The 1,060,021-nt window shown below is 40.3% G+C and overlaps 6 protein-coding genes, 5 long non-coding RNA genes, 2 other non-coding genes and 8 pseudogenes across 18 annotated transcripts; 11 read left to right on the top strand and 10 right to left on the bottom strand.

Moving 5' to 3' along the window:
• The first annotated feature begins 16,044 nt into the window (after positions 1–16,044).
• Positions 16,045–16,862, top strand: LOC109029462 (uncharacterized). The gene is made up of 3 exons (XR_002008553.2): positions 16,045–16,116; positions 16,645–16,690; positions 16,823–16,862. It is a non-coding gene; the product is annotated as an uncharacterized lncRNA (long non-coding RNA).
• Positions 16,863–60,411: 43,549 nt separating this feature from the next.
• On the bottom strand, positions 60,412–129,969 carry LOC134757290 (uncharacterized). The gene is made up of 4 exons (XR_010131091.1): positions 129,866–129,969; positions 122,040–122,148; positions 74,144–74,293; positions 60,412–60,687 (listed from the first exon to the last, which is right to left on the bottom strand). It is a non-coding gene; the product is annotated as an uncharacterized lncRNA (long non-coding RNA).
• LOC129524061 (uncharacterized) lies at positions 86,043–86,856 on the bottom strand. The gene is made up of 2 exons (XR_008667719.2): positions 86,524–86,856; positions 86,043–86,425 (listed from the first exon to the last, which is right to left on the bottom strand). It is a non-coding gene; the product is annotated as an uncharacterized lncRNA (long non-coding RNA).
• On the bottom strand, positions 111,243–120,084 carry LOC101152076 (uncharacterized). Its single transcript, XR_010131090.1, has 4 exons — positions 119,959–120,084; positions 119,232–119,389; positions 112,313–112,441; positions 111,243–111,687 (listed from the first exon to the last, which is right to left on the bottom strand). It is a non-coding gene; the product is annotated as an uncharacterized lncRNA (long non-coding RNA).
• On the top strand, positions 122,260–123,316 carry LOC101153405 (small ribosomal subunit protein uS5-like). Its single transcript, XM_063706746.1, has 2 exons — positions 122,260–122,379; positions 122,849–123,316. The coding sequence occupies exons 1-2, from the start codon at positions 122,260–122,262 to the stop codon at positions 123,281–123,283; spliced, it is 555 nt and encodes a 184-aa protein (XP_063562816.1). The 3' UTR covers positions 123,284–123,316.
• A 58,678-nt stretch (positions 129,970–188,647) lies between the features above and the next one.
• Positions 188,648–189,564, bottom strand: LOC101154117 (high mobility group protein B1-like; annotated as a pseudogene).
• Positions 189,565–195,229: 5,665 nt separating this feature from the next.
• Positions 195,230–195,848, bottom strand: LOC101154490 (rRNA-processing protein FCF1 homolog; annotated as a pseudogene).
• An 11,542-nt stretch (positions 195,849–207,390) lies between these two features.
• DMRTA2 (DMRT like family A2) lies at positions 207,391–211,602 on the bottom strand. The gene is made up of 2 exons (XM_031002449.3): positions 210,806–211,602; positions 207,391–209,563 (listed from the first exon to the last, which is right to left on the bottom strand). Exons 1-2 carry the CDS (start codon positions 211,362–211,364, stop codon positions 208,503–208,505), a joined length of 1,620 nt encoding a protein of 539 aa, XP_030858309.1. The 5' UTR covers positions 211,365–211,602; the 3' UTR covers positions 207,391–208,502.
• Positions 211,603–231,068: 19,466 nt separating this feature from the next.
• FAF1 (Fas associated factor 1) lies at positions 231,069–742,799 on the bottom strand. Of its 2 annotated transcripts, none has more exons than XM_019018242.3 (19): positions 742,283–742,799; positions 641,264–641,332; positions 585,106–585,152; positions 575,907–576,112; positions 532,694–532,785; positions 526,810–526,901; positions 503,984–504,089; positions 453,793–453,879; positions 394,645–394,740; positions 383,288–383,414; positions 382,249–382,312; positions 381,215–381,296; positions 357,157–357,311; positions 329,665–329,801; positions 325,444–325,532; positions 281,781–281,861; positions 280,643–280,720; positions 265,211–265,426; positions 231,069–231,318 (listed from the first exon to the last, which is right to left on the bottom strand). In XM_019018242.3, the coding sequence occupies exons 1-19, from the start codon at positions 742,325–742,327 to the stop codon at positions 231,235–231,237; spliced, it is 1,953 nt and encodes a 650-aa protein (XP_018873787.1). In that variant the 5' UTR covers positions 742,328–742,799; the 3' UTR covers positions 231,069–231,234. The 2 variants fall into 2 exon arrangements, with proteins under 2 accessions (XP_018873787.1, XP_055204385.1); XM_055348410.2 differs by having other exon boundaries at positions 382,249–382,387; positions 742,283–742,789.
• LOC115932149 (U6 spliceosomal RNA) lies at positions 381,002–381,108 on the top strand. The gene has a single exon (XR_004068472.1). It is a non-coding gene; the product is annotated as a U6 spliceosomal RNA (small nuclear RNA).
• LOC115932264 (uncharacterized) lies at positions 538,268–538,367 on the top strand (annotated as a pseudogene).
• LOC109028184 (prohibitin 1-like) lies at positions 565,878–569,098 on the top strand (annotated as a pseudogene).
• Positions 629,657–632,096, top strand: LOC129524083 (small ribosomal subunit protein bS6m-like; annotated as a pseudogene).
• An 8,385-nt stretch (positions 742,800–751,184) lies between the features above and the next one.
• Positions 751,185–757,178, top strand: CDKN2C (cyclin dependent kinase inhibitor 2C). Of its 2 annotated transcripts, XM_019018249.4 has the most exons (3): positions 751,185–752,435; positions 752,894–753,033; positions 756,431–757,178. In XM_019018249.4, the coding sequence occupies exons 2-3, from the start codon at positions 752,905–752,907 to the stop codon at positions 756,806–756,808; spliced, it is 507 nt and encodes a 168-aa protein (XP_018873794.1). In that variant the 5' UTR covers positions 751,185–752,435; positions 752,894–752,904; the 3' UTR covers positions 756,809–757,178. The 2 variants fall into 2 exon arrangements, with proteins under 2 accessions (XP_018873794.1, XP_055204419.1); XM_055348444.2 differs by lacking the exon at positions 751,185–752,435 and having other exon boundaries at positions 752,606–753,033.
• A 30,458-nt stretch (positions 757,179–787,636) lies between these two features.
• Positions 787,637–796,049, top strand: LOC134757287 (uncharacterized). The gene is made up of 2 exons (XR_010131082.1): positions 787,637–787,674; positions 792,096–796,049. It is a non-coding gene; the product is annotated as an uncharacterized lncRNA (long non-coding RNA).
• Positions 796,050–884,894: 88,845 nt separating this feature from the next.
• Positions 884,895–930,571, top strand: C1H1orf185 (chromosome 1 C1orf185 homolog). Of its 3 annotated transcripts, none has more exons than XM_004025777.4 (5): positions 884,895–884,924; positions 895,149–895,254; positions 901,362–901,497; positions 928,453–928,489; positions 930,189–930,571. In XM_004025777.4, the coding sequence occupies exons 1-5, from the start codon at positions 884,909–884,911 to the stop codon at positions 930,491–930,493; spliced, it is 600 nt and encodes a 199-aa protein (XP_004025826.1). In that variant the 5' UTR covers positions 884,895–884,908; the 3' UTR covers positions 930,494–930,571. The 3 variants fall into 3 exon arrangements, with proteins under 3 accessions (XP_004025826.1, XP_055204449.1, XP_018893798.1); XM_019038253.2 differs by lacking the exon at positions 884,895–884,924 and adding an exon at positions 884,934–885,057; XM_055348474.1 differs by lacking the exon at positions 928,453–928,489.
• A 9,963-nt stretch (positions 930,572–940,534) lies between these two features.
• Positions 940,535–941,197, bottom strand: LOC101126452 (cofilin-1-like; annotated as a pseudogene).
• A 39,162-nt stretch (positions 941,198–980,359) lies between these two features.
• On the top strand, positions 980,360–980,520 carry LOC109029459 (mitochondrial import receptor subunit TOM5 homolog; annotated as a pseudogene).
• A 30,171-nt stretch (positions 980,521–1,010,691) lies between these two features.
• On the bottom strand, positions 1,010,692–1,010,795 carry LOC115932411 (small nucleolar RNA U13). Its single transcript, XR_004068695.1, has one exon. It is a non-coding gene; the product is annotated as a small nucleolar RNA U13 (small nucleolar RNA).
• A 4,696-nt stretch (positions 1,010,796–1,015,491) lies between these two features.
• RNF11 (ring finger protein 11) lies at positions 1,015,492–1,052,316 on the top strand. 2 transcript variants are annotated; one of them, XM_055348719.2, is made up of 4 exons: positions 1,015,656–1,016,257; positions 1,045,093–1,045,212; positions 1,049,165–1,049,334; positions 1,050,360–1,052,316. In XM_055348719.2, exons 1-4 carry the CDS (start codon positions 1,016,135–1,016,137, stop codon positions 1,050,529–1,050,531), a joined length of 585 nt encoding a protein of 194 aa, XP_055204694.1. In that variant the 5' UTR covers positions 1,015,656–1,016,134; the 3' UTR covers positions 1,050,532–1,052,316. The 2 variants fall into 2 exon arrangements, with proteins under 2 accessions (XP_004025828.1, XP_055204694.1); XM_004025779.5 differs by lacking the exon at positions 1,045,093–1,045,212 and having other exon boundaries at positions 1,015,492–1,016,257.
• LOC101127544 (small ribosomal subunit protein uS5-like) lies at positions 1,029,999–1,030,854 on the bottom strand (annotated as a pseudogene).
• Positions 1,052,317–1,060,021: the final 7,705 nt, after the last annotated feature.

Here is a 1,060,021-nt window from a genome sequence, read left to right as displayed (position 1 = left end):
TAACCAGATCCCCAGGTGAATGAATCACTGGTACTTTCAAGTTTAAGGAGCACTGCCCTGGTTCATAAGCCAGAACACTTGGCCTTACCTTTGGTGTTATGATACATTAGCACCTGTTATTCATTTATAAGAAGGCTTGTGACTTGTTCAGAGGACAGGGAGCCACCATTTGCAGAGCACCTATTATGTAACGGGCAGGCTGTATGGTATCCTCTACATTCTCTCACTTTATCCTCAGCAACCCGAGGAGTGTAGACAACCTTATCCTCATTTCACAGATGACAAGACTGAGACTCAATAAGAATAGTAACTTGACACCACGAGCAAGTTTCCAGCTGGGATTTGAATCCAAGTCTGATTCCACTGCACAGCACCTCAGCATTAAGGTTGCAGAACTTGAGCATTAAGAAATATTAAGAAAGCAGACCATTTGTATTGAAAGTGACAGCTAAGCAAGAAAGGTCACCTTTTTATTTTAGCACTCATTTCTGTTTAAAAGTAGGAAATATTTGGCTTTCTTACCTTTGAATAGAAACTCAAAACAAGGAATTACTCATAATATGTCTAAAGAACATGATTTAAGCTCAACCTAGGGAGAAAAATACTGCCTACATTATCATGAAGTCACATTAAAATATGCCCTGAACTTTACAGATTAGCTTTTTAGTGATTTCCTGATACAATCACTCACTGATGATCTACTGTCTTTCATTTTCATTTCCTCACTAACTGAAAATTTATACTCTATAAAACATTGCCATCCATAAACTGACACTTCATGAAATGCCCCCACTGAGCCAGATGAACAAATAGTCAGATTCTCTTCTATTTCTAATTAACCTCTTTTTTATTATTATATTAAGTTACCACATTGGTTGGAATAATTAAATTCAGGGCAAAGAATGAGATTTAATTAACCAAGCTAAATATTAAACTTCTAAGTCAGGCTAAACCTCATATAGTTGAACTTAAAGGTTCTTATTATAGTTTTATCTTAAAGACAAGTCCCTACGTTTCTTTTCTGGAGAAAAAAAAAATGGACATTCAAAAGAACAGTTTCCCACAGGGATAACACCGCTTTACAATCGTGTTTGTAGGTCTAAAAATGTTGCTGCCAAACCTATGATAGTTGCCAATCATCACCACCCCTGCTCCTTAAAGGTGTCATTTTAGTGTACTTTAAATGGATGGCTGCATTATTTTGGAATATCCAAAGTTAGTAGAATCTTCCCAGTTCATATAGTTCATTCACTAGCCTCCTCCTACAGATCTATGCAGAAAGTTTTACAAATAGACGTAGGTATTTAAATAGGTCTTGACAATGTCCATAGAAGACATTCTGCATATACTCTCTCAGAAACACTTTCTAGCATCAGCACAATGTGTCTGCCTAACCTCTAATAAAAAATTCATCTTGTTGCAAATATAAGCCTGTTACCTTAAATCTCCAGGCAAACATATATAGTTTCTGTAGGTGTTTGTAGAAAACATCTAACAAATCACAAGAATACTGAGATTATTACATTTCTCTGAGGTCCTAGGTACATTGTATTTTGCTTGGTTGAAAAATTGCATGTCATAGAAAGCTGACGGCATTTACTTAGTGTTATTTTTGTCAACGTGATAGGAGGAGTGAAAAAAATGTGTTTGTGTCTAAAACCACCCCACATCATCACCATCATCATCAAAACTTTACTTACTTCTATTACCGAAGATCAAACACTGACCAAATGATGGTTACTGCCAGAAATTTTTATCAGCTGGGGTCCTGTTTATCAAGATCAATCAACCTTTGTTCATTTGTAAATAAAATATTTTAACCCCCAAAGAATAACATTTAAATGTACGTTTGAAACTCACAAGGTCTTGTGGCGCCCATACTCTCCTTGAGTCAGTATTTGGGTGTAGATGCTTTTAACCTTGTCAAAATGCAGCACACAATTGCCTTTGCCATAGGTAATTCCGGAAACTCCCAGTCCTTGAAATTATTTTGCCCTTACTTCCTGTAGGCACTATGCATTTGTTCCTTAACAGACACACACAGGCAAACACACAAGGCAAGTATTTGTATAATTATGAATTTTTTAACTTTCATCTGTGAATTCAAAAATGATACCTGATAAGATAGCGTTAACAGCAAGAGTGTGTTTTCTAAACCAAAGAGTCATTAAAATCTTAATTTGAGGCCATCCTGCCTGGATCCTTCCACAGCCTTCATGAAAGCTCACAGAACATAGCTTCTAATATCCTTGCACCCTTGACTGCCTTTGTTCTACCTGAAGAAGAGAATAATAAAAGGAAATTACATTTTATTTCCATGAGCTGAAATCAAGTTTTAATATTGTCCAAAAATGACTCGTACCATTCCCTTATCTTATTAGCTTTTTGGCATATTAGGTAATAAGATAATTTCTCATGGTACAGTATTTATGTGAGAATCATATTTCTCTCTGTGCAGATCACTTACAGAAGTGTCTGTTAACAGGAGAGAATGATACATAATAAGCACTTAAGATTAAAATAGACCTGAGAACATAAAAGTGTTCCTTCAATTAAAGGAATAGTGTTTCTCCCGTCTCATCCTTTTTGTTTCTGCAGCAGAATGAAAACTGGTTTAAAATCACCCAACCCCAGGTTAATTCCCAGAAGGCTTTTCTATGCGAGTTCAGCTTAATCTACTAGTGGTTCAAATGCAAAGTGGACTCACATGACATTCCAGTATGCCATGTAATTATTTCAAACAATTTTCAGCGAAGTCCCTAAGGTTTAAGAAATTGTTTCTAGAAAGACCACTGGCATTTATTAAGTTTTTCCTATGGCAGGCACTCTATATGTATATAGTGTTAGTGAGGGATATCATCCCCCTTTTACATTGAACAGAAAGAAACTCAGAGAGATTAGGTATTTTGTGAAGGTGTGTAAGTAGGTGGCAAAGCCAGAATTCAAACCCAGGTCTGTCTGATCCCCAAGATCCCCAGTTACACACCGTGGCTCCAAGTCCATTATGCTAGAATTAGAGCCAAAATAATTACCAAGTGGTCCGCACTTCAACTAAAGGTGAGATGAGTCCTATTATTTAGGAAATAAAGGAAATTACATTCATGTACTGTGCCTGAGTCTAACCCTCTCCCCAAATCTTTAATGGAAAAACAGATCAAATAACAATGGTTTACAAGCAAATTAACAAAGAATAACTAAAAGTGATAGTTTTTAAGCACTGTTGCTCAGCAGTATTTAAAAATGAAATTAGTTTGTTAATAGGTCTATTTTAACCACCACAAATCATTGAGGTAGAAAGGAGTTGAGGATAGGACAGACAGGTAAGAATGTTAACAAGCCAACTTGAGGACCATCAGAGCTGGCCCCATGGGTCTCCCCAAGTGATAGTTCCCACTATGATACACAGATGGGTCCATTGTGTGGACCAAGAGCACCATAGTGGCCACTCCTTTCACTATCTGTATTGCCTCTGAATCCTCAGAACAATCCTGGGAAGCACATAAAGTAATCCTCATTTTATATCTAACAAAAACAGAGAAGTTAAATACCTTGCCTAAGGTTACACAGCATGTTGCAGAGTGGGAATTTGCACAAAAGTCATCCGGTTCCAATCCAATGTCTTTCTACTAAACCATATTGCTGGCTTTCAATGTGACACCGTTTGTTGATCATCTGCCTAGGTGTGAGGTATGGCAGGGTAGGGGTTGAGGGGAATCAGCCTAAGCCTTGTCTACACTAGAATCCTTACTCTGAACACCTGCCATATGCCAGATACTGAGCTAGGGGCACGGCAACAAATAAACATGGCTAGTTTCTTTTTTTTTTTTTTTTTTTTTTTTTTTTTTGGTATACCTGTTTTGTGCATGAAATTGTGCAGTGGGTTATGACAGAAAACCAAAAAAGCAGGAAAGGAAATTTAGAGTTCTATTACAAAGACAAGACCTGTGGAGCAATGATCTGGCCACAGAGATGTAGCACAGGTAACTTTTGTGTTGGAGGGAGAATTTCAGATTGTGAAAATCTGTGGGGAATGCAAGGAGTATTCTGGGATCCAGGAAGGAAGGAGAGTTTGCCCTGATGGAAAGAGGACTAGCTTTAGTGAAAAAGTTCTGGGTTTGGGTCCCTGGGACAAAAATTTAATGTCTCTGAAATTCCTGATCAGAGAAGGGAGGATTAGAAGTAAAATATGCCAAGTTCCTGGCACTGAATGAAGAGTAGCAGGAATTAAACAATAGCCAGAAAGAGTTCCCAGAAGAAGAAAACTTGGGCCAGGCCCTTTGGCAGGGAGAGGTGGGTTTAGTGGATGCCCCTGAATGTAAAGAACCAAGAAATCCTGTTTGGTCACTTCAAGTGAGGGAGGGAAGAAATAGTAGGAATACACGTGGGAATAAGTTGCTGGGAATCTCACTTGGCCTCATGGAACTTAAGCTGCTTTTGAAATACAGTAACTCCAGCCACTTGGCAGCAAAAGCTCTGATTGCCCTCAGCAACTAGAGGCCCTATTGGTCCCTCCTCTGGTGTCTGGCCATTACAGTGACTCAGCCACTCCATCTCATTCACCCCTGAGAATTAGACCGCTGGGAGCATCATGGAAGAGTCACAGAGACTTCCCCTCAGGGTAAAGGAGTGGAGGCAACACTAAGGAGCTTAGGTGGGCAGCAGTGGAAAGGGAGAGCACAGGAATAAGAGGAAAAGGGTTGGTCATGCAGGCTGAGGCAGGAAACATCTTTAGGAAAGCAGAGTACCAGAAGGCTTTTGAGCAAGGAAGTGAGGGCCCTTCGTTCATAAATATCTGGTAAAGGGCAAATATCTCCAAGCCCTACTCCTCTTGGCTGTAGGAATAAGAAAGAGTCAAAAGTTCAGTCTCAGCCAAGATGGGAAATGAATCCAATTAAACCATTTGTAAAGGGTAGTCCTCCCCTGCTTGTCACACAATCAGCCTTGTCATTGCCTGGTTACTTAGCTCTGGAAAGCCCTTGAAAGTCAGTTCAACTTCCTCATTTGAATCCTTGGGAGAAAAAGGGTTTTGAGTTGTCCAGCCTCCACTTCACCCTATGTAACTAGTTTTCATCTTATTCCACAAATATTAGGGTTCTTCTCCTTAAAATGCCCTTTCCTCCACCCCAAACCCACATTTTTCTCAAAGCATGCATGCACCACCCACCTGGCTAATCCTGCTTGTTCAGCTCAGGATTCACTGCCTCCTGGAAACCTTTCTTGACCCTGGCTGGGTTAAGGATTCCTTGATAATCCCACATCCCTCTGCTTTCCTGTATCACAGCATACTCACATACCATATTTGTACTGCTGCATGCAGCCTCCATGGGGACAGAGGAATCAGGCATGGTGCCTGCGCTGGAAAAGCTCAGGTGTAAGCAGAGTATAGAAGGGCAAGAGCAAAGCTGCAGGGTATTTGGGGAGCATAGAGAAAAGAGCAGTCAATTCTAACTTTGTGGGGTGAGGTAAGGTTGAACTGTAACATGAAAGGAATCCTAGACATGTTTAGGAATCAGCTGTCTCATGAAAGATAGAACATACTTGGACAGGTAGGCACTGGAGTGAGGCAAGGAGCATCCCACTGGGAACAATGGAAGTGATCCAGGACCAGGAGTCAGAATCCTCAGCTCTGCCCCTGACTTGCTGTGTAGTGTTGGGCAAGTCACTGCCCCTCTCAATTTCCCAGAAGTTAAAGGAAGGTGTGGGATGAGATGATCTCTGATGGTCTTCCTCCTGCTGACTCCTAGACATTCATCTGCCCCTACATTTTTCATAGGGTCAGCAAATATTTATTGGCCACCTATTATGTGTTACTGAGGAAACAATGAGAGAACGAAAAGACAGCTATATACAGCTGAGGTGAGTGCTGTCAAGGTCAAGTACAGGCTGTTCTGACAGTGAGCAACAACACCTGCCTGGCTGAGGAGGAGGAACACCCTTTCTCAGACAGTGGCATTTGAGCCAAGATCTGAAGGATGAGGACAGTGTGTCCCATCCCAGGCCAGGGGAACAGCATGGGCAAAGGGCCAGAGTAGAGGGCAGCAATGTTCAGCTGAGGGACTGAGAGGAACCCAGTGACTCAGCAGTGGAGAGGGGAATGGGGCTGGTGGTAGCAGGGACCAGATTATCAAGGGTCTTGCAAGCCACAGAAAGGACTTTGATCCTTAAGAGTAATGGGGAGTGCCTACATTTCAGCCAATGGATTCTCTTCTCTCAACCTCAGTTTACTCATAGTGATGAGTAATAATAAATAATAAACCCCCTCTCATATATCTATATCTAACCTATATATTTATATCTTTCAATCTATCATCTCCTGTCGGTTCTTTTTCTCTGGAGAACCTTGACTATTACACTTATCTGTAAAATAGAGATGACTGATAACAGTACTTATAAGGCCTCTTATAAGGGCCTTATTCAGTGTTGAGAGGGTCAAATGCATTAATATGTGTTAAGTGCTTAAAACACTACCTGGCAGATAGTAATAACTATATAAATGTTTGCTATTACTATAGCTATCATTCTTAATATTAATCTGGCTAATTCTTACACATGCCTCAAAATTCAACATGAATATCCTCTCCCCTGGAGCTCATTCCTCAACCTCTCAGACCAAGTTATGAACCATTTCTCTGTGTGTTCCCAAAGTCCTCTCTTACCCTGTAGAATAGTTTATTGTCTACCTCTATGCCTTCTCCCCTAAACCATAAGCTCATCAATGGCAAGAACTGTGCCCTATTCATCAGTACAAGATTGTCCACAAAAAGAATGCCAGTGAAGGTGTGCAGCTGTGGTAGGCTGAATAATGGCCCCCTAAAAATGTCCACATTCTAATCCCAGGGCATGTGAATATGTTATCTGTCTTAATCTATTTGTGTTGCAGGACTTTTCCTTAGTTCAGCTAAAGACAGGGTTCTTTGTCCCACAGCCATGAAAATTCAGGTTTGCAGACAATTTCCATGGTGAGTAAGACAGGGTTTTATTGGGTGAAGTGGAAGTAAAGGGGGCACAGGGACTCTCACAAGGCCAGAGTCCCTGCTAGAGCACTTCCCACCTGGCCATTCGAATCCCAGGTCCCACACAGGAAGAGGAGGGGCCAGGCTCCTCCCCACTGCAAATGTCGGGAACTTCCCCAGGCTCCTCCTCAAATGGGCAGGCTGGATAGAGTTTCTCCACGGACCTCCTCTCACCTGGCTGTCTCATTTGGGCTGCTATAACAAAACATCCTACAATGGATAATTTACAAACAACAGAAATGTAGGGCTCACATTTCTGGAGGCTGGAAAGCCCAAGGTCAAAGCACTAGTAGATTTGATGTTTGGTGAGGATTTGCTGTCTGTCTCATAGTTGTCACCTTCTTACTGTGTCCTCACATGGTAGAAGGGGTGACCAAGCTCCCTCAGGCCTCTCTTATAAAGGCACTAATACCAGTCAGAAGGGTGGACCCCTCATGATCTACTCACCTCCCAAAGTTCCCACCTCTTAATAATACAACATTAGGGATCAGGTTTAAATTTACTAATTTTGAAGGAACATACACATTCAGACCATTGCTTTACCTTAAATGGTTAAAGGGACTTTACAAATGTAATTCAGTTAAGGATCTTAAGGGGAGATTATCGTGGATTATCCAGGTGGATATATATATAAATGTTTGCTATTACTATTGCTATCATTCTTATTATTCATCTGTCTAATTCTTACACATACCTCAAAATTCAACATGAATATCCTCCCCCCTGGAGCTCCTTCCTCTACCTCTCAGACCAGGTTAGGTACCATTTCCAGGATTCCCCAGTGTAATCACAAGAATCCTTTTAAAAGGGAGGTGGGAAGATTCAGAGTCCGTAGTAGGAGAAGCAACAATGGAACCAGAAGATTGTAGTAATGCGAAGAAGGACCCATAAGCAAAGGAATGCATTCGGCCTCTAGAAGCTGAAAAAGGTAAGAAAATTGACTTTTTTTCCTGAAACCTCCAGAAGGAACACAGCCCATCTAAGACCTTGACTTTAAACCTCTGACCTTCAGAACTATAAGAAAATAAGTTTACATTGTTTAAGCCACTACATTTGTGGTAAGTTTTTGTAGGAGTAATAGAAAACTAATACATCAGCCAAGCATAAAACAGGAGTTAGAAAAAGGATAGTTGTGTGGAGAAGCCAATGTTCAGTCCAGACCCTCCCTGGCTCCTGGCATCGGTGAGAATAGGAACAGAGTTAATGGTGGCCACTGTATCTACCCTCTTAGCACACGCTGACCACTCTGGGCCCTCAGGAAGCAAGCTACCACCACCATATTAACATCATCATTCCTGGATCTCATGGACTTGGTGGATGGTGGAGGGGGAGAAAAATCAGTGGGTCCAAAGATATCAGTGAACTGTCATGCTGGGCTCCAGAAGAGACAATTTGGAATGTAAATTAGGTTAATAGAACAGTGGCCTGGGAGATCTAGGTTCCTGACCCAGTTCCTGGGTTCAGTTTTGCATATGATTCTGAACAAATTATATACTCCATACTTGCTCCTTCTCTTATGTTCCACATCTCAATTAATTTTGGGAAACCCAGGAGTATTCCTAAACTCCCTCCCCTCCCCTCAACCATCTAATCAATTACCAAACCCTAACAATTTTATTCTCCTGAAAATTCCTCAAATTCATCCCCTCCTCCCCACTTTATTGCCACTATCCTGATTTAAGTCTTATCACCTCATTCACAGGCTATTAACTGAATCCCTTCTATGTACAAGGATTCAGACACTATCCTTATACGAGACCTTTCCTCCTCACCTTCTGCAACTCCACCCACCCCCCTCCGTCAGGACAATCTATCTAAAACACTCATCTGGCCAAATCATTGCCCCACCTAAATCCCATCAGTGAATTCCCATTACCCAGGTGATACAGTCCAGACTCCTGAGCATGTCTTACAAGACCCTGAATCATCTAGGCTCTGGCGGCTTAACCAGCCTCATCCCTTTCCTCTTCCTGCCTCACAGTTTGTGGTCCAGCTCTGCAAAATTACTACCTGTTCCCCGAATACAACACAGTGCTTGTCACAGGCCTACTCCTATTAACTCTCTTCTTCCTTACTAACAGAATCCTGATTTTTTTAGGGCAACAAAATGTCTAGCTACAAAACATCTTTCACATCACACAGCTCTGGCCAATGAGAAGTAAGAAGTCCCTTGTGAGTCTTCTAGGAAAGCTCCTTAAATGGGAGCAAACTCAACTGGCACACTGTTTTCCCTTTGCCATTGCCCTCTTTTCCCTCTCCCTTCTTCCCATTTGGAATGCTGGTGTGATATATAAAGCTGCATGTGCCACATTGCAACTATGAAGGAACAGACAAAAACCATGAATGGCAGACTAGAAACACCTGGAAAGCCTATGCCCTCAATGGTATCCCTAGGCTGCAATAGCCCCTGGATTATCTCCTCTGAACATCTTATTATTTGAGAAAAATACAGTCCTTACTGAAGAGCTTCCCAACAAATGAACACATTCTTTATTAATGTGCTTAATTTATTTCTTCAACCCTCTGATCAGACAGGTGGGGCCCTGTGCTGTTAGAGTCCCCAAGCCATTCGTCTCTGGCCCCAAACAGCCCATCCCTCTACCCTGCTGGGCCATACAAACATTTTCGTGTGTGTACTGCTGTGTAACAAAATGTTACACAACTCTCTCTCTCTCTGGTTTAAGTCTGATTATTGCTCTGTCCCACTTGACCATTGCCTATGCACTGAGATTTCCAACGTTCCTCCACGTGTCTCCACTGCCAGAAGCTCCATCACCACCTGCCTCCAGATTTTCATCAACTTATTGCTGCCTGCATTAGTCTGCCATGCATCTAAGACTCCTCTTGGGCCACCCGTTCAGTAGCACTGATCTATCTTTGACCCCCAGTGCTCCTTGGGGCCTCAGTTCCTGCCATCATACTGACTACAATATCTCAACATCTTTGCCCACCTCCACATCTCTAGAGCTCCTGTCTCTCTCCCCAACTCTCCAACCCGCCCTCTTGCTCTCTCTCTCTTGCTTGTCATCAAAGATCCACCTTTCCTTTCTTTTATCCCACTTTGATAAGGAAGGAACAGTTCTACCACAGAGTTGCTTGGATCCCTAATGACTCAGTAAAATATATATTTGCTGGCAGGGCCCAGTCAGAGAAGGCTAAAAAGAGCTTTACACTATGCCTACAAATAGTGCTCTTTAGCCCTGAACCCATTTGCTACTGTGGTCCTCAGTGCTAGACTTTCTCCTCACCCAATTTTTTTTTCCCAGGAGTCCCCATTATTCTTATTATAATCTGGATTCCCATGCAATGCCCCTGTCCCCATGACCTCAATGCCCATCAAATAGGCTTATATATGCCTCATCCTCCAATATGAACCATTCACATTCTTACTCATGGGGTCTATGCCAACCCAGGGATGTAGCTAGACACGAGAGGGCATGAAATGTACATAGAGTCCTGAGCTTCCTGCTACTGAATGAATAATTAAATTCTCCAAGTCTCAGTTTCCCCAACAGTAAATGTAATAGCAGGACTACCTGGTCTCAGTTTCATCAGCCTGACACCAGGAGGAACCCCAGGGACAAGCTTGAGGCCCCAGAGTACTTTAGAACCAGTATAGAAGCCAGGAGAGAAGGAGAAATGAGGGGGAGAGGAAGTTTTCAATCAGGTGCTGGGCTTTCACTGCCAAAAAATTTCCCACAAACAAACCCACCCCAGCAAAGGAAGCTACTGTTGGCTGGCATGCTGCAGAAAAGAAGGCGGGCATGAGGCCTCATTAATCCGGCGGCTGTGGGATCGGTTGCAGATACCCCCCAGCCCACCCACTTTTTGCCATCTGCTGCTGCTGCCGCTGAGCCAAACATATGCAGCTCTGGTGGGAGCCCAGCCGGAAGCCAGAAGAGGGGCCCAGACCCTTGTGTATGGGGCAACCCCAGCAGCAGGGACCTTTGAGCCCAGGCTCCTGCCACAGCTGTGTCTCCCAACCCCACCCCCATCCCCCATGCAATGCTGCAACACTCCACAAGTTGGAAGCCGCTGAGGGAGAAGTCCCAGGGCCCTGAACAAATATTAGACAAATAACTGACTAAACTGCATTGATTGAGAATTCACTGTGTGCCAGACACATACCCTATATCCCATAAATACTATCCCAAACCACACAAAGATTTCAAAACTACATCTGTCATAATTCTTGATGATTTCAATATGCACAAAGACAATCTTTCCAACACCTCGGCTCCTCAACCTACACTCCTCCTTCCACCTCAGTTACTCCCTCCCTGCTCCTCCCGTAGGGCTTAATAGCTTAATTTCAATGGCAAGCATCCTCTTGTCAATACCTACTTCCTATCTCACTCCCTTTACTATCCTGACTCAAAATAACCCTTCAACCCTCCTGGGACCTTCAACTCACTTTTACTGTCCCTCACCACCACCATGTCCTCACTTCCCTTTCTACCCAGTTTAAATTCCATATAAAACATATCATCCTTCCCTTGTGTACACTTTCATTTTCCTCACCCCTCCCTCAGTTCATTGTATTCTTTTGTTTCAACCAAAGCTCTCCATCTACTGTGTACCTGCACCCTCAAGGCTGAACATGCACTGCAAGAGAAAAACACATATTCATGCTGACCAGACTCCCTTTACATTAGTGACCAGCAGCCTTGTGTGGGCCCTAAAACTGCCTGAAGCTCACACTGTATTTCTCTAGTTCAATCACTCTCCCTCTCTCCTAGATGGTATTTTCCTACTTTCTCCTCTTTCTTCAAACCTCTAACACCTCCCTCATCTCCCTCATCTTCATTCTCAACTGAAGACCCAGCTTCCTATTTCACTGGAAATTGAAGTAATGAGAAGAGAACTCCCACCAGCCCCCTGCTCCCCCTTCTCTCCTGTTACCATGGATGAGCTGTCCATTGCTCTTCTACCTGTGTGTTAAATCCCACCCCTCACCAACTCAAGAACATAGATCTAGCAGTTCTCCTCTCTTATCCTGCATCATTAGATTATTCCCTCTCTACTGAGTCATTCCCATAAGCATACAAACATACTTTTACTTCTCCCATCTTAAAAAAAAAAACAAAACTCGCTCTTTACCGTAACTCCTATTCTTACCCCATTTCTCATTTTCCCTCAGCAAGAAAACTTCTTAAAGTATAGTGATATTCACTGTCCAATTTCTCTTTTCCCATTCTCCCTTGAACTTTAGTAAGATCTGCTTCCCCACTACTCTTCCCAAACTGCTCTTGTCAAAGTCACCAGTGATCTCCCCATTGCCAAATCCAAATGGCGAGTCTCAGTCCTCATGGTACTCAGTCTTGCAACAGTATTTGTCTCAGCCAATCACCTTCTCCTCCCTGAAATGTCTTCTTTACTTGCCTTCGGGGACTCCCCATTTGGCATATTTTCTTCCTACCTTTCTGGCCATCCCACAGTCACCTCCTCTGTTTGACCTCTAACTGTTGGTGACTGCGTTCTAGGAATTCTTCTCTGACTACAGTCACTCCCCATGGTCACTCATCTAATGTCGTGGCTTTCAATATAATTAATGTTGTAATGACTTCTAAATATATTTCTAGCACAGACCTCTCTCCTGAACTCTGGAGACATATGTTCTACTATCTAGTATACATTTCCACCTGGCTACCTAAAGGACATTTCAAACTTGCCCCCCACCCCCACAAAAAAAAAACTCACCCAATTTCTTTTTGCCCTTTCCACCCAACCTGCTCTCTCCATCTCAACAAATGGAAGCACTATCTTCTCAGTCACTCAGGCCAAATCTCTTAGAGTTACACTTACGTCCATTTTTTCCTACCATTCTCTGAAAAGTCTCCCCATTGTGTACAGATTTGTATCTATTTTGCTAACTATTATAACTTCAGCTCCTAAAATAGTGCCTAGCCCTTAGTAGGTACTCAATAAATATTTGCCAAATAAAGGTATAACTAAATTAATCAGCTGTTCATTGAATAAATAAAATAATTATTACAGATTGTGATAAGGGATAGGAAAAATGTGCTATGGAATAAGATAACTGAGAGGTTCTACTTAGAAAACAACAGAGGGGTTCTCTTTTCCCTGAGGAAATGACTTTGAAATGAGACGGAATAAGACATTGTGGAAAGAGCCAGGAAAAGAACATTGATGTAAAGGCCCAGAGGTAGGTATGAGCTTAATGGGTTCTAGGAAACAACAGATGGCCAGCGTGGCAAAAGAACCGAGAGAGAAGGGAGAAAGGTACTGGGAGACATCGGGGAGCTGGAGAAGTAAGCAGGAGCGAAGTCATGAAGAGCCTTGAATGCCAAGTGTGGTCATTTTTGCATTCAGCACAGAGATGAGGCCCAGAAAGCCTCAGGAGAGGGAGAGGGTGGGGTAAAAGTTAAAGGCCAAGGGAGGGACACCAGAGACTCCTCCAGATTCCAAGGTCTGCACCTCCTGCTATATAGAAAGCCAAGGACTAGAGTGGCTCACTCTCTTGGTCCAACCCAGGGTTTTATTGTGGGTTTGACAAAACTAACCAACTAAAACTCCAACTAAAAGCAGGAGTGGATTGGTTATTCAAACTTAGCTATAAATCTAGTAACTGCTTGTATTTACCTCATGTCACATAGTTTAACTGTCTCTATGGGTGCCCCAGAGGACAGACACTATCTGAGGTTGAAATATGTCTCTCTCTGCAAAGCGTAATTCTAGGCCCTCCTAAGCTCAGGCCTTGCAAGAATCTCTACTGCCAAACAAGTCCCTATAAGATGGCATTTAAAAGCAGTCCCTCACGCACTGCAAACCTTGAGTGATAATATGGAACTTATAGCAATGGGCACTCTATCCCCACCCTCTGACTTTAGGACAGGGACTAGAATCTAGCACAGAGCACTCAGTGGCTACTTAAAAATGTCTGTTCAATTGAATAATAGGAAGGAATAAATTCAACATCAGTGAGAGCTGCATGGGTAACAATGAGTGAATGAATGAAACCCTTTAGCCTCTCTCACTTGCCTGTCTTCTTATAGAAGGTTCAAATCTCTTCCATCTTAAAAACAAACAAAAGACCATCTTGCTGGATCTCTAGCTCTTCCTTCTAGACTTCTCCTGGAAAACTTCTCTCTCAAATTCCTTTATAGACAGTTTCTTGGGTGTCTATACTTACCTTTTGTGGGAAATTTTACCCAATCCCATGACTATAAGTACAGTTTGTATTCTGATGCACAAATCTGTATCTTCAGCCTCAACCTTTGAACCTATGTTTCTGGTATCCATTAGACCTCTTCAACTGGATGTCAACAGGTACTTTTGGACATGTCAACTCGACATGTCCAAAACAGAACTTAGTATCTTCCCCCTGAAATCTGACTGAGTGTATATCAGTCAGAATTAGCTAGGTCATGCTACAATAACAAATAACTCCAGAGTCTTGATGACTTAAAACAACAAAGGTGCATTTCTCATGAGATATCCATTGTGGATCACCAGGGAGGCCTTGATCATTGCAGTCACTCAGGCACCCAGGATTATGGAGGCTTTATCTTGACTGACAGTGGCTTTCACCACAGCAGGGGAAAGAGAACAATCTTGCACTGGTTCTTAAAGCTACCTTCTGCAGGTATTACTTCCAGTCATGTAACTAGCTAAAGTAAGTCATATGGGCATGCCTAAATACAAGGGAGCAGAAACGTGGCTGAAAGGGGAAGATAAGTGAGATCTCTGTGCACAACCTTATGATTACCACAGAGTGAGTGGGTCATATCCATGGAGAGGCATGTGTGCGATATGCAACTAGGGTCAATGATAGTGGAATGAATCTGCATGCAACTCCAGGGGAAATCAGTAAATGCTTACAAGAGTATGTTAGTCAGTTGTTCATATTCTCTCCCCCTCTTGCCTAACCCTTGCGTGGAATCTGTTCTCATTACCCAAGGCCTTTCCTTGCTCTTGCCATTTTCGGAGTACTCTCTTTACTGAGGATAGACAGTCTGGAGCTCCACTGCACCTCAACACCACTGTCTTTTGACAGAAACCCTAAAACATTGGGCCTTGCTTTCATTAAAATAAAGCCCCTAGACTCCTGGAACTTTGTGATTTGACCACCTGCAAAGCAGACCAACAATTCTATTTCTTTCAATTTCCCCATTCCTTATGTTAGCCAGCTTCCACTTTCCATTTGCTCTTTCTTTTCTAAGGACTCCTGATATACTGTATTCCTGGCCTTCTCCTATCCCCATCCCACATACGTACTCTAGCTCTGCTCTAAAAAAAGACACATGCATTATGGAAAGAACATGGGGTTGGGGTCAGACCTAAGCTCAAATCCTGACTGTACCACTTACTGACCATAGGACAGTTGGTTTTCTTGTCTTGTAAAATAGGGGCAAAAATGACAACCCACATGGATTACTGTGAGAGTTAAATGAGAAAATATATGTAAATCACACATAGTAAATTAAGACAGCTGTTTTTGCTATGGTGATCTTATGGCCATGTGTCAAATCTTCCCTACTAGACTAAAAAGTCCATGATGGCAAAGACCTAGATTCTTGCCAACACTGACTCCCCGGCCTCAGCAACTAGCACAGTGTCTGAAACCTGATAGGTGCTTAATAAATATTTGTCAATGAATATAAAGAGTTTTGTTAATATCAACTAAAGAAGATCCTGAGACAAGGCAGATAGCACAGACACACCAAACCAAAGCTGGATCTATCCTCTCTGAAACTGGCATCCAGTTGTCATCATTTTTATATATATCAAGAATTGCACATGTTATTAAAATCTCAAAAAGTGACTTCCCTCCCAACTGGCCTTCTGCTGCAATGAAATGACAAAGATCTGACATCTTTATCACACAATTACTAAAACATCCTTTTGAGTTGTCATTTTAAAATATTTGCCCAATTTAGCTGGAGTTTGAGTTTAATTATAGGAAGAAATGTGGGCTTGAGTTAGGTTACACTGGATTCGGGGAAGGGAAGAGCAGATAACTGGATCCCTCCCACTCACCGAAAGACTTCAGCTGGCCAAGACAACTTCCAAATAGGACTAGACATGTCAAATCAAGCAAGAAACACAAAAGAAACTTGGAAACCTTGAAAAGAAAGACAAGGTCATGGAATAGGAGTTTAAGCAGGCCTCGCTGAAGCTTAAAATCCTTCACTAAAAAAAAAAAAAAAAAAAAAATCCTTCACTGTCCCTCCAGGGCCTCAGAACATAGGGCAAGATGCCTAGCCTGGTGTTCAAGCTTCCTGGGATCTTGCCACCCCTCCAATCTCTGCAACCCTTTCTCCTCCCTCTCCCAACTTCCCCCCATCACTATGAATCCCACTGGCCTATGGGCCTTGGGGTCTCTTCCAGCTTCTTTCTTGACAGGGCCCACTTTTATTTCTTCTTCACAGTGGCCTAGACTGGGCAGGTCTAGTCCATCTGCCAACAAATACTTATTTGGGACTTCTTATGCACCCAGCATGGTTCTAGATGCTGGGGACAAAGCAGTTAACACAATAAAATAAAATTCCCTGGCCTTAAAAAGGAAACAGACAATAAGAATAACCACATTAAAAAAAAAAAAAGAACTATAGCCTTTTAGATGTTGACAATTTCTTACTAACTTAGATATTTTTTCTTTTTCCTTTAGGACTGGTAAGTGAAGGTAACAAAACAAAATTCGTGCTTGATTCAAGGTATAGTTTTTGAAACATCTTTCTTTGATCTTCTAAAAACTCAGGGCAACACCCAGAACCTTCCCTTACTATTGTATTGACACCCATTAACTGATATTTCTTGGACATTATATTGTCCTTCTGACTTGATAGGGAGCTACTTGGAGGCAGGGATGGAGTTTGATTCTCATGAAGCCACTGGAGACTATCTGCTGAAAGAATGAGGGGGAGATTGTGCCAACTCTGAGCTGTCTGTCTAAAAAGGTATTCTAGGGATAAAATCCCTAAGAGCTGAGATGCCTGATGACTTTATAGCATCTTGGAGAGAAGCATGGCTATTTCTCAACCCAACTCCATGGAAATAATTATTGCAAAACTCACCGTCTAGTGAGAATCTTCTATTGCCAGGCACCATGCTGGGCCCTCAACATAGAATGTCTTTTTAGTAAGTAAAAAGTTCTCCTTGGTAATCCTCACAGTGCCAATAACTGTGAGAAGTACATGGAAATTACTAGCTGCTATCAATATTACTGTGTCTAAAACTACCGTTTTCCCCTGCATTAGAACAATCTGAACATTGTTAGGCAAAGACATCTAAGCAATTTTAAAATTATTTGAGTCATGACAGAGAGACTCACAACTGAAATATTTACCTTTCAATTTCAGGTGAGGACGTTCCCGGAGATTGAAGATGTGACAAGTTCCCGCATCGTGTGAGCATCAGAGAAAAGTTCCCCTGACAAGTCACGTGCAGAGATAGGAACCGTTGATTAAGGAGAGGATTAATTTTATCTTCCAAGTATTTCTACCGCGAAATACTCTTAAATTCATAGAATAGTGGGGCTGAAAGAGTCCTTCGAGGTCTCCTCCTTAGCTTCTTTGTCTTATGGATGGGGAAACAGAGGCCCAGAGATCAGAATTGCATTCTAATTATTCAGCCCTCCTTCCACTCCCCCCTCCAATCCATCCTCCAACTAGAATTTATTGAATGATTAAAGGAATAAAAATGAAGGAGGCATTTGGTCTTGATTTGCCCATTCGTTTATTCAGAAAGTATTTATTGAATATCCACTATTTGCCAGGCACTGTTCTAGGCACAGGGAACAAAGCAGTAAACAAACCAGACAAAAATCCCTGCCTTCATGGAGCTCACATTCTAGAGAGAGGCAGTAGACTGCATAGATTGATGAATGGTTATAAATGCTAGAAAGAAGAATAAAGCAAAAAGGAGGGCAAGATACATGGTTTAGCTCTGTGTCCCACCCAAATCTCATGCTGAATTGTAATTCCCAATGTTGGAAGAGAGACCTGGTGGGGGATGATTGAATCATGAGGGCATAGTTCCTCCTTGCTGTTCTCATGATAGTGAGTGAGTTATCATGAGATCTGGTTGTTTGAAAGTACATAGCACTTCCACCTTCACTCTCTCCTCCTCCTGCTCCAACATGTGAAAATGCCCTCACTTCCCCCTTACCTTGAATCATTATTGTAAATTTCCTGAGGCCTCTCAGCCATGTTTCCTGTACATCCTGCCAAACTGTGAGTCCATTAAACCTCTTTTCTTCAAAAATTACCCAGTTTTGGTTGGGTGTGGTGGCTCACACCTGTAATCCCAGCACTTTGGGAGGCTGAGGCAGGCAGATCACTTGAGGTCAGGAGTTTGAGACCAGCCTGGACAACATGGTGAAATCCTGTCTCTACCAAAAATACAAAAATTAGCCGGATATGGTGGTAGGTGCCAGTAATCCCAGCTACTTGGATGGCTGAGGCAGGAGAATCGCTTGAACCCAGGAGGCAGAGGTTGCCGTGAGCCAAGATCACACCACTGCACTCCAGCCTGGATGACAGAGCGAGATACCATCTCAAAAATAAAAATAAAAATAAATTACCCAGTCTCAGGTAGTTTTTTTTGTTTTTTGAGGGTTTTTGTTGTTGTTTGTTTGTTTGTTTGTTTGTTTTTTTAGACACAGTCTCGCTGTGTCACCCAGGCTGGAGTGCAGTGGCATGATCTTGGCTCACTGCAACATCCGCCTCCTGGGTTCAAGCAATTCTCCTGCCTCAGCCTCCCCAGTAGCTGGGATTACAAGCACATGCCACCATGCCTGGTTAATTTTTGTATTTTTAGTAGAGATGGGGTTTCACCATGTTGGTCAGGCTGGTCTGGAACTCCTGACCTCGTGATCTGCCTGCCTTGGCCTCCCAAAGTGCTGGGATTACAGGCGTGAGCCACTGCGCCTGGCGTCAGGTAGTTCTTTATAGCAGTATGAGAATGGACTAATACAGAAAATTGGTACCAGGAGTGGGATATTGCTATAAAGATACCTGAAAATGTGGAAGCAGCTTTGGTACTGGGTAATGGGCAGAGATTGGAACAGTCTGGAGGGCTCAGAAAAAGATAAGAACATGTGGAAAAGTTTGGAACTTCCTAGAGACTCATTGAATGGTTGTGACCAAAATGCTGATGATGACACGAACAATGAAGTTCAGGCTGAGGTGGTTTCAGGTGGAGATGAGGAACTTACTGAGAACTGGGAACTTACTGGGAACTTACTGGGAAGTAAAGTTCACTTTTGCTATGCTTTAGCAAAGAGACTGGTGGCACTGTGCCCCTGCTCTAGACATCTGTGGAGCTTTGAACTTGAGAGAGATGATTTAGGGTAGCTGGGGGAAGAAATTTCTAAGCAGCAAAGCATTCAAGATGTGACCTGGCTGCTTCTAAAAGCATATGGTCATTTACATAAACAAAAAAATAAACTGAAACTAGAACTTATATTTAAAAGGGAAGCAGATCATAAAAGTTTAGAAATTTGGCAGCTCAACCATGTGGTAGAAAAGAAAAACTCATTTTCTGGGGAGGAATTCAAGGCTGCAGAAATTTGCATAAGTGAAGAAGAGCTGAATGTTAATAGCCAAAACAATGGGGAAAATGCCTCCAGAGCATTTTACAGACCTTCACAGCAGCTCCTCCCATCACAGGCCAGGAGGCCTAGAAGGGAAAAACGGTTCTGTGGGCCAGGCCCAGGGCCCTGCTGCTCTGTGTAGCCTCAGGACATGCATGGCACCCTGCATCCCAAATGCTCCAGCTCAGCCATGGCTAAAAGGGGCCAAGATAAAGCTCAGGCCATTGCTTCAGAGGGTGCAAGCCTCAAGCCTTGGTGGCTTCCACATGGTGTTAGGCCTGTGGGTGTGCAAAAGGCAAGAGTTGAGGTTTGGAGTCCTCTGCCTAGATTTCAGAGGATGTATGGAAACGTCTGGATATCCAGGCAGAAGTCTGCTACAGGGTCAGAGCCCTCATGGAGAGAACTCTACTAGGGCAGTGCAGAGGGGAAATATGGGGTTGGATCCCCCACACAGAGTCCCCACTGGAACACTGCCTAGAGGAGCTGTGAGAAGAGGGCCACCATTCTCCAGACCCCCAAATGGTAGATCCACTGACAGCTTGCACCATACGTCTAGAAAAGCCACAGGCACTCAATGCCAGGCCCTGAAAGCAGACACAGGGGATGTACCCTGCAGAGCCACAGAAGTGGAGCTGCCCAAGGCCTTGGGAGCCCACCCCTTGCATCTGCATGCCCTGGATGTGAGACATGGAGTCAAAGGAGATTATTTCAGAACTTTAAGATTTAATGACTACCCTGCTGGGTTTTGGACTTGCATGGGGCCTATAGCCCCTTTGTTTTGGCCAATTTCTTCCTTTTGGAATGGAAGAATTTACCCAATGCCTGCACCCCCCTTGTATCTTGTAAGTAACTGACTTGTTTTTGATTTTACAGGCTCATAGGTGGAAGGGAGTTGCCTTGTCTCAGATGAAACTTCCAAAGTCTCTTGGACTTTTGAGTTAACACTGGAATGAGTTAAGACTTTGGGGAACTGTTGGGAAGTCATGATTGTATTTTGAAATGTAAGAAGGACATGAGATTTAGAAGGGCAGAAAGATATGGTTTGGCTCTCTGTCCCCACCCAAATATCATGTTGAATTGTAATCCCCAATGTTGGGGGAGGGACCTGGTGGGAGGTGATTGGATCATGGGGTTGGATTTCCCCCTTGCTGTCCTCATGATAGTAAGTTCTCATGAGATCTGGTTGTTTTAAAACACATAGCACTTTCCCCTGTTTGCTCCTTCTCTCTCCTGTCACCATGTGAAGATGTACTTGCTTCCCCTTTGCCCTTCCATCATGATTTTAAGTTTCCTGAGGCCTCCCAGCCATGCTTCCTGTACAGCATGCAGAACTGTGAGTACATTAACCCTCTCTTCTTCATAAATTACCCAGTCCCAGATAGTTCTTTATAGCCGTGTGAGAATTGACTCATACAACCAGTGAAGGGGAAGTAGTTACAATTTTAATACGATGGTCGTAGAAGGCCTCTCACTTAGAAAGTGATGGAAGCAGGGAATGGAGCCATGTGGCTATCTAGTGAATAAAATCCAGACAGAGGGAATAGAAAATGTAAAGGCCTTGTGGGTCCAAAGAGCAGTGAGGAGGCCAATGTGGCTGGAGTGAGCAAGACGCGAGATGTTTGTTGGACATCATCCCAGAGAAATAATAGGGGCTGGGGAGGGGGGCACCATATCCTGAAAGTCCCTGTAGCATCAGTGGTTAGTTTCCTCTCATACTCCTCCTCCCCTTCTCTGTACTGCTTCCTTGCCCTCAGGCTTCTGGCTAGATTTGGCCAATGGGATGCACTGTCAGCAGATTAGAGAGTGGGAAGGAAGAAAAACCAGGTCTCTCTTTTTCAAATGGTGTCTCTAGCAGGGGCCACATCTCTGGCTCTAGCTCCCAACAGACAGACCTGCCATGTTTCCAGCTCCAGTGGGGCAGCTCCAGCTCTCAGACTCCAGTAACATGGACTCCTCTCTTTATTCCCACATGTCTTGGGAGAATTGGTGGGCCCTGCATTTGTTAAATTTGTGGTTACCCCACTTTCTCTTGGTTACTCTTTCAGCTCTTCTAGCATGTTTATAACTAATTCCCTACATTAAATAATCTCTACTAAATTACCTGGTATGGATTGCGTTTCCCAGTTGGACTCTGACAGATAAAGACTTCATAGGCCCCTGTAAGACTTGGGCTTTTACTCTAAGTAAAATAGGCAGCCACTGGAGGGTTTGAGTAGAGATTCATGAGTTGCCTTGAAGCCTGAATGAATAGAAAAACAGTTGTGTCTCCAAAAATGTTTCTTTAATTGAAGACACCTGCCCAACATCACACAGAATTTGTGATGGGACAGACTCATGGTGCCTGCTCCTGTGCTCTCCGCTCCATTTTAAATAAATGGCATTGAGAACCTCAGAAACTTCAAAAACACAGAGAGCTGTTTGCATATTCTCTAACAGTTTTGTACAAGACTCCAACTCTTTGAAGGCCTTTGGAGGTCAGAGATGACACTGAGAAGGGCCAGTCATCATTGACAGGACCTCACCAATAATGCAGAGGAAGGTTTTTGTCTGTTTGATTTCCTGGGAGAGTGCCAGTTTTAGCAGAAAAGGGAAGAAAATCCAGCCCATGAGGAGTCCTTGCAATATCCTAGGCACCCTGCCAAGCAATTTTACATCCAATGGCTCATTTAATCCTACAAGGACACTGCTCAGTGGATATTAATATCTTTATTTTGAAAAAAAGTGCTTTCAGAGAAGTTAGGTAACTAGTCTAAGGTCACACATCCTCTTATTCCATCAACAAGTGGATCAAGGACCAGTCTAACCCCTCAAGGTGGCCATGAAGGCAGTAGAGTGTGGGAGTCTTTGAGCAAAGTCATTGAATGAGAAAGCCAGGTCTTTGGACTAAAAGTCGTTTTGCCTCTCTGAGTCTCAATTTCCTCATCTGTAAAGTAGGAATAACATCAGTGCTATCCATTTCAAAGAATGTTTCTGAGCATTTAAATGAACTAATGTGTGAGAAGCACCTGGCAAATTTTAAAGCTCTGTACTAAAGACCCTTAACCCAAGGTCCATGTCTGAGCTTTGAGGTCTGTGAACCTCTTGAAGATGATGCTAAATTTTATATATATAAGCAGAGACCTGCTGGTCCATCACAATCTGAATTCCCCTGTGCCTCTTATATGTGAGCTTCTTGCTGTGCTGGAAGTGATTCTATTATTTAAAGAAAGACTTTTTCATACAACACGGCTCCCAAATGTAAACCAACTAACTTCTATATAGATACTACACTATATACTCTGAACTTTTGAGGGCATTCACAGGATTTGCAAGGGTAATTTCAACTACATGTGATTTCTGTCTCACAGACTATCTTTAGAGCTGAACACCTGAACATGATGTGACTCCTCTGTGCATTTGTGACTGGAGAGTCCATGGCTTCCAGCAGCAGATTTTTAAAGAAGGTGATTTAAAGTTTATTGGGAAGTACCAGTTTAGACAAATACTGGAAGTATTAAGATGTTAAAAATGATGAATATTATATGATAATTATAATAACATATACATTAACAGAGCATCTACTATGTGTAGGGCACAATTCAAGAGTGAATTAGAGAATACACTAGCTGCATTCTATAACCATATCCCCTGAGGGCTCATAATGCCATGGGGACAACAAACCACATGTTGCTGGCAGATTTCTTGGAGGAGGTGGGATATGAGCTAGATCCTAAATGATGCTTGGAATTTTAACAGGTGAAGTTAAGATAAGAGCCTGCCAGACAGGAAGACTGTATTGACAAAAGGCATGGTGTAAAGAATGTAGCAGGGCCTGCACAGGGAAAGGTATGAGCCTAGTATAGGCTGAGATGTGGAATGAGCAGGGAGGAGGCTGAAGTCAGAAGAAGGCCTGGGGTTCAACGTCAGCCAGGATGCAGACTCTATTCTCCATCTCAATTTCCACAACTCATTCAGCCCTTTCTCTTCCCCACCACCTATTCCAGAGCTAAGCACCCTATGGATGCTCAACGATATCTTGCTCTGGGGGAGGGAGACCCTTAACCTGACAAACTTGGATGCTGGTCCTGCTTCACCTACTAGCCAGCTAGTGTGACCTTGAGCAAGACCCTTTCCCTCTCTGAATCTCAGTCTCTTAATTTGTAAAATGGGAATTGTCATACTTCTCCTGCCAATCATGCAAAACAGGGTGTTTGCCTCTTAGTGGAAGCTCATCTCATGTTAGTTAAACCGCCATCTTATGGGGTTCTTGGGGGACATCAAAGAGGCAGTAGATGGTCTAATGCTTAGGAACAAAGACCAAGGACAGCCTCAAAGTCTGCATTATTACCATGGTCACCACCTTTGAGCAGCTCTCACTTCCTCCAGAGGCAGCAAACATTCAGCCTTCTCTCGTCATGGCACGTTCCTCCTTCTGCAGCAAAGGAGACAGAAAGGAGATTCACCAATTGCCTGGGCTGAGGCCAGACAATGAAAGTCTCCCAATGCATGCTAATGCCATCGACCCTTGCTGAGATGTGCTGGGCTATCAAACAAACTTATTTGACTCTGATTCACCTCTGGATAAGGTAAAGGTTATGCTATTGATATGAAGAAATACTAGGGGAAAAGTTGTCCAAACAACTCTTCCCAGACCTCAATTTCATAACTTCTGATTGAGTTAAGATGATACAACCCTTCTTAGAGATGCCATCATACTATCATTCACTCACTTGATTATCTAACGAGTGCTCACTTTAAGTAGACCCTGTGCTGGGTCCTGGGAACACTGAGGGAACATAGAGCAGACTCTGTGCTAAAGAAGCTCACAGTCTATGGGCAGAAAAGGGGAAAAACCCTGAACCCCAATAATTGTGGACATTGAAGTATGATGGGTCATTGGACCGGGATAGCCCAGGGTGCTATGGGAGCCAAAGAAGAAAGCACTCACTAGCCTGAGGTGGGGTTTTAAAGACACCAGGCCTACTACAGACTAGGCCCAGTTCCAGCTCAGCACTCCCTGTTGCAGCACCTGCTCACACCATTTGCACCAGCCATGCCAATGACTTGCAGCCTTTCATTTGCACCAGGCTATTTTATGCATTCATGCCCATGGTGGATGGAGTATGTAAAAACAAGGCTTGGGAACCAATAAATGAATGCCCTTCCAGGAGAGGGTTCAAACAAGGTATCATAGGGAGGTGCTTGATCTGGATCTTGGAATCAGTAGAAGTTCACCCAAGGAGTGGTCAAGGGGAGCTGCATGGCATTTGGGTAAAAGAGAAAGCATACACAGGGAATAGTAAGAAGTTCAATGTAATTAGAGCACTAGATAAGTGTAGGGGAATTTGTGAGAGTTGAGGCTGGAGGCAGGAGCAAGGTCACCAATGGCATTGGATGCCAGGCTAAGGAGTTAGGACTTTATCCCGTACATAATGAAGAGGACTTCAATGAGTTTTAAGCAAGGTAGTGACTTGCTCAACCAGAATAATGACCCCTGGAGCCCTTAAAGTAAGCTCATAAGAGCCCAGACTTCCATAAACTAGTAGAAAAAAAGCCTCTGAAATTTGACCCAAAGGCAAGAAAGTGCATTCCAGGCCCCTACAGAGATTAGACCAGCGAGAAATCCCTCCTCCTGCTAGATTCCAAGGGGACCAAGACTTCCCAAGGTCACCTTCTCCTGATAGCCTTTGATGTCTCCACAATTTCTTCACCCTCCAAGACCATTGCCTTTCGGCAGTCTCTGTGCCAAGGACAGATTTGATAGCAAGAAAATGGCCCACTGGAGAAATAAAATGCCTGTGTTTCTTCAGCAGTGAAAGCTGTTGGGGTTTTTTATTATCATTATTATTATTTTTCTCTGAGCTGAACAAGTGACAGGACATAATAATATCGTTTATTCCAACTTGCTCTTGCAAATCAGAACTTTTTAATATTTTCCTTTCAAATGAAAATGCCATTTATCATTATCAAATGAAGTGCTAATGAAAACAACATGTAGAAAAAACACATTCACACAGCAGAGCATGATGGAGCACCTTGTCAGCAGTCCATAGTCTCGCCGTTAATTTGATTTCTGCCAAAAATCACTTAAGTGAGGCTTGGGGATTTTTTTTTTTCTCAGTGCTCCAGGCCTTTCTGCTGAGGCCTGTTTATTCCTCTCTCCTGAGAAGGCACTGAAATCCCGAGTTCATTTTAATCTGACTTTTAATGGAACTCCCATTGATTGCATGAGGGAAGTGTGCATATCAGGGAGCATAAGGGACTATTCTTGCCTGTCTGTGTGTCATTGCCCATTTCTTTCACCCAACACATATTTGGCTGGTGGGCTTTGGCTGTGTCCTTGCTTAGGTAGTGTGTGTTTGTGTACTTCAATCTGGTGTGCCGCTATGGGTGATTATATGTTTGTGTCCACGAGCCAGGAGGACAGTAATTATGTCTATTTGTTAACCACTGTAGGCCCAGCACCTGGCCTATTGCCTGACACATAGTAGGCCCTCAATAAGTATTTGTTAAATGAATAAGTGAATGTTTCTGTATGTTTTCATGAAGCATGTGTTTTAGTCTGTATGGGTTCAGATACATGTGCTTCTAATCCCAGGAGTGGAACTTTCAGGGACAGGAACTCTGAATCTCTAGTATTTACTTAGTACTTCACACATGTCAGGCACTTAGCGAATATTTTTTGAGTATATATATATGTTTCCATATTTTTTAAATTAGGTAGTTTACATAACATAAAATCAACTGATTTTAAGAGTACAGTTCAGTGGCACTTTGTACTTTCATAATGTTGTGCAACCATCACCTCCATCTAGTTCCAAAACATTTTCATCTTCCCCCAAAGAAACTCTGTACCTATTAAGCAGTGACTCCATATTCCTCCCTCCCCCAGCCCCTGGCAACCTGTTTTCTGCCTCTGTGGATTTACCTATTCTGGATACTTTATGTAAATGGAATAATACTATATGTGACTTTTTGTGTCTAGATTGTTTTGCCTACCATAATGTTTTTAAAGTTCTCCATATATGTTTTTACATCTGTGTGTATTTAAGTCTGTAAGTGTGTGTTCATGCGTGGAATACTTGGCACCACAGCCACATCCCTAGAGCACAGGGCCTGACAAAGAACAGCTGGGCAATGAGGAGAACTCTTGCCATTCCTTTCCCTACTTTCCTGCCAGGTGCTCCTTGGCCCAGATCATCTTTCCTTCCTTACCCCGACCTCTGCTGTTTCCTGGCAAGCTCTGAATGATTACTTGGTGATCTGTCCAAGTGTCGTCTATTCCAGGAAGACTTTCCTGACCCCAGGCTAGGTTATAAGACTCTCCTCTGGACTCCCACTGCCCTTGCACTTTCTTTTGTCATCACCTTGCTCCCTTGTGTGATCATTGTCAATTTACTTGTCTCTCTCTGTTAGATCATGAGTTCCTGAAGGAAATGGACTGCGTCTTCTTCATCTATGCAGTCCCAGTACTTAACATGATATTTAGCTTATATTGGGTGTCCCACCGGTGTTGGTTGAATGAATAAATGAATGAATTTTGGGGGAAAAGTCATTCCACATAGAGAGAACAGCCTGTGCAAAAGCCCTAAGGCATGAGACAGCACATTCGTTATTAAAAAAATTATAACAGTTTGATATGACTTGAAGCCTGGCATATGTGAATGAGGAGGAAAGTGAGAGTTAAGATAGGAAATAAGAAGTAGGAATTGGCCTATCATAAACCTTCCTGATGGCAAAGGGAAATGCGTCAACGGTTTAAGCAAGGACATGACATAGTCAGATTTGTGGGTTAGAGGATTCCTTAGCTACCAAGTGAAGAATGGATTAGAGAGGACCAGAGTGGATGAGGATGGACCATTTAGGAGACTACTGCAGAGTACAGGCAAGTGATGATGGCTTAGTTCAGGGTGGTGGCATAGAATTAGAGAGAGAAAACTTGAGCAGTGCTCAACAAAGTGGTCTGTGAACTGGGGCTGATCTGTGAACTACAGTCCACAGCAAGACAAGTACAAAAAGCAAGAGAACAAGGACTTTATAGTAATTTGACATTTCTGAGATATTTTTATTGTATTTTACAAAAGTATCAGTCTACAGCATATTGAAAATGGAAAAATAAAAGGTACTTCACCACATATAGTTTAGGGAACATGCTAATAAATGGAGTACATTAGCAGGTGGGAGAGAGAGGAAGCAGGAATGACCCTGGCAAGACTGTCAATGACAGAAGCATGTCAGAAGCATTTCCATTTCTTTCCTTGGGGAGGAAATGGTTGCTAAATAAACTTCCAGGGTTCATCAAAAGCTGATGGTTTTGAACAATGTCAGGGATTTCACAAGATGCCAGAAAGGAGGAGGACAAAAAGCTGGGTTCAGAGAGAAAATTGTATCTGGGCCTAGGTGGTCATCAGCCACCGAGAAGTACAGCTATGCTTCCTTCTTCATCTTCCTTCAACTTTTCCCTTCCCCTGCTAAAAGGCATAGGATAGTATGAGCTTCTGTGGAAACTGGGAGTCATGCTGAACTCCTCCCTGACTAATATGGTTTGGCTGTGTCCCCACCCAAATCTCACCTTGAATTTTAGCTCCCATAATCCCCACATGTTGTGGGAGGGACCCAGTGGGAGGTCATTGAATCATGTGGGCAGGTTTTCCCGTGATGTTCTCCTGATATTGAATAAGTCTCACAAGATCTGATGGTTTTATAAAGCACAGTTCCCCTGCACACGCCCTCTTGCCTGCTGCCATGCAAGATGTGACTTTGCTCCTCCTTTGCCTTCCACCATGATTGTGAGGCCTCCCCAGCCATGTGGAACTGTGAGTCCATTAAAACTCTGTTTCTTTATAAATTGCCCAGTCTTGGGTATGTCTTTATTAGCAATGTAAGGACAGACTAATACATTAAATTGGTACCATGAGTAGGGTGTTGCTGTAAAGACACCCCGAAATGTGGAAGCAACTTTGGAACTGGGTAACAGGCAAAGGTTGAAACAGTTTGGAGAGCTCAGAAGAAGACAGGAAAATGTGGGAAAGTTTGGAACTTCCTGAAGACTTGGAAAGCTCAGAAGACAGGAAGATGCAGGAAAGTTCGGAACTTCCTAGAGACTTGTTGAATGGCTTTGATCAAAATGCTGTTAGTGATATGGACAATAAAGTCCAGGCTGAGGTGGTCCCAGATAGAGATGAGGAACTTGTTGGGAACTGGAGTAAAGGTAGCTCTTGCTATGCAAAGATACTGGCAGCAATTTGCCCCTGCCCTAGAGATCTGTGGAACTTTGAACTTGAGAGAGCTGATTTAGGGTATCTGGTGGAAGAAATTTCTAAGTGGCAAAGTGTTTAAGAGGAAGCAGAGCATAAAAGTTTTGAAAATTCACAGCCTGATGATGCAGAAGAAAAGGAAACCCCATTTTCTGGGGAAAAATTCAAGCCGGGCAGCAGAAATTTGCATAAGTAACAAGGAACCAAATGCTAATCACCAAGACAAAGGGGAAAATGTCTCCAGTGTATGTCAGAGACCTTTCTGGCAGCCCCTCCCATCACAGGCCCAGAGGCCTAGGAGGGAAAAATGGTTTCCTGGGGTGGGTCCAGGACCTCCCTGCTTTGTGCAGCCTCAGGACTTGCTGCCTTGCATCCTAGCCACTCCAGCCATGGCTAAAAGGAACCAACGTACAGCTCAGACCAGGGCTTCAGAAGATGCAAGCCCTAAGACTTGGCAGCTTACATGTGGTGTTCAGCCTGTAGGTACACAGAAGTCAAGAATTGAGGTTTGGGAACCTCCACCTAGATTTCAGAGGATGTATGGAAATACCTGGATATCCAGGCAGAGGTGTGCTGCAGGGCCGGAACCCTTATGGAGAACCTCTGCTAGGGTAATGTGGAAGGGAAATATGGGGTCAGAGCCCCCACACAGTCTCCACTGGGACACTACCTACTGGAGCTGTGAGAAGAGGGCCACCGTCTGCCAGACCCCAGAAAGACCCATCGACAGCTTGCACCATGCACCTGGGAAAGCTACAGGCACTCATCACCAGCCTATGAAAGCAGCCAGGAAGGGGGCTGTACCCTGAAAAGCCACAGGGGTGGAGCTGCCCAAGGCCATGGGAGCCCACCTTGTACATCAGCATGACCTGGATGTGAGACATGGATTTAAAGGAGATCATTTTTGAGCTTTAAAATTTGACTGCCCTGCTGGATTTCAGACTTGAATGAAGCCTGTACCCCCTTTGTTTTGGCCAATTTCTCCCTTTTGGAACATGTGTATTTACCTAATTCCTGTGTCCCCGTTATATCTCGGAAGTTACCAACTATCTTTTGATTTTACATGTTCACAGGCTGAAGGGACTTGCCTTGTCTCAGATGAGACTTTGGACTATGGACTTTTGAGTTAATGCTAAAATGAGTTAAGACTTTTGAGGACTGTTGGGAAGGCATGATTGGTTTTGAAATGTGAGGACATGAGACTTAGGAGGCCCAGGGGTAGAATGATATGGTTTGGCTGTATCCCCACCCAAATCTCATCTTGAATTGTAGCTCCCATAATCCCCACGCATTGTGGGAGGGAGCCAGTGGGAGGTAACTGAATCATGGAGGTGAGTTTTTCCAGTGCTGTTCTCATGATAGTGACTAAGTCTCCCATGATCTGATCGTTTTATAAAGGGCAGTCCTTCTACACATGCTCTCTTGCTTGCTACCATGTAAGACATGCCTGTGCTCCTCTTTTGCCTTCTGCCATGATTGTGAGACCTCCCCAGCCATGTGGAACTGTGAGTCCATTAAACCTCTTTTTCTTTCTAAATTAGCCAGTCTCAGGTACGTCTTTATTAGCAGCATGAGAACAGACTAATACACTGACCCTCATCCCTCACACTTAAGCAGCTACCAAGCACTGTGACCTCAAGAAGCAGTATAATGTGGGGTTGAGGACATGGACTCTGGAGATAGTCTTCCTGAGTTCAAATCCTGACTGACTCCAACACTTACAAGGTATATAACCTTGATTATGTTTCTACAGCCCTCTGGGCATGTGTCTTTGGGTTATTGTGAGAACTAATTTAGTTATATACCAAGCACTTAGAACAATGCTTGGTATATAGCAAGAATTCTATGTGTTATGCATTGATTACTATCATTTTAGTGGTTGCTTCTACTTCTAAGTATCTCATGAATGAACTCCATTCCTTGTACTGCTGCCCCAGTCCAGGCAACCACCATTCCTCCCCATATACAGCAACAGCCTTCACCTCAGTGGCCTCCCTGTCTTCTGTTGGGTCTTCTCCTATTCCACTCTGGCCCCAACATTTTGAATCATAAATCTAGCATGTCACTTTCCTACTTAAAACCTCTCTGTGGCTGGTTATCCATGGTACCCAGGCCCGGCATGATTCAGCCCTTTTCTTCCCCTCACGGCCTCAGCATTTGCCACAAATTTTTTTGCCCTCCATGTGTCAGTGGCATGAGCCTTTCTTAGTTTCCCCCAATGGCTTTTGCATATTCTGCTCCCTCTGCCTGGGCCAGCATCCCCATCATCAAACCAGTTCTACTGCTTCCTTCAAGTCTTAGCTGGGTAGTTATATCTTCTAAGGTGTCTTGCTTGACTCTCCAGGCAGAATTAGAAGCCCCAAATTTCTGTTCTCATAGCTCTTGTGCCTCCTTGAAATAGCACTGACACAAGAATTCCATCTTTGCTGACACATATCTGCCTCCCGAGACTGTGAGTCCCTCCAGGGCAGACCCTGGGCCTGATCCATCTGTGTAGATACTCAATAAACTCATGTGAAATGGGATTGAATTGGAACCAGCCCAATATTGCACTTTAAGAGCCAGAAAGCAGAATAAAGTGGCTGAATCCAGCTACTCCAGGAGCGGTTCATGCGTGGGCAAGGGGAGCATGAGATGTTCTTTTCTCACACCATCCTCTTCCTGCTGCCAACCCCCTCCTAGCTGCGTGAGTCTCGTGAGCTGAATACAGAACGGATGGGCTTGGCAGCGACTGCCTGGCTGTGTGCCCACCACCCATGGGCACCCAGGAAACATGCTGAAAGGAGCTGAGCACCACCCAAGCAGTCCTGCCCTCTGACTCCTACCATAGGACATTGGAGACAGGAGTAGGTGGAGCACAGAAGGGGAGTCACCTGAACCTACAATATTTCTAGGCCTCAGTCTTCTCCTCTACTAGATGGATTCAATAATCCTGCCTTAATGGTTGCAATGGGGAGTTAAAGAGATCACAGATGTGAGCACATAGTGGTCCCAGACTTGCATGGGGCCTATACCCCCTTTGTTTTAGCCAATTTCTCCCATTTTGAAGATATGTATTTACCCAATACCTGTACCCCCATCATATCTATGAAGTAACTAACTTGCTTTTGATTTTACAGGCTCATAGGCAGAAGGGACTTGCCTTGTCTCAGATGAGACTTTGGACTGTGGACTTTTGAGTTAATGCTGAGATGAGTTAAGACTTGGGGGGACTGTTGAGAAGGCATGATTGGTTGAACCTTGTTAACCCTTCTGCTTGAACCCTGTTAACTTTCTCATAATCACCAGGGAAACTGAGGTGAAGAGAGTGAGGAAAAGTACAATTTTGGGTAGGATCCCACTTTGATGCAGCATAGGTGAAAGGTGCTCTGCAAATGTACAATATCTTCTGAGAATCTGATTCATTTTTAAAAGCCTTCACAGGTGGGGAACCTGGGCACAGATTTGTAGTGGTAAGGAGTCAGAGATGAGCAGTTCAGGAAACAAAAGATTACATATGGAAAAAAAGTGAACTGAAATACACCACTGCCAATGGTATCTAATATTTATAGAGTACTTATTATGGACAGGGACTGTGTTAAGTGCTTTATACGTATAATCTCAATTAAGCCTCACAATAGCCCTATGAGTAAAGTATTATTATTATTTCCACTTTACAGATGAGAAAACTAAGTCAGAGGGAGTTAAGCAATTTCCACAAGGACCCATTAAAGCAGAGGCAGAATTTGAACCCAGTGGCACCCGATTCTCAAGCCCCTGCTCTTTCCATCCTGTGCTAGATATGGTCAATTGGTCTTTCATGTACCATCATGGCTGGAGACCCGAGAACTACATTTTTCAGACTCCCATTCCAGCTGGGTTCCAGTCTGCTCTGCAGCTGAGGGAAACACATGGGCCATCAGAAGGCAGGAAGAAAATTGAAGCCATTGTTGGCTTCTGTCATCTGTGGGAGTGTGGGCTCTTGTATTCCAGGAGCTACACTGACATTGGCTCTAGGAATGTCTCTTCAGGAGTGCAGCCTCCACTGTCTCACTTTTACTTCTTCAGACCTGGGATCAGTAATCACTTCCCTATAATAACTAATCTCTGAGGAGCTCCCCCTTTCCCCTTTTGCTCTCCAGTCCATCAATATCTTTGTAACCAAGTCTTCTGCTTGAAATGCCCAGAGGGATTTGCTTCACTGCAAAGTGGACACTGGTTGACATGATGTTACTCTTTCTGCTCCTTCAGCTAGAAGGAATACCCAGTTATAGGATCAAGGTGTCAGCCAAGTAGGCTGAGGGCAAGGCTGAGGCCTCTGTAGGACACTGGAGATCTATCACGGAAACTGCAGCAAGCATCTACCGGGCCACCACCAAGAAAGGAGGATATGGATCACAGAGCTCCCAGCAGGCATCCAACATGCCAGGCTCAGGCTGTGAGCCTAATTCCAGAACCCACCCACTATTGAGGCTAAGCCCAAAGCCATCCTGCCAGCTTCAGGATGGCTCAGGGCCTGAGCAATGCAAGAGAGCCTTGGGGCTGGCAACTGAGCAGGCTAGCAGTTGAGGACCAGCAGAGTATCTTCTCCCCGCCACTACTGCCTGTGGGAAACCATATATGTGTTGACTGGTCTCTTCATTTGGGAACTTGACTGAGAATAAGCTTTGGGAAATTGACAAATCTGGGAGCCCTCTGACCCATATTCCTTACCAGCTAGTTCTGTGAGTCATTTGGCTCCCCAAACCTGAGCCTCAGTCTCCTTATTTATAAAATGGGGGCTGTCATGCCCATTGCACAAGTCTGAGGATTGAATGAGATAATGTATGCAAAGTACTTAATTCAGCTCCTGGCTGGTTGCAGATGCTTAAAAAATAAGTCTCCCATTCCCCTCCCTTCTTAAAAATAAGCTCCCTTATTTAGTTATTTACAATATCCTATATACGTGTCTCTCACACTCCATGATAAGGTCTGAGAAAATGAAGACATGTCTTAGCTTTCTTTGTCTTGCTTAGAGCATCTAGTTCTTTAAAAAATAATAATATGCCTTTAATAATAAATTAAAACCTTCACACTCATAAAAACTAAAAAGAGGGAGATGGAGAAAGAGAAATGAAGCTTCTCTATTCATCCTTAATATTTTGCATCAAGAAAGTCTAAAACTCTACAATCTGCTCAATTTATTTTAGTATAAATTCATTCTTCTTTCCTTATCGGTCTCTTTTCTTCCCTCCCTTTCTTTCTACCACAGATATTTATTTTCAAGGCCCAAAAATGCAAAGATAAACAAGTAGAGTCCTCACCCCGAGGAGCTCAGATTCTAATGGGAGAGACATCATGTCAACAGAGGATGACAACCCACTGGTACAGACACAGAGCACTGATCTACACTCCCGTAGTACAGATCAGTGCCATGACAGAGGGAAGCACAGTGGTGTGGAGGCCACAGAGGAAACCTGAGGAGCCGGGGAGGCTTCCCGGGAGAAATTACTCATGTGCTGCGTCATAATAGAAGAGTGGAAAGAAGCGGCGTGAAGCAAGGGGAGTGGGATGCAGTAAAGGAGCACAGACACAGAATCAGGAGAGCCAAGTTCAGAGACCTCCCAGCTGTGTGACCCGATGTGACTCATGTCCCCCCTTCTGTAAGGCAGAATAATAATACCTGCTGAACAAGGTGGTCACAGGTTCAATGGCAATACAGAAAGTACCTGGTGTAAACTAGGTGTCAAGGAAATGAGGTGCCTCCCACCACCACTGTGACAATGGCCTTTCCTGAAGTACAAAGGAACTCAATGTTAGAAGTGTGGGGGACTAAAATGTCTCTCTCTTCTTTTTCAGAAGAGTTTACTTAGGTTTATAGAAAAAAATGAGCAGAAAGCACATATTTTGCATATATCCTTACCCCATCTCCACACGATTTCCCCTATTAATTTTTTTTATACTTTAAGTTCTAGCATACATGTGCACAACATGCAGGTTTGTTACTTATGTATACATGTGCCATGTTGGTGTGCTGCACCCATTAACTCGTCATTTACATTAGATATATCTCCTAATGCTAACCCTCCCCCCTCCCCCCACCCCACGCCAGGCCCCAGTGTTTGATGTTCCCCGCCCTATATCCAAGTGTTCTCATTGTTCAATTCCCACCTATGAGTGAGGACACGCAGTGTTTGGTTTTCTGTCCTTGCGATAGTTTGCTCAGAATGATGGTTTCCAGCTTCATCCATGTCCCTACAAAGGACATGAACTCATACTTTTTTATGGCTGCATAGTATTCCATGGTGTATATGTGCCACATTTTCTTAATCCAGTCTATCATTGATGGACATTTGGGTTGGTTCCAAGTCTTTGCTATTGTGAATAGTGTCGTAATAAACATATGTGTGCATGTGTCTTTATAGCAGCATGATTTATAAACCTTTGGGTATATACCCAGTAATGGGATGGCTGGGTCAAATGGTATTTCTAGTTCTAGATCCTTGAGGAATCACCACACTGTCTTCCACAATGGTTGAACTAGTTTACAGTCCCACCAACAGTGTAAAAGTGTTCTATTTCTCCACATACTCTCCAGTACCTCTTGTTTCCTGACTATTTAATGATCGCCATTCTAACTGGTGTGAGATGGTATCTCATTGTGGTTTTGATTTGCATTTCTCTGATGGCCAGTGATGATGAGCATTTTTCATGTGTCTGTTGGCTGCATAAATGTCTTTTTTTGAGAAGTGTCTGTTCATATCCTTTGCCCACTTTTTGAAGGGGTTGTTTGATTTTTTCTTGTAAATTTATTTAAGTTCTTTGTACATTCTGGATGTTAGCTTTTTGTCAGATGGGTAGATTGTAAAAATTTCCTCCCATTCTGTAGGTTGCCTGTTCACTCTGATGGTAGTTTCTTTTGTTGTGCAGAAACTCTTTAGTTATTAGATTCCATTTGTGAATTTTGGCTTTTGTTGCCATTGCTTTTGGTGTTTTAGTCATGAAGTCCTTGCCCATGCCTATGTCCTGAATGGTATTGCCTAGGTTTTCTTCTAGGGTTTTTATGGTTTTAGGTCTAACATTTAAGTCTTTAATCTATCTTGAATTAATTTTTGTATAAGGTGTAAGGAAGGGATCCAGTTTCAGCTTTCTACATATGGCTAGCCAGTTTTCCCAGCACCATTTATTAAATAGGGAATCCTTTCCCCATTTCTTGTTTTTGTCAGGTTTGTCAAAGATGGTTTGTAGATGTGTGGTATTATTTCTGAGGGCTCTGTTCTGTTCCATTGGCCTATATCTCTGTTTTGGTACCAGTACCATGCTGTTTTGGTTACTGTAGCATTGCAGTATAGTTTGAAGTCAGGTAGTGCGATGCCTCCAGCTTTGTTCTTTGGGTTTAGGATTGTCTTGGCAATGTGGGCTCTTTTTTCGTTCCATATGAACTTTAAAGTAGTTTTTACCAATTCTGTGAGGAAAGTCATTGGTGGCTTGATGGAGATGGCATTGAATCTACAAATTACCTTGGGCAGTATGGCCATTTTCATGATATTGATTCTTCCTATCCATGAGCATGGAATGTTCTTCCATTTGTTTGTGTCCTCTTTTATTTTGTTGAGCAGTGGTTTGTAGTTCTCCTTGAAGATGTCCTTCACATCCCTTGTAAGTTGGATTTCTAGGTATTTTATTCTCTTTGAAGCAATTGTGAATGGGAGTTCACTCATGATTTGGCTCTCTGTTTGTCTGTTATTGGTGTATAGGAATGCTTGTGATTTTTGCACATTGATTTTGTAGGCTGAGACTTTGCTGAAGTTGCTTATTAGCTTGAGGAGATTTGGGGCTGAGACGATGGGATTTTCTAAATATACAATCATGTCATCTGCAAACAGGGACAATTTGACTTCCTCTTTTCCTAATTGAATCCCCTTTATTTCTTTATCCTGCCTGATTGCCCTGGCCAGAACTTCCAACACTATGTTGAATAGGAGTGGTGAGAGAGGACATCCCTCTCTTGTGCCAGTTTTTAAAGGGGATGCTTCCAGTTTTTGCCCATTCAGTATGATATTGACTGTGGGTTTGTCATAAATAGCTCTTATTATTTTGAGACACGCCCATCAATACCCAGTTTATTGAGAGTTTTTAGCATGAAGGGCTGTTGAATTTTGTCAAAGGCCTTTTCTGCATCTAATGAGATAATCATGTGGTTTTTGTCTTTGGTTCTGTTTATATGCTGGATTATGTTTATTGATTTGCGTATGTTGAACCAGCCTTGCATCCCAGGGATGAAGCCCACTTGATCATGGTGGATAAGCTTTTTGATGTGCTGCTGAATTCAGTTTGCCAGTATTTTATTGAGGATTTTTGCATTGATGTTCATCAGGGATATTGGTCTAAAATTCTCTTTTTTGGTTGTGTCTCTGCCAGGCTTTGGTATCAGGATGATGCTGGCCTCACAAAATGAGTTAGGGAGGATTCCTTCTTTTTCTATTGATTGGAATCATTTCAGAAGGAATGGTATCAGCTCCTCTTTGTACCTCTGGTAGAATTTGGCTGTGAATCCATCCGGTCCTGGATTTTTTTGGTTGGTAGGCTATTAATTATTGCCTCAATTTCAGAGCCTGTTATTGGTCTATTCAGGGATTCAACTTCTTCCTGGTTTAGTCTTGGGAGGATATTTGTGTACAGCAATTTATCCATTTCTTCTAGATTTTCTAGTTTATTTGCTTAAAGGTGTTTATAGTATTCTCTGATGGTAGTTTGTATTTCTGTGAGATCGGTGGTGTTATCCCCTCTATCATTTTTTATTGCATCTAATTGTTTTTTCTCTCTTCCCCTATTATTAACCTCATGTATGAGTGTGGTACACTTGTTGTAATTGGTAAAATGCCTGTTGAAGATGCTTAGCTGGCTGCAGCATGTGAAACAGCTCCCACCTTCCCCCACTAGACCTCCTTTCTGAGCAGGGCTTATTGCTAATTACAACATTTTAAAAACAGCGAATAATGGAGAATCCAATCCCCTGTTCCCACCCCAACACACACATCCCTGAGGTTAGGACCACCCAGAACACAAGCAGTCCAGGAGACTCACCAGATTTCGGTGAGCCCCTCTCAGTTCACATCTTCTCTGCCCTTTTAGATTTGAGACACCACAACACAAGAAGAAACCATCCCTGACTTTCTTCTTCCCTTTTCAAACTGAACAAGTTCCTGAACTTGTCAAACATAAATGCAAAATTATGAAAAACAATTGTAAGTGAAAACTCTAGTTATTAAAATGTATGGGGACTAATTATTGATCTGATGATATGCTGAATAAAAAAGAAAGAGACACGCTTGGATAAACAGAAATCTTTTAAAGTCATTAATATACATGTGTTTATTTTTCCTCATCTACACTGGAAGCTGCAGCAGGGCTGTATTGTCTAACAAATTAGAAGGGGTGACAATGCCATGTTCAGCCCTATGAGTGATGTCTCTCCACTCAGACTTATTAATTTCTGCCAAATTAAAACAAGCCTTCCCCACCCCTGCCTGACAGGCTGCAGGAATGTGTAGCGCAAATACAAATGCCATTAGGAAGACCTCGCCTTTGGGCAGCTGCCGGGAGAGCCTGCACACTGGCTCGAAGCTGTTTCAGCACAGACAGGAAACTGCTAGGAAATTGCTGTCCCCAAACTAGGCGCTATCAAAAGGGGAGCTCTTCCAGGCATGGCTGCACCTTGGTTCTCTTCCTGGTAGGGTGATCCTTCCCACTTGTCTCTGCCTCAGTTTTCCCCAGGGGCAATCCTGAGTCCTGCGCCACTGACCCACAACCCCATTTCAAAATGATCACCTTGGTCCTGAGCCTTGGTTTTTACAGGCATATTGGCCTGGCCAGCTGATCTCTGACTACTACACACTCTTCAGATTTCTGCAGGAAACTTGGGCCCAGGGCCTTGGCCTCAGAGTGTGTTTGGAACAAGTTTGAGTATCTCTGCTCATGTGCAATTCCTATCCTGCTATGCCACATGGCCAATCCTTCCAGTCTGTGTGGCCTCCTTTAGGAAATCTTCCTGGAGAGCCCCCTACCACCTCTGGTGCCTCAAGTTATGATTACGCCTTCAGATGTCCATCTCTCCCATCTGCAAGTGAGCACCTGGAAGGCAGGGTGTAAGTTGCACCCAGCTCTGAGCCCCAGGGCTCAACACAAGGCCTGGCCCCTGAAAATGGACACAGTAGCTAACATTTATTCTGAACCAGGCCCTGGGCTAACCAATTCACAAACACAATCTCATTTAACCTCACAGTATTTCATAAGGTGAGAAGAAACCTCATACAGTTTTACAGATGAGAAAATGTAGGCTCAGGGAAGTCAAGTCCCCTACTCAGTGAGTGATTGGTGAATCCTGATGAGACTCCATGTCTGTCTTCCTTAGAGCTTTAGCCACTCCAGAGCCTCAACCTTAACCACTGCTCCTTAGGGGAAAGAAAGGAGGGGGAAAGGAGGAGAAACTGCCTCACTTGTCCCTCTCAGCTCTGACTGGGGCAGGGACATCAGTTAGCATCCAAATGGGTGAAATCCCGTCTCTTAAAAATACAAAAAAAAAAAAAATTAGCCAGTCGTGGTGGTGGGAGCCTGTAGTCCCAGCTACTTGGGAGGCTAAGGCAGGGGCGCGTGAACCCAGGAGGTGGAGCTTGCAGTGAGCTGAGATCACGCCACTGCACTCCAGCCTGGGCGACAGAGTGAGACTCCGTCTCAGAAACAAACAAACAAACAAACAAAAACTGACAACAGCCTCACTAGGGCAGGGGGAAGACGAGCTGGTGGTAGAACAGAGAGATGCTTAGGAAGAGGCACCTTCAGGATCTGTCCACTTGCTGAATGAGGGAATGCCAAGGGAGACAGATGGATCAATAGGTAGATAGTGTTGTTGTTGACAGAAATGTGAACTTTGAATCATCACTCTATCATCAGCATCACAGATAAAGAGAGCTAACTTCATGCCAGGCACTGTAGTAAGTACTCTTCATACATTGTCCCATTCAGACCTCATGGCAACCCTGTGAGAAAGTATTATTGTCCCCATTTTATATATGAGAAGATGGAAGTTTCCAAAGAATACCCTGTTGGGGACAGTTTACATAGAAAATTACCTGAACCTTGTAGAGAAATATTTTTACTGAACCCTTTTAACCATGAAATATGTTCCCTGGCTTCTCAGTCCTTCCCCTTAGCATAAAGAGATTGGGGTGGCCTGCAACCCCTACTTATTGCCCCATAGCCACAGTTCCAACATGGGCTGGGCCCATGTGGGACCAAGGGATTGAGGCAAGGAGAGACACTCCACAAAGTTCCAGTATCCCAGGGCCTGCCAGTCCCTGAGACATTCCCCAGCTACCTCTCCAGCAGGTTTAACAAGTCTGCCCACAAATAGAACAAATGGAATAGGCATCCAGGAGTTCTCCAGGGGGGCAGGCAGATCAGCATCCCCCTCACTGAAGTACTCAGATTTCTGATGGCCACCTGGGGCCTATATTCCACTACTCCTGAAATCCCCCAACTTTCCCACCCTTCCTGCTCAAGGACTCACTCCGTGTCAGGATCACAGCCACTTGGAGCCCCCACCCCTGTAGAGCTGTCAGAATTGGGTAAATGCAGCTGTTGTTTTGAAGGAGTAAGTTGAGGGCACTTAGCAAATCAACTTCCTAATGAATCTTTTCAGGTCTGGATGGGAGCTGGTCCGTTACTATGGAACTTGGCTTGATTTGGAAATTAATGTGGTAATTTACAGCCACTCTGCCAGGCAGGAAGATTAAAAGAGAGAGAGAGAGAGTGAGGGGAGACAGAATGAGGGGAGAGAGGCCTCTGCAGTGGCAGAACCTTAAGAGGCACCAGCTTAGTGCATGTCTGGAGGGCTAGACCACATGCACTGGGCACCATGAAGGTGGTGTCAGCTAGGCTGGGCCCATGTGGGACAGAGGGATGGAAGCAAGGAGAGACACTCCACAAAGTAGATCAAAAATCAGTATCTCAGGCCCATTTGGGACTGTACCAGTGCAGGGAGTCCTCGCTTTAGAGATTGTGTGTGTGTGTGTGTGTGTGTGTGTGTGTGTCCCTAACTTCTGGGATTCATTTCCGAAAGTCAGCTTTTGCCATGACCATAAGTCACCGATATCATTATTTACTTTATGTTTTTCTTTAAATTTACTCAATTTGTATCTTAAACGAGTTTTATATCACTTCTATCATAAATGGAAAGCCAATATTACATACTAAGAAGAAAAAGTAAATGTAAAATTAATTGCACTGAAAATAAAACAAAATTACTAAATTCTAGAGCAGCCCTTGCCTGCCAAATGCTCTGAGTCTGAAACCTGCCCCTATTTTGGGAAAAGCATGTTAGAGAGGTGCTCAAGACATATTAGTGCAAAACTGAGGTGTGAGCACCTCTTGATGTAATCAGACAGATTGAAAGAAGAGTTAAATGGAAACTACTTTTGCACTTGTGAGTCAGTGCTGTGTAATGCTATGATCTTCGCATTTATTTATTTAGCAAACATTTACATAGCACATACTATGTGTCAGAGGCTGTTCTAAAAACTTTTTAAAAATCAACTCATTTAATTCTTATACTAACCCTAGATAGTATAGCATTATTTCCATTTTAGGGAGAGGAGACTGAAGTATGGAGAGATTTGGTAGCTTGCTAGAAGTCACCTGAAACCATCTAAAATCCTGTATTGGTCATTCTACACTTCAGTGGGCCAGAGTGGCCCAGAGCCCCTCCAGCCACTCTCTGGACCAGAGCTACAGACATATGGGAAGGAGCAGTATGCAGACAGGGAGTTCTAGATAGCTGCAGACTGATTCCTCAGGGCCAAGGCCAGGCCAGACCAGTGGTGGCATCACTGGGTGGACCCTGGTGGTCACTCCTCTTAAGCCCTCTGAGGCTCTCCATCTGACTGTAAGTCTGGGTTCTATGGGTGGTGGGCAAGAGACAGTTGGATGCTGATCCAAACAATAGTCTCCAGGAGAGAAGAGAGTGATTTTCTCGCTTTTTGTTTTGTGAAATTTTTTAAATATATAAAGAGATATAACACAAGCCCCTAGAGATGCTGCTTTTCTCTTCTAACTGTTCTTGGCAGAAGTCTCTGAACAGTGCTCTAAGGATCAGACAGGGGCTGCCACTGGTAGTCAGGTGGCTGGGATCTGAGGAGACAGCAGGTTCCCTTGGCACAATGGCAGTAGTGGGTGCAGATGGAACAGTGTAGAGATGAGGGGCCCTCTTTGGAGGGAGGGCTTCTGTGACTAGCTGCCTCTGGAAGTGCAGGGAGGTGCCCTTGAGGGGCCTACTGTGGCAGTCCCTCCCTGGACAGCCCATGCCTTGTTCTGGTCTTGGGATGTAAGACATACTGCAATCCGAACTACAATCTGAATTGGGTGACAGGGGCCCTGTATCATTATTAGGATAATAAAAAAGTAGCAGAGGGAATATTTTGGAAATTAATAAAGCATTATTCTCTTTTGCATCCCCAAGTACATGAGTCTTGCCCCATCTAACTAGCATGAAGTTGAGAATCTTTCAAAAGGGATTCCAAGAGAAAGATAAAGTAATATTCAGCCTCTGACATTTAAAAAAAGGCCAGAATTTTATCCTGACCAGAACTAAAAGCAAGAGAGGAGGCTCAGAAGGAAGGCCAGATCATCAACAGAAAAAAAAATACATTCTTTCTGCAGATTTGAGTTGGAATGTGAGTTAAATTTGAAACCCTACTAAATAGTTCACATTGGGCATTTCCTTTGTGCCAGTTCATTTATTTGCCAAATGTTTTATATGTACAGCCTCTTTTAATCTTCTGAATAATCCTGAGGTTAGTGCTGTTACTATCCCCATTGTATGACCGAGGAAAGGGAGGAGATTAAGTAACTTGGCCAAGGTCAGACACCCAAGAGGCAGTAGATCAGGGATTTGAATCTTCGGGCATTTCTCTAGACTGTAGCAATTGTCCCCAAGAAGCTACTAGGCCCCATGGCCACCATGATTCATACCTCCCAAGAGCAACCAGAGCACATCTTAAGAGAGAATCTGTCTTGTCTTCAGATGTCAGAACCAAAATTCTTGGGCTCATGTCACTCAAGGCCTCACCCAGGGACCCTCCATGGGGGTTCTCAGGAAAGGAGTAATGATTCTCAGCCAGCCCCTCACAGATGCCACAGCACATAAAGGTTGGAAAGGCCATTGGAAATGCACAGGCCCTGCACTAGAGGATGTGAACTGTGGAGGCATTTGCCTCTTCTGGGCTCCTTACACAGGCTAGGCATGTGCTACCACACAGATTCCAGATCTATCAATAATGCAGATCACATGTCCTCACCAGGATCTGGGGCTTTACTAGTTTTCTCAGCAGCCCAGTGAGCCCCTCAGCTTCCAGAGGCTCAAGGCACCAGCCCACCAGCCCACCTGAGGGTCCCTGGTCCTCTTTCTCCAGTTGGAAGCTCAAAAGTCAGGCAGGATCTGGCTTCCCCACTGGTCCCCTGGACATTGGAGAAGGTCTGCCTCACCTGTCTACCTTCCCAGCCTTGTACCCTTTAGACATAAGCCCAGCAGAGAGGGCATGAGGCCATGTTCATCCGCAGACCTCACTCCCCTGGGGTATCCAGATCTCTCCCCTTAAGCCTGAGGCCTGGAGGCCAGCCTGGCTCTGCTAATGCTTGCCGCATGATCTTCAACAGGTGAGTTACCCTCTCTGCATCTCAGTTTCCAAACAAAGGTTTGGAGCCTCTGAGGTTTAGCAACCACTGTTCCCCCAGTCTGGAACACCCTTCCTCTTTACTTCTTAGACTGGCTAACTTCTAGGTCGTTCTAGATTCAACTCATCTTATCAGATCATTTAGGAGGCCTTTTTCCATCCTCCATCTTCCAACTCCTATCCTAAGCTGAATTGTGTTTCTCCTCTCTGCTCCAATAATTATTATTATGTTTTCGGTATAATGTCAAACTTTTATTAAGCACTTACTGTATGTCAGGCAGTGTTCGAAGACTTCACATACATGAATTTATTTACTTTTCACAACAAGTCCATAAGGTGGATGCTAGTAGTGTCCTTATTTTACTAAAAAGGAAACTAAGAAATAGAGGCAAAATGAATTACCTGAGGTCATCTAGCAAGTAGTGCCTGAGCTGGTATTTGAACTCCCCCATGGTTCTAAAGAATGATGAAAAAGTACGATGGGGCATGAGGCAAGCCACCTTTCCTGTCAGAGGTTCCATTGTGGTATGTGATCCCGTTCAGGGAGGCCCAGCCAAAGTTTATAGTCAAATCACTTCTTTTACAGCTTAGCAATGACCTCCAAACCCAACTTGCTGCTCCCAGCATCAGTAATTTTGTCTGTTGTCATTGTCACGATTACCCCAAATTCACCCCAGAATAGAAGTCCGAGCTGTGGAAGGATAAGGACATGGCATCATGAATCAGAAAATGGGGTAAGATCTGAGGCTGTGTGATTTGGGCAAGTTCCAGCTCCTCTCTGAGCTGTTCTCTCATCTGAAAAAAATGGAGATACAATACCTACCTCAGAGATTTGGGGAGGATGAAATAAAAGAACTGGTGTCTTGGGAAGCCAAGGTGGGAGGATCGCTTGAGACCAGGAGTTTGAGACCAGCCTTGACAACAGTGAGGCTCCATCTCTACAAAAAGTTTAAAATTAGCTAGGTGTAGTGGTGTGCATCTGCAGTCCTATCTACTCAGGAAGCTGAGACAGGAAGATTGCTTGAGCCCAGGAGTTTGGGTCTGCAGTGAGCCATGACCACACCTCTTAACTCCAGCCAGTGACAAAGTGAGATCCTGTCTCAAATATGTATGTGTGTGTGTATATATATGTATGTGTGTGTGTATATATATATATGTGTGTGTGTGCATATATATATATTATAGTCATACATATATATATATATATATATATGCATATGGTGTCAAGGCCCTGAGCAATTAATTCAGCAAGGACCTGAATAGCAAGGACCTATTCAGCAAGGACCTACAGCTGTTGCTGTCAAAGAGGGAAAAATGTCCCTGCCCTCAGAGAGTTTACATTTGAAGATGGTATTTGCACTAGAGTTGTTCCCCAGATCAACTCTTCCTGAAGGAAACTGTCTCTATTCATGAAATCACTGTGTTCCCATCATATGAGAATCTCAGAATCCATATTGACAGGTACCCTACTGCCCTACTCACTGCTATCTCCTCTTCTCCTTCCTCTGTCCCCACCTAGGTAAATGAGAGGCCTCTGACAGCTCACCCTCTTCTCTGGGTATTCTTCCTCCTCTCTAAAATAAGGAGTTTGGGTTGGACAGATTTCCAAATCCTTCAAGGTGGCCATTGATTACTGAATGGTTTACTACTTCTTTAGATGGTGAGGGTGGCAGGTGGGCAGAAGGATAAACCAAGCATCTATGAGGACCTTAGGAGATTCCCAGGCATGTCCTCATTGAGCCTGAGGCACTAAATTTTACTCTCTGGCCACATCAACACCTTTAAATTCCCTTCACCTCCTACTGAGAATACATTCTGGTTCTCACCCATGTGCCTTTGTCTATGTTGTTTCCTTTGCCTGGGACACTTCCCTCCATTCCTTGCCTTCCCAGCCAGTCCCTATATTACCTTTAAAACTCAGAGCAGAAGTTGCCCCCTCCCTAGTCTGCTATTTTTGCATTCAGTGCATTAAAGTATAATCTCATCATTTGAATATCTGTTTTTCCCGCAACACTGAGGGCTCCTCAAGGACAGGTACTGTATTTTATAAGGTCGTGTCCCCAGCCCCTAGGTCAGCGCCTGGCTCATAGTAGGTGCTTAATTGGTATCAGTTAGATTGAATTGAATGTGATTTAAAGTCACCTGCTGCAGTACCCAATATCAGGAAATGGCAGAACTAGGACTTGAACCCAGGCCTGAAGACTCCAAGTCCAGCACGTATCTTCTCCCTGCAGCTGTCAGGAGAGGCAAAGAGAAGATCCACTGGCAGAGGAGGGGTGTTCAGACCAGTTGCTTTCATTGGCCTTCCACAAGATTGGAGGAATCTGTGGGAGGGGTCCTCAGGGCACCCTGAGGCCTCTGTTTGTCCATGCTGCCCATATTGTTTACTTCCCCTTTTCCCCTTCAGCCCAGCCCCTGGCTTTCTGGGGATTGAAGTCAAGCCGTACTTCCCCACTTCTGCTCCCTTTCCCCAGACCCCTGTAAATACAGTGGGAACCTGGCTTTCTGAATGAGATGGGAGGAGACAAAGAGAGCCACCCACCCCCATGCCTGTCGAGTGCCCAGTTCATATTCCTGCTGCGACTGTATCTAAATTTGCAAATCGTCACCCCGTGCCCCACCATCATGTGTCATCTTTTATGCATGGCCACCTCTGCGGCGCTGCTCGGCCGGTTGCTATGCAACCAACGACAGCGCCGCGGGGGCCTGACATTAGTGAAAGCAAATTGACCAGAGGAGCCTTCATCCTGCATGCAAAGCAGCCAGGGCCTCACTCTTTGGAGAGGCTGCTGGAGCTGAGGCTGGACCACCTCTTTCTATGGGGGCCAGACCCTTTGGCCGCAGCCTTCCCAGCCTAAGCTGCAGACACTGGGAAGCCTTAGTCCTCCTACTTCTGGAAAAGGCTGAAATCTGACCAGTGACAAGAGCTGCTTCCAAAGGGAAGTGTGGGCAAATGCATCTTCAGGCTCTAAAAATCTAAACCTCCAGTATGATGGACATTAGCTCCTGCAGTAAAAGAGTTACTATTCATTGAGCACTTACTATGTGCTGGGCACAATGTTTGGCACAAGAACAGTACGATGCAAAAAGCTCTAACTTCCTGGATCCCAGCCCAGCTCCACCATTACTCAGCTGTGTGTTGTGCATGCAAATTATTTATCAGGACAGAGCCAGCCACTGAAGGCTGTCCCTAGACATCTTGGAAAGCGATAAAAGGCTGGATAATGGGGAGGGGGAAGGAAGCCAGTACAGCAGCAGGAGTGAGAAGATGAGAGAAAAGAAGGAAGGGAGGATACTGCCTTGCACTCCTAGTATTGGAGGCCTCTGAGCCTCCTGTTGGGAAGAACAGAGGAAATTAGAAGCTGGTAGTTCTGGTCTCCCCTTCTGCACAACCCACCATGGCCCCCACTCCCAGGTATGTGACCTACAATTTCCCACTTGAGCATGCATACACTATTTTGCACTGGGAGGTAGTAAGTTGTGCTGGAAAGAACAAAGCTTTGGAATTCATTAGAACTGACCTCAAATCCTGGTGCTCACCCTTCCTAGCTGTGTGACTATAGCCATTTACTTCTTTTTTTAAATTTCAGCTTCTCAGTCTGTACAATGGGCATGATGATACCTACCTTCACAGGGTTAAATGGCTGCCATATGTAAAGCACCTAACAGAAAATCAGTAAATGCTACTTCCCTCCCCCAAACTTCAATGGCTCCCAATTGTCAGAAGAACAAATCCGCTTCCTTAGACTCACATTGTTCCCACCCACCTCCCCAGCCTTGCCTTCCCAACTCCCTGCACCTCTGCATCTTTCCTCTGGTGCAGCTTCTCCCTAGAAGCCCTTCCTCTTGCTCTTCATTTTCTAAAATCTAGTCCACCTCTAAGGACTATAAAACAAATTAAAATTAACTTCAGCAAGGAACCCTGCCCACCAGGCCATTCCCCAATCCACTTTCCAGTGGGAAAATTCTTGGAGCGGGGGATCAAGAAAAGACTCTCTTTTCTTGGGTGGTGAGTTTGAGAAGCTATCTCTCAAAGCTCAGTCACCCATTGAGGAATGTCATTCTGTGGCTCCTATATCCTGAGGGCTACGTCTCACCCTGAGGATGGGCATGGAGCAAGCTCACAAAACACAGCTCAGGGACTTACCAGACACCCAGCATTGTTCTAGGTGCCATAATACCACTGTGGTTTTGTCCAGGGTTTAACACTCACAACCACTAACTAATTCACAATTACTCATTAACATACCAACATAATCTTTACTTTTCATACAAATCAGTGAGGTAGACATTACCCCCACTTACTGAGGAAGAATGGAGGCTCAGAGAGGAAAGGCAACATGTACAAGATCACACAGTGGGTGGGTGCTGGTCAAACTGGGGCAGGTGTGCAGTTCTATGTGAAAATGGGCTACATGGCTGTAATGTGTGGACTTTGTCTACATCATCAGTCATCATTAACACTTCAAACTAGTTTACCCATTTAAAAAAACTCACAAGTTGAAACAAAAAACCACTTACCTGTTTCTTGTAAAGACAAAAAACCTTTACCAAACCCAGAGAGAAGCAGCTTGGGGAGTGCAAAGGGCACCAGCTCAGTTGGATGACCCTGGGCAAGTGACTCCATTCTCTTGAGCCAGGGATTCCTCTCTCTGAAATGGAAGACAAGGTTACCTACCACATTCTCAGGTCTATTTTGAAGGGCAAAAATGATACAGACAAAGAAAGTGCTCAAGTATGGAGTTTTGATAGGTATTAACATACCCTTAGAAGTAGCATTCCTCCAAACCAGAGGTTGACAACCTGTTTCTGACGGATGCTTTTCTTTAATTATCCAGTGTTGAGAACTGTGTTGTTGTTGTTTAAAACGAGATGTGCCAATTGTATTGCCTTCATGTTGTATTGAAACACATTTCTTCATTATTTGGACTAATTTCCAAACAAATTAAAAACTGTTGTAGCAGTCAAGCTCTGACTGCTCCATCCATTAGATTCAGAAGATGGCAAATTCCTTAAAACACAGATATAAACAATTCTGGTAACACAATCTGATTTTATAATTAATTTTCTGCCTTGGAAGGCAAAAGTTCTCCTTCTCATGTTCTTTGTCCTCAAGTTCCCGACTGTTCTCCCACTTCTGGCAGACTCTTAATTAAGGAAAAGCAGATTCTGTTACCTGGAATTCTGTTGTGTTGCAGGGAAAAAGGCAAATTTTTTCTCAAATGTGTTTTGATCACAGAGATGGTCAGGGTAGAGGCAGTCAAGAAGATCTTCTGTGATTGGACCTTAGTGGTTCCTGTTTCTACCTTACTGCAGCCACTGTGAACACATCCTCATCAGAGTATGGTCACTCAGCAAGCCAGCCCTTGTCAGCAGCCTGTAGAGGCCCCACAGTATGCCAGCCTGTGGAGGAAGATGTGTCCTGGGAGTGCTTAAGGTCTAATACGTGTGAGACTGAGACAAGAAACATGTGAGCAACAGGTTGTTTAAATATCAAGAGAGTGGCGCACTGGGCCCCTTGTGAGATGATGAGCTTATTAGATGGGTCCAGATTTAGTCTATGACTAGGTCAGGGCCAGGTTTATGACTCAATCTATAGCCAGGATCAGTCCTCAGCATGGACCAAGATCAGGGCTCAGGCTGTGACCAAGATTGAGGTTCAGAGAATGATCAGGTTTAGGGTTCAGTCTGTGGCCAGAATCAGAGCTCAGGCTGAGGCCAGGATCACTCAGTCTGTGGCCAAGATCAGGGCACTTAAGACCTGAGGTCCAGGACCAGTCTTTGGCCAAGACCAGGCTAAACTGTAGTCAGGATCATGGCTCAGTTTGTGATCATGGCAGTGGGATTCATGAACGACTTAGATCTAGTCTCTGCTCAAGTATTCCATAGTCTTCTCTGGGAAACATTAAATTGAAATTATTCTATCAACTATTAAGAGTTATGACAGAGGGAAACAGGAAAGAAGAACACAGGACAGTGCCTCCTTTGCAGTCTGGGGCTGGGGGTGGTGGATGTGCCAGGGAACACCTTCCAGAGAAGGTGATGCCAAAACTGTCCAGAAGGGCATGAGTAGCTTCATTTCAATGTCCTTTTTTTGTATCATCACCTTGAGCACGTGGCTTCATTCCCTTTGCAATTTTCCAATTTTCCCCAGCACTCTGCACTGGATGCAATGTGTGCTTTGAGGGACACTCTTGTACTTCCTCTGGACAAGATCCTGGGGAACACATCATTTTCTTCAACCTCAGTACCTCCTATTATTTTCTGTCTACCATATAGGCACTCTGTGTAGCCCTGACACTAACTCCCAGCCGCCTTTGTCTCTTGTTGGTTGCACTGAATTTCTATACAGGGATCCATTTACTCACTTGTACTACTCATCTTCATCTTGTAGTACAAAGCTATGAACATTTTCCCCATGTTTATTTATAGATCCAGTAGCTCACAGAGGAGCAGCATGGTAGAGAAAATCAGACGATGACATCAAGAAACCAGGGTAGGTATGTGGCCTCAGGTAAGTCACACAGCCATTCAGAGCTTCAGTTTCTTCATCTAGTAAATGAAGCTGATAGCTTCCCTGCCTTTATTGTAGGATGTTTTGGAGGCCCACTGAGAGAACTGATGTAAAATGCTCTAAAGATGAAGAGAATTACAACAAATCACTCATGGATGGAGGCAGAACAAGTTCAGCTCAGCTTCATGGGACTGGCCAGTTCTTACTGTGGTCCTAGGAGGTAGGATTCATGGTCTTCTGTGTCTGTTCACAGACCAAGAACAGGAAGAAGGGACAGAACATGTTTCTGAGCTCCTGCACTGGGGCATGAACACAGTTTGCATTCCCACTTATATGTCAATGTCTGTACCCACATATACAGTTTGTATTCACATTTATATGTCAATGTCTATACCCACATGTGGGTCATAGGTTGGCTTCTTCAGAGCAGACCTTGACATGGAGATTCATATGCAAGTGATTTATTTAAGGAAATGTTTCTAGGAGAAACCAGTGAGGGAGTAAAGAAAGCAGGACAGGAAGAAGGAGCCAAATAGGCTGTGTTCTCAGGCAAAAGTCCTGCAGAGGGTAGATTTGAGCCTGATCCTGAAGGGGAAGTCTGAAGTATACATCATCCCAACTCAAGGCAAGGGAGCTGGGCTTTCACTCTCCCCCTTCCAACATCCGACAATCATTGTAAACTCCCAGACACCTCTAGCTGTCTGTACTAATGGGCTAGTGCTAATTCCCAGTAGCCTAAGAGCCATTCACCAAAGAAGAGCCAGGAGTGCTTTTGAAAGCATATTAAGTGAGGTGTGGGGACTTCTGTGGAGCACCAACATTTTCTGCTAGAATGTTCCTAGGTGTGCTGGTCTCCCCAGCCTCACTGGCTATCTCTTCTCAGTTTTCTTTAAGAGTTCCACTTCCTCTATGCCTTAAATGATGGCATTTCACCTGCTTAAAACTCTTCCCTGGTTCCTGACTGCCTTGAGGATAAAGTACAAGTCCCTTCACATGATTAAGAAGTCCCTTCATCCTCTGCCCTCTGCTGACTACCCCCAAGCCTCATCTTTCACATGGCCCCTCACTCTACTGCAACCAGACAAGACCTTGCTGCTGTACAGGAATTGTAGAGGGGTCCCACAAAGCCTTAAAACTGCTCATAGACCACTGGAGAAGACAGAAATGTGACAGGCAAATCTAGAAGTTTATGGGAATAGAGATAAGGTACCTAACTTAGCCTGGGTTCAATGAAGACTTCCCATGGGGAACAAATGTGAAGGCAAAGCAGGAAGATAAGTGTAGAAAGCGTGATCCTGGCAGGATTTGCAGCACTGGGGAGAGGTGGGGAATTGTGAGCAGGCATGGAACAGAGTGGTCACAAAATAAGTATTTGTGCAATGAATACATGAGTGAATAGCCACACAAGTTTTACACATTATGGGCTTTGGAATTTAAAAGCCTTGATTCTTGTCTCCTCCTAATTACTCACTGAGAAACCTCAAACAACTTATTTAACCACTCTGAACCTCAGTTTTCTCATTTGGAAAATGGGGCTAATGAAAATATCTGATATGAAACAATGGATGCAAAAATATTCTGTAAGCTGCAAAACCCTGTTCAAATATTGGCTTTCATTCATTTATTTACTCAAAGAATAGTTTTGAGTTCCTACTGTATTCCAGGTCATGCGCTGGGAATTTGTCCCGGAAATAGGAACTAGATGGAGACTCTGTTTCCAAGTAGAGAGGAGAAAAGTTTAGGAGAGGAGGCAAGGAGACAAGGAGAGGAGAGAAATTTAGCTCATAATGAGACATGTTGCCATAGTTACAATCTGGGAGCTGAGAGAGCTCAGTGAAGGTTTCACAAAGAAGGTAAAATTTGTATAAGTGTGCCCTGATGGCTAAGGGTGGGTGTGTCAAGTGAAGGAGGGGTCCAAGTAGAGAGAAAATATATGAAGACACAGGGGGTAAAAAAACGGTGTGTTTAGACCAGGGGGATTGTTCTGGATGGCATAGTGTATGTGGGATGGTGGTAGGATGTGAAAAGGAATGAGAAAGTCTTTTGAGGTCAAATCATAGAGAGGAAATTTGAATATTTTTCTATAGGTATTGGGGACCCTTTTCGGCATGAGAGTGGCAGTGGCACTGAGATGACAGGAATAAGTGAGCAAAGCCTGTTTGAGGTCTAGGAAGAAGAGGTGTGGTAACGGTACCTTAAGAACTGGAGAAACTTCTGGACCTTCACTGCCAATGCACAACCATCACCGCCACCAAGCTTCAGCAATCTCTCCCTTGGACAGCTACCTGCTGTGAAAATACTTGCTCAATGTGGTTCCTCTTGAAAATGTTGTTCCTGCATTATGACTTTCATTACACATTTCCCAATGAGCTTTGTTTGGTTATTTTACTTGTGTTTCTATTGACAGGGCATAGGATGAAACACCTTCTAATTACCTCTGAATATCTTTACTGGTTATCTATGGCTGTGTACAAACCATCCAAAACTCAGTGGCTTAACACACCCATTTACAGAGGTCATGATTCTGTAGGTTTGTATTTGGGCTATCCTCAGGCAGGCAGTTCCACTGCTGATCTTGGCTGGGCTCATTCACTTTGTGTATAGTTTTGGGTCGGTTGGGAAGCTCTGCTTTGGAGATAGGCTGGCTATCAACTCTGTGGTTATGGGTATCAACTGAGCCATGTGTTTTTTATCATCTAGGAGGGTAGTCTGGGCTTGAGCACATGACGGTAGTCTCAGTATTCCAAGAAGAGCAAGAGATGTAGCTGCAATGCCTCTTGAACTAGGCTTATAACTCACCCAGTGTCATTTATATTATTGGCCAAAGCAAGTCACAAAGCCAGCCTGAAATGCACTCCACCTCATGATGGGAGAATTTGCAAAGTGCTGTGGCAATTTTCCCAATATGCTTCAAGGTGTATAAACTTTCTTCCATTAATCCTGGCATACGCAAGGAGGAAAGAATGGAAAACATTCCAAAGAAAGTTTTTGTTATTGTTGTTATTTTCTATAACCATAACAAATACTGGAAGCATGATGATTCCCTATTGTTTACACATTATCATTATTATTTATTGAGCACCTCATATGTGCCAGAGACCAGTCAAATAACAATGAAAAAGATATACACAGTACTTGTTCCCATGGGGCTTACAGTCTGATGGAGAAAATATATTAAACAAGTAATTCCAATAACTTGATAAGTATTATGTCTAAAAATTTTATAGCTTTATTAATTTTTCCTTTATGTTTTTGTCTTTGGAGTCCTGAGTTTTAAAGGCTTCTCTGGATTAAATAAATATTAATTTCTATAAAAGGGCTTTTGAAAGTTGCACCCCTAGCAGGAAGCTCTTTTACCTTGGGATGCCCAGTGAGCAAACCTGGGCCCAGCCAGAAATTTAAGACCAAAGGAGAGAAACCCCAGTTCATCTCCAGACCTAGGCTTTCACCCTTTCTGGAAAAAACCAATACTGTGCTCTTTTCACATTGTGTCCTCACCCCAGATGATCACCCTTCTACAGAGGTTAAATGCCGTACTCCATCAGCTTAGGCCTGATATTGACACCCCAATTCCAGGCTGTTTTCTGTTGCCCAAGCTCCTGTTGGGCCCCTACCACAGGTGCTTTAATGTACAACCTGATGGATATTTAGAGCTCTCAGAAGCATTTGACTGGGCTTCATTCCAGTATATACATACATACATACATACATACATAGTGATAGATAGATATAGATAGATAGATAGATAGATAGATAGATAGATAGATAGATGATAATAGTTTTCTTCTTTCTTTTTTCCATTTAACATTGTATTCGGAATCTTGCCCTATGATGTTAAACAAACCCACCCTGGGGGATATATCATGGATAAATGTATATTAAAATATCCTAAAAGAGAAGCTGTTTGTCCAGGCATCTCTCCTTGGAGGGCCTCTCTACCCCATCCACCCACTGCAACTGGGTCAGCTCGGCACTGGGCATAGGGGTAAGCCCCACTCTCTCTTACTCACTCCCTCCACTTTTCTGGGCATTGGGTTAATATTTCCTTGAATCACAGTGGTAAGATATGAGACATACATTTGGGCATTGGTGGCCTGCTGTGGTGTGGGGAAGGGAAATCCTAATGAGCTAGGGGAAAGGCGCATGCCCAGCAGCCCAGCTCAGCTCCCTGGGGTTCTTGGTGCTAGGCATTGGAATGAAAACCTCAGTTTAGAGTAAAGCGTGTCTGGGCGCTCCAGTTGATTTGCTAGTCCCCACCCTGTGCAGTAATATCCTTAGAAACATTGACAGGAGAAAGGGAAGAAAAGGAGGCTTCACCATAATGGGATTCAGCTGGTCTTGGGTCCCTCAATCATAGCACCATCTAGTAGCAAACTGGTCTTACAAATATTTCCAACATTCAGCATGGAATGCTGTAAGAGGGAAGCCCACCTCATTCATTTATTTGTTCAATAAATATTGTCTCTTATGTGTGGCGCTCTTCTAGATTCTGGGGTTGCAACAGCAACTAAAACAGACCTAAATCTATGCCCTCCGAGAGTTTGCATTCTGGTGAGGGGCTGAACATAAAATGTGTAAGAAGAAAAACAAGGGAAGCAATAAGCAATGTCTTGGGTGGTAGCTTTAGATTGGGTGGTCAAAGAAGGCCTCATGGAGAGAGTGACATCTGAGCAAAAACTTGGGGGAGGTGAAGGAGGGAAGGGTGCAGGAAAGCAACACAAAAATAAACAGCAGAAATGAAGAAGGGGGCAGAGGTATATCACATGTGAGCCCAGAGAAGAACACCTAAGCCTATTTAAGGAATCTTCCCAGGGAGATGATTGCTGAGAGGGGACTTCAGGGATGAGTGGAAATTGGGCCAGCAGACACAGGCACAAGGGCATTCTAGCAGAGAAAAAAAGTGTGCGCAAAAATACAATGAAGCCATGAAACATGTCTCAGCTGTGAACCATGAAACCCAGACCCAGAGGGCCTCAGCAACTCAGTCAAGGCCACTCAGTAATAACAATAAAACAAACTAATATTAACAATGATGTGTATAATCAACACTTGGTGAGCCCTTACTGTATGTCAGACCCCATGAAATTCTTTCTTTATGTTGACTGCCTTAATCGTCACAACAACCCCATGAAGTACTGTGCACAATCCCATTTTGCTAAAGGAGTTGAGAACTCACCCAAGTTTACACAGCTCTTAAGTGCTAGAGCCAAGCTTTGGTGCCAGCAGGCTGGTTTCAAAAGCCACACACTGGGACCCAGGACTGCATCCTTCTCCACCAGGCTGCTTCACTGACTTCTAAAGTTCCTTTAGTCCAGCCCCGCACCTTTGGACTGGTAAGAGATGAATGGCCTCATTTGACACACTAGGCCCCTGAGGCCCAGGAGATAAGAGCCCAGTCAAGTTCACACAGGTAACAATAAAGACCATTTCCATATTCCAGGGAATGTGACCATCTGGGGATCCACCTCACAGGAGACTTTCTTTTCTTTAAAGATGAAGCTCCTAGAGTTCATCCAGTCCAGTATTTCTCAGTCTTTTCTTAACACCACAAATATACTATGTACCTGTTTATGTAATACACATTTATTGTTTTACACATTAAAATAAGAGTACACTCTTTCCACCCTCCCAAGAACCACTTTTTACCCTCTTGAGGGCAACATCACCTGCTTTGAGAATGCATGATCTAATCTAGCCCTGTCATTTTATAGTTGAAGAGACTGATGCCAGAGAGGTGGAGGGAATGCCTCAAGGTCACTTAACTCAGACCAAATAGAATCAAGAGCAGATCCCAGGGCTCCTGGCTCCTCCATCCCACACTGCCTCAAGCATAATCATGGAAGCCTTTGCTACCCCTTCCCCTAATCTGACACTCTCTGCCTTTCCTTCTGCATCTAAGGGCTCCATCCAAATTCAGACCCCCAACTTTCTAAGAGTAAGATGGTCAGCAACTAAGGAGCCAGGTACCTCCTAGACACCCCGGGTTAATAGTCAGGGACCAGCCCATCAGGAGATCCAAAGGGGCACCTGGGCTTCCTTCACAGAAGGCTGGCATGAAGGGACAAGCATTGCTCAGCTCAGGTCTTCACCATAGGGCCAACAGAGATCACACTGACAGCTTCCTTAGAGGTTCAGCTCCATCACCTTTTCCAAATGCAAGACAAGCATAAAACTACTTCAGCAACGGAAAAAAAATCAACTTGGAAATAATTAAACAGCAAGGCAGCCACCCATAATGATATTCTGCAGCACACTTTGGGGACAGTTTGCTGCAAAAGCGCCCGAGCACTCCGGTTGTTTAATTAACATTGAAACGGCAGTTCCACAAGAACTAAAATCCCTGTTAATTTATGTGTCTCTTAATGATGCTCATTTAAATACTGTCAACTTTCCGTTGGTTTAATATTCATGATTTTGCGTCATTAAAACACAGTGATCAGCTTGGGGTGCGGGGGGAGACTTTCTTAAACACCCAGAAACACAAACTGTCTGAAGACAACAATTTCTAAATCCATACCTTTCCAACCCTCCCCGCAAAAGTTCAGCCCCTTAGAGAAGTTGTAAACCTGCTGGAGTGCTTTCAGAGCTGCAGACTGTGCAAGAGGTTGAGTGTAGTTTTATCATTTACTGCCCACTCACCTTTAAAACCAAGCTGGGCCTGATCTCATTGTCAGCAGATACAGAGCTGGGGAGCTCAGCTGGCAAATGCAGGCACTTGATATGCACCAAGAGACCAGGCTCCACACCCAAGGGTGTTCAGAAGTATTTTAATCATGGCTAGGAGACACGAGTTACCCTGAAATATATTTCTGACAGAGAGGGACATTTAGGGCTGGTCAGAGTAAGATACTAATGAGGGGAGGAGGCATAGGGCTCAGAAGGGGGTGGGAATACCCTTATAGGGAACACGCAGGAAGTCAATGCAAGGCCCAAACAGGAGCTACACACACCATGCAAACTGTGGTGAGCCCACACAGATAACCCACAGACTCAACACCCACAGATACTGGCAGAGACACAAGCCGACTCTCTGTCAGAGCATGGCCAGTAAGAATTCTGTTAATCCAATTCAGGATTACTGAACTCTGACTACAGTCCACACACTATGATGGGCTCTGAAGATTCCAACCTGATCAAGTGGGGAAGACAAACAAGTGAACAGGCAATGACCAAGAGAAGAGAAAAGAGCCAGGGCAGATGATAGTAGGAGGATGTGGGAAGCTCTTTAGAGGAAGGGGCACAAAGGTGGGAAGTGGGACTGGCAACAGAACAACAGGCGGACATGTGGTAGACACTTTCCAAATGTTAGTCCCACCCTCTTCTCAAGCTCTCTCTCTCTCTGCAGAACCACTTCACAATACTGGATCCTGCTTTCACTGAGCTCAGAACCAAGTCTCAGGGTAAGTCAAATATCAGCATCTCATTTATACATCCTTCCCAGACAGACCATGATAAGTGCCATGGGAGTTGACTGGAGCAGAGGTCAGAGCACTGACCTCAACTCTACCTAGAGCAGGGTTCCACTTACTACTCATATGACCCTGGGCAAAATCAGTTAACCAGTAAATGTCCGAGTTTCTCCTTTGCAAAATTGAGATAATAGCACCCAATATTATTTGTATTAAAAATATCTGTTAATAGGTATGTCTTCTCCACTAGAATGTGAGCTACCAGAGGTATGCTGAGCTGAACTGAACGGCTGACCTCACAGGGATGCCTTAATGAATTAACAAAATGAAAGATATAAAGAGCACTTAGTAGGTCCTCAACAAATTACTTTTGGCAAGGGAGAGGATTAAGGAAGGCTTCGAGAAGTTTGAATTTAAAGTAGACCTTAAAGGGTAGTGTAATGTGAGCCAAAGAGAAAAACATCTTAAGTTGAAAGAACAGAGTACACAAAGAACCAGGCCAGGAAAGCCCAGCCCCACTTGTCTCCCTCTCCCCACACCTGGCTCCACCTATATACCTCCTGCTGATCATACCATTCTCTTTCACAACTTCTTTTCTGTCCTCAGAATATTATATTCTCCCTCAATCACCCAGCTAACTCCTATTGGGCTTCAAGAACTGGTTCAGGAGTCACCTGTTCCAGGAAGCCTCCCTGCCCTCCTTTAGGTTCCCTTTCTGGGATCCTGAAACTTCTCTGTCTCAGCCGCAGCACACCACGTTGTCATCACTGCTATGTGCCTGTCTCCCAACTTGGAAGACAAAGTCTGGTTCTGAATCATCACTGCATGCCCAACACCCAGCACAGAGCCTGGCACAGAAAAGTTTTTGCCTTATAGATGGTATGATGGTTAATTTTATATATCAGCTTGACTGGGCCAAAGGTGCCCAGATTAAATATTATTTCTAGGCATTTCTGTGAGAATGTTTTTGGATGAGATTAGCATTTGAATCATTAGACTCAGCGAAGTAGACTGCTCTCATCAATGTGGGTGGGCCTCATCCAATCCACTGAGAGCCTAAATAGAATGAAAAGCAGAAAAAGGGAAGATTCATCCCCTTCCTGCCTGCATGTCTGCGCTAGGACATCAGTCATCTCCTGCCTTTGGACTGAGATATACATAATGGCTCCCCTCATTCTCAGGCCTTTGGGCTTGGACCAGAATCACACCACTGGCATTCTTGAGTCTTCAGTTTGCAGAGACAGATCATGGGACTTCTCAGTTTCCATAACTGCATGATGACTCCTTATTTTGTGTGTGTATATGTGTGCACGTGTATTTCACTGGTTCTGGATTCACTGGAGAACCTGACTAGTAGAGATGACAAGCAAACAGTCTGGGTTTGAACAGCAATTCAAGAACATTGCCCTCTGTACACTGTACACAGACAGCTGTCTGTAGTGGCCACCTGGGCCAAGTCACAAAGGCCTGGGCCAAGCCAGCTTCTTCCTCTTCCTTCCTCCACCCACCATCCAGTCATCATGCACCAGAAGGTCCATTAGTCTAATAAGATTCTATTCCAGTCTGGATGTGGTGGCTCACGCCTGTAATCCCAACACTTTGGGAGGCTGAGGTAGGAGGATTGCTTGAGCTCAGGAGTTTGAAACCAGCCAGGGCAACATAGCAAGACTCCATCTCTAATGAAAAAAAATAAAATAAAATTATCATATGGGCATGGTGGCACGTGCCTGAAGTCCCAGCTGTTCAGGAGGCTGAAGTGGGAGGATTGCTTTAGCCCAGCAGATCAAGGCTGCAGTGCTGTGATGCAATCATGGCACTCCAGCCTGGGTGACAGAGTGAGACATTGTCTCAAAAAAAAAAAAAAAAAGATTCCATTCCATCCGTCCCTCCATCTCTCTGTCTCTTGATCCCTATTCCCACTGCCCCCTACTCAGGCCCCACCAACTCTCTAGCCTTTTTATTACTTGCCTTGGGTTGCCACTGTCTCCTGCAATCCATTCTCTATGCCTAACCAAAGAAATTGAGCTAACAATCAGGACTCTTCCTCAGAGGAGATATAACAACCTGACCTGGAAGGCCCTCTGGATACCAGCACTGCCAACCCCTCTGCTGGTCCAGCCTCATCTCTCCACCCTGATGGCTCCAGCCATTCCCTCTCTTATCTCCAAACCTCCCACCTGCTATTTCCTCCACCTGGAAAACACTTTCTCCTCCTCATCCCCCTTTCCCAGATCACTTCTTTTCAGCTTTCAAGTCTCAGGTGCCAGTGTCACCTTCTCTAGAAAGCCTTTCCTGACCCTCCTCAGGCTGAGTTAGGCCTCCTCCTGCCTTCACTTGGTCTCTCCCTTAGACAATGGGCATTTGTCAGATAAGAGGGAAGGTGCTCGGGTAGTCAGAGATAACATTGTGGGGAGGGAGAGAGTCTCCAGTAGGGCTTGCTCTTTTCTGGTTTATTTTACTCTTGGGGCAGCTCTAAGAAGGTCTCCCCCACCGGCACATCTGTGGGGACTTGGCCAGAGTGGGTGAAGCTGCTGGAGCAACAGCAGCTTCCTCCTGACCTTCTGCCTCTGCATGTTCCCCTGACTCACTGATGGAAAACATCCACCCTTCTGGGCCTCTTCCTTATTTCATCACTTTAATAAATTAAGAACAGATTGAAAAGCAGAAAACATTGTCTCCCGGGCCCCAGCACCCACATTCCAACTCAATTACAGGATTTGTTTTTGGGTCTGGCCAGACACAGAAGCAACTGAGATGCAGCAGAAAGAGTGAGACAAAGAGGTGAGATCAAGAGACCAGAGAAAGTAATTCCTATCCCAGCTCAGTCACTGACCAGTGGCCTCAGGCAAATCCATTCATCTCCCTGAGCCTCCCCATCTCTCCTTATCTGGAAAGTGGGTGGTAACAGTGACACATGCTTCACAGGGTGATGGGAGCATGTCAAATGAAGTAGAGGATATAAAACTGCTATGTAAATTGTCAAGTCCTAGACCACGTGAGAAATAAGATTTTTTCTATTCTACCAATTCTCTTGGTCAGAGATGACATGGCATCAGGCCCTCCCTCCCTTCTAATAGCTTAGTCTTGGAACTTTGAACAAAAACTCCTGTATTCCTTGAGGTCAGATCTTCATTCTCTCACTCCTTGTAGCAACTAACACTGGAAAGAGGGACTCTGTGGATCTTCAGTTATATATGCAACAGTTGTCGTTGTTGGTGGTGGTGGTGTTGCTGCTGCTGCTGCTGCTGTTTTCAGTTGACAGCCAGAGTGCTCTATTGGAAAACAAAAAAAAGAGTATAGGTCTGGGTGCGAGCTGTGAGACATAGTTTTGTTCCTGGCTGCACCACTTGATTTCTTGCCAATTGCATCATTTCTGTGACTTGCAGTTTCAGTTTCTCCATGTATAAAATGAGGGCAGAGGGGCAATGAGTTAATCATCCTTATCTTGATAACCTCATAGGGTGGCAATTAAGATCGAATTAGACCTTTTATAAGCTGTAAAGTTCTATACAAATACAAACTGTTGTTAAAAGAATATTAATAATTCAATTATTGTAATAGTTACTAAATAGTGATGGTGAGGAAAAATATCTTAGCTAGATGATAATGTCCCCTCTTCTTCAGGGAGGAGAATTGCACAACCTCTTTTGGTCAGCCCTTCTGAGTTCCCTATAATTTGCAACATTGGAAGTCCTTCCTTTCTCTAACCCAATTATCTCATGCTTTAGGTTAAGCCAGTCTCATTTTCTGCTCTTAGTTGGAAAGGAGAATAAGGTCACCATATTCTTTAAGACAACTTTCACCCAATTTAAGGCCTTTCATAAGTCACACTTCTTCCTTCTGACATGCTATCTGAAGACAGCATGTTGGAGGAAAGAGATGAATTCTGTTTTGGAAAGGTGAGTTAGAGGTGCATGTAGAACTTTCAACAGGGATACACAATAGACTAGCTGGAAATAAAGTCAGGAGTTCAAGGGAGTGCTCTGTGCTGAAAATAGTGGTTCAGGCGGCCTCAGAATAAAAGTGGCAGCCGAATAGCTTCAGTCTCATTAAACTACTCTCTATTTCCTGGCCAAGTCATTCACTTTCATGCCTTCCTGCCTTTGGTCCTGCTGCTTTTTCTGCCTAGAATGTCCTTTCTCCCTTATCAACTCTGAAATCCTATGCATCACCTCCAGAGAGGGTCTAACATTGCTAAAGCTTTCACTCACCCCATAGCAAAGTATTTCAAGGTATCTTCTACGTTTCTATGTTTGCTTTACTAGCTCTTTCCTACTTAGTCCTCTCAACACCACTATCAGATAAGTATCATTTTTCTCACTTTACAGATGAGAAAATAACTCATCCATCTAAAGCTACACAGCTAGTTAGAGGTAGAATTAGGATTCAAACCCAGATCTTCAGATAACAGTTAGTCCAAAGATTTCAGTGCAACAAGATTCTGCCAACTACTCCAACAGCAAGAGATGTACGATGGGAAAGGACTAGCTTCCAATTCTGAAGTCAAATTCAGATATCAGCCTTACCTGGGCTGGGTGCAGTGGCTCATGCCTTTAATTCCAGCACTTTGGGAGGCTGAGGCAGGTGGATCACTTGAGGTCAGGAGTTCAAGATCAGCCTGGCCAACGTGGTGAAACCTCTCTCTACTAAAAACACAAAAATTAGCCAGGCATGGCAGCGCATGCCTGTAATCCCAGTTCCTCAGAAGGCTGAGGCAGGAGAATCGTTGAACCCGGGAGGCGGAAGTTGCAGTGAGCTGAGATTGTGCCACAGCACTCCAGCCTGGGCGACAGAGCGAGACTCCATTTCAAAAAAAAAAAAAAAAAAGTAGATATCAGCCTTGTCTGAATTTTGGACAGAGTCACTCTGGTTTGGGATTGAGTTGACCAGGTAAATCAGCTGGTGAGCAGCCAGGCTCTCCTTTGAGGTTGGCCTCCCTTGGAGCTCTCCGTGGTACTGACACAACTTCCATCTGCCAGCCCTGAAAGCTTGATGCATTCGCTCCATAGCAACTGTGTGGGTTTGTCAGGGACAGGACTGTGGCCATTTCCCAAACATATCCCCCATCTCCAAACTTTAATCTTGTTTACTCCTATGCCAGATACTGCTCCTTGTTGTACCTGCTGAATTTCTCATCATACTTCAAGACTTGTCTCCCATTGGCTTCCCAATATGAAGAAATCTTCTTTGGCTTTCTTAGAAAGAATTCTTAGCTACCTACCATGTGTCAGGCACAGTAGTGATGACTTTCATAGGCAATACCACTTATTACATGCCAACATACTATATAATTTATTATTTATGATATTCATTATTTATTGTCTCTGGGGAGCCCTTCTGGAAGTGCCTTCATTAGGAAGAATCCTGAACAATATGATAGAAATTTTGGACTCTGTTCTAAAAATTATAAGTAGCAGGATAATCAGGGACAAATTCCAGGACTTAGGACCTTGGCCTCTTTATTGCTGTCCTCCACTCTATCAAACCTTACTGTAACCAGCCCTGGGAATCCCACACCATCAAGACTTAGGTATAGGAGCATACTTTATTTAAAAGATCCTCATTTCCTGCCTCTTTGTGAAATTCTGCTTGTAGGCAAGGTGGTAACAAGAGTAGGGTTCGCCTTCTCATGTAAAACAACCCCACTCCCCCCAAAAAAACAGACAAAATATATAAAACAATGGTTTTTAAAACAGTGGATATGAAGCAACAATGGTTTGTATTGTTTCTCAAAGAACAATAGTCATCTTTGAGAAACAAGCAAGGTGGGCCCTACCATTGACCCCAACTTACTGCTTGAGAATTTCCATGCCTCAGCACAGGGAGGGAGGATCTGGTGGACTCCCTGAATAGTAGAGTCAGAGCTGAGAGTCCCAGGAGAGCAAAACTACTAGAGTTCACAGGAAAGGGTACTGGAGAGAAAGACAGCACTGCACAAAGAGAGAATTCTAGAAATCTGTGACAGTTTCCCAGTGAACAATGAGTGCATATGTGTGAAGAAATTACACGAGGCCAGGGAAAGACCCGTCAGAGTCCAGTACTCACACAGGATCAGAAACAGTATCTGTTCCTACCAGCCAACTTGAAAAAAAAAATCATAATTCACAGGGCATTGGGTAGAGCACTCAGAAGAGTCTTCTCTTAGTTATGGGGAATAATTTGCTCTAGACCACAAGCTGCTCTGATCCTGCCTAACAAATCTTAAAATAAAGACCCAAAAGGATCAAAATGTTTCCAAGTAACTTAACTGCATCCCAGAACAAATCTCAAGAATACTTAAAGAAATATAAAAATATCCAGCTCCAAACAAGGTAAAATTCACAATGTCTGGAATTCAGTCAAAAACTACAAAGCATGTAAAAATGCAGAAAAATAGGACCCACATTGAGAAGATGCATATTCATTTGGAACTGACACAGATATTAGAATTAGGAAATATAGACAATAAATAGTTATTATGACTGTATTCTCTCTGTTGAAAAAATTAAGTAGAGTCACGGAAGACATAAAAAAGGATTGAAATTAAACTTCCAGAAGTGAAAACTGCAATGTCTTAGAGAAAAATTCAATGGAGTAAATTAAAGACAGACTAGACCTTGCAAAAAAATAGTAAAGTTGAAAAAAATCGAAACTATTCAAAATGAGACACAGGAAAAAAAGAAGAAATTTTAAAATGAAAAGAACATCAGTGATCTACAGGACAACCTCAAGAAACCTAATATATGTATAATGGCAGTCCCTGAAGGAGTAGGGATGCAGAAAAATTATTTGAAGAAATAATGGCCGCAAATTTTTCCAACTTTGATGAGAATTATAAACTCATAGATCCAAGAAGCTCAATGAACCCCAAATACAAGAAAAATTAAGAAAATTACCCCAAGGCACATCATAATCCAATTTCTCAAAATCTGTAATAAAAGAAAAATCTTAAAAGCAGTCATAGAGAAAAGAAATGTTATAAAAAGAGAAACAAAGATAAGGTGAAAAAGGAGTTCTAAAGAGAAATAATGAAGCCAGGAGACAATGGAGCAGCATCTTTAAAGTATAAAAAGAAATCTGCTCAACCTAGAATCTTATACCCAGTGAAAATACCTTTCAAAGGTGAAGACAAAATAACTCTTTTTCTGACATATAAAAGCCAAAATAATTCACCACCAGCAGAATAGCACTATAAAAAAAATTGAAGGAAGTCCTTCAGTCAGAAGGAAAATGAAGCCAAATGGAAATATAAATCCTCACAATGGAATGAAGAATACCAGATTTATAAGATTTTAAAAATATGATTTAAATCTCTTTAAAGGATAGTTGATTGTTTAAATGAAAATAATAACAATGTATTATGAAGTTTACAAGTAAAATGTATGACTAAATTAGCATAAAGGCAAGGAGGAAAAAAGGGAGGTACACTATTTTAAGGTTTTATACTACATGTGAAGTGCTGCAACAACGCTTGAAAGCAGACTGCAATGTTAAAGATGTATACTATAAACCCTAAGGTAACCATTAAAATTACACACCAAGGAGCCGATAAGACAACAAAAGAAATAAAATAGAGTCACTTAAAAAACTATCCAAAAGCTACTGCCCAAAAAATGATAGACTGAAACCTAACCACATCAATAATTACATTAAATGTAAATGGCTTCCGTCTCCCTTAGCCTGTTGAAACGAACTTCTGAAAAGTACTCATCCCTCATTATCTGGATTCAGCCCTCAAAGCCATCCTCTGAGATAGATAGATCACAGGTTATTGTCTCCTACCACAGATTAGGAAACTAAGACCACCTGAGGAAAAGTGACTTGCTCAGGTCAACAGTAAATTAGCAAATGAATCCTCAGTCTTCCCAATCCTAAGAAGAAGCTGCTTCAACCAAGCCCTGAAATAGACTCTTCACTTCAGAAACTCATTTATTCCCACCTACTTCTACTCTTCCTCTCTCTCTCTCTCTCTCTCTCTCTATCTCCCACCACCCCCTACCCCCCTGCACCACCACCCCGCCCCCCGCCCCCCACCCCCTGCCCTTCTCAAAAGAAGAAATACAATTTGGCATGAATTAATGATAAGCCTGCTTGGCCAATTACCAGAGCTAAGTGCTGTCCTGCTGGGAGTGGCTCCCACAAAGCACTAAGTGATGTTGGACTAGCCAAGGGGCCCCGCCCAGCCAGGCCTAAGGCCCTCCTGGGTCCAGGCTTAGAGGAAGCAGCTTTCCAATTAGCTCTTGCCAGACAGACTGGCTTCTCTGCACAGCAAATTGGGTTACAGAGCTCTCCTCCAGCTGTTCTCCTTGTCTGGTCCCCTCCGCCCCAGCAAAGAGGATGCTAATCAACTGTAGGCCAAGCCTGCAGATTTCAAGCACCCATGGAGAAAGGTATGTGCAAACCCAGACCCTGTCCCAATAAGGTGGCATTCCATAAGCCAGTAGATATGCCCTATACCAGTCAGACAATGGCCTCAGAGCCCTGAAATCCAGGCTCTTGAGCTAGTCACAGAAAGCAGTGCCTAAAGGAAAGAAGCTGAAGTCCTACACTTTCTGCCTGCCCATAGCTATCTCCCGCTCCCACCTCCCACCCCCACAATAAGGCAGTGTTAGGGCTGCCCCCTTGCCATCAGGCTGGGTTTTCTTTTTCTAATTTCCTTCTCCTCTAGCAATTAAAAGATAGCCCAGCTTGCTCTTTAAACCTGGAGAGAAGTGCTGAGGAGAGGGGAGCCAGGGACCTCAACATGAAGCGTCCTGGACCCTGCATCCCCTCTTTCTGGGCCAGCTTGAGTTCTAGCCCAGAGCTGGCATCCACTGTCCCCATGTCTCCAATATAAGGGCCTGGCCTGCTCTGCCACTCCCCCTAGTGGGCATTGCCACCTGACAGCACTGAACTTTCCCCCACAGAGAGTAAAAACACAGCACTTCACAGTTTACAAAATAATTTCAGAGACATTGTTTCACTTGATCCTCACAACTACTCTACTAGGTATGATGAGCAAGGGTTGTAATTCCCATTTAAGAGGTCAGGAAACAAATTTAGACAGGTGAAGAGAGAACTCAGAACCAGTTTGAAGCAGAGCTGGTCCTGAAGCTCAGGCTTCTCTCCAACCCACTGCTGCACTGGGGAGCGTTCTCAGGTCCCCTTCATGGACAGTGTACCACTATTTGACTCAGAGCAATAGGGAAGGGTCTTAGCACAATTTACCCACATATCCTTCCAACCATTCACCCATGCAGCACATACTTGTCAGCAGCTACTGTGATCAAGGTACTAGGGACACCAAAGTGAATTAAACCAAGTGTCTGCCTTCAGGGAGCCCACAGACTTGTTGGGAAAATAAACAGATAATGACAACACAGTGTGAACAGTATAATGATGGAGGTGCCCCCAGAGACTGGGAGGTGCTCAGGGCAGGCTCCTTGCCCAGAGGAGAGGTGACACCTGAACCAAGAAGAAGAACAAGTAGGAATTCACTAAGCAAAGATGGAAGGGTGGGCAGATGGAGAACATCCCAGGCAGAAGGAACTATAAAGAAAAGTGAAATCACAAGATGCCTTCAGGAAACTTTTCAGTAGTGCTGTAGCCTGGAGCATGAGGGGGCACAGAGGCATGGCATGGGGCTGAGATGTGGCAGGGCCAGACCATAAGCATTCATGCATGCCCAGCTGTTCAGGTCAAGGCTTTGCCAGGATGCAGGCTCTGCAAGGTGCTGGCTGCAATCCCACAGCTAGCCAGGTTTATGGCCAAATGTTCTCATATCAGCCAGGGGGCTGAGCAGAGACAGGGCCTTTGGGGAGTGAGCAGCTGGTGATGCTGGAAAGTGTCTGCCAAGAGAATTCAGCTGAGAACACTTCCCATTCCCAAGAGGTCAAAGAGCCCTGTTGCTCCTCCCTAGTGGAGGCCCTGAGATCACACTGTCATTCATAATTCACTCAACAAACACTCACTGGGCCCCTGCTTGTGCCAGGCTCTGAGCTAAGCTCTGGGGACACAAAAATAAAAAGGCATGGTCTCTGCCCTTGAGGAATGCACGGTCCTGGAGTGGAAGAAGAACAGACTTGGAAGTTATTGCAGTACAGTGAGAGATGGGCAAAGAAGGGGAGCAGAAAATCCTTTATGGGAGCCAAAAAGGAGGGGGTGTTGAGCTAGGTTTTAGAGGATGGGTTAGAGTCTGTCATGTAGGAAAGGGCAGTCTAGAAAGTAGGAAGAGTGTATGAAGCATAAGCCATAAAGGGGCATTGAGGCGCAGGAGAAGTGGCTGTGTGTTGGGGTAGATTGTGGGAGATCAGACCAAAAGAAACTGGTTTTTACAGGCTGAGCAGGGATGTTCTCCTAAGGTCAGGTTTGGGTTTTATAAAGATGACTCTGGCAAAAAGAGTGACAAGCTGGGGGCTGAAGCAGAAGGATTAGGTCTGAGAAGCACTAAGACAGAGTTGACAGGGCCAGGGAACTAACTGACTGACTATGTGAGGAGAGACATTCATTTGTATCTTGCTTTTTAAAATTGCCATGCTTAGCTAAGTGAACCTCTTCTGCAATGCAAATGTGAGGATTCAATAAGCTAAGGTAAGTGAAAGCCCACTGTACAAACCCCCACCCCTACACCCAGTAGGTATGGAGTCAACATTCAATAAGGCTCTGCTATAGCTGACTCTCTACATGATGCAGTGAATGAGTAATGAATGAACAAATGAATGAGAAAATTGATGGCCTATGGGTCCCCCAGCATGCAGCATTAGAACCACACAAGTCTCTATGCCCCACCAGAAGTTCTCAGAAAAGAAGGCCGGTTTAGTGGTGTGTGTTTCTCAGAGACACCCTCGGGGAAAGTCAATCTCAGCAGCTGCCTAGGGGTTTGAGGTCCAGCTGACTCTCCTTGGAGGATCTGGCCTTCATTCTTTTGGCAGATGTAAGGCAGTGGAGGAGTGATATGTCTGTGCCTGACTCTGGGAAGCCCTCATATCTGGGATACAGGTTTGGGCCTGGCTATACCAGCCTCACTGTGCAAATATCAATAAGACAGAAGACAACATGTGAGAAACAGAATAAAGCTCAGGGTAGTAATTGACATCATCTAGTCACCTACTATGCAGAGGCCTCCTGCTAGGTACATTATGTCTATTATCTCATTAAATATAGCAATCCTGGAAAAAGGAGGATTTATCCATATTTACTGATTAGGAAACTGAAGCATAGAGAGATGTAGCTTTTCCTAGATCATACAACAATATTCTGGACCAAGTCCATCAATTTGTCTATTCTTGAAGCAACACATTACAGAAAGTTGGAAACAAAGTAAAAGAACTTACAATTTCATCATCCCAACACAGCAACTATTATTTTGCTTATCTCCTGCATGTTTGGTACATACCTGAGATTTTATTATTCATACAATTTGGTTTTTACTTTTCTCCTTATTTAACATTATATCATAAGCATTCTTTCAGATTACTATGTTGCCTTCAGAACCATTATTTTTCATGGCTACAGACTGTCAAATTGAGTGTAAACACCGGATTTTATTCAACCATTTCCAATGGTTAGGTACTTAAATTGCTTCCAATCATTTGATATCATAAATAATCAATCTTTTCTTTTATTTAGAATTGTCTTATTTTGGAAAGATTATTTCCTTAGAGCAGACACCCAGAAACAGAAATACTAACACAAAAGGTATGAACATTTGTAAGTCTTTTGATACTTGCTACCAAATACCTTTCTTGTGGGGCCTTTCTCCTTCTCCCCCATGTCTGGGTGCCTGATTTACCTCTCCCTCTTTCTGGTCCCCCTGGCAGAGGCACAACACCCCTCAGACCCTGTCTCCTCATCTATGAGATGGAGTGAATGACCCTCCTCTGCCAACCTCGTAGGCTGGAGAAAAAGTGATTCAAGACCCTATGACAGGCAATACCACAGAGTGGCTAAACAGCATAATGTTGGTGCCAGACTACCTAGGTTTGAAGCCCTGATCTCCTACTCCAGAAGCTGTGTAACCTTGGGCAGATTATTTAACTTCTCTGTACCTCAATGTCCTTATCTGAAAAACAAGAGTGATGAAAGTAATAGCAACTTTTTAGGGCTGTGGATGAGGCTTTAAAGAACTATTTTATGCAGAAATCATGTAAGGAGAGCTGTGGTTATTATAAAGGTGATGTCTGATGTGGAAGGCAGCACTAGCAGAAAAAGCTTCAGCATTCCTTCCCACAGGGGCTGCCCCGAGAGAAGGGGGCAAGAGCCAGGTGCCTAACAGGCTTTTTGTAGAAACAGCTGATCAGCTCTAATGGCAATGACCACTACTCCCTCCCTGCAGCCTCCCCAGTGCGGGGTCTCAGTCTCTCTTGCCCGCCCCACCCACCACCACCACCTCCGCCCTCTGGCTGCTGTGGCCAGATCTTATCCCTTTTTCATCAGGCTGCCTAACTGACCGGAAAATGTAAACGCATCTCTAAACGCATGCAACTGCTCCCCACCCCCCAGCACTCTCCCCCTTTCCGGGAAGCCAGGCCCCAGCGCCAGCCTGACAAGCAGCACTTAATTCTTTATTGAAAACCATTAACTGGAGTTCAGTTCCCTGAGCCCCAGTTTCAAATTACTCACAGGAAACGCCAGACCGGGAGAGTGGCTTTCAAGGGCAGAGCCATCTCCTCTAACAGACTGGCTCCAGGACCCTGGCTATGAGGACTTTTTTTATTTTGAGAAGCAATAACAACAACAAGGACACAGAAACAGCAGCAATAGCTTCAACCCCTACCACGCATGACAGCTGACAAAGCACCCTCCTCTTCCTCTCTTATTAACAATAGCCCAGTGCAGCAGGTCTGGCAGGAAGTAGTGCCACTCCCTGATAGATGAGAAAACTGATGGCCTCGGGGTCACACAGGCAGGCAGAAATTGAACTGGGCTCCAGATCCCCCTGCCAGTGAGCCCACAACCCCGGCCCTTCACAGACTTCACAGACCACCTACAGTGGGGCCTAACCTGTGGGAGGCACAGCAGGGGAGAGAGGTGAAAAAGATGCGACACCTGCCTTGAGAAGCTACCTGATTGGGAGAGGGACGATGAAAAAGAGTCCTAGACTAGAGCCTCAGAAACCCTAGTTCTATCCTGGGTCTGCCACTAACTGCCTGGCACACTGTGGGTGTTAATTATCATTAATGGCACAGGCAGGAAGGAATAAGGCCAGGGGAAAATGGACAAGAGGAGTGAGGGAACGGAAAAACAAATGTGTCCTTGGTCACCTCTATCAATATTTCTAGCCAACCTAAAAGAAACTTTATTCAGTCATTCATTTTGAATTGCCTGAGGTCTTGTATGTGCCAAGCACTGAGAAAGTACTTTACAAATATTTCTTATTGAATTCTCCAAATAGCCTTTTGGAATAGGTACCATTACTATAACTATCACCATTGACCAATAAGGAAAGGGAGGCTCAGAGAGTTTAGGTAACTCATTCATGATTACACAGCAGTGTCAAGATTTGAACTCAGGTCAGCCTGACACCAAGATTCCCACTGCTCATTGTATTACTATTAATAGTATCATTATGGTTCTATAAACAACTACACGGTGACCCAACAAGAGCAGAGAGAATAACAGGCCTGTGTGGGATGTCAAGGAAGTTTTCTCAGAAGCTGTAGAATCTGAGTTGAAGGATGGGTGAGACTCAGCCAAATGAAAAAGGCAGGGGAGAATGTTCCACGCAGGGACAGTAGCATAGGCCAGGGCCAGGAAGTATCAAAAGACACAGCATGTTAAGGCAAGTCAGGAATTGCTGAAACATCTGAATTAAGCACAGAGAGTACAAAGGGACACTGGCCTCCAGGAGTGTACAGCCCCAGAGAGATGGAAATATGTCAGATGACTTGATTTTTGAGGTGAACTGGGTAAGAATTTTTATCCAAGAACAAACAGTGTTCTGCTTGTGTATCTCACTCACCTCTTCCATACAGCAGCCCTGAGAAGCAGCTGAACAAGGATGCCCTTGGCTGGGGCAGGCAAAGGGCTCTGGCCTCGGAGTCTAGGGGCCTGTTTCCCAGAGGTTGTGCTACTTACCCCCTCTGAATCTGGGTTTCCCTTCTCTACAAAGGGGTCACTGAGAGCCACTTCCTAGCACAGTAACTTCCAAGTTACTGTACTTTCCAGTAGCCTGGAAAGAATACATTGGGGTTTATTTTCATTTACTTCCTTTTAAAAATGTGGTCACTGAGGCTCAGAGACTTGCCTGCGGACACTTTCAGAAAATGCTTGATCTGAAATTTGATCTCAAATCTGATGGATTTCTCTGCCATGCTGTCACTTCCACCTACTGAGGCTAGTTTAGCCCTCTGAAGTCCAATACAATAAGCCTGCTTCTCCATCCACAATACTCCCTTGGATGGATGAAGACAACAGCTGTGTCCCCAAATCTCCTCTTTCCAGACAAACACTCCCAGATTTTCACCTAGTAGGATTTCCCAACCCTCAACAGGGCTTAGTTGCCCTTGAGGAAGAGACAGGAAAGAAGAACAATAGGAGTTGCCTAGTGCCCTGGCCAGGACTGAAGCATCCCCATCCTCAGAACCAGCAGCCAGGCACAGAGAGTATCAGCTGCAGCTAACTCCCCATGGAAAACAGCAGTCACAGCCTGTTTGCCTTCTCCAGTCCACAAACTGCCATGGCCAAGCTGGACACCAGCTTGGAAACCCAAGAGACCTGTCTCCATCCCAAACCTTGTCTCATCCCTGCCCCAGATGGCCCTTATTTGAGCTGGATCCATTTTGTTGGCCACCTTACTGAATGCGGTGCACACTCATTCAAGAAAATGCTGACCTCTGCTCCAAGCCGCCTTGTCGGCAGTTTCCCAGACATAGCTCGACTGTTTATTTATTTATTTTTGTGTTAGCAAAGAGGAGAAAATCACATTGGCCTAAAATGAATACTAATGAAATGCCTTCGTTAGCATCGTTTGTGATAAGAATGAAAAATCGGATTTCCGCAGAATCACAAGCTATACATTTCTTTTCCCCAACCTTTTTTTTTTTTTTTTTTTTGCCCTTTCCTCTAACAGAAAGATTAGGGACAGCCTGGAAGGAGAGTAAAGTCATTTCATTAAAAATATCTGCATTTTTAAGGGCGCCTTTGTTGCAGAGGGACGTGGCTGTGCAATTTCTCCAAACCCACTTTTCTCAGCCTGTAAAGCAAATGTACCTATTTGTCCTCTGCTGCAACAATGCCAGCTGCATTCAATCAACTGAGAAGCTGCAAGCCATAAACCTTCTTCCCCAGCTAAGGGGGGATGGGGGTGGGGAGAGGGAGCAAGCAAGAAAGGAGGCATGCCATAAAAATTCATCAGAATAATGTAGGGATGAGACGAGCTCCGATCGCGGGCAAGCAATCAACCAATCACTCATCCCGTGGCATTTACAGCACGTCTCATTCCCCTCTTCCTTAAGGACAATTGATTTTTCTTGATTCCATTAGCATAACAGCGTGGAAAATGTCTGCAGTGCAATATTTCTGGAAAGTTCCAACAAGTAGGCTGGGCACTGGAGTGTGACCATCTCCCTAAAGCTTCCTTAGGCTCTGCGGCAGACGCTGCCATAGCCGCCACAAAAGGCCCAGAGAGAATGACGCAGTCTCCAAAATTTGGGGGCCAAGGGCACCTCGGGGGTGTCAAAGAAGGTAATTGGCACCGATATGAAACCTCTTATCTTCTTGTCCCTGAACACAGAAGCACTGTCTTCTGCAAGATGTGATATCATGGGGTGGTAAGAAGCAAGTAAAACCCACCTCGCCTAGGAGTGACTATGTCCCACATACTGAGTCCATTTGTAACCTTCTAAAGCTCCTGCACTTAGAAGCTGAGGAAAGAATGCTTATTGTGATTATTCCTTTGTGTGTGACCAAGAAGGCTGCAGGGGTAGGTGCCCAGGGGCTTTACTCTGCTTTTCTGTCAGCTAGGTCTCCACCACATTCTCCACTGAGACCACATATGCATGAGAAGCGAATGTGAGGCATTTGGAACCATGCAGACCCGGGTTCAAATCCTGCCTCTTCCTTTTATTTGTGTGTTTGGCCATGGGCCACAGGTAATTAACCTCTCTAATCCTCAGTTTCTTGTTATAAAATATGAAGACCTCATTACTTCACAGGTTGTTGGGAGAATTAAATGAGACTATGTAAAAAGCACTTAGCATAGTGCTGATGCGTAACAACAGCTCAACAAATCAGATTCTCCTCCTTCCCTGTTTCTCTGCATTTCATTTTCCTCCTGCCCACCAGCAATATAATTCCCTCAGTATCAGCTTCTGCTGGTCAGGAAAGTGAAACTTTCCAATGCCAAAAGAAAACATATAAAACACAGAATATTTCCATCTGCTTTTGCAAGCAAGATTAAAACCTGGCTATGCCTTTTTAAATGTGCTTTGGGAGACTTCTTCTTATTCAGTCTCCTGAGTCATTCCCTATCTCTTCTCTCACCCCTCCTCTATTCTCACATTACACCAGAAATCTCTCTAAAACACACGTGACCTTGTCACACCCCCGCTTAAAACCCCTCAGTAGCTCCTCACTGCCATCTTCTGTCTTCAAGATTCACCTCAGGCTGTGTCTCCTCCAGGAAGCCTTCTTTGACCCTCACTCTCCTTTAGGATCCCACAACCCCTGTGCACATTCTCACACTCTTGTGTCCATGCTTTGTCCATCCTAGACTGTGGGCTCCTTATGGGCAGTTTTCTAGTTCCATGTCCCCAGAACCTGTCATCTCACCTTACGTTTAGTAGATGTTCAGTTGATGTTTGTTGAGAAAACCAACTTACAAAGGCAGTGCTGATCTCATCACCAAGGCTCTAGGTTTATTTAGCTCAGTGTTTACTGAAGGCAGTGTGGGTGCTGGCCGTGGTCCTGAATCTGTAGGGCCTGAGGAGAGAAAATGTAATCAAGAAAACTTGGGTGTGGTGAATACAGTCCTCATTCATTCAAATAACCTCCAGACAGATGGCATTTTGTTTGGAAAGTGGAAGGAGGGCAGGGATTCTGGAAACTTCAGTTCCAGTCCTGGCTCTGCTGTGAACTCTCTACTCAAGACAAAAATCTTTCTGGATTTCCGTTTTTTCATACGTCAAGTGGAAATAAAACCTGACCCTCCCATGTCACAATATTGTTCTAAAGAATACAAAAGATGATGTCTGTGAATCTCTTTGTAATCTTTTTCAAAGTGCTTGCCATGGAAGACCTCAAAGATTCCTCCCAGCCCTTTCAGTGCTCACTGGTTGAGAGTTATCTACACTGACCACCTCCAATTCTTCACCTCCAGCTTGCTCCTTGGTTCACTCCCATGTGGCTTCTGGACTCATCATCCTGACAAAACAACTCTCAGTAATGACCTCATGCTGCTAAACCTATTCTTCAATCCTCATTATACTTGCTCTCCTAGGACTATGTTTTTAGCACTCCAGCACTTATCCCAGGATATAATTATACATTCATTTATGTGCCTGTTTTATTAATACTTTCTCTTTAACTAGACTCCATGAGGACCCAGAGTTCCATGAGTGAACTCCATGAGGCTACAAATTGTGTCTGGTTTTGCTTGTCATTGCACTCCCAGGTCCTGGTAAAATGATCACAAGAAGCAGCCTCCCCCATGACTTGGAAGGTGGGCAATGTGCCCAGAGCAGACCTGGTCATGTCCAACACTGGCAGATACCAAAAGAAATCCTGGAACCTCTATGGAAGTCCCAGATTCAACCTTCCTGTGCTCCACTGCCAAGGCTTCTGCCTGATGTGACTTGGAGCTCTGATGAGGCCTCTGCCTCTTGAGAAATACAGAGAGTACAAGGAGGACTGCATGGTGCCCAGCAGCATAAGCACAAGAGGTGAGTATGTGGGGTAAGATCTGGAACACCACTAAGTCCAGCTGCCCTGCTGTGTAGAGAAAGAAAACTAAGGCCAGAGAAGAAATGTAATCTAAGATCTTACAATGAGTTAATGTCATTCACAGCCCAGAAAGAGCTAGAGGCAGGAAATGTGATCTCTCAGATCTCCTATGATCCCTGCTCTGGGACACTATGAGCCCTGGGCTGCCCTCTACTATAACACATGTCTGCCTGGGTTGCCATTGTCTGTTCACATGTTTACCTTCTCCTGGAGGACAAGGAGAGTGTCTGCTGAATCTTTGTATTCCCAGGGATAGCCCAATGCATGACACATAGTAGGACTAAACCAATGTTTCTTGACTAGACACTGGATAGCAAAGAGATTAGGAGAGTGGATGCCAAATGTTAAGAAGGCTGACTGGGAGCCAGCTCAGAATCCCTCTTAGCCTAAGACCCACCCACCCCCAAAGCCCAGAAATAGAAAATAGTCAGTCTCAAGCCTGAACATCCCCAAGATCCAGTAGTGGGCTCCACGGTGAAGTCCCTAAAATAGATCTGCTACTGAATTCCTGCTGAATTTCCAGGCTGTTCGTCCAAGAAAGCCAGTGCCATCCTGCAACCCCCTGGGAAGAAGAGAGCTTTGGAGTTTATGATTTGCCCTTACAGGTAACACAAAGCACAGAACATTATTTGCATTTGGAAGCCAGGGAAACTGAGGTTCTTTCATCCATTCCATAAGGATATAGAAGCAAGGTATATTATTCAGGATTTTCCAGAGAAATAGAACCAATTAGATAGATAGATAGATAGATAGATAGATAGATAGATAGATAGATAGATAATAGATAGATAGACAGATAGATGATAGATGATAGATAGATAGATAGATAGATAGATAGATAGATAGATAGATAGATAGATAGAGATAATAGATAGATAACAGAGGATTTATTATGAGAATTAACTCATATGATTATAGAGGCCAGGAAGCCCCACAATATGCTGTCTGCAAGGTAGAGAACCAGGAATGCCAGTGGTATGATTCAGTCAGAGTCTGAAGGTCTCAGAACCAGGAGCTCTGAAGTCCAAATGCAGAAAAAAAAAGGATGTCCCAGTTCAAGTAGAGAGCGTGAATTTGCCCTTCCTCCACCTTTTTTTTTTTCCATCCAGGCCCTCAGCGGATTGGACGATGCCTGCCCACACTGATAAGGGAGATATTCTTTACTCGTCTACTGATTCAAATGTTTACGTCTTCCGGAAACACCCTCACAAACACAACAAGAAGTAATGTGTTACCAGTCATCTGGGTATCCCTCAGCCAGCCAAACTGACACATAAAATGAACCATCACATAGGGGTTTTGCAGTCAAACCCACAACTGTGAATTCCAGCTCCTCCACTTACAGCCATACATTCTGAGTCTACGATGTGGATTTGAGTGGTTATAGAAGATATTGACTCTACCTTCAAGGAGCTTACAATCTAGCGATGGAAAAAATATGTTTACAAGAATTCTAGTGCCAGGCAGAATGTGATTCTAGCGGGAGGCTCACAGCCTACTGGGAGAAAAACTTAATGGAAAAGTTTCTCTTTTGAGTCTTTAAAAATGCATGGGATTTTAATGGCAAAGAAAGGAAAACATTCCTGGTGAAGACAGAAGAGAGCATGGGGCATGTTCCTGGAATGGGAAGTAAGTCTGTTTGGCTGGAAGGCTTAGGGATGTGTGGAATATAAATGAGATCTGAGGCCATGACAAAGGAGTTGGGAGAAAGAGAGATTTGAATGCCACTCAAGTGCTCAGAAAGGTTAAATAACTTGTCCAAGGACACAAAGAATCAGTGGAGGATCTAGGACTGGGCTTCAGGACTCTTTCCTTTCACCCCTCTGCCCTCATTTTCAACATTAGTAAAGCATAGTGGCTGGCAGGGGCCGGGGGCTCTCCCATTATAAAAGCACGTGAAAAAGAAACAGTCAGAATTAGTGTGGCTGTAGGGGAGGAGCTCAGAGCCGTTTGACAAATTAAAAAGGGAATTTCAGGATGAAAGTAAGTAAGTATGTTCTGTCCCACATCTCTACAAGTGGCATATTCTATTGCCCATCAAAGCCATGCTTAGAATGAGTATTAATCTTTGCTATGGGTACATCATGTTAATATAGTTAACATAAATTAAACATCCCCACACACATTTTTTCTTCAGAAATAATAACCTTTGCTAAGACTTTTCATGGAAAATGCAAAGGTAAATTTCAGGCCCACTCACAAATTCTGAATTTTTGCAAATTTTGAATGTTAGTAGAGAAACTGAGATTGGAACCATGTTGATTGACTGAAATATTCAGCATCTTTAGAATAGTCTATCAGAATGTTTCAGAATCTCCCAGGCTCTAACATATTTGAGCAGGGACTCAGCCAGACCCAGGTCCAAGGACCCACTCAGACTCTACCTGTCTGTATGACCCTGAGACCCTCACACCACCTCTCTGGACCCACCTCATATCCTAAATATAAAATAAATCAGATAATGGATTTGGAGTCCATCAGGGATCTCATAATCTAGAGGGGGAGACAGCAAAGGAATAAAGCAGGTGAAATAGGATGCCCCAGCTCTGCAGGGAGGATTCCAGGCCAGAGGTAGATAGCTATTTGGGTGTTGATGGGAGGCATGAGGACATCTTTTCCTCCTGACACCCTGAGAGGTACTAAACTTAGACTTTTATGTAAGTTATGTCTTACTATTGTAAGGCAGGTTATTATGTCCCCATTTTACACAAGAGGTGAATGATGCTCAGAGAGGTTAGTTACTCACCAAACGCAAAAGAAGGGGCAGATGCAGATTCAAAGCAACACCTCTCTAAGGGTAAAGCCTGAATGCCCCATCTCTACACTATGCCACCTTCTGCGTGAAGTCTGCTGGGTGTCACTGGAAATCTCATCTGCACATCCACCTTGGAATTCTGGGATATCAGCAGTCTTTCTACAGTGGGGCTCCAAGAACCTTGGGAGTAATGGCAAAGGGAACTTTATGACTGAGGCTCATGTAAGAGTCACAAATTAGAAGGGGAAATTCAGACTGTATCCACCCAGGATGGAGGACTAAGGCAAAGGCGCCATATGAGGTAAAAGAGCATGAAATGAAAGGGTCTCCCTAGGGAAACTAAAGAAGCCCCGAGGTTGGGAGGGGAGCTCCAGCTCAGGAGTTCAAAAGCAAAGTGGTGAGGAGGGGTTGTGCTGGTCCCAGGCCAAGGCTCTCAGGCACTTCCTGCTTCCCACCAGGATGGGAGAGACTCAAGGTGTGGCTGAGGACAGGGAGGGCCTAAATGTACCTGGCTGTGGAGGGGTCTGAGATAGAGGAAGAAGCTGAAAGTTGGGCAGAGTCTGATGCTCATCCTCTTAGGAAGGCACACGCCTGATCAAGGAAGAGCAGTACCCAACACTTCTGCATCCTTCAAAACCCTACTTTGACTTCACTGGTGTTAAAATAATTTCCATGAGTTCTTCCCTAGGTTTAATTCATCCCTCCCTCTGAATTTCTGTTGAAACATCTTCTTGACCACATTGCCCTTCTCAATGTACATATCTATCTCCTTGTCCAGAGTGGGAGATTCTCTGGGGCACAGACCTACATCTGAGGCATCTGTGGGTCTCTGGGGCCTCGCATAGAATCCTGCATGAGTACAAGCTCAGGGACTTTTTTGCTGAAGTGGATGACAAAGAGAGCAAGCATCCAAAAACGACTGCAGAGGCATGAGAAGAACAGGTGTGTGTGTGTGTGTGTGTGTGTGTGTGTGTGTGTGTGTGTGTGTGTGTGTGTGTGTGTGTGTGTGTAGAAGGGATGCTTTGGGAGGAGGGACATGAGAAAAGGAAAGCTTTGTCTAGGGAGAGGAAGAGGCCAGGCTCTGCCCCTGACCCCTGTGGGGAGCAGAGCTCATTTCTGAGCTCCCTAGGACTGAGCTGAGCCTCTTGTCTGTACCAATTCCAGAAGTTGTTCAGCTGCTTTTACAGCTTTTAGGTGCTGTAATGGGGTTCGTCAACAATTACTGGTGTTTTCTAATGAAGTTCAACTAGTTAAAACCATCCTCAAGCTAATGAACATTGTTGGGGACTTCCAGGAAAAAAATGCAGATGGACACCCCATCCTTTGCCAAACAAGTCCTCGAATATTTAAATTGGGGTGATTGAGCAGACTCTTCTTCACAGCCATCAGAGGGATCTTCCCTAAGCCTGTCCACATCATGGCCAAACTTAAATTTGAATTTTAAGGCAGTTAGCCCTCTGCCTCTGCCATATTGCTCTCCTCACCCTTTGCCAAGCATAGTTTGCTCACTTCTGTGTCTTTGCAGATGCTGTTCCCTCTGCTAGAAATTCCCTCCCCATCTCCCCATCCCCACTTCATCTGGCTCAGCTGTCCCAAACGTAGGGTCTGATGCATTTTAGGAATTGCCTTACTTTGGGTTTCCCCAGAAGCAGATTCTAAAGCAAGGACTCAAGTGCAGGTAGTGAATTTGGGAAATGACCCCAACTGACACTGAAGGGACATTGAGAGGTGAGATAGAGTAGGGAAAGCACCAACAAAGATGCATTTTTCAAGCAAGTTACCTCCATGAGTAACTAGAACCTAACTCTGGGAGCCAGTGTAGGACTCCTGTCTCAGAGTTATCCCACCCAAAGGAAGAAGTGGGGTTTCTATCCACCAGCTCCTATACACATTGGCTGAGAGCTGCTCTGGGCAGTGGGGGCCAGAGGGAGGTGTGGTGTTAACGCCCCAGTACTTCTAGCCTGCCCCTTGTGCTCAGAATTGGTCAATGCCAGGTGCATGTGAATGGGCACTGATGGCATCTGCTTCAGGCACATAAATTTTGCTGAATGAATGACTGACACACAAACAACTCAATAGTGATAATAATCATAACTAATATTTATTGTTTGGTATGTGTCAGGCACAGTTTAAGTACTTTGTACCTACCCACTTTCTGCATCCTTTTAATAACCCTTCAAGGTAAGCTATTATTATGTTCCTTTTACAGAGAAACAAACAGAAACACAGAAAGCTGAGTAACTTGCCCAAGGTCATGCAGCTAATGATTGACAGAGCTAGGATCAAACCTTGGCAATCTGGCATGGAGGTGCTGCAATCACTCTACCTGCACACTCAGGAGATGCTCCACCTCAAAGGCCTCTGCCATCTCTGACACTCCCAGTCTTATAATTCAAACAACTTCCTCCAACCTCCCAGGACCACCTCACTCTGGTGCACAGACCCTCATGGGCTCCATTTGTCTATTCCATGAAGCAAAAGCAGCCCCAGCATCCTGAGGGGAGCTTGTCTTCCTACCTTCCACTCTACCCACTGAGCTAAGGATCTCAACACATTGGCTACAGGAAGCTCCAACCCAGAGCCGGGGCTGGGAGTCAGATTCATCCTAGCTCTACCATCTCCAGCAGTGTGGCCTTTAGCAAGTCACTTAACTCATTCAAGTCTCAGTCTCCTCATCTGTAAAATGATGATCACAATCCCTGCCCTAAAGGGTTGTGGTGAGCTTGTGGGAAGGCCCAGGCATATAGTGAGTGCTCAAGGACAGGCAATTTCACATTCTTTGCTCTGAAGAAGTACACAAATATATTTCCATTAGGGTAAAATAAAAATATCTTAATGTTCACTTTATTCTAAGCCCTGGAGGCCTTTAGCAGGGCTGACAACTTTGTCTGGAGGATGGTAAATATTTGTCTATTTCAGAGGCAGTATTTATCTTCTAAGGCATTTGTGCCAGTCCCCGTGCTGACAAGCAACTTGTTTATTTATTACCTTAATAACAAATATATTGTCAGGCCTGGAGGCTTTGCACACACTGACTTAAGGATGGGCCGCTTTGAGCCCCAGCCAGCCCAGGCTCTGTCCCGCTCTGGGGGGTCTTGGGAGCTGCGGGAGTAGGGCAAGAAGGGACCTGGCTGCCTTCCATGTCCTGCCATTTATTCTTTCATTTGTTCTACCCAAACCCCTCCCCTTATCGAGCCCATACTGTGAGACTTGCCATGGGCTGGCCCTGCGCTGCAAGGAAGAACCACACACAGCCACTGTCCTTAAAGGGTTCAAAGTCTAGAAAGAGGGAGATGATGGTGATAAAAATAATAAGGATAATAATAATAACAATTAATAACGGCTGGGTGCGGTGGCTCACGCCTGTAATCCCAGCACTTTGGGAGGCCAAGGCGGGCGGATCACGAGGTCAGGAGATCGAGACCATCCTGGCTAACAGGGTGAAACCCCATCTCTACTAAAAATACAAAAAATTAGCCAGGCGTGGTGGCAGACACCTGTAGTCCCAGCTACTAGGGAGGCTGAGGCAGGAGAATGGCGTGAACCTGGGAGGTGGAGCTTGCAGTGAGCCGAGATCACACCACTGCACTCCAGCCTAGGCGACAGAGTGAGACTCTGTCTCAAAAAATAATAATAATAATAATCAGTAATAATAATAGCAATAAACACTCTGTGCCAGGCACTGTGCTAGGTACTTTACACACATTGACTCATTTAATTCTACTTATAAGTAGATACTATTATCCCCATTGTATTGATGAGGTAACTAAGGCATAGAGGGTCAAGGGGCTTACTCAAGCTTACCCCTACAAAACTCATTACAGTACACAGCAGGGGTAGATACCAAAACTACATAATAATTATGCAATAATAATACTTACATTTTTTTATGATAGCCGCAAGGCTTCCTGGCTATTTTTCCCACATACCAGACACACTTCTGCCTCAGAGTCTTTGTGTTTGCTGTTTCCTCTTTCTAGAAGTCTTCCCCCAAAATCCACCTTGCTCACCTCCTTCAAATCTTTATTCCAAGACACCTTTCAGTGGCACCTCCTCCATTTATCATTGCTGCCCCATCTGACCCTCCAACCTCCTTTGCTTAATCAGCTTCCATAGCACTTATCACTGTAGTATGTCCTACTTTTGTTTGCCTCTTCCCACTCAAGTGTACTGCCATGGGGCAGGGTTTTTTCTGCCTTGTTCTCTGCTGCATTCACAGTATTCACAGACAAGAGCCTGGCACATAGGAGGCATTCAGTTTGTTGAGTGAATGAATTATTCCTTACGGTTTAATCTCTGCAGGCCTCCCCTGAACTGCTGGCATTTCTCAGGATCCAGACACTGCTTCTCCTTTCTGGTGTCACCAACACACTCTCCTTGGAGGATTTCACACCTTCCAGGGATTCAGGTTCCAGCCTCCTCTGAGGACTCTCAGATCTTTGTCTCTAGACCAGATCTTGCTCTTCTGTTGACCTCTTTAGGTAAGCATCCAGGAGACTTCTCCACTAGGGCTCCACCTAAGTCAGAGTCCAAAGCCTTTTCACTACCTTCTACCCACATGCAACCCTCCTCCTGGGGAACAAAGTCCCAGTCACCCAAGCCAGGAGCCTGGGGGTCAAGCTTCAACTCCTGCCGTCCTTCATCTCACTATCAACAGTCCCAGGTTCTAAAAAGCATCTCTGGTCTTCCCCTTCTCTGTCACCACCTCAATTCAGGCCATTATCAAAAGGGGACTATAGCTCCAGCCTCCCTCCGGGACTGCCACCAGTCCCTCCCTGTGAAACCATCCCCTATGGTGTTTCTAAAACACCAGCATGCCCATTTAACTTCCCTGCTCCAGGCTCTTTAGTGGCTACCCATTGCCTACTGACTAAAGGCCAAGGCCATAGCCCCAACCTGCCTTCCCAACCTCATTATCCCAGCCTTGGCATTCCCCCTTCCCCAAACACATCGCGCACCCACACCTGTGCTTGGCTCACTCTTTCCACCTGAAATGTCTGTGCCCCTCTCCTCTGTGTGTAACACGCCTCCTCACCTTTCATGATCCAACTTAAATGTCACCTCCTGCATGCATCCTTCTCTGAGAGGAGAGGAGGGGCATTGTGAGGACATGGACACAGGAAAGAATGAGACAGGTTTAGGCAATGGACCTTGCAGCTTCAGGGACCCTCCATCGAGCTGGGCTCCTGGAATCTCCCGTGGGTGGTGAACTTACCACTGGCTTCAAGGTGGGGGTTGTAATTGGTCAGTGTGGGTCACAGACCTGACAGTGGGTCACAGACCTGACAGACACACAAAGCACCTGGACCCTCAAGAGCTCATGTCAGAGGTGTCTGGTGCCTGAGACTATGGGGACTACCAACCACATGATACGCTCTGGGGAAAAGACCTTCCAGATATCTGAGGTATCCTCTCCTGCTGCTGATCACGGGAGGCCAGGGCCCCAACAGTGATCCTGGGAGCTAGTGTGAGGCAGTATGGTGTGGTGGTTATGCCCATAGAGATCCTAGAGCTAGGCTGTCTGGGTTTGAATCCTGGCTCTACCACATTCTACTGCTGAGGCCTTGGATAAATTACAAAAATATTCTGTGCCTCAGTTTCCCTATCTAAAAAAGAAGAGTATTCATTGCACCTACCTTATACGGTCATCATGAAAACTAAATGACTTACCACAAATCAAACATGTAAAATATAGTAAGCATTATTTAGGTATGGTTATTATTGATGTGATTATTCACACTGTGGTTTGTGGTTTGGCAGGTGAAGCCCAGAAATGAGACAGAGCAATGACTGGGCATTGCCTTCCAGGAGGGGAGTGGCTTGAAGGGAGTGACCTTGGGGCCAGGTGGGTCTCCTCTGTGTCATTCTTCAGGACTCAGCTCCAGCCCACGCTCTCCATTATTCAAGTAGCCCTCCCTGATCCTGGCCCTCCTGAGGTCCCCTGCAGCCCCCCACCTCTGTATCACCCTGTGTTGTCATTATCTGCTTATGTGTCTGTCCCCACACGCAGGCTGTGAGCTCCAAACTGGCATGGTCCACCCCAGTGCAGCTCTTGGAGCCCCAGTGCCTTTCTTGGTGCCAGGCCCACAACATATGCTCCACAACTGAGCTGAGCTGCCAAGTCCTCCCCAGCCCAGAGCCTGTGGCCTGAAATCTAAAGCCTTTAATGCCTGCCTCAGAGCTGGGTGCCACAGGAGGGATCACGCCCTCAGACCTGGACATCTTGGGGGAAGGTTTGTTCCTTTCCAGAGAGGAATGCCTCCAAAGCCACTGAGACTGCTCACGAGCTGGAATTCAAGACCTGGGAAAAACCTAGGGTGTGTGTCTGGTAGAGAAGGATGGGGGCAGGGCCCACTCCCTGTGAGAATCTTCCCTGGTTAAAACTGGAAATTTAACAACAGGCTCAACCCAAGGCACTGACCAATCTGGAGACCCCTGCTATGCTCACCATTAACCCTGCACTTGCTTGACCATGGGAGGGCTGAGGATCCTAGAGGAGATGACAAGACAGCTATTTGCCAGCCAACATAAAAATATTTCAGTATTTTGACAACCAGCAGGGCTCTATTTGTACAGCCAAGCTATTAGACCTGAATACAGCAACGAAGGAGACTCAAGCTCTTGTCCTCCAGGAATTTACTGCCCAGTGGGTTGCTGGGGAGCCAAGGCTGAGAGACAAGCAAGCAGTCATCCCACAATGAGACAAATGCTATAAAAGAACTGCATGCAAAATGCTATGAGAGTCCAGTGAAGGAGGAGTGCCCAGGCTTGGATGAATCTGGGGCTGTTGAAGATGGAGGAGGTATTTTGGAGGCCTTGGAGTTCTAGCCAGCTAGATTAAGAGGAACAGTCACTGCAGGCAGTGAGAACAGCAAGGACAAAGGCCTGGAACTGGGTAGGTATGGGGCATGTTGAGGGAACAAGGCCGGTAAGGAATGTAGGAGACAATGGAGGAGGAGCAGGCAGGGGTCAGACTGTGAAGAGTGAGACTCATATGCCCTGTCAAGAAGTTTGGAGTTTTCCACAAGTGCCACAATAAACATACATGTGCATGTGTCTTTATAGCAGCATGATTTATAATCCTTTGGGAACATGCCCAGTAATGGGAGGACTGGGTCAAATGGTATTTCTAGTTCTAGATCCTTGAGGAATCGCCACACTGTCTTCAACCATTGTGTCTTCAACCATCATCCATCTGTTGTTAAATTTCCAATTTTATCCAAGGAAGACTCTCACAGGGAATGGGCCCTGCCCCCATCTTTCTCTACCACACACACACCGTAGGTTTTTCCCAGGTCTTGAATTCCAGCTCGTGAGCAGTCTCAGTGGCTTTGGAGGCATTGCTCTCTGGAAAGAAAGAGAAACCTTCCCCCAAGATGTCCAACCATTGCGGAAGACAGTGTGGTGATTCCTCAAGGATCTAGAACTAGAAATACATTTGACACAGTCATCCCATTACTGGGCATATACCCAAAGGATTATAAATCATGCTGCTATAAAGACACATGCACACATATGTTTATTGAGGCACTATTCACAATAGCAGACTTGGAACCAACCCAAATGTCCATCAATGATAGACTGGATTAAGAAAATGTGGCACATATACACCATGGAAGGCTATGCAGCCATAAAAAAGGATGAGTTCATGTCCTTTGTAGGGACATGGATGAAGCTGGAAACCACCATTCTGAGCAAACTATCTTAAGGACAGAAAAACAAACACCGCATGTTCTCACTCATAGGTGGGAATTAAACAATGAGAACACTTGGACACAGGGTGGGGAACCTCACACACCAGGGCCTGTCGTGGGGTGGGGGGATGGAGGAGGGATAGCATTGGGAGATATACCTAATGTAAATGACGAGTTGGCGGGTGCAGTACACCAACATGGCACATGTATACATATGTAACAGACCTGCATGTTGTGCACATGTACCCTAGAACTTAAAGTATAATAAAAAAAAAAAAAAGAAATTTGGAGTTTTATTCAATTGGCAGAGAAAAGCCAAAAGTGTATTTTAGATAGGCGAGTGACATGGCTGGATTTGGCAAAAAAACTAAATCTGGCTTCAATGTGGAGAGTGGGTTGGAGGGGGCCAGATGGGAGGCAGGGGGGCCAAGCAGAGGCTGCTGCAGGGCCCCCATTAGGGAGAATGTGGAGTGGCCAGTGAGACAGTTGAAAGATGGGGGGCATAAGTGAGCAGCATCTTCTCAGAAAAAAAAATCAGCCACATTAGGCCAGTCTCGGTCAAAAGGAGTAGTTCATCTTCTGGATGGAGGGAACCACAAAGCATCTGAGAGCCAATGGGATCCTGATAGATAAGGAATTTAATCCTCATGCATTTAGCCAGACCTGGGAACAACAAACAGGGGCAGGTTATTGGCTGGGTCCCCGTAGTATGCTCCCACGCCATGACTATCTGTCTGACTCACCCATTATAACCCCCAGACCTTGAAAAAGACAGGAAGAAGTAGCTCCAACTCAGTGCACAAGGCTCAGTCGCCATTTATCTTTCAACAAGTGGCTCTGTGGGTCAGCATTTGTCATTCGACCCATCAGAGAACAGCTGCAAAGCATGGACTCAGAAGGCCATGGTTTGAGGCTGAGCCACGGAATAAGTTCTGGGCCAGGGGTCCTGCTGCTGCCACTCACTGGCTGTGTCAAAGGGGACAAAGTCAATCCCCTGCATCTCAGACTCAGTTTCCTCATCTTGAGAGGAGGACTGTTGTGCACGTCACCTGAGGATGGCACCTCTGCTTGCTGTCCATCTTCTGCTTTGAGGTAATGGGCCAGCTACCCAGCTTCTCAGCTGGCACAATGACAAAAGCAACTATTCATTAAGCACCTAGTGTGTGCCAGACTCTGCGCAGGACACTATAAACACATACATGCACACACACACACACACACACACACACACACACAGACACACACACACCCCAAACCCCTCCAATGCAGACAGACACTATTATTACCATTTTAGAAATATGAAAATAAGGCCGGGCCCAGTGGCTCACACCTGTAATCCCAGCACTTTGGGAGGCTGAGGTGGGTGGATCACTTGAGGCCAGGAGTTCCAGACCAGCCTGTTCAACATGGTAAGACCCCATCTCTACTAAAAATATGAAAAAAAAAATTAGGTGGACAAGGTGGCACATGCTTGTAATCCCAGCTACTCGGGGGGTGGGGCTGATGACCAAAATGAATCCGGGAGGCGGAGGTTGCAGTGAGCTGAGATTGTGCCACTGCCCTCCAGCCTGGGCAACAAAGCAAGACTATATCAGAAAACAAAAGAAAAGAAAAGAAAAGAAAAGAAGGCAGAGGAAGGAAGGAAGAAAGGAAGGAAGGAAGGAAGGAAGGAAGGAAGGAAGGAAGGAAGGAAGGAAGGAAGGAAATGAGACTCAGAGAAGTTCAGTCTTGTTAAAGACCACACAGGGAATAAAGGGCAAACCTGGGATTTAAACATAGATTTGTTGGATGCTAATATGTACAAGTTTCTGCAAGACTAGGCAGACTAGGCAGGTATGAGAATGTGAATGGGACTCAGACGGACTCAGGGCTCCTTGTCACATTCAGCAAACTGGAGGGCCCTTCCACTCCCTCAGGGCTTGCCCTTCTCTCTGAAATATACACAAACCACCTGAAATGGCACACTAACCATCTGCCCTTTCATCCTTTAAAAAAAGTCTTTCTACTTCCCAGTGGAAAATGAAAATATGATTATGGCTCCACCTCCTTATTGTTCTTATAGTTCAGTGATGAAGAGTTTTGACTTTGTTATCATTCAAACCTGTTACTTTCTAGTTGTGTGACCTTGGACAAGTTGATTAACTCCTCTGAGCTTTGATCCCATCATACATAAAGTAAGGACAATGACAACAATAATCTCCTCCTCATGGATTTGTAGTTAATTCATAGGGATCATTTTGCTCCAAGCCTGGCCCACAGTAACAACAGTATCCACAGCACAGATTCTAGACTTAGACTGGCTGGATTCCAATTCTGGCTCCACCATTGGGTAACCTTGGGGAAGTTATGTAACCTCTCTTTGTCTCAGTTTTCTCATCTGTAAAATGGGATCTTATAGAACCTATCTCATAAATGGTTGTGAAGATTAAACAAGTCAATACATGTAAAATGCTTGGGAATTTTGGGGCATCTCATCAGCACTCAATAAGTGTTGCCTATTTCAGATCATCTTCACCATCTACTATGATATACTATAGAAAACCATTTATAGACACTTTGACTCTTATACAAATATCTGGCAACCTACAGAGAATAATTAGAACAAGAGAACTTAAATTGGGGAAAGAGGGGATAAAAGGGGTATCAACTGGGATCAGCAGGGTTAAAGAACCAGGTATATATTGGAATGTTGAAACGGAACTCAGGGCAAAGTGCTGGCTAAGACAGAAGGAGTTGCCTCTCCCTCTTTCTCTTCCTCTCCCCACCTCCCTCCCACACTCCCTCCCACCTTTCTTTCAATTGTTGTAAAAATGAAATGGGATGATAATGCATGACAGAAACTGGCTAGCTCTTTACCAAACCCATGTCCTCTTCTCCTGGGCACATGGCTAGACTACACTTTCCAGTCTTCCTGTCATTAGAATTAGCCATACATCTGCATTCTGAACAATGGAATCTGAGCGTAAGTGATGTATGCTACTTCCTGACCTGGCACATAAAAAAAAACTTCCATGCTCTTTCCCCTTCTGCCACTGGGTGTAGATTTAGAGCATGCCTCTAGAGCCACATGTTGAACTTGAAGAGCCACAGTATATAAAGAGCCTGGTCTGACTCACCTCTTGAAGGAGAGCTTCCCATCAGTCAAAACACCCATTCTGGGCTTTATCAGAGAAAGAAATAAACTTCTATAGTGGTTGAAACATATGCTTTCATAGACTTATTTGTTATAGCAGCTAATGACAACCTAACTAATGCTACTGCTTGCAAAAAGTTTAATGCTGTGCCTGGAACATAGTGAGCACTTAGTTTATAGTAGCCAAGAATTCAGGAGATCAGAAACCCCAACAATGCTGCAGATTATAAGATATCAAAACTTGCATTGGTTTCAGAAAACAAGCCTTTTGCATCCTCTCTTCTAAACTCACAAAAGCATAGAGGAGCCTCTTTGGGTCTCTGTGAAACAGACTTAATGAATCCATCCAAAAGAGTGACCCCAAGGCATAAAGAAAATAATTATAATAACTATCATTTAAGCAAAATATGGATGTGCATTAGGCATTTAACTATTGACTTTATCTGTATTACCTTACTTATTCCTCCTAAGTACACTAATAATTCCCATTTTACAGGTAATGAAACTGAGGGTCAGAGGTTAATGCCCAAGTCACATAAATAGTAAGTAGGCAGCCAAGCGAGGACTTGAACTCAGGTCTGATTGATTATACAGCCAAACTCCTTAAACCACTCCCCTTCCTTGGGTGAGGAGAGGCCCTCCAGGGCCCATCTTGGCTGACTGGCTCCACACCTGGATCCTCAGCCAACAGGGAAGGGAAGTTGACCTTGGAGTCACAAGGGACAATAAGTTGAGACTCAGTGTAAGAGATTTTGGGTCTGTCTGACTTAACCCAGCTCTCCAGGCTTAGCTCCCTCTTCAGCCTCTGCGACCCAGCAAAGCTGCAGCTAGACCCAGTATTGGTGCAGCATGTAAAAAGCTGGAAAAAAAAATGGGGGAAAATAGGTTACCAGTAGGGAAGAGGAAACTTGTCATCCCACTCCCTTTCACCCCACACTGACTACCAGGAAGCAGTTAGACATTGGTCCCTGGCTTTCCCTGCCAAGGTCACCTTCATGACAGTTCCACCAGGGCTTCAGCTGGCAGCACCCGCCAACGCCAGGCCATGATGGATTACTGCTCGCTCTGGCTACTGTTCACTGCACAATCCAATCTAGGAGACACACATATTTCTCAATTCAGGGACTTCTTTTATTTTATGAAAAAATCAGCCAGCTGCTCAGGCACGAGTAGCTGGGCTCGGCGAGTGCTGTGGATTTTGTGAGTCTCCTCCAGCCCTGTTGCCTTCCTGAACTGCTCTTCCTTCTGTCCTATCCATTACCCACTCTCAGCCCCATAGAGTGTGGAAAAAAGAGCCCAGGCTTTGGAGCCAATTAGTCCTGGGTTCCAGCCCCACGTCTACCACTTACTCTCTGGGGGATTTTGCACAAGTTGCTCTCTGTGCAACTTTCCCCGAGCCTCAGTTTCCTCGTGCGTACTGTGATGGTGATGCTACCCACACTCCAGAATTATTAAAAGGCATAAATGAGTCATGAGTGTGGTGTTCCTGGCACAGCAAAGAGCACACCTGCAACTACTACACATAGGAACCTATTCAGTTTCCTCTTCTCCATCTCTATTCTTAATCAATTTCTCATTTTCTCTGTCCTCTGCTCTTCCTCCCTCTTCCTCTTCTCTCATCTCTGCTCCTCTGTAGGTCATATCAACTTTAAAACTTCCAGAGAATGTCCCAGACTGCTCTGTCCTAAAAATCAGAGCAATTACTACCACAAGCCCCTTGAACTAAGCTTCTTCTTCATGCTCTGGATTTGTACGAACAACTACGGTCTATCTTGTGTTATCATTAGAATATAATCCTTATGACTTGGAGAGTGGTTCTGAAACTGTGTTACTGACTTCTGGAAAGGCTGATTCCAACCCTTAAATCTCTTGTCACCACCCTTCCAAATTCTAGTAAACCATTGTTCTCAGTTCTTCACCTGCTTTCTATATTTCTGATTTTATTGAGGTACCCCTACCAGCTCAAAGACAGAGGAAAGCATTCTCTGTGGGAAGTGATCAGGGGATTATCTTTATGAAACTGAGCAAAAGAAAAAAAATAGGCTGGGAGTGGTGGCTCACGCCTGTAATCCCAGCACTTTGGGAGGCCGAGGCGGGCAGATCACGAGGTCAGGAGATCAAGACCATCCTGGATAACACAGTGAAACTCCATCTCTACTAAAAATACAAAAAATTTAGCCGGGCATGGTGGCAGGTGCCTGTAGTTCCAGCTACTCAGGAGGCTGAGGCAGGAGAATGGTGTCAACCCGGGAGGCGGAGCTTGCAGTGAGCCGAGATCACACCACTGCACTCCAGCCTGGGTGACAGGGCGAGACTCCATCTCAAAAAAAAAAAAAAAATAGTAGCCTGATCTGGCCCAGGAGTCTAAGCTCCCCACCACTTCATGAATCATTTGAGTCATCTTGTTAATAAACGTTTAAATGGAAAGAAAAGCAAGGAGATGAGTTAGACTGAAAAATCAAAGCTGGCCAGGTGCAGTGGCTCGTGCCTATAATCCCAACACTTTGGGAGGTCGAAGCAGGCGGATCACTTGAGGTCAGGGGTTCAATATCAGCCTGGCTAAAACTGGCAAAACACCATCTCTACTAAAAATACAAAAATTAGCCGGGCACAGTGGCTCATGCCTGTAATCCCAGCTACTCGGGAGGCTGAGGCAGGAGAATCATTTGAACCCAGGAGGCAGAGATTGCAGTGAGCTATGATCACAACATTGCCCTCCAGCCAGGACAATAGAGCTAGACTCTGTCTCAAAAACACACACACACACACACACACACACACAAAATAAAATAGTAAAATAAAATAAAAATAAAAGCCAAATTAGTGCTTTAAATGAAGATGAAAATTGAGCACAATCTTAGAAGACATCTCTATGTCTCCTTTTGCTAGTGCCAGCTTGAGGGTTAGACGAGGTTGTTCCTTCAAGTCAAAGGAGACCAGAGACCCTGGATCAGAGACAGCCCCACTCTGAGTACTGGCACCAACAGCCAGAATAGAGCTGGAGGCCTTGGGGTGCCTGAATTGCCTGCCGCCATGTCAACATCAGAACACAACATCAGAACATCTTCCCAAACATCCTTCACTTCCCCGCCTTCCCCACTCAGACACTCAACCATTCTCCAAGCCCTCTCAAATACCTAGCAAGTCCATCCTCTTCTCTCCATCCCATTTCCTCTGTCTTATTCCAGGCCCCATGACCTCTCACCTGAGTCACTGCACTAGCCTCCTCCCTGATCTTTCAGCCCTTGCCCCATCCCAATCCTCTCTCTGCACAGCAACAAAGTGATCTTTCAAAAATACCAAACTGACTATGTCTCTCTTCTCTGTGGAACCGTCAAAGGCCTGCCACTGTTCTCAGGCTAATCTAACTTCTTAGGCCAGAAAACTTCTGTGAAGGGCCACAAAGTAATTATTTTAGGCTTTGCAGGCAAATGGACTCTGTTGTAACTACTCAAGTGTGCCATTGTAGCAAAAGTGGCTATAAACAGTAAATAAATACATGGACATAGCTGTGTTTCAATAAAATTCAACTTACAAAAACATGCAGTGAGCCAGATTCAGCCAGCAAGCCATCATTTGCCAATCTCTGTGACTTAAGCCAACCCATGATGCCCTGGGTGACTTAGCCACTGCCTCACAGAGGCTATCCTCACCAATCACCATGCTTAATTTTTTCTTTACAATCACAAAGTATGACTCAGTTCCTCCAAACAGGCTGTGTTTTGTCAAACCCCCATCAAAACTCTTTCTTTTCCCTCTCTCTCTCTCTCTCTCTTTTTTCTTTTCTTTTTTTTTAGAGACGGTGTCTTGCTCTGCCACCTAGGCTGGAGTGCAGTGGTGCAAATGTGACTCACTGCAGCCTCAACCTCCTGGGCTCAAGCGATCCTCCTGCCTCAGCCCCGCAAGTAGCTGGGACTGCAGGTGTGCACCACCACGCCCGGCTAATTTTTGTAGAGATGGGGTTTCGCCATGTTGCCCAGGCTGATCTCCAACTCCTGAGCTCAGGCAATCCACCAGCCTAGGGCTCCCAAAGTGCTAGGATTACAGGTGTGAGCCACTGCACCCAACCCAAACCTCTTTCCATGCTGTTCCTTTTGCCTATGGCTTTGTCTCAGTAGTTCTTACTCATCTTAGATGACTCAGCTCAGTCTTTGAAGGGAAATTTGGTAATGTCCATCAAAATTTGGAACACATATGCCCTCTGTTTCCTCAGCAATTCAACTTCTAGGAATTTGTCCCACAGACAAATTCAAACAAGTGCTTAAAATTGTACCTGTGAGAATGTTTGTTGCAGTACTGTTTGGAGTGCTAAAGAAAATTGAAACAACTTAAACGTTGATCAGTTGGGGAGTGATTACATTGTGGCACACACATGTCATGAATATTATACTGCTATTTAAAATAATGTAGTAAAAAATAGAGTAGATCCAGATGTTCTGATCAGAAATGATTTCCAAGATTATTAAGAAAGCAGGATGCAAAAGATTGTATGTGACATTCCATTTGTGTAAAAAAAAAGGATACACACATACACATAAATGTTTGATATGTATAGGACATCTGAAATGATACACAAGAAATGTGACAGTGGTCTTACTCCTGAGGAATGGAACTGCAATTGAATGGTTGAGTCAGGGCTGCCAGTTATTGTGGTAAAGCTTGTGCACTGTGCAAGCCCACTTGGAGCCACATATCTAGACCATAATGGCAACAGTGTCCCCTGGAACTGTGCAACATAGCAGAAGCTCTGATTTTAGAGAAGGGAAACTTTTCATTACCTGCTTTGATAATACTATTTGAATTTTTACCACACCGAAGTGTGGAGCCTAAGAGTGAGCCCTAGATTTGAAGACTGCAACATAGCTATTTGTCAGCCTGCCAGACTGTGAATCCTTTGAAGGCGAAAAGCCTATCTTATTCACAGCACAGTGTAAGTCATGCCATCAAAGAAAGGTGTAAAAGATACAAAGAGAGCACAGGTTAGCCTGATTTGGAACTGGATCTTGCCAGATAGAAAAGCAGGGAAGGGCACTTAAGCCAAAGGGAAGAGCAAATGCAAAGGCATAGATAGATGAAAGAAGCTGCACAGTCAGGAGATGTTCGGAGTGATACAGAGAAATAGCTTTTGCATATGTGCAAGTGGGTATTTGATTTAATAAACAGTCACCAGAACCTACCATGTGCCAGAAAGCACATTAGACAAGTCATGACAGTCTGTGATTCCAAGGTCCCTAGGAAGGGAAAGAAGATGAGAATAAGCTCAGATTCCCTTAGGATAAGACAAACTTTACTGGCATGCTGGAGGTCAGAGGCAAGAGACAACTTCTAACAGGGGCTGTAACAGAAAGCTTCTTGGGGAAGCTGGCATATGACATGGTGCACGAAGGATGAGGAAGATTTCACCAGGCAGAGATGGAACAGGGTAATACAGGGGTGGGCAACACCTTAAGCAAAGGAAGGGAAATAAGAGAGCCCAGGACATGTTCAGAGAGCTGAAGGACAGAGCCACATGAGAGGAAGGCTGTAGAGAAAATAGGCGAGGTTGGTTTGTAGATGGAAAGAGCTTTGAACATGAGGCCAAGGATACTGGCCGGTTTCCATGCCTCTGGTAGAGTCTGGGTTTCCAGCTGACATTCTCGGAAGCTAAGGGTCATTATCCAGGACATTAAGTGGCTAATGGGCCCACCCCAGTACCCTGTGCAGCCTGGAGCACAAATGTTTTCCAAATGCCATTTTTATCTCCTGGCAACAGTGAGGCCAAGCCTTCTGAGCTACAAGCCTGGTACTTGTTGTGGTTCACTCTCCTCTCTACTGCTCATGGCCTAAAGCCCTAAGAACTGTCTCCTCCCCATCACCCCAGCCCAGCCCCAACCCAGCTCAGCCCTTCTCCAGAAACAAAGCCAAGCCCACACCTGCTATCTCTGACCTCATTTCCTCCCCACTAATTGATCAGAATACAATAATAGCAGGCATCAGGAGGACTAGTCCCTGATGGACCCAGGGCTCAGGAGAGAGCCTCAATTACTAATCCTGCACCAGCTGCTGGAGCCAACAGGTCTCCTGGGTGCCCAGAAGGGTTGCCTGGTACTGGATGGGGGTGATGTCAGAGTGGAGATGGTGGCTGAATAAGATGCAGCAGCTCATCTGGAGCCATGGGACAACAGGATCTGGTGCCCTGCCCTGAGTAGAGAGACCTGCTGGCCATCCTTGGTGATGCTGAGGGACAAGGCCATTTGGAAGGCCCTGAGGACACTCTTCCCTGGCCTTTCTGCCATAGGTGACTGAGGCCTCCCCTTCTCAAACAGGCCCCCTGCATGGAACCAGAGGGAGAAGAATAACAGAGGCCTTTTCCAGCTATCTCAACTAGGTCCAAGCCTAGCACCATGCAAGTTTTCTCTCCATGACTCTAAGGGACCTACACCTGGGCGTACAAATACAATTCTCCCACCTCTGCTTGCCCTAGCTGTACCTAACCTCCATGGCTAACCTAACACAAGACTCGCCTCCTCCAAGAAGTCCTTGACTGATTCTACCCTCCCTGGCTCATATCTTTCTAAATTGTTTTTATGCTGAGCCACTCCACGGAGTCCACAGAATTATTGCCTGTTTTTCAGGGTTCTTTTATGGCTGTGAGCAGCTGCTGTATTCTTATAAACTTTTTAAGGACAGGGCTCTTCTCCTTGCTTGTGGGAAAAGAGAAAAGGCACAGAACTGGGAGTATACAGGAATAGGTTTCAACCCTGATCTCTGCCACTAACAAGGTGTGTGACCTCAGAGAAGTCACCCAACCCCTATGAGCCTCAGATTCTTAATCTGCAAAATGGAGAACATAATAATTCCAGCCTCCCCAGACACGTTGAGAAGGGCCAGTGGGGCTGTGCTGCCCCCACCTCCTTACCAGGAAGCTCCACCTCTCACTAGGCCTGTTATCCCCACTCCCCACAAACACTCTGTGCTCTCCATAAGACTTTTACTTGTTTAATTAAAAATGATATAAAACAATGTATGTATTGATGATTTATTGCACTCACCAGGCTGCTGATATCACTTAAGGGGCATGTCCTAAACAGAACAGGTTCCATGCTCAACAAAGAAATACATAATAACAATACCTCTTAAAGTGAAATTCCCTGGCAGATAGGCCAGGAGCCAGGCATGACCCCGGGATACTTTTAGAACTTACTGCTCTTGCAAGAAGGGACTGAGAATTCTGGGAGCCAAGACAGCCATGTAGAAGTAGACCAGGTCTTGGAATCATCAAATATTAGCTGGTTCAAATCCTACCTCTTCTTTGAAAGTGGTCAGTTTTCCTCTGAGCTTGGGTTTCATAATCTGGGGATAATCCTACCTCAAAGCATTGTTGCAACAATCTCTGTAAAATGCCTGGCATATAGTGGGTACTCAATAAACAGTAGCTATTTTTTTGCTGTTTGGGGGGGTGTTGATCAGCTTTCTTGAGGATAATCCATATACCATAAAATTCACCAATTTTAAGCGTATAATTTGATGACTTTTAACAAATGTATATAGTCATGTAGTCACCATCAAAATCATGATATTAACAATTCCATCATCCTAAAAGCTTTCCTTGTGCCCCTTCTCAAGCAATACCCACCCCCTGACTCATGGCCCCTAGCAGCCACCAATCTGATTTCTGTCCTTACAGTTTTCCTCTTCTAGAATTTCATATAAATGGAATAACGCATTCTGGAGTCTTTTTTATCTTTCTTCTTTCACTTAGCATAATACACCTGAGATTCATCCATGTGGTTAAATGTATCAGTAATTCATTCCTTTTTATTGATGAGTAGTTTTTCACTGTATGGGTATACCATAATTTGTTTATCCTTTTGACAGTTTGATGGACATTTGGGTTGTTTCTATATTTGGCCTATTACGAATATCACTGCTATAAATATTGAGTATAAAGCTGTGATTATTAGTTATTTGGAATCACAGAAAATCAGAGCTGGACTGTTCCTCAGAGATCACCAAGTCTAGCACCTTCATATTGAAGATAAAGAAAATGAGCTCACAGGGGAAAGCTCATGGTTTAACCCCTTGCCACTGAAAGTGTAGCCCATGAATCAGCAGCATCAGCATCACCTGGGAGCTCATTAGAAATGCAAAATTCAAGACCCCACCCTGGACTTAGTGAATCAGAATCTGCATTTTAGCAAGATCCCCAGGTGTTGAATAGGCACATTCGAGTTTGAGAATCACTAGTCTAGCAGACAATAAATGAATTTGGGATTAAATAATAAGTCACCTGACTCCTGGCCCAGAGCTGCTGTCTTTGAATCACAATGATTGACAGTGAGTAGTGGGCAATTAGGGCCAACAGCCTCAGGTCCCAAAGAGCTCCTCTAATTTGAGAGGGTCTGCTGGTTTAGTGAAGGGCAGAGCTGCTGCTGCCTCTATGGCCTCTTGGGGACATAGGGCCTCACAATGTCTGGGTCAGCTTAGGTCCCAGAGGTCCTAGGATCCTTAATTGAAAAATCATAATTATTTATTTAGATGACACTGCTGTTAGCATGCAGAATTAATGACAGCCATGTGGTCTAGGTTGAGGGAGGCAGAAATGGAGGGCAAAATACTTCTGGGTGGGGATTTCAGAGCCCAGAAGTGCTCCATAAACTCACCTTCGTGGACACCCCTTAACCACGTTATGTTTATTAAACAGATACACAAAAGCATAAGCACACTTTCCCTTAAAGCTTAAATAATAGCTATGAATTGTTTCCAGTTTTAACAAATTATAAAATAGTTTGTTGTTCTTATTACAGGTTAAGCATCCAAATCCAAAAATACAAAATACAAAGTCCTCCAAAATCCGAAACTTTTTGAGTGCTAATATGATGGACACTCATAGGAAATGCTCATTGGAGCTTTCTGGATTTGGGATGCTCAATTATAACTGCTAATATTCCAAAACCTGAAAAAATTTGAAATCCAAAACACTTCTGGTCCCAAGCATTTCAGATAAAGGATACTCAACATGTAATTGGTGATAATTTCAGGATGATGGGTTTATAAGTGAAAATAATATTGCTGTCATGAAATTTTCTTTTATTCTGTAATTGGCTGTTACAGTGTGTTTCTTAGCTAGGAAACAAATGTGATTCACCCCAAGATGGGCCAACCAGCCAACTCGTCACCTAAGAGAGAGGGTATCTCTTTAAGGTGTCACTGATCTTTAGACATTTACTGGATGTCTATGATGTTCTGCCAATTGAAAGCAGGGGATAGCAAGACATGGATGAGTACCTGCTCTCTGAGAGTTTATAGGCTAATGAAGGAGGGAACAAGATAAAGCTGAGACAAGATAAATAACCATACACAGCAGCCAATCCATGACCAGAGAGTGGTACCAAGTGTCAGTACTTCTGTAGCTCAGAGAGCAGAACACATGTGACTAGACTGAGCAAGGCCTTTAAAAAAAAAAGAAAAAGAAAATGAGAGAATGCACCATAAAGGAAGAACAGCTTGAGCGGAGGTGTGGAGGTGGGAAATCTACATGCTGCAAACAGTCCTTGTATGGCTAGAGTGAGAAGTGGAAGATGACAATGGTGTGAGAGAGATCAATCTAGAGATGGAATTAGGAACATAATTATTTACTTATGTAAATAAATAATTATATGTTTATATAAATACAAAATCAGCAGTCAAATAATAACATGTAGCCCCTATATAGCCCACACCAGGCTAAGAAGGCAGGACTTTATCTTAAAAACAACAGGGGTAATTGAAGAGTTTATACAGGGGCTTGATGTGGTCAGATTTATAACTTTCTCTTGAGGAAATTATAGGCCCATAATGTATTAGATACAGGGAGAAGCAATTTGTGCACATGGAGTGTAGTCCACGGACACAATCACCTTATTGCTTGTTAGAAGCATAGATTCCTAGGGCCAACTTTGGGCTAAATTAATGAAAGTTTGGGAATATGCCTTAGTTTAATAACACTGATTTTAAGGCCCTTGTTTTTTACAAGGGGAAACTGAGGTTTAAAATGACAAATGAATTTCCCAAAGGCCATACAGCTGGTAAGTGGCAGAGCCAAAACTGCCTGATTCTAGATACCATCCCAGAGCTCTTCCTTCACCAGACTGATTGAAAGTGTGTTGTGTTTTGTTTTATTTTAAAAAAAAAAAAATACTTACATTATCCAGACGTTGTGCCCCTTAGACATATCCAATAGGACTATCCTACTCATAGCTTTTCCAGCAGGAAACATTCTAGTACTTTCTGCACACCCATCTCCACTAGCTGCCTTCCAACCTTAACTCCCACCCATGCCACTCAATACAGACCAGACAAGGCCGGTCCACGTCAGTCTTCTGAAGATCTTCCTATTACTGTATATAGAACACTAATGCCTCTCAGCATCTGCTGGACCCAGGTGATGGGTGTCACATGAGCAGATTAGGAGTAGAGAAGGGAGAAGTCAGTCTAATTGCATTTCATGTCACAGAACACCGAGATTTCATCGAGGGTCAAATTATGCAAAACAATTATGCCTTATCCCATGCAATCTTCCTTGATGTGTCCTGCCCTTCAGACTGAGACCCTTGGAACTCATTCTCACAGCTGGGCTAGGAGGAAAGGAGGCATGGAATCATACCTCCTGGTACAGGTGCCCCTGCTTTAAGTGAAGATCCAAAATACAAAATCAGGAGTCAAATAATAACATGCAGCCCCTATGTAGCACTCTGTGCTAGATGCTGTTCTAAGTGCTTTACATTTTTAGCCCTTGTAACAAACCCATGAGGTAATTACTATTATTACTCTCAGTTTACAAATGAGGAAATTAAGACCCAGAGAAGTTAAGTGACTGGCCTTGGGTCTTCAGGCTAGTGAGTAGTAGAGTTGACATTCAAACACAGGCAGTCTGGGTCCAGAGCCCATGCTCCTAACCACAATGCAAAACCTACTGTTTGCCAACCCCTGTGATGGAAGCTGAGTAAAAACCTGAACCAGACCCAGCATTGAGGGAGCTCACAGTCTAAAGGAAGGACATAGTAGTCACCAACACAGACAATAACAACAGTGTAATCAGTGCTGGACAGAGAGAAGCCTAGGGCTCTCAAAGCCCAGAAAAGATTTTCCCAAACCCAACCCAGGGATCAGGAAGGCATCCTGAAAGGGGAGGTACCTGGGTTGCCCTTGAAGGATAATCAGCTGCCAATAATTGCTCCTTAGGAGGCAGGCATTAGTGTTTCCTGTGCCTGGGCCAGCTCTGGTCCTGATAATCCCTTCCCTTCCTAATTAGATCTGTTATTCACAACCAGATCCTGCTCCTAGTGAGAGAAAACTCAGCAAAGCCCTACTTCCTGGATTCTGAATATTCAGGTCCCATTGGAGGCTCCAGCTTAACAGTCTCCCAAATATCCATGACTACACTGTGGAAGAGTACTGCAGTAAACCTTCCAACTAAACACAATTCAATTATGTCCCCAGATCCCAAAATAGAATGATTCTCTTCCCCTCTCTTTTTTAGAATCTTTATGGAGAAAGGAGCACACACGGGACACTGGCTTAATCCAGCTACTGGAAGGTTTCAGCAAAGGAGAGACATAACAGGGAAGTGGACAATAGCCCCCTAGGTTCCTGCCTGAATTATGGGGAGGACAGCCCTTAACTGAGATTATGAACAAAGGATAGCCTGTCTTGGCTAAGGCAGCCTGAGCAGCTGAAAACATGCCTAGGGAGTATGCCAGCTGTATTAGTCTTCCATCTGGAGTCCTTTGAACACATAACAAAGTACCTGTGGCTTGGTGTTTGTTTGCAGGGGCACCCCATGCAGAGATGGGCATCCTAACCCATCTCTGGGATTTTATCAAGCACTTCCAAGGCTAAGTACTGAATGGAGGAGAAGACCAGAACTGCCCCCATAGCAAGGGGGAAGTCCAAGAGAACATGAGTTTGGCCTGTCTTCCAAACAGACTTGCATGAAGACAGAGTTCTGGGCACTAAGAAACTGAGGCTTGGCTGGAAAGAAATGGGGTAAAGTGACCAAGATTCAGCTTCTGGGCTTATCACTTTCTCAGAGTCTCAGTTTTCTCATCTGTGAGTTGAGGCTAATCATCTGTGATAAACTCATCCCTAGCTCACAGAACTGTTGAGGGAATTGGATAGGATAATGGCTGTGAATTCTCTTTGTAAATGGATTCAGGGTACAAATGTGGGTTTACAATAATAAAGTCCAGTTTCCTTTATGCTCAATCACTTATCCTCATTCAGGAATACAACTACACTTTTGTTTGTTTACACCTATCATTTTATCATCATGGGTATTTTTTTAATTCTATACAATTTCTGTAAGGTAGATAGGACAGGTATCTCCCATCCCATAGAAAAGAAATCAGGAGCCCAGAGACGTGACTCAAATATAACCCAGGACATTTTCTTCTGTATCAAGCTCTATATATAGGAGGAATAAAAACAATTAACATATATATTGCTTTATTAGTTTATAATAGACAAAACACTTTTCCTCAGATATTTCTTGATTATCCCTGCAACCCTGGAAAAAGGAAAAGTAATCCTTCATCTTATGGGACAACTGATAGTCCTAGAAGCAGGAGCAGCAAGTGCAACGCTACACAACCAGAAAGAGACGAAGCCAGAACTGAAACTCAGCCCTTCTAATTGCTTCTCTCCAGTGTTCCAGCTCAAGCCACTCCTAGGCAGAAATTCCTTCTGGTCAGTGGTTTCAGAAGTTGGGAAATGGATTTTAGCTTTTGGTTCCTGACCTGGACTGACTTTGATTAGTTGAAATGAAGTCTTTTGAACTTCAAATGCGCTACTCTATAAATGGGTGCCCCTCCTTTGCAACTACTCTGAGTCCCACATAGACTCCATCATTGCCTGTGACACTTGAATGTACCTGCTTATTTCCATGTCCCACCTTCTACTAGCCTGAGAACCCTCTGGGAGCAGAGACTCTATCTTACCTGTCCTGTGGCCCCAGTGTCTACACACAAACGCCTGCCATAAATGACTTCATAGTATTATACAAGTCACTCATTTATTTAGATTTCTGTTTTCCTGTCTATAAAATGAAGGAGTAGTAGGAAGAGCAATCACTCTCTAAGGTTCTTCCAGCATTAAAGTTGTTGGATTTCTTGAGAATTATGTTTCCTCTACCTATCAAAATCTCACTCACCTTCCAGTGACAGGTCAGCTCCTACCTGCTCTCAGAGAACTTCTCTAAACCCCAACAGGTCTTTGGAGTGAAAGCAGTGACTATCTGAGCCATTCAACAGACTTTAACTCATACCACCTCATTCTATTACCTTTTTCCTGAGTACTTGTACCTTGTTTCCACACATTGGATTGCGTCGCTTATTGCCGCAACTCTATTGTAGCTTCAGAGCAGAAGCCATGTATTACCCTTCTATTTTACCTCCCTATGTGCTAATTTCAGCCTTGGGTTCATGAATGGGAATCAAGAGAGTTGGGTCCTACCCCTAGCTTCTTCATTGACTCTCGATGTGACCTTGGACAAGCCACTAGACCCCTGACCCTCAGTTTCCTTTAGTGTAAAATGGGACTAACACAACCTGTTTCTAAGATTATTGTGAGAATCAATTTAAATAACAAGCAAAAGCACTTTGTTAATTATAATAATCTTACAAAGGATTGTGCAGTGTAATTGGTACTCTGGCATGGCTGTTATTGAGTACCAATTGCACTATGGTACTAAGGACTATGGAAGAATAAAAACAGCATGCATGTATTCATTTGTTCAAAAAAGCATTCCAAGCACTAAAATAGATTCCAGATGAAAATACAGGTGAACAAGACATGGCCCCTACCCTGAAAGGCTTCACTGACTACAGGAACCTCCTAGTGAAAACAGATCTGAATTTAGTCAGAGACTTGGGCTTGAATCTCAGTTCTGTCACTTACAAGTTGTTTGACCTTGGGTCAAGTCATTTTTACCTCTCTGAAACCCAGGTTCCTTACATTTATGAGACGGGTGAACCAGGCCATCCCTTCTAGCTCTAAGAGTCTAGGATTTTAGAAGCATAAGAAAATTCATGTCATCTTTTCAAACTCTAGTAGATCTGGGGTAGTGGAGAAGGATACATGATTAACTTCTGAGTGGCGGCTGTCACGCATAGGAAACAGAAAAGTGCACCATGCCTTAAGTGGAAGGCACTGTCCTCAAATAACACATCTCATAAGCACCACCGGGCCCTGGCCTGCCTGTGTCCTTTATCGAGGCCGTGAGGCAGAGGCTGTTTCAGAACCATGGATAGCTCCATGGTGCTGCCCCCATGGCCTGGAGCCTAAACAGGCCTTTCCACCACCAACCAGATGTTCCTGTTTCCTCAGCCAGCTTAAGGCTAAAACAAACCTTTTCAACCAGGGTTTATCAGAGTTTCTAAATTACATACTGGGAAGAAATTTAATTGGTTTAATTAAGAAAGTTTATTTCATGGTAATTCAGTTTTGTTATGCTGCAAGACTTAATGTGTCCTCTGGTAGGAGCGTCTGTTATAAATATTCATTGCCTCACTCAAATACCCTCTCCTGACCCTAATCTCCCTCCCTTACCCCATAGTGTTTGAAAATGTGTCTGAAGAATATTGAGGAAAGTGAGGCCTTCCTGAGCAAGGACACCAGTCCTGGACAAGGTCAACTGAATTCAGTGTGGAAGGCATAGAAGGTTGGAGTTAAAGGGACTTTACAGCTATAGTGTGCTGCTCCTGCATCTTATAGATAGGGAACTTGGGCTTAGAAGGGAAAGGAGAAAGGGTAGGTAACACACGTAGTCAACAGCAGAGCTGGACATAGGGACCAAATCTCCTGATTTCCAATCCACTGCTTTTGTCTCACAAATTCTAAAGTTAAACTATTTTAAAACTAACTCTAGAAATCATCTGGTCAACTTTCTTATACACAGAAGAAAAAACTAAGGCCTAAACGGAAGCTAACTTGTCCTAAGCCACATACAAACCCATCTACCTCCCTTCTTCTGCAGGATTCCCAAGCCCTGAGAATCATGCAACCTCTGCTGGATTACCCTCAGTGAAAAACATTTCAGTATTACATTTGCGCACCTAATGCTGGTCAATAGGGGATGAAATTGAGATTTGACATTACTTTTCCCTGAAGGAGTTTATGGTCTAGTTGGGGAAAGGAGATAATATGAAAATAAGAGACATAAATGATAATAATGGGCTGAGCTCCGTGGCTCACGTCTGTAATCCCAACACTTTGGGAGGCCATTGTGGGTGGATCACTTGAGGCCAGGAATTCGAGACCAGCCTGGCAAACATGGTAAAACCCCATCTCTACTAAAAATACTAAAATTAGCTGGGTGTGCTAGTGCACACCTGTAATCCCAGCTATTCAGGAGGCTGAAACATGAGAATCACTTGAACCTAGTAGACAGAGATTGCAGTGAGCCGAGATCACACCACTGCACTCCAGCCTGGGCAACAGAGTGAGACCCTGTCTCAAAAAATAAAATAAAAATAAATTATAACAATGAACACCCCTTATGCATTGCTCAAACTACTCACAGTTTCTCTAGTGTGCCCTGATCTCTCCTGCATCTGTGCATTTGCACATGGACACCATTCCCCAATGCAGCTGCTTTGTCAACCCCAACTCATGCTTCAAGACCCTGGAAAACCTTTCCAACCTCTCCCCTGACACACACAACCATGACTAAGTCTTTCTCTCCTGCGTGCCCCACTCTCCTCTACCATCCTTTCTCATAGGATTTATCACGCTGAACAGTTACTTTTTTCACTTGTCTGTCTCCCCACGAGGGTAAGCTCCTTGGAATCACCAGTGCCAAGAGCACTGTCTGGCAAAGACTAGAAGTTCAGCAAATAGTAGCTAAATGGATGAGTATGAAACTGATTTAATGTGGAGTTTCAGCTCACTGGGTTATAAACCCAGAATAGTTTTATTTTTCCAATAATTGCTACCAACTGTGCTCTGTTGAACCCTCCCTTTTCCTGCTGGGTAGCAGACTGCCTTAACAAACTCAATCTGAGGCCATAACTTTTCAGTCACTTCCACTTACTAGAACAGTTTCACTGGGTTCTGTAGGATTCAATCCTATTTAGTTATATTTTGTATTCTTACGTTTGATTCAAAGCTCTTCCTACCCAGCCCCTCTTATTCCCTGCCTCCTCCCCTCACCATCCCTAATCCAGTTCCAGCATCTGCTCCCACTCACCTCCTCCCTCTTCCACTGCTCTGGCATTGGGGTGTGAGGAGAGAGACAGGAGGTAGCAGACTTCTGGTGTAACAGCTCACAGTGAGACAGTCCTCTCCTAATTGTACCCTAGCTGCTGACCTGATTTTTTGTCTGTGGGCTCCTTACAGGTGCAGGGGAGACCCCCATAAACTCTACTGATGGGGGCCCTCCCTGACCAGCTTACTATGCAGTGCTAATCCCAACTGAGATTTGCCTTATCATTGACTGACACTCACTGTCATAGTCTCACAAACCCAGTGTCCTGATGCCCCTCACTGTATGAGGTCTCTAATCTCATCCAATCTCTGTGAGGAAGAAAGTCTTTGCCCCTTTTGTCTGGCTAAACCACCACCCTTTTCTCTCTATGCTCTTCATTTGCTATGGCATAACAAGGCCAGGTAGTTAAATGAAGAAACACAATGTCAGTCTACTTTTCCTCGGGAAAAAGTTCAATCCTTTGTTTCTCCCAGGGAAATGGGAGAGGAGGTAACAGCTTTTTCTCCTCTTCTAGGGAGAAGAGGTCAGAGTAGGGCTGGTTTTTTTTTTCAAGCAGTAAACTTTAGGTGTCAATTCCTAGCTGGGGGCAGGGGGAATGATCTACTCTGCACTTCACTCTGTCCTTCACACTATTTCCTGGAATTGAGGCTAGCACAAGAGAGGTTTTAAAAAGAGTGCTTCTTTGTGGGTAAACAGGGGAAACTTCCTTAAAGCAACAGTCTGAAGTTGAACCTTAAAGATTAGAAAGAATAAAATTGCTGAAGAAAAAAATGTGATCTCAGCATGGGGAAGAGGAAAAGGAATCATCATGACATTGTTCAGGAGATAGCACAGTGTTCAGTGTATAGTAGGCATTCAACAAATAAAATGAATTAAACTGTTCCACCTACAACTAGAAGTTCTTTCTTAAACAAACAAACAAAAAAAGCAGGGACTGTGTAGCTGGACAGACTGAATTCAGACCACCACCCTTCCATTAATTTGGCATCTTCTCTAAGTCTTTTGATCTCTCTGAGCCTTTCTTTCCCCAGATTTTTAAAAAAGGATAATAAAATCATTTAGAGAATTGTTATGAGCACTAACAAGTTGCATAGCACATTGTAGCTGATAAAATGCCATGTGTCCATCAAATAGGTTTATTTTCCTCCTAGGCACACAGTTGCCTTAAGGAACCAAGAGTCTGAATTCTGGTCAGCAGAATGTGGGCAGAAGTGAGGCATGCCACTTCCAGCCTTGGCCCCTAAACCTCCCATACAATCTTCTATACTTTTCTCTTGCCCTTATCAATGAGGGTGAAAGTGAAAGAATCCAGGAAGGTAAAGTTAGAAAAGATCTGTTCCCAAGAGTCACTTGGTCTACCACTGACTATGGTGGTTAAGACATAAACTTTTGTTGTTTAATCCACTGGGGTTTGAAGGTTGTGTGCTCCAGCAGCAAGCACTTTACTTCAACTAATACACACATATAAAGTACTTGGTAAATATTGGCCATTATTGTTAATCATATTTTTATATCACTCTTTAGTTCACAAGTACTTTTTATTTCTTCACATAATTGATTCTCACAGTGCCCTTGTAAATGAATATGGAGAACAGAGAATACTGCCCCATTTTATAAATGAGGAATCTGAGATCAAAACGCACAAGTGAATGGAGATGCCCACTAATTACACACAAGAAAGGAAGTCACATGACCAAGACAAAAACCATTATACTTGACTGAAGGCCCCTCTTATTCTGCCTGAATCTGAACAGTTGTTTGCTGGGTCACATTACCAGCTCTAGCCCCACTGGGATCTTTCCAGTCCACAGAGCAACAGTGCCAGGGAGAAACCCAAATTTCTTAGGGTCAGTGGCAAGACACAAGAAGTTAGTAATTCCCAACAAGCCTCAAGTATGAGCAGATAGGCTGGATATCAGATACGAAAGTCAGGTGAGGTAACATCACCAATTCAGAAGACCACATGCCACCATGGAAAGAATGAAGGGATGTGGATTCTAGTTGTAGTTCTGCCACCATCTTGCTAAGCAGCCTTGGGCAAGTCACTGTGCCTCTCTGGACTTCAGTTCTGAATCAAAGTCTATAGTGCAACATCAGGACTGACGGGTCAGACTTTCCCGGGAGGCCTGGGGCCCTCTTGGTTGCAGAGTGATTAGAGTATCCCACCTCCAGGGGACCTCAGGTTTTCCCCTCAGAGGCCAACTGAGAGTGGGCCAGCTCCAGTCCCCACCCTCACCCCACTCAGCTCCTCATGCTCCAAAATCCCAGGCAAAAGGCATCTGTCACCAAAACAAGTGGCCCGCCATTTCAGCAGGGAGCAAAAGCTGGGAACAAATGGTGTTTTGTCTAAACAATTGTTTCGAAAAGCAATTCATTTTCCAGGATGGCTTCTTTTTTTAATTATGTTGGTTCCCTAATTAGGTTGGGACACAAAAATAATTTCCAATGTACAGATAACAAATGCCTCCATCTGAGGGAATCAGCTGTCCTCAAACTGCCAACCCTGGTGAATCACCACCTGCCAGGGATGGAGGAGCCTCAGAACCAGAGGCCACAATGTGAGATCCTAAGAGGAGAGGGTAAGCCGGGCGCAGTGGCTCATGCCTGTAATCCCAGCACTTTGGGAGGCTGAGGCAGGCAGATCATGAGGTCAGGAAATCGAGACCATCCTGGCTAACATGGTGAAACCCCACCTCTATTAAAAAAAAAAAAAATACAAAAAGTTAGTCGGGCATGGTGGCGGGTGCCTGTAGTCCCAGCTACTCGGGAGGGTGAGGCAGGAGAATGGCGTGAACCCAGGAGGCGGAGCTTGCAGTGAGCGAGATCGTGCCACTGCACTCCAGCCTGGGCGACAGAGAGAGACTCCATCTCAAAAAAAAAAAAAAAAGGAGCGGGTAAAAGGTCACACACAAATTAGAGACCAGAGACAATGCACTCTTGACTCTGAGTGTAATGTCTGGCCAGTAACTGTTACTAATATAAATATTATCATTATTGTCATTACTATTGTTATTATTTTAGAACCAGACAGAGCTAGGCTTGAGTCCTGAGCCTCCACTTACTAGTTATAAGCCCCTTTTTAAGTGTCAACTTTTTCATCTGCAAAATGGGTGAATAATTTCCATCATCTCAGGATGATCAAATAAAAAAATATGTAAATTGTCGGGCCCTTAGTAAGCAACTTATCATTCTTAATTAACATTTAAAAATAGGTAGAAAAAGACCCAGAGGAAAAAAATAGCACTGTGGTTAAGGGCACAGATCTAGAGCTGGATTGTAGGGGTTTGAACTCAGTTTACCATTTATTAGCTATGTGGCCTTAGGCAAGCTACTTACCCTCTAGCGCCTCAGTTTCTTCATCTTCCAAATGTGGATAACAACAATGATTATGATAGTGATGATGGTGGTGATAATTCATATGTCATAGGGTTTTATGAGAACAGATGCATACAGTAAGTATTATAAAAGTGCTAGCAGTTATTAATTCCAATTTTGCCTCACTCCCGCTAGGTCTTGAACTCAAGTTTCCAGCTATGAGTCCTGAGTTCCTCCTGGCCTCTGACAACAGCTGCCTAGGCCACGGGGCAGAGTGAGGAGAGAGGGGTCCCCCACCCACTTTCCACCAACACTGCCTCAGTTCTGTGCCAGACCTAGCTCTGCCATCTCTTGATTGTGTGACTTGAGCAAGTCCCAAGGCCTCTCTGAGTCTCCTTGCCTCCTCTTTAAAGGGGGTATACTAATTTTTGTCCTCCCACCTTCTGGGCCACAGTGAGAACTTGGTGTGAAAATTCTTTGAACGCTGAGCAGGAGTGAGGCAAAATTGGAATTAATAACTGCTAACACTTTTATAATACTCACTGTATACACCTATTCTCATACAACCCTATGACATATGAATTATCACCACCACCATCCCTAGCATAATCATCATTATCATCCACATTTGGAAGATGGAGAAACCGAGGTGCTAGAGGGTAAAAAGTGCTAGTGGCTGAAAGTGGACCTAGGAGCCACATGAACCAAGAAGATGAGTGAGAACAGATAACACTGCATGGCTAGCTACGAAGGTGGGCAGGAAAAACTAAGGGTGATAACTTTACCTGAATTGATTTGACCTGTAGGGCCATTAACTTAATGCCTCCCACTTGGTTAGGAGCAAAGCCAAGCCTGACTGCAGCTACTTGCAGCCTATTGCCTCTGCTGCACAGATTAGAGAGAAGAGAGCAGTCGCCACAGAGGAGGAGGCCAGTCAGGGTCGGGACTAGGGTGAGATGAGCAAGGTGCCTAGGGCACAAAATTTAAGGAAGCCCCCACCCTCCAGATTGTGCAAGTGCCTCCTTGGTGCTTCACTTGCCTTACCCTAGCCCTGACCCTGAGATGAAAATAGGCCCCAGCCTGGGGATCAGGACCCCTGTATTGAGGTCCTGGTTCTGCTACTTGCCAGGCAATTAGGGAACTGGATTTACCTCTTCCCAAAAATAGAGGTGTGCATCCCTACATTCAAGAGTGATGTGAGGACCAGGTGAGAGGTGCTGAGCTCATACAGTAAAGGCAGCCTTTAGTGACCACCTGCTCTGCAGACAAGGAGACATGCTCCCCACCTGCACTCACCAGCCTCTCCTTTACCCCCACTCCATAGCCCAACCTGTGTGTTCACTCCTAGTCTAGGCCCCACATCCCTGCACAGGCTGCTCTTACCTTCTCTCCAGGCCACAGGACCCTCCCCTTCTCGTCTCTGGCTGTCTCAATCTTCTACCTTTCCTTCTCTAACTGCCAAGCTCCTCCTCGCACCCCTGCCCCATTAGCTCCACAGGACACACATGAGCTGCTCTCGCCCCTGAACCATTTTCTGTGTGCTGGCCTCAGATCTCCAGCAAGAAGGGTATTATGGACTTAATTTTGTCCCCCTAGAATTCATATGTTGAAGCTCTAATCCCCAGTGTGACTTTCTTTACTTGGAAATAGGACCTTTAAGGGGCTAATTAAGGTTAAATGAGGTCATAAGTATAGGGCCCTAATCCAATAAGACTAGTATCCTTCTAAGAAGAGGTAGAGATGCCAGGAGTGTGCACCCACAGAGAAAAATGCCCTGTGGGGACACAACCAGAAGGTGCCATCTACAAACCAGAAAGAGAGGCCCTACCAGAAACCAACCCTGATGGCATCTCCATTTTGGACTTGCAGCCTCCTGAACTGTGAGAAAATTAAGTTCTGTGGTTTAATCCTGTAGTACTCTGTTATAGCAGCCTGAGCAGACTGATAAAAAAGGGCCTGTATCACATTTCACATGTGATCTTGGATGGTCACTTCCTTCCTCCAAGACTCTTTCTGCAGCTGAGAAAAGGAGTTAGCATGGCTAGGTGGTTTTCCACCAGCAAAGTCACAGAAGCTTGAAACAGATGAACTGCACTGCCAGGGAAGGTGTGCTCTGAAGACGCTATGTGTGATGAGGCTAAGGGGCAGGGCCAGGTTGTGAGGGTCCTGCTAAGCCACGCAAAGGGCTGTCTCCTTTCTGAGGAGGGGCAGAAAGGAGCCATTGGAGAGTTTTGAAGAAGGGAGTGATATGGTTTGTGCTTTAGAAGGGCCACTCTGGCTGCTATGTGGGACCTGGATTGGAAAGGCAGTGAGGAAGGTGACATGGAAAGCCAAACATGGGGTGCTGCAGGAGGAGGGACAGTGTGAATGACATCAGGAGACAGAATAGATAGGATGTGCTTGTCTGGATGGGGAACAGGGAGGTTAGGGATGCTGTGCCCCATTCTCTACTCAGGAAGTGGCTGGGTGGGCTGGACCAGGGTAGAGAGGGGCCTATGGATGCGGAGGTACTTTCTACATTGTGGTGGCAGGGGCCGGCGGGGGGGCTGTTGTCTACCCTAGCAGCAACAAAATACTAGGTACATGACAAATGCTTGAAAAATATTGGCTCAATAAATAAATATGAAGAAATGAAATGTTAAGGTTACCACCTTGGTCACACTCTTGGTCTAAAATGGAATCTCAGCTCCCAATAATGAAGCTGGCAATCCCTTTAATTACCTCTTTGACCTCTCAACCAGCCATACCCCAGCAGGACCAGAACCAGAACTCAGATCCTACTACTCAGGGGCCATTTGCTATGGGACTGATGCTTTCCCACTCAACACCTGTTTTAATTCCTGCAACAACAGTCTGAGGGAGAGGAGATCAGCCCCATTTTAGAGATGAGGAAACTGGGGCTCAGAGAGGCTCAGCAGCTGGTTCCAGGCCACCTTCCTTCACTCCATCCCATGGTTTCTTGTTTCCTTGAAGGCTACGAACTCTTCACCTTTGATACAGAACAAGAACAAATTCCTGGAAGTCCTCTGCTGCACCACTTGGCTGGAAAATATTTCTTTAAAAAGATATGCTGTCATCTTCTCCTTTTTTCTTCATATTTCAGAGTCTTGGGCTGCAGCTCTTAATCTGCTGGAAAATATAGCCTAGCCATGTATCCTGTCACTCTGATCTGAGGCACAGCTCTCAACCACAAATTATTTCCACTTCTCATTAAGAATATTCATTCATCACATTCTATCCAGGGCCCAGTTATTCCTCCCTGAAACATATAATTAGAATAAAATTAAAAATTCAGAGTGTCAGAATATTCCCTGGCCTGACCCCTTATTGTCACATGGGGAAACTGAGGCCCAGAGAGGAAAAGGGGCCAGCCCAGCATCACATAGCCACTCCATGGACTTGAACCCCCATTTCCTGACTCCCCCTCCAACTGTCCTCCCACAGTCCTTGCATACTGTAAATGAAATCAAAAACTACATGCAGGTCACTCTTGCCAATCTGCCGTTTTGTTTGAGATGGATTCTGTGTGGTTTTATTACTGAGTTCTGAGCTGCCCACTGGGCCCTCCCTTCACTCACTTGCTTCTAAAAGAGAAATAACCATGTAGCAGAAACACATGCTAACGTGGTGGTGTAAAGACCCCATGGAACAAGAAAAGGTGAGCAGAAAGAGATTTGGGGCAGTTGAAAAAAAGGTGGGAGCCAAAGATCAAAGAAGCAAATGAACCCCTATTTTGAACATCTACTCATCTCAGACACTGTGTTAGAAAAGGTGCGTTCATGTTCTTGTTTAATCCCCTATGAGGAGATTATTAAGACTTCCATCTTAAAGATGAGCAGATTGAGGCTCAGGGAGATTAAAGTAACTTGTCCAAGGTAACTTGCCAATGGGGTGGAAGGATTCACAGTCTGTTTAACCCCAAGTCCAGTACTCAGTCTGTTACATCTGGCTCTCTCTCATGTACAGATTATGTGCCCTTGGGTAGGTCTTTTCCCTCAAGCGGCCCCATCTGGAAAATGAAACAAGTATAGCTTCATCACTGGAGAAAACCAAGAAAAAATAGAACAGTAAGAGACACAATTAGAAAGAGACAAAGGGAGAACCAAGCCTCTCTGCCAACCAAAGCCATTAACAGCAAACTCTGCTGATCAGAGCAGAGGTGGGTTTGTGTGCATATCCACTGCCATCCCCACCCTACCCCCCAGGTGTCCACTTTAATATGACTCAACCTCTCCCAGGTTGCTCCTTAGCTCTTTGGAATGTCCCCCCACCAAGGGTAGGGCCTCTGATGGGTTTCCTCTTCCCTGCACTTGGCTCCCAGACTTTTGAGGCCCTCCCTCAGTGCCAGCCCAGCAACAAGCTCACAACCTCCCTTCCTGCCAGGGAGGCCAGAATAGGGAAAGGAAAGGGGCAGGGAAGCCTGGGTCCCTTCCAAAATGCCCATCATGTCCATACTAGGTACTACAATCTCAGAGTCATTCAAGTATGTGTGAGGCCCTATGCAGGGACACAGAAAGACAAAACTGCAAACAAAGAGCATTAACCTGGTTGAGCCTCAGTTGCCTTATCTGTAAAATGGGCACAGTCTTCTTCATTTAATCCACACACAACCTATGAGGTAAGTGTAATCGTTAACCCCATAAAAGTTCAGCCCAATTCACAGAAAGTGCTCAGTAAACTAGAACTATTATATTACACAAAAGCACAGTCCCTGCCCTCAAAGAGCTCCCATCTTAGTGAGGAGGGTGTGTACCCAAGTAACAAGGTTTGCTACCATTAGGTGAACAACTCCTCTTTTCAAGCACTGAATCTGTGGTATTTCTAACCTTCACAGAATCCTACAAGTCCTAGCATCTTCCATTTGGCACTGAGGAATCTCAGGCCCCTAAAAACTTGCTTCAGGTCACTCAACTAGGATTCCAAATATTAATACCTCCTCTCAGCCCACTCTGTTACAAAGTAGAGATCAAGAATCTCTGGAGTTGACATCCAGGCCAAAGTCTGTATTATTCCTCATTAGCTCTTTTGGAGGCCTCGATTGGGACATTAGAAGAAATCAAGCCAGGAGGAAGTCCCAGCCAGCCAGCTGGGGGCTGGCCTGGAACTGTAGAGGCCTCCGAGGCAAGTGGGTAGCCAAGCCAGAGAGTGCCCACTTCATGGAGTTTTTAGAAGGAGCCACTGGGAAGGGCCAAGCTTCCCCGCTACAGAGCCTCTGGGAGGGTCCGGCAAGACCGACAAAGAGGCTGGGGCCATACCCAGGTGGCAGAGAATTAGGCCTCACCGTGACTATGAAGATGGAGAGGAAGGGATGCCCTGTCAACAAGCATCCACAGGACTATCCACTTCAACCCTTTGGGGGATACAAGGAAAATGCCTGAACCCCCACCCTCCTGAAGCCTTCACTTCCCTCTGTGGGAGGGGCCCTAAACATAGGAGAAGGGAATAAATTATTCTTCATAACAACCCCATGCTGCAAAAGTTATCATAAATCCCAATTTTCAGATGAGGAAACAAGGCTCTGAGAGGGGAAGCAATTTGCTCCAAATCACACAGATAATGAAGCTAAGCCCCTCTAGTTTTTGCTCCTCTGAGCCACATCACTCATCCCCTCCTTGTCCAGTTTCTCTTGTTCTTATAAGAGGAGAGGAAGGAACATATGGACCTTCACCATGGTGTTCCTATGGGCTGGCTGCATGAGATGCACTTCTAAAGATTTTTAAACATACTGATCCCCAGATCCTGCCCATGCAGATTCTGATTCAGATGGTTTGGACAGATTCTACAAATCTGTACTTTTAAATAAGTGCTGAAATTAATTCCAACTTTCAGTGGTGGCTAAAAGCAAGAGGACTCCCTTGAAATATTCCTCATTTCCTACCTCTAGCCCGAGGCCCAGTGAGTAGCGTGAAAAGCAGCTTCTGCACAGCAAAAGAAACTACCATCAGAGTGAACAGGCAACCTACAGAATGGGAGAAAATTTTTGCAATCTACTCATCTGACAAATATCCAGAATCTACAAAAAAACTCAAACAAATTTACAAGAAAAAATCAAACAACCCCATCAAAAAGTGGACAAACGATATGAACAGACACTTCTCAAAAGAAGACATTTATGCAGCCAACAGACACAAGAAAAAACGCTCATCATCACTGGCCATCAGAGAAATGAAAAGCAAAACCACAATGAGATACCATCTCATACCAGTTAGAATGGCAATCATTAAAAAGTCAGGAAACAACAGGTGCTAGAGAGGATGTGGAGAAATAGGAACACTTTTACACTGTTGGTGGGACTGTAAACAGTTCAACCATTGTGGAAGACAGTGTGGCAATTCCCCAAGGATCTAGAACTAAAAATACCATTTGACCCAGCCATCCCATTACTGGGTATATACCCAAAGGATTATAAATCATGCTACAGTAAAGACACACGCACACGTATGAGTATTGCGGCACTATTCACAATAGCAAAGACTTGGAACCAACCCAAATGTCCATCAATGATAGACTGGATTAAGAAAATGTGGCACATATACACCATGGAATACTATGCAGCCATAAAAAAGTATGAGTTCACGTCCTTTTTAAAGACATGGATGAAGCTGGAAACCATCATTCTCAGCAAACTATTGCAAGGACAAAAAACCAAACACCGCATGTTCTCACTCATAGGTGGGAATTGAGCAATGAGAACATATGGACATAGGAAGGGGAACATCACACCCCGGGGCCTGTCATGGGGTGGGGGGAGGGGGGAGGGATAGCATTAGGAGATATACCTAATGTAAATGACGAGTTAATGGGTGCAGCACACCAGCATGGCACATGTATACATATGTAACAAACCTGCACGTTGTGCACATGTACCCTAGAACTTAAAGTATAATAATAAAAAAAAAAGGTCATTTTGCATACTGTGAGTTGAGAGTGACACTTCATGTCTTCCATGCACGGATTTTCTCTACAGTCTATAAGAATTAAGATTTATTTATTCTCTGGCTTACTAATTCTAGGAGACTAAGTTCTATGATTCTGCAATTTTGTTTATTGGTCTGGCTAAGCAGGGGATGGTGTAGACTCTGCAGGTTCCTGCTAAAGAATAAAGAGGAGACAGGCAGAACAGGCCTGGGGGCATTGAAAAAAGGCTTTGCCCACTATGTATCATTTTGCCAGCCTATAGCACAGAGGCTAGCAGAGTGTAAGTGGTCAATGAATACTTCTTAAGTGAATAATGTATTTATCAGAGTTACGAGTTTTGGAAAACCAGCTGAAACTTGGCTAGATTTCAAGAGGAAGGAGGCCAGGCACAGCGGCTCACACCTGTAATCCCAGCACTTTGGGAGGCTGAGGCAGGAGGATCACTTGAGCCCAGGAGTTCAAGACCAGCCTGGGCAACACAGTGAGACCCTATCTCTACCAAAAAAAAAAAAGTAAATTTAAAATAAATTCAAAAGGAGAATACTGAAGTATCTCCTATGACTGAGGTGCAGCTGGGCCTCAGAAATGTCAGAAACCAGGGACTCAAATGCCCCAGGCCTCTCTTCACTCATCTTGACCTCTTTCTGCATATCAGAATTATTTCATCCATGGCAGAAGTGACATTCCCCCATATGGCACAAAATGAAACCACCTATACCTCCCATGCCTCATATCCAACAACCCCCACCATCAGAAAGACCTAGGACTTTCTTCCCTTCATTCCAGTTTTTAAAATCCCAAGAAAGCCCCTTAATCAACCCAACTAAGTTAGGGGTGCACCTCTAGCCAAGTGGATGGGATTAGTTAGTGCAGACACTGTTCCTAAAGAAGAAGGAATTGTTATGAGTCAGGCAGTTACTCCTATTGGTGACTATTACCAAAAAAAAAAAAAAAAAAATTAGTATTTCTATTGTATAGCATGGCACAGTCAATCTTGCATTTTCATATTCTTATTTTTGGTCCTCAAAACAACCATGATTGGGGCAGTAGGAAAGAGATAGTCTTCCTTGTTTGACAGGTGAAAACACTGAGGCTCAAGAAGGTTACATGGGACATAAGGGCACACAGCTAAGTTCCAGAGCTGGGACTAGACCCCAGGTCTTCTGACTTCTACTCATGTATTTGATGAGCAAACGAATAAATGAATAACAATGGTAACAGTTACCATTCAGTGCCAGGCCCTTTACATAAATTATTACACTTAACTCCTACAACTACCCTATAGGTATAGTTTATGGGTGAGGAATTTGAAACTCAGAGTTGTTATGTGGCTTATTCACATTTAACTCAGAAGGGGCAAAGCTAGGATTGGATGTACAATGTCTCTCATGTGAAAATCTGAGCCCTTTCTTTTGCTACATTCTGCTGAAAGGCCGTAATACCAGCGTCATGTGGTTTGGGAAATGCCAGAAGTCTCTCAGCTCAAAATCTTCTCTCCCATTGGCCAGCTAAAAATGTATGGCATTCCTAATTTCCTGAGCCCAAATCTGCTCTTATTCAAATGCATATGTATACCAGGGCAAGGGCTAACCACTCTAAGTCAGTGGTTCTCCAGGTGTGGTCCCTGGACCAACAGCAGCAGCAACAGCAGCTGGGAACTTGTTAGAAATGCACACTCTGGCCGGGCGCGGTGGCTCACACCTGTAATCCTGGCACTTGGGGAGGCTGAGGTGGGCAGATCACTTGAGGTCAGAAGTTCGAGACCAGCCTGGTCAACATGATGAAACCCCATTGCTACTAAAAATACAAAAATTAGCCAGGCACGATGGCACGCACCTATAATCCCAGCTACTTGGGAGGCTGAGGCACAAGAATCACTTGAACTTGGAGGCGGAGGTTGCAGTGAGCCAAGATTTCACCACTGCACTCTAGCCTGGGTGACAGAGTAAGACTCTGTCTCAAAAGAAAGGAAAAAAAAAAAAATGCACATTCTATCACATTCTGTGGCTGTGATGCAAAAGTCAGAAAATAACTGATGCTGGCGAGGTTGCAGAGTAAAGAAACACTTATACACTGCTGGTGGGAATGTAAATTAGTTCAGCCATTGTGGAAAATAGTCTAGAGACTTCTCAAAGAACTTAAAATAGAACTACCCTTCAACCCAGCAATTTCATTATTGGGTATATACCCAAAGGAATAGAATCATTCTACCATAAAGACACATGCATGCATATGTTCATTGCACCACTATTCACAATAGCAAAGACTTGGAATCAACCTAGATGCCCATCAACAGGATAAAGAAAATGTGGTACATATATATCATGGAATACTATGCAGCTATTTTTTTAAAAATGAGATCATGGCCTTTGCAGCAACATGGATGGAGCTGGAGGCCATTATCCTAAGTGAATCAATGCAAGAACAGAAAGCCAAGTACCTCATGTTCTCACTTATAAGTGGGAGATAAACACTGAGTACACATGGACACAAAGAAGGGAACAATAGGCACTGGGACCTACTTGAGAGTGAAGGGTAGGAGGAAGGTAAGGATTGAAAAATTATCTATTGGCTATTATGCTGATTACCTGGGTGACAAAATTATCTGTACACCAAACCCCAGCAACATGCAATTTACCCATGTAACAAATCTGTACATGTACATCTTGAAATTAAAATAAAAGGGAAAGAGAAAAAAACAAATGCACATTCTAGGGCTCCACCCAAGGCCTACTGTTATAAGCTGAATTATGTCCTCCCCACCAAATTCACATGTTCAAGTTCTAACCCCAAGTACCTCAGAATGTAACTGTATTTAGAGATAGCGTCTTTAAAAAAATTAAGTAAAATGAGGTCGTTGAGGTGGGCCCTAATCCAATATGACTGGTGTCCCTATGAGAAGAGGAGATTGGGACATAGACACACACAGAGGGAAGACCATGTGAAGACACAAGGAGAAGATAGCCATCTACAAGCCAAGGAGAGAGGCCTCAGGAGAAATCAACCTTTTTGAAAGCTCAATCTCAGACTTCTAGTCTCCAGAAATGTAAGGAAATACATTTCTGTGGTTTAAGCCACCCAGTCTGTGGCACTTTGTTATGGAAGCTCTAGGGAACTAACACACTTAACTAAATTAGAAATTCTGGGGCCTAGCGGTTTGTGTTGAAACAAACCCTCTGGGTCATTCTGATGCACACTAGAGAGAACCACCACTCTAACCCATTATCAGACATTTCTACCTCTTTGTTGCTGGGATGTGTAAATGTAAGCCTGGGCTTAGCTTTGGCTATTGTTCTAGCTTGGTGGGGACAGTCCACCTAGGACAATGAAGTCATATGTAAAGAGAAGCAAAGATTAAATATATATACAGAGAGAGAGAAGGAGTGAGATGAGAGTGTTCGAGGCCATCGAAAGCCACTCTAGGATGACCCTGGCCAGCTTACTCCAAAGTTTTGATACAAAGTCATCTTTCTCAGTTTTATGTCCACAAATAGAGTAAAAGCTCTCAATAGATAGGGCTGGGATTTTTTTCCTTTTATATGCTCCACAGCCCTGAGCACTAGATTCATGGAATAACAGTTGTCTTCTAAGTAATTTGCCCAGTGAACTCTCTGAGAGCCACCCTCCTTTCCATTCCTATGGCCACGGCTGAGTGCTGGCCTCATCAACTCTTACCTAAATCCTTGTAACAGCCCTTAACTGGTTATCCAACCTCTCTTCCTCACCCTCCCATATCTACCTTGCAGCTGGAATAAGCCAGTTAGTCCTCTGGCACTTCCTGATCACATCACTTTCCTGATGAACACCTTTCAGTGCCCCCGGCTTCCCCCCACTGCCTTAGAGTCAAGGTCAAGCTCATTGCTCAGAATCAGAGTCCTCACCTTTGGACTGCTGCTTCTCTGGGCTGGTGCATCTTTTAGTCCCAGAACCTGGGGCAGGAGACTGGTTAGCTAGTCACCAAATCCATTTCACTTTCCTTCTGGGAACACATCTAAACTATAGTCTGCAGACTGCCTTGCAGATGTCCATGTGTTAAGTTCTAGCCAGTGAAATGTAAGAGGAAGTGATGAGTGCCACTTCTAAGCTTGGCCCATAAAAACTTCTTGCATCATCCTGTATGCTCTCTTTCCCCATTTGCGGGCTGGATGTCAGTGCCCAGTGTGACCTTGGAAGCCACATGGACAATGGCAGAGCCTCCGTTAGCCCGTGTTACTGAATAATGGTAAGGTGCAGAGTACCCTTCCTCCTCCATTGCCACAGATTGAACTTTATGTGAGCGAGAAATTAACATCTATTACACTAAGCTATTGACCTTTTAGAGTTTTAGCTGTTACAGCAGCTGGTGTTCAGTAGAAACCAAGGTCTTGGTTATTCCCGACTCCTTCGGGGACTTCAAAAGAGCTTTGCTATGTCTCTCTGTTCCCTCTGCTTCATCCTCCTGTCCAATGTCAACCACCCTTTAAGTCCAGCTCCAATCTCTCCTCCTTCACAGACACCCCACACTACAGGCTAAAATAGACCCCTCCTCTCTCTGCCCTGTGATACTGTTGGCATTTACTGAGTGCTAATCATGTGCTAGGCTCTGTAGTGAGCCACCACAATCATTACCTCTTCTAATCTTGGCTACTACATGAAATAGATGCTTCTATTCTCCCCAATTTAGAGATGAAATGCAGAGGATTAGGTCACTTGCCCAAGTTCACATGGCTAGTAAGTGGCAAAGTTAGGATTTCACCTCGGGAAGACTGGCTCCAGAGGCCCCACCCTTAATTGTGACATGACACTGCCTCTACATACCACCATTAATGTTCTCATAACCTCCAAGAATTTCTCCTATGGTGGGATTTTTCAGTGCAAATTAAATACAATATGATCCTTTAATTAAAGAGCGCAATTTATACTGAGCAGATCACAGTTAGTTATAACACAGTGGAGGGGAGGAATCTGCTACAGGTGAACTAGAGAAGGAGATGGTAGGCGCTGAAGAAGGTGTGTCCTGATGTCTTTAGGATGCCTCCTTAGAGGGACTCGATGCTTTGTTACTCCAGCAGAGGATTGTCAAGGTGACTGGAGGTCTGAGCTAGTGATAGTGCTGGGTGACAGGGGAAAAAAGGCTGTTCCTCTTGAACAAAATCATGAGGAAGTCTAAAACTGGATTTGCTCTGTGATGTTCATCTTTTACAGCCATACACTTATAGCTGTAAAAGCACCTTTATTATTGACATTCCTGAAGGAAAAATAACATTTTTATGGCATCTGACACTCTCAAACCCCTAACCTCATTTTCCCCATTGAAGCAATTGTCTCTATAATTCAATTTTTTATAATACAAGATTTCTTAAGAATGCAAACTCCACATCCTAAGAGAGCATAGCACACAACTGGTATCCTTCAGGATGTCTGTCTTTCCCTGATTGAGCTCCCCAAGGGTGAACATAGGTCAGCTCCATAGCTGGGGCCTTGGAAACCAGCACAGAGACCAGTCCAGAGCCTGGCATGGAGCAGGTGCCCAAGAGCTGTTTGCTAGGTGCTGCCTCTGCCACCACCTGCCATCCCTCCTGAGAACCCACCCTTTATTTCTCTTCTCTGTCATGTCCTTTGGTAAATGTAACATCTCCAGCTGGTTTAACCTCCCCTGATCTGTCTCCTGCAAACAGCCTGAATCATTGCATGCCAGAATTGCCCAGAGCCCTTATTCATGTGAAATCAACACACACCATCTTATGCTGCCACCACTACCATTACAAAACTCTTAGCAGCCAATAGAGAACTGAGTTCAAATCCCACCTCTCCTTGCCACCAAGGAGGCCAGGTGGCAAGCCCTGGATTACACAGGTCCCACAGACCCTATCAGCTCCTTCTGCTTTCATACACAATTAATTTAGCAGACCCCAGAAGCTCCCTCAAGGCAGGAAACAGTACCCTGAGAGGAGGGCAGGTGGCTCTGATGGTGGCCAAGGGTTTGAATAGGCCAGCCAAGTCTACAAACTTACACACTGAACTAGACCTGCTGTTTGCCTCAATTTCTCTCTAAAAGCCCAAGACCACATTAGCCATGGGATGGTGACACTTCTGCTCTGGTGACACCACTGACAGTCCTGCACCAAGAGCTGGAAGCACTGGGCATTACCTTCTATTCACACAGTCGGCAGCTGTGTGACTTTGACTTCCCCTCTCTGAGCCTCCATTTCCTCACCTGTCCTTCTCCAGGGATGCTAACACCTGCCTTGCACAGTTATTCAAGGATCCCATGACCTATTGGGCATAAAGTACCTAACACAAGACCTGGTCCACACAGGTGTGCTCAGTAAATGGAAACTATTTGAAGGTTATGATGATGGTGGTGATGATGATGATAATGATGATGATGATGATGATGATGAAAATCTCTTCTCAGCAAAGTGAGACCAAGGCCTCAGTGAGATTTGGAGCCCACCTGAATAAGCACTGAGCATGTTTATCCTGATGGGTCAGGGGACACTATTAGAAACCAGGGTGAACCCAAGTGCTACTGAAGGTTATTATGCCCAAACCTGCCCTGCCTTCACCTTCTTCAAGTCCTTGAGTAAAGAAAGTAACCAGGACAATAATTAGAAAATAGAAAGTTAAGTGACACTGATTTTTAACAGAAGCTTTGGCCCCAAACTCAGTGCTGAAAATTGAGCAGGCCTATGGTGAAGTCTCCTTACCTGGATGAGGTGAACCCCTCTGGTCAGAAACTAAGCAGGCCCCCAACTTATTAGTTCAGCCCATGACCAAATGGAAGTCCCAAACATTGGCAACACAGCCCCTCTGCACCTGGATAAACAGAGAAGGAGACCAAGGATGAAGGAGAGAGGCTGACCAGTGTCTTAAGAAGAGCAGGAATGGAGCCCAGACGGCAGTGGGGGAGAAAGAAAGGCCACAGCCATGGGCAGACCTTGGTCACCTCTGAAGTCTCTAGAAGCCCCTGGCCCAGAAAAGATCCCTCAGAACACCTCTCCTCTGAAAGAAAATAGAGGGGCCCCCAGATTCCCCCAGGGCCTCTGGGTGGGCCCAGTCCTCTGCGGCTGGCATGGGAGCTGCAGTACATGCTGCAGGCCCCGAGCCCTCCCACTTCATTTCTTGCTGTCCCTGTGTCTCTGCTCCAGCCAGGCCAGCCCCTTGCTGGCTACAGCAGGCAGCAAGACCTGGCTCTAAGGATTCACACAGACACTGTGCCTTGGGATTCAACCCAAATCCTTTAATCTGGTGTTTCAGGCCCAGGTCTCTCCTCCCTACAGCACCAGACACAGTGCACCTCCATTACATTCATCCACATCCCCATCTTCCCATGCTCATTCCAATCTCTGTTGCCTCCAAGGAGCCCGCCCTGCCTGCCCCAGTCCCCTCCCTCTTCTGAGCCCTCACCATTCTTCCTCTCTGGTCCCTCATTTGATAAATCAGCTGTAAAATCTTTCATCAGAGAACACCTTGTATTGCTCTATCTTTACTTAGGATCCTGATTCCCCAGCTCTAGAGAAAGCCCCTTGAGCTCTTAATCTGGCCAAGCTTCAGTGGAGCCATCATCCTGACCAAGCTCTCCATTGTCCTCGTGCGCAGAGGCTACTGGGGGAACAAGATCGGCAAGCCCCACACCGTCCCTTGCAAGGTGACAGGCTGTTGCAGCTCTGTGCTGGTGCGCCTCATCCCTCCACCCAGGGGCACTGGCATCGTCTCGGTGTCTGTGCCCAAGAAGTTGCTCATGATGGCTGGTATCAATGACTGCTACACCTCAGCCCAGGGCTGCACTGCCACCCTGGGCAACTTCACCAAGGCCACCTTTGACGCCATCCCTAAGACCTACAGCTACCTGACCCCCAACCTCTGGAAGAAGACTGTATTCACCAAGTCTCCCGATCAGGAATTCACTGACCACCTCGTCAAGACCCACACCAGAGTCTCTGTGCAGTAGACCCAGGCTCCAGCTGTGGCTACAACATAGGGTTTTTATATAAGAAAAATAAAGTGAATTAAGCCTGAAAAAAAAGGATAAAAACTGAAATGGATTGAAACACATCTTATGTATTTAAACCCATATGAACTCATTATGAGTTCATAATGATACAAAGTAATCTCATTGATTACCTTTGGATAATGCTAGAGAACAAATTCATTATTTTTAAAACTGAAAACAAATAGGGAGAATCAAGCATTTACCCTGCCTTCCCTGAATGAACAGTACCTCAGGCTAACCAAGTAGTTTATGAAAGGATGTTACCCTTTATAAAAGTCCAGCTAACAAACAAAAAAACGATAAATGATTACAGCTAAGTGCAGGGGCTCACACCTGTAATCCCAGCACTTCGGGAGGCCAAGGTGGCAGATCACTTGAGCCCAGGAGTTCGAGACCAGCCTGGGCAACATGGGGAAACCTCATCTCTACAAAAAATACAAAAAATTAGCTTGCCTTGGTGGTGCATGCCTGTAGTCTCAGCTACTCGGGAGATCGAGGTAGGAGGATCACGTGAGCTGGGAAGTCGAGGCTGCAGTGAGCCGTGATCATGCCACTGCATTGGCGCAAGACTGTCTCAAAATAAATAAATAAAAAATATTACTAATATGCAAATTCTGAAGAAATAATGGATCTAGTCAGTAATCATCAACGGCTGCTAATAACAAAAAGAGAGATGACAATTAGGCAGTTTGTGCTCCTTGGTAAAAGTTTGCAGCACCACCTCCAAGGCGTTCTTGCCAAAAATCAAATCTGAATCTGATGAGACCTCTAGATGCAGCTAGTGATATACAGGAAACTCAGGGAACAGATGAACACATTAAACACCACCATGGGATTCATTCAGCAAAATCCAAATGTGGAAAATGGATAAACAACCCAGTTTCTTCAACAAATACACAGCTGAGGAAAAATAAGAAGAGGGATGAGCATATACATTAAAAACAAATAAAGACACTATGAGCCAATTGCAACATATAAAATTATTGGGATCCTGAATCAAACAAATTGTAAAACAATAAAATAAAATTATAAGTTAACCTAGGAAGTTTAAACACTATATATTTTATAATATTAGGAAATTTTTTATTATTTTTAGGTATGGTAATGATATTATAATTATATATTTTAATGCATCATTATATTGATAGATGTGATGATATGCTGTTTGGGTTTTGTTTCAAAACAACCTGGAGGCAGGTTAGGATGAGAATAGTGAGCAGCAGCAGGTGAAACAAGATTGGCCACGGGCTGATAACTGTTGAAACTCGCTGACAGGTACATTGGGTTCACCATGTTATTCTCTCTATTGTTGTATAAGTTTGAATTTTCAATAATAAAACATTTTTTAGAGAGCAGAGACAAAATAAAAATATTTCCAAACAACAACAAAAGAGAGATAATGAAGAAGTCGCAATTGTTCAGATGGAGGCCAGTGATGCCATGAAGACAGAGCAGAAGCAGCCTGGAAATGCTGACTCTGAAATGCCACACACCGTTGTTTAAATATCCAACCAGAAATCAGTGTGTCTTGGAAAGATCATCTCTGGGTCAGTAAAGAAAAACATCAAAACTAAACAAAAAAACAAGTTCCAACACTGCCATGGAGATCCCTTCCTTATGCTTTTTATCCTGGAGAGTGGTTGCTTATCTCTCCCTTGTGTTTCCTGTCCATAAGCCAGATCTGCTTCTGTGACAGTTTCCTCAGTCCCATGGTGATTCAACTGTGATGCAGCAGTCGATACCTTGGAAACCACTGGAAAAGGGAGGAGACCCTGATGTGGGTCCCAGAATGCTTCTCAGATTAAACGACTTCACTTCTCCTGCCAGAGAGTAACTGAAGCCTACAGAGCTGAGGTCACTCACTAGTGCCCAGTAGAGCCACCTGAGAAAGCAGGGAATGGAGAGTCAGTCAGAGGACCCTGGAGCTGAGCCCAGCCCTGCACTCCCTGGGCAAGTGACCCTAGAAAGCCTTTGATTCCCTATTTGTAAGGTGGGGCCTGCAGTCACACATGCATCACACAGCAACATGCAAGCACACATGGCATGCAAACTCCTGAGTACGTTACAATTCCTGGATGGTGGTTATTTATTATTTAGACAATTCAAGCCTGGTGCCTCCTACCCAGGGCCATTCTACGGTGCCATCACCAACAACAGACATGACCTGAGCATCTACTCAATACCAAACATGAGTCTTCTCTCCTTTCTTTCCTGGTCTTGTGTGAGACACTATCATAGTCTTCTCCTTGCTAATGAATCCTGCCCCAAAATAGCCTGGGAACTGAGTCTCCACTACCTGAAGAGGTGCCAGGATGAGCACAGACTATGGCCTCTGCCTTATATTGGGCTTCCTAGAGATAGATTCTGGAACTAAGAGTTGTGTGCAGAAGGCTCACTGGAGAGTGCTCTTTGGAGTTGCACCTGCAGCTGGGCATGGGGCCAAGCTGACCCATAATGAATTACAACATCTCAGTCTATCCTCTATGGAACTTTGGAGCTAGGGTGGCCCCTCAGAATTGTCTCAAGTTGGGGAAAGAGGGTTGGGCTTTTATATCCCTGCCTCAGCCAATCATGGTCACAGCCACCCCTGAAGGGAAGAGTATGCTAGAGTGAGGCAGTTCCCATAGCCAATGGCAATTTCCAGTGAGCTGACACAGGACTAGCCAGCAACCAAAATCCCCAGCAGGTGGCGGGTGCTGTGTCGACCCTGGAGAGGGGATCTAGACAGAAACACCACAGTATCCACTACAACTTCAGAGAGACCTGAGTTTCAAACTTGCTTCTGTCAGTTACAGCTTTGTCACCTTTGTGGAGATCTGCTGCTTACTGGATATTGGGAGTCTTAAATAAAAAAGACTGGATAAAATTGTCTGGATAAAAACGAATTGGATAAAAACTGAACTTTAAGGCTTATCTTCTTGCCTTCTCTATACTCTCTCCCCTTAAAATGACAGGAAAAGAGAAGATATAAACCCATAAGGACAGGAAGAAAGGAAGAGGAGTCATTTACGGATGACAGAGTTCAACAAATTTCTATAAGATTAAAGGGAGATGGAGGTGTGAGTGGTAGAAGCCACAACACAACCTAAGCTTTCATGATCCACCAACACTGGGTGAGCATTCTCAGGGGAGCCACACTCGCCAGTCTCTCTACAAACATTATGGGCTGAAAACCTCGTCAGGTAGGCTGTTCCTTCCAATGCCCAAATACATCTCTTCCAGTTAATCTGTCTGCTTTCCCAGAAACAATTGCTTATTCCCAAACTTGTTTATGCCAGTGGCACTTGCTTTTGTAATTATGTGATTCCATTTAATATTAATAAGCCAATAAAATATGGTTGTAAAAAGGGAGTTGTTTTATGAAAAACTATGTTGGACACTTTGAAAGACTCAATGAAAGCAGACTGCCATTTAAGAAAAAATGTTTATCAGAGTTACAGACAAGCAGTTGTAATAGACTTGGAGGAAATCACATAAATCTAGAAGGAATCCGTACTCAGATTGTTCCATAAGCGCCTTTTAAGTTTTAGTTGCACAATAAAGGTGAACCTGGAAACGGTAGACAATGTTTTATGCATTGGGATTTGTGCAAGAAAGACCTTATAGAATTCCAACTAACAGGTCCATACTCAAAGAAAATGGAATAGGCATCAGTATGTTTTCAGTCAAAATAAAATAAAATCATTTTTAATGATTTATTGCTTGAAACAATTTTTTTTGATTAGTCAACTGGTTTCTACTGAGTTAGATAAGACCTGCAGAAGATGTACCAATGAGAAGAAAGGCAACTGCCTGTAGAGGGGGAAAAGGGCATGAGATTTGAAGGCCAGAAAGGGCTGAAAACAGCAGGATTAACTGAGAATCTGCTTAGGGAACAGCCAGATCCCCCTGCCCCAGCCATCTTCCCACTCTATAAAAAACATGGCAGTGACTCCAGACCTATCACTATATGCCAGGTTAAAAACTTTACATAAATAAACTCAACAACCCATGCAGTACTATTCTTATTAGGCCTAATTTACAGATAGGAAACAGGCAGAGAAAGATTAAGTGACTTGTCCATGGTCATATAGCTAGAAAGTGGCAGAGTTGAGATTCAAACCCAAGTGATCTGACTCCAGAATCCATCCTCTTCACCATATCCATCCTACCTTACTGAAGAAACAGGGCAGTCCCAAAGAAAAGAACTCCCCTTTTTTGATATTTATGTGTCCCCCCCCCCACCCCCCACCACAAAACAAAAGGCCAAGTCCTGTCTGGTCCACCCAGAGGGAAATCAGCCCCATCTGCCTTCACAGACATCCAATGCCAGTCAACTTCTTGGACACTTATCCTTAACTATGGACAAAAGCCAAGGACCAGTAAAGATTAAAGAAGCCTCCATCCAACAGGAGGAGAGATGCAGAACCACATAGAGACCACAATAAAGCAACCAAACAAAAGAGGGAAGCTGGAGGAGACAGAGATAAGTCAGCAAACAGGAGGGGAAAAAATCACTATTGATATCCTCAGAGAGATAAATACAGAGGCTGTATCTATGTTGTGGGGTGGGGGGAAGGAAGAACAGAGAATGAACAAGTATGATAGCTGAAATTAAAAATTCAGTAGAATGGTTGGGACATATATATAACGAAATAGCCTAGAGAGTAGAAGAGAAAGACAAGCAGAAGGGAAATACAGAAAAGTGAAAAGACACAGGAAAAGCAGTGCTGGAGGCCCAAGCTCCAACTCGCAGGAGTTGTGGAGAGCAAGCAGACAGAAGACTACTAAGGAAAAATAAAGTTTCACAGGACTGAAAGACAAGTTTCCACATTGAAAAGGGCCACCCAGAGCCTAGCACAATGAATGATAAAAGCCACCACGTGACATGTTTTGTGAAATTCCAGAATTCCAAAGATTAAAAAAAAATCCTCAAAAACAGCCAGAGAGAAAGAAAAGCTGCACATAAGGAACATCAATCAGAAGGCATGAAGCTTCTCAAGGGTCACTCTAGGTGTTCGAGACAGTGCAAGGCACCCATGTATAAAGGAGAATGATTTCCAACCCAGAATTCTATGCTTAGCTGAATTATTGATCAAGTGCAAGGGCAGAATACGGAAAAGTCCACATGGATGAAAATTCCCCCACCCCTGCCCAATTTCTTAGGAAGCAATTAAAGTTTTCAAAAGAAGGGAGCAAACCAATAGAGACAGAGGACCATGAAATGATCCTGGAGAGACACCCTTGGACCAGAGGGTTCCTGCAGACAGCTGGGTAGTGCAGTTTGGGAGGGAGCATTCCTCAAGGCAGAATACCGAACATGACAGAGGAGGTTTTGTCGGGAAGCTATAGGATGAGAAGCCGCGGCAGTTCTGATACAGGTTTTGGGAAAACTAACAGCTACATTTTCTTAAAAGGAATGCTGATCACTGAATTACCTAAAAATAGTGCTTCAGATATACCGGGCATGCGCATGGAGCTGGAAGACAGCTAATTCCTTATTTATTCTAACAGGGAGACAACAGATAAAGTCTAGCGTTGGTAAATTAAGAAATCGCAGCATGAGCATATTATTTTGAAGTATGAGGGTAAATGCCAGAAAATACAGGTAAAAGTGGCTAAAGTGGTTGCCATCAGAGTGCAGAACTGGGAGGATGGATTGGGTGAGGCAGGAGATGGCTGTTTTTCGATAAAGAAAAAGCCTTTCCATTTGCATCCAGCCCGGGCCTCAGATTTCCTGAAGCACTTTCACATACAATATGAATTGGTTTCCTCAAGAACCCCGCATTACAGAGACAGGAAACAGAGGCCCGGACAGAACAGTGACCGCTCAAGGTCACGCAGCAAAGCCTGGGCCCCCAGCGCTGGTTTGGTAGACCCCATCCCCACCCCGCCACCCCGTCACCCCACACCCAGAACCACACCCAGAACCAGAAACCAGCTAAAGGCCAGCTGGGGCGCCAGACGACTCGCCCTGCCCCGTCGACGCCCCAGACGGTGTTGCCGACCTCCGCCCCGCAGCGCTGGTGTGGGCGCGGCCGGACCTCACTCAGCCTGCACTGCCCCGCGCCGCCCGCCGCGTCCACACTGTCCTTGGGAGGACGCGCGGGGAAGCCGCGCACGATGCGGCAGCACCCCCTGCCGGGCTCCGGACGCTCCGCTCCCAGCCGGCTCGGCGAGTGCTCCGGGAAAGGGGTCCGGACCCCACACGCACTGGGGTCCAGGACAGGCTCTCGCTCGGGCTGGGCTGACTCTGGCCCGCCTAGGCCCCGGGCACGCTGCAATGAAGGTGGTACCCTCACCACAGTCACAGAACGTGTCGGCTGCCCGCGCGTTCTCCCAAGGACAGTGGACGGGAGCTGGGGCTGGAAAGGGTAACGACCTGCCCAAGGTCACACAGCACCGCAGTGGCACAGCCAGGACTGGCACCCACACCTCCCGCGGAACCTTGCAGGGGCCCAAACCACCTGGGTTCTAGAGCTCCTTGAACTGGCCTCTTGGGCTTTAGGGAAGAGCTGGGGACGAGGGAATGGGGTGGGGCCACACCACATTAGCACGGACCCTTGGGTGACTTGGGCGGGAAGTGCCCCGTCTCGGGGCGTCGCGGCCGCCTGCGCGCGCGTGACCTCCAGGGGTCCTTCTGGCGCTCCTCCAGCGCTGCGTGCGGCGCTGGGCTGCGGCTCACCCGACACACCGGCGGCAGCCGCGGCTGCCCCCTACTGGCGGAAGGAAGAGTCGCCGCTCCGGGGCCCTTGGCGGCCGCCGCTCTTCGCGCCTCCTTGGCCTGGCTGACACCCTCCCACCCTCGGGGGAGACCCCGCGCTCTATGCTCACTCGGGGAAGAGAGGCTCAATCACGGCCCGGACCAGCACTAGGGACCTAAACGCTCTTCTCAGTGTGCGTGAAGCCAGGTCCTCAAATCCGCCTTCAGTAAGAGCAGCACAGGGTCGTGGGTAAGAGCATGGACTGCAGAGCCAGACTGAATGAGTCCTGGCTCTGCCTCTCCTCAGCTGTGTTACCTTAGGCAAGTTACCAAAACTCTGTGTGTCTCAATTTTTGCTACCACAAAATGAAAGTAGTACCTAATACATAGACATTGTATGTATGTGAACGCTTAATTTAACTGCATAGCAACCCTATGACGTTGATACAGTTATTCCCATTGAATGATGAGCCACAGACAGGTCAAGTAACAACCAAGTTTACGCAGGAAATAAGTGGTGGAGTTAGAATAAAAATCCAAGTAATCTGGCTCCAGGATCCCTGCTTTTATACACCATGCTAGACCCGGATGGTAATAGAACCCACATTTTAGGGTTGTCCTGAGGGTTCTATGAACTGACGGATGTAAAGTGTTTAGAATGGTGACTGGCACACAGTAAGCAGGAGGTAAGTGTTCACTGAGCACCTACTGTGTGGCAGCACTGTACTAGGCACCTGGGATACAGCAGCGAGCAGGCTGATCTAGCCACACCCTAGTGAAGCTGCCAGCCTAGAGAGGCAGACATTGAACAAGCCTGACAAACATTTAGGGTGCCCTGAGATTGAGGATCCCAGGTCAGAGGGCGGCCCAGACCCATACCCAGCCACTGACAGAGGGCCAACCTCAGGGAAGAATCCAGTACAGAAATCTCAGAGTAGGAGACAAATACCCCAAGCTGAGAAAGGCACTCAGAGGAGGTGCCTTCTGACTTGAGCCTTGAGAGCTAAGGTCTTTGCCAGGCAGAGGTGAGATGGGATAAGGCCCCTCCTCTTGCAGCCATTCACTCCGCCCCCACCTGGAAGTCCTCAAGTCCCCCCTTCTAAGGCAGGAATCACTGGCGAGCTGGTTTGGATCCACAAGACAAATTATCTTGGTTTAAAGAACCACTCCCAAAGCCCACAGAGAATATTTTTCCAGGTGGGGGAGAGGTGTGATGAGGGGAGCATGAGGCCCCAGAGAGATTAACTCTAAATGGGCCACCTCAGGAGGCAGAGAACTCATCCCCATCAAGGTGGACAAGAGGCTGGAAAGCCACCTGCAGGTGTCTTGTGGGGGCCTCCCTGGGCAGCCAGAGCAGTGGAACAAGCTAACTTCACTGGTTTCTCTCTGTGACAAATCAGATTGCCCTTTCAAAATGTCCTTGTTGATGCCCCTCGGAGGGCTGCGTGGATCTCAGCCGCTCTTCCCCCGTGCCAGCCAGTTTAATCAGATGGCTTTCCTCCGGACTCCTGACTGCAGCCTGAGCTTGCCAGAGAAGGGAGATGTTAATCAGGTAAGGATGGATTCTAGGAAAACAAACAGGAGAACTTTGGTGGGCTGGACAAGCAGCAGACATTTGTTGAGCCCTTCTTTTGTGGCAGATCCCTTACTAAATGCTTTACATTTACGATTTTATTCTTAATCCCCAGAGCAGCTGTGTGAGGCAGAAGTAGTATTTATTATTCCCCATTGTCTATGTGATTGAACCAAGACTCCGGAAGCGGCAGAACTTACCCAAGGTCACAGGGCTGGCGAGCAGCAGAGGCAAGATTTGAAACCAAGTCTGGGTGACATTAGAATGGGAATCTTTTCCACCACATTCCAGTGTTTCCTTAGAGGAGCCTGATGCAGGGTAGAAGCGATAGGGGAGCAGAGGGTTGGGGAGAAAAAGATGGAGGAGGGGTTTTTGCCAGGCAGGCAAAGACAAAGAAATGCAGGTTGGAAGGAGACAATGTCTCAGCCAAGGTCTTCATTTTCTCCTAGGCCACATAAAATCAGCTGGGCCGAGGCCTCCTCCCTCTGCAGGGTATTTTTAAAACCACCCACCTCTAAATTTCTTCTGTTCCTGTGCTTTAAAGTTCCTCTAAAAAGTTGGAATAAATTTGCCTGTCTTTTCTCCCAGACAAATGCAGAGGAGGAAAACAAAAAGAACACGTATTTTATGAGCGCAAATTTGGGACAGTGACACCTCCAATCATTATTTTATGGCATGATGATATACAGTAATTAGGTGTCAAGAGTAATCTATGGCCACAAGAACAGAGTCATCTCTGGGGAAAAAAATGCTCTTTCCTCCCAGAAGGAAATCTGAGTGTGGAGAGGGAGGGAGCAGGAACTGAAGCCTGCAGAAGGCAACGCACAGCTGCCTACTGGGCATGAGGCGAGGAGGCCCAGCAGCTGGGATGGTGCTCCTGGGGGGCGGGAGGAAGGGCCCTTTCCTGGGGGTCAGGAGGAGGCCTAGATATGAGTCTCACCTCCTGGCTCTGACACCCCTTTCCTGTAACCTTGGACAGAACTCATTCCCTCTCTGGAAGACATTTCCTTTAATTGCCAGGACCTGGAGCCCTCCTGGAAGGTTTCCTGAGAAGTGGAGCTGGAGTTGGGCCCCAAGACATGGGAGGATGTGGATGGGCATGCAGAAGCAAGAAAGGCCTTCTGGGCTAAGAAGCTGGCCCAGGAAAAGGTATGGAAGAGGGAAATCTGCCTTGAGGACCCACTTATGGGGAGAATTGTTTTTAAGACAGCATCATTCACAACAGCTGCCAATTTATTCTTTTATTTCTCTGAGATAAAATGCTGAGTTTTTACCTTTGTTTTCTTTCAAAAACACTACCTGAAAGGGCACTTTGTATCTGATGACCTGGGCTCAATTTATCTCTACCACTTCCTCAAGCAAGTAACTTAGCCTTTCAGCCTCCGAAAGAGGTATAATTTTATCTGAGGCTATTGTGAGAATTACATGAAATAATATAACCAATTCCTAGGCCAGGGCCTGGAATGATCCTCTCCCAGACCTTCACATGGCTGGCTTCTCCGTGTCACCCTTCAAACCTTAGATGAGTCAAAGGTTTCTCAGGGAAGGCTTCTCTGACCACCCAGCCTGGAGGAGGCGTTCCAGTTCCTTCCATCTCAGCATCCCCTTCACCTCCAGGGTAATATTACAAATGAAAGTCAACCTGTTCATCCATTCAGCTGCCTGCTGTCTGTCTGCCCCACAAGAATATAAGCTCCATGAGGGCCCTCTGTCTTGTTTGCAACTAGAGTGCCCCCTAGCACATGATAGGTGTTCAGTTAAATTCTTATGAAGTAAATGAATAAATATGGAACACAGTAGGTTTCAATAAATGTTAGCTTTGTTCCTTACCCTGCCTCACCCTGTCATTTTTACCTTTCTCCTTTAGCCAGGATTCCACTGGAGTGAAGCAGAGAAGCCCAGACCGTATGGCCTGTCTTACAGTTCTCTAAGACTTGACATCTTCAGCCTGTACTGTCTCAGGTTAAACTGAGGCATCTAGAGAGGGTCAGTATCTTGCCCAAGGTTACACAGCTCATAAGTGACAAAGCTGGAACTGACACTGTAGCAGCAAGTCCAGCTACAGAGTTTATGCTTTCAAGCACTATACCATATGCCTCTCCTAACTAACACTATTAGGAGTCCAAACAGCTCTAACTACTTCACATATTTTTAATTTAATTTTATTTTATTTTATTTTATTTTTGAGATGGAGTCTCGCTCTCATCCAGGCTGGAGTGCAGTGGCGTGATCTCAGCTCACTGAAAGCTCCGCCTCCTGGGTTCACGCCATTCTCCTGCCTCAACCTCCCCAGTAGCTGGGACTACAGGCGCCCGCCACCACGCCTGGCTAATTTTTTTTGTATTTTTAGTAGAGATGGGGTTTCATCGTGTCAGCCAAGATGGTCTCGATCTGACCTCGTGATCTGCCCCCCTCGGCCTCCCAAAGTTCTGGGATTACAGGCATGAACCACCGCGCCCGGCCATATTTTTTATTTTTAAGTGATCACTATTCTCCATTATCTTTTCTTTTATGGTTGGGAGAAACTGAGGCTCAGAAAGTTTATGAATCTTGCTCAAAGTCACCAACAAGTCAGTGGCAAACCTAGCCTCGAACGAAGGTGGACTTGACTCCAAACTTATCAGTATATTTTTAACAAACTTTATTTTTTAAGAAGTTTTCGTTCACAGCAAAATTGAGCAGAAGGTACAGAGAGTTCCTGTATACCCCCTGCCCCCACACACAGCCTGTTCCACTATCAACATCCTGCATTAGAGGGCTACATTTTTTACCATCAGTGAACCTACAATGACATGTCATTATCACCCAAAGTCCATAATTCACATTAGGGTTCACTCTTGGTGTTGTCTCTGGGTTTGGACAAATTTATAACACATATCCACCATTACAGTATCATACAGAATATTTCCACTGCTCTAGAAATCCTTTGTGCTCCACCTATTCATCCTTCATTCCCCACTTGGCATCTTTTTTAGTGAAGTGTGTGTTCAGGTCTTTTGCCCATTTTTAAAATAGGGTTGTTCATTTTCTTACTGTTGAGTTTTAAGAGTTCTTTGTGTATTTTGGATAACAGTCCTTTATTTAATGTATCTTTTGCAAATATTTTCTCTCAGTTTGTGGTTTGTCTTATTCTCTTGAAGGTGTCTTTCACAGAGCAGAAGTTTTAAATTTTGATGAAGTCCAGCCTGTCAATTATTTCTTTCATGGATCTTGTCTTTGGTGTTTTATCTAAAACATCATTGCCATACCCAAGAGCATCTAGATTTTCTCCTATGCTATCTTCTAGGAGTTTTGCTATTTTTATTTTACATTTAAATTTATGATCCTTTCACAAAATTAACAAAAATGAGCTAATTTTTGAAAGGTTTAAGGTCTATATCTAGATCAGTTTTTTGCCAGGTGAAGCTTCAGTTGTTCTAGCACCTTTTGTTGAAAAGACTGTCTTTTCTCCATCGTATTGCCTTTGCTCCTTTGTCAAAGTTCAGTTGACCATATTTATGTGATTCTATTTTGGGGCTCTCTGTTCTGTTCCAATGATCTATTTGTCTATTTTGCCAATACCACACCATCTTGATTACTGTGGCTTTGTAGTAAGTTTCGAAGCCACGTAATGCCAATCCTTTAAATTTGTTCATCTCCTTCAATGTTGTGTTGGCTATCCTAGGTGATCTGCCTCTCCATATAAACTTTGGAATCAGTTTGTCGATATCTACAAAATAACTTGCTGGGATTTTCACTGGGATTGTATTGAATCTATAGATCAAGTTAGGAAGAATTGTCAAATAGATAATATTGAGTCTGTCTATCCATGAACATGGAATATATCTCCATTTATTTAGTTCTTCTTTGAGTTATTTCATCAGAGCTTTATAGTTTTTCTCACACAGATGTTTTACATATTTTGTTAGATTTATACCTCAGTATATAATTTTTCACAGTGTTAATGTAAATGGTAATGTGCTTTTCATTTCAAATTCCATGTGTTAGTTGCTGGCATATGGAAAAATCATTAACTTTTATATATTAACCATGTATCCTGCAACCTTGCTAAAATTGCTTATTAGTTCCAGAAGTTTGCTTTGTTTTGGTTTTTTTGTCGATTCTTTCAGATTTACTACACAGATGATCATGTCATCTGTGAACAAAGATAGTTTTATTTCTTCCTTCCCAATCTTAAATTTGTTATTCTCTTTTTTTTATTATTATACTTTAAGTTCTAGGGTACATGTGCACAGTGTGCAGGTTTGTTACATATGTATACATGTGCCATTTCTTGTCTTATCAGATCGACTAGAAATTCTAATGCAATGTTGAAAAGAAGTGAAGAGATGAGACATGCTTGCTTTATTCCTACCTTAGTAGGAAAGCTTCTAGTTTCTCATCAAGTATAATGTTAGCAGTAGTTTTTTGTTTGTTTGTTTGTTTGTAGGTTTTCTTTATCAAGTTGAGTAGAGTCCCCTCTATTCCTAGCTTGCCAAGAATTTTTTTTATCATTAGTGAATATTGGAGTATGTCAAATGCCTTTCGGCATCTCTTGATACAATTGTGTGATTTTTCTTCTTTAGCCTGTTAATATGAATCACAATAATTGATTTTCAAGTGTTGAACCAGCCTTTCATACCTGCCATAAATTCCACTTGGTCATGGTGTAAACAAGCGTCTCAATACTTTTTTAAAGTTTTCGTTATGGACATTTTGAAAAATATACAAAAGTAGGGAGAATGGTGAACCTGCATGTACCCATCTCCCAACTTCATCAGGTACCAATCCCTGGCCAGTCTTGATTCCTCTACATTTCTACTCAGTCACCCCTTCCAAACACTTGGGTTGTTGGGTTTTTTAAGAATCAAATTCCAGCCGGGTGTGGTGGCTCGTGCCTATAATCTCAGCACTTTGGGAGGCCAAGGTGGGTGGATCACCCGAGGTCAGGAGTTCGAGACCAGCCTGGCCAACATGGTGAAACCTTGTCTCTATTAAAATTATAAAAATTAGCCAGGCGTGGTGGCAGGCACCTGTAATCCCAGCTACTCGGGAGGCTGAGGCAGGAGAATCACTTGAACCCAGGAAGCGGAGGTTGTAGTGAGCCAACATTACGCCATTGTACTCCAGCCTAGGTGACAAGAGCAAAACTCCATTTCAAAAAAAAAAAAAAATCAAATACCATTCATTTTATTCCTAAATATTTCAACATGTATCTCTAAAAAGCAAGGATTTTTTTCTCTGTTTCAAACAAATACCCTAACCTACCTTAAAATTTTAACAATTTATTAATATCATTGAAAATTAAGTCAGCCAGGTGTGGTGGCACATGTCTGTAGTCCCAGCTACTTGGCAGAAGCTGGGATCCGAATAAAGGTCTACTTGGAGTCTAAAGCTCAGCACCACCCACCCTATCCCAGGCCATCCCTCTTCTAGAATCACAGACTGAGCCTCTCTCACACTTGTTGATGGCCACCCAGCCCCTTCCAGTGAGCATGTCCATTCAGTTTACTTCCACAGTCACTGAGCCAACAGTGCTGCTCCGAACTACCTAGGTGGATACCCAGGGTCCAGTACCAGGCCTTTCCCAGGTACTGAGGTTTGTGGACCAGAAGGAAAACCTCCACCTTCTGAACCTCAGAGGTAGACAGAGAGGCAGGGAGAAGAGGGTCTCCAGAGCACTAAGAGGAAATCAGCTATCTATCCGACACCTTCCCCTTCTCTCTCATTTCCCCCATTCTCCTCCCCTCCTCTTGGCCTCCCCTTCCCATTCTCTCCAGTTTCATCCCACTCACCTCCTTCACCCCCATCTCCTCCTCCCTCCTCCTCCCACTCTCCTCCTTCTCTCTGCCTCTGTCCCACAGCCACCTGCACCCACCATCCCTACTGACAAACCCCCTGATCCCCTTCACCAAGTGTCTTCAACAAGTGAGGGGAGAAAACATAATTTAAACTTGAGCCTCAGGAGAAAAAGACAAAGGAGGAAAGCAGAAATGAGAGTGGCTCCTGCAACAAGGAGTTGTCACTGCCTTTTAGGTCAGTGCCAGCAGGGAGACCACCCTGGATCCTGTCATTCTCTGGGCTTCTTATCACCAGCAACCTGTGCCCAGCCCTACTAAAAACCAGGAGGGAGAACAAAGGAAGAAAACAGGAAGAAAAACAGGTGTGCGGGGGAGGGCTGAGATGTGTGAGTAATATCACTTAGTTTTAGCCACCTCTAATTTTCCATCTTGTCATCACATACAATTTCTTCTTCCCTCTCCTCCCCATTCCCAGCTGAACAATGATTTCCAAATTAGTGGCTCATTCTGGCTTTATCATACAATAAATCTGTGGGCAGCGCACTTCTCTCACGGAAGACATCGAGTAAGTGAGTGCACTAAAATGGGCCCCCATCTTCTGAAAGAAAGGGAGATTAGGGGTGCTTGTCATCTTTAGCTTCATGACCTTAAGCAAGTTATTTGGCCTCTGGGCATCAGTTTTCTCATCTCTAAAGTGGGGATATATATAGTGGCTCTCTCATAAATTGATGGAGATTGAAGGAGTTACTATGTGTAAAGCACCTACAGTGCCAAGTACATAGGATTAAGTGCTCCATAAATGCTACCTAAGTTATTACCATGATGGACAGCATCCTCAGCTGCAGCTCTGTGGCTGAACTCTGCCTGTCTGAAGCACGGGCTGCTCCTGGGGGCACAGAAATGCTGTCTGAATACTCTTAGATTTCACTCAGGATACAGACTAAAGCTCAACTCTCATGCCTCTGGGGTTTGCATGTGCTTTTGACCCAGGGCACTCTTTTCCTCCTTCTCCTTCTTCCTCTTTGAAGAGCTGTGCATCTTCAAGACCTAGCTCAAATGTCACCTGTTCTAGGAAGCCTTCCTGACTTCCCAGACCATTAGTCCCTCTTTGCTCAGTGTACCTGTGTCACGTTGTGCAGAACCTTTACCTAAGGAAGCAGAAGGGCTCTCTGTGTCCAAGTTGTGGTTAGTATCTGTTCAGCCACTTCTGCGCAGCAGGTGGTGAATACATGTTCCCTGTGTGGAGCTCAAATATGGATCCCCTGGATGATGGAGATTCGTTGTTAATTCATTAGCCAGCATTCCACCACAAAGAGTTAGTGAGGACCTGCTGTGAACCAAGGACTAGGTCCTTGAAGTTTTAATCTATAGCTGAAGAATTACCTATGTCAAGAAACAGTCTGTACCACAACATGCTAAACCTCAACCATGTCAGATGTTTGGTAGAAAACAGGACACACAATATCCTCACACTCAGAGTCTTTGTTCTATTCAGGCCAGCTTGTAAGTCAGTAGACATACACAGAGAGAAAGAAAATACAGAAATACAGCAAACCTAAGATAGATTAAAACCAGCTGTCCCCAAAGGGGATAAAAACCAGCATTATGGATCAACCATTTGTTGCTGGAACTTTACATTCCCTGTGTCATCTCATCCCCGTGAGGCAGGGACTATTATCATTCCCTAGATAAGAGAGCTGAAGCTCAGAGAGGTAAAGTGACTTCCCTAGGCTCACAGTCAAATGTGGCAGATCTGAGACTGCAGCCCAGTTCTGTCTCACTGGGAAATGTGTGCCTTTTCTGCTTTATGAGGCTGCCCCAAACACGTGCCAGACGCCATCAAATAATCTCCCTTCCCTCCGTTTGACTCGGCTGCCTCCTGAGCTTCGTTCACATCCTGAGGTTATTTATGAGTTCACCATTAATCAGAGATCAGTTGTCCACATATATTCTGACTTTGCAGCATCCATGAGGGAAAAAAAAGACCTCCAATCTATTCAAAGCTCTGTGTCAGCAAGGCCACCTCTAATATACAGGTGTTCGAGCGAATTACCATAGACAGGTGTGTCAGGGACTCCGTCAGATGGCAGACAGGACTCATGTAAACAAGAGAAATAAAACTGTCTGCTGCACATTATAACAGCTCATAACTGGGTGCAGCCATAAGGTTGACAACACATAATGGAAGATAGATGCTAAATTTCATCCTTATAAAACTCAGGTTAAAAAGGTGACATAAATATTTTAGCCCTTTATCTCAGGCTCTGCCATTAAAGAATCATTATGTTTTTTTGGCCTCTTTCCATTTTTAGAGAGCATGTCCAACCTGAAAGACCTCCCTCTGTAACACCCACACCAGCTCAAATCTCTAAGGCCCTCCCTCATGTCCTAAAAATAACAGCATGTAAAGCCCACTCCACCCGGCTCGCCTTTTCTTTCTCCCCTGCCACCCACCTGAATTGGGAAAGATTTTATGCAGCTGCAAAGGTGTTTGCTGTTTAGGTGGCAACTCAGGTAGAATCCATTAGTAGCTAAACATCTTTCTGTTGGAAGCCTCCTGCTCCAAAGGACAGCAGAATTACACAGGGACTGCGGAACTGCACGGTGCCAGTGCCTGCCTTTTATTTTGTTATTTACATAGAGCAAATGCGTAGTGTACATGGCCCTTGCAAACAAGCACCAATCTGCAGGGAGCAACCATCCTGTGCAATATTGCTGGCTTCCCTGCCATGCCAGCTGGAGGGGAAGGCCATCCCTGGGACAGGGAATAATGAGTCCATGAGACTCCAACCTCCTTCTCCTGGTCCCTGGGCAGGCTCATGATTTCTGTTTGGTGACATTCAGAGCTTTCCAGCTGCCCTCGCAGCACTGCCTGCCTAGAGGCCTCTCTTGAGTTCTCCACCTCTGCAGCTGTTGCCCTCTCTCATGTGGCCCTGGCCAAGACTAAGGAAAAGATCTGGAACAATTGAGTCTCTCACACTCCAGTGCTAATTCTAGCTCTGCCAGTTAATGGCTGTGTGACCTTGGGGAGGTGACTTAACCCCTCTGAACTTCAGCTTCTTAAGGTGTAAAGTGTCTGACCTCCAGATTGTTCCAGTTCTCATTAATGGGCTTCCACAGAACATGTGTCCCATTCTCTTCAAGAACCTGGGACAAGTATTTGCTGGAAGTCTGGCCTGAAATACATGTCAGAGTCCCTGCTCAGAAGTTCTCCTCTGAAGACAGATCACTGAGTTCAGTTCCTGCCTGGACTCCTTTCCCAGATTCCAGGGACAGGTTTTGTTCCCTTTTCTTCAATTCAAGGCTTAATATTGGTGTCCTTAGGTCAGAGTTTTCTTTATGCATCTTTCTCCCAGAAAACCAGTGCATATCCTTGCAAACTAGAGTCCCAGTGAGCCATCCTAACACCAACACTAGCAACGACCTCAGCTAACAGAACTGGGTACTTACTAGGGCTAGGCCCTGTTCTGAGCCATGTGAACTCTATTATCTCATTTAATCCCTAGCATATCCCTGTGAATAAGCATCTGCCTTTTACAGATGAGGAAGCTGAGGCACAGAGAAAGAAGCAGCTAACTCTGAGAGAATCATGGAAGACACCCTGGAGGAGGTGACTTAGGAGCTCACTTGCTGGATGGAGAAGGGGGAGGGTCTTCCACATGCCCCTCTTCCCCACTGCATTTGTAGCCTAGTGACTGAAATTCTTTAAAGTTCAGATCCCAAGTTGTTCAGATCCCAGCCAGGCTCTGGCAGAAGCAAAGTTCTTAATTTTTGTGCCCATTTACTTATCAAACTAATGCAAGCTGAAAACACAATCTTTCCCAGTGCGGTTTAAGCACAAATTACAAAAGTTTCCTTTGACAAGGAACAGACTCTATTCTGGCAAGCATACTCAAGGAGGAGGGACCTGGGGAGTAGGAGTTGTGCAGGTGCCCAGCGACAAGAGAGAGAAGGTGAGAGAGGGACAGGGTGAGCTGGGCCCAGCTCACTCCAAAAGAGCAAGGGAAAGTGGAGGTGGGCATGACCTGGACCTGCCCACAGGGTGGGGTCCCTGGCCCCATGGTCAGAGTAACGACAACCTCAACTCTAGTCAGGGTTTCTGTATTTGTTGCAGGGTGAGGAGAGACAGAGACCTTGGCCACATGGTATGATCATATCAGACAGCCTTATGCCCCACCTGCTGAGAGCTGAGGGGGCTCTGAATGGGGCAGGCCTGGACCTGGGCATTTGGGATGTCATGCACCAACTGCACAGAGAGCTGGTGCAGATAATGGGGAAAGGATGTGAAAGAGGTTCTATCAGGAAAAGTTCGGACCTGACTTCTCACCTGTCCCAAACTTCTGTGACCTCTGACTCATTGTAACTTCTAAAGAGTGCCTGAAGGTATTAACATTTCTCCAGTTGCCAAGTTAGATAAATTCTGAAATCTCAATGGCTTAACACAATGAAAATGTATTTTGTGCTCACATTCCTGGCTGGACAACCTTTCAAGTGCTCCTTCAGGAACCCAGGCTCCTTCTATATTGTGGCTCTGCCCCCAGTAGGTCTTTGGTGTGCCCTCCATCCAGCCAGGAAAGGGAGAAAGAGAAAGAGAGGGCATGGAACCTCTGATTCCATCGGAAGTTTCAGGGGCCAGGCCTGGCAGTGGCTAATGTCACATCTGCCCACCTTCCTTTGCCAGAACTCAGCCACACAAACACATCTAACTGTAAGGGAGGCTGCAGAAACAGTCTGTGTGCCCAGGAAGAAAGGGAAATGGGTTTGACAAACATCAAGCCAGCGTTTGTCACTTCAGATCACTTCTTGGCATTTTGAATCACAGAACCCTAGAATCATAGACCCAGAGAATATAAGGACTATGAGAGAATCTTAAAAATAGGGAATTGTTGAACTTTCATGTCTCATAATCATAGAATCCCAAAATAATACAATCCTAGACTTCAAAGAGTTGGTTGTGGATGTGTCCATCTCCTCCATCAGATTGTAAGTTACTTGAGGGAAGGGAGGGTATGTTCTGAAACTTCTCAGTACCCACCACACTAATTATCATAATAATAGTGGCAGTCATGGTTGTAGAAACTACATGGTGTCTACTATGTATCAGGCTCTCTTCCAAGCCCTTTGAATATTTTAATTCATTTAATCCTCACAACAACCCTATGAGGTAGGACTATGATTATCCCTATTAACAAATAAGAAAACTGAGGCAGAGAGGTTAAGGGATGAACCAGGGTTCAGGCAGCTAGTAAGCATTCAATAAATTATCTGTTGAATGTGTAACTGTTGAACTAATGTGAATTGCTGTCCAAATCTAGCTGTTTTCTCTTCACTTTATCTCTCCAGTTGCAAAAGACGAGGACAGTAAGTCGTCAGGGCATAAGTGAAATATAAAAGAAATCCACAGATGGAGAACAATTCACTTTGTCATTTGCTCCCCAAACTTCTGAAATGAATTCCCTATCACAAGGGGAAAGCTGTCAGAGCCTTATTAATTTCTGGGAGGGGGTCCGAAGTCGGTTGGAAGCAGAGCTATGGTGGGGCTTATCCAGCCACTCGTGGAGGAGGCCTCGCTGTCTCTATCTAATTAACAATAAGCCAGATGCCCCTACACAATCCACTTCTACATCTGTAACACGCTGACAGTCTAAAAATGCCAGCCTCCTCCTTGTGTGTCAGCTAAATGTCACTGGCGACATTTGATGCAATTCAGAGATGAAAGTAAATCCAATATTATCACTGACTAAATAACCACAGGCCCAATCAAGGGCCCCCAGGCCCCAGAGCAGGATAGGGAGAGGAGGCAGCACAGCCGGAAGGCGGGGGAGCCAGCTCCTTCCCCAATGCGCCCAACCCCCAGATGCCCACAAACAGGAAACCAACTTGCTGGCCCAGTTCTGCCTGGGAAGATCAGGGCTTGCAACCCCCAAAGCCACCTGGTTAGGGACAGAGGGCTATTTCTCCTCTCTGAGCCTCAGTTTCTTCACCTGTGAAAGGAACAGAGGCAAAACATGACTTCTAGGGAAGAACTGCTGCTGCTGTGATGTGCAGTAATTTATTCATTCAGTCAACCCCTATTTACTGAGCAGCTATTATGTGGCAGGTACAGTTCTAGGTGCTGGGGATATATCACTCCTTTAATCATCTTCTCCACTAGACTGGAGGCATCATGAAGGTAAGTACCAGCTGTTCTCTCATGTTTACCTCTGTATCCTAGCTTGGCCCACATAGGTGCTCAGTATATATCTGTGGATCTGCGGAATGAATGCATGGATAATTGAATGAGTCTACTTGCCCACTAGCCAGGGAGCTTCTTGGGAGGCTGTGTAATCCTCAAGGGCAAGGATTAGGTGCTTCTTATCTCCTGGTGCCCAGTTCCCAGGAGAGCAATGGCAATCATGATGCAAATCGTACCAATTCCCACCATGTGGGACACAGGTGAGGGGAGCAGGTGAGATACTTCCCTGTGTTCCCAGCATTTTAAAAAATTTAAAACACAGCCGGGCGCGGTGGCTTATGCCTGTAATCCCAGCACTTTTGGAGGCCGAGGCTGGTGGATCATGAGGTCAGGAGATCGAGACCATCCTGGCTAACACGGTGAAACCCCGTCTCTACTAAAAATACAAAAAAAATTAGCCAGGCGTGGGGGCAGGCACCTGTAGTCCCAGCTACTCGGGAGGCTGAGGCAGGAGAATCGTGTGAACCCGGGAGGCGGAGCTTGCAGTGAGCCGAGATAGCACCACTGCACTCCAGCCTGGGTGACAGAGCAGGACTCCGTCTCAAAAAAAAAAAAAAAAAAAAATTGTTAACACATAGACCAGGGGATGAAAATAACATCATCAACGAGAGGCACATGGACATTGCTTGCCTCTAGATGTTACCCGGAGAAGGACACCTTAATATCACTGTTATTCAGTGCTCCAGCCAGCAATGCATCACCTGAATCTAATCACAGGGAAACATCAGACAAACCCAAAACAGTCCATTGAAAAAGGAGCTGGGGGTACAGGAGGCGAGGAGGAGGGTGGACGGACTGTATCTTCAAAAATGTCATTGTCAAAAAATGAAGAAATGCTGAGGAACTGTTCTAAGTTGTAGGAGAGTAAAGAAATGTGACAACTAAGTAAGATACATGATTGCAGACTGAATCGTGCACTGGAGAGAGAAAATGCTATAAAGAACATTACTGGGCCAATCGACAAAATCAGAATTGATGCAAGTATTCGTGTTAGTTCTCCATTGTTGCTATAACAAATTATGACAAATTTAGTGCCTTAAAACAACACAAATTTATTTAGGATGTGAACATCTTTGGGGGGGCCAATATTCTGCATACAACAGTCATTGACAAAAGTATTGTATCAATTAAATTTACTGAAGTTGGTAAGTGTCCTGTGCCTACATAAGAGAATATTCTTATTCTTTAAAAATCTACACTGATGTATTTAGAGGTGAAAGGTCAACTTACTCTCGAGCAGTTCAGGAATAATAAATAAGAGAGAGAGAAGTGATACAGCAAATGTGACCATTTGCAATAGGTGATTCTGGGTAAAAAGGATGTGGCTATTCTTTCTATTATACTTCCAACTCTTGCAAATTTGAAATAATTTCTTAGTTGCATGTGTGTGCTGAATTCTCAATAAGTGAGGCTGACAAAGAGCTGAAAGAAAAGTTTTCCCACGTCTTGTATCATAGTTCCATCTCACCAAGTAGATCAAGAGTTCCTTGGGGGCTCTCCGTTGCAGACAGAAGAAAACCCCATGTCCTTAATGTGGCATTCAGGCTCCTTTGTAACCTCCAGCCTCCTCTGACAATCACATCTTTCATCTCCCACCTATTCCTCTACCACACCCGGCTACTCACCATCCCTCAAAACTGCATCATAATAATTGCTGCCTTCATTAAGCAACTGGTCTCTGGTACTCGGTACATCCCTGGGTCATTTCATTTAATCCTCACAACGGCCCTTCAACTTAGGTGCCAGTATTTCCTCTAACAGATGGCAAATTAGAGGCTCAGAGAGGCTGAGTGACTTGCTTAAGATCACACAGCTAGACCCAGACTTTAAATCAGATCTCTTTGATCCCAAAGCCAGGCACTTTCCAACATATTGCACTGTTCCACCCTCCAAGTGCTGCTTGGATAAACATTTCCTAAGCACCCACTCGGTGCTGGGCTCTGTGTTAGGCACTGGGGGTACAGATGCGATCAAACCCCACTCCCAGTCTCCAGGACTGATGATCTGGCCAGAGAGAGAGGGTCAGGGCTGAGGCACGGTAAGGGTCCCTTGTCAGGGGTTAATGTCAGTGTCAGGGTTCCAGAGTCTGGACCTCTGACCCTCGGAGCTGATCTCAGCAAGAAGGTTGGGCCTGGACCAAGTGGTGATGCAGGTGGAGTTGAGAAATCCTTCCCCAGCCCCCTGATCCTGTGAGTCAAGCTTGGCACGGGTTTCAGGCTGCTGCTGGCCTTTTCCATTAGTCAAGTCTCTGCTGCCCTCTAGTGGTACACACAGAGATGACAGGGAAGAGGCTTCCCCAAGAAAGAAAGAAATCTCTGATAACTCCACTCTGCTCAGCCTAGGGTCTGCGAACTGGTTCCCAAGTTTGTGAATAGACAGACCTGGGTTTGAGCTTGCAGTTGTGCAGGGGTCAGTCTGCTTCACCGGAGAGATGCTCAACTTCTCCCAGATCATACAGTGAGCACAAAAATAACCCCAGACAGAGCCCAGCTAAGACTGAGCCATGACTGTGGTCATAGCCTGAGCCTGACCTTGGCCATAGACTGAGTTATAACTTTGTCTAGAGACTAACCCCACCTTCAGAATCCACCAAACGTATGCTGTTCCCCTCGCCTGCCTCCCGGGAGCCCTTTGGCAGCATTCTGCAGCCCTGGACCTCCTGAGAGCCTCTGGGCCTCTCCCCTGCTCTTTTCTCTCAGCTGACCCCACTGCTCCTTCCCCTGTTGCCTGGGTGACCCCAGGTGGATCATCTGAACCAGCACTTACAACACCCTGCACCCATGCCCTCTTAGTCCGCGGCCCAGTGACCCACACCCCCACTCCACCATCTATCTGCTCAGCTCCTGTGCTGGCTGAAGTAGGCTTCCCTGCTATGTAGAAGGCTCCACCACACCTGGTCCACCACAGCAGGGCCCCCACACTGCCCCACTCTTGGCTCACTCTCTAGAAGCACTTCCTCCCATTCCCCTTTCAAGATGCCTGCACCACTCTCCTCCAGCTCATTCAGCCCCACCTGCTATGCTCACCTCTCACTACAATGGGAAGATTGAGGCATCAGGCTGGAAGCACCCCACACTCCCCTCACACACTATAAACCACTCCTGCCGCCTCCCCTTCCATCTTAGAAGATAAGCATCCCTCCTCTGTCCAAGTCCAGCCTGTCCCCAGTGCCTGGACCCTCAGGGAGCACACATCAGCCCTTCTCAACTGGGCATCATTAACATCTCCCCTCAATCTATAAACACCCTCAAGTCTCTTCTGCCCTAAAGAGAAAGAGAGAGCGAGAGTGAGTGAGCAAGCGAGAGAGAGAGAGCCTCCCTCAACCCTTTTCCCTTGAGCTTTACCAGTGTCCTCCTTATCCCATTTCACAGTCAAGCTTCCTCCAGAAGTATCTACCCTCATAGATGAACTTCCTCATTTGCGCACTTTCTCTGCATCACCTGCAGCCTGACTTCCTCTGCATTCACCCAGCACTGTTCTCAAGGTCCCCATGCATCCTCATGTTGCAGTGGACTCTTTTCCATCATTCCTTATCCTGGTTGCATTTGCAACCACCTTTCCTGATTTTCCTCCTGCTCCTCAGTCTTTTTTGCAGGGCCCTCTTCCCCTCCCCACGTGAGAGTAACATGCCAGTGGTCCCCAGGCTTCCATCCTAGGCCATTCTCCCTCCACCTAATTTCCTTGGGAGATCTTGATTATTTGCATATTAGTTGGGACTCTTGCTGGTAGGAACAGAAGCCCCCTGAAGTCAGCTGAAACCAAAAGGGATTATAAGACTATAGGAAATCTCAAAATCCCAAGGACAGATGGTCTGTGATATGGAAAGGAGGCAGGGAAGTGCTGGGTAGAGAGGGGCAGGGTCCCTGGTGAGGGCTCCACCCTCAGGCCTGTGCCCACAGACCTAAGTGAGGACAAGCACTCCTGTTTTTGCGCCCAAATGTTGCGTTTTCCAAGACCAGTCTGGCCCATCACACCCCCCATCCTGTGCCCATTAAAAACCTGGGACCACAGCAGGCACACCCACAAGCAGCTGGACATCAAGAGGAGCAGAAGAGCACACCAACAGACACCAGCAGACACTACAGGCCATTGAGGCAGGATGATGCAGAATTCGGTCGGGAGCCCAACTCCACCGGAAGACCACCTTCCCACTCCATCCCCCTTCTGACTCCCCATCCACCTCGCTGAGAGCTACCTCCACCACACAATAAAACCTTGTGCTCATCTTCCAAGGCCACGTGTAATCTGATTTCTCCAGTACACTAGGGCAAGATGCCGGGACACAGAAAGCCCTCTGTCCTTGCGATAAGGCTAACTGAGGGTCTAACTGAGCTGATTAACACAAGCCACCTGCAGACGGCAAAACCGAAAGAGTGCACTGTAACACACACCCACTGGGGCTTCGGGAGCTGTAAACACTCAACGCTAGACACTGCTATGGAGTCGGAGCCCCATGACCTGCCCTCTGCATGCTCCCTAGAGGGGTTTGAGCAGCGGTGCACCAAAGAAGCAAGCCACACCCCTGCTTCACACCCTGTGAGGGGGTAAGAGAACTCCTCCCGTTTCATCACGATCAGACCAGACCAGGGCCTGGAGCACTGTAGGGAGCCCAGTTTTTTTTTTCTTTTTTGAGATGGAGTCTCACTCTGTTGCCCAGGCTGGAGTGCAGTGGCGCGCTCTCGGCTCACTGCAAGCTCCGCCTCCTGAGTTCACGCCATTCTCCTGCCTCAGCCACCCAAGTAGCTAGGACTACAGGCGCCTGCCACCATGCCTGGCTAATTTTTTGTATTTTTAGTAGAGATGGGGTTTCACTGTGTTAGCCAGGATGGTCTCGATCTCCTGACCTCGTGATCCACCCGCTTCGGCCTCCCAAAGTGCTGGGATTACAGGAGTGAGCCACCGCGCCCAGCCAAGCATTTCTTTCTCTTGGTGTCTCTCCTTTTCTCTTAACGTCTGCCTCATTTTTCTCTATTTCCAAAACCACTGGACAAAATATTCCTGAAACAAATAGCTCCCAAATTTACATCTCATAAGAATCTCTGAGTCCCAATTTCAAATTTCCAGGAAAGGATGCTGATCAACCCAGTGTCAAGCACCCCCGCCAATCCCTAGCAAACAACTGGCCAGAGCTGAGGTTTCTGAAGAATATGACATTTCTACAGCAACCATGAGAACAGGTCAGAGTGAGTCCCAATTCCAAAAAAGCAGAGGGGCTGGGCAGAGAGAGCACTGGTATCACAGGTAGTGAGCCATAAAGCTGGGATAAAAAACAGATCTGTGCTGGGCGCAGTGGCTCAAGCCTATAATTCCAGCAATTTGTGAGGCCAAAGTGGGAGGATCACTTGAGCCTAGGGATTCAAGACCTACCTGGACGATGTGGCGAAAGCCCACTTCTACAAAAAATACAAAAATCAGCTGGGTGTGGTGGCAAGCACCTGCAGTCCCAGCTACTTGGGAGGCTGAGGTAGGAGAATCGCTTGAGTCTGGAAGGTCGAGGCTGCAGTGAGCCAAGATCATGCTATTGCACTCCAGCCTGGGCACCAGAGTAACATCTAGTCAAAAAAAGGTTGGGGGGAATCTATCTAAATTTGATGCCAGTGCTCTTTTCACCATGATATTTCTCAGAGATTATATCTGTTTATTTGTTAATTTATTCATTCATCAATTATGTATTGGGCATCAACTGAGAACAAGGTTCTGAAGTTTCAGCTGTAAACAATACAAACAAGGCCTCTTTCCTCACAAACATCAGAGACTATTAGGAGCAGATATTGATAGATCATTATAACATCACATCTAGTTTCTGCATGAACACTTCCAGTAATGGGGAACTTATTACTGCATGCAGAGGTCAAATCCATTATTAGTCATCTCCAGTTAGGACAATAGATGTCCACAGTTTGGAGAAGAGCTTCGAGATAAGCAGATCCAGCCCCCTACATTCTTCAGGCCAATAAATGAATCAGTCTTCCAGGATGTGAACTGCTACACATGGCCTTAAAAACTTGGCAGGAAGGTGCATCTGTTATCAATGGCTTAAATGCAAGAAGAGTTTTGTTCTCTCTTTATCTCCAAGAAGTCCAGAAGTAGTCAGTGAATGATTAGTAAAACCCTCCACATGAGGGGGACCCAGGCTTCTGTCCCATTTCTCGGCTATGCTTAGTCTCCATTTCCAAGGATACCTCAGGATTTAAGGCAGCTACTGGTAGAAACATCTATACCCACATTCCATCTAAAAGGGAAAAGAATAAAGAGAAGAAGGGCGCATCCAATCTGTTAAGGACATCTCACATAAGTTTTGAGCATCACTTCCACTTACATCTCATTGACCAGAATATAGTAACCTGGCTGCATCTAGCTGCAAGGAAGACTGGAGAGTGCAGTCTGTATTCTAGTCAACCATATGTTCAACAATAAATTGAGAGTGTTATGGGTATTGGGAACCAGTAGTCTTTACCATAGAAGTCTTTCCTTTTAGCTCCCTCTCAGTCATCTCCACTATTGGTATAGATTCTGTTAGGAGCTACTTAGAGCAAAGTTGTGCCCTTTTTCACCCAACAGCAGTGCTGTGCCGGAGCTGACTCATACCAGATTACAAGAGCCAATCATTAAATTGGAAGTATCTTGCAAACCAGTTGGTAAACATCACTATTATTAAAAATTAAATTATATAGCCTGTAATCCCAGCACTTTGGGAGGCCGAGGCGGGTGGGTCATGAGGTCAGGAGATCAAGACCATCCTGGCTAACACGGTGAAACCCCGTCTCTACTAAAAATATAAAAAATTAGCCTGGCATGGTAGCGGACGCCTGTAGTCCCAGCTACTCGGGAGGCTGAGGCAGCAGAATGGCGTGAACCCTGGAGGCAGAGCTTGCAGTGAGCCGAGATCGCGCCACTGCAATCCAGCCTGGACAACAGAGCGAGACTCTGTCTCAAAAAAAAAAAAAAAGTAATGACAATAATTTTTTTGAAAAACAGCAGATTGAGATGCAATTCCATCTGTGAAGTTATGGTTGAATCACAACCATCAGTTAGCCACAGATATGAGTTTGGCAAAAAACAGTGAAAGAATCCTGAGAAAATCAACTCGCTATTTAGAATTTACATTAAAGAATATTGTATATTTTATTATTATAAATTTTGTGTTACTCATATGGATAAAATTTATAATGAAGTTATGTATGTATAAATATACATACATTTTTGGAGAGTTGGTTACTAAAATTTTGCTAGCACACTACTGGCCAGCAACCCTTTCAACACCCTGAAGCAGGAAGCTCTATCCCTCCTTCTATAAAAGGCCTGATTTATTCATGTCTGCCTACACCCAGCCCCCTGGTACCAGGGACCTCGCCTCCGTTTTCCCTGCTCCCTTTCCTTTCAGAATTTGGATCTCTGATTTGTTGTATTTTTGCTTATACATTTTCCATCTGTATCTTCTTGCTTTACCTTTCTAGATACTCCCTCAGCTTTATCTCATAACCCCTCGTAATTGAGCTTTTTATTTATGCTGTCAAACGTTTAACATCCAAGAGTTTTTTTCTTCCCTGATCATTCCTTGTCGTGGCATCTTGTTCTTCTTTAATGGATGCAATAGCTTCTCTTGGATCTGAAAATATTAATGATAGCACGTTGATTGTTTTTTAAGTTCTTATCTCCCTGGTTAGTCTCTGCTTCTGCCAAGTAACTTGTATCTGTTTCTTCTGTTTTGTCTCTATCTTTCCTCCTGGAAGCTCTCCTTGGCTCTCTCATTATCTTTGGCTGTCTATATGAGGCATTATTTAAAAAAACAAACAACAACAACAAAAAGTTTCGTTGAAAAACTGGCTAATTCCTGGCCTGGGGTGGGAAAAGTAGTAGATGAGCCCAGAACATCTCTCTGTGACAGAAAGTACTCAAAGAATTCGGGACATATACCAAAATGACATAAGAGCCAGCTTGAAGGGGCCTCCAATGGGGAAACATAGAGCAAATTGAGCACACACACACGAGCAAATTGAGCACACACACACACACACACACACACACACACACATACATAGTAACAGACTATGGCTTTGGTTGAAATACAATCCAACAGTCTGCATTGATATAACTTAATAAATAAATATATGGGACAAGGATGTTTTGAGAGCCCCCAGCTAAATTGAGGTCCAGTGCCAGAGCAGCTAGCCACCCAGCCTTAATGGGAGACAAAGGGGGCCTGGATGTGGGTGTTTACAGTATGTCTTTCACAGGATGCTTCTTTTAGCTGGCAGATGGCCTAATGCCTACTTGCCTAAATTGTGACCGAGAGTCCCTCACACAGGAAACTTGTTTAGATTGCCAGATGTATAGACCGCTGTGACTCCTGTCTGACCCATGTCTGTTTGTGCCTGCCTGACCATCACTCTGGCTCTGGGAACCTGACCTTCTGTTCTCCCTGGTAAGCTGGGGAAAACCCAGCCTGAGGTAGTCCCTGGTTCTTTGGATGCAAGGCGCAAATTCAATGCACCACCATAAAAGGAAACAAGTTCAAAGATTCTTTACTTGCAGATCCTGGGCAGGGAGGGAGCCATGAGTTGGGAGAGTTGTCCTCCATCCCCAGATCATGTGAGGCAGGAAGGAAGAGTCTCTCCTTACGGGCTAATGCAGATGGTGACTGTCAGTTGAAGCCAATGCTCATTTACTATTCTAAAAATCCTAGGGCCCCTAAGCACTATGCTAAATCTACTCTGCCCGTGCTCTAGAAATGGAACAACAAAGCCAGGATGACAGCATATCTGTTTACAGCATGGTTTACTGAATATTTTAACCCCACTGTTGAGACTTACTGCTCAGAAGAAAAGATTCATTTCAAAATGTTACTGCCCAGTGACAATGCACCTGTTCCCCCAAGATCTCTGATGGAAATGTACAAGGAGATGAATGCTGTGTTCATGCCTGCTAACACCAAGTCCATTCTGCAGCCCATGGAGCAAGGAGTAATTTTGACTTTCAAGTCTTATTATCTAAGAAATACCTTTTGTAAGGCTATAGCTGCTATAGACAGTGATTCCTATGACGGATTTCAGCAAAGTAAATAGAAAACCTTCTGGAAAGGATTCACCATTCTGGATGCCATTAAGAACATTCATAATTCATGGGAGGAGGTCAAAATATCAACATTAACAGGAGTTTGGAAGAAGTTGATTCCAACCCTCATGGATGACTTTTAGTGGCTCAAGACTTCAGTGGAGGAAGTAACTACAGATGTGGTAGAAACAGCAAGAGAACTAGAAGTAGAAGTGGAGCCTGAAGATGTGACTGAATTGCTGTAGTCTCATGATCAGGTTTGAACAAATGAAAAGTTGCTTCTTACAGATAAGCAAAGAAAGTGGTTTATTGAGATGAGTCTACTCTGGTGAAGATGCTGTAAACATTGTTGAAATGACAAGAAAGAATTTATTATTTTACTTAAACTTAGTTTATAAAGCAGTGGCAGAGTTTGAGAGGACTGATTCCAATTTTGAAAAAAGTTTAACTGTGGTTAAAATGCCATGAAACAGCATCACACACTACAGAAAAATATTTTGTGAAAGGAAGAGTCAATTGATGTGGCAAACTTAATTTTCATCTTATTTTAAGAAATGGCCACAACCACCCCAATCTTCAGCAACCACCACCCTGATCAGTCAGCAGCCATCAACACTGAGGCAAGATCCTCCACCAGCAAAAAGATTACCACTCACTGAAGGCGCTGATGATTATTAGTGTTTTTTAGCAATAAAGTATTTTTTATTTGAGGTATGTACATTGTTTTTTAGACATGGTGCTATTGCACACTTAGTAGGCTGCAGTATCATGTAACCATAACTTTATGTGTACTAGGAAACCAAAAAATTTGTGTGACTTTCTTTGTTAAGATATTCACTTTATTGTTGTGGTCTGGAACTAAATATGCACTGTTTCCCAGGTATGTCTATATATATTTTTTTTCTTTTCTCACTCTTTCTGAATTTTTTCCTGATAAGTTCCTAGTGGCATCAAGTAACCTCTGTGGTGAGTGGCAGTCTCCATTTGTGCTTCCCGCTTCTTGGTCCGGCTGATTATCTTGGGTCGTTTTGGTTCAGTGAATAATGACGAGGAACACCTGGGGAAGAGGTACCTTATTGTAGACTCATATGCCGCTGTCTCCTGTTGCAGGGTGTGCCCATCACTCCTCTGAAGGATCAGGGTCCGTATCTACCAGTACAATCATTTTTTAAATTACTGCTAGGGTTGGCTCCCAAACCCCAGGAGTGCGGCACTAGAGCTTTGCATGTTTACAGGCAGCAGCACTGAGCAAAACTCACACAGCTTCCGTGGGAGATTTGCATTTATCTAAGAGCTTCTTTACATCCACTGGTGTCTTTAGTGGGGCAGGGATCAGGTGTTCATGGCATTTGTATTTGCCCACTACAGTGCCAGTGATTAGACCCATGATACTCCCTGGAGTTGGGGACAAAAGGAGACAGCAGCAAGGAATGCGGCAACAGAAGAGGCACATGCCCCCGTGGCACCTACTCTTGCAAGGCTTCATGAGGACTCAGGTGAAGTCACCCCCCTCTGAGGTTAGGTTTAGGCAATTTGATCCTTTCACCCCAGCTACACGTCACCAACACAGAAAGCCCAGCATTGTATCACCCTCTCTGACTTTCCTACGGGGGAGTCCTTGCTCTGCAGGAGCCTGGGAGCCTGTATCTCTATCACCAGCGAGATGGAGGTAGAGCTCCACCATCTTGACCAGCTCGCTCTGGCTCAACACCAGGATTTCACAACCTATAGCCAGCACAGTCCTGATCACTAACAAGATCCTAGGTCATTGGAACTGTGCACCTGGCACAAAGGGCTACATAACCTAAAGTAGTAGCCCATTATCTAAGGACCCAATCCTAGGAAGGACAGCTGACGCCATGCAGGAAAACACATCCTTCTTATACTGGGACCTGCCTGCAGAGAGCTGCAGGGGAGTCCTATGGCTTCAAGTGCTATCCACAGCCACCACAATTTCGAGAGAATCCCCAAGGCAATACCTGACAACAGCACGACACAGCAGTGCAAAGCAGCTATAGTTACTAGCAAGCAGTGGTTCCTTCCCAAAGGGACTGGGCCATCTGGAAGAGGCCGTTAGTACGCCATTCACAGCTAATAGACATTGTGAGGTGTATACCCTGCACTAACACATCCCATCCTTCACGGCCAGTTGATTTGAGAGCCCCCAGCTAAATTGGGATTCCAGTGCCAGAGCGGCTAGCAATGCTGTTCTAACAGGAAATGAATGGAACTGGATTAGGGCGTTTATAGTGTGCCTTTCACAGAATAATCGTTTTACCTGTAGGATGGCCTAATGCCCATCACCAGGGGTGCCTCACATGGGAAACTTGTTTATGCTGGCAGATGTCCTGGCAGCTCTTGCCTGACCTGTCTAGTTTATATCTGCCTGACTGTCGCTCTGGCACCAGGAATTCAACCTTGTGTTCTCCCTGGCATACTGGGGAAAACCCAGCCTAGGACAGCCCCTGGTTCTTCAGATACAATGCACAAATTCAATACACCACCACAATAGGAAACAAGTTCAAAGCATCTTTACTTGCAGATCCTAGACAAGGAGGGAACCATGAGTTGGGAGGGCAGCAGCTCTTCAGCCCCAAATCATAGGAGGCAGGAAGGAAAAGTCAAGCGGAAACAGAAAAGCGTGAGGCAATTGAGAGGAAAGCGTGGGGCAATTAGTGGCATATATTAGGGAACAGGGTGAGTCACTAAGTTTACAAGCAAATGTCTGAACGTCCATTTAAAGGAAGTGGCAGGAAAGTAAGGACCCCACTCTGCTGGGAGGGAGAAATGTCTCAAAGAACTTCTCTCTGAACACTGGCTTGGGCCATTTGGGTGTGGTGTAGACCTGGAAACTGTGTCAAGGGTGACTGAGCCCTACTCCTATTATGGGAAATTTAAACTTATATTCAAAATGAATGCAGAGGGCCGGGCACAGTGGCTCACACCTGTAATCCCAGCACTTTGGGAGGCCGAGGCAGGCAGATCACTTGAGGTCAGGAATTCAAGACCAGCCTGGCCAACATGGTGAAACCCTGACTCTACTAAAATACAAAAAGTGGGGTGGGGCCAAGATGGTCGACTACAAGAGCCAAAACAGCATGCAAATCCTGCACCAGCAACTGAAGTGTCCAGGTTCTGTCATCAGGTCTGACTAGGCGATTGGCATGACCCATGGAGAGGAGGGAAGAGCAGGGTGGTGCGTCGGCCCACCCGAGAGCCACACGGGGCAGGGGAGCCCCTACCAGCAGCCAAGGGAGGCAGTGAGTGAGCATGGTACCCAGCCAGGGAAACAATGCTTTTTACTTGGAATTGTGAGGCCACACCACCGGGCCTTGGGTCCCAACCACGGAGCCACGCAGATTGTCAACAGCCACTTGGCTGGAATCTGTCTAAGACCACCCAGTTCCCAGTGGGAGAGGCGGCCATTAACAGTGCTGCTGCCTGCTGCCGAAGCCATCTGAGCTCCTTGGGGGAGGGGCGGCAGCCATCACTGCGGCTGTCTGAGACAACGGAGCTCCCTGACGGAGAGGCGGCCGTCACCACTGCTACTGCCTGCTGTCTAAGCCGTCTGAGCTCCCTGAGGGAGGGGCAGCAGCCATCACTGCTGCTGGCTGCTGCTAGCTACCTAAGACACTAAGCTACCAGGGGGAAGAGCGGCAGCCATCACTATAGTTCCAGGCCGCGCTTTTCCCCTTCTGGAGCTGGGGAGACTGGACAGCTTGGTCCAAGAGGTATTCCCCACAGCACAGCACACTGGCTGTGGCAGGCCATGACCACATTGCCTCTTTAGGCCAGACCCTGTCTCATCCCTCCTCACTGGGCAGGGCCTCCTGGCAGGAACTCCAACAACTCCAGCCAAGGGCTCAGGGACAGAACTCTGATCTCTCTGGGCCTGAGCCCCTAGTGGGAGGGTTGGCCATGGTCTCCAAGGACCAGCAGTCTTAGTCTTTCCTCCTGCAAGCTCTGAGGAATCCAGACAACTTAGACAAGTGCGTTTCCCCCTAGCACAGCACATCCCCTCCACCAAGGGACAGCCAAAGTGCTTTGTTAAATGGGTCCTGGTTCTTGTACCCTGCAACTGAGTGAGACTCCCCAACAGGGATCACCAGACACCCTATACAGGAATGTTCCTACTGGCATCACGTTGGTGCCCCTTAAGGTCAGAGATCCCAGAGGAAGGAGCAGGCACCCATTGTTGCTGTTCTCCATCCTCCTTGGGTGACACCTCCAGGTGCAGAAGTGACCCAGATGAATACAGCCTGAAATGAACCCCCAGCAAATTGCAGCAGCCCTACAGTAGAGACAGTAGAAGGACTTGATTATTGAAAGAAAAACAAACAGAAAGCAACAACAACAGCATCAACAAAAAAAAGTCCCCATGAAAACCTCATCCAAGCGTCAGCAGCCTCAAAGATCGAAATCAGGCAAACTCATAAAGATGAGAAAGAATCAGTGAAAAAATGCTGAAAACCCAAAAGGTCAGAGTGCCTCTTCTCCTCCAACTGATTGCAACACCTCTCTCAAGTAAGGGCACAGAACTGAATGGAGGGTGAAATGGATGAATTGACAGAAGTAGGCTTCCAAAGGTGCTGAATAACAATTTAACTGAAGTAAAGGAGCATGTTCTAACCCAATGCAAAGAAGCTAAGAACCACGATAAAAGGTTACAGGAGGCTGGGCATGGTGGCTCACGCCTGTAATCCCAGCACTTTGGGAGGCTGAGGTAGGCATATCACGAGGTCAGGAGATCAACACCATCCTGGCTAACATGGTGAAACCCCGTCTCTACTAGAAAAAATACAAAATACTAGCCAGACGTGGTGGTGGGCACCTGTAGTCCCAGCTACTCAGGAGGCTGAGGCAGGAGAATGGTGTGAACCCAGAAGGCGAAGCTTGCAGTGAGCTGAGATGGTGCCACTGCACTCCAGCATGGGCAGAGTGAGATTCCATCTCAAAAAAAAAAAAAAAGGTTACAGGAGCTGCTAACTAGAATAACCAGTTTAAAGAGGACAATAAATGACCTGATGGAGCTGAAAAACACAGCATGAGAACTTCATGAAGCATACACAAGTATCAATAGCCAAATCAATCAAGCAGAAGAAAGATAATCAGAGCTTGAAGACCAGCTTGCTGAAATAAGGCAGGCAGACAAGGTTAGAGAAAAAAGAATGAAAAACAAACAAACAAAAAAAAACGAACAAAACCTCGAAGAACTATGGGACTGTGTAAAAAGACTGAACCTACGACTGATTGAAGTACCTAAAAGAGACGGGGACAATGGAACCAAGTTGGAAAATACACTTCAGAATATCATCCAGGAGAACTTCCCCAACCTAGCAAGACAGGCCAACATTCAAATTCAGGAAAAACAGAGAACCCCATTAAGATACTCCATGAGAAGATCAACCCTAAGACACATAATCATCAGATTCTCCAAGGTCAAAATGAAGGGAAAAATGTTAAGGGCAGCCAGAGAGAAAAGCCAGCTCACCTACAAAGGGAAGCCCATTAGACTACCAGTGAATCTCTCAGCAGAAACCCTACAAGCCAGAAAAGAGTGGCGGGGGAGGGGGGCAATATACAACATTCTTAAAAGAATTTTCAACCCAGAATTTCATATCTGACCAAATTAAGCTTCATAAGTGAAGGAGAAATAAAATCCTTTTCAGACAAGCAAATACTGAGGGAATTCATCACCACCATGCCTGCCTTGCAAGAGATCCTGAAGGAAGTACTAAACATGGAAAGGAAAAACCGATACTAGCCACTGCAAAACACACTGAAATACAAAGACCAATGACACTCTGAAGAATCTTCATCAACTAGTGTGCAAAGTCACCAGCTAGCATCATGATGACAGGATCAAATTCACACATAACAATATTAACCTTAAAGGTAAATAGGCTAAATGCCCCAATTAAAAGACACAGACTGGCAAATTAGATAAAGAGTCAAAACCCATCAGTGTGCTGTATTCAAGAGACTCATCTCACATGCAAAGACACACAGAGGCTCAAAATAAAAGGATGGAGGCAAATTTACCAAGAAAATGGAAAGCAGAAAAAAGCAGGTGTTGCAATCCTAGTTTCTAACAAAACAGACTTTAAACCAACAAAAATCAAAAAAGACAAAGTCATTACATAATGGTAAAGGGATCAATTCAACAAGAAGAGCTAACTATCCTAAATACATATGTACCCAATATAGGAGCACCTAGATTCATAAAACAAGTCATTAGAGACCTACAAAGAGACTTAGACTCCCATACAATAATAGTGGGAGACTTTAACACCCCACTGTCGATATTAAACAGATCAATGAGATAGAAAACTAACAAAGATATTTGGAACTTGAACTCAGCTCTGGATCAAGTGGACCTGATAGATATCTACAGAACTCTCCACTCCAAAACAACAGAATATACATTCTTCTCAGTGCCACATGACACTTATTCTAAAATCGATCACAGAATTGGAAGTAAAACACTCCTCAGCAAATGCAAAAGCATTGAAATCATAACAAACAATCTCTCAGACCACAGTGCAATCAAAGTAGAACTCAAGATTAAGAAACTCACTCGAAACCTCACAACTACATGGAAACTGAACAACCTGCTCCTGAGTGACTCCTGGAGAAATAATGAAATTAAGGCAGACATCAAGAAGTTCTTTGAAACCAATGAGAACAAAGAGACAATGTACCAGAATCTCTGGGACGCAGCTAAAGCGGTGTTAAGAGGGAAATTTATAGCACTAAATAACCACATCAGAAAGCTAGAAAGATCTCAAATCGACACCGTAACATCACAACTGAAAGAACAAGAGAAGCAAGAGCAAACAAATCCAAAACCTAGCAGAAGACAAGAAATAACTAAGATCAGACTGGAGCTGAAGGAGACAGAGACATGAAAAATCCTCAAAAAAATCAATGAATCCAGGAGTTGGTTTTTTGAAAAAAAAAATAGTAAAATAGGTAGACTAATAAAGAAGAAAAGAGAGAGGAATCAAATAGACACAATAAAAAATGATAAAGGGGATATCACCACTGACCCCACAGAAATATAAACTACCATCAGAGAATACTATAAACACCTCTATGCAAATAAACTAGAAAATCTAGAAGAAATTGATAAATTCCTGGACACATACACCCTCCCAAGACTAAACCAGGAAGAAGTCAAATCCTTGAATAGACCAATAACAGGTTCTGAAGTTGAGGCAGTAACAAATGGCTTACCAGCCAAAAAAAGCCCAGGACCAGATGGTTTCACAGCCAAATTCTATCAGAGGTACAAAGAGGAGTTCATACCATTTCTTCTGAAACTATTCCAAACAATTGAAAAGGAGGGACTCCTCCCTAACTCATTTGATGAAGCCAGCATCATCCTGATACCAAAACCTGGTAGAGACACAACAAAAAAAGAAGACTTCAGGCCAATGTCCCTGATGAACATTGATAAGAAAATCCTCAATAAAAACTGGAAAACTGAATCCAGCAGCACATCAAAAAGCTTATCCACAATGATCAAGTCAGCTTCATCCCTGGGATGCAAGTCTGGTTCAACATATGCAAATCAATAAATGCAATCCATTATATAAACAGAACCAATGACAAAAACTACATGATTATCTCAATAGATGCAGAAAAGGCCTTTGATAAAATTCAACGTCCCTTCATGTTAAAAACTCTCAATAAACTAGGTATTGATGGAACATGTCTCAAAGTAATAAGAGCTATTTTTGACAAACCCACAACAAATATCATACTGAATGGGCAAAAGCTGGAAGCATTCCCTTTGAAAATCAGCACAAGATAAGGATGCTGTCTCTCACAAGTCCTATTCAACATAGTATTGCAAGTTCTGTCCAGGGCAATCAGGCAAGAGAAAGAAATAAAGGGTATTCAAATAGGAAGAGAGGAAGCCAAATTGTCCCTGTTTGCAGATGACATGATTCTATATCTAGAAAACCCCATAGTCTCAGCTCAAAAGCTCCTTAAGCTGATAAGCGACTTCAGCAAAGTCTCAGGATATGAAATCAAGGTGCAAAAATCACAAGCATTCCTATACACCAACAATAGACAAGCAGAGAGCCAAATCATGAATGAACTCCCATTCACAATTGCTACAAAGAGAATAAAATGCCACCTAGGAATATAGCTAACAAGGGATGTGAAGGACCTCTTCAAGGAGAACTACAAACCACTACTCAAGGAAATAATAGAGGACACAAACAAATGAAAAAACATTTCATCCTCATGGGTAGGAAGAATCAATGTCATGGAAATGAACATACTGCCCAAAGTAATTTACAGATTCAATGCTATTCCCATCAAACTACCACTGACACTCTTCACAGAATTAGAAAAAACTACTTTAAAATTCATATGGAACCAAAAAAGGGCCCATATAGCCAAGACAATCCTAAGCAAAAAGAACAAAACTGGAGGCATCACACTACCTGACTTCAAACTATACTATAAGGCTACAGTAACCAAAACAACGTGGTACTGGTACCAAAACAGACACATAGACCAATGAAACAGAATAGAGACCTCAGAAATAAGACCACACATCTACAACTACCTGATCTTTGACAAACCTGACAAAAATAAGCAACGGAAAAGGATTCCCTATTTAATAAATGGTGCTGGGAAAACTGGCTAGCCATATGCAGAAAACAAATTGGATCCCTTCCTTACACCTTATACAAAAATTAACTCAAGATGGATTAAAGACTTAAATGTAAAACCCAAAACCGTAAAAACCCTAGATGAAAATCTAGATAATACTATTCAGTACATAGGCATGGGCAAAGACTTTATGATGAAATCACCAAAAGCAATTGCAACAAAAGCTAAAATTAACAAATGGGATCTAATTAAACTAAACAGCTTCTGCACAGCAAAAGAAACTATCATCAGAGCGAACAGGCAACCTACAAAATGGGAGAAAATTTTTGCAATCTACCCACCTGACAAAGGTCTAATATCCAGAATTTACAATGAACTTAAACAAATTTAGAAGAAAAAAGAAAAACAATCCCTTCAAAAAGTGGGCAAAGGACATGAAAAGACACTTCTCAAAAGAAGACAGTTATGCAGCCAACAAACTTATTTTAAAAAGCTCAACATCACTGATCATTAGAGAAATTCAAATCAAAACCACAATGAAATATCATCTCCTGCTAGTCAGAATGGTAATTATTAAAAAGTCAAGAAACAACATATGCTGGCAAGTCTGTGGAGAAATAGGAACACTTTTACACTGTTGGTGGGAATGTAAATTAGTTCAACCATTGTGGAAGACAGTGTGGTGATTCCTCAAGGATCTAGAACCAGAAATACCATTTGACCCAGCAACCCCATTACTGGACATATACCCAAAGGAATATAAATCATTCTGTTATAAAGATACATGCACACGTATGTTTATTGCAGCACTATTCACAATAGCAAAGACATGGAACCAAATGCCCATCAGTGATAGACTGGATAAGGCACATATACACCATGGAATACTATGCAGCCAAAAAGGGATGAGATCATGTCCTTTGCAGGGACATGGATGAAGCTAGACGCCATCATCCTCAGCAAACTAATACAGGAGCAGAAAACCAAACACCACGTGTTCTCACTCGTGAGTGAGAGTTGAACAACGAGAACACAGAGACACAGGGAAGGACACAACACACACTGGGGCCTCTCCGCGAGGTGAGGGGAGGGAGAGCATCAGGACAAATAGCTAATGCATGTGGGGCTTAATACCTAGGTGATGGGTTGGTAGGTGCAGCAAATCACCATGTCACACGTTTACCTATGTAACAAACCTGCACGTTCTGCACGTGTATTCTGGAACTTAAAATAAAATTTTAAAAAGTAAATAAATAAGTGAATAAATGAAAACCTCACATTCTAAAAAGCAAATAAACCAACAAAAATTACAGGCATAATTCCAGCTACTTGGGAGGCTGAGGCAGGAGAATTGCTTGAACCCAGCAGGTGGAGGTTGCAGTGAGCCAAGATCACATCACTGCACTCCAGCCTGGGTGAGAGAGACTCCGTCTCAAAAAAAAAAAAAAATGCAGGGCAACATAATTTCTAAGAATTCACTACACAAGGGAAAGCTCTTCCTGATAGTTGAAAACAAACTGATAAATATAGAAAAAATAGTGGAATTAGAAAATTACCACCAGATAGCATCATTATAACAATTGATTCAAGCAAGAATCATCAGTGATGCTAAAACTAGTAAGAGATAGGTGCTTATTAATTACAAAATGAAAAACAATAACTACACTGGAGAAACCTGGCAGGCACCTCCTTAAACATGTGATTAAAGTTAACATCACCAGCAACAGTAATAGATACCGTGTGCCTCCTGATATGATGCACCTAGAAAAACACAGCATCACTTCTGTGATGTTCCTGCCAACAGTGCACAACCTAAATGTAGCTTGTAGGAAACATTAAACAAACTCAAACTGAGGGACATCCTGCAAAATGCGTGTCCCATACTCTTGAAAAAAATGTTAATGTCATGAAGGCAAAGAAAAACTAAGGAACTGCTACAGATTAAAAGAGGCTAAAGAGACATGACAACTAAATGCACTACAAAATCTGGAATTTTTCTGCTCTAAAGGACATTATAGGCACAGTTGGCAAAACCTAAACAAGTTCGGTAGATAAAATAATAGCCCTGAATCAAAGTCCCTTCCTTCCTTCCTTCCTTCCTTCTTTCCCTTCCCTTCCCTTCCCTTCTCCTTCCTTCCTTCCTCCCTCCCTCCCTCCCTCCTTCCCTTCCCTTCGCTCCCCTTCCCTTCCCTCCATCTTTCTTTCCCTCTTTCTCTTTCTTTCTTTCTTTCTTTCTTTCTTTCTTTCTTTCTTCTCTTTCTTTAACAGAGTCTGACTCTGTCATCCAGGCTGAAGTGCAAGTAGCATGATCTTGCCTCACAGCAACCTCTGCCTCCTGGAATCAAGCAATCCTCCCACCTCAGCCTCCCAAGTAGCTGGGACTCCAGGTGCCCATCTCCACACCTGGCTAATTTTTTTTTTTTTTTTTTTTTTTTTTGTAGGGATGGGGTTTCACCATGTTGCCCAGGCTGGTCTTGAACTCTCAGCTCAAACCATCCTCCTATCTTGACCTCCCAAAGTACTGGGATTACAGGCATAAGCCACAGCGCCCAGCCTAAAACCCATTTCAAAGTTTAAAAGCATGTAAAGGGATAAAGGGGCATCCTTATATTTTTTAAAATGCACATATTAGGGGAATCTGGTGTGAAAAGTAGATAGGAATTCTTATAATTTTTTCCCTGTCTGAAATTTAGGGAGAAAAGTTTTTTAAAAGAGAAAATTTAAAAGCTGGTCAGGTACTGTGTGCACATGGGTCTGGTTTGTTGACAGTAGGCATCCCTGGAGTGGGGGTGTTCTGACTGGGCCATTTCATTGGGTGTCTCCCCACACCAACTCAGTACCATCTTCCAGTCTTCTGCCTGGAAGGAGGTGCTAGGAGCCCAGTGAGGCAGCAAAAGGGTGCTGTGCTGAACATGTAGGACATAAACATTCACCTAATCTGTGTTCAGTACAGGGTTCCCACCCCCAAGCACCTCCCCTCCCAGGCCACAGACCCTGTTTTATCCTCTCTAAATAAACCTCTAGTCTTCCGGACTAGAGGGGGAGAGTGTCATCTGACTGCAGGAAGAAGAATCAAGGGCTCTAACTACTTTCTGTTTTTAGCCTAACCTACTTCTAGAAGTGCCTGAGTATTCTGGGGGTTCCCAGTGTAAACCCAGTTGCTCATGTAGACCTGTTAGGGTGTAAGATGCAGCTTTCTGAGGTCTGTTGCGTCAAATGTTGCTCTCTGCTCCAGCTTCCAAAATGCTGCTTGAAATTTGCTAGGAGGGTAAGACTTAAGTATTCTCACTACACCAAAAAAGAAAAAAAAAAAGGTAACTGTATGAGGTGACAGATACGTTAATTAGCTTGGTTGTGGAATCATTTCACAATGTATGCCTATATCAAAACATCATGTTGCACACCTTAAATATATACAATTTTTGTCAATTATACCTTAACACAGCTAGAAGAAGATTTTAATGCTACTGTCTTCGCTGTTGTTCTCTTTGTCCTTGTGGGTTTGAATATTTTAATAAAATCTCTTTGCTGTCATCTTAGTGGAGTTTCAGGAAAAACCACATGTCCAACCTGTCATCATCAACTGGAAGTCCTTTGCTATGTTTTCTAATCTTCTACAATGACATGCATTGCTTGTGCAATTTTAAAATATATTTAAGCACATAAAAGAACTAAATGTTGTGAAATCATATAAAACAGTTTAGAAATAGGATGTTCATCAGGCTTCTGACGGGAGGATAATTAAGCTCTGAAAAGCGGCTGGGTGATGTGAAAGAACTTGAAGATGCCTTGGGCTCACATCCCAATGCTGTCTTTCATTGGCATTGTGACATGAAGGTGAATACAATCCTCTGTGAACGCATTTTAACCCTCGGTTACCATATGAGGGGAGGCGTCTGTAGGGTGAACTGCACAAGGCTTGAGAGTTCAAATCTCGCTGAATTCTAGAGGCAAAAAAGGAGGTCCTGCACCCAGGCCAAAGCCCTCCTTTGGCGCTGAGGCTCAGGAAAGAGTACGTCAGTACCCGCTGTTAACTCGGAACAGAGGCTGCAGCCAGGCCTTTGTCCCCCGCACCAAGAACAAGGTAAAAATAAATCCAGAGAGTGAGTCAAGTCAGGGGCTCGGCGCCAAACCCACAGCCCCGGCCCGATGGATGCATAGGGCGGTCCACACCTGTATCTACCATCGCTCACCTCCAGCGTTAAACCCAGGTGCGCGGCGGCCGGGATAAAGTGGGGCACGCGAGGAACTGACTTTCCATATTATACCACACGGGGGCAGCAGAGGACAGGCAGAGAAAACCGAGAGGGTCTTGGGAATGGGGTGGGAGAAGGTTGGAGACTGGGAGAGACTATAAAGGGACAGAAAATACACTAAAAAGAGATGGCAGAAAAAAGAAGGGCGCGGGAGACAGACTCGGGGCGATAAAGGGAGGAAACACTACTAATGTAGTGATCCCGCACATATGGACAGTTACCATGTGCAAGGTGCTGGGCACTCACTGTGTCATGGAGTACAGGAGCTCGTTTCATAGTTGAAGAAACAGGATGGGAGGTGGCGTGGCCAGCCTTCAGTCACAGCATGGGCACCAGCACCTACTGGCAGGGTTATTTAACTTCTCTGTGCCTTGCTTTTCTTATCTACCTCACAAGGTTGTGAGGATGAAATGAGATAACGCGTGTAAAGCTCCAGAACAGCACCTGGCACATGGTTAACATTCAACAAACGCCAACGATGATGATGACATTGGTGGTGGTGGTGATGATGATGATGATGGTGGTATAATGATGATAGTGATGATGGTGATGGTGATGATGGTGATGATGATGATGATGGTAATGGTGGGGGTGATGGTGGTGGTGGTGATGGTGGTGATGATGATGATGGTGGTAATAATGATGATGGTAGTGATGATGATGATGGCGATGATGGTGATGGTATAATGATGTTGGTGATGATGGTGATGATGATGATGGTAGTAATGATGACGGTGATGATGATGGTGGTGATGATGATGATGGTGGTGATGATGGTAATGGTGATCATGATGATAATGGTGATGGTGGTGGTGGTGATGATGGTGATGGTGGTGATCATGATGGTAGTGATAATGATGATGGCGATGATGGTGGTGGTATAATGATAATGGTGATGATGATGGTGCTGATGATGGTGATGGTGATGATGATAGTGGTGATGGTGGAGGTGGTGATGATGGTGATGGTGGTGGTGATCATGATGGTAGTGATAATGACGATGATGGTGATGATGGTGGTGGTATAATGATAATGGTGGTGATGATGGTGATGGTGGTGGTGATCATGATGGTAGTGATAATGACGATGATGGCGATGATGGTGGTGGTATAATGATAATGGTGATGATGATGGTGCTGATGATGGTGATGGTGATGATGATAATGGTGATGTGGTGGTGATGATGATGGTGGTGATGATGAAGATGGTGGTGCCGATGATGATGATGGTGATGAAGATGGTGGTGGTGATGATGATGATGGTGATAATGGTGATGGTGACGATAGTGGTGATAATGGTGGTGGTAATGATCATGATGGTAGTGATAATGATGGTGGTGATAATGATGATAGTGATGATGGTGGTGATGATGACGGTGATGGTGGTGATGATGATGGTGGTGATGATGAAGATGGTGGTGATGATGATGATGATGGTGGTGATGATGAAGATGGTGGTGATGATGATGATGATGGTGATAATGATGACAGTTATGATGGTGATGGTGATGGTGATAATGGTGGTGGCAATGATGATGGTGATTATGATGATGATGGTGATGATGATGATGATGATGATGGTGATAATGATATTGTTGAATCCCTACATGGAGGAGGACCCTTGGTTTCCAGGTTTGTGGAGTGCTGTTGAAAAAAATCTTCCCCCATATTTCAGATGGGGAACTGAAGCCCAGTAAGATTGCATGACAGCACAGGGACCTACAGCCATGCAATACGAGGGCCAGGATTCAAAATCAGGTCATTTGACCCTTTCCACCTCACCCTCTACCTCAGCACGGGACAGAAAGTGCCTGTTCATCCCAATTGCTAAAATATGTGCCGCATTTACCTGCTGAGTGCAGCCTGATGCCAGGCCCGGGGCTGACACCATGTTTTGCTCTCAAGCAGCTTACTCTTGGGAATGAAAGGTCAGAGCTGAAGAGCAGGTGGGAGGTCTGTTGGACGTGCTCACCATCCCTGTTGTGGACAAAGAGAAGAGGATCCGGTCCTGCTCATGTCCCACACGCCCAATTTCTGGCCTGTCAGGGACAAATATCTGGATAGTGAGCATGCCAAACAGATGGCACCAGGAGAGGGAGCATGTTGCTATGGGAGGAAGGCTGCACCTGGTCTCCAAAGCCTGACCTCCAATTGCAGCTGGGTGCCCCTAGGTCAAGTACTTAAACATCCTCCTCTGCCGCAACCTCTTCATCTGCAAAACGAGAATAATAGTGATCCTTTCTTCCTCAACAAGGCAGGGTGAGAAGATGAAATGATGTGATTAATGCAAAGGGTCAGCCTGGCACACAGGATTCTCCAAGCAGGGAGTTCTGTTATCTGGAAAAGGAGAAGGATAATATTCTCACTGGGTTATTTCATAGAGTGACAGAAATTATTGGTGTTCCAGTGCCTGAGACACAGCAGATATTCAATCAGCTCTGCTGCGTTAAATCAGATCTGCTGCCATGCTTCGTAGCATTGGAGTCCCTCACAGGGATGCAACGTCCCAATACAGGTTGGCCTTTTCAGCTAACTACAATAACTTGGGAACAATGCCTTTGCACCTCTCAACCATGTACCTCAAGAAGAATGTGTGCACGGGACGGTGAACACTTCAAAGGAGAGTGAGCTTCGGGATCTCCTTCAAGGAGCCCTGGGTCAGCCCCTGCTGTGTCCACTGGTGACCATATGGTCCTCTCTCCTGATGCATCCCCTCCTTCCTTGGCCCTCACTCACTCTTAGCGGGTGACTCCAGACTGATTCACAGAGCCAACTGTGGCCCCCAAACAACCCCTAGCAGCTTTCTCTTCAACAGTGGCCAGCAACCTCCACAATCCTTGCCCCTGTCCTTCTGCCCCTCTGAAAAGCAGAGTCCTTTCTCTGGCCCAAAGCTACCCTCTGCCCATGCTCCTCTTCATCCACCAGTTCCTCTCTCCTGGCAACTTCCCACCAGAAGTGAAGCTGGCTCCACATGCCAGCAGATCGCCGCCACAGTCTTCGCTTTCTCCCCTCCTGCCCAAATGCTCCTCTCCTCTCCCCTGGCTTCCACCTCCACCCTACTCCTCTGAAACAAAGGCCCCTTGTCGCCTCTTGAAAGTTTCTCACCCTCTCTGAAGAGGCTTAGTGAATTTTCCAAACAAGCAATGAAAGGAAACCTCTCTATTTACCAAAGCAGCCCTTTAGCAGCCTGAAGCAGTGTCAACCCTCCCTCCTTAAAAACTTCCCATGCTCCTTTGATGCCAGCGCTCCAGGTTTTCCTCCTACCTCTCTGCCCACATCTCCTTTGACTCCTCAGTAGACTCCTCTTTTTCCCTGCTGACAATTCCTGAAATCTCTGTCTTCAGCCCAAATCTTTCACCTGAGCACAGACTCACATGCCCAGCTGCCTCCTCTCCATCTCCACTTGCATGTCCCACAGAAACCTTTGACCCAAAGTGTCAACAAATGAGCTGACTTCCTTCTCCCCTCCTCAGACTTTGCCATCTCCACGCCCTCAGCCAACCAAGCCCAAAAACTCTGCCAGACCCAGTGCTTCTCTTGTTCTCATCCCCGTGGCCAATCAACCTTCATGTCCTGTCAACTCTGCTCTCCAAAACTCCCTTGGGTCCACCTTCCTCCAGTCAGCCCAGGGAACACTCAAGACTACATTCCTCTAGTCCACCTGCTCTGGGAAGTCTTCCATGCTTGCCCCAGGCACCATTAGGGGCTCCCTCCTTGGAGCCCCCTGCCCTCTGTACACCACAGGTTGTGCACTGGCCACTCAAGGACCACAGCCAGCCTTCAGATGTGTAGTGTTTTCCTTCACTATGAAGGCCATCACACAGCTTTTAAAAACAAGTCACTACCAACTGTTGCCTAGAGCTGCCTAACATAACTGGCTGACTTAAAGCAACAGAAATTTATCCTCTCACAGTTCTAGAGACTAGGAGCCTGAAATCAAGGTGTCGGTTAGGTATGCTCCCGCCAACGGCTCTAGGGGAAAATGCTTTCTTGCTTCTTCTAGCTTCTGGTAGATGCCAGCAATACTTGGCATTCCTCAGCGGTGGCAGCATCACTCCAATCTCTGTCTCTGTCTTCACATGGTCATCTTCCCTCTGTGTCTCTGTTCTTGCTTTCTCTTCTTAGATAAAGACACATTGGATTAAGACCCACCCTAATCCCTATGACTCCATCTCACATCTGCAAAAAAACTTTTTTCAAATAAAGTTATATTCTGAGGTTCCAGGGAGACAAAAATTTTGGAGGGAAAGTATTCAACTCAATACTTTTTTTCTTTAAGTGATGATGTGTCTCCCTATGTTGCCCAGGCTGGTCTCAAACTCTTGGCCTCAAGACATCCTCCCATTTCAGCTTTCCAAAGTGCTGGGATTACAGGCACGATCCGTGACACCCACCCTCAACTCAATACATTTAAAATAAGGAAATTTCAAATAAATATCCAGATTACCACTTCTCTTTTAAAAAATCGGATTTGGCCCCATATCCTGCATCTCAGATTCTTGCATAGCTGCTAGAGCTGAGAAGCAGCCTCCTCAGTCACATTTCCACCGGGCATATATTCTCTACTTATCACAGTCCCTTCCACAAGGGGTCCAACAACTGCAACGGCAGGAAAGTGTTAAAGAAATACTCCAAACTTATCCCCCTGGAAACTAGTAGTAACTTTCTGTCAGAGTAAGAAAAAGTGGCAAAGGGGAGAGTTGTGTGCAACTTTTCAAGAGGAACCCGCTGTCACCCCAAGCACTTCTCTCATTTACATTATCTGCCTTGCCCCTGTAGGAATTTTCATCTAGAGCATGGCTGTACAACAATGGCATGTTCATGAGACTCTCACTCACTGGATGACCCTGTCCATACCCCACCCATATCCCCTTGTCCTTATTTACCATTCCTCAGCCTGTCTACTCACCTTCCAACTTCGATCATCTATGTTACTTTACCTAAGGGCTTCCTCTGGCTACCAGAGCCCCTTCTTCCTACCCATGGGCCATCCCTTAACCACGGATTGACAAAAGTTGGTGTATCAATACGCCAGCTCCCTCACCCCTCTGGTGGAATCATTCTAAGGCATGAGTTCTACACTGGAGTGCTCACAGTCCCCCCACAGGGTGAAGCTCCAGCTACTCACAGTGGCAACTTGTTTCTGTACCATACCCTCTGTTGGCTCATTACCTGCCCTCTCTCATTTCCCTCTCTTCTGGAGAAGTGCTTCCTGGGATCCCCTCTCGAATAAGCTATTTGCACATGAGCCCTTCTCTCAAGGTAGGCTTCTGGAGAAAACCAAATTGGAGGACAGAAACATGGCCTGTTTGCCATATTCATTTCCCCATCCACAGAACACAGCACAATTAATAAGCACATCATAAAGAGTACTCATTATTCATCCATTTATTCAGCTATATGTGTCCAGCTCCACTTCATGCCAGGCCTGGGCTAGAAGCTGGGATATATTGATGAGAGGGTACACTAATTTTCCTGCCCTCCTGAAGCTTCTAATCCAGGAAAAACCAACTTTCAAGAAAACAGAGACTGCTTTCCCCTAGAAGCCAACAACATGGTCCTGAATAAACTTAGAAATGTTAAAAAAAAATGTGGAGAAATAGCACAAGCTAGCAATGAGTAGGAACTGAAATGAGTGAGCTGATTCTTCATTCACCTGGCGAATATCCACTGAGTACCTATTCAAGCATTCCTGGCACATGCATGAATACTTAAACAGTCAAACAGAATACCAGAAAGTCAAAGTCAGTGTTCCCAGAGAGAACACAGAGAATGTGGCAGCACCAAAGAGGAACTAACTCAGCCTGGCAGGCCAAGAGGACTCCCTGGAGGAGGCGTCACCTGAGCTGGGTCTTGAAAGACAAAAAGGTATTTGCAAGACATAGAAAGGAAAAAGCATTCTAGGTAAAGGAAAGTGCAATAGAAAGATAGAAAGGTGTGACAAATAGATAATCTAAGATCACATCTCAAGGAGCTAGAGAAGCAAGAACAAACCCAAACCCAGCAGAAAAAAGGAAATAACCAAGATCAGAGCAGAACTAAATAAAATTGAAACAAACCAAATACAAAGATAAATGAAACAAAAAGCTGGTTCTTTGAAAAGATAAATAAAATGTGTAGGCTATTAGCGAGATTAACCAAGAAAAGAAGAAGATCCAAATAAGCACAATTAGAAATGAAATGGGAAATATTTACAACCGATACCACAGAAATACAAAAGATCATTCAAGGCTACTATGAACACCTTTAGAAAACCTAGAGGAGATGGATGAATTCCTAGAAATATACAACCCTCCTAGATTAAACTAAGAAGAAATTGAAACTCTGAACAGATTAATAACAAGCAGTGAGATTGAAATGGCAATTTAAAAGCTGCCAAAAATAAAGTCCAGAAACAGATGGATTCACAGCTGAATTCTATCAGACATTCAAAGAAGAATTGGTACTAAACCCATTGACACTATTTCAAAAGATAGAGAGGGAATCCTCCATAAATCATTCTATGAAGCCAGTATCACTCTAATACCAAAACCAGGAAAGGACATAATGAAAACTACAGACCAATATCCCCAATGAATATAGGTGCAAAACTCCTCAACAAAATACTAAATAACTGAATCCAACAGCATATCAAAAAGATAATCCACCATGATCAAATGGGTTTTATACCAGGGATGCAGGGATGGTTTAACATAAATGAGTCAATAAATGTGATACACCACATAAGCAGAATTTAAAACAAAAATCACGTGATCATCTCAATAGATGCAGAAAAACCAGTTGACAAATTCCAGCATTGCTCTATGATTAAAACCCTCAGCAAAATCAGCATAGAAGAGATATAACTTAAGGCAATAAAAGCCATCTATGACAAACTTAACAGCCAACATTATACTGAATGGGGAAAAGTTGAAAGCATTCCCCTTGAGAACTGGAACAAGACAAGGACTCCCACTTTCACCACTTCTATTCAGCATAGTACTGGAAGTCCTAGCCACAGCAATCAGACAAGAAAAAGAAATAAAGGGTATCCAAATTGGTAAAGAGGAAGTCAAACTGTCACCGTTTGCTGATGACATGATCATATACCTAGAAACCCCTAAAGACTCATCCAAAAAGCTCCTAGAACTGGTGAATGAATTCAGCAAAGTTGCAGGATAAAAAATTAATATACACAAATCAGTAGCCCTGCTATACACCAACAGTGAGCAAGCTGAGAATCAAATCAAGAACTCAACCCCTTTTACAATAGCTGCAAAAATAAAAATAAAATACTTAGGAATATACTTAACCAAGGAGGTGAAAGACCTCTACAAGGAAAACTACAAAACACTGCTGAAAGAAATCATAGATGACACAAACAATTGGAAACACATCCCATGCTCATGTGAAATTGTGAAAATCACCACACTGCCAAAAGCAATCTGTAAATTCTTTGCAATTCCCATCAAAATACCACCATTATTCTTCACAGAACTAGAAAAAAATCCTAAAATTCAAATGGAACCAAAAAAAGAACCTGCACAGCCAAAGCAAGACTAAACAAAAAGAACTAATCTGGAGGCACCACATTACCCAACTTCAAACTAGAGTATAAGGCCATAGTCACCAAAACAGCATGGTACTGGTATAAAAATAGGCACATAGACCAATGGAACAGAATAGAGAACCTAGAAATAAAGCCAAATACTTAGAATCAACTGATCTTCAACAAAGCAAACAAAAACATAAAATAGGGAAAGGACACCCTATTCAACAAAATGATGCTGGGATAAGTGGCAAGCCATATGTAGAAGAATGAAACCAGATCCTCATCTCTCACCCTATAAAAAATCAACTCAAGATGGATCAAAGACTTAAATCTAAGACCTGAAATCATAAAAATTCTAGAAGACAGCTTTGAAAACCCCTTCTAGACATTGGCTTGGGCAAGGACTTCATGACCAAGAACCCAAAAGCAAACACAACAAAAACAAAGATAAATAGAAGGAACTTAATTAAACTAAAAAGGTTCTGCACAGAAAAAGAAATGATCAGCAGAGTAGACAGACAACCCGCAGAGTAGACAAACAACCCACAGAGTGGGAGAAAATCTTCACAATCTATACATCTGACAAAGGACTAATATCCAGGGTCTACAAGGAACTCAAACAAATGAGCAAGAGAAAAACAAACAATCCCATCAAAAAGTGGGCTAAGGACATGGATAGACAATTCTCAAAAGAAGATATACAAATGGTCAACAAACATATGAAAACATGCTCAACATCACTAATGATCAGGGAAATGCAAATCAAAACCACAATATGATACCACCTTACTCCTGCAAGAATGGCCATAATCAAAAAAATAAAAAACTAATAGATGTTGATGTGGATGTGGCAAAAAGGGAACATTTTTACTCTGTTGGTGGGAATGCAAACTAGTAAAAGCACTATGGAAAACTGTATGGAGACTCCTTAAAGAACTAAAAGTGATCCACCATTTGATCCAGCAATCCCACTCCTGGTGGGTATCTACCCAGAGGAAAAGAAGTCATTTTAAGAAAAAGATATTTGCACATGTATGTTTATAGCAGCACAGTTTGCAATTGCAAAAACGTGGAACCGGTCCAAATGCCTATCAATCAATGAGTGGATAAAGAAAATGTGAGATATACATGTGTGTATACATATATATGCCCATATATATGTATACATATATATGCCCATATATACATGTGTATATATAAATGTGTGTGTATGTATATATATTTTATATATATATATATATATAATGGAATACTACTCAGCCATAAAAAGGAATGAAATAATGGCATTCCCAGCAACCTGGATGGAATTGGAACCATTATACTAAGTGGAGTAACTCAGGAATGGAAAACCAAACATCGTATGTTCTCACTCATAAGTGGGAGCTAAGCTATGAGGACACAAAGGCATAAGAATAATACAATGGACTTTGGGAACTTGGGGGAAAGGGTAGGAGGGGGTAAGAGATAAAATACTATACATTGTGTATAGTGTACACTGCTTGGGTGATGGGTGCACCAAAATCTCAGAAATCACCACTAAAGAAGTTATTCATGTAACCAAACACCAACTGTTTCCCCAAAACCTAATGAAATAAAGGGAAAAAAAAGAAAGGTAGAAAGGAGTGAAGATGGGTCTATTTGGGTAAGTACAACTGGCTCAGTGTGGCTGGGACAAAGAAGAGGGCTCTCAAGGGAGGAGAAACAGGCAGAGGCAGAATTATGAAGGAGTTCCTGCACCAATCAGAGGCATTCAAACCTCCTTAAGCCTCAGTTTTCTCCTCAGTGGATGAACATCATGAGGCTCTTGTAAAGAGAAAATGCACTATTGCAAGGGAAGATGTTTATATGACATCTGGCATTTCACTGGCCCTCAGGGAGCAGTAGTCACTTTATGCTAAGAATTGCAGGATTTTAAACAGCACAACAGCACAGTCAGCTTGGAGCCTTGCAAGATGCCAGTGAGGAGGCTGCTGTGATCTAAAGGGAGACATTGGCTGCCTGGAGTCCACATGCCCTTGGCCTACTCCAGAGGTCACCTGCATAAGTTCCAAACATGCAAACAGATTCTTAGGTCTTGCTGCCTGAGAACTTGGCCTAGTATTGGATTCTACTTAGCTACATGCAGGGCAGGCCAGAGTGCTGATGAATTAATGCCCCAGGAGCAACTCTCAACCCATAAGGGATGGGCATTGGTGGATACATGGCCCTCAGTGGGACAATTCTGAGGAGCATTCCACACAGCCTCTCAGAGGACCCCTAGTTGGACTGAGCTCCAAGGACCCCTCCACAGGTAGCGCACTCATTAACCTAACCTTTCTTAGCTTTTCTCCCTTTCCTGTCTCACTTCTCCACTCCCTCACAGTGCTTCCTAGAATCACCTCGCAAATAAACTTCTCACACCCAAATTCTCAGGATCTACTTTTGGAGAAATGCAAACTGAACAGTTGGTACCAGATGATCCTGGAAAGTAGAACTCAGGAGAGGATTCTGGAATTAAATCACTAACCAACCAGACAGGAAAAAATATATATATAAATTCTGGTAGTAAGTGGCATGCTTTTTGCAACATCACAATTCATAAGACTCCCCTGTGATGGACTGGGCACATATACAAGTAGAAGGAGAATCAAAGGGTATGTCATAGCTCCAGCACTTGAAAGACATGGCAATGGCAGCTATAGGGGCTGTGGAGTTGATGAGTTTTTGTTGTCTGCCACTGAAGCCTTAAAGAAAGAGAATCTGTTGAGCTCAGATAAGTACATCACCAGCTCAGGGCACTTTATGAAACCTGGAAAGTCTCAGAGGCACCATTTAAAGAGACATTCATCTCCTGCAACTATAGGGTGGACTGTGCCAAGAATCAGAGCTCAAAATTTTACTGTAAGCATGCTTGAATCAAAAAAGAGACTGAATTCACAGCCCCAGTCAGTCAGGCCCCCAGTACAGCAGAAGTAGGACCATGAGACTTGGGATTCAGACTTAAGAACTTTTGACCCCAACATTCTCCTAAGTCTTGTAGGTTGGCATAAGTGTCTTCCTTCCCCTTACAAAGAACAGCCTCCCATTGCCAGGAGCCCATGCGATAGTCCTCACCTAAAACATATGTCTTCCAAGATAATGGTTGTCCTCCTGCCTCTCCCTCATCATATCCCGCCCTTAGACAAAAACTATGTGTGCTCTTATCTCAGCATGGCTTAAGGGAAGCGGTGTTTCTTACGTGGGAGCTTACACATTATTCACCATCAGAGCTGCAGAAATTAACTAAAATATACAGAGAGGAACTGAAAGAATATGTGTGAGAGTGTGTCTTGAGGATATTGCATCATGGTGGAGGGAGACTATAAAGGCTAGGTAGGAGATAGTTTATTGAAGTGGGTGCTCCTGTAAGTTGCTGTTGTAACTCAGGATTTCACATCCTAACAAGAATGCGCAAAGCCAGTCTTAACACATAGCTAGAATAGTTCCTTAAAGCTTGAAGTACTTTAAAGCTTGGAGTACTGTACAGGCCTACAGTAAATTGGGTAGAAATGCCATAACTATGTTGGCAGAGTATTACGGAAGAGATCAGAAGGCTCAGAGAAGTGGGCATGCTAGAATGGATTTATGGCATAAGACCAAACAGCCACTAAGTTGTGTAAGAGGGCTAGAGAACACTCAGCTTGCTAAATGAGTGTGCACTATGGAATAAAGAATGCACTATGAGAAACTCAGTGGTGGCTTTCCTCTGTAAGCCAAGTTGATGGTAAAGATGTAACTGTGGAATTGAACTATCTAGTGTAAATAGGAAGATAGATTCTGAACTGTCAGGGTCCAGGAAGTGACACTTAAACATCAGAGGCAAGGTGTGTGTTATTGGCAGCAAAACTGGAATGGGAAGCAGAGACTCTGACCTTCAGAGATCTGTGATGATGGCTAATAGAACATGGTGTCTCTAGAGATGAGACGGATGGGCAGCCAACTAGTGTTGACTTATAAACCAAAAAATATCGAAAGCATGGAAGCTGAAGACTGACAACCAGTTGCCACAGTGGAAAATCATAATTCATGGCAATTTGAAGATTTGAGCCTGTTCTCAGCCAGAGCCCATTGATTGGAGAGGTGCCCAAATCCTCTTGAGGAAGGACACCACAATGACTTAGCATGCATGTGTAATACATAATTAAGCCCTTTCTCAAAAAGCCCTATAATCAGTTACCAGACTAATTGTCTACTGGAGAAAGGAGAATACCCAAGTCTTTTTTTCAGCTTTATTGAGGTGTACTTGACCTCCTGGGCTCAAGTGATCCTCCTGCCTCAGCCTCCCAATTAGCTGGGACCACAGGTGTGCACCACCATGCCCAGCGTTTTTGTTTTTATTTTTTGAGACAAGGTCTCACCATGTTGCCAGAGCTGGTCTCAAACTCCTGGGTTCAAGTGATCCTCCAGCTCCCAAAGTGCTGGGATTACAGATATGAGCCACCACACCTGGCCTGTATATATTTAAAGGATACAATGTGATGGTTTTGTATATGTATATATTGTGAAACAATTACCACATTCAAGCTAATTAACATATCCATTACCTTACATAGTTATGATTTGTGTGTATATGTATTTGGTGAAACACTTAAGATCAACTCTCTTAGTAAACTTCAAGTATACAAAACAGTATTATTAACTATAGTCTCCATGTTGTACATTAGAGCTCCAGAGCTTGTGTGTCCCGAATAACTGAACCTTAGTACCCTTTGACCAATACCTCCTCATTTCCCCCATTCCTCAGCCCCTGGCAACCACCATTCTACTCTGCTTTTATGATTTCAACGTTTTTTAGATTCCTCATATGAGTGAGATCATGCTGTGAATCTGTTTCTGGCTGATTTCACTTAGGAGGATGTCCTCCAAGCTCATCCATGCTGTCCCAAAGGGCAAGATCTCCTTTTTAAAGGCTGAATAATATTCCATTGTATATATCTCTCACATTTTCTTTATCCATTCATTCATCAACTTAGATTTTTTTCATATCCTGGCTATTGTAAATAATGCTGCAATGAACATAGGGGTGCCGATATATCTTCAAGATACTACTTTCATTTCTTTTGAGCATATATGTGCCCAGAAGTGGGATTGCTGGAACATATGCTAGCTCTATTTTAATGTTTTGAGGAACCTCCATACTATTTTCCATAATGACTATACCAATTTACAATCCCTTCAACTGTGTATATGGGTTTCTGTTTCTCCACAGCCTCACCAACACTTGTTTTCTTTTGACAATGCCATTTTAACAAGTGTGAGGTTATCTCTTGTGCTTTTGATTTGCACTTCCATGATGATTAGTGATGTTGCACACCTTTTCATGTATCTTTTGGCCATTTGTATGTCTTTTAAGAAATGTCTATTCAATTCCTTAACCCATTTTGAGAGGGGGTCTTTTTTTTTTTTTTTTTGCTATTGAGTTATTTGGATTTCTTACATATTTTGGATATTAACTCCTTATCAGATGTATAGCTTGCAAATATATTTTCCCCATTCTGTAGGTTGCCTTTTGCCTCTGTTGATTATTTCCTTTGCTGTGCAGAGCTTTTTAGTTTGATACAATCCTATGCAAATCCTTTTGCATTTGTTACCTGTGCTTTTGGTGTCATAGCCAAGAAAACATTGCCCAGACAAATGTAAAGATGCTTTCTTTCTATGTTTTCTTCTAGTATTTTATGATTTCAGGCTTACATTTAAATATTTAATCCATCTGAACTGATTTTTCTGTGAGGTGTGAGATAAGGGTCCAGTTTCATTCTTCTGCATGTGGATACCCCATTTCCCCAAAATCATGTATTGAAGAGACTATCTTTCTATTGCTGCTGATGTGAGTAGGCAAATAATAAAATAAAACCAAATTTAAAAGTATAAAGAGACCATTCTTGACCCATTATGTGTTCTTGACACCTTTATCGAAGATCAGTTGACTATAGATACATGGGTTTATTTCTGGACTCTCCATTTTATTCCATTGGTTATATGTCTGTTTTTATGCCAGTACCATACTATTGTGATTACTGTAGCTTTGTAATATATTTTGAAATCAGAAGTGTAATGCCCTCCAGCTTTGTTCTTTAGGCTCAAGATTGCTTTGGCTATTTGGGGTTTTATAAGAATTTTAAGACATTGTTTTTGTATTTCTGTAAAGAATGCCATTGGGATTTTGGTAGGAATTGAACTGAATCTGTAGATCACTTTGGGTAGTATGGACATTTTACCAATATTAATTCTTCCAATTCATGGACATGAGATGTCTTTTCATCTTTATCTTCTTTAATTTCCTTCATCAATGTTTTATAATTCTTAGTGTACAAGTCTTTCACCTCTTTGGTTAAGCCTATTCCAAAGTATTTTATTCCTTTTGTTGTTATTGAGTATGGGATTACTATTTTTTTTTTTTTTGAGACAGCATCTCACTCTGTCACCCAGGCTGGAGTGCAGTGGTGCCATCTCAGCTCACTGCAACCTCCACCTCCTGGGTTCAGGCGATTCTCCTCCCTCAGCCTCCCAAGTAGCTGGGATTACATTACACCTGGCTAATTTTTTTGTATTTTTAGTGGAGACAGGGTTTCACCATGTTGGCCAGGCTGGTCTTGAACTCTTGACCTCAGGTGATCCACCTGCCTCAGCCTCCCAAAGTGCTGGGATTACAGGCGTGAGCCACTGTGCCCAGCCTGGGATTACTTTCTTAATTTTGAATAGTTCATTGTGTATAGAAACACAACAGGTTTTTTTTTTTTTTCTTTTCTCAACTTCTATTTTAGGTTCAGGGGTTACATGTACAGGTTTGCTACATGGGTAAATTGTGTGTTGCTGGGTTGGGTATCCAAATGATTTCATCACCCAGGAAGCAAGCATAGTACCCAATAGGTAGTTTTTTAACCCTTACCTCCTCTCATCCTCCCCACTGAAGTAGGTCCCTATTGTTCCCATCTATGTGTCCATGTGTACTCAATCACAACAGATTTTTGTATGTTGATTTTTTTATCCTACCATTTTGCTAAATTCATTTAAGTCTAACAGTTTTTTGTTAAGTCTTTAGGGTTTTCTACATATATGATCATGTCATCTGCAAACAGATAATTGTGCTTCTTTTCTGATTTGAAGGCGTATTTCTTTTTTTAATCACTAACCTCTTTTTATTGATTGATTGATTGATTGATTGACTTTTTACAGATGGGTTCTCACTATGTTGCCTGTGCTGAACTTGAACTCCTGGGCTCAAGTGATCCTCCTGTCTCAGCTTCCCAAGTAGCTGGGACTACAGGTATAAGTGCCACCCACCTGGCTTATTTTTTATTTTTTAATTGACACATGTAATTGTGCATATTTATGGGATACAATTTGATATTCCGATACATATATACATTATATAATGATCAAATCAGGGTAGTTAGCATATCCATCACCCATGTATTTATCATTTCTTTGAGGTGAGAACATTCAAAAGACTGGCCTTCTGGCTATTTTGTAATATACAATACCTTACTATTAACCATTGTAACCCTACTGCGCAGTAGAACACTCCTATCTTACTGTAACTTTGTGCGTGTCTCCCAACCTCTCCCCCTTTCCCTCCTCCCCAGTCTCTGGCAACAACTGTTCTACTCTCTACTTCCATGATTTATTTTTAAGATTCTACATATGAGTGAGATTAAGCACTATTTGTCTTTCTGTGCCTGGCTTATTTACCTTAACATGATGTCCTTCAGGGTCTTCCATGTTCTCACAATTGACAGTGTTTCATTCTTTTTATGGCTGAATAATATTCCATTGTGTATATATAACATATTTTCTTTATTCATTCATCCATTGTTGGACACTTAGGTTGATTCCATATCTTGGCTATTGTAAATAGTGCTGCAACAAATACGGGAGTGCAAATATCTCTTCGATGTGCTGATTTCATTTCCTTTGGATATATGCCCAATAATGGGGTTGCTGGATCATAGAGTAGTTCTAGTTTTAATTTTTTGAGGGACCTCCACACTGTGTTCCATAATGGCTATACTAATTTACAATCCCACCAACTGTGTGTAAGTGTTCTGTTTTACCCACATTGTCACCGAAACTTTTTTTTTTTTTTGAGACAGGCTTTTGCTCTGTCCCGCAGGCTGGAGTGCAGTGGCACAATTATGGCTCACCGCAACCTTGACTCTCGGGCTCAAGTGATCCTCTTGCCTCAGCCACCTGAGTAGCTGGGACTACAAGCATGAGACACTACACCTGGCCTATGTGTGTCCTTAAAACTAAAGTGGGTCTCTTGTAGACAGCATATTACTGGATTTTTAAAATGCTCCAGCCATCTATATCTTTTGATTGGAGAATTCAATCCATTCACATCTAAAGTAATTCTTGATAGATGAGGGCTTACTCTTGTCATTTTGCTCATTGTATTCTGTTTTGTAGTTTCTGTCTCTCTTTCTTCCACTCTTGCTATCTTTGTGATTTGATGTGGATTCTTTTTTTGATAGTGGTATGCTTTAATTCCTTTTTCTTTATCTTTTGTATATCTACTGGAGGTTTTTTCCCTTGTGCTTACCATGAGGCTTACATAAAGCATCTTGTAGTTATAACTGTCTATTTTGAGCAGATAACTTAACCACAGTCACATATAAAAATATACCCACGTCTTTTGAGAGCTGTTGGATAACAGGCCTGCACTGGCATTTTTACCAGGAAACCTGTTTTGCCATCATTTCTCCCTTGTTATAGTAAGGTCATATGAAAGATGATACATGGAGTCCTGGCCCAAGTCCATCTTCCACTAGGGTCCATACTGTGATCATTTCTCTAGTCCTTGGGTACATACTCAAGATAGATATACTTAGTATTGGTTCTCTGAGAAGTAAAAGACCTTATGGGAGAAAAGGTCAAGTGAGAGCCCCTGAAACTTTTCCCCACCCTGGCCAAGACAGGGAATCAGAAGCAATACTACATGATGGGTGGAAGTTAATGGGCAAAAATTAATGCCACCCTTAATGATTTAAAGGATGCAAGGGTGGCGATTTTTACTATATTTCTCTTTAACTTACTATTACATCCCCTGCAAAAGAAATATAAATCAGAGTGAACAATGGTGTACTTCCATAAACTTAACCAACTGTTAGATCTGACTACAACCACTGTACCAGATATGGTGTCTCTACTACAGCCAATCAACACTTGGTTGTTGCTATTGATAAGGCAAATGTATTCTTTTTATCCCCATCAAAAAGGAAGATCAAAAGCAGAGTACAGTTATCATTTCACATTCACCTAGTGTCAACAGCAGTACACATTGCTGGAGCTCTGGTAATTCTCTTTTCTGTCACAATATAAGCCAAAGGAATTTTGATCATTTTGACATTTCTACAAAACATCATTATGATGGTCTACTATACTGATGACATCATATTCATTAGACCCAGTGAACAGAAGGAGTATTTTGGATGCCTTGTATCTTAGTCAGCTTGGGCTGCCATAACAAAATACGATACACTGGGGGCTTCAACAAAAGGAATGTCTTTCTCACAGTTCTGGGGGCTGGGAAGTTGAAGATCAAGATGCTGGCCAATCTGGTTCCCTGGTGAGGGCTCTCTTCCTGACTTACAGATGGCAAACCTCACTGTGTCCTCACATGGCAGGGAGAGGGAGGAAGAGAAAGAGGAAGTAAGCCCTCTGTGTCTCTTTTTATAAGGGCACCAGTTCCACCATGAGAACCCTACCCTCATGAACTCAGCTAAAAGGTCATTACAACGAGAACTACAAAACACTGCTCAAAAAAATCAGAGATGACACAAACGAATGGAAAAACTAATGTTTCCATTAGTAGAGATGGGGTTTCACCATGTTGGCCAGGATGGTCTTGATCTCCTAACCTCGTGATTCGCCTGCCTCAGCCTCCGAAAGTGCTGGGATTACAGGCGTGAGCCACTGCGCCCAGCCGAAATTCACTCATTTTTAGGTATACAATTGTGTAACATCAAAACCCTAAAATATTTTCTCATGCCCCTTTGCAGTTGATTCCCTCTCCTGACCCTCAATCCCTGGCAACTACTGATCTACCTCTGTCACTTTAGTTTACCTTTACTAGAATTTTACATAAATGGTATCATATTGTTAAGCAAAAATTATAGGGGGCCTTTTTTGGGGGGGGAAAAGGGGTCTCACTCTGTCACTCAGGCTGGAGTGCAATGGCATGTCACAGGTCACTATAGCATTGACCTCCCGGACACAAGTGATCCATCTGCTTCAACCTCCCCAGTAGCTAGGACTACAGGTGTGCACCACCACATTGGGCTAATTTTCTTATTTTTATTTTTTGTAGAGATGTGGTCTTGCTGTGTTGCCCAGGCTGGTCTTGAATTCCTGGGCTCAAGCAATCTTCCCACCTTGACCTCCTAAAGTGCTGGAATTACAGGTGTGAGCCCATGCCCTGCCAGGATGCCATTGTTTTGGACTAAACTCCTATACTGGGCCCCAATGGACGAGACTAAAACTCAAAATGGAGTTACCCCGGCTCACCAAACCAAAACTGAGCTGTTATCTGGCCTTTTGAGAAAACAGGAGTGAGAAAGAGCCTAATTTCCCAAACAGGCCAATTTCAACCTTCTATCAGCATGAGAATGAAGTTTCCTCTGTTTTAATCCTTACAACAAAGAGTAACCTGGAGTAACCTGTTGTTAACCCATCAGTTATCTTCCCATTGTTCTGTCTTCTTGTCCCTGACTTACAAAGAAAGTAACTTTGAAATGACCAATCCACTTTTAGTTATTTGTTTTGCTTTCTTCAGCCCTTTTACTGTCTATAAAACCAACATCCTCTGCTTGAGCCATGGGAACAATTATTCTAGCTTATGGAATAAATGTTACCCAATTCTAGAATCTTGATAAAGCCAACTGAGACCTTTAAACTAAATTTGTTGCAACATTTTTTTGATAATATGATATGTAGTTTTTTGTGTCTGACCTCTTAATGCTTTTGAGATTCACACATTTCTGTATATATTAATATTATGTCAGTTTTTATTGCTGAAAATATAATTCCATTGTATGAGTATACAACAGTTTCTTTATCCATGATGGACATTTGTGTTGTCCCCAGCTTTTGACTATTATTAATAAAGCTGCTGTAAACATTCCAGTACAAGTCTTTGTGTGGACATGTGTTTTCTTTTTCTCTTGAAAACAACACCTAAGAATAGAATTGTTGGAAAATATCAGTGCATGTTTAATTTTATTAGATATGCCAAGCTGCTTTTCAAAGAAGTCGAACAATTTTGCATTCCCATCAGCATGTATGAAAGTTCTAATTATGCCACAAGCTTGTCATCACTTGTATTATCAGACTTTTTCACTTTAATGATTCTAGTGATTGGGTAATGGTATCCCATTATAGTTTTCATTTGCATTTCCCTGCTGATCGGTGATATTGAACATCTTTTCTTACGCAACTCAATTTTATAATTTTCTTTTGCACTAAAATTATAATTTTATAATTTTCTTTTGCACTGAAAATTATGGTTGCTAACAGCTGTTTGTTTGCATTAATGGATTTATTTCCCTATATCTTTTCCACTGCTATTAGTTGCTGGCTGTAAGATTCAATAATTCATGGGAAGCAGCAAAGTGAGACAGTGAGGCTTTTGGAGTCTGTATTGACCCTGTACCAACACCTTCAGGCTGAGTGATCTTGGACAAGTCCCTTAAGATCTCCAAGCCTCTGTCTCTTATTTTTTAAATGGAGATTGTTATCATCAATAATAATTGTTATTATTAACTACTGTTCATTAAACACCTTCTAAATTCTAGGCTTTATGCTAAGTGCATTACTTTCATACTAAGTATGGTTATGTTATGTAAAGTACTTAGAACAGTGCATAGAACAGAGTGAGCACTCTATTTGTATTATATTTTTAAAAATTTTTTTTGTGGTAAAATAGTCACAACATAAAATCTACCATTTTGACCATTTTTAAGTGTACAGTTCAGTAGCATTAATTACCCTCACCTTGTTGTGCAACCATCACCACCATTCATCTCCTGAACTTTAATCATCCATACTAAAACCCTGTACCCATGAAACACTAATTCCTCTTTTCCCCTCCCTTCAGCTCCTGACAGCCACTGTTCTACTTTATTTATCTATAAATTTGACTATTCTTAATACCTCATGTAAGTGTAATAGTACATTATTTGTCCTTTCTGTCTGACTTATTTCACTTAGCATAGTATCTTCAAGGTTCATCTATGTTGTAGTATGTATCAGAACCTCCCTTTTTAAGGCTGCCTTACTTATTTTCTGCCTGGTTGTTTTATCCATTATCAAAAGTGGGTTACTAAATACTATGACTATTATTGTAGAACATTCTACTAGCTTCAATTTTGTCAACTTTTCCTTCATATATTTTGAGGGTCTGTTATTAGGTGTATAAATGTAGTAATCATTATCATCATTGTTATTAATCTTGATGATTAATAATTTTTTTTGAGATGGAGTCTCGCTCTGCACCCAGGCTGGAGTACAGTGGCAGGATCTCAGCTCACTGCAAACTCCGCTTCCCGGGTTCAAGTGATTCTTCTGCCTCAGCCTCCCGAGTAGCTGGGACTACAGGCGCGTGCCACAATACCCAGCTAATTTTTGTATTTTTAGTAGAGACATGGTGTCACCGTATTGGCCAGGATGGCCTCAAACTCCTGACCTTGTGATCTGCCCGCCTTGACCTCCCAAAGTGCTGGGATTATAGGCATGAGCCACCGTGCCCGGCCAAAGTAAGACCATTTTTATCCCCATTTTGAATATGAGGAAAATAATATACAGAGAAAAGAGGTATCTTACCTGAGGTCAACACTTATGATAACAATTTTTTTTAAGAGATTAGGTCTTGCTATGCTGCCCAGGTTGGTTTCAAACTTCTGGCCTCCAGTGATCCTCTCACCTCACCTTCCCAATGTGCTGGGATTACAGGCATGAGCCACTATGCCTGGCTCATAATGATAATTTTTAAAAATGCATTTGTCACTATTGGAGATAGCTATTGTGTCCATTCTTAACTCTGAATTTGGCAATTAATGGAAATTATTAAGCATTGATCCTGACTTTCCTATTCAAACTGCATGTCAAATTATATATAACCATAAAGCCTTGGCTGATGAGGAAATATTTATTTCTTACAAAAGAATTCCAGCTAGAAAGTGTTGATGAAATTAGAAAAACACTTTTTTGTAACCCCTCACGGAATAATATTCTAGGTAATAATGAATGGATACAAAATACATTTGATGAAAGTTCAGTGGATATGTTTCCTATTGCTATTGCAACAAATTACCAGAAAGTAAGTGGCTTAAAACAATAACAAAGTAAGTGTATTATCTTATAGTTCTGAAGGTTAGAAGTCTAAAATGCATTTCAATGAGCTGAAATCAAGGTTCACACAGGCTGTGTTCCTAATGCAGGCCTGTCCTAGTCTGTTTTATGCTGTTATAACAGAATACCACAGATTGGCTAATTTATAATGAATAAAAATTTATTGACTCACAGTTCTGGAGGCTGGGAAGTCCAATATCAAGGTGCCAGTACCTGGTAAGGGCCTTCTTGCTGCATCATGGCATGGCAGAAGGCATCACATGGTGGAAGGGCAAAGAGAGGCAGAAGAGAGCCAAACTTGCCCTTTTATAATGGCATTAATCTCACCCATTAGGGCAGAGTCCTCATGGTCTAATCACCCCTTAAAGGTGATTTAATTACGATGGCAATTAAATTTCAACATGAGTCTAGGGGAAGATAAAGATTCAAACCATAGCCAGGCCCTAGGAAAGAATCAAATTATTTGCCTTTTCCAGGTTCTAGAAGCTGCCTGCATTCCTTGGCTAGTTGCCCCTTCCTCTTTCTTCAACGCCAGCAGTGGAACAGCTTCAAACCTCTCTCTGACTCTGACCCCCTCTAAGCCTCCCTTTTCCACTTTAAAGGACCTTGTGATTAATTGGGTTCACCTGCGTTATCCATGATATGCCCATGATAATCCTTTTAAGGTCAGCTGATTAGGAACTTTAATTCCAGCTGCAACCTTTATTTTCTCTTGCCATGTAACAACATATTCACAGGTTCTGGAGATTAGGGCATAGCCATATCTAGGAGAGGGCATTATTTTGTCTGCCACAATGGGGAACTGGAGACTTATGAGGTGTCAAGTTACCAACTCACAGATTAGAGGTTGGTTATAAGGTGGAAAACACACTTTAACAATGAAGGAGTCAGACTATCCCCACCTGAACCCACTGGTAGATCTTAACATCTCTAGAGGTGGAACCATCAAACATGGCATGCATTCTAATGTTACGTAATATAAATAACATTGCCCATGAAATAGTCTTACCAAGAAAGCTCTATTTTACTTTAAGCAACCTTTTGGGTCTTTCAGTTTACCAGAAATACAGGGAAGAGTAGAAAAAGTTAAATGATACCATGAAGAAACAATCAGACAAATCCTGAAGATGGGTCATTCTAGTGGAAAGCTGCCTCTATGTCCTTAGTAAATCACTGGCATTAAAAAAAAAAAAAACAGTTGAGGGTCTGGCACGGTGGCTCACGCCTGTAATCCCAGCACTTTGGGAGGCCGAGGCGGGCGAATCACGAGGACTGGAGATCGAGACCATCCTGGCTAACACGGTGAAACCCCGTCTCTGTTAAAAATACAAAAAATTAGCCAGACATGGTGGCGGGCGCCTTAGTCCCAGTTACTCGGGAGGCTGAGGCAGGAGAATGGCGTGAACCCAGGAGGCGGAGCTTGCAGTGAGCCGAGATCGCGCCACTGCACTCCAGCCTGGGTGACAGAGCAAGACTCCATCTCAAAAACAAAACAAAACAAAAAAAAGTTGGGGACTGTTCTGGGTTAAATGATACTGGTTCCTCCAGGAGCAGACCCTGACACATGGATCCGAGTTTATTTGGAGGTACTAGAGATACTAGTAGAGAAGTGAGGCAGTGAAACAGAAAAAGAAGAGAGTCCATGATGGGTTTGTTGTTGAGCTGGCCACCACAGTGAGCAGCCGGACCTCAATCCCAGGAGAAACTCACAGTGACACAAAACACCAGATTCACAAAGGGCAAGGCAGCTGAAATATTTATACACTGACTCACAAAAGTAATTTGTAGAGAACTGGTCCTTGGGTGTGTTGATTTGGCACTTTGGGCCTGTGGTAAACAGGGAAAGCTGTCTTTTACCAGTGGTGTGCCTCAAATATTTCACACCTGTGGGGCATTGCAATTTAAGTCCCTTTCTCTATATGAAAAATTAGGTTCATAAATTATTATGAAATGAAAGTAGTGGGAAAAATTACATAGAAAAGAAATGCAGACAGTGACAGTTCTTTTGTTGAAATCTGTATGTATAAGTATGACATAAAATAATATTAAATAAAAATTACAGAATCAAAAAGGAAAACATAAACACTTTAAAGATAATTAAAACCTTACATTACATTAAAGTCATATATTTCAATTTTTTTCTTTAAAATGAGTGAGTTGTGTACAGGGGGGTTAAATGCTTTTTAGACAAGAAAAAAAACTGCACTAGAATCAACTTATTCATCATCATTTTCTTCACCTTCATCTTCCTCCTCCTCCTGATCCTCTTCATCTTCCTCCCCTTCCTTCTTCTTCTTGCTTTTTTCAGCCTTGATGACTCCCTTTTTTGCTGCATCAGGCTTTCCTTTAGTTCAATATGCAGCAAGATCCTTTTTGTATTTTTCCTTCAGCTTCACAGCTGTCTTTTCATAAGGCTGCTTGTCATCTGCAGCAGTGCTATTCCACATGTCTCCCAGTTTCTTTGCAACATCACCAATGGACAGGCCAAGATGTTATTTGATTTGGGGCAACACTCAGAACAGAACACAAAACAGGCTGCAGGAGGCCACTTGGGTGCATTGGACTTGAACTTCTTTTTTGTCTCCCCTTCAGGGGGGATATAGATTTTCATTTCTCTTTCATAACGGGCCTTGTTTGCCTTTGCCATATCTTCAAATTTTCCTTTCTGTTTAGCAGATATGGTCTTCCACCTCGCTGAGCACTTTTTTTTTCTTCTTTTTCTGAAACAGAGTCTCTCTGTCGCCCAGGGTGGAGTCCAGTGGTGAGGTCTTGGCTCACTGCAGCCTCCGCCTCCTGGGTTCAAGCGATTCTCTTGCCTCAGCCTCCCGAGGAGCTGGGATTACAGGCACCCGCCACCACATCTGGCTAATATTTGGATTTTTAGAAGAGACAGGGTTTCACTATGTTGACCATGCTAGTCTTGAACTCCTGACATCAAGTGATCTGCCTGCCTCGGCCTCCCAAAGTGCTGGGATTACAGGCATGAGCCACCGCACCTGGCCTCTCTCTGAGCACTTCTTAGAAAACTCTGAGAAGTTGACTGAAGCTTCTTATGCTCCTTCTGACAAGTTTTCACAAGAAATGCAAATGATAACATTTTGCCTCTCGGCTTCTTAGGATCTCCTTTGCCCATGTTTAGTTATTTTTTTCCTCAGTGAGGCACAGAGCCACCCAGTGCTCATCTGGCTCCCACTTGCCCTGGCGCTGTCTCTGTGGAGCTCAATGTGCTGTAACAGCTGTCAGAGCAGGCCTCCTCACTGTCTCCACTCTGTGAAAAGTTTCTTTTACATGAAGCAACCCATATATAAATGGTTTGTCAAAAATTCCTAAAAACCAATTTCACAAGTTCCAAAAATGATAATACTGTACACTAGTTTGTTTTAGAGGGATGAATTCTAGTGGATTTCAATGGTGTCCAGAATTGAAAATTTCTACTAGAGAACGTTCACAATTCAACACAAAAACAAAAAAACAAACTCCCCCATTTTATTTTGAAAATCCGATAATATTGCTGAGTGATAGCAAATATTGGCATTATTTGAGTCATTGCTTTAAAATGAGTATATAGCTCTTGGTAGAAATGATCAAGTCATTCAAGCATAGTCTTTTTATTTATTCTGGCATCTTTTGTCATTTCTCCTGGGATTCTTCTTCAAAGTTTGATTCTTTTTTTCCTTGTAAATATCCATTCTTTTTGTGTGGCATAGCCAAAAGTCTTCTCCACATTTTTTATGTGCCAGTGTTCAAGACTGAGATTTACTATACATTACTCAAGGCTGATTCTGGCTCTTCACAAAAATTTTTGTCTTATTTTAATAAATGGCCACAACCACCTCAACTTTCAGCAATCACCAACCTGATAAGTCAGCAGCCATCAACACTGAAGCAAGACTCTCCACTAGCAAAAAAATTGTGACTTGCTGAAGCCTTAGCTGATCACCTGCATTTTTTAGCAATAAAGTATTTTCAATTAAGGTATGTACATTGTTTCTTTAGATATAATGCTAGTGCACATTTAATAGACTATGGTATAGTATAAACATAACTTTTATACACACCGAGAAACCAAAATTTGTGTGACTTGCTTTATTATGATATTCACTTTATTGCAGTCATCTGAAACTGGATCCATAATATCTTGAAGGTATGACTGTATCTCGAAAGTCAACATTAACCTAACATCACAACTAAAAGAACTAGACAGACAAGAGCAAACAAATCCCAAAGCTGGCAGAAGACAGGAAATAACCAAAATCAGGGCTGAAATGAAAGAAATTGAGACACAAGAAATCATTCAAAAGATCAACAAACCCTGGAGCCGGTCTTTCGAAAAAAATTAATAAAATAGACCACTAGCTAGACTAATAAAGAAGAAAGAGAGAAGATTCAAATAAACACAATCAGAAACAACAAAGGGGATTAACACTGACCCCATAGAAATACAAACAACTGTCAGGATAGTACAAATATCTCTATGCACATAACCTAGAAAATCTAGAAGAAATTGATAAATTCCTGGACACATATACTCTCCCAAGACTGAAGCAGGAAGAAAATGAATCCCTGCACAGGCCAATTAACAGGCTCTGAAATTGTCAGTAATAGCTTACCAACCAAAAAAAGCCCAAGACCAGATGGATTCACAGCCGAATGCTATCTCATGTACAAAGAAGAGCTGGTACCATTCCTGCTAAAACTATCACAAAAAATTGAGGAGAAGAGGATCCTCCCTAACTCATGCTATGAGCTCAGCATCATCCTGATACTAAAATCTGGTAGAGACATAAAAACAAAAAACAAAACAAAACAAAACAAAACAAAAAACCCACTTTAGGCCAATAATATCCTTGGTGAACATTGATGCAAAAATCCTCAACAAAATACTGGCAAACTGAATCCAACAGCACATCAAAAAGCTTATCTGCCACAATCAAGTAGGCTTCATCTCTGGGATGCAAGTTTGGTTCAACATATGCAAATCAATAAATGTGATTTATCACATAAATACAACTAAAGACAAAAACCACATGATTATCTCAATAGATGCAAAAAATGCTTTCAATAAAATTCAACACTCCTTCATGTTAAAAACTCTCAATAAACTAGATATTGAAGGAATATATCTCAAAATAATGAGAGCCATCTATCACAAACCCACAGCCAACATCACACTGAATGGGCAAAAGCTGGAAGCATTCCCCTTGAAAATCAGCACAAGACAAGGATGCCCTCTCTCACCACTCCTATTCAACATAGTATTGGAAGTCCTGGGCAGGGCAATTAGACAAGAGAAAGAAATAAAGGGCATCCAAATAAGAAGAGAAGAAGTCAAACTATCCCTGTTTGCAGATGACATAATCCTATATCTAGAAAACCCCACAGTCTCAGTCCAAAAGCTCCTTAAGCTGATAAACGACTTCAGCAAAGTCTCACAATACAAAATCAATGTGCAAAAATCACTAACATTCCTGTACACCAACAACAGCCAAACCGAGAGCCAAATCAGGAACACAATCCCATTCACAATTGCCACAAAAAATTATAAAATACCTAGGAATACAGCTAACCAGGGAGGTGAACAATCTTTACAATGAGAACTATAAAACACTGCTCAAAAAAATTAGAGATGACAAAAACAAATGGAAAAACATTCCATGCTCACAAATAGAAAGAACAAATATCATTAAAATGGCCATACTGCTCAAAGCAACTCATAAATTCAATGCTATTCTTATTAAACTATCATTGATATTTTTTGCAGAACTAGAAAAAAACTATTTTAAAATTCATATGGAACCAAAAAAAAAAAAAAGCCTGAAGAGCTAAGGCAATCCAACTCCACTCAAAGTATACTACAGGGCTACAGTAATCAAAACAGCACAGCACTGGTACAAAAACAGACACATAAAGTGATGGAACAGAACAGAAAGCCCAGAAATAAGGCCACACAGCTACAAGTATCTGATCTTCAACAAAGCTGACAAAAATATGCAATGGGGAAAGGATTCCCTGTTCAATGAATGGTGCTGGGATAACTGTCTGCCCATATGCAGAAGATTGAGATTGGACCCCTTCCTTATACCATATGCAAAAATTAACTCAAGATGAATTAAAGACTTAAATCAAAAACCTAAAACTACAAAATCCCTGGAAGAAAACCTAGGTAATATCATTCTGGACTTAGATTTCATGATGAAGACACCAAAAGCAATGGCAACAAAAGCAAAAATTGGCAAATGGGATCTGTTTATACTAACAAGCTTCTGGACAGCAAAGGAAACTATCAACAGAGTGAACAGACAACCTATAAAATGGGAGAAAATTTTTGCAAGCTATGCATCTGACAAAGGTCTAATATCCACAATAATGCAATCCACAATAATGCTATCCACAATAGCATCTGTCAGGAACTTAAACAAATTTACAAATAACAACAAACAACCCCATTAAAGTGGGCAAATGACATGAACACTTTTCAAAAGAAGACATACATGTGGCCAACAATCATATGAAAAAAAGCTCAACATCACTGATCATTAGAGAAATGCAAATCAAAACTACAGTGAGATACCATCTCACACCAGTCAGAATAGCTAGTATTAAAAAGTCAAAAAACAACAGATGCTGGCATGGTTGTGGAGAAAAGGGAACAAATTTACATATTGGTGGGAGTGTAAATTAGTTCATTGTGGAAGACAGTGTAGAAATTTCTCAAAGACCTAAAGACAGAAATACCATTTGACCCAGCAATCCCATTACTGGGTATATACCCAAAAGAATATAAGTCATTCTATCATAAAGACATGCATGCATGCATAGGTTCATTGCAACACTATTCACAATAGCAAATACATGGAATCAACCTAAATGCCCATCAACAGAAGACTGGGCAAAGAAAATGTGGTACATATATGCCATGGAATACTATGCAGTCATAAAAAGAGTGAAATCATGTCCTTTGCAGGAACATAGATGGAGCTGGAGGCCATTATCCTTAGCAAACTAACTCAGAAACAGAAAACCAAATACCGCATGTTCTCACTTGTAAGTAGGAGCTAAATGATGAGACCACATGGACACAAAGAGGGAAACAACAGACACTGGGGCTTACCAGAGGGTGGAGGTTGGGAGGAGGGAGAGGAGCAGAAAAAATAACTATTGGGTAGTAGTCTGAGTACCTGGGTGATGAAATAATCTGTACATCAAACCCCTGTGCCGTGAGTTTACCTATATAAAAACCTGCACACCTGTATCCCTGAACTTAAAAGTTAAATAAAAAAATAAAAATAAATTGTCCTTACTGTGCACTCAGCTTAATTTGCCTGGTATAATCTGTTTCAGTGTTATAACTACATTTGGCAGCATTTTTTATAGATGAGGAGAGATCAAAAAGAATGGATAATGTTTTTTCTAAAAAGATGCAACAAAAATTTTTTATTGTAAATTGACAATTTATAATTGTATAAATTTATGGGTTACAAAGTGATGTCATAAATTGTGGATACAAGGTATAATAATTAAATCAAGCTAGTTAACATACCCAATACTTCAAATACATTTCCTTTTTTTTTTTTTTTTTTTTTTGAGATGGAGTTTTGCTCTTGTTGCCCAGGCTGGAGTGTAATGGTAAGATCTCAGCTCACCACAACCTCTGCCTCCCGGGTTCAAGTGATTTTCCCGCTTCAGCCTCCCAAGTAGCTGGGATTACAGGCATGCGCCATCACGTCCAGCTAATTTTGTGTTTTTAGTAGAGACACGGTTCCTCCATGTTGGTCGGGCTGGTCTCGAACTCCTGACCTCTGGTGATCTCCTGCCTCGGCCTCCCAAAGTGCTGGGATTACAGGCATGAGCCACCACAGTTCAAATACATTTCTGTGATAAGAACATTAATTTTGAAATGTATAATACTCCACTATTAAGTATATGCACCACTCAAAAAAAGTATAACAGAAGTGTCCAATAGAACTCAAAAAGAGTATAAAACATATTTTTCCTGTCTGAGATTTTGCACCCTTTGACCATCATTAAATTTTTTTTTTTTTTTTTGGAGATATTCTCACTCTTTCACCCAGGCTGGAATGCAATGGCACAATCCCGGCCCACCACAACCTCTACTTCCTGGGTTCAAGTGACTCTTCTGCCTCAGCCTCCCCAGCAGCCGGGACCACAGGCACGCGAAACCACACCCGGCCAACTTTTTCTGTATTTTTAGTAGAGATGGGGTTTCACCACGTTGTCTAGGCTGGTCTCGAACTCCTGACCTCAGGTGGTCCACCCACCTCGGCCTCCCAAAGTGCTGGTACCACAGGTACAAGCCACTGTGCCTGGCCTAAATTTTTATGAGGCAAAATATCAATTTCAAAACAGCATCAAAAAGTGAGCAGGCCAGGCATGGTGGCCACGCCTGCAATCCCAGCACCCTAGGAGGCCAAGGCATATTTTTCTGTACTAAAAATACAAAAATATTTGTCTCTACTAAAAAATGCCAAAAAAAGAAAAAAAAAAGCCCACTGGGCATGGTGGTGCATGCCTGCAATCCCAGCCACTTCGGAGGCTGAGGCAGGAGAACCGCCCGCACCTGGGAGGCAGAGGCTACAGTGAGCCAAGATCACGCCACTGCACCCCAGCCTGGGCAACAAGAGCGAAACTTCATCTCAAAAAAAAAAAAAAAAAAAAAAAGAGTCAGCGTATTTAACCATCCTCATCTGATAATAGAGCAAATAGGTCAACAGAATAATAATTCATGCTATTGCATGAGTAATGAACTGGCAACAAGAGAAAGTTGGTGGAAGGAAAGGCAGAGGAAACGTGTCTTGTAAGAATTAGAATCAAGGGGCTCCATAATCATCGGACATCCATTCAATGTTGTATCTATGGTTAGAAATGTACATGATAGGAACTCCAGGAATCTTACAGATTCTTCTTTTAAGGTCCCAGTCAACTGTGGCCATAATGTAACACTTATGCTGAGTTATTTCTGTACTAAGCAGTCATCTGCATAGGTTCCTTGGTGTGCACATGGTAATAGTTCAAATCTTGGACCCTTGGTGATCCTTAGAGCCACTCTATACTTCTGCCCCAATTTCTCAATTTCAGCCATTACACAATCAGTTATACAAGGGATAAACTTGGCATACGGACAGTCCATCATTGACTGCATTAAGTCCAGTTTGGCTTTTATGGAAAAGTTGATAAAGTTGGTATCAATGAGGATGTGGTAAGGTGGGCCGAGCTGTATATTATATTGGAAAAATAAGCGGGAAGGGTGTTGCGGAACTTCCCTTTCCTTTAATGTGCTGGGATCCTTCTTTTCTTTCTTTTAGGTTTTAATCTATCCTTTTCTTTAAGCCTCTGATCTCTGAGACTAAGCATTTGCTTCATGGTTGCGTACTTCCTTGTTTTATTTTGCTTCCCCATGGTCACATCACACTTCTGTTTCTTCTGTAATCACCAACCGAATGGATAATTTTTTTAACAAAGTTTGAACAAATGTCACACGTTAAAAACACTTCTGAAAGTGTGAATACCATAAAGATTCAGAGAATGGTTATAAAAGAGACAAGTAACGATTTGGGATTAATATCTCCCATTTTTACATGTACTGCACCATGCATACCAAACAAAAATATTGTGCCTCAGAATTCACACTTTGTTTTACTGTTTTAAATTTTTAACACAAATAAAATCTCTAAGAGGGTACATAAAGTAACAGATTTAAATAACTCAGGTTCTGATTCTTCACCTTCAACTCACTAAACTATCATTTATTTCATATCTACCATTTAAATAGGAATATGTAGTACAACAGAGGTTGGAGAAACAAACTGCACACTAAGCAAGCGCCCACAGTTCCAAACCTTTACAAACTTACTCTCGAAATAAATGTGGCTTATATGCTGAGTCTACATATGTTGGGACTGACTGTTTAACTGGGATTCCTCTGAAAGAACTTCCATGTAGAATACAGTGCATAGTGAAGAATATGTAATTTAAAAGTGATCATTTGGTTCTGGTTCCAGTTAAGATGAAGTAAGCACATTTTGCCCTGTCTCTCACATTGAATGCAACAAAAAATCCTGGAAAGAGTGCATGAAGCAGCGATCTGAGGACTCTGAAAAGTAAATAGTAACAAGAGGATTGGGAAAGGAAACCAAAACTTGAAGAATCATTGCTATAGTGGTGAGTTTTCTTGGTTTTTATTCCTCCAATATCTCCCAGCCTGGACTGAGAGGCAGCCTGAATCCCAGAACACCACACCCAGTACTAACACCATATTTAATGGGGAAAGACTGAATGTTTGCACTCCAAAATGGGACAAAGCAAGAATCTCTATTCTCATCACTCCTATTCAATATTGTAGTAAAACTATCCTTACTTACAGATGACATGATTATCCATGTAGGAAATTCCAAGGAATATACAAGCAAAGCTCCTATAAATAATAAGTGAATGCAGCAAAGTTGCTTGATACAATGTCAGCATTCAAATATGAAATGTTCATCTATATAATAGTAATGAACAATTGGAGACCAAATAGGTATAAATCTTTAAAAAAAAAAAAAGAAAAGAAAAGAAAGAAATAGGGGGGCCAGCCATGGTGGCTCATGCCTGTAATCCCAGCACTTTGGGAGGGAGGCCGAGGCAGGCAGATCAAATTGAGGTCAGTAGTTCAAGACCAGCCTGGCCAATATGGTGAAAACTCATCTCTACTAAAAATACAAAAATTAGCCAGGCGTGGTGGCACATGTCTCTAATCCCAGCTTCTTGGGAGGCTGAGGCAGGAGAATCACTTGAACCTAGGAGGTGGAGGTTGCAGTGAGCCGAGATTGTGCTACTGCACTCCAGCCTGGGTGACAGGGCAAGACTCTGTCTCAAAAAATAAAAATAAAAATAAAAATAAAAAAGCTAAAAGCAGGAGTGAAAGAAGGGACATTACTACTGACCTTACAGAAATAATAAGGAACAAATTCCTTATTATAGATATATGTTATAGATCTGAACAGGTCTATAACAAGAGATTGAATTAGTAATCAAAACCTACCCATAAAGAAAACCCCAGACCTAGATGGTTTTATTGGCAAATTCTGCCAAACACTTAAAGAATTAATACTAATTCTTCACAAACTTTTCCAAAAAATCAAAGAGGAGGGACCACTTCCCAACTCATTCTATGAGACCAGATTATTTTGGTACTAAAACCAGACAAAGACATCACAAGAAAAGAAAACTATAGACCAGTATCTTTTATGAATATAGATTTAAAAATTCTCAGCAAAATACTAACAGACTAAATTCAGCAACATACAAAAAGTATTATACACCATGAGCAAGTGGGATTTAACCCAAGATTATGAAGTTGCTTTAAAATTTGAAAACCAATTAATAGAATATACCATATCATGGCAGGGTGCAGTGGCTCATGCCCGTAATCCCAGTACTTTGGGAGGCTGAGGCAGGCAGATCACCTGAGGTCGGCAGTTTCAGATCACCTGGCCAACATGGTGAAACCCCATCTCTATTAAAAGTACAAAAATTAGGCAGGCATGCTGGCATGTGCCTGTAGTCCCAACTACTTGGGAGGCTGAGGCAGAATCATCACTGGAACCCAGGAGGTGGAGGTTGCAGTGAGCCAAGATCACATCACTTCACTCCAGCCTGGACAACAGAGCAAGACTCCATCTCAAAAAAAAAATATATATATATATATATACACCATATCAATAGAGTAAATGATAAAAACCATATGATTTTCTCAACTGATGCAGGAAAAAAACATTTTATAAAATATATAAAATTTAACACCTCATTATAATAAAAACATTCAGTAAACTAGAATAGAAGGAAACTTCTTCAACCTGATAAAGGACATCTACAAAAAATAGCAACTAACACGATATTTAATGGGGAAAGATTAAATGATTTCACCTGAAGAACAGGAACAAAACAAGGATATCCAGTCTTGCTGCTTATATTCAACATTTTACTGAAGGTTCTAGCCAGGAAAATTAGGCAAGAAAATGAAATAAAAGGCATCCAGATTTTAAATGAATAAGTGAAACTACCTGTTTTCAAAAGACATAATCTTGTAAAAGGAATATCCTAAGGAACCCACTTAAAACAATTAGAACTAACAAATTAGTTTGGTAAGGTTGCAGGATACTAGGTCAATATTCATAAATCAATCATATTTCTATACATTTGTAAAGAACAATCCAAATATGAAATTAAGGAAACAATTCAATTTACAGCAATATCAAAAACAGTAAAATACTTAGGAATATATTTAGCAAAAGAAATGCAAAACTTATACTCTGAAAACTACAAAGTATTGTTGAAAGAATTAAAGAAGACCCTAATAAATAGAAAGACATCTCATGTTCATGGATGAAAGACTTAATATTGTTAAGATGGTAATACTTCTCAAGTTGATCTACAAATTTAATGTTATTCACATCAGTTTCCAGCTAACTACTTTGTAGAAATTGACAGGCTGATTCTAAAATTTATATGGAAATTCAAGGGACACCGTGTAGTCAAAACAATCTTGGAAAAGAAGTTGGAAAACTCATACTTCCCAATTTCAAACTTACTACAAAGATACAGTAATTGATACAGTGTGGTACTGGTATAAAGATAGGTATATAAATCAATAGAATAAACTGAGAGTTCAGAAATAAGCCCTCACATTTATGGTTAATTGAGGGATTCTTTTCATTTAGGTTTTTTGTTTTCTTTCATTGTCAAAGCTCTTCTCAGGGTTAACTGAGTTTTGACAAGGGTCCCAAGACAATTCAATGGGGAAAGAATAATCTTTCTTTTTAAAATCTTTGTACTTTTAATTTTTGTGGGTACATATCAGGTATATATTTATTTGGTATGTGAGATATTTTGATACAGACATGCAATGTGTAATAATCACATCATGGGAAGTGGAGTACCTATCCCTTCAAGCATTTATCCTTTGAGGTATAGTCTTTTCAACAAATAATGCTGGGACTGTTGGATATTCACATGTAAAAGAATGAATTAAGATAATATCTCATACAAATGCAAAAATTAACTAAAATGAATTAAAAACTTAAATATAAGAGCTAAAACTATAAAACTCTTTGAAGAAGAAAATCTAGATGTAAATCTTCATGACCTTGGTCTAGGTAGTGGCTTCTTAGATACAAAAAATACAAAAAATACAAACTACAAAAGAAAAAAAAAACAGATGAACTGGACTTCATCAAAACTCAAAACTTTTGTGTTACAAAAGACACCACCAAGAAAGTGAAAAGACAAACCACAGAATGGAAGAAAATACTTGTAAGTCATCTAACTGATAAGGGGCTTGTATCTAGAAGATATAAATAAATTTTAAAATTCAGTAGTAAAAAAAATACAATTTCAAAGTAGTCAAATGACTTGAATAGACATTTTTCCAAAGAAGATACACAAGTGGCCAGAAAACACATGAAAAGATGTTCAACATTATTAATTGTCAGGGAAATACAAATCAGAACCACAACGAGATGCCACTTCACACCCACTAGGATGGCTAGAATTAAAAAGATAGATAAAAATGTCCAGGCAAAGTAGCTCACACTTGTAAGGCCATCACTTTGGGAGGCTGAGGCAGGAGGATTTCTTGAGTCCAGCAGTTCAACATGAGCTTGGGCAAATAAACATAAGGAGACCCCATGTCTACAAAAAATTTAAAAATTAGCTGGGCATGGTGGCATGCATTTGCAGTCCCAGCTACTCAGGAGGCTGATGTGAGAGGATCACTTGAGCCCAGAGGTCGAGGCTGCAGTGAGCTGTGATTGCACCACTGCACTCCAGCCTGGGCGACAGAGTGAGATCCTGTCTCGAAAAAAAAAAAAAACAGATAAAAGCAGGTGTTGGTGAGGATGTGAAGAAACTGATACCCTATTGCACTGCTTGTGGGAATGTAAAATGATGCAGCTGCTGTGTAAAAAAAAAATTTGGTAGTTCCTCCAAAGATTAACATAGAGAAAAATGACCCAGCAATTCCACTCCTAAGTATATACCAAGAGAATGAACACATATAGCAGAAGTATTCATAATAGCCAAAAAGTGGAAACAACCCAAATGCCCATCAACTGATGAATGGATAAATTATATATATATATATATATGAATATATATATGAATATTATTTGGCTATGAAAAGGAATGATGAACTGATGCATGATACAACAGGGATGAACCTTGAAAACATTTATGCTAAGTGAAAGAAGCCAGTCACAAAAGGCCATATATTGTATAATTCTATTTATATGAATTGTCCAGACTAAACAAATGTATAGAGACAGAAAGTAGATTAGATGCAGAAACTCCTCTAGGATTGAGGAGGTATTTACCTGGAGAAGTGAAAACTTGTGATCACACAAAAGCCTGTTTGTGAACGTTTATAGCAACCTCATTTGTAATTACCAAAAACTGAAACAACCCAAATGTCCTGTAATTGTGAATGAATAAACAAATAGTGATAGATCAATACAACTGAATATTATTCAGCAATAAAAAGGAATGGACTATTGACACGTGCAATAATTTGGATGGATCACAAAGGGATTATGCTAAGTGAAAGAAGCCAGTCTCAAAAGGCTGCATACTGTCTGGTTTCATTTGTATAACATTCTGGAAAAGAAGAAACTGTAAAGACAGAGAAACAGAGAACAGATCAGTGGTTTCCAGAGATTAGGGGTGGGGGGGAGGATTTGATTATAAAGGGGCAGCACAGGGAAGCTTTCTGGGGTGACAGAGCTGTTCTGAATCCTGATTGTGATGGTGGTTAGACAAATATATACATACGGTCAACCTTTTAGAAATGTACTATGAAAAAGTCAATTTTACTGTATGTAAACAAAAAATAATAGTTGTGACAATTTGTGATATATATAAATAAAGAAATACGTATAGTGTGTGTGTTTGTGTGTATACACACACACATAATTTAAACTCAACAATCACTGCAGGGCCTGTTTAGAATTTAGCAACAAAAGTTCTTTGAGGTGAGAAATATTTTATCTCTGACATTGTTCAGAATTGCTGGGAAATGGTAATAACTTAAAAAGCAGACCAACTTTTAGTATTATTATTGTTTTAAATATTCTACAAACAACGAGCCTTCTTATTGCCTTCTCTAGGAAGGATGGGTCCCATCATTACAACCCTGGTATGTCTCCCTTTTGTGGTTCTAGAATAGAAGCCCTTAGGCACAGAGAAACTGATCTTGGAAGTTGGAAATCAGTAGACTGTAAGGTCAAGGGCTATGGGTGGGGCTCTGACAGTGTCTGCTATAGGCAACCAAATCCTGGTTTGAACAAATCAATTGTTAAATTTAAAAAATATTTCCAACTGGGGCAATTAGATTAATGTTAATATATATTGAGTATTAGGTTATATAAAGGGATTATTTTTAATATTGATAGTATACTAATGTACTGTGGCTTTGTAAGAAAATATCCTCATGTTTTAGTGATGAGGTATTCACATTGAGGTATTTCAGAGTGACATTTCACAATGTCTGCAATTTGCTTTTAAATACATCAAAGGAAAACTAAGGTGAAATAAATATGACAAAATGTTAAATAGTTATTAAAGTTATGAGATTAGTATACAAATATTCAGATTTATTATACTATTCTCTACTTTCTTATACTCTTGAAATTTTTCATAGTAAAAAGTTTTTAAAATAAAAAACACATTGGAAAAGCATTTCTTAGTGCCAAAGCCAGTGAACCCTCACTCTAATAAGATCCCACGACTCTGTTATGGCACATCACAAGACGCTGAATCAAAGAACACCTGGAGCATCTCAGTAGCCTTCGGAAAAGAAAATGGAAAAGCAAGTAACATCCTTCCAAAGCTCCTACCCTAAAATGCTAAGACAAAGACAATTTAGGGCTGAAATGGGCAAACATTCAGCTATCCTGAAAGCTTGATTTTCCAGTAGGTCCCTTTCCCTATTGGTTCTGGGATGGAAAGATGACAAAAGTCTAGTCAATGAGTCATTTCCAAGATGTTTTGTTTAACTACAAAAGAGAAAGTAGAATGCAAGCCTGAGGTCACCAATGGCCATTTGCACTTCATTTGGAGAAAGTCTGCCTGATATGAAGACAACTTAGAGTACAGCTGATCTAAGAGATGGAGAAAAACAGCTCAGCTGATGGTGTTTGAGCACCTGGTTCCGACTTTTCCTGAGATAAATTCTGGAAATTTTAGTTGTAAATGTCTATAATTATTATTGTCATTACTATGAAGAAGAAAAAAAGGAGAAAATTCCTTCTTTTTAAGTCAGTGTGACTTGAGAGTCAATAACTTACAAATAATACACTCTTGTCACATTCTCTGACCTATGAGGTTAGGTCATAAAAGGCCCTGTAGCTTCCACTTTGCTCTCTGGAACATCTGCCTTGGAACCCTGAGTCAACATGTAAAAAGTCTGATATCTTGAGGATACCATGATGGAAGTGCTCCAATCAACTGTCCAGCTGAGCCCAGCCTTCCAGCCATCCATACCAAGGAATCACAGATGTGACTGAACCTGTCTTGGGGTCTGCAGGCCAACACATCTACCAGCTGAATACCACCAAGAGATCTTGGTCAACAATAAAAAAAGCTCTGCCCAAATTTCTGACCCATAAATGATACAATAAAATGGTTATTGTTTAAACCACTACATTTCAGGGTCATTTGTTATGCAACAATAGTTAACAGGAACAGGCAGCCATGAGGGTGCAGCTAAACTGGGCAGTGGCAGATACAGTTTTTTTGTTTTTTGTTTGTTTGTTTGTTTTTTGTTTTTGAGACAGAGTCTCGCTCTGTTGTCCAGGCTGGAGTACAGTGATCTCTGCTCACTGCAAGCCCTGCCTCCTGGATTCAAGCCATTCTTCTGCCTCAGCCTCCCAAGTAGCTTGGACTACAGGTGCCTGCCACCATGCCCGGCTAATTTTTTGTATTTTTAGTAGAGATGAGGTTTCACCGTGTTAGCCAGGATGGTCTTGATCTCCTGACCTCGTGATCCGCCTGCCTCAGCCTCCCAAAGTGTTGGGATTACAGGCGTGAGCCACCATGCCCAGCGGGCAGTTGCAGTTTTTAATGGGGCCCGAAGTTTTAAGATAGAAGTCGCTTGACTGTATGCACAAAGTGCAAGACCTTGAGAGGAACATGCCAGGTGTGGAGCCCTGAAGTTTAAGCTTCATTGGTTCACAGTGAGTCTACCTGTGAAACTGGACCCTAGGGAAGGTGAGGAGAATCCTTAAAGAAGAGAAAAACGAGAAGAGCTTTCCAGGCAGAGGTGACCTTCATGGACGAGGCATGGTCTGTTATGTTAAGAGGCCAGTCCTCTTGGCACCAGGAGACATGGTGAGAGGGTCTCAACACCTCTCCCAGGCCCATGGCCTCCTCTAAGGGAGTCCTGTGTCCTCAGGGGACAGGGAGCTGGGCCACTTCATTCCTCCAAGATAATAGCTGACTCTTTCTACCATTTGGTATCCATGCTGAGAAGACCTACATGTCCCTCAAACTCTGAAGTTGAACACGAAGCTTCTTCTCCCCGCCATCAAATCTTGTCTCTGCTCCAGGTGGGAATCAGCCCTCTTCCTTACTTACTCCCAACACTGGATCAACAGTGGGTAGTTTGGCTCCTAGCAGTTCTTGAAGGGGCCCTCTTCTCTCCCTCTCCCTACTTCCACTGATCCCTTTTTGGCATAACCATTTGTCACAGCTCCTGAGGGAGAGGTTGGGCCTGTCTCCAAATAATCTACCAAATCCAGATGCAAATCTTACCAGGTGCTGTTGTCAACAGCTCTCAGTACTGAAGTCCAGGCCCAGTTTCTGGCACTGAAGTTTCTCCATGATCTAAAGTCTGACTCTGTGCAACCTCAACAGCCTGTCTCCACCTCCTCCCTTTCCATCTGCTAGTCCAGCGGGACCCCTGACTGCCTCCCCAGTGTCCTACAACAGATCACAATGCTGCCCCTCACCAACCTCCTCAGGACTCAGCTCACTTCCTCTGAGGCATTTACAGAACCACACTCTCCCATCTGTCTGTGTGGCCCCTTGCCCTAGGCAGGGTGTCTCCCATAATCTGTGACACTTTAGAGGGCTCAGAAGCCCCATTTGCTCCAGTCACTGGATCCCTCTGAGCTGTTGACTCCTTTGTTAAATGGGGCCACACCATCCACACCAAAAGATATGAGAATTGTAATAGTGAACACCTAGTGAGCAAGCACTGAGCTGAGAGCTTTTGGATATTATTTCATTTACTCCTCACAGCATCCAGAGAGACAGACCCCACTATTCCACCATTTAATTGAGGCAGAGTGCCTTGCGGAAGTGGCCTTCCCTGGCCAGATCTCCCTTGTGTGCACTTGTGTATCCCAGGGTCCTAGAACTGGGCCTGACATACATTAAGTACTTAGCAAATATTTGCTGACTGAAGTAATTCAAGAAAGAATAACCCCAGCCAGCGATTGAGCCTGGACCCCGGCTCTAGGCTCTTCCTGGCCCACTGAGCAGGATTCTGCTGGGGAACATGGTTGGTACAGGACTTGGCATACAGTAGGTGCTAGTGTGTCGCTGCTGCTGCTGTTGTGCAGGAGGGGCGGGGCAGGGAAGCTCCCCACCAGTCGGAGCTACCCGCGGCGGCCCGGGTTCGCATCCTCCCACTGCCCAGACCGAGTGGGCTCCAGCTTGCTTTGGGAAGCATTCAGGAATAAACGTGGACAGTAGCGGTCAGGAAGCGGATTCCCGTTTCCCCTTCTCCCAGGAGGAAAAGAGGTAACGCTGCGCCACTGCCCTCTCTTTCCAGGGTGGGAACGCCGCCTGAGACCGGGGTACCCCACACTCCTCCCTAGCGCTGATCCCAGCGGAGCTTAGGCCGCAGTCCCCTCCTGCCGGCTGCGGAAGCTCCCAGAAGCGGAGACTCAATCGCCCCCCTGCCCCTGCCACCAGGCCAGAGAGTCTGGAGTTCAGATACTGGCTCCCTGGGGCCTGGGTGTGCGACCCCACGCCGGTCATTGCAGGTCTCTGCGCCTCCCTGTTCCTGACTGTGCAATGGGCAGCGGGTCAGGGGCGCACCGTGGGCGCAGTACGTTCCCAGGCGCCAAGGGCTGTGACTGACCGACCTGGGCTTCCACCGCGGGGCCTGGGCCATGGAGACGCTCCGGACCCAGGAACGGGGGACCTCGGGTGCCCCACTACCTCACTCCTAGAACGCCCACCGCTCACGAAGCCTTCCTGAGCTCTACCCGAAGGTGCTGACAGCCTGGAGCTGAGGCCCGGGCGCTTGGGGGCACGCTGCTTCTCCCTGGGCCTCCTATGTTCACGGGAGAGTTTCCGCAAACCTCTCACTCTCGGCCAGCAGACCCCGCTTCATGAGAGGAGAAGGAGACCCACTAGGGGCGGTGGAGAGGCGAAGTGATCCAGGGTCCCGGAAAGTTGGACAATTCCCTGGACCAGATGGCTCTCAGTTTCCTCCTCTGTAAAATGGGGCCGGTAATAAGCAACTCTCTGGATTCACCCTGGTTTGCTGCGAGGATGAACTAATATAATAGTCTTTAAGTCTGTGACGCTCCAGATGTTCTTGGGAATGAGTAACGCGAGTCCACAGGCCGCCCCCTCGGGTCCGGCCAGAGCACCGGCAGGAACCGAGGAGCCTCGGGGGACCCAGCGTAGGTCCTTCCCGAAACCAACACCTTGGGTGCGGTGGGGCAGAGGACGGGGATGAGGCGGCCGGAACCGCCCTGCGGGAGAGGCTGGGAGGCTCCGAAAACCTGGGGTAGGGGGAGCGCACCGGGGCTTTAGAGGGCGCAGTGGCCAAGGGCAAGAAAGTTTACACTCCCAGAAGCTTCCGCACGCTTTCTCCCGCCTTCCTCTTTTCTTTCTAACTCTTCTCTCTCCTGTCTCCTCTCGCCCTCTTTTTTCTCCTTTTTTATCCCCTTTTCGTCCATCGCTCTTGCCGGCATCTTTCTTCTCTGGGTCCTTCTCCCCCACTTTCATCTCATCGCGCTCGCACTTCATCACCAGACAGCCAAACCCCCTTTCCAATTAAAGTGGAATTAGGCAACTCAATCAAATTAGTTCCCCATTAAAGCCCTTCTTTATTAAACCGTTTTCTTGTCCTGCTATTAAGTTTCACTGCCTGGCGGAACTCGAGCCGACCCCAGAAGTTTACCTTGGGATGTCGCCGGACCCAGCCGAGGGGAGGAGTCACTCTTTTCCTGGAGCGGGGGAGTCACCCTGCGGGGAGCGGGAGGGACTGGAGGTTGAAGGAGAGGGTCGGCCCAGGAGCGGCTAATTTGCTCAGCTCGGCGTGAGGAGGGAAGGTGAAAAGAGTGAGAGACGAGGTCTGGTTCGAAGTCGCGTGCTCACGGCCCCTCTCCCAAATTACACTTTTTCAAGGAAGGCAGCATGCCACCCCCAACTCCCCAGAACCCCATAACTCCAAGGCTGTAGCCCTTGTCAGGAGAATGGTAGCAGCCACCCTGCCCAGCCGTCGCCTTCGCTGCCTGTGGTTCCAAATCTGAGATGGGGAGCGCGCAGTGTGCGGCCCGAGCTACATCCAAATCTACACCTCGGAAAGAGCAGGGACTGGGCCCCCAGCCTTGCAAGATCCCTGTGAAGACTGGGGCCGGCGATCCAAAAACTAAGAGCCGGGGCAAGGTGACCCCTCCGCAAGGTTGCCCAAGCTGGGGTACACACTGTGTTCCCTCTGCTCAGCGGTCGCGGGTCCTTCCGGAGTTGTGAGCCCCGCGCCACTCTGGTGGGATAGGTCCTCCGAGTACCACAGGAAGTCTCGTCTCCCAGTAGCCCGAGGGTCGGAGACCCCACGGGACCTCGGACAAGCGTCTCCTTAGCGCCGCGGCCTGAGTGGGAAATCACGACCTTCCCCAGCGCCCCACCCCCACCCCCTATTTCTCGAGGAGCGGGACGGGGTTCGGCATTGTTTTCTTAGAAAATAACATTTATTTCTAGCTCATATCTATGCAAAGGAAAGCACAAAGTGCTGCTCTGCAGCAGCGTTTTCCGCTGCGGGACCTTCAGTCAGGGCGTTTGGCGAGTCCCGGGAGGCGAGGATGGGCCCGCGAGCGGGCGGTTCTGGCTCAGTCACACGTCGCTCTGTTCCTGCTTCAGTGCGCACCTTGACGGCTCCTTAGGGACAGACCAGCCGCAGGCAAGAGGGGCAGGTGGGCAGGATTCATCCCGAGTTTCCAATATATTTAATCTATAAACCTGATAAGTACAATGCGCGCATAGTCTAATTTTTTTCCATTTTGTCCCTTTTTTTGCTTGTTTTGAATGTTTTTCACGTTAATACCGAGGTCACCTACAGATTACAATTAATAACTTAGAATTCCATTTTATAACATTATACACTGGCTTGTATATATATATGTATAGATTATATATAGATTTATACATATATAAAAACACACTGCACCAAGGAAACCCATGCTTATCGGCATAAGCAACAAAGAGAGCGACAAATACCGCAACGAGGAAAGTGCACCTTAAAACTTGTTTCCTTTTTTTTTTTACAATTGTATCGATATATATGTGTGTCCCAAAGACTCAGTGCCAAGAGATTTATACATCCTAAATTTATATTTGTTAGAACGAATATTTAAATTTTTTTAAAGTGAGGGCTGGGGAGACACAGAAAAGACTCTCGGATTATCCTGCCATCCACTGAGAGCCGGATGAGCACAGCTAAGGAGCCGCAGGAGCCTGCGCTGCTGTCGCAGCCTCTGAATTCTCATGAATTCCCAGCCTTTTGGAAAGGGCGCCGGGTGAGGCTAGAAGAGGGATCCGGAGGTAGGAGATGAGGACCCAGGCCGCGCACCCCCTCCGAGAACACCTGCACCTGTCTGTAGCTGCTCCCCCTTTGCTCAGCCTTCCCCACCCACCCTCCTAAACAAAACCCAAAAACCACCTTAGAGTGAGAAGACCCCAGCCAGGGCGCAGAGAGAGCGCTGGGCGAAGAGGGGTCGATGGCCCGCGGGAACAGGGCTGGGGTTCCTGTTTGGGGACGGGCCGGCTGCCAGGCCCCTCGCCCTACTGCTTCTCCGGAGCGCCGTTGACCATAGGCCCGTACAGGCCGCCGCCGTAGGTCGGCTCCTTGTGCACCGCCGCAGCAGCGGCGGCCGAGCGGTCACGCATGAGATCGCTAAAGGCGTAGTCCATGGGTGGGCGGAAGCCGAGCGTGGGCACCAAGCCGGCAGTGGAGTAGGGCGCCATGAAGGCCAGACCGCGGCTATGCGCCGCCGCCGCGGAGTAGGCCAGGCGCAGGGGGCTGAGGCCGAGCGGCGCGCCCAGCGGGTAGGCGCCCGCGTCGGCACCGAAGTGACTGGCGTTGGGCTGCAGCGGCGAGAAGGCCGAGCGGCTGCTCAGCGAGCCCAGCGCCCCAGGCGCCATGGCGCCGGCCAGCAAGGGTCTGTGGTGCGGAGGTGCGGCGGGCCCCGCCTGCAGCGGCGCAGGCAGCCCAGGCCCCCCGGCACCGGCGGCTGCGGCGTCGACGCGGCTGGGCCACGCGTCGTCTGCAGCCGCTGCAGCACCCACGGCGGCCTTATCCGGGGGCGCCGCAGGGCCCAGGCCGGCCGCCAGGCCCCCACGGTGGTGGTTCAGCACCTGCTCGATGGCCTGCACCACGTCGCCGCCGCAGCCCTGCAACACCAGCTCCAGGACGCCTCGCCGGTGGCCTGGGAACACGCGTGTCAAGATGTCCAGCGGCGTCCGCTGCCGTGGACCCGAGCCTCCGCCCAGCCCTGGCGCCGGCGCGGCCTCACCCTCTTCTTTGTCAGCCTCTGAACCGGATTCAGAGCCCAGAGGGCTAGCGGAGCCCGGGCTGTCCTCCTCGCCGCCGCCGCCAGGGCCAGCGCTGCCTGGGCAGCTGCCACCTGCCTCTTTGGAGGCCCGAGCTAGGGGCGAACCAGAAAAGGACTCGCCATCGCCGTTCTCCGAGCCTGAGCCGGGCCGCACCTCTGGGGACGACGTCCCGGGCCCCGAGTCTGCGCCGTCGGGTGATAAGGGCTTCACCGGCGGCGGCGGCGGGCTGCCCGGGCGGCCTGCCTGCAGCAGCGTCTTAGGAAACAGGTCAAACTTCTGCAACTTGGCCTCTGGGAGGGGAGAAAACGTGTCGTGAGGAGCGGTTAGCTAGAAGACAGCAGTCACAGCACCTCGGCCCTTTGGATCTCAGTTTCCTCTCCCTCAGCCCCACAGCCCTTATTCACTAGGCTCCAGTGCCCCTCTTTCTTTTTGCTCTAGCATTCCTTCCGCTCTGAGCCCCTACAGCCCTGACCCCAGGGCTCCCTCTCTTTCTGTACTGCTCAGAACCCCAACTACCTGTGCCCTGTAAACTCGATGTTCAGTGCTGCTTTCCCCACATCTGTGCCCCAACACCTCCACCCTTAACTTCCCTTCCAGTCCTGCCCTGCCGTGGAGAAGTGGCCAGGTCCAGGGTTCAAACAAGAGACAACATAACTTCTGCCTAACCACGCTGTACAGAAGAGCCCACTGTATAGAAAATGCCTGCCCTGGCAGTGCAGCCTGTAAGGAAAGGCGCGTTGGTTATCTAGGAGGTCCCAAGCTTCTCTACAGGCAGAAGTACAGCCCCTATTTCTAATCCACCCGTTCCAAAATTGAGACCTGAGAAGTTCTTCCCTCCCAAGTTTAGAACGGATCCCTCCTTTCCCTCAACGGCTCTGGCCTAATTTCTTCCCTCCCCACAAAAAGCCACGGGGGTCCAGAAAAAGAGGGTGGTGCTAGGCAGGCAGTAGGAAGCGAAGAGGAAAAGACAGAGGAAAGCAGACCTGAGAAACCAGGGAGGGTGCGGAAGAAACTAGAAGGAGGGAGGGCGCAGCAAGCGGTTGTCCAGAGGGCGTTAGGAACGCGAGAAGGGGAAAAGAAACTAGGGCGTCTCAGAACCTAGGGCGTCTCAAAACCTAGGGTGTCAGTTAAAGGGGGGGAATTCCTTAAAAGAGTTGGGAAGGAGCAGAGGGAAAGGGCCTGTGGAGAAGCGCAGAGCGAAGGAAGATGTGCAGGTTTCCACCTGGGGAGAAGACGAAGCAAAGAAGCAGGGACCTGCCTGCGTTTGGGTAGAGGCGAGTAAAAAAATTAAAGCGTGTACATTTCGGCCCGATGCAGGAGAAAGGGGTAAAGTGCAAACGCTCCAGAAGCGGGAGAAAGGAGAGTTTCTGTACCCACGCTCCATACCCGAGGCTGGGCGAGCGGTGAACCCTAGCAGTCGCGGCGACTGGACACGGGGGTTCTACTCTTTCTGAACCGAGACAAGCCCCTGGGCCCCGCGCCCCAGAGCTACGATCCTGCTGCCCCTACCTGCGGCCTGGCCGCGCTCTCACCTGAGCCCCCTGCGCCAGCTGCTCCGCCTCCGGTCCCCGCGGGCGCTCCCGCTCCAGGTCCCCCGCCGTCGGCGGCGCACACTGAACCGAAGACCTCGTAGGCGGGCCTCGGGGGGATGATGCCGTTGGCGGCGGCGAGCGCCAGCCCCTCGGCAGTGCCGTAGAGCAGCTGCAGCTCGCGCGCCTCGTTCTCCTCCTGCGCCTGCTGCCTGCGCAGCGCCACCTGCGCCGCCATGACACGCTGGCGCTCCGCGATGAGCGTGCACTTGGCGCACAGGCAGTCCTTCCAGCGACAGTAGCGTTTGTGGCCCTTGAGGGCCGACACCACGCCATGGTTGCGACAGCGCGCGCACTTGGGGGTCCGCGGGTACTTCTCGGCTGCCCGCAGCAACAGTGGCGGCCCCCGCAGCAAGCCGCCTGCCACGCTCACCGGCAGCGATGCGGCGGCCGCCGCGGCTGCCGCCACCGACGCCACCGACGCCACAGGCGGCCCCGTCGCTGTTGCCGCCGCCGCCGTCGCCGCGCCGGGCACGCTGGGCAGCTCCGAGCGCAGCTCCATGACAGGACCTGACGGGAAAGAAGGTGGGAGAGGGGAGAGACCTGGTGAGGAGCACACCGCGCGCTAGGCCAAAGCGCCGCCTTGAGGAACCCAAGCTGGAGAGGGAAATTTGGGCCGCGGAGGCTGGGCTAGAGGGGCCAGAATTGCTGGGAGGAGGTGCAGTCGGAACCTCCTTGTGAGCCCTAGCGCCTTCACCCCAGTCTGGCCACGGCTGCTCTTAGACCTGATTTACACGCTAGGGGTAAGATTTTGTCTGAATTAGTGATTCCGCTGGAAAAAATAAAGATACATGTAAAGTGTGAAAGTCACTGATTCAGATGGCTGTAATGAGGATTTGGAAAAGTTAAGATGATACCCCAAAGCTTAGCCTAATTGGGGTGAGACGGGTGAGAGAAATGTTCGTTTGACGGGACTGGGATTAGAGCGACAGTTTTGGCCCAGAAGTTAGGCTGATGCCAAGGGCAAAACAGGAAAACCCGGAGCAAAACGGTCAGTTTGGTGGAAGGGTGAAGAGGAGAGAGATGTGAAGGCGCAGATGTGAAGGCCGGTTGGGCCGGAGTTTTGTTTCTTTTTGTTTGTTTATTTTTAATGCAGTTTGGGGCAGAAGCTTTGGAGAGAAAAATCAGCAACAGAAAGAATAGCTTTAGGAAGCAGAGTGAGGACGAGGAAACAACTTGGGCAAAGTTAGATCCAGTGGCTCTGGGACCCGTAAAAATGTGAGCGCCAAAAGTTCCACGGTGCGGGCCTCCAGAGAGTGAGAGAGAAAATGTATGTGGAATTTAGCTTAGGACTGAGAAGTATTAAAGAGAAAAATTCGGCCAAAGAAACTTTCTGTACAGGCAAACCCAGCCCAAAGATGAGCTTCATGGGCAAGGAAAACAGTGAAAAGCAGCTGATCTGGGTGTCCGGGATCCAGGGGCCGCGCCTGGGAGAGGGGAATGTGTAAGAAAAAACCCCACAGGCAAATGCTGGGAGAGGGGATTGGGTAAAACCTGTGGTGCAGTGTTTTAGCTTCGCAGTCTGGAGTAGTAGTCGGGGCGGAAGACGTATCCTGCGAAAAGTTAGGCATTTCGGGAGGGGGATCTTTCTCGAAGACCACCTCACACTGCCCTCCCCTCCCCTCCGGGTTTAGGGACAGAGTCGTCAGACACGCCCTCCCCGTCTTGGGGTCCCAGGGGACCCCGCCCGAGCGCAGGCTCCCGCGTTCTGATCTCAGAGTTGGGGTCCTAGGACACGGATGGCCCAGCAGGCCGCACCAAGCCAGGGGAGTCGCCTTCGCAACTGGCCATAAACGGACACCAGAGTCCCTCCCACGCCGCAGCCCCACAAGGCCCAAGCAGGCCCAGCTCCCCGCTTCTGCCGCGGTCTCCTCTGCTTCCCGCGTTCCCCGTCCCTGCCAGAGCCCGCGACAGAGTCCTTGTGTCTCCGTCCGAGAGTCCCAGACCTCCTCTCTATGAGCGTTGCCTCCTCTCCCAGACCCTTCGGGCGTCCCTAAGGCCCACGGGGCCCAGGCCTCCTCAACAGGGGCCGCAGACCAGGTCGCCACCCACTGCTCTCCCTGCGGCCCTCAACTACCTGCCTTGGGCTCCGGGATCCTCCTCCTCCGCTGGCGCTGCACGCGCCTCCCGGCTCCACTGGCGACGCTGGAGCTCTTGGGCGCTTCCCTTTGCCCCCGGCCCCTTATCTGACCACGTCACCCTCCTTCAGTCACCATGTCCGAACTTCCGGACCCCTCAGAACGCAGCGCAGTCCAACCCTCCCTTCAGAAATCCGGGTCGGAGGCTCGTCTGCGGGCCGCGTGGTTGGAACCCGCGACCTGACTCTCGCCGTGCCGGGTCCCCTCGCGGTGCGCGCCGGACGCTGCGCGCAGCCGGGGCCCAGTTGCCCGGCGCTGCCAGACTCTCAATGAGCCGCTCGCCCGCTCTATTGTTGCTCCTTAGGGCTCCATTAGACAGAATTGGACAACAATGTGGCGCCTGCCATTGGCCAGGGGAGGCAGACGGCGCTCTGATTGGCCGGGCCCGCGCCCGGGGAGCCCCGCATTCTACAGTGTCCGAAAGATTCGAAACTCCAAAAGCTCCACTGCGTGCCTCCGGGAGGGGAGGGGGCGCGCCAGGAAAGGAGTGGAAAAAAGTGGGCGAGGAGGAGCGCTGAAAATTTCGTGACAAGTAGTTTCCGTGCGCCCGAGAGCGTGTGAATTGCTCCTAATTACCGTGTCCGGTGCGCCTCTCTGCGTAGACTTGTGTAACCTCTCGGCTTCTGGGGCGCCGGCTCGGCTGCACCGCTCTTACTGGCCTGGGGCGCTTGGCAAAGCCGAGCTTCCCAAGTGGCTCTGGAGCCCTGGGGCGGGATGGGGGGCAGGTGACAATTCAATTACTGCGGTCGGGGTGGGGGGCGGGACAAGGGTGCGGGGGTGGGGAAGGGAGGGTGTTCAAGGCATAAATGCCAGGACGATTTTTCCTGCCTTCTTCCTGCTATGTTTCGGCGCGCTCCCAAATCCGACGAGTTTGGGGTAGTCGGGGGCTGCTTTGGTTTTTTCCTCCTGTCTCCTTTAAAGCTCAGTTACTTTATTTTAAAAGTCCTGATACGATAGTCATCCTGGAGGGTAAGTGTGGTTTATGAAGATTTTCGTGTTTAAAGAGAAGCTCAGCAAAGAGAAATGAGATTGCACTTCCTGTCGGTGCCCGCCACGTCCCTCGAGCCCTGAGCCTTTCCTCTCCCCGCCCCTCTTTTGGCGTCCCTCAGCCCCTTTTGCTCTCTTTTCCTCATTTTTCAGCATCTCGATTTCTTTTCCGTGGTGGTGGGATTCTTTTTGTCGTTATTGCAAATGAACAAATAGCCCCCCCCCCTTTTTTTTTTTCTAAACGAAAGTAAAAAGTGGCCTCTGTGTCTCCGCAGATTCTCTTAAACTCAGGACGCGCATCGGTCTGTCCGACCTTCCCGGCAAGAGACAAAGTCACTGCTGGGAGGCCCCCTCGGACAGTTTTCAGTTTTAACTTTCGCCTTATTCTCGTCTTGTCTTGATGTCACGGCCCTGAGGAACAGCTCGTTCTGCAGAAGAGGTAACAGGTTTCAGATTTTGTTTCCTTTTTGAAAGGCAACATCTGGAATTAATGCCGCGGCCCTCGGGCGAGTCGCCCTCGGTTTCTGTAGCTCTGATTTTATCTCTGTGTCTTTTCCCCTCTAATTTCTAAAGTTCTGTTTTTCCCTCTAATTCTGTTTTTCCGTCTAATTTCTAATGTTCTGTCACTCTCGTTTTTGTTCTCTACTTTTCTCTCTCTCCTTCAGAATAAAGAAAATTCGTTTAAATAATGAGGAAAATGAGCGTTCCTGTCGTTCTCCCTCCACTCTTGACCGTGCGTCTCTGCGTTGCTCTTTCGAACCTCCAGGCCGGCGGGAATCTGGGCGCGTAGACTCGGCCCGGGGCGTCGCGGCCTCAGGACGCAGCCCCTTCCGCCTGGCACGACTACTGGGCCGCGCCTTGTCAGTCTATCCGCTTCTGAGCCCAAGAGTGGGGGTGGGGGAAGGACGGTGCGACTAACGGGCCCCCACCCGAAGACCGCAGAACCTGGCGCCCCGGAAGAGCCCTGGAAGATGCCCACCGGGAGGCTGAGGCTGGAGGGAGGAGTGGGTGGGGGTGATTCGCTGGAGGACCGGGCGGAGAACTTCCAGAAAGTTCACCAGGCCCCGGCGCGAGGGCGCTCCGACACGGACAAGGTCTATGATAGCGATAAAAATCTGGTCACTCACTCCCAGAAAATGCCACTTGCTGGAGTCTGTGAATGGGTTTAGGAGAGAGAAGGGTGTCAGCCCCCGCGAGGGTCTCCCGCGTGAAGTGAGGATAAGGGAGTGCTTCAGGGATAATATGTCCTCTAGGAGCGCAGGACCCAGACCCCACCTTCCAACACCTGGAGGTTCCGAGGCCAAGTATGTCTAGCCCCGGCTGCACCTGGGGAGGTGAGCCATGGGGTGGGGGGAAGAGCGCCGACCACCGCCGGATTCCGCGCAGGGGCCGCCAGGCGCCTGCTCCCGGAGCTCCTTTGGACAAAGTTTTCCGGAAATTATATTAAACCGAAAACGAAATAAACTATACAAATCTGCCTAGCTTTTGAGGGGGCGGTGGCCCAGGTATCCTTCTCGCTTGAGGCCAGGTCACCGTGAGATTTCCCCACTCCGGACCGGGGATCCCGCAGAAGCCAAGGGTGTAGCCACGAGGACTCGGGAACCCGAGGCGGCCCAGCAGATGCGTGAGGAACTTCATTTTCTCAGGAGTGGGAGGAGGAGCATCCTGGCATCTAACACAGCCCAACCAGAGGGAATCCGCCCAACCCCTAGTGGAGGCATCTCACTCTTCTCTCGCTCCTCTTTTCTGGCATTCACATCCCCACAGGTTTGGGACCCACAGCCTTTTCTCCCACTCCCCGGAGGTTAGGGTGTTCATGTGAGTGAATGTGTTATGGAGGGAGGCAAAATAAACCCGTTATGGAGGGAGGGCAAATAAACCCAAGGTCATCTCACCCACACTTCGACCGGGCAGGATATCCTCTGCCCAGCTTCCCAGGCCGCTCCAGGGCCAGTTCCTCCTGATTTGGATTGGGTTGGTCGGAGGGGAAAGCAAGGGCATGGCCCAACTGAGCCACCAGCACTAGTAGAGCATGCCCAGGTTGAGGCAGCAGGGTCTACCCCCTTCCCAACCTGAGTGTAGCTTCACACTTGGACACACCGCCTTCCACGTGCGTGTGACCACTCTCTGCAAAGTTTGGGACACACTCTCACGCCAGCATTCAGAGAGCACCACCGGGCCCAGGCTCAAGTCTGATGCTACCCTCCGGCTCAAGGGGACCCCTTCAGTGAGTTTGACCTCACAGTGTTCTTATAAGCATGTCCCCATCCTGGGCCATCCACTTGGTGTGTGACATTCCCAGACTCCCACAGATTTCCCCCTCGGTGATAGCACACGCCGACAGGAGCACATCCTCACGCAGGTATGCCTTGGTTTATGCGCGGAGCTCCAGTCTTACTTCTACAGTTGGGCCCCGGGCAGAAAAAGCCAAAACCCTCCGGGACAAATGAGGCGGCTGAGAGCAGAGGGTCTTCCTCACACATCCACACGCGTACTCTTAGCTCAGAATCATTTGCTGACGCCTCTGCTGTGCCAGGGGCTGGGGGCCCGGGTGAGAGGGCCCAGCCAAGAAAATCCACCCCATCCGTATTCGCCCCCGGCCCCATCCCCCACGCCCACGCCCAGGAACTGGAGGCGTCCAAAGGGACTGCGTTGGGGTGAGGCCGGGGTTGAGGGCCTAGGGCGCAGAACCGGCTGGAGGCGCGGCGTGGGGAAGGGGGCCGAGGGTGAGTAGTGTAGCTCTGAGTAAAAGAGCCAGGGGTGCCGATGGGGGACCCGGGAGGCATTGACTTTTGCGCTGTTTGCCCGCGGCCTCGGAGCAAGCAGACGCCATCTGTTTGCCGGCTGCGACTCGTCCCGTTTAATTACCCTCCCGGCAGCCTAATAGAGATGATATTAAACTAAATCTTTCTGACATTAAAAGTAATTATCCCCAAACCGGTGGCTCCGGGACGGAATGGCCCCTCCCGCACCCACCCCTTCCCTGGCCGCGCCGGATTCCGTTAGTTTGGCTGATACTCTCCGCCCAGGAATGGGGCACAGAGGAAAGGGGGAAAGTGCTTTTGGGAGAAGGAGTCTCCACTGGTTGCCCTACACGCGTTTTCCCGCACAACCACAGACTCTCCTGTTCCTATGTGGACACACACACGTGTACACACAGACACGTAGCGACATTTTCCTCCAGATCAACTCATGAGTCATGCTGATTAAGACCCTCAGCCGCGCACACCCTCTGTGGACAGGGAGACGCGCAGCTTGGTTTCCTGTCCCCGTCCTCTGACACCGCTAAAATGGTCATTTTCTGTGGTCATAGCCACGGATCTATGCCAGGACCTGGGACCGGGCATAATTTCGGAGCCAGAAAGTACTCCTGTGGTGGTGCCGGGTTTCTCGGGCGCTCTTCCAGCTAAGGGCCAGGAGCCCAGCGATTTCCCTACAGTTGCTTACTGAAGTCGCACCGTTCTCTGCGAGGCAGGTCCGATTATTCCACTTGTCAGGTGAGAAAACAGACTTGGAGAGGTGAGATGACTTGTTCCACATTATCACAATTAGTGCGTAACAGTGCAAAAATCAAACCCGGGAGTACCCTCATCCAAAGCCAGGTCTGTCTGCACAGTGCAGGGGCAGCGGGCGCTGCGAACCGGCTCCTGGCCCAATGCACCACTCCACACCCGTTGGCCGGGAACCCTCTGGTGCTCAGCTTCTATCCGGGCCCCGGACCTAAAGGCCGGGCCGAACAACCAACTGAAGGTGGAGGAGCGAGGGCACTGGTGCTGAGTGAGCGGCAGGAGCCCCCGAGGCGGAGTCCCAGCGGCTGCAGCCCTCCTTTGGATCAAGCCCTCGCGTCTGCGGGGCAGGCGGAAGGGAGGCGTCTGCCCAGTGTCGCCAGGCTTCTCACGATTTTCTGGTTGGGAGCATCTAAGCCTGAGACAAACGCATGGAGAGCGGTGTTCACCGCCCCACTATTTGTTTTATTTGTGAGCGTCTACTGAGTACAGCCACTCTGCTAAACACTCGGTGTGTGCTGTCTTGCTTGGCACGCAGTCCTTGGGGGAAGATGCGATGTTCCACGTTTCAGACACGAGGTAGCCAAAGTTCAGCAAGGCGACATAACTTGCCTGGGGCCAGAGTGCTGCCGAACTTCGAAAAAGACAAATCCAGATCCAACTCCCACTCTCAGGTTTTTTTCTCCTCACCTTCCGTTCCGAGTGGGTAGGATCAGACCTAGGGGCTTCCATTTGGTTCGATTCCATTCAGTTCACTGATCATTCACAGAAACATGAAAGTAGGAGTCATTCATTCATTCACTTATTAATTCGTTTATGTAACAGCATTTGTTGAGCATCTAGTATGTGCCAAGCTCTACGGATCCGAGACAAATCAACCATAATGGGCCCTTACAGAACTTGTTAGCCAACTGGGGACACAGTCACCTATCAATGACCTCACAGTGAGAAGTCTAATCTTGGGAATGGGGGAAGGAGGATGAGGGGAAACTTCCCCAAGAAAGGGACCTCTGATGTGAGAGGTTAGGTTTCCCAAAAGGAAACACTGTTATTGCTTGTTCTGATAGAATAAAAGTCTTATAAAACATTTTAGAAAATTCAGCAAAATATATTTGGTGAATTTTGCTAATTTTTTTCCTGTGTACCCACACTGACAAAAATATACTTTACAGTACTTGGTTTTTTGTTTACAAATATAAGGATTTTAATATTAATCTATCTACATAACCTTTTAAATGATTGTTTAATGTTCCATTGCATGGATCCCTCTTTCTTTAGCCATTTCCCTGTTAATAGGTATTTTGTTTGTTTCCAGTTTTTGCTCTAATAAATATTGCTACCACAAACATCCTTTGTGAATTTGCCTAATTATTTACCTAGGATAAATTCCTAAAAATAAGATTGATTGGCCAGAGGCTTTTTACATTTTTTTAAGGCTTTTGATAGCTATCAAATAGCCCACAGGAAAGGTATCAATGAACACACTCATTACAAGCACATCTTGCTGATCTTTTAAATCTTTGCCAATTCAAACAAGAAAAATAGTATATCATTGTTATAATTTGCATTTCCTTAGTTATTCCTTACTTTTTCCTACATGGATCGGTCAGTTGTTTTAAAAATTATTTATATACATCATTTGCTTATTTTTCAATCATAGAGCTTCTACTTTCCTTAATTTGTAATAGTAATTTATATATCAAGGACAATAGTATCTTCTGTCTGTAACATGTGCTGCATTTCCTCACTTTTTTGTGGCTGTCTTGCTATTGTAATGCTGGAGTTTTAAAACGTTTATGTAGACCAAAGTTTATATATTTTTTGTAGAATCTATTTACAGTTGTATATGTAAGGATTTCTCAAATCCAACCGACTACAAGCATTGGCCTATATTTGTATTAGCTCTTTTTTCAGTATTTACATTTATATCTTTAGTTTACTGGAAATTAATTTTGATGGAAGGTGTGGTTTGTAGCTTCATTTTCCTCAATAATTAGCCATTTATCACAGCACTCTTCAATGAACCCTTTCCCCTACTGACCATATACTATATACCAAATTCTCAGATGGCTGTAGGTTGATCTCAGCATATTCTCTTCAAGGGAGCTGTTTACTCTTCTTGCACCAGCCTCACCATTTTAATTATTGTAGTTCTGTAGTATTTGGGAGGGCAAGTCATCCTTCTGATTTTTCTTTTTTCCACATTCTCATGGCTATTTTCAAAATACAGGCTTCTGAATAAATATTTTAGGAATTTTAAAGCTACTTCCAAAAAAGTAAAAAATATTGGGGGGGAAATTTAAGTACCTTTAGAAATTAATTTGAGGGATATTATGCATCTTCACAATGTGAGACATTTCCATCTAGGACTTGGTGTGACGTTATCATGACTTTTATGTATCTTGGTAACTGCTGTCATTTTTTCTCAACAATTCTGTTTCTTAAACATATATTCTCCCTTCCGTATTTTATGTAGCTATTGTGAATGGAATCTTTTCACCCACTACAGCGTCTAACAGGTTATGACAGGATCATAAGAAAGTTACTCATAATAGTATATTTATCTTGGAACCCGCCTCCTTTGTGACCTCTCTCCCATTAACAATTTTTAAGTTAGTTTTTACAGTTTTCCCACCCAGCTGAGTTTGGAAGGACCCGGAAATGACCAGGAGGAGGGAGGGATGAGGATGTAGAGTGTGATTTGCAGGTCTTCCTGGGGCATTGCGGATGGTGTGCACCGGCTACGTGGTCTTCTTTGGGCCATCCTTCTCCTGGTTTCCATCTCCCAAGAGGACCCCTTGAAATAGCGATTCCGAGAATCGGCTCCGGGGCTGATGAGCCATCCAGATACGGAGCTTCCGCTGCGCTGTGTGACCGTGAGCGAGTCGCCAGCCCTCTCTGGGCTCGCCTCCCGGCTACCCCGGAGTCAGACTGTCTGCAGGACAGGCAGCCAGGCCACTACTTGTGGAGAAAGGAGACTGTAGAGAGGAGGGGCATTCGGGCTGGTTCCTGGGCCGGGTCAGCCTGGGGTTGAGTCCAGACTCCCTCCCTTCGTAGTGCGGCGAGTGACCTTCGGCAGCCAAGTAGTCCCAGCCTATTCCCAGCCTGTAACCTTCGGGTTGTCCAACAAACTGGAGATAAGGGGAACAGGTCTGGGAGGGGGAAGCCTAATACACACACACACACACACACACACACACACACACACACACACACACACACAGCCCTGTTGGCGGCTTTCCCTCAAATAAAGAGTTCTACTCGGACTTCTTCCCCCACCCCTCACATTTCCTGCTGAGATGCGCAGTCTCCTAGGCTGTGTGTGGACCAGGGAGTTTCTAGCTACCTGACTGGCTCAGGGCCTGCCTGGCCCATCCTTCTTCAACTTGAAGCTCGATACTAGTTGGTGCACAGCCCAACATAACTCTTTCCTGGCAGGGTCGGGGTGGAGGAGCTGGCGCACAAGTAGACAGCCTGCTGCGATGGGAGGTAGGGACTCCAGGCTTGCTGCGGCACTGTCGCACATATGTCTGCCTCCTACAGATTCCCAGTCCCAAGACATCAGTTACCTGGAGAACTTCTACTCACCCTTTACGACCCAGCCTCAGAGATCTTGTCAGAGGCACAATAGGCACACACTGACTCCGCAAACTCTCCAAGTACCTCTGCATTCTACCCTCTCCGAAGCCACATAGTTACCCATCTTTACCTCGGATTTATACCAGAGGAAACTGAGGTATAGAGAGCAGGTGACTTTCCCACGGGCATACAGCCAGTGGGGGGAGGGGTGAGAACTGTTCTTTGGGTCTTCAGGAGAGAGCTGGTTGGAGACTTGGAAGTGGGATTGAGGCCACTTTCCCTCCCCAGTTCCCTGAACTGGCCCCGGGGGTTGGGGCACAAGGGAGGGAGCACTTCCTTCGCTGTTTGAAAGAAGGCTCTTTCTTTAGGGGCTTCTTCACTCCCTTCTGTGCACCTACAGCCTCCTTTACCCCCCAGGATGGACTACCCTATGTTCTCACTGCCAGTCAAATGTTTGACAGCCCCTTCAAGTGTCCTCAGCACCTCTGGTCGCAGGGCCTGGGCTAAGCAGGGCTACTAGTGTGGAAGCTGAGCTGGGCTGGAGTCCTGCATTTAATACATGTAACATGGGGGTAGAAGCAAAACTTTCATTGGGTCATTGTGAGGATTCAATAATGCAATTCATGTAAAGTCCTTCTCAGTGCCTGACATATAGTAAACACTCAAGAAGTGCTGGGTATTATTATTTATTAGGCAGTTACTGAATGAGTGAATCCCTCTCTGCCTTCAGTCCAGAGAGGAACAGTTCCCTTCTCAGCACCCTTCTGCCTTCATGAGAAGGAAGACTGGCGAGCTGGGAGCTGGCAATAGGAGGTGCCTTCTCAGGTGCCTCTGATTTTGAACCATAATCTTAAAACTCCCTTCAGAACCAGAATTCTGGCAGATTTGCATGGCCCAGACCCTTCGCTGGCCTGGGATGCTCAAGATCCCAGAGAGATTCTGGGCCATCTCCTTCCCTAGGTCACTTCATCCACTCCACCTACCACCCTCTCCAGAAGTTCCATTAACCAGAACCTGTTTGTCTCAAGGCACAAAGTGGTACTGCCCCAGTAAATAGGGAGAAGCACAGCCCGGGGCCTGCCCCAAGCCTCTATGGGAAGTGCACCTGCCCCCCTTCACCCCATCTCTTCTCAGGGCCTCCACTCTTTGGGGCACACCCTAGCACTGCTGGCTTCTAGTGGGGCTCCCCAAAGGCAGGGGCTGGGCTCCATGCCCCCATGACACAGTGCCACTTTTATTGCAGAGAATGTGTTCTTCTCTCTGAGCCCCTGACCTCCTGCAACATGTAAAAGATGCATAAAATGCACAGCTGGAAGAAACCAAGGCATGCAAGTGATAGTTGCACAAACTAGTTCCTCACTGATGCTTGCCATGGTTAAAGGCATGCCAGAATGGAGGCTGTGGCAAGTCACTTCACTGCTCTGAGCCTGTTTCTCCATCTATAGAATGAGGAAAGGTAGACCTACTGCATTTGGAAATGATCTGAAATGAGACAAGGACTATGCAAACACAGTTAGGAAGATTATGATTCTCGTGTGAGATGCTCAGCTGAGCCCTTGGTGCCCATCTCTGGGAATATACCAAAGTTCCTGACTGCCCACCTGGTTCCCCTTACCTGTGCTTCCACCTGACCCCCAAATCAGAGAAAAGTTTCAGTAAGACTCTCTTCATTGTCTCCTCAGAAGTCCTATACAAATGCTACCAGTGTGTAAGGCAGGTAACATTTTCAGGAGCCTGGAGATCTGATCCCAGAAGGGCAAGCTCCATTCTGATCCTGTAGGATGCCTCCTTTTTCTAATTCCGGGATCTCAGATTACCAGGCTCCCAGATGGGGTTTACCTATTCCCAGAAGCCTTTCTGACAGCCCAGACTGGGGGCCTCCTCTGGGTTCCCACAGCTCCTGGAACTCTTCTAGCACCGCCCTGAAATTGGTGGCCCCAACCCACTCCAGCTTGGAAGTTCTGGGTCAGAGGTAGAGGCTAAGGATCTGGTGTTTAAAGACAACAATGAATGGATGAGTCAAATCTAACCTGCTCTCCATAAGGCAAAGGTACTTAAGTAGTACTTAAATTAAATGCTGGTCTGCCAGAAATGCATGGTGGGAAAAATATTTGCTTTGGAGATAGACAGGCTCAATCATGGGTCATGGATATGTCATATAGTAGTTATGAGACTTTGGGCAAATGACTTAACTACTCTAAGCCTCAGTTTATCAATGTATGAAACAGCTATGGTATGATCCACCTCATAGGGTAGTGTTGGAGTTCATTCACTCATGTAACACTTACTGTCTGTGCCCTGTGTCGGGTCACGTGAAGATGGACCTGTCAGGGTCCAGAGAGGGAGACCTCTGTACAAATAATCACAATAATGTGATAACTGCTCTGCTAGGGGCAAAGAAAGGGACTAGAAGATGACTCTGACTTGTCCTGGGGGTTGGGGAGCCTTCCTGGAGAAATAGTGAAGTATAGTACTAGCCTGAACTCTGGAGCCAAATTGCCTGTGTTTGAATCCTGGATCCTTGGTTTACTAGCTTTGTGAATGTAGGCAAATTACCTCTTGTGCCTCAGCTTGCTCACAAATAAGGTGAGGATAATAGCTCCTACTTTATACGGTTGTTGTGAGGAGTAAATGAGTTAAAACAAATAAATCTCATAGTGACCGGCATACAATAAACATGATATAAGTGTTCACTGTATTATCAATAGGTACTTATCAAGCACCTATGCAGAGTCACACCTGTGATGAGGATAAGACAAGTCAGATTGACCCTACTCTCACAGAGTTTAGACCTTACACAAAATTGGAGCTGAGTCTCAAAGTACAGATTGCCTCTTATCTAAGGAGAGTTTGAGAGAAGAGCAGCGAACTGAGGAAGGAACTCAAGGGCTGCTGACGTTTAACACGCAGGCAGAAAACCCTACATAAGAGACAGAGAAGGACCTTTCAGAGAGGTGAGAAGAAAATGAGGGCAGTACAGTATCCTAGAAAGCAAGGGGGATGGGAGTGTGTGAGGATTTTTATTATACTCTACTCTCTGTGGGTTAGAAGTTCCACCACTGAAGTATCTCAGGAACGGGGACCTCATCAATGAGGGAAAACAGCAAGCATGAGCTTTGGGCACAGATCCAGAGTAGAAGCCCAGCTCCTCTCCCTACTACCTGTGTCTCTGAGACAAGTGACACAATCTCTCTGAATGTTTTCTTAGCTGTAAAATAAGGATAATAATAGTACCAACCTCACAGAGTAATTCTGAGGATGGCATGGGAGGACAGAGTCTATTAAGGCCCTAGCATTGTGCTGGGCTTACCTAGGTACTCAAAACCAATTCCTTTAGTCTTTTTCTTTCCTCAGCAGCTCCAATTGGTTTTGCTTCAGCTCCAATTAATTAATAGTTCAGTAACCATTGGGTGTGTGACTGTTATGTGCCAGACCCTGGGCTGACTCTAGAAATAAACGGATGATTAAGATCTGGTCTCTGCCCTCTCAATGTTCCCACGAGTTGGATGCTAGAGATGGAAGTGGACATCTAATTAGTACATGGATGCCATTATTTATTTTTATAAATTCAGTTAATAAATCCAAACTTACTGTGTGCTTATTATGTACTAGCCATTTTATTAGGCTTCAAGAATATGAAGTAACTCAGGCCCTTTGCAGGGGTCCCAGTCTGGGGGTTAGGGGAGAAAGAGTATGCAAGCTGAGAGTTACAGCTCAGAGTGATCCAGTGCTATGAAAAGGGCAGCAACAAGTCTGAAGACTCACAGCACTCCTGTGTCTAACCCTAGGAGTGTGAGGAGGGTGTGGCAATGCTCAAGAAACCATCTTGAAGGAAGTGAAGTATAAACTGAAAGTGAAGGATGGATGGATGGTAGGAATCTATTAGGGCAGAGGGCACAGTGTGCAAGGCCAGAGATGACAGAGAACTGGCACTTTCAGGAAACTGCAGGTAGCTCAGGATGTGTGTTGAGGGCATGGCTGGAGATACAGATGGGGAGGGAGGTAGCGGCCAGATGACAGAGTTTTAAATCCAAGCCAAGAGTTTGGATTTTATTTGGAGGGCAACAGCAAGCCTTTGAGAGGATCAAAGCAGGGTGTGACACAGTGAAGCAGGTGTTTTAGAAAGCTCTTTTTGGCAGTTGTGTGGTGACCGGTCTATAATAGAAGGGACTGGAGAAAGGGAGATCAGTTAGGATGCAGATTTTTTTTTTTTTTTTTTGAGATGGAGTTTCACTTTTGTGAAAAGGCTGGAGTGCAATGGCATGATCTCAGCTCACCCGCAACCTCCGTCTCCCGGGTTCAAGCGACTCTTCTGCTTCAGCCTCCTGAGTAGCTGGGATTTCAGGCATGCGCCATCATGCCCAGCTAATTTTGTATTTTTAGTAGAGACGGGGTTTCTCCATGTTGGTCAGGCTGGTCTTGAACTCCTGACCTCAGACGATCCGCCTGCCTTGGCCTCCCAAAGTGCTGGGATTACAGGAATGAGCCACTGCGCCCGGCCTAGGGTGTAGTTTTATAACTCAAGTGACAGACAGTAAAGGTCTGAAGGGAAGAAAAGGTAGTGGGATGAAGGATGAAGGAGCAGAGAATGGATTTTGAAGATGTCAAATAAGTAGAATATATAAGATCCTTCTTAAATCACTGCATGCACTTATAAGGTGTTACTTAAATTCTAGCTCCTGACACATTTCTGTATAACATTAGCACTAAGAACCGTTTGAAGAATGAGTATTTTGGAGAGCTGAGTTTACTATAAAAATATGACTTTACCCCTCTTAGCATCCACCAATACTTTAAAAATGTTATTATTATTGCCATTATTAATTGCAACGCCTTAGGCTGGGTATGGTGGCTCACTCCTGTAATCCCAACACTGGTAGGCTGAGGCGGGAGGACTGCTTGAGCCTAGAAGTTCAAGACCAGCCTGAGCAACAGAGCAAGACCTTGTCTCTACAGAAAAAAAAAAAAAAGAAAAGAAAAAAAGAAATGCCTTGGTCATACATGACACTTTCCTTGAAGATACCGTATTGTCATAAACACAGCAGGGGTTTTTGAGTCAAAGGTCTTGGTCCAAAACTCTGCTCTGTTCTTTACAAGCTGTTGAACTCAGGCAAATCATTTCACCTTTTGAGCCTGTTCCCTCTTCAAAATAGGGCCAAGACCACCATCTCATAGAGTTGTTGTGAGGTTACATGATGAAAGAGGTCTGTAATGCTCCGAGCACAGTACTGGGCACATTGTAAGTGCTCAGCAAGTTTAGTTCTCCGCCTCCTCTCTCCACATCATGTTCTCGGCTTTTCTGTAGACACCCGTAACACAGTGACATTGTGCAGGGCTCTCTGACCCTTCTCTGATGGGTCCTAGAGCAGTGCTCCTGGACTTCCTGTTTCTACTTTTCACATTTTCTGTGTCCTCGCCCATGAACAGACACTTCTCACTGGTGCCATCACCCACTCTCCTGTGATAATCCCATGAGTTTACAGAACAGATAACAGCTTCCTAATTGCTCCACATTAATTCACTTAATCTTCATAAAACCTTATCATCCAGGTACTGTTATTTTCATTTTATAGTTAAAAAGCTGAGGCACAGGAATGTGAATGCGAAATGACTTCTTAAGGACACGTTGCTAGTAAGTGGAGGAATGGCTAAGACTCAGGCAACATGGTTCCAGAGGCTGTGTTCTTAACCACACATCATACCACCTCTGAGAGCCAAGAACCCCAATAGACAGTGTACAAAGAGTTTATAGACTGAAGACTGGAGATCATGTCTCTTTTATTAATATTTTCTTTCAGACCAAACTTTCAAAATGCAACAGTGAGGAGCTGTATGGCCAGTTGGGGTTAAGTGTCACCTTCCAAAGCAGATTATTTGAGACAATGACAAAATACTAAATGCAGAGATATTCAAGGCAAGAAAGTCTAGTGATTGTATTTCATCCTCTGGAGGTTTCTTTTAGATAAAAATACGGATTGATAAAAAGAATGGACAGATTCTTCTCCCCAAATAGGATGATGTAAATGGTGATTCTTAAAATTTTTTGATCAATAGGTCCCACTGAGAATCTGATGAATACAGATTCCCTTTCCAGGAAAATACATGTTTAACCTTTTTTTTTTTTTTTTTTTTTTTTAAGAGATGAGGTCTTACTCTGATGCCTAGGCCAGAGTAGCAGTCGCACTATCACGGCTCACTGTAGCCTTGAACTCCTGGGCTCAAGTGATCACTTTGCCTCAGCCTCAACAGTAGCTGGGACTACAGGCAAGTATCAGCATGCCTGGCTAATTAAAAAGTTTTATTATTTATTTTTTTAGAGACAGGGTCTTGGTATGTGGTCAGGGCTGGTCTTGAACTTCTGGCCTCAAGCAATCCTCCTGCCTTTGCCTCCCAAAGTGATGTTTAACTTTTTATGTACAACTGTAGAGGATTCCAAGATCCGTTCTTGAATATAAAATTTAGAGATTCTTGGCCAGGCGCGGTGGCTCACGCCTGTAATCCTGGCACTTTGGGAGGCTGAGGTGGGCGGATTACCTGAGGTCTGGAGTTCTAGACCAGCCTGGCCAACATGGTGAAACCCTGTCTCTACTAAAAATACAAAAATTAGCTGGGCATGGTGGCACATGCCTGTAATCCCAGCTACTCGAGAGGCTGAGGCAGGAGAATTGCTTGAGCCCAGGAGATGGAGGTTGCAGTGAGCCGAGATCGTGCCACTGCACTCTAGCCTGAGCGACAGAGCGAGACTCTGTCTCAAAAAAAAAAAAAAAAAATCAGAGATTCTTTGTAGACAAGCAGTGGAAAATCAGAGTTAGCACTTTAAGTCCTGACCCTTCTACTGACATGCTGTGTGATTTTAGGCAAGCCACTATCCTCTAAGCCCCTTGTGCAAAAATGGAATCATCATCTCTGCCCTGCTTTCCTCATAGCGGGAGACTATTACGATGTGTGAAAGGTGTGTCCAATTGCAAAGTGCTATAAGAATGTTGTAAGGACACTGAGGTTCAGAGAGGTTACTTACCTTAAGGTCACACAGCTACTTAGTGGCAGAAGAGAGGTTCAACTTGGAAGACACTGAAGTCTCTGGAATGTGTGTGTATGTGGCTGTGGTTATATGTATGTGAAGATCTCTCTTCCTCTAAGAATTTTAAAAAGGATCAAAAGAGAAAATACAGGTGAAAGGGTTACACAGACTATAATGTGCAATGCCTATATGAGTTACTCCTGGACTGAACTAAAGACTCCAAGTCCCATCCACTTGTGGGGACCCAGGACTGGATGGCTAAGGGACAGAAAAGGATGGGTAGAAATGTGTCAATCAGTGATGCTGTTGTGGAGAGAATTAAGACCCTCTCCCACATCCAAATGAAAAAGTCTATACTTTGGGGGAAATTTGCCGGAGCTCTCCACCTCTTAAAAACCTATTCTACTGACCAGCACACTTAGATGTTATTATGTGACTAATACGTTTCTAATGTCAGCAGCAAGTAAAATCTATAAAAGCATAAATCTTACTCTCTTATGTTAAAAAGATAGATTCCATAAAAGATGCTCTCATTCAACTTTGATTCTGGATGCTTACAATCCAGAGATGAACATCTGTGTGTGCTATAAAACTAGTAGTGCCAGAGAATGGCAACATCCGAGATCAGAAACCTCCAAAAAAAATCCCTGCACCTTCTTAAAGGCAATGGGAAATTGGCAACACTTCCCTTAACTTTCAAACTAATGCTGCAACTGCACATCCAGCAGTCCAAGAACACAAGGGAGTAAACTGGAATGGGGGATGACAAAGAGTCCTGGAGCTTCACTGTCAACAGTTGGGCATAAGAATGCCAAGCAAATATTCAGACTGACTCACTTACTGGGCCTGGAGGCTGGGATGTAAAGCCCAAGGAAGCCTAATGGTAGGAGGAAGAACTGCAGAGGACACTGTTATTTCTGTGGTGATAGGAAGTCATTTTAATGCTCTGCTTGTATGAAAAGGTATAAAATTGCTTTGGCCTTTTGTCTGAAGCTTAGTAGACCATCATGTCCTGAGTGAACAGTGGCAATTAGCTGAGGCCTTTCCCAGTTATGAGGCCTAGAGCATAGGAAATCATGGGGCTGAGTAGGCCAGAAGAACTTTCTAAGGCAGGTTGAAAAAGGTTGTGTCAACTTCACACACATTCAAGTAGCATTTAATAACTTCCATGAAATTGGCTTTAGAGTAAAGTCTATATTGTTGTAATACAGAAGTGAAGGTGAGTGGGAGGGAACAATATAATGAAGAAACCCAAGTCAGATGGAACAGGTTAAACATGAAGGTGAATTCAGAGTACCTTCCCTCAAACCCCACCCACACCCCTGCTGCTGTTCCTGAGTATGACCTGAGTTCAGGGCTGCAGCTTCTTCACAGCAGCTACAGAACAAGGTCTACCTAGAAAAAAAAAGAGGTGGTGCCCTGGTGCATCTGTAGCACTGGAAATGACTATCTTGTAGAGCCATTAGATTAGGAAGATAGGAATAGAGCTGGAGAGAAGTGTTCAGTTTGAACTCCCCTGAACACTCCCCCTGAAGGGAGACCCATGGGTCTCTCAGCCTCCCTAGAGAGACCCCTGGTGCCAGAGAAAGCCCATACCTAGGCAGATGTAGCACTAGTCTGTGCTAGATAGTAATCTGGAGAGGTCCCTGGTTGGAGCATCAGAGAAGACACAAGGTGTAATTTTCCTGGTCAACATCCACTTCTGGGCAGAAGGAAAATGAGCAGGCCTATCTCCAGCTTTGGTTAGAATCTTCTGAGAACCCCTTGGCCGAGGCTGGGGGAACAAACCCAGCACTTGAACTCTTTTTTGGACAAGTACAAAATGTTAAAATCAGGATCCCAACCCCTAGGATAAAACCCACAGGTGACACAAAAACAGATATGGAGAAATATTTCAAGACTAAAAATAAATCATTGGCTGTGAAGGTATAAACGGTGTTCTCATGATCTAAACCCTAAACCCCAAATCTGTAGATTAAGAAAAATCCACACTTACTAAATCAAATAAAAAATTATTATATGCAGCTTTCAGGCAATACATGTCTTCTGAGTTGAGTCCCCAAGTTTGCTCTCTTCAACATATGAAGTCTGATTTTTCAGCCATAGAATGAGATCCTTTTCATTTGAGTCCAATATCAAATACTAAAACATTAAAAGAATAAAATAGTAGAGCAAGTTCCTTATTACAGGAGAGTCCATGGGGCTGCTGATCAGATTTTGTTGATAGACAAGGTGCTTAAACACCAAGTGACAAGGTCCGAATGTGTGAGGGAGTAGAGAGAGAGAAAGCAAGAGAGGATTGTGTTCAGTTTACACTGATGGACTAGCAGCTTGGGAGCTGGTATCTGTGAGGTTCTAACTGCCCAAATGCAAACCTAACAGTAGCCTCTTGCCACTGGGCCAGATACTGAAGTTTTGGTACTGGCCTCTCTGCACATGATCTCAACACTCACACTGTGTGCTTGAACAGTTTCCCTATGCTGCAATGGAACAGCAAATACCTCCTAGGTAGAACCTGGAGACCCAAGGCAGCAGCAGTAAATAAATATCTTGCATATATGTCAAATTCAGTCCTCAAACAAAACCTTACATCTTAGTAAAGCTGTCAGAAAGTACTAACAAAAATGGTATACTTTTTTCCTACAATGTTTAATCTCCATGCCGACAATGTCTCATTTGACTTTTTTTCCCTCTGCCCCTTAAAATTAGGTGATGAAGTAGAAATTCAGTCATGAAAATAAAAAGACATATATCAAATATACAGCATCCTGGTGTCACAGAACAGACAGAACTGTCCTAGACACTGTGGGGAAAAGATGGGCACTGGAGAGGTAAAAATTCTATTTAGTGATCACTCACACTTGAACAATGCATTCGTCATTGAAGGAGGGTGAAGTGCAGGGGGTAGGGGAGGGTGGCAGAGTTGTAATTCTCTGTAATAAGGGTTGGGAATATATACTCATGGATGGGAAATCTTAAGTAGCTATATTTATTATTACTTTTTCCAGCAATTTTGCAAGAGGCAGAAGTGTGACATTGAATTGAGTGAGACGAGCGTGTGGGTGGGTTGGCGAGGAGCCCTTCTCCTGATGCAGGCTGCTGGCTTGTCAAGGAATGGCTGGTTCCACCGCTGGGCCGTGTTTACTCTTTTGCTTCAAGGAAAAGGGTTTCTTGAGGGAACAACTTTACCTCCAATAATGATTTATTTGGGTCCAGTTGAGTTACCTAAAAAGATGAAGAACACATATTCAAAAGACTGAAACAAGCACTATATTCTCTACATGGCCTTCATTTTATCTATGTACACTGATTCTGAAACTATGCACTGGCATGAAGAGTCTCACAGTATCTTAGTTGATCTTCAAAATAACCTGCAAGGCAGGTGTTGTTATTCTCATTTTATAAATGAGGAAACCAGGGCTCAGGAAAATCAAATCTCATAGTCAAGTTTGGTGGAGGTACCTTTCCTGCACAGCTCAGCCTGGCTGGCAGAACAGGGGGCCCTTGGGAAAGGTGCTGGTTAACAACTGACTGGCATTCCTAGGGACCTCTGCTTGGTTAGCCCCTAATAGAGGGGAGGGACTCTTCTGCTTGGTGGGACTACAGCTAAGCCTTTGGGGCTGATCTTCCTCTTAGAACTACATTATAAACTGTAGAATGGCCATTCCACCATGCCCAACGATGAAGATCTCCCCTGGTGAGGGGAGGCATATCATACCCTTGTTGATGGTATATTTAGTTTGGAAAAAAAAAACAGTCAATGTCATAATACAACTTTATATTTTAAAAATTAAAAAAAATCATAATTTTGTAATAGGAACTATTGAAAGTCAAGCTAGACAAAATCTTGGCTCAGTGGGATACGTTAATCATACAGGGATCCTAAATTAGGTTTATGCCCTCCTAGGCAATGGGCAGGGATGGGACATGAAGGTCTTCTGAATCTGCGAGTGAGAGAAGAAACAAAACTTTCCTGTTTATCAAAAGAGGTCATAATGTTTAAAAGTTGAGTAATACTGGTTTAGTGGAAAGGACACAGGCTTTGGAATTAGAAAGACTCTAGTTTAAATTACAGCTGTGTTGGCTATCAGCTTTGTGGCTTTGGAGTTAGTATCAATCTTGCAGGACTGATTGTGAGAATTAAATGAGAAAAAATAATATAATTAGCAAAGTGTCTTGCCCAGAACAGGTGTTCCATAATGACTGCTGTGTGTGAGAGCAACTGTAAAGATGGTGGACACACAGATAAATGGGCAACTCCAAGTGTGTGATGGGAGGGCAAGCAATCTCTAGTCAGGCCTGAGGCTGCTGCTCTGCTGCTCTGGGCCTGACTGCAGCACCTGAGGCAGGCAATCTTATCTTCCGCTTAACTCAAGCTGCTCCTAATAAGATGGTTCTGGTGTCTTCTTCCATGGAGGGGTGGGGGATATGGGGAAGTGGAGACCCTGGGGGCCAAGGCCAAGTATCAAAGGCATGCTGGCAAGGGGAAGGGGAAACTATCTTCAGCTGTATCTAGATGGAAACCTGGTATGCTCAGGAGGGTCATTAAAAAGACACATCCGCCCCTGGAATCCTCTCCGCTTATAAGGAACTCAGAGCAAAGCACACTGTATTTGTATCTCTTGGGTTGTGGGCAGATGGACAGGCAAGGAGTGGGAAGGGCCTAGCCTGCTGTCTATCTTCCAATGCACTGAGGGGCAAGCTGCTGGCAAATGTTTACCCACTTCTCCAATTAACGTACAATACTCATTGGCTTCTGTCAACAAACAGAGCTACACTGCCTCTGCTTCTCATTCGTTGGCATTTTCTGCCCAGCTGCTTCTGATATTGTTCTTAATTAACATGCCAGAGCTCTTCCAGCATCTTCTACTTTGTTATTTGTGGCTTGTAAATATGATGTTTGTTGGGAGAAACGATCATTGTAATCGTGTGCTAGAAAGCAAAAGAGGATGGGAGGCTGAAGTATCAGGCCTGAGTTGCACCATGCTGGGGTTGTCATACGCAAGATTAGAGGTTCATAAACCACACCCAGTTTTCATATGAGAAAGTTGCATCCAAGAAAAGTGGCTTTCTTCGGTCACTTTGAGTGGGAGAGCTGGAATTTGAGAAGGAGGAAACTAAAATTTCTTGAACGCCTACTATATGCCAGACAACATATCCATACAACAACCATGCAAGACAGTGGAGATGATTAAATTGAAGCTCAAAGTGGTTACCACTTGTTTACAGCCATATGGTTAAAAGTGTCTATAAAGCACAGTGGTTAAAAAGAGTGAAGCAAACCTAGAGTCAAATCCTAGGTCTGTCACTTCCTACCAGTATGACTTTGAAGAAATTATATAACCTGAGAGCCAGTTTTCTCACCTGTAAAATGGGAATCATAGTTTCTCCTTCATAGGTTGTTGTGATTATAGTTAAATGGAATAATGTTGGTGCAGCCTCTGGTACAGTGTCTGAGCCAATGAGTACTCAGTAGGTTGTAGCCATTACTGACTGGGTAGGGGCCCTGATCTTTCTAACTTCAAAGCTGCAGCTCTTTCACCAAAACCTCCTGGAACCCTGATCTATACCAGGCTATCTTTCTTGTTTCTTCCCCACGGCCCAGCAAGAGTGCCCCCCCTTTCCTGATCAGGTAATGCCTCCATCTCTGGAGACCCCCGTCTACAGCCTCAGTGAGGCTGTGTCACCATTGGATTGCTTCGAAGCAAACACGGCTGTGCTGGCTGCTCCCTCTGGTGCCCTAAAAATAAAATCAAGCAATTTTTTTTCTTTGAAGGTCATTTTAGGTAAGAATTTCAAAGTGAGCAAGGACAATCTCTATTTCCATTCTCATTTGCCTGGCTTGGACAAACCAATTGAGAGAAACCTAGGGGGATGTAGGACATCATGTTTCTCCCCAGCAAGATGGTGGCCATGCTGTGAAACTGTCCTGCAGTGCTCTGGGCCCCATTCAAGAAGGACATGGAGCATGCCAGGAGGGACCTCCTGCTTAGGGAAGAGCCTAAAAGCTATGTTCTCCGAGAGACAGCTAAAGAATGGGAGGTATCTCCCTGGAGAGGGGGCACTGAGAAGTGGTGGTGTTGATGTTGCTATATGGGTAGGGAGGGGGCTGCGTCGGCCCTCTTTGAATATCTGAAGGGCTGATAAGTAGAAGACAGAGCAGATGTGTTCTGTGTAGCTCTGGGGGATACAGCTAGGGCTGGTGAAATAAAATCACAGGGAAGCAGAACCCAGCTAGTCAGAAACAACTTTTTACAGACAGACAGCAGCTGCCGACGTGGCTACTACTGCTTCTCTTATCTTTCTCCCTCCTCTCTCTGTTCTTTATTTTCTTGTTCTTCAGTCATCATCATAGCAGCAACTATCACTTATCGAGTGCCTACTATGTAGCTGGGAACCATGCTAAGTACTTTATATACTTTTTATATAGTACCTTAACTAGACCTCACAACAGCTCAGTGAAATAGATACGATTCTTTCCATTTTATGGATGAAGATACCACAGGTTATCTTGCCCAAGGCTGCAGACAGAATAAGGTTTCATACTCAGGTCTGACTCTAAAGCTGATGATATGAATGATTCTGACTAACATGTCAACAGGCTGCCTTGGGGAAATGGAGGTAGGGAGGGTGGGATGGGTGAACTCTCTGCTGTTCCCAGAAGCACTCAAATAGGGGCTTACTTGCAGATGATGACTATAAAAGCTAATGTTTATTGAGCATTTACTTTGTGCCAGGTATATTCCAAGCACTTTAATATAAAAGGTAGGTTATCTGAGGTAGGGATAATTATTTTAATTTTATTTCAATAGTTTTTGGGGAACAGGTGATTTTTGTTACATGGGTACGTTCTTTAATGGTAATTTCTAAGACTTTGGTGCACCCATCACCCAGGCACTGTATATTGTACCCAATGTATAGTGTTTTATCCCTCATCCCCTGCAACCTTCCCACTGAGTCCCCAAAGTCCATTATATCATTTTTATGCCTTTGCATTGAGGTAAGGACAATTATTATCCCCATTAAGCCAAAAAGCCAATGGAGAAATTGAGCCCTGGAGCAGATTAAGTAACTTGCCCAAGGTCTCAGAGCTATTAAGGGCAGAGCCAGGCTGTGAATCAAGGCAGTCTAGATTTGGAACCCGCTACATTATATTGTCAGAGGTATTGCTGAGAGTAGTTTCCATATAGAGAAAGAAGTTGGATGAGATGATCCTGAAGTTGTTTCTAAACAAGCTTCCGGGATATAAGATCTTCACTTTAAGAATGGCAATAGGTCAAGGGTCAGGAAAAAAGTCCTGAAATGTTTATAAAATATGAATACAAAAACCCAATCTGAGCTTGTGTTGTGCCATTTACTTGGGACTTTACTGAATTATTGACTCTCTAAATCAACAAAGAAGCCCACCTTTTGGGACTCCTTGGGGGAGAAGGGTCATTCTCAGATAAGAGGTATGGCTTGACTTTGTCTATAGTTAGAAAAGGAAAGTCAACCATCTTGACATTTTCTTCACTATACTTAGAAAACCTGAACGGATATATTTTCTCATTAGCTTAATAATTTAGCAAATTGGCTTTGTGAAACATGTTTATGTAACAAAAATGGGACAGGTATTCTTTGCCAAACAGAGCTATTCCTTTCTAGATCAATTTTCTTAGCAGACTGAAATTTCATATACTGTTTCTATTACTTCCCTGGGCTTCAGTTCCTTTTCTAAAAAGCCTAACACTGCTGTTGAGAAAAATGTGAATCCATGTGACAGATTCTCATCCTAGGCCACACTGCGAATCCTGGAATGTTTGGGGTTGTTGGGGGGGAAGCTCCTTAAATGCCAAATTATCTAACCCCTTCATTTCATAGAAGGGTGATCTAAAGCTTAGAGAGGTCAAGTGACTTAGCTGAGGTCACATGGTTGAATAGGAGCAGATGCAGCACTGCATGTGCAATACCCACAGAGTTTCTGACTTCTGTTTTGGGGCTCTTTCTAGTCACATCCTTCTGCCTCTCACTTTTTAGTACCTGAGCATAAACTACAGGATGAGTATCACTAATGTAAAAATCCAAAATATTTCAAAATCCAAAACTTTTTGAGTGCTGACATGATGCTCAAAACAAATGCTCTTTGGAGCATTTCAGATTTTGGATGTTCTGATTTGGGATGCTCAACCAGTAGGTAAATGTTCCAAACTCTTAAAAAATCCAAAATCCAAAACATTTCTGGTCCCATGCACTTCAGATAAGGGATACTCCACCTGTACTATTAGGTTGGGAGCGACCTGAGGGCAGGAGCTGAGTAATACTAAAAAGAATAGCAGCAGCAATACTTGCATAGCCCTTCATAGTTTGTAACATATTTACACAAACATTAACTCACAATCATGTGAGGAAGTTAGATCTTTTACATTTAATATTTCTGAGGTAATGCTTTTATTTGAAATTGAATAAAAGAAAGTCTGGATCTAATATTTTACTTTTAGAAAAAATGCTAGGTTGGATTTTTTTCTTCTTTTTCTTTTTAATGTTCCTAATGCATTTAACAGTTTATGGGGGAAATGCATTGCAGTAGTACTTGGAAATCAGCCCCACTCTGTAGGTTAGGAAACAAGACCCAGAGACTGGATTTGTCTATGATCACATAGGTAAGTGGTAGAGGCAGAACCAGAACCCAGGCCTTCTGCTGGTTCCCTAATAATTTTCATAGTAACTCCCCACCTCTTACAAGTAGCCTAAAAGGGTTCTCTCTCATTCCATGAGTTACAGGCTTTAGGTTCAATATGTGGAACTGGAAAACAATAAACCAACAGAGGCTTCTCAAAACATATTCCTGCTTTTTTTTTTTTTTTTGAGATGGAGTCTCGCTCTGTTGTCCAGGCTGGAGTGCAGGGGCACGATCTCGGCTCACTGCAAGCTCCGCCTCCCGGGTTCATGCCATTCTCCTGTCTCAGCCTCCCAAGTAGCTAGGACTACAGGTGCCCGCCACCACGCCGGGTGATTTTTTGTATTTTTAGTAGAGATGGGGTTTCACCGTGTTAGCCAGGATGGTCTCGATCTCCTGACCTAGTGATCTGCCCGCCTCGGCCTTACAAAGTGCTGGGATTACAGGCGTGAGCCACCGCGCCCGGCCTATTCCTGCTTTTAAAGTAAAATTTGCATTTGAGAAAGTTCCAGCATCTTAAAGGCAGAAAAGCTCTTGTTACCAAATTTTGTCTAGTATTTGTTTGCTTGCCTTGCCTCTGGTGACCAATAACCTTCATTCTCTAGACTGTGTGCTGATAGCACTGTGAGTTGAGGGGACCCTGAATAGCCTGACTCTCAGCAGCAACCCTTTGCCACGCTGGCAGAAAATCTGTAAGTCTCTTTGAGTCCACACAGAGATCAAACTCCAAAACCTCATCCATCTCATCTTACCTCTTACGCCAATGTCAAGGACAAGCAGGTCTCATCCTCTACATTAGACACAGACAGAGCAAAATAAGTTTCTCCAAGCTTTAGGAAATCCATCCCTTCAGTTATAGACTATGTACTTCAGAAAACCCTCTCCTCTCTGAATTCCTCTGTGCTGACTGCCAAGGCTGTACATTATCTAATGTTATCAGGATATAAAGGACCAGACTATATGGGTTCCAGTCCTGACTCTAGCAGTATGACTTTGGACGAGTCACTTTTCTTGTCTAGGCTTTAATTTTTGCATTGTTAGAAGTGTGAGGGCGAGTCAGTGGAGTAAACTGGATTGCAGTTAAGCTTTGGAAATATAATACAAACACTTAAATTCAAATCTCTTAGCCAAGTCAGTAAGATGCTTACTTGTGCTCTAGTTCCCTTCTCCACTGGGTGAAAGGTTATTATAGGGATTGAAATAGCCACCAAGGGCCTGACACACGGAAGCTATTATGATTCAGTGCCTCCTTTATGTGTAAGTAGATGGTGTCTGTGTGGTTTGAGTTCCCCAGTGGCTGGAACTGTTGAAGTGTGATCCCAGGGAGGGATACCTGGGTTGGATTCCCACTGCTATAACCTCCTAGCTGTCTGATGACCCTGGGCAAATTCAATGTTTATTTATAAAATTGAGACCTTTTTTTTTGCCTCCCAGAGTTGTTGTGAGGGTCAATAATATAAAACTTATAACTCTTGCTGGGGGAAGTATTTATTTCACATTTATGTATCCACATGGAGTGACTTCTGGATGTGTTCCCTATTTCCCACACAGGGGTGAGAAAAAACTTATTTGCCTGGTGAATTTGGGAGAAAGATCTGAGATCAGCCCCTTCCTTTTCCTTTTCTGGAACCAACCTGCTCTCATGTTACAAGGTACGAGGGCCTGCAGTGTCCAGCTATACCATGGACTGAATGGATAAGTCTGTTTAATTTACAGGCAAAGAATACATCAGCAAGCCCCTTGGCTGCTTAATCTCAAATCACAATCTCTGATCAACTTTTTTGGTAACAAAGGAGGTGATATTTTTATCCCCACCTGAGTGCTATGTCTATCTTTCAGTTGGTCTTATGTCTTTCATTAGTCTTGAACTAGTTAAGTGAAAGGGTATTATTTAATGGCTCCTAAAATCCCAAAAACCTCAGAGCACTAAGCAAGTACTTAACAATTAGGTTTTGATGTAACATGATACAAGAGTCACAGCTTTTTTTTTTTTTTTTTTCCAAAGTCTGTTTGGTCTTGATTAAAAGATGGGAAAATCAACTAGTCAGGGCATAAATAAATTTTAAAATACATTTCCCATCTGTAACATAAAGCCACAACAAAGATTATTCTTAAAGAGATGCTTCTTTAAAGCCAAGCTATTTGAACACAAAATGAATGTGCTACTAAACTTCGTTCTGAAGAATGCATACATAATACTATTATTTTACAGTTCTCAAAACACTTTCACATATATTATCTAAACCTTAAAGCTATCCTAAGATTGGATTCATTTATCCTCATTTTTACAGATGAGAACACTAAAGCTCAAATAGGGGGACATTTCTTATGCACAGTCGTACAACCAGAAATTGTCGGGGCTCAAACTTGAACGCAGGTCCTCTCCTTTCAAATACTAAGCTCTTTGTACTCTGAGGCATATTTATGGGCTGCATATGTAAGTTCCCAGATTATAGTGAAGCTGACTATATTTGCTTTTGATTTTGTTCAAAATTAGCATTTACTTTGAACTTGGGGGAACAACTTTTTCTCTTTTTTTTTTTTTTTTTGAGACAGAGTCTCGCTCTGTTGCCAGGCTGGAGAGCAGTAGCACGATCTCGGCTCACTGCTACCTCTGCCTCCAGGGTTCAAGTGATTCTCCTACCTCAGCCTCCCAAATAGTTGGGACTACAGGCATGCACCACCATGCCCAATTAATTTTTGTATTTTTAGTAGAGACAAGTTTTCGCCATGTTGGCCAGGATGGTCTCGATCTCTTGACCTCCTGATCTGCCCGCCTCGGCCTCCCAAAGTGCTGGAATTACAGGCATGAGCCACCGTGCCTGGCCTAACTAATCTTTTTGGTATGCTATGAGTAATCTATTCTATTAGTTACTCTATTAGGAAAACATGCTATTAAATATCAGAAGCTTAATAAGTAATTATTAACATCATCCCTATAAAAAGTTACCATGGCTGGGTGTGGTGGCTCATGCCTGTAATCCCAGCACTTTGGGAGGCTGAGGCAGGCAGATCACTTGAGGTCAGGAGTTTGAGACCAGCCTGGCCACCATGGTCAAATACTGTCTTTACTAAAAATACAAAAATTAGCTGGGCGTGGTGGTGCACACTGTAATCCCAGCTACTTAGGAGGCTGAGACAAGAGAACTGCTTGAACCTGGGAGGCAGAGATTGCAGTGAACCACAATCATGCCACTGTACTCCAGCCTGGGTGACAGAGCAAGACTCCATCTCAAAAAAAAAGCTACCATTCATTTGGTGTTAGGTGCTAGGCACTAGGCTAGTTGTTCTATATATTATCTAATTAAATGGTCCCAACAATTCTATGAGATAAGTACTCCTATTATTTCAATTTTTCAGATGAATTCTCCGAGGTCAAAAATGGTTCCGAGACTTGCTCAAGATTACATAGCTAGGAAAGAGAAGGCCAGAATTGTACCCTGGTTTGTGAGCTTCCAGCCTATATCCAATCATTACCCTTCACTGCCTCTCAACTTCTGACCTACTTCTAAACGGAGGACAGTTAACATGACTAACTGGCTTTCTGTTGGGCATAAAAAATGCTGCACTCTGCTGCTATGTCATGGCTTATGTCCCTAATGGGCTTTGTTGTTCCACACAGGAACTCAAGCTGTCTTTTGTTACTGTCAACTTAGTCCTAACAACTAATCGTCTATTTTCTTTAAACACCTTTTGATGAGCTAGGAATCCCTAAAGAAAGCAGTTATACCCACAAAGTATCAGAGGGGGAACTTAGGGGAATTGCTGGGCTTATGCTGAGTCAGGGTATAAAAAAATCTTTGGTAATAATAAAGTCCTTTGCAACATAAGGGATTACAATTATTAATAATAATTATTATAAACAACTATGACAACAATGCCAGTTGTAGCTCTTAGCAATTTCTTCTTTAACTTTGCTGCAGGTGGTAACACACCCCAAAATGAAACTTCCAATCTGGAAGGGTCCCACTATGAGACTACTCTATGGTTTATCTCAGCTTCCTATGCAATTGCTAGGCCAGTCTGTCTCACTGGACCACAAGAAAGAAGTGGCACTGGGGTGAGGGCTTCCAGGAAACAGTGACAGATGCTCTCTTTTCATTACTGAACTGTGACAGATCAACTGGGGTGCTAGAGAGTGAGGCTGGGTGGGCGTCTGTGGCTGCAAAGCATAGGTGTCGAGGACATTTTCTTCCTTTGATGACTTTTTTAAGGTGGGAAAGAGAGAATGAAAGAAAAATTAAAGGAAGAACAAAGGGAGAAAAGATTAAAGTAAGAGAGGAATAGAAATTGTGCCTTGTAGGCTGCCCTGTTTGTTCTTTGTTTTATTAAATTATAATAATGGTAACAAGAGCTAACATTTATTGGGAGCTTACTAGGTGCTAACTGTGCTAAGTGCTGTATAAGCACTCATGCAACTCTATGAGGGAGGTATATTACCTCCACTTTAAAAATGAGGACAAGAGGCTCAGCGAGATTATATAATCTGCCTAAGAATGCACAGGCAGGAAGTGGCAGAGCAAGGATTTAAAACTAGGTCTGACTTCAAATCTGTGTTCTTAACCACCACAGTAGATTATTTTAGTATTGTAGTCATGTACTAGACTATTTATTCTAAGTCCCTTGCTTGGGAGGACTGTACCCTTCGTGTAACTGAAATGCATATTTCCCCCATAACAGACTGTATTATTACCTTAGGCATTTGGGTGAAATTTAGTCATTCAATTATGACAGAGCTAGTAATTGTTAGAGCTGGATGGGTCTTTAGAGGTCATCTCTGTAGCATATGGGGACAGAAAAGCCCAGTGAGTGGAAAGAACTTACCCAAGTTTATTCAGCATTCATGGCAAATCTGGATTCTTCATTCCTAGCCTATGCCTTTAGATGGACTGTTTAGTGAAGACACCAGCTCTAAGGTATTATAATGTTAAAATGGTCTCAAACTTGGCACACTGTCGGGGACACCCTGGGCACCAAACAAAAGCTGTAACCTTCTCCTTGCAGTGGTATCCTTGATGGTGGCTTTGGTCACTATACTATTAAATGACAATATAAGTGGGGAAGGCCCAGAGGGGATTCTATTAAGAATGGAATGGGGAGGAAAAAACCATCTTAGTCTAAAAACAGGAGATGATCCAAGTCTTCAGAATGAGAATAAAGAACATAAAATGAATATAAAAAGAACGAGAACAGGCATGTTTCCCCATCCTGGAAAGTCCTGGAATCTGGAAGACATAATTTCAAGCAAATAAAAGAAAGTCCCGCTTTACAGAACAGTTTGCAAGCTCATTGCCCCTGAAAGCATAAACTGGACACAGGCAAATTCATGAGTGAAGATTCTGTAGTGTGGCAAGATAAACCTAATGCAGATGAGCCCCAGCAGTGTGCCCAGCTTACAGGTATGCTAAGATACTGATTCTTCTCAACTCTTGGGGCAGCCAGGAACCTCAGAGCTGGGTTGCTTCTGACTCTGAGCAGCCTAGTATGGTTCTCCAGTAAGACACACAAACACCATTTTCAATGTGTGTGGTGAACTTGAAAAAGGCTGGGAATCACTGAGTTAGGGGACATGCCTCACTTTCCAAGGCCAATACCACGGAAGCAGCCAGGACCTTGTATAAAAGGTTGGTCCATAATGCTAACCACTGTGTTTGGAACAAGACATTAAGAGACAAATGAAAGGGGAGACACCTGTTTTTTGGTTAGGTTTAGAACTGTTAAGTCAGCTTAAAAGCCTTCTGAGAGATCCTGATTATTGTTAGCCTCAGAGTTTCACTAGTAGGCATGGATTAAGTGCTAATTAGGGAGGCAGTAAAAGAAAGCACTGGTGGATTTAAATCTTAGCACTGCATGTGTGCTCTTGAGTAAGTCATTTAACCTCTTACCATGAGATAAGATCCAAATTTCTCATCTGTAAGTTGGTGACAGCATCACCCAACACCACATGGTCTCTTAATAGACCACGTCCCTCTGGGTCTATCTCCTTCACACTTCCACTAGTGAGAGTTGAACAAAATGTCTGATCCTGTCCTGCTCCTTCTCAAAGTTCTTAAATGACTCCTTGCCAAAACAGGATAGTTCCCTTTTGCTTTGGCCTCACTTTCCCAGTTTGTACACGGTAGTGTTTCTGAGAAGGCTCCTAGCAGGCCTTCAATGAAAGACGTGGCTGGAAAGACAGTTTGGACATAGATCATTAAGAGGTCAAATACCTTATTAGGTTATCATTTAAACTTCTGAAAAAATCTTTTCTCCTTGGCTTCAGAGAGATCTGGAGTGGTGGGCTACATGTGCTCCTCAGGCCCAGTGGGCTAGGGAGAAAGCGAGCATTTTGAATGAATTTTAATATCCAAGCAGGGCCATGCGAGCTGGTGTGTGCATTGCTCTGCACGCAAACACCACTCAAGAGCTGGGGCTTTGAACAGGAGTTAAAAGAGTTTAGTCCCTAACGACATACAAAAGACTTGCCGGTGTGATTTATTCTGATGTATTTACTTATCCAATTACCAAAACAGCAGGAGATCATTAAATTTTCTAGTTACCAGATGCAGCATGTTCAATATCTTAAATGTTACCAAGGCTCTCTCTGAGCTATTTTGATAGTACATTTCATCTACCCAAAAGCTTATAAAACTGGAAGGCAAGAATCATGAACAGAGCACGTGTTTTCTTTGAAGGCTGGTCCAGCAGCGGCCTGTACAATACCAAACCTATACCCAAAATTCCCAAACTCCTGGGCTTAAGCAAAAGCACCATGATGAGAAAGAAAAGTATTTAGGAAGAGAGGATGCTAGGAAAGTGGTACTTGAAGGTGGCTGGAGATATGCATTTTACCTGGCCAGCTTTTTCTTCATGCGTATTCCCTATCAGTTTAGTTGCCATATCCACAAAGGGTCAGGGCTCAGAGCTGGGGAGGGGAGTCAGAGAACAAGCATCATTTGGGGAACTGCAAACCTGCCTCCTGACCCTAGCATACTGCTCTGATTACCTGTGTGCTCTAGGACAAGTCACTTTTTGTCCTCTGAGATTCCTTGTCTGTTAAACAAGGATGTTGATATCTGTCTGGTGTACCACCTTATGGACCTGCTATGAGCATCATCACAGCTTATCACAGTAACAACATTTTAGAAGTGGCAAAATATTTTCTCTCAAAAAATACATCAAATAAGTGAAATCTGGGTCTAAATTTTCGAACAGGTGGTAGGGGCTTGGCCCCAACATTGCTTACTATGCTGTTCTCTAAATATTATCCTCTCATAGACCCTATGTGCCAGACAATTAGAGCAGTTTGCTATTCCTCAAATATGTCTTGTGCTTTTCCTCCCTGAACCTTTGCTATGTTGTTTCCTCCACCTAGACTGTCCTCCCTCTCCAGTTCTACCTGTCCCAACCTATATGTCCTTCAAGGCTCAGCTCAGATGCTACTTTCTCCATAAAATCAGGCCTGAGTGACAGAGCCTAAATTAATCTTTCTCCTATTCCTGTAACAGAGTTAATCATAGCTGGAATCATTCACTAGGCCATAGGCTCATGGAACACAGTGACCATATATGTTCATTGTGGTCTCTCCCTCATATGCCTATCCCATTATCCTGCATGTGGTCAATCCATGTTTACTGGACTAATACCTTTATTTCACCTTAGGATCCTCAGACAAGGCAGTTGCCAAGGTCTGCTGGCTGACACAAGGTCAGCGTTTAAAGTGGAATGCAGGTACTGGCAATGCCAACCCTGTCTTTTGCTAAAACAGCATTCTTATACTTTGACCAGGCAAGAGATCCTAGAGGATCTAGCTCAAGGGATCAGCCACAGTTTCACACTGAGTTATCTGTTGTGCCTTTTGATTATTTGTTTATGAGTCTGTCTCTCCAGCCAGGTTGAATTCTGAGGGCACATAAGAGATTTTACTGGCTACCTATCCCCAGGTCCTAGCATACTGCTGGAAACAGTGTAAGTTCACTACATGTTTGCTGAAAGACTGATCTACTGAATGACTAAATGGAAACTCCCCACTCCTCCCTAGAGCCTCCATGAATCCAAAGAAATGGAGTCTAGAGGAGCTGCATCCTCAGACCTCTTCCTCCAGCCTCATTCCTACAGCAGGCAGACTCTGTTGGTGATACCATCAGCAGGTCATTCCAGCAGCTCCCTTGGCTCTGGAAGCTCTCTGGCTCTAGCTTCTGTCAGTTCTGCTACACAGATACAGGGGCTGACAGTAAGTCTGCATCAGTTGCCCTTTCAGAGGGGACAGAATTTTCCCTAAACTGCTGTTGGAATGGGCTAATTAGAAGGATTTAAAAAATCTTAATACTCTAAACAGAGAAAACTTGTTCTGAATTATTAAGCAACATTTTCAATGCATTTGAATAACCTTAAGTGACTTAGCTGCCACCTGATCCTAAGCTCTAGCTCAGATAAATAAATGTGAAATATTGTCAAAGCTTTGGCTTATAGAAGTCTCCAGCTACAGTAAATAAAAGCTTAAGTCCTCACAAACTGCCTGGGACAGAGACACTGTCATATAAAAGGAAAGAAGATGATCTTAAATAAAGCCAGTAGGACCAGGAAGCCAATGGTTTTGTCCTAGTTTTCAGAAGAGAGTTGTCAATGGGGCATGTATTATCAACATCCAGGTCATTTAATCACAGAATCACATAATACCAGAGCTGAAAGAAAATTAAGAAAACACTTAATCTCTTCATATTTTAGATAAAGAAAAAAAGACCCAGAGACGTATGTACCTTGCTTGAGATCACATAACAAGTGGCTAGAAGAATTAAAATTTTGCCCCAGGAGACATGGTTCCCAGCTTAACCCCCTTCCTACTGCACTACATTCTTCTCACTTTTGTTTTTTTGATTAAAAAAATTTTGGGGGCCAGGTGCATCACTTGAGGTCAGGAGTTTGAGACCAGCCAGGCCAACATGGTGAAACCCCGTCTCTACTAAAAATACATAAATTAGCTGGGCAGTAGATGGCATGCACCTGTAATCCCAGCTACTCAGGAGGCTGAGGCAGGAGAATCGCTTGAGCCTGGGAGGTGGACGTGGCAGTGAGCTGAGATGGCTCCACTGCATTCCAGTTTGGGCGACAGAGTGAGACCCTGTTTTAAACAAAAAAAAATTTTTTTTTTTTAGAGATGAGATTTCACTATGTTGCCTAGGCTAGAGTGCAGTGGCCTATTCAGGCTCAATTATAGTGCACTACAGCTTGGAACTCCTGGGCTCAAGTTATCCTCCTGCCTCAGCCTCCTGAGTAGCAGGGACTACACTGCAGGCTTGTGCCACCCACAATCTTCTAAGAATGTCTTGCTGGAGATGTCAAAATGAGAGGCTGACAACTGGCTATAAAAACACATCTGAAAATTTTAATCAGATGGGTCACTTCTGGTGCTTGAGTTCTAGAAACTCCATGCTCCTGCCATGCCTCCTCCCCCAAACTTGGAAGTGTTACTTCCAAGACCACCATAAGGAGGAGGTAAGGGGAGGGTGAGAGAGAAAGAAACCAGGAATGTCACTATAATGTGGCCTCTCACTTGCCTGTCCTCAAGCTATGAAGATACCATGAGTTTCTGACTGGTAAGATGGAAAATATAAAACCAACCAACCAAACAAACAAAAATAGTGGATGAATAGCTGGGAACATTTTATTTCTTCTAATTTATTTACTACACAAGTATTTTCGGAGTGTTTACTACAGGTAAGAAACCATGCTAGGTCCTGGATTATAACAGTAAACAAGACACTATTTCTGCTCTCAGGAGTATACAGTCTAGGGCAGAATGCTGATAAGAAAAGAATTTAGAACACTGAAATTCAGAACAGTAAAGGGCCACAAGAGGGAAAAGGGTACCAGGAAACTACAAGGAAGGCAAATGCCTGGCTTAGCCCTAGGGTGTCAATTAGTTCCACATTTTTCTTTCCTCCTTGTCTCAAACTTCGTGTGTACAATTTTTTGTTTAAAAAATGTATATCTTACCTTCACTTTGTGACTATGTAAACTTGAACCAGCCATTTCTGCTTTTGGTTTTCCTAAGCCTTGGGCAAGTTACTTCCCATCTCTGCATCTCAGTTTTTTCATCTAGAAAATAGGTTTTTTCCCCTAGTTTTCACAGTAAAGAATGCATGCATGAGGAAGGCTTGTTCACACAAGGTCTCACATAAGCCAATTAGAGGAGGGAAAGTGGAAAAAAAAAAATGGAAATAGCAAAAGAATCTTCAGGTTTGGGATTCAGCCAAACCTGAAGATTCAGATTTAGACATTAAACCTGAAGGCTTGAGGTCCTGGTTCTGGACGAAGAACAGGGTGTGGTTTTGGTGAAGTAGGCTGGGGCTGCAGTTGGCACTGCGGTGAGGTCCTGGGGAATCTGCCATTTGATGCATGTGCTAATGCACTCTAGAACTCCAGTACTGGCTTTGAAAATTACAAGGAGTGTCTAGAAAAGGTTAATCTGTGCACATACACATTTGCAGTTGTTTGTGTTTACAATGGGGTTATTATACAGACTTTAAGTGAGCAAAGCGTGTCTGCGAAAGCAACTAGAATACGGAGCACAGAACTAACAATTTTTAATTTATGGCTGGATAGAATCAGATTAGATTGTATGTACAGCCTTCAAAAGCTTATTTGATTTCTTGATCAGGTGTGGTGGCTCATGCCTGTAATCCCAGCACTTTGGGAGTCTGAGGCAGGCAGACTGCTTGAGGTCAGGAGTTTGAGACCAGCCTGGGCAATTCGGTGAAACCGCATCTCTGCAAAAAAAAAAAAAAAAAAAAAAAAATACAAAAATTATCCAGGCATGGTGGTGTGCATTTATAGTCCCAGCTACTGGGGAGGTTGAGGCTGCTGTGATCACACCACTGTACTCCAGCCTGGGTGACAGAGTAAGACCCTGTCTCCAAAAAAAAAAAAAAAAAAAAAGTAAAAGTTTATTTGGGGAAGGGTAAATAATTTTGAACAAGTTATCGACTGGGCGCAGTGGCTCACACCTTTAATCCCAGCACTTTGGGAGGCTGAGGTGGGTGGATCACCTGAGGTCGGGAGTTCAAGACCAGCTTGACCAACATGGAGAAACCCCATCTCTACTAAAAATTCAAAATTAGCCAGGCATAGTGGTGCATGCCTGTAATCCCAGCTACTTGGGAGACTGAGCCATTGCACTCCAGCCTGGGCAACAAGGGTGAAACTCTGTCTCAAAATAGTAATAATAATTTTGAAAAGGTTTAAGTATATCAATATACATAAACAGTAATAGTCACTCCATTTTATGTTCAGCATAGTATGGGGAAAGGACCTGGGTTTTGAGAATCAAATATTGATATTGACACTTACTGGACAATATTGAGAAATTTAAACTCTTTGAGCTTCAGTGTTCTTATTTGTAAAATGGAGACAATATCTATCTTTCAGGGAACTAATACCTGGCATACAATAGGCACAAAAAGAAATAGCTATATTCATTGTCATCGCTCCCCACCATTCCAAGTCCTCTGTAAATAAGTTAGAAAGCGGTAAGGGCAAAATTTTTAAGGCTCTGAATTCTACTCAGCTCATCTGAAATGGCTGTAATAACCTCAAACACATTTAAAAAATTCCTTTGTGCACTTCTTTCATCTGGTCAGAAGCATACAATGATGGGTTTTTCTCATAAAATGCCACTGGTTCCCTCAATATGTCTGTGGTTTAGCAACTCTTTCCTCTTTTTGCCATCAATTTCATCATAATAGCTTAGAAATGCTGAGCATTTACTATGCTAGTGCTTTATGCGTATCACTTCATTTCATTTTTACAACAGCTCTATGAATTTCATACTATCATTATCCTTATCCTACAGCGAGGAAACTGAGCTACCTAGAGGCTAAGTAATTTGCACAAGATCAAACACCTAGGAAATGGTAAAGATGAGATTTAGTTTGGGACTCCAGAACTCAGTCTCCCCTGCCCCGCCATTTTTTTTTTTTTTTTTTTTTTTGAGACAGAGTCTTGTTCTGTCACCCAGGCTGGAGTGCAATGGCACTATCATGGCTGACTACAGCCTCAACCTTCCAGGCTCAAGTGTTCCTCCTGTTTCGGCCTCCTGAGTAGGTGGGACTACAGGCATGTGCCACCACACCTGGCTAATTTTTTTTTATTTTTAGTAGAGACGACGTATTGCTACATTGCTCAGGCTGATCTCAAACTCTTGAGCTCAAGTAATCCTCCCACCTTGGCCTTCAAAAGTGCTGGGATTACAGGTATGAGCCACCATGCCCGGCCCAGAACTCAGTCTTTTAACTACTACCCAATAAAGTCTCTCTATGGCTTATCTTCAAATCTGCTCCAGTCACTGCCAGGGGCATTTTCTGGTGTTGAGCCATCCTCACAGTTTAAATCTCTATTCTCTGCTAGAAAGTACCACCTAGACTTTCTCCTGGTCCCTCAGACTCAACAAATCCCAAAGTGAACCTGCCTCTCCATTTATCTTCCTTGATTTTTGCCTATGGTACTATACCATCTTTTTAGTTGTTCAGGCTGGAGACCTCTAAGTCACCTCTGAAAACTTCCTATCCTCCTGCAACCTTGACACAGCCAATTATTAAATCCCACTGATCCTTCCTTCTTCCTGATTCTGTTGCCTTCTCTTCATCCCAAATTGTTGCCATCTTAGTACTGTCTCCCACAGCCTGTTTAATTTTCTAGTGCAATAGTCATATCTGGTCTCCCTTTTCCAGGCTTTCACTACTTTAATCCTTCCTAATCAGAATAATCAACAGTGTTGAGAAGTGGGGAAAAGGCAGAAATGTAGAATCAAAAGACCTAGGTGAAGCCACTGCTCTGCAACTTAGCTAGGTCAATTTGTATAAGCCGCTTGGCAGCTCTAAGTTCAATCTTTCATTTTTAACATAGGGCCTAATACCTACCAACAAACTAGCATTATAAATGGTTTTATGAGGGCAAGAATTCTGTCCTCAATTAGTGGACGTATAGTAGTAAAGAATTCTGTGGAGCACTATGCATAGAATATACTCATTTTGCCATGTATAGTTCTTCACAGAAGTATTCACTACCATGTCCCAAATGTATTGTGCATAACAGGTGCTCAAAAATATCTGTTGGATTAATGCGTAGAAAACTCTTCCATAATTTTTCATCTTTTATTTCCCTTTATACCTGACTTCATAGCCTAAATTCCAATCACAGAAAACTGTATGCAGTTCCCCAAACATATCACACTGATTTATATTTCTATGATTTTGTTCACATTTCTGCTGCTTGGCAAATGCCCATTCCTTTCTTTCTGTTTTCAAAATGTCTTTTTTGCAGTATATTTAGTGTCATGTTTTTCACATTTGTGTGCTTTTTGTTAGTGATTTTCCTGTTTAAAATGGTTCCCAATCATAGTGCTGAAGTGCTGTCTAGTGTTCCTAAGTGAAGGAGGGCTGTGATGTGCCTTGTGGAGAAAATATGTGTGTTAGATAAGCTTCATTCAGGCACAAGTTTTAGGACTATTAGCTATGAATTCAATGTTAATGAACCAACAGTATATATTAATGTGTCTTTACATATATGCGTGTATGTGTGTGTGTATGTGTATATATATGTGTGTGTGTGTGTGTATGTGTTTGTGTATATATACACACTTTTTTTTTTGAGGCAGGGCCTGGCTCTCTAGCCCAGGCTGGAGTGTAGTAGTGCGATCACAGCTTAACGTAGCCTCAACCTCCCAGACTGAAGTGATCCTCCCACCTCACTCTCAAGTATCTGGAACTACAGGATGCACCACCATGCCCAGCTAAGTATTTGTATGTATGTGTGTGTGTGTGTGTGTGTGTGTGTGTGTGTAGAGAAAGGGTCTCACTATGTTGCTCAGGCAGGTCTCAAATTCCTGGGCTCAAGCCTTCCTTCTGTCTTGGCCTCCCAAAGTGCTAGGATTACTGGCGTGAGCCACAGCACCTGGCCTAAGTCAAGTGCCTCTAAACAGAAACACACATAACATATATAACAAAGTTATGCACTGAGTGGTTGATGAAAATGTGACGAGAGGCTCATAAGAACTTAACCCTGTATTTCCCCTAGGAACAGTGGTTGAGTATCCACTAATTCAGTGTTTGTGGCAACATTATACAATTATAACTACTGTGAATAATGGGAATCAACTGTATTTCCCAGTTCTAAAACCAATAGCTCCCCACAGCCTATAGAATAATATTCTAATTTCTTAACCTCAGGTGTATTATTACAGTCTGCACCACTGATAGAGGACTTTTTATTCAGCCAAATCTGTGTATTTTTCATGTTGTATCTAGCTTGGCAGTATGTGCCACAAGTCTGCCAGGATGATCTTCTCCTGTCGTATCTGCCCTGCCACACTTGGTTGGCCCTTATAGAAAAGACTGTGTTGTAATTATCATCACACCCTTCAAAGTGTATACCTGTCATTCTTCATCTATCTATCCATCTACCTACCCACAACTCAGCGAGCCTCTACTTTGTGCTAGACCTGTGTAAGTACTGTGCCAGAAACTGAGGGTACAAAGGCAAATAAGACAGTATAGCTGCTGCCCTAAATGAACTTATACAGAGCAATTCCCAGAGGGCCCTGACATAAATGAGGTAAACAATCTCTATGAGGAAATACGCCTGTCTCTCACACTGGGAAAAACCCCATAAAGTAACTCACGAATATTTCCAATTATGAAAGAAATCTGCTAGTTTGGTAAAACAGAAGACAAATGTTAAACTCTAGATATTTCTAATTGAACACCACTCTCAATCTTTTGTTATTAGGCATGTAAGGCACATTGTTTGATATCTTTACTTGAAAACTGGTAGTTTCCAAACAGTTGATATTGGACAAAGATTCTTTGTCTTCTTGAAACCAAAACACTGAAAAAAAAAAAAGAAAAAAAAAAAGAGGAAGGAGGGAATGGGGTTGGGGAGAAAAATAATCACCATTACCATCACACCAGCTATACTATTAGATTCTTACCCTGTGTTAATTTTATATATATTATATATTATATACATTATATATATTTTATATATTATATATTAATACCAATATATAACATATCAATATTTTATATATATATATACACACACACACATATATATATATAAAAACTTGGGAGGTTGTGCCTGGTTTCTCCTGGACTTTGCCCATGTACCTTTTCTCCTTGCTGATTCTGCTTTGTATCCTTTTGCTCTAGGAACTCATAGCCCTGAGCATAATTATATGCTGAGTCCTATGAATCTTCCTAGGAAATCACATATATATGAATGAAACATTTTATATCGATTTTTAAATGCTCACTACATGCCTTTGAAGCAGGTATTGCTACTTCCATTTTACCAAGAAATAAAGTAACCTAAGATCACTCAGTGAAGAGTTGATTCATTTGACTCCACAACCTGTGTGTTTTCTTGATTCAGTCTACAATGCCTATGAAATGTGACTGAGGAGAGGTAGTATTAAATAAATCAACCTTACAGTGTTGATCTGTATTTGTTTATAGTAACAAGCAAGAAAAATAAATATCAACAACTCCTCCCCTTTTTAAAGTAGCCAATTTGAAGAAAGTATTCTCCCTAGGCAGTGTGGGAAAGTGGCTGCAGGCTCAAGGACAACCGTAGGGGTTCGGAGCAGACCATTATAGAATCTGGGGCAAATTTGCATTGAACACGCTGATACTCTACAAACTAGGTGATGGCTATCTCTAGGGATTGTGCTTCCCTCATGATGTCTTGAAAATCTCCTTTGAAAATACAGGTTGATTGGTGCTTGTTAGGATTCTTCTGAGACTACTTTTATACCCTTTGCTACAGGACTAAGTTATGTTCGAAGGTGGGAAGTTTCCCTGTTTACAGAGGTCCCCTTACATATCTAGCAGTAAACTCCAGAAGTGAATTTGAGACAAGAATATCTTAAAAAACAAAGTTATATGTTCAGAGAAAGGTTAACACAGCAGGACTGCTAGTGTTTGAGAGGCCTGCTTACAAGGTTGGCAACTAGAAACTTGGGTTTGAGAAGGGTTACCATTATTCCCAGAACTGATAAGAGTAGCTCATTATGCCTAAACTGTTTGTGCAAACAATATAGTTTATGATGAATGCTTGCTTTCCTTCTGGGAGTCTGGCATTTTGGTATATGTCTGGCAGAGTATACCTATGTGTTCAGCACCCAATAAAAGCCCTGGGCAGAGTCCCTATAAGCTTCCTTGGTTGGCAACATTTCACATGTGTTGTCTCAAATCACTGCTGGAGGTAATTAAGCACGTCCTGTATGATTCCATCGAGAGAGGACCCTTGGAAGGTTGTGCCTGGTTTCCCCTGGACTTTGCCCATGTACCTTTTTTCTTCAATAATTTTGCTTTGTATCCTTTTGCTGTAACAACTCATAACCACAAGTGTGATTATACGCTGAGTCCTGTGAGTCTTCCCAGGAAATCACTGAACTTAGAGATAGTCTTGGGGACCCCCAACACATTATACGAAAATGTTTTCTGTTTAGGGTAAAGAGCATAGACTTTGGAGGTTGGAATCCCAATTATCTCAGTTACTATGTGTGTGGTGCTGGAAATAGCACTTAACATCTCTTAGCCCCAGTTGTCTAACCTGTAAAATAGGACTACTATCTATGCTTTAGGGTTGAATGAAAATTAAATGACAGAATACTTTCTGAAATGTCTGCACAAGGTCTGGCATGGAACAGAACATTAGTAATTGTTAATTCCTCTGTCTGACTGAAAGCTGGAAAAGGCTGTAAAAACTGAAGAGGTCCTGAAATCAGCCATAAAAATTTCAAAGAAAACTTTCACATCGGAGATCCACCACCTCTTGGAAGGCTCAGGCCCAACTGTTCTTAAAACTAGGCAGAAAATTCTACCAACAAAAGTCACTCAAAACTTCTTGGATGTTTGGTCACATTTCCACGTAACCCTAGCTGAGAGGATTTTGCTTTGTGGATAAAAGTAATGTGGAGAGAAGACAGAATATGCTTCCTTAGAGGAAAGTAGGAGTGAAAGTGAGATGGTGTGATGTCATCCTATACACCCAGAGGTAGGTCTAGTTGGTGAGCTGTGCTATTCTTTCCCAGCACAAGGTCTACACATCTTAAAGCCTCACGTCTTGAATGTACCATGTGCCATGTCTGTGTCCTCACATTACCTCACTTAATTCTTTGTTTTTAAATTTTTATTTTTTATAGAGATGGGGGTGTCTCTCTATGTTGCCCAGGCTGGTCTTAAACTCCTGGGCCCAAGCGATCCTCCTGCCCTGGCCTCTCAAAGAGTTGAGATTATAGGTGTGAGCCACTGCACCTGGCCTTCACTTAATTCTTATATCCAGCGCAAAGGTGGTTATTATTATCTGCCTTTTACAGGCGAAAGAACCAGTTTAGTGTGGTTATGTGACTTGCCCAAGGCCCCCCTAATAGTTGGTTCTTTGTGTTATATCATCATGCTGTCTCCCTGTCATTGCCAAGACTCAGAACACATTTTTACTGCATTTTACTAAGGGGAATGCAAGAAACAGTGGACTTTCTTCCAAGGAAGAGTCTGTTATAATGCAACTGGCAAAGTGCAAGTCACTGTCATATTAAGAATGAAGAATGTGTCTAAAAACTTATTTTTTAAAAGGCCAGAGACAGGTCAAAAGTAGTGAATTTTGGGACATGGATTAAAGAAGTTTAGCCATTACCAACTCAAATGGCATGGCCCTCTGCCAGTTACCAAGTATTTTCATTATCACTTTTGATCTTATCATCACAATTTATCTGTGAGGACACATGACATTATCCTCACTTGAAAGATGAAGTAGCTGAAATACAGAAAAGAGAAATGATGTACTCAGAGTACCTCAGCTAACAGGTGGAAGTGCCAGCATTAGAACAAAGATCTGTCTGACTCCAAGTATACAGAGGACAGGAGAATCTATGGGCCATTTACCAAATACTTAGTCTAGGCATTGGTAACCTTTACATCCAACCATCTCTCCAATCTTCCCCTGCCTGGTGGTATTTCTATCATATCATTTTAAAGACTACAACACCCTTAATTATTCTTCTGGCTTCGGTCTTCATTCCATGTTAATTCATCTTTCCAGGTTAACAGTGAGATATAACAGAAAGAATCACTACCGTCACATTTAAGTGCCAGCTCTGCCACTGCTTGGCTACGTGATCTTGGTTAAAACACTTAATTTGCAGTTTCAGTTTTGAAGCTATAAAATGGAGATAATATCTGCCTGGTATAAAAGGTTTTGGACATGAGTTTGAAATCTGCTTCTTTGAGCTTTTGATTTCTTAACTGTAAAGTAAGGATACTACAATCTCATAGGGTTGTTGTAAGAATTCAATTACATGATACCTGTAAAGTTCCTAGCACTTTAACATATAATGGGAACATACAAGGGGAACTCAATAAGTAGAAGACAGCATTATTATTATTTCACAGGCTGTTTGTTAATTTGCATCATTCATTCATTCATTCAACAGGTATTTACTGAGCATCAGTTAGGTTTCAGGTACTGTCCTAGGTGCCAGGAATGTATTAGTTAACAAATAAAGTTCTTGCCCTCTAAGAACTTTTATTCTAGTAGCAGGGAGACAGTAAACAACTATATACCTATTACGTCAGATAGTGAACAGTTCAGTGGAGAAAAAGAGAGCAGGATAAGAGGAATAGGGGTTGTCAGTCTGGCAGGGTGGGGAAGGTAGAGCAGAGAGGGCAGGGAAGGAAGACTATTATTTTATATGGGTTGGTCAGCAAAGGCCTCAATAAAAAGGCAGTATTTGAGCAGCTACCTGAAGGAAGTGAGAGCATGAGCACTATCTAGAGGAAGACTATTTCGGTAGAAGAAAGTGCAAATGCAAGGCCCTGAAGTAGGAACATGTTTCATGGTGTTGTACAAATAGCAAAGATGCCAAGGTAAATGGAAATGACTGAGTGGGAGAGGGGTAACAGAAATGCCAGGAAGTTAGATCGAGAAAGGCCTTTCACTCTAAACTGATGGGGAGCTATTACAGGGTTCGAAAAGAGAAGTGACGTGATTTGCCTTATTAAAAAAAAATCACTGTCTTTTTTGAAAACAAGATTGAAGGGGATCACAGATGGAGGCAGAGGCCAGTAGGATATCATTATAATAATTTGAATAAGAGATTATAGTGGCTTCGGCTAGGGTTCAGTTGTAGAGGTAGTGAGAAGTAGATTCTGGGTATACTTTGAAAGTAAAACCAACAGATTTTGCTTATGAGTTGGAGAAAGGAGAGAAAGAGTAGTTAAGGATAACTCTAAGGTTTCTTGCCTGAACAAAAAGAATGAAGCTGCCATTTAATCAGATAAGGAAGACTATGGGAGGAGCAGGTTTTTGGGGGACAGTAGGAATCAGGAATTCAGTTTTGACTGTTTCATTTGAGACGCCTACTGGATGCAAACTGGAGATACTGAGTTGATCGTTGTATGTAGAAATGTTTGGAGTTGAGGAGAGAATTTAGACTGGATATATATATTTGTGAGTTGTAACTGTGTATATCACATTTATTGCCACAAGACTGGATGAGAGCGCTTAGATAATGCCAGTAGAAAGAGATCAAACGACTGACATTTACTGAGCACCTGCTATGTGCCAGCTAATGTAAATCTGTAAATTATGGAATAATGTATGGGTAGTTATTCTTATTGTGATGATAATAACGGATGACTACATCATTCTGTAACTCAACAAATTTTATGTGGAATAAAGCCAAGCTCCTTCGCCTGGTATTCCAGTTTTATATATCCTGTCCCCAAACCCCCTTCAGCCTTTTCTCAGGACTTTATTAGACAAAGCCCCCTCGTTTCAGCCAGTCTGGTCTACACTCTACCATATAGACATGGCTTTGTGCTTTTCAACATTAGACCTTTTTCCTCAAGCTGTCCTAGCTGGTGGAGAATGTTCTCCTGATAACAACCTACCAAAAAATCCTATCTATCTCAGTTTTGTTCAACTGCTATCTCTTTTACACAATCTCTTTTGGCTACCCACGCCAGCAGGGATCTACTGCCCCTTTTGCTTGACTATTCTTTGGACCCACTGCATGAACTGCAGTATGAGGACTGTTTGTATGAGAGGCTGAAATATTCTTAAATGTGGGACCATGACTTATTCCTTGGCACTAAGCAGAGTGGCTGGCAAAATAAAACTGTATTGGATAAACAGGGTGTGAAATACAACTAAGTGCATATTTTACCAGCATCTGGCAGTGACCCAGAAATAGGAATTATAAGGTGAGATGAATAAATCAGAGATGATGAAATCTTTCCAAATATGTAACACTGAGCTTCATTTACACATTGAAAGCATTTTTCTTTTTGGGACGGGGTCTCACTCTGTCGCCAGGCTGGAGTGCAGTGGCGCAATCTCGGCTCACTGCAACCTTTGTCTCCTGGGTTCAAGTGATTCTCCTGCCTCAGCCTCCCGAGTAGCTGGGACCACAGGCACGTGCCACCATGTCTGGCTAATTTTTTGTATTTTTAGTAGAGACGGGGTTTCACCATGTTAGCCAGGATGGTCTCGATCTCCTGACCTCGTGATCTGCCCTCCTCGGCATCCCAAAGTGCTGGAATTACAGACATAAGCCACCATGCTCAGCCTTGAAAGTATTTTTCTAGATGATAATCCACCTGACTGATTTATTTCTTATTTGGCTCAGGAAGCATGATGGCATAAGGATTAAGAACACAGGCTCTGCAGTCATATACCTAAGGTTTATATCTAGTTTTGATATTTACTATGACACTGGGCAAGTTACCTAACCTCTTTTGTGCCTCAGTTTCCCTATTCCAAAGCAGGGATTGAGTATTTTAAACGTTCTCACCTTTTAAAAAAAGCAGGTGAGGTGACAGATGTGCTAATTAGCTTGATTTACTCTTTCTACAATGAATACATATATCAAAATATCACATTGCACCAGGCACAGTGGCTCATGCCTGTAATCCTAGCACTTTGGATAGCCAAAGTAGGCAGATCATCTGAGCCCAGGACTTCGAGACTAGTCTGGGCAACATGGCAAAATCCCATTTCTATAAAAAATACAAAAATTAGTTGGGTGTGGTGTCATGCACCTGTGGTCCCAGCTACTCAGGAGGGTGAGGTGGGAGGATCACTTGAGCACAGGAGGCTGGGGCTGCAGTGAGCTGTAATTGCGTCACTGCACTCCAGCCTGTATGACAGAGTGAGACTCTGTCTCAAACAACAACAACAACAACAACAACAACAAAACTGCATCACATTGTACCCCATAACAATATAAAATTATTATATGACAATTAAAATTTTATTTGTATGTATTTATTGTTTTGAGACAGAGTCTTGCTCTGTCTCCCAGGCTAGAGTCCAGTGGTAGGATCTTGGCTCACTGCAACCTCCACCTCCCAGGTTCAAGCAATTCTCGTGCCTCAGCCTCCCAAGTAGATGGGATTACAGGTGCACACCACTACACCTGGCTATTTTTTTTTTTGAGATGGAGTCTCACTCTGTCACCTAGGCTGGAGTACAGTGGTGCGATCTCAGCTCACTGCAACCTCCGCCCTCCGAGTTCAAGTGATTCTCCTGCCTCAGCCTCCCAAGTAGCTGGGATTGCAGGCACCTGCCACCGCGCCTGGCTAATTTTTTGTATTTTTAGTAGAGATGGGATTTCACCATCTTGGCCAGGCTGGTGTTGAACTCCTGACCTCGTGATCCACCCACCTTGGCCTCCCAAAGTGCTGGGATTACAGGTGTGAGCCACTGCGCCAGGCCTAATTTTTGTATTTTTTAGTAGAGGCAGGGTTTCATCATGTAGGCCAGGCTGGTCTTGAACTCCTGACCTCAAGTGATCTGCCTGCCTCAGAATTCCAAAGTGTTGGGATTACAGGCATGAGCCACTGTGCCTGGCCAACAATTAAAATTTAAAAAATTTAAAACTTACAATTTAGAAAATAAATTTCTTAAACAAAATGAATAACCTAAAGAAATATAAACTGCCCTTGCTAGTATTTTTCCCTTTAATTAGGTTGCTGTTGTGTCAGATTAGAGTTTCATATATAGACCTATTTAAGCAGCAGCTATATTATTCTTTTAAACCTTTTGCTATTTACTTTTTTTTGAATGCTGTAAATATTATGTAAACAGTTTTTATCAAATGACTTCTACCTAAAAAATTCAGGTGTCCTGTCAAATAATCCAGGACCAGTTTTCTTTACAACAAAACTTTTGAAAATAAGCCAATCAAGAGGCCTGGGCTGCAGTCCTCAGTGGTCATTAATTAATTGAATGTACACTCTCAAGCAAGTAATTTCATGTCAAGACCTCATGTTCCCCATCTGCTGAATGATATTAACACCATACCTGTCTTGGTATCTCCCAAAGCTGACAGAAGAGGAGTGGGATAATTCTGTGAATGTATTTTGTACCTTAGTGAGGTCTCTTGTTTCTTTCAGTCAAGCAGTTTATTGTGGTTTAATGATGAGATGCATGTGCTGAGGAGGTAATCTGAAGAAGTGAGAAAAGGAGACGGTGTGAAATTTTGAAGATTTTGTATGCCATGGTAAGGAGTTTGGACTTTTTCTGCAGGCCATTAGAACCCACTGGAGGCTTTTAAGCAGGAGAGAGACAGAGATCATCAAAGCCGTTTAAAAAAATCACTCAAGAGACAGTGAGGAGCATAGATGTGGGGAGGCAAAACTGGAGGCAGGGAGATGAATTAGGAAGCCATAGGTTTAATTTGGGCTATGATGACCTGGGCAGTGGTATAGAGGGAAAGAGAAGAAAAGAACAGATTTGAGAGAAGTTTAGAGGCAAAATTAATGTTGCGACCATCTAGATACTAGTTGTGTTCCATTACACAATCATAGTTCTTTTTATCTGAATCTTGATTATTTAGGGATACTGAAAAATTTCAAATAACCAGATACAGTGATACAAAATAACTGAGGGGAATGGAACAAGCTCAGCAGTAGTACCTTTAACATGTATTTCACCAATTAGATGCTTCATCTTGGTTTATTTTGAGAACAAAGCTTTTAAGATACAGTCATTCAATGGCATTAAAGTTTTTCCTTCTGGCTCTTGTTTTTTAAAAAAATAAAACTTAGTCTAATATAAATTGAAAATCAATCCCACTACAATATTAGAGGTATTACCATAGGAAGGTTTTTGTAGTACAAAATATTTTAAAATACTGATGCTTGCAGCTGCAATTTATTGCATTTACTAGGTGGTCTCTAATGTTGATTTTTCTAGTTCTATGACTCTAATTTTAAAATGGAACTCTATAATTTATTAACAGTTTTTAAAAGGACTCAATAATCTCAAAAAGCAATGGTCATAAGAAAACTTGGATGTCAGTATCAACTCTGCTTTTATAATTGTTCAAGTGACTTAAGTGCTTAATTTTACCTCCCTTGATTCTCCCACCAGTAAAGTGGCAGCATTGGCCTTCATATCTCTGAGATCCTTTGCAAATATCAGATATTAAGATTTCAATGATATATTCTTAAGCCTGGGTTACAGCTAGATATTTGTAACTCAAATTTGATATCCATCACTGTTCTAGAGAAAGAATTCACTGCTGCCACATTTTCTTTAACTGTAAGCCCTTCCTACCTCTTCTGCCTCTCTCTATTTAGGATTATTACAGCAAATACTGTTTTATGTGCTATGAATATAGTAATTTATATTCACTTAATATAACGCTTACCACAACCCTGTCAGATATTATCATTTCTCTTTCAAAGATGCAGAAATAAAAGTTCAGCAGGGTCAAGTAAGTTGTCCAATGTTCAGTATGATGGAGTGGGATTCATATGCAAGACTAACTACCACTGAACCATTTACTTCTGACTTTGCTATTCTGCTTCCACTCACTGAACATCCCTCTGTGCAAGGCTCAGGTAAAATTAACTTCCTTTATAATACTTTCCGTTATCACAGCCTGCTGAAATTACTTATCCTTCTAACTGTGGGTATAATTTGCAATGCAATTTGTTTTGGATGTGTGTTTTTACTATAATGTGAACTCTTCAAGGTCAGTAACAATTTTTTTAAAATTTCTGTATCACCAGCACCTGGTATGAAGGCTGAAACAAGAGCGGTTGCACAGCAAATGTTTTGCTATAATGAGAGAACATATGAATTAAATGCAAATTAAACTGCTTCTATCTCCTTATGGTGGCAAATAGTATCCATGTGTTATCGATGAAGTCAAGTCAAATTTCATCTAGCTGTAGCTTCTGGATTCAGACTGTAAATTCTACAAGGGTGACATCTATGCCATTGTTTTTCTTCACTGTGTTTGCAGTGTTTAGCTTGGTGCTTAGCATAATAAAAGTGGATGGGTGACAGAGGAAGGAATTTGTATACCCCAAATTTGAAAGGCTTTTCCCCCAGTACATTTAAACAAACCTTTACTGAAGGTCTACTCTAGGAAAACCATGCTGGAGCTTGATTATACTCATTCTCCTGTTCCTTTAAGTCTTAGAGGGAGAAACAAAAATTATGAGTTATAGTTACAGAGAAAAAAACCTAGAAAGCTGGGGCAAAATATAAATTCCCTCATTACTTTGTTTTAGATATAAAATATAAGCAAACAGTTTATTCCTGAATGCATGTCTGTCTGTTTGATTCATATCTATAGATCTAGAAAAAGGCATGTTCCCTAGGCTAGAACAGAGGCTGTGTCATTATATCAGTGGCAATACATATGGGCTATCAGTGGACTCTTAGAGTTCATCTGCCATTCCTCATCCTCCTTTCCTAGTGCTTTCCAGTCATTTTATAAATTGAAAGATCTCACTTTCCAATTGTAGACAGAGCTCCTCTGAGGGATGTGGATATGGGTAGGCAAAAAATGGAAAAAGAGTAGGCAGAAAGAAGAGTTGTGGGATAAAGAAATAAGGAGAAAGGAAGAATGGAAAGATGGAGGAGAAGATAAAACAGGTAAAATAGGATTGAAAAAAAGGGAAGGGGTAGAAAAGGAAAGAGGAGAGAAAACAGAAGATAAGGAAGTGGCACAGAGGGGGAAGGCTGGGGGATACTGACAACCTCTTACCAAGTGGCATGAGTGATAATCAGCTTTTCTGGGAAGGGCCTATGTTTGGGCTACCGTAGGTCTGGAGGGGAGCTGGGGGAGCTGGCAGCAATCCCTTACTCTAACTCAGAGACAGGAGTTGGCCTATAGGAGGAGTAGTGGGGTGAGTGTCATTACTCAGCTTTTAGGACTCAACTACCTCATTTCCAAGGCAATGCCCAAGTAAGGCAAATGGGCCACTGATGTTCATACGGCTCTAACATGTCCAGGAGGTAGAGCTCTGGAAATAAATACTATTCCTTCTCTTAGTAACTGTTATTAGCAAAATTGGGGAAAACATACACACACACACACACACACACACACACACACACACACACACACACACACACACACACAAACCCCAAAACCAAGTAACTCAATGCTTCCACAACTTGAATCAGTTTTCTGGGGAAGGCCTATGTCTGCGGCTATTTTGGTTGTCCTACAGTGCTCAGTTCAGGGAAGTATGCTCAGCAGACATTTAGTAAATGGTTAGACAGCTGGGAAATCTTAACATGAAGTATTGTTTTGGTTAGGGGCGGGTGGCAGGCATGGGAGGTACAGAAGAACACTTATCAGGTCCTCTGCTGAGAAACCAGTCTCTGCTTTGTGGAGAAAAGGCTGAAGACACAATTAAGACTCCTAGAGTTAAGGCTTATATTATTTGTTATTAAAGAGGCAAGGCCTTAAGATGTGCTTTTTAACAGTCTTTAGTTTGGCTGTAATTTAAGATGACTTTTACAAATTAGATCCTAATCCTTGCAGACACAGATGGCTGTTACAGAATAGCCTTGCAAAAACACTAGTCATTTGACTTGAAAGAGAATTCAGAGAAGAATGAAGGGCCTTTAACTCTCACCCCACCCCTGGCTCTAGGAGGCCTAAAGAGTCCTGGGTGGGCTTTCTTAGTTTAGGTCTGGAATCTGGGTGGGCCTAGAGCATCTGTTCTCATTTGGACCAGCCTCTCTGTTCATTCTGGAACCAGAGATTAGGGGAGCCTGAGGTTATTAACATTCAACAACAGTTACTGATGCTTATATATGAAGCACTATGCTGGCAACCACAGGGAGATAGTAGCAGGCCCAAGAACACTCTACATTTCACATCACATTTCCCCAGTTTCCTTTCAACAGCAACTTTCCACAGTCCAGAGTTTTACCCTGTGGAAAGAGGTTCTTAATAATGATCAAAAAGCCTAGCTCCTTTTAAGATATTTTCACCCCATCTCTGTCAGTAATAAGCTTTAAAAATTAATTTGAAAGAAAATAAAGTTTAATTTTAAAATGCAAAGTCCTTAAACTCTATTTCTTTCAGTACTTCCATTTTTAAAGATGAGACCCGTTCAGAAAGGGAGTGACTTAAAACTAAGGGTTGGGAAGGGCAAACTTAGCTCCTAAGTTTTTTAAGTTCTCTGAGGTGAGATTTTCATCACAGAACATAAAGTATGAGAACAAGGCTGATCTTGAACCCTTTGATAATGGTTCTTTGTTAAATGTTCACACACTGAGAGTTCAACTTCAGTGACAGAAGTTAAGGTAGTTTTCATACTTGGCTGTGTGGTAAGAACATATGCAGGCATGTGTTCCCTTGTGCATGTTTGTGTGCCTTATATACAAATAAAGGGGATGACCTTGGAGCAGTAGGCAGGGCCAGTGAGAAAAGGAACAATAGTCAGCACCTGGGATCCACTACAGTCTCCTGGGCTTAGAAATAAGTGGCAAGATCCTTATTCCACCCAGAGGGGATATCACTAGTTTCTGTCTCTATCCTGCAAACCTGACAGCCAATGTGAGGGACTTAGATGTACCTTAATGAAACTCTTGGTTTTGGTATGCTAGGTTACTATACCTAGATCACAATGGAATCACAGAAGATTTATTGTATATTTCAGAGCTAAGCAAGTCCAAGTCCCATTCCATATAAAGCAGGAATACCAGGGATGAATCCCTCTCCATATATATATCTGTTATTGCTGAAAAGAGTAGTATTTGGTAATCTCCAATGATAGGAAAATTAACACTTCACGACACAAGATATTCCTTTCTTAGAAAATGCTTTGTTACACTATGCCAAATTTGTCTCGTGTAACTTTCAACTCATTGGTCCCAGTTCTGCCCCTGCAGCCTCAAAAAATCAGATCCCTCTTTTACAAGGCACGCCTTCAAGTAGCTGAAGACAACAATCACATCTCTCATGGTCCTTCCTTCTTTAGAGGTAATGTTCCTTAAATGACATGATTTCCAGCTCCCTCACCTTCCTACCAGCCCTGCTCCAGACATGCTCCTATTTCTTCAGGCTTCGTTTTTCAGCATGAAGCCTAAAGACTATTTCAGGGGTAGTTTGTTTTTTTTTTCAATTTTTTATTTCCATGGGTTTTTGGGGAACAGGTATTTGGTTACATGAGTAAGTTCTTTAGTGGTGATTTGTGAGATTTTGGTGTACCCATCACCCAGTGGGTAGTTTATCTTAGTGCAGAGTTAAACAGGACCATTAAGTTAATCTCTGGTTGGGATTACACCTCTAAAACAGGAGCTAGCTTTTTTGTTGGCAGCCACAACGCGTTATTAACGTGTATTCAGCTTAATTCGACCATAACCTCTACTAAAGGAATCTATTTCTACACATTTCTGTGAAATTTCTGCAGCTTCATTTTGTGTAAGTTTCAGTATTTTAAGATTTTCTTGAATCTTATTTTTCATAATCTATAAATCTGATAAAGTCTTCATTTAGGTTGCCAATAAATATGGTAAGTAATAAAAGATTAAATACAGAGCCTCTTGGTTCCCTACAAGGAAATGGTGGTTAACATTTTTTGGACACAACCATTTAATCAGCAATGAATCTAACACATCTGTATCTCTCTACTTTGCCCCAGAATACTATGAGAGACTATCAAATATTGTGCTGTAATGCAAGCACACAGTGAATACAGGTCACCTTCTGTAACTTCCCAGGGTAGTAAGACTATCAAATCACAAAACACTGTTTGTTTTGCATGACTCATTCTTAGGGAACCTACATTCATTGACCTGGTATCTAACTGTTAAGCTGTTAAACATACAATTCTCAGGTATATTCTGAGGGCTACAGATATATCTCATTTGAGGAATACAGATGAGACATCAGCAAAGACTGGAATGCTGGAATAGGGAAAACAGCTAGGAAGGAAGATCTAGTACCTAATTTCTTACATAGGCTACTGGGTACATATCTGCTGGCCTGGGAAGCCATACTTTCTCCAAAAGCTAAGGAGAGAATGGTGTGCAGAACAAAGAAGGACTCCTGTTTGTCTTGTAGTTGCCTGCACCATGGGACTTTTCTTGAACTACTTTGTTCAGCTTTAATGACGGCACATCTCCCACCTGGATATACTTCCGGAGATAGGTATGGGAACTTACGTCTCTCCTAGGAAAGGTGCTCAGTAACTTGTACTCATCCCATGGAAATCCTTTGGAAGCTACAAAATCAAAGACAATCTGGAGCTTGTTGCTGGCCAGGAAACGCCGCTCCAAGAACTCGCCACTGGGGGTCCGGATCCGCAGTTTGCTCACAGGCTCAGCATTTTCTTCCTTTGGCTCAGGAGGCAGGGCTTGCTCTAAGGACAGCCGGATGGCCTAGGGAGAGCAAAAACCAGGTGTTAAAATGTGAGAAGGACTGGACTACGGAGAGTGGGGAGGAAAAGACCAGAAAAAAAGCTGCTGTTTTCTAGAAATTCATTGAAAAGTCACTGCCCCATTTATTAGCCAAGCCAAATGCTTGAACAATAGAATAATGTATTTTTCATTTTCTTAATATTAGTCCAATAGGCAAGTAATTAAAATAAATTCCACCTTGATGACACATATTATTAAATATATAGGAAACTACACAGAAAAGGCATTTTTTTAACTGAAGGGCTCAGATATTTGTGATCAAAGACATTCATATCAAATACCCAACTGATACCTTTCTAGGGTATGAATTAAAGCTATTAGATGCATTCAGAAAAGACACACACAAACAGAGATATATTTATATTTGAGAAATACAAGTAGAAGTAACTGCAGAGTTTGTAGAATACTGGATTATTATGTTTATGTCAAAATGGAATGAGGAAATTCTGTTTAGGGTGATGAAACATTTTGGAAATAGTGGTGGTGGTTGGACAATACTGTGAATACAACCAATGCCACTGAATTGTATACTTAAGAATGGCAAGTTACTGTATATATATTTTGCCACAATAAGAGAAAAGTTTTAAAAAATGGAAAGAACTTCAAATATCAGGTTTATTGGCAGAAGGAGACCACAGTCCTAGTTCTGGCTTTGCCACTAACTCGCTATGGGATTTGGCCAAATCTTAGTGGTTGATTTCTGGACCTACAGATGGACCAAACCCTTCATTTGACTTAAGCAGGTGAAGCAAACTGTTGGAAGGTCTCATGGCTAGCGTGGGCTTGAATCCAGGTTTTAGTATTACATTGTTTCACATTTGTGACATTCCATTAGAAGGAGATTGTCTCTGAGGTCCCTAACAACATTGGAATCTATAAAAATCACTAAAACCTTTTTTGTCTAGAACCCTGAGAAAGACTTCATGTTAGAATCCATGAAATTCATCTAAAGCAGTGCTCTGATGAAATTCAGCCTTAACATTCGTATGCCATTATAAATTAAAGAATAAAAATAAGTGAATTAAGAATTAGATTTTAAAAGCTAAATTATCAGTGTCTGGTAATAAAAAAATTTAAAAGCTAGTGAAAAAAACAATAAAATAAGTGGAAGGAAAGCTGAGAATAACAGTATAAAGAAATAATTTAGAAAAAAAAGAAATATATAACTAGTCAGCTTATAAGCTGGTTCTTTGGAGGTAATAAATTTACACAAATAAAAAGAAACAAAAATGGTAACCTACAGAGGGTAGGGGAAACAAGGTGGAAGAGGTGACATCTGGTGTTTTCTGCATATGCCTTTGTATTTTGACCTATGCAAATTATCTGTTAAAAAATGTTTAAAATAACCAACAGAAAAAGTTTGCTCAGACACAAGTATGGATAAGAAATTAGGTAATGTGTGTCATGCAGGTGAATTTGGTTGGTTCTAATACTGAACTATTTTTTTTAAATCATTCAAAATTTCTGCAATGTATAGACAAAGCTAGTCTAGCCTATGACTGAGGTTACTTTCCTTCTGGAGGCACTGAATAACCACCTACCTTATAGGGGATTACAGAGATGGGAATTATATAGACCATATATATATAAAATTTTCAGTATGGCATCTGACACATAATAGGCTTCAGTGATAGCTGCTTTTCTTATAATGAAGAGATCTACACAGAATATCAGATCTGGAAGCGGCTGCATTTGTCAAACAGCCCAATACTCTCATTTTTTATATGGGGAAATTGATGCCCAGAAATGGAGACATAAGAAATACAGTTAAAAATATATTTTTGCTTTTTTTTCAGTCACTTTTGCCCTTTTTTCTGATAGCATGAGTAGCAGTTTACCTGATATTGGTGTTCTGCGACAGCAATGAGTTTCAGCTGAGTATTTCCAAATATTAAACTATTTTAGTAACATTATCTTATATTAGTAACCCAGTGAATGGATTAACATCTGTGTATATCAAAATTAAATGCTAGTTGATATGTCAATTACAGCATTCACTATTTAGTACCATAGTTATTTATTTAATGCCTGGCCTTCTTACTAGCCTGCAAGCTCCATAATGGCATGGGAGCATGTATTACTTCTTATTCCAAACACAGTGCATAGCACAAAGTAGATGCTCAATATGCACTTGGAAGAGAAGGAATAAACTAACATGCTAACTGAAATAATATCTGTAAAAGTGCTTAGTATGATTGTAGGCTCATACCATGTGTTCAATAAATGCTAGAAGAATATGAATCTCATAGCCTCTACTTCTAGTAACTAAGAATTAAACATCTTCTCCTTTCTCTGAGGTATGACTCCTCCTTGCATTAACTGTTCAGATTAATTTTCCACATGTGTCCCTTAAAGGGAAACCATGAGTTGCTTGTAAGTATAAACCTCTGTGGATTAGAGTTATATACATTTTCTTTTTTTTTTTTTTTTCTTTTTTTTTTTTTTTGAGACGGAGTCTCGCTCTGTCGCCCAGGCTGGAGTGCAGTGGCGCGATCTCGGCTCACTGCAAGCTCCGCCTCCTGGGTTCACGCCATTCTCCTGCCTCAGCCTCCCGAGTAGCTGGGACTACAGGCGCCCGCCACCACGCCCGGCTAATTTTTAGTATTTTTAGTAGAGACAGGGTTTCACTGTGTTAGCCAGGATGGTCTCGATCTCCTGACCTCGTGATCCACCTGCCTCGGCCTCCCAAAGTGCTGGGATTACAGGCGTGAGCCACCGCGCCCGGCCGAGTTATATACATTTTCTAAACTGTTAATGGGATCATCTATTTCTCAGTTACAGTGGTGGTTCTTTTTTTTTTTTTTTTTTTGAGATGGAGTCTCACTCTGTCGCCCGGGCTGGAGTGTGATGGCGCAATCTCGGCTCTCTGCAACCTCCGTCTCCCAGGTTCAAGCGATTCTCCCACCTCAGCCTCCCGAGTAGCTGGGATTACAGGTGCGTGCCAGCACACCTGGCTAATTTTTGTATTTTAGTAGAGATGGGGCTTCGCCATGTTGGCCAGGATGGTCTCAAACTCCTGACCTCAAGTGATCCATCCACCTAGGTCTCCCAAAGTGCTGGGATTACAGGTGTGAACCACTGCGCCTGGCCACAATGGTGGTTCTTTACAACCATATCTTTGAGATTATAAAACATTTTTCCCAATTACAAAAGTAATATAAATTCATTGAAAAAATAGATTAAAAGTAAAACATTAAAACTAATCTGTAGATTCACCATCAAGATAGCCATCACCATCATTGTTTATATCCACTAATTTTTAAAATATTTTAACCATTGTTAAGTGTACAATTCAGTGGCATTAAGTAAATTCACAATGTTGTACAACCATCACTACTATTTATTTCCAAAACTTTTTCATCACCCAGATACTCTTCCTTAATTTTTCAGGCATATTTTATATATTTGAAACTTTTTTCAAAATTTGAGTCAGTGTTGTATTGTATAAAGCTTTATCCTTTCTGTTCAAAATCATGTATTTTGTAATTGTTTTAAAGTTTTTATTAAAGTATAACATACATATGAAAAAGTGCACAAATCTTAAGTGTACAACTTGATAAAGTTTCAAAGTCAACATATCTGTAAAACTAGAACCCTGATCAAGTATCTCAGAAGCATACCCTTTCCTGGGAACTACCTCCCCTTAAAGTCAGTATTCTGACTTCTGACAGTGCAGTTTAAAAAATTTTAATTAAATGCAATGTTAACATAGGAAATGTTAACATTAGAAACATAGGTTTTGGGGTATGACAGACATGCATTCAAATCCTGGGAATTAGGCAAATGACAGTCTTTATGAATTTCAGTTTCCTCATAGGAATAGAGCCGATAACATCTTCCTCACAGCATCCTTCTATAAGATGCAGCATGTTTTTAGGTGGGCCGCCACACCACACTGCTCTACCTTCCTCTCTGGATCACGCCAGCTGCCTAGTCAGTTCTGATGAGAGAACCTGAATACTTGGTTGCTGGTGCAGGATTCACATGCTAATTATGGTTCTTTTTGATGGGAGACTCTGCTTCTAATCAGCCATCTTGGTGCTGCCCCTGACGCCACTTAGCAAATGCTGACACTTGGTCAGCACTCAGTGACAAGTGCTGAGCATTGATCCTCATGCTATATGTAATACTGTGATCAACATATGACAGCTGTTGGTGTTATCATTTTTGTTATGATTATTCCTTTTCACCTACTTTAAATCAGAACTTAATGTGATATTTCTTGGTTTTCCCTCCTTTTCTCCCTTTAATCCACCTGTCTGCTTGCTTTCTGTTTTGACATTTCCCTGCATAGTATAACAGATGCTACATTATTGTCTGAATTCAACCAATTATATTACAGAAGAATAAACAACAGTAGCTCATTACTTCATTCATTATACAGACAATGTCTGCTCCTCAATGTATACAGTCTCCAGAGCTTTTCCCCAGAAAGAAAACAGACCTCATACATCCCACACCAATGGACCAACGTGGAAAACAATGAAGAGATACGATGTAAATCAGCAACCTTGAGATTTGAATACCCAACAGTTCTACTGCCAAAAAAATAACAAAAATACATCAGTAGTTCAGTTTCAAACATACTGGCTAAGAGCAAGGGCCTCCTGTAAGCAAACACTGTTGTAAAACAACAACATAAAGGACACCTACACTCAAACGAGTCATGGTTAACACCAGTGTTAAACTTCAGTTTGATTTGCTCAACAAATATAGTTTATTTGCATTATTTTTGGTTTGTAATAAAACAAGGAAACCTGGTATAAGTTAGAAATATGAACTGATCTGGTACTTTTTTTTTCTACTAAAAATATGTGAGTATTTAAAGCATATCTGAGGGATGAGAAATGGGGCTATTTTTTGAAGTGAAATTAGGCAGTGAAAATAGATACCCACAAAAGACTGTCACTACACGGTTACATTTTTTAAACAGAAAGAATAATACACACTTACAACAGTCTCTTACAATAAGAATCAAAGACTGCCTTAATTTACTTATACACACAGATGTATACATAAATATATACACACAAAAAAACCTCTAGGTTTCTATGAGTATGTACAAATAACGGTTTATAGCTGGCTGAGGCACAGTGTTAAATAGGCTAAAGCTAACATTCATTAATTCCATGAATTCTTACTGAGCATCTTCTATAAGTCAGGCATTGTTCTAAATGATGGCAAAATAGCAGTGAACAAAATAGATAAAAAATTCTGCCTAAATGGAGCCTACATTCTAGTAGGGTAGGGATAAAGACAACAAAGACACACATAAGAAAAGATAGTATGTGCCACATAGGGACTTTTCAGTCAACGATGGACTGTATAAACCATGGAGGTCTCGTAAGATTATAACGGAGCTGAAAAATTCCTATTGCCTAGTATTTAGTGCACTATACTTTTATTTGTTATTTTAAGGTATACTCCTTCTACGTATTTTTTAGAAAAGTTAACCATAAAAGAGCCCCAGGCAGGTCCTTCAGAAGGTATTCCAGAAGAAAGCATTGTTATAATAAGAGATGACCGCTCCGTGTGTGTTACTGCCCCAAAGACTTTCCAGTGGACAAGATGTGAATATGGAAGACAATGATATTGATGATCTAGACCTTGTGCAGGCCTAGCCCAATGTGCATGTATCTTAGTTTTTAATAAAAAGTTTAAAAAGAAGGAAAAATTTTTAATAGATAAAAACTTATAGAATAAGGATATAAAGAAAGAAAAATTTTGGACAGCTGTACAATGTGTGTTTTAAGCTATTACAAAATAATCAGAAAGTTAAAAAAATTAAGTTTACATAAAGTAAAAAAGTTATAGTAAGCTAAAGTTTATTCATTGCTGAAAAAAGAAAAAAAGTAAACCTAGCGTGGCCTAAGTGTACAGTGATTATAAAGTCCGCTGTAGTGTAATGTCCTAGGCCTTCATATTCACTCACCACTTGCTCACTGAGTCACCCAAAGCAACTTCAGTCTTGCAAGCTTCATTCATGGTAAGTACCCTACACAGGTGCAACATTTTTTATCCTTTGTACTGTACCTTTTTATCATTTTTATTGTACCTTTTCTACATTTAGATATACAAACACTTACCATTGTATTACAGTTGCCTGCAGTATTCAATACAGTAACATGCTGTACAGCTTTGCAGCCTAGGAGCAACAGGTTATACCATATAATAGCCTAGGTGTGTAGCAGGCTATACTATCTATGTTTGTGTAAGTAAAGTCTAGGATGTTTGCACATCAACGGAATTGCCAATGACACATTTTCCCATCCTTAGGTGATACAAGACTATATCATTTTTCACAAAGTGCTGAGTGCTATGGAGGGAGTGCAGGGAATGCTGGTAGAAGGTGGGGGGAGGGGTAAAATTTTAAATACTGTAAACCTCAGTAAGCAAAGGTCTAAAGGAAAGAGGGTTCCACATGGATATTTAGATCTAAAAGAAGTATATTATAGGCAGGAGTCACAGTAAGTAGCAAGGCCCGGGTGCCTGGCTTGATTGAAGAATAGCAAGGCAGCCAATGTGGCGGGAACGGAATGAGCAAGGGGAGAGGGGTAGGAGTTAAAGTTACAGTGGAAACAAAGGAGAGGGGTGATTAGATCATATATGGCTTTGGGAAGGACAATTAATAATTATTTTCCTATTTTAAAATTAAGGTATAATTTATATACAGCAAACTCTATCCTTTTAAATGTACAGTTCTGTAAGTTTTGACAAATGCATATATTTGCATAAGTACCATCATCAACAAAGAAGAGTTCTATTACCTCTCTCCCCGTTCAAATTTCTTCATCCCTAGCTCCTAACCTCTAATCTTTATTCTGATCCTAGTTTTGTGTTTTCCAGAACGTTATATAAATGTAGCCATAAATGTTACATAAATGACTTCCTTCACTTAGCATAATATATTTGAGATTCATCCATGTTGTTGAATATATCAGTAGTTTATTCCTATTTATTGCTGAGTAGTATTCCATTGTATAGATACACATACAGTTTGATGACCCCTTCTCCAGTTGAGGGACACCTGAGCTGTTTCCAGGTTTAGATGACTACAAATAAAGCTGCCAAAAACATTTTCATACATATTTTTGTATGAATGTGAACTGCTTTATGTGAAGCAGTTTACTGTTACTTTCATTTCACTTGTGTAAATACATACCTAGGAGTGTGACTGCCAGGTCATATGGTATATGCATGTTTAACTTTAGAAGAAAGTTTCAAGCTAATTTCCAAAGTTGGATGTACTATTTAGCATTCCCGTCATTAATGTGTAAGAGTTCAGTTGCTCCTCATCTTTGCCAGTACTTGGTATTGTCCCTTTTTCTTTTAAAAAGTCTTCTAAAAGGTGTACATATATTGTGGTTTTAATTTGTATCTCCCTAATGGCTAAAAATGTTGAGCATATTTTGATGCACTTATTTGACTTCTGTATATTTTCTTTGATGAAGTGTCTTTCAAATATTTTGCTCATTTTAATACTTGGGTTGCTTTCTTATTATTGAGTTTTGAGAGTTCTTTTTGTATTCTGGACATCAGATATATGATTTTCCCCTTGTCTGTGGCTTGTTTTTTCAATTTCCTGGCAGTATTTTACAAATAGTAGAAGTTTCTAATTTTGATAAAGTCTAATTTACATATTTGTTATTTTATAGGTTGTGTCTTTGATGTCAGATCTAAGAAATCTTTGCCTGACCCAAGGTCATGAAGATTTTCTCCTATGTTTTCTTCTGGGACTTGAATAGTTTTAGATTTTACATTTAGGTCTATTACCCATTTTGAGTTAATTTTTGCTTGTGATGCAATATATGAATTGAAGCGTTTTAAAACTGGTTTTCTATGGGATTTTTTTTGGATATAAATATTCAATTGTTGCAGCATCATGTGTTGAAAAGACTATCCTTTCCCCATTGAATTGCCTTTGTATCTCTGTTGAAAATCAGTTGACCATATATGTGTGGGTCTATTTCTGGACTCCACTGATTCATGGGTCCATTTTTTTTGTAAATACCACTATGTCTTGATTATAGTAAGTCCTGCACTCTAGTAACATCCAACTTTGTTTTCTTTTTCAAAATTGTTTAGACTATTCCAGTTCTATTGCTTTTTCATATAAATTTAAGAATCAGTTTATCAATCTCTATAGAAAATCTTGTAGATATTTGATTAGAATTACTGTAAGAATTCAGGTTTTATTTTGAGATGTAAGCCACTGTAAGTTTTTGAAGTGACATGATGTGACAAATGATTTTTAAAGGATTTATTAAGACTATAGGAAAGGCAAAAATGGAGATGTGGAATCAAGTTGGGAGGCTACTAAAGTAATCCAGATAACAGACAATGGTGGCTTAGATGAGGGTGATACTGGTGGAGTTAAACATTTAAGTTCTGCGTATATTTGCAGAGCCCACAGGATTTACTCATTAAATATGGATGTAAACGAGAGAAGTCAAGGATAATTCCAAGGTTTCTGGCTCTAACAACTGGAAAGATTTTCCGTTTACTGAGATAGGGAAGACTGCAGAAAGAGCAGGTTTGGGTGGGGAGGGTAGGATCAGTTGTGCAATTTAAAACATATTAAGTTTCTGATGTATATGAGACATCTAAGTAGACATGATGGGCCAGCAGTTAGATATTCAAGTCTGGAGTTCAGGGAAAGGGAGGAGCCGGAAATATAAATCTGGGAGTCAAACATATAGACAATATAATATAGTCATATAATATAGTCAATATAATAGTCATAATACTGGATGAGATCACCAAAGGAGTAGAATGGATCCCATATAGAGACAGTTGATTTGACCCGATTCTGCAGTCAATCTCTGCTCCTGGCAACCTGGAGAGTATGGATAGCTTACTACTCTACTACTATGACCTCATTTCTGGATAAAGTAAGTAAGGCAAATGATCATATTTCCTAAATCAAAATTCAAACAGATGATTTTTGCTTGCTTCTGGATATAAAGAACAGTCTGTAGGCTGTGATTTGGACACCACGAAGCTAGAATTTCTGGACTATTTTAATGGTTCATGAGAACAACGGAACACTTCAAACTGAAAGTACTGAAGAAATAGTGGATATACATATATATATAGTCTCCATAATTATAATAAGGTATATTTATGTATTGGCACCTACCTTATTGAATTGTAAAAATTCAATAAATAATTAATGCCTATAAAGTGATCACCACTGAGTTTAGCACATATTAATTGTGCAATAGTGGTGATAATGCCAATGATGATGATGACAGAGATGATTATTATTATGGCCCAGTGTGGACAAAAGCAACTTACATAAGATAAAAATACAAATTATAAAGAGCAGTTTTACCTTAATAACCAATTTATGGTCCCACCTTCATTCTTTGAATTTGGATTAATAAGTAGAATGAATACTGGATAGAAGCTCTGGTTCTGCTTTTATCAGGCTTATACGTTAGGTAAAAATTTAAAAGTAGGCTTAAAAATATCTTTTTAAAACTATTGTTTTTTTTAACCAAACACCACATGTTCTCACTGATAGGTGGGAATTGAACAATGAGAACACTTGGACACAGGAAGGGGAACATCACACACCGGGGCCTGTCGTGGGGTGGGGGGAGGGAGGAGGGATAGCATTAGGAGATATACCTAATGTAAATGACGAGTTAATGGGTGCAGCACACCAACATGGCACATGTATACATGTGTAACAAACCTGCATGTTGTGCACATGTACCCTAGAACTTAAAGTATAATAAAAAAAAGAAATTATTATTATTATTATTATTTTAAATAGAGATAGGGTCTTGCCATGTTGCTCTGGCTGGCCTTGAACTCCTAGGCTCAACTGATCCTCCCACCTCGGCCTCCCAAGTAGCTGGGATTACAGGTATGTGCCACTGTGTTTGGCCAAAAATAGGTTTTTAAATCCTGCTATGATCTTACTTTCATCCTCTGTAAAACAGTAATAATAATATCATCCTTACCAATTATATTAGTCTGTTTGCACACTGCTATAAAGAACTACCTGAGGCTGGGTGCGGTGGCTCACGCCTGTAATCCCAGCACTGTGGGAGGCCAAGGCAGGCAGATCAGGAGGTCAGGAGATCAAGACCATCCTGGCTAACACGGTGAAACCCCATCTCTACCAAAAATATAAAAAATTAGCCGGGCGTGGTGGCAGGTGCCTGTAAGTCCCAGCTACTCAGGAGGCTGGGGCAGGGGAATCACTTGAACCCAGGAGGCAGAGATTGCAGTGAGCCGAGATTGTGCTACTGCACCACTGCACCCCAGCCTGGACAACAGAGCGAGACTGTCTCAAAAAAAAAAAAAAAAAAAAAAAAACCAAAAAACCAAAAAAACGACCTGAGACTGGGTAATTTATTAAGAAAAGAGGTTTAATTGACTCACAGGCTTAACAGGAAGGATGACTGAGAGGCCTCAAGAAACTTACAATCGTGGTGGAAGGCGAAGGGGAAGCAAAGCCCTTCTTCACATGGTGGCAGGGGAGAGAGAGAGAGAACAACGGAGGAAGTGCCACATTTTTAATCCATCAGATCTTGTGAGAACTCCATCATGAGAACAGCAAGGGGAAACGGCGCTCCCATGATCCAATCACTTTCCAGCAGGCCCTTCCTTCAACATGTGGGGATTACAATTTGATATTAGATTTGAGTAGGGACACAGAGTCAAACCATATTGCCAATTTTGTAGAGTGGTTGTGAGGTGAAACAGAAAACTGAAGAGGAAGTGCCAAGGTTTCTAATTCCATGTTCTTCTGTTTTCCCACTTAGTAGTCATTAATATTACTTAATATTTTCTACTTAAGGTGGCACGAAGGCATAAAAGGAAACAGTTTGGGTAGACAGGCAAAAATTAACTTTTCTTTCTAGAGAACCATCAGCAAAAGGGAATAGCTTAGTATCTATTCTACTTCACCCATGATTCGCCAAAATTCAGGCCTTTTAGCCATAGTTCTAATAATTCGACTGTGTTCTAAGTTTGTTCATTTACTGTTCCCTGAGCAAGCCCTGTGCCGTTCCCCTTTTGTTCATGACTACTCAACTCTTGCACTTCCCTTTGGTGTCCATCCAACCATCCATTCATCTATTCATTAGTCCAGACAAAATGCTCTTCTACTTCATCTTTAACCATCAAAGTCTGTGAAGTCTTTTTTTTTTTTAAATTCACATCTCTACAGGCGTACCGTGAAGTCTTTCTTGTTGCCTTCCTAGTTAGATATCAGCTTCCTCCAAATAAACATCCTGTGCTATTTTAGTGGTTTTTATAATGTATGGTACCTTTTCCTGTAGTGATTTTGCATTTGTGTACCCTCTTGCATTAGACAGTAAGCTCCTTGAGGGCTGGACTATGCCTCGCACCTACAGCATAATGTCCACAGCACCTGATTTAATAATTTGCACACAGAAGGAGATTAACTAAATATTTGCTAAATATTGAGTGAATAAAAGATCTGAGACTCAAAAACCTTAGCTGAAAATTTCTCTGCTTACCAAAAACTCAGTAGAAAAAGGCAGTACTCAGGAAGGCTTTCTTGGAGTATATATATTTCACGCATTTCTCTAGTTACTATAAAGTCCATCCCTTAATCAGAAAAAATGTAGTATTTGGGCCTTTGCAGGGATGATTTTACTATATTGTACTTTAGCCTTATGATTTAGAATTACATTTAAAAAGTTTTAAGGAGCTGTCATACATAACTTGCCATTGTCACAGTAGCTATTAGATATAGTTGGGGTTAGTATTCACTACATTGCACAGCTTCCTCTTCAACAGGAATATAGGAAACGTTGCTCTAAAATCTCAGTGCTAGAAAATGTGGAAAAATTCTGAGAAACTAGCCTTTAGATCTGATGTTACGCACAAAGTAAAACTTGTAAACTATCATATTTTCCTTTGTTTTGGCCCAAGATAAGTATAGAACAGATTTTATGGAACAAATGTACAGCACCCTATCACATGGATTTGGTGCTTGTGCTAGATTATCTGTTGTCAACATGTTAGTCTTATCTTTGGCATTATCTTCCTTTGTCCTTTTCCTTTATTTCTATATCTATTCTTTCTTAATCCCTTTGAATTGCATGTATTCATGTAAGTTTCTTGAAACTGATTTTGGAAAGAATAAGTACATATATAAATTAATAAAACAGGGGAGATCTTTGCTGTGGTTTTTCCTTCAGAATAGTCTTACAGCCTTTCTCCTTATTAGGGCCAATGACCAGATCAATATACTTTTCTAGATGTTTGATTTCACTCCAACAGTTATCACACAGCAAAATGAGGCTAACCATTAAGGAATTTCCCTGCAACCAAGGTGATTTTACTGTTCAATACTTCTTTTTTCTAAAGGATCTTAGAATATTGAAGATAATCAAAACAATAAAACCACTCTTGTTTCTCAATGTAATTATATGGGTTAGGATTTCCAGTTAGAAGACAGGTAGTGTTGCTGTGAAAAGTCAGGTGACCCGGCTTCTGATCCAGATTAGGTGTTCAACCAGTTTGGTGACCATAGGTAAACCATATAATCTTTCTGGGTCTCAGTTTCTTCAGAGGTTGCACAATACCAGCTTTTCCCAAACAGTGGTTTGTGATACACTAGGGTGCCATAATATGTTAATTGTTGTTCCATTTAAAAAAGGGGCAAATAAGTTTGGATAAGATTGGACTAAATGAAAACAAACCGTTTCTTAATGGTGGGATTTATAAGAGCCTTTGTGACATTTGGTTAAGGGAGAATAGAGTGCATAGTATTATCCAAACTTGCATTTTATGGGAGCATATCAATAGAAAAGTTTAAGTAATGACTAGGTGCAAAATATGGCCTGTCCTCTCCCCCACTGTACTCCAACCTCTCACATGTTAACAGCTGGAATACATATACTGAATTATGTTTATAGGGTCTTCTGTAAGATGATGGGCTTTATCTACATTTAGAAAGAAAGAAAGTTTCAGCTCATGGTAAATTAGATAAATCATCAGATGAAATTACATACGCTGCCAAGCTTTAGATCCAGAACATTGAGTTAATTGTGTACCCTTGACATTTTAGCAAGCCAGTATGGTTGACGATACACTAATACACACACAAACACACACAGAGCGAGAGAGTGTGTGCATGTGTGAACGACAGCATAAAGGAGCAAGAATCCTAAACTATATTTCTTAAAATAGCCTAAAAGGATAGTGACTAATTTCTCCCTTACCTAAACTTTTGTGAAACTTGGCATATATGACTCCTGTGGACACAATGATATAGGGCTTTGTACTGGAATGGAGTATGAGAAAGAGCTTTATAGTCATAAGGTCCTGGATGAGAATCTCAGCTGTTCTCATTTTCGTATGTGTAACTCCTCAATGAACTTCAGTTTTTTTCACTTATAAAGATAAATCTCTAACCTTGTAGCTTGTTTTAATGGTTAATTGATAAGCATACGTAAAGCAGCTAGCAGACTATTTAATACACAGAAGACATTCAACAAAATATTTTCTACCTTCCATTATTGACAGTCCTCAGAGTGCAGACTAGGGTTTGTCAGGCATAATATCTTGTATATATGTGATAGATACTCACAAGAGTTTTGACATGAATAAACTTTGATTTCCAAACAGTTAAGTTTCACGTATCTTTTAAGACCTGACTCAAATATTACTTCATCTGTACATTGTCTGATTATCTCAGCTGTAAAAGATTTTTCCTTTGGCCTTGAACTCTCTAAGTATTTTGCTTTTATTTCTATGTCATTTAGCACATTTTTTCTTGATTTGCTGTTACTCCTAGACAGGCTGTATCTTCCCTCTAAGATGTAATATCTTCTTATAGGCAGAAAACGTTTTATTATCCTTTGTTTCCCCGGCAGTGCTCAGCACAGGTCTTCTTCAAAAAACATTTGTTAAACAAGCGAAAGTGGTGGCATACTTTGACTGAGAGTAATAACTAACAGAGTTTTCCTCAACCCCAGTTAGGGCCCTTCAGGCCTTTCCATTGCTTGCTAGATGGCTTCCTCTTTTTATAAGTGAATCTTGCCATTAATCCTACATCTGAAAAAAAGTTCTGAATGTTCTTTTCCATGAAGCCAGCCTAGGAAGTCATTTGACCCCCATTCTGTTTGTGCCTACTGCACCTTAGGCATACCTCTATAATAACGTTTACATATAGTATTATAATTCTATTTTTATAAGAGTAGGAACTCCTGGAGGGCAGCATCCATGTCTGCATCACTGTTCCCTAACAGATTTGGAGCGCATAGTACATATCTCAAAAATGTTTGCAAAATGAGTGAATGAAAAATCCTCTATATTGCTATGGACATGACATGAACTCATGGAAAAAAATCAATGAAGCTAAATGAATTTCCCATATTTGCTGGCTCAATGCAAGATGTTACAAAAGTAACTCACAGTATCTTTTGGTGGGTAAAGTGAAGACTGTGGAAGGGAGAAGAGATACAATCTTTCTATTCTTAGGGTGAAACAATATCCAGGAAGGATGAGAAATATTTGCCAACAAATATTTGTTGGCAACAAAAGGCAAAGATTATAGAAAATCATGAATCTAGTACAAGATCAAGTTTTCTAAGAGTTCCATACAACAGATCAGGAATAATTAAGGAAACGTTAGGTCTTCCATACTAAAATGAGTCTAGGAAAAGTAGAGAGAAATAAGTTGTAAGAAATATTAACAGTTTTGCAGCTGGGTGCGGTGGCTCACGCCTGTAATGCCAGCACTTTGGAAGGCCAAGGCAGGTGGATCACTTCAGGTCAGGAGTTCGAGACCAGCATGGCCAACATGGTGAAACCCTGTCTCTACTAAAAATACAAAAATTAGCCAGGCATGGTGGTGTGCACCTGTCAACCCAGCTACTTGGGAGGCTGAGGCAGGAGAATCACTTGAACCTGGGAGGTGGAGGCTACAATGAGCCGAGATGGTGCTACAGTGAGCCCAGATGGTGCTACAGTGAGCCCAGATGGTGCCACTGCAGTCCAGCCTGGGTGACAGAGCGAAGACTCTATCTCAAAAGAAAGAAAGAAAGAAAGAAGAAAGAAAGAAAGAAAGAAAGAAAGAAAGAAAGAAAGAAAGAAAGAAAGAAAGAAATATTAACAGCTTCAGTATCAAATACAGTGGAAATACAACCCAGCTTCTGAATAACTTTTCTTAAAATTATGTCCCACCTCACGTTCCTCTTCTTGTTCTTTGCGAATCTGCTCCAAACGAAACTGTTCTGCCATCTCTCTCTCGTGAGCTTCCCTCTGTTGATAAAACAGAAAAGGAACAAGCACTTAACACATACTTGTTTACAAAGAAAGAGAGAAATAAGGAAAGAGAAAAAAGAAAAGAGGAAAGAAAGAGTATGTGACATTCAAAGGCTCATTGTCAACATGACTCAGGGGTATATTGTGGTAACGGAAATGTTTCTTTCTAGAACAAGAATGGAAATGAAAGCAAAAACAAAGCATAGGTCTCTGATAATGTTAGGTTCCTATTCAAATACCTTTGATAGCTCTGGGTAAAGTGGCATTCAAGATCCTTCAGGACATCCTTTGGTCTTCCTTTCTGACCTTTTCTATCTACCCTGTACCCAAATCTAAAGCTATTTAATCAGCCTCTATCCATCCTCCATGCATTCTGGACCCTTGATGCTAGCTTATACTGTTTCCTCTTCCCTCCTACTGCTCTTTCTCTGTCCAGTTCACATATACCATCTCTTCTTTGAAACATTCCCAGTACAGTCCCACTCCCTGGCTCTCCAAAAAAAAACCTGGAAAAAAATTTCCACTGAAACTCCTACTCACTGAACTCTCACAGAACTCAGTGCTTCCCTTAGGACATTTAGGATTCTTGGCTTATGTTACAGCTACTTGTGTTCTTTACTTAATCAACTCTACCACACTGTGAAACTTCTTTTGAGAGCAGAAACTGTGGCCTATTCACTTCTCTCTCCTTCAAAGCTCAACACAGAAGCAGGTGCTTAAGAAGTATTCAATAAATCAATAGTTCCCAACCCTGACTGCACATGAGAATCACCTAAAGAGCTTTCCAAAAATTGCTGGTTTCTATCATAGACCAACTAAGAAACAAATGAGATAGATACTAGGTTCATCTTTGTTCTCATTTTTCATGAAACAAACTTTATTTTGTCAAAATGAACCATGCTTTAATAACCATGGATAGGATTATATTCTTTCTGTTAACTAAATCTAGCTTTCTCTATTGCAAACCCAGTATTTTTAGGGATCAAAGTGATAAAAGTTGGCATTTAAATAATGAACAATTGAGTTCTTTATCCCAGAAGTACTTGACCAAGCCTACCTTTGCCCTGTCAGCCTCAAGTGAAAGGCGATAGGCCTCATCTTGCTCTCTCTTCACATTTTCTCTGGCTTCACGTTCATCCTTAAAGAAAAAGATTCAAATATTTTTTGACATATTACTTTTTTTTTCGAAAAAAAGAGAAAAAAAACTAATGGTAATCCCTTTTTTATTCCTATATGAACTTATAATTAAATAAGAGACTTTTAAAGTGTATAGGACATAAATAAGCAAACAAACAATAAGATGAGCAGCATGGTACATAGTGGAAATAAGAATGTTTGAATCCTAACTCTACAAACTGTGTGACCTTGTAGAAGTTATTTAACTTCTCCAGGTCTCAGTTTCCTCACTTGCAAAACAGAAATAATATTTGTCTTATAGGGTCACTGTGAGAATTAAGTGCAATAATATACAAACTATCTAGCAAAGGACCTGGCACTTAGTTCATTTTCATTATTAGTTCTCTTCTCCTTTTCTCCTGATTTTTCTGAGATAAACTTGGAGACTGTCAGTATTGGAACTGAGGACTGGGAGGGAGAACAAAGACTAGGAAGTAATCCCTGGGTCAGTGTAGAAAGAGGCCAAAAGCAAAATACTCTGGTTAACCTCATTCCATGCCACACCACACCACACCACTAAAGCTCTGGTTACCAATTTAGTATTTCCCCATTACATTCACACTCATGAAGTGTGAATAACAAAAGTTATCTAAGTTGAAAATCTCTTAGAATATTTTTAGCTTCTGAAATGATTATACCATCTGCCCATATTTAAATCACGAATTCATTTAAAATTAAAAGTTAATTCATGAACAGAATTTCCCATTTGTTATATTCAGAAGTATAGCCAATATACATATACTTAGCTTTAATAATAAATACCCACACCTGTCTACACTAGAGTGTAGGTTCCCTTTTTAGTCATTTATTTATTAGGCAGAACCATATAAAGCCACCAATATTTGTGACCTATAAAACTGGAAATTTCATATAGTTAATTTCTCACTTTTTTGTCTCCCCAATATATGCTTACTCAAGGCTGAATATATGCTCAGCATTCTCTTAGGTGAGATACCTAATCAAGACTGGCCTTATTCCTGAAGCCTAATACATCTTCTAGTTCCAATAATTCAACTAATTCCTAAAAGCTCTGGTATGAATAGGAACATTTCATTGCTTCCTAATCTTTCAAATAAAAATTAGAAAGAATTAGATGTTGCTGGCCTGAAGGTAATTGTTATACTACAAAATATGAAAAACCATGTTAAACCTGATAATGTCTACCCTCTCAGTCATCGATTAAAGGATTAAACTTCTTTTTTTTTTTTTTTTTTTGAGGGGGAGTCTTGCTCTGTCACCCAGGCTGGAGGGCAGTGGTACGATCTCCACTCACTGCACCTTCAGCCTCCTGGGTTCAAGTGATTCTCCTGCCTCAGCCTCCCGAGTAGCTGGGATTACACGCACCCGACATCACGCCCAGCTAATTTTTGTATTTTTAGTAGAGATGGGGTTTCACCATATTAGCCAGGCTGGTCTCAAACTCCTGACCTCAAGTGATCTGCCTGCCTTGGCCTTCCAAAGTGCTAGGATTACAGGCATGAGCCACCACACCTAGCCAAGGATTAAACTCCTAAGAATCCTATGCCTCCGTGGATAAGTCTATCTTTTCAAATTTAGATATCTCTTGAATGTAATCAACCAACTATGAGAGTAATCTTACCTTTCTATATTTTAAATGGGGGAAATGCACAAGATGTTTAAAATTTTAATTTGACCTTACTTTCCTGACTTCACCCTTTCAAATTAGTTTCTCACAACATTCTGTACTTTCCCTTTAAAGCACTTACCATAATTGTAATTAATTATCACATAATTATTTATTTAATGCTAAACTACCCCATGACACTGTAAGCTCCACAAAGGCAGGGAACTTGTGTATATTATATATCTCTGTATTCCACATACTGCCTAGTTTTGGGAGGTGTTTAATAAGCATATGTTAAATAAATTATCTTTCCAGGCATAAAATACTTATTGTCTACAGCAAAAATTAAAGAAAAAGACATAGCTCATCCACAAAATGGCTGGTCCAATCTGAGCCTGAAATTGACTGGCTGGGCAGGAATGACTTGTTATGCCACTATGTACACATAAAAAACGGACCTTCTAAAAGCAATCACAGCTGGAAGCCCTTTGATCACAAATACGGTTTATAATAAAAGAGGGTAAACAGCTCTGTTGTAAAACAGACTGTAGCAGATATGAAAGGCCATCAAATACGGGGATCTTGGCACCTGTTGTGTGTTCTTTCCCTTACTCACAGCTCTCCCTGACCATCCTGACAGATGGGCTGGCTTGGGCATGTGGCTCAGGATGAATTTTCCCAAATTTATCATGGTCATAGCTTCTTGTATGTTTGGTAGTTGTTGGTGAATGGTTATCATTTCTTCTTATCTGTTCCTCAGATTTTATACTTGCCTCTCCAACTGTCCTCTTCAGAGTCATCTCCAATTTTGAGAGAGAAAACTGCTTATGTGTTTCCCCCATATTATTCTATATTATCAGATTTTTTAGAAAATCCCAGGTATTGTGGTTAACACTTCATGTATAAATTTGTTCTCATAACCTGTAGATGTGCCTCTGGAACTTCTCTTGTGTTCTACAAATACTGTCCTTGTAGAGGTTCCCTTTGCTAAATCTAAGAGGACACATCAAAGTAACTAGAAATTTTTACACATTGATTGGGTGGAGGTAGAACAACTGGATTATGAGATTCAGAAACAGGTCTTACGTGTTGCCTAGGCTACGGCTTGGGCTACTTGTTATTCAAACACTCCTTGCCACACCAAAGTGAGAAGCTGGATTGCTCAGAAGTAAGTAATAGCCCCAGTAGGCAGCTTTCTTCGTAACATACTTGTCACTGCTCTCATATTGCGCTGTGCTACACTCATTTGTGTATTTGTCTCACTGGTCCCTATCTGAGCTGTACACTCCCAGGGGTAAAAGACTCTATTTCATATGTCTTCGTATTTCCTATAGCATCTAGCATACTATCTTACATATGACAAGCATCTGAAGTATATATTTATTGGATGAATAAATGGAATTATCAGTGCTCAACAGTTATATACCAGAAATTCAGAAGCCTCTAAGTATTCTTCAGTCTAGTAACTTTTATTTAAATATATTTTCTGTCCTGAGTATTATAATGAGTTGTTAAGAAGTGTTAGAATTATAATTTACTTATTTTTAGTTAAAAAAAATTTTTTTGACTACATAGTAGGTCTACGTATTTATGGGATATGGGAGATATTTTGATAGAGGCATGCAATGGGTATTAATTACTTCATGGAAAATGGGGTGTCCGTCCCCTCAAGCATTTATCCTTTGTGTTACAAACAATCCAGTTATAATCTTTGTGTTATTTTTAAATGTACAATGATTTTTACTATAGTCATCCTGTTGTGCTATCAAAGGCCAGTATTATTCACTCTTTCCATATTTTTTGTACCTATTAACCACTCCACCTTCCCCCACACCCCACTGCCCTCCCTAGCCTCTGGTAATCATCCTTCTACTCTCTATCTCCATGTGTTTAATTGTTTTGATTTTTACATTCTACAAGTTAAGTGAGAACATGTGACGTTTGTAGTTCTGTGCCTCACTGATTTCACTTAACATAATGGCCTCCAGTTCCATCCATGTTGTTGCAAATCACAGGATCTAATTCTTTTTTGTAGCTGAATAGTACTCTTGTGTACATGTACCATGTTTTCTTTATCCATTTGCCTATTGATGGACATTTAGGTTGCTTCCAAATCTTGGCTACTGTGAACAATGCTGCAACAAATATGTTAGTACAGATATCTCTTTGATATACTGATTTCCCTCCTTTTGGGTATATACCCAGCAGTGGGATTGCTGGATCATATGGTAGCTCTATTTTTAGTTTTTAAAGGAACCTCTACACTGTTCTCCATGGTGATTGTACTAATTTACATTCCCAATAACAGTGTACAAGGGTTCCCTTTTCTCCACATCCTCTCCAGCATTTGTTATTCCCTTTTGGGATAAAAGCCATTTTAACTGAGGTGAGATGATATTTTACTGTAGTTCTGATCTGTATCAGAATCAGAATTTAAACATAGTCATTCTCACCATAAAGCCTGTTTCTTCCCCACTGTGGCACACTACGTAGTTCAGCATAGTCCTCTATCTCCGAGACAATAGCCATTGAATTTTATTACAATTCACTGAAAATGATGACTATTAAAAATAAAATATTTTATGAGTTGCCAAATGGTTCCCACAGTAAGAATTTAACCAAAAAAAAAAAAAAGAAATTTAGATGTAAATTATGACACCCTCAGTAGTGTTAAAGATTAGTAATCATCAGTTAACTCCTAAAAGACTAATTCAAAATTCCAAATTATTAAACTGAAGTGGCTATAGACTTTTTTCAAATACTTACCAAATGCATACACACATAGAACACTTATTGGTTTTTCTGAATGCCCAGGTTAGAATGAATACCCTGCTCCTTGCTCTACCAATAGGTCCTTGTCATCAGAGACATGGCCCTGCTATCTATCTCTAGAGATACAGATCAAGATAACCTGAAGTTCTCTCAATATAAATACTTAGAGATAGTAGGTAAAACATAACAAGTATGTTCAAAAGCATTACTAAGCATGTCAGAAAGAAAGAAATAAAGAAAGAGAAGTTTCTAGGTACCAGAAATAAAGAGGAAACTGAAAGTGAGAGATGTAAATGATGAAGTAATTCAGAACCTGACAAGGTAGGTTATCCATCTTGATAACCCAGAAGCCCCACTGTGATCAGAGATCTCATTTTGGACTTAAGCAAGGTGAGGAGGTGTAAAAGTTCTCTCTGGGGACCAAGCACAGTGGCTCATGCCTGTAATCCCAGCACCTGGGAGGCCAAGGCAGGTGGATCACCTGAAGTCAGGAGTCTGAGACCAGCCTGACCTACATGGTGAAACATGTCTACTAAATACAAAAAAATCAGCCAGGCATGGTGGCACATGCCCGTAATCCCAGCTCCTTGGGAGGCTGAGGCAGGATAATTGCTTGAACCTGGGAGGCAGAGGTTGCAGTGAGCTGAGATTGCACCATTGTACTCCAGTCTGGGCAACAAGAGTCAAACTCCATCTCAAAAAAAAAAAAAAAGTTATCTCTGGGATAACTTTTGCAGCCTAATGTAAGTGAAGTTGGAGTCTGGGAATGAGGTGTGGGGGTGAGGGGAAGAAAAGTTACTTTAAGAAATAATCATTGAAATTTTTTCAAATTTGATGAAAAGGAGAAAGCCACTGATTCAAGAATCTTAACAAACATTAAGCAAAAGAAATATGAAGAAACTACACCAAGGCACATCATAACCAAATTGCTTAAAGTTAATAATAAAAAAAAAATCTGAAAAGCAGCTGGAGAAAAGAAAAGACATAATATGTACAGGAAACAATGACAGCCGACTTTTCATCAGAAACAGTGCAACTGAGAAGACAATTGGGCAACATCTCTAAAGTACTGAAAGAAAACAAAAAACAAAAACAACCATCAACCCCAGAATTCTATACCCAGTGAAAATATTTTTCAAAACTGAAGGTAAAATACTTTTCAAACATATAAAACCTGAAAAAATTCATCAATAGTATATGTATTACAGTAAAAGTTAAAGGAAGTCTTTCAGGTAAAAGGAAAAGGATACCATAAAGGAATGGCTTTGTGTCTAGACAAGGGAATAAACAAAACTAGAAATGGGAGCTTCATAGGTAAATTAATAGACGTTATTATTCAAAACTCTTTTTTTTTTTTTTTTTTTGAGATGGAGTCTCACTCTGTCACCCAGGCTGGAGTGCAGTGGTGTGATCTTGGCTCATTGCAACCTCCACCCCTCCAGGTTTAAGCAATTCTCTGTCTCAGCCTCTGGAGTAGCTGGGATTACAGGTGTGTGCCACCATGCCCGGCTAATATTTTGTATTTTTAGTAGAGATGGGGTTTCACCATCTTGGCCAGGCTGGTCTTGAACTCCTGGCCTCGTGATCCACCTGCCTCGGCCTCCCAAAGTGCTGGGATTACAGGTGTGTGTCACCGCGCCCGGCCTCAAAACTCTTTAAGAAACAATTGACTGTATCTCAATGCCATTTTTTACAGAAACAGAAAAACCCATCATAAAATTCATACAGAATCTCAAGGGACCCCTAATTTTGAAAAATCTTCAAAAGTAACAAAGTTGAAAGACTCACTTTTCCTGATTTCAAAACTTACTATAAAGCTACAGTAATTGAAACCGTGGTAGTGGCATAATGATAGACATATAGAAAAATGAAATAGAACAGAAAGCCCAGAAAGAAATCCTCACATATATGTTGGATTGATCTTCAACAAGGGTGGCAAGACCATTCAATGAGGAAAGAACAGTCTCCTCAACAAATGATGTTAGGAAAGCTGGATATCCACATGCAAAAGAATAAAGCTGGACCCTCATCATACCTCATATTAAAAAAAAAGCTTAAAATGAATCAGAGACTCAAATTTAAGAGCTAAAACCATATCATTCTTAGATAAAAACATAGGTGAAAATCTTCATGACCATGGATTAGGCAATGATTTCTTTAGTACGTCATTGAAAGCATAAAAAGAAAAAAACAGAGAAATTACACTTCATCAAAATTAAACCTTTTTCACTCAAGAGAGTGGAAAGATAATCCACAGAATGGAAGAAAATATTTGCACGTGATGTCTGATAAAGGATTACTATCCAGAATATATAATTAACTCCGACAACTAAACAACAAAGAAACTAAACAAGCTAATTAAAAAATGGTCAAAGGCTGGGACAACTGTAATCCCAGCACTTTGGGAGGCCACGGTGGGTGGATCACCTGAGGTCAGGAGTTCGAGACCAGCCTGACAAATATGGTGAAACCCCATCTCCACTAAAAATACAAAAATTACCTGGGTGTGGGGGCGCATGCCTATAATCCCAGCTACTCAGGAGGCTGAGGCAGAAGAATTGCTTGAACTCGGGAGGCGGAGGTTGCAGTGAACCGAGATCGTGCCACTGCACTCCAGCATGGGCGACAGAGCGAACCTCTGTCTCAAAAAAAAAAAAAAAGAAAAAAGTCAAAGGACTTGAATAGACATTTTCCAGAGAAGATGTATAAATGGCCAATACATGCATGTTCATAGTAGCATTATTTACAATAGCCAAAAGGTGGAAATAATCCAACTGTTCAACAGATGAATGGATACACAAAATATGGTATATACCTACAGTGGAATATTATTTAGCTATAAAAAGAATTTTAATTCTTATATATACTACAACATAGATGGACCTTAAGGACATTGTGCTTCAAATGTGAAAGGATCAACATTGTGTTTCCACTTACATGAGGTACCTAGAATAGGCAAACTCCTAGAGACAGAAAGTAGATTAGAGGTTGCCAGAGTCTGAGGGGAAGGAGAATGGGGAGTTATTGCTTATTAGACTGGCTAGAACTGCCAATTCAATGGTGAATAGAAGTGATATGAACAGATATCCCTCCCTTTTTCCTGATCTTAGCAGGAAAACATTTGATCTTTCCCCGGTAGGTAAGGTGTTAGCTGTAGGGTGTTTTTTTGTTTTGTTTTGTTTTTTTTTAAATAGATGCCCTCTTTATCAGGCTAAGGACATTTTACTCGATTCCTATTTTACTGGAAATTCTTATCAGGAATAGATTAGCTTTTGTCTGATGCTGTCTCTGCATCCACTGAGATGATTATATCATAAATTACACTGATTGATTTTCAAATCTGATAAGGCAAGAAAAATTAATAAAAGGCATCTACAATGAAAAGTAGAACTCTCTTTATCCACAGATAAAATGATTAGAAATGTGGAAAATTCTATGGATTCTACCAAAAAGCTATTATAACTAGTAAGTGAGTTTAGTAAGGTTGCAGAATATAAAATAAATAACAAGCAACCCCCTCCCCTTCCCTCCTCTTCCTCCCTTCTTTCTTTCTTTCTTTTTTCTAGTCAAGTGACGCAGTGGGAGTGGAGAAAGAACAAAGAAATTTGTTACTGGTTGTGGTCAATTAGTTGTAAACACCACTGCATTTGGACCAGCCTATATTTCTATATACTGGCAACAAATACTCAGAACTTACAGTTTAAAAATATCATTTATAATAGCATAAAATATATGAAATACTTGGGGATAGATTTGACAAAAGATGCAAACAATCTGTATGTCGAACATCATAAAACACTGCTGAGAGAAATTAAAGACATAAATAAATGGAGAGATAAATAAGTCATTCTTGTGGATTAGACAAATCAATATTTTTATGTCAATTCTCTCCAAATTATCTACAGATTCAACATAATTCCAATCAAAATACCACCAAAAATTTTTTTGGTAAGCTGATTGTAAAATTCATGTGGAAATGCACAGGACCTACAATAGCCAAAAGAATTATGGAAAAAAATAAAATAACTAAATTAGAGGACTTATACTACTTGATTTCAAGATTTATTACAAAGCTGAAGTAATAGTATTCTGTATGGTACTGTTGTAAAGACAGAAAAAAACAAATGGAAAAAAAATAAAGTCCAGATATAGACCTATGCATATATGATCAACACATACGTTTGACAAAGGTGCAGAGGCAATGCAGTGGAAAAAGGAAAACCTTTTAAACAAATAGCACTAGAACTACTGGATATCCATCTCTTCCTGACTCTGAAAAAAATAACTTTAATACATACATCACACTATATACAAAATTTAACTGAAGTGGATCATGACCAAATGTGAAGTCTAAAGCTATAATACTTACAAAGGAAACATAGGAGAAAATAGTGACCTTAGGTTAGGCAAATATGACCCAAAAGCATGATACATAAAAGAAAAAATATTTAAAGTGGACTTCATCAAAATTTTAAACTTATTTTCTCCTAAAGACAATTGAAAATGATATTGAGTGTGCCTATGTTAAAGCATCATGTGTACCCCATAAATATGTACAACTATTATGTATCCATAAAAGTAAAAATAAAAAAATTAAAAATCAAAGTTAAAAATTAAATGTGAGGTATGTAGAAGACAAATATTATTACTACAATTATAAGCTGTTCATCTAACAGTAGACTTAAGAGTTATAAAACATTTCTTGACCAGGGAAATGCTATCTAATATTTATTCTAGTGAATTATCATGATATAGTAAGAAATATTTTTGAATAGTAAGCAACAATAAAATCTCTGTATATTATGTTCCCTCAATAAAACTATAATTCTACTACTAAATGCAAAATATTCACTGCAGAGTACATTGAAATAAATTGGTATTTATGAAAAAGAAAGTAATAGTGACAAAACCATAGACTGAGAGAAAAATCTTTGCAAATCACATTTCAAGTAAAAGACTTGTATCTAAAACACATAAAGAACTTTCAAAATACAAAAATAAAAGGACCCCAATTTTAAAATGGACAAAAGATTTGCAGACACTTCATCAAAAGACACATAGACAGCAAATAAGCATGTCAAAAAATAAATGCTGTCTCATTAATCGTCAAGAAAATGCAAACTAAAACCACAGTGAGACACCACTACACACCTATTAGAATGTCTCAGTTTAAAAGACTAACCAGGGAAGGCGCAGTGGCTCACGCCTGTAATCTCAGCACTTTGGAAGGCCAAGGCAGGCGGATCACGAGGTCAGGTCGAGACCATCCTTGCTAATATGGTGAAACCCTGTCTCTACTAAAAATACAAAAAATTAGCTGGGCGCGGTGGCAGGCGCCTGTAGTCCCAGCTACTCGGGAGGCTGAGGCAGGAGAATGGTGTGAACCCAAGAGGTGGAGATTGCAGTGAGCCGAGATCGCACCACTGCACTCCAGCCTGGGTGACAGAGCAAGACTCCGTCTCAAAAAAAAAAAAAGAAAAGACTAACTATACAAAATGTTGATGAGGATGTGGAGGCACTGGAACTCTCTTATACACTGCTGTTGGGAATGTAAAATGGTAAAACTACTTTGGAAAACACTTCGGCAGTTTGTTAGAAAGTTATGCATCTATCTACTGTATGATCCAGTCATTCCAGTCTTAAGTAAGTAGCTGCCCAAGACAAATGACCATATTACCATATGCCTATATAAAATGTGTACACAAATGTTCACAGCAGCTTTATTTGTAATAGCCAAAAACTAGGAAATAATCCAAATATCCATCAACAGGTGAACATTCAAAAATTGTGAAAAATATAAACACTATCGAAAGCAGCAGTAGTGGCTTTTATTGTACAGAGCAGACAGGTGTGGTAACCTCTGTTGTAATATAACTATTTATCATCATAAGATTTCAAAAAATAGGCATAATAAGCCCTTTATCAGTGGCTTTCACATCAACTTTAAGCCAATCATAACTGGGTTTGGAGAACTGAGTTCTCTAAAGACCAACTCTCAGTTAGAGACTCAAAGGAAGAGTGTGCTTAGAACTGAGTGACTTAGGGTCAGCAACACAAGGCAGACTCTTAAAACCCAAGAAGACAGCAAGGAAATGCAAGGTTGCATGAGACTGCTCAGCCTCACTCCTAAAACAGGATATGGAGAGAAGAAACAATTTAGTGAGAACTGAAACTACCCATTCATAGCTTAGCCCGCTTGATTTTATTAGCAAAAATAATGATGGTCACATACAGGGTTGTATCAAAGACTGACAGTCTTTTCACTGGAGACTGGGGGCACATGAGCATTCCGAGTGAATTAGGTAAAAGTACAGTATTGGTTTCATTGACTGTTTGACAGGAACTAAGGTCAGGCAGTTGACTCACAAGTATAAACTGTATAACCATATCACAGTGCTCAGTGGCTGCTGGAGGCTGGACTTGCCCTATATGTCAGCAGCCTGTTTTAAGATCCAGGTTAGCTAATAATAAAGTGTTGGGGTCTGTTGGAATACTGTATTTTAGTATAGCTGAATATTCAAGCTTTCTTAGGTGTATGTGTGCATGATGGGCTACTCAGAAAGAAAAATACAATATATTGTATTTGAGCTATTTTGCTGTGTTTTTAAACTTTTTTTTTTTAATTTAAAGAAACAGGGTCTCACTCTGTCACCCAGGCTGCAGTGCAGTGGCATGACCATAGCTCACTGCAGTTTTAAACTCCTGGGCTCAAGTGATTTTTTTTCCTGCCTCAGCCTCTGAGGAGCTTGGATTACAGGTGTGCACCACCATGTCAGGTTAATTATTCTAATTACTATATTAAAAATGTTTTTAGAGATGGGGTCTCACTATGTTGTTCAGGCTGGTCTGAAACTCCTGGCCTCAAGCAGTCCTCCTGCTTTAGCCTCCTGAGTAGCTGGGATTACAGGTATGAGCCACTGCACCTTGCTCTTATTTTTAAAAAGGCATTTATGCAAAATTTTTAAATATAAAGGTTAAATTATCCTATTAACACTGTTAATAATTGCTAAATGGTAGTTGTACAATATTGCAAATACAGTAAATGCCACTGAATTGTATACACTATAGTGGTTAACTGTGTCTTATGTAAATTCCATTTCCATAAAAAAATGTATATATATTGTTAATGGGCCAGGTGCAGCGGCTCACACCTGTAATCTCAGCACTTTGGGAGGGAAAGGTAGAAGAATTGCTTGAGGCTAAGAGTTTGAGAACAGCCTAGGCAACACAGCAAGACCCCTGACTCTACAAAAAATTTAAAACAATTAGCTGAGTGTAGTAGTGTGTGTCTGTAGTCCCAGCTACAGGAGCCTGAGGAGACTCACTTGGGCCCAGGAGTTTGAGGCTGCAGTGAGGTATGACTGCACCACTGCATTCCAGCCTGGGCAACAGAGTGATTCCCTGTCTCTTTAAAAAAAAAAAACTGCTAAAACCAAAACAAAAAAAAAGTAACATGGTGGTATATCCATGTGGTGGAATACTATTCAGCAAGTAAAGGAATGAATTATTGATATATGCAACAATGTGGAGAATCTCAAAATAATTACACTGAATGAAAGTAGCCAGACTAATGAGTATATACCATATGGTTTAATTTTTAATAAAATTCTAGAAAACGCAAACAAATCTATGCTGACAGAAAGTTCAGTGGATATGTGGGACTTGGCTTGACAGACAGAGACAGCAGAGAGGGATGACAAAGGTACAAGAGGAAGCCCTTGAGAGTGATAGTTCACTATTTTGATTGTGGTAAGGATTTCATGGGTGTATACATATGTCAAAACTTGTCAAATTATATACTTTATATAGGTGTGGTTTATTGTATATCAATTGTACCTCAATATACATTTAGAAAATAAATGATTAATACTGCAAAAAATTAATAGATGGATGAAACAGTAGCTTGGACATAGGTAAAGGGAGAATTAATGAAATGTGAGTAATCTCAAGAAGTTATCTAAATTGCAACACAGAAAGATACAGAGAAATAAAATATGACAGAGAAGTTAAGAGACATGGAAGATACGTCAAGAGTATCTAATATGCCTCTACTAGGAAGTCTAAAAGAAGAGAATACAGTGGATTAAGCAATACCTAAAGAGATCATGTTTTTGAATTTTCTAGTATAGATGAAAGACAAGTACCCAACATCAATTTCAATGAAACAGTAGCTTGGACATAGGTAAAGGGAGAATTAATGAAATGTGAGTAATCTCAAGAAATTATCTAAATTGCAACACAGAGATACAGAAAAATAAAATATGAAAGAGAAGTTAAGAGACATGGAAGACACAGTCAAGAGTATCTAATATGCATCTACTAGGAAGTCTAGAAGAGAATACAGTGGATGAACCATACCTAAAGAGATCACGTTTTTGAATTTTCTAGTATAGATGAAAGACAAGTACCCAACATCAATTTCAAATGGTAACACCCAGTTTTAAAGAAACTCCTAAACTGAATAAACAAATAAATTGGTTGTCCTCATCATAGTCAAGGACTAGATCACTGAAGCCACCTCACCTATAGAATACCAGCCCTGATTCTTAATGCTGCTGATCCAATGATAAGACCCTGGATGACTAGGTTGTAGTAATAGAAATAGTACTTAGAACCTTGTTAACCAAAGTATGGTCCAAGGACAAGCAGTATTGAAATCAATTTGGAGCTTGTCACAAAAGGAGAATCTTGGGCCCCACACTTCAGAATAACTGCATCAGAAATATGAACTTTAATAAGACCTCCAGGTGACTCCTATCATATGCAGATTAAATTTTGAAAAGCACTGCTTGTAAGACCGTAGAAGTCTTCTGAGTGGGGGATCTTACTGATCTTATAGAAAGCAAGAATATTTTGATTAAGGTAATATATCTAACACTGCTGAAGAGTGGTTGGGATGTTATTTTTGCTTTCAGGAAAGACATGAATGGGGGAAGTTAATCCACACTGGGGGAGAAGAATGGTTAAATACCAGAACCGGGACCTAATCCTTTAGCAGCCAGTCAGGAGTTTGGAAGACAAGACCTGGGCTTTTGAACAGACACCTCACAATAGGTTCCCAAATGGATATGGAAATTCCTTACACAGGAACATGTTCACTGAGAGCATACATTCTGAGAAAGGCAGTAGAGAGAGACAGCCAAACACCTATTCCTCTCCAAAATGGCAGCCTTGTTATGTGGTATATCCAGCTAAATGGTCTAGAAAATTTTGGGGGTGTGTGTATGTGAGTGTAACAAAGAGATGATATAATGGTCACTGATAAAAGCTGAATACTATGTTCTGTGGATACTTCTCTGGTCAGGATTCCTTCCTGAAAGGAGACAGATAAGACAATAGAAAAATGCTTACTTTCAATCACAGGTTAGTAAACTATGTATTGTCTTTGGGCCAAAGCTGACTTGTGGCCTGTTTTTGTAAATAAAACTTTATTGAAACATGGCTATATTCATTCATTTGCATATTGTTTATGGCTGCTTTTGTGCTACAATGACAGAGTTGAGTAGCTGTGACAGAAAGTATATGGTCCCCAAGGCCAAAAATATTTACTATCTAGCCCTTTATAGAAAAACTTTGCTGACCTTTAAAATCAATATAAATGTTGGTTTCAGTCTTCTAAACTTTCAACTTTCAGTAAGCAGGGAATAAAATCCTAATGGGATTTAAAGTTTAGAAAATCTAGGGAGAGCTTCAGGAAAAGGAAAGGTCAAATGGAAAGAGTAACTAATCTGTTCATTACAAAAAAATCAGAAGCTATAATTTAGTTCTGACACTAGTGTGAAAGATTTAAAGTCAAAGGTCTCACAGTAGCCTTTACGTGTGCCAATAGTAGAAAGTCTTGAAAAGGATTTTGTACCACAGATAAAAATGATTTGATTAAGCATATGAGGGCAAGGGAAGAATGGACAGGTTTCTAGGTATCTAGGACAAGTGGAGGAATAATTTCTAATTATAGACACAAAAAACCCACCTGTCTTAGAGGCTTATATATAGAACTTTACATTCTGAACCACTTGGTATTTCAGCTTTGTTTCAGGTAATGACTCTAATGAACACCTAATCTTAACATAGCTGGCCTTAGATACTTTTATCAGCTTCACTGTCTGCTTTCCCCTTCCACATACTCTACGCTTGACCCAAACAAGCCCTCTCACAATTCTCACAGACTAGACTTTTGGTGACTCTCTGCCTTTGTCCATCCTTTATCCTTGGCCTGGAATACTCTCCACCCCTTCTCCTTCAGGCAAAATCACATTCATCTTTCAGGCCCAACCTAAGTGTCAGCTCTAAGCAATCACAGGTACTCCCTCCTCCCCAAATCCTGGATTGAGTAGCTTCACTTCTGTACTATATTCACACTGTATTATTATAATTACATATTTACATATTTGTCTCTCACTAGACTGTGAGTACTTAGCTGGGACACTTTTATTAACCTCTGAATTTTCAGCGTAAGTTAATGTATGGTTGATGCTTGGTAGTGAATGCTTACTATACATACCCTTCTAATTATTTTACACATTATTATCTTATTTAATCCTCACATATGTTGAGGGACAGATGACAGAAAAGAGGAAAGAAAAGAAGTGACCATATATACAACAAGAGAAAAAAGGAAAAAAAGCTAAGGTACCTGCTGTAGAAACTCATGGATCTCAAAAGTGTCAACAGCCATTGCAAGCTAAATGTTCTTGCTTTACCTTCTTCTTCCTGCCATTACTGCCATTACCTCTATCTTAAGTTCTGATATTTAAAAGACGGCTGGAAGAAATGATAATAGGGAGGAATGGGAATGGGAATGGGAAAATAGCTCTACCAAGGAAAATTATCCTTTTGTGTGGAGTGCCAGGTTATTCCAGGACTACTACCTTTTGTAACATAATCTACATGCATGACATATTTCTTTTCATACTGGACACAGGGCAGGGCACTTAGTAGGTATTCAACAGATGTGCACTGAATTAAACTGCAAGGAAAACTAACTGACCTCCTGAGTCACTAAAACAGACAAGCAAGCCCCTGCCAAATTTGTAGACACAGTGATGTCAAAAAGAATAAAAGTAAAGTAACTCAAATATTTGGTAATTTAAAGTCAAGTTTTCAAAATCTGCCCCCAAAGCTAAATTGATAATTACATTTTCTAAGTTAGTACCTGGCTGGTGTGAGAACAGAGGAAGCAGAGATTTCAGTAATGAAAACATTTTTACGGGGACTAGTTAGGCACTAGGAAGATGTTAAGAATCTGCCGGGTACAGTGGCTCATGCCTGTAATCTCAGTGTTTTTTTGGGGGCCAAAGTCGGAGGATTCCTTGAGGCCAGGAGTTCAAGATCAGCCTGGATAACATGGCGAGACCCACAAAAAATAATTAAAAAATTAGCTTGTAGTCCTAGCTACTCAGGAAGCTGAGGTGGGAGGCTGTTTGAGCCCAGGAGCTCGAGGTTACAGTGAGCTACCATCATGTCACTGCCTTCTAGCCTGGGCAATAGTGTGAAACCCTGTCTTAAAAAAGAAAAAAGTTAAGAATTTGTCTCAATTTCTTCTTTAGTGTTTGAGCAGTGAAAGGTTTTTAAAAAATTTTCCCCAGGTTATGGTCTAATCAGGATAGAATTAAAATTCAGATATTTCAGATCCTGTTTTTGAAAATTTCTCAGGTCATAGGACATTCTGATAATCCTGCTTACAAAACAAGATATTTACATACCACCACATATTTTCAAAGTGTCAGAATTAGAGATTTCTCCAAAGAAGATATATTAATGGCTAAGGACATAAAAGTAGTTCTACATTAGTCATTAAGGAAATGCAAATCAAAACCACAAACAAGATACCACCTTTATACCAGGATGACTTTTGTTTTTTAAAGGGAAAATAAGCACTGGTGAAGATGTACAGAAATTGGAACCCTTATACATTGCTGGCTGGAATGTAAAATGGTGCAGCCTCTCTAGAAGGTTGCTTTTTGGTTCCTCAAAAAGTTAAACATAGAATTACCATATGACCCAACAACTGTACTTCTAGGAATATGCCCCAAAGATCTGAAAACAGGAACTCAAAGAGATTGTTAACACATGAATGTTCACTGCATCATTATTCACAATAGCCAAAATGTGGAAACAACCTGAATGTCCAGCTACAGATGAATACATAAACAAAATGTGGTATATCCATACAATGGAATATTATTTAACCACAAAAAGAATGAATTACTGATACATGCTACAACATGGATGAAGCTTGAAGACATTAAGTGCAAGAAGTCAGACAAAAAAGTCATATATTGTATGATTCCATTTATAAGAAATATCTAGAACATGCAAATCCCTCAAGACAGTAAGAAAATGAGTGTTATCAGGGGCTATGTGTAAGTGTGTGGGGATGGAGAGTGACTGCCTGATGGGTAAGGGGGTGATAAAAATGTTTTGGAACTAGAGAGATGTGATGGCTGTACAACATTGTGAATGTACAAAATACCCCTGAATTGTATACTTTTTGATTTTATTTATTTGAGATGGAATCTCATTCTGTCACCCAGGCTGGAGTGCAATGGCACAATCTCAGCTCACTGCAACCTCCATCTCTCAGGTTCAAGTGATTCTCCTGCCTCAGCTCCTGAGTAGCAGGGATTATAGGCATGAGCCACCACACCCTGTTAATTTTTTTTGCATTTTTAGTAGAGACGGGGTTTCACCATGTTGGCCAAGCTGGTCTCGAACTCCTGACCTCAGGTGATCCACCCACCTCGGCCTCCCAAAGTGCTGGGATTACAGGCGTGAGCCACTGTGCCTGGCCCGAATTGTATACTTTAAAATGGCTAATTTTCTGTTATGTGAATTTCACCTAAAAAAATTATCAAAATTATAGAGGGAGGCCATACAAGCTGCTGTCTTGATGGCTACCAAGCCAATGGCTAAATAACAAAATGTGGTATTATCCATACAATGGAATATTATTGAACCATAAAAAGAACGAAGTGCTGATACTTTATGGCTAAACAACAAAGCTGTCTGTAGTGAAAAAGAGAGAGAGAGAAATATTTTAATCTTTCTACATTTAAAGTATAAATGATGAGGGCAATGCTTAAAAAAATGTTAAAATTGGCACTCAAAAGAAGTGCAGGCCAGGCACAGCATCTCATGTCTGTAATCCCAGCACTTTGGGAGGTTGAGGCAGGAGGACTGTTTGAGTCCAGGAGTTCCAGAACAGCCTAGGCAACACAGCGAGACCCTATCTCTACAAAAAATTTAAAAATTAGCTGGGTGTGGTAGCACACACTTGTGGTCCCAGCTACTTGGGTGGCTGAGGTGGGAGGATTGTTTGAGCCTGGGAAGTTGAGGCTGCAGTGAGCTGTGACTCTACCACTGCATTCCAGCTTGGACAATGGAGTGAGAATGTCAATAAATAAATAAATATCAAAAAAGCAAAAGAAGTGCCTGGTAGTATGGGCTTCCTGGAGTACTAGGACCAGGACATTCATCCTCCAGCCAAATGACTTGGATTCCAGTCCTCCTTTCATCTTGGTGGCCGAACAGTACAGGGAAAAGGTCATGGGCTTCAAATACAGACAGCCTTGCTTTGAATTCTAGGTCTGCCACTTAATTTCTGTGCCCTTGGGCAAGTTCCTTGACCGCTTCCAACACTGATCAATTTTATCTCTAAATTTAAAAAAAATGGCTGGGCACAGTGGCTCATGCCTGTAATCCCAGCACTTTGGGAGGACGAGGTGGGCGGATTGCCTGAGCTCAGGAGTTCGCAACCGGCCTGGGCAACATGGTGAAACCCTGTCTCTACTAAAATACAAAAAAATTAGCCGGGTGTGGCGGTGTGCACCTGTAGTCCCAGCTGCTCAGGGGGCTGAGGCAGAATTGCTTGAACCTGGGAGGCGGGGGTTGCAGTGAGCCGAGATGGCACCACTACACTCTAGCCTGGGCGACAGAACGAGACTCTGTCTCAAAAAAAAAAAAAAAAAATTTAAATTTAAAACTCCAGTAACTAGATTAACAGAAGGATGAAATGAAATCAATATATCACATAGCATCTGGGACTATGGCATGTAATTGATGAATATTAACCTAATAATAATCCCAATAATATTAATCTTCATCCTTTCAATAACTAGATATGTGACTTTAGGGAAAATAGCTGAATTTCCCCTAAGGACTGTTTAGGGAGGACCTGGGGCAAATCAGCTGTCACTAAATAGCATCATTTTTCTATAGGTAAAATGGAAATGGTAGAGGGGGGGAAGCAAGGGATGATTCATGAATAATTACATGAACATGAGCCTCAGGTCTCTGAAGCATCCTTCCATTAGTCCCTAACTGACTGTTACACCCCACCACCCAAGTCAGTCCCTATGTGTCAGGGCTCTGATAAGTGTCCCAGGGCCAAAAATAAGAACATTAGCGGTCTTAACCACGGATTATGCACCAGATGGAATTCAGAAGAAAATACTTAAACTGTAAATACATTTCAAAAGTCTGACAACATTCTTATTTTTCTCACAATGATTACTTTGATTTCTGAAATACCAAATTTCAAAAAAGTTTCTCTTTTTTTTAAGGACATACATAAATGAGTAATTTTAATATACTAGTCAGAATAGAGATTACATGTAGAGGAAAAAGATATTTGAGAGGGTTACTAAAGCTGTTTCCAAAGTATTGTTATTAGTCTATTTTTTAACTCAGTGTCAAGTACATAGGTGTTTATTTTATTTTAAACTCTGCCTATGTATTATATACATTCTTTTATATGGAAGACATATTTTATCTATTAAAAAGTCCCCAAATTCTAGAAAGTTAATTTCTAGTCTTCCTAGATTATACATTGAGTAATAAGCTCATCAAATGGGAAAAATTATGTAAGGCTCTCCAAATGCATTTAAACACAGCAAAAGCAGTAACAGCCATGGTAGTAGTCATCTCTTCACCCTAATTAGTGATGGCAGTTGAGGCAGATTAGTAAAGTGAGCCAGGAGACTAGTGACCCAAGTGTCATCTTTTTTTTAATTACTTTTAATTATCTTTATACTTTAAGTTCTGAGATTTTATTATTATACTTTAAGATCTGTGCAGAACGTGCAGGTTTGTAACATAGGTATACACATGCCATTGTGGGTTGCTGCACCCATCAACCCGTCATCTACATTAGGTATTTCTCCTAATGCTATCCCTCCCCTAACCCCCCACCCACCCCAACAGGCCCCGGTGTGTGATATTCCCCTCCCTGTGTCCATGTGTTCTCATTGTTCAACTCCCACTTATGAGTGAGAACATGTGGTGTTTGGTTTTCTGTTCCTGTGTTAGTTTGCTGAGAATGATGGTTTCCAGCTTCATCCATGCCCCTGAAAAGGACATGAACTCATCCTTTTTTATGGCTGCGTAATATCCCATGGTGTATATGTGCCATATTTTCTTTATCCAGTCTATTACTGATGGGCATTTGGATTGGTTCTAAGTCTTGGCTACTGTGGACAGTGCTGCAATAAACATATGTGTGCATGTGTCTTTATAGAATGATTTATAATCCTTTGGGTATATACCCAGTAATGGGACTGCTGGGTCAAATGGTATTTCTGGTTCTAGATCCTTGAGGAATCGCCACACTGTCTTCCACAATGGTTGAACTAATTTACGCTCCCACCAACAGTGTAAAAGCGTTCCTATTTCTCCACATCCTCTGTAGTATCTATTGTTCCCTGACTTTTTAATGATCGCCATTCTAACTGGCGTGAGATGGTATCTCACTGTGGTGTTGATTTGCATTTCTCTAATGACCAGTGATGATGAGCTTTTTTTCATGTTTGTTGGCCACATAAAAGTATTCTTTTGAGAAGTGTCTGTTCATATCCCTCACCTACTTTTTGATGGGGCTGTTTTTTTCTTGTTAACTTGTTTAAGTTCTTTGTAGATTCTGGATATTAGCCCTTTGTCAGATGGACAGATTGCAAAAATTTTCTCCCATTCTGTAGGTTGCCTGTTCATTCTGATGATAGGTTCTTTTGCTGTGCAAGAAGCTCTTCAGTTTAATTAGATCCCATTTGTCAATTTTGGCTTTTGTTGCCATTGCTTTTGGTGTTTTAGTTATGAAGTCTTTGCCCATGCCTATGTCCTGAATGGTATTGCCTAGGTTTTCTTCTAGGGTTTTTATGGTTTTAAGTCTTACATTTAAGTCTTTAATCCACCTTGAGTTAATTTTTGTGTAAGGTGGAAGGAAGGGGTCCAGTTTCAGTTTTCTGCATATGGCTAGCCAGTTTTCCCAACACTATTTATTAAGAATCCTTTCCCCTTGCTTGTTTTTGTCAGGTTTGTCAAAGATTAGATGGTTGTACATGTGTGGTGTTATTTCTGAGGCCACTGTTCTGTTCCATTGGTCTATATATCTGTTTTGGTACCAGTATCATGCTGTTTTGGTTACTGTAGCCTTGTAGTATAGTTTGAAGTTCAGGTAGTATAATGCCTCCAGCTCTGTTCTTTTTGCTTAGGATTGTCTTGGCTATAAGGGCTCTTTTTTGGTTCCATATGATATTTAAAGTAGTTTTTTCTAATTCTGTGAAGAGAGTCAATGGTAGCTAGATGGGGATAGCATTGAATCTATAAATTACTTTGGGCAGTATGGCCATTTTCATGATATTGACTCTTCATATTCATGAGCAAGGTTTCTCTTTTTATTTTCACTGTCTATCTATTGATTTGGTAAATCTGCTCTGTTGGTGTCCATAAGTGCTTAGTCTGCCTTTAGGTAATCACAATCTAAGTGCAGAAAGTGGGGACAGATAGAGGAGGAAGGTACTTTTTTTGTATGAGGGCCCAGAGTAAGCCTCTAGGTTTGCTCTACATTAGGGTAGTCCAGACTGTGAGGATCAAATGGAAAACCAGATGGTGGGACTCTGCTCTGAAATGTACTAAGCGTTTCCAGGCTGGAAGGAAAAATCAGCAATGACTTAGAAGGCCTCATCTACGTGATAAAAATGAATTCTCACTGGCTAGGCATGGTGGTTCACACCTGTAATCCCAGCACTTTGGGAGGCCAAGGCGGGCGGATTGCTTGAGCCCAGGAGTTCAAGACCAGCCTGGACAAGATGGAGAAACCCTGTCTCTACCAAAAAAAAAATACAAAAATTAACCGGGCATGGTGGTGCATGCCTGCAATCCCAGCGATCAATACTTGAGAGGCTAAGGCAGGAGAATTGTTTGAGCCTGGGAGGCGGAGGTTGCAGTGAGATGAGATCGCGCCATTGCACTCCAGTCTGGGTGACCAGAGTGAGACTCTGTCTCAAAAAAAAAGAATTCCCTAGCCCTAGGCCTAACTTATCACTGTGGTTTCCATTCTGCAAAAAGTTCTCATTTGGTTTCCATTCTGCAAAAAGTTCTCATTTCCTTGTTTATCTCACCAAATCTAACATTAACTAAGTAAGTATTTGCAAAGGAAAATGTACTAAGTACTAACGAATATCCTCCTACCTATATTTTTACCTAAGACTTTAAATCCTTTAAAGTCTTATATTTCAAAGCTTACAAAGCACTTTTACATGTGATACTCACAACAATTAGGCTGGCCAGGAAGGGACTTTTATCCCTATTCAGAGATGAGAAAACTGAGACTCAGAAAGTGTAAGTGATTTTCCCAGAGTCACATAGCTTGTTAGAATGCAGACCTCCTGATACCTAATATACAGCTCTTTCTGTTATTTAATTTATCTTCAACCTACATGCTTATTGTATTTCTCCATCTCTACATTTTCTTCCTTCCAAACAGTGCAAATACAATCCTTGAATTAGGGTAGCAGACTGTTATGGAATGATTTTCCTGGGTGTGTAAGGAATAATCTGTTTCAACTTGCTGAATGAATTGTATAGGAAAAACAAATATGGGTTTAGTTCATTTAATTCTCAATGGATTCTCCTTAGAGAAGAGCAAGATGCCAAGGAATGATATTTACCTCCAGCCTTATATTATTCTGCAGAGTTGTCACCATTTATTTATATGTCTATTTCTCTTTTCAGACCTTAAGCAAATTGAAGAGACTTTGTCATATTCATCTCTTTATTCTGACCCCCAAGCAGTGCTTGGTGCTTAGCAGATTTTTAAAAAATGAACACCAAATGAGCATTTGGTTCCACATACATCTGCATTATAAGTTCATATCTGCTAAATGGATTTGTCTGTAAAATCATTATCTGCTGGTGCTCAAAAACAGTGAAATAAGGATTATGGCAAATCTGACATGACATTCTTTCAGATTACTACTTATTATATCAAAGATTGAGCCTTTAATATAATGTTAGACTACCTGGTTATTTTTGTAAACTCCAGTAATCAACAGTTTTAAACAGAGAAATTTCAAAATAGTTCGTGTAGGACTATAAAAACAGAGATGAATTCACAAGTAGCAAGTAACTTCCAAGTCCTAACTGAGATTGTCTTGCTTTGCTAGAATGTAAGTCTCTGGAATTTCTGATGGAGATGTTTAGAAAAGATTCTTTTTCATCTGGATAGAAGTGGTATGTGGGAGTCAGCTAAAAAGCTGGATTTAGGACTGGCTTACTAATTTCTTTAGTGACAGAATTTCAAACTATGGATTGCCATCTCAGTGTCTGCTTTAGATGAAACTGGCTAACTAGTGAGAGTTTATGTTAAGGCTAAACCAATCCAGAGACAATGTACACATCTGCCTGGTAACCTAGGATGGAGCCTGTACATTTTTCAAGAACGATGCCTCAGTTTAGATCGTGTCATCACTAACTCACAGATTATGGCATTAACCTGTTAATAAGTCTCCTAACTTCCAGTTTTTCCCCATACAATTTGTTCATCCACTTACACATTTATAAAATATTTACTGCACACCTACAAGATGTAGGCCCTGTGTTAGAAACTGGAGATAAGATGAGTAAGACAGTTTCCTTCTCTCATTAGTTGTATGAGATACATATATAAGCTTAGAAAGGAAGTCAATATATAGGAGGGTCTATTATGGGTTAGTCATTTTACATATGCTCTTTCTTTTCATTCCCACAATACCACAATGGGGTATTACTTCTACTTGACAGATGGGGAAACTGAGACTTGAATTGGCTATGTAACTTGCCAATGGTGTATATCTCATAAGGAACTGAATCAGGTTTTGTATGTATTCTAAAGCCTATGTTCTTTCCACTAAACCAGTGGTTCTTAAATTTTAAGATACATAGAAATCACTTGTTATACAGGAAATTTGTGAAAACACAGACTCTCTGGCCCACCTGCAGAGATTCTGATTCAGTAGGTCTAGCTTGGAAGCCAAAGGTATGCTCAAAGACCATAGTTTGAAAAGCACGGTAGTTCAGACAGCAAACAAAATAACAGAAATTATAATAAAATGGTATTATCATAAAGATAGGAACAAAGTGAGTAAGCAAATGTCATACCTATCAAATTAGTTTCCTAAATTGCAAATCTAATCTTGCTAATTTCCTGCTTAAGAGAAGCGATGAATACTTACTGCCCACAGTTTAAGGTTCAAGCTTTATAGCAGAACATAGACATACCTTCAAAAAAAAAAGTGCCCTAATGCACATTTTCAGCCTTCTCCCTCCTCACTTCTGTCTATGAACAACCCCTTCTTGCCTTATTGAATTACTTCTTTCCCACATATCCCAAGCCATTTGACACTTCCAAGCTGTATCACATACCCAAATTTTTATGTTCTTCTTTCTTAATCCAACTGATTCTTCCTACTCATTCTTCCAAACTTTAGTTTATATTATTGGTATTACTGCAGATAATATTTCCTGATTATTTACTAGATGTCAGGCACCAGTCTAAGCACTTTACATGTATCAACTGATTTAATCTTCACAACAATCTTATCAAGTGGCTACTAACTGAAGTACGTGAGGCACAGAAAGATTAAGTGATTTTTCTCAAGATTATACAGCTGCTAGGTGGAAGAGCTAGGATTTGAATTCAGGCAATATAGCACTGCAAACTCTTAACCACTAACTTACAGTTATCTCTCATGAGTCATGGACTCTTCCATTTACCCAGGGCCTAATTCAAACCCTATCTCTCTTTAGATTCACCTAGCCTATCCTCATCTCTTATTCTTCTGAACTTCCTTCCATTCCACTCGTTCGTGGACTATATCCCTCCGTTTTGAACCAATCTGGTCTCTAACAGCTTCAGGTACTGAGTTTTCATCTTTAGAGATAAGTGGCAAGTACCCTAAAGGTAGAAACCATATTACCCTGTATACCTTGGCTTGGACTTGTCACATGGCAGACACTGAATGAATTTTTCTTGGACCGAAATACCAAGCACGCATTTTACCAACTAAACTATATTCAGTAGTTAAAGAGATAGCATATGAATGGGTAGAGTCCCTCCAAAGTGAAGAGGGAGTGAGTAGGCAGGTATATGTTAGACAGCTCCTTTCTTGACAAAAGACTAAGAAGCAAATGCAAAATGGCTCTCAAGCATATGTAGGTTTGTTCTCCATGGTTGGCTGGTCCTGACTTTCAAAGTGAAATCCTGTAGTTCAATCTTCCAGTAAACAGTAATTAGATATCTACAGCTATACATTCAAATTTATCTTTGGATTAAAAAGCTGCATAGAAGGTTTCACTCCCTTTCCAGATAAGAGATTTTCACAAACACTTTGGATTGGTTGCAAAGTTGAATCTATCTACTGCTTTGCAGCATGAATAAACTAGTTCAGGATTACAAAGTGTATGTTCTTTGTCTCAGTTACACCTGGAATATTTGCAGTGAACAGACTCCATAGGTTGTATTCTTTGTATTTATATATCATTATTCTAGTATATCTTTTCCTCAGGGTAAATATTTTACAACTACAAAAATGGTATAATCAAATACATTCATGTGCATGTAAGAGCTTTATGAAAAAGAATTTAAGGCAGTATTTTTCTAATAAAAGTGCATGTACAAATTTTTTAAAAGAAAAATGCTATTTAAAAACAAAATGCTAGAATTCAAAATCATTTGCAAATCTTTTTCCCCAGCCCCTGCCCTTACATACTGGATACCTCCATTATAAGATAACTATTTAATTTGAATTAAGATAAAATAACACTAAAAGGAGAAAAAGTAACAACACAAAAGGCCTGACTCTGTAAGTGATCTTGGGCAAATAACTCATATAGGTCTCAGTTTCCTAAACTGTAGAATAATGAAGTAAGATTAAGTAAATTCTAAAGTTCCTTTCAGATAAGCCTAGATTAAAAATAACAGCAATAATAGATACTTTTATTTACATAGTGCTTATTACATACTAGGTACCAGTGCATGTTAATAGCAGGTAGGTACTATTATTATCACCATTTTATTTAAGAGGAAATTGGAAACTGGCAATAGGTCAGAGGACCAGGAATGTATTTTAAACAAGCTCCCCAGGTGATTGTGATGCTAGTAGTCACTGTACTATATTTTGAGAACTCCCACACCAATGGCTGCAGTCTATATTAGGAAAGATTGTGCAATCCCAACTGTTGTCTGTCAAATAAGATATTTTTCCAATTAGCATATGACTTGGGAAAGTCATTAAATGCTCTGTGTTACAGTTTCCTTTTCTATAAAATGGGTATAATAAAACCTGTCTTACAGATTTTGCAAATGGCCTAGTCTTATGCCTATAATGGTCACCATTATCAAAGGCATCCAAAAAGTTATTAAAACAAATGAAAGAACAATAAAATTCTGTTAAAACCCATTTTAAAGTCCATTCCATAAACTTACTTTTCCTTTTTATTTCCAAATGAACATACAGTAAAATGGATTATTTTTAATGTACAGTTCTATGAATTCTAACATATGTATAGATTCATGTAACCACCACCACAATCAGGATACGAAACAGTTTCATCATACAAAAAATAACCCTTGTGGTATCCCTTGCAGTCGCACACTTTCCTGAATACTCTCTAGCAACCGCTGACCAGTTCTCTGTCCCTACACTTTTACCTTTTCAAAAACATCATATAATAGAACTGTACAGTATATAACTTTTAGAGACTGATATATTTTACAAAGCATAATGCCTTTGTGATACATTCAAGCTGCTGTATGTATCAAAAGTTTGCTCCTTTTTATTTCTGAGCAGTATGCTTATTCGTTTAACCCACCGAAGGTCAATAAAGGATACTAAAGGACATTTGGGTTGTTTTTAGTTTTGGCAATTATGAACACAGATTCAGCTTCTATAAACACTCATGCACAAGTTTCTTTTTTTTTTTTTAAGACGGAGTCTCACTCTGTTGCCCAGGCTGGAGTGCAGTGGTGCCATCTCGGCTCACTGCAAGCTCCGCCTCCCGGGTTCACGCCATTCTCCTGCCTCAGCCTCCTGAGTAGCTGGGACTACAGGCGCCTGCCACCACGTCTGGCTAATTTTTTGTATTTTTAGTAGAGACGGAGTTTCACTGTGTTAGCCAGGATGGTCTCAATCTCCTGACCTTGTGATCTGCCCACCTCGGCCTCCCACAGTGCTGGGATTACAGGCATGAGCCACTGTGCCCAGCCACAAGTTTTTGTGTGAATCTAAGTTTTCATTTTTCTAGAATAATACCGAGCAGTAGGTTGCTGTATCATAAGTTAAATGTATGTTTAACTTTCTGAGAAACTGCCATGAAACTGTTTATCAGAGTGGCTGAACCACTTTGTATTCTTGACGGCAGTGAATAATAGCTTTGGTTGTTCTCCATCCATTGAAATTCCCAAAGCTGTGCAAAGCTGATGTGTATTTTAGCATACAAGCGGTGAATTTCTTCAGTGAAACAACAGTGGGCAGTTGATAATTCCAAAAGCAAATCTATTGAAATAATTTTCACGGCCAGGCACGGTGGCTTACGCCTGCAATTCTAGCACTTTGGGCGGCCGAGGCACGAGAATCACGAGGTCAGGTGTTTGAGACCAGCCTGGCCAGCATGGTGAAACCCTGTCTCTACTAAAAATACAAAAATTAGCCAGGTGTAGTGGTGGGCACCTGAAATCCCAGCTACTCGGGGGGCTGAGGCAGGAGAATTGCTTGAACCAGGAGGCGGAGGTTGCAGTGAGTCGAGACCACGCCATTGCACTCCAGCCTGGGTGACAGAGCGAGACTGTCTCGAAAGAAAGGAAGGAAGGAAGGAAGGAAGGAAGGAAGGAAGGAAGGAAGGAAGGAAGGAGGGAGGGAGGGAAGGAGGGAGGGAGGGAGGGAGAGAAGGAAGGAAGGAAGGAGGGAGAGAAGGAAGGAAGGAAGGAGGGAGGGAAGGAAGGAAGGAAGGAAGGAAAGAAAGAAAATAGTTTTCACTAGTCTGCTACAATTTTTGATAGGGGCGTTTTGCCTATATATGTCCAGGCATAAAACCAAAAACCTCTAACACATTTTGGTGTGGTTTATGCTAAAAATACTCTGCAAAGATGAGTATAACAGGAAATGAGAAGTATGTATGGCTATTGTTAAAGTGAAATATCTAATCTGAAATCAGAATCTTTCTGCCTAACCAAGTACCCCTAACTTAATTATGATGTGTGTTATTGGCTGATAGTGTACTCCTCCAATCTAACCATCAACTGGAAAAGTACCCTTCTTTCTTCTAGAAGATACTTCTCCACAAGTCTACCTGCCACAATGCTGCTAATTTGTTGTCTCAGCTTTAAAAAATTTTCCCTGGTGAGGCCTAACTCTGCTAGGCAGCTCTAACACCCTATATGTATCTCTATCATGGAATTTATGTCATAATACATGCAATCCTTTGTTTGCATGTCACTGATCATCTAAAGGAATGCATCATCCATATATCTCCTGGTGTTGAGCACAGTGCGGATATATAGCAAGTCCCTAAAAAATGTGTAGATTTAATGGTCAAAACAAATTAATGGTAGTTTACCTACTAAATGTCTACATATCATCCTTTAAGACTCAAATGTTTACTCCTTAAGAAGTCTTGTTTGTGTCATTTCCGTATCACACTTATTGCCATTGCTGTTTTTCATACCATATTGCAAGTACCTGTTTCCTGGGATGATAGGTAATTGGAAAGAATAACTAGGGTCAAGGCAAATCTGTAACTGGAAGAAAAATGCCGGATAATTCTCAGTATCCCCCATGAGAGGCATGAAAATCAGGATAAAGTAATCTGGAGAGGTAAAAGTGACTTGTCAAAAATACTAATGGAAGGCCACTGAATATCTTTCTCTGTATTTTTTCTACACAAATTGTCTACGTTCTGCAAACTGGACCAACATGAATTCAACTTCTTTACACTATTCCTTTGCTCATGTTTTCCCAACCTTGCAATCATCTCTCCTTTTACCTCTGCACACGCAAACTGTACTATACTTTCCAGAACCAGATCAAATCTTACCTCTTAGGCCATGCACAGGGGCTCGCTCCTGTAATCCCAGCACTTTGGGAGGCTGAGGCAGGTGGATCACTTGAGTCCAGGAGTTCAAGACTAGCCTGGGCAACATGATGAAACCCCAACTCTACTAAAAATACAAAAAAGTAGCTAGGTGTGCTGGTGCACGCCTGTAGTCCCAGCAACTGGGAGGGAGGCAGGAGGATTGCTTCAGCCTGGGAGGTCGAGGCTGCAGTGAGCCCTGACTGTGCCACTGCACTCCAGCATGAGCAACAGAGTGACACCCTGTCTCAAAAAACCAAAAAACTTTAGCTCTTTATTAAAGTCCTTTCTGACTATAAAGATTGTTCCTTCTGAATTCTTCTAGATCATATAACAAACCTTTGCTAGGGATACTTTTTGTAAGGATATGCTTTGGTTCTCCAACGTTAGATGACAAATTCCTTAAAGAACAGGACTGGCACTCATACTGTTTTTTATATATTAATTCATTATTTTTAATTGACAAAAATTGTATATATCATGTATAATCTGATGTTCTGAACTATATATACATTGTAGAATGGCTATATTGAGCTAAATAACACATGCATAACCTCACATACTTATTGCTTTTTATGGTGAGAACTCACACTATTTTTTTAATGTCCCCAGAAACAACCAGTAGTAGTCCCTCAGTTTGGTAGTAAACAAGGTAAAGGTACAATGCACACGAAAGTGTACTTTCAGCTCCCAAATTCTCGCAAACATGGCCATATAAGGCCCCATGGGAAATAAAAATTCATGAGGGATATGACTGTCTCCAAACATAGGAATTTAAGTTAGTGTTATATTTAAGACAAGAACAGTTTCTTCCAATTCTTTTTAAAAGAATCTGTATAAGAAGAAAAAATGTTTCTAGGTGCCTGTCAGGTTTATGACATTGGGAAGGTCTCAATAGCCTCTTGAGACGGCTTTAGAAGGTTTCAGTTTTTATTTGGAAAATACTAAGATGGCTACTTTTTAAATGTTACATAAAAGAAAACACAACTAGATATATTACCCCCAAAGTCAGCTAATATTTCATAACTAGAAAATTAAACATACTTTCTTAGGCCTTGCCATTACTGAAAACAAAAAGTGGACAGGTTGGGCCAGCTATTTAACAATGAATGCTTTTACAGTAATAAATGGTGACAGCCCAAATCAAAAAAGAATGCATTACTGAGATATCATCAATTGTGTTCTGTCATTACATGGCAACTCCACCCAGTCTAAGCTTGTCAAAAAGTGTTACTGTAATCCACGAAGAAGTCTTCACCTCAGGCAAAAGGGAAAAATGTGGAGGGCTGGCTCTGAACAGGTGTGCTGAATTGTAACGCCAATGTTGAGTCACAAATCTCTTTACATCAGTTTCATATATGACAATTATTAACTTCTACTGTGAGGTGTCAGACATGGATAAACTGATCTATCAGCAGGCACTTTAACAACAACAAATGTAAACAAGGACGGTATGGATATATCTTTTTAAAAGTGAGCATTATTCCATGCACAAAAGTAGAAGTACGCAATTATGAGAAACTTTCTTATTCTAATCTAGTGAATATAATATTTGCAAATATGGCAATGTCTCATCTGCTCTTCAGATCATCCCACTCAGATCCTACCTAATCTTGGTAAGAGCACTGATTCAGTTTATCCCATAAATCTTTAATATAATTGTACCTCAGTTTTACAAGGGATCATGATGTATCAAAAGCCTGTAAGTGTGTATTCTGGCCTTTACACAGTTGTATTACCTTGGGCAAATTGCTTAACCTCTATAAGCCTCAGTTTCCTCTCTCCTCAGTAAATAGGGGCAATTACTATCTCTTAAGACTATCATAAAAACTAGAAGAGATTATTTAAAGGAAGTAACTAACAAAGTGCTTGGCCCTAGCAATTCACAGCACAAGCTTAGTCTCTTCTTTAAGATACTTCACCTGACTCCTTACTTCCCTACAAAATAAGTTTGGAATTTAATACAGAGTAACAAACTGCTCAGGATTAAAGTTCATGAAGGCAGAGCCCGAATCCTTTCCACTCTATGTCAGTTCCCAGTAGTACCCAGTAAGTACTGAGCCCAAGAATCAATAACTTTTCCAATTTCCAGCCCATAGTAACCTGTCACTTCTCTGCACTCAAGAATTGAAAACTATGTGTATTATTTGTGCTCTTTATTATTATTGTAAAATATACATAACATACAATATAGTATTTTAAGTATACAATTTAGTGGCATTAAGTACAATCATAATGTTGTGAAACTGTCACCACCATCTATTTCCTAACATTCCCATTACTCAAAAAGAAACTCTGTACCCATTAAGCAATAACTTCCCAATTTACCCTACATCTTTAGTTCCTGGCAAACTCAAATCTACTTTCTGTCCCCATAAATTTGCCTATTTGATTGTTTTCAAAAATTTGCCTATTGATGAATCATACATTTGTCCTTCTGTGTCTAGCTTATTTTACTTAGCATATTTTCAAGATTCATTTATGTTGCAGCATTTATCAGTACTTCAATCCTTTATTAAGGCTAAATAATATTCCATTGTATGGATATACCATATTTTTATCCATTAATCTGTTGATAGATATTTGGATTATTTCCACTTTTTGGCTATTATGAATAATGATGCAATGAACTTTCAGGCACATATACCTATTTGAGTCCCTGTTTTCAGTTCTTTTGGGTATATGGCCAGGAGTGGAATACCTGGTTCAAATGGTTACTCTATATTTAACTTTTTGAGCAGTCAACAAACTGTTTTCCATGGCAGCTGCCATTTTACATCCCAATCAGCAATGTACAAGGGTTCTAAATTTGTGTCTACATCCTCATAAATTCTTATGTTCCATTTTTAAAATTATAGCCATCCTTCTAGGTATGAAGTGGCATCTTATTTGTGGCTTAGATTTGTATTTCCCCAAAGACTACTGACATTGAGCATCTTTCCATGAGCTTGTTGGTCATCTGTATATCTTTGAAGAAATGTCTATTCAAGTCTTTTGCCGATTTTTTAATTGAATTGTTTAATTTTCTGTTGTTGTGTTGGAGTTAATATATTTAATATATTCTGGATATTAAACCCTTATCAGATATATGATTTGCAAATATTTTCTTCCATTCTGTGGGTTATCTCATTCTTTTTTATGGATGTATAGTACTCCATGGTGTATATGTACCACATTTTCTTTATCTAGTCTCCCATTGATGGGCATTTAGGTTGATTCCATGTCTTTGCTATTGTGAACAGTGTTGCAATGAACATAGACATGCAAGTGTCTTTATAACAGAACAATTTATATTCCTTTGGGTAAATACCCAGTAATGGGATTGCTGAATCGAATGGCATTTCTGCCTGTAGGTCTCTGAGGAATTGCCACACTGTCTTCCACAATGGTTGAACTAAATTACACTCCCACTAACAGTGTGTAAGCACTCTCTTTTCTCTGCAACCTCGCTGGCATCTATTTTTTTTTTTTTTTTTGACTTTTTAATAATAGCCCTTCTGACTGGTGTGAGAAGGTATCTCATTGTGGTTTTGGTATGCATGTCTCTAATGACCTGTGATGCTGTGATTTTTATTCATATAATTGTTGGCCGCATGTATGTCTTCTTTTGAAAAGTGTCTGTTCGTGCCCTTTGGCCACTTCTTAATGGGGTTGTTATTTGTAAATTTAAGTTCCTTATAAATGCTGGATATTAGACCTCTGTCAGATGTACAGTTTGCAAAAATTTTCTCCCATTCTGTAGGTTGTCTGTTTACTCTGCTGATGTGTGTTTTGCTCTGCAGAAGGTATTTAGTTTAATTAGATCTCATTTGTCAATTTTTGCTTTTGTTGCTATTGCTTTTGGCATTTTTGTCACGAAGGCTTTGCCCATGCCTATGTCCTGAATGGTATTGCCTAGGTTGTCTTCTAGGGTTTTTATAGTTTTGGGTTTTCCATTTAAGTCTTCAATCTATCTTGACTTAATTTTTGTATATGGTGTAAGGAAAGAGTCCAGTTTCAATCTTCTGCATATGGTGAGCCAGTTATCCCAGCACCATTTATTGAATAGGGAGTCCTTAACCCATTGCTTGTTTTTGTCAGCTTTGTCAAACATCAGATAGTTGTAGGTGTGCGGTCTTATTTCTGAGTTTTCTATTCTGTTCCATTGGTCTATGTGTCTGTTTTTGTACCAGTACCATGTTATTTTGGGTACTGCAACCCTGTAGTATAGTTTGAAGTCAAGTAGCATAATCCCTCCATCTTTGTTATTTTTGCTTAGGATTGCTTTGGCTATTCAGGCTCTTTTTTTTGGTCCCATATGAATTTTTTTTTTTTTGAGACAGAATCTTGCTCTGTTGCCCAGGGTGTAGTGCAGTAGTGAGATCTTGGCTCACTGTAACCTCTGCTTCTCGGGTTCAAGTGATTCTTCTACCTCAGCCTCCCAAGTAGCTGGGATTACAGGCACCTGCTACCATGCCTGGCTAATTTTTGTATTTTTAATAGAAGCAGGGTTTCACCATGTTGGTGAGGCTGGTCTCAAACTCCTGGCCTCAGGTGATCCACCCGCCTCGGCCTCCCAAAATGCTGGGATTACAGGCGTGAGCCACTGTGCCTGGCCCCCATATGTATTTTAAAAGTTTTTTTCTAGTTCTGTGAAGAATCTCAATGGTAGTTTAATAGGAATAACACTGAATCTATAAATTGCTTTGGGCAGTATGGCCATTTTAACAATATTGATTCTTCTTACCTTTGAGCATGAAATGTTTTTCCATTTGTTTGTATCTTTCAGATTCCTTACAGCTAGTGTACAGAGATACAATAGATTCGTATGGGTTAATTTCATATCCTGCAAGTTTGCTGACTTTGTTTTAAGCTCAGTTTTTTTGTTGGTGTGGAATCTCTAGGGTTTTCTCATATAAGATCATGCCATCTGCAAATAGAGATAATTTTACTTCTTCCTTTCCAATCTGTATGCCTTTTATTTCTTTTTCCTACCCTGGCTAGAAGTTACAGTACTATGTCAAAAGGCAGCAGGGAAGTTGGAATCCTTGCTTTTTTCCTGATCTTGGAAGAAAAGCTTTGAGTGGTTCACTATTGAGTACGATGTTGGCTGTGGGTTTTTCATATGTGGGCTTTATTATGCTGAGGAAGTTCCCTTTTTTTCCTAGCTAATTGTATGTTTTTATCATGAAAGGGTGTGGATTTTGGCCAATTTTTTTTCTGCGTCAGTTGAGTCTTGTTAGTATCAAGAGTTACAGATTATGTTGCATAATAATGTGAATGCAAAATACCTGCATGCATATTTCCAGTACACTCTTTCATCTTAATTTGTGTTCCCTATAACTCATTGGTAAAGAAGCTGACATTAATTCCTTTAATACTGAGTACATGATACTCACCCAGATGCAAACCACAAATTTTAGGAAAATTTTTAAGATCATAACTTTTAGATAATAAAAATGAAACAGAACATTTAAATAATACTAATGATAGTTTCTAAACAGTAGAAGGTAATTGATATTGTTTGCGATATTTCACAAAGGTTATTTATATCCAGTTTAATGACTCCTGTTTTGACCTGTAGGTTAGCTTTCATATCCCATTTTTTGAAGAGACAGGGTTTTGACATGTTGCCTAGGCTGGTCTTGATCTCCTGGGCTCAAGCAATTTGCCTGCCTTGGCCTGCTCATGGTGGCATGAGCCACCGTGCCTGGCCAAAACAATTTTAGAATTATTTATTATTTCTAGGCTGGGCATGGTGGCTCATACCTGTAATCCCAGCACTTTGGAAGGCTGAGGTGGGAGGATCTCTTGAGCCCAGGAGTTCAAGACCAGCCTGCACAAAATAGCGAGACCCCATCTCTATTAAAAATAATAACAATATTTATTATTTTTAAATAATTTAAAATTTTTTTTCATAGAGATGGGAGTTTTTCTGTGTGGCCCAGGCTGGTCTTAAACTCCTGACTGCAAGCAATCCACGTGCCTCCGCCTCCCAAAGGGCTGGGATTACAGGCATGAGCCACTGTGCCCAGCCTCCACCTTTTGGTTATTACGAATAATGCTACTATAAACAGTCATGTACAAATGTTTACATGGACACAGGTTTTCATTTCTCTTGAGTATATAACTAGGAGTGGAATTGCTGGATTACATGGTAACTACATTTAATCAACTGAAGAGCTGCCAGACTGTTTTCCAAAGCTGTTGCACCATTTTACATTCCCACTAGCAGCCAATGAGGGTTCAGATGTCTCCACATCCTTGCTAACATTTGTTGTTACCTGACGACTTTTTTTTTTTTTTTTTTTTTTTGAGACAGAGACTTGCTGTGTTGCCCAGCTGGAGTGTAGTGGCGTGATCTTGGCTCACTGCAACGTCTGCCTCTCAGGTTCAAGTGATTCACCTGCCTCAGCCTCCTAAGTACCTGGGACTACATGTGCGTGCCACCATGCCCAGCAAAGATTTTTATATTTTAAGTAGAGACAGGGTTTCGCTATGTTGGCCAAGCTGGTCTCAAACTCCCAGCCTCAAGTATCTGCCCACCTCGGCCTACCAAAGTGCTGGGATTACAGGAGTGAGCCACTGCGCCGGGCCCCTGATGACTTTTTTGATTCTACAAATTGTAGCAGGTATGAAGTGGTACCTCATGTGGCTTTGATTTGCAGTCACCTGGTGAGTAATAATGTTGAGCTTCTTTTCGTGTGCTATTGGCCACTTGTATATCGTCCTTGGAGAAATGTCTTTTCAAACCCTTTGCCAGTTGTTGCTGGGATAATTTGTCTTTTTGTTATTGAGTTGTAAGAGTTCTTTATACATTCCAGATACAAGTCCCTTATTATTAGATTAATGATTTACAGTAATTGTCTCCCAATCTGTGGGTTGTACTTTCACTTTCTTCATGGTGTCCTTTGAAGTAGTTAGTCAACAGTACTGATTCTGCCTCATCTTTTAAAATTTAACTCAGCTTGCAAAATAATCACTAAGTGAAAAACTTCTGTAATATATATTTCTCACTGATAATACAATAAAGAGTGATGACTACTTCCACCTCTTCAACATTCATACAGCACATATGACAAGAACTGATTCTTACTTTGCACACATTAGTAGTTTCAACCAACTGTAAAGTATCTCTCTAGTAGTGTTCACAATATAGTTATCACTCTTCCATTGACCACCCCATTACCATTGCATATGCCATCCAACAGTGTCATTTGATGAAGTATTTAACCCAAGAACTTACTCTGCTGTCTCTCTCTGTCTCTCTCTCTCTCTCTGAGAGAGGGTCTTACTCTCTCTCTCTCTCTCTCTCTCTCTCTCTCTCTCTCTCTCTCTGAGAGAGGGTCTTACTCTTGCCCAGGCTGGAGTGCAGTGGTGCAATCACAGCTCACTGCAGCCTTGACCTCTTGAGCTTAAGCAATTCTCCCAGTTTAGCCTCCCAAGTCGCTGGGACTACAGGCATGCACCACCATACTTGGCTAATTTTTTTTCCCTATTTTTTGTAGAGATGGGGTTTCCACATGTTGCCCAGGCTGGTCTCAAACTCCTGGGCTCAAGTGATCCTCCTACCTCAGCCTCCCAAAGTGCTGGGATTATAGGCATGAGCCACTGCACCCAGCCTGCTGTCTCTTTTGAGCATTAGCTTCTTATGGCCAATTTTGCAGCTGGCTTTACAAGTTTCTTGGCAATAGCAGGGTTTGCATCCATTTTTACCTTGAGTGTACTTATAAACAATTTCTCCTCTGGGATTTTGCATCTTCTCTGCTTTTAGCAATAGATTTTTTACTTTAGTGATATTATTTTTCTTCTGTTCTGAAAAAAATTCTATTGATTTAACAGAGAGGTAGATCATTAGGCTTTACTTAATAATGAAGCAAAAACTTTGAAGGGCTCATGCTTTTATCAAAAAATGTTTTAAGAAACACTGACACTAGGGGTAAATGGATTCTTTCTCTTATATGATCAATTTTTATATATTCACTTCCTAATCAAATTTTCTTTTATGAAAACTAGTATGAAAATAATAACGCTCAGATTCAGCTGCCTTGGCATCTTCTATACTGGTACTGGAGTTCTTTGAATTATTTCTCTACTAATGTTGAACTACAGTTGACCCTTAAACAACAAGGGTCTGAACTGTGTAAGTCCACTTATATGGAGAGTTTTTTCAATAGAAGTTATACAGAGTGTGCCTGCCTCTTCTGCCTCCTCTTTCACCTCCTCTACCTCTTTTGGCTCTGCTTCCTCTAAGACAGCAAGGCCAACCTCTCCTCCGTCTCTCCTCAGCCTGCTCTACGTGAAGGTGACAAGAACAAAGACCTTTATGATAATCCACTTCCACTTAATGAAGAGGCAATACATTTCTTCTTCCTTAGGATTTTCTTAATAACATTTTATTTCTCTAGTTCACTTTATTAATGCGCTATATAATACATATAACATACAAAATACATGTTAATCGATTATATTATTGGTAAGACTTCTGGTTATCAGTAGGCTGTTAGTAGTTAAGTTTTGGGGGAGTCAAAAGTTATACCTCCATTTGACTGTGTCAAGAGTTGACACCCTAACCTCCACGTTGTTTAAGAGTTAACTGTAGTTTGAACTACACTAGTTTGTACTGGTTTGCAGTATTTATTATACTATATTCATCATTACTTTTACGTTTCAATGAACCATTGTTGAGCCATGATCCATTTTGGGAAGCTAAGAATATAATTAACTTAAGCAAGGAAAAATGAATGTAAATCTGACAATAACATATGAATGACATGAAGTTCAGATGTCAGAGTCAAACACCTCTGTTAAATGAATGCTTGCCAAGACAAAACAATCAATGCAATCAATCCTTATTATCTATTAACAGTCTAATAAATTATAACAGATATGATAAATTAAATGGGATTTGGAAGAATATAATTTATCTTACATTCAAAATGTGAAATAAATGTGAACAAAAATCAACCTGTTGCTTATTCATATCTAACTGCTTGGGAATCTTAGTAGATAGGTACTCCAGTAGTTCAGGAATCACACTGAGAAACATTGCCCCAGAAAAAAGAACCCAGCATGTAGCAGGAAGCTGAAGAATAGCTGTTATTATCTACATTCTTACCTGTTCCACCTGCCTTGTAGCTTGAGAACATGTCTGGCTCACCCTGGCTAGTTGCTCCCTGGGCTTCATCCACCTGATTAGTTGATAGACTTTATTGGAATTTCTGGGTTGTAAGCCTAAGGACCTTGTTTATCTTGCTCACAGCTGTGTTCTTAGGCCCTACACAGTGTCTGGTATACACTAAAAGCTCAATAAATATTTATGAAATGAATACATAAATCAAAGTGAGAGAAATTAATTTTCTGTGATTTGGGTCTCAGAAAGGAGAAAAATCACTGGATAAGTAACTATTTTTCTAAGCAGAATGTAGCTACCTTCAGAAAGGCACCTATGGTGTGGTTGGCTAACCATTTAGTAACCTAATCATCAACAGTTAACACAGCCCTTTCTCCTTGAAGTTACTTTTAAATATTAGAACTTTTATAACTTTAGCATTTTCAGTGGAATTCTAATGTTTAAAAATATCGTATTTTTGGATTTTTAATCTCACATATAAATTTATATACAGCTATCTCAGGGAAAATTCTCTTAACAGAACTACTGACCAGTGAGTAGTTTTGCTAGCTTTAAGAAGTGGTGTGTGTGTGTGTGTGTGTGTGTGTGTGTATGTATATATGTATATATGTATGAGTGTGTGTGTGTGTGTGTATTTTTTAAAGACTAAGAGTAAAATCTCCTTTTAAAGGTCTGTTTAGTAAGTTTTGCTTTAATTTTTGTACCAAGAGATTGTTTTTGTTCTCTGTGTCTTGAGATGATTTATTCCTGCTTTAAAGAAAACAGCAATAACTCATGGTCATAGAGAGTAAAAGGATGTTACCAGAGGTTGGGAAGGGTGGTGGGGGGAGGTGGGGATGTTTAATGGATACAAAAAGAATAGAAAGAATGAATAAAGCCTACTATTTGATAGCACAACAGGATGACTACGGTCAATGATAACTTAATTGTATATTTTAAAATAACTTAAAGAATGTAATTGGATTGTTTGTAACTCAAAGAATAAATGCTTGAGGAGATGGATACCCCATTCTCATGATGTGCTTATTTCGCATTGCATGCCTGTATCAAAACATTTCATGTACTCCATAAATATATACACCTACTGTGTACCCAAAAAATGAAACAAACAAACAACAAGAACAACAACAACAAAAAACAAACTGCAACAGAAGCCAGAATCAGTATTCTGTTTGTCATTGTTAGCTCTGCAAACAGAATGGGTATGATGGTGATGAGATTTTAAACAAAGGAAAGGAAAAGGAATGCACTGCTGAAAACAGACTAAGACAAAGCTTAGGGGAAAAAAGTTACACACTTGTAGCAAACAACAAAGCCAACAATTTCCTTTGGCAACAAAAAGGCTACTGTGAGGTAATAAACGTTATCTTCCCTACAGTGTGGCAATGCAGTTTTTAAATCCTAAATTAGAACCCTTTAAAATAAGCCTAGAATGCCCCTCTGGCATATTTTGCCCACGTACCACTAATGTATTCTTAGAATTCCTAGAGATGAGAATGATGTAACTGCCCTTGAAATCTGCCCTGATCTCCAACATCTGGATTGTGATAATTACCGAGCTATTGTTCAGATACAAGTTAATCAGAGAGGTAAGCCTGGAAGTGAGTAATCCTTGCAAGCAGGATAGAGGATTATAAACAAATTTGTGTTGAATGAATAAACAAATGAAACAATAAATAGATCACGAACTAAGTATCACAAACTCTTGATTATCAGAGGTTTCTAGGTAGCTTAAAAAATAGTGCATATAAAAAAATCAATCCATTTACATGTTAGAAAGCATCTATTATTTGGAATCAGGCTTTAGGCAAAAATAGATTCTAAAATGTCGCTACTGTAATGTAGTAATACTTGTTTTCCTCCTCACCCACTCTTTGCCAATAGCCCCTCATTAAAGCAAAAGATTTCTTTGTCCCAAGGACCTCATCCAGTGATATGTACTTGGTAGGTACTTTGTAAACCTTTACAAAACCAAACTAATACTACTAATGAAAATGTCTAAGAGAGAAAGCTATAGGCAGTTCTGTCAAAAACAGAGATCCATATAATGTATATACCCTGGTTAAAAATAGAGCAATCAGTGATATAAAGGTTAGTCCTTTCTGGGCCACTGAAGAGTGATTCAGTGTATAAATATGGTTCAGGCTTGGGTTTATTTAACAAAAGTTTTAAACATAGGTATTTCCGGTTGTGCTATGGAATCATCAAAGTGATGAATATAATTTAAAGTTAAATTTAAATAAATTCAGGCCTAGGAAGCCAGCCTCCAAACCTGTTCACTGATTTAATTTTAATTTCAAACTTAAGTGAAGTCTTATTTCTAATTTTTTAAAAATAAAGGCAAATTCACAATTACAAGGGACAGTGTTTCTTGTCACATATTCAGCAGCTACCAAATCATTATGGTCTATGTATAGTCCAAAAGAAGTCTTTAAAGTTAGAAATGCTTTTCTTAGGAACTCTATTATAACTTGAGCTATAACTTTCATGAAGACACTCTAAAAACAAAGAGAAATCCTTACCTCTTGCAATTAAATTTCAATAAAAATTTCAATTATATGGAGCACTGGATTTTTTCCTGTAACCCTCATATTAAATTTTGTGCTCAGTATTAAAGGAATTAAAGTCAATTTCTTTACCAGTGCATTATGGGCAACACAAATTAAGATGGAAAAATGAACTGGGAATAAGCATGCAAATATTGTGTATTCATATTCTTATACAGCATAATCTGTAAATCTGGTACTAATGAGACTCAAGATTTAAATGGCTGAAGAATGTTTTTAGTGAATTATTGTCAATCAATGCCTCTGTTCCAGGATAAATGTAATCTTGAAAGGCAAAACACCTATTATTACAAATTCCTAACTAAGTACAGTACTTCATTATCTCAAAATGTCACTGTCGATTTATAGAGTAACAGATAAACATCTTTCCACCATATATCTGAATGCCTTTCCTTGAGAGTAAATGAAACACTGACTATTAAGAAAAAGTATAAACCATATTTTTATAGCAATAGAAGATACCTAGTGAGCATTAAAACTCTATAAACTAATTACAGTGCTCCAAATTTTCATATTTGTTAATGTGGATATATTGGGTTTCATTTTTAAAAAATATTTTAAAATTTATCTTTTTGGTTTGTTTGTTTTTAAGAGACAGGGTCTCACTCTGTCACCCAGACTGGAGTATAGTGGTGCAAGCATAGCTCACTGCAGCCTTCAACTCGTGGGCTCAAGTGATTCTCCCACCTGAGTCTTCTGAGTAGCTAGGACTACAGGCATGCACCACCATGCCCAGCTAATGTTTTTAAAATTTTTTTGTCGAGATGGGGCCTTGCTATGTTGCCCAGGCTGATCTCAAACTCCTGGCCTTAAGCCATCTTCCTGTCTTGGCCTCCCAAACTGCTAGGATTACAGGTGTGAGCCACTGTGCCGGGCTATACTTGTTACAGGGTCTCATGTTGTTGCCCTGGCTGGAATACAATGGCATGAACATGGCTCCCTGTAGCCTCAGCTCTCCAAGTAGCTGGGACTACAGGCACGCAACACCACCCCTGGCTAATTTTTGTATTTTTTGTAGAGATGGGGTTTCACCATGTTGCCCAGGCTGGTCTCTTAAATCCTTAGCTCAAGTGATCCATCCACCTTGGCCTCCCAAAGTGTTGGGATTACAGGTGTGAGCCACCCCCCCGGCCCTGGCCAGGTTTTATATCATTGTAATCAAAAATTTTTTTCAAGTTACTTTATTTTATATAAATTCAAATGTTCATTTATTCAGTTGCTTAACAAACATTTACTAAGTGCTGACTTTGTCCTAAGTACACTGTTAGGGGACAGACTTAAAAAGATGAATATGGTATGACTCTTGCTCTCAGTTTAATGTAATACAGCGATAAATAAACTAAAATACAATAGTTCAGGGCTATATTAAAATTGTCTATATGTTTCACATTTGCAATACCTAAAGGATAGTCTATTAAAACTATCCTTAGAAACTTTTCATCATTGTTCAGAAATAAAACTCTCCCTTACTTGTTCTAGGGAAATCTTTTAAAGAGAAATTTAAAACACATAAGTTAAAAATGATAATCTTACCAATATCTGTGAACATAACAGCTCAAATTAACAAATGCTAATATTTGTTTCATATTTTAAGGCTATTTTCTAAATCCAGAAATTTCTTGAATGATCCATGTAATAATGACTTCTTGAGATAATTATTTATAGCTCCTACCAGCTATATGGCCTTGGGCAAATCTACTTAACTTTGACTCTCAGTGTTCTCATCTGAAAAGTATAGATAATCATACCAATCTGTGCTAGATTATCTGCCATTTACCCCCTCAGGATCCATGCTCTCTACACAGCTTTTTGCCCATGGAGGCTCTCCTACCTTCCAGCTTCTAATTAGGCTAAATTAATAGGGATACTAGCAGAAGATTAGAGAAGGAAGGTGAAGCTATTCCCTACTTTCCTCTCTATTAGGCCACCAAGGTTGGCTATATCCCTCTGTCAGAAGCAGTCCTCTCCATACAGCACCCTATCCTAGGCTTTCAGGCCTAGAGATGATAATGGTTCCCTTTAGCCTTGGGGTCTATATTATCTTCTGCTGATAACTTTTTTGAGACATATTCTCACTCTGTCACCCAGGCTGGAGTGCAGTGGCATGATCTTGGCTCACTGCAACCTCCACCTCCCAGGTTCAAGCGATTATCCTGCCTCAGCCTCCCGAGTAGCTGGGATTACAAGCACACGCCACCATACCCAGCTCATTTTTGTATTTTTAGTAGAGATGGGGTTTCACCATGTTGGCCAAGCTAGTCTTGAACTCAGTGATCAACCTACCTCAGCCTCCCAAAGTGCTGGGATTACAGGTGTGAGCCCCTGTGCCCAGCCTCTTCTGTTGATTTTTGAAAACCCTGCCCACATCTTTAAAAATGGTCACCTTATTAAACTCTTCTTAAATAACCTAGTTTAAAAGTGTCTATTTACTGCCAGAACACTGATTGATATACAACTTCACGGGTTATTTTGAGGATCATATGAGATGATGATTAGCGCTTAGCACAGTGCCTAGCACATGATAAATACTAGGTAAGTATTGAACACTATTGTCATCAATAATGTTTTTATTATTATTTTATTTGAGGTTCTATGTTCATGTTATCTATAACACCTGAATATGTTTAGGAGGTTGAGAAAACACCTGAATATGTTAAGGAAGCTGAGAAATTCAGAATGCTGGAGATCTTTTGCTAATTCTCACAGTACTTCAAAAAATATATTCAAATGTAAAATGTGTTTATTGCTAATTAATCTCAATATTTAAAAAGAGTAGGAGGACCATAAAACTGAGTGATAAAATCCATATAGTAGACATAATTTCCTGGACTACAGTTTCTTCTATAAACATGCTTCTCAACTAATTTCTTGCAAATCGACTTCCTGTACCCACCCCAAATCTAGCAAAGTGTAAATAGTACATAAATTAAAACAAATTATTGGGTCTTGGGGTCATAAAAAGAATGGACTGAAAAGTAAACTCCATAGCATAAAAACCCTTGGTAAATTTGGAAATGCATCTTCATCATCCTTATTTATGGATCATATCATAGGCATGTATCATCATTTGACAAATTAAAATCCTATTAAAATCTCATCAAAATCCTATTAAAGATCTGCATAACCTTACCTCGTCCTTTATATCTTCCTGTTGTTGGGCTGTGAAGATCTCCATTGCAGCCATGAGTCTCATCATTAACTCATCTACTGTTGTGTTCCCTAAAAACATATAGAGATTGCCAAACTTTATATAATCATTTTATATATAACTTCAAATTATTAAAGTATTAAAAACTGGAAAGTCATTCTAGAATTAACCAGAAAGGAATAATCAGTCTAAAAAAATTACAGTTAAAATACTTTTGTGGTTTTATTGAAATGTTTCATATGTTCAATAAGAAAGAGTAGTATACAGGCAGTTGAAATTTCGGAAGTTATATTTGAGGGAGCAGTTTCTTAATGAGAAGGACTTTTAGCACTATATACAAGAATGTCCAAATCATGAAGTTCAAAAGTTCTGTCAAATTATGAAAACATATCTTGTTAATAACACTAGCAACAACTACCAATTGTTTATATATCACTGATTAGGCTAAGCACTTTTATACCATCTCATTTAATCTGTACAACAAATCTATGAAGGATTCATTATGATTTGGTTTTAAAGAGAAGAAAAATGAGTCTTAGCTCAAAAAAACCTCTCTGACTAAGGTCAAGCTGGTTAAGTGGTGAGGCCAGAATCTGAAACCAGAAGAGGCTGACTCAAAGCCTGTCCTCTTTGCCGCCCACCTCAGTCTATTACCTTTACTTACAATTATCTTCTATCATCAAAAATCCTCCAGTGAAAGAAATAGTAATTCAATTTCTGAAAAAAATGATTTCTTTTTTTGCCCAATTGATATTTCTCCCTTTCAGCTGCTTTTAAATGATTCTTATGATCTTTATAAAGAAGGTATTTTTAATGTTTGATTTTCTTTAATGTCATTTTATTCCAACCGAGTCCATAACAAACATATAGCACATATGTGCCATTTCCTGAACACATTTAAGTCATTGTTATTTGCTTGGGATGTACCTACAAAAGAAAAATTCATGAGGATATATAAAGATATGACAATTCTCTTCTCTCAAACCTACAGGCAGAAAGAGTTAGGTTTTCTCCAAGGCTTGAGAAGGGATCTTCTTCTCCATTAATGCAATGGCCATCCTTTACAGGACAATAGAGACCAAACATTCTTGCTGGCATTTTTCCAGAGGGCTTGACTAACATGATCTTTCAGTGGTCCTTTCCCTAATTATCCTTATGACCGTTGGCAGCATGGGTTTAGGGAACATCTATGGTCCTTGGCAAAAGAAATGATCTAATTTGTTCACATCAGTACTACTCACTCAGTAAATGAGTTACAGGACAAATGCTATCTTGGCACTAAGAAAACAGAACTGGTTTTATAGTCAGAGTTCTAACTCTAATTCCATTACTTATAAGCTATATAATCTAGTACCTGGAAATTGGCACATGACAAAGGCTTTAATGAATATTTACTAAATAAATAAATAAATGAATAAGTGAATAAATGGACTGTAGCTCTCTAAGGATCAATTTCCTTTTCTCAAAATGGAGATGACACTATGTAATGTTCTTAGAAGGAGTGGAGATAATGTAAAATATATACAAATCATTGGTAGTTAATATTAATAGATATGACAGATGACAAAAGAAGTTGAGGAGCACCTTCAATGTAGATTTTTTATTCTTTTGAGACAGGGTCTCGCTTTGTTGCCCAGGTCTCAAGTGATCCTCCCACCTCAGCCTCCCAAGTAGCTGGGATTATAGGTATGTGCCACCACACCTAGCCAATGTAGATTTTATTATTGGGCAAGTCTCTGGGTTTCTATGTTTTATTTAAAAACTGTAGTGGCTAAGACTCAGAGCATGGGAAATGGGTACTATATGGAGTACACTGGAATCATCAGTGGGAAAATACTACAGTTGTATAGGTTGACTACATACTGACCATTAATTTTTAGGCTTAAGTCGCTGCTTATCAGCTATGTTTTAGCCCTAACTGGAAGGCTCCATTGCCAAACTGGACTTGTAGGTACTACATATTTAAGCCCTTATTGATCAAAGACAGAGAAAAAGTATACCAGTTAATGCAGTTCAGGGCAAACTTACTCTTTATAGTTGATTGCAGCAGTTCTCAAACTTTTTGGTTTCAGGACCCCTTTACACTGTTAAAAATTACTGAGATCCCCAAAGAACTTTTGTTTATGTGGATTATGGCTATTAACATTTACTGTGTTAGAAATTAAAATAGAAATATTTAAAATAAATTTATCAATCCATTTAAAAGTAACAATAATAAACCCATTACATGTTAATATAAATATTACATTTTTATGAAACATGACTATTTTCCAAAAGAAAAAGTTTAGTGAGAAGAGCAGCACTGTAACATTTTTGCAAATCTCTGTAATGTGTGTGCTTAATAGAAAACAACCGTATTCTGTATTCTCGTACCTACATCTACACTAACCAGTTACAATATATTGTACTGGTTGAAATTTACGAAGAAAATCTGGTCACACAAAGATATGTAGTTGGAAAAGGGAGAAGTATTTTCATAAATGTGGATATTCTTTGATAATACACTTAAACTGACAAGTGTAAGTTTTCTTCAAATTAAATGCACATGGAATTTGAAACCATATCAATGAAATCTGTGTGCTCTGTTACATTAAAATCTATTGCCCTTTGAAAGGATCTTTTATCTATACATGATTTTATAATATACATTGGTCATTTGTAAAATATTGGTTCACTGAGTTATGCATTTCTCTGCTGAATGCTGACACACTTCATTATAGGATATTAAAAAAAAAAAATCACAGAAAACATCTTAGCAACTACCCAGGCTACATAAGCATAGTTTGCCTGGCAGTAAAATTTTCAAGTAAAAATAATTTCTATAAGAAATAAAAAGCAAGTATTTCAGTGTAAGCAACCACACCAGTGCTTTTCTTCCAGACCACCAGTATACTTTAGTATGCAGCAGAAGTGCTTTACCCATACCTCCCATTGTGCCACATAAACTATTAAAACGGTTAAAATTTAATAAAAGTAATAATTTTTACTGCTTCATCAAGGACATTCTTAAGGCTTTTTCTTTTCTTTTTTAACTAAATACATGGCAATGAAGAATATGAATACTATTGCAGTTTTGTGTTATGGCTTTGATTCGTGCTAAGGTGCCAAGAGTTTTTATAAACTATTCCTTTTGAGCCACTAGTGCAAATGTCAGCACAGAAAAAAAGGCAAAAAAAAAAAAAAAAGTCTTATTACAGTTAGGAAAATAATTTTGACCTTACAGATATCCTAAAAGGGTCTAGTCTGATGTCTACAAACCACACCTTGAGAAACACTAGTTCTTGCAACATTGCCTCTGACAGGGAAAGCAAGAATGAAGTGTTATCTTCATTATCCATTTACCCTATGCAAATCAGTTCCCCTGGAGGTCTTTGTAAACACTGTTTATGAAATTGAATGCTCTAGTTATAGAGAAAACATAAAATGCTAGAGGTCTGGTTTTATTTGGGTTTTAAAGGCACTGCAATTTACACATATCCCCTCCTCCCAATCAGACTTAAATGGAGGCAGAAATTAGTATCCCAGATACAGTAGCTTGAGGCACTTGAAAAAGCTTTTCCCCAGTGGCATAGAGAAGATATACTGTTCAACCTAAGCTTTGTAATGAACAAGGTAATATTTTACACCAACCCTTGGAGTGCATTAGTAACAGTAAACAAAACAAAATCATTCACTTCTTTTTTGGTAAAGAATGTGCACTGTGGTTAAATTCACAGGCATCCCACAGCTTCATGCTTCAGGGTTGCACCCTAAACATGGAATCATACAAATAAGAAGAAACAATTGTCACTGTGAAAAATTCAATCTTCAATATACAGTGACTGGATTTTCTAGATAACTAAAGATAAGTACTTCTTCCAATTAATCAACATTATAATAATAAATCAATATAAATAGAAATGTCACACTTGACAACTGATTATGTCCTAATTGATAGATTATATAATTTAGCAATTCTGAACATTTAACTTGAATATCCTGTGCCCCAAGGGTTGTGCAATTTTATTAAGATGTTTCTTTTAGATTTTCATGCAGCATATTATTTTTTATAGCACTTACACTTTTTGAAGACATTTTTCAGGATATTCTATATTTTCAAATGCAAAGATATTTACTAATAGAAATATTGTCAGCTTGGGTGGAAAAACTATAAAGTTATCACATACCAAGAAGGCTTTACTCTCCTTGTGACATGTACTTTACCTTGTATCACATTCAACACTTCATTAGATGATCGCTTTCCCATAATAATCAGGAAAAGCGGAAACTGATCTGTTTTTTGAGTCCGAATGGTTTGTGCCACAACACTGCCAAAGTGTCTATTGCACATAGTGAGAAATCTAAAAGGAGACAAAATACAAAGTAAGTTTTGCTTTGTAGTTTAATAGATTTACTAGTACTTCAACAAAGAACTCATTGTGTTATTAGTTATGTTAAATTAGACAGCCTGCCTGATATCAATATGTAAAATCTTGCTATATTGAGTTTTCAAACATATCTGACATAATACAGAAGTGATTATCATATAGAAAAGCAGGAAGCATACCCTAAATGCTGTCTGGGGCTGACAGCATAGGATTCTTTTCTTAGTCTTTTTTTTTGAGACAGAGTCTCTCTCTGTCACCCAGGCTGGAGTGTAGTGTTGTGATCTCGGCTCACTGAAACCCCCGCCTCCCGGGTTCAAGCAATTTTCTGCCTCAGCCTCCTGAGTAGCTGTGATTACAAGCTCCCGCCACCACACCTGGCTAATTTTTTTTGTATTTTTAGTAGAGACGGGGTTTGACCATCTTGGCCAGGATGGTCTTGAACTCCTGACCTTGTGATCCACCTGCCTCGGCCTCCCAAAGTGCTGGGATTAGAGGTGTGAGCCACTGCACCCGGCAGGATTCTTAGCCTTAAACACTACAACACTACCTTTAAACTATGAGAAAAACAAACTACATTAATTTCAAGAGGATAAAATTTCTTAAATAGAATAATATAGTGTTGTGCAAAGATAAATTGACTAGCATCATCCTAAAAAACAGAATTTAGCAACGTTTTCACAAGTCTTCAGAATCAAGAACTGTACTTTACAATTATGTTTTCTCCAGTAGTAGTAGGTCTTCTAGTTTCATACTTAGCATGAGATAAAAATAATAATTCTAAGCTTTTGACCAAAAAAAGCTCTGAGATATTAGCATACTGAAGTCTAGCATTAGTATTCTTAACACGATCTGGAATAAATGAAAAAACTGATAAAGCTTTTCTCTTCTATTAGAGGACTGTTTGAAATTAGCATTTCTTTCAAGAGAAAAGGGTAGCTTATGATATGTTTTCAGATCTGATGGTAAAAAGTAAATGTCATAATAATAATGAATTATGAAAGACCAAATGCAAATATAGAATGCTTTAATAAGATCCAATTTAATAAAGTCTGTAAAAATAATGGACTTTTAATAACACAGGTCACAAAAGGCAAAACAGTGGAAATTCTGGGGACTAGCCACTGGTACTGGCTTATTAATTCTTAATTATGTTCATGAAAGGCAACTTAAATCGTGTGTTTTCTTATGCCTTATGATAATATTTTAGGTAACAACTCCTCTGAAATGTATGTTCTAGCTGATGAGCAAAGTCCTGTCATCACATGCATTAGAAGGTAAATCTATTTGAAAAGACAAACGGCATTAAAATGTCATGTGTTCAGATTCATTTGATATCCAAATTCAAAACAGAATCAAACCTCTTAATTTTTAAAGCCAATACATTTTCTGTCTATAGAAATTCATCTCAGAAATTTAGACTGAATCCTCCATAAAATCTGTGCTATGACTATAGAAAGTAGGTGCTGCTAAGGGCCACTAGAACTGTTGGCAAGAGTGTTAAAGTTAGCACCATTGCAATAAGTTCATTGGAAGGCAGGTTTAAATACACATTCAGAAGAGCAATAACCAGACCTCATGGCAATTTCATATCAGTGCCACCATGAAAATTCAAATTCTCACATTCCACAACTATGATGGGATAAAAGGTGCTCAAGCAGCCTAACCTTCTATGCCAAATTTCACACCCATATAGCTTAACTCATCGATAGGGATGTACAGATCGTGAGACTAGAAAATTAGGATCTTTTTGTGCTTTTTTTCTAAAATATTTTGAGTCAGTCTTGACTCTGGCCTGATCATTGGCAACCTCTAAAATAAAAGATGTCAAAAAAATAGTTGGAATGTCATTTCCCACAAAAGGGAGTAAGTCCTTGTTGCTTTCACACCAATGGATTAATTAAGCAGATATAACAAATTACCTGCCCATAAGTGCTATTAAGTACTAGCTAAACAGGATACCTACCAAAAAAAGAAAGAACAAAGAAATAAAGGAAAGAAAGAGAGAGAGAGAGAAGAGAAATAAAAAAAAGGGAAAAGCGGCAAGTTTAGTGGTTTTAAGGATTCCATCTCAACATAATTTTGCCTGGAAATTGTGTACTTCCCATATTCCTTTTGTGAAAATGAGCAAGAAGATAAAATAATTATGAAAATGTAGATATCTTATTGGGTATAAAATAATATATAACAAAACTTTCACCACTATACAAAGCACGTTTGAGGTGCAGATCGCAAAGCACACAGCCATTCAATAAATTATTAAAAAAAAAAAAAAGTGATCAATTTTCTGCTAGTTATTGGAGAATCACTCTAATTTTTTGGAAGTAGTTGGGAGATACACAGGGATCACACAACCAGCTGACACTTTATGGTAGCCTTAACCAACAATTTGTTCTAATCAAAGAGAGACTTAAAATTTTAATTAATCTGATCAATCTTCCTAAAATATGAATTATGTTTGAGATTTTCAAATTGCAATCATCAAGAGCCTGTAGGGCTGATGGACTGTACGAAATTGTAAAAATTCCTACTTGTCAATTCATTCCATTATAATTAACAAGAAGGTGGTACTTCACAGTACAGATGTCAAATCTTTCTCATGGCTAGGAGACTCTGCTTCTTCCTCCCAAGATCATTTATGCACAGGGCTACCATTTATAACACTACCAGCAGCAAAAAATTCAGTTCAAAACATTAGAAGGAAAATAGATGGGGAAAAACCAGTCATTTAAAGATAAAATGCATGGTTCTCATAATTGTGGTATTTTCTTCCTTTTGAAGAGATAAAAGTGTACCAGTGCATCCAGTGGCAGGGCCAAAGTTGTCAACCCAACTGCACATGGCATTCATCAGAGTTAGATGTCATGAAGTGATAAATGGTTTCCATAAGTAAATTCCTGCAATCTCAAACCCAAAGTGGGGAAGCAAGGGCAAACCACTCTATAACAAAGGGAAATGGCTCTGTTTTTAAATAATACAATTTCTGAATAAATCGAACAGCCTACCTACCCATCATAGAACATTTGAGGAGGGGACTAACGAGTTGCCAAATCAACCCAAGGCCAAATGCTAAAATTACAAATTTGAAAAGACAATAAATGCCCTCACTAAGGGAATGATACAAGGGAAGAAGGGAGAGAAGGATGAAGGAAGGGTTGAGGCAATGAGTGAAATGAAATAGTTAATCATAAGTCAGATATACTTTTATATTTTCCAGTTCTTGCTATTAGAAAACTGGTAAGATAAGATGAAATGGTTTTAATCTAAAGTTTGGAGAGAAATATAAACAGAATATCTGATGGTTAGCATATGTTAATCACTTGTAAAATTTTTCATTGCTGAAGCATAGATATTTCTATCTTGTTAACGGAAACCAGGATTACTAATAAATCAGATATGGCAAAAAGTAATCTTGTTTAAATTCGAAACAGGATATTGTTTAATTTCTTTCAACTTAAGTCATAATTACCTAAGTCACTGGCTTTCACCAAGCTGTACTCTAACATAAAATATATATTAAATGGAACCTAGCAATTTAGGGGAAGGGAGATGAAATTCCACAAATGCTCACTGCCTACCTACCGTAAAAGGAAGAATATTTGATAAAAAATAGAGGGCACAAAACTGTCAACTACTCTATTTAAGGGTTCCTGATTACTACATATTTCAGTGTGATTCCCATGAGTTTAAAAGAGCCTCAGGTATAAAGTGGAAATAACACTTACCTTTAAAATACTTGTCTTCTTGTAAGGATGAAATAAGTTAAGATACAGAAAACACTTGGACTTGTGCCTAAAATATGGTAGGCCCTTAAAATTGGTCACTATTTTACTATTATTAAATGCATAATAATATTTAACACTTTTATCATCATTTCTTTTAGGATTAAAAATGATAGTTTATAGCTACAGGCCAGCTCTATGAGACTTTATTTTGCACAGGAAGATACATTAGCAAAGATTTGTTGACTAAACCAACACTGTCACTGTTTGTTTTTTTTTTTCATTCAGAAAATGAATGGGCAGGTATCAATATTTAGAAAATAAGACAATACATTATAGATGCTGCATTTGTAAAATACCACAAAATTTTAAACATTTACAACTGGATACAAAACTAAAATCACTATTTTCTTTTAAATACATTTATATTTCATCATAATATGGCGAAAGGTCAAGGGGGAAGTGGATCCATGTGGAAAGGGCATCCTCCCTTTATAACAACTTGCTCTCCTGGGAAGAAATCCATTCCTGGGATTGCTAAAGTAGCTTAATGAGAACAAGAGGGAGAACCCACTACCATGAGAACAGTCAAGGACATGGTGGGTCCATGACCCAGACATCTCCCATTAGGCTCCACCTCTTAAAGGTTGCACCTCCCAACATTTCCACACTAAGAATTAAGGTTCCCATATGAGTTTCGGTGGGGATGCTCAAACCATAGCATAATCCTAAATCTTTGGTTTAAACTAAACTAAGTTAGGAAAACAGAGTGTATGACTAAGCTAGGGGAAACTAAAGGTAAAGGCAGTGATCCTAAACCTTTAGTGGCCTATAAATCACCTAGGGAATTTATTTACAAGGCAAGTTCCTCAGCCCCATTCCCACAGAGAAGGTGATTCAATAGATTTGGGTCAGGAAACAGCCTTTTTAATACGTCTCCAACCCCACCCCAGGTAATTTTGATGCAAGTGATTAATGGCCACACTTTGAGACACATTGCTTTCTGGACACAGGACTCTCTTTGTAAGACTTTAATCTGTCTCTGAAGGCAGTTCTTAAAAGAAATCATCATAAAAATATTTTGGGCAATGATAGCTTCACTGGACCAAGTGTCTAGTCTCCTGAGTCAACCACTTTAAAAATATTAATTCCCACTTGCTTCATTTGTATGGGTAAACTCCAATCTGATCTGAAAAAAATACTAATAAATATCTCAAAAGTCTGTGAGCTCCATGTGATGGAGGGAAAACAAAGCAGGGAAGGGGAGGTTGTAATATAAAATAGAGTGGTCAGGGAAAGTCTCAATGAAATGCTGACATTTGATCAAAGACTCAAAAGAGGTGAAGGAGGAAATGAAATATTTATCTCAGGGAAGAGAATTTCAGGTGTAGAGAACAGGAAATAAAAGACATTGAAGTTGGAAAGTACCTAGCATATCTGAAAGGTAACAAGGAGGTTACTATAGTTGGAGCAGAGTGAAGCATAAAAGACAAAAATTGATGAGTTTTATTAAACTTACATGGTAAAACACACACACACACACACACCACAGAAAAAAACAAAAACAAAAACACCATAACTAGGCCAAAAGATAAATAACAAACGGGGAAATTTTCTGAATTCCAAACCACAAAAAAGAGGCTAATTTACTCATTATATATAGAATACTTACAAACTAGTAAGTAAAAGATCAACAAAAAATAAAGTTTCTAGAAATGGAAATAGTAATAGCACATAAGCATGTTAAAAAGATATGCAAAATTACACATACTGAATTTGCTCCTAATTAAAGCTACATATATATATATTCGAGATGGAGTCTTGCTCTGTCACCCAGGCTGGAGTGCAGTGACGCCATCTTGGCTTACTGCAACCTCCGCCTCCCGAGTGATTCTCCTGCCTCAGCCTCCCAAGTAGCTGAGATTATAGGTATGTGCCACCATGCCTGGCTAATTTTTGTATTTTTAGTAGAGATGGGGTTGCACCATGTTGGCCAGGCTGGTCTTGAACTCCTGATCTCAAGTGATCCACCTGCCTTGGCCTCCCAAAGTGCTGGGATTATACAGGTGTGAGCCACCATGCCCACCTAAAGCTATATTTTTTAAAAAAAAGAAAAAAGAAAAAAAAAAACATTTTTCACCTGTCAGATTAGTAAAGAAAAAAAACTGGCTTTGGCAAGGTTACAGGAAAACCAGGAAAAAGTCACTATTATACACTGTTAGTATAAGTGAAACTGATACAATTCCTTCATGGGCAATTTGCCAATAAAAATTATAAATCACACATACTCTTAAACAAGCATTTAGTCTATAGATATATTTTCATGTGGAAATCACCTATGTACACACAGTTAATTACTGGATGTTTGTAACAGCAGAATACTAGGTGTAACCCATCAATTACTGGATGCAGTAGCTCACACCAGTAATCCCAGCACTTTGGGAGGCCAAGGTGGGGGGAGGAAATTGCTTAAGCCCAGGAGTTGAAGACCAACCTGGATAACAAAGTGAGACCTGCCTCTATAAAAAATAAAAAAATTAGTTGGCATGGTGGCATATGCCTATAGTCCCAGCTACTTGGGAGGCTGGGGCAGAAGGATCGCTTGCGGCCAGGAATTTGAAGTTACAGTGAGCCATGATCATGCCACTGCACTCCAGCCTGGGCAACAGAGTGAGACCCTGTGTCTAAATCAATCAATCTTGGTTAAATAAAATTATAGTATATTATGGAATTTAAAGAGATACTATGTAGCCATTAAATAGATTTCTTTATTAACTGATATGAATATCTTTATGAAGTAATGTTAGTGATAAAAGGAAGGTATTAAACTGTGTTTACCATTTGTGTAAAACTGGGGAAAAATAAATACATATTAATTTGGTTTCTTTTTTTGTTTGTTTTTGAGACAGAGTCTCACTCTGTTGTCCAGGCTGGAGTGCGGTGGTGCAATCTCAGCTCACTGCAACCTTTGCCACCTGGGTTCAAGCAATTCTCCTGCCTCAGCTACCTGAGTAGCTGGGATTACAGGCACGCGCCACCACACTTGGGTAATTTTTGTATTTTTAGTAGAGATGGGGTTTCACCATGTTGGTCAGGTTGGTCTCAAACTCCTGACCTTGTGATCCGCCTGCCTCAGCCTCCCAAAGTGCTGAGATCACAGGCATGAGATACCGCGCCCGGCCATTAATTTGTTTATATACAAAATAACCTCTGGATGGATAAATAAGAATGTTGCCTCTGGGGAGGGTCACATAGATATGGGTTTAAGAAGGAGACTTTTTATTACATACCTTTTTATGCCTTTGAATTTTGATTAATGTGAATGTGTTAGCCAATCATAAAACTCGTAAAAGAGCAAGTCCCTTACATGAAGAAAAACTGCATGTAATCCCAAACCTTTAACAGTGTTAAACACATTTTTCTATTTTATATGAGTCTTCTGTTCAAATCTATCTTTTTTGCAGTGATGTGATATTGGCTCACTGCAACCTCCGCCTCACAGGCTCCAGTGATCCTCCTACCTCAGCCTTTGGAGTAGCTGGGACTACAGGTAAGCGCCACCATGCCTGGATAATTTTCGTATTTTTTTTTTTTTTGTAGAGATGGGTTTCACTGCATTGCCCAGGCTGGTCTTGAACTCATGGGCTCAAGCAATCCACTGGCCTCAGCCTCCCAAACTGCTGGGATTACAGGCATGAGCCACCACACCCGGACCTCAAATTTTTTTCTAAACAGATAGTATAATGCCTCACGATGCAAATGCACATATTGTATGCATGTTGGAGAACACAAACCAAAGGTAATGTTAAGAAAACACAGGATGAGATTTTGGGAGAATTTAACCTAAAAAAGCATATCTCATCTGCCTGAGGCTTCCAGTAATAGTAAACTGTTAAATTATCTCAATAGATTAGTAGTCAGAGTTTTAAAAAGCCATGTAATTTTTTTTTTTTTTTTGAGATGGAGTTTTGCTCTTGTTGCCCAGGCTGTAGTGCAACGGCGTGATCTCGGCTCACCTCAACCTCCCACCTTCCAGGTTTAAGTGATTCTCCTGCCTCAGCCTCCTGAGTAGCTGGGATTACAGGCATGTGCCACCACACTGGGCTGATTTTGTATTTTTAGTAGAGACAGGGTTTCTCCATGTTGGTCAGGCTGGTCTCAAACTCCTGACCTCAGGTGATCCACCTGCCTCGGCCTCCCAAAGTGCTGGGATTACAGGCGTGAGCCACCGCGCCCGGCAAAAGCAATGTAATTTCTTAATCTTTCTCCTTGTTGCCATCTAGAAATAACTCAAATGCAAAAGGCTTTGAGGCACTTAAAGTTTAATAACAAGGGTATAGCTAATCTATAGGAGACAATTTATCCTAAGTTTTTTGAGGAACAATAATCATAAATAATAATTGGCTTTTTCTTACCACTAAGTAAGAACATAAACATTTAAGTACTTGAAAATTTCTTCATAAAAAGGGTGTTTACTTTTTCTCAAGTGTTGATCATAGACTCTTAGGAGGGATAATAGAGAACATCTAATTCAATCTCTTATCAAATGCAGAAATTCCTTCTCTAGCAATGCAAAGAAAAGATTCACTTTCCAGGGACTGAATAAGAGAGCCAATTTATGTTTAATGCCATATAACATTTCTTCTGTGTTTTTGCCTTTTACCAACCAATAAATATTTATGAGGGCCCACCAAATATATGACGAGATAAGACATGGTTTTTGTCTTTAGCATAGTAAGAATATTTTGCCTTTGATAAATCAAGGCCCCCAAACAGTAAATGTAATCTAGTATATTACTGGGGCCTACATTTAGTGGTTCAGATGAAGTGCTGGGGAAAATCAGAGAAAGGAACGGGTGCTTAGAAGTCAGGGAGAACTTGATGTTGTAAGGTGCAACTCCTAGGACAGCTAGTAGAAGAACCATCGCTTACTCACCTCTGTATTCCTAGCACCTACTATATTTGTTGCATGAATGGGCCAATTCATGCTTCAATAACCTTTATCTTCACTATGACAATGTTGACCATACAATCTTCCTTTTTCTCTTCCAACTACTTTTGAAATCAGTTTAATTCAAAGACAGTCAGTGTGAATAATTACAGTCTTCAGGGCCCTTTTCACTGTGTTTCCACCTCCACAGGCCACTTGAACCCTCAAAATAAGCAGGTGTTGGTCCACAAGTTTATGATTCTAAACTTACTGTCTAATTTTTAGCAAACTGCACTTTTTATATAATTTCATCCTGTCACCACCCACTGACTGAAAATGTGACTTAGAAAAGGTATAAAATATCCAAATATTAATATATTAGAGAAATTAGGAATTGCTGCAAGCAGCATAGTATTGTGGGAAGAACAAAGACTATGGAGTCGAACAAATCTGATTTTGTAAATTAGCTGTTTCTTTGGATAACTTAAGGGCCTCAGCTTTCTCGTCTATAAAATGAAGATAATAATACCTACTTTTGGAATTGGTCTGTGGATTAATAAATTCTACTTGTTTTTCTTTCTTTTTGTGTGCTTCAGAGTCAAAATTGGTTTTTCCACCCCCATCTCTCCAAATTAAAGGTATGGTGAAATGTTTCCTAAAATAAGTTATAGCACCAATCTCAGACTCAGATCACTAAACAGGAAGTTATTCTTTACACCATGCTTGCCACTGTATTATACTGCTGCATAACTTCTAGAATATGCACCAACATCATTGTAAGATAACGTCCTACTCAGAGCAGAGATTTAAAGTATATGTATCTCTACTTTAAATCTATCTATATATTTAACGTTGTCATGTTCCCTAAATTTTCTAGCTGCCAAATTTAGAGACTTTGTTTTTTGTTTTGGATTTCTTTTAAAGGGATGGGGTCTCACTCTGTTGCCCAGGCTGGAGTGCAGTGGCATGATCATAGCTCACGGAAGGCTTGAACTCCTGGGCTCAAGTGATCCTTCTGCCTCAGCCTCCCGAGTAGCTGGGACTACAGGCATGCACCACCATGCCCAGCTAAGTTTTAAAAAAACAAAATTTAAGGCTGGGGCATGGTGGCTCACGACCGTACTCCCAGCACTTTGGGAGGCTGAGGTGGGCGGACCACGAGGTCAGTTCAAGACCAGCCTGGCCAACAACGTGAAACCCCGTCTCTACTAAAAATACAAAAAGTAGCTGGGCGTGGTGGTAGGCACCTGTAATCCCAGCTACTCGGGAGGCTGAGACAGGAGAATTGCTTGAACCAGGGAGGTGGGGGTTGCAGTGAGCTGACATCCCACCACTGCACTTCAGCCTAGGTGACACAGAGAGACTCCATCTCAAAAAACAAAAACAAAAACAAAAAAATTAAGAGACACAGACTTGCTATATTGCCCAGGCTGATCACAAACTCCTGGGCTCAATCGATCCTTCTAAGTAACTGGGATTACAGGCATGAGCCACTGTGCACAGCCAAATTTGGACACTTTGTGATTTTTATCATTATATAAAATGTTTCAACATCATTTATTTCAGGGTTGGTTGGTTTCTCTTGGAACTTTGACATTTACACATAATGTCCTTATGTATTTGAAAACAACTATCACCCTAATGGATATAAAAATGTGGGAGTGCATGGCTGGGCACCATAGCTCACGCCTGTAATCCCAGCACTTTGGGAAGCCAAGGCAGGCAGACCACGAGGTCAGGAGATCAAGCCCATCCTGGCTAACATGGTGAAACCCCGTCTCTACTAAAAATACAAAAAAATTAGCCGGGCATGGTGGCAGGCACCTGTAGTCCCAGCTACTTGGGAGGCTGAGGCAGGAGAATGGCGTGAACCCAGGAGGCGGAGCTTGCAGTGAATCGAGATTGCGCCCCTGCACTCCAGCCTGGGCGACAGAGTGAGACTCTGTCTTAAAAAAAAAAAAAAAAAAAAAAAAAAAAAAAAAAAAAGTGGGAGTGCTTCAGTTGCAATCTCACCCACAGGAGGAAAGTCTTTAACAGATAAGTGACCAGGAAAACAGAATATTGGCATCTTAGTCACTCATCAAAGCTTTCAGGCAAGAGCTGATTGTAACCCAGCACTTATTAAGGCTCAATTGAGACAGCTGATGTTTAACACAAAGAGCTGAATAGACAGGTTGACCGTGTAGGCTTTTCCTCTAAACTTTATACCTGTTACGAGTTAGGTAATCAAAAAGGAGTATTTAAGGACCACATCACCTAAACTCCCTAAAGAATTATCATTACTGAAAAGATTAAATACAAAGCCCTCTGCTTTTACAGGGGATTTATATTTTAAAAATCTATTTAAAATAATCTGTCTTCTGCAAAACAACAGTAGAAGTTTATTGTCTATTACTTTTCCTAAGGACTCTCAAATAAAATCATGCAACAAAATTCTCCCTTGACTTCAGTGTCAGGAAATCTTGAGAAGAACTATTATGATTCCATATGTCAGAAAATGAGAACTGTAAATGGCAAAATGTAAATGATCTCAGGTGTATGATCTGGCATATAAGAGAAATACAATAGATACATATGGAATGGACAGATGAATAAATGATTATATGCCTATGACATTTCCTTTCTCTCCTTTACCTGCTAGAATTCTACAGCTAAACTTCAACTCAGGTTCTTATAAATATTCATATCTATTTGCTACTTTTAATTGGTTTTCATCCAATTTTATTTTTTATTTTCCTATTTTATATTGTATGTACAGAGATTATGAGATTACGTATAACGATTATGTCAATTTTTTAAAGGAGGCAAAATGTAAATGCTAAATGGAAAAAAAACCCAGACATACATACAGAGGGAAAATAAGAGGAGCAAGAATGTTTTCCCAATTCAAGCACAGTATATGGTACACAGTTTAATGGTATATAGTACACAGTATATGGTACACATATGGTACACAGCTTAATGAATACTTTTTTGGATAAAGAAATGAATAGATGGTAGAATGAATGAGACAGTAAAAAGCTAAAATTAATGATAATGAAGTAACCATCATGAGGAATCTGTGTCCCTAAAAACATGTAAATACCATGATTTTAAAATGTACAGACCAGTAAACTTGCTCACAATACCCACAAAACTTTAAAAAGTCACTTAGAAAGATGGTTTATGAACAATTAGAATACAGTAGCGATGAATGGCAGGCAGCATAGGCCCTTAAGAACATACTATTCCCAAAACTAACTGTGAGTTTCCTAGACTAAGAATGCATCAGCATTCCGTAAGTTTTGACTATCTGGATTTCAGTAAGGCATATAATAAGGTGTTCCAAAAGATCCTTTAGATAAGATTCAGAAATACAGGCTAAGGTAGACAAGTTCATTTGTCATCAGGAAATTCAATCTGTAGAATGCTACCAAATTGAGAGTAGTCTCAAATAGTTTACTAGCTGGCTTTGTCCTGTTAACATTTTCATAAATATCTGAGACAAATAAAATATTTACATGTAGATAAATGCACTGAGCACTTACTCTGTACCAGACTTTAAAATCAATCATCCCATTTAATTCTAATAACTCTCTGATGAATGTAGTTTTATCTCCATTTCATGGTACGAAAACTGCAGGCCAGGTGCGGTGGCTCATGCTCATAATCCCAGCACTTTGAGTTGCCAAGGCGGGCGGATCACCTGAGGTCAGGAGTTCGAGACCAGCCTGGCCAACATGGTGAAACCCTGTCTCTACTAAAAATACAAAAAAATTAGCCAGGCATGGTAGCGTGCGTTTGTAGTCCCAGCTACTCAGGAGGTTGAGGCAGGAGAATAGCTTGAACCCGGGAGGTGGAGGTTGCAGTGAGCTGAGATTGTGCCACTGCACTCCAGACTGGGCAACAGAGTGAGACCCTGTTTCCAAAAAAAAAAAAAAAACTTCAGCTAGAGCGTTTAAGCAACTCACCCACCACAGTCACTATGGTGGCCTAGTGGCATAGCTAGAATTCCAATCGTGGTCTGAATAAATCCAAAGCTCATTCATATTCTTAATCATCATGATGCTCTGAATTCTTATAACATCAACAAGTAATTATTTAGCATTTTAATAAGAAACAAAAGTGGAAAACATTGATATAACTCTTATCCTTATAAAGCTTATATTCATTGGAAGAAATAGAAAATAAATGTTAAAGTAAGCAAAAGTAATGGCTTATTATGGAAAGTTCTAGGAGGGTGCTATGAAAAAGAATGATGGTGAAGCCTTCTCTAGAAAGGTTCATCAGACCTTTCTGAAGGAATATATAGTCAGGACAGAAAAATGGGCTCATTTCTGTCTTTCTGATAACTTCTTTTATTCTCAAGCAACTAGTGGGGGCAGCTGGGAGGGGAGGTAGAGAGGGGAATGATATATTTGGGGAATGAAGAGTAGTATGAAATAGATATCTCAGTTAGGCAAAGAAAACTAACTAGAGAATCCCAAATCCCAGTAGGCTTGCCCAGCATTATTGTGTGCTTATTTGAAGCTTGTGTTTATTTAAAAGAGAGAGAGAAAAAAGAGAAGAGAAGAGAAAAGACAGTGTGATTTTCTCTAGCTGTGTTCAACTGCAAGGGTACAGGCATACAGAAGGTGAACAGGTGGGTCTAACAAAATGAGTGTAACAGAGAGAGTTTAAAGTATCACAAGGAAATTACAACGATGAAACTCAAAATCTAAACAGGATGAGGAATATGAAAACTGGATACAGGAAAGGGTAGATGGGGTGAGAGAAAGGTCAATAGATTGGAAGGCATGAGGAGATAAAAAAATCTTTAAGACCAGTGATACTTGAACAAATAAATAGGAGTGGTAGGAAGTGGTGATCAGAGCCAGATGTTTGAAATCAAAATATATTAGGCCATATAGTTTCTATTAGTGACCCCACCTAAATGTGGTAAATACAGGGAAGAAGAAAAATTTTCTGGAGAACATGTCTAGGAACCGAGAGGATTATCAAGAATGATGACAGGAGTAGAGATGGTAAGGACTTAATTAAGACTCATTTGTGGGTGATAAAACTTGTGAAGGTCAATAGACAGAATGTGAACCCCAGATGATCTTGTCAATCAACTGCATTAGTAAAGAATGGCAGAAATCTGGTTTAGCATCAACTCAAGCTGGAAAACAACAATGGGGTTTTAGATGATTCCCTGAGTTCAACAGAAGCCCACAATAAAATTTCAGATAGAACTGTGCATAGCACCAGACAAACCTCCTCTAGAGCACTATGCTTGATCCCGGCACCTTTAGGAGGGGCTGGGTCTAGACACACTATCATATGAAGAACAGTGAAAAGAACTAATTATATTTGGTAGGAAGAGGCAGGGAAAATAGGAAAAATGAGAACTAGAGTTACATTGATAAAAGGCTATAATGCTATAGAGAAGTTAGGCTTATATCAGGTAACTGCAAAACCAGAACCAAAAAGGATAAAGTTGCGGAAGCTCTCTATAGAAGAAGCATTGTAGTAAAGACATTTCCAGTTTTCAGAGCAGCTAAAAAAAAAGCTATCTTTTGAAGCTTTCATTTCCCTGTCCTGGCAATATTCAAGCACAGGCTGGGGCAACATCAGCTAAGCATGTTATAGAAAAAAAGGCCTGGGTGACTGCAAGTTGTACTGCTAAGGACACGTCTAATCCCTAACTCTAAGACTGGGTGAATTTCACGTTTATTTGTTCCTTGAACAAAAGGTCCATGGACTTCCCTTATACCTCCTGCAGGACTTTGCACACTAGATAATTATCTAGTACATTTCTGTTGCTGAATCATTCAGCATGGCAAGATCATGGGAAAAAAAGCATTATGTGGTAGAAAAGCATAGGTAGCATTGGGATTTATAGCTGGTATAGCCATTGCAATGACCTCACAGAACCTCTCTGAGCCACAAATAGTTTCCTCACATGTGAAATGGGATCTTGCTATTTACCCTGCAGAATTGTGGAAAAGATTAAATGAGGTAAATATATATATATATATATATATATATAGAGAGAGAGAGAGAGAGAGAGAGAGAGAGAGAGAGAGAGTCTTAAATTAGCACATTTATATAGTGTCTGGCACTATAATTAAGTAGGTACTTAATTAATGGTTGTAGTTGTCATCATGTAGTTTGGCTTCTTAAAAAGCAGTATTATAGTCTTGCTCTTAGCTACTAATATACTTTTAACAGATATTCCTTGTTACAAAACGAAAGAGGAAGAAAATTACTGTCGTCTTCTTCACTACACCCCACTAAAATCACTCTGATCAGATTATTACAAACTGGTAAGGGTAGCATGCTTATGTTATAATCTGATATATCAAACTTCACCAAAATTTATTTTAAAAATGAACCCTTGCTTACCTCACATTTTTCTACTGAAAACAATTGTATCCAAGTCAGAATATTACAGACAAAGGTCTCAGGTCAAATAGGTGAGTCACTCTCTTTTCATAGATGAAAAAGAAAGATCTAGAAATGTTATACTACTTGTCTAATATCATCGTTTTTCGTATTTCCAGCCTGACTGAGCCTTACTTCTCAATTGCTCTACATTCTATGATGATTGACATCTGTCTGTCTGCATAAACAATAAGAAAACAGTTGTAATGAAAAATTGTGGTTTCTATGAGCCCAGGAGACCAGCCTGAGCAACATGGTGAAACCCGTCTCTACAAAAAATAATAATAATAGCTGGGCATGGTGGCATGAGCCTGTAGTCCCAGCTACTTCAGTCAGGAGGCTGAAGTGAGAGGATCACTTGAGCCCAGGTGGTCGAGGCTGCAGTGAGTTGAGATCGTGCCACTGCATTCCAGCCCAGGTGACAGAGCGAGACACACACACACATACACACACACCAGGACCCTGACACACACACACACACACCCCAGGACCCTGACACACACACACACACACACCCCCCAAAATAAAACCCTAAGCTTCTAAAAAGCTTCTGCATAGCAAAAGAATGGGAGAAAATACATCCAACAAAGGATTACTATCAAGAATCTACAAGGAACTCAAACAAATCAGCCAGAAAAAAACAAATAATCCCATTAAAAAGTGAGGAAACAACATGAACCAACATTTTTCAAAAGAAGATATACAAATGGCTAACAAACATGAAATAATGCTCAATATCACTAATCATCAGGGAAATGCAAATTAAAACCACGAGATACCACCTTAAACCAGTAAGAACAGCAGAACAGCCATTATTAAAAAGTCAAAAAATAATAGATGTTGACACAGATGCAGTAAAAAGGAACTCTTATACACCGTTGGTGGGAATGTAAATTAGTACAACCTCTATGAAAAATAGTATTCAGATTCCTCCAGGAACTAAAAGCAGATCTACCATTTGATTCAGCAATCCCATTACTGAGTACCCAAAGGAAAAAAAGTCATTATATCAAAAAGATACCTGCATGCATATGTTTATTGCAGCACAATTCACAATGGCAAAGATAGCGAATCAACTTCAAGTACCCATTAACCAATGAGTGGATAAAGAAAATGTGGTATGTATACATATATATATATAAAATTAGGTGTGTGTATATATACATGGTGTATATATATGGTATGTGTATATATTATATATATGGTGTGTATATACATGGTGTGTGTATATATAATGGAATACAACTCAGCTATAAAAAAGAATAAGGTCTTCAGTGAAACCCTGTCTCTACTAAAAATACACAAAAAATTAGCTGGGCTTGGTGGCGGGCGCCTGTAGTCCCAGCTACTCGGGAGGCTGAGGCAGGAGACTGGCGTGAACCCAGGAGGCGGAGCTTGCAGTGAGCCAAGATCGCACCACTGCACTCCAGCCTGGGCGAAAGAGCGAGACTCCATCTCCAAAAAAAAAAAAAAAAAAAAAAAGAATAAGGTCTTCTGCAACAACCTGGATGAAACTGGAGGTCATCATGTTCTCACTTAGAAGTGGAAGCTAACTATGGTTATGCAGGGGCCTATACAGAGGTATAAGGGACACTGAAGACTCAGAAGGGGGAAAGTAGGAAGGAGGTAAGGAATGAAAAATTACCTATTGGGTACAATGTACACTACTTGAAAGATGGGTATGCTAAAAACAGATTTCACCACTATACAGTTCATCCATGTAACTAAAAACCACTTGTACCCCTAAATCTATTGAAATTTAAAAAGAAAATTGGCCAGGCAGAGTGGCTTATGCCTGCAATCCCAGCACTTTGGGAGGCTGAGGTGGACAGATTGCATGAGCTCAGGAATTTGAGACCAGCCTTGGCAACATGGTGAGACCCCGTGTCTACAAAAAGATACAAAAATTAGCTGGATGTAGTGGTGTGCACCTGTAGTCCCAGCTACTTGGGAGGCTGAGGTGGGAGGACTGCTTGAGCCTAGCAGGTTGAGGCTGCAGTAAGTTGAAACTGTGCCACTGCATTCCAGCCTGGGCACCAGAGCAAGACCCCTGTCTCAAACATAAATAAAATAAAATAAAATAAAATAAAATAGAAAATCAGTTTTAAGAACAGCAACTGACACATTTTAATGTGTACAAGTCTGCTTCAAGAACTAACAAGTTAATACATAGCTTTCCTAATAGCCACATAATAAAATTTGTTGCTGAGACAGTAAATTATCTAAGAGCTGCTCAGAGAATCCAGTAGCTCATTTATTACTGGGACTGGGCTATGTAATTTCTCAGATTTGAGGTATGGCAATCAAGGCTTTTTAATTTTTCACATAACCTTGCCTCATTCCTTCCTTAGCTGAGGTGTGTAGAAAAGTATTTGCTGAAAAGGACTTTCTTGGTGCTGATCATGTATTGAGGGGAAGAAAAGCACATGAAAGCAATCTATTTAGGATTCTTAAATTGTTGCTGTAGCTACAGACTGAGTTAGCCAACAGTAGATAAACTGTCAAACAGCTTTTAAAAAGTCTTTATAGTTAACTCTGTTTTGAATAATATAAAACTATCTGTCACTCCTCTATTACCCTAATGCTATTAAGTAGAGAGACACAAACATATGCTTAAGGAAAGGACACCCAATCTATTCTTTAATAATTACCTGAACACATCAGAAACAGGATTCCACCTTACTCTCCAATTCCAGACTAACAGAAACTTTGCTTTTTTTGGTGGTATATTTGGTAGATTAGAACATTCAGATTGTTGGGCTTTAAAATATCTTTTAGCATCTATGTAGACTGACAAGCGAACACTGTAAAATATGTCAGAGGAACCAAATTACTTATGTGGTTTTACATCACTGAACTAACATGTTTCTTTTATAATTTCTCTGACTGTTTTACTATCAGTATTTATAGAAGAGGAGAAATGTGCTACCAATTTCAATGGCATAGGTGATATCATTTAGTAAAAGGTCTGCCGAAATATCATCAATATAAAAATTATTAATGAGAGCAGTTAAGGAAACAAATCTTTTCAGACCTTTTTAATTTCACGCAAGAAGAAAAGCAAAATACATGATGGCATATATATATTTAAGATATTTCACTTTGTAAATATCTTACTTATTTATTTATTTATTTATTTAGATACAGGGTCTTGCTCTGTTGCCCAGGCTGGAGTGCAGTGGTGCAATCTCGGCTCACTGCAACCTCTGGCTCCTGGGCTCAAGCAGCCTCCCAAGTAGCTGGGACTATAGGCATGTGCCACCATGCCAGGCTAGTTTTTGTATTTTTAGTACAGACAGGGTTTCACTATGTCCAGTGAAACCTGGCCACTATGTTGGCCAGGCTGGTCTTGAACTCCTTGCCTTAAGCGATCCACCTGCCTCAGCCTCCCAAAGCACTGGGATTACAGGTGTGAGCCACTGCATCCAGCCTAAATATCTTATTTTTAGAATAAGATATTTATCTTATTTTTGGAATGTGTCATTAGATTACTCATGTTTTATATCAATATAAAAACTGTATGTTCTAAAATACAAGCATAACCAGCTATTGGGAGTAACTATTTGCATATAACTATACATGAGTACACTGGTGGGGTCGGGGGACGGGTTACAGAATGGGGAAGGATTCAGCAACAGATCACAAACAGGGAAAGGTTTGGAATTAACCTCAAACTTCATCTTGAGACAGTGATGATTCTTTTAATTCTGTGACTCTCATAATCAAGATACCTAGAATATTCAAAAAATATTCAAAACACAGAGTAATTGGGAGATGACCAAGGAGAACACCAACAGACTTATAAGAAAGATCTAGTGCATGAGAAAAATAGAATGTGATAGAAACTTAAAATGTTATTCTTTTGGAATGGCTTGCCAATAATATCACCTTTGTATCTCAGCTTCTAACAACAGTTTTCATAGGCTATTTATTGACAACTGTATCTGAGTTAAATGCATATTTCCTGAATAGCATTAATTAGATTAGTGCAGAGGAAAATGAGCTCTTTTTTAAAAACAAATGCTTTGATTCAAATACAATGCATGTGCAACCAGGCAGTTATAACTGTAGTACTAGGTAGGAGTGTAGGAAGTATCCAAATCAGAGTAAAAAAGGCTCATAAATTGGTAATTTTAAATTATCTCAAAGAACATTTTTAAAAGGATAATCTATTTTGGCCGGACGAGGAGGCTCATGCCTGTAATCCCAGCACTTTGAGAGGCCAATGCAGGTGGATCACCTGAGGTCAGGGGTTCGAGATCAGCCTGACCTACAAGGTGAAACCCCATCTGTACTAAAAATACAAAAATTAGCCAGGCATGGTGGCAAGCGCCTGTAGCCCCAGCTACTTGGGAGGCTAAGACAGGAGAATTGCTTGAACCCAGGAGGTGGAGTTTGCAGTGAGCCAAGATCACACCAATGCACTCCAGCCTAGGCAACAGAGCGAGACTCCGTCTCAAAAAAAAAAAAAAAGGATAATCTGTTTTAAGAATGTTGAATGTACTATAAACAGTTTAGCCATCAACTATATAGAGACTGACTTATTCTCAATTGTAAGAGGCCATCACTTTTATCCATTCTCCCTTTCCTTTTTTCCTTTCAGTACTATTAGGAAACTATTCACAAGTGTACCCTTGGACAATGCTGAGCAGTAATTATGACTTGCTGACAAAGAGATATGAACAATTACTGAGCCCATTTTGAAACCCTACACTAATAAAGTCATTAGATGCTGCCCTTGCCATGATCCCTCTAAAAGCTTCTGAAGTTACAAGAACACACGGCATTGTTTGCAGGGACAATTGCTGCTGGCAGAACGCAAACCTTGAGTTAAACCATGCTGCAAATTGATCTTGACATTCTGTTAAGACCGCCACTAAAAATCAAAAGCAGAAGAGAAAAGGAGAAAATGAGTGGGTAGGATGTAATCATGGAACAGGAGGGGTTCCTCCTCACCTTCTCTCCTCCGTCTTCACAAAACAAACCAGGGAGAAAATGACAAACTCTCCTGGTGTTTTGGAACCTTCATTTTAAAGCATTAATTAAGCCCTTGACCTGGGATGTTTAGGATGGCAATATACTTCCTTTAAAAGTACTGGAAGGAAAATGTTGCATAAAGGGAATAAAGAAGTTTGGAGAAAATTATATGGAAATCTGGCACGAAGGCTCTCCTGAAGTCTTAGTACCCTGACCACAACATGTTCATCTGTTTTATCAGCTACCTCTGCAGAATCCATATTTGTACCTAGAGTAGCAGCTGGAAATTAATACTCCTGTGTCTCCCATGCAGACTCCACACCTGAGCTATATTTGCCAGATCAAATGGAAGTGTAGGGTTAGAGTAACATGGTCAGCAAGGCTTCAGCCAGGCATGAACCACTGAGTAGTTTGGAATTAAGGGTAAGCCACTGTGAATATGGCTAATTACTGAGATGGAAAGTACATGTGAAGACAGCTTACTGATAATAAGTGCTTTAAGTCAATTAACTCTTGCCAAAGATTAAGTAATGTGGAAAACTATCACTTGAATATTAAGCCTAACAAGTACCTGTCAGCACAGCAGCGGAAGTTTGCAGTGACCTGAAATACCACACCCAAGGGCATTAAGTTCAAAAGCTAATACTGACAGGCACAGAATTCTGTCTGTGAATATTGGTATTAAATGTGTGTACAAAATTTAATACAATGCTATGTGTATGTTACAAGCAACCTGTGTAACCCAAGCACTATTGGCAGCTCCTGGGGAACTGTTTACAGCTACTGTGAACACTGCTTAGAAATAGTGTGCAATGCCTGATTTAACACTTAGTAGCACGTACACTGATGTGCAAAATATTTTCATCTCAGGTACTTACATAAGCAATTCATTTTCCAGCACTCACAGCCAGCTGATTACCCAGTTGGCACTATTCCAGTGAAATTCAATGTTTGATTCTAAGTGTTCTAGAATTAGATAATCTAAACCAGCACCTATATTTGCTTTGTGGACCCTCCTATTCAGAACAAGAGATACCCACTAACCCACTTATTACTGGTTAATACTGGTGGTTCATTGTGTCACATATGTGATGTAGCTTTCCTTGATGAAGCAACTTCAGCTAAGAATCCACAGCTCAGCCTGGAGGGCACAGCCTTTATAGAGGGAAACAGATTAACACTTACTACGCTGGTGCTTTACATAGTACTATTTATGGTTAATTCTGATGGTGTTCTAATAGAACATGCCTGAATGCTTGGTCTCTTCCACCATGTAGCCACTCTAGCACTCTAGGCCTGGGACATGTTGAATCAGTTCTCCCACCATTGTAGAAGGTTCAGTACCATCCCAGAATGGCCCAATTTGGGAGGCCAATTACTTCTGGGGTATCACAGAGGTTTGGTGAAGTCTGGGGAAGAAACTCTAGAACCAGGATGAACTCATCAGGGTTGGAATTCAAGCCACTTTCCAGATGGCCTGGGAGCACCTGAGGCACATGAGCGTACACCATGACATTCTGGGACCCTACAATGCCAGCAGAAGACCAAGTATCCAATCTGAACATTTTTAGTTCATTCTGTAAGGAGAATGAAGGCTTTAGTACCATATATTAGTACCATTAGTGGCTACAGGGGAAGATCACACAATTAGAGGAATGTAGCTGTATTTCCAATATTCTTGCCATTACTCAAACTGGTACTCTCTTGCTATTTTTCAATAAGCCTATTAGAGATGATTTATTATCAATATAGTACTTACTCTTTAAAAGGTAGTTGTGGCCGGGCGCAGGGGCTCATGCCTGTAATCCCAGCACTTTGGGAGGCCGAGGCGGGTGGATCACGAGGTCAGGAGTTTTAGACCAGCCTGGCCAATATGATGAAACCCCATCTCTACCAAAAATACAAAAATTAGCCAGGCGTGGTGGCACACACCTGTAGTTCCAGCTACTCGGGAGGCTGAGGCAGAAGAATCACTTGAACCTGGGAGGTGGAGGTTGCAGTGAGCTGGATTGCGCCACCGCACTCCAGCCTGGGTGACAGAGCGAGACGCCATCTAGGACAGACGGACAGAAGGAAGGAAGGAAGGAAGGAAGGAAGGAAGGAAGGAAGGAAGGAAGGAAGGAAGGAAGGAAGGAAGTTGTGTAAAGCAATGGGATTACAGACATAGCTCCGTCAGGGAGCTGACAACCTAGCAGGGAGATAGACAATGACCATACAATGTAATGAGTGCTATTAGTACAAGTTAGTACAGATATATTACGGGAGCATACAGAATATGCATTTTAATCCTGAATGAGGCAAGAGAAGGATGGGGAGAGGCAAGACTTCCCAGAAGTGATACCTGTCCTGAATTTTAAGAAATTATTCTTTCATAGCTAAGCACTGATTCATTAAGAATATATTGTACTAACAATATTTTTATTAGTTAAATCTATGATGGTTTTCTACATGTTACATATCCAAAAGAATATCTTATCCCTGCTTCACTGTCTGCCTGTAGACATATGCCAATGCTGGATGAATCATTAACAAAACATCTTCTTTGGATTTGTCCATGTTGGCTGGTTGACTTTAATTCTCAATCTGGTTCAGATTATAGTGGATTATATTAGCTAGCCAGCTCCCTCTATTCCTTCTCTCCTCAATTATTTCAACCACTGACCCTTTGTTCCCCATACGTAATTATGAGGCTTTAAACACCAATGCCCTTTCGTAAAGAAGAGCAAAATCTGCCACCCAAAAGACTAGGATGCTACTATGGTAATATAAAAATCTCTAAATAGAAAGAGTAAAGTTCTAACTTCATCTTTATGTGTATCATCTCCTTCAAGTCCCTCTTTGACCCCCTTGGGTACAGCAACTCAGTATAAAGTTCATCTATACTCCTAAAGTACCTTGTACATACCTCATATTATATATTAGCTCTTATGTCTGTTTTGCCTACTAGACTATATGTGTTTTGAGGGTTAGGATTGTGTCTTGTTCCACCTTTCATTCTCAGATGACAGCACCATTCCTGGTTCATATTAAATATTCAGTGTTTACTCAATGAACAAACATAAGAAACACAGTTGGTCTTCTGCATCTGTGGGTTCTGCATCTGTTGATTCAACTAGCCAGGTATCAAAAATATTCAGAAAAAAATTGTGTCTATACTGAACATGTACACTTTTTTTCTTGTCATTTTACCTAAACAATACAGTATAACAACTATTTACATAGCACTTACATTGTATTAGGTATTATAAGTAATCTAGAGACGACTCAAAGTAGATGGGAGGATGTGCATGGGTTATATGTAAATACTATGCCATTTTCTATCAGGGACTTGAGTATCTGTGGATTTTGGTATCTGCAGGAGGTCCTGGAACCAATCCTGCATAACTATGAAGTGATTTGCAAGATCTTCTTGTTTACTATTACCTATCTGTTTTTAGCTCTTTCTTTTACAGGTACATCCTACTATTTCCATCAGAATTACTGGTCAAACCAATATTTAAGAAATTAGAACAGGGCATGGTGTCACACACCTGTAGTCCCAGCTACTCAGAAGGCTGAGACAGGATGATTGCTTGAGGCCAGGAGTTTCAGGCTGCAGTGCACTATGATTACACACTCCAGCCAGGACAACATAACGAGACCTTGTCTCTTAAAAAAAAAAAAGAAATTATACCTTTAGCACTTCTCAAGACTACCAAGGGCTTCCTGTCACTGTTTTAAGAATGGCTCTGAAATCCAACTAGACATGGTGGCCCAAAAGACTGTACAATATTTTCCAAGGAAAAAACCTCCTATTTAGATATGCAATATTGAAATTATAAGCAACATTCTTAGATGTAAATAAATGCATACATTTATTTGCTAAATGCTTTCTGGGTTTCTTTTTTCTAGAATTTAAAAAAGTGCCTTGTTTACTGAAACCAACAAAATGAATAAGCCCTTCAGGAGATCACAATTTAGCAGGGGAGATGACAGACATTAATCATTACAGCTAAAGTTTCATGTCTCAGTTCATATTTGGAATGTTCTAAGATCAACCTAAGAATTATTCCAACATATTTTATACACAGTGGGCTAGAAAATCTAAGTATTCAACTAAGAAAGAAGGTTATTAGAATCATTTAAGAGGTGTAAAAATCCAAATCATCAGCATCACAGGGGTTATGACATTCTATAGAAATGTTTCTTTTTTTATTCCAATTTGTTAGAGAAATTAGGAAATTTAATTTATAACAGCAAGTGACACTCACATTCTGGTGACTTCATCAAAGCATTCACTTAGTTTAATATCCTTCACTTATCTCCTACATACATGAGAGATCCATAGTATACTGTGATTGAAGAACTAATGCCTCTATAGGCTTAATCAGAGTAATCCTTAAGCAAAAGTATATCTGCTTGGCAAGTCTCTTCCCATCTTGGATATCAACATCCTCAGCTATAATATCAGATGGTAGTCCTAGGAAACCACTAAGAAAACATCCAAATGGCTTACAGGTCCAAGACTCTCTAAATTTTTATGGCCTGTCTGAACTAGGTTAACCAGATATGGGACCAGGCAAGCTATTAACCAGGAATTTATTTCCAAACTTACATCTATCATAAAGAAATAACAGTTAAAAGGAAGCCCACAACAACAATCTTACTTGTGATGCCTAGAAATCTCTTCTGTACTTCCATATATTAATATGTTCCCATTTCAGCTTGCTAATCATATGCAAATGATGTCATAACACCTTTTGACATGTACCCCATGGATCAATAAATATTAGTGCAAGCAGTCGTCTACTGAATTGAGAGTGAAAGCTTGAGGTTTTGTTACTCCAAGTTAAAAGCATCTAATGAGTGATGCAATCAGTTTTCATGATAAACACCTCTGGATAAATGTGGTGTAAAAATCCAAGAAAGATAATACAGTAGGTAACCCAATTAGACAATTTTATTTAGATGAATCTGTGATATGATAGGTGGCAAGAAAATTGTGGTTAAGTTAAACCCTTTTTTTAAGCAATAAACCAGCCTAATTAATTATCTTACAGTTTCATATGTCAAAGTCAATCCCCTTTTTGGGAATATGTCATTCTAATGAATTTTCACCTTGTGTTTATAAAATGTGTATTTTCCCATTTGCCTTAACAGTAATAATGATGGATCAAAAGTAGCTATGTAATTTTATTTGTTTTTTTTTATTACTTGCTTTTTAATTTTTTGACATTTTAAAAAAACTTTTATGTTTGGAGGGTACATGTGAAGGTTTGTTACATAGGTAAATTGGTGTCATGAGTGTTTGTTTTACAGATTATTTCATCAACCAGGTATTAAACTCAGTACCCAGTAATTATCTTTTGTTACTTTAATATAGAGAAATATAACACCTTTTAAATTTGTAATATGGACAGAACTATTAATAGATTTTGAATAAGGATGCCAAGTATCTTAAATTATAGAAATAATTCCATTCCCCTATTGCCCCATTTGTGGTTCCTATAAATGTTTATTAAATTGAATTCCTAGATGTTCCTATTTTCAGTCTTTAATATTACCTTTTACAAATTTTCATGACAGTTGCTTAATTCAAAATGTAGATTGAAATATCCTATCATACTTAATAGTCAGTCCTGCAGTTCATTGAGAAATAGCTCTAAAGCCTTAAACAACACCTTTATTTAGTGTTTTTAAAAAAGTGTCATGAGGAGTTAATAGGACACAGCTGTACTGGCTCTTTCTAATAAGCAGCTTCTGTCGCTTTGGTCACCACAGGTGTCTCTGTAACCTGCAAACTCTTATTACTAGTGTATCAAAGTTGTGCTACTTAACAGACTGCTTTAGTAAAACATAACAAAGCAATTACATGGCTGTTGATTGCCATCATAAAAAAAAAAACCCTCAAACACTGTTTTTCAAAAGAAACTACACTGCAATTTTTTGTCATTGTAAAATAAAAGGAACTAAGAATTAAATGGAGGATAGAACAAAATAACAGCAGGTAGCCCACTGAACTTAGCCACTACAGATGGTTTAGAAATAGTGTTTCCTTCTCCATCAAGTTGTGGATAAAAGGAAAGGAGGAGATTCCTTACTCCCAGTGAATGGCAAAAGATTTAGCCAAGTCTCCAGTCTCTGTATTTTGCCTCATGAAAGACCTTCGATGTGGCATTTTTATCTGTTTTTGGCACTGCTTTTCATCACCTTTAACTGAGTGTGAATAATAACCTGATTTAATTTAAACAAATACAGGTGCTAAAGACTCTTTATTTATGTATAACAGGGAATATTTCCAAGGCAAAACGAAGTCATCTCATGAAATTTCCTAACCATTTGCTTAAAGAAATGAAGTATTAGATTATGAAATAGCTTCAACATTATTTTGCCTCACATTTAAGGAAAGAATCATGTTTTTTTCTGATTCAGATTAAATAAAACAAAGTCTGAATGATGACCGAAAATTCAGTGAGCCATAAAATAACAAAAAGACAAATCAGGTGGTTTCTAATTGTTCTATAATCGTTTAAATTAGGTGACTAAAATATGCTTGCCTTGAAATGAATTAATTTAATCTCCCTGTTCATGAACCAGCAGCCTGCGATTATGATTGTGTTAACACACCCAAAGTAGCATCATGGGATGTTACGGCCACATGTGTAATTAAACATGATGAAATATATTTCAGATGGGAAACTGAAATAGGCAAAATATGAAGAAGTGTTAATCACTTGAAGATACTATGATTAACAAACTAAGTAAACTCATCCTGACAACTAGGAAAGGAATTTTTTTTTCCCTATTGAGAATATGGATGTATTGTTGGCTGTGTGCAAAAGAATGTGTGCAATAAAGCGATTACATCAATTAGCATATGCTAGAGTTAAGCTATTACCAACTCCACTGGACTTGTGCAGAAAGTCCTGCCTTCTTCACTGAAGTTATTAAAAAATAAACTTACTACTAGGATTATATATTAGACTTGTTTTGCCTTTTCTGAACATCATTAAAAACATCAGGTTTCTCTAAAAGTTCAAAAACATATTAGAAATGTCTGTTGCACTGCAAATATAAGATGAGAAATGTATTTTTGTTTTCAGGTTATTCTTGAATTTAAAAAGTTTTTATAAGTTAAGGTATATTTTCACAATTGCAAATAACTGCATGCGTTAGCTGCAACAAGCAGCTTTTGTCTAATGAAATGCAATGGTAGGGAGTTTAATGCTGAGGATGAAAAATGTTTATGATGAAGACAAACACAATGATTTTTTTTTTAATAGAAGCCCAACTTACAACTTGTGAACAACAGTATTACCTTGCTCTGTTGGAGTCCTTTGTCAGATCCCAAGCCCAGGTTATAAAATTTTGACTCAGATAAGAAACAATGGATTCAGCACAAAGCATTTGTGAGCAGAACACGTTGGTTAACACACTTTCATCATGGTGGAGGTAGATAGCAAGAAGCTTTCTCTGAAAAGAGGAGAAAAATCTGATCAATTAAAATATCCACTAATGTAAGATTTCTTAAATTTTAGAGAGGCATAATTAGTCTATATGAACAGCGAAGACAAAAATTAAATGCTATTCCCTAAAAGAGTACTTTACATTTTGGAGTTCCTAAAGCATCTAAAATATCAAAAAATTTTACTTCCTTACACTTTAAAAAGGCTGGGATGATTATATCTAATTCTGCAGACTGCTATTGCAGATTTCTGTTGACATGTGCAAGCCTATCTCAAATGAAGTTGCAAAGGAATTGTATTTTGCTTAAAGGAAATGGATTTACTATTCTTTTCATTTAATAGATACATGTAAAGAGAAATATTAACTTTGAACTGTTCAACAGTACAGAGAAAAAATATTCTTTAAAACAGAATGACAAAATTCCTCTTACATATTTTTTATGGTTTTAATCTGAACAATGGATAGTCTCTTCCATTTGAAAGGAAAAGGTCTGAAATGAAGTTTTCTTTTTGTTCTATAGATAATTTTAAAGTCCTTAATGTATTCTCATATTAAGCCCTTATTTATCAGCATGTAACATATAATTGCCATTTGAAGAGATAGAAAAATATTCAGTTCACATGCATTCTTTCTAGTTTATATTTCAGAAAATGTCCACTGTGGCTTTTCATATAGAAAATTATTCTTTACCTTTTGCCATAATAAAAGTTGCTTTCAATAAATGACACTTGGTCTCTTAAATGTGTCTTCTGTCATAGTTGGATACTCAATGCAATAATTAAAACTAAAAACTGAAACTGAACAAGGTAATAGGTATAATACAAACAATGGCTATAAGTAGCCATTGATGGGTTGCAACATGTTAGCTTTACCAACAATGACTATAATGATTAAAGAGCTTAAATTGTTGACTAACTTCTTGGTACTACCTCAAAGAAGAGCTGAGTTTAACAATACTCACAATTACCAGGGAAAGGAAAGATAAAATTTTATGGTAAAGACGACATACAAACCAATCTTTGAAATTCTGTCAAAGGAAAATTTCAAGGAAGCTTAGTATCTTTCCCTTCATGTTAAATAAGAATGTGATGACAGCAAATGAAAATTTGCTGTGTGGGATTCTGAACAAAAGAAGGAAACTTACAGAAAAATATAAGGCTCATGCTGATGAAAGGCTAATGAAATCTGATGTTAGGAATTATCTAGATAAAGAATCCAAGTAATAGTAATAGTAATCATCATTAAAATTATTTTCTTCAAAGGTAAATTTCGTAATAGATGAGGGTAGCCACAGTTAGGTAGATTAAGATTCTAAAAGCATCTACTATGAATAGGAGACACTGTTACTTTCACAACCATTATCTACTTTAATTTCCAGAATAAATCTTTAAAATAGCATCCTTAACCCCATTAGCATATGAGGAAACTGAGGTTTAGAAAGCGGACTTGTCCCAAATGTCACAGATAGTTAGTAACTAATACAACGAGGATTGGCTCCCAGATTGTCTAACTCCAAGTCCAAGTAAGTGTTTTTTCTCTGATACTACAGTGGTAGCACGGAAATCAACCACACTGTAGTCAAGGCTTATGGAAGCACTCATATAACATGAAGATGCCAGACTGCTTTGGACTGAGACTCAGAGACAGCTTGTAATGGGAATAAGGGCAGGACTCCTGGGTATAAGTAGCTCAGCTGATCCCACCCTGCTTCTATGTGTTAATTCATTTATTCATTCATTCAACAAGCATTTGTTGAAATGCTCTTTGTGTCAGGCTCAGCAGGAAGCAGTGGCAATAAAATGGTGAACAAGAAAGACTCGGGGTTTCTTCATCTATGTTGATGTTTGCAGAGAACAGTATCAGGCTTCTAGGAAGTTTGTAATCAGATACATTGTTAGAGAGATACTTATCTAGTAAATTCCTACTCATCCTATAAGGCTCAAAACAAATGCCTCTATGAAACCTTCTGTGATTCCCTCAGGCAGAGTTAAGAGCTTCCTTTCCTGGGCCTCTATCTCCTTCCATTAGTATTATAACTGTTTACCAGTTTCCCCTCTAGACTAAATTTCTCAAAAGAGAGAATGAGGTCTCTTTCAGTCTTCTTTGCATCTTTAAACTAGCATGGGTCCCAGCCTGTTTGAGCAAAAAAACAAGAACACTGATACAAGCCACAGCCCCTTGGCAAAAAAGACACCCAATAGCAATGGCAATGTAAAATCAGTTTTAGTAAATGAATCAAGAATTCTGATGCTTTAGGGAAGGTAACGTGAGCCTGGCACCATTAACAAATTCAGAGCTCTTCTTCTTAGGAGCTCTGTAACTGAATAGACAGAGGGATGTCAACCTCTAATTCAGCTTGATCGTATCTCAGCAACTACATTTAATGAGACAGTGGGAACAAGAGAGCTGTCCACTTTTAAATCAGCATATTTCTAACTAAACAATGGCAATGGCTAAATCTTTAAAATGCCTATTTCTCTCAAGAACACTGCAATGGAACATTTAGACTTTGGGAAAGAGATTAGTGATTTACATTGCTATCTCACTGATTTAATTTAAATGCTCTTCCAAACCAAACACACATGTGCCGAAGAGGCTACTAAGAAACCCAACATGCAGAGTTCCCTATAAGTGCAGCCGACAGTGTTGACTGAAACTAAACTTGGAAATCCAGGGCACTAATGCACAATATCAAGCAATAAAACGGCATCTCTTTGGCAATATTTAATTTAAAAAAGAAGAAAGAGGCAGGCGAAGATCAGGCACTGTCTGTTTTGGAGGATCAACCATTCTGCATTTCAAAGCATTGGTCCCTGCAATATCCAGGTTACTGTGCTAGAATCTCGACTATTATATCGCAGTTGTGAGAGGGAGGGCAAAGATGTGTTTACTCAGTGATTAGGCCCTTAGAATAAGCCTCTAGCTCCTAGAGAGACAGCTCACCACTTATTCATTTGGGCCAATTCACAAAGCCTAGGAAGATTAAACATCCATGCTGAGAAGACAAGCGAATGCAGACGGTGAAAAAGAAATAAAAATTCTTTAAAAACTCTGAGATGACTTCATTATTTTTCCACAAGGAAACTTTAGGAAAGTGTTTAGTTAGAGAAAAACCCACATTGACCTCTCTCTAAACCCTTAATCTTTCCTTTGTGGTGGCACTGCTTTGTGGTAAGCGACTGGCTCGCCTCGCCCCTCTTTTCACTGGAAGCTGAGAGAAAAAAGACTCTGGAGAAACAGTTTTCGTTCCAGGGACACAAACCCCTGACACTGTTAAACATGAGATGCCAGGAAAACACACTTAAAAAAAAAAATTCCCACTTTAAGCTTTAGACTGAATGTGAGAAAGGAGATGATAAAAAGAGTATCACAAGAGAATCTTCAGGCTGTGGGTACCCCAAAGTAGCTTTCAAAAGGAAAACTAATAATTTTAAAATAATCTTTTCTCTGACATAAGCTTTCAACAAAAAATTTTCTGCTGCTTTTATAACAATAAATAAGCAAAATATAAAGACCCAATAGTATGGAAGTGCTAGTAAATTTAGGCTATATAAATCTGATTAAATTACAGTCACAGATAAATGGACTCCAGACTCAGATTTCTGATTATCTTACTGAGCTCAATTAAGCACAGGCCAAAAGAGTGAGAACTGGGTCAAGCATATCAACCAATTTGGAAGAGTTGAAATGGCAAACTAATCAGAAAACTGCTTTCGTGAAGAAAAGCAGTACCACAGAAAACGAGTAAGAAAATGTTTTGATTTCTATTACTATAACCAGTTTTTCTTTTGGCCCATTAATAATTTAGTTCAATAACATTTGAAGAGTACCTATGTATAAGGGATTGAGACTATAAAGATGAATGAAACAGTTTCCTTACCCTCAAAAAGTTGTGGGAAAGAATGTGCGGAGGCAAACGTTTAATTGTAGTACCATCTAACAAATGATAATATTGGGGCATTAAAAAGAATATATTTTATTTGTCCTTTCTAATTTGGCAGAGAGGGTCTAAGTCTGGCAGACCACAAAGGCAAACAACCAAGCTACATTCTCCTGATTCCCTCTCTGTAATCTAAGTTTTAGTAACACAGTGCAAAAGGAAGTCTCCAAGCTTTAAAGTAACAGAGAGCTCTGTTCTAAATCCAGTTCTGCCATTTAGCAGCTGCGTGACCATGGGGCAAATGGGTTGTTGTAAGCATTGCAGATAATGTAGGTTAAGCACCTATTTACAAGGCCTGGCCCATAGTAGGTGCTGAATGAAAGGTAGCTGTTAGGATGAAGATTCCTGAACTATCCATGCAAAATAAAGGGTTTTGAAAGCAATTTCAAGAGAAATAATGGCCATGAAAATGTATTAAAGATTAAGCAGCTCCTTCATTTTTCCTCCTGGCAATAGTGTCTGGGATGCTTATTGTGTGTCTCTGAGTTCGGTGCCTCACTAATCTTCACATTCAAATCCAGGAGCTAAGGTACTAAGTTGATGCTTAAGAAATGCCCAACTGACAGCAACCAACGTGACTTGGCCTTGAGCTACAGTAGCTATTGTATTTAGACTCTTAGTGTCACAGAACCATAGAATATTAGAGCTGGAAGAAATGTGCTGTGTCTCAAAATAAGCCAGGCAGAGAGTAGATACTAAGGAAATATTTGCTGATGAACTAAAAAGAAAGGGTTGTATTTTGAGTACCAGAATATCCATAATCTGCATGTTCAATGCTTTTAAAGTTGATATGACAATTTCTGGGAACGGTACAATGTAGTTCATAGTTTTTTTCAGTGTTAAAACTATAGTATAAAATAATTTCCTTGTGTAAACTGGACCTGATTTGCTTTCTCTCCTTCCCATTTCTGTTCTCCTTTTCCCTCATCATTATCATCACCATAGTAATCAGAATCATTATCACTATCACTTTTTCTTTTTAAGTTTGGAGATGGCTCATTGATACAAACAATGGATACAATGATACAATAAACACCTGTTTATTCTTCACCTAGATTTACCAATCATTAGCATTTTGCCATATTTGCTTTACCATTCTTTTAATACTTCCCTGAAACATCTGAATGTTTGCAGACACCATGACACTTCTACCCTAAAGAAATGTCTTGAGAATAATACATTCCCTTACATAATCATCATATTTATATCACACCTAAGACATTTAATATTGTTACAATATCATCTAATATATACAGTCCGTATTCAAATTTCCCCCAAGTACTCCCACATGTCCTTTGTAGCTGTTTTATTTATTGTTTTAAATCCAGCATCTAATTTGGATCATTCCAGTACTTGCCAACTTCTACAATGCTATTCTTGTATATGGATGTTCACAGGTACCACACAGCATACAATCATGACTCAAGATAAGGGCAATGTGAGAACACAAGCAGGAGAGTAGGAAGCCACACTATCTGGATTCAAATTCCTGCTTTGCCATTGCCCAGCTATGTGACCTTGGGAAAGTCACTACACTTTTTTGTGCTTGGGTGGCATACAGTTCTGAAGGTCAGAAGTCTGTTAAAACTCTTTTCTAGATGGGAGTAGTGAGGAAGTAGGGCTGGCAAATCAGTAGTAATGAGGAGTAATAGAGGAAGTCCTGGGTTCTAGGCATGAACATCAGATTGGCTGCTTCTTTATGAAGATGATACTTTAAAAAAAATTGTTTTTAATAGAGATGGGGTTTCACTATGTTGCCCAAGCTGGTCTTGAACTCCTGGGCTCAAGTGATCCTCCTGACCTGGCCTCCCAAAGTGCTGGGATTACACACCTGGCCTGCGAAGGTGATACTTGAGCTGAATTTTAAAAGTAGGCCATCAATGCTATAAGTAGAAACAAACAAACCACAGTAAAAGCAGGAGAGAGTGACTTCTCTGTGACTGAAGCTGAATTTTTCTTTTTCCTTTTTTTTTTTTTTGAGACAGAGTCTTGCTCTGTTGCCCAGGCTGATGGCGCCATCTCAGCTCACTGCAAACTCTGCCTCCTGGGTTCAAGCGATTCTCCTGCCTCAGCCTCCTGAGTAGCTGAGATTGCAGGCAGCTGCCACCATGCCTGGCTAATTTTTGTGTTTTTAGTAGAGATGGGGTTTCACCATGTTGGCCAGGCTGGTCTTGAACTCCTGACCTCAGGTGATCTGCCTGCTTTGGCCTCCCAAAGTGCTGAGATTACAGGCGTGAGCCACTGTGCCTGGCCTGAAGCGGAATTTTAAATATACGTGAGAGTGAGAAAAAGAAGAGTAAAAAAGATAAAAAAACAAAGGAAAAGTTTGGGAAAGGCCCAGCAATGTCAATGGCCCCATCTGTTCAAAGAACTCCAAGCTAGTTATCTTTAAAGAGTAAAACACCAGAGTGCAGGTTGTATTGTGAAAAGAATCACAAAACTTAGCCCTGTTTAGCTCCTGAATGTGATTTCAGAGACCAACAGGCATCAACCAAATTGGAGAGGTTCCAAAAAGAAAAAGCTACTGAAGATGAGGAGATGCCAGGATGGTGTCTTTTTCCCCTCACTTTCTGAGCAGATGTTGGGATAGCATTCTGAAATCTTGAGGACACAGATATCTGAATCTTGCATAGGGAGCACTGTCATATGGAAGTCAGAGGGTTAAAAACAAAACAAAACAAAAAAGCCTTCCCTAGGTGCAGTGGTTCACGCCTGTAATCTCAGCACTTTGGGAGGCCGAGGCAGTTGGATCACCTGAGGTCAGGAGTTCAAGACCAGCCTGGCCAACAGGGCGAAACCCCATCTCTACTAAAAATACAAAAAATTAGCTGGGTGTGGTGGGGAGCGCCTGTAATCCCAGCTACTTGGGAGGCTGAGGTAGAATTGCTTGAAACTGGCAGGCAGAGGTTGTAGTGAGCTGAAATTGTGCCACTACACTCCATCCTGGGCAACGGGGCGAGACTCTGTCTAAAAAAAGAAAAGCCTAAAGTAAAACCAAACTCTCAAAATAAGCTGACAGATGTTCATTGGGTATAGATCTTTATCAGTTTTCATTGCTTAGACTGTAATACTCAGGTAATACAATATATTTGAGGAAGGCCACCATGTGGCTAAAGTTTTTATGAATAAGGACATGAGAAGCTGAAACGATTGGCTCTTACAGCAAGTTATAGTGAGAAAATAGGCAGCCATCACAGCACCGGCTGGCCATCCTGACACCAGATGGCCGGGGTGTGGAGTAGGTGTAGGGCCATCAAAACACCAGATGGTCAGGGAGTGCCCCGATATTCCCGGAACTGAAAGGAAAAAAACATTTCCAGGAAATACCCTTCCCGCGCGCGCCGACCCCTAGCCAACCAGTGTGAGACAGCTAGCTCAGGCCATAGTTAAAACCAATCACCCACTCCCAAACCCTGCGCCCAAACCTGTTTGAATTTGTAAACCAATCAGTTTGCTTCGCGCTCACCCTGTTTGTACTTGTTTGAAATGTGTGAACCAATCAGTTTACCCACGCTGTTTAAGTTTGTGGTTTTTGCCTTTATAAGCAGCCTGTAACAGACACTCGGGGTCTCTTGGCCTCGAGTGCTGAGGGACCCTAGCGCGCTAGTAATAAATTGTACCTCTTTGCTGTGATCTCCACGTCGAGTGGTCTCTGGCGGCGACCCCATCCCGAAATTGGAATCTAGAGAGAGGTTCCAACATTTGGGGGCTCGTCCGGGATTGGTCGCTGCCCGACGACCCTCGACCCGCACGGCGAAGACGTCCACGGCCCGGGCCACCGACTGACGACCGGACATCCCCAGGTACTTTCGTTTTGTTCTGTCCATTTACGTTGCCGGCTGATTCGGATGAGTACTCAATTTGTATAAGTGCGGAAGGGGGGCAGACGTGCCCGGCACCTTCCCACTTACGCCCCGGGGGACGCCCTGGCGGTTGTCTGGAGGAGAGCTGACGACTCTGTCAATCTCCTCACTTCCGAAGGCAGGTTCTCCCTGCCATCTGAATCATTAGTAAGTTTGTGGCGCCGATTGCCCGCCGCGCGGCTTCTCTGTGGGTGTGTAGTCTTTGTTTATGTCTTTGTTCTGTTTGCTTGTGCATTAAAGTCTTTAGACACGACTATGGGACAGACACTGACGACTCCTCTGTCTTTGACCTTGACTCACTTTTCTGACGTACGGACACGAGCCCACAATCTTTCTGTGGAAATTTGCAAGGGGCGATGGCAGGCCTTCTGCTCCTCTGAGTGGCCCACCCTCGGCGCTGGGTGGCCCCAGGGCGGGACTTTTGACCTCCCAATTATCTTGCAGGTTAAGACAAAAGTGATGGTTCCCGGGCCACATGGCCATCCTGACCAGGTGGCCTATATCATCACCTGGGAAGACCTGGTTCGGGATCCCCCTCCTTGGGTGAAACCCTTCCTCCCCTCAGCTCCCCCTTCCCAGTCAACCCTCCTCGCCTTGGAGGCCCCCCGGAATCAGACTCCGGTCCCCCTCAAACCTGTCCTCCCGGACGGGGATCAGAGGGACCTCCTCCTCCTGGACCCCATCCCTCCTCCGCCCCACAATCCCCTCCTCAACCCTCCTCCTTACTCCTCGCCCTCACCCCCCGTGTTGTCCCCTGCTCCTTCTTCTACCCCCTCGGCTCCTACCCTCTCTCCAGCCTCCTCAGCCACCTCCTCTCAGACCCCATCTCTCTCTCCGGCCCCACCTGAACTCACTCCTAAGACCCCACCTCAGACACCCCGCCTCCGCTTGCGGCGGGCCAAGGACCATGGCGGCCAGCCCACCTGGCAGTCTTCCCTTTTCCCCCTTCGCACCGTGAACCGCACTGTTCAGTATTGGCCTTTCTCGGCCTCAGATCTCTACAATTGGAAGACCCATAACCCCCCTTTTTCCCAAGACCCGCACGCCCTGACCTCTCTGATAGAATCTATTCTCCTCACCCACCAGCCCACCTGGGATGACTGTCAACAGCTCTTACAGGTTCTTCTGACCACAGAAGAGAGGCAGCGAGTCCTCCTCGAGGCTCGTAAGAATGTGCCAGGGCCGGGAGGATTCCCTACCCAGCTCCCCAACGAAATAGATGAGGGGTTTCCCCTCACCCGCCCAGATTGGGACTATGAGACAGCAACAGGTAGGGAGAGTCTCCGAATCTATCGCCAGGCTCTGTTGGCGGGTCCCAAAGGGGCTGGAAAGCGCCCTACCAATTTGGCTAAGGTAAGAACTATTACTCAGGAAGGGAACGAAAGCCCGGCAGCCTTTATGGAAAGGCTCCTAGAGGGGTTCCGAATGTACACCCCATTCGATCCCGAGGCCCCGGAGCACAAGGCCACCGTGGCTATGGCGTTCATAGACCAAGCAGCGCCAGACATAAAGGGAAAGCTCCAAAGGCTGGACGGAATCCAGACCTATGGGCTGCAGGAACTAGTCACGGAGGCAGAGAAAGTTTATAATAAAAGAGAAACTGCTGAAGAAAAAGAGGCTAGGCTAGCGAAAGAACAGGAAGAGCGAGAAAATCGAAGAGATCGTAAGAGAGATAGACATTTAACTAAAATCCTGGCAGCAGTGGTGACAGAAAAAGGGCCAGGGAGAGAGGGGGGAGAACGAAGGCGCCCGAAGGTGGACAAGGACCAATGTGCCTATTGCAAAGAACGAGGGCATTGGGTTAAAGATTGTCCTAAACGCCCTAAGGACCGGAAAAAATCCGTCCCGGTCCTGGCCCTGGGAGAAGACAGCGATTAGGGGCGTCAGGGCTCCGGAGCCCCCCCGAGCCCCGGTTAACCCTTTCTATAGGGGGGCACCCCACCACATTTCTAGTAGACACTGGGGATCAACATTCAGTGCTGACAAAAGCGGACGGGCCCCTTTCCTCCCGCACCTCTTGGGTCCAAGGAGCAACAGGAGCAAAGCTACACAAGTGGACCACCCACCGAACAGTAAACCTTGGAAAAGGTATGGTGACTCATTCCTTCTTAGTAGTACCTGAATGCCCGTACCCCCTTCTGGGACGGGATCTTCTGACCAAGCTCGGAGCCCAAATACATTTCTCAAAGAGAGGGGCCCAGGTGCTGGGTGAGGATGGTCAGCCTATCCAAATTCTGACCGTGTCTTTGCAAGATGAGCACCGGCTTTTCGAGACCCCTACCGCCACCGGCCCCCCCAGGGGCTGGCTGCAAGAATTTCCCCAAGCTTGGGCAGAGACAGGGGGACTTGGACTAGCGAAATTCCAGGCCCCGATTATAGTTGACCTCAAACCCACCGCAGTGCCCGTGTCCATCAAGCAATATCCCATGAGCCGTGAGGCCCGTATAGGCATCCAGCAGCATATTAATAAATTTCTGGAATTAGGGGTCTTGCGACCATGCCACTCACCCTGGAATACACCACTCCTTCCGGTCAAGAAACCTGGAACCCAGGACTATAGGCCTGTCCAAGACCTAAGAGAAATTAATAAAAGGACCATGGATATACACCCCACGGTCCCCAACCCTCACAACCTGCTCAGTTCCTTGAGACCAGACTACAGCTGGTATACAGTACTAGATCTAAAAGATGCATTCTTTTGTCTGCCCCTGGCTCCCCAAAGCCAAGAGCTTTTTGCCTTTGAATGGAGAGACTCTGAGAAGGGAATTTCAGGCCAATTAACTTGGACTCGGCTTCCCCAAGGGTTCAAAAATTCTCCCACCCTCTTTGACGAGGCTCTCCACCGGGACTTGACTGATTTTCGCACCCGGCACCCAGATTTAACTCTGCTTCAGTATGTAGATGACCTCCTCCTGGCCGCCCCTACTAAAGAAGCCTGCCTCCGGGGCACCAGACACCTGCTCCAGGCACTCGGAGAAAAAGGATATAGAGCATCTGCCAAGAAAGCGCAAATCTGCCAGACCAAGGTAACCTACCTGGGGTATATCTTAAGTGAAGGAAAAAGGTGGCTCACCCCTGGGTGGATAGAGACTGTAGCCCGCATTCCGCCGCCTCGGTGCCCCCGAGAGGTGCGTGAGTTTCTGGGAACCGCTGGGTTCTGCTGCCTGTGGATACCCGGTTTTGCTGAGTTGGCAGCCCCCCTTTACGCCCTCACCAAAGAAAACGATTCCTTCACCTGGCGGGAGGAACACCAACAGGCCTTTGAAGCTTTAAAAGAGGCACTCCTCTCTGCCCCAGCCCTTGGGTTACCGGACACCTCCAAACCTTTCACCCTCTATGCAGATGAGAGACGGGGGATAGCTAAAGGGGTCCTAACCCAAAAACTGGGGCCCTGGAAAAGGCCGGTAGCCTACTTGTCTAAGAAGCTAGACCCTGTGGTGGCTGGGTGGCCCCCCTGCCTCCGCATCATGGCAGCCACCGCTATGCTGGTCAAAGACTCTGCTAAGTTAACCCTTGGGAAACCATTGACTGTCGTTACCCCACATGCCTTGGAGGCCATAGTGCGGCAGCCCCCGGCACCAATGCACGTTTGACCCACTACCAAGCCCTCCTGCTAGACACGGACCGCGTCCGCTTTGGCCCTCCGGTCACCCTAAATCCTGCCACCTTGCTACCTGTACCAGAAGTCCCACTGAGACCCCACGACTGTCGACAAGTGTTGGCAGAAACCCATGGGACTCGAGAAGATCTCCAGGATTACGAACTCCCAGACGCGGACCATACTTGGTACACAGACGGTAGCAGCTTCATGGACGCAGGTACCCGGAGGGCGGGGGCGGCGGTAGTGGATGGACACACCACAATATGGGCGCAGGCACTGCCTCCTGGAACGTCTGCTCAAAATGCCAAACTAATTGCTCTAACGAAGGCCCTGGAGCTATCACGGGGAAAAAAGGCTAACATCTATACAGACAGTCGGTACGCCTTTGCGACAGCCCACACCCATGGGAGCATCTATAAGAGGCGAGGTCTCCTGACATCGGAAGGGAAAGAGATCAAAAATAAGGCCGAAATAATCGCCTTATTAAAGGCCCTCTTCCTCCCCCAAAAGGTGGCCATAATTCATTGTCCTGGACATCAAAAAGGACAGGATCCCGTTGCCCAGGGTAACAGGCAAGCTGACCAAGTGGCCAAGCAGGCTGCTAAAATAGAGACACTGACCTTAGTATCAGAAACAGAAAAGGCTGACCGGATAACCCCTCCCACAAGTTATACCTATACTCCAGAAGATCAGAAAGAGGCAGTAACCCTAGGAGCCATAGAAAACCAAGAAACTAAAAATTGGGAAAAGGATGGGAAAACAGTCCTCCCACAAATGGAGGCCACGGCCATGATTCAGCAAATGCATGCCTGGACACATTTAAGTGGCAGAAAACTGAAGCTACTCATTGACAAAACTGACTTCCTAATCCCTAGGGTCGGCACCCTGCTGGAACAGGTAACGTCCGCTTGCAAAGCCTGCCACCAAGTAAACGCTGGGGCCACTCGGGTCCCAGCGGGGACGAGGGCGCGAGGCAGCCGCCCTGGGACTCACTGGGAAGTAGATTTTACTGAAGTAAGACCCCACTGTGCGGGATATAAATATTTATTAGTATTTATAGACACATTTTCAGGATGGGTAGAAGCCTACCCCACCCGGCAAGAAACGGCCCACATAGTGGTCAAGAAAATATTAGAAGAAATTTTCCCCAGGTTCGGACTTCCCAAGGTAATCGGGTCAGACAACGGGCCAGCCTTTGTCTCCCAGGTAAGTCAGGGACTTGCCAGGATACTGGGGATTAATTGGAAACTTCATTGTGCTTATAGGCCCCAGAGTTCAGGACAGGTAGAGAGAATGAACAGAACTATAAAGGAGACCTTAACAAAATTAACCTTAGAGACTGGCTTAAAAGATTGGAGACGTCTCCTATCCCTAGCTCTTTTAAGGGTCCGGAACACACCGAACCGCTTTGGGCTCACCCCTTATGAAATCCTCTACGGGGGACCACCTCCCTTGTCAACCTTGCTTGACTCTTTCTCCCCCTCTGACCCTAAGACTGATCTGCAGGCCCAGTTAAAAGGACTACAGGCAGTGCAGGCCCAAATTTGGGCCCCTTTGGCGGAACTGTACCAGCCTGGACACCCACGAACCGGCCACCCTTTCCAAGTGGGAGACTCCATCTATGTCAGACGACATCGCTCCCAAGGATTAGAACCCCGGTGGAAGGGACCATACATCGTTCTCCTCACCACACCCACTGCCGTAAAAGTTGACGGGGTTGCCGCTTGGATCCACGCATCCCACGTAAAAGCTGCTCCAGAGGCGGCAAAATCAACATCACCTGAGAAATGGAAACTTCATCGCTCCGAGGACCCCCTCAAGATAAGACTCTCCCGTGCCTAACCCCCCACCTACTACTAACCCTCGCCCTTTTCCTTCCCTGGGTTACCGGAAACGGCAACCCCTATCAGCCCTATCAATTGACTTGGCAAGTGACTAATTTTGAAACCCATGAAGTCCTCAACGAGACTTCACATGTAGCCCCTCTAAACACCTGGTTCCCTGACCTCTACTTTAATCTTGACCAGATAGCCAGAATAAATGAAATGGAGGGGGGTGAGTGGAGAAAAAACGCAAGAAGAGTTTCCTTGAGCCGGAACGGGTTTTATGCCTGCCCCGGGTTCCGGACGGGGCCGATGAAAAAGACCTGTGGTGAAATAACGTCCCTGTATTGTGCAAGTTGGTCATGTGTAACAACCAATGATGGGGAATCGAAATGGAAAACCCAACCCTGGTATGTGACCATGACTTACGTTCGGCCTTGCACCAGGACACGGTATTCGGCCACCTGCAACTTAATCCGTATCAAATTTGAGGAGGCCGCAAAGACTGACTCCCGATGGACATCGGGATTAATATGGGGTCTGAATTTATACCAGACACCGGCATTTGGAGTCCCTATCCAGATTAAGCTGATAGTTAACCCGGCCTCAGCCCCAGTCCCAATAGGGCCAAACCAGGTTCTGACGGGGAAAGCACCTCCCTCGTCAAGGAGCAGGCAGAAAGTCCCAACCGCCGCTCCTCCGACCTCCTCCCCATCGGCACTCCCGGGGACTACCCCTCTGCCTCCCGACCCGGAAACAAGCAATAGACTCTTTCACCTTATTAGAGGCGCCTACCTTGCCCTAAACCAGACGAAGCCTGAATCTACCGCCTCCTGTTGGCTCTGCCTGGCAACAGGCCCCCCCTACTATGAAGGTATTGCCTCTGTTAGCAATTTCACTAACTCCACTAATCATTCTGGATGTGCATGGGAACGGCACAAGAAACTCACCCTGTCAGAGGTGTCGGGGTCAGGAACCTGTATAGGTAAGGTACCCCCCAGTCACCAACATCTGTGTAATGTGACCCTGACAGTGCCCAGTACTAGTCACTATCTAATACCCTCGGGGACAGACTGGTGGGCTTGCGACACAGGGCTTACCCCTTGCTTACCCCTTGCATATCCACAGCTGTCTTCAACAACAGTAAAAATTATTGTGCATTGCTACAGATTGTGCCCCGAGTTTATTACCAAACTGGAGAATCTTTCGAGCTCCAGTTTGAGCAAAAATATTTCACTAGAAGGAAGAGAGAACCTGTTTCCCTCACCCTCGTTGTTATGCTAGGGTTGGGTGTAGCGGCTGGGGTTGGGACAGGAACCGCGGCACTGCTGCGTGGTAGTTACCACCTACAACAACTCAGGACGGCCATAGATGAAGACTTTAGGGCCATAGAACACTCCATTACCAAACTTGAAGAGTCTCTAACCTCCCTGTCCGAAGTAGTACTCCAAAACCGGCGGGGACTGGACATAGTTTTTCTGAAAGAGGGCGGACTCTGTGCAGCCCTTAAAGAGCAGTGTTGTTTTTACGCTGATCATTCAGGAGTAGTTAAAGACTCTATGGCCAAACTAAGGAAAAGACTGGATGAACGGCAAAAAGAGAGACAGTCCCAACAAAACTGGTTTGAAACTTGGTATAACCAATCCCCCTGGTTTAGTACTCTCATCTCCACCATCTTAGGACCCCTGATCCTGCTTATGCTCATTTTAACTTTCGGGCCTTGCATTCTTAATCGCTTGCTTACCCTAATTAAAGATAGACTAAACATAGTGCACGCAATGATCCTGACCCAGCAGTACCAGGCACTCAAGACTAACGAAGAGACTCAAGATTGAGCCTCTAAGTCACAGAAAGAGGAGGGAATGAGAAAATAGGCAGCCATCACAGCACCGGCTGGCCATCCTGACACCAGATGGCCGGGGTGTGGAGTAGGCGTAGGGCCATCAAAACACCAGATGGTCAGGAAGTGCCCCGATATTCCCGGAACTGAAAGGAAAAAAACATTTCCAGGAAATACCCTTCCCGCGCGCGCCGACCCCTAGCCAACCAGTGTGAGACAGCTAGCTCAGGCCATAGTTAAAACCAATCACCCACTCCCAAACCCTGCGCCCAAACCTGTTTGAATTTGTAAACCAATCAGTTTGCTTCGCGCTCACCCTGTTTGTACTTGTTTGAAATGTGTGAACCAATCAGTTTACCCACCCTGTTTAAGTTTGTGGTTTTTGCCTTTATAAGCAGCCTGTAACAGACACTCAGGGTCTCTTGGCCTCGAGTGCTGAGGGACCCTAGCGCGCTAGTAATAAATTGTACCTCTTTGCTGTGATCTCCGCGTCGAGTGGTCTCTGGCGGCGACCCCATCCCGAAATTGGAATCTAGAGAGAGGTTCCAACAATAGAGAAGCAGGTATGCTCTTTGGGGAGGCTGGAGGAGGGACTGGGTAGGCAAGGAAGCAGGCAGTGTCAGGCCAACTCTCATTGGTTTTCCAGGTAAACATTTAGACACAGTACCAAGGACTTTGGTACAGTAGTCTCTTAAAAGTGCAGGAAGGATTTTTCTAACCCTTTACTATTCTCTATGGGGAGGGATAACACTACTCCTAGTCAGCAATAGGCCTGTTAAATAAGCATGACAAAAGGAGTGCGAATGTCAAGTGTACTCCTCGCCCCCACTTTTAGGACACTGAGGAAGAGAACAGGAACCCACAGCCTACTCATATCTACTTCCACATTCCAAAAGGTGACAGACTATAGCAGTAAAGACTTGAAGATAAATTAATAATTTTTCATTAAAAATATATTAATAATGCATTCTTACTGAAAATCATAAGAATTACAATGATTTATGGGTATACATGTTCAGTAGCTTTTCTATACCATCAAATATTGTCTGACAAACAGGTTTCCAAGTAGAATATTATATATTATAAAAACAAGCTGTGTTTAAGCATATAGAGTTGTATTAACTTTTTTTTTTTTTTTTTTGAGACAGGGTCTCGCTCTGTCACCCAGGCTGGAGTGCAGTGGCATGATCTCGGCTCACTGCAAGCTCCGCCTCCTGGGTTCATGCCATTCTCCTGCCTCAGCCTCCCAAGTAGCTGGGACTACAGGCACCCGCCACCACGCCCGGCTAATTTTTTTTATTTTTAATAGAGACGGGGTTTCACCGTGTTAGCCAGGATGATCTTGATCTCTTGACCTCGTGATCCACCCGCCTCAGGCTCCCAAAGTGCTGGGATTACAGGCGTGAGCCACTGCGCCCAGCCAAATGGCAGTGTATGTCTAAACTAGTAAGTTTTGAACTAATTTAAGAAATAATTTTAATATGGGCACTAAATATTTTTGCAATTTTAATTAGGCAGATCTGATAATTGGAGAATTAAAGGCAAATTCTAAGTGGTACTAACAAATATACTATTTAGTAGAAACATCTAATTATAGAACAGCAGGTTTGGTATGGTTGTATTTATATAAACTATATCAGCTTTTTGACTGATATACATGTTTATAGATTTTTTTAAAAATCACATCTAGAAAGTAAAAGCATTTAATAAATAGTGGTTATTTTCAGGTTTGGAATTATGTGGTGTCATTTTCTACTTAAAATGCATCTGTATTTTCATTCTCTTACAGCAAATACATTATTTGTATAATTCAAATATATTTTTCTAAAAAAAAAATTAGCATTCTAAGTCTTATTTCACACATGTGCAGGATGCTGTCCCAGCTGTCATACAAAATTACTATAAAAGACATTGTCCTGACTTTAAGGAATTTAAATGGAAAAAATAACACAGACAAGATAAACAGACTGGGCATATTTTCCAAAGCACAAAGAAGTTTGTTTGCCTGGTTTTCTGGATATTGTGTGGTGAGCTAGAAACTTACCAACTACAGCTGTGGCCTCAAATTTGTATAGAACTTATTTTTCTTCAAAGACAATGATCAATGATGGCATTTAGATTTCTTTCAACACGAAGCAGTAGAAATAGCATGACTTTAAAATGGGCTGATTTAAAAAAATAAATATAATAAAATTTGATAATTAAGAGCACTGTTAAACGTGAACTACTAATTTTTGTGGTAGAAATGTTCATGGGGTTCTCAAAATTCCTTTCTGAAACTGTTCCTAGAACTAGTTCATAATTGAATGAGAAAATCAGTTTTGTTATTTTACAAACATTTCTCAAATCTGTCCAAAACTGCTTAATGGCACCATCTATCTTATCCACAGTGCTGGGCGCATTTATGGGTAGCATCCCACTTAAGTCTCAAAACAACCTCTATAAAGTAAATACTATCATCATCATGTTTTTTCCATATTAGACATAGGCTCATTACTTGTTTAGGGCCACAGAGCTACTAAGTGGGAAATCAGCAATTGAGTACTGATTCCCTTAATTTATGTATAATATTTGGAAAAAGCACTGGTGTGAAGTCAGATCTTTGGAGCTGTAATGAAATTACTAATATCAAAGCTCAGACTCCCAAAGCGATGCTTGAGAAAGGAACAATCCTTCAAATGGGAGATAAGCCCTGCCATTGAGATTTTTATTCCTGTTGATTTTTAGTTACTATAAATGTCTAATGATTCTCCAGGGCACTTTTGGTGGTGTAGAAGAAGAGAATTCAGGGACAGTAGGCATGAGAGATGGGGAGGCCCCAAGGAAAAAAAAGACTCATCTCCCCACCGCCCCCCCCCCCCAACCCCTGCACCAAAATATGATCTTGTTCTCTTGCCCAGGCTGGAGTGCAGTGGCACAAACATGGCTCACTGCAGGCTAGACCTTCTGGGCTCAAGTGATGCTCCTGATTCAGCCTCTTGAGTAACTGGGACCATAGGCACACGCCACCGCACCTGAATAACTGTTTTTGTTTGTTCATTTTTCTTTTTTTTTTTTTTGTAGAGATGGTGATCTCACCATGTTGATGTTGCCCAGTCTGGTCTAGAACTCCTGGGATCAAACGATCCTCCCACCTTGGCCCTTCGAAGTGTTGGGATTACAGGTGTAAGTCACCATGCCCAGCCTAAAAACAGATTTTAAATGTCAGCTAATGCCAGGGCATCACAGGCCCCTTCATGCCTTGGCCCCCACTGATTTTATCAGCATCATGCCTAGCAATGCAACTCCGTCCTGCATTTTTTTGCTCCAGTAATACCAAACTGATTGTCGTTTCCTCACTTTAATCTTCCATTGCCTTTACTTTTGTTCTTCCTTCTGTTTAGAATTCTGTTATTTGCCTAAGTTTTTCTCAACATTTAAGATTCAGGTCAGAGGTACGTCCTCTAGAAATCTTCCCCCTAGGCTGGGCGCGGTAGCTCATGCCTGTAATCCCAGCACTCTGGGAGGCTGAGGCGGGTGGATCACCTGAGGTCAGGAGTTCAAGACCAGTCTGGCCAACATGGTGAAACCCCATCTGTACTAAAAACACAAAAATTAGCAGGGCGTGGTGGCACGCACCTGTAGTCCCAGCTACTCAGGAGGCTGAGGCAGGAGAATCGCTTGAACTCAGGAGGCGGAGTTTGCAGTGAGCCGAGATGGCGCCACTGCACTCCAAACTGGGTGACAGAGTGAGACTCCATCTGGAAAAGAAAAGAAAAGAAAAGAGAAGAGAAGAGAAGAGAAAAGAAATCTTTTCCCTGAACTTCTAAGGTAGTTGAAGGTACCTCTTCTCTTTGCTTCTATGGTATATTATACTATATGGATCGTTTATATTGTTTTATTTACCTCATTAGACTGAGCAAAAGCAGGAAACCTCTATTTCCCAGATCCTTAGAGAGCATGTGATAAACATTTATAGCCCTCAACCGGATGAGTGTCCTTCATAGTTAAGGGCAAGGAAGGAAGTCATAAAACTGATCAGTACATTATCAGAAGTCAATACTTTGTCACGATATACTTAAAAGAAACATGAAAACTTAGAATAACTACTTTACCAAAGTTGGAAGCTCTGCTTCATATAGTACTGTAAATTCCTCAAGAAAAAAGGCAAAAAGAACTATGAGTACTCTCACCACCAAGTGCTCTCAAATGAAATCAGTTTGAAGCAGTTTTCATTAAGATGGATTGAATGTGGCATCGTGAGAAACACTTTATCAAATGTAGTGTTTTACTTAGTGATTAACTATATACCAGTTGATGAAGCTCCCCAAATCCTTTGTAATCCCACCACTCCAATAAACATTTAATGAGTATATAAGTTCAAAAAGCCTAGCAGAGGATTTAAACCTTCAATCTTGTTTTTATTTACTCTTGGAACTCAATTTCTCACTTCAAGTGAAGAATGCTGGTGTTTGAGGCTCATCTGTTGCCCTGGTAAAATTAATGTACCTCCCCTCCCACAGTTTAAATTAAACATGTGATATTTAAGATGAAGAAAATTTAGTAAGAGTGCCACAGTATCCGTCATATTTGCCTTAAAATGTTTGAACATGAGCAAACTGTTTTCTGAAAAACGATTCATTCAAAAATTTTAAAAAATAATCTTGAGCAAAATCTGTTTTAACTCTCAAGTGTGAAATATGAAAAGGAGAGATGAAGTTTGATCATTAAACCCTGAAGTACAGCAGTTAGCAATGAAAACTCAAGTGTGGTGGGATAGGGTAAACCATATTTACCTGTCATGGAACATGTGAGCTCTTATTTGGTCCCTACTACTTACTATCAGTGTATTGTAGGCAAGTCATGTAGCTTTTCTGGACTTTCTCATCTCTAAAATGGGAATATGAGGATTATATATCCCTATTTCACTGTTTGGTTGTGGAATTCAAATGAGATATGTATAGGAACATGTTTTATAAACCACAGAGCATCACAGAATTCTGAGGTAACATTACAATTACTATACGTACACAATTAAAAGAAGATGTATACAATCTGCTTGATGACTTCAATAAATGAACCTGTTTAGATTTAATTTTGAATAATTTATCTCTCATGGAGTTAAACTTTACTTAAGTTTATAGAAATGTAATAAACTGTACATAAACTGTTGATCTGTAACTTGGAAAAGAGAAAGAGGAAAGAAAAAAGCCCTGGACAAAGAAATAAAGACATTTTTATCAGTCCAGAGAGGTCAGTGGATTTTGGTTACAAATCTAATAGGAAGCAAAATATTTAATTACATGAACCAATAATTTTTCATCTGCTAAAACACCTAGACACTAAGAAAAGCAAACAATCAATTGTTTCATTAGAAATATCCAGGAGTTAATAAACAAGAGCTTATATTCCTCAGGGGATTATCAGTCTGAATAAATCCAAATGCCAATTTACTGTACAAGACACTTAGTAAAAGTTCTTTTGTCTACGATATACTGTATTTTTAAGTGTAAGTTATCTGCATTTAAAGCTAAAATGTGTGAGGTATACATAGTATATCTTACAGAAGCTTTGGAAATGGGTTTTCAAAAATATCTATACCTATTTTGGGAGCTACAGTTTAAGTTACAAAAGGCTGTGACATTTTCTGGTTACTTCAACTACTGGTAAGCAGAGAAATGCACTATTATCAAAGAATAAGTTGAAAAATACATTATTTTAAAACTATAATTAGATATTCTTTCAAACATATTTATGTCTAATAAGTGATTGTTTAAATATAACAACATGGCCATACAATGAGACTCCATAACCATTAAAAATCCTGTTAAAATAAAATATTCAGCATTATTTTACAAAGCATGTCACCTAAATCTAACAAAGCTTTTAGACCTAATATCCATTTTTCAGGAAATCAGAAAAATAATATCACAAGGAAACAATCACACAAATCCAGAATTTGGAACCATCTACAAGTCATCCGGTCTGATTTCTTCACAAAGCAAACGCCAGGGGGAAAAAATGGGGAGAGACGGCGCTTGCTTAAAAGGTATTTAAGATATCTAATACTCAAATATAACTTGTGATCCTTGAGTGGATTGTGGTTCCAAAAAAAAACAGCTAAAAAGAAATTCTGGGGATGACTGGTGAAGTTTGTATATGCACTGGATAGTAGATAATATTAGAGAATTATCGTTAATTTTGTTATATGTGAAAATGGTATTGTGATTACGTAGGAGAATATCATTATTTTTGGAAAATGCATGCTGAAGTTTTTAGGGGTAAAGTATGACACCTATAATTTATTTTGAAATGGCTTAGCAAAAAATAATAAATATACAGTATACCCTAAATGTTTCTGTGCAGTTTAAGTTTCAATAACTTCAAAAGCTTAACTGCTATAAACTATTAAAAATTATTTGAAGTTTTAATTATTTATATTTATTTTATACTTGTTTGTTTTTGTGAATTTTGAATAAATTTTTAATTTATTTTCTGTTCCAGTCAACATTTGTCATTTTTAATCAGAGGAACTGAAACAAAAATTTACCATAAAAATTTATTCATCAAAATCACAAATCCAAATAAGTATAAAAATATAAATAAATTTCAAATGCTGCTCTTTTGTCAATCTGTAGCAGTTAATCCTTTTAAGTCATTAAGCCTTAAAACTCCATTAAGACTTTGAGATGCCTATATATGGAAGATACAAATATGGCAAAATTTTCCTAATTATTAAAGGTAGGTATAGGGGATTTGGCTATTTATTGCACTATAGTACTTTTTCTGTATTAAAATTTAAATAATTTTTTATAATAAACAGTTAAAATACTATAAAAGAAGTTATAATTAAGAAAATGATCATATAATATTAAAAAGTAAAAAAAGCTGTTATTACAGGATTATAACATGACTAAATTTTATACTAAAAATCCATATATATGCTCAACTAAACATACAATAATATGCAAAGAGCATAACAAAGTTAACAGTTAATCTGTGTTAGAATACTTTCTCTTTGCTTTTCAGTATTTTCTTTTTTCCTTCCAAGAAAGAATATCACCTATTATCCAGGCTGGAGTGCAGTGGCATGATCTTGGCTCACTGCAACCTCCACCTCCTGGGCTCAAGCAATCCTCGTGCCTCAGCCCCCCAAGTAGCTGGGACTAGAGGCATGCATCACCACGCCTGGCTAATTTTTGTATGATTTTTTGTGAAGATGGGGTTTCACCAGGTTGCTCAGGCTGATCTTGAACTCCTGAGCTCAAGTGATCCACTCGCCGTGGCTTCCCAAAGGGCTGGATTACAGGCATGAGCCATCACGTCCAGCCCAGTATTTTCCATAAACCTATATTTATGAACACCATAAACATATATTGCCATAAACATGCAATTCTTTAAAAACAGCCATTTTTATATAGATTTAACAGTTGAAACATAATTGCTTAAAACAGCTTTTAAGAGGGCTATTCTGCTATTCTTAGGGTAAAGAAGTTTCTTACTCTAAATTCATTAGACTGTCAATTATAGCTCTAATTTGATTAATCATCTTGGAATTTGATTTTTAAAATTTATTTTTAAATGAATTTTTCTTTGTATCAGAATTTAACATAATCTAGAAAATAGAAATCTCAGAGGCATCCTTGCACTCTGTTCTCAAACTCCTTGCCCTCTTTAATTCCAACAGCTTTCCCCTCTACTCCATGTACACACTATTCCTTCTTCTTCCCTTTCTTTATTCCTTGATTAAACATTTACTGAATTTTTAGTAAGTACAGGGACATAAACGATAGTCCCTGCCAAAAGAAAATCAAAACTCCTGGGAAGACATATGTAGAATGGATAATTATAAACACTATGTTAAGTGTAACAATAAGAGATAAGCAGAGGGTTTTTCACTGGGAAGTGCTAAAGGGGCAGGTGCTGCCAATGTGAGAGAAGGGGAGGAGGTGGAAAAGGTAAGTTTCAGAGGAGGAGGAGGAGTCATCCAGGTAAAGAGCAGAATGAAAGGCATTTCTAGCAGTGGGGAAGCATGAAGAAAGAGTAAGATTATGGGGAAATACAAATGGTACACTATTGCCAGATTTATTTATTAAGTGTGAGGCAGGCAACGGGAAGAGCTGAAGCTACATAGATAGGCAGGAGCCAGATTGCTGATGTCTTGACTGCTGTGACAACATACAAATAGTGATTAGAATCTTCTTGCTCAAAATTTATCTTCTAAATTCTTGTTATAGGCTTCTTCTTATAGACTTCTTATAGTCCATTTCTATGTTTAAAACCTTTTTTTTGGGGGGTGGGCAGGGGCCCAAAGTGACTTTTGGGGAAAAATATTGCAGTTGTTAGATATATATCACTACACAGAATAATCATTTTGGGAAAAGACTAAAGAACAAATCTATCAAGAACTAGTCATTTGCGTAACTGAAAAGAATACAAATATGTAGCTTGGTCCCTTCTAAGCACATCCACCTTTTTTCCCATTTAAAAAAAACCCCTATTTCAGTGCTTCACAAGGCCTTCTGCAAGAGCCAGCAGTACCCCTATCACATTAATGTCCCTTGTGAAATGGGTATCTTGGTGAAGACTAGGTTAGCAGATGAACCAGAAACAAACAAAGTCTCCAATCTCAAAATGAAAACAGAAAACGGTGCTTGCTTCAGCAGCACATATACTAAAATTGGACTTATACAGAGATGATTAGCATGGCCCATGCACAATGATGACATACAAATTCGTGAAGAGTTCCATGTTTTTGGAAAAAAACAAAAACAAAAACAGAAAACATTTAAGCATTGCCTCAGCCCTAGTGGTAAACCTGTGGGATGCACTTTTTAATCAGAAAAGGTCAAACTGTACTTACATCTCGGGCTTTCACATAGAAGGCCTCTTGAAAAGCAGCTTCTAATGAGCCAATAAAAAATACAGGATGGCAATCACCATATCTATAGGAAAAAGTGACTCTATTAATTAAAATACATTTCAAATTCACTTCAAATTTCACAAGTCTAATCAATGACTTTTAAGTAAATGTTGGGGCTAATGTCTAGTGCATACTAAACATAAAAACATTTCGTTAAAAGCTTGGAAATGAGCTTTATTGGTTTTTAGAATTCTTCTTGGCCTATACTGATATACTAAAATACTAGAATTTTAAGTACACTTAGCAAATGAATTTAGTAAGTGCTATAAAACCATGCCATTTATAAGAAGAAACTCTTGGTTACTCACTTTCATATGATTTTACTAGTCACATTAGCCTTATTTTCCCACTTTAGTTCATTTATTCCAGAATTCCAATAGAAGGAAAAAACTGTTTCTTTTAAAAGTCTCCATATTATATTTCAACAGAAAATATCACTAAAACAATATCATTTACACCAAATTGAGGATTAAACATTAATTCTCTTTATATTTGAATACCTCAGCAGACTCTCAAATGCATATAAAATATTTTATATTTGACACTTAAGGAAGAAATGTAAAACAATTCCAAAAGAAAAAATTAAAGGAAAAAATTCACTTGGATTTAAAATGTTTAAAGTATTTTTAAATTTAATATTATTTTAAAGGATTTTCCATTTGACTGTCCTAAGATATACTAAAAATTACTATTCTATATCCTAGTCCTTTGGGAATATAATAAAAATATTACATTAGGATCCATTTATTGAACGTTCATAAACATACAGAAATAAGTTGAATCTATCTCTAAAGTGGCATAAATGGTTTACTGGTTATTTATGTGTTTCACTATTAGGACTATATAAATTAACAAGTATATCCTTTGAATACTTTAAGGAGAAACTTTAAACAATCTATAATTAAAATTGCCCAAGAAAAATCACAGTAGCATAAAACAGCACCAATTTTATATAGTTAATGTCCTAACCCTACCTTGAAGAAAACTCTGCTGTAAATTGTAATAAGGCATCTCCTTCATTTTCTGCGTTTTCTGGCACTAAAAAACAAACAAAAGAAAAAACAAAAACAAAAAAACAAAACAAATAGACACAAAAAACAAACCACATAACATCTAATCCCACATATAAGAAATATATTTAATCAATAAAGAGGAAATAAAATTAAATTTTAGCTTCTGTGATATATCTGAGGGGACAGTTTAACTCAACATATATTAGATCTCATCAAACCAGAATCAAAAAGAACCTTAAAATATTCCAAGCTCATAAATTTTGAAAAACCAATGGACACAATCCTGCTAAGCATTTAAAATATGTGCCCAGTTGTCATTTAGGATTTCAATGTTTTCTTGAAATAGACATCTTGTGACTAAATTATATTAAATGGGTCTGATATTATTTTAAAGACTTCATTAATTGGGAAAATAACCAATTTTATGTAAACATCACATCTATTTCTGCCCACAGGAGTTCTCTAATTTCACAAAGTAAATAGGCCATCATTATTTTAGTGGTCATTTTGCACGTAGCATGTCTTGCTATTCTATAGTACGCATCTTGTAAGTGGAAGTGAAAGAGATGGTACATTTAGTTTACTTTTTTCCTTCCAAAGATGGGTACCATTGAATAGAAAAGTAACATTATTACTCTTAAAACTGATATCTCTAATAAGATGTAGATGTGAGGAAACAAGTATCAGTCACAGAAAGTACACCTGTTTGTTAATCAGCCTCTAGGTTTAAAGAGAGATAGTCATAATAATTATACATGTAAAACAAAAGTTACACTACCTTGCGTTTTTAATGAATTTTCCTAATGCACTGAGAATTTTTGAGTTTAATAAAATCTAAATTCAAAAGGCTCTGGTTCTAATGAAGAATGCCTACTCTCTATTATCTTATCTCCTCAAACCTGGAGGTCAGTAAGAGATGTTTAAGTTTAATGTTCTTCATAAGTTTGTGTACTAGAAGAAAGAATTCTATTGCTGGACCCAAAGAGCTATTAATACTCACTCATTGGAGATTTTCTCAAGGCAGATGACGCCATGCCAAATACTTCTCCATCATCCACCCCAAATTCTGTAGCATCTTCAAAGTCATCTCCATCGCTATCACTAACCATATGAACATCGGTGATTTGCTATTTAAGGAAAGTCCTGATTAGTTTCATATTGATTTTGGCCTATCAAATTCTAAGAATAAGTTATAATAATAACAATAGGACATAAGCGTTATAAAATTTTTATCAAATAAACTCATTTGCTAGAGTAAAAGCTTACTGTTTTTTCCTTTTAAGGCTTACATACTTCCTAAACTTTCTGTGATACCTGTAGACCAAAGGTCTCCAACCTTCGGGAAATGAAGAATGCTTACAAACTAAATAAATAAAGACAGGGATTTTTGTCTTTTTCCCCAGCATATAGTATACAACTAAGTGCAAAACAAATGAGAAAATGGGTACAACTGGAGAAGTCAGAGACAAAGTAAGTTATGAGTCTCTCAAAAAGCTCACACTAATTTATATTTGGCAGGTAGAGGCAATGGTAGCATTTCCAAACTTTCCACTTCCTTACTGCAGTGGTTCTCAGGTTTCTCTTTGTGAAATATGGTACACTATCCTCACATTGTTATGGATAACATGAAATACACTACATATGAAAGCTCTTTGTAAAATGAAGATGAGATGTAATAATAATGTTTTACACATGAGTTGTAATAATAATGTTTTAATTCAGTAAAAATTACTGAGAATTTACTACCTGCTGAGCACTGATGAATATGCTCTGTTTATTTTGTTTTCAGCACATCAATTGAAAAGGTATTAAAAACATCTGCTTCAAAGAACTAGGCTGTTATTCTCTAGGTTAGAATGTGATTCTGAAATACTGAGATATAAAACTTTTGGACTGGGCTGTAAGTACTGCTGAATATTCATGCCTTAGGTAAGAAGACGGTCCAAGCAAGATATCTGGCTACATGCTTGTCTGTCCTATGTTCAATAAATAAAGTCTATAAATATTACTTAGTAAATAAAATTTCTATCTTTTAAAATGTGGCACTATGTACTTAAGTTATAAAATGGGGAAACTGATCCTTCAGACTATGTAGAATAACCTAATATAACATAAATATTTTGCCAGAAAAGCATTAATAGAAACAAAATATAAGACTCATAATTAGCCTGGGCATCATGGCCAGATCTCATCTCTACATAAAAAAAGAAAAAAGTCTGGCATGATGGTGTGCTGCTGGTCCTAGTTACTTCGGAGGCTGAGGCAGGAGGATCACTTGAGCCCACGAGGTCAAGGTTGCAGTGAGCCTTGTTTGCACCACTGCACTCTAGCCTGAGTGACAGAGTGAGACCCTGGCTCAAAAATAAAAGACTCATAAAAATTTAGCTAGAGGGAATGTCAGAGGTCAGACAGTTGTTGAATCACAGATTTTAAAGCTGGAAGGATCTTAAAAATCTGTCATCGGCAGTTTTCTAACTTATTTTCATAGGGTTACCTCCCTCCCCTAGGCCCAAACAAAATATTACAATACATAAAAGTAGGACTACTCTGGTTGATACAGGGAGAGGTCAATGGGGAGCTTAATGCTCTTGGAGTTGGCCTTTTCTTCCTTGTATCTGTTGACACCTGGGGTATAGCCAGAGGATCTCAGGACCCCATGAAACACTTTTTAAAACTGCTGATCTAGTGATTCTAAGAGTTCCAAATGAGGAAGTCAAGATATTTCTCATTTGACTTAGTGTCAAATGTCAGCATTTCCTCCTCGGGCATACCCAAGCATTAATGCAGAGAATCATAATCATATTTTCCCTCTCAACTTTAAGACAATCTTTCTAATGCTTTGAATAGACAAGATAATGAAGATACATTTGTTGCATGAATAAATAAATGGTCCTTCCCTGAAGCATTTACCTGCCATCTTAACTCTACTTCTCACGGAAACACTGGTCCTCCTCCCTTAATAGTTTGTTGGTAGATCTAAGATCTCCTCCTGGTTTAAGCTAGTCAACAGCTTAAAAATCCACAAAGCTTTCTCATTTTAGAGCAGTGAAAGAGCCTCCTCCACAAAACAACACATTTACTAGGACAACAGTGCTTGAGTTCCCGCTGTGTTTCAGGTAGTCAAATATCTGGAGAATGAAGTTGCCTTTAAATTTGAGGTTTAGTCTTAAATAGGTAAAGGCTCAAGATTTACAAGATATACCACATGTTCTTTTACAGTGCCTAGCCAGATTCACAGGCAACTGAAAAGAAACAAAGGACAAGTATGACAAATCTTCTCACATCCTCTATCAGGTAAGCTATCATCTCAGTCTTTGCTTAATCTTGCCTAGTATTCACCCCCTCCTTTGAGGCATCAGGTTAAGAACAAGGGGTGGGAGACACAGGGGAGAAAAAAGGGAATGTTCTATATATACTTCTTTTATACTTACCCCTTTTACTTTACTGTCCCACATCCATCCTCTTTCTCCAAATCCTGTTCAATAAGTTAGCTCCTTCTATAACAACAGGACCTTACTTCATACTAAGATAGTGATTTTAATATTCTCCATGTGTCTCCATTATTCGTTTTCCCTTCACAAAGTAGAGAATCCCCAAACCTCTTAAAATTCCAGAAAACAAAATCCTATAACCACAACATCTTCAAAGAGAGGTATCTAAAAAGCCAATTTTGTTGAAAAAAGTATATTTCAAATATGAATTATTGAAATATCTGCAAGAATAAACTACTTAATTATGTATAAGGAACTCCCAGTCTCTTCATATTTTCTTATCAGCCATCTAACAGGTTAGAAAAAGCTTTTTCCAAAAAATAAGATAAACAAACTTTTTTTCATTAATGTTTGCTGATGAGAATAGATAATCTCTTGGTATCTGTCATGGCTGCCCTAAAATTCTTTAAATCCAGAAAAGGTATTTATTCATAATTTTAAAAACAGCTAAAAAATTAGTGATTATGTTTATTGCATTCATTTATTACCTTTAACATTTAACAAACATTTACAAATCACTGTTAAGTGCTACGCTGTTTGGACCTATGTGGAAGATACAGTATATCCTCTCTTAAGGAGCACCATATATTATACACAGAGTGATTAGTGCTATGACATGTAAATTCAGAAGAGAGGACCTAAATCATAGGGGGTAGGAATCAGGAAAAACTTCCTGGAGGAGATGATAACTAAACCGTTTAAGGTAAACATTTAGAACTCATAACTGGCATTAAAGCAAGCTTATAATTGAAATAGATGTTCCTTTCAGCAACATTCACCAACTACCTATTATGTCAAGACACTATGTTAAAAACTAGGTATGTCAGCCAGGCATGGTGGCTCATGCCTGTAATCCCAGCACTTTCAGAGGCCGAGGCAGGTGGATCACTTAAGGTCAGGAGTTCGAGACCAGCCTGGCCAACATGATGAAACCCCATCTCTACTAAAAACACAAAAATTAGCCTGGTGCGGTGGCAGACGCCTGTAATCCCAGCTACCTGGAAGGCTGAGGCAGGAGAATCACTTGAATGTGGGAGACGGAAGTTGCAGTACGTGCCACTACATCCAGCTAATTTTCATACATTTTGTATAGACAGGGTCTCACTATTTGCCCAGGCTGAATGTGAACTTATTTTAAACTATTTGTCAGGCAATTCGTGTATCTCTAATTCTTTAGGGTCAGTTACTAGAGTTTATTGGTTCCTTTGGTGGTATCATCTTTCCCAAATTCCTTATGATCCTTGTATTCTTGCAAAGGTGTCTGTGCATTTGATGAAAAAGTTGCCTCTTCCAGACTTTATGGGCTGCCATCAGTAAGGAGAGACCTTCACCTGTGGGTGTGGAGAGAGGGTAGGGAAGGAGAGAGGCACTCTGGGGCATGCTGTGGCACGGGGTCTAAGGGCACAAGATACCAAGTGGTGTGTGTGTGTGGTTACTTGAGGTCTAGGGGGGACACTGAGTCTTGTCAGCTTAGACAGTTAAGAGTCTGTGACATTGGCACCTGTGTGATCCTTGACGGCAAAAGTTGTGGGAGGTCTGCAGAGGCTGCAAGGGCTACTGGAGTCCTCTGCTGTGCCTCTGTGTCCAGCAACAAAGGGCCATGGCTAGCAACAATGAAGGCCAGAGCCAGTGAAATGCACATCCTCTGGTGTAGAGGCTGGCTGCAGACATGCCTCTGGCAGCAGATCCAGATGTAGCCTCATGCACTGGGGTAAGTGCTGGAGACAGAAACAGGAGATGGGCAAGACTGTAAGAGCACATGTGGGATGGTCAGGGCTGGAAGCTTGCTTATGCTCAAATGCAGGGACCAGCTAGGGTTAGGGGACAGGAATTAGACTATCTGTGTATATGTGGGCAGCTGCAGGGCCATCTGTGATTGCAAGCACAGTGGTAGGGGCAGGAGCCAAGGGGCAAGATCACCTACTTATAGACATAAAACTGTGACAGCCAGGGCTGGCGGCATGCAGTAGCCTAGCTGCTGGGGTAAGCCTCAGGTACATGTAGTGGTGGGTTTGAAGCCTGTGATGAGTGGTCACAGAGCTGTTTTCAGGCACACATGCAGTAGCTGTGTTGTGTCCCTGGGCCAAAGAACCCACGGAGGCAGCAGCTGGGGTGGCTCTGGGGAGGAGGGATTTCAGGTGCTTAGGCACCTGAAAAATACGAAGTCTGCTGAGGAGGGATTCTAGACCCAAGCAGGAGCAGCTCAGGTGACTCCAGGTAGGGAAGGGAGAGGAGTGGTAGGTCACACACCCAGAGACTGTCAAGGCTGCTGGGCTGTGTTCCCAGGCCAGAACAACTACAGCAGTAGCAGTCTTGCAGCTCTGGGTCTTTGCCCATTTTTTAACTGGGTTGTTATATTACTTAGTTTTAGGAGTTCTCTATATTTTATAGACATTGATCCCATATCAGATGTATGATTTGCAAATATTTTCTCCCATTCTGTGGGTTGCCTTTTTAACTTCACTGCTAGTGTTTTTTGATGCACAAAACTTTTTAATTTTCACAAAGTCCAATTTCTCTATTTTTTCTTTTGTTACCTGTGCCATTAGTGTCATACCAAGACATCATCGCCAAATCCAATGTCATAAAACTTTTGCCCTATGTTTTCTTTTAACAGTTGTATTGTTTTAGATCTTACAGTTAGGTCTTTCATATATTTTGAGTTTATTTTTGCATATGATATTAGGTAAGAGTCCAACTTCACTCTTTCGCATGTGGATATCCAGTTTTCCCAGTACCATTTGTTGAAAAAACTTCCCTTTCTCCACTGAATGGGATTAGTGTCCTTGTCAAAAACCATTTTATCATAATATGCTGATATGCTGGGGCTCTCTATTATATTCCATTGGGCTATATGTTAGTCTTTATACTAGCACTGCACTGTTTAGATTACTGTATCTTTTTACTAAACATTGAAATCAGGAAGAGTGAGTCCTCCAGCTTTGTTCTTTTTCAGGATTGTTTTTGGCTATTCAAGGTCCCTTGAAATTCCATATGAATTTTTGGATAAGTTTTTCTATTTCTGCAAAAAACCACCATTGGAATTTTGATAGGGATTTCTGTAGACTGCTTTGGGCACTACAATATTACGCCTTCCAACCCATGTACATGAAATGTGTTTCCATTTATTTATATCTTCTTTAATTTTTCAGCAATGTTTGGTAGCTTTCATAGTACAAGTCTCCCGCTTCTTTTATTAGTTAATTCCTAAGTATTATTCTGTTTGATGCTTTGTCATTGGAATTGTTTTTCTAATTTTCTGTTCAGCTTGTTGACTGTTGGTTTTTAGAAATGCAAGTGATTTTTGTGTGTTGACTTTGTATCTTGGTATTTTGCTGAATTCATTTTTTAGTTCCAATAGTTTTTTAAAAATGTTATCTTTGGAGTTGTCTACATATAAAATCATCCTCAGTGAACAGAGATTATTTTAATTCTTCCTTTTATTTCTTTTTCGTTTTCTTGCCTAATTGCCCTGGCCAGAACTTCCAGAACTATGTCAAATAGAAATGGTGAAAGGGGTCATTCTTGGCCGGGCGCCGTGGCTCACGCCTGTAATCCCAGCACTTTGGGAGGCTGAGGCGGATAGATTACCTGAGGTCAGGAGTTTGAGACCAGTCTGACCAATATGGTGAAACCCTGTCTCTACTAAAATTACAAAAATTAGCCGGGTGTGGTGGTGTACTCCTGTAGTCCCAGCTACTCGGGAGGCTGAGGCAGGAGAATCACTTGAAGCCAGGAGGCGGAGGTTGCAGTGAGCCAAGATCGTGCCACTGTACTCCAGCCTGGGCAACAGAGCGAGACTCTGTCTCCAAAAAAAAAAAAAAGAAAGAAAGAAAGGGGTCATTCTTATCTTGTTCCTGATTTTAGAGAAAAAGTTTTCAGTCTTTCACCCTTGAGTATGATGTTTGCTGTGAGTTTTTCAGATATGTCTTTCATTATGTTGAAGTAGTTTTCTTCTATTTCTAGTTTTACCATGAAAGGGTGTTGAATGTTGCCAAATGCAGATGATGATGTGTTTTTTTCCTTCATTTTGTAAATGTGCTGTATTACATTGAGGATTCCATTATCTCTTGCTTGCACTAGTACAACAGACTCATACTTGATTTCTCTGTCTTCTGTCTTGTTTCTCTTAAATCTAGCCTGTGCACAGCAGAGCACTCTTCACTAAACTGTGTATTTGTGGGGAGATATCACTCCCCACTTAAAAGTCTTTTACTGCTGGCCAGGTGCAGTGGCCCATGCCTGCAATCCCAGCACTTTGGAAGGCCGTGGCAGATGGATCACGACTTGAGGTCAGGAGTTACCAGCCTGGCCAACATGGCGAAACCTCGTCTCTACTAAAAATAACAAAAATTTCACTGGGCATGGTGGTGGGTGCCTATAATCCCAGTTACTCAGGAGACTGAGGCACGAGAATAGCTTGCACCCGAGAGGTGGAGGTTGCAGTGAGCTGAGATCGCACCACTGCACTCCACCCTAGGCAACAGAGCGAGACTCCATCTCAGAGGAAAAAAAAAAAAAAAAGGCTTTTACTGCTTTCTACAGTTCCAAATTCTCAATGTGTCATACAAGACTTACTCACTTTCACCTCATCTCTTATCTTCCTTTTCCCCCGACTTTCTTCTGCACTAACAGCAACCTACACTTATCTCTTCTCATTTGCTACATCAAATCATGCTTTTTTTCTCTGAATGGAATGAACGGAATATGAGTCCTTTGATTCTTTATTTGGCTGTGACTCATTCTTTATAATCCAATGTGGATGTCACCTCCTCTAGTCTTTTTTTATTTCCTTTATTTAAAAAATATTCATTTACAAATAACTATTCTGTGTCTGTTACATGCCAGGCACTATGTTAGGTGTTAGGGCTACAGAGGGGAGAAAGACAAACAAACTTCTTGCCTGCAAACATTCTTGAAAGTTACAACCCACCCCCATTATCTGTGCTCCCCCAGCATCTCATGCTTGCCTCAATTTTCTCATTAATCATATAATATAAAATTATCAATTTATATTCATCTGACTAGTACATAGTGAGCATTCAATAAATGTTTCTTTAACCGTAGTTATAAACTAATGCTTTTAACATTACATTAAAACTTTTTGTTGTTGTTAAGTTTTTGGATTGCTTCTCCTTCTTCACTGTCAACTGAGAACTGAACAATTCCCAAGGAGCCAGAGTCAACAAGGCCCCCACACTGTCTCACCCAAGCAACTGAGGATAAATTGTTACCTAGCTAGGTATCCAGAAATATGGAAAAATCATTAAACGGGGGCTCAGGAACAAGGGGAGGATGAGAAGAAAAAATATTAAATGATCATAAAGAAACTGTGTCTGTAGGGCCAGAGAGATGATGTAAGAATCAAAATTCTCTCAGCTAAAGGACATATAACTACAATCCATAAAGTCTAAAACTTGAATTTAACTGCTGGTCTCAAATAGTTCCTTCCTAACTCAAAGTTTAAGAAAGTCAACAGCAAAATGATTATTGTTGGCTGGGCATGGTGACTCACACCTGTAACCCCAACACTTTGGGAGGCCAAGGAGGGCAGATCACTTAAGGTAAGGAGCTTAAAACCAGTTTGGCCAACATGGCAAAATCCTGTCTCTACTCAAAATGCAAAAATTAGCCGGGCATGGTGGCACATGCCTGTAGTCCCAGCTACTTGGGAGGCTGAGGCAGGAGAATTGCTTGAACCCGTGGGGAGAAGGCTGCAGTGAGCTAAGATTGTGCCACTGCACTTCAGCCTGAGCAACAGAGCAAGACTCTGTTTCAAAAAAAAAAAAAAAAGAAAGAAAGAAAGATGATTGTCTTAAAACACAAAAAGTCATGTAAGAGTAGAACCGGAAGACAGCAGTAGAATCACTGCGTAGAAGGTACAATTACACATATTTCAACTTAATATAAGGAAGACAACAGAAAAAGCTGCTCAAAAATGAAACTGGTTATTATAGGAGGGCAGAACTCCTAATAATAAGATATTATTATTCAGTAATAATAAGATATTACCGAGGTTGTGACTGTTTTAGTTTGGCAAAGCCTCCCAATCCCACACTACCATTTTCTCAAAATAACCTAAATAGTGTGCTAGCCTCACAAACACTGCTCTTCACTATATGGAACTGACTTCTCTCTGCTGATGGGACCACCCAAATAACACATATAATAGTGAGGGTGAGAGAAGAAAATAAATGAAGTGAAACAGTTACCTGTCACCTCTCAGATAGGACACAGAATAATTAAAAATTTTGGTTGGGGCTAGTTGGCCACCTTTTAATGTTAGTGGATTTATCCATTAAAGAGTGGAAATATGACCTACTCTAGCCATTAAAAACAGACTCAAGCACTTTAAAGAAATATCTCATTAAATTATGTCTGGCAATTTCTGCCAAGCAGTGAAACTCAATATTATCTTTCTTTCACAAGGGCTAGTGAGATAAAGTGCTTTAAAAAAAAATGGTTTGGTCTCTTGAAAAGGAATAAACATTTTTGGAGACCAAGTATAGTACAGTATAATACAGCACAGTCATATTATTAGCAGGGGAAAACACTTCCTTCTCTGTGGTTTTCTAAAAAATGTTAAAAACCAGAGTGGCAAATTATAATTTTCACAGGATAATTATAGACTACAAATTCAATTACGTAACTCCATTTCTCTTTCACATGTTTAAGTGATATAAATACGTATTCAAAGGATGGCTGGAGAAGTCCTGTGGTAGCTTCCATAATGGGTGTCTAAAATATATAGGCAGTTTAAATAAAAATGAGCAACCACATTTTGTATAGAATGTAAATGGAAAAATATTTTTATCGTACTAGCCTAAGCTTTTAAATACTTGAATCATGCTCTGTCTTAAAAAATTCTAGTTTAAGGCCAGGCGTGGTGGCTCACACCTGTAATCCCAGCACTTTGGAGGGCTGAGGTGGATCATTTGAGGTCAGGAGTTCAAGACCAGCCTGGCCAACATAGTGAAACCCCGTCTCTATTAAAAATACAAAAAAATGAGCCGGGTGTGGTGGCGCGTGCCTGTAATCCCAGCTACTTGGGAGGCTGAGGCACGAGAATCACTTGAACCCAGGAGGCAGAGGTTGTAGTGAGCCGAGATCGCACCATTGCACTCCAGCCTGGGTGACAGACTGAGATCCTGTCTCAAAAAAAAAAAAAAAAAATTATAGTTTAAATAAAGTTCATCTGTGCTATTTAGTTATGACCTCCATTGTATACACTTTTGAAGTCTTGGTGATGACTTTTCTTAGCACATAGTAAGAGCTCAATAAATATTTCTTAACTAAGTTAAAACATCCATGCTCTCTTTCCCATTTCCTTATAACCATGGTCAGAGTTGAGCATGAAAGTGCTGTTTGTAGCCATGGAACAGAATTTAAATATTTCCTTATAATATTCTTTAGGCTTGGGCCAGGCGTGGTGGCTCACACCTGTAATCCCAGCAATCTGGGAGGCCGGGGGGGGTGGGGGGTGGGGGGTGGGGGTGGATCACAAGGTCAGGAGTTCGAGACCAGCCTGGCCAATATAGTGAAACCCCGTCTCTATTAAAAATACAAAAATTAGCTGAGCGTGGTGGCGGTTTCACAAGAGTGAAACCCCATCTCAAAAAAAAAAAAAAATTATATATATATATATATATTCTTTAGGCTCACATAGACCCAAATAGGCACAACACAGAAACAAACGTGTTCAATCTTATCTGCCCCTTCTCTTTGTTTCTTTAGGACCCCTGTGTGCAACACTATCGCTGCATTTTTTGTATTATGCCATCACTATTATTATTATCTTTTTATTTTTATTTTTTTTTGAGATGGAATTTCACTCTTGTTGCCCAGGCTGGAGTGCAATGGCACACTCTCGGCTCACTACAACCTCCACCTCTTGGGTTCAAGTGATTCTCCTGCCTTAGCCTCCTGCGTAGCTGGGATTAAAGGAATGTGCCACCACACCCAACTAATTTTGTATTTTTAGTAGAGACGGAGTTTCTCCATGTTGGTCAGGCTGGTCTCGAACTCCTGACCTCAGGTGATCCACTCACCTTGGCCTCTCAAAGTGCTGGGATTACAGGTGTAAGTCACTGTACCTGGCCACTGTTATTTTATCTATCACCCTTGACTCTGAGCACTTTGGTATAGGTATAGTGTTATTCATCTTTGTTATCTAAAGATATTAAGCACAGTGTCTGCTTCATAGTAAGTGCTCCAACCCAATGAGTTAAAGGACTTCCAGGGTCAATCCTAATGAATCTACTCAACTACACAGTCAATAGCAAAAAAAAGTTTCTTTTTTCTTTTTTGAGATGCATTCTCATGCTGTTGCTTAGGCTGGAGTGCAGTGGCACAATCTCGGCTCACTGCAACCTCTGCCTGATGGGTTCAAGCAATTCTCATGCCTCAGCCTCCCAAGTAGCTGGGATTATAGGTGTCTGCCACCACACCTGGCTAATTTTTGTATTTTTAGTAGAGACGGGGTTTTACTATGTTGGCCAGGCTGGTCTCGAACTCCTGGCCTCATGTGCTCTGCCTGTCTCGGCCATCCAAAGTGCTGGGATTACAGGCATGAGTGACTGTGCCCAGCCTAGAAAGTTCTTTGTTAGCCTGATGGTTCTAAGTAAAAATCATTTCAACCAATCCATCTGAATTCTGTCTGTTGAAACATGAAACTAACGGAGCGAGAAGGAACACATTAGTAGTAACCTTGCATGGACAGTTTCTGCCTTCAAGAATTTACCGCGATTTAATTAATGCTACATTAACTTTATCTGTTCATTGCTCTGGCAGATAAAAAAAAAGGGAAGTGGGCAGGTAGGTGGGGGATGGGCCTTCTGTTCAAAGAAAAGCTGGCAAACAGGCTTACTTCTTCCGACTGTTCCCGGGTCTGTGCAGGTGAAGATCTTCTTCCCACTGTAAGTCGATGGCAGGGATAAGAGAGCCCTGATTCAGCAAGACACATCTGCAAAAAGTAGAATCCATCATTTGTAAACAAAATATGGCCATGTTTCACAAAAGGATTTGACTTTTCAGGTATTTTCTATTATTGCTGAAGCTAGATTAGAAAGCTAACTCTAGTATCCTGGGTATTACATTACCAGGAAGACTTTGAAAATTTGAAATTTTTCCACACATGGGATGTTATGGTAGCTAAGGCTAATTTTCATTAGATGATAGACTGAGGTTCTAGGAAACTGATATGAGCCCAAAATAAGGCAAATCATACATACTTGCCCCCAATCCCCCACTGCCTCAATGTGCGTCTGCTACTTTTCTGATTAGCAGAATAATACCTCATTTTCCTAACTCCGAAGGCAGTAGGGATAGAAATATAAAATTGTAGGTGAGATACAAAATTTAAAATTTCCATAAGATACATATATCAAAAATATACAAAAATCTAAGTTTAGGTTTTACCCTAAAGGAAGCTGCCTTATATTTGAGTAGTTACAAAAGTTCTCCTATTACAGGGTGCTTCCTCAAATACTTCATTTTCAATACACTGTTTGGACAGATTAGCCTTAAATAACCTGAGTCAATGATGCTTCAGGTTCTCCCAGAGTTTACTTGTCAAAACTGGTTAATAAAGAAGACAATGATAAGACATGATTATTCCTAGAGCTCTGTATAATCTCACAATTGCAAGTATTAAAAGTCCTTATAAACCTGTCTTTAAAAGACACTTTGAAAAATGTCTTGGGAAGATGATGAATATACATACATAGGACAAATGAAACCAAAACAAAACAAAAAATAAGCAAATGAAAAAATTACAACTGTCCTTAATGACACCTGGATAGGGATAGTATTTGATTATTACTTTCTCCACAGCGTAGGGATAATAAGGTTGAGTTTATGGGTAAAGCAATGAGAAAATGCCTAGCACACAGTGGCGGCTCAACAAACATTACTTTTTACTAGTCTGTGAAGAATATCTGTGGCTTGAGATAAAATGTCCAGTGAAAAGGATGGACTCTAGAAAGCATGACTTTAGCAGAAACACCTTCCTCACCTAGACTGTTCCATGAGAGAAGCCCACTGTCACCTTGTATTCTGGGGTCTTTCTAAGTTAGCCTGTTCCTTAATTAACACAAGAGTAGTTATCTTATTCAATTCAATTATTTAGTCTTTACAATGTCAACCAAAAAGAAAAAAAAAAGTGACCCGTGGTGATGATGATGCTTATATATAAAAAATGCCTATAGAATTTGAATAAATATCATGAAATATGAGGGTAGCTACAAAAGCAGTATTTGTAAATTAACATTATATAATATTAACATTATTTTAAGTATATGTGTCCAATTAAATAATTTGACAATTATACTACATCAACACAAAAAGTTTATGCATTTAAATTATCCAAAGAAAACCCTTTTTCACAAAAATAATTATTATTTTACAGTATTTATATTTTTAAGGCCACATCTTAAGGAAAAAGTAGCTATAGTTGGCAAGAATTTAATTGTTCTTGTCAGCTGTCAATGATTGAAATATAAGGATGGTAAATCATTTTTTGACAAGACATGAAGAAAAATGAACAAAATTAAGTAAATTTGTTCTGTTAAAAAGTAATCCATGGAAAAGGCAGGCACTTAACAAATTCTTGTTGATCCCTAAAGGAACTTTTTCTATTTAGTAACAGGAGACAGCTAAGTGTAGAATGGACTTTTAAACTCAGAGTGTCCTGAGTTCAAATTCACTTCTATTATTCACTCGAATCAATATTTTCCATCTCGAAACTAAGTTTCCTGGCTGGGCGTGGTGGCTCATTCCTGTAATTCCAGCACTTTGCAAGGCTGAGTCAGGAGGATAGCCTGAGCTCAGGAGTTCAAGACCAGCTTGGGCAACATAGTGAGATCTTGTCTCTAAAAACATAAACAAAAGATTAGCTGGGTATGGGGGTACGCGCCTGTAGTCCTTGCTACTTGGGTTGCTGAGGCAGGAGGATCACTTGAGCCCAGGTGGTTAAGGCTGCAGTGAGCTGTGATCATGCCACTGTACTCCAGCTTGGGTGACAGAGTGAGACCCTGTCTCCAAAAAAAGAAAAACCAATTAGCTGGGCATGGTGGAACACACCCATAGTCCCGCTACTAGGGAGGCTGAGATGGGAGGATTGCTTGAGCCCAGGAGGTCAAGGCTGCAGAGAACTGAGATCATGCCACTGCATTCTAGCCTGGGTGATAGAGCAAGAACCTGTCTTTAAAAAAAAAAAAAAAAAGGCTAAGTTTTCTGTTCTGTAAAATTAACATGACCTTTCCTAACAGGCTTTCTGTGAGGATGGCTTAAATGAGAATACACTTGCTACATAGTAGATATTCCATCAGTGAGTGAATACTCAAAGTCCATTTGAAGTTTTTTCTTTTCTTCTTACAAACAGTATTTAGTGTTAAGAACATACTGTGCTGGGCGCAATGGCTCACGTGCTGGGCACGGTGGCTCACGCCTGTAATCTCAGCACTTTGGGAGGCTGAGGCGGGTGGATCACCTGAGGTCAAGAATTCGAGACCAGCCTGACCAACATGGTGAAATCCCATTTCTACTAAATACAAAAAATTAGCCGGGCATGGTGGTTCATGCTTGTAATCCCAGCTACTTGGGAGGCTGAGGCAGGAGAATTGCTTGAACCTGGGAAGTGGAGGTTGCAGTAAGCCGAGACTGTGCCATTGCACTCCAACCTGGACAACAAGAGTGAAACTCCGTCTCTGAAAAAAAAGAACATACTATGTGATTCTCAAAGTATGTACTACAGGCACAGGGTTCTTGAGATTCTTTCAGGAGTTCCATAAGGTCAAAATTATTTCATAATAATACTTAAATGGCATTAGACTTTTTCACTGTGTTGTATTTATTTATTTATTTTCTTGAGAGGGAATCTGGCTCTGTCACCCAGGCTGGAGTGCGGTGGTACGATCTCAGCTCACTGCAACCTCCACCTCCCAGGTTCAAGTGATTCTCCTGCTTCAGCCTCTGAAGCAGCTGGGATTACAGGTGTGTGCCACCATGCCTGGCTAATTTTTGTATCTTTGTAGAGACGGGATTTTAACATGTTGGCCAGGCTGGTCTCGAACTCCTGACCTCAGGTGATCTGCCCACCTCAGCCTCCCAAAGTGCTGGGATTACAGGCCTGAGCCACCACGCCTGGCCACAGTGTTTTTACACTGATGTTAAAAAAAGCAATGGTAGGCAAATCTGCTGGTACTTCAGCACAAATTAAGATAGTAACACCAAACTGTTAAAAATCTCCAGTTCCATTTACTCACTGTAAAAATGGCAGTTTCATTTAATAATGTCCCTGTTAAATCAGTAAAAATTATTAAGTAATTTAATTTATTTATTAAGTAAATTTTGACTCTTAATACATATGTCTTTTAATATTCTATGTGACAAATGGGAAGTATGTATAAGGGACTTCTACAGTATACCAAAGTATAATGGATGGGTTGAAGAAAAAGCACTTGTGTTTCAGTTATATGCTGAATCAGCCACTTTTTTTCATGAAACACCATTACTACTTAAACAAATGATGGGCAGACAAACTGTGGTTATTTGGATTTGGTATTTAGACAAGTATCCCTTATTTAAAATGCTTGGGACCAGAGGTGTTTCAGACTTAGAACTCTTTTGGGTTTTGGAATATTTGCATCATATACACCTAACAGTTGAGCATTTCGAATCTAAAAATCCAAAATCTGAAATGCTCCAATGAGCATTTCCTTTTAACGTCATGTTGCTGCTTAAAAAGTTTCAGATTTTCAGATTACGGATACTCAACCTGTGATTGAGTATCCCTAATTGCTGAACATTTTCTCCAAAATGAATGAAGTGAGACTACCACTTCAAGGAACAGGTCTGATAGTATTAATTGCCAATGACAAAATTTGAGTTTTCACGTAAAAATTAAGAGTTTTAAAAACTATCAGCCATCATGAGCTTGACAGCTTCTCAATGCTTAAAGCCTTTGTGATGAGTTCAGTGGTTATATTAATATAATAGATGTGACTTTTTATATCATGTAATGAAATGTGTCAACATTTAGAAAATCTGCATAACTCACAAGACCAATATTCTCCAAATGAACAGTGATTTCATGATGTTATAAAATTATGTATGGATAAAGGTTTAATTCAAACTGTGAGGCAGACCAATGTATCTTACTGTGACAAAGTATTAATACAAAATGTATACTGATAGGGCTTCAGATTCTACATTTAAAGTAACATTTAGCTTTACCCGAGAAAGCTCCTTGCCACATATACACACACAAAAAAATTAAAATTAAAAAAAAAAAACTAACCTTTAGGAAACTACCACTTCTCAAGTTCTAGTTTAGTATCAAAGAATAATATCTATAATTATTTGAAAAGACTATTAAAATACTCCTCCCTTTTCCAACTATAGATCTGTAGGTCAGATTTTCTTCATATTTTCAATCAAAAAAATTCATTACAACAGGTTAAATGCAGAAGAAGGAAGACACGAAAATCCAGTTGTCTTCTATTAAGACAGACATTAAAGAGATTTGTAAAAGTATAAAAACAGTGTCACTTTACTTACTGAATTTTTAGAAAATATAATTACTTTGTATAAAAATGCTATTTATATTAACATGTAATTCACTTGTTATCTTAAATATTATTTTCTTCAATATTAATTTTTAGAATGGTAAATGTCAATGAATATAATCCACATAAACAAAAGCTCTCTGGGGTCTTTGATGATTTCTTTACAAGTGCAAAAGGATCCTGAGACCAAAAAGCTGTGAACTGCTGAACTATGCAATGTGTACATGTGCAACTAATTTTCATGAATAATGACAACTATTATTTGAAACAACTGAGAAGACAAAAAAGCTCTTTCGTGAAATCTTAGAATCTTTTCGATGTTTCTTCTTTACACAATAAACAAAGCATACAGTATTTTCTTTGTATTATTCTTTATGTTATTCTTCATATGAAAATAAAATACTAGGACAATATGCAAAGGAAAACTCCAGTAAACCATCATGACTGATCACTGGCTATGTCTAACAAGTTGTTAGTAAAACACAGTATTATCATGTTAAGCTTGGTCCTCAGAGCATTTAAGGCCATTCTTAATACTTCTTTCTTTAAAAATATGAATTAGTAGGCTGGGCGTGGTGGCTCGGTGTGAGACACCTGTAATTCCAGCACTTTGGGAGGCCAAGGTGGGCAGATCACTTGGGGTCAGCAGTTTGAGACCAGCCTGACCAATGTGGTGAAACCCCGTCTCTACTAAAAATACAAAAACTAGCTGGGCATGGTGGCGGGAGCCTGTACTCTCAGGCACTCGGGAGGCTGAGGCAGGAGAACTGTTTGAACCCGGGAGGCAGAGGTTGCAGTGAGCTGAGATTGGGCCGCTGCACTCCAGCCTGGGTGAGACTCAGTCTCAAACAATACATATATATTCATATATATATATATATGCACACACACACATACTATATATATTCATATACACACATATATTCATATGTATACATATATTCATATGTATACATATATTCATATACATATGAATTAGTTCTTCAACGTATTTTTTTATAGCCAAATTTTAACCCTCTCCCAAATACATGCTTGCAGTCTGTCTTTTTTTCTAATTATAAATGACAAAGACTAAGACATTTTAAGAGTATTGGAAGCTATAAAACCTGTTATGGGACCTTGGGTCAGTAACCAAGAGTCTTAACATTTCCTTTTGTAAAATATAGGTACAACCAACTAAATGGCCTCTCAGATCCCTTCTAGCCCTAATGGGCTATGATCTTCATACATCACTAAGGAGATTTGGTTATGTCACCTGCAGACTCCTTGCTCTGCATGTGACACACCCAGTAACACAAGTGAACGAGAGTCAAACTACAGCTTTACTGTTTGTATCTTTTATTCACTCAGTTTGTAAAATACAATTCTCTTGTGTTTTAAGAAGAACAATTAATATGAGACATTTTTTAAAAACCATATCTCAAGCTTGTCATCATCCTCACAAGACACTGATGTAATTTCATCCAGATTTGGGAATGCTACCGGATATTAGCAGTGACTACACTGCACTGATGATCTTTTTAATCTGTGTATTTGTATGTCAAGATGTATCCAACTGTACACTTAAAAAATGTATGGTTTATTACAGGTCAATTACACTTCAATAAGGCAGTATTCAGTGCTATTAATACATGCATTTATATCCTCATATAAAGTATTGCTTTTTTTTTTTTTTTTTTGAGACAGAGTCTCACTCCGCCACCCAGGCTGGAGTGCAGTGGTGTGATCTCAGCTCACTGCAACCTCCGTCTCCCAGGTTCAAACGATTCTCCTGCCTCAGCCTCCTGAGTACCTGGGACTACAGGTGCATGCCACCAAGTCCGGCTAGTTTTTGTATTTTTGTAGAGATGGGGTTTCATCATGTTGCCCAGGCTGATCTTGAACTCCTCACCTCAAGTGATCTGCCCGCCTCGGCTTCCCAAAATGCTGGGATTATAGATAGGAGCCACCTCACCCAGCCTAAAGTATTGCTTTTTGACATATATATACATACACCCATGAAACCATTCCGTATTTTAAAAAGCAGTTGTATAATAACTGCTACTATTAAGAGCTCAGTATGTACTGTTATTACACAAAGTGCTTTACACGCACTACCCCACTTAATTCTCACAATAACTCTGCCAGGTAAGGATTATAATCCCCACTTTAGAGATGAGGTTACTAAATCTCACACAGAATAAGAAGGTTGCCCAAAGTCAAACAGGTACTGACTGGTGAACCAAAATTAAAACTCAGGCACTTTATCTCACAACCATTTAAAAAGTATCCAATCGAACAACTATTAAGGCTCTAAGATATCCTGTCTTACTATCTGATAACCAGTAATTACTTTCTTTGGCTTAATTAAAACAGCTACTCCTAGAGACCATCAATTAGTCAGAAACTACATAGTAAGTGCCTAACATATGTCTACCATACATGACAACTCTGTAAATTAAAGACTATCGTGATTGTACAAATCATAAAACAACCTTAGAGTAGTGGAATAACCTGTCCGAGATAAATCAGGTACCAGATGGCAAACCAGATTTAACTCCAAAAGCCATGGAGTTTCTATTACATCACATTTCCAACGTAGATAAGGCTTTTTATAGTAAGGAGTCCTGAAGATGACTTCTAGAATACCCCTTTTAAATTTTCAGATGCTTACTGTTCAGCTAAATAGATTACTGAGGTAGTTTTAAACCAAACTGAGTCATGAGGCTAAAATTTCATTTACTGCCAACCAAAGCGCAACTCAAAAAAGCTTATTTATTTTTATTCACAATCCGAGGTTTCCTCTGCCCTTCCCCCAGCCATTTTTTTGTCACTTATGTGCTAGAAAAGTCACACAGAGCTTTAATTTGTGGCAGGTTGAAGCAAGCTTATCAAGAATGCTAGTTACCAAGTGTACATGCACTTGTCTGGACTAGCCCACTGCCACATTCTTGTAGCAGGGTTAAACAGCAGTTTAGTCACCTCATAAAAAAGCACACTGTTAAAAAGGAAGTGACTAATAATATTCTGGAACCAACAGAATATTAAAAGACATGTGCAGGTCAAGATCAATTATCAACAAAACTCCTGTGTAAATAGCTCAAAAAACTGTGTTCTCTGCCTGGCCTTGCTGCGTTATAGTCCTCAATTGATTTGGCAAGTTGGTAAAGTTTAATGAAATAAACACCAACAGTTACAAGTTCTCAGGCTTTTTGCTATGTACATAAACACAAACGCTCCCATGTAAGCAACCGGAGCTGGAAGAAACAAGGATGGCTGCTATACATGGCTTCATTTTACACACAAGATACTAGATTTGGAAGAGTCCTCAGAATTCATCAGTTGCTTGTATCCCAACCAGGAGATCTTGAAGCCTTAGCTGAGTCAAGTACTACTGCCATATCTTCCCCCACCCAGCATCTCCCTTGCCCCATTCCAAGCTAGTAATAAGAATTTCCAGAGAAGGTATCAGCAGGCTTCTCTTAAACTTCTATCAGTGATCCCACCATCCCCAACAGATTCCAAATGAAAGGCAGTTTCTCCTCACAAGATAAGGGTCTAATCCTCTCACTTAACAGGAAAAGAAACTGAGGTATAGAGAGGTAAAGTGTTTGTCCCAAGTCTCACATCTGCTTAATGATAGCACAAGCATGTTCTCTTCTTGACTCCTAATCTCGGTTTTTCTTTTTCTTCTTTTTTTGTTTTTTGAGACAGTCTTGCTTTGTTACCCAGACTGGAGTGCAGTGGTACAATCACGGCTGACTGCCACCTCGATCTCCCAGCATCAAGCAATCCTCCCACCTCAGCCTCCTGTGTGGCTGAGTCTGCAGGTGCATGCCGCCATGCCCAGCTAATTCTTTAATTTTTTGTAGAAATGAGGGTCTCCTTATTTTTTGTAGAGATGGAGTCTCATCATGTTGCCCAGGCTGTTCTTGAGCTCCTGGGCTCCCCCTTTTGGCCTCTCAAAGTGCTGGAATTACAGGTGTGAGCCACCACACCCAGCCAGCTATGTGTTTTTTAAAGATGTTACAGTTAATTGTAAAATACTAACAAATATCTTGATTTAATTATCTCATATTTTCTTTTTAAAAGCTTTTGGAAATATATATAGTAATTTTAAATGCTCTTACTTTTTTGGTTTCTTTCATTTAATCTGGTGGGACTCTCAAAATCAAGGAGAATCACCTGATGCTATTTTTCCACATTATAATTACCCACTTTTATGCTTCCTTATACTGTCCCAACATTATCTTGAGATTTTGGCTATCAAAGAGAGGTTGCTCAATATAAAAGGTTTTTTTGTTTGTTTTTTTAATCTTCTAGGGCATTTCATCCCCTAAAACCAGATTATGTCATAGCGAGATAAAGAGCTGCTCACTGTAACAGAATTAGCACAATTTCTAAACGGATATGCTTTTATAACTAAACACAGACATCAATATTCTTGTACTTCATTACTTATTGATTTTAGTGAGTACACTAGAAGAGGTTCTGAAGTATTTTTACATCATTAAAATACTTGTGAAGAGCATTAAGTTACACAATAAGAAATACAACCCAGACCAGCCTAACACTGTCTAATGGCATAGTCCCTCATACCTTTTTAGAGAGAATGGTCAACTTTACCTATATAAAAAAGTACTATCCTCAGGTAAGTAAGTGCTCAAGATGTTATTTGTAAGGCAACTTTAAACCAAAGTTATTTCAGCTCAATCAAGAACTCTGTTTCAAAGTCAACTTTTTTTTTTTTTCACAGAGGCCAATAATCCACACTGTGAATTAAAATAGCCCTTCTTTCACAGTTCCTATCACTACAGCTTTATGCCATTTAGTTGCTTATGAGCACCCTCTGGTGGAGGGCAGAAGAGGGAAAAGAACATATTAAACACATCGCCTATAACCAGTAAGAAGGGTGAGGGGGAAAGAGAGATCTGGAATATGTGCAGATTTCTCTTGACTCTGCTTTTCTTCCTCATATTATTTGATAATTTAGAACTATTTGTTGAATGTTATACTAACCATATAGTTACTCAGAGTTGATAACTTATTCAATAAATATTAAGTTATTATATGTCAGGCACTTGGATCCAAATAACCTGGCCTTGGAGCCGGGCTTTGATATCTAATGTCATTTCTCAGGAAAGCTGCTTATCTCAAAACATCTCAGTTTCCTTGTCTGAGAAATGGGAATAATATCTTTGTTGACAGCAATAAAGAGATAAGTGAAAAAATATGTAGCATAGTGGACTAGATTTTCAACTTTAAAAAAATAAAAATCACACACCACCTCATCTCTGTCTCCTTGCCAGAAGGATTATCATATAGGTGTTTTCAGTTGCAATGCCCAATTATTTTTAAGAATCTAAGCCTAGATGACAGAATTGGTATCATTTAAGTATTTTATATCAACTTATGTCAATTAAATTTAACTGTATTAGTATATGTTCTAAAACATACAACAACCAAATATATTATTCAGTCTTTTCCATACCAAAAATATCCAAATGATGCCGACCAATGTTAAAGAAAAATTTCTTCCTAAGTGAACAAATTTAAATTATAAAGAGAGAAGGGTTTCTTATCATTTCCCACATAACATTCTTGTGAGTGCCAACCTGTGGAGAGCATTTTTGTTTAGATATATTGTAGCTGTGAGAGTTGCTTTTTTTTTTTTTTTTTGAGACGGAGTTTCACTCTTGTTGCCCAGGCTGGAGTGCAATGGCACGATCTCAGCTCACCGCAACCTCCGCCTCCCGGGTTCAAGCGATTCTCCTGCTTCAGCCTCCCGAGTAGCTGGGATTATAGGGATGCGCCACCACACCTGGCTAATTTTTTTGTATTTTAGTAGAGACGGGGTTTCTTCATGTTGGTCAGGCTGGTCTCGAACTTCCGACTCAGGTGATCCGCCCACCTCGGCCTCCCAAAATGCTGGTATTACAGGCGTGAGCCACCGCGCCCGACTGAGCTGTGAGGGTTTCTAAGGGCCCATATCTTACATCACTCATTACCTGCTTACGACTGGGAATTTCGAAAGGGTACATTACATAGCCATGTCCAAAAGTGGAACTTGCTCCAGGTTTCCCATTCAATTCCTGCAAGAGGAACTAAACCAAAATTGAGAGAAAGAACAACAGGCTATTGGAGGCAAAAATAACAAGAACAAAAACAAACAAACAAACAAACGAAAAACTAAAAAGGTATCTCTGTCTGCTGCAATGACTTTGGGGGACCAGTTAAGCCTCCTGAGAACATTTAGCTTAAAAACATTTAACTAGCCTGTAAGCCACCTTTTTTTTTTCCTGTTGCCACCATTAAAGCAAAGCAAGAATTGTTCTTTTACGTCTTTAGGCTTCATGGTGCCCTTGTATGACTCCTTTCTGCCATAAGTCAGCCTGTGGTATGATTCCATGTGTGTAAATACTTGGGAAAAACACTATATACAGAGCAAAGGACCTGGGTTAAAACTCTAAATCTGCCTCTTATTCATTCTGTGACCTTGATCGACTTTCTTCTCTAAGTTTTATCACCTGTATGATGAAAAAATTGGACTAGATGATTCTCATGTTTTCTCTCACCCTGAAAACTTTTTCAGTCTGATGTTCAAGGCCATTACCCTGCCCACCTTTCCAGCCATTACCTCCCACTATTTTTGTATACAGGTTTCTTTGCTCAATGATCCAAAAATGTGCCTTGCATGTGCCTACTCTTAGGCTTCTGCTCAGTCCATTACTCTTGCCTGGGTTTCCCTCACCATTCTTTTCCATCTGTCTATTTCTTAGGCATGTGAACATAATATGAGAAAAATTTAAGTGACAAAACTTCTTCAAAACTCAGCTCAATCTCTTTCTGAAAGCCTTCTATATGACCTCCCCAATTTCACATTTTTCTGTCTCCAAAACACTTGGTATCTTTTGGTAGTTAATCATATCCAGTGACACTCGGACAAATCTTCCAGATAAACCTCATTTATTCAGCTAGTTCCTAAGGGGAGACCCAGAATCCCAGGTGGGAACTGAGTAGACAGAGGTAATGTGGATGTCACAGTGATGCAGGGCAGGCGAGTACCAAAACTAGGGCTTAGCACAAAAGGGTTCTTGGCTTTGCCCAGAAAAGAATTCAAGGGTGGACCAGAGGTGTTAAGACAGCAACTTTTATTGAAGTGGCAGTGTACAACAGTAGCAAAGCTACTGCTCCTTGCGGAGCAGGGCTCCCCCATAGGCAGTGTGCTCAGAGTAGCAGCTCAAAGGCTGTTCTGCAGTCATATTTATACCTGCTTTTAATTACATGCAAATTAAGGGGTGGTTATGCAGAAATTTCTAGGAAAAGGGGGGTAACTTCTGGGTTGTTTAGTTGTTGACATGGAAAGGGGCAGTAACTTCTGGGTGTTCCCACGGTAATGGTAAACAGACATGGCACAATGGTGGACATGTCTTATGGAAAGCTGCTTTTGCCCTGTCCCTATTTTAGCTAGTCCTCAATTTGGTCAGGTGCCTGAGCCCTGCCTCTGGAGTTCAGTCCCGCCTTGCACCTCCATAGACAAAGGTTTTACATGAGTGGGTCAGGAACTGGACCCAAAGGAGGGGAAAGCCAAATTCCTAGAGATCAAAACTCTGTCATCCTACATCTTTGGAAGTCTGCCCAGGCCATAACCATGTATGACATTTCTGTTCACTAGGGAAATGGTAATCCTAAGAGAGGCTGCAACATTGCTTCAATGAGTGCAACGGATGAGGGGACCTGCTGTCCTAGGAGGGGAGGGGAAGAAGTAGTATCTTACTGAAGAAGGAGAAGTCTTACCCCAAAATGTCTCCCCCTATCTCTCAAATCATTTGTATCACTGACAACGAAGTATCTGGAAAAATGTGTCATTGTAAGGTAACTTCTTTGGTAGGTAGATGTCACTATACTTCGTTGCAGAGGTATAAAAGCAGAGCAATTATGAACTTGGACTCCAAAGCCATTCTTCTAGGGTTTGAAATCCTGGCTCTGCTGGTTAAGAGCCTGTATGACTCTGGACAACTCTCTCACCTTCTCAGTGCCTTAATTTCCACCTCTGTAAAGTCTTATAAGTTACAAGATTGTTGTGAAGATTCAAGAGTATGTGTATCTAAATCTGTCTATCAACCAATATATCTATCTATGCTTGACTGTATGAATTTTGCTAAATCACTCTGGGGGAACAGACAGACAGTACTATAAGTAGAGTGAAAAATACCATTATCCACTCACTTAACTAATAGTTACTGAACAACCACAATGTGTCAAGACCTCAGCTGAGTGCTAGAGATAGAGCCAATGGTGAACAGTTTCTGCTTTGATAAAGCCAATAATTTTCCAGGCTTTAGGTTTGTGAATAAAGTATAGATCATGCTAGTTCTATTTTATGCTATTCTGCCTAATCCTTGTTATTCCCTCTTAGTAAGAATGAACCTGGCATAGCTTGCCACACCGCCATTTCACAGACAAGAAAAATGAGGCTCATATTTTCACCCAGGGTCGATCACAGACCTAACAGTCAGCAAAACACAGTCAGAACTAACTTCATCTCTAGTATTTATTTGAGGCAAGGTCTCACTCTGTCACCCAGGCTGGAGTGCAGTGGCTTGATCACAGCTCACCACAGCCTTTACCTCCCAGGCTCCAACAATTTTTCCACTTCAGCCTCCTGAGCAGCTGATACTACAGGCACATGCCACCACATCTGGCCAACTTTTTTTTAATTTTTAGTAGAGTCTTGCTATGTTGCCCACACTGGTCTCGAACTCCTGGGCTCAAGCAATCCTCCTACCTTAGCTTCCCAAAGTGCTGGGATTACAGGTGTGAGCTACTGCGCCTGAAGATTCCCAGCTTTTAAAAATGACATCATCTCCACCTGAAACGTAAACCAACCAGGCTGACTTGTCAAGCTTTTAATTTTGGGGATGCAGGAACATGGTAAAGTTGAATTATGGAAAAAAAAAAAAAGTTAAGTCATTAGATTGCCCAAAATATAACTATATTTTAAGACCATGAAAAGAATAAAGAGAACAACTTATGTTGCAAAACCACGTTTCACCTGTTTACTCCCCCACACCCCCACAGTTAGCTTCTATAGCCAGGAAATTCATAAACAAAAATCTCACTTTAACTTTTCTATACTCTACTCAGGTCAGGCAAACATAGTCATTAGTGATTTGAATTAGTTTGCTAAATAAATTAAAGTATACTTTTAAAAGACAGCTGTCAAAGAAAAAGACAATGGATTGTGTTTGGAGAACAGATTAAAAAACATTGATCTAATCTCCCGTGGTTCTTACTGTACTCCAATACAGTGGGGTTCATATGATGACTTGCAGGTCATTCAGCTCATTCACATATATGTGTTACCTGTTTCATATACGATCCATATGATGATATGTTCAATACACTGAATACCTCTCAAAGAAACTGAAAACCAAACTTTCAAGCATTTTTCTAATTGTGGAAGTATCCTTTCCCAAAAGAGAACATAATTTTCTACACATTACTTGAGATTTCACACCATAATGGCTTACCACAAAAAGAAGCATGGAAAAAGTTTTCTGTTATTTAAACTACTTAAATATCAAAAAGAAACCATGTTAAAATAAAAACAAATGCATGTTTTTCAACAATTTATATTTCATGTTAATTGTTATTGTTGTTATTGTTTAATTAGGCTGTATGAAAATATCTCTTGAAAGGTATTTAGAAGTTTATACTAAATGGGTGAAAAATCTATCTTGGATGCAATGTGCTCAGGTTATAAAAGCATCAGTGCTTATTTTATCTTCCCACAAAGTGTCGCTGAGATAATTACTGCTGACAGCTTTATTCAAGGTTCATTTCACTTTTTCTGCTGTTTTTCTCGGTTAGAAGTTCAAGAGAGCCCATGGGAAGCCACACCCCTCACACCTGTTAGGCTTCTTCATGTTACAGAGGGCCAGTATGGACATGTCACTTCAAATTAGCATTGTACCAAGGCACTAACTGTGACAATTACTTATCACAGGTTTAACTAAAGAAAAAAAAAGTTTCTAATTCAACCACAAAAACAGTGTCACAAAATGTAATTTAAACCTGTAAAAGCAGGTTGCATAAAAAACATTCAGAGAGCTACAAAATAGGTTCCCAGGGTTGAGCTTTGTGCAGCATCTGAATTATGCAGGAATGCTATACAAGTGAACATTTCCTTTAAAACAAAATCAAACCAAAAAGGTAAACAAGGCAGCGCCAGCAATTACACTTTACCAGCCAGCAATGGTGATGAGTGGCCTCTTTAAATTTACTTCATTGTGCTAGAGTATTTGATTCACTTTGTTAATTCTTTTGTGTCAAGTTACTAATTCAATAATGAAATTTCCAGTTAAAGCAAAGCAGCTACTTTTAGACTTATGAAAGACTTAGCTTTATATTAGGGAGAAAGAATTTTCCTCTAATATTTGCTTTTTTCCACTTACAAACCAGAAAATTATCATTAGACAAGGTAGATATTAACATAAAAAGAAAAAGGAAAAACCTCACACCCTTAAATGTGCTTCAAGCTAGTTATTATAAGCCTCTCTGTTTCAAGTGCAAAATAATCTCAAAATTATGCCACCTCTGAAAGACCTAGGATAGTTGGAGGTAGTTAATATGGACTGCTGTGAGGCTAATTGTGGATCTTGAGTTAATTACTTTCTGCGGATAGCAGATTTTAAAAATAAATAAGATGGTCTTTTACTCCATTTTTACTTCAATTTAAACTCAAGGAAACATGAGATGATGACGGTTAAGCTCTGAATACTTCATTATTTGCTGCTGCTATTTAGATGAAGACCCAGAAAGTCTGAGAAATATGTCCACATCATAATCAATGCTAATGTTTACTAGGAAAACAAGAGTGGACAGATACATGTTTTTCACAATGCACAATTTGATTCACAATTACCCACCGTACATTACTTGGTCAGAGTTAACAGGAATTAACTGTCATTTCTCACCTCCCACCAACCTCCCCACATACCCACACACGTATATACACACGCACAGGCTGGAGGACACAAGGCAGAGCTCATGGAAACTGGCTTTGAAACAGAAAGTGTTAAACACTCATGAAAAGCAAAGGGCAAAATAATGACGCTGAGCAGGAAATTCAACAGAAGAAATTGCTTGTTTGTAGAAAATCACACATATTGGTGAACGAAAACAGTTCGATGGTAATCTTGGTATGGCCACATAATTTCAGTATCTTAATAGTTTGAAAAATTTAAAAACCATCATACACAGGAAAAGTGCATTATTAGAAATGTAACATTTTCTGAAGATATTTTTCTCCATTTTCCTAACATTTAGAAAGTCACATTAACAAAAGCATATAAAGTCAACACATGATATATTGATTATAACAGTCTAGGATCTTATCAAAACAAGCCCTTTGCCTTATTCTACAATCACAACAAATTCACAGAGAATCAAGACGAAATCTTCAGTTACAATGAAAAGGTTATTTTACCTCAAGCAGATTCCTCATTTTATTATAAGTTTGATAAATAAAGAGGTTCCGTTAGTGGAGAAACCTCATTATTTTAGAGAGCTACTGTATTAATCAGTGGTCATTTCAGCTCATCATAACCACAGAACCTTCAAATATGCAAGGATACATCTCAAGCCTGCTTTGTATGCATGAAGGGTACCAACCAGCCACTTGGCACATGTCTAGTCAATAGTGAGATGCCATTTACCCCTCAACACTGTGGAACTCTTTGGATAGCAAATATAAGAGCTCCGGATATTTTTCCAGCAGCATCTAATTCCTTGGCAAAACCTAGGCAGTTATGCTAACAACTTTGGTCTCGGGACATGGACATAGTGCTGCTGGGCATCTTGTCCTGGCTTTTCCTCCTAGGAAAAAAGAGTCTGAATTAACTATACCATGTTAGGCACACCAGCATAAATGGGTACTATCTAGAAACAAGAAAAAGTAATTTCACCTTGCCAGTTAATCCTTGATGGCTCAGCCTAGCCAAGTAATTTTTTTCCTTCTGCTCAACTCTTAAAACCCTTATTGTGAAGCTCTAGAATTAGTGTTTTGTGATTTAAAAGAACTACAACTTTCATTGTATCTGTGTTTAGGTGACTCTAAGGTCCTTGAAGACACAGCCTGGATCTTATATTCTCATTTTTAGCTGCCACAGGGCTCTTAATAGGTTGCTTTGTCTATGCCATGCAATAAATGTCTAATGCTCTAATTTATATGGGTACTTTTCCTACTTCCCTTGCCAAGATAAAATATGAAAGACTTGTAATTTTCTAGAAAAATATATAACCTACCTAGTCCTATAATCCAAGGTCTGGAAACCACTCCAAAGTGAGATAAACACTAAAAACTATCATTAGAGTTTAAATAACTATCTGATTGACATCTGGGCCTCAGTGAAAAGTATAAGGTTCAAAAGCATTCTGACATGATACGGCATATTAAATTTAATTCAGCAGTCACAAAGACTTAAAACTACCAAACAAAATATGCAAAATAAAGACCAAATTTACCTTCAACATAATTTGAACTTACGCATCTTCATTTTTTGACAGACATACTGTTTTTATTTCATACTTAATGTTCCTGTATAATTAGCTTTGCATTCTAATGTATTTCATCTCTGTGGACTTCATGGGAATTACAGTAATCCAAATGTCATTCAGCTCTACGCTGTAAGACATGATTGCTTTTAAATTTATGAGGATGAATAATGTAGCTAATAAAAACATTTTCAAATTTATAATGTATATTAAACATTAAAAAAAATCCAACAGATTGGAAATGTCTCACATAAGAATAATACACAAGGAATTATACTTTTTAGGACTCCCACTCAAGTAAATACAAGAAATAGTAAGTAATCACTCAATATACATGTGTTTATTTACTGGTTCTTATATATACACATGCATTGCAAGAAAAATCTTTTATATTAAAAAAACAAACAAACAAAAAACCAGGCAGGGCATGGTGGCTCACACCTGTAACCCCAGCACTTTGGGAGGCCGAGGCGGGCAGACCTCAAGGTCAAGAGATCAAGACCGTCCTGGCCAACATAGTGAAACCCTGTCTATACTAAAAATACAAAAATTATCCAGGCGTGGTGGCACGTGCCTGTAATCTCAGCTACTTGGGAGGCTGAGGCAGGAGAACTGCTTGAACCCGGGAGGCGGAGGTTGCAGTGAGTCGGGATTGCGCCACTGCATTCCAGCCTGGCAACAGAGTGAGACTCTGAAAAAAAAAAGAAAAAAAACCCACACAAAAAAACCAAGAGACAAAAATGGGAAAACCCTCAGATCCAAAACTCTTTTCAAAAATATTTTGGCACATGGTAAAAGAATGATCCATTCCCAAGACAAGCATGTATTCTACGGGCAGACTCATACCTGCAGCACTTACTTACATCAATGCTACAAATCTGAAAGCTGTGAAGTGTTAACTCTTCAAACCAGACAGAAACTATTGTTGTGTACTACTAAGTCCGATTATTCAAAAAACTAGTTTACCTGTAACTTCAAGCTGAATAAATGTATTGAAATATTAGAGTTAAGGGGAAAAAAAAAGAATGTTTATGTGAGTGTAAAAAAACTAAAAACTGCAAAATATTTTCTAGAGACTGGGAATAAATCATTTTATAAATTATTTTGATCAACACATAGTAATAATATTAGAAATCTTCCTTTAAAAACAAATCAAAATGGGCTGGGTGCAGTAGCTCACACCTGTAATCCCAGCACTTTGGGAGGCCAAGGCGGGCGGATTACCTAAGGTCAGGAGTTCGAGACCAGTCTGACCAACATGGAGAAACCCCATCTCTACTAAAAATACAAAATTAGCTGGGCGTCATGGTGTATGCCTGTAATCCCAGCTACTCGGGAGGCTGAGGCAGGAGAATCACTTAAATCTGGGAGGCGGAGGTTGCAGTGAGCCGAGATCGCGTCATTGCACTCCAGCCTGGGCCGCAACAGCGAAACTCCGTCTCAAAAAAAAAAAAGAAATTTCCCAGCAAAATGAGAAAAAAAATGACATGAGAATGTGAGCATGATTTATTTTTATTTTTTAAATTTCAACTTTTATGTTAGACACAGGGAGTACACGTACAGGATTTTTACATGGGTATATTGCACCCAGGTAGTGAGCATACTACCCAATAGGTAGTTTTACAACCCACACCCTCCCTCCCTGCTCTAGTAGTCCACAGTGTCTACTGTTCCCATGTTTATGCCCATGTGTGCTCAGTGTTTAGCTCCCACTTGTAAGTGAGAACACACAGTGTTTGGTTGTCTGTTCGTGCATTACTTAGCTTAGGTAATGGCCTCCAGCTCCATCCAGGTTGCTGCAAAAGATATGCTTTCATTCTTTTTCCAGGCAGCATAGTATTCCATGGTGTATATGTACCACATTTTCTTTATCCAATCCACCATTGATGTCCACCTAGGTTGATTCCATGTCTTTGCTATTGTGAATAGCACTGCAAGTGTCATTTTGGTACAATAATCTATTTGCAGGGGAGGGGCTGTATATACCCGTGATGGAACTGTTGGGTTGAATGGTAGCTCTGATTTAAGTTCTTTGAGAAATCTCCAAACTGCTCTCCATAGTGACTGAACTAATTTACATTACCACTAACAGTATGTAAGTGCTCCCTTTTCTATGCAATCTTGCCAGCATCTACTGTTTTCTGACTTTTTAATATAGTCATTTTGTCTGGTGTGAGATGGTATCTCATTGTGGTTTTAATTTGCATTCCTCTGATGATTAGCATTTTTTCATATGTTTGTTGGCTGCTTATATGTCTTCTTTTGAGAAATGTCTGTTTATATCCTTTATCCATTTTTTAATGGGCTTGTTTTCTGCTTGTTTGTTTCAGTTCCTTACAGATTTCTGGATATAGAATTTTTGTTGGATGTAGAGTTTGAAAGTATTTTCTCCCATTCTGTATGTCATTTACTCCGTCAATAGTTTATTTTTCTGTGCAGATGCTCTTTAGTTTAATTAGGTCCTACTTGTCAATTTTTGTTTTTGTTGCAACTGTTTTTGGGGACTAAGCCAAAAAAATCTTTGCCAAGGCCCTTATTGAGAAGGGTATTTCCCACGTTTTCTTCTGGGATTTTTATAGTTTGAGGTTTTACATTTAAATCTTTAATCCATCTTGAGATAATTTTTGTATATTATAAAATTTAAGGTGCCTAGTTCCATTCCTTTGCATATGGCTAGCCAGTTATCCCAGCACATTTATTGAAAAGGGAGTCCTTTCCACATTGCTTGTTTTGTTGGCCTTGTCAAAAATCAGATGGTTATAGGTATGTGACTTTATTTCTGAGTCTTCTATTCTGTTCCATTGGTCTATGTGGCTGTTTTTGTATCAATACCATGCTATTTTGGTTACTGTAGCCTTACACTTTAGTTTGAAGTCCCATTTTGTTCTTTCAGCTTAGTATTGCTTTGGGTATTTAGGCTCTTTCTTGGTTCCATATTAATTTTAGAATTTTTGTTTCTAGTTTAGTGAAAAGTAACATTGGTAGTTTGATCGGAATAACACAGAATCTGTACGTTGCCTTTGTCACTGTGGCCATTTTAATGATACTGATTCTTCCAATGCATGACTATGAATTGTTTTTCCATTTATTTATCATCTCTGATTTCTTTCAGCAGTGTTTTGTAGTTCTCATTTTAGAGATCTTCCACCTCCTTGGTTAGTTGTATTCCTAGGTATTTCATTTTCTTTGTGGCTAATGTAAATGGGATTGTGTTCTTAGTTTGACTCTCAGCCTGGGTGTTACTGGTGTATAGAAATGCTACTGATTTTTGTATACTGTTTTTTTTTTTTTTTAAGACAGAGTCTCACTCTGTTGCCCAGGTTAAAGTACAGTGGCATGATCTTGGCTCACTGCAACCTCCACCTCTTGGATTCAAGTGATTCTTGTGCCTCAGTCTCCTGAGTGGCTGGGATTACAAGCATGCGCCACCATGCCCAGCTAATTTTTGTATTTTTAGTAGAGTCAGGATTTGGCCATGTTGGCCAGGCTGGTCTCAAACTCCTGACCTCAAGTGATCTGCCCACCTCTGCCTCCCAAAGTGCTAGGATTTCAGGCATGAGCTACCGCACTCAGGCTGTACATTGATTTTATATCCAGAAACCTTGCTAAATTGTCTATCAGTTCTAGGAGCTTCTGGCAGAGTCCTTAGGGTTTTCTAGGTATAGAATCATATCATCAGCAAAGAGATACAGTTTGACTTCTTTTTCCATTTGGATGCCTTTCATTTCTTTCTCTTGCCTGATTGCTGTGGCTAGGACTTTCAGTACTATGTTAAATAGGAGTGGTGAGAGTAGGCATCCTTGTATTGTTCCAGTTCTCAAGGGAAATGGTCCCAGCTTTTGTCCATTCAGTATAATGTTAGCTGTGGGTTTGTGGTTAATGATAGATGGCTCTTATTATTTTGAGATATGTTCCTTCAATGCCTCATCTGTTGAGGGTTTTTATCAAGAAGTGATGTTCAGATTTTATCAAAAGCTTTTACTGTGTCTATTGAGATGATCATATGGTTTTTGCTTTTAATTCTGTTTATGTGGTGAATCACATTTATTGATTTGTGTATGTTAAACCAACTTTGCATCCCAGGGATAAAGCCTACTTAACTGTGGTGAATTAAGTTTTTGAGGTGCTTCCGGATTCAGTTTGCTAGTATTTTATCGAGGAGTTTTGCATCTTTGTTCATCAGAGATATTGGCCTTACTTCTCTTTCTTTATGGTCTCTGCCAGATTTTAGTATTAGGGTGACGCTGGCCTCACAGCATGAGCTAGGGAAGGAGTCCCTCCTCTTCTGTTTTTTTTTTTTTTTAATAATTTCAGTAGCACTGATACCAGTTCTTCTTTAGGTGTCTGGCAGAATTCAGCTGTGAATCCATCTGGTCCAGTGCTTTTTTTGGTTGGCAAGTTTTTTATTATTGATTCAATTTCAAAGCTTGATACTCATCTATTCAGGGATTCAATTTCTTCCTGATTCAACCTTGGGAGATTGTGTGTTTCCAGGAATTTCTCTATTTCCTCCAAATTTTCTAATTTGTGTGCATAGAGTTGTTCATAGTACTATGAAGATCTTTTGTATTTCTGTGGAATCAGTTGTAATGTCATCTTTGTCATTTCTGATTGTATTTATTTAGATCTTCTCTTTTTTCCTTTGTTAATCTAGCTAGTAGTCTATCAATCTTGCTTATTTTTTCGAAGAGCCAACTCTTGTTTTCATCTTTTGTACGGATGTTTGCATCTCAGTTTCATCATGCACTTCTCCAATTTTGGTTCTTTTCTTCTGCTAGCTTTGGGATTTATTTGTTCTTTTAGTTTTTTTAGGTTTAATGTTAAATTGTTAATTTTAGAGCTTTCTAACTAATTAATGAGGGTGTTTAAAGCTATAAACTTTCCTCTTAACACTGCTTTAGCTGCATCCCAGAGATTTTGGTAATTTTTGCTAATACTGGTGTTCACTCAGGAGTTATTCTGGAGCAAGTTGTTTAATTTCCATCTGTTTGTGCAGTTTTTAGAGATTTTTTTTTTTTTTTTTGTATTTTCAGTAGCGATGGGGTTTTACCATGTTGGCCAGGCTGGTCTCGAACTCCTGACCTCAGGTGATCAGGCTGCCTCGGCCTCCCAAAGTGCTGGTATTACAGGTGTGAGCCACCGCGCCCGGCCACCTAAATCTTTTTTAATGCCAAAAACTTGTTTTATGAATCTGGGTGCTCCAATGCTAGGTGAGCATATATTTAGGATAGTTAAGTCTTCCTGTTGTGTTGTACCCTTTATCATTACATAAGGCCCTTTATTGTCCTTCTTAATTTTTACTAACGTTTGTTTTATCGAATATAAGAATAGCAAAGCTTGCTTTTTTTTTTTTTTTTTTTGAGACAGAGTCTCACTCTGTCGCCCAGGCTGGAGTGCAGTGGCACACTCTCAGCTCACTGCAGCATCTGCCTCCTGGGTTCCAGCGATTCTTCTGCCTCAGCCTCCTGGGTAGCTGGGATTACAGGCATGCACCACCATACCACCATGCCTGGCTGATTTTTGTATTTTTAGTAGAGACAAGGTTTCACCATGTTAGCCAGGCTGGTCTCGAACTCCTGACCTCATGTGATTCACCAGCCTTGGACTCCCAAAGTGCTAGGATTACAGGTGTGAGCCAGCACACCTGGCCCCTTGCTCTATTATGTTTTCTTTCTACATGGTAGATCTTTCTCCATCCCTTTGAGACTGTGGGTGTCATTATGTGTGAGATGTGTCTCTTGAACACAACAGATGGTTGTGTCTTATCTTTTTATTCAGTTTGTCATTCTGTGTCTTTTAAGTGAGGCGTTTAGCCCATTTATATTCAAAGTTAGTACTGATATATGTGATTTTGATCCTGTCATTGTGGTGTTAGCTGGCTGCTATGTAGACCTGATTGTATAATTGCTTTTCAGTGTCTGTGGGCTATGTGCTTAAGTGTGTGTTTGTTGTAGTGGTATCATTCTTTTGATTCCAAGTTTAGTACTCCCAGAAGGACCTCTTATAAGGCTGGTCTATTTGAAACACATTCCCTCAGCATTTGCTTGTCTGAGAAGGATTTTGTTTCTCCTTCACTTATAAAGCTTAGTTTGCTGGGATATGAAATTCTTGGTTGAAATTTATTTAAGGATGCTGAATATAGGCCCCAAATCTCTTTTAGCTTGTAGGGTTTGTGCTCACAGGCCTGCTGCTAATGGGGTTGTCTAGCCTGATTGGGTTCTCTCTGTATATGACTTGACCATTCTCTCTAGCTGCCTTTAAGATTTTTTCTTTTACATTGACCTTGGTGAATCTGATGAGTACATGCCTTGGGGATGGTCGTCTCATATAGTATCTAACCAGGGTTCTCTGTATTTCCTGGATTTGCATATCAATTTTTGTAGTGAGATTAGGGAAATTTTCATGGACTATATCCTCAAATATATTTTCCAAGTTGCTTATTCTCTCTCCTTCTCTCTTAAAAATGCCAGTGAATAGTAGATTTGGTCTCTCTCTCTTTTTTTTTTTTTTTTTTTTGAGACAGAGTCTTGCTCTGTCTCCCAGGCTGGAGTGCAATGGCACAATCTCGGCTCACTGCAACCTCTGCCTTCCAGGTTCAAGCGATTCTCCTGCCTCAACTTCCCAAGTAGCTGGGACTACAGGTGCCCACCACCACGCCTGGCTAATTTTTGTATTTTTAGTAAAGACAGGGTTTCACTATGTTGGCCAGGTTGGTCTCGAACTCCTGACCTCGTGATCCGCCCGCCTCGGCCTCCCAAAGTGCTGGGATTATAGGCGTGAGCCACCGTGTCCAGCCTAGATTTGGTCTCTTAACATAATCCCACATTTCTTGGAGGTTTTGTTCATTGTTTTAAATTTTTTCTTTATTTTTGTCTGAATGAGTTGATTTGAAGAACCAGTCTTTGAGCTCTGAGAGTCTTTCCTCCTCTTGGTCTATTCTGTTGTTCATACTTGTATTGTGAAATTCTTGTAGTAAACTTAGCAGCTCTAGAAATTCAGTTTGGTTCTTTCTTAAAATGGCTATTTCATCTTTCAGCTCTTGGATCATTTTGCTAGATTCCTTGGATTGGGTTTCAATTTTCTCCTGAATCTCAATGCACTTCCTTGACATCCAGATTCTCAATTCTGTGTCTGTCATTGCAGTCATTTTGGAATGGTTAAGAACCATTGTTGGGAAACTAGTGGACTTGTCTGGAGGTAAGGGGACACTGGCTTTTTCAACTGCCAGAGTTCTCGTGTTGATTCTTTACGTGTGGGTGAATTCTTGCACTTGGTTTCACAGGTGTATATATTAGCAGGATAATTTTTGTTTTTGCAGTTTGAGCTGCGATCCAGTAGATGGTGCTTAAGAGTAATGGCCAATAGCCTGGCAAATATCCAGCCACATAGATCTTTTGTACTTTCTTGCATTCTCAGGTGTGCTCTGTGGTGTGGGAGGGGAGGAGATGGCTCCCTCACCAGGTCTGCTTCTGAGCCTTGGGGGTGCCCCCTCCAGTCACTGGCACTGTGCCCGCATTTTCTTTTGTTAGGTGTTCCGGGCCATGGGGCCCCCTCAGGCAGAGGCTGGAGCAGGGAGATATGCCGCACACTTTCCGGACCAGCCCTGTGGAGGGAGGCACACCCTGCTCCTACCCTAGTTCTCAGTCCTCTGAGGGTGGGGGCTCCTCCCCTGCTCAAGTGTTGGCCTTAGATCTTGGCTCCATACTCCTAAGCTACATGCCACAGCCCTGGAAGTACCAGGAAGTCCCACAGCTCAGGGTGGGGTTATGGCTGTGCTGGGGTTTCTGATGTGCTCCTGAGTCACTGGGAAAGTACTCAGGTGGAACAATGCACTCTGGCTGGGGTGCAGAGGGGGTGCTGTGTACACGCTCCTGCAAGGCAACTAGGAATGGGCCTTCGCAGGAGCCAGTGAGCAGGAGGGCTTGCAGAAAAGATATGCCCCAGTCTTACGGGGAAGTTAGCCCCGATCTTTCTTTTTTTCTTTTTTTTTTGAGATGGAGTCTCACTCTGTAGCCCAAGCTGGAGTGTAGTGGCGTGATCTTGGCTCACTGCAACCTTCGCCTCTGGGGCTCAAGCGGTTCTCCTGCCTCAGCCTCCCAAATACCTGGGACTACAGGGGCGCACCACCACACAGTTAATTTTTTTGTATTTTTAATAGAGACGGGGTTTCACCATGTTGCCCTGGGTGGTCTCGAACTCCTGAGCTCAGGTGATCCACCCGCCTCGGCCTCCCAAAGTGCTGAGATTACAGGAGTGAGGCACTGTACCTGGCCCAGCCCCGATCTTTCTTAGGTTGGAGGTTACCTGGGGCCAGCACCTCCTAGAGGAAGATGAGGAGCCCTGGAGGGTGGGTGTCTATGGCTAATCTCTGCCAGAGCTGACCAGCACACAAAAGCTCCTGGGCTCCGTGCCGACCACACTCCTGTCTGTCTTGCTCCCTAGAAAGATTCCCCTGCTGGCCAGGCGCAGTGGCTCACGCCTGTAATCCCAGCACTATGGGAGGCCAAGGCAGGCGGATGGCCTGAGGTCGGAAGTTCGAGACCAGCCTGGCCAGTATGGTGAAACCCAGTCTCTACTAAAAATACAAAAATTAGCCGGGCATGGTGGCAGGTGCCTGTAATCCCAGCTACTCAGGAAGCTGAGGCAGGAAATCACTTGAATTCGGGAGGTGGAGGTTGCAGTGAGCCGAGATTGCACCACTGCACTCCAGCCTGGGCAACAGAGTGAGACTCCATCTCAAAAAAAAAAAGAAAGATTACCCTGCCAGCTCACATGTCCATGGAGGATAAAGGGTCCGCCATAGCTAGGTTGGTCTGTGGCAAGAGTGAGCTATCCCTCATTTCCTTAATACACCCCTTTCCCAAAAGCTATTCAGGGCCAAGAACTAGCACCAGCATTCAGATACTCCACGCAAGGTTCCCAGCTTCCTCCCTCTTCAGCCTTGGCTTCAGCATCTCCTCACCAGCCACTCTTGGCATTTTCTCTCCTAAGAGTTGCCCAAATTATGCTGACTTGATGATTTGGTCTCTCTCGGTAGAAGTGGCACTTCCAGGCCGCATTTAGTTAGCTATCTCGTCCACTCTCTTGAGCATTATTTTTAAAGGATATTAGTACAGTTGTCATCCAGGAATCTAATATTACTTGAAATTTACCTATTTTTAATTGATCCATTTCATTTGCTGAAGGACATGTATTAGAATTTTACAGAATCATAAAATTTCAGAGTTAAGGGAAATCTTGGACTTGGGGGTGGGGAGGATGGTAAAGAGGAATAGAGAGGATTCCAGTATTTATTGGACACCTACTATGACCTCCTCTTTACTAAAGTGGGATATCCCTGAAAATACTGTGAGGAGTAGGGGAATTTGGCTTCTCTGGAGAACATTTGATAATATACCTGTGCACATCAGGAAGCAGTGGTAGGCACAATTGGTCATAAATGAGAGGTAGCTTGAAGTTTCTTTTAGATTCTACCCTTATTCTTCAAATCCTCCTCTAGGACCTGATTCTCTCCCTCATTATCTTGCACTTGGTGGTAATCCCATACTGTACCCTAGTTTTTGCTCCCTAGGGCTCACTAATATTATCTTCTCCTACACCATGACCCTGTTCTCACCGGTTCCCAACTTTACTGAACTTTACCTGTATTGCTTCATTTCCTCAGATCCTCAAGTATCAATAAGCTCAATAAGTGCATCGAGTTCAAATCAGCCCATATGAAGTAAAGAGCATTTGAGGACACTGCTAGATTATATTCATTCATTAAAACTGTGGCATTTGGGAGACAATCTTCCATTTTGAGTGTAGTTTGGGAATTTTTAGAAATTTTGGCTCAGGTTAGGACGGGCGCGGTGGCTCACACCTGTAATCCTAGCACTTTGGGAGGCCAAGGTGGGTGGACTGCCTGAGCTCAGGAGTTCGAAACCAGCCTGGGCAACATGGCGAAACCCTGTCTCTACTAAAATACAAAGAAATCAGCTGGGTGTGGCGGCGTGCACCTGTAGTCCCAGCTACTCGGGAGGCTGAGGCAGGAGAATTGCTTGAACCCGGCAGGTGGAGGGCAAGTTGCAGTGAGCTGAGATCGTGCCACTTGCACTCCAGCCTAGGCAACAGAGTGAGACTCTGTCTTGAAAAAAAAAAAAAAGAAAGAAAGAAAAGAAAAAGAAATTTTGGCTCAGGTTTAAAAAAATTCCTCATAAACCAGAGCACAAATGCGGCCAGGTGTGGTAGCTCATGCCTGTAATCCCAGCACTTTGAGAAGCCAAGGTGGGAGGATCACTTGAGCCCAGGTGTTCAAGACCAGGCTGGGCAACTTGGCAAAACCCTGTCTCTACAAAAAATACAAAAAATTAGGCAGGCATGGTGGTATGCGCCTGTAGTCACAGCTACCCAAGAAGCTGAAGTGGGAGCCCAGGAGCCAGGAGGCAAGGCTTCAGTGAGTTGTGATTGCACCACTGCACTCCAGCTTGGGTGACAGAGTGAGACCCTGTCTCAAAAAAAAAACGAAGAAAGAAGAAGAAGAAGAAAGAAGAAGAGGAAGAAAAGGAAGAAGAAGAAAGAAGAAGAAGAAAGAAGAAGAAGAAGAACCACAAATACAAATGGCACGTATGCTAGTGTTGCCACTAGAAAGACCACGTAGTTCCGTGGCAGGCAGTCAAGTAGAAATGACTAGTCCTAGTCCAGACACAACTTTTGAACTTTTTTTTTTCAGATGCAGTCTATCTCTGTCGCCCAGGCTGGGGTGGAGTGGCGCGATCTCAGCTCACTGCAACCTTCACCTCCTGGGTTCAAGCGATTCTCCTGCCTCACCCTCCCAAGTAGCTGGGATTATGGGTGACAGCCACCACGCCCAGCTAATTTTTTGTATTTTTTAGTAGAGACAGGGTTTCACTGTGTTGGCCAGGCTGGTTCGAACTCCTGACCTTGTGATCTGCCCGCCTCAGCCTCCCAAAGTGCTGGGATTACATGCGTGAGCCACCATGCCCGGCCAACTTTCAAACTTTCTAGTGTTCTTGCAAAAGTAATTTATCTCTCTGAATCTCAGTTTCCTTATTTGTAAACAAAACAAACAAAAATAATAACTCCTTTGCCTGATTAAGCAGATATGAAACAAATGAGTTAATCTATATGAAAGGATTTTAAAACTGAAAAACAGAGGGCTTCAACATATGAAAAGGAAAACAAAAAAGGAAAAATAGATAATTGATTTTATTTCTCCAACATTTTCTAACTAGGCTTATCCTATGCACTAAATAAGAACAGCATTACCATATCTCTAACTTTTCACATATATTCCCTTTGTGTGACTTACAAGACCCCAAAGTAGAATCCAAGTGTCATAAGTAGATGTGCAATAAAAACGTGATTGTTAACCTTCTCCATCCAAAGTGAAATCAGGTTTAACTCTTCCTTTTATACAGCACTAGAATCCCAAATTTTTTTTTTTTTTTTTTTTTTTTTTTTTGAGAAGCAGTTTTGCTCTTGTTGCCCAGGCTGGAGTGCAATGGCATGATCTCGGCTCACTGAACCCTCCACCTCCCAGGTTCAAGAGATTCTCCTGCCTCAGCCTCCCGAGTAGCTGGGATTACAGGCGTGCACCACCACGCCCAGCTAATTTTGTATTTTAATAAAGACGGGGTTTCACCATGTTGGTCAGGCTGGTCTCGAACTCCTGACCTTAGATGATCCACCCACCTCAGCTTCCCAAAGTGCTGGGATTACAGGCGTGAGCCACCGTGCCCGGCAGAGAATCCTACACTCTTAACAACAATACAGGGAATCCACTACTACAGCATAAATTTGTTCTGATACAACTTCTCACACCTTAAAATCTGGCCATTCCTCATTTCTTCTGGGCATTCTTCTCTAATCATCCTGTCAACAAATATTAAGTATCTACTATGTACCTAAGGATAGAGAGAGAAAAAGAATGGTATTCTTGCCTTTGAGGGGTTCACAAACAGTAGTGAATAAACTTATACACAAGAAGTGTAACTAATTTTACCAATGTGGTTAAGTCCCACAATCAATGCTTTGGTAGTACAAGAAGAGATAATGTTTAACTTTGCCTGATGACTTCAAGAGAAATGTCACAAAGGAGTGTTAGCTGAGTCTTAAAGGATGATTTAATTAAAGAGTAGGGTAGGCGGAGTGTAAGCACCTTAGAAGAGAAAGAAATGATATGCATAATGGCAAGAAAAAAGGTAACACATCTAAGAAACAAGTAGTTTAGAGTGGTTGGAGGCCAGGTAAGGCACAAAATGGTGAGGAACACAGGTAGGAAGGGAGGCACTGATCAGATTATGAAGAGTCAAATATGTTCCATTAAGGAGTTTAGACATTATCTTGTAGGCAATGGGAAACCACTGAGAGATTTGAAGCAAGCAAGTAATAAGATGCAAATGCATTTAATAAGATAACTCACATTCCTCAAGTTCTGGAGAATGGAGTGAGGGAAGCAAGACAGAAAGATCTGAAACAGGGAAATCAGGAGAAAGTTATGAGAGTCTAAACTATGGTAAGAATGGTGGAACTACAGGAGAGACAGATCAATAGATCAAAAGAGCTGAAACAATACTTGTCATGTTTTCGCATATTCCAAAATCAAAGTTAAATTAAATAATTACAATCTTCAGTAGGAAGAATCTATCTGCTTGGGTATAATGATCCCAATTCCTTAAATTTTGTTATTGTGTTATATTTTCAGATGTGTTTCCAAATATGTCATCTTATTTAAACTGACAACAATGTCACAGTTGTTAAGAATTGGAAACTGAGTTTTAGAGAGGTTTATTCATTCAAACAATCTTTATTGAGCACCTACTATCCAAAGGGATTAGGTATGCAATAATGAACAAAAACAGACATATGCCCTTGTGGAACATACGGTATAAAATAGGAAATAATCCCTAAATAAAATATAAAATCACAACTGTAAATGCAATAAAAGGACAGCTTCCATGAAGAAATGTTTGAGTTGAAAGAATAAGAATTATACAGGATATATCAGGGAACAGGATAAAAAGCCCCAATGATGGTACCTCAGAAGAACTCTCAGACCAGTGTAGCTAGTGAACAGAGAACAAGAGGCAGTAAAATATAAGATAACACTAAAGAAGTAAGCAAGAAGTAAGACTGCTTTGCAGAAGTAAGCAAGAATCAGACTATGCAGTGCCTGGTTAGTCATATTAAGGGGTCTGGTCTTTATATGGGAAGATTTAAGCAGGGAGATTACTTGAGTAGATTTATCTCTCTTTTAAAAAGTGTTATTCTGATATAGTACGGAGAGTTGATTGAGGGGAAGTGAGAGTAAATATAGAAGCCCAATTTGGAAACTTCTGCAATAAACAGTCCACAATGAAAAGTTGGTATCTTATATTGGGGTAGTGGCAGTGGAAATAGAAGTGAATGAATGGGAGATATATAGGAGCTAAAATGGACAGGAATTAATGATGATTTACATAAAGTCAGCAAGAAAGACAGAAATTAAGAATAACTCTTATCTCGCTTGTGGAACTGGATGGATTGTGATGCCATTCATGGAATTAGAATACTTAAGAAGAAGATCAGGCATGGGCAGGGAATAATATGAATTCAATTTTGGATATGGTAAATTTTAGTTCCTTTGGGACCTCTAAGTGAAGATGATAAGAAGGCTCTTCTGGAGCTAACATGAGAAGACGAGGCTAGAAATATAAATTTGTTAACAATCTCACATGAGTGATAATTTAAATTGTAGATATGATAAAGAATACCTAGGAAGAAGATACTAAGTGAGAAGACATGAGTACATGGAACTGAGTCTTAAAGAACTCCTATATTTAGTGACAGGGTAAAGAAGGATGAGCTTGCAAAGGAGATAGAAAAGGAGAAACCAGGAGCCAAATGAAAAAGTGTCTCAGGAAGGAGTTTTCAACAGGTTCAAATGCTCCTAGAAAGTATTTTAAATAGCCCAGAAGTGAAAACTATCTAAATGCCTGCCTCATCAATAGTAGAACAGATAAACGGGTGAAATATCCACACAATGGAATATAATAAAGCACTGAGAATGAATGAGCTATAACTACATAGAAAAATATAGATCCATCTCATAAACGTAAGGTTGGACAAAGAAGGAAGGAAAGGAGGAAAGGAGGGAGTGAAAGAGACAAATAGTACATACCGCATGATTCATAATATATAATGTTCAAAACCAGGCAAAACTAATCTATGGTCTTATCTTTTGGATAAAGGGAATGTGAGGGGGGCTTCTGGGATACTTTAAAATGTTTTCTTTCTTAATCTGGATGCTGGCTACATGGCAGTATTTACTTTTAAAAATTCATCAAATTGTACATTCATGATTTGTGTATTTTCCTGAATAATTGTTTTCAACAAAACTTTTTTTTTTTTAAATGCTGCTAAGAAGTCAAGAACAGTGAAGACTGAAAGTCTACTTGATTTAGCAACATGGCAGTCATTCGTACCTAAAGAAAAGCTATTCTGGTGGAGAAACAAATAGAAAGCCAGAATGGCATGAGTTGAGGAATAAGTAGAAGGAAAAAACTTGAGATAATAACTGCAGGTAACTCTGAATTTTGGCTGTAAAGAGAAGAGAAAGTAGTAGCTAAAGTCAGGGAGGATTTCTTGCTTTTGCTTTAATGGTATGTTTATGTTTCTGTGTGTGTGTATGCGTGTGTGTTTCTGTTAAGATGAGAGACTTGCGATGTTTAAATGTGAACAGAATTTCTAGTACAATGTGATCGAAGAAAAAATATATTAGATATTATTGATAACATATGGTTCCTGAGAAAATAGAAGGTGATGGGGTACAGAACACAGGTGAAGAAACTTATTTTACTCAGCTTGAACTAGAAACAACATTTTCTGTCCCCATATTCATCGCTCTTTTTCTACACACAGCTATCTGATTTGAAACTGTAGGATTTTGGTCAGTGGCAATACTCTAATGTTCAGTATAAGGAGCTCCCAAGTTTTAATCCTGTCTCTGTGGCCTTGGACAAATTTTAAAGTACCTAGCCTTTTATCTTCATGTTTAACTGGGGATATTTAATATCATTTCTTAAGTTTTATGGATCAATTAGTAAACCCTTGGCTAACAGTTTTAGAGACTAAAAAGGCTAGAAGGACAATACCTTCTCCTTCTTGGATGTCAAAAGCTTAAAAGTGATTAAACTTGTCAACTGTCTCTAGACCAATGCAACTAAAAGAATTGTCAAACAGGTGCACACAGTAGTCACACTTCACAGTAAATTACAGAAAAACCTAGTTACCGTTTTCATCTCACATTCCATAAAAATGGAACTATGGCCACAATGTGTAGCATGCTCATCATGAGTTGCTACACAGTGAACATTATTCACCTAAAGAACACAGATGACACGTTTTCACAGACATCCTGTCACTGATCTTCTACTACTAAGAGAGGCACATAGTGTGGTAAGGCCATTCTTTGGGGGTTCAAATCCCACTGCTACTTATTATTTATGTGGTCATATCAATATAATTCAGTTTGCTCAACTGTAAAATGGGGTGAATAATAGCCTTCAGCTCATAGGGTTGCTGGGAAGGTTAAATGAGTTATTATATGTGTATTAGACTAACGCCTTGTATATAATAAATATTTTTAAGTTATATCTGTTATTGTTATTCCCAGAGAGGCATGAGCTTAAGGCAAAAAGATCAATCTTATACATCCAGATAGATGCTTTTTTTTTTTTTTTTGAGACGGAGTTTCACTCTTTCTTGTTTCCCAGGCTGGAGTGCAATGGTGCGATCTGGGCTCACTGCAACCTCCGCCTCCCGCGTTCAAGTGATTATCCTGTCTCAGCCTCCCAAGTAGCTAAAATTATAGGTGCATGGCACCACGCCCAGCTAAGTGTTGTATTTTAATAGAGAGAGAGTTTCATCATATTGGTCAGGCTGGTCTCGAACTCCTGACCTCAAGTGATCCGCCTGCCTCGGCCTCCTGAAGTGCTGAGATTACAGGTGTGAGCCACCGTGCCTGGCCTCCAGATAAGATTCTTTAAGGAAAATCTCTGACTGTGCATAATAGGTAAAATTGGGGAACTATGCTAGGGAAGAAAGGATAAGAACTTGGGATTTAAGGTTCACAGGGAAATAATTTATGGTGTAGTAAAAAGAGGTAGCCTTTAGTCAAACATGGGTCAAGATCCCTTTTCAATACCCCTTCTTTCTGTGTTATTCGACAAGTTGTTAAACCACCCTAAGCCTCAGTTCCTTAATGTGTAAATGTGGGGATAATAACATCTACCCTTCAGGATTGATTAACGTGAAGATTAAAGATAAAACATATAAGGCCAGGTGCAGTGGCTCACGCCTGTAATCCCAGCACTTTGGGAGGCCGAGACAGGCAGATCACCTGAAGTCAGGAGTTCAAGACCAGCCTGACCAACATGGAGAAACCCCACTCTACTAAAAATACAAAATTAGCCAGGCATAGTGGCACACGCCTGCAATCCCAGCTACTCAGGAGGCTGAGGCAGGAGAATCGCTTGAACCTGGGAGGCGGAGGTTGCAGTGAGCCAAGATCGCGCCACTGCACTCTAGCCTGGCGACAGAGCGAGCCTCCGTCTCAAAAAAAAAAAAAAAAAAAAAAAAAAACACATATCGACGTTCAGCAAAATGCCTAGAACAAAGTAAGATACATAAATATTGTTTAAATATTGTTCCTGTTACTAATTATTTATTAATAAAGCAAAGATAATACAGAAGTCAAGAGAATGGTTACAGTTCATGTAAAAATTTATTTTGGTTCCCTGGAGTCAAGTCACAAAAATACTCCATGTTTAGTTGTAAGACATATTTTGCATTAAACTAAAATTCAAAAAGCGATTTTAGTGCTCACTTCAAAACTTGTGATGTCATACTGTAAAAGGCTAATTTTCATTATTTTTGACTTTACAAACATCTGAAAATAGATAAATATCATAGGTAAGAACTATGATAGCATTTTTGAACTTCTGGATTCAGGAATAAGTTGCCATGTTAGTAAAAAGAGCCAATTCCCTAAATATAACCGTTTTTTAACATGCAGTCTCCCCACATTTTTTGAGACTATATGCCCTTTCCCCCTATTCTATAGGTTGCATAATTTTGTTTGCTTTCTTATTTTGTTTTTAGTAGCAATTATAAACTGATAGCTAAGTATTCTAAAACACTGAGGGAATGACATAATATTAAAGACCTTCTCAGTGGATGACAAAATTCTGAGAATGTCCCTTTAAATGGATAACCACAGTATTGAAAAGTGTATCATATAATAATACAATTCTTACAAATCTCTTTTCCCTCTTTTGTTTAATATCGTAGTCTCCCCTTATCTGTGGTTTCACTTTCCAGTTTATATATCTAGTGTATCATATCTTTTTTTTTTTTTTTTTTTTTTTTTGGAGAGAGTCTCACTCTGTCGCCCAGGCTGGAGTGCAGTGGCACGATCCCGGTTCAAGCAATTCTCTGCCCCAGCATCCCGAGTAGCTGGGATTAAGGACACCCGCCACCATGCCTGGTGGCATGGGTTTCACCATCTTGGCCAGGCTCCTGACCTCGTAATCTACCCACCTCGGCCTCCCAAAGTGCTGGGATTATAGGCATGAGCCACCGTGCCCAGCCTCTATTTTCATTCTCCTACCATTCCTCTGCCACACTGCAGTTATCTCTACTGTCTAAACGCATTTTTTTCCTAGCTATCCTGTTCCATTGTTATGAAATGGAACTCCAGTAGTCCCTCCTTATACACAGTTTTAGTTACCTGCAATCAACTGTGGTCCAAAAATATTTTTGTTATTCCCAATTTAATATTTATTCATGTTTTAAATTGCATGCCATACTAAGTAGCATGAGGAAACCTTGCACCAGCCAGATCTGTCCCCATCAGGACATAAATCATCCCTTTGTCCAGTGTATCCATGCTGTATACTCAACCTGCCTATTAGTCATTTAGTAGACCTTATCAGATTTATCAGATTGACTGTCAAGGTATCACAGTGCTTGTGTTTAAGTTACCCTTATTTTACTTAATAATGGCCCCAAAGCTCAAGAGTAGTGATGTTGGCAATTCAGATATGACAAAGAGAAGCCATACAGTGCTTCCTTTAAGTGAAAAGGAGAAAGTTCTTGACTTAATAAGAAAAAAAAATCATGCTGAGGTTGCTAAGATCTCCAAAAAGAACTTGTTTTCTATCAGTGAAATTGCATTTGAAGGAAAAAGAAACATCTGCTAGTTTTGCTGCTGCACCCCAAAGTGCAAAAGTTACAACCACAATGTCTGTGGTAAGTGCTTAGTTAAGATGAACAAGGCATTAAATTTGTGGGTGAAAAACATAAACAGAAAATATTTTCCAATGAATGGTCATGTGTTGCACAGAAAGCATTGAACCTATATGGAGATTTCAGCAAGGGATCCTCTGAAATAAGTGTTTGATTTTATTATTAAAATGATTGTCCTGTTTTACTATTATTGTTGCAAATTTCCTATTGTGCCTAATTTACAAATTAAACTTTACTACAGATGTACATGTATATGAAAAAACATAGTATATACAGAGGTTGGTATTATCAGTAGTTTCAGGCATTCACTACAGTCTTTAAATCTATCACCTGAGAATAAGGGGGACTACTGTATATCAAAGCAAATGACTGATGATTAAGTTAACAATAAGAAGTAAGGGATACGATGAACACTATAGGGTAACAGAGTGTTAATAAAGGTCTACTAAATATCATTTGAAAATGTCATATTTGTCACTAGTCTGAAGGTTCCCTTTCTTAGTCTGAATTACAAATATTTGAATTTTATGAGAGTTTAGCTTACATCTATTCTAAATAAGACTGAAAGGTTAGAAACGAGTAACACAAATCAGATCTCCAGTTTTCAACTGAACATCTAATTCAAGATAACTGATTGGCTTTTGTTAAGCCAAATTGCTCTTCTGAACCCTCATTCATGTGCAATCCATATGCTTGTTCATCAATAAATCAGGAACACATCTATTAGAAATTGGGAACACATCTATTCTTTTTAATCTCTTCAGATTCTCAAGTTACTTCTCTATTTAGTTCATTCTACTTGCTTCCAGTTTAACTGTGAATTACATTTACACTTCAGGGGTAAGATATCTAAATGCTTCCTATCTCCCAGCAGATTCGCATGGTTCAATTTGGGGTAGTGTCTCCGATTCTTCTTGACATTTTTTGTTTTATTTTGTTTTTGGTCTTTTGCCTCTTTCTCAATAACATCAGTTACCCAGACAGTGGTTTCCAGCTCTCAAGGTGTCCCACACTTATGTATTGTTTGTGGTGTTCTTCTTCTTCCAGAATTAAGATTATTAACTCTCCTAGCTTTAACAGTCTAGGTGAAAGTATTGGCTTCTTATGACCTCCTCTATGATCTTTCCAGGTAAAATTCTATTTTCTCTAGTTATTTCTTGAACTGCTTTCCTTCTCAGTGTTCTTCTCCATCATCACAGGTGTTTTCTTCTGAATTTGAAGCAATTCAGATAAGGTGCTATTTTAAAATTATCTATTTTTAATTATTGCAATGCTGAGAATAGTGAAATTATAAATACCCCAACCAAGAAAATGTTAAAATAAAGCTACTTGCCTCTAAACAACAAAATGTTGAAGCAATAGTTTCAAATGAGAAAATGGTAACAGAACTGAAAGATAATTTCTGCACTTTGGATGGAACAGCCAGCAGGGTTCACAAGCAATTTAGAAGTTGGGTGCATTTACTTATTAAACAAGTGGCTAACTGTATTGCCACTAATAGCTTAAAATGTCCAAATTAACTTGTTACATATGGTTGGCGAACATGTATTGATTCTTTAAAGTTTTATTCGTAAAATCAGTCCTGTATCTTCTAACCTGTCATAATTAATTCCATCTCCTTGCACTTTGAAATCTCCACAATAATAAGAACTTTATCAGGCTGGTGTTGGTATGAAGTGGCACAGCAAAACAAAATCCCACGGGGAGCAGTCCACAGACTTCTCTTCTAAGCAGCAAAAAGCTGTTATCATTTTCTGAATTACAGGAACTATAAAAGGACACTCTACTCAAGCTGCCGCTGAATGTCACCTGAAAAGCAATCACAAAAGGGCTCTGTCTTGGCTTATCTCTGAGCTCTGTCACTACGGCAACCAGCAGGGAATAAGTATCTGTGGGTCTATGAATTTCAGAATCCCATAAAAGCCAGGGCTAAAAAGGCATGTGCAGCCTCTCAGAGATTGACTGCATTAATACATTAGCAAATACTGTGAAACACTGGATAAATGTCAGCAATTATGGAAAAAGCGTCTAATAACGATATTCGTTGCCTGTCAAACCCCCGTGAGGTTTGATATGTAACTGCCACTCAAAGCTGTCTGTAATTTTATCTCTTTTATACATCTGAATCCACAGCATTCAAATTTGTACTTTGAAAGTAATAAACTGTAAAGCAGTTCATTCCATGTTGATCACAATTGTCAACAAACATACAATAAAAGAACAAAAAGACTTTCATTGGCTCTGGGAACAATCAGTACCAGCAATCTCCTGTGGATATTTATTTTTTAAAAACTATATATATTCTACATGTAGAATATTAAACAATGTCATGATGCGAAGCAACAATTGATTTGACTGTTGATTAAGTCACCTTGGGTTCAAAAGGCTACTTACCATGCATAAATGTTCATTTTCAGCCTTCCTTTTGGGTGAGAAAATTTGTAAGACTTTACAGCCAATTAGACACAGTTGTAAGCACCCCTCTATTTTTGCACATCAAAAAAAAAAAAAAAAAGAATTTCTGTTACCTCCAAAACAGTTTATAATGCTATCTTCACAATCTTTCTCAAATACAGAATTATAGGTAATTGATTATGTTTAAAACCCAAGGGTCTAAAAGTACAACTTAATAAGCTGGACTACTACTTGAGCAATATTTCCATTGCTCAAGAAAATGACTTATTAAGAAATCGTATCACATATGTTACAGCTGTTCAAATGCAATAGACAGCATGTTAGCTTGCAAACACAAATGCCAGAGATTAAGTAGTGCACTTATGTATTATAAACAACTTTCCATTTTTCAGTTATAAAATAGGGTTGGGCACAAGGCTGCCAACAAGACCTTTCTCTGTAACAAAAAAGAACCTGTTTGTGGTTTTTGTTTGTTTTAAAGAGCAGGGGTGTCTCTGGAGAAAGCAGTAATACGTATTAGAATACTGGGCTAGCAGTTATTAAATGCAATTTAGAGCCAATCACTGATTTTTCAGTGCCATGCTTAATATAATGCAAGAAACTTTTACTATTCATTTTACTCCAGAGGCATTCTGGGCACTTTAGACACAAAGATGACTAAGACCTGTTTCCTGCCCTCAAGGAGTTCACAGTCTCATAGAAGGAAAATGATTACAAGCACTAGGCAGAAAAGGGTGGTTTCAAGCAACCCTAAGGAAAATTTAGGATAACAGATAGTAACTATATTCTACTGTATATAATTTCTATTAAAAATTAGTCACTTATAATCTACTACTTGGCTCAAATAAGATCATGTACAAGAAATACACTTTGTAAACCACAAATCACTATATACATGTCTCTTAATATACTCATCTACACTTTAAGTAACTGTGAGCACCAAAATAGAGTACTACTGCTATTTCCTGACACATTAATAATATGGCTACCATTCAAGAACACACAGACATACAAACCAAAGTACCATGATGAAAATTTGAAATTCACTTATATTCAAAGACATACTGCCTACCTAATAAAGGAAAATAAAGGCACATTTTTGCTTGTTTCTACCTTTTACTGAATAATTGTAAACCTTCACATTCAGTTTAATCACATGAAGACAAAGAAAAACTCAGCCTAATTTCTCTACTTTCCCTCTACAACTTGAAATGCAAAGAATCTAAATTATTTTTAGCACACTGTCCTACTCCAGAATAATCTGGTTGTTGTTTTGTTTTGTTTTTTGAGACCATGTCTCACTCTGTCACCCAGGCTGGAGTGCAGTGTCATGATCACGGCTCACTGAAGCCTTGACTTCCCAGGCTCCAGCAATCCTCCCACCTCAGCCTCCTGAGTAGCTGCGACCACGGGTGCATGCCACTATACCCAAATAATTTTTGTATTTTTGATAGAGATGGAAGTTTCACCATGTTGCCCAGGCTTGTCTCGAACTGCTGAGCTCAGGCTCGTCTCAAACTGCTAAGCTCAAGCAAACCACCCACCCTGACTGAAAACTCAATTGTATAGATGCCATTTAGCTCACTCATCTGGCCTTACTGACTCCTTGATGTCATGCCTGGCCTTTGCCATTGGTTTCTTAGATTAGCGCAGAGGTAAAGATAATTGCTCAACTGATAAATAGAAATTTAGGTCAGCTACTAGGGGAATAGACTAAATACTTTGGAAAGCCATCCATGCCTCTTGGTATTATAATTCCCAAACCTCAATAAAGGCATATGGTTTGGCCAGTGTGAGTGCAATTATAGGATAAATTGGACTGGATATTTTAAAACTGGAACTGTTCTGAGAAGCAAGGACATATAAGAAATGGCATGGTACAAGAGAAAGCAAAAGGGAGGGGAGACAGATTTGATGTTGAATCCTGGTTCTGCACTTTGTCTTCTCAGTTAAGGTCTCAGATCAACATATTCATCCTAAATCCACTAATTAAAAATAAAACTGATTGAGGTCTAGTTATCTACAGTAAAATGCACACATTTTAAAGCATATTTAGAAGAGTTTTTATATATCTATACAATCTTGTAACCACTACTATAATTTTCAAATTATAGAAAATTTCCATCACTTCTCAAAATTTCCTTGTGTTTTCTAGTCAACTACCATACCTGATCCGAGGCAAACACCATGAAATTTGTATTTTCTCTTAGTTTGGGGCGTGTCCTTTTTTTTTTTTTTTTTTTTTTTTTTTTGAGACAGAGTCTCCTCTACCATCCTGGCTTGAGTATAGTGGTGCGATCATAGCTCACTGCAATCTATGCCTCCCGGGCTCAAGCGATTCTCCTGCCTCAGCCTCCTGAGTAGCTAGGACTACTATACTTTTAGTAGAGAGGGGATTTCACCATGTTGGCCAGGCTAGTCTTGAACTACTGACCTCAGGTGATCCACCTGCCTTGGCCTCCCAAAGTGCTGGGATTACAGGCGTGAGCCACCGCGCCTGGCCTTGTTTTTATTTTTAATCCTGTCTTTTGAAAAGCAAAAGTTGCCAATTGTAATGAAGTCCAATTTATCCATTTTTTTTTCCTCTTAGGAGCTTTTAGTGTCCTCTCTGAGAAATTTTTTCCTATCCCAAGATTTTCTCCTATATTTTCTCCAACAAGTTTAATAGTTGTAGCTTTTGCATTTAAGTCATCTCTGATCTAAGATAAATTTGTGTATGGCATAAGGTAAAAGTTGAAGTTATCTATCTTTACTGATAACCAGTTGCCTCATCGCCATTTGTTAAATAAAGAACAAACTGTCTCCACTGCATTACTTTGTTATCTTTGCACGAAACCAATTAACAGCACATACATATGGATCTATTCCTGAACACTCTATTTTACCTATTGATTTATGTCTGTCTTTACACAAATATCACATTGTATTGAATATTATAGTAATATTTTTTGAAATCAGGGAGTGTAAGTCTTCCAATTTTGTTCTTTTTGAAAACTATTTTAGGCTGGGCGTGGTGGCTCACATCTGTAATCCCTGCACCTTGGGAGGCCAAGGCAGGTGGATCACCTGAGGTCAGGAGTTCGAGACCAGCCCAATAAACATGGTAAAACCCCATTTCTACTAAAAAAAAAAAAAAAAAAAAAAATACAAAAATTAGCCAGGTATGGTGGCAGGCATCTGTAATCCCAGCTACTCGGGAGGCTGAGGCAGGAGAATCGCTTGAACTTGGGAGGTGGAGGTTGCAGTGAGCCAAGATCGCGCCATTGCACTCCAGCCTAGGTGACAGAGCAAGACTCCATCTCAAAAAAAGAAAACAAACAAACAAAAAAACCCAGAAAATTGTTTTAGGAACACTAGCTCTTTCACATTTCCATACAATTTTTGGAATTAATTTGCCAATTTCTATGAAAAATGCTATTGAGATTTTGATTGGCATTGCAGTGAATCCATAGCTGTCTGGGAGGAGGTACTGCCTTAAAAATACTGAATGTAGGCCAGGCTCTGTGGCTCACTCTGTGGCTCACACACACATATATATATATATGTATGTGTGTGTGTGTGTGTGCGCACGCGCATATGTGTGTGTATACATATATACACATATATATATAGTAATGAAGTCCAATTTACCCATTTTTTCCCTCTTATAAGCTTTTAGTGTCCTCTCTCAGAAATTTTTTCCTATCCCAAGATTTTCTCCTATATTTTCCCCAACAAGTTTAATAGTTGTAGCTTTTGCATTTAAGTCATCTCTGATCTAAGATAAATTTGTGTATATATATACACACCAACACATGATCATGGTAGCTCATTCCATGTCTTAATTTTGTTAATTTCTCTCCAATTATTTGCCATTTTCAATGTACAGATCTTATAAATATTTTATTAATGTATCCTTAAATATTTCATGTTTTTGGATAGAATTGCGAGTCATATAAGTTTTCTAAAACCCATTTCAAAATGTTCTTTGCTATTATATTGTAACACAATTGATTTTTGTATATTGATCTCATGGCCCATGGCCTTGCTAATTTCACTTGTCACTTCTATTAGCTTTTTGGTGGATTATGTTGGATCTACCAAGAAACAAACTACTAAATATTTTGTAAAACAAAAAAAGTTTTATTTCCTCCTTTCTAATCTGCATGTGTTTTCTTTCCTCCTAACCTTACTGCACTAAGACTAGCAGCATAACATTGAATAGAACTTGCGCAAGTGAACATCCTTACATCATTTCCAATCTTAGAGTGAAAGTATTCCCCCATTAAATATGTTAGGTATTGCTTTTTCTTTTTCTTTTTTTGTTTTTTGAGATGGAGTCACGCTCTGTTGCTCAGGCTGGAGTGCAGTGGCGCAATCTCCGCTCACTGCAACCTCTGCCTCATGGGTTCAAGCAATTCTCTGCCTCAGCCTCCTGAGTAGCTGAGATTACAGACGCCCACCACCATGCCCAGCTAATTTTTTTGTATTTTTAGTAGAGACAGGGTTTCACCATCTCGGCCAGGTTGGTCTTGAACTCCTGACATTGTGATCCACCCGCCTTGGCCTCCCAAAGTGCTGGGATTACAGGCATGAGCCACCACGCCCAGCCTAGCTATTGCTTTTTCATAGAGTCCTTCTAACAGGCTGGGGAAATTCTTCTCTATTCCCAGTTTGCTAAGTTAGTTTGCTTTTGCTTTGAAAAAAACCTTATTTTTATGAAAGACTCATTTACATATATAAAATACACCAATATTCCAGTTGCACAATATTCCAATAAGCACAAACACAATTCTAATACACACATTTCTATGACTCCCAAAAGTTTCTTTGTGTCCCTATTGGAGTCAGTCTCCTCCATTACTCCTTGGCAACCCACTGACTAGATTTCTGTAAGTTATAGCTTTGGTTTTTCCACATTTCATAAATGTGGAATCACAGAGTGATGTAGTCTTTGTGCCTGTCATCATTAACTTAAGTATTGTATCTATCAGTAGTTTGCTGCTTTTCATTTGGAGTAGCATTCCATTATATGGATATATCACAATTTGCTTATCATTCACTAGTTGACGGACATTTGGGTTGCATCTGGGTTTTGTCTACTATAAATAAAGCTCCAATAAAAATTCAAGTACAAATCTTTGTGAGAACATGTTTTCATTCCCCTTTGGCAAATATATAAGAGTTGAGATTGTATGTTAATTGTATGTTAAGTGTCTACTTAATTTTCTAAGCAGCTGCCGCTGTTTTCCAGAGTGGCTATACTACTTTGCCTTCCTACCTTGCTGATAGATTTTTATCATGAACGTATGCTATATTTTATTAAATGCTTTTCCAGGACCTTATTCACCTGATTGTGTATGTTTTCTTAGTTTTGTTAATGAAATTAGTTACACTGGTTGATGTTCCAATGTTGCACCATCCACGTACTCCTGAGATAAATCCCAATGATGATGCATAACTCCTTTTGTTCTTTTTTTTGGTCTTCTTTTTCCCATCCTTCCCTCTTCTTTATTTTTTAAGTAACAGCTTTGGCAGGGCGCGGTGGCTAATGCCTGTAATCCCAGCACTTTGGGAGGCCAAGGCGGGTGGATCACAAGGTCAGGAGTTCAAGACCAGCCTGACCAATATGGTGAAACCCTGTCTCTACTAAAAATACAAAAATTAGCCGGGCATGGTGGCATGCACCTGTAGTCCCAGCTACTCAGGAGGCTGAGTCAGAAGAATCGCTTAAACCTGGGAGGAGGAGGTTGCAGTGAGCCGAAATCATGCCACTGCACTCCAGCCTGGGTGACAGAGCAAGACTCGATCTCAAAAAAAAAAAAAAAGTAACAGCTTTGTTGTTATTTGTTGTTATATGGTACCATACCATATAACATAAAATTCACCCTTTTAAAATGTATTATTCATGTACTATTCTTTTTATTTATTGTGAAATTCAATTTGGTAAAATGTGTTAAAATTTTTAACATGTATTTCTTAAAGGATATTGGTCTGTAGCTTTTTGGGTTTTTTCCCCAATGTCTCGGACCAATTTTGGTATAAATGTAACAGCAGCCTCATAAAATGAGTTGGAAAAGAATATGAAGAGGATTAGAATTAGTTTACCTTAAATATCTGGTAGTGTTTGGCAATGTAATAAGCTGGTCCTGAAGTTTTTGTTGTGGCAAGCTTTTTTTTTTTTTTGAGACAGAGTCTCCCTCTGTCGCCCAGGCTGGAGTGCAGTGGTGCGATCTCGGCTCACTGCAAGCTCCGCCTCCCGGGTTCACGCCATTCTTCTGCCGCAGCCTCCCGAGTAGCTGGGACTACAGGCGCCCGCCACCATACCCAGCTACTTTTTTTTTTTTGTATTTTTAGTAGAGACAAGGTTTCACCGTGTTAGCCAGGATGGTCTCGATCTCCTGACCTTGTGATCCACCCATGTTATGGCAGGATTTTTAATTGCAAGTTCAATTTTTAAAATTATATTTGGGCTTTTCTAGTTTTCTATTTCTCTTGGATCAATTTGGTAATTTTAACCTTTCAAGCAACTTGTCCATTTCAGCCTAGTGTTGCAGAATTTATTGGCCCAAAGTCATTCACATTTCCTTTTCATCTTTTAACTGTATGATTTGTAGTGATGTCCTCTCATTAATTACTGGCACTGTTAATTCATATCTAGTCTCTTTTTCTCTTGATCAGTCTAGCTAGGAGTTTATCAGCTGATTTTTTTTTTTTTTTTTTTTTTTTTTGAGACTGGGTCTCACTCTGTCGCCAGGCTGGAGTGCAGTGGCACCATCTTGGCTCACTGCAACCTCTGCCTCTGGGGTTCAAGCAATTCTCCTGCCTCAGCCTCCCGAGTAGCTGGGACTACAGGTGCGCACCACCATGCCCAGCTAATTTTTGTATTTTTAGTAGAGATGGGGTTTTACAATGTTGGCCAGGATGGTCTTGATCTCTTGACCTCATGATCCACCTGCCTCAGCCTCCTAAAGTGCTGGGATTACAGGTGTGAGCCATCACACCTGGCCTAATTGATCTTTTCAAAGAGTCAGCATTTGGTTTCAATAATTTTTCCTAATATTTGTCTTTTATTTCATTGATTTCTTTCTTATCTTTACTATGTCATTTAATCTACTTGGATTTAATTTGCTCTTCTTTTTCTATCTTCCTCAGGTAGATGATTATTTCATTGATATTGGACCTCCTTTTAAATATAAGCATTTAAACTATGAATCCTCCTCTAAGCACTGTTTAACTGAATCCCACAAATTTAATATGCTATGTTTTCATTTTAATTTAGTTTAAAATGTTACCAATCTTTTCTGATTTCTTCTTTGACTCATGAATTTAAAAAAATAGTATGTTTTTTATTTCAAATATTTGAAGAGCTTCAGGCCACTGTGTTATTCATACATAATTTAATTATGTTTGGTTAGTGATAATATTAATTACAATCGTCTAATGTGTATTGAGACAATAAATAAATATTTATGGTCCAGGTTATAGTCTATTTTTGTAAATGCATCATGCATACTTGAAAGGAATACGTATCCTGCTATTATTGGGTGAAGTGTCTACAAATTTAAATTAGGCAAAGTTGATTAATCATGTTGGCCAAATCTACATTCTTACCTATCATTTTTCTGTAAACCACTGAGAAAGGAAAATGAAATCTCTACCTGTGTGTCAGCTTTGGCTTTGCGTATTTTGAAACTGTTACCAGGCACATACACATTTAGGATCATTCTGTCTTCTTGATGAAATGACCTTTTAATTATTACAGAATCTCTTTTTTAGTCCTGATAATATTCCTTGTTCTGGCCAGGCGCGGGGGCTCATGCTTGTAATCCTAGCATTTTGGGAGGCCAAGACAGGTGGATAGCCTGAGATCAGGAGTTCAACACCACCCTGGGCAACATGGTGAAACCCTATCTCTACTGAAATACAAAAAATCAACCAGGCGTGGTGGCGGGTGCCCGTAATCCCAGCTACTCATGAGGCTGAGGCACGAGAATTGCTTGAACCCTGGAGGCGGAGGTTGCAGTGAGCCAAGATTGTGCCACTGCACTCCAGCCTGGGCAACAAAGTGACACTTTGTCTCAGAAAAAAAAAAAATCCTTGTTCTGTATCTTTTCTGATGTCACAGTCATCCCAAATTTCTTATGTTTAGTGTTTGGATGGCAAATATTTTTATGCTTGTTTAGTGGAAGAATGTTAAAAGTAGATCAACCTATTGTTCTCATTTAAAATATAATTCTTGGGCCAGGCGCGGTGGCTCACACCTGTAATCCCAGCACTTTGGGAGGCCGAGGCGGGGGGATCACAAAAATTGAGACCAGCTTGGCCAATACGGTGAAACCCCGTCTCTACTAAAAATACAAAAATTAGCCAGGCGTAGGGGCATATGCCTGTAATCCCAGCTACTCAGGAGGCTGAGGCAGAAGAGTCACTTGAACCCGGGAGGCAGAGGTTGCAGTGAGCCAAGATCACGCCACTGCACTCCAGCCTGGGAGACAGAGTGAGACTCCATCTAAAAAAAAATAATAATAAAATAAAATAAAATTCTTGTAGTCAGTTGAATCTTGTTTTTTAAAGTTCATTTTTAATAATCTTTTCCTTTCAATGTAAGTAATTTATACTTACTGTAATTATCAATATGGTTAGATTTAAACCATATTGCTGTTTGTATTTATCCCATCTGTTCTCTGTTCCTTTTCTGTTTTCTTTTTTGTTGTTGTTGTTTGAGACAGAGTCTCATTCTGTTGCCCAGGTTAGAGTTCAATGGCACGATCTTGGCTCCCTGCAACCTCTGCCTCCCAGGTTCAAGCGATTTTCCTGCCTCAGCCTCCCAAGTAGCTGGGATTACAGGCACCTGCCATCATGCCTGGCTAATTTTTGTAGACGGGGTTTCACCATGTTGGCCAGGCTGGTCTTGAACTCCTGACCTCAGGTGATCCGCCCGCCTCGGCCTCCCAAAGTGCTGGGATTACAAGCATGAGCCACCACGCCTGGCCTTTTTTCTGTTTTATTTGTACTTTTTTCAGCATTGCGTTTTATCTCTTTTAATGGATTTTCAGCTATATTTCTTTTTCTTTCTTTCTTTTGTGGCTGCTGTAAGGTTTACAACATGCATTATTAACCTAACAGATTACCTTTGATTAACAGTATACAACTTCATTTATAATGTAGGATCACTAATGGTACACTTCCATTCTGTTTTTTTTTTGTACTACTGTTCTTAAACATTTTACTTCTACATGTTAAAAATTCCATATTGCTTATTAATTTTTTTTTCCTAAAATTTATCTTTTAATGGGAACTGTTTAATGGGAACAGTTTCTATTGCTGTATCTTTAAATTCACTGATCTTTTCTTGGGCATTGTCTAAGCTGTTATTTATCCCATCCAGTAAAATTTGTACTTCAGATAGATACTATATTATTTATCTCTAGAAGTGTTACTTTGTTCTTTTAAAAAAAATTTTTCTTTTATTTGAGACACAGTCTCACTCTGTCACCCAGGCTAGAGTGCAGTGGCACGATCTCAGCTCACAGCAACCTCCGCCTCCCAGATTCAAGCGATTCTCCTGCCTCAGTGTCCTGAGTAGTTGGGATTACAAGCATGCACCACCATGCCTGGCTAATTTTTGGGGTTTCGCCATGTTGGCCAGGCTGGTCTCAAACTCCAGAGCTCAAGTGATCCTCCCGCCTCAGCTTCCCAAAGTGCTGGGATTACAGGCAAGAGCCATCCCTGCCCCCACTCCCACCCTGCCATGATACTTTGTTCTCTTTTATATATTTTATTATTTCCTCTTATGTTTTCACTTAAGTCCTTGAGCACTTTCATAGCATTTATAAAAGCTACTTTAAAGTCCATGTCTGCCAATTTCATTATCTAAGTAACTTCCATGTCTATTTCTTTTGACTGACTTCTTTTCTGGTTATGGGTCAGATTTTCCTGCTTGTTCGTATGTGCAGTAACTTTTAATTGGATGCTGGACTTTGTTTTTAGAGGCAGTTACCTATTAATCAGCTTATTCCTTATTCAGGCTTGTTTTTAAGCTTTTAAAAAGTCCTAGAGTAGCCTTCATTCTAGGGCCAATTTATCCACCACTAAGGTGTTAACTCTTCTGAAGATAGCTACTGAATGCCCTGTGTATTCACTGAGGTGTCTCTACAATGTGTAGTTGGAAGAAACTTGAAGCAGTTTTAGTTTTGTGTAAACTCTGGGGATTGTTTACCTTATAGCTCCAGTTAACTGTTCTTTTTCCTAACAATTTCTCTTTGCTTAGCCTTCTGGATTTTCACCCTATGCATGCACAGAGACTGGTATTCAGCTAAAGACTTGGGGAACCCTATGCAGATTTCTGGAGATTTTTCTCTGCTGGTAGTCTGCTTTGCAAAATATAGCCGCTGGAGCCTCCCAAAACTCCAATCTCTGTCCCTTCAACTCAGCGAAATTACCAAGTTCTGTTTTACTTTCCCTTTCCTGCTATGGGATCCAGAAGTTGCCTCCAGGCAGAATTTAAGACTCTCATAGAACTCTTGTTTCCTTCTTCAGAGTCCTGTTGGCTAATATCTGAAAACAGTTGTTTCATGTATTTTATCCTGTCTTGCAGTTGTTTACAGAGAGGGGGAAAATCTCAAAGCAGTTATCCCTTCATGGGCAGAAGCAGCAGTCTACAGGTTTGGGATTTTAATAAACTGAAATCAAGACCCACAGCATCAGGTCTTAGTGCTTGTAAGTTTCCAACTGGGGGCTGTCTTGCTTCCATGTGTTTTTCTTCATATTTACTGAGCAAACATTTCCCTTGAGTGCTTCATCCACATTTCCAAACTTCTCACTCTTGTTCTGAATAGAATTCATTTCACAACTTTTCTTTTCTTTTAAACCCAAACTTTCTTCTACTGCTTTCAAAGCTGTTCTTTCCATCTGTTTAGTCTTTGCCTGTGTTATTTGCAAAAGACTCTATATGTTGACAAGGGCAATGAACCCTCTGAAGCTACTGAGTCTCACCACCATCAGAAGCAACATTATCCATGACCTTCCCAAATAAAGAAAAAGTCAGTGAAAATGTCCAAAGATTGCCTGAATCTGTCTGCCCTAGGACAGGCTAACAAAGTAATTTAAATAGCATAAGATGACCCTGAAGCTATTCAAAGAATGCTTCTGATTCTGCATGTGTATGCAATATAAAGAAGGTGCTTACTCAAGGGAAAGAGAGTTAATGTTTGTTGAATGCCTACTAAATGCCAGACATTACACCAGGGGTTGGCAAACTTTCTCCATAAAGGGCCAGACAGTAGATATTTCAGGTTTTGTGGGCCACATGGTCTTTGTTTGCAACTATATATCCCTGCTTATAGTGTAACAGCAGCTGTGGCACAGTACATTAAGAAATCAATGTGGCCAGGCACTATGGCTCATGCCTATAATCCCAGCATTTGGGGAGGCCGAAGGCGGGAGAACCTGAGGTCAGGAGTTTGAGACCAGCCTGGCCAACATGGTGAAACCCCGTCTCTACTAAAAATACAAAAATTAGCCAGGCGTGGTGGCACCTGCCTGTAGTCCCAGCTACTCTACTCAGGAGGCTGAAGAAGGAGAATCTCTTGAACCCAGGAGGCGGAGGTTGCGGTGAGCTGAGATCGCGCCACTGCAGTCCAGCCTGGGGGGCAGAGTGAGACTCCATCTAAAAAAAGAAAAAAAAAGGAAGGAAAAAAAAAGAAATCGGTGTGAATGTGTCCCAAGAAAATATTATTGACAAAAACAGATGCTGAGTGAGATTTGGGCTCACAGTCATAACTGTCAACCCCTGCATTATATTATGTGCTTTACATATTAGATATAATCGTATGAAACTTCTAATCTGCAACCATTTTTGTCCCTAAAAAATGGCAACTTCATATGGTCCCACCTAATAATATGTTAACCCATGTAATCTTCACAATAGGTTTTCAAGTGTGTTAATATCATCTCCATTTTGTAGATAAAGAAACTGAAGCTCAAACATTAAGTAACATCTAAATAATAGTAATGTTAGGATTCAACAAACTTGGACTGGTCTGCTCAATTGCATTCTCCCCCACCTCCATTTCCTCTGCCTCCCACCCATACATATATACACACACATACATTGGTAAAAATCGGCTCACAATGTAGCTCTGCACACTCCTAAATCTGTTATTCTACTTGCTGCTATAAAATGCTTAGTTTTGATAATTTAATTTTTATTAGAAATAAATGATTCTCAAAATGTTTATCCAATTACTATACTCATACAAATCGATCCTTTAGTTGTTTATTGCCATAGATGTCAACTTTGTGGAGCACTGAACAATTTAAATAAATGAATGCAATTTAAATAAATGCATAAAACACTCTTTGATATAAATGTGAAGACATTTCTTACTTCCAATGCTTATAATTTACAAAAGGAGGAATACAAGTATACAAATTAAAACATAATCAAATGTCCCTTTCTCTGAGAAGTCATTTTTTCACTACCACTAACTGTTAGCAAAATTGGTTGTTCCCTCTTCTATGATCCCATTGCATTTATATACTTCAGTTGTCATTGTTTATATATGTCTCCCACTAAACTCATCAATCTCTGAGAAGCAAGATCTTATCATTGCAACTTTAAGGGCCAGCACAGTTACTGGCCTGTAAGAGTTGTTAAAGCGAACTAAATATGATCTCAGAAGGACTCTATTTCTTCTTCTTTCTTTTGAGACATAGTCTCGCTCTGTCACCCAGGCTGGAGTGCAGTGGCATGCTCTTAGCTCACTGCAACCTCCGCCTCCTAGGTTCAAGGAATTCCTGTGTCTCAGCCTCCTGAGTATCTGGGATCACATGTGTGAGCCACCACGCCCAGCTAATTTTTTTGTATTTTTAGTAGAGACAGGGTTTCACCATGTTGGCCAGGCTGGTCTCAAACTCCTGGTCTCAAGCAATCCACCTGCTTCAGCCTCCCAAACCGCTCGGAGTACAGGCATGAGCCACCATGCCCAGCCTAGGGCTCCGGACTTCTACATTTGAGTCCTGGTGGAGGAAGCTTAACCTAACTTAATAGGTAGACAAGACTGAAAACCTAACTTATGAGTATATGCCTATAATAACAGTTAAGCCTTGGCCAATCTCAGCAGCCATTCTTCAACCACTGATACACTGCTAAATGTTCAAACTGTTTCCAAATAAGGCAAACGCCAACCTGTAACCAATACAGCGGTTTCTGTACCTCGCTTCTTTCTGTACGTCACTTTCCTTTTTTTGTCTATAAATTTGTTCTAACCACGAGGCATTCCTGGAGTCTCTCTGAATCTGCTATGATTCTGGGGGCTGCCAATTTGCGAATCATTTTTTTTTTCTTGTTCAATTAAACTCTGTTAAATTTAATTTGTCTGAAGTTTTCTTTTAACAGAGTTGTTCCACAAATGTCAAGTGAATGAATAGATAGATTAAAACAATAAATAAAACACAGTAATAGCCAAAAGTCAACCATGTTAAGGCATTCTTTCTAGTACATACTACTTCAGTCTTCAAAATAAACCTAGCAGTAAGTATTCTTGTAACTACTGACTCTTTAATCTTCACAATAACTCTACGAGTTATTGTTCGACAGTTACGGAGACTGAGATCCATAGACGTTAAGTTGCTTGTGGTGACCCAGATGAAGCCAGAGAGGAGGAAGGAAGGGAGAAATGAAGGAAACAAATAACAAAATAAGAAAAAAGTGAAAAAAACTTAAGTAGAAGAAGAGAACTATAAATGAATTTCTAAGAGGGTTGGAGAAGGCAGCACGGGAAGAAGGGCATAGGCAGGGTTTCTTAAAGAAAGGTCTTGGCTGGGCGCGGTGGCTCACGCCTCCAATCCTGGCACTTTGGGAGGCCGAGGCAGGTGGATAACCTGAGGTCAGGAGTTAGAGACCAGCCTGGCCGACATAGTGAAACCCCGTCTCTACTAATAATACAAAAATTAGCTAGGCATGGTGGCACATGCCTGTAATCCCAGCTATGAGGAGGCTGAGGCAGAAGAATTGCTTGAACCCAGGAGACAGAGGTTGCAGTGAGCCGAGATCGCGCCATTGCACTCCAGCCTGGGTGACAAGAGTGAAACTCCGTCTCAAAACAAAACAAAACAAAAAAACAAAAAGGTCTTCAAGGAAGGAGATAATTGTTGTAGGTATTCTAGGTGGAAGGAAGAGTATGATTAAATGACAGAGTGGGAGAGTACCAAGTATATTCGAAAAATAGTAAGATAAGTATTTAGCTAAAGCTGAGACACATATGGTATAATATTCAATCATTCATTCAACAAATATTTATCAAGTATTTACTCAGAGCCTGTATGGGAAAACAAACCTGGAAGGGAAGTTTCAGACTAAAGAATGAAGGGTTTTGAATGCCAGCATAAAAATCTGTACATAAACGAGCCATTGAAAATAAGTAGGCAAGTCTGAATGTGATTCATGTTGTACTTCTATTTAGAAATATTAACTTTGGCTGGGCGCGGTGGCTCATGCCTGCAATCCCAGCACTTTGGGAAGCCGAGGCAGGTGGATCACCTGAGGTAGGGAGTTCAAGACCAGCCTGACCAACATGGAGAAGCCCCAGCTCTACTAAAAATATAAAATCAGCTGGGTGTGGTGGCGCATGCCTGTAATCCCAGCTACTCGGGAAGCTGAGGCAGGAGAATCACTTGAACCCAGGAGGTGGAGGTTGCGGTGAGCCGAGATCGTGCCATTGCACTCCAGCCTGGGTAACAAGAGCGAAACTCCATCTCAAAAGTTAGGGGGCCTGGCTCTAATTGTTTGTAACTTTAGTAGAGACAGGTTTCAACACGTTGGCCAGGCTGGTCTCGAACTCCTGACCTCGTGATCCGTCCGCCTTGGCCTCCCAAAGTGCTGGGATTACAGGTGTGAGCCACCGTGCCCAGCCTTCAGATTCATTTCTATTTAAGAGTGGGGTGGGGAGAGGGCTGTGTGCAGTTTTTATTTTATGTATTTATTCATTGTAATTTTTTTTTTTTTTAGACAGTTTTGCTCTTGTTGCCCAGGCTGGAGTACAATGGCGCAATCTCTCACTGCAACCTCCGCCTTCCGGGTTCAAGCAATTCTCTTGCCTCAGCCTCACAAGTAGCTGGGATTACAGGCATGAGCCACACACCTGGCTAATTTTGTATTTTCAGTAGAGATGGGGTTTCTCCATGTTGGTCAGGATGGTCTTGAACTCCTGACCTCAGGTGATCCACCCATCTTGGCCTCCCAAAGTGCTGGATTACAGGTGTGAGCCATTGTGCCTGGCTCTTTTTATTTTATATAAAAGCCACTGTGTAATGGTTTTACTTGTAAGTTATCTCACATTCTCAATGTGAAAATATTTAATAAGTAGCTTTCTGAATCCTAACACATGCCCAAAGAGCTTTGATTCTAAAATTCCTAGTTTCTCAATTCTGAGTGAATATTTTGTGGCCAATGACAGAAATACAGAAGAGCATTAGTAACCACGAAAGAAAAGTCTGGGCACAGTGCCTCATGCCTGTAATCCCAGCACTTTGGCAGGCCGAGGCAGGTGGATCACAAGGACAGGAGTTCAAGACCAGCCTGGCCAACTTATGAAACCGCGTCTCTACTAAAACTACAAAAAAAAAAAAAAAAAAAAATCAGCTGGGTATGATGGCACACGCCTGTAGTCCTAGCTACTCGGGAGGCTGAGGAGGGACAATTGCTTGAACCTGGGAGGTGGAGGGTGCAGTGAGCCAAGACCATGCCATTGCATTCTAGCCTGGGGGTGACAGAGTAAGACTCCATCAAAGAGAGAGAGAGAGAGAGAGAAAGCACAATAATAAAGTATTAAGCTGGGCACGGTGGCTCATGCCTGTAATCCCAGCACTTTGGGAGGCCGAGGTGGGCGGATCACCTGAGGTTGGGAGTTCGAGACCAGCCTGACTAACATGGAGAAACCCCATGTCTACTAAAAATACAAAATTAGCCGGGCGTGGTGGTGCATGCCTGTAATCCCAGCTACTTGGGAGGCTGAGGCAGGAGAATCGTTTGAATCCAGAAAGCAAAGGCTGCGGTGAGCCGAGATCACACCATTGCACTCCAGCCTGTGCAACAAGAGCGAAACTCTGTCTCAAAAAAAAAGTAATAAAACTGAAAGAGTTGGCCGGGCACAGTGGCTTATGCTTGTAATCCCAGCACTTTGGGAGGCCGAGGTGAGTGGATCACTTGAGGCCAAGAGTTCGAGGCCAAAAGTTCAAGACCAGCCTGGCCAACACAGCGAAACCCTGTCTCTACTAAAAATACAAAAATGAGCTGGGCATGGTGGTATACGCCTGTAATCCCAGCTACTTGGGATGCTGAGGCATAAGAATCACTTGAACCTGGGAGGCAGAGGTTGCAGTCAGCTGAGATCTCACCACCGCACTCCACCCTGGGTGACAGAGCAAGACTCTGTCTGTCTCAAAAAAAATATAAATAAAAATAAAAACAAACAAACAAAAAACTGAAAGAGTTTTCTTTGTATAAGCATTATTAAATCCAGGAATTTAAAAAGAACTACATGTATTCATATTGTCTGCATTGTAATAAGGTGTCTAAACATAATTCACAGTGTTAAAATTATTTCTCCTATCTAGAAACCAAGAGCTTCCTTGTTAAAGTGTAAAATGAGATTTTGCCTACTTGTAACTCCTTGTTCTCACAGCTGAACTGTCACAGCATGAAAACATTTTCCTACTGGTAAAGCTTTAGATACCTATTTCCCTGATCAAAGAGTACAAAAGGAACGGAGTTACTGACAATTCATACAGTATCCCACACCCTATTCGAGTACAACCACAAGCAAAGAAAATACGTTAACTCTGAAGGGAGATGGGCAACAATGTTGTAAATGAGTGTTGACTTCACTGAGTAGCCTGAAAATGCCCAAGACTGAAGTCTATTAGGTTCATAAGAGACTCAAGATTATAAAAGAATTGATTACAAGAGGTCTATTTCTTTGTCCTGTTGGGTGAGTCAAAGGTTAATGAGAAGTATACTGAACAAAACATCTCTTGTGTTACTGCAAAGTATTTCTCATGCAGGATAAAAATGTAAGTGAAAAAGTATTTTAATCTAGTTAATTAACTTCTTTTTTAAAAAAATAGCTTCACTGAGGCATAATTTATATGCCATAAAATTCACTCATTTTAAATGTTCAATTATTTTTTAAAACTTTAGAGATTGCAACCTTTACCACAATCTAATTTTTAGAACATTTTCATCACCCCAAATCCATTAATTTCTTGATCTATGGTATTTTCATAAATTCACAGAGTCCAATGATATCTAAGGCTACTGTATATTTAAAGCCACACAAATTTCTTCAACTGAGCAATAAAAGTACAAAATGACCTCACTTTTAATGACCTTTATAACCAATCCTCTACTCTGGCACTAGGAAGCAAATGTTCAGGTGCTTTCTCTGAAAGTTAAACCATTCTAAGTATTAAGTTATGGCACACTGTCTTGGAAAGAAATTAATTATATTTTTGTTGGTAACACATTTCAGGCTGTTTACACAGCTGACATTTCTCAGCTGTACCCAATTCATGCCCTAAGCTGTGAGGACTATTTTGTTTTGTAGCAGATGCCTCCACTTGAATGATTTCGGTAAGTATAAAAACACCACCGTCTGCAACAAATATAGACTACAAGTACCAGTTTTATGAGTTTTTATACTCCTAATGAAAAAGGTTTTACAACATATTATTTGGCCAGGATCTCCTCAGAATACTAGTTATAAGCCATTTTTGGCTAAATTCAAGCACTGGAGCTAGTGAATCTGCTGTGGCATCAGTTAAAAGCAGCCTGGCCCTAAACATCTTTGTTGTATCAAATCATGCAAGCTCAAGGCAACACCCTGCCAATGCGGCAACATTTGCTCTGGGGAGGTGTGGGCAGGCACCACTTCACAGGTTCTGGGACAAGGTGCAAATGGCAATAATGAGGCTAAAAGAATCAAGCCTCTTAATAGGGATTCCCTCTTGTGTTTGCTGTGAATTAAGAGCACCAAGTAGTAGTACAGTCTTGGAAACAAACAGTTTTAGCTGCTTTCCACATTTTCCTATAGTAATTAGACTGCATGACAACTCTTTGGCAAAAAATTAAATGTTATAAAAACCATTAAAACATGGGTCTCATAAAAGACCATGCCAACTCAATTCAATGAATTAGCACCTAAAATGTATAAGGCACTATTTTACAGGCAGAAGAATTGATCATATTTCATTGACTTTGCCTATCATTCTTGGAACTTGTACCTGATAAGCCAATTTCAGTCTGGTTTCTACAAGGGTGGGGTGCAAAAGCAGTTGGCTTTTCCAACCCTGTGAAGCCCCACATTTCCAGAGTTTCTCTATTATCTTATGTCCCTGCTCTTAAACAAGACAATTATTTTTGCTTTAAACCTTTTATTATGAAAATTTTCAAACATATACAAAAGTTGAGAGAACAGTATAATAAACCCAATATACGTATCATCCAGATTCAACAATGATTGATAGATGCCTAATCTAAATTAGCTCTATCCTCACTCACTCTGCCACGCATAGGTTATTCTGAAGCAAGTCTCAGACATCACTTCATTTCTTTAAACCAGCCAATTCTTGCCTGTAATTGTAATCTGTAATTATAATAACTTTTTTTGCAGTTATCTTAATTATAATGTCGACTCATTTACTGAGTGTCTACTATAAGCCAGGTACTGTATTTATATTATCACTTATCTTCATAATAGTTCTGCAAATTAGTGACAAAATTAAAGCTCAGAGAATTTAATGATATGCTCAGGTCTTAATTATTTTCTTCTATTAATATTACTATTTCTTGTAACAAGTTCTTAGACAATACTAAGAACATTTCTGTTTTCTTCATGCCTCCTCAGGTAAACAGTAGACCATCATGTATGAACATTATTCTTTTATTTTTGTAAAAATAAAGGTAGCACATTTTCTATCAAATTTCTCACTCAAGCAAGAAAAACAACAAAAAAAACCACAAAACCACAAACACATCCCTATCCTTAGCCATAGATGACCAGCCAATAATTCTAATTATATACTATAACATCAATGCTAAAATCAGTTTTTCAGAAACAAATTTAAGCACCTAAACCTAAAGATTTTTTTTCTGGAAGTGTTTATTAAAAATAAAGGGACTTTTGTTTTTGTTTTTCAGATGGAGTTTTGCTCTTATTGCCCAGTGGAGCGCAATGGCACAATCTTGGCTCACTGCAACCTCCCCCTCCCAGGTTCAAGTGATCCTCCTGCTTTAGCCCCCCAAGTAGCTGGGATTAAAGTCATAAGCCACCACGCCCGGCTAATTTTGTATTTTTGGTAGAGACAGGGTTTCACCATGTTGGCCAGGCTGGTTTCAAACTCCTGACCTCGGCCAGGCACGGTGGCTCATGCCTGTAATCTCAGCACTTTGGGAAGCCGAGGCAGGCTGGTCACCTGAGGTCAAGAGTTCAAGACCAGCCTGGCCTACTTGGTGAAACTTCGTCCTTATTAAACATACAAAAATTACCCGGGTGTGGCGGCAGGCGCCTATAATCCCAGCTACTTGGGAGGCTGAGGCAGGAGAATCAATCGCTTGAACCCAGGAGGTGGAGGTTGCAATGAGCCAAGATTGTGTCATTGTACTCCAGACTGGGCGATAGAGCAAGATTCCAAGTCAAAAATAAATAAATAAACAAACTCCTGACCTCAAGTAATCCACCGGCGTCGGCCTCCCAAAGTGCTGGGATTACAGGTGTGAGCCACCGTGCCTGACCAAAAATAAAGGTTTTGCTATTTTCTGATTATTAAAGTTTCTGATTTTTAAAATTTCATAATCCACAAAGCATGTTCCAAAGGCATACTGTTTACCTTGTAATTAGATTCAAGTAGCATCTACATAAATTGTCTTAAAACTTTTCTGTCTTCCACAAAGAATTCTTTTATATTAAAATATATAGTGGTGATGCTGGAAGAGGAGTGAACTGTAGTTATTATCCAGGCAGAAACATAATATTTACTAGAAAATGTTAAAAGATAATTCAATTCCTAGGCATAATCATTATTTCAGTATTGATCATTACAAGATGTTTACAAAGTCCCAATTTATTTTTAGCCCTATTTATTTTAAAAATTAGATGTAACTTGAGATTTCCAGAAACATTCTCATTTTTACTTTTACTTTTTAAAAAAACTTAGGTATCTGGTTAGAATAAGCAAGTTTATGGGGAAAAGTGGCCAAAACTGAATTTCAGATGGCCTCCTTATATAACAAAATTTACTCTCATAGAAAACAGCAATGAGTGGAAATGACAGAGATAGGAAAGTCTTCAAACATTTACAATAAGGAAATCATTATAAAATATATAATAAGGGTAAAAATGACAGACATTTTCTTCCAGCTTCTTATGGTAGCAAAATTTATGGGTATGTTTGAGATTAAAGTGCTATTAACTATAAAAATTAACTTTTAAGTATCAGTCTACTATGAAAAAGGTAGTTTTAAAATTAAATATAATGATTAGCTTGATTTTGAAATACCTGTAATTTAGGAAAGAAAATGTTTTTGCCTTGAACATTTCATTAGTAGTATCTGAATATATTCTTCTCATCAAGAAAAAAACTAAGTCAAAGTCAAATCCAGCAGCACCAAATTTTTGCATTGATACTGTAACATTACCAACAGAATGTTGACCTGCTTGGCTTGTGATATCTGTTCTAAAAGTGAACTCAAATTATTACAACTTCTCTTACTTTCACATTGCTTGGTTTTAGATAATTATTTCTTTTCTTTTTTTTTTTTTTTTTTTGAGATGGAGTTTCGCTTTTGTCGCCCAGGCTGGAGTGCAATGGCGCAATCTCGGCTCACTGCAACCTTCACCTCCCAGGTTCAAGTGATTCTCTTACCTCAACCTCCTGGGTAGTGGGATTAGAGGCGGCTGCCACCATGCCCAGCTAATTTTTGTGTTTTCAGTAGAGATGGGGTTTCACCATGTTGGCCAGGTTGGTCTCAAACTCCTGACCTCAGGTGATCCACACGCCTCGGCCTCCCAAAGTGCTGGGATTACAGGCGTGAGCCACCGTGCCTGGCTAGATAATTCTTTCAATGGAAGACTCAAAGCATTTAATTGTGCTTATTATCAAAGCCAATTAGACTGAAAGTGGCAAAAGAGAAAGGAGGATATAAAACTGAAAATTTGACTGTCACTTACTGAGTCGTCTGTAGCAGAAGTTGGCCAGCCCTCCCATAATTGGTGGCGAACAGGGATACTTGTAAGGTCATACACATTTCTCTTTACCTATGAAAAGAAAGAAACAGGACAATTAAAATAGAATTTTCACATGACTTACAGTTTCCAATCAATTTATGAGACATACAGTGTATTTCTTGTTTTCTTCTAGATTCAAAACAAGAATTTGAAACTATAAAAACCCAAGTCAAAAAATTTTGTAAAAAAGAACAAAATCAAATTTAAAAGCAGATTCTCAACAAAGACTAGATGAAATAAGAGTTAAGAAATATCCTCCCTCTCTTGTTTTCAACTCCTGGCTGACTTCATTTCTTTTCAGTCAAGAAACTTTAGGCACCCAGTTCACTAAGGGCAAAGTACGATTATACATTTTTATAATTTATTTAATCGTTAAAATGCACAATGATTCAAAACCAAAAACATATATTTCAAGTTTCTATGTGGAATAGTGAAGGGTAGTGGGGTTTTATTGCAGGGCAAGGGCGGCAGGGGAGGAAAAACCTAAAATTGTCTTTATATTTTTTATGTAAGTTTCAAAGATACAGAAACTTATTATTAAAGTAGCACAGGGCCGGGGACGGTGGCTCACACCTGTAATCCCAGGACTTTGGGAGGCCAAGGCAGGTGGATCGCCTGAGGTCAGGAATTCGAGACCAGTCTGGCCAACATGGTGAAACCCCATCTTTACTAAAAATACAAAAAATTAGCCAGGCGTGGTGGTGGTGCCTATAATCCCAGCTACTTGGGAGGCTGAGGCAGGAGAATCGTTTGCATCCAGGAAGCGGAGGTGGCAGTGAGCTGAGATCATGCCACCGCACTCCAGCCTGGGCAACAGAGTGAGACTCCATCTCCCTACCACCGACCAAAAAAAAAAAAAAGTAGCACACATTATTTTTTTGAAATCAATCCAAATTAAAAACTATTTCATGTAATATTTACTAATATCAGAGCTATAGGCCCTTCCTGAAAATTAAATACAAAAAATGCATTAAAGATGAGAACTATTTTTCCCAACATGCAGCATTATACCTTTTATTTTGAAAGGAAAGGAGGTAAACTTATCAGAATAAAGTGTTGGAAGGTTAAACTCTACGTCAGCCAGTAATTAAGAAGTGTTGGCTAGGCATGGTGGCTGACGCCTGTAATCCTAGCACTTTGGGAGGCCGAGGTGGGCAGATCACTTTGAGGTCAGGAGTTCAAGACCAGCCTGGCCAACATGGCGAAACCTTGTCTCTATGAAAAATACAAAAGTTAGCCAGGTGTGGTGGTGTGTGCTTGTAATCCCAGCTACTCGGGAAGCTGAGGCAGGAGAATGGCTTGAACCCAGGAGGCAGAGGCTGCAGTGAGCTGAGATCGTGCCACTGCACTCCAGCCTGGGCAACAGTGCGAGACTCTGTCTCAAAAGAAAATAATAAAAATAAAAATAAAATAAAATAAGTGTTACTGGGCGTGGTGGTTCACATCTGTAATCCCAGAATTTTAGGAGGTCAAGGTACGAGGATCACTTGAGCTCATGAGTTCAAGATGAGCCTGGGCAACATAGTGAGACCACATTTCTACCAAAAAATAACAAAATTAGCTCGGCATGGTGGCTCATGCCTGTAGTCCCTACTACACAGGAAGCTGAGGTGGGAGGATTGCTTGAGTCCAGGAAGTTGAGGATACACTGAGCCATGATCACGCCACTGCACTCCCACCTGGCAGACAGAGTGAGACCCTGTCTCAAAAAAAAGAAAAAAGCAGTATGTCTCTCTTCAGGGTTTTTTTTTTCTCTATTTTAGTTTTTATTCACAAATAACGAATCATAATAATGGAGAGACTGTCCATTTTAACTAATTCTTCAAGTTAATTATGGCATTGTTATCCTACTGTATCAAATGAAGTTAGGATTGAAATGCTCCCCATCATATGTTCTATGTTAAGACTTGAGGCCAGGCATGGTGTCTCATGCCTGTAATCCCAACTCTTTGGGAGGCCAAGCTGGGAAGATCAGTTGAGCCCAGCAGATCGAGGCAGCAATGAGCCACGACTGTGCCACTGAACTCTGGGTGACACAGTGAGACCCTGTTTCAAAAAACAAAACAAAACCCAAAACCTTCAATAGGGTTCTTCATACTTCAACAAGCATCATGCATTTATGTTTTAAAAATGCAGAAGCCTAAAGTATCATGTTGTCCAATTACAGCATTTTGTTTTCACATTACCCTTTCTTATACATAGTCACATCTAAGTTACCATTCCAGTGAAATAGAGATACAAGTTCACTACGGAAAGGACAAACAAAAAATAAAACAAAAACACAGAACTCACTCTGTTTTTATCTCTAATTCACACCTGTGGAAAAATGACTTAGTAAATGAGATCTGAGGAGCTTGGGGAATGGCTTGATCTGTACTCAATTCAAACAAACAGGTTTTCTTTAGAGGTTCTTAGCAAATGGCTAGTCTACCATGCAATATTTTGTTTATAGTCAGTCACATCATTTGGAAATTTTTATCAGTCATTGTCAACCCAACAATTTAACCAAATGCAATTGGGTTAACCTCTAACCACTTTCACTAGCTGTTATTATTTTGTCATTTTTAAACATTAGTGTTCTTAACGAGAAAGGTGTTCCACAAACCGAGAGTGTTACATTAATAAAAGATGAAGGATAGAAGAGGGAGTATGAGGAGTCTTTAGGCTTCAAGACAAAATAATTTCTTAAAACTATTTCTTAAAATAATTAAGAAATTATTACTTTAAAATAATTTATTGAAATTATTTTTCATTATGTTATCTAGATATAACCAGCCTTATCAGCTATTTTTGAAAAAAAGCAGGACAAATATTTACATCCTTTTGGAAAGGCCGCAAAGCTACCCTAGCATTGTAAAGTACACACAAATACTATAAGTATACAAACAAATAACTTTGGAGTGGGATTCTTTGAATTCCACCTTAATTCCAAAATACAACAATAAAGTATTATGAAATAAACAGTATTTTCTTCTTTCATTAACTCATCTGTAACTGCACTGAATTGAATAACATTCCTTTGCTATTCTAAGCCTGAAAAGCATGTCCTGGCTATAGTGTTATGTTGGTATAAAGCACAACGCCAGACTGATGTGCTGAACAAAAGTGATCAAAGTTAGAGTAATGTTAGCCATTGCACAAGTATTTGGCTTCATTGTTCTCCCCAGAATGACATCTGTTAAGCAACTTGTCATAGAATAAACTGGCTAATGCAGACAGAACTTGGCTGAGAGAGTCCCACGTAAAGCATATTAGGCTAATGTTTGATTGTTCCAATGCAAAGGCTAAATTCACAGAGTATTCTGAGTTTAAACTAAAAGAATCTTATGTTGAACCACAATCACTAAACAACAATTTAGTGTTTTTCAAAAATAATTCCATGCATACCAATGCTGCTACCATATGTAGATGTTACCAGTATATGGATGAAGCACAAGTGATAAGATAGCAAAAGCATCAAAAGAGTGGGGATTTTACTAATAGATTACAATTCCATTTTCTTTATTGATGGTTATATTTAATTAAAAATTGAAATCATAATCCTGCAGGGAAGCAAAAAATCCAAAATGTACACAAAACATAAAAACGATTCTGAAAAAAGTTAGTATTCTAGGAAACCTCAATGATAAAATACAGCTTTGTATAAAATGATACAGATGAATTTAAAGTCATCATGGATCAGATGAAGGACACAGTTCTTTCAGAGAAGGAGGGAAGATGAAGAAATATGAGGAAGAAAGAGGGAGGGGGAAGGGAGAGGGAGAAGAAGGGGAAAAGGGAAAAGGAGGAAAGAGAAGAGAGGAAGATGGAGGGTAAAGAGATAGGGAGAAATAAGACGATAGGGAAAGAAAGAAGAGAGGGAAGTGAGAAAGAGAGGGGGAAGGACACTGATTGATTTGGGACTTGAGAGCACTTTAGAGAAGTAAAAAGAACACACGCACAGGCTGGGGTGCAGTGGCTGGCATGCCCAGCTGCCAATATTGTGCTGCTTCTGACGGAGTTTCATCTTTAGAGTGTGTTAAATTCCAGTTAAGGACAAGCGGCACTTCACAGGGTAACATTTCCTAAGGGCCTTTTTGTCTTACACATTTTTTTTTGATCAGCATTGGCTCAAGATCATGCTGAACCTTCATAATCTTTTCAATTCTTGTTTTACATGCAAATGTTTCAATTAGTTCAGAAGGAATTTAATAAATGCTTTGATTACCAGCTAAACATTAAACTTACATTACAAACTATACTGTATTTGGATCTAGAGTTCTAGATTGACAACAGATTTTCTAATTTGCATTCAAGATTTTCTAAAGGTATAGTTTAATTTCTTCCATATCGTTTCAGATAAGACAATCGTTTGCAACTGAGAAAATATATAAATCGGGTTAATTTTTAATAGTATAGAATTAATATGGTACTGATTTGTTTCCTTGTCATTGCTAATAAACACCTGCTTATATACTATAATTAATGTGAAAAACTAAGTAATAATCTCTACTTCAAATTTCATACTTCCTCAATGTCTGTGGGAATTTCAGCGCTAAACACAGCACTGGGGAAAAGATCATTTCATTATAACCTACTCAATATAAAATTATAAAAGTACCTTCATAACATATTCATCTCCCACAAACTTTTCTTTTGATTCATTTAAATTTTCAAACAGTTTTATTTTTTAGTTAAATTTCATCAGAATTTCTTAGGAAAGTAATTCTTAGGAAAAGTTGCTCTGCTAAAGGCTAAACCATGAAGCTCGGATTAGCCTCAAATGAGTTGTTCTAAACTATTTTTATATTGAAAAATATAAAATTCAGTAGATAACATTCTCAGTTATAATAAAACCATTCCTTGTGAGCTAAATATCGATCAAACTATTGAAAAACTTTTAGGGAATTTTAAATGTCATTCAGGTATTATTCTCGTGAAAGCAAACTAATAAAAAAGTCACAAAGTTTAAGGTGTTGCGGCATACCTCGAGGCAGAGAACTAGATTTCTTTCTTTTTTTTCTTTTCCAAGTCTTGCTTGTCGCCCAGGCCAGAGTGCAGTAGGTTCTCCGCTTACTGCAACCTCCACCTCCTGGATTCAAGCGATTCTCCTGCCTCAGCCTCCTGAGTAGCTGGGATTACAGGAGTGTGCCACCACACCTGGCTAATTTTTGTAGTTTTAGTAGAGACGGGGTTTCACCATGTTGGCCAGGCTAGTCTCGAGCTCCTGACCTTGTGATCTGCCCACCTTAGCCTCCCAAAGTGCTGGAATTACAGGCGAGCTATCTTACCCAGCCAGAGAACTAGATTTCTAATCCTAGTTCTGCTCAACTGTTACTGTGGGAAAACTGGTGGAGCCATTCTGAGACCTCATGTACTCCACCTTAGAAGAGAATAAAACATGATGATTTCTGATTTTCAAAGCTCCAAAATGTTACTATTTCGTGAAAATACTGGAGTTAATACTAGGTACAGGAAAAGAGGTGCTAAATATATACAAGACAAGGAAGTAATGAGAGAAAATTTAAAACTATTAATGCTACAAAATGAAGAAACAATAGAAAAAAATATAACAGACATCAAAAAGAAAAATGGCAAATAATTTCACATGAGAAATAAAGATAATAAGCATTTTAGTACTTTTTTTTGCATGAGATTTGGTATTTACTTTTATTATACTTTTTAAAAAACACTAACTAATATTTTCCCCTTATGAGATCTCATTTAAAAATAAAGCCTGTCACACTGGTTTCCCAGAAAACTATTCTATCAATCTAATGTCATCAAAGTGGTTATATGATTTTGCCAGAACGCTACTGTGATATAGTTTTCAAGTTTTATTAATTTATCTCAACATTTAAAATTTTTTGAAATCTGGCCCACGATTCTTCACATATCAAACATTTTGTTATGGCAAAATACAAAAACAAAATGTTCAGTAATCAGTGCTTTAGTTTCTAGATTTTCTGAATTAAGATACTATCGCACATCATAGTACAGCCCTTACAAAAAAGTACCCTGAAACTACAGCCATCCATCTCATTCTTTTATCATTCTTAGAAGAAAAAGGACTCTGGTCATATGAAAACCTGAGCTTAGACCGAATTTTAAATATATCAAACTTAAGCTCCCAGTGCATCACATTATCAGATGTTCTGGTTAAGAGTTTGTTAAATAACTGCATTGAGCAAATAAGTATTTGTATGTGTGTGTGTTTAAATCAAAATAAGGCATACAAACTAGGCTTAATTCCAGTATCCTAGCAATCACTGGCACTCTGAAAGGCTTATAGTTAAGAAAGCAATCACTTCTGAATCAGAAGTGATTCAGAATGCGTTCTGAACACATACTTCATACCTAAGGCCTTCTTTTCCTCTTGTTTTTAAAAGTATTGTATACACGTTGCAGTTGCACATGGATTTGTTTTACTAAGATGCAAGTTAAAACCCTCCTTAAAATCCTTTCTGAACAAAAAACGCTTGAAACCGGATGGTGCAAGGGGAATGAGAAGGTGGCATCAGTAATCAAATGTTAATTAGCAAGCTTTTTTTTTCTTCCCCCTTCCCCCAGGGCTGGCCTGTGTTGGAGAATTCAAATCAGAAATCAATGCTCTAAGTGTTTAACTATTACTTCTTCTCATTAACCATTAAAAAGACCAAGCTATTCTCTCCTCATAAAAACAGTAACTGGAGACATTTCTTTTTCTCAAATACTATCTTTCCAGAAAACAATGAAGATCTGTTTCAAGAAATCTATAAAATTGAAGTTGCTTTCAATCAGGCTTTGAACTGACTGTACTCTGTCTGCAGTTTTAAAAAATCTTTTGCCTCTAAATGAATTCTTCATTCTAATAACTGTAACTTAGTTTTGCTTTGTACCATACTTTAAAAACTTATTTCAACTCTTACTTGGCTATAAAGAAATTTGACAATTGCCTTTCTAAGAGATTACTAGGATGATGATAGTAAAGTTAATCAAATATGTAAACTAATTTAAATATATTAAGTTGGAGACGGATTTTGGCCATCCTGAAACACTACCCAGCATAAGATTTAACACTTCCATGGGTAACATGGTTATGTTCATAATTTCCTATACTAAAAGTCTGATGTGGGTGAAAGCAACTTGACAATCGCAAAGTTAGATATTATTTAAAGTAACAACTAATAATCACACATTTATTAAAATGAATTTGTATCTTTTTTTTTTTTTTTTTGAGACGGAGTCTCGCTCTGTCGCGCCCAGGCTGGAGTGCAGCGGCGGGATCTTGGCTCACTGCTGCAAGCGCCGCCTCCCGGGTTCACGTCATTCTCCTGCCTCAGCCTCCCGAGTAGCTGGGACTGCAGGCACCCACTACCGCGACTGGCTAATTTTTTGTATTTTTAGTAGAGATGGGGTTTCACCATTCACAGGATGGTCTCCATCTCCTGACCTCGTGATCCGCCCGCCTTGGCCTCCCGAAGTGCTGGGATTACAGGCGTGAGCCACCACCCAGCCATGAATTTGTATCTTTAGTAAAAGGTCAAACCTGGATTTTACGATAAAAGACAATTCCTAAAGTGCTAAGAAAATGTTTATAGATAAGAAAAGCTAAACATATTTCACAAATTAAAAAGAAGCTAAATTTTAGAAGCTTTCTGAAAAACAAAAGTTTATAGAAACTGTGAAGTTGCAGGGATTATAATTATAACTGAAAAAAAAGGTTAATTATTTTTCTACAACAGTGGTTCTTAAAGAGGGTGGCTGGACCAGGTATTAGTATCACCTGGAAACTATTAGAAATGCAAATTCATGGGCCCCACCACAGACCTAGTGTATAGAACACTCTGAGTGCCCAGCAATCTGTGTTTTAACAAGCTCTTTAGATAACTCTTACCAAGATAAATTTTAAGAAGCATTGCTTTTTTTTAAATTTTAATTTCAATTTTTTTTTTTTTGAGACAGAGTCCAGGCTGGAGTGCAATGGCACAATCTCAGCTCACTGCAACCTCCGCCTCCCAGGTTCAAGTGATTCTTCTGCCTCAGCCTCCCGAGTACCTGGGACTACAGGCGCATGCCACCACACCAGGCTAATTTTTATATTTTTTTAGTAGAGACAGGGTTTCACCGTATTGGCCAGGCTGGTCTCGAACTCCTGACCTCGTGATCCACCCACCCTGGCCTCCCAAAGTGCTAGGATTACTGGCGTGAGCCACCGCGCCCGGCCAGAAGCATCGCTTTAGAATGTGCAAATAATATATAGGCTCTTCCAGAGAGCCATGCCTCTCAAGTTTACTGATACTAAAATTCTTTGAACTCTGCCTAAGGTGGCCAGTCACTTTTGAGAATAAATATAATTAATAATCATTTGTTACAGAAATTCTAAAAATGTTGCAATTTCATTTGGATGATGTGATTTTATTAGCCTAAGAAATTAATGAGAGAAGATACTACCTCTTTACTACAGACTTCATTGCATTCTTAGTTTAATCTAAATTTCTGCTAATTGAAAATCTGTTAATCTTTTTTTTTTTTTTTTTTTTTTTTTTCTAGACAGAGTCTCGCTCTGTCACCAGGCTGCAGTGCAGTGACGCGATCTTGGCTCACTGCAACTTCTGCCTCCGGGGTTCAAGCAATTCTCCTGCCTCAGCCTCCCGAGAAGCTGGGATTACAGGCATGTGCCACCATGCCCAGCTAATTTTTGTGTCTTTAGTAGAGACGAGGTTTCACCATGTTGGCCAGAATGGTCTCGATCTCTTGACCTCATGATCCGCCCACCTCAGCTTCCCAAAGTGCTGGGATTATAGGCATGAGCCACTGCGCCTGGCCAATCTTTAGTTTTTCTGTCTCAAGCTTAAGTGTGACTGCTTCCTGGTCATAATACATATTTGGAACTTACAGTAAACCTGCAAACTCACAATAAATGACCTATTGGTCTCACTAAATAAACTTGGAAGATATCTATATATGTCAGATAAACTGAAGAAATGTCCCTAACCACTAGAGAACTATGTTTGAGCCATATAAAACAACTAAACAGAAGGCTGGGGGCGGTGGCTCATGCCTGTAATCCCAGCACTCTGGGAGGCCACGGTGGGTGGATCACGAGGTCAGGAGATCGAGACCATCCTGGCTAACACAGTGAAACCCTGTCTCTACTAAAAATACAAAAACAAAATTAGCCAGGCATGGTGGCAGGCGCCTGTAGTCCCAGCTACTCAGGAGGCTGAGGTGGGAGAATAGCGTGAACCCAGGAGGCGGAGCTTGCAGAGAGTCGAGATCGCGCTACTGCACTCCAGACTGGGCGACAGAGCGAGACTCCGTCTCAAATAAACAAACAAACAAACAAACAGGTTATGTTTTCCTATCGTAGGCTAGCTGAAACAAGGCCCAAAAGAAATAGGTTAGTTTCCTAACAGTCAGACAAGACCTTGTCACGAAGGGCAATATTTCCTCTGTACACTTTATGGAAACAGTGAGGGAACAATACTTTTCCAATTATTTAATGGCTTAGTAAATAATACGAAAAAAATGTTTCTTACAGCCTGCAATAAATAAAATTACAATCACTCAATAAAAGCTCTTAAAATCTCATTTAAAAATCAAGTAAATTAATCAATTTATAATTCTTTCCAGGAAGGAAAACACCAATTAAGCCCAAAGTCAATTTTAGAAATAACTGGAACAATTATAGAAACATTTTTAGGAATTTTACTTTAACCTAACACCATTTTGTGAAATTCAATTTTATATAACACTTTAAAGATTGGACACATGAATCAAGAAATACTGTGGACCCGAAATGTTTTGATTTTTAAATCTGAATTTTAGTAGACAATCTGATACAATGTCAGAAGCAATATACTAGTTAATCTTAAAGACATAATCATACCTGTAACCAAATATTTCACTACAAGGATATTCATTGCAGCCTTGTTTATCATCACACAAAATCATATCAAAACACAAAATTGGCATAATCTAATATCCAATAATGTAACAGTTAAATAAATAAAATACTGTGCGGTTATTAAAGTGATGAACCAGCATCAGCAAAGCAGAGCCCAGAGGTCAAATCCAGTCTACTGTCTGTTTCTGTCCATAAAGTTACACTGGAACACAGCCACATCCATTTGTTTACATATTTTCTCTGGCTGTTTTTGCACTACCAAGATAGCAGAGTTGAGTAGATGTAACAGAGACTGCATGGCCTAAAAAGCCCAAAATAGGAATTATCTGTCTCTTCCCAGAAAAAAATTTGCTGACCCCTAATATGGAAGAATATTTGGTTATATAAAAAGTTGTTACGTGATCTTTTTAAAAACCAGGTTACAAAATAATATGCATCTCTGTTTAAGTTATGTCTGTATAAGTATAGGTACATATGTATGCATACCATATGTATGCATAGAAAAAAGATCAGGCCAGGTGCAGAGGATCACACCTGTAATCCCAACATTTTGGGAGGTCAAGGTGGGCAGATCCCTTGAGGTCAGAAGTTCAACACCAGTCTGGCCAACATGGTGAAACCCTGTCTCTACTAAAAATACAAAAATTAGCTAGGCGTGGTGGTGCATCCTGTAATCCCAGCTACTCAGGAGGTGAGACACAAGAATTGCTTGAACCTGGGAGGCAGAGGTTGCAGTGAGCCCAGATCAAAAAAAAGAAAAAAAAAGACCAGGTGATCTGCCCGCCTTGGCCTCCCAAACTGCTGGGATTACAGGCATGAGCAACCGCGCCCAGCTGGACACTTTTTCTGTGTTGAGACAGTGTCTTACTCTGTCACCCAGTTGGAGTGAAGTAGGGCCATCGCAGCTCACTGCAGCCTGGATCTCCTGGGCTGATAAGATCCTCCCAACTCAGCCTTCTGAGTGACTACAGATGCATACCACCACACCTGGGTAATTTTTAAACTTTTTGTAGAGAGGAGGTATCATTATTTTGCCCAGGCTGGTCTCAAACCCCTGGACTCAAGCAATCCTCCCACCTCAGCCCCCTCAAAGTGCTGGGATTACAGGTTGTAAGCCACTGTGCCCAGCTACCGGACACTTTTATAATTGTAACGTGTATGAATCTTCTATGAAACCATTTGCACTTAATTCTAAACAGTGGTCATTAAGTAGTAACAAGTGGGTGGGGTGCAGTGGCTCACGCCTGTAATCCCAACACTTTGGGAGGCTGAGGCGGGCGGATCACCTGAGGTCAGAAGTTTGAGACCAGCCTGGCCAACATGGTGAAACTCCATCTCTACTAAAAATACAATAAACTTAGCCAGGCATGGTGGCACACATCTGTAATCCCAGCTACTCGGGAGGCTGAGGCAGGAGAATCGCTTGAACCCAGGAGGCAGAGGTTGCAGTGAGACGAGGCCACACCACACTGCACTACAGTCTGGGTGACAGAGCGAGACTCCATCTCAAAACAACAACAACAACAAAAACTAGTAACATGTGACCAACTATGGGCAAAGCCCCTCTTATGAGAGCAAATGAGCCTTTCCACAGCTGCTGTGCTGCAATGGATAATGCAGTTACAGTCTGTCCACTTTGTACTTTTAAGTGCTGTAGAGGAAGAACAACTGCCAGAACAAATAGCAAATTGTTATTGTTTCAACAATTGAATGCTTCACAGAAAGGGGGCAGAGTTCCTGGTGTCACACACATCTGGGAAAGATGGCAAGATAAAAAATTTCCAAGGAAAATAAATCAAGGAAAAAGGAGAAGAGCATATAAAAATAGTTAAACTTTATCATGAGAGTTACCAAGGCTCTTCCTCTTATACACTTTTAGCCAATGCCTTCTGAGTCTCCTTCACCCCTTACATTAGTAAGGATTTTAGCTGGAATAAAAGAATATGAAGATATTCACACTGTGGGCCTGCTACTTCTACTTGGCCAATGGACAGTAAATCAATTATGCCCTATCCTGTTATTCTAGTTTTCTCTCTCTCCACAGTTGGGCACTCTTGCCAACTCCTCTTCTATGCTTTTGATCTGGACAAGTGAAACTCTTATCAGAAACAGCTGTGTCTTATTTGTAACCTCTGTAAGTTCTAAACTAAAACTGCGTCTATAAGGAAGACAATGTAAAACAGTGCCATTAATCTACTCTGCCCACTTGTTTTTTATAGAATTGCACCTCCTTTTTATTTCACGTGATTTAAAAAACACAAGTGCACACATGCGCAAACACAGAAATTTTAAGCTACTTGCCTAAATGTCATTCACTTAGTTAATGTCTAGGTCAGAACAATAACGCGGATTTTTAAAATTCTTAATCCATTTTCCTTTTCTTCAAGAAAAAAGATTTTTTTCCTTAAAGAAAAGACCATTGCTTCTACAGCAAGCTTCAAACTTTTTAAAATGCTGACAATGTTAATGCTTTTGGCAAAGAACCATCTTTATATTTTGATAATGACTATATCCCTTCCCACTCTGGTAGCACCACACTGATGCTCAGACGTGATGTGATGTTTATGTTTGCTTTGCTATTTTCTGTTGCCCATCCAGGCCTTTGCCTTTCTCTGAGATGTGAAAAAAGTGGTGGGAACCATCAGCAACAGAACCTCAGTCTATAATCAGGTCTCTCATAATTTTATCTTTTCTAGTTAACAAAAAAATGCAAAAAACAAAGACAACAAAGGGACTTAGTGTTGGGGTCTGCCATGAATACTAAAGTGGCCTGGGGGTGTGGCTCATCAAGTGAAAATAAACCATTCAAGTCATCCACATCAAGAAGAAAGTTTGGGAACAACTAGGCCAGTGTTTGCATTTGGGGCCCTGGAGTCAGGAGAGTTACATTTCCCTTCTCTCTGCATAACTAACGCACCAAAGACAACCTACTTAACCTCTCCTTTAGGAAATATTAAGTAAGCTCCTCCAAAGAACAGCCCTGAGAGATACTTAAAAGTGTGTCTGGTCAGGTTATCTGAGTCTAACTTGCTACTTTGCAAGATCAGCTTTCAGCATTACTCTCAGAGATTTGTAGGCAGGAGGGCAGAAAGCCTATCTTAAGAAAAGTAGCTGTCTTGGCCATGAGCAAAGTTATAAGAGTAAAGTCACCAAAATTACACACCTAGTTAAGTTTAGGTGAATACAGTAGAGTTGGAAACTGGCTCCAAGTGACAATTTAATTACATCGTATCAAATGAATTGACACTATGAAAGAAAGTCTACTACTGCACACCAAACCCTAAGGACTGATGCTGCCAATGCTCAAAAGCTCCATACGACTGGCCTTTAATTAAGAAAGTAAAACCCAACCCAAGGATTCACTGTTAGGGCTGGCTCTGAAATGTAGATATAGCTATTTTAGAAAGAAAATACCAGGAATACCTTAGCAATCCCACTTAATGTATTATTAAGATCAGGAAAAAAAATTTAACCACATGATTCATTAAATAAGGAGGCATTCTGAATAAACTGCCTGAAGTCTCCTGTTAAAAAATTACTCCTATTTATCCATTAACAAAGCTATTCCTTAGCTCATCCCTGCCATAACCTGCTCTATTCAAAACCATATGGGAAAGGACATTAAAAAACCGCCACAAACCATGGACTTCTGGTATTAGTGCTACACACAGTATACCCCTATTCATTATTCTACCTCCCTTGTTTAATCTATCATTAAGACTCAGTGACCCTACACTAAATTTAAAGCAGATCCTTCCTTCCTCCCATGCCTAAATTCACATACTTTTCTAGTTGGGGATGCCCTCAAGTATTAACAACTCTACGGGGTTTCTCTAATCTCAGCTCTGAACTATGTCATGCTATAGAACCAAGAAATTGCTGTTTTACATCTCTAACTATGGAGGCTTCCATAAAAAAAAAAGACCATATAATTTACTTAATAAGATAAAGGGGGGAAAATCACCATTTAATAAGTAGTTTTTCACTGTACGTGGTAAAAAAGGCACATGGAGAGACACTGTCATAGACTGTGTTGTCTTAAAAATGAATAATACCTAGAGGCATTACTTTGACTGTATTGATCACAGAACTTAAAAGTTTTAAGGTAAAAATTGTCAGATGTTGACTATCTTAATGGAACAACAAAGGAAAAAAATGTTGATTTAAACATATAGTTGATAAAAAATTGGGGGAAAATAAGATTTCAAGAAAGCAAAAGTTAGTATTTCTAGGACATATGAAACTGCATTATCAAATTACAAACAAAAACTGTAATGACAATGTAGCAAAATGAAGGATAAGTAATTGTGTATGTAATAATCTATAAGAGCAAACAGAATTTTCTATGAAGATAAAAATGTTCTTTGTGCTGTCCAATATAGTGGCCACTAACCACATATGGTTACTGAGCACTTGAAATGTAGCTAGTCTGCCTGAGGGATAAAATTTTAAACTTTAGGCTGGGCGCAGTGGCTCACGCCTGTAATCCCAGCACTTTGGGAGGCCAAGGCGGGCTGATCACTTGAGGTCGGGAGATCGAGACCAGCCTGACCAACATGCAGAAACCTCGTCTCTAATAAAAACACGAAATAAGCCAGGTGTGGTAGCGCATGCCTGTAATCCCAGCTACTTGGGAGGCTGAGGGAGGAGAATCGCTTGAACAAGGGAGGTGGAGGTTGCGGTGAGCCGAGATTGCGCCATTGCACTCCCGCCTGGGCAACAAGAGCAAAACTCTGTCTCAAAAAGAAAAAAAAAAAAAATTAAACTTTAAAAAAATGTTTTAAATTTATTTATATTTGGAGCAGCCGGGGGTGAGACAGGGGAGGGACAGAGTATCACCCAGCTAATTTTTGTATTTTTTTGTTTGTTTGTTTTGTAGCGATGGGATTTTGCCATGTTGTGCAGGCTGGTCTCGAACTCCTGGATTCAAACAATCTGCCTACCTGCACCTCCCAAAGTGCTGGGACTATAGGTGTGAGCCACGGCGCCTGGCCAGCAATTTAAGTTTAAATTGCCACTCACAGCTAGTAGTGACCCTATTGGACAATATATTGATATTACTTAAGAAAGTAGAAAATATAGAGCAACATAAAAACAGACTATTGATAAACTAGATACTTAAACATGCTTCACTTCATTCTTATTTCATTATAGTCCTTGAACTATAAAGGTAGAAATACTGCAGTTAAATTAATTCTTCAAAATTATACTTTTATTGTTTTTAATAATGTTATTTTAAAGTAGTCTGAGGCAGGGTGCAGTGGTTCATGCCTGTAATCTCAGCACTCTGGGGACTGAGGTGGGTGGATCACTTGAGTTTAGGAGTTCCAGACCAGCCTGGGCAACATGGCAAAACCCCGTCTCTATAAAATACAAAAATTAGCCAGGTGTGGTGATGCATGTCCATAGTCCCAGCTACTCGGGAGGCTGAGGCAGGGAAATCACTTGAGCCCAGGAGGTGAAAGATGCAGTGAGCTGAGATCCCACCACTGCATTCCAGCCTGGGTGACAGAGTAAGACTGCCTCAAATACATAAATAAATAAAGTAGCTTGATAAGTATCAATAGAAACCATATGCTTGAGTATTTCAAAATTGAAGGGAGATAGAATATATATAGAATGTATGTAAATAATACCTTATTTGAAAAAAAAAGGAAATAATGTGCTATATTTATAATCATCAAATAGTCTAAACATTCTTAGTTAAAAATGTAAGTTTGAAGGCCGGGCACAGTGGCTCATGCCTGTAATCCCAGCACTTTGGGAGGCTGAGGCAGGCAGATCACTGGAGGTCAGGAGTTCAAGATCAGCCTGGCCAACACTGTGAAACCTCATCTCTACTAAAAATACAAAATTTAGCCAGGCATGATGGTACGAACCTGTAATCCCAGTTACTCGGGAGTCTGAGGCAGGAGAATCACTTGAAACCGGCAGGTGGAGGTTACAGTGAAACGAGATCATGCCACTGCACTCTAGCCTGGGCAACAGAGCAAGACTGCATCTCAAAAAAAAAAGGTAAAGTTTGACTTCCATAGCTGCCATATGATGTAACCTAGGATCTAATTATTCATCAATCCATACATTCACAAAACGATTGCTTGAGCATGATTACATTGAATTAGATGTTACTGTAATAGATAATGTTAACTATATACCTGGCAGTTTTTTATTTAAGAGGGTGAGGATTCAAACTTAATCCCTTTTTTTGGGTCAAGGTCCTTAATGTATTCACGTAGTAGGTTAGCAGCAGGTGTAATGGATATTACAATCACTACCAGTCTCAGATTCAATACCTTATCGATTCATTAAGTACCTACTGAACATTTTAATTTTTTTTTTTTTTTTGAGACAGAATCTTACTCTGTCGCCCAGGCTGGAGTGCAGTGGTGCCATGAACATATTAAATTTTATTATTTACTTTTAGAGACAGGGTCTGGCTGTGTCACCCAGGCTGGAGTGCAGTGGCAAGATCAAAGTCACTGCAACCTCGAACTCCTGGATTCATCTGATCCTCCTGCCTCAGCCTCCTGAGTAGGTAGGACAGGTACATGCCACCTAATTTTTACATATTTTTTTGTAGAGAAAAGGTCTCGCTATGTTGTCCAGGGTGGTCTTTCTTTTTATTATTATTATTATTTTTTTTTTTTTTGAGACGGAGTCTTGCTCTGTCACCCAGGCTGGAGTACAGTGGCGCGATCTCAGCTCACTGCAACCTCTGCCTCCCCAGTTCAAGGAATTCTCTGCCTCAGCCTCCCAAGTAGCTGGGATTACAGGCACCTGCCACCATGGCCAGCTAATTTTTTTGTATTTTCAGTAGAGACGGGGTTTATCTTGGCCAGGCTGGTCTTGAACTCCTGACCTTGTGATCCACCTGCCTCAGCTTCCCAAAGTGCTGGGATTACAGGCGTGAGCCACCGCGCCCCAGCCAGCTTTTTTGTTTGTTTGTTTTGATTTTTTGAGATGGATTTATTAACATTTGGAGCAGCTGGAGGTGTGATGAGGGAGGGACAGGGTATCACCCAGCTAATTTTTGTATTTTTTTTGTTTTTTGTAGCAATGGGATTTCGCCATGTTGCCCAGGCTGGTCTCGAACTCCTGGATTCAAACAATCTGCCTACCTCGACCTACCAAAGTGCTGGGATTATAGGCGTGAGCCACAGCGCCTGGCCAGCAATTTAAGTTTAAATTGCCACTCACAGCTAGTAGTGACCCTATTGGACAATATATTGATACTACTTAAGAAAGTAGAAAATATAGAGCAACATAAAAACAGACTATTGAAAAACTAGATACTTACATGCTTCACTTCATTCTTATTTCATTATAGTCCTTGAACTATAAAAGGCAGAAATACTGCAGTTAAATTAATTCTTCAAAAGTATACTTTTATTGTTTTTAATAATGTTATTTTAGTCTGAGGCAGGGTGCAGTGGTTCATGCCTGTAATCTCAGCACTCTGGGGGCTGAGGTGGGTGGATCACTTGAGTTTAGGAGTTCCAGACCAGCCTGGACAACATGGCAAAACCCTGTCTCTACAAAATACAAAAATTTTAGAATGGCCGTGCGCAGTGGCTCATGCCTATAATCCCAGCACTTTGGGAGGCTGAAGCAGGTGGATTACCTGAGGTCCAGAGTTCGAGACCAGCCTGACCAACATGGTGAAACACCGTATCTACTAAAAATACAAAAATTAGCCAGGTGTTGTGGTGCATACCTGTAATCCCAGCTACTCAGGAGGCAGAGGCAGAAGAATTGCTTGAACCCGGGAGGCAGAGGTTGCAGTGAGCCAAGATCGTGCCACTGCACTCCAGCCTGGGAACAGAGCGAGACTCTGTCTCAAAAAAAAAAAGAAAAGAAAAAAGAAAATGCATAATGTATTGCTAATAAAGGACTAGAATAATTTCCCAATGGATGTATAAGCAACTGATAAACCTAAGTTTAACAAGTACACTGAGTGCTAATAATTCATGAGCATCCATTCCGTTGTGCAGAAGGCAAAAAATACATACTGAGTACCTAATAGCAAGAAGGTATTATTTTGTACTAGTGACTAAAAGAGACAAAGCCTCTGTGTTCATGGAACTTATATTCACTCTATAGTATGCTCATGGTGGTAAGGGAGAGTGAGGGCGGAAGGAAACAAAAAGAACTAAGTGAATATATAAATTCATAAATTTCAGAGTTAGATACGTGCTGTGATGGGTGATAAGAGACTCTTGCCAGTCATTCTTTGTTTTAGAGGGGTTGAAATCTGAAGAAGAAGGTACAACTTCCAAGGGTGTTCCAGATAGAGAAAACATAAAATGCAAAGGCTCTGTTAGGTATATCCATATATCCATTACACATATACACTACATATATATATTCTCTAAAACTTAATATCAAGTAACATATATACATTACATATATATTCTCTAATACCATCATCAAGTTCAATGCAGATTTTATTCTCTCTTTAAAAAATAAACTGAGGGTCCAAAACTCTCCAAAGTAAGTAGCAGAAGCAGAATTCAAAAGGAAATCTATGTGACTCTGAGGCTTTTTTTTTTTTTGACATGGAGTCTTGCTCTGTCACCCAGGCTGGAGTGCAGTGGCATGATCTCGGCTCACTGCAACCTCTGCCAGCCAGGTGCAAGTGATTCTCCTGCCTCAGCTTCCCAAGTAGCTGGGGTTACAGGTGTCCGCCACCACACCCAGCTAATTTTTTTGTATTTTTAGTAGAGATGGGGTTTCACCATGTTGGTCAGGTTGGTCTCGAACTCCTGACCTCCTGATCTACCCGCCTGGGCCTCCCAAAGTGCTGGGATTACAGGCATGAGCCATTGCTCCGGGCCCCAAGGCAATTTTTTTTTTTTTAATTGTACCATGACACATCCCTAAAAACTGAAACTGGAAAACTCTGTTCTTTTTCTGTAGATCATCCCCTCCCCTCACTCCTTGCCAAAGAAATTGTTACTCACACTATTCACTTACTTGGCTAACTCTTCCTTCATATATTTATGCTTTAGTTCAACTAAATAATCATAAATCCTAAATTACTGTCAGGTACAAATTAATAAAGTTTGCTATAGTGATAGCTAACTCAAAGGGATATTTCAGAGATTCTGATCAAAGATACCTTGCCTTCAAACACAGGTGGGTGTTGTTTATATGGTTTTGTGCAAGTGAATATTGTCATGCAGTCCAAAATAAACGGTAACTGCATTTGATCATATTTTATTTTTTGGCATGTTTTACTGCATTATGACAGTAATAAGTAAATCTGAGGTTGTCTATCCTTGAAAATTGTCACAGCCTGGCAATCACAGCCAATGAAAGTCACTTATTTCAGAGCATCATTCTCTCAATTCCCCAACATTATCACTCATGCTTCATACTCTATATTGAAAAAGAAAAGATGAGAATAGCTATTGCTAGAGCAATGCTAAACGCCTGTCACCTTGTACTATTTTATTTTATTTGAGATGCAGTTTCGCTCTTTGTTGCCCAGGCTGGAGTGCAGTGGCGCGATCTTGGCTCACTGCAACCTCCGCCTCCTGGGTTCAACCAATTCTCCTGTCTCAGCCTCCAAAGTAGCAGGGATTACAAGTGCCCACCACCATACCTGGCTAATTTTTGATTTTTAGTAGAGACAGGGTTTCGCCATGTTGGCCAGGCTGGTCTCAAACTCCTGACCTCAGGTGATCTGCCCGCTTGGCCTCCCAAAGCGCTGGGATTACAGGCGTGAGCCACAGCGCCCAGCCAGACCTTGTACATTTTCAAGTAAATCTGGTAAATTTTCTGTGTGTATATATTAATGTTTCTTCTTTCTTCCATTCAACAAACATTTACTGAGTGCTTCCTTGAGTTCCAGACTCTCTGGCAGTCACTAGAGCAGCAGTCGAAAATGCAAATTTCTAGAGCCGCCCAGTAAGTAACACAAATGAATGAAATGTGGTGGGCAAATGGCATTCAGCCTTTGTTTCGAGGATACAATATTGGAATGTTAGGGACGATGGCAAATTAGAGAGCATTGCCTATCCAAAGAGGCAGATGCTGCTCCAGACTAGCTGATTGCTGTTATAGAAAATGTAGGGTTCAGCATTACCAGGATTTTCTGATTCTTTGCAAGAAGCCAGAAGTCAGGAATCCTGTTTCATTTTATTTTAAGTGTGAAACCTCCTAACTTTTAAATGTTGACAACCAGTGCACATTTAAAACATGCTGGGACCCAAACTGGTTGCAAATAAAATAATCTTGTGGTTGCCAGTTTGCAACCTCTGCAGGAGAAATACAAAGATAGATAAAGACACAATAGTCTTGCCTTAAAGGAACACACAGTCCTCTAAAAGTCATATCCAGAAACAAATGTTTATGACACAATGTGATAGTTATAATGATAAAGATATCAATAAGGTATAAGAGACCATTATAGTAGCTGAAACTACCATTTATTGAGTACCAGAGGCACTGGTCCAGGTAATGTGCATGTTACTCTATTTCATGCTCACATCAATTCTATGGGTATAGAAATTGCTTTATTATGTGGTAAAGCTGAATGTGAATTTGAACCCCTATTCTTTGCGACTTCAAAAATCAGTGGGTCTTTTTCCTAACATTTCACACTGCCAGCCATTCCTCCAACCAAGTCTTAATGTTTGAAAATCAATCATATGAACATTTGAAAATGAAACTAGGGCCAGGCACAGTGGCTCATGCCTGTAATCCCAGCACTTCGGGAGGCCGAGGCCAGCAGATCACCTCAGGTCAGGAGTTCAAGTCCAGCTGGGACAACCTGGTGAAACCCCGTCTCTGCTAAAGATAGAAAAATTAGCCAGGTGTGGTGGCAGGCAGCTGTAATCCCAGCTACTCAGGAGGCTGAGGCAGGAGAATTGCTTGAACCCAGGAGGTGGAGGTTGCAGTGAGCCAAGATCACGCCATTGCACCCCAGCCTGGGCAACAAGAGTGAAACTCTGTCTAAAAAAAAAAAAAAAAAGAAAGAAAATGAAACTAATTTATTTGCCACTTATTTCAGTAAAAAAAGAAAAATGTAAATATTATTTTCAATGTAACAATCACCCTGGAATATAATATAAAAATATATTGAAGGCTGGGCACAATGGCTCATGCCTGTAATCCCAGCACTTTGGGAGACCAAGGTCGGCAGATCACCTAAGGTCAGGAGTTCAAGACCAGCCCTGGCCAACATGGTAAAACCCTGTCTCTACTAAAAATACAAAAATTAGCTGGGCATGGTGGCAGGTGCCTGTGATCTTAGCTACTCGGGAGGCTGAGGCAGGAGAATCGCTTGAAACCAGGAGGAGGATGTTGCAGTGAGCCAAGATCCTGCCACTGCACTCTAGCCTGCGCAAAAGAGCGAGACTCCATCTAAATATATATATACATATATTTTTTTCAAGATGTAATTTTAAGACATTAACACTTGAGATATAGGAGTACATACTTTTAACCAATATGCTATGCTGCCTCTCTCCATTCTATTCCAACTGTGATATACATGAAAAAGAGCAATAAAATACACAGCAACAAATACTTAGTAGTAAAATTAACAATGTGAATTGGGTGTTTTAGTATTCTTATAAACCATTGCTATATGCACATTAGTCACTTTATAATTGAATAAATACTAAAGTAACTTGGTTCAGAAAGAATAATATTATTAAGATAAACCCATACACAAAGAAAAATGTGTAACTTCACTTAGTAATTAAGGAAATGCAAATTAAAACAAGGTATCATTCTCACCTTTCAATTGGGCAAAAACTAAAAATACTGTCATATCTGTTGTCAGTAAGAATATACTTGTGTATATTCTAACATGCCTGCTCACATACTCTAGCTAGGTGAAGAAGTAGGTAACGCTTTTTTGAGGAGCAATTTGGCAATATTAAAATAAAATTCATGTACCCTTCAACCCTACCATTTCATTTCTAAGAACTGATCCTGGAGAAATTCATGCAATTCATAAAGATGAGCTCTTATGTTTTACATTTCTGAATTCCTGAGTCATTTATAATAAAAATGACTCATGTATTTCTTTAGTAATTAAAAAAGTAAACACTGTGATGGAAAATTGTTATACTTCTGAATGTCAATCTGAATAAATGAGATAATTTCATTTTAGTTCTTATTACTAAGTTTTAAAAATATGAATTGGGGCTGGACACGGTGGCTGACGCCTGTAATCCCAGCACTTTGGGAGGCCAAGGTGGGCAGGTTACCTGAGGTCAGGAGTTCGAGACCAGCCTGACCAACATGGAGAAACCCTGTCTCTACTAAAAATACAAAATTAGCTGGGCATGGTGGGCGCATGCCTGTAATCCCAGCTACTCAGGAGGCTGAGGCAGAAGAATCACTTGAACCCAGGAGGCGGAGGTTGTGCTGAGCCGAGATTACGCCATTGTACTCCAGTCTGCGCAACAAGAACAAAACTCTGCCTCAAAAAAAAAAAAAAAAAAAAAAGAGCAACTAGTTTTTATCGAATTATGCAGTTCTTGCCGTCTTCCTTGTATTCTATTTACAAAAATGGTGAGTTTTGTGAGATAAGTAGGCTAGAGGCAAAACAGATTCTCTACAGTACCCTAGTCAATGAACTTACCCTTCCATATATGCTTGGCATTGACACTAATGAACTTGCCCCATTAATATATGCTTGACATTGCCTGACCCATGAGTTAATAAAACTGACATTGTGGTTTCAACAGAGTACAGTTGCCTGGTTACCCAGTCTCTATACACTTGCCTATGAGGCTGATGCTGTTTGAACTTACGAAAGATTGGAGAAATTCCTATGCAGTTTTTAGATTCTATATTATGGGATAGTTCAAGGGGGGTGGGAGTAGTTAAAGCTGGGTGGAGCAGGTAAGGGCCTAAAGTCTAGAGTTAGTTTTGAATGAAAAGTGGTTATATCACACAGTCTTAAGTTATCCAAAACATACAAATTAGTACTTTCCCTTTGTAATTTACACATTTGGCCAGACTTTCTTCTCCAGATCTTTCTTCTGTGCCTAGCCACTAGTTGCTTTTTAAAAAATACATTTTTTGGTCAGGTGTGGTGGCTCACACCTATAATCCCAGCACTTTGGGAGGCCAAGGTGGTGGATCACGAGGTCAGGAGATAGAGACCATCCTGGCCAACATGGTGAAACCCCGTCTCTACTAAAAATACAAAAATTAGCTGGGCATGGCAGCACGTGCCTGTAATCCCAGCTACTCAGAAGGCTGAGGCAGGAGAATCGCTTGAAACCGGGAGGCAGAGGTTGCAGTGAGCCGAGACTGTGCCACTGCACTCCAGACCGGTGACAGAGAGACTCCATCTCAAAAAAAAAAAAAAAAAAAAAAGGCCAGGCGTGGTGGCTCACGCCTGTAATCCCAACACTTTGGGAGGCCGAGGCGGGCGGATCACGAGGTCAGGATGATTGAGACCATCCTGGCTAACATGGTGAAACCCCATCTCTACTAAAAATACAAAAAAGTAGCCGGGTGTGGTGGCAGGCGCCTGTAGTCCCAGCTACTCAGGAGGCTGAGGCAGGAGAATGGCATGAACCCGGGAGGCGGAGGTTGCAGTAAGCCGAGATAGTGCCACTGCACTCCAGCCTGGGTGACAGAGTGAGACTCCGTCTCAAAAAAAACACCAAAAACATTTTTCTATGCCAGATCTTTTATCTACTAAACATGACAATTAACACACAATACATTGTTTTGTAACTGCTATATGTGGCAACAAAATTACTGATGGAAAGCAAGCCACTTCCAATTTTTTAAAGCTGTAGTTACAGGCTTTGAATATCAATTTCAGCTGCTCTGCCTATGGAGTAACCATTCTTTATTCCTTTACTTTCTTAAAAAAAAAAAAAGTACAAAAAAAAAAAAGAATAGCAATTTCATTCATTCATTCTTTCAAGCATTACATGCCATGTGCTTTATACATTAACACACTCCTCAGTAACCCTATTAAATAGATGGCATTATTTCTACTTCACAGATGAAAAAAAAAAAAAAGACACCTAAGGATTTGCCCAACAGATGATCCTGCCTCTCTACTCAGACATTTAACAGACAATAAAAAGGTAATATAGCCAAAACTAAACTATCCTCCTACCTGGTCCTCTCCAACCAATAAATGGCACTACCATGAACTCAGTTACTCAAGTCATATATTTAGAAATCATCTTTCATTCCCCTGAATCTCACTAGCCACATTTTTACTGATGAATAAAAGTATAACATTATGTAGTTAAAATGTAAAGCACATAGTAGTAAATATAAAATGAAAATATTGGTAACTGCTATTTATTTCCACAGGTAGTTGCATGTCACAGACATTCTAAATGCAAATACTAAAACATAAATCACTTCTGTACATGCAATTACTTTAGTACAGTCTAAACCGCACATCTCGGCAACTAAGACATCTAATAACAATACTACATAAATTCACAATATATTCAATTTCTGGTAAATGACTTCAACAGGAATAAGTTCTAGAGCCTGGTAATAGTTTGTCTTGAGTTAAAATCTAGCTAAAATAGAAAAATCACTTTCACTGTGATAGATCTATAATACAGTAAATGCTTAAGAAATTACTTTTGTTCCATGCTGAATTAATTATAATTCAGAATTAGGAAATCTTAAAATATTAAAATGATGTTTTCCAAGTTGAAGAAACATTAATCTCTGATAGTGTATAACAGATTGATAATAGAAGTATTGAATTAATGTTTTGTGAAACTAGGGTTTGACTGTTATTGACACTTAGTTTTATCACTAAATATTACAACTTGTTTTTTGGTTTGTTCCCTGCTATACCTTAAATAAGGTACATTTTATAGAAAGAATGCCTTCACACAGAAGTTATAATATTCTCTCATATTATTAAGAAAACACTTAGAAATATAATATTCTCCCATATTATTAAGAAAACACTTAGAAAATCCATCACAGGGCCGGTGGTTCACGCCTGTAATCCCAGAACTTTGGGAGGCTGAGGCAGGCAGATCACCTGAGGTCAGGAGTTTGAGACCAGCCTGGCCAAATTGGGGAAACCTCGTCTCTACTAAAAATACAAAAATTAGGCGGGTGTGGTAGTGGGTGTCTGTAATCCCAGCTACTCAGGAGGCTGAGGCAGGAGAATCACTTGAACCCGAGAGGCAGAGGTTGCAGTGAGCTGAGATTGTGCCATTGCACTCCAGCCTGGGCAATGAGTGAAAACTCTGTCTCCAAAAAAAAAAGAAAGAAAGAAAGAAAATCCATCACAGATTCTAAGAACTTCTGAGTCAAAAGTGACCTAAGGGATCGTCTAGTCAAAACACTCAATGTGGTAGCCCCCATAACATCAACTTCTGACAAATGGTCAGAATTTTGAGAGTTTTCATCTGTTTCCACAATGCTCAGATCAACTTAAACACCTCTGATTTTCTTGTTTGTGGAGTCAGAACACTGAAGCATAGAATTTAAGCAAACCAATTAAAAGTAGAGTCAACAGAAATCTATATGGTTACCTTAACAGATGCATTTACATATACAAACTAGCCATATATTATAGATTACAAACACTACATTCAGAATAGTAATAATAATAATACGATGATGATTTGAGACGGAGTCTCGCTCTGTCACTCAGGCTGGAGTGCAGTGGCATGATCTCAGCTCACTGCAACCTCCGCCTCCCAGGTTCAAGTGATTCTTCTGCCTCAGCCTCCCAAGTAGCTAGGATTACAGGTGCCTGCAACCACACCCAGCTAATTTTTGTATTTTTAGTAGAGACAGGGTTTAACCATGTTGGCCAAGCTGGTCTTGAACTCCTGACCTCAAATGATATGCCTCCCTCAACCTCCCAAAGTGCTGGGATTACAGGCATGAGTCACTGTGCCTGGCCTAATTAACTTCTATCACTTAACTTTTCCACAGAACAGGCATGGTTTTATTAAAATTTCATCACTCCATTATTCTTTATTTTTTACATCTAGAATACATATTGGAGCTGTTATTTTTAAATATCTTCAATAGCTGTGGTATACAAATTCCATACACCACAATCTTTCTTTTCTTTTTTTGAGACAGAGTTTCACTCTTGTTGCCCATGCTCGAGTGCAATGGCGCAATCTCGTCTCACTGAAACCTCAGCCTCCCGAGTTCAAGTGATTCTCCTGCCTCAGCCTCCCGAGTAGCTGGGATTACAGGCATGTGCCAGCCTGTAATCCCTATTTTTTTTTTTTTTTTTTTTTTGTATTTTTAGTAGAGACAGGGGTTTCACCATGTTGGACAGGCTGGTCTCCAACTCCTGACCTCAGGTGATCCACCTGCCCTGGCCTCCCAAAGTGCTGGCATTACAAGCATGAGCCACTGTTCCCGGCCTCTTTTTCTTTTTTTTTTTTCCTCTTTTTGAGATAGGGTCTTGCTCTGTCCACAGGATGGAGTGCAGTAGTGCAATCTGGGCTCATTGCAACTTCCACCTCCCAGGCCCAAGCGATCCTCCCACCTCAGCCTCCTGGGTAACTGGGACCACAGGCACATACCACCATGCCTGGCTAATTTTTGTATTTTTTTGTAGAGTCAGGGTCTCACTATATTGCTAAGGCTGGTCATGAACTCCTGGGCTCAAGCAATCCACCCACTTCGGCCTCCCAAAGTGAAGGGATTACAGGTGTGAGTCACCACACTTGGCAGTATTTCAATGTGTAACTGAGTAACTGATGCCAAAGGATGTACCTCTAGAGATAGAGGCTTGTACCTAATTAAAACTGTGAGGCTGGGTGCAGTCCTCACATCAGTAATCTCTGCACTTTGGGAGGCCAAGGTGGGCCCATCGCTTCAGCCCAGGAGTTCCAGACAAGCCTAGGCAACATAGGGAGACCCTGTCTCTATTTAAAAAAATAAAAAAATCAGCTGGTTGTGGTGGCACGCACCTGCAGTCATAGCTACTTGGGAGGCTGAGGTGGGAGAATTGATTGATTGAGCAGGGAGATTGAGGTTGCAGAGAGCTGTGGAACTGTGAAGGTTTTTGCATCTTTCAATAAAACCAACAAATATGCATGTCGTCTTATGTCACTTTCTGTTTTGATTTTACCAACAAAATATTAAACCTATTGTTTAAAATGATGGCAGAACTCCAAAACAAAAATTATGTTGGTAACTGATTAGCCTACTTACCTCCTTGGTTACAAAAGTAAATCTGCTATATATTTAGTATTATATATACTGGTATTATCTCAGCCATTTTGAAAGTAACTTCAGGTACTATAACTGACAGTAAATATGGTATACTGAACATAAAACTGAGAACTTCAGGGAGAAGCTGCTATTTTTAGTCTTTTAATATTTAGTGTTAAGATCTGAATATGGCCGGGCGTGGTGGCTCAAGCCTGTAATGCCAGCACTTTGGGAGGAAAAGGAGGGCGGATCATGAGGTCAGGTGATCGAGACCATACTGGCCAAATGGTGAAACCCTGTCTCCACTAAAATACAAAAAATTAGCTGCTTGAACCTGGCAGGTGCAGGCTGCAGTGAGCCGAGATCACACCACTACACTCCAGCCCGGTGACAGAGCAAGACTCCGTCACAAAAAAAAAGAAAAAGAAAATCTGAATATAGTGCACTTATCTTATCCAAAATTTAACAAGAAATTAAAAATAGTTTCAGGTTTAGATGACAATAGATGTTACATAGGATGGTTAGAAAAACAGTATTTTAAAAAAAAAACATATATACATCATGGTTATGGAGGATGTTTCAGAGAAAATACAAAATCCTAATGACTCTTAACATTATACCTCGGCCGGGTGTGGTGGCTCACGCCTGTAATCCCAGCACTTTGGGAGGTCGATGCAGGTGGATCACTTGAGGCCAGGAGTTTGAGACCAGACTGGCCAACATGGTGAAGCCTCGTTTCTACTAAAAATACAAAAATTAGTTGGGCATAGTGGCATGCGCCTGTACTTCCAGCTACTCGGGAGGTTGAGGTGGGAGAATCCCTTGAACCCGGGAGACAGAGGTTGCAGTGAGCCGAGATCGTGCCACTGCACTCCAGCCTGGGTGACAGAGTGAGACCCTGTCTCATTAAAAAAAAAAAATTATATCCCAATTTCAATTTTATATAAATGTTACTTTTGATAAAACTGATAGGAACCTTAATAGAAAATACAAGTTGTTTTAATATAGTAATTTTTTAAATGTTTTTGGCCGGGTGCAGTGGCTCATGCCCATAATCCCAGAGCTTTGGGAGGCCAAGGCGGGCGGATCACCTGAGGTAGGGAGTTCGAGACCAGCCTGACCAACATGGAAAAACCCCGTCTCTACTAAAAATACAAAATTAGCCGGGCGTGGTGGCACATGCCTGTAATTCCAGCTACTCGGGAGGCTGAGGCAGGAAAATAGCTTGAACCTAGGAGGCGGAGGTTGTGGTGAGCCAAGATCGCGCCACTGCACTTCAGCCTGGGTGACAAGGGCAACACTCCATCAAAAAAAAAAAAAAAAAAAAAGTAATATTTTAAGGCCTCAAGACATTACATTTTTTATTTGTTGGTATTATAGCATCTATGACTAGGAAAAATTAATCAGTTAGTTACCTCTTATAATGTGAAAGGAAATCTTTCAGCTAATTTGAGATGGTTCACACTATTGGTTTCCAACTTGGAAATTGAAAGGTGAGTTAGTTAAGCAATAGATGCCAAAAACTTAGTAGGTAGCAAAGTCATAGCAGGAGTAGCTTAACAAGGTGATAATAGACAGAAATGCCATCCTTACTGTGCTATTGAAACATGTGTGTTTAATAGCCTTGATTTCCAACAGACTTTTTTTTTTTGGTTCAAACTCTGAAGCAGAAAGAAACTACAGCCTATGACAATGGGCCATTTTAAAACTCAGTCTCAAAAAATTCACTAGATTCTGAAATTCGGTCTCTGCCAGCAGGGGTCAGGCAGTAGAGGAATAAAGCAGCTGATATACTCAATCACTTATTTATTCATTAATTCAGCAAAGAATGTTCCTATCACAGTCGAGGCATTCAGGCAGAGATGAACTTGAAGAAGCTCATACTCTAGTGGGGGTTACAGACATACAACCAATGATATACTGGTAAATGGCTCTCCCAAAACAAAAAGCAGTGTTTTTAAGAGTTTGCCAATCTCCATGAGATAAACAATCCCACTGAAGCCAATTTCAAGGTAACAACACTTTGTCAGATTCACAAAATTCCTGAATATTTAATAATCAGCTTTCTTGCACTAAGCTCGAGCATTCAACTAATAACTTCAATGGAATGTTTGCAAGTTAACACCAATAACTGCTACAATATAGATAGAAAGTGCTATAGATTGGTTTAATGAAATTGAATTAATTTCAACAAATACTATTTGTTCTTTGATTCTTCTTAAAAAATTCTGTATAGAGAACATAAACATCAGTAAGATACAGTACCCCTCCTTGAAGAGTATATAGGCTATAAGATGGACTAAATCAATTATACAAATGAATGTTGTATGAGGCACAATATCACTGTGTGGTATTTCAAGGCTAACTCAGGAGATAAGGAGAGGTTATCTTCATATACGACACAGAATTATAGAAGGTTTCCTGAAGGATGTGTCAGCTGAGTGTAGTCTTCTTGAAACACATACGGATCTTTGAATGGCATGAGGAGAAGGGGTAAGGCTGAGGGAGAAGAGCTGAGGGAACTACATGAGCAAGAAATCACATCCTTTTAAAAAATTTATGTGTTCAGAGGCAGGTAAGTAAATATCAGCTGGTAAAATCTGAGGTACATGGAAAGACAAATAACTTCTATAAAAAGTATTCTAGAGTTAATAAAGTTGTATTCACCTACATTGTCTCACTTTCATTCTCACAAACAACATGTGTCAGGAAAGTGATCCTACTGTTATGCTAACTTTACTGATAAAGAAAGAGTCCATGTAGCGAGATAGAAGGAGGGTGAGGTAAACTACTGCTATACTATATAGTATAGTATAGTTAATGGATGAAAGATTTAGGAAATGGAATCAGAGAAAGCACTACAAATCATAAAATGGGGAAAAGCAATGACCTTACTGTGAACTCTTAAATACTACTTACCTATCTTCTGCATCAGTATCTCTGTTTATATAGCAAGAAGAGTTGACTATCAAGTCCTATATTCACACCCTCAGCAGGACCATTGTGTTGCACAGCCAGGAGATGCCATTTTCATCTTGTTCAGCTATATGTGTACAAGTGTACAGCTACTGACACTAGTAGATGTTTTAAGAATCAAATGAACTAAGGTTGGGGAAATGAGTTGAAAAGTATAAAACATTAACTCAACATGAAGCTTCCTCCTCTTTCCCCTCAATGAAGTTGGCATGAATTTTCAAGGTCAGTAACTAGAATATCACTGACTAGCAGATTTTCCCCAGAAATACACTCAAATTACTATGAAGTAAAAACCATTCTCCTTTCTAATGGATCTCAACTAGAAATATAAATGATACATGATAATTTCCCCATTGAGAATATGCTTTCCTAACAGGCTAATTAATATCTTTATTCCCTAAGGTATTCATCCCCTGCTCAAATACACTTTCACTACATTATAGTAACAGAAAAAATACTGATGGAAGCACTATGCAAGGTTAGTCACAGAAACCCTGTATGATAATGTAAACGGTACCCAATAATAGTACCACTATCTATGTTATAACCTAGAAAAGTTGGTATTAACCCACTTGAAATGTTATTCTAGTAGTGCAACATAACTGCCATCTAATAGTCAGAAACAGAGTAGAAATATGTCCCCTTTAAAAAATGTAACAGAGGCTGGGCCCGGTGGCTCATACCTGTAATCCCAGCACTTTGGGAGGCCGAGGCAAGCAGATCACCTGAGGCCAGGAGATCGAGACCAGCCTGACCAACATGGAGAAACCCCGTCCCTACTAAAAATACAAAATTAGCTGGGTGTGGTGGCGAATGCCTGTAATCCCAGCTACTCAGGAGGCTGGGGCAGGAGAATCACTTGAACCTGGGAGGTGGAAGTTGCGGTGAGCCGAGATTGTACCATTGCGCTCCAGGCTGGGCAACAAGAGTGAAACTCTGTCTCAAAGAAGAGGAGGGGAGGGGAGGGAAGAGGAGGGGAGGGGAGAGGAGGGAAGGGGAGGAGAGGGGAGGGAAGGGTGGGGAGGGGAGCGGGGGAGAGCGGAGGAACACGTATAAACTATGGTTCCATAAAACTATCCAGTGCTTAATATCAAACTCAAGAAAACTGTATCCAACATTACAAAGTCTATTTTTTCTTGGTTTAACTTCAATAGAGAGGAAAAACACCTAGGCAATATGACAAAAAGAGTTCTTTAAACTCTTGGAAAACATTGGTATATTGAAACTTGTTTTTGTTTTTTGGGGTTTTTTTTTACACAGCACCACATTCTGTCGCCCACGCTGGAGTGCAGTGGCGCGATCTTGGCTCACTGCAACTTCTGCCTCCCGGGTTCAAGCGATTCTCATGCCTCAGCTTCCTGAGTAGCCAGGATTACAGGCGCATGCCACCACGCCCAGCTAATTTTTGCATTTTTAGCAGAGACAGGGTTTTGCCATGTTGCCCAGGCTGGACTCGAACTCCTGACCTCAGGCGATCCGTCCACCTCAGCCTCCCAAAGTGCTGGGATTACAGGCATAAGCCATCGTGCCCGACCTGAAACTTAGCATTTTTATATTTTACCCAAGTGGCATAATTCCCGATTCTCTAGTTTTCCTTTTCGGAATAATTTTTTATTTTGTATGTGTAGCTGTCTTTTAAGCTCTCAGTTCTCCATTTCATATTTAGTTTCCTTTTTATATTTCAATGTACAACTCAGTGGTTTTCAATATATTCGCAAAGTCATACAACCACCTTAACCAATTCCAGAACGTTTTACCAATCAAAAAAAACAAACAAACCCAACCTGAAAAATGGGCAAAGGATTTGCATAGACATTCCTCCAAAGAAGTTCTATAAATGGTCAATAAACACATGAAATGATGCTCAAAACTGGCCGGGTGCGGTGGCTCATGCCTGTAATTCCAGCACTTTGGGAGACTGAGGCAGGTAGATCACCTGAGGTCAAGAGCTCGAGACCAGCCTGGCCAACAAGGTGAAACCCCGTCTCTACTAAAAATACAAAAATTAGCCAGGCATGGGGTGCGTGCCTGTAATCCCAGCTACTTGGGAGGCTGAGGCGGGAGAACTGCTTGAACCTGGGAGGCAGAGGTTGCAGTGAGCCAAGATCGCACTCCAGCCTGGGTGACAGAGCAAGACTCCATTTCAAAGAAAAAAAAAAAAGGAAATGATGCTCAAAATCACTAGCCATTACGAAAATGCAAACCAGAACCACGATGAGATACCACTTTACCTCCATTAGAATGGCTATTCTAAAAAATAAAACACGCACTGGCTCACGCCTGTAATCCCAGCACTTTGTGAGGCCGAGGCGGGCGGATCACGAGGTCAGGAGTTCGAGACCATCTTGGCTAACACAGTGAAACCCTGTCTCTACTAAAAATACAAAAAATTAAGCTGGGCATGGTGGCAGGCACCTGTAATCCCAGCTACTCGGGAGACTGAGGCAGAAGAACAGCGTGAACCCGGGAGGTGGAGCTTGCAGTGAGCCGAGATCGCACCCACTGCACTCCAGGCTGGGCAACAGAGCGAGACTCTATCTCAAAAATAAATAAATAAATAAAAATAAAAATAAAATAAAATAAAACAGAAAATAACAAGTATTGGTTAGTACATGGAGAAATGGAAACTGTTCTGCATTGCTGGAGGAAATGTAAAATGGTATATTCACTGTGGAAACCTGTTCCTCAAAAACTTAAAACACAGAATTACCATATGATTCAGCAATCCCATTTCTTGGGTATATACGTAATAGAAATGAAAGCAGGACCTCAAAGATGTATTTGTACACCCATGTTTATAGCAGCATTATTCACAATACTCAAAAGGTGGAAACAACCCAATGGTCTATCAGTGCGTGAATGGATAAACAAAATGTGGTACTTACATACGATGGAATATTATTCAGCCTTAAAAAAATAATAAAATTCTGGCCAGGCGCGGTGGCTCACACCTGTAATCATAGCACTATGGGAGGCCAAGGTGGGTGGATCACCTGAGGTCGGAAGTTTGAGACCAACCTGACCAACATGGAGAAACCCTGTCTCTACTAAAAATACAAAATTAGCCGGGCGTCGTGGAGCATGCCTGTAATCCCAGTTACTCGGGAGGCTGAGGCAGGAGAATCACTTGAACCCGGGAGGCGGAGGTTGCAGTGAGCCAAGATCGCGCCATTGCACTACAGCCTGGGCAACAAGAGCGAAACTCTATCTCAAAATAAAATAAAAATAAAAAATAAAATAAAATTCTATCATGTGCTACAACATGAATGAACCTTGAAAACAGTAAGCTAAGTGAAATAAGCCAAATACAAAAGGCCACATACTGTATGATTCCACTTTATGATGTACCTAGGGTGGTTAGATTAAGAATTTGACAGAAAGTAGAGTCGTGGTTGGCTAGGAGCTAGAGGCAAAGGGGAATAGGGAGTTACTGTTTAATGGGTACAGAGTTTTAGTTTGTAAAGACAAAAAAGGTTTTGAAAATGGGTTAAAGTGATGGTTGCAAGAGAATGTGAATGTTACTTGACGTAACTGAACTATACATGTAAAAATGGTTAAAATGCTAAATTCTGTTATGTATGTTTTACAATTAGAAAAAACACAGAAAAAATCATATATATGATAAAGTTACCATCTGACACAGCAATTCTACTCCTAGATATATAACAAGAGAACCGAAAACATATGTCCAGGCCAGGCGCGGTGGCTCACGCCTGTAATCCCAGCACTTTGGGAGGCCGAGGCAGGTGGATCACGAGGTCAGGAGATAGAGACCATCCTCGCTAACACAGTGAAACCCCGTCTCTACTAAACATACAAAAAATTGGCCGGGCATGGTGGTAGGCACCTGCGGTCCGGACTGCTCAGGAGGCTGATGCAAGAGAATGCCGTGGACCCGGAAGGCAGAGCTTGCAGTGAGCCAAGATTGTGCCACTACACTCCAGCCTGGGCGACAGAGCGAGACTCCGTCTGAAAAAAAACAAAAAATAAAACAAAAAAAAACATATATCCAAACAAAAACATGTACATGAATGTTCACAGTAGCATTATTCATAACAGCCAAAAGGTGGAAGTAACCCAAGTATCCATTAATGAATGAACAAAAATGTGGTATGCCCACACAATGGAATATCATTCAGTCTTAAGGAATAAAATACGGATTACATGTGGCAACACAGATGAACCTTAAAAACATGCCATTCTATTTTCTGTTACTTTATTTTAGAATTCTGAAAATTAGCCTATGTAGGGAGAGGTAATACAACAAAAACAAATTTGTACCCATTAAACATTAAGATTTAAACAGACTCTCCATGTTTACTAAACACTCTACAGTATACATAGGAAGATCATTGTGCTGTATTTAAATTACATTATATTTCTTTTTTTTTTTTTTTTTGAGATGGAGTCTTGCTGTCACCCAGGCTGGAGTGCAGTGGTGCAATCTTGGCTCACTGCAACCTCCGCCTCCCGGGTTCAAGCAATTCTCCTGCCTCAGCCTCCCGAGTAGCTGGGATTACAGGCACATGTCACCATGCCCGGCTAATTTTAAGTAGAAACTGGGTTTCAACGTTAGCCAGGCAGGTCTCGAACTCCTGACCTCAGGTGATCCACCCACCTCAGCCTCCCAAAGTGCTGGGATTACAGGCGTGAGCCACTGCACCCGGCAAATTACATTACATTTCTTATATAAAATTGTTGCGCACTGGCCAGGCATGGTGGCTCACGCCTGTAATTCCAGTACTTTGGGAGGCCAAGGTGGGCAATCACAAGGTCAGGAGTTCAAGACCAGCCTGGCCAACATGGTGAAACCCTCTCTACTAAAAATAAAACAATTAGCTGGGTGTGGTGGCGCACGTCTGTAATCCCAGCTATTCGGGAGGCTGAGGTAGGAGAATCGCTTGAACCCGGAAGGCGGAGGTTGCAGTGAGCTGAGATCGTGCCACTGCACTCCAGCCTGGGTGACAGAGCAAGACTCTGTCTCAAAAACAAACAAACAAACAAAAAAAACTGTTGCATACAAAGAAAATAACTATTTGAAGAAGTTTAATATTTAAAATGCATTGTGCTACATAACTTGTGATTATTAATGAAATGTAAAAACAAAAACAACAAAAATTCAAACCCAATAGCAACCATTAACTATTTTCCCTTCCCTCCAGCCAGATGCCCCAGAGACTTGCCTACTCTGGGCATTTGATATAAACGTAATTATATAATATGTGGCTTTTTGTGTTTAGTTTCTTTCATTTAGCATGTTTTTAAGGTTCATTAACATTGTCATATGTATCTGTATTTCATTCCATTTTTTTATGACTGAAAATATTCCATTGTATAGATAAAGCACATTTTGCTTATCCATTCATTCATTAATGGACTTCCACATTTTGGCTATTATGAACCATCTCCTATAAACATTCACATACACATTTTTGTGTGGATGCATGTTTTCAATTCTCTTGTTACATATCTAGGAGTAGAATTGCTGGGTCAGATAGAAGGTAACCATGTTTAACATGTTGAGGAACTATCAAACTTTTTCCACAGCTACATTATGTCATAATTCCACCAGCAATGTGTAATAGTTCTCATTTCTCAACATCCTTGCCAATACAACACTTGTCACTGTCACCTTTTTCCAGACAGTTTCACTCTGTCGCCCAGGCTGGAGTGCAGTGGCACGATCTCAGCTCGCTGCAGCCTCCATCTCCCGGGTTCAAGTGATTCTCATGCCTCAGCCTCCCCAGTAAGCTGAGACTGCAGGCATGCACCACAATGTCCACTTCACTTTTGTGTTATTAGTAGAGATGGGTTTCACCATGTTGCCCAGGCTGGTCTCAAACTCCTGACCTCAAGTGATCCTCTGGCCTTGGCCTCCCAAAGTACTGGGATTACCGGCATGAACCACTGCATACAGCCTACCTTTTAAAATTCTAGCCATCCTAGTGAAGGGGTAGTTCATTTTTCTTTTTTCTTTTTTTGAGACAGAGTTTCTCTCTTGTTGCCCAGGCTGGAGTGCAATGGCGCGATCTGGGCTTACCGCAACCTCCACCTCCCGGGTTCAAGCAATTCTCCTGCCTCAGCCTCCCAAGTAGCTGGGATTATAGGCATGCACCACCACGCCCGGCTAATTTTGTATATTTAGTAGAGATGGGGATTCTGCATGTTGGTCAGGCTCATCTTGAACTCCCAACCTCAGGTGATCCGCCCGCCTGGGCCTCCCAAAGTGCTGGGACTATAGGCGTGAGCCATCGTGCCTGGCCATTTTTCTTTGTTTTAATTGACAAATAATAATTGTGTATATTTATGGGTGGGGTACAAAGTGATGTTTTGATATATGTATACATTATGAAATGATTAAATTAAGCTAATTAACATATCCAGCAGGCCAGGTGTGGTGGCTGACACCTGTAATCCTTTGGGAGGCCCAGGCGAGCAGATCACTTGAGCCCAGGTGTATCAGACCAGCCTGGGCAACATGGTGAAACCTCTTCTCTACAAAAAATACAAAAATTAGCTGGGCATTGTGGCACGTACCTGTAGTCCCATCTACTCAGGTGGCTGAGATGGGAGGATCAATGGAACCCGGGAGTTCGAGCATGTAGTGAGCCTTGATTGTGCCACTGCACTGCAGACTGGGTAAGAAAACAACAACCCCCACATATCCAGCACTTGAAGTACTTACTGTGTGTGTGTGTGTGTGTGTGTGTGTGTGTGTGTGTGTGTGTGTGTGTGTGTGTGTGTGTGTGGTGGGAACATTTAAATTCTAATCTTTTAGCAATTTTGAAATATATAACACATTACTAAATATAGTCACCCTGCTGTACGAAAGACCATTAAAATTTATTTCTCCTGTCAAACTGAAACTCTGTATCCTTTGACCAACATCTCCGCTTTCCTCATTCCTACCTGTCCACACCCCACCACCAGCCTCTGGTAATCACTGTTCTCCTCTCTACTTCTATGAGTTTGACTTTTCTAGAATCCATATATAAGTGAGACCGTGTTTATTCACTTAGCATGCTGTCCTCCAGGTCTTCCCATGTTGTTCCAAATGACAGAAGTTTCTTCTTTTTAAAGGCTGAATAGTATTCTGTTGTATACATTCATATATACCACATGATCTCTATCCATGTATTCACTGATGAACACTTACATTGCTTCCATATCTTGCTTATTGTGAACAATGCTTCAATGAATACTGGAATGCAGGTATCTCTTTAACACACAGATTTCAATTTCTTTGGATTTTTTATTTGCATTTCCCTAATGACTAAAGATGTTGGGCAACTTTTCATTTGCTTATTGGCTGTTTGCATATCTTCTCCTGAGAAATGTCTATTCAGATCTTTGCCAATTTTCAATCAGATTATTTGTCTTTTTATTATTGAGTTGTAAGAGTTCTTTATATATCCTAGATACAAGTCTCTTATCAATATACAATTTGGAAATATTTTCTTCCATTCTTTAAATTGTCATGTCATTTTACTGATGATGCCCTCTGAGGCACTAAAGTTTTTAATTTTGATGAAGTTCAAATAACCTATTTTTCCTTGTTTGTAGTTTTAGTGTCCTAACTGAGAAACCATTACCTAACCCAAAAACCACAAAAAATGTTTCCTGTTTTCTTCTATGAGGTTTATAGTTTTAAGTCTTAGATTTGGATCTGTGATTTAAGTTAATTTTTCTTTCTGTCTGGTGTGAGGGAACAGTCCAATTTCGTTCTTGTGCATGTAGATATCTAGTTGTCCCAGCACCATATGTTGAATTTTCTTGGTAATCTTGCTGAAAATTAATTGACCATAAATGTAAGGGTTTCTTTCTAGGTTCTCAATTCTAGTGCACTGATCTATCTGTCTGTCCTTATGCTGGTTCCACAGTCTTAATACTCATATGGAATTTTAATTCACTTAACACAAGTAAAGCTAATGACATCAAATTAGTACCATTTACATTTATTATCTCTCAATATTATAAAATCTTATGTATTAGAAAGCCTTGTAATGTATATATAATTTACTTTTACAATCTTATTGTAGCATATGCATATAAGGTAAAAGTCTACTTTAAGATAAAAAATAAAATTTCTTATTATTCATTAAAAAAATTCATTTATAGAAATTCAAACACCATGGCAACAGAAAACGCTATTTCAACCCTGAGCCCTTTAAGTAATACCTTAAGGATTAAAAGATTACTTACATTTCACAGCAACATATTTACACATTTACTTATACAGTCACTGCCTACAGACAAGCACACACCCTCTCTCTCACACACCCACATCAATGTTTCAATTGAAGCACATGAGATTTCTAAATTCCCACATAATGACCAAATTTTAGAGTCAATATTTGAAATAAGAATTATCAACAGAAATCAAGACTCTTAAGATATTTACTATATTTCTGATATTTCAAATTTCAAGCAAAGTGATCTATATGTATATATGTCATTATAAAAAAAACTGACCAGCAAAAAAACAGCAGCCTTTAAAAATGCCTTATTAAGATTTCCTTGTTTAGGATATGAGGAATAAGGGAAACATCTCCCAATTCAACAGCAATGAACTGATATTTAAATGATATGCTTTTCTTATGATGATGATAATTATAGGACATTATAAACATACCTCTTAGGAGGAATTATTTCACATTTTCATTAGGCAAAGGCAGGCATGTAAATATAATGTGCCTTTGATAACAGAACAAAAAAAGGACTAGAAACAAATGCTAATAGCATATTTTGAATTTCAGCTACATAACCTATAACTCTAATATTTGCTCTTGAAATTGAGTTTTCATTAAAAAAATCAGGAATCTTACTAATTATCTCACTTATAATTAATTTTATTTAAATGTGATTTTCTTTATAAGTTTTCCTTCACAGTAATGATTATGGATCTCTTCTATAACACTATAGCCAGAAAAAAAAAACCCCACAAAGGTCTCCAAACCAAAACTTTATTAAGTATTTGCTATGGTAACTACCATAACGTGATAACAATATACCTACAAAAAGTTATGGCATGTAGGCCAGGCTTGGTGGCTCACGCCTGCAATCTCAGCACTTTGGGAGGCCGAGGTGGGCAGATCACCTGAGGTCAGGAGTTCGAGACTAGCCTGGCCAACATGGTGAAACCCCATCTCTACTAAAAGATACAAAAAAAAAAAAAAAATTGGCCAGGCGTAGTGGTGGGCACCTGTAGTCCCAGCTACTCGGGAGGCTGAGGTGGAGAACTGCTTGAACCCAAGAGGTGGAGGTTTCAGGGAGCCGACACAGTGCCACTGGACTCCACCTTTGGCGACAGAGCGAGACTGTCTCAAAAAAAAAATTATGGCATGTATTAAATTGATAGATTCTAACTGTCAGCAAAATAGAAGGAAAGAGGCTAAGAAAGTCAATGTGTAAAACAAAATTTTCTATTCATCTGAATAAAGCTCTAGTTACACATAGATTCTTAACTTTCCTAAATACTTTAAAGATTGTTGGTTGGGCGCGGTGGCTCAAGTCTGTAATCCCAGCACTTTGGGAGGTTGAGGCAGGTGGATCACCAGAGGTCAGGAGTTCGAGACCAACCTGCCCAACATGGTGAAACCCCATCTCTACCAAAAATACAAAAATTAGCCAGGCATGGTTGCATGCACCTGCAACCCCAGCTACTCAGGAGGCTGAGGCAGGAGAATCGCTTGAACCTGGGAGGTGGAGGTTGCAGTGAGCAGAGATTGCACCATTGCACTAAAAAAAAAAAATCATCCAGTGGTGCCACCTTGGATAGACATCCACTGTATTAACATCTAAAGGAGGCTTATTTCCAGCAGAGAACAAAAGGGGAATTATATAAATGAATACAAATTAATCCTCTGGAAATGTGCCATTTAACTATACATTTGAGAGGTCCCACAGGCATATAAAAATTCTAGGTTGCTTATCTTTAAAATCTATAAAATGGAGGGTCCATCTCTTTTATAATATATATGATTTCTCTCTATAAGACAAAGTTTTTTGTTTTTGATTTTGTTTTGCCTGAGACAGAGTCTCGCTCTTGTCACCCAGGCTGGAGTGCAGTGGCGCGATCTTGGCTCACTTGCAACCTCTGCCTCCTGGGTTCAAGTGATTCTCCTGTCTCAGCCTCCTGAGTAGCTGGGATTACAGGAATCCATGACCACGCCTGGCTAATTTTTGTACTTTTAGTAGAGACAGGGTTTTGCCATGTTGGCCAGGCTGGTCTTGAACTCCTGACCTCAGGTGATCCATTCGCCTCGTCCTCCCAAAGTACTGGGATTACAGGCGTGAGTCACCGTGCTCGGCCTTTTTTTTTTTTTTTTAACTACTTGGTATTAAATGGCTAGGCAAGGGAAATTTATCAATATTATCTAAGATTCTCCACATGGACAACTTGAAAACAATTCAAATTATATAAGTCAAATAGGAAATCATGGCACCTTGATTTCTAACAATGGAAGAGGTATTACATGTGTAAGATAGAATCTTATTTTGAACATTGCCTAGCTCTCTCATTCCACAGTGTAATACTGGATTTCCTCTGGAGTATATCTTACGCTCCTCTCCCAAAATACATAAAAAATAAGGTTTACACTTTCCCAAGCAAAGGTAACTTAATGCTACATATCCTCCCAGAAACAAGCCTAATTTTCCTTTATACAGTCTTTCCTTGTTTTGGAGGGAGAAAATGTTCTCTTGGGTGCCTACAGTCATGTCAAAAGCTTTACTAGGTTACTGTCTCAGCTTCTTCTGGAATTAGTGAAATCACATTTATTTCTTCATTAGATTCTTTTTAATCAACCCCAACAAACATTTGCCTTTGATTGTTATGCCTCAATTACTTAAACTTTGTGGGCATTTGACTTTGCAGCATCAAGTTTTTAGGAAATTATAATCATAATCAATGTGTGGAATAGCTGTAGCCAAAACAGAAAAAGATTCCTTCCTAGGCTTCATCTAAATGGATACCATATATCTCTGGATATTATGGACTAAAACTGTACTGGCATTTTTTTAAATTCTATTTTGAACTCTAAGTACAAACAGAATTGGTTTCTCTGTGTCACTCATGGGACTTTCCCAGTATTATTCTTTTCCAAAGTACCTTCTTTCCTCACGCTTCCTTCATTCTTTTCCATCAAGTGTCCATGTTCAGTATTATTTTTCCTACTGCCCTCCCTCCACCCCCATGCATTAGCTGTAAAGTAGATGTAAAGCTTGGTGTAAGTCCAAAAATTTTATGATCAAAATATATACTTAGCAAATTGTTTGGCTAAATCTTTCATGTAGGATGAAAGATTATTACCACAATTCATTAGCAAATTATAGACTTTGAAATGTAGGCAGACAAATATTTGGCCCTGTATCAATCAATTTGGACCAGCTGGGTAGAAATTCACACAATCCCAGGAAACCTGGGAAGTGAGGTGCTCTTTCATTTTTCATTCACTTGAAACATTAAAGAAAAATTATCATTCTATAAAAATGTCCACTTTTCAAGATTTCAGCAAACAATTTTAGAATAGGTCTTATTTTCAGCCAATCACTACTTTAGTGACCAATAAACTAATTTTTCTTGCAATTGATTGTGGAAGAATAGTGCCTAATGCATACAGGGGCACTCTAATACTTAGCCATGATAATCCAGTTTAAAAAGCTAAATATTTAATAACAGTTCTATTGCTTTTAAAAGGTGGGGGGCTGTACTATAGACATTAAATAAGCCCAGAGACTAATTTTGCAGTTATTCATGATAAATAATATCATTAACATTCTCTCTCTGGGCCCCCCTAGCATACTGAGGTGACCCTGTACAAAGATTCTGATTGATCCTATGTCTGTCTGTTTTGGTTAAGCTACAGGGCCGTATACAGGAACAGCTGCACTTTGGGAGCAACTTAAAACAAATTTCATCTTAGTGGCATCTAATCCAGTGCTTGGTATAAGACTCATGGAAAAGTCAGTGTCAAAATTAAACAATGCCGGCTTTGCAATGAGCAGACGCTTTTGCCTTGCAGCTGTAAAACCCTAGAACAATCCAGTACTCTACTGTCTGGTCACGCAATGACCACAAAGCAAGGAATACATTTTGTCATTTATATAAAATGTTTACTACAAGCTTTTAAAATCTTTTTTCTCTAAAAAAAAAGTTTTTCAAAATAATAATAGGAGTACATTGAGGGTAATAAGGTACTATACTATAGCCCTATATTGAGCAGCAGGATTTTTTAAAAGAATATTTATCACAAAAAGTATGTTTGAAAAAGAAAAACTCCTTAACTGTATAACACTGAGTCATACACAAGACACATTAGACAAAAGAAAAATTACCATAACCAGATGTTTGAAGAGGCTGTAACCAAATAACCTTTGGCATATAAAGATAAACATGTAAATAACTTTCTACATGCAGGCCTTATCTTAATATGCCAAGTCTTGGTCCAGCTTATATTTATGAGCACTTTATATTCACTTACCCATCCTTTGGTTTAATTTCTTGTGTGTGTGCACGTTTGTTTTACAGAGGGTTGGGGAGGAATGAAGAGGTTGGTTACTATTTCTTATCTTAGGACTAGAAGATAGTTAAACGTTAAAATAGTTCTCAGCTTAGGTAATGTGGTACTTACCACATCTATGAAGAAATTATAGCCTTTCCCAACACATACCCTAGGAAAATAACCTTGTCTCTGGCATTCAGGAATCTAGGAGTTAATATTTTAATACTGAAAAAGAAAAACCTCTTCTTCATGCATGAGGAGCACTGTCTCTGTGAAACCAAAGAATCAGCCCCATCTAAGTAAGTGACTACATGGTCATGATCAATCCACTTCTGCTAACTGAGGTTCTGACTTTAAAGATAGCTTTTTATTGTACCTACAAGAAAGAAATCTAGTACCTTTACCTTTATTTTAAATGGTCTACTGCAAAAAATTTTTTGCAGTGAGTTTTTCTTAATCTTTCATATTTTTTCTTGAAATGTTTTTCTCCCCAAGGATATCAATTCATTAATGCCTCATTACTTACAAATTTCATTGTATATTTTGCTGGTGGAAGGTTTGGGAATTCTCCTTATATCCCTCCTCACCCTATAACTTACATTTCAATGAGCACTCCCAAAGTATGAGTACATTAATATGAATCAAATTTTATTTTAAATATATAAAAGGCATGCTACCCTCTTAAAGGAAGTCTTTAAGAAATAAAAAAGATTTTTGGGGTTGCTTGTGCATTTCTGTGTTTTATTTTCTAAAAATGTAATTAAAATTTATTGACATAAAAAGCTTATTGATGCAATATGCCTTTTAAAATATAAATTCTAGACATTAATTTGAAGAGACGATCCAAACTTTAAGAAGACTATGAAACATTTACAATTATCATGATGAACTATTGGTATGATTTTGTTGTATTCTTTGATAATAGCTATAATTAAAATTAACATGGTGGCGGTAATATATGCCATCAAACAAAAGTAAACAATGCCACTAAAATATATCACAAGAATTAAATTTAGAACTACAAAAACATAAAAAGCAGGTGATGTATATTCCTAAATTTGATTCCTTGTATCCTAACCCACATAGTTTACAATAAGAACTAATTATTTCACAGTCTTAGTATTCCAAATTACAGTACTATACATGAACAGCTTTAAGGATAAGGAATAACTATAAATTTGTACAAACTGGACAGTTTTTTTAATCTCATAAGTTTGGTTAATAATCAGAATTATGATAACAGAACTGTGTGAAAATATTGTTTGAAAGCATATTCCAAACTAAGATTATTAATTATACAACTGCAATTCACACTTAATGTACTTTATTACATTACATATTTTTATAGGATCATCTAGAGATTTGCAAAAAATGGTTGGCTCAAATAAATGGTTCTCTTTTAAGTGCATTTTATTCCTTTAGGTTCACACAATAACAGCAATATATTTTTAAAGTATATATTTTACTCAAAAAATACATAAGTAAGTCACAAACCAAAAGCTAACAGATGTGTGACTTCTAATTAGTTATAATAATCTCTGCTTCAATGCCATTAGAATGAGCCTTCCTTTTCTTTTGAAAACTAAAAAAGCTTTCCTTTGAATTTTAAACTGTCAGGGTGCTTCAAAGTCAATGTACAAAATCTGCTTTGATTAAAATTTTAGACATCTACAGTGATAACTTTATGAAAGGAAAATATTAAATTATAATTATCCTAAACAGACACAGTCTTGTGAAACTAACCCTACATTCATGTTAAAACACAAAGAGTTGAATATAATGAATTTGATTCATCCTCGGACACAAAGCTTCACCACAGTAAACTCAGTCAACTGTTGCTCTTGCGCCTATATTCATGGTGCTTAAATAGCGCACTTTAAAACAAAAAAAACTCCAATTGGCTTTTCATACATCCACCCTCCCCAAAAATAACGCACTTGAAAAACTCAAATGATATGAAAGGCTTCAAGGCCTCTTTTCTCCCTTTCATACCCCCCCTTTTTTTTTTATTTCTGTTTGCAGTAATCTGCCTTTCTCTTTCTCATTGCTACAGAGCAAGCGAGGAGGCTCAGAGCTTTGAAAAGGGGGCTCAGTGTGTAATGGGTCCACTAGAATTAATTTACTTGCACCAAATCCATTGAGCACAGAGGTTCTTTTCCCCCCTCTCTCTCTCTCTTCTCAAATCATTTGGAGTCGAACGCAGCCCCCGGCCTTTGTAATTCTAGTAAAGCACTTAAAGTGCACAGTAGGTGTTCATGAGGACCATCTGGTCAAAAGCAAAACAAGCTGCTGATTTTGCCTTTGAATAGAATGAAGCAAGTGTGAATTAGTCTCTTCAATTAGCACTATTACAACCTGTCAAGTGCATATTGTAAAACAGGATTATTACAGTATTGGTCACCAGTGCAATTATTTACTCTCTGCCTTTTCTTGCATATAAAAAAATCTTATGTTTATTAGTTTCTGATAACTGAACGTAATTTCTCTTAACCCAGGCATTTCAAAACTACCAACACATAAATCACAGATGATGAAATGTGGTCAGCTATCATGTTTGATACACAAAACTTAAGTAACAAAAGGCTAAAGACTGTTCTTAATTATTAAAATGTCATTGCTTCTATCGTCTTGAAATGCAGGTAGACAAATACTTATACGGGCCAAAAAAGATATCCAATCCAGATTATTCTAAAATAGTTCCAGAGAGGGGAAAAGACTTGTCAGTTCCAAAGAGCTACATTATAAATATTAAATTTATTACTTCAGGGGATAATTTGTTAAGAATCACAGGAAACCTCAATATTTATAAAATGATCCCTACTGATTTATTCATTTGAAGTGGTATGATTTCAACAGATCTCAGTTTTCAAATGCAACTTGAAACTAATAATATATATGCATATTTAAAAGATGCATAATCGTCTTTTCTGAAAGCTGAATAAAGGCTTGAATTCACTGCCCAGTTGCAGAAGAAATTATCTCTTTCATTCTTGCTAAAATGTCATTCGTGATTTCAAATTTTAAAAAATCAAACTATAATATATGTTAATTAAATTGGTTCATTCTAATTGATCCAATATATGCCATTTATCTTGCAGTAAAAACAAACCACTTACACTTTTAATTAAATAAGCACACATCTTAATTTACCCTCTTGCATATGCACATTCTCAGTTACCCTACTCTTACTTCAGTTCTGTGCCAGCAACCCCAACCCCTCCCCATACTGGAAAACAAAACAAACAAACCAAAAAAACACCCAATACTTTAAAACATTTACAGAAAGGCCATGTTAGTTAAGGAGTTATAGTCAACCCACTACTAGAACATCAATAATTAGCACAATCTGTGAAAGACTACATATTTTAATTACTGTTACTGGCCACCAGCATTAAAGGAGAATAGTCCAAAATATACGCTAGTCAAGCAAGTTAAGAAAGTAGCAAGTAGAAAAATAGACACAACACACAAAATCCGACGTTAGGTTCAAATGTTCAGAATCAGAGTTAGCCTTATGATTATTTAGCCAAGATTATTTTTAAGGATTGGTATAATCTATGTATTTAATTCATTCAGTTCCTGAGACTTATTCAACTCTATTGGCTTCCCACTTAATCACTACTTTGTACAACACTGTAATAGTACTGAAATGTTTTACTACTCCCTGCAAGATATATCTTTATAGGTTGCCAATTTTCCCCTTTCATGCCTTTAAGAGCTAAATCAACATTAATAAGAACAGTGAGAATTCTGAGGTAAAGTGAAACTTGGAAGAGGATTTAAATAATTCCAATAGCTATTCATCATGCTTCTTGCTGTAACAGATAAGTAATACTCCATGATTCTGCACTAAAAATACTTAGGTTTCTTATTGTTATTCTGGGTCATGTGTATATTCCTTAAATTTATATGACATCTACAAAGAAAACAATATTTTGCCTAACAGAAGCTTCTGCAGTAGTAAGGCCGATAACAAAGAATCAGTTTCCAAGAAAAGTTGGCTTGATTTCAGAGACTTCATATCCTTTTCCACACCTGGGTTTTGGATTTGCTGAAAGCGAATCAATCTTTTTTCCCCTTAATTTAACCCACCCCAAGTGCATTTGTAACCACAGATCTTTAATAGTATTAGTGAGAATTACTAGAATCTGCACAATAAACTGTTGACAAATCTGAATTCTCAGCGTAAAAAAAATTCATTAAAATAAGGTAAGCCTGTTTAAATTTAAGGAAACTCACAATTTTAAAGTGTGACAAATAGTTAATTTAGGACCCAAAAAGGTTGAAAAGACAGACTATCACAGAGTTACTGTCACATTCTTTGATATTTTTTACAAGCTGCTTGGTCATAATGGAAAACAGAAAAGATTTTTCGTCTTTAAGACTACTTGCAACTCTCTCCATTCTGACCTTTTTATACTGTCACTGCTTTCTCCCCAACCAGGAGGATAATGTAACTGGAAGGATTTGTACAGAGTTTTAAAAAAACAAAATCAAAATGAAAACCCTCAATAACTAACTGGCTTAAATTAAAATCTAGAGCACCTAAAGGACACAAGTCACGCATTGTGAGGCAGCAGACCACAAAGCCAGAATGAACAAACACTTGTACAACTCTTGGTTTATCACCATTAACTTGCAATGACCATATGGTCATTGAATAGTTTATTTGAAATTCAAACTGCATTTTAGTTCTATTTTCTAACTCAGTATTTTAAAAAAATGTACTTTGTTCTAATTAAAAGTTGAAATCATAGTGCCTTTTTCAATCCTGTTTCATTTAATAGAAATTTCCCTCTGGGTGAAAAATAGTGCAAAGTTTTCTTTTAAAAATGCAAGGCTTTCAAAAATTAAAAAAAATATATATATATAATACACTAAAAAAATGACCAGGAACCTTTGTGTTTTGAACATTTTTTCCTTTCCCTCAATTATATTAGTCAGGATTTATTCTTGGACCTATTAATACTGAAAAGAAATTCCTGAAACTGGTGAGATAGATTAATTTACAATTTAGCACATATGGTATCATTAAGCTTTCACATTAATAAAAGACAAATACTAGCATTATAAAATAAAACTACAAAATAATTTCACAATTATATTTTTATCTTGATGCAATCAAACTAACTTTCCAATCATGCAACAAGAAAAAATGTACATACTTAAGTGTCATTGTGGATTGAATAGCTGTAGATAAGGGCACCTTGTCCTTCACCTGAAACTACCCCCTCCATCACAGGTGTTCCACAAGTTGAAGCAGAAAAGTCACAGAACTAGGCCCAGAGAGGTCCCACATCCTTTATCTAAGTTGTACAGAATAAAACAGCCTATGTGTACCTGTCTACTCACAGAGAAGCAAGTGACATAAGTAGCAACTGCATTTATTTGTTCCTGGCAAACTAGCATTTAAAAATATTATTTTAAATTAACTTAAAGGGAAAAAAAGGAAAAAGGAGAAGAAACCAAATTCTTGACAAGAAATACATAAGAATATCTGTCTTTGCAAAAATATTTCTGGAACATTTTTAAAATGACATTTAGAAAATGGTATAAAAAAGATTTACTGTTTTTAAGTCCTTGAAGCTTAAGATATATTTGATAATCTAAATAGCAGGCCACAGAGAACAGTTTCAGCCAACTGTGGCACACAATGGCACATTTACAGAATTTTAAATATTTCTTTTAATAATTGATGTAGTCATTTTGAATCATTCTGCATAGGATATCAGGTGTGAGCAGATTGCATTAACGCTGCTTAAACATTTCAACTTGTCAGTATGGCCAACTCGATTTCGGAAATATTTGCAGTATTTTCCCATCGAAACAGTAATAAAGGCAAAATAAATATATGCCACTACTTTATAATCACCGAACATTAATGAATATTTTATGTCTTTTTAAATCTCCCTGTTTAATTTAAAAGGGTGAAATTAAGTCTCCTCCCTGCAATATGCCAATTATCTGTAAATCAAACAATAACTTGGCCATTATGCTCCTTTTTGTTAATATAAGAGAAGCTAATTTGAAAACACTGAATAGCATTTTTAGGCTATCTGCTGAATAGTCCTTTCTGCCCTCTTGTGGGAGAAAGCTGAAACACACTCAAATAACAGAAACTAGGGGTAGGGGTTGAGAGGGTGGCAGCAAAATTATGGCTAGAAAATTCAACCCCGAAGGAAAAAAAGGCAAACTATATTTATTCATCATGCATTACACTATTCTTCAATTTTCAAGTCAGCAATAAAATGAATTTACCTCTTATCTTTGTTATGTTGGTTAAACTGAAGTTATTTTAAATCTAAATTTCCTTGTTTCATATATTCACATATACAATTTAGATTTTACTATCCTGTAAAATTTCAGATGCTATAATAACTCGGAGATGGAGCCACGGCAAAACATTATTTCTACCAGAAAAACACAAATGATTCTTCAAGGAATTAAGTTTTTTAATTTAGAGAATAAAATACTCATTATGGAGGTTGAAAATGAAATTACAATTTATACATATTTAAAATCCTGAAAAAAAATTAAATAACTCAAACCTACAATTCAGTTTAGCAATCAGATCAGAAAAAAATTTTAAAGAGTTTAGCTTCTAGAGTCAACAAACTATTCAAGTAATCAATGAAGAAAATAAAGCAATAAGTTATTCATGTCAAATTCAGAAGCTGAAATTCATTAACACAATATAAAAAAGGAAACCATTAATAGTCTACAGAAACAGTTCATATATTTCTGAAAGAAAACACCAGGGTGAAAACTGGTTCTTTCAAAATGACATTAAGTGATTATTTTAAGCAATGTAGTCTAAGAAAAACATTATAAAATAATCCAAGATTAAGCATGATTAATTCTCTTTAGAAAAATTAGTAGACAAATGACTGTTGCTTTCATAACTTATAAGGTGTAATGCAACATAGTCATCATTTCAATGTTTCTAAACACAAGTCCTGTCATAGCCTTAAATGTTCCCCCCACCCTCCACGAAGATAGAATTACTAGCTTTTAGGTGGGTGGGGCCCAAGGCATACCAAGAAGGTACCTCTTCTCTCTTGGGGGAGGTTCTCTTTTGAAACAGTGGCCCTGGTTGGTCGTGTTGAAGAAAATACTGACACTATAAATAGACTCTTCTCATATTCTAAGCTAAAAGATAGTCTACAACAGCATCTTAGGCATACTGCCCAAGGGCAGGATGGAGCTGCTTAAGAAAAGTCCCCTCAAATTCCTTTTAGAAACAGGCAGAGTACACAATATAAATTATTATTTGAGAGCAACCTTTCAAATAAAATATAAGCATCTTCCAAAATGAATGTTGTCAACAATTTCCAAAGTAGTATTTTGAATAATGACTATAAAACCATGAAATATGTTACATAATAATCAGTTATTTTTAAGCAGCGTTTCAAGTTGACTAGTTTAAAAATTATCAAGAGTTCCCATTTACATCTTTCTAGGTCAAGTCATTTAGTATATCTACAGTAATCATTGATGCTCCAGTTAATTAAAATTTAAGAACCCAATAATGAAACATAAAGAGAATTTCCAACCAGAACAGATAAGCCCTCTTTAACAGGGTCAACATTAGCTATAATGAGCTACCTTTATTTCTTAGCTGTGAGACATAACTCACCTCTTGAATAGTACTGCTTCCTGAGAAGTTCAGGTTGTACTCCCGCTGGACTTCTCGGTGGGTGATGATCAGCATGAAGTTTTGATTTAATGACTCCTGCAGGGCACTGAAAGGGTTGAAAGAAAAACAAGGAACTCAGAGATGAACAAGTTCTAGCTTGCTTTACAGCTAGCTGCAAAAACCCCAGGAGTACCCTAACCTCCACACAGGCATGTCTGGGCCCAATGTTATCATATTTTCAGCTCCTAAAGGCAAGAGAACACACTGAGAACAATCAAGGGGAGCTAACCTGTTAACTCTTTCTCTACCAAGGTGTTTTTAAATTTCAAGTCTAAATGCTTTGTATACTTAAGAATTTTCTACAAGTCATAGGCTAATTCATAATATCTGTATATGTATCTCCTCCAACAAAACTGTCAATTATATCAACTCCAAATATGCTACTAAAATGTATATTCAAAGACTCTGGTTCAATTCCAAGTGAAATAGCTGTTCTAGAATAACAGAAGTATGAAACTATTATTTATATTCATGAATCTGATTTCAGTCAAAATTCAGAAGATATTGAAATCTACAGAACTTCAATTGCTATGTAAAAATTCATTCAAAATAATTGTGCTTTCACTTAGGACTCAGTAATACACAGAATTTAGAAACTGGAGAAATCATAGCAACATTTTGTAAAGCCTATAACAAAGTTCCAAAATTTAGAAATTTATCAGAACCATGAAGAGTATACGAAATTAGTGAAAAAATCAAGAAATGTAAGTCATGGTTCTATTTTTATCTCCTCCTGGAACTGTCAATTATATCAAATTCCAAATATGCTACTAAAATGTATACTCAAAGACTCTGGTTCAATTACAAGTGAAATACAGAAGTATTAAACTAATATTAAATGAGTATTAAACTAATATTAAATGAGTATTAAACTAATATTAGAAATATTATTTTCATCAGTATTGAAAATAAAGACCTATCATCAGTATGCCTGAATAATTTCTACTGCCTGTCTCAAGTGTAATTTTGCCATGCCTATGGTACCAGGAAAATATTTTGGGTGTGCTCCATGGTTTTAGCCTTCAACTTTCCTCCTTTGCCCATCTGTAACTATGTGACAAATACACACACAACATAAAGATCAGAATTAGACAGATAGGATGGGCACGGTGGCTCACGCCTGTAATCCCAGCACTTTGGCAGGCCGAGGCCAGTGGATCACGAGATCAGGAGATCAAGACCATCGTGGCTAATACGGTAAAACCCCGTCTCTACTAAAAATGCAAAACATTAGCCAGGTGTGGTGGCGGGCACCTGTAGTCCCAGCTACTTGGGAGGCTGAGGCAGAGGAATGGCATGAACCCGGGAGGCGGAGGTTGCAGTGAGCTGAGATTGTGCCACTGCACTCCAGCCTGGGCGACACAGCGAGACTCTGTGTCAAAAAAAAAAAAAAAAGAATTAGGCAGATAATCTGTCTGCCCTATTGTCTTCCATAGCGTTCACAGGTTAATTGTAGACTATACTTAGCAAGCACCAATATATGTATCATGAAATATTAGTAACCAAAATAAAAGAAAATCACACCCAACTGAAATAGAATTTCTTGAAGCAAGGACCTTTGTCACTATATCCTTAGAAATTAAGCATAATGGGCTGGGTGCACTGGTGCACGCCTGCAATCCCAGCACTTTGGGAGGCCAAGGCGGGTGGATTGCCTGGACTCAGGAGTTCGAGACCACCCCGGGTAACATGGTGAAACCTCGTCTCTATTAAAATACAAAAAAAAATTAGCTGGGCGTCGTGCTGGGCTCTGTGGTCCCAGCTACTCGGGAGGCTGAGGCAGGAGAATCACTTGAATCCAGAAGGTGGAGGTTGCAGTGAGCTGAGATGGCACCATTGCACTCCAGCCTGGGCGATAGAGGGAGACGGTGTCCCAAAAAAAAGAAAGAAAAAACAAAAGAAAAAGGAAAAGAAAGAAAAGAAATTAAGCATAATGTGTGGCACACTACAGATATTTATTGCATAATGAATGAATTGTGAACTTCTAGAAGGCAAGAGTCATTCATCTTTGTATCTCACACAGAAATGTTGCCTTCTGGAAACTACCATAGGAGTTAAGACTTTGATTTTATTCATTTATGTATCAACATTAACTTGATGACTTGCATTGTTCCAGGTGCTAAGGAGCTGCGTGCGCCACCACACCCAGTTAATTTTTGTATTTTTAGTAGAGATGAGGTTTCACTATGTTGGTCACAATGGTCTTGAACTCCTGACCTCATGATCCACCCACCTCAGCCTCACAAAGTGCTGGGATTACAGGTGTGAGCCACAGCGCCCGGCCCGCCCCTGGAACATTTTATAAAGAGAACTAGTAAGATATGACTTACATTTACATTTATACAAGATTATTCTGGCTGTTCTGGCCACAGTGAGCAAAGACTGGGGGTAGGGAGAGCAGACAGGAGGCTGGTTCAGGAAAGAAGTGATAGTAGCTTGGACTAAGGTGGTAGAGGCACAGATGAAAAACTGTCAAGTTCAGAATATATTTTAGAGGTGGAAGTCAGACCACTTACTGATGGAGTGTGAGAGAAAAACATAACCCCAAGGTTCCTGGCCTAAGTAAATCGGAGAATGAAATTACATTTAACAAGAAAAAGTGGAGTAGTGGCAGGTGAGGTGGAGAAATTGAGAGTGAAGTTTTCGTTCAAAGTTTGAGATGTCCATTGAGATGTTTTGAGATGTCTATTAGACAGTAAACAAAAAAAAAAAATGTCATGTAGAGTTGAATATAAGACTCAAAGGTCAAGTAAGAGAGCCCAGAGCAGGAGAGTCAGTAGCATATAGTCAGTTTTTAGGCTTCGAAGCCAAAACAAATCACCTAGAAAAATAAGTGACACAGACAAAAGAGAGGCCAAGATGGAACCCTAGGGCATTTCAGTCATTTGAAATCAAGCAGAGGAGAATGAGTCAGTTTAAAGGAGATTGATAAATCATCAGTGAGAGAAGAGAAAAATCAAGAAAGTCTAGTATAAGGGAGCCAAAAGAAATAACTGTTTCAAATAGGAGGGTGGGATCAGTTACGCCAAATGCTACTGAGGCATTAAAGGCGGGAAGGGCAGAAAAATGACCACATTCAGGAAGCAGCCAAAAGCTCAATGTGACTGCAGTGAAGGCTGTGTGAGAGAAGTCTACTGGGAAATGAGGCTCAGACAATAGATGGGGTCAATGATGAATATATATATGTTGAATGAATTTGAGGACAGAAATGGCGAGTAATGGAAAGACTTCTTGAGGTTTGAAGGCCTTTCAAAGGTAGATCTATTGTACAACTATTCTCCAAAATGTGGCTTTTTCTCTAGAGCTTGTCTGACATCCCCTCATGTCAAAAACATGCTCACTACAATCTTTGTTCATATTGTTCCCATCCTCCTTTCCTTTGCTCCCTTCCAAATACTGCACAGCTTTCAGATCACCTTTCAGGCCTCTACTTGGGTTTAGTAATGACCTTCTCTTCTCCTCTGAATTCCTATATCACATACTTTATTGTCTTGTACAGTTTGCTTTGTTTCATGTGTGGATACCCTGAATTCTAGACTATATGTTTTTATAATAACTGATTACTTATCAGTATATCCCTTGGAAAGTAGCAAACTAGAAGGTGATTCAATTCAACTGTATAAAGATTCAAGAAATACTTCTGCATATTCTGAACTGCATACAAAGAACTACTGATTATCATTTTTTTAGCCTGAGGTTTCATTTTACTCACAAAATTATACTTCTGAAAGGTTAATTGCCCCTGGTCATCAAGCTACAAAGAGGTGGAACTAATTGTCCCTGGTCATCAAGCTACAAAGAGGTAGAATCCAGCCCCTAACCTATATTTGATTCTATGTTCTTCAAACCTGAGCATCCTATCTCCCAAAAGGCTAGGCTGCTTGGGCGATACAAGGTGAACAAGACTCCTGCCTGCTAGAAGTTTACCGCTCATTCATTCACTCTATAATTATTTGATTCCTATTATCTATAATAATACAGGAATAAAAGATAGAAATCACTGACCTCAGAGAGGTTCGAAAAGATGTTAAGATTATGGAGAAGGGAGAATACTTTAAAGTACTATGAAGAAAAATGGACAATAATTTGATAAGTAGATACGGAGGATGATTTCAGACATAGAACAGTTCAGAAATGAAGATGGGGAAATATTAAGAAACGTGTTAGAAAGCAATGAGGAAGAAGTGTAAGGTGATGTGAAGAAAGGTTTCTGACAGAGAAAACCTTAACAATGTTAAAGACCTCCATTATGGAGGGCTTCAAATGCTAGGCTGAGGAGCTCGGAGTTCCAGAAGTCTTGATTGTTATATAGATCTTCCTTTACCTTTACATATGAATCTATGCATATGTTTAATATTTTTAGCGCTTGCCTTTATGCAATTCCTTAGATATGTTTCTTGATCTTGACTGGCAGACTTGTGTAACAACTTTGCAAACAGGTTTGCCAGGACCAGTTTGACTGCCAGACTGCTTTAGAACACCAATTTTGTCTAGTTCTACAATTCCTGGATAGCTGTGGAAGAGGGTAATTTGGCAAGCATAATATTTATGGCTTTAAACTGCTTTGGAGTCATAAAGCCAGATCTGAATCCGTTTCACTACTTGCTAGTTCTTTGAACTCGACAAGTCATTCATTCTTTTTTTCCCCATTCATTCTTTCAACCATATTTATTGAGTGTCTAACATGTAAAAGACCCTATTTTAGGCATTTAACCACTCTGCAAATTCTTAGAAGAGGAAGATAATCCTTCACTCATAGAACTATGAATATTACATTTAAAAACCCAGTTTTTTTTTTTTCGAGACAGAGTCTCGCTCTGTCACCCAGGCTGGAGTGCAGTGGTGCGACCTCGGCTCACTGAAACAAGACGGGGTTTCACCATGTTAGCCAGGATGGTCTCAATTTCCTGACCTTGTGATCCGCCCATCTCAGCCTCCCAAAGTGCTGGGATTATAGGCATGAGCCACCGAGCCCGGCCAAGTGGCATTTTTTTTTTTTTTTTTTTTTTGAGATGGAGTCTTGCACTGTCACCCAGGCTGGAATGCAGTGGCGCAATCTCGGCTCACTGCAACCTCCACCTCCCAGGTTCAAGCAGTTCTCCTGCGTGAGCCTCCTGAGTAGCTGGGATTACAAACACACACCACCACATCCAGTTAATTTCGGTATTTTTAGTAGAGACGGGGTTTCACCATTGTGGTCAGGCTGGTCTCAAACTCCTGACCTCGTGATCTGCCTGCCTCAGCCTCCCAAAGTGCTGCAATTACAGGCGTGAGCCACCGCACCCGGCCAAGTGGGAATTTTTATTGCACATAAGTTATAAGGTGAGCTATTACAACTTACTGAAAACAGAACACTTTTGAAGGGTACTCATACTTTAAAATCTTACAGTGATAGTGAAACATCAGCAAAAGGATCTACAGTGCTTTTGTAGCAGTTACTTTTCATGTTTTAGTTCTATCCCCTGGCAGGAGTTCATACAGAATAAAACCTTGTTTTGATCACCAAACTTAACTGTATATTGTGCCTAATGTTACCCAGACTGACTTTTTTTTTTTTTGAGATGGAGTCTCACTCTGTCTCCCAGGCTGGAGTGCAATGGCATGATCTTGGCTCACTGCAACCTCCACCTCCCAGGTTCAAGCGATTCTCCTGCCTCGGCCTCCCGAGTACCTGCTACAGGCGCATACCACCGTGCCCAGCTAATTTTTGTATTTTTAGTAGAGACAAGGTTTTACTATATTGGTCAGGCTGGTCTTGAACTCCTGACCTCGCGATCTGCCCGCCTCAGCCTCCCAAAGTGCTGGGATTATAGGCATAAGCCACCACACCCGGCCTGTTCTTTTTTACAGAGGTCTTGTTTGGGGCTGATTCTACCACATTGATGCTCCTTATGAGTAGAGTTTGTTTGGAGAAGTCAGATAAGGGTATTATCTTTAAACTTAGACTCTAGCCTGCTCCATTCACTTAGCCATTAATAATAATGACTAACACTTAACAAGTGCTACCACATACCAGGCATTAAGAGATTCATATCATTATGAAGTTATTATCATAATTTCCATTTTACAGATGAGGAAACTGATGTTAAGTTACTTGCTTAATTACTATCATACAAAAAAGGTAGCAATGACCTAGGTCTAACTTCAGAGATAACACTCTTACGATTGGACCTTCAGGTACTAAGGAAGTGAACACAGTAAGATCACATTTCTGCCCTTATTGAGTCTACTGAGGGATGGGCAAAGAAGCAAACTTGCAATTCACATATAGTACCCCTGTGCTTCTGTAATACTGATTTTCCTAAGGTGCTATGGAAACACAGAATAACAACTAAATTAGACCAGTGATGCTTTCCACAGAAACTGGCATGTGAACTGCTTAAGTTTTGTTTTGTGATGACTCTGAGGAGAGGGGTTAGTGGGGAAGGCTGTAAGAAATACGCCATGTTTGCTGGGCTTGGTAGCTCACACCTGTAATCCTAGCACTTTGGGAGGCAGAGGTGGGTGTATCCCTTGAGGCCAGGAATTTGAGACCAGCCTGGCCAACATGGTGAAACCCTGTTTCTACTAAAAATACAAAAATGAGCCAGGCGTGGTGGCACATGCCTCTAATCCCAGCTACTCGGGAGGCTGAAGTATGAGAATTGCTTGAATCTGGGAGGCAGAGGTTGCAGTGAGCCGAAATCGCACCACTGCACTCCAGCCTGGGCAGCAGAGAGAGACTCTGTTGTAAAAGAAAAAAAAAATGCCATGGTAATCTGTGTAATTTGCAAAGACATTTTTGCTAAAATGTTATCTAGGCAAACTGATCCTAGCTTCTAAAGCTAACTATGAGTTGAGTCCTCAGCTGCAGCATCCAGGAGCAATTTTCTCTCACACAGTACCCCCTAATTTAGGTTGGTTATGATAGTTAGCCATGGTTAAGCCACCTTGGAGCAGTCTTTTACCTTCAAGTTGGGGGGGGGGGGGCGCTGTGGCTCACACCTGTAATCTGAACACTTTGGGAGGCCGAGGTGGGTGGGTCGCTTGAACCCAGGAGTTCTAGACTAGCCTGGGCAACAAGGTGAAACCCAGACTCTACAAAAAATACAAAAATTAGCCCAGCATGGTGGCACGTGCCTGTAGTCCCAGCTACAGGAGGCTGAGGTGGGAGGACCTCTTGAGGATGGAAGGGGGAGGTTGTAGTGAGCTGAGATCACACCACTGCACTCCAGCCTGAGTGACAGAGCCAGACCCTCAAAAAAAAAAAAAAAAAAAGTTCATGCTGCTTCAACTTTTGATCTTCAGGGTCAAAAGGATGAGTGTTAACCAAAGAAATAATGAAACAGTAAGAAATAATGAAACAGTTTTAAAAAAAAGGCATGTTTTCTTTTTCTTTTGTTTTGAGACACAGTCTCTCACTCTGTCGCCCAGGCTGGAGTGCAGTGGCACGATCTAGGTTCACTGCAACCTCCGCCTCCCAGGATCAAGCGATTCTACTGCCTCAGCCTCCCTAGTAGCTGGGACCACAGGCATGTGCCACCACACCTGGCTAATTTTTGTATTTTTAGTAGAGACGGTGTTTCACTATGTTGGCCAGGCTGGTCTCGAACTCCTGATCTCGGGTGATCTGCCCGCCTTGGCCTCCCACAGTGCTGGGATTATAGGCATGAGCCATCGCGTCCGGCCAAAAAACTACGTTTTCTTTTCAATTAGAGACAGAAGAAAAGATATAAGGAAACGTAGAACCTTTAAAAAAAAAAAAACAAAGACAAGGTTTTGCTATGTTGACCATGCTAGTCTTCTCCTGGCTTCAAGTGATCCTCCTGCTGCAGCCTCCTGAGTAGTTGAGATTACAACCATAAGCCACTGCGCCTGGCAAATGTAAAAGCTTTTTTTTTTTTTTTTTTGAGATGGAGTCTTGCTCTGTCACCCAGGCTAGAATGCAGTGGCAGGATCTCGGTTCACTGTAACCTCTGCCTTCTGGGTTCAAGCAATCCTCCCGCCTCAGTCTCCCACGTAGCTGGGTTTACAGGCACCCACCGTGCCCAGCTAATTTTTTTGTTTTTTTAGTTGAGACGGGGTTTCACCATCTTGGCCAGGCTGGTCTGGAACTCCTGACCTCGTGATCCACCCGCCTCTGCCTCCCAAAGTGCTGGGATTACAGGCATGAGCCACCGCACCTGGCCTGATATACAAACTTTTTAAAAGCAGTTTGAATTTTAACTCAATGAAAGAAATGGTTTTGACAGACCATATATTCATTCTCTCTTCACTGGTATAAATATTTTTTCTTCATTATGATTTTTTTTTCAATAGAAATATTTGCATTATCTTCGCCTGGGTGTCATGGCTCACGCCTGTAATCCTAGCACTTTGGGAGGCTGAGGCGGGTGGATTACTTGAGGTCAGACGTTCAAAACCAGCCTGGCCAACATAGTGAAATCCCGTCTCTACTAAAAATTAAAAAAAAAAAACAATTAGCTAGGTGTGGTGGCGGCCGCCTGTAATCCCAGCTACGCAGGAGGCTGAGGCAGGAGAATCTCTTGAACCTGGAAGGCAGAGACTGCAGTAAGCCAAGACTGCCACTGCACTCCAGCCTGGGCAGCAAGGTGAGACTTTGTCTCAAAAACAAACAAACAAAAAACCAAAACAAACAAACAAAAAAACCTCCACATCTTCATGAACCCTCAGACGCTGGAGCTGGGTATCAGTTTTTTAGCCAGCTTTTGTGGGAACTGCCTTTGACTGACCTATTAAAGAAGGGAAGGGGGTATGGAGTCCCAGCCACTCAAGAGACTGGATATCCCCCAAGAATGGCTTGGGTTAACAGCTATGGACCCTTGGAAGATGAATCAAATCCTTCTCCTCACTGGTTTTTCTTTGCAAATTCATTTGCTTTTATTTTTCTAATAACTCTAAGCTCTGTCTATTTTCCACGTTCTCAGAGCCCCTGGGCAGACAGACACAGCTTGATTTCAGAGCAGACGTAGGCCAAGAAACCATAGCATTGAGTGCCCTGAGTCCAGACAAATGATATTTATATACACATCCAAATTTGAAGAGAAAATGTATTTCTTTAGGTTTCAAACACTGTAACAGATATAAAGCAAAAAAAAAAAAAAAACCTGTTGCAAAGTTCTAAAAATATATATCTATTTGCATTATCAACAAGGACACAATTTGGTTTCTACAAACAGAAAAAGACTATTAAAACTAACAGTTCTTCATCTACCCTCAGATATAGACTGAAGTTAATGTTCAAAATATAATCAGAATCACAGACTTTGTCCCTGGGGCTCCAGTGTTATTTGCAACAAAATAAAATGAAAGTTAACATTATTAAGCACCGAGTATGCAAAATGCTAGACATTTTCACACATATCACCTTATAATTTTTCTATACTGTTTCTTAATTTTAAAATTGAAGGTGGCGGGGTGGGAGCCAGGCACCGTGCTGTGTGCCTGTAATCCCAGCTACTTAGGAGGCAGAGACAGGAGAACTGCTTGAGCTCAGGAGTTTAAGACCAGCCTGGGCAACACAGAAAGGCCCTGTCTCAAAATAAACAAACAGATAAATAAATAAATAAATCTGGCATGTAACAGAAGATACTATTAAAATATAGTTAGATAACCACTTTAAAATTCTCAGTACTATTACTAAGCATTAATACCTATGCCATTAACAGTTCTAGAAATCTTTTTAGTAAAACTTCTTTTCTCTACTCTCTTCTTTGTCCACAAGTCTTAGGCTTCCAATGCTCTTTCATTAGCAGAATGTCCATCTAGCTATGCCTGGGGAGATCCCATTCCAATTTAACTATGAATATTTATCAGGAACAGAGAGGTTACCTGTAAAATACCAGCCTTCTAATGAGTACCAATGTAATTTTAAGTCACCGGCTTCGTTTATACATTTTACATACCCCTCCACATTTTTTAAAAAGGGGAAAATTAGGTATAGCAAATTTTAAAACATAGGCCCTAATAAATTTGAAGCTCTAACATAGGTATTTTTATATATATGAACATACAAAGCCATATATTATTAGCTTACATATATCAAGTATTGATAAAATCATCAACAACACAGAAAATAAATGTAACACTCTTTATTGTCTTGACTGAGTTTATATCTCATTCAGAGAGTACTTCTGCAACCCACTTATAAGAAAGCACAGAGTTATTTTAATACACAAAGTAATTTTTCAAGGTGAACTTAAGGTTGCATTATGTTAGTAAAACAATCCACTTTATTAATTCCTGATGAAGAAGAGGAATGACTTCCCTCCTGCCAACTAGCAGCAGGCCCATTTCACAGGGTACAACAGTAGTAGGCAAACTGTCTTGAACCAATAATAATCACAGTAATTTAAGGATTTCCTCTCTAGGAATTCCTTGAATCCAGAACTCCCTCTTAAAGTCTTCAGTAGACAGAAGAATTAGCTAAACTAACTCATCACCCACCTATTAATACATTAATAGTACTAGGGGAAGCACTCACTATTATAAAGTATACATCAAAATTAAACAACTAGACTAGGAAAGATTAATTCATACTGAGAGGTGAAGCCAGCTGGACTTCCTGGGTCAAGTGGGGACTTGGAGAACTTTTCTGTCTAGCTAGAGGATTGTAAAATGCACCAATCAGCACTCTGTGTCTAGCTAGACAATTGTAAATACACCAATCAGCTCTCTGTAAAACCACACCAATCAGAGCTCTGTGTCTAGCTAAAGGATTGTATATGCACCAATCAGCACTCTGTAAAAACGCACCAATCAGCGCTCTGGGTCTAGCTAAAGGATTGTAAATACACCAGTCAGCACTCCGTAAAAACACACCAATCAGTGCTGTGTGTGTAGCTAAAGGACTGTAAATGCACCAATCGGCACTCTGTAAAATGGACCAACCAGCAGGATGTGGGCAAGGACAAATAAGGGACTAAAAGCTGGCCACCCCAGCCAGCAGTGGCAACCCACTCGGGTCCCCTTCCATGCTGTGGAAGCTTTGCTCTTTTGCTCTTCACAATAAATCTTGTTGCTGCTCACTCTTTGGGTCTGCACCACCTTTAAGAGCTGTAACACTCGCTGCAAAGGTCCGCGGCTTCATTCTTGAAGTCAGCGAGACCACCAACCCACCAGAAGGAAGAAATTCCGTACACATCTGAAGGAACAAACTCTGGACACACCATCTTTAAGAGCCGTAACACTCACCGCGAAGGTCCGCGGCTTCATTCTTGGAGTCAGTGAGAACAAGAACCCACTGGAAGGAACCAATTCCAGACACAATAACTGGGCTTCAGGGCTGCTATGAACTGAATGTTTGTATACTTTCCAAAATTCATACATTGAAGCCCTAACCCCCAATGTGATGATATTTGGATATGGGGTCTTTGGGAGGTAATCAGGTTTAGGTGAGGTCATGAGAGTGGGGCCTTGATGATGCAATTAGTGTTCTTATAAGAAGAGAAAGACAGATAAGAGCTTTCTCTCTCTTTCTGCCTTGGGAGAACACAATGAGAAGGTGACAAAGCCAGGATGAGGGACTGATTTTGTCAGCACCATGGCCTTGGACTTTTGACATTCACAAATAAAGGGCTATTGTTTAAGCTACCCAATAAATGGTATTTTGTTATGGCAGCCCAAGGGGACTAATATAAAGGCTTTTAGGGCCTCTGTATTCATAGTACTCAAGTAAACAGCTGCCATGAGTTCAGCACAGGCTTCTAATGTACAAATCCAAATTGAAATCTCACTCACTAAAATCCCTTTTCATAGGGTATCACAGAAAGCAATATACTTTTGTCAAAACTCGTATAACTCAGAGACACTTAAGACCTGGCTGGGAATGGTGGCTCATGCCTGTAATCCCAGCACTTTGTGAGGCTGAGGTAGGAGGATGACTTGAGGCCAGGAGTTCAAAACCAGCCTGCGCAACATAGCAAGACCTCATCTCTGTAAAACAATTTTTAAAACAATTGTATGTTTATTGTATATGAATTATAACTCCATAAAAACATTAACCATAAAAAATGCCTGAATAATCGAATAGTGACCATTTTTACAGTTACATGGGCCCTATATTTTTAACTTCAAAAATACAATCCTTTATTTATTTATTTATTTATTTATTTATTTATTTATTTATTGAGACAGAGTCTCGCTCTGTCACCCAGGCTGCAGTGCAATGGTGTGGTCTCGACTCACTGCAACCTCCGCCTCCCGAGTTCAAGCGATTCTCCTGCCTCAGCCTCCCAAGTAGCTGGGATTACAGGCACCCGAGTAGCTGGGATTACCACGCTCAGCTAATTTTTGTATTTTTAGTAGAGACAGAGTTTCACCATGTTGACCAGGCTGGACTCAACTCCTGACCTCGTGATCCGCCTGCCTCAGCCTCCCAAAGTGTTGGGATTACAGGCATGAGGCACCGTGCCCGGCCACAATCCACTTTTAATCAGTGTAAATGGGAACCATGGACTTGCTGCATCAAGTAGAGCAAATAACATTATATGTCCACTGACACATACGAGCTCTCAGCAGTGAAATTATACTTCTCAAATCAGTGCTATGTGTGCAGTTAAGACGAATAAAGTACTAACATCAATACAGTGATTGAAATCTCATTTCATTCCTGTTATGTGCATATGTTATTTCTTTTCTTGCACTGTATATTTTAAACAAAAATAACAATTTAAAATTGGCTTGTAAGGTTCATCTTCACTAGATTTTATTTTCTAAATATGGCCTGATAGTGAAGCAAGAACAAAGACTTTATTTGAGATTACTGTGATTTTTTTAATTATAAAAATGTAATAATTTTAAAATGTGGTATTGAATTTTTCATTAATACTTTATCATTTATATCTTTCCAAATGCCCTAACATTTTTTCTCTCTTTTGTCTCTTTAGGAATACTTTGTGATCTACAATATTATTTTTATCTCTTTAGCTACATCAAGATTTTAAATTAAAAAGCGTGACACATGGCAATTTAAATTTCCATTCTAAACTTACAGAGTCATATGAGTTCTTGTCAACAAAAGACCAAATTTACCATAATTATGGATTATTTACACTAAAACAAAATAAGAAATCAATATGTAAATGTAATGTTTGTTGTAGCTAATGCAGCTAGCAATGACAGATTAGGTTCAAATAGCAATCAGTTTGAAAATCTGGCACATATGTAAATGAGCTAGGGCCTTGATGTTTACATTAGATTGTATTTCATTCAGGATTTTTAAATTGTCTCAGGAACAGCATAAAAATAAAATGTTAATCTTTCCACTATAAATATGATTTGAGCTCTCATCACAACTGAAACTAGGTTTTGCTCCTGTCCAGCTAAACTAACATATACTAATAATTCTGAGCTGCAGATTACATCATTCTTAATTAACACTCTGCTACAGTTGTTAACATCCTCCAAGACACCATGTTATCAACACCACAAGTTCTGTAACAATCTTAAAACCATGTTTAACGAAGGTTGGCCTCTTACTCTACAGCTACTTTTAATTGCTTTCTTTGCTGGCAATTAAACATGTCTAGATAAATAAACATTTGGTTTCACATAATTTCTAATAACATTTTTCATGATGATTTCAAAGTTCAGGTGGCCTTAGGTCTATAATTACTGTTTAATCAATATAGTGATATATTGGATACAGCAAAATGTATTAACCAAAGTATGTAAAATTAATCAAAATGTGGTAATTAGTGATGATAGTGATATATTGTGATGCATCAAGTAGCACATGGCAAAACTGTCAAAACACAATTCTAACCATCTAGACAAAATATGAAAAAAGCAAAGAAATATTTATAGACATATCAATTTTTGTTTCCTAGAGTAGTGACCAAGTTTCTGACTATCCATTAAATCAACCATAGAGAATACCCGCAGTTCTTTTTCAAAGTGTGATGCTAACAAGCTAATCTCAGTAGTCACTGAACTATCAATAGGCAGTAAACTGTATAAATGGGTTTGGTACCTCACTCCAATTAGATGTGTTGTGATTTCCATCAGTGCTTTAATTGAGGACAAGTTTCTTCTTTCATCCAGAGTGCATAACTTTTGGGAAATGTCCTCTTCTTAAAATTAAACACACTTTTTTTTTTTTTCTTTGAGAAGGAGTCTTGTTCTGCCACCCAGGCTGGAGTGCAGTGGTGCAATCTTGACTCACTGCAATCTCCACCTCCTGAGTTGAAGCAATTGTCTTACCTCAGCCTCCCGAGTAGTTGGGATTACAGGCATGCACCACCACACCCAGCTAATGTTTGTATTTTTAGTAGAGACGGGGGTTTGCCATGTTGGCCAGGCTAGTCTCAAACTCCTGACAGGTGATCCGCGTGCCTTGGCCTCCCAAAAAAATGAGCCACTTTTAAGTGGCCCCTTATTAAAAAACATTTACCAACCCAGTACTTTCAGATTTCACTTTTAAAAATCTAACAATGATGCTCACTACAATTAAATTTAAGTTGAACAGTAATCACAATGTACTTGAAATACTGATTATATCAATTTATTCTTGAGAGATGAAATTACTTTAAGAATAATATATCAAATCATGCATTGTTCTAATTACAATACTGGTAACTTAAAATACTTTTACGGATAAATATTGACGGAGTTCAGGAAATGCCAACCCCACAATATGACACTTTGGTATGCTGCTTACTTTGAACTGAGGGCACTTGGGGAACAGCTGACACAAACACAGGCTTTCTATGAGCTCTCCTTATCTGCCTAAAGACAGATCCTCCAAAAGGAACTCAACTGTCCTGAACCCCCACCCTAGGAATCTTATCAACCAGGGAAAATTAATTCATGTTACAGAAAAGGAGACTGAAGGCTGAAACCATACCCAGACAGATGATCACCTCTTCTTCTGAGAGCTGCTCTGAGACCATTTTTATTACCTGAGAGACCTTTTATTTGTATAATAAGACAACCTTTATTCACCATACATTTCCTCTCCTTGCCCTCTCATAACTTGTATCATACCATCCACCAGAAGCCCCACGCTCCTATTCCTTTCTGAAGCTCAGGATGCCATATAAGTTTCAATCATTTGATCATTCTTCGAGTCTCATATTTTGTGGGGCTTCTATGTGTACATATATAATTAAGTATGTTTTTCTCTTGTTAATCTGTTTTATGTAAATGCAATTTACATAATCCAGTTCCCCTTGATTTTCTGTTAAGGTAAGGTAAGGTAGCTAACTGCTGAGGTACTAGAAGTCCAATTTAGCTCGGGGCTCTCAAAACACTTGTCTTTCTGTTTTATCTTTTCTCTTTTTTTTTTTTTTTTTTTTTGAGATGGAGTCTCGCTCTGTCCCCAGGCTGGAGTGCAGTGGTGCAATCTTGGCTCACTGCAAGCTCTGCCTCCCGGGTTCACGCCATTCTCCTGCCTCAGCCTCCCCAGTAGCTGGGACTACAGGCACCTGCCACCACACCTGGCTAATTTTTGTATTTTTAGTAGAGACGGGGTTTCACTATGTTAGCCAGGATGGTCTCGATCTCCTGACCTCGTGATCCGCCCGCCTTGGCATCCCAAAGTGCTGGGATTACAGGCATGAGCCACCGCGCCCAGCCTCAAAACACTTGTCTTCTAATTGGTGGACTTAAGACTACAAATTTCTAAGTATCATTTTGGCTGTATCCACAGTTTTAGTACCTAGCAATCTCATTTATGTTCACTTCTAAGTATCTGATGTTTGCTATTATGACTTCATTTTTACCCATAAATTGTTTTGAAGTAAATTATCTGTAGGATCCAAATGCATGGGGGATTTGGGATATATGTTTTTATTATTATTTTACTTCTAATTTTATTGCATAATGACCAGACAATGCAGTCAATATGATAGTGATTCTTTGATACTGGCTTTGTGTTCTACTACATGGTCAGTTTTCTAAGTATTCCATGAGTGCTTTACGGGGTTATTAAAATCTTCTATAGCTGACAAAGATGTATTGCTAAATATATTATTATTATTATTATTTTTTTTTTTTTTTTGAGACAGAGCCTGGCTCTGTCGCCCAGGCTGGAGTGCAATGGCCCGATCTCAGCTCACTGCAACCTCTGCCTCCCAGGTTCACGCCATTCTCCCACCTCAGCCTCCCGAGTAGCTGGGACTACAGGCGCCCGCCACCACGCCCGGCTAATTTTTTATATTTTTTAGTAGAGACGGGGTTTCACCATGTTAGCCAGGATGGTCTCAATCTCCTGACCTCGTGATCTGCCCGCCTTGGCCTCCCAAAGTGCTGGCATTACAGGCGTGAGCCACCATGCCCGGCCTTAAATACATTATTTTCTGAAAGATTTTGTGTTCAATGTGGGGTTGGTCTATATCTTCTTGTAATTCTGTCCAATTTTGTAGACTTGTGCATACAAGCCTGCAATTGTCATATCTTCTTGGCAAATTGTCTTTCAACGCTATTTGCCTTAAATTCAATTTTATGTGATATAAATATTATTACTATAGTATATTCTTACAGTTAATATTTCCCTGGGGTCACTTTCTTTTCCTTTATTTTCTCTGTCATTTCTTTAAAAGATGTCTCTTTGGTAAACAACGTATGGCTATTTTTGTAAATTCTATTTGAGAGTTTCTGTCTTTAATAGGAGAGTTTAGTACTTTCTTGTTCATGGAGAATTCTGATAAATTTTATTTTTCTTTTTGCCATCATATTTTCTGTTTTCTATTATACTTGTTTTCCTGTGTTTCTGTTTCAGTTTCAAATTCCTGTTTGCTGATGTATTGACTGAGTTCCTCATTCCTTTTTTTCTTCTAGACGTATGCAGGTTATTTACTTCTTTTTTTTTTTTTAGTGTTTATTCTCTTTATTTATAACACTTATATTTAGATTTATGTTTTTAAAATGCAGACTAAAGTTAATCAGCATTTCTAGCCTTCTTCAACTGTAGTTCCCAATAACCACTATCTCTGTGTCGTCACCTCACCTCTACCCCAACTCAGTTTCTCTATCTGCAAAACAGGTAATCGTATCTACTTGTGATTTATTATGATGACTTAATAAGATAACATATATAACAGGCTTGCCAAAAAACCTGGCTTCATAAATGTTAATTACTGTGTCACTGTCACTTATCAAACAGTTTAGCTTCATACTTCCTTAACATCCTTATTCTCATAACTATTACCTATTTTCTATTTTGATGTTATCTATAATTTGGAATCTGTCATCAACCATTACTGTAACAGTACTGAAATCTAGATCCCAGAAATGTTCTCCATCTGTCTCCAATCTTCTATTATTACACCTTTCCTACTGTCTCTAAACCTGTTACCTAATGTCATTTCAACACTTAATCCCTGGGCTCCACCTGTATCTCTCTGCTATGAACTGAAGTGTGTCCCCCTAGAATTTATATGTTGACTCTCTAACACCCACTGTGACTGTATTTGGAGACAGCGTCTTCAGGATATAATTCAGGTTAAAGGAGGTCATAAGGGCTGGGTCCTAATCTGATGGGATTGATGTCCTTATAAAAAGATGAAGGGTAACCAGAGTTCTGTCTCTCTTCTCTCTCTGCCATATGAGGACATGGCATGAAGTTGGGCTTGTAAACCAGGAAGAGAGCTTTCAACAGGAACTGACTCTACTAGAACCTTCATCTTGGAGATTTCCAAATTCAAGAACAAGGAGAAATAAATGCCTATTGTTTAAGCTACCCAGTCTATGGTACTTTGTTATAGCAGCCCTAGCAAACTAAAACAGTTCCATACCCACTCTGCTGCCCAGGCTTGAGTGCAGTGTTGCAATCTCAACTCACTGCAACTTCCACCTCCAGGGTTCAAGCAATTCTCCTGCCTCAGCCTCCCGAGTAGCTCGGGTTACAGGCGTGCACCACCACACCCAGATAATTTTTGTATTTTTAGTAGAGATGGGGTTTCACCATATTGGCCAGCCTGGTCTCAAACTCTTGACCTCAAGCAATCCACTCACCTCGGCCTCTCAAAGTGTTGGGAATACAGGCGTGAGCCACCGCACTCAGTCTTTGGCCACATTTTCTATTTTGGTTTCACTTGTTTACATTTTTCCTACTTGCTGTCTCTTACTCCTTGTGCTTCCAATACTTCTCTAGTATCTTACCTTGACTTCTCCCTCAACTTCTCCTTCCTTCACCATCAAGTTTTCTGAAAACAACAGTAATCATTTCTTCATTTCTTGTTTATCCATGAAAATCTACTATAATCGAGTTCTCATTCTCACCATTCTACCAAAAATGATTTTAACAAAGTTATTAATTACTTATATTCCCAACCCAATGGCTTTTTTAATAATCAGCATCTTGGTTAGAATACACTTCAGTATTTTATACTGTTGGACATTTGAAACGAAAAACACACGTAGGCCGGCCAAGGTGGCTCAAGCCTGTAATCCCAGCACTTTGGGAAGCCAAGGCGGGTGGATCACGAGGTCAGGAGATTGAGACCATCCTGGCTAACATGGTGAAACCCCGTCTCTACTAAATATACAAAAAATTAGCCGGGCGTATTGGCGGGCGCCTGTATTCCCAGCTACTCGGGAGGCTGAGGCAGGAGAATGGCATGAACCCAGGGGGGCGGAGCTTGCATTGAGCCGAGATCACGCCACTGCACTCCAGCCTGGGCGACAGAGCGAGACTCCATCTCAAAAAAAAAAAAAAAAAAAAAAAGAAAAACACATGTAGTAGTACAGAGACATATGATTTTGAATTACAGATAGGATACACACAAATGAAAAACTCCACAGGCAACTGGGACATGTGAGTTGCTAAATAGAGATTTGTAAGTTATCTATACATATTTAGAAATTGAAGAGTTGAGGGTAGATATCAGGGAGAAGGTACAATAAGAAAGACTGCTGAGAAGAGAACTCTCCAGAATACCAACATTTAGAGCAGGTGAAGAAATGAAGAGTTTAGGAAGGAATCTGGGTGAAGCAATCAAAAAGAACACCAGGAATGAGTTGGTATCTAAGAATATTTTCTATACAGGAATAACTTAAAAAAGGCCTAATCATCTTAACAAATAGGTTACAGGCTACCTGAGGACACAGCTTGTTTTTATTTAGTAAGTAGTCAATAAGTCGTTGATGAACTGAATCTTTCCTGTAATAATATGAAACAGTATAATTAACAGTTTGTTTTCTCCTTCCTAATTTTACTGTGATTTATAATAGAATTTATAGTTGTATCATAGAGGCCACTGGAGTACTGCTTCACCCTTTCAATTAATTAGTGAAATCTGATTTCTTTTTTAAAAGGGCTTAAAATGCTTTTCAACTGTTATAAAGATTATGATTAAGAGTTTGCTCTTCGATTCTCAGAAAGCTTGAAATTCTGTTTTCTGAAACACATAATTTACTTTAAAAACATTCAGTTTACAATTATAGGCACTCATATGGTAATTTTGCTGCTCTTAGTTTATACCATTTCTTCCCCTAGAAAGAAATTATATTAATACAAAGACTCAATTACCAGGCACCCCCTAGTGGCAGTAAAATCAAGTTAAGAAGTTTTTTTGTTATCTTGTTTTTTAACAAGACATGGTTTGAGATACAGTTTTCTGTATGTATACTTCTTTAACAAAACTTAAGAGTGAGACGGTTTGTCAGTGAACAATTTAATAACTTTTATTTTATTTATTTTATTTAGAGACAGGGTCTTGCTCTGCTGCCCAGGCTAAAGTACAGTGGCATGATCACAGCTCACTGTAACCTCGAACTCTTGGGCTCGAGCAATTCTCCTGCCTCAGCCTCCTGAGCAGCTAGGACTACAGGTATGTGCCACAACACCCGGCTATTTCATAAAAATTGTTTGTAGAGATACAGTCTCGCTATGTTCTCCAGGCTGGTCTCAAACTCCTATTGTCAAGTGATCCTCCCACCTCAGCCTCCCAAAGTGCTGGGATTATAGGCATAAGCTATGGTGCCCGGCCAACATGTTATTTTATATCTACATTATATTAAATGATTAATAATATACTGTAACTAAGAGTGAATTCACACACTGAAATTTCATGCAAATTCTTAAGAATTATAAGTGAGGCAATATACGCCAATGCAAGAATATATACATAAACCTTCCCATTTTACTCTACCAATTACACAGTTGTTATATTCATTTGCCAATTCCCAAATATAACACTTAGAATCATAATTATCTTTTTTCTCCTTTTTAGATTATAAATTAGGTTACAAATTACAAATAAGATTTCTAAGAATCCATCTATTGTAACAAAATTCTGCAAAAGCAAATCAGTTTGATTCATTATGAAGTCTAGTACAAAGCAAGTTTATCTGTCTACCATTTTTGATAATATGATATGCTATATAACTTACTAGGATATTGTTTGTTTGATTCTATTATATAGTTAAGATGTAAAGTGGCCGGGCACAGTGGCTCACGCCTGTAATCCCAGCACTTTGGGAGGCCGAGGTGGGAGGATCACCTGAGTTCAGGGGTTTGAGACCAGCCTGTCCAACATGGTGAAACCCCATCTCTACTAAAAATACCAAAAATTAGCCAGGCGTAGTGGTGGGCACCTGTAATCCCAGCTACTCAGGAGGCTGAGACAGGAGAATTGCTTGAACCCAGGAGGCAGAGGTTGCAGTGAGCTGAGATCATGCCATTGTACTCCAGCCTGGGCAACAAGAGCGAAACTCCATCTCCAAAAAAAGAAAGAAAGAAAAAAAAAAGATGTCAAAATATTTTTATTTGATGAGTCACAAAATAAAACTCACAACTTAAAAATAATTATTACCATCAGCTTTTAAGGTTCTGCATGGATTTTGTTTTGTTTTTTAAATTGTCTCCCACAAAATCAGCTTTCAATATATATGCTATTTTAAAAATCTCTAGTTTTATAGAAAGATACATTGAATAAACATACTAAAAGAAGTAAACCCTGGCTTTTAAGTTATGTGTTAATAAAAAGTACATTAACATGACTTTTACATTAGCAGGAGTCTCCATTTGTCCCTCCTCCCACTATGTTTTTTGTTCACCTTTGAACTTTTCTCTCTTATTCTTCCAATACAAAAAAAGAATCATTATAACTTGGTAAAAATCCACAAAGCCAACTAGAGAAGTATATTTTAATGCTAGATAAAGTACTCATTCTCCAATAAACACTGCATTTCAGCAGCACTGTAGACTCCTGCTTGCCTAGGGAGTGAGTGACTGGCAATCAAACTAAGGTCAGCTACATGGCAATGAAGAACATTTCCATTAGCCCAGGAAGACATTTTGATAAATCCATTTAATCACGCTACTGGAAAGCAACAGACTATAAACAATGACATCTCCTGTCTGCTTTTAATTATGTGGATTACCTATTTTATGACAGTGATTACACTTTGTTAACTGACCTACAAAATAATGTTCTACATGACTAGATACAGAACCATACCTATAACTATTTAACTTAATCTCATCTGAGGTTTACATCAACATTATTATAAACACATGGACCATAAGTTTGTAGTTGGTAATTTTGTAACTGTGTGCAAATTCCACTTCCCATTAACATACGGTCTAAACATAGAAAATAAAGAGCAATCCAAGAACTCTTTAAATTCTTAACCTAAAACAAACTATTAACAGACCATCCAATACAACTACACAAGATTTAACTTTTTCAGTTCAGTGATTTCTACTTCACTGAAGCCAAATTTAATTTTATTTTTGCTACTATCTACCTAAAAATCAAGACATTTGGTAAGTGGTGGGGGGAAAAGTTGACAATGTTCAAAATTTAGGGACACAAGTCTCCCTACCACAAAAAAATCACCAAGTTGTTGTATTTAAAAGAGAAAAATTTGTATCAACAACAGAAAATCTAAAAATAACTTAAACATAGTTCTGGAATAATACTGTATGAAAAGATTCCTTATAAAAATTATTATCACTAGCATAATCATCCACTGTAGGTCAGTTTGCTTCATTAAACAATAAAAAATGTAATGTATAATTAAAAATTAAAATCATGTGATCATTGTATAAATGTATTGAGTTCCACTGTGAAAACTGAAAAAATGAGACCCTCTATTCCAGAGAGAAAATCTTAATAAAAAATTTATATCGCCAGGCACAGTGGCTCATGCCTGTAATCCCAGCACTTTGGGAGGCTGAGGTGGGCAGATCACCTAAGGTCAGGAGTTCAAGACCAGCCCGACCAACATGGAGAAACCCCATCTCTACTAAAAATGCAAAATTAGCTGGGCATGGTGGCACATGCCTATAATCCCAGCTACTCAGGAGGCTGAGGGAGGGGAATCGCTTGAATCCGGGAGGCAGAGGTTGCGGTGAGCCAAGATCGTACCATTGCACCTCAGTCTGGGCAACAAGAGTGAAACTTCGTCTCAAAAAAAAACTATATCAGGGTTTTTCAAGCTTTACTCTGCAGAGCTCAATGAATTTTCCTCAAAGGTATGCTTTCTTTAGCAATGAGAGAGATTGGAACTCCATTTATACTTTCTCTTCCTTCCAACTTGGATCCTTTCCCTTCAGTCAGAGAAGTACCATTTCGACAATTTTTAAAAATTATACTGGAGTTATGCTAAAGACTTTAAAGTGGTATAAGAGGACTATACCGTTAAAACAAACTATCCAGACCAAATTGTTTCAAACCTGATATACTTCATAGTAGTTGGTAAGGTCAAGTTTCAACAAGACTTGTATTTGATTTAATTTTGAGGTTTATATACAACTTAAAGCAATTTTAACAACTGAGCTTTTCATTTCATGTTCCCAGGAAATATAAACAACTTACCCAGCATGACTAGATGATGAAGGTGGTGGCAAATCTGGTGTAAGGACATAAAGACTGTTGTTTTTTGGCAAGTGTAGCGATTTTAGGACCGTCTGAAAAAGAAAAAATACAGCAAAAAATGAATGTTGATGTTGATTATTCATTATTGATTTTTCCTGTAATTCTTGAAAAATTGTTAATTTTGTAGTTTGATTTTTTTCATCTTTTGGTAATTTCCTAAATAGGGTAATGCAAAAGAACTACTGAATCCAAGTAACCTTATTGCCCATATATATAATATATACATATATATGGGAAATATGGTTGTATACCTATATATATTGTATGTATACAACATTCAGGTTTATGCTAGTTTATTTTATATATGTATATGCATACATATATATGTGTGTCTATATATGTGCATGTGTACACGTGCATACATATACATATGTACATGTGTACACGTACATGCATATACATATGTACATGTGTACACGTACACATGCATATACATATGTACATGTGTACACGTACACATGCATATACATATGTACATGTGTACACGTACACATGCATATGTGTGTTTGTGTGTGTGTACATATGTGAGTGTGTGTGTGTACATATGTGAGTGTATGTGTATGTGTGCATACACACATATACACACATACACATATATAAAATAAACTAGCATAAACCTGAATGTCAATATATAAACTCTTTAGCTCATGAAGCAATACAAACAGATAAGAACACAGTTGGGACTCAATTACTTTTTCACTGAAGAAGTATATCCTTGCAACTAATATATACTTCGTTTCAGGGTCATCATGGCAAAAATTGGCAATATAGGTTTTCAGAGATCATCAGACCTTGAAAAGATCACTGAGAGCACCTCAAGCCAATGATTTTATAGATGGGAAGCTATATAGCCTGAGAGGTTAGGTAACTTGGATGAGGTCTCTAGTGTTACCTATATATCTTTTACTCCAGATATCTTTTTTGTTAAAGTTCTCACTCTTTGAAATGAATAAATTACTATTGTACTACATATGACCTACTATCTTGATGAGCACAGAAAATTTCATTCACTAAATTTCTTTGCCAGAAAATTCACATACATTTCAAACTCCTAACCTGAAGGTAAAAACCTGCTGAAGTACTTCAAATATTTCTTGACACCAATACACATTAAGAAATACATTATATACCTTTACATCATAAGCCAGGAAATGCACTTATTCAACAGATATTTATTGAGCCACCTACTCTGTACCAGGACTACTCTAGCCACTGAGAATATAGCATTGAACAGAATAGCCTAAAATAAAATTCTCTGATCTTAGGGAGCTTACATTTGAGTAGGAATAAATAAGTAACCCTATATAGCTGAATGTTGAAGGTGACAATTTTTTGACTAAAAATAAAGCAGGGAAGGGGGGATAAAGAATGTGGGGTTGGGGAGCTTAGCAATTTTAAACAGGGCGATCAAGGTGGGTCTCACTTGGAGAATGTGACATTTGAGCAAAAACTTAAAAGGTGAAGGAAGCAAACCATGAGAATATATAGAGAAAGAATATATTCCTTCCTGGGGAGGGGCAATCTTACACAAGCATGGAACATAAGGAACTTATTCTTAACCCCTCCATGAGAGGACCCAGCTTATTAAGTGTGCAGTCTTAATCCAAGGGTATTGAGACTTACTCTTGACTCATATTAGTTATGTGTTAAATGAAAAGAAATATATAATTACCCTTATTATTTGAAATACACTCTGGCGTTTCCTATTGTATTCTATTTCTCTTTTTTCATTTCTTTCTTCTTCTGTTTTGTTTGTTTGTTTGTTTTTGTTTAATGCTGCTGACTATAACCCACTCGATTAACTTCTCAATCCACTAATGGTTTATGGTCCATAGTTTGAAAAAAACATTGCATTTGGCAATTACCTATAACTTTACAATTTACCAGGAGACATGGACATCCTGAAACTTTATGTCAAATATGTGATATCCTTTTGAAATTGATGAGTTATCTCTATAGAGTTAACATGCAAACAAACAACACACACACACACAAATTATTTTTCTCTTTTTATCTTTCATTGTTTTACTTTGTGAATTATTGGTAAATGCTTGCCATTTGATCAAGTCATTACTGTTCTTTTTCCATGCCACTATCCAAAGATTTTCTATTAAATTTTCCCATCAAACCACATATGGAAAGATTAAATAAAACGGATACTTTCCTTAAGTCATTTACTCATGCATTCATCCCATAAACATTTATTTCAGGTCTGTTATGCCAGGCTTTAAATATACGATGATGAAAGAAACAGATATGGTCCCTCTATTAATACTGGTGTGATGGAGAATGCTGGGATGGGACCAAATTAGATACAGAAGCCTGTTGGAGAAGGTAACCTTAAGCTGAGACTTGAATGATGAAAAAGAGACACCCATGTGCAGAACAGGAGGTAAAGCATTCCAGGCAGTTGAATAGCATCTGTCAGACAAAGATGTAAAGAGCTTGAGCCTGTTAAAAGATTTCAAAAAAGGTTTCTGTGGCTGGAGCATGGAAAGTGAGAGTAAGAAAGGCTCAAGATGATGTCGTAGAGGCGAGAATGGGGTAATACAATAACTTTTAAACTATTGTGAGCAGTCTGAATTTTATTTGAAATGTAATAAAAAAGCTATGTTTTAATGGGAGAGTGATATAATTCAATTTATGTTTTTAAAAGATCACTCTGACTGCTGTGTGGAGAATGCACTGGAAGAAACACTGAAAGGAAGCTGAGACAACAATAACGAAGTTACCATATTGCTCCAGACAAGAGATGCTCATGGCCTGAATTAAGCAGTTGCAACTGAAATACTAAAAAGTGGCCATGGTTGAGATACATTTTAAAGATCGAATCTATAGAATTTACCAAAGGATTAGGTGCTGTAAGAAATGAGAAAAGACTGATGGCCAGTTTTGGATTCAGCAGTGGCTATAATCATTGTGCTACTTCTTGGGGGAAGATTGGTAGAGATATGGGATAGGAGGGAAAAATCAAGAGTTCCATTTTAAACACGTTAAGTTTGAGACACCAATAAGATATACAAGTACAAAAGTCAATTACCAGTTTGGATATGTGAATTCAAAAAAGTATGAGCTGAAAATATAAATTTGGAGGCAATGAGAAAATTAATGTCATGGGAATAGCAGAAATCACCTAGTGAAGAGTACATAGAAATAAGTAACTGAGGCTGGGTGCCATGGCTCATGCCTGTAATCTCAGCACTTTGGAAGGCCAAGGCAGGAGGACTGCATGAGTCCAGGAATTCAGGATCAGTCTGGAAAACATAGCAAGACCCTGTCTCTACAAAAATTAAAAAAAAAAAAAAATTAGCCAGGCGTGGTGCACATCTATAGTCCTAGCTACTTAGAAGGCTGAGGTAGAAGGATCACTTGAGTCTAGGAGGTCAAGGCAGCAATGAGCCATGATTGTACTGCTGCACTCCAGCCTAAGCAACAGGGTGAGAACTCATCTCATAAAAAGAAAAAAGAAGAAGAAAGAAGTAAATTGAAGTATTTGTAACCAAGGCTGTGTTCAAATTTGGGAGGCGGGGGGCGGCGGGGGAGAAAGACTCTTGCTCTGTCGCCCAGGATGGAATGTAGTGGCAAAATCTCAGCTCACTGCAACCTCCACCTCCCAGGTTCAAGCGATTCTTGTGCCTCAGCCTCCCAAGCAGCTGGGACTACAGGTGTGCACCACCACGCCCAGCTAATTTTTATATTTTTAGTAGAGACAGGGTTTTGTCATGTTGTCCAGGCTGATCTCAGACTCCTGGCCTCAAGTGATCTGCCTGACTCAGCTTCCCCAAGTGTTGGGATTACAAGGGTGAGCCACTCCACCCAGCTGACTGATTCATACCCACAGGTTTCTCAATGAATGAATGAATAAATAACTACAAAAGCGAACTCATTTTGGTGTTTTCTTTCTGTCAAGGTTGTTGATTTACTCAGTCAGCACTTTTAAAAAGTTTTAATCCATGCATCAGCAGGAGCGGGGGATAGCAAACTATGGCCTGTGGGTCAAACCCAGCCTGCTGCCTGTTTTTGTATGGCCTGTGAGTTAAGAATGGTTTTCACTTTTTTTAAAGGTTGGAATATAAATCAAAAGAATATTTTATGGCATGTGAAATTACATAAAATTCAAATGTCTGCATCCATAAACATACTGAAACATAATTATGCTCGATGTTTCACATATTGTCTACGGCTGCTTTCCCACTAAGAGAGCAGTGATTAACTAGCTGTATGGCACACAAAGCCTAAAATATTTACTATCTGACTCTGTACAGAAAAAGTTTGCTGCCACCTAATCTAAACTTATCTGTATCTTGCCAACCCAAACTTCCTGTAAATATCTCACTGAAATACTCAGAACATCTCCAAATTTCAAATGAACTCACATATAAGTACTTATAAGCACAATGACTGCAAAAAGCCATTCACGAAGAAGAACTGAACCAAAAGTTGAAGTTTTTATATTTTTATTTATTTTTATTTATCTTTTTTTTGAGACAGGGTCTCACTCTGTCGCCCAGGCTAGAGTACAGTGGCACGATCTCGGCTCATGGCAGCCTCCACCTTGTGGGTTCAAGCAATTCTCCCACCTCAGCCTCCCGAGTAGCTTGGATTACAGGGGCGCGCCACCACGCCCAGCTAATCTTTGCATTTTTAGTAGAGATGGGGTTTTACCATGTTGGCCAGGCTAGTCTCGAACCCCTGACCTCAGGTGATTCACTTGCCTCGGCCTCCCAAAGTGATAAGATTATAGGCGTGAGCCACTGCGCCCAGCCAAAAGTTGAAAATTCTAAGTTTATGCCTGGCCATTAAAATGACCCAGTAACTAATGTGAAAACATTCAATAATTATTTCCACCTCAAACATCTAAAACTCTAGAACTAACTCATTTTTGTTCCTTCTTTCTCTACTCTCTCTGGAAGAAAAAAAAGTGTGTAAGCCCAGGTGCAGCAGCTCACACCTATAATCCCAGCACTTTGGAAGGCCGAGGCAGGCGGATCACAAGGTCAGGAGCTCGAGACCAGCCTGGCCAACATGGTGAAACCTCATCTCTACTAAAAATGCAAAAATTAGCTGGGCGTGGTGGCACGCGCCTGTAGTCCCAGCTACTTGGGAGGCTGAAGCAGGAGAATTGCTTGAATCCAGGAGGCAGAGTTTGCGGTGAGGCGAGATCATGCCACTACACTCCAGCATGGGCAACAGAGCGAGACTGTCTCAAAAAAAAAAAAAGTGTGTAAAAAATGTTATATCTTAGGTTGCTACTGGGTCCCTCAGAATAGCAACTATTTCCTTAAAATTGCAATACTCTCTGCAAATTCTTAAAATATAATTCATTCCATGCACCTGCCACTATCCAAGTCAACAAGGAAAACAACATCCTTATTTAAATTCTCCAAGTTTAAAAAATTTCCTATTATCTTTGTTCCATAATCAATACTTGACATAAATGTATACGCTGCATGTGACTTCTTTCAGACCAATATGTAATTGCTCAGAAAATTATTATTCCAGGGCATTCACTGATACTCTAGGAGGTTTGAGAAAAAGGTAAAGCCTCTCAAAAAAAGGGCCAAACTCCTTTAAAAGTTAGAAATAGGAAAAACATGCCATATACTGTTTTCATTTACAAATCTACTCATTTACAATTGTTATTGGTTTATCATGAAATATTTTAGCTTAGAAAACACTACTTGCTGATTCCTTAAACTAAATTACTATTGCCAAATCTACTACTGCCATATGTAACAACATTAATTAAAACCAATTTTTACATATCATTTAATCAATGGCATAACTTAATTTTCTTTTATTTCTATGCAATTAAGAAACTCACACTGTCTTCCACATCTCCCGTCTTCCAGCCTTTTAACAGCATTTTGGACACAGGTATCTGAAGTTCATTTTCTAGAATCTGTTTAATCTCTCCTGTATAAATAAGAAGAGATCAAATATTACTAACAAAATAACACAGTTAACATTTGTCCATATCCAGAGCTAACACTAATATGTGGCATACAGTGTACAGTCAATGACATTTGTCTGATGAATATTTCTGTATCTATAAAATGGGAAATAATATTATTTATCTTATCTTGCCCTAGGATCTGAGGATGACAAAAGATAGCATACATTAATGAAACTAAAAAATAAAGTTAGGCTGGGTGTGGTTGCTCATGCCTGTAATCCCAGCACATTGAGAGGCCAAGGTGGGCAGATCACCTGAGACCAGGAGTTCAAGACTGGTCTGACCAACATGGTGAAAACTCTGTTGAAACCCCGTCTCTATTAAAAATACAAAAAAATTAGCCAAGCATGGTGGCTCACATCTGTAATCCCAGCTACTCAAGAGGCTGAGGCAGGAGAATCACTTGAACCCGGGAGGCAGAGGTTGCAGTGAGCCGAGATCGTGCCACTGCACTCCAGCCTGGGTGACAAGAGAAAAACCCCATCTCAAAAAATTAAAAAAAAAAATAATAAAGCTAATATATAGATAATAATATATAGGAGACAATTTAAGCTGTATTAAAGAGAAGAGCAACAAGAATTTCAGAAAAGAAAAAAAATGTTGATATGGTTTGAATTTGTGGCCCTGCTCAAATCTCATGTCAAATTGTAATTCCCAGTGTTGGAGGTGAGGCCTGATGGGAGGTGACTGGATCATAGGGGGCTGATTTCCCTCTTTGATGCTGGTCTTGTGGTAGGGTTCTCAGGAGATCTGGTTGTTTAAAAGTGTGTGCTACCTTTCCTCTCTCTTCCTCCTGCTCTGGCCTGCTCCCACTTTGCCTTCTGCCATGAGTAAAAGCTCCCTGGGCCTCCTTAGAAGCAGATGCTGCCATGCTTCCTATAAAGCCCATGGAACAGTGAGACAATTAAACTCTTTTTCTTTACAAATTATCCAGTCTCGGGTATTTTTTATAGCAGTGTGAAAACAAACTAACAGAGAGAATTGCTACTGAAAAGTGGGGCATTGCTATAAAGACACCTGAAAATGTAGAAGCGTCTCTGGAACTGGGTAATGGGCAGAGGCTGGAAGAGTGCAGAGAGCTCAGAAGACAGGAAGATGAGGGAAAATTAGGAACTTCCTAGAGACTTATCAACTTGTTGTCAACAAAATGCTGACAGTGATATGGACAATGAAGTCCAGGCTGAGGAGAGCTCAGATGGAAATAAGGAACTTATTGGGAACTGGAGCAAAAGTCACTTTTGTTATGTGTTAGCAAAGAACCTGGTGGCATTGTGCCCCTGCCTAGAGATCTGTGGAACTTTGAAGTTGAGAATGATCACTTACGATAACTGGAGGAAGAAATTTCTAAGGAACAAAGCATTCAAGATGTTGCCTGGCTGCTTCTATACCCTACGCTCATATGTGTGAGCAAAGAAATGACCTGAAACGAACATATATATATATATATTTTTTATTTTTCTATTTTTATGTTTTTTGAGACAGAGTTTCGCTCTTGTTGCCCAGGCTGGAGTGCGATGGCGTGATCTCTGCTCACCACAACCTCCGCCTCCTGGGGTCAAGCAATTCTCCTGCCTCAGCCTCCCAAGTAGCTGGGATTACAGGCATGCACCACTACACCTGGCTAATTTTGTATTTTTAGTAGAGATGGGGTTTCTCATGTTGGTCAGGCTGGTCTCAAACTCCCAACCTCAGGTGATCCGTCTGCCTCAGCCTCCCAAAGTGCTGGGATTACAGGCATGAGCCACCGAGCCCGGCCAATGAATTTATATTTTAAAGGGAAGCAGAGTGTAAAAGTTTGAAAAATTTGTAGCCCAGTTATGTGGTAGAAAAGAAAAGCCCATTTTCAGAGGAGAAATTCAAGCGGGCTGCAGAAGTTTACATAAGTAAAGAGAAGCCAAGTGCTGATAGCTAAAACAATGAAGAAAAGGCCTCAAAGGCATTTCACAGACCTTCACAGCAGCCCCTGCCATCACTGGCCCAGAGGCCTACGAGGTGGGTGAGACCCAGGGCCTCACCACCCTGCACAGACGCAGGAAACTGCTCCCTGCATCCTGGCTGCTCTATATCCAGCCATGATTCAAGGGAACCTGGGTACTGTTTGGGCCGCTGCTTCCATGTGGTGTTAAGCCTGCAGGTGCACAGAATGCAAGAGTTGAGGCATGGGGGCCCCCGCATAGATTTCAGATGCTATATGGAAAAGCCTGGATGTCCAGGCAGAAGCCCTCATGGAGAATCTCTACTAGGACAGTGCAGAGAAGAAATGTGAGGTTGGACCCACACACACACAGTCTCCATTGGGGCACTGCCTGATGGAGCTGTGAGAAGAAGACCACCATCATCCAGACCCTGGAATGATAGATCCACTAAATACCCTGCACCTGGACAAGCTGGAGGCACTCAACACCTGCCCTTGAGAGCAGCCATGGAAGCTGAACCCTTCCAAGCCACAGGGGTGTAGCTGCCCAAGGCCTTGGGAGCCCACCCCTCGCATCATTGTACCCTGGATATGAGACATGGAGTCAAAGGAGATTATTTGGAACATTAAGATTTAATGACTATCCTGCTGGGTTTTGAACTTGCACAAGGCCTATAGCATCATTCTTTTGGCCATTTTTTCCCTTTTGGAATGGGAGTATTTACTCAATGCCTATACCCCCATTGTATCTTGGGAGTAAGTAACCTGCTTTTGCTTTTACAGGCTCACAGGTAAAAGGGACCAGCCTTGTCTCAGATGAGACTTTGGACTTTTGAGTTAATGCCAGAATGAATTAAGACTTTGGAGGACTGCTGAGAAGGGATGATTGTATTTTGCAATGTGAGAAGGACATGAGATTTGGGAGGGGCCACGGGTAAAATAATATGGTTTGGATTTGCATCCCCACTCATGTTAAATTATAATCCTGAGTGTTGGCAGTGGGGTCTGGTAGGAGGTGACTGAATCATGTGTGACGGATTTCCCCCTCTGGTGCTGTTCTTGTGATACAGTTCTCGTGAGATCTGGGTGTTTAAAAGTGTGTGCCACCTCCCCTCTCTCTCTTCCTCCTGCTCTGGCAATGTGACGATGTCTGCTCCTGCTTTGCCTTCCACCAGGAGTAAAAGCTCCCTGAAGCCTCCCCAGAAGTAGATGTTGCCATGCTTCCTGTACAGCCTGCAGAACTGTGAACCAATTAAACCTTTTTTCTTTATAAATTACCCAGTCTCAGGTATTTTTTTATAGCACTGCCAGAACAGACTAATACAAATGTGTTGTATCAGATAGAGAAAGCTTTGTGAGAGAAATGAGACTTAAGTTAAACTTGAAGTATAGTTGGTCTGCAAAAGACAGACAAACCAAAATAAGGAAGGATACTCTATACAGTAAAGAAAAATGCCAGGCGTGGTGGCTCATGCCTGTAATCCCAGCACTTTGGGAGGCCAAGGCAGGCAGATCAACTGAGGTCAGGAGTTCGAGACCAGCCTGCCCAACATGGTGAAACCCTGTTTCTACTAAAAATACAAAAAATTAGCCAGGCGTGGTGGCACATGCCTGTAATCCCAGCTACTCAAGAGGCTGAGGCAGGAGAATCACTTGAACCTGGGAGGCGGAGGCTGCAGTGAGCCGAGATTGCACCACTGCACCTAGATGACAAGAGTGAAACTGTCTCAAAAAAAAAAAAAGAAAAGAAAAAAAGAAAAATGACTGAAAGGTAAAAAAGCAAAAATAGACATGATGCTAATGAGAAACAGTGAGAAATCACAATTTTCCCTGTGCCCCACAATTATTTTTCAGGAATCAAATCTACTTATAAATTAATCAGCTGATTTCTGGCACTACACTATTTTAAAGATCAGTGAATCAGAATGTACTTATCTTTCATATATCTGCTTATGTTAGGTTGCTGCTAGTCTACAGTTTCAGATTAAAATATAATTCAATTCCATTTACAGTAAGTACATGAATACCAAAAAGACTGATTATATTACATATTAAAAGAAGAAAAATAATTCCATGCTGATGAAGAAAAAGAAGAGTGGGGGGAGAACTTATGATACACAAGTTCTATGGGAACACAACTACCTAAGTAAGCAATGCTACAATGCAATTATTCATGGTCTCAACGATACTTTTTAACTTTCCTTAAAAAGATCCCTATCTGAGCACTTTGGATAGTGATTAACTATCATAAAAATAATTCTGGTTCAACACTATAGTTGTGGAAGCAAAAACTTTAATCAATCTTGGCCTTCAAAAATGTCACTGCTGACAAAGAATCATTCTGTTTATGGAAAAAGTAGAAAAATAAGTCACAGTTTTTATAGAAAACACATATAAACATTGCCTTTTTGCTTGTGGCTGAGGTTGATATTTCTAGAGCTGCACCTGTCTGGCACTGAGTTTATGCATTTGCAAGTCTGTCCAGTACTCAGAAACCAATCTCCAGACCTGACACCACCTTCTTACACTCTTGAAAACACTCTGAGCCCTCATGACTTAAAAGAAGTTTCTTAAAGGAAAAACAAGAAGGGACTTTAACTTAAAGTCCCAGTTACTCTTGCAGAAAGCCTGGGTAACACATGAGACAAATAGCCTTTTGCTCCACAGAAAGAGAGGAATAGAAAACAAAGCTGGAATCATGACAGCAACCTGAGTTCCTCATATTTTAAAAATTACTCTCTACTGCAAGGTGGCTCATGCCTATAATCCCAGCACTTTGGGAAGCCAAGGTAGAAGGACAGCTTGAGCTCAGAAGTTTGAGACCAACTTGAGCAACATAGCAAGACACCACCACTACAAAAAATTTTTAATAATTAGCTAGGCATGGTGGTACATGCATGTAGTCCCAGCTATTCAGGAGACTAAGGCAGGAGTACTGCTTGAGACCAGGAGATGGAGGCTGCAGTGAGCCATGATCGTTGCCACTGCACTCTATCCTGGATGACAGAGTGAGAACCTGTCTCAGAGAAAAAAAAAACACGATTCTCAGCCTCAATCTCTTCTTCTGCAAAGTGGAAATGACAACCGTAGAACAAACACTTCGTTGGGTTGCTGTATTAAGTGACATAATTCATGAAAAATGTTTTGCAGAATGCCTAATACATACTAAGGAACTCAAAAAATGTTATTTTGAGTTGTATTATTATTACTACAATTAATGAGATAACATACACATAAGTGCCTAGCATAGTACCTGGGCAGTATAGGTTCTCAAAACACAGGAGTTACTGTTTTTAGGAAATCCAAAATAATTCAGGGGAACAAAGTACTGGAATGCAGCAAGTTTCAGAGCCAGAATTCATATTTGTGTCTACCTAACTCCAAAGATCTTACCACAAGATGGCACTGCCACTGCAGTATCCCACCCCAGGCCACGTTCCTTGAAAAATTGTGAAGACATGCAGATGTCATCAAGAACAAATCACTGAATCCAATAGCATACTTTTGTATTTAAAAAATTAACTTAAGTGCTTGCTTTGGCAGCATATATACTAAATTTGGAACAATACAGAGAAGATTAGCATGATAAATATGAATTTAAAACATTAACTTAATTGGATTATGATTTATATGTAATAAAACTCACTCATGAGTTTTGACAAATATATACAGTGTTATAACCACCATACAATCAAGATAAGAACATTTCCCATAGCACAAAAACTTTCCTCATACATTCTTAGATCAAACGCCTGCCCCTACCCACACTGATCCTCCTTCTCACCCTAAAGATTACTTTTGTCTGGGTTCCTTTGTTTGGAGTAATGTTTTCGAGATTTATCCTTTTTCTTTTCTTTTTTTTCATTTGAAACAGTATCTCTCTGTTGCCCAGGCTGGAGTGCAGTGGCGCAATCTCGGCCCACTGCAACCTCTACCTCCTGGGTTCAAGTGATTTTCCTGCCTCTGCCTCCCAAGTAGCTGGACTACAGGCACATCCCACCACACTCAGCTAATTTTTGTATTTTTAGTAGAGACGGGGGTTAACCATGCAGGCCAGGCTGGTCTCGAACTCCTGACCACAAGTGATCTGCCCGCCTTGGCCTCTCAAAATGCTGGGATTATAGGCATGAGCCACCGCACCTGGCCAGATTTATCCATGTTTATATGTGTACAAACAAATAGCTCCAAGTTTAGCTCTTTTTTTTTTTTAACATGAAATGGGTGTTGAATATTGTCAAATGCTTTTTCTCATTTACTATACTAATACGGGGATGTACAGTGATGGATTATAAGCTGTTAAACAAGCTGTACATCCCCATATTAGTATAGTAAATGAGAAAAAGCATTTGACAATATTCAACACCCATTTCATGTTAAAAAAAAAAAAGAGCTAAACTTAGAGCAAAGTAGGAATATAAGGCAGCTTTGTAAACTTGATAGAGGGCATTGCTGAAGAACCTACAATAGTTGATAATGAAATACTAAATACTAAGTATTTCCCTCCTACGACCAAGAGCAGTGCTAGGGTCATTCAGCACTATTCAGCATTTCTATTTGTTTGTTTGTTTGTTTGTTTTGAGATGGAGTCTCACTTTGTGGCCCATGCTGGAGTGCAGCGGCATGATCTCGGCTTACTGCAACCTCTGCCTCCCGGGTTCAAGCAATTCTCCTGCCTCAGCCTCCCATGTAGCTGGGACTACAGGCACGTGCCACCACACCTGACAAATTTTTGTATTTTTAGTAGAAACAGGGTTTCACCACGTTGGCCAGGCTGGTCTTGAACTCCTGACCTCATGGTCCACCCACCTCGGCCTCCCAAAGTGCTGGGATTACAGGCGTGAGCCACTGCACCCAGCCTACTATGTTTTTGTAAACAAGCCCACATGGCCTACTTGGCTATGATATAAACTATAAACGTATTTATACATTTTATTATATTTTACTGAATTCAGTTTGCAACTATTTTGTAAAGGATTTCTCCCTCCATAGTTATAAGAAATATTTTCCTGTAAAAATCTCTATCTAATTTTGGTATTAGGGTAATGCTAGCTTCATAAAATAAATGAGGCAATGTTTCATCTCTCTCTTTTTTGCAAAGGACTGGTAATAGTTCTTCCTTAAATATTAGATAGAATTCACCAGTAAAGCCATCTAGCGTTTCAGGTTTTCTCTGTGGGAAGGTTGTTTTTTGAGACACAGTCTCACTCTACTGCCCAGGCTGGAGTGCAGTGGCACTATCTTGGCTCACTGCAACCTCCGCCTCCCAGGTTCAAGCGATTCTCCTGCCTCAGCCTCTTGAGTAGTTGGGACTACAGGCACGTGCCACCACGCCTGGCTAACTTTTGCATTTTTAGTAGAGACGGGGGTCTCGTCCTGTTGGCCAGGCTGGTCTCGAACTCCTGACCTCAGGTGAGCTGCCCACCTTGGCCTCCCAAAGTGCTAGGATTACAGGTGTGAGCCACCATGCCAGGCCCTTTTTGTGGGAAGGTTTTGATTGACAATTCAATTTATATATTTGATGTATAGCTATTCAAATTTTTTACTTCTGTGAATGTGGTAACTTGTACCTTTAAAATAATTTTTCTAACCTTTTAGAGTTTCATGTAAATTTACCAGCATAAGTTTGTTCTTAATATCACTTTATAGTCCATGTAATGTACGTAGGCGCTTCTTTCATTCCCAGTATGAATAACTTGTGTTTTCTCTTCTGTTCTTGTTTTTCACACTAGCAAAATAATTATCAGTTTTATTAATCTTTTTTTAAAAAACAGCTTTAGGTTTTGTTCATTTTCTCTACTACTTATCCATTTTCCACTTACTGTTTTCTGCTCTTATATATATTATTATGCTTCTGTACTTACTTTGGGTTTGATTTGCTCATTTTTTTTGGTTTTGTTTTGTTTTTTTGAGACATAGTCTCATTTTGTCACCCAGGCTGGAGTGCAGTGGGGTGATCTCAACTCACTGCAGCCTCCCCCTCCCGGGTTCAAGTGATTCTCCCGCCTCAGCCTCCAGTGTAGCTGGGACTACAGGTACACACCGCCACACCTGGCTAATTTTTGTATTTTTCAGTAGAGATGGGGTTTCACCATGTTGGCCAGGCTGGTCTCGAACTCCTGACCTGAAGTGTTCCACCTGCCTCAGCCTCCCAAAGTGCTGGGATTACAGGTGTGAGCCGCTGCACCCAACCATCATCCTCTTCAAAAGGTCTTAACGGCTTAAGATATGTTTAACGTAAAATAAACTGCACATATTTGAAATCTAAATTTAATAAGTTTAAACAATTGAATCCAACAATGAAATCACCACCTTAATCAATGTTATGAATTTATCCATCACCCTCAATGGTTTCCATGTGCCCCTTGGTAATTCCACCATACCATCCCCAACCTCTTCCCTAGAGAACCACTAATTTGATTTCTATGACTGTGCCTTAGCTTGAATTTTCTAGAATTTTACATAATGGAATTGTAGAATGTATTCTGGCTTCTTTCACTCAAAATAAACTGAGATTTTTCCATATCATTGCAGGCAACAATAGCCCACTCCTTTTATTAATAAGTATACCACTGTATGCATATACAACAATTTGGTTTATGTACATTTGGGGTTGTTTCCTGTTTGGAGCTATTACAAAGAAAGTTGCTATAAACAATAATGTACATGTCTGGTGGACATATGCCTCCATTTCTCTTGAGAACCTATGTAGAAACTACCAAAGTGTTTTACAAAGTGGCTTCCATTGCAATGTCTTCAAGTTTACCAGTATTTTCTTCAATGTCAGATCTGCTGTTAATCTCATCTGGTGGCTTTTCACTTCAGACATCACAGTCTTCAACTCTAGTTGTTCAACTGGGTCATTTCCACATTTCCAATGCCTTATTTTAAACGTTCCCTCTCTCTTTTTGAACACAGGTAATACAATTATAATAACTGCTCTAATGTCATTATCTGTTCTTTTTTTTTTTTTTTTTTTTTTTTTTGAGACATAGTTTCGCTTAGTAGCCCAGGCTGGAGTGTAGTGGCGCGATCTCGGCTCATTGCAACCTCTGCCTCCAGGATTCAAGCAATTCTCTTGCCTCAGTCTCCTGAGTAGCTGGGATTACAGGGGTACGCCACCATGCTCAGCTAATTTTTGTATTTTTGGTAGAGACGGGGTTTCAACACGTTGGCCAGGCTGGTCTCGATCTCCTGATCTCGTGATACGCCCACCTTGGCCTCCCAAACTGCTGGGATTACAGACGTGAACCACTGTGCCCAGCCTATCTGCTCATTCTAATATCTAGGTTAGACCTGGGTTGGTTATGATTGATCAATTTCTCTCCTCATTATGGGCCAGGTTTTTCTACATCTTTGCATGCCTGGTAATTTTTTATTGGATGCCTGACATTGTAAATTTTATCTTGTTAAGTGCTGGATATTTTTGTAATCCTATAAATATTCCTGAGCTTAATTTTTGGATGCAGTTATGTTACTTAGACACAATTTAATCCTTTTGTGTTTTGCTTTTAAGATTTGTTAGTCAGCATTGCCCAAGCAGTATTTAATCTTGTACTAGTACTCTCCACCACTGAGGAAAGATCCTTCTGAGTAGTGTAACCAAAGCCACGAGGTTTTCCAATCTAGCTGGTAGGAACAGACACTATTACCAATCTTGTTCCCACTAAGCCTTTTGGGTGGTTTTTAGTTGTAATAGGAATGACAGTAAATCTGATTCCTGTTATTTCGTACTGGCTGGAAATGAAAGTGAGGACTTTTCTTACTTCTTAGATGGAAGCTTTAGTCCTTGCTTTTACAACGTTCTTTATTTGTAATTAAGCATTTGAACCATAAGTTTCCCTCTCAATACCAATTTCTCAGTATCAAACAAATGCTGATATGCCATGTGTATTAGTCCATTTTCACATTGCTGATAAAGATATACCTGAGATTGGGCAATTTACAAAAGAAAGAGGTTTAATGGACTTACGGTTCCAAATGGTTGGGGAGGCCCTATAATCATGGTGGAAGGCAAGGAGGAGCAAGTCACATCTTACATGAATGGCAGCAAGCAGAGAGAGGTTGTGTAGGGAAACTCCTCCTTACAAAACCATCAGATCTGATAAGACTTGCTCACTATCATGAGAACAGCATGGGAAAGACCCACCCCCATGACTCAATTACCTCCCACAAGGTCCCTCCCACAACATGTAGGAATTCAAGATGAGATTTGGGTGGGGACACAGCCAAACCATATCATTCTGCCCCGGCCCCTCCAAAATCTCATGTCCTCACATTTCCAAACCAATCATGCCTTCCCAACAGTCCCCCCAAAAGTCTTAACTCATTTCACCATTAACTCAAAAGTCCACAGTCCAAATCTGAGACAAGGCAAGTCCCTTCGACCTACGAGCCTGTAAAATCAAAAGCAAGTTAGTTACTTCCTAGATACAATGGGGGTACAGGCATTGGATAAATACACCCATTCCAAAGGGAAGAAACTGGCCAAAATGAAGGGCTAAAGGCTCCATGAAAGTCCAAAATCCAGCAGGGCAGTCAAATCTTAAAGCTCCAAAATGATCTCCTTTGACTCCATGTCTCACATCTAGGTCACATTGATGCAAGAGGTGGCCTCCCATGGCCTTGGGCAGCTCTGCCCTTGTGGCTTTGCAGGGTATAGCATACCTCCTGGCTGCTTTCAAGGGCTGGCACTGAGTGTCTGTGGCTTTTCCAGGTTCATGGTGCAAGCTGTCCGTGGATCTACCATTCTGGGGTCTGGAGAACAGTGGCTGTCTTCTCACATCTCCACTAAGCGGTGCCCAGTAGGGACTCTGTGTGGGGGCTCTGACCCCACATTTCCCTTTTGCGCTGCCCTAGCAGAGGCCCTCCAGGAGTGCCCCACCCCCACAGCAAGCTTCTGCCTGGGCATCCAGGCACTTCTACACATCTTCTGAAATATAGGCAGAGGTTCCCAAACCTCAATTCTTGACTTCTGTGCACTCGCAGGCTCAACACCACATGGAAGCTGCCAAGGCTTGGAGCTTGTACCCTCTGAAGCCACAGCCCAAGCTCTGCGTTGACTCCTTTCAGCCACAGCTGCAGCAGCTGGGATGCAAGGCACCAAGTCCCTAGGCTGCACACAGCACAGGGACCCTGGGTCCAGCCCATGAAACCACTTTTTCTTTCTAGGCCTCTGGGTCTGTCATGGGAGGGCCTGCTGTGTAGACCTCTGACATGCCCTGGAGACATTTTCCCCATTGTCTTGGGGATTAACATTTGGCTCCTTATTACTTATGCAAATTTCTGCAGCTGGCTTAAATTCTCCTCAGAAAATGGGATTTTCTTTTCTATCACATTGTCAGGCTACAAATTTTCTGGACTTACATGCTCTGCTTCCCTTATAAAACTGAATGCCTTTAACAGCACCCAAGTCACCTCTTGAACACTTTGCTGCTTAGAAATTTCTTCTGCCAAATACCCTAAATCATCTCCTCAAGTTCAAAGTTCTACAAATCTCTAGGGCAGAGGCAAAATGCTGCCAGTATCTTTGCTAAAACACAACAAGAGTCACCTCTGCTCCATTTCCCAATAAGTTCTTCATCTCCATCTAAGACCACCTAAGCCTGAACTTTATTGTCCATATCGCTATCAGTATTTTGAGCAAAGCCATTCAACAAGTCTCCAGGAGGTTCCAAACTTTCCTGCATTTTTCTGTCTTCTTCATAGCCCTCCAAACTATTCCAAACTCTGCCTGTTACCCAGTTCCAAAGTCGCTTCCACATTTTCAGGTATCTTTTCAGCAGTGCCCCACTCTCAGTACCAATTTACTGTATTAGTCCATTTTCACGCTGCTGATAAAGACATACCTGAGACTGGGTAATTTATACAGAAGAAAGGGTTTAACGGACTTATAGTTCCACATGGTTGGGGAGGCCTCACAATCATGCTGGAAGGCAAGGTGGAGCAAGTCACATCTTACATGGATGGCAGCAGGCAAAGAGAGAGAGCTTGTGCAGGGAAACTCCTCCTTATAAAATCATCAGATCTCATGAGACTTATTCACTATCACGAGAACAGCATGGGAAAGACCTGCCCCCATAACTCAATTACCTCCCATCAGGTCCCTCCCTGTGGGAATTCAAGATGAGATTTGGAAGGGACACAGCCAAACCATATCATCATGTTTTCATCACAATTCAGTTCAAAATATTTTCTACTTTCCCTTGTGATTTCTTCTTTGACCTATGGTTTATTTAGGAATATGTTGTTTAATTTCCAAATATACAGGGATATTCCAAATTCTTGTGATTTCGAACTTAATTCCATTGTTGCCAGAACACTCGTCACTTAATTAAAACAATTTTAAATTTGTTTTGTGACTAAGCATATGTTCTACCTTAATGATCAACTGCCCAAGAAAAGAACATGTCTTTTGCTGTTACAATGAGGAGTATTATATACATTTTAAGTAAGTCAAATTGGTTTCTATGCTGTTCAGATTTTTTGTCTGTTGTTCTGAACATTATAATGAGACAGGAGTGTTATAATCTCCAATTGTGAATTTATCCATTCCTTACTTCAGTTCTGTCAGTTTGGATTTGTCCATTTCTTACTTCAATTCTACCAGTTTTTGATTTTAAATATTTCAAACTCTGTTATTAGATATATACACAGTTAGGATACTTATGTCTTCTTGATGAATCTACAGTTTCATTATTATGAAATGTCCCCATCTGTCCTTCATAATATTCTTTGTCCAGAGTCTAGCTCATCCCATACTAACATAGATCTTTCAGGTTATGATTACAATTTTCATACATATTTTCCAGTTCTTTTCATTTTTAGTTTTTATTCAATTTCTATACTTCATAAAGCAGGTTTCCTGTATATATCATACAAATGGGTTTCCCTTTTTTATTCAGTGTAACAATCTCTACCTTTTAAGTATAATAAGAGATCATTTATATGTATTATAATTATTTATGTGGTCTTTTTTCTATTGGTCTTATCTATTTCATTTATCATCTTTTTTTCTTCATTGGGGATTTTTGAGTATTTTTTAAGTACTCTATTTCATTTCAACACTGAGCTTAATGACCATTATCTGTATTCACGGTTTCAGTGATTGCTCTAAAGTTTACAACATAATTTTTTTTTAATGTAGTCTCACTCTGACACCCAGGCTGGAGTGCAGTGGCATGAGCTCAGCTCACTGCAACCTCTGCCTCTGACATTCAACTGATTCTCGTGCCTCAGCCTCCTGAGTAGCTGAAATTACCAGCACATGCTACCATGCCCAGCTAATTTTTGTATTTTTAGTAGAGACGATGTTTTGCTATATTGGCCAGGCTGGTCTCAAACTCCTGACCTCAAGTGATCTACCCACCTTGGCCTCCCAAAGTGCTGGGATTAGAAGAGTGAGCCACCATGTCTGGCCTAATTTTTGTATTTTTAGTAGAGACAGGGTTTCACCATGTTAGCAAGGATGGTCTCAAACTCCTGACCTCAAGTGATCCACCTGCCTCGGCCTCCCAAAATGCTGGGATTAAAGGCATAAGCCACCGCACCCAGCACAACATACATTTTTAACTCAACAAAGACTACCTTCAAATCAGACAGAAATCTGTTTTACGACAGAATACTTCTAGTTCCCTTTCCTATTCTTCATGTTATTGTTGTCATACCTGTACTTGTACGCATTTTACAAATGCTATAATACATTGCTATAATTTCTACTTTTAAATGTCAATTCTCATTTAAATAAATTTAAAAATACAGAAAAGGTTTTTTAAAAATGTGTATCCAAATATTTACAATTTCTAGCGCTCTTCATTTCTCTGTATTAACTTAATCTTCCATCTGTTATCGTTTTCTTTCAGGCTGCCTGGGTGCTTGCTTTAACATCTCTTATAGCTTTTGTTTATCTGAAAACTATCTCCAGTCTTCACTTCTGAAAGATTATTTTGTTCAATATAGCATTCTAGGTGAAAATTTTATTTCTTCAACACTTACTGCATTGCCTCCTGGTGTGCGCTGCTTCTGATAAGAAGTCTGTATTTTTTATTATTATTATTGTTATTATTTTGAGATGGAGTCTTGCTCTGTTGCCCAGGCTAGAGTGCAGTGGTGCGATCTCGGCTCTCTGCAAGCTCTGCCTCCTAAGTTCACACCATTCTCCTGCCTCAGCCTTCCGCGTAGCTGGGACTACAGGCACCCGCCACCACGTCCAGCTAATTTTTTGTGATTTTAGTAGAGACGGGGTTTCACTGTGTTAGCCAGGATGGTCTCAATCTCCTGACCTCATGATCTGCCCACCTCAGCCTCCCAAAGTGCTGTGTATTTATTATTTTTAAATCTCTCTTTTATTTTAATTTTTTAAAATTATTATTATACTTTAAGTTTTAGGATACATGTGCACAATGTGCAGGTCAGTTACATATGTATACATGTGCCATGCTGGTGTGCTGCACCCATTAACTTGTCATTTAGCATTAGGTATATCTCCTAAAGTTATCCCTCCCCCCTCCCCCCTCCCCCCACCCCACAACAGTCCCCAGAGTGTGATGTTCCCCTTCCTGTGTCCAAGTGTTCTCATTGTTCAATTCCCACCTATGAGTGAGAATATGCGGTGTTAGGTTTTTTGTTCTTGTGATAGTTTACTGAGAACGATGATTTCCAATTTCATCCATGTCCCTACAAAGGACATGAACTCATCATTTTTTATGGCTGCATAGTATTCCATGGTGTATATGTGCCACATTTTCTTAATCCAGTCTATCATTGATGGACATTTGGGTTGGTTCCAAGTCTTTGCTATTGTGAATAGTGCCGCAATAAACATACGTGTGCATGTGTCTTTATAGCAGCATGATTTATAGTCCTTTGGGTATATACCCAGTAATGGGAAGGCTGGGTCAAATGGTATTTCTAGTTCTAGATCCCTGAGGAATCGCCACACTGACTTCCACAATGGTTGAACTAGTTTACAGTCACACCAACAGTGTAAAAGTGTTCCTATTTCTCCACATCCTCTCTAGCACCTGTTGTTTCCTGACTTTTTAATGACTGCCATTCTAACTGGTGTGAGATGGTATCTCATTGTGGTTTTGATTTGCATTTGTCTGATAGCCAGTGATGATGAGCATTTTTTCATGTGTTTTTTGGCTGCATAAATGTCTTCTTTTGAGAAGTGTCTGTTCATGTTCTTCACCCACTTTTTGATGGGGTTGTTTGTTTTTTTCTTGTAAATTTGTTTGAGTTCATTGTAGATTCTGGATACTAGCCCTTTGTCAGATGAGTAGGTTGCTCTTTGTCAGATGAGTAGGTTGCATACTGGTAAAGGGATCAATTCAACAAGAAGAGCTAACTATCCTAAATATACATGCACCCAATACAGGGAGCACCCAGATTCATAAAGCAAGTCCTGAGTGACCTACAAAGAGACTTAGACTCCCACACAATAATAATGGGAGACTTTAACACCCCACTGTCAACATTAGACAGATCAACAAGACAGAAAGTCAACAAGCATACCCAGGAATCGAACTCAGCTCTGCACCAACCGGACCTAATAGATATCTACAGAACTCTCCACCCCAAATCAACAGAATATACATTTTTTTCAGCACCACACCACACCTATTCCAAAACTGACCACATAGTTGGAAGTAAAGCTCTACTCAGCAAATGTAAAAGAACAGAAATTATAACAAACTGTCTCTCAGACCACGGTGCAATCAAACTAGAACTCAGGATTAAGAAACTCACTCAAAACTGCTCAACTACATGGAAACTCAACAACCTGCTCCTGAATGACTACTGGGTACATAACGAAATGAAGGCAGAAATAAAGATGTTCTTTGAAACCAACGAGAACAAAGACACAACATACCAGAATCTCTGGGACACATTCAAAGCAGTGTGTAGAGGGAAATTTATAGCACTAAATGCCCACAACAGAAAGCTGGAAAGATCCAAAATTGACACCCTAACATCACAATTAAAAGAACTAGAAAAGCAAAAGCAAACACATTCAAAAGCCAGCAGAAGGCAAGAAATATCTAAAATCGGAGCAGAAGTGAAGGAAATAGAGACACAAAAAAACCCTTCAAAAAATTAATGAATCCAGGAGCTGGTTTTTTGAAAGGCTCGACAAAATTGATAGACCGCTAGCAAGACTAATAAAGAAGAAAAGAGAGAAGAATCAAATAAATGCAATAAAAAATGATAAAGGGGATATCACCACTGATCCCACAGAAATACAAACTACCATCAGAGAATACTACAAACACCTCTATGCAAATAAACTAGAAAATCTAGAAGAAATGGATAAATTCCTTGACACATACACCCTCCCAAGACTAAACCAGGAAGAAGTTGAATCTCTGAATAGACCAATAACAGGCTCTGAAATTGTGGCAATAATCAATAGCTTACCAACCTAAAAGAGTCCAGGACCAGATGAATTCAGAGCCGAATTCTACCAGAGGGTAGTACAAGGAGGAACTGGTACCATTCCTTCTGAAACTATTCCAATCAATAGAAAAAGAGGGAATCCTCCCTAACTCATTTGATGAGGCCAGCATCATCCTGATACCAAAGCCGGGCAGAGACACAACCAAAAAAGAGAATTTTAGACCAATATCCTTGATGAACATTGATGCAAAAATCCTCAATAAAATACTGGCAAAACGAATCCAGCAGCACATCAAAAAGCTTATCCACCATGATCAAGTGGGCTTCATCCCTGGGATGCAAGGCTGGTTCAATATATGCAAATCAATAAATGTAATCCAGCATATAAACAGAACCAAAGACAAAAACCACATGATTATCTCAGTAGATGCAGAAAAGGCCTCTGACAAAATTCAACAACGCTTCATGCTAAAAACTCTCAATAAATTAGGTATTGATGGGACGTTATCTCAAAATAGTAAGAGCTATCTATGACAAACCCACAGCCAATATCATACTGAATGGGCAAAAACTGGAAGCATTCCCTTTGAAAACTGGCACAAGACAGGGATGCCCTCTCTCACCACTCCTATTCAACATAGTGTTGGAAGTTCTGGCCAGGGCAATTAGGCAGAAGAAGGAAATAAAGGGTATTCAATTAGGAAAAGAGGAAGTCAAATTGTCCCTGTTTGCAGATGACATGAATGCATATCTAGAAAACCCCATTGTCTCAGCCCAAAATCTTCTTAAGCTGATAAGCAACTTCAGCAAAGTCTCAGGATACAAAATCAATGTACAAAAATCACAAGCATTCTTATATACCAATAATAGACAAACAGAGAGCCAAATCATGAGTGAACTCCCATTCACAATTGCTTCAAAGAGAATAAAACACCTAGGAATCCAACTTACAAGGGACATGAAGGATCTCTTCAAGGACAACTACAAACCACTGCTCAATGAAATAAAAGAGGATACAAACAAATGGAAGAACATTCCATGCTCATGGGTAGGAAGAATCAATATCGTGAAAATGGCCATACTGCCCAAGATAATTTATAGATTCAATGCCATCCCCATCAAGCTACCAATGACTTTCTTCACAGAATTGGAAAAAACTACTTTAAAGTTCATATGGAACCAAAAAAGAGCCCACATCGCCAAGTCAATCCTAAGCCAAAAGAACAAAGCTGGAGACATCACGCTACCTGACTTCAAACTATACTACAAGGCTACAGTAACCAAAACAGCATGGTACTGGTACCAAAACAGAGATATAGATCAATGGAACAGAACAGAGCCCTCAGAAATAACACCACATATCTACAACTATCGGATCTTTGACAAACCTGAGAAAAACAAGCAATGGAGAAAGGATTCCCTATTTAATAAATGGCGCTGGGAAAACTGGCTAGCCATATGTAGAAAGCTGAAACTGGATCCCTTCCTTACACCTTATACAAAAATTAATTCAAGATGGATTAAAGACTTAAACGTTAGACCTAAAACCATAAAAACCCTAGAAGAAAACCTAGGCATTACCATTCAGGACATAGGCACGGGCAAGGACTTCATGTCTAAAACACCAAAAGCAATGGCAACAAAAGCCAAAATTGACAAATGGGATCTAATTAAACTAAAGAGCTTCTGCACAGCAAAAGAAACTACCATCAGAGTGAACAGGCAACCTACAAAATTGGAGAAAATTTTCACAACCTACTCATCTGATAAATCTCTCTTTTAAAATATAGAATGTAGGCCAGGCGCATTGGCTCATACCTGTAATCCCAGCACTTAGGGAGGCCAACGCAGGTGATCACCTGAGGTCAGCCTAGCCAACATACTGAAACCCTGTCTCTACTAAAAATACAAAAAAAATTAGCTGGGGCATGGTGGCATGCGTCTGTAGTCCCAGCTACTCGGGTGGCTGAGGCAGGAGAATCACTTGAACTCAGGAGGTAGTGGTTGCTGTAAGCCGAGATGACGCCACTGCACTCCAACCTGGGTGACAGAGTTAGGCTCCATCTCAAAAAATAAATACATAAAATATAAAATAAAACAAAATAAAATATAAAATGTATCTTTGTTTCTCTGGCTCTGGCTGCTTTCAAGACTTTTCTAGTACTGATTTTTAACAATTTGATAATGATGTGCCTTGATGTGGTTTCCTTTGAGTTACTCCTGCTTGTTGTTATGAAACTTCTTAGATTTGTGAGTTTATAGTTCTCACCAAATTTGGCTAGCATTGAGTTATTTGTTAAAATTTCCCCCTTTCCACTCTCTCCTCTATTTTAGGGGCTCTAATCAGACATACATTGTACCATTTTATATTTGCCTAGAAGTCGTTCAGACAACATCCTTCCCTCTCCAGCCCCTAGCTCCCAGTATTTTTGCTGTGTGTGCTTCAGTTTGCATTGTTTTTATTGCTATGTCTTCATATTCACTGACCTTGTCAACAGTTAAACTGTTAAATCCATCAGAGTAAATTATTGATATCACATAATGTATCGACATTTTGTTAATATCATAGCAAAGTGAACCAATATTTTCCAAATGACCAATGGATTTTAATATAACAGAACATTAAAATTTCATTGAAGTGGTTTCAGGTTTTACATTGCAATAAACTTTTAAGAAACCACCATTTCCCAAGGTTCAGTGTACTATCAATTAAGAATGTCCATAATTATCTGGCTATTAAAATATCCCTCCCTTCACCAACTATATAGCTGTTTGGTGGCATTTTCTTTATATACTTCAACAGAAGTAACATACTGCAACAGAATAAATGGAGGAGGAGATATAAGAATCCAGCTTTTATATGGACAGATATTGAAGAGTTTGCAATGCACCTAAGAGAATGCCACTTTCTCATTACTTTTTTTGTTCTGAAAAATTATTTTTCATTAAGAGTCTTATTTACGTTAATATGTAAGGAGTTCATTACTATTATTAATTAAGAAATATTTTTAACTTCCTCAGTTTTAATTACTAATATGGAAAATATTTATTCTGGGGTCTCAGTACTAACTGTACCCTGTGTGCGACAAAGTCTTTTTCCTCTGGTGGGAAGGAATTCAATAGTATTCTAGTCCTACGTACAAGGTCGAGGAATTGTTCAGCGTACTCAATCGTGTAGAGATTACTATTCAGCCAAAGATTTGCAGAAAGCATCATTCAGATACCTGCATGTTTCCCTATGTAGCAATCTTTCTCTTAGTACTGAGCCCTATACATTCCAATCTCAGTCTCAGGGAATCTCCTAGCTCTTTAACTCTGCAGGACCGTTGGGCTCTGCTTACATTCCCTTTTTCATGGACTGTTGTATAGAAATTTTCTCCATGCAGAAATCAGGGGCATCTACAGGGCTCACCTTGCTTGTTTCCCATTTCTCATGAATCATAGGCCTACGCTGCCTAATGCCCAATGCCTGCAAGCAGTTGTTTCATATATTTTGTCCAGCTTTCCAGGTGTGTACAGCAGGAAGAGAGGTACTATATCAGTTATTCCTTCAAGGGCAAAAGTAGAAATTCTGTTAATTTTCTAAGGTTTATTACTGCCAAGAAAAATTTCAATGTTTTCTCAGATTTAGAGTTTCAGATAAACTAACCTGTCAGAGATGTAATTTACAAGAGCTTATTCCTCCATATTTTGGACACATTAATTCAATTTTACATGAAAATGTCTATCTTTACGTCGGAAACTAGGGTGGTTCACATTCATGTGGCTCTATATTAACACAAACCAAGTTATTACCATAAATCATTTCACCTAACAATTTATCTTACAGATTAATATGGATATTGCAAATGCTGCTCTGAGTACAATTCTTTGCTTTATGTTTTTAACAGCAATCTTTCTCTAGAATTTTCCAGGGCATAGTGACAAGAAGGCTACAAGAAGAAAAAAGGTCTAACTCAAACCTAAGTAAGCAATAATTCCAAGTGGATATTTGCCTGCCCAGGAGAGAAATAATTAGCAAAAGGTCATTCAGTTTAGTTGGCTACACTCCAATAAACTGAAAACACTTTACACGCACTCTATCTGCCATTTAAATGCCTGAAAAATAGATCATTTGGAATCGTGTTTTTATTTTTCTTCAGAGTCTCAAATTTTAACCAATACATTATCTACAGAATTTACTACCTTTTTTCAAGGTCATTTGGAAGGAATTTATTCCTTAATTTTATAGTATTAAACCTTCATAATTTCTAGAAGGCAACTAAACATTGAGGATAGGGGACTATGCTCCTATAAAACAAGTGGCTATTAATATAGTCCAATTATTTCCATTCAGAGAAAAAAAATACAGTGAAAGTTGGATACTGTAGCTCTACTAACCATTTCTAATCAGAATGTAGCACATTACTGCAATCTTACAATAACTAAGATGAAAAGCATAATCCCTATATATGACTAAATGACTATTACTGAGCCAAATTACAGGCCCTCTATGGGCCTCTGGACCTCAAATTCCACATGATTTAAAAAAGAAAAAACTACTAAACACATTTCATGTTAATACTGCCTGGTACCACTTTGTAAAATTTAAAATATCAACATTAAAAAGAGTAAAATAGGGCTGGGCATGGTGACTCACACCTGTAATCCCAGCACTTTGGAAGGCTGAGGCGGGTGGATGACCTGAGGTCAGGAGTTCAAGACCAGCCTGGCCAACATGGTGAAACCCCATCTCTACTAAAAACACAAAAAATTAGCTGGGCGTGGTGGTGGGTGCCTGTAATCCCAGCTACTCGGGAGGCTGAGGCAGAAGAATAGCTTGAACCCAGGAGGCGGAGGTTGCAGTGAGCCGAGATCGTGCCATTGCACTCCAGCCTGGGCGACAAGAACGAAACTCTGTCTCAAAAAAAAAAGTAAAATGAGACCTGGCCCATCTCAGAGTAGAAACAATAAAAAACTCAGACCTGTTACCCAGAAGCAACAAAACATGCAATAATATTACATCATTTGGATTTTTCTCAAGCACAATTATCAAAAGCAAATTTCTTCTTTGTTCTATTAACATGTTTTATAATATGAGAAATCATTCACTGCCTCCATTCACTTCTTTCTTTTAAACATTATAAGCCATTACCCCCTAGAATACTTTTTGTTTATAAACTATGAAAGTTATTGCTTTGAGCAAAATCAAATTAAGATTCTATATGGGAAGAGATAATTCAGACTCTTATGGCCGGAAAGGACCCATCCAAGAAGATGTTCAAAACCACTCTGGGGAGTGCTGAAGATGGCCAACTAGCTGCAGCCAGGACGAACATCTGCTGCCACCAAGAGACTGGGACATTAGGAAGACTGGGGCATTCTAAGCAGATCTTTGGAGGGAAGGCATTCAGAGTGGATGAAGGGAGGACAAAGATGCTGGACCAAAGGGGTAGGAAGCTGGGGATCCAGCACAGGGCTACCGTGCACAGGGATTCATTCTTGGCCCCCAACAACTCCAAAGGAAGGGAAACAAAGTCAGTTGACTAAACTCACCTTATACCACAATCAAACCAAGGGCATCAAAGAAGATAAAAACAAACAAACAAGCAAGCAAGCAAAAAAAAAAAAAACAAAAAACCACACATCCAAAAGACAGCAACTTCAAAGACTGAATGCTCAGCTCATACAGATGAGAAAGAACCAGTGTAAGAACTCTGCCAATTTAAAAAGCCACAGTGTCTTCTCACCTCCAAACAACCACACTAGTTCCCCAGCAATAGGTCTTAACCAGGCTGAAATGACTAAAATGACAGAAACAGAATTCAGAATATGGATAAGAATGAAGATCATCAAGTTTCAGGAGAAAGCTGAAACCCAATAAAGGATTCTAAGGAATATAATAAAATGATTTGGGAGATGAAAAATGAAATGGCCATTGTAACAAAGAACCAAAGTGATCTGATAGAGCTGAGAAACTCACTTTAAGAATTTCAGAACACAATCCAGTATTAACATCAGAATTAGCCAACTGGAGAAAAGAAACCCAAAGCTCAAACACTGGTTCCCCAAAATAACTCAGACTAAAATTAAAAAGACTCAAAAAAGAACAAACAAAACCTCTAAAAAATTTGGCATTACATTAAGAGACCACATCTACATCTCACTGGTGTCCCTGAAAAAGAGGGAGAGAAAGCAAGCAACGTGGAAAACATATTTTAGGATATAATTCGTGAAAATTTCCCCAGCCTCACTAGACATGCCAACATTCAAATTTAAGAAATGCAGAGAATGCCTCTGAGATACTATATAAGACAACTATGCCCAAGACACATAGTCTTCAGATTCTTAAAGGTCGAAATAAAAGACAAAATAAAAGACAGCTGGAGAAAAGGGACAGGTAACCTACAAAGGGAACCCCACAGACTAACAGTGTACCTTTTGGCTGAAAACCTATAAGCCAGAAGAGATTGGGGGTTTATATTCAGCATTCTTAAGGAAAAGAAATTCTAATCAAGAGCTTCATATCCTGCCAGATTAAGCTTCATAAATGAATCCTTTTCAGATGAGCAAATGCTAGGAATTTGTCACCACGAGACCTGCCTTATAGACACTCCTTAAGGGTGTGCTAAATATGGAAAGGAAAGACCATTACTAGACAACCCAAAAACTCACTTAAATACATAGACCATTAGCCCTACAAACAATTACACAATCAAGTCTGCATAATAACCAGGTAACAATCCGATGACTGGATCAAATCCACACCTATCAATATAAACTTTGAACGTAAATGGGCTAAAAGCCCCAATTAAAAGGCACAGAGTGGCAAGTTAGATACAGAAGACCCAACTGTATGCTGCCAAAAAGAGAACCATCACATGTGCAATGACACCCACTGGCTAAAAGTAAAGGGACAGAGAAAAATCTACCAAGTCAACAGAAAACAGAACAAAACAGGGGTTGCTATTCTAACTTCAGACAAAACATACCTTAAACCAAAAAGATTAAAAAAAGATAAAGAAGGGCATTACATAATGCTAAAGGGTTCAATTCAACAAGAAGACCTAACTATCCTAAATATATGCACCAAACATAAAAGCACCCGGATTCATATAGCAAGTTCTTAGAGATCTACAAAGAGACTTAAGATAACCACACAATAATAGTAGACTTCAACACCCCACTGATAGAATTAGATCACTGAGGCAAAAGACTAACAAAGATAAAATCTAAACTCAATATTAGACCAAAAGAACCTGACAGATATCTACAGAACTTCACACCCCAAAACAACAAAATATATATTCTTCTCATCTGTACATGGCACATACTCTAAATTCCATCACATAATTGGCCATAAAACAATCCTCAGCAAATTAAAAAAAAATAAAAACAATAGCAATCACATTACTGAACCAGTGCAATAAAAATAGAAATAGATAGTAAGAAAATCACTCAAAAGCATACAATTTAATGGAAATTAAACAACTTATCCTGAATGACTATGGGGTAAATAATAAAATAAAGGCAGAATTAAAGCAATTCTTTGAAACTAATGAGATCAAAGATGCAATGTAACAGAAACTCTGGGACACAGCTTAAGCAGTGTTAAGAGAAAAGTTTATAACACTAAATGTCCACTGCAAAAAGTTAGAAAGACCTCAAATTAACAATCTAACATCACACATCACACCTAGAGGAACTAAAGAAACAAGAAGAAACCAATTACAAAGCTAGGAGAAGACAAGAAATAACCAAAATCAAAGCTAAACTGAAGGAAACTGAGACATAAAAAAATATACAAAAGACTGAGTCCAGGAATTAGTTCCTTGAAAGAATATGACTGATAGACTACTAAGTAGACTTAAAAAAAAACAGGAGAGAGAGAAAGAGAGAGAGACAGCTCCAAATAAACACAGTCAAAAATGACAAAGGAGACATTACCACCAAACCCACAGAAATACAAAAAACCCTCACAGACTACTATGAACACCTCTATGCACAAACTAGAAAACATAGAAGAAATGAATAAATTCCTGGAAACATACAACCTCCCAAGATTGGACCAGGAAGAAATTTAATCCCTGAACAGACCAATAGTAAAGTGAAATTGAATGAATAATAAAAAGCCTACCAACCAGACAATGCCCAGGACCAGATGAGCTCACAGCTGAGTTCTACCAGATGCATAGAGAGGAACTGGTATTGCTCCTACTAAAACCATTCCAAATGCTTGAGGAAGAGAGACTCCTCCCTAACTCATTTTATGAGGCCAGCATCATCCTGACACCAAAACCTGGCAGAGACACAACAAAAAATGAAAGCTTCAGGCCAGTATCAATGATGAATATGGATGCAAAAATCCTTAACAAAATACTAGCAAACCAAATCCAGCAGCACATCCAAAAGCTAATCCTTCATGATCAAGTGGACTTTATCCCTGGGATGCAAGGTTGGTTTAATATATACAAATCAATTAATGTGATTTACCACATAAACAGAACTATAAGCAAAAACCACATGATCATTTCAACAGATACAGAAAAGGCTTTCAATAAAATTCAACATGCTTCATGTTAAAAACCCTCAACAGGCCGGGTGTGGTGGCTCACGTCTATGATCCCAGCACTTAGGGAAGCCAACGCAGGTGGATCACTTGGGGTCAGGAGTTTGAGACCAGCCTGGCCAATATGGTGAAACCCCATCTCTACAAAAAAATACAAAATTAGCTGCGCGTGGTGGCCCATGCCTATAGTCCCAGCTACTTGGGAGGCTAAGGCAAGAGAATCACTTGAACCCGGGAGGCGGACGTTGCAGTGAGCCGAGATCACGCCACTGCACTCCAGCCTGAGTAACAAAGTGAGACTCTGTATTAAAAAAACAAACAAAAAACCTTCAACAAACTAGGCCCTGAAGAAACATACTTCAAAATATTAAGAGCCATCTATGAAAAACCCACAGCCAACATCATACTGAATTGAGCAAAAGTTAGAAGCATTCCCCTTGAAACCAGAACAAGAAAAGGATGCCCTCTCTCACCACTCTATTCAACATATACAGCACTGGAAGTCCTAGCCAGAGCAATCAGGCAAGAGAAAGAAATAAAAGGCATCCAAATAGGAAGAGAGGAAGTCAAACTATCTCTGTTTGCAGATGATATGATAGTATACCTAGGAAACTCCACAATATCTGTCCAAAAGCTATTAGCTCTGATAAACAACTCCAGCAATGTTTCAGGATGCAAAATCAATGTACGAAAATCAGTACCATTTCTACATACCTACAATGTCCAAGAGTCAATTCAAGAACACAATCTCATTTACAGTAGCCACAAGGAAATGCAATACCTAGGAATACAGCTAACTAGGGAGGTGAAAGATCTCTACAATGAGAATTACAAAAGACTGCATGAAGATATTAGATATGACACAAAGAAATGAAAAAAACATTTCATGCTCAATAGGAAGCATGAATATTATGAAAATGGCCATACTGCCCACAGCAATTTACAGATTCAATGCTATTTCTACCAAACTACCAAGGACATTCTTCACACAATTAGAAAAGACTATTTTAAAATTCATATGGAACCAAAAAGGAGCCTGAATAGCCAAGATAATCCTAAGCAAAAAGAACCTAAGCAGAAAGCTGGAGGCACCACATTACCCAACTTCAAACTATACTACAAGGCTGCAGTAACCATAACAGCACGTTACTGGTATAAAAACAGACACACAGACTCATGGAATGGAGAGCCCAGAAATAATGCCGCACATCTACAACCATCTGATCTTCGACAAAGTTGACAAAAACAAATGGGGAAAGGCTCCCTATTCAATAAATGGTGTTGGGGTAGCTGGTTAGTCATATGCAGAAGACTGAAACTGGACCCCTTCCTTACAGCATATACAAAAATCAACTTAAGATGGATTAAAGACTCAAATGTAAAACCTAAAACTACAAAAACCCTAGAAGACAACCTAGAAGATACCATTCTGGACATAGGCCCTGATAAAGATTTCATAACAAAGACATCAAAAGCAATTCCAACAAAAACAAAAATTGACAAATGAGACCTAATTAAACTAAAGAGCTTCTGCACAGCATAAGAAACTATCAACAGAGTAATCACACAACCTACAGAATGGGAGAAAATATTTGCAACCTACAGAATGGGAGGAGATATTTGCATCCAATAAAGGTCTAATATCCAGAATCTATAAGAAACTTCAGTTAATGAGCAAAAAACAAACAACCCCATTAAAAAGTAGGCAAAGGACACGATCAGATACTTTTTGAAAGAAGCCATATATATGGCCAAAAAAGCATACACAAAATGCTCAGTATCACTAATTATCAGAGAAATGCAAATCAAAACCACAATGAGATACCATGTTATACCAGTCAGAATGGCTATTACTAAAAACAAAAAATAATGGGCCCAGCACAGTGGCTCACACCTGTAATCCCAGCACTTTGGGAGGCCGAGGTGGGCAGATCACCTGAGGTCAGGAGTTCAAGACCAGCCTGGTCAACATGGTGAAACCCCATCTCTACTAAAAATACAAAAATTAGCTGGGCGTGGTGGTGGGCGCCTGTAATCCCAGCTACTCAAGAGGCTGAGGCAGGGGAATCGCTTGAACCTGGGAGGCAGAGGTTGCAGTGAGCCGAGATCGTGCCATTGCACTCTAGCCTGGGTGATAAGAGTGAAACTCCGTCTCCAAAAAACAAACAAACAAACAAAATGCCAACTATGTTTAATTTTGAAATTTCTCTTCTAAATGCAAAAAAAATTAACAGAAGTAGAGCCCTTGGGAAAAAGCAGAGATTATGGACAAGTTGTAGGGAAATACAGAAAAACATTACGTGTAGGTAAGTATAATAGTGAAAAATTGTAGATGTTGCTCAACTGCAAGAAACATTTTTTTCTCAAGTTAATCAGTGTCTTTTAATGTATAATACCATAAAAGTCCTTAGTAAAAACAATATTCTGAAAAATAAATAAATAAATAAATAATAGATGCTGGCAAGGTTGCTAAGAAAAGGGAATGCTTATACACTGTTGGTGGGAATGTAAATTAGTTCAGCCTTTGTGGAAAGCAGTTTGGCAATCTCTCAAAGAACTTAAGAAAGAATTACCATCCTACCCCACAATCCCATTATTGGGTATATACACAAAGGAACATCAATCATCACACCATAAAAGACACATGTACTCATATGTTCATTGCAACAGTATTCACAATAGCTAAGACATGGAATTAACCTAAATACTCATCAATGGTAGACTGGATGAAGAAAATATCGTACATTTACACCATGGAATACACCACAGCCATAAAAAAAGAATGAGATCATGTCCTCTGCAGCAATATGGATGGAGCTGGAGGGCATTATTCTAAACGAACTAACACAGGAACAGAAAACCAAATATTGCATGTTTTCACTTACAAGTGGGAGCTAAACACTGAGCATACATGGACACAAAGAAAAGAACAACAGACACTGGGGACTACTTGAGAGTGGAGAGTGGGAGGAGGGTGAAGATCAAAAAAACTACCTATCAGGTACTATGCTTATTACCTGGGTGATGAAATAATCTGCACACCATACCCCAGTGACACACAATTTACCTATATAACAAACCTGCTCATGTACCCCTGAACCTAAAATAACTTTAAATAAAATAAATATTAGGGCAAACACTCATTAACATCTAATTAATAAAATTTTTAAAATAAAAAACAAAAGCACTTTGGGATAAGGCTACTCAAGAACAAGAAATGATTTAATGGCAAAGACTACAAGACAATGCCCACTGCCTTTCCCTATGTACTATTCTGGTATCATTAACTGAAAGATGTAACTCCTGTATATCTTGCTACTTATAGACATAAGTTTACATTTAAAATGCTTTAACATAACACCTACAATTAAAAAAGGATTATAAATATGTGAGTATTTTGAGGTTCTGGACAAAGGATTCCAGGAAGCTCAGCTGGGGAAAATTGTTTGAGCCTAGGAGTTTGAGGCTTCAGTGGGGCATGACTACATCACTGCATTCTAGCCTAGACGACAGAGTGAGACTCTGTTTTTACTTTAAGTACAACATTTGAAAATGTGACATCAGATCCAGCCATCCCACTTCTGAGTCTGCAGCCTAAGTAATTAAAATGTGTTGAAGAGATGTCTGCACTTCCCTGTTCGTTGCAGGATTATTCACGATAGCCAAGAGATGGGAACAATCTATGTGCCCGTCAATAGATGAACACATACAAAAATGTGGTATATACACAATGGCATACTATTCAGCCTTAAAAAAGAACAAAATTCTGTCATTTGCAACAACATGAATGAGTCTAGAGAACATTCTGCTAAGTGAAATAAGACAGGCACAGAAAGACAAATAACACACACATGCTCTCACTTACATATGGAATCTAAACATCTGAATCCACATATGAAGTAGAGGGTATAATGGTAGCTACCAGAGGCAAAGGCATACAGTGAGCTCCGTGGATAAAGAGAAAATATCAATCAGAGGGTCTCTTTGATCAGTTAGACAGAAGGAAAATATTCTGGTGATCTAATGCACAGTAAGGTGAATACAGTTAAGAAATAATGTATCACTCAAAATTGCTAAAAGGGTGGATTTTAAGTCTTATCACAAAGAAATGGTAAGTATATGAGATGATGGATACGTATTTACTCATTCTAAAATGTACACATGTATTGAAACATCATATTGTACCTCATAAACATACACACTTATTAAACATCTATTTAAAAATCTGAAGCTGAATTAAAGAATATTTCTAACACATAAATAAAAATAAACTATGTACATTGAGACCACAGTTTGAGATGCTACTTTATTCAGGCTTTAAAATGACCCAATAATAAATTATTTGGGGAGTACACAATTGATGGCACAGAGGCAACAGACATCAGTTTGCAGGTAGACTAAACAATACTACTAACACACAACATTTGCTGTCTTTCTTCCCCCAAAATACAAGCTATAATCAATTGCATTGTCATTTCATGCTGATAGCATCTTTCAAGACACACAAAATTGTCACTCTTTCCTTCTTTTCACATGTACTAATAACAGAAGAACATTTAACTAGTATTTATTATTCATAAAGCATGGCTGAGGCATGTGGGGGAGGGATAAGGCATTTGCCAAACACTATACAGCTAATAAGAGTCACAGAGTCAAGATCAGAATCTGAATTTATAGATTCAGGACAAAACCTGGTTTGAAATAACCTGAACTACTTTTTCAGACTGAAAATGCACTTGCTAAATGTTTTAAATCTTTCCATATTCAACCTGATTTCTTAAAAACTAAAATAGTATCCAATATAGTAAAAGTAGCTTTAAGAAAGATCAAAAAGAGAAAAAATAAGATAAATGGTTCAAATAATAACAGACCTATTTTTCTGCTATATCTCAAAAATAAAATTAAAGCTATGCCTACTAGGCTCCAGTAAATTAGGTTTGTTAACAGCACTGATTTAACAAACTTTATTAAACAAATAGCTGCATGTTAGGTTAAATCCATTGCTAGATCTTAGAGATCTAACAATATACAATAATCCCTACCCTCAAAGAGATCACAATACTTCACATCAGACACCATTTTATAGGAGGACAAATGCTTTAAAATAATTCTTTAAATTTATTCAAGATAAGAAAACAGAATTCAGAAGGTTTTGGGTATTGAAATGAAACTGCAATAAGGACCCTAAAAACATTAACAACCCAGTGAAATTACCACTAGGTGTCACTGTGATACAAAGTTCTTAGCTGCCTTTGGGCTCGCTTTCAAACCTTGTTGCATCTTCCTGGTAATAACGTGGAAAAGGTGCATAATCTGATTGAGCATCTCTTTGCATTGTATTATTAATATGTATACAGCTACAGAAAAAATATTATTTATATAATTTCAGTAACACTGAAATGAGTTATATCTGTAATAATTCCCTTGCTGGTCACATAAACTTTAGTGAGTGTACATTTTTAAAATTTCCTATGATGGATGAATTAATATATACACATATATTCATATATTCATTTATTGAGCCATTTGTTTCCTCAACAAGCACTACTCTGTGCCAAACACTGTGCTAGAATAAAGAATCTAGAGAGGAATAAGACCTGCTCTCTAAGTGTGAGGAGTTAACATTCATAAGGAAAATCTGAAACACAAAGGGTAAGATGTGTTAAAATCCATGTTTAAAGCATATACAAAATTTTATGGGATCATAGCGGATGATTCAACTTAACTATATGTCCAGAAAGGTTAGGAAAGGCTTCATAGAAGAGGAAATATTTACATGGGATCTTGGAAGCTGTGTAGGAGTTTTCTAGAAAGCTAAAGCAAGAAAAGGTTTATCAAACAGAATAGAGGAAATACAGAGCCACTGAAAGGCACATGAGGAGATGCGTGTTTTAGAAAAATCACCACAGGGCAACTATATAGAAAAGATGGACTAAAGGAAGAAAGAAACGAACATATGGAAATCAGGGGAATTATCTTAATTAATCAAAGAAATCCTTGAACTGTAACAAAGGGGGATGAAAAATAAAGGACAGATTCAGTCATAATGTGATAGAATTCACAAAACTTTATTGACTAAATGCAGTGAAGTCAGAACAAAATTCTATCAAGTCTAAGTATTATCCTTAAGTATGCCTTCCCTAGTTACACATACAAACATGCCAACAGGGAAAACAGAGAAAGTATATAACATGATTCTCTGCCTGCCATAATACTCATAAGGCAATAACTATAATCCAGAACAAATAAAACTGGAACAGCTAGAAGAAGCAGGAGCAGGTAGATATCATATAATAACAATATCTGATTTAAAATTCATTTTGAGTCAAACTGTGTTTATAGTATGTCCATAACTATGAAGAATATGACTGGAAATATTTTAAAGCTTTATCACAGAAGTATATGAAAGAACTTCCAGGGATCACTTTTCGTAAACTTTTGGCTTTATCATCCACTGTGAAAGCTAACTTATGCTCAAGTATGATAGAGTAGGAACAGCCAAGCTGTCATTCGGTTTGAAAACAAATACAATTAAGACAGCTATAGACACATTATAAATACAACTGGACTCAAAATGAATTTTAAACCAATATGTATCTACTCCTGCTTCTAGCTCTTCCAGTTTTATTTGTCCTGGATTATAGTTTTACCTTATTATGAATCATATGGCAGGCAGAGAATCATGTTATATGCTTTCTCTCTAATATATTTAGTGTAACATTAACATATATAATCCAGAGAAGCCAGCCATTTCTGATCACCACACTCGAAATAAGCAGAGGATTTTTTTAGTTGAAAAAATACTTAATAGTCCATCAAAAAAAAGAACAAGGTTTCTTTGAAGTGATACACTATTCACTCACATGAATCAGACACATGCAACAAGATGGCAGTTAAAATTTATTTAATATATAATTGCATTCCAGTTTTCTTAAAACAAAAAAAAAATCTGAGGTAATTTTAAGATTTAAAAGAAAAAGTGTGATGTGGCACTGAATTTGCCCCCTTGGATAATACAAATATTTGTCATTAAACTAAGAAAGTAAAGGCTAAATCATATCCCTTTCAGTGGTTCCCAACTAATAAACCCGAGATGCCTTAGCAATACTACTAAAAATCCATACAAACAAGAAGCATCATCAATTCTGACCAACTAATATTGTAAAGATAAATAACATTACTTTTAAAATGTCAACAGAGGAGGTTTGGTGATTTAAAAAAAAGAAATACAGAATCAGCCAGTGTAAGTAGCTCATACCTGTAATCCTAGCACTTTGGGAGACTGAGGTGGGAGGATTGCTTGAGCCCAAGAGTTCAAGACCAGTCTGGGCACATAGTGAGACTCCATCTATAAAAATTATAATAATAAAAAATAAAATAAATAATATAGGCTGTCAAGTTGGCTCACACCTGTAATCCCAGTGCTTTAGGAGGCCAAGGCAGGAGAATCACATGAGGCCAGGAGTTCAAGAACAGCCTGGGCAACAAAATGAGACCCCATTTCTTCAAAAAGTGAAAAAAAAAAAAAATTTGCCAAACATGGTGGCGTGCGCCTGTAGTCCCAGCACTCGGGAAGCTGAGGTGGGTGGGAGGATCACTTGAGCCTAGGAGTTCAAGCTCAACAGTGAGCTATGGTCATATCACTGCATTCCAACCTGGGTGACACAGCAAGACTCTGTCACTTAAGAGAAAAAAATCATTTTAAGTCACATGAATTCAAAAATGCCATAGTGAATTTGTAACTGCATTTCATTATTATATATTTCCTAAGTCAACACTATAAAAATATTTTTTCAAGGGGACCTTAAACTGGAAAAAAATGAAAAAACACAGATACGGTAAACTATACCAGAGGTATCCTCAATGCAGCTAAGAAAATTTGATAAGTTTGGACAATCAATCTGAAATAAGAATGCAGATGGCTACCAAGTTAGAAAAAAGATTTCCAGCCTGTTATGAGGCCTAAATTCAAAATGAACTTTGGAACCTGAATTCATTTTAAGAAAAAAAAAAAAAGGAAATTCAGAAAGGATCAGGAATATGGCTAAAATTGAAAAGATTAACCAGATTAAGTGATGGCAAGGATAGGGAGTAACTGGAACCCTGTTCTACTGGTGGAAGTAAATTGGTTCGACCATTTTATAAAAATGTTTTGCTACACCTGCTAACTCTAAACAAACATATATCTTCACGCTATGATTCGGCAGCTCCACTTGAAGGTCAAAAGAAGAATGTTTATGTACGCCAAAAACATGTACAGGAATGTTCACAGCAGCTTGGTAACACTAGAAAGAACCCAAATATCTATCACCAGTAGAATGGGTAATTTATGGTATTTTCATACAATAGCATTCTACATAGCAATTAGAATGAATGAATTACTGAATCTCAAAGACATAATATTGAGTGAAAGAAGTTAAACACAGTATACAATGTATGATTTCAATTATACGAAGGTCAAAATACACAAATGCAATCCAAGGTGACAAAGGTCAAAACAGTGGTTTCAGAGGGGAGATTAAATCGCTAGTAGGAGGAATGAGAGAGGCTTCTAACGTGCAACAAATATTCTCTATCTGGATCTGGGTGGTGGTGGTTCCAAGGGTATAAACTTAATATTTACATATAATTGACTCTTGAATACTGGGGGTGGGGAGGTTAGGGTACCAACCGTTCCACACAGTCAAAAATCTAGGTATAGCTTTTGACTCTCCAAAAACTTACTAATAGCCTACTGTTGACCAGAAACCTTACTGATAACATAAACCATTGATTAACAAATCTTTTGTACATTATGTGCATTATATATACATTTCCCACAATAAACTAGAGAAAAGAAAATGTTATTAAGAAATCCAAAATATATTTACTATTCATTAAGTGAAAGTGGATCATCTTCCTCACTGTCTTCATGTTGAACAAACTGAAGAGAAGGAGGAAGGGGAGGGGTTGGTCTTGCTATCTCAGGGCTGGCAGAGACAGTAGAAAATTTGCTTGTGCCCAGGAGTCCAAGGCCACAGTAAACTAAGAGTGTGCCACTGCACTTCAGCCTGAGTGACAGAGCAAGACCATCCCTTAAAAAAACAAAACACACACACACACACACACACACACACACACACACACACACACAATACAGCTTGCTGCATCGATTAACTTCCTTTCATGAAAAGTTTTGCTGTAACATATGATGCTGTTTGATAGTATTTTACCCATACTAGAATTTCTTTTACAGTTGGAGTCAATTCTCTCAAACCCTGCCACTGTTTTATCAATTAAGTTTATGTCACATTCTAAATCCTTTTTTTGTCATTTCAACCATGTTTATGCATAGCGTCTTCATCAGCAGTAGATTACATCTCAAGAAACCATTTTGTTTGCTCTTCCATCCAAGTTTTATGAGACTGCAGCAATTCAGTCACGCCTTCAGGCTCCTCTTCTAATTCTTTTGCTATTTCTACCAGATCTGCAGTTACTTCCTCCACTAAAGTCCTGAACTCCTCAAAGTCATCCATGAAGGTTGAAATCAGCTTCTTCTAAACTCCTATTAATGTTGATATCTTGACCTCCTCCCATGAATCATGAGTGTTCTTCATGGCATCTTAGAATGGTGAGTCCTTTCCAGATGGTTTTCAATGTACTTTGCCAAAATCCATCAGAAGAATCACTACATATGGCAGCTACAGCCTTATGAAATGTATTTCTTGAATAACAAGACTTGAAATTTGAAATTACTCCATGATCCATGGGCTGCAGAACTGATACTGTGTTAGCAGGTGGGAAGATAATATCAATCTCCCTGTATATATTGATATCTAAATATATATTTAGATATGAGATAAATATATAAAATTATATATAAAATACTCTATAAAATATGTAAATGAATACAAAGTTTTAAAAAATATAATTTGTGACACCAATAACAAAAAAACGTTTGGGGGTGGAGGGAAGTAAAAGAGTATTTGTATGTGACTGAAGTTAGACTGTTACCAGCTTAAAATAGATTCATATAACTATAAGATGTCTTACGGAAACCATAGATAATACATTTTTAAAAAATTAGAAAAGAGCTGGGTGCAGTGGTGCACACCTGTCATCCCAGCTACTCAGGAGGCTGAGGCAGAAGGATCACTTGAACCAGGGAATTCAAGACCAGCCTGGGCCGCTTAGTGAGAGCCTGTCTCTTAAAAAAAGAAAAAGAAAAAAAAAGGAATGAAAGCATATCACTACAAGCACGCATGCACAGACAGACAGACAGACAGACAGACAGACACACACACAGAGGAAGTAAAAGAGGAAGTGTAGGGGGATCTATAAGACAGAAAACATATAAGAAAATGTTGACAGTAAGTCCTTTCCTATCAGTAATTGCTTTAAATTTAAATGGATTAAACTTCCCAACCAAAAGACATAAAGTAGGTGAATGGATATAAAAACAAGACCCAATTATATGCTGATTACAATAGACTCACTTTAGATTTATGGACATGCAAAGTCTGAAAATGAAAAGATACAAAAAGATACCCCAATGTATAGCTGGGGAATTCATGTGGAGGTCAGAGTGGAAGCAGGTGTGAGAGGGTCCAGCAGAAGGAAATATAGCTGCCAAAGGGTTTTAGTCCATCACCAAGTTTGACCTGGCCTTAGCCATAGCAGAAAGCGTGGTGAACTCTGCCTCATATAATGTGGATGCTGGGTACAGAGCTATCATCTTTGACCGATCCCATGGAGCACACACAACACTGGTAGAGACAGGGACTCACTTTCTCATCCCCTGGGTACGGAAACCAGTGATCTTTGACTTTCACTCTTGACCACACAACATGCCAATCATCACGGGTAGCAAAAATTTACAGAATGTCAGTGTAACTGCACATCCTCTTCCAGCCTGTCTCTAGCCAGCTTCCTCACATCTTCATCAGTATCAGAGAGGACTATGATGAGCATGTGCTGCCACCTATCATCACAGAAATCCTCAAGTCAGTGGTGACTTGCTCTGATGCTGGAGAACAAATCACCCCGAGAGAGCTGGTCTCCACACAGGTGAGTGATGGACTTACGGAGTGAGCAGCCACCTTTGGGTTTATCCTGGATAACGTGTCCTTGATGCATCTTACCTTCAGGAGGAGTCACAGAAGTGGTGGAAGCCAAACACATGGCTCAGCAGGAAGCAGACAGGGCCAGAATTGTGGTGGAAAAGGCTGAGCAGCAGGAACAGGAGGTCATCATCTCTGCCAAGGGTGACTCCAAGGCAGCTTAGCTGATTGCCAACTCACTGGCCACTGTGGGTGACAGCCTGATTGAACTGTGCAAGATGGAAGTCACAGAGGACATTGAGTACCAGCTCTCACACTCTCAGGACATCATTTACCTGCTGCCAGGGCAGTCAATACTCCTCCGGGTGCCCCGGTGAGGGTCTACCCTGCCTGCACCTCTTTGGCCAACTAGGCCAGAGCCTCAACGATTCTTACCACCACCTTCTTTCTGCCTCCACCCCAGAAATCACTGTGAAATTTCATGATTGGCTTAAAGTGAAGTAAATAAAAGTAAAATCACTTCAAAAAGAAAAAAAAAAAGATACTCCATGGGAATGGTAATAAAAAGAAAGTAGGGGGTGCCATATTTATATCAAACAAAATAGAGTTTAAGTAAAAAACTGTCACAGGAGATAAAGAAAGACATTATATAATGATAAAATGGCCAATTCACCAGGAAGATATCCACAAATATATATGCATCCAATACTGAAGTACCCAAATATATGAAGCAAACACTGACAAAACTGAAGGGAAAAACAGACACCAACATAATTATAGTGGGAGATTTCAACACCCCATTTTCAATAATGAATAGAAATATCCAGACCAGATGATCAATATGGAAACTGAGGACTTGAACAATGCTATCAACCAAACAGATCTAACAGACATATACTGACCATCCATTCTACCACAGCAGAATACACACTCTTCTCAAGTGCAGAGAATATTCTATGATATAGCACATATTACTCCATAAAAAAGTCTTAAACTTAAGATGACTGAAATCATATTAAGTGTCCTTCCCAAACAAAATAAAATGAAGCAAAAACTAAACAATAACAGAAGGAAAACTGGAAAAGTCACAGATACAGTCATGCTCCTCATAACAATGTTTCCATCAACAATGACCACATATATTATACCAAGGTGGTCCTGAGCTGAATAACTCCTATCATCTAGTGACATCTTAGCCACTGTAACATTGTAGCACAACACATTATTCATAAATTTTTGGTGATGCTGGTATAAACAAACCTACTGCACTGTCAGTAATATAAAAGTATAGCACATAGAATCCTATATAGTACATAATATTTGATAATGATAATACATATGTTACTGGTTTATGTATTCACTATACTACACTTTTTATTGTTATTTTAAAGTATACACTTTCTTTTTGTTTTTTTTAAGTTAACGGTAAAACAGGCTCAGGCTAGTCCTTCAGGAAGTATTCTAAAGGTATCATTACCCATAGCAGATGACACCTCTATGTCTGTTACTGCCTCTGAAAACCTTCCAGTGGGACAAGATGTGGAAGTGGAAAACAGTGATATTGATGATCCTGACCCTGTGTAGGCCAAGGTAATGTGTGTGTTCGTGTCTTAGTTTTTAACAGAAAAGTTTTAAAAGTTAAAAAATAATAATTAAAAAATTTCAAAACAAAAAAGCTTACAGAAAAAGGATATAAAGAAAAAAACATTTGTACAACTGTACAATGTGTGTTTTCGGCAAGGTGTTATAAAAATGTCAAAAATTTTTTTATTTTTATTTTTTAAAGTAGAGACAAGGTCTCGTTATGTTACCCAGGCTGGTCTCAAATTCCTGGGCTCCAGCAATCCTCCCACCTAGGCCTCCCAAAGTGCTGGGATTACTGGCATGAGCTACTGTGCCCATCCTCAAAAAGTTTTAAAAGTTTTAAAATTTATAAACTAGAAAAGTTACAGTAAGCTAAGGTTAATTTGTTATTAAAGAAATATATTTTTTAATAAATTTAGTGTAGCCTAGGAGTACAGTGCTTATAAAGTCTGCATCAGTGTACAGTAATGTCCTAAGTCTTCACATTCACTCACTGCTCACTCATTGAGAGCAACTTCCAGTACTGCACACTCCATTCATAGTAAGCATCCCATTAAGGTGTTACTTTTTATACCATATTTTAATATACAGAAATAATAGGAAAAAAAATCAACAATACTGAGTGTTTTTTTTAAAGATCAACCAAGTTCATCAACCTTTATCTAGAGTAAGAAAAAAACAGAAAAATTAAATTAAAAATAATTATAACAGACTACTATGAAAAATCATATGCCAACAAATTAGATAACATAGAAGAAATGGATAAATTCCTAGAAACATACAACCTACCAAGACTGAATCGTGAAGAAACAGAAAATCTGAACAGACATACAAGTAGTCTGTTATAGAGAGTGAATCAGTAATCAAAAACCTCCCAACAAAGAAACATGCAGATGGTAACATTAGGGTATGTTACCGAACATTTAAAGAATTACTGCCAAGCCTTCTCACACTCTTCCGAAAAACTGAAGGAGGGAATACTTCCTAACTTCTTTCATGAGGCCAGCATTACATCAATACCAAAGCCAAAGAAGCTATCGGACGAAAAGAAAACTACAGTCCAATATCCCTGATAAATACAGATGCAAAGATCCTCAACAAAATATTAGCGAAACTAAATTCAACAGCACATTAAAAGGATTACACACCATGGCAAAGTGAGATTTATCCCTGGGATGAAAGGATTATTTAACATATAAAAATCGGCCAGGCGCGGTGGTTCACGCCTGTAACCCCAGCACTCTGGGAGGCTGAGGCGGGCGGATCACTTGAGATCAGGAGTTTGAGAACAGCCTGGCCAACATGACAAAACCCCATCTCTGCTAAAAATACAAAAATTAGCCAGGCATGGTGGCTGTGTGCCTGTAATCACAGCTACTGAGGAGGCTGAGGCATGAAAATCACTTGAACCTAGGAGGCGGAGGTTGCAGTGAGCCAAGATCACACCACTGCACTCCAGCCTGGGTGACAGAGTGAGACTCCATCTCAAAAACAACAACAACAACATATGAAAATCAATCAATGTGATACACCACATTAAAAGCAAGAAGGATAAATGTCACACAATCATCTCAATAAACAAAAAGGTTTTGACAGAAGTCAACATATTTTCATAATACTGAACAAACTAGAAATAAAAGGAAATAACCTCTACATAATAAATGCCATATATGAAAGTCCCACAGCTAACATCATATTCAAGGGTTAAGAACTAAAAGGTTTTCTTCTAACATCAGGAACAAGCTAGGATACCTTCTCACCACTTCTATTCAACGTAGTACTGGAAAGCCTAGCTAGAACAATTAAGCAAGAAAAACAAAAGACATCCAAATTGGAAAGGAAGAAATACAACTATCTTTGTTTACAGACAACATGATATTATATGTAGAAAACACTAAGGATTCTACCAAAGAAAAAAAAAACTTAGAACTAATAAATAATACAAAATTCATCAATCTTTTATAAGATGCAAAATCAACACATAAAAATCAGCTGCATTTCTATATACTAACACTGAACAATCTGAAAAGGAAATTAAGAAAACAGTCCCATTTACAATAGCTTCAAAAAGAATAAAATGCTTATGAATAAACTTATCCAGAGACAAAAGACTTGTCCACTAAAAACTACAAAACATTGCTGAAAGAAATTAAAGAAGACACTGGAAAAGCTTCCCATGGTCATGGACTGAAAATTTTAACATTGTTAAAATGTCCATACTATCCAAAGTGATCTGCAGATTCAATGCAATCTCTATCAAAAGGCCAATGGTATTTTTTGCAGAAATAAGGAAATAATCCTAAATATCACAAGTAACCACAAGGAACTCCAAACACAATTGTGAGAAAGAAGAACAAAGCTGGAGGCCTCCTACTTCCTAACTCCAAAACATATTACAAAGCTAGAGTAATTAGATCAGTTTGTTAGTGGCATAAAGACAGACACACCAACTAATGGAACAAAACTGAAATCCCAAAAATAAACCCACAGGTATACAGTCAAATGATCTTTGACAAGAGTGCCAAGACCCCACAATGTGGAAAGGATAGTTCCTTCAAAAAATGGTACTGGGAAAACTGGATATCCACATGCAAAAGAACTTGGAACCTCATAACCTCATAACATACACAAACATCATCTCATGGTATTGTGTGAATTAAAGACATAAACATAAGACTTGAAACTATACGAGCAAAGACCTTGCTACTGTCCTCCAGCCTGGGTGACAGAGCAAGACCCTGTCTCAAAAAAAAAAAAAAAAAAAAAAAGACTTGAAACTATAAAACTTGTAGAAGAAAGCAGAGAGGAAATGCTTTATAACACTGATCTTGGCAATGGTTTTTTGGAAATGACTCCAAAAGCAGAGGCAATGAAAGAAAAAATAGACAAGTGGGACTTTATCAAATTAAAAAGCTTCTGCACAGAAAAGTAAACAACAGAGTAAAAAGGCAACCTACAGAATGAGAGGAAACATGTGTGAACCATATATCTAATAAGGGGTTAAAATACAAAATACAGAAAAACTTCTATAACTCAACAATATCAAATAACCCATTTAAAAAAATGGACAAAGGACTTGAATACACATTTCTCCAAAAAAGACATACAAATGGCCAACAGGTATATGAAAAGATACTCAACATCACTAATCAGACAAATATAAATCAAAACCACAATGAGCTACCACTTCACATCTTTTAGTATGGCTACTATACAACAAAAAAGGAAAGAAAAGAAAAGAAGAGAGAAAAGAAAAACAGAAAATAATAAGTGTTAACAAAGTTGGGGTTGGAATGTAAAATGGTGTAGCTGCTATAGGAAACAGTATGGAAGTTCCTCAAAAAATCATAAATTAAACTACCATCTAATCCAGCAATCCCACTTTTGAACATATTGCCAACAGAATTGAAAACAGGATTTCTATGAAATATCCACACTCCCATGGCTGGGCACAGTGACTCACACCTATAATCCCAACACTTTGGGAGTCTGAGGCAGGAGGATCACTTGAGCCCAAGAGTTCAAGACCAGCCTGGGCAAGAAAGTGAGACTCCTTCTCTACAAAGAAAAAAAAAAATTAGCCAGTCATGGTGGCACACGCCTATAGTCCTGCTACTCAGGAGGCCAAGGCAGGGGGACTGCTTGAGCCCAGAGTTTGAGGCTACAGTGAGCCGTGATCACGCCACTGCACTCCAGCCTGGGTGACAGTGTGAGACCCTGTCTCAAAAAAAAAAAAAAAAAAAAAAAAATCACATTCTTATGTTCATTGCAGCATTATTCACAATAGCCAAAAGGTATAAACAACCTAAATGTCCATTTATGATGTTAATGACTTAAAAAAATGTGATATATACACACAATGGAATATTATTCAGTTTTTAAAAAGAAGAAAATTCTGCTATATGCTACAACATATATAAGCATTGAGGACATTATGCTAAGTGAAATAAGCCATCACAGCGGGCAAATACTGCATTATTCCACTTCTGTGAGGTATTTATAGTCAAACTTACAGAAACAGAAGATAGAATGGCAGTTGCCAGGAGTTTGAGGGAGGGGAAAATGGAAAATTGCTATCCAATGGGTACAGAGTTTCAGTTATGTAAGATGAAAATGTGCATAAACAATCTTGTGCTGTACACTTAGAAATATATTGACAGGCTAAATCTCGTATTATGTGTTTTTTACCAAAATTTTTTTAAATAAAAAACAATCTACAGGAGAATATTTGGAGGCATGCAAATGGGTACAGGGTGAAGGGGTTTATCTAGAAGAATAATCTACATAGAAGAAGAAACAAGTACAAAGGCCCAGACCTATTTGGTAAACTGAAATAAGTCCATTATGGCATAGGCATAGTGAACTAGGAGAGTGGTGATAGATGAAACTAGAAATGCAGGTAGGGGCTTGATCAAACAGGGACTTATAGGCCATGTTAAAGATTTGAATTATATCCCAAAATCAATGGAAAGCTTTTGAATGGCTTTAAGAAAAGGAATAACATAATCTGAGTAGTGTTTGGGAATGAACTGTTAAGAGTTTAACAGCCTTGCTTTCCAAGACTCAATTAATGAAATAAAATTCTAGAAGGATCTCCCCAAAAGGAAAAAAGGGAAATTTCCAGAAACATCTAGAATTCAGATTTAAGGTAAACCACATTAAGAGAAAATTAATATGTGGTTCTACAATGAAAATGGATCAGATAATCTGAATCAAATATAAGTTCAACATAGTTAAACTATAGTAACTCGGTAAAGTCCATCCAGAAATGGCAGGCATATACTTTCACCTCCTTTTGAAAAACAGCATTTTTTCAACTGGCAGAGAGAAAAGTGATGGAAACATGTCTCATGTCTGATTTCTCATTAAACATAGTGTGATGGTTTGAATGTATCCCCACCAAAATTCAGGTATTGTCTATGTGGTAGTATTAAGACGCAGGTCCTTTAAAAGGTGATTAGGCAATGAGAGCTTCGTTAATCGGATTAGGTGCCCTTATAAAAAGAGTTTGATGAAGGGAGTCTGTCCCTTTTGCCCTTCTGGTTTCTGTCATGTGAGGACACAATGTTCCCCACTTAGGCGGATACAGCATCAACGTGCCATATTGTAAACAGTGAGCAGCCTTCACCAGACACCAAACCTTCTAAGCCTTGATCTTAGACTTCTTAGCCTCCAGAAATGTGAGAAAATAAATTTCTGTTCCTTATAAATTACCCAGTCTCAGGTATTGTTATAGCAGCACAAAAAGGATCAAGATATATCCTATGAAAAATGAGTAAGTCTCAGTTGTAAAGTGTGATATGCAATGTACTTGATTAGGGTATTTTTTTAAAGCTCTTAGATGTTTGATTTGCATCAGCCCTAAAACAGCATTGTATACCATTCTACTTGCATGGAACAAAAAAAATTATTCTCAAACTTACCTCAATCTCAACACAGTACTGAAAAATAAAGCATAATAATCAGTATTGGAAAGTTACCAGTTTCAACTTGCTTTTTTTCCCTTCTTGAACTGGTAGTCAACTAGAAATAAAAAAAATATAACCTGAATGTTTACCTAATTATTTATTTGTGAAGGCTTTATGGCAGGAAAAACCTTACCAACAGTACAGCTGTCTTCAAGTACCACATCAACATTTCTGTCTCTGTATTCAACCCTGAAGTCCAGCATCCGAGGTTGCCTTTCTACAATCTGCCTGGATGGCATTACAGGTCGAAACGCTGAAGAAGAAGAGGAAGTAGGAGCTGAAGCTGGATGACTTGCTGGATTAAATGCAGGTCCTGGTATGGTCTCACCTCCATATTCACTAAAATGTTGACATAAAAGAAGGATTATTGTCAACTAAATCATTACAGAATACTACTAGGGACCCTCTCCATACTTGGCTTGTGTTGTTCTTCCTATCAAGTAAGTTTACCTACATGTGTGTCAAGGCCAAACTTGAGTTCTACTTCCTCCATAAAATCTTTCCCATTGACATTACTCTCCTTCCCATCCTTGCCTTTCTATGTTTATTAGCAGTATCATATCATTTAGCATTTAATCAGATTTTTACCTTGTGTTGTTATAATATTGGTAAAACATCATTTTTAACTCGGTAAATTAAGAACAATGTCTTCTTCACTCACTCTCATTTACTCACTGGATCATTATTTGACTCATTAACTCTGCTTTCCACGGATTATTTTGAAACTTTACAGTCCTTAAACCTCAATTCTCCCCAATTCTCCCTATCTCGCATCTCAGTGTTAAAAGGTATCTTTTTCCATTTTGCCAAGAAAACAAAAGCCATCAAGAGAAATTTCCCTTATCTTCTTAACACCAAATCCACAAACAAGCCCACATACGCACTCTCTCTTTCTCACTTCCTATAAAATAGAGGGGATATCATTTTTTTAATCTGTTCAAAATCTAAAACAATTTTTTTTGTTTGTTTGTTTGAGATGGGGTCTCTCTCTGTTATCCAGGCTGGACAGCAGTGGCACAATCTTGGCTCATTGCAGCCTCAAACTCCTGGACTCCAGCAATCAATCCACCCCAGCCTCCCAAGTAGCTGGGACTACACATGCATGCCACCAAGCCCCAGCTCATTTTTGTATTTTTTTGTAGAAACGGAGTCTTGTTTATGTTGCCTGGGCTAGTCTTCAACTCGTGGCCTCAAGTGATCCTCTCACTTCTGACTCCCAAAGTGCTGGGATTACAGGCATGAGCCACTGTACCCAGGCTAAAATAATCTCCTCATTAGCTCTACACTAGGTATTATCCCTTTTATATCCAGTATCTTTGACATCTCTTTCTCTTCTGGATTCTTTTGAGTAACACTTAAAAATGTTCAAATCTCTCCCTTCTTAAAAAGTAAATTGAAATCCTGGCTCTACCCACTTAATAGCTGTCCTGTTTGTAAAATGGGAACAATAATTATATTTGCACAACATCTGGTACTTAGTAAGATCCCAGACCCCCAACTCAGTATGTCCACAGCTTAGTTCATTAGTATTTCCTCAAGTCTGACCCTCCGCCATTACTCCTAGTATCAACTCAATCCAGAAACCTGTGGTGTTATCCTTGATCTCTTCTTCTCTTTCATCCCACATACCTAATCAGTCCTTTAAATTATATCTCCTAAGTATGTTTTGTATAAGTCATCCATCTTTACCCTCTGATGCTGCCACTCTAGTCCAAGCCACAATTACCTCCTGTATGAACTAATGCAATTGCCTCCTAACTAATCCCTTTATATGTACTCCTGCAACACTGAATTCCATTCCATCATGCCCCTAGAGTGAAATTAAAGACACAAATGTCTTCATATCATTCTCTTTCTCAACCCTTCAATTACTCTCCTTTACTCTTCAGATACATACTTAAAAGTGGCGTATGAGGCCCTGTATGATCTGAATCCTACCTAGCTTTCCATCTTCTTGTGCTACACTATCTCCAGCCCTCTACGCTAACAGGCGCATGGTCTTTCATTTCTTCTCTCACCTTAATCATTCCCATTTCACAGAGGAACACAGGCTATTCCCTCTAAAAATATCCTTTCCTCCATTACCCATCCACTTCTATCTTTCTTCTAACATATTATACTCAACCTTTCATATCTCAGATTGAATGTTTTTCAACTCAGGGCACTAGGTCTAATTCCACACTATTAACTATAAAGTTAGTAGTATAATTAATGATTTGACATCTATGTCTCCACTGGAATATAAGTACCACAAGAATAAAGCTCTTATTTGTATGTTTTGTTTTTTGTTTGTTTTTTTGAGACACTGTTGCCTGGGCTGGAGTGCAGTGGGACGATCTTGGCTCACTGCAGCCTCCACCTCCTGGGTTCAAGTGATTCTCCTGCCTCAGCCTCCTGAGTAGCTGGGACTACAGGTGTGCGCCACCAGGCCTGGCTAATTTTTGTATTTTTAGTAGACACGGGCTTTCACTATATTGGCCAGGCTGGGCTCAAACTCCTGACCTCATGATCCGCCTGCCTCGGCCTCCCAAAGTGCAGGGATTACAGGCGTGAGCCACCGCACCCGGCTTTATTTGTGTTTTTAATGGCTGTACCCTCTGCCCTGAGCTTAAGATTTTATACATAGGAGGCACTCAAATATTTGCCAAACTAACCAGTAGAGGAATAATTATTTTAAAATTTGACTTTTCTCTGACTTAATTTATCTTATGTATTGCCACTTCTTTTTTTTTTTAACTCTCTGAGAGAAGGTAGTGGGGAGAGAGAGAACCATAGGAGTGTTTCAGTTGTAACATCAGTATTGTATGTATCTTCCACGACCACTAGAACTCAAGACCAGCTCTAAAACATCTTTCTTCTCAACCTGAATTTAAGAACAATGTTCCATTGTTCATACAATTAAGCAGAAAAATATTTATATTTATTTTATATTTAATTTCCTTTCTTCATAATATTGCTTTGAACAGTGTTCATCAAACTATAGATTACATAGTTGACTTGGTGAATTGTGATCAGTCTTTTAAAGATTAGAATAGAAATTATCAGTATGTGTCACTTAACAGGACCAACTATTGTTCCATAAAACTTTTTATTCTGTTACATAGATGTATATGTGTGTTTGGGACTCCAAGTATTTCTCATTGTAAATCATACTCCAAAAAGTTCAAAAACAGTTAGTTTTTCAATCAACAGAGATCAGATACTCCAGTAATCACTGATCCAAGACAAAAATCTACCCTTTCTCCTAGTTGTTAAATTCAAAGAAAGTAATCTTGTACAAAAAAACATGGGAACCAAGAAAATGTCCAAAGGCAGGAAAGAATGCCACAGCTGAAATCCAAAGTGAGCTCTTAAATATCTATGAACAGATCTGTGCGATGACATTTCACATCTAAAGCTTGTCATAACTTCTCAGAACTGAAGAAAAACCTAAGAAAAACTAGTCACTGACTTACTGTTTTTTGACTTCAAATCCACCTTTCTATATAGTCTACTCTGTGATGCTGGGGCCAGTATTCTGCAAAACTGTATTTTCTTCTGCTAGATGGTTTCCTGTTAGATTCTACCAAGAGGAGACACTATCTAGAGATTAGTAGTTAAAGAGGGGAGGAGATTAGTAGAGATTAGTAAAGAGGGGAGGAGAGACTTCTTTTTTACAACTAATCAAAAAGCAGGTAAACTGAGGATTCTGACTCTTCAAAAATAAAGGTGTAAGATGCTTCACCAGGTAAAACAACAACAACAACAACAACAAAAAACAAAAACAAAAAAAACCCTGACCATTTGAGGTGCTGGCTGAAAACGGAATACAGAATAAATAGTGAAAGAAGAAACTCACAGTATCAACTATGGCCTTATGACCAGTAATAGAAACAAAAACTTTGGCAGCAAACACACAAACACACACACACACACCCCTATCTTCTTGCAGTTTGCACACTGATCCTATCAACATCACCCTAGCAGTGACATATCACTCCAACAGTGGCACTCATTTTGTTTTAGCATCAACCACTGATGTTAGTTTCTAGCTTTTTTTTTACGGCACCTTTTCCATAAGTCTCTCCGCATCCTGCCAAAGCTACCATTATCAGCTGAACAGGACTTCCTTCTCATATGTCTGATGCCAAGTTCCTAGGGCTCTTCCGCTGAGCTACAAATAAAGTTCTGTTAACCTCAACCTCCATCAGCCTCTTTCCTTTGTTCCTCTATCACTTTCCTTTGTGCCCACTGGTGGTCAGTAGGGGGCTTTCCCTGGTAGATGTGTTCTAGTTGCTGCTTCTTGGCCTGGAATGGGAATCATGACCTCTACATCCCTACCCTTCTCACTGAAGCTATGAGTCTGCTCTTGCCCTGGGCTCCTTTCCTCGTCAAGCAGAAAGAACCACCCATACCTGGGCTTGGTGGTCCAGCTGCCTCCTGCAGTCACTCTATCTAGGTCGTCTCAGTATCCCTTTTCTGATCTTTCAACCTTCTCCACATCTGTGTAACTGACTCCCTATATAAAATTCCTTCTGGTAAAATTTCTTGGGTAGACCAGGTGTGGTGGCTCACACCTGTAATCCCAACACTTTGGGAGGCCAAGGCAGGAGGATCACTTGTGCTCAGGAGTTCAAGACTAACCTGAGCAACATGGCTGGGGCGAAACCCCATCTCTACAAAAAATACAAAAATTAGCCGGGCTTGGTGGCACATGCCTGTAGTCCCAGCTACTCAGGAGGCTGATGTGGGAGGATCAATTGAGTCAGGGAGGTAGAGGTTGCAGTGAGCTGAGATCACGCCACTGCACTTCAGCCTGGGTGACAGAGTGAGACCTCATCTCAAAAAAAAAGGCAATCCAAAAAAATGAGAGGAAGAGAGAGATCTTACCAGTCAATGAATGATCCCATCAGTTTTCACTAACATTTAATGAGACCCAAAGAATACAAAAGCATCCAAAATTATTGAATCAAAAAAGAGTAAATGTATTTTTAACATTTCCCAGCTGTGAAAAACACCATCTTATAATCTGACCTTGCTATTCTTTTCTATTTAATCATCTAACCATGTAATCATTATAGATTTACTAATCTATAAATACCTTTTTTAAAAAAAGATATTGATTGAATGCCAGGTGTAGTGGCTCATGCCTGTAATCCTAGCACTTTGTGAGGCCATGGTGGGAGGATGGCTTGAACCCAGTAGTCTAGAACTCCTGGGAAACATCATGAGACCCCATCTCTACAAAGAATACAAAAATTAGCTAGGTGTGGTGGCAAGTGCCTACAGTCCCAGCTACTCAGGGGGCTGAGGTGGGAGGATCACTTCAGTCCAGGAAGTTGAGGCTGCAGGAGGCTGTGATTGTGCCTGGGCTACAGAGCAAGAGCCTGTCTCCAAAAAAACAAACAACAACAAAAAAAGATACTAATGGGAAACTGGGCAAGGTGTCACGTGCCTGTAGACCCAGTTACTCAGGAGGCTGAGTCAGAAAGATTGCTTGAGCTCAGGAGGAGTTCAAGTCCAGCCTAAGCAGCATAGCAAGACCCCTGTACCTTAAAAATAAATAAATATAAAAATGACACCGATTTGGAAGCTCTATGTAGAAATCTATTTTAGTTATAAAACTTCAACCAAATAAGTGTTTTTATCCTTACTCAACTTTCCTCTACAAACAACTCAGGCTCTTGGAAGGCAATGAACAGAAAGAAAACTAAACAGGAACTCTGCACTTGTTTATTATTTCAATTTTTTTAAGTCCAAGCCATGGCAAAATTTTTAGGCACCTCCTTTTTAAAAAAAAAAAAAAAAAAAAAAAAAACTCCGCATTTATTTTAGAGATAAATTTGTGAATCAAATCAGATTTTTTAAATGGAAATTAGACAAAGCAATACACAGAAACTAACTGGCTATAATGGCTATTTTTTAAGTACAAAACCTGGGCATTTATATATTCTGAAAGCCTAATGGTCAAGGTTTGAAAATAAACATTTTCTCTAGGTGTTCTCAATGAATTAAACAATGGACAAATGAACAAATTGTACACCTGTCTGGGTAATAAAACAAATATGAGTTAATAAATACCATCCACTTAGTGAGTGGCTAAAATTATGCTATTAATTTATAAAGTTTACTTTTAGAAAACATAGCATCAGCTCTCCAATTATACAAGTAATTCACTAACATTTCTTCCTAAAAATATCTCCAAAAATAATTTTTAAAGAGGCTCTGGACAATATGTTAAATAAATAATATACTGGACCATGTAAATACACATACTCAGTGTCTGTTTATGACTGAATGAATAGTTTACATTTATGACTGCATAAGTTACACATAGTATGCTGTGTTAGCAATATACTGTCTCATGAAATAAGCCTTGGAGAAAGAGTCAGAAGACTTGCTTATATTCCTGACTCCATCAACATCAGGCTGTATCATCTGGGCCAAGTCACTTTATGACTTATCCTATCTACCTGTAAAATGAGGAAGAATAATATCTGCCTTTAATAGCTTACGACTAAAATAATAACTATAAAAAACCAAGCTGTGGAAGAAAGACATTATGTACATGTATTGGATTTCACCTTCTTTACCCAAAATAAAAATCTTTTTCTGTTCGTGTTTTTTTTTAAGATGGCATCTCACTCTGTCACCTAGGCTGGAGTGCAGTGGTGCAATCTTGGCTCACTGCAACCTTGGCCTCCCAGGTTCAAGTTGTATTTTTAGTAGAGACAGGGTTTTACCATGTTGGCCAGGCTGGTCTTGAACTCCTGACCGCTTGTGATCTGCCAGCCTCGGCCTCCCAAAGTGCTGGAATTATAGGCGTGAGCTACGACGCCCAGCTCTCAAAGGAAAAATCTTAAAAGTCTGGAAATACCTCACTGACTGATCTTGAAGAAGACAGAGTAATAGAGAGGCTAGAGCATGGCTTTTAAAATAAGACAATCTAGACTTCACTACCTGCTTCTATGCTTGTGAACTTGGGCAAGTCTATGTAAACTCTCTAACTTTGAATTTCCTCATATGTAAAATGTAAACATTTACCTCTTACAGGTTGTAGTGAGTATTAAATGAAGAAAAATATGTCAATTGCCCAGCACACTGCCTTAAGCATTCAAAAAAAAGTTTCTTTCCCTTGGAGTTTATGGTTACATTAAAAATCATATACCCTCTTGGATTCACACAAAAACCTGATTTCAAGAAAAGCTATAAGGCACACACTGGCTCTTCTTTCTCTTAAAAAAAAAAAAACTTCTTTAGATTGCAGATAATTAGTACAGTTTTTTGTTTTGAATAATCTCCGGTCAAAGGAATTTAGTATCAACAAATGTATCAGTGAGGTGGGTATTTATTTCCTACCAAAAGTTCATTATCTCATGAGAATATTGCTTTATATAGTAATTTATTTAAACTATAGTATTTGATACCTCCTTTCTTTGTTAAGGGATGGACTAACAATTTAACAGTCAGATGTATACACAGACTGCATATATTCGACTTTATTATAAAAACCAAACATACAAAACAAAGATCCTTTTAACTGCCTGCATATACCATTTCTAGCATCGTGCCTTCTACTTTCAGTGTTAAGCTTATAAGAAAGTACACAAAGAGCCCTCTTTTGTTTTCCTCTGGTCAGTAGACATACAAGAGGAATTTTCAGTTATGTTAAATCCACAATGATTTCAAAGCTAAAGAACAAGGTTAGGAAGGAAATAGTTGAAGAATATTACTAGATACAACTGATTTTCTCATGTAGGCATATGTTTCATTCCTTCAAAAAAAGCAAACAAAACCAACAAAATCCTACTCTGATCACAGTTCAACCCCAAATATTATAGTAACTTTATGAGAAATCAGTTTAATACTGAATTTCTAGTCATAAAATATATTAAATAAAAAGTATAATCTGTGACAGCAAAGATGGAATGTTTCCAGGGGAGAAGAAGTTTCTACAGTTCACCTATGGCAAATGCTATTAATTGGATGATATATCCAATATGTACTCAGAATCCAGTAGCTGAACCCACAGATTTTGCATAGCAAAAATTTTGGCACAAAAAGTGGCAATAACATTTACTCAAAAATAAAACTGGAGTGATATTTAGCAGTTTAAAACTTTCTAAACTAAGAAAAAAATGGCCATAAAGGAAGTTCATCTGGTTTGCTTTCTAGACAAGGGCTTCGATAGAATTGAATGCTCTGGAACAAACAACAACAAACTAAAGATTAAACAAACAGAAGTTGGTAGAAACTCTGGAAATCTGCCACATTTACTCTGGATGAAAATCTTTCTGACAGTTTAGAAGAGAGGAACGGGGGTATAGGTCTGTTTTATCATTGCTTTCATCTAAAAACCATTAACCATTAAAGGTGGTACAGGTATCAAACAAATTTTGCTTCCATCCTAAATATATGGTTTCTTATCAAGAACAGCATGTCTTGCAGTTCATGGTGAACTTCCTGATGTTTCTGCAAGAGTACTTTTCTTGCTCTCCAAAACGACCTCATTCCTAATCTGCTGTTTCTCATCCGCACTTAGCAGATCATGCTTCAGTGACTTAGAAATCCCAGCCACCAAAATTCAAGCCAATGTTTAAATTGAGAGGAAAGGGGGGAAAATCAAGTAATTAAACTACACTTGGAAGGGAGAATGGTTTTACCTCCTAAGACTTTATAAAGTGTTCTTTAATTCAGAACCAGAGTCTCCAATTTTAAGGAGACAAAAGTTATGAATTTATTTTTAACTCAAGCAATTACATTGTAACTATTATAATTCTCTTGGCCACATCTTCCAGTTTCACCTTCTGGCCATAACACAAAACCTCTAAAACCATTCCACTTGTTAACACTGGATACTTCAAGTAAAATAGTTCAGTACTCTGAAGAGTTGCATTATTAAGAACTGCCTCAAATTGTTGCAAATTATCATATACTTGATTTAGAACCCAAAAGGGAAGGAGAAAAAGTCTGTAGTAAGCCTGGAGATAAAGCCTGTATAGTTAAGTTTGATAACCATATTCTGGGGTTATTAAACCAATAGCCAGTGCTAATAGTTTAAAAAATTCAGTTCCTTTCATCTTATAAATCAAAGGATAAGCTTGAAAAGCTTTCTTAAAAATTAAAACCACCTTAAAAGATGGTGGTACCAAATATGCAATAATTTTATACAGTTAAAAGTTGGAGACTTTGGGGAATTAATATAACACATAGAAATATCTGAAAGAACAATGTTAACGAACTTATATAACCCAAATCAATGCTCTATTAAAAAATAAAACAAAAAAAATAACAGCTAGCTCTGTTCTTTGTTCTGCTAAGTCATCTTAACTGGTAAGCACTTTATAACATACCTTTGTAGAATGCCATTTTCCTGTGGTATTACACCATTGATAGCTGCCTGCAAACAAGAAACAGAGAAGGCCATTTAAAGAAACAGATAAATGCCCAAGTGTGGTGGAGAACACTTTAAAAGGAAATAAGTATATTTTAAAAAATGTATTTAAACATAATACTAATTTTTTTAGTGATGCAAAATGTTGTCTATTAAATGTTTCTATATTTCTCAGTTATAAAATTGTATTTTAGAAAATTTAAAAACATGCATTTGACATGTAATATCCCCAAACCTTGAGTCATACTCTAGTTCCACAGTTCTAATTCAGGCAAAACACTCACAGAACCCAAAGTTTAAGGATGTCAAAACAGGAAAAATCAGTAACTTAATCTTATAAACATTATTTCCTTTGTCAAACTGAGAAGAGCAAGATGTAAAATCACAAATGAATGTATTATTTCATGTTATGATTACTATTCTTTTTTTTTGAGATGGAGTTTCACTCTTGTTGCCCAGGCTGGAGTGCAATGGTGCAATCTCAACTCACCGCAACCTCCGCCTCCCAGGTTCAAGCAATTCTCCTGCCTCAGCCTCCTGAATAGCTAGGATTACAGGCATATGCCATTACGCCCAGCTAATTATGTATTTTTAGTAGAGACAGGGTTTCTCCATGTTGGTCAGGCGGGTCTCGAACTCCCGACCTCAGGTGATCCACCCGCCTCGGCCTCCCAAAGTGCTGGGATTACAGGCATGAGCCACCGCGCCCGGCCATTATATTCCTAATGAAAAGAACATTGAGAAGAAAATAATATAGAGGCAAAAGTCATTCAATAAACCTAACACCATGACTATTAACAGGTAACAAAAGGAGATAGCATTAGAGGAGAGGTTTCCTTATATAAAACATCCCTAAAATTAATCTCTAAGCTAACAAGTTACCAAGTAGTCAGAACATAGCACAGGTATGACAGGACATGTATGTTTTTGAAGGCTATTAAGCAAGCAGGCTGTCAAATCCTGGAATGTAGATAGCTTACTGCAGGGTAACAGAGAATATTCTCAGGAAAACAAAACAAAAACAAACAACAACATAAGCCCAACTTTTCCAACTCTGTCTTTATACCATAACAACTTCTCCTTCCCTACCCTTCTGTATCCACATCAAAATGAATAACCCACAAAAACAAAAAACACCTACCAATTCAATGTTTTATCAGCTGCCTGGAAATCAACTGCCAAAAGGAGTTTGGGTATTTTGTGAAATATTAACTTAAGTATTTGCCAGAGTTTTGTCAAATTCACACCATTGTACTGTTGAATGGAAATAAATAGAGTGTAGGGTGTTTGCTATGAATTTTGAGAGCTGTAATGTTCCAGTGGAAAAATAAAACAAATCCATAGATTAATATAGACAATAGATACCACAGAACCCTGACGACTCTGGAGGCTTGTAAATCCTTTGAGTAAAGCAAATGCTAAAATCAGTTTTCAAAGACACAAATTCAGTGGAAGTATTTCTGCCCAGTATCAGGTTAACTATCCTCTTTTGGTCAACAGCATTGGTTCCATGTACACTTATCTCCTTTGCTAAGTAACAGTAAATGGTTAAGAGAATGCTCTGTGGTGCTGGAAAAGAAACAAAATACCAGAGCTTAGAAAGATTTGGTTCAAATCTTTCAAAAAACATTTTCACTGAGGAATGCCAAAGTATAATGGAAAGAACACTAAGGACTCAGAAAGCCCAAAGTCTGAAACCAGGCTCTCCCATTTATTAATTTTGTAACCTTAGTATATTCACTGAACTTATCTGAGCCTCAGTTTCCTTATCTGTGTAATACGTAATTGTATAATGAGCTAAACATTACATACTCAGCCACAAAAGTCCTACCTTTTTGTTTCTCAAAGGCCTGTCTGGCATAGTGTCTGCACAATAAAGGCACTCAATAATTATTTATTAAAGGAATTAATAATAGAGGAATACAAAGAAAAGTCACCTATTCAAGACTTAAAGCAGGCTCAGAAACACCTGGATAAAATAATGCCTCACCTGAGGCTGAAGAATGAGTGAAAAGTAGCAAGATGGGGAGGGGATTCTATACAGAAGGAACAGTGACACAAATCCACTTTTCAACCCTTTCCTTTCCCAAAACCTTAGATTATTTTAAATAGTTAATTTATCTTGGAGAAGTTAGCCCCTGACCTCAATCTTATGTACAGCAAACTCTGTACATAAATAAATAAAATGTAATCCAGAATAAAGGTACAATAAAAGTATAATTTGGTAAAGGAATAGAGAATAGGGAAACATATTTTTGACTGTGATGATTAAGGAAAACTTTAGGGAAGAGGGAACATTTGATCTCTGCTTCAAACAATGGGAAGATACAGAAGCAAAGGAAAATTCCAGATTCCAACATGTTCAATTTTGAACATGTTAACTTTCAGGTGACAGGAGAATATCAATTGTTCATATAATAAACGTGTATTAATTGCCAACTATGTACCAAGCACTATGCTAGACAATTAAGACATAGTGATGAACATAACACAGCTTGTCTTCTACGTAGGACCAAGTATATTCAACAATTAGTTTTACTATGAAAAATTCAGCTAATACCAAAATGGAGATGTCCAAAAAGTAACTGAAAAATCACAGCTACATTCAAGAAAGGAACAACTGCTTAAAGGCAAATAAACGAAGCTCTAGAAATATTTTAATTCACTCCCTCACTCAGCTATCTTCTTTGCTGAAGAAAAAGGAGACAAAGATAAAATATGGAGTAATTCATTAAAAACAAAACAAATAAAAATAAAAATGTAAAGGACAGATAGGAGGAAAAAGACTGGGAAAGTGTTATAGAGGAGGCAAAGAAGAAACTATAAGGAGCTATTACACAAAAGCTAGAAAATCTGAAAATACACTAAAATTATGAGGCCTAAGGTTATTAGACATAGTTTAAAACAGTTTAACAATAACTAAATTATAAAAGCTAAAAAGATACATGGGAAACTAAGAATAATTGACTCTCTTAAAACATTTGTGTGAAAAGCATAAAGACAGAAACTGTAAGAAGAACAGCTGCAGTAAGTTTTTGTTTGCTTTTTTTCCCTCCATAAGAATACTGATTTCTTGAGTTTATAGAATCCACAGGAAAGACAGACAAAAAAAGCCACAAAAAACAGGGATAAAATTGAAAGTTTGGTTAAATACAACACTCTTACCAATTGCCTATTCATTGCCAAGCACTATGCACTACTTTGTGGATGGCCCAGTACCTGATCTAGGGCTCAGGAGAGGGGCTCAGATGGAGGGGATACTTTTAGAAAAGAGATCAATAAGATCTCGACTGTAGACTAAAAATTATACTGAGTTTATTATAAGAACTATATCACTTGCTAAATACTAACTATCTCATTGCTTAATATTATTTTTGCTAGGAAGATATTGTATCTCTCACTCTATAATAGGAAAATGATAGACTGATTAAATATTTGGTCAAAATAATAGAGAACAGAATCAGGACAATATCTCCATTTCTGAGACTGACTCAAACAACTATGGTGGATCATTATCATACTGTAATGTATTTTAAGAAGAACATCTTGCCTTGACCTAGTTTATACTCATTTGAAACTCCATTTTGGTATAACTATTACTGCCTTCATGCTAATTATGTTCACATTTTTAATCCAATTAATGTACCTCAATCAAAATCCAGCCCCTAAATTCTGTTTAGCAAAACTGACAATGAAAACAATACCCTCTAAAATGCCATTTTCCATAGTACACTAAAAGGCATGTAAGGTATGCATAAAATACAGTGGAAGCCAATGTCAGAGATGACCAAAGGAGCCTTAACAAAAGGGGAAAATCATGACATTCATGGTGGGCTTTAGACCTTTTGGGGAAAGGAAATGGCAAAAATTTCTATAAATCTCATTGTAACATCACATATGAAAGGAAACCAAGTCACTGGTAAATTGGTAGATTACAAAACAGTGGCATGTAATATAAATCATACCCTACATGGAATGCTAGGATATCCTTTCTCTAATATATAGAAAATCTTAACTTTAGCCCTTTTTGGTAAACAAAAGACCCTTAAAGAAAATGGCAATGACAAATTTTTAAGAGGAATGAAGATGAGACAGGGATGTAAAGACAGCATCCAAAAGCCTCAAAAATAACTTATGAGTAAAGGAGTTGTGGTAACAATAAAGGCAGCTAATACTATACCATTTTTATTAAATGTGAGGCATTTTCAAAGTACATTACATATATCAATTCATTTAACTCTCACATTACCTCAATTTTACAGAGAAGGACACCAAGAAAACAAAGAAGAAAACTGTCACAACAATGGGTAGGCAAATGATGAAAAATAAAGAATTGCTAAATTGGACATTAAAATTCATAGTGTTTGCCCTTTGAAAGATACCATTAAGAAAATAAAAAGACAAGCTGCAGACTAGGAAAAAGTATTTATAATACATGTATCTGAGATAGATTTATATTAAAAATTTATAAAAATTCTGGAGACTTAACAAGACAAGTCAATAAGAAAATGGGGGAAAGTCAATAAGAAAATGGGGGAGACAGACACTTCTCAAAAGAAGGTATGCGAATGATGAAAAGCACATAAAAAGATATTCAAATTAGTCATCAAACAAATACAAGCTAAAACCACAATAAGATACCACCACACACCCAATGGTTAAATTAAATCAGATAATACAAGTATTAGCAATAATATCAAGCAACAGAACATCTCATACACTGTACAAACAACTTTCAAAACTGTGTGATAGTTTGATATACAGGTAAACATGTGACGGAGGCAGCCGACACCAGTGGAAGCAGATACCACAGCCCTGCTTCCACCACTACCCCACTCCATTTTATGTATGTGCACCCTGCCACACTACCACAGCTGCTGAAACACAAATGAACACAGAGCCCGCTAACACCGCTGAGACAAAGGGCATTGGCTAGCACCACCCATGGAGGTGTCATGGCCAGAGGATTGGGAACATCTCAGAAGCTCCAGTACAGCATGTTCCTAACCTCAAGAGTCCAGACAAGAATGCCGGGGGCCTGGTGTCAGGCCCCTAAAGTGAGAGCATGAAGCCTAGGAGGGATGAGCTTAGCCCTAGCTCCCTAAAATCTTTCACAAAGGAAGTGACTTCACTGAACTCACCTTATTCTACAATTAAACCTCCAAATGCATCAGAGAAGACAAAAGCAAAAAAACAAACAAACACACACATTCAAAGGATTAGCATTTTCAAAGATTGAAGGAATATCACCACAATGATGAGAAGGTACCAGTGCAGCAAGAACTCTGGCAACTCAAAAAAGCACAGTGTCTTCTCACCTAAAAACAACCATACTAATTCCCCAGTACTGGGTCTTAACCAGACTGAATGGCTGAAACGAAAGAAACAGAATTGAAAGTATAAATAGAAACAAAAATCATCTGGATTCAAGAGAACGTTGAAACCCAATAAAAGGATTCTAAGGAATACAATAAAATAATACAGGAGATAAAAGACAAATGGCAATTGTAAGAAAGAATCTGATAGAGCTGAAAGACTCCAACAATTTTAAAACACAGTCACAGGTGTATTAGTTCACTCTCACACTGATATAAAGAATTACTTCAGACTGGGTAATTTATAAAGAAAAGAGGTTTAATTGACTCACAGTTCCACAGGCTGTACAGAAGGCATGGCTAGGAAGTCCTCAGGGAACTTACAGTAATGCCGGTAGGGCGAAGGGGAAGCAAGCACATCTTCACATGGCAGCAGGAGAGACAGAGAGACTCAAGGGGGAAGTGCCACACACTTTTAAACTATCAGATCTCATGAGAACTCATTATCATGAGAACACTGGGGGTAAATCCACCCCCATGGTCCAATCACCTCCCACCAGGTCCCTCCCCCAACATTGGGAATTACAATTCAACATGGGATTTGGGTGGGGACACAGAGGCAAACAATATGAACAAATATTAACAGCAGGAAATCAACCAAAGAGAGGAAAGAATCTCAGAGTCTGAAGACCAGTTCTCCAAAATAATTCAGTCAGACAAAAATTAAAAAAAGAGATTCAAGAATAAACAAAGCCTCCAAGAAATATGGGATTATCTAAAGAGACCAAATCTACATCTCATTGGCATCCCTAAAAGAGAAAGCAAGAAACATGGAAAACATGTTTTAGAGTGTCATTCATGAAATTTTTTCCAACCTTGCTAAACATGCCAACATTCAAATTCAGGAAATGCAGAGAACCCCTGCAAGGTACTATAAAAGATGACCTTGCCCAAGACAGAGTAATCAGATTCTCTAAGATCAAAGTGAAAGATAAAATATTAAAGGCAGCTAGGAAGAAGGAGGTCACCAAAAAAGAAACTTCCTCAGGTTAACAGTGGAACTTTCAGCAGAAACCCTACAAGCCAGAAGAGATTGAGGGATTATATTCAGCATTCTTAAAGAAAAAAAATTCCAACCAAGAATTCCATATACAGCCAAACTAAGATAAGCTTCATAAGAAAAGGATAAATAAGATCCTTTTCAGACAAGCAAATGCTAAGGGAATTTGTTACCACTAGACCTAACTTACCAGAACTCCTTAAGGGAGTGCTAAATATGGAAAAGAAAGACTAATACAGGCCATCATAAAAACACACTTAAGTACATAGATCACTGATAATATAAAGCAACTGCACAATTAAGATGTGTAACAACCAGGTAACAACAAGATGACAGGATAAATCCTCACCTATTAATATTAACCTTGTGTGTAAATGGGTTAATGCCCTAATTAAAAGGCACAGACTGGCAAGTTGGATAAGGAAGCAAGACCTAACTGTATGCTGTCATCAAGAGACCCATCACACATAAACGCAAGAGACCTATCACACCCACAGGCTCAAAGTAAACAGAGAAAAATCTACCAAGCAAACAAAAACTCAAAAAAGCAGGGGTTGCTGTTCTAATTTCAGATAAAACACACTTTAAATCAATAAAGATTTAAAAAAAAAAAAACTTTTCTCCCTAACACTGCTTTAGCTATATCCCAGAGTTTCTGATATATTGTATATCTGATCTCATTAGTTTCAAAGAATTTCTTGAATTCTGCCTCTATTTTATTGTTTACCCAAAGTCAATCAGGAGCAGGTTAACTTCCATTAAATTGTATGTTTTTGAGTGATTTTTGGGTCATTCAAAATACTAGCAAAAAAAATCCAGCAGCACATCCAGTAAGGGCATTACATAATGCTGAAGGGTTTAATTCAACAAGAAGACCTAACTATCCTAAATATATATGCACCAAACACAGAAGCACCCAGATTCAAACAGCAAATACTTAGAGATCAATGAAGAGACTTAGTAACCACACAATAATATATAGGAGACTTCAACACTCTACTGACATTATTAGACAGATCATCAAAGATACAATATATCAGAAACTCTGGGACATAGCTAGAGCAATGTTAGGAGAAAAGTTTATAGCGCTGAACACCCACAGCAAAAAGTTAGAAAGACCTCAAATTAACAACCTAACATCACACCTTGAATTAAAGAAACAAGAGGAAACCAACCACAAAGCTAGCAGAAGAAATAACCAAAATCAAAGCTGAAATGAAGGAAACTGAGACATGAAAACACCATATAAAAGATCAATAAGGTCAAGAGTTAGTTCCTTGAAAGAATAAATAAAACTGACATAATAACTAGCTAGACTAATGAAGAAAAAAAAGATACAAGCTCCAAATGAACACAGTAAAAAATAACAAAGGGAACATTACCACCAAATCCAGAGAAATACAAAGAACACTCAGAGACTGCTATGAACATCTCTCTATGCACAAAGGCTAGAAAATGTAGAAAAAATGAATAAATCTCTGGAAACATACAACCTCCCAAGATTGGATCACGAAGAAACTGAATCTCTGAACAGACCAATAATAAATTATGAAATTGAATGACTAATAATAAGCCTACCAATGAAAAAAAGGCCAGGACCAGACACAGTCATTCACAGCCAAATTCTACCAGATGTATATAGAAGATCTGATACCATTCTTAGTGAAACTATTCCAAATATTTAAGAAAGACTCCTCCCTAACTCACTGTTTGAGGCCAGCATCATCCTGACACCAAAACCTGGCAGAGACAACAAAATATGAAAGCTTCAGGCCAATATCATTGATGAACACAGATGCAAATATCCTTGACAAAATACTAGCAAACCAAATTCAGCAGCATATCCAAAAGCTAATGCTTTATGATCAAGTGGGGCCTGGGATACAAGGTTGGTTTAATACACACAAATCAACTGGCTTGGCGCAGTGGCTCATGCCTGTAATCCCAGCACTTTGGGAGGCTGAGGCCCGTGGATCACATAAGGTCAGCAGTTCGAGACCAGCCTGACCAACATGGTGAAACCCCATCTCTACTGAAAATACAAAATTAGCCAGGAGTGGTGGTGCATACCTGTAATCCCAGCTACTTGGGAGGCTGATGCAGGAGAATTGCTTGAACCTAGGAGACAGAGGTTGCAGTGAGCCAAGATTGCACCATTGCACTCCAGCCTGAGCAACAAGAGCGAGACTCTGTCTCAAAACTAAAAAAATTCAAAAAAATACACAAATCAATTAATGTGATTTACCACATAAACAGAACTAAAAACAAAACAACATGATCATCTCAACAGATACAGAAAAGGCTTTCAATAAAATTCACCAACCTTCATGTTAAAAAACCCTCAACAAACTAGGCACTGAAGGAACACACTTCAAAATAATACGAACCCATCTATGACAAATCCATAGCCAACATCACACTGAATGGGCAAAAGATGGAAGCATTCCCCTTGAAAACCTGAACAAGAAAAGGATGCCCTCTCTCACTACTCTATTCAACATGGCACTGGAAGTCCTATCCAGAGCAATCAGGCAAGAGAAAGAAATAAAAGGCATCCAAATAGAAAGAGAGGAAGTCAAACTATCTCTCTTTGCAGATGATATGACTGCAAACCTAGAAAACCTCATAGTTTCTGTCCAAAAGCTACTAACTCTGATAAACAACTCCAGCAACATTTCAGAATATAAAATTAAGGTACAAAAATGGTCAGGCCAGGCACGGTGATTCACACCTGTAATCCCAGCACTCTGGGAGGCCGAGGTGGGTGTATCACTTGAGTCCAAGAGTTTGAGGCCAGCGTGGCCAACATGGTGAGACCCCGTCTCTACTGAAAACACAAAAATTAGCCTGGCATGGTGGCACCTGTGGTCCCAGCCATTCAGGAGGCTGAGGCAGGAGAATCGCTTAAGCCTGGATGGCAGAAGTTGCAGAGAGGTGAGATCGTGCCACTGTTCCAGCCTGGGTGACAGAGTGAGACTCTGTCTCAAAAAACATGGACCAGGCATGGTGGCTCATGGCTGTAATTCCAGCACTTTGGGAGGCTGAGGCAAGAGGGTTGCTTGAGCTCAGGAGTTCAAGACCAGTGTGAGCAACATGGCATAACCCCGTCTCTATAAAAAATACAAAAATAATTAGCCAGGCAAGGGAGTGTGCATCTGTAGTCCCAACTACTCAGGAGACTGACATGGGAAGATCACTCGGGCCCAGGAGGCAGAGGTTGCAGTGAGCCAAGATCGAATTACTGCACTCCAGCTTGAGTAACAGAGGGGTCAAACAACAAAAACAACAACAGCAAAAACAACAAGAACAACAAAACCAATACACAAAAATTAGTAGCATTTCTATACACCTACAATGTCCAAGCTGAGAGTCAATACAAGAATGCAATTCCACCTACAATAGCCACAAAGAAAATGAAATACCCTAGGAATACAGCTACCTAGGGGAGGTGAAAGATCTCTGTAATGAGAATTACAAAAGATTGCTCAAAGGTATCACACATGACACAAAGAAAGGAAAAAACATTTCATGCTCATCAACAGGAAGAATCAATATTGTGAAAATGGCCACACTGCCTAAAGCAATTTACAGATTCAATGCTATTCGTATCAAACTACCAAGGACATTCTTCACATAATTAGAAAAGACTATTTTAAAATTCATATGGAACCAAAAAGGAGCCTGAGTAGCCAAGACAATCCTAAGCAAAAAGAGCCTAAGCAAAAAACTGGAGGCACCACATTACCTGACTTCAAACTATACCATACAGCTGCAGTAACCATTACAGCATGGTACTGATACAAAAACACATAGACCCATGGAACAGAATAGAGAGCCAAGAAACAATGCCACACTCCAACAACCACCAGATCTTTGACAAAGGTAACAAAAACAAGCAATGGGGAAAGGACTCCCTATTCAATAAATGCTGTTGGGGTAGCTGGTTAGTCATATACAGAAGACTGAAACTGGGCCCCTTCCATACAGCATATACAAAAATCAACTCAAGATGAATTAAAGACTGAAATGTAAAACCTAAAACCTCAAAGATAACCTAGGAGATACCATTCTGGACCTAAGTCCTGGCAAAGATTTCATGACAAACACGCCAAAAGCAACTGCAACAAAAACAAAAAATGACAAATGAGACATATTTAAACTAGAGAGCTTCTGCACAGCAAAAGAAACTATTAACAGAGTAATCACACAACCAATGGAATGGGAGAAAATATTGCAACCTACAGAATGGGAGAAGATATATGTATCCGAAAAAGGTCTAATATCCAGAATCTGTAAGAAACTTAAACAACTTAATGAGCAAAAAACAAACAACTCCATTAAAAAGTGGGCAAATGACATGATCAAACACTTTTCAAAAGAAGACATACATGCAGCCAGAAAGTATACGAAAAAATGCTCAATATCACTAATCATTAGAGAAATGCAAATCAAAACCACAAGAGAAACCATCTCATATCAGTCAGAATGGCTATTATTTAAATCTCTAAAAATAAAAGGTGCTGGTGAGGTAGCAGAGAAAAGGGAGTGCTTACATGCTGTTGGTGGCAATGTAACTCAGTTCAGCCATTCTGGAAACCAGTTCGGCGATTTCTCAAAGAACTTAAGAAAGAATTACCATTCGACCCCACCACCATTACTGGGTATATACCCAAAGGAATATAAATTGTTCTACCATAAAGATACATGCGTGTATCTGTTCATCACAGCACTATTCACCATAGCAAAGACATGGAATCAACCTAAATGCTCATCAAGGGTGGACTGGAAAAGAAAATATGGTACATTTAGACCACAGAATAACTACCCAGCCATAAAAATGAGCAACAATATGTCCTTTGCAGCAACACGGATGGTGCTGGAGGCCATTATCCCAAATTAACGCAGGTACAGAAAACCAAACATAGTGTGTTCTCACTTATAAGTAGGAGGTAAATACTCAGTTACATAGACACAAAGAAGGGAACAGCAGACACTGGGGCCTCCTTTAGAGTGGAGGGCGGGAGGAAGGTGAGGACAGAAAACTACCTATCAGGTACTACGCTTATTAGTGATTAATTAATCTGTACTCCCTCCGTGACACACAATTTTCCTATATAAGAAACCTGCACATGTACTCTTGAATGTAAAATAAATTTTTAAAAAAAGAAAAGCACAGGGGAAAAATTGAAAAAAAAATTTCATTTTTTAAATTATTAAACTTATACATACTTATTGCAGAAGAAATCAGAAAATAGAGAAAAGTATAAAGAAGAAAATTTCACTGAGAGGAAAACCATTGCTAATATTTTAGTGTATATCCTTCCAGTCTTTTTTCCTCCTGCATACACATTTTTCCAAAAATGAGATCTTACTATATGTGCTATTTTATGCTTTCCTTTTAAAAAAATTTTTTTTGAGACAAGGTCTCCCTCTGTTGCCCATGTTGGAGTGTAGTGGCACAATCATAGCTCACTGCAACCTCAACCTCCATGGCTGAAGCAATCCTCCCACCTCAGCCTCCTGAGTAGCTCGGACTACAGGCAAGCACCACCATGCCCAACTAATTTTAAAATTTTTTTTGTAGAGACGGAGTTTCACCATGTTGTTGAGGCTTGTCTCAAATTCCTAGGCTCAAGTGACTCTCTCGCCTTGACCTCACAAAGTGCTGGATGCTTTATGCTTTTCATTTAACACTGTATTGTTGGCATCTCTCAATACCACTCAGAATAAATCCACAGCTTCATTTAAAAAAAAAAAATGACCTAGCAATTCCACTCTTAAGTACTTATCCTGAAGAAAATGAAAACATATGCTCCAAAGATTCATACTATAGTTCCTCTTTGTCTTCAGGGAATACATTACAAGACACCCAGAGGATGTCTGAAACTACAGATAGTACCACACCATATATATATACTATGTTTTTTACCTATACATATAGTTATGATAAACTTTAATTTCTAAATTAGGTACAGTAAGATATTAACAGCAATAATAATATAGAACAACTGTAACAATATATTGTAATAAAAGTTATGTGAATGTGGTCTTTCCCTCCCTAAATATCTCACTGTACTATACTGCAGGTAACTGAAACCACTAATAAGGGAAGACAACTCTATACTAATATGCATAGCTGCATATTAGGCATAATATGCCTAGGCAAAGTAATACTAGGTATAATATTAGCCTAATATTATAGCTGCATATTATATGTACAGTATACATAGTAAGTATGCATATTAGTGTATGCTATATTGCAAAATAACATTAGGCATCATATTACTAATATTATACCCAATAATTAGAAGCAAACCAGATGCCCAACTACAGACAAATGTTGTTTTGGATATATCATATTGTATGGGTACAATAAAATAAAAAACCGACTGCAGATAAATTCAAAAAAACAAACCAACTACAGATACATTCATCTACATGGATGTATCTCAAAAACATTACAGATATTCAAAAAACAAGCCAATTATAGATATATTCAACTACATGTATGTATCTCAAAAACATTATGCTAAGCGAATAGATACGTAAGAGTAAATACTAACTCAAAACAAACAAAAACCAACAACCTTATTTAAAAAATGGGCAAAGGACTTGAATAGACATTTCTCCAAAGACATACAAATGGCCAATAAGTACATGGAAAGATGCCCAACATCACTAATCATTAAAGATGCCGAGCTCCACAAATCATTAGAGAAAAGCAAATCAAAACTACAATGAGATACCACCTCACACCCATTAGGATGGCTACTATCACACACACACACACACACACACACACACACACACACACACACACACACAAAACCAGAAAATAAGTGTTGGCAAGATGTGGAGAAATTAAAACCCTTTTGTACTGCTGATGGGAATGTAAAATGGTATCGCTGCTGTCGCAAACAATACGACATTTCCTCAAAAAGTTAAAAAGAGAATTATCATATGGTGCAACAATTCCACTTCTGGGTATACAACAAAAAGAATTAAAAGCAGTCTCTTAAAAAGATATTTTAAAATTATTTTTAATAATTTCAATAATTATTTTAGATTCCGGGGGTACATCTGCCGATTTGTTACATGGCTATATTGCATGATGCTGAGGTTTGGTGTATGACTGATCCCAGGTCGTGAGCAGAGTACCTAATAGGTACTTTTTCAACCCCTGTCCACCTCCCCTCTCTCCCCTCTAGTAATCCCCTGTATCTATTGTTGCCATCTTTATGTCCCTGAGTACCCAGTGTTTAGCTCCTGCTTACGTGAGAATGTGCTTTGGTCCTGAGTTAATTCGCTTAGGATTATGGCCTCCAGCTGCATCCATGTTACTGTAAAGGACATAATTTCATTCTTTTTTATGGCTGCATAATATCCCATGGTGTATATGTACCATATTTTCATTATCCACTCTGTTGATGGGCACCTAGATTGATTCCATGTCTTCGCTATGGCGAATACTGCTGTGATAAACACATTTTGGTAGAAAGATGTATTTTCCTCTGGATATATTCCTAGTAATAGCATTGCTGGGTAGAACGGCAGTTCTTTTTAAGTTCTTTGAGAAATCTCTAAACTGCGTTCCACAGTGGATAAACTAATTTACATTTCTACCAACAGGGTATAAGTGTTTCCTTTTCCCTATAGCTTCATCAGCATCTGTTATTTTTTTACTTTTAGTAATAGCCATTCTGGCTGGGCACGGTGGCTCATGCCTGTAATCCCAGCACTTTGGGAGGCCGAGACAGGCGGATCACTTGAGGTTACAAGTTCGAGACCAGCCTGGCCAACATGGTGAAACCCTGTCTCTACTAAAAATACCAAAGAAGTTAGCCAGGCATGGTGGTGCACGCCTGTAGCCCCAGCTACTCTGGGGGCTGAGGCAGGAGAATCACTTGAACCTGGGAGGTAGAGGTTGCAGTGAACTGAGATCAAGCTACAGCACTCCAGCCTGGGCGACAGAGTGAGACTCCGTCTTAAAAATAAAAAGAATAAAATAAATAAATTTTTAAAAGCCACTCTTACTGGTGTGAGATGGAATCTCCTAGTTTTGATTTGCATTTCTCTGAATATTAGTGATTTTTTTTCATGTTGTTGGCCATTATACGTCTTATTTTGAGAAGCGGTCATTCACGTCTTTTGCTCACTTTTTTTTTTCTTTTCTTTTTTTTTTTTTTTTTTGAGACGGAGTCTTGCTCTGTCGCCCAGGCTGGAGTGCAGGGGCGCGATCTCGGCTCACTGCAAGCTCCACCTCCCGTGTTCACGCCATTCTCCTGCCTCAGCCTCCCGAGCATCTGGGACTACAGGCGCCTGCCACCATGCCCGGCTAATTTTTTGTATTTCTAGTAGAGATGGGGTTTCACCGTGTTAGCCAGGATGGTTTCAATCTCCTGACCTCGTGATCCTTCCGCCTCGGCCTCCCAAAGTGCTGGGATTACAGGCGTGAGCCACCACGCCCGGCTTTTGCCCACTTTTTAATGGGGCTATTTGTTTTTTAGCTTGTTCAAATTTTTAAGTCCTTTGTAAATCCTGGATATTAGGCCTTTGTCAGGTGCATATGTTGCGAATATTTTCTCCCATTCTGTAGGTTGTTTGTTTACTATATTGATAGCTTCTTTTGCTCGGCAGAAGCTCTTTAGTTTAATTAGGTTTCACTTGTCAATTTTTGTTTTGGTTGCAAATGCTTTTGAGGACTCAGTCATAATTCTTTGCCAAGACCGATGTTTAGAATGGCATTTCCTAGGTTTTCTTCTAGATTCTTATAGTTTGGGGTCTTACATTTAATTCTTTCATCCATCCTAATTTAGTTTTTGTGTATGGTGAATGGTAGGGGTCTACTTTCATTTTTTCTGAATACGGCTAACCAGCTATCCTAGCACCATTTATTGAATAAGGAGTCCTTTCTTCGTTGCTTATTTTTGTTAACTGGTTGAAGATTAGATGGCTATAGGTGTGCAGCATTATTTCTGGGTTCTTCACTCTGCTCCATAGGTCTATGTGTCTGTTTTTGTACTAGTACCATGGCGTTACGGTTACTTCAGTCTTACAGTATATTTTGAAGTCGGGGAATGTGATGCCTCCAACTTCGTTCTTTTTGCTCAGGATGGCTTTGGCTATTCATAAAAGAGATAATCTTACACCCATGTTTGTATGTTCATAGGAGCATTATTTACGATAGATAAAACATGGAAGCAACCCAAGTGTCAATCAACAGATGGATAAGCAAAATGTAATATATCCATACAATGGAATATTATTCAGCCTTAAAAAGGAAGGAAATTCGGACATGCTACAATATGGATGACCCCTGAAGATATTATACTAAGTGAAATAAGCCTGTCACAAAAGACAAATACTCTATGATTCCATTTACATGAGGTAATGAGAGTAGTCAAAATTATAGAGACAGACAGCAAAATGTTGGTTGCCAGAGGCTGGCTATACAAGTTAATGGGGAGTTACTGTTTAATGGGTACAGGGTTTCAGTTTTAAAAGATGAAAAGAGTTAGATGGGTGGTAGTGATGGTTGCATACAATTATGAATATATTTAATGACACTGAACTGCAAACTTAAAATTGGTTAAGATGGTAAGTTTTATGTTATGTGTATTTTGTCACAATAAAAAAGATTTTAAAAAATTTAAACAGAAATAGAGATTCACTACTAACAGGAACAGGGTTTCTTTTGCTGGGGATGAAATGTCCTAAAATTAGATTATAGTGTTGGCTGCATAACCCTGTGAATATATTTAAAGAGTACAATTTACTCTTTAAATAGGTGAATTCCATGATATGTGAATTATATCTCAATAAAGCTGTAAACAAAGAATGATATTTTATCTTTAATTCACAAAATATTTTCAATAGTACATATTCTGCAATAATAAAGGGCTCAAAAAAGGTAAATACTATATGATTCCACATATATGAAAACTCTAGAAAACAATAATCTATAGTTAAAGAAAACAGATAAAAAATTGCTTGAGGTGGGCAGAGAATGGACAGCAAGAAAATTTAAGGATAACTATGGTGTTAGTTACACAGGTGCACGTATCTGTCAAAACTTATGAAATTTTACAGTGGAAATGAGTTTATACATAAATTATACCTCAATAAAGTTAATTTTTAAAGAAGAACCACAAAAAATTCCATCTTAAACACACTAAAGTGGGTGAAATTAAAAAGACTATGAACGGCAAGGATTTGGAACTAGTGGAACTCTCATACATTACTGGTGGGAATGTAAAATGGTGCAGCTACTTTGGAAACACCTTGGCAGTTTCATATAAAGCTAAATAAAACTCTCGTATAAAGTTAAGCTATATTCCCACAATTCCACTCTTAAGAATTTACCCAAAAGAAAAAATGTCTACCAAAGACCAGTATACAAATATTCATACTGGATACAACCAAAATGTCCATCAACCAATGAATAAACAGATTGAAGAATATTCACACAAAAGAATGCCATTCAATAATCAAAATGAATTTCTTCTACATGCAACAATATGGATAAATCTCTCAGACATTATGTTGAGTGAACAATGCCAGGTATAAGAGTGCATATTGTATGATTTCCTTCATACAGCTTGAGTGTCCCTTATCTAAAATGCTTGGGACCAGAATCATTTTGGATTTTGGATTTTTTCAGATTTTGGAATATGCGCAGACCCACAATAAGAAATCTTGGAGGCCAGGCGGGGGCCGAGAGGCAGAGCTTGCAGTGAGCCGAGATCGCGCCACTGCACTCCAGCCTGGGCGACAGAGCGAGACTCTGTCCCCCCACCAAAAAAGAAAAAGAAATCTTGGAGATGGGACCCCAGTCTAAACACAAATTCATTTATGCTTCATGTATATCTTATACACATAGTCTGAAGTTAATTTCATACAATATTTTAAATAATTTTTTGCATTAAACAAATTTTTGTCTTCATTTAGACTGTGACCCATCACATAAGGTCAAGGGCAAAATTTTCTACTTGTGGCATCATGTTGGCATTCAAAAAGTTTCAGATTGTGGAGCATTTTGGATTTCAGATATCCAGACTAGGGATGCTCAACCCGTATAGAGTTCTAGAATAGACAAGACTACTAATATGTGGTAATAAAAATTAGATCTGTGCTTGCCTAGAGTAGAGTTGGGGGTTACTAACCAAAAAAGAAATTTTCTGACATGATAGAAATCTTGATTGAGGGAGGGGGGATTGGACACATGATATATATGTGTGCCAAAATTCATAGGGCTATCTACGTTTAAAATCCGTATGTTTTACTATATGTAAATTGCAGTAGCGCACGCCTGTAATCCCAGCACTTTGGGAGATTGAGGAAGGGAGATCGAGTGAGCCTAGGGGTTTGAGACCAGCCTGGGCAATACAGCAAGACTCTGTCTGTAGAAAATTTAAAAATTAAAAAAAAAAATTAGCTAGGCATGGTGGTACACACCTGTAATCCCAGCTACTTGAAAGGCTGGGGCAGAAGGATCACTTGAGCCCAGGAGTTCGAGACTGCAATAGCTATAATCACACCACCATACTCCAGCCTGGTCAACAGAGCAAGACTGACCGACTGACTCTCTCTCACACACTCACACACACACACACACACACACACACACACTCTCTCTCTATATATATATATACATATATATATATATATAGTATTGTATACCAGCTATTGTATATCAGCTCCAGCACTTACTAGGAAATTTATTTATTAATATATGTAAATATATTTATTTATATATATTTATTAAATATAAATAAATATTTTTCCACTTTAATTGACAATTTCATGGAATGCTAGAAAAATGCAATCTCAGATGCATGTGTTGCCCCATTAGCTAGTATAGCAATCCATATGTCGTTTGTACGTGCACGGCATCCTTTCTCCTCCCCATGCCTTTTTATATGAGGTACTTAAAGTAGCTGAATTTACAGACACAGAAAGCACAATGGTGGTTACTAGGGGATGGGGTGGAGAGGGTAGGGAAGGGGGAATTGTTGCTTAATTAATATGGAGTTGTAGTTTTGCAAGATGAAAAAGTTCTGGAGATTTTTTTCACAACAATGTGAATATAGTTAACGTCAAGTATTCGTATTCTGATAGACCTGTTTTCAAATCCTGGTTCTAGCATGTATTTATTACCCATGTGATGTTGGTGATGTTTTTCTCCCCAGGCTTAATGGGGTATAACTGACAAATAAAAGTTGTGTATATTCAAGGTGTACAATGTGATGATTTGATACATGTATACACTGTGTAATGATTACCATAATCAAATTAAGCAACACATCCATAACTACACTTAGTTACCTTTTGTGTGCATATGTGTGTGTGTGCATGTGTGACAAGGACACTTAAGATCTGCTCTCTTAGCAAATTTCAAGAAGTAAACAATATAGTATTATTAGCTATGGTCACTATGCTGTACCTTAGATCCTCAGAATTTATTCATGTTACAACTGAAAGTTTGTACCCTTTGACCAACATTTCCCCATTTCCCAGCCCCTGGTAACCACCATTCTAACCTCTCTGTTGCTAAGAGTTTGACACTTTTAGTTTCTACATGTAAGTGAGGTCACACAGATGTTGGTCTTTTTGTGTCTGGTTTATTTCACTTAGCATAATGTCTTCCAGCTTCTTCCATTTTGTATTTGGCAGGATTTCCTTCTTTTAATGGCTGAATAATAGTGTGTGTGTGTGTGTGTGTGTGTGTGTGTGTGTGTGTGTGTGTGTGTGTGTGTGTGTGTACACATACCAGATTTTCTTTATCCATTCATTCACTGACGAACATTTAGGTTGTTTCCATATGTTAGCTAATGTGAATAATGTTGCAATGAGCACAGGGCTTGGTCATGTTACTACTCTAAGATTTGTGGTTGGTGCAAAAGTAATTGCGGTTTTTGCCATTACTTTCAATGACAAGAACCACAATTATTTCTGCACCAACCTAATAGTTTCTTCATCTATAAAATGGAGGAAATAATGCTGCCTGACACCACAAGGTTGTTATAAGAATTAAATGAAATAATACAGATAAAGTACTCTGTAAGTGTTAGCTGCCATAATTAGCTAACATCAATATGCAACTTTAAAAAAAATCTATTTTGTTGTGTGTTATATGCCAGTGGAGCATAAATATCTGCCTCACACTGGGCTAGAAATTCAGATATATCAAATTCCTGCTTCCAGTGAGGTAGTATGGAATGAGTGCCAGAAATCATATTTTTTTTACAAGCTCCTCAAATGATTCTGAGGCACAGCCAAGTTTGAGAAAAATTCAGATAGTTTTTAGCATACATATTAAAGGAACATAAAAAAACTTTTACCATGCCATACCATTCTTATTTCCCATGGGCCCTTTATTATTTCAGAAGTTAATGTCTAAAGGCATAGAGCCTTCATAAACTCATATATTATTAAATATGCTCAAAGTACTCGGGCTCTGGAGCCAGAAAGCTATTGTATACCAGCTCCAGCACTTACTAGGAGCATAATTTTGAGAAAGTTACTTAGTTTCTCTCTGCTTCAGTTTTCTCCTGGTAAAACGGAAGTGGATAACAATACCTGTTTATCAGGTTTTTATGAAACTTGCTAATACATCAAAAGTGCTTAAATAATGCTTGATACACAGAAAAGTACTCAATAAAGATGAACTGCTTTTACAGTAATTATTGTCATATTGATACCCTTTTTTAAAATCACAAATGGTTTTCAATCAAAATTTTGAAGGCAAAGAATGAACACTATAAAGAAGTAGATTGCAGACAACTTATTTCTCAGATGTTTCCTCTTCATTTGTTAAATGGCCTACGGTCATCGAAATGCTCTATTGATTACAGATAAGATGAGGAGACCAAAGCAGAAGAAAAGTGGGTAGGTTAACAGCCCTACAACTTAAAATTTAAATTTCTTTTTATTAACCCTGCTGTATATTTTTGCAGTAGAAAAGAATTCCAACCGGCAATCCTAGATCAGATCCTAACAGCCAAATATTTTGTTTTAATAAGTTCTAATTTGATTTTTTTTCCAGGAGAAAAAAAGAAACCAGAATGCAGAACAATGTAAGAAATGTAACCATTCCACAATCTGTTTTTAGTCAAATGTAAAGAATGTTCACTGAACTCTTCCAAGTAGATATCACTATCAAAATAGCCCAACAGGCAGAATCAAGACTGGTCCAGACGAAATTAAACACAAGGGAATATGAGGCAGATCCTAAAACTAATGGTACCTTAAACAATTCACCTCTTGTCAAATTAACATCTATGAGTGAAAACCAAATAGCAGACTGGAAAAACTACAGGGCTAGGAACAAAAGGATTTGACAACCAAGATTTCATTTACTGAAACCAAAATATAAGAAAGGTGTTTTGTGTGACAGTCACCTACTTCTCCTTCACAGGTCTTTGCCCCACTCTGGGTAACACAGTGATTAGACTTTAGTTAGCCTCACATAAACACCCACTCACCTCTCTTCCTTCTGCTCACTGTATAATTGCCTTCTCTATTCAATGAAATGTGGAGAGGAAAGGAAGATTGTCAACTAATAGTCCTTTCCCAGATTGAATTTGCGAGCTAAAACCTAAAAGCAACAGAAATGTCTAAAGGCTAGTAGTTTTTTTAGTGTTTTTTTTTCTTTCTTTCTTTCTTTCTTTCTTTTTTTTTTTTTTTTTTTTGAGACGCAGTTTCGCTCTTGTTGCCCAGGCTGGAGTGCAATGGCACGATCTCAGCTCACTGCAACCTCTGCCTCTCGGGTTCAAGCGATTCTCCTACCTCAGCCTCCTGAGAAGCTGGGGTTACAGGCATGCACCACAACACCCAGCTAATTTTGTATTTTTAGTAGAGACAGGGTTTCTCCACGTTGGTGAGGCTGGTCTCCAACTTCCGACCTCAGGTGATCTGCCCGCCTCGGCCTCCCAAAGTGTTGGGACTGCAGGCTTGAGGCACCGTGCCCAGCCAAGGCTAGCAGTTTTAAGGGTTTATGAGTTAGACATCCCGCAGTATGCAAGGGAAGATTTTTGGATCGGATGGTTGAACAAAGCCATAAAGCTATATCTGCTTTATATTACAAGCAGCAGCAGAAGGAAAACACTCTTCCTTGTTAACAGCAACCCTGAATATAGCTGCCTACATTTTGAGGTTGTTGTACATTTAAAATCAATTTAATTCAGGAAAGTAGGTGGCAATTACTCGGTACAAAGAACTGTGCTGGGTATTGTGAATAATACATGGACAACACAGCCCCAAACCTTGGGAAACTAGAAGGAGGAATAAGATAAGCAGAAGGAATAACATAAGCACATAAAATATCTACAATATTAAGCAGAATACAGCAAGTGTCTATACCTCATTAAATAGCAATTCCATTCTTCCATCTGGCCAGGTCAAAAATCTCACAGTTATCCTTGACTCCCTCTTCATCTCATTATCATCATTTTAGATGATAACAGTGAACATAAGGTAAAGTTCTTTTCCCAAAAATGTTCCAAAGAAAAGAGAAAACTACCTTACCAATGAGTTGTTCTACTTACTTTATTTTTGAAAACAATAAAAAAAAACTGGAAAAGACATACATCCTGAAAAACAACTTCAAGGAATATCGGTTTGGGACACTGAAAAGAGATTACCCAGCGAAAACAGTTAAAAAGAATGGCAAAGAAATTAAAAACAGATTTCATAATTATTTGGGGGGTACAGACTCACAATTAAAACTTTTAGATCCCAATATAAATAGTCCCATTAATGATCAATTGAAAGGGTTTCCTCGGAAAGCTCATGAATAGCAAATGATTACTTGTGACAGGAGATAAAAATTCCCAGGGAAAGTATCATACTTAGATTTTTTAAAAATGCTTTATTTGAAACCATGTAAGTAAAAATTAAAATCATGTGTTCTGGAAAATTATAAAAGAGACTAAATCTGGTAAAGAGAAAGGCTAATTTTAAAATGCATATGAAGAGTATAAATAATGTCATTTCATAAAACAAGTATAAAAAATTTTCTAAAGTAATATATACTTTTAAATATGCATGTATGACTATTTTAACAAGCTAAATACAGTAACTATTTCTTCTACTAGCTTAAAAGTTTATACATTCAAGTTAATTTATTTTAAAAGCTCTAGGCTTATCCATTCCAGTAGGCACCAAGCCCAATTCAAGTCTCTCCTCCATTACGTGAGCATTCTCAATCATTCTCATCCTCTCTCAATTTTTACTGCCAAAACCTATTTGAAGATAGTTATTATACTGATCATTCATTTAGCACATACTATAGTCTGCCTTATAATAATGTTAATCCTTTTTCTCGTCTATATTTCTTCTTTGCATCAACCATAGCACTTAAAGTTGACTGATTAATGCGAAAAAAAAAAGGAACACTTGTACATTGTGGGTGGGAATATAAATTAGTACAACTACTATGGAAAACAATATAGAGGTTCCTCAAAAAACTAAAGATAGATTTACTGTATGATGTAGCAATTCCACTGAGGGTATACATCCAAAGAAGAGATAGTTGCACTCCTATGTTTATTGCAGCACTATTCACAACAGCCAAGATATGAAATCAACCTAAATGCCTATCAATGGATGAAGAGATTTAAAAACATATGGTGCATATACACAATGGAATATTATTCAGCCTTAAAAGAGAATGAAATCATGTCATTTGCAGCAACATGGATAGAAATGAAGAACATTATATTAAGTGAAATAAGCCAGGTACAAGGAGACAAATTACATGTTCTCATTCATATGTTAGAGCTAAAAAAAATTTTATCTCATGAAAGTAGAGAGTAGAATGATGGGAGGGATAGGGGAGGTTGGGAAGGGTAGGAGAAAGGGGAGATAAGAGAGTTTAGTTAATTAGTATAAAAATACAGTTAGATAGAAGCAGTAATTTCTAGTATTCAATAACACAACAGAGTGACTATAGTTAACAATAATTTAGTGTGTATTTCAAAATAGCTAGAAGAGAAGATTTGGAATGCTCCCAACACAAAGAAATGATAAGTGTTTGAGGTGATGGATATCCGAATTACTGATTGTATCATTACACACTGTACACACGTATCAAAATATCACATGCAACCCATAAATATGTACATTATGTGTCAATTTCTTTAATTGGGGAGGAAAAGCCCAAAAATATTTCTGAGACAAACCTTAAATATAAAAACCTAAAAATGTTAAAATGAAGTTTGCAAAACTAGAAAAATAAATATCATGAAAATACTAACAAAAGTTTTGTATCTACTAACTATGCAACAAATATTACAAAGTCCTTTTAAGGCAAGGACTTTTAAGGCAAGAGGGAGGTCTTTTTCATAATGATAAAAGGGTCACTCTACCCAGAATATGTATCATCTCTAAATCTGTAGATACCTAATGAGCACATGATCAAAACAGAATTAAAAAAATAAATAGAAAACTCCATAATCATAGGGGAGATTTTAACGTATATCTACCAGTAATTGATAGAGAAGGGAAAAAAAACAAAATTCTTACTAAAGAATATAGAAGACCTGAACACAAAAAAAACACGACATAATAACAAAGATAACTGGATCTAACAAATCCAGACTAGGCATTCTTTTCATGTGTACAAAAAACATTTACCAAAATTTCAGTATGTATTGACCAATAAAGCAAATCTCAATGAATTTCAAAGGACTGAAATCACATAGTATATTTTCTAAACAAAGTGGAGTTAAGCTAGAAAACAGTACTAAAAAGTTAAATAGAGAATGCTTCTATATTTGAAAATCAAGCAGTATACCTCAAAATAACTCTCAGGGTCAAAAAAGAAATTAAAACAAATTCCATATTTAAATTAATGTTTAATAATGAAAATACATGATGGCAAAACATACGATATGCATCTAAAGCCATGTTTGAGTGGAAATGTATAGCCTTAATGATACATATTAAGTATGAAGACTTCAAGAAATGATCTAAGCACTCATATCAATAAATTACAAAAATGAAAGCAAATTAAAACCAAAGAAAGAAGAATTTAAATGTAAAGATAAATATGAAAAATTGTAAAAAGAGTAAACAAATACTCTTTCTTGTGTGGAGAAAGCCACAAATATTCTCAAAAGTCCATAAAAAAGAATCCAGTAAAAACTGGATCTTTAAGCTGGGCACAGTGGCTCATGCCTGTAATCCCAGCACTTTTGGAGGCTGAAGCGGGTGGATCACTTGAGATCTGGAGTTCAAGACCAGCTTAGCCAATATGGTGAAACCCCGTCTCTACTAAAATACAAAAATTAGCTGGGCGCAGTGGCACACACCTGTCATCCCAGCTACTCAGGAGGCCAAGGCAGGAGAATCACTTGCACCTGGGAGGCAGAGATTGCAGTGAGCCAAGATCGTGCCACTGCACTGGAGCCACCTGGGAGAGAGTGAGACTCCGTCTCAAAAAAAAAAAAAAAGGATCTTTATTAAGACTACTAAAATTAATACACCCTTGGCCATAGTCAAGAAAAAGAGACAGTGGATCCACATGTTCGGTATTAGAAATAAAAGAGGAAAGTCTGTACAAATCCTACAGATATTTAAAAGATCATAAAAGAATATTATGAACTTTATGCCAATAAATATGAAAATTTAGATAGACAAACTCTTAACAAAATACAACCTGTGAAGACATAAGAAAAAACAGAAAAATCAGTTTAGTCTTATATCTACTAAAGATACCAAATCTTTAATTAAAAACCTTCTCACAAAAAAATTCCAGACACCGTCTGGGAAGTGAGGAGCGCCTCTGCCCGGCCGCCCCATCTGGGAAGTGAGGAGCGCCTGTGCCCAGCCACCCCGTCTGGGAGGTGAGGAGCGCCTCTGCCCGGCCGCCCCGTCTGGGAGGTGAGGAGCGCCTCTGCCCGGCCGCCCTGTCTGGGAGGTGAGGAGCGCCTCTGCCCGGCCGCCCCGTCTGGGAGGTGAGGAGCGCCTCTGCCCGGCCGCCCTGTCTGGGAGGTGTACCCAACAGCTCCAAAGAGACAGCGACCATCGAGAACGGGCCATGATGACGATGGCGGTTTTGTCAAAAAGAAAAGGGGGAAATGTGGGGAAAAGAAAGAGAGATCAGATTGTTACTTTGTCTGTGTAGAAAGAAGTAGACATAGGAGACTCCATTTTGTTCTGTACTAAGAAAAATTCTTCTGCCTTGGGAGGCTGTTAATTTATAACCTTACTCCCAACTCCGTGCTCTCTGAAACATGTGCTTTGTCAACTCAGGGTTAAATGGATTAAGGGTGGTGCAAGATGTGCTTTGTTAAACAGATGCTTGAAGGCAGCATGCTCGTTAAGAGTCATCCTAATCTCAAGTACCCAGGGACACAAACACTGCGGAAGGCCGCAGGGACCTCTGCCTAGGAAAACCAGAGACCTTTGTTCACGTGTTTATCTGCTGACCTTCTCTCCACTGTTATCCTATGACCCTGCCACATCCCCCTCTCCGAGAAACACCCAAGAATGATCAATAAATACTAAAAAATAAATAAATAAATAAATAAATAAATTCCAGACACAGCTTCACTAATGAATTCCACCAAACATACCTAAAGATTATTTAAAGAATACCTAAATACGTAAATAAAATATCTGAATAAAATATATCTAACGAATATCTTAAAAATACCTAAACCAATATCAAAAGAAAAATGTACATAATTACGACAGAGAGCCTAAAAGAGTACTAACAGACAAACAAAGACAAGTTCAATAAATGGAAGGATATTCTATGTTCATAGATTTGAAGACTTTATACTGTAAATATGTTAATTCTTCCCAGATTCATCTTCAAATCTGATATGATCTCAATTACAATCCTGGAATATTTTTTGAGGAAATTGATAACTTGACTGTAAATACATGTGAAGATACAAAGACCCAAGAATATCCAAGACCATCTTAGTAAAGAAAAAGTTCGAAGACCTACACTACCAGCTTATCAAGACTTTTAATAAATAAAACAGAGTAGTACTGAATGAAGCAAGTATAGACAAATAAACAAATATAAAAGACTAGCGAATTCAGAAACAGTCCCATACAGGTAGGAATACTTGATTTATGACAAAGATGGCACTGCAGAGAAGCAGGGAAAAAAGGGTTTTTTCTTTTTTTTTTTTTCTTTCTTTTTTTGAGACGGAGTCTCAGTCTGTCACCCAGGCTGGAGTGCAGTGGCACGATCTTGGCTCACTGCAAGCTCCACCTCCTGGGTTCATGCCATTCTCCTGCCTCAGCCTCCCAAGCAGTTGGGACTACAGGCGCCCGCCACCACGTCCGGCTAATTTTTTGTATTTTTTAGTAGAGACGGGGTTTCACTGTGTTAACCAGGATGTTTTCGATCTCCTGACCTCGGATCCACCCACCTTGGCCTCCCAAAGTGCTGGGATTACAGGCCTGAGCCACCGCGCCCGGCCAAGAAGGGTCTTTTCAATAAATGATGGTTAAATGGATACCCCATGAGAAAAACAAAACAAACTTCGGGCTCTCTTATACCAACACAAAATTAACTTTCGATAAATTACAACACTAAATATAAAAGGTAAAAACAATGCTTCTAAAAGAAACGCAGGAAAACATCTTCATGAGCTGAAGGTGGACAGATTTCTTTGAAAACAGGATCCAAAAAAACAAAATCAATAAAGGAAAGAATAAACTGAACTACACTAAAATTAGTTATTCTTGCTCATTAAAGACTCATTAAAAGGGCAAAAACACAAGCCACAGAATAGATGATGATCTCTGCAACACACAACAAAAAGCTTCTATCCAGAAAATATAAAAAACTCTTGTAAATCAACAGGAAAAAGACACACAGTTCAACAGAAAAGAAAGAAAAAGATTTGAATAGGCACTCACAACACAGCATCCCCAAATGGCTATTAATAATCTGGGAAGTATAATTTAAAACCACAATGAAATGCCTCTAAGCTCAAAATAATGGATTAAAAGCTAAAAAGGCTGACAGGTAGTGAGTGGCAAGAATGTAGAGCAACTGGAACTCTCAAACTCTGCCAGTAGAGAGTAGGAGACAGGTTGTACTGACAACCACTTTCATGAAAGCAGTAATGTGATATAATCATAGTGTGGTGAGGGGTGGGTAAGGGAGAGGCATTCCTGTGAGGAGCTGTATTTTAAAATCAAAGCAGATGATGGTACCAGGCCAAATTGAAGGGTCTGTTGTGTGGTGGGGTAAAATAAACAAAAAAGGCATTATCCTTCCATTTCTTTTTTAATGAGATCTCACAGTTTTGCTTTCACAGTATCACCTACTATGAATACAGAATGTACTGTAAACTATAAATCAATTCACCCCCAACAAAGTGACCTCTCATTAGAGTCTAACTTCAACAGTGTTGACAACCATCTGCTGCCTTCCTTAACACATTCCACAAAAGGAAAACAGGCATGTGTGCCAAAGTAGGAAGCTGAGACTGCAACTCAGGATTAAAGGCAGTCAAAGGTAACACCCCTTCCCAAAAGTCCATTTCTCTTTCAGAGCTTTCTGTACTTAGTAGAAACATCAGGAAAACAAGAAACTACCTACACACCCTTCTCTTTTTTCCTATTCCACTTGTTTCTTCTAAATCTGGACAGCTGACATTATATCCTGTAACTGAGTTGCCAATTATTGACAAATCAAGAGCCAGCATTCCAGTTGTTTAAACCTCATGAGCCAAACTGCTTTTGCAAGTGAGAAGAATAAGAAAAATATCGTTGTAAATCAAAAAGCACTACTAGTTTGAAAGAAATTGTGAGGTTACAAAAGAAATAATGGTTTGGTAATTAGAATCTGGCATGCAGGTACCACCTAAACCTTGGTGCCTTGCTATGTCCCTTTTAGGTTCAGGTGGGCTGATGGAATGGAACTGCATCTACATCAGAGACATCTAGATTAACACAGTATGTCTAACTCTCTCTTCATGACCCCCAAGGTATCATTCTTGCTTCTTTTTGTTTTTGTTTTTTGGGTTTTTTTGGTTTTTTTGAGACAGAGTCTTGCTGTGTTGCCCAAGGTGGAGTGCAGTGGCATGATCTTGGCTCACTGCAACCTCCACCTCCTGGATTCAAGCGATTCTGCTGCCTCAGCCTCCAGAGTAGCTGGGACTACAGGCACGTGCCACCATGTCCAACTAATTTTTGGTAGAGATGGAGTTTCACCATGTTGGCCAGGCTGGTCTCAAACTCCTGACCTCAAGTGATCTGCCCGCCTCAGCCTCCCAAAGTGCTGGGATTACAGGCGTGAGCCATTGCGCCCAGCACCACAGGGTATCATTTAAGATATAGAGACATTGGGAAAAAGGTTGTTCTTATAAACTTTCTATGATAGTTATTAGAGTTAATTCAAATTGACCATTAGATCAATACAGACTGACCATCTCAGCAACTAATACATCTTCTATAAACATTTCCAAGCTTTACCAACCTATATTTTGTAATCTGAATAGAATTTGTTATTAGTTTATCAAACAGATTAGCCAGTGTATACTGTGGCTTCCTCCAGTGCTCAATTTTTTTTTTTTTTTTACCAACTCCAATGGCTTCCCATCTCATTTTAAAATAAAAAATAAACACATTTAAAACTTTACTGAAGAACATAAAAAGGAATGTTGAAAAAAATGAGAAGTTATTCCTGACTGCAAAGACTACTGAAATGATGCCAACTGATCCCAAATGAACTTATAAGAATAAAGAAATTCTAGAAGTAATATCAACAGAATCTTTTTTGTAACCTAAACCCATTTGGAAGAAAAAAAGTTGAAAACCACCAAAACATTTTTGTAAAAGAGTATAATGAAAATATACTTGACCCATCATTTGTAAGTAAATATTATAAAGCTACATTAAGGAAAACCATTTGAATCTAGTTCAAAAACAGATTTTTAAAAATCACAAAAACAACAAAGGAATAGCCCCAAAGAAACCATAGTATATAGAAAAATTCAACATATGCTAAAGGTGAATTGAGTCAGTAGACAAAGCAGGGATTTTTTTTTTAAAGTTCCTAATTAACAAATAATTAGCTGAGAATTTAAATCACTATTTACACAGTAATAGATCTTTAATGCACTCTTTAAGTACACTCCATGATCCAGCAGCACTTAAGAACCTATGACTTCCTAAGCTACTCTCTTTTGACCCAGTGTCTTTACACCTGATATTAGCTTTTTCAGCAAATTCCTTGTCTTTCTTCAAGATTTAAATTTGCAACTTTAGGCCCCTCCAGAACAAATATAGAATCTGTCTTCTGTATTCCTACAGCACCATGCCCAGCCTGTCATATTGTACTGCAGATACTGGTGTCTACATCTGCCTTCCAGTGACACTGGGAGCTCCTTAAGAGCAAAGAATGTATCTGCCGTCTTTCTCTACACCGTCCCCTTGTACAGTGTTGGGTTTCTTTAAATGTCTGTTGAGCAAATGAATGAATATGATCAAGAGAAAACAAGACCCCTACTAATAAGAGTTTTTTCTAATTGCTAGTAGCTTCCTATAGTGGGTTGAATAGTGTGTCTAAAAAATTCATGTCTTTTTCTAAAAATGTGAGCCTTACTTGGAAACAGGATCTTTGCAGATGGAATTAAAGTAAGGATTGGGATTACATAATGTTGGATTATGGTAGATCCTAGAACCCATAAGAGTATCCTTATCAGAGACAAAAAAAAAGGACTGAGACACAGAGAAGGCCCTGTGAAGGGTGGTAATGTGAGCCACTCCCCATCACTCATATTACCACCTGAGCTCCGCCTCTCGTCAGATGAGCAGCAGCAATAGAGTTTCACAAGAGCATGAACCCTATTATGAACTGTGCGTGCGAGGGATCTAGGCTGTGTGCTCCTTATGAGAATCTAATGCCTGATGATCTGTCACTGTCTCCTATCACCCCCAGATGGGACCATCTAGTTGCAGGAAAATAAGTTCAGGGTTCCCATTGATTCTACATCATGGTGAGTTGTATAATTATTTCATTATACATTACAATGCAATAACAGAAATAAAGTGGAGAATAAATGTAATGAGCTTGAATCATCCCAAAACCATCCTCTACTCCAGTCCGCAGAAAAACTGTTGTCTATAAAACCAGTCCCAGGTGCTAAAAAGGTTGGGGACTGCTGATTTAGAGGACTACTAGCAGAAAAGACATTAGCACCAGCAGCCTCAACAGTTGTTACCACTGTCCAGCACTGGCACAGAATCCAGCAGTAGCAACAGGAACAAATTGGTCACTCAGCACTTCCCAGACTTAGTATCAACTTTGATAAAGAAAGATTTCTAGCTCTCTTGATTGCCTGGGCTACTAAGTGCCAATAGCACCCTCAGAGTACAGTAAAGATGTTTTCTAAAGCTCCCTGTTTAACATATATGAGAGTTTGACAAACACTAAATTTAAAGTGTGCAATTTCAATAATATTAAGAAGACCACCTTCCTCACAGTGTAAGTCCAAGTGAAGAAAATCCTCAAAACCAAAACTTCACAACCTTGGAAAATGATGAGCAAGTAAGGATAGTTATTTGTTTTTACTGAAGGTTCCCCACCTCTTTTCCCTGTCTTTATGCTGTTTCTGACTGATAATCCTCTTTCTGTGTGTTTTAGGGAGCTGTTTCCCCATGTGGGAAAATAACATTTTCTGTGTAAATCTGAAAATAACTATGTCTGTAGTTATAAAGTTCCATTTCTTTGCATCCTCTTTTGAAGCTAAGGCAGAAATAAAAAAAAAATTAAGCTATTTATTTCTCTCAAAATAGAATACCTAGTTCTCTGTTTAAGTCAACATAGGCTTCAAATCTTGGAGTCCTTTTTTGCAGCGAAGACAGGATCTGCAGAGAAGACAATCACTCTACCATGCTGTTATGGCCTTTTTTTCCCCCTTACACCAACCAATTCTGACATCAGCTTTACAATTCTCCAATCCTCTGAACACCAACTGGGTCTCCAACAATTCAATTCTATTCTGACACTAACTACCCAGAGTTAGTGTCAGACTCCGTAGGTTTAAGAGTCCACAAGATTGCCCTCACTTCAAATGCCAATTGCAAGTATTAGGTCCCCTGGTTACCCACAATGCAGTCCATCTTGGCTACAAATTTGAAGTTTCCACAACCCCCTCCTGAGGTTTGATATTTGGCTAGTACTCACAGAACTCAGGAAAATGCTTTTTCCTTACCATTACAGGCTTATTATAAAAAAAAAAAAAAAAAAAGAACTCAGGAACAGCCAAATGGAAAAGATACACAGGGTGGTAAGGTGTGTGGGGGCAGGTGTGTGGGAGACAGTGCTTCTATGCACTCTCCAGGTATGCCAACATCTCAGCACCTCACTGCATTCACCAATCTGGAAGCTCTCCAAATCCTGTTGTTTAGGGGTTTTATGGAGGCTTCATTACATAGGCACAATTGATTATCATTAGCCACTGGTGATCAAGTTAATCTCCATCCCCTGTCCTCTCCCCAGAGGTTGGGGAGGTCATGCTGAAAGTTCCAAGCTTCTAATCAAGGCTTGTTCTTCCTGGCAACTAGCCCCCATCCTGAAGCTATCTAGAGGCCCACCAAGAGTAGCCTCATTAGAACAAAAGACACTTTTATTACCCTTATGGCTCAGGAAATTCCAAGGGTTTTAAGACCTCTGTGCCAAAACTCAGGGACAAAGACCAGATATCTTTCTGTGATACCACATCTGCCCTTACCATCTCAAATTGTAAAGTTTCTTTCACAATTATTTCTCCTTTTCCAAATATTGATCACATTCCAGGCGCTCATGAAACCACATTACTCTCTTAACTGGTCTCTCTGCATTCATCTGGTTTATCCCCTTTGATATGGTTTGGATTTATGTCCTTGCCCAAATCTCATGTCAAATTGTAATCCACAATGTTAGAGGAAGGGCCTGGTGGCAGGCAACTGGATCATCGGGCGGATTTCCCCCTTGCTGTTCTCATGATAGTGAGTTCTCAGGAGATCTGGTTGTTTAAAAGGGTGTAGCACCCCTCCCTTCGCCCTCTTCCTCCTGGCGCCAGCCATATAGGACGTGCCTGCTTCCCCTTTGTTTTCCTTCCACCATGACTGTAAGTTTCCTGAGGCCTCCCCAGCCATGTTTCCTGTACGGCCTGCAGAACTGTAAGCCAATTAAATCTCTTTTCTTTATAAATTACCCCATCTCAGTTAGTTCTTTATAGCAATGCAAGAATGGACTAATACACCCTTCCAACACATCCTACAAATTCTGTCAAAGTGAAACTCGTAAGACCACTACCAACATGTCATCTCTCTGCTCAAAACCCTTCCCAAGAAAATCAGAGTCATTGGGAAAGACAGGTAAGAGGTCAGGAAACACTTAATTCAACCTGCTATTAAATGGATGAGATAATTGAGGCCAAGAGACCAAGGCCAAATTACAGTAACTTGCCTAAGAAAGTATGGCAAATAAGTGGCAGAGCCAAAACTAGAAATCAGGTCCCCTAATTACTATTCCAATACTCAGGATGAACAAAGCAAATAAATATAAAAGTCACAACAACCTCTATGGAAAAACTGATATATGTTAGCCTCCCTAAGGAAAAGTATATTCATAGTGTGGGGATTAGAAGGAGGTTCACTAATCTCCATTCAGTAATAAACATTTACTGAACACTGAATATCTGTGAGGTGTGACTTTCAAGGAATTCACAGTATTACAGCAAAAGGCACGAAAACAAATAGTTATAATGTAGTTCTATAACAGATGTATGCACACGGCAAAGAAAAAATACCTAATACAGCCAGGGAAGGCATTATAAAGACTTCCTATAGGAACTTACTCTTTGGAGTCTTGAATAATGAAGGCAACAGATAACACAGCAAAGAATGAAAGACTAGAGTAGTAACAATTATAAGGGCAAGCAGTTATGACAGACTAAAGCTTTAATTCCATTTTTCAGTGTGGCTGAAGAGTAGCACAGATGTGAGGAAGTATGTGAAGATGAGAAAAGAAGGCAAGAACTGGATTATATGAAGTGCTTTATTTGCCATTTTCATTCTATCAATGAAGAGAAGCACTATGACCAGAGTGGGATTTTAGAAAGATCACTCTGTCAACAGCACAGAAGCTTAACTAAAGGAAATAAGGTTGAATACTGAAAAACTGAGTAGGTAGGCTCTTCCAGTAATCCAAACTGAGACTTAAGCAATGGTAGTGTTACAAAAAGTTAAGAGAAAGATTTAAGAGAAATTTGCTTATGTACATTGTAAAGAATGCAGACTTTAGAAAGTTTAAGACCTAAATTCAAATCCCCTAGTCACTGTCTATGAGCTTTGCAACTTAGAACAAATCATTTAACAGGAGGCTGAGGCAGGAGAATCGCTTGAACCCAGGAGGCGGGGGTTGCAGTGAGCCAACATTGCGCCACTGCACTCCAGCCTGGATGACAAAGCAAGACTCCATCTCAAAAAAAAAAAAAAAAAAAAAATCACTTAACCTTGTTAAGCCTATTTCCAAATCTCTATTATGAAACTGTAAAATTGGAGACACCATCTAAACACAGTAGCTGCTGAAAGAATTTAATAAGATTCATGAAAATCATCGAACACATAGAACCAGATATTAAATATGTACTTGAAAAACATTAGTTCTCTTCCCCATTTCTTCTCCCCCTAGAACCAATTAGGTAAGAGTATAGTAATTGTAGGATGGCTTCCAGATATGCGACTGGTCTATTTGGGTAGATCAAGGCACCATTACCAAGGAATAATCTAAAGAGGAAAAAAGGAACAAGTTTGTGGTACACTGCATTTAAAATAATCTGTGGGACATCAAGGTTGATACAGGGAAGACTGCAAGGCTTAGGAGGGAAGTCTGGGCACAAAAGTAGCTGGCTATGATCTTGGGAATATTTCTCTAAAACACACTGTTCATTTGTAAAGTGAGGAAAATACCACCTATCTCATCTATTTCACAAAACAGAAATAGGATGTACATAAATACTCTCTCTGTATGTAGTTTTTTGGGGATTTTTGTGTGTGTGTTTTTGTTTTTTGTTTCTGGTTTTTTTGTTTTGTTTTTTTTTTTTTTTGAGACAGGGTCTCATTCTGTTGTCCAAGCTGGAGTGCAGTGATGTTGTGATCATAGCTCACTTTAACTTTGAACTCCTGGGCTCAGGCGATCCTCCCACCTCAGCCTCCCAAAGTGCTGGGGTTATAGCATGAGTCACCACGCCCAGCCATGTTTTGTAAACTGTAAAACATTCTAAAATCATGGAGTAGCATTATTAAACTGTAGGAAACAAAATAATAAATAAGTATTGAACATATATTCAATAATCTCTTACAAAGGATAATGTTAGGGACAAAAATTGGACCAAAATAGTAAGTTGCACTGTCCTAATATTACAGTTTATTCTTTGTGGAGATTTTGTCCCCAGCTTTTTAAAAAAATTTCCATCTAGAGAAAACTTGAAAGAAAAGTACAATGAACATCAATGTACCTTTCACATGGATTCAATAATTGTTAATACTCTGACAAGTTTACTTTCATCCTTTCTGGCCAAATACATATACCATTTCTTTCACATTTGAAGGTAAATTGCAACCTTATAAACATACACAATTATTATGTGTGAATTAAAAATAAAACAATTTTAAAAGAAAGTAAATTGCAAGCATTATGACACTCTGTCCCAGCATTTAATCTTAAGAATAAGGATATTCTCTTTATAACCACAGTATCATTATCAAAGTCAAAAAAATTAATATTGACTCTATATTGCAACTACAAAATAGTACATATTTGAATTCTTCCAACTCTTCCAATTGTCTCTTACAAGTGTATGTTATGTTTCTTTTTTTTTTTTTTTTTTTTTGAGATGGAGTCTTGCTCTGTCGCCCAGGCTGGAGTGCAGTGGTGTGATCTCGGCTCACTGCAAGCTCTGCCTCCCAGGTTCACGCCATTCTCCTGCCTCAGCCTCCCGAGTAGCTGGGACTACAGGCACCCGCCACCATGCCCAGCTAATTTTTTGTATTTTTAGTAAAGACGGGTTTCACTGTGTTAGCCAGGATGGTCTTGATCTCCTGACCTCGTGATCTGCCCGTCTCGGCCTCCCAAAGTGCTGGGATTACAGGCGTGAGCCACCGTGCCCGGCCATATGTTATGTTTCTTGTTCTTGTTTTGGATCTAGATCTACTTGGGGATCACGCATTGTTGTATTTAGTTGTCTTTTCTCTTGGTCTTCTTGAATCTGGAACAACTTCCCCACCTTTTTGTTTGCTTTACATGCCACTAACAATTTTAAACTATTTTATAGAATAACCTCCAATTTCGACGTGCCTGGTTGCTTCCTCATGATTAGATTCAGTTAAATATTTTTGGCAAGAATACTACATAAGGGATTTCTTTCTTTACAAATATTTTTAAATGTTGATTTGAATATGGATTATATGTTTTCTACAAAAAGAGTAAAACGCTAGTCAAGTAACTTCTATTGTATAAACTCAAAGACAACAATTGAAGGATAATTACTAGATCTAACATTGACCTATAAAGTTTGTACCAAATACATACCCAATCTGGAAAGTAAATTCAGAACTCAACTTTATGAAAATAGTAAAAGATAGGGTTGGGAAAGGGGAAGCTCCTTTTTTTTTTTTTTTTTTTTTTTTTTTTGGAGACAGAGTCTCACTCTGTCACCCAGGCTGGAGTGCAGTGGCGTGACCTCAGCTCACTGCAACCTCTGCCTCCCGAGTTCAAGCGATTCTCCTGCCTCAGCCTCCCGAGCAGCTGGGACTACAGGCGTGTGACACCATGCCCAGCTAATTTTTTGTATTTTTAGCAGAGACGGGGTTTCACTGTGTTAGCCAGGATGGTCTCCATCTCCTGACCTTGGGATCGGCCCGCCTCGGCCTCCCAAAGTGCTGGGATTACAAGCGTGAGCCACCGCGCCTGGCCGGATGCTCCTTTATACAATGTGTCCCTTAAAAACATAAAGCACCTCTATCATCCCTTAAAAAAAAAATCAAATCATAAAGGCATGCACAGCTTTTTAAACATATTTTGGTATATCATTTTTAAACATATTTTGGTATATCACAACAGGATGGTTTTATGGGCTGAACCATCTTGGGTAAAGCCTGCAGATACCATCAGATGGTGGATGTTTCTTTAAAAAATAAAATAAAATGAAGAATCTATACTTGAGGATATTCATCAACTGATATTTTCAAAGCTCTGAATTGTTTAACAAAAAACTTTATCCTATGAAACTCATGTAAACTATAGTATTAACATATAATATTACATTAACTTATAATTTTACATGTTAATGTAAAATTTTACATTACTTTTAATTTTACATGTTAATGTAAATATAATTTTACATGTTAATGTAAAATTGTAAATTACAAATATATAATTATATATAAGCTATGTTTTGTTATATATATAATTTTACATTAACATAATTTTACATGTAGAATTATAAATTAAAATATGCATATTTTATATAAATATAAAAATTAAATTATAAATTATAAATACACATTATTCTGCAATTTCTCTAGAAAATATCAGTGACAACCAGCTGCTCCCACAGATGTTACTGGGTTTTGCAAATATAAACATTCTAAATAATGTAATTTTCTCTCAGAGAAACAACATGCAGAGGATTTTATTTTGAAAACTCCTTAAATGTGATAACTATAAAGAACACATCACTATTACTATCAGATTTAGTAATAACTCTTTCAAAATTGTAACAATAAAAGTATCCAAATCAGATTCAAATTCAACTCTGGCCAATCCATCAGATGGTGTTCTTTATACACTAACACTGGAAGCTGAATATATGTTTCCAGTATTCACTACCAAATTATAAACCCCTAAGATCAATGTTTGTGACAAAAACACAAGGGGGAAAATATCCAACTTAACTGTGCTACCAGGCACACCAGGTACTGCTTTTTTTGATGTGATCAGAGCACAAAGAATTCTACTGCAAGCAGCAGAGAAGTTCTCTTCATAAAAAGAAATATATGTTTATTATATTTATTACCCTGCTGCTTGCTTAATGACTGCATATTTTGTTGGCAACTGTGCAAGAAAAGCAGGAAAAAAAGGAGTTCATTTCATTTCTACTATTATTTTTACAAACAAGAAAAAAATCAAGCTACTGCCTACTTACAAGATGCATTTGCTTGCATTAGTTTACAATGACCCCAACACCAAGCAAATGGTCACACACTCCAAGTTCACATACTCCCGCTAAAAATTCACAATATTAGTTTGATATGCAAAGAAGTCTGGTATTAATAGACTTTAGTCACATTTCATATTTATAAATTACTATTTCTCCAGGTGCTTTATTCAACCAGAATTTCATAAGGCCATGATCGCTAATAATAGCCTGACAAGAGAAAAAGATGTCAGTAAGTAAAAGTAATAAAGAAAGGGCCTAAATACTGTTGATCAGATTTTGCTAATTCTAACATTTTATGCTTTCACAGGAAGCAAGAGTGAGGTGTTCTACACAAGGAGACTTATGACCTGTCAAGTCCTTATAATACCTATATCAAGATGGCTAACGAACCTGTTTAATCTTCAATACCAGAAAATAGTTTGACAAAAACTAGTAATTGAAAAAGAAGAAAGAAAAATATCTGGACATGCCACACTGAAAACAAAAACATTACAAATCACACTCTACTACAGCCATCCCAAGATACTTGAACAAGAATAAAAGAAAAAGAATTTCAAAAAGCTAAGGCTTTTCAAATTTAATCAACTTCCAAACATACAAAGCCTAGATCCTAACTGCTTATACTTCAATACTATGAACAAACCCATTCCTCAAAGCCATAGCATAATATCTCTGTAAATCTAACTGATGTTCAATAAGGGACAAGGCAATTTAATAAGGAAGGAATAAGCTTTTCAAAACTGGTGCTAAAACAAGTGAGTATCCATTTGGCAGAAAAAAATAAAATAAAAAAACTTCAAACCTACACTCACACCATACACAAAAATTACCTCAAAATGTATCATATACCTTAACATAAAAGCTAACAACTGTAAAATTTCTAGAAGAAAACATAGGAAAAAATCTTTATGGCCTTGGTTAAGGAAAGGATTTCCCACAGAGGATATGAAAGCATAAACAATACAATAATTCATAAATTGAATTTTATTCAAGTTAAAACCTTTGACTGTCAAAAGACCCCACTAAGAAAATGAAATGGCCAGCCACATACCAAAAATGTGTTTATTCTACAAATACATGACAAAAGACTAGTACCCACAATATATAAAGAACTTCTATAACTCAATAATAAGAAAATCCAAATATAATGTACAAAAGATTTTAATAGATACTTCACCAAAGGAAAAAAATAGATGGCCAATAAGAACACAGGAAGATTTATAAGGAATCTTTCTGTGACAATGGAAATGTTCTATACACTGCTAAAGGTATTAAATACACAGATATATAGAACTGTCAAAATACATCTAACTATATACTTTAGATTTATGTATTTCACTTTATAAACACTATAACTAATAAAAGTATTCCATAATGACTAGCGTTAGCAAAGACCACACTGTTATCTATAAATTGGTATACTTCTCAGGCCCAATCAGGCAAATGATATCAAATTTGACTAAGCAATTTCACTTTTAGGAATTTATCCCAAGAAAATTGTCAGACAAGTAAATATAAGGGTATTTATTACATCATTGTTTTACTTATGGTAAAGAAAAATTACAGAGCCTAAATTTATATTAATAGATGATTAATTAAATAAATTATATCCTATAATGAAATACCACTCGGTCAAGAAAAAAATGATCATATGGGTTACTGAAGTTAAGACTGGTACTGATGCCACATACTACTGAGTCTGGAAGTCCATCAGGACCCAGCCACTTCACACATGAATGCTATTATTTGATAAAAATAGTTAATAGTGAACACAAACTGTAAGAGTGGTAACAGTAATCTTACATCCCAACTATAGCACTACTACTGGCCAAAGATCTGGCGCAGCAATGGCTCCACTACAGCAGTAAGAAAAAGATTTAAAAGAAGTTTCAACAACAGCACATGATAACGAATGAAAAAGATCCTTGCTGATGACTGATTCCTAAATCCCCTTGACACATATATATAAAATTTTGTCTTCAACATTTACGTATTTTCTCTCATCTATAGGCTTCAAAACTTTTAAGATATCTGTGACCCAAAAGAGTTTAAGAAAAATTGGTATGTATGTACACATGCTTATATATAGGTCCCAGGAAGAAAAAAAAGACTAGAAGGAAACATACCAAAGTGCCAAAAGTTGTAGTGTAAGATGGTGACTTTCTCCTTTGTGTTTCCATATAGTTTTAAATTTTTCAATAATATCCATGTATATCATGCATTAAAACAAAATACATTTAAAAAATAATTAATATTAGTAAACTCAGAAGAAATACAGGATAAACCAAGCTTTTTTTCCCCTTTCTTTCTTTGCCTTTAGGGTTGTAGCAAAAAGGAAGATAAAGGCCTAGGCCTTTGACTAGCAAAGAAAAGAAAGATATGAAGTTATCTGAAAAACAACATTTTGAAGTAGCCAATCTGTTAACATGGCAAGAAATGAAGATAATTGTAAAAAATAAAAAGCCAGATAGTAAAATTTTTTTAAAGTTATTAAGGTAAAAAGAAAAACCCACATATGGGGCATAAAATTTTAAGGAGATCAATTAAAAGCATGGCCTGAATAAATTAATGATTCCAAAACTTCACTTTAACCATCATTTTGTTTCCTTTCCATCAACCTTCATACCAGTTGCTAAGCAATAGCTGCCTAAGTGCTGGACTGTTATACTTCCTGACTAAGAATGCTGGATCATTACATTTCCAAACTAAGAGTTTTGGACTCTGTTACACTTCCTGACTGACCAGGAATGCAAGGGCCTCATTATACTTTCTAACTTACTTGGAATTCTGAACTTTATTTCTCCTTACTGAACAAAAACGTAAGACTCTGTTATACTGTAAGTATATTAAGAGTCATTACCCTAAGCAGGAGTGTTGGATCCTCACTAACTAGGAGTACTGACCCTTTCACGTTGACTAACTAAAACCAATACTTTCATTCTCATGTAAAAACTCTAGATTTTGAGTTCCTAGGTTGATGCAGCCCAAATGGTGAAAGGGAGGTAGGTAGATACCAAGAAAAAGAGTCAAGAGTCTGGGTAATTATTTCCTTGAAACAATAATTAGCTTTTAGCTTGCCATTTGAGGTCTATATTAAGAGAAAACCATTTTGTAATCCAAACCAGTATAATTTTAGATCATTCTTAAGCATGTATTTTAATACTACATGCATTACTGAAAAAATCATTTTTGGATTATGAATTATCAAACTAAAATATTCTTGCCACACACAAAATTCTTGTCTACAAAGTCCTATAAAACCAGACCCCTACCTCTGCTTGGTCTTCTCCTCTAAGCACACTCCTTTGCTCACTATATTCTAGCCACATTAGATTTCTATCTCTTTTTCCAACACATTTGCTCTCACCTCAGGGCCTTTGTGTTTGCTTTTCCTTCTGTTTTCACCTGGCTGGCTCCTCGTTCTCACATTTCAGCTAAAATGCTACCCCATAAAATAACCCTACAATATAAAATAACCCCCTCTATATCTTTAGTCATGCTATTCTATTATTCTATTTGGTTTTCTTCGTGGTATTTATCATATTATAAAATTACACTGTATATTTATAAATTTACTTCTGCAGATTATCTGACTCCCATCTACTCAAACATATAAAATCCAATAAGACTGTGGATTTTCTTTGTCTTGTTCACTGCCACATCCCCTGTGCCTAAAACAGTGCTAGCACACAGTAAGGGACTCAACATAATATTTGAATTCATTCATAATAAGAGAATGAGATAAATTCATTTTGGAATTATTTACTAGCTTTATAAAATATCACAGCAGGTGATGGAAATAGAGATGTTATCGAATGCCAATTACCTTTGTCTAAAACCAAAACCTAAATTTGCTACTTCAACATTCTACTAGTGATCACAACTGATTTTTTTTAATATTGAGGGCTGTGTGTCACATATGTGATAAGAGGGTTTGCCTATGGTTTCCGACCTAATTCTTTTTCTTCATTTTATGGATATATAATAGCCGTATATATTTATGGAGTACATGGGATATTTTGATACAAGCATACAATGTACAATGATAAAATCTGGGTAATTGGGATAACCAACACCTCAAACATTTATCATTTATTTGTGTTGGGGACACTCCAAATCTAGCTATTTAAAAATATACAATAAATTATTGTTAATCATAGTCAGTCTATTGTGCTACAGAACATCAGAACTTATTCCTTCTATCTACTTTTGTACACATAAACCAACCTCTCTTCATCCCCCGCTCCCTACCACCCTTCCAGCCTCTGGTTACCACTATTCTGTTCACTACCTCAATGAGATCAACCTTTTTAAGCTCTCACATATAAGAATATACAATATTCGTCTTTCTGTGCCTGATGTTTTATTTAACATAATGTCCTCCCGTTCTACCCATGTTGCTGTAAATAATAGGATTTCATTCTTTTTATGGCTGAATGATATTCCATTGTGTGTGTGTGTGTATTGCATTTTCTTTAATTCATTCATCCTTTGATGAACACTTAGGTTGATTCCATATCTTGGCTACTGGGAACAGTACTGCAATAAGCATAGGGGTGCAGATATCACTTCAAAATACTGATTTCCCATATTTTGAATATATACCCAGCTGTGAGAATTGCTGGGTATATGGCAGCTCTTTTAATTTTTTGAGGAACCTCCATACTGTTTTCCATAATGGCTGTACTAATTTACGTTCCCACCAACAGGGTACAAGTGTTCCCCTTTCTCTGCATCCACCAGCATTTGTCATTTTCTGTCTTTTTTATAGTAGCCACTTTAATCAGGGTGAGATGATATCTCATTATGGTTTTGGTTAGCATTTCCCTGATGATTAGTGATGCTTAGCATTTTTTCATGTACCTGTTGACCATCTGTATGTCATCTTTTGAGAAATGTCTATTCAGATCATTTGCCCATTTTTTTAATCATAGTATTTGTTTTTCTGCAGTTGAGTTGAATTCCTTATATAGTCTGGTTTTTAATCCCGTCAGGTGAATAGTTTGCAGATATTTTCTCCCATTCTACAGGCTGTCAATCACAACTGATTTTTAAGATGCTTTGAAACAAACATGGCTACAGGGAGAAATATGTGTATGTGGCAGATACTTAGATATTCACTTTTTCCTGCTAAACCTGTATATAATTCCATAAACTTAATATATTGCTTGAGGCAGACACTATCAACGGCCTTTGTGCACAGCAAAATATAACTGAACAGAATTGGCTTAAGTGTTAAAACTGTTTGTCATATCTAGTATACCGGAATCTGAATCTAGAGTCTGAAGACCTGGGCTTCGAGTTTTCATCCCACAGCAGTGTCAACATAATGATGGAGCCAAGAAACTGATTCCGGAAAAATGAATACAAAGAATCTGGAAGATAATGTGAAGGTAGCAGTATCAATAAATTAGAGATGCTACTGTGCTTCAAGTATTTTCCAAGTCACGTTATGGGTATGAGATGGTGTGAGGAAAGAGAGGTACCTGAAAATAAGATTATAAAGGGGCTGTCAGTGATTGGTAATGATAAAGTTATGGTCAAGATTATAGCAGAGGGTGCCCTGAGCAAGATAAATGTTTGAAAGGCTGTGTGGAAGAAAAGGTTTTAAGTACCAAGGAACAGCGATTCCAAATAAAGGTTCAATAAAAGAAAAATAAAGGTTTAATAAAATAAAAGGTACAGAAATGTAAAATGTGGTGGGACTTCCAGCTAACTTAAGTCAACACTGACTGCTTACTATCTGTCATCCAATATCTCCATCTGTCTCAGTTATCAATTTATTGACTCTCAGATCCAAAAGCATCCTTCAATTATGTTCTGTGATTTAAGAAAAAAAAGAAAAGAGAAATCTCTTTAGATATCTCTCTCCTTTAAAGTAAGCATGATATTAACCTTTCTCTGTAAAAGGCACTGGAAGGACACTGCAGAAGGAAGATGTTCGCCTGCAGTTTCTGGCTGCAACTTGGGAACCGGCAATATGAGCGTGAGGATACCCAGTATTCTCAGCCATGGGTCCAGAACACTCTCTCTCTGCAACCTTGCAGTCTTAGCCTACCAATAACCTTTCCATGGCCTTCTCAACATGCAAACGAGTGTTCAAAGGCCTCCTGTCCACCCACTAGGACTCTGACTTCCTCTGTAAAACCTTGTACACAGCCTGCCTGTGGTTAGAGGGTTAGCACCAGGCTGCTGCTCCTGCAAATTGCCCACCACCATGTACAGTCTGTCCATGCACAGAGGGACCCCACACTCTTTGCAAGCCCACTGTGTACCCACTCTTCTGCTTGCTGATTTGCTCCCCCACCTGCACAGAAGATGCTAACTGCTTGTCCAGTGACTACGAACCAGTGAGCATCTTTTCTATTCAGTAGGCTGAACTACATCTTCAACAATATGTGAATCCCTTCTAAGTTTGCCCTTCCTTGGGACAATTTCTTGGGAGAAATTTCCTGGGAGAAATAAACCTCAAACGAAACCTAACTCAAAATTATACTCAAACTCAGCATAAATAAAGGAAGACTCGTGGCCAGGCGTGGTGGCTCATGCCTGTAATCCCTGCACTTTGGGAGGTCAAGACGGGTGGATCACCTGAGGTCAGGAGTTCGAGAACAACCTGGCCAACATGAGGAAACCCCGTCTCTACTAAAAATACAAAAACTTAGCTGGGCGTGGTGGGGCACGCCTGTAATCCCAGCTACTCAGGAGGCTGAGGTAGGAGAATCACTTGAACCCAGGAGATGGAGGTTGCAGTGAGCCAAGATTGTGCCACTACTGCATTCCAGCCTGGGCAACAAGAACAAAAGTGAGAAAGGAAAAGAAAGGGAGACTCGTTTCCAGGCATAAAATCTATTTGCCTTTGTCTATACTATGCTACATATGATGTACAGCTTTCAATAAAAATTACAATGCATACAAAAAAAAAAGAAAAGAAAAAGTACATTTGCAAGTGACAAGCTGTCATCAGAAACAGACTCATGCATGAGGGGGCCCAGGCTCATGCAGCTGGAGCATGCTTTTGCCGCCCAGGAGACGTCAGGCCCGGCCACCTCCAGGTCCCCGCCATCCCTGCCATCCCGCCCCTTCGCGTCCTGGGAACCAGCTCCCTTCCGAGCCGCACGCATCGAGCCTCCAGGCATGCCCCGCTATGAGCTGGCCTTAATCCTGAAAGCCATGCCGCGGCCACAGACTGCTGCTGCTTTGAAACATACGATAGAGGTTCTGATGGAAAAAGGAGCAATAGTGAGGAACTTGGAAAACCTGGGTGAGTGAGCGCTTCCTTGTAAGATCTCCACCCACAATCAGTGGCACAACAGAGGCGGGTATTTCCTGGTGAATTTTTATGCACCAACCACAACTGTTGAAAGCATGATGGAGCACTTCTCCAAACGTAGATGTGATTAGACCGAATATTGTCAAACACCCTCTGACCCAGGAACTAAAAGAATGTGAAGGGATTGTCCCAATCCCACTTAAAGGAAAATTATATTACACAAAGAAGAGGAAGAAGTGAGAAGATTCACCAGGAATTAGCCTTTAATCCCTTCATATTTGAGCAGCATGGATGAGAAGAAATAGTTTACAAGCTTGGCCTTTTATATATAAGAGTGTATTGCAGGTGCTGTTTGATTTTTCTAAGATATTTTTAGCCCTTGATCCCCTTTGCTGCGAGAGGTGAGGAACTGCTCATTGACAGCTTCTCTGTAATCTGTGATACAAGTGGATCATTCTTGATTTTGTTTTCATTTCTTCGTCAGTGAGGACTTTTCCCCTTACAACAGTAACACCATTCTGAAGAGCAAAACTTGTAATACCACCTGGGATTGTGAGTTAGTCATTCAGACTGCATAATCATGCAGAAATAAAAATTGAAGACTAATGTATTAATTATATGGGCAATTTTGGCTTTGATAATAAACGTGATTTTAGAAATTAAAAAAAAACAGACTGAGATAGGACATGGATGTTAGAACAGGAAATTTTAGATGACTATGATTAATATGCTAAAGGCTCAAATAGAAAAACAGACAATACCTAAGCCAGATGGGTAATTACAGCAAAAAAAGATAAACTATGCCTGAAATTTAAAAAAAAAAAAAACAGTAACAGAGATGAAGAATGTCCACAACAGTCTCATCAGTAGAACTGACACAGTCAAGGAAAGAATAAGTGAAATTGAAGATAGATCTATAGAAATTACTAGAGCTACAGAAATTACTCAAACTGAAACACACTGAAAAGAACAAACAAAAGCTGTAGAACAAAAAACAAACTATTTAATATATGCATAGTCAGAATCTTAGAAAGAGGAGAGAGAAAGAAAAGAAAAAAATAATCATGAATTTTCAAAACCAACGAGAGGGAGCTGGTGGGCTCACAACATTGTGAATACACTAAATATCCCTGAATTGTATGTTTTAAAATGGTTAACTGTATATTATATAAATTTCTCCTCAATAAAAAAGAAAAATATTTCAAAATCACAGATCCAAGAGCACCAACAGCACCCAAGGCTGTAAGGCTTTAGAAACACACACACAAATGCACACATACACACACACACACACACACACACACACACACACCCCTCTAGGCATATCATATTCAAACTATGAAAAACAAACACAAAGAAACATCTTTAAAAAGGCTGTCAACACAGAATTCCATATCCAGTGAAAGCATCTTTCAAAAATGAAGAAATAAAAACTTCCCCAAACAAAAAACTGAGAATTTATTGCCAACAAATGTACTCTACAAGAAATGCTAAAGTAGTTCACCCAGAAAGAATATGCCAGACAAAAACTTATACCAAAAAATAATTTTAAAAAAACAATGGAAATAAAACAAATGATAATTAAATTAACTTTCTCCCCATATTTAATTGCTCGAACAGATAACTGACTACCAGAAGTAAAAACAGCAGCAAAATATTATGTTCCTGGCATATGCAAAAGTAAATTGCATGACAAAAATAATACCAAAAAAGTGCGAGCAGAATTGGAAATACAATGTCGTATAGGGCTGTTAAATGAAGCAGTATTATTACCTAACTGTAGAATCTGTCTGATTATATTGTAAAACCTAGGATAACTACTAAAAATAATTTTAAGAGGTATAATTATATCAATGGAGAATAAAAAATTCATTGGCAAAAGTTTAATAATAAACAGGATATTTGCATAGTCTCAAAATATTTCCCACAAGATACTTACTAATTACAAAGGGAAGCATGGTAACTCTCCATTGGAGAAAACTGGGAGACGCTATCTTAACCACATGTCAAAGTTAACAGCACCAGTAATAACACATATTGACATCATGTACCTCCTGTTACACTATGAAAAATACAAAATCACACCTGTGATATTCTTTCCAAGAATGCATAAACTCACTCTCTCATGAAAAAACATCAGACAAACCCAAACTGAGGAACATGCTCCAAAATACCTGATCAGTAATCTCTCAAAGTGTCAAGGTCATGGAACAAGGAATGGCTGAAGAATTAGCACAAGTTGGAAGAGGCTACAGAGACGTGAAAACTAAATGTATTGTAGACATTAAATGTGATCTTGAACCAGAAAAAGCACACTAGTAGAAAATCTAGTAATAGTCAAATAAGGTCAGTAGTTTAGTTAATAATATTGTACTAGGCCAGGCACGGTGGCTCACGCCTATAATCCCAGAACTTTGGGAGGCCAGGGTGGGTGGATCACGAGGTCAGGAGTTCAAGACTAGCCTGGCCAATATGGTGAAACCCCGCCTCTACTAAAAATACACACACACAAAAAAATTATCCAGGAGTGGTGGCACATGCCTGTAATCCCAGCTACTCAGGAGGCTGAGGCAGGAGAATCGCTTGAACCCGGGAAGTGGAGGTTGCAGTGAGCCAAGATCACAGCACTGCACTATAGCCTAGGCGACAGAGTGAGACTCCGTCTCAAAAAAAAAAAAAAGAAAAAAGAAAATTACCAATAGCACTATTCCAATTGTTGTGTACTGTATTTATAAGATGTTAACATTAGCAGAAGTTTGAAAAAGGGTATTTAGAGCTCTACACTATTTTGCAATTTTTCTGTAGTTCCTTTACATTTTTAGATATCCTTGCATTCTAAACACACTGCTATCACTCATTATACATTTTAAAATATTAATCCTCTATGCAGTAAATCAATTACTAAGAAAAAAAATAAGTCCCAAAATTCAAGCATAGAATTTGTGAGAGTGCTATTGGACTTGCCACACTCCTAAAATATAGACTGTATTTTAGTCTATACAGACTATATAGACTATAGTCTACTATACAGAATGACTGACTATATAGACTACTAACCTCTGGACTATATACACTACTAACCTCTAGAACTATACGTCAGTTTTGGCATAAGTAAAACATAATAAATATCCTTGTAAAAAAAAAAAAAGAGTCACAATGCCAACATGTTGGTAACAACATAGTATTACATTAGAGCTACTTAAATATCTTCAAAGACATCTACACAGCCGCTAGTCATGGCTTTATTAAAGGTATCATATAATGCATTTCCCCGCTATATCTATGAATCAAAGTGTACATTTATCAATACAGCTCTTCCTTACACACCCTAGCTGGAAATCATTTAAATCCTTTCAACAATACACACTCTCTTTAAATGCAGAATTGTGTGTGTGAGGGAAAGAGGCAACAAAATAGTGTCAGGTGTCCCTACTGAAAGAATAGTCTGTTAAGGAATAAAAGGGATAAAACTTCGGGTCAGCTTTAAAGGAAAGATGAAATTTGGATAGTTCCTGAAGGGTTAGGAGCTACGAAAAAAAAAATTGAATGGTCAACAAGAAATAGAGGAAAACATCCAAGGGAGATCTATAATAGCAAAAAACTTAGAGGTAGAAATACATATGGCATGTCTGAGAATATAGGCTAACTAGCTGGATTACGAAGCTATACATACTCCAGGAGTTATGGAAACTCATTCATGATGAAGAAGAGGGGTTAAATGCTAGAACTTTCAACATTAAGCTAAAGAGGAAAGCCCAAATCCAGTAACAGAGGCCTTTAAAGAACAATTCCATTATTCAGTTTCCTGTAACTAAAGCAGATGTATGTACACAAAGATTAATCTCAGAAAATCTTGGAATCTGAAGAATTATATTTACCACATAGATAAATTTTAAACTTGGCTTCTTAAGATATAGAGCAAGTATGTGTTTGAGAGAAACTGAGTACATGCACAAGAGATAAAGAAGTATTTAGATGAGCATAATATAAAAATATAAAATATTAAAAAATAACTAAAGCATCAAATTAAATCAAATCCAAAAACATCTTATTAAAAGATAAAAAAAATGAGTACCTGGCAGGTATAAGTAGGAAACAGAAATTTTGTACATGAACACTTTAATTAATATTTTACTTAAAGATAGAGAAGTATAACTAGAAATTTTAAGAAATTATATTACCATTAAATAGCAAATTTTTAAAAAACTGACAGTATGAACAGGAATTTTAACTGTCATATTATTTTTTCTTTTCCAAGTACACACTGATTTATGTCAGCTGATTTTTGAAACTAGCAGGAAGAATTGCCAAGGCATCATATTTACAGGTGTGCTAAACCACTGACTTTGCTACAATGATATTTTGTTTAAACTTCCAGTAATAGAAATAAATTAAATCAAGCTAAATTGTAGGTTAGTAAGCTTTAAAAAATATCAGTACACAGTGCATCTGATTGATATGAACAATCCTAAAAATGGAGCAATTTACATTTTTTTTTTTTGAGACAGTCTCACTCTGTCACCCAGGCTGTCGTGCAATGGTGCGATCTCAGCTCACTACAACTTCTGCTTTCCAGGTTCAAGTGATCCTCCTATCTCAGCCTCCTGAGTAGCTGGGACCACAGGCATGCGCCACCAAGCGGGGCTAATTTTTGTATTTTTTGGTAGAGACGAGGTTTTGCCTTGTTGACCAGGCTGGTCTCAAACTAAGTGACCCACTCGCATTGGCTTCCCAAAGTGCTGGGCCTATAGGCGTGAGCCACTGCACCGAGTCTAAATTTTTATTTTCTTTTAAATATCCAAGTCGTAAGTAGCATATGCTACTTCTTTCAGAATTAGCATGAAGCCTCTAAATTGGTTTTCCCGCTGTGAGCTGAATCCCTATTTCATTTAGTTTATTTTCTAAAACATATATTTATACTGTCAATTTACATAAGTAGTACTAGATATCAAAAAACAGTACATATTAGCCACATTTCCAAATTGCATTCAACCATGGGCACCAGCATGTTCTGCTAGATGATTAACACAACACATTTTTACTGGGTCCTAAAGCCTCTGAACTGTTGTCTACCATAGATTTTATAAAACAGATGTTTCTTTCATGCAATAAAGTAATTCTAGAACTAGATTATAGGAAAAGTGATACAACAGGTAGAGCAAGATCCAATGTAAAAATAAGCAGAAGGTAAAATTGCCATCAAGAAAAATTGTGAACCTCAAAAGGTTTCAATTTGATCAGGTAAACCAATGTGAGTTTAGTGAACTGAAAATTTCATGTTTCTAAAAACTGAGATTTTCCTCGGAAAGGTAAAAAAAAAAAAATTCTTTCCTACCTATTTAATCATATTTTAGCAGTGTTTTGTCACCCCAAGTTTTCTCCTGAGAATCAGAACTGATAAAAACTTTCAAATAGGTTAGGCTATATAATGAGCTTTCCTTATATAGAACGGCACAACCAAATATAAACAGGAAAGAAAAAAAGATTTGTATGACATGCTTAGAAAAAAAATGCAAAGAAAAGATTCATGAAAAGTATTTCTCAAAAAAAGCCACAATAGGTAGAAATCATGTAATTTTACTAGTTAGATATCAAAACTAGCCCTTTCTTATTCCTTCGGTGTCTGGGTTGTCCCGCTCTTTCCTCAAACCTTATGTTTGCCAGACAAGAAAAAGTAATATTAGTAAGAGTCAGAAGTCTTAACAGCAAAGACGTTCAAATATCCAAACAATAGAGAAAGAACAGACCTAAAAGTAAGCTTGCTAATAACTCAATCAGTCAAGCATTCATTAGGCATTACTATATGTCACAGACAAAATTAATAAGAAACACAATTCCCTTCCTCTAGAACTGAGAATCTATTTGAAAACAAAGCAGAAATGTATTTAGAGTAAAGCACTACTATGTGATTACAGCCAAAGCTCAGTATGATATTATTTATAAGTGGTAGGAAGAAAAAAGCTAGTACAGAGAAGAAAAGCATACTAGGTAGGGAAAATGTGATAAGTAATCTTAAAATGTGGTTTACCACTATGACAATTCCTCATGAACTGACAGGCCTGGGTTCAAAACTTTACCCCTTAACAGCTATGTGAGCTTGGACAGTTTACTTAACTTCATTAGCCCTCAGTTTCTCATCTATATAATAAAACTAACATTTACCTATTTACTTTTGGGGACTGCTGTGAGGATTAAGTGAAATAATGTAAGTGTATCACTGGATATGATGCCTAACACAAAATAAACCCTCAATTAAAGAAGAGACAATAGAAGATGGAATGGTTGTCAGGTTAAAAAACAGAGAAATTGAAAAATTTTGTAAATAATGGGCTGTAGCAAAGAAGCAGAAATTGATATGATGAGCTATTCTTTCACAGTAACTTATCTTTTGTTGTAGCAAGCATCTGTGCAAATATAAACCAGTGTCTGATGGCCACTGTTGAAGGGCAGTGCTCAATGCTTGGCTGCTTTCAGATGAGGACAGAGACTCATTATTATCAATGGTTAGTCTATTCATTCATAAAACTGCAGGTGTTCATAACACTGTATAAAGTAGAAAAGCAGTGCACATTTGAGGACCTCTACAGCCACATCCTGAGCAGAGTAGTGGAACTGTTACATGAAATTTTAGGGCAAACATTAAGATATGTTCCTTCAAAAGTGAAAATTGGAGGAAATTTCTCAAAGTACCTCAATGGATCTTAAAATGAAGCAGATTATGTGCAGTACAATTTTCCTTAGTTTTGACTCTTCAGTGTATATGACTGTACTATAAGCTTCTATTAGTACAAAATTATCTTCGAGGACTAAAAATTCAATGACAATACAGAAACACATATGCGGATTTGTTTCACTCTTGTAGGTTGAAACATGTAGTTAAAGACAAATATAAACACTCCGAATAGAGTCTTTCTTCAGCAAAACAGCAATGTCAGCACAGGCAGCAAACTACAGCAGAAATTGAGTGCAAAGTTCAAAAATCATTTCCTAAGAGTATCAAGTACTTAAAACGTAGTATGGCTAGGTTAATGTTTACTTTCACTTTATTTCACTTAACATTGGGTTATCAAGCATATGTCAGATATCTTTCCCTGGATCTGCTAAAGATTATTGGAAATTTTAATTTATTGAAGGAGTTTCATATCTAGAGACCGTGTGTAAAATAACTGGCAGAGCATCTTCTCCTGCCATCATCTACACTATAAAGTTGTCAAAATAATTTTTAATAGTATGTATACAAATGTTTCAAACTTATGAAGATCTATTAAAAATCTGTACTACTATTTATAATTGACTGCTATTCATTGAATTTTAACAAAAAATTAGGACAAAATAGATCCTTCAGAAATACTTCATATATCATGGAAGCTTGAGCATAATCTAGGGTACAAACCCTTCATTTTATATGAGGAATTCAGAAGTTAGAGAGAAGTAACTTAGCCAAGGCCATACTCAATAAATTACTAAGAGGTCTGAAAAGCCAGGGCTCTTCATTCAATTAATGCAGTGTGTTTACCACTATAGCTAACATTTTGATTAGTCAAAATTACACAAGCCATATAGATTTTTATTCTCCCCTGACCCAAATTCTTCTATAGTGAAAACAGAAAGTGAGACGTGGATCAATTCTGGGGCCCAGATTAGAATTTATAATGTTCATATAGCACACTTCCACGAAAAAAGACAGCCCTTTGGTAAAAGATGCTAACTCACTGTCACTAGTTCTTCCTTATGTACTTACCTTTCTGGGTATAAATGGAAAATACTCATCTCAAGGGAGGAATCTCAGCTGTAATGACATTCATCTTCTCTTAACTCTAAGCGCAGGACAATGTGAAAAATGGTAACAGTCAGAGGGAGATAACCTTGGGACAGACCTACAGGGTTCCTGTCAAGTAAAACAGTAGGCTGAGACATTTCCTAAAAGTATTAGTACATGTTACTTTGTTTTCAGAATTTTGATATATATAATCTAACCTGCAGTTACCCCAAAATAAGTGGAGCCAACTGTAGAGTACTTAAAACATAGAGTTTGGAATACCTCTTTTGCAGACAGCAGCCCACATAACAAAAATAATGTGCCAGGTCTGGGAAAGTGACTAATAATCAGAACTCCTAGGACTGGGCTCTATTTTCCTATAGAATAGCTGTTATCAGTATGTTTAGATCTACAAAATAGCTAAAATATTTGCAATCACCGTTTTTTTAGGAAGTTACTTTGAGCATCCCTAATCCAAAAATCCAAAATCCAAAGTGCTCCAAAATCCTAAATCTTTTGAGTGCCAACATGATGTTCAAAAGGAAATGCTCGATGGAACATTTTGGATGATGTTTGAAAGGAAATGCTCAATGGAACATTTTGGATGATGTTTGAAAGGAAATGCTCGATTGAACATTTTGGATTTTAGGTTTTTGGATTAGCGATACTAACATTCAACAGTATAATGTAAATATACCAAAATCTGAAAAAATCCAAAATCTAGACATTCTTTTGGACCCAAGCATTTCGGATAAGGAATACTTGACCTGTGTAATACACACAGATCAGAGACCACGTGTCTTACTGATTTTTTAGCACAATTCTCAAAGTTAGAGACTACATCTTGTTATATTTTTTAAGCCCCCACTCTATCTAGCAAAAATCTGGATGCACTGTAAGCACTCAGTGCTCACTGAATGTGTTTTTTTATTAGATTTTTTTTAAGTTCATCACAATTCCAGATTGTAGTGCCTAACTCAGATTCCTTTACATTTCCCTAGCAAAAATGTGCACAAAAACACTGGAGGAGAGGTCCAAGTGATATGTGCAGGAAATATAAAATACAGACATGTCCGAGGTTACAACTCAATTAATGCAAACTGTTCTGTAAACCCTAGAAAATGCAGATCAGTGATAGCCATAATTTAGAAACACAAACTATAACACACAGCCAAAATATAGAGGACATCACATAAAGTTCCATGATGCTACTGAAAAGTTTAAACTAGTGATGGATTATTCAAAATATTTGTTTCATTTTTAAAAACAACAAAGTGAATGCTGCATGAAAACAGGATAAATGATAAAATGTAAACAGCAAGATAGTTACAAAGCACAATAAATCTTTACTGTGAATAAAAGTGAATTATTTGTGAAGAAAAGCCAGCTACGAGATAGATATATCTCAAAAGAAAGCCAAAATTTAAGGTTCTGAAAGATAGCCTGATGTTTTTGCTTGGGCCTGATACAGTGTATGATTGCATTTCTGCACAAATATAACACCAGTGTTTTAACCCCAAGTGTTGTTAGAATATTCTCCAAAATAAAATAACTCAGAAATAGTGGAAGAGTACCTTACCATTCAATTATTCAACATTATCTGGGAAAATTCTCCTTTTACAATATTCTGCATAGGCTGTACTGATAAAAATATTCACTACCAGTAAGTGTTTTAACCTTCAAAATTAATGGACACGAACCAATAGGAAGCAGATAAGGAAAGAACATACATCCATCCCCAAAACTGGTAATTCCTCCATTAAAGACTTGTACTCCCAGCCCAGCATCACCCTTTCCTCTATTCCATATCCCTCTTACAAGTACCACGCAAGAGGGGCTTGGAGGAATTTTTAACCACCCCAATAACTTCCATCAGCCTCTCTAATAGACACTCCCAAAATATACAACTAAATAAAGCAAAGCACTTATTATTGCAAAAGAAGACTCAAGACAAGAAACTTGGGAGCATCGTTTCGATTAAGCCACTGCTCTTTCTCCCTTCCTCTACACGGCAATCATGGAGCTGTCACCTATATCATGCTTTGTTGGAGTATAGCAACAATGGTTAAAAGCATGAATTTAGAGTCAAGCTATACAAATATTTTTTAATTTTGACAAGTACCAAAACACAAAAAAGATAAGGAAACATTGGTTTAATGAAATGGAAACATCAAAAATATACATAGTTGGTAGAATTTTAAATTAGTAAAACCAATCTGGAAGTCCATTTGTTTAAAAGTATTCAAAACTCCAAAAATATGCATGTAATTTGCCTCAGAAATTCAATTATGAATTGAATTTATTCAATTTCTTCCGAAAAAAACAGGTTAAATATGTAACATGTATATGCAGGAATGTTCTCTACAGTAATGTTTATAATAGCAAAATGCCGCAAAAATCTTAAATACCCAACAGCATAGGACTAGTTGGTTAATTATGTTACAGTGACACTATGAAATACTATGCAAACATTAAAAAGAATGATGAACAGCCACAATTAAGTGAAAAATGCAGATTACAGAACAGAAGGTATACAACAATCTCAGTTGTCTATTTTTTAAATTTAATCACATAATTACAGAAGATAATCTGGAATAATATACCTTAAAAATGTGAAACAATTATTATCTGAGTGATGGCATTAAAGGTAATTAATATTTTCTTTGTAAATTTTTCATCTCATTTCATTACATTAAGCATCATTACTTTTAATCTGAAAAGAAAAGCTTTTCATATTTTGAGTTTAAAAAAGTATTAAGTCTACATAAAGCACACAGACACCAAGAGTTAATTATGTAAGTCCACATATGTGTGCATATACCTACATATCAAAACTCACTTCTATAAGTACACATCTTAAGTTTTGACTTTTGAAAATTAGCACTTCTTCAAAATTATAATTTAAACTTTTTTTTTTTTAGCATTTCTAAGGCATTAAGAGACATCTGTGTCATCCTGACACAACCAATACTGCTCCAATGCCATTATACAATCCATTTTTGGTTTGCTTTGTAATAGGTGAATGTTTAGTGCTATGCTGTGCCTCGCCTTTTGATTACTGCCAAAAAAGAAAAAACTAAGCCAACTCTATAATATACTGCCTGAAGTTTCTAAGGAAAACCACAGCAGAATGCAACTACTTTAGCAGCTTTAGAAAAGATTAATTATCAGTGAAGGCCCCAGAAGTGAGGGAGAAACATCAAATATGATATTCAGACAGACAACTCTGACTCTTCTCTTCTTCCGAGCATCTCCACCAAAAAACTACATGGGAAGATGAACCATAACACACAGTAAAATAAGAGAAAAACTTTAAAAGTCATTTAAATTATCTAAGTATTCATAATAACTTAATACTGAGCTAAATATAAACTTCATATTAAAGATATGGCATTTAGACTTTATTAACTCAGCTTAGAGTTATAGATGAGCTACGGTATGCTGAACCCATCTATAAAAAATAATTAAAGACATTCAAGAATTCATAAAATTTGATTACTCATCAGAGAAAGAAAAAAGTACTTACCACTAAGTCCCAATTATTTTGTTCAAGCAATGTAATAGCTTCATCAATGTTTTCAATGCCAGTACATGCCTGGAAAGAAAGTAAATAAGCATTTTACATAAAATTTTAGAAATAGGGAGGTAAATCAGACTTAAAAATGTAAATAGCATAATATGTAATTTAAATTCAAATAGGTATATGAATAAAGCCAAAACACTAAAAGTTTAACACTTCTAAGCATTTTACACATATGGTGTGAACATTGTTAATTACAAAGTAAATTTACATTGCTCTGAAAAAAAGACAATAAAGCAGGAAAAGAAAGTATATTTAAATTTTGAGCTTTGATACCCAGGATGATCTCTAATTACCAAGAACAACTTTTAGTCAAAGATTCTGATGGGCAAACACATGTAAAACAAATGAATTTCAACCCATACCATGCACTTTATACAAAAACTAACTCAAAATATATAACAGACCTAGACCTAAACTAAAATCTAAAACTATAAAACTAGATCTGTGCTGTCTGATAGCCACTACCAGCCGCTCTCTGGTAGCTGCTAGACACATGTGGCTAGTGAGTCCTTGAAATGTGGTTCAACTGAGTTAAGATGTGCTATAAGTACGAAATACACACCAGGTAAGACTTAGCACCAAAATTAAAAATGTAAGCTATCTCATTAATAATTTTTCCTCTGAATACATGTTGAAATGGAAATTTTTGACATACTAGCTTAAATAAAACATGTTAAAATTAATTTCACACATTTCTTTTTACCCCTTTGACATAAATACTAAGAAAAAATTAACTACATATATGAAATTATATTTCTGGTGTTGTTCTTGAAAAAAATATATGAGGACATACTTGTGACCAGACTAAGCAAATATTAACTAGCAGGATGCCATTTTTAAGCTGGGCACATTAATAAAGTCAGCCATTCTCTGGTGACCCAGCTCATGGCAGTGTAGGCATTTTATTCTCAGGCCACCAAACCAAATCCAACAGCACATCAAAAAGTAAATTAACCACAATTAAGTGTACTTCATTCTTGGGATACAAGGTTGGTTGGACATATGATTCACCACATAAACAGAATTAAAAGCAAAAACCACACAATCATCTCAATAGATGTGGGAAAAGCTTTCAATAAAACCCAACATCCCTTTACAATGAAAACTCTCAAGAAAGTAGGCAAAGGAACATATCACAAAATAATAAGAGCCTAACTCACACCTAATATACTGAATGGCCAAAAACTGGAAGCATTCCTCTTGAGAACTGAAACAAGGCAAGGATGTCCACTCTCACCACTTATATTCAACATAGTACTGGAAGTGCTGGCCAGAGCAATCAACCAAGAGAAAGAAATAAAAGGCATCTAAATAGGAAAAGAAGAAGTCAAACTATCTCGCTTCATAAATAATATGATTCTGTATCTAGAAAACCCTAAAGACTGCAAAAAGGATCCTGGAACCAATAAACAACTTCAGTAAAGTTTCAAGACACAAAAATTGATGTACAAAAATCACTAGCATTTCTACACACCAATAACACTCCAGCTGAAAGCCAAATCAAGACTATAATCCCATTTACAATAGCCACAAAGAAAATGAAATACCTAGGAATATGGTTAACCAAGGAGATGAAAGATCTCTACAAGGAGAACTACAAAACACTGCTGAAAGAAATCAGAGACCACACAAATAAAAAACATTCCACGCTCACAGGTTGGAAGAATCAATATCATTAAAATGGCCACACTGCCCAATGCAATCCAGAGATTCAATGCTATTCCTATCAAACTACCAATGTTATTTGTCACAAACTAGAAAAAACTAAAATTCATATGGAATCAAAAAAGAGCCCAAATAGCCAAAGTAATCCTAAGCAAAAAGAACAAAGCTGGAGGCATCACATTATCCAACTTCAAACTATACTGTAAGGATACAATAATCAAAACAGCATGGAATCGATACAAACACAGACATAAACACTCATGGAACAGAATAGAGAACCCAGAAATAAAGCTGCTTGCACACCTACAGCCATTTGATCTTCAACAAAGCCTACAAAAATAAGCAATGGGGAAAGGACTGCCTATTGAATAAACAAACAGTGCTGGGATAGCTGGCTACCCATGTACAGAAGAATGACACTAGACCCCTACTTTTCACCATATACAAAAATTAACTCAGGATGGATTAAAGATTTAAATGTAAGACCTCAAACTATAAGAATCTAGAAGAAAACCTAAGAAATGCCATTCTGGACATCAATCTTGGCAAAGAATTTACTACTAAGTTATCAAAATCAACTGCAACCAAAACCAAAATTGACAAGTTAGACCTAATTACACTAAAGAGCTTCTGCACAGCAAAAGAAACTATCAACAGGGTAAACATACAACCTACAGAATAGGATAAAATATTCACAAACTACACATCTGACAAGATCTAATATCCAGAATCTATCAGCAACTTAAATCAACAAGCAAAAGACAAGTAACCCCATTAAAAAATGGGCAAAGGACATGAACAGACACTTCTCAAAAGAAGACCTACACATGGCCAACAAACATGAAAAAATGTTCCACATCACCAATCACAGAGAAATGCAAATCAAAACTACAATGACATACCATCTCCCACCAGTCAAAGTGACTATTATTAAAATATATTTTTTAAAAAACAGATGCTAGTGAGGCCGCAGATATAAAGGGAATATTTATACACTGTTGGTGGGAATACAACTTAGTTCAGCTACTACAAAAGCAGTTTGTAGATTTCTCAACTTAAAACAGCATTTAACTCAGCAATCCCTATGTATATATTAAAAAAAAATTAATTGTACCAAAAAGACAAATGCACTCACACGTTAATCGCAGCACTATTCACAATAGCAAAGACATGGAATCAACCCATGTGCCCATCAACAGTGGACTGGATAAAGAAAATGTGGCATGTATACACTGTGGAATACTATGCAGCCATCAAGAGAACTATGTCATGTCCTTTGCAGCAACATGGGTTAAGCTGGAAGCCATAATCCTAAGCGAATTAATGCAGAAAGAAAAAACAACACACCACATTTTCTCACTTATAAGTGAGAGCTAAACATCAGGTACTCATGGACAGAAAGAAGGCAACAATAAAACTGCACTACTAGAATGGGGAGAGAGGCAAGGGTTGACTATTCGGTACTATGTTGAGTACCTGAGTGACAAGATCATTTCACACCTCAAGCATCATACAATATATCTAGGTAATAAACTTCTATCTGTACTCCCTGATTCTAAAACAACAGTTGAAAAACAAAACACTAGTAGACCACAGATTAAAAACAAGAGACTGCTATGGATTGAATATCTGTATCCTCCTATGGTGACATCCTAAAATCCACTATGATGGTATTTGGAGATGAGGTCTTTGAGAGGTAACTAGGACTAGATGAGGTTATGAAGGTAGAATCTTCATGATAGGATTAGTGCCCTTACATGGATGAATCTGGAGGCCATTATCCTTAGTGAAATGACCCCGAAACAGAAAGTCAAAAACCATATGTTCTTACTTGTGAGAGTTAAAAAATGGATACACATAAACATACAGAGTAGAATGAAAGACACTGGAGACTCCAAAATGTGGCAGGGTAGGAGGTAGTAAGGGACAAAAATGCTACTTATTGGGTACAATGTACACTATTCAGGTGATAGGTACACTAAAAGCCCAAACTTTACCACTATACAATATATCCATGTAACATAACTGCACTTGTACTCCTAAGTACATAAAAATAAAAAGTTATTAAAAAAAAGATTAATGCCCTTGTAAGAAGAGATACCAAAGAATTTCTTTCAAGCTTGAAAGACTAGAAAGGAAAACTAAATAATTAAAAAAAATTTTTTCTGTCTCCCTCACCACCCCATCAGGTGAGAACACAGCAAGACAGCAGCCATCTGCAAGTGAGAAAGAGAGCCCTCACCAGAAACTGACTACTCTGGTACCCTGATGACACACAATCAGCTTTCAGAACTACAAGGAGATAAATATCATTTGTTGAAGCCAACCAGACTATTGTATTTTGTTATGATGGACAAATAGACTAAGACAGGAACCACTTGTGACAAAGAAAACAAAGTTACAAAAATAGTTTAGAAGTCATTAAACAAACAACTGCAACCCACAGAAAGCAACGAAAAAAAAAACACATGAGAATGAGGACCAATCTAACTTCCAGAGATATCATACTACATGTTTTAAATGTCCATTTAAATACATGTAAAGTATGCAGAGAACCAACAAAGTATGTGGCCCATTCAAGAGAGAAATTAATAGAAGCTGTACAGAGGAAAAACAGACATCCAACTCAGTAGACAAAGTCTATCAATCATCATCTTAAACATACTTATAGAGCTAAAAAACCATGAACAAAAAGCTAAAAGAAATCAGAGGAATAAAGTGTCAAAAATAGAGAACGCTGGATAGAGAGCAGAATGATGGTAACGAGCAACTGGCAAGGGCAGTGGGCAGAGGAGAATAAAGATGGGATAGTTAATGGGTACAAAAACAGTCAGATAGAGGAATAAGATCTAGTATTTGTTAGCACAATAGAGTAACTGCACCTCACATCTCAATACTAACATCGAACGTAAATGGCCTAAATGCTCCACTTAAAAGATACAAAATGGCAGAATGGATAAGAATTCACCAACCAAATATCTGCTGCCTTCAAGAGACTCACCTAACACATTAAAGACTCACACAAACTTAAGGTAAAGGGGAAAGATATTCCAGGCAAATGGACACCAAAAGCAAGCAAGAGTAGCTATTCTTATATGAGAAAAAAACAAACTTTAAAGCAACGACAGTTAAAAAAGACAAAAAGGGACATTATATAATGATAAAGGGACTAGTACAACAGGAAAATATTACAATGCTAAATATACATACACTAAACACTGGAGCTCCCATTTATAAAAGCTCTAGGAAATGAGATGATGGCAACACAGTAATAGCAGGAGACTTCAATATTCCACTGACAGCACTAGACAGAAAGTCAACAAAGAAACAATGGACTTAAACTATACCCTAGAACAAATGGACTTAACAGACATTTACAGAACATTCTACACAACAACTGCAGAATATACATTCTATTCATCAGTACATGGAACATTCTCCAAGATAGGCCATATGGTAGGCCACAAAATGAGTTCCAATCAATTTAAGAAAATCAAAATTGTATCAAGTATTCTGACAGACCACAGTAGAATAAAATCGGAAATCGACTCCAAAAGAAACCCCGAAACCATGCAAATACATGGAAATTAAATAATCCGCTCCTGAATGATCTTTGGGTCAACAATGAAATCAAAATGGAAACTAAAAAATTCTTTGAACTTAACAATAATAATGGCACAACCTATCAAAACCTCTGGGATACAGCAAAAGTGGTACTAAGAGGAAAGTTCATACCATTAAATGCCTAGATCAAAAAGTCTCAAAGAGCACAAATAGACAATCTAAGGTCATACCTCAAGAAACTAGAGAAACAAGAAGAAAACAAACCCAAACCCAGCAGAAAAAAAGAAACAACCAAGATCAGAGCAGAACTAAATGAAATTGAAACAAACAAAAATACGAAAGATAAATGAAACAAAAAGCTGCTTCTTTGAAAAGATGGACAAAATTCAGTATTTTATTGAGGATTTTTGCATCAATGTTCATCAAGGATATTGGTCTAAAATGCTCTTTTTTTGGTTGTGTCTCTGCCAGGCTTTGGTATCAGGATGATGCTGGCCTCGTAAAATGAGTTAGGGGGGATTCCCTCTTTTTCTATTGATTGGAATAGTTTCAGAAGGAATGGTACCAGTTCCTCCTTGTACCTCTGGTAGAATTCGGCTGTGAATCCATCTGGTCCTGGACTCTTTTTGGTTGGTAAGCTACTGATTATTGCCACAATTTCAGAGCCTGTTATTGGTCTATTCAGAGAGTCAACTTCTTCCTGGTTTAGTCTTAGGAGAGTGTATGTGTCGAGGAATTTATCCATCTCTTCTAGATTTTCTAGTTTATTTGCGTAGAGGTGTTTGTAGTATTCTCTGATGGTAGTTTGTATTTCTGTGGGATCAGTGGTGATATCCCCTTTATCATTTTTTATTGTGTCTATTTGATTCTTCTCTCTTTTCTTCTTTATTAGCCTTGCTAGCAGTCTATCAATTTTGTTGATCCTTTCAAAAAACCAGCTCCTGGATTCATTAATTTCTTGAAGGGTTTTTTGTGTCTCTATTTCCTTCAGTTCTGCTCTGATTTTAGTTATTTCTTGCCTTCTGCTAGCTTCTGAATGTGTTTGCTCTTGCTTTTCTAGTTATTTTAATTGTGATGTTAGGGTGTCAATTTTGGATCTTTCCAGCTTTCTGTTGTGGGCATTTAGTGCTATAAATTTCCCTCTACACACTGCTTTGAATGTGTCCCAGAGATTCTGGTATGTTGTGTCTTTGTTCTCGTTGGTTTCAAAGAACATCAAACTATACTACAAGGCTACAGTAACCAAAACAGCATGGTACTGGTACCAAAACAGAGATATAGATCAATGGAACAGAACAGAGCCCTCAGAAATAACACCACATATCTACAACTATCGGATCTTTGACAAACCTGAGAAAAATAAGCAATGGGGAAAGGATTCCCTATTTAATAAATGGTGCTGGGAAAACTGGCTAGCCATATGTAGAAAGCTGAAACTGGATCCCTTCCTTACACCTTATACAAAAATCAATTCAAGATGGATTAAAGACTTAAACGTTAGATCTAAAACCATAAAAACCCTAGAAGAAAACCTAGGCATTACCATTCAGGACATAGGCATGGGCAAGGACTTCATGTCTAAAACACCAAAAGCAATGGCAACAAAAGACAAAATTGACAAATGGGATCTAATTAAACTAAAGAGCTTCTGCACAGCAAAAGAAACTACCATCAGAGTGAACAGGCAACCTACAACATGGGAGAAAATTTTCACAACCTACTCATCTGACAAAGGGCTAATATCCAGAATCTACAATGAACTCAAACAAATTTACAAGAAAAAAAACAACCCCATCAAAAAGTGGGCAAAGGACATGAACAGACACTTCTCAAAAGAAGACATTTATGCAGCCAAAAAACACATGAAAAAATGCTCACCATCACTGGCCATCAGAGAAATGCAAATCAAAACCACAATGAGATATCATCTCACACCAGTTAGAATGGCGATCATTAAAAAGTCAGGAAACAACAGGTGCTGGAGAGGATGTGGAGAAATAGGAACACTTTTACACTCTTGGTGGGACTGCAAACTAGTTCAACCACTGTGGAAGACAGTGTGGCGATTCCTCAGGGATCTAGAACTAGAAATACCATTTGACCCAGCCTTCCCATTACTGGGTATATACGTAAAGGACTATAAATCATGCTGCTATAAAGACACATGCACACGTATGTTTACTGCGGCACTATTCACAATAGCAAAGACTTGGAACCAACCCAAATGTCCAACAATGATAGACTGGATTAAGAAAATGTGGCACATATACACCATGGAATACTATGCAGCCATAAAAAATGATGAGTTCATGTCCTTTGTAGGGACATGGATGAAATTGGAAATCATCATTCTCAGTAAACTATTGCAAGAACAAAAAACCAAACACTGCATATTCTCACTCATAGGTGGGAATTGAACAATGAGAACACATGGACACAGGAAGGGGAACATCACACTCTGGGGACTGTTGTGGGGTGGGGGGAGGGGGGAGGGATAGCTTTAGGAGATATACCTAATGCTAAATGACGAGTTAATGGGTGCAGCACACCAGCATGTCACATGTATACATATGTAACTAACCTGCACATTGTGCACATGTACCCTAAAACTTAAAGTATAATAATAATAAAAGAAAAAAAAAGAAAAGATGAACAAAATTCACAGACCATTACCGAGATTAACCAAAAGAAAAGATCCAACTAAGCTCAATTACAAATGAAAGGGGAGATACTACAACTGATACTAACCAAATCCAACTGCATATCAAAATGAGAATCCACCATGATCAAGTGAGTTTGATACCAGGGATGCCAGGATGGTTTAATATACACAAGTCAATAAATGTGATACACCACATAAACAAAATTAAAAACAAACATCACATGATAATCTCAATAGATGCAGGAAAAGCAGTTGACAAAATCCAGCATTTCTCTGTGATTAAAACCCTCAGCAAAATCAGCATAGAAAGGACATACCTTAAGGTAATGACAAACCCACAGCCGACATTATACTGAAGTTCCAGGAAAAGCTGAAAGCATTCCCCCTGAGAACTGGAACAAGATAAGGATGCCCACTTTCACCACTTCTATTCAACATAGTACTGGAAGTCCTAGCCAGAGCAGTCAGACAAGAGAAAGAAATAAAGCACATCCAAACCAGTAAAGAGGAAGTCAAACTGTTGATGTTTGCCGATGATATAATTGTTTACCTAGGAAACACTAAAGACTCATCCAAAAAGCTCCTAGATATGATAAATGAATTCAGTGTTAGTTTCAGGATACAAAATCAAATACACAAATCAGTAGCACTAAATACACCAACAGTGATCAAGCTGAGAATCAAACCGAGAACTCAACCCCCTTTAAAATAGCTGCAAAACAAAAAAAACAAAAAACCTTAGGAATATACTTAACCAAGGAGATGAAAGACCTCCAGAAGAGAAACTACAAAACACTGCTGAAAGAAATCATAGATGACACAAATGGACACATCCCATGATCATGGATGGGTAGAATCAATACTGGAAAGATGACCATACTGCCAAAAGCAGTCTGCAACTTCAATGCAATTGCCATCAAAATACCATCATCATTCTTCACAGAACTAGAGAAAACAATCCTAAAATTCATATGAAACCGAAAAAGTGACCATATAGCCAAAATAAGACTAAACAAAAAGAACAAATCTGGAGGCATAACATTACCCAACTTCAAACTATACTACAAGGCTATGGTCACCAAAACATCACGGTACTGGTATAAAAATAGCCATATAGACCAATGCAACAGAATACAGAACAGAAATAAAGCCAAATACTTATAGCCAACCAATCTTCAACAAAGCAAACAAAAACATAAAGTGCAGAAAGAACACCCTATTCAACAAATGATCCTGGGATAACTGGTTAGCCACATGCAGAAGAATGAAACTGGATCCTCATCTCTCACCTTATAAAAACTCAACACAACATGGATCAAAGACTTAAATCTAAAACCTGAAACCGTACAACTCAAGAAGATAACATTGGAAAAACTATTCTCGACATTGGCTTAGGCAAAGACTTCATGACCAAGAACATAAAAGCAAATGCAACTAAATTCAAGATAAATAGATGAAACTTAACTAAACTCAAAAGCTTCTGCACAGGAAAAGAAACAATCAGCAGCGTAAACTGACAACCCACAGAGTGGGAGAAAATCTTGGCAAATTATGTATCCAACAAAGAACTAATATCTGGAATCTATAAGGAACTCAAATCAGCAAGAAAAAAACAAACAATCCTATTAAAAACTGGGCTAGGGACATGAATAGACAATTCTCAAAAGAAGACATACAAATGGCAAAAAAACATGAAAAAATGCTTGACATCACTAATGATCAGGCAAATGCATATCAAAACCACAATGCGATACCACTTTACTCTTGCAAGAATGGCCTTAATCAAAATCTAAAAAAATCATAGCTGTTGGTGTGGATGTGGTGAAAATAGAACACTTTTACACTGCTGGTGGGAATGTAAACTAGTACACCACTATGAAAAACAGTATGGAGATTCCTTAAAGATCTAAAAGTAGATCCATCATTTTATCCAGCAATCCCATTCCTGGGTACCTACCCAGAGGAAAAGAAGTCATTATATGAAAAAGACTCTTGCACACACGTTTATAGCAGCACAATTTGCAATTACAAAAATATGGAACCAGCCTAACTTCCCATCAATCAATGAGTGAATAAAGAAAGTGTGGTATATATATCCCATGGAATACTACTCAGCCATAAAAAGAAACAAAATAATGGCACTCACAGCAACCTAGAAGGAGTTGAAGACCACCATCATTCTAAGTGAAGTAACTCAGGAATGGAAAACCGAACATTGCATGTTCTCATTTATAAGTGGGAGCTAAGCTATGAGGATGCAAAGGCATAAGAATGATACAAGGGACTTTGGGGACTTGAGGGGAAGGGTGGGAGTCAGGTGAGGGATAAAAGACTACACATTGGGTACAGTGCACAGTGCTTGGGTGATGGGAGCACCAAAATCTCAGAAATCACCACTAAAGTACTTATCATTGTAATCAAACACCACCTGTTCCCCAAAAACTATTGAAATTTTTTTAAAAAGATAAAATAAAAAGTGTAAAAAAGAAAGTACTAGTATTTGCTTTCATTATTTTCTCTATTTTTTATTTCACTCATTTCTGGATTCATCTTTATTATTTCCTTCTTTCCACTTATTTGGCTTAAGTTGCTCTTCCAGCTTCTTACGGTGGAAGTATAGAGCAATGATTTTAATCCCTTCTTCCCTTCTAATGTAAGCATTTATAGCTGTAAATTTACCTCTAGGCACTGCTGTAGCTACATCTCACAAATTTTTATATGTATGTTCATTATCATTCAGTTCAAAGTTTTTTCTAAAGTTTTCCTCATGATCTGTTTTTTGGCCCATGTGTTGTATTTGGAAGAATGTTACTTAATTCCTAAACACATGCAGTTTTCCAAACATCTTTTTGCTGTTGATTTGTAATTTAATTCCATTGTGGATGGAGAACTTTATCTATATGATTTCCATCCTTGGAAATTTATGAAGACTTAATAGCCCAATAATCTGTATTGCTAAATGTTTCATATGCATATAAATGTGTATTCTATCTGTTATTGTGTGGAATTGCCATTTAACTCTATAAATGTCAATTAAGTCTAGCTATTGATAGTACTGTTCAAATTATCTGTATCTTTACTGATTCTACTTGTTCTATTAATTACTGAGAGAGAACTCTTAAAATCTCCATTTGTACTTGTGGATTTGTCTGTATCTGCCTTCAGTTTTGCCAATTTTTGCTTGACAATGAGTGTACACAAATTTGAAGTGTTACCTTCTTGAAAAATTGATTCTCCCATGATTATGTTTCTTTTATCTTTGGTAATATGCCTTGTACTCAAGTCTACTTAGTCTGGTATTAATATTGTCATCTAGCTTTTCAATAATAGTTTCATAGTATATAATTTTCCACATTTTTTAACTGTGGCTTTACTTATATAGTACCTTTCTTTTAGACAGACTATAGTCAGGTCTTGCTTTTTATCCACTACAACAACATCTGCCTCTATATCTAAGTATTTAAAGTACTTATATTTCATGTAATTATTATGGTTGGGCTTGAGCCTGCCACACTTCTACTTATTTTCTAATCATCCCATTCTCTGGTGGCTTTTAGTGCTTATTTTTTATTTTGTTATTATGAGTTAAGTATATGACATGGTGTTTGTTGTTGCATGTTTTAGTAAATCTAAGACATTCTCAACTTTTATTCATTTGAATATTATCTCTCCTACATAATCAATTCTGCTCTTTCAGAGCTCCTACTTGCCATGGAGGTGCATCTCATTCTAGCCTCCATGTCATCTTTTAAATTTTCTATACAAATTTGTATAGTGATGATTTACTTTATCTTCTATACCATTTTTTTAAACCTATAGTTTTCCAATTTACCTACCTATTATAGAGTTTTTTCTTTGAGGATGTACTTTTAGATTCTTTATAAAATCCAATCTATTCTATTTTTTCACTATTTCTGGCTTATAAGTTCTATTCTCTACAGTTTTACACATTTTAAACATATCTACCTTAAAGTCTCTTTGTTACCAGTTCTCAAGTTGTTAGTTCTATGATTTTGGCATCTGCTGAATGTGATTGTGGCTTCTCCTGTGGTATATAACATCTAACAACTGAGTTCATCTTCAGAAAGATTTATTTTCATACCATGCATTATGATGGTATCCTTATAAAGCGTTTCCTGTACATGCATTGGCTGAACTTTATGGACTTCATTAGTTCTAGACCAGTTTTAATTTGCATGAATTCAATCTTAATCATTTGACAGAATTTTGTATAAGCAAACACATTTTATTACACTCTACAGCACTGTGAAGATACTGCATTTTTAAAAAATTGAAGGGGCCGGGCACATTGGCTCACGCCTATAATCCTAGCACTTTGGGAGGCCAAGGCGGACTGACGGACTGAGCTCAGGAGTTCGAGACCAGCCTGGGCAACACAGTGAAACCCCGTCTCTACTAAAATACGAAAAATTAGCTGAGCATGGCAGCATGTGCCTGTAGTCCCAGCTACTCAGAAGGCTGAGGCAGGAAAATCACTTGAACGCGCGAGGCACAAGTTGCAGAGACCCGAGATTGCGCCACTGCACTCCTGCCTGGGCGACAGGGCAAGACTCCATCTCAAAAATAAAAAAGAAAGAAAAAATTAGAGGTTTGTGGCATCCCTGCATCAAGCAAGTCTATCAGAACCATTTTTCCAATAGTACACGCTAATTGCATGTTTCTGTGTCACATTTTGGTAATTCTTGCAATGTTTCAAACTTTTTCACTATTATTATATATATTATGGTAATCTATGATCTTTGATGTTACTATTGTAATTGTTTTGAGGCACCACAAACCATGCCCACAAGACAATGAACTTCATCAATAAATGTTGTACGTGTCCTGACTGCTCCGCTGACCTGCCAGTTCCCCATCTCTCTCCTCCTTGGGAGTCCCTGTTCTCTCAGACACAATATTGAAACGAGGCCAATTAATAATCCAACAATAGCCTCTAAATGTTCAAGTCATGTTTCTCATTTTAAATCAAAAGCTTAAAATGATTAAGCTTAATGAGAAAGAAATGTTGAAAGTTGAGATAAGCTTAAAGCGAGGTTTTTTTGCACCAAATAGCCACATTGGGAATGCAAAGGAAAAGTTCTTGAGGGAAATTACGTGTTACTCTAGTGAATATACAAATAATAAGAAAGCAGAACAGCCTTACTACTAATATAGAGAAAGTTTTAGTGGTCTGAATAGAAGATTAAGCCAGTCGAAACTTTTGCTTAAGCCAAAACCTAATGCAGAGCAAGGACCAAACTTGCTTACATTCTAAGACACAGGTGAGGACACGCAGATGAAAAGTTTGAAGCTTGCAGAGGTTGGCTCAAGAAGTTCAAGGAAGGAAGTCATCTCCACAACATGAAAATGCAAGGTGAAGCAGCAAGTGCTGATGTAGAAGCTGTAGTAAGTTTTATTCAGGACCTAGCTAACTGATGAAGATGCTTACACTAAACAGCAGTAGTAACGGTCTATGTGGATAAAACAGCCTTCTATTGGAAGAAAACATCATCACAGCAAAAGAGAAGTCAATGCCTGGCTTCAAAGCTTCAAAGGACAGGCTGACTTTCTCATTAGGGGCTAATGCAGATGGTGACTTTCAACTGAAGCCAATGCTTATTGACCATTCTGAAAATCCTAGGTCTCTTCAGAATTATGCTAAATCTATTCTGCCTGTGCTCTCTAAATGGAACAACAAAGCCTGAGTGACAGCACATCTCTTTACCATATGGGTTACTGAATATTTTAACCCAGCTTCTGGGACCTACTGCTTAGAAAAACAGATTCCTTTCAAACTATTACTATTCATTGACAATGCACTTGGTTACTCAAGAGCTCAGATAGAGATGTACAAAGAGATCAAAGTTGTTTTTCTGGCTGCTAACACAACATCCATTCTGTAGCTCATGGGTCAAGGATTATTTTTGAATTTCAAGTCTTGTTATTTAGAAAAACGATGTGGGCGGATCACGAGGTCAGGAGATCGAGACCATCCTGGCTAACACGGTGAAACCCCGTCTCTACCAAAAATACAAAAAATTAGCCGGGCATAGTGGCGGGCGCCTGTAGTCCCAGCTACTCGGGAAGCTGAGGCAGGAGAATGGCGTGAACCCGGGAGGCGGAGGTTGCAGTGAGCCGAGATTGTGCCACTGCACTCCAGCCTGGGCAACAGAGCCAGACTCCATCTCAAAAAAAAAAAAAAAAAGAAAATACATTTCATAAAGCTATAATAGCTGCTGTAGATAGTGATTCCTCTTATGGATCTGGGCAAAGTACACTGAAAACTTTCTGGAAAGGATTCACCATTCTAGATGCCATTCATAATTCATGGGAAGAGGTCAAAATATCAACATCAACAAGAGTTTGGGAGAAGTTGATTCTAATCCTTATGGATAATTTTGAGGGATTCAAGACTTCAGCAGAGGAACTGCAGATATGGTGAAGACAGCAAGATAACTAGAATTAGAAGTGGAATGTGAAGATATGCATGAATTGCTGCAATCTTATGATAAAACCTGAATAGATACGAAGTTGCTTCTTACGGATGAGCAAAAAAAGTGGTTTCTTGAGATGAAAATCTACTCCTGATGTAGATGCTGTGAACACTGTTGAAATGTAAACAAAGGATTTAGACTACGACATAACCTTAACTGATAAAGCAGAAGTAGGGTTTGAGAGGATTGACTCCAATTTTGAAAGAAGCTCTAGTTTGTGTAAAATGCTATCAAACAGGCCGGGCACGGTGGCTCATGCCTATAATCCCAGCACTTTGGGAGGCCGAGGCAGGCAGAACACCTGAGGTCAGGAGTTCAAGACCAGGCTGCCCAACATGGTGAAACCCTATCTCTACTAAAAATACAAAAAAAAAGTAGCTGGGTATGGTGGCAGGCGCCTGTAATCCCAGCTACTCAGGAGGCTGAGGCAGGAGAATCGCTTGAACCCGGGAGGCAGAGTTGCAGTGAGCCGAGATTGCGCCACTGCACTCCAGCCTGGGCGACAACAGCGAAACTCCGTCTCAAAAAAAAAAAAAAATTGCTATCAAACAGCACTGCATGCTACACAGAAACCTCTCATGAAAGAAGGCCAACCAATGCCGCAAATGTAATTGTTGTCTTATTTTAAGAAATTGCCAGAGCCACCCCAACTTTCAGCAACCACTATCCTGATCAGTCAGCAGCTATCAACCTTGAGGCAAGACCCTTCACCAGCAAAAAGATGAATACTTGCTGAAGGCTCAAGTGATAATTAGCATTTTTTTAACAATAAAGTATTTTAAAATTAAGGTACATGCTTTTCTTTTTAAGACATAATGCTACTGCACACTTAATGGGCTACATAATAGTGTAAATATAACTTATATGCACTGGAAAACCAAAAAATTAGTGACTCACTTTATTCAGGTATCTACTTTACTGCATTGGTCAGGAACTGAGCCTAAAATAGTTCTCACTTTTTGAGGCTAACGATGCCTTTTTCCCCTATGGCCCTGGGTAAATGGTCACCTTTTTTACTGCTTCCCTGAATCTTCACGAAAATTTTACTAGACATTATTTGAAATGTACACGCCAGGCTTTTATAGCTCCTTCCTTGTATGACAAGACACCAACAGGACTTACTTCCCCATCTGGGCAAGACAAACTTAAGAAAATGGCCAGAACCTGCAGATGGCGCCAAAAGCAACCTCTAGTGACACTCATTGTTCATTAGCATAAGATACTCCGACCAACACCATGATACTTTACAAATGCCACTACTCAGAAGTTACCACTCCTTTTCTAGGGATTTCTGAAAAACCTGTGCCTTAATTTGCATGTAATTAAAAGTGGGTGTAAATTATTAGCCAACAGCCCACAAGGGCTCTCGGCACACTGCGTATAGGTTAGCCCTGCTCCGCAAGGTGGCAGTGTGAGTTTAATAAAGTTGCTGTGTTTCACTGCTGACTCATTCTTGAATTCTTTTCTGTGCAAAGCCAAGAAACCTCCCAGGCTAAGCAAATCTTGGGTCTCGCATACCCCGCATCATTGCTAGAGAACAGAGGTCTTATATCTCATCTCCAGGCATAAGACCAGTCTTCAGCCCCTAGTATCTACATCCAGTTGAGAGGGCCAGTTGCTGAAAGCAACTGTAGAAATGATGCAGGGTATGTGAGACCCAAAATTTGGGGCTTAGTCTGGGAGGTTCTGATAAAACCATTGCAATGACACTGATTTCCCTTTTTGGTTCTAGTACCTGACAATTGTCTATTTTTGCTTTCTAGCTTGACCATATTTAGTATTTTTGTTTTGTTAATACTTTATTCTACTGGCTGATTTTATTTAGTATTAAAGAGGGTCTTCAGTCTACCAGACCATTGGAAAGTCTATGTTTATTATTTTCTTCATTCTGTCTTAAAACTAATTTCTTAAACATAAAAATAAAAACCATCCCATACCCTGGTATACCCTCCATCAACACTTCAAAATTTTAATATTTGCTATATGTTTTTAATTTATTGTTTTGAGACAGAGTCTCACTCTGTCACCTAGCCTAGAGTATAGTAGTGTGATCACAGCTCACTATAATACTGAACTCCTAAACTCAAGTGATCCTCCCACCTCAGCTCCCAAGTAGCTAGGACTACAGGCGAGCACCACCAAACCCAGCTAATTTCTTTACTTTTCGTAGAAGTGGAGTCTCACTATTACCTAGGCTGGTCTTGAGCTACTGGCCTCATACAATCCACCTGCCTCACTCTCCCAATGCACAAGGATTACTGGCATTAGCCACCATGCACAGCCAACTGCCCTATATATTTCAAACCCACTTTCTAAAAAAGTCAGAAATGTTTATAGATGATTTAAGTCTCCAACCCTTCTCCATCTTATTTTCTTTTCTTTCTTTTTTTTTTTTTTTTGGAGACAGGGTCTCACTCTGTCACCTGGGCTGGAGTGCAGTGGTGCAGTTACAGGTCACTGCAGCCTCAACCTCCCGGGCTCAAGCAGTTCTCCTGTCTCAGACTGTAATGTAGCTGAGACTACAGCCATGGACCACCACGCCCAGCTAATTTTTGTTTTTCGTTTTCTGTTTTTGTAGAGACAGGGTTTTGCCATGTTGCCCAAGTTGGTATCTCATTTCTTTTCCTTCTTCCCTTCCCAGAAGTGTGAGAAAGTTATACCACCATGTTTTTTATATTTTTACATTATATATGAATTCATATTAAACAATACTGAATTTTTTTGTTTTTCAAAGTATTCTATAAATCATACCAATCTGAATCTATTGTTTTGTTACAAAAGTAATGGTTTCCAGCTGTCCCTATACTCATTTATTTCTTATTTATTTCATTTTATTTATTTTCAGACTGTAGATTTTGGGGGTTTGTTGTTTTATTTATATATTTTAATTAACAAAAATTGAATATATTTATCATGTACAATATAATGTTTCGAAATATGTATACATTGTAGAATGGCTAAATGGGGCTAACATATGTATTACCCTACATATTTTAGCATTTTTTTGGTGAGAACACCTACAATCAACTCTCTACCCAACTTTCAAAAATACGATACATATATTCTTTTTTTCTTTTTTTTCTGAGACAGGGTCTCACTCTGTTGCCCAGGCTGGAGTGCAGTGGCACAGTCTCGGCTCACTGCAACCTCCCTCTCCCAGGTTCAAGCAATTCTCCTATCTCAGCCTCCCAAGCAGCTGAGATTACAGGCACTTGCCACCATGCCCAACTAATTTTTGTATTTTTAATAGAGACGGGATTTCACCATGTTGGTCAGGCTGGTCTCGAACTCCTGATCTTGTGATCCGCCCCCCTCAGCCTTCCAAAGTGCTGGGATTACAGGTGTGGGCCACTGCACCTAGCCCCTAATACATACATTCTTATTAAGTACTGTCATCATGTTATACAATACAGCTCATGAACTTACCCCCCTAACTGAAATTTTGTATCCTTTGACCAACACCTCCCCAACTCCCCAGACTCTAGTTTTGATAAAACCAGTCATTCAAATCCTCCTTTAATTATCACTACCATCCTTTTCCTCAAAAAGACAACTGGTTTAATTTCGTATGTGTGTTTTTGTTTTAACAAATAAGTATGCTCCAACTATTGCCCTGAAGCAGCTGTCTAAGAGGACAAAAGCATGTAAACAATACTATAGTAGGATATGTGCTATAATAGTATCTAAAATGTGTAAAAGGACTAAAAAGAGACAGTAAATGTCCTACAGAAAATAAAGGTATGCATTCCAGAGGACACAGTACTTGAGCAGCCTTCATGCTTCTCAAGATGAAATGGAGTATGTCAGGCAAATAAAAGGTGGAGAACATTCCATACAGAGAAAACATTATGGCCGAAGACATAGATGTATGAAATTAAGGTACGTTCTGGAAAGTAAAAGTAGGTCAAATCAAGAATACCTAGTACCCAGATCTTATTTTCTAATACCACTGTTCAATAAAAGGAACCAGTGTTCCTTATAGAAATGGCTAATTCTAGGACTGATATTAGGAAGGCAATATACAAGATGAACCTGGAACACCTTGTAGTGCTAGAATGCAAGTAAGTGTTCAAATGTAAACACCACACATACATACACACGTACACTAATGATGGGGATACGACAAACGAATACGTCAAAGGGATATAAAGCTAACTGAACTCCCAATGGCCAAAGCTAAAACATTTGTTTTTTTGTTTTGTTTTGTTTTGTTTTGTTTTGTTTTGAGATGGAGTCTCACTCTGTCACCCAGGCTGGAGTGCAGTGGCGCAATCTCAGCTCACAGCAACCTCCGCCTCCCAGGTTCAAGTGATTCTCCTACCTCGGCCTCCTGAGTAGCTGGGATTACAGGAGCACCACCACACCTGGCTAATGTTTGTATTTTTAGTAGAGATGGGGTTTTGCCATGTTGGCCAGGCTGGTCTTGAACTCCTGACCTCAGGTGGTCCGCCCACCTCGGCCTCCCAAAGTGCTGGGATTACAGGCATGAGCCACCGCACCCAGCCAAAAGCTAAAACATTTCAACAAAGTGAAGTAGTATTGAATTACAACCTAAATTATAAAATAAATATCCATGAGTCCAGATAGATATAAATAAATGATTTAATAAATAAATAAACAGGGAAGAGACAAATTTCTTATGTAAAAGAATTTCAAATAATTTATGTAGCTACTCCACCCTCAAGGAGGTTGAGTATAATTTCCTATTCCTAAAGTATGGGATGTACATAGTAACTTCCTTCCCAAGGGCGACAGCACAGGTAGTGGGGAGAAAGAGTACCTTTACAGTGGAGAAACCTAACAACACTCAGTCAGGTGATCAAGGTCAATATCAACAATGCTAAGTCATGTTAAAATATAATGTGATGAAAATGGTACTTTACCTCTGTGGTCTTCCTTCCCAAGTCCCATAGTTCCAGTTTAATCATGAGAAAAAGATTAGACAAATCCCTACTGATGTACATTTTACAAAATACTTAAACAGTATTCTTGAAAACTGTCAGCCATCAAAAACAAGGAATGGCTGTGAAACTAACACAGAAGGAGGAGCCTAAGGAAGTATAGTAACTAAATCTAATGTGGTATCTTAGATGGCATCTTGGAACAGAAAAGAACATTAGGTAAAAATATCATATATTATGTATTAAAAATACATGTAAATATACATTAGGGTTAGAGCTACCTACACCTAACCCTAATATAGGTATAAATATGTGATGTTTATAATAAATATTTATATTACATATGTAATATATGTATGTTCCACTAGTTACATTATTCCTTTTTTATACCAACATGTAACAGTTCTTTGTTTTCTAAGTACCCTCCTGGCCAGGAAGAAATGCTTCCTCATTCTAATTAGTGTTTTCTCCCTTCAGTTTACTGCTGACTAACAGAAACGGCTGTTGTGAAAGTTAATTATATAAATTCTTGTGATACCCAACTAAATCAGAGACAAGGAGCCAGAGGGAAAAAGCTCTCAGAGCACATAGCACTTGCTCCAAGAATTATTTTCCACAAGCCCAGTTGCTGAAATGGCCTTCTATAACCCTAAGAACATTTTCACCTAGCAGCTGCTGAAACAACCTGTTGTTGCTCTAAGACTGGTTTTACCTACCACTATCACTTGCCAATCTGAGCTTGCCAGCTCGCAAAAGCTTCTGTAGTACCAATTAGCTTTCCTTCAAAACAATATATAACATTTCTCTTTTTAATAAAACTAACCTTCTCTTTGTTCTTCAGACATATAAAAGACCACCCAGTCTGTGTGTATACCCCAAACTGCAATTCTTGCTTCCCAAAATATAACATTAAATTTAGAAATCTGTCTCCATATTTTACTGACTTCAACACTGTGCTCTTTGAAACAAAATGAACTTAGTAAGCATGAAAGTTGTTTTTGATGAGTTACAGTGTTGTCCACTGGTAGTCAAAGCTATTTTCCTAAGCAGTCCTCAGAGAACTAAATTCAGCTATTACTCAAAAGCCAAAGAAACCAGTAAGAGGCTAGGATTCTAGTCAGGTAACTCACAACCTTTTGAAACAGACACAGAAACATCTGCTGTGGGTGGTTTCTTCTCATTTCACCCTAAGACCTAGAGCTAAGATATAAAAGTTATCAAAATACAGCAAGGAATATTCAAGTAACAGAATTCTGAAATTAAGGAATTGAGGCCACAGAAAACACTCAAAATCAATTTGGTATCCTCACCATAAAACCCTTACACATTAGCAGCCAACTAAGATGTTATTTATGATGAGCCAAGCAATTTACAGTACCTTTTAATCCTCTCAATGATACCTCAAGATAGATATTATTATGCCCATTAAAATCCTTACACATTAAAAGCTAACTAGCAACAAGTTACTGTGGACCAGGCAACTTAGTGTATCTCATTTAATCATCTCACCAACCCTATGAAGTAGATACCATTATGACCATTTTAACAATGAGATTAAGCAATGAGCCCAGAATCACAGTGTTAGCAAATGATATTAGAATTACAATCCCAGAACACTTTACCCCACAGCACTGTCTCTCTTGTTAAATGTTACTAAATGAAAGCATAAATGAATCAGAATAGGGCAGGTATGGTGGCTTATGCCTATAATCCCACCATTTTGGGAGGCCAAGGTGGGCAGATCACTTGAGGTCAGGAGTTCAAAACAAGCCTGACCAACATGGTGAAACCCCGTCTCTACTAAAAATACAAAACTTAGCCGGGTGTATGGTGGGCACCTGTAACCCCAGCTGCTGGGGAGGCTGAGGTATGATAATCACTTGAACCCGGGAGGCGGAGGCTACAGTGAGACAAGATCGCGCCACTGCACTCCAGTCTGGGCCACAGAGCGAGACCTTGTTTCAAAAAATAAACAAATGAATGAATGAATGAATGAATGAATGAATGAATCAGATTAATGTAATTCATCTATGACTGGTTACCTCAATTCATTAGAAACCAAATGGAATTTGGTAACTGTTCTCTGGTGGGAGGGTGAATACAAAGATGACCATATATTCCCTATACTCAGAAATTCACAACCTAGTATATGTACAAACAATTAGCTTTATGAACCAGAATGAAAATAATTGCTATAATATATGTTAAAAACTGTATCTGATGAAAGAGAAAATAAAAAATTAATTCCAATTAGGTAGATGGGAAAGATTCAGGGGCAGAAAACATTTAAGCTAGATCATGAAAGACAACTAGGATTTCAACAACTGAAAACGGGAAAATACATCAGATTTACAAATGTAAATGTCTTTTGAGGCTAGGTAGGTACCTTAAATTTGTGGTTCTCAAAGTGTTGTTCCTAGACCAGCAGCATCAGCATCACCTGAGAACATGTTTGAAATGTAAATTCTCAGGCCTGACCCCATACTCCTAAATCACAATCTCGGGTTGGGGTCCAGTAATCTGTGTTTTAACAATTCCTCCAGATGATTCTGATGCAAGCTAAAGTTTAAGAACCACTGCCTTAATTGGCTAAGGCAGTCAGAAGAAGTAGGATGATAAGATGTGGAAGGGACTATGGGAATCTGCCTAAGAGAACTCCAATTCAAATTTCTAGAAACACTGAACCAACAACAACAACAAAAAGCATAAGTCTTGACAAAGTAGAGAAAAACACACATCATTTAATCTTCTCTATTATTTATGCTAAAGCAAACACAAGATAGCCTGGGTTAAAACTTCTATTTTGGCCAGGATACAATTTCCAATCCACTGACTCCTTTCTAGCCTGCTAATATTAAGGAATGTTACTGGTTTCTATCCAGTAGTGTCTAAGGAGCATGCTTTCATGAAGAATTAAATTGATGTCAAGCAATAAACAGACCAGCCAAGGTGCTGATATTGATGTCTTGATTAAGAAATAAGATTTCTGTTAATTAAAAAAAGGGAAAAAGGGCTATCACAAAAGAAGTGGGGGTAGAGTGAGAGGAAAGGATTTTGTAAGAATATCATGCTCCAAAATATAAAGTATTAGGAACTGCATGTTTATGCCCCTCCTCAATTCATGTTAGAGCCCTAACTCCCAATGTGGCTGGCCGTATTCGGAGTAAGGAAATAATTAAGGTTAAATGAGGTCACAAGGACAGGGCACTGATCCAACAGGATTACTATCCTTATAGATAGAAATACTAGAGAACTCGTGCACTATCTCCACATGTACACACCAAAGAAAAGTCATATGAGGACACAGTGAGAAGGCAGCCATCTGCAAGCCAGGAGGAGCCTTCGCTAGAAATGAAATCACATGAAACATTGATCGTGGACTTCTAGCCTCCAGAACTGTGAGAAAATTTGTTTCTGTTGTTTAAGGCACCCGGTGTACGATATTGTTATGGCCGCCTGAGTAAAATGTGGCATAACAAGAGCAATTAATGTAGGGCAGAACAAAAAGAGAATAAGTTTGACTTACAATATTATAAATTTCATGAGTAGTTCAGTCGTAGAGTTACCATCATAGAAAGGAAAAAAACTAAACTCTAGCACACCATTTGGCTCTGCAATTTCAATGATACTTATTGGTTTTCAGCTTTGGAATCACCTTCTGGACAAGTGGTTCTCAATGCTTGCTATATAAAAGAATTACCTGGATATATATATTTTTTAAATGTCAACATCACTAGCTTACAAACTCAGAGATTCTGATTGTAATTAGTCTGAGTGGGGTTCAAACATTAGTACTATTTAAAAAGCTCCCCAGGTGATTCTAACGAGTGTAGCTAGTATGAGAATCACTGTTCTAGACAACATACAAGAATTATTTTGCTAAAACTTAAAAGTGAAAGAAAAATAAAAAATCCTAGGCCCCATTCCCAGAGACTCTTTTTTGGTTAGTTTTTGATGAGGCCCAAGAATCTGTATTTTAGAAAATTCACTAGGTGGTTGTGATGTAGGTGGCCCCCTTATACAATCTACTGAACTTCTCTGGCACAGAAATATTTTTGGTATTGTTCTTGTGCACATGCTGTTTCCTCGGTCTGGAAGGCTACTTTCAAAGTTGTCCTCCTGGTGAACTCATCCTGAAAGACCGAAAACTTAAGTACTGTCTCAACTTGAGTTTCATGGTAACTGATTATTTATATGACTGAATTAATTATTCCAAAAATCTACCTATCACACTCCCTCACACTACCAAAAGAAGGAACATCCAGGCTACAATGAAGTCTTCCACATATTATGATACAGAGCACTGGGGATTTGAGTAAATACTTCCATACATGTCAGTAAGTTGAAAGTATCAATCGGGAAAACCCTTGGCAACACCTGCAGGTACTTTTGCAGAGCTGATGTTGTTTTCCATACAGCAAAAAAAACAAGCTTATCACTGTTATCTCTCCCATTACATGAGTGGTTTCTAAAACACGAATCTTATTTCATCTACCACAGAGGACTGTATTAAATGCCTATATATAATTTTAATGTTGAACTAAGAAATTCTTTAATAGCTGCAGAAAAAGCGCATTTATGAGAAGGCAACATTAATATGTGCATTGAAAACATATACAGGTAAAGCATAAATTTTTCAGCTGGAAACCCTGAAAATTGTAAGACTTTTGCTCTTCAGTTGATGTATTTGGAGAGTATGTATTTTAATGGTGACTTCACACAAAAGGCATTGTTTCAATACCCATGAAGAATAACAATGCTTTAAAAAACAGTAAGCATCTAAAATGTCATCATTACTCTAAACAAAGATTATTGCACCAAAATACAAAATACATAAAATATATAATACATATAAAAACACATAGTTGAAAAGAAACCAAGTTCCATATTACTTAAGCCTAAGCCCTAAATTAAGCCCCAAAAGAAAACACCTTGGAAGAAAAAACTCTGGCTAACAAAACAAGAATGGTAAATGGACATTGTAAGAAGATCTAAAATGAAAGATGAGTTGCTGCATTAAATATACATATGTAGGCCGGGCACAGTGGCTCACACCTGTAATCCCAGCACTTTGGGAGGCCAAGGCGGGTGGATTACTTGAGGTCAGGAGTTTGAGATCAGCCTGGCCAACATGGTAAAACCCTGTCTCCACTAAAAATACAAAAATTAAAAAATTAGCCAGGCATGGTGACACATGCCTGTAATCCCAGCTACTCAGGAGGCTGAGGCAGAAGAATGGCTTGAGCCCGAGAGGCAGAGGTTGTGATCAGCCAAGATCACCTCACTGCAGTCCAGCCCAGACAACAGAGCAAGACTGTCTTAAATAAATAAATAAATAAATAAATAAATAAATAAATAAATAAATAAATGCGTATGTATGTATGTGTAAACACACACAAACTAAAAATACTAGGTTAATGGCTGGGTGCAGTGGCTCACACCTGTAATCCCAGCACTTTGGGAGGCCAACGTGGGCAGATCACCTGAGGTCAGGAGTTCAAGACCAGCGTGGCCAACATGGTGAAACCCCATCTCTACTAAAAATACAAAAATTAGCTGGGCGTGGTAGCAGGCACCTGTAATCCCAGACACTCGGGAGGCTGAGGCAGGAGAATCACTTGAACAAGGGAGGCGGGTTGTAGTAAGCCGAGATTGCGCCACTGCACTCTAGCCTAGGCAACAGAGTGAGACTCTTGTCTCCAAAAAAAAAAAAAAAACTAGGTTAATGCATTGATTTTGAAATGCAGCTTAGAGATCTAAAATCAGGACTCATAAATGCCCACCAGATTTGATAACCAGGAGGTCACTGTTTGCCCCACCTGGAAACCCCTATTTACGCACCTAGGATGCAATTCAAATGCCTAAGTGTCCAAAACAACACTGGGCAACTAACAGATGTATGGGACAATCTGAACATCAAAAATAAAAATGTCTGAAATAAAAAGAAAAATAAATACAAATGCCTATACTGAATTATAATACACTGAATAAATAAAAATCCATGTTGATTCTTTGAAAAATGGATTTTTATTTGCAAAATGCTAAAGTATCACCCCCAGATTACTTGCTGATTTGCCAGTTACCACCTAAACTAAATGACCAAACTAAGTATCACAAATACTAAGACAACGTCAGGTTATAAGCCTTCTGGTATAAGATATAAAGTTGACAGTATCACTCATGAAGCAAAGTCTTCCACCAATGTCTTATCAAGCCTCTAGACTTAAAGGAAGAAGACAAGTCAAATGACACCATGAAGAAACAACTGAACAACTCTAAAATGCACATTTCACAAGACTATCCTGGACCCCTCACAAGTTAATGTTATTCCCTCCCCTCCTTCCACAAAGAGTTAGGAGACCTCTTCCACACTAAAAGAGACTAAAGATACAACCATCAAATGTAATATACAACTGTAAATTAGATACTGACAGGAAAAGCTGTAAAAAAATTATTTCAGCATAACTACGAAATTTTCAGTGTCGCCTGGATTTTAGAAGATATTATGGAATTATTAATTTACTGAGACGTACAGTACTGAGTATACGGGAAATTAGGCCAGGCACAGTGGCTCATACCTATAATCCCAGCACTTTGGGAGGGTGAGGCAGGCGGATCACCTGAGGTGAGGAATTCCAGACCAGCCTGGCCAACATGGAGAAACCCCGTCTCTACTAAAAATACAAAAATTAGCCAGGCATGGTGGCGCACACCTCTAATCCCAGCTACTCGGGAGGCTGAGGCAGGAGAATCGCTTGAACCCAGGAGGCGGAAGTTGCAGTGAGCCAAGACTGCACCACTGCACTCCAGCCTGGGCAACGGAGCGAGGAAGTACTTAACAATGAAGTATAATGATGTCTACAAGTTACTTTCAAACAACAAAGCAACAAACATGTATGTATACATAGAAATAAAACACATGACATGTTAAAAATTCTTAAATATAGGCCAGGCACAGTGACTCAAGCCTGTAATCCCAGTACTTTGGGAGGCCGAGGCGGATGGATCACTTGAGGCCAGGGGTTCAAGACTAGCCTGGCCAACAGGCGAAACCCTGCCTCTACTAAAAAAAAAGAAAAAAAAAATACAAAATTAGCCGGGCATGGTGATATGCACTTGTAGTCCCAGCTACTCGGGATGCTGAGGCAGGAGAATCGCTTGAACCTGGTAGGTGGAGGTTGCAGTAAGCTGACATCACGCACTCCAGTCTGGGCCACAGAGTGAGACTCTGCCTCAAAAAAAAAAAAAAAAAAAAAACAACGACAACAAATTTTTTTTCTTAAATACAAGCAGATTTACTTGTGTATGCTGAACCATCCTTGGATCTCTCAGATACATCCCCCTTGGTCATGATTAATAACTTTTTTAATGTGTTGTTGAATTTTGTTTGCTAGTATTTTGTTGAGGATTTCTGTATCAGTATTAGTTGGGGATACTGAACTGTAGTTTTTTTTGGTTTGTTTTTTGTTTTGATGTGTTTTTTTCTGATCTTGGCATCAGGGTAATACTGGCCTTGTAGAATGAGTTTGTAAGTATTCCTTCCTCTATTTTTCAGATTAGGTTGAGTAAAATCGGTATTCGTTTTTCTTTATGTATATAGTAGAATTTAGCAGTTGAGACCATTGAGTCCCAGGCTTTTCTTTGCTGGCAGATTTTTCCTTACACCTTCGATCATGTTGCTGCTCGTTATTGGTCTCTTCAGGTTTTAGATTTCTTTATGGTTGAATCTTGGTAGGTTTTATTTGTCTAGAAAATTACTTCCTTTAGATTTGTCAATTTATTGGCATATAGTTGCTCTGAGTAGTCACTAATGAACCTTTGAATTACTACAGTATCAGACATAACGGGTCGTTTTTCATCTCTGATTTTATTTATTTGGGTCTTCTGTCTTTTCTTAGTCTGGCTAAAGATTTGTCAATATTGTTTATCTTTTCAAAAAAACCAACTTTGCCTTTCATTGGTCTTGTGTATGTTGAAGTCTGTAGCTATTATTGTATTAAGGTTTCCCATTCTCTCCGTCTCTCTCTCTCTCTCTCTCTCTCTCTCTCTCTCACACACACACACACACACACACACACACTCTCTCTCTCTCTCTCTCTCTCTCAATATTTGCTTTACATATCTAGGTGCCCCAGTGTTAGATGCATATATATTCACAATTGTTATGGCCTCGCTGAACCGAGCCCTTTATCATTATACAGTAACCTTTGTCTTTTCTTATAGTTGTCTTGAACTTTATTTGGTCTGATATAACTATAGTTATGCATGCTCTTTTTTGGTTTCCATTACATGGAATATCTCTTTCCATCCCTTTATTTTCAGCCTATGTGTGTCTTTACAGGTGAAGTGTGTTTCTTGTAGGCAACAGATCATTTGGGTCTTGTTTTTGTATCCATTCAGCCACTGTCTTTCCATTGAAGAGTTTAGTCCATTTATATTCAATGTTACCATGAATAAGTAAAGATTTACTCCTGCCATTTTGTTACTTGTTTTCCAGTTGTTTTGTGGTCTTCTCTTCCTTCTCTGTTGCCTTCCTTTCTTCCTTTTACAGAAGGTGACTTTCTCTGGTAGTATGAGTTAATTTCTTGCTCTTTCTTTCTTGTGTATATTCTGTATGTTTTTATATTGGAGGTTACCACGAGGCTTCCAAATACTATCTTATAACCCATTATCTTAAGCGGATAACAACTTGAAACTGTTTACATAAACAAAAAAAAGAAGCAAAAAGAAACACTCTACATCTTAACATCAGCCCCCCCTTTTTAACTTTTTGTTTCTATTTATATCTTCCTGTACTATGTTTTGAAAAGTTGTTTTGGTTATTTTTGATCAGTTCATATTTTAGTCCTTCTATTTGAGAGTGGTTTACACACCAAAGTTATAGTATTATATTATTCTGTGTTTTTCTGTGTATTTACTGTCGCCAGTGAGGTTTATTTTACCCTCAGGTGATATCTTATTGCTCATTATCATCCTTTTCTTTCGGATTGAAGTACTCCCTTTAACACTTCTTGTAGGACAGGTCTGGTGTTGATGAAATCCCTCTGCTTTTCTTTGGGAAAGTATTTCTCCTCATGTTTGAAGGATATTTTCACTGAATATTTTATATTATTCCAGGGTCAAAGTTTTTTTCCTTCAGTTTTTTAATTATTATACTTTAAGTTCTAGGGTACACATGCACAACGTACAGGTTTCTTAGATATGTACACATGTGCCATGTTCGTGTGCTGCACCCATTAACTCGTCATTTACACTAGCTATATCTCCTAATGCTATCCCTCCCCACTCCCCCCACCCCACCACAGGCCCCAGTGTGTAATTTTCCCCTTCCTGGGTCCATGTGTTCTCATTGATCAATTCCCACCTATGAGTGAGAACGTGCGGTGTTTGGTTTTTTCTCCTTGCAATAGTTTGCTGAGAATGATGGTTTCCAGCTTCATCCATGTCCCTACAAAGGACATGAACTCATCCTTCTTTATGGCTGCATAGTATTCCATGGTTTATATGTGCCACATTGTCTTAATCCAGTCTATCATTGATGGACATTTGGGTTGGTTCCAAGTCTTTGCTATTGTGAATAGTGCCGCAATAAACATACGTGTGCATGTGTCCTTATAGCAGCATGACTTATAATCCTCTGGGTATATACCCAGTAATGGGATGGCTGGGTCAAATGGTATTTCTACTTCTAGATCCTTGAGGAATCCCCACACTGTCTTCCACAATGGTTGAACTACTTTACAGTCCCACCAACAGTGTAAAAGTGTTCCTATTTCTCCACATCCTCTCCAGCACCTGCAGTTTCCTGACGTTAATGATCGCCATTCTAACTGGTGTGAGATGGTATCTGATTGTGGTTTTGATTTGCATTTCTCGGATGGCCAGTGATGATGAGCATTTTTTCATGTGTCTGTTCGCTGCATAAATGTCTTCTTTTGAGAAGTACCTGTTCATATCCTTCGCCCACTTGTTGATGGGGTTGTTGTTTTCTTGTAAATTTGTTTGAGTTCTTTGTAGGTTCTGGATATTAGCCCTTTATCAGATGAGTAGATTGCAAAAATTTTCTCCCATTCGGTAGGTTGCCTGTTCACTCTGATGGTAGTTTCTTTTGCTGTGCAGAAGCTCTTTAGTTTAATAAGATCCCATTTGTCAATTTTGGCTTTGGTTGCCATTGCTTTTGGTGTTTTAGACATGAAGTCCTTACCCATGCCTATAGCCTGAATGGTATTGCCTACGTTTTCTTCTAGGGTTTTTATGGTTTTAGGTCTAATATTTAAGTCTTTAATCCATCTTTGAATTAATTTTTGTATAAGGTGTAAGGAAGGGATCCAGTTTCAGCTTTCTACAAATGGCTAGCCGGTTTTCCCAGCACCAATTATTAAACAGGGAATCCTTTCCCCATTTCTTGTTTTTATCAGGTTTGTCAAAGATCAGATGGTTGTAGATGTGTGGCATTATTTTGGAGGGCTCTGTTCTGTTCCATTGGTCTATATCTCTGTTTTGGTACCAGTGCCATGCTGTTTTGGTTACAGTAGCTTTGCAGTATAGTTTGAAGTCAGGTAATGTGATGCCTCCAGCTTTGTTCTTTTGGCTTAGGATTGTCTTGGCAATGCAGGCTCTTTTTTGGTTCCATATGAACTTTAAAGTAGTTTTCTCCAATTCTGGGAAGAAAGTCATTGGTAGCTTGATGGGGATGGCATTGAATCTATAAATTACCTTGGGCAGTATGGCCATTTTCACGATATTGATTCTTCCTACCCATGAGCATGGAATGTTCTTCCATTTGTTTGTATCCTCTTTTAGTTCATTGAGCAGTGGTTTGTAGTTCTCCTTGAAGAGGTCCTTCACGTCCCTTGTAAGTTGGATTCCTAGGTGTTTTATTCTCTTTGAAGCAATTGTGAATGGGAGTTTACTCATGATTTGGCTCTGTTTGTCTGTTATTGGTGTATATGAATGCTTATGATGTTTGCACATTGATTTTGTATCCTGAGACTTTGCTGAAGTTGCTTATCAGCTTAAGGAGATTTTGGGCTGAGACAATGGGGTTTTCTAAATATACAATCATGTCATCTGCAAACAGGGACAATTTTATTCCTCTTTTCTTAATTGAATCCCCTTTCTTTCTTTCTCCTGCCTGATTGCCCTGGCCAGAACTTCCAACACTAAGTTGAAAAGAAGGGGTGAGAGAGGGCATCCCTGTCTAGTGCCAGTTTTCAAAGGGAATGCTTCCAGTTTTTGCCCATTCAGTATGATATTGGCTGTGGGTTTGTCATAAACACGTCTTATTATTTTGAGATACATCCCATTAATACCTAATTTATTGAGACTTTTTAGCATGAAGGGCTGTAGAATTTTGTCAAAGACCTTTTCTGCATCGATTGAGATAATCATGTGGTTTTTGTCTTTGGTTCTGTTTATATGCTGGATTACGTTTACTGATTTGCGTATGTCGAACCAGCCTTGCATCCCAGGGATGAAGCCCACCTAATCATGGTGGATAAGCTTTTTGATATGCTGCTGGAGTTGGTTTGCCAGTATTTTATTGAGGATTTTTGCATTGATGTTCATCAGGGATATTGGTCTAAAATTCTTTTTTTGTTGTGTCTCTGCCAGGCTTTGGTATCAGGATGATGCTGGCTTCATAAAATGAGTTAGGGAGGATTCCCTCTTTTTCTGTTGATTGGAATAGTTTCAGAAGGAATGGTACCAGCTCCTCCTTGTACCTCTGGTAGAATTTAGCTCTGAATCCGTCTGGTCCTGGACTTTTTTTGGTTGGTAAGCTATTAATTACTGCCTCAATTTCAGAGCCTGTTATTGGTCTATTCAGAGATTCAGCTTCTTCCTGGTTTAGTCTTGGGAGGGTGTATGTGTCGAGGAATTTATCCATTTCTTCTAGATTTTCTAGTTTATTTGCGTAGAGGTGTTTACAGTATTCTCTGATGGTAGTTTGTATTTCTGTGGGATCAGTGGTGATATCCCCTTTATCATTTCTTATTGCATCTATTTGATTCTTCTCTCTTTTCTTCTTTATCAGTCTGGCTAGCAGTCTATCAATTTTGCTGATCTTTTAAAAAACCCAGCTCCTGGATTCATTGATTTTTTGAAGGGTTTTTTGTCTCTATCTCCTTCAGTTCTGCTCTGATCTTAGTTATTTCTTGCCTTCTGCTAGCTTTTGAATGTGTTTGCTCTTGCTTATCTAGTTCTTTTAATTGTGATGTTAGGGTGTCAATTTTAGATCTTTTCTGCTTTCTCTTGTGGGCATTTAGTGCTATAAATTTCCCTCTACACACTGCTTTAAATGTGTCCCAGAGGTTCTGGTATGTTGTGTCTTTGTTCTCATTGGTTTCAAAGAACATCTTTATTTCTGCCTTCATTTTGTTATGTACCCAGTAGTCATTCAGGAGCAGGTTGTTCAGTTTCCATGTAGTTGAGCAGTTTTGAGTGAGTTTCTTAATCCTCATTTCTAGTTTGATTGCACTGTGGTCTGAGAGACAGTTTGTTATAATTTCTGTTCTTTTACATTTGCTGAGGAGTGCTTTACTTCCAACTATGTGGTCAATTTTGGAATAAGTGTGATGTGGTGCTGAGAAGAATGTATATTCTGTTGATTTGGGGTGGAGAGTTCTGTAGATGTCTATTAGGTCTGCTTGATGCAGAGCTGAGTTCTATTCCTGGATATTCTTGTTAACTTTCTGTCTCATTGATCTGTCTAATGTTGACAGTGGGGTGTTAAAGTCTCCTATTATTATTGTGTGGGAGTCTAAGTCTCTTTGTAGGTCTCTAAGGACTTGCTTTGTGAATCTGGGTGCTCCTGTATTGGGTGCATGTATATTTAGGATAGTTAGCTCTTCTTGTTGAACTGATCCCTTTACCACTATGTAATGGCCCTGTCTCTTTTAATCTTTGTTGGTGTAAAGTCTGTTTTATCAGAGCCTAGGATTGCAACCCCTGCCTTTTTTTGCTTTCCATTCGCTTGGTAGATCTTCCTCCATCCCTTTATTTTGACCCTATGTGTGTCTCTGCACGTGAGATGGGTTTCCTGAATACACCACACTGATGGATCTTGCCTCTTTATCCAATTTGCCAGTCTGTGTCTTTTAATTGGAGCATTTAGCCCATTTACGTTTAAGGTTAATATTGTTATGTGTGAATTTGATCCTGTCATTATGATGTTAGCTGGTTATTTTGCTCATTAGTTGATGCAGTTTCTTCCTAGCATCAATGGTCTTTACAATTAGGCATGTTTTTGCAGTGGCTGGTACCAGTTGTTCTTTTCCATGTTTAATGCTTCCTTCAGGAGCTCTTGCAGAGGAGGCTTAGTGGTGACAAAATCTCTCAGCATTTGCTTGTCTATAAAGTATTTTATTTCCCCGTCACTTATGAAGCTTAGTTTGGCTGGATATGAAATTCTGGGTTGAAAATTCTTTTCTTTGAGAATGTTGAATATTGGTTCCCACTCTCTTCTGGCTTGTAGAGTTTCTGCCGAGAGATCCCCTGTTAGTCTGATGGGCTCCCCTTTGTTGGTAACTCGACCTTTCTCTCTGGCTGCCCTTAACATTTTTTCCTTCATTTCAACTTTGGTGAATCTGACAATTATGTGTCTTGGAGTTGCTCTTCCTGAGGAGTATCTTTGTGACGTTCTTTGTATTTCCTGAATTTGAATGTTGGCCTGCCTTGCTAGATTGGGGAAGTTCTCCTGGACAATATCCTGCAGAGTGTTTTCCACCTTGGTTCCATTCTCCCCGTCACTTTCAGGTACACCAATCAGACGTAGATTTGGTCTTTTCACATAGTCCCATATTTCTTGGAGACTTTGTTCGTTTATTTTTATTCTTTTTTCTCTAAACTTCCCTTCTCGCTTAATTTCATTCATTTGGTCTTCAATTACTGATACTTTCTTCCAGTTGATCAAATCGGCTATTGAAGCTTGTACATGTGTCATGTAGTTCTCGTGCCATGGTTTTCAGTTCCATCAGGTCATTTAAGAACTTCTCTACATTGGTTATTCTAGTTAGCCATTCATCCATCTTTTTTCAAGGTTTTTAACTTCTTTGAGATGTGTTTGAACTCCCTCCTTTAGCCCAGAGAAGTTTGGTCTTCTGAAGCCTTCTTCTCTCAACTCCTCAAAGTCATTCTCCATCCAGCTTTGTTCCATTGCTGGTGAGGAGCTTCATTCCTCTGCAGGAGAAGAGGCGCTCTGATTTTTAGAATTTTCAGCTTTTCTGCTCTGGTTTCTCGCCATCTTTGTGTTTTTATCTACCTTTGGTATTTGATGATAGTGACATACAGATGAGGTTTTGGTGTGGATGTCCTGTTTGTTAGCTTTCCTTCTAACAATCAGGACCCTCAGCTGCAGGTCTGTTGGTGTTTGCTGGAGGTCCACTCCAGACCCTGTCTGCCTGGGTTTCAGCAGCAGAGGCTGCAGAACAGCGAATACTGCTGAACAGCAAATGTTGCTGCCTGATCATTCCTCTTGAAGTTTCGTCTCAGAGAGGTACGCAGCCGTGTGAGGTGTCAGTCTGCCCCTACTGGGGCCTACCTCCCAGTTAGGCTACTCAGGGGTGAGGGACGCACTTGAGGAGGCAGTCTGTCCATTCTCAGATCTCAAACTCCGTGCTAGGAGAACCACTACTCTCTTCAAAACTGTCAGACAGGGACATTTAAGTCTGCAGAGGTTTCTGCTGCCTTTTGTTCAGCTATGCCCTGTCCCCAGAGGTGGAGTCTACAGAGGCAGGCAGGCCTCCTTGAGCTGCAGTGGGGTCCACCCAGTTCAAGCTTCCCCGCCACTTTGTTTACCTACTCAAGCCTCAGCAATGGTGGATGCCCCTCCGCCAGCCTTGCTGCCACCTTGCAGTTCAATTTCAGACTGCTGTGCTAGCAATGAGCGAGGCTCCGTGGGCATGGGACCCTCTGAGCCATGAGTGGGATATAATCTCCTGGTGTGCCGTTTGCTAAGACCATTCAAAAAACGCAGTATTAGGGTGGGAGTGACCCAATTTTCTAGGTGCCATCTGTCACAGCTTTACTTGGCTAGGAAAGGGAATTCCGTGACGCTTCACACTTCCTGGGTGAGATGATGCCTCACCCTGCTTCGGTTCACACTCGGTGCGCTGCACCCACTGTCCTGCACCCACTGTCCGACAAGCCCCAGTGAGATGAACCTGGTACCTCAGTTGGAAATGCAGAAATCACCCATCTTCTGTGTCGCTCACACTGGGAGCTACAGACTAGAGCTGTTCCTATTTGGCCATCTTGGAACCGCCTCCCTTCAGCTCTTTAAGTCTGTCATGCCACTCTCTGCAGCCTGTAAGGTTTCCACTGAAAACTCTGCTGCCAGACATGCTGGAGCTCCATTGTATGTTGTTTCTTTTCTCTTACTGCTTTTAGGATACTTTATCTTTGATCTCTGGGAGTTTGATTATTAAATGTCTTGAGGTAGTCTTTCAGTTGAATCAGCTTGGTGTTCTATAACCATTTTTTAATTATATACTAATATCTTTCTCTAGATTTGGGAAGTTCTGTTATCCCTTTAAATAAACTCTCTACCCTTATCTCTTTCTCTACCTCCTCTTTAAGACCAATAACTCTTAGATTTGGCCTTTTGAGGCTATTTCCAAGATCTTTTGCCTAGAATGAAGGCATGCTTCATTCTTTTTTATTCTTTTTTCTTCTGTCTCCTCTGACTGTATTTTTAAGCAGGTTGTCTTCACACTCACTAGTACTTTCTGTCTGATCAATTCTGCTACTAAAAGACTTAAAATGCATTCTTGAGTAGTTCAGTTGCATTTTCAACTCCAGAGTTTCTGCTTGATTCTTTTTTAATTAATTCAATCTCTCTGATAGACTTCTGAATTCCTTTTCCATATTATCTTGAATTTCTTTGAGTTTCCCTCAAAGCAGCTCTTTGGAATTCTCTGTCTGAAAAAGGTCACATATCTGTTTCTCCAGGATTGGTCCCTGGTGCCTCATTTAACTCATTTAGTGAAGTCACGTTTTCCTGGATAATCTTGATGCTTATGGATGTTTGCTGGTGTCTGGGCATATATATGAGTTAGGTATTTACTGTAATTTTTGCATTCAGGGCTTCTTTGTATCTGTCCTTGGGAAGACTTTGCAGGTATTGGAAAGAACTTCGGTGTTGTGATCTAAGTCATACCTGCATTAGGGGGCACCCCAAGCCCAGTAACACTGTAGCTCTTACAGACTTCTAGAGGTATTGCCTTGATGGTCTTGGATAAGATCTGGAAGAATTTTATGGATTAGCATATAGAAACTATTGTTATCTTCCCACACTTTCTCCCAAACAAATGGAGACTCTCTCTCTCTCTCTCTCTATCTCTGTACTGAAGTGCTTGGAGCTGGGGGTGGGGTGACACAAGTACTCCTATGGCTGCCACCACTGGGACTGTGCTGGGTCAGACCTCATGCCAGCACAGTACTGAGTCACATCCCAGGCTGCCTGTAACTACTACCTGGCTACCAACTATGTTCGCACAAGGTCCTGTGTCTCAAAAATCAGCAGATGGTGAAGCCAACCAAGCTTATATCCTTCCCTAAAGCGTGAAAATTTCCCCCTAGGCCTTAGGGCAGGTCCCGGGATACTGCACAGAAGCCAGACTAGGGTGAAACACCTTAGAAATCTACCTGGTATTCTATTGTACTGCGGCTGAACTGGCACTCAAACCACAAGATACAGTCCTTCCCATACTTCCCTCCCCTTTCCATAGGAAGAGGAGCCTCACCCTGTGGTGACCACCACCACAGACCCATAGGGACTAATGCCAGGCTACTGCCAATGTTCTCTTGAAGCCCAAGGGCTGCCTGTAATCCCAGCACTTTGAGAGGCCGAGGTGGGCAGAACCCTTGAAGCCAGGAGTTCAAGACCAGCCTGGCCAACATGGTGAAACTCCGTCTCTACTAAAAATATAAAAATTAGCCAGGTGTGGTGGCACATGCCTGTAATCCCAGCTACTCAGGAGGCTGAGGCATGAGAATTGCTTGAACCCAGGAGGTGGAGGTTGCAGTGAGCCAAGATCACACAACTGCACTCCAGTCTGGGTGAGACAGAGAGACTCTGTCTCAAAATTAAAAAAAAAAAAAAAAAAAAAAAAACTCCAAGGGCTCTTCAGTCAACTTGTGGTGAATGCTGTCAGGCCTGGGACTCTCTCTTCAGGACAGTGGGCTCCCCACTCTGGTTGGTCCAAGGCAGGTCCAAAAATGCCAACCAAGAGCCAAGGCATGGAGTCAGGGACCCCAAGAGCCTACCTGGTGCTCTACCCCTGTGGCCAAGCTGTTACTTAAGGCGCAAGAAAAACTTATCTTTAATCCAACAGCTGCAGAGTACACATTATTCTCTTTAGCAAACAAATCATTCTGAAGGGCAGAACATATATTAGGCCACAAAACAAGTCTTAAGACACTAAAAAAAAAAAAATGAAATAATATAAAGTACCTTCTCTGACCACAATGGAATAAAACTAGAAATCAATAATGAGGAATTCTGGAAACTATACAAATACATGAAAATTAAACAATATTCTCCTGAATGACCAGTGGGTCAATGAACAAATTAAGGAAGAACTTGAAAAACTAACTGAAACAAATAATAATAAAAGCACAGCATGCCATGCCAAAACCTATGGGGTTACAGCAAAAGCAAGAGGGAAGTATCAAGTATCAAGAGGGAAGTTTATAGGTGTAAGCACCTACATCAAAAGGTGGAAAAGCAAACAACCTAAAGATGCATCTTAAAGAACTGGAAAAATAAACGCAAACCAAGCCAAAAATTAGTAGAAGAAGAGAAATAATAAAGATCAGAGCAGAAATAAATGCAATTGAAACAAATAAAACAATATAAAAGATCAATGAAACTAAAAGCTGGTTTTTAGAAAAGAAAAAAAAATTGACAAATCTTTAACCAGACTAAATAAAAGAGAAAAGAGGAAAATAAATAAAATCAGAGATTAAAAAAAATTACAACCTATACCACAGAAATTCAAAGGATCATTAGAGGCTACCATGACCACCTATATGCCAATAAATTTGAAAACTTAGACCAAATGAGGCAATTTCTAAACTCATACCACCTACCAAGACTGAACCCTGGGGAAATCCAAAACGTGAATAGACCAGTATCAAGTAACAAGATCAAAGCTGCAATAAAAAGTCTGCCAGAAAAGAAACCCCTGGGACCTGACGGCTTTACCTGATGGCTTCACTGAATCTTACCAAACAGTTAAAGAAAAACTAATACCAATCCCACTCGAACTATTACAAAAAACAGAGGAGAATACTTACAAACTCATTCTATGAGGCCAGTGTTACCTTGATAGCAAAACCAAAGACACATCAAAAAACAAAAACAAATAACAAACAAACAAACAAAAAACTACAGGCCAATATCCCTGATGAACATTGACGCAAAAATCCTCAACAAAATACTGACAAACTGAATTCAACAACACATCAAAAAATCATTCATCATGACCAAGTGATATTTATCCCAGAGATGCAAGGGTGGTTCAATATACACAAATCAATCTATGTGACACATCATATCGACAGAATGAAGGACAAAAACCATATGTTCACTGCAATAGATACTGAAAAAGCATTTGATAAAATTCAACATCCCTTCATGATTTTAAAAAAAAAAGCCTCAACACACTGGGTATAGAGAGAACATAACTCAACATAAGAAAAGCCATGTATGACAAACCCACAGCTAGCATCATACTGAATGGTGAAAAACTAAAAGTCTTTCTTCTAACATTGGGAACACAAGGATGCCCACTTTCACCACTGCTATTCGACACAGTACTGGAAGTACTAGCTAGAGCAATCAGACAAGGGAAACAAATAAAGGGTATCCAAATTGGAAAGGAAGAAATCAAATCATCCTTGTTTGTTATCAAAAAATAGAAAAATTAGCCCAGCATGGTGGTGCATGCCTGCAGTCCCAGCTTGCTACTCGAGAGGCTTAGTTGGGTCACCTGAGCCCGGGAGGTTGAGGCTGCGGTGAGCCATGATTGCACCACTGCACTCCAGCCTGGATGATAGAGTGAGACCCTGTCTAAAAAGAAGAGTATATGGATTGTTTGTAACACAAAGGATAAATGCTTGAAATGATGGATACCCTATTTACCCTGAAGTGATTACTACAGTGTATGCCTGTATCAAAATATCTCATGTGCCCCATAAATACATACACCTATGTTTTTTAAAAAAGAAAAATGAGAAAAGATGTAAAAGGAATATCCACATTCCCATGTTCACTGCAGCAATATTCATAATAGCCAAGATATGGAAGCAACCGAAGTGTCCATGAATGGATGTTAAATGGATAAAGAAAATGTAGAATATATGTGCAACAGAATATCACTCATCCCTAAAAAGGCAGGAAATTCTGACATACGCTATGACATGAATCAACCTTTAAGGACATTATGCTAAATGAAATAAGCCAGTTACAAAAAGACAAATACTGACTGTATCATTCCACTAAAATGAAGTACCTAAAGTGGTAAAACTCTTAGAGACAGAAAATAAAATGGTGACTGTCAGACAATGGTGTGAGGGGCATGGAAAATTTGTGTTTAATGCATACAGAGTTTCAGTTTTGCTAGATGAAGAAGAGTTACGGAGATGGATGATGGTGATGGTTGAACAATATAACTATACTTAATACCACTGGATCTGTATATTTAAAAATGGCTTCAGATGGTGAATATTACATTATGTGTATTTAACCAAAAAAAAACACAAAGAAAAGAAAAAGTCAATTGCTTTCCTACATACCAGCAATAAACAAGTGGAATTTCAACACATTTCAACACAACACTATTTACATTAGCTCCAATTAAAAATGAAATACATGGGTATAAATCTAATAAAATATGTGCAAAATCTATATGAGGAAAACTATAAAAGTCTAATGAAAGAAATTAAAGAATATATAAATAAATGGAGAGATATTCCATGTTCATAGACAGGAACACACAATATTGTTTAGATGTCATCTATGAATAACTCCCCTCATACCACTACCCCCTTATGAGGCAGTGTCAAACTTTCACCATTTAATACACCACTTATCCAATATACACTGATGTGCATGGGCAGAGGAGGGTGTGATTGTCTGTTCCCACAATTTAAACATTCCGGAAAGACACATCTATATTCCTTTTCCTATATTAAATAAATGGATAAACATATAGATGAAAAAATAAATGAATTTTTTAAGTGGCCAGCTGATCTTTTCAGAGGTATTATAAAATATATGGCTATTTTCAGAGGGAACTGGACTAGGTTGCTTCCAATGTGACTCCCCACACTATATCATATGTATTTTATTATCTCCAAAGCTATAATAAATGAGAAAAATGGCTGACAGTGTAAATGTTCACTATAAAGTCGACCTAAAAACATTTCTAATTTTATAGAACAAGGACAAAATGGACTGTGGTATTGAACCCAATTCTTCAACCTTCCATGTATCCATACCATTCAACTCTATAGTCCCTCCTGCTAACGTATATTTTCCATTCACTAGGCTCAGACATATGACTTTATCAATGCAAAACATGGTCAGAAGTCACATTGTGACAATTCTGAGCCTATGCCTTGAGAAGTACCATGAGTTTCTGCTTGCAGTCTTAACTTTGTGTCATCACGATCATAAGATCTTTGATTTATCTGTGATCTCATCAGAGGATATCAGGATAAATGCACATGGAACATATCTGAGCCCAATCTGTTCCATCCAACCAGATCTGCAACTTGAAACAGTCACCCAAACAATCAGCCAACTCCTGGCAAATATCTGAATGAGAATAAATAATTGTTGTTTTCAGCCACTTTACTATGAAGTTGTTTGCTACACAGCAACAGCATTAGTTTCAAGTGAAATACTATGTCTGGGGTTTGCATTTTAAAAATACTCCAGCCAGGCATGGTGGTGCATTCCTGTAGTCCCAGCTACCCAGGAGGCTGATGGGAGGATCACCTGAGCTCAGAAGTTAGAAGATATAATGTGCTATGATCATGCCTGTGAACAGGCACTGCCCTCCAGCCTAGACAAACAGAGCAAGACTCCACCTCTTGAAAAACAACAACAACAACAACAAAAAACTCTAGGAGTACTATGCAGCTATAAAAGAAATAAGCTGATATCTATACCTATACAGATAGACACATTAAATATTTACATATATTTGAGCTTGTCCTATATTCTACAATGAAGAAATCTCCAGAATATATCCTTGAATGAAAAACACAGCATAAAAATTTTGTATAATATGCTACCATTTATTATTCATATATGAAAATATAGACACATTTACTTCTATTTTTTACAATGAAAAAATAAAAGATAATTTCTGTAATGTTTCCTGTAGAAGGGAGAGAATAGGGCATTCTCCAGGACAGACCACAAAAAACTATACCATACACTTTAAAAACAAAGATATTCCTTCACTGACTTTTGGCTTGCATTATTATTGGAAGTCTTCTGTCAGTCTTATCTTTGTTAACTTTGTGTATATCTTTTCCTTTGACTGTTCTTAAATTTTTTGATTTTCACAGCTTTTAAGCAATTTGATTTGATGCTTTCTAGTTTTCTTCATGTTCCCTGTGTTTGGGGTTCAATGACTTCTTTGATATGTTGGTTTATGGTTTTCCTCTAATTTGGAAAATGTTGGTGGTTATTTCCTCAAATATTTTTGTCTTCTCTCCCCTCCCATTTCTGCCTTCTGCGGATTCCAATTATACGTTTTTTAGACTGCTTGAAGTTGTCCCACAAATGACTGCTCCTCTTTTGATTTTTTTCCAGCTTTTTCTCTGTGTTTTGTTTTGCATAATTCCTACTTCTCTGGAATTCACTAGTATACAAGTTCACTAGTATACAAGTTCACTAGTATTTTTCCTCTGCAATGTCTACTCTGCTGTTAATCTCACTCATTACATTTTTCATCTAAGACATTATGCTGTTCATCTGAAGATGTTTGATTTAGGACTTTTCACATATTCCATATCTTTCCTTAACCTATTCATGCTTTCCTCTACCGTCTTAAACATATGAAATATAGGTATAACTTTTAATGACCTTCTATCATCTATATCATTTCTAGGTCTCTCTCTACTGATTTTTCTCATGATTATGGGTCATATTTTCTAGCTTCTTACATGCTTGGTAATTTTTGATTGGGTCTAAATACTGTGACTTTTATCCTTGTTACATGTTAGACATTTCTGTATTCCTTTAAATATATATATTTTGAGACAGAGTCTCACTCTGTCACCCAAGCTGGAGTGCAGTGGCAACAACCTGTGCCTCCCATGTTCAAGCAATTCTCCTGCCTCAGCCTCCCGAGTAGCTGGGAATACAGGCGCGTGCCACCACACTCAGCTAATTTTTCTATTTTTAGTAGAGACAGGGTTTCACCATGTTGGCCAGGCTGGTCTTGAACTCCTGACCTTGTGATCCACCCACCTCAGCCTCCCAAAGTGCTGGGATTACAGGCATGAGCCACCATGCCCAGCCTCCTTTAAATATTCTTGAGCTTTGCTCTGAGATGCTTGAAAATAATTGATCTTTCTCAGGCTTCTTTCTAAGTTTTGCTAGGTACCACCAGAGAAAGCGTTAGTATTAGGGCTATTTTCCCCCCTACTACTAAGGCAATGTCCTTCTGAGTACACTAGGGTGCCCATTTATTTATTTAGGATGTTCCATTTATTATAAAGTATTTTCATTCAGCTGGTGGGAAGAAGAAATAGTCTATGCTTTGTGTGAGTGCTAGAGATATTTTACTTCATAAATACTTTCCATTTACTTTACTTTTTCTTCATTTTTTGTTAATAGCTCTAGCATTTCTCAAAAAATTTTAATCATCTGAGAAATGCCTGGAAAAATGGGTTTCATGGCAAGTAAGCTAGGAAACTGTATACATTCTCTCTCTCAGACACTTACAATGAATTTTAGCATATTAAAGCCTACATAAACACTTCATAAAAGAAATTCTTACAACTTTTCTAAACTAACTTAATGAAGACTAAAAGCTTCATTTCACATAAAATATATTACATCTCACAATCTTAGAAAATACTGTTTTTCATTTTTATTGCTTTCAATTTTGTTTCTCTTCAATTATTCTAATCTTTGGGGAAATTAAGGTGTTTTTTGTTGCAATGGTGATTATTGTTTTCTTCTTAATTCCCTGCATTAAACAGAGTTATGATGGACTGATGGACAGATGGATGGATGGAAGCAATTTTGAGAGTGACCGAGCAAAGCGCATAGGCTTTGGAGTCAGACCAGTCTGACTCCAAATTCACACACTTTGAATTCACAAACTTTACAAGCCAGAGCAAGTTACTTCACCTCTCTATTATCTACAGAGAAAAATAATAACTTCCTTATGAGGTTGTGAAAACTAAATGAGATAAATTAAGCAACAAGCTCACAGCACATGCTCAGTAAGTCTCTTTCTCACATTTCCCTTTCAGTTAAATACAAAGGTTTCCAATATAAATCGTCATTTTTTATAAATATCATCAGTACTAATATATAGTATAGCCTCAAATGAGTATTTATTCACGTTCATCTTTCACTTAGTAAATTCTATTTATGTGTGTGCGGGTATACATATACATATGCTATGTATAACTATATAGATTTCTAATAGAGGTAAAATCACTTCCCAAGGTACTGTTACAATTTAAAGATTTGATCTTGATGTGACAGCGAATTGTTTAAAACATTAAAAAAAAGTAGATAGAAAAATATGGAAGTATTTCAAAATGTATTATATATTTATCTACTTGTTTTTCATTAATAACATCTGTATGAAAATAATCTGAATCTATGTTCTTCTAATCCAGCTACTTACTTCCTCTTAAAAAATATAATCCTGCTTGGAATGGTTAAGATTCCACCTGCAGGGCTAAGATTTATTGTTCCCAGAAAAAGGCAACAAAAACCATCAAAAGAGAAAAAGACAGAACCCAGGGCCCCTTAAGGGGATGGGGAAGAAGGGAATAAACAATGAAAGATCAATTATTTTAATTCTAAGTAATTTTATTATAAATAATACTTCAGCTTCCCCAAAACACATTTGTGCCTCATTAAAGCCAAATGTTACAGGGCTGAACATGGTGGCTCATTCCTGTAAGCCCAGCACTTTGGGAGGCCAAGGTGGGAAGATTGCTTGAGCCCAGGAGTTCGAGATCAGCCTGGGCAACATAGCAAGACCTAGGTTCTATAAAATAAAATTTAAAAATTTAAAAAGAAAAAAAAAACTGTTGGCTGGCCACAGTGGCTCAGGCAGACTCATGCCTGTAATCTCAGCACTTTGGGAAGCCAAGGCAGGTGGATCACTTTGAGCTCAGGAGTTCAAGACCAGCCTAGGCAACATGGTAAAACCCTGTCTACAAAAAATACAAAAATGTGTTGGGCATAGTGGTGCATGCTTGAGGTCTCAGCTACTAGGGAAGGTGAGGCTGGAGAATCACTTGAACCCGGGAGGCAGAGGCTGCAGTGGGCCAAGATCATGCCACTGCACTCCAACCTGAGCAACAGAGTGAGACCCTGTCTCAAAAACAACAACAACAAACCCTGTTACAGCCAGTTAACAATCACATGGTTTAGAAGTACTATAAGCAGATCTTTTAGAACAGCTCTTCAAGCATCTTTGCACACTGTAAACCATCTCTAGATAGCTTGATTAATGAAATTACAAAGTACCTAATTTTCATTAGGAACTAATGAACTTCCAAAGAGTGTAACTTTTGTTATTGCATCACTCTCAAAGTTCCTCATAAATCCTACTAATATAAGGATTTCAGTCCATGTCAGATAGAGGTGATCAGTTGATTACTGTAAACAAGATCCTTCAATAATTATAAAAGGAAAAGTACTTAAAAGATTTTTTAAAACTATTCCAGAAATTCTAATGCTTTTAATAGAATCTTAAAACCTGTGCTATCTAATATGGTAGCCACTAACCACATGTGACTACCAAGCATCTGAAATATGTGTAATAAGAACTGAGATGTGCAGTAAGTATAAAATACACACTACATTTCTTAGAAATTAAAGAAAACATTTCATTAATAGTTTTTATGTTGATTACATGTTAAAATAATACTCTGGATACACTGGGTTAAATGAAATGTATTATTAAATTTAATTCATCTATTCTTACTTTCTTTAAAAGTAGGGCTACTTAAAATTTTTAAATTACATATGTGGCTCACACTCTATTTTGGACATGTACTGCCCTAAACTCACCTCCCTTTATTGAAAGTCACATAAACTATATGCAGTTGTCTCTTGGTATCCATGGGGATTGGTTCCAGTACCCCTCCCTTGGATACCAAAATCTGAGAATGCAAGTCTCGTCTATAAAATGGCATAGTATTTGCATATAACTTACGCACATCCTCCAGTATACTTTAAATCATCTCTAGATTACTGATAATACCTAATACAATGTAAATGATATGTAAGTAGCTGTTATACTGTATCTGTTTTTTATATATATTATTTTTATTGTGTTGGGTTTTCTCCCGAATATTTTCAATTTGTGGTTGGTTGAATCTGGAAATGCCGAACTCAAGAATATTAATAAAAATCCTACATTAACTGATTTGTGGTGGGAGTTTCAGTCAAATCACAGTTATCCAACTACACAATTTGGGTGTTATTTCTGGTAATCTTGGTCCTTCTCCTTATTACTCTCCAACAAAACCTGGGCACTTATCAGACTATAATTTTGTTTACATACCTATCTTCTATCTCCCCTACTAGATTCTTATCTCTTGAAATGTAGGAACTGTCTTAAGTCATCTTTTTATGCCCAGTGCACAACACAGATACCTGTTCATATCTAATGCATATTCAAACTACTCTCACACCTTTTGCTCAAGTTGTTTCCTATGTTATTTCCTTGTTTATCATCTTCTCTGCCAGCCAAGATATTTCATTAAGTAAAGCCTCCCTTAATTATCCCTACCCTCTAACCCTCGAAAGTTACTTACCTGTGTTTTCTTAGGACTTTGTATCTCAAAGTTCCTGAGATACTTATAAATTATAATGATTAGCACACTGTGTCTTTATATAGTCTCCTCAAGATATGACTGGTGTCTTGTCCATTTTTGTAGCTCTGTCATCTTATATCTAGTGTAGTTAATGGTAATAAATGTCTTTCAAAGGAATTAAATGATGTATCTTTAGTATATGTATAAATTAAATCACTGTACATGCACTAGCAAAAATTCCAGTTTCATAACAAAAAATGTTGAAACATTTGGGCACCTAATAAAAATGGCAATAAATAGAGGACATCAGGAGAAAAAGGGAATTTTAAGGAAGAAAGATAAAAGAAAAAATTCAATTTGCTAACCAACCACATTAGTGATATTGTAATATACATCTGGTGACAAGTCCAATAGCAGCAACAGATACTAATTAGCAAAGAACTGAATTATCCCTGGCTCCCTTAACAAGAAATTAGGGAAGAGTCTCCACTCTGTTATTTCTAGTCTCCTGCTGGCTTGGTTTCCAGCATGTTCTCTCTACAGGTTGCACATACAGGATACTTGGCTTCCAAGTCTCTCTACTGGAACCTCACAAAACAAGCTACGTAAATGAAAACTGTATAAAACTTCTACATAAGTATGGCAGCCCTCAAAAAATTAAATTTAGAATTAACATATGATCTAACAATTCCACTTCTGGGTATATATTCCAAAAACTAAATGAAAACAGGGATTCCACAGATATTTGTATATCAACGTTCATAGCAGCATTATTCACAACAACCAAAAGGTGGAAACAACCTAAATGTCCATCGATAGATGAATAAACAAAATGTGGTCTGTACATACAAGAGAGTATTACTCAGCCTTTGAAAGGTGGGAAATTCTGAACATGCTACAGTGTGGATGCACCCTGAAGACATTAATGAAATAAGCCAGACACAAAGGGAAAAATACTGTATGATTCTACTTATATGAGGTACTAGAGTAGTCAAATTCATAGAGACAGAAAGTAGAATGGTGGCTGCCAGAGCTGGGGAATGGGGAATTGAGGAATTAAAGTTTAATTGGCAAGGAGTTTCAGTTTGAGAAGACGAAAAAGTTCTGGAGATGAATGGTGGTAATGGACGCAAAGCAATTTCAATGTACTTAATGCAACAGAACAATACATTTTAAAATTATTAAAATGATAGATTTTATGTTATGTATACTTCGTTATGTATGTATGTTTACTTTCCTAAAATCCTGTTTAAGACAAGCCCTCAGTAATATCTAGTTGTGCTGAGATTTTCCTACCTATGTCATCAAAACAAAGTTTGCAAATATTTCCCTAGTGGATTTTATTTGGGCATTTACCATCTCAAGGGAAGAAATCTTCCTGCTTATAAATATTACTAATGGTCCTAAATAATAATGTTTACATTTCACTTTTCCGTATTTTGAGCAAAGATGAACTGCCAGTTTCCACAAACCTCCTGAAACAAATATAACTACTACCCAACTAAAAAAATACATTATCAATACATTTAAGCCATCTGAATAATATTTCCTATTTTTTTCCTTTTTTTAATATACTTTAAGTTCTAGGGTACTTGTGCACAATGTGCAGGTTTGTTACATATATATACACGTGCCATGTTGGTGTGCTGCACCCATTAACTCATCATTTACATTAGGTTTATCTCCTAATGCTATCCCAACCCCAGCCCCCCACCCCACAACAGGCCCCGGTGTGTGATGTTCCCCACCCTGTGTCCATGTGTTCTCATTGTTCAATTCCCACCTATGAGTGAGAACATGTGGTCTCTGTTTTACTGTATTTGCCATAGTTTGCTCAGAATGATGGTTTCCACCTTCATCCGTGTCCCTACAAAGGACATGAACTCATCCTTTTTTATGGCTGCATAGTATCCCATGGTGTATATGTGCCACATTTTCTTAATCCAGTCTATCATTGATGGACATTTGGGTTGGTTCCAAGTCTTTGCTATTGTGAATAGTGCTGCAATAAACATATGTGTGCATGTGTCTTTAAAGCAGCATGATTCATAATCCTTTGGATATATACCCAGTAATGGGATGGCTGGGTCAAATGGTATTTCTAGTTCCAGATCCTTGAGGAATTGCCACACTGTCTTCCACAATGGTTGAACTAGTTTACAGTCCCACCAACAGCATAAAAGTATTCCTATTTCTCCACATCCTCTCTAGCACCTGCAGTTTCCTGACTTTTTAATGATCACCATTCTAACGGTGAGATGGTATCTGATTGTGGTTTTAATTTGCATTTCTCTGATGGCCAGTGATGATGAGCATTTTTTCATGTGTCTGTTGGCTGCATAAATGTCTTCTTTTAAGAAGTGTCTGTTCATATTCTTCACCCACTTTTTGATGGGGTTGATTTTTTCTTGTAAATATGTTTAAGTTCTTTGTAGATTCTGGATATTAGCCCTTTGTCAGATGGGTAGATTGCAAAATTTTTCTCCCATTCTGTAGGTTGCCTGTTCACTCTGATGGCAGTTTCTTTTGCTGTGCAGAAGCTCTTTAGTTTAATTAGATCCCATTTGTCAATTTTGGCTTTTGTTGCCATTGCTTTTGGTGTTTTAGTCATGAAGTCCTTGCCCATGCCTAAGTCCTGAATGGTATTGCCTACGTTTTCTTCTAGGGTTTTTATGGTTTTACGTCTAACATTTGAGTCTTTAATCCACCTTGAATTAACTTTTGTATAAGGTGTAAGGAAGAGATCCAGTTTCAGCTTTCCACATATGGCTAGCCAGTTTTCCCAGCACCATTTATTAAATAGGGAATCCTTTCCCCATTTCTTGTTTTTCTCAGGTTTGTCAAAGATCAGATGGTTGTAGATGTGCGGTATTATTTCTGAGGGCTCTGTTGTGTTCCATTGGTCTACATCTCTGTTTTGGTACCAGTACCATGCTGTTTTGGTTATTGTAGCTTTGTAGTATAGTTTGAAGTCAGGTAATGTGATGCCTCCAGCTTTATTCTTTTGGCTTACGATTGTCTTGGCAATGCAGGCTCTTTTTTGGTTCCATATGAACTTTAAAGTTCTTTTTTCCAATTCTGTGAAGAAAGTCATTGGTAGCTTGATGGGGATGGCATTGAATCTATAAATTACCTTGGGCAGTATGGCCATTTTCACAATATTGATTCTTCCTATCCATGAGCATGGAATGTTCTTCCATTTGTTTGTATCCTCTTTTAGTTCATTGAGCAGTGGTTTGTAGTTCTCCTTGAAGAGGTCCTTCACGTCCCTTGTAAGTTGGATTCCTAGGTATTTTGTTCTCTTTGAAGCAATTGTGAATGGGAGTTTACTCATGATTTGGCTCTGTTTGTCTGTTATTGGTGTATAGGAATGCCTGTGATTTTTGCACATTGATTTTGTATCCTGAGACTTTGCTGAAGTTGCTTATCTGCTTAAGGAGATTTTGGGCTGAGACAATGGGGTTTTCTAAATATACAATCATGTCATCTGCAAACAGGGACAATTTGACTTCCTCTTTTCTTAATTGAATCCCCTTTCTTTCTTTCTCCTGCCTGATTGCCCTGGCCAGAACTTCCAACACTATGTTGAAGAGGAGTGGTGAGAGAGGGCATCCCTGTCTTGTGACAGTTTTCAAAGGGAATGCTACCAGTTTTTGTGCATTCAGTATGATATTGGCTGTGGGTTTGTCAGAAATAGCTCTTATTATCTTGAGATACGTCCCATCAACACCTAGTTTATTGAGAGTTTTTAGCATGAAGGGCTATAGAATTTTGTTGAAGGCCTTTACTGCATCTACTGAGATAATCATGTGGTTTTTGTCTTTGGTTCTGTTTACACGACGGATTATGTTTATTGATTTGCGTATGTTGAACCAGCCTTGCATCCCACGGATGAAGACAACTTGATTGTGGTGTATAAACTTTTTGATGTGCTGCTGCATTTGCTTTGCCAGTATTTTATTGAGGATTTCTGCATTGATGTTCATCAGGGATATTGGTCTAAAATTTTCTTTTTTGGTTTTGTGTCTGCCGAGCTTTGGTATCAGGATGATGCTGGCCTCATAAAATGAGTTAGGGAGGATTCCCTCTTTTTCTATTGATTGGAATAGTTTCAGAAGGAATGGAACCAGCTCCTCCTTGTACCTCTGGTAGAATTCGGTTGTGAATCCATCTGGTCCCGGACTTTTTTGGTTGGTAGGCTATTAATTATTGCCTCAATTTCAGAGCCTGTTATTGGTCTATTCAGGGATTCAACTTCTTCCTGGTTTAGTCTTGGGAGGGTGCATGTGTCGAGGAATTTATTCATTTCTTCTAGATTTTCTAGTTTTTTTTGCATAGAGTTGTTTATAGTATTCTCTGATGGTAGTTTGCATTTCTGTGGGATTGGTGGTGATATCCCCTTTATCATTTTTTATTGCATCTATTTGATTCTTCTCTCTTTTCTTCTTTATTAGTCCTGCTATCAATTTTGCTGATCTTTTCAAAAACCACCTCCTGGATTCATTGATTTTTTTGAAGGTTTTTTTGTGTCTCTATCTCCTTCAGTTCTGCTCTTAGTTATTTCTTGCCTTCTGCTAGCTTTTGAATGTGTTTGCTCTTGCTTATCTAGTTCTTTTAATTGTGATGTTAGGGTGTCAATTTTAGATCTTTTCTGCTTTCTCTTGTGGGCATTTAGTGCTACAAATTTCCCTCTACACACTGCTTTAAAAGTGTCCCAGAGGTTCTGGTATGTTGTGTCTTTGTTCTCATTGGTTTCAAAGAACATCTTTATTTCTGCCTTCATTTTGTTATGTACCCAGTAGTCATTCAGGAGCAGGTTGTTCAGTTTCCATGTATTTGAGTGGTTTCGAGTGAGCTTCTTAATCCTGAGTTCTAGTTTGATTGCACTGTGGTCTGAGAGACAGTTTGTTATAATTTCTGTTCTTTTACATTTGCTGAGGGGTGCTTTACTTCCAACTATGTGGTCAAGTTTGGAATAAGTGTGATGTGGTGCTGAGAAGAATGTATATTCTGCTGACCTGGGGTGGAGGGTTCTGTAGATGTCTATTAGATCTGCTTGGTGCAGAGCTGAGTTCAATTCCTGTATATTCTTGTTAACTTTCTGTCTCACTGATCTGTCTAATGTTGATAGTGGGGTGTTAAAGTCTCCCATTATTATTGTTTGGGAGTCTAAGTCTCTTTGTAGGTTTCTAAGGATCTGCTTTGTGAATCTGGGTGCTCCTGTATTGGGTGCATATATATTTAGGATAGTTAGCTCTTCTTGTTGAATTGATCCCTTTACCATTATGTAATGGCCTTCTTTGTCTCTTTTGATTTTTGTTGGTTTAAAGTCTGTTTTATCAGAGACTAGGATTGCAACCCCTGCTTTTTTTTTTTTTGCTTTCCATTTGCTTTCTAAATATCCCTCTGTCCCTTTATTTTGAGCCTATGTGTGTCTCTGCACATGAGATGGGTTTCCTGAATACAGCACACTGATGGGTCTTGACTCTTTATCCAATTTGCCAGTCTGTGTCTTTTAATTGGAGCATTTAGCCCATTTACATTTAAGGTTAATATTGTTGTGTGTGAATTTGATCCTGTCTTCATGATGTTAGCTGGTTACTTTCCTCATTAGTTGATGCAGTTTCTTCCTAGCATCGATGGTCTTTACAATTTGGCATGTTTTTGCAGTGTCCAGTATTGGTTGTTCCTTTCCACGTTTAGTGCTTCCTTCAGAAGCTCTTGTAAGGTAGGCCTGGTGGTAACAAAATCTCTCAGCATTTGCTTGTCTGTAAGGGATTTTATTTCTCCTACACTTATGAAGCTTAGTTTGGCTGGATATGGAAATTCTGGGTTGAAAATTCTTTTCTTTGAGAATGTTGAATATTGGACCCCACTCTCTTCTGGCTGGTAGAGTTTCTGCCCAGAGATCCGCTGTTAGTCTGATGGACTTCCCTTTGTGGGTAACTCGACCTTTCTCTCTGGCTACCCTTAACATCTTTTCCTTCATTTCAACTTTGGTGAATCTGACAATTATGTGTCTTGGAGTTGCTCTTCTCGAGGAGTATCTTTGTGGTGTTCTCTGTATTTCCTGAATTTGAATGTTGGCCTGCCTTGCTAGGTTGGGGAAGTTCTCCTGGGTAATATCCTTTAGAGTGTTTTCCAACTTGGTTCCAGTCTTTCCGTCACTTTCAGGTACACCAATCAGATGCAGATTTGGTCTTTTCACATAGTCCCATATTTCTTGGAGGCTTAGTTTGTTTCTTTTTGCTCTTTTTTCTCTAAACTTCTCTTCTTGCTTCATTTCATTCATTTGAGCTTCAATCACTGATACCCTTTCTTCCAGTTGATCAAATCAGCTATTGAAGGTTGTGCATGCGTCACGTAGTTCTCATGCCATGGTTTTCAGCTTCATCAGGTCATTTAAGGTCTTCTCTACGCTGTCTATTCTGGCTAGCCATTCGTCTAATCTTTTTTCAAGGTTTTTAGCTTCTTTGCAATGGGTTCGAAGATCCCCCTTTAGCTCGGAGAATTTTGTTATTACCGATTGTCTGAAGCCTTCTTGTCTCAACTCGTCAAAGTCATTCTCCATCCAGCTTTGTTCCGTTGCTGGTGAGGAGCTGCATTCCTCTGGAGGAGAAGAGGCACTCTGATTTTTAGAATTTTCAGCTTTCTGCTCTGGTTTCTCACCATCTTTGTGTTTTTATTTACCTTTGGTCTTTGATGATGGTGACGTACAGACGGGGTTTTGGTGTGGATGTCCTTTCTGTTTGTTAGTTTTCCTTCTAACAGTCAGGACCCTCAGTTGCAGGTCTGTTGGAGTTTGCTGGAGGTCCACTCCAGACCCTGTTTGCCTGGGTATCAACAGCAGAGACAGCAGAAAAGCAAATATTGCAGAACGGCAAATGTTGCTGCCTGATCCTTCCTCTGGAAGCTTCGTCTCAGAGGGGCGCCCGGCTGAATGAGGTGTCAGTCAGCCCCTACTGGGAGGTGTCTCCCAGTTAGGCTACTCAGCGTTCAGGGACCCACTTGAGGAGGCAGTCTGTCATCCATTCTCAGATCTCAAACTCTGTGCTGGGAGAACCACTACTCTCTTCAAAGCTGTCAGACAGGGAAGTGTAAGTCTGCAGAAGTTTCTGATGCCTTTTGTTCAACTGTGCCCTGCCCCCAGAGGTGGAGTCTACAGAGGCAGGCAGGCCTCTTTGAGCTGCAGTGGGCTCCACCCAGTTCGAGCTTCCGGGCCACTTTGTTTACCTACTCAAGCCTCAGCAATGGCGGACGCCCCTCCCCCAGCCTTGCTGTGGCCTTGCAGTTCGATCTCAGACTGCTGTGCTAGCAGTGAGCAAGGCTCCGTGGGCGTGGGACCCTCCAAGCCAGGCGCAGGATTAATCTCCTGGTGTGCGGTTCACTAAGACCATTGGAAAAGCACAGTATTAGGGTGGGAGTGTCCCGATTTTCCAGGTACTGTCTGTCACAGCTTCCCTTGGCTAGGAAAGGAAATTCCCCAACCCCTTGTGCTTCCCAGGTGAGGCAATGCTCCGCCCTGCTTCGGCTCACACTCCGTGGGCTGCACCCACTGTCCAACAAGCCCCACTGAGATGAACCTGGTACCTCTGTTGGAAATGCAGAAATCACCCGTCTTCTGCATCGCTCACACTGGGAGCTACAGACTGGAGCTGTTCCTATTTGGCCATCTTGGAACCTCCTTTCACCTTCCTTTTTCTGCTAAGGTAACCACTACCCGGAATTTTGCTTTATTTATTTATTTATTTATTTTTGGAGACAGTCTCACTCTGTCACTCAGGCTGGAGTGCAGTGGTGTGATCTCAGCTCACTGCAACCTCTGCCTCCCCAGTTCAAGCAATTCTCTCACCTCAGCCTCCCAAGTAGCTGGGATTACAGGCCACACCACCATACCCAGCTAATTTTTCTATTTTTAGTAGAGATGGGGTTTCACCATGTTGGCCAGGCTGTTCTGGAACTCCTGACCTCAAGTGATCTGCCTGTCTCGGCCTCCCAAAGTACTGGGATTACAGGTGTGAGCCACCACACCCGGCCGCCTTTATTATTATCTTGTTTTCTTGAGAAAAACTTCTTCCTGGCTGGGCACGGTGGCTCACACCTGTAATCCCAGCACTCTGGGAGGCCAAGGCAGGCGGATCACTTAAGGTCAGGAGTTTGAGACCAGTCTGGCCAACATGGTGAAACCCCATCTCTACCAAAAAACACAAAAATTAACCAAGCCTGCTGGCACCTGCCTGTACTCTCAGCTACTCGGGAGGCTGAGTCATGAGAATGGCTTGAACCCAGCAGGCAGAGGTTGCAGTGAGCCAAGATGTTGCCACTGCACTCCAGCCTGGGCAACAGAGTGAGACTCTGTCTCCAAAAAAACTATTTCTCCCATGAATGGGTAAAATAGCCATAAAATTTATACTTGAGCCAGGCATGGTGCCTCACGCCTGTAATCCCAGCACTTTGGGAGGCCAAGGTCGGTGGATCACTTGAGCTCAAGAGTTCAAGACCAGCCTGGGCAACATGACGAAACCCCATGTCTATCAAAAACATACAGAAAAATCAGTCAGGCATGGTGGCATGCCCCTGTAGTCCCAGCTACTCAGGAGTCTGAGGTGGGAGAAACGCTTGAGCCTGGGAGGTCAAGGTTACAGTGAGCCGAGATCTCACCACTGCACTCTAGCCTAGGTGGCAGGGTAAGACACTGTCTCAAAAAAAAAAAAGGCAGAGTATTTAGAGGACGTGACGCACAACGAAGTACACTATTATTGTCAGTGCTTCAATGGTGACAACAACATCATTTCAAAAATACCACCAACTTCAAAATTATGGAGAGAGAAGGGCTTGAGCTGCCGCTAGACAAGTCACTATTACAGAAAGCACAGGAGACAGGAATGGTGTATTAAAGTGTTTACGGTGTTGTCCTCATCCTTCCTACATCAGATTTACCTGAGATGCTTGTTTAAAATACAGGTTTTTAGACTCTGTCTCAGACTACTGAATCAGACTTTCTAGAAGTAGGATTCTAGAATCTACATTTTACAGAGTATCTTGCGTGATTCTTACATTGATTAAAGTTTGAGAAGCACGAGTATAGTGGAAAAAGAGCCTTGCCCACCACCTGCCCCATCTAGGTGGTGGTATTCTTAGAAAACCACTTTAACTCAGTGCAGAAGTTTTAGTGTTGTTAAAAAGATGATTGAATTATACTAAACCTTACTAAGCTTAGTGTGTTGTTCTTTTTAACATCATTACTCTGGTTATCACAACCTACACAGATGCTTGAATTGGCAGTGTGTACTCAGAAAAATCATCTCTCTCTACTGTTTCCCAAAAGAAGTTGCCACATGACTCTACACTATGCAATCTACTCACATGTTTATAAATGCTTATAAATGCCAGTGTCACAGTGTAGGTGCATGCACATTTTGTCAAACAGCAGTTTAGTATTTGAAATTATCAATCAATTGCTTACACCCACTCTCAGTTTCTTAAATAACTTTTCTTTAAAAGTTTTTGTTAAAACTTAAATTTAAAAAAAAGGTGAACTGTAGAAGCCACACCAAAACTGGATTCTGATAAACTATGTTTCATACAACATTCCCTTCATATAACAAGTTATGTATACATTCAACTCAACTAACAGAAATGAACCAGCCAGTTAGTGAATTGGGGCATTCAAGCCTTAAAAAGCCTTAAACATTTTGGTGCTGCATTTTTTAAAGCACCTCTAAAAACACTTATAAAAATGCTCTGTCACTTATTATAGCACTTACTACACAGTTTTATAATTGCCTGCTTATGTGTCTCTCTTCCCCACTGTACTATACATGGCATGAGTGCAGGGATTATGACTATCATGGTCAGTGTTATAACCCAATACATAGCAAACTGCCTGGGACACAGTAGATTGTTCAATTAATACTTGTTAAAAGGATAAATGGATCGACTTTATACAAATACAATTCTTTTGCACTGCTCAGATATTTTAAACACATTAATTCATAATTGCCTCATCATCCGTACAAGAGAAGGTACACCAATAAGAAAACACAAGCTTAAAGAGATCAAGTGGCATGTGCAACTTACTCGGCTACTTGGTGGCAGAACCAGAATCTGAATCTAAAGCCACAACACCAAAGGGCTGAATCTATCCATTAGAGACCTTGCAGATTTCTTCAAGATGTTAACATCAAAAAAGGAAGAGAATCTGTATCACAGTTTTACTAAGACTTGAATTGTTTTCAAATTTCATCAAGAGTAAACTGTCAGCAACAGCAGATAATTATCAATCAAAATAATGACAATAATATATGTCTTAATGAGTTTCTAACAGAAGTAGTCTGTACACATTATATTGGGGGGAAAATGAGAAAGAAAGAATTTGTCTATTACTTTCCAAAAGACTAAAGATATCGTAAAGATACTAAAAAATAGTACTGATGGAACTGATGGATGAATATCCAAACAGCAGAAATAGAGCAGGAAGAACTTCCTAGACTTACTATGGCCTGAGTAAACCATCCCCCAAACCAATGCAGGTAATTTGTTCTGTTTCCATGCTCACCAATCCATGTTTTGATGACCAAATTGGTTTTTCAGTTATCCTACCAGGAAGAAGATGCTCTGAATAATGATTACAAGTCTCGTGGTCAATGTAAAAATGTCTATCTCTTTGTAAATTAATATTCCACATAACAGATCAATCTCCTGTATATCTGTTACTCTGAATCTATTTACCAGAACATTAACACTGATGGATAACAGAAAAAAAATCAAACATTTAAGTCTGCAAAGCAAAGGATGAGACCATGGATTCCTGATGACTCAGCCAAACTCTTATTTTTTCAGCCACATTTCACAGAAATATCAGAACCTGGTATTAACAGCTATGATTTAATTTTAGCAGTGTTTTAAAGTTAGATCTTCTCCATTCATCAAATACACCAAAGAGGAAATTTGGTTTATGATACCAAAGGCATGTAAATAAGTATACAAAACTACATAGGCCAGTAAGAAGCATTTTTAATATAAGCTAGAATAAAATCAATGCTACTCTCTAATTCTCTACCATCAATTCTTAATTCTTCTTCAAGCTTACCCACTGGCAAACTGCTTTTCCAAAACTATTCTAGTTAGTGCATCAAAACAAAAACCCTGATTTACTTAGCACATTTCATTTTGAGAATGTGACAGATAAAACAGGCAAAAGATGACAGACTTTATGCCTTTATGCTTATGCTACTGAAAAACACAGTTATGCCTATTCTGTTATCTTCTGAGTAAATGTATCAATCACTGCGCATTTAATTATATTTTGTCTTACTCTACTATTTGCCTTATAATGTTATTCACCTTCTTTCTTGTCTATTTCTAATCCCTCCCACATAACTGAAAAAGCAATAGAAGGGACAATGTGCTATACTTAACATATCCCTTCTATCTCGCTATCAAAGTAATGTCCAAATGGTCATCCTAGACCTCCACTTTCATCTCACTCCCTAGATCCAAACAAATCACTATCAATATATGCATCCACCTTTTTCATATCCTTGTTTTCACCAGCCTAGACTAAGCACGTTTCTCTCTATCCTTGGATTTCTGCAATAGTTTCCTAACTGGTCTTCCTAAATTATGAACTCCCAAATCAGCTCTCCACATTGCAAAGTTTTTAAAACATATCTGAACTTCTGGTTTTAGGCTCACAGAGGAAGATGCTTCTGTCCTCTTCTACTCTTCTTTTTCATCACTTAAAAACAAGAACAGCCGGGCATGGTGGCTCACGCCTGTAATCCTAGCACTTTGGAAGGCTGAGGCGGACAGATCACCTGAGGTCAGGAGTTTGAGACCAGCTTGATCAACATGGAGAAATCCTGTCTCTATTAAAAATACAAAATCAGCTGGCCACGGTGGTACATGCCTGTAATCCCGGCTACTTGGGAGGCTGAGGCAGGAGAATCGCTTGAACCTGGGAGGCGGAGGTTGCAGTGAGCCAAGATCACGCCATTGCACTCCAGCCTGGGCAACAAGAGCGAAACTCCATCTCAAAAAAAAAAAAAAAAGAACAACTTACTGAAAAACAAACTCCATCTTTCATTCAATAGAAGATATCTATATCCCTGAACCATGTTAGGATGCAGTTAAAAATAGTCAACTACTTAGAAGAGTAGAAGATAAAACCTAACTGTTTACAGAGATGATGTCTGGTAAATAAGCTGATTTGCCCTGAAGAAAGGCTCAGGAATGGTATGTACCAGGTACCTCAGGAGGCAGAGGTAAGGCAGGGGGCTGAAAATAGGAGGTTTTTTTTTTTAATCCACAAGGAACCTCCCAGTTCCCAAATTCCATCTTCACACAGTGAAGCAACTAACCTTCCTCTTCACCTTCTTACAAGAAAAAAGGTATGTATTCTAGAGATGTTGAAATAAATATTTCAGGCTCATGGAAATTAGTCCCATAGGAGGATAAGAGTGAACGGTTGGACTGAAAATAAGGCTAAGTCAGCATTCTGAAAGGTGAGATCCACAGTCCCTGTTCCCATCCAACTCTAGAACACTAGTGGACAAGCAGGAACCTTTAAAAATCCTTTTTTTTTCCCCTAAAGCTGAAAATAACTTCATACACTGACACTTGGATGTTCCCAAAGAAAAAAGCAAATCAAACAATAACCTTAAGAGATAATACAGCCCTCTGTTTGATAATTCCAGCCCATGTCCTCTGAGCTTCTAAGTAATTTTTCAGTACATACTCTTAAGTGTGAATAGATAACAAAAGCACCAGACATTTGAGGAAAGCCTAGCACATGAAAGACAGACAAAAACAAACAAAAGGGGGTCGTAGGAGGAAGGGTAGAATGCAGGACAGGCACCATGCTAATTCTTATACTTACTATTTACTGTTGATATTATTCAGTCTTGATAACATTCTGTAACTTATTATTCCCATCTTCTAGATGAGGAAATGACACATTTAAGTAAATTATTCAGTCACACAGCTAATTTTGTGGTAAAGACAGGAAAGGAATCCAAGGCTACCTGACCCCAATACCTGGGCTTTTAACCATAAGCATTACCATTCCCTTTAGGACTTATCTTCACATACAAACACCTCGATTTCATAATAATGATGCCTCTTTCTTGTGGCACTACCCTCCTCCTAATGGACAAGTTGAAAGTGCTTTCTCAGAGTTCTAGAGCCCCACTTCCTCAGGAGCCTCAATGTAAAATGAACCTCTCTAAACGTAGAAACAAAGATCTTCAAACTGTTCACAGCATAATAATTTCCCATATGACATACTCCCTGACAGGTTGCAAAGGTCTTGACAAATGAAAGGAGAGGAGCACTAACAAATCATAGATTGGAAAGAGAATGGAAGCCTTCATATTACTTCTCCTAGAAGACTTAGGGAAATATAGAAATGAAGTTTTAATAATCAAATGCTGCTGAGAATAGTAATTATTAGCAAAGGACAGAATTAATGTCAATAAGTAAGTAAAGACAGTATCTATCCTATCCATTCATGGATTAGAAGCAAAAGACAGAAATAAAAAGCAGATAGATCAAAGGAAATTAAAGATAAGGAGAAATGAACCAAGCCGTAGTTTTAATTTTTAATTAGCCAAGTCCTAGGTAACTGGCAATGAGAGAAAGTTTCTGCCAGATGAATCGTGATAACTACAATGTCCCGAATCTATCACCCTAAGAGAATCAGCTATCAAAAAAGACAAGGAAAGGAGGAAGAAAGAACAGTGAAAGATGATGGCTTATGCTTGGGTAAACAGCAAAACTTAAAATCCAAACTATTTTTAAAAAGTATTCTCATCAATGCATTCAAAAGGTTTTGGTTCCAGATGGGCTAGAGTAGCTTGCAGAAGACTAACTCTTGCTGAGAACAAATTGAAAAGCTGAAAGATATACTGCAATCATCTATTTGCAGGCTCAGAAAAGCTTCTTCACAGAGGCAACAAGAACAAGATGGTATAAGATCCTGAAATCGAGAGAACTTAAAGAGGAAGCTGACTTCTGCTAGGGACTTTTTAATTCCGAGCAAGAACTTGAAAATACAGGCTTTGCATCAACAGAACCAACAAATAAAAATAGAAACCAGCAGAGATTTTTGCAGCAATCAGAGGGCCTCAAACATAATGCCAGATTTTTTGCCAAGCAACATTTGCTAAATTCAACGTATTAATGTATTCATTGAGTCAGATAAGTAAAAAGCTTAGTTTAGTTAGAAGCCAAGGAAAGGAAAAGAAAGGAAAAAGGAAAGGAAAAGGGAAAGGAAAAAAGGAAAGGAAAAAGGAAAGGAAAGGAAAAGAAAGAAAACCAACATAGTTTTTGGCAGTTTTACAAAACAAAATTACACATCAGGACCAGCCAGGGTTAAGACCTCAGACTAAACACCAGAATCTAAGGTGAAATAAAAAGGTAAGTCACACACTGGGAGAAAATGTTCGCAATACATTTATCTGATGAACCTCAGAGGCATTAAGCTGAGAGAAAAAAGCCATACTCAAAACACTGCATGCTGTATGACTTCATTTACATGAAGTCCAATAACAGGCAAAAGTAATCTACAATAATAGAAATCAGACCTATGGTTTCACACAGGACATGAAGAATGATTGAGACTATGAAGAAACCTTTCTGGCCTCAAGTGATCTGCCCACCTCAGCCTCCCAAAGTGCTAGGATTACAGGAGTGGGCCACCACACCCTGCCTATATAATTATTAAAACTCATCAAACTGTCCACTTACAAAGAGTACATTTCACTGAATGTAAATTTCACATAAACCAAAACTTTTTAATTATAAGGAACAAAATAAATGAACTTTTACTCATCAATAAAGGCAGAATAATAAAATTATGAAGTGTCAGGAATGTTATTTCCTTAATAATTTTGTTTTATACTCTTTAACAAAATGTTTTTAGATACCCAACAGATAGGTTTACCACTAACTCTAACTCCTAAATGAAAAACATGCAAATAATGAAAAATCAAAACAAAGAAATTTCCAGATAAACAAAAGCTGAGAGAATTTCTCACCAATAGATCTGCATATAAAAAACAGTAACGGTTTTCATGCTGGAGGGAAATGATACTAGATGGAACCGCTAATCTACACAAAGAGCATCAGAAATAGTAAATGTAAGACTTTTTTTATTATTTCTTATATTCTTTAAAAGACAATTCTAAGCAAAAATCACAGAATCAATTATGAGCTATATAACACGTATAAGTAAAATATATGAAAAGAATAAAATAAAGACTGCCGGGTGGTAAATAGAAGAATTTTTTTTTTTTTTTGAGACAGAGTCTCGCTCTGTTGTCCGGGCTGGAGTGCAGTGGCACAGTCTCGGCTCACTGCAACCTCCACCTCCCGGGTTCAAGCGATTCTCCTGCCTCAGCCTCCCGAGTAGCTGGGATTACAAGCACCTGACACCATGTCTGGCTAATTTTTTTTATTTTTAGTAGAGACAGGGTTTCATCATGTTGGCCAGGATGGTCTCGAACTCCTGACCTCGTGATCCACCAGCCTTGGCCTCCCAAAGTGCTGGGATTACAGGCGTGAGCCACTGCACCCAGCCGAAGAATATTCTTATAAAGTTCTTATACATGAAGTAGTATAAAGCAATTAAGAGAGACTGTGATAAGTAAACCATGTATGTTGTAATCTCTAGAACAAGGGTGGGAAAAAAGAAATGTAAGAAGTATAGCAAAGATGAGATCTGCTGGTTTCATACTGTATCAACTCACCTAAACTGAAACTAAATTCCTGAAAATTCCTTCCCTGAGTGGTCTGAGGTCAGGAATGGCCACAGCAAAACATGTGCAGGCCAGGCAGTGGCTCACACCTGTAATCCCAACACTTTGGGAGGCTGAGTCAGGTGGACTACCTGAGGTCAGGAGTTCGGGACCAGCCCGGCCAACATGGTGAAACCCTGTCTCTACTAAAAATACAAAAAGTTAGCTGGGTGTGGTGGCACTCGCCTGTAGTCCCAGCTACTCGGGAGGCTGAAGCAGGAGAATCGCTTGAGCCTGGGGGGCAGAGGGTTGCAGTGAGCCAAGATCGCGCCACCACACTCCAGCCTGGGCGAAAGAGCAAGACTCTGTCTCAAAAAAAAAAAAAAAAAAGTAAAGAAAGAAAATATGCTTTGGAAGGTGGAAGAAAAACAGCAGGCATTACTGCTCCCAAAAAGTATAGGTACAGCCCCAAGTACTACTGCAGATGACAGACATTGTCCCTGATTGCCTGGCTCATGTCACTGATACGTGGCAGATGCACCCAAGATTCCTCTAAATCCAGGCCAATTTTCCTCATGAACATAGATGCAAAAATCCTTAACAAAATATTAGCAAATCAAATCCAGGATTATGTAAAAAGGATAACAAATCATGACCAACTGAGGTTGCTCCCAGCAATGCAAGGTTGGTTTAACATTCAGAAATCAGTATAATTTACCATATTAACAGAACAAAGGAGAAAATCTATATCACCATCTCACTAGAATATTCAAAAAAAATTAATAAACATTCATAATAAAAACTCTTAGCAAACTAAGAATAGAAAGCAATTTCCTTAATCAGCAGAAGGACATCTATGAAAAACCTATAGCTAACACCATACTTAATAGTGAAAGACTGAATATTTATCCCTAAGATTAGGAAAAAGGTAAGAATGTTAAGAATGTTTGCTGTCACCACTTCTATTCAACCTCTATTGTACTAGAGGTCCTATCACAGGCAATAAAGTAAGAAAAAGAAAGAAAAAGTCATAAAAATTGGAAAGAATTACAGCTATCTTTTATCACAGACAAATGATTATATATAGAAAACCCTGCGTTCTTTACATTAAAAACCTCTAGAAGAAATAAGTAAATGTATACAGTAACAAAATACATCTATGACAAAAGCCCACTGTGTCCCCCAAAAAATCAAACATACAATTACCATATGAGGTACACACTGTCCAGGGGCCTTAGGTTGGCCCACCCTGCCCACAACCGCCAGAGCCTGGGTGAGCCATCACAGGGCCTAGGGACCGACCTGCCCCACCTGCAATAGCCAACACCCCCAGATGCCATCCTAGAGCCTGTGGACTGGCCTGCCCAACTCTGCAACCCACTGTCAGTGGCTGCGTGCACTATCCAAGAGCCTGAGAATCAGCGTGACACCTCCTGCCTGTCACCACTGAGGGAATTCCTAACGAGACCAGCTCTACAAGAAATGTTTAAGGAGGTCCTACATCTGGAAGCGAAAGAATAAAATCTATCGTCATAAAAACACATTAAAGTGGCCAGGCATGGTGGCTCGCGCCTGTAATCCCAGCACTTTGTGAAGTCAACAAGGGCAGATCATTTGAGCCCAGGAGTTCGAGACCAGCCTGGGTAACATGGTGAAATCCTGTCTCTACTAAAAATACAACAGTTAGTCAGGAATGGTGGTGCCTAGCTACTAGGGAGGCTGAGTACATGGAGTAGTCCTAGCTACTAGGGAGGCTGACGTGGGAGGATCACCTGAGCCAGGAGGCAGAGGCATGCAGTAAGCCAGGATCACACCACTGCACTCTAGCCTGGGAAATAGAGCAAAGACCTTGTTTCAAAAAAAAAAAAAAAAATTAAAGTATAAAATTCATTGGTAGAGAGCAGACACACAAATGAGAAAGAGAAAAGGACTCAAATGTAACCACTACAGAAAACTACCAAATGGCCAGACGTGATGGCTCACACCTGTAATCCCAGCACTTTGGGAGGCCAAGGCAGGTGGATCACCTGAGGCCAGGAGTTCAAGACCAGCCTGGCTAACGTGGTGAAACCCCGTCTCTACTAAAAACACAAAATTAGCCGGGCATGGTGGCGTGCACCTGTAATCCCAGCTACTTGGAAGGTTGAGGCAGGAGAATTGCTTAGAACCCAGGAGGCAGAGGTTGCAGTGAGCCGAGATCACATCATTGCACTCCAACCTGGGTAACAGAGAGAGACTCCATCTCAAAAAAAAAGGCCAGGCGCAGTGGCTCACACCTGTAATCCCCACACTTTGGGAGGCCAAGGCGGGCAGATCACCTGAGGTCAAGGAGTTCAAGACCAGCATGACCAACTGGCAAAACCCTGTCTAAACTAAAAATACAAAAATTAGCCGAGCATGGTGGCAGGCACCTGTAATTCCAGCTACTAGGGAGGCTGAGGCAGGAGAATCGCTTGAACCTGAGAAACGGAGGTTGTAGTGAACCAAGATCGCGCCATTGCACTCCAGCCTGGGTGACAGAGCAAGACTCCACCTCAAAAAAAAAAAAAGAAAAGAGAGAGAGAAGAGAAGAGAAGAGAAGAGAAGAGAAGAGAAGAGAAGAGAAGAGAAGAAAAGAAAAGAAAAGAAAAGAAAAGAAAAGAAAAGAAAAGAAAACCACCAAACTAAGCTGGGCTGCAGTGGCTCATGCCTGTAATCCCAGCACTTTTGGGAAGCCGAGGAGGGTGGATCACCTGAGGTCAGGAGTTTGAGACCAGCCTGACCAACATGGTGAAACCCCATCTCTACTAAAAATACAAAATTATCCGGGTGTGTTGGTGCATACCTATAATCCCAGCTACTTGTGGGGGCTGAGGCAGGAGAATCACTTGAACCCAGGAGATGGAGGTTGCAGTGAGCCAAGATCACGCCACTGCACTCCAGCCCAGGCGACAGTGCAAGAATCCACCACAAAAAAAAAAAAAAGGCAAAAGATCAACAAAAGTTGGTTTTTTGAAAAGATAAAAAAGATCAATAAACTGCTCATGAGACTAACAAAAGAAATTCAGAAATGAAAATGAAGTCATCATAACTGATACCAAAGAAACACAAACGATCATTGCAGGATATTATGAACAGTTATATACCAATAAATTGGAAAACCTAGAGTAAATGGATAAATTTCTAGATACAGATAACTACCAAGATTGAACAATGAAGAAATAGAAAACCTGAACAGAGCCATAATGAGCAACAAGATTGAATCAGTAATAAAGTCTCCTAAGGCTAAGTACAATAACTCACACCTATAATCTCAATGCTTTGAGAGGCTGAGGTGGAAGGATTGCTTAAGCCCAGGAGTTCATGACCAGCCTGGGCAATACAGAAAAACCCATCACTACAAAAAATATTCCAAAAAAATTTAGCCAGGCAAAGGGGTGCAATACCTGTAGTCCTAGCCTGAGGCAGGAGAATCCCTTGACTCTAGGAGTTTGAGGCTGCAGTAAGCTATGATCATACCACTGCATTCCAGCCTGGGTGACAGGGTAAGACCTTGTGTCTTTAAACAAAAAAACAAAAAAACGAACAAAAATTTCCAAAAAAGAGAAGCCCAGGACCAAGCGGCTTCACTGCTGAATTCTACAAAACTCTTAAGAGAAACTAGCACCAACTCTTCTCAAATATTCAAAAAATTAAAAAGAAGAGAATTCTTCCTCATTCCTTCTATGAGACAGCATTACCCTGATATCAAAACCAGGCAAGAACACAACAAAAAAAGAAAACTACAGGTCAATATCCCTGATGAACATAGATTCGATAGAATCCTCAACAAAATTCCAGCAAACTGAAATCAATGGCACATTAAAAAGATCACTCACCATAAGTGGGATTTATGCCAGGAATGCAAAGATGGCTCAACATGCACAAATCAATAAATACAGTACATCAAAATAACAGAATCAAGAACCAGAATCATATTTGCATTTAAATAGACATTGAAACAGCATTCAATAAAATTCAACATCCATTTCTGATAAAAACTCCCAACTGAGTATAGAAGAAACATGTCTCAGTGTAATAAACCCATATATGACATACCCACAGCTAGCATCATACTGAATGGGGAGAAACTGAAACACTTTAATATCTGGAACATGACGAACACGCCCACTTTCACCACTGTTATTCAACATAGTACTAGAAGTCTTAGCTATAGCAACCAGACAAGAGGAAGAAGTAAAAGGTATCCAAATTGCAAAGGAAGAAGTCAAATCATTCTTGTTTGCAGACGACATGATCTTACATATAGAAAACCTAACACTTCACCAAAAAACTCAGAACTGATAATGATAAACAAACTCAGTGAAGTTGCAAGACACAAAATAAACAAAAATCGGCAGTACTTCTACACATCAAAAAGGAACAATTTGAAAAAAAAAAACAAGAAACCAATCCCATTTACAATAGCTATTAAAAACAACAACAACCTAGGAATCAATTTAATCAAGAAGGTAAAAGACCTCTGCAATGAAAATTACAAAACACTAATAAAAGAGATTGAAGAGAACACAAACAAAGGCATCCCATACTCATTGATTAGAAGAATTAATATTGTTAAAATGACCATACTACCCAAAGCAATCTACAGGTACAACATCATCTCTATAAAATACCAAGGACATTCTTTACAGAAATAGAAAAAGCAATCCTAAAGTTCATATACAAGCACAATAGACCCTGAATAGCCAAAGCAATAATCAGAAAAAAAGAACAAAGCTGACTTCAAAATATACAGCAGAGCTATAGTAACCAAAACAGCATAGTATTGGTATAATAAAAGATACATAGGCCAGGCACAGTGGCTCACGCCTGTAAACCCAGCACTCTGGGAGGTTGAGGTGGGTGGATCACCTGAGTTCAAGAGTTCAAGACCAGCCTGGCCAACATGATGAAACCCTGTCTCTCCAAAAAATACAAAAATTAGCTGGGTGTGGTGTTGGGCACCTGTAATCTCAGCTACTCGGAAGGCTGAGGCAGGTGAATTACTTGAACCCAGGAGGCGGAGGTTGCAGTGAGCTGAGATCGTGCCATTGCACTCCAGCCTGGGTGACAAGAATGAAACTCCATCTCAAAAAACATAACAAAACAAAACAAACAAACAAAACAGATACATAGACCAACAGAACAGAGAACCTTGAAATTAAAAATATTAATAAATCCACATATTTTTAGCCAACTGATACTCAGCAAAAGTGCTAAGAATACACATTGGGAAAACAACAGTCTCTTCAATAAATGGTGCTAAGAAAAATGGATAGTCATATGCAGAGGAATGAAACTAGACCCCTATCTATCACTACATACGAAAATTAACTCAAAATGGATTAAAGACTTAAATGTAAGACTCAAAACTATAAAACTGCTGGGTGAAATCACGTCAGGACAAAAACACAGACAACAAGAATAGACAAATGGGACTGTACTAAACTAAAAGGCTTCTCCACAGTAAAAGAAACAATCAACACAGTTAAGAGATAACCTGTAGATAGGAAAATACTTACAAATCGTTTGACTAGCAAAGAACTAACAACCAGAATATACAAGGAATTCAAACTTAGCACCAAAAAAAAAAAAAATCCCACTACTACAAAGTGGGTGAAAGATCTGAACAGACATTTCTCAAACGAGGACATAGAAATGGCCAACAAATATTATCTCACCCCGCTTAGAATGGCTATTATCAAAGACAAAAAATTACAAATGCTGGCAAGGATGCAGAGAAAAGGGAACTCATACACTGTTGGTGGGAATATAAATTAGTATAGTCACTATAAAAAACAGTGTTGCACTTTCTCAAAAAACTAAAAATAGAACTACTATATGATACAGCAATCACACTACTGGGTATTTATCCAAAGGAAAGGAAATCAACATCAAAAGGATACCTATACACCCATGTTTATTGCAGCACTATTCATAATAGCCCAGATATGGAGTCAGCCTAAATGTCCATCAACAGGCAAATGGATAAAGAAAAATGTGGTTTATATACACAATGGAATACTATTCCTCCATGAAAAAGAATGGAATTGGGCCAGATGTAGTGTGCCTCATGCATGTAATCCCAGTGATTTGGGAGGCTGAGGCAGGAGGGTCGCTTAAGGCCAGGAGTTGAAGACCAGGCTGGGTAACACAGCAATACCCCATCTCTATAAAAAGTAAAACAAGTTAGCCAGATGTGGTGACACATGCTTGTAATCCCAGTTACTCGCGAGACTGAGGGGGGAGGATCGCTTAAGCCCCAGAGTTTAACATTACTGAAACATATGATCATACTACTGCACTCCAGCCTGGGCAACAGAAAGATCCTGTCTCTAAACATAAAAAACAAACAAACAAACAAAACTACAAAGAAAAATAATGAAATCCTATCACTTGCAGCAACATGGATAAGCCTGGAGGATACTATGTTAAACTAAATAAGGCACAGAAAGATAAATACATGCTCTCAGTCATATGTAGGAGCTAAAAAGAATTCTGAGCTCATGGAATTAGAGTATACAACTGTAGATATTGGAGACTGGGAAGGGCAGTGAGAGGTCATGGGGAGAACCTGATTAACATATAAAATTACAGCTAGATAGGAGGAATGAGTTCTGGTGTTCTACAGCGCTGTGGGGTGACATGGTTAACTATAATTTATTGTATATTTTCAAAAAGATAAAAAAGCAGACTTTAAATGTTCCCAACAAAAAGAAAAAAAAAGTTTAAGGTGAAGGATATGCTAATTACTCTGATTTGATCACTACACATTGCATATTCTTATGAAAAGATCACTTGTATCCCATAAGTATACACAATTATTACATGTAAACTAAAAATACAAGGGAAAAAATTACCGTATGATCCAGTAACTGCACTTGTGGTTATGTACCCAAAAGACTTTTAACGAAGCAAGGAGTCAAAACATATTTATCCACCCATGTTCATAGTACCATTGTTGACAATATCCAAAATGTATAAACAACTCAAATGTCCATCCATAAATAAAGAACATGTAGTATGTTCACACAACAGAGTATTGTTGCTCCTTAAAAAGGCAAGAAATTCTGACACATGCTATAAAACGGATGTACCTTAAAAATACTATGTTAAGTGAAACAAGCCAGACATAAAAGAACAAACACTAAATAATTCCACGTCTATAAGTACTCAAACTCACAGAAGCAGAAAGGGGAATGGGGAGTTAATGTTTAGAAGCAGAAAGGGGAATAGGGAGTTAATGTTTAATCAATAGAGTTTGGGAAGATGAAAACGTTCTAGAGATGAGTGGTGGTGATGCCACATAACAATGCGAGGGTACTTAATACCACTGAACTGTATGTTTAAAATGGCAAAAAGGGTAAATTTTATGTTATGTATATTTTACCAGAATTTTTTTTTTAAAGCTTACTGCATGGGGACCAAGCGTGGTGGCTCACACCTGTAATCCCAGCACTTTGGGAGGCCGAGGCGGGTGGGTCACTTGAGGTCAGGAGTTCGAGACCAGCCTAGCCAACATGTTGAAACCCCATTTCTACTAAAATGACAAAAAATGAGCCGGGCATGGTGGCATGTGCCTGTAGTCCCAGCTACTTGGGAGGCTGAGGTTGCAGTGAGCCAAGATGGCACTCTGCCTGGGCGGCAGAGTGAGACCCTGTCTCCAAAAAAATAAAATAAAATAAAAGCTTACTGTGTGGTTTCATATACATAAAGTTTTAAAACTGGCAAAACTAACATATGTGTAATGTCAGAAGTCAGCGTACTAAGTTATGCTGAAAGGTGAGGGGTAATTGAATGGAAGAAGGAGGCTTCTGGAACTCTGATTATATACTTCTTTTTCATTTGTTTAAACATAAATTTTTTTTCTTACAATTCTGAGACTAGAAATCCAATATCAAGGTGTCAGCAGTTTGGGTGTCTTCTGGGGCCTCTCTTCTTGGCTTGTTGATGGCTGTCTCCTCCCTGTGTTCACATTGTTCTTCCTTGTGTCTCTATGTGCCCTAATCTCCTCTTTTTCTTTTTTCTACTCTTGTTACATACTCTGTTCTTTTAACCAAAGAGTTGTTTATATGGATGTGTTCATGTTGTGCAAATTCAAACTATACTCTTAGGATTTGTGTTCTTTGCTGAGTATTATGCCCTCATAAAGTTTAGAGTTTTCATTTGCTTCAGTTAATGACAGACTGTGATTTTGCTGAGGTGAGGATCTGGATGATGTTCACAGCCAGACTGGTTTTCAGGAACAAGTCACCTGCCTAGTAAGTGAGCCCTGCTTGAGTCCAACATCCATGCTATAGTGCACTTTTACTGCATGCTCTCTGTCTTTGGCACACAGACGACAATTTTTCTGAAATGGCAAAAATATTGGTTCTATTTCAAAAGTGGCCTCAAAATGAAAGTCAACTTCTACTATAAATAATAGAATGGAAAAGTCTAAGAAAGTAATATGAAAGTCTCTTGAGTATATGGAGAAAAGAACGTCAAGAATCTATACCTTTGTTTAAAAGATTTATTCTACATGTCAAAGCATTTCCAAAGCCCAGCTGCTTTTAGTCTCAGTGGCATTAATTCTTCAGAATAAAAATATCACACTTAAAAGAAAATAGGTGTTCTGTATTTAAAAACTGAGGAAAGCGGCCAGGCGCAGTGGCTCACGCCTGTAATCCCAGCACTTTGGGAGATCAAGGTGGGTGGATCACAAGGGCAAGAGTTCGAGACCAGCCTGGCCAACATAGTGAAACCCCATCTCTACTAAAAATACAAAGTATCAGCCGAGCATGATGGCGGGCGCCTGTAATCCCAACTACTCGAGAGGCTGAGGCAAGAGAATCGCTTGAACCCGGGAGGTGGAGGTTGCCGTGAACCGAAATCATGCCATTGGACTCCAGCCCAGGCAACAGTGCGAGACTCCACCTCAAAAAAAAAAAAAAAAAAAAAAAAACTAGGGAAGGCTGGCCAGGCACAGTGGCGCATGCCTGTAATCCCAGCACTTTGGGAGGCTAAGCTGAGCTCAGGGGGATCGAGACCAGCCTGGCCAACACGGTGAAACCCCATCTCTATTAAACATACAAAGAAATACCCAGGCATGGTGGCGTGCATCTGTGGTCCCAGCTGCATGGGAGGATTGCTTGAGCTCAGGAGGCACAGGTTGCAGTGAGCCAAGATCATACCACTGTACCCCAGCCTGGGTGACATAGCAAGACCCTGTCTCAAAAAAAAAAAAAAAAAAAAAGAAAGAAAAGAAAAAAAAAACTGGGAAGGCTAGCAAAATGATTCTTTTTTTAATCAAAATAAAAAATGTTTTGAATTATTAGGAAATGATGTGTTTAATAATACTCTCAAAGGATATCCCACAATATTTAACAGAGTTTTATTAACAGAATTAAAACAGAAAGTTCTTTCATCATTCATACAATTTATACATAGGAAAGCAGAAGGAGTGGGCTCCCAAAACAGTGCTATTTAAGTTCTACATTGAGTACTAGTATATAAATTTTATCCTGGATAGTTTTAAAAAATGATACTTGAGCAAGAATTAATGCATGTTTTATGAATATATGTGAACTAAAAGATCTTTGGTTGATAAAACTGTATTCAGATCCCTTCAAAAAAATAAAAATTTCCATAAATTTTACACACTGTTTATATTATATCTTTTGGTAACAAAAACTAGAGAACAGATTCATTGTAAGAGCTTACATTATCTTTTCTATCCACAAGAGGGAGCAAACATTTAACACATCTTGGGAATTTCATTACACGCTAGTTTTCACACAACTTTCAGGAAATAATAAAACTGCCAAAAATATTCATTGAATGTCTGTCATGTGCCAGGCATAGTGCTAGGGTCTGGAAATATAGTGGGAAAAAGATGTGGCTCCTGCCCCCACGATTCACAATTATTCAGGTAACAAAGTACATCTAAAGATTTATAAGATTATTTAAAGGAACACAAACCATACTTAGCTTTTTTATAATTATTATAAGCTATAACTTATAAGTATTCTGTCTTACCAGAAGCTACAAATATAATGTAACGCTATACAAATTGTCAGTAATTTACAGTCTACAACTCTTAAAAAGCAAATAACATATATTAGGCAATTTATCGCATAAAGAATTAAGCACCAAGATGCAAATACCTTCTTTTTTCCAAGTAGACTCCAATGATCTATGCCACTCATTTTTTTCATTTAGCTTAACCAAAATGTTAGCAAATTAACATTTATTTAGGGTAATCTGGGGGTGTAGTTAACAAAGCATTTCAAGAGAGGGATATCTTTGAAATGTACTGATAAGTAGTAAAATCATAATGCCAAAGCGGGAAATTCTCAATTACAGCCTGTTAATGACATTTTAATACATCTTGGTTCTTTTGTTTTAAAGAAGAATGGATTCCAAAAGGGCATAATGAGCTAAGCAGGTGACCTCAGGAGAGTTCTTCCAAGTAGGTGTGTTTATACAGAAGCAAAGTTTAGGGTACAGTACTATTCAGGAAGGTATATTGGCAGGAAACAATGTGTAGTGGAAAAAAAGCTCTGACTCAAAGCACAACTAGCTTCAAATGCAGTTTTACCATTTAACTAGCCCTGTGACTTTAGTTATTAACCTCTCTGAGTCTCAGTGTTCTCACTCATACAATGGTAATAACAACAATCTTGCAAAGCTGCTGTAAGGATTAATAATAATGCAGGTGGCCGGGCACAGTGGCTCAAGCCTGTAATCCCAGCACTTTGGGAGGCCGAGGCGGGTGGATCACGAGGTCAGGAGATCGAGACCATCCTGGCTAACACAGTGAAACCCCGTCTCTACTAAAAATACAAAAAATTAGCCAGGCATGGTGGCGGGTGCCTGTAGTCCCAGCTACTCGGGAGGCGGAGCTTGCAATGAGCCAAGATCGTGCCACTGCACTCCAGCCTGGGAGACAGCAAGACTCCGTCTCAAAAAAAAAAAAAAAAAAATGTAGGTAAAGCACCAAATAGCCCAATTTTACAATTAGAAAACTAAAGAAGGCAATATAACTTAACTAGGGTTAGAAAGCAGAAAAACTGCGTGCCAGAACTTCTTTATTTTTAGTAATACTCCTTAACTTGAAGTCTTAGTCTAACATTATTAATTACAGATTTGTTATGATTAGTGTCTACATGATATATTGTTTGTCCATCCTTTTATTTACAACCTAGAGAAGCATCTTTATATTCCAGATGCTTCTCTTATACACAATATAGATCAATATTTAATTTTCAGCCAACCTGATGGTCTTTACCTTTTGATTACTATTTACCCTATTTACATTTAATGGAATTACTGATATGGCAGTAGTTTACTGTAAGTTTACTATCTTGGTTCTCGGTTTACTATCTTGGTTCTTTTATTTTGTTTTCAATCTGTTCCAATTGTTTTTCTTATTGTTATACTTTCTTATCTGCATTGTTTATACTTTCTTATTGTTATACTTTCTTATCTGCATTCTTTAGGGTTGAGCATATGTATTAGTTTGTTTTCACGCTGCTGATAAAGACACACCCAAAACTGGAAACAAAAAGAGGTTTAATTGGACTTAACAGTTCCACCTAGCTGGGGAAGCCTCAGAATCATGACAGGAGGTGAAAGGCACTTCTTACATGGTGGCAGTGAGAGAAAAATGAGGAAGAAGCAAAAGCAGAAATCCCTGATAAACCTATCAGATCTCAAGAGACTTATTCACTATCACAAGAATAGCACGTGGCTGGGCACGGTGGCTCACACCTGTAATCCCAGCACTTTAGGAGGCTGAGGCGGGTGGATCACGAGATCAGGAGGTTGAGACCATCCTAGCTAACATGGTGAAACCCCATCTCTACTAAAAATACAAAAAAAAAAAAAAAAAAATTAGCCAGGCATAGAGGCAGGTGCCTGTAGTCCCAGCTACTCAGGAGGCTGAAGCAGAATGGCGTGAACCAGGGAGGCAGAGCTTGCAGTAAGCCGAGATCGTGCCACTGCACTCCATCCTGGGTGACAGAGTAAGACTCAGTCTCAAAAATAAATAAATAATAATAATAATAATAATAGCACATGAAAGACTGACCCCCATGATTCAATTACCTCCCCCCAGGTCCCTCCCACAACATGTGGCAATTCTGGGAGATGAAAATTCAAGTTGAGATTTGGATGCGGACACAGCCAACCATATCATTCCGCCCATGGCCCCTCCAAATCTCATGTCCTCACATGTCAAAACCAATCATGCCTTCCCAACAGTCCCCCAAAGCCGTAACTCATTTCAGCATTAACCCAAAAGTCCACAGTCCAAAGTCTCATCTGAGACAAGGCAAGTCCCTTCCACCTATGAGCCTCTAAAATCAAAAGCAAGCTAGTTATTTCCCAGATAAAATGAGGGTACAGGTATTGGGTAAACACAGCCATTCTACATGGGAGAAAATAGCCAAAACAAAGGGGTTACAGGGCCCATTCAAGTCTGAAATCCAGCGGGGCAGTTAAATTTTAAAGCGCCAAAATGATCTCCTTTGACTCCAGGTCTCACATTCAGGTCACACGGATGCAAAAGGTGGGTTCCCATGGTCTTGGGCAGCTCCACGCCTGTGGCTTTGCAGGGTACAGCCTCCCTTCTAGGTGCTTTCACACGCTGGCACTGAGTGTCTGCAGCTTTTCCAGGCACAGGGTGAAGCTGTTGGTGGATCTGCCATTCTGGGATCAGGAGGATGGTGGCCCTCTTCTCACAGCTCCACTAGGCAGTGCCCTAGCAGGGACTCTGTGTGGAGGCTCTGACCCCACATTTCCCTTCCCCACTGCCCGAGCAAAGGTTCTCCACGAGAGCCCCACCCCTGCAGCAAACTTTTGCCAGGGCATCCAGGCATTTCCGTACATCTTCTGAAATCGAGGCAGAAGTTCTCAAACCTCAATTCTTGACTTCTGTGCACCCGGAGGCTCAACACCATGTGGAAGCTGCCAAGGCTTGGGGCTTCTACCCTCTCAAGCCATAGCCCAAGCTCTATGTTGGCCCATTTCAGCCATGGCTGGAGTGGCTGGGACACAGGGCACCAAGTTCCTAGGCTGCACACAGTACTCCTGGGTCCAGCCCACAAAACCACTTTTCCTCCTGGGCCTCCGTGCCTGTGATAAGAGGGGCTGCCGTGAAAGTCTCTGACATGACCTGGAGACATTTTCCCCACGTAACATTAGGCTCCTTGCTACTTATGCAAATTTCTGCAGCCAACTTGAATTTCTCCTCAAAAAATGGGTCTTTTCTACTGCGTCAGGCTGCAAATTTTCTGAACTTTTATGCTCTTTTGTCCTTTTAAAATGGAGTGCTTTTAACAGTACCCAAGTCACCTTTTGAATGCCTTGCTGCTTAGAAGTGTTTTCCGCCAGATACCCTAAATCATCTCCCTCAAGTTCAAAGTTCCACAAATCTTTAGGGCAGGAGCACAATGCCGCCAGTCTCTTTGCTTAAAACATAACAAGAGTCACCTTTGCTCCAGTTCCCAACAAGTTCCTCATCTCCATCTCAGACCACCTCAGCTTGGACCTTATTGTTCATATCACTAATAGTATTTTTGTCAAAGCCATTCGACAAGTCTGTAGGAGGTTCCAAACTTTCCCATATTTTCCTGCCTTCTTCTGAGCCCTCCAAACTGTTTCAACCTCTGCCTGTTACCCAGTTCCAACGTCGCATCCAAATTTTCCAGTACCTTTTCGGCAACGCCCCACTGTACTGATACCAATTTACTGTATTAGTTTGTTTTCATGCTGCTGATACAGACACATCCAAAACTGGGAACAAAAAGAGGTTTAATTCGATTTACAGTTCCACATGGCTGGGGAGACCTCAGAATCATTGAGAATCATGACAGAAGTCTTACATGGCAGCGGCAAGAGAAAAATGAGAAGGAAGCAAAAGTGGAAACCCCTGATAAACCCATCAGATCTTGTGAGACTTATTCACTATCACAAGAATAGCAAGGGAAAGACCAGGCCCCATAATTCATTTATCTCCTCCTGGGTCCCTCCCACAACACGTGGGACTTCTGGCAGATACAATTCAAGTTGAGATTTGGGTAGGGACACAGCCAAACCATATCAGCATATTTTTAGTAATCTATTTTATCTCTTCTATTAGCTTTTTAACTATATTTCTCCTATTTATTAGTGGTTGTTCTCAGAATTACAATATCCCTCCAGAACTTATCAGTTTACCTTGAGTTAATATTACCGCACCCCATATAATGTAAGAACCTTACAATACTTCTTTCCTTTCTGCTACTGTTGTCACATATTTTACTTCCACATAATTTTTTAAATACTTACCCATATATATGAAATTTTCAGTGTTCTTCATGTCTTCCGTAGATCCATATTTCCATCTGATACCATTCCTCTACAACCTAAAGAAATTTCTTTATAATTTCTTATAATATGCAGGTCTGTGGGCAACAGATCTTCTCATATTTGATCATATAACACTGTCTTGGCCAGGTATGGTGGCTCATGCCTATAATTCCAGCACTTTTGGAGGCCAAGGCAGGAGGATCACTTGAGCCCAGAAGTTTGAGACCAGCCTGGGCAACAAAGTGAGACCCCATCTCTACAAAAAAATTAAAAAATTAGCCAAGCATGGTGGTGCACACCTGTGGTCTCAGCTACACAAGAGGCTGAGACAGAAGGATCACATGAGCCCAGGAAGTCAAGGCTGCAATAAGCCATGTTCACACCACTGCACTCCAGCCTGGGTGACACAGTGAGTTTCAAAAATAATAATAAATAAGTGACTGAAAAAATTTTAAAGTCTTCACTTTTGGTTTTGAAGGATAATTTTGCTGAATATAAAATTCCAGTTGATTTTTTTTTCTTTCAACACTTTAAAGATATTATTCCATTATCCTCTGCATTCCACTGTTTCTGATTAGACGTTAGCTATCACTCTTGTCACTGTTCTATTCATGAATGTTTTTCCCCCTCCTCTGGATGTTTTAAAGATTTTTCTCTTTATCTTTGGTTTTTAGCAATTTGATTATGATGTGCCTACATGTGATTTTCCTTGCATTAAACCTACTTGGTATTCACTAAGCTTCTTCATTCTGTATATTTATGTCTCACACCAACTAACTGCAAAGGTATTGAAAAATGTGGCAATAAGATCCATATAACCAACAAGAAATCTTTGAGAATTGTTTTAAATAGGAGAAATGGTAGAATTTCAAAAGGAGAGAAAAACAAAAATTAAGATAACTACAAACTTTGTATGCTGCCATCAATTAATGCCAAAATTTTATAATTAATAAAGATGTTGGCCTATACATATTTTTCTAGGAAGGATGATCATTACAAATCACCATGAATTCATTATGAATAATTAATGCCAAAATATTTTTTGATAGATAACTTGACTAGCATGTCAAGAATATAACATATATTTCCCAGGCTGGTCTCAAACTCCTGCCTCGGCCTCCCAAAGTGCTGGGCTTACAGGCAAGAGTCATCACTCCTGGCCTGATTTACTCTCTTTTTTTTTTTTTGAGATTGGAGTCTCATTTTGTCACCCAGACTAGAGTGCAGTAGCAGGGTATCAGCTCACTGCAACCTCTGCCTCCCAGGTTCAAGCAATTCTCATGCCTCAGCCTCCCAGGTAGCTGGGATTATAGGCACCCACCACCACGCCCCCAGCTAATTTTTGTATTTTTACTAGAGATGGGGTTTCACCATGTTGGCCAGGCTGACTCGAACTCCTGACCTCAAGGGATCTTCCTGCCTCAGCCTCCCAAAGTGCTGGGATTATGGGCATGAGCTACTACGTCCAGCCAGATTTATTCTTAAAGCTAACACATAGAAGTAATTATGAACGCTACTAGTGATATGGTATATTTGCAGCATCAATGTTTTCATCTGATTTCAACTTCATTTGCCCCATTTTAATAAGTACTGACATCCTGAAATTTCCTAGGCAATGTACTAGGTATAGTAATACTGAGATGAACATGACACAGTCCCGAATCTCAGGGCACTCAGACAGTGTTAACTAACAAACTAATGTCCATTTACATATGCAAATGACAGAAAGCTAAAACAGCTGCATTCTGATGACAAAATAAACATCCAAAGACCCAACCATTATCTTTTCCTTCTTATTTCAACAAGCTCAAAATTAACTAGTTCAGCTCAATTTAATATTCAGTGAGAACGTACTATGTGCCAGGAAGCATGCCAGGTACCAGAAATAGCAAAACAAGTAACATATACTTCCTGGCTGTAAAGAACTCACAAATTAGTAAGAAAGACAAACAGATATTTACAAAGTAATGTGATAGCTATAATGACAGATGAATATATAGGAATGAGAAATACATATGGGTGTTGCAGATCTATTTTTTTAAAAAAGAAGAATGAGAAATACAGAGGAGGGAGTAAGTAACTGTCAGAGAAGACTTACAGGAGATAATAATGCCTACACACAAGTCTATGAAGGCAGAGTCAGGCAAAACTAAGAGTCAGGAGAACTGACAAAAGCAGAGACACAAAATGACGTAAGTTCAAGAAAATTACAAGCATCAAAGTATTACTACAGCACAAGGCATAGGGCATATAAGGCCAAATTACAAGGAGCTTTGTTAGTCTGCCAGTGAACTCGACCTTCATTCTATGTAAGCAATTTAATATGAAATTCAAAGGAGGACAGAAATGAGGCTGCTGCTTTTGGACTTAGCAGCATATATTTAATGGATAGTGAAAACCAAAGAAAGGATGATTATTTGGAAACCACATGGGATGCGGTAGAGTGGAAAGGAAAAGGGGACAGGACAGACTCTTCATGTACATTAATGCTGAAGAGAAGAAATATGAGGGGAAGGAGAGAGAAACATGGAATCATCTAGAATAAAACATAGGATCAATGAAAGGTATTTTTACACTGGGAGAAACTTGGCAAATTTTTAAACCTGAAATAGGCTGAGAAGAGGGAGTCAGACGAAGCAGAGATGCAGAAGCCAAAGGAAATGTAGGAGAAAACCAATGGAGCAAATTCCTGCAGAGATGATTTAAGAGCAGGTAGAAAGATTCAAGTTGACAAAGTTCTTCATTGAGCTGGAGAAATTCAAATGATTGAATTTAGGATGAGGGAGGTATGCCTTACTCAGGTGGGATCTTTATGTTACTACCCACTCAATATGTGTCAAAATTGTAAGGTATTACTATTAATTGTGCATTAATAATAATACAATGTGCACAACTAGGTGAAAGTCCATTCTACTGTATTCCAGATCTCTTTTGGAATATTGTATTGACTCTTGATCTCTTCTTTTGAAGTGTTTCATTGACAGACAAGCACATCCAGAGGGGAGCTAAGTAATAAGAGTGGTGGAAAGAACTGAAAAATTAGGACTTAGATAAGAGTTAATGCTAACATAGTTGCCTTCATATGGTGGGGTGGGGCGGGGTGCAGATTCTGTATAGGTCCAGAGTAAATCAGTAAGTTACAAAGAGGTAAAATTTTATTAGCTGCCTTACAAAGTAGTGATCCCCTCATTACCAAAATTTTCAAGCAAAAGATGGACATGAGGAAAGATACAGAAGGGAATTCAGCCCTGGGACTTTGTACCATATGATTCTCATGGTTTTACCAACCATCTGATAGATAGTTGTATTTTGCCCTATGACATATCTAATATTATTAAAGTACTACATGAGTATACCCATTTTAACCACTGGAGCCAAGTTCTATATTCCTTTATTGTTATTCTGCACTATAATTATTTACAAGGATTTTAAGAAAAATGCCCCTATCTTAATTTTTGTATCTCTTCTTCCTCTTCCTAATCCCTATTCACCTGTACCTAGTATAATGCCTGCCACAGAGCAGATAATCGAAAAATCTTTGTCAAGTGAGTGAAAATATGAATAAAAACCATGTCGGGTAATATGTATTTCTCTGTATTCCTTACATCCTTGCATCACAAGACATGTGAGGTCATTTAAATATCTGTTGAATAAATTAATGTCTGGTATACCCTCAGTACATACTGATTTAAAGCAGTAAGAATTAAAGACACTGTTTTTTTATTAGGCACAATGGCTTATACTGACAAAACTCCATGATATACCCATCTGTCTTCTCTGACCACAATGCCAACCATACCACTAAGAATATTCTGAGTAAATGTCTGGTTAGGCAAGCTCAGAACATCCTATCTGACATTACTATAGCAATTGTGGAAAATAACTAAGAGCCAGGACTCTACAGTTTCACACATTTCCCATGGGTAACAAATAGCAACTGCAAGACAGACATTCCCTGGCCAGGAGGGAGCTCCTTGCCACTACCTTCATAAAGGTCTCCTAAAAACTCAGTAGGAATGTATATGAAACTGAGTCCTAGGACCAGCTATGTATGTCACCAGTACCCTTTCATCAAAAGATGGCTCTGTATCCATTATTAACTCAGGGTACCCCCAGGATCCATCCCCTGGAAATGCTATGGCTCTGCTATAAACATACACAATCTGCATAGACTTGCAAATATTTTCTCCCATTCTGTAGGTTGTCTGTTTACACTGTTGATAGTTTCTTTTGCTGTGCAGAAGCTCTTTAGTTTAATGATGTCCCACTTGTCAATTTTTGTTTGGGTTGCAATTACTTTTGGGGACTTAACCAAAAATTCTTTGCGAAGGCCAATATCAAGGATATTTCCTAGGTTTTCTTCTACTAGGATTTTCCTGGTTTGAGGTCTTTCATTTAAATCTTTAATCCATCTTGAGTGAATTCTCATATATGGTGAAAGGTAAGGGTCTAGTTTCATCCTTCTGCATACAGCTAATTATCCTAGCACCATTTATTGAATAAGGGGTCCTCTCCTCATTGTTTTTGTCAGCCTTGTCAAATATCAGTTGTAGAAGTGCAACTTTTATTTCTGAGTTTTCTATTCTGTTCCATTGGTCTATGTGTCTGTTTTTGTACCAGTACCATGCTGTTTTGGTCTCTATAGCCTTATAGTATACTTTGAAGTTGGGTGGTATAATGCCTCCCACTTTGTTCTTTTTGCTTAGGAATGCTTTGGCTATTTGGGCTCGTTTTTGCTTCCATGTGAATTTTAGAATAGTTTTTTGTAGTTTTGTTAAAAATAATCTTGGTAGTTTGATAGGAATAGCACTGAATGTATAAATTGCTCTGGAGAGTATGGCCATTTTAATGCTATTCATTCTTCCAATGCATAAGCATGAAATGTTTTTTCATTCATTTGTTTCAACTTTGATTTCTTTCAACAGTGTTTTGTAGTTCTCCTTGTAGAGATTTTCACGTCCTGGGTTAACTGTATTCATAGGTATTTCATATTCTTTGTGGCTATTGTAAATGGGATTGTGCTCTTGATTTGACTCTAAGCCTGGGCGTTACTGGTGTATAGAAATGCTACTGGATTTTTGTACACTGATTTTATATCCTGAAACCTTGCTAAAATTGTTTAGCAGTTCTAGGAGCTTTTAGCAGAGTCCTTAGGGTTTTCTAGGTATAGTTTGACTTTTTCATTCCCTATTTGAATGCCTGCTCTGGCTAGGACTATGTACTATGACCAGTACTATGATGAATAGGAGTGGTGAGAGTAGGCATCTTCATCTTGTCCCAGTTCTCAAGGGGAATGGACCCAGCTTTTGCCCATTAAGTATGATGTTGGCTGTGGGTTCATCATAGATGGCTGTTATTACTTCGAGGTATGTTCCTTCCATGCCTAGTCTGTGGAGGGTTTTTATCATGAAAGGATGTTAGATTTTATTGAAAGCTTTTTCTGCATCTATTGAGATGATCATATGGTTTTTGCTTTTAATTCTGTTTATGTGGTGAATCACATTTATTGAAGGTCATTTTGAAGTAAATTCTAGATATATCATTTCACCCATAAGTATTACAGTATGTCAATAAAAGTACTTTTTTATTTTCTTGTTTTTTTCTTTAAGACAAGGTCTCACTCTGTCATCCAGGCTGGAGCGCAGTGGCATGATCTCAGCTCACTGCAACCACTGCCTCATGGGTTCAAGTAATTCTCGTGCCTCAGCCTCCTGAGTAGCTGGGACTACAGGCACGTACCACCACACCTGGCTAATTTTTGTATTTTTTTGTAGAGATGGAGTTTTACCATGTTGCCTAGGCTGGTCTCAAACTCCTGAGCTCAAGCAATCTGCCCACTTCGGCACCCCAAGGTGCTGGGATTACAGGCGTCGAGCCACCATGCCCAGCCACAGGACTCCTTTTCTTAAAACCCAGTAAGTACATTACCAGATTTAAAAAAAAGTTATTTCATATCTATCCAGTCAGCACTGGCAGAGTATTTTTACTATATTATTCCAAAGTAATCAGTAAGCATTATTTTACTCTTCTAAAATACAATGCAGTTTACAACAAAGTTCACATGTATCAACTTGCCACTATACCATTATGTTTCTATTGTTCATTTGTTTTGTAGAGATTAGGTCTCAATATGTCGTCTAAGCTGTTATCAAACACCTGGTCTCAAGCAATTCTGCCTCTGCCTCCCAAAGTGCCGGGATTATAGGCATGAGCCAACATGCCTGGTCTACACCATTATTTTTGTTTCAAGTTCTACTACTAGGACGTTGGGAATATACCCAAAACTGACAGTATGCCCAGAAAAATTAAGCAAATTACTTTGCATTGATATAGATTTATACTAACATAATTATTTACAGGTACTTTCAGTACTTTCAAGAAAGAATTTTAAAAATGAAAGTAATGTACAGGCACTGATGAATTTAAAAGTGACGTAAAAATACTAGTAACTACGTAATCTCAGTAGCAACCATTGTCACACACAACTTGAAGATAAGCAGTCAATAAGCTCTCATTTTTTGGGAAGATTTTGTTTCTCCATCTCTCTATTAGCCTTGGTCAATCCAGGGACACCAGCAAAACTACACTGTCCTCTCTTTTTGCATACCATAAAGCTACAATATATTTTAAAAATCACCTTTAAAGAATAAAGATAAAGAAGGAATCAAAAAATACTTGGATGTAGTTTGGGGTTTTTTTTTGTTTTTTTTTTTTTTAAGACAGAGTCTCACTCTGTCACTCAGGCTAGAGTGCAGTGGCACAATCTTGACTCACTGCAACCTCCATCTCCCAGCCTCAAGCAATCCTCCCACCTCAGCTTCCTCAGTAGCTGGGACTTACAGGTGCACGCTGCCATGCTCAACTTTTTTTTTTTTTTTTTTTTTTTTTTTTTTGGAGACAAGGGCTCACTCACTCTGTTGCCCAGGCTGGAGTGCAGTGGTGTGATCTCAGCTGACTGCAACCTCCGCCTCCTGGGTTCAAGTGATTCTCGTGTCTCAGCCTCCCGAGTAGCTGAGACTACAGGTGCCAGCCACCACGCCCAGCTAATTTTTGTATTTTCTTTTTTTGGTAGAGATGGGGTTTTACCATGTTGGCCAGGCCGGTCTGGGACTCCTGATCTCAAGTGATCCACCCATCTCAGCCTCCCAAACTGCTGAGATTACAGGCATGAGCCACCGTGCCAGTCCTCAGCTAATTTTTCAAGTTTTTTGTAGAGACAAGATCTCACTATACTGCCCAGGCAATACTGAATTCCTGGGCTCAATCGATCCTCCCACCTTGGCCTCCAAAGTGCTGGGATTATAGGCATGACCCACTGAGCCAAGTTTGGATGCACTTGAATTTGCTTTATAAAAGACAATGTGGTAAAGTGCAGTACTTATTAATAATTTTTCCACAACTGTGGGCATAACAATAGAAGGGAAATATGTTCCCTCATTGGAGGGAAACACGTTCCCCCATTGGACCCAAAGAGAAGCAAGCTACCTCCTTACAATGTCTTTGAAACCTAATTTTCTATTTAAAATTCATGTAAATTTTATACATACTTTGTGAAAATGATTTTTAATATTATTTAAAACCATGTATTTCTTTTTTTATTATGCCAGTAAATTGCAGCTGAGTACTGCCTAGCATACCCATTTGAGAAAATGTGGATATATAAGGTCATACATACATTTTACTTTGTAGTCGAACAAATCTGAGTTCCAATCCCACCCTTGTTACTATCTGTCATTAGATAATTACTTAACCTCTTTATCCCTCCATGTTTTCCATCTTTATATGGAAATAACAACAATGGCTGTTACAAATTAGATGGCATTTAACAATTAGATGAGATAATGCAAATGAAACAGTTATCACAGAGCCCAACAGAAAGAAAACGTTCAGGCCAGATGCGGTGGCTCATGCCTGTAATGCCAATACTTTGGGAGGCCGAAGTGGGCAGATCGCTTGAGCCCGGGAGTTTGAGACCAGCCTGGGCAACATAGTGAAACCCCATCTCTACAAAAAGTGTATATATATGTACACATAAATTAGCCAGGTGTAGTAAGCCATGATGGTGCCACTGCACCACATCACATGTAAACTTTGTTGTAAACCACACTGTATTTTAAGGAAGGGGAGGGGAGGGAAAGGGAGGGGAGAGGGAAGGGAAGGGAATTAAATGTTTAGTAAATGTTAGTTGTAGTTATTATAATTACTATCTCTAAGATCAATATGCAAAATGAGGGATTACCTACCTTGCAGGGTGGTTAACAACTACAAAAAAGCTAAGAATCCACCCTACCTACTGGCAAGCTAACAACCTGGCCTGTTACAATTTCATGGATATTGGAGGAAGATACACGACTCCTAAGACAAGGACAAAGCAATTTATTCCTCACAACAATAACAGCAGCCAGAGTTTTAGTTGTTTTTTTTTTTTTTTTTACAGAGTATCAGCAATTTTTACACCAATTCCCAAGGCCAATTTCCCCATAGGGTGACACAGAGTGGGCCATACACTGTGGATTGCATTACCGGAGAGGAACCCTGTGCTTAGGGAATGTGAATCTTTCATAATGGACTGTAAGCATACCTGACCTTTGCTGTGGAGGGAGAAAGTATCTTTACCTTCAAGGTGCAAGCAACCAGCCCTTTGGGGAAACACTATCTAGTCTGGTAGCAATATAACATCCTTGAGAAGAAAATCTAGAACAATCAGTACCCTATTCATAAGATGTGCAGAAACATACGAGACATAGAGAATTGTGTCCCAACAACATCCACTCCTCATTTCTAACCATCTTGGCAGCTGATAAATTTTCTCACAAGTATGCCACTATTAGGCACTCTGATTAATCCAACTGACAGAGGCTTGAACTAAATCTGATCAATTGGTATCATACATCATTTAATTAAGGCTACTATCAACAAGACTCCAAGCAGCAGGATGAGGTCAATTTTCAGAACTGATTTCAACCATGTTTCTTAGAATCCCACACCCAAATAAGATAATGAAATCCCATAAGCCATCAGGGTCTACCTCAGAAAGCCAAGTAGCTTTCTGTATTGACCTTTCCTTTTGGCCTAAGATATTAATCTAGGAACAATAAGATATATTAGTTAATTGTACAGACTCTGCCTTGGCTCACAAGAAAAAAGTCCAGGGCAATTTTATCATCCATAATAACTCCTGTCAGTGAATTGAGGCTGACCTTAATGCCTTCCAGGGCCAAGGTGTTGTCATTGGTTAGTTCAGTTAAAAAGTCAGGAATGAATTTTGCACTGCCTAGTCTAATTGAATGACTCCCCTTATAAAGATAATTGTTCACAGGGTGTGCCTAAATAACAAATCAGTTATCATTCCAGGAAGTTTCCCCAAGCAAGCAAGGATGGCCTCATTTTAGAGAGATCTACAGTTATCTAAAGGCAACAAGATTTAATGGTGTTTCCTTAAACATTCAAAGGTAGAGGAAGGTCCATGTTTCTAGGAGGGAGATAAGCTAATACCTGGATTACACAAAAGAAGTACAGTCCCAAGGACACACATGGTACATCGGAAAAGAGAGGGTTGTTCAGAATCACTAGGTCTTTCTAAGGAGAACCTACATCAGTCAAGGAGGCATTGTCAAATTGTGTCCCAGCACAAGGTTCCCACTCAGTTCAGTTCAGAACAGTGAGTCTAGTCCTTGTTTTTGAAAGGACTGAATGATGGCAGTCAGTCCAATCTGTCCCATTTGTCCAGGCCATAAGCCAGGTGGCCAAAATCTACCCCACAGAATCTGAGTGAAGTTGATGAGATGGGAGTAAAGAAGTGTTCATAGGTGTTTTGCATGGAAGGTACATGACCTGGAGCCAACCACTGCTGTTTCCAGTAGACCTCCCAGTAAGTTTACAGGGAATGACAAATCATGATCACAGCCGTGGGGGATGGCAGACCCAGCGGGGATGGCAGACCCAGCAGTCAGCTAAACTTAATGTGATAACAACAATTTGGAGGAGCTGCACCAGAGTGTTTTCTTTATGAGGAAGGCTTCAAGGGTGATTCTGAAAGAAAATGAACATTAATGTCTTTACCTTCTCTAAACCTCCTGGGGTCTAAGGTGGTCCCTCCACCAAGTGTCAGGATTGCTACTCTCTGTCCATTGCTACAAAATCAGTATGTCCCATTCCAGCAGCTATAACTTCACCTTTTTCCCAATCATCTTTTACTCACAACACCCAGACCTTTCATCTGGAAATGTCAGGCGCAAGAGGGTCAAGAGAATTTGCATAAAACCTACAGAAACCCATTATGGTCCCCACTGTCTACCATACAGAGACTCAGCAAGCAGTATACTCAACCAAATAGTCACTATCCTGATGACCTAGAATAGTATCAATTCAACAAGAGAATCTAGGTAACTGAACAAGAATTAAGTCTGAATTCCTTAAGCCATCTTTTGGCCTAGCTGCCACATAGAAGATAGATACCAACCAGGCTGGCCTTGGGTTGTTACTAGGGGGTAAAAAGAAACATCACGCCTAAAATTGGTCAGGGTAGAATCCTGAATTCTCAAAATAGGGCTATATAACCTCCCACCCCTTCCATTCTGATCATTACTCAGGAGTGATCAAGACGAGATAATCCTTTTCTGGGGACAGCTACAATCAGTGGCAAAACTGGCTTTCTAAGTAAGGTGTGTGGATCAAGAGGAGGTGAAGGATGTAGAATCAGAAATCGTTGAGTCAATTTTTGAATAAGCTGTTCCAATATTCAATGTTTATCCACATACCAGATGCCTATGAACGCCAGGGAGCATGGAAGCATCAAATACCTTGACAACCAGTTCATTGCTGAGTGGCTTGTACGATAAAAGGTGCACTACTGTTAGACTGCAAACAGTCCAGAAAGCCAAAAGTATAACACAGATTGGTTTCTAGTGTCACGATGGCGTGGCCAGAGCCAGCTGATTGGACTAGAACAGCAACATCAAAACCATAAAAAAAATGGCAACAGGAGTGAGGCACCACTGATAGGAAGTTGGCTGAATAGGCAGGTCAAAGGTCCAATGTATTCAATCTGCCAGGAGCAAGCAGGAGCCACATCCCATGCCACTGGCTTCTCTCATCATGTGACAAACGGTTAAACTTTTAGCAGGAGGCACAAGTCTGGCATGTAATGGCACCCTCTGTGTCACAGTCCTTTGCTTTGTGTCCAGTTTATGATAGTTGACATTCATCATATCCAATATAATGAATATGGCTCTGGGCAGTGTACACTCAATCAGAAGCTTGATTCCAGCGGGCTTCATCAGAAGACAGGCCCTTACTAAGGGCATCTAGATGAGTGATCCAGATGGTTTGATCAGCAAGTATAATTTGTTTTCATAGTTCACAGCTTTAACAAGAGCTATCTTTAACTTGCCAGTCTATAGCTTCCCAAGTGGCAGACCAAAGAGCTAGGCCATTAGCAACAGGCAAAGGTCCGTAGAAATACAACAAGTTTCATCAAGAAGAGTACCAATCAGAGCTATAAGAAAAGCCTTGAGTTCTGTCCAGAGAACAGAGCAATCACATCCATTATCAGTCTGCACAGCTAGTACAGAGGCTGAACAGCCCTAGAAGTCAAGCAGACACAGTAAGCTTTCAGCTTGACTAAACCATCAGCAAACCAGGACCAGGTTTAGGGTGAAACCTCTATGAATTAATGACCCCACTGAGCCGACAGCTTTGCTTCAGACAGTGAAGTGGGAACTAAAGTTTCCTCCAGAGGAGGGGCTGAGCCATAAGACATTATGCACTCCATCTCTCAGGCAAAGCAAAATTCTAACAACTTTCTTTTCTGCCCACGTAAGTTACAAATTTGCCTCCTTTCACACTCAGTGTAGGTACACATACATCTGTAAGTCTTGTCTGAAAGGGAACAGAAGCTTTTGCCCAATCAGGACAAATCTCCCTAGTTGTTACACTGGGGAGGATTTGAGGGTGACCTCCAGATTGATGAAAAATATCCTCCCCACCCAAAGGAGAGTTGGCAACAACCAGAGGAATGTTCAGGCAGAATGTCTGAACCTACGGAATGTCCAGAACCTACGTCCTGGAACTCAGTCTGTAACCACTTCCCCAATATCTCGTCATTAACAGGCAATAAAGTAGAGAACCACTTAATGTGGGCAACATGTTTCTACCAATTCCCAAGGACTTCCCTCAAATTCTGTTAACCAACCTATGAAGACACCCTCATCTTTCTTCTTCCAGAATGTCATGTGTCTGTCAACATCCATCCTTGCTGCCAAAATTTAAAAACTAAAGGATCTGAGTTTTATCCTGCTAGCAAGCTAACAACTTAGCCTGCCAGTTTCGTGGATGCTGGCAGAAGACATTGACTCCCAGGTCAGAGACAATGAACTTTATGATTCACAGCAATATTAGTAGTCAAAGTATCAGCATGTTCTTGTGCTGGTTCTCCAGTCCCATTTCCTATAGGGCAAACAAAATAGACCAAGTGATACCTGCACATGCAGTGGAATGCAATACAGAAGAGGAACTCACAGCCTAAAGAACCCAAATCTTTTAGAGTGGAAAGTATGCCTACCTCCCTTCACCCAAGAGGGAGACATTATCTCTATCTTTCAAGGCTGTTCAGAATACAAAAATCTTTGGAAAGATAGAAAAAAAGGCATTCAGTGCCTCTGCTGAGAAGATATACAGAAATCATGCATGGAGAACCATATCACTATATCCCAATAAAAGATCACTGTAAAGATTAGATGTTAAGAGCCTAGCATAGTACCTGACATATACAAAGTAACCAAAAGCTAGAAGTTACTGCTATTACTCTTTCCCTATTAAAGAAAGGATACATCTAAAATTGATTTTAAAAAACAAATTCAACCACTACTTTCCCTTAGGGAAAAAGAGGATGGGGAGGGAAAAAGAGGATGGGGAGGGCAAAAGAGAAGAAGCTTTCCTCTCACTAACACTCTTCTATTATAGTTCAATCATTAAAGAATCCAGGGAGCCTGGATGAACTGCAAAGAGAAAAACTAGGTGACTCAAACCCCACCTGAAAGCCATTAAGGTGCACATAACCTGAAAACTCCTCCTTCTTCCTTTACCACAACCTGACATCTCATTCTTCCTATCTCTATTATTCCCCCATAACCACAAGTAAATATAAAGCCAGGTGTAATTATTCTGTTAATTTTACCAGACTGCTTTTTGAAATTATGTCAAACTCACCTTAAAGTCAATGACTAGTGATTTAACATGGTGAACAATTTTGACTTGAAAATAAAATGTATGCCTTAAAAACCATTTGAGAGTGAAATTATAATCAGGAAGAGTGAATAAAACAGCAAATTCAGCAGCAGCATTCAAATTTTACAAAGTTCTTGGCCTCAAGGCCTATATTTTATCACATCTTATTGAGCCCCTCAATAAAAGCTAAACAAGAGCAGAAGTGTTTTGTACTTCTCTATATATGCATCACTTTAAAGTTACAACCCTCAATTTAGTCAAATCTTTATTTTCCCAATGACAGATTTTATTATTCAAAATCATGTCAATGATAGATATCAAAAATACATAAAAATTTACAATTCTATTCCATTTGTACCATAACAGCCTAAACTAAGAATATTCCTTCAGTAAATAGTCACTGAGCACCTTTTACTAGATACTGTAGGAACAGATGGTTAAGATCCAGACAGTTGTTTCCCCCACAGAGCTGACAGTAGGAGAAAGAAACATGTAAATTGATCACTGACAATCTAACATAAGACTCAAAAGAAGAGAGATGTACAAAATAGAAAAGAAACTATTAACCCTAACTGGGTACAAGGTATGAATGTTACAAGCAAAAGGTAGGAGGTGGTTTTTGAAAGAGAAATAGAAACTTTCCAAAGGAACATGAAAAGTAAGGATCCAAAAATGTGAAGTCATGAAACAGCCTAAGCATCAAGCATCAGTATACTGAAATATACTCTGTTAGTCCATTCTTGTGTTGCTATAAAAAAAATCTGAGGCTGGGTAATTTATACAGAAAAGAGGTTTGTTGGCTCATGGTTCTCAAGCTATACAGAAAGCATGGTGCCAGCATCCGCTAGCTTCTGGTGAGGGCCTCAAGGAGCTTACAATCATGGTGTAAGGCAAAGCGGGAAACAGCCTCTCACAGTCAGCCCGGACTATCATATGGCAAGAGAGGGAGCCAGACAGAGAGAAAATGGTGAAGATCTCAGACTCTTATTTCTTTTTCTTTTTCTTTTTTTTTTTTTTTTTTTTTGAGGCAGAGTCTTGCTCTGTCGCCCAGGCTGGAGTGCAGTGACGCGATTTCAGCTCATTGCAACCTCTGCCTCCCAGGTTCAAGCGATTCTCATGCCTCAGCCTCCCAAGTAGCTGGGACTACAGGTGCACGCCACCATACCCAGCTGTATTTTTAGTAGAGATGGGGTTTCACCATGTTGGCCAGGCTGGTCTTAAACTCCTGACCTCAAGTGATCCACCAGCCTTGGCCTCCCAAAGTGCTGAGATTACAGGCGTGAGACACCACACTCGGCCCCAGACTCTTAAACAATCAGATCTCACGTGAACTAACTGAGCAAGAATTCACTCATCACCAAGGGGATGGTGCTAAGCCATTTATGAGGGATCCACCCCCATGATCCAATACCTACCTCTAGGATCCACCTCCAACTTTGGAGGTCACATTTCAATATAAGATTTGGAAGGGACAAACATCCAAACCATATCATAAAACGTTTTGCTAAGTCACAGAAATGGAACAGTACTTAAGATCAACAAAATCAAAGAATCACAGGAATGGACGGAATTTCAAGTCATCTAGCTCAGCAATTCTCAAGTGTAGTCCTTGGATCAGAAGCATCAGCATAACCAGGAAACCTGGTAAAACATGCAAATTTGCAGACCCTACACCAGACCCACTGAGTCAGAAACTCTGAGGTGGGGGTCCAGCAACCTGTGGTTTAATAAGCCCTCCAAATTATTCTGATGCAAACTGAAGTTTGAGAACCATTAGTTTAAATCAGGATTCTCCAATACTGTCAACATTTTGAGCCAGAAAATTCTTTACTATCGGGGGATGCCTGTGCATTATAGAATGTGTAGCAGCATCGTTTGCTTCTGTGCACTAAATGCTAGTAGCAGCCCGAAGCTGTGACAACCAAAGTGTTTCCAGACATTGCCCAATGTCCCCTGGGGGACAGAAATCACCCTTGGTTGAAAACCACTGATCTAGATCAAGGATCAGCAAACTCTCCTAAAAGGAGCAGGGTAAATATTTTAGGCTTTGCAGGACATGCAGTCAACTACTCAACTCTGCTATTAAGGACAAAAATAACCAGAGACAACATGTAAACATACGTGCACGACGATATTCCAGTAAGACTTTATTTACAAAAAAAGGTGGTGGTTTGGCCCTCAGGCTGTAATATTCTGACCCCTAATCTAGGTCAGTTATCTGAATTACAATTGATTGTCCTCAGTCCCACGGCTGCCAAGTGATTCTCTGGATTCTATTTGGCCTGACCTAGTCCAGTCTTCTGCTTACAGGTACATATAGCTCTACACAGATTACCATTCTTTTTTTTTCGAGACAGGGTCTCTCTGTCACCCACCCAGGCTGGTGTGCAGCGGTGTAATCATATCCTCTTACCTCAGCCTCCTGAGTAGCTAGGACTACAAGCACATGCTACCACACCCAGCTAATTTTAAAAAAAATTTTTATTTTTTTTTTGTAGAGACAGGATCTTATTATGCTGCCCAAGCTGATCTCAAACTCCTGGCCTCAAGTGATCCCCCTGCCTCTTCTTCTCAAAGTGCTGGGAATACAGGTGGGAGCCACCACACCTGTCCCAGATCACCATTTTATAGACTGAATAAATGAAGCCTACAAAAGGCAAATGACTTTCTCAAAGAACCACAGCTAAGAAAACCTAAAACAAAACAAAAAAAAACAACAGCTACAGCCAGTCTACCTAAGTACAATGTTCTAACAACTGCCCCTTATGGAGGTGTAACCACATATTGCCACCTAGCAGGCATTCAAACACTCCAGCCCTCTGAATTTACTAAAACCTAGAAAAGTACTGGTTTCATGGTGGGAGCGGAGAAATAAGTTTACCTTAAATGCCCAGACAGTAAATATTTTAGGCTTGTAAGGCCATTAAAATCTCTGTCTCAACTACTCATCTCTGTCACTCTAGCAAGAAAACCACCACAGATAAAGGTAAATGAACGGGTATGGCTGTGTTGCAATAAATCCTTATTTATAAAAACAGGCAGCTGGCCTGCAAGATATAGTTTGCTGACCCCTGATCTACAAGGTCCATAAAACCAGTCAGGCAAACAACAGGCATCAACTCTCTCATACTCAGCTAATCTAGAGACACTATGTGCATTCCAAGGCTTCTGAACACCTGTGAACACAGAAGCATGGCACTAAATGGTAAACAAGGAATAGACAAAGTGCCACCTTTCTCTTCCTTCCTTCCTTCCTGAAGATCTACTACATGACAGCCAAGCACTGTTAATTTATTTTATACGTAAGTTTCCTCATTTGTAGAAATTTCTAAAGAGCAGTTTTTGTTTTCTTCAAGAACTCCAAGCTGACAAATTAGCTGGAAAATGAACACTCTTATATGTACCTGGATAAAATATTTGTTTCAGCCAGGCAAAGTGACTCATGCCTGAAATCCCAGCACTTTGGGAGGCCGAGGCGGGCAGACCACTTGAGGTCAGGAGTTCGAGACCAGACTGGCCAACATGGCGAAACCCCATCTCCACTAAAAATATTTAAAAAGTTAGCTGGATGTGGTGGCACACGCCTGTAATCCCAGCCACTCAGGAGGCTAAGGCAGGAGAACTGCTTGAACCTGGGAGATGGAGGTTGCACTGAGCCAAGATCACGCCACTGCACTCCAGCCTGGGTGGCCGAATGAGACCCTGTCTCAAACGAACAAACAAACAAAAATTGTTTCAAACCAACCTATGACCTTGTACAAGTCATTTCTCTTTTCTGGGTCTCAATTTCCACAAAGGGAAAACTGGTAAGCTTCAAATAGATGATCTCTGAAGTTCCCAACAGAGAACAAGTACATACCTTAAAACTGTCAAAAATAACAGCTAAAATTTATTGAACACTTTCTATGTCAGACACCTTTTCTAATCACTTTACATGTGCTAACTTATTTTTCATATGGGGAAACTGAGGCAGAGGGGTGTGAAGTGATTGGTCAAAGATCACCAGAAGAGTCAGTGGTAGGGCTGTGATTTAAATACAAGTGGTCTGAATCCAAAGTCCATGTCCTTAACCACCAACCATTAAATTTAATTCTACATGCAAAAACCTTATTTTCCCAATGACCTACAACCCAAATACTAAAAGAACATGATTTGTCTCTTTAATAAATAAAGAGGACAGAGGAGAAAGGAAAGAAAGGACAGGTAACAAGATTACTTGCTCCCAGGAATGAAATATGATGTTCCATGGATACTTAGTTTGGTCCCTAATCCGCAACATCACAAAAGATATCTGTTTGGATCAATACCATTTCTGCTTACACAGTCTGGTATTGTCTTTTGTAGACAATATTTCTTTGTGTCAAACTAAAAAAAAAAGAAGTGGGATTCACAACTCCATTTAGAAAGAGAAAATATTATAAACGGACAGAAACTACTTATGTGTCACTCAACGTAAGTGACTTACCAGTATGCAACAGAAAAGTCCATATTTCAAAGAGGATCTCATATGCAAAGTTTCAAAGACCCATGGTGATAACCCAATATAAGAAAATTTGGCCCTCTCCCCTCTCCCCTTTCTACGGTCTCCATCTCCCTCGTCTCCCCTTTCCACAGTCTCCCTCTGATGCCCAGCCGAGGCTGGACTGTACTGCCGCCATCTCGGCTCACTGCAACCTCTCTGCCTGATTCTCCTGCCTCAGCCTGCCGAGTGCCTGCGATTGCAGGCGCGCGCTGCCACGCCTGACTGGTTTTCGTATTTTTTTGGTGGAGACAGGGTTTCGCCGTGTTGGCCGGGCTGGTTTCCAGCTTCTGACCCCGAGTGATCTGCCAGCCTCGGCCTCCCAAGGTGCCGAGATTGCAGACGGAGTCTCGCTCACTCAGTGCTCAATGTTGCCCAGGCTGGAGTGCAGCGGCGTGATCTCGGCTAGCTACAACCTCCACCTCCCAGCCGCCTGCCTTGGCCTCCCAAAGTGCCGAGATTGCAGCCTCTGCCTGGCCGCCACCCCGTCTGGGAAGTGAGGAGCGTCTCTGCCTGTCCGCCCATCGTCTGGGATGTGAGGAGCCCCTCTGCCCGGCCACCCAGTCTGGGAAGTGAGGAGCGCCTCTTCCCAGCCGCCATCCCGTCTAGGAAGTGAGGAGCGTCTCTGCCCGGCGGCCCATCGTCTGAGATGTGGGGAGCACCTCTGCCCCACCACCCCGTCTGGGATGTGAGGAGCGCCTCTGCCCGGCCGCGACCCCGTCTGGGAACTGAGGAGCGTCTCTGCCCGACCGCCAACCCGTCTGGGAGGTGAGGAGCGTCTCTGCCCGGCCGCCCCGTCTGAGAAGTGAGGAGCCCCTCCGGCCGGCGGCCGCCCCGTCTGGGAAGCGAGGAGCCCCTCCGCCCGGCAGCCGCCCCGTCTGGGAAGTGAGGAGCCCCTCTGCCCGGCTGCCACCCCGTCTGGGAGGTATACCCAACAGCTCATTGAGAACGGGCCATGATGACGATGGCGGTTTTGTCGAATAGAAAAGGGGGAAATGTGGGGAAAAGAAAGAGAGATGGGATTGTTGCTGTGTCTGTGTGGAAAGAAGTAGACATGGGAGACTCCATTTTGTTCTGTACTAAGAAAAATTATTCTGCCTTTGGATGCTATTAATCTATAACCTTACCCCCAACCCCGTGCTCTCTGAAACATGTGCTGTGTCCACTCAGGGTTAAATGGATTAAGGGCGGTGCAAGATGTGCTTTGTTAAACAGATGCTTGAAGGCAGCATGCTCCTTAAGAGTCATCACCACTCCCTAATCTCAAGTACCCAGGGACACAAACACTGCGGAAGGCCACAGGGTCCTCTGCCTAGGAAAACCAGAGACCCTTGTTCACATGTTTATCTGCTGACCTTCCCTCCACTATTGTCCTATGACCCTGCCAAATCCCCCTCTCCGAGAAACACCCAAGAATAATCAATAAATACTATAAATAAATAAATAAATAAATAAATAAATCTTTAAAAAAAGAAAAAAAAGAAAATTTGGCCAGACGCGGTGGCTCACAGCGCCTGTAATCCCAGCACTTTGGGAAGCCACAGTGGGTGGATCAACTGAGGTCAGGAGTTTGGGACCAGCCTGGCCAAGATGGCGAAACCCCATCTCTACTAAAAGTACAAAAATTAGCCAGGCGTAGTTGGTTCTCGCCTGTAATCCCAGCTACTTGGGAGGCTGAGGGAGGAGAATCGCTTGAACCCAGGAGGCAGAGGTTGCAGTGAGCCAAGATCACGCCACTGCACTACAGCCTGGGCAACAAAAGCGAAACTCTGTCTCAAAAAAAAAAAAAAGAAAAGAAAAGAAAATTCATCAAGCAATTTAGGCAGCAAAAAGTATTACTAGCTGAAAAGACTAGGGGTGAAAAACAAAAGCACATTTGTGTGTTACAGAAAACATAACTGAAAATAACATCAAATCAATGCCAAATTAGAGAAGAAATAAAGGGACTCTTAATCTATGACCAATGGAACTAAATTCAGAAAGCTTTTTTTTTTTTTTTTTTTTGAGACGGAGTCTCCCTCTGTCGCCCAGGCTGGAGTGCAGTGGCGCGATCTCGGCTCACTGCAAGCTCCGCCTCCCAGGTTTATGCCATTCTCCTGCCTCAGCCTCCCCAGTAGCTGGGACTACAGGTGCCCGCCACCACGCCCAGCTAATTTTTTGTTTTTTAGTAGAGACAGAGTTTCACCATGTTAGCCAGGATGGTCTCGATCTCCTGACCTCGTGATCCACCTGCCTCAGCCTCCCAAAGGCCACCATGCCAGGCCAAGAATACTTTTCTAGCAAGGCAGATAAGGGCTTCTCAGAAAGTCTAAAACAAAATATTACTACTAGTGAGAGTTGTTCTTTTTCTTTCTTCACTTGAGTACAGCTATGATGTCTGCCTCTGTATTAACAGCAACAGAGAAAAATAAATAGAAAAACAGGTAACACCAGGCCAGGTGTGTTGGCTCATGCCTATAATCTCAGCACTCTGGAGGCTGAGGTAGAAGGATCACTTAAGGTCAGGAGTTCAAGACCAGCCTGGAAAACGTAACAAGACCCTGTGTTTCTAAAACATAAAAAAATAAAAAATTTTGATTTTTTTTTTTTTTTTTTTGAGAGAGTCTTACTCTGTCACCCAGGCTGGAGTGAGGTGAAATGATCTTGGCTCACTGAAACCTCCACCTCCCAGGTTCAAGTGATTCTCCTGCCTCAGCCTCCCACAGCTGGGATTACAGACACCAGCCACCATGCCTGGCTAATTTGTGTGTGTGTTTTTAGTAGAGACAGGGTCCCACCATCTTGGCCAGGCTGGTCTTGAACTCCTGACCTCAAGTGATCCGCCTGCCTCGGCCTCCCAAGGTGCTGAAATTACAGGTGTGAGCCACCATGCCTGGCTTAAACATTTGTTTTTAATTAGCCAGGCTTGGTGGCACACATCTGTAGTCCCACCTACTCAGGAAGCTGAGGTGAGAGGATCACTTGAGCCCAGAAGTTCAAAGGGGCAGTGATCACTCCATTGCACTCCAGCCTGGGTAACAGAGTGAGACCCTGTCTCGCCAAAAAGAAAGAGGTTAAGGAGGAGAAGACTCTAGACCAAAAGAAGTAACTGATACTATTGAAATTATTTGATAGCAATCGCAATTATTTGGATAACTATTTTCACATATGTAAGCAAACCAAATAGGGTCTCAAAAGTTTCAGACCAAATGATTCATGTTCTCTACTTCAGCCTAAAAAAAAGTTAAAGAATTCTACAATTACAAAAAGAACAGTTATTCTATAGTTACAAAAAGACTTGAAACTTTCACCTGAATGCATCTCTTTGTTACAAAACCATTAAAGGAGGTAGGGGGAACTTCATGATTCATCCATGCTGCCTGCTTTTTTAAACCCAGGAAATTCCTTTACACCCCCTCCTGGCTCTGGCCAGCAAGAACTGTAGGTGTACTACTGTAGTCATTCCTTTATCGGTAACATACTATGTTAACACTATGTACGTGTAAAACTGATTTTTGGTCAAATATTCCAAATTCTAAATTCATTTGCTCAGAGCTGATTTTTAAAATAATTTATTAAACAGGATGCTGACATTCTCTCCATTCAAAATTTTGGTGGTGCAGCCACTATAGAAAACAATATGACAGTTCCTCAAAAAAATTAAAAATAGAATGACTATGTGATCCAGCAATTTAACTTCTGGGTGTATATGCAAAAGAACTGAAAGCAGAAGCTGGAACATATATTTGAACACCAATGTTTATGGCAGCATGATTCACAGTACCTACAAGGTAGAAACAACCTAAATGTCCATGGAAGGTGAAAGAATAAGCAAAATATGGTATATACATACAATGGAACATTATTTAGCCTTTAAAAGAAATAAAATCCTGACGCATGCTAACATATATGACTCTTGGGCACATTATGCTAAGTGAAATAAGCCAGTCACAAAAAAGGGCAAATACTCTATGTTCCACTTATATGAGGTACCTATTAATAGAAGAGTCAAATTCAGAGATAGAAAGTAGGATGGTGGTTGCCAGGGGCTGAGGAGAGAGGGATATAAGGACTTATTGTTAAATAAGTACGGTAACAGATTTGCAAGATGAAAAGCTTTCTGGAGATGGATGGCGGTGATAGTAGCAAAGCAAAATGAATGTACTTAATGCCACTGAAGTGGCATTAAGACTTTAAAATGGCTAAAATGGTAACTTTTATAAGGATTATACCACAATTTTTTTTTTCATTAACAGATTGGGGGAGGATTTTCTTAGAGGACAATTTGGGGTAATATTTGCTTTGTAATAAATTCACCCATCTATAATATTCCAAATCTATCCCATTAAGTCTGAGCTGTAATCTTCCACCCACTACTTATCACCACTTCACTGATTTCAACAGAATTCTTTTCTCTATTGACTTGAAATAGTCAAAAAAATATATAAAAATCCTTCTCAAAGGTTTTTCCAATTTAGACACAGTATCTAGCAATGATCAAAATGTGATTTATTTTCAAATTCTAATCAAATTTGGAAATTAAGTCTTTTCTACAAAGATAATACTGAGCTCTCAAACTATTATTGAGTCTCACAATCATATGATATAAACATGTAATTTTACCATATTCACTTTTGGTGAGGAAACTGATTTGCCCAGTTACAGAAGAAATCAGTGTCATCCAAGTATCCATATGCCAAGTCTTAAGCTGCAATCCTTAAATTAAATGATTTGAGCCGGGTGGGGTGGCTCATGCCTGTAATCCCAGCACTTTGGGAGGCCAAGGCAGGTGGATCACCTGAGGTCGGGAGTTCGAGACCAGCCTAACCAACATGGAGAAACCCCATCTCTACTAAAAATACAAAATTAGCTGGGCATGGTGGTGCATGCCTGTAATCCCAGCTACTCAGTAGGCTGAGGCAGGAGAATCACTTGAACCCGAGAGGCAGAGGTTGCAGTGAGATGAGATCATGCCACTGCACTCCAGCCTGGGCAACAAGAGTGAAACTCCATCTCAGAAAAAATAAATAAGTAAATAAATAAATTACCTGGTTTTCTTATAACTGAATAAATGCTTACTTTTAAGTCAATCCTATAAAAATTGAGATAATATAAAAAACAGGAAGAATCATCACTTTTTACTAAGACGATCATTTGTAAGAGAACTCCAGGTTCCTAAACACACAAATGGCTAATGTGTTTAAGGTGTGTAGTTTTCCAAATAATTTTTTCTTCTATCAATAACATTCTTTTACCTATCTGACAATATAAAATTAACATTATTAGGCAAACAATTGTTCACTGCAGATGCCATTCTATTTTTCCCATTTTTAAACAACTGTGTATAGCATTACCATTGGTCTGAAGAGAAAAACTTATTCCCATCTTATTAATGTGATCGAAATTTTCATTTTCTTTTTTTTTTTTTTTTTTTTTGAGACAGAGTCTCACTCTGTCGCCCAGGCTGGAGTACAGTGGCGCGATCTCAGCTCGCTGCAAGCTCCGCCTCCCAGGTTCACGCCATTCTCCTGCCTCAGTCTCCCGAGCAGCTGGGACTACAGGCGCCCGCCACCTCGACCGGCTAATTTTTTGTATTTTTTTAGTAGAGACCGGGTTTCGCCATGTTCACCAGGATGGTCTTGATCTCCTGACCTCGTGATCCGCCCGCCTCAGCCTCCCAAAGTACTGGGATTACAGGCCTGAGCCACCATGCCCAGCCGAAATTTTCATTTTCATTTCCAAACCAAAATCCCTGGAAAATCTTGCTTTGCCTGAGTACAAGAAGCCTAAATTTCCTGTCCTTTAGCCAATATAAGGTTAACAGTTAAGCATAATAATTGTCACACACAAAAAATAGAAAGCAGATGCAAGTTATTAGAGATAAAAAGGTAAAATTAAAACAGTTATAATTACCTTATAAAGTTTTTAATGAGGGAAATCAGAAGACAATTTTGTAACACGGTAAAACTACACCTTGAAATATAGAGTCCTTTTTCAAACAGTGCATTCCACATTAGATAAAAAATGGAACTGGAGAACAAAAACAAAACAAAAAGACGATGATGAAAAACTTAGGCAGGGCTGGGTGTTGGAGCTTACACCTGTATTCCCAACACTTTCGGAGCCTGAGGTGGGTAGATCACTTGAGCCCAGGAGTTCAAGACCAGCCTGGGCAACATGGCGAGGCCCATCTCTAAAAAATTTAATTAATTAATTAAAAAATTTTTTTAAATGTAGGCAGGCAAAAAGCCTCAGGCCAATCCTAAACCTACAAAACATCAAAATCTTATGGTCAACTTTTATTATAAGGACACTCCTTTATTAGTTTGGAGGTTATGGTTTAATCAAAGTGTAGATATATGCATATTCCTAATACCTGTATATCAGATTTCACTGGGTAACCAAAACAGCAAACTCTGAAAATGGTTATCTGAACGTTAATTTGTAAAAATAAGGGCCGGGAGCAGTGTGGCTCACGCCTGTAATCCCAGCACTTTGGGAGGCCGAGGAGGGCAGATCACGAGGTCAGGAGATCAAGACCATCCTGACTAACACGGCGAAACCCTGTCTCTACTAAAAATACAAAAATATTAGCGGGGCGTGGTGGCCGGCGCCTGTAGTCCCAGCTACTCGGGAGGCTGAGGCAGGAGAATGGCGTGAACCTGGGAGGCGGAGCTTGCAATGAGCCGAGATTGCGCCACTGCACTCCAGCCTGGGCGAAAGAGCGAGACTCCATCTCAAAAAAAAAAAATTAATTAATTTTTAAAAAAATAAGGAACTTAATAGAACAGAGAGAGAGAAAAGCCCAACAAAATTTCAGCAAGGAAAAATACTGCCTACTAAGCTAGTGTTAGAACCTGTGCAATGTGAGTGTTAAAAAAGAGGGAAAAGTCTGCCTATACTTGACAGTAGCTTCTAAGTTGATGCCAAAATGGCTAAAAATATCTCACTAAAATAATTCCTTCACCAAACATCAAAAGGCAAAGGTAGCACTCACAGGATATTAGTTCTAGCTCCAAGTCTTTCACAATGCATACAGTTCTACTTTCAAAGGGCCTCCCTAAGATACTTACATGTCAGTGGCACTACGACTGGGTTTATTAAGAGAACAGCCTTTACTTATCCTTTAAAATATTCCTGGAGAAAGGACACCAACCAAGCAATTCAAGTCTGTAGGGGAGGGGAATCGGCAAATATGAATAGGTAATTTATTAAGCTTGTGAATTCACTGCAGAGATACTCTGGAATATACAGTCTTATCTGTCTCCTTGTTATCTTCTTACCCTCCAAAGATTCCAATCAGGCAAAGTCTCAAATGTTTACTCCTCTTTGAAAAGGACCTCAGTACCCCATTGTCATTGTCCTCGCCATCTCATCATTCTGCTTTTTTACTCTTCCCTTAATACAATATAAATACACCACGCCCATAACACCACACGCTCCACGCTCACACTCCATACATCTCTCCCCACAGAACCACCCAAAACATCCCATACTTAATGGTCCAACACCAATTAAAACAAAAACTCTACACGTCCCCCCATATAATACAAGAAACACTACACATTCCACACACATTGTAACCCAAGTCATTAATACCTCCAATCCCATTCAACCCGTACTTAACACATTCTACACACTCATAATAGCATATAAATTATACGCTTCTCCATAGCTCGCCACACACACACACACACACACACGCCACGAACCGTATAAAAGCCTAAACGACACACCACTGCAGCGTTCAAACGCTGGGAAGAAGACTCCGTTGTGGCACCGGAAACCCACGAGGTTGGAAGTGGGAGGGGAAGAGGGCCAGATACTTCACCTGAAAATCCGCCAGGATCATCTCTCGGTCCATGTTGGACGCCATGGCGGCCGCCGAGTTCCGCGGCTCCGGGAGCGAAGCGTGCACCTGGGAGGCAGATGGCACCTCCTGCGACCGTCGCCGCCACCGCCGCCGCCGCCGCCGCCGGGCGCCGAGGGGCTGGCGGGTGAGCCGGCGGGCGGGTCGGCGGGCCAGCGGGCGGGGCAGCGCGGGAGGCGCTAGGCGTTCATGCGCTCGGTAACCTTCAGGCGCCCCGGCCGCCCGCCTGCAACCTGCGGAGCCCGCGTCGCAGCAGCCCGGACAGGGAGATTGGTCTGGATGTGGGTCCGGTCTTACAGTCGCGGGCCAGGATGAGGGCAGGTGGCGACAGCGCGCACCCGGCTACCTTCAGCGGCGTTAAGCCCGGCGGGGGCGGGGAAACCGAGCGAGCGAGCGAGCGAGCGGGCGGGCGAACGCCGCGGCCGCCTCCGCCTCCTCCGCTTCCTCCCTGGCCGCCGCCTCCGCCCCTGGTTGGCCAGCGCCACGGCTGTCGCACATTTTGCCTGTCATCGAGGTCGCAAAGCGCCGCTTTGCGGCTTCCACGTGACCACCCTCCTGTCAAGCGCTGGGCGCGCGACTACCCGGCCAGGATCTCTGCGCTGGCGGCAGAGACTGCAACCTGCAGCTGCGGAAGCTTGAAGTCTCGCAACAGGTTATTCCAGTTTGGATTTAAGCAAAGGCCTCAGGATAGCGCCTCCCCCTAGCTGAGGCGGGGACCAGATTGTGCACCTCACGTGGTTAGTCACACAAATACACACCACCCTCACAAACCAACTGAACACACTGTTACAACTCGTCTAACAAACAGCATTTCAGAAATATATGTTTTTCTCTACAATGTTTCAGCAAAATACAGCTTCATATAGTCTCTCACGCTCAACCTGTCAAAACCGAATCCACACTGTCACACCCAGTCCCAAGCTCCCTGACGTCTGCATCCTCAGACTCCGTAACACAGAAGTAACCAGACTGCCATGGTAGACATGGGAGAGACGAGGAAGCTGAGAAAGGTAAAAATCTCGTTCCAGAGAAGAGGAGGAGCATTTTTTTTAATTGATAAGGTAGTTATGAGAAATAACAACCTCCAGTTAATAGGGTTGCTCCAAAGGGGGAAAAAAGGGAAAACCTTTCTACTGCTGCAGTTATATTTGTTTTTTTAAGCTGAGACACCTTACAAATGGGATAAAACTTGAATCCAGCTTTGAATATAGTCAGTCTATTTTTATTTATTTATTTATTTATTTATTTATTTATTTATTATTTTGAGACGGAATCTCGCACTGTGGCCCGGGCTGGAGTGCAGTGGCGCGATCTCGGCTCACTGCGACCTCCGCTTTCTGGGTTCAAGCGATTCTCCTGCCTCAGCCTCCATAGTAGCTGGGATTACAGGCTCCCGCCACCAAGCCCGGCTGTTTTTTTTGTATTTTTGGTAGAGACGGGGTTTCACTGTGTTGGGCAAGCTGATCTCGAACTCCTGTCCTCGTGATCCGCCCTCCTCGGCCTCCCAAAGTGTTGGGATTACAGGCGTGAGCCACTGCACCCGGCCTATTCATTTTCATAAGAAACTATTTTGGAATATTCACCAAATATTGAAAGTTTCAACCCATGGTCAGAAATTGACAACCTCTGTAACTAAAACAGCCAAAGACTATGTGCAATAAAGTGTGACAGTTTGTAATTGTCGTCCAGGTTAGAGAAAGTGTGACAGTGGAAGTTGTTCATTCTTGACTTGGGAAAATATCAGCTTCTGGATTGTCATGGGGCATTTACTTGCTTTGGAAAGTATGTAAAAGCTTGAAAATGTGAAGTAAGATTGCTGATTTTATCCTGTAGAGCTAAAATAACTAGTGAAATCATCATGTAGCATGAAGGCCTAGGCTTCCCTTAAGAACTTTTTAAACTTGTATCATTTATTTACTTTTTTAGAGACAGGGCCTCACTATGTTGCCCAGGCTGGCTTCCAACTCCTGTGCTCAAGCCATCCTCCCACCTCAGCCTCCTGAGAGTGGGGATTACAGGTGTGAGCCATACCACCACACCCAGCAAGGCCTAGGCTCCATAAACTGGGAATATATTCATGAGAAATCAGAAATATAACTTAATTGTTCAGTTTCACTGAATATTAAGAAGTGCACTGTATTATGATCTGAGTTTATTCTGTGTGTTTTCTTAAATGAAAATAGGCTGGCCTACAATTCTTAAGTACTAATCTGTGTTTAGACCAGAATTAGCTAGATAATAGAACCCTCCACAGTTACATGAATCAAAATGTCTTGCTTAATTTTCAGCCGTAAGAAAATAATTCCATGGCCAGGGCAGTGGCTTATGCCTATAATCCCAACACTTTGGGAGGCCGAGGCAGGCAGATCACTTGAGGTCTGGAGTTCAAGACCAGCCTGGCCAACATAGTGAAATCCCATCTCTGCTAAAAATAATATAAAAATTAGCTGGGCATGGTGGCATATGCCTGTAGTCCCAGCTACTAGGGAGGCTAAGGGAGGAGAATCACCTGAACCTGGGAGGTGGCGGTTGCAGTGTGAACCAAGATCACACTACAGCACCCCAGCCTGGGTGACAGAGTGAAACTCTGTTTCAAAATAAATAAATAAATATTTTTTTAAAAGAAAGTAATTCCAAAAGTCAGCACAAATGTGAATCATGAGGCAAAACACAGCACCAATAATATAAATGTGGCAATTCAGTTGCCCCATTCATATAGGCCACCCTCAGTATAAGGCAGGTGAATAATTGTTTCTAGTTATATGGCCAAGGATTAATGCAGTCCTAAAAAGTTGAGGGTTTTTCTCTGTAATGATGTGTGTGTACCTCAGAACCCATTCAAATCCCATGTTGCTCCCTTTTTCTTTCCCTTCTCTCCATCTGGAAATTAAAACAATGTGGTATGTAGAACGATGGGATGAACACACTAGACATTCAGGCATATATTAGTACTGCTTTTTCAAATAATTAGCGGAGGGAACTTGGATGAGTCAGTTAATCTCTCTGACTCCAGCTACTCACAGGACTATTTCCTCTGATAAATGAAAAAACAATTATGAAAATGCATGGAAAATATAAAATATTGGTATCACACTAACATAAATTTAATAGTCAATAATTGTGGTTTGAGTTCTAATTCTGCTCTTTAACAAAGGCTCTCTGGTTCTATTTCTTTATCTCTAAAATTGGGCTAAAAAGCTTGTGATTTTGAATGTTGAATGATAAAATGCTTGTGAAAATTCCTCATAAACCTTAAAACTCTCCAAACATATTAGTTATTACTCTGTATACCAATTCCTAAATGCTTTTCTCAGGACCACCCCTTTCATAAAATTTAAGCCAGTAAGGATCTTTCTCCTTTCTAATTACTGCTTTTACTATCTTTACAACACAACTTAGTGCTCCAGTAAATTCTGTAATTTTTTTCTCTAATTGTTTTCATATATGTATGTTTAATCTCCCCCCAAAGGTTGAAAGTTTCTTGAGATTATAAACCACTTTATGCCATGTGTTTTAATATTCACCATAGTGCAAACATAGCAAAGTCTTGTGAACATAACAGATAGCAAATGCTTTTGAATTTATTAATTTTTATTGGGAGTCTACTATGTACAGATACATTACAAACTTTATCTCATTTAATATTTACAACTACTACTTTACAGAATATAAAGCTGCTCTGGCAAGTTAAGAATTTGCTCAAAGTCATGCTACAAAGTGACAGACCTAGGATTCAAGGCTAGGTCAAATTAGTGCTCCTTCCACTTACCATGTTGCCTCTGTACAATTTCCCTTCCATGCTGCTTAGTTTATACCATTCCCAAAGACACTGTTTCTTCCCTATGGCCTAACTCTTCGTGGTTGGATACCTAGCATCCAGAGTAATTATCTACTACAGATAAGAGAAGGGAAGAAAAATAAATACTGAATTAGGAGAAAAAAAATCATTTTTCATTTCTCCAGAATTCCATCCTTAAGAGAAACAATTTCAGTTAAGTGTCATAAACCAAAAGAAGGAAATGTAAAGAAATTTGGTCCATGCACGAGCAAAGAAAAGTAATTTTAATTTATCTATTCTCATAGTTGGCCCACAGTAGGAGTTCATGGAGCTCAGCCTAAGTTAAATACAGATCTTTTTCTAGAATCTCCATGTTCTTTTAAAAGAAACTTTTATATCATCTTTATTTCCAATATAAATAATAAATATTATTTATATTTTACTAAATTTTTATTTGAAATTATTTTAGAATACTTCCAAAGACAGTACAGAATGTTCCTATATGCTTTTAGCCTATTTTTCTCTAATGTTACCATCTTATTACATGGTACATCTATCAAAACTAGGAAATTAACACTGCTAAATACTACTAGTTAAACTCTAGAGGCTCTATTTGGATTTTTACACTAATGTCCTTTTCTTGTTCCATGGTCCAATAATACCATATTATATTTAGTTGTCATGCCTCAGTAGCCTCTTCCAATCTGTGACAGTTTCTCAGTGGACACTTCTGAAGAGTCAGAACTTTATAAAATCTCCCTCAATCTGGGATTGCCTAATGTATTCTCAGAATTACACTGAGTTTATGCATTTGGGGGAAAATACCGCAGAGGTGATATGTCCTTGTTACATCATATCAAGGCCATGTGTTATCAACTTGAGTTATTACTGGTAGTGATAACCTTGATTCTTTGGTTAAGATAACCAATTTCTTAAATAATACTTCTTGCTCATAATGTAATTCATGAGAAAACTAATGCTACTGCACATATGTATTTCATCTAGTGATTTAGTGTTGTTTAGGATACTAGTGGCTGACCCTGGACTAATGGAAAAAGTATAAGGTTTGGAACCCCAAGAACTGAATTCAAATCCTATGTCTACTATTCACTGACTTTAAATCACAATTTCTGCCAGCCTCAATTCCCTCACCTGAAATATGGGGATTATTATCATAGTCACTTCACAGAATTGTTGTAAAGATTAATATATGCATTGGCTGTGTGTGGTGGCTCACACCTGTAATCCCAGCACTTTGGGAGGCCAAGGTGGGCGGATCATGAGGTCAGGAGTTCGAGACCAGCCTGACCAACATGGTGAAACCCTGTCTCTACTAAAGATACAAAAATTAGCCGGGCGTGGTGGTGCACACCTGTAATCCCAGCTACTCGGGGGCTGAGGCAGAAGAATCGCTTGAACCTAGGAGGCAGAGATTGGAGTGAGTTGAGATCGCGCCACTGCACTCTGCCTGGGCAACAAAGCGAGATTCAGTCTCAAAAATATATATAGATAGATAGACAGATAGACAGATAGATAGATAGATAGATAGATAGATAGATAGATAGATAGATAAATAGATATGCATCATATTTTATAACCATGAAACACTATACAAATATTAATTGTTGCTATTATTTTTCAGCTTTTGGGTTGCTTACTGGGCTTTTTTTTCTTCTTACTTTAAAGAAGAACTTTCAGGCCGGGTGCAGTGGCTCACACCTGTAATCCTAGCACTGTGGGAGGCTGAGTCAGGCAGATCATGAGGTCAGGAGATGGAGACCATCCTGGCCAACGTGGTGAAACCCTGTCTCTACTAAAAATACAAAAATTAGCTGGGTGTGGTAGTGGGCGCCTGTAATCCCAGCTACTCAGGAGGCTGAGGCAGGAGAATGGCTTGAATCTGGAGGTGGAGGTTGCAGTGAGCCGGGATCGCGCCACTGCACTCCAGCCTGATGACAGAGAGAGACTCTGTCTCAAGAAAAAAAAACTTTCAGCCTGGCCAATATAGTAAGACCCCATCTCCACAAAATTAGAAAAATTATCCAGGCATGGTGGAGCATGCCTGTGGTCCCAGCGACTCCAGAGGCTGAGGTAGGAGGGTCACTTGGACCTGGGAAGTCAAGGTCAGTGAGCCATGACCATGACCAAGCCACTGCACTCTAGCCTGGGCAACAGAGTGAGAACCTGTCTCAAAAATAAAATAAAATAAAAATAATAAAAAATTTTCATAAATAAGTACCTATATGAAAAAAACCACTGAATCTCAGAAATAAAATGCTGAAGCTACAATTATAAAGTCACAAAAAAGGCTGCCTGGGGGTGTCCAGTCTGTTTTCCACCTCTGTTGATCTATAAATACAACAAAAAGGAAGACTTTGAGACCAGTTAAATAAATGGTAAATACCACATACACATTTCCAAAAGTTAATCATTCAGAAACTGTACCTACTTGAGTCAATGAGGGAAAAGCACAGAATAATTTGACTGAATCACATTTCTATTCTATGTCTCTTTTTTTTTTTTTTTTTTTTGAGACTGCTGGGCCGCCACTGCCTCCCAGGTTCAAGCAATCCTCCTGCCTCAGCCTCCTGAGCAGCTGGGATTACAGGCGCCAGCCACCACGCCCAGCTAATTTTTTTTGTATTTTTAGTGGAGTTGGGGTTTAACCATGTTGGCCAGGCTGGTCTCGAACTCCTGACCTCAGGTGATCTGCCCACCTCGGCCTCCGAAAATGCTGGGATTATAGGCGTGAGCCACCGCACCCGGCCACTTCTATGTCTCCTTAAGTGATTATGAACTGCTGGAGCAAAAGGTTTCCATGACTGTTAATATTTAATATCTAACTATAAAGGCTATATTTCAGTATTTGATGTACTTATCATTTTGATGTTAAAAAGGAAAGCACCACTCTCAATATAGTAGAAACTTAACTATGAATTTTTCTTGTAAGCCATGTTAGAATATAAGCTTATTGAGGGTAGAGATACCCTTGAATCTGCTTTAGTGAACTAGCCCTCAATAAATACTAGATTTTCATTGGAGTTACTGTGTAGTACTTATGTATGCCTTCTGAACTAAGACCCTAAGCTCTGCACTGCCAATTCTGGTTTACCCAACAGGTAGATGAAGCATATGCTTCAGGGCACCAGCAAAACCAGAATGTTAAAAAAAAAAAAAAAACCTTTGCCAAATAATTTAATATCTCAGCAAAACCACTGAAGTAGCCATCATGGGAAAAAAATCAGAACTTTGTTGGACTTTTTTACTGTCATTTTGGGGTTCTGTTATTTTTCTTTTTATTTCTATATAAGGAAGAGGTGGTAGAACATCAAAATCTTTTCAGTGCTTAGGGCCTCCAAAAATCTTAATACAACTCTGTGTACATCTTAAATTATCATAAGTTTTACTTAGTTGTTCAGCAATAAGCATTTTATTTCATGAAAATTATAGTACGTTTACCCGTACTTTATGTAATCATACAATTTAAGATTCTTCCTCTTTACAATTTATCTCTAAGCAAGAAACCATAATAAATGCTAGAAGGCAGTCCTCATAAATTGGACTAATACCAGTTCTCTTTTATCAGCCAACAGTGCTAATATGTCCTCACACCCTCTGGCTGTATGAAAAGATTACACAGTTCCCAGAATAATCAAAAGTAAATTATTATTTATTTCTTACTTGTATAAATGGAATCTTAAATGTTTCTATTTGAAACGTCTACATATATGTAAGAAAAAGAGAGTTAATTTCTTGTTTTGTAGTTCTCATTTGATACACAATTCAAGTTTAGTTACCTAAGAAAAGAACTCTAGTTTTTTTCTCAACAATTACATTAAAGAAAACACTGCCAGATTCTTCCCAGTTTCAACTTTCCCTCTACCTACCAGGCAATCTCTTGCTGGATGATTATCCAGATGTTTCTGGTGTGTTTTGTTGCTAATACTCCCACTGTACTTCAAGAAGGGTACAGATATTGCTTGAGGATCCGCTTGCCAAAGGCCGGTTCTAATTAGACTTGTCATTTTTTGCTTGGTTTCATTTTGACCACTGGGTGCATCATGCAACCGTGTTGGATATTTTTAAGAGTATAAAAATACAGAAAGCAATAGTTAATTAATCTCACATAGCTAAAAGAGGAAGTTAAAAGTACTGGAAATTGGTGTCGGATGATTAAATAAAGGATTAGGAGAGAGACCATTCTAGACACCCTCCCCAACCCCACATCCCCAAAATCCAAGCCACTTCTAAGTAGTGAGAGAACTTCGGCAACCAAGAAATGGCTTTGTTAGAAAACACTTCACAAGACTTATTTTAAATTTTGCTTTAAATTTAATTGCTTTTCTCCTTTTTCTCTAATAATAGGACTATTTCGCAGTTTCTAGTCCTTGATTAATTAAGGCTTCAGAGTTCGTTCTTACATATGCCATGTCTTAAGTTTTCATAAAATTCGGTCTATACAAGACTTGCTTTTTGTGAGCACTGTGCTTAGTGGCAGTCCGGATTTTTCCCTCCACCCCCGCAGCCACCCCTGCCCACCGCGCCGTCGGGCATGGATCTGGCAGGTGCGAGGCCGAGGCCCAGGGCTCAGCGAAGGAGGCCGAGTTTACAGAGCGCGCGCGCCCTAGAGGAGGCAGCAGCAGCCGCAGGCCTGGCCGCCCGAACTTTGCGAGCCTGGCAGGGGAGCACAGAGGCGGGCCGACCTGCCCCGCTAGCGCTGAGGAACGACTCCCTTTATGCCAGCTCGTTGTCCGCCTTCCCGCAGCGTACGCTGCGGAGCCTCAAAGACCCTGCGGCCCTCCACAACCGTCTTAAATAACAAACCCCTGTCCTCGCCCCCGTAGGAATTGGGGCAGCTGGGGGTTCGCGTCACAGACTCAAGCCCGCCAGCAGGAGAAGGGCAGGCCGGGCTTCGCGGGGCCGAACCCCGCTCCAGCTGGGGACAGGCCGCCTAGCCGGCAGGAGGGAGCCGGCGCGAGAGACTTGACGGGAGGAGGTGGAGAGCGGGAGGCGGGAATGAGGGCGCGGGACCGGGCGGGCGGAGCGTGCGAGACTGCGAGCGCGAGCGCCAGCAGGGCGGAGGGCGGGGCGTGGGCGGCGCCCGGCCTTCCCGCTCCCGCGGCGCTGCAACTCTGCCGAGCCTCCTTAAAACTCTGCCGTTAAAATGGGGGCGGGTTTTTCAACTCAAAAAGCGCTCAATTTTTTTCTTTTCAAAAAAAGCTGATGAGGTCGGAAAAAAGGGAGAAGAAACCGGCACCCTCTCTGAGAGGCAACAGAAGCAGCAATTGTTTCAGCGAAAAAAGCAGCAAGGGAGGGAGTGAAGGAAAAAAGCAAAAAAGGGGGCGACACGCAAGTGCCTGTAGGGGTGAAAGGAGCAGGGACCGGCGATCTAGGGGGGGGATCAGCTACAAAAGAAACTGTCACTGGGAGCGGGTGCGGCCAAGGAGGAAGCAGTGCTGCCAGGCTCTGCTCCAGGGCACAGCTGGCTGGCGGCTGCCCTGTCCGCAGCAAAGGGGCACAGGCCGGGGACCGCGAGAGGTGGCGAAGTGGCACCGGGCGCCGAAGCTGCTGAGCGCTCGCCGAGACGGCGACCGGACTGGCTGCCCCGGAACTGCGGTGACTCTCCCTACTCAGAACTTGGCCTACGTTTCCCAGGACTCTCCCCATCTCCAGAGGCCCCCACAAAACCGGGAAAGGAAGGAAAGGACAGCGGCGGCGGCAGCTCAATGAGTGCCTACAGCAGAAAGCCTGAACGAGCTCGGTCGTAGGCGGGAAGTTCCCGGGGGGCTGCCCAGTGCAGCCGCAATGCTGCCGCGAGCTGCCCCAGCAGTCCGGGCTCCGTAGACGCTTTCCGCATCACTCTCCTTCCTTGGGCTGCCGGGAGTCCCGGGACCTGGCGGGGCCGGCATGACGGGCTTCTCGGGGGCCCGCCGCACGCCCGGCAGCCTCCGGAGACGCGCGCCGAGCCCGGCTCCCACGGCCTCTGAGGCTCGGCGGGGCTGCGGCTGCCTGGCGGGCGGGCTCCGGAGCTTTCCTGAACGGCATTAGCCCACGGCTTGGCCCGGACGCGACCAAAGGCTCTTCTGGAGAAGCCCAGAGCACTGGGCAGTCGTTACGACCTGTAACTTGAGGGCCACCGAACTGCTACTCCCGTTCGCCTTTGGCGATCATCTTTTAACCCCCCGGAGCACGTCAGCATCCAGCCACCGCGGCGCTCTCTCAGCAGCGGAGGACCCAGGACTATCCCTTCGGCGAGACGGATGGAAACCGAGCCCCCTGGAGGACCTGCCCCTGCAGTTCTGCCTCACACGGCTCAAGTCACCACCGTGAACAAGGGTGGGTGAATGCCTTTTCTTCCCCCTGAATGTCTTTCCTTCCGCGGTATTTTCTGCCCCGATCTATAGTCCCTTGAGTCTCCACACACACTCCTCACAGAGATCTGTAGCGTAGGTACGTGACAGCTCTGCCTACATCTGACGTCCGGAGTCATTAACCAGGAATGTATGTGTGTCTGTGTGTCTCTCTGTGGAGTCGTCAGAATTCTTCATAGGGGTTAAGCTAAAAAAGCGAGGCGAGGAGCCCCTCTCCAATGGCTCAGTTTTGCTGAATAATCACGTGTGAATCGAGGGGCGGGCTTTTGGCAGGCAGATCTTACTAGTATTTACTACCAAGCTCTACTCCAGATTAACCATCCCAGTCCTTCTGTCAGTCTCCGATGCCATCATGCAGCCTGGTTAGGAGCAAAGGAAAGGGGAAAAAGAAAAACGACTAATTCATCTTTTCCTGATCGTCAGGACCCTAAAGAATGGCCGAGCCTTGGGGGAACGAGTTGGCGTCCGCAGCTGCCAGGGGGGACCTAGAGCAACTTACTAGTTTGTTGCAAAATAATGTAAACGTCAATGCACAAAATGGATTTGGAAGGACTGCGCTGCAGGTTGGTATTAAGAGAGGTGGGGAAAACAAGTCAATAATGTTGCCTACGTGACCCGGGTTTCTAGATTTACAGCTTTTAAGCTTTCAGGGACATAAAATTTCACTGTTTTTAAACCTAGTTGGTTGCCATATTTTATATCTTTAAGTGGATGCAACTTCTCAAAATGACGTACTTTGAACAAACTCCTCAAATCCAATAACATCCTTGATATCAAGTGGGGTCCAGATTTGGTCTTAGTTTTTGGAATGTTTTTGTGACGGTGGGGATTTTAAAGTAGTCATTGTAGGGCCGAGGTTTGTTTGTTTTGTTTTGTTTTTAAAGACAGCTCTGTAAACACATTATTATGATTATTATTTGAAGTAAATACACTGCTATTAGTGGTTTTACGTACTTTGCCCCCAATAATAGACTTTAACGTTAATTTTCTTGACTACTGGTGAGGGTGTTTTTCCTTCAAATGCTTCAAGTTTTGACAAACGACCTTTCCTCGTTTGGAATGGGTGGCCTGGGCACCGGGACAGGATGTACATTTTACAGTTAATGTAATACCATCCACTCATTCAGGAGTCGGGAGGAATAAAAAGTTGAATTTTCTAATCAGAGCTCAGCTGCAGTGTCTTTGTCTCTACGGTCATGCCGTGGTGTGCTCTAATTTTCAGTAATTAGATTTACAGGCAACAATTGACACATGTCCAGCTGCCAAGTATTGTACCTGATAATTTTTTTCCTCTTCTGAATGTTATCATGTAACTTAGGTGAAAGGCTTAGAAACAGAAAAATGACAAAATAGTTTAAAATAGTTGCTTTATCAGAGTTCTGATGATATTCTTATGAGCTATTCTTATTTGGAAATGCAACACTTGAAGCTGTTTTTGAAAACCCAGTGGGGAGAGGGTTTTTAGAGGGCTTTGTTTCGGTTACAAGAATTAAAAATTTAAGTGCCAAGAGATATACTATTAAACAAAGTCCATACAGTCTGTACATTTTCAGTCAGAATACACTGGCCTTGCAAAAATTTCAGTATTAAGGAAGTTTATGCACAGATACTAAATTATTTATCTTGTTATTGCTGCTACATTAAGTAATGATTTTTTTTCCTTTTTCTACCTAGTAGTTTTGAACAGGTTTAGTGATGATAGCAAAGTAACAAATTTAATATATTGAAAAGTTTCCTTTTGAAAACTCAAAAGATTATATAAACTTCACAAAGAATGAGCTACTTAACCCATGTTCATAATAAGATTTTACAGGATTTTTGACGAACAGGAAGACTGGGAAATTAATAATATTCTTTTAAAAAGTTTTGACAAACATTTTTAATACAACTTTGCAATCTTGTTTATATTAAACATACTTATCAAGATACTAACACCCACTTATTGTGGCTTAGTCCTTGTACATATAACGAAACACACACACAGAAACTGGAGTTTCAAGGCTTATTTTCAATATGTATAATACTGACTCTGAAGTTGTGTCATAAGTCAAGAAATAACTTTCTTCAAAACCATTTCCAATATTGCTATTATTTTCTGTGAAAAAAGGTGAATTTTCTTCTACAATTATGTTTATTTAACTCAATTTCAAAAGCCTTTTCCACCTTCCTAGTGTACATTTTTCTATCAGGTTAATATCAAAGGCCTTAATCGTATGTTTGCTTTACGAAGGTCCAAGGTATCTGTCTCTTATTTTTCTCATTCCAGGTCCTTAAATATGACTAAATCTTTAGGGACAGTTGTGGTTGTATCAATTTTTAATAACCAAAAAGTATGTTTCATTGAAGTTCTTGAAATATAAATTATGTATCACTGTTTACCACTGCTCCAAAGGAAGAGCTAAAAATCAACAGTTTTATCAACAGGGGAGCTTAATATCTTGTCCATCTATGTAGTTTGCATTTACAAAATATTACTCATTTTAAATATATTTTATTATGTTATTTAATGTGTGATTAGATTTTTTTAAACAAACATTTTAAAAAGATAGAACGACTTTGTATTTTCCATTAGCATTTAATTTCATAAACATTGAGTGTCTATTATACAAGATATTTATTATAAATTTAGATTATTATGGATATACCTAGATATAAATAAACCAGTGTAAATGCTGAAAATGTGTGGCATGTTAATGAAAGTAATATTTTTTCACAACTAAATTATATGTATTTTATATTTGCATGCTGTTCTACAAGATATTTTATAAGAGACCACTGTTAGAGTGAAATATATTCAAACAATAGTAGATAATCTTTGTTATGTGAATTATTTGTATGTTGATAGCAAGTGTTAATACCACATTCTGACTTTTAAAATGTTGGCAGTTTACAAATAGCTATTCCTTAAATGCTTGATAATAACTGAAAAAGGAACTAACACAGGATCACCAGTTGATTATTAAATGAGCTCAAACCACAAGACAAGGCTGTCCGTGTCCCAAAACACCCATTAAATATCTTATTTTTTCTTCTTTTGCTCATTTGAAAATCAGGAGGCTTGTCAGAACTTTGAGAAACAGTATATAATGTAATAGGGTGACTATTTCATTATTTTCAAGAACAGTTGTCCTACAATAATTTCCTACTGTGATACAAGGCATATCAGGAACTTAGTTTTATATAAATTGATATCATAAGCAATTTAGAACACTGTGGCTTATTTAACACCTTAATAATCAGTAATGTTTTGTAACTTAAAATGAAGGATTCTAAACATTGAATACACCTAGTAGCCAATATTAAATAACTTGCAAATAAAAAATATTTTTAAGAAATGCTTGGAAATTTGGAGCTATATCTATTTGGAGGGAACTTGTAAAAATTGATCATTTAAGAAAATATCAGGCCTGGATTTTTAAGACATCATTTTTACACTCGCTCATGGAGTTGGTTTAGAGAAACTCAACATCCTTATTTGTTTGCAGTAGCTATTTAGAAAATAAAGTTTAACCACATATGATTTTCTAGAATTAATACCACAGGCACATTTTATGAGCATGAACAATCAAACAGAAGGAGACTCTTATTTAAATCCCAAATTCCATTTCTGTTATTTTAATAAATTTGTGAAATTACACAACTCTTCATGGAACATAGAGAACAGAGTTGTTAGCAAATGCTATACATGTTGCACAAATTCTATCTTATTGATCAATTTATCCTACTTTTGGGCCCATTTAAGACATTCCATCATAGAAGCTCAATTTTTAGAAGTTGTCTTCTACTTTCACCTACTAGCACTTTTCTGCATTTGACCCCTTCAAGCCCCATCCTATGGGTCTTCCGCAAGAACTCCATCAAAAATAAATAGTTACATAAATGGAAGGACAGGCAGATATTTTAAAATATCTCTGTAGCATGAGCACTTGAAGGATTCTACCATTTCTACTTCTTTTCCAGGTTATGAAACTTGGAAATCCCGAGATTGCCAGGAGACTGCTACTTAGAGGTGCTAATCCCGATTTGAAAGACCGAACTGGTTTCGCTGTCATTCATGATGCGGCCAGAGCAGGTTTCCTGGACACTTTACAGACTTTGCTGGAGTTTCAAGCTGATGTTAACATCGAGGATAATGAAGGGAACCTGCCCTTGCACTTGGCTGCCAAAGAAGGCCACCTCCGGGTGGTGGAGTTCCTGGTGAAGCACACGGCCAGCAATGTGGGGCATCGGAACCATAAGGGGGACACCGCCTGTGATTTGGCCAGGCTGTATGGGAGGAATGAGGTTGTTAGCCTGATGCAGGCAAACGGGGCTGGGGGAGCCACAAATCTTCAATAAATGTGGGGAGGGCTCCCCCACGTTGCCTCTACTTTATCAATTAACTGAGTAGCTCTCCTGACTTTTAATGTCATTTGTTAAAATACAGTTCTGTCATATGTTAAGCAGCTAAATTTTCTGAAACTGCATAAGCGAAAATCTTGCAACAGGTTTATGAATATATTTAAGCAACATCTTTTTCACCTGCAAAATCTGTTCTAACATGTAATTGCAGATAGCTTTGACTTTCTTCTGAATATTTTATCTTTCCTTGGCTTTTCCCTTGCTTCCCCTTTTGCCAATCTCAACACCCAACTTGAAGACTTTGTTTTTAAAATGGTTTGTCCTGATGCTTCTTTTGTCTAATTAAAACACTTTCAAAACAGGACAACATTTTTCTGTGATTTTCCCTCCTTTAGAACCCATACACAACTTATCACTTCCTACGGAGAACTGTACTAAAAGTTATTGAATGTCTTAAGTCTTTACACTAGAAAAGGTAGACCAACTGGAAAACTAGACATACTCTCTTGATGATTCAGTTGTTTTCATCCTTTACCCATGTCCCGTCCACCTTGGTGCCTAGTATTTCTGCTTTAAAACAAAATAAGGACAACTTTTTTTTTTTTGAAGATTAAGCCTGAAATTTCAGTGTGAATTTCCCTTAATGTCCAATCTTCCCTTTTTCTCGACATTAAGTCAAATAGTTGAAGGACAGAGTTCAGAAGTAGCAATCTGAAAACACATTTTAGCTCTAAAGTTTTAAAAGAAAATGCCACCTTAAAAATGCTTACCACTAATGGATTTTTAATCACAAAATGAAGCAAATGGTTAAATAATACACTTCCCAAAATTATATCATAAATACACTAAGTGTAATGTGGACTTTTTCTCCCTGAGTGTAAGAAATGTAAAATTACAAAATGTTTAAGCATTAAAGTGCAAATATCAATCTTTAGGCAATGAAAAACAGCGAGACAAATGTATAAATTACATATAAAGGTCATAACTATTTCAGAATTTGCAGAATAATAAATGTAGAAACTTTTAAAATAATAAATGAGCCACTCCCACAAATGGTACTTAATTTCCACAAAACTTTTTAGTAAAAGAGTATACAATCTTTTTAGGAGCACATTTACCTAAAAAAAATTTTTAAATTTTTAAATTGTTTTTAAGGAAGTAGAAATATTAAATTTCCAAGACAATTTTCTAGCATCTACTACTTGGTCATTTTAATTTACACTTTTCAACAACAGATTTCAATACAGTTATCATTTGCAAATTCATACATACTTTATTCATCATCTACCACATGATCAAAGATGTTTTATGTGAACGTTCCCTCCTACTTCATAAGCTCTCCGCCCTCACTCCAAAAAGAACAAAATGCCTCAAGGTTTATTGAAGGACATGGTTCTGATGCCTGACCTAACAAGGATTGGAATGGCTGGGTGGCAGGCAAGTGGTTTTCAATAATTTATTTTCCATGATAGTATAAAAGAATATAGAAAGAAAAGATTAATCCTTTCAATTTTGCAGTAAAATTTACATTCCCTAAGTGCAAAAAGACCTCATCCTCTGACACCTTTAACCACAAATTACTAAATAAATTTATTTTTGATGGCAACAAAATTAAAACACTTATTTAAGAAAAACAGAGATTGAGGTGGTTTTGAAGTAAAAGTGTCATATTTTGGATTCTAAAATGGAGTCAATATACAAAATATACTACTTTAATAAGCCGAATGTTTTTTAACAGAACACTAACTGAAAGTAATTTTTTAAAAAAACCCTCTTTCAAGTTACAACTGTAAAGATGGACGGTCATGATTTTAAAATCCAGTTTAATGGACTTCACAGCATCCAACATGTCTCGGCATTTACTTTATTTAATAGAATAAAATTTCCCTTTAGAGATTTCAAATATAAAAGCATAGGACATTCATAAAGCAAAAGAGGAGTTACTTCTGCAGTTGCTTTGTTCTCGGGTGGTCGGAGCACAATAGAGGGAGAGGACGCTCTATCTTTTCATCAGTCTAAAAGTTGTTAGGCATTAAAACATCGCCATATTACTCTAGCTCTGTGCGGGAAGTAGCTTTGCTAATCTAAGTATTTTAGAAATGAGTTATGTGGTCCCCTCTAGGAAATATGAAAAGCCATTATTCAATCTCAAAAACCTCAACAATATTCTGTAAGCCTCTTGAACATGCCGAAATGTATAGGATGGATGAAACGGTGCTGCTGGGGACCTATTTTTCAGCGACCTGAGGTGGGGAGGGAGGGGTCTGAACTTATTCAGATGCAGAGAGTGGGGATGCAAGTGCTAATTAATGGAGTGTCCAGAGCTCCAGGAGACGACGCTGTTGTAAGGATGGAGGATACAAAGCAGAGGATGCGCTCTCAAATTCAGTTCTTCACCGCTGCGTCCGCATCCACGTCGGGAAACTTGGTCTCAGCCTTTGCTCAGGAAGCTGAAGCCAGGCTTACACCTGGGGGTGGAGGGCACTAACATGACCTCGGTTCAAGTCCTGGTCCCCGAACTGCTAAACAAAGTGTCTTTTATCACGTTTTGGTAGTGAATTAAGTTTTCTGATAAACATTATGCATCTTGCAACGGTGTGATGAGTTCATGTACACACACACAATGGGTGACTGATCAATAAGTAGATTAAGTATTCTGTCCCGAGAAAGCAATATGATATATTTCCCTTATCGTATTCATCAAAAGAACGTTGTGGATGGAGTCCGTGGCCCAGGACTGGTTTCGAAATCTCAGTTCCCAAAAAGGTGCTTTCGGCTTTTGCCGGGGGTAGAAGTAAATAGTCCATAGGCGCCGGGCAATCACAGTGCTGGAGCAAGAAAAGGTCGTGCTCACAGCCTTCCTGGCTGCCCTAAGCAACCTTCATCAAAAGGCTACGGGGGAAAGTCCCTGTCTCGGTCTCTGGAGACTGTTCTGCTTTTATATGGCAGTCCCATGAAAACAGCTCCACGCAGGAACCTAGTGAGAGGCAGGAAACAAATTTCCCACCTGAGACCCCGGGTAAAGCTCTGCCCATAGCCAACCCAAGCCTTCCACGGAGGGGCTGCGAAGACATCTTTTCTGTCCCTCTGAAACTCCTTCTCCAGACTCCAGCTCCAACTCCCGGGGCCCTAGTGATAGGAAGCTGGAGCCCAGAGCTCCCTCAGGGCGCGCAGAAAAGCCCGGGGTGGGGGTGGGGGAGCTTCAAAACCGTTAGCTCGCGTTTTTTCCCCCTCCCTCGCTAAGGTTTCTTTTCTTTTCTCTTCCTGTCCAAATATTTCAAATTTCCGCGCCTTAAATAACAGTCTCCTTTTATTTAGTTAGTTTCCTCGGCAGGTTTGGCCGCCCGCTTGTCTCTGCCCCCCTACGGGCCCGGGGCGCCTCGGGCGCCTCGGTGCTGCCTGCAGCCCCCGCGCGCTGCCCCCAGCCCAGCTTGCGCTGTACGGAGCGCGCCCGCCGGAGTCACAGCCCCCTCCTGCCGCGACCTCGCCTGACCCGGCTGTCCGGGCACCTGGAGCCAACTAAGGCCGCCCCCTGCCCAGATGCCGGCCTGCCTCTCAGCTTGACTTCCCTCCCCGGACTTTGGAGTGTCTTCTGCGTTAGGATTTGGATCCCGGTGGCCCTGGAGCGGCAGAAGGGCCGCGGCGATAGGAAAGCAGCGAAGGAGGCCAGTGGCCGGAGTCTGCCCCAGCCCCCACCCGCGGGTAACCTTGGAGGCGCCCTCGGAGTGAGTGTGTGCGCGGCCGCGCGGCCGGCCGGGGCGAGCAGGAGCACCGCGCCGCGGGCAGGAGGCGGGAGCGGGGGGCGGGGAGGGGGAGCGGGCGCCGGCGCCTCCCGGCCGCCGGCGCAGCGCCCCGGGAGCTGCGGGTTCCCCGGGCGGCCAGGCGACCCCGGTCCTGGCCCTCAGGCAGCGGTCCCCGAGGAGGCGGCAGCCATCCCACTGGACGGTTCTGGCGACCTGTGCCTGAGGACCGGGGCCGGAGGGCGGCCAGGGAGCAAGGGCCAGCGGGCCGGTGAGTGCCTAGCTCTTCGCGGAGGTGAGCTGGCGGCGGGACGCAGCGGGGAGGCTGAGCAAACGGCGCCCGACCTCGATGCCAGCACTCCCTTCCCCTCCCCCCATGACAGCTGAGGACAGCCGGGCTCTGAGCCTCGCGTCCAGTTGCGAGGAGGCAAATGCCTCTCTGGCTTCTTAGCCCCTCAGACTATTCGGGAAGTTGACCTATGGTTTTGTCGGTCCCCCCCCAACCCCACAAATTACTAGACGCCCAGGACTGAAAATGCACGTTCAATTCCGAAAGACCCTCCTCCCGAAACACCGTGAACTGCAGGGCTCGGGTGCGCAAAACACCTAGAAAGGGGTCTTTTTTCAACCCGAAATAGTTTTGAAAATCGAGTACTGTAGGGATCATCAGCGACGCCTCAAAACAATTTTTAAAAAATCCCCAGATCTGGACACAGACTTGCTAAATTAAGGTTCCAGTGAAATGTTTTGTCATTTGCTCTAGAAACATTGTGCGAGCTTCAGGTGTTAGGATGTGGGTTTGGAATTTTCTGTGGTGTCTTTAATCCTCAAAGACATTAAATAACAGCGTGGTTACACCCCCCGGCAAGCGAGCAAAGGTTATCCTTGCCACCACAGCACCTGCAGAAGCACAGTGGAACTCGCATATTTTGCTTCCTGAGTTCTAAAATGGCTTCTGAACAGTCCAGAGGTACCAGCACATAGGAGCAGGGGGACCGGAGACCGGGGGAGAGATTGTACATTTAAAAAAACTACACAGATACTATTACACTTCAATTGTTCCACCTCACCTTTCTCCCCCAGCCCTCATCCTCATCGGACAGGGAAGAATTTTAGTGTAGGCCTGTTCAATAATTCTAAATACAGCCTTTTTCTTTTCTCTCATGTCTCCCCCCACCACCAAATAAAAACAAAAACAAAAAACAACCAGCCAAAAACAGCTCTTTGGGGGAGGAAGTAAAAAACCACCAATCCTTATCCAACTACACGTCATTTCTTTTGAGCACTAAGAAGAAATGCTACATACAACCAATGCTATGAAAGAAATAATTTATCAGGACTTCATACGCATTTAATTTGGTATAATTAAAGTGATATTGTCTTTTAACATGAAAATAATGGGACAGTTTCTGAAACTGATTCATGAAAAACTCAAAAATCTTCCTGGACATTTTTGGAGACAGAAGCTTCTGCTCTTTGAATTTTCTAAGTAACTAAGAGTAGTTACTTAGAAAAAGCTGATACTTTATCTTGACCATATAAAGCAGTATCATGCGAATTTTATTTTCATTATATGTCTTAGATTTTCAGATTAGTTGTATGAATAGTGAAAGATCACATAAAAAGGAAACTGCCAACATCTTTTAATGTTGAATTTTTAATTTAGAAATGCAACTAAATTATTTATCACAACTCTATTAAAATACAATCCACTCCCTGTTCCTTCTCAGTGGACAGTCTGCACAACTGGCTGGTAAAGAAGTTTGTCCTGAGCTTAAAATTTATGCTTTGGAAACATTATTTTCTAAAATAAAAAAAAACTTACTGATTTTTAGGAATAATTATTCTATAATTTGGCTACTCCGTACACAACTAATGTAACAGTATATCCTGTCTTACATTTTGGAACTTTTTTGGCAATTCTTGTTCCATAGTTTTCTCCTTCTGATAATTTTATTAAAAAGTAACTGTCCTCAGTGATATATCAGCATTCTGATACCGATTCTGCTAATTCAGGCACTTCACACCAAACCTATACAGGCCATTTAAAAATGAACATGTATTCTTATTTTTGTCAAACTTTGGAACAGCTGTGAGTAAATACTAACAATTGAAAGGCCTAGAATAATTAATTTGCAAATCAGCAATAATGTTATAGTGTGGTGATGATTCAAGATGAAATAAAAACTCATATATTAGAAGAATAAATAGGATGAAATTGTTAAATTAATCAGCACTTGATGATTAACAGGATAATATTCCTTGTTTCAGTATTCACATAGACAATACTTTATACTGTGGTGTGCTTTTTAACTATGAAAGATAACATTTAATAATCATCGTGAGATATAAAAGTAATTGATCACTCCAGAGTCTCTTTTTCAAAACATAATTAAAAACAATGGTTTACAAAATATTTCACTATTTTATCACCTATAGTTTTGGCTGTTCACCCCACTTTTTAAAAAAATTTCTCTGTATATTTTTTTGTCTCCACATTTTAGGTGATGAACAAAAATAGCATGTAGATAGAGGTTTCCAATACTTCTTTACTCCTGATTCTTCAGCCACCTATTTGCCTGTTCACAAACATTACTTCAACTTTTAAAGTCATATTTAATGATGCTAAAAGTAGTTATTATCCCCATTAATTCAAATTTATCATAGGCCTATGAGTGAAAAAGCATTCAGCCTATATTGTATTTAAAATAAAGTTAAGTGAAAAAAAGTGTGCATTAGATTACATCAATTGTGTATTTATGTTTGGCATATAAATTAGTTGAAATGTTTTATAATATTTAACATTTCAATACATGCTAACATTTTCAGCATAGAATTAAGATCTAGAAAATCTTAATTTGTGATCTTCAGAAAATAACATTTTAATTTGTCATATTGATAAGACTAATCATTTTAAGAAAATGTTAAATAGTTAATACTTACAGAAAAATATGAGGAAAAGACTATGGTATGAAATCCAAAGCAATTTTTTAAAAATAAATTACTCCTACTGGTAAATTACATATTTTAATTGTATTGTTATTTTATAGTTACATTTTGCACTTTGTATGTGGACCAAAGCTTGCTATGTTTATCTATAAGTATATAGTTGATACTAACCAGTTAATCAAAATAATGTTGTTGGTCCTGTCCTATATGAGTATCCTTATGTATATGTGGATGTGCTGAGATATTTCTTACTAAAGTTCAGTACTGAGCAAATGGATGTGGAACAAATACTATCAATTCACTTCACATTACTATTTTAAGATGACAAATTATGATCTACTAAAGAAATATAAACTGATTTTTTTTTAGATATAGGTTAAATCATTTTAATTAATGATCCTGGAAGATAGAAATTAAAATCTTAGAACTGAAAACACCAATGCAGCTCCTCATTCTACCTAAGTTAATGTTTCAAAAGCTTGTCATGAGGCAAATATATTAAAAAGTCACTTATCCACAATTTAGAAATTTCAAACATTAGAAAAGAAAGTATGACAGTGACAAGAGGAACAATGAATATTTTAAAGTTTTAGATAGCAATGCCTATAGGTTAATTTAATATTAATTACATGGTGGACAACTTGCTAAAGAATCCAAAAGCAAGGACAAAAAAAGACCAGTAAAAGACATTTGCCCAAGAATCCAAAAGCAGGGCAAACAAGACCAAAAAAATTTCCTTCATTATATCACAATGGTAAATATAAACAAATTAACTTTCTTGGTATGAAACATTTTCCAGTTTTGTGGGAAGTTTTTTTATCATTTTCATTTGGATAATGCTTTTGAAACACATAGTAGAAAAACACACTACTTGATATATATCATGTATAAATTACATACATAATTTACATGTTTTACTAACATACAGCAGACACATATTCCATCTAAAAATAGCAAGCACAACATCATTCTGAAAGGGTGAGTGGATACAGTTGGACATCTGGACTAGACTGAGGGACTATTCAATGTGAAGCCGGAGTAGGGCCACATAGGAGAGAGCACTGAACTGACTGAAGGCTGGTTAATTTGCCCAAGACTGATCAAAATGACTCTGAGCTAGTATAAATTGCCTGCAGTTGTTTAAATATACCATGCACCTAATGGAAAAGCAAATAACTGTATAAAGACGGTTAACAGAAAGAATATATATATGTCTTTTTAGTCCAGAGGGACATCACAGATGTCATAGAGAAAATATTAATTTGGCAATATAATAGAGAATTGTACATAACAACATCAGCTGAAGATCAGTGATTGCTTTCATTTTCTTTTAAAAAGGCTTATTTATCATATTTTAAAGGTTCAAAATGCACAGTTCTTCAACTATATGACTACTATCTATAAACAATATATATTAACTTATTAATATTCTAATTTTTTAAATTTCCTCAAGAAGTATTCCAGAACACTTGTTGGTTCATCGAACCTTATTGAAAGATCTTGCACCATGCCCTAAGATCAGCAAGTAGAGGTTTTGGCTTACCAACATAAAAGAATTTTAAAGATTAGTGCCTTCTAAGGAAAATATTCTGTTTTGAATTACCAGGATGGAGATCTGGGAATTTTTAGTAGCACTTTTTTGTTTTCCACAAACAAAGATATTATCTTTAAAATCAATGTACAATTAATTTATCATTTCTACAGTAAAGTCATGTTTTATATCATTGTTTTGAGTTTAAATGCATAGAATTTAAACAATAGAACAGTCTATGGCCATTGTGAGGTTTCTCTACTCAGCAACAGAACATGCTGAAGAGAAAGCGGATTGAAATATCCGACATAAAATATAAGCTATGGAACAACAATGATACTAAATTACCTGATAGAAAAATCACCTCACACAAAAATCATCTACTAATTTGGGGAAAAGGAGTGGTGAAAAAAGCATTTAAATATCTTTCCATTAGATTAAAAGATTACTGTCTCCTATCCAATATTGTAGGAGGAAATAAAATCCTAGATATTTAGGAAAAGGATCTGAACATGCTAAAAACAAGTGGTCTGCATTTACAAGTGTGATGGTGATTGATCTGAGAGGATGATCTGAAGATGTCTTAATGTAGTTGTGAATATGTTCGCATAGAAGAATGCTAAAAACTATTGAATTATATTGAATTTTGTCATAATTTGTAGGCTATTAAATCATATTTATACAAAAAAGATACTTTGATAAATGTCTTTTCTTGGTACTTCTTAATTTATTCACTTATTCATTCAGTGTATATTTCAGTGAGAGAAAAGAAACACATAAGCAAGCAAGTTAATAAATCAATATTTATTTTGCATCTGTATGACCTAGTTTAATATTTAAGACTCCTTCATGGATTGGGCTTTATTATCCCATTTTACAAATCAGGAACTCAGATTTGATGACGCTAAGTAACTTGTCCACAGTCACAAGCTAGTAATTTATAGCATAAGGATACAAACTGGTGTCTTTTTCTACTGCACTATGGCCAGATGGAAAGATCTTTCAGGAAAATTACCACAAATCCATCAACTCAACAATCACATATTAAGGACCCATCATTATGGTCACTTAATAGGTTTACAGTCTTGGGACTAATTATATCTGAGGCTTTCCACATCTGTGAAATGGGGGTAATAATACGTAATTTGCCATGTTATTGTAAATAATAAATGAAATGTGTGCAAAGTTCCTGGTACTCAGTAAGCCTTTAATAAATGACAGCTATTACAGGAATACACAGTAATAGAAAATCCATGCTTGACCTCAAGGAACTTAAAAACGATTTGGGTAAATGAAGTTTACATATGGCATACTAAAGCAACTGGAAAGTAAGCAGGGTATAAGCAAGTGCATAGTAGTGTGTGGTGCACATTGCACCCAAAAACACCCTTATCATGGAAAATCTTATAGAAGGCTAATGATATGGATTTGAATGTCCTACAGTGGGAACCTTTCCTTACTGAGAAGAAAAATGTTTGTTTTTCTAGCATGTAACCTCTGAGGGTGTTTATGTCTAACAAATATATCAGGTGAACAATGGAAAGTGACTGCATGGACAGAAAATATAAAAATCATACATAAGCAGGTATTTTGAAAGATACCTTTCATTATTTTGGAATAAGTAAATATTGTGATACTCTGATACAAATAGGAATAGAAAAACAGCAAGGAGTTTCATAATCATTACAAAATGGGATCCATCATAAGTAGTATAGAATAGTGAATGGCTTTAGGGCAAAATAAACTTATTTCTAACTCTGGTACTTATTATGTATCACACCTTGGAACAGGCATTTAATCTTTCTGACCTTTACTTTCTGTATTTGAAAAATGGGTATAATAATATTTACAGAGTTGTAATATTTACAAATAATATTTATTAATAAAGTCACTTCAAACTCTAATATAGGAAACTTGAAAGGCCATAAACCTATAGGTTTCCTGAGACCTAGATTTAATTATATTAATCAGAAAGAAAAGAAAACCCATCCTAGGTGACCATGACCCTGAATAACACAGACATTTGTGAATTAATAAAAACTTCAAATTAAGACTTAAAGTTATCACTCCAAGCAACTTTACATACCTATGCATCTGCTCAATATACAAGTACATTCAGTTTAATAACCAATAGGTAATTTACAAATACCTATTATATGTGAGGTATTGTTCTATATGCTTGTATTCAATGGTAAGTAAGACACCATCTCAACTCTCAAGAAACTAGCAATTTTGTGAGAAACAAAATGCCATGTACAGAATACAATAGAATATTAGGCATAATTGAGATGTAAAATAAATAACAAATTTCACTTGGAAAGTCATAATAAGTACCTGAGAGAAACCAAACCCCATTTTCAGAAAGTTATTATTGAAGAATCAAGTAGACTTCCATTTCCAACAAAATGAAAATTGTTTTCATTTTGAAATGAATGATATTCATTTCATTAAATATCCTAAAAAATCTTCCCAGCACACAACAAATAAATTTTTGAAAACATATTTTGGAATGCAGAGCTGCATTAGTAAAAAAGTAAGAAAAATCTACAGAGACCAAAAATGAGAGAAAGCCAAGTCCTGATGCCAGCTGCTCTGGGGGGCAGCTACTGATCCCTGGTGTATTAGTTTCGTGGGGCTGCTGTAAAAATGTACCACAAACTCAGTGCCTTAAACAACCAAAATTTATTGTCTCACAGTTCTGGTGCCTGGAAGTCTGAAATCAAGGTGTTTATAGAATTGGTTCTTTCTGAGGGCAGTGAGGGGAATTGTTTCATTCCTTTCTCCTGGGTTCTGATAGCCTCAGGCATTCCAGGCTTGTAGATGGCTTTCCTTCAGTGTCTTCACTTTTCATAAAGACATCAGTCATACTGAATTAGGGCCCACCCTAATGACTTCATCTTCACTCGATTATCTGCAAAGATCCTATTTCCAAATAAGGTCACATTCACAGGTACTGGAGGTTAGGACTTCAGCATCTTCTGGAGTGACACAGTTCAACTCCTAACACCTGGTAAACTACAAATTTCATTTTAAAGGGACTCAGAGAGGGATAAAAGCCAAAGCTTAGGGAAACTGCAACGTGAGAAGACTGATAGAAGGCCCCTTTAAAAAGCTAGTATCCCAAAGGGTAGTACACCTAGGGAAAAGTTAAATTAAGTGTTTATTCAAAATTTTTGCTCATCTTTATGTTTCTGTTTTATTATCTTATTATTGAGTTTTGAGAGTCCTTTGTATATTCTGGATACAAGTCTTTTATCAACTATGTGTTTTGTAGATATTGTCTCCTAGTCTGTGGCTTGTTTTGTCATTTTTCTTGTGTCTTTTTTTTTTTTTTTTCCCCAAGACAAGGTCCCACTGTGTTGCCCAGCTGGGCTTAACTCCTGGGCTCAAGTGAGCCTCCCACCTCAGCCTCCCAAGTAGCAGGGATTACAGATGTGTGCCACCATGCCCAGCTTGTGTCTTTTGAAAAGAAGTTTATAATTTAATGAAGTTAGGAAGCGCTGTATAAACTGATACGGAGTGATGAATAGATGAACAAAATATTGTATCTATACAAAGAAATATTTTTAGTCATAAGAAGTGCTGATAAATGCTACAACATGGGTGAACCTTGAAAACATTATGCTAAGTGCAAAAAGCCAACAAAAAGACCACATATTGTATAATTCAATGTATATTAAATATCCAGAATAGGCACATTTATACAGACAGGAGTAGATTAATGGTTGTCAGGGGCTGTGAGAGGGGGAGACTAGGAATGACTGCTAACGGGTACAAAGTTCCTTTCAGGGTGATGAAAATGTTGGTGAACTGGATTGTGGTGATTGCTGAACAACTTTATGAATATACTAAAAACCACTAAATTGTAAACTTTATTAAAAGGATGAATTTTATGAGATGTAATTATCAGTTTTTTAAAAAGAAGAGAGAAAAATTTTTTTAAAGATGTACATCTACTGACGTTTACTTAATACAAAGATAATGATGACTACAAATATAACTTGTTCTTTAGATTTTTAATTTATGTAGCTTCTTGGAGTACTGAAAAGAGTTTGTTTCCTTATTTCTTTCCCACTATAGACAATGAAGAAAAGCGTTTATTTTGCTCGCTTCACTATCTAATTCCTAGCATGGTAACTAGAACATGGTAGGCACCCAGTAAATATATGTTGAATTTAAAAAGAAAGTAGAATGAGTGATAGAATTAAGAAATCCTATTTTGTTCCCACGAATGTAATATTCAATTAGAAATTATTGTATGAAACTTTGCTGGGGAACAGGATATTTACATAATCTCAAAGTATCCAATGGAGAGATCTTTTGGACACCACTTTAATCAAGTGATCAAACTTAGCATGACCATAACGGAATGAACTCACCGTTGCCTCCTGATGTGATACAGTGGGAAGTACATAATATCAGCTATGAAGTATTCTTGCCAAGAATGTTTAACCTAATTTTTGAAAGGCAATACTTAAAAACAGATTGTGAGACATTCTGTGAGACAATTGGCTAGACTATTTTTTTTTATTTTTTTATTTTTGAGAAGGAGTCTCACTCTCTCGTCCAGGCTGGAATATGGTGGCACCATCTTGGCTCACTGCAACCTCCACCTCCCAGGTCCAAGTGATTCTCCTGCCTCAGCCTCCCGAGTACCTTGGATTACAGGCACGTGCCACCATGCCCAGCTAATTTTTGTATTTTTAGTAGAGATGGGGTTTCACCATGTTAGTTGGCCAGGCTGGTCCCGAACTCTTGACCTCAGGTGATCCACCCACCTCGGCCTCCCAAAGTGCTGGGATTACAGGCGTGAACCACCATCATGCCTGGCCTTTTTTTTTTTTGAGATGGAGTTTCGCTCTTGTTCCCCAGGCTGGAGTGCAATGGCGCGATCTCAGCTTACCGCAACCTCCACCTCCCAGGTTCAAGCGATTCTCCTGCCTCAGCCTCCTGAGTAGCTGGGACTACAGGTGCGTGCCACCATGCCCAGCTAATTTTGAATTTTTAGTGGAGACGGGGTTTCTGCATGTTGGTCAGGCTGGTCTTGAACTCCTGACCTCAGGTGATCTGCCCGCCTTGGCCTCCCAAAGTGTTGGCATTACAGGCATGAGCCACCGCGCCAGCCCGCCTGGCCATATTTTTATAAGTCAATATTATCTAAGGGAAAAAAAGCAAGGGGAACTTTTATAGATTAAAAGTGACTAAAAAGATAATACATGCAGCAACAATGCATGGTCTTTGCTTGGATTCTCAACTGAATAAAGACAACTTTGAAGGACATTTGTGGACAATTAGGGAAATGTGAATATGGACTGAAGATTGGACAAGATTATCATATCAGTTTTAAATTTCTTGGGTGAGATAATGCCATTATGATTACCTGTAGGAGAATATCCTTGTTCTTAGAAAATACCAAGAGGTGATATTTTGAAAAGGTTAATAATACTGATATACCTTTAGCTAGATTGACCAAGAAATACAGAAAACAAAATGTATTACTACAGATATTTAAAGGATAAAGGAAAATACTGTGAACAAATTTATGCTAAAAAGAGAGAAAAAGAAAGAAAGAAATTGAATTCTTAATATAAAACACTCCTGTAAAAGAAACTCCAGGCACGAATGACTTTACTGGTTAATTTTACCAAACTTTTAAGAAACAATACTACACAAACTCAGAAAATAGAGAAGGGAGAAATAATTTTTGATTCATTTTATGATGTCAGCATAACCTGATACTGAAACAGGCATTACAAGAAAATAAAAGATTATCCCTCATGAACATAGATACAAAAATTCCTTTTTTTCATTTTATTTATTTATTTATTTATTTATTTATTTTTGAGACAGAGTCTCACTCTGTCACCCAGGCTGGGATGCAGTGGCACGGTCTCAGCTCACTGCAACCTCCACCTCCCAGATTCAAGTGATTCTCCTGCCTCAGCCTCTTGAGTAGCTGGGGCTACAGGCATGTGCTACCATGCCCAGCTAATTTTTTTTAATTTTTTTTAAGTAGAGATGGGGTTTCACCATGGTGGCCAGGCTGGTCTCGATCTTACCTCAAGTGATCCGCCTGCCTCGGCCTTCCAAAGTGCTGGGATTGCAGGCATGAACCACTGCATCTGGCAACAGATACAAAAATTCTTAACAAAATATTAGCAAATAGAATTCAGTAATATATAATATAGTTTGAGCAAGTGAAGTTTAGTGCAGAAGTCCAAGGTTGTTTTAACATTCAAAGGTCAATCAATTTAATTCACTACATTCACAAAGTATAGGAGAAAAACCATATGGTCAATTCAATCGATGTAGAAAAAGCATTTGCAAAACTCAACACCAATTCATGATTGAAAAAGAAACTCTCAAAAATAGTAAGAAAATAGAACTTCTTTATTCTCTAAAGGGCATTTAGGCAAAACTTACAGCTAACCTCATTTTTTTTCCCCTGAGATAGAGTCTCGCTCTGTCGCCCAGGCTGGAGTGCAGTGGTGCTATCTCGGCTCACTGCAACCTCCACCTCCCAGGTTCAAGCGATTCTCCTGCCTCAACCTCCCGAGTAGCTGGGATTACAGGCACGTGCCACCACACCCGGCTAATTTTTGTATTCTTAGCAGAGATGGGGTTTCACCATGTTCGCCAGGCTAGTCTCAAACTCTTGACTTTGTGATCCGCCCACCTCGGACTCCCAAAGTGCTGAGATTACAGGTGTGAGCCACCATGCCCAGCCAGCTAACCTCATATGTAATTGAGGTTTCTCTCTCAGATCAGAACAAGGTGAGGATGCAGACTCTACTTCTATTCAATGTTGCACTGGCCATCTTAGTCAACACTATCTTAGCCAACACTAAGCCAACTATATTGGCTCCAGCACAACACTAAAAATGCACATAACCTTTGATCCAGCAACTCTACTACTAGGAATCTACCCTAAGGAATTATAAATTTCCCTTAAACTCATTTGTACAACTGTTTACTTGACATCTCTTATTGTGTGTCTAGTAGGCATCTCAAATTTATGATGTCCCAAACTAAACTTTTAACTTTTATTCTTTTAACTTTTATTCCATAAAACTTTTAACTTTCATTCCAGGAAACCATGTTTCCTCTCAGTAAACGGCCTACAATCACCCAAATGCTAAGGACAATCAATCTTGATTCTTCCTGTCTGTTATCTAAATTATTAGCAAATTCTGTCAACTGCATCACCAAAATATATTTATGTTTTATATATACTTATATGTATATGTATTATGAATCTGATGACTTTTTACCTTCTTCATCATCGTGCCTTACTGGCTCTAATTAGCTGGTATACCAATCTCTGATGTAATCACTATGGCTTTGGCCAAACTTGAGTCATGCCCATCTCTGGGGCATTGAATGATTTCTCCCCAAAGCATCTGGATGAATGGATACTGGCAAAAAGATAGATTTTGGCTAAAATGCTGCGGGATGACTGTTTAATTGCTTATGTTCTCTGTTATAAACATTAAAATTCTATACATATGTGGTAGACTAGGAAAAATGGAAAGAAAAACAGCATTTAGTGTTTATGGTGCGCTATAAAATATTCTCATGTGTAAACATAAGAAAACATGCTTGTTTTCAAATGTGAATTAATTTATGCAACCTAAACAAATCTTTTTTTAGCATATTTTAAATTATCTAGAGCCAGTTTATTCTTTTAAAAATTCATATTAATACTTAATAAATCCTTTTTGACATAGAATAGAACAATTTGATGTTATATGCAATCATGATAAATTCCTTTATATGGCAAAAATGCTTTCTGTTTTGTGAGACAGAGTCTTGCTGTGTCACCCAGGCTGGAGTGCAGTGGTGCAATCTCAGCTCACTACAACCTCCACCTCCCAGTTCAAGCAATTCTCCTGCCTCAGCCTCCTGAGTAGCTGGGATTACAGGTGCCTGCCACCACGCCCGACTAATTTTTGTATTTTTAGTAGAGACCGAGTTTCACCATGTTGGCCAGGCTGTTGTGGAACTCCTAACCTCAAGCAAGCCACCTGCCTCGGCCCCCCAGAGTGCTGGGATTACAGGAGTGAGCCACCACACCCAGCCTAAAAATACTTTTCTCTTTCTTTGTTTTCTTTCTTTTTTTTTATTTTTATTTTTATTTTTATTTTTTTAGATGGAGTCTCGCTCTGTCGCCCAGGCTGGAGTGCAGTGGCGTGGTCTCGGCTCACTGCAACCTCTGCCTCCCGGGTTCAAGTGATTCTCCTGCCTCAGCCTCCTGAGTAGCTGGGACTACAGGTGCGTGCCACCACGCCAGCTAATTTTTTTTTAATTTTTAGTAGAGACGGGGTTTTACCGTGTTAGCCAGGATGGTCTCGATCTCCTGACCTCGTGATCCACCCATCTCAGCCTCTCAAAGTGCTGGGATTACAGGCATGAGCCACCATGCCTGGCCAAAAATAGTTTTTTCTAAGGGGCTCTTTAATTCAGTGCTCACACACTTAAACATAAAAGTAGACCTGCTTTACATTTTTGTTCAAGTATCCTTTAAAACCTCTGCTCAGTCTATTGCTGATTTATCTGGTTTCTTCATTAGACCCCCAAGAGAACAGTTTTCTTCATTTGAAATATATAATTGCCAATTAGGGCATAGTTCTAAACTTGAAACGCAGTCTTATAAAAGTTACCCTATGTAACTGTAGTAACTGCTTTAACTGCAAAATTTTAGAAGAATTATAACTCTTTAAAAGAAATAAGTTCGTTACATTTAATCTCATATGATTATTGCTATTCAAGAAAGTTATGTCTGTCGGATGCAATTTGTACATTCAATACACATGTATAAATTAGATCCAACAGTACCACTATATGTGAGGACTGTAATAGGTGCTGAGGTACAAAATCTTAATTTTTGCCTACATGGAATTATAATTTAGGCCTATTTATATAGAAGTGGTTTGTGCTGCCTCCATATGACCTATGCTTATACATAATTTATTATATTTATTATATTTATATTGATATAAATATAATTTATTTTCAGCTGACACCTAATGCCTTGTTCCCATTGACTCCCTTGTCCTTCAGGTCTAAGGGTGTTGCTAATGGCTTCTGGCTATCTTTGGTTCTTAAGATGTTTTTCTTCCCTTTTTTTTTTTGTTTGTTTGTTTGTTTTGAGACAAAGTCTTGCTCTGTCGCCCAGGCTGGAGTGCAGTGGCACAATCTCAGCTCACTGCAACCTCTGCCTCCTGGTTTCAAGCTATTCTCCTGCCTCAGCCTCTTGAGTAGCTGTGATTACAGGTGTGCGCCACCACGTGCAGCTAATTTTTTTTGTATTTTTAGTAAAGACGGGGTTTCACCGTGTTGGTCAGGCTGGTCTCAAACTCCTGACCTCGTGATCTGCCTGCCTCAGCCTCCCAAAGTGCTGGGATTACAGGTGTGAGCCACCGCACCCAGCCTCTTCCCTTCTTTTTTTCCCTTAATATTGTCCACACCTCTGTAAATAGTTTTTTCTTTTTTTTTTTTTTTTTGTTTTTTTGAGACAGAGTCTTGCTCTGTTGCCCAGGCTGGAGTGCAGTGGCACAATCTCGGCTCACTGCAACGTCTGCCTCCTGGGTTCAAGCAATTCTCCTGCCTCAGCCTCCCAAGTAGCTGGAATTATAGGCGTGCGCCACCACACCCGGCTAATTTTTGTATTTTTAGTAGAGATGGGGTTTCACCATGTTGGGCAGGCTGGTCTCAAACTCCCGACCTCAAGCCATCCGCCCACGTGGGCCTCCCAAAGTACTGGGATTACAGGCGTGAGCCACCGCACCTGGCCTCTAAATAGTTCTATAAAACTCTCTTAATTTTAGTCCTTTTGAGTATGCCATCCGTTTTATGCAAGGACCTTGATTAATACAATCTTTGTGAATATGTGATCTGAATGAAGGTTGATGTTTGAAATACTCAGATTCTGGTTAGCTATAGATTTGTCTGAGTAAATGCATTAAAAAGCTAGCTGCTTAGTTTTGAAAGTAACGCTCCCTCCACCTCCTTTATTCTTCATCTCAACATTGTTTGTCTCCATAACTTTTATCTAAAGAGTTTTGTATTAATAACTCTTACCTAAGATTTAACCTTTTTACTTGCTTTTTTATAATCTTCTCTAGTAGACTGTAAGTTACATGAGGACAGGGACCATGTTTATTTTTTCACCATTATATTCCTTGTGACTGCCATATAGTAGATAATACATATTTGCTTGTCCACTTACTTAACAAACAATTATTAATTGAGCACCTACTATGTGCCAGGCCGTTTTAGGTTCTGGAAACAGAAAAACATGGCCCAAGTTCCTTCTCTTATGAAATGAATAAAACATTGCCTTCCAAATATAGGTCTGTGGGATATTAGTCGCCCTTACATTAAAACAAGGCATTCTATGAACAAATATATTTGGGAAATATTTACTTGAAAGTTAATTTTTTGTTGATTTTTGTCTCAGTTACTTAATAGGCACATTAGAATTTCCAGGAGGGGGTTGATATATATGCAGTGTTTTCCAAACTTTTAAATCACAAAGCCCTCTTTTCAATGAGCAAAGATTAAGACTTCAAGCCTGACGTGGTGGCTCATGCCTGTAATCCCAGCATTTTGGGAGGCCAAAGCGGGAGGATTGCTTGAGTCCAGGAGTTCAAGGTTACAGTGAGCTATGATTGTGTTACATGGTGAGACTCTGACTCAAAAAAACAAAAAAATCAAAGTAGGTCATAACTTTTTTATGGAAGGTAGGAGAATGGTTGTTGTTTTGGATTTTTTGGGTCAGGAAAAATTTGACTAGAGGTACAAATTACCTGTCATGTCCATTCCCATTTGTTATCCTTTAATTGATTAAAATTATACAATGCCCAATAATCTTTATGAATTTAGGAACCAGTGATGATTCTTTTAAAAGATAGAAAAGAGGGAGGCCGAAGTGGGTGGATCACTTGAGGTCAAGAGTTCGAGACCAGCCTGGCCAACATGATGAAACCTCATCTATTAAAAATACAAAAATTAGCTGGGCATGGTGGTGGGCACCTGTAATCCCAGCTACTTGGGAGGCTGAGTCAGGAGAATTGCTTGAACCTGGGAGGCACAGGTTGCAGTGAGCAGAGATCACACAACTGCACTCCAGCCTAGGCGACAGAGCGAGATCTGTCTCAAAAAAAAAAAAGATACAAAAGAAATTTAAACAGTTTTGCAGTTGACTCATGGGGAGACGTATAATTAATAATAGATCTTTAGTGTAATAATTTGCTCCTCAAGAGATGTGCATGACATTTAAACAGTTGGTATAATATCAAAATCATCAGTGTTCAATTCAGGGTCACACCAACATAACTTTAATCTATTTTACTGACTCATCAGTATGTACTACTGCACAAACCATATACCTTCTCAATCCCACAACCTGTGTGTTCTTTTTCCCCCAGAAGAGGTCCTAGTTACACCTCTTTTTCTTTTTAAATTTTTTTTTAGATGGTGGTCTCACTGTGTTGCCCAGGCTGGTCTCAAACTCATGGGCTCACGTGATCCCCTTGTCTCGGCCTTCCAAAGTTCTGGGATTACAGGCATCAGCCACCATGCCCAGTTTAGTTACACCTCCTAATCGCTATGTATTTGAAAAAATTTATCATCATTGAGCCTCAGTTTCTTCAACTATAAAATGAGGTAATAATAGCTACCTCACAGGATTAAGTAAGTTCATATACATAAAATTTCTCTCCCGAGTGGGAGATTACCGACAAGCCAGGGGAACAGGCTAGAATAATCCATGTGGTAGTGGACTAGAGTTGGAGATATCAGTAAGAACTCATCTTTAACTTAATATAGATACAAATGGTTACATTTATAAATATTTACAGATATATGTATACACATGCATTAGTACACCCACATATATTTCTTTGATCTATCAGCTGAGAAGGCCTAGAAGAAATGATACCCCATTAGCAATGAGCAGACTTAGTGCCCAGATCTTGGTTTCTAATACTATTCTCTATGAAAAGGATCCAGGGCTTCTTGGAGAAATAGCTGATTCTAGGAACTGGGGCAGCAAATACACAAGATGAACCTGGATCATCTTGTAAGTAAGGAATTTTTCAAAACACCCCCCCCCCCCAACACACACACACACGGGATATGTCAAGGGGGCACAAAAGCCCATTGAAAGAACCCATAATGACCAAAAGTGAAACAATTTGAGCAACAAAATAAATAAAGTAGCATTGGACTATACCCAAACTATAAAATAAATATCTATGAGTCCATACTAATATAAATAAATGATTAAATAAATTGATAAATTGAAGCAAATAGATACATCTCTCATACCAAAGAATTCCAAATATATTATGCAGATACTCCACCCTAAAGAAGGGGAGCCTCTCCACTCCTGAAGTGTGGGCTGCATATAGTGACTTTTCTACCAAAGAGTACAGTATGGAAAGGCAGAAAAAAAGAGACATTTTACAGTGGAAAAGCCTGACAAACACTACTTTAGTTGGATGATGAAGGTCAACATCAACTGTCCTAAACCGTGTTGGTGGTGTATAATCCTGCTGTGTGATAAAAATGGCACTTTACATTCATGATCTTCCTTTAAAAAATTTATAACCCCTGTCTAATCATGAGAAAAACATTAGACAAATTCTAATAGAGAGGCATCCTACAATATAACCTGACCAGTACTCCTCAAAACTGCCAAGGTCATCAAAAACAAAGTTGGAGAAAATGTCACAGCCAACAGGGGCCTACAGAGACAATAGAACTAGATGTAATGTGGGATCCTGGATGGGATTATGGAACAGAAAAAGGACATTAGGTAAAGCTTAAGAAAACATGAATAAACTGTGGACTTTAGTTAATAATAATGTATCTTTTGGTTTATTAATTATAATAATGTACCATACTATAATGAAAGATGTTAATAATAGGGGAAGCTGTATGGATCGGGTCAGGGATATAAGGGAACTCTCTGTACTTACTATCTGCTCAATTTTTCTGTAAATCTAAAACTGTCCCAAATAATAAACTTGATTAATTTTTTAAAAGCCTCTCATGATGCCTGGTATGTGAAAGCTGATAATCATTGTTATCATCATTATCATTATTAATAATATAACCTATGTTTTTCTAATTTATACTAGCTTATGGTCATAAATATAATCTTAACTTATAATAATCATCCTTGTTTCAATAGAAGCCACTGTGGCATAGAGAAGAAGCATGTGAGCTTTAGAGAAAAGCACACAGATTAAAAGCCTGGCCCTGAATCTTTACAAGCTTTGTGACCTTAGGCAAGTTGTACTTTACCTCTCTAATTCCCTCATTTTAAGGATGGGGCTAAAAATAGCACCTACAATGACTGTATAAGGTTACTGATAGAATGACATGTAGTAAGGTAAACATTCTTTCATTCATTCTATTCATTTTTATCGAGTGCCTACTGTGAAGAGAACCAAGAAAGAAAAGGGCTTTTTTTTTGATGGAGGGAAGACAGAAAATAATAGGAGTTCAGTTTTAGACCTGTTGAATTTGAGATGCTTATTAGATCTCCAAGTGATAAAGTCAAATAAATGGTTATATATAAGTGTCTTGAACTCTGAGAAGAGGTTAAACCTGGAGATAAAATTTAGCTTTACAGTTTTGGGACTGGGTAAGTTAACCTGGGGAACATGCCAACAATTAGAGTTCAAGTATCAGAAGAATCAGGAAAAAATAAATAAATGGCTGAAGAAAAAGAACCAGAGAGGTGAGGAGAAAAATCAGGAGACAATGATGTCATAGACATAAGAAAGAAAAGTTCAAGAAGAAAAGTGTTGAAGACTGCAAAGAGGTCAAGTAGAATGAGGAAAGATTGGATTTGGTAATACTAAGGTTGTTGGTGACACTGGCAAGAGTAGTCTCAGTTACATATGAAGTAATAAGGGCAGAAGCCAAAATGAAGTGGGTTGAAGAGTAAATGGGAGATGAGGAAGAATGGACAGTGAGTGCAGAAGAGCTTGAGAATTTTGCTGTGAAAAGGAGCAAAGAAATGAGGTGATAGGTGAAGGTGAATTTAGTGTCAAGGGAAGGCTTCTAAATATAAGATACTAGAGTATGTTTGTAGGAGTAGAATGATCCTGTGAAAAGTAAGAAATCTAGTGTACAGCTGGGTACTTAAAGAGGTTTTTTTTAGGTATTATTATTTCTACGATTATTATTATTGGATCTCCAATCTCCCACCTCTAAAATCTCACCCAGCTATGTCTGAAAGTCTGAGCATATCTCATGTGAGATCATGAATAGTCCCTCTTCTACCATCTGCCATGTAGTACTCTTCTGCTAGACTCCCTTCAGTGAAATCTCCTGACTTCCCACTGCCTGTAGTATTATTTAATGATGCCTCTGCACTGCCACTGGCCCTGATGCCTAGCATCTTGAATATTCTAATGTTCATTCCAAAGGCATTATCTCCTGATGCCCCCAAAGCTGATAGAAATCCTTTAGGTGCCAAAATAGTATGAACTTCTTCAAGTTCTCAGTGGGCAATATTTGGGGCAGAAGAGGTGAGAATGCCCTTCTCCCTCACTTTATATACCTGGGAACCAAGCAAAGCCAATTGTGACTTATGGTCTCCCAGAGTAATTTCTAAAAATAGCCGTTTGGGGAAATCAGACAAGAGAACAAATTAAAGGGAATCCAAATTGGAAAAGAAGAAGTCAAATTATCATTGTTTGTAGATGATATTTTCTGATATTTGGAAAAATCTAAAGACTCCACAAGAAACGATTAGAACTGATAAACAAATTCAGAAAAGTTGCAGGATACAAAATCAACATACAAAAATTGGTAGCATTTTTATATGCTAACAGTGAACAATCTAAAAAAGAAATTAAAAAGTAATTCCATTTACAGGCCGGGCGCGGTGGCTCACGCCTGTAATCCCAGCACTTTGGGAGGCCGAGGCAGGTGGATCATGAGGTCAGGCGTTCAAGACCAGCCTGGCCAACACAGTGAAACCCCGTCTCTACTAAAAATACAAAAAATTAGCCGGGCATGGTGGTGGGTGCCTGTGATCCCAGCTACTTGGGAGGCTGAGGCAGGAGAATCGCTTGAAACTAGAAGGTGGAGGTTGCAGTAAGCCAAGATCATGCCACTGCATTCCAGCCTGGGTGACAGTGCAAGACTCTGTCTCAAAAAAAAAAAAAAAAGGAAAAAAGTAATCCCATTTACAATAGCCACAAATAAAATTAAATACCTAGGAATTAACTTAAAAAAGGAAAAGATCTCTATAAGGAAAACTATAAATCACTGATGAGAGAAATTGAAGAGAACATCAAAAAATGTTAATGGAGTGGAAGAATCAATGTTAAAATGTCCATACTACCCAAAGAAAGCTACAGATTCAATGCAATCCCTATCTAAATACCAATAACATTCTTCACAGAAATGGAAAAAAAATCTTAAAATTTATATAGAACAACAAAGACCCAGAATAGCAAATCTTAGGATAAAGCAAAAAGAACAAAACTGGAGGAATCACATTACCTGACTTAAAATTATACCACAGAACTATAGTAATCAAAACAACATGGTACGGGCAGAAAAACAGACACAATAGACCAATGGAACAGAATAGAGAACCCAGAAACATATTCACACACCTATAGTGAACTCATTTTTGACAAAGGTGCTAAGAACATACATTGGTGAAAGGACAATCTCTTAAATAAATGGTGCTGGGAAAATTGGACCTCTATCTGCAGAAGAATAAAACTAGACCCCTATCTGTCACGATATACAAAACTCAAATGAAAATGAATTAAAGACTTAAATCTAAGACCTCAAACTATGAAACTACTAAAAGAAAAGTTGGGGAAACTCTCCAAGACATTGGTCTGAGCAAAGTATTTCTTGAGTAATACCCAAAAAGCACAGGCAGCCAAAGCAAAAATGGACAAATGGGACCACATCACATGAAAAAGCTTCTGCACACCAAAGGGAACAATCAACAAAGTGAAGAGACAACCCAAAGAATGGGAGAAAATATTTGCAAACTATCCATCTGATAAGGGGGTTAATAACTGGAATATGTAAGGAGCTCAAACAACTCTATAGGAAAAAAATTTAATAATCCAATTAAAAATGGACAAAATAGTTGAATAGCCAGGTGCGCGGTGGCTCACGACTGTAATCCCAGCACTTGGGAGGCCAAGGCGGGTGGATCATGAGGTCAGGAGTTCAAGATCAGCCTGGCCAAGATGGTGAAACCCTGTCTCTACTAAAAATACAAAAAAATTTAGCCAGGCATAGTGGTGGGTGCCTGTAATCCCAGCTACTCAGGAGGCTGAGGCAGAGAATTGCTTAAACCCGGGAGGGGAGGATGCAGTGAGCCGAGATTGCGCCACTGCACTCTAGCCTGGGCGACAGAGTGAAACTCCATCTCAAAAAAAAAAAAAAAAAAAAGTTGAATAGACATTTCTCAAGAGAAGACATACAGGCCAGGCATGGTGGCTTATGCCTGTAATCCCAGCACTTTGGGAGGCCGAGGCAGGTGGATCACCTGATGTCAGGAGTTCGAGACCAGCCTGGCCAAAATGGCGAAACCCCATCTCTACCAAAAAAAAAAAGAAAAAAAATTAGCCAGGTGTGGTGTCGCGCACCTGTAATCCCAGCTACTCTGGAGGCTGAGGCAGGAGACTCCCTTGAACCTGGGAGGCAGAGGTTGCAGTGAGCTGAGATCATGCCATTGCACTCCAGCCTGGGTGACAGAGCGAGACTCCGTCTTAAAAAAAAAACAAAAAAGACGTACAAACAGGCATAGATGCTCAACATCCCTGATCGTCAGAGAAATGCAAATCAAAACTGTAATGAGATATCATCTCACCTCAGTTAAAATGGCTTATATCTAAAAGACAGGCAATAACAAATGCTGGTGATGATGTGGAGAAAAGGGAATCCTTGTACATTGTTGGTGAGAATGTAAATTAGTGAAACGAAAATAGAGAACAGTTTGGAGGTTCTTCAAAAAGCTAAAAATAGAACTATCACATGATCCAGATTTGGAAGCAACCTAAGTGTCCATCAACAGATGAATGGATAAAGAAAATGTGGTACTTATACATAATGGAGTACTATTCAGCCATAAAAAAGAATGAGATCCTGTCATTTGCAACAACAACATGGATGGAACCGAAGGTCATTATGTTAAGTGAAATAAGCCAGGCACAGAAAGAAACATCACATGTAAGTGAGAACTTACAGGTAGGATCTAAAAACCAAAACAATTGAACTCATGGAGACAGAGAGTAGAAGCATGGTTACCAGAGGCTGGGAAGGGTAGCGGGGATTGGAGGGAAGTGGGGATGGTTAATGGGTACAAAAAAAATAGAAAGGATAAATAAGACCTAGTATTTGATAGCAAAACAGGGTGACTATAATCAATAATAATTTTATTGTACATTTAAAAATAACTAAAATAATATAATTGGATTGATTGTAACACAAAGGATAAATGCTTGAGGAAATGGATAACCCATCTTCCATGATGTGATTATTATGCATTGCATGCCTGTATCAAAACATCTCATGTACTTCGTAAATATACACAGCTACTATGTACCCATAAAAATTAAAAATTTAAAGTTAAAAAATAAAAATAGCCTATTCGGTTTCTAGATTGGAGTACTGGTCCCTAAGGGGCTCAAACTTAAGTTCATTAGGGGGGCCCATTCTTTAGGACTCCCATGCTACCTTCCCAATTGTTACATTCACTTAAAAACAATTTTTTAAAACAGGGTCTTGCTATGTTGCCCATGCTAGACTCAAACTCCTGGCGCAAGAGATCATCCTGCCTCAGCCTCCCAAGTAGCTGGGGTTACAGGCATGCAACCACAGCACCTGGTGTCACCCTGCTATTTTTATGACCTCTTCCTCCTCTCCAAACTTCATGCAAATCAATTCATGCAAATTCCTAGTTGGCCTAATACACTGGTCTTTTAAGTCTAAATACCAGAAATAGGGATATAGCTTAGACTAAAACTAGAAACCTACCTAGAGTCAGTGGTGTGCCAAGGATTGGGTGGTGGGAGTAGTCTGCTCTGAATGAATGCATTAAGGAGGTAAGCTAAGTGTAGAGAATTTGAAAGTAGTAATAAAACTGACTGAAGATAGATCTACTTTTTACTATCACCATGCACCAGCAATTTTAAACTATGTCAGTGATAAAATACCCTCTCCTCAAAATGTTTTGTTGGTCTAAGTTCTAGACAATTGTGCAGTTACACTATGAGTTTTAACAATATATACATGTTTCCAATTAGCACATTTTTAATTACTTAAACAACGTATTCTACATGGAAGTTTATTCTGAGTCAGCCTGTGACACAATCATACTCAGCTGCACATTTGTTCTGAGTAAGTTCATAATGGTTCAGAATTGCTTGAGCTCACTGCAGATGCTGTTCTTGTCTCTAACCCCTGCATTTAAACAGTAAACTTGGTATAAATAATGATACTAGATTGTAAAGATGAAGAAACAACATGAGTTACTTTAATTCTGTTATTTTACATGACTCCGTGGAGTTATCTGTGTTTAACAGCTAAAATTTAAAACACAGAAACATTTGAAAGCCACTCAATCCTGAAGAAACAGACATAGAATTTTTAAACTTCATTGTGAGAGGGGATTGCTATGAATCTCTGCCACAAACGTGCTTTTTGTTTAAGACGTCCTATTTGTAGATAGGATACTTCATTTGAAGAAAACTTTTCAAAATTAAAATTAATAAAAAGTTCTTCAATCAACAGTAAGTGAAGACAGATTGACAAATCTGGCTATACTGTCTATTGAATATGAGTATGTGAAGATTAACTTTGATGAAGTCATTGACAAATATATAGAAATTAAGGCTCAAGAAAATGTCATTTGTTACTGCAACAGACCAATATGTAAGTTATGTAAGTATAAGTTTCTTTCCCACTTACTTTTTTTTTTTTTTTTTTTGACACAGGGTCTCACTCTGTTGCAGGTGCTGGAGTGCAAGTGGCATGATTTTGGCTAACTGCAACCTTGACCTCCCAGGCTCAAGGAATTCTCCCACTTCACCTTCCGGAGTAACTGGGACTACAGGTGTGTGCCATTATGCCTGGCTAATTTTTGTGTTTTTTGTAGAGGCAGGGTTCCCAAGGATGGTCTCCAACTTCCGGGCTCACGGGATCCGCCTGCCTCAGCCTTCCAAAGTGCTCAGATTACAGGCGTGAGCCACCGCACCCAGCCTTTCTTTCCCATTTAAAAACTAAATTAATTAAAAAGTATTAATTTGTAATTTTTGCATTATTTCTTACTTTAATATTTATTTTTCTGTTTTGAACAAAAGAAGATTTTCACTGTTTCTGTTTATTTTCTGGCCATTATGATTATTCATTTCATTTTCTGATTTTTATTTTAGATAATCTTGTCATCTAGAGGAGAAATGTGTTAACAAAATTGTCCAATCCTGGTGTCAAACATACTACGTATACCACTACTTATAGTAATAACAATTTAATATTTTTACAATGACATTTAAAGTGTTCTTATTTCCTGAACAATCTACACCTGAATTCATGGGACTTATTTTTTATATTTCATTCTGAATCATTCACCAATTTTTGTATCTTACAAATAAGAATTATCTTTTCTCTCTCAAATAGATTGTAAATTCCTCAAGGTCAGTTCATGTAATAGAAAATCAATAAATAAAAATGTAATAAATATTCCCACTGCATCTTAACCAAAAACTAAATTTGATTTTGAGAAAGAAAAAGGCTAACCGCTGAAATATATCGATTCCAAATTTAGCTGCTCTTGTACTAAGGCAACTTCATTCCTTTTTTTTTTTTTTTTTTTTGAGACAGCGTTTTGCCCTGTCTCCCAGGCTGGAGTGCAGTGGCATCATCTTGGCTCACTGCAAGCTCTGTCTCCCTGGCTCAAGCGATTCTCCTCCCTCAGCCTCATAAATAGCCGGGACTACAGGCATGCACAACCACGCCTGGCTAATTTTTGTATTTTTGGTAGTGACGGGGTTTCACCATCGTCTTGAACTCTGGCCTCAAGTGATCCTCCTGCCTCGGCCTCCCAGGGTGCTGAGATTACAGGCGTGAGCCACCACTCATGGCTTAGGCAACTTCATTCCTAATTCAGAATAATTATTATAACAATGACATGTCTCCCTCTGTAGCAGATGTCTCTGGCACTCATGTTACATATTCACAGGCCATCTCTTGATTTCAGCCACATCTGTGTTAGTCCATTCCAGTTCACCTCACATTGCCATTTCCTCCTCCAGTGAGCCTGCATTCTGCCTTAGGGCCCTCTCCAGACATCATGGAAGCATGCTTAGCCCATTTGGCAAGCACAGTCCAGAGTGAGGGGAAGAGAGGGGAGGGAGAAAAGTTATAGATCTGAGGTGACAGACGGTATGAATAGTTCTCTATGAGAGTGGTAGAGTAATATAGTACAATTTCTGAAAAGCATTAATGGCCCACTTGAGACTAGTGGTGATAAATTTAAAGTGAGAGTGGCCATATTGTTATGTTCCTCTCCAGTCACATTTAGCTATGTGAGAATAATGGTAGAGAGTGTAATTTAACTAGTCTTGCCAAAGTGAGAGGAATGCAAGGCAGGTTGTGTGGCCCTCCACACAATTATAATCATTAACCATAGAGTTTAAAGTAGGTAAGAATGGTGTGAGGTCATAAGTGGGATGAAGGACAAGTAAAAGGTCATAGGAGCAATAGGGTCTAAGTCTCAGGTGACTTTGAGAATTATTAAAGTCAGGAGCTTAAAGGGAGTGAGTGGAAAGACAGGAGATCATGGTTAGAGACTGACATGCATGAAATTGATTAGGGAAATTAGAGAAAGGTTATAGTTTATAGGTAAGACAAGATCTAGGCTGTTAATATGGTAGTGAGTAGCAGAGATAGGTGGGAAAAGGGGTCAGGTAATGAAATATGCATAGTCTAATGGAGGTTATATCTGGGGTAAGAGGGGTGACCTGTGAACTGACTTTTTGTAGTGATTGATATAACAGAGATAAATGGCAAGACAAGATTACTCCTGAAGGTCCCAAAGAAGATTTTGATAGTAAAGTAGTAATTAGTGCAAGAGAAAGTCTTGCTAAGCTGAGAGTTTTGGGCCACCCCTTGACTTCTAGTGGAGGCACTGAGGTATAACAAAACTTAGCATTTATTGAATGCTAAGGTGCTATACTCAGAATAAGTATAAGAAAATCTTGTTGTCAACTTATTGAGGTCTGGCTTCAGTTTCTATCCCTGTCCTAGAAAGGTGCCGGAGAGCCAGACTGGGTCTTCTTGAGAGGGACAAGGCAGATGGGTGGACTGCCAGAAACTAAGGCTGGATTTTTATTTTTTATTTTTTAACTAAGGAAGATTCTTTTAAAAATAATGTTGGGTGGAGTTGTAATTAATATGCTGGAATAGGCATTGAGAACAGAGAAATACCCAGGGAACTTAAAAGAGGGGGTCTCCAAAGAAGCCCACAAAAGTGCTCTATTAAAGTTAGAGCCACTGATTGTGCAACTCCCACAAAGAGCACCCTGGAGGCAGATTATAACTGCATCAGTCAAGTGAGATTTTTCTGCCCCTTACCTCCTCCGTCTCCCTTGTTCTAATCCAAAATACAGTCTTGTGAATGGGGGAGTAGGAGTGGAAGCACAAAGTGGTGAAGTAAAGAAGAAGTCAATTATGTCACTCTCCCCAACTAAGGCTATTACATCGAAAGCAGGCCAAACTGTGTACAGGATAAATTTAAATTGCATGACAGTTTGAAGTAGGAGAGTTTGGACTGGACTTTTTTTATTTTAAAAAAGAGACTTCATTTGATTAACTGGTAGGTTTTTTGTTGTTTTTTTTTTTGTTTTTTAATTACTAAAAGTGACCAACAAAGCTGTGAAGCTTGCCTGAGATGTCATCCAGGAATGGAGATAAAAAAGTTGAGAGAGTAGGCTTGAAGAAATCAGTGAGAAAGAACAAAATTACTTTGTGCTAGTACTGTACCAGGTCCAGCTTGTTCAATGAAAAGGTTACAATTATAAGGAGAAAAATGGTAAGTGTCATAGGAAAAGAAGAGGAAAAGTTCTAGCAGGATTGAATGAAAAACAGAATCTAAGAAGTAAACTGGAAAAAGCACTATTTGAGCAGGACCTGAAAATAACATTGTTTACTTCAGAGGAGGGAAATGGATTGGGAGAGTGGATAGAATTTAAAGGAGAGAAGGAAAGACTACTAACTTACAAGATTTGTAGGTTTGGGTTTCCTAGAAAACAAATCCTGAGGCAAAGCTGAATTGTTTATGTAAGAGTGAGGGAAAAAGGGAATTGAGACAGGAAAAAATTGGGAGCAAATTTAATGTGGTTCATTACTAAACTGGCCATTACTTCTCAAAGTTACATAACCAGAAACTTACCCATGCAGGACATCTTTGGGCAGGTTATAAAGAAACACCATGTGGAGGTGGCTGGTAAGATGGCCAAATAGGAACAGCTCTGGTCTGCAGCTCCCAGCGAGATCAACACAGAAGGAGTGTGATTTCTGCATTTCCAACTGAGGTACCTGGCTCATCTCACTGGGACTGGTTAGACAGTGGGTGCAGCCCACAGAGGGTAAGCCAAAGCAGGGTGTGGCGTCGTCTCACCTGGAAAGCACCAGGGGTCGGGGAGCTCCCTCCCCTAGCCAAGGGAAGCCGTGAGGGATTGTGCACTTTGGCCCAGATACTACGATTTTTTCATGGTCTTCGCAGCCCGCATATCAGAAGATTCCCTCAGGTGCCTACACTACCAGGGCCCTGGGTTTCAAGCACAAAACTGGGCAGCCATTTGGGCAGACACCGAGCTAGCTGCAGGAATTTTTTTCCATACTCCAGTGGTGCCTGGAACCCCAGCGAGACAGAACCATTTACTCCCCTGGAAAGGGGGCTGAAGCCAGGGAGCCAAGTGGTCTAGTTCAGTGGATCCCACCCCCACAGAGCCCTGCAAGCTAAGATCCACTGGCTTGAAATTCTTGCTGCCAGCACAGCAGTCTGAAGTTGACCTGGGATGCTCGAGCTTGGTTGGGGGAGGGACGCCCACCATTACTGAGGATTGAGTAGGTGATTTTCCCCTCACAGTGTAAAAAAAGCCACTTGGAAGTTTGAACTGGGCAGAGCCCACTGCAGCTCAGTAAAGCCGCTGTAGCCAGACTGCCTCTCTAGATTCCTGCTCTCTGGGCAGGGCCTCTCTGAAAGAAAGGCAGCAGTCCCAGTCAGGGGCTTATAGATAAAACTCCTATCTCCCTGGAACAGAGCACCTGGGGGAAGGGGTGGCTGTGGGCGCAGCTTCAGCAGACTTAAACATTCCTGCCTGCTGGCTCTGAAGAGAGCAGAGGATCTCCCAGCACAGCACTCAAGCTTTGCCAAGGGACAGACTGCCTCCTCAAGTGGGTCCCTGACCCCCGTGCCTCCCGACTGGGAGACACCACATAGTGGGGGTCGACAGACGCCTCATACAGGAGAGCTCCAACTGGCATCTGGCGGGTGCCCCTCTGACGAAGCTTCCAGAGGAAGGAATAGGCAGCAATCTTTGCTGTTCTGGAGGCTCTGCTGGTGATACCCAGGGAAACAGTGTCTAGAGTGGACCTCCAGCAAACTGCAGCAGACCTGCAGCAGAGGGGCCTGCCTGTTAGAAGGAAAACTAACAAACAGAAAGGAATAGCATCAACAACAACAAAAATGACGTCCACACAAAAACCCCATCTGAAGGTAACCAACATCAAAGACCAAAGGTAGATAAATCCACGAAAATGAGGAAAAGCCAGCACAAGAAGGCTGAAAATTCCAAAAACCAGAATGCGTCTTCTCCTCCAAAGGATCACAACTCCTCGCCAGCAAGGGAACAAAACTGGACAGAGAATGAGTTTGACAAATTGACAGAAGTAGGCTTCAGAAGGTGGGAAATAACAAACTCCTCCGAGCTAAAGGAGCATGTTCTAATCCAATGCAAGGAAGCTAAGAACCTTGAAAAAAGGTTAGAGGAATTGCTAACTGGAATAACCAGTTTAGAGAAGAACATAAATGACTTGATGGAGCTGAAAAACACAGCACAAGAATTTTGTGAAGCATACACAAGTATCAATAGCCGAATCAATCAAGCGGAAGAAAGGATATCAGAGATTGAAGATCAACTTAATGAAATAAAGCCTCAGGACAAGATTAGAGGAAAAAGAAGGAAAAGGAATGAACAAACCTCCAATAAATATGGGACTATGTGGAAAGACCAAACCTACGTTTGACTGGTGTACCTGAAAGTGATGGGAAGAATGGAATCAAGTTGGAAAACACTCTTCAGGATATTATCCGGGAGAACTTCCCTAGCCTAGCAAGACAGGCCAACATTCAAATTCAGGAAATAGAGAGAACACCACAAAGATACTCCTTGAGAAGAGCAACCCCAAGACACATAATCGTCAGATTCACCAAGGTTGAAATGAAGGAAAAAATGTTAAGGGCAGCCAGAGAAAAAGCTCGGGTTACCCACAAAGGGAAGCCCATCAGACTAACAGTGGATCTCTCTGCAGAAACCCTACAACCCAGAGATAGTGGGGGGCAATATTCAACATTCTTAAAGGAAAGAATTTTCAACCCAGAATTTCATATCCAGCCAAATTAAGCTTCATAAGCAAAGGAGAAATAAAATCCTTTACAGACAAGCAAATGCTGAGAGATTTTATCACCACCAGGCCTGCCTTACAAGAGCTCCTGAAGGAAGCACTAAATATAGAAAGGAAAAATGGGTACCAACCACTGCAAAAACATACCAAATTGTAAAGACCATTGACAGTATGAAGAAACTGCATCAACTAATGGCCAAAATACCAGCTAACATCATAATGACAGGATCAGATTCACACATAACAATATTAATCTTAAATGTAAACAGGCTAAATGCCCCAATTAAAAGATACAGACTGGCAAGTTGGATAAAGAGTCAAGACCTATCAGTGTGCTGTATTCAGGAGACCCATCTCACGTGCAAAGACACACATAGGCTCAAAATAAAGGGATGGAGGAATATTTACAAAGCAAATGGAAAGCAAAAAAAAAAAAAAAAAACGGGTTGCAATCCTAGTCTCTGATAAAACAGACTTTAAACCAACAAAAATCAAAAAAGACAAAGAAGGGCATTACATAATGGTGAAGGGATCAATGCAACAAGAAGAGCTAACTATCCTAAATATATATGCACCCAATACAGGAGCACCCAGATTCATAAAGCAAGTTCTTAGAGACCTACAAAGAGACTTAGACTCCCACACAATAACAGTGGGAGACTTTAACACCCCCACTGTCAATATTAGACAGATCAACAAGAGAGAAAATTAACAAGGATATTCAAGACTTCAACTCAGCTCTGGACCAGGTGGACCTAATAGACATCTACAGAACTCTCCACCCCAAATCAACAGAATATACATTCTTCTCAGCACCACATGGCACTTATTCTAAAATTGACCACATAATTGTAAGTAAAACACTCCTCAGCAAATGCAAAAGAACAGAAATCATAACAAACAGTCTCTCAGACCAAGTGCAATCAAATTAGAACTCAGGATTAAGAAAATCACTCAAAACTACACAACTACATGGAAACTGAATAAACCTACTCCTGAGTTTATTCAAGACTACTGGGTAAATAATGAAATTAAGGCAGAAATAAATAAGTTCTTTGAAACAAATGAGAACAAAGACACAACGTACCAGAATCTCTGGGACACAGCTAAAGCAGTGTCTAGAGGGAAATGTATAGCACTAAATGCCCACAGGAGGAAGCGGGAAAGATCTAAAATCAAGACCCTAACATCACAATTAAAAGAACTAGAGAAGCAAGAACAAACAAATTCAAAAGCTAGCAGAAGACAAGAAATAACTAAGATCAGAGCAGAACTGAAGGAGATAGAGACACGAAAAACCCTTCAAAAAATCAGTGAATCCAGGAGCTGGTTTTTTGAAAAGATTAACAAAATAGCCAGACCACTAGCCAGACTAATAAAAAAGAAAAGAGAGAAGAATCAAATAGACACACTGGCCACTGATGCAGCCACTGGGGCAAAGCAAGCAGCTGATGGTCAGGAAGACTAGTGAAGAATCTGAAGCAATTCATAAAGTGTCAGGTATACTCCGAAATCTACATCTGTGGTCCAGATATTAGCACTTGGATAGGCCACAGGTGTCTCAATCTCAACATCTCCCAAAATATTTTTAACCTTTTTTATTATGATGTATTACATACTGACAGAAAAGTAACAAAAAATTCACAGAGGGGGAGGAGATATTTGTAATACATAAAACTTAAAAAAGACCCATTCTAGAAGAATATGTAAAACCTCCTTCAAATCAATAAACAGTAAACAACCTAGTAGAAAAAAGAGGCAAAAACTTAACATATATTTCATAAAAAGAGAAATGCAAATGCCCAATAAATATATGACAACAGCTCTACTTAATTAGTAATACGGAAAATTCACTTTAAGTCACAATAATTCATCTTGTAGATAGGATAGAGTAGGAAAGATAGATGAATATTCTGCTGCAACAACTAGAAAAAAAGATAAAGCCGGGCACAGTGGCTCACGCCTGTAATCCCAGCACTCTGGGAGGCCAAGGCAGGTGGATCACTTGAGGCCAGGAGTTCAAGACCAGTCTGGTCAACATGGTGAAACTCTGTCTCTACTAAAAATACAAAAATTAGCCAGGCGTAGTGGCATGCCCCTGTAATCCCAGCTACTTGGGAGGCTGAGGCAGGAGAATTGCTTGAACCCAGGAGGTGGAGGTTGCAGTGAGCTGAGATTGTGCCACTGCACTTCAGCCTGAGAGACAGAGTGAGACTCTGTCTCAAAGGAAAAAAAAAGAAAAGAAAAAGAAAGAAAGATCACAAAAATCATTTTTCAATACATCAGTGTTCATTTAGATGAATTAAAATTTCAGCAGGAAGAGTTTTTTTGCTAGATAAGCTGGCAATGACTTTTCCTTTCTCATACTATCTTATTCTAGGCACAGACTGAGGAACTGCGCTTGGCCTAATAAGAATGATTCCCCTGGGGGAAAGAAACAGAAGAGCATTTGACAACTACATGGGCTGGCATAATGGATTGGAATTTAAAGGTGCTACAAATGTGCCACCAGTTTATCACATGGGACATTTTCTCACAGAGTGAAGCAGGAAGCTGGTGGGCCTAGGCCAGGAAGGCAGAGTGAAATTTCATGACGCTTAGAAGACAAAGAGCCTTGCTAAAATTAAGTGAATGGTCCTGCAACAAATACACAACAGGTCTCCCTTCTTAAGAAATCCGCCAGATTGTAAGACTGCATGGGGAGAGAAGCACGAAAGAATTAAGTTTAAAACTCCAAAGCACAGAAAAATGCTGAGGAGACAGGGACTCACGAGGCTTTCAATCAGAAGCCTGAAATGGTCACACTTGAGCATGTTGCTGGCTGGAAAGGCAGAGTAAAATGTCTTGTGATTTCATGGTGTTCAAATCTCTGAAGGACAGATGACTCTCCATTGGTATTTCAGGCTTTCCCTACAGTAGGCAAGTACTTTGGACCTACCAGTCTTTCAACCAAAAGCTCAGAAGGGTCACCTCTAAGGAACAGGTATAAATCAGAGGTGAACTAAGTTTCATTAAAACTATACCTCAGCTCCAACCTAGCTCAATTCCAGATTGGATGTGGTGATTTTCACCTTACCACATCTAGTTAACAAGGAAAAGTTTGCACCATCTCTGGGGGAAAATAGTATCACCTGTACTTTCTACTATACACAATATATGCATATAGTTAAAATTATAACACATATAGGAGGAAGAAAAAGGATATCAATAATCAAGATAAAAAACAAACAGAGCCAAATCCACCATGATCTATATGGTGGAATTAGCAGACAAATATTTTAATTTAATTTAATTTTTTTTTTTTTAGAGATGGGGTTTTGCCATGTTGGCCAAGCTGGTCTCAAACTCCTGGCCCCAAATGACCAGCCTGCCTTGGCCTCCCAAAGTGTTGGGATTTACAGGAGTGAGCCACCATTCCTGGCCCCCCAAAATTAAAAATCACTATTACAAATTTTAAAAAAATAATTGAAGAAGAGATATAAAAGTAGGTGAAAAAGTAGAGTGAAAATGTCTAGTGAATTAAAATTTATTTAAAAGAATCAAATGAACAATCCAGAAATGAAATAATAAACTAATCAAATGGGTTTAAGGACATATTAGAAAGACTAGTGAACACAAAAACAGGTCCAATAAAAATATTCAAACAGAACATAGAAAGAATAAGAAAAACAACAGTAATAAAAGACATGCAGGACAGATTCAAATCGCCTAACATATATATAATTGGAATTTTGAATGGAGAAGAGAAAGAGAATGGGGGTGAAGCAATATTTAAAGAAATAATGGCCAAGGATTTTCTTAAATTGATTTAAAAAATGTATCAGGCTAGGTGCAGTGGCTCACGCATATAATCCCAGAACTTTTGGAAGCCAGTGCAGGTGGATTGCTTGAACTCTGGAGTTTGAGACCAGTCTTGGCAACATGGTGAAACCCCATTTCTACTAAAAAATACCAAAAAAAATTAGCTGGACATGGTGGTGTGCACCTGTGGTACCAGATACTCGCAAGGCTGAGGTGGGAGGATTATCTGAGCCCAGGAAGTTAAGGCTGCAGTGAACCATAATTGCACCACTGAACCCAGCTTGGACAACAGAGTGAGACCCTGTCTCAAAAAATACATGTATATTAAATAAAATACATATTCAAGAGGTTCAGGATAAATGCAAAGATTACCATGCCCAGATACAATTTGGTAAAACTTCTGAAATCAGAGATAAAAAACTAAAATCTTAAAATCAGCTAGAAAAAAATGAAGCATTATCTTTAAAAGAGCAACAATAAGATTTCCAACTGACTTTTCAGCAGAAGCAACAAAGAATATGGAATGACATCATTCACTTGCTAAAAGAAAAAATTCCCAACCTAGAATTCTATACCAAGAAAAAGTTTTCTTCAAAATAATGTGAGATAGGTTGGGCACGGTGGCTCATGCCTGTAATCCCAGCACTTTGGGAGGCCGAGGCGGGCGGATCACTTGAGGCCAAGAGTTCAAGACCAGCCTGGCCAACATGGTGCAACCCTGTCTTCACTAAAAATACAAAAATTAGCTGGGCATGGTGGTGCATGCCTGTAATTACTCCCAGCTACTTGGGAGGCCAAGGCAGGAGAATCACTTGAATCTGGGGGGCAGAGGTTGCAGTGAGCTGAGATAGCACCACTACACTCCAGCCTGGGTGACACAGTGAGACTGTGTGTCATAAAAAAAAAAAAAAAAACAACTTTGGACCAAAGGAAAAAACAAAACCCAGAAAACAAAAACTAAGTGAATTTATTTCTAGAAAATCCACACAATAATAAATTCTAGAAGAAGTTCTTTAGGCTGAAGGAAAATGATCCCAGATGAAGTACAGAGCTGCGGGAGAAATGAAAAATAACAGAGTGGTAAATATGTGAGTCAGTATAAAAGTAACCAGATTTTTTAAAAAGCGACAATAATACAGATGGTTCCCAACTTGCAATGGTCTGACTTAAGAGTTTTCAACTCTACAATGGTGCAAAAGCAATAACATTCAGTAGAAATCATACTTTGAGTACCCATACAACCATTCTGTTTTTCATTTTCAGTATCATATTTGGTAAGTTACATGAGATATTCAACACTTTGTTATAAAGTAGGCTTTGTGTTAATTTTGCCCATGTAGGCTAAGGTAAGTGTCCCGAGCATACTGAAGGTAGGCTGCTCTAAGCTATGATGCCAGGTAGATTAGGTTATTAAATGCTTTTTTTTTTTTTTTTTTGAGATGGAGTCTCGCTCTGTCGCCCAGGCTGGAGTGCAATGGCACTATCTCGGCTCACTGCAAGCTCCGCCTCTCGGGTTCACGCCACTCTCCTGCCTCAGCCTCCCAAGTAGCTGGGACTACAGGCGCCCACCACTGCGCCCAGCTAATTTTTTGTATTTTTAGTACAGACGGGGTTTCACCATGTTAGCCAGGATGGTCTTGATCTCCCGACCTCGTGATCCACCTGCCTCGGCCTCCCAAGGTGCTGGGATTACAGGCGTGAGCCACCACGCCCGGCCAATTAAATGCTTTTTTAAAAAAAAAAAAAATATTGAGACAGGGTCTTGCTCTGTTGCCCAGGCTGGAGTGCAGTGGCAAGAACAGGACTCACTGCAGCCTCAACTTCCTAGGCTCAAGTAATCCTCCCACCTAAGCCTCCTGAGTAACTGGGACCACACGTGCATGCTACCACATCTGGCTAATTTTTTTTTTTAATTTTTGTAGAGGCGGAGTCTCCCCAGATTTCCCAGGCTGGGTTTTAACTCCTGGACTCAGGTGATCCTCCCGCCTCAGCCTTCCAAAATACTGGGATTATAGGCGTGAGCCACTGGGTTCGGCCCTAAATGTATTTTTGACTTATGATATCTTCAATTTAGAATGGATTTATCTGAACATAACCCCATCATAAGTTGAGGAGCACCTATGGTGTCTTGTGAGGTTTATTCCATATATAGAAATAAAATATATGACAACACTACAAAAGGTTGAAGGGGGATAAAAGGAATTAAACTGTTGTAAGATTTCTCTATTGTAGAAGTACTGATTTATTTTTACCGTATTTACTGCCTTATTGATTAGTGAGTATAATGAGTCAAATATAAAGAGGTCTCGAGAGTATTGTGTAATCTGATAGCTAGTAGCCACATGTCACTATGGAGCACCTGATGTGACTAGCTCAAATTGAGATGCAATGTAAGAATAAAACATCCACCAGATTTGGAAGCTGTAGTACGAAAGAATGTAAAATATCTCATAACAATTTTTTATATTAAATATGTCTTGAAATGATAGTATGTTGGGTACATTTGGTTAAATAAAAACATTATTCAAATTAATGTAACCTCTCTTTTTGCTTTTTTAATGTGACTACGACAAAATTTAAAATTACATATATGGCTTGCTTTTATATATCTATTGCACAGCACTGCTCTGGAGTGGTAATTTTCAACCAGGGTTGATTTTGCCACCCCAGGGGACATTTGCCAATGTCTGGAGATATTTTTGGATGTCACAGTGGAGAAGGGGCAATGCTGCTACTGGGTAGAGGCCAGAGATGCTGCTAAATATCCTACAATGCACAGGACAGCCTCCCACAACAAAAAATATCAGCTCCAAAATGTCAATAGTGGTGAGATGAAGAAACCTTGCTCTAAGGTGATCTTTAAGAGACTAATACCAAAAAATGTATAACTAAAAATTCTCAACTAGTCAAGAACAAGAGGATGAGGAGGAGGAAGGTGACAATAGGAAAGGAGAAGTAAAGAAACAAAGATAAATGAGACACAAAGCAAAAGGCAAGATGGTAAGTTTAACTCTAAATATATGAGTACTTATATTAGATGTACATGGACACTCTAAATAAAAGAAAAATATTGTCAAAATGACAAAAAACAAGATCCAGTTGTGTGCTTTTTACAGAGAACATGCTATAAATATAAGAACAGGCCAGGCGTGGTGGCTCACACCTGTAATCCCAGCACTTTGGCCGGCAGAGGTGGGTGGATCACCTGAGGTCAGGAGTTCAAGACTAGCCTGGCCAACATAGTCTCTACTAAAAATACAAAAATTAGCGGGGCATGGTGGCATGCGCCTGTAATCCTAGCTACTTGGGAGGCTGAGGCAGGAGAATTGCTTGAACCCAGGAGGCTGAGGCAGGAGAATTGTTTGAACCCAGGAGGCAGAGGTTGCAGTGACCCAAGATCATGCCATTGCACTCCAGCCTGGGCAACAAGAGTGAAAAGAGCAAACTCCATCTCAAAAAAAAAAAAAAAAAAAAAAAAGGAACAGAGAAAGTTTGAAAATAAACCCCTAACTGGCTGGTGTAGTAGCTCAAGCCTGTAATCCCAGCACTTTGGGAGGTCAAAGCGGGCAGATCACACCTGAGGTCAGGAGTTCGAGGCTAGCCTGGCCAAAATGGTGAAACCCTGTCTCTATTAAAAATACAAAAAAATTAGCCTGATGTAGTGGTGTACGCCTATAGTCTCAGCTACTTGGGAGGCTAAGGCAGGAGAATCACTTGAACTCAGGAGGTGGAGGTTGCAGTGAGCCGAGATTTTACTATTGTACTCTAGCCTGGCAACAAGAGTGAAACTCTGTCTCAAAAAAGAAAAGAAAAGAAACCCTAACCAAAAGAAAACTATTATGGTTTTGTTCATGTGGGAAAAAGTAAACTTTAAGGCAGATGTATTGCTAGATATAAAGAAAGACATCTTATAATCAATAACATTTCAATTCAAAAGCAACATAAAACAATCCTAAATTTGTATGCGCATAATAACATAGTTTCACAATATATAAAGAAGGAAGGAAAAAGGGAAGGAAGGAAGAGAAGGAAGGAAGGGAAGGAAGGAAGGAAGGGAAGGAAGGAAGAGAAGGAAGCAAGGGGGGAGGGAGGAAGGAAGGAAAGAAGGAAGGAAGGAAGGAAGGAAGGAAGGAAGGAAATAAAAAATCTGAATGATCTGTTAAAAAAAAAAAAGACAGTATTCATAATTAAAACCCTTTCCACAAAGAAAATTTCATGCCTAGATGGTTTCACTGGAGAATTATTCCAAACATTTAAGAAAAGAAATAACACCAATATGAACAACTCTTTAAAACTATAGTGAAAGAATGAACACTTCTCAACTCATTTTATGTAGCCAGCATAACTCTAACACTTGACAAAGACAATATAAAAAAGGAAAATCACAGGCCAATATCTCCCATGAATTTAGATGCCAAAATCCTGAAGAAGGTATTAACAAATTAGACCTTGTGATATGTGGAAAGGATAACATATGATGACCAAGTTAGATTGGAAGTAAAGTGGGCTTAACATTTGAAAAATCAATTAATTTAATTACCACATTAACACAATAAGAAGAAAAACAATATGATGATCTCAATAGCTACAACAAAAGCATTTGATAAAGTTTAACACCTATTCCTGATAAAAACTTTCAGCAAACCAAGAAAAAAAACTTTTGAAGACTGATAAAAAGCAACTGCACAAAGCCTACCACTAGGATATAGGGGTAACACTTTCCCCCCGAATTTGGAAACATGACAACAATGTTCACTACTATCTATTTAGTATTATACTAGAAGTCCTAACCAGTGCAATAAAAAAAGTTCAAGGTATAAAGATTGGAAAGAAAGTAAAAAATACATTATTGCAGATAACATATTGTATATAATAGAAATTCTACAAAAAAAAAAAAGTGTATTGGGCCGGGCGCAGTGGCTCACGCCTGTAATCCCAGCACTTTGGGAGGCCAAGGTGGGCAGATCACCTGAGATGGTGAGTTTGAGACCAGCCTGACCAACATGGAGAAACCCCATCTCTACTAAAAACACAAAATTAGCCGGGCATGGAGGCACACGCCTGGAATCTCAGCTACTCAGGAGGCTGAGGCAGGAGAATTGCTTGAACCTGGGGCGGGGCGGAGGTTGCAGTGAGCCGAAATCGCGCCATTGCACTCCAGCCTGGGCAACAAGAGCGAAACTCCTGTCTCAGAAAAAAAAAAAAAAAAAAAGTGTATTTAGCAAGGTAGGTGGATACAAGGTTAATATATAAAAATTAATTATATTTCTATATACTAGCTACAAATAGTGGAAAGTGAAATTTATAAAGCAACACCATTGACAATAGTGCTTAAAAAGCCAATACCTAGGAATAAATCTACCAAAAGATGTGAAAGAACTTTACAGTGAAAACTCCTAGACATTGCTAGGAGAAACCGAAGATCTTCATAAAAAGATAATTTATGTTAATGGAGGAAAAAACCTTAATAATAATAAGATGCCAATTTCCCACAACTTTATCTATATATTAAATGCAATCCGAATCAAAATTCCAGGTTTGAACTTTGTGGAAATTGACAAGCTGATTCTAAAATTTATATGCAAATGTAAAGGACCTAGGATAGCCAAGATAATCTTGACAAAGAACAAGATTTTAAGACTTACTATAAAGTTAGAGTGATTATTGTGGTATTGGCACAATAATGGTGCAGAATAGGGAGTTCAGAAATAGATTCACACATGTACAGTCACCTGATTTACAATGAAATTGTAACTGTAATTAAGTAGAAAAAAATTTTTTAAACAAACGTTGCTAGACAATTGAATACCTGTATGAGAAACAACAAAACTTAACCTCTAACTCATACCATCCATAAGAATAGTTGAGATGAATCATGAATCTAAACATGAAGACAAAACAATAAAGTTTATGGAGGAAAAACATAGAAGAATATCTTTATGACTGTTGTAGACAAAGATTAATCAGGATACAAATAAACACTAACTGTAAAATAAAAATTAATAAATTGAGCTTCATTAAGAGCTTTAATTCATCAAAAACACCAGTAAGAAGGCCGAGGTGGGTAGATCACCTGAGATCAGGAGTTCAAGACCAGCCTGGCCAACATGGTGAAACCCCGTCTCTACTAAAAATACAAAAAATTAGCCGGGCGTGGTGGCGGACACCTGTTATCCCAGCTACTCAGGAAGCTGAGGCAGAGAATTGCTTGAACCCAGGAGGCACAGGTTGCAGTGAGCCAAGATCGTGCCACCACACTCCACCCTCGGCAATAAGAGTGAAACTTCGCCTAAAACAAACAAACAAACAAAAAACTAGCAGTAAGAGAGTGAAAAGGAAGGCAACAACGCAGAGAAGAGATTCACAATACATACATATAGGCTTTGTTTGTATCCTGAGTTTATACAGAATTCCTATAAATAAGATAAAAGAAAACATTTTTTAAACATTAAAATGGACAAAAGAATTGAACAGGTCCTCCTAACAGAAGATATTCAAGTGACCAATAAGTAGCCACATCATTATCATCGGGGAAATGCAATTTACAACTACAATGAGATATCACACCCCACCAGAATAACTAGTAATGAAAAAATTAAGAATACCAGGTATCAAAGAAAATGTAGATTAATTAGAACTCATACATTGATGGTGAAAGTATAAACTGGTACAACCATTTTAGAAAACTTTTTGGCAGTATCTACTAAGCCCAGAAATCCAATTCACTGCAAAAGAACCCACTCAAAAGAACTGAATGCATATATGAATTCAAACAACATATCAACATATGCACAGAACATTTATAGTACTTTTATTTTATTGTAGCAAACAAATGAAAGCAATGTAAATGTTAGTGAATAGTAGAATGTACAAACTGACAAAATCATGCAACTAGAGACTACCCAGCAGTAAGAAAAAAACACCTAGTACTGCGATGTATTAACATGGATGAATCTCACAAATATTATGTTGAGTGAAAGAATAATTTTTTTAAGTTTAGAAAGAGTATGAGAGAAGGCAAAATTAATCCATGGTAATATAAGTTAGAATAATTGTTGTCTGGATGAAGGATAGTTATAGATAAGAAAGAGGCATGAGAGAATCTGGAGTGCTAGAAATGTTCAATATTTTAATCTGAGTGGTAGTTACAGAGGTGTTTACATATTTCCATTCATAGAGTTTTAGACTTAATGCACTTTGCTGTATGTATATCTCATACAACCTCAGAAAATGGTAGTATGGCTACTACAAAACCGTCTAACAATGTGTCATATTCAGAATAAAATTTTAAATCATAGGATTTTCTTGAAAACACTTCTTGACCTGGACTTTGCCTTTCCAGAAATATTTCTGCACTCTAACAATAAGCTCCTGTTTACTGGCTATACCAAAATATTTAGTGTTTTTTAACAATATACCACACACTCTTTAACCTCTTTGCCTTTGCAAATGCTGTTCTTTGCTTGGGATATACTTACCATCCTCTTATTTTACCCTAAATGTTCCCTAGTAATTTCCACAAAATTTGCATCTTAATTCAGTCATTACCTTATCCAGATAACCTTCCCAAGCCATCTCAGGTATAATTAGGCACATCTTTGCTATGTTCTTTTAGCACCCTATCATAGCATTTTCAAACTGTATTAAAAGCTTTTCTTATTTTTCTGACTCTCACTAGATTATAAAGTCCTTGAGAATGGGCATTTTTGTTTTGTTTTTAAAATATTATTAGTACATAGCATAGGGTCTGACATAAAGTGGCACAGTAAGAGTTTTTGTAAGTGTCGGAACAAGAAAACAATTAGGGAAAATCCTAGTTGGTTCTATACTGAGTTTCTCCTGCATGTTCAGTAGTAGATTGGGGCTTTTCTGTGGTCCACAGGCTCAGAAGACACAACCCCATTATTACGGACTTGAATATTGCAAAGATGGTACTAAATTTACTTTCTTTAGTTACAGGGAGACATTCAAACACAGAAAATTGTTCGTAATCCCAGAAACCATTTTATCAGCCAAGTGACCTAAATACTGGATAGAAAATTCTGTCCACGGCAGGCCCAACAATCAGTAGATCTACTCTCTTTCCTTAAGAGTAGCCATGAGAACAAGGAAAACTGGGGCAAATTAGGCTAACACAGCTTGTTCATATGCTCATTCATCAGAAACACAATGGCATTAAACATTAGAAAACACAGAAATGGCTGTCTTCATAGCACTTTTAAAGCTCATTTATCATAGTTAAAATTTTGAAAAGACCCATCTTCATTTAATAATCATCAAAAATAAATTTTCCTAAAATATCACAACAGTTATACAGGATTATCTTTTATGCTGAAATGATGGATATTTAATTGGTAAATAAATATATACCTAAAATTCAGCCTAGTTGTGTTACTATAGGTCAATACACTTTTTTCCTTTAAATCAATAGATGTTCTCAGTAACACACCAAAGCTACTAGAAATCATGTTTGGTCTCTATTACATTTTTAAAGTAACTTTTAAATGGAAAACATTAACTTAGCAAAGGTGTAGTCAAACGCGTTTTTAAGACATGATTATCACATTTATTTCATTGTAAACCACTTTTTAAAAACTAGAAACTGAGCTAAAATTCTCAAAGGACATAAATTGGCTGCTAGTTAATCTCTCAGAATTCAATGTTAAAATCTATTGTAGTTGCTTATTTTGTTGTAATTTATATTTGAGATTGCCTTATCCATTACATTCCTCTTGATTTTGATAGCGATCTAATGTAAATTTTTTAGCCAGATGATCTCTAGAATATGTTATAAAGTCTGGCATAGATTAGTCTAAACAACTTAATGATGTTTTAATGGCAGGAAATTCTATTGCTGAATTTGTTAATATCCATCTACTTCTACTAGAATTTTAATAGTAATTTTGCTTTTGTAAACATAAGGTCAAAAATATTTGGGAATGTGTATGCAAAACCAAATTTGGAAGAAAATGAACCACAGTAAACTTTTAACAGAAATAGAACTTGAGAATTTAGAAATTTATCATTTTAATGACATTAGAAATAAGCATTTTTCCTAAGAAGCCACCTGTAACACATTAAGTATAAATCATAGCTTCTTAAGTGCTGTTTTGGGACCTTTGTGTTGCAATTCCAGATGCATAAGTTAAGTTGGTTAAGCAAGGGAATTGTTGCATTTGGGGTGAGCAAAAAGAAAGTGATGAAAGCCAGGTCTTAAAATAAGTTAGGGGTGAAACACTTTGGAATTTAAACTTCATATACAGTAAACGTAGGGGAAAACAACAAAATAATTAAGTTTTTAATGTGTAAACATTAAACATTTACATAGCACAGGATCATTAATTCACTGACCTTATTAGATTTATTATTTTTAAATTATGGCATGAAAAAACTCCCTGTTATTTAAAAATAAAACAGCACCAAAAGATCAAAATGAAAATAAAAACTATGTATTTCAACATTTAAATGTACGGTATAAAATAGAGTTCAATCTTAAACCTAGAGTCCCTTAAAACCTTTACTAAAAATCCTCATTATTTTTTAATAACACTTTTATAGTGCTTACAACATACCTGTTACTGCTCTAAGCGTTTTACAAATATTAAGTCATTAAATCTTTGTAATATCCTCATCAGGTAGGAACTATTATCCTCATTTTACAAATGAGGAAACACATTGCTTTTGTCTAGATAAAGCCTCCAAGATATGGAAGTTAATTGACCAAGATCACAAAGCTTTAATAGTAAGTGGCAGAGCCAGACCTAAACACAGACAATCACTCCAAAGTCTATGATCTTATCAAATATATGTTCTGCTGCCTTCCCAAAATCTAATATCAAGCCTTCAGAAAGTTAACTAGTATCAGAAAATAGTAATATTTGAAAATTTTTAATTGAATGAAATGTCAAAGAATCTAAAGGCTAAGGAGATACACTATATTCAACTAAAACTCCTCATAAATACTTGAACTCTTCATGAAGATCTTCAAAAAAAAGATCATATAGACTTTGGTTCAACACCTCCAGTGACAGGGAACTATATTAAGGTAGACAATTTTATTTCCTGAAATCGGCCTCCTGTAAACTACCATATTTCTTTTAGAAGTAGGGTCTCGCTCTGTTGCCCAAGTGGGAATGTTTTACCCTGTTTCTATCCTATCTTCTAAAGTCAAACAAAATTAATCTCCCTTCTCTTTTACACTGCTGCCTTAAAATATGTGACAAAACCAATTACGTTCTAATTCCCCACCCCCCCCACCCTTGGTTAAATATTCTATTTCCTTCAAAATTTCTTCATGTACACAGTGGAATTTCCTCACATTTCTACTTTTTTGTTTCTGGACATGCTCCAATTTTTCTTCTATCTCTTAAAGTGCACCATTCTCAAACTGAATTCCATATTCAAGAAGTATTTTGACCACAATAGATTAGCACCATTATCAGTCATTCTATTTTTACTTTTTTAAATTTATTTTTTCCTAATCTTCAGGAACCCCAATCAACCATTCATTCTAAATGGTATTCATGTAGATGAATATTGACTTTTTAGACAGCAAAAACATATAGGCTCATATCAAGTTTACTACAAAATAATGCCTCTATGATATTTTCCACATATATTGGAGCTTATAAACTTGATTTTTGAAAATAAATTCAAAATTATATTACCCTTATGAAATTATTATAAATCAGTATCTTATTAGAAATCAGTCAGTCCATTATTCCAGCCTGTTGAGATCCTTTAAAATCTTGATGATCTTACTTAGCAAGTTAGCTATCCCTTCTAGCTTTTCTCAACCAAATCATTGGGAAACTATCAATATTTATGATAGCCTTTTTTTTTTTTTTTTTTTTTTTGAGATGGAGTCTCACTCTGTTGCCCAGGGTGTAGCGCAATGGTGCAATCTTGGCTCACTGCAACCTCCGCCTCGCAGGTTCAAACAATTCTCCTGCGTCAGCCTCCCTAGTAGCTGGGACTACAGGCACAGGCCACCAAGCCCAGCTAATTTTTGTATTTTTAGTAGAGACAAGGTTTCACCATGTTGGTCAGGCTGGTGTTGAACTCCAACCTCACGTGATCCACTGGCCTCGGCCTCCCAAAGTGCTGGGATTACAGGCATGAGACACCACTCCCAGCCTAGAGTATTGTTTTTAATATAATTAAATACTCATCTTTTTTTATTACTTATCAAGTAAACATGCCCTGTGTTATACACCATCTGTTGTCAAAGTAGATTAGGTCCAGAGAGAGTTAACTGAAATCCAGACATGATATATAATGGTTTTCTTCTTCTAATAAAAGTCTATTAATAATTTCTTCTTTTAAAATTATTTATTTATTTATTTTTAGAGAGATGGCATCTCATTATGTTGCCCAGGTTGGTCTCAAACTCCTGAGCTCAAGTGATCCTCTAGCCTCAGCCTCCCAAAGTGCTGGGTTACAGGCATGAGCCACCATGCTTGGCCCCTATTAATAATTTCTAATGACACTACTCAAAAGAAAAGAATGGGATTATTTTATATGGTTTCTTATGGAACACAGGTTATGGGCAAGCATGACTGAAAAAGATTTAGGCCATGTGCAGTGGCTCATGCCTGTAATCCCAACACTTTGGGAGGCCAACGCAGAAGGATTGCTTGAGCCTAGGAGCTCAAGACCAGCCTGGACAACATAACACCACCTTGTCTGTACTACAAAAAAGGGAAATAAAATCAGCCAGGCTTGGAGGCGAGTGCTTGTAGACCCAGCTACTCAGAAGGCTGAGATGGGAGGATTGCTTGAGCCCAGGAGATCAAGGCTGCAGTGACCAATGATTGTGCCACTGCTCTCCAGCCTGGGCATCAGAGCAACGCCATCCATACCCCCATCTCAAAAAAAGAAAGAAATGAAAAAAAAAAAAAAAAGATTTGAAGAACAAGGTATCACAACCTGAAAGTAATTCTAATTCTGTAAACCTGTTAAAAATGCAAAAAAATACTAGCATGCATAAATGAAGGACAATATGTGGCAAGCATTTTGTAATTATCCTTCTTCACACTGGGTAGATACTTATTAGATTGCGAGCCATGTAATACATGCTTGCCTTCCCATCATTTTTTGCCATGATCATAAATTTCCTGAGGCCGCCCCAGCCATGCTTCCTGTACAGCCTGTGGAACCATGACCCAATTAAGTCCCTCTCTCTTTTTTTTTTTAAATTATACTTTAAGTTCTAGGGTACATGTGCACAACATGCAGGTTTGTTACATATGTATACATGTGCCATGTTGGTTTGCTGCACCCATTAACTAGTCATTTACATTAGATATTTCTCCTAATGCTATCCCTCCCCCATCCCCCCACCCCACGACAGACCCCGGTGTGTGATGTTCCCTGCCCCGTGTCCAGGTGTTCTCATTATTCAATTCCCACCTATGAATGAGAACATACAGTGTTTGGTTTTCTGTCCTTGCAATAGTTTGCTCAGAATGATGGTTTCCACCTTCATCCATGTTCCTACAAAGGACATGAACTCATCCTTTTTTATGGCTGCATAGTATCCCATGGTGTATATGTGCCACATTTTCTTAATCCAGTCTATCATTGATGGACATTTGGGTTGGTTCCAAGTCTTTGCTATTGTGAATAGTGCCACAATAAACATACATGTGCGTTTGTCTTTATAGCAGCATGATTTATAATCCTTTGGATATATACCCAGTAATGGGATGGCTGGGTCAAATGGTATTTCTAGTTCTAGATCCTTGAGGAATCGCCACACTGTCTTCCACAATGGTTGAACTAGTTTACACTCCCACCAACGGTGTAAAAGTATTCCTATGTCTCCACATCCTCTCTAGCACCTGTTGTTTCCTGACTTTTTAATGATCACCATTCTAACTGGTGTGAGATGGTATCTCATTGTGGTTTTGATTTGCATTTCTCTGATGGCCAGTGATGATGAGCATTTTTTCATGTGTCTGTTGGCTGCATAAATGTCTTCTTTTGAAAAGTGTCTGTTCATATCTTTTGCCCACTTTTTGATGGGGTTGTTTGATTTTTTCTTGTAAATTTGTTTAAGTTATTTGTAGATTCTGGATATTAGCCCTTTGTGAGATTGCAAAATTTTTCTCCCATTCTGTAGGTTGCCTGTTCACTCTGATGGTAGTTTCTTTTGCTGTGCAGAAGCTCTTTAGTTTAATTAGATCCCATTTGTCTATTTTGGCTTTTGTTGCCATTGCTTTTGGTGTTTTAGTCATGAAGTCCTTGCCCATGCCTATGTCCTGAATGGTATTGCCTACATTTTCTTTTAGGGATTTTGTGGTTTTAGGTCTAACATTTAAGTCTTTAATCCATCTTAAATTAATTTTTGTATGAGGTATAAGGAAGGGATCCAGTTTCAGCTTTCTACACATGGCTAGCCAGTTTTCCCAGCGCCATTTATTAAATAGGGAATCCTTTTCCCATTCCTTGTTTTTGTCAGGTTTGTCAAAGATCAGATGGTTGTAGATGTGTAGGTGTTATTTCTGAGGGCTCTGTTCTGTTCCATTGGTCTATATCTCTGTTTTGGTACCAGTACCATGCTGTTTTGGTTACTGTAACCTTGTAGTATGGTTTGAAGTCAGGTAGCGTGATGCTTCGAGCTTTGCTCTTTTTGCTTAGGATTGTCTTGGCAATGCAGGCTCTTTTTGGGTTCCTTATGAACTTTAAAGTAGTTTTTTCCAATTCTGTGAAGAAAATCATTGGTAGCTTGATGGGGATGGCATTGAATCTATAAATTACCTTGGGCAGTATGGCCATTTTCACAATATTGATTCTTCCTATCCATGAGCATGGAATGTTCTTCCATTTGTTTGTGTCCTCTTTTATTTCGTTGAGCAGTGGTTTGTAGTTCTCCTTGAAGAGGTCCTTCACATCCCTTGTTTAAATCTTTTTTATTTATAAATTATCCAGTTTCAGGTATTTCTTTATAGCAGGGTGAGAATGGACTAATACAAAAAGCAAGAAAGAAAACATTAAAGAGAGTTTAAGAGCTGTTAGAAGCTCTAACATATGTCTAAGTAGATTCCAGGAAAGAATGAAAGAAATGTAATACTTGAAGAGATACTAGCTTAAAATGTTCCAGAATTGAAGAAAAACATGGATATACAGATATGAAAAACCATAGCATATATTAGTCAGGATAAGCAGAAGAAAAAGAAAAAGGAAATGAAATCTACTACTAAATATATTGCTGAGAAACTTAAAAACGTATATATAGATGAAAAAGGATAGACCTTAAAAATAGCCAGATAAAATGTACAGGTCACCTTTCTGGAGAAAAAGGACAGCTCACAATACTTAAGGCCTGGGAGAAGACCTCCCAGCAGCTATCACTGAAGCCAGAAGAAATGAAACAATACCTTTGAAGTGCTGAGAAAAAATAACTTTCCCCCTAAAACTGTATAGCAAAATTATATTTCAAGAATGAAATGTACCAACATGTGTGTGGCGTACCAACATATATGTAGTGGAAGTCTCAGAAGGAAAGGAGAGGGAAAAAGGGATAGAACAGTTAACTGAAGAATAATGGTTGAAATTTTCCCAAATTCGATTAAAATAAGAAAACATTAAATACTCCAGAAGCTCAACAAACCACAGGTAGAAAGAAAAAAATCAAAAGGATCAAGAGAAAAAAAGATTTAAAGACAGGGAAGCAACAATATGATTAACAGCTGACTTCTCATCAGGATCAATGGAGGGCAAAAGGCAGTGGGATAATGTTCAAAGTGCTGGGGGCGGGGTCAGGGAACTGCCACCATTCTATAATTATAATAAGGAAAAAATAAATATACAAAGACTGAGTGAATTCATTGCTAGCAGTCCTACCTTATAATAAATACTAAGGAAGTCCTTTAGGCTGAAAGGAAATGACCTAAGACAGTAACTGGAATCCGTAGGAAGAAATGAAGAGCATCAGAAATGGCAAAAATGTAGGTAAATATAAAAGTCTATATAAATATCTATTTTTCTATTTTCTTAATTTCTTTAAAAGACAAGATTATATGAAGCAGTAATCATAACTCTGTGTTGTTGAATTAATGGCATATATAAATACATATAACAATATTAACACAAGAAAGTTGCTATATTTTACTGTAGTTGAATCAGTATTAACCTGAAGTAGATGGTCTTATTAAGAAAGATACTGTGATCTCTAGAACAAATACGAAAATAATTACAAAATATTCAGATAAAAAAATCAACAAAGGAATTGAAATTATACATTAAAATATATGAAACACAAGAATGCAGTAAAGAAAAAATAGAGGAATGAAACAGACATTAGACATTACCAAAACAGCAGATGTACATCCAACCACATCACAATGAATTAAATCAAATAGACTAAACACCCCAACCAAAAGGCAGAGGATTTCAGGCTTCTTTCTAAAAGCCAAGATTGAAGAACTATACACCGCTTATAAGAGACACACTTTAGATTCAAAGACACAAATAGTAAAAAGTAAAATGATAGAAAAGTAGAATTAAAATGACAGAAAAATATATATCACAGGAACAGTAACCATAAGAAAGTTAGAGTAACTATACTGACATCACACAAAATATATTTTAAGACAGACTTTTTACTTATTTATTTTTTTTGAGATGGAGTTTCACTTTTGTTGCCCAGGCTAGAGTGCAATGGCGTGACCTTGGCTCACTGCAACCTCTGCCTCCCGCATTCAAGCAATTCTCCTGCCTCAGCCTCCCGAGTAGGTAGGGTTACAGGTATGTGCCATCATGCCTGGCTAATTTTGTATATTTAGTAGAGATGGGGTTTCTCTATATTGGTCAGGCTGGTCTCGAACTCCTGACCTCAGGTGATCTGTCTGCCTCACCCTCCCAAAGTGCTGGGAGTACAGGCGTGAGCCACCACACTCGGTGACAAAGAGTATTTCATAATGTTAAAAGGTTCAATATACCAGGAATATATAGCAATTTAAAATATGTATACACCTAAAACAGAGGCATGAGATACATGATGCAAAAAATAACAATTAAAGGGAGAAACTGACAGTTCAACAGCTTGGGGTACAAATTTCAATATATCATTCTCATAACTGATAGAACAACTAGGCAGAAAATCAACAAGAAAAGAGAAAACACTATCAACCACCTCGTCCTAGGAGGCATTTTTAGAATACTCCACCCAACAACAGCAGAATACACCTTTTTGACTGGTCATGTTGGCTCATGCCTATAATGCCAGCACTTTGGGAGGCTGAGGTAGGAGAATTGCTTGAGGACAGGAGTTCAAGACCAGCCTGGGCAACATAGTGAGACCTCATCTCTACTAAAACTTTAAAAACTGAGCCGGGCATGGTGGCTCACACCTGTAGTCCCAGCTACTCAGGAGGCTGAGGCCATAGGATCACTTGAGCCTGGGAAGTCGAAGCTGCAGTGAGCTGTGATTATACCACTGTACTCCAGCCTAGGCAACAGAACAGTCTCTGTCTCAAAAAAAAAAAATAAATAAACCTTCTTTTCAAGCACACATAGACTATTTTTCAGTACTGACCATATGCTAGATCATATGGTCATATAAAACAAGTTCCCAAATTCAAAAGGATTGTAATCATTAAACACATGCTTGCCAATCCATAGAATTAAATTAGAAACCAACAACAGAAAGAAATTTGGGGAATCCCCAAACATTTGAAATTAAACAAAATAATTTTAAATAACTCATGGGTCAATGAAGAAATCACAAGAGAAATTAGAAAACATTTTGAAGGTAATGAAAATGAAAACATAACACGCTAAAATTTTTAGATAAAACAGGGCCAAGATGAAAATGTAGCTTTAAACACATATATTAGAAAAAAGTAAAGGTTTCAAGACAATATCTAAGATACAACCTACAAAACAAACAAAATGAATTAAACCCAAAGAAAGCAAAAGGAAGAAAATAATAAAGAGCAGAGAGAATCAATGAAACAGAACATAAAAAACAACTTTAAAAATCAGTGAAAACAAAATTCGATTCTTTAAGATGATCAACAAAATTATTAAACCTTTAGCTAGATTGACAGAGAAAAAAGACCCAAATTACCAAAATAAGGAATGAAGGAAGGGATATGCCACCAACTGGCAATCCTACAAAAAAAAAAAAAAAAAAAAAAAAAAAAAATCAGGGTTAAAGGGATTATTGTGAACTGGTTGGGTGTGGTGGCTCACACCTATAATCCCAGCACTTTGGGAGGCCAAGGTGGGTGGATAACTTGAGCCCAGGAGTTCAAGACCACCCTGGCCAACATGTTGAAACCCCATCTGTACTAAAAATACAAAAATTAACTGGGCATGGTAGCACATGCCTGTAATCTCAACTACTCAGGAGGAGAATCGCTTGAACCTGGGAGACAGAGGTTGAAGTGAGCCAAGATGGTGCCATCACACTCCAGCCTGGGCGACAGAGTGAGACTCTGTCTCAAAAGAAAAAAAAATAAAGAAAAACAACTTTATGCCAAATTAGACAATTTAGATGATATAGACAAATTCCTAGAGAAGCACAAATTATCAAAACTAACCTGAGAAGTAACAGAAAATCTGAATAGACATATAACAAGGAAATAAATCAGTAATAAAACAATTACACGCACACATATAATTGTATATATATGTATACACACAGGTTCAGATAGAATCACTGATAAATTCTATAAAACATTTAAAGAAGAAATAATGCCAATTACATATAAACTCTTTCAGAAAATAGAAGAAGGAACACTTCTAACTCATGAAGACAATATTACTCTGATACCAAAACCAGAAAAAGACATCACAAGGAATCTATAGACCAATAGTCTTCATGAACACAAATGCAAAATGTTTAACAATGTATTTGCAAATAGTTTTATTTTAGATTCAAGGGTACATGTGCAGATTTGTTACCTGGGTATATTATGTGATGCTGAAGTTTGGGGTATGATGGATCCTGTCACCTAAGTACTGAACACAGTACTCAATAGCTTTTCAATCCTTGCCTCCCTCCCTCCCTGCCCCCTCTAGTAGTCTCATGTTTCTATTGTTGCCATCTTAATGTCTGTGAGTGTCCAGTGTTTAGCTACCACTTATAAGTGAGAACATGTGATATTTGCTTTTCTGTTCCTCCATTAATTCACTCAGGATAATGACCTCCAGCTGCATTCATGCTGCTGCAAAGGACATGATTTTGTTCTTTTTTAATGGCTGCATTGTATGCCACAGTGTATATGTACTATGTTTTCTTAAACCACCAGTGATGGGCACCTAGATTGATTACATGTGTTTGCTTTTGTGAATAGTGTTGTAATGAACATGTAAGTGCATGTTTCTTTTTGATAGAATAATTTATTTCTTTTTGGATGTATACCCAGTAATGGGATTGCTGCGTCAAATAGTAGTTCTGTTTTCAGTTCTTTGAGAAATTTCCAAATTGCTTTCCACAGTAGCTGAACAAATTTACATTCCCAGCAATAGTTACATTCTCTTTTCTTCAGAGCCTGGCCGACATCTGATTTTTTTTTTTTTTTTTCCTAAGACAGGGTTCTTGATCTGTTGCCCAGGCTGGAGTGCAGTGGCATGATCATGGGTCACTTCAGCCTTAATCTTCAAGGCTCAAGTGATCTTCCCACCTCAGCCTCCCTGGTAGCTGGGATTATAGGGGCGCACTGCTGCACCCAGCTAATTTATTTTTATTTTTATTTTGTAGAGATGGGGTCTCACTATGTTACTCAGACTGGTCGTGAACCCGTGGACTCAAGTGATCCTCCTGCCTCAGCCTCCCAAAGTATGGGATTACAGGCATGAGCCACTGTGCCTGACCTTGGCTTTTTAATAATAACCATTCTGACTGGTGTGAGATGGTATCTCATTGCAGTTTTGATTTGCTACATTTCTCTGATGATTAGTGATGTGGAGCATTTTTTTCATGTTTACTGGCCGATTGTATGTCTTCTTTCGAGAGTGCCTGTTCATGTCCTTTGCCTTTTTTTTTTTTTGAGACTGAGTCTCACTCTTATCGCCCAGGCTGGAGTGCAGTGGTACAGTCTCAGCTCACTGCAACCTCTGCTTCCCAGGTTCAAGTGATTCTCATGCCTCAGCCTCCCAAGTAGCTGGGACTATAGGTGTGTGCCACCATGCGCAGCTGATTTTTGTATTTTTCGTAGAGATGGGGTTTTGCCATCTTGGCCAGGCTGGTCTCGAACTCTTGACCTCAGGTGATCTGCTCACCTCAGCCTCCCAAAGTGCTGGGATTACAGGTGTGAGCCACCACACCTTGCCCTTTGCCCATTTTTTATGGGGTTATTTGCTTTTTGCTTGTTCAATTGTCAAATTCCTTATAGATTATGGACATTAGACCTTTGTCAGATGCATAGTTTGCAAATATTTCCTCCCATTCTGTAGGTTGTCTGTTTACTCTGTTGATAGTTTTTTTTCTGTACAGAAGCCCTTTAGTTTAATTAGGTCCCACTTGTTAGTTTTTGTTTTGGTTGCAATTGGTTTTGGGGACTTAGCCAAAAATTATTTGCCAAGACCAATGACAAGAAGGATATTTCCTAGGTTTTCTTGAAGGATTTTTCTAGTTTGTGGTCTTTCACTTAAATCTTTAATCCACATTGAGTTAATTTTTGTATATGGTGAAAGGTAAGGGTCTCGTTTCTTTCTTCTGTATACAGCTAGCCAGTTATTCCAGCACCATTTATTGCATACCCTGTCCTCTCCCCATTGCTCGTTTTTGTCAGTCTTGTCAGAGATAAAATGGCTGCAGGTATGTGGCTTCATTTCTGGGTCTGTATTCTATTCAAGGAAGCCATCTCTTACCACTACTAGTCAATATTTTAGTGGAAATTATAGCCAGTGTAATATGGAAAGAAAAAGACATTAAAAATTTTCTCTTATTCATATTTGATGTTTGTACTGGTTATATTTATTGAAATATTAATATAATTTTATGTCTGACAAATATAATAATAAAAATTAGCTTACTTTTTGTATATCTCTTTTACCATTCTTTTTTTAGCTAATGCATATTTATTTAGTTTTCAAAAGTATTGGTATATGACAGATAAGCACCTGTAATCCCAGCACTTTGGGAGGCCGAGGCAGGTGGATCACTTGAGTCCAGGAGTTCTAGACCAGCCTGGCCAACATGGTGAAACCCTGTCTCTACTAAAAACATAAAAAATTAGTCAGGTGGCCGGGCATGTTGGCTCACATCTGTAATCCCAGCACTTTGGGAGGCTGAGGCAGGCAGATCGCTTGAGGTCAGGAGTTTGAGACCAGCCTGGACAACATGGCGAAACCCTGTCTCTACTTAAAAATACAAAAAATTAGCTGGGCGTGGTGGCAGGCACCTGTAATCCCAGTTACTTGGGAGGCTGAGGCAGGAAGAATTGTTTGAACCCGGGAGGTGGAGGTTGCAGTGAGCCAAGATCGCACCATTGCACTCCAGCCTGGGTAACAGAGTGAGACTCTGTCTAAAAAAAAAAAAAAAATTAGCCAGGTGTGGTGGTGCACACCTGTAATCTCAGCTACTCAGGAGGAGGCTGATAATCACTTGAACCTGGGAAGTGGAGGTTGCAGTGAGACGAGATGGCACCACTGAACTCCAGCCAGGACAACAGAGCAAGACTCTGTCTCGAATTAAAAAAAAAAGTATTGGTATATGATCAATAAGAAATAAAACCAATTTTTCACCGTACAGAATTTGAAAAGCACTGCTCTGAACTAAATTACTGTCTGATCCTTTCATATATTGAGATTCTGGAATGACTTCTACAGATATTGAAGTTTCTGTTCAGCAGGCAGAGCCAATGCTATACAACAAAGGCTGTTAGACCAGTTAGGCCTTATTTATTAAATGTATTAACGAATCTAAAAAAAGAATATTAGAAACAGGATATGTCATCCAAGAGCATAGAAAAAAAGCAAATAGTAGCAATACCTGTCTAAGTAATGTCCAAGGGTATGGTAGGTGGCCAACTCCTTTGTTTATTTCAATCATGTTTGCGAAGCCATGCCTACAAGACAGACTGATACAAAGAGTTATAGCCAAAGGAAGTGAAATAGTCTCACTCTTGTAGCATTATCATTCTTTCTATAGAATCTTAGCTGTGGCATTAACCATTACATTCAGACTCTGAATTTGTGATTTCATAGAGCAGCGGTCCCCAAACTTTTTGACACCAGGGACCTAGTTTCGTGGAAGACAATTTTTCCGCAGGGCGGGGGGTGGGGGCTCCTCTAAGGAGCGCACAACCTAGATCCCTCACACGCACAGTTCACAATAGGGTTCGCGCTCCTTAAAGAATCTAATGCTGTGGTCGATCTGACAGGAGGCAGAACTCAGGCAGTAATGCTCGCTTGCCTGCCACTTGTCTCCTGCTGCGTGGCCCTGTTCCTAACAGGCCACCAAGTACTGGTCCATGGCCCAGGGGTTGGGGACCCCTGTCATAAAGGATGGTGAACTAGTTGTAGTTGCTGGCTGTCTCAGTTATTAACTTACTATCCCTAAGCTCCAAATCTATTCTTCTACAGTGTAGAATCTACACTATGCTTTGTGAGGCTATTTCTGTGATTCTGCAAACCTTAACTAGGTAGCTGGTAGATTTCAGGAGAATTCTCAACAACTAACATAAGAACTGTGAGAAAACTTTCAGGAGATTAAAAGTGGTTCTACCATAGCTGGTGACTGAGGGGGGCTACAAAGATGCAGGAGAAAGAAGAAACTTGCTCTTTTCTATTTGTTCTGTTTCGGCTTCTGTGAGCCTCTGTCTGCCTACATTTCCCACAAGTGACATCCCAGTAATTCTTCACCCACGACAGGAGTTCCTTCCCATCACCTCAACTAAATCCAGGATGCAGTTATTCCAACACTTGCAAACCCAGCTTCATTGTTCTTTTTTCTTCCCAAAGGTACTAGCTTCAGCCTGTGGATGCCCCCTTTCAGAGGTTTGGGTCCCAGGCCTGTGAGGCCCCTATTCAAACTCAGAGTTACCAGTAGCAGTCAAGCAATACTGCCTCCTCAGGTGTCTGAGTCTATCTTTGTGGCACTCATTCTTCAAGTTTCCACATTTTAGTAATTCTCATCTCTTCCCTGTGTTCTTTCAGCCCTAGGAGTGACAGCTGCTTCCTGCAGTTGCTACTTCCGGCATACCTTACAGTTCTCTGTTGCCCTTTCGGTTACCTAGTTAAAAATCTTTATATTAAATTCTTTATGTATAAATAACCTGACCAGGCATGGTGGCTCATCCTGTAATTCCAGAACTTTGCAAGGCCAAAGCGGGCAGATCACCTGAGGTCAGGAGTTCAAGACCAGCCTGGCCAACATGGTGAAACCTCATCTCTACAAAAATACAAAAATTACCCCGGCGTGATGGCGGGTGCCTGTAATCCCAGCTACTCGGGAGGCTGAGGGGGGACAATTGCTTGAACCCAGGAGGTGGAGGTTGCAGTGAGCCGAGATCGCACCACTGCACTCCAGCCTGGGTAACAGAGTGAGACTCCATCTCAGAAAAATAAAATAAATAAATAAATAAATAAGTCTTTATATATAAATAACCAGTATAAGCATTGTCTCTGATAGACTCTAATTGATCCACTGGCTCTCTCCATTAAATGCTATACTAGAAAGGCCACAGGAAAGGGGACTTGATAGATCTCAGATCCATTCTCATCAACTAACTCAAGAGCTATAAAGAAACTTCAGAGAGATTTCTCCTACAAAGTGTAGGAGAAAGAATGTCCTGTAGTCAAAGGGGACTAGGGACCACAGACAAGGGACAAGATAGAAGAGAGATTTCTAATTGCACTCCTTTCTCTTCCGTGTTGCTTTATGCAAGTCCAACACCAATGAAAGTGTGATCCACATTGGGGAGACTGGGTTTTTACTGGCTGGTGATTCCCTATTGCTTTAGTACATTGAGAATACAAATGAAATGGCACACTAAAGCAGAACCGATCAAAAGAAATCAGTAAAAAGAGAAAAAAAGAGAGAAAGGGAGAGAATATAGAATTAAAATCAGAAAACAATCACAGCTCTCTTGTTCTGCTTTCCATACTTCACATCTTTCATTTTTATCTGGTTTTTTAAAATTAAAAATAACCCCCCTTTAAAAAAATTATTGTGTTCTTTGGGGGCCATTTTACTTAGAAAAAAAATCTTTTAAAAAGTGCCATGTTCAGGCACGATGGCTAATCATAGTTTCAGATGGCATAGAGACCAATTTTTTTTTTTTTTTTTTTTGAGATGAAGTTTCGCTTTTGTTGCCCAGGCTGGAGCACAATGGCGCGATCTCGGCTCACTGCAACCGGGTTCAAGCGATTCTCCTGGGTTCAAGCAATTCTCCTGCCTCAGCCTCCCGAGTAGCTGGGATTACAGGCGATAGCCACCACGCCCAGCTAATTTTTGTATATTTAGTAGAGATGGGGTTTCACCATATTGACCAAGCTGGTCTTGAACTTCTGATCTCAGGTGATCCATCCGCCTCAGCCTCCCAAAGTGCTGGGATTACAGGCGTGAGCCACCGTGCCCAGCCCCCATAGAGACCAATTTTACTGACCCTGTCTTTTACATCTGATTTTGGAAGAGTCAAGATGCCCCTCGGACAACAGTAGAGGGGATGGAATAGTGTGAAGTCCTTTGCAACAAAGTGCAAGATTTTCTTTCTGCTGTTGTGCCCTGGAAGGCTTATGTTCAGCTTTGCCCGTCTGCCAAGAGCATAGGTAGAATGTTATGCTCACTCTCTGTAGACAAGAACACTGGATGATGATGATATGAATGTACATAGCTGTAGAAACTCATTTGCAATGTCTTCATTTGAGCTGTGTCCTTCCACTGCCCCTATTCCCTCTCCATACATGGTTGCTGGTTGGAGGGAGCAGATATGTTTCTTTGAAAAACAGTGAGGGGGCATGTGGCTTCTTGTTTATTTAAGGGTGGGCCTCTTTGGGCTCACCAAGAACTGTTTACTTCCTGTGTGTACTTGTACAAAATTTGGGTTCTGAGAGCTATGTGGTGAATTCAGTGTGAGCTCCTCCCAGACCTCAGTGTTAGCTCCTCTAGGCAGTAGGACATCTGTGTTTCTCAGGGCAGGCTCAGGTTTGGGGTCCTCTTGGGGATAACTGGCATTGGAAGGACACAGGTCATCTAAATGGAGCTCCAGTGTCCCTTCTCAGGGTCCAGTCAGAACTTTCCCCTTGGGCCCCCTAGAAGATACTGCTGTCTTACACCTGGACACACCTTGGCTTTGGGGTATACATCTCTTCTCTCCCCACTGATTGGTATTATAACATCAAACTGCTCCAGGCCTGATGCGTGCTGTCCAGGAGAACCAACTGGGAAATTCTCCAACAGGTAAAGTCCTTAAAAATGATACTTTTGGCCAGTTGTGGTGGCTCACATCTGTAATCCCATGACTTTGGAGGCTGAGGCAGGAGTTCAAGACCAGCCTGGGCAAAGAGGTGAAGTCTCTTATATTTTTTTTAAATGATACTTTTAGCTACCTAACTTTGGGGACCAAATGCCTAAGAGGGAAAGGAAGCAGTCTAACGCAAATTGAATACATCATACCAGAGTCTGGGAAAATTAATTAAATAACACAGGGTAGTCATAAACTCCTTGTGGGATGTTACAGATGTAATAACCTAATGCTTAATATGTTGCTACCTTAAAATGAAGAGATAAAATAAACAACCTGTGAATTTTCTTCATGTAGCTGATAAAGACAAGTTCCAGTGGCTATAAGACATAATTTTGCCTGTACCCAGGGGCACTTTTTTTATATGACATAGGATATTAAGCAATGTAAAGTTGCATATCTAACTAGCAAATTTGCTTTTAAATGTCATTAACAAATTTCTGTTGAAACTGCAAACCTAAATTATTGAAATTTAGGAATGCACAGGGACTTAAAGACTCTGTCACACACACCCATACATGCACACACACACACTTACTGAAAGCTGTTGTGAGATGAAGGAGACCTATGTGACTAACAAGTTCAACTTCTTTGTGCCTGGAAAGAAGGGACTGGAGCAGCCAAGAGACTCACTTTCCCCATCTCACTTGAGTCTTTATGCCTGAGTCTCTCCAGCACATGCACACATGCATGCACACATACACGTGCCCTATCCAAAGATGGCTGCGGACTTCTCCTGCCGGTTCTGCTGGTTGGGGCTGGGGGGCAGGGTGGTCCCATAGAATTTGTTCTGGTTTCTAGGATATAAACAAGATAACTCGAAGCTATGTGAACATTGCCCTGCTTTCTAGAAGGTGGAATGTAACCCTGCACCTTTAGAAGCACAATCATTAATTAATTTTTTTTTTTTGAGACAGGATCTGGCTCTGTCACCCAGGCTGGGTTGCAGTGGCAAAATCTCTGCTCACTGCAACCTCTGCCCCCACCAGGCTCAAGCCATTCTCCCACCTCAGTGTCCTGAGTAGGGGTTACTATAGGCACGTGCCACAATGCCCTGCTAATTTTTGTATTTTTTGTAGAGATGGGGGTTTCACCGTGTTGCCCAGGCTGCTCTTGAACTCCTGAGCTCAAGCAACCATGCCTGGCCCAATAATTTTTTTTAAACTCCCATCTATCCACACTGGAGAAATCAACAGGTTCTAGGAAGTAAATATGTCTCTTTGTAACCTAAAAAAAGAAAAAGAAAAAACAACCACAGATAAAACCAAGATTTTAAACTTGTATAAGAAATGATGAAGCCAGATGTGGTGACTCACACCTGTAATCCCAGCACTTTGGGAGGCCAAGGTAGGCAACCACTTGAGCTCAGAAGTTTGAGACCAACGTAGGCAACATGGCAAAACCATGTCTCTACAAAAAAAAAAAAAAAAAAAGCAAAAATTAGCCAGGCATGGTAGTGCTCACTGTAGTTGTCCCAAGTAGGGAGATCGGGATCACTTGAGCCCTGGAGGTGGAGGTTGAAATGAGCCCAGATTGCACCACTACACTCCAGCCTGGGTGACAGAGTGAGACCTATTTGCCAAAATATTTGAAAATTTAGATAAATAAATTCCTGGAATGATTTTGTAACTGGAAAAAATAGTACAACATGCAGCAGAACTTTCATAAACAAATAACATATAAAGATGATGAAATAGAAATCAGCTCCCCTTCTTCCCCATTTTCTCGTTCCCAATGCTAGTGTCAAACAGTAGAGTTCTATCAAACTTTCCAAGAATAGAACGTAGAAATAGAGGGAAAGCTAATTCTTTTTGAGATAAGAATAAGTTTGACACAGCATACATGTAAGGATAGTATTGAAAAATTTACAAACCAATTTCATTTAAGAAAATAGATGTAAAAATCCTAAATAACTAAATCCAACATGTATTAAAAAACTGCAACATGATTAAATGGACTTAGCTTAGCAATGTAAATAAATTTGTTATTGAAATTAGCCATGTTAATGGACTATGGTAACTCTTTTAGACTAGTTTTCTCAAACTGTGTATTTGGAGAGGTTGGAAAGCTTTCAAAAATACTTCTCCCAGATTCCTTTTGCAGCTAGAGTTCTAGATATGGATGAGGTTCCATCAATCAAATACACCCAAATGAGAGTTGGAAGGTGGAAGTATTATAGTTGCTATTAGCTATAGGTCTGGTCTATTGCCGCTAAAAAGTAAGATTTGTAAATGTACAGCTTTCTGTAATAGCATTCCAGTGTCTTTGACCCTGTGAGTAAAGAAGCATAGTCATGGCAATGTTTCTCTACCTGAACTCATACTTTGTAATCTCTAGTTTGCTGTGTTAATACTCATTCTTTACCTTCTTTGGCTAAGAGACAGCTGTGGCAGCAGTTTTTTAAAGCACAGATGCAATGGTGGTCTCAGTGGTAGTTGTCTCCCAGTGTAGCATGCCAGACTTATTTTGGTAGATATTCTAGGTGTTAAGAAGCTGCTCCCTCAACTCTCCAAAGATTTTGTAAGCACCTAACTCCCTACATTAAATCACTTCCTGCTTAAAGTGTCTAGTGTCACTTCTGTTAACTGGACCAAACCCTGACTGACAGAGTATTTAATATTAAAAATGGCTGATGCTATGGCAAAATTACTCAAATAAGCAGTGTCTGCTTAATAGTCTAGCAGTTCATGGAAAGGAAACAATTGCATGCTGGAAAGCTGATTATCTTTGTATGCTGTGGCAAAATACTTCATAAAATTGTTGCCTCTGATATCATGGAAGTACAACTGTGTGCTAACAGACCCTGAATTTCTAGATGAACGAGTTAGAAAATATCAGAATGTAATGTGTATTGGCTCTTCATTGCTGTTTGTAGCAAGATATAAGAAAGCAATGAATTCAGGCAAGAATTGGCCAATTTTCAAACAGATATGAAAGAAAATTCAGTTCTGTTAAAGGAGTCTTTCTGCCAGTGGACTAAAATCTAAGCTACTCATGCCCAAGAAAGTTAAAAAAACTCAAGTGCTCATGTTCCCCCAGACAAGAGAGTATAAGGCCCCAGCATTTTCTCAAGCTTCTTCCATTTAGATTTCTCTTCCAGAAAAATTGCAGCTAGTATATCTGCAAAGATTAAATTAAAGATGGTGCCTTCCCACCCAAGCCTGTTATTAATTTAAATGGACTCAGGATAGCTGCCATTAAATTAGGAGAGGATAGGTCTTGTACAGACAAATATGCAAATAAATTAGTCTTGAGAAAACAATTTTGCAGTGTGATTATTAGCACATAGAGCTTTTTGGAAGCAAGTCGGAAATCTGCTAAATATTTCCTAAAGTATTTTGGGAAATTGTGTTGCCAAAGGAAACATAAACCTGGCTTACAGAAGCCTATGATTGTGTCTAGGTGTGGATTTCTTTGAGTTAACCCTACTTAGAGTCCATTAAGCTTCTTTAATGTGTAAACTAATGTTTTGGAGTCAAATTTCAGAAATTTTGGGCCATTATTTCTTCAAGAATTTTTTCTGCTCCTTTCTCTTTCTTCTTCCCTTCTGGGACTGGCATTATGCATTATGTATATATACCATTGTGAATATGAGAATGCACAATTGAGATTATCTGGTTTGAGGAACAGAAAGAAAGAAGAATGAACAAAAATAAATAGAGTTTCAGAGATCTGTGGAACACCATCAAGAAGATCAACGTATGCATAATGGGAATTCTAGAAGAAGTGAAATAAAATATTCAAGTATTCTTTCCAGGGAAGAAAAAATATTTGAAGAAATAATAGCTGAAAACTTCCCAAATGTTATTAAAAAACATTAAAAACATATCTACATAGTGAAGTAGCTATATGGACTCCAAGTAGAATAAATTCAAAGAGATCCACACCTAGACACATCATAATCAAACTATTGAAAGACAAATAGAGAATACTGAAAACAGCCAAGGAGATGCAACTTATCATGTAAAAGGTATCCTCAATAAAATTAATTGCTGATTCCTTATAAGAAACCATGGAAGTGAGAAGACATGGGATGACATATTTAAAGTGCTAAAATAAAAAGACTGTCTGACAAGAATTCTATATCCAGCAAAACCATCTTTCAAAACTGAAGGAGAACTTGTCATTCCCAAATAAACAAAAATAGAGAAAATTCATGGCTAGCAGACCTGCACTACAAGAAATATTTAGGGGAATCTTTGAGGTCAAAAACTACACTCTGATACCATTTCTCACCTGTCTAATTGACCAAACATCACAAGCTTTTCAACACAATGTGTTAGAGAGGCTATCAGGAAACAAGTGCTCTCATATTTTGTTGATGGGAATGCAAAATGGTATCTTCCCAGCCGGGTGTGATGGGTGACGTCTGTAATCCCAGCACTTTGGGAGGCAGAGGTGGGCAGATAACTTGAGGTCAGGAGTTCGAGACCAGCCTGGGCAACATGGAGAAGCCCTGTTTCTACTAAAAATACAAAAACTTAGCTGGGCATGATAGCACACGCCTGTAGTCCCAGCTACTTGGGAGGCTAAGGCAGGAAAATCGCTTGAACCTGGGAGGCGGAGGTTGCAGTGAGCTGAGATCGCACCACTGCATTACAGCCTGGGGGACAATGTGAGACTCCATCTAAAAAAAAAATAGTATCTTCCCTATAGAGGATAATATGGCAATATCTAACAAGTTAAGAATACATTTATCCTTTGAGTAGCAATCCCATGTCTAAGAATTTGCCCTAATGACACATCTCCAACAATACAAAAATACATATGTACAAGGTTATATGTTGCTCCCTTATTTGTAATTACAGAATACTGAAACAAACCTATATACTCATACATAGGAGATTAGTTGAATAAATTTTGTGGTACATCCACGCAACAGAGTATGTAGCTGTAAAAGCGAATAAAGATCTGTATGAACCAAAATGGAGGGGTTTCCAGGATATAGTGTAATGTGGAAAAAAATAAACTGTAAGAAGAGTAAATATGTTACCTTTTGTGTAAGAAAGAAGTATAAATAAGAGAATATACTCATATCTCCTTATTTTTACAAAAAAGAGAAGCATAGGACAAACAAACAAATAACTGACATAATTGACTACCTAGGATTGGTGGGAGAAAATAAGGTGAAAGGGTTAGGTAGGGTATGGTAGACAGCCTTCATGATGGCCCCCAGTGATGTCCACCTCCTGGTATTCATGCTCTTTTGCAGTCTTCTCTCACTCTGAATCAGGGCTGGTATGTTCCACCACTAGAATATGATGGAGCTAACAATATGTGTAATTTCCAAGGCTAGGTGATACAAGGCATTGCAGCTTCTCTTTTGGTCTCAGATTTACTTTGGTCTTTTGCTCTTGGGGAAGCCAGCCACTATGTTGTGAAAACACTCAAGCAGCCCCAGGGAAAGGCCTACGTAGAGAGAAACCAATAAGCACCAAGCTGCCATGTGAGTGAATAAGATACTTTACAAGCAGATCTTCCAGCCCCAGTCAAGTCTTAAGATGGCTGCAACCCTAACCAATATCTGACTACAACTTCATAAGAAATCTCAAGCCACAACAAGCTGCTCCCAAATTCTTGGTCCACTGAAAGTGTGAGAGACAGTGAATGATTATTGTTTTAACCCAGTCAGTTTTGGACAGCAATAGATAAGGAAATAACACTTCTTTGAGTATACCTTTTAACACATTTTTGACTTTTGGAATCCTGTTAATATTTTGTACTTCAAGAGATAAAATAAAATCAAGAAAAATAGGAATAAACCCCCAGAATTGAATGCAAGCAAAAAAAAAAAAAAAACAAGAGAACTATATTCCAAATGGATAACATAACTACTCTAAAGAGAAAAAAATAATCTAGGTAACTTTTGAACCCAGTTCTTTGACTATATGACTGCAGTCTAAAAACAAAGAGAACTCTCAAAAAAATTTAATCTCTTTTGGCAGGTTTGTTGGGTTATTTTTCTACTGTTATGGGTATAATAATTCTTAACTATTTGATATGTATTGCTGGATTGAGTAAATGAGTAAATGCATTGATGCTATGATGCTGTGGGTAGTCAGGGTTCTGATTGTGGGAACATATATGTGTATATACTTGGTTGAACAATATGAAATTACCATTTCCTTCAGCTCTGTTCCTACAAGGGCCTAAAAGCAGTGATACTCCAGTAGCAATAAAAATGGTAGAGCCCAGGGCTGAGGCTGGAAAGTAAAAGCCGAGTATGGAGCATCTTGATATGTCAGAGTAAGAAAGTGCTAAAAAAAAAGGATGCGTATGTGCCAAAAAAAAAAAAAACACAAAGCCAAATTGAAGGGGCTCCCACAGGCCAAATCAGAGACAATTTGAACATCAAAATGAATAAGGATAACAATGGATTATAACCTATAGGAAAAAGTAAATATAAAAATAATTAATACAAATGTTCTCATTATTAATAAATAATAAATTACTATTATTACTATTTTTGAGACAGAGTCTTACTCTCTCGCTAGGCTGGAGTGCAGTGGTGCGGTCTCGGCTCACTGCAACCTCCGCCTCCTGGGTTCAAGCGATTCTCCTGCCTCAGCCTCCCGAGTAGCTGAGACTACAGGTGTTCACCACCACACCCAGCTAATTTTTGTATTTTTAGTGGAGACAGGGTTTCACCATGTTGGCCAGATGGTCTTGATCTCTTGACCTTGTGATCTGCCCGCCTTGGCCTCCCAAAGTGCTGGGATTACAGGCATGGGCCACCATGCCTGGCCTATTATTTTATGATAACAAATAAGACAGAAGGGAAAGCCCTTCCCTACAGGAGAATGATAAGTAATAAATATAGGAGAAATAAAAGTGTTAGGAAAATCACTTTTGGCTGGGCTTGGTGGCTCATGTCTGTAATCCCAGCACTTTGGGAGGCCGAGATGGGCAGATCACTTGAGGTCAGCATATCACCAGCCTGGCCAACATGATGTAACCCTGTCTCTACTAAAAATACAAAAATGAGCTAGGCATGGTGGCACATCTATAGTCTAGCTACTTGGGAGGCTGAGGCAGGAGGATCACTTGAGCCCAGGAGGCAGAGGCTGTAGTGAGCTGACAGCATGCCACTGCCCTCCAGCCTGAGTGATGAGAGTGAAACCCTGTCTCAAAAAAAGAAAGAAAAATCACTTTTTTGCAAGAATTATAGTAATAACTGGTTCAGGCAATAATCATCCATGGATGCTAAAACTATTCAATGAAAGTTTGGGCCAGGCATGGTGGCTCACGCCTGTAATCCCAGCACTTTGAGAGGCCAAGGTGGGTGGATCACTTGAGCCCAGGGGTTTGAGACCAGCCTGGGCAACATAGTGAGACCCCATCCCTACAAAAAATACAAAAATTAGCCAGGCATGGCAGTGCATGCCTGTAGTCTCAGCTACTCAGGAGACTGAGGCAGGAGGATCACTAGAACCCAGGAAATAGAGGGTGCAGTGAGCTGAGATTGTGCCACTGCACTCCAGCCTGAGTGATGGAGCAAGACCCTGTCTCAAAAAACAAAAAGAAAAAGAAAGATAAAAGAAAGAAAGGAAGGAAGCAAGAAAGGAAAGAAGGAAGGAAGGAAGGAAGATTGAAGAGAAACAATATATTTACATAGTCTCCAACTATGTCCTTACAAATTACTTACAGATTATGGGGCAAACTGTCATGATCACTTATGTATTGTATTAGTTCATTCTCACACTGTTATAAAGAACTATCTGAGACTGGGTAATTTACAAGAAAAGGGTTTAATTGACTCGTAGTTCCACAGGCTGTACAAAAAGCATGGCTCTGGAAGTCTCAGGAAACTTACAATCATGATGGAAGGGAAGCAAGCCCATCTTCACGTGGCGGCAGGAGAGAGCTAGTGAAGCAGGAAGTGCTACACATTTTTAAACAACCAGATCTCATGAGAACTCATTCACTATCACAAGAACAGCAAGGGGGAAATCCACCCCCATGATCCAATCACCTTCTTTCCAGGTCCACCCCCTCAACATTGGAAATTACAATTTGACATGAGATTTGGGTAGGGACACAGAGCCAAACCATATCATGTAGTATTTGGCCAAAAATGTATAACCTGAATCTAATCATGAGGAAACATCAGACAAATCAAAATTGAGGGATATTTTGCAAGACAACTGGGCTGTATGCTTTAAAAATATCAGTATCATGAAAGACAAAGAAAGGATGAAAATCATTCCAGATTAAAAGGAGATGAAAGAGCTGTAGCAACAAAATGCAAGGTGTAAGCCTAGATTAAATTGTGAATCAAGGAAAAAAAATGCCATAAGGAACATTACTAGAAAACTGGCAAAAATTGAACATGGACTGTATATTAGATAATACTAATGTATTGATGTTAAATCTCCTAAATTTGCTGATTGTATTGTGAATATAGAAGCATGAGTTTTCTTATTCTTAGGAAATATACACAGAAGTATTTTGGAACATTATAACTCTCAATCTCAAGTGACTCAGGAAATTCTATCCATACATGCACAAATATACTTATATATCCTAAATATGTATGTGTGTGTGTGCATGTAGGGAGAGAGAGAAAGTGAAAGGGAGAAAGATGATTTTTTTTTAAAGTAGCAGAACATTTACAAGTAGGGAATTTGAGTGAGGGGTACACAAGATTTTGTAGCATTCTTGTTATTTTTTGTTTTGTTTTGTTGTTTTGGTTTAGAGACAGGGTCTCACTTTGTTGTCCAGGCTGGAATGCAGTGGCAATCATGACAGCCTTGAACTCTAGGGCTTAAGCAATCTTCCTGCCTCAGCCTTCAAAGAGCTGGGACTACAGGTGTGAGCTACCATGCTAGGCTAATTTAAAAAAATTTTTTTTGTAGAGACGGGGGTCTCACTGTGTTGCCTAGGCTGGTCTTGAACTCCTGGCCTCACGTAATCCTCCTGCCTCAGCCTCCCAAAGTTCTAGGATTACAGGCATGAGCCACTGCACCTGGCCCAGACATTTATCTTCTCACAGTTCTGAAGGCTGAGAGTCTGACATCAGTGTGCCAGCACAGTCAGTTTCTGGTAAGGGATCTCCTCCTGGCAAGCAGATGGCTATCTTCTGGCTATGTTCTCCATGGTGGAGAGAGAGAAAGCAAGCTCTCTGGTGTCTCTTCCTATAAAGGCACTAAATCCATCATGAGAACTCCACTCTCAAGAACTGATTAAATTTACCTCCCAAAAGTCTCATCTCCAAATATCACATCGAGGGTTAGGACTTCAACAAATGAATCTAGGAGGGATTCAGTTCAGTCTGCAGCTAGCAAAGACCTTGCCAATAACTAGGTTTAACATAAGCTAGTTAATGGGATGCCATTTGAATATTATTTTAAATCTTGGCATTAAAAATTGAGGAGATCATTAAAAACATACCCATTAATCTATGAAGTATAAAAGGTCCAATTTATGTTTGTGTTTGCAACTTGCATATCATTTTATTACTTAATATTCCATATGAGGAAATATATGTTTACAAATAATAAAAAATTTTGGTAATGAAATGTAGTAATTTGAACATCTGAAATGCATAAGTGAGTATTATTATAATAAGAGCATAAAAATTGATGGTAATTTTGTCATATACAATGATGCGTCAAACACTTCTACGTTTTAATTCTTAAATTCCCATGTTAACATGTTAACCATGGCACCATCTTGTGGATATTTATTAAATAGTCAGGCTATACAAACATTTATTTGGAAATGTTGTAAATGAAAGTCATTTACAAAAAAAAGAACATTAAATAATGTTTAAGTTAATAAAATGAAATGCTTGTAAGTAATTATCCTCACTTTCAAAGTGCTTCAACTATATAAATAAACGATTGAAATAGTTCTAGCATGGTTAAATTGTTTATATGAAATTTCAGGCTGTGTGCCATGGCTCACGCCTGTAATCCCAGTGCTTTGGGAGACCAAGGCTGGAGGATTGCTTGAGCCCAGGAGTTCGAGGCTACAGTGAGCCATGATCATGCCACTGCACTCCAGCCTGGGCAACAGAGCAAAACCCTGTCTCAGGAAAAAAAAAAAAAATTAAAACTGGCCAGTGGTGCTTAACACATCAAGTGGATATTTTAGTTTGATATATTTTTGTGTGTATAGTGTATGTATATGTGTTTACATATATAAATGCAAATGTGTATTTGTATGCTACTGTTTTTATTTTATTTTATTTTATTTTATTTTATTTTATTTTATTTTTTGAGACAGAGTCTTGCTCTGTCACCCAGGCGGGAGTGCAGTGGCGGGATCTTGGCTCACCGCAGCCTCTGTCTCCCAGGTTCCAGCGATTCTCCTGCCTCAGCCTCCTGGGAGGTTGGGATTACAGGCATGTACCACCACGCCCGGGTAATTTTTGTATTTTTAATAGAGACAGGGTTTCACCATGTTGGCCAGGCTGGTCTCAAACTCCTGACATCAGGTGATCCGCCCGCCTCAGCCTCCCAAACTGCTAAGATTACAGGCATAAGTCATTGGGCCTGGCCTTTTATTTTGATTTAACTTTAGGATCTGTAAAAAATGGGCATATACAAAGTAGTTTTTTTTAATGGAAAAAAGAAACTTTAAATAAATCTCAGTTTAATCAACGACTGGTTATGAACCACTTTTTTAAATCAAATCATGGGTGCAATTAATATGATTTTTCAAGAAGATTATAGAATACTTTTTTTTGTAACACTTTCATTAAAAGGCTTCGGTATTTAGAGTTTACAATTACATTTAAAACTTTTCAGTTGGGCTCATACTTGTTATCCTGGCACTTTGTGAGGCTGAGGGAGGAAGAATACATGAAGCCAGGAGTTTGAGGCCAGTCTGAGCAACAAATTGAAACTCTATCTCTATAATTTTTTTTTTTAATTAACTGGGTGAGGTAGCATGCACCTGCAGTCCCAGCTACTCAGCAGGCTGAGGCGGGAAGATTGCTTTAGTCCAGGAGTTTGAGGCTGCAGTGAGTTATGACTGTGCCATTGCATTCCAGCCTGGGCAATAGAGCAAGAGTCCGTCAAATTATAATACAAAATAAAATAAAATAAAATAAATAAAATAAAATATATTTTTAAAATTTTTTAAAAAGGAAAAAACTTTTCATTACTATATTTACACAAAGGAGAAAGGAGAAATAGCCTTTATTGTAGACCCTAGTATAAGCTAGGCATTTAGATACATTATCTAATATAATTCCTTCCAACAATCTTTTGAGGGTTTTTTTTTTGAGACGGAGTCTTGCTCTGTCGCCCAGGCTGAAGTGCAGTGGTGTGATCTCAGCTCACTGCAACCCCCATCTCCTGGGTTCAAGAGATTCTCATGCCTCAGCCTCCTGAGTAGCTGGGATTACAGACACCTGCCACCACGCCTGGCTAATTTTTGTATTTTTAGTAGAGACGGGGTTTCACCATATTGGCCAGGCTGGTCTCGAGCTCCTGACCTCAAGTGATTTGCCCACCTCGGCCTCCCAAAGTGCTGGGATTACAGGCGTGAACCACTGCACCCAGCCTTGAGTTGGTATTTTTATTTCTACTTTGCAGGTGAGTAAAATTGAGACTCTTGGTAGTTACATAACTTAATCAATCTCACACAGCTATTAAGAAGCCATGATTTTAACCCAACTCTACAAAGCCCAAATTCGTGTCACAACACAATCCTGGTTCTTGGAATTTCAGACTATATAAGAGATTTTAATATGGAAATTTAATTTAAAGATCTATGTACCCAAAATCCTACAGACATTTCAAATTAAGATTGTTTAATTTTTGTATGCAAAATGTTAAATGTACTACACTTATTCTCATTGTATTCTGAGACAAAATTCTTTTTTAAAAATTTCAACTTTGGCCAGGCACGGTGGTGGCTCACACCTGTAATCCCAGCACTTTGGGAGGCTGAGGCAGGTGGATCACTTGAGGTCAGGAGCTCGAGACCAGCCTGGCCAAAACGATGAAACCCCATCTCTACTAAAAATACAAAAATTAGCCTGGCGTGGTGGCACGTGCCTGTCATCCCAGCTACTTGTGAGGCTGAGGCAGGAGAATAGCTTGAACCCGGGAGGCGGAGGTTGCAGTGAGCCGAGATCGCGCCATTGCACTCCAGCCTGGGCAACAAGAGCAAAACTCTGTCTTAAAAAAAAAAAATCGACTTTTATTTTAGATACAGGGAGTACATATGCAGGTTTGTTACATGGGTATATTACACCCAGGTAGTGAGCACAGTATCCAAAAAGTCAGTTTTCAACCCATGGCACACCCCAAGGCCCACTCTAGTAGTCCTCAGTGTCTATTTTTCCATTTTTATGTCCATGTATGCTCAATGTTTAGCTCCCATTTATAAGTGAAACCATGCAGTATTTGGTTTCCTGTTCTTACATTAATTGTTTTAGGATTATAATGTCCAGCTCCATCCATGTTGCTGATAATGACATGATTTCATTATATTTCATGGCTGTGTATTATTCCATGATTTTCTTTATCATAAGTACCACATTTTCTTCATCCTATCCACAATTGATGGGCACCTAGGTTGATTCCATGTCATTGCTATTGTGAATAGTGTGGTGATGAACATGGAAGTGCATGTATCTTTTCAGTACAATGATTTTTTTTTCTTTGGGTATATACCCAGTAATGGGATTTCTGTGGTGGAACTAATTTACATTCTCACAACAGTGTATAAGAATTCCCTTTTCTCTGAAGCCTTGCCAGCATCTGTTGTTTTTTGACCTTTTAAAATAGCCATTCTGACTGGTATGACATGTTATCTCATTGTGCTTTTAATTTTCATTTCTCTGATGATTAGTGATGATGGGCATTTTTTCATATGTTTATTGGCTGCTTATTTGTCTTATTTTGAGAGGTGTCTGTTCATGTCCTTTGCCCATTTTTAAATGGGGTTCTTTGTTTTTCCTTGTTAAGTTCCTTACGGATTCTGGATATTAGACCTTTGTCATAGGGATAGTTTCCGAATACTTTCTCCCATTCTGTAGGTTGTCTGTTGACTGCTGATAGTTTTTTTTTTTTTTTTTGCTGTGAAGCACTTTAGTTTAATTAGGTCTCACTTGTCAATTTTTACTTCGGTTGCAATTGCTTTTGGGGACTTAGCCAAAAATTATTTGCCAAAGCCAATGTCAAGAAGGATATTTCCTAGGTTTTCTTCTAGGATTTTTCTGGTTAGAGGTCTGTCATTTAAATCTTTAATCAATCCAAAATTCTTCTAATAATGCAACATAATAAAACTATGGGAAAGCTGATTATATTATGACAACATTCTAGATAACTATAAACAAGAATAGAAAATAAATGGGAGGTAAATTGCCTTAATGATTATGTGAAAGCTGTCAGAATCAAAATGTCGTTTGTGTTAAAAACTCTGACAACTAGAACTGGGGAAGGTCATGACGGGAGAGTTCTCATATGAATGCCTGGTAATAAGAGCTATCATAAAAGACTGTAGAAACCACAACCTTGCACAAATGCCATCAGAACCTTACAAAAACCAAAAAACTTCTATGAGAATATCTGCCCAGCATGCCCAGCAACTGCCTGTCCAACCTTGGACAGGAGCCACCCTTGTGAATGATACTTATAGTCAAGGATAATTATCTCAAAAACTATGATGTTAATCCTCCTCACTTTTCCTTCAAAAACGTTTGTCTTCCTTTACCTCCCTGAATACACACATAATTTACTATGGCATGTAATTTCCATTGCAATGTCTATTCCTGAATAAATATTTTAGAGAGTCTCCCTTGTTGTTTGTTATTTAGGTTGACAGTTAATATCCTTTTAATCATTATTTTGTTAAAAAACTGTACCTTAAAACTCTTTACAGAAAGTGTTTAAGATACGTATTTTCTGAAATTCATCTATTATAAAGTGAAATGAACTAGAGGCTTGAAATAAATTGTTCAATTTTTTTCTGTTACATGTATAGCTACATCAGTGCAGTTATCATATGTAACTAGAATCTTTGGTCCTTGCAAACTTCCCTAACTCTTTTCAGGCATACTTTTAAAAAATAATCTAAAATTCAATGACAGAAGTGTTTTCTGGTCTACAATATTATTCAAAAAAAGGTTTTGAAACTCATTTTCTCCCTTAAAAAGTCTTGAGCAACAGACAGCTCACAGAAAGAACATACAAGTACCTCAAACACATTAAAAAATAATTTTCCTCCTAATAAGAAAAATAAATTAGAATTACATTGTGATATCATTTTCCCCACTAAATTGGCAAAGGAAAATAGTTGAATATACTACCATGTTGGTGAGGAGGTGGAGAAATAGTAATTCCGCTACATTGTTGATATTAGCATGTAGTAGACTTCCACGAGAGCAATTTGGCAAAATCTATCAAAATTACAAATGTACAGGCACACTTTGAATATATTGCAGATTCAGTTATAGACCACCATAGTAAAGTTAATATTGCAATAAAATGAGTCACATGACTTTTTTATTTCCCAGTGCATATAAAAGTTATATTTACACTATTCTACAGTATATTAGTATGGAACAGCATTATGTCTAAAAAATGTACATACCTTAATTTTAAAATACTTTATTGCTAAAAAAAATGGTAATATTCATTTGATCCTTTAGTGAGTCATAATCTTATTGCTGATGGAAGTTCTTGCCTCAAGGTTGAAGCTGCTGACTGATCAGTGTGGTGGTTGTTGAAGGTTGGGGTGGCTGTGGCAATTTCCCTTCCTTCCTTCCTTTCTTCCTTCCTTCCTTCCTTTCTTTCTTTCTCTTTTCTTCCTTTTTTTTTTTTGAGACAAGGTCTTACTCTGTCACCCAGGCTGATGTGCAGTGGCACAATCATGGCTCACTGCAGCCTTGAATTCCTGAAATCAAGCAATCCTCCCACCTCAGCCTCTGGAGTAGCTGTAACTATAGGCACGTGCCACAATGCCTAGCTAATTTTTAACACTGTTTTGCAGAGAGGGGGTCTCACTATGTTGCCCAGATTGGTCTTGAACTCCTGAGCTCAAGCGATCCTCCTGCCTTAGCCTCCCAAAATGCTAGGATTACAGGCACTAGCCACTGCGCCTGGCCCACAATTTCTTGAAAATAAGACAACAGTGAAGTTTCCCACATCAGTTGACTCTTTCATGAAAGATTTTTCTCTAGCATGTGATGCTGTTTGATAGCATTTTGCCCACAGGATAACTTCTTCCAAAATTGGACTCAATCCTCTTAAGCTCTACTGCTGCCTTATCAACTAAGGTTATGCCATATTCTAAATCCTTTGTTGTCATTTCAACAATGTTCACATCTTCATCTGGAATAGATTCCATCATAAGAAACCACTGTTTGCTCATCCATAAGAAGCAACTCCTCTTCCATTCAAGTTTTATCATGAGATTGCAGCAATTCAGTCATATCTTCAGGCTTCATTTCTAATTCCAGTTCTCTTGCTATTTCCACCAATCTTCAATGACTCCTTTCCCAGAAGTCCTGAACCACTCAAAGCCATTCATGAGGGCTGAAATCAACTTCTTTCAAACTCCTGCTAATGCTGATATTTTGACCTCCCATGAATCATGAATTTTCTTAATGGCATCTAGAATGATGACTCTTTTCCAGAAGGTTTTCAATGTACTTTGCCCAGATCTGTAAGAGGAATCATAATCTATGGCAGCTATAGCCTTACAAAATATATTTCTTAAAGAATAAGACTTGATACTCAAAATTACTCCTTGACCCACGGACTGCAGAATGGATGATGTGTTACCAGGCATAAAAACAACATTCATCTCCTTGTACATCTCCATCAGAACTCTTGGATGATTGGGTGCATTGTCAATAACCAGCAATAGTTTGAAAGAAATCATTTTCCTGAGGAGTAGGTCTCAAGAGTGGATTTAAAATATTTAGTAAACCATGCTGTAAAGAGATGGGCTCTCATCCAGGCTTTGTTGTTCATTTAGAGAGCATAGGCAGAATTGATTTGGCATAATTTTGAAGAGCCCTAGGATTTTCAGAATTCTCAATGAGCATTGGCTTCAACTGAAAGTCACATTCTACATTAGCCCCTAAGGAGAGAGTCAGACTGCCCTTTGAAACTTTGAAGCCAGGGATTGACTTCTCTTTAGCTATCAAAGTCCTAGATGGCATCTTCTTCCAATAGAAGGCTATTTTGTGTACATTGAAAATCTGTTCTTTAGAGTAGCCACCTTTATCAATTATCTTAGCTAGATCTTCTGGATAAAGGTTGCTGCAGCTTCTACATCAGCACTTGCTGTTTCATCTTTAACTTTTATGCTATGGAGTTGGCTTCTTCCCTTAAACCTCATGAATTAACTTCTGCTAGCTTCAGACTTTTATTCTCCAGCTTCCTCACCTCTCTCAGCCTTCACAGAATTGAAGAGAGTTAAGGCCTGGCTCTGAATTAGGCTTTGGCTTAATACAATATTGTGGCTCATTTGATCTTCTATCCAGGCCACTAAACTTTCTCTCTGTCAACAATAAGTCTGTTTTGCTTTCTTATTATTCATATGTTCACTGGAGTAGCACTTTTAATATCTTTCAAGGATTTTTCCTTTGCATTCACAACTTTGCTGTTTGGTGCAAGAGTCCTAGCTTTCAGCATATCTCAGCCTTTGACATGCCTTCCTCATTAAGCTTAATTGCTTTTAGCTTTTGATTTAAGATGATAAATGTGCAACTCTTCCTTTCACTTGAACAATTAGAGGCCATTTTAGCATCATTAGTTGGCCTAATTTCAATACTCTTTTGTCTTGGGGAATAGACCCAAGCAGGGGGAGAGAGATGGGGGGAATGTCGGTTGGTGGGGCAGCAAAAACACACCCAATACTTATCAATTAAGTTCACTATCTCATATGGGTGCAGTTTGTGGTGCCCCAAAACAATTACAATAATAACATGAAAGATCACTGACCACAGATCGCCATAATAGATATAATAATAACAAAAATTTTAAATATCAAAAGAATAACCAAAATGTGACAAAGACCCAAAAGTGAGCACATGCTCTTGGAAAAGTGACACCGATAGACTTGGTCAGTGCAGGGTTGCCACAAATCTTCAATTAATAAAAAATGCAGGATCTGTGAAGCACAAAAAAGCAAACTACAATAAAATTAAGTATGCTCGTATCAGTTTTCCCCACATCACTTATGTAAGGGGCTATCCTTTCCCCATTGTGTGTTCTTGGCACCTCTGTCAAAGATCAGTTGACTGGGTTCTCTATTTTGTTCCATTTGTCTATATGTCTGTTTTTATGTCAGCAACATGCTGCTTTGATTAATGTCACTTTGTAATATATTTTGAAATCAGGAAGTGTGATGCCTACAGCTTCATTTTTCTTGCTCAAGATTGACTTGGCTATGTGGGGTCTATTGTGGTTCCATATAAATTTTAGCATTATTTTTTCTATTTCTATAAAGAATGCCAGTGGGATTTTGATAGAGATTGTACTGAATCTGTAGATCACTTTGAATAATGTGGCTTTTTTTTTCTTTTTTTTTTTGAGACAGAGTTTCGTTCTTGTTGCCCAGGCTGGAGTGCAATGGCGTGATCTCGGCTCACTGCAACCTCCAGCTGCAGGGTTCAAGGGATTCTCCTGCCTCAGCCTCTCGAGTAGCTGAGATTACAGGCATGCACCACCATGCCTGGCTAATTTTGTATTTTTAGTAGACACGGGGTTTCTCCAAGTTGGTCAGGCTAGTCTCGAACTCCCCATCTCAGGTGATCCACCCACCTCAGCCTCCCAAAGTGCTGGGATTACAGGCATGAGCCTCTGTGCCTGGCCTAATGTTGACATTTTAAAAATATTGAATTTTCCAATCCGTGAACATAGGATATATTTCCATTCATCTGTGTCTTCTTCAGTTTCCTTCATCAATGTTTCATAATTTTCAGCATGCAAGTGTTTCTGTTTTGGTTAAGTTTGTAGCTATTGTAAATGGGATTGTTTTTTAAATTTCCTTTTCAGGTAGTTTTGCTGTTTGTGTGTTTTAGTATGTTGGTTATCCTGTAACTTTACTAAATTGGTTAGTTAGTTCCAACAGATTTTTTTCCTTTAGGGTTCTGTACATATTTGATTGTGTCATCTGCAAACAGAGATAATTTTACTTATTCTTTTACAATTTCGATGTTATTTTGGTCTAATTATTCTGGCAAGAACTTCCAGTAATATGTTGAACAGAAGTGTCAAGCATGAACATCCTTGCCTTGTATTGGATCTTGGAGGGGAAGCTTTCGACCTGTCCCCATTGATTGTGGTGTTAGGTTTGGGCTTTTCATATATGATCTTTATTGTTTTGAGGTAAGTTCCTGCTATATTTATTTTGTTGTAGCTTTAATCATGAATGGATGGCAAATTTTTTCAAATGTTTTTTTTCTGCATCTATTGAGAAGATCATGTGGTTTTTTCTTTCATTTTGTTAATGTGCTGTATCTCATTGGTTGATTTGCATATAGTGAACCATCCTTAACTCCCAAGAATAAACTCAAGTTGGTCATAGTGTATGATCCCTTTAATGAGCAACTGAATTCAGTTTGCTAGCATTTCATTGAGGACTTTTGCATGTATATTCATTGGGACTATTGCTCTTTAGTTTTCTTTCTTTCTTTCTTTCTTTTTTGTATAGTGTTTTTGTCTGGTTTTGGTGTCAGGATGATGCTGTCCTCATAGAATGAATTTGGAAGTATTCCTTATCTTTTTGGGAAGAGTTTAAGGAGAAAGGGTATTAATTATTTTACAAATGTTTCATACAATTCACCCAGGAGGCCATCTGATTCTGGGTTTTTCTTTGCTGGAAGGCTTTGATTATTGATTCAATGTTCTTACTTGTTATTGGTTTCTTCAGGCTTTCTATATTTTCTTAATTCAGGGTATATGGTTCTAATCTTCTAAGTTATACAGTTTATTGGCATATAATTAAATTGTTCATAATAGTCCCTTATGATTCATTTTTTTTTTTTTTTGAGACAGTCTCACTCCATCACCAAGGTTGGAATGCAGTGGCATGATCTCAGCTCACTGCAGCCTCCACCTCCTGGGTTCAAGCAATTCTCATGCCTCAGCCTCCCAAGTAGCTGGGATTACAGGCATGTGCCATCACACTCAGCTAATTTGTGTATTTTTAGTAGAGATGGGGTTTCACCATGTTGGCCAGGCTGGTCTCGAACTCCTGACCTCAAGTGATCCACCCTCCCTGGCCTCCCAAAGTGCTGGGATTATAGGCGTAAGCCACTATGCTTGGCCAATTCTTTTTATTTCTGAGGCACTCTTTGCAATGCGTCCTCTCTTATTTCTGGTTTATTTGAGTTTTTCTTCTTTTTTCTCAGTCTAGCAAAGACTGAGATTTTTTGTTGATTTTTTGTTTTCAAAAAACCAACTCTTAGTCTTATGGAATTTTTTCTCTTGCTTATAAAATTCTCTATTTGAGGCCAGGCCTAGTGGCTCATGCCTGTAATCCCAGCAGGAATCAATTCCTGAGGTCAGGAGTTCGAGACCAGCCTGACCAACACGGTGAAACCCTGTCTCTTACTAAGAATACAAAAATTAGCCAGGCATGCTGGTGGGCACCTGTAATCCCAGCTACTCAGGAGGCTCAGGCACGAGAATCACTTGAACCCGGGATCATGCCACTGCACTCCAGCCTGGGTGACACAGTGAGACTCTGTCTCAAAAAAATAAACAAATAAATAAATATATTCTCTATTTCTTCTTTGATCTTTATTAATTCCTTTATTCCACTAATTTGGGGCTTAGTTTGCTCTTTTTCTAGTTCTTTGAGGTGTAATATCTTATTTGTGATCTTTCTCCTTCCTCCCTTCCTCCCTCCCTCTCTCCCCTCCCTCCCTCCCTTCTTTCTTTCTCTTCCTTCCTTCCTTCCTTTTTCTTTCTTTCTTTCTTTCTTTCTTTCTTTCTTTCTTTCTTTCTTTCTTCCTTCCTTTCTTTTTCTTTCTCTTTCTTTTTCTTTCTTTTTGAGACTGAGTCATGCTCTGTCACCCAGGCTGGAGTGCAGTGGCATGATCTTGGTTCACTGCAACCTCTACCTCCCAGGTTCAAGTGATCTCCTGCCCCAGCCTCCCACGTAGCTGGGATTACAGGCACGCACCACCATGCTTGGCTAATTTTTTGTATTTTTAGTAGAGACGAGATTTTGCCATGTTGGCCAGGCTGGTCTCAAACTCCTGACCTCAACTGATCCTCCCACCTCGGCCTCCCAAAGTGCTGGGATTATAGGCATGAGCCACTGTGCCCGGCCTTCTTTCTTCTTTTAATGTAGGCATTTATCACTATATACTTCCCTCTTAGTACTGCTTTTGCTGCACCCTATAAATTTTGGTATGTTCTACTGTTTTTCTCTTTTTTTTCCCTTTCTTTCTCTCTTTCTTTTCTTTCTTTCTTCTTTTTTTTTTTTTTTTCTTCGCCCAGGCTAGCCTCAAACTCTTGGTCTCAAGCAATTTTCCCATCTTGGCCTCCCAGAGCAGTGGGATTATAGATGTGAGCCACCATTTCTAGCCTCAAGATACTCTTAAAATTACCCGTTGATTTCCTCTTTGACCCAAGAGTTGTTCAAGAGTTTGTTGTTGAGTTTCTATGCGTTTGTGATTTTTCCTATTTTCTTAAGATTATTGATTTCTACTTTCATCCCTTGTGGTCCAGAAAGATACTTGGAATAATTCCAATCTTCTTAAATTTAGGTCACTTGTTTTGTAATCTAACATATGATCTATCCTGGAGAATGTTCCATGTATGCTTGAGAAAAGTGGATAATCTTCTGTTGTTGGGTGCAAATTTCTTTATATATCTGTTAGGATCATTTGTTTTATAGTGTTTTCTGTTTCTTTTTTGATATTCTGTACATTATTATAAGTGGAGTATTGAAATCCTCTACTATTATCATGTTACTGTCAAATTCTGCCTTCAGATCTGTCAACATTTGCTTTATATATTTAGATGCTCTTTGTTGAGTATATACATATTTATAATTGTTACATAATCATGTTGAAATGATCTTTTTATAATTATATCAAGACTTTGTCTCTGCAGGCAGCTTTAAACTAAAATCTGTTTTGTCTAACATAAGTATAGTTACCCTGCGTATTCTTGGTTACCATTTGCGTGAGAAATCTTTTCTCATCTCTTCACTTTTAGTCTATATGTGTCTTTAACTCTAAAATCAGTCTCTTATAAACAATATATCATTGGATCCTGTTCTTTCAAATTACACAGCCACTCTATGCCTTTTAATTGGTGAGTTTAATCCATTTACATTTAAAGTAATTAGTGATAGCTGAGGACTACTATTGCTATTCTGTTAACTGGTTTGTGTCTTTTGCAGTTATATTGCCCCTCTCTTCCTCTCTTATTATATTCGTTTGTTATTTGATGTTTTATAGTGATTTGCTTTGATTCTCATCTCTTTATGTTTTCTGTATCTGTTACAGATTTTATTCTTTGTGGTTAACTTGAGGCTTATGAAAAATATCTTGTATTTCTAACCATCTATTTTAAGTTTATAACTATTTCAATCACATCCAAAACCTTTATACTTTTGGCCAGGCATGGTGGCTCACACCTGTAATCCCAGTGCTTTGGGAGGCTGAGACAGGAGGATTGCTTGAAGTGAGGTGTTTGAGACCAGCCTGTGCAATGTAGTAAGACCTTGTCTCTAAAAAAAAACCAAAACCAAAAACCGTTTTACATTTTTACTCCCCACCCCTACACTTTGTGTTCTTGTAGTCAGAGTTTGTTGCCTTTTATATTGTGTATCCTTTGACAAATTTTTATCTTTTAATTTTTATATTAGGGTTAAAAGTAAGTTAGGCCCCACCATTATAGTTTTATATTAATCTATATTTGTCCATATATTTTCCTTTACTCATAATATTTATTCTTTTATATGTTTTCATTATACTATTTAGTGTGTTTTCATTTCAATTTGAAGAAATAACTCTTTTAAACATTTCTTTTACGGCTGGGCTAGTAGTGACAGACTCCCTTTGTTTTTGTTTGTCTAAGGAAGAATTCATCTCCCCTTCATTTTTAAAGGATAATCTTGCCAGATGTAGATTCACGGTAAGTAGTTTTTTTTTTTCCCAGTTCTTTCAATATATCATCCCATTCTCTTCCGGCATGCAAGGTTTCTGATGAGAAAGCCACTGATAGTCTTATGGTGATTCCCTATATGTGATGCATTACTTTTCTCTTGCAGCTTTAAAATTCTTTCAGTGTCCTTTATTTTAGACAATTTGATTAAAATGTACCTTGGTATAGTCTTGAACTGATCCTCTTTGAAAACCTGTAAGCTTCATGAATCTGGATATCCATTTCCCTCTCAAAATTTGAGAAGTTTTCAGCCATTACTTCTTTATTTTATTTTATTATCATTATTATTATTATAATTTTTTGAGAAGGAGTCTTGCTCTGTCACCCAGGCTGGAGTACAGTGGCACAATCTCAGTTCACTGCAACCTCTGCCTCCCAAGTTCAAGTCATTCTCCTGCCTCAGCCTCCCGAGTAGCTGGAATTACAGGCACCTGCCACCACACCTGGCTAATTTTTGTAGTTTAAATAGAGACAAGGTTTCACCATGTTGGCCAAGCTGGTCTTTAACTCCTGACCTCAGGTGATCCACCTGCCTCGACCTCCCAAAGTGCTGGGATTACAGGCATGAGCCACTGCACCTAACCCATTATTTCTTTAAAAAAGCTTTTTACCTCTTTCTCTTGCTTTTCTTCTTCTAGTACTCTCATTATGCACATATTGGTTTGCTTGATGGTGTCCCATAAGTCCTATAAATTTTCTTCACTCTTTTTCATTCTTTTTTCTCCTCTGACTGGATAATTTCAAATAACCTGTCTTCAAGGGCACAAATTCTTTCTTCTGCTCAATAAAGTCTATTTTTGAAGTTCTCTATTGTGTTTTTAATATCATTCATTAGGTTTTTCGGTTCCAGAATTTCTTTCTTTTTCTTTTTTTTTTTTTCTTTTTTTGAGTTGGGAGTCTCATTCTGTCACCCAGGCTGGAGTGCAGTGGCATGACCTCAGCTCACTGCAACCTCCGCCTCCCAGGTTCAAGTGATTCTCCTGTCTCAGTCTCCTGAGTAGCTGGGATTACAGGTGCACACCACCATGCCCAGCTAATTTTTTGTATTTTAGTAGATATGGGGTTTCACTGTTGTTGCCCAGGCTGGTCTCAAACTCCTGACCTCAGGCAATCCGCCCGCCTTGGCCTCCCAAAGTGCTAGGATTACAGGTGTGAGCCACCACTCCCAGCCTGGTTCTTTTTTATAAGTTCTATCTTCCTGTTGAACTTCTTGTATTGTTCATGTATTCTTTCTCTGTTTTCAGATGAAATCAGACATGTTTGAGGTGGTATGGCCGTAGACTCTTTTTCTGTTTTCACTGAGTTGTCCAACTGTGTTCTCCTATTGCATGCTGAACTTCTTTAAAAACAATTATTTCTAATTGTTTGGAAGGCAATTTGTAGATATCCATTTCTTTGGGGTTGGTTATTGGAAAATTATTGTGTTCCTTTGGTGGTGTCCTGTTTCTTCAATTTCGTGTGTGCGTATTTCTTGTAGCCTTGGGCTGTTTCTTTGCATATTTCATGGAGGAGTAACTTCTAGAGTATATGAACTGGCTTCATGGAGGAAGACTTTCACCTACAGGTTGGGGCAAGTGATGGCAGCAGTGGCCTGTCTGGAGTAGCCACTCTGAAGATGCCAGCTTCAGCAGGGGAAGCACAGCTGGGGCTGCACACTCTGCTGAGCCCACGGGGCCAGGAACAGGTGGGAGCCCCACCCCCTAACAAGTCAGTGGAGCAGAAGCCACATGCTCCCAGGCACAGCTGCAGCTTCTCAGCTGTAGCCACGGACCCAGGCATCCCTGAGGTCTCAGGGTCCCCAGAAGCCCTTTGTTCCCGTAGGCTTGAAAGTGCCTGCTCCCACTGCCTGGCCTCTCCCTGCTCCTGGCCCCCACTCTGGGGCAGAGCAAAGTTGTGGCAGAGCCCAGGCACTGTTGTGACCCAGCTGGGTACCCACGCACTCAGGGCAGTGCTGACATGCCAGCCCCCTGCTGTCTCAGGCCATCCAGACTTTGGGAACTGAAGAGCACAAGAGGGAGACCAAGGGGGTGCTGAGGGTGGCTCAGTGTGGGCCTGTAGGCAAACCTCAGCATGAACAGCCTGGGCAGCACGGACAACATGTTGATGGTGACAGGAGGCAGACAGGCTCCTGGGCAGAAAGGGGCAGGTTCCCAGTGAAACACAACCTTCAAGCCATGGATGGCATGAAGCCTGGGGGCTGGGCTGTCAGCTCCAGGTGGAGTCTGCGGCCTGGAGTGAGAACTTACGGTGCTTTTTCCAGGCCTGCCCATGGCCACCCATGGGCCAATCAGAACACACTTCCTCCTTTCTGAGCCCATAAAAACTATGTTACCTAGCTAGACTCATACAGATGTCAGGACTACCAGCTGCAGGAAGGAGCTACCCACTTCAGGTCTCCTCTACTTGTCAGTATGACCTGCCTGTGGAAAAGAGCTACTCACTCTGGGTCTCCTTTCTGCTGAGAGTTGAACACTTGTTGGGACAACCTGTCTGTGGAAAGGAGCTACCTACTCTGGGTTTCCTCTCCCCTGAGAGCTGGACACTCATCTGGACAACCTGCCTGCAGCTAGGAGCTACCTTCTCTGGGTCTCCTCTCTGCTGAGGGCTGCACTTGTCAGGGCTACCTGCCTGCAGAAAGGAGCTATCCACTCCAGATGTCCTTTCTTCTGAGAGCTGGACACTTGTTGGGATGACCTGCCTGCAGGTAGGAGCTGCCCACTCTGGTCTCCTCTCTGCTGAGGGATGCACTCGTCAGGACTAACTGCCTGTGGAAAGGAGCTACCCACTCCAGGTCTCCTCTCCCCAGAGAGCTGGACACTTGTCAGGATGACCTGCCTGTGAAATGGAGCTACCCAATCTGGGGCTCCTCTCCACTGAGGGCTGAACTAGTTGGGATGACCTGCCTGTGGAAATGAGCTACCAACTCCAGGTCTCCCAAGAGCTGTTCTGTCACTCTTTTGCTCAAGAAAGTTCCTTTCTGCCTTGCTCACCCTCCAGTTTTCTGCATACCTCATTCTTCCTGGACACAGGACAAAAATTCAGGACCTGTTGAATGGTGGGACTGAAAGAGCTATAATACAAACAGAGGTAAAACACCTGCCTCCACCCCACTCGTCACACTGCAGGCAATGAGAAGGAGAGAAGATCTGCAGCCCTTCAGGGAGCCCAGATGCACAGGCTCCCCCAGCCAGGGCTGTGACACGCTCTTTGGGGCTCTGTGGTTTCTAGTGTCTTGGAGCTTCCAAGTGCCACCATGTTCCCCTTGTCCAGATGTGAGTGCCCACAGCAGAAGCCATTTATAGTGCATCTGATCCAGCCACAGGCTTGAACAGAGCCAGCACCTGTGGTGGCACCTGGAGCTGCCCACCCCACCACAGCAGCCAATGCTTGGCTGTGTGCAGCAGCCAGACCCCATGCTTGCTTACTTGTGCACCCCTCTCCTCTCCATGCCTGGATCATTCTTTGAAGGTGTGGGAGCCAGGCCGGTAGCATGAGCTGAGTGCAGCCTGCCAGGCCGAGTGGGTGGAACAAGCCCAGCAGGCTTGAGCAAAACTCTGGCAAAGGCACCACTGGCCACAGAGGTTTCCAACTGGAAAAGTGACACCTGGAGGATGCCATGACACAAGGATTCTGACTGATGGGTATGCAGCCCTTGGTACAACACTGAATATAAATGGTAAGAGTGAACGTCCTTGTCTTATTCCTGATCTTAGGTGGTACTATGGTTTGAATATGATTTGTTTGGCCCTGCCAAGTCTCATGTTGAAATCTGATCCCCAGTGTTAAAGATGGGGCCTGGTAGGAGTGTTTGGGTTGTGGGGGTGGATCCTTCATGAATAGCTCTGTACCATTCTCACGAGAGTGAGTTCTTACTTTTAGTTCCCACAAGAACTGGTTGTTGAAAAAAGCCTGGTACCTCCTCTAGTCTCTCTCTTGCTTCCTCTCTCACCATATGATATGCATATACCAGCTCCTCTTCACTTTCTGCCGTAAGTGGAATCAGCCTGGAGCCTTCACTAGAAGCAGATGCCAATGCCATGATTCTTGTGCAGCCTGCAGAACCGTGAGACAAATGAACCTCTTTTCTTCATGAATTACCCAGCCTCAGGTATGCCTTTATATTAACAGTAACACAGACTAAGATGGGAGAATTTTTTCAAGCCTTTCACCACAAAGTGACATTAGCAGTGTGTTTTCATAGATGCCCTTTATCAGGCTGAGGAAGTTTCCTTCTATTCCAGGTTTCTTGTTTGTTTTTTTAATCATTAAAGTGTGTTGAATTTTCTCAAGTGCTTTTTCATATCTATGACATGACTGTTTGGCTTTTGTCCATTATTCTATTAATATGATATATGATAATGTATGCTGAGCCTGTATTCCTGGAATAAATTCCACTTTGTCATGGTCCATAAATATTTTTATATGGAGCTGGAATCATTCTGATAGTCTATATTCATAATAATAGTTTATATTCATAAAGTTACTGGAAATAATTTGGCTGTTAATCTTATCAAGAATACCTCAGAGATGATGAGCTGCTTCTGTCTTTCTGCTTTCAATATACTCTCTGTGCCCTTGGTTTTCCAGTTGGTTATGTTGTGTATAGGTGTGCATCTCTTTGCATTTATAGTACAGTATAACCTTGAACAACATGAGGGGTTGAGGTGCCGACCCCACTAGTCAAACATCCACATATACATACCTGTGAGAAGAGGGTAGAAAAAAAATCCACATTCAACTTTTGACTTCCCAAAAACTTAACTACCAATAGTCTACTATTGGCCAGAAGTGTTACTGACAACATAAACAGCTGATTAACACTTTTTTTAATTTTATAAGTATCATATACTGTATTTTTACCATTAAGCCAGCCAGAGAAAAGAAAATAATAAGGAAAATATATTTACTATTCATTAAGTGGGTAATCAGAAAGGAATTCATCCCCTCTGTTTTCACATTGAGTAGGCTAAAGAGGAGAAGGAAAAAGAGGGGTTGGTCTTGCCATCTCAGGGATGGCAGAGGTGAGTAAAAGTTCCATATAAGTGGACCTGAACAGCTCAAACCCATGTTGTTCAAGGGTCAACTATACTTGGAGTCTGTTGAGTTTATTTGATGTATAGATTAATGTTTTTCATCAAACGCTGGCAGTTTTTGGCCATTATTTTGTCAAGCATATTTTTTGCTCCTTTTTCTCTCTTCTGAGACTACCATTATGCATAGATTGGCATGCTTGATGGTATCCTATAGATCTGCAAGGTTCTCTTCATTTTTGTTAATCTTTTTTTCTTTCTCTTTCTCAGACCAGATTTTCTCAATTGGTTTATCTTCAAGTTCACTGATTCTTTTTCAAATATGCTCTTGAAACCCTCTAGTGAATTTTTTTGTTTCAGTACTTTTTGACTCTAGAATTTCTATTTGGTTGTTTTATTTAAAAAGAAATTATTTAAGTGTCTATCTCTTTATTGATATTCTCTCTTAAGTTTTATATCATTTTCATAATTTCCTTTGGTTCTTTATACATAGTTTCCTTTAGTTCTTCAAACATTTAATATCGCTGATTTAACAACTTGGCCTTGTAAGTTTAGCATCAAGGCTTCCTGAGGGACAGTTTCTATTAACTGCTTTTTTTTTCATATATATGGGCCCTACTTTGAGTCTCATAATTTCCTGTTGAAAATAGTCATTTTACATAATATAATGTAACAACTATGGAAGTCAGACTCTCTCCCGTCCCAGGGTTTATTAATATTTCTGGTTGTTTATTTGTTTTGTTTGTTGTTGTTGCTGTTTCTTAGTAACTTTCCTGGACTAATTCTATAAAGTCTCTATCCTTTTTCAAGTGTGGTCACTGAAGTATCTGCTCAGTTCGCTTAGTCATCAGCTAAGAATTGCAGAAATTTCCTCAAATGTCTAGAACAAATAAGTCTCCATAAGTCTCCCAGGCTTTGCTAAGAGTTGCTGTGGGCACATTGTGGCAAACCTTCAACACTCAGGCAGGTAGTTCACATCTCTGCTTTAGCTGTAAATTCCTCCTTGTGCAGACTCAAGGTCAGTCAGAGGTAAGGGCTTAGGGCCTTCTCAAGTCTTTTCTGACCATGCCCATAGCTCAGGCATGTCCACAGTCCTATGTATGTGAGTAGCCTTCAGAATTTCCAGGTAAATGTCAAAGCTTTTCAAAGCCTCCATATGGACATCTCATTCCCCAGATTTCAAGTTCTTCAGTCACATTCTTGTTTGTCCCAAATGTTATTACCACCATAGGCAGCCCAATATTCATACATACATACATACATACGTGTGTGTATATATGTGTGTGTGTGTGTGTGCGTGTAACCCTTGAACAACATGGGTTTGAGCTGTGCAGATCCACTTATACACAGATCTTCTTCCACCTCTGCCATCCCTGCAACAAGACCAACCCCACCTCTTTAGCATACCCAATGTGAGTAGGATAGAGACCTTTCTAATGATACACTTCCACCTAATGAACAGTGAATACTTTTTATCTTCCTTATTATTTTCTTAATAACATTTTCTTTTCTCTAGCTTGCTTAATTACTATACAGTATATAATACATGTAACACAAAATATGTGTTAATTGACTATGTCATCGATAAGGCTTCAGGTCAAAAGCTATTAGTGGTTAAGTTTTTAGAGTGTCAAATCAGGTCAAAAGCTACTAGTGGTTAAGTTTTTAGAGTGTCAAAACTTATGTGTGGCCGGGCACAGTGGCTCATGCCTATTATCCCAGCACTTTGGGAGGCTGAGGTGGGCAGATTGCTTGAGTCCAGAAGTTCAAGACCAGCCTGGGCAACATGGCTGGACCCTATCTGTACAAAAAATACAAAAATTAGCCAGGTGTGGTGGTATACATCTGTGATCCCAGCTACTCGGGAGGCTGACGTAGGAGGATCACTTGAGCCTGGGAGGTCAAGGCTGCAGTGAGCCGTGATCATGCACTGCACTCCAGTTTCCTCAGCGACAGAGCGAGACCCTGTCTCTTAAAAAAAAAGTTATATGTGGATTTCAACTGCATGGGGTCAGTGTCCCTAATCCCCATGGTGTTCAAGGGTCAACTGTATATAGATAGATACATGGACACAGAGACACACACACACATACACAGAGACACACACACACATACACATACACACACACACACACACACACACACACACACAGAACAAAAACTGAGAGACTTTCCAAGGAGGAAAAGGCAATCCTACCAAGCATGGTGGGAAATTTTGTTTATTGTTTTTTACTGTAAAATAAAACACAGATAAAAAGTAACATATAAATGTGTAGCTTAATGAATTATTAGAAAATGACACCCTTAAAACTATGTCAGAGGAGCATGCAATTCATTGTGTTTCTCTGAATCCTCTATTTCTTGCAAGTTGACAGCTAAACCCAGAGGTTTGAGCAGACTCAGGGTCATTCACTTTGGCCAAACAATACAGTGTTGTGGTCTTTCATTAAGAGGCACATCATGTCTGGTTGTGATGTGAACAATTATTGGTGTTGAATACTTATAGCCATTAATTTACTGGAACTTTCAAAGTGGTGGCATCCTAATTCTAACATTTCTTTTTCTTTCTTTTTTTCTTTTTTTTGAGACAGAGTCTCACTCTGTCACCCAGGCTGAGATGCAGTGGTGTGATCTTGGTTCACTGCAACCTCTGCCTCCCAGGTTCAAGCAGTTCTCCTGCCTCAGCTTCCCGAGTAGCTGAGACTACAGGCCTGTGCCACCACATCCAGCTAATGTTTTTGTATTTTTAGTAGAGACGGGGTTTCACCATGTTGGTCAGGCTGGTCTCGAACTCCTGATCTCAACTGATCCACTCACCTTGGCCTCCCAAAGTGCTGAGATTACAGGCGTGAGCCACCGCACCCAGCCTTCTAATGCTAACATTTCTATTTCATTAGTTGAAATACTTCAATAAAGTGATGCTTCTTTTCACCTATTATTTGGTTATCCAATGGTATAGTTCATGTAGGAAAGGCAGGATAATTTTTTTGTATGTGTGATGGAGTCTCGCTCTGTCGCCCAGGCTGGAGTGTAGTGGCATAGTCTCAGCTCACTGCAACCTCCACCTCCCAGGTTCAAGCGATTCTCCTGCCTCAGCCTCCTGAGTTGCTAGGATTATAGGTGCGTGCCATCACACCCAGCTAATTTTTGTATTTTTAATAGTGACATGGTTTCACCATGTTGGCCAGGCTGGTCTTGAACTCCTGACCTCAGGAGATCCAGCTGCCTTGGCCTCCCAAAGTGCTGGGATTACATTCATGAGCCACTGCGCCCAGCTTGGGAAAAGCAGGATAAATTTTTGATCTTTCCCTTTATTGGTTTTCAAGGTAACACATTTGTTTCCTATTATTTTCTAATTGTGAGCATTTTTTTTATCATTATGAACTCATGGATTTGATGAGTTTCACTCTATTGTGATTATGATCCTTATTGAGGCTAAATTTGTCTCATATCTGGAGTGGGAACCACTTCAAGTTTGGGTCTGTGTCCTTTTGATTTAATCCTAGTGTATTAATCTGTTTTCATGCTGCTGATAAAGACATACCTGAGACTGGTCAATTTACAAAATAAAGAGGTTTCATTGGACTTACAGTTCCACATGGCTGGGGAAGCCTCACAATCGTGGTGGAAAGCAAGGAGGATCAAGTCCTGTCTTATGTGGATGGCAGCAGGCAAAGAGAGCTTGTGGAGGGAAATTCCCACTTTTAAAACTATCAGGTCTAGTGAGACTCATTCATCATCAAAAGAACAGTGCAGGAAAGACCCACTCCCATAATTCAATCATATCCCACTGGGTCCCTCCCACACGCAGGGGAATTATGGGAGCTACAAAATGAAATTTGGGTGGGGACACAGAGCCAAACCATATCCTTCTGCCCCTGGCCCCTCCCAAATCTCATATCTTCACATTTCAAAACCAATCATGCCTTTCCAACAGTCCCCCAAAGTCTCAACTCATTTCAGCATTAATTCAAAAGTCCACAGTCCAAAGTCTCATGTGAGACAAGGCAAGTTTCTTCTGCCTATGAGCCCGCAAAATCAAAAGCAAGTTAGTTACTTCCTAGATACAATGGGAGTAGAGGCATTGGGTAAATATAGCCATTCCAAATGGGAGAAATTGGCCAAAACAAAGGGGCTACGGGGCCCATGCAAGTCTGAAATCCAGCGGGGCAGTCAAATCTTGAGGCTCTAAAATGATCTCCTTTGACTCCATGTCTCACATCCAGGTCAAGCTGATGCAAGAGGTGGGTTCCCATGGTTTTGGGCAGCTCCGCCCCTGTGGCTTTGCAGGGTACAGCCTCACCCCGCCCAGCTTTCATGGGCTGGCATTGAGTGTCTGCAGCTTTTCCAGGCACATGGTGCAAGCTGTCAGTGGATCTACCATTCTGGGGTCTAGAGGATGGTGGCCCTCTTCTCACAGCTCCACTAGGCAGTGCCCCACTAGGGACTCTGTGTGGGGGCTCTGACCCCACAGCTTCCTATCACACTGCCCTAGCAGAAGATCTCCATGAGAGCCCCACCCCTGCAGCAAACTTCTGTCTGGGCATCCAGGCGTTTCCATACAGCTGCTGAAATCTAGGTGGAGGTTGCCAAACTTCAATTCTTGACTTCTGTGTACCTGCAGGCTCAACACCATGTGGAAGCTGCCAAGGCTTGGGACTTGCACCATCTGAAGCCACAACCCAAGCCCTACGTTGGCCACTTTCAGCCATAACTGGAGTGGCTGGGACACAGGGCACCAAGTCCCTAGGGTGCACACAGCTCGGGGACCCTGGGCCTGGTCCACGAAACCACTTTTTCCTTCTAAGCGTCCAGGCCTACCATGGGAGGGGCTGCCATGAAGACCTCTGACATGCCCTGCATACATTTTCCCCATTGTTTTGGGGATTAACATTTGTCTCCTCACTACTTATGCAAATTTCTGTAGCTGGCTTAAATTTCTCCTCATAAAATGGGATTTTCTTTTCTATGACATTGTCAGGCTGCAAATTTTTCAGACATTTATGCTGTTTCCCTTTTAAAACTGAATGCTTTTAACAGCACCCAAGTCACCTTTTGAATGCTTTGCTGCTTAGAAATTTCTTCCACCAGATACCTAAATCATCTCTCTCAAGTTCAAAGTTCCACAAGTCTCTAGGACATGGGCAAAATGCCACCAGTCTCTTTGCTAAAACATAACAAGAGTCACCTTTGCTCCAGTTCCCAATAAGTTCCTCATCTCTATCTGAGACCACCTCAGCCTGGACCTTATTGTCCATATCACTATCTGCATTTGGGGCAAAGCCATTCAAAAAGTTCCAAACTTTCCCACATTTTCCTGTCTTCTTCTGAGCCCTCCAAACTGTTCCAATCTCTGCCTGTTACCCAGTTCCAAAGTCGCTTCCACATTTTCAGGTATCTTTTCAGCCATACCCCTCTCTCGGTACCAATTTACTGTATTAGTCAGTTTTCATACTGCTGATAAAGACATACCCAAGACTGATCAATTTACAAAATAAAGAGGTTTAATTGGACTTACAGTCCCACGTGGCTGGGGGAGCCTCATAATCATGGTGGAAGGCAAGGAGAGGCAAGTCCCATCTCATGTGGATGGCAGCAGGCAAAGAGAGCTTGTGCAGGAAAATTCCCATTTTTAAAACCATCAGATCTAGTGAGACTCATTCACTATCACAAGAGCAGTGCAGGAAAGACCCACCCCCAAAATTCAGTCATCTCCCACCGGGGTCCCTCCCACAACATGTGGGAATTATGGGAGCTACCTACAAGATACAGGTGTAGGCAAACCCCTAGGGATAGTTCAATCATGCCAAGCTCAATACCTGTAGTAGCCAAGATGCCACCACCCCTAGGCCCAAAGAGACAAGGAAAAGGAGGTTATAATTTGGAAAGAAATAATTTTGTAAATTTAGCTATCTTGAGAGGAATAGCCTTTTGTCAAGAGATACAACCAGGTGACCTTGTAAGAAGAAATCCAGGGGAATAATTACCCTGACCTCAGCTTTATCCCTTTCTCCAAGGTCTTGTTGGGGATCCTTCACTTGGATTACTCACTGCAATATCCTCCTAATTGGTGTCTATGCTTCTTCCACCGTTGTATTCCCAACACAGCAGCCAAACTTATCGTGTTAAAATAGAAGGCAGATGAGGTCACTCATTATTTCAATATTCTTCAATAGTTTCCATCTCACTCAGAGTAAAAGTCAAAGTCCTTATTACAACCCACAAGACCCTTCATGATCTGAATCTCCTTTCATTATCATTCCAACCTTACCTTAATATCTATGCCTCCCATACTCAGTTCCTGCCACACCTATGTCAAGTCTGCGCTTGATATTTCATCCATTGGAATACATTACCTACAAATCTCTGCTTGGCTCCTTAGATACTGTCCTCCCTGGCCACAGGGAAGATTGCAACAGTCACCACCATAGCCTGCCTACCCCCATTCCCTACTTTCTTTTCTTTCTTTTTTTCTTTTTCTTTCTTTCTTTTTTTTCTTTTGAGATGGAATTTCACTCTGTTGCCCAGGCTGGAGTGCGGTGGCACAATCTCACCTCATTGCAACCTCCGCCTCCTGGGTTCAAGCGATTCTCCTGCCTCAGCCTTCCGAGTAGCTGAGATTACAGGCGCGTAATGCCTGGCTAATTTTTTGTATTTTTAGTAAAGACAGGGTTTCTCCATGTTGGCCAGGCTGGTTTCAAACTCCTGACCTCAAGTGATCCACCCACCTCGGCCTCCCAAAGTGCTGGGATTACAGGCATGAGCCCCCATGCCTGGTTCCTACTTTCTTTCTCTTTCTTTTCTTTTTTTTTTTTTTTTAGATGGAGTCTCGCTGTGTCGCCAGGCTAGAGTGCTGTGGCATGATCTCAGCCCACTGCAAACTCTGCCTCCTGGGTTCAAGTGATTCTCCTGCCTCAGCCTCCCAAGTAGCTGGGACTACAGGCACACGCCACCACACCCAGCTAATTTTTGTATTTTTAGTAGAGACGGGGTTTCACCATGTTGGCCAGGATGGTCTTGATCTCCCGACCTCATGATCCGCCAGCCTCAGCCTCCCAAAGTGCTGGGATTACAGGTGTAAGCCACCGCACCCAGCCCCTATTATTTTTCTATTCAACACTTACCAACTAATGTGCAAGGTATTTTTCTGATTTATATTTATCTTTTTTTGCAAGGAAAAATAAACAAATCATTTATATTTATCTTATTGCCTGCATCTCCAATCAGGATGCAAACTCCATGAAGAAGGAACTTTTGTCTGATTACTCCTATGCCTCACACAAAGTAAGAAATCAACAATTATTTGTTGGATCAATGAATGAAAGACTACGATTTAAGAAGTAGTAAGAAGTAATCTCCCCTTGATATCCGTTAAAAATGGCTCATGTATTTTCACCAGTTTGCATAATGTTTTTCTGAGCTGCTTACAGTTATAAATGCTAGCCTGGGCTTGCTAATTATAATTTAGAACTCTGTCTGTTCCACTAGATGGTGTCTGCTTTTCCTCTATGACATAAATGGGGCTAAATGAACTACAGGCAAAGACCAAAAATATATAGAAGAGGGACACAGGTTTGAGCTCTGGAATCAGATAGACCTGGATTTGCATCCCAAATACTCCACTTGAAAGTGTAGGTGACTTAACCTCTTTGTGCCTCCACTGTTGCAAAATCAATGTGAAATTAAAACCAGCCCAATTTTCCCATAAAACTAAGCTTGAGAAATTTACATTTGTCTTATCTGAGTTTCTTTCTCAGGAAACCACCATCAGGCCTCCCAGATGGTAGCAGGGAGCTGAGCCTTTCCAGATCACCACACCTGAACAATGAGAGGCACCTGCTCCTTGTTGACCAACTCCTCTTCCTTGTCCCTCCTGTTTTCCTTCCCTGTTATATAAGCCCATAATTTTAGCCAGTTAAGGAGAGACAGATTTAATTATTAGGTTGATGCCATCTGCAATAAAGCTTTCCTTCCTGGGCAATATTCCTTTTCTCAGTGATTGGCTTTCTATATGGAGAGCAATAAGACCTAGGCCGAACTCCTGGCATTTGGCAACAAAATAGTGGAAAGAGCACATTGGCTTAGGAATGTGAGTCTTGGATTCTAATCTAGCTGTGACTTTGGGCAAGTTATTTAATTTATTGCACATTCTCAAATTCCTCACCTGTAGAATAAGGATAATATCTCCATTATGGGATTCTTCTAAAAGTGAACAACAAAGCACCTGACACAGAAGGTAATTGGTAAATGTTAATTTCTGTCACTAATATAGGGTAGTCATGACTTTTCTATCAAAGATAACTTTGTTCATTGGTAAGAAGACACTCACTCTAGAGGTATTTTTTCCCATGACTTCTATCCTCCTAAGGAGTCTAGGGTAATTGTGTTTCAATATGACTAATAACCCTATCACTAGACACTAAAACCAGAAGCATATTCCTATTAGGAAGATTTTACCCAGAAATATACATTCCTAACAGAATGGAAAGTGATAGCGAGTACTGCCAGCTTACAACATTCCTTTTGCATACACTGTCTGTTTTCTATTACAGGTGGAATCCATTTTAATGAATACCATTTTAAACATCTGTTTCTACACAGTGAGGCTATTTTTGTGTTCTAACAGATGGGCTACAGGAACCTTGCTTTGTTGACTTGGCTAAAACAAATTCTAAAAAATGAAAATTCTTTCTTCACAAATACTGTCACTGCAGAAATAAGTTTTTTAAATAAAAGGTAATTATCCTTTGTAAATGTGATAACTTAGCCTAGGCTAGTTCCAAGAAAACAGATAAAGGGCTGGGTTGGTGGATGGCAAAGTAGACTAGACAGCCAGAGAAAATAAAAGATGAAAATGGAGCAAAGCCCTCAAGTAAGGTCTGTTAGAAAGTACTTAAGCCAGAACTCTACTTATAAACATAACCTCTCCTTCCACGGCCAGCTCACTCATGTTACCTCCTCTACAAAGCCTTTCCAATTCCCTCTACACATATAACTCAGTTCTCTGTCTCCCGTACTTTCGATTGTTTAAATCTGGGTAGTGGCATTTATCAGTGTTTGTCTTGTACCTTTAAAGGTAATCGTTTTCTGCTCCTTCCCTTTCCCCCACCAAGACTGTGAGCTCAGAGCACTAGGACGAAGAATGATTCAACTTCCTATGTCCAATAACTAGCACAGAGCTTAATACTAATGGATGCTTAATAAATGCTCATTGAATTTAACACCTATGAAGAAGTATTCCTGTGCTTGAATTGAGCATTCTTATCTAATTTGGGTGCTCCCTGAGACCAAGAACTATGTTTCATTTCCTTGGGATTTGGCACAAAGACTCTTAGTACCACATGTTGGTTGAAAAAAATTAAATTACTATGCCAAAGTTAATATGCAAAGTCAAACTGTTTGACCTTTGTTTCACGACTTGGATGCACATATAAATCTACTACATGCTGCTGAATTAAATGCTAATAGTAAGTGACTCAACTACAGTGTGTCCTGGGGAAACTCACCATAAAGCTCTTCACTGTAGCCACTGCCTAGAAGGAAGGGCAAAGGCGAAATTCTCCAAGACGAAGACTTGACACACCACCGAGTTTGGCGAGCTGCGGAAACAGGTTACCTCAAAAAAACCTGAGTCTGGATCTGGGACTGTGGCAATTGACTTGAAGGAGACCGCTGGGAGCACAGTGGGAGGCTTGGTCCCCTTCCGTCAAGTTACATCCAACCAGAGCCTGGCGCCAACTTCAGCTAACCATTCCAAAAGAGGCGACAGCTTCTGACCCCCGAGCCCCAGGCTTCCTGCCTTCAAGTCCCGGCTTTCCAGAGACTCTGGCTTCCAGGCCTGGCCTGGCTTCGGGCGCGAGGCTCTGGCTTCCAGCCAGTAGCAGAGGCACCGCCCAGTTGCGAAAGCTCTGGGCACGCGCGTCACCTCTAGGCTCATGAGTTGGCCTGGTTGGTCTTCCCACTCCTCACTCGTCCTCAGTCCTCACTCTCCATTACTGCCACCCAGCAAGCTTCGAACGTACTGGGGGGAAAAATGGCCCCCGCTCCTTTTGCTCCTATGGGGGTTGGTGGCCTACGTGGAGTCTCCTATTTGCAGGTCTGAGTTAGCAACATGGCACCAATTTTCACTGGTTTTCTCTTGCTCCCATTCCTTGGCATCCACTGGGCTTTGGGGATTTGGAGTCAATGGCATTCCTCTCTCTGATCTAGAGTCACTTGAAGAGTCTGTGCTCTAGTTGACGCCTGCAGCTTGCAATAAAGGATCCCTTGTACTGATTGTAAGGGAAAGGCTCAAATCTTTTTAAAAGGAGAAAGTGTTAAGTCTAAAACTAAGAAAAGTTGCCTTATTCTCGCCCTTCCAAAATGGTCTTTGGAATAATGACGTAATCCTCATTCCCCACTTCCTTATATCTGAACACTTTCTGGAAAGAAACTTATTTCCCACCACATGCTAATTAAGGTAGAAGTCAGGAGCCTGTCCTTTAGGGATGACCTCATTTTTGCAGGGTAATGGTAATGAAATGTACTAGGGGTAAAAAGTAATATCAAGGCTAACTTATTCCAAAATTAAGATTTGCTGAAACTTAACATATGAAACATAAGCACAGAACATGATAAAAGCAACCAATTCTGCTCGAATATATTTTCTGTTAGTATAATCCATCAAATGTTTTTCAAAATGGGATCCATCTTATTCACTGTCAAAAATGATGTGTGTTCAAAGTTAGTATTTCACTTTTGAATTTCTGTAGTCCCACCCTCTGAGTTTATGCAACATATGAATATAATTGCCAGCCAATGTAACATGCCTAATGGATTGGGAAAAGAATGTTCAAAACAAGTTAAAAGGTAGTATAAATATAATGGAGTGTAGGCTGTGTGGACACATGAATCTAAGCTATTTATTCGCTGTGTATCACTTTAAGCAATTTATTTGTCTTAAATTGGGCTCCTGCACAACTATGGCTCTAAGACAAGAATTAGGATACAGAGAACTTTATTTGGGAAGCATGGTAAGGAAGTGAGACTGGTAAGAGAGGAAAGCCAATAAAAATTGTGTCAAAAAATAAGGTTTCTACTGAGGGCAACTGGAACTCAATTCTACTGGAGACCCTCTGAAAGACTATATAAAACAGAACTCAGAATTATTCCACTGAGGGGCAAGAAAACTGAGATATACCAATTCCCTTCTCTCAGTGGTTGAGGGTTACTCCTGGGAATGTAATTCTCTGGTACTTCCCTTGGCAGCCTTCCCTTGAGCAGCATGCTCTTGCTGCCAGAAAGATAAGTAGTTGAGATTTGAAGCCATTGGCATGAGATGCATGGGAACTCCCATTGAAGCTGCAGGTGGCCTTAATGGTGGGCAAGAGGATGTGGGCAGGGTATTGATTATGTCCGTATTCATTCACTTTGTTTCTGTGTAAACTGGAGATAATAATTACCCACCTCATAGAATGATGTTAAGTCTCTGGCCCATAAAAATACTAAAAAATTATTTAAATATGTTAACATAATGTGTATATAATAGGCACTTCCTTTTAAATTTTTTGGCATACATTAATATTTGATTGTGGTGCCACTCTATTTGTGGCACACATTCCTGTTTTCTGCAGTCTACTTCTATTCACACTCGTTAGGATTCTTAACTATTACTTTACCTGGAATATGTTTCTAACCTGATTCCTTAACACCCTGCTTTTTCCCCCTAGAATTATTTATGCATCCCCACTAGACCCTGAAGAGAATGAAGACAGTGTAATTTATCCTTCAACAAAAATGTATGAAACACTTCAACAAACCAAGGAATACAAAGATTAAAAAGAAAGTCCCCTGCCAGTCACAGCCAGTCACAGTGTTTCCTGCCTGTAATCCCAGCACTTTGGGATAAGGCAGGCAGATTGTTTGAGATCAGGAGACCAGGCTGGGAAACATGGTGAAACCCTGTCTCAAAAGAAAAAAAAAAAAAAGCCCTCACTCTCAGGGTATTCACAATTCAGGCTCGATATAAAGCAAAAATTAAACATAAATAACATTATGGTACTCTGACAAAGGTAAGAAGCAAATAGGAGGAGTTAACTGATCCTGTCTATGAGAATCAGAGAAAACTTCAGGAGGAGATGGTACCTAAGAGATGGTACCTAAGCATAGGGTCAATGAATAAGTAGAATTTAGTCCAGAAGAATACAGATCAGACTGTTAACAGTGGTTATCTGTGGAGAGAGAAGTGTAAGTGTGTGTGTGTGTGTGTGTGTGTGTGTGTAGTTTCGAGAGGGGAGATCAAGATGAAGGAATACTTACCTTTTAACTGCGTGTATTTTTGTGTTGTGTGAATGTTTTACTAAGAATGTGTAATCATCAGTTGTTTGTGTAGTTTAAAAAAAGAACATTAGCTTGAAGGCCTAATATATGCCAGCCCCTGTGGTAAATGCTCTGTATACATTATTGCATTTAACTCTAACAATCATCATTATACATATACCAAGAGAGGCTAAACATCTTGCTCAGTTCTCACAGCTGGTAAATAATAGAACCATAATTTGAACCCAGGGTTTTTCTGGCTTCAGATCTGACGACTGATAGATACACCATTAGGATTAACAAAACCCAAGGGAGTGCTATTAAATTTGTGGACTATGGGGTTTTGTGCTGCATAGGGAAAGAGGTAGGGCTGGAAGTAAAGCCAAAGAGTGGTTATAAATTGGGGGTGTGGGAAGGGAAAAGTCAAGTGTATGGGAATCTCAATGCACTAAAATTATAGTGGAATTAAGGTAGTAAAAACTGAAATAATGATCAGAGAGAAGCGTATTATCATCAAAGAATGGAATATAAAAGTTGAAATTTCAGAGGCAAAGCAGTTTGGGACTGAGGTGGGGGAGGCTGGAGGACAGCATGGAAAATAGGGGGAGAGTGATCATAGTTAGCATTTATTAAGTTTTTAGAGTACTGGGTACTATACTGAGCACTTTGTGTGCATTGTCTTACTTAATCCTCACAATCCATAGTAAGGTAAATACTATCGTTACTTTCATTTAATAGATGATATGGTTTTGATTACTTTCCCAAATTAAGCTAATAGAATCAAATTTTCATAAGGCAGCTTCATTTCATAGTCAATTTTATTACTGTATTATTCAGCAGATTTTTTCCAATGTTATTTTTAAATCATTTCTTAGAGTTTTACAAAATAATTATAATCACAAATATTAATGATTTAATATTAAATAACGTGACTTAAAACACCTGTTTTGTTATATTATGGTTGTATTTTATTATGCTTTTCAGATCAAATAAAAGAGAATCAATGTGAGTGCTAAACTAAACTACTTATTTTGGACAGCTACCATTTTAAAATTCAGAGCAGGCTATACTTCAAAGAATTTAATTTATGGGAGGAAAATGATTTTATGGATATTCAAACTAAGAGTTTGAACACAAAATAAAGGTAAGAACTGGCAAAAAAACTTTTATTTGGAAACATTTAAAAATCATTTTATAAAGCAAACAGAAGAAAATGTCAGCAAGATAAAAATATCTATAAAAAATCAACAAGAAAAAAACACTTAATTCTACCTTAACAGAAAAAGTGATATTGCTGGGAATTATAAACTTGAAGAAACATAGAGATATCAAATTATGTATTAAAAGAAAATTTTAAATTAACCAAAAAAAAAGAGAAAACAGTTGAAAAGAATACCTAATCCAACATACTTTAATAAATATTAACAGTACGATCTGACACATAGTTGGTAAATGCATTGAGAAATGCTCATGGAAATAAAAAAAGGTTTAGTAAACATCTTAGTATTAAATTTAACTCTCTTTGGAATGACAAAAACAATCACTTCAAACTAAAAACAAAAAATAGATATTATGTCTCTAGTAGATTGTTAACATTTCTTAACTCAAAGATAATTAGAGTTTCAGAACATGAAAATCATATGACCTGTTTAAACAACTGCCTTCAAAACTATTCTATGTGTTAAATAGGAAAATATAGGGACAAAAGTCCTGCAATGTTTTATTTAAAGCATGTCATGGAGGTTTATGGTCTTTACATGGTTTAATAAATGGTAGAGACACTTGGCAAGTGTTTTCAGAAATATCATTTACCAACCAAAATTCACCCAAAAAAGGAAGTCAAAGTCCCTAGTCTTCCTAACTTCTGTTGACAAAAAACAACCAAAGTTCAAAAGAGTCAAGTTACAGAAAATGTAGATTTGATTGTAATACAACAAGAATATTCAAGGTATTAGTCAATGTCACATTTGAGTTATTAAATCACATTCAAATAATGCAAACGTATCAAAAAGCTATTAGATTTATTTAGAAATTCATGGCAGTCTCTTAACAAGTTGAATATATTACTAAAAACTTAAAAAACTGTCTTATTGTAAATATACGTACATATGTATTTTTAAACTGCAGAATAGTAGCATCAGGGAAAAACACAAAAAAGAACCATTACATTTATTTAAAAATTCATGACAGTCTCCTAACAACTTCAAATGTATTTAAAACCAAAAAAATTGTCTTATTGTAAACAAATAAATACATATATATGTGTGTGTATATTTTAACTACAGAATAGTAGCATCAGGGGAAAACACAGGAACATTTTTCACAAATGTAAAGTATAATTTTCTTCTCATGGATTTAAAACTTGAAGGCCAGGAAGTCTTATGCCAGATAAACAAGACAAATAGGAAAACTAATAGTTAATTTTATATATTCCTTAGTGAGATGGATTACTCATCATTAAAATTGAACTTTCATAAGCCTGCTGCTTCAAGTACCTTAAATAAAAGAAAGACGTGCACCATAGATGATCAAACTGTCACAATAACTGTAGGTAAACTTGAGATCACAATGCTTTTCCTCTGTATGAGTACACATTATTAGTATTTTTAAATGTTATTTCTGAGATTTGAAAAAGCAGTCTATAGGCTGTATAGTTGTCCAAGAATTTCATAGATTATACTTTTGACTGTTAACCAGTTCTTCAATTTTCATTATTTAGGCTAATGTCATTGCATTGAAATATATCCTAGGTTACTAGAGAAAAGCTTCTGAAGACATTATTTCCCTATTTCTAACATAAAAGAACTGTCAAAAGGAATATGGACACCTGTGACTTTTATACATATCCTGAACAAGAAATTAAGGATCCAAGTACTTTTCCCCTCTTCTCAAAACTTCTATCAGTTATATGTGTGACAGTATTGTACTTAACAGGGGCTCCTTGAAATAACAGTTTATGTAAGCAGAGTGAAAGGGTATCGCATAGTGAGGTTTTAACAAGTCCTCTTTCTAGCAACAGATTATTTCTTTGTTGAAAACACTTGAAATTAATTGTGGAATATTTATAATTATTTCTCTTTCACAACATTAATGTAGTTCCCACCGCAAGGGTACTAACAATTTCCTCTTTAACCATGTAAGTATGATTAAATGGATTATTTTTTCAGGGTAAGTACGATGAAGTCTAATATGTGTTAGATTAGACTTCATCCTACTTACCCTGCGTGTGTGTGTGTGTGTATTTTTTTTTTTTTTTTTTTAGAGACTCTGTAACCTAGGCTGGGGTGCAGCAGTGTGATCATACCTCACTGCAGCATCAAACTCCTGGGCTCAAGCAATTCTGCCTCAGCCTCCCGAGTAGCTAGGACTACCAGGCGCATACTACCATGCTTAGGTAAGTTTTTTTTGTTATTATTTCTGTAGAGAAAGGGTCTCGCTATGTTGCCCAGGCTGTTCTCAAACTCCTGGGCTCAAGTGATTCTCTCACCTCAGCCTCCCAAAGCACTGAGATTACAGGCGTGAGCAACCATGCCTGGCCTGAAATGTTATATATTTATATAATACGATGTTTTTGCTAGTTTTGCATAAATTGTCTCATTTAACTTTCTCACAGAAATCTTTCTTTTCTTTTCTTTTCTTTTTTTTGTGAGACCGAGTCTCGCTCTGTCGCCCAGGCTGGAGTGCAGTGGCACAAACTCGGTCACTGCAAGCTCCGCCTCCCGGGTTCACGCCATTCTCCTGCCTCAGCCTCGCGAGTAGCTGGGACTACAGGCGCCCGCCATCATGCTTGGCTATTTTTTTTTTTTTTTTTTTTTTTGTATTTTTTAGTAGAGACGGGGTTTCACCGTGTTAGTCAGGATGGCCTGGATCTCCTGACCTCATGATCCGCCTGCCTCGGCCTCCCAAAGTGCTGGGATTACAGGCGTGAGCCACCGCGCCCGGCCAGAAATCTTTTTCACTTTAATCAAAATTCAGAGAAGTGAATGCCTCATCCAAAATCCCCCAGACCATAGCAGAAATTGAAATCAAGTCTCTTATTACTCCAGATCTCATGTTTATACAGATTGTCCTGTCTCTATATGATAGGTAAGTGGTAATTCCTCAGTACCTGTACTCTCGTTTATATTTAGAGTCTGTTCTAGATAATCAGTTTAAGAAAAATGAAATATGTTCTATCTTTAGTTTTGAATGATGACTGTGTAATCATAGTACTAGGCTATTTATCTAAGGCTTCAGTGCCTTTTGGGAAGAAAAAAAGAAGACTCAAAGAAATAAAATATGTTTAACAGTCAGATAAGTCCCAAGAGAGATTTTCTATTTTTTTCCCTGTCACCTACTCCAAATGTATCTCAGATGCCTTACACTAATCAGAAAAGGGAGTAAAAATGTTCCCCTCTCTTCTGATTGAACAAACAAGGAAACTCAAATAAAGTTCAATTAATTCTGTACTCCAGTTTTACGATGGTAAAATTTAAATCATGCAGAACTCTCATGAGAGATGAAAAGTTGGGCATGCAGGTGTGGCGGTGTGTGCCTGTAGTCTCAGCTTCAAGGCTGCACAGTGAGCTATGATTGTGCTACTGCACTTCAGCCTCAGCAATAGAGTGAGACCCTGTCTCAAACAACGACAACAACAACAACAACAACAAAAGCAAAGAAACAAAAAAACAGAAAGGAAAAGAAAAGTTGGCCATGGTATCCCCAATCCAGCTCGCTGTGCACAAATCATGTGTCTAGGACCACATCGCTTTTCTTGGGCATTTCCTCTACTATTGAAAAATATCCTACAGAGAACTTTCTCTTCCTTAGAATACCTTCTTCTCTCTTTTCCCTGTTCCTGGCACATTTGAACTCTTTTGTCACTTCTTCCATACTCCAAAACACCCGCAATCTGCCCTCTTCCCCTCTATTTCAGGTTGTAGCCTTTCCTCTAACAGGTATGCCTAGAAAATCATGCCTTAGTCATGCGGTGGAACTTCATCATTATCATTTCTTTTGCCTATTTTCTCTGCTGGATGGAGAGGAGTAACTCCAAGCTTTTTCTTCCCATTTTCTCTTTTGTTTGTTTTTGGTTACTCTGGATATAAAAAAAAATCAGACATCTAGACATCTCTCACTGTGAAAATTCATCTTGTATCAATAGCTCTCATCTGACATGTGCACTACATTCATATTCTTCTTACTAGGCTAAGTTTTAGATCTTTTAATGCTAAAAAAGCATCTGTTTCTACTGACCCTTTGTTAAATTAGCCTTAGCACGTGCATGCTCAGTTGCCTCCTCCTGACTTGTCTTGTCTTGTCTTGTCCCGTCCCATCCCTTCCCTTTGCCTCCCGTCCCTTCCCCTTTCCTTTCCTTTTCTCTCTCTCCCTTCTTTCCTTCCTTCCTTCCTTTTCTCTCTCTCTCTGTCTCTCTCTTTCTTTCTTTTGAGACAAGGTCTCACTCTGTCACCCAGGCTAGAGTGCATAGCTCACTGTATCCTCAAACTCCTGGGCTCAAGCAATCTTCCCACTTCAGTCTCCCAAGTAGCTAGGACTGCAGGTGTACGCCACCACACCTGACTTTTATTTTTGTAGAGATGGGGTCTTGCTATGTTTCTCCTGATTCTTGAGGGATTTTTGTTTTTCCTTCAATGCAGCAAATAGGGAATGTAGTCAGGGCACTCTGAGAAATATGAAAACATAGCTCTGAAAAGAGTTTACTATCTAGTGGAAAAAACCTCTTAGCTGTAAGAGGTCCTGCATTTCCTTAAAAAGGAGCTTAAGGAATGTGCATTCTGATTGGAAGTGAGAGTTAGGAGATTTGTCTTGAAATTGACAATAGCAAGCACACAATCTTTAAACTGTATTTGGGATGGCTTGAGTAGAGACGTATTGAAATTAAGGGAGAACTAAAGTGACCAAACTGCCCCTCGGGCTGTCAGTCTCTTTCAGGTTCCATTTCTGACTTCATGTGATTTTGTAAGGCAGATATATTAGTGAAATAGGCTGATGGTGCTACAGATAAACTGCAAACAGAGGTAAGAAAGGTGAAGGAGAGGCCAGGCGTGGTGGCTCACGCCTGTAATCCCAGCACTTTGGGAGGCTGAGGTGGGTGGATCACAAGGTCAGGGGTCAAGACCAACCTGGTCAAGATAGTGAGATCCTGTCTTACTCAAAATACAAAAAATTAGCTGGGTGTGGTGGTGGGCGCCTGTAATCCCAGCTACTCAGGAGGTTGAGGCAGAGAATTGCTTGAATCTCCACCAGGAGGCGGAGGTTGCAGTGAGCCGAGATGGCACCACTGCACTCCAGCCTGGGCGACAGAGCGAGACTCCATCTCAAAAAAAAAAGGGGGGGCGGGGGGAAGGAGAATTAATTCCATCTGGTGAAATCTGAGATGGCTTCAGAGACAAGGTGGCATTTATACTAAACTTTTAAAAAGTAGGTAAGCTTCCAACAAGTAAAAAAGTTGAGTGAAAAGCATTCCAGAAGTATGGAACTAGGTAAACGATCACTAAAGATGGAAAACCTGGTGCATATTGAGGAAGTGATGAGTATTCTGGTGTGAAAAGAAAAAAAATATGTATGGCAAGCAAATGCATTGGGAGATAGAGTTCGAAAGACAAGTTGAGGCAAAATCTAATTTAGTAACTAGAGTAGCAACGCTGCTAAGTATTGGAGCAAGGACTTGAATTCAAATCCTATCTCCAAATCCTACATTCATTCCTTAAACCATGTGGCCGGCTAGCAATAAACAATTAGTAATGCCTTTGCACTCTGTTTGTATGCTTTCTTTATTCATAAAAAGATCTAGAATCCTATGATAGAAATTTGAACTTTAGGGAACTATTGAAACTATTTGAGCAGGAGTTTTTATTTTTTTATTGCTAGCATCACACACCTCAGTCACTTCACAGATCTCTTAATGATATAAATTTAACAAGTTTGCTTTTTTCCCCTCCATGTGTAAAAATGCTTCCTATCTTGCATATCTGTAATTTTCTCCTCTTTAAGCAGTTATAAACTGATGTCTACCTCAGCTCTTCATTACCTAAAGCTTAAAAAAGTGACCTAAGTTGGTGGGCAATTTAAGGGTGATATACTCTGAAGTAAATCTAAATTATTTTTCCTCTTTTTTTTTACACCACTGCCCCCATTCTACCATTCTACACTACAGAAGAGAAAAAGAGAAAAAATAATTTCTCCACCACCACTTCGCCCTCCACCACCATTCCACTCTCTACTTCAATTACTTCAACTTTTTTCTTTTTTTTGAGACAGAGTCTCACCCTGTCTTCCAGGCTGGAGTGCAGTGGTGCAATGTTGGCTCACTGCAACCTCTGCCTCCAGCGTTCAAGTTATTCTCCTACCTCAGCCTCCAAGTAGCTGGGATTACAGGCAGGCACCACCACGCCCAGCTAATTTTGTATTTTTAGTAGAGACCAGGTTTCACCATGTTGGCCAGGCTGGTCTTGAACTCCTGACCTCAAGTGATCTGCCTGCCTCAGTCTCCCAAAGTGCTGGGATTACAAGCATGAGCCACCGCACCGGCTCAACTTTTTAAGATTCTATATAAGTAAGATCGTGTGGTATTTGTCTTTCTATGCCTGGCTTATTTCACTTAACATAGTATCTACCAGGTTCATTTATGTTGTCACAAATAACAGGATTTCCTTCTTTTTAAAGGCTGAATAGTATTTCATTGTGTATTATACCACATTTTCTTTATCCATTCATCTGTTTATAGACAGTTAGGTTGTTCCCATATTGTGACAATTGTGAATAATGCTGGAATGAACATGGAAGTGTAAACATCTCTTTGATATACTGATTTCATTTCCTTAGGGTATATGTCAGTTTTCTATATGCACAGGTTCCACATCCATGAATCCAACCAACTGTGGATTTGTGAAGAACGTTGTTGGTATTTTGATAGGGATTGCATTAAATCTAAAGATTGCTTTGGATATTATGGTCATTTTAATAATATTAATGCTTTTTTTTTTTTTTACGGAGTTTCACTCTTGTTGCCCAGGCTGGAGTGCAGTGGCACAATCTCAGCTCCCTGCAACCTCCACCTCCCATGTTCAAGCGATTCTCCTGCCTCAGCCTCCAAGTAGCTGGGATTACAGGCATGCGCCACCAAGCCTGGCTAATTTTGTATTTTTAGTAGAGACGGGATTTCACCATGTTGGTCAGGCTGATCTCGAACTCCTGACCTCAGTTGATCCACCTGCCTCTGCCTCCCAAAGTGCTGGGATTACAGGTGTGAGCCACCATGCCCAGCCAACAATATTAATTCTTTGGATCCATGGGCATGGGATGTGTCCATTTGTTTGCCTTCTTCAATTTCTTTCATCAGTGTTTTATAGTACTCATTGTAGAGATCTTTTACCTCCTTGGTTAAATTTATTCCTAGGTATTTTATTTTTTGTAGCTATTAGAAATGGGATTGCTTTCTGTATTTCTTTTTCAACTAGCTTGTTATTGGTCTATAGAAACATTACTGATTTTTGTATGTTGATTTTGTATCCTGCAACTTTACTGAATTTGTTTGTCACTTCTAAGAGTTTTTGGTTCAGTTTTTAGGATTTTCTATATATAAGATCATGTCATCTGCAAAGAGGGACAGTTTGAATTTCTCTTTCCAGTTTGGATGCTCTTTATTTCTTTCTCTTGCCTGATTGTTATGGCTAGGACTTCCAGTACTATGCCAAATAAGAGTGATGAAAGTGAGCATCCTTGTCTTATTTCATTTCTTATAGGAAAGGCTTTCAGCTTTTTCCCCATTCAATATGATGTTAGCTGTGGGTTTTGTAATATATGGACTTTATTGTATTGAGATATGTTCCTTCTATGCCTAATTTGTTGAAGAGTTTGTATCATGAAGGGATGTTGAATGTTATCAAATGCTTCTTCTGCCTCTATTGAGATGGTCATATGGTTTTTGTCCTTCATTCTGTTGTTGTGGTATATCATGTTTATTGATTTGGATATACTGAGCCATCCCCAGGATAAGACCCACTTGATCATGGTGTCATGATCATATCTTTTTGATATGTTGTTGGATTCAGTTTGCTAGCATCTTATTGAGAACATTTGTGTCTATGTTCATGAATGATATTGCCCTGTAATTTTGTTATTGCTGTTGTGTCCTTGTCTGGTTTTGTATCAGGGTAGTGCTGGTCTCATAGAATGAATTTAGAATAGTCCCCTTCTCTTCAAATTTTTTGAATAGTTTGAGAAGAATTTTTTAGTTTTTCTCTAAAAGTTTGGTGGAATTCAGTGGTAAACTCATTTGATACTGGACTTTTCTTTGTTGGGAGACTTTTTATTACTGCTTCAATCTCATTACTTGTTATTGGTCTGTTCAGTTTTTTCATTCCTTCTTGGTAAAATTTTGGTAGGTTATATGTGTCCAGGAATTTATCAATTTCTTCTAGTTTTTGTATTGTTTTGGTGTATAGTTGTTGACAATAGTCTCTACTAATCATTTGTATATTTGTGGTATCTATTGTGATGCCTCCTTTTTCATTTCTGACTTTATTTGAGTCTTCTCTCTTTGTTTCTGAAAAAAGGGGGAGTGTTATGGCTCTAGGAGGTTAGTTAAAAATTAAAAAAAAAAATTTAACGGGAGTTAGTTTAGCTAATGTTTAGCTAATAGTTTGTTAATTTTGTTTATCTTTTCCAAATACCAACATTTTGTTTCATTGATCTTTCGCAATTCTTTTAGTTTCTATTTTATTTCTTCTCTGATTTTTATTATTTTTTTCCTTCTACTAATTTTGGGTTTGGTTTGTTCTTGCTTTTCTAGTTCCTTAAGGTACATCATTAGATTGCTTCTTCGGTCTTTTTACTTGTCATTAGTCTGTTCAAGCTACCTATTCTTTCTGATTGAGTCTTATTAGGTTATAATTTCTTTCAGGTTATCCAACTTGTTGGCATATAATGTTCATAATAGTCCCTTATGACACTTTTTTTGTCCTAAGGTGTCTGTTATAATGTCTCCACTTTCATTTCTGATTTTATTGAGTCTTCTCTCTTTTTTTCGTACTTAGTACTTAGCTAGGGGTGTGTTGGTTTTGGTTATTTTTTCAAAGAACAAACTCCGGATTTTGTTGATTTTTTTTCCTATGGTTTTACTGTTCTCTATTTAATGTATTTCTGTCCTGATCTTCCTTCTGCTAACGTTAGGTTAGTTTGTTCTTTTTCTAGCTCTTTGAGGTTTAATGTTAGGCTATTTATTTGAGATCTTCCTCCTTTTTAAACACAGACGTTTATTGCTATTACTCCCCTCTTGGAACTGTTTTTTTACTGTTGTCTTCTAGTTGTTTTGTAGGTCATTTTTTCATTGCTTTCTCTCTGTAGTCCACCTTTGTGATTTGGTAATTTTTTCTAGTAGCTAAGCTTTAATTCCTTTATCTTTCTCTTTGTGTATCTGCTATAGTCTTTTGCTTTGTTGTTACCATGGGGCTTACATAAAACTTCTTATAGTTACAATAGACTATTTTAAGATGGTAACATCTTAAATTTGGTCACATATAAATATGTGGACTTTTACTCTTCCCTCCTAATTTACATTTTTGTTGTTTTTCTGATCTTGAATTATCCATTTGTATTCTCATATATCTTGCTGAGCTTCCTTAAGATCATTATTTTGAATTCCTTTTCAGGAAATTTATAAATTTACATTTCTTTAGGGTCAATTATTCGAGGATTATTTTGTTCCTTTGGTGATGTCATGTTTTCTTTTTCATGTTTCTCTGTCTGTGCATTGGTGTCTGCACATCTGGTGGAATTGTCAGTGCTTCCAAACCTTACAGAATGACTTTCATAAGAAAAGGCTTTCCCCTGCAGATGGGTCTTAGGGTGCCAGCTGGGAAGGGTATGGTGGCTTTGGTTGCAAGTAGATGTAATAGTATAGCTGCCATGCAGAATCTTCAGCTGCAATTAACGTCAGTGATGACATGGGTGCCTTAGTGACCTAGGCTGCAGAAGTTTGTTGCAGTGGCATCAGCAGCATATGCCATTAGTGTCCTCCATGGCAAGGGCTTTTAGGGTCCTCCTGTGTTTGTTTTCCCCAAAATGGGGAGTCTTTACTGAGGGGATCCTTCTTGGTATCAAGTCTGACATGAACCACAAGCAACTGCAGTGGCACTGGGTTTCAGGGAGGAGATGCTCAGAGCAGCTGTGGAGCCAGGGTCCTGTGCTCAGGACCTCACCACTCTACTGTGGCACCTGGGAATTCGGACACATGTTCACTCTCTGAGGCATAGGTAGGTGCTGACTGCCATAAAGCTAAGGTCTGTGACTCTGGTGCATACCTCAGCTGCTCAGGCCTAGGGGGCTGGGTTGTTGCTGTGACTCTGCCCCTGCTCCTCAGGGGCAGCACTGGCCCAGCTCTGGTAAAGAAGGGGTGCTCTGGGCTGGGGATAGTGGCTCACGCCTGTAATCCCAGCACTTTGGGAGGCCGAGGCAGGTGGATCGCCTAAGGTCAGGAGTTCAAGACCAGCCTGGCCAACATAGTGAAATCCCGTCTCTACTAAAAATACAAAAATTAGCCGGGCATGGTGGCGGGCGCCTGTAATCCCAGCTACTCAGGAGGCTGAGGCAGGATAATTGCCTGAACCCGGGAGAAGGAGGTTGCAGGGAGCTGAGACTGTGCCATTGCACTCCAGCCTGGGCGATAAGAGCAAAACTCCGTCTCAAGAAAAAAAAAAAAAGCAGGGGTATGCTGGAGGTTCAGGCTTTGGGAAGCAGGGCACAGCTGCAATTTGGGAACCAGAGGCTTATAGAGCACAGCAGCCACTCAGGCCCTGGACGGGGATGAGAACCTGTGTAGTCGGGACCCTGGACTATGGGATGGTAGGACACAGCAGCATTCCAGGCTCTGTGAAGTCAAGTGCAGTGGCACTAATGTCCCAGGAATGGCAGGGCATAGCTGTGGCTTGGGCCCTGGGGTACAGGGAGCAGCACAGTGATGACTCCACTCCCTGGTAAGGCAGGGTGCATCCTCTGCTAGGGGATAGTCTGGTTTCATGGAAGCAGGGTTCTGCAGTTGTTCAGCCTGGAGAGTAGGTTGTTTCAGTTCACCCAATCCTCTGTTTTCCTGGGATGTGCAGCACCACATTGGCTCAGCCCTGGGAACTGCAGCTGCTTGGCTCAGCTAAGGGACCCATAATCTTGTGAAGTGGAGTGATTCTTCAGCTCCAACACCAGGGGGGTGACTGCTCTGGGTGGCCCACAGCACCAGTTCCCTAGAAGGCACTACCTCAGGTCCAGTACAGGGGGACATGACTGCTCTGGGTAGCCAAGCCACCAGTTTCCCAGTAGGCACTGCTTCACCTCCAGTGCTAGCGGCATTACTGATCTGGGTGGCCAAGGCACCATATCCCTGGAAGGTAGGTTACTGCTGCTGCAGCTCCTGCACTGGGGGGCAGGACACAGCAATCACTGGGAGGGGTAGGGCAGAGCAGCTTGAATCCATGGGATAGCGTGTAGCAGCAGCTTGATTTAGGGATGGTGAACCACCAGACAGTGGTGGTACAGGTGTAACAAACCCTCAGGAATGGAGAGGTGCAATAGCCCCTCACCTCCCGAGTAGGACTTTCTCCAGCCATGGTTCTGGATCTAAGATGGCACAGCAGAGTAGCAGCCCATGAAAGGCAGAGCACAGCATTGACTCCTTCTCTGGAAGAAGTGCAGCCATATGGACACCAGGCAGTTCCCTCTGCTGGGCTTAGCACCTTTGAGAAATACAGGATTTCCCAGTGGTGAGGACTGTAGTAATCTCAGTGGTGATGAGGGCTGCTGGCTTCCTCTTGCTTACCTTTTCCCTTCACTGAAAAGTTCATCCCGGTTCTGAGCTGGTCCTGACTGGAGTATGGACGGAGTAGGATGTGAGCTGCTTCCTTCTTTTCTTTATGTAACTATCCTGGGTTTCTATGCTCTACAGAGTTTATACTACTACTTTTTTTTCTTTTTGAGACGGAGTCTCATTCACTCTGTCACCCAGGCTGGAGTGCTGTGGTGTGATCTCGCCTCACTGCAACCTCCGTCTCCCAGGTTTGAGAGATTCTTGTGCCTCAGCCACCCGAATAGCTGGGTTTACGGGTGTGCACCACCATGCCCAGCTGATTTTTGTATTTTTAGTAGAGATAGGATTTCACCATGTTGGCCAGTCTGGTCGCCAACTCCTGACCTCAAGTGATCCACTGCCTTGGCTTCCCAAAGCACTGGGATTACAGGCGTGAGCCACTGCACTGGCCTATACTACTCCTTTGATATATTTCTGTTTTCTCCTTCAGTTATTTTCATCAAAATATAGTTGTTTACTCATTTCTTTGGCTGTCTTTGTGTGGGAGACAAGCACAGGAGCTTCTAGTCAACAATCTAGCTGATGTCCTCCTCTTAAAATTTGAATTGAACCTATGCATGGTGGCTTATGCCTGTAATCCCACTGACTTGGGAGGCTGAGGTTGGAGGATCACTTGAGGACAAGAGTTCTAGGCCAGTCCAGACAAATAGTGTGATCCCACCTCTAAAAAATAAGAAACAAAAAAAATTAAAAATTAACTGAGCATGAAGATATGCATCTGTAGTCCCAGCTACTTAGGGAGGCTGAGGAAGGAGGATCACTTGAGCCCAGGGGTTCGAAGCTGCAGTGAGTTACGCTTATGCCACTGCACTGTAGCCTGGGCAACAGAGTCAGACCCCAACTCTGAAAACTTTTTTAAGTTGAAGAGTTTTCATAATAGCATATTACCACTTATTAGTGGTAGTATTAATATTATTTGTACTTATATAATTGCATTTCTCTTATATATATTTAAATCTTACAATAAGCACTAAGTGATGCTTTGGGATGTTAATACCTTAATGAAAATAATGAAGCACTATATATTTTATTACTATACCAAAAGCTATAAAAGCTATTCCTCAAAAGCTATAAAAGCCTTTCTTAAAAACTATGAAGTATAATGCCCAGCAGAGGATGCTGCAACTGCATGAAGAAAAGCAGACAATGTCCTTAGTGACATCACATCTTCCTAATTCAAGTCAGGGGAACTAATACATACTTATCCTAGACAGTGATGCACATTTGTCTTCTGGCTTATGACCTACTGAACTTTTGGAAGAAGAGTTACAGTGAAAAGAACCTAGGAAAATTCAGAGGAAACTTGAGGGACAAAATTGGATGACTACCTTGGTGTGAAGGTCAGCAGACTTCTCTCATTCTCTAGTGGCATCAAAATGTACTTATATAATTCAACATCTATTTTGGCATCTTTAAATAATACTCCCTAACACCATTTTAAAAATGCCCTTAGTGATTGAATTGGTATATTAGCTGTTCTTGCATTGCCATAAAGAAATATCTGAGACTGGGAAACTTTTAAAGAAAAGAGGTTTAACTGGCTCATAGTTCTGCAGGCTATACAAGCATGGTGCTGGCATCTGCTCAGCTTCTAGGGAGAGAGCTTTTACTCATGGCGGAAGGTGAAGGGGGAATAAGCATATCACATGGTGAAAGCAAGAGCAAGAGAGAGTCGGGGGGCACACATTACAACAAAACAAGAACTCAATATCATGAAGACAGCACCAAGCCATAAGCGATCTGCCCCCATCATCTAAACACCTCCCACAGGCCCCATCTCCAACCTTGCGGATTACAATTCAGCATGAGATTTGGTGGGGACATATACTCAAATCATATCAATTGGTGACACATGTATATAGTGTGTCTTTCATATTGACAATTCAGATATTTCTATTGATGATAAGATAAAAATATATATTATCTTGCGGCATCCTTTGCAACTTCCACTTAGTTATTAGATGATTTCTTCAAGACCTGACATTTTAAAAAGTAAGGAATTCAACAGGTAAATTACTAAGAATCTCTAAGCAAACATACCCAATAAAAATCAAAACAAGTGAGATACAGATTACTGGAATAAATAATCTTTCAGTGCAAAGACAGACATACATCCATAAGAGAAATCTGCAAACAGAGATCTCCCCAAATGAACAAAGCAAAGAACCAGTGACTGATCCTAACAAGATGACAAAATATGAGGTCTCTGACCAATTATTCAAAGCAGCGGTTTTAAGGAAACTCAGTGATCTCCAAGATAACACTGAAAAACAATTCAGAAATGTATAAAAGAAATTTAACAAAGATATTGAAATAAGTTTCTAAAAATCAAGCAAATCTTGGAATTAAGAAATACATTGGCAGAAGTGAAAAATTCATTAGAGCCTCTCAGCAGCAGAATGGATCAAGCAGAGGGAAGAATCAAAAAGCAGAAAGAGGCCAGGCACGGTTGCTCATGCCTGTAATCCCAGCACTTTGGGAGGCCAAGGCAGACGGATCACTTGAGGTCATGAGTTCAAGACCAGCCTGACCAACATGGTGAAACTATGTCTGTACTAAAAATACAAAAATTTGCCGGATATGGTGGCATACACCTGTAATCCTAGCTACTTGGGAGGCTGAGGCAGGAGAATTACTTGAACCTAGGAAGCGGAGGTTGCAGTGAGCCATGATCATGCCATTGTATTCCAGCCTGGGTGACAGAGCAAGACTCTGTCTCAAAAAAAAAAAAAAAAAATCGAGAAGACATGGCAGGGTGTTGTGGCTCATGCCTATAATCCCAGCACTTTGGGAGGCTGAGGCAGGTGGATCACCTGAGGCCGGGAATTCGAGACCAGCCTGGCCAACATGGTGAAATTCCATCTCTACTGAAAATATAAAACTAGCCAGGCATGGTGGTTGGTGCCTGTAGGTGTCTGTAATCCCAGCTACTCAGGAGGCTGAGGCAGGAGAATCTCTTGAATTCAGGAGATGGAGGTTGCAGTGAGCCAAGATCGTGCCATTGCACTTCAGCCTGGGCAAGAAGAGTGAAACTCTGTCGCAAAAAAAAAAAAAAAAAAAAAAAAGGCAAGAAGACAGGGTATTTGAAATTATACAATCAGAGGAGGAAAAAGAATGAAAAGGAGTGAGGATTGCCTAGAAGATGTATAGAAAGTTACCTCAAAAGACAAAATCTAAGAGTTATTGGTGTTCAAGAGGGAGTTGAGCAAGAGCAAGGAGTAGAAAGCTTACTCAAAGAAATAATAACAGAAAATTTTCCAAAACTTGGGAAAGATATAAAAGATATACAGGAAGTTCAGAGAACACCAGAGAGACTTGACCCAAATAAGACTAACCCAAGGCATATAATAATCAAACTTTCAAAGTTCAAGGACAAAGAGAGGATCCTAAAAGTAGCAAGAGAAAAGAAGCAAATAACATAAAAGAACTCTAAGTTGTGTGGCAGGAGACTTCTTAGTGGAAACTATGCAGGACAGTAGGGAGTGGGACTACATTTTCAAGATGCCGAAAGAATGTATTATGCATTTCCCCAAACCACTTAAATATGTATTCCTAATACATTATAGTTTTAAATATATCATACAAAGATTAATTGAAAAAAAGGATTAATTGGCACATTTGATATTATCTTAGGTGACATTATCACAAAACCAACAGTTTTGGTGTATAATAAATATATGAACACAATAAATGTGTATTCTATGTGCTGTACAAATATTAACCACTATGGTTCATGAAATTATTGACCATTGATAAAATTCCTCACTTATAATATTATTTTGTATTTTTTCTAATTACAAGCTGCATTTTTTATGTTACTAAATTTTGGCACAAAAGGAGATGTAGGCTCAGTCTACTGTTTTGATAAAACTCAAAATCAAATGGCATAATTTCTTAATTTACTTTAGATTCAATATCTCATTTGTCTCATACAGTAAGTCTGAGGGGTAGGGAGCTGCAGCAGTTACAGTCATTTTCTCTCTCCTATATCAGAGGACCTTTAGACATAGGGTATTTGTGGATTGACTCATTTTCCCACATTATTTTTGTATATCAACTACCATGACAATGAGAGAAACTTGGAACACTACAAATTATAAGCAAACTTATATAAAGATAAAAATGATTGAAAAAAACTCAAGAAGGAATAGAAGACATCAATAAATCTATAAAAGGTAAAGATATTAAATTGATTTTTAAAACTTTTACAAAGAATATACCAGATCCAAGTGGTATCACAAATGTACCCTGCCAATTTTTAATGAAGAATTAAAAACAGCAATTCACAAATACTTTTACAAAAGACAGAAGAGGAGGGAATGCTTTCTCATTAATTCTACTAGGCCAGGATTACTATAATCTAACAACCACACAAAAGCAGTACAAGAAAAGAAAATTACAGAACATATCTCTCTTAAATGTCCACAAAGAAATATTCAAGATAATACTAGCAAACTGAATACAAAACATATAAAAAGGATTACACACCATTACTAAGTGTGATAGTATGAACAAATACATAGTTTGTCTAACATGTAATAAACTGTTAGCTTTTCTGTCCATGTCCATCACTCCTGGAGTTTCTTCGTGTGTGTGTGTGTGTGTTACTTGTGGTAAAAACACTTAACATGGATATGTTTGTTATCCTGATTATGATGGGAGTATCACAAGTATATGCATAAATCCAGACTCAAATAGTATACGCTAAACACCTGTGTGGGGTATACTAATTATCCTTCAATAAAGTTGTTAAAAACAATGTAATACCCCATATTAATAAAACAAAAGGACAATTTTTAAAAGATGCTGAAATAAAGCTGGGCATGAGGGCTCACACTCGTAATTCCAGTGCCTTGGGAGTATGAGGTAAGAGGATTGCTTGAGACCAGGAGTTCAAAGAGCTGAAAGAAAAGAACTGCCATCCAAGAATACTGTATTCAGCAAGGAAAGATAGTCTTTCCAAGACAAACAAAAACTAAGAGAATTCACCACCACCAATCCTGTCTTACAAGAAATCATAGAGTTTTTCAATCCGGAAGAACAAAACACTAACATGCAAAAAGAAAACATTTGGAAGTATAAAACCCACCAGTAAAATTAATTATAAGGACAACCACAGAATATTTCAATAGCTTAATTATGGTGTGCAATCCATGCATACCTCTAGTATGAAGCCTAAAAGACAAATATATCAAAAATAACAATAGCTATAGCAACCTGTTAATAGACAGACCATATAAAAATATGTAAATTGAGGCAACAAAATGTGTGGGGGTGGAGTTAAGATAGTTTTTTTAGTTTATCCTTTGTTTCTATTTTTTTGTGATCTAAGTTGTCATCTCTTTAAAATAACTAGTTATGTTTATAAGATTTTTTGTAACTCTCATGATAACCATTATGCAAAAAGCCTATAATAGATACAATAAAAATAAGATGCCATGAGTTAAAACATACTACTAGTAAAAACCACTTAAGCACAAAGGAAGATGGGAAGAAAGGAAGAGAAGAGTTACAAAACAACCAGGAAACCATCAACAAAATGGCAGGAGTAAGTCCTTACTCATCAATAATAACACTGAATGTAAATGACTCTATTCTTTAATTGAAAGTCACAAAGTACATGAATGTATAAAGAAACAAGACCCAGTTGTGTACTGCCTGCAAGAAACCCACCTCACCTATAAAAACACACATAGACTGAAAGTGAAGAGGTGAACAATGTTATTCCATGTAAGTGGAAAGCAAAAAAGAGCAGGAGTAGCTAAACTTATATCAGATAAAAGGGACTGCACATCAAGACTATAAAAAGAGATTAAGACGGTCACTGTATAATGATAAAGGGGTCAATTCAGCAAGAGGATATAACAATTATAAATATTTATGCACCACCACTGGAGCACCCACGTATATAAAGCAAACTTTAATAGACTGAAAGGAAGAGATAGATTGTAATACAGTAATAGTAGGTGATTTCAACAGCCCACTCTCTAGTAATGGACAGGTCATCCCCCCACAGAAAATCAACAAAGAAACATCGAGGTTAAACTGTACACTAGACAAAATAGAACTAATATTTACAGTCCATTTCACCCAAGTACTGCAGAATACACTTTTTTTTCCATCAGCACATGGAACATTCTACAGAATAGACCATATGTTAGGTCATAAAACAAGCCTCAACAAATTGAAAAAAGTAGAAATAATGCCAAGTATCTTTTTTGACCACAATGGAATGAAACTAGAAGTCAGTAACAAGAGGAACCCGAGAAATTACACAACACATGGAAATTAAACAACATGCTACCAAATGATAAATGGGCCACTGAGGAAATTAAGAAGGAAATTAAAACACTTTGAGGGTGGAGGCAGAGCAAGATGGACAAATAGAAGACTTAATTGATTGTCCTCCCAGCAACTATCCACAACAATTGAACAATAGTTCAATCCACAATTGAATGACTATCCACACAAAAAAGCACCTTTATAAGAACCAATAATCAGATGAACAATCGTAGTACTTGGTTTTAAGTTCATATCACTGAAAGAGGCACTGAAGAGGGTAGGAAAGCATTTTGAATTGCCAGTGCCACCCCTTCCTCATCCCCTACGCAGCTATGTGGTGCAGAGAGAGAATCTGTGTGCTTGGAAGAGGAAAAGTGTAGTGATTTTGGGACTTTGCACTGGAACTCAGTGCTCCCTGTCACAGCAGAAAGCAATACCAGGCAGAACTCAGACAGAGCCCGCGGAGGGAGCATTTAGACCAGCCATAGCCAGAGGAGAATTGCCCACCCTAATAGAACCATTGTCAGAACTTAAGTTCCAGCAAGCCTTGCCACCGTGGGCTAAAATGTTCCAGAGTCCTAACTAAACTTGAAAGGCAGTCTAGGCCACAAGGACTGCAATTTCTTGGCAAGTCCTGCTGCTGTGCTGAGCTTGGAACCAGTGGACTTGGGGACAAGTAACCTAGTGAGACACCAACCAAGGCAGCCAAGGGAGTGTTTGCACACCCCTCTTCCATCCCCGGGCAGCACAGCTCGCAGCTACAAAAAAGACTCCTTCCCTCTGCTTGAGAAGAGGAGAGGGAAAAGTAAAATAGAGTTTGTCTTGCAACTTGGATACCAGATCAGCCATGTAGGATATTGCACCAGGCAGAGTCTTGAGGCTCCCATTCCAGGCCCTAGCTCCTGGATGACGTTTCTAGACACACCCTGAGCTAGAAGGGAACCCACTTCCCGGAAGGGAAGGACCCAGTCCTGGCAGAATTCATCACCTGCTGACCCAAGAGTGCTTGGGCCCTGAATAACCAGCAGCAATACCCAGGCAGTACTTGCCATGGGCCTTGGGTGAGACTCAGACATGCTGGCTTTAGGTGTAACCCAGCACATTCCCACCTGTGGTGGCTATGGGGAGAGCCTTCTTCTGCTTGAGAAAAGGAGAGGGAAGAGTAAAGGGGACTTGGTCTTGCAGCTTAGGTACCAGCTTGGCCACAGTGGGGTAGAGCACCAAGCAGGCTCTTGGGGTCCCTGATTTCAGGTCTTGGCTCTTGGACAGCATTTCTGGACCTGCCCTGTGCCACAGGGGAGCCCATTGCCCTGAAGGGAGAGTCCCAGGCCTGGCAATATTCACCACAAGTTGACTGGAGAGCCCTTGGGTCTTGAGTGAATATCAGAGGTAGCTAGGCAGTACTTACCATGGGTCTAGGGTAGTGATGGTCATGGGGAGAGACTTCTCTGCTTGTGGAAAGGGGAGGGAAGACTTTGTCTTGTGGCCAGGGTGCCAGCTCGACTGCAGTAAAATAGAGCACCAGGTAGCTTCCTAAGGTTTCTGACTTCAGGCTCTCAGATGACATCTCTGGGCCCACCTGGGGTCAGGGGGAACTGGCTGCCCTGAAGGAAAGGTTGCAAGCCTGGCTGGCTTTGCCACCTGCTGATTGTAGAGCCCTAAGACCTTGAGTGAACATAGGTGGTAGCCAGGTAGTGATTACCACAGGCTTTGGGCGAGACCCAGTACCATGCTAACTTCAGGTTTGAACTAGCACACTCCCAGTGGCTCTCCCAGCTGTAGGCATCTCAGCACACAGAGCAATATTCCATTTGTTTGACAGAAAGTAAAGGAAGGGAACAAGAGTCTCTGCTTTGTAATCTAAAGAGTTCTTCCTGGTCTTATCCAAGACCATCAAGGCGGTACCTCTAGGAGTCTGTAAGAGCCATAGCATTACTCAGCTTGGGGTGCCCGCTAATACAAATATGGCTCCCATGACCAAAAACTTAGATCACAACACCCAAGTCCCTTCAAATATTTGAGAAGCCTTACTAAAAAGAACAGGTACAAACAAGCCCAGACTGCAGAGACTACAAAAAATACTTAACTCTTCAATGCTCAGACACCAACAAACACCCACAGGCATCAAGACCATCCAGGAAAATGTGACCTCACCAAACAAACTAAGGCACCAGGGACCATTCCTGGAGAGAGAGAGAGATGTGACCTTTTAGACAGAGAATTCAAAATAGCTGTTTGAGGAAACTCAATGAAATTCAAGATAATACAGAGAAGGAATTCAGAATCCTATCAGATAAATTTAACAAAGAGACTGAAAGAATAAAAAAGAATCAAGAAGAAATTCTGGAGTTGAAAATGCAATTGACATACTGAAGAATGCATCAGAGTCTTTTACCAGCAGAATTGATCAAGTGGAGGAAACAATTAGTGAGCTTGAAGATAGGCTATTTGAAAACAGACAGAGGAGACAAAAGAAAAAAGAATAAAAAAGAAAGAAGCACACCCGCAGTTCTAGAAAATATCCTCCAAAGGGCAAATATAAGAGTTTTTAGTCTTAAAGAGGAGACAGATAGGGGTAGAAAGTTTATTGAAACAGATAATAACAGAGAACTTCCCAAATCTAGAGAAAGATATCAATATTCAAATACAAGAAGGTTATAGAATGCCAAGCAGATTTAACCCAAAGAAGACTGCCTCAAGGCATTTAATAATCAAACTCCCAAAGGTCAAGGATAAAGAAAGGATCCTAAAAGCAGCAATGGAAAAGAAAGAAATAACATGCAATGGAGTTCCAATAGGTCTGGCAGGAGACTTTTCAGTGGAAACCTTACAGGGCAAGAGAGAATGCGTGACATATTTAAAGAGGTGAAGGGAAAAAAAGTTTATTCTATAATAGTATATCCAGCAAAAATATCCTTCAGACATGAAGGATAAAAAGACTTTCCTAGATAGATAGACAAAAGTTGAGGGATTTCATCAACACCAGACCTGTAATATAAGAAATGCTAAAAGGAGTTCTTCAATCTGAAAGAAAAGAACGTTGATGAGCAATAAGAAATCATCCGAAGGTACAAAACTCACTGGTAATAGTAAGTACACAGAAAAACACAGACTATTATCACACTGTGATTGTGGTGTGTAAACTATTCATAATACCTTGAGTAGAAAGACTGAAACACGAACTGATCAAAAATAGTAACTACATCAACTTTTCGAGACATAGTAAAATGAGAAAAAAAATTTGATTAAAAAAGGGCAAATGATCTGAACAGATATTTCTCAAAAGAAGACATCCAAATAGTCAATAAATATATTTTCAAATGCTCAGCATTACTTATCACAAGCTATCTGCAAGGAAAAATCCCAATGAACTATCATTTCATCCCAGTTAAGATAGTTATTATAAAAAAGACAAAAATAGCAAAGGCTGATGAGGATGCAGAGAAAAGGTAACTCTTATATACTGTTCATTAGAATATAAACTAGTACAACCACTATGGAGAACAGAATGGAGGTTCCTCAAAAAACTACGAGTAGAACTACCACATGATCCAGCAATCCCACTACTGGGCATTTATCCAAAAGAAAAGAAATCAGTATATCAGAGTGACATCTGCATCCCTATGTTTATTGTAGTACTATTCACAATAGCCAAGATATGGAATCAACCAAGGTGTGCAGCAATAGATAAATGGATAAAGAAAATGTGGTGGCTGGGCATGGTGGCTCATGCCTATAATCCGAGAACTTTGGGAGGCCAAGGTGGGAGGATCACTTGAGGTCAGGAGCTCGAGACCAGCCTGGCCAAAATGTTGAAACTCTGTCTCTGCTAAAAATACAAAAGTTAGCCAGGTGTGGTGGCAGGCACTTGTAATCCCAGCTACTCGGGAGGCTGAGGCAGGAGAATTGCTTAAACCCAGGAGGTGGAGGTTACAGTGAACTGAGATTGTGCCGTTGCACTCCAGCCTGGGAGACAGAGACTCTGACTCAAAAAAAAAAAAAAAAAAAGGAAATTTGGCATAGATACAGAATGGAATATTATTCAGCCACAAAAGGAATGAAATTCTGTCATTCACAACAACATGGATGGAACTGGAGGACATTATGTTAAGTGAAATAAGCCAGGCACAGAAAGACAAAAATTGTATGTTCTCACTCATATACGGAAGTTAAAGTAAAGTTGATCTCGTAGAAGTAAAAAGTAGAATTAAGGATACCAGAGACTGGGAAGTTTAAGGGGAAAGGAGGATAAGGACAGATTTGTTAAAGGATACAAAATAACAGCCACATAGGAGGAATAAATTCTAGTGTTCTGTACCACTGTAGGAGAATTATAGTTTGAAATAGCTAGAAGGTGGATACTGAATGTTCACAACACAAATAAGTGATAAATTTGTGAGATGATGGTAATTACCCTGATCTGGTCACTATATATGTATGCTAACTACCCTGATCTGGTCACTATATATGTATGAAATATCACTATGTATGCTGTGAATATGTACAATTATTTGTCAACTTAAAAGAAAAATGTGGTGGCCAGGTGTGGTGGCTCACATTTGTAATACCGGCACTTTGGGAGGCCAAGGTAGGCAGATCACCCGAGGTCACGAGTTTGAGACCAGCCTGGCCAACATGGTGAAACCCCATGTCTACTAAAAATACAAAAAATTAGCCAGGTGTGATGGGACGTGCCTGTAGTCCAGCTACTCCAGAGGCTGAGGCAGGAGAATCGCTTGAACCTGGAAGGCGGAGGTTGCAGTGAGCCAAGATCATACCACCACACTACAGTCTGGGTGACAGAGCAAGATTCCATCTCAAAAAAAAAAAAAAAAAGAGAGAGAGAGAAAGAAAAAAATGTGATATATATACACAAAGGAATATTATTATATTATTAAGTCATAGAAAAGAATGAAATTCTGTCATTTGCAGGAACATGATGAAACTGGGGGTCATTGTTACATGAAATAAGCCCAACACAAAAATACAAATACCTCATGTTCTCACTTATACGTGGGAGCCTAAAAATGGATCTCTCCTAACATACAGAAATAATAAATGTTTGAGGGGATGTTTATTCCAATTATCCTGGTTTTATCATTATACATTGTGTGCTTGTACCAAAATATCACATGTACTCCATAAATATGTACAACAATTATGTATCCATCAAATTATAAATAAAAAGGGGGATCTCATGAAGATAGTAGATTGGTGGTTACCAAAGGCCAGAAAGAATGTGGGGAGGGAGTTGATTAATGGATACAAACATACAGTTAGATAGGAAAAATAAAACCTGGTATTTGATAGATCAGCAGGGTGACTGTAGTTAATATTAATCTATTATGCATTTCAAAATAACTAGAAGAGAACAATCTGAATGTTACTAGCATATAGAAAAGATATAGCCGGCCGGGCGCGGTGGCTCACGCCTGTAATCCCAGTACTTTGGGAGGCCGAGGCGGGCGGATCACGAGGTCAGGAGTTCGAGAACATCCTGGCTAATATGGTGAAACCCTGTCTCTACTAAATATACAAAAAATTAGCCAGGCGAGGTGGTGGGCACCTGTAGTCCCAGCTGCTCCGGAGGCTGAGGCAGGAGAATGGCGTGAACGTGGGAGGCGGAGCTTGCAGTGAGCCGAGATCGCGCCACTGCACTCCAGCCTAGGCGACAGAGCGAGACTCCCTCTCAAAAAAAAAAAAAAAAAGATATAGCCAGGTGCAGTGGCTCACATCTGTAATCCCAACATTTTGGGAAGCAGAGGCAGGATCACTTAAACCCAAGAGTTCGAGACCAGCTTGGGCAACATAGTGAAACCCTGTCTCTACAAAAAAAAAAAAAAAAAAAAAATTTAATTAGCTGGGTGTGGTGGTGCACACCTGCAGTCCCAGCTACTCAGGAGGCTGAGGTGGGAGGATCACGTGAGCCTAGGAGGTCAAGGCTGCAGTGAGCTATGATCGCACCACTGCACTCCAGCCTAGGTGACAGAGCAAGACTCTGCCTCAAAAAAATAAAAAATAAGATATATATTTAAGGTGATCGATATCCCAATTACCCTGATTTGATTCTATTATATCAAATTATCACATGTACCCTGTAAATACACATCTATTGTGAATCAGTAAAAATATAAAGTAAATATGAAAGGACATAGATCAGCTACATTGTTATCCTTGATAGAAAGAAAAAAAATAATTTCTCATAGCATCTTATTTAGGGACTATTTGGGAATAACGAACATTATTTAGGGATGTGGCAAAAGCCATCCTCAATAAAAATCTTATAGCAAATATAGTAATGTTTCTAGTCAGTTTATGCAAAAGTTGATCCAACTAATTTAAGAAGAAATTTAAGAAGGAAGGTTGAAATATCACCTTGCTTTATATAACGTTGAAATTTTCTGCAATCACTGTAACTATAAGGTTTATAGCACTTTTAAATGTGGGAAGAAACGCTTTGATAGCATAAGGTGTGAGAGGTCATCTGAAATTAAGGATAGTGGTAGATGGAATTGAAAGCTTGAGCAAAAAGCAGAGGTTTAGAATAACCGCAGTACATTTATAGATCATCGAGAATAAAATGTCAGATAAGCTGACTGAAGATGAAACCCTACTCCAAAGAGTTAAAGAAACTAACAACAGATATTCTTGAGTTTTGCAGGATGACACATAAGAAACAACTTGCTGAAAAGCTGAAACTTCCTTTGCTATTAATAGTAAGAAAACAAAACTGACTAAAATCAGTTGAAACCAATATGGCCAATTAGAGTTTGTGCAGAATGAATTTGCTGACATTACAGCCTGAATTTCCACCATATGTTTTTTATTAACTCCCCCTGAATTTGCACATGGGACCCATGAGAAAGCATGAAGAGATAAGTACACATGCCTGAGGACTTTCCAGACCTCCCTTTCCTTCCACCAATCACCTACTAATTTCAGAATGCACCCCCTGAACTTTTCTAATAAAAATACTGCCTTGAAGCCAGCATAGGGTGACAGATTTGAGTTGGACTCCTGTCTCTTTGTTGGTTGACTTGCAATAAAAAGCTTCTTGGCTGGGTGTGGTGGCTCATGCTTCTAATCCTAGCAGTTTTGGAGTCTGAGGTGGGAGGATCACTTGTGCTCAGGAGTTTGAGACCAAGGTGGACAATGTAGTGAAATCCCATCTCTACGAAAAAAAAAATTTAATTTAAATTAGCTGGGTATGATGGCAAATGCCTGAAGTCCCAGCTACTTGGAAGAGTGAGGCGGGAGGATCGTTTGAGCCTGGGAGATTGAGGTGGAAGTGATCCATGATCAAGCCGCTGCACTCCAGGCTGGGCAACAGAGCAAGACCTTATCTAGAAAAAAAAAAAAAAAAAGCGTTTCTTTTTTCTTTTCTCAAAAACCCAATGTCATAGTATTTGCTGCAATCACATTGGGCAGTGAGCCTCTTTTGCTTGATGATAAAGATATATATAATTCATTGGATTTAATTTACTTTAAAAATAAGCAAGCTGGGCATGGTGGTTCACGTTTGTAATCCCAGCAGTTTGGGAGGCCAAGGTGGGCAGATCACCCAAGGTAAGGAGTTCGAGACCAGTCTGGCCAACATGGTGAAACCCCATCTCTACTAAAAATACAAAAATTAGCTGGGTATGGTGGTGGGTGCCTGTAATCCCAGCTACTTGGGAGGCTGAGGCAGGAGAATCAGTGGAACCCGGGAGGCGGAGATTGCAGTGAGCCAAGATCATGCCACTGCACTCCAGCCTGGGCGACAAGAGCAAGACATCACTCAAAAAAAAAAAAAAGCAAAGCAGAATTAACAAAAAAATGTTCCATAGCCTACCTGACTACTCACATAAGCGATTAGATTACAGAATGTACATTTACAGTTCATCGAGAATAAAAAGTCAAATAAATTTGTGATGAAATATATAGTATAGTAATGGATCTATAATTTCAGAAAGCTAAAAGGTTGCCCTTTTCTGAAAAAAATGGTAGCTTATACCCTATAAGTACTGCTTTAGTGGCATGCTGTAAATCCTGATATACTGTGCATTCATTTTATTTGTTAAAAATATCTTTTTATTTTCCTTTGAGACTTCCTCTTTAGAGTAATGATTATTTAGAAATGTGTTATTTAGAAGTTATGGTAGTTTTCAATGATTCCTCTGTATTAGATAATGTATCATGTGTACTTGGAAATGATATGCATTTTGCTCTCTTTGGGTTGAATGTTCTATAAATGTCAATTAGATCCAGTTGATTGATGGTAGTAACATCAATACGTGGCTTCCAAGGTTTCCCTGGGGATCATCTCCACCCCCCATCAGCCCAAAGGGAGAAAGATCATAAAGAAAATTGCCTGGAATGTTTTTATGACATCACTTCCACTCAAATTCTATTGGTTAGAACTCAGTCATATGGCTTCACCTAAAGGTATGAGAAGCTGGGTCATGTAGTCTAGCTTTTTGCCTGGGAAGAAGAGGAAAATATGTTTAGACGAACAACCAGAAATCTATTTCTATTCTCTGGAAGAGCTTGTATAAGATAAGAAATACTTGAATCATGGGTATACAGTAGAAATTGTAAAGTTATTGGGGCTTTCTATTTTCTTTGGGGGAAATTTTGTAACTACTGATTCAATTTAATGGATACTGTTCATATATGTTTTCTATTACTTCTTGAGTCACTTTTTGTAAGTTACTTTTTAGGTATATATTATTTTGTAAAAGTTTTAAAATATATTAGCATAAATTCATTGAAAGTATTTATTTTAACCTCTGCTGTATCTGTGATTATGTTCTTTCTTCATTTTTAATATTATTTATTTATGCCTTCTATTTTTTTCATTTGGTTAATCTTACTAGAGATTTGTCCATTTTATTAGTCTTTACCAAGAATCATAAATTTTATTTCATTAATTTCTGTTCTTTATTATTTTCTTCCTCTACTTTCTTTGGGTTTATTTTGCTGGTCTTTTTCAACTTGTAATTTGTATGCTAAGCTCATTAGTTTTCAAACTTCTTTTCTAATATATGCATTTAGGGCCTTATATTTTCCTTAAATTTGGCTCCAGCTGTGTTCCTATGAGTATTTATGCATAGTATTTTCATTATTATCTAGTCCTGTGTATTTTCTAGGTTCCACTGATTTCTTCTTTAATTAATGAGTTATTTACAATGTGATTTTAAATTTCCCCAAGCACAGGAGCTTTTCTTAGGGTATATTTTAAGTTATTAATGTAGAGATTAATTGCATTATTGTCAGAGAACATGGTATATATAATAATGATTTTATAAAACTTGTTGAGTCTTGGCCAGGTACAGTGGCTCTCACTTGAAATCTCAGCACTTTGAGAGGCCGAGGTGGGAGGATCCCTTGAGGCCAGGAGCTCAAGATAAACCTGGGCAACATAGAGAGATTCCATCTCTACAAAAAATTTAAAAATTAGACAGGGATGGTGGCGCACATGTGTAGTCCTAGATACTTAGGAGGCTGAGGTGGGAGGATCAGTTGGGCCCAGGACTTTGAGACTACAATGAGCTATGATCATGCCACTGCACTCCAGCCTGGGCAACAGAGTGAGATCTTGTCTTGAAAAAAAAACACACACACACACACACACACACACACACACAAAAACCACGAAACAAACAAAAACTTCTTGAGTCTTGCTTTATGGCCTGATATTATTATATGCATGTTAAATTTCAGATGTCTTTCCTTTTTTTTTTTTTTTTTGAGACTGAGTTTCACTCGGTCACCCAGGCTGGAGTGCAGTGGCGCAATCTCGGCTCACTGCAACCTCTGCCTCCTGGGTTCAAGCAATTCTCCTGTCTCAGCTGCCCTGCTAACTGGGACCACAGGTGCCCACCATCACGATTGGTTAATCTTGTGTATTTTTAGTAGAGACAGGGTTTCACCATGTTGGCCATGCTGGTCTTGAATTCCTGACCTCAGGTGATCTGCCTGCCTTGGCCTCTGAAACTGCTGGGATTACAGGCATGAGCCGCTGCACCCAGCCATTATGTTATTAATTTCTTATAATATTATCTTATTTATTGCTTGCTGTAATTCTGTGAGATAGTATGATTCTCATTTTTCAAGTGAGAACATTAAGATCCACCCAATATAATAAGTAGCTTTTCAAAGTTCACAGATCCAGTTAGGCTTATATCAGATCAAAGCAGACACCAACTATAAATAATCAACATGGTCCACTTTACATACTGGCTGCATATCAGCCCTGCATATATTTCATTATAGATTTTTAAACCTCAGAGTAAGGATTATTCTTATTTTAAACAGATTTTTATCCCCCTTAAGTCCCCCATGCAATGTTTCACACGTATTTGCTGTTCAACAGATATTTGTTGATTGGACTAAACCACTTATGTACAGCATAAACCTAAGAATGAAATCTGGCAAAACTCAAGAAGAGCAAAATAAACAGGTAGTTTGTGAATACTCAAAAATAAAAGCAGGACTTATAGTTCAGGAAACATTGCAAAAAATAATCTGAAAACACTCCTGGTACAAATACTTAGTACTTCTGATTTAATATATAGGTCTATAACATATAAATATATAACACATAAATATATAAATATGTGAATATAGACAGGCTGAGGAAGAAGGACCTACAAATGCAATTATAGACATAGAGTTGGGAGGAAAACCAAGTGAATTTAAGTTACAGACATTAAGGCAAGAGAGGGAGAAAAATCAGTAGTGACCTTTGGATTTTGTGTTAATGAAGTTATTAATCACTGTGGAAATAGAAGTTGTATGGAAGTAGAAATTTTTATTTTAAGAAGTTTGGCTATAAATGGTAAGAAAAGGGCCAATTGTAAGCTGGAGGGTGCTGTAGTGAGACAGAGAGTTTTATTTATTTTCGTATGAAAAGTCATAATCAGGTTTAAGACTTAATCCCTTTGACTACACTATTTCTTACAGTCTAAATCTTAAGATTCGGCTTAAGTGTCATTTCTAGAAAACTGTTTTTGCATTGGGCCAAACTGCCTCTGTTGTTATACCACTGTAAACAGGTTATTCTCATAGCACTCAGGACATTTTAAGGAACATATATGTTTAAATGACTTGCCCCCTTCTAGATTGTATGCTCCATAATCGTGTGTTACTTTTCTTTTTCTTCTCCATTTTTTTTTTGAGATGGAGTCTTGCTCCGTCACCCAGGCTGGAGGTGCAATCTCGGCTCACTGCAACTTCCGCCTCTTAGGTTCAAGCTATTCTCCTGTCTCAGCCTCCCAAGTAGCTGGGATTACAGATGTGTGCCACGACGTCTGGCTAGTTTTTTGTTTTGTTTTGTTTTTAGTAGAGATGGGGTTTCACCCCGTTGGCCAGGCTGGTCTCGAACTCCTCACCTCAGATGATCCGCCTGCCTCGGCCTCCCAAAGTGCTGGGATTATTGGTGTGAGCCAACGCGCCCCACCTGTTACTTATCTTCGAATCACCAATTCTTGACTAGTAATTGGCAATAGAAAATTATCAGGCAATGTTTAACTATGCAGCCTTAAAAAAAAAAAACTTTCTCCTATCTTTCTATAGATCTTCCTATGTCTTTATTTTATATTATTCTTCCATTATAACACCCATAATACTTTTAAATTGAACTTAAAAAATAGGTATGTCCTTCCTACTAAGCAGCATACTTCTTGAGGGAAAGAACCTTATATTATCCATGTTTTAATACTAGCATCTATCATTATCCATTGAATATTTAATCATTTATTGAGTAACCAGTCATTATTCTAAACTCTGAGAATACTATAGTGGTTCTAAGAAGACAGACAACAGACAATAAACCAATAAATAAAGAATATTATTAATGATTATTATTAAAGACAAAGAAATAGAGTGATACAAAGAGTGACTATTGAAAGTGGGGAGTTACTTTAGATAGGATACTTAAGAGTGGAGTCAAAAAAGTAAAAATACTATCTTTGTATATAATATGACTTTATGATATATATTGACTAAACCTTTAGAGTAGGAGTAGAACTTAGTGATCACACAGTCAAGCCTTCTCATTTTACAAATTGATTTAGACAGAAAGCGACACTCATTGAAGGTATTAGCAAATATGTAATTTTTCCTTCCGGTGGTAAAATGTTTTGGAAACTTTCATGTTCTTTATATCTCATTGCAATTCCCCTGAGAGGTAAATGATTCATTTAAACCAGGGGCTGGAATGGTGTACTAATCACACCTATTTTCTGTCCTAATAGAGAATTTTTAAGGAAAGGAAAGGTAGGAGGGCAGAGATTCTCAGAGGTGAAAGCTAAGTGGGCTATAAACACAGTGATAAAAATATAGAAGGTGCTACAAGGAGACTTGTAATATCTAAATAGATGAGTCAGGAATTATATATGAAAATTAAAAAAAATTTCTGATTTTTCTAAGATATTCATGGTAGAAAATTTGATATATAGAAAGGTCTAGCCTGAAAATTGTACCTATAAGCCCTTACCCCAGGAATAACCAAAGTTGATTGTTTTCTTTATACAAATAGTTTTTGCTATCTCTCTCCCTCTCTCTCTTTTTTTTTTTAACAAAATTGAGATTATATTATGTCTATATTTTTTAAATATTTGAGAAAAGGAAATCGGCCTTGGCAAAAAAGTGAGACTCTGTCTCTAAAAAAATTAAAAAGGTTAGCCAGGAATGGTGGCATGTGCCTGTAGTCCTAGTTACTTGGGAGGCCAAGGCGGGAGGATCAGAGGATTGCTTGAGCCCCAGGAGCTCAAGGCTATAGTGAGCTATGATTGTGCCACTGCATTCCAGCCTGGGCAACAGAGTCAGGCCTTGTCTCCAATACATATTGGACAAAAGCAGAAAAAGGAAAAGGAAAAAGAATAGTAAACACCCATGTAATCTCCTCATAAATGAACATTTTTTTGTTCATCTAAGCTTCAGATCTGTAATTTTTTTTTTTTTTTTTTTTTTTTTTTTTGAGACAGAGTTTTGCTCTGTCACCAGGCTGGAGTGCAGTGGTGCAATCTCAGCTCACTGCAACCTCCAACTTCCTGGTTCAAGCGACTCCCCTGCCTCAGCCTCCTGCATAGCTGGGATTACAGGCACACGCCACCATGCTCAGCTAATTTTTTGTATTTTTAGTAGAGACAGGGTTTCACCGTGTTGGCCAGGATGGTTTTGATCTCCTGACCTTGTGATCCGCCCACCTCAGCCTCCCAAAATGCTGGGATTACAGGCGTGAGCCACCGCGCCTGGCCCAGATCTGTAATTTTTTTAAAGAAATGAAATATTGGGCATGGTGGCTCATGCCTGTAATCTCAGCTACTCAGGAAGCTGAGATGGAAGGATCACTTGAGGCCAGGAGTTCAAGACCAGCCTGGGCAATATAGAGAGACCCTCCACTTACCTGCCACTCCATAAAAGGCTGCTCCGAAGGCAGTGAGTCTTAATTGATTGTGCATAGTCAGTTGCAGATCGAACTCCTTGTTCAGTTCTTTCTTCTCTCATCACTACTGCACTTGGCTAATCTAAAAAAGTGTTTAAGAAAAGAAAAACCAATGAAATATTATAGGTAAAGTCTAAGTTTGTGTTCTATCCACAGTGCCATCCACCGCTTTCCCCACCAAAAGACAACTAATACTAAAATTTGGTGTACTTTAATACTTTTTAAATATTTAATTGTTAAAAATAGTATTATTTTATGTTTTCTTTAAATGTGCATAAGTGAAATCAGTACATAATTGGAATCATTGAATATACATTTATAGAACTTGCTTTTTTATATTATTTTTTCAGTTTTATTCATACTGACACATATAGATCTAGTTTATTGATGTCATAAGTGGTAAGTTTGATGAAGTTTCAGTCAACAGACCTATAGAAGCAACACCCAGATCAAGAAACAGAACATTACCAACATCCCAGAACTCCCCCTGATGTCGGTGTTTGAACTTTATGTCTGCCTTCTTTTGCTCAGCATTACGTTTATAAAATTTATCATGTTGTGCATAGTTGTAGTTTATTCTTTCTCATTGCTGTAAATATTTTGTTTTCTTTAATTAATTCAACTTTTAAATTTATCCATTCAACTATTGATTGGCATTTGGACAGTTTCCAATTTGTGGGCTATGTCAAGTAGTGCTCCTATAAATATTTTAGTACATGTTTTTGTGAACACACGTATGCTCCTCAGTTGGGTGTTTGTCTAAGACTTGAATTGCTGGATCGTAAGTATGCATGTGTTCAGCTTTCATAATAATGCTAAACAGTTTTTTAAAGTATTTTACCAAATTACATTCTCACCATCAGTGAATGAGAGTTCAGGCTACTCTGCCTCCTTGCGAGTACTTCATATTTTCTTTTTCATTTTAGGCACTGTATATAGTGGTCATAGTATCTCATTGTGGTTTAATTTTCACTTCCTTAATGATTAATAACATTTTTACATGTTTATTGGCCATTTAGATTCTCTTTTATGATACTCTTAAAATTTTGGGGTTTTTTTAATTGATGTAATTGTGCACATTTATGGCGTACAGTGTGATATTTTGATACATGTATACAATGTGTAATACTCAAACCAGGGTTATTGGGCTATCCCTCACCTCATGCATTTATCTTTGTATTTAGAACACTACAATTCTTATTTTCTAGCTATTTTGAAATATGTAATACGTTATTGTTAATTGTTGTCACCCTGCTCTGCCATCAAACATTAGAGAACATATTCCTTCTAACTGTATGTTTGTACCCATTAACCAACTTCTCATCATCCTCCCTTCCCCCACTCCCTTCCCAGTCTCTGGTAACCATCATTTTACTCTCCTCTTCATGAGATCCCCTTTTTAAGCTCCCACATATGAATGAGAACGTACAATTTTTGTCTTTCTGTTCCTGGCTTATTTCACTTATGACTTCCAGTCCCATCCATGTTGCTGCAAATGTTTCATTTGTTATCAGGACTGAATAATACTCCATTGTGTATATATACCACATTTTCTTTATTCATTCATTTATTGATGGACACCTAGATTGATTCTATATTTTGGCTATCGTGAATAATGCTGCAACAAATACAGGGGTACAGATGTCACTTTAGTATACTGATTTCCTTTCCTTTCCTTTAAATATATACGCAGAAGTGGAATTGCTGAATCACGTGGTAGTTTTATTTTTAGGTTTTTGAGAAAACTCCATATTGTTTTTCATAATGGCTGTACTATTTTGCATTGTCACCAACAGTCTGTAAGGGTTCCCCTTTCTCTGCATCCTTGCCAGCATTTGTTATTTTTTGTCTTTTTGATAATAGCCATTCTAACTAGGGTAAGATAATGTCTCATTGTGGTTTTGATTTGCGTTTCCCTGATGATAGTGATGCTGAACATTTTTTCATATACCTGTTGGTCATTTGTACGTCCTTTGAGAAATGTCTATTCAGATCATCTTCCCATTTTTAATCAGATTATGTTTCTTTGATGCTGAGTTGAGTTCCTTGTATATTTTAAATATTAATCCCTTGTCAGACGAATGGTTTGCAAATATTTCCTGCCATTCTACAAGTTGTCTCTTCTCTTTGTTGATTGTTTCCTTTGCTGCGCAGAAGCTTTTTAGTTTGATATAATCTCATTTATCTATTTTTGCTTTTGTTACTTGTGCTTTTGCGGTCTTATTCATAAAATCTTTTCTCAAACCAATGTCCTGAAGCATTTCCCCTATTTTTTTTTTCTAGTTGTTTTATAGTTTGGGCTCTTACATTTAAGTCTTTAATCCATTTTGAGTTGATTTTTGTATATGGTGAGCGATAAGGGTCTTCTGCAGATGGATAGCCAGTTTTCCCCACAAGAGGTTGTTCTTTCTCCGGTGAGTGTTCCTGGCACTTTGGCAAAAATCAGTTGGCTGTAGACATGTAGATTTATTTCTGGGTTCTCCATCCTGTTCCATTGGCCTATGTTTCTGTTTTTTATGCCAATGCTATGCTGTTTTGGTTATTACAGCATTGTAGTATATTTTGAAGTCAGATAGTGTGATACCTCCAACTTTTTTTTCCCCCTCAGGATTGCTTTAGCTATTCAGGGTGTTTTGTGCTTTCATACACATTTTAGAATTTTTTCCTATTTCTGTGAAGAATTTCATTGTTATTTTGATAGGGATTGTATTGAATCTGTAGATTGCTTTGGTTACCCTTAAATTTTTAACATCTATACTTAACTGTTTTTCTAAAAATAAAAATCTAAAGATATTCACTGCCTCTATTCCTTACCCAATCTAGATGATAAAGTCCCTTAGCAACATTTAAATTACTACTATTCCCCCACTTACTAGTTCCATTCTTTTGAGAAAGCTATTTAGCCTCAATTTGACTCATCTGTTTTCTCATATGTAAAGTGCAGAAATCATAGTATTTAACTTATAGAATTTGGAGAAGTAAATAAGTTAATGTTTATAAAGCACTTTGAATAGTGCCTGGCATATAGTATTTGCAGTATAAATGTTAGATATATTTTTCATATATAGCATTATTATAACTTATTTAATTGATTTCCTAATTTGGGGCATTTGGAGTTTTTATATTAAAAGTATCACTTTGAGAAATAACCTTATATAACCTTTTTGTACCACTAATTAATTCCTGAATGTAGACATTTCTGATCTCAAAGAAAACTAAGATTTGACAGGCACTATCTTGAAGCTGGAAATTACTTAGAAAACAATAAAAATATGGAAACGACAAAAATCTTTATCACGTCGTATTCTTAGTGGAACTTGATAATATATTCACACAAAGATCTTCAATTAGTTTTATACTCAATCTTTTCCCAAAATAATATACTCCTCAGTTGCCTTAAGGTTCAAGTTCTATAAAGCCTCCTATGAAAGCTTTCTTTCTCGGCTGAGCGTGATGGCTCACGCCTGTAATCCCAGCACTGCGGGAGGCTGAGGTGGGTGAATCACTTGAGGTCAGGAGTTAGAGACCAGCCTGGCCAACATGGTAAAACCCCGTGTCTACTAAAAATACAAAAATTAGCCCGGCGTGGTGGTGTGCACCTGTAGTCCCAGCTACTTGGGAGGGTGAGGCAGGAGAATCGCTTGAACCCAGGAGTCGGAGGTTGCAGTGAGCCGAGATCTCACCACTGTACTCCAGCCTGGGTGACAGAGCATCTCACTCAAAACAAAAACAAAAACAAAACAAAACAAAAAACAGAAAGCTTTCTTTCCTTCTTTTGTTTTTTGAAAGCTTTCTACGGTTTACTTTATGCAGCTTTCAGAATCTTAAGGAAGACTTGACCAACCTATAATTACCCCAAGCCTTCTTCATTCCTAATTATTTTTAATACATACTAGAATTATGATAATTTGTAGCAGGGATAAGATAATAGGAAAAAAAACCCAGAGGTCTGGCTTTAATTTGCTGCATAACCTTAGTTTATTACTTTTCTTTCGTGGACCTCAATTTTACCATCTGTAAAATAAAGGGTAATGTCATATAATTCCTATAGGTTTTTCCAATTATAAAATTGGTGATATACTTTTACTTTATATTGCTTTTATTTAGCTTTCTTTCTTTCTTTTTTTTTTTTTTCTTTTTTGAGAGACAGGTTTTGCTTTGTTGCCCAGGCTAGAGTGCAGTGGAGCAATTTTAGTTCACTGTAACCTCAAACTCCTGGGCTCAAGCAATCCTCCCGCCTCAGCCTCCTGAGTAGCTGGGACTAACAGGCAAATGCCATCACACCTGGTTAATTTTTTTTTGAGACAGAGTCTCAGGCTCGAGTGCAGTGGTGCTATCTCGGTTTACTACAACTTCCACCTCCCAGGTTCCAGTGATTCTCCTGCCTCAGCCTCCCGAGTAGCTGGGACTACAGGCATGTACCACCAGGCCCTGCTAATTTCTGTATTTTTAGTAGAGACAGGGTTTCACCATGTTGGCCAGGCTGGTCTCGAACTCCTGACCTCAGGTGCTCTGCCCGTCTCAGCCTCCCAAAGTGCTGGGATTACAGGCATGAGCCACGGCGCCCTGCCCCTGGTTAATTGTTTTTTAACTTTTTGTAGAGATGGTATTTCACTCTATGGCTGGGCTGGTATCCAACTCCTGGCTTCAAGATCCTTCCGCCTCAGTCTCCCAAAGTGTTGGGATTACAGGCATGAGCCGCCACGCCCATCCTCATTTTACCTTTTAGATAAAACTTGTAAAGATTTCTAAGATCTTAAAAATTCCTCATATTTGTTACTTTATTACTCTTATCTGCCTCCTTATAGAGATTGATAACACAAATCTTAAAATGAAAATCTTAAAAAGTCTTATGTTGGAGGCCTGCCAGGAATGATACGGAAAGGGAAAAAAAAAAAAAAAAGCTAGACTGAGAAGGAAGAAAAACAGATAACAAGGTGGTGGCAGCTGTACAAACACAAACGAAACCTAGGTTTCAAATATTGGCATCATCAAAGAAATGTGCCCTGGGCCATAATCATCAGGAGGCCCTGTGTAATTCTCTAATCCAGGGTCTTGGAGTTTATTAGCATTGCATGGGACTAGAATTCCCATCTCCCAATCTCCTGGTTAATGTCTTAACACTACAACATGCTATATCATTTGAAGTTTATCATTCAGTTTTACCTAGATAATAAAAATACATGCATGAAATAATCTTTTGTAATTTGTTTGTATAGGTTTTTTTAATTACTTGACCTATTTTCTGGCTGCTGGTGCTGTCACTTTGGGAATTGGTTTCTTTGCTTTGGCATCAGCTTTGTGGTTCCTGATTTGCAAACGAAGGTAAGGATTATTCGAATATTTCTTTAACCTTTTTTTCTTTTAAAAATTCAATAAAGGACTTTTTCAAATGGAAGTAAACTTAAATAACTATGATAGTATTGATTGTGTAGTTTGGGATTTGGTTATAGACCCTTGGGTTGGGGACGGAAGGCTTTACATTTTTTAAGTAGCCTGAAAAAAGAAGTACTGGTGATAGGAATGTTCATGCATTAAAATTTTGAAGGATAACAAGACCTACTTTCTTTTCTTTCTTTTTTTTTTTTTTTCTTTTCTTGAGACAGAGTCTTGCTCTGTCGCCCAGGCTGGAGTGCAGTGGCGTGATCTTGGCTCACTGCAAACTCCACCTCCTGGGTTCAAGCGATTCTGCTGCCTCAGCCTCCTGGGTAGCTGGGATTACAGGTTCGCACCACGATGCCCACCTGTTTTTGTATTTTTAGTAGAGATGGGGTTTCACCATGTTGGCCAGGCTGGTCTCGAACTCCTGACCTCAGACGATCCGCCTGCCTCGGCCTCCCAAAGTGCTGGGATTACAGGCATGAGCCACCACACCCGGCCTTTATTTTCTAGAAGACTTAGGTTTGATTGTAATGGTAGGTGAAAACGTTTTTAAAAATTGACTCCCAATTTTAGAGATTGAAAACATTATAGAAAAGGAAAGAAACTTTTTCTTTAGGAGATATTTAAGAAAAAAGCTGACAGAATGCCCTGGTATGGTCTGAAAGTAGTCTTTTGCCAGAAACAGAAAAAGATCATTTGACACCTTAATTCCTTTCAACTGTAAAATTTGCTGTTTCTAATTATTAAATCATTTCAGGCCGGGTGCCGTGGCTCACACCTGTAATCCCAGCACTTTGGGAGGCCAAAGCGGACGGATCACCTGGGGTCAGGAGTTTGAGACTAGCCTGGCCAAAATGGTGAAACCCTCTCTCTACTAACGATAAAGGAAGTTAGCCAGATGTAGTGGCACACACCTGTAGTCCCAGCTGCTCGGGAGGCTAAGACAGGAGAATCGCTTGAACCCAGGATGCGGAGGTTGCAGTGAGCCGAGATTGTGCCATTGCACTACAGCCTGGGTGAAAAGAGTGAAACTCCATCTCAAAAATACATACATACATACATAAATTCAGTGTTTGCATTGTCTAATGTTTAAAATATATAAATTGTAACATAATCTTCCCACACAGTCTTCCAGTGTTCCTTGTTGCAAATGAATACACACTACCCTTCTACATTCAGAAGTCAGAAACCTAGAAATTATTCACTTATTCATTCTTCCAACAAATATTTATTAGGTGCTTGCCATTGTTCTAGGTATTGAGGTTACAACTGTGAACAAGTTTAAAAAGTTTCTGTTTCATAGATTTGCAATGCCACTAGCAGGGGACAGATAATGAACAAATAAAGTAGTCAGGATATGTGTGTACTAAGGTAGGTTGTATTTAATCTAAGATCTGAGTTAGAAGGAACCAGACATATGAAGACTTTGTGCAAGAGCTGTCTAAACTGAAAGCAGGGCAAATACAAAGACCCTAAGGAATGGTCTTGACGTGTTTAACAAACAGAAAGAAGGCCAATGTGAATAATCTGCAGTGAGAAAGGGAAACAATCATGAAATTGAAGAGACATGTAAGAGCCAGATCACTTAAGAATTTGTAGGCTAGAACATGGAGTTGGATTTTATTTGTGCCATTGGCAGTTTCTAAACAGGCGGAATAGCACCGTCATCGTAATAGCTAACACTGACTGCTTTCTAAATAGGCACTGTTAGAAATGCTTCATATGTTATCTCATTCAGACTTAGCCCCATGAGGTAAAAGTAATATTACCTCCATTTTAAAGACTATCCTAGGCCTGGTGCAGTGACTCACGTCTGTAATCCCAGCACTTTGGGAGGCCAAGGCAGGTGGATCACTTGAGGCTAAGAGTTCGAGACCAGCCTGGCCATCATGGCAAAACTTTGTCTCTATTAAAAACACAAAAATTAGCCGGGAATGGTGGTGCACGCCTGTAACCCCAGCTACCTGGGAGGCTGAGACACGAGAATTGCTTGAACCCTGAAGGCAGAGATTGCAGTGAGCCAAGATCCCACCACTGCACTCCAGCCTGGGTGACAAGCGAGACTCTGTCTCAAAAATAAATAAGTAAATAAAGACTATCCTATAGCTTTAATAACTGTTTAAATATTTAAATATAACTGTTTAAATAATTTTAATAACTGTTTAAAATTGAGGTATAGTTTACGTACAAGAAACTGCATAGATTTGAAATGTACAGCTATCAGTTTCAACAAATATACACCTATGTAACCACCACTCTATCAAGATATAGAGCTTTTCACTGCCCTAGAAAGTTCCCTCATGCTCCTTTCCAGGCATCACTCCTGACCTCCTACCTCAGAGGCAAGAATTATTCAGGTTTCTATCACCACAGATTAATTTTGCCTGTTCTTGTGTCATAATGGACTTTTTATGTCTGTTTTTTTCACTCAACATAATATTTTTGAGGCTGGGCACAGTGGCTGACGTCTGTAATCCCAACACTTTGGGAGGCTGAGGCGGGCAGATCTCTTGAGGTCAGGAGTTGGAGACCAGTGAACAGTGAAACCCTGTCTCTACTAAAAGTACAAAAATTAATCGGGCATGGTCGTTCATGCCTGTAATCCCAGCTACTCGGGAGGCTGAGGCAGGAGAATCACTTGAACCCAGATGGCAGAGGTTGCAGTGAGCCGAGATTGTGCCACTGCACTCGAGCCTGGGCAACAGAGCAAGACTCTGCTCAAAATGATAATAATATTTTTAGATTCATTTATATTGCATTTATCCATCCATAGTTCATTGTTTTATTGAGTAATATTCCATTTTATGAATATACCTTGGTTTATCTATTCTTTTGTTAATGGACATTGGGGTCATTTTGCTTTTAGCTCTTAGGAAAATGGCTGCCATAAACATTCCTGTATAAATCTTGTACATATAAAGTACACGTACTTTCACTTTTCTTAGGTAAATACCTAAAACTAGAATTGTTGGATCATATGATTAGCTTTATTAGAAACGGCCAAACACTTTTCAGAAGTGTATATACACTCTCACCAGCAATGTATGAGAGTTCTGATTTACACTTTTAAAGATATTTTAAAAATATCTTTATGTCTCTGTGAAGCCTGAATTTTAATGGAGCAAGAGTGAGAGCAGAGAGACAAGTCAGGAGACTATTGCAGAGTCAGGGTGAGAGTTTACGGTGTCTTGCACTAACATGGAAGTAGAGGAGATGAAAAGATGGAGTTGGATCTGGGATAGGTTTTGCAGGTAGAGTCAGCAGATCTTGTTGACAGATTGGATGAAAATGGCAGAGTTAATGCTGACGCATAACTTTTTACCGTAAGCAGATACGTAGTTTATACTTTACTCAGCTCAGTTAAGCTCAGCCATTTACTGAGACAAGGAGATGATGAAAGGGAGGAGCAATTTAGGGGGCTGGTGATAAAAATGAAAGACATCCTTGAATCTCCCCACTCCCACTAAACTCGAACTATCACTAAACTCTATTTACCTTACTTCGTATATTGCTCATATCTACTCAATTATCTCCTTTACCACTGCCACCATCCTATCCAAGTTCTCATTATCCCCCACAGAGACTACTGCAAAAGAAGTTAAAATTGACTCCACCTTCAGTATCGTACTCATTTAATCTTTTCTCCACACTTCTACCAGATGTTCTCCAAGGGCAAATCTGATCAAGTCACCCTACCCTTTTTTTTTTTTTTTTTTTGAAACGGATTCTTGATCTGTCACCAGGCTGGAGTGCAGTGGTGTGATCTTGGCTCGCTGCAACCTCCGCCTCCCAGGTTCAAGCAATTCTCCTGCCACAGCCTCCTGAGTAGCTGGGACTACAGGTGCATGCCACCACATCCAGCTAATTTTTGTATTTTTAGTAGAGACAGGGTTTTGCTATGTTGGCCAGGTTGATCTCGAACTCCTGACCTTAGGTGATCCGCCCTCCTCGGCCTCCCAAAGTGCTGGGATTACAAGCGTGAACCACTGCGCCTAGCCCAAACTACCCTTCTACCCCACACTCACTATATTTTAAAGGACTTTTCATTGCCTTTAGATTAAAGATAAAACTTTTAAGGGCTTACATGGTTTACCCCCGTGCATATTCCCCAATCTCATCTCCCACTTTCCCTCCTGCTTTCTGTGTTTCTGTTACATTGTCCTAATCTGGCCAGTAGGTCTTTGTATATGATATTCTCTCGTCTAGAATATACTTACTTTCACATGTCCCCTCTTCCACCACATTCTACCTAATAACTACTGCTGTTTCTTCAGATGCCCAGTTAAATCATCCCTTCCTTAATAATAAAGGCTTCCCTGACCTCTCTAACCAGGTTAATTCCCTTAGTTACATCCACAATACCAGGTAGCTTTCCTTGACAGCAATTTCCACTCTTGTAATTTTTCATTTTCTTGTGATTACGTTATTAATGTCTGTCTTCTTTTCTAGTATTTGAGCTCGATGGAAGCAATGAGAGTTCCATGAGGGCAGGGGGCTGTTCTTTTTCCTCCTACCACTATATATACAACACCCAGCATAAAGCCTGGCACTTAGTAAATACTCAATAAATATTTGTTGAGAATTGAATTCAATGAATAAGTGAATCCTAATTGTTAATGCCTCATTAACATAATATGATCTCTTGAATTAATTTGGAAATATTCTAGTACCTCTGAAAGAAGAAATGGCAATGAACATTATTATTATTATTTGGGAGGAGTTTACAATTGATAAATCTACATTAATACATCACTATCACCCATATTTTATAGTTTACACTAGGGTTCACTCTTGGTGTTGTATATTCTGTGGGTTTCGATGAATGTGTAAAATCCACCATTATAGTATCACACAGAGTATTTTCACTGCCCTAAAAGTCCTTTATGGTCCATCTATTCATCCCTCCCTCCCCCTGACTCCTGGCAACCAGTGATCCTTTTACTGTCTCCATAGTTTTGCCTTTTCCAGAATGTCATATAGTTGGAATCATATAGTATGTAGCTTTTAAGATTGACCTCTTTTACTTTAGTAATACACATGTAAGTTTCCTCCATGTCTTTTCATGCCTTAATAGCTCATTTCTTTCTTTTCAATACTGAAAAATATTCCATTGTTCTTTAAATCCTTAAGTTGAGAATGACTGTTTGAAACTACATTCTCTTATACTTAACTGTCTTTGATCATCTGAGATTTTACTTGCTGCTTTCTTTTCTTTAACTCTCTCTCACTTACTTGTGGTTACATGGATAAGAAAAGATTACAGTACTCTTCCATTGTGAGTCAATTCAGTTTTCTTCCTCTTATTTATTTATTTTTGAGGCAGGGTCTCACTCTGTCACCCAGGCTGGAGTGTAGTGATACAATCTAGGCTCACTGCAACCTCTACCTCCTGAGTTCAAGCAGCTCTCCTGCCTCAGCCACCCTAGTAGCTGGGATTACAGGCATGTGCTACCATGCCCAGCTAATTTTTTTGTGTGTGTTTTTAGTAGAGACAGGGTTTCACCATGTTGGCCAAGCTGGTCTTGAACTCCTGACCTCAAGTGATCCGCCCGCCTTGACCTCCCAAAGTGCTGGGATTACAGGCGTAAGCCACCGCACCAGCCCCTCTTACTTTTTGCCAGAAATATGATTAAATACCAAAATTGACCATTGAGTTGCATTTTATTTAATTTCCTTTGCCATTAAGGATAATTTTATGAAAAGGCTAATTAACATTAAAGCCAACTAATTTTCTCACAACCAGAAAGAAGTATATCAAAGACTCCTGGCTAATATTCAAACTGAAAATAATAGCCCTGCATACATAGCTTAATTTACATTTCATGAATAAAATAAGTGGCTTAATTTATATTCTGTGAATAAAATAGATGTAATGAAATCTAACATATGAGTAGGGAGTATGTAAATTGACTTGTGCTTTTAAAAATAAATATGCTATAATGTATTTATTCTGATTTTAAAGCTTTATGTATAAATATTGGAAATAATGATTTTAATTGTTTTATAATCTAATTCAGGTTTAATAATATTCTTTATAAAATATTTTTCAGAGAAATATTTCAAAATTCCAAATTTAAAGCAATTGATGAGAGATGCAGGCAAAGACCATCAATGGCGAAGATTAAATCTCATTCTCAGTGTGTTTTTATTTCTCGAAATTTTCATACTGGGAGATTCCAATTACAGGTAGGGTGTAATATTTTATAGTAATCTTTTCAAATAATTTCTTTTGATACCATGTTATTAGCATTGCTGTCTTAAAATCTGAAGGACAGAGAATCCACTGTTATTTTTTAATTTGAGGGACAAACTAGTTAGAGTTTATACTATAGGAAAACTGAAAAGCTAAATGAAAATATATCACCTTCTACAGTTGTTTCTTCATATCTCTAGCCCAACAACCTACATTCCACATATTGGGATTGCTATAGGGATAAAGATAAATGGCATAAGAAAAACTGAAAGCAAAATTACCAGGCTTGTCAAAGGAAAAAGATCTGGAGATAAGAGATACTCCAGATAGCCTAACCATACCAATTGAAATTAAATTCACTTTGACAATGGTGTACTAAGCCTTTACTATATTCCAAGCTCCTCTGGGCCCCTTTATTGAAGATAGTAAGATATGGCACCTACCTTCAAGGTATATGTGTAGTACAAGTGAGAAAGGCAGACACCTAATTAAATTTGTGTGATATGGTAAGCATCAACATAATGCTAAATGAACAAAGGAAAAAAAGGCAGAGACTAAAACTACAATAGCTAAGCAAAACAGTGTTTGTTTTGTAGATAGATAAATAGTGACAAACTGATAGGTTGTCAGAGTTTCACTATATATCTTGAGTATTCAACTCAAGTTGTACTCGGTGTTCATTGATTTAACAAACATTTGCTGGCTGGCCATGGCAGCTCATGCCTGCAATCCCAGCACTTTGGGAAGCCAAGGGCGGGAGGATTGCTTGAGCCCAGGAACTGGAAACCAGCCCAGGCAACACAGCGAAACCCCATCTCTATAAAAATTTTAAAAATAAAAAAGTAGTTGGATGTAGTGGCTCATGCCTGTAGTCCTAGTTGTTCAGGAGGCTGAGGCAGGAGGATCCTTTAAGTACAGGAGTTTGAAGTTGCAGTGAGCTATGACTGCGCTACTGCACTCCAGCCTAGGTGACAGCAAGACCCTGTCTCAAAAACAAACACATTTGTTGAGTACTTTATATACATCAGCACTAGTTTTGCCACTGAGGCTATATAAACAAATAAGACATGAGCCCAGCCCTAGATGAGCTCAAAATCAGTGGAGAAGAAAAATACATAAACTAAATAAGTACAACATCATATGATAAGAGCTCACAAAGTTGAAGAAGTGCAGACAAAAAAGGCTGAATTGAGGAGGGCTTCACAGAGAAGACATTTTGAACTGGATTTTAAGAAATGAAGAGAAGTTTGTCGGGAAGAAAGAGAACAAAGGACATCTCATGTTCAAAGGCTTGTGGCTATGAAAGAAAGCAATATATTCAGTAAAAATGTTATAATGGTTTGGAGCCTAGGATTCAGAAGACAGTGGTGGAAAAAGACGCTGGGGATGAGATTGCGATGAGCCTCATTTGCACCCTAAGGATTTTGAAGTTTACACCTTAGGCTGCACAGAACCACTGAAGGATTATAGTAATATGGTCAAGAACATTGTCTGTAGAGCCAGATTACAGATTTCAATTCTGACTGTACCACCAATAGCTGTATAATGTTAGGCAAGTTACTTAACTTCTCTGTGTCTCAGTTTCCTCATCTGCAAAATAAGGATAATTTCACCTCCATAGAGTTGTTGTGGGATTAAAGGAATTATGTGAAAAAGCACTCAGAATAGTGCCTGATCCTGTAGTGAGCACCGTACAATTCTACTATTATTTTTACTGGAAGATTTTAAGCATGTGGATGTAAACATCAAATTAATTCTAAAGGTTATTTCCTCTGACTTTTGAATGAAGGACAGTTTGAAATAGAGATTGCATTGCAGAGAAAAATTGTTTCTATGTATGCATTTAATATTAATTTATTCAGTACCCATCACGTACTAGGCATTTTGCTAGGTACTAATGATATAATAATATCATCATACTTAACGATGTATAGACACTAATAGACAATTACAAAAGTGTCATGAGTGCAATTTTAATTAGGTTGTTTATTATTCATTCAACAAATATGTAAGAAGTGCTTATATGCCAGGCATTGTATTAGGTCACTGGGAATTTGGAGATGACCAAGGGAGATAATAGCCCCTGGTTTTATGAAATTTTTAGTGTAGTGGGAGAGAGAAATAATGCACAAGTAAACACAAAAGATAATTCAGGATTCTTTTATTTATTTTTTAATTGACAAAAATTGTATATATTTATCATGTACAACATGATGTTTTGAAATATGTGTACTTTGTGGAATAGCTAAATAATGTTAGTTAACACGTGTGTTACCTCACATACTTGTCATTTTTTGTGGTGAGAACGCTTAAAATCTACTCTCTTAGTGATTTTCAACAATACAATACATTGTTATTAACTATAATCACCGTGTTGTACAATAGATTCCTTGAATCTATCCTTCTTATCTAACTGAAATTTTGTATCCTTTGACCAACATCTCCTCTGTCACCCTGCCACCCCCAGCCCCTGGTATCCTGCCATCCCAGCCTACCATTCTACTGTCTGCTTCTACGAGTTCAACTTTTTTAGATTCCACATTTGAGTGAAATCATGGGTATTTGTCTTTCTATGCCTGGTTTCTTTCACTTAATATAATGTCCTCCAGGTTCACCCTGGTTGTCGCAAATGACAAAGTTTCCTTCTTTTTTAAGGCTGTTATTCAGGATCCTTGATATTCAGTGACAGGAACCTCATTCAAACTAGAATAAGAAAAAAAATAGTATAAAAAGTTTAAGGTAGTGCTAACCTCAGCCAGTCAATTTCAGTACAAAAAACTCTTTTGTATTGTCCCTGTTTTTCTTATCTCAATTTCTGCCTCTGTATTGGCTTCTTCCTCTTCTACTACAGGCAGACCTCTATGGGGCAGGAGGATAAAATGATAATAAAAATAGGTTTAATATAATAAAAAACTAGAGATTGATTTCTAACAAAAACTTTTATTGTGAAATATGACATACATACAGAAGAATACATATACACATACACATGAAGTTTAAATAATAAATGGATTTTTTATACTCACTACCCAGAATAAAAATAGAATGTTACCAGTACCTTTGAGATATTCTGAGTCTTATATATCTGTCACACCTCCAACTCCCACCCTCCACTAAAGGAACCACTATCCTGTAATTACAGCTAATCATTTCCTTATAGTTTTGCCATAAATGTTATAGAATAATATATTATTAAATTTCATGTGTTTTAGACTCCATATCTAATCTTTCCTTTTTTGTGCAGTATTGCATTTCTGAAATTCCTCCAGTTGATATATGTAGCCATAGTTCATTGCTTTTACTGTTATTTGGTATTCCATTGTGTGAAAATATCAAATTTTCTGTGGTTTACATTAAGTTTGGGGTGGTTTTCAGTTGTTTCTCTATGAAATCTTTATAGAGGCTATACCTAAGAGTAGAACTGCTGCATTATGGGGTAAGTGCATATTCAACCTTATTAGATAATTCCAAATTGTTTTCCAAAGTAGCTGTGTCAATATATGTTCCCCCAACACATATATAAGTGCACAGATTACTTCATATCTCCAACAATCTTGGCATTTTCAGGCTTCTAAATTTCTGACAACCTAATGGATGTGTAGTAGTATCTATAGTCTTCATACCTAATTTTCTTCAAGCCATTGTAGATTCATAGCAAAACTGAGCAGAAAGTACAGAGTCCCACTACATTCTTTCCCCCACACAGGCACAGCCTCCCCAACTATCCACATCCTACACCAGAGAGGTGCATATGCTACCATTGATGAACCCACATTGACACATAATAATCCAAAATTCATAGTTTACAATAATGTTCACTTTTGGTATTATGTAGTCTATGGGTTTTGACAAATGTACAATCATGTCATTACAGTATCATACAGAATGGTTTCATTATCCTAAAAGTCCTCTGTGCTTCTCTGATTTATCCCTCCCTCTGCTCTAACCCCTGGCAACCCCTGATCCTTTTACTGTTTCCAAAGTTTTTGCCTTTTCCAGAATAGGCACATTTGTCATATAGTTGGAATCACACAATATGTAGTCTTTTCAGATTGGCTTCTTTCACTTAGCAATGTGCATTTAAGCTTTCTCCATGTATTTTCATGGCTCGATGGCCTGCCTTAGTCTGTTTTCTGTTGCTTATACCAGAATACCTGAAACTGGGTAATTTATAAAAAACGAAATGTATTTCTTACAGTCTGGAGTTCGGAAGTCTAAGGTCAAGGAGGGGCACATCTGGTGAAAGCCTTCTTTCTGGTAGGATTTCTGCAAAGTCCTGAGGTGGCATAGGGCATCACATGGTGAAGGGGCTGAGTGTGCTAGTTCAAGTCTCTTGTCTTCTTAGAAAGCCACTAGTCCCACTCCTGTGATAACCCATTAATCTATTAATCCATTAAGCCATTAATGGATTAATCTATTTATGACCCAATCACTTCTTAAAGGCCCCACCTTCTGAATACTGCCACATTGTGGATTAAGTGTGGATTAAGTTTCAACATGAGTTTTGGAGGGACAAATATTGAAACTATAGCCTAGCCTATTTCTTTTTTAGCACGGAATAATGTTCCATTGTATACCATAGTTTATTTATCCATTCACCTATGGAAGGACATTTTGGTTTTTTCCAAGTTTTGGCAATTATGAATAAAGTTGCTATAAACATATGTGTGGAGGTTTTTGTATAAACATAAATTTTCAACTTATTTTCATAAATACCAGGGAACACAATTATGGGATCTTATGGTATGAGTGTGTGTAGTTTAATAAGAAAATGCCAATTTTTCTTCCAAAGTATATCACTCTGCATTTCCACCCGCAATGCATGAGAGTTCCTGTTGCTCCCCATTCTCACCAGCATTTGTTGTTGTCAGTGTTTTGGAGTTTCACCATTCTAACAAATGTGTAGTGGTATCTCATTTTAATTTGCAATTCCCTAGTAAGGTGATGTTGAACACCTTTTCATGTGCTTATTTGCTATCTGTCTATCTTCTTCAATGAGATGTCTGTTCGATCTTTCATTCATTTTTAATTAGGTTATTGATTTTCTTATTGCTGAGTTTTAAAGAACGTAAGTTTTAAAGAACTTATATATAACAAGTTTAAAATATATATTTTATACACACACACATATATATATACACACACACACACATTATATATATATATAGAGAGAGAGAGCAATAATCCTTTATCAGATATGTACTTTGCAAATATTTTTTCCCAGCCCATGGCTTGTATCTCTTGGTATTTCACTGTAGTTTTTTGTTTTGTTTTGTTTTGTTTTGTTTTGAGACAGAGTCTCGCACTGTTGCCCAGGCTGGAGTGCAGTGGTGCGATCTCGGCTTACTGCAAGCTTCGCCTCCTGGGTTCATGCCATTCTCCTGCCTCAGCCTCCCAAGTTGCTGGGACTACAGGCGCCCGCCACCATGCCCGGCTAATTTTTGTATTTTTAGTGGAGACAGGGTTTTGCCATGTTGGCCAGCCTGGTCTTGAACTCCTGGCCTCAAGTGATCCGCCCACCTTGGCCTTCCAAAGTGCTGGGATTATGGGCGTGAGCCACTGTACCTGGCCTCTTTGCACTATTTTTAAGGTGTGTTTTTGTTGCAGGGCAGCCGCCTCAAAACTGGGGTTTAGCCTAGGAGAAAGCCAGGAAAGAATTCAAGGGCAAGCTGGTGGTGTTGGACAGCAATCTTTTGTTGAACATTACTGCTCTTTGCAGATCAGGGCTAATTCATAGGCAGCACATCCAGAGACAGCAACCTATGGGCTCTTATCAACTGTGATTATACTCAGTAAACCCACATTCAATTACATGCAAATTAAGGAGTGGATCAATGCAAATGGAGGAATGGATTACTTAGAACTTTCTAGGAAAGGGGCAGTAATATCTGAGTCATTGCCATGGAAAGTGGTCATAACTTCTGGGTCACTGCCATGACACTGGTGATAGTGTCTTATATTAATGAGCAATGAAGGCAGCTAGGGATCACTTTTGTCACCATCTGCTGTTTCCTATGGGTTTCTTCACTTTATTCTGTCTGGACAAGATCCTGTTTTGGTCAGCAGGGTTGTGACCAGAAAACAAGTCCTGCTGGCTTCCTAACTTCATTCCCCACCTCAGAGATTACTCTTCCTTAATCTTAAAGGGTCTGTGGAAGGGCAGAGGCCCATCTTCTGTAACTGCTTCTTGCTCATTTTATGGGTATAGGCCCTGCCTAGCATTGGAGGAGTAAAAATCTCTGGATACCTTACCCAAAGGGCCCAACGGGAAGGTGTTTTTGTTTTCCGGGTCAAAAGATGGGATGCGGTTGGAAGCCTTGTGCCAGCATCATCTTCATGTGTAATCTACAAAGTATAAACTTTGCTAGAAGGTTAAACAAGAAAAGGAATTAGAAGGAAGAGAAAAATTAATGCTCCTATGCCCACCCACAGCATCACATTATCTCTTTATGCATTTGTGAAATAATAGCTTTCAGTCTTTTAGGGGGTTATAAACGTAAGTCTGGTATCCTCCTCTTAGGCTTGTGAGGACTTATAAGAAACAGGCTTAATCCTGGACATATATCCAGCTAGTGATTCCCTTGAAGTTTAATAGCAGTAGGGTTTTTAGTTTTAAGTTTTTAGTAACACTAAGTCTTCCAGGAGGAGGCAATACTTTATTTCTATATTCTTGAAGGGCCTTGTAAACCTATCCTAAATTATAAACGGGGCATAGTGCTGGATTGTAGGAATGAGTCGCCATGCCCAGCTATAATTAACTTTATAGAAGCCTTGCACATCTTATTTTGTTACCAAGCAATGGGCATTCTGTCTGACATGTATAGAAACCAATACTATGGCACCAGCTTTTTAGAAAAGAAAAAGCTTCATTGCAAGGTCAACTGGGCAAGGAGTTAGAAGGCAATGCTCAAATATGTCACCCTCAGCTGGAGTCTGGGAGCAGATTTGAAAGACAGAGAGTAACTATGAAGGAGATAGAAAAATGTAACTAGGCATGATCTGATTGGGTCCCAAAGAGGAGGTGCCAGGTCATTGGATTTTAAATTTGTACTTCAGCAAAACAGGAGCTAGGTGCGGTGGCTCATACTTGTAATCCCAGCACTTTGGGTTGCTGAGGTGGGTGGATTGCTTGAGCTCAGGAGTTCAAGACCAGCCTGGGCAGCATAGCGAGACCCCAGCTCTAAAAACAAAAAACAAGAACAGGGAACCCCCTCACTTCTTAATTGGGTCCCTGTTCCTCAACTCAAGTTACTTAGGTTCTGCACGTGGTTAACTTTTCCATTCTGGTCAGCTCTGGGTCACATATCAGGCATGATTGGTTCATCTGGACATGCTCAAGTGTGACTTGCAACCGGGGGGCCCACTGCAACTGAGAAACTCAGTATTTTGTTACAATTGCTACTGACAAAGTATAACCAGAGCGAACTGGTTCTATAATTACATTGTTAGTTTTTATTACTGGAATTTTTTTGAGACAGGGTCTTGCTCCGTTGCCCAGGCTGGAGTGCAGTGGCAAAATCATAGGTCACTGTAACCTTGAACTCCTGGACTCAAAGGATCCTCCTACCTCAGCCTCCTGAGTAGCTGGAACTACAGGTACACACCACCATGTCCACTTTAAAAAAAAAATTGTAGAGATAGAGTCTTGCTGTGTTGCCGAGGCTAATCTCGAACTCCTGGGCTCAAGTGAGCCTCCTGCCTCAGCCTCCCAATGTGCTTATTACAGGTATGAGCCACTGCACCCAACTCGTATTACTGAAAAATGTATATGTTTATGCTTTTGTGAAATGATTTTAAGTAACCTTTTAATTTTAGAATAATCTATGATTTATAGAAAAGTCATGAAGATAATATAAAATTTTCCTATACCCTTCACCCAGTTTTCCTCCAGTGCTAAAATCTTAAGTTACCATGGTACATTTGTCAAAACTAAGAAACCAACACTGGTACATTATTATTAACTAAACTCCAGATGTTATTTAGATTTCGCCAGTTTTTACGTGAATGTACTTTAGCTGTTTCAGGACCTAATCCAGGATCCTACATTGCACTTGTTTCTTTAATTTCCTCTGCTCTGTGACTGTATCTCCATCTTTCTTGTTTAACCTAACCTTTACAGTTTTGAGGAGTGCTGGTTGTGTTTGTAAAATGTCCCTCAGTTGGGGTTTGTTTAATTTTTTTTCATTATTTATAACTTGGGTTATGTATTTTGGGGAAGAATACCACTGAAGTGAAGTTAATGTGATTTAAAAAATATTTTATTGATACAATTTTTAAAATATTTTGAGATTGATTACCTACAATAGAATGCAAAGAATTTAGATATTCCACTTAATGAACATTGACAGCTGTATATACATTCAACCAACACCTAAAACAAACTACAGAACATTTTTATCACCTAAGAAAATTCTCTCATGTCTGCTTTCTAGTCAATTCCTCTACCCATCCCAGGTATCAGCTTTCTGATTTTTTGTCTGTTCTTTTTTTTTTTTTTGAGATGGAGTTTCGCTCTTGTCGCCCAAGCTGGAGTGCAATGGTGCGATCTCAGCTCACTGCAACCTCCGCCTCCTGGGTTCAAGCGATTCTCCTGCCTCAGCCCCCGGAGTAGCTGGGACTACAGACGCATGCCACCAAGCCCAGCTAATTTTGTATTTTTAGTAGGACAGGGTTTCACCATGTTGGCCAGGCTGGTCTCGAGCTCCTGACCTCAGGTGATCCACCTGCCTTGGCCTTCCAAAGTGCTGGGGTTACAGGTGTGAGCCACTGCACCCAGCAGCTTTCTGATTTCTGACAAGGTTTAGTTTTTATCTGTTCCTAAATTACGTATAAATTAAATTATATCTTTTATGTCTGACTACTCTCACTTAATAAAAGTTTTGGGGCTCACCCATGTTATTGTGTGTGTTAGAACTTTGTTCTTTCTATTGATAAGTGGTAGTCCATTATAGGAACATTTTATGCATTCTCTTGTTGATGGATATTGGGTTGTTTTTAGTTTTTGACTACTATGAATAAGGCTACTCTAAACAACCACATACTTTTAGTGAACATATATTTTCATTTTTCTTTTCTTTGTTTTTTTTGTTTTTTGTTTTTTTTTTTTTTTTTTTTTTTTTGAGATAGAGTCTCGCTCTGTCACCCAGGCTAGAATGCAATTGCGTGATCTCAGCTCACTGCAACCTCCGCCTCCCGGGTTCAAGTGATTCTCCTGCCTCAGCCTCCCGAGTAGTTGGGACTATAGGCGCGTGCCACCACGCCCAGCTAACTTTTTGTATTTTTAGTAGAGATCAGGTTTCACCATGTTGGCCAGGCTGGACTAGAACTTTTGACCTCCAGTGATCTACCCACCTTGGCCTCCCGAAGCACTGGGATTACAGGCGTGAGCCACTGCGCCCAGCCTGTATTTTCATTTTTCATGGGAAAGTACCTGAACCTGGAATTGTCAAGGCTTATGGAGACATATATGTAAATTTATAAGAAACTGCTGAGCAGATTTCCAAAGTGATTGTAACTTATTTCACTCCCACCAGCAATAAGTGAGAGTTTCAATTTTCCATGGACTTGCTAACATATGGTATTGTTATTAGTATTTTTAATTTTAGCTATTTTAGTGGGTGTGAAACGGCATTTAAATGTGCTTTTAGGCCAGGCACAGTGGCTCACTCCTGTAATCCCTGCACTTTGGGAGGCCGAGGTGGGCAGATCACCTGAGATCCGGAATTCAAGACCAGCCTGGCCAGTATGGCGAAATCCCATCTCTACTGAAAATAAAAAAAAATTAGCCAGGTGTGGTGGTGCTTGCCTGTAATCCCAGCTTCTCAGGAGGCTGAGGCAGGAGAATCGCTTGAATTTGGGAGGCAAAGGTTGCAGTGAGCAGAGATTGTGCCACTGCGCTCCAGCCTGGGTGACAGAGCAAGACTTTGTCTCCAAAAACTAAATTAAAATAAAATAAAATAGCTTTTAATTTATATTTCCCTGATGACTAAAGACGGTGAGCTTGTTGGCTAGCTGTATATATTTGTGTGTGTGACCTGCTTGTTTCAGTCTTTTACCCACTTTTTAAACTGGAATGTTGGTTTGACTTTGTTTGCTTTTTTTGCTTTTTTTGTTTTGTTTTGTTTTGAGATGGATTCTGGCGAGGTCACCCAGGCTTGAGTGCAGTGGCATGATCTTGGCTCACTGCAACATCTGCCTTCCTAGTTCAAGTGATTCTCCTGCCTCAGCCTCCTGAGTAGCTGGGATTACAGGCATGTACCACCATGCCTGGCTAATTTTTGTATTTTTAGTAGAGGTGGGGTTTCACCATGTTGGCCAGGCTGGTCTCAAACTCCTGACCTCAGGCGATCCACCTGCCTTGGCCTCCCAAAGTGCTGGGATTACAGGTGTGAGCCACCGTGCCCGGCCACGCAGCTAAATTTTTAAATTTTTTGTAGAGATGGGGTCTCAAACTCCTGGCCTCAAGTGATCCTCCCTCCTCGGCCTCTCAGAGCACTGGGATTATGAGTGTGAGCCACTGCACCCAGCCCATGCTACCCTTTATAATCACTCCCTCCCTCCCTTTCCCTAGCTCCTGGCAACCAGCGATCTGTTGCCCATCTCTATAATTTTATCATTTCCAGAATGTTATATAAATGGAGTCATGTAACATGTGGTCTTTTGACATTGGCTTTTCTTTTGAGATTGTGCAGTGGCACAATCATAGGTCACTGTAACCTTGAACTCATGGACTCAAGGGATCCTCCCACCTCAGCCTCCTGAGTAGCTAGGACTACAGATAATTGCCACCACACCCCGGGAGACCCAGTTTAATACCTGTCTTATTCATTTCAGGCTGCTATGACAAAAATAACATAGATTGGGTGGCTTCAACAACCTTTATTTCTCACAGTTTTGAAGGCTGAGAAGTCCAAGATCAAGATGCTAAAAGATCCGGTTCTGGTGAAGGCCCTCTTCCTGGTTTGGAGATGGCCTTTTTCTTGCTGTGTTTTCAGATGGCAGGGAGCAGAGAGAGCAAGAGCGCACTTTCACATCTCTTCTTATAAAGGCACTAATTCCATTCATGAGAGTCCAAGTCCTCATGTCTTAATTACTTCCCAAAGGTTCCACCTCCTAATATCATCACATTGAGGGTTAAGATTTCAGTGTATGAATTTTGAGCTGACACATACATTCAGTCGGTAATAATATCCATACAATCCCTCCAAGTTGCTGCATCAATAGTTTGTTCTTTTTCATGGCTGAGTAGTATAACATTGTGTGTTATACTAATGATTAAATCACAGAGTTTAATCATTTATGCATTGAGGGATATTTGAGATGTTTCCAGTTTGCAGCTTGCACATAAAGGGCCGCAAACATTCATGTACAGGTTTTTCTGTAGAGATAAGTTTTCATTTCTCCAGAATAAATGTCCAGGAATGCAGTTTCTGGGTCATATATTTAATGCCCAGGAATGCAGTTTCTGGTAAGAGTATATTTAACTTTTAAGAAACTGTCAGACTTCATTCCAGAGTAACTGTACCATTTTACATTTCCAACAGTAATGTACGAGAGATCCAGTTTCTTCCTTTTTTTTTTTTTTAAGAGACAAGGGCCTTGCTATGTTGCCCAGGCTGGACTCTTAACTCCTGGGCTCAAGTGATCCTCCCACCTCAGTCCCCTGAGTAGCTGAGACTACAGACATGTGCCACTACACTCCAAGAAATGCAGTTTCTAAGCATCCTTGCCGGCATTTGATACTATCTATATTGTTTATTTTAGCCATTTAAAACTATGTGTTTTGATGTATGATATATGTGTCCAATTTCATTCACATGCAATGGATATCTCATTGTCCCAACATCATTTGTAGAATGATGTTCTACATCATTCTATTGTCTCAGCACACTTATCAAAAATCAGTTGACTGTAAGTGTGAGCATTTATTTCTGGACTCTGAGTTCTATTTCATTGATGTATATGTCTTATACCAACACCATGCTGTCTTGATTACTGTAGCTTTGTAGTAAATTTTAATATCAGGAAGTATGAGCCTTCTAGTTTTGTTCTTTTTCAAGATTATTTTGACTATCATAGTTTTACATCTTACATTTCTATGTTTGGTCCATTTTTAGTTAATTTTTCTTTTTCTTTTTTGAGATGGAGTTTCACTCTTGTCACCCAGGCTGGAGTGCAGTGGCACTATCTTGGCTCACAGCAACCTCCACCTCCCAGGTTCAAGCAATTCTCCTGCCTCAGCCTCCCAAGTAGCTGGGATTACAGGCATGCACCACCATGCCTGGCTAATTTTGTATTTTTAGTAGAGATGGAGGTTTCTCCATGTTGGTCAGGCTGGTCTCAAACTCCTGACCTCAGGTGATCTGCCCACCTTGGCCTCCCAAAGTGCTGGGATTACAGGTGTGCACCACTGTGCCCAGCCGTTAATTGTTTTGTATAAGGTGTGAGGTTTAGGTCAAGGTTCATTTGTGGCAGTACGCATGTATAATTGTTCCAGTATTATTTGTTGAAAAAGTAAACACAATGAATTGCTTTGCTTTGCATCTGTGAATTGCTTTTGCAATTCTTCTCCTGTCTATGGCAGTTCCTCTTCCTCCTTCTTTCTCCATTTTAGTCAGTGGTAAGAGCTACTGTAGATGTCTTCTCTCTTATTAAGAGTTTGTCACTTTCTGGAGTTTCATTTTTTGTTTTATTTTTAAAAGATGATTATTGGCTGGGCTTGGTGGCTCACACCTATAACCCTAGCAATGTGAGAAGCTGAGGTGGGAAGATCATTTGAGCCCAGGAGTTTGAGACCAGCCTGGGCAACAAAGCAAGACATCATCTCTAGCAAAAAGAAACAGAGAGAGAGAGAGAGAAAGGAAGAAAAAAAATTTTAAAAGATAGTTAAGCTTATCCATATTGCTTGTGTCATTAGAGTAAGAGCAATGGTCTTTTACAACTTTCTACATTTAAACCTAAAATAAGCAATGATTGGCCATGGATTGCTGGCCAGTAGAAATAGTCATTTTCTGGCTAGTATATAGAAATGATCCCACTGCTGCCACACTACTAAATGCTTTGGCTGACACCACCCATTGGAGCGTAGTGACCAGTGGTCCAAGAGCACCTCGGCGCCCCCAGCAAAGTGAATTCCCAACCTTGAGCCAGAGAACAAAGTCAGGGCCCAGTGCAAGTCTCTTGGAGTTAGAGCACACAGTCTAGGAATTGGGAGCTGAGGATTGGCCCCCTAAAATATTCTAGAAATGAAGCCAGTTGGCTGAATCCACCTTATACCAAAATAAAACCCTCAAGGTCATCAAATAGGTGAAAAGGAAAAAGAAAACATCCAAAGGTTAACAACCTCAGAGATTGATGGTAGATAAACCCACAGTGCAAAAACCCTGACAATTCAAAAAGCCAGAGAGCCTTCTTTCCTCCAAATGACCACATCAGCTCTCCAGCAAAGGTTCTGAACCAGGCTGAGATGGCTGAAATGACAGAAATAGAATTCAGAATATGAATAGTAATGAAGATTATTGAGCTCCAGAAGTGCATTGAAACCCAGTGCAAGGAAGCTAAAAATCATGATAAAACGATGCAGGAGCTGACAGACAAAATAGTCAGTATAGAAAAGAACCTCACAAACCTGATAGAGCTGAAAAACACACTACATGAATTTCATAATGCAATCACAAGTATTAATAGTAGAATAGACTAAGCAGAGGAAAGAAACTCAGAGCTTGAAGATGGGCTTTCTGAAATTAGATAGTCAAACAAGAATAGAGAAAAAAGAATGAAAAAGAATGAATAAAACTTCTGAGAAATATGGGATAATGTAAAGAGACCCAATTTATGACTCATTGGTATCCCTGAAAAAGATGGGGAGAATGGAACCAATGTGGAAAACATATTTCAGGATACCATCCATCTCTTTGAGGGGACTACAGAGAACTCCAGTAAGATACTTCACAAGAATATTATCCCCGAGACACACATAATCATTGGATTCTCCAAGGTCAAAATGAAAGAAAAAATGTTAAAGGCAGCTAGAGAGAAAAGTCAGGCCACCTACAAAGGGAAGCCCATCAGACTAACTGCAGACCTCTCAAAAGAAACCCTACAAGCCAGAAGAGATTGGGGGCCAATATTCAATGTTCTTAAAGATAAGAAATTCCAACCCAGAATTTCATATCTGGCCAAATTAACCTTCATAAACAAAGGAGAAATAAGATCCTTTTCAGACAAGCAAATTCTGAGAGAATTCATTACCACCAGATCTGCCTTACAAGATCTCCTGGAGGAAGCACTAAATATGGAAAGGAAAGACCCTTACCAGCCACTACAAAAACACTGAAGTATACGGACCAGTGACACTATAAAGCAACCACCTAAGCAAGTCTGCAAAATAACCAGCTAACATAATGATGACAGGATCAAATCCATACATATCAATATTAACCTTGAATGCAACTGGGCTAAATGCCTTAATTAGAAGACACGGTAGCAAGCTGGAAAAAGAAGCAAGACCCATTGATATGCTGTCTTCAAGAGACCTATCTCGCATGCAACAATACACAGGCTCAAAATAAAGGAATGATGATAAATCTACCAAGCAAATGGAAAATGGAAAAAGCAGGGGTTGCAATCCTAGTTTCAGACAAAACAGACTTCAAACCAGCAAAGATTTTAAAAAGACAAAGAAAGGCATTACATAATAGTAAAGAGTTCAATTTAAGAAGAAGATCTAAGTATTCTAAATATCTATGCACCCAACACAGGAGCACCCAGATTCATAAAGCAAGTTCTTAGAGACCTTCAAAGAGACTTAGACTCCTACACAATAGTAGTGGGAGAGTTTTACACCCCACTGACAATATTAGACAGATCAATGGGACAGAAAATTAACAAAGATATTCAGGACCTGAACTCAGCACTGAATCAAATGGGCCTGGCAGACATCTGCAGAACTCTTCACCCAAAAAGAACAGAATATACATTCTTCTCATTGCCACATGGCACATACTCTAAAATCGATTACATAATCAGAAGTAAAACACTCTGGCTGGGCACAGTTGCTCATGCCTGTAATCCTAGCACTTTGGGAGGCCAAAGCAGACAGTTTGAGACCAGCCTGGCCAACAGGGTGAAACCCTGTCTCTACTAAAAATACAAAAATTAGCCAGGCATGGTGGCATGTGCCTGTAATCCCAGCTACTCAGGAGGCTGAGGCAGGAGAGTCACTTGAACCTGGGAGGCAGAGGTTGCGGTGAGCTGACATGGTACCATTGCACTCCACTCTGGATGACAGAGCAAGACTGTCAAAAAAAAAAAAAAAGTACAACACTCCTCAGCAAATGCAAAAGAACAGAAATCATAACAATCTATCTCTCAGACCAAAACACAATCAAATTAGAAATGAAGACTAAGAAATTCACTCAAAACCATATAATTACATGGAAATTAAATAAACTGCTCCTGAATGTCTTTTGGGTAAATAATGAAATTAAGGCAGAAATCAAGAAGTTCTTTGAAACTAATGAGAACAAAGGTGCAAAATACCAGAATTTCTGGGACATAGCTAAGGCAATATTAAAAGAGAAACATATAGCACTAAATGTCCACATCAACAAGTTAGAAAGATCTCAAGTTAACAACCTAACATCAAACTAAAAGAACTAGAGAACCAAGCGCAAACAAATCCCAAAGCTAGCAGAAGACAAGAAAGAACCAAAATCAGAGCTGAACTGAAGGAGAATGAGACACAAAAAAAAAAACATTCAAAAGATCAATGAATCCAGGAGCTGGTTTTCTGAAAAAATAAAATAAAATAGACCACTAGCTAGACTAACATAGAGGAAAAGAGACTGTTCAAATAAACACAATCAGAAATAACAAGGGGGATATTACCAGTGACCCATAGAAATACAAATAACCATCAGAGAATATTATGGACACCTCTGTGCACATAAACTAGAAAATCTAAAAGAAATGGATAAATTCCTGGACACATACTTCCTAACACTGAACCAGGAAGAAATTTAATCACTGAGCAGACCAATAATAAGTTGTGAAATTCAGTCAGTGGTAAATAGCCTATCAACCAGAAAAAGCCCAGGACCAGATGGACTCATAGCTGAACTCTACCAGATGTGCAAAGAAGAGCTAGTACCATTCCTGCTGAAACTATTCAAAAAAATTAAGGAGGAGGGACTCCTCCCTGACTCATTCTATGAGGCCAGCATCATCCTGATACCAAAACCTGGCAGAGACACAAAACAAAAAGAAAACTTCAGGCCTATATCTTTGAAGAACATTGATGCAACAATCCTCAACAAAATACTGGCAAACCAAATCCAGCAGCACATGAGAAAGCTTATTCACCATGATCAAGTAGGCTTTATTCCTGGGATGCAAGGTTGGTTCAACATACACAAATCAATAAATGTGATTCATCATATAAACAGAACTAAAGACAAAAACCACATGATTGGACTGGGCACAGTGGCTCATGCCTGTAATCTCAACACTTTGGGAGGCCAAGGCGGGCAGATCACCTGAGGTTGGGAGTTCAAGACCAGCCTGACCAACATGGAGAAACCCCATCTCTACTAAAAATACAAAATTAGCCGGGCGTGGTGGCACATGCCTGTAGTCCCAGCTACTCGGGAGGCTGAGGCAGGAGAATCACTTGAACCTGGAAGGCGGAGGTTGCAGTGAGCCGAGATCACACCATTGCACTCCAGCCTGGGCAACAAGAGTGAAACTCTGTCAAAAACAAAACAAAACAGAACATGATTATCTCAATAGATGCCGAAAAGCCTTTCAATAAAATTTAACACAACTTCATGTTAAGAATTCTTAATAAACTAGGTATTGAAGGAACATACTTCAAAATAATAAGAGCCATCTATGACAAACCCGTACCCAACATCATACTGAATGGGCAGAAGCTGGAAGCATTCCCCTTGAAAACAGGCACAAGACAAGAATGCCCTCTCTCACCACTCCTATTCAACATAGTACAGGAAGTCCTCGCTAGGGCAATCAGGCAAGAAAAAGAAATAAAGAGCATCCAAATAGGAAGAGAGGAAGTCAAACTATCCCTGTTTGCAGATGACATGCTCCACTATCTAGAAAACCCCATTGCCTCAGCCCAAAAGCTCCTTAAGCTGATAAACAACTTTGGCAACGTCTCAGGATACAAAATCAATGTGCAAAAATTACTAACGTTCCTATACACCAACAACAGTCAAGTTGAGAACCAAATCATGAATGCAATCCCATTCACAATTGCCACAAAAAATATAAAATACCTAGGAATACAGCTGATCAGGGAGTTGAAATAACTCTATAAGAAGAACTACAAAACACTGCTCAAAGAAATCAGAGATGACACAAGCAAATGGAAAAACCTTCCATGTTCATGGATAGGAAGAATCAATACTGTTTAAATGGCCATACTGCCCAAAACAATTTATAGATTCAGTGCTATTCCTATTAAACTATGATTGACATTCTTCATAGAACTAGAAAAAAAATCATTTTATTTTATTATTTCTATTTTGATCTTGATTTTTTTTTTTTTTTGAGACGGAGTCTTGCTCTGTCACCCAGGCTGGAGTGCAGTGGTGTGATCTCAGCTCGCTGAAACAAAAAAGAGCCTGAGTAGCCAAGGAAATCCTAAGCAAAAAGAACAAAGCTGGCGGCATCACACTGCTGCACTTCAAACTATGCTGTAGAGTTACAGTAGCCAAAACAGCTACTGTTTTATACTGGTACAAAAACAGACGCATAGATCAACGGAACAGAATACAGAACCCAGAAATAAGGCCACACACCTACAATGATCTGATCTTTGACAAACCTGACAAAAACAAGCAATGGGGGAAGAATTCCCTATTCAGTAAATGGTGTTGGGATAACTGGCTAACCATATGCAGAAGACTGAAACTGGACCCCTTCCTTATATCGTATACAAAAATTAACTCAAGACGGATTAAAGACTTAAATGTAAATAAAACCCAAATGTATAAAAACCCTGGAAGACCACCTAGGCAATACCATTCTGGACATAGAAATGGGCAAAGATTTCATGATGAAGACACCAATAGCAATTGCAACAAAAGCAAAAATTGACAAATGAGATCTAATTTAACTAAAGAGCTTCTGCACAGCAAAAGAAATTATCAACAGAGTAAACAAAAAACCTACAAATGGGAGAAAATTTTTGCAAACCATGCATCTGACAAAGGTCTAATATCCAGCATCTGTCAGGAACTTCAACAAATTTACAAGAAAAAAACAAGCAGCCCCGTTAAAAAGTGAGGAAAGGACATGAACAGACACTTTTCAAAAGAAGACATGCATGTGGCCAAGAATCATGTGAAAAAAAGTTCAATATCACGATCATGAGAGAAATGCAAATCAAAACCACAATGAGATACCATCTCACCAGTCAGAATGGCTATTACTAAAAAGTCAAAGCTAGACATGGTGGCTCATACCTGTAATCCCAGCACTTTGGGAGGCTGAAGCAGGTGGATCACTTGAGATCAGGAGTTAGAGACCAGTCTGGCCAACATGAAAAAACCCCATCTCCACTAAAAAATACAAAAATTAGCTGGGTGTGGTGGTGCACACCTGTAATTCCAGCTACTTGGGAGGCTGAGGCAGGAGAATCACTTGAACCCAAGAGGCAGTGGTTGCAGTGAGCTGAGATCATGCCACTGCACTCCAGCCTGGGTGACAGAGACTCTGTCTCAAAAAAAAAATAAAAAATAAAAAATAACATGCTGGTGAGGCTGCAGAGAAAAAGGAACTCTTACACACTGTTATGGGAGTGTAAATTAGTTGAATCATTGTGGAAGACAGTGTGGCAATTCCTCAAATGCTTAAAAACAGAAATACCATTTGACACCACAATCCCATTACTGGATATTACCCAAAGGAATATAAATTGTTAGATTATAAAGACACATGCATGTGTATGTTCACTGCAGCATTATTCACAATGGCAAAGACATGGAATCGACCTAAATGCCCATCAGCGGTAGACTGGATAAAGAAGATATGGTACATATACATTATGGAATACTATGCAGCCATAAAAAAGAATGAGATCATACCCACTGCAGGAACGTGGATGGAACTCAAGGCCGTTATCTTTAGCAAACTAACACAGGAACAGAAAACCAAATACTGCATGTTCTCATTTATATGGGAGAGCCAAATGTTGAAAACACATGGACACATAGAGGGGAACAACACACACTGGGGCCTATAAGAAGGTGGAGGGTGGGAGAAGGGAGAGAATCAGGACAAAATAACTAATGGGTACTAGGCTTAATACCTGGTTGATGAAATAATCTGTACAACAAACCTCCAAGACACAGGTTTACCTGTGTAACAAACCTGCACGTGTACTCCTGAACCTACAAGTTAAAAATATATATATATTTAAATTAAAAAGAAATCTTATTTATGTTTGTACATTACTTATTTTTATTTTTAAAATTATGATAAAATACACATAACAAAATTTACTATTTTAACCATTTTGAAGTGTACAATTCAATAGCATTAAGTGCATTCACGTTGTGCAACCATCACCACCATTCATCTTCAGAATTTGTTTGTTTGTTTTGAGACAGAGTCTTGCTCTGTTACCCAGGCTGGAGTGCAGTGGCGCAATCTCGGCTCACTGCAAGCTCTGCCTCCCGGGTTCACGCCATTCTCCTGCCTCAGCCTCCCGAGTAGCTGGGACTACAGGCGCCCGTCACCATGCCCAGCTAATTTTTTGTATTGTTAGCAGAGACGGGCTTTCACCGTGTTAACTAGGATGGTCTCAATCTCCTGACTTCATGATCCACCTGCCTTCACCTCCCAAAGTGCTGGTATTACAGGTGTGAGCCACTGTGCTGGCCCAGAATTTTTTTTTTAAGACAGAGTCTTGCTCTATTGCCCAGGCTGTAGTGCAGTGGTGCAATCTCAGCTCACTGCAACCTCCGCCTCCCAGGTTCAAACAAGTCTCCTGCCCCAGCCTCCCAACCAGCTGGGATTACAGGTGTGCGCCCCTATGCCCAGCTAATTTTTGTGTTTTTAGCAGAGGTGGGGTTTCACCATGTTGACCAGGCTGATCTTGAACTCCTGACCTCAAGTGGTCTGCCTGTCTCAAACTCCCAAAATGCTGGGATTACAGGCATGATCCACTGCGCCCAGGCCATGATGTCTTTTCTTTTACATATGGATGATTTGATTTGCTAATATTTTACTTACATTTTTTACATGTCTGTAAATGAATGAAATCAGCCTCAAATTTCCTTTCTTTTTTTTTTCTTTTTCTTTTTTTCCAAGAGACAGAGTCTCACTCTTGCCAACCAGGTTACAGTGGAATGGTGTGATTATAGCTCACTATAACCTCAAACTCCTGGGCTCAAGCAATACTCCCACCTCAGCCTCCCGAATAGCTGGGATTACAGGTGCTCGCCACCACACCCGGCTAATTTTTGTATTTTTAGTAGAGACGGGCTTTCACCATGTTGGCCAAGCCGGTCTCAAACTCCTGACCTCAGATGACTCTCCCACCTTGGCCTCCCCAAAGCACTGGAATTACAGACATGAGTTACTGCACCTGTCCAAATCTTCTTTCCTGTACTGTGCTGTCAGACCTTTGTATCAAGGTTATGCTAGGTTCATAAAATGAAAATGATTGGGGAGGGTTTCTTCTTTTTCTGTACTCTGAATAGTTTGTAAAAGAGTAAAACTATTTGTTTTTTGAATGTCTGTTAGGCTCAAATAGTCTTGGATTTAAACTGCCTTTGTAGGAAAATATTTAACTATTAAATCTATTACTTCACAGTGTTGTGTGACAAGGATAATTATTTATATGAAATACAATATAAATGGTGCCCCCTAGAGTTGCTATTGTCTTAGATTTTCACTCTTTCATTTTTTAAAACTTGTACGAACCATTATCATCGTTTTTGTATTTTTCTCAGTAACACTTCAGTAACACACAAACTCAAAATCTTAGTGCTTTGTAACAACAAAGGTTTATTTCTCACATTACATATCATCTGTGGGTCAGCATTGGCTCTACTTGGCATGTTCTTTTCATTCTGGTATCCAAGCTGAAGGGAAAGTCTCTATAGAACATCCTACCCTTGTGACAGAAGAGAGATGTGGAACCACAGTGTTGGCCCTTAAAGCTTCTATCTAGAAGTGGTCACTTCTGGTCATATTTTATTGGCCAAAGCAAATTTCTTAGTCAAGCTTGATGTCAGTGATACAAAAAAAGTATAATTAGCTCACTAAGAATGGCAAATAATTAGGAACAGTAATGCGCTCTACTACATACAGGTACCATACAGTCAGTGTTTACTTAGATTTACCAACAAATTGATCACTTTCGTTGTCTTTCACGCCTCGAACATCAAACTGTTATTCTGGGATGACTTTACTGTTTGTGCAAATTACATCCTTCAGAATTTATTTTAGTGGGTATCTTTTGGTTCTAAACTCACTTAGGTTTTGGTCATCTGAAAATGACATTTTTTATTCTCTTTCTTTCAATGGATTCTAGGTTGACACTTCTTTTCTTTTAGTAGAGGGGAAATATGCCTTCTGGTTTTCATAGTTGCCACTGAAATAATACTAGCAGTCTAATCATAGTTCGTTTTTGTTCAGTTTTTCTAATGTGTATCTTAGGTTTAGATTGCTTTATGTTTAATGTTGGTTGTGATTTGTTTGGCTCTATGAATCTGTGGATTTTTGCCTTTTTCATTTGTGTAGAATTGGTATCATTTATTCCCCACATGGTTGGTATAATTCAGTAGTCATCTAGAGTGTCCTTTGTGGAAAAGTTTTTAGCTATGAATGCAAATTCTTTGGTAGACATAGGGCTATTCATGTTACCTATTTCTCCTAGAATGAGTTTCAGTTATTTGTGCCTTTCAAGGGATTTTCCACTTCATCTAAGTTGTCTAATTTATTGGCATAAAGTTGTTCATGATATTCCCTTATTACTTATTTAATGTATCTGATATCTATAGTGATATTCTCTTGCTCACTTCTGATATTTATTTGTTTTCTCTCCCTTTTCCCCCCTAATTGTTCTGGCTAGAGTTTTATCAATTTTATTAATATTTTCAAAGAACTGTATACTTGTTTTATTGACTTTCTTTGTTGTTTTCTATTTTATTGATTTCTGCTCTAGTTGCATTATTTCTGAGCTCAGACTTTTGATAGGTTAGCTCCACCCAATTCAAAGGAATCAGTGATCAGACTCACCCAAAGTAAATTATTGTATCTCAGTAAGGAGAAGTGGAGAAGAGAACAAAAATATTTCAAGGAAATAAATTTTCCTCTAGGAAACTAGAGAAACGAGAAGAACTCTACTGAAGTTTTGCTATGTCGAACAGGTGTGTACAGTGATATTAAGAAGAGATAAGGCCAGGGATGGTGGCTCATGTCTATAACCCTCGTACTTTGGGAGGCCAAGACAGCAGGATCACTTGAGCCCAAGAGTTAAAGACTAGCCTTGGCAACACAGAGAGACCCTGTCTCTACACCTCCAAAAAAAAATTAGCTGAGTGTGGAGGCACATGCCTCTGGTTCCAGCCACTTGGGAGGCTGAGGTGGGAGGATCAGCTTAAGCCCAGGAGGTTGAGGCTGCCATGAGCCCGTGATTGCACCACTGCATTCCAGCCTGGATGAGAGAGTGAAACCCCATCTTAAAACAAAGAAAAAAATCAAGTACTTATAATTAGCCCTGAGGTACTCCAAACTTTAGAGGTTTAGCACTAGTCAGTGTGGTAGAAAGAGAACCAAGTGGTGTCCCAAAAGCCTAGTGAAGAAGGTGTTTAGGAGGTGGGAGTTATGAACTGTGTCAAATGTGTGTATGTGTGTGTATTTTTATTTTTTCTGAACCACTTAAAAGTAGAATGCATATTCTTTTCCTTCACTCCTTAATACTTCAGTGTACACACTAAGAATGAAGATACTCTCTCATATTATTATAGCTTAGTTTTCAAATTAGGGAAATTTAATATTGATTCAAATACTCTCATATATGTATAATTTTTTTTTCTTTTGAGACGGAGTATCGCTCTGTTGCCCAGGCTGGAGTGCAGTGACACCATCTTGGTTCACTGCAACCTCCGCAACCATGCCCAGCTAATTTTTGTATTTTTAGTAGAGACAGGGTTTCACCATGTTGGCCAGTCTGGTCTCGAACTCCAGACCTCAAGTGATCTGCCTGTCTCAGCCTCCCAAAGTGCAAGTGCTGGGATTACAGGTGTGAGCCACAGCACCCAGCCCAAATACTCGCTTATATTTTTAGAGCTTAGTTTTCAAATCGGGGAAATTTAATATTGATTCAATGTTTTCATATAATCTAAAATCCACATTCCATTTTTGTCTATTATCCCAATCATGTCCTTTACAGAATTGTTTCCCTTTAGTACAGGATCCAGCCCAGAATCACATTTGCATTTAGTTGTCATGTCTCTTCAGTCTTCCTTATTTAGGGACAATTCCTCAGCTTTTCTTCGTCTTTCATGACATTGGCATTTTTGAACAATCCACGACAGTTATTTTATACATAATAGGTGGCTCCTCAATTTGGCTTTTCCTCATGATCACATTTAATTTATCACATCTGAAGGCATACAGTGTTTATCTGTGGATTTTGCCTTTTTCAATTGTATATAGAATCGGTGTAAATTATTCACCAAATGGTTGGTATAATTCACTAGTGAAGTCATCTAGAGTTTCCAATGTGGAGAAGTTTTTAGCTATGAATTCAATTTCTCTGGTAGACATAGGGCTATTCATGTTACTATCTCTCCTTGAATGAGTTTTGGTAATTTGTGCCTTTCAAGGGATTTTCCACTTCAATTAAGTTGTCTAATTTATTAGGATAAAGTTGTTCATGATATTCCTTTATTATTTATTTAATGTATCTGGTATCTGTAGTGATATTCTCTTGCTCACTCCTGCTATTATTTTTTGTTTTTGTTTTTTGATTTTTGTTTATAGGCAGAGTCACTCTGTGGCCCAGGCTAGAGTGGCATGGTGCAATCTTGGCTCACTGCAACCTCCACCTCCCAGATTCTCATGCCTCAGCCTCCCAAGTAGCTGGGATTACAGGCATGCACCATCATGCCTGGCTAATTTTTGTATTTTTAGTAGAGATGGGGCTTCACCATGTTGGCCAGGCTGTTCTCAAACTCCTGGCCTCAGGGGATCCACCTGCCTCGGCCTCCCAAAGTACTAGGATTACAGATGTGAGCCACCGTGCCCAGCCTCACTCCTGAGTATTATTAATTAGAGATTTTAGATTGATCACACAATCAAGATGTTAGTTTTTTGTTTTTGCCACACTGTATTATTTCTAGTTTTTACCCTTGCGATTAATAAACGACCTGTGTGAAGATACTTTGAAACCATACGAATATCCTTCTCTTTATCAAACTTTACTCTCTAGCTATACAGATTACTTGCGCCTGAGTAAATCTTAACTAAACTGTAACAAAATGGTGATTTTCCAACTCTGCCATTCCCATCCACAATTGTCATTTAGCTTTCTATGAATGTAAGGAAGCAGCTGTCCCTTCTCTGTTATTTTATTACCACTACGGATTCGTGGATTTCTATTTCATTCAGCAGATTATAATCCATTACTACCATTATTTAGATGCCCAAATTTTCCCAGATTTAGTTAGTAGGTACTGCTTCAAGATTGTTCTTCTGTCTTTTTGATATGTTCCCATCATTTTTTGAATTATTCCATAATTGCTGATATGTAGCATCATTTTAACAGTTGAAAGAATATGCATTGTATTAATATCTATGTATCATAATGCATTTAACTATTTCCTTACTCTTGGGATTTTATAAAAATTAATTGATTAATTAATTATTTTGAGACAAGGTCTCGCTTTGTCACCCAGTCTGGAATGCAGTGGTGTGATCATGGCTCACTGCAGGCATGACTTTCTGGGCTCAGGATATCCTTGCGCCTCAACCCCCAGAGTAGCTGGCTCTACAGGCATGCGCCATCATGCCCAGCTAATTTTTGTATTTTTTGTAGAGATGGGGTTTTATTATGTTGCCCAGGCTGGTCTCTAACTCCTGGGCATGAGCCACTGCACCCAGCCATAAGCTTGGAGTTTCAAATTGCGGGTTTTAAAAAACAATGTTGGGTGAATATTCTGGTAGCTGAATGTTTATACAAAACCGAAATTATTTACTTGGCATAATAAATTTCTAGAAGTGGGTTTATTAAGTTTCACTAGAAAAAATTCTACCTGTGTACATGTAGTAGTATATAAGAATGCCCATTCGGCATTCCCTTATTTTGGGTAGAACTTTAATCAGTCTAGGGCCTTAATCTTTGGTTCCCAGACCAGCAATATCAACATTACCTAGGCGAGCCTATTAGAAATGCAGACTCTTATACCCCATTCCAGACCTTCCGAGTCAGAATCTGCATTTTAACAAGCTCCCAGGGTAATCTGTCAGCACATCAAAGCCTGAGAAACAATATTCTAAAGTAATTTATACAGGAGTCACAGAATGAATTGGTCTTAAATCTAGCCAAGGTAAAAGGCCAGGAAGCCCATACTGACATTTGTTAATAAAAGGTGAAAGTGACAAAGAATTAAAGTTGGCTTTGTCAAAAGTGCTGGTTGGGTGCCTGTAATCCCAGCACTTTGGGAGGCTACGGTGGGAGGATCACTTGAGCCCAGGAGTTTGAGACCAGCCTGGGGAACAAAGTGAGACCCCATCTGTACAAAACATTTTAAAAATTAACCAGACATGGTGGCATGCACCTGTTGTTCCAGCTACTCGGTAGGCTGAGGCAGGAGGATCACTTGGGCCCCAGAAGTTGAGGCTGCAGTGAGCTGTGATCATGCCACTGCACCCCATCCTGGGTGACAGAATGAGACCCTGTCTCAAAAAAAAAAGGGAGTTATTCTAACAAAATGAATAAAAGTATCCTAAATAAGCTTTTTTGGGAGACAGGCAAATGCAGATCAGCACAGAGCACTGACACATTTTCTCCCAGAACATAAGACATGATACTATTATCTCTCCAGCTTCATCTTCACTCACTCCATCCCAAATGCTCTATACTTTCGCCTATTGTTTATCTAGTGATCTAAGAAAAACCTGAATTAGAATCACTTGCAGAATGTGTTACAACGTATACTCCCAAGCCCACTTCTAGAGAATCTGTTTCAGTAGGGTCTGATATTATAATCAAGAATCAGAATTTTAACATGCACATCCGGTAATTCTAATCCCCTAAAGTTTGAGAACTACTACAACACTACACTTCCCAGAACATATCTGGAATGTATTGTTTAAGCAATGCTTTATTTGCTATAAAAAAATATTCCCAAGCCAGGTATGGTGGCGCACGCCTGTAGTCCAGCTACTCAGGAGGCTGAGACAGGAAGGTCGCTTGAGCCCAGGAGTTCGAGGCTGCAGTGAGCTATGATCATGCCACTGCACTCCAGACTGGGTGACAGAGCAAGACCCTGTCTCTAAAAATAATAATAATAATAATATTCCCATTTTTATAAAGACCTTCAACCAGAATTCACTTTTTTGTTATTTTTGCTGTTAGTTCACTAAACAAGTCTAGGAATTCTAATTATTTTTTAGCATTCTCTAGTTCTGACCAAGTTGCTGAGGATGGAGAGAATGAATCCTATTTGAACTGTTATTCCTTATTCTGGAGACTGCCTTTTTGGACCAATCCAAATTCATTTCAGATGATACTTCAACTTTTTCTTTTCTGTCAATATATTTTGGTGAAAGAAATTCATACTGTGGAAAGAAACATTTTCTATTAAAAAATTATAATGTTAAACTGTATTACTCTCATATAAAATATATGAAAGAAGTTATATAAAAAATTATTCTGATTTTAAAACACAAATAACTTTTTTTTAATGTAGGAGGAGCAAAGAAAAAAGGAAGCAGCACATATAAAAGGTATTTTTTCTCAATAATTTATTAGAAGAAATCTTAATGAACTTTAGCAATTCACATCTTGAGAAATCAACAGGCTATCCTAAATGTCATCTAAGTATCTTAATGGTATGAAAATGTAAGGGAAACATTAATTTATTAGTATGTAAAAGGGCATAAATTTTTTAGAAAAAACAAAACTTGCAATATCGTATCTTAAACTAAAATGTGAAGTTTTAATTTTTATCTCTTATTTGTACTCAAAGGTATCATAGTCAATGTCATATAGTAATGCTTGAGGATAAAAAGATGTTGCATATTACATCTTAGTACCTCAAAACATTACCTCTTACATAATTTTAGAGATGCTGAATATAAAATGTAACAAGATATTTTGCAGAGCTTTAAAAATGTAGAAAATACAAAAGTTAATATGTTTAGACCAGGCGTGGTGTCTCATGCCTATAATCCCAGCACTTTGGGAGGTCGAGGTGGGCAGATCACTTGAGGCCAGGAGTTCAAGACCAGCCTGGCCAATATGGTGAAACCCTGTCTCTACTAAAAATATAAAAATTAGCTGGATGTGGTGGCGCAGGCCTGTAATCCCAGCTACTTGGGAGGCTGGGACAAGAGAATCTCTTGAACCCAGGAGGCGGAGGTTGCAGTGAGTCGAGACTGCGCCAATACACTCCAGCCTGGGTGACAGAGCAAGACTGTCTCAAAAAAAAAAAAAAAGTTAGTATGTTTGCAAGAATGGCCTTATACATAAATTTTTTAAAAAGAAAAGTTAATATGTAAAATGTTATAAAAGGTATTATAGAATATTGTATAGATATTATATTTTCTAAAACAGCATATTTTAATGGCAAATGTGCAGCCTAAATACTATAATGGGAAAAGCATGAGACAAACTAATGAAAATCTAGGTGGCTAAAACCTATTTTGTATCTGATCTGTAATGGGTCATTTATCTAAGTCTGTTTATTATTTTCGTGAAGAGGTGCTAATAGTAACTACCTTGAAGAATTATTAAGAGTATAAATAATATATAGAAGTATATCAAAATGCTTTGTAAATTGAAAGTCTCTACAGGAAAATTTGTTACTATTATTGGTATAAAGCCAATTCATACACCCTTCCCAATGCAGACCAAGTATTTTCTAATACATGCTTAAGGAGGCATGTACTTTTCTTTTTTGATGTTTAGCTGTCCTTATTTTAAAGTGAAACAAATTAGTTATAAAATCCTTTGCTCCAAGTAGAAACTATGTATATTACAAATGTTTTTTGCTTGGTTTTGAGTTTTAAAGATTACTGTAATAGTTATTTCTAATATCATAAATAATTATTTCTCAGAAAGTTGAATTTGTAATGCAATATTTACACAAATTGAATAAGTGAAAAATGATAGTTTATTAATTATACCAGTATTGTTAAAATTTATTTTTAAAATAAGGCAATCAGTCTTTTCTGATTTTAAGGAACATTTTGAAACATTTCTAGCCTAATTAGTCTGTTTAAGCAGGTTGATTTCATTTAGGATAGTCTTTTCTATTCTTGATTATCATGAAAATATTGCTAATTCCTAATTACATATAACACTGTGTGGATGATAGCAACTCAGAATTTCTTTATAGCATTATCCTGCCCATTCTGACATTGTCCTTATAATTAAGAGTTGGCTTGTGAATATATAATATTCATAGTAAATCTGTTTTTACAGCAATTAAAGATCATTCTAAAGATGAACCCCAACTTGCAACAAAAAATATTATTTGTGATCCCTCAGAGACCAGCTCCGCAACAAATCGCAGCAGTGTTACATTAAGCTTATCAACATTACCATCTGATTCTTATTACAGCCAAAGTATAGAAGCAGCTGATGACTGGTTTTCTGATGATTCTCTAGTGAAAAGGAACTCTCCAATGCCTTGTCTCGGGGAACCTCTAATGGAAAAAGTATTTTCATACCTGTCAACCATTTCATTAGAAGAGGGTACTGAAAGTGTACTGAATGACACTTTATGATCATCAAAAAGATGACTACATTAAGGGAAAATGTTCATGAAGAAACACAGAGGTTGAAATATAAAACCTTCAACATAATATTGAATGACTTTTTTCTTTTGAAACCTTGTATACAATCAGCTTCTGAGTCTCTTAACATGTCCATGCTAATATTGCTTTTTTTGTTCTTTACCATAGAGCGGCTCTACTTCCCTTGCTGGTTCTTATTTCTAGAAACAAAATTAGGAAGAACTAGAGTGATGTCATGAACATTAAGCTTAACTTATTGTATCTCATCCAAAGACATATTAAGTAAAATGAGTGTATGTCAACAAACTGGAGAAAAACATTTAAAAATCTTCAGCACAAAAATAATATATATATTTTCTTTGAGACTGAGTCTCGCTCTATTGCCCAGGCTAGAGTGCAGTGGTGTGATCTCAGTTCACTGCAACCTTCACCTCCAGGGTTCAAGCGATTCTTCTGCTTCAGCCTCCTGAGTAGCTGGGATTACAGGCGCCTACCACCATGCCAGCTAATTTTTGTATTTTTAGTAGAGATGAGGTTTCACCATGTTGGCCAGGCTAGTCTCGAACTCCTGACCTCAAGTGATTCACCCGCCTTGGCCTCCCAAAGTGCTGGGATTACAGGCATGAGCCACTGCACCTGGCCAGAAAAAATATGTTTTTTTGAATAAAATATCCACAGCATTTCCTTATACTTTTGATGTTTTCAATTTTATTTCAGTGTGGGTAGGGCTGGGAGGAATATCAGTTTTTCTGAATTTAAAACACATAAATTAGTTACAATTCAAATATTACCATGTTATGCTTTTAGTAAGCAGTATAATTTTGCTCCTGCAAGATAGCTTGAAATGCTGAATCCAGAAAAGAGGCCAGGCACAGTGGCTCATGCCTGTAGTCCCAGCAGTTTAGGAGGCTGAGATGGGCAGATTGCTTGAGCCCAGGAGTTTGAGACCAGCCTGGACGACATAGTGAGACCCAGTCTCTACAGAAAATGCAAAAATTAGCCTGGTGTGGTGGCACACGCCTGTAGTCCCAGCTACTTGGGAGGCTGAGGTGGGAGGATCATTTGAGCCCTGAAGGTTGAGGCTGCAATGAGTTGAGAATATGCCACTGCACTTCAGCAGCGTGGGCAACAAAATGAGACCCTGTCTCAAAAAAAAGAATTTAGAAAATAATTTTCATTTTCCTTTCCTATCTCTATTTCTCAGAATGTTCCTCAGCCTCACTCTACTGTGATAAAAATGCTTGCAGGCACCTGACTCACACTGGATGATTTAGAGTTTCTCTCCAGTCTATGAGACCCTTGGTCAAATTTCTATTTATAGTTCTGAGGGATGTCTGACACTCACTATGTAATATTTTCTTTTTTCTTTTTTTTCCTAAACATTCTCCATGAAATTAATCCCCTTCGGAAAAAACGACTCATTAACAAGTATATTAGCTTTTGTGCTTAAATTACCCATACTAAGACCTATTCATACCTTCCTGAGAGATAAATCATACCTCCTACAATAAATGCAATGAACTTTCCCTCAAATAAGATAATAGCATTACCCAGGCCTATCATTCCTATCCCAAGGGCAAATGTAAAAGGAGTTAGAACCACTCTCTCTTTTGAAGCACCTGGTCATTTTTACACAGTGTGCTATGGGTTCTAGCACATCTATTGCTATCCTCACCTAAATCTAAGTAAGCTCAAGCTCTTTAAGGAGCAGTAAAAACAAAAATTTTAATTGGTCTCTGTCTCTTGGCGCCCTGAAACCTGCTTTACTCCCGATCCCAGAGAAGGAAATTATTTCTAATTTTGGTGATGTCCTAAAACTTCCCTAGGAATTTGGGATTGGAGATAAGAGATTCTGGCTTTCATCTGACTCTTCTCTGGAATAGAGGAAATACAAACTGGGGAACTATGGGTTGCCATTCCTACCATGTGGCTTAGGAAGGAAAAAAAAACCAAAAACACCAAATCTGCAGTGAGGGAGCAATGAAACATTTGCAAAATGAAAACTGGAGATGAGAGATTAGAAGAGTGTGATTTCTGGCTTTCTAACAATGCTCTCTTCCCTTGTCCCAGCCTTCATGAAGTATGGCTATAAAGCCTACTCTTGGCTTGGTAAGGTATTCTTGTATCCTAATTATAAAATCCCCTTTTTGCTTAAACTAGCAAGATTTGATTTGTATTACTGGCCACAGTCCCTAAGGCCTAGCTTCAACTGTTGTTCTTGGCTTTGTTAAGGTACCCTTGTAATTTTATAAGAAATCCCCCTTTTGGTATAAACTAGAAAGACCTTTGTTTCTATTCCTACAATCAAAGCATCCTGCCTGACCAAATTCTTGTTTATATTACAAATTATAAATAGATTTATGCATATAAAGTAATTGTTATCCCATAATAATATAATAAATTGAATGTCTTTCTTTTTTTTCTTGAGACAGAGTCTCACTCTGTCACCCAGGCTGGAGTGCAACGGTGTGATCTCAGCTCATTGCAACCTCCGCTTCCCAGGTTCAAGCGATATCTCCTGCCTCCGCCTCCTGAGTAGCTGGGACTACAGACATGTGCCAACACGTCCAGCTAATTTTTGTATTTTTAGTAGAGACGGGGTTTCACCATGTTGGCCAGGCTGGTCTTGAACTCCTGACCTCAAGTGATCCACCCACCTAGGCCTCCCAAAGTGCTGGGATTACAGGTGTGAGCCACCACGCCTGGCCATAAATTGAATGTATTTCTTAAAAACTTAACACATTTACTTGTTTATTAAAATCTTACTCCATAGCATAGGTATATACACTGTTCTATTTGAAAAGTCCTGTGAACAATACTTACGAAATTATGCCAGTCTAGAGTAATCTCATTTTCAAGAACTATAAAGGATCTGAGATTTCACTCTTTATGCAAGCTGACAAGGTATCCTGCAATGGTTTCGTGTCTTTTGGGTTAGAAACAAGAGGCAGTTTATTGTTCATAGCAATAACAGTAGTCAGAGTATCATCATTTTTGACATCCTTTTGCATTATTTCCTGGGCCTGCTGTTCCTGCAGGCTGGTGTGAAAGAGGGTCAAGATAATGCCTGCACCAACAGTGGGTTGCATTACAGGAATGAGTTTAGGGAACCAAATATTTTCAAATGGACGGTAATGCATACCTGCCCTTTGTACCAGAGGGAGCCACTGTCTCTGTCTTCCAGGGTTGTTCACTATATGAACATCCTTGAAAAGATAGTTTGGAACATAGGCAATCTGTTTCTGCTCACAGACATGCAGAAATGTAAGAGACCCACAACTGACATGACATAGGGTATTAATTACAGATCTTTTGATTACATATACCTGAAAAGCAACTCAAGTTAGCTTGAGGAGAAAAATTTTGTTTCTTAAACAGAATCCAAATAATGTTTGAACAACTAAATGTAGGAAGTACAAGGTTGTAACCTGGTCTCAGGAACAGGTGTAACAGGTTCAAATTCCATCAGGACTTTCCCTATTTCTACCAGTCAAGGTTCAGTGAGGGAAGAACTACTTTTAGGATTGGGGTAAGAGATTTATTATTGGAATTATTATATCTTACACAATTGTAAGAGGAACAAAGGAAGTGAAGTTTAAGGAGAGAAATTGGAGAATCAGAGAAGGAGTCACCAGCAAGATAATCTGAAACTCTGACCAAGAGATCTTTTGAAAAAAAATAAATAAATAAGAATAAAAAGTAAAACTTTTTTTTAAAGTGAATAACTAGAGAAACCAGTGTCCAACTGCCACAGTAAGACTGTAGAGGGAAGGCTTGTGGGAATGTTTACAGGAAGCTGTGCCTCAGCAGCGACTGCCTTTGGGTGTACAACCTAGTTCCGTGATTCCTAGCCTGGAAATATGGGATAACATTTAAAAATTTATTTTATTTTTATTTATTTATTTTATTTTTATTTTTTGAGACAGTCTCGCTCTGTCACCCAGGCTGGAGTGCAGTGGCAATGGTCTTGGCTCACTGCAACCTCTGCCACCTGGGTTCAAGCAATTCTCTGCCTCAGCCTTCCACATAGCTGGGATTACAGGCGCCCGCCACCACACCTGGATAATTTTTTTGTATTTTTAGTAGAGACGGGGTTTCACCATCTTGGCCAGGCTGGTTTCAAACTCCTGACCTCATGATCCAAACACCTCAGCCTCCCAAAGTGCTGGGATTACAGGTGTGAGCCACCGCGCTCAGCCTATTTTATTTTTATTTTATTTTATTGAGACAGTCTCACTATTCTGCTCAGGTTACAACTGAACTGGGTCAAGCAATCTGCCTCAGCCTCCCAAGTAGCTGGGACTACAGGAGCACGTCACTGCACCCAGCTCGCAACTGCCTTTGACACTGTGCTGCCAAGCTTCTTGTGGCAGACCCAGGGCCATTGTTTGCCAACAGGATCAGCAGTTGGGAGGAAGAACTGGACACTGAAAAGAACTGCACATAGGGCGGAGGAGTAAGGACAAACCAGAATCCACTGGCCTCTCTATAGTCTGTTTCCACATGTACGCAGATTACCTTCACAGAATAATGGCCTCTGCTTAGATTCTGCTTTCCAAATATTGCACAAATGCCTCTTTAGGCCAGCTTTAGCCAAGAACTATACATAGAAAAAGATTCTGAGAAACATGATTCCAGCTTAACTAAGTTAATACAGTACAAACCACAGTCTACCCATTATCAATTTAGCATTCGTTTACACTTTTTTTTTTTTTTTGAAACAGAGTCTTACTCTCTTCCCCAGGCTAGAGTGCAGTGGCACGATCTTGGCTCACTGCAACCTCCACCTCCCAGGTTCAAGTGTGTCTCCTGCCTTAGACTCCCAAGTAGCTGGGGTTACAAGCACAGGCCACCACGCCCGGCTAATTTTTATAGTTTTAGTAGAGATAGGGTTTCACTATGTTGGCCAGGCTGGTCTTGAACTCTTGACTTCAGGTGATCCACTGGCCTTGGCCTCCCAAAGTGCTGGGATTACAAATGTGAGCTATTGTACCCAGCCTTATTTACACTTTAACCGTACTTGAAACCTCCAAATAAAAACAGTAGCAGAGTGATGTTGACAAGACATCCCTCTACAGCAATAGTAATTTAACAGGCATCCACAGACAAAAGTGCCTTTGTTAAGCTTTGGGATCCAGGTAGGAGTTTGTGAAAACCTGGTGCAGCCCAAGACCAAAGAGGGCCTTTTCTTTTTTTTCTTTGAGACGGGTCTCACCCTGCCAACCAGGCTGGAGTGCAGTGGCATGATCACAGCTCACTGTAGCCTTAAACTCCTGGGTTCAAGCAATCCTCCCATCTCAGCCTCTTAAGTAGCTAGGCCTACAGGTGTGTTCCACCATGCCCAGCTAATTTTTTTAATTTTTTTCTAGAGACAGGGTCTTCCTATGTTTCCAGGCTGGCTTGAATTCCTGGGCTCGAGCAAGCCTCCCAAAGTGCTGAGATTACAGGTATGAGCCACTGCACCTGGCCTAAAGAGGGCCTTTTGAGAGGGCAGAACTGCCCTTGCTGGCCCACCTGCAAATGACCCATTTTCCCTATTGACTCAGCTCTGAGTCCTGTTTGGCCCTAGTCCTGCTACTAGAACCATTAGCCCAGGGACCTGTGAGGAGTCACACCCATTTATGCTTCAAGGTGACAGACCTGCTGACCTCAGTCCCCACAGTGTACTCAGAAGTGGCTCTGAAACTTGACTGTAGCCCCTCTCAGCAGTGGTCAGAAATCAGAAGTCCTGCTGGTGGCATAGGGTCCCAGAAGGAGACATACCCACCTGAGTCCCCAGGGCCATTTTGCCAACCTTAGTTCCACAGCAGACTCTGAAATAGTTGTGACACTTGGCTCCAGTGCCTCCCAATAATGGTCAGAGATTAGTACTGCTTATGACACAGGCACCCAGAGAGAGATGTGCCTGTCTGAGTCTGTGGAAAAGGCTTGCTGACCTCTGTCTGGCTGTGGACACTGAAATAACCCTGTGACTTCATTGTGTTCTCTCTCAGCCATGGACCAGGATAGTACTGCCTGCCAAGAGACCCAGTAAGTGACCCAGTAGGAAGCGTCCCAGGACACAGAGGAAGCCATACATGGCTGCATACCTAGTATCAGGCCCACTATCTGCAGACCTTCAAGTGGATCTTCATCCAAGCACCAGCCCTGGAACAAGGTCCTAGAAACATTCTAATCTCCTTAGGGACCAGAAAGGATCCATACCCACTAGAGCTCCTGATAACAGGCCTGCCATCTGCAGACCCCACTGCAGACACAGAAGCAACCATGTGACCCAGCTCCAACCATGGTCCCAGAGGCAATCTTATTAACTTGAGAGCCTAATAGAAGTGCTTAACCTACTGATACCAATCTATAAAGACTAGAAGTGGTGCTTTTGCCTTCAAATGCAGACACCAAAGCCAATCTACATGGACAATGAAGAATCAGGTACACATCATGCCACCAAAGGAAACTAATAAAGCTCCAGCAACTGAATCTAAATAAATGAAGATCTACAAATTGCCTGAAAGAGAATTCAAAATAATTATCTTAAGTAAGCATAATGAGATGCAAGAAAATACAGATATACAACTAAATAAAATTAGGAAAACACTGCATGAACAAAATGAGACTTTAATAAAGAAATAGTAACCACGAAAAAGGAACCTAACAGAAATCCAGAAGCTGAAGGATACAGTCAAGAAAAGTGTAATAGAGAGCTTCAACAGCAGACTCAATCAAGCAGAATAAACAATTAGAAAACTCAAAGACAGGTCGTTCAATATTAACCAATTAGAGGAACAACAACAACAAAAGGAATGAAGAAAGCATAGGGAAGCTAGGGGACACCCTCAAGTGTATGAATGCACAAATTATGAGAATCCAAGGAGAAAGAGCCCTGTCTGAAACTCCCCAAGTCTTGGGAAGGAGATGAACATCTAGATTCATGAAGCTCAAAAGAATCCCAAGAAAGATAAACCCAAAGAAGAATACGCTGAGGAATAGTACAGTCAAATTGTCAAAAATTACAGAGAATTTTGAAACTAGAGAAAGAAAATAAACTTATACAAGGGAAACTCCATAAGGCTGACAGACTTCTCAACACAGACTTGCAAGCCAGGAGGGAGTGGATTGATACATTCAAGGTGTTGAAAGAAACAACTTTCAGCCATGAATACTATAACCAGCAAAGCTATCCTTCAGAAATAAAGGAAAGATAAAACTTTCCTAGACAAACAAAAGCTGAGGGAATTTATCACCACTAGACCAGCCTTTGAAGAATTGCTAAATGGAGTTCTTTGGGTTAAAATAAAGGATGCTCATTAACAAAATGAAAACATATGGGCTGGGCACTCATACCTGTAATCCCAGCACTTTGGGAGGCTGAGGTGGGTGGATCACCTGAGGTCAGGAGTTCAAGACCAGTCTGGCCAACACGGTGAAACCCCACTGGTACTAAAAATACAAAAATTAGCTGGGCGTGGTGGTGCATGCCTGTAATCCCAGCTACTTGGGAGTCTGGGGCAGGAAAATCGTTTGAACCTGGGAGGCGGAGGTTGCAGTGAGCCAAGATCATACCACTGCATTCCAGCCTGGGTGAGTGACAGAGCCAATTCCATCTAAAAAAAAAAAAAAAAGAAAACATATGAAAGAAAAAAACTCAATAATAAATATATAGTCAAGTTCAGAATACTCTAACACTATAACAGTGGTATGCAAATCATTTTTATCTATACTATAAAAAATTAAAAGACAAAAGTATTAAAATAACTATAGCTAAAATAATTTGTTACCAAAAACACAATTTTAAAAGATGTAGTCTGGGTATGGTGGCTCACATCTGTAATCCTAGCACTTTTGGAGGCCAAGGTAGGAGGATCACTTGAGGCCAGGATTTGAGACTAGCCTGGGCAACATAATGAGACCCTATCTCTACAAAAAAAAATTTTTTTTTAAACAACAAAACAAAACAAAAAAAGATGTAAATTGTGACATTGTTCTGCAGTGGGCAGGCGTATGCAGACCTACCCCCAAATTCCAAAGAAGCTGAAAGGCTGAAGAAAGAGACTGGCATATTCAGTTTCTCAGAAAGAAACATTTAATAGAGTCTTACAAGCAGAAGCCATGTCCCAGCAGCCACAAGATGAGATGGTGGATCTCCACACCATTACTCTCCAGACCCAAGGCTTATAAACCACAGGGAGGAATGTGTAGGACAATTGAAGTCAACCCCTCAGGGAAAGGCAAAAATGTTATGGGAATATGTATAAGGGCAAAATTTATGATCACGGTTGTTTTGACTTGAGGCCAGGATTGACAGTAGTTAAGGTAGAGGTCTTAGAAGCTTTCTCTGATTAACAAGGGTTAATCAGAAGTCGGCATGGCAGATTAGTATCCAAGATGGAGTTGCTCCACAGATATCAGAAACAAAATTTGAGGGGAAGGAGTAAAAGTGTACAGTTTTTAAGATGTGATAAAAGTTGAGTTGTTTTTTGCTCAAAATAACTTGTTTTAACTATAAGATGTATGTAAGCCTCACAGTACCCACAAAGAAAACACCTATACAAATACACAAAAGATGAAGAGAAAGGAATCAAAGCATACGATTATTGAAAATCATCAAGTGACAAAGGAAAACAGCAAAAGAAAAAGAAGAGAGCAAAAGATCAATGAAGTAATCATAAACACCAGGCACGGTGGCTCACAAATGTAATCCCAGCACTTTGGGAGGTACAGGTGGGTGGATTGCTTGAGCTCAGGAGTTTGAGACCAGCCTGGGCAACATGGCAAACCTTATCTCTACAAAATATTTAAAAATTAGCCAGGCATGGTGGCACACACCTGTAGTCCCAGACACTTGGGGGCTGAGGCAGGAGGATCACTTGAGCCCAGGAGGTCAAGGCTTCAGTGAGCCAAGGTCATGCCACCCTTCTCCAGCCTGGGCAACAGACCAAGACCCTGTCTCAAAAAAGAAAAAAAAAGAAAACCAAAGTAACCAGAAAACAACTAATAAAATAGCAGTAGCAGGTCCTTATCTATGAATAATTACCTTGAATGTAAATGGATTAAATTCTATGGAGTGGCTGAATCAATTTAAAAGAAACACAAGATTCAACTATATGCTACATACAAGAGAATCACTTTGGCTTTAAGGACACAGTGAAAGTGAAGAGATGGAAAGTGAAAGTGAAGAGATGGAAAGTGAAAGTGAATAGATGGAAAAAAATTTTCTATGAAAATGAAAACTACAGAGAATGGGTAGCTATACTAAAATCCGACAAAATAGACTTTAAGTCAAAAAAACTGTAAAAAGAGACAAAGAAAGATATTATATAATGATTAAAAGAGGTCAATTCAGTGAGAGAATATAACAATTATAAGTATCTATGCACCCAATAGTGGAGCACCCAAGTATATAAAGCAAACATTAATAGAATTAAAGGAAGACATAGACTTCAGTACAGTAATAGTAGGTGACTTTAGTACCCCACTCTCAGTAGTGAACAGACCATCCAGACAGAAAATCGACAAAGTTAAACTATACACTAGACCAAATAGACATAACTGACAGTTACAGACCATTTCACCCAACTGCTGCAAAATACACATTCTTTTCATCAGCACATCCAGAAAGATCACGTTTGGCCACAAAACAAGTCTTAACATCTTTTTTTTTTTTTTTGTCTTTTTATTATGGTCTTTTTTTTTTTTTTAAATCGAAGATCCCTTACTGGCCCTGCTTCCATGAGTAGCAATGATCAGGGGAAAAGGGAGAGGAAACAGCTGGCACAGGGAGGGGTCATCTCCACAACATTCCATTTATGCATAGAACTAAACAGACAATCACAGAGTCACTATTGCGGTTAGAAGTTGGCAGCATGGGAAGGGGGAGGAACAGGTGGGGAGTAGGGGTGTTGTTAAAAAAAAATACAGGCCACTCCACAACTGGAGTTCCTGGGGGAATTTGGTCTGCCTCAACCAAAGAGGAATCAGAAGATCAAAAGCAGTTTGGGAAGGCCAGAACCATCAGGAATGGAGGGAGGAGGAAAATCCAGGGGGTGTGGGTTCTGTTTTGCAACTGGGGTGAAGGGATTGCCCTCCCTCTGCTGGGATCCCCCCAGCCCCTCTGGTCTGGCAGGAAGGGGGCAGCCTGCAACCCCCGAGGGCAGGTGTGGGGCTTCCAGATGCTCCAGGCAGTGGGCCAGAAGGGGCTCACAAATGCTTGCCCTCCAGGGAGATGATGGCACTGCCCCCCAGCATCTCTGCCAGGGTGCAGTGGTCCTTGACCTCCTCGTAGCAGTTTGCTTGTAATGCGTGCTTGATCCCTGTCAGCTTCTTCTTGATGGTGTCCTTGGAGCTGGCATAGATTATTTTGCTCTAAAGGGGTGCAGACTCAGGGGCCCAGAAGATAAACACCAGGTCCTCCTCCTTGCTCTCCTTGGTCTCGTAGGTTGTGTCATAGAGGGCGTAGTGGTAGTCCTTATATGGCAGCATCTTGACAAAGGTGGCGTAGAGGTTGTTGACAGTCTGGCCCACATCGCCCACCAGGATCTCCTTGCCCTCCTCCAGGATAATGTTCTTCTTGTCATCACTCAGGCAGAAGAACACCACCTTATTGAGCTTCTTCGCCTCCTCTGGCATTGAAGACTTACGCATCTTCATGTCCTTGAACACCTTGGTGACACCATCAGAGACAGCCACCCCTGAGGCCATGTTTCTGGAAGTGAAAAGAAGGCACGGAGAGCCCCAGAAGACACCGCTGCTAGGACCCACCTGAATCAAGTCTTAACATCTTTAAGAAGATTTGAATCAAATCAAGTATATTTTGTGGACAAAATGGCATGAAACTAGAAATCAACAAACAGGAGTAAATTTGGAAAATTCACAACTGTGTAAATTAAACAATGTGCTCCTGAACAACCAATGCATCAAAGAAGAAATCAAAATGGAAATACAAACATATCTTGAGATGAGCTAAATAGAAACAAAATATCCCCAAAATTATGGGATTCAACAAAAGCAGTTCTAAGAGGGAAGATTATAGCAATAAACACCTACATTAAAATGGAAGAAAGATCTCAAATAAATAAGCTAATGTTATACCTCAAGGAACTAGAAAAAGAAGAACAAGCTAAGCCCAAAGTTAGTAGAAGAAATGAAATAAAAATCAGAGAAGAAATACATCAATACTAGAAAAACAATAGAAAAGATGAACAAAACTAAAACTTAGAATTTTTGTATTATATTTATTAATACACAATTATTATACGTATTTGGGGTATTTTAGCATTTCGATACATGTATACAATGTGTAATGATCAAATTAACATTATTGAGACATCCCTCACTTCAAACATTTATCTTTTCTTTGTGCTGGGAACATTATACTTCTTAGCTGTTTTGAAATACATAATACATTGTTGTTAACTATAGTCACCCTACTCTACTAGCAAACATTTTAACTTATGGCTTCTATCTAACTGTATGTTAGTAGCCATTAACCAACTTCTCTTCACCCACCTCTCCACCATTCCTTTCCCAGCCTCTGGTAACCACCCTTCCAGTCTCTACCTCCGTTAGATCCACTTTTTAAGCTCTCACGAATGAGTGAGAACATAAAATGTCTCTCTGTGCCTGGCTTATTTCACTTAACATAATGATTTCTAGTTCCATCCATGTTGCTGCAATGACAGGATTTTATTTTTTTATGGCTGAATAATATTCCATTGTGTATATATACCACATTTTCTTATTTATTCATCCTTCGATGGACACCTAGGTTGATTCCACCTCTTGGCTATTGTGAATAGTGCTAGTGCTGCAATAAACACAGGAGTGCAGGTAGTCTTCAGTATACAGATTTCCCATCTTTTGGATCTATCCCTAGCAGTGGAATTGCTGGATCATATGGCAGTTCTGTCTTTAAGTTTTGGAGGAACCACCATGCTGTTTTTCACAGTGGTTGTACTACTTTACATTCCTACTACAGTCTACAATAGTTCTCCTTTCTCTGCATTTTCACCAGCATGTGTTATTTTTTGTCCTTTTTATAATAGCTATTCTAACTATGGTGAGATAATATCTCATTGTGGTTGTGATTAGCATTTTCCTGATGGTGAGTAATACTGAGTATTTTTAAATATACCTGTTGGCCATTTGTATGTTTTGAGAAATGTCTATTCAGGTCTTTAGCTCATTTTTTAATCATTTTTTTCTTTTACTGTTGAGTTGTTTGAGTTTCTTACATATTCTGGTTATTAATCCCTTGTTGGATTGATAGCTTACAAATATTTTTTCCCATTTTGTAGGTTGTCTCTTCACTTTATTGATTGTTTCATTTACTGCAACAGAAGCTTTTTGGCTTGATGCAATCCCATTTGCCTATTTGTGCTTTTGTTGCCTGTGCTTTTGAGGTCTTACCCAAAAAAAATCTTCGCTTAGGCCAATGTCCTAGAGTGTTTCTCCAATGTTTTTGTCTATTAGTTTCATAGTTTTAGATCTTACATTTAAGCCTTTAATCCAAGAGTCCCCAACCCCCAGGCCATGGACCAGTACCGGTCAATGCAATCTCTATCAAAATCTTAATATCACTTTTCACAAAAATAGAAAAAAAAACATAAAATTAATATAGAATCACAAAAGCCCCCTAATAACCAAGGCAATCTTTTTTCTTTTCTTTTTTTTTCTTTTTGAAACAGGTTCTTGCTCTGTCACCCAGGCTGGAGTGCAGTGGCACATTTCCGGCACACTGCAACCTTCACCTCCCTGGCTCAAATGACCCTCCTGCCTCCAATCTACAGAGAAGCTGGGACCACAGGCATGTACCAGCAGACTGGCTAATTTTTGTATTTTTAGTAGAGATGGGGTTTCTCCATGTTACCCAGGCTGGTCTCAAACTCCTGAACCCAAGTGATCCACCCACCTTGGCCTCCCAAAGTGCTGGGATTACAGGTGTGTACCACTGCACCTGGCCAGTCAAGGCAATCTTTAGCAAAATGCACAAAGCTGGATGCATTACCTTACGTTACCTCAAAATCTACCATAAAACTATAGTAATCAAAAAAATATGGTACTGGCATAAAAACAGACACATAAACAAATGGAACAGAAAAGGTGCTCAACATCACTAATCATCAAGCAAATGCAAATTAAAACAACAATGAAATGAAATATCGTTTGCTTTTTAGGAAGACTTTTATCAAAAAGAGAAAAAGTAAGTGTCTGCTGAGGTACAGAGAAAAGGGAACCCTTGTATGCTGTTAGTGGGAATGCAGATTGGTGCAGCCAGTGTGAAAAACAGTATGGAGATTCCTTTAAAAACTGAAAATAGAACTATTATATGATCCAGCAATGCCTCTTCTGGATATATACCCAAAGGAAATGAAATAACCACTAGTAAAGATATCTACACCCCCATGTTCATTACAAACATTATTTATGATAACCATCATATGGAAACAACCAAAGTGCCCATTGACAAATGAAAGAGTGAAAAAATGAAACTGGACATATTACAACTGCTACCACAGAAATGCAAAAGATCATTCAAGGCTACTATGAACACCTTTATGTACACAAACTAGAAAATCTAGAGAAGACGGATGCATTCCTTGAAATATACAACCCTCCCAGATTAAATGAGGAAGAAATAGAAACCCTGAACAGACCAATAACAAGCAGCAAGATTGAATCAGTAGTTTTTTTAAAATATTGCTGGCCAGCCACGGTGCCTCATGCCTGTAATCCCAGCACTTTGGGAGGCCGAGGCAGGTGGATCACAAGGTCAGGAGTTCGAGATCAGCCCAGCCAACATAGTGAAACCCTGTCTCTACTAAAAATACAAAAAAAATAAGCCAGGCATAGTGGCGGATGCCTGTAATCCCAGCTACTTGGGAGGCTGAGGCAGGAGAATCGCTTGAACCCAGGAGGCAGAGGTTGCAGTGAGCTGACATCACGCCACTGCACTCCAGCCCAGGTGACAGTGTGAGACTCTGTCTCAAAAAAAAAAAAAAAATTGCCAACAACAACAAAAAATGATCAGGACCAAATGGATTCACAGCTGAATTCTATCAGGCATTCAAAGAAGAATTGATACCAGTCCTACAGAAACTATTCCAAAAGATAAAAAGGAAATCCTCCCTAAATCATCCTATGAAGCCAGTATCACCCTAATACCAAAACCAGGAAAGGACATAACAAAATAAGAAAACTACAGACCAATATCACTGATGAACATAGATGCAGAAAATCATCAACAAAATACTAGGTAACAGAATCCAACAGCATATCAAAAAGATAATACTTCATGATCAAGTGGGGTTTACACCAGTGATGCAGGGGTGGTTCACTATATGCAAATCAATAAATGTGATATGTCACATAAACATAATTAAAAACAAAAATCATATGATCATCTCAATAGATGCAGAAAAAACATTTGATAAAATCCAACATCCTTTTATGATTAAAAACCCTCAAAAAATTGGCATAGGGCCGGGCGCAGTGCCTCACGCCTGTAATCCCAGCACTTTGGGAGGCTGAGGCAGGCAGATCATGAGGTCAAGAGATCGAGACCATCCTGGCAAACATGGTGAAACCCCCATCTCTACTAAAAATACAAAAAATTAGCTGGGCGTGGTGGTATGTGCCTGTAGTCCCAGCCACTCGGGAGGCTGTGGCAGGAGGATTACTTGAACCCGGGAGGCAGAGGCTGCAGTGAGCCGAGATCACGCCACTGCACTCCAGCCTGGTGACAGAGCGAGACTCTGTCAAAAAAAAAAAATTGGCATAGAAGGGACATACCTCAAAGTAATAAAAGCCATCTATGACAAACCCACAGTCAACATCATACTGAATGGGGAAAAGTTAAAAGTATTCCCCTGAGAACTGGAACACAACAAGGATGCCCACTTTCACTGCTTCTATTCTGGCTAGGAAGTCCTAGCCAGAGCAATCAGACAACAGAAAGAAATAAAGGGCATCCAAATTGGAAAAGAGGAAGTCAAACTGTCGCTATCTGCCAATGATATGATTGTATACCTAGATAACCCGGGCTGGGCACAGTGGCTCATGCCTGTAATCCCAGCACTTCAGGAGGCTGAGGCAGGTGGATCACCTGAGGTCAGGAGGTCGAGACCAGCCTGGCCTACATGGTGAAACCCCATCTCTACTAAAAGTACAAAAAATTAGCCAGGCGTTGTGGCATGTACCTGTAGTCCCAGCTACTTGGGAGACTGAGGCAGGGGGATAGCTTGAACCTGGGAGGCAGAGGTTGCAGTGAGCCAAGATCATTCCAGCCTGGGCAACAGAGTAAGACTCCATCTCCAAAAACAAAAGCAAAAACAAACAAAACAAAACAAAACAACCCTGAAGACTCATCCAAAAAGCTCCTAGACCCGAGAAATGAAGTCAGTAAAGTCTCAGGATACAAAATCAACATACAAGCCAGGTGCAGTGACTCATGCCTGTAATCCCAGCACTTTGGGAGGCCGAGGCAGGCGGGTCACTTGCAGTCAGGAGTTTGAGACCAGCGGGCCAACATGGTAAAACCCCATCTCTACTAAAAATACAACAAAAGTAGCCAGATGTGGTGGCAGACACTTGTAATCCCAGCTACTTGGGAGACTGAGGCAAGAGAATTACTTGAACCCAGGAGGCAGAGGTTGCAGTGAGCAACAGGGTGAGACCCTGTCTCAAAAAAAAAAAAATCAATGTACACAAATCAGTAACACTGCTATACACAAACAGTAACCAAGCTGAGAATCAAATCAAGAACTCAATCCCTTTTAAAACAGCTGCAAAAAAAATTAAAATACTTAGGAATATACTTAACCAAGGAGGTGAAAGATCTCTACAAAGAAAACTACAAAACACTGCTGAAAGAAATCACAGATGACACAAACAAATGGAAACACATCCCATGCTCATGGATGGATAGAATCAATATCGTGAAAATGACCACATGGCCCAAAGCAGTCCACAGATTCAATGCAATTTCCATCAGAATACCATCATCATTCTTCACAGAACTAGAAAAAACAACCCTAAAATTCATATGGAACCAGGCTGGGCACAGTGGTTCATGCCTGTAATCCTAGCACTTTGTGAAGCTAAGGTGGGCAGATCTCTTGAGGTCAGGAGTTTTGAGACCAGCCTGTCCAACATGGTGAAATCCTGTCTCTACTAAAAATACAAAAATTAGCCAGGTGTGGTGGTGTGAGCCTGTAGTCCCAACTACTTGGGAGGATCAGGTGGGAGAGTCACTTGAATCTGGGAGGCAGAGGTTTGCAGTGAGCCAAGATTGGGACACAAGACAGGTGACAGAGCAGGACTCTGTCTCAAAAAAAAAAAAAAAAAGAAAAAAGAAAGAAAAAAATTCACTTGGAAACAAAAAAAAGCCCACATAGCCAAAGCAAAACTAAGCAAATAGAACAAATCTGGAAGCATTCATTACATTACCCAGCTTCAAATTATACTACAAGGCTATAGTTACCAAAACAGCATGGTACTGGTATAAAAATAGGCATGTAGACCAGGGAACAGAATTGAGAACCCAGAAATAAAGCCAAATATGTACAGCCAACTTATCTTTGACAAAGCATACAAAAACATAAAGTGGGGAAAGGACACCCTATTCAATAAATGGTGCTGGGAATACTGGCAAGCCACATGTAGAAGAATGAAACTGAATACATAAGTATATAATATGTATATTATATAGGATTATTATGTATATTATATACAGGAATATTATTCAGCTTTAAAAAAGGAGATCCTACCATTTACCACAACATGGATGGATTTGGAGGACATTATGCCAAGTGAAATAAGGCAGTTACAGAAAGGAAAATACTACATGATCTCACTTATATATGGAATATTAAACAAACAAATACATACGAATAAAGAGTAGAATGGTGGTTACCAGTGGCAGGGGTGAGTCATGGGAAGATGTGTATCAAAGGGTACAAAGTTGCAGTTATGTGTGATGAATAAGTCTCAGATCTAATGTACAACATGAGGACTATAGTTAATAATATTGTATACTGATAATTTGCCAAAAGAGTAGGTTTTAAGTACTCTTACCATAACAAGAAAAAAAAAGGAGAAAAGGTAAGTGTATGAGATAATGGGTATATTAATTTGCTTGACTGTGGTAATCCCTTCACTATGTATATGTAGATCAAGATAAGTACAGCAAAACATCATGTTATACATTCTAAATATATACAATAAAAAATAGCAAAATCATGCTTTCATCAGACATGATACAGTACCTTTTTTTTTTTTGAGTGGGGGTCTCACTCTGTCGCCCAGGCTGGAGTGCAGTGGCATGATCTCAGCTCACTGCAACCTCTTACTCCCAGGTTCAAGAAATTCTCCTGCCTCAGCCTCCTGAGTAGCTGGGATTACAGGCATGCACTACTATGCCTGGCTAATTTTTGTATTTTTAGTAGAGGTGAGGTTTCACCACATTGGCCAGACTGGCCTCAAACTCCTGACCTCAGGTGATCTGCCCACCTTGGCCTCCCAAAGTACTGGAATTACAGGTGTGAGCCACCATGCCTGGCCTCAGAACCTCTTTTATAACAACAAAAAAGTATCAACTCTCTTGCTAAAAGAGTCTACAAAGTCCCCTTATCTGTCTTTGGGTGACACTTGTTTCTCATCTAGTGAGTCACAGATCTCTATTTGCATTCTGTTAACCTAAGTAATGAGATGCTTGGTTAACCACTATTAACAGATGTTAGATAGTAAGGAAATGACATAGGAGAAGAAAAGAAAAAGAATTGGTTAAAATATATACAAATACACTTCAAAGTAAGACTGAAATAGCTATAATTGCTACCATCATTATTTCTATAACTGGTCACATAGCTGAGACAGCAAAATATTCACTACTGGATTATTAGGAGTAATAGTGAGAGGAGCCACCCTTGTGTCTTGGGCCTGAGAATCCTGGCCATGAGACAGGCAGCACCATATCTTGGTAGCTGAGCATGTACCACATCCTGGAGGACATTTCCAGGGCCCTGCAAAGTATTGCCAGCCAGCCAGCACTATAACTGAGTCTTCAAAACTCCTTTTACTATTGTATTAGGCTATTGCTTCAGGGTAATGGGAAACATGGTAAGACAAGTGAATTCTGTGAGCATTAACCCACTGACACACCTCATTTGATGTAAAGTAAAATTATTTTCTGGTCAGAAGCAATCCTTTCAAAATACCATGATGGTAAATGAAGTGCTCTGAAGTCCATGGAATGTGGCCTTGGAAGGCAAATCCATTTCCAAAGTGAGGGTGTATTCCAGTAAGAATAAAGATGCCTTTGCATGGTGGAAGCAGTCCAATATAATCAACCTGGCTGCAGGTGGCTGACTCAACTCCCCCACCCCCTCTACACCCTCAGGAAATGGAGAACTAGTGTTGGTATCTGCTGTTGGCAGGTTGGGCCCTCAGAAGTGGCTATAGTCATATCAGCTTTAGAGAGTGGAGGTTCATATTGCTAACCCATGAGTAATCGCCATCCCTTCCACCATGGCCACATTGTTCAGGAGTCTATTGAGCAAGGACAAGGGTGACTGTTGAAAGAAGGTAACTGACTTCATGGACTGGATCATCTTATCTACCTGACTATTAACATCTTCTGATGCTCCTCATTGAGGAGCTTCTAAATGGGGCTCAAATTTATCTTCACACTCTGTACCCACTCAGAGAAATTTATCTACATACATCTTCCTCAGATTCCTTGTCACTGATTTTCTTTCTTTATTTTATTTTATTTACTTATTTTTTATTTATTTTTATTTTATTTTATTTTATTTTATTTTACTTTATTTTATTTTATTTTTTTGAGACAGAGTCTCACTCCGTCGCCCAGGCTGGAGTGCAATGGCACAATCTCAGCTCACTGCAACCTCCGCCTCCCAGGTTCAAGCAATTCTCCTGCCTCATCCTCCCAAGTAGCTGGAATTACAGGCGCCCGCCACCATACCCCACTAATTTCTTGTATTTTAGTAGAGACAAGGTTTTGCCACATTGGCCAGGCTGGTCTCGAACTCCTGACCTCAGGTGATCTTCCTGCCTTGGCCTCCCAAAGTGCTGGGATTATAGGCGTGAGCCACTGCGCCCGGCTGTCACTGGTTTTCTAATTGTACTTTTTACAAGTTTCCAACCCTCCAGCCAAACCAATAGCTATTGCCGATGAATCAGTAGAGATCTGTATCTCTGAATATTTATCCTTTCAGGCTATATCAAGTGCACTGCTCAAAGTTATACCTACTTAGAAGATTTTCTTTCACCAATGCCCATCAGGGCCATACCTTAGCAGGACTGTGGTGTTCCAGCTGTGAACTTTCAGAAGATGCTGGCATATCATACAGAACTATCTGTAAACCAAGCTCAAGTATATTCTTCGTCAGTCAACTGGTGACAAGAAACTCTACTTGATGACATTGATATGTGTTGAGAAAGAGAAGGTCATGTAATAGGACCAAGAGCCATGGATCTCTTAACCATTTCCTTGTGCAATTTGTTTATGCCTTCAGAATATGCTCAAAGCCAATTATGTCCCAATTCCACTAATTGACTGAGTGCATATCTGCATGCCTAACTTTATGTCTTGATGGATCAGACAACATTCACTTCATGGTAAACAGCTCAACTCATGTAGTAACTTGGTGACCATGGTCATATGTTAAGTTTCTAGTAGTTTAATAGCAAGCCATAAGGATAACAATTATTGGCAGAAGAGAACATAGCTTTGCTTCAAATTCTATAGGCTCTGATTTACCAATAGTGGTCTGCAAAAGTCTCCATTATGGCATCCCTATCTGCTATAGACATTTCAAGAAGCATGGATATGCTGGGTCATATGGCCCATGTGGCAGAACTACTGACATGGCAGCCTGGACCTGCTGCAGAGTGTTCTATTCTTCTGGGCCCCACTCACAACTAAAAGAACTCTTTCAGGTTACTCAGTAAATGAGTCAGAGTAGCACAGTTAAAGAAGTATATGTTACCTCCCATATCCAAAGAAGCCCACTAGACGTTGCGCCTCTTGGTGCCTAAGTGTATGTTGCCTCTAATATCCAAAGCAGCCCACTGAGCATTGTGCCTCTTGGTGGTTGGTGGAGTCAGATGCAGAAACTAGTCTTTCACCTTGGAAGGGATATCTGAACATGCTCCAGACCACTCGATGCCTAGTAATTTTACTGAGGCAACAGTCCCTTGAATTTTTTGGTATTTATTTCCACCCTTTGGCACACATTATATTATTGACTTGTTTAGAGTAACTAGTAATTCTTGCTCACCAGTTCCAGTCAGGATGATCTCAAAAATATCCTATGGATCAAGACCCATTTGGACCAGATTATAACATAACGGAGGGTTAGAGAGGTAATACAGCCCTGAGGTAGAACAGTGAAGGTGCAGTGCTGATCCTTCCAGGTGAAATAAAACTACGACTTGTAGTCTATAATAACAGGAAGAGAGAGAAAAGCATTTGCCAGTGGAGTAGCTGGATAACAGATTCAAAAGAATGTGTTTCTTTGCTCCAGCAATGAATCAATGCCTGAAACAGTGGCTGTAGTTGGAAGAACCACATGATTACATTTGCAACAATCTACTTTCATTTTCTAAGATCTATTTTCTCCACAGACCAAATAGGCAAGTTGAAAGAAGATGTGGCAGAAATCACCACCTCTGCATCCCTTAAGCAACACTAATCACTACAATCTATGTGGTATTGCTCTTGGTTTACTATTGTGAAAGGGAAAACCATTCTAGTGGCTTCCATTTGGCATTTGCTACCACAATAACCCTCATTCCATGAGTCAGGGAACCTGTGTGGAGATTTTGCCATTTGCTAAGTACGTTTATTTCAAATACACATTCTGGAACTGGAGTAATAACCATGGGCCCACTGAGATGAACCCAAACCAAAACTCCATTAATAACCTGACCTCCATAAGCCTCTGTTTTGACTAGAAGACCACTGTGACATTTTAGGTCTCCAGGAATTATGTCAGTCCACAGCCATTATCTAGTAATCCATAAGAAAAATCTAGCTTTTATTTCCCTTAGCCTAATAAACTGTCACTCTGGTAAATGGCTGCAAAGCTTTTGTGGAGAGCCTAGGAGAAAGATTTACAGTGTAAATTTCAAACAGAGAGGCAGGGTCTTTCTTCAAAACCCATTCTTTATCCAAAGGGATCTGGGTCTGCGAACCGGCTCAAATCTGCGAAGTGGTTGAGGAGCCACAATTCTATACTGTGGTAGCTCAAGTCAGACATATTTATCAGAGCTAGAGCTTTTCCTCTTATTCAAGTCAAGTAAGTCTTTAAAGATTAAAGTCTGTCTCCACTGTGGTTGACAACAGCTGAAGCGTCTGCTTGGCTCTTTCAGTTCCCAGCTGTTGTTTTCTCCAGATCCTTGGATTTTCACCCATGCATGTACAGTTCAAAAGTGAGCCAAGGATTTGAGGGGCATTTATATACAAATTTGGGGCTCTGACATCCACATCTCCCTCCTTTCTAGGATTTTCTCCCTTCCTTAATTTCCAGGCGCTCTCGCAGTTTGAAATTCCTTTTCTAATTCCTCAGGTCAATAAGACTCTAGCTTTCTGCTTTCAGATCTAGCCTCCAGGTATTACAGAAAGTCGGGAATATCCTAAGTGGGAAAGCCTATTAAACATATATCTTAACTAATGTATTATTGTTTCTTTCTTTCAAATGCCAAATCTCCAGCTTCTGCTCTGTTTTAGTGGCCCTTCAGTTTATAATCATTATCTGCGGGAGAATTTATTCAGTATAAGCAATTATGTCATTACCAGAACTTTCTACTTTTTTTCAGTAGTTTTTCAATTATTTCTCAAGCATATTATTGAGGGCAACTGTCATATGTAATCAGTCTACTATCTTTTTTTTTTTTTTTTTTGAGACAGAGTTTTGCTCTTGTTGCCCAGGCTGGAGTGCAGTGGCACGATCTCAGCTCACCACAACCTTCTCCTCCTGGGTTCAAATGATTCTCCTGCCTCAGCCACCCAAGTAGCTGGGATTACAGGCATGGGCCACCACGCCTGATCAGCCTACTATCTTGAAAGCAGTGTTCCAGTTTTATAGTCTCTAAAGGCCTCCAACCATTGATCAAACCAATATCCAAAAATTTTACCCTTCTAGGTCCTAGCAAGCAAGAAGGGGTGGTAAATTTATCTAATGGCTGAATTTCAGGCAAAAGAAAATCTATGATGCCCTGTTCTTATTTCAATATTGATTGGCCTCACAGCAGATGTGGAAACTAAGAAAGAGAATTGAAAAGAATGACATCACCATAATTGTATGATATGTCTTTAAGTTATAGTAGTTTACCTTAAAATGCTATTATAGTATATTTGTATACATTTTGTATACAGTAATGCACCATATAATTTTTCAGTCAACAATGGACCACATATATGACCATGGTCCCATAAGATTACAGTGGAGCTGAAAAATTCCTGTTGCCTAGTGATGTTGTACCCATTATAACATAATAGCACAACATATTACCTTTTCTATGTTTAAATACATTTAGATACACCAATATTTACCATTGTGTTACAATTTTGTACAGTATGCAGTACATTAACATGCTATACAGTTTTGTAGCTTAGAAGCTATAGGCTATATGCTGTATAGCCTAGGTATGTAGTAGGTTATACCATCTAGGTTTGTGTAAGTACACTCCATGATGTTTGCACAATGATGAAATCACCTAATGACACATTTCTCAAACCATATCCCTGTTGTTAAGCAATACATGACTGTATCTAGTGCATATAGTACATTGTGTAAGTATCTTACAAGAGTATATGTCATTTCCCCCCACCATTCTTTGTGCTGTGTTGTGATGCATTTTACTGTTACTTTTGTTTAAAACGCCACACTACATCATTATTATTTTTACATGAAATAGTAAATTATTTTTTAAAAGAATAAAAGCGAGGGCCAGGTGCAGTGGCTCATGCCTGTAATCCCAGCACTTCAGGAGGCCGAGGCAGGCAGATCACTTGAGGCCAGGAGTTCAAGACCAGCCTGGCCAACATAGTGAAATCCTGTCTCTACTAAAAATAAAAAAAATAAAAAAATAAATAGCTGGCCGTGGTGGTGCACACCTGTAAAAAAAAAAAAAAAAAAAAAAGAGTGAGAAATGTATCAGCTTACAATGCTTTGCACAGACAAATTCAAGTTTGAAGATACCTAAGTTAAAATAGTATATATTTCTTTTTTTTTCTTTTTTTTTTTTTTTGAGACGGAGTCTGGCTCTGTCGCCCAGGCTGGAGTGCAGTGGCGCGATCTCCACTCACTGCAAGCTCTGCCTCCCGGGTTCATGCCATTCTCCTGCTTCAGCCTCCCGAGTAGCTGGGACTACAGGCACTCGCCACCACACCCAGCTAATTTTTTGTATTTTTAGTAGAGACGGAGTTTCACCATGTTAGCCAGGATGGTCTCAATCTCCTGACCTCATGATCTGCCCGCCTCGGCCTCCCAAAGTGCTGGGATTACAGGCGTGAGCCACTGCGGCCGGCCAAAATAGTATATATTTCTTTAAAAATCACTATGTATTAGAACTTGTGGGAAAAGGCAATAACAAAAATAAGAAAAATTTTTTTTAATCACAGGTACTATTGAAGTATAAACAAGTTTTACAAAGTACTGGTTATACAGGTTGTAGAAAACACTTTCACAGGACCTGAAATCAGTTTAAGGAAAATATCTGAGCCTTAAGCATTGAAGGCACTTGACTTTATACCAGCAACAGCACAATTACAAGAAATGCAGTGTTGTAGATGATTCCACCTCTCTGAAGTACGAATGGGGTACACAGCAAGTAGAGTTCAGGAAACTTTATCTTTCAGCCACCCCATCTAAGAGCAGGATTTTGCCTGCCAGTATAACCCAGATACACAGTCATATGCAGATACATACAACGAAGCTTCCAGAGCTTATCTGACTTCTTAGACAGAACTCACATAAGCACACAAACACAAACTGAAATCATAACAGTCTCTTGGACCACAGTGCAATTAAATTAGAGTTTAAGATTAAGAAATTCACTCAGTTGGCTGGGTGCAGTGGCTCACACCTGTAATCCCAACACTTTGGGAGGCAGAGGCAGGTGGATCACCTGAGGTCAGGAGTTCAAGACCAGCCTGGCCAACATGGTGAAACCCCATCTCTACTAATAATACAAAAATTAGTGGGGCATGATGCCACACACCTGTAATCCCAGCTACTTGGAAGCCTGAGGCAGGAGAATCACTTGAATATGGGAAGCGGAAGTTGCAGTGAGCCAAGATCACACCTGAGTGACAAGAGTGAAACTCCGTCTCTGAAAAAAAAAAAGAATCCTGAATGACTTTTGGGATAAATAATGAAATTAAGGCAGAAATCAAAAAGTTCTTTGAAACTAATGAGAACAAAGATACAATGTACCAGAGCCTCTGGGATGTAGCTAAAGCAGTGTTACGAGGAAAATTTATAGCTCTAAATGGCCACATCAGAAAGCTAGAAAGATCTCAAGTTAACAACCTAAGATCACACAAACACAAGAGGGTATTTCAAGACACACACTTGCAAGTACTCTTTCTACAGAAACAGCCAAAGTATTATAATATTCAGAATATGGAAGATTGACACAGAGTCTGAGGATTTTGTTTTTTGAGATGGAGTCTTGCTCTGTTGCCCAGGCTGGAGTGCAGTGGCACAACCTTGGCTCACTGCAACCTCCACCTCCCAGGTTCAAGTGATTCTCCTGCCTCAGCCTCCCGAGCAGCTGGAACTACAGGTGTGTGCCACCATGCCCGGCTAATTTTTTGTATTTTTAGTAGAGACGGGGTTTCACCATGTTAGCCAGGATGGTCTCCATCTCCTGACCTTGTGATCTGCCTGCCTCGGCCTCCCAAAGTGCTGGGATTACAGGCGTAAGCCATCGCACCTGGCCAGTCTGAGGATTTTTTAGAGGAAAAAAACAAAAGACTCGGCAATATGATAACTACATAACAGATATGGCAATCTACAGGACAAAAAGACAGCATTTCATAAAACATTGTTCATACAATGCTGTTCATGGAAAACAGTAAAACACCTTTTAGCAGAGTGCGTGTTAACTCTTTTAGTAAGATTATCTGTAATGAGGTTTGAAAGTAAATCACTTAGTAGGCAAAGTAAAGCATTGCAGAACCAGGAAATAGCACCCATCACTTCTGCTTTAATCGTAACTACAGAAAGCTGAAAGTCAAACAATTTTTTAAAAGGCAGAGGAGCATTTCCCTTTGAATTCAGTCCTAAGATAAAAACATGAATGTTTTATAATTAATTTCAAAATAAGTATCTTTCAAGTGTTTTATGAAACATTTTTCCCTGAGAGGCAAATTCAACATTATGAAAACATGTATTTTGCCAGGTAGTTACTGAGAAATGTCAATCCTTCAATTCTATAGAGAAAAAGACATGGGTTTCGTCTCTGAATCCCACGGCCACTTTCGTGTTCACTGCTTCTGCTTTACGTTCTGCATCGGTCTCTTAAGGCGGAGATAAAAGTATGATGCTCATTGCTAGAACATCAACAACAAATCAAAAGAAAAATCCAGTAAAGAATGGAAGGTGTAATAAAAACTGAGTTTCTGAGGAAGCAAAAACAAGAATTAGGTAAAGTTTTATAAAGAATTCTATAGAAAGACTTAAATATAAAAAACTCACTAAAAACCCTTAAAGCCTAATGGATTATTGCAATGTCAAGTTAGCTTAGGTCTACAGACATGTTGCTAGAAACAAAACTAAAGGGGGCATATGAGAATATGTTCAAATAATTTCTGCCTTTCAGGATGTTATTTTTTTCCTTAGAAGCCACAGGTGACTTTGAACTTCAATTATTCACCAAAATCACAAAACCAAAACAATAATATAAGAAAAAGACCAACAGCATCATTAAAAAACTTGAATCTCCTCTTCTTGCTTTAGCATCTAAATGGTAGTTATCTAAATTTAACACATAACAGGCACTGGAAGTGGTGATTGTCTGAACAGCCTGATTATCCACAGCCTCAAAAGGAGATCTGATATTTTTGTGATTTGGTTCTCATTAAATTCCTATACCAAGTAAAATGCCAGTTCCTGTGGCCTACGTTTTAAGATGATAGATAGATAGATAGATAGATAGATAGATAGATAGATAGATGATAGATAGATAGATACATATACTTTTATATAAATATACTTTTTTCTGAGAGCAACCTTACTCGGAATTATGAAGTGTATTTGCAGTAGCTGTTCTAAAATCTGTGTCTGCTAATACCATCATCTCTGTCATTTCTGTGTTTCTTTTGATTGATTTTTTTTCCTGGTTAAAGGTCATATTTTTCTGCTTCTCCATTTGCCTGGTAATTTCTTATCTGATACTAGACATTGTGGGATATTTTGGTTTTTTGGTTTTCTTGAGACAGGGTCTCACTCTATCACCCAGGCTGGAGTACAGTGGTGCCATCTTGGTTCACTACAACCTCTGCCTCCCAGGTTGAAGTGATTCTTGTGCCTCAGCCACCCAAGTAGCTGGGATTACAGGTGTGGGCCACCACCCCCAGCTAATGTTTGTATTTTCAGTAGAGATGGGGTTTTGCCATGTTGGCCAGGCTGGTCTTGAACTCCTGGCCTCAAGCGGTCCACCTGCCTCAGCCTCCCAAAGTGCTGGATTACAGGCATGAGCCACTGCGCCTGGCTGACAATGTGGTTTTTACATTGTTGAGTGTATTTGCTTACAACAACAACAAAAATCCATCATTGGCGGATTTTTAAAAATTATTTAAATAATGTTGGACTTTGTCAACATTTAAAGGACATAGAATCAGTGTGATCCTTTTGAGTCTTGCTTTTAAGATTTGTTAGATTGGGGCTGGTCGCGGTAGTTCACGCATGTAATCCCAGCACTTTGGGAGGCCAAGGTAGAAGTATCACTTGAGGTCAGGAGTTCGAGACCAGCCTGACCAACATGGTAAAACCCCATCTCTACTACATATGCAAAAATTAGCCAGGTGTGGTAGTGCGCACCTGTAATCCCAGCTACTCGGGAGGCTGAAGCAGGAGAATTGCTTGAACCCCAGAGGCGGAGGTTGCAGTGAGCCAAGACAGTGCCACTGCTCTCCAGCCTGGGCAACAGAGAAAAAAAAATTGTTAGATTGGGTCCAGATCAGCCTTTAATCTAAGCAAAATTTAGCTTCACTACTAAGCTGTTCCCCTTCTGAGGACTCTATCCGATCCACTATATATTATTTTGTCTTCCCACTCCGGCTTTGCACACAAAATATTCCCAGCCCTGGGTAAGCTATGGGAATTGTTTGGCCTGCTGCTTTCCAATATTTAGCTTCAGATAATTTCCTCATACATGTGCACAGATCAGTCCTCAGCCAAAGATTCAGGGAGAATCCTCTGCAGTTCTCCAAAGCTCTTTCTTTTTGCAGTTCCCTCCTCTTTGACAGTCTGCCTCACCAGTACTAGCTGTCTTAGCCTCCCCAAACTCCAGCGATTGTCTCCTCAACTCAACAAGACCACCAGACTCTTTAAATTCCTCTTTCCTTATCTGCCGTGTGGAAACTTCCTCCAGGCATTAAGTCGGGAACTCAAGGGTTCACTTCATTTACTTCCTGTATCTTAGGGTTGATAGTCCTGCAATGCCTGTTACCCAATGTCCAGAAACATTGCTTCATAATTTTTTCTGGGTTTCTAATTAAGTAGAACAGTCCCTGTTATTACATGATGGCTGGAAGTGGAAGTTCCTCCTACCTTTGGTTTTGCATTATTCCTCAAATCTATCATTTTCCTTATAAGGTCAGAGTGATATTTCATAAATGCAAATCTAATATTATCATTTCTCACTTAAACCTCCTCAATTGCTTCCACCTGAGACTAAACCCATTCTTAAATTCTAGGTTTCATTCATCCTAAAGGGTTTTTGGAATTCACCAAGCTGTTTCATGCACCTACACCTATTTTACTTTCTACCTTTTTATCCTGTAAAAGACAGCTCTCTGCTCCTTTGTGAAGATTTATGTAACTACTCCCTGCATTCGGGCAGTAAATTTCTTCCTCTTTTGGACCTGTGTTTTACCTCATGCTTAATTCTGTGTTCATCATACAGTATTATAATTATTTGTATATCTATCCCCTCTACTGTTTTATGAGCTCCTTAAAAGTAAGGCTTGTATCTTTTCAATGTTTCTATCCCCAGGATTTAGCACGATGCATAGTACATAGTAGATATATGAATTCAAAATTCATTTGAATTTTCAGAATTCATTTGAGAATTCAGAATTAGTCCAACCATCTCTACCTCCAAAATAGATCCCCGATTTGTTCTCTTCTATCTCATCTCTGTTAACCTAATTCAAGTCATTATTTTATCTTGCCTAGATTACTGTAAGTCTTATAAGTATCTCCCTGCTTTTTCTTCAACAATTCATTCTCTATGCAACGGCCAAAGTAATCTTTTTAAACATAAATCAGATTACCGCAATCTCCTCAAAACCTTCCAATGCCTCCCTATTGTACTAAAATTCCAGTCTGGGAGCCATGGCTCACGCCTGTAACCCCAAAACTCTGGGAGGCCGAGGTGGGGGATTGCTTGAGGCCAGGAATTCAAGCTCATCCTGAGCCACATAGTGAAACCCCATCAATACAAAAAATAAAAAAATTAGTTGGGTATGGTTGCCTGCACCTATAGTCCCAGCTACTCAGAAGGCTGAGGCAGGAGATCACTTGAGCCTAAGGGGTCAAGGCTGCAATAAGCTATGATTGTGCCACTGAGCTCCAGCCTGGGAGACAGAGCAAGACCCTGTCTGTAAAAATAAAATAAGTAAATAAATTTCAAATCCTTCATTATATCCTGTACAGTTTTGTATGCAGCAAGTCTTTCCTGCCTCATTAATTTCATTTCAAACCCTTCTCCCCCGTAACTCGATACATTCCAGCCACACGTTATGGTTTTTTGTTTATTTGTTTGTTTTTGAGATGGAATTTCGCTCTTGTTCCCCAGGCTGGAGTGCAATGGTGCAATCTCAGCTCACCACAACCTCTGCCTCCCGTGTTCAAGCAATTCCCCCGCCTCAGCCTCCCGAGTAGCTGGGATTACAGGCATGCACCACCACTCCTGGCTAATTTTGTATTTTTAGTAGAGACAGGGGTTTCTCCATATTGGTCAGGCTGGCCTCAAACTCCTGACCTCAGGTGATCCTCCCACCTCAGCCTCTCAAAGTGCTGGGATTACAGGCATGAGCCACCGCACCCAGCCGGCTGTTACGTTTCTTAAACATACCACACTTAATTCTGCCTTAAGTCTTTGTATTTCTTCCTTCTGACTGTAAGGGTCTATTTCCAAATTTGGGCATGGCTGACTCTTAAATATTATTCAGATTTCATCTCTAATATCACTTCCCTAGAAGGGCCTTAATGGGCCTACAGGTAGAGTAGAACCCCAGAAGGGGAAAAAGAACCCTGTGGTATGGTATAGAATTGGAATTAGAGGTATAATTATGTATGTATGTATGTATATGCATAGTGTGTGTCAGTTTACACTGATACCTCTAACATCATATATTCATACTATGTATATTCATATTGACAACTCATCCCAGTGGCAATGAACACAGTTAATACCCAGATCTTGGTGTCTAAAAACTATTTCCCACTCAAAGGAACAACACTCCTTGGAAAAATGGCTGATTTCAGGGCCAGGTCAAAGAAAATATGAAGTGATTCTGGAACATTTTCTTGTGCCTAAAGTAAAGCAGTGCTTATAAATTGATGACACCATGCCAAGAGGACATCTAAGCCAGCTTGAAGGGGCTTCCCTGGTCAAATTAGGCAATATTTGAAATTAAAATGAATGACTACATTTATATAACAGATTATAATATATTGAATAAAAAATCCAGCCAGGTGTGGTGGCTCATGCATGTAATCCCAACACTTTGGGAGGCTGAGGCAGGAGGATCACTTGAGCCCAGGAGTTCGAGGCTGTAGTGAGCTATGAGTGAGCCACTGTGCTCCAGCCTGGGTGACAGAGTGAGACCCTGACTCAAAAAAAAAAAAATCCGTGGGTCCATACTGATAGTGAGAGGTGAAGCCGGCTGGGCTTCTGGGTCGGGTGGGGGCTAGGAGACCTTTTCTGTCTAGCTAAGGATTGTAAATGCACCAATCAGCACTCTGTGTCTAGCTAAAGGTTTGTAAATGCACCAATCAGCACTCTGTGTCTAGCTAATCAGGTGGGGACTTGGAGAACTTTTGTGTCTAGCTAAAGGATTGTAAACGCACCAGTCAGCACTCTGTGTCTAACTGAACGTTTGTAAATGCACCAATCAGCACTCTGTCAAAACAGACCAATCAGCTCTCTGTAAAACGGACCAATCAGCTCTCTGTAAAATGGACCAATCAGCAGGATCTGGGTGCGGCCAATTAAGGGACTAAAAGCAGGCCACCGGAGCCAGCAGGCAATCTCTCAGAACCCTTTTTATACTGTGGAAGCTTTGTTCTTTCGCCCTTCACAATAAATCTTGCTGCTGCTCCCTCTTTGGGTCCAGGCCACCTTTAAGAGCTGTAACACTCACCAGGAAGGTCTGCAGCTCCGCTCCTGAAGTCAGTGAGACCACGAAGCCACCAGAAGGAAGAGACTCTGCACACGTCCGAACATCAGAAGGAACAAACTCAGGACACGCCGTCTTTAAGAATTGTAATACTCACCGTGAGGGTCTATGGCTTCATTCTTGAAGTCAGCAAGACCAAGAACCCACCAATTCCGGACACAATAGCAACCATCACCGTGAACAATTTTAGAACATTTTCATCACCACAAAAAGAAATCTCATACCCGTTAGCAATCACTCCCCATTTCTCCCCCAGTCTCTGCAACCATCAGGCCCAGACAACCACTAATGTATTTTCTGTCTCTCTAGATTTACGTATTCTGGATATCTCATGTATATGGAATTACACATATGTGGTCTTCCGGGGCTGGCTTTCTTCACTTAGGTTGTTTTCAAGTTTCCTCCATGTTACAGCATGTATCAGGACTTCATTCTTTTTATTGGTGAATGAATATTCCATCGTACAAACATACAAAATTCTGCTTATCCATTCATCAGCTGATGAACATTAAGGTTGAGACTAAGTTTTAATGTAAGTTGTTTACCGACACAAGATAGCAAACTAAGTTGCTCGTGTACTATATCCTGAGATGTTACTGACTCTGAAAAGAGACACAGAAAAGAAAAGGTGGAAAATAGGCTGAATATGTAAAAAGTATTCATCTCAGCCAAAGCTACAGCCCAGTTATTTAAGCTATAGAGTTAGGCATTAGCAATGCCATGATGAGCCATATTGAAATCGAAGATAAAGGGGAAAATATACATGTTTTCATGTATTTTTAGTGGTTAATTTTTTCATAAGTAAATCATGAGTATTTTTAAATATTAACAGATTTTAAAAATACTAATGAATTTGTTTCTATTAAAACCAGAAAAGTAGGCCAGGCATGATAGCTTACACCTGTAATCCCAGCACTTTGGGAGGCTGAGGCAGGAGGATCGCTTGAGCCCAGGAGATTGAAATCTGCCTGGGCGGCATAGTGAGACCATGTCTCTACAAAAAAATAGACAAAAATTAGCTGGGCATGGTGGTACACACCTTTAGTCCCAGCTACTCAGGAAGCCAAAGTGGAAGGATAGCCTGAGCCCAGGAGGTCGAGGCTGCAGTGAGCCATGATCATGCCACTGCACTCCAGTCTGGGCAAAGAGCAAGACCGTGTCTCAAAAAAACAAAAACACAGGCCGGGGCAGTGGCTCACGCCCGTAATCCCAGCACTTTGGGAGACCAAGATGGGTGGATCACCTGAGATCAGGAAAAGACCAGCCTGGCCAATGTGGCGAAACCCCATCTCTACTGAAAATACAAAAATTAGCCAGGTGTGGTGGCAGGCGCCAGTAATCCCAGTTACTCAGGAGACTGAGGTAAGAGAATTGCTTGAAGGCAGGAGGCAGAGGTTGCAGTGAGCTGAGATCGCACCACTGCACTCTGGCCTGGGCAATAGAGTGAGACTCCATCTCAAAAAAAGAAAAACAAAAAAAACAAAACAGAAACCCGAACACATAAAGTTATACTAAATTCTGGTCTGTGTATATACAAAATATTTAAACCTGAAATAACGTGAGTTTTAAAACAGCTACTTTTCAGTAGTTTTCAACCACTTTAATGTTCTGAGAAATAAATAACCAGCATATACTAGCTGCATAAAATTAGTTAAGAAGTCCTCTCTATTTCTAATCTCAGAAACAGCAAGGTTATCTGTACCTTAGAAAATGTGCTAAAACTCACTTGGTACATTTTTGTGAGTAGACTTTTAAAATTACTGATGCTTTTTTGTTTGTTTGTTTGTTTTGTTTTGTTTTGTTTTGTTTTGTTTTGTTTGAGAAGTGGTCTTGCTTATGTTGCTCAGGCCGGTTTCAAACACCTGGGCTCAAGCAATCCTCTCACCTCAGTTTCCCAAGTAGCTGGGATTATAGATTTGAGCCACAGCACCTAGCTTGATTCTTTTTTTTTTTTTTTTTTGACAGGATCTCACTCTTTCATCCAGGATGGAGCACAGTGAGGTGATCATGGCTCACTGCAGCCTTGACCTCCTGCACTCAAGTGATCCTCTCACCTCAGCCTCCTGAGTACTGGGACTAGAGGTTCACACCACCATACCTGACTAATTTTTTTTTTAATAAAGATAGGGTCTTGCTATGTTGACCAAGCTGGTCTCAGCCTCCCAAAGGGCTGGGATTATAGGCGTGAGCCCCTGAACTCAGCTCCATTCAATTTGTTATCATTATGGTATTAGCCAGGTTTCCAATCTCTTCTTGAGTTAATCCTGTTGACTTATACTTTTCTAAGTAATTACCCATTTTCATGTAAGCTTTCAAATTTACTGGCATAAAGTTATAGTTACTCACTTATGATTTTTCATCTCAGCTGGGCATGGTGGCTCACGCCTGTAATCCCAGCACTTTGGGAAGCAAAGGTGGGCAGATCACCTGAGGTCAGGAGTTTGAGACCAGCCTGGCCAACATCGTGAAACCCCATCTCTACTAAAAATACAAAAATTAGCAGGGCATGGTGGTGGGTGCCTGTAATCCCAGCTACTTGGGAGGCTGAGGCAGGAGAATCGCTTGAACCCGGGAGGCAGGCAGAGGTTGCAGGGAACCAAGATCACACCACTGCACTCCAGCAGCCTGGGCAACAAAAGTGAGACTCCATCTCAAAAAAAAAAAAAAAAAAAGGATTTTTCATCTCTACTATACAGGTAGTTGTTGCTCATTTTTAATTCTTATTTATTTGTACCTTTGCTTCTTTTCCCTAAAATGATCTTACCAGGATTTATTTCACTATATTTTTTCATAGAGCCAGCTTTCAGTTTATTGATGCCCTTAAATGTTTGCTTCCACTGCAGGACATTGTTCTAGGCAAAGATTTTATGGCTAAGACCCCAAAAGCACAAGTAACAAAAAAAAAAAAATAGACAAATGGGACAATATTAAACTAGAAACATTCTGCATAGCAAAGGAAACAATCAACAGAGTGAACAGATAAACTGCTGAATAGGGGAAAACATTTTCAAAACTATTCATATCCAGAATACACAAGGAACCCAAACAACTCAACAGTAAAAAATAAACAAACCAACCCACCCCATAAATAATTCCATTAAAAAGTAGGCAAAGGATCTGAATAGACATTTCTCAAAGGAGGACATATAAATGGCAAACAGGTATATGAAAAAATGCTCAACATCACTGATCATCAGAGAAACTCAAATCAAAATCACAATGACATATTATCTTACCCTAGTTAGAACGACTACTATCAAAAAGACAAAAAATAACAGATGCTGGTAAGGATACTGAGAAATGAAAATTCGTATACACTGTTGGTGGGAAAGTAAATTAGTATAGCCATTTTGGAAAAAAATTATGGAGATTTCTCAGAAAAACAGAAATAGAACTACCATATGACCCAGCAATCCCACTACTGGGTATTTAACCAAAGGAAAGCAAATCAGTACGTTACAGAGATACCCGTACCCATATGTTTATTCCAGCACTATTCACAATAGTTAAGACATGGAATGTCCAATCTAAATATATCCATCATGGGCTGGGTGCAGTGGCATACCCCTGTAACACCAGCACTTTGGGAGGCTGAGGTGGGTGGATCACCTGAGGTCAGGAGTTTGAGACCAGCCTGGCCAACATGGTGAAACCCTGTCTCTACTAAAAATGCTAAAAAAAAAAAAATTAGCTAGGCGTGGTGGCAGGCGCCTGTAATCACAGCTACTGGGGAGGCTGAGGCAGGAGAATGGCTTGAATCTGGGAGGCAGAGGTTGAAGTGAGCCAAGATCGCACCACTGTACTCCAGCCTGGGCGACAGAGTGAGATTCTCTCAAAAAAAAAAAAAATGTCATGAATAAATGGATAAAGAAAATGTGGTATATATACATAATGGAATACTATTCATTCATACAAAATAATGAAATATGGCCAGGCGCGGAGGCTCACACCTGTAATCCCAGCACTTTGGGAGGCCGAAGTGAGCGGATCACCTGAGGTCAGGAGTTCAAGACCAGCCTGACCAACATGGCAAAACCTCATATCTACTAAAAATACAAAAATTAGCCAGGTGTGATGGCACACGACTGTAGTCCTAGCTACTCAGGAGGCTAAGATGGGAGAATCGCTTGAACTTAGGAAGCAGAGGCTGCAGTGAGCCAAGATTGTGCCACTGCACTTCAGCCTGGGCAACAGAGCAAGACTCTGTTGCAAAAAAAAAAAAAAAAAAGAATGAAATGGCCAGGCGCAGTAACTCACACCTGTAGTCCCAGGTACTCAGGAGGCTGAAGTAGGAGGATCACTTGAGCCCAGAAGTTTGAGACCAGCCTGGGCAACATAGCAAGACCCAGTCTCTACTTTTTAAAAAAATTCAATCTTTTTTTCATGTTAATGAGGAACAGTATTTTTAAACTTTTAATAATATTGCAAATAACAGAAAGCAAAATATTAAAATATTCTTTTAAAAGGCACTTCAATCAAAGTGTTCTTTTAATCAAAGACCAGGTCAATCTTCCTCAGGGGTGGGAAAAAAACAGAGGAATTAGATGAAAGTACTCTTTGATTTATCTGAAAAGGATTTAAGCATTTTTAATTTCTATATGCTTTTACAGCCTTTTGATTCATTTAGTTTTAAGTTTTTGGCATAATTGAAACTTTCATTGTGGCTCCTGATCAGAGGTATATGCCTACATTAATAGGATAAAGGAAGATGTGTTAAAGAACTACCACACCAATTTTCTATTTTGAATAATTTTTAAGAAGGCGAATGAGGCTTTTTTCTTTATTCGACAACTTTTAGAAAGAAATTTTGCATTTTGTTTTATTTTTCAAAGGTTTAAAATAGCAACTTGGATGGAAAGTTTGAATTATGTAATAAACAATGCCAGGTTTTCAGAGCCTGAAGCAAAAGCCAGTTGCTGGGACCTAGGGAAGAAGGGACAACAGTATTCCTCAAATACAGAGAGGGATCGGCTACTGTTGGATCTTCTAAGGTCTTTATTGACCCAAAGAGTCTGTCACTGTCCTCAGTCACAAAAACTAAAACATATGCTCCTTTCATTTTGGCACTCTCCACTGCCTCCAGTGAGAACTTCCAGGACTATCCTTTCTGTGTATTTGGGGAAGGGGAAGGGAGGAGATTGTCAGGGGATTGGGAGACAAAGCAGGTTACTCTCATCTAGTTTCTCCTAGTATGTTGCTACAGTGAGGACTTTTCTGGAGCGGGAGACAGAAAATCCCCCTTCTCAACTGAGGAGCAATACGGGTATAGTAAATATGTTTGTGTGACTGCCCTGTCCTAGCCTCCTTCTTTGAAATCACCCCCCAGCAACAACCCATACAGTAGGGGCTTGGTGGCCATAACTGTACTAGGAGATGACATCGTTTTGACTATAGCAGACTGGATGGGGGTTTACACCTGCTCCAAGTTGAGTTAAATTATTTTTCTCTTACAAATTTGGATTTTTTTTTTTTTTTTTTTGAGATAGAGTCTTGGTCTATCATCCAGGCTGGAGTGTAGTGGTGCAATCTTGGCTCACTGCAGCCCAACTCCCGGGCTCAAGTGATCCTCCTGCCTCAGCCCCAAGAAGCTGGGACTACAGGTGTGTGTCACCACACTCAGCTAATTTTTTTTTTTTTTTTCTGTAGAGATGAGGTTTCGCCATATTGCCCAGGCTGGTCTCAGACTTGTGGGCTCAAGCAGTACCCCTGCCTTGGCCTCTGAAAGTGCTGGGATAACAGGTGTGTGCCACTGTGCCTGGGCTAAATTTGGAATTTTAATCTTCTGCTTCTAAGGCTGAGAAAAAAGAAGAAAAAATAATAATAAAAGAAAAAAATTGGAATTGATATTTAGAGATGATAGGATTTAACTGGGAAAACCAGAAGTTGTCTGAATGAATTCCAAATACGAGGGTTGCTAAGCTTTTATAGAACGTCCATGTGATGATGGTGAAGGTAGGGAAGGGTCAGCGCCACTTAAGGCCAGGCATTTGGAGTTTGAATTCTACCTCTGCCACTTACTCAACCTGTAACATTGGGCACATTACTTAATCTTCCCCAAGGTTAAATTTCCAAATAAGAAAAATGCAGTTAAGAGTGCTTGCCTTGCAGCTTTAGTATGAGTATTAAGTAAGATAAATGATGTAAGATAGTTATCATAATTACTGAAATATAATAGATATTCAATAAATATCAACACCATGGCCAGGCATGGGTGGCTCATGCCTGCAATCCTAACACTTCAGGAGGCTGAGGTGGGAGGATTGCTTGAGGCCAGAAGTTCAAGACCAACCTGGCTAACATAGTGAAACCCTGTCTCTATTTTTTTGAATAAAAATACAAAAAAATTTTAATCAATACCTTATTGCTAGAAAATTTATCCACAAGTTTCCACTTCAAAAATTCTGCAAGTGTAAACATCTGTTTGAGGCCAGGCACTGCAGCCCACATCTATAATCCCAGCAGTTTGGGAAGCCGAGGTGGGCAGATCACCTGAGGTCAGGAGTTTGAGACCAGCCTGGCCAACATGGCGAAATCTCGTCTCTACTAAAAATACCAAAAATTAGCCAGGTGTGGTGGCACATGCCTGTGACCCTAGCTACTCGGGAGGCTGAGGCAGGAGAATCACTTGAACCCAGGAGGCAGAGGTTGCAGTGAGCCAAGATGGCACCATTGCACTCCAGCCTGGGCAACAAGAGAGAAACTCAGTCTCAAAAAAAAAAAAAAAAAAGAAAGAAAAAGAAGTCTGTTTGATTTGACTTAGAATTAACGATATCTTGACTTTAATGATAATTTGACTTTGAGCAACATTGTCTAGACCATGTTTTTAAAGGCAGTGACCCATTAGTCAGTTGTGAAATGAATGTGGTTGGTCATGGGCAATATTTTTGTAAATAAATATTTTGAGTAACATAGCATCTATCAATGCTACATTAGCATCCTGATGTTTTGGTTGGTCTGAGAGGTTTTGATGTATTTGACATCCTGTTTACAAAAGACAACTATAATTTACCTAACTGTAAGGCAGGAATTCCCAACCACTATGCCTCAAGGATTTTACAAAGTTTCCCATACGTCCTCCACCAGCTCTCAGAAAGTTAAGAGAAGCTGCCTATATTTACCCAGTGTGTTAGTTTGGGAAGCACTGCCAAAGGAAGGAGATGGTTAAAATTTTTGTAATTAACACTGTATAGAGTGTAGAGTTTAAAACATTTTTGCCATTAATAGTCAAATGTGGATTAGAATTCATATACCCTAAAGCCTCCTACTCAAAATGTGTTCCTCAGACCAGAAGCACCAACATCATCTGGAAGTTTGTTGGAAATGCAGAATTTCAGGCCCCTCCAGACCTACATTAAAGTTTGAGGCTGGGCGCGGTGGCTTACGCCTGTAATCCTGGCACTTTGGGAGGCTGAGGTGGGTGGATCACGAGGTTAGGAGATTGAGACCATCCTGGCTAATACGGTGAAACCCCGTATCTACTGAAAATACAAAACATTAGCCAGGCATGGTGGTGGGCGCCTGTAGTCGCAGCTGCTCAGGAGGCTGAGGCAAGGGAATGGCGTGAACCCGGGAGGCGGAGCTTGCAGTGAGCCGAGATTGTGCCACTGCACTCCAGCCTGGGTGACAGAGCGAGACTCCATCTGAAAAAAAAAAAAAAGTTTGAATACCACTGTACTGAAGGAAACATACAGTCAGTTACTTAACTTATTTTTTCATTTTCTTTCTTTCTTTCTTTCTTTTTTTTTTTTTCTTTTTTGAGACAGGGTCTTACCATTTTGCCCAAGCTGGTCTCAAACTCCTGGGCTCAAGCAATCCTCCTGCTTTGGCCTCCCAAAGCATTGAGATTACAGGCGTGAGCCACAGCACCCAGCCAAGTGACTTAACTTTTGTTAACAACTTCATGCAAAGATAATAATTTTCTGAAAAATAATTATTTAAAATATACCCACTGCTGGCCGGGCATGGTGGCTCACACCTGTAATCCCAGCACTTTGGGAGGCTGAGGCGGACAGCTTACTTGAGGTCAGGAGTTCAAGACCAGCCTGGCCAACATGGCAAAAACCGCTCTCTACTAAAAATACAAAAATCAGCCGGGCATGGTGGAGCATGCCTGTAGTCTACTCAAGAGGCTGAGGCAGGAGAATCGCTTGAACCCAGGAGGTGGAGGTTGCAGTGAACTGAGATCACACCACTGCACTCCAGCCTGGGTGACAGAGCAAGACTTTATCTCAAAAAAATTAAATAAAATAAGGCCGGGTGTGGTGGTTAACGCCCGTAATCCCAGCACTTTGGGAGGCAGAGGCAGGTGGATCACTTCAGGTCTGGAGCTCGAGACCAGCCTAGCCAACATGGTGAAACCTCATCTGTACCAAAAATATAAAAACATTAGCCGGGTGTGGTGGTGCATGCCTGTAATCCCAGATATTCGGGAGGCTGAGGCAGGATAATCACTTGAACCCGGGAGGTGGAGGTTTCAGCGAGCCAAGATCTTGCCACTGCACTCCAGCCTAGGCAACAGAATGAGACTCTGTCTCAAAATAAATAAATTAATTAATTAATTAAAATACAAATACAAAAATTAGCCAGGCATGGTGTTGTGTGCCTGTAATCCCAGCTACTTGGGAGGCTGAGGCACGAGAATCACTTGAACTTGGGAGGCAGAGGTTGCAGTGAGCCAAGATCCCACCACTGTACTCCAGCCTGCGTGACAAAGTGAGACTCTGTCTCAAAAAATAAATAAATAAATGAAGTATACCCACTGCCACATCAGCATAAAGATTAGTGTTTTGTATCTCTTGCTGGCTGCCTATAAAATCATGCAATCATTGTAGAGAGTTTTGAAAATGCAGAAAGTGGGAAAAACTATCCATAACTTAAAAGTTCACAATTGCATTCACTTTTCTTCTCTTAAACATAAAAATATACATATTTACAAAATTGGGATTATGCCATATATAAGATTTATATCTTACTTTTTACTTATGTATGATGACTATTTTCAGCAGTGCTTTTTAAAAAAATTAGAATGGTGACTATTTAAGATTTCCTGAGTATAAAGTAAAATGATGAGTGAAGGCAGGCAATAAATGTGACATCCAGTTATAAAACATCAGAGTTGGGCTGGATGTGTTGGCTCAGACCTGTAATCCTAGCACTTTGGGAGGCCAGGGCAGGAAGATTGCTTGAGCCCAGGAGTTCAAGACCAGCCTAGGCAATGGAGCAAGACCCCATCTGTAAAAATAATTAAAAGGCCAGGTGCGGTGGTTCATGCCTGTAATCCCAGCACTTTGGGAGGCCAAGGCAGGAGGATCGCTTGAGGCCAGGAGTTCAAGGCTGAAGTGAGCTATGATCCTGCCACTGAACTCCAGTTGGGTGACAGAGTGAGATCTGGTCTTTAAAAAGAAAGGGGACTGGGTGCAGTGGCTCATGCTTGCAGTCAGGAGTTTAAGACTAGCCTGGCCAACATGGTGAAACCTCATCTCTACCAAAAATACAAAAATGAGCCAGGCAGTGTGGTGGTAGGTGCCTGTAATCCTAGCTACTCAGGGGGCTGAGGCAGGAGAATCGCTTGAACCCAGGAGGCAGGGGTTGCAGTGAGCCGAGATCATGCCACTGCACCCCAACCTGGGTGACAGAGCAAGACTTTGTCTCAAAATATAAAAAATAATTTTTTTAAAAAATTAGCCAAACGTGGTGTTACTGCACCTATAGTCCTAGCTACTCAGGAGGCTGAAGCGGGAGGATCACTTGAGCCCAGGAGACTGAAGTTGCAGTGAGCTATAATCACAGCTCTGCACTCCAGCCTAGGTGACAGAGTGAGAATATCTCCCTAAGAAATAATAATAATAATAATTAATAAATAAAATAAAATATCAGAGTTGAAATAGGCCTTAGACATTATCTTGTTTAAAATTTTTGGTTATAGTTGGACAGACTTAAGCCCAGGAAGCAAAACTGACTCATCAAAGATAATTTGCTTAGGTAAACAAATTTATTGATTGAACTATTATTATGTATCAGAATCTGTGGTAGGGTGACCAGTTGTCCTGGTTTGCCTGGAACTGAGGAGTTCCAGGGACATGAGATTTTCAATGCTAAAACTGGAACAGTCAGGGTAATCACTCTATGGTTCTCCCTGTGTACATGTTAATAAATTTGTATGAGCTGGGCACAGTGGCTTATGCCTGTAATCCCAGCACTTTGGGAGGTCAAGGCAGGTGGATCACTTGAGCTGAGTTCGAGACAAGCCTGAGCAACATAGCAAAACCTCGTCTCTACAAAAAAAAAAAAAAAAGAATAAATGTGTTTGCCTTTTTTCCAAAAAACAAAACTAAAAAACAAAAAATAGCCTGGGGTCTGGTGGTGTGTGCCCATAATCCCAGCTACTCGGGAGAGTGAGGCAGAAGGACTGCTTGAGCCTAGCCCTGGGCAACATAGCAAGACCCCATCTCAAAAAAACAAAACAAAACTGGAATAATCCCAAGCAAACCTGGACAGTTGGTTGCTCTATTACTAGGCCCTGAAGACAGAACAACTTATGAGATATGACTTCTGCTCTCAAGTCGGAGAGACATGTGAGCAAATCATTACAATATGATATGTACCAAAAGAGCTCCCGCACTGTAAGGGAGGCAAGATTTCTGAGGTCCTGAAACCTCTAGGACAAGAAGGGAGTTAAGCAGATTAAAGCCAGAGTAGGAATGGGGCCATTTGGAAAGCATCGAGTCTGAACGATCAGTACAGTAAAAGACACAGTAGTAAAAAATAATAGCTAAGAATTTACTGATAATTTAGCTATGCGCCAGGCATTACGCTATATATTATCTGCTTTAATCTTTACAACCCCATAAGGCTGGATTTGTCATATGAGTGATGAAGACACCATTGGAGAGTTTTAAGCAGAAGAGTAATATAATTGTGTGCTTTAAAGATAAATGATCACTATGGCAGTATGTAAAGAGCTTTTAAAAAATCCAATACACGTACACACTCTTTTGAAATATCTGTAATCCCCCAAACCCAGTTTCATAAAAGAGATTCCAGATTCACGATACAGTTTAAAACCAAATTGTTTAACATCTTAACTCCTCTATTCTTTTTATTTTTTCTGTTCTTCCCTTGGCTTTCTGCCAATGTACAAACTCTGTAAGGAAGTTATTAGGTTCTATGGCAAGGGCTCCCTCTGTTGGTTGTGTAGCAACAAAACAGCAACCATTTGACATCCAGCAGAAACAATTGCTTTAGGTTTTTACAGTAATCCTTTTTTAAAGAAAATCAGAGATCTTTCCTCTAAATTTCAATAACTTGTGAAATATGCAAACAAATATAAGACCCAGTTATTCGGTCTTTGAAGTTTAAACCAAAGAAAAATTTTCATACTTGCAGTCACCATTTTCACTGGCATCATTCCATGTCTTCATCAAAGAGCCATTTACATTCATTAAACTGGACAGCTATTTGAATTTCATAATAGAATTATCCAGACCTTCATTTCCTATTATGCCCATAGTCATACAAATGAACTTTGTTATCACTTATCAGTAATAATCACTCATTGAGAATGTCATTTCTATACAGCTCACAGATCGCCTAAGCCCATGACAGATTGGCTCCCAATTCCTCCAAATGAATGCCTGGCAGCGGCTGCAATAAAAGCTCCACCATGTAGGACTAACCCCCTCAGGCTGTAGACAGAATAATTTGCTCATTCAACCAAGATCCACTGCTACTTGCTCCAAACCAATTCTGTTCTTGGGAGACAGTTTAATAATGTCGACACTTAACTCAAGAACCCCCTGGTGTAGTGTGGAAGATATTTAACATTTGAAGCATGGCTCCAACTTGAAGCAGACTACGATAAATGTCATTAACATAGTACAATGCGCCATAAAAGCAGAAGGAAATAGCAAGTATGATTGAGAGACTTCAGGCTGACATCTTGGAGAAGGTACTATCTGTAGCAAGTATGATTGAGAGACTTCAGGCCGACATCTTGGAGAAGGTACTATCTGGCTTGAACAGGACAAAAGATCCATGGTGTCAGGAATGTTTGTTTTGTTCATCACTGTATCCTAAGTTCCTATAACTTTCATTGGCACATGGTAAGTGCTTAGTAAATAGTTACTGAATGAATGAGTAGATTTTTGAAATCAATAGGAATTTTACTTACAGGAAAAGGCAGAGAAAAAGAATTTCCCTTTTGAAAATGCTTATCCTCAAAACCTAAACAAACCTTTTGTTTGTTTAGCCTGCCAAAACCCTTCCCTTGGCTCTCTAATTTCTTTAGGATGAAATACTGTCCCTGTCTGCCAGGCATGGTGGCTCATGCCTATAATCCCAGCACTTTGGGAGGCCGAGGGAGGAGAATCACTTGGGGCCAGGAGGTCACCAACGTGGGCAACATAGCAAGACCATGTCTCTATATATTTTTATTATTATTATTAACAGAGTGTGGTGGCACACACCTCTAGTCCCAGCTACTCAGGCGGCTGAGGTGGAAGGATAGCTTTAGCCCGGGAGTTTGAGGCTACAGTGAGTTGTGATGGAGCCACAGCACTCTGGCCTGGACAACCTGGTCTCAAAAAAACAAAAAGAAAAGAAAAGAAAAAAAGAGCCCTCGTATTTTCCCTTTATCTGCCTTTTTCACCATTAGCTTCATCTTCAGGCTGGTAACAGGATGGCTACAGAGGTTTCAAGCATCACAAAATCCAGAGGAAGAAGAGGAACTTCCTCTTTCTGTAGAATAAGGAAATATTTTCCAGAAGCTCCCCACAATACTTTCCCTTGTCCACTTGGCCATCCCTAAGTCAGTCACTAGCAAGGGGGATGATGTTCCCATAAATAGTTTGGCTGATCATCTAAGGTAGAGTGGAAGTTGGTGACCTTTTATGTTAGTTACTGCAGTAAGGTCTTGCTGTAACTCCTCAGCCCCCAGAATTGGATACCTTATGTCTCTGTGTATCTGCTTTTGTGACCCTGCCCTGAAACTCACTACCATGTTCATACCCTAGACCTTGTCCCTACCAATAAATGTGTCTCTCCATAACTTCAATTTCAAGGATCCCACCCTCTGACTTTCTATATTTCCAGCTCACTTTATTTAATATCAACTCCAACAATCTTTCAATCCCACAGGGACCTATATGCCACTGATGATCTTACCACATTCCTTTTCACAATCTTCCATCCCCTACACAAGTTCTTCTATATCCAGCTTAAATATCATGGTCAATCATTATAATCACTCCCTTGCATATCCCCTGGACTCCCTTGCTCCCTTCACTTCATGGTACTCTCTTCGCAAATCTGCAGTTCTGCTTGTGTCCAACTCTCTGCTTACTCAGTACCTGGACCAAGACCTGGAGTAGGACTGGAGAAAAATACATACCAATGTTAATTAGTCTTACTCTACGCTTAATGTCTTTACTGCTGAATAGTAAAGCTGCTTAGCAATTACAACGTATTTCTCCAGTCCATTTTATGTTTCATTATCTGAGATGACCTCCATGAGATCTCCTGTCTCCTAAAACTTTCAATACCTCCTTTTGATTTTTTTGTTTTTTCCTGCAAATGCTATGGTGACTTACCTTCTTTTCAGTGCTTGTTTTCCAGCTGCTTACTTTGCTTATTTTACTGAGAAAACAAAGGCAACTAGAGGGGAATTTCCATATGTTCCCACCACCCCCATCTAACTCCTAGCTACATCAGTGCTCACACCTCTGCTTTCTCTGTTAATGTGGATGCAGTCTGTGATCTAGCAGACTCATTCTTCTTATTATGCAGTAGATTCCATCCCTTCCCATCAACTCAAAGAAATTTCCCCCAGCAATTCTTCCATTCTATATTCTGCATCACCAATATTTTTTATTTTATTTATTTATTTATTTTTTACTAGATCAGGAATAATTTTGCCATCCCCCTTCCACAAGAGACATTTGGCAATTTCTGTAGACTCTTGTGGTTATCACAACCCAGGAAAGAAGCAGGGCGCACTACTGGCCTCTAGTGGACAGAATGCTAAGAATCTTTCTAAACATCTTACAATGCAGAGGATGGCCCTTCGTAACAAAGAATTATTCTGCCTAAAATGTCAGTCCCAAATTGAGAAACCCTGTACTAGGCCATTCCTATAAGCACATAAACACACACACACAAGTGCTATTATTTCTCCCATTTTAAAAATCACCCTCCCGTGACTCCACATACCCTTCCAATTTCAATCCTATTTCCTGCTCCCGTTTACTGAGAAGTCCTCAAAAGTCTTATCTAATCTCACTGTGTCCACTTCCTTTCCTCTAAGTCTCACTTAGACTTTCCAAATCTGGCTGTGACCCAATATCCCATTGGAATTGCTTTTGTCAAGACCACAAATGGCCTCCATGATGTTAAGTCCCAGGGTCAATTCTCAGCAGCACATGATTGAATTGATTACTCCCTTTACCTAGAAGTGCCTCCTTCATTTGACTGCTAGAATCTACCCTCTCCTTGTTTGCTTTCTATTCTTTTTTTTAGGTTCATGCTAATTACTTTTTTTACTTTTTTGTTAATACACGATAATTGTACATATTTGTGTGGTACATGTCATACTTTGATACATGCATACAATGTGTAATGATCAAATCAGGGTATTTAGGATATGCCTCACCTCAAATATTTACCATTTATTTTTGTCAAGAACATTTCAAATCTTCTCTTCTAGCTATTTGGAAATATACAGTACATTGGTGTTAACTATATTCACCCTACTGTGCTGCCAAACTCTAGAACTTATTCCTTCTATCTAACCATATGTTTGTACCCATTAACAAATCTCTCTGCATCCTCCTCCCCCCACCCAGCCTCTGGTAACTATCATTCCACTCTCCACCTCTATGAGATCAACATTTTACAGCTCTCACATATGAGTGAGAACACGCAATATTTGTCTTTCTGTGCCTGGCTTTTTTCACTTAATCTAATTTGAATAATTCCCCCTCAGTCTCCCTTTCTGGTTGCCCATATACTGACCTCTAAATGTTGGAGTTCCTGAAGCTCATTCCTTGCACTTTTCTCTTGTATGTACTTGCTCCCTGGGCGGCCTCATTCAGTCCTGTGACTTCAAATATCATCTACGTACTGATAAATCCCACATTTTTATCTCTAGCCTGGATCTCTCCCCTGAACTACAACTCATGTGTCAAACTGCCTACTTAGCAGCTCCACCTGAATATTTAAAATGCATATAAAGCTTAGCATATCCAAACTGAGCTTCAGATCTTTCCCTTACATCCTTCTTCCTCAGTCTCATTCTTCAAAGTAAACAATTCCAGTCTTTCATTTCCTTATGGTTAAACCTTGGTATAACCTTTGACTTTACTCTTTCACACCTGAATTTGACCTGTCAGCAAAATCTTACTAAGCTCTACCTTTAAAACATGGTACAGAGGCATACCTCAAAGATATTGTGGGTTCAGTTCCAGACCATCACAATAAAGTGAATATAGCGATAAAGTGAGTCACACAAATTTTTTGGTTTCCCAGTACCTAGAAAACTTATGTTTATACTATAGTTTATTAAGTGCACAATAGCATTCTGTCTTTAAAAATGTACTTATTGGCCAGGCACCGTGGCTCACACCTGTAATCCCAGCACTTTGGGAGGGTGAGGCAGGTGGATCACTTGAGGTCAGGAGTTCGATACCAGCCTGGACAACATGGTGAAACCTCGTCTATACTAAAAATATAAAAATGAGCCAGGTGCGGGGCAGGCGCCTGTAATCCCCACTACTTGGGAGGCTGAGGCAGGGGAATCGTTTGAACCCAGGAGGCAGTGGTTGCAGTGAGCCAAGATCACGCCACTGCACTCCAGCCTGGGCAACAAAAGCAAAACTCCATCTCGAAAAAAAAAGAAAAAAAAATGTACTTATCTTAATTTTAAAATACTTTTTGTTGTTGTTGTTGTTGTTGAGACAGGGTCTAGCTCTGTCACCCAGACTGGGGTGCAGTGGTGTGATCTTGGCTCACTGCAGCCTCCACCTTCTGGACTCAAGTGATCCTCCCAACTCAGCCTCCCAAGTAGCTGGGATCACAGGTGTGCACCACCACACCAGGCTAATTTTTGTATTTTTTGTAGAGTTTTTTTTTTTTTTTGAGACGGAGTCTCACTCTGTTGCCCAGGCTGAAGTGCAGTGGCATAATCTCAGCTCACTGCAACCTCCACCTCCCAGGTTCAAGTGATTCTCCTGCCTCAGCCTCCTGAGTAGCTGGGATTACAGGCACGTGCCACCACATCTGGCTAATGTTTGCATTTTTAGTAGAGACAGTGTTTTGCCATGTTGGCCAGGCTGGTCTTAAATTCCTGACCTCAAGTGATCCGCCCGCCTCAGCCTCCCAAAGTGCTGGGATTACAGGCGTGAGCCACCGCTCCCAGCCTGAGATGGGGTTTTGCCATGTTGCCCAGGCTGGTCTCAAACTCCTGAGCTCAAGTGATCTGCCCACCTCAGCCTCTCAAAGTGCTTACAGGTGTGAGCCACTGCATCTGGCCCCAAAATACTTTATTCCTAAAAAAAAAATGCTAACAATCATCTGAGCCTTCAGCAAGTCATAATCTTTATGCTGGTGGAGGCTCCATGTTGATGGCTGCTGCCTGATCAGGGTGGTATTTGCTAAAGGGTGGGGTGGCTGTGACAATTTCTTTTCTTTTTTTTTTTTTTTTCTGAGACCAAGTCTCCCTCTTGTTGCCCAGGCTGGAGTACAATGACACGATCTCGTCTCACTGCAACCTCCGCCTCCTGGGTTCAAGCAATTCTCCTGCCTCAGCTTCCCGAGTAGCTGAGATTACAGGCATGCCCCACCATGCCCAGCTAATTTTTGTATTTTTAGTAGAGATGGGGTTTCAACATGTTGGCCAGGCTGGTCTTGAACTCCTGACCTCAAGTAATCCACCTGCCTTGGCCTCCCAAAGTGCTAGGATTACAGGCGTGAGCCACTGTGCCCGGGCTTTTTTTTTTTTTTGGTGACAGAGTCTCACTCTGTCACCCAGGCTGGAGTGCAGTGGTACGATCTTGGCTCGCTGCAACCTCTGCCTCCTGGGTTCAAGCAATTCTCCTGCCTCAGCCTCCCAAGTAGCTGGGATTACAGGTGTGTGCCACCATGCCAGCTGTGACAATTTCTTAAAATAAGACAATGTAGCATTTGCCACATGAATTGACACTTCCTTTCATGAAAGATTTATCTGTAGTATGCAGTACTATTTGATAGCATTTTACTCATAGTAGAATATCTTCCAAAATTGGACTCAGTCCTCTCAAACCCTGCTGCTCCTTTATCAACTAAGTTTATGTCATATTCTAAATCCTTTGTTGTCATTTCTACCATTCTACATTTCACAGTATCTTCATCAGGAGTAGATTCCATCTCAAGAAACCACTTTCTGGCTAGGCACGATGGCACACACCTGTAATCTCAGAACTTTGGGAGGCCAGAGTGAGAGAATCACTTGAGCTTGGGCATTCTAAACCAGCCTGGGCAACATAGTGAGACCCCCATCTCCTCACAAAAATTATTTTTAATTAGCTGAGCAGGGTGGTGCACACATGTAGTACTCGTTACTTGGAAGGTTGAACCAGGAGGATGGCTTGAGTCTAGGAGGTCAAGGTTGCAGTGAGCCATGATTGCCAGCCTGGGCAACACAGTGAGACTCTGTCTCTATTTCAAAAAAAAAAAAAAAAAAAAGAGGCTGGGCATGGTGGCTCACACCTGTAATCCCAGCACTTTGGGAGGTCAAGCCAGGAGGATCACTTGAGGTCAGGAGTCTGAGACCAGCCTGGTCAGCATGGTGAAACCCCATCTCCACTAAAAATACAAAAATTAGCCAGTCATGGTGGTGGACACCTGTAATCCCAGCTACTTGGGAGGCTGAGGCAGGAGAATCGCTTGAGCTTGGGAGGTTAAGGTTGCAGTGAGCAGAGACCACATCACTGCACTCAAGCCTGGGTGACAGAGCGAGACTCCACCTCAAAAATAAAAAAAGAAAAGAAGAAGAAATCACTTATTTCCTCATCCATAAGAAGCAATCCTGCATCCATTTAAGTTTTATCATGAGGTTGCAGCAATTCAGTCACATCTTCAGGTTCCATTTCTAATTCTAGTTCCCTTGCTACTTCTGTCATATATCGCAGTTACTTCCTCTAGTGAAGTCTTGAGCCCCTCTGAAAGTCATCCATGAGTTATAGAGTCACTTTCTTCCAAACTCCTGTAAATGTTGGTTTTTGGCTTCCTCCCATGAACCACAAATATTCTTAATGGCATCTAGAATGGTGAATCCTTTCCAGAAGGTTTTCAATGTACTTTGCCCAAATCCATCAGCAGAATCACTATCTATGGCAGCTATAGCCTTATGAAATGTAATTTTAAATAATAAGACTTGCAGGTTTAAATTACTCCTTGATCCATGGGCTGCAGAAAGGATGTGTGTTAGCAGGCATGAAAACAACATTCATCTCCTTGTATATCTCCATTAGAGCTCTTGGGTGACTAAATGCATTGTGAATGAGTATGAGCAGTAATCTTTGTAATCTTTTTTATTTCTTCTTCTTCTTCTTTTTTTTTTTTTTTTTTTTTAGTAATGACCTTTTGAAAGCAACCTCTTTTCTGATCAATAGGTCTCAACAGTGGACTAAAAAATTCAACAGGGGCCAGGAACAATGGCTCACATCTCTAATCCCAGCATTTAGGAGGTGGAGTCAGGAGTATCTCTTGACGCCAGGAGTTTGAGGATCAGCCTGGGCAACACAGCAAGACCCTGTGTCTACAAAAAATTTAAAAAATTAAAAAATTGGCTGGGTGTGGTGGCTCATGCCTGTAATCCCAGCACTTTGGGAGGCCAAGGCAGGCGGATCACCTGAGGTCAGGAGTTCAAGACCAGTCTGGCCAACATGGTGAAACCCTGTCTCTACTAAAAAAAAAAAAAAAAAAAAAAAACACACAAAAATTAGCTGGGCATGGTGGTGGACAACTGTAATCCCAGCTCAGGAGGCTGAGGCAGGAGAAGCGCTTGAACCCGGGAGGTGGAAGTTGCAGTGAGCCGAGATTGCGCCATTGCACTCCAGCCTGGGTTACAGAGCAAGACTCCATCTCAAAAAAAAAAAAAAATTGAGTTCCAGGTGCAAGGCAGCCACTGAGGAGAGCAGAGTGCAGCAGCTGAAGGCTGGTGAGTCAGAGCCATGATGTTCTGGATTGGGGGCCTCACACCGAAGCTGGACCTGGAGGAGATGAAACAGAACAGAAGACATGCAAAGATGTGATCTCCTCCATATGGAACTTCCTCAGCTGCGTGGCCCTACTGCAGGTCACTCCTTTTATCTTAAAGGAATTGGACAGCATATGAAGATTGGGCATCGTGTGAATGCATAATACGAAGAATCTGGCTACAGTTTCTACTCCTCTCTGCAAGTGAAAAGGCCCAGAAAGGTGTAAGAGACCCTTTGAATGGACGTATTCAACAAATTCTGCTTGTTAAGAACAACTTTGGCTCTGGTAACTGACCTTCATAGCTAAAATATAAAACTATAAGGAAGTATAAAAAATAAAATAATTAGGTGGGTGTGGTGGCACATACCTGTGGTCCCAGCTACTCAGGAGACTGAGGTGGAAGGATCACTTGGCCCAAGAGATCAAGGCTGCAGTGGGCTGTAATTGTGCAACTACACTCCAGCCTGAATCACAGAGCAAGACCATCTCAAAAAATATATACAGGCTGGGCATGGTGGCTCATGCCTGTAATCCCAGCACTTTGGGAGGCCTAGGTGGGGGGATCACTTGAGATCAGGAGTTCAAGACCAGCCTGGCCAACATGGCAAAACCCCGTCTCTACTAAAAATGCAAAAATTAGCCAGGCATGGTGGCACATGCTTGTAATCCCAGCTACTCAGGAGGCTGAGACAGGAGAATTGCTTGAACCCAGGAGCCGAGATCATACCACTGTACCCCAGCCTGGGCAACAGAGCAAAGCTCTGTCTCAAAAAAAAAAAAAAAAAAAAAAAATATATATATATATATATATATATATATATATATATATATGAAACCATACTGTAAAAAAGAGGTGTGCTGTCATCCAGAGTTTGTTGTTTTATTTCTAAAGCATAAGCAGAGTAGAGTTAGCATAATTCTCAAAGGCCTTAGGATTTTCAGAATGATCGATGAGGAACTGGCTTCAGCTTAAAGTCACCAGCTGCATTAGCACCTAGCAAGAGAGTCAGCCACTCCCTTGAAGCTGTGAAGCCAGGCATTGACTTTTGTCTAGCTATAAAAGTTCTAGATGCCATCTTCTTCCAATGGAAAGTTGTTTCATCTACATTGAAAATCTGTTGTTTTGCCTTCAGATCAGTGATGTCAAAAAAAAGAAAAGAAAAGAAAATCTGTTGTTTAGTGTACTCACCTTCATCAACTATCTCAGCCAGATCTTCTGGATAACTTGCTGCTGCTTCTACATCAGCACTTGCTGCTTCACCTTGCACTTTTATGTCATGGATATGGTTTCTTTTCTTAAACCTCATGGACCAACCTCTTCTAGCTTAAAACTTGTCTCCTGACGCTTCCTCATCTCCCTTCGCCTTCATAGAATTGCTCTGAATTAGGCTTCAGCTTAAAGGCATATTGTGGCTGTTTTGATCTTCTATCCAGATCACTCTTACTTTCTCCATATCAGCAATAAGGCAGTTTTGCTTTCTTATTATTCGTATGTTCACTGGAGTAGCATTTTATTTATTTATTTATTTATTTATTTATTTATTTATTTGAGACAGTCTCAAATAAATAACAATAAATGTTGCCCAGGCTGGTCTCAAAATCCTGGGCTCAAGTGACCCTCTGGCCTGTCTCCCAAGTAGCTGGGATTACACATGTGCATCATTCCCATCAACATCTTTTTTTTTTTTTTTTGAGACAGAGTTTCATTCTTGTTGCCTAGGCTGGAGTGCAATGGCACGATCTCAGCTCACTGCAACCTCTGCCTCCTAGGTTCAAGCGATTCTCCTGCCTCAGCCTCCCTAGTAGCTGGGATTACAGGCATCTGCCACCACACCCAGCTAATTTTTTATATTTTTAGTAGAGACGGGGTTTCACTATGTTGGCCAGGCTGATCTCAAACTCCTAAGCTCAGGTGATCTGCCTGCCTCAGCCTCCCACAGTGCTGGGATTACAGGCGTGAGCCACCGCACCTGGCCAACACTTTTAATTTCCTTCAATAACTTTTCCTTTGCATTCACAACTTTGCAAACTGTCACAAGAGGCCTAGTTTTCAGCCTATCTCTGCTTTTGACATGCCTTCCTCACTAAACGATAATTTCTAGCTTTCAATTTATAGTGAGAAATGGCCAGGCACAGTAGCTCACTCCTGTAATCCCAGTGCTTTGGGAGATAAGGCAAGAGGATCACTTAAGGCAAGAAGTTCAAGACCAGCTTGGGCAAAATAGCAAGACCCCCCATCTCTACAAAACATTAAATAGTCTGGGCACAGTGGCTCATGCTTGTAGTCCCAGCACTTTGGGAGGCCGAAGCAGGAGGATCGGTTGAGCTCAGGAGTTCAAGACCAGCCTGGGCAATACAGTGAGACCTCATCTCCAAAAAAAAAAAAAATATGGCCGGGAGCGGTGGCTCACGCCTGTAATCCCAGCACTTTGGGAGGCTGAGGCGGGTGGATCACCTGAGATCAGGAGTTCCGAGACCAGCCCGGCCAACATGGTGAAACCCCGTCTCTACTAAAGATACAAAAAACTAGCCGGGTGCAATAGCAGGTGCCTGTAATCCCAGCTACTTGGGAGGCTGAGGCAAGAGAATTGCTTGAACCCAGGAGGCAGAGGTTGCAGTGAGCCGAGATTGTGCCATTGCACTTCAGCCTGGGTGACAGAGCAAGGCTCTGTCTCAAAAATAAATAAATAAATGAATAAATAAATATCAAAAATTTAAAAATAAGTAATAAAAACAAAGTGAGAAATATGCGACTCTTCTTTCCACTTGAACACTTAGACACCATTGTAGGGTTATTAATTGGCCTAATTTCAATATTGTCATGTCTCAGGGAATAGGTAGGCCTGAGGAGAGAGAGACACAGGGGAATGCTGGTTGGTGGAGCAGTCAGAACACATACAACATTTACTGATTATGTTCACCATTTTATATGGGCACAGCTTGTAGCACTCCCAAAACAATTTCAATAGTAGCATCAAAGATCACTGATCACAGATCACCATAACGGATAATAATAAGGACAAAGTTGTATTAGTTTTTTTGTATGTTTGGTTTTCTTTTCTTTTTTTTAATAAATTGATGTGGAGGTCTTACTATGTTGCACAGGCTGGTTTCAAACTCCTGAGCTCAGGTAATCCGCCTGCCTTGGCCTACCAAAGTGCTGGGACTATAGGCATGAGCCACCGCACTCAGCTATGTTTGGTTTTTTTTAGAGACAAGAGTCTCGGTGTGTCACCCAGGCAGGGGTGCATTGGCATAATCATAGCGTTACTGCAGCCTCACACTCCTGGACTCAAGCAATCCTCCAGCTTCAGCCTCTGAGCGACTGGGACTACAGGTGCATGCCACCACAACCAGCTAAGGCAAAGTTTTAAATATTGTGAGAATTATTAAAATGTGACACAAAGACATGAAGTCAGCACATGCTACTGGAAAAATGGCACCAATAGACTTGCTGGATGAAGGGTTACCACAAACCTTCAATTTGTGGGGGAAAAAAAAACACACAATATCTACAAAGCACAATAAAGTGAAGCACAATAAAAACAAGGTATGCGGCTGGGTGTGGTGGCTCATGCCTGTAATCCCAGCACTTTGGGAGGCCAAGGCAGGTGGATCACGAGGTCAGGAGTTCAAGACCAGCCTGGCCAACACGGTGAAACCCTGTCTCTACTGAAAATACAAAAATTAGCCAGGCATGGTGGTACCCGCCTGTCATCCCAGCTACTTGGGGGGTTGAGGCAGGAGAATTGCTTGAACCCGGGAGGCGGAGGTTGTGGTGCACCTAGATCGCACCACTGCACTGCGGCCTGGGCAACAGAGTGAGACTCCGTCTCACAAAAACAAAAACAAAAACAAAAAAACAAAAAACAAGGTATGCTTGTATCTGTAATCAGACCACTTACTACCTTTACTGATATCACCCTGAACCCAGCCGCCATCATCTCTGTTCTGAACCATTGCAATAGCTTCCTAACTGATCTCCCTACTTCCTTCTACTTTTTTCCTCCTTCAGTCTATTATCAACACAAAAAACACAATGAAAATGTGATATCATAAAGTAGACCATAAGACTTCTTGGTTCAAAACCTTCCAATGGCTACCCATCTCTTTCAAAAGAAAAGTCAAAACTCCATTTTTTTTTTTTTTTTTTTTTGAGATGGAGTCTCACTGTGCCACCCAGGCTGGAGTGCAATGGTGCAATCTCAGCTCACTGCAACCTCTGCCTCCCAGGCTCAGGCAATTCTCCTCCTTCAGCCTCCCGAGTAGCTAGGATTACAGGTGCAAACTACCACACCCAGGTAATTTTTGTATTTTTAGTAGGGACGGGGTTTCACCATGTTGGCCAGGCTAGTCTCAAACCCTTGACCTCTAGTGATCCAGCCACCTAGGCCTCCCAAAGTGCTGGGATTATAGACATGAGCCACTGCGCCCAGCCTCAAAATTATTATAATATTTACTCTGCTCCAGTTAATCTAGCCTCCTTGCTGTTTCCAAATTATACCAAGCATACTCCAGCCGCAGGGTCTTTGCACTCGTTCTTCCCTATAACTGGAATGCTTTCCTCTTTGTGAAAATACAAGGTCTTTGCTTAAATATAAACTTTCAGAGGGGCCTTCCTGGACTTCTCTATCTCATTGATACTTCCTATCCTCCTTTCTTGCTTTATTTTTTTTTTCTGGCCCTTCTCACCATCTGATATAATATATATGTTCTTTATGCGTTATCTGCCTGTTTCTTCCTAACAGAAGCTAAGCTCCATGAAGGCACGTCGGTTCTGTTCACTGATGTATCCGCAGTGCCTAGAACAATGCCTCACACATAGTAAGTTTTCCATACATATTTATAGAAAGAATGCATCAGCCTCAATGACCGCTACAGGGAAGGACTGTGTCTTACTCTTCTCTGAATCCCTAGTGCCCACCTGAGAGCTGGCACAGGATAGGAACTAGTAGAATAAATGAATTGTTATTGTTGTTTTAAAGAGTTGTGCCTGTTTTATCCTTCAGTGCTTTCTTGATTCTCATGGGGTAACAATTTTTACTCTTTCCTCACCTCCCAAATATTCCTGTGGAGAGATAGAAATCTTCCTGGGACACTCTCTCTAAGTCACTTGACACCTGGGATCTCACTGAATCTCTCCCCTTTTCCCATACTTTTGGACTGAGACCGTGTATCCCAGCTATGCCCTGGACATGTATGTCACCATTCCTCCTGCTGGCTCCATTTCTAGAACACCTATGCTTTCTACCTAATTTTAGGTGTCTGGTTTCTCCTTCAGGGTAGAAATGATATTTGACTTCTCTGGGTCCCTAGGACTAGCCATAGGGCCCAGCACATATCAAGCACTCTATAAATGGTTCTTGGACTAAACCTTTGCCTGTTTCCACCTGTTTCCTGTCATTTCATAGTTCTCATTCTCTCCATAAGTCTACTGTAGCCACCCAAATACCTTAGTAAATGTATTAGTATACATGTCTCTGTGGTGTTGTAATTAAGAGCACAGGCTTTGGAATCCAATAGGCTTAATCTTGGCTCTGTTACTTACTGGTTATGACTTTGAGCAAGATATTTTACTTCTCTGAGCCTCTCTTTCTTCATTGGTAAAATGAAAATAGTAATGCCACAAGAGGTTACAGTGAAGATTAAACTCAATAGTGTATACAAAGCCCTAGCACTCTAGCACATAATAGCTACATGAATGATAATAGTGGTATCCACTAGCCAACGACAATAAAACTATGAGTATTTTGAGGGTCAAGGACTGTATCTCTAGCATCTGGAGAATATAGACTTTGTCAGGGAAGGAAATGATTAGAGACGGGGCTGGTGAAGTCAGTTGGAGCCACATTATGAAGGGTTAAGCAGTTTAGCCTTTATTCTTTAGATAATGAAGACTAATGAAAGAGTTATGGTAACACCTAAAGCTAAGAGCAAGTCAAAGACGATATTTTTGAGTACCAAATGAGGAAGGCCAGGAGAGCTGCCTGGGGCCATGTTAGCAATTCATTGAACCTTATGGTAACTGACATCAGTTATGAACTCAGGCTATAGTTGCATGATGTCAGCCTTTCAGATGAAAATGAAAACTTCAGTCAAACATCTGGTTGTTTAGTCTACCCAACATCAAAGACCTGGCAGTTCTGAAACTTTCAGATGTTTGACTGAATGGTTTAGTTTCCATCTTCATCTTAGAGGCCTGGTAGGCACAATCACTATGATTTTTGTCAGCTTTGGGCTTGAGGGTTTTTTTTAATCTTTTAATTATGGAAACATTTCTATAACAACATAAAATGATTTTTTTTAAAAAAAGAAACACTTGAGGTGGGGGTTAGGGTGGGAGGATCGCTTGAGGACAGGAGTTCAAGCCCAGCCTGGACAACACAGAGAGGCCCTGTCTTTACTAAAAATAAAAAAATTGGCTGGGCATGGTGGCACGCACCCGTAGTCTCAGCTACGCAGGAGGCTGAGGCAAAAGAATCCCTTGAGCCTAGGAGTTTGAAGTTACAGTGAGCTATGATCGCGCCACTGCATTCTAGCCTGGGTGACAGAGCAAGACCCTGTTTCTAAAAAAAAAAAAAAAAAGAAAGAAACAAGCAAAAATAAAACCTCCCTAATTCTACCTTGTTAAAACAACTGGTTTTATTTTTGCATGTTCCCTTAATAGATATATAAAGTTTACATTGCTTATCCACGGGAACATATGTTTGTGCCCTTTTCATTGCACTTATTGTTATGTTTGATTTAAATGTAATTCATATTTTTTGTATATTTTTTATAGAGATAAGGTCTTACTATGTTGCCCTGGCTGGTCTAAAACTCCTGGGCTCAAGCCATCCTCCTGCCTTGGCCTCCCAAAGTGCTAGGATTACAGGCATGAAGCAAAGCACCCGGCCTCATATTTTTAAATAATTACTATATAATATTATCAACCGGATATGCTAGAATCTACTGAATTTGAACATTCTGGGGTTGATGTAAATTTTTGTGCCTCTTGGCCAGGCACGGTGGCTCACGTCTGTAATCCCAGCACTTTGCGAGGCTGAGGTGGGTAGATCATGAGGTCAGGAGATCGAGACCATCCTGGCTAACACAGTGAAACCCTGTCTCTACTAAAAATACAAAAAAATTAGCCAGGTGTGGTGGTGGGCACCTGTAGTCCCAGCTACTCAGGAGGCTGGGGCAGGAGAATGGCATGAACCCAGGAGGCAGAGCTTGCAGTGAGCCGAGATCGCACCACTGCACTCCAGCCTGGGCAACAGAGCGAGACTCCGTCTCAAAAAAAAATTTTTTTGTGCCTCTAATTTTTCATTAAGATAAACAACCAGCTGGGAAAAGTGGCTCACACCTGTAATCCCAGCACTTTGGGAGGCCAAGGCGGGCAGATCACGAGGTCAGGAGTTCGAGACCAGCCTGGCCAACATGGTGAAACCCCATCTCTACTAGAAATACAAAAATTAGCTGGGCGCGGTGGTGGGCGCCTGTAATCCCTGCTACTCGGGAGGCTGAGGCAGGAGAATCATTTGAACCCAGGAGGCGGAGGTTGCAGTAAGCCGAGATCACACCATTGCTCTCCAGCCTGGGTGACAGGGTGAGACTAGTCTCACATAAATAAATACATACATACATACATACAAACAACCGTGTTTGTTTATAATAATTTCATTGAGGTGGGGCGCAGTGGCTCACACCTGTAATCCCAGCACTTTGGGAGTCCAAGGCAGTGGATTGCCTGAGGTCAGGAGTTCGAGGCCAACCTGGCTAACGTGGTGAAACCCCATTTCTACTAAAAAGACAAAAACTAGCCAGGAATGGTGGTGTGTGCCTGTAATCCCAGCTACTTGGGAGGCTGAGGCAGGAGAATTGCTTGAACCCAGGAGGTGGAGGTGGCAGTGGGCCGAGATTGTGCCACTGCATTCCAGCCTGGGCAAGAGTGAGACTCTGTCAAAAAAAAAAAAAAAGAGAGAGAGAGAAAATTTAGCAAATAAAAAAAATTAATATCTCCAGCAAGAAAAATATATATGAGGAAATGTAATTATGGTATATCATTTAGCTTAGCAGTAAACAACATTCATAATAATTCAGTAAACTTTGATTTAGTGAAAAAATATATTTTAACTAGATTAGGGGAAAAATAGAGATCTAGACTGATGAAAGAGGGCTAAATCCTCATCTTTCATAGCAGAAATTCAAAAGATAATGTCTAAAATTGATAGGTCAAAAAAAGTAAGTATACAAGCAAATTGTCTATTTAATGGAAGTAAATGCCAGAATGGCTAAAAATGTTTGGGGAGGGGGTTTGAGGTTAAAGATGAGCAAGGATAGGGAATCACATTTTTTAATCATAAGCCTTATGGTATTATCTGACTTTTTAAACAATGTGAGTATATTACTTTGATTGATTTTTAAACTTTATTCTTTTTTTAATTTTTTTTTTTTTGAGACAGAGTCTCACTCTGTCACCCAGGCTGGAGTGCAGTGGTGCAATCTCCACTCACTGCAAGCTCTGCCTCCCAGGTTCAAGCAATTCTCCTGCCTCAGCCTCCCGAGTAGCTGGGATTACAGGTGCCCACCACCATGCCCAGCTAATTTTTGTATTTTCAGTAGAGATGGGGTTTCACCAGGTTGGCCAGGCTGGTCTTGAACTCCTGACCTCAGGTGATCCATCCGCCTCGGCCTCCCAAAGTGCTAGGATAACAGGCATGAGCCACTGTGTCCAGCAACTTTTAAACTTTAAAAATAACTTTTAAATGTTATATCATTTTCATCTGAATTTGCTTAACTGAAGATTTTTACCATGTGTTTACATACTGACTGTAAATTACTTAACAAACATTTATGTATCTATTAGTTGTTTTGCCCAGCATGGGAGATAAATGAGCAAAAGTAAATCTTTACCCTTAAATAATTCACAGTACAGGTGGGAGAGAGTAAGTAATCAAATAATTATTAAACAGATGACAAGCGCTGTAATAGAGAAATATGTAGGGCACTACAGGAGCAGAAAGGAAGACCTATCTGGCTTTACCTTGGGATAGGTGGATCTGAGCTACATCTTAGAGGAGGACAAGCTTAGCTTAGCTCTCTAAGCTCTTAGAGAGAGCTTCCTAGGCAAATGGACTTGATGTGAAAAGGCTTGGAGGGGTCAGCAAGTTTCCTTTGCCAAGTTTGTGAAGGCCAAAAGGCAGGATTTATGTGGAATTTATCTCATCCTTTGTTCAGTTTTATTTGAGTTCAGCCAAGTTTTGTGGCCTTCTGTGCTATGTAGGAAAAATGATCCCAAACTACGTTTTTCCTCTGCTCTCACACCACCACAATAATTATCAACATAGAAGATTTCTGTGACCAAAAAGGTGTGGGGGGTTTCCCCACACACCAAGCAGCAGACGCCAGCTGGGTATCCTGCGATACTGTCTACCCAGATACAGTGTCAGATTCCACAGATTGAGGGCTCAGTCCCACAAAACTGTCCTCTCCTTCCCCCTAGTTGTACGTCCAGATCTCTGAAACTTCTGACTGACCAGCTTCAAGTTGGGGTTCCCACAACCCCCACTTTGGGTTTGATTAATTTGCTAGAGTGGTTCACAGAACTCAGGGAAACACATTTACCGGTTTATTAGGAAGGATATTTTAAAGGATACAAATAAACAGCCAGATGAAGACATACACAGAGTGAGGTCTGGAAGGGTCCTGAGCACGGGAGCTTTTGTCCCCATGGAGTTGATCACCCTCCCGGCACATGGATAAATTCTTCTGCATCTTCCTGTCAGCCTCCACATGTTCAGCTCTCTGGAAGCTCCCTGAACCTTGTCCTGGAAGCTCCCTGAACCTTGTCCTTTGGGCCTTTTATGGGGACTTCATTGGTTGTCCATGACCGAAGCATGTCAAAATGTGATTGGACAAAAAGGATGTGATCTAAACCCAGGAAGGCCTATCTGTTCAGATTCTTCTTGGCCTCTCTGTTCAGTATTCCTTCCTCCAGAGTATGGGACATGACCGTCTCTGAAATGAGGGTCTTAAGACCCACAATCAGAAAAGTAGGGGAATATTAGAGTCCTGTCTAGGGGCAGGTGAAAGGAGGGCAGGAGAAAGAAAGATTCTGTTTCCTGAAACACCCAACATTATATTATAGAAAAGACTATAACAAGGGCTATGGGAATTATGAGCCAGGACCATGGACAAAAACCAATATATATCATAATGCCACACGTGGACATTTTAAAATCTCAGAGATGTGTCTGTTCTTAAAATGCAGCTGGGGTCCTGGCTTTGAGGTGGAAATAACGCAAACAACTGTAGATGGTGCAGTGTCACAAATGTGAAGGCCAGGAAAACACTGAAGTATTCCAATTATTTTGATATGTGTGTCCTCTAATGGCCAAGAGTAAAGATTTTCGCTTTTTAAAATCTTTGACCCAGCACTTTGGGAGGCCGAGATCGGCAGATCACCTGAGGTCAGGAGTTCGAGACCAGCCTGGCCAACAAGGCAAAACTCTGTTTCTACAAAACTACAAAGATATTAGCTGGGCATGGTGGTGTGCACCTGTAATCCCAGCTATTCAGGAGGCTGAGGTGGGAGACTCGCTTGAACCTGGGAGGCGAAGGTTGCAGTAAGCCGAGATTGTGCCACTGCACCCCAGCCTGGGCAACAGAGTGAGACACTGTCTCAAAAAAAAAAAACTTTGAATTATCACCTTGGTTAAATGAATCACTATTATTTTACAGTAACTTATGATCCTATTTTGAGCAAATGTCTGAAACCTTTGCTATTTGACAAACTTTTTAAAATTAAAATTTCAAAATTCATACTTTTGACCTCAGGCTAATTTTGGGGGATATTAGGGCCCTGGAAGTCCATATCAGGCTTATTTGGTATATAAAAATCATACAGGAAGCATTGTCAAATATGAAATGGTGTTTAACTTTCTTCAGGTTGGCCGGGCACGGTGGCTCACACCTGTTATTCTAGCACTTTGGGAGGCCAAGGTGGGTGGATCACCTGAGGTCAGGAGTTCGAGACCAGCCTGGCCAACATGGTAAAACCCCATCTCTACTAAAAATACAAAAATTAGCCGGGCATGATGGCGGGTGCCTGTAATCCCAGCTACTCGGGAGGCTGAGGCAGGAGAATTGCTTGAAGCAGGGAGGCAGAAATTGCAGTGAGCTGAGATCATGCCATTGCACTCCAGCCTGGGTGACAGAGCAAGATTACATCTCAAAAACAAACAAACAAAAACAGGGCTGGGCGTGATGGCTCACACCTGTTATCCCAACACTTTGAGAGGCCGAGGCGGGCAGATCACAAGGTCAGGAGTTCGAGACCAGCCTGGCCAACTTGGTGAAACCCCATCTCTGCTAAAAGTACAAAAATTAGCTGGGCATGGTGGTGAGCACCTGTAATGCCAGCTACTTGGGAGGCAGAGGCAGGAGAATCATTTGAACCTGGGAGGCGGAGGTTGCAGTGAACTGAGATCGGACCATTGCACTCCAGCCTGGTGGGGAGGGTGAGACCACCACTGCCCCCCAAAAGAAAAACTTTCTTCAGGTTATATTTGTATAAATGCGTTATTAATATGTGTTCCAAAATTCCGTAAGATTCCTAAAATTCTGGTATGTCTTAAATCAGTAATAATTGTGATTATTATGTTAAATTGTTATATGCACAGAAATAACAAAATTTCTTTTTTTTTTTTTTTTTTTTGAGACAGAGTCTCGCTCTGTTGCCCAAGCTGGAGTGCAGTGGCACAATCTCGGCTCACTGCAACCTCCACCTCCCAGGTTCAAAGTGATTCTTCTGCTTCAGCCTCCTGAGTAGCTGGGATTACAGGCACACACCAGCACGCCTGGCTAATTTTTGTATTTTTAGTAGAGACGGGGTTTTGCCATGTTGGCCAGGCTGGTCTCGAACTCCTAACCTCAGGTGATCTGCCTGCCTCGGCCTCCCAAAGTACTGGGATAATAGGCATGAGCCACCACACCTGGCCGTGATTATTATTAATTTATTGCAATATAGCTATTTGCATAAACTCAATAGAATCTGTTTTATTTTGGAATAGGACACAATTGGAGACACTGGATTTACCAAGGCTTTGACAGGAATATCATATTTTTAGATATGCCCAGGCTGCTTTAAGGAATAGAAGTTAAGGCCAGGCATGGGCCCATGCCTGTAATCCCCTTGGGAGCCTGAGGCAGGACAATCACTTGAAATCAGGAGTTCCAAGACCAGCCTAGCAACATAGTGAGACCCCATGTCTACTCAAAAAATAATTTAGGATGGGCATGGTGGCTCATACTTGTAATCCCAGCACTTTGGGAGGCCAAGCAGGATTACCACGGGAGCCCAGGAGTTTGAGACCAGCCTGGCAACAAAGTGAGATCTCATCTCTACAAAAAAATGTAAAAAATAGCCAAGCACGGTGGTGCATGCCTATGGTCCCAGCTACTCAGGAGGTGGAGGTGGGAGGATCGCTTGAGCCTGGGAGTTTGAGGCTGCAGTGAACCAAGATCATGCTACTGCACTCCAGCCTGGGTGACAGAGTGAGACCCTGTCTCAAAAAGAAAAATAAGTCTGGGAGCAGTGGCTCACACCTGTAATCCTAGCAGTTTGGGAGGCCAAGGCAGGCAGATCACTTGAGGTCAGCAGTGCGAGACCAGTATGGGCAACATGGTGAAACCTTGTCTCTATTAAAAATACAAAAATTAGCCAGGTGTGGTAGCAGGTGCCTGTAATCCCAGCTACTCAGAGGCTGAGGCAGGAGAATCGCTTAAACCCTGGAGGTAGAGGCTGCAGCGAGCCGAAATTGCACCACTGCACTCCAGCCTGGGCTACAGAGCAAGACTGCATCTCAAAAAGAAAAGAAAAGAAAAGAGAAAAGAAAAGACAAATAACTTTTTAAATAATTTTTAAAATATTTTAAAGGAATAGAAGTTGACTTTATAGAGCTAATAAAACGTCTGGAAAGACTGACATGGTACCTTGTCTGTGCAGCTCCTTTACAAGTTTTCTGTTCTTGCAGCAAGAAAAGAATGTCACTTTCTGGCTAAGCACAGTGGCTAGTGCCTGTAATCCCAGGACTTTGGGAGGCCAGGGTGGGTGAGGCCAGGAGTTTGAGATCAGCCTGGCCAACATGGTGAAACCCTGTCACTAAAAATACAGAACTTAGGAGCGTGGTTGTGCATGCCTGTAATCCCAGCTACTTGGGAGGCTGAGGCAGGAGAATCGCTTGAACCCAGTAGGCAGAGGTTGCAGTGAGCCAAGATCATTCCACTGCACTCCAGCCTGGTGACAGGCAAGACTTTCACAAAAAAAAAAAAAAAAAAAAAAAAAGTTCTAGCAAAGCCAATTTAAACGAACCTATATGGCCAATCACTATTCTTGCTGCACTTTATGCAAATAATCAAGTATATTATGACTAAAACTTATTTTGCAAATTAATTGGTCCTGCTATGATTTATCCTTGCTGAAAATGGGAAACTAGAGAGAGAAGAATTATGTTTTAGAAGAAAAATTATGTTTTAGAAGAAATCTATAGTCCACCCACTATTTGATTCTAGCCCTGTTCATTGTTTGTGAGTTTTTGTTATTTGCCTACAGTATGGATGAAATCATAAATTCTTTCCTGGTTACAAGTCCCTATACTAACGTTTCCAAATTTTTCTTCCACTTTTCTGACTTGGACGCAATACAATTGCTACCGTCTTTTTCCTGAGGCCCTCCAGGCTGGAGCTCATATGTTGTGACATACAAACTGCAGGCAAGAAAAACCTGTCAGATTGCCAGCATCTACTTCCACTTTAACTGAAGATGCTTCAAGTCTTACATCCAGACAACTCACCCAACTGCCCTCCAGACTCTGAGGAAGCCGGTTTATAGATTGTACCAAACATTAACCTTTGTTTTTCTTCTGTTTGAAAGCCCATCTGCGATGCCATCTTCTGATATGGGCAGCTTTTAGTGTGTGAAACTTCTAGGGAAGTTTCTGACAGGGTAATGTTGGGGCCAGGAAACCAATACCACAAAATATGGCGTTTTGACACGCTGAACTGAAGAAGCCTCAAGGTCTTTCTGACCTTCCCCCAACATGCACATATACTGTCTCACCCAAAGTCCCTATCTGCCTAACATCCAGACTCTCCAAAAGGAACAATTATTTTTTCTTCCCTTCCCTATAAGACCAAGACTGTAACCACACCTGAAGCAACCCCTTCACAAGATAATGTACAAGTTAATCTCTGTTCCCTGATTCATTTATTCTCCCTAGTAATGCCCTCAACAGAATTCCTCTTCCCCCTCTCACAACCTGTTTTGCCAGAATAGCTTACAAGCTTCTGAATCACACTGTAGGATGGGCAATCACCCCATGATTCTCCCCATGTATGCACATTAAATAAATGTGTATGCCTTTTCTCCAATTAATCTACCTTTTGTGAGCTGATTCTTCAGTGAACCTTTGGAGGGCAGAGGGGAGGTTTCCCTTGACCCGTAAAGCCTCAGTATATCTGATTTACTCTGTGAGAAGGACCACTGAGTTGTAGGCAGAGTTCCTGACCCTCCAAATTACAAAAATGAGCTTTTTAATCCAAGCCTCTCCAAGCAGAAAAAAGAGCCATCATTGAATAATCTTTCAAAATAGAATGTCCTATAGAAAATATACATTCGCTATAAAAATAAGCACTAGGCCATGCATTCCTTGGTTCCCACGGCCACCATCCTAGTTCAGGCCCCAATATTAGACCATTGCAACTGAGTCCTAACTACTTTTTCTCTGCCTCCAGTCTCTTCCATTAGTCCATTTCCCCTTGCCACCAGATTGCTGTTTCTAAAACACAGAGCTAATCATATGACTCTCTTGATTAAGAAAAACAGAAAAACAACTTCAGTGGCTCTCACAGCCTACTGGATCAAGTACAAACTCCTTTGTCTAGTATTCGAGGTCCTCCATTAACTGGCCCCAAACTACCTCCCAACACACACACACATACACACACACACACACATATACACACACACACACACACACACACACACACGTTCTTTCTCTAAATTTCAGCTTCCCTGAATGTTATTCTTAGAACACAGTGAACTTTCATGTCATCAAATATTTTTATGTGTTTTTCTCTCTAAAATGCCCTTTGGCCTACCAGTCTTCTCTCTCTCTCTTTTTTTATTTTTATTTTTTTTTTGAGACAGGTCTCACTCTGTCACCCAGGATGGAGTGCAGTGGTGCCATCTTGGCTCCCTGGAACCTCCGCCTCCCAGATTCAAGCAATTCTCCCACCTCAGCCTCCCAAGTAGCTGAGAGTACAGGTACACACCACCATGCCTGGCTAATTTTTGTATTTTTTTTTTTTAGCAGAGTCAGGGTTTCGCCATGTTGGCCAGTCTGGTGTTGAACTCTTGCCCTCAAGTGATCCGCCAGCCTCAGCCTCTCAAAGTGCTGGGATTACAGGCGTGAGCCACTGCGCCTGGCCCAAGTCTTCTCTTTTTAAGACCCAGTTTAGGCTGGGCACTAATATAAAAATTAGCCAGGTGTGGTGGCCTGCGCCTGCAGTCCCAGCTACTCCAGAGATTGAGGCGGGGCGATAGCTTGAACCTGGGAGGTGGAGGTTGCAGTGAGCGGAGATCGCACCACTGCACTTCAGTCTGGGCAACAGAGTGAGACCTGTCTCACAAAAAAAAAAAAAGACTCGGTTTATTTTACTGCAGTTTCAGAGTGAGAAAAAAGAAAAAGATCCAGTTTAAATGTTGCTCCTAATGGTTAAAATCATGATGTCTGGTCCACCTGGGTCCAATCCAGGATTACTTAATGGGTGACCTTGAGCAAGTTACCTAAACTCTCTTTCCTTTAGCTTCCTCATTTATATAATGGGGGAAATAATAGTAACTACTTCTTAGAGTTGTAGGTCATAAACCAAATAATACATGTAAAACATTTAGAACAATGCCGGGCATCTGATTAGAGCTCAATGAATGTTAGCTCTGATTTAAAATAATGATAAATTAATAATGAATAAAGAAATAATACATAAATGTCCTATTTCCTGAGAAGATTTTCTTATTTATCCAAAGAAATGTAATCATTTCTATCACAATACATTCATAGTTTATACTGCTTATAAGATTTACTTTCACATCTCTTCATACAATTTCTGGAAGATAGAACGTGTTAAAAAATTATTTGTTTAAAATGAGGTCATATTTACTATTCAAGGTTGTTTTTTTTTTCTTTCTTTAGAGATAAGGTCTCACTGTGTCAGCCAGGCTGGAATGCAGTGACATGATCATAGCTCACAGTAGCCTCAAGCTCCTAGGCTCCAGCAATCCTCCTACCCCAGCCTCCCGAGCTGCTAGGCAGGTGTATGCACCACACTGGATTTTTTTTTTTTTTCTAGAGACAGAGTCTCACTATGTTGACCAGGCTGGTCTCAATCTTTGGGCCCCAAGTGATCCTCCCATCTTGGCCTCCCAAAGTGTTGAAATTATAAGCATGAGCCACCATGCCTGGCCAAGTTTTTTTTTTTTTTTTTGAGAGGGAGTCTCACTCTGTCATCCCCCAGGCTGGAGTGCAGAGGCACAATCTCAGCTCACCGCAACCTCTGACTCCCAGGTCGAAGCGATCCTTCTGCCTTAGCCTCCTGAGTAGCTGGGATTACAGGCACCTGCCGCCATGCCTGGCTAATTTTTGTATTGTTAGTAGAGACAGGGTTTCACCATGTTGGCCAGGCTGGTCACAAACTCTTGACTTCAAGTGATCCACCCACCTTGGCCTCCCAAAGTGCTGGGATACAGGGTGAGCCCGGCGTCTGGCCAAGTTTTTTTTTTTTTTTTTTTGAGACCGAGTCTCGCTCTGTCACTCAGGCTGGAGTGCAGTGGCGCGATCTTGGCTCACTGCAAACTCCACCTCCCAGGTTCATGCCATTCTCCTGCCTCAGCCTCCTGAGTAGCTGGGACTACAGGCGCCCACCACTATGCCCGGCTAATTTTTTTGAATTTTTTTAGTAGAGATGGGATTTCACCATTTATTTATTTATATTTATTTATATTATTTATATTATTATAATATTTATTTATATTAAATAAATAAAATAAAATATTTATTGCTTTTTTTTTCTTTTTTTTTTTTTGAAACAGGGTCGCATTCTGTTGCTCAGGCTGGAGTGCAGTGGCTTGATCTCGGCTCACTGCAACCTCTGCCTCCCAGTCTCAAGCAATCCTCCCACCTTAGCCTTCTAAGCAGCTGGGGCTACAGATGTGCACTACCACGCCCAGCTAGCTTTTGTATATTTTGTAGAGATGGGGTTTCGCCATCTTGCCCAGGCTGGTCTCAAACTCCTGGTCCACCTGCCTCAGCCTCCCAAAGTGCTGGGATTACAGGAATGCGCCACCACGCCCAGCCTGCGTACCTAATTATATAAATTCTATGTTCCTCTGGTAATCCAACAAATGTCTACATGCCATCAGAAGCAGCCCAACCTACTTCAACTAGTCTTCATCGGAACTGAAAATCAGAGCTATAAAGGCCTTTAGAGTTCACCTAACCTAGCCTAACACTGCTGAAGTTGGGGAAATAGTTCTAAGAGAGGAGACACTGACCCAAAGTCATGGAGTATTTCAGTCATCCACTGCTATGTAACAAACTACCCCAAAGCTTAGTGGCTTAACCCAACAACCATTTTATTATTTCTCATAATTGTGTGGGTCAGGTATTCAGTCAGGGCTAGGCAGGTCACTTCTGCTGTTCCACATGAAGTCAGTTGGGGTCACTGCATGGTATTCACTCACATGCCTTGAGCCTTCACTCAGATTCCTTAAGCCTTGGCAGGAGTGGCTGGAAAGCTGGCTTCATTTAGGCCCCTCTATCTCTCCGTGTAGTTTTAATATGATCTCTCCAGCCAAATACATGGTGGGCTCCAAGGGACAGTGTTCCCAAGAGGCAGGAAATAGTAGTTACCAGTCTGAATTTCCTGGGCTTGGAAAGTAGCACAGTGTCACTTCTGCAGTATTCTATTGGTCAAAGCAATCACAGAGGCCACCCAGACTCAAGAGGAGGCACTCCTTGATACTCTTACCCACCTGTCAATGGTAAGAGTAATTAAGAATTTACAACCATCTTTAATCTGTAACAGTCGGCCCTCGGGCCACAAATTATTTACATTCCTCGCACATGCAAAATATATTCAGATCTTCAAAGGACCTACCCAGCAAAATTCAGCACGTTACAGCGTCAGACTCAGGATCAAGGTCCATGATCTCATCATCTGAATAAGTTCCAGATGTGGAGGTGGGCTCCTCAGATGTAGTTCCTAGGGTGTAGCTTCTTTTCAACCTGAAGACTTGTGAACTAAAGAGATAAATTATCTGCTATCTGCTCCTTATATAACCAGCTGTAATGGTGATAGAGGCATAAGAACTGCAATAGACACTTCTGTTCAAAAGAGGTGGTAGCCTGGCATGGTGGCTCATGCCTGTAATCCCAAGACTTTTTTTTTTTTTTTTTTGAGATGGAGCCTTGCTCTGTCACCTAGGTTGGAGTACAGTGGTGAGATCTTGGCTCACTGCAACCTTCACCTCCTGGGTTCAAGCGATTCTCCTGCCTCAGCCTCCCAAGTAGCTGGGATTACAGGCGCCTGTCACCGTGCCCCGCTAATTTTTTGTATTTTTGTTAGAGACGGGGTTTTGCCATGTTGGCCAGGCTGGTCTGGAACTCCTGACCTCAGGTGATCTACCCACCTCAGCCTCCCAAAGTGCTAGGATTACAGGTGTGAGCCACTGCACCCAGCCTGTAATCCCAACACTTTGGAGGCTGAGGAGGGAGGATCCCTTGAGCCTAGGAGTTCGAGACCAGCCCAGATAACATGGGGAGACTCCATCTCTACCAAAAAAAAAAAAAGAAAAAAAAAATTAGGCCAGGTGCAGTGGCTCACGCCTGTAATCCTAGCACTTTGGGAGGCCGAGGCAGGCAGATCACGAGGTCAGGAGATGGAGACCATCCTGGCTAACACAGTGAAACCCCATCTCTACTAAAAATACAAAAAATTAGCTGGGTGTGGTGGCATGCGCCTGTAGTCCCAGCAACTCAGGAGGCTGAGGCAGGAGAATCACTTGAACCCAGAAGGTGGAGGTTGCAGTGAGCCAAGATTGCGCCACTGCACTCCAGCCTGGGTGACAGAGCAAAACTCCATCTCAAAAAAAAAAAAGAAAAAAATTAGCTGGGCATAGTGGCACGTATCTGTGGTCGTAGCTACTTGGGGCAAGGTGGGGCGTACATCAGGAGGATCACTTAAGTCCAGGAAGTGAAGGCTGTAGTGGGTCGTGACTGTGCCACTGTGCCCCAGCCTAGGTGACAGAGCAAGACCCTGTCTCAAAAAACAAAAACAATAAACAAAAGAGGTGGTGGTGGGGAACAAAAGCACATAGCGGTCACTGGTGCATAGAAATTCTGAAATCTAGCTAGGCATATTTTGCCAGTTCTGCTCCCTACAGATGATTCTCTGTGAATTTTGATTCTGCCCTCTGAGTCATCCTTCCTTTTCCATAAGAAATAGCCCATTTTTGTAGCTGAGCAGTTTTCTTAGTCTGCTTTCTGCCCTACTAGGCCGGAGGGGGAGAAAGGGGGGATCTAAAGACCTCTTCATTTTGTACTATCTCAGTAGGTTTCAGGCCACGCTAATGTAATCTTTCTAAACTCTGGGGAGTTTCCCATATGTCAAGTTACACTTCACTCCATTAGCAAAGCACCACACCCACAAATGTCTTTCAAATAGGCTTTCTCTACCTTGGGCCTCCTGTAAAGCTGCTGCGGCACCACAGCAGTAAGACTCTGAGAAACTCAATTGTTTAGCACAGAAGGTCTATAAGGCACACAATTAAGTTCCTTATAATTTTTTCCTTAGAAATGATTTTGAAAGTATCTATGAGACACTGCCTTAAATCTTTCTGATCTCTTAACAAAAGGTTTTACATTGCGTGCTTGACTTGTCTTTGCCCTGTGATATCATTTTACTGGCAACACCATGGTCTTAATTGTTACCCTAAGGCCATTTCTTCCCTTTTTTTTTTTTTTTTTTTTTTTGAAGCCAGAGCATCTCAACCTGTCACCCAGGCTGGAGTGCAGTAGTGCAATCTCAGCTCACTGCAACCTCCAACACCAGGGTTCAAACAATTCTCATGCCTCAGCCTCCCAGGTAGCTGGGACTACAGGCTCACGCCACCACACTCGGCTAATTTTTTGTATTTTAGTAGAGACATGGTTTCACCAGGTTGCCCAGGTTGGTCTTAAACTCCTGGCCTCAAGTTATCCACCCGCCTCAGCCTCCCAAAGTGCTAGGATTACAGGTGTGAGCCACTGCGCCTGGCTCCTTTGAGATTCTTATTCGAACTAGAAATATTACCCTGGTCCCTTCTCATATCTCATCATAGCCAACTAGGAAAAGACAGATGACACTGTACTTTCTGCCTGGAATCTCCCCAGCCAGATCCATAAGTTTATTAGGTACCTTTCTATTTTCCATGTTACCTCAAGGGACAGCGTTGCCAAACTTTCCTCCAGCTTCCAATAACAAGTACTCACCGACAATCTCCTTTAGGCCTTTCCAACATGCAGTAATAGACTCCTCAAGACCCTTCAAATCTCCACCCATTGCTCAGTCCCAAAGCCAATGCCATATATTTTGGGTTGTTATGAAACCACCATTGCAAAATTGTAACTGAGACAGTGAAAGAAATCTGACCTAACCAACTCCATCTTGCTTCTAACCTTCAAGCAAGATGGAGTTGGTTAGGTCAGATCTCCAAGTTATTCATTCCTGGGCATAGGCTGAACTAATTTCGGGAGGAACTTAGTTTATAATTTTGTTTTGTTTTGTTTGAGACAGAGTCTCGCTCTGTCACCCAGGCTAGAGTGCAGTGGCGCAATATCACCTCACTACAACCTCTGCCTCCAAGTTTCAAGCAATTCTCCCTGCCTCAGCCTCCCAAGTAGCTGGGATTACAGCTGCCCGCCACCATGCCTGGCTAATTTTTGTATTTTTAGTAGAGGCGAGGTTTCACCATGTTGGCCAGGCTGGTCTCAAACTTCTGACCTCAAGTGATCCACCCACCTCAGCCTCCCAAAGTGCTGGGATTACAGGCATAAACCACTGCGCCTGGCCATAGTTTATAGTTTAAAACAAAGATGACAACAGCCCTTTGCCAAAGCAAACTTCCTTCTTGTCTGGGGACTAGACTGCCTTTGTAGGACTAACAGATTAACCACAAGATTACAAATTATGGTTTAGGAGTCCTGCAGCTGGAGGCTACAAGATTCTGACCCTCCCTAAACTGTTCCTAAAATCAGTGCTTGAGATATTTTGCAGACCCTGCACTTGATGGATCAGCTGACACCACCCAGATTGATAAAATGGCTCATATGATCTTGTGGCCCCCAACCAGGAACTGACTCAGCTCAAGAAGACAGCTTCACTCCCTATGATTTCATCTCTGACCAGACCAATCAGCACTCCCGGCTCACTGGCTTCCCCCCACCCACCAAGTTGTTCTTAAAAACTGATCCCTGAATGCCTGGGGAGACTGATTTGAGTAATAATAAAACTCCAGTCTTCCGCACAGCCGACTCTGTGTGAATTATTCTTTCTCTATTGCAATTCCTCTGTCTTGATAAATTGGCTCTGTCTAGGCAGCGGGCAAGGTGAACCCATTGGGTGGTTACAGTTACAGAAGCACCCCATTTCCAGGTATCAAATTCTGTTCCAGATATCAGTTGTTGTATAACAAACTATCCCCAAACTTAGTTGCTTTATTTTAAAAAATGTATTATTTCTCTCAATTCTGTGGGCCAATATCAGGGGTGAGGCTTGGATTGCCAATTCTTCTGCCCCACCGGGAATTAACTGGGGTCAGTTGATGATATTCAGCTAGCAGTTGGGACAGTCCGGAGGTTCCAAGACTGCTCTGCTTCCATGATTGACATATTGGCAAGGACAATTGAAAGGCTGACTCAGGAGGGCCCTTCACCCTCTCATGAAGGCTAGGCTCAGCCAGGTCCTTCTAGTCTCAATGCCTATCCATGAGGTCTCTCCAGAAGAAATGTCAGATATCTTACATGACACCTAAGGACCCCAAGAAGCAGTGTTCCAGGAAATAGGACGTGGAAGCTTTTAGTCTTTTAAGGTCTGGGCTTGGAAACTGAAACAGCATCATTTCTACCATCTTTTATTCATCAAAGCAGTTACAGAGTCTGCTCAGATTCAAGGGGAAAAGATAACTAGCTGGGATAGCCCACAGTCTAATAAGGTGAGTAGATATCTTGAAAGATAATGCTAGATGCTAATAGAGAGGTGTACCAAATGCTGGCAGAACACAGGACTAGGAAATATCTATAGTGGGGAAAAGGGAGGATCAGGGTGGGCTTCCCAGAGAAATGACTATAGTGTTGAGTTTTAAAAGATGAAGAACACTGGGTGTGGTGGCTAATGCCTGTAATCCCAGCACTTTGGGAGGCTGAGGCAGCCAGATCACTTGAGCTCAGGAGTTTGAGACCAGCCTGGCTAACATGGCGAAACCCTGTCTCTACAAAAAATACAGAAGTTGCCCAGTGTTCTGTTACCTATTGTTCAAACACTAAGCAAATCATTCTGCTTCTCTGTACTTTTCTTTCTCTGAAAGCTCCAAGGACTGTCCCTTCCCATCTTGGAATACAGGGCCCCATTTGTCAAAAATAAGCTTGACAAACAATATTCTATCCATAATTTTGCCCTCATTTTTCTAATTTTTTTCATTGCACAAACTGTTTTGAAACAATAATATTAACGAGAAAGAGAATATTGTTGACAATCCTCTCCTATTGAACCATTTTGATTTTTCTGTATTACCTTGGTGACCATTGTCTCCAAGTTCCAAAATTCTAGTCTCTGTCAACATGTCATTTTTTCATCGTTTTAATGAGAGAACACATTTCATTGTATTTTCTGTATTTTTAACTAAATATTATATCCCAATAAAGTTTTATGTTTCATTCATGCATATAGCCAACAACTATACAGTTCCTACAATGTGCTAAACTTTTTTTTTTTTTTTGAGACAGGGTCTATAGAAGCTCATCATTAACAGAAAACATAAAATAAAGGGACAGGGTCTCTCTCTGTTGCCCAGGCTGGAGTGCAGTGGCATGATCATGGCTCACTGTAGCCTCAATCTCTCAGGTTCAAACTCTAGGGCTCAAACAATCCACCTGTTTCAGCCTCCAGCATGGCTGGGACCACAAGCACGTGCCACCACGCTCCGCTAGTTTTTTTAATTATTATTATTTGTAGAGACAGGGTCTCCCTGTGTTGCCCAGGCTGGTCTCCAATTCCTGGACTCAAGCTATCCTTCTGGCTTGGCCTCCTAAAGTGCTGAGATTATAGGCATGAGTCACTGTGCCCGGCCTTTTTTGTTTTTGTTTTTTGATAGGATCTCACTCTGTTGCCCAGGCTGGAGTGCAAGATCATAGCTCACCGCAGCCTTGAACTCCTGGGCTCAGGCGATTCTTCTACTTCAGTCTCCTGAGTAGCTGGGATTACAGGTGTGAGCTGCTGTGCCCAGCTTAGACTATTTTAGATGCTGAGGATTGCTAGTAGTGAGTAAGAGAAGGCCCTTGCCCTGTAAGCTTAATTCCAGTGGAAGAGACATGCAATGAACAATTCATAATAGTAAAATGTCAGGTGTTATCAAGAAAAACAAAGCAAGGTAAGAGAATAGAGAATAGAGACTGACATTGTGAAGTATGACCACTTCAGAAAATAACCTCATGGAGTGAATATATGATTACTGTACTTAATCACTTCTCTATGATTGAATAGATTATTATTTTTGAGATTGTCTTCAGTGAACATCTATATATATAATTACACATATTTTTCCTTATTTTATTTTTATTTTAAAATTTTAAAATTTTATCCCATGTGGGAAGCCGAAGATGAAAAATAATTAAAATTTTCCCCCAGGGAAAGGACTACAGGCAGTTTTAGCTCCTGATTTTTACTGCAGAATACTGTAATCACCATAATTAATATTTTAGGTGTCTAAATGTTACCAAGAATTTAGATATGTTCTATGTGTAGTTTTCCAGTGTATCATGACATTTCTGTCTACTATACCTTCACCCAAGCTCTTCTCTCTCCTTAAGTCCTCCGTCTACAGTCAGTCCCACCCCACCCAGCTGCTCTTCCTCCTCCTTCTCATACAAAACTTGAGTGTCATCTCCTCCAAGAAGACTTTTTAACTCCTGTAGACCAATGTTTCTCAAACCTTTTTTTTTTTCTGAGACGGGGTCTCGCCCAGGCTGGTGTGCAGTGGTGTGATCTTGGCTCACTACAACCTCTGCCTCCCGAGTTCAAGCAATTCTCCTGCCTCAGCCTCCCAAGTAGCTGGGATTACATGCCCATGCCACCATGCCTGGCTGATTTTTATATTTTAGTAGAGATGGGGTTTCACCATGTTGGCCAGGCTGGTCTTGAACTCCTGACCTCAAGTGATCCACCCTCCTTGGCCTTCCGAAGTGCTGGAATTACAGGCATGAGCCACAGCACCTGGCACTTTTTTTTTTTTTTTTTCTGAGACAGAATCTCGCTCTGTAGCCCAGGCTGGAGTGCAGTGGCATGAACTGGGCTCACTGCAACCTCCATCTCCTGGGTTCAAGTGATTCTCATGCCTCAGCCTCCCAAGTAGCTGAGACCACAGGCAAGCCCCATCATACGCAGCTAATTTTTGTATTTTTGGTAGAGACAATATTTCACCATGTTGGCCAGGCTGGTCTCAAACTCCTGGCCTCAACTGATCCTCCTGCCTCAGCCTCCTAAAGTGCTGGGATTACAGGCATGAGCCACCATTCCCGGCCATTCTTTTTTTTTTTTTTTTTTTTTAAGACAGGATCTCATTCTGTCAGACTGGAGTGCAGTGGCCCCATCATAGTTCACTGCAGCCTCAACCTCCTGGACTTAAGCTCAACTCCTAATGTGTAATGTGTTGAGATTATAGGCATGAACCACCATGCTTAGCCTCTGAAACCTTAATGTGCATACAAATCACCTGAGGATCATGGTAAAATGTATATTCTCATTTAGTCAGTCTCAGGTGGGACCTGAGAGTTTGCATTTCTAACAAGCTCACAGGATATTCAAATTAGTGCTGATCAACAGAGCAACCTTTGAGTAAGAAAGCCTTAGAACTGCAACTCTCAAACTTTCCATTTTTGGATTAAAAAGTATTGAGTTCCTTCTTTTCCCATATGCAAAAGAAAAGAATAAGAAAATGTTTTCAGAGAGAGACAAAAAAGAAAAATATTGAGAGGCCAGGCTTGGTAGCTCACGCCTGTAATCCCAGCACTTTGGAAGGCTGAGGCAGGAGGATCACTTGAGCCTAGGAGTTCAAGACCAGCCTGGGCAATATAGTGAGACACTGTCTCTACAAAAAAAATAGCTGGGCATGGTGGCGTGTGCCTGTAGTCTCAGCTACTCAGGAGGCTGAGGCAGGAGGATAGCTTGAGCTAGGAGGTCAAGGCTGCAGTGAGCTGTGATCATGCCACTATACTCCAGCCTGGGTGACAGAGCCAGCTCAAGCCCCTGCCTGTAAAACAATTAAATAAAATCTATCAATATTTATCATATTAGAAATCAAAACGAGAAATATAAAAAATATTTATTTAACTTGTTTACAAATAATAAATTAAGCCCAATAAATGTTAAGATAAATAACATGTTTATGAAAAATAGCTATATTTTCCAAAACAAACAAAAAAAGTTCTACATTTCTGCAATATCACTTTAATATCTGGTTCATTTTCTCGGAGAAATATGCCAGCAAAAAATATGTAATAATAGGCCGGGTGTGGTAGCTCACACCTGTAATCCCAGCACTTTGGGAGGCTGAGGTGGGCAGATCACTTGAGGTCAGGAGTTTGAGACCAGCCTGGCCAACATGATGAAACCCCGTCTCTACTAAAAATACAAGGAATCCAAGGGAAGTTGATCTGATGTGGAAAGATATAATGTTACTGCTAGATCAGACACTAACCCCAAATGAGAGAAGTGCCACCATAACTGCAGCCTGAGAGTTTGGCGACCTCCAGTATCTCAGTCAGGTCAATGATAGGATGACAACAGAGGAAAAAGCAACTAAGTCAAAAAGCGAAAAGGGAGCTTACTAACTCAAAAATCTTAAAGTATGGGGCTATTCTGTTAGAAAAAGGTGATTTAACACTAACCACTGAAAATTCCCTTAACCCAGCAGATTTCCTAACAGGGGATTTAAATCTTAATTACCATACAAAGGTCCGACCAGACCTAAGAGTAACTCCCTTCAGGACAGGACAGACAGATGGCTCCTCCCAAGTGATTGAGGAGAAAAAAACACAATGGGTATTCAGTAATTGATAGGGAAACTCTCATAGAAGCAGAGTTAGAAAAATTGCCTAATAATTGGTCTGCTCAAACGTGTGGAGCTGTTTGCACTCAGCCAAGCCTTAAAGTACTTACAGAATCAAAAATCTCTATCTCAATCCTGACTCAAAAGGTAACCTACAACGTCTCTGAAATGAATTTGCAAAAGAACTGTTGTTTATGGGAATGCATCTTGATGGGGCAGCTGGGTTGTTATGAAATACTCAGGAACCCAGCCCAGCTCTAGGACTCACCCCTGAGCACAAAGGCAATGTTGGGCACGCTGGTAAAGGATCACTAGAATCCAGCAGCCTGGACCTTTCTTTGTGGTCAAGAAAGGCGGGAAAACAGGTGCAAGACTTCTACATCGGTAAGCGTAACTAATCCGATAAGCAGAGGTCCACGGGTTGTTATGCACCCTGGAAAGGAATAAGGATTAGGACCATAGAGGATGCTCTAGGACTAATGCTCATCAGAAAATGACTAGGGGTGCTGTCATCCCTATGTTCTTTTTTCAGATGGGAAACATTCCCCCCAAGGGAAAAACGCCCCTAAGATGTATTCTGGAGAGTTCGGCCCAGTCAGAGTGCATGTACCTTTTTCTCTCTCAGACTTAAAGCAAATTAAAATAGACTTAGGTAAATTCTCAGATAACCTTGAGAATTAAATTAGGACAATCCTTTGATCTGACATGGAGAGATATAATGTCACTGCTAGATCAGACACTAACCCCAAATGGGAGAAGTGCCACCATAACTGCAGCCTGAGAGTTTGGCGATCTCTGGTGTCTCAGTCAGGTCAATGATAGGATGACAACAGAGGAAAAAGAACAATTCCCCACAGCCCAGCAGGCAGTTCCCAGTGTAGACACTCATTGAGACACAGAATCAGAACACAGAGATTGGTGCCGCAGACATTTGCTAACTTGCGTGCTAAAAGGACTAAGGAAAACTAGGAAGAAGCCTATAAATTATTCAATGATGTCCACTATAACACAGGGAAAGGAAGAAAATCCTACTGCCTTTCTGGAGAGACTAAGGGAGGCTTTGAGGAAACATACCTCTCTGTCACCTGACTATTGAAGGCCAACTAATCTTAAAGGATAAGTTTATCACTCAGTCAGCTGCAGATATTAGAAAAAAAAAACTTCAAAAGTCTTCCTTAGGCCCAGAGCAAAACTTAGAAACCCTATTGAACTGGGCAACCTTGGTTTTTTATAATAGAGATCAGGAGGAGCAGGTGGAACGGGACAAACGGGATTTAAAAAAGGCCACCGCTTTAGTCATGGCCCTCAGGCAAGCAGACTTTGGAGGCTCTGGAAACGGGAAAAGCTGGGCAAATCGAATGCCTAATAGGGCTTGCTTCCAGTGTGGTCTACGAGGACACTTTAAAAAAGATTGTCCAAGTAGAAATAAGCCACCCCCTCGTCCATGCCCCTTATGTCAAGGGAATCACTGGAAGGCCCACTGCCCCAGGCGACGAAGGTCCTCTGAGTCAGAAGCCACTAACCAGATGATCCAGCAGCAGGACTGAGGGTGCCCGGGGCAAGTGCCAGCCCATGCCATCACCCTCACAGAGCCCTGGGTATGCTTGACCATTGAGGGCCAGGAGGTTAACTGTCTCCTGGACACTGGCGGCCTTCTCAGTCTTACTCTCCTGTCCCGGACAACTGTCCTTCAGATCTGTCACTATCCGAGGGGTCCTAGGACAGCCAGTCACTAGATACTTCTCCCAGCCACTAAGCTGTGACTGGGAAATTTTACTCTTTTCATATGCCTTTCTAATTATGCCTGAAAGCCCCACTCCTTTGATAGGGAGAGACATCCTAGCAAAAGCAGGGGCTATCATACACTAGAATTAGGAGAAGGAAAAAGGGTAAATATATATACAGACTCTAAGTATGCTTACCTAGTCCTCCATGCCCACGCAGCAATATGGACAGAAAAGGAATTCCTAACTTCCGAGGGAACACCTATCAAATATCCGGAAGCCATTAGGAGATTATTATTGGCTGTACAGAACCTAAAGAGGTGGTAGTCTTACACTGCTGGGGTCATCAGAAAGGAAAGGAAAGGAAAGGGAAATAGAAGGGAACTGCCAAATGGATATTGAAGCCAAAAGAGCCACAAGGCGGGACCCTCCATTAGAAATGCTTATAGAAGGACCCCTAGTGTGGGGTAACCCCCTCCAGGAAACCAAGCCCCAGTACTCAGCAGAAGAAATAGAATGGGGAACCTCACGAGGACATAGTTTTCTCCCCTCAGGATGGCTAGCCACCAAAGAAGGAAAAATACTTTTGCCTGCAGCTAACCAATGGAAATTACTTAAAATCCTTCACCAAACCTTTCACTCTGGCATTGGTAGCACCCATCAGATGGCCAAATTATTATTTACTGGACCAGGCCTTTTCAAAACTATCAAGCAGATAGTCAGGGCCTGTGAAGTGTGCCAAAGAAATAATCCTCTGCACTTCAGGCCATACATTTCAATCCCTGTATCTTTAACCTCCTTGTTAGGTTTGTCTCTTCCAGAATGGAAGCTGTAAACTACAAATGGTTCTTCAAATGGAGCCCCAGATGCAGTCCATGACTAAGATCTACTGGGGTCCCCTGGACTGGTCTGCTAGCCCATGCTCCGATGTTGATGACATCGAAGGCAACCCTCCAGAGGAAATCTCAACTGCACAACCCCTACTTCGCCTCAATTCAGCAGGAAGCAGTTAGAGTGATCGTCGGCCAACCTCTGCAACAGCACTTGGGTTTTCCTGTTGAGAGGGGGAACTGAAAGACAGGACTAGCTGGATTTCCTAGGCCAACTAATAATTCCTAAGCCCAGCTGGGAAAGGTGACTGCACCTACCTTTAAACACGGGGCTAGTAACTCAGCTCACACCCAACTAATCAGGTAGTAAAGAGGGCTCACTAAAATAAAAATTAGGCTAAAGCAGGAGGTAAAGAAATAGTCAAATCATATATTGCCTGAGAGCACAGAGGGAGGGACAATGATCTGGATATAAACCCAGGCATTCAAGCAGGGAGTGGCAACCCCCTTTGAGTCCCCTCCCATTATATGGGAGCTCTGTTTTCACTCTGTTAAATCTCGCAACTACAAAAATAATAATAATAATAAATAAATTATATTTTATAATTAAGTCACACTCTTTGGTCTAAGGACACTTCCCAAGGGCTCCTTTCCAAAACCAGGTTAGGAAGAAGATCACTGAATAGCTACTTCCTTACATGTGAATATACGTTTATGCCAAAGGCATTCAAGATAAGCCTTCTCCCCTTCCCTTTATCTGTGAATAGCCGTGTGACATCAGGCAAGTTACTTAATCTCTTTGAAGCCATATTTGTATTTCTGTAAAAGATGACTGTCACTATACCTTCCAGGTCTCTTTATTTGTCCAGTTCTGTCTAATGAATGGCAGTTCTGATTATACACACTAACAACTGTGGCTGGGTGAGGTAACTCACACCTGTAATCCCAGCACTTTGGGAGGTGGGATTGCAGGTGTGAGCCACCATGCCTGGCTCTACACAAATTTTAAAAATTAGCCAGGTGTGGTGGTGTATGCCTGTGGTCCCAGCCACCTGGGAGGCAGATGCGGGAGGATAGCTTGAGCCCAGGAGTTCGATGTTGCAGTGAGCTATGATCTTTCCACTGCACTCCAGCCTGGGTGGTGGAGGGAGACCCTGTCTCTAAAAATAAATAAATAAATAAATAAGAAAAAAATTGTGTTAAAATATTCATATACGATTAGCAGTAGGCATACATAATATAATATAATAATAGATGCCTTTTTTAAAAATCATTGCCTATATTCCAACTGAATGAGATCAGAGACAGCCTCATGAAGAAAGTGGTATTTCAGGATAATTTTTTTTTCATGTCAGACCCATAATGTGCTGACGTTGCAACAAGGTTCCAGGGTGGCACATCTCACACATGCACGTGAATACCGAGTCATCACGCTTATGAATTACAAAAGAATCTGAGAATCTTAAAAGATGCTTGATTTCAACAGAAGGGAACAGCATGGCAAAAGTTAGAGGCTATGGAAAGCACTGTGATGTGGCTGGAATGTAGGATGCCAGGTTGGAATTGGAGTCACTTGGTTAAGTGTAGACAGTCAATGAAACAATTAATCAAGTCCTGTAACATTTGCTGATTTCCAAGGTATAAATATTCTCACCATGGGCAATTTCAAGCTACCAATCTGGCATCATTAAACACAGAATTAGGGAGAGATGTTCAGCGGCTTGTCATTATAAAGTATTTCTACCACAGAGATACACTAGAAGGAAATAACCTCAATAACACAGATAATAGTGAAATACAGTAAAGTAGTTAGAAAGCCACTCGTTTTGGGTATTTATTATGTTTGTTTTTAATATACCTTTTAACTGTAAGTTTATATAATTTAATTTTTAATAATGACTATGTTTAACAACAAGGTCACACAATTCCTGAAATTCTAACAATTGACTCATATGAGCTAGTATGAACCAACTCTAGCACATCTGTCTATATCTTACATCATTTGTAATATGGGGATATCAGTAGTGTCCATTTCATAGAGTTTTGAGGGTTGAATGAATTACCAGAGAGGGCAAATAAAACACATGCTAACAGAGAGTGTTTTATAAGTGTTTGCTATGATGGCTATTATTCAACTTGGGCCAAAGACAATGTTATTTTCACATCTGATTAGCTTGTGAGTATCCAGAAGAGCCATGCTGTGTTAGGCCCTAGTCACTCTGCAGATCATTTAATTAGCATTAAATGAACAGAAGTAAAGCATTTGGGACAGTGCCTGACACATAGGAAGCACTACATAAGTGATAGATACAATTTTATTCTGATAGTTTTATTCATTATTATCAAGACCACATGGCCGGGCATGGTGGCTCATGCCTGAAATCCCTGAACTTTGGGAGGCCAAGGCAGGTGGATCATTTGAGGTCAGGAGTTCGAGACCAGCCTGACCAACATGGTGAAACACCATCTTGATTAAAAATACAAAAAGTTAACTGGGCATGGTGGCCCCCGGCTATAATTCCAGCTACTCAGGAGGCTGAGGCACGAGAATCACTTGAACCCAGGAGGTGGTTGCAGTGAGCCAATTGTGCCACTGCACTCCAGCCTGTGTGATAGAGTGAGACTCCGTTTCAAAAAAAACAAAAACAAAACAAAATAAAATTCTATCGTTTTTTAAAACTATGTTAAAATTGTAGCTGATATTTTACTCATCCACAAGAAAATAATGGTCAACAACCATTCATCTTTTCTAAAATATCATTTCCTCTGAGCTCAGGGGAATATGCAGCAGTTATTCTCTCACCAGACACAGGGGTCTAAAGCTGTACCTTTGTGAGGTAGTGATATATATATGCTCATGGAAGCAAAAGTTAAAAATAAAAGTAGAACAAAGATAAAGGTCTGAATGTAGCCCTGCTAACTGTTCACCTACTTGTCTCATCTACTTGAGTTTGAGCTATTTGAAGGCAGGGACCATGTCCAAGCCATTAATGGGCTTCAAATGCTCCTCCCATCTTCTGGCGAACAACTAGCCTTGTTCGTTTGTTTGTTTATTGAGACGGAGTCTCACTCTGTTATCCAGGCTGGAGTGCAATGGTGTGATCTCCGCTCACTGCAACCTCCGCCTCTCAGGTTCAAGCGATTCTCCTGCCTCAGCCTCCCGAGGAGCTGGGATTACAGGTGCATGCCACCATGCCCGGCTAATTTTTGTATTTTTAGTAGAGATGGGGTTTTGCCACATTGGCCAGGCTGGTTTTGAACTCCTGACCTCGTGATCCGCCCGCCTCGGCCTCCCAAAGTGCTGAGATTACAGGTATGAGCCACTGCACCCAGCCCAAGCTAGTTTTAAACTTAACAATATAACTTATTTTCACAAGGCACTATAGAACTTTTCAAGGGCTTGTGTCAGTGTTATCCACCTGTGGAAAAAAAGTATGAAAAACAAAACTTAAAAAAATAAATCTGGCCTGGCGAGCTGGCTCACGCCTGTAATCCCAGCACTTTGTGAGGCCAAGGTGGGTGGATCACCTGAGGTCAGGAGTTCGAGACCAGCCTGGCCAACATAGTGAAACCCCGTCTTTACTAAAAATACAAAAAATTAGTTGGGCGCGGTGGTGCGCGCCTGTAATCCCAGCTATTCAGGAGGCTGAGGCAGGAGAATTGCTTGAACCGGGGAAGTAAAGGTTGCGGTAAGCCAAGATCGCACCATTGCACTCTAGCCTGGGCAACACAAGCGAAACTCTGTCCCAAAAAATAAAAATTAAAAAAAATTAAAACTAACTAAATAAATCTATGTCTGGCCAGGCATACAGTGGCTCACACCTGTAATTCCAGCACTTTGGGAGGCTGAGGCGGGAGGATCGCTTGCGCCCAGGAGTTCGAGACCAGCCTGGGCAACATGGCAAGACTTCGTCTCTACCAAAAACAAAAACAAAAACAAATGCAAGGCATGGTGGTGTGCACCTGTAGTTCTAGTTACTGGGGAGGCCTGAAGCAGGAGGATCACCTGAGCCCAGGAGGTTGAAGCTGCAGTGAGCCTCGATCAAGCCAGCCTGGGTGACAGAGTGAGACCCTGTCTCCAAAACAAACAAACAATGTCTACAAATTCTAGCACTGTGTAAATATTATGTCAAATAATTTTATAAATTATTATTAATAAATATTTCTTTAGGTTTGACAATAATTTGTGGGGTAAATTTTCTCACTTTGTAAAAATTCCAGGGTACCTCTGATTTCTGGTAAATTTAGCCAGTCATAAATTAAATGAGTTCCTGGAAGCTCAACAATTCCAAAACCAAAATTATGAGTCAGTTTGTTCTTTCTTTCCTTTCCTTCTTTCTTTCTCTCTCTTTCTTTCTTTTCTTTCTCTAGTCTCTTTCTCTTTCTCTCCCTTCCTTCTTTCCTTCCTTCCTCCCTCCCTTCTCTCTCTCTCTCTTTCTCCTTCCTTTTTTTTTTTTGAGACTGAGTCTTACTCACTCCCTCGCCCAGGCTAGAGTGCAGTGGCACAATCTGGGCTCACCGCGCTGCAACTTCCACCTCTCAGGTTCAAGCGGTTTTCCTGCCTCACCCTCCCGAGTAGCTGGGACTACAGGCGTGCACCAGCACACCTGGCTAGTTTTTGTATTTTTAGTAGAGATGGGGTTTCACCATGTTGGCCAGGCTGCTCTCGAATCCCTGACCTCAAGTGATCCACCCGCCTCGACCTCCCAAATTGCTGGGATTACAGACGTAAGCCACCACGCCTGGCCCAAAATTATGAGTCTTTTCAAAAATTTTATATCAAAAAGGTGATATTTAATGTGGAATTTGAGTGCATTTAAATAAGATAGTGACTTCGTAGAATAGGGACTGCAGAGTAAGAGTGTTCAGACCCATTCGAGTTTAATATAGCCCTACCTCTAAGAATCCTTTCTGTTCCTCACTCAAATGAACTAATTGCTGTCTTCCAGTTCCTCTAAAAACCTTGCGGTCCGTGGCAGGGTGTGGGCTTAGGACTCATCTGATTACTTGTCTTCCCAGGTGGTCTCTGGGCTCTATCAGGAACAAGCCAGGTATGATCATCCTTTTCCCCAGTCCTTAGCGTGGGGTCTGGTATACACACGCACACACAACTTCAGTAAATGGTGAATGAAACGAAGGGCAGTCAAGATCCACCTGTTGAATGAACGTCTATCAGGAGCACTGTCATCCTTCTTGCTTCCTTCTTTTGCATATGTTGTTTGAGCTGCTCATTCAACCAAGCAGAGAGCATACTCTACCTTGGGCAGTGTGCCAGCCTTGCACAGAGGGACAGATGATTCAGCTTGATCAGGCTGTGACAGAGAAAAGCTCAGGGTCTGAGAGCACACAGGAAGCGACTAACCCAGACTGGAGGGTCAGGAGAGTCTCCCCAGGGGAAATGAAGTTGCATCCAGAAGGATTCCTGAGAATAATGATTAGCCTGATAAGAAGCAGAAAGGTTGGGAGTGGAGGGAAGTGGGTTTCTGTGAGAGAAACAATATGGACAAAGGCCCCAGGCAGAGGCAATAGTATTCCAGATAACGAAAAGCATTTTAGAGAGTCTAGTTTAGAATTTGTGAAGGAGGTGACAATGCTGCTAATGAGATTGAAAGGGAGTCAGATTTGTAAACTATTTAAGGATTGTCTTAAGGACAGCCTTGAGCAGACATTGAAGGTTTTAACAGGAGAATGACATGATCCGATTTAAATTTTAAAAAGATAACTCTGTCAACTGTGCCAACAGTGAATTGGATGTGGGCAATGATGAACTCAGGAACAGCTGAGAGTCTATTGCAGAAGCCAAGGTGAGAGATGATGGTGGCTTGGACTTTGGTGCTGGGACTGGAAAGAAATGAACAATCTGATATACAACTGGAAGAATAATCTCTCTGGCTGTGATGTAGAAGGATAAGGACGTGATTGGACAGGCAGGGATGGTTCAGTAACGAGCTAGGACTTTACTGTGAAGGGATAAAGGGGAAGCCTTTTAACATTTTAATCATGGGACTGATCCATTCCGATATGGGTTTATATAAATAGACCGCTTGGCGGAGGGTGGTGAGAAGACTGTCAGGCAGTGCACAGGTAAGAACTGAGCCCTAGACGGGGCAGGAGCAATGAATGTGGGGAGGCGCAGGAGACGGGAGATTGGTTTCGGAGCCAGGTACGGAGCCAAGCAGTCAGACAGAAGCAAAAATTGACGCAGCACCGGGAACAGCTGCTAGTGGAGAGGGGGATGGGCGCCGCCGGAGCCGCCCTCGCCTCCTGGCGCCGGGGGCGGGACCAGAGCACGCACGGCGCGCTGACGCAGTGCCCGAGCCGGCCTCGTTCTGGGTGCCGCCGTCTCGCTGAGGCGGAGTAGGATGAGGCCCGCGGCCGTGGCTCCGGCGTCGGCGGGGGCAGCAGCAGCTGAGGCAGCAGCTGAGGCAGCCGCGACGGCCGCGCCCCCCCCCGCTGACCTGGATTAGGCCCAGCAGCTCCGTGGCCGCCGCCGCCCCGCGGGGGGGCGGGGTGGGGAAGTGCTTCGTCTCCCCGCCCCCCCCCCCCCATCGCTGCCTCGCAGGAGGCGAACGCCGCGACCCCAGCGGAGCCCGCGGCCCAGCCTTGATCCCCCACCCCCGGGGGCTGGCATGAGCGGCCCCTCGGCGGCACCGTGGGGCGGTGGAGTCGCCTCCGCCTGATCCCCGGCCTGCCGCCCAACCCCACCTCGCCAACCGAGGCGGACCGCGGAGTGTGCGAACGACCCCACCGCTGCTTTCTCCTCCCCCAGATCGCGCACCCCAACTCCGGAAGATGGGGAACTGCCTCAAATCCCCCACCTCGGATGACATATCCCTGCTTCACGAGTCTCAGTCCGACCGGGCTAGCTTTGGCGAGGGGACGGAGCCGGATCAGGAGCCGCCGCCGCCATATCAGGTAGGGGAGGGTGTGTGTTGGGGGGAGCGAGTAGAGGCAGCTCTGGCGGAGATTGAGGGGCTTCGGGGCCGTCTCTGCCCCTGGCTTCGGTAAGGCCTGGCCTGGGCGGCATTGACCCCTTAGGGCTGGATCTGAGGGCATTTGCTCTCTGATCTCAGAGTAAGGTTGATTCTTCGCCTGCCCTCGGGCACCGTGTGGGGATGATACCCTCTGCCCTTGAGTTCTGGGATCAGAGTATGTGATCACATCCCCTTGGCCAGTGTCTGGTGGTTCGCTTGTGGAGTTTGGGAGTGACATTTTCCTGTCTTTATGTCTGAATCGTATGATTTCCTCATCGCACCGCCAACTGGATTATGGGTTCTGGATAGGTGGTTGCCAAGCACCACCCCCCCGCCCCATTTATGTTTTCATGTGTGGTCATTCTCTTACCCCCCTCCCTCGTCTTTTTGTTAATTGGATCTGGCAGGTTTTCCCTCTGCTTGGGAGACGGATCTCCAAGTGGTGATTTTAACCCTAGCGACATCGAGTTACTTGTGTGTATATATATATATATGTGTGTATATAAATTTTAATCCCTCCTCCTTTTGCTCCACCCATATGACACACCTTTTAAACGTGCTGACTTAAGAAAACTTGATTAGCTTGAACTTTGGAAACCTTTAAACCTGGCTTGGGAAATTCCTTCGGTTACTCGTGTTCTCTCTTTGTATCAAAGACTCTCCTAAATATGTTGTACTGCTTTTTGTACAATAATCAGTAGTCCCAGATGTGTTGCAGAATTCGAGTGAAGACCTCTTAAACTCAAAATAGGTATGTGGATGTTATAATCCACAATAGATGTGTGAAAACCTTTCCTGTACTTTTTCCATTTTAGATGATATTGAATACAACCTTTTCCAGAGGGCTTCAATAGTAGTAGTGCTTAATTTTTTCCTGAAGAGTTTAGTTTTCTGACTGGGTAGGCTCCTTTGTTGTTTCATGTGATGACATCATTATCTAGTGTTTTCTTTTCTCATTCCTGTGTAAACCAATGTCTCATCACACCAGAAAAACCTGATCATATATATGCTCGTTTTCTGAATAAAATTCTTCTGGGGCATTTCATATATACCAGTAAGGTCCAGTCTTGATTGTGGTATACAGAAGCCTCCATGACTTCTCTCTCTTACGTTCTATATTCCAGGCCTACCAAATACACCAGGCTGTTCACAGCTTTGTTTTGCTCCAGTTCCTCTCTGCTTGGAGCCCTTAGCCCGGGTCAGCCAGGTGGACATCTAATCCTCTTTGAGAACTCAGCTTTCATGTCTGAAGTCCCAGCATTCCCTTCCTTCCCAGCCCGAATCCGTGTCCCCACTGAAACCTCTACACTTCCATAAGCAATATCTATAACACTTTAGTGTTGTATCTTTGTTAGATGTGTGTCTCATCCTTGTAATCGCCTCCTTCAGTGCAAGCTGCGTGAAGGTAGAGAATCTGTGTTTCCGGTTTGCTGTTGTATCCCTCGCATCTGCCTCAGTAGGGACTCAGTAACTGGGAGATAAATTACGAGTAAAAGCCCTTGAGAACAGGGACTCTCCCCTCGCTCAGTTTCTGGCACATAAGTACCTAAATGCTGAATTAATTAATGAAGTTGAATTTAGTATTTTCTGTATTTACACAAATATTTTTTCCAAAGTAAGTTGTCACAAGGGTAGTCTCTTAAAAATCAAAGCTGAATCTGGGTGTCTTTACAAGTACCTTTGAGTGAAGCAAGCAAGCTATGTTTATCCTTCACTGTCTTTCCCTCCTATATTTAGTATACAACAAAAGTGCTTATTTAACTTTTTTTTTTTTTTTTTTTAATGAGACGGAGTCTCGCTCTGTCACCCCGGCTGGAGTGCAGTGGCACAATCTCACTGCTCACTGCAGCCTCCACCTCCCGGGTTCTAGCGATTCTCCTGCCTCAGCCTCCTGAGTAGCTGGGATTACAGGCGCATGCCACCACACCTAGCTAATTTTTGTATTTTTAGTAAAGACGGAGTTTCACCATGTTGGTCAGGCTGGTCTTGAACTCCTGACCTCAAGCAGTCCACCCACCTCAGTCTCCCAAAGTGCTAGGATTACAGGCGTGAGCCACCGCATCTGGCCTGAAGTTTTTATTTTAAAAATCTCTTATGCTCCCTACCCTCACCCCCTTCTATTTTTAAAAAAATAGAGACAGGGACTCCTATGTTGCCTAGGCTGGTCTTGAACTCCTGGCCTCAAGCAAATTCTCCTGCCTCCTATCCCCTTTCTTAATTGAATATCTTTGACTTGTTCTCTTTCTCCTATCCTTATGATAATTGTACTATTAAAGGTACTAGAATTTATGGAAACTGTGTTTGCCTTTTCCAGAAGAACTAGATGATGATGAGGGATGAGGGGTTTTTGGTGTCATGAAGGAACTTTTTTTGGAAATGTTATATTTTTGACAGTGGGAGTTTTTTATGGTTGCAGTTTTCTGAAGTGAATGACGCAGACTAATATACAAATTCAGTATCATTCGGAAGAAAATTACTTTAAAACATGGGAGCATAAAAAGAAACTTTTGGAGAAAAAGTATTGTCCCCCACCCCCAAAGAAATAAGATCTGTCTTAGGAATGGTTATTTTAGATGATCTGAGAAACAGCAATCCAAGGTTATTTATTCATTTATTTGAGTTGAGAATCTCCCTCTGTCATCCAGGTTAGAGTGGATTGCTCACTTGGCAGCCTCAAACTCCTGGCTTCAGGTGATCCTCCTCCCTCAGCCTCCCAAAGACTGGGATTACAGGCGTTAGCTACCTCACACAGCAGATTTATAGTATTCTCAGTTGATAAAAGTAACTTTTTCAACAAATTATATGTAATTAACAGTGAATAGCTGATAGTAAAGGAACATGTTCTCTTGAGGTGAGTAGTTAAAAGATGTCATTGTTTGCTGCTTTATATGTACAATGTACATATAATGACAAGAGCCAGTTACAGTTATTTCCTATTAACATCTGACAAATTTGTTTTTATTTATTTTTGCCTTAAAGTAAATCCCTGCACCATTATGATCCAAGTTTGTAGGAAGTGCATATTTCTTTCCATGGTTTCTTTTGTAGCCTCCTAACAGTTCTCCCTGCTTTCACCCTTGTCCTCGCTAAGGCCTGTCCTCAATACAACAGCCACAGTTATTTTGGTAAAACTGAGCATGACAGTCTCCCCAACCCTCTGTGTGGATCCTTGTTTCATTCAAAGTAAAAATCAGATTCCTTATAGTGTCGCATAAACCCTACATAATCTGTACCCCTTGTTTCCACGCATGTCCCTTGACACCTACAGCTAACCCCTTTGTTGGCTTCCCTCCGGCTTCCCTGTCCTCATTGCTATTCTAGGACCTTTGTCCTCCTTATTCTGGAATACTCTTCCCCAGATTTCATGGCTGACTGACTCCCTTACCTCCTTCAAGTCTTTTCTCACTGCCACCTTAAACCTTCTCTGACCACCCTGTTTGAAAGTGCAACCTGCCCTAATACCCTGGAAGTCCCTCTCACCCTGTTGTTTTTCCCCCCCAATACCATTTATTACATTCCAACACGTGTTAGAAAGTTGCGTTGTCTATTACCTGTCTTCTCCCACTAGGTAGAAAGGAGGAAAGGGGATTTTTTTTTTTTTAATTGGTGTTTCCTAAGTACTTATAACAGTGCCTGGCACATGTTAGGCATTCAGTAATTTGGTTGAATGAATGAATAGATTTCTTTTAAATGAACTAATGTATTTGAGGCAGGTATAGTTGCACTGCTTACAAGAACTCTGCATATTTCTGGTGCCATTTTTGCTTCTATATTGTAGATCAGTTTTTTTTTGTTTGTTTTTTTGTTTTGTGACTGGGCCTCCCTGTGTTACCCAGGCTGGTCTCTCTCTGTATATATATATGTTTGGGTTTTTTTGTTTTCTCTTTTTTGAGACCAAGTCTCGCCTTGTTGCCCAGCTAGAGTGCAGTGGTGTCATCTTGGCTCTGCCTCCTGGGTTCAAGCGATTCTCCTGCCTCAGCCTCTGGAGTAGTTGGTACTACAGGCATGCGCCACCAAGGCCAACTAATTTTTGTACTTTTGGTAGAGATGGAGTTTTGCCATGTTGACCAGGCTGGTCTCAAACTCCTGACTTCAGGTGATCTGCCTGCCTTGGCCTTCCAGAGTGCTGGGATTACAGGCGTAAGCCCCTGAGCCTGCCCTTTATATTTTTTAAATTTAAAAAATAGAGACAGGGTCTCATTATGTTGCTAGTCTCAAACTCCTGGGCTCAAGGGATACTCCTGCCTCAGCCTCTTGAGTAGCTAGGGTTACAGGTGCACTTCTACTCTGCCTGGCTCAGGTTTTAAAAAAAATTTATTTCCTTTAGAGATGAGGTCTTGCTGTGTTGCCCACGCTGGAGGGCAGTAGCTATTCACAGGTGCAATTATAGTGGATTGCAGCCTCCACCTCCTGGTCTCAAAGGATCTTGTGGCTTCAGCCTCCTGAGTAGCTGGGACTACAGGGGTACACCACCGTGTCTAGCTGTTGTAGATCAGTTTTAAGGAATCCTAAAAAGTCAAATTCCAGTACTATTAAATACAGCAATTGGTTTAAACTAATGTGTTAAGTGATTTAGGGGTTTTTACCCTGTATATATATCACCGCAAGATATTTATGTAATGGGAAAGTACTTGGGGGAGAAAAAGAAAGTACTTGAATCCCTATTCTTGAAGTATTGGATGCAAAGAGATGTAGGGTGTTTGTCAAATTAGAAAGTAGAAACAAATTTGTCGCACCCTCTACCCAACTCCCTTATTCCTAAATGTTTAAAAATAATACAGAGGAAATCTGCCCAGCGAAGGCAATCTTGGAAGGACAGTGAGTGGGAGGATAAGCCAGGAAAGGCTGAAGAAGGGAGGTCCATGAGAGGGGGAGGCCAGGTAGGCAGCCCAGCCCTGAAAGGCATATGTAAAACAGCTTGAGGTACCCCTGTGTCACTGTCAAGAGCTTTGTTATGTGCTAAATTGAGGGAGGCACTTTGTTAAAAGAGTGTAATATTCATTGAACAACAAACCATGTTACATTTTCTAATCTGAATATATAAAAATAAGGATAGGTGTCTCTCAATTTTGCAGTAGTTATATAGTTTGAGATTTGCCAGTCTTCTTCCCTGACCTATATTTTTTGATTAATACATTTGAAATTTTAAAATCCTGAGAAAATAAGTTTGTATAGCATTGAATGCAAGTATAGCTCTGCTTTTAGAGTCAGATTGCCCTGTGTTCAAATTCTGGCTCTGCCGCTTACATGTAAAATATGAAAAAGGAAAGAATTTATCAGATTGTTTTGGGGAGCTTTTTTGACAAATAAGAAAATGTAACATTTTGGATATTTCAAATTGTGCCTGCATAAAGCTTTCTTCAAGATACCTTTTTTTTTTTTTTTTTTTGGCTGGGCACAGTGGCTCACACCTGTCATCCCAGCACTTAGGTGGCAGAGGCAGGAGGATCACTTGACCCCAGGAATTCGAGACCAGCCTGGGCAACAAAGTGAGACCCCCATCTCTATTAAAATACCAAACAAAAACAAAAAACAAACAAAACCAAAAACCCTCTTTTTTTGTTAAAAGGATTGGTTTATCCTGTAGAATGCACTAAAAATAACCCCCTTCCTTATAAAAAATCTAGAATGTACTGCTTATTTTTAAGCATGCAATGCTATAATGTTTTGTGGGGGATGGGCTTGTTTTTTTAGAGATGGAGTCTCACTTTGCCCAGGCTAGTTTCGAACTCCTGGGCTCAAGTGATCCTCCCACCATGTCTCCCAGTGTTGGGATTACGGATGTGAGTCACTGTGCCCTGCCTGTAATGGTATATTAATGCCTCATTTTCCTGATAACTTACGAAGTTAAACTTAGATAATTAAAGGGTTGTGTTTTTTTTATTAGCATTTTGTTTACCATTTGGGTGGAAAATATCTCCAAATTTATTTCACGTATCTTGGCCTTATTATACAATTGTTCAGCTTTTAACAATTTACCTTTTTGGAGTTTTATCCCTCCCCTTCTTTATGTTCAAGAAGTTCAGCCTTCTTATTGAGGGGCAGATCAACTAACTCCACCTTTGTTAATAAAGCCTCCACTGACCATTTTTTTCCTGTCTCTGCTGATTTGTCATGTACAGTTTTTTTGTGTTTGTAACATTTATCTGGAAATCATATATTGCCTTATTAGTTTTTGTTGCTTTAACAGTTGTTTCTCCACATCACAATTTCCTCAAGAATGAGAATGATACATTAAACTTGTAAGATATCTTAGTGGAGTAGAATGTTACCTTCCATATTGTAGACACCCAGTGAATATTTGATGATAGACTAAATTAGAACTGTGACTTCTTACCTTGTAAGGTCACCATCATAATTGAGGTCCTCATCAGTTCTTACAGCAACATAATTGATGTCTCCTCATCATTCGTTTCATACCATGTTGCCAGATAAATTTCATCCCTGATCAGATCACTTGCCTCATAATGCTTAATGATTATTATTATTATTATTATTTATTTTATTTTTTTTTGAAACAGAGTCTTCACTCTGTTGCCCAGGCTGGAGTGCAGTGGCGCCACCTCAGCTCACTGCAGCCTCCGCCTCCCGGGTCCGAGCAATTCTCCTGCCTCAACCTCCCGAGTAGCTGGGATTACAGGCATGCGCCACCACACCCAGCTAATTTTTGTATTTTTAATAGAGATGGGGTTTCACCATATTGCTCAGGCTGGTGTGCAACTCCTAACCTCAGGTAATCCACTCACCTTGGCCTCCGTAAGAGCTGGGATTACAGGCGTGAGCCACCACGCCCGGCCCTTAATGATTCTTTGTTAGGACTAACCACTGAAGATATCTGACTTAGCATTCAAAGTCATGATTTGGCTCTATGTATACTTTTTCAGCTCTTCATAGCCTTGTGCTTTCTTTTATACAGCCTGTATACTCCAGTCATACTGAGCAGTTTGCTGTATTCCATGTATGTCTTCTGCTTTCCTGTCTTTGCCCATTCTGTATCCATTGCCCAGAATGTTCCCCCTTAATCCTTCCCAGTCTCATTTCTAATATCCAGGGCCCAGTTCAAATGCCAAGAATCCACGAATTCTGATTTCTCCTACATACACTTTTCTTAATCTGAACTCCTTTATTCATGCACCATTCTTAGGACACTTTACCCTTTTAATTTTAATTATTTGTGACAGTGTCACATCTGCTTTTTTAGAATTCAAGTCTGGTTCATTTTCGCATTGCTAGAACTACAATTTTCACAAAGCACGCACTTATACTTTAGTGAATGTAATGATCAGCATTTTGCTGTAAGAGTGTGCAATTGTATGGTTGTTAGTGTCTATTAAACATTCCTAGAATCCTGTGCTTTAGTGTTTGGCCTATCACTTCTAATTTATAAAGTATGTTGAGCTTTGGGAAAGTTAATTTCATTATATATTTTTTGAATTCAGTTTTTTTTTGTTTGTTTGTTTGAGACGAAGTCTCGCTGTGTCACCCAGGCTGGAGTGCAGTGGCGTGATCTCAGCTCACTGCAAGCTCCGCCTCCCGGGTTCACACCATTCTCCTGCCTCAGCCTGTCCCGAGTAGCTGGGACTACAGGTGCCCGCCACCACACCTGGCTAATTTTTTGTATTTTTAGTAGGGACGGGGTTTCACCGTGGTCTCGATCTCCTGACCTTGTGATCCTCCTGCCTCGGCCTCCCAAAGTGCTGGGATTACAAGCGTGAGCCACCGCGCCCAGCCTGAATTTGGTTTTGTGTTCCATGAAGTTCAGCTTGCCTAGGTGACTTTTATAAATAAGTAACCAGTTATTTGTTATTTGTGTGACCCCATTGTTGCAGGTTTTTTCTTTGTTTCTGCCTGACCTCTCATTCTGAATGTGCTTTAATAAAGGCTGATTTTTTGGCATTAAGATTGTATGCATCATTAAGAGTAAGATAGTCTGTTCAGAGTTTAATTCTAGAGCTAATTATAGGGTAACTTGAGAAGATGGAGATGGGATGGTGAGTTACTTGGTACGTAAGATCTGAGCACTTGATTTTCTTAAAATATTTTTTAGGTAATACTTAGTAGAAACCTTTGTTGCAGAATTTTGATCTTTAAAAGTTTTAATAGAAATACTTAGGTAGATTGGGATTCTTTTTCTTCCTTTGAGACATAATCTTACTCTGTTGCCTAGGCTGAATGTAGTGGCATGGTCACGGCTCACTGCAGCCTCAACCTCATGGGCCCAAGCCATCCTCCCACCTCAGCCTCCTGAGTAGCTGGGACTATAGGCGTGCACCACCTTTCCTGGCTAATTTTTATTTTTTGTAGAGACGAGTCAAGCAGTCCTCCCACCTCAGTCTCCCGAATAGCTGGGACCACAGGTGCATACCACCACACCCAGCTATTTTTTGTATTTTTAGTAGAGACGGGGTCTCACTATATTGCCCAGGCTGGTCTCAAACTCCTGAACTCAAGCAATCCACCCACCTCGGCCTCCCAAAGTGCTGAGATTACAAGTGTGAGCCACCATGCCCACCCAACAGCCTTTTTTTTTTGGAGATGGAGTCTTACTCTGTCGCCCAGGCTGGAGTGCAGTGGTGCAGTCTCAGCCCACTGCAACTTCTGCCACCTGGGTTCAAGCGATTCTCATGCCTCAGCCTCCTGAGTAGCTGGGATTAGAGGCAAGCACCACCACACCTGGCTAATTTTTTGTATTTTTAGTAGAGATGGGGTTTCACCATGTTGGCCAGACTGGTCTTAACTCCTGACCTTGTGATCCACCCACCTAGGCCTCCCAAAGTGCTGAGATTACAGGCGTGAGCTACTGGGCTGGACACCAACAGCCTATTTTTAATAACCCATATGAGTACAGGACAGAAATATATCCCTAACTCTGTACCTGAAGTAAGGTAATACATAAAAGACATATTTGCAAATGACTTGAGGCAAGAAAAGAAATACAGCACATCTCTAATTCTGATTGTATCTGCAATCAACCTCTTATCACTTCCCTCTTCATGTGCAGAATTTACCTTGGCTGAGACATAGTCAAGAAAGAAGACAGGTGGCCAGGCACAGTGGCTCACACCTGTAATCTCAGTACTTTGGGAGGCCGAGGGGGGCGGGTCACCTGAGGTTAGGAGTTTGAGACCAGCCTGACCTCCATAGAGAAACCCCGTCTCTACTAAAAAATGCAAAAATAGCTGGGCCTGGTGGCACATGCCTGTAATCCCAGCTACTTGGGAGGCTGAGGCAGGAGAATCTCTTGAACCCAGGAGGTGGAGGTTGTGTTGAGGCTAGGTTGCACTGTTGCACTCTAGCCTGGGCAACAAGAGTGAAACTCCGTCTCAACAACAACAACAAAAAAGAAGACGACAGGCTGTGTGCAGTGGCTCATACCTGTACACCAGCACTTTGGAAGGCCAAGTGGGAAGGACTGCTTGAGCCCAGGAGTTCAAAACCAGCCTGGGCAAAATAGCGAGATCTCGTCTCTACAAAAAAATAAAAAATTAGTCAGGTGTGTTGGCACATGCCTGTAGTCCCAGCTATAGGCTGAGGCAGAAGGAATGCTTGAGCTCAGGAGTTGGAAGGTATAATGAGCTGCGATGGCACCATTGCACTCCAGCCTGGGCAACAGAGTGAATGGGGGCATGGGGAAGGCCAGGTGTGGTGGCTCACACCTGTAATCTCAGCGCTTTGGTAGGCTGAGGCGGGAGGATTGCTTGCATCCAGGAGTTTGAGACCAGTCTAGGCAACACAGTGAGACTCCCATTTCTACAAGAAAAAATTTAGGCTGTAAGTGGAGAGTTATTGTTTAGTGGGTAGAGTTTTTGTGTTTTATAAGATGAAAAGTTATGGAGATGGATAGTGTTAATGGCTACATAACTTTATGAATATATGTAATACCACTGAACTATACACTGAAAAATTGGAGCTAGGCTTGTGCCTGTGGTCCCAGTTAATCAGGAAGCTGAGGCAGGAGGGTTACGTTACCTGAGCCCAGGAGTTCGAGGCTGCAGTGAGTTATAATTGAGCCACTGCATTCCAGCCTAGGCAGCAGAGTGAGACCTTATCTCTTAAAAAAAAAAAAAAAGGGAAAAAATAATAGGCTGTAAACAGTTGATTCCTTACCAGTAACTTTTAATATTGAATTAACAAATATTTATGGTATTTTTAACATGCTCAGAGTTCAGGCTTTTTTCAGCTGTGATCTAAATGAAAGTGAGAGTGAGGTGGTGAGAGAAGTCAGTGGAAATGTGAGTGAAAGATTGAGGAAGAGCTGGCTTAGATAGCCACAGTGTGTAGTTATTTTTTTTTTTAGAGACGGGGTTTCACCTTGTTGCCTAGGCTGGAGTGCAGTGGCTATTCACAGGTATCATCATAGCACACTACAGCCTCAAACTCTTGAGCTCAAGCCAGCCTCCTGGTTCAGCCTCCCAAGTAGCTGGGACCACAGGCTCATGCCACCACATCCAGTCAAAGTGTCTGGGTTTTTTGGTTTTCAATTAGGTTCCTCAGGTTAAATGGAAGTATGTGTTTTTTTGTTTGTTTGTTTGCTTGTTTTGTGTAAAGACAGTGTCTCATTATGTTGGCCAGGCTGGTCTTGAACTCCTGGCCCCAAGTGATCCTCCTGCCTCAGCCTCCTAAAGTGAAGTGCTGGAATAACAGGCATGAGCCACTAGGCCCGGCCAAAGTTGAAAAGTAAAGTGATAAGGGAGAAGTAAATGTATTTTATCCTCTTGGAAAATTTGCTTGACCTATTGATTTTTATATTCAAATTGGCCTTTTGAACTCTTAGATGAGTTCCTTATTTTGACAATGAATGCGTGTGTCCCTATCTTTTAATTAAATTGCCAGCCTAGAGTGTACTCCCAGGGGCCAAACCAGTAATTATCTTGTTACTTAATCTAGAAAGCATACTGTAAGGTAACTAAAGGATCTGAAAGTGTGGGAATGAAGAAAGCAACCCTCCAAATATATTTGCTTCTAAAACTCTTAAAGTTTTCTGAACACTCATAAAGTTGAATGGCTTTAAGAAGAGTGAGACTTTATAATTGACCCAGTTAGTTAAAGTTACATGTAATTTTGTATAACAGTTTAAACCTTATTTTTGTGGAAGAAAAAGAAGCAGTTTACCATAATTGAGTAGCGAGGCCTTAAGGGTAAGAAATAGCATGCTTGATACCTAGTTTCTTCTTTTTTTTTTTTTTTTTTTTTTTTGAGATGGAGCTTCGCTCTTGTTGCTCAGGTTGGAGTGCAGTGTCACGAGAAAATACATTTACAGTGCTATACTGTATTTTCTTTTTCTTTTTCTTTTTTTTTTTTTGGCTTTGAGATGGAGTCTTGCTCTGTCACCCTGGCTGGAGTGCAGTGGCACGATCTTGGCTCATTGCAACCTCTGCCTCCTGGGTTGAAGCGATTCTCCTGCCTCAGCCTCCCGGGTAGCTGGGATTATAGGCGGCGCCACCATGCCTGGCTAATTTTGTATTTTTAGTAGAGACAGGGTTTCTCCATGTCAGGCTGGTGTCGAACTCCCGACCTCAGGTGATCCGCTCGCCTCAGCCTCGCAAAGTGCTGGGATTACTGGCGTCAGCCACCACGCCCGGCCTCTAGTTTCTTCTATCAGTTAGCAAGTATGTTTTAAGCTCAACGGGGAAAGGAGAAATGATGAGTCTCTTACCCCTAGGAGCCTACAGTTAAGGGACAAGACATGAAGCAATTATGAGGTCAGCATGAAATAGTACATAATCAAGTATTAAATTGTTTCGTATATAGTTTTGAAGTTGTGTGATCAGTTTGTGATAGGGCAGTGAATCACAAATGTACTTTTTAGCTTCTGAATCCTTCGGATAATCTTACTTGGAACTTGAGTATAAAAAATGAATAAAAACAACAGAGCTGCCCTGATTAAATTGAGTGGTGGAGCTTGGAGTCAAAAAGATAGCCTTCTGTATTCACAGGTTCCACATCCTCTGATCCATCCAATCACGGAAAATATTTGGGAAAGAAAACAATAAAAAATAATACAAGAGATAATACAAATTTAAAAAATATATAGTGTAACTATTACATAACATTGTATTAGGTATTATAAGTAATCTAGCGATGATTTAAAGTATATGGGAGGGTGTACAGGTTATGTGCAAATATGCCATTTTATATAAGGGACTTGGGCATCTGAGGATTTTGGTGTTCGAGGATTTTGGTGTTCAAGGATTTTGGAGTCAGTCGGGTCGGACTAATTATTAGATGGTGGACATGAATTTAGAGGTCATTGAGTTGTGTAATTTTGTACAGTAAAAGTATGTGTGTGTAAATTTTAATTAAAATGTATTATACAGAAACTAGTGTATCTTTAACAGAATATCTTGAGTTTCTTTTGATTGGCTGATTGATTGGTCAATTGATTGAGATAGGGCTCTCGCTGTGTTACCCAGGATAGCATTGGGCTCAAGTGATCTTCCTGCCTCAGCCTCCCAAAGCTCTGGGAGTGTGAGCCACTGCACCCAGCAGGTTTCTTAATTACGTAGGCTGGTGCACTTGCAAAATATAGCCACAACTATAATATAGTCTGTTTCCAAGCCCCCAAAAGGCTCCCTCCTGCCCCCTCCAACAGTTAGTACCTTTTTTCCAAAGGTAACTGTTGGTCGTTATGACCTCCTATCACCCATATTTGTTTTGTGTGGTCATGAATTTCAAACTGAATAACATTCTAGCATTGTTTGTGAAATTTGTGTTCTTACGTAATGGCAGTAGTTCACATTCTTTTTCATTGCTATGCAGTATTCAAAATTGTGTAAATATACCACATTTTACTTTTTCATTCCATTATGTGTATTTGGATAGTATCAAGTTTTGGCTGTATAAATAAAGATGCTGTGAACATTATACCTGAGCACCTATTTTGAGTATATATCCAGGGATAGAGTTACTGGATAATGGAGCCACATGTATATTTAGTTTTTCCTGCAGCATTTTATTACAGAAATTTTCAAAAATAAAGAAGAGTTGACAGAATTGTTTGAATACCCATATTCATTCCTACCACCTAGATTCTGCAGTAAACGTTTTGCTGTATTTGCTTTCACACATACCTGTTCATCGTTCTTCTGTCAATCTATCCTGTTGTTTCAAAAATAAGTTGCCAAATAGTTTTCCAAGTGGTTGCACTAATTTTCTGCTTGTACTGACAATATGAGAGTTTCATTTGTGCCACGTCTTCACCAGTATCTGGCATTGTCAATCTTTATTTTTGAAACTTTTTTTAGCTTTGAAGTATAATTGATATAATTATATATACTTATGATGTACACCATGATGTTTTAATATATGTATACATCATGAAATGATTACCACAGACAAGCCAATTTACAGATCCTTCACCTCACAGTTATGATTTGTTATTGTGAGAATATTTAAGATGTATTTTCATAGCAGTTTTCAAGTATACACAATACATTATGCTAAGCTGTAGTCACTATGTTATACAACAGATCTCCGGAATTGTAGATCTGTTTTATTTTAGACATTTTAATAGGTGCGTAGAAGTATAGAAATGCAGTTGACCTTTGAACAACATAGAGTTGAATAGCGTGGGTCCACTTACAGTGCTAATTTGTTTACACAAGTATGTTGGAATTTTTGTTTGAGATTTGTGACAATTTTTTTTTTTTTACGCTTAATTCACTTTTTCTTGTCTAAAAACCCTATGTTGTAGCCACAGCTGGAGCCTGGGTCTGCTGCACAGAGACTCTGGTGTGGGTCTTGATGAGGTGATCAGTGAATTCCTGATCGGGAGACTTGGTAAATACAGTCTCCTTCCAGAGGTCGGGAGTCAGGTAGCTGTAGGTCTTAGAAATGGCATCAAAGGTGGCCTTGGCGAAGTTGCCCAGGGTGGCAGTGCAGCCCCAGGCTGAGGTGTAGCAGTCATTGATACCAGCCATCATGAGCAGCTTCTTGGGCACAGGTGCGGAGACAATGCCAGTGCCCCTGGGTACCGGGATGAGGTGCACCAGCGCAGAGCTGCAGCGGCCTGTCACCTTGCAAGGGACGGTGTGGGGCTTGCCGATCTTGTTCCCCCAGTAGCCTCTGCGCACGGGGACAATGGAGAGCTTGGCCAGGATGATGGCCCCATGGATGGCGGTGGCCACCTCCTTGGAGCACTTAACACCCAGACCGACGTGGCCATTGTAGTCCCCGATAGCAACAAACGCCTTGAACCTGGTGCGCTGGCCAGCACGGGTCTGCGTCTGCACTGGCATAATCTTCAAAACCTCATCCTTGAGAGAGGCCCCCAGGAAAAAGTCAATGATCTGATTCCTTAATGGGCAGGGAGAAGAGATAGATCTCCTCCCGGGACTTGATCTTCATGTCCTTGACCAAGCAGCCCAGCTTGGTGACGGGCATCCACTCCTTATCCTCGGCCTTGCCTCCGCGAGCTCCGCGGCCTCGGCCCCGGCCCCGGATGCCACTGCCGAAACCTCCGCGGAAGCCACCGCAGTTCCCCATCCCAGGGCCGCCAGGGCCTCCAGGCCCCCCCACTGCACTGGTGTCATCCACCATTTGGTGTTTTCTTGGAGAAGAAAGGATTTGTGACAATTTGAATAAACTTAGGTGATTCTCATTTTTTGAAATATCAAAAAATTAAGGTATGTCATGATGGATGCATAAAATATGTAAATACTAGTCCATTTTATCATTTACTACCATAAAGCATTCACATCTATTATAAAAAATTAAAATTTGGGCTGGGCATGGTGGCTAATACCTGTCATCCCACACCTTTGGGAGGCCGAGGCAGGAGGATCACTTGAACTCAGGATTTTGAGACAGCCTGGGCAGGAGAGCAAGACCTCATCTTTACAAAAAATCAAAAGAATTAGCTGGAGCCGGGCGAGGTGGCTCACGCCTGTAATCTCAGCACTTTGGGAGGCCAAGGTGGGTGGATCACTTGAGGTCAGGAGTTTGAGACGAGCCTGGCCAACATGGTGAAACTCTGTCTCTACTAAAAATATAAAAATTAGCTGGGTGTGGTAGTGCATGCCTGTAATCTCAGCTACTCAGGAGGCTGAGGCAAGAGAATTGCTTGAATCCGGGAGACAGAGGTTGCAGTGAGCCAAGATCGTGCCACTGCACTCCAGCCAGGGTGACAGAGCGAGACTCCATCTCAAAGCAAAAAAAAAAAAAAAAGAAACAGAAAAAGAAAATACAGTATAACACTGTAAATGTATTTTCTCTTCCTTATGATTTTCCTAATATTCTTTTCTCTGGCTTATTTCGTAAGAATGCAATATGCTATACATGTAACATACAAAATATGGGTTAATCAAGTTTGTGTTATCCTAAGGTTTCTTTGGTCAACAGTAGCTTATTAGTAGTTAAGTTTTTGGGAAGTCAAAATTTAGGCCAGGCTTGGGGCATATACCTGTAATCCTAGGTATATGTCTTGGGAAGCCAAGACAGAAGCCAAGACAGCAGATCATTTGAGCTCAGGAATTCGAGACCAGCCTGGGCAACACAGCAAAACTCTGTTTCTACAAAAAATACAAAAATTAGCTGGATGTGGTGGCGGGCACCTATAGTCCCAGCTACCTGAGAGGCTGAAGCAGGAAAATTGCTTGAGCCTGGGAGGCGGAGGTTGCAGTATGCCAGGATTGCGTCATTGCACTCCAGCCTGGGTAATGGGAGTGAAACCCTGTCTCAAAAAAAAGAAAAATTATATGAAGGTTTGCGACTGCACTGGGGGTTGAGACCCCTAACCCCCATGTTCAAGGGTCAACTGTATTTCATTGTGGTTTTAATTTGCATTTTCCCAGTGAGTAGTAGAGTTAACCTTTTCAAGTGCTTGTTGGCCTTTCGGGTGTTGTCTTTTGTGAAGTCTTTTGTCCAGTTTGTGTGTGTGTGTGTGTGTGTGTTTGTTTTTTTGGGGGGGAGGGGACAGAGAGTCTTGCTCTGTTGCCCAGGCTGGAGTGCAGTGGCGCGATCTCGGCTCACTGCAACCTCCGCCTCCCAGGTTCAAGAGATTCTCCTGCCTCAGCCTCCCAAGTAGCTGGGATTACAGGCGCCCACCACGCCCAGCTAATTTTTTTGTAGTTTTAGTAGAGATGGGGTTTCACCATGTCAGCCAGGCTTGTCTCAAACTCCTGACCTCATGATCCACCCGCCTCTGCCTCCCAACGTGCAGGGTTTACAGATGCGATCCACCACGCCCGACGTTGTCCAGTTTTTAATTGGGTTGTCTGTCTGTTAATAACTTGATTTGTAGGAGTTTAAAGTATATTTTACTAATAAAAAAGAATGGTAATTGTTCTCTGCATAATATTTAGAAAATAAGGCCGGGCACAGGGGTTCACGCCTGTAATTTCAGTGCTTTGGGATGCCAAGGTGAGAGGATCCCTTAAGGGAAGGAGGTTGAGACCAGCCTGGGCAGAATACTGAGACCACATCTCTACAAATAATATAAAAAAGTTAGGTGTGGTGGCATGCACCTGTAGTCCCAGCTACTTGGAAGATTGAGGCAGGAGGATCACTTGAGCCCAGGAGCTTGAGGTAACAGTGAGATATGATCACACCACTACACTCCAGCCTGGGCAACCTCAAGATCCTGTCTCTTTAAAAAAAAAAAAAAAAAAAAAAAGGGAAAGGAAATAAAGAATAGAAGGAAAGTAGAGATTGTGTTAAATCCTAGAATGTGAAGATAAATAAAATGATCTCCATGTTCTCTGTACCCGCATTCTAGAGAGGGATGTAGGTAAATGGATATAAAATACACTGCCATAAATTTTATGAAGAAGAATGTTTAGGGTGCTATAATTTGCTCAACACTTCATTATTTTTGCTTTCTTGATATTTTAAATAATACTATGAATGTTTAATCGATAAAACACTTCTTGTTTTAGAATATTTTATTAGTATAAATTTTTTAAGGAATTGCTGGATCTTGCCAGGCACAATGACTCATGCCTGTAATCCTAGCACTTTGGGATGTGGAGGCGGGAGGATTGCTTGAGCCTAGAAATTGGAGACTAGCCTGGACAACATAGTGAGGTCCCATCTCTAAAAAAAAAAGGGAAGGAATTGCTAAATCAAAGGATGTGAGGATTTTAAAGCTCTACACGATCAATCGGATCATCCTAAATAATTTATCGAAACCGTGGAAAAATATGTTCCACAACAAAGCATACCTCTTTGGTGACCAAAATGTGGCATTGATGAATATTGGGGGGTTCCCCCTAAAACTTTAACCCCCTTTGTGTTGGCACATTCATGAGATAATTCTGTTGACTAGGTTATAGTTTTTTTTTAAATCAAAGAATAAAACATGGTCTCCTTGATTAGAGTTAGATATCCCTTGCTTCCTTGAATGAATTCCTTTTTCTTTTTCTGTTTTTGAGATGGAGTCTTGCTGTGTTGCCCAGGCCTGTAGTACATTGACACGATCTCCACTTACTGCAACCTCTGCCTCCCTGGTTCAAGCAATTGTGCCTCAGCCTCCCGAGTAGCTGGGACTACAGGTGTATGCCACCATGCTTGGCTAATTTTTTTGTATTTTTAATTTTTTTTTGAGATGGAGTCTCGCTCTGTCACCCAGGTTGGAGTGCAGTGGCAGGATCTCGGCTCACTGCAAGCTCCATCCCCTGGGTTCAAACGATTCTCCTGTCTCAGCCACCTCCCAAGTAGCTAGGATTACAGGCATGTGCCACCACTCCCAGCTAATTTTTGTATTTTTAGTAGAGAGGGGATTTCACTATGTTGGCCAGGCAGGTCTCGAACTCCCAGACTCAAGTGATCTGCCCACCTCGTCCTCCCAAAATGCTGGGATTACAGGCATGAGCACCCAGCCTAGTTCCTTTTTCAAATGAATAGCCCATAAGTATATGTTGGCTCTTACTAACTTTACTCTGGGAGAAAAAAACATAGCTCCAATTTTCTTTTCATTATAGGCTCTTTCTTGAATAGAATACTTGCATAGAATAAAAATAGCCTATACATTGGTGAGGGGAGTGTTTACATTGCCCCCAACATACTGTTTAATGCATAACATACATTATTTTATTTAATTATCACATAGTATCTGTAAAGAGGAACTATATTATTTTTAATACTATTAATATGCTATATAATATGTATATATATGTTTCTACTACTTATATATCATGTAATATGTACATTATAGCTGACATAGAGACTCAGCAGTTTGTACTCTGGAAAGTTTGTTACATTTAATTTTTTCTTTTTCTTTTTAGTGACAGGGTCTCACACTGTTGCCCATGCTTGAGTGCAGTGGCACAATCATAGCTCATTGCAGCCTCAAACCCTGGGCTCAAGCAATCCACCTGCCTCAGCCTCCTGAGTAGCTGGGACTAGAGGTGCATGCCACCACACCTGGCTAATTTTTGTCTTTTTGGCAGAGACAAGGTCTCGCTCTTTTTCCCAGGCTGGCTTTGAATTCCTGGGCTTAAGCAATTCTACCTTGGCTTCCCAAAGTGTTGGAATTACAGGCGTGGGCGACTGCACCCAGCTGTGTTTCACTTTCTTGCTGGTGTTCTTTGAAGCACAAAAGTGATTAATCCTGATAAAAGCCAGTTTGTCTATTTTTTTCTTTGGGGAGCTTTTGGTATTTTCAAGGAGGGGGTCAAACTTGATTCTTCTGCATGTGACTAGCCTGATGTTCCAGCACCATTTGTTGAAAATAGTTTTCTTTTCTCGTTGAATTATCTTGGTATTCTTGCCAAAGATCAGTTGTCTATAAATATGAGAGTACATTTCTGGACTCTTCTGTTCCATTGGTCTATATGTCTGTCCTTAGGCTAGTACTGTACTGTAGCTTTGTAAGTAAGGTTTGAAATCAGAAAGTGTGAGTCTTTTTTGTTGTTGTTGTTCTCCCTTTTCAGGATTGTTATGGCTATTCTTAGTCCCTTGTATTTCCGTGTGAATTTTAGGATCAACTGTCAATTTCTGCAAATGAGCCAGCTAGAATTTTGATAGAGCTACATTTAATTTTTTTTAATGAACCTACATTGAAATATTCAACGGTCGCCCAAACATTATCACCCCAAACCCACTGTTTATCTTAGAGTTCATTCTTGGTGTTGTACATAGATTTGCCATGTATAATGACATGCACCCACCATTATAGTATCACACGTGTAGTTTTACTGCTCTAAAAATTTTCCGTGTTCCATCTGTTCATCCCTCCCCCCAACACCTGACAACCACTGATGGTTCTATTGTCTCCATAGTTTTGCCATTTGCAGACTGTTGCATATTTGGAATCATACAGTATGTAGCCTTTTCAGATTGGCTTCTTTCATGTAGTAATATGTATTTAAAGTTCCTCCATGTTTTTCATGGCTTGATAGCTCATTTATTTTTTAGTGCTGAATAACATTCCATTTGCATTGATATACTGTAGTTTATCTATTTACCTACCGAAGGACACCATAGTTACTTCCACATTTCGATAGTCATGAATAAAGCTCCTGTAAACATTTGTTTCTGGGTTTTGGTTGGATGTATTTTTCAACTCCATTGGGTAAATACCAAAGGGTGCAATTGCTGGATCAAATGGTAATAATATGTTTAGTTATGTGAGAATTATCAAACTGTCACCCAAAGCATACCATTTTTTTTTTTTATGATTGTTTTTTGAGATGGAGTCTCGCTGTCACCCAGGCTGGAGTACAGTGTGGCGTGATCTCAGCTCACCACAACCTCCACCTCCCTGGCTCAAGCGATTCTCGTGCCTTAGCCTCCCGAGTAGCTTGGATTACAGGCACGCGCCACCATGCCCAGCTAATTTTTGCATTTTTAGTAGAGACGGGGTTTCACCATGTTGGCCAGGCTGGTTTCAAACTCCTGACCTCAGGTGATCCTCCCGCCTTGGCTTTCCAAAGTGCTGGGATTACTGGCGTGAGCCACCGTGCCTGGTCGCAAAGCATACCATTTTGCATTCCCACCAGCAGTAAATGAGAGTTTCTGTTACCACACATCCTTGCCAGGACTTAATGTCAGTGTTTTGGATTTTCACCATTCTGATAGGTGTGTGTGGTATTTTTTGTTTTAATTTGCAGTTCTCAGTGCTTCTCAGTACCTCCCACCCACCTTATCTGGGACAGGATGGCTGGAGGGGCTGGAGTTGGGTAGTTCTCTTTCCCCAGGTAGGTTAAGCTCTGGTGAAAGTTTCTCCCAGAACTTTATATTAAACTAAAAGTTTCGCATGAGGATAAGACTTATTAGGAGCAGAATGCTCTGGCATATTTAAAATGGTTTATTTTCCTCTCCGCCTCCTGGAAGCACTCATGTGAGGACCTGGTAGAGGTTTTGGAGGTAAAATTCACAAAAGTGTGGGGGCCCCATATGATTGGGTCCACTTGGAGTTTTTATTTTAATTTTCTTTATTTTTTATTTACATTTTTTGTTTTTTTTTTGTTTTGGAGATAGTCTTGCTCTGCGGCCCAGCATGGAATACAGTGGCACAATCTCAGCTCACTGCAACCTCTGCCCCCTCCAATTCAAGCTATTCTTGTGCCTCAGCCTCTCTCGAGCAGCTGGGATTACAGATGTACACCACCATGCCCGACTAATTTTTGTATTTTTTGTAGAGATGGGGTTTCGCCACATTGCCCAGGCTGGTCTCAAGATCCTAGCCTCAAGTGATCCGCCTGCCTCAGCCTCCCAAAGTGCTAGGATTACAGGCGTGAGCTACCAGGCCCAGCCTTGACTTTTTAATAATAGCCATTCTGACTGATGAGATGGTATCTCATTGTGGTTTTGATTTGCATTTCTTTTCTTATTTCTTTTCTTTTCTTTTTTTTTTTTTTTTTTTGAGACAAAGTCTGTCTCTGACGTTCAGGCTGGAGTACAGTGGTGCAATCTTGGCTCACTGAAACCTCCGCCTCCAGGGTCAAGCAGTTCTCCTGCCTCAGCCTCCCGAGTAGCTGGGATTATAGGCACCCGCCACCATGCCCAACTAATTTTTGCATTTGTAGTAGAGATGGAGTTTCACCATGTTGCCCAGGCTGGTCTCGAACTCCTGACCTCAGGTGATCCGCCTGCCTTGGCCTCCTAAAGTGCTGGGATTACGGGTGTGAGCCACTGCACCCAGCCAATTTGCATTTCTCTAGTGATCAGTGATAATCGGAATGGCACGCAATTTACAACATTAGTTGTTTATTTCTGGAATTTTCCATATAGTATTTTCAGACCATGGTTGACCACAGTTAACTGAAACCTTGCAATAAGTGGAGACTGCTGGAGATCCTCTTCATTTTAAAGATGAAGAAATAGGTTGGGCAGTAGAGCAGGGCAACTAGGAGAAATGCATTTAAACAATAGGGATAACTGCACAGTGAGGCAGAAAATGTTATATAATACACTAGATTTGGCTCAAAGGCAGTCACAGGAGCCTCTAGGAGTTCATTTCCAGTAGAGTCCAGGAGAGGAATGAGATATTGGAATTAAGTAGGTTATACAGTGATACTTGAAGTAATGAGACTTCTTTAAAATGAAATGGGTCTTCTAAAAATGTTTCATAAATCCTAAAGGTAGGCACAACATATGGCACATAAATTATCAGAAATACCCATATGTATAACATCTCTTTTTTCATTTGGAAGTAAACAGCCCTGCCTCAGCAAATTTCTCAAGTTAATAAAATGTTTTTAGTGTCCCCGTGTCTTCTTTTCTATTCTCAGTTGGTGATTTCCTTTCTTTTGCCAGTCTCCCTGATAGGCAATCTGTGCTCTTTGTCTAACCTTTCTCTCTTGAATTTATAGTGTAGTTATTACTAAGGCACCAATTCCTATCAATTAAGGCTCATTGCAGTGTAATGTGGATGTGTTTTATTTAGTATTATGTCCACTGGGCCTTTGTATATTTAGCGTTTGCACCACTCCCCACCCCATTTTCATGTGACAACTGGAGGCCTTGTTCAAAAAACTACCAGGAAAAGGACATGTATCCCATCCTTTATGGCTTTCTTGTAACACCAGAAACTATCCAGCCTTGTTTTGTCCTGTTTACTGTAAGGTCCTAAGCCAGTGGTTCTCAACCAGGATGAATTTGCTCTCCAGGAAACGTTTAGCAAAGTCTAGAGACATTTTTGGTTGTCACAATGTGGCAGGGAAGAGGGTGCCACTGGCATCTAGTGGATGGAGAGAACTGCCAAACACCCTGTGATGTACAGGACAGCCCCTACAACAAAGCATTGTCTTACTAAAATGTCAGTATTGCCCAGGTTGAGAAGCCCTTCACTAAGCAAGCCCCTTTTCCTCTCTAACCTCAGTTAGGTCCTTAATTAAGTTTGTTTCTTCAACTGAAAAGTGGAGGTTATTGCAACTTTTTCAAATGGTTGCAAAGATAAATTAATTTAAGGCGTGGAAATATTTAGCACAGTATCTGACACACAGTGGCACTCTGCTGAAAGAATAAATTAGGGTTTTAAAAAAATGTTGTATAATGCAGCTTCTCATCCATCCTGATTTTCCTGCAAAAATTCTCATGTTAAATGTTTTGATCCATTATCACTGTAAATCTCTTACATGTTATAGAAATTCCTGTATTTAAGCTTCTAAAATTTCCTAGACTACCTCTTAAATATGTTTTGATTTTTGGTCATGAAAGCAATGATTATACCACCACTGGAACAAATCTTTTTAAGTAACAGAAACCTTTTCCTGTTCTTTTCTAAAGCACTTCAGTGAATTAAAGATTGGTGAGGAGTGTAGGTCAAAGTTTAAGTCAATCAGTAATTGAATATTTTCTGTTGTCAAAGAGTTAATAAGTTCACGATCAAATAGCATATGTAGGAGAAGACGTTAGAAAGATTTCAGAAACACTAAACTTATCCCATTCTCTTTGTGCTTTTAATTTTATGTAGCAATTCAAGGCCATCAATAGTTGTAGTCTTAAAAGCCCCTAAAAGCAGAAATGATATTACTGTCAAGAACTAGTAAACCATACATGAAAGATTTGTGGATTGTTTAGATTTTTATGATGTACCCCTGTTTGCAAGGTGGTGTTAGGTCCTATGAATTAGGAGTTTGTAAGTTTAGTTAATTGGCTGAGGCCCATTGTTGATGTGTTAATTTTTTTGTGAATTAGTTTTTAACATACGGATCCTGCACAAGATAAATTTATACCTTTAAACATTTCAGTTTTTTGGTATCGTAAATGGTGTTCAAACTTTTTATTTTGGCTTCCAGTTCATTGCTGGTATTTACAAATACAATTGATTTATGTGTGTTCTTTTAACCTGCAACCTTGCTGAATTCATTTTAGGAGGTTTTGGTTAGAGTCCTTGGGATTTTCTAAATAGGCTCATGTCTGTTTGTCTCTCTTTAATTAAAAATTTTTAGGGTGTGTTTTTGTAAAGCATTAATATTCAGTTTTGGGTGTTTTCATTCTCAGACTGATTCTCAACCTGGCCCTCTTTTAAACTTTCACACCTTCTCCCTTTTCAACTTCACTCCCTTCCCCAGAAATCACTGAAATGACTTCTGAGCACATTGTCATTTTATCTTACTGATTCAAAATTATTATTAGATACGTTATTATACCCTGGAGGTAACAGAATAGTGCATCCAGAGTCTTTAATTATGTAGGACAATTGTGTTAGTGGGTGAAAGCTGTTAGGCTTTTGGATTCTTGCATCTACTTTTTATTGATTTTTTTTTCCTCATTGTCAGTTCTTCATCTGCTGTTAGTGTGTCTACGCTTAAAGTACCTCTTCCTACTTCTAATAATTTGGCATGTTGGAAAACCAGATACTCAAGCTCATCACAGTGTTTTCTAGCAACTCCCAATAGAGAGATGCCAGAGGCAGTGGCAGTTAAGTTGCATTTTCACTTGTGAATAAACTATTCTGGGGTTTAGATACATAGGTACTTTATATTTTTTTAAGTTAAAAATTTTTTAAAGTTTGGAACAAATTTGCTTAATAAAGTCAGTTTTAGCGGGAAATTCACATGCACATGAGAATTGAAAGAAAGAACCTTTAATGTTGATGTAAGCTTATCATTCCTTTTTCACATATACCTCACCACCTCCTCTGTGTTTAATTATCTGGACTTTTTTCTCATCCCTAGATTTTGTTTCTCAAAAATGTTTCTCCCTTAAAACATGTTTTAATGAACTCTGTAAGATCTAAGTTCTTAATCTCAAAGTAATCTTTAGATTGAGGAGTACTAAAATTGAGATCCACAGACCCTTTAAGGTCAGGGATAGAACTGCTTTCAGTGTGATTGATTTCCTTAGTAATCTTATGTGTTTTATTCAAAAACGTTATCTGAAATAGCTTTCATTGGACTGCATAAGGTTTCCATGGCAAAAAAAAATTTTAAGAATCCGTGAGAGGCAATCCCAGAGTGAGCTCCTGTCATTGCTGCCAGAAACCACAAAGCCTTTTGAGAGTTCTGAACTCTGAGTCACAGAGTTCTGATAGGTATGTGGTATTGTAATTCAGTTGAATTTTGCTGTTGCAATATTTAGGTAAATTGTGAGACATAATTAAGATTTGCAGCACGAAATGGGCCCAAATATATATGGAGTCTTGCTCTGTTGCCCAGGATGGAGTGCAGTGGCACGATCTCAGCTCACTGCAACCTCCACCTCCCAGGTTCAAGTGATTCTCCTGCCTCAGCCTCCCACCATGCCCTGTCTGTGATAAGATTTTTTTTTTTTTTCTTGAGACGGAGTCTTGCTCTGTTGCCCAGGCTGGAGTGCAGTGGCACGATCTCAGCTTACTGCAAGCTCCTCCTCCTGGGTTCACACCATTCTCCTGCCTCAGCCTCCGGAGTAGCTGGGACTACAGGCACCTGCCACCACGCTCAGCCTGTGATAAGATTTTTAAATAAAAATTTCACTGCTTGTTGCTATGGCTCATGCCTGTAATCCCAGCAGTCTCGGCTCACTGCAACCTCCGTCTCTCCGGTTCAAGCGATTCTCCTGCCTCAGACTCCCGAGTAGCTGGGATTACAGGCACATACCACCACCCCCAGCCAATTTTTTCTATTTTAGTAGAGATGGAGTTTCACTACATTGGCCAGGCTGGTCTCGAACTCCTGGTCTCAGGTGATCCACCTGCCTTGGCCTCCCGAGTAGCTGAGGCTACAGGCATGTACCACCACTCCTGGCTAATTTTTGTAGGGATGGGGTTTCGCCATGTTGCCCAGGCTGGGATTGCGGGTGTGAGCCACTGCACTTGGCCCCAAAACACTTTTTAACGGATGATGCTGGGACACCTGCATATAATCACATAGTTAAGTGAAGTTGGGCCCCTTTCTTACTATATGCAAAAATTAATTCAGAATGGTTCATACACCTAAATGTAAGAGCTAAAACTTTATAAACCTCTTAGAAAATATAGGAGCAAGTGCTCATGACCTTGGGTTTGACAAACTTCTTAGGATACTGAAAGTAAAAGTAACCAAAGTTGAATTTCATTAAAATTTAAAATTTGTTCTTCAAATAACATAAAGAAAGTGAAAAGATAACCCATAGGATGCAAGAAAATATTTGGGCTTTTTGTTTGTTTGTTTGTTTGTTTGAGACAGAGTCTCCCTCTGTCATCTAGACTGGAGTGCAGCAGCACAATCTTGGCTTATTGCAACGCCACCTCCCAGGTTCAAGCAATTCTTGTGCATCAGCCTCCCAAGTAGTTGGGATTACAGGTGTGCACTACCACCACCTGCTAATCTTTTTTTTTTTTTTTTGTATTTTTAGTAGAGGCAAGGTTTCACCATGTTGGCCAGGCTGGTCTTGAACTCCTGACCTCAGGTGATCTGCCTGCCTCAGCCTCTCGAAGAAAATACTTGTAAATCATTGGTCTGCTAAGGGACTTGTGTCCAGGAGATAACAAGAAGATAATTTGCTATCAGAGAGGGCAAATCAAAATCGCAATGAGATATCACATCTTATCCACTTGAATGGTTATAATAAAAAGATTAAGTTTAAGCAATGCTGTAGAGAAACTGGAACATTCTATTTCCCTTTTTAAAATGCACACTTCATTGATTTCCAGTGTGTTCAGAGTTACACAGCTATCACTTACCAATACAGCTCTCGATGGGATTGTAAGATGGTGCAGGTGCTTTGGAAAAGTTTGGCAGTTCTACAAAAGGTTTTGCAGAGTTCCATTCATTGGTTTATATACCCAATAAAATGAAAACATGTACAAAAACTTATACATGAATTTTCATAACACTGTTATTTACAGTAGCTAACAAGTAGAAACAACCCATGTCCATCAGTGACTAAACAAAATGGTGGTGGACTATTCAGCGATAAAAAGGAATGCAATTCTGATAAATGCTGCATCGTGGGTGAACTTTGAAAACATGCTAAGTGAAAGTCGAGCCACAAAAGACCACATATTAGTATGATTCCATACACAGGCATACCTTGTTTTATTGCACTTCACAGGGTTGTGTGTGTGTGTTTACACAACTTGAAGGTTTGTGGCAGCTCTGCATGAAACAATTCTTTTGGCACCATTTTCCCAGCAGCTCATTTCATTTCTCTGCTACATTTGGTAATTCTCGTGCTTTCAAACTCTTTCATTATATCTTTTACGGTGATCTGTGATCAGTTTTATTAGGGTGGTCTGGAACGAAACCCACACATCTGAATAATGCTTATCTATGAAATGCCCAGAATAGGCAAATCTATAGAGACAAAAAGCAAATTAGTTAGTAGTAGCCTAGGGCCAGGGAGTTTGGGGGAGTGACTGTTAATGAGTACACTTTCTTTTGGGGGTAATGAAAATATTCTAAAATTGATAAGTGATGGTTGCATAGCTCTGAACACACTAGAAACCATTGAAGTGTGTATTTTAAATAGGGAAATAGAATGTGAATTATATCTCTAAGGTGTTACAGTTAATGGAAGCCTTTCACCTTATCGTGATACTGTAAAATTTCCTCAATGCTGAGTTGTGCTTTTTAAGGCTGGGTTTGGCTGCTCACTCCTGGGATCCCAGCACTTTGGGAGGCCAAGGCAGGAGGATTGTTTGAGCCCAGGAATTCTAGACCAGCCTGGGCAACATAGTGAAAACCTGTCTCTACAAAATGTATATTTTTAATTAGCGGGGCATAGTAGCATGGGCCTGTAGTCCCAGCTACTCAGGAGGCTGAAGTGGGAGGATCACTTGAGCCCGGGGGGTCGTCAAGGCTGCAGTGAGCCAAGATTGTGCCACTGCACTCTAGCCTAGGTAACAGAATGAGACCCTATCTCAAAAAAAAAAAAAAAATATATATATATATACACACACACACACATTTATCAGGAAGATAGATGTGATGCTAGCTTTTACATCTCTGTGTAATTGTTCAGGAACTGCATCAGTGCTAATCTGGGGGTTTTTGTTTTGGTCAAGATTTCATGGAACATCAGAACTAGAACATACATTGAGACCAACTATTCTAAATCCTCCATTTTATGGTCTTAAATGTCAGTCTGGCAAAATTCAGAGAAAACATTTCCCAGTAGGAGACTGCAGCTGGGAGGAAGGTGGTGCCAGCAGCAGCTTGTAAGGATATAAAGAGAAAGATCAGAAGAGCTGGCTCTTATTTCCTACTGGAGGAAAAGATACCGCTTTTGGTGACAAGCTGCATGCTTTAGCAGTGACTTTATTTTTCCTTCACCACAAACCAGACTTGTGCTATTTCCAGCCTCAGCACATTATTTAGGCACTTCCCCACTGCATTGTTTTCGTTTCTGAAATTGTATCACATTCCCTAAATTGAATCCAACTTTTAATGTAGTGCCCTTCAGACAGACACGTTTTACATTCACCTGTTTTGTGTCTTTCTTGGCTTAAACCACCTAAGATTAGGGCCCGATACATTCTTGACAACATCCATCATTTTATAGGTGCTTCATTTATATATTAACAAATAACCGGAATGCTTCAGAGATTTTTCGCATCAGATCAGACCTTGCTGTTTTTGGTGTTTGACCCTATCTTCTGGCCGGGTGCGGTGGCTCACACCTGTATCACACCTGTAATCCCAACACTTTGGGAGGCCAAGGCAGGTGGATCACTTGAGGCCAGGATTCGAGACCAGCCTGGCCAACATGGTGAAACCCTGTCTCTACTAAAAATAAAAAAATTAGCTGGGCATGGTGGCGCGTGCCTGTACTCCCAGCTACTCGAGGTTGAGGTGGGAGAATTGCTTGAACCTGGGAGGTGGAGGTTGTAGTGAGCCAAGATCGCGCCACTGCATTCCAGCCTGGGTGACAGAGTGAGACCCTGTCTCAAAAAAAAAAAAAGAAAGACTCTATCTTCTGTCCTGCTTCAGCATATTTTATAACCCTGTCTTCCATTTCTATTCTACCCCCTTCCGTGCTGCTGCATTTTTCCACAATGCATATTTTAATTTTAAATTATTCCTTTTCTCCTTTTCTTAAAGGCAGATGATTTCCTTTGGATTCTCGCTCTTTCTCTCTTTTGCATGCAGACATATGGAGAACTAAAGAAAAGTATTAAGGAAAAGATTGTTTAAATTTATTTGAAATTTGCTTCTCTGTGAATTCCATCTTGAAATTTAAACTCACAGGGCAAGCCCATGTGTCTCCTAATCAACAATGAGGAAATGGTAGTTAGGTAACATTGTATAAGACATTTAAGGAGATGATGGTGGAAAAGGGAAGAGAGGAAGTCAGAGGAATCAAGAAGGATGAGATGTCTATCTCCAGTGACTAGTGGTGTCATTAGAGAAGAGCCCATATATTAAGTAAGCCCTTATCTTGATAAGTGCTTTATTATTCCTTACAATACTTTTTTTTTTTTTTTTTTAACAGAGTCTAGCTCTGTGGGCCAGGCTGGAGTGCAGTGGCGTGATCTCAGCTCACTGCAACCTCCGCCTCCCAGGTTCAAGCAATTCTCATGTCGCAGCCTCCAGAGTAGCTGGGATTATAGAGGTGAATGACTGCACCTGGCCTCCAACGCTTTATTAAGATAGGTATTTTGTCTGTTATGCTGATGAGGAACCTTAATGCTCAGAGATATTAAGAAGCTTGCATAAGGCCACATACATAATTAAATGCCAGAGCAGAAATTCCAGGGAATGCCTGTACTCTTTCCATTATGCATTTTTGTTCATTAACCTAGGTAGGGGGCATAGAAATTCTGAGTTTGAGAAGCATGTGGAAGGAAGTATATTTGGTTTGGTTTTGGACCTATTGAAGTTCCTGTGGGATGGGTAGGTGGAGTTTTGAAAGAGACAACAACCCAGGTATTTTCACTTGGGAGAATGTTGGGTGTAATTTATATCAAGTTTTCCTTTTTGGTTTTATTGTTATTTAATCCAAATCATTAGCAGTTTTTCTTTTTTTTTTCTTTTTGAGACAGCAGTTTTTCTTTTTCTTATTGTTATTTAATCCAAATCATTAGCAGTTTTTCTTTTTTCTTTTTCTTTCACTTTGTCACCCAGTCTGGAGTGTAGTGGTGTGATCTCGTCTCACTGTAGCTCAACCTCCTGGGCTCAAGCGATCCTGCTGCCTCAGTCCCCGAGGTAGCTGGGACCACAGGTGTACATCACCATTTCTGGCTAATTTTTGTATCTTTTATAGAGACAGGGTTTCACCATGTTGCCCAGGCTGGTCTCAAACTCCTGAGCTCAAGCTATCCACCTGTCTTGACCTTCCAAACTGCAAGGATTACAGGCGTGAGCCACTGTGCCAGGTGCATTAGCAATTTTTCATAGCATATCTACAAAGTTCTAATATAATGTGTATTACAAGAACATAAGTGCTTTGATTTAGGTTATTCAGTTATATAATTATGTTGAGTCCCAACTATGTGCCAGATACCATGCTGAGTAGGTAGTAAACATTGGTAAGCAAAACAGACATAGCCCCTGCCCTTATCAAACTACCCACATAGCCCGGGCACAGTGGCTCTCACCTGTAATCTCAGCACTTTGGGAGGCCAAGGCTAGAGGATCGCTTGAGGCCAGGAGTTTGGTCAGCCTGGTCAGCGAAACACTGTTTCTACCAAAACAAAAAAATTGCTGGGCATGGTGTTGTGTACCTGTAATCCCAGCTACCGGGGAGGCTGCAGTGGGAAGATTACTTGAGCCTAGAAGTTGGAGGTTGCAGTGAGATGTGTTTGTATACCTTTTGTCATTAGGTCCATATTTAGGCCCTGAAATAGGCTAATCAAAATATTTATTTATTTTTCATTTGTTTTCAGCTGGGGACGAAACACAGTAGCTTTGCAAATATAAAGTGGGAGCACAACCTAGCACTGGCATTGGAGGTCCTCAAAACAGTCCCCAGGTTTGGTGATTCAATAGGAGGGCTCTTAGGACTTAGTATATAATCTTACTCACATCTGTGATTTGTTACAGCAAAGAATCAAAGCAAAATCAGCTAAGGGGAAAGGTGCTTTGGTCTAAAGGGAACTAAGCACAAGCTTCCAAGAGTTATCTCCTAGTGGAGTCACACAGGACATGCTCAATTCCTTCAACATATATGAAAGGTTTTCTGCCAGAGAAGCTCATTTGGAGACTCAGTGCCCCAGGTACTGATTAGGCACCCACTGCCTAGCATATGACAAAATTCCTGATTCTCAGAGGGGAAGCAGGTGTTGAACATAAACCATATAGTGTTCGCAGATAGGGAATGGTGGGAACCACCCCCAAATCCACATCTTTTTTTGTTGTTAAGATGGAGTCTCTCTCTGTTGCCCAGGCTAGAGTACAGTGGCAAGATCTTGGCTCACTGCAACCTCTGCCTCCCGGGTTAAAGCAATTCTCTTGCCTCAGCTTACTGAGTAGCTGGGATTACAGGCGTGCACCACCACGCCCAGCTAATTTTAGTATTTTTAGTAGAGATGGTGTTTCACCATGTTGGCCAGGCTGGTCTCAAACTCCTGACCTCAGGTGATCCGCCTGCCTTGGCCTTTCAAAGTTCTGGGATTACAAGCATAAGCCACCATGCCCAGCCATCACATCTTTTAAAATTGTTGTTTTTATACCCCTGTCTAATCTTCTACTCACTCAGTGTCTGTTAGCCAACAATTGATTTAGATTCCATTTTGCTGCCTAGAAAATCAGTGGCTGTCTAGTTACGAAACAATTGATAACTCAGATATCAAGCCATTTTAAAACAAGTATCATGGGAATTAAAATTTAAAATTAGGCATGTGTGGTAAGAAGGGTGAGGCCACATTCATCTTTAAAATATCAGGAGGTCTTAGTCATTTCCTTTCCTCTATGGTTTTCTGAACCATGTAAACTGAAATTAGATTGTTCAATCATTTTAAATATCTAAAAGATATATAGAGGGTTCCTTTGTTTTAACAAAAAAATACCAAAGGAGAAAATACACTCATAACGTGAATTAAAATATAGTTTTTATTTTCTTCTTTAATGTTTATTAATGTTTCCCCGTAAAGTAGAACTTTCCTTTTCTGTTCTGCTGTGTTCTCTACACATATGTGAACCACAAGACTGAAGAAATCTAGCCTCTGAAAAGCCCATAGTTGGAGTTTATTTTCTCTAAAACAATTTAGTTATTTTTGTTTGTTAGGTTCAAGGATTTAAGAGACCCTTTATATTATCTTAGTCTTAAACCAGTTTGTTCCCAGTTTGCGTGTGGATGACAGCTCATCAAAACTGGTCAACTAGGACTGAGGCTAAGATTCAGGAAGGTAATCTAGACTGGAAATGGTAATTCAAGGGTTGAAGAACTCAGAGCTGGCAGAGATCACAACAGAGGCCAAGAGTTTGTAGTATTCAAAGAGAAGCCAGAAAGCCAGGACCAAAGCCAAGGACAGTAGCACTTAGCTTAAAGTCTGCAAAGCAGAGAATCATGATGGGGAGAATCATGACGTTGGGGAGATGTTAGAATAATTTACAAATATTGGCATTTACAAAGCTCTTAGTTATCTCATGATTATATCAACTCTCTAAAGTGGGTGCTGTTATCTGCTTTATTCAAAGACATTAAGAGACTTGGTCCAAGCAATCACAGTAAGTAGCCGAGCTGAGACTGAAATCTTATAATTTAATTCTTCAGACTGAAAATCTCATCTTCTGAGATAGTAGTGTTTTTCAGACTGCTCTGTTGATTCTGAGGATTCTGCAAAGGTAACCAAGGTGAGGGCTTGGGGATGGGGAGCTTCATCCCTTCTAGGCCACACTCCACCCCAGCTTCATTCCATCAGAGTTGCTCAGTTTTAAATATTATTATAGGCCAGGCACCATGGCTCACCCCTGTGGCCCCACTACTCAGGAGGCTGAGGTTGGAGGATTGCTTGAGCCCAGGGGGTTGAGTTTACAGTAAGTTGTGTTTGTGCCACTGCACTTAAGCCTGGGCAACAGAGGGAGACCCTATCTCAAAAAAAGGTGGGGGTTATACACACGATTCCTTTGAATGAATTGTTTTGTTGTGTAAAAAATCAGTTGGATTAGGAGCAGCAGAATTCTAATTTCAGTATTGTCCATTAGTGACTGTAGGCAAGCTTGGTCCTATGAAATGGGAAAGTTAGTCTTAGATAACTTTTAGATTTATTTTTGCCATAGTCCAGTCCATTTAAAAAGTTTTAAAAATTATTTTTAGAGATGAGGTCTTGCTATGTTGTCCAGGCTGGTCTCTTATCATGTGGAAATAGTTCATTTAACATTCCATGCCAGTTCAGTGAAGTCTGTGTTTATATCCTTTAGGCAGAATGAGAATGTTTTGGTGTGTGTATGTTTTATTCTAGTAGCTGAAGTTAAGGCAGGGTGAAACACAGTCATACAGCCAAACACTAGCCCAGCTTCCTACCCCTCCCAGGGCTCCCTTTCCCTTCTATCTCTGACCAAAAAATAAGCCCTCGAGAGATTTTTAAAAAATAATCTTTTTCCTCTATATTTTAATATTTTAGGAACAAGTTCCAGTTCCAGTCTACCACCCAACACCTAGCCAGACTCGGCTAGCAACTCAGCTGACTGAAGAGGAACAAATTAGGATAGCTCAAAGAATAGGTCTTATACAACATCTGCCTAAAGGAGTTTATGACCCTGGAAGAGATGGATCAGAAAAAAAGATCCGGGAGTAAGTTTTAATTAATTTGTACATTTCAAAGTTTTATTTTCAGATTGCTTTTGAAAAATTTGCCTTTTCTCCTGCACTTTAGAAAGTCGGACATTTAATATATTGAAACACTTCGCTTAATGCAAGAGAATGTTTAATTTTTTTTCATAGCTCTATTACTGGCTACTAGCAAGAGAATGTTATGTAGTAATTAAGAATTTTCACAGGCCGAGCACAGTGGCTCATGCCTGTAATCCCAGCACTTTGGGAGGCTGAGGTGGGGGGATCACTTGAGGCCAGGAGTTTGAGACCAACCTGGCCAACATGGTGAAACCTCATCTCTACTGAAAATATGAAAATTAGCCAGGCATGGTGGCACGTGCCTGTAATCCCAACCACTTGGGAGGCTGAGGTGGGAGAATCACTTGAAACTCTGTCTCAAAAAGTAAAATAAAATAAAATAAGAGAAAGTTAATGTTAATGAAGAGAGCTTTAACTTACAGCAACCCAGTAAGTAGGCTGAAGTTAGTGTTTCTGTTTTTACAGTTATTAAAATGAAAATTATCTTACTCTAGGATTACTCTAAATAGCACAAGGAAACAAAGTTGGCCAAAGTTAGTGTTTCTGTTTTACAGTTATTAAAATGAAAATTGTCTTAGTCCAGGATTACACTAAATAGTGCAAGAAAACAAAGTTGATCTAACTGATGCTTTTCTACCTAAAATAATCCCATTCTCCTTCAGGTATCTGCTATAATATGTAGCTGTTTACAAGCACAGCAGTAGATTTGATGCATATGTAATCCATTTCTCTTTGCTCTGTTGATTGCTCCTAAATCCTGCAAATTCTCAGGGGATTGAAATAAGAGACTGTGGACAGATCAACATTAGGAAAAAATTCAGTTTGCATGCTTTGGCAATAAGATGACAGGCAAAGCATTCTGATGTGTTACTCAGATTAACACTGTCTTTAATGGGATTTAAAGAGTTTTCTGAATAGGACACTTCTGAAAATGCCTTCTGATTTCTCTCCATTGCTCCCAACAGGTGTGTGATCTGTATGATGGACTTTGTTTATGGGGACCCAATTCGATTTCTGCCGTGCATGCACATCTATCACCTGGACTGTATAGATGACTGGTTGATGAGATCCTTCACGTGCCCCTCCTGCATGGAGCCAGTTGATGCAGCACTGCTTTCATCCTATGAGACTAATTGAGCCAGGGTCTCTTATCTGACTTCAAGTGAACCACCATTTTGGTGGTTTTGATCTTTTGTCACTGAGCCCAAAGAGCCAGGGATTAGGAATTAAGATCGTGCACAAAAGTTTCCTTAAGATTCCTGGATGGCTGCAGATGTTGGGGGAAAAAGTACGTGATATTTTAGAAACTTAGTGGGAAAAGTAGGATGGTATTTTTATGTAAAGCCTTGACCCAATGTTTAAAAATATAATTGTATTTAGATCTTGTTATTGCTGCAGTACATAGGAATTGTGTAAAGTGTTAACAGCAGCTGTATTTGTTTAAATTGTGTGTATTGAAGATTAGGAAAAAGATAGTAGTTATTTTTCCTAAATGAAATAACTTTCTTCTCTTCCCCTTCCCCACCCGAATTCTTTTCTGAAGTTGCTGGCATTTGGGTCAAGGTTTTATTAAAAGCTACATTTTATAACACTGGCACACACAAAAAAGTAGTTTTAAGCTTGTTTGCACAGTTCTTTTTTTCCATTGGAAATGGAATTCATTGCCTTAGGTCTTTTTAAATAGTGTATTATTATCGTTGGGGCTGGCTCTATGCTTGAAAACCAGTTTATTTATAACCTGTTATAAGTGCTATATTCTGTTTGCAGTTAGGAAATGCAGAATTCATAGTGATCTCCTAGCTTGTAAGCAAACTGAGATGCACTATCCCTTTTCTATAAAAAATAAGTTAATGTGTCAAGAAACCAACTCTATTAAGGTGGGGTTTAATATTACCCTTTCCTATGTGTTTTATCTAATTATTTTGGTTGTTAATATGGTGATAATGGAAAGTCAAGTTAAATTTTAAATATTAAGAATTCTGATTTATTGAGATTGAATTATGCCACCACGTTTATGTAAAAATGAAGGTGGCACCGTGGTGAGACCTAATGAGAAATAGTTACTCAGTTGTAAAAATTTTGATTTATTCTCTTTCTTCTGACCTCCTTGCCTCTTGTCTTGAACCATAGCAAAAGGATACTGCATCTCTCATTACTGTAGTGCTGAGGTTATTGAAGTTATATAAAACACATCTCAGTCTCTGTTTCTTGGAAAGGTATCTATTACATCCTGCTGGCTGACTGACAAAACTAAGCAGGGAGAATAAAGATAATTGTATTTTATGTTTTGCACACAAACGCAGAATTTGTATAACCGTATGACTTCATAGTTGTGATCTCAAAAAAGAAGGAATTTCTCCTTTGTTTCTTGCAGTTAATGTAAGAATACTTTAAATCTCTAAGCTTCTGAAGTGTTAGAGGTAGAGATGGTCTAGTAAAGATGTAGTAGTAATGTTTTATCCATTTAGCATGTGTTTATTTTTTCATATGTACTCAAAGGTGACTTATTGGTTCACCTCAGCGATATTACAGCTAAAAAAAATCATTCATTAGCAAAAGGAAAAGTGGTCTCAACCTAACATCAGAAGTGTTTCTTATTATCATTTTATATTGAGTTGAATATTGAACTCTAACACTTTTCTACATACAAAACACAGTGTCATGAAGGTTATTCGTAATTGCATTATAGAGGAATGTAGTATGTCATAAGTACTTTGTAAAGATTTGACATTCAACTGTAGTATCCATATGTTGCTTAAATTTCCTTATGAGCCCCATGATGGAAAGACTTAAAGATGAATTTGAGAAAAATTGAAAGAAATTAGATTATCAGGTTCTGTTAAATTGTTACATGTATCTTGCTTAAATTTGTTTATTAATTTATATCCACCCAATTACATAAAGCAAATTTGGAGGAAACAACTGAAGTTGTGCAATATTTTCTGATAATTGCTTTTTTTATTCTTGTGTTTTCTACTTAAACATAATGTCTGTGTCATCAAGTATTATAGTCAGACTTTCTTTTTTTCTAGATTGTTAAAATTGGCAAATGAACTTTTTTTAAAATCATCTTCCATGTTGCAGTTAGTCTTTCTTTTCATTACAAGTCTTTCACAGAAGTTTGGTGGTAATATTGAAAGAACTAGCATTGGGCAGAATGTGTCTTTTTTAGGCACTTTATATTCTCAACATACAATGTTAAGAACCATCAATTTTGACTTTTACTAAGTTGTTAAATAAAGTTATAATACAGCTGTGAAGGGCTAAAGTTAGAGTTGATTACATAAGTATTCCCCATATAATCTTTTAAAAAGTTGTGTATGATTATTTTAAAATCTATATATATATACCTGTGGGAAGTATTTTTTATTGTTTGGCATTTAATATCATTTAATCATATACTTAGGCTTGATAGCACCAAAGTTTCTAAAACCAAACAATAGCTATAATCTCTTGATTTAGATATGGGCAAGATATGTTCAAGCTTGGCTGTGGGATTTGAAATTTCTGAAAAGCCTAACCAGGAAGAAACAAAAGAATCTTATCCTTTTGAATGCAAAACCTAACAAGTTGAAATACTTTCAGATATTTGTAGTTTAACTAACACAAACTTACTTAAAAAATTCTGTGAGTTTCTTGATAGGGAATCTCCTCAGTCGGTACTAGAAGACTCACCCCCTACTATTGGTGTTTATCATGTGATATAAAACAGTATGATTTCATGCAATAGTAAGCATTGAGGTAACAGATCCCCTGCATACAAATCTTCATAAAGAAGCATTCATTTTTAAAAAGGAGCAACACTTAATAAAGTACAGTAATCCCCCTTATCCACGGTTTCTGCCATTTCACATACCCACACACTATGGTGCAAAAAGGTATTTTGAGAGTGAGATACCACAGTCACATAATTTTTTTTTTTTTTGAGATGGAGTTTCGCTCTTGTTGCCCAGGCTGGAGTGCAATGGCGCAATCTCGGCTCACTGCAACCTCTGTCTCCTGGGTTCAAGCAATTATCCCGCCTCAGCCTCCCGAGTAGCTGGGATTACAGGCATGTGCCACCATGCCCAGCTAATTTTGTATTTTTAGTAGAGACGGGGTTTCTCTGTGTTGGTCAGGCTGGTCTTGAACTCCTGACCTCACGTGATCCACCAGTCTCGGCTACCCAAAGTGCTGGGATTATAGGCGTGGGCCACTGCGCCCGGCCTCACGTGACTTTTATTACAATCTATAACAACTTTTGTAAATACAGTTTTTTAAAAAACTTAATCTTGGCCGGGCCTGGTGGCTCACACCTGTAATCCCAGCACTTCGGGAGGCCAAGGCAGTTGGATCACTTGAGGTCAGGAGTTTGAGACCAGCCTGGCCAACATGGTGAACCCCGTCTCTACTAAAAATACAAAATTAGCCAGGCATGGTGGTGCACACTTGTAATCCCAACTACTTGGGAGCCTGAGGCAGGAGAGTCACTTGAACCCGCAAGGCGGAGGTTGCAGTGAGCCGAGATCGCACCACCGCACTCCAGCCTGGATAACAGAGTGAGACTCTGTCTCAAAAAAAAAAAAAAAGAAAAAGACAAAAACTTACTGTTTTACCAGTGTTGTTCCTAATCTCTTACTGTGCCTGATTTACAAATTAAACTTTAGCATAGGTATGTATGTGTAGGTATGTATGTTGTACTATCCACAGTTTGAGATATGCAGTGGGGTTCTTGGAGAGTATACCCCATGGATAGAGTGGGTGATACGAGTATACCCCATGGATAGAGTGGGTGATACTGTAGTCAAAAGGAGAGCTCCCTAAGGTCTTGAGACTGGAGAAGTGGTAAACGAGAGAAAGTATGTTTCTTCAGCATAAGTCACAAAAATAGTTGGTGGCTATCTGTGCTTACAAAAGCAGTGGGTAGCAGTCATGGAGTCAACTGATGAAACTTGTGTGTAAATGCATCTTAGTGTAATAACCTCACCTAATTTTTTAAGCCTTAAGTTTAAAATTTGTGGACACAAGAAAAGTTGGATTTTAGGTTAATATCTCTTCAAGTAATGTTAAATTTATCTATCTGAATTTAAATAAACACTCTTCTATGTTTTTTAATTTTTATTATATTTCTATTTTTAAAATATTTTTTCTTTTAAATATCAACTGCTCTTTTACTGGGCGGGAAGAGAGAGAAGACGATTTGACCTGTCCTTCTGTACTTTTTTTTTTTGAGACGGCCTTTCTCTATCTCCCAGGCTGTAGTGCAGTGGTGTGATCATGGCTCACTCGGCTCACTCATTTTGTCTCTTTAAGCCACATTTTCCTCACCATGGGAGTGTTGGTAGATCAGTAGTTCTCTGAGGCCAGGACAACCAGAGCACAATTACCTAGGGCTCTGGATGTTTATTAGTAATGGAGACCCCTATCATATCAGAGTGAGAGAGGAGAAACAGAACTTTTTGAGACAGAGTCTCACTCTATCTCCCAGGCTGGAGGGCGGTGGCACAACTGCTTCCACCTCCCAGGCTCAAGCGATCTTCCCAAGGAGCTGAGACTACAGGTACATGCCACCACACCTGGCTAATTTTTGTATTTTTTTTGTAGAGATGAGTTTTTGGCATGTTGCCCAGGTTGGTCTCGAACTCCTGGGCTCCAATGATCCTCCCACCTCAGCCTTCCAAAGTACTGGGGTTACAGGTATGGGTCACTATACCTGGCCGTCTATCATTTGTAACAGGTTCTCCAAGTGATTCTGATGCATTAGCAGGTTTTGGAACCATTGGTAGATGAGCCCTTCCCAAACTTGTGAAGTACAGGTTTGGTTCATTTTTTGTTTCCTGAGAAATTAGAAGCAGTATTGGGCACTTGTTGGTTATTCAGAGATTGATTGTCCAGGCACAGTTATCTAGACTTTCTGCTCTTCATTTGTCCTTTTGCTATTTCCTTGCTCTTTAGCATAGATACAGAGCATCCAGATAAGTCCCTTTACAACCTATTTCCTGATTTTACAACCTTCTTCCACCAGAGGCACCAGTGAATTATAAAAAGGGTTTGAGATTTATTTGCACATTTTAATTGTCCACATTGTTGGCTTTATCACACTGAGCAGTTAGGCACAAGCTTTTGTTTTGGAGACAGGGTCTCACTGTGTCCCCCAAGCTGTAGTGCAGTGGTTTGATCATGGCTCACCGTAAGTTCAGACTCCTGCACTCAAGTGATTTTTCCCACCTCAGCCTCTCGAGTAGCTGGGATTGACTGCAGGTGCGCTCAATCACGTCCAGCTAATGTTTTGTTTTTTTGTAGAGACTGAGTCTCACTATGTTGCCCAGGCTGGCCTGAAACTCCTGGCCTCAAGAGATTCTCCTGCCTCAGCCTCCCAAAGTGCTGGGATTATAGGCCTGAGTCACTGCTCCCAGCCTGGCACTGCCTTAGGACAATAGCTGGATGCATCTGATTAATGTTATTAACTGACTAAAGCCATTTATTGTTTCTTCACATACAGTTTTTTAATAAAAGTATGGTCGACATTACCTTTTCATTACATTTCCGTTTCTTGAGAAAAATTACTGTTCACTGGCACATTTAGTCATCTTCAGGTGCTTCCCATAGAAAGTTTGTTTTTCTCTTTGAATGAAGGAGTGTTAGCAATAGGCACATGTTTTAGGCATCTAAAACTGATGGTGATGAAAGGAGCAGCGCCTATTTGCTTTGAATCCCTCCTCTAATATTTGTGCTTGTGGGCTCCACATCTCTTAGCACTGAGAAAAATAAGTTGAGGAAGATAACTAAGGGGTCTCCCTAAGTGTCTTGTCATGGCAGTGCGTACTCTGAATGCCTGTGAGAAGATTTGGTTGGCTATGCAAAAAAAGTTCAACTTCTCACTGGAGGCCACCACAGTAGCTAATCTGGTCAGTTAGTACCCAAAAGCAAGTTTTAAGCATTGTGTGTGAATTGAGAAGCCTGGACTATACTATCAGAAAGACACTGAGATTGGCTTCCAGCATTATCCAAATGAGGTGCAGGAATAGGCTACATTCTGCCAACCCCAGAATTAGAGCCAGGCCTTCAGCTTTGAAACAAAGCAGAATGATGATCCTCTATGCAAAAGCTTAGCTGAACTGGGTAAACACATTGTAAGTTAACAGCTACAACTTCACAGTGTGCAAAGTGTGGGAAGAGAAGAGGTTTGGTCTTCGTGTGGCTTGCTTACACTCATCACTATCTGTAGTGTTACCTTGACACGAAGAGAATAATTCATAGGCATTCTTTTTTTTTTTTTTTTTTTTTTTTGAGACAGAGTTTAGCTCTTGTTGCCCAGGCTGGAGTGCAATGGCATGATCTCGGCTCACTGCAACCTCCACCTCCCAGGTTCAAGCAATTCTCCTGCCTCAGCCTCCCGAGTAGCTGGGATTACAGGCATGCACCACCATGCTTGGCTAATTTTCTGTTTTTAGTAGAGACGGGGTTTCTCCATGTTGAGGCTGGTCTCGAACTCCTGACCTCCAGGTGATCCGCCTGCCTCGGCCTCCCAAAGTGCTGGGATTACAGGCGTGAGCCACCGCGCCCGGCCGGCATTCTTATTTTTGGTTGTGAGACAGGTCGTTCTAGTAAGGCATTTTCAGATGATGGGCTGTTTTTGCAAGTCCTGCTCTCAGGGCTCTTCCTTAAACTTTGAGTTAATGGCTTTGAAGATATACTTGAAGTAAGAAATCCTGGTCCTGGGCATGGATTTTAATAAACTGGATTTCTGATTTTTTCTGAAGAGCAAAGAACATGAAATACCTACTCATATTGAGTCTTAGCACCTAATTATAACTTTTAGCATATTGACAGCTTTTTTTTTTTTGGACATAGCCTTGCTCTGTTGCCCAGGCTGGAGTGCAGCGGTGCAATCTTGGCTCACCGTAACCTCTGCCTCCTGGGTTCAAGTGATTCTCATGCCTCAGCCTCCTGAGTAGCTGGGACTACAGGGGCACATCACCATCCTCCGTTAAATTTTGTATTTTTAGTAGAGATGGAGTTTCACCGTGCTGCCCAGGGTGATTTCGAACTCCTGAGCTCAGGCAATCTGCCCGCCTCAGCCTCCCCCAAAGTGCTAGGATTACAGGTGTGAGCCACTGTGCCCGGCCAAGATACAGCATTTTTATGGTTTAGACAAACCAGAAGCAATTGGTGCTGGAGACTAACTTCCATGTTTAACCCTATATAATCCATTCTTCACACAGCAATTAAATTAAGGTGAATAAATAAATTGATGTCATTTCCCTACTTAAAACTTTAATAGGCCCGGCACGGTGGCTCACGCCTGTAATCCCAGCACTTTGGGAGCCCGAGGCGGGCGGATCACAAGGTCAGGAGATCAAGACCATCCTGGCCAACATGATGAAACCCCGTCTCTATTAAAAGTACAAAAATTAGCTGGGCGTAGTGGCGCACACCTGTAATCCCAGCTACTTGGGAGGCTGAGGCAGGAGAATTGCTTGAACCCGGGAGGCAGAGGTTGCAGTGAGCCGGGATTGTGCCACTGCACTCCAGCCTGGTGACAGAGAGGGACTCCATCTCACAAAAAAAAAAAAAAAAAAAAAAAAAACTTTAATAGCTTCCTGTAATGCGGAGCATAAAACTCAAACTCCTTAACAGGGATGAGTTGGTTTTCTTCCTTTTCATTTGAATCAACCATTTAGCCCCATGGGCCGTCTGTGTGCCTTCTAAAATGGCAAGTTCTTTCCTGTCTCAAGTCTTTTTGTGCTATTCTGCCCTGCAGCTCTCTTCTCCACATTGTTCAGATAGCTGACTTCTTATCCTCTAGACCAGATACATCCCACTTACAAGCATGAATTAGGAATTTTGTCCTCATGGAACATCATAGAATGTACTTGCACAAACCTAGATGGTATTGTTGCTCCTAGGCTACAGACCTGGACAGCGTGTTACTGTGCTGAATATCCTGGGCAACTGTAACACAGTGCTTGTATCTGTGCATCTAAACATAGAAAACTGTAAAAGATAAAAACAGTATACCTGTAGTTACCATGAAGGGAGCTTGCAGGGCTGGAGGTTGCTCTGGGTGAATCAGTGAGCGAGTGGTGCATGAATGTGAAGCCCTTAAGACATTACTGTACACTACTGTAGACTTTATAAACGCCACACTTGGGCCACATTGTTTATGATTTAAAATATTCTTTTTTCAATAATTAACAGCTTACTGTACTTTTATAAACTTTCTAAATTTTTTAACTTTTAAACTTTTGTAATATGTACCATATACAATTGTATGTGCTATAATTGTATACGACTGGGCCGGGCGTGTTGGCTCACGCCTGTAATCCCAGCACTTTGGGTGGCCAAGGCAGGCAGATCACCTTAGGTTGGGAGTTCAAGACCAGCATAGCCAACATGGTGAAACCCTGTCTCTACTAAAAATGCAAAAATTAGCTGGGCATGGTGGCTCATGCCTGTAATAGCTACTCGGGAAGCAGAGGCGGGAGAATCGCTTGAACCCAGGAGGTGGAGGTTGCAATGATCTGGAGTGCCGAGATCATGCCACTGCACTCCAGCCTGGACGACAAGAGCGGAAGTCCATCTCAAAAAAAAATTTTTTTTTGATGATTGGCAGTGCAGTAGGTGTATTTACACCAACATCACCACAAACGTGAGTAATGTGTTGCCCTGCAAACTTACCATGGCTATATCACTAGGGCGTAGGAATTTTTCTTTTCTTTTTTTTTTGAGACAGACTTTCGCTCTTGTCCAGGCTGGAGTGCAATGGTGCAATCTCGGCTCACCGCAACCTCTGCCTCTGGGTTCAAGGGATTCTCCTGCCTCAGCCTCCCAAGTAGCTGGGATTACAGGCATGTGCCACCACATCCGGCTAATATTGTATTTTTAGTAGAGACGGGGTTTCTCCATGTTGGTCAGGCTGGTCTCGAACTCCCGACCTCAGGTGATCCGCCCACCTTGGCCTCCCAAAGTGCTGGGTTTACAGGCGTGAGCCACTGCACCTGGCAGGAATTTTTCAACTCCATCATAATCTTATGATCTCGGTTGCGGTGAGCCGAGATCATGCCATTGGTCTCCGTCATATATATGGTCTGTGATTGACTGAAATATCGTTATGTGGCAGATGAGCGTATTTACTCCATGGCTCTAATTCTTTGTTAACTCCTATGACTTCACTTTCAGAACAAGCTCCATGAGAGCAGGACAGTAGGTGTTCAACAGATATGTATTAAATGAAGGGAAGGAGAAAATGGGGAAAAAGAGGTCCTTAGAAATCTGAGCTAGCTAACATCTCAAGGAGTTTTCCGTTGCAAAATAGGGATCTTATAAAGAAGAGTTTGGAGGGTGGCCAGGAGAAGGGCAACAAAGGCAAAGCTCTCCTTGAAGGTGCAGCTTGCTTCTTTCTTCCTTTCTTTTTCTTTCTCTTCTTTTTCTTTTTCTTCTCTGTTTCTTTTCTTTTTCTTTCTCTTCTTTATTTTCTTCTTTCTCTTTCTTTCTCTCTCTCTCTCTCTCATATTTGAGACAGAGACTCACTGTGTCACCCAGGTTGGAGTGCAGTGGTGCAATCTTGGCTCACTGCAACCTCTACCTCCCACGCTCATGCAATCCTACCTCAGCCTGCCAAGTAGCTGGGACCACAGGCGCATGC

This window comes from Gorilla gorilla, chromosome 1 (assembly GCF_029281585.2).
Source record: "Gorilla gorilla gorilla isolate KB3781 chromosome 1, NHGRI_mGorGor1-v2.1_pri, whole genome shotgun sequence".
NCBI lineage: Eukaryota > Metazoa > Chordata > Mammalia > Primates > Hominidae > Gorilla > Gorilla gorilla.
The sequence above is the reverse complement of the archived record's forward strand: the minus strand, read 5'-3'. Positions and strand labels throughout refer to the sequence as shown.

What these genes read in the sequence shown, in the direction of transcription:
- LOC101153405 (XM_063706746.1), top strand. Translation starts at nt 122,260, where the DNA reads ATGGGCAGACCTTGGTCACCTCTGAAGTCTCTAGAAGCCCCTGGCCCA. An exon ending in GATTCCCCCAGGGCCTCTGG is followed by an intron (nt 122,380 to 122,848) that starts GTGGGCCCAGTC and finishes CCCCAGCTCTAG; the next exon opens with AGAAAGCCCCTTGAGCTCTT.
- DMRTA2 (XM_031002449.3), bottom strand. Translation starts at nt 211,364, where the DNA reads ATGGAGCTGCGCTCGGAGCTGCCCAGCGTGCCCGGCGCGGCGACGGCG. An exon ending in AGCTGGCGCAGGGGGCTCAG is followed by an intron (nt 209,564 to 210,805) that starts GTGAGAGCGCGG and finishes CTCCCCTCCCAG; the next exon opens with AGGCCAAGTTGCAGAAGTTT.
- FAF1 (XM_055348410.2), bottom strand. Translation starts at nt 742,327, where the DNA reads ATGGCGTCCAACATGGACCGAGAGATGATCCTGGCGGATTTTCAG. An exon ending in CTTCTGCTACAGACGACTCA is followed by an intron (nt 394,741 to 453,792) that starts GTAAGTGACAGT and finishes TACTTTTTGCAG; the next exon opens with ATGTGTCTTGCTGAATCAGG. An exon ending in ACAGCAGAGTTTTCTTCAAG is followed by an intron (nt 381,297 to 382,248) that starts GTAGGGTTAGGA and finishes TTTTTCCTATAG; the next exon opens with ATATGGTGATTGCCATCCTG.
- CDKN2C (XM_019018249.4), top strand. Translation starts at nt 752,905, where the DNA reads ATGGCCGAGCCTTGGGGGAACGAGTTGGCGTCCGCAGCTGCCAGGGGG. An exon ending in TTGGAAGGACTGCGCTGCAG is followed by an intron (nt 753,034 to 756,430) that starts GTTGGTATTAAG and finishes CTTCTTTTCCAG; the next exon opens with GTTATGAAACTTGGAAATCC.
- C1H1orf185 (XM_004025777.4), top strand. An exon ending in TTCCTGATTTGCAAACGAAG is followed by an intron (nt 895,255 to 901,361) that starts GTAAGGATTATT and finishes AATATTTTTCAG; the next exon opens with AGAAATATTTCAAAATTCCA. An exon ending in GGAAGCAGCACATATAAAAG is followed by an intron (nt 928,490 to 930,188) that starts GTATTTTTTCTC and finishes CTGTTTTTACAG; the next exon opens with CAATTAAAGATCATTCTAAA.
- RNF11 (XM_055348719.2), top strand. Translation starts at nt 1,016,135, where the DNA reads ATGGGGAACTGCCTCAAATCCCCCACCTCGGATGACATATCCCTGCTT. An exon ending in AGCCGCCGCCGCCATATCAG is followed by an intron (nt 1,016,258 to 1,045,092) that starts GTAGGGGAGGGT and finishes TTTTTTTAACAG; the next exon opens with AGTCTAGCTCTGTGGGCCAG. An exon ending in GAGTAGCTGGGATTATAGAG is followed by an intron (nt 1,045,213 to 1,049,164) that starts GTGAATGACTGC and finishes TTAATATTTTAG; the next exon opens with GAACAAGTTCCAGTTCCAGT.